This window comes from Elephas maximus, chromosome 7 (genome assembly GCF_024166365.1).
Source record: "Elephas maximus indicus isolate mEleMax1 chromosome 7, mEleMax1 primary haplotype, whole genome shotgun sequence".
NCBI classification, from domain to species: domain Eukaryota; kingdom Metazoa; phylum Chordata; class Mammalia; order Proboscidea; family Elephantidae; genus Elephas; species Elephas maximus.
In genome coordinates this window covers 42,556,360-43,709,792 of record NC_064825.1, presented here as the reverse complement: position 1 = coordinate 43,709,792, position 1,153,433 = coordinate 42,556,360, and the positions used below count along the sequence as shown (strand labels likewise).

Sequence of the window (1,153,433 nt, the reverse complement as noted above, 5' to 3'; positions counted from 1 at the left end):
ACTGCCTGGTCCTGCGACAGCCCCACAAAACTGCTATGCTTGAGCCAATCATTGCAGCCATTGTGTCAATCCATCTCATCGAGGGTCTTCCTCTTTTTGCTGACGCACTACTTTACCAAGCATGATGTCCTTCTCTTGGGACTGATGCCTCCTGAGAATGTGTCCAAAGTACGAGAGACAAAGTCTCACCATTCTTGCTTCTAAGAATTCTGGCTGTACTTCCAAGACAGATTTGTTCGTCCATGGTATATTCAATATACTTCTCCAACACCATATTTCAAAGGTGTCAATTCTTTTTCGGTCTTCCTTATTCATTGTCCAGCTTTTGCATGCATGTGAGGTGACTGAAAATACCATGGCTTGGGTCAGGCGCACCTTAGTCTTCAAGGAGCCATCTTTAATTTTAACACTTTAAAAAGGTCTTCTGCAGGTTTCTGAATGCAATGCGTCTTTTGATTTCTTGACTGCTGTTTCCATGGGTGTTGATTGTGTATACAAATAAAATGAAATCTCTGACAACTTCAATCTTTTCTCCGTTCATCATGATGTTGCTTATTGGTCCAGTTGTGAGGAATTTTGTTTTCTTTATGTTGAGGTGTAATCCATACCGAAGGCTGTAGTCTTTGATCTTCATCAGTAAGTGCTTCAAGTCCTCTTCACTTTCAGCAAGCAAGGTTGTGTCATCTGCATAACGCAGGTTGTTAAGGAGTCTTCCTCCGACCCTGATGGCTCCATTCTTCTTCATATAGTCCAGCTTCTAGGATTATCTACTCAGCATACAGACTGAATACAAATGGTGAAAGGATACAACCCTGATGCACACCTTTCCTGACTTTAAACAATACAGTATCTCCTTGTCTGTTCAAATGACTGCCTCTTGATCTATGTACAGGTTTCTTAAGAGCACAATTAAGTGTTCTGGAATCCCATTCTTCACAATGTTATCCATAATTTGTTATGATCCACGCAGTCCAATGCCTTTGCATAGTCAATAAAACACAGGTAAACATCTTTCTGGTATTCTCTGCTTTTAGTCAGGATCCATCTGACATCAGCAATGATAACCCTGGTTCCACATCCTCTTCTGAATCTGGCTTGAATTTCCGGCAGTTCCCTGTCAATGTACTGCTGCAGCCACTTTTGAATGATCTTGAGCAAAATATTACTTGCATGTGATATTAAATGATATTGTTTGATAATTTCTGCATTCTGTTGGATCACCTTTCTTTGGAATGGGCATAAATATGGATCTCTTCCAGTTGGTTGGCCAGGTAGCTGTCTTCCAAATGTCTTAGCACAGACAAGTGAATATTTCCAGTGCAGCATCCATTTGTTGCAACATCTCAATTGGTATTCTGTCAATTCCTGGAGTCTTGTTTTTCGCCAGTGCCTTCAGTGCAACTTGGGTCTCCCTTGGTACCATTGGTTCCTGATCATATGCTACCTCCTGAAATGGCTGAACATCAACCAATTCTTTTTGGTATATGACTCTGTGTATTCCTTCCATCTTCTTTTGATGCTTCGTGCATCAAAATATTTTTCCCACAGAATCCTTCAATATTGCAATTCAAAGCTTGAATTTTCTCTTCAGTTCTTTCAGCTTGAGAAATGTTGAGTGTGTTCTTCCTTTTGGTTTTCTAACTTTAGGTTTTTGCACACGTCATTGTAACACTTTACTTTGTCTTCTCCAGTCACCCTTCGAAATCATCTGTTCAGTTCTTTTACTTCATGGTTTCATCCTTTCGCTTTAGCTACTTGATGTTCAAGAGCAAGCTTCAGAGTCTCTTCTCACATTCATTTTGGTGTTTTCTTTCTTTCCTGTCTTTTTTTTGTGTGTGTGGCTGCAAAGGAGTTTACTAGGGAGACTTACATACAAGGCAGTCCTGGGTAGCCACAGGACCAAAGCAGATCTCTGTGCCCCGCAGTAGGAAGACAGAGGTTTTTACAGTGGAGGTGGACAATAGTGGCTACATGCCAGGGACTTATGTGAGAGTCACTCAGCAACTGATAGTGAACTAGCAGACCACATGAGGGCGCTCACGTTTGGCTTTGCAAAATCTGTTTCTCCTTCAGTCTAGGTTGGCTCTTACAATCTGGCATGCTCCCCCCTCTTGTGCTGTAGTACAAGAGACCCATTCCCTCCCTGCTGGGAACAGATACAGAAGTGGGGTTGGCCAGTTGCATATGGTGTCTGTATATGTCCAAGAGACAAAGTTACTGTGTGCTCAGAATGGGGGGAAGGCTTCTCTGACAAGGAGAAGGCAGTGGGAGAAAGTGACCCAATTCCCAGCCTTCTTATCAGAAAATGCTCTGGGTACAAGGCCCTAACTTAGGCAGCCTGGATGGGAGGTTTAGAGGTAGACCATTCCCCCAGCAGATGCACAGTGACCCCACGTGACAGAGCAGAACTGCCCCATAGGGTTTTCTAGACTGTAATCTTTACAGGAGCAGATGGCCAGGTCTCTCTCCTGTAGAATTGCTAGTGGTTTCAAACTCCCAGCCTCTCGGTTAACAGTTGGTTCCAATTTCTCCATATACATACCAACACTTGTTTTTTTTTTTTTGGACAACATCCACCTTAGTGGAAGTGGTATCTCATTGTGGTTTCGAGCTGTATTTCCTTAATGACGAAGGACCTTGAGCATCTTTTCAGATGCTTACTGCTCATTTGTATATCTCCTTTAGAGTAACACCTATTCAAGTCCTTGGCCCATTTTTTAATTGTTTTTTTTTTTTGTCTTTTTGTTGTTGAGTTGTATGAATCCTTTATTCTGGACATTAAACCCTTATCAGATATATGGTTCCTAAATATTTTCTCCCATTCTGTAGGGTGGCTCTTCACTTTCTTAGTAAAGTCCTTTGATACACAGAAGTTTATAATTTTGATGAAGCCCAATTTATCTGCTTTGTCTTTTGTTGCTTGTGCTTTTGGTGTCATATCTAAGGATCCATTGTCAAAAACAAGATCTTGAAACTTTATCCCTATGTTTTCTTCTAAGAGTTACATGATTTTAGTTCTTATATTTAGCTCATTGATCCATTTTTAGTTAATTTCCACAAATTGTGTAAGCGTGTATTACTTTGACTCAAAAAACTTGATTAAGTTTTAAAATAAATAATATACACCTAAATTGTATTGACTCGATAGCAATGGGTTTTTTCAAAAATTGTATTTATAGCATAATTAGAACTATAAAAAACATACACAGGAAAAAAGTTAAAATTTTTTTTTTTATTATGCTTTAAGTGAAAGTTTACAAATCAAGTCTCTCATACAAAAATTTATATTCACCTTGCTTTATATACTCCTAATTGCTCTTCCTCTAATGAGACAGGCCGCTCCTTCCCTCCACTCTCTTTTCATGTCCATTCTGCCAGTTTCTAACCCCCTCTGCCCTCTCAGCTCCCCTCCAGATAGGAGATGCCAACATAGTCTCAACTGCCTACTTGATCCAAGAAGCTCATTCTTCACCAGCATCTTTTTCTATCCCATCGTCCAATCCCTGTCTCAAGAGTTGGCTTTGTGAATGGTTCCTGTCCTGGGCTAACAGAAGGTCTGGGGATCATGACCACTGGGGTCCTTCTAGTCTCAGTCAGACCATTAAGTCTGGTCTTTTTACGACAATTTGGGGTCTACAGTCCACTGCTCTCCTGCTCCCTCAAGGGTTCTCTGTTCCTGTCAGGGCAGTCATTGGTTGTAGCTGGGGACCATCTAGTTCTTCTGGTCTCAGGCTGATGTAGTTTCTGGTTTGTGTGGCCCTTTCTGTCTCTTGGGCTTGTAATTACCTTGAGTCCTTGGTGGTCTTCATTCTCCTTTGGTCCAGGTGGGTTGAGACCAATTGATGCATCTTAGATGGCCGCTTGTTAGCATTTAAGACCCCAGATGCTGCTCTCCAAAGTGGGATGCAGAATGTTTCCTTAATTGATTTTATTATGTCAACTGACTTAGATGTCCCCTGAAACCATGGTCCCCAAACCCCCACTCCTACTATGCTAGCCTTCGAAGCATTCAGTTTATTCAGGAAATTTCTTTGCTTTTGGTTTAGTCCAGTTGTGCTGACCTTGCCTATACTGTGTTGTCTTTCCCTTCACCTAAAAGTAGTTCTTATCTACTATTAGTGAATACCCTTCTTCCTCCTTCCCTCCCTCCCCTCTCTCATAACCATCAAAGAATGTTTTCTTCTCTGTTTAAACTATTCCTTGAGTTTTAATCATAGTGGTCTTATACAATATTTGTCCTTTTGTGACTGACTAATTTCAGTCAGCATGAAAAAGATAACAGTTTTGGGGATAAGACTACAGGCACTTTTTTCCCTCTTGAATTTCTCTTCAAGTTTTAAATGTTAGATTTCTTAGGGTTAGGACCTACACCTTCTTTTCACTTCATTATTTCTTCCCCAATGGTCTTTCTAGTCTCATGTTTACAATGAGGCAGGTATAGCAGTATTTTCCAAAGTATAGTCCACGGTTCACCTAGGACAGAATGCCTGAAATATTAAAATACAGATTCCTTGCCCTTAAACTCCAGATGTTTGTTTTTTTGTAGTATCTCACTTTCTTCAAAAGACAGTTTAGAAGTACAGTGTTAGATCACCTTCTGTAATGAAATGAGGTATCCCAATTTAACAAGAATAATACCTTTAGGAATGTAAATGAATATACTTTGATTTTCAGTAATCACTAGTCCTTACTTGTCCACTGACTCTCATATCAATAATCAGCCATAGCACGCTCATATCATCAGGTTTGTTTCAGTAAAGATGTTTCTCTTCTCTTCTGCCTTTGTCAATCATAGTCTAAGTCTTAAAACCACAGCCATCATGCACATTCAGGGTTGCCTCAAGTTTTAATATTTGGATAAATTCTCTCCTTCCCAGGTAGTGGCTCCACAGCCAGGACAGTACCTCCAGCCTGAGGGACCTTCCCTTATGTCCCACAACTGGTGTGGGCGGCAGCCACTCGGAGGCATAGCTCTACTGGAGCAGGGGTAGGAGGCAAGACCCCCCCCAATGGAGGAGGGGAGAGGAGGAAGGGGACATGGATGAACACTCAAGCCGCACTGGCACCATCCGCCGTGCTGGGCTTCGCATGGTTACTTAGGTGGCTGTGGCGATGGTGCTGCCTTCGCCTTGAAGCCTGGCCACACCAGGCCAGAGCTTGCCTTATACTCTTTCTTGTCTTTTTAATGACCTCTTGCTTTCTTCATGTATGATGCCCTGGGTATCATTCCACAACTCGTCTGGTCTTTAGTTATTAGTGTTCAATGGGTCCAATCTATTCTTAAGATGGTCTCTAAATTCAGGTGGGAAATGCTCAAGGTCATACTTTGGCTCTCCTTGTTATAATTTTCTTCAGTTTCAACTTGAACTTGCGTATAAGCAATTAATGCTCTGTTCCAAAGTTGGCCCCAGGCCTTGTTCTGACTGATAATATCGAGCTTTTCCATTGCCTCTTTCCACAGATGTAGTCAATTTGATTCCTGTGTATTCCAACTGACGAGGTCCACATGTATAGTCGCCATTTATGTTGTTGAAAAAAGGTATTTGCGATGAAGAGGTCGTTGGTCTTGCAAAATTCTATCATGAGATTTCCGGCATTGTTTCTATCACCAACGCTGTATTTTTCAGCTACCAATCCTTCTTGTTTCCAACTTTTGTATTCCAATCACCAGTAATTATCAATGCATCTTGATTGCATATTTGATCAATTTTAGACTGCAGAAGTTGGTAAAATCTTCAATTTCTTCATCTTTGGCCTTAGTGGTTGGTGTGTAATTTTGAGTAACTGTATTAACTGGTCTTCCTTGTAGGCGTATGGATATTGTCCTATCACTGACAGCACTGTACTACTTCAGGATAGATCTTGAAATGTGCTTTTTGACAATGAACGTGACAGCATTCCTGTTTGTCATTCCCGGTGTCATGGACTGAATTATGTCCCCCCCAAAATGTGTGCTATCAATTTGGCTGGGCCATGACTCCCAGTACTGTGTGATTTTCCTATATGTTGTAAATCCTGCCTCAGTGGTGTTAATGAGGGAGGACGGTAGGCAGTTGTGTGAGTCAGGGCTGACTCTACAAGACTGGATTGTGTCTTGAGGCAATCCCTTGAGATATAAAAGAAAGAAGCAAGCAGAGAGACAGAAGGACCTCATACCACCAAGAAAGCACTGGCAGGAGCAAAGCTCATCCTTTGGACCCTGGGGCCCTGTGTAGAAAAGCTCCTGGACTAGAGGGAGATTGATTAGAAGGCTGAAAGAGAGAGATAGCCTTGCCCTGGAGCTGACATCCTGAATTTGCACTTTTAGCCTACCTTACTGTGAAAAAATAAATTTCTTTTTGTTAAAGCCATCCACTTGTGGTATTTGTTATAGCAGCACTAGATAACTAAGACACCCAGTATTGTAGACCATATGATTGTCAAATTTAAAATGACCAGTACCAGTCCATTTTGGCTAACAGCCAGGATATCGATGTTTATGCATTCCTTTTCATTTTTGATAATTTCCAATATTTCTAGATTCATACTTCGTACATTCAGCGTTGAGATTAATGGATGTTTGCAGCTGTTTCTTCTCCTTCTGAGTCCTGCCACATAAGCAAATGAAGGTCTCGAAAGCTTGACTCCATCCCTGTCATTAAGGTCAACTCCATTTTGAGGAGGCAGCTCTTCCTCAGTCGCCTTTTGAGTGCCTTCCAACCCGAGGGACTCATCTTCGGCACTATATCAGACAACGTTCTGCTGCTATTCATAAGGTTTTCACTGGCTAATTTTTTTCAGAAGACCACTAGGGTCCTTCTTCCTAGTCTCTTAATCTGGAAGCTCAGCTGGAGTCTGTCCGCCATGGGTGGCCCTGCTGGTATTTGAATACCGGTGACATAGCTTCCAGCATCACAGCAACACGTGAGCCCCCACAGTACGACTAACAGACGCGTGGGTGACAGATGCAATAGACGTAAATAACTCGAAGAGTAGAGATGATAGTACAATGTAGCAAAATAATTGGTAAATGATGAGTTTTAGGTATTTATATCCTTTGTTTTCAATATTAACTTAAGTTTATAGTTTTTTTTATCAAGATAGAATTCACACACCATAAAATTCAACATTTAAAAATATACAGCTCCGTTTTATTAGTATACTTAGAGTCGTGCAACCATCATATTATCTAATTCCAGGGCATTTTCATCACTTCAAAAAGAAATCCCATACCCATTAGCAAGGAGCCCTGGCGACTCAATGGTTAAGTGCTTGGCTGCTAACCGGAAGGTCAGGGGTTCGAATTCACCAGCTGCTCTGTGGGAGAAAGATGTGGCAGCCTGCTCCCCTAAAGATTTAGAGCCTAGGAAACGCTATGGGGCAATTCTACTCTGTCCTATGGGGTCACTGAGTCGGAATTGACCCAATGGGCATACAACAACAACCCGTTAGCGGTCATTTTACATTATCTCTCCACTATACCCTGGCAACCATGTATCTATGTCTTTGCCAGTTCTGAACATTTCATATAAATGGAATCATATGACATGTGGCTTTCTGTGTGCGGCTTCTTTTACTTAGCCTAATGGTTTCAAGGTTCATCCATGTTGTAGCATATATCAGAACTTCTTTATTCCTTTATGTGTCTGAGTAATATTCTTTTATGGATATATCACATTTTGCTTATTCATTCATCAGATGATGGACATGTGGGTTTCTTCCATTTTTCAGCTATTATGAATAATGCTACAGTGAACATTCATGTACAAGTTTTTACGTGAGCCTGTATTTTCAATTTCTTGGGAATATACTTAGGAGTGGAACTGCTGGGTCATATGGTAACTTAATGTTCAACTTTTTAAGGAAGTTCCAAATGATTTTACACCGTTTTACAGTCCTACTAGCAATGTATCAATCAAGAAAACAAAAATCCTCACAACTGGACCAATGAGCAACATAATGATAAATGGAGAAAAGATTGAGGTTGTCAAGGATTTCATTTTACTTGGATCTACAATCAACAGCCATGGAAGCAGCAGTCAAGAAATCAAAAGACGCATTGCATTGGGTAAATCTGCTGCAAAGGACCTCTGTAACGTGTTGAAGAGCAAAGGTGTCACCTTGAAGACTAAGGTGTGCCTGACCCAACCCATGGTATTTTCAATTGCATCGTATGCATGTGAAAGCCGGACAATGAATAAAGAAGACCGAAGAATTGACGCCTTTGAATTGTGGTGTTGCCGAAGAATATCGAATATACCACGGACAGCCAAAAGAATGAACATCTCTGTTTTAGAAGAAGTACAGCCAGAATGCTCCTTAGAGGCAAGGATGGCGAGACTGCGTCTTACATACTTTGGACATGTTGTCAGGAGGGATCAGTCCCTGGAGAAGGACATCATGTTTGGCAGAGTACAGGGTCAGCGGAAAAGAGAAAGACCCTCAAGGAGGTGGATTGACAGAGTGGCTGCAACGATGAGCTCAAGCATAACAACGATTGTAAGGATGGCGCAGGACTAGGCAGTGTTTCGTTCTGTTGTGCACAGGGTCGCTGAGTCGGAACCGACTCGATGGCACCTAACGACAATAACCACCAGCAACGTAAGAGGGTTCCGATTTCTCCACATCCTTGTCAACACTTATTTTCCTTTTTGTTTTTTTAGCATTATAATTTCAATAGTGTTGATTTTAAACAAGCTCTAAAATTTCTGACAAAATAACAATCGACTGGTATGAGCCAGATCTAACACACCACTGCATACCTCCCACCAAAGAAAATCTCGCCATCCTTTTTTGTAGTCAGTTCCACTTCTTTTTGCTGACAAAAGCAGTGCTCAACAGAGTTGAATTTCCTTCTTCTTGTACCCTGCCTATAGAAAACTAAACCAAGAGGTCTTTGGTTTCTTTCTCTTTTTGAATTAATAAGACTTTACAGTTGGAGAATCACCAGGTTTTCAGCTCCCACCAAGCATTCTGAGAACAGGGTGTTTCCCTCTGACAATTGTGTTGAGAAATAAAAACAAAAATCAAAATGTATCTTCCTGACACCCAGATGTATCTTCTGGATGAGCTCTCAAGCAGTTCCTTCAACAGGGCAAACAGCTGTGGTCTGTTTCAACATAATTTGATGTAATCAGGGTTAATTTTGATGATGCAGTTAACTCTGAAGACTGTTTTTTAACTGGATTACTGTTGGGTCAACAATCATGTGGCATTACATTTAGTGGCTGAAACAAAAGCCAGAATTAAAACAGCTTCTCCCCCTACCCCCACCCCAAATGAAAGCTCCACAGGGATTAGAAGTTATGCCACATGTTTTACACAATTAACTAAAAAAGGAAAGTAGCTGCAGTCAAATTACGTGCAATCATCTCCAAGGTCCAGAGTGTTGACTAAGAAAATAGCTGGAATTTTTGTTGTTGTTGTTGTTTTCTTTTTCTACAGTAGTTAAAAACATGTTGGCAGCAATCATTATAATTTAATATTTTCATAACATTCTAGGAAAAAGCCCCAAGATTTCCCCTTGAAATCTGCCTGAACCACACAAATGATGATGATTTTAGCAGTCCACAGTTCCCCTCTATTTTCCATGCATGTTTTAAAAATGATTATTTTAAGTGAGCACTAAACTCAGGGCGTGGCATGCTAGGGCTGAATGATTGTGGTACACAAAACCCTAAACACATTTGGAATTGTTTCTAAAGAGCAAGATCTATCTTTGAAAGATTTGGCTATCATTGTTCATGGCCAGTACAATAGCAGGGCCTGGGCAGCTTTAGGAACACACCTTCAGACTTTTCCATCTTAAAATTTTGGCTAGCCTGAATACAGCAAAGGCTCACGACAAAGGTAATTTTATACCGTTCTGGAAAGCAGAAATCGTCAGAAATAGATGGCTTGTGAAGCTGCCAAATATGTTGGTTCTTCAAAACCTCTATAATACAATTTTGTAGTTCCAAAAAAGGTCTGATGTATCCAATCTGCTCTGTAAACAAACCTCCCTTCATTTGCTGTTTTTGGTAATTGGGGTATGAAGAAACTTGAAAAGCAAAGAAGCCATTTACCTTCCTATTGCATCTTACTTTATCAGGAAGTCCCCCACTAATTTCCTGATTAACATATATTCTGGGATTATATGTGGGTGTGACTGAGAAATGAGATTAAAAATAAAAAACAGCAATGAGAGAATTTCTTCCGTAAGTCTGACAGTGTCTTAGGCTCTTTTAGTTGCAAAAGCATATACAACCATTTCAAACTCTCTTAAGTCAAATAGGGAATATATTTGTTAAGAAAGTGAGGAATAGGTCATAGAACCCGAGGAAAAATTGAATAATATGGCCTCTGGAAGGGTAGCAACTAGGCAGCCAGTTTGTACGTGTGTCTATGTCTTTCAGGCCATATCGTTTTTCATCTCTGGAACATTTTAGTTTCATTTCTTTCTCTCTGCAGACTACTTTATCTCTTGAAGTACATGGCTGCCCTACTACTCCTGGTTCAAGCAACCAGTTCAGACTCTGTTAATCCTAATTTCCTAAGAGAAAATAAGACCTGTCCAGTTTGGGTCATGTGTCTACTCCTAGTCCACTCAGCCAGGGAAGCTCAGATTTTTAATATGACCCACTGGCTGGAGTGGGGATGAGGGAATTCTAACGAGGGATGCCACCTCAAATGGTACTTAGTAGAGACATGAAAGCCAATTTTGTTCCTTTCAGGTCATACCCGGTATCTATCATTTGCAACTCTGAAAACACTTAGAAAAGCATATGTTTCTATTCAAATACATTTCTATTAAAATACATGTTGTTTAGTAATGGTTATTTATGTACTTGTCATTCAGTTCTCAGTAAGGATTTTCTGAGTACCTACTACCTTGCATTCAGCATAAAGATACCAAGATGAATAAGACTAGGGTCTTAAGAAGGTCAAGGTTTTTCTGGGGAGGAGAGATGGGTGGGCAGACACCTACAAGAGTATGTGAACAATGTTTTACTAGAGGTATGTTCAAAGGATTGTGGGAGCACAGGGAAATTATCAACTGTCTGTCTGGGGCAGGGGACTGAAACCATAAGGGCTTAGGTTTTACTTGTCTTTGGGTGTCCCATAGAATAAGTGGAGCCCTGGTGGTACACTAGTTAAGCATTCGGCTGCTATCAAAAAGGTCGGCAGTTCAAATCTACCAGCTGCTCCTTGGAGACCCTATGGGGCAGTTCTACCCTGTCCTGTGGGATCACGATGAGTTGGAATTGACTCCAGGGCAATGGGTCTGGTTTTTGGTTTCTCTTGGTGGTGCAGTGTTTAAAGCGGCTTGGCTGCTAACCGAAAGGTTGGCGGTTCAAACCTAAGAGCCGCTCAGTGGACAAAAGATGTGGCAGTCTGCTCCCATAAGGATCACAGCCTTGGAAACCCAATGGGGCAGTTCACTCTTGTCCCACAGGGTCACTATGAGTTGAAACTGACTGGATGGCAATGGGTTTAGGGATCAATTAACATTTGTTGTTGAATTAAATGATCCTAAGCTAGAAACGCTGGTGTTATAGTGGTTAAGAGCTACGGCTGCTAACCAAAAGGTCAGCAGTTCAAATCCACCAGGCGCTCCTTAGAAACTGGATGGGGTAGTTCTACTCTGTCCTATAGGGTCACTATGAGTCGGGATCAATTCAACGGCAATGGATTTGGTTTTTTGTTTTGTCTTAAGCAGTAGCTACTTCAATTTGGAGGCAAAAATCTTGCCACTAACTGAAAATTTGAGCAGCTCCAACTAAGATCATTTAGGACTTGCTTTTGAATTTCTTCTGTTAATTGAATACATTCATTCAAGAAATACTTAGTGAGCAGTGTATGCAAGGTATATGGCTAGATGCTGGGGATACAATGAGGAAAAATACAGACATGTACTTGAGAAGAAGTCTATTAAGGCACTGTCTTCCAGAAACAATGCTGAAAGATCACACCCTAGAAACTCACTGTGAGTTAGTAACAGAGATCATTAAGACAGATTACTAGCTGTGCTTGCATAATTACTTTTGATTCCTGACGTCTTGTCCTATGTTCAAGGAATTGTTCTAGGTTTGGATTTACACTGGAAGGACAAGTTAACACATTTACGAAATATTTCAGACACATCGAGGGAAAGGGCAGTTTTAGAATTATTTTTTAAGGGATATTTTCCTTTTGTGTGATGGATATACTTCCTTTTTTTTTTTTTGGATACCTCAGTGATACCTAATTCATTCAACAGTTACTTAATGAGTGCTCACCACATGCCAGATACTCTTCTCCAACCAAGGCACTGTAGATACAAAGGTACATGTGCCCTCATCTCTCCTCTGCTCTCAGGGAGCTCATGTTTTTGCAGAGAAGACAAATGATGGCATAAGATGACCAGTATTTGTATGAGGTGTTGAAAGAAGGGAGTCTGAAAGATATCGTCCAGCCCTTAGTTTCCTGAGGTTCAAGTAATATGAACATTAACAGTTGAAAATGTAGAAATTCTAGCTGCATTTTGGAGTGTCACCACTCTTGAAATAAAGCTCATAGCCTCAGATAGCACAGTTAGAGCTGTTAATATTATGTTTCTGGGTGACTAAGAGGCGACAGGTGTGTAGCCAGAGAAAGTCGCCCAAGCCCATTCACAGGCATGCAGAGACAAGCAGTGCTGAGTCAGGGTGCAGGGTACACCCCAACCTGATGGGCAGGACAGGAATCCCAGCTGGGAACCTTTTAAAATTTCTGTTGAGGGCTGCTAACCCACCGGGAAAAAAATCAATGAAAAGTTATAGTTAAACATAAAGATACAAAGCTTTCCACAGGTTTATTTTATTTATTTAAGCCTATTCCAAGCTTTTTGAGAAACAATACACCTGGATGTTGATGTGTTACTAGGCAGAGCAGGGGTAAGGATGGAAGAGAAACATACACAGAGAGAAAAAACAGGACAGGATGGCGAAGAGAAAGACAGTGAGGAGAAAGGTTGGTAGATTCTATGCTGCATGAGTCCAGAGTAATACCACGCTGCAGGCCAGTTTTCCCATCCTTGATATACAGGCATAAAAAACAGCTAAAGAGTGCAGACGGATCATTCAAAATACAGTATCTTCTTCATTGAGAAGGACAGTTGTATTATATTACTTACCTTTTACTGTAAAAAATATTAAAACTGCACTGAAGGTTCTTCACAGTACGGAATTCGATTGCTTACATCAGAATCACTACGGGCAATGGTTTTAAAAATGTAAAGTGTGGGCTGCTCCATCCCAGACCTCCTGAGTCAGACTTTCTGGGGTGGGACCAGGATAATCTGAATTTTTAATAAGTTCCCCAGGTGACCCTTATACACAATAAACTTTGACAAAGACTGTACACAACAGAAGTCCTTAAGACCAGAGAACATGTCCTATTTATCTCTGTATTCACGTAGTCTAGCACCCAACCTGGCACAGTAAGTGCTCACTGAAAGTCTACTGAACTGAACTGAACAAACTTGAGAGATTTTTAAAGAAAATTTCACTCAATTCCACTGCCCTGAATCAGCTGACTTTACTTTTTTCTAGTCCATGTACAATAGCTTTTACACTGTGGTAATTCAAAATGTATAATTTAAAATTCTGTTTAAAACTTTTCAACACATTGCCTCTTTTAATTTTTAATGGCTATAAAATATTTCATCCAAACATACAATAAATATCTTAGTTCATAGTTTTTTTTTTTAAAGTCTTGAAAAGGTTTCATTTGGGGTACCTTACATTTGTGCATGCTTTTCGGTTTATGAAAGCTTTCATACAATCTTTATTCTCATGACACCCTGTAAGAGAAGCACTGTCCTCATTTTGAAGATAGTTATAAAGACTTAGAGATTAAATAAGTTGTTCATAGTTCCATAGCTAGTGAGCAGAATGTCAGAGTTAAACCAGGGTCCTCTCCGTCTATGTCTAATACCTCTTTCAAAACATGAAATATCCAGCATATTTTCTGGCAGAAATCTAACCCAATGGTTCCCTGATGCAAAAACCTATAATGCAGAATGTGAGAGATGGAAATTATATTTAAAGAGATTATGGGCTGGCCATATCCTATCTGTACAGAAATCAGTTCCTCCCTTTTGATATACTGCAAAGGAAATGTATACATACATGTACACACACCCTGAGTGAAAGAATTTACTGTTCTTCAACAACAACACCTCATGCTCTCTGTATATGATCCAAGCTCATTTCTGCAATCCCCAGATGAGAGGGGTTGGGATTGTCCCTGAACATTCTGAAACTGTAATTAAGATTCTTCAGCAGTATTATGTATACAGGAAGAGGAACAACTACTACAAGCTGCAAGGCAGATAGGAAGGAGGCACTGGAGACTTCAAAGCCGTTCTAATATCAAGACTGATATCACATACTTGGGTAGCTGCTGAGTGAACAGTGGAGGGAAGCATTCTATTCCACCAATACAGAGGCCCATTTTAAGGAGGCTCTGCCTGTCAGTCTCTTCTGCCTGAAGAATAACCTAGCAGGGTACAGCACTTCAGGGGAAGGACAGATTGCCCAACTGGAGGAGAAGGCTGGGGAGAAGAAAAAGTTTCTAATTTATGACATTTGCATTGCATAGAGAGGCAGGTTTTGGCTTCTATGGGGCAGAACTTTCTAACAATGAGAGCTCTCCAGAGATGGGAAAGTTATCTCTTAAGGTAGTAAGTTCTGATTCACTGAAGGGATAGACGGGAAAATACTAGGAATTGGGGAAAATACAGAGGGAGTAGTTTATGCATCAAAAGGAGCCCTGGTAGTGCAATGGTTAAGCACTTGGCTGCTAACCAAAAGGTCAGTGGTTTGAACCCACCCGTCACTCTGCATGGGTAGGTAGGGGAGGCCTGGTAATCTATTCCTGTAAGAATTACAGTTTAGGAAACCCTATGGGGCAGCTCTACTCTGTCCCACTGGGTCGCTGAGAGTCAGAATCGACTTGGTGGCACACAACAACATCGACGACAAGTTTATGCATCACGGATGGAGAAAGGGTATGATCTCTAAGAGATGTTCCAAACTTAGGATCCTAGGAAAACGCCAGTCCAGCAATTCTTGTTGAGCCAGTGTACAGAGAAGGTCATGAGTTAAAGAGTCATAGCCAGAAATAGCCTAGGTTCTGCAAAACACAGCTCTTGCTGTGTACATGTATACTTGTAGCATGAAAAAGCCTTTGTTAGGTGGGCCTACCAAGTTTCTATTCTCACAGTATCATCATGAAATATCAAAGGTCCATCACTTTGGGGAGAATATTCACAACTCTCATAAAAGTTCTTTCATTTACTTCTCTATGTATATTCTAGGATGACCCTAAGAGGAAGATGGGGCAAATGTGAGTACAGTCATTAAAAAACTGAGGTTAAAAAATTGAGGCACAGTGAGCTTAAATACATTGCTGGATCTATACCAGTTACAACAGCTGCTGTTGAATGGATTGCAGCTCATGGTGACCCCATCTGGGCAGAGTAGAGCTGCACTCTGTAGGGTTTTTGTTGGGTCCCAAACAAAACAAAACCCGCTGCCGTCAAGTTGATTCTAACTCATAGTGATCCTATAGGACAGATTAGAGCTGCCCCATAGGGATTCCAATGAGTGGCTGGTGGATTCGAACTGCCAACTTTTTGGTTAGTAGCCTGAGCTCTTAACAACCGCACCACCAGGGCTCCTTGTTGGGTCCAGGGCCCTCATGTTCCTGTTTCGCTTTTCTACAATGTATTTGAGCTCAATCATCACCTTCCTTCACATCCTTAAGTCTCTTCTCCCTGTACAGACAAAGGAAGTCAGAAGCCAAAATATTTGTTTTGCAATATGCCCAGTAAACTCTGGGGCTCAAGATGCAAGATTTTAGGTTACTAGAAGGTTTTGATGCACTTTCAGATTCTTTGGAGGTTAAAGGCAATGAACTTTATTTATTTGAATTTTCCCTCAATATTAGGAATTCCTCATAACAAATAAATTAATCATCCATCAAACCAAATGAATTTGAGGAATAGTAAGATACAAAGGAACTAAGTTTACAATATATGGTCTTGTTGAGCTAAGTAAATAAGATACATGAAAATACTTTGTAAACTGTAAAGCAATCCCAAAGGGTAGTCGCATGCTTACTAACAATCATGATCAGTAAAGGCGCAGCAGAAAGTTACTGAAGATTCACGGGCTAGGCCAATTTAATGACCAGTTGCCTGAACGACAGTTTATGAACTACCTAAACTCCTGGCTTCTCTACAAGGTTCCCCCAGAAGCTACCCACACAATGTGCTAATAATGCCTGTAAAATCAGTGCACACCAAACTCTGCACAAGGGCTAACTGGTGGTTTAGCTGAACAGAGTGGCATTCTAGGGCTCTTGGCAATGGTAGAATGCCAAAGTTTATGGATAGATGTTGACCATTACCTAATAATGGAAGTCCTATGGAATCCTTTCAGGGCAAGTGATTAAGGTTACTTTCTGCTTCTTTAAAATCTTTAATTTGGAATATAAACTAGGAAGAAATTACACCCTGTTTTATTTTTATCATATATACTTTAGATTGCAGACTGAATACAAATATTGATCAGAAGCCAAAAAGTCCCACACATTTCTTATCAATTCAATCCAGGCCAATCTGTCTTTCAACTGTGCGTTTTTATGTTCTTGCCTCACTACTTACTAAAATAAATATATGAATAAATAGCAATCCAATCCAAGTAAGCATCTTTCATCTATAATTATCTGAAGCAAGAGATTTAAAGATGGCTAGAGTTAATCCATCTCACCAATTGCCATTTCAATGCCTGTTCAGTCTTGCTTGAATGTCTAGATTCAATTTATAGAGACTATGAATGCATAGCATTATAGAGGGAGGCTTCTGGCAGATCCTGCCTGAGAGGGACAAAAGGTCAAGCTGTTCCTTAGCTGCTCTGTGACAGTTAAAGAGTCTCTGGGTTGGGTCACAGGGTGGGGGAGTAATGTCTAGATCTGGAATGGATCACTCACACAATTAAGTTCTTGTCAGACCAAAAAATATGACAGCGCAACTTCCCCAGGCAAGAGGACAGCCAGATGCAAAGTAACTATTTTTCTTCACCTATTTCAAAATTTGAAATGAGAAAGCAGATTAATGATGGAAAAAGCATCTACATTTTAGAATATGCTCTTATTTGGGTGGTTGAGGTTACTACTTTGGGGTGATGTTTGGAAATTTTGGGAAAATAGAATGTGATTTTTCTCTCACTAAAAACTGGTTACTCCAGGAAAAAATTAACCCACCTTCAAATTACCTTTTAACTCACAAATTGAGCCCTATAAGAATGTTATTATGGCATAAACTGTTCTTGATTGTTAAACCCATGCTTTCATTTATTCTACATAGACATCTTTAAAATGCCATTTGTATGTAGAATCTAGATATTCAAATAGAAGCTGACAAATGGACATTTCAAGTTTTTTCCTGTTGATGCTGCCTGCAAGCAAGAGCTTTGTTTTGGCATTGTTAGCATCTTTGTCTGACATCAGTATTTATTTTTGTTCAATTAGTGGTAAAATAGAACTTCTAAGCCAAAGATGGAAATCATTAGGCTTGCTATAAGCAGCAAGTATTTGGTTCAATAAGATACTACAGTACGTTCAGTTGTGAAGGAACAAATAAGTAGGAAGTTCTGGAAATACACTGTCGACGACACTATCAAAAAACAAGGAGCAATATACTTTTGACTCCTTGATGAGGACCTTCCCCGATTGCACATACACCCACCTTGAACACTTAAGTCCGTTATTCAACTTTCAGCGATTTGATTTCCATATACATTTTCAGAGACCTAGTTTGTACTAAAACAGGGAACTCAGTGTGGCATAAAGGTCAAACTCTAAATAAATTGTTCTTAGTGACTATGTCCAGCACAGGTTCACACAAGATTAACAGCTAGACGGATTCTTGGAGCTTATCTATTTGAAAATGATGGTTCTGCAGATGAAATAACTGGAAGCCACAAAGGTTATCTGGCTTGCTAATGATCCACAGCTAATTAATGGCAGTGCCGGGAACAGAACTTGGGGTGTCTCTTAATTTAGCAGTCTTCCCATTTATTTTTGATGCCATGCCATCATGTTAACATTATAATTCTATCTGGTTCCTGAAAAATTACTTAGAGGCATGATTCCCAGTAGCCTTGGAAACTATACTGCTTCCAGGCTTGGAGTTTGCAAATGTTTGTGATCCTTGCCCTACAAAATTAATATGATATTAATTAAGACTTGAATGCCAAAGCAATATTGGCTGATGCTGCAAGTATTTTTAAATGGTTTCTGCATTTTTATCTTCCATGTCTAAGGTTAAATAAATATCACTTTTTCAGAAGTGCCTCCTGTAGTAAGCTTATGTACACCTGCCCTGTTCTTTATATAATAGCATGTGCCATAATTTGAAATAATAAACATTTGTTTACTTAATTTATTGTACATGTTCTCCACTAGATTGTAAATTCCATGAAGGTTGGAGTCATTTTTATCTTGTTCACTACTGTTTATCTAGCACCTACCACAATTCTTGGCATATAGAAACTCAAATAATATTTGTTGAATAAACAAATGAATTTCTCTAACTCACTGAGGCAAGCCTTATGGAAACCCCAGTCATTCCTTTTATCCTGTCCTGAACTTGGTATCTAACTAATCACAAGGGACTAAAGTTCCAGGGAAGGGGACCTGAGCTGAGATTTTTTTTAGCTTAGCAAGAGCTACCAATTAGACTCAGAAATGGAATGAGCTATTTTGCAGAATGCCAAGCTCCTTGTCAAGAAGAGGATGGAAAACCAAGCATCCAAGTACATAGGACCTCTCCCCATTAGGTAGAAGGTTGACTTTGACAACTTCAGAGGTGTCTTCCAACTCTGACATTCTGCAGTTCTTTTCTTTTCAGATGTTTGATTTTTCCATTAGGTTAAAATAAAGTGTACGTACACATTCATTAGGAATAACCTAACAAAAGTCATCTAACGAGCCTTAGGAATTTGATTATTTGGGGATGCATGCCCTTTTACAAATATTTGATACATACAAATTCTACTGAGTATACAATTTGTTATAGATCCACATACGTGTAACTCAGGGAAGACTAAAAGTAAAGTTTAAAAAAGCCTGTGTTGTATTTCATAGTTTTAAACAGATACAGAAATACACATCCATTTACCCTGTTGTATAATCACATCAACTCCGTGGGGAAAATGATACTTGAGTTCACACAGTTAAGTTAGTGTCTAAAATCATACATGTAAGTGCCACAATTGTCAGGTCTTAAGTTCTTCACACTCTAATATATCACACTACTTTTGACTCTAGAATAACCCATGTACTACAGAAAAAAAAAACCAAACCCACTGCTGTCGAGTTAATTCTGACTCATAGCGACCCTATAGGACACAGTAGGACTGCCCCATAGGATTTCCAAGGAGCGGCTGATGGATTCGAACTGCTGACCTTTTGGTTAGCAGTTGAACTCTTAACTACTGCACCACCATATTTTCATAGGACCTGGACATCCTCATCTTGGATGGAAAATATCTTTCTTTCAGTTTCATTGGGAAAGGACTAAAGAGAATGAAAAATATAACTGCTGCTTTTTTTCCCCAGAATATTAAAAATCATTTTAATGACTATTAGAGAAGTTATAACATCTAATATGAACTAAACTATAACAAAACAGTGATTAAAAAGTTTAAACAATTAATGCAACATCTCATTACCCATTAAAACCCACTGCCATCGAGTCAATTCTGACACACAATCACCCTATGAGACAGAACAGAACTGCTGTATTGGGTTTCCAAGGAGCGCCTGATAGATTCCAACTGTTGACCTTTTGCTTAGCAGCTGATCTCTTTTTTTTTTATTGTGCTTTAAGTGAAAGTTTACAAATCAAGTCAGTCTTTCATACAAAAACTTAACATACACCTTGCTATGTACTCCTAGCTGCTCTCCCCCTAATGAGACGGCATACTCCTCTCCACCGTGTTCTGTGTCCATTCAACCAGCTCCTGTCCCCCTCTGCCTTCTCATTTCATCTCCAGACAGGAGCTGCCCACATACTCTCATGTGTCTACTTGATCCAAGCAGCTCACTCCTCACCAGTATCACTTTCTGTCTTATAAAACAAAACCAAACCCGTTGCTGTCGAGTCGATTACCACTCATAGCGACCCTATATAGTCCAGTCCAATCCCTGTCTGAAGAGTTGGCTTCAGGAATGGTTCCAGTCTTGGGCTAACAAAAGGTCTGGGGACCATGACCTCTGGCGTCCCTCTAGTCTCATTCAGACCATTAAGTCCGGTCTTTTTATGAGAATTTGAGGTCTGCATCCCACTGTTCTCCTGCTACATTAGGGATTCTGTTATGTTCCCTGTCAGGGCAGTCATTGGTTGTAGCCAGGCGGCATCTAGTTCCTCTGGTCTCAGGCTGATGTAGTCTCCGGTTTATGTGGCCCTTTCTGTCTCTTGGGCTCATGTTTACCTTCTGTCTTTGGTGTTCTTCATTCTCCTTTGCTCCAGGTGGGCTGAGACCAATTGATGCATCTTAGATGGCCACTTGCTAGCGTTCAAGACCCCAGACACCTCTCACCAAAGTGGAATGCAGAATGTTTTAATACATTTTGTTATGCCAATTGACTTAGATGACCCCCGAAACCATGGTCCCCAGACCTGCTACTCTGGCCTTCAAAGCTTTTGGTTGTATTCAGGAAACTTCTTTGATTTTGGTTTAGTCCAGTTGCACTGACTCTCCCTGTGTTATGTGTTGCCCTTCCCTTCACCTAAAAAAATTTTTTTGTCTACTATGTAGTAAGTAAATATCCCTCTCTCTCCCTCCCCACCCTTGTAACCATCAAAGAATATTTTCATCTGTGTTTAAACTTAAAAAACAAAAAACGAAAAAATTTGTGTTTAAATTTTTGAAATCCTGGTGGCGTAGTAGTTAAGTGCTACAGCTGCTAACCAAGAGGTGGGCTGTTCAAATCCGCCAGGTGCTCCTTAGAAACTCTATGGGGCAGTTCTACTCTGTCTTATGGGGTCACTATGAGTCAGAATCGACTTAATCGCTGTGGGTTTTTTTTTTGGTTTTGGTTTAAACTTTATCTAGATTTCTTGTAATAGTGGTCTCACAATATTTGTCCTTTTGCAACTGACAATTTCACTCAGCATAATGCCCTCCAGATTCCTCCATGTTATGAAATGTTTTAGAGATTCATGATTGTTCTTAATTGTTGTGTAGTATTCCATTGTGTGAATGTATCATAATTTATCCATTGATGGGCACCTTGGTTGCTTCCATCTTATTATTGTAAACAGTGGTGCAATGAACATCGGTGTACATATATCTGTTCGTGTGAAGGCTCTTATTTCCTTAGGGTATATTCTAAGGACTGGAATTGCTGGGTCGTATGGTAGTTCTATTTCTAGCTTTTTAAGGAAGTGCCAAATTGATTTCCAAAGTGGCTATACCATTTTACATTCCCACCAGCAGTGTACCAGTGTTAAACTATTTCTTGAGTTCTCATAATAGTGGTCTCATACAACATTTGTCCTTTTGCAACTAATTTTACTCAGCATAACGCCTCCGGATTCCTCCATGTTATGTTTCATGGATTCATCGTTGTTCTTAATCATTGTGTAGTATTTCATTATGTGAATATACCATAATTTATTTATCCATTCATCTGTCGATGGGCACCTTGGTTGCTTCCATCTTTTTGCTATTGTAAACAGTGCTGTAATGAACACGGGTGTGCATATATCTGTTTGTGTGAAGGCTCTTATTTCTCTAGCATACATTCTGAGGAGTATGATGGTTCTATTTCTAAGCAGCTGACCTCTTAACCACTGTGCCACCAGGGCTCCAAAACATCTCATTAGTTTTTACAGTTAAAGAACCAGACCAAAAATGAAACCCACTTCCGTCAAGTAGATTCTGATTCATGGTGATCCCAAGTGTGCCAGAGTAGAACTGCTCCATAGGGTTTTCTTGGCTATAATCTTTACAGAAGCAGATTGCCAGGGCTTTTTTTTTTCTGTGGCACCGCTTTGTACTGCCAACCTTTAGGCTAAGTAGTTGAGTGCAAATTGTTTGTGCCACCTAGGGATCCTAATTAAAGATCCAACCCACACCCCCTGCCGTCGAGTTGGTTCCTACTCATGGTGACTCAACAGGACAGAATAGAACTGCCCCGTAGGTTTCCAAAGCTGTAAATCTTTACAGAAGCAGACTGCTCATCTTTCTCCTGCTGAGTGGCTGGTAGGTTCAAACCACCGACCTTTCAGTTAGCTATCAGGCGCTTAACCACTGTGCCACCAGGAATCCTTAATCAAAGACCAAAAGTTGTTAAATCATCATGATAAATGGAGAAAATAGTGAAGTTGTCAAGGATTTCATTTTACTTGGATCTGCAATCAACGCTCATGGAAGCAGCAGTCAGGAAATCAAACAATGTATTGCTTTGGGCAAATGTGCTGCAAAAGATCTCTTTAAAGTGTTAAGAAGTAAAGATGTCACTTTGAGGACTTAGATGTGCCTGACTTAAGCCATGGTGTTTTCAGATGCCTTTAATATATGTGAAAGCTGGATGATGAATAAGGAAGACTGAAGAAGACTTGATGCCTTTGAATTATGGTGCTGGCAAAGAATATTAAATATACCATGAACTGCCAGAAGAACAAATTGTCTTGGAAGAAGTATAGCCAGAATGGTCCTTAGAAGCGAGGATGGAGACACTTTGTCTCATGTATTTTGGACATGTTATCAGGAGGGTACAGTCTCTGGAGAAGGGCATCATGCTTGGTAAAGCAGAGGGTCAGGGAAAAGAGAAGAAGACCCTCAGTGAGAAACTGACACAGTGGCTGCAATGATGGGCTCAACCACAGCAACGATTGTGAGGATGGGGCAAGATCAGGCAGTATTTTGCTCTGTTGTACAAAGGGTCAGTATGAGTCGGAACTGACTCGATGGTACTTAAAGACAGTCGTTAAATATGATTTTTTCATGTAGTTTGAAGAAAGATTTCAATTCACGTAGCAATTTCATTATGCCAATTAATACTATTTGGATGAGACCTGAAGAAGGACTATTTTCTTCTGTAATGTTTAGTAAAACACTCAGAATAAGATGGGAATTAGTCACAAGTTAAACAGCAAGGGAGAAAAGATCCAACATTTTATTTTTAGCTACTAGTTGTTTATCAAAGGTTACACGAGGCCAGTGATCTAATGAGTAAAGACAAAGTAAAATACACAATCTCATCCTGTCTTAGAGTCTGAAGGGGCCTTCGAGACTATCTAGTTCAATTTCTTCATTTCTTCTTAATTGAGGTAATAGATTTGAGGTTCTACTTGCTTTGGGTACCTCTTCTTGGGGGAGTTCATCTTTCCATGAAGTGCCCTAACTTTCTAAGAAAATCACGATCATTTCTATTTTTCATATGCTATACTTCATAGCAAAACAATTACACATTGAAAATGTCTGCATTTCTAAAATCCAAACATGCAATGCCCTGCATGCATATTCATGTGCAGTGTCTCTGCTACAGGGTGATTGTCCTTAACGGAACATCCAGCTATAAAAGACACGAATGAGTAAACCTTGGAAAAGGGATAACATCTTTGATATTGTCAACTCCCAAGATGCACTGCAGGTAGCGTTCAAATCCCATTCCAAAACCTCCATGTGGCACGGATCCAAATCGACGAAGGTCCAGATACCTGTTTTTTTTTTTTGGAAAAAAACCAGATAATCATCACCTATAAATGCTGTATGAGATCATTTGTTATGATTAGAACTTTGTTTCAAAAATATTTAGTAATCATTTGTTATTGTCCACATCATTGTGGTAGACCAGTTTTTTCCCTCCACAGACAGAACAAGAAAACAGAGAAGTTAAAGTGATCTATCCAACGTTACCCAGACAAACAGCTGCGGGTCCTGCCATGCAGTCGTGTGCTGCCATCACTTGGTTCTTTTTTTTCTTTTTCTTTTTAAGTATATGTATTTATGTACAGAAAACCTGCCTCAGGAAGGTTACAGAAAACTTCGCAATAAACCAAAACCAAACCCAGTGCCGTCAAGTTGATTCTGACTCATAGCGACCCTATAGGACAGAGTAGAACTGCCCCATAGAGTTTCCAAGGAGCGCCTGGCGGATTCGAACTGCTGACCCTTTGGTTAGCAGCCGTAGCACTTAACAACTATGCCACCAGGGTTTCCAACTCTGTGACAGATTCCTTTAATAGTTTTCCTGCAAATGTGTTTCTTTTCCATTTCTTGGTATGGTAATGATAGTTTTTTTTTTTAACCCAAAACTACATTGTTCAACACATAAAGCAGAATTAAGAGTTTTGCCTGATACACTACCAAAAAAAAAAAAAAAAGGAAAAATTCCTTTAGATGAGAGTGTCAGCTATACTATGGGCAGGTACTGTGTCTCAATCTTGTATCTCCAGCTTGCTATATAGCTGTTGCTCAATACGTGAAGACTTATTGTTCGAAGGTCCAGAGAAAAAAAACAAAACAAAACAAACACAACTCTTGAGTGCTACAGTGAGGAGAAACTTTCAGTTCTCTGCTTCAGGCCTACTGGAAGGTCTTCAGGGTCTTTTCTCTGGAAGGTTAGAAGCCTCTACCGTCCTTCCATGCACATTCATATTCCCAGGTGGGCTATAGGGCCCACTGAGTACGTGTGTATAAACCTAAGTGGATGGCCTGACCACTAGCCTGCACCGCTGATCTACAGGTCTGCGGAACACTGATTCGTACTGAGCACTACTTGTTCTATCACATCTGAGCTAGATGATTTCCATTTGCGTTAACTCTTGAATATGTTTCCTTCACTTGCATTAACTGATGAAATGAGGATATGATGTCCCCCGACATCTGGTGAGAAACACATTATCCCCCATTATACAGATGATGAAACCAGTCTCAAAGAGGTTAAGTAACTTTCAACTTAAGATTGCATGATTAGAAAATGGTAAAGGCATGATTCAAACTCACCAATGCAACAGCCTGGGATAAAGTTATTTTAGGAAGGGAAGAGCAGGAGAAGGCTCTATAAATATTTTTATTATGTCATTTATGGGAGAATTCTTGAGTTATAGAGTATTGGTTAAAATAAGCTTATGGATTCTTGAAGAATTTGTAAAACCAGCTCCAGAATGAGACTTAAGTGCCAAAGCTGGCAATCATTTGACTCCTCAAGCATAAAGACTACTGTTATGGATTGAATTTCATCCCCCAATATGTGTCAACTTGGCTAGGCCAAGATTCTCAGTATTATGTAATTATCTTCCATTGTGTGATCTGATATAATTATCCTACGCGTTGTAAATCCTAACCTCTAAGATGTTAACAAGGCAGAATTAGAGGTAGTTATGTTAATGGGGCAGGATACAATCTACAGGATTAGGCTGTGCCTTGAGTCAATCTCTTTTGACATATAAAAGAGGTTAAATAAGCGAGCAGAGATCAGGGTTTAACTCCTACCACCAAGGAAGAGCCAGAAATGGACTGAGTCCTTTGGACTCAGGGTTTCTGTGCTGAGAAACTCCTAGACCTAGGGGAAAATTGACGACAAGGACCTTCCTCCAGACCTGACAGAGACAGAAAGCCTTCCTCTGGAGCTAGTGCCCTTAATTTGGACTTCTAGCCTCTTGACTGTGAGAGAATAAACTTGTTTGTTAAAGCCATCCACTTGCGGTATTTCTGTTATAGCAGCACTAGATAACCAAGACAAGTGCCTATCACCTATTTCTCCGCTAGCAATAATAACGGTTATATTTATTGGTATTTTAGGGAGTTAAGATTAAGTACTTATCCTTCTAAAATAAAAAATGAATTGCAACCCGTGGGTTGCAAGCAGGTGAAAGATCAATATGACAGGGATATCTAGTATAAAACCACAAGTTAGTAAGAACTGTAAAGAATAATGGGAGGAACACAGTCTTGAGTAACTGCAATGTTTGGTAGTTGAATTAACCTTAAATTTAGAAAGCATGGGGACAGGGTATATTTTGATGTAGTGACAAAATGAGACGAAGGACACACCAAACCACCTGGCACAAACATCCGCAGGACCTGAGCTGGCTGCTGACTCTGCAGCAGTAACTTCATATGGTTGTAAACTTCTCATACATCTTTGTTAAAAAGCATTGTCAGCAATGTCTACAGACTCAGTTCAGCAGAGGGGTTCAGCTTGTAGCTAGTTCTTCTTGCCTTTACTTCAATAGATGGAAAAAACCCACTTTTAAGAAAAACATTTTCTAATGAATATGTATTTGGTGTGGTTCTTAATAAATTGACTCTAGGGTGGCCAGATGATAGAAGAAATTCTATGAAATTTGTGGAACTAGATACAGGCTTTATTTGCATGTGGCATGTAGAAACCAGAAGTAAATTCTTAGACACCTGGGATGGCTACCCACAGAACAGTGGAACACTAGCAAAGATCACAGACTTGAAGCTTTCTAAGGTTCCTTCTATCTTTAAAATACTATGATTACCATATAAAAGAAAGCAAATCCAAATAAATATATTTGGAAACCTGAAGAGTTCCAAAACTTTAGTCGGCGAAAGAATACTTTTGAAATGATTTAATACAGGCTAGGAAAAAAAAAAAAAAGCTTAACCAATAATTAAAATTTGTATTTAGCTCTTTATTAGCTAGTTTTTACATATTGTGAATATTATCTCATGGACAAAAACTGAGGTGAAGTACATAAGCTCAATCAGGCTTATCTATCTAGTAACAAGACTCAGAACAAAGTAAGTAAAGAAAAAATGAAATTACCATTTATTGTGTTTCTATTTCATGTAGATATTTAACCTACATCATTTCCCTTCATCCTCAAAACAGCCCTGTGAATTAGCTATTATTATTCTATTTTATAGCCAAGAAAACTAAGACTCAAAGAGATTATCCTGCCCAAGGTTTTTACTGGTAAAGACTGGCATTCAAAGGTCATTACTTGAACTCAACTTTAACTCTTTTGCAACTGTGAAATCTAGCTCTTTCATTACCAAAAGGCAAGAATGTAATGCTCCTTCCTCCTCCTGCAAACAGAAAAAGAACTAACAATATTGTTGATATTGTTACATTAAGATCCTGAAGGAGTGCTATTACAGAAACATAAATAAATACTTTGAATATACTGAAACATACTTGAGGAAATCTGCAGGAAGAAAGGCAGAACAACTTTGGTTAAGTGAACATATGAATGCAGAAGGGTGATCTTCCATGAGGCAGCTCAGATTTCTATACTTGATGAAGATCTTAGGGATCACTTGGCCTTAGCCCTTGATTTCACACATAGAGAAATTGAAGCATAATGGTTAACAATAAAGATTTTCAATTCAGACAGACCTGGGATCAAGAACAACCTCCATACTAACTGTCAATCTTGCTTAAGTTAGGTAACATCTCTAGGCTTTAGGCCTAGAGTGAAAATAAAACAGGGATAACATCAGTACCTAACTCACAGGGTGTTGTATTGATTACATGAGATACATAAAACATAGTTATGTGGCATATAGAAAAAAATTTTTTTTTCTTTTTTTTAATAACAAGTAGTAAATAAATGGCAATCATTAATTGGAGTGGTTAAAATCTAAATACAGAAAAAACTATTCTATTTATCACTCAGATCAGCAGCTAGAAAAAGAATCATTAGGGGCTACATTCTTACCATTGGTAGGCTTCTGTCAGTCCTAATCTGCAAACAGAAAATAAAAAAAATCAGGGAATGGCAATAAGATAAATACAAAAACCCACTGCCATCCAGTAGATTCCATCTCGCATTGACCCTGTAGGTCAAAGGAGAACTGCCCCATATGGTTTCCAAAGAGTGGCTGGTGGATTCGAACTGCTGACTATTTGGTTGGCAGCCGAGCTCTTAACTATTGTGCCACCAGGGCTCCTTGAAGGAGGTAACTCAAACGGCCTACTGCCCTTGAATTGACTCTGATTCATAGTGACTAAAAAGGACAGAGTAGAACTGCCCCTTAGGGTTTTCCAAGGCTGTAAATCTTTTTTTTTTTTGTAAATAATTTTTATTGTGCTTTAAGTGAAAGTTTACAAATCAAGTCAGTCTCTCACACAAAAACCCATATACACCTTGCTACGCACTCCCAATTACTCTCCCCCTAATGAGACAGCCCGCGCTCTCTCTCCACGCTCTCTTTTCGCGTCTATTTCGCCAGCTTCTAACCCCCTCCACCCTCTCATTTCTCCTCCAGGCAGGAGATGCCAACACAGTCTCAAGCATCCATCAGATCCAAGAAGCTCAGTCCTCACCAGCATCCCTCTCCAACCCATTGTCCAGTCCAATCCATGCCTGAAGAGTTGGCCTCGGGAATGGTTCCTGTCCTGGGCCAACAGAAGGTCTGGGAAAATTAAGTCTGGTATTATCAGAATCTGGGATCTGCATGCTCTCCTGCTCCCTCAGGAGTTCTCTGTTGTGTTCCCTGTCAGGGCAGTCATCGGTTGTAGCCATGCACCATCTAGTTCTTCTGGTCTCAGGATGATGTAGTCTCTGGTTCATGCGGCCCTTTCTGTCTCTTGGGCTCGTAATCGCCTTGTGTCCTTGGTGTTCTTCATTCTCCTTTGATTCAGGTGGGTTGAGACTAATTGATGCATCTTAGCTGGCTGCGTGCTAGCGTTTAAGACCCCAGACGCCACTCTCCAAAGTGGGATGCAGAATGTTTTCTTAATAGATTTTATTATGCCAATTGACTTAGATGTCCCCTGAAACCATGGTCTCCAGACCCCTGGCCCTGCTACGCTGGCCTTTGAAGCATTCAGTTTAGTCAGGAAACTTCTTTGCTTTTGGTTTAGTCCAGTTGTGCTGACCTCTCCTGTATTGTGTGCTGTCTTTCCCTTCACCTAAAGTAGTTCTTATCTACTATCTAATTAGTGAGTGCCCCTCCTGCCCTCCCTCCCTCCCCCGCTCACAACCACAAAAGAATGTTTTCTGCTCAGTTTAAACTATTTCTCAAGTTCTTATAATAGTGGTCTTATACAATATTTGCCCTTTTGCAACTGACTCATTTCACTCAGCATAATGCCTTCCAGGTTTCTCCACATTATGAAATGTTTCACAGACTCCTCACTGTTCTTTATCGATGCGTAGAATTCCATTGTGTGAATATACCATAATTTATTTATCCATTCATCCGTTGATGGGCACCCTTGGTTGCTTCTATCTTTTTGCTATTGTAAACAGTGCTGCCATAAACACGGGTGTGCATAGATCTGTTCGTGTAAAGGCTCTTATTTCTCTAGGATATATTCCAAGGAGTGGGACTGCTGGATCGTATGGTAGTTCTATTTGTAGCTTTTTAAGGGAGCACCAAATCGAATTCCAAAGTGGTTGTACCATTTTACATTCCCACCAGCAGTGTATAAGTGTTCCAATCTCTCCACAGCCTCTCCAACATTTATTATTTTGTGTTTTTTTGGATTAATGCCAACCTTGTTGGAGTGAGATGAAATCTCATTGTAGTTTTGATCTGCATTTCTCTAATGGCTAATGATTGTGAACATTTCCTCATTTATCTGTTAGCTACCTGAATGTCTTCTTTAGTGAAGTGTCTATTCATATCTTTTGTCCATTTTTTAATTGGGTTATTTGTCTTTTTGCAGTATCATGTAGATTTTAGAGATCAGGTGCTGATCAGAAACGTCATAGCTAAAAACTTTTTCCCAGTCTATAGGCAGTCTTTTTACTCTTTTGGTGAAGTCTTTGGATGAGCATAGGTGTTTGATTTTTAGGAGCTCCCAGTTATCTAGTTTTTCTTCTGCATTCTTTATAATGTTTTGTATAGTGTTTACGCCATGTATTAGGGCCCCAACGTTGTCCCTATTTTTTCTTGAATGATCTTTTTCATTTTAGATTTTATATTTAGGTCTTTGATCCATTTTGAGTTAGTTTTTGTGCATGGCATGAAGTATGGGTCTTGTTTCACTTTTTTGCAGATGGATATTCAGTTATGCCAGCACCATTTGTTAAAAAGACTGTCTTTTCCCTATTTAACTGTTTTGGGGCCTTTGTCAAATATCAACTGCTCATATGTGGATGGATTTATGTCTGGATTCTCAATTCAGTTCCATTGGTCCATGTATCTGCTGTTGTACCAGTACCAGGCTGTTTTAACTACCGTGGCGGTATAATAGCTTCTCAAATCAGGTAAAGTAAGGCCTCCCACTTTGTTCTTCTTTTTCAGTAATGCCTTACTTATCTGGGGCCTCTTTCCCTTCCATATGAAATTGGTGATTTGTTTCTCCATCTCATTAAAGAATGCTCTTGGGATTTGGATCAGAATTGCATTAAATGTACAAATCGCTTTTGGTAGAATAGACATTTTTATAATGTTCAGTCTTCCTATCCACGAGCACGGTATGTTCTTCCACTTATGTAAGTCTCTTTTGGTTTCTTGTAGAAGTGTCCTGTAGTTTTCTTTGTATAAGTCTTTTACATCTCTGGCAAGATTTATTCCCAAGTATTTTATCTTCTTGTGGGCTACTGTAAATGGCATTGATTTGGTGATTTCCTCTTCGATGTTCTCTTTGTTGGTGTAGAGGAATCCAACTGATTTTTGTATGTTTATCTTGTATCCCAGTACTCTGCTGAACTCTTCTATTAGTTTCAGTAGTTTTCTTGAGGATTCCTTAGGGTTTTCTGCGTATAAGATCATGTCACCTGCAAATAGAGATATTTTTACTTCTTCCTTGCCAATCTGGATGCCCTTTATTTCTTTATCTAGCCTAACTGCTGTGGCTAGGACTTCCAGCACAATGTTGAATAAGTGCAGTGATAAAGGGCATCCTTGTCTGGTTCCTGATCTCAATGGGAATGTTTTCAGGCTCTCTCCATTTAGGGTGATGCTGGCTGTTGACTTTGTATAAATGGTCTTTATTATGGTGAGAAATTTTCCTTCTATTCCTATTTTGCTGAGAGTTTTTATCATGAAGGGGCATTGAACTTTGTCAAATGCCTTTTCTGCATCAATTGATAAAATCATGTGATTCTTGTCTTTTATTTATGTGGTGGATTAATTGTTTTTCTAATGTTGAACCATCCCTGCATACCTGGTATGAATCCCACTTGGTCATGATGAATTATTTTTTTGATATATTGTTGAATTCTATTGGCTAGAATTTGTTGAGGATTTTTGGATCTACGTTCACGAGGGATATATAAGTCTATAATTTTCTTTTCTTGTGGTGTCTTTACCTGGTTTTGGTATCAGGGATATGGTGGCTTCATAGAATGAGTTTGGTAGTATTCCGTCCTTTCCTATGCTCTGAAATACCTTTAGTAGTAGTGGTGTTAACTCTTCTCTGAAAGTTTGGTAGAACTCTGCAGTGAAGCTGTTTGGACCAGGGCTTTTTTTTGTCTGGAGTTTTTTGATTACCATTTCAATCTCTTCTCTTGTTATGGGTCTATTTAATTGTTCTACCTCCGTTTGTGTTAGTTTAGGTAGGTAGTGTGTTTCTAGGAATTCATCCATTTCTTCCAGGTTTTCAAATTTGTTTGAGTATAGTTTTTCATAGTACTCTGATACGATTCTTTTAATTTCAGTTGGGTCTGTTGTAGTATTGCCCATCTCATTTCTTATTTGGGTTATTTGCTTCTTCTCCTGTTTTTCTTTTGTCAGTTTGGCCAGTGGTTTATCAATCTTGTTGATTTTTTTAAAAAACCAGCTTTTGGTCTTGTTAATTCTTTCAATTGTTTTTCTGTTTTCTATTTCATTTAGTTCAGCTCTAATTTTTATTATTTGTTTTCTTCTGGAGCCTGTGGGTTTCTTTTGTTGCTCTATTTGTTCAAGTTGTAGGGATAATTCTTTGATTTTGGCCCTTTCTTCTTTTTGGATGTGTGCATTTATTGATATAAATTGGCCTCTAAGCACTGCTTTTGCTGTGTCCCAAAGGTTCTGATAGGTAGTGTTTTCATTCTCATTGGATTCTCTGAATTTCTTTATTCCATCCTTAATGTCTTCTATAATCCAGTCTTTTTTGAGCAGGGTATGGTTCAGTTTCCAAGTGTTTTATTTCTCTTCCCTGCTTTTCCTGTTATTGATTTCCACTTTTATGGCCTTATGGACAGAGAAGATGTTTTGTAGTATTTCAATGTTTTGGATTCTGCTAAGGCTTGGTTTATGAGCTAATACGTGGTCTATTCTAGAGAATGTTCCATGACCAGTAGAAAAGAATAAAGTATACTTGGTTGCTGTTGGGTAGCGTGTTCTGTATATGTCTACGAGGTCAAGTTGGTTGATCCAAGGCTGTAAATCTTTACAGAAGCAGACTGTCACATCTTTCCCCTGTGGAACAGCTGATGCATTTGAACCATTGACCTTTCAGTTAGCAGCTGAGCACTTAACCACTGTGCCACCTGGGCTCCTTCAAGATAAATATACTATCAAACATTTATTCTGGGTTGCGTGCGAAGAGCTCTTTATAAAGAAGTATACAACATAACCTGTGCCCTCAAGTAACAGGCAATATAGTTGATGAGCTGAAACTTTATTATATGGTAAATCAGTCAATAATCCAAGGTATTATCAAATAAGTGATATAGACAATATATGCTATAGAGAGAAAATATGGGCCAGAGACCAAAGGAAAGAGTTCATCTGAGATGAGCTTAGTGCTCTGTGACTATTATTAATAATAACAAATGTGCTATTATTACTATTTAAGGTTGTTGGGAGATAAGAGAACAAGAATACAACTTTCACTTCACAACATTAAAATAATAATACAGATTCTGCGGCTGCCTTCACAATATGATTGCAAATTGGTTCTTGTCTAATTTCAGAAACCGTAATAAAGTTTTAAGCTCTTGCTATTAATTAAAACTAATTTCAGCCATTTTATTATAAAAGAATTTGGGATCACTGTATATATGAAGTGATCAGAACTCGGAAAAATTCAAATATACAAAAATACAGACAAAAGTAACAGAGGTCAAACACAGATTCCTCAAACACAGAAACATATGTATCCATTTATTAGGAGAGATAAATTTGGCTAGTATCAGATACTAGGTAAACATTTAATATGTGATGAGGAAAGGTTTCCTGAAGGAAGGAAGGAAGCAAGCAAAGAAAACAAATCAATTAATCTTTCAACAGATGAGGTACTGTGCCACGTGTCCTTTTTAAAACACTCAGAGAATTCTCAGATTCTTTCTACCTAAAGAGTCTGACCTTCGCTTCAATTCCACAATTTTCCGAGGATTTTTTAACACTATGGAAACCCTGGTGGCGTAGTGGTTAAGAGCTACGGCTGCTAACCAAAAGTTCAGCAGTTCAAATCCACCAGGTGCTCCTTGGAAACTGTATGGGGTGGTCCTACTCTGTCCCATAGGGCCACTATGAGTCAGAATCGACTTGATGGCAATGAGTTTGGTTTGGCTTGTTTTTTTTTAACACTATGGTAGGAATAAGGAGTGAGTAGTGTAACTGGATCCTAACCAGTAGAGCAATTTAAATGATTGAGATTACAAAATCAAGTTACCCAATTTGTAGGTTGGGATCTTGGAAAAGCATCAACTATTTAAGTACTTCTCCACTAGGAAAAGGAGGCCATACACATGGCTAACTTAACAGGATATGTTCAAACTATCATAGCTTTTCCAGGTTTCTATGAAACCCAGTATTATCTGGAGAGAAGTATTAAGCCTACAGACATGAGAAAGTCTTTTTTTTTTTTTTTTTTTGAAGTCTGGCACAGCACAAGTGAATATCATGGAAAACAGAGGTTTACAAGCTTGGTTAGTTTAGGAAGTCATTGTGGTTTGTTGGCCGACTGTGCAGATACAGGAGTGGTAGTTCAATTAGAAACATGATTCCCTACATCCCATCTCCAAAACATTTTCTATGTGTTTATGGATTTATTTCCCAGGTCACGAACAGTGAGTTGAAATAAAGTTACTCAAATAGCTATATCAAGACCCTTAGGTAGTAGAGAACTTGAAGAAAGGAAACCTGTTTATTCTAAATGTTAACTGAGATTTTTTTTTACTAGCTTTCTTTCCCATCTTTACCCTCTCCCTGGTTCAGAGTCTGTCTTTCTTTTTGTCCCTGTAGAAGACTGCCAATCATAATTTGAGAGTAAATTAAAAAAGAGCACAGAGAAGACAAAAATAAGGGACTAGGTATAAAGGGAAATCCCCTTTCTCCTTCTATTATTAATTTTTTTTTTTAGAAAGCAACTGTCCATAGGGAGAAATATGTGCAAATTTTCTTGAGCAAATATTTTTGTAGCCTTGTTTCCTTTAACAGTTCCAGTCTTTGAGAAGGGAAACTTAGAGAAGTTAAGTAATAACTTGCTCAGGGTCACAAAGAATCTGAGCTTCAAGTCTGTCAGGTTCCAAAGCCCATGAGCTTTTTTTCTCTGTTGCTTTGCCATGACTACCGTTGAGTGTGTCATCCCTAATTTCTAAATAGTATTTTTTTTTTTTTTTTTTTAGGTCTGACCAATACCTAGCCAGTTGCTGCTCTAAGAAATGGTACCGTTCCTCTCTGAGGCTTCCTCCAAAGAGCTCCCCAACTCCTGGGACCAGGAGATCAACAGCAGCAACCTAAAAAGGAAAAGAAAGCCACAAACAATGTTACATTTTCAGTGTGATTCTAACAATAGCTTCTCGAGCAAGTGGAACTTTTAACATTTTGACAAATATTTAACTGGTTACCAGAATCTTGTTTACTTAATGTGTTCTTGCTGTTCAATACCAAATGTTTAACATTATCTTCAGCATAAATTTTTTTTTGTTTTTTTAATTAAAGGTGGACAATTTCCTCTCCCCTCTTGTACCATTTCTATGGTCTACATAACAAAAATGTGTCCTCTTCAAAAAACTGATATAAATACTAATTATAAAAATACACGAAGTACTAAACATTGCGAAATTTAAAAAAATCACCCATCACCACGCAAAAGCAATTACATTCTGGCATACTTCCTTTTTTATATGGTAGACATGAAGTAACATATAAAATTTACCATTCTAATTGTCCTACCTAGTCTTATCCAATAAATACTTTTCCTCTGTCAGTAATATCACTTCACACCCTTAAATGTTTTAATGGTTGCACAGTTAATTGTTGAGAAGTATCATAGTTTATTTTGTTGCTCTCTTTTTGTTGAACATTTAGGTGTATGTGCATTTCTGTTTTAGCTCTTACAAACAATGTGGTAACGACGATGTTGGAATACAGGTTTTTCTTTAATTTGCAGTATTTTGTTAGGACATGTAAAATATGCTCTGATTATTAATCAAAAAAGTAGAAATTAAAACAAGATATCATCTTGGAGTTATCAAGACTGCAAAGATAAGAAGACAACATAAACAATACAGATAAGAGAATGGAAAAACCAATACTCTCATACACCTGATACAACCTTCTGGTCAACAACTTTGTAAGAGATAATCAAAAGCCTTACAAACGCAATATGCTTTTACTCAGCAATACCAATTCTAGGAACTAGTCCTAACAAAATAATCATAGATGCAAAAAAAGATTAACACACAGGATCCTTATTACAGCATAATTTATAATAAATAAATTAAGAGTACCCCAATAGGAGACTAATTTTAGACACGGATAGAAAAAAGACTGACATATACATAATGAAATGTTAACTGTGTTGCCACTATGAATTGGTGTACGTTTTGCTGTGTATATTCTCAAAAACAACAAACTAAATTAAAAAAAATTGCTTTCTTCCTCTTACTTGTATTTTCTTATTTTCTACAAAAAAGATGTATTATACTTTTGTCACAGGAAAACAAAAAACCTTCAATAGGGGAAAACACTAGCTTGATATTTTAATTCGAATTTCTTCAATTACTAACCAAAACCAAGTCCACTGCTGTTGAGTTGATTCTAACCCATAGTGACCCTATAGGACAGAGCAGAACTGCCTCACAGCGATTCCAAGGCTGTAATCTTCACGGAAGCAGACTGCCACATCTTTCTCTCACAGAGCAGCTGGTGGGTTCAAACTGCCAGCCTTTCAGCTAGCAGCTGAGTGTTTAACCCTTGTGCCACCAGCGCTGCTTCTTCAACTACTGTTAATACTTAATTTTTAAAAAATGTTTATTTTTGAATGCTTCAAAGGTCAGCGGAGCAAGGGCGGGGGTTTGGGGAACATGGTTTCAGGGGACTTCTAAGTCAATTGGCAAAATAATTCTATTATGAAAACATTCTGCATCCCACTTTGAAATGTGGCGTCTGGGGTCTTAAATGCTAACAAGCGGCCATCTAAGATGCATCAATTGGTCTCAACCCACCTGGATCAAAGGAGAATGAAGAACACCAAGGTCACACGATAACTACAAGCCCAGGAGACAGAAAGGGCCACATGAACCAGAGACTTACATCATCCTGAGACCAGAAGAACTAGATGGTGCCCGGCCACAACCGATGACTGCCCTGATAGGGAGCACAACAGAGAACCCCTGAGGGAGCAGGAGAACAGGGGGATGCAGACCCCAAATTCTCATAAAAAGACCAGATTTTATGGTCTCACTGAGACTAGAAGAATCCCGGTGGTCATGGTCCCCAAACCTTCTGTTGGCCCAGGATAGGAACCACTCCCAAAGACAACTCATCAGACATGGAAGGGACTGGACAGTGGGTAGGAGAGAGATGCTGATGAAGAGTGAGCTATTTGTATCAGGTGGACACTTGAGACTGTGTTGGCATCTCCTGTCTGGAGGGGGGACGGGAGGGTAGAGAGGGTTGGAAGCTGGCAAAATTGTCACGAAAGGAGAGACTGGAAGGGCTGACTCATTAGGGGGAGAGCAAGTGGGAGTATGGAGTAAGGTGTATATAAACTTATATGTGACAGACTGACTTGATTTGTAAACATTCACTTGAAGCTCAATAAAAATTAAAAAAAAAATGTTTATTTGCTATCCGTATTACTTTCTGACTTAGTAGTTCCTTTTTGGGGGCAGGTGGATTTTTTTAAGCCCAAATTTGAAGGTGTAAAACCAAAGACAGATTTAATGCAACAAATGTAAAACGAAGAATGCACAAAATGCATTTTAATCTTTAAATAGGTCATATTATATTATCAACTCTTATCTTAAACTTTATCTCACTTTACTACTAAGCCTTTCTTCCTAGTTTTGATTTCATGACTTTTGACTGCAATATGGTTTACAAATAATTGTGATTAATAGAACATATAATAATGAGAGAATGTGCTCCAAATGTTGTATACTGTAATTAAAGAGTTAACATTAGGTAAAATTCTTACCAAACCAACATCTGTTGCTGTCAAGTTGATTCTGACTCATAGAGACCCTATAGGATAGGGTAGAACTGCCCCCATAGGGTTTCCAATGAGTGGCTGGTAGATTTGAACTGCCGACCTTCTGGTTAGCAGCCTAACTTCTTAACCACCGTGCCACCAAAACCAAACAAACAAAAAGCAAAAAACTAAACTCGTTGCCTTGGAGTCAATTCCGACTTATAGCAACCCTATAGGACAGAGTAGAACTGCCCCACAGGGTTTCCAAGGAGCACCTGGTAGATTCTTACTGCCAACCTTTTGGTTAGCAACCATAGCTCTTAACCACTACGCCACCGGTTTCCAAAATTCTTATCGCTAGGCTGAATTACAGCACGGGAGAACAGAAATTCACTAATGGTTTGTACTTTTACTAAATCTCGTGCCACTCAAAAAGCTGGTAAGGAGAAAGTATACAGACAGGTGTTTGTCATGCTAACACTGCTTGATGACCACATCTTAGGCAGTAATTCTTCTATGAACTTGAGGGGCCTACAATGAACAAACAGGTATTTTAGAATGTAGATTTGGTGACTCAGACGATAGTAGGTAATGAAAACGAAACCAATCACTTTGGACAGGTAGGCAAGAAAGCCTTACTAATGTGATGATGAAATTCTCGTGAACTATTTACAATTAATAGAGTTGGACTCTACCAGGACCCTGTGGTTACCACTTCTATTCTCAAAGAAAGGAGAAGGTTCAAAGGTAGTTTTTATGGTCACAGAAGGATTGGCATCTTCATTTTCCAGTATCTTGCTTTTAGACATGGCTAAAATATGCCAGGAATTAAGAGACACACAGTAGAAAAACTTTTCCTTGCCTTCAATCTAGAGTTTTTAATTTAAAAGAATTATTAAAAAAAAAATTTTTTTTTTTTATATGCAGTCAGGGTTGGAACAGACTAGTCAACCAAGTGGCTCACTGGTCCTTGCTTGAAAATATTTAATGACAGGCAACTACTACCCCATCCTTGTTCAGCTCTATTAGGAAGGGATGAAAAAAACCAAAACCAAACCTAGTGCCGTTGAGTCGATTCCGACTCACAGTGACCCTATAGGACAGAGTAGAACTGCCCCGTAGAGTTTCCAAGGAGCGCCTGGCGGATTTGAACTGCTGACCCTTGGGTTAGCAGCTGTAGCACCTAACCACTACGTCACTAGGGTCTCCTATTAGGAAGGGATAGATATATCCAAAACCTGTCATTTATAGGATTTTGACGCAGGGGCCATTCCATGTACCAATGCTGGGCAGTAACTGCTTCTGATACTGCAAGTACAGTCATCCATTGCTTAACGTCCGTGAAATAGGGCTTTATGGGATTTGGAGTTCTGCTAACACCATATTATAGTATAAACAGGGAATCCCCGGTTACTCGCCCAGCACCGCCTACTGTTCCTTCAGTCTGAGAAGCAGAAGCAGCCTGGGGGCTGGCAGTCTGCACGGAAGTGGGATCGGGACTTTGCACATGTCCAGGCATAGGTGGCATGGAGAGGTAGCCATGGGGACCAGGAGAGGTGCAGTGTGCACATACTAAGAACACAGCTGGTGGTGGCGGTCCTGGCTGCTGCAACCCAGCCACTTCTACCCATGCTCTAAACAGGAGTGGAAGAGCCGTGACAGCGCCCTGCATGCCAGGAGAGACCTGCTGCAGGGCTGTTGGGCTGATAAATGAAGCCAGGAGGAGGCGGCACTGGAGGGACCGGGATATGCCCTGGAGCCCCGCTGCTCCTTCACTCTGGGGGTTTGGGGTCTTTAAAACCATTGGGGGTAAACAGTAAACAAAAGGACAGCTGATCCCCTTTGGGGAAAAAAAAATTTAAACCTATGGGAACGTGGACATATATGTGTCAGAGTGCCTGAACAGACATGCTCACATGACTGTCCATGCAAAGCTTACAAGCCAAGGCTAAAAATGACCATTGCTCAAAAAGATGGCGGAGAATCAGCTCTCATGGAAAAATAGGAATTAGGTGGTCCAGATCACACTGGTGGCCAGTGATGAGGGAATGAGGCAGCCTTTCGGTGAGTTGTTCTGCTTTCTCTGTGTTGTTCATAAGCATCAAATAACAGATTTCTTTCTTGCTTGGTCTTGTTCCTAGTACAACTAAAACAAACAAACAAAAAGCCCTTTTGGATTTTAGCACTTTTTGTAGGTCTAAATTATATTAATTTTGGGCCTGAGTTTTTCCATTGCTATTTTTAGAAGAATATAAAATGCTCATACTTATCTTTGATTACACATCTGCCATGTTAAAAAAAAATATTTGAGCTCACTGGAGAATTCAGACTCTTCTGTCTGGTTTTTGTTCAACTTGATTATCTGCAACTGCACAGTAACAGTTGTGGAATTGGAAGCTTCTGAACCTTTTGAGCCACCTTCTCTTGCAAAATCTCATGTCATGGTACAATAAAAAAACAAACAAACAAACAAAACCCACTGCTTGTCCTCTGGATTTTCCAAAGCTGCCCTCCCAATGACTAGAGTACCTAACTGGTTATACCCACCTATTTTGCATTGGCCATTATAAAATTAAGGTGACAGCTTAGTCAGAATAGGCTATGTCATGCTGTAGTTACAAACAGCTCCAGATACTGGCCTCCACCCACTAGATACCAGTTGTACTCCACCAGCTTTGACAACCAAAAATGCTTCCTGACACTGCTATATGTCCCTGAGAGGTGGAGGGGAGGACCACCCCTGGTTAAGAACCACTCCTTTACAACAATGAATTTGCTCTTTTTTTTTTTTTTCCACTTATGGTACATGTCCATTGTGGCCTGAAGCTGGTTGAACAGCCTCTTCCTCTTTGTTGGTCCCGCAGCAGGTGAAAAAAAAAAACAGCACAGAAACCTATGTGCTAGAAGCATTTGTCCAGAAGTAATGTATATACATATGTCACTTCTGCTCACAATTCATTGGCCAATACAAGTCACATGACTAAGCACATGTCAACGGGGTAAAGAAGTATAATACTTCACTAGGGAGGAACAACAACTATTTGTGTACAATACTTTACTAAGGTGCTTTTTACCCATCTACTTGGAATCTTACACTCTCCCAACCAATTACTCACTGTTAATTTGAATTAAGCACAGCATAAAAAACAAAAAATCAAACCCACTGCCCTCAAGTTGATTCCAACTTACAGTGACCCTATACAGAGAACTGCCCCATAGAGATAGCAGCTTCCTATTTTCTTCCTCTATACTCTGAGAGAGGAACTTATTAGGAAAGAACTGATCAAAACAGTCTATTTTATTTGAATTAAAATTTTTACAAGATACCTGGATAAAGTCCCACATCACTATCTTTACTTTGTACTAATTTTGTGATATTGAGAAGGAAGATAAACATCATCTATGTCCTCTCTTGGTCTAGATGGTCTGAAAATTCACATTCTCAGGTAGCTGAATTTCCTGTATGTTTTCTTGGCATAGATAGTAAAGTTGCTTCCCCTCTTAACAGATCTGTACCTTTTGATTAAGGTGTTTCTTTACAATACCTCATCAATGTTCCATGACCAAAGGATACTATTTCTTTTTCAGCAAGGACAGATCTGCCTTCTCTGTGAAGAAATGACACAAAGGCTTCGCTTGATTCTCTTCCTCCATATAACATTCTTCTCTTCTCCTCCTTTACTTTAGGTTTAGATTTCCTTCAACCACATCAGATTCTCATACTTCCTGCTTTTCTTTTCTAATTATACCCTGCAATCTACCTACAAATTCTGCAAATATACTATACTCGTACCAGTTGCCGCTGAGGCGAGTCCAACTCATAGAGACTCTACAGAACAGAGTATAACAGTCCCTAAGGGTTTCCAAGGCTGTGATCTTTACAGAAGCAGACTGCCACATCTTTCTCCCACGGAGCAGCTGGTGAGTTTGAACTGCTGACCTTTTGGTTAGCAGCCGAGCAATTAACCACTGCACCACCAGGGATCCTTGCAAATATATCATAATATAGCAAAGTATTTCCCAACGATAAAGACGCTTACATTTAGTATACCAGAGCTGCATTTTCTTCTGGCATGATATAAAAAATACTGTACTCCCTAAAGATAACCAGGACAGTCTCCTCGATTTTCACACCTTTTAGACTTACAGGGTCGCTATGAGTCGGAATCTATTCGTCGGCAACGGGTTTGGTTTTTTTTTGTTGTTGCTGTTAGGGTTGGGATTTCAGGTTGGATTCTTCTACCTTGTGTCTCCCCCTTGGTAACTACTGAGGCTAGTTACTATAGAAACTGCCTGTCTGTCAGGCTGTAGTGAAGATAAAGGGCACATACAGATACAATGCAAACCATGACACAAGTGTCAAAAGAGAAGTATGTACAAATTTATAAAACGTGAAGGAAATCACATTAACTTCTTCCCTTGGAGAAGTAATGAGAAAAACTTGGTTGAGTTGTGTGTTTGCCAAATGACTGGTGGGGTGGTTTTAATGCAAACAGGCTGGAAAGAAGCAAGTTGCCTAGAATAGTAGCTGGTGATTATAATTTGTCTTTATGGGTCAGGCATGGTTTCTGGGAAGTGCACCTGGCTTCAAGAGTAGAGCAGGCAGGAGGGATTAATCCTAATTAGGGAAAGTGGGGAAGTTCATGGATAAATACTGTATAGTAGTAGAGTAGACTTCATAAATAACCATATAGCATGATAGAAAGTATTAAGAGCCACCAGAAAAATGCAGATAAAGTACCATGAATAATCATGCAAACCACTGTAACTATCAAAAATACAGATATTGATCGATCACTAATGGCCCTTCTGGCCAATTCCAGTGTGCTTGGAGAGTCAGAAAGCCACGTGCAAAGGTAACCTAAAACTGGGCTACTGTTATCACTCATTTTCTGCTCTCTCAACTCTTGCATGCCAGGTTCTTCAAACAGCTGGACTCTTTAGGGCATGTCTTAAGCCAGTCGGAGCCTATGATCTTTGCTCCTGGGGGATGAAGCTGCAAGCTTTTGAATTCCCCTTTAGGAAAAAGAAATCTCCATATCTTTTAATGCGATGACCCAATGCATACTTATTTACTCCTGCTTATAATTTTTATCTATAATTCTTTTCGAGCAACACAGATGACAGGTAACAATACAGGAACCCCAAAGTTATTCAACGTTCTTAAAATATTAGTCTTTTTCTTGGAACTTCATTAAATCACTGTAAAAAATCACCCATGAACTTGAAATTTTAAAAGTCCTTCTGAATGGACAATAGTCTGTACTTCACGGAAAAAGACAGGGTTCAAAGAAAAAGGGATGTATAAACAGCATATCTGTAGGCTGGTGGTTACTGGGAGTAATGATCTAGATAGTGAACAGAAACTAGCGGTATGTCTATTATTAGGGAATTCACCTGATGCATAGTGAAATGTCCTCTTAATGCAAAGCTAACCAAACTTGATCACTTTTGTTACTAAAAATCTCTATTGTATTTCTATGTATCTTTGGGCGACTTGAGGTAAAAAGACTTTAGTCCGGCTGTTTTTTCACTCTCTTACACAGACAACAATGAAGGCTAAAAAGAATTTTGCCACACTCTTCGCTAACTTCCCTATCTTTATAAACAAAATCTACTCCACTTTCGGCACATCTTGTAGACCCAGAAAGCTTCCTGGCACATCTTCCTCCTCTGTGTATGAAATCTGCTAAAGTCACACAGCTGCAGTGTCATGCTGTCTAGAAATAGTTTGTGTTGGTATTCAAGCTGAACAAACCCTTGTCTCTATTTATGACACTCCCTTCTGGCTCCTACTCTTTGATTACAATCAATGCGCTTAAAATAAAACTGAAACTTTGAATTAAAAAAACAAATAGGTTACATAGGAACAAGACCTTAAATACATAACCTTTTCTATGCTAACTTCAAAGACAGGGAAAAAAGTTTAATGTCCCTTACCCTGCTACCTCTCTTTCTACTTATTTCAGTATTTTGAAATATTGATGAAAAACACAAATTGAACGCCTCCTTATTCACTTTCTCACAGGCTGCTACCAACAACCGAGCAGTATTATACGCTGTTGCTAAAAGAAAAAGAATGTTCCACAAACCATAGGAAACATGTTTGTGGTTTCAGGTTCTTTGAGCTTTCTCTCTAACTGCTGATACAGATAGTATTTTACCCCTGAAAACAACTAAGGCACAGCAGGGAAACAGAGCCTTCCAGAAGTGACAGCGAGAAGACCCGGATGGGCTGGCTGCCATGTAGCAATGGCTGAAGATGGACTTGGGCTGACAATCTGGTTTTACTACTTTTACTGCCTGAAAAAGGAAAAAGTTTTACCTTTTGAAAAGATTTTCATGGCTTCAAAGGAATGGAATCCTTACCCTACCCAAGCATATGTTCCCTTTCCCCTCAGGGCCAAAAGAGATGTGCTACATTTCTGACTTCATTAGTGTTGTGTGAGTTGATTCTGACTCATAGGGACCCTATAGGACAGAGCAGAACTGCCCCATAAGGTTTCTAAGGAGCAGCGAGTGGATCTGAAGTATGGACCTTTTGGTTAGTAGCTGTAGCTTTCCACCACTGTGCCCCCAAGGCTTGCTTTCTTCCCCAGGGAGCTCAAAACTCCGAGTGAGCCAGAACAAAACATCAGTTGGGGGCTATGCAAAGGTTCACATATGAGTACCTTGGCTTGAGAGAAAAAAACATTTCTATGAACAGCACTACTCTTCTTATAATTAGTTTGGCATCTGGGAATCATCTTGGACTCCTATGTCTTCCTTATCTTCTCTATCCAGTTTATACACAGACCCCTAATTATTCTTTGGGAATATTTCTCAGTTTTATCATTCTATTTTCTTAGTCGAAGATCTCATCTCCCCATTTCCAGATTATATGTAAGAGTCCTAGCCTGCTTGTTCTAATTCCCTCCTTCCCCAATCTATCCCTGCATGCCACTTGTCAGGTTAATCTTTTTTTTAATCTTGTCATCATCTTAAAAAAAAAAAAAATGAACGCATTGCTACTACTTACTGGATCAAGGCCAAGCTACCTGTAGCGTTCTAAGCTTGCCATAATTCGTTTCCGTCTTGCTGCCTATCTTTATCTCCCAATAACTCCCTATTCTCTTTCCCTAATACTTACAGTGTTTTAATTTTCAGAGCAATTTCATAAACATTAGTTCATCTGATCACCAGAAAAAATGTGATGTATACAAGGATAAGATCCCCTTCTACAGTAAACTTTTATTGAAGTATAACATATATACAAAAAATACACCAATAACTGTATAGTTCTATATTCATGAAGTGAACACACCCACGAATCACCACCCAGGCCAAGAAATGGAACTACAGCCACACCCAAAAAGTCCTCCTCATAGCCTCCCCCTGTTATTATCACCAAACCTCTTTCTTGACCTGTATCACCATAGGATAGTTCTGTCTGTTTTTGAACTTTCTATAAATAGTATCATAGTTTTTTTTTGTATGTTTGACTTATTTCATTCAACACATTTGTGAGATTCAGTAAGAGGATACATATAGCAATAGTTTATTCTCATTGTGATATGTTATTGTTAGTTGCCCTTCAGTTGATTCCAACTCATGGTGACCTCATGCGTACAGTATCCCGTTATATGAATATGCCACAATTTAGTTATTTATTCTACTATTGGATGTTTGATTTTTTTTTCTCCAATTTTGGGCTATTACATATGTGTTGCTATGTCTAATTTTGTACATGTCTTTTGGTGCACATATGTATAAATTCAGCTTGGAGAAAAATTGCTGGGCCACAGAAAAAGTGTCTAATACCTTTAGTAGACACTGCTTATCAGTTTCTAAAGTAATTTTATCAATTCACAATCCCACCAGCAGTGTATGAGAGTTCCATTTCCTATATCCTCCCCAACAACTGCAATCATAGGCTTTTTTTTTTTTAATTTTTTACTGTGCTTTAAGTGAAAGTTTACAAATCAAGTCAGTCTCTCATACAAAAATTTATATACACCTTGCTATATATTCTTAGTTGCTTTCCCTCTAATGAGACAGCACGCTCCTTCCCTACACTCTATTTTCATGTCCATTTGGCCAGTTTCTGCCCGACTCTGCCCTCTCATCTCCCCTCCAGACAGGAGTTGCCCATATAGTCTCACGTGTCTACTTGATCCGAGAAGCTCACTCTTCACCAGTATCATTTTCTATCCCATAACAACAACAACAACAAAAAAACCCAGTGCCGTCAAGTCGATTCCGACTCATAGCGACCCTATAGGACGGAGTAGAACTGCCCCATAGAGCTTCCATGGAGCGCCTGGTGGATTCGAACTGCTGACTCTTTGGTTAGCAGCCATCGCACTTAACCACTACACCACCAGAGTTTCCTTCGATCCCATAGTCAAGTCCAATTCCTGTCTGAAGAGTCGGCTTTGGGAATGGTTCCTGTCTTGAGCTAACAGAAGGCCTGGGGACCATGACCTCCAGGGTCCTTCTAGTCTCAGTCAGACCATTAAGTCTGGTCTTCTTACAAGAATTTGAGGTCTGCATCCCACTGCTCTCCTGCACCCTCAGGGGTTCTCTGTTGTATTCCCTGTCAGGGGAGTCATCGGTTGTAGCCAGGCACTACCTAGTTCTTCTGGTCTCAGGCTGACGTAGTCTCTGGTTTATGTGGCCCTTATTGTTTCTTGGGCTTGTAATTATCTTGTGTCCTTGGTATTCTTCATTCTCCTTTGATCCAGGTGGGTTGAGACCCACTGATGCATTTTAGATGGCCGCCTGCTAGCGTTTAAGACCCCAGGCGCCACTCTCCAAAGTGGGATGCAGAGTGTTTTCTTAATAGATTTTATTATGCCAATTGACTTAGATGTCCTCTGAAACCATGGTCCCCAAACCTCTGCCCCTACTACGCTGGCCTTCGAAGCATTCAGTTTATTCAGGAAACTTCTCTGCTTTTGGTTTAGTCCAGGTGTGCTGACATCTCCTGTATTGTGTGTTGTCTTTCCCGTCACCTAAAATAGTTCTTATCTACTATCTAATTAGTAAAAACCCCCTCCCTCTCTCCCCACGCTTGTAACCATCAAAGAATATTTTCTTCTCTGTTTCAACTATTTTTCGAGTTCTTAAAATAGTGGTCTCATACAATATTTGTCCTTTTGCAACTGACTAATTTCACTCAGCATAATGCCTTCCAGGTTCCTCCGTGTTATGAAATGTTTCACGGATTCATCACTGTCCTTTATCGATGTGTAGTATTCCATTGTGTGAATATACCATAATTTATTTATCCATTCATTCATTGATGGGCACCTTGGTTGCTTCCATCTTTTTGCTATTGTAAACAGTGCTACAATGAACACGGGTGCGCATATATCTGTTTCAATCACAGGCTTTTTTACTTTAGCCATTCTAGTTGGTATGTAGTGGTATATTTCTGATGTTTTAATTTGCATTTCCCTGTCAACAAATGAAATTGAGTATCATCCCTTGAGAATGCTGAGGCCAAGAAAGGTTAACTGGTGGATACAGGACCAAAACCCATGTCTTCTGGCTACAAGACCACTGCTTTTTCTGCCACCTCATACGAACCCTATATTCGAGAAAGCTCAGGGCTCTGGCAAAGCCCCCAAACATGTCCTATCCCTATCTCCACATCTTAGCGCCGTCACTTAGGAGCTGTGTGACCTTGCACAAGTGACTAAACTGCTGTGCTGAGATTCAACAGCCTCATCTGTAAAAAAGGGAGAAAGTACTTATCGGCACATGGACTGTACTCAATAAAAGTTATTTTCTTCTTTTGAACTCTTACAACAATTATGTTTGTCACATAATAGATGCTCAATACTAGGTGCTGTTGAATTGGAATCTCAGAAATTTAATCTACTTTTTTAATCCTTTCTTCCATTTTCTTCTCCCCACCACTGTAAGCACATTTCCCCTGTTAATCCTGCTAAGTTAGTTGTTTATTAAGTTAAGTAAAATGATAGAAATAATTTCTCAATTTCCTGAATTTCGTTTCTTTACTACTCTTCAGAATATTGCAACTTCCTTAAGCCTGTTATTCTGCCAGAAGATTTAGGGTGTATGTAAACTCCTTTTAACTCAATTTCTTTAATTAAATAAACTTTAAATTCCATTTATAGAGGCCCATGAGCTGTCCTCTTCAAATGATCGAAAATGCTTGGTAACTGACAAGTTATTCTTATATATTCAAATGTTATGGATTGAATTGTGTCCCCCAAAAATATGTGCTGAAAAGTCTAACTTCTGTAGCTATAATCCCATTGGGGAATGGGTTATCTTTGTTATGTTGGAGAGACCGTAGTAGTGTAGGGCATGTTTTAAGTTAATCTCGCTCTTTTTTTTTTTTTTATTGTACGTTAGATGAAAGTTTATAGAACTAGCTTCTCATTAAACAGGTAGCACAGATATTGTTTTATGACACTGGTTAACAACCCCACGACATGTCAACACTCTCCCTTCTTGACCTTGGGTTCCCTATTACCAGCTTTCCTGTTCTCGCCTGCCTTCTAGTCCTTGCCCCGGGCTGGTATGCCCCTTTAGTCTTGTTTTGTTTTATGGACTTGTCTAATCTTTGGCTGAAGGGGAACCTCAGGAGTGATTTCATTACTGAGCTAAAAGGGTGTCTGGGGACCATACTTTTGGGGTTTCTCCAGTTTCTGTCAGGCCAGTAAGTCTGGTCTTTTTTTCGTGAGTTAGAATTTTGTTCTACATTTTTCTCCAGCTCTGTCCAGGACCCTCTATTGTGATCCCTAGTCAATCTCTTTTTGAGATATAAAATAGATTAAGAAAGCAAGCCAGAGAAGCAGAGATGGGGGAAGAGAAATGCCAAGCCACATGAAGATCGCCCAGGAGCAGAAGCTCAAAAGAGACAAGAACCTTCCCCAAGATCCGACAGAGAGAAAGCCTTCCCCCCAGAGCCAGGACCCTCGATTTGGACTTCCAGCCTCCTAAATGTGAGAAAATAAATTTGTTTGTTAAAGCCACCCATTTGTGGTATTTCTGTTACAGCAGCACTAGATAACTAAGGCATCAAATGGACAAAAACTTAGACTACATGAAATCAGAGGCCATCTAGTCCAATTCCCTACCTTACAGAGGGAGAAATTGAGGCTCAGAGATTGGAGAGACTTGTTTAAGGTCATACAGCTAACTAGTAAGAGAGTTGGATTTCAAACCCAGAACTACTAACTTTTAATCCTGTGTATTTTTCATGAGACCATGGTGAATATACCTTAATTCTGGGGGGGCTGGGAGAGTAAAGAAAGGATGAAACAAACGCTAAGGGGGAAATATTCTAACTGAAAATATATCATTTAATTATTTATCTCTAGTCAAAAGTTACAAGAGTAGCTTGAACATATTCCCACACTTTTGACTCCCTAGAGAAGGCACATGTAAAATCCAACTGTCTTGATTTTTCACATTGTATTGCACTCATTGCAGAAATTCCTGAAACTCTACCACAACCTGTTATTACAGCCTTATCAAAAGAAATGCAGAGTTAGTTACCTAGGCCAAAGCCTGTTCACTCACCACGGAAAAAAAATAAATTTGGGGTAGTAGCAGGCACTTTATACAAGTGAGTTGAAAAATATCATAAAATTCAAGAAATCTAGATTGCTAATGAACCAATGTTATAATCCACGGCTAATGTAGATAGTTTAAGTAAATTATATCTGAATACTTTAGCTCTGAGAAGCTATAAGCTGTAATACTACATAAATTATAGAAGAATACAAGAATCCCATTATAATGCCTTCAGGGTTCAAGCTGTGAAACCACATTACCAGATAGACTGTGTCATAACTGAAATCTTCTGGGTACTTCTAAAAGTAATAATATTCACAAACAAGTGAAGTCTACAATAGAACTGCATGTCGTAATATGACAACACATAAAAAAGTATTCTAACATTATTGTGCTTTATCAAAACAAAGATTTTATCAAAATTTAGACAGAGAAGAGATAGGACTTCACACTTATTGATTATCTAATACCTCAAACATTGTGCTATGCACTTTTCATATGTTACCTAATTTAATTCTTACAACTCCGGAAAACATTATCATCTCACTTTTACAGATCAGGAATTAAGGCTCAAACAGATCAGGTGGCTCATCTAAGATCACATAATTTATAAGGCACAGAGCTGGGGACTTCAACCCAAGAGTATCTGATGCTAAAGCCACTAGGCTTTCCTTTATGCCATGTTGCCATCACTCACAAAATTTAGATACTCTTTAGTCTCCCAGTAATTTCCTTAGCAAATCAAGTCAGTCACTCACTACTTCTCCACTCTGTGTCTAAAACTGTGTTGGGTTCAAGTGATTTATCCACCCATCCAATCACCTATTCATCTACCAAACGGATATTAGATGCCTGCTATATTCCAGGTATTATGCTAGGCATTAGGGATGCACTGATGAGGGAAAAAGACATAGGTCCTCTGGTAGAGGAAAGAGTCATTAACAGTCACACAAATAAATGTAAAATTATAACTGTGTTAGGTGTTACGATGGATTCAAAGTAGTTCTGGGTCTGAAACCCCTCGTGGTACTATTATAGTGTCTAAGAGAGGTCTCTGACTTAGTCTGGAGGGTCAAGGAAGATTTCTCTGAGGAAATGATTGAGCAGAGATCTGAAGAACAGGTAAAATTATTCAGGAAAGTATGTGCAAAGATTCTGTGGTGGCAGGAAGCGCTGCATGTTCGAAGATCTGGAGGAAGGGTGGTATGGATGTAGCATCTAAAGCAAAATGGAACACCACAGTAGATCAGACTATGGGGCAGGAGCAGCCAGATCACGCTGGGCCTTGTAGGCCACAAGAAGGGTTTTGGCCTAAGAGCAATGGGAGGCCACTGAATAATTTTAAGAAGGGAGATAACATTGATCAGATTTACATTTTCTAAAAACTCAAGCTGAAGTGGGAAGAACTAGCTGGGGGCAGGAAAGAATGGGTATAGGAAGACCAGTTAGGAGGCTAGTGAAACAGTCCAGGCAAGAGATGATGGTAGCTTAGTCTAAAATGGTGAAAGTGGAAAAGAAGTGGATGAATTTGAGAGATACATAGGAGCGGAAAACTGACCGAACTTAGAAGCAGCTTGAACATAGAAAGTGAGAGAGAGGAAGATTTCAAAGACGACTCAGATATCTGGTTTGTACAATTAGATGAACGGAGAATACTGAAAGAGGATCGGTTTGGTCAGGGAAGAGGAGGAGAGATGAAATCACGGGTTCAGTTTGGGACATGTTGAGTTTGAGAAGTCTTTGGGGTGGGCAGTAAAATATGTGAGTTCAGAGTTTGGAGAAGTCTGGATTAGAGATATAAATGTCAGAGTTGTTTGAGAATAAATAGTAAGCTGTGGGTTCAGATGTAATCACCTGGAAAGAGAAAACAGGGCCTGTGGCTGAGCCTGGAGGAATTCCAACAGCTAATGAATCGGTAGAAGAGAATGAACCTGTGCAGGAGACTGAGAAAGAAGAATCATTGAGAGAGAAGAAAATCTCGGAGGATGTGATGTCACAGGAGACAAGGGAGGAGAGAGCTTCAAAAATAAGAAAGTCATTAATGGTACTGAATATTGCTGAGAGGTCAAATACAATAAAGAAGTCAAATATAAAAAGTTTGTTGGCTTTAATAATAGGAAGATCACTGTTGACCCTAGCAAGAGCTGCTTTAGTGGTAGGATGGAGTGGAAGCCATATTAGAGGGAATGAGGAATGCATGGTAGGTGCTATCTCTGGTGGTTATAAAAACCTCAATAACCACCCTGAAAATGCTGAGAGTTTTGTTTGTGGAAGCAAAACATATACACAGAGACTTTAAAAAAAAAAAAAAAAGACAATTCTAGAAACTTTTACTAATTCTTTAAATGCTATAGAAATTCTGAAAGGCTCAAAATGTCTGGGTAACCCAAGAAAGTGTTTAGAGAGAAGGAAAGCCTTAAGCAGAGCTTTTAAAGAAGTGCAAAATTGAGTGACTGAAAAGTGCTCAGTCTAGGTGAATTAAGTGAGAAGAATACATGGTGTGTGTGTAGGGGTAGAGGAGGACTGGAGGTGGGATGGAGTTGAGTGTTAAATATTCTGAGAGATATGGACACAATCCTATGTTTTGTGAGTGATGTATGTTCAACGGTGAATTATTCTGGGTTAGATAATCTACGCCCTTGTCACTCCTCCTTTTGCTGCCATCCTGTGGGTCAATTCATTTTTCATTATCATTTACACCAGAGGGATGAGAGGGAAAAGGGAAAATAACCATAAGTCAATTATGTTGCTCATCGGTTTTAGATACTGCAATGTGAAAGGTGGGGTGAGTAAAATCAATTGTTACAAACTAATTTTATATTATTTGTGATTTTGAGGCAGTTTGATAGAGTGGAATAGAACAAAGACTTCAGAGCCATAGGGAATCAGGTTTGAACACTGACTCTCACCACCTATGTAGCCTTGGAAAATGCAATCAATCTCTTTGTACATCAGCGTTCTTTTGTTTGTTTGGTTTTGTTTTTTCATCTCTAAAATGGGAGAAAACAAGTTTCTTGGCAAGGTTGTTTTGGAATTTAGAGATGAGATGGTAGTGCCTGACACATAACGATGAGTGTTTGGCTGCTAACTAAAGCATTGGCGGTTCGAACCCACCAGCTGCTCTGTGGTAGAAAGACGTGGTAGTCTGTTTCCGTAAACACTACAGCCTTGGAAACCATATGGGGCAGTTCTACTACGTCCTATAGGGTCAATAGGGGTTGGAATTGGCTTGACAGAACACAACAACAATATTGTTTTAGTAACGCTATAAGATAAAATGGGAAATATATTCTGTAGGGTAATGTTATTCGGCTATATGCATCCCCTCCTAATGGGGATGAATTCAGGATGGACTCGGGCTAAGGTACAAGGCTGGAAGTGGTGTGACTAGCTGGCGGCCAAGGCTGAGGAATGCCTTAGCAACAAGAAAAACATCTGCGCATGGACGTGAAGCCTTGGGGCACACTGACTGCCCAAAGACGTAAGAGAAAAACCATGAACCTTGGTCCCAGCTGGAATAGTATATAAGCTTGTGTCCCCTGCTAGTTGGTTGTGGAGCGCTAAAATGGTCCAGCCGCCACCCTAGGCCACGGTCCCATAAGTAAGCTTCCCAATAAACCATATGGTCCTGATTGCTGGTGCCAGTGTCCTTCTTCGGTCTCTTGGTGATGCGGCCGACCTTCGGTCCAGGTGCCGCTGGGCTGTTACACAACAATTGGTGAGCCAGCCAGGAGACCGCGGAAACCTCCATGAGTGCCAGACATACGGCAGGGAGAGGGACCTTGATGGGAGGAATCCCGAGATGGGCCCTTTCCTCCATGTTGGGAGGGGGTCAGATGGCCCCCATCCGCCCTGTGAGACGGGGGTCGCAGCTATCTTGGGTAGTTAGAGCCCATCATGTGATACAGGGATGCCCTGACAATGCCTAAGGGCAATGAAGATATGCTCTGTCAGCTGGAAGCCCCAAAGCAAAAGCAGAATTGCTATGCTACGGAAGCTACTGTGGGGCGGCTCCTACTGGCAGCATTGAGAAGGGTGGCTGATGAGGAACTAGCCGGTATGGCCCCAATTAGGCAGCTGGAAGCAGAGGTGCAACTGGAGAAGGAGTTGCATGCAGCACATTCCTCCTCCACTGAAACATTAGTGTCCCATTTGTGGGAACAAGAGTTCTCTGTAGGGAAAATCCTAGGTTGGCCAGCGAACTCCATGTGGGGAGGTTTGGCCCATATGCTTTTCTGTGGGGGAAATCCCAGGTTGGCCAGCAAAGCCTGGCTAGCTCAGTGGGTAGAGCATGGGACTGGAGATAGCTGGAGGGGATAAACAGGTCTCTAGCAATGAGAACATCCCATAATACCCAGTACAAAGCAAGAGTTAAAACAGCAAAAAAAAAAAAAGAGTAAAAAGCCCTTCGAGATAGCTTGTGTTGAGCGACCTTGAAGAGACCTCAGAGGCCCTCTCCAGAATTCTCTGATAGTTGCCCCTGCCAACTGCAGCTGCGAATAGTAAGGGGAAAACTAAAACTGGGGGGGGGGGGGTGTCTCCAGGTTACCAGGCAACTGGGCTGGACCCAGGCCTGCACTTAGTATGGGGGTGGCGTGGCTCCACAAATGAGTGAGGACTCTGCCAACTTTTCCCAGATCTTCTTTCAGAAATACTTAAGACTAAAGATTAAGCCCAGGTCCTTTTGTCACTGGCGGGGAGCAAAGGCCTTATGTTACAATTGAAGTTCAATGAGGTAAACTTTTGGGTCTGAGGTCACTATTGTTGAGATACTTGCCCCAGCCTGACTATGGTTAAGTCCCTTGAGTACTGTACAAATCCTTATTGTATGTACTGATGATGCTGATCTATTAACGCACACCTTTGTGGACTTCTGCCTCCAGACCCTGATGGGAATTGCTATAGTTTGGGCCACTTTCAGAGGGGCACATATGATGTGGACTATAGCTAATAGCCTGGTCATTCAATCTACCCACTGAAAACCCTTGGACTGACATATAAAGAAAGCCCCTATGGAGATGAGACATCTGGACAAACGAGAGAAAAAAAAAAAAAAGCAAAATCAGTTCTGCTCCTGATAAGCTTTTTCAGTTGTGTGGATAGTCATCAGAAAAGCCCCTATGCTGAGAATGGAAAACAACCAATGAGCAGACAGGTCTTACCAGCTGACTGCAGAGGCTGAAGCACTGTCTGCTCCAGAGCAAAGACGTGCAACTGACCATCTCCTGCATTTATGAGAACATGGTCCATGCAGATTCACATACCATCCTAGACTGGGCCTACACACATGGACTGCCACTGTCATCAGAAAATGCCAGACAGCACAGGAAAGCTGACCTGCCTACAAGACCATGGCCAAGGGTAAAACCTGTGCAGACACAGGTTCCCAAGCCAACAGGCCACGGTGTTCTCGGCAGGTAAATCATATTGGGGCCTTTTATCCTATACAGAGGCTTCCATTGGATCTTGAATGTACTCTTCACATTCTTTATCACTTCGAGCCACAGGGGCAACTGTTCACTTCAATGGATAGGTTTAAATGGCTGAAGGGAGGGGACAGGACAACTCCAGCCTGGACCATGCATCTCAGGCAAGCGGTATGGGGTCTCAACGCAGCAGTTCCCTGCAAGGACATTTCTTATTTGTGCCTTATGTTTGATCAAACTGTCTATTCTATAAAATGTGTTTCTTTGGTATACAATTGTTCCTGACAAAAAATCTGGGTTCCACAAAGGCACTGACCAGAGAGGATGTGAGGAGACCAAGGCTGCAGCTCCTGGAGCCGAGGGGTGGGAGCCTCCCTCGCCCTTCAGCTAGGGGCGGGAAGCCCTTCACCAGGTGACAGGGGACCGGAAGCCACACAGTGCAATGAGCACACACTGGAGCTCCACTAACAACACGTTTTGGCTTTGATGGACACTGGAGCAGAAAGCACTCCTATTTACAATAACCTGAAGAGGTTTAAAGGGCCACTAACAGCTACTGACGGATATAGGGGCAGGGCCATCAGGGTGTGTCAAATCAAACTAGTGCTGCAGATTGGAAGGCTATCCTTGAAGGCCTACTAGGTATACAAAGCCCCATACCTACACCTGAATAGATTCTGAGCACAGATGTCGGGGCTAGAGCTGCACACCTCAGGGGGTGAGTTCCACCTGTGAGTGACAACAGTAAAAACTGTAGTATGAGGTAATGCTAAATGGTCCCTTCTGCGGTTGCAGCACAGGTCATGGCCCTTAAGCAGTACCGCCTCAGTACTGTGGGCACCAAGAACTCACTGAGACCATGCCCGAGCTGCACCGAGTGAGGATTCTGAGACCAGTCAAGAGCCCCTTCAAAGGTCCTGTCTGGCCAGTGCGCAAGTTGGACGGCTCCTGGAGAATGATGGTAGACTATCGGGAATTGAATAAGGTGACTTCCCCTCTGTTTGCCACTGTGCCCAACATCACACAGATGATGGGACAAATAGGGGAGGCACTGGGCACTTAACACTTTTTGCTCGACTTGACTAATGCTTTCTTTAGCATCCCTCTACACCCAGGCAGCCAGGACTAATTTGCCTTCAGTTGGGAGGCGAAAGAGTGGACTTTCACCGTGCTCCCACGAGGGTACCTGCACAGCCCCACCATATGCCAAGGCATGGCTGCCGCTGATCTCAAGCAGTGGACTCCCCCTGCTGAGATGGCCGTATATTGCTGATGTCATGCTGACCTCTGATTCGTTTGCTTCTTTGCAGACTGCAGCTAGTGAGGTAGTCACGTACCTCTAGTTGTGGGGATGGGCAGTGAATGAGGGAAAAACACAAGGGCCTGGTTCGTCAGACAAGTACTTGGGTGTTATCTGATCGGGTAAGATGTGAGTGATGCCTGAAGCAGTGATGGATAAGGTCCAAGCCTACCCCGGCCCAAAATCTGTAAAGCAAATACAGACTTTAGGAGTGTTAATGCAGGGTCAGCTGTGCAAACTGGAGATGGCCTGTTATTCCAAGGGGTGTGAGTGGGGCCTGTGGCAATGGCAAAGCAACAAGTGAGTGCCACTGGGATTTTGGTCCCAGTTGTGGTGAGAGGCATGTTGGAGAAACAGTCATGCACAGTGTATAATGCCCTACTGCAAGTGGAAGCAAGTCCTTCTAAAGAGCCAAGGGTCAAGTTCCCCTTTGCTGGGCACATCGGAACAGGACTAATACCTCTCACCCCCTCAGGGATAGGTTGGACCCCCAACAACAGTGTGCTAGAACCCTGCTAGTTGTTGCCGATAGTTGGTTAGGGAAGCAAAGGCAAAGCCTATGGGCAGGGGCATACCTGTTGCCCAAGGGGTGGCTTTGCACATGTGGCTCGCTTGGGTGGCCATACTTGCCCTATGACTAGGTGGGACACTGCACCTGGGGGTCCGCTTATATTTACACCTCCTTCCCCAGTGTTCCCAGCAATTGCCAAACTGTAACAGCCCAGCACAGATACCAGCACACATCATGGTGGTTTTACCCCTTGGCCCTGTTCTTGCCCCAGGCAACCACTACAGATGTAGAGTGGCAGGCAGATGCCCTAGCCAGACACACCACAGCTGCACTTAATGACACCAGGTGGGCTATTACCCTTCCGAATAGGAAGACTCAACAAATACAGAAGATTGTCCTTCAGAATAGGATGGCCCTTGACCTTCTGACTTCTGCCCAGGGTGGCACCTGTGCCATGGTAAAAACTGAATGTTGCATATATATCTCTGGTGCCTCTAAAAATGTGTCTTCGGCTTTGCAGGACTTGCAGCAACACATCACTGCTAATGAACATGGTGACACTGACCCCGTCTCCAGGCAGCTGCAATCCCTCCTGTCTGCCTGGCAGACAAGCTTCTGGGTGACATTAGAACTTCTATTGCTATATCTTTTCCTGTGTTGTGGGTTATACTGTGTATGTGGTCTACTTTTGCAATGTTCCTCTGCATACCAAGTTCGAGGGCTATCGTGGAAGAGCAGGTGGTAAGACTGTAAGAATATTAGACGGGTATGCAGTGGTGGAGCGTAGGGTAATGCTATTCAGTTATATGGATCCCCTCCTAATGGAGTCAGTTTTGCTCTTCCCCAAAGCATGCTGGGAATGAATTCAGGATGGACTCAGGCTAAGGTACAAGGCCAGGCGTGGCATGACTGGGCCGGCGGCCAAGGCAGAGGAATGCCTTAGCAACAAGAAAAACATCTGGGTCTGGACATGAAGTCCCTGGGAATGCTGACTGCCCAAGGATATGGGAGAAAAATCGTGAGCCTTGGTCCCAGCTGGAACGGTATATAAGCTTGTGTCACCTGCTAGGTGGTTGTGGAGCACTAAACTGGTCCAGCCACCGCCCAGGGCCATGGTCGCAAAAGTAAGCTTCTCAAAAAACTGTATATCATGATCACTGGTTCCAGACACTCTCTTCGGTCTCTTAGAGATGCTGCCGACCTTGAGTCCAGGTGCTGCTGGGTTGTTACACAACATATTCAAATAGATAAATTTGTATACCTAAGATGAGGCATTTTATTTACTGGTGGGCCCCGACCTACATTTTTCCACTGGAATTTATCTACAGAAAGTTTAGTTTTTGGAAATTTTTTGAGATGAACATAATGTATTTGTCTCATAGACTTTTACAATTCATAATATTAAATATACAAATCTTCAATAAGTACTTTAAAAAGTCAAATATATTCTTACTTTATATTATGGCTGATTTTAGAAAGGAGAGAGGAATAGACAAAATAAGAGAAAAAAGGGGGAAAGTGAACCAGAAGAATTAAAAGAGGTAACTAAAGTTAAGCGTAAAAAAAGACAGAGGACAAGGAAAACGACAGCGAAGAGAGCAGAGAGCCAGACAGACACAACAGGCAGAGAGAGAAGAGACAGTCAGATGACAGCTCTGAAAGGGTGGGTGAATCTGCTTAGACCTCCTCTATCCCTTCATACTGCCCCCCACCCCATCTTTACTCGACAGCCCAAACCAAAAGCACTCTAAGTCTCCTGCTTTGCCAAGTTGGCTCTTCCATTGCCTTATCATGCCATGACTTTCATCTCTTACCCAATATGCTTTCTCTACCTGTAGTCTCCTAACCAGTGCTTAACTTGACAGTAGACTTGGCATTGCTATTTCAGTGCTCTAAGCCACTTCCTCTCAAACATTTTAAAAGATAAACAACTACATCTGCACCTGCTGAACTGAGAAGGAGAAGGACACCTTGTGATAGAAACGAAGAAGCATGTTTATAGAACATTGGGATCTTCTCTGGGAATGGTTTTTAAAAGGAGTAAGTGAGAAACTTGATCATTTTAAGAGATAAAAAGAGGGATGGTTATACTTTAAGAAAATATGCCAAAGGCTAAATGAAATTTAATCAAGGGAAAAACCCAGACACTGAGATGAAAGTTCTCTAATGCCACTCTATTCAGTGTCTTTTCTTACTGTGTGCTGAGGGCCGTCTTCATTATCCCTCATGTAGAAAGGCTTGAGCACTAATGGATAATTAATGACAAAGACCGGTATGTTGCCACAGTGCTTCACCAAGTACTTTTCATGTTCAGTGTGTAGATCAGTGCCCCACTGTAATGAGAGAAAAGAAATTACCAAAGGAGAAGACAGAGCTGAAATATACAATAAAGCACCTGAAATAACCCGCATCTGTTCCAAGGGCTTCCTCTCCCTGAGGTTCAATGATGTGTGCAGCTGTCTGCCGAGGTTACACAGCTGACTAAACTCAGGACAGATATGTGTTAACAAGAACATCCGAGGGCCTGGAAAGATAAAAGCTGAAACCAGTAGATAAACACTATGCTTTCTGTCCCCATCTCGGGGAGCAGCATTTAGCAGATGAATAGCATCTGCAGAAAAACAAAGTCCTTTCCACAGTGCACAGAAAGTGGCTTCAGAATCACAGTTTTTATTAATATTGCCTAGAGCTTCTTCCACAGTTATTGTTCCTAAGACTCCGGAAATTAAATGATGGAAGATAATATTCCTAATATGGAGCCTATCTTTGGATAGATGGCTTCTCTTGAAAATTTTTTTAATAAAAGAGACCAATTCATTACATGCTCTTGGGTGAATATTTAATAACACTGTTCATCTTTATTTGACAAATAGTTACACCAAGATTAATTGATTACAAATATAACAAGCACAGGATGCTACTAGAACTTATAAGAGGACCTGAGTCTTAACTGGGGGTGGGGCTGGTATAAGAAATAGTTTGAAGATGAAGCTGCTACACTCAATATTATTCCTATTACTACCACTTGTCTGGCGATATCTTAATTATAGCAAAAAAGAATTCAAATAGGAATCAGGAGATTTGGGGTCTGGTTCTGCCTCTAACATTGTGTACATGCCCACTGATGTCATGTGGCCTCTGTGGACCTATATCCTCGCCAATAACATAAAGTAGTTTATTTTATTTTTCTTATGGACAATTTTTTTTAAATTGTACTTTAGATGAAGATTTATAGAATAAACTAGCGTCTCATTTAAAAGTACACATATTGTTCTATGACATTGGTTAACAACCCCATGACATGTCAACACCCTCCCTTCTCGACCTTGGGTTCCCTACTGCCAGCTTTCCTGTCCCCTTCTGCCTTCTAGTCCTTGCTGCTGGGCTGGTGTGCCTCTTTAGTCTTGTTTTGTTTTATGGGCCAGTCTAATCTTTGGATGAAGGGTGAACCTCCGGAGTGACTTTCATTACTGAGCTAAAAGCGTGTCTGGGGGCCATACTCTCGGGGTTTCTCCAGTCTCTGTCATACCAGTAAGTTTTTTCTTTTTTCGTGAATTAGAATTTTGTTCCACATTTTTCTCGAGCTCTGTCTGGGATTCTATTGTGATCCCTGTCAGAGCAGTCAGTGGTGCTGGGCACCATTTAGTTGTGTTGGACTCAGTCTGATGGAGGCCGTGGTAGTTGTGGTCCATTAGTCCTTTGAACTAATCTGTCCCTTATGTCTTTAGTTTTCTTCATTCTCCCTTGCTTCTGACAGGGTGAGACCAGTGGAGTATCTTAGGTGGCTGCTCACAGGCTTTTAAGACCCCAGATGCTGCTCACCAAAGCAGGATGTAGAACATTTTCTTTATAAACTATGTTATGCCAATTGACCTAGGTGTTCCCCAAAACATTGGTCCCCACAGACCTCATCCCAGTAATTTGGTCCCTCAGGGAGTTTGGATATGTCTCCATTACCTTGTAAACGAGTTCTTTAAAAAAAAAAAAAAAAAATCAGTGTTTTCTAAAGTGGCTCACAAATTAAAAGGCTCTATTTTTTTTTATGAAGTTCAGATGAAAATGAAACCTGTTTAATATACCTCTTAAATTACTTGACCGTAATCTCTTTTTTTCTGTCATTTTTTTTTTTTAATATCACTTAGAACATACATTGGGAAACACTAAACTAGTTGATTTCTAGACTAATAATATTATGATTACCATTCTTTCTGAAGATTTTCATTTTACTAAAGTTGTCAAACTTTTTTCGCAACACTTTATAATTACTGCTATTACAAATGACACATTTTTAAAATTATGCTTTATATTTATTTTTCATTCTAAATCTTTCACCAAGAGAGCAAACATCAAACAAAGCTCATCTACAGATGAACAAATACTACACATTGATAAAAACAGAAATATGGTTACTTTGAAATGATAAGGACAAGAGGGAAACATATTTTCATTTACATAAAAAAATACCCACCTCTGGGGTGAAGGTGAAGTTCTGGGATGCCTGCTTTAAGATTTCCACAGCTTCAGTATAAGACATGCTGGAGGAAGACAGGGTAAAAGCAAGGAAAGGTCAATACATTTGTGGCTGTTTTTTTTAACTAGTGCATCTTAAAACTAGAAAAGGCCTATTCCAATACAGTCTTCAAGGTCATAAATGAGTACTGAGTAATCAAGAATTAAGGCTGATCTAACCCCCTGGAAGTCTGATCTGTGTGAAGAGAAGCAGTCATTCAATATATAGATATCTAGTAGAGTTTTATAGGCAAAAGCAACAGCAAGTACAAAGGCCTGAGGTAAGGAACAGCTGGACTTGCTCAATGTGGCTGCAGCACATTGGCAAAGGGGAAAAAGGTCATGAAATTAGATAGAAAAGGTTGTCAGAGGCCAGATAACATGGAGTCTTTCAGGTAACGGTAAGGGCTTTGGAATATATTTTAGGCGTTATAAGGACGTCTAGGAAAAATACCACTGATTCTCTTAGTAAGAAACCCTCATGCCTAAAACAAGCCAAACCAAGGATTTAACTGTCTGAATAGGTAATATATCTGCACAGATTTTAAAAAAAAAAAAAAAATCAAGCTGTATAAAAGAGTATTCTCCCTTCCATCCCTGTCACTTAGCCACTCAGTTCCTCTCCTCACAATCACTTTTATTAGTTGCTTGTATATCCTTCCACATGATTTAATGTATCTATGAGTTGGAACTAACTTGACAGCAATGGGTTTTCGTATGAGCAAATACTAATGCATAATTTTCCATTTTTTGCAGATGGCAGCCATACCACACATATGTAGATATTCTTCTGCCTCTTTATCTCTTCAACAACGTATCTTGCAGATTTTCCCATATCAGTATATAAAGAGCTGCAGTATTTTTTTTTTATTAACTTTTATTGAGCTTCAAGTGAACGTTTACAAATCAAGTCAGTCTGTCACATATAAGTTTATATACATCTTACTCCTTACTCCCACTTGCTCTCCCCCTAATGAGTCAGCCCTTCCAGCCTCTCCTTTCATGAAAACTTTGGCAGCCTCCAACTCTCTCTATCCTCCCATCCCCCCTCCAGACAGGAGATGCCAACACAGTCTCAAGTGTCCACCTGATATTATTAGCTCACTCTTCATCAGCATCTCTCTCCCACCCACTGTCAGTCCCTTTCATGTCTGATGAATTGTCTTCGGGGATGGTTCCCGTCCTGTGCCAACAGAAGGTTTGGGGACCATGACCACCCGGATTCCTCTAGTCACATCCAGACCATTAAGTATGGTCTTTTTATGAGAATTTGGGGTCTGCATCCCACTTATCTCCTGCTCCCTCAGGGGTTCTCTATTGTGCTCCCTGTCAGGGCAGTCATCGATTGTGGCCGGGCACCATCTAGTTCTTCTGGTCTCAGGATAATGTAGGTCTCTGGTTCATGTGGCCCTCTCTGTCTCTTGGGCTCTTAGTTGTCGTGTGACCTTGGTGTTCTTCATTCTCCTTTGCTCCAGGTGGGTTGAGACCGGTTGATGCATCTTAGATGGCCGCTTGTGAGCTTTTAAGACCCCAGACGCCACATTTCAAAGTGGGATGCAGAATGTTTTCATAATAGAAATATTTTGCCAATTGACTTAGAAGTCCCCTGAAACCATGGTTCCCAGACCCCCGCCCTTGCTCCGCTGACCTGTGAAGTATTCAGTTTATCCCGGAAGCTTCTTTGCTTTTGGTCCAGTCCAGTCCAGTTGAGCTGGCCTTCCATGTATTGAATGTTGTCCTTCCTTTCACCTAAAGCAGTTCTTTTCAGCTAATTAATCAGTAAAAAAAACCCTCTCCCTCTCTCCCTCCCTGCCCCCCTCGTAACCACAAAAGTATGTGTTCTTCTCAGTTTATACCATTTCTCAAGATCTTATAATTGTGGTCTTATACAATATTTGTCCTTTTGCCTCTGACTGATTTCGCTCAGCATAATGCCTTCCAGGTTCCTCCATGTTATGAAATGTTTGACAGATTCATCACTGTTCTTTATCGATGCGTAGTATTCCATTGTGTGAATATACCACAATTTATTTACCCATTCATCCATAGATGGACACCTTGGTTGCTTCCAGCTTTTTGCTATTGTAAACAGAGCTGCAATAAACATGGGTGTGCATATATCTGTTTGTGTGAAGGCTCTTGTTTCTCTAGGGTATATTCCGAGGAGTGGGATTTCTGGGTTGTATGGTAGTTCTATTTCTAACTGTTTAAGATAACGCCAGATAGATTTCCAAAGTGGTTGGACCATTTTACATTCCCACCAGCAGTGTATAAGAGTTCCAATCTCTCCGCAGCCTCTCCAACATTTATTATTTTGTGTTTTTTGAATTAATGCCAGCCTTGTTGGAGTGAGATGGAATCTTATCGTAGTTTTAATCTGCATTTCTCTAACGGCTAATGATCGAGAGCATTTTCTCATGTATCTGTTCGCTGCCTGAATATCTTCTTTAGTGAAGTGCGTGTTCATATCCTTTGCCCACTTCTTGATTGGGTTGTTTGTCTTTTTGTGGTTGAGTTTTGACAGAATCATGTAGATTTTAGAGATCAGGCGCTGGTCGGAGATGTCATAGCTGAAAATTCTTTCCCAGTCTGTAGGTGGTCTTTTTACTCTTTTGGTGAAGTCTTTAGATGAGCACAGGTGTTTGATTTTTAGGAGCTCCCAGTTATTGGGTTTCTCTTTGTCATTTTTGGTAATGTTTTGTACTCCGTTTAGTATTTTTTAAACTATTACATAACATTCAGTTTTGTAGGTGTATCTTGCAGAGTTTAACCAGTCTTCTAGTGATGGATATTTTGTTTCCAATCTTTTGCTATTACAAATCATAACTATGCATACCTAATTTATGCTATTACAAGAAATTCTTATTTGCACATGGAAATAGCAGAACCACTGGATCAAAGGGAATATACATTTATGTTTTTTAAAATAATTTTTATTGTGCTTTAAGTGAAAGTTTACAAATCAAGTCAGTCTCTCACACAAAACCCATATACGCCTTGCTACACACTCCCAATTACTCTCCCCCTAACGAGACAGCCCGCTCTCTCCCTCCACTCTCTCTTTTCGTGTCCATTTTGCCAGCTTCTAAGCCCCTCCACCCTCTCATCTCCCCTCCAGGCAGGAGATGACAACATAGTCTCAAGCGTCCATCAGATCCAAGAAGCTCACTCCTCACCAGCATCCCTCTCCAACCCATTGTCCAGTCCAATCCATGTCTGAAGAGTTGGTTTCGGGAATGGTTCCTGTCCTGGGCCAACAGAAGGTCTGGGGGCCATGACCACTGGGGTCCTTCTAGTCTCAGTCAGACCATTAAGTTTGGTCTTATGAGAATTTGGGGTCTGCATCCCACTGCTCTCCTGCTCCCTCAGGGGTTCTCTGTTGTGTTCCCTGTCAGGGCAGTCATCGGTTGTAGCCGGGCACCATCTAGTTCTTTTGGTCTCAGGATGATGTAGTCTCCAGTTCATGTGGCCCTTTCTGTCTCTTGGGCTCGTAATCACCTTGTGTCCTTGGTGTTCTTCATTCTCCTTTGATCCACGTGAGTTGAGACCAACTGATGCATTTTAGATGGCTGCTTGCTAGCGTTTAAGACCCCAGATGCCACTCTTAAAAGTGCGATACAAAATGTTTTCTTAATAGATTTTATTATGCCAATTGACTTAGATGTCACCTGAAACCATGGTCCCCAGACCCCTGGCCCTGCTACGCTGGCCTTCGAAGCATTCAGTTTATTCAGGAAACTTCTTTGCTTTTGGTTTAGTCCAGTTGTGCTGACCTTGCCTGTATTGTGTGCTGTCTTTCCCTTCACCTAAAGTAGTTCCTGCCTACTATCTAATTAGTGAATGCCCCTCTCCCACCCTCCCTCCCTCCCAAAATATTTGTCCTTTTGCAACTGACTCATTTCACTCAGCGTAATGCGTTCCAGGTTCCTCCATGTTATGAAATTTTTCATAGATTCCTCACTTCTTTATCGATGCGTAGTATTCCATTGTGTGAATATACCATAATTTATTTATCCATTCATCCGCTGATGGGCACCTTGGTTGCTTCTATCTTTGTGCTATTGTAATCAGTGCTGCCATGAACATGGGTGTGCATAGATATGTTCGTGTAAAGGCTCTTATTTCTCTAGGATATATTCCAAGGATTGCTGGATCATATGATAGTTCTATTTCTAGCTTCTTAAGGACACGCCAAATCGATTTCCAAAGTGGTTGTACCATTTGACATTCCCATCAGCGGTGTATAAGTGTTCCAATCTCTCCACAGCCTCTCCAACATTTATAATTTTGTGTTTTTTGTATTAATGCCAGCCTTGTTGGAGTGAGATGAAATCTCATTGTAGTTTTGATTTGCATTTCTCTAATGGCTAATGATCGTGAACATTTCCTTACGTGTGTTAGCTACCTGAATGTCTTCTTCAGTGAAGTGCTTATTCGTATCTTTTGCCCATTTTTTAATGGTGTTATTTGTCTTTTTGTAGTTGAGTTTTTGCAGTATCATGCAGATTTTAGAGATCAGGCACTGATCAGAAATGTTCACAGCTAAAAACTTTTTCCCAGTCTGTAGGTTGTCTTTTTACTCTTTTGGTGAAGTCTTTGGATGAGCATAGGTGTTTGATTTTTAGGAGCTCCCAGTTATCTAGTTTTTCTCCTGCATTCTTAATTATGTTTTGTATACTGTTTATGCCATGTATTAGGGCCCCTAACCTTGTCCCTATTTTTTCTTCCATGATTTTTATCGTTTTAGATTTCATATTTAGGTCTTTGATCCATTTTGAACTTGTTTTTGTGCATGGAGTGAGGTATGGGTCTTGTTTCATTTTTTTGCAGATGGATATTCAGTTATGCCAGCACCATTTGTTAAAAAGACTATCTTTTCCCCATTTAACTATTTTGGGGCCTCTGTCAAATATCAACTGCTCATATGTGGATGGATTTATGTCTGGATTCTCAATTCAGTTCCACTGGTCCATGTATCTGTTGTTGTACCAGTACCAGGCTGTTTTGACTACCGTGGCAGTATAATAGCTTCTCAAATCAGGTAAAGCAAGGCCTCCCACTTTGTTCTTCTTTTTCAGTAATGCCTTATTTATCCGGGGCCTCTTTCCCTTTCATATGAAATTGGTCATTTGTTTCTCCATCTCATTAAAGAATGTCCTTGGGATTTGGATCGGAATTGCGTTAAATGTATAGATTGCTTTTGGTAGAATAGACATTTTTATAATGTTCAGTCTTCCTATCCACGAGCAAGGTATGTTCTTCCACTTATGTAAGTCTCTTTTGGTTTCTTGTAGAAGTGTACTGTAGTTTTCTTTGTATAAGTCTTTTACATCTTTGGTAAGATATATTCCTAAGTATTTTATCTTCTTGTGGGCTACTGTAAATGGCATTGATTTGGTGATTTCCTCTTCAATGTTCTTTTTGTTGGTGTAGAGGAATCCAACTGATTTTTGTATGTTTATCTTGTATGCCGATACTCTGCTGAACTCTTCTATTAGTTTCAGTAGTTTTCTTGAGGATTCCTTAGGGTTTTCTGCGTATAAGATCGTGTCATCTGCAAATAGAGATATTTTTACTTCTTCCTTGCCAATCTGGATGCCCTTTATTTCTTTATCTAGCCTAACTGCTCTAGCTAGGACCTCCAACACAATGCTGAATAAGAGCAGTGATAAAGGGCATCCTTGTCTGATCTCAATGGGAATGCTTTCAGGCTCTCTCCATTTAGGGTGATGTTGGCTGTTGGCTTTGTATAAATACCCCTTATTATGTTGAGGAGTTTTCCTTCTATTCCTACTTTGCTGAGAGTTTTTTATCATGAATGGTGTTGAACTTTGTCAAATGCCTTTTCTGCATCAATTGATAAAATCATGTGATTCTTGTCTTCTGTTTTATTTATGTGGTGGATTACATTAATTGTTTTTCTAATGTTGAACCATCCCTGCATACCTGGTATGAATCCCACTCGGTCACGGTGAATTATTTTTTTGATATGTTTTTGAATTCTACTGGCTAGAATTTTGTTGGGGATTTTTGGATCTACGTTCATGAGGGATATATAAGTCTATAATTTTCTTTTCTTGTGGTGTCTTTACCTGGTTTTGGTATCAGGGATATGGTGGCTTCATAGAATGAGTTTGGCAGTATTCCGTCCTTTTCTATGCTCTGAAATACCTTTAGTAGTAGTGGTGTTAACTCTTCTCTGGAAGTTTGATAGAACTCTGCACTGAAGCTGTCTGGACCAGGGATTTTTTTTGTTGGGAGTTTTTAAATTACCTTTTCAATCTCTTCTTTTGTTATGGGTCTATTTAGTTGTTCTACCTCTGTTTGTGTTAGTTTAGGAAGGTAGTGTGTTTCTAGGAATTCATCCATTTCTTCCAGGTTTTCAAATTTGTTTGGGTATAGTTTTTCATAGTAATCTGATATGATTCTTTTAATTTCCGTTGGGTCTGTTGTAATATCGCCCATCTCATTTCTGATTTGGGTTATTTCCTTTCTCTCCCGTTTTTCTTTTGTCAGTTTGGCCAGTGGTTTATCAATCTTGTTGATTTTTTCAAATAACCAGCTTTTGGTCTTGTTAATTCTTTCAATTGTTTTTCTGTTTTCTATTTCATTTAGTTCAGCTCTAATTTTTATTATTTGTTTTCTTCTGGTGCCTGTGGGTTTCTTTTGTTGCTCTCTTTCTATTTGTTCAAGTTGTAGGGATAATTCTTTGATTTTGGCCCTTTCTTCTTTTTGGATGTGTACATTTATTGATATAAATTGGCCTCTAAGCACTGCTTTTGCTGTGTCCCAAAGGTTCTGATAGGTAGTGTTTTCATTCTCATTGGACTCTCTGAATTTCTTTATTCCATCCTTAATGACTTCTATAATCCAGTCTTTTTTTGAGCAGGGTACGGTTCAGTTTCCAAGTGTTTGACTTCTTTTCCCTGCTTTTCCTGTTACTGAGTTCCACTTTTACGGCCTTACAGTCACAGAAGATCCTTTGCAATATTTCAATGTTTCGGAGTCTGCTAAGGCTTGCTTTATGACCTAGTATGTGGTCTATTCTAAACAATGTTCCATGTGCACTAGAAAAGAAAGAAGTTGCGTGGAGTGTTCTGTATATGTCTACAAGGTCAAGTTGGTTGATTGTGGCATTTAGATCTTCTGTGTCTTTATTGAGCTTCTTTCTGGATGTCCTGTCCTTCACCGAAAGTGGTATGTTGAAGTCTCCTACTATTATTGTGGAGCTGTCTATCTCACTTTTCAACGTTGATAGAGTTTATGTATCTTGCAGCGCTGTCATTGGGTGCATACTTATTTAATATGGTTATATCTTCTTGGTGTATTATCCCTTTAATCATTACATAGTGTCCTTCCTTATCCTTTTTGATGGATTTAACTTTAAAGTCTATTTTGTCAGAAATTAATATTGCCACTCCTGCTCTTTTTGATTGTTGTTTGCTTGATATATATATTTTTTCCATCCTTTGAGTTTTAGTTTGTTTGTCTCTTTAAAGTCTAAGGTGTGTCTCTTGTAGGCAGCATATAGACAGGTCTTGTTTTTCAATCCATTCTGCCACTCTCTGTCTCTTTATTGGTGCATTTAGTCCATTGACATTCAGGGTAATTAAGGATAGGTATGAATTTAGTGCTATCATTTTGATGTCTATTTTTGTGTGTTGCTGGCAGTTTCTTTTTCCCACTTAATTTTATGTGCTGAGTAGATTTTCTTTATATATTGTCCTTTCCTCATATTTGTTGTTGTTGATTTTGTTTCTGCTAAGTCTGTATTTTTCCCTTGTATTTTATTTTTATGAGTAGGATAGTTTGTCTCCTTTGTGGTTACCTTATTATTTACCCCTATTTTTCTAAATTTATAACTAACTTTTATTTCTTTGTATCGCCGTATCTTCCTCTCCATATAGAAGATGTATGATTACATTTCTTAGTCCCTCTTTATTATTTTAATGTTGTCTTCTTTTATACAATAACATTGCTGTTACCCTGTTTTGAGCTTTTTTTTTTTTTTAATAATCTTGTTTTGTTTTTTTTTTTATTTCCCCGTCTGGGTGGACTTTTGGATGCTCTGCCCAGTGTTCTAGTCTTGGGTTGATACCCAATATTATTGATTTTCTAACCAAAGAACTCCCTTTAGTATTTCTCGTAGTTTTGGTTTGGTTTTTACAAATTCCCTCAACTTGTGTTTATCTGGAAATGTCTTAATTTCACCTTCAAATTTAAGACACAGTTTTGCTGGATATATGATTCTTGGCAGGCAATTTTTTTCCTTCAATTTTTTAAATATGTCATCCCATTGGCTTCTTGCCTACATGGTTTCTGCCCAGTAGTCTGAGCTTATTCTTATTGGCTCTCCTTTGTAGGTGGCTTTTCGTTTATCCCTTGCTGCTCTTATAATTCTCTCTTTATGTTTGGTTTTGGGAAGTTTGATTATAATATGTCTTGGTGACTTTCTTTTCAGATCTACCTTATGTGGAGTTCGATGAGCATCTTGGATAGATATCTTTCACAACATCAGGGAGGTTTTCTGCCAACAAATCTTCAACTATTCTCTCTGTATTTTCTGTTATCCCTCCCTGTTCTGGTACTCCAATCACTCGTAGGTTATTTCTCTTGATAGAGTCCCACATGATTCTTAAGGTTTCTTCATTTTTTAAAAATCTTTTATCTGATTTTTCTTCAAATATATTAGTGCCAAGTGATTTATCTTTGAGTTCAAAAATTCTAGCTTCTACTTGCTCAATTCTGCTCCTCTGACTTTGTATTGAGTTGTCTAATTCTGTAATTTTATTATTAATCTCCTGAATTTCTGACTGCTGTCTGTGTATGGATTTTTCCAGCTTATTAAACTTTTCATTATGTTCCTGAATAATCTTTCCAATTTCTTTAATTGCTTTATCTGTGTGTTCCTTGGCTTGTTCTGTGTATCGCCTCATTTCCTTCCTGATGTCTTGAAGGGTTCTGTACATTAAACTTTTGTATTCTGCATCTAGTAATTCCAGGAATGCACTTTCATCTAGAAGATCCCTGGATTCTTTGTTTTGAGAGCCTGTTGAGGTGATCATGGTCTGTTTCTTTATGTGACTTGATATTGACTGTTGTCTCCAAGCCATCTGTAAGTTATTGTATTAGTTTATGCTTGCTTACTGTGTAGTAGCTGCTTGCTTTGTTTTGTTTTGTCATACCCCTATGGGTTGCTTGAGTGAGCTAGCTTGGTTATTTTCACCTTTGGAGCTCTGATGTCCTGTCCCCAGCTGGCCAGAGCTGTTATATCAGTCTAGAATATCAGTATATCAGTCTAGGAGTCCATTCAGTTTTCCTGTATGAATTCAGCTCAGGTTTCCAGGTAGATGATCATCAAGCATGTGGTACAGGCTCTGACCTACAGTCTTAGACGAGCAGAGGTGATTGGATTATATACCGGTATCTGATTAAAGCAGGGGGTCACGCTCTGAACAAGGCAGGGGACTAAGAACTGACCCATGAGTGTCTCTGAGGAAAATGCATCCCTGTTCCCTAGAGCGTGCTGGTGGGTGGGTTCTGCAGACGCACCACGGACACCCAAAACTTTTGGTTTTAAGGACTGGGAGGTACCAGTTATCTTTGGACCTGTCGCGGGTGGCTGGGTGACCTGAGTGGAGCTACCAGTCCTTAGGTCCCTGATGTGGGTAGGTGAGGGCCTTGTTTAATAGGCAAAGCAATGTCAAACGTCAAACACCCACCTCTCCACCGCACAGCTGAAATGGTTGGAGTTTGCCAACAAGGGCCTAGTCTCCCCAAATAGGCCCACACAGGTCCATGCAGAAGGGAAAGGTGCTCAAGGTCCATGGATGGTTTATGCATGGACAGGAGTCACTTCTGTCCTGAGCTCCTCTGGTTAGTAAGGAGCTAGGAAATTATCTTTTCCCCCTAATTGCTAATTTTCTCCTTCCCCAAGGCCAGAAGGATGGCTCTAGGAGCTCAGCAGGACCTATCTCAGGCCCAGGGATTCAGCCACTTAAGCCGGCTTGGGGTGGGGTGGCACGGTAAAATATATGCAAGTACTTAGCTTTTGACAAGAGCGCCGTTCTCCTTAGGTTCTGGAGATGTGAGTAGGCTGTGTGGCTGGCTGGCTCTCCCTGAGGAAACTGCAGCTGAGCGCTAGTACCAGCTACCGCTCTGGGAATGGTGCCTGAGGACTCCCTGCGATTCAGGTCTGGTAACTTCTCTCCACTTCTGAATGGTCTCTTCCTCCCCCTGCCCCTCAGTTCATTGTCTAAGCTTGCCTTTGATGCTCAGGGCTCCCAGCTTGTCACAAATATACTCGTTTCACTTGTTTTTTGTTGTCTTTGTTGTAAAGAGGCCTTGCGGAAGCATCTGTCTATTCCGCCATCTTGGCTTCCCATTTGTGTAGATTTTGAAATTGCCCCCATTATAGAGGTATACCAATTTATGCCTACTACCACTAGTCTGTCAGTTTGCGTACTGTGGGGACTGGCACCTTGCTGTGATGCTGGAAGCTATGCCATTGGTATTTCAAACATCAGCAAGGTCACCTATAGTGGAAAGGTTTCAGCTCAGCTTCTAGACTTAGACAGACTAGGAAGAAGGATCTGGTGATCTACTTCTAAAAAAAAAAAAAATTGCCTGCTGAAAACCTTATGAATAGCAGAACATTGTCTGATGTAGCCAGAAGATGAAACCCTCAGGTTGGAAGGCACTCAAATATGACTGGGCAAGAGCTGCCCCCGCAAAGTAGAGTTGACCTTAATGACGCGGATGGAATTAAGCTTTCGGGACCTTCATTTGCTGATGTCGCATAACTAAAAATGAGACGGAACGGTTGAAACCATTCATTGATAATCAGAACGTGGAACGTAAGTATGAATCTAGGAAAATCAGAAGTCATCAAAAATGAAATGAATGCATAAAAGATCGATATCCTAGGCATTAGTGAGCTGAAATGGACTGGTATTGGCCATTCTGAATCCGACAATCATATGGTCTACTATGCTGGGAATGAAAAATTGAAGAGGAAGAGAGTCACATTCCTTGTCAAAAAGAACATTTCAAGATCTATCCTGAAGCAAACATTGTCAGTGGCAGGATAATATTCATACGCCTATAAGGAAGAGCAGTTAATATGACTATCACATGAGAGCGCCTGACAAAATTTTGCAAGACCGATGACTTATTCATTGCAAATACCTTTGTCAACAATGCAAAGGGAGGCTATACATGTGGACCTCGCTGGATGAAATATAAAGGAATCAAATTGACTATATCTGCGAAAAGAGACGATGGAGAAGTTCAATATCACCAGTAAGAACAAGGCCAGGAGCTAACTGAGGAACATACCATCAATTACTCATATGCAAGTTCAAGTTGAGGCTGAAAAAAATTAAAACAAGTCCCCAAGAGCCAAAGTACAACCCTACCTGAATTTAGAGACTATCTCAAGAATAGATTTTACAGAGTGCACAGTAATGACAGTCCACCAAAAAACCCACTGCCGTCGAGTCGACTCTGACTCATAGCGACCCGACCAGAAGAACTGTGGAATGACATCAAGGACATCATACATGAAGAAAGCAAAAGGTCATTAAAAAGACAGGAATGAAGGAAAAGACCAAAATGGATGTCTGAAGAGACTGTGAAACTTGCTCTTGAACGTAGAGTAGCTAACGTGAATGGAAGAAACAATCACAAAAAAAGACCCTAACAGAAGACTTCAAAGGGCAGCTCGAGACGACAAAGTATTACAGTGAAATGTGCAAAGACCTGGAGTTAGGAAACCAAAAGGGAAGAATATGCTCAGCATCTCTCAAGCTGAAAGAACTGAAGAAAAAATCCAAGCCTTGAGTTGAGATACTGGAGGATTCTATGGGCAAAATACTGACCAACGGAGAAAGCATCAAAAGAATACGGAAGGAATATACAGAGTCACTGTATCAATAATAATTGGTCAATGTTCAACCATTTCAGGAAGTAGCATATGATCAAGAACCGATGATCAAAGAAGTTCAAGCTGCACTGAGGGCACTGACGAAAACCAAGGTTCCAGGAATTGACAGAATACCAATTGTGATGTTTCAACAAATGGATGCAATGCTGGAAGAGCTCACTCAACTATGTCAAGAAATTTGGAAGACAGCTACTTGGCCAACCAATTAGAAGAGATCCATCCATGTGCCCACTCCAAAGAAAATGCAGAAATTATTGAACAATAATATTAACATCACACACAAGTAAAATTTTGCGAAGATAATTCAAAGGTGGTTGTGGCAGTACATTGACAGGTAACTGCCAGAAACTCAAGCCGATTCAGTACGTGGAATGAGGGAATCATTGCTGATGTCCGATGGATGTTGGCTGAAAGCAGAAAATACCAGAAAGACGTTTACCTATGTTTCATTGACTATGCAAAAGCATCCAACTGTGTGGATCATAACAAACTATGGATAACATTGTGAAGCATGGGAATTCCAGAACCCTGAATTGTGTTCATGCGGATCCAGTACATAGTTCAAGAGGCAGTCCTTCGAACAGAACAAGGGGATACTAAGTGGTTTAAAATCAGAAAAGGTGTGTGTCAGGGTTGTATCCTTTCACCATACTTATTTAACCTGTATGCTGAGCAACTCATCTGATAAGCTGGACTATATGAAGAACAATGTGTCATCACAATTGGAGGAAGACTCATTAATAACCTGCCATACAGAGATGACATAACCTTGCTTTCAGAAACCAAAGAGGACTTGAAACACCTCCAGATGAAGATCAAAGACTACAGCCTTCAGTATGGATTATGCCTCAAAATAAAGACAACAAAAATCCTCACAACTGGACCAATAAGCAATATCACGCTGAACAGGGAAAAGGTTGAAGTTGTCAGGGATTTCATTTTACTTGGATCCACAATCAATGCCCATGGAAGCAGCAGTCAAGAAATCAAACGATATATTGTACTGGACAAAACTGCTACAAAAAAAAAAAAAGATCGCTTTAAAGTGTTTGAAAGCAAAGATGTCACTCTGAGGACTAAGGTGCATCTGACTCAAATCATGGTATTTTCAATCGCCTCATACGCATGCGAAAGCTGGACAATGAATAAGGAAGACTGAAGAATTGATGCCTTTGAATTACGGCACAGGCGAAGAATATTGAATATACCATGGACTGCTAGAAGACTGAACAAATCTGTCTTGGAAGAAATATAGCCAGAATTCTCCTTAGAAGCAAGGATGGCAAGACTTCATCTTATGTACTTTGGACATGTTATCAGGAGGGACCCTACCGTGGAGAAGGATATTTGCTTTGTAGAGTATAGCGTCAGCAGAAGAGAGGGAAACTCTCAATAAGATGGATTGACACAGTGGCTGCAACAATGGGCTCAAATACAGCAACAATTGTAAAGATGGCGCAAAACCAGGCAGTGTTTAGTTTTGTTGTACATAGGGTTGCTATGAGTTGGAACTGACTTGACGGCACCCAACAGCAGCAGTACACGAAAGTGGCAGTTTCCTTTTTAACAGCATTTTAAATGATAAAAAGAATCTACAAACTTTCTGAAGGACCTTAAGCTAAAAAAATAACTTACACAGCACATTCTCTGAAGCAAAAATGACGTTCATACCTACAGTAACTAATCTGTAAGAATTGTGTCTTATATTACAAAGTCCCCAAAGCTACGTTTTGAGTAATAGTTTTTTTTTCCCCCCTAAGGTGAAAACTCTACTCAAATTAAAATCTATCATTAAATAAATCATAAATAATTTATAAGGTAATAGTGGTGGTGGTAGTGGTGATGTTGGTAGTAATAGTAATAATGTAAAAATTAGCATTTTATAGAAGGAAAACTGAAGCTTAGAGAGGATAACTTACTGAAGATCACTCATGTAAGTAGTAAACCCTGATCTGCTGACTCCAGAGTCTAAGCTTTTAACTGCCAAGAATGATACCTAAACCATCTAGAGTTTCGTATGTTCAATCACAACAAAAGATAATGGCATCTGGTTCTCCCTCAGACTCTACTACTTACTAGCTACGGAATCACTTCACCTCAGTGAATGCATCTTATCAATGTTTGTTACGTACTATACTAACATATAAAAATTAAATATTTGTACTTGTAAAATAAGGAGATTGGACTTTATTATGTAAAGTTCTTTTCTGCTTAGATATTCTATTGTTCCATTCTACAAATTACTTGATATGATCTATCCATTACACTTAGAAATATAAGAGCAGCTAAAATGCATTTTATACCATTGGTATGTTACTGTTTCACTACTAAGGAAAAATGGCTTTCGTTACTAAATATCTCGTTATTCTAGGTCTTCTGTCCCACTTCCCTCTCTACTCCCTCCTTGCCCCTCCCACAGCTCTTAATTTGGGGCAGAACTTTCAAGTTAAAATTATAATTCTGACACTAGGTATCTTAATGACCTTTCGACAACTCTCTCTACTAATTTTTCTTCATATATATATAGAGAATAATGTCTGTTCTCCTTCCCAGAAACTGCTTCCAAAGTGCTTTGAGGAAAGGAGGAAAAGACTTATTGTGATACACAGTCAGCGCCCAGGTTATGGACAAGAGCTGTTCCTAAGTCTGTCTTTAAGTCAAATTTGTGGATAAGTCAGAACAGGTCCATAGCGACACTTAGTCACATGTTTGTCTTAGTATGCAGTATAAATTTTATCTTTCTATACATACGAAACACGTAAGAAACACTTCCAAATTATGCAAAGGTTTCATGAGCGTCACAAAGTAATGAGTGCATTCATTACTATGAACAATTGTATTCAACTCAAATTTTTAAGATAATAAATGTTATGGTACTCCATTCATAAATACTAAGTCAGGTGTTCGTAACTTGGGGGCTGGCCTTACAGGTAATTCCCCAGCTTACAATGGGGTTCCATTCCAACAACCACATCATAAGTCGGTTCTGACGTTAAATTGGATACCTCATTTTTTTTTTTCAGCTGCCTTTTATTATCAGTATCTTTATAAATCTGATCTTTATTTGTTTTTGGGAGTTGGCATGAGAATGATAATGTCAGCAAATTACATGCTGCAACATTGTATGTAGTGCATATTAGTAATGATAAGATCCATCAAAAAAAGGAAAAAAAAAAAAAAAGGATGGTCCGAAGTGCGGTTTGTAGTTACTTGAATATGCCCTAACTAAGCCGGGACTACCTGTAGCATGGCAGCATCAAACTGCCTTCATGTATCAGATTTCTCATTGTTGAATGAAGAAAACTGATTATTCTGAAGCTACTGGAGTAAAACTGCTAAGCTAAAGAGGTCATTATTAACATTCTTTGTCTCAAAATCACACAGAAAGATAAATGAAGAGCAAATGAAGAAGGTAACTACTCTGTATTTTCAAAACCATAATACTGTAAAGGAAATGTAAAATAACTGAATTCTGTATCTGAATGAGAAAAGCTAAATTACTGCACAAGTCCTTTAAATATATTTTCTTACCAAATTATACTAAGGACTCAAAAATAGACTGAAATCCATTTTTTTAAAAGATTAAAAGTCATATGGTGACTATATATGGATTAAATAATTAATAGTGGAGTCTACATAAAGAACAACAGTTTGTTTTGTTATCTACTCCTGTTTTTCCTTTTTATTTTTTATTGCTTAGTGGTATACTTTTTTTTTTTTTTTTTTTACTGCACCTTAGATGAAGGTTTACAGAACTAGCTTCTCATTAAACAATTAGTACACGTATTGTTTGGGACACTGGTTACCATCCCCGCGATATGTCAACCGTCTCCCCTTCTCGACCTTGGGTTCCCTATTACCAGCTTTCCCATTCCCTCCTGCCTTCTAGTCCTTGCCCCTGGGCTGGTGTGCCCCTTTAGTCTAGTTTTATGAGTCTGTCTAATCTTTGGATGAAGGGTGAACCTCAGGAATGACTTCATTACTGGGTTAAAGGGGGGTTTCTTCAGTCTCTGACAGACCGGTAATTCTGTTTTTTTTTTTTTCTCTTTTGTGAGTTGTTCTACATTTTTCTCCAGCTCTGTCTGGGACCCTCTATTGTGATCCCTGTCAGGGCAGTCAGTGGTGGTAGCCAGGCACCATCTAGTTGTGCTGGACTGTTCGATGGAGGCTGTGGTACTTGTGGACCACTAGTCCTTTGGACTAATCTTTCCCACGTGTCTCTGGTTTTCTTCATTCTCCCTTGCTCCCAAAGGAGTGAGACCAGTGGAGTATCTTAGATGGCTGCTCATAAGCTTTTAAGACCCCATATGGTACTCACCAAAGCAGAATGTAGAACCGTTCTCTATAAACTATATTACAACAATGGAGCTAGATGTTCTCTGAGACCCTGGTCCCCACAGCCCTCGGCCCAGTAATTCAGTCCCTCAGGGAATTTGGAAATGTCTATGGAACTTCCATGACCTTACCTTGGACAAGTTACACTGGCTTCCCCAGTATTGTGTACTGTCTTACCCTTTACCAAAGTTAGCACTTATCTATTGTCTATTTAGTGTCTTTCCATCCCCATCCCTCCCTACCCTCGTAATTATCAAAGACTGTTTGTGTGTAAACCTTTTCATGAGTTTTTATAGTAGAGGTCTCATACGGTATTTGTCCTTTTGTGATTGACTTATTTCACTCAGCATAATGCCCTCCAGATTCACCCATGTTGTGAGATGCTTCACAGATTCATCACTGTTCTTTATCATTGTGTAGTACTCCATTTGGGTTTTAAGTACTCCATTGTGTGTATGTACCAGTTTGTTTATCCATTCATCTGTTGATGGGCATCTAGGTATCGCACTGTAGTTTTGATTTGCATTTCTCTAATGGCTAGTGATCGAGAACATTTCCTCATGTGTCTGCTAGCTGCCTGAATATCTCTGGTGGAGTGTCTGCTCATATCCTTTGCCCATTTTTTAACTGGATTGTCTTTTTGTAGTAGAGGTGTTCGGTTTTCCTGTAGATTTTAGAGATTAGACCTTTGTTGGATTTGTCATAGACAAAATTTTTTCCCAGTCTGAGGTTCTCTTTTTCCTCTTTTGATGAGCATAAGAGTTTAATTTTTAGAAGATTCCAATTATCTACTTCATCCTCTGGAGTTTGTGTGCTGTTAGTTATGGTTTGTGTCCTGTTAATGCCGTTTACTGGGGGCCTCTAGCATTGATCCTATTTTTCTGTTCTATGTTCTTTATGGTTTTAGGTTTTATATTTAGGTCTTTGATCCATTTTGAATCAGTTTTTTTGTATGGTGTGAGGTATGGGTCTTGTTTCATTTTTTTGCAGATGATCATCCAATTTTGCAAGCACCATTTGTTAAGAAGACTATCTTTTCCCCATTTGATGGACTTCGGGCCCTTGTCAAAGATCAGGTGACTGGAGGTGGATGGATTTACACATCTGGGTTCTCAATTCTGTTCCACTGGTCAATGTATTTGGCATTGCATCACTACCAGGCTGTTTTGACTACAGTAGCTGTATAGTAGGTTCTGAGGTCAGGTAGTGTGAATCCTCCTACTTTATTCTTCTCCTTCAATAGTGCTTTACTTATCTGGGGCCTCTTCCCTTCCCATATAAAGTTAATGATTAGTTTTTCCATTTCTTTGATGAATGCTGTTGGTATTTGGATTGGGATTGCATTGTATTTATAGATTGCTATGTGTAAAATTGGAAACCCCGGTTGCATAGTGATTAGGAGCCTGGCTGCTAACCATAAGGTTGGCAGCTTAAATCCAGCAGGCGCTCCTTGGAAAACCTATGGGGCAGTTCTACTCTGTCCTATAGGCTCACTTTGAGTCGGAATCGACTCGACTGCAATTGGTGTTTTTTTTTTTTTTTTGGTATACGTAAAATTGACATTTTCACAATGTTGAGTCTGCCTATCCATGAGCATGGTATGTTTTTCCATTTACGTATATTTCTTTTGGTTTCTTGCAGTAGTGTTTTGTAGTTCTCTTTGTATAGGTCTTTTACAACCCTGGTTAGATTTATTCATAAGTATTTTATTTTTTTAGGGGCTATTATAAATGGTGTTGTTTTCCTGATTTCCTTTTCATCGTTCTCTTTATTAGTGCGTAGGAATCCAACTGATTTTTGTATGTTTATCTTGTACACTGCCACTGTGCTGAATCTTTCCATTAGGTCTAGTAGTTTTCTTGTGGAGTCTTTTGGGTTTTCTATGTATAGTACCATATCACCTGCAAATACAGTTTTACTTCTTCATTATCAATTTAGATGCCCTTTCTTTTTCTTGCCTTACTGCTAATAGGTAGGATTTCCAGCACAATGTTAAATAGGAGTGGCGATAATGAGCACCTTGTCTTGTTCCTGTTCTCAACGGGAATGTTTTCAGCCTCTCTCTGTTAGGATTGATGTTGGCTGTTGGTTTTGTATACATGTCCTTTATTATGTTGAGGAATTTCCCTGAGTTTTTATCAGGAATGGGTATTGGACTTTGTCAAATGCCTTTTCTGTGTCTATTGAGAGTTCATGTGACTCTTTTCTTTCCTTTTATTTATGCGGTAGATTAAACTGATTGATTTTCTAATGTTGAACCATCCTTGCATACCTGGTATGAATTCCACTTGGTCACGGTGTATTATTTTTTTTGATATGATGCTGAATTCTACTGGCTAGAATTTTGTTGAGAATTTCTGTATCTATATTCATGGGAGATACTGGTCTGCATTTTTTTTTTTTTTTTTTTGTGGTGTCTTTGCCCAGTTTTAGTAGCAGGGTTATGCTGGCTTCACAGAATGAATTGGAATTATTCCTTCCTTTTCTGTGATCTGAAACAGTTTATGTAGTACTACTATAAGTTCTTCTCTGACTGTTTGGTAGAATTCTCCAGTGAAGCCATCTGGGCCAGGGCTTTTTTTTTTTAGAATCACCTTTTCAATATCTTCTCTTGTTATGGGTCTGTTCAGATTTTCAACATCAGTTTGTGTTAGTTTTGGTAGGTAGTGTGTTTCTAGAAATTTGTCCATTTCCTCTAGGTTTTCAAATTTGTTGGAGTATAGTTTTTCAGAGTACTCTGCTATGATCCGTTTTATTTCAGTTGAGTCTGTTGTAATGCCCCCCATTTCATTTCTTATTAGGGTTATCTGTGTCCTCTCCTGTTTTTCTTTTGTCAATTTGGCCAGTGGTTTTTTCCATTTTGTAGATCCTTTCAAAGAACAAATTTTTTGTTTTGTTGATTCTATTGTTTTTCTATTCTCTGTTTCCTTTATTTCTCCTCTGATCTTTATTATTTCTTTTTTTTCTGGTGGCTATGGGCTTCTTTTGCTGTTCTCCATTTGTTCGAGTTATGTAGCTAATGTTTTGATTTTGTCCGTTTTTTCTTTTTTGATGTGTGCATCTATTGCTATAAATTGACCTCGGAGCACTGCTTTTGCTGTGTTCCAAAGGTTTTGGTATGATGTGTTTTCATTCTTGTTTGATTCTGGGAATTTTTTTATTCCACCTTTGATTTCTTCTATTACCCAGTGGTTTTTAAGCAGGGTGTTATTCAGTTTCCATGCATTTGATTTTTTTTCCTTGGTCTCCTTGGTTGTTAACTTCTACTTTGATGGGGTTGTGATCAGAGAAGATACTTTGTATTATCTCAATGTTTTGGATTTTGTTGAGGGTTGCTCTGCGGCCTAAGATGTGGTCTATCCTGGAGAACGTTCCATGCGTGTTAGAAAAGAATATGTACCTTGCAGCTGTTGGGTGGAGTGTTCTATATGTCTATGAGGTCAAGTTGGATGATCGTGGCCTTTAGATCTTCTGTATCTTTGTTGCGTTTCTTTCTAGATGTTTTGTCCTTTACTGGGAGTGGTGTGTTGAAGTCTCCTACTATTATGTGGAACTGTCAATTTCTCTTTTCAGTGCTGTTAAGAGTTTGTTTCATGTATTTTGGAGCCCTGTCATTGGGTGCGTAATATTTATTATGGTTATGTCTTCATGATGGATTGTCCCTTTAATCGTTATATAATGTCCTTCTTTGTCTTTCATGGGGGATTTTGTTTTAAATTCTATTTTATCTGAGATTAGTATTGCCACTCCTGTTCATTTCTGGTAGCTGTTTGATATATATTTTTTCTATCCTTTGATTTTTAATAAATTTATGACTTCGTCTCTAAGGTGCGTCTCTTGTAGACAGCATATTGATGGATCCTGTTTTTTTATCCATTCTGTCACTCTCTGTCTCTTTATAGGTGTGTTTAGGCCATTTACGTTCAGTGTAATTATTGATAGATGTGAGTGTACTGCTGTCATTTTGTAGTGCTTTTTTTGTGGTGCTGACAGTTTCTTTGTTCCTCTTACTCTCGTGTGCTGAATTTCTTTTGTCTGGATTTTTTTTTTCATTTCTTTTGTTTTTGCAGATGTTGTATTTACTGAGACTATGTTTTTCTTCTTAATTTTGATGAGCAGGTTTGTTAACTTTCTTTGTGGTTACCTTGAAATTTACCCTTATCTTCCTAAATTTGAACCAGTCTTTTATTATTTGACTTCCTCTCCATTTGAAAGTTCTATACCTATACCATTTATTCCCCTTTTTATTGTTCTGACATTGTTGCCATTTACAGATTAACCTCTTAGGTTCCATGTTGTAAATCTTTTAGTTTTGATTAATCCTTGAGAGTTCATTACCTAGGTTGGTGTCTGGCTGATGTGGTCTTGCATCCTAGATTCAGGCTGTTGCCTGATGTTGTTTGTTCTCTAACCAAAGGACTCCCTTCAATAATTCTTGTAAGTTTGGTTTTTATATATTCCCTTAATTTTGTTTATCTGGAAATGTCCTAATTTCACTACCATATTTGAGTGAGAGTTTTGCCCAATATATTATTCTTGGTTGGCAATTTTTCTTTCAAGGTTTTATACATGCATCCCATTGCCTTCTTGCCTGCATGGTTTCTGCTGAGTAATCAGAGCTTAGTCTTACTGTTTCCCCTCTGTATGTGACTTTCATTTTTCTCGAGTTGTTCTCAGGATTCTTTCTTTGTCTTTGGTTTTGCTGAGTGTGATTATGGTATGTCTTGGTGATACTCTTTTGGGGTCTATCCTATATGCGGTTCAGAGAGCTTCCTGGATGGTCAACTTTTCATGTTTCATGATATTAGGGAAGTTTTCTGTCAGCAAATTTTCCATGATTCTGTGTTTTCTGTTTTCCCCCATTCTGGAACTCCAATCACTTGTAAATTTTTGCTTTTGATTGTATCCCACATCATTCTCAGGGTTTCTTCATTCTTTCCTCTGATTTTTTCCTCAAACATAGTGGTAGCCAAGTATTTGTCTTCAGTTTCGCTGATCCTGTCTTCTGTTGTTTCAAACCTGCTCCTCAAACCTTCTATGACACTGTCCATTTCTGAAATCTTGCTGTTTATCTTTTGGATTTCGATTTGCCGTTTTTATATGATTTCTAGTTGTGAACTTATTTTGACATTTTGTTCCTGTATTATTTTCCTGAATTCTTCCATCATTTTGTCTGTCTTTTCCATGATTCGTCTGTCTTTTTGAGGATTTTTTTTTTTTTTCAATTTTTCTCTCATCTTTGTTTGCTTTTCCCTTCAACTGTTGGACAGCTCTGAATATTAGAAATTCGAATTCCCTATCAGGTAGTTCCAGCACCTTTTCTTCTACTGCAAGTTCATCTGATGCTTTATTCTGGTCGCCTACTGGAACCATCCTGTCCTGTTTTCTTATGTTTTGATATTGTCTGCTATCTTCAGGACATTCAGTAGTTATTTTCTTAGTTTATTGATTGTAGATTTGTCTCATCCTGATTTTTTGTTTTATTTGGTTATTTATGAGTAGGCGGGCTAGGTGTTCTTTGCTGTTTGGTCGTCTGTGGGCACATTTCTCACCACCTTGTCCAATGGACAGGGTCAGTCACTCAGCAATGGTTCAGCAGGGCAGGTCCAGTGAAAGGGGAGAGGCTGGGTCGCTTATGGAATGTACTGGGGCTGACAGGGCAGGGTGAGGGGCACTGCAGGGCAGGTTCCGGTAGACCGTGCCTGAGCTACTTTGGGTGTGATGCTCAGCACATGATGCACCTAGGCTGAGGGGGAGGGGCTGTGATGTGCTAAGTTAAGTGGGTGTGGGAAAGAAGAGAAAAAAACAGGAGTCAAAAAAGATGTGCTGAGGGGGCTGTCATTTGAGTAGCACAGACCAAGGGAAGCTGTGTGTTGGTGGCTTTTGAGTTGGGCGGTAAAGTACAGCCTGTCAAGAAGGGACAGATATGGCACATGCAGCTAGGTGGGCGGGAGAAGGGAAAGGAAGGAAGGGAGAGAGAGATAAGAAACTAGATTAAGAAAAAGGGGAAAGGCACACGGGGCTACGTGGTTGGGAGAAAGGAATGGATGGAATGTAGAGTGAGACAAGAAACAGAGAAAAAAGAAAAAAAAATGATGGCAAGTGGTTGGAAGGAAGGTACAGAGAGAGAAGACCAAGAAAAAAAGGAAGTAAAAAAATGCCCCAAGGAAGCCCACCAGAAGCAGGTAACCAGCCAGGAAGCACTGCATAGCTCGTCCAGAAGTGGAGATGGCACACGGTGCCAGGTGTTCAGGAGAACAGTAAGGATGGAGGGTAGAGACTGACAAGAAACTGGGAAAAAAGAAGACAAAAATGCCCCAAGGGAGCCCACCGGAAGTGGATCCCCAGCCAAGTGGCACGGCACGGCCCATCAAGAAGAAGCAGAGATGGCACATGGCCCCAGGTGTTCAGGAGAAGGGTAAAAAGGAAGGTAGAGAGAGACAAGAAACCAAGAAAAGAAGAGAGAAAGGAAAAAAAAAAAAAGTCCCAAGGGAGCCCACTGGTGTGGTGGTACACACTGGGGAAGTATTTCTCCAGCTATATGGCACTGCACAGCCCATCTAGAGTAGCAGAGATGGCACACAGTGCCAGGTGTTCAGGAGAAAAGAAGGGAAAGATGGTAGAGAGAGATGAGAAATTGAGAAAAGAAAAGGAAAAAAAAATAATAATCCCCAAGGGCACCCACTGGCTTAGTGGTGTGGACCAGGGAAGTAGCTCCCAAGCTGAGCAGAGATGGTGCACGGTGCCAGGTATTCAGGAGACAGGAAAAGGAGGAAAGTAGAGAGAGACCAGAAACTGAGAAACAATGAAAAACCAAAAGGAAAAAAGAACAAGAAAAAAAATAATGTCCTCAGGTATCCCACCAGCGTGGTGGTGTGGACCAGGGAAGTGGTTCCCCAGCTGAATGGTGCTTTGCAGCCTGTCAAGGAGTGGAGATGGCACACAGAGCCAGGTGTTCAAGGGAAAGGAAGGGAAGGAGGTGAGAGAGAAGAAACCAAAAGAACCCGAAAAAAGCAACGACGCCAACAAAAAATGGCACTGAAGGAGCTGGCCAGCTGTTTTGGGTGGGGTGAATCCAAGCAACGAGGAGATGGCACCTCCCTGGTTGGGCAGCCACAGGAAGCCACGGAGGTCGAGAAGGGCAAAGAAGAGTGGGGGGTGGGAAAGCCTGTGTTGCTGGTTACAGAGTGTTGTCGTCTGCTGGGAGCTCCTTAACGCTGTCTTCCCATACTGCCTGTCTGCCGTTCTCTGTGGCTGAGGAATCCAGGACGGTGAATCCATGCTGCGTTAGCTGACAGGTGACCTCCACTCCATAGCCCTGTTTACTCTGTTCTCTTGTCAGTTTCTTATTCCATTCAGTGTTTGGTTGAGTTCATTTTCTTTTCATTTGATGCTTAGGCTTCCAAGGATTGACGTTTGTCTCTGTTTTTGCTGTGGAAGGATGGTGTGGTGCTTCTGTCTATAGTGCCACGTTGGCTCTGCCCTCTTATTTTTTATTTTTACTTTTCTTTTTTTAGAAATCAAGGGCAGATTCATTCATATAGTCAGGAATTTCAAAATCTTAATGATTGCAAAGAAGGGGAAAGGTAACGACCAAGTGATAGACAGGGGCACCACACTATTTCTCAACTTGTTACCTCTCAAGGGATTAATTTAATAATCATCGTCACCACGCCACCACCATCCCACTATTCTTTTAGTGGCTACTCTTAAATTTTAACACGCATATGCAACTTAACAATTCTAAAGTTAATCAGTATCTCTATCATCCTTCCAAACGACGTGAAGACTAAAACACTTTAACTTGCCTCTCTGGTTTTACATGCTACTGCTGCCAGTGTTTTAGTTCTAAGCTGACCGTTATTTTCTTTAAACAACTTGAAGATATTATTTTATCATTCTATTGTCACTACTGTTATCTGAACTTCTTGAGGGTATAATCATGCTGTTTGTTTGGTGTGTCTGCTGTTCACTTATGATAGGTTGCTTCCCTATGTGTTTCAAAGTTGAGAACATGAGAATATCAACAGCAGAGTTTATTTTTGGGAATACTGTGACACCTGGGTTGAAGTTGTAAAGTTCAAGATTGATTTTATATTTGCTTCTATTGCTATCCCTGGCTTATCACCAACCCAAAGTAACTTTTTATTTAAATTTCTTGCCTTGAAGATTTCTAGACCAGAGAGGAAATATAAATTCATTTAAGGCCAGGGAGTGGCTGCAAATTCTCAGTGGAGGCTATTTTTTTTTTTTTTTTCTCTATATCCAAAGCCCAGGCTAAAAAAGATAAACTTCTTTGTAAACTCCCTATTCTGGTTAGCAGAATTTTCTGATTGTTTGCTTTCTAGTTGACCTTTTTATTAAAGATATAGTCCTTGGCGAGTTCTGGCTATGTATATGTGTGTATTTCAGGGGATATTTTGATTCTAATTCATCAAGCTTAGGTCTCGTCTCATGTCCTCTCATGGCTTCTAGTGGCTGTTAAAATCTCTGCTTTCAAAGACTAGCAAACTTCCCTCTATCTCCCCTTCCCACCATTTTAAACATCTCTAGCATCACGTAATTTATGCTTATCCCTCTGGCATCCAGTTCCCTCTTTGTTTCTGTCTCCTGGAATTTCCCTTACTTTCTGGCGAACTCAAAAATTCATTTATCGAATGAAATAAGTCAATCACAAAAGCACAAATATTTTATGTTCTCACTAATACAAAATACCTAGAATAGGCAAATGTACAGAGATCAAAGTTGAATAACAGTGGTTACCAGGAGCAGGAGAGAGGTAGAAAGAATGAATAATTGTTTAGGAAGCACTGAGTTTCTATTTATGGTGATGGAAAACTTGGCAACAGGTATTTGTGATGGATGCGCAACATGATAGATATAATTGGTCTCACTGAATTGCACATGTGAAAAATGTTGAATTGGCAAATGTGTTATCTAGATTTTTACAATTAAAAAACAATGCATTTAAAAGGATTTGAAAATATTTTAACGATCATTTTTAGGTGTTTTATAGAAGGAGGGTTTTCAAATTATCTTGTCTGACTTATTACCTGAAATAGTATTGTCATATGATACTTTCAACAATGTAAGATAGACAAGGTATTATATCACCTTATAGATGAGGAAACTGAAGTTCAGAAAGGTTAAAGATTTACTATTAATCAAGTTCACGGTTGTAGTTACTTATTCATGTAAACACGTTAACTGTTAATCTTTTTTTCCTAGAATTTAAATTCTGTAAAAGAACCAATTCATGTCTATTTTCACTACTGAATCCTCAAAAATTAGCACAGTGCCTAACTCACAGTAGGCTGTCGATAAATAATTGTTGAAAAAAATAAATGAATGGGTGATAAGCGGTGGAGCCAGGATTAGAATCCAGGTCCTCTGAATCAGAGTCCACTACATTCAGTGCCACTTAGCTTTTAAAGAACACCTTCACCTCCACAGTCACTCAAAAGGAGCCAGTGTCATTCGTTCATTCACTCACTCGCTCAATAAAAATTTACTGAGTCACTGTTACAGACACTGTGCTAAGCACAACAGGTATAATAGTAAGCAAAATAAACACAGGCCCTGACCTCCTGGAGGTGATAAACAAATACCCTACATATAAACTTGTGCTATGTGAAACAGATGATGACAGCAGTGACTGACATGGCGCAGCCCATGAGGTCATTTCCCAATCTCCTTATTTTCAGACAACTTCAAGGCACAACAGTTAAGTGATACTTAAGAGTCATAAGGATAGTGGGTCCCTGGGTAGTGGAAACTGTTAATGCACTTGGTTGCTAACTAAAAGGTTGGCAATTTGAGTCTACCCGGAGATGTCTTGGAAGAAAGGCCTGGTGACCTACTTCTGAAAAATTAGTCATTGAAAACCTTATGGAGCATAGTTCTACTCTGACAAACACAGGGTTGCCATGAGTCCGACTGACTTGACAGCAACTGGTTTAAGGACAGTGGAGGAGCTACAACTACTACCATTAATTCCAGTGCCCTTTTAGACAATGAAGTAAATTTGGGTTTAAATATCTGTTACATCTTTTACTCAATTAATTTCTTTGAGCCTCAGATTCTTCAGCTATAGAATGTGGAATGGGGATAGTAACACTCCCAGAGTTGATGTGAACTACTTATGTATGGAAAGTTTATCACTGTCTGGCACATAGTACATATTCAATAAATGGTAAACACTATTTTCCCCATCTGGGATCTTATTCATTAGATAGGAGTAATTGTGATCTTCTCCCTGGTTTTTCTATCACCAGCACAGATTCCTTGGAATGCCCAAGTTACTTCTTTCCTCATCTACTTAATTATTACTTTTATAGATATGAACACACCCAGAACTTTTCTCTAAACTCCACACCTGTATATTCAAATGCTTATCCAACATCTATAACCGGATGTCGAAAAAGCGCTCAGGAGTTCACGGGCGGTGCAAACGGTTAAGTGCTCAATTACTAGCCAAAAGGTTGGCGGCTCAAACCTACCCAGAGGTGCCTCCGAAGATAGGCCTGGCAATCTGTTTCTGAAAGGTCACAGCCTTGAAAACCCCACGGCGCAGTTCTACTCTGTACACATGGGGTTGCCATGGGTCGGCAACTAACAACAATAACAAAAAGCATCACAATCTCAACATGTTTAAGCTTTTGATCCTCCTACCTCCAACAACAAAACCAAACAAGAAAAACCCTGCTACTCGTATATCTTTCTCAATCTCAGGTAATGGCAACTTCATTTTTCCAATTGTATGTATAAGACAAAAGCCTTGAAGTTACTCTCAATTACTTTCTTTCTCATCCTCAGCAAATCCTGTTTGCTGTATCTTTAAAATACATCCAAAACAGGACGATTTCTATCAACCTCCATGGCCACCATCCTGGTTCAGATCACCACTAACTCTAACCTAGACCACTGTAATGGTCTCCTAATTGGTTTGCTGCTCCCACTCTTATCCTGCTACAACCTATTCTCTACAAGGAGCGGAGCGATGCTGCTAAACTGAAGTCGGATCATGTTATCTCTCTGTTGAGACCCTTCAGTGGCTTCCCTACCTCAGTATCCAAGTAAAAACCCAAACTCGGCACAGTAATCTATAAGGCCACACATGATCTGCCTCTCTCCTTTCTTTGTCTCCTTCCCTTATTGACTCTTCACTATTACTTGAGCACTCCAGGCAAGCTCCAACCTCAAGGTCTTTGTACTTGCTATTCCCTCTGCCTGGAATATTCTTCTCCCACACATTCATATAGCTGGTTCTCTCACTTTTTTTTTTAAGATCTTTACTTAAAAATTACCTCAGTGAGATCTTCCCTGGCTACACTGTCTAAAATTTCTACCTCTTAACCCTTTCAGTATTTCCCTTCTCTGGGTTTTTTTTTTTTTTTATCCTTAATACTTATCATTCTCAAAGACTACTATATATTTTACTTATTTATTTTATTTCTTGCCTATTATTTCCCCTAGAATGTAAACTTGATGAAGGCAGGGAATTTTAAATGCTTTGTCACTACTCAAAGACAGTTTTTAGATTCCAGAACAATGCTTAGCACATAGGAGGTGTTCAATAAACATTTTTTAAGTGAAAGAAAAACCCTCAAAAGCCTCCGTTTGTACTTCTTTACCCTTAGAGATCATGGGGCCCTTGACTATCTCCTCCTTTTCTAACCCCATGCCTGTTGCTTTACTACTCATTTAAACTCAATGACTCAGCACTTTTTAACATGTAGCCTCTCTCAGATTCCTAAAATTTTCAGCCCAGTCAAGACTAACAAATTTTCCTTATGCCCCTTCTCAAACACAGCGTGAACTATTTAATCTTCTAAGAATATAAGCTTCCTAATCCTCAAGAGAGCAACCAAAGCAAGATATCAACTTATGATCAGGGACATCTTTTTATTCTTCTGAATATCAAACTTACTTCTGGTACATACTATACGTACTTAGTTTTATTTAAATTGTTTCTACTGTACACAAAGAGGTTATTTATTGTTCTTTTTCCATATCAAAGTGTTTGTTTTATAATAAACTGTGAAAAGAAACAACCTATCTGATTAATATAGTTAGTGGAATAAACAACCAGTCCATTATCAAGTACTAACTGAATTGGATTATCCCCAAACCAAAACCCACTGCCATGGAGTAGATTTCAGCTCACAGCAACCTACAGGGCAGAGTAGAACTGTGCTATAGAGTTTGAGCCTACTGAACTTCTGGTTGGCAGCCAACCGCTTCAACCACTACACCACCAGGGCTCCTTGAATAGGATTATAGTGGAAACAAAACAATAGTGTATGTGTTATACTTAAAACACAGATCTCTAGATTAAAAAAAGTGATTAAAAAACCTGTTCAGGATATATTACCGATTTTAGCAAGAGAAGATAAAGAAGACTGAAAGAGAGAGGAAGTGAGGGGCAGACATTACGTGCATATTTTAAAAGTTTGTTCTTTAATCAAGTCAAATTTTCATTACTAAAATTAGTTTGAACTGTGGTTATACAGATTATAATTACTGTGTTCATTTGTCTTGCTTTGATTTATTTATTCATAAAACATTACATTATCAATTATGAACCAGATATGAGCTATAAAAATAATTAAAAACATGGATCTTACTTCATGACTAAGAAGATAAATAAACAAAAAATTACAATACAGTGTGTAATAAATACAATGATAAAGTTTAAATAAAGAGAAACGATACTTACATTAAAAAGTTGTTTTTCATCATATGTTCTAATCTATCCTTGGTGAGAAAAGAGGAAAAAGAAAATGTATTCAATGTAATTATATTCATTACATATAATTAACCTATTCAAAGAACAGAAGAATTCTGCTTTATCCATAAAACTATTTACCTTTTGGCCAGGAGCTATGAATTTGTGACAGAGTTCAACATCTTCAGGACAATTTGAGAGAACCATCATTACGGTAGTCTTGAAGAGCCCCTCCATAACCTACAGAGAAATGACAGAATTGTCCAACAACTAAGCAGTTTTATACGAAAAATCTGTTCCGAGCTCTGTAAGGGCTGCCTTCCATCTTTCTTAAAAAAAAAAAACAAAAACGGTTGCCATCAAGTCGATTCTGACTCATAGTAACTATAGGACAGAGCAGAGTTGCCCCATAGAGTTTCCAAGGAGCGCCTAGGGGACTTGACCTGCCGGCCTTTTGTTTAGCAGCCGTAGCACCTAACTACTACGCCACCAAGGTTTCCTCCATCTTTCTAGCAACTACAAATTCATTAGGCCTCTGAATCCCTGAATGTACGAAAGCAAGTAAGTTCAGTTTTCCAGATTTATTAGAAGAGGCATCTCAACTTTTGAGATGAGGGGGAAAAAAAAAGAAAGAAAAATGTTTAAATCTTACATGAACAATTTCAATACGGGTATTTAAGTGGGATGTCAAATGAACAGTTAAGACAGACTGGTACCTCTCTAAATTCAATTATCCTCACCTGTAGAGTCAGGATAATAATAGTACCCAGCTTACAGGACTGTTGTGAGGATTAAATGAGATACTTCATGTATAAGTCTTAGCTTAGTACCTGGTTCAGAGAAGCACACGACAGACATTAGTTGTTGTGAAGGGTAAGAGAACTTTGAGAAGTGGTTCAGTTAAATGAAATTAAAAAATGTAGAAAGCAAGTAGGCTTTGAATAAAGTTTCTCTTTTTTGATAAACTTTATAATTATACAAGCAGTGCACTATATCTAGATATAAATATATACATTTTTGCCTTGCTTTAGCAAAAAGTAAAAACAACACAAATAAGTATAGAACACAAGTAAGTATATAAGAATTCAGGGATGTCCATGGCAGCATCAAGGGAAAAACCTCCTCTTAGAAGAAAAAAGTAACCGAGAGAGAAAACATTGTCTTTTTAAACGGAACTAGAATTTCTAGTTTGAAATCAGTGAGATCATATAAACCAAAACCAAACCACTCACTGCTGCCGAGTCAATTCTGACTCATAGTGACCCTATAGGACAGAATAGAACTGCCCCATAGGTTTTCCATGGCTGTTAATCTTTATGGGAGACTGTTACATCTTTCTCCCCGAGTGGCTGGTAGGTTCAAACTGTCGACCTCTAGGTTAGCAGCCGAGTGTTTCACCATGGAGGCACCAGGGCTTCTGAGATCACATAAAGCCCTTCAAGAGCCATACTCAAAAAAGATACATACATGTATAAAGTATAGGCTGCCTCAAAGGCAGGGATCTTCTTTTTCTTTGTTGACCTTGGTGGCACAGTGGCCAAGAGCTACAGCTGCTAACCAAAAGGTTGGCAGTTCAAACCAACCATCCGCTCCCTGGAAACCCTATGAATTCTACTCTGTCCTATAGGGTCGCTATGAGTTGGAATCGACACCATGGCAACAGGTGTGGTTTTTAGTTTTGGTATCACTGGTACATCATCTTATCAAGGCTGGAAACACAGTAGGGTCGTAACTGTCTGCTAAAGTAATTGAATATGATTAGATAAAGGACAATCCTTAAGTAAAAAGTGAAAACCGGATACATTTTATAATGGTTCAATTTTCATTAGTGACATTTATTTCAGACGTTTTACAATGCTCTACTGCATTCCTAGTTTGTTCTCTTAATCTTCCACTGCAATTTTCTATTTAACCAACATGTATATCTATACGGTGACAAAAAATTGGCAAGCCTGTGGGGTAGCTACAGCACTGACAGTGTAAAATAGTAATGACAACTAATTTGGGGGAAGGAAAAACAAGCTGGAATCAAAAGACTTGACAACAGTAAGCATAAAACAGAAGGGAGTAAACAGAATTAAGGCAGAAATGTCCAAGCTGGTATTCTAAGGAGGGGAGAGATGTTTTAATTTAGACTTCATTTAAGCAATGATGTTAAAAATGTAAACCATTAAAGTAACAGAAACATAATGTATCAATTCCAAACCAGTGGAGAAAGAGAAAGAAAACCACTTGAATTTAAGGAGTAACTTGATGACAAGGGAAGAGCGAAAAGGAGGCTAAAGTTGCTTTTCTTTGAGGCTTTATCACCTTCGTTTACAGTGAGATAAAGAAAGCACTAAGCAACTGAATGATTTATGAAGGGTCATATCCCTCAATCATTAAATAAAACTGAGGCAAATGGGAGGAGAAACCAGCAGAGAGTGTGCCTTCACTACTGAGGGACACAATACGCCCATGCATAAGATGAAGACTTTGACCACTGGGGCCGTTAAATCGGTGTCTTTCATGGGTAGTAAATTTCCATTTGAAGCAGAAAATCCTTGGCTTCTCTAACCTTGATATTCAGATTATGATCTGTAAACATATTTGAAGAAAACAGAAACATAACTGAAGGATTAACTTATCTTTCAGATGTTTTAATAGCACTAAAACAGTACTACTTTTTTTTTTTCCTTTTTTATTGTGCTTTAGGTGAAAGTTTATAGCTCAAGTTCGTTCTCAGGAGAAAATTTACACACATACTGTTTTGTGACATTAGCTGCGATCCCCACAATGTGATGGCACACTCCCCCTTCCCACCCCGATTCCCTGTGTCCATCCGACCACCTTCCTGTCCCTTCCTGCCTTCTCATCCTGCTTTTGGACAGGAGCTGCCCATTTGGTCTCATGTATCTGGCTGCACTAAGAAGCACGTTCCTCATGTGCATTATTTTTTTTTTGTTTTATACTCCTGTCTAATCTTTATCTGAAGAGTGGACTTCAGGAATGGTTTCAGTGCTGGGTTAACAGTGCATCGGGGGCCATAGCTTCGGGGGTTCCTCCAGCCTCTGCCAGACCATTAAGTCGGGTCTTTTTACAGGAATTTGAGCTCTGTTCTACGTTTTTCACCTGCTCTGTTCAGGACTCTCTGTTGTGTTCCCTGTCCAGGCAGTCACTAATGGTAGCCAGTTCTTCTGGCCTCAGGCTGGTAGAGTCTCTGGTTCATGTGGTCCTTTAGTTCTTTGGTTTAATATTTTCCTTGTGCCTTTGGTTTCTTCATTTTCCTTTGCTCCAAGAGGGGTGAGACCAATTGATGTATTGATGGCTGCTTGCAAGCTTTTAAGATCCCAGATTTAAAAGAGTAATACTTAACTGCTTAGAACTGACAAGGGGAAAAAATCCTTTGTTACAATAGTCAAGAGACCACTGTGCATCATCATAATAATTTCCATACAATGTAATTATGAAAGTCAAAACATGAAGAGAAACAGGAGGTTACTTTTTTTTGGGAGGGGTTGCACACCTGCTCTTCTGTCTTTAGGAAAAAAGTTTATATTCTAATTAATTAAATCATTCAATAGTGTATGCCTTGAGTACCACTCAATGAAATTCTAAAATAACTCAAATAGCAAATCCCTTGACAAAAAAAAAAAATTTTTTTTTTTTGACAAAACGTGAATATTCTTGTTTATCTCATTATGTTCCTATTTATTATTAGCTTCATGAAGGTCAGCATCAGGATTCTTATTTGCCATTCAAATCCTTTAACATGAGAGAAAACTGCTCAGGTCAGGTGACTACTTAAAATTCTGCTGGACAAGAATTACCTGGAGTTAGAAGAGTACTTGGAAGGAAATATCACAACAACAATTTGGATCAGTTAAGTATTCTTCATTAGTATTTAGTTTTATTGCCTAACAAATATCAATAAAACATAATTCAGCACTATAAACAGCAGTGAAATAACCAACTCTGGGGCTCCTAATAACATACTGATTGTGTTAGCTTACCACCAAAACCCCAAAAACCCCAGTGCTGTGGAGTCGATTCAAAGTTTAACAACAGTAATAAAATTACATAAAATCTGTTTGAGATTTCTATACCAGAAAGTCTGAGATGTTGGGTCACAAAATTAGTCAGAAACTTTCTGGTTTAACTATATAATGGATTGTCTAAGCTGGGACACTTTTAAGAGTAAAAACAGAAAATAGTTAATAATTAAGCCTTTTTTTTAAGTTTTTCTATCTGGCCAAGATAGAGCAAGTGATTACAATCTCTCTTTTCAACTAATCACAACTGAAATATCTGGACAGAATACAAAACTACCCACCTAAGGATTATGAAAAGTACACAATAGCAGGAAGACTGTGGACTGAGCAAAACTTGAATAATGACCTCTAATGGGTAATAAGATAGTGAGTCTACTCTATTTTATGGTATTTGTGTTTTAAGTGGAGTTGGGTTCTTTACTGGGTGAATAGAAGTAGAAAGAAATAAAACATAAAATAAATAAAATAGAATGAAGACAGAACTGATGAAAATTGTTAAACATCCTGTAATTTCAAATTCAGACTAAGGTATTAATCAAAATGGTATTGGATAGAGAGTTCATAATAACATATTTTTACTGAAACCCGTTGCCATCGAGTCGGTTCCAACTCACAGTGACCCTACAGCACAAAGCAGAACTGCCCCATAGGGTTTCCAAGGCTATAGTCTTTACAGACTCAGACTGCCATATCTTTCCCCCTCTGAGCAGCCAATGGGTTTAAACAGCTGACCTTTTGGTTAGTAGCTGAGCGCTTTAACTACTGTGCCACCAAGGCTCCTAATTATTATTTAATGAGTACTTATTAAGCATCCTGGACTATACTAAGTTCTTTATGTATATTACCTACCTAATCCTCTCAACTATTCTATGAAGTAGGAATTATTATTCTGTTATTCTACAGATGAGGAAACTGAGCATCAGAGAAATCAAGTCCCTTGTCTACAATTACATAGCACGTGACAGGCTAAGATTCAAATCTAGACCTAACCACTCTAGACCTTATGTGCTTTTTCTAGATTATGGCCACAGCCTCCCCTCCAAATCGTTCTTCATATTGCTGGAAAATATAACTCTGACCACGACTTTTCCAAACTCTTTCTCCTTTACGTTTTGGATAAGGTTCAGACTCCTTAGCGTGGCATTCAAATACAAGGTTCTTCATGACCTGGCTTCGTATTTCCACATTCTTTTTGCCTGTGCTTTAAAACTGAGCTCTGACAAGTGCTTTCTAATACAGATTGAAGATGTTTTATTTATTTGCCTAGCAAATAACAAGAATACAAAGAGCTGCTATTTACTGAGCCTGCCATGTGCCATATCCCATACTAGGTGTATTCTATTATACATATTATTTCATTTACTCATCACAATAACCCACCCATTGCTGTCGAGTTGATTCCAACTCATAGCAACCCTATAGGACAGAGTAGAACTGCCCCATAGAGTTTCTAAGGAGCACCTGGTGGATTTGAACTGCCAACCTTTTGGTCAGCAGCCATAGCACTTAACCACTATGCCACCAGGGTTTCCACCTTATAGAATAGGTACTGTTATTCTCAGTTTATACTTGAGGGGCTAAAGATCATGAAGGTCAGGTAACTTCAGAGCAAACCTGATGGCACAGCTGATATAAGATCTTAAATCTGTCTGACTTTCGTACTTTAAATTACTATGCTAAAGGTACAGTAAATGTTTATTAAGTCATTCTTCATCTTCGTTCATTCTGTGAGTACCTATAACACACAGGTGTCTGAAGTAGAATGTATATAGAAGCATTTTAATGTCATAGATGCCCAGTATTTAAAACTATTTTAAAACTTGAGTACCTACCTGCATGAGATCTTTAAGGCTCTCAACAAAAGAAATTTCTGCTTCTACCATATAAAACTCTGCCAGGTGTCTCCGGCTCTGTGAATTCTCAGCTCGGAACGTTGGACCAAAGGTAAACACTTGAGTAAAAGCTCTGCAATTCAAGATTAAGAGCATAAAAATAGTATTCACATGATCAGTTTTAAGTATTTAAAATATTTAGTGAGCTCTAGAGGGGGAAAAAAAGGTTTTGTGGCCCTGTCTTGTCTACAAAGCCACATATATAGTTGCTATATTTCTCTAATAGGTGATAATAATAGTTTCATTGAAAATGTTACATTTATAGAAACCATTTTATCCTGAAGGAATCTGCAAATGCTTTACAAACCCTATGGCTTACTAAATATAGAGAAATAACCACTTCTGTGTGCATTCCCCTGCAGTTGCCTTAAACTGCAAGCAACTGTATTACACAGCAATCAAGAACCAAGTGAAGGAAAAATACCATTGCTCAAGAAACTGACAAAGAATCTGGATGGTTAACAGCTAAAATGGGAATTTCATTGTGGATAAGGTGTGCTAATTTATTTTCTGAATACTTGAAAAAAGAAAAGATAATCAGATGCGTATGACGATTCACCTTGTTCAAAGCCTACCCAATTCCTTCAAGACCACCCAAGTGTTTCAATCAAGGTGAATGACCCCTGAAATTTGTTCAGGAAGGAGGGGGGTAAGGGTGTGTTTTCAGGAACTGTCCACTTTATTCCCTGGTTTTCAAAAAGGACTATAATTTAACCATCTAAATGGGAATAAAAATCTTATTTTTAAAGCAGAGCAAAAAACCCATTGCCGTCGGGTCGATTCTGACTCAGACAGACCCCATAGGACAGAGGAGAACTGCCCCATAGGGTTTCCAAGGAGCTCCTGGTGGATTCGAACTGCTGACCTTTTGGTTAGCAGCCGTAGCTCTGAACCACTACACACCACACCAAGGTTTCCTTAAAGCAGCAGAGAAGTAGATGTTATATCTTTAATCTTTGACACTTCTAGTCTCCCTTATATTGAAACAGGGTAGCAACTGAGATTAGATAAAGCATATATGTCATATATGGGTATTTCTTGAGAATGTCTAATCCCTAAATTTTTTTTTAACCATTTTTTTTTTACTGTGCTTTAGATAAAGGTTTACAGAACAAATTAGTTTCTCATTAAACAATTAATGCATGTATTATTTTGTGACATTGGTTTCCAACCTCACGACCTGTCAACACTCTCCCCTTCTCAACCTTGGGTTTGCTATTTCTATTCTTCCAGCTTTTTTGTCCCTCCTTCCTTCTCGTCCTTGCCCCTGGGCTGGTGTACCCATTTAGTCTCCTATAAGTTATTTGTTTTATGGGCCTGTCTGTTCAATCTTTGGCTGAATGGTAAGCCTCAGTAGTGACCTCAGTACTGAGTTAAAAGGGTGTCTGGGGGCCATACTCTCAGGGTTTCCCCAGTTTCTGTCAGACCAGTAAGTCTGGTCTTTCTTTGTGAGCCAGAATTTTGTTCTCTATTTTTCTCCAGCTATGTCTGTCTGATCACCGAATTTTAAGGCTTTGCCAGAACAAAACAAAAGGCTTGGGGCTCCTTGGCTATGATCCTGAGTACTTTTCATTAGTCTGTCATCAGCCAAATAACATAAGGGTCAGAAAATGCAGTTTAGAAAATAGGCCAATTTTTGTATACAAATGCTACTCATTTTGTTTGGCCTTTTTTTTTTTTAAATACAGATATTCTGGGAAATTAAATAGTTAAATAATTATAGCGGAAACCAAGAGTTTCATTTTTTCTTTTAAAAGGCTGTCTTAGTTATCCAGTGCTGCTACAATGGAAATATCACAAGTGGGTGGTTTTAACAAACAGAAGTTTATTCTCTCACAATCTAATAGACTAGAAGCCCGAATTCAAGAGGGTTCTGGAGGAAGGTCCTTGTCATCAATCTTCCCCTGGTCTAGGAGCTTCTCAGAACAGGGACCCCAGGTCCAAAGGACACACTCTGCTCCTGGTTCTGCTTTCTGCTCCTAGCTCTGCATTCTTGGTGGCAGAAGGTCCCCCGTCTGTCTGCTTGATTCTCTCTTTTACAAAAGAGATTGATTCAAGCAAAATACAACCTAACCATGTAGATTGAATCCTGACTCAATAATGTAACTGCCTCTATCCTGCTCATTAACATCATAGAGGTAGGATTTACAACACATAGGAAAATCACATCAGATGACAAAATGATGGAAAATCACACAGTACTGGGAGTCATGGCCTACCCAAGGTGATACACATTTTTTTGAGTACGCAATTCAAACCATAACAAAGGCTATTTCAATTACGACTTAGTTGGTTAGAAGCTTAGAAATTTATGTTTTGGTTCTACAGCCACCTTTCTGAGACCATAGTCAGTTAACCTCTGAGAACCTTAGTTTTCAATAGACAAATAAACGGTAAGAACTTAAAAATGCTACTTTGGTTACTTGTCTCTCGAGATTCAGATCCAGACTTGTCTCCTAGAATGCTCCTGAAAAGGGTAAATCTACCTTGTACAAAATTGCTTCACTCCTCACAACAAAAGCAAAATGAACCATCTGCTTTTCCTTTTATGTTTCCCCCCACTCAGTTAATAACCTCACCATTCATCTAGTCACCCAAGACAGCATTTCCTTCCCCTTGACCCCACACATCATACTGATCACAAAATCCTGTTGTTTACACCTTGGAAAACTCTTAACTATCTAGCATCTCATCTTTATTTCCATTGCTACTGTCTTAGTGCAAATATTTGTCTCTGACTTGGAAAACTACAACAGCTGTTAAACTAGTGCCTGCTACCTGGTTTTTTCTCCCTCTGGCCCCAAACTACTGTGAATTTTCAAACTCAGATCTGATTATGTCAGTCCTAATTTAAAATTCATCAGTGATTCCCCACTGCCCAAAGGAAAAAAAATTCAAACTCCTAAACTGGTGACCTTCCCTGACATGGCCTTTTCACCAGCCACACTGAACGCAGTCTCCTTCTATAAAATGCCTCTGCACACCTCTAGGTCTTTGCATAGGCCGTTCCCTATTCTGGAATGTCCATTGCCTGCTTCTCTCTCCAAATGGCATTCTTACTCATTCTTTAAGTCGTGGTTCAAATGCCACTTTCTCTTTGGAACCTTAACCACACACTCCCAAATTTATTGTCTGTATACTACTGTAACACTCTGTTTATATATTTGTTATATAGCATACATCACTTTGAAATGTAATTATGTATTTTTTAGGTTTTTTCTCTAAATTTTATTTATTTTGTTGTTGATGAGAATATATACAGCAAAACATACACTAATTCAACAGTTTCTACATGCACAATTTAGTGACATTGTTTATATTTTTTGAGTTGTGCAACCATTCTCACCCTCCTTTTCTGAGTTGTTCCTCCCTCATTAACATAAACTTACTGCCCCCTAAAGTTCTTTTCTAATCTTTCAAGTTGCTATTGTCAGTTTGATCCCATACAGATAGTTCTTAAAAGAGGATAATGCTCAAGGCAGACCTTTGTCACTAGTTAAGCTAAACTACTGTTCGGTTTTAAGATGACTTCAGGGGATATTTTTGGTTTAGGGTTTAAAGATTATCTTGGGGCAATAGTTTCAGGGGTTCATCCACCCTCATGGCTCCAGAAAGTCTAGAGTCTGTGAGAATTTGAAATTCTGCTCTGCATTTTTCCCCTTTTGATCATGATTCTTCTATGGAATCTTTGATCAAAATGTTCAGTAATGGTAGCTGGGCACCATCCAGTTCTTCTGATCTCATGGCAAAGGAGAAAATTAGCCACACATTCCATATCCTCCTCCTGTTTCTGAGTCTCCTTCTTCTGTTGTTCCAGGTGAATAGATACCATTGTTGTGCCTTGGATGGCCCCTTGCAAGCTTTTAAGACCCCAGGCACTATGCAATGAAGTATGAGGTAGAAAAGAAGCACTAAACACGTTATTAGGCCAGTTAACTGGGATGTACCGTGAAATCATGACCCTAAACCTCCAAACCAAGGAACAAAATCCCATGAGGTATTTGGTCGTACATAAGCAGCTTCAGCAGCTACTCTTTTTTGTTGTTGTTGTTCTGTAGGTTCATCCACCTGAATATATCTATCATACAATTTTTACCAATTCAACTTTTTACAGGTGTACAACTTACTGAGAGCAATTATAGTAATTGGCTGTGCAACCTTATCCTTAATGTGATTTTTCCATCACTGCGTAATTATGTATTTAAGCATCTTTCTCCCTCCGTAAACTAAGAAATTTTCCAGGGCAAGCATCATGTTTTATTCATGTTTGCACCTCCAGTGCCGAAGATAAAACAAGTTCTCGTGTTGAATCAATGAGTGCTAATGATGATGATGGGCTTCCTCAGTTGAAAGCTAGAAAACGTACAACATCTGTACAAACAGTGACGTTACAAATAAAATATAGAAAAATTCTCAGATGCATTTTACTGAGGCTATTACAGTACGTAACATGGGTTAGACAATCCAGGTCTGCCCCAAATAATGAATTAAAAAATGACAAAGCCCCATTTCCAACCTGTAACTACGCAGTCTCTAGGCGGGCTGGCAATAAATATATCTAAAAAAATGACAATTCTGTCTGTTATTGCATCACAAGAAATTGGATATACAGATGTTCTCTAGCAATGAAGTGTATTTTAACATGATCCCCAACTAAATTATGAATTTTTCCTAGTGAGAAACACAAACTATGTGGCACAGCTGAAATTTACTTTAGGACTCTTCCAAGAAATTGGCAGTCATCCTTCAGGGAAGCTTAACTGAAGTATGAGGAAGGCTGCTGAGATTGTTGTTTGAAAGAGACATGTTATTTGTATTCAGGTACCAGGTATGGAGAAAACAAGTTCTAAAAAGAACTTCAAGTCACAAGGGCATCTGCTTCTCACATAGGCAATTCTGTGTAGGGTACTCCAAGATAAGTAGCAATAGGAATTTTTTACTTAACAATGGTTAATGACTTCTCCCAGCAATGCAGGACAAACTCTCTACTATAAAATGTAGAAAAGGACCAGAAATTTGATTTTAGTTATATTTAACGATCAGGTTCTGACTGAAACACCCAAGAGTTAAGTACAGGTAAAACCAAAAAACCAAACCCACTGCCGTCGAGTCAATTCCGACTCTTAGCGACCCTATAGGACAGAGTAGAACTGCTTTGTAGAGCTTCCAAGGAGCACCTAGTGGATTCAAACTGCTGACCTTTTGGTTAGTAGCCACAGCATTTAACTGCTATGCCAGCAGGGTTTCCTAAGTGCAGTATTTGACTTTTGTCAGAACCAACTTACGAGGGAGTCCTCAGAACCCTGTCATAAACTGGGGACTACCTACTTTTTGTTTTTTCTTTTTAATTTTCATTATTATTGCCTTTTATTAGTATCTTTATAAATTCAATCTTTTTTGTCTTTAGGGGTTGGAAACATTACATATTAACATTTGCGAGTGAACATCTGAGAATGATAACATCAGTAAGTTATACATTGCAACACTGTATGTAGTACATAGGACTAGTATGTAGTACTAACGGTAAGATGTACCAACAAACAAACGAAAAGACAGATGGTCTTAAGTGCAGTTTGTAGTAACTTGAGTATGTTGTAAGTCGGGAGCTACTTGTATTTTTCTAACAGGGTAAGAACTGATAGCCATGGGGCTTCCTCTAAATTAACAGAATTGATAAAATGAGCTGGAAGGTATGTCGGAAACTTGCCTAAATCAGCTTCCAGTCTTTTAGAAATAAATGACTAAATCGTTCAATAATGAACATCCTATGCCTACTTCCGGTTTCCTATTATAAATGTAGTGGTGGTAGTAGTAGTAGTAGTAGCAGTGGTAGTAGTAGTAGTAGTAGCAACGGTAGTAGTAGTAGTAGTAGCTGTGGTAGTAGTAGTAGTAGCAGTGGTAGTAGTAGTAGTAGCAGTGGTAGTAGTAGTAGTAGCAGTAGTAGTAGTAGTAGCAGCAGCAGCAGCAGTGGTTAGTGACAATGGCTACCATTAGTGAGTACTCTTTGTGGGCCAGGCTTTAAATGTAAGACTATTACAGTTAATCCTTGTAACAGCTCAATAAGTACTATTATCTCTATTTTCTAGACTAAGAAACTGAAGTTCAGCACTTTCCGAAAGTCACATACTTAGTAAATGGTGAAGGTCAGATTCAAACCAAGATCTGACTCTAAAGCTCACAGTCTTAACCATGATATTAACAAAAATGATACTTATAACATTTACAAAACCCAGAAAATTAGGAGGAAAAAAATTACATAATTCCCCTTGTCAAAGGTAACTAACTGTACCCATTGAGTAGATTCCAACTCATAGTGACCCTATGGGACACAGCAGAACTGCTCCATATGGTTTCCAAGGAGCATGTGGTAGATTCGAACTGCCAGCCTTTTGGTTAGCGTTTGTAGCACTTAACCACTAAGCCACCAGGGTTTCCAGGGTAGATATTTTGGTATATTTCTGTCCTTTATGAATACTTTGTTTTATGTGTTAAAATCATAGTCCTCTAGGATATGTTACTTTCATGAAAACAGTAACAATAAATTCTCATCAATATTTTGTAGCCTTGTAACAAGTCATTTGGTCTCTGTGATCTTCACATTTTTAATAAAATGGCATGGTGGTGGCAAGCAGTGATTTAGTGTTGATCTCTAGTAACTTTAGCAATATTTTTAAGTTCTTAGGTCCATGTACAATGTCTCCTATTTTAACTTAAGCTAACTTTTTTTTTTTTGTCTTTCATAGACATGAAGACCATTTGCAGCAAGGCTTAGACCAACCAACCCTTAAAATAAGATCTGAGAACAAGGCCATTTCTAAAATAAGATACAAAGCCAGGTGAAAGGCCAGTACTTCTGAGAAGTACTGGCAGAAAAAGAAAATACTCAGCACTAAAAAACATTCTCATGCCAAATTATAGGGAGAGGAAAGCTATATAAGGAAAGTCCATGTGTTTGGAGTTGATGTTTAAGATAACAAAAGTACATCAAATACACCTCTATCAAGATAGCTACAAAAACGGCTTTTTAGAAAATAAAAAGTAAAATTACAAAAAAAAAAAAAAAATGTTCTTAGGAAGGTCACATTCTCCCTTGCAGAGTTTCATGAAGTCCGTAGTTGACAAATCAATTACTATAAAGTGGTCACTGATTGCTTGGCCATTAATTCCCTGGCTCTGAAAGGTAAGGTCAAACCTTCATATTTTGAAAGAATAGAGGAATTACTTGTTCTTTGATAGAGGAAGAACTTATCATTCAGCTTAAGATTGATCCACAGCGTTTTCTAAATCCCCTCCCTGCTCAATGTCTGTACCACTCCTCTATTTACCGGTTTAGTAAAAGTTCACTGAAATGAAGTGAACTCACAGGTAGTCTTAAGCTGGCTTTTAAAATGGTCTTTACCAAATGGTTTTCCCATCATCCAGAAAATAACTTATTTTACTACTGCTTTGTGTCCATTGGACCCCTGGTGGTGCAGTGGATAAGCATTTGACTGGTTACTAACTAAAAGGTCAGCAGTTTGAATCTGCTACCTGGAAACCCTATGGGGCAGTTCTATTCTGTCCTATAAGATTGCTGTGAGTCAGAATCCATACGATGGAAAAGGGTTTTTTTTTTTTTGTGTGTGTGTGTGTGTCCATTGGATTATTGAGATTGTGACCTATTTGTCATTCATTATTTTTCTATGCCTAGCAGAGTGGAAGAAACCCTGGTGGTGTAGTGGTAAAGAGCTACGGCTGCTAACCAAAAGGTCAGCAGTCCAAATCCACTAGGTGCTCCTTGGAAACCCTATGGGGCAGTTGCTATGAGTTAAGAATTGACTCGATGGCAATGGGGTTTTTGATTAGCAGAGTGGAAGAGGCTCTGGTGGTGCATTGGTTGAGTGCTTGGCTGCTAACCAAAAGGCTGGAGGTTCAAACCCACCCAGCTGCTCAGTGGGAGAACGAACTAACAATCTGTTCCTGTGAAGATTACAGCCTAGAAAACTCAATGGAGCAGTTTTACTCTGTCACATGGGATGCCTATGAGGTGAAACCGATGGCACCCAACAACAACAGCAGAGTGGATTCCTGGCACCTCCTTAGAGCATCTCTCTATCCCTCTCTTGCAATATACTTGGCAGAAGTGTACCAATGGCGATATATAGCCCTGACCATTTCAACAATTTGTCAAGATGCCTTAAGGAGGTTACACTCTAAAATCTAAAAATTCTTCTTCACTACTATTGCCAAACATTTCTGCAAAATTAATACTTTCAACATATCCTTTATGTTTGATTTGGACCTGTATTTGAGGTCCAAGCTTCTGAATTTGCTCCAGCTCCTATTATACATGTTCTGTTTTTCCCATAGCCACTGATCTGCCATGGTAGGCCAGCCTCTTTGCCCATCTTTCCCTCTCTCTTATCTGGTGCTGCTTTACTGAGCTAGTGCACTACTACTTTTGGCTTGCAGGCATAGCTCCCTTCTTGTGATAAAATGGCCCTCCTTCTAAAAGGCACTGATGCACACCATGTTTCCAGTTTTTGTTAACTTTCCATTATATGCATGTAACTCTGAGCATCAGGCTTTTCCAGGCTCTTAAGTCACTTCTGGGCAAACTATGAGCCATCTTATTCATTATCTAAACATAAGGATAAGCCAACCATTCTCCAGTGATCCTGGCTCCCTGGAAAGGAACATTCAAAGCAGATACACGATGAAATGGCCAGTGCCTATACCTTTGGAATTGGCTTTATTTATAAATACATCTTTAAGTGCCGCAAAAAAGCTGCGTATAAATAATAAACAAACAAACAATAATCTCAATAATGTGGTCTGACCTATATAAAAGGTAGAGAGACTCCATTGAACCATTTAGGCAGTTATCTTTATATCCAAGTCATACTCTATGCTTAACAGCTCTACATTAAATACCAATATTATCAGATCAAACACGAATTCTGGCTAAGAGAGGCAAGCAAGAACATTTTTGAGATAATTCTTTGTGCAGTAGTCCCCATGGTGTTGCATGGCTAAAGTTCAAATTTTGTCACTGAACCTCATACCATACTGTCCTAAAGTAGAACCAGTTACCCAGCTGAAGAAATTAAGTAAAAGTCACTAAATGATATTCCAGAAATAAAAACTAGGTCTTTACCGCAGGATCTCTAGCATAATTCACGTTACATCTGCCTCTTTATCGAGAAATACGGTTCGCTTGAGTCTTGTGTAGTCTCCAAATTGTAAAGATTTATGTGACACATGTCTGTTTATCTGTTTCTTGCACTTGTTGCAAGCGGCAAAACACCACTTGTGTATTTTCAGTGTAGGGTATATCATGGAAGATAAAGTGAGGTTGACGTCAGCAGAAATAAAAATAATGTGAATAGCAAGCAATATACATGACTCAGTTATTTGCTGCTAGTGAGAGAAAAGCAAAAACCATGGCTGAGTTTATTAATTTCTAAATTTCTCCTGGCAAAAATGAAGCTTCCTTTTATTTTGTACAGAACAAAGCAAATCTACTTCATGCATTCTTTTTTTACAATGTGTCTCCTGGAGCTTATGTGGCATTTCTATTAGGTAATCCGCCAGGCGCTCCTTGGAAACTCTATGGTGCAGTTCTACTCTGTCGCTATGAGTCGGAATCAAATCGATGGCACTGGGTTTAGTCCCCTAAAAACCAAAAAAAACCAAACCCAGTGCCGTTGAGTCGATTCTGACTCATAGCGACCATACAGGACAGAGAAGTGCCCACAGAGTTTCCAAGGAGCGCGCCTGGTGGATTTGAACTGCCGACCCTTTGGTTAGCAACCATAGCACTTAACCACTATGCCACCAGGGTCCCCTAAAAACAACAAATAAAATAGTGGTGAAGGCAGACATTTTATTTGTTTCTATTCATCACCTTTAGGGTGATCACATGTCTGGTTTGACCAGGCCAGCCCTGGTTTATACCCATCATCTTAGAATAACTGCTATTATCGCTCCCTTTCACTCTCTAAATTAGCCTGTTTTTAGACACCCTAGCTGTACCCCATATTGCACTAAGTGGGTGAAAGGTGGGTTTTGGGGAAGTAAAATACACAGAAGCGTTTCAGTGGTTTCCAGAATTCACGCACATAATTCATAAGAGAATTTCTTTTTAATTTTAATTTTTTAAAAGACACTAAACGAGACCTCTGAATTCATGCAACGAGAAATTCACACCTGCCACATGAGAACATAAAATGAAATTTCATTTTCATATAAGAATACTTTAAAACATCTATTTGGAATACCCCCTCAAAAAAAAAAAAAAAAAGAAAAGAAAAGAAAAGCCAAGCCCACTGCTGTCAAGTCGATTCCTACTCATAGTGACTTTATAGAATAGATTATTCTGAGTTTGTTGATGCATTTCCTCACAGACATTTTTTTTTTAAACTGATTTTCTTTTTCCAGCTGAACAGATTGATGAAGTTAAACTGAAAGCACAGAAGTAATTCAAGCCCACAGATTGTATCAGCCAAGAAGAAACACACGCAGCAGCTTAGGGCTTAGCTATCTGTCAGTGCCTTACAATCGTACTTATCTACTGTGAAGTCATATAGATTTATTTCATCACTCAACAAATATTTATTAGGCAACTAATCACTGTGTAAAATACAGAAGTAAATGAGGAATTTTCTTTTAACAGACAGGTAGGAGAGATCATATGCCTAAATGTACAAATTAAGATTATAAAATTCCTAGACCCAAACATGAAAGAAAAATCTTTGTGATTTTTTAGATAGGATACAGAAAGCATGAACCACATAAGAAAAAATTGATAAATATATACCAACAAAATAAAAAAAAAAAAAGCTTTTGGTCTTCAAAAGACATTGTTAAAAAATGGAAAGGAAAGGTAGACTGGGAGAAAGTATTCACAATATACATATCTGACAAAGCGTTTGTATTCATACAGAGAGATATATGAAACATACAGAGAACTATTACAACTCAGTAATAATAAGGCAAACAGCCTAATAAAAATAGGCAAAAAAACTGAAATGAAGGTCATTCAAGAAGATATATAAATGGCCAAAAAGCACCTAAGGAAAAATGTTCAACAGTATTAGTCATTACAGAAATATAAAGTAAAACCATAATGAGATACGACAAACCCACCAGAACGGCTGATACCGACACCACCAATTTTTGGCAAATATGTGAGCAACTGGAACTCTCCTCTACTGATGGTGGGCAAGTAAAATACTTCAGAAAACTGTTAGGAATTTTCTTATGAAGTTAAGCAAAGCATGTATTTACCGTAAACCCAGCATTTCCTGAGTGCTCGCCCAAGCGAAATGAAAACCTATGTCCACGTAAAAACCTGTGCCTGAATTTTCATAGCAGCTTCATTCATACCAGCCTCAAACTGGAAACAACCCAAATGTCTATCAACAAATGAATTAACAAACTTGTGGTATATCCATGCAACTGAATGATATTTAGCAATAAAAAATAAATATTTGGAATAGAATAGATTATTCCAAGTTTGTTAACGGATTTTTTGATGGATTTTTTTTTCTTTTTTTAATTTAACTGATTTGCAGAAATGGATGAATCTCAAAAGCATTATGCTGAGTGAAAGAAGCCAGATAGAAAAGAGTACATAATATATGACTCCATTTGTATGAAATTCTAGAAAAGAAAAATCTAATCTAGGATGATGGAAAGCAGATCAACTGTTGCTTAGGGCTAGGGGCAGGGGAGACAGACTGACTGCAAAAGGGAACAAGGGGACATTTTTGGGTGATCGAAACATTCTATATGTTGATTATGGTGGTGGTTACAAAAGTTTATGAAGTTGTCAAAACTTATTTAACTGTGAACTTAAAATAGATGCATTCTTTTTAAAAGATGCATTTTTATTGAACGTAAACTGTATCAATGAAGCTGATGAAAAAACAACAATCACAACAATAAAAAGAACTTATTCATACGCTATTCATACACCGGTTTACCCTGCTACTTATTTATGTTATAATCTTGCCCCAACTAGGTTACAAAAGGTGAAGTTTTAGGCTCCAGGGACCCCAGAAGTAGTAGCACAGGAATGATTCACTTCAAGGAATACAGAACACAGTGACATCTCACTGTCAACATTAATTGGTCACATTTTATGCCCTAATCTGCTCTCATTTCATCATTTGTTTCTGACTTGGTCCTCACACTCTGAGAGTTATCTGATATCTGTGTCCTAATCCCGTCCTTCATTCCAGGCTCTGGTTTAGTTTAGCCTTCTGACCTGTCTGTCTTTTGAGTCCTGAATCTTGGCAGACTCGCTATTTGTCCCAATCCTCTGCTTTGTGTGAACTCTATTGCTGTTACTGTTGTAAAACTATTTGATGACTGGCTGTCAGCTACTCTTCCTGGTCACACAACCTTGGCTGCTCTTTTTGCTAGTCCATTGAAATCACCCAAGGTTCTCGGGGTCCCAGCTGTCATCACCATCAGTATAGCACCTACCATTTCAGTACCTACAATGTGACAAACGCTGGGCTTCACATGGCATCTAATTCTCACAACAGCTCTGCAAGGTGGCCATTACAATTTACTTTTATAGATTAGGAAGTAGAGGTCCAAACATTAAAGTTATAGAACTACTACGGAAAGGAGCCAGAATTCCAATTTAAGTCTCCCTGACTGCATTTACTTCAATTAACAGGACCATTCACATAGACAAATGCAGTGCTTTTTGGCTGGGACAACATTATCTCAGTAACTGCTTTCCTCTGTTTAACAGCACTTAACCCTCTATATGCCCATCAACAAGGTTGTCCCTTATTTTTAACATGTGGTGTTCACTACAATTACAAACTATTTGGGTAATCACTAAAATTTCTGTGAATAAATGAGCAACCACAGTTCTTTTTAAGCAGAAAAAAGCACGTTAAAAAAAAAAAAAAAATCCTCTCCAGCTCCAACCTGACCTAAATTCTACAAACATGCAACAGACATAGATCTTTTTCCTTGTCCTAAAAAAGTAATTAAAGCCACCTGAGCAAAACAGAATTTGGATAAGACTATACAGGAACTGAAAGAAGTAACAACATTGGTGTTGCCTTTTATAGCTTCAATTCCTGCCCATACTGGCCTAACTACTGAGAATCAACTTGATGTCTCACTACAGTAACTGGTATTTGCTTTTAGAATGCAGCGGGCACTGCACTCCATGCACATAGAGTTCTGTTTGTATCATTACAAAAAAGACCGACCAAAAATTTTTTTTTAACTCACACTAAACTTACTTATTTCAAAGGCATTCAACCTTCAGATACTTTTTTCTGCTTACCCAGACCTCAGTGAGCAAGATAACAGAAGAGTGGGGGCTACTGTCCCATGAACTTGAAGTGGATAAAAGGCAGGTTAGTACGGTAATCTCCAGTACAAAGGAATTTACTGCCAGAAATGGGTAACAAACCCAGTGTTCAGACTTCCAAGTGTGGTATGCAGATACTGCTGAGTTAACACGTTAGACAGAGATACTAAGTCACTGTGCAAAATAACGCGTGACCTAACTAGCAGTTAAAGAAAATTAACACCATTCAACTTAGAAAAATGAAGTTAAGATGGTGAATTAGCCAAAAATGCCAAACCTATTGTTTTGACTCACAGGGACCCTGTAAGACAGAATAGAACTGCCTCATACAGTTTCTGAGGAGCAGCTGGTAGATTCGAACTGCCAACCTTTCGGTTAGCATCCTGAATTAAGTACAGTCTCACTGCTTTCTGAGACTGCCTTAAAATAGTAATCAAAAAATTAAAAGGAAGAAACAGGAAGGGGCCTTCTGCAGATAAGAGATCATAACAAATTTCTAGAGGACAGAAAGCAGATGATTCTGTGATGAGCAATGTGGCAAGGCAAGGATGCAATTATCTGATTCATATGGAGCACGTACGCGACAGCAGAAGGGAGGTGATCTGCATATAGAATCTTGGTGAGACTGGGGTGGGACAAATGGGGATTCATAGAGAGTTTGCATACAGAACTGTCAACCTCCCACCCCACGCTCCCACCAGAACGGCTGGAAGCTAGCTGTTCCCACCTACCAGGGAAGAGAGGGTCTTTCTCTAAGGCAATAGTTCACAGCATCAGTATCCAACACTGGAGGACTAGTTAAGACACAGATTGCTGGGCTCCACCCTCAGTGTTTCTGAATCAATAGGCCTGGGTAAGGCCTGAGAACTGCATTTCTAACAACTTCCCAGGAGATAGTGAAGCTGTTGGTCCAAAAACCAAACTTTGAAAACAGCTTCTCTAAAGAAACAAAATTGTTGCAAGAAGAGCAACTAGTATGAATGTTTTAGCTGCAAAATAAGGGCCTCAGCATTCCACATTATAGCACTGGGTGATATAAATAGGATAAAAACACACAAGTGGCCAGACTAACCATTCAACCTAAAGAGCCAAATCTTGTCAGTTGTCAAGTCTAGTCCATATAACCAGAGCTCCTAAGAGGTCGTTCTAATGTTTCATTATTAAAAAATGAACAAATAAGCAAGGGATACCAGACGTTTGAGGAATGCTAAAAACATAGAAGATACAAACCAGGATAAATCAATTAAAAAACAAAACAAAATGAGTCTCCAGAAGTAACAATAAAAATTCAGGAGATAATTTTAAAAAAGAGCCAACTGATGGACCAATCAACCTCTGGGATTTTCAGAGAAATCTGAGAGCATATGACATCTAAAAAATGATAAAATAGGACAGGAAACTATGGTAAAAGAACATAAGACGATAGGAGCCTGTAGAAAAAAAAAATAAAAGATTTCCCAAGTAAAAACGCAACGGAAGGACTAGTGTAGAAACTCTAGAAAGTCTTCAAAAATGCTGAACAAAAACAAAAAAGATGGAAAGTATGAGTGTAAGTTAAAAGGCAGACTTAATACAGAAGTTCAATATTCAGAATTTCTGGAAGAAGAGAACAGAGAAAAGAAAGGGGTGGAACATACTAAGAAATAATAGAAAACAAGTTCTCTAGAGATACAAAGAACCTTTCCTATCAAGAGTTCATTCTGTGCTAAGCAAGATTTAGAAAAAGACCCATACTTAGAAATATCAGTGTGATATTAAAAAAAATAATAATAAAAAGAATGCCCTAAAAGCATCTATTGAAAGAACACAAACAGGACAACTGCAGAGAAATGAGAATCACATGGCACAAGACCTTTTTAAGCAAAATTGCAAACTAGAAGATAATGGAACAATGCCTTTAAAGTTAGGATAGGAAAAATTCTGCATCCCTATTAACCAAGTATAAGACTAAACAAGGACATTTTCCAATATGCAAAGACTCAGAAAATTTACCTTCTATAATCGTTAAAGAAACACTGGCGCCGCAGTGGTTAAGAGCTACAGCTACTTGTGAAGAAGTCGGCAGTTTGAATCTACCAGATGTTCCCTGGAAATTCTATGGGGCTGCTCTACTCTGTCCTTCCTATAGGGTCACTATGATTCAGAAGTGACTCGATGGCAACAGGTGTCTTTTATAATCATTAAGGTTGTGTGCCAACTTGGCTGGGCTGTGATTCTCCGTGGTTTGGCAGTTATGAAGTAGTTTGCCAGTCGTATAATGATGCGATCACTTCTATCATGAGATGAGATGTAATGCGATTACCTCCGTGATGGGATCAGCTGTGAATAATCAATTGCTGAAAGGGAGTCTCCTTGAGGGTGTGGCCTGCATCTAATATAGACGGACTTTTTGGCAAGGCTTGAGGGCTTTTGCTCACTCTGGATTCTGCAGCTGGTTCCTGTTCATCTGACCTCCAGTTCTTGGGACCTGAGCTAGCAGCTTACCTGCCGTCTGATCTTCCCTGATGATGTTGGGATTCATTCGTTTTTGCAGCCTGTGAGCTAGAGCCCTGCTGTCTGACCTGCCGATTTTGGGTTCACCAGGCCTGTGGCCACATCAATCAGGAGAAAACTACAACCTGACCCATGGGCTTGGGATATTCCAGCCTCTACAATCATGTGGGCCATTTCCTTGATATAAATCTCATTCTCTCTATATATTTATACGCTTTACTGGCTTTGTTCCTCTAGAGAACTCAGCCTAAGACACCTTCCATATGCCCCTTTTTAGGACACACTTCAGCAAAACAAGTGAGTATATTAAAGAAGTGGGGGATATGGCAATCTGGAAAAGTGTGGGAAAAATGACTAAGTCCCAGGATGTCAGATATGCAGCAGGCTTAGAGGGCAATCATTCAAGAGGCAGCTAACAACAACTACACAGTTTGTATATCAAAGCATTAGCAAAATGAGGGAGGAAATCTCATAAAGAAGGGAGCCACAGAAGGGGAGCCCCAAAATCTACATATAAAATTCAATACTGGTCCTTGATTGAACCCTGAACTGTGAAAGCAAGAGAAAGACTCCAGGAAGCTGTTGGGAGACATTCCACCATAGGTCTCTTTGTGCTCTTCTACATCTTACTAGACTTGCCAAGAATGCAAGGCCCTTGACTGCTCTTTTAACCAAGGCATTTCTCAAGGTTCTTTATTCAGCTGGTAACCTTGAAAAACGAGGTAATAACTACCATCACCTCTACCCCAAAAGCGCAAGCTTGCCTACTGCTTGCTAAAAGCGATGTATTCCTCAACCTCAGTATTCCTCAGCTGTGTAGTCATACTGCATAATCTCCATGGGACTTGGGGACAAGGGAAACCAATACAAACATGTTGATGCTCATGTTACTTGATGTGCCATGAGTAATAAAGGCCTTTATCACTGATCTGGGAGTCCAGTGTCTTCTTTCAGCATCCATAAAATGGTGGCAACCTAACCTGTTAGCTTGCAAGTATAGTAAAATCTCAGACCCCTCCCAGTTCTTGACAGAAGCTGGATGGAAAACAACTGTAGGCTAAAAGAACTAAGTAGTGATTTCAGCCACTGCCCAGTGCAGAAGACTCCAAAGTCTTTTGGAGTTTAAGTCCAGCCACATTAACTGCCTACTAGAACAAAAACCTGCACACACTAGTGAAGATAAAAATATATGGCATCTCTAGATTATATCATTCACAATACCAGTATATAATAAAACCATACTAAACATGAGAAGAAAAAATCTGATTCATAGTCAAGAGAAAAAGAAGTCAATAGAAACAAACTCCAAGATGATTCAGATACTAGAATTAGTAGATAAGGACCACAGTCAGCTGCTATAAATATGTTCAAGGACTTACAGGAAAATATGGTCATAATGAATGCACAGATGGGAAATATGAGTAGATAAAAAGAAACTGCTAGAAAATCTAAAAATGAAACTATAATATAAAATATATAAAACAAAAAATTCACTGAATTTAAGATTGGAGATGACAGAAGAAAAGATCACTGAATTTGAATATAGATCATCAGAAATTATCCAATGTGAAGAACTCGGGGAAAAAATATTAAAAATTATGAAAATCTCAGTGAACTGTAGGACATCATCAAGCAGCCTAATATATGTGTAACTGTAGTCCTAGTAGGAATTAGACACAGAATGAGGGGAGTATATATATGTGTGCTCTGAAGAAATAACAACCAAAAATTTCCCAAATTTGGTGAAGAACAAACTTACAGATGCAAGAAGCTGGTGGCATCACTAGGGGGATACACGAGGTGTGGACCGGCCCTGGATGATAATGTCAGAGGGGGTGACACCGAAATGACTGCCTGGAAAATTTTTTGCAGTGTTTCTGCAGAAATTTATTATTTTTTTATAAAAATATCCCTGTGGTTAGTTATAACAACAAAAACATTTTTTGTAAGCCCAGCTTACATGTATCAATGTACCTACAAGGCTAAAACTCTATTTTTTGAACCTTCCAATGTGCTCCGGTCAGAGCTGTCATTATTACTCAATTACAATGACACTTCAAATCACATGGCTTCATCTATACATGCTATAAGCATGTGCTGTTTTTTTTTTTTGTTGCTGCTGGTGTTTTTACAGCTGCTGATTTTGTCAAATTTTCTGGTGTTTTAGCTACAATATTCTGATAATTAGTATTTGTGAACCTATACAAATAACTTTTTTGAGAATGAAGCAGTAATTAAAGGAAAAGAAGGAGTGACATACCGGGATTACAATTTATGAGTAACAGTACAAAAAACATTACTAAGAATTCTGTATGGCTTGGTACAGGAGGAGGTCCATGGGGGCGGGGGGCGGGTGTGTGACACCACTGAGTTACTGTACTGGGTAACACCAATCCTAGTCACACCACTGCAAAAAGCTCAGTAAACTCCAGGAAGGATAATTACGAAGAAAAACCACACCTAGTCAAACTGCTGAAAACCAAAGTTCACGAGACCATCTGGAAAGCAGCTAGACATAGTACATACAGACAAATAACGATACGAAGATAGTTCACTTCTCATCAAAAACAATGTAGGGGTGACATCACAGAATACGGTAGAGTAAGGAGCTCCCAAATTCTTTCATAAAAACATCCAAAAAACTAAACAAAATGAACGAAAAAAACTGGCAAAAAACAGTTAGAATCAACATTTTTGGTACTCTAGAAACTAAATGAAAAGCTTGCAGCAACCCACGGAGCGCTTACTCAAGGAAAATGATTGAAGTTTGGTAGTTTCTCTAAATGTTAAACATATTTACCGTATGACTCAGCAATTCCACTCCTAGGTCTATACCCAAGAGAACTGAAAACATGTTCACAGAACAACTTGTACATAAATGCTCGTAGCAGCCTAATTTATAACAGCCAAAAAGTAGAAATGACCCAGGTGTTCATCAACTAACGAATGGATAAACAAAATATGATATATCCAAACAACAGAATATTTGACCATAAAAGAGAATGAAGCACTGATAGATGCTACAATATGGATAAATCTTGAAAACATCATGCTAAGTTAAAGAAGCTAGACACAAAAAGCCAAATACTGCATAATTCCATTCACATAAAATGTCCACAATTGACAAGTCCATAGAGACAGAAAGTAAGTAGATTAGCGATTGTCAAGGGCTTGAGGGCGTGAGGAATGGGGAGTAACTGCTAATGGGTATAGAGTTTCTTTTTAGAGTGATGAAGATGTTTTAAAATTAGATAGTGGTGATGGTTGCACAACTTTGTGAATATATTAAAAACTAATGAATTATACATTTTTAAAGAGTGAATTATATGGTATGTGAATTATATCTCAGTAAAGTTGTTATTTAAAAATCATTTACTTATCTGCACATAAGGCCCTCATAAAAACTCATCAAATAGGTTTCAACAACTATCAAATCATGTCTCCCCTTTGTCTTCCTTATGCTAAACATTATCTAGTGTCTTTAACCATTTCTTATAGGAAATGACATACAGATCCCTTATTATCCTGGCTGTTCCTATGAGTAGACAGGATATAAAGTCACAAGTTTTTCATGTGAAGTCTTATAAAACATTCCAAGTATTCTGAAGCCGACAAAGGAACAGGATAAGAAGTTCGATTGTCTTCTAGCTTTTGATGATTTGGGTAAATATAATTAATTCAAGGATAATGTAATAAATATGACATAAAAGCACCAAAAGACATTCTAAAACCAAGTACAGATAACACATACAGGGGCTAACTAAAAGATTACACATCATAAAATACTGTATAATAATAGGGAGAAAAAATGTTGTAATAACGACTTCTGTTGCTTCAAGAATAGAAAGCAACAGAATCTAAATGAAATATAACAACCAGTAGACATTAAATTTCCATCTTGGTCTTTTCTTTCTTTCCCATCTTTTCAATAACCTCTTGCTTTCTTCATGTATGATGTCCTTGATGTCATTCCACAACTTGTCTGGTCTTTGGTCACTAGTGTTCAATGTGTCAAATCTACTCTTCAGATGGTCTCTAAATTGAGGTGGGATGTACTCAAGGTCATATTTTGGCTCTCGTGGACTTGCTCTGATTTTCTTCAGTTTCAGCTTGAACCTGCATATAAGCAATTGATGGTCTGTTCCACAGTTGGCCCCTGGCCTTGTTCTGACTGATGATATAGAACTTTTCCACCATCTCTTTCCACAGATGTAGTCAATTTGATTTCTGTGTGTTCGATCTGGTGAGGTCCACGTATATAGTTGCCATTTATGTTGGTGAAAGAAGGTATTTGCAATGAAGAAGTCGCTGGTGTCGTCAAATTCTATCATTCGATCTCCGGCATTGTTTCTATCACCAAGGCCATATTTTCCAACTACTGATCCTTCTTCTTTGTTTCCAACTTTCGCATTCCAATTACCAGTAATTATCAATGCATCTTGATTGCACGTTTGATCAATTTCAGACTGCAGCAGCTGATAAAAATCTTCTATTTCTTCACCTCTGGCCCTAGTGGTTGGTGTGTAAATCTGAATAATAGTTGTATTAACTGGTCTTCCTTGTAGGCATATGGATATTATCCTATCACCGACAGAACTGTACTTCAGGATAGATATTGAAACGTTCTTTTTGACGATGAATGCAACACCATTCCTCTTCAAGCTGGCATTCCCAGCATAGTAGACTATATGATTGTCCAATTCAAAATGGCCAATACCAGCCCATTTCAGCTCACTAATGCCTAGGATATCGATGTTTATGCATTCCATTTCATTCTTGATGATTTCCAATTTTCCTAGATTCATACTTCATACATTCCACGTTCCGATTATCAATGGATGCTTGCAGCTGTTTCTTCTCATTTTGAGTCGTGCCACATCAGCGAATGAAGGTCCCGAAAGGTCTACTTCATCCACATCGTTAAGGTCGAATCTACTTTGAGGAGGCAGCTCTTCCTCAGTCATCTTTTGAGCAGCTAAAGCAAAACGAAGAATTGATGAAGTAAAAGAACTGAACAGAAGATTTCAAAGGGCATATAGAGAAGGCAAAGTAAAGTATTATAACGACACATGCAAAGAGCTGGAGATGGAAAACCAAAAGGGAAGAACACGCTCAGCGTTTCTCAGGCTGAAAGAACTGAAGAAAAAATTCAAGCCTCAAGTTGCAATAGTGAAGGATTCTATGGGGAAAATATTAGACGACGCAGGAAGCATCAAAAGAAGATGGAAGGAATACACACAGTCATTATACCAAAAAGAATTAGTCGATGTTCAACCATTTCAGGAGGTAGCATATGATCAGGAACCGATGGTACTGAAGGAAGAAGTCCAAGCTGCTCTGAAGGCACTGGCGAAAAACAAGGCTCCAGGAATCGATGGAATATCAATTGAGATGTTTCAACAAACAGATGCAGCATTGGAGGTGCTCACTCATCTATGCCAAGAAATATGAAAGACTGCCTCCTGGCCAAATGACTGGAAGAGATCCATATTTATGCCTACTCCCAAGAAAGGTCATCCAACAGAATGTGGAAATTATAGAATAATATCATTAACATCACACTCAAGCAAAATTTTGCTGAAGATCATTCAAAAACGGCTGCAGCAGTATATTGACAGAGAACTGCCAGAATTTCAGGCCAGTTTCAGAAGAGGACATGGAACCAGGGATATCATTGCTGATGTCAGATGGATCCTGGATGAAAGCAGAGAATACCTTAAGGATGTTTACCTGTGTTTTACTGACTATGCAAAGGCATTCGACTGTGTGGAACATAATAAATTATGGATAACATTGCGAAACATGGGAATTCCAGAACACTTCATTGTGCTCATGAGGAACCCTTACATAGATCAAGAGGCAGTTGTTCACATAGAACAAGGGGATACTGAGTGGTTTAAAGTCAGGAAAGGTGTGTGCCAGGGTTGTATTCTTTGATCATACCTATTCAATCTGTATGCTGAGCAAATAATCCGAGAAGCTGGACTATATGAAGAAGAACGGGGCATCAGGATTGGAGGACGACTCATTAACAACCTGTGTGATGCAGATGACACAACATTCCTTGCGGAAAGTGAAGAGGACTTGAAGTACTTACTAATGAAGATCAAAGACCACAGCCTTCAGTATGGACTGCACCTCAACATAAAGAAAACAAAAATCCTCACAACTGGACCAATGAGCAATATCATGATAAATGGAGAAAAGATTGAAGTTGTCAAGTGTTTTATTTTACTTGGATCCACAATCAACAGCCATGGAATCAGCAGTCAAGTAATCAAAAGACGCATTGCATCGGGTAAATCTGCTGCAAAGGACCTCTTTAAAGTGTTGAAAAGCAAAGACGTCACCTTGAAGACTAAGGTGCGCCTGACCCAAGACATGGTATTTTCAATGGCATCATATGCATGTGAAAGGTGGACAATGAATAAGGAAGACCGAAGAAGAATTGATGCCTTTGAATTGTGGTGTTGGCGAAGAATATTGAATATACCATGGACTGCCAAAAGAACGAACAAATCTGTCCTAGGAGAAGTACAACCAGAAAGCTCCTTAGAGACAAGGGTGGCGAGACTGTGTCTTACATACGTTGGACATGTTGTCAGGAGGGATCAGTCCCTGGAGAAGGACATCATGCTTGGCAGAGTACAGGGTCAGTGGAAAAGAGGAAGACCCTCAATGAGGTGGACTGACACAGTGGCTGCAACAACGAGCTTAAGCGTAACAATAATTTTAAGGATGGCTCAGGACCAGGCAATGTTTCGTTCTGTTGTGTATAGGGTCACTATGAGTCGGAACCTACTCGACGGCATGTAACAACGACAACAACGGACATTAAATATAAACGACATTTTAAAATGCACTCTTGATGTAATCATTCTACTGATAAGGCTACCTCTAAGTTCAAATCAACCTACACAAGGTAAAATTCCCCTGCCATATGTTCTTCTTGCCTATAGGACAATCTTTCTTATTAATAGCCACCACACTTGTAATTCTTTAATGCCTATCTTGCTCATTAGAATATATACTGGGTCATGGAAGTTGCGATTATATCTGTCTTGTTCATCTCTGTATCCCAGCATTTACCTAGTGCTTGGCACATGGCTGGATCTCAATAAATGTTGAATTGAACTAAGATTGATTTTTTGAGACCTGGATCAGGCAGTGTGTAGTAATAGGTACTAAGAAGACAAAGAGAAACAAGGTATATATCCTGGTTTGGGTTACAGTGTAGGGGGAAGATAAATATAGAAACATGCAATTTCAATATTTTTTGATAAACAGAATTGATAGAAACCCTTTTCCAATACATACTTAAGTCTTTATTTTATGTAAAGTAACACGACGTCACAAAATCAAATAAGACATGGTTCCTAAATGAAGAAGTTCGGAGTCTAAGTCACATAAATATAAATCAATGATTCCAGTGTTACTACATAGGTAAGTACAAACGGTTACATTTAAACAAGAAAGGTGTGTGGGGCGAGTTGTTTTCTGGGGGAGATAATTTTTAAGCTAAGTTTACATTGATGGGCAGGGGTCAGCTGTAAGTCTAAAATCAAGGTGTCAGCAGGGCCATGCTCCCTCTAAAAGCTCTAAGGAAGAATCCTTCCTTGTCTCTCTTCCTAGCTTCTGGCGGATCCTGGCAATACTTGGCGTTCCTTGGCTTGTAGTTGCATCACTCCAATCTCTGCCTCTGTCTTCACGTGGTCTTCTTCCCTCTGTGAGTCTCCTCCTACATCTCTGTATCCAAACCCCCATCTCCTTTCTGTTATAAAGACAACAGTCACTGGATTTCACCCTAATTCAGTATGACCTCATCTTGATTTAATTTCCAAAGACTCTATTTCCAAATAAGTTCACTTTCACAGCTACTGTGGTTTAGGACTTGAATTGTTTTGGGGAAACAATTCAACCTACTACAGAATTCTTTGAAAAAGCAGAGGAATTTCTTCCTTTTTTTCAAGTAGAATAAAACTCATCTAGTTCTTTCAAAAATCTAAAATACATGTGTGATTTTAATAATCTTATTTCTCCTGTCGGAGCCCTGGTAGCGCAGTGGTTAAGAGCTCAGCTGCTAACCAAAAGGTTGGCAGTTCAAATCCACCAGCTGCTCCTTGTAAACCCTACAAGGCAGCTCTGCTCTGTCCTATAGGGTTGCTGTGACAGAGAATCGACTGAACGGCAATGGGTTTGTTTTTTTGGTTTATTTTTCCTGTACTTTGAAACGTTGTGCTGTTTCATCACCCTAGGAATTATTTTATCGTTACTCATCAATTATTCCTAATTATGTTTAAAAAGACTAAAGTACTAAGAAAATAGAAGAATGGTGGATGCATAAAAGGAAGATGCAATAGTGAGATAAATCATCACCATTGTACCATCTTCCAGTTTTCTTATCATGGCACAAAAGTGTCACATTTCAAGAAGATATAAAAGAAGCCTGCAGACACCATCTTTGTAGTCTTTTTTGTAGTTTTCACAGAACACAATTGAGAATTCAGAATCTTTTCTTTTTTGCTCATAATGACAAAGAGAAAAGTGAGAGTGAAAAGTGAAAGTTTCATAATTATTAGACAAATCAGAAAATGAATGTGAAGAGACAGCAACAGTCTAGTCTCTAATGATGATGGCGAAGTTAGCTGTATAAACAGAATCTTAGGCACTAATCCTTCAGATTATGGTATCCTAGACAGATTTTATCAAACTTAAGAACTGATAGGTGAATAATATATATATATTTTAAGGAGAAAAAGTAGATCCCTAGGTGGCACAGTTTGCTCTCAACTACTAACCTAAAGGTTGGTGGTTCGAACTCACCCAGTTGTACCATGGAAGAAAGGCCTGGCAGTCTGCTTCTATTAAGATTACAGCAAAGAAAACCCTGTGGAGTAGTTCTACTCTGTAACACATGAGGTTGCCAGGAGTCATAATCAACTCAATGGTAACATGTTAGGGACAAAGAAAACATGGTATTTCCACCCAATTTATCATTTCACAGAAAAGACTTCATCATGCAATATTTTTTAACAATAACTTGGACCATCTCATTTTGCTAAAAGATATGTGACGATATCCTTTCATTGTTTATGTTGTTTGTACACGAATTTACTTGATGTGGTTAGTAAGCTGACAGTGTGGAGGTAAGTTAGTAGACAAAGGCATCTGCTGTAGAAATAAAAAAATTCATTGGATTGATCTTTCTAACTGGTGTTTATGAATCTAAAAATAAAAATGTTCTATAATTATGGAGCAAAAAAGATGGACACCTTCTCTTCAATAAAATTATGAGCCATCAGTTTCCAGAAGTATTGCTTTTTGATGGTGTGTCTGAAGAGCCAGAAGTCATAATCAGCTAGAGTCTAATAAAGGTGTATTTGAAATGTGAAATCCACATTTACACGATAGGTGCGTTCCAGGTTCATACATGACAGGCGCTGAGCAGTTAGCTGCACGGAAAGGAAATGCCCATTTGGGGTACTTTCACAACCAGGAAAACTGAGAATAAAAATTTGGGCTTGCTAACACCATTAAGAAAATGAAAAGAGAGCCCACAAAATGGGAAGAAATATTTGCAAATCACATGATAAGGGTCTTGTATCCAGAATATATAATGAACTCTTACAATTCAATAATAAAAAGACAATAACCATTTTTTTTTAATGAGACAAGGATTTAAATACAGATTTCCTTCCCCAAAGAAGATAAACAAATGGCCAACAGGCACAAGAAAAAATGCTCAACATCATTAGTCATTCAAAAAAAACAAAAACCCAGTGCTGTGGAGTAGATTCTGACTCATAGCGACCCTACAGGACAGAATAGAACTGTCCCATATAGTTTCGAAGGAGCGCCTGGCGAATTCAAACTGCTGACCATTAGCCATTAGGGAAATGCAAATCAAAACTATAATGAGACACCACCTTACACCTGGAAGAATGGCTACAATAAAGGAGATAGACAAAACAAATGTTGATAGAATGTGGAGAAATTGGAACCCTCATACATTGTTGGTGGAACTCGCCAGCACCCACAGTCTTCCTGGAATGCTTGCCGGTCCTGGTCATGAGGGCTGCAACTGTGGTCTGCAGTTTGGGCAACTGGCTTAAGGTGTGCAGGATGTTGTGGGGTGTCACGGCACGGCCCCAGAACAGCTAACCCGAGGCCTGTAGCTCATCTCCTTTAGTTCAGTAGCAGGCCTCTTCCAAGCATAACTCCGTCTTACGCCAGGGTTTAACGACCTGCTTCAGTGTGGCAAGGCGGTAGACTCTGCTTTTTAACTCTGTTTTTGCGTAAGGCCAATTTTCACATAACAACCTGATCTTTGGACCCTTACCATGCCAATAAGTGAGGAGCGGGTATAATGGAATATTATTCAGTTATATGAAATAATGAAGTATAGGTACATGCTGCAACATGGATGAGCCTTGAAAACGTTGTATTATGTGAAAGAAACCAATCACAAAATACATTGTATGATTTCATTTATACAAAATATACAGAATAGGCAAATCCATAGAAACAGAAAGTAGACTGATTAGTGCATATCTAGGACTAGAGCTAGGGATGAGAATGGGGAGTAACTGCTAATGGGACAAGGTTTTTGTTGGGATGATAAAAACAACCTAAAATTAGATTATGGTGATGTTTGAACAACTATGTAAATAATCTAAAAACTATTCTACACTACACTTTAAAAAGGCAAATTTTTGTGGTATGTAAATTATATCTCAATAAAGATGTTTAAAAATGTTTGAGTTTGTCATGTTTAAATTCTTATTAAAATGTCTAATAAAATTATTTTTCAGTGCAGGCATAATTCGTTTTATACCTTCTCAGATTTTATTTTTTACATATTGAAGGTTTGTGGTGACCCTGTGTTGAGCAAGTCTGTCGCTGCCATTTTCCCAACAGCATGTGCTCATTTCGTGTCTCTGTGTCACATTTTGGTAATTCATGCAGTATTTCAAAATTTTCATTATTATTATCTCTGTTAACGGTGATCTGTGATCAGTGATCTTTAATGTTACTATTGTAATTGGGGGCACCACAAGCTGCAACATGTAAGACAGTGAACTTAGTTGATAAATGTTGTGTGTGTTCTGACTGCAACAACAGGTTGTTTCCCCACCTCTCACCCTATCCTTGGGTCTCCCTATTCCCTGAGACACAACAATATTGAAATCAGGCCAATTAATAGCCCTACAATGGCCTGTACAAGTGTTCAACTGAAAGGAAGAGTAGCAGGCTTCCCACTTTAAATCAAAAGCTAGACATGATTAAGCAAAACGCTGAGACAGGCCGAAGCTAGGCCTCTTGTGCCAGTTATCCAAGTTATGAATGTAAAGGAAAAATTCTTGAAGGAAATTAGAAGTGCTATTCCAATGAATACATGAATGATAAGAAAATGAAAAAGCCTTATTGCTGATATGGAGGAAGTTTTAGTGGTCTGGATAGAAGATCAAACCAGTCACAACATTTCCTTAAGCCAAAGCCTAATCCAGGGCAAGGCCCTAATTCTCTTCAATGCTATGAAGGCTGAGAGAGGTGGGGAAGTTGCAGAAGGAAAGTTTGAAGCTAGAAGAGGTTGGTTCATGAGGTTTAAGGAAAGAAACCATCTCCATAATATGAAAGTGCAAGGTGAAGCACCAAGTGCTGATGCAGAAGCCGTGCAAGTTATCCAGAAGATCTAGCTAAGATAACCGATGAAGGGGCTACAGTAAACAACAGATCTTCAGTGCAGACGAAACAGCCTTATATTGGAAGAAGATGCCATTTAGGACTTTCACAGCTAGAGAGAAGTCAACGAATGCTTGGCTTCAAACCTGCAAAGAACAGGCTGACTCTCTTGTTAGGGGCTAAGGCAGCTGGTGATTTTAAATTGAATCCAATGCTCATTTACCATTTGGAAAATCCTAGGGCCCTTAAGCTTTATGCTAAATCTCCCTGCCTGTACTCTATAAATGAATGTAACAACAAAGCCTGGATGAAAGCACATCTGTTTACAACATGCCGTACTGAATATTTTAGGCCCACTGTTGGGAACTACTGCTCAGAAAAAAAGATTTCTCTCAGGATATTACTGATCATTGACAGTGCACCTGGTCACCCATGAGCACTGATGGAGATGTACAAGGAGATTAATGTTGTTTTCATGCCTGCTAACACAATACCCATTCTGTAGCCCATGGATCAAGGAGTAATTTCAAATTGAAGTCTTATTATTCAAGAAATACATTTTGTAAGGCTATAGCTGCCATAGATAGTCATTCCTCTGATGGGCTGGGGCAAGGTAAATTGAAAACATTCTGGAAAGGATTCACCACTCTAGATGCCATTAAAAACATTCATGGGAAGAGGTCAAAATATCAACATTAACAGGCTTTTGGAAGAAGTTGATTCCAACCCTCATGGATGACTTTGAGGGATTCAAGACTTTAGCGGAGAGAGTGACTGCTGATGTGGTGGAAATGATGAGAACTAGAATTAGAACTGGACCCTGAAGATGTGACCGAACTGCTGCAATCTCATGATAAAACTTGAACAGATGAGGAGTTGCTTCTTATAAGTTAGCGAAGAAAGTGGTTTCTTGAGATGGAATCTACTCCTGCTGAAGGTGCTGTGAACATTGTTAAAATGACAACAAAGGATTTAGAATATTACATAAACTTAGTTACTAAAGCAGCAGCAGGGCTTGAGGGGATTGATCCCAATCTTAAAAGAAGTTCTACAGTGGGTAAAATGCTATCAAACAGCATTACATGCTACACAGAAATCTTTCATGAAAGGAAGAGTCAAGCGATGAGGCAAACTTCACTGTCGTCTTATTTTAAGAAATTACCACAGCCACCTTAACCTTCAACAACCACCACCCTGATGAGTCAGCAGCCATCAACACTGAGGCAAGACCCTTCACCAGCAGAAAGATTACGACTTGCTGAAGGTTCAGATGATGGTTAGCATTTTTTAGCAATGAAGTATTTCTTAATTAAGTTACGTACATTTTTTTTAGACATAATGCTATTGCACACTTAACAGGCTACAGTATAAACATAACTTTTGTACTCACTGGTTTTGGGAAAACCAAAAAAGTTGTGTGCCGTGCTTTATTGCATTATTCACTTTACTGTGGTGGTCTGGAACCGAACCCGAATATCTCCAAGGTACACCTGTATCCCTTTATTCTTACATCTATAAATCATTCCTAAGATGACTTGAAAATATTTATTTAAAAAAAGGTCCATTGGGCCCAGATGGTAAATGGTGATGATTACTGTATCTTTCTTGATATACTGGGGGTTAACCAATCTTCTTGAATGAACATTCAGATTATTAGTAATTTTTCACTATTATAAAGGTGCTTTCAGCTTTTTTTTTCCTGAAGGGTGAAGAAGCCACTTTTACTTTATTTTGCTCTGTAGTATAAGATGGTATGCAGCTTACCTACTCCCATTTATAATCTACTTTGATAACATTTCTATGGTTTAAATGTCAATATTATCAGTTTTTAAAGGTCTTATTTAAAAAAACAAAACCAAAATGTCCTCATGACCCACAGCACTGGAGGTCCAGCCCCCCTGGAGAGGAGAGGAGGGGGGTCATGCTGGGGGGGGTCCCCACCTGCTATGGGGTGTCCTCATATGCTATGAGGGTCCCTGTGTGCTGTGGGGGTTCCACAGGTGCTGTGGAGAGTCCCGTGTGCTGTGGGATCCCTGTGTGCTATGAGGGTCCCTGTGTGCTGTGGGAATCACTGAAACATTTTTGTTTACACATCTTTCAGAGTTGTTAGATCATTTCCTTAGGAAAAATTCCTAGAAATGAAATTCTGGGTAAAAAGGTATTGCTCTGGAAAGGCCATACCAATTTATATCTCCAACAGCAACATTCAAGAGGAAAGCATCAGTTCTAACTAGGAATATGCTGGACTTCATATCTTTGTACCAAAATTCACAGTAAGGAAAAGCCTCTGTAACGGAATGCCGAAAGGAAACACTAATAATCAAACTCTTTCAAATATACTAGAGTGAGTCTTCCTCCAATTCTGGCTTTAGCTGACAAGAAATGAGAAACTTTTATTACATGATATTTCTTAATTGCAGGTTTGCAAATTAGAGCATTTCTAATTCTCTCAGAATTAACTTCTCATTTATAAATTATATTTATAGGCAGAAGGAAATAAAAAATTAAAAGCATATTTATAGTTCTATACACAAAGAGGGCTTAGAAACAATGATGTCCCAGTATCAACCAGCACATCCAATGGCCAGATCTTGGATTCTAAAAATCATTTTCCAATAAAACAAATCAGAGATCCTTGAAGAAATGACTTATTCTAGAGCTAGGGTAAGCCTGGAGTATCTTGTAGTTCCAGAAAGTAAGGACATACTCAAAACACAAAAGGATGGGGGCAATATCAAAGGGACACAGGAGCCAAACGGAAAGAGTTCCCAACAGTTAAAACTGGAACAGTTTGAGCAATAAAATAACACAATATTGAATTATAACCCAAAGTATAAAATAAATATGCATGAATCCATTCTGATATAAATAAATGAATGAATAAAATGGGAAAAGAAACAACAAATCTTCCATACAGAAGAATTCTCAATACTCCCATTCCAGGAATGGTGCTTATTCCACTTTCAACCATGCAACCCCCTCCTGCCCCTGGTAAGGGTGAGCTAAATTTTGTCACTCAATTTCAAAGAACAGAATAGGGAAATGGAAAAACTGTTAACTTTTTAGTGGAGAAATCTGGCAAACTTCCTTAGTTAACCAAATGATGGTTAATATCACCATATGGATATCACATGTCCCCTGATAAGATATGATGAGAAGTGCACCTCACCTCTGTGGTATTCTTTCCAAAAACCTGTATAACCAAGTCTAATCATGAGAAAAACATCAGACAAACCCAGACTGGGGTACATTCTATTGTGGACCTAACCAGTACTCCTCGAAACTATCGAGGTCATGAAAAAATAAGGAAGGACTGTGTTATGGATTGAATTGAGCCCCCCAAAATGTGTGTCAACTTGGCTAGGCCATGATTCCCAGTACTGTGTGATTGTCTACCATTTTGTCATCTGATGTGTTTTTCCTATGTTATAAATCCTACCTCTATGATGCTACTGAGGCAGGATTAGAGTCAGTTATATTAATGAAGCAGGACTCAATGTACAAGATTGGGTTGTGTCTTAAGTCAATCTCTTTTGGGATATAAAAGAGATAAGAGAGCAGAGAGACATGGGGACCTCATACCACCAAGAAAGTAGAGCCACAAGGACATGTCCTTTGGACCCCGAGTCCCTGCGCTGAGAAACTCCCAGGCCAGGGGAAGACTGATGACAGGGACCCTTCCCCTAGAGCCAACAGAGAAAAAAAGCCTTCCCTTGGAGCTGGCAACCAGATTTCAGACTTCTTGTCTCCTAGACAGTGAGAAAATAAACTTCTGTTTGTTAAAGCCACCCACTTGTGGTGTTTCTGTTACGGCAGCACTAGATAACCAAGACAGACTAAGAAACTCCCACAGACTAGTGTAGATTGAGGGAACATGACAGCTAAACCTAAAGTGGTATCCTGAATTAGATCCTGGAACAAAAAGAAGACATTAATAGAAAATTTGGTGAAATCCAAATAAAGCTGGGAATTTAGTTAATAGCAATGTGTGCTAACATCAGGTCCTTAGTTTTGACAAATTTGGCATGGTAATATCAGAAGTTAATTATGGAGGAAACTGAGTGAGGAACTCTTTGTACTACATTTGCCACTTTTCTATAAAACTCAAAATTATTCCAAAATAGTTTATTAAAAAAAATTTTTTTTTAACTTTAAAAGGGAGCCATAAGCCTACTTAACCAACGTAGATATCATTTTGGAAAATGTTATGCTTCTAAATTTAACTACCGTTTTCTCCATTTTATAAGTCTGCTAAATAAAATTGAAGAAAAAACAAAGCTGAGGGTAATAGGACCAACAATATTTTATTGGAGATCAGATCACGCATTAATCTGAAACATGATGTACTGTATATTAATAATCCTAGAACTAGCTATTAAACTAGCTATTAAACTAGCAACACTGACATTATTAGAAACACATTAAAAATCATAAAACCTAGTATTCTGCCAATTTAATATTCTGTCAAGTTTCATTGTACACTATGTTCTGTGGTTCACTGACTTTACTGAGAAGGAGGGAACATATTTAATTCACTAGTGGTATTGTAACTGGGAAGCAAAGAGTATTTGCTTCTTCCCACAAATATCAAATGTCTGGTAAATTTATACCTTTCCTATATCATGACACTTTATAGATAAACTAAATGAACACTGAAAGGCTGTTAAGAAAGGTTATCCAACACTTGGAAATAAGGCCAAAAGGTGGATAACAAGTCCTTTCAATGTCATATGGGGATACAGACTCACTCAAAGATTATTTAATTACTTAAGGGAATGTAGTTTGCTCCACTATTTACTTCTGAATTAAACATCCCAGACTAAGTGCAGTTACATATAACTTTGTAGATTTTTGTCCAGTAGAGGTGAAAATAATTTCTGTCTGGTAGAAGAGGTAACCCTAAAAATTAGAGTTTATTGGTCTACAGGACTTTAACCAGGTTGTAACTAACCTAAACAATCTTATTCTAAAATTCCTTTATTAAATTGCCTGTGAATGCAGACATCCTCAGATGTCCTTTGAACTAGTATTACTATTTTACTTGTTCCCTAAGTAATTAGTGAATTGAAAAAACTTTGACATTTGTTCATTTGAGATGTTGTGTTTTATAATGGCTATTATGATGACAGTTTCTCTGAATAGTATTCTGGTAGAACTGCCACTTATTTCATGACTAGAATAATCAAATAACATTTTTCTGTCTCAAAGATAAACCAGAAAAGAATTTAAGTATATGTTATATTCGAGACCATCTTTATACCACCATCGACATTCCAATCTGCCAACAAAGTATGTATAAAAATAAATATGCAAATTATTCTATTTCCTCTGAATTTTCCTATCTGCATCTTTTAAAAACAATGGGAAACACACAAAGATTCCTTTCTTTTACTCCAGCCATTTCCTTAAGAGATTTTTAAAATCCCTAGCCCCTTTATAAGAAAGGAAACCCTGGTGGTGTAGTGGTTAAGTGCTACGGCTGCTAACCAAAAGGTTGGTAGTTCAAATCCACCAGGCGCGCCTTGGAAACTCTATGGGGCAGTTCTACTCTGTCCTATAGAGGCGCTATCAGTTGGAATTGACTCGATGGCAACGGGATAGGTTTGGTTTGGTTTTATATGAGAAAACAAAGAGAGAGAAAATAAACTCAGTACTTCAGTCAGCACTGAATTATTCACAAAGTTACAGAACGTTAGGTTCAGACAGAACCTTAAGATCTGTTCAATCTGCTGTTTTAAAGGAACAGAAAGTTGGGCCCAAAGGAGTACAGTGACTTGCCAGAGGTCTGGCGCTAACCAAAATGTTGGTTGTTTGAACCCACCAGTCCCTCAGTGGGGAGAAAAATGTGGCAGTCTGCTTCCACAAGGATTTACGGCCTTGGAAACACTATGGGGCAGTTCTACTCTGTCCTATAGGGTCACTATGAATCAGAACTGACTTGACAGAAACGGGTTTGGGTGTTGTGTGTGTGTGTGTGAAAGTTAGTATGTTCTGACTTCTAAGACTTTCGAATTTGTCACAATGTCATGACAGCTCTACGGGTTAATTATATTTTTTATTAATCTAATTGAAAAAAAATTCTTCCATCTGTTCCAGGTAACTCCCTCGCTCCCCCCCCCTTTTTTTTTTTAATGAAATGGCCTAATACCTGGTTCAGGTGTGAACTGCCTTTACTTTCATAAACATGATTAATTATGCTTAAATTTTAATTATGTGCTTGAGATTTAGGACCTAAACATAGTAAAAAGAAAAATATTGTCTTTTCAGTGCTACGTTTTTTTACTAAAAATAAAAGTCTAGACTAATGTGATTTTGTAGTAATAAACTTGGATATTTTCAAATTGTTGATCTAAATGTACTTTTGGATTCAAATGGAATAACCACAAAGACAAACACTAATTTTTAGGTTTCAAGCATTGGAAAGGAAAGCTCTATTTCACTCTCACGGAAACCAAAATCAATAGTCCATGAAAACAAAAGAGAAAAGAAAATTCCGTACCCTGACATCACTTCTAGATGAAGTTGTCCTGAGACAGTCAAGAAAGCAGGAACATTGAAGAAATTCTCCTCAGATACCTTCATTTTGCTTGAAGGCTGTAAATAAAGAACACAAGACATAAAAAGCTATTTACATGTTTGGTTTGCTGTTCACATTCACATACTTGCCACCACTAAAAATCATAATGCAATTAAACCTATGTGAAGACAGGTCATTCTCATCAAAATAAAGGTACTTCTCAGTCCACAGTTAAAAGAGAAAATGCCTGCTTGGAAAGTGCTAAAATCAAGAAGACCCTTCATGCCCCTCTCCAATAAATAACTCCTCTTTTCTCCCCAAAGGTAACCATTACCCAGACTATTAAAATTTTATATTTTCTGTTTCTCAACTTCACATAAATGTAATCATGTTATATATTCTTTCATATCTGACTTATTTCACTCAAAATTATTGTGAGACTTATCCACATTGTTGTGTGCTGTGGTTCATTCATTTGTATTGTTGTAGGGTAAGTATTCTATTGCATGATTTTATTGCAATGTAGCTACTCTGCTGTTGATAGATGTTTGGGTTGTTTCCAGCTTGATACAAATATGGCTAATGCTGCTATCTATATCCTGGCCGATGTCTACTGGTATACATTTGTATACAGTAGAATTGCTGAGTCATAAAGTATGCATATTTTTGACATTAGTAGATGACTCCAAACTTGTTTTCCAAAGCAGTTGTACCAATGTCCATTGTCACCCACAGTGTATCAGATTTCACACTGTATGACACCAAAATAGTGATTCGCAAAGTGTGGTTCTGGTTGCCTGTCAGGAGGTTCATGAGGTCAAAACTATTTTTATAATCATACTAACAAGTTTTTTTTTCTTTTCTACTGTGCTGACACTTGTACTGATGGTACAACAGGAATAGTGGGTGTTATGGATTGAACTATGTCCCCCCAAAATATGTGTTGTAAATCCTAACACTTGTACCTGTGGTTATAACCCTGCTTGGGAATGGGTTTTCTTTGTTATGATAACGAGGCAGTATTAGTGTAGGGTGTGTTTTAAATTAATCTCTTTTGAGATACAGGCAGTCTCCTGAGTTACGAACATCTAATTTACATACAACCCACAGTTAGGAACGAATCCCTGTAAAGCTTATTACATTAAAATGTTGAAGTACATACAATAGCTTATAATAACAGATAATACTTTATTATTATTATGTTAAAGATGTTTTAGTGTATCTGGAATTGTTTCTTTAATTTTTTTAAGCATATAAAGTACACTATATACTGCATACTAAGACAAACATTTTACTAACTGACATTAGATACAAACCATACCTAACTGTTCCAACTTATGGAAAAATTGATTTAAAGACAAACTTAGGAACAGAACTTGTTTGTCATCTGGGGACTGCCTGTATAAAAGAACACATTAAGCAATCAGCAAACAAGCTGAGATGAGGCAAGATAGAGGCCACACACATGAAGTTCACCGAGGAGCAAGGAACAGAAGCTGAAGAGACAAAGACCCTCCCCCAGAGCCAACAGGAGAGAAAGTCTTCCCCTAGAGCCAGTGGGCTCAATTCAGACTTCTGGCCTCCTAAATTGTGAGAAAATAAATTCTGTTTGTGAAAGCCATCCACTTGTGTTATTTCTGTTAGAACAGCACTAAGACAGTGGGTAAAGTTGCTGATCCCCCAGTACAAATCAAGTACAAATAACATGACTACTAGTACAGTGGCACCAAACAGTACAAGTAGTCATTGTATTCTTCACTACCCTGCATTCACAGTGAAAAAAAAAAAAGGCCAATTTTACGTAAGAATGTCTTTGATGTAGCAGTTTCCATTACTAGTTTTATTATATCTCGTCCCTTAGAACGAATCTCTTTACCATTTGGTGTGATGGAACAAGAAGTACACATAAAGCACTTGTGCTGCATCGTGATGTATGATGGCTGTCTTGAACAAAAGCACCTGTGAGACTGCAAAGGGATGTGAACAAGTTGCTTTATTTCACTGGACATCAATTTTACTTGAAAGAATGACTGACAACTCGACTATGGTTATTCAGTCATGTATATATTTGGCAGACATTTTCTCAAAAGTGAATGAAATAAGCACACCACAGTGAAGAAAACAACCGATAACATTTCTTACCAATGAGAAAACTTGAGCTTTCAAGTAAAAATTGGAATTTTAGAAAACCTGAGCTTGAGATCCTCCCAATATCTAAGACAGGAACTGATATCACTGAATGTGATTTTTTGATATTGTATATGGAAATGTGTGGACATTTGAAAAATCTGTAAAATTCAGAAAATCACTATTCTTCAAATAACAAATGCATGATACTACAAAATTATGATGGGTAAAAGATCCATCAAAGTGTAAGCTAGCCCAATGGATTTCAATGTAAAAGAGTATGAAAGGATGAGAATATATTTGCTATACTAACTCAGAAGAGCATTTCATGTATGAGGAACAGCCAGTAGAGAAATCAGTAGGTTATGATAAGATTCCCTATTCCATATTGCAAATAATCTTTAAGAAAATACCATTTGTTGAGTTTGGTGTAGTATCAAAGAAGAATAAACCAAACCAAACCCACTGCTGTCGAGTCGATTCTGACTCACAGCGACCCTACAGGACAGAGTAGAACTGCCCCATGGAGTTTCCAAGGAGCGACTGGCAGATTTGAACTGCTGACCTCTTGGGTAGCATCCGTAGCACTTAACCGCTACGCCACCAGGGTTTCCTCAAAAAATAGCCACAATAATCTAAAAAGGTTATCAGAAAACTCCCCTTTCCAACTACATATCTATATAAGGCTAGATTTTATTTATATGTTGTTATTGTTGTCGTTAGGTGCCATGGAGTTGGTTCCAACGCACAGCGATGCTATGCACAACAGAACAAAACACTGCCCATTCCTGCGCCATGCTCACAACCGCTGTTATGCTTCAGCTCATTGTTGCAACCACTGTGACAATCCATCTTGTCGAGGGTCTTCCTTTTTTCCGCTGACCCTGTACTTTACAAAGCATGATGTCTTTCTCCAGGGACTGATCCCTCCTGACAACATGTCCAAAGTACGTCAGATGCTGTCTCCCCATCCTTGCTGCTAAGGAACATTCTGGTTGTATTTCTTCCAAAACAGGTTTGTTCGTTCTTTTGGCAATCCATGGTATATTCAATATTCTTCACCAACACCACTACTCGAAGGCGTCAATTCTTCTTCGGTCTTCTTTATTCACTGTCCAGCTCTCACACGCATATGAAGTGACTGAAAATATGGCTTGGGTCAGGCGCGCCTTAGTCTTTTAGGTGACATCTTTGCTTTTCAACATTTTAAAGAGGTCCTTTGCAGCAGATTTGCCCGTTACAATTTGTCTTTTGATTTCTTGACTGCTGCTTCCATGAGTGTTGATTGTGGGTCCAATTGTGAGAATTTCTGTTTTCTTTATGCTGAGGTGTAATCCATATTGAAGGCTGTGGTCTTTGATTTTCTTCAGTAAGTGCTTCAAGTCCTCTTCGTTTTCAGCAAGCAAAGTTGTGTCATCTGCATAACACAGGTTGTTGATGAGTCTTCCTCCAATCCTGATGCCCCATTTTTCTTCATATAGTCCAGCTTCTCGGATTATTTGCTCAGTATACAAACTGAATACGTATGTGAACGAATACAGTGACACACACCTTTCCCGACTTCAAACCATACAGTATCCCCTTGTTCTATTTGAACAACTGCCTCTTGATCTATGTAAAGGTTCCTTATGAGCACAATTTAGTGTTCTGGAATTCCCATTCTTTGCAATGTTATCCATAATTTATTATGTTCCACACAGTCAAATGTCTTTGCATAGCCAATAAAACACAGGTAAACATCCTTCTGGTATTCTCTGCTTTCAGCCATGATCCATCTGACATCAGCATTGATATCCCTAGTTCTACACCCTCTTCTGAATCCAGCCTGAATTTCTGGCAGTTCCCTGTCGATATACTGCTGCAGCCGCTTTTGAATGATCCTCAGCAAAATTTTGCTTTCGAACGATATTGTTCGTTAATTTCCTCATTCGGCTGAATCACCGTTCTTGGGAATAGGCATATATATGGATCTCGTCCAGTTGGTTGCAACTTGAGGCTTAAATTTTTTCTTTCAGTTTTTTCAGCTTGAGAAATGCTGAGAGTGTTCTTTCCTTTTGTTTTTCTATCTTCAGGTCCTTTGCACATGTCATTGTAATATTCTGTCTTCTCAAGCTGCCCTTTGAAATCTTCTGTTCAGTTCTTTTACTTCATCATTTCTTCCTTTTGCTTTAGCTGCTCAACGTTCAAGTACAAGTTTCAGAGTCTCTTCTGGCTTCCATTTTGGTCTTTTCTTTCTTTCCTGTCTTTTTAATGACCTTTTGCTTTCTTCATGTATGATGTCCTTAACGTCATTCCACAATTCGTCTGGTCTTCAGTTGTTAGTGTTCAATGTGTCAAATCTGTTCTTGACATGGTCTCTAAATTCAGGTGGGATATACTCAAGGTCGTACTTTGGCTCTCGTGGACTTGTTCTAATTTTCTTCAGTTTCAACTTGAACTTGCATATGAGCCATTGATGGTCTGTTCCACAGTTGCCCCCTGGCCTTGTTCTGACTGATGATATCGAGCGTTTCCATCGTGTTTTTCAACAGATGTAGTCGATTTGATTCCTGTGTATTACATCTGGCAAGGTCCATGTGCATAGTTGTTGTTTATGTTGGTAAAAAACGTATTTGAAATGAAGTCGTTGGTCTTGCAAAATTCTATCACATGATCTCTGGCATCGTTTCTATCACCAAGGTCACATTTTCCAACTTACCGATCCTTCTTTGTTTCCATCTTTCGCATTCCAATCACCTGTAATTATCAATGCATACTGATTGCATGTTTGATCTATTTCAGACTGCAGAAGCTGGTAAAAACTTCAGTTTCTTCATCTTTGGTCTTAGTGGTTGGTGCGTAAATTTGAGTAGTAGTTGTATTAAATGGTCTTCCTTGTAGGCATATGGATATTATCCTATCCCTGACAGCACTGTACTTTTGGATAGATCTTGAAATGTTCTTTTTGACAACAAATGCAAAGCCATTCCTCTTCAAGTTATCATTTCCAGCACAGCAGACCACATGATTGTCCGATTCAAAATGGCCAATACACACTTGAGACTATGTCGGCATCTCCTGCCTGGAGGGGAGATGAGAGGGTACAGGGGGTTAGAAGCTGGTGAAATGGACGCAAAATGAGAGAGTGGAGGGAGGGAGCAGACTGTCTCATTATGGGGAGAGCACTTGGGAGTTATGTAGCAAGATGTATATAAGCTTTTGTGTGAGAGGCTGACTTGATTTGTAAACTTTCACTTAAAGCACAATAAAAATTAACAAAACAAAACAAAAACAAAATGGTCAATACCAGTTCATCTCACTAATGCCTAGGATACTGATGTTTATGTGTTCCATTTCATTTTGACGATTTCCAATTTTCCCAGATTCATACTTCGTACATTACAGGTTTGATTATTAATGGGCGTTTGCAGCTGTTTCTTCTCATTTTGAGTCATGCCACATCAGCAAATAAAGGTCCTCAAAGCTTGACTCTATCCATGCCATTAAGGTCAACTCTACTTTGAGGAAGCAGCTCCTCCCCAGTCGTCTTTTCAGTGCCTTCCAATCTGGAGGGGCGCATCTTCCAGGACTATATCAGACAATGTTCCGCTGCTATTCGTAAGGTTTTCACTGGCTAATTCTTTTCAGAAGTAGACTGCCGGGCCCTTCTTCCTAGTCCGTCTTAGTCTGGAAGCTCAGCCGAAACCTGTCCACCATGGACGACCCTGCTGAATACCGGTGGCGTAGCTTCCAGCATCACAGCAACATGCAAGCCCCCACAGTATGACAAACTGAAAGACATGTGGAGGTTTCTTCACAAACTTCATCCAAAACAATGCACTGCAACAGGCTGAACGCAGTCACAAATAAAAAATCCAAAATCCAATCAGATACTAACGATATGCAAATGTATAAAATATTTGCAGGTTTTATACAGTAATTTGTTTTAGAAATTATAATTATTTTTCATGAAAATATTTTATGTTAACATGTAATAAGTTTATTATAGTTATTTATAACTAAAGTAATAAACAGAACTGCATACAAAAACAATCTGTCTTCCTCAACTGGGAGCAAAGTGAGTTCCTTAACACAATCAAGACTTAAAACAAAGTCTTAATAAATAGAAGATATCAAAGCAGAAGAAATTATAGGCAGAAGTCTCACAGTACCTAGTCTTGTCAGCCTCCAATCAAATGTCACGCCTCTTGCCAGAATAATCATTATAAAACTGCATTTTTGATTACTCTGAAAACTGTAAAAAAAGAAAAAAAAAAAAGTTTGATGGTTCCCCAGAGCCTCTCTTGCCATGGCATATGAGGAACTGCATCTTCTGGGTTTGTCTTTCTAAATCCTCCTCTCACTAATCCACACTTACATTCTGCACTCTAGACGTGTTTAACTGCAAAATGCTCTAATTGACCTCTGGGTCTCTGTACACAGTACGTTGCTCCCTCATCCCAGAACTCCTCTATCCTATTCACATGGCTAACTCCTACTTGCCCTTCAGGGTTCAGTTCAAAAATTGTGTATCCATGAAGCCTTCCTTACTAACAGCCACTACCTCCACGCCGGCTCCATGCGTAAGCTAGAAAAGATGACCCTTCCATGTACTTCCGTAACAATCTATAAATAGATACCTCATTCATTCATTCAGATGAAGCCAAGGCCTGCGTCTAAATCACCCCAGTGTATTTGTTTTTTTAATCCAACCTCGAACTGAAGCTGAGGTCTGCACCTCAATCACCGCAGTGTATTTGTTTCCTATTTAACCTCCCCCGTGCCCCTTGTTTAACCATTTTGTTAGCTTGTGTTTCAGAAAAATACCAGGTGTTTCAAAATGCCAAGAACCACCCTGAACCAGAACTGGCTGTGGGCCATGCGCAGTCTGGACATGTGATGTATGACCATTGTGCCCACACTCTCTCCACCCCCAATTACCTATGAATGAGATTTTCCAGAAAATTGATGAATACATATAACTTCCTAGATTAGAATCCCAATAAAGGCTGTAGCCTAGCCCCTGTTCGAAGAGTCAGAGCAGGGCAAGTTCCCTGGCTCTTTGCACTGCTGCTCTGCAATAAAGTACTTTCTCTTCCCTCAAAACTCAATGTGTCTTGTCTCGTGCCTTCACAGCGCGCCAGGCAGGGATACACTTGGTCCAACAACACAGATGCGGTGCTACAGCATGGAGACAGAGCAATGAGTAGACAGACAATGTGAGCTCTCAGAGGACTCATATTCAAAAAACAAAGGAAAAAAACAACAACAACATGTAAACTAACAATACACAAAAACCAGAAGATAAGCTAGATAACAGGATCTTCTAAATCACTCATGCTCATCAAGAGACTTCACCAAAAGAGTAAAAAGAGAACTTACAGACTGGAGAAAAATTTTTCATTATGACAAATCCGACAAAGGTCTATAATCTCTAAAACCTACAGGAAAATCTGACACCTCTGCAACAAAAAGACAATCCAATTAAAAAATGGGCAAAGGATACGAATAGACACTTCACCAAAGAGGACATTCAAGTGGCTAACAGATATATGAGGAAATGCTCAAGATCACTAGCCATTAAAAAAAAAACAACCCAGTGCCATTGAGTCAGTTCCGACTCATAGTGACCCTATAGGACAGAGTAAAACTGCCCCATAGAGTTTCTGAGAAGCACCTGGCAGATTCGAACTGCCAACCCTTTGGTTAGCAGCCATAGCACTTAACCACTACGCCACCAGGGTCTCCCCCAAAAAAAATATGGAACGCTTTATGAGTTTGTGTGTCATCCTTGCTCAGGGGCCACGCTAATCTTCTCTGTATCATTCCAATTTTAGTATATGTGCTGCCGAAGCGAGCACTGCTGCCGAAGCAAGCCATTAGAGAAATGCAAATCAAAACCACCATGTGATACCATTTCACCCTGACATTATAGGCACGAATCAAAAAAGAGAAAATAACAAATGCTGGAGAGGCTGTGGGGAGATCAGAATTCTTGTGCACTGCTGGTGGGGATGCAAAATGGTACAACAATTTTGGAAAATAATATGGTACTTCCTCAAAAAGCTAGAAATAGAACTATCATATGATCCAGCAATCCCACTCCTAGGACTATATCCTAGAGAAGTAAGAGCTATCACACAAATAGACACATGAACATCCATGTTCACTGCTGCATTGTTCACAATAGCAAAAAAATGGTAACAACCCAGATGCCCATTAACAAAAGAATGGAAAAACGAACTATGGTACATACACACAATGGAATACTATGCAATGATAAAGAACAATGAGGAATCTGTGAAGCATCTCACAACATGGATGAATCTGGAAGGCATATACTGAGTGAAATAAGTCAGTCACAAAAGGAGAATATTGTATGAGACCACTACTATGAAAACACTTATACACAAAAAGAAACAATCTGAGGCGGGGCCTAGATGGCAGAATAGCCAGATACTTCCAGCGATCCCTCTTACAACAAAGGCCCAACAACCCAAATGAAATGATTATATTTATGACAAGCTGGAAGCCCTGAACATCAAAGGTAAAGTTAGAAAATGGACTGATCAGCAGCGGAAGGGAGAGACGATTCAGAAGCAGAGAGGAGTTACCGGACCTGATCGGTGCGATCCCTTAGGCACCATTCCCAAGAGCGGCTGCAATGGGCTGGTTGTAGCATTTGGCCGTAGTTTCCTCAGGGAGAAAGAGACAGCCGCACAGCCTACTCACACCTCTGGAGCCAGGGAAGAACGGCACACTCAACAAAAGCTAAGTACTTGTATATATATTTTACTGTGCACCCCACCCCCAAGCCAGCTTCAGTGGCTGTTGATCTCCCTGGGCCTGAGATAGGCCCTGGTGAGTGCCCTGAGTCATTCTGCTGGCCATGGAGAAGGAATAAATCCACAATTGGAGGCAAAGATAATTTGCCAGCTCCACCAACCCAGGGAGCTCAGGACAGAAGCGGCTCCTGTCCAGGGATAAGAGGTCTGTGGACTTTGAATACCTTTCCCCCCCTGCATGGACCTGTGTGAGCCTATTTCAGGAAAGTAGGCCCTTGTTGGCGGATTGCAACTGTTTCAGCTGTGTGGTGGAGAGGTGGTGTGTTTCATGTTTGACACCGCTTTGCCGATTAAACAGGGTCCTCACCTACCCACAGCAGGGGCTTAAGGACTGGTGGCTCTGCTCAGGTTATCCAGCCACCCGCGACAAGGGTCCAAGGATAACTGGTACCCCCCAGCTCCTTACAACCAAAAGCACTGAGTGTGGATGGTCCCTCTACAGAACCCACCCACCTGTACACTCTGGGGAACAGGGATGCACTTTCCTCACAGACACTTGAGGGATAGCTGTCAGCCCCTTGCCTTGTCCAGTGCGTTAGCCCCCGCTGCAACCAGCTACCAGTACCTACAGCAATCACCCCTACCGCTCTAAGACTGTAGGACAGAGCCTATACCACACACTTCACAATCAGCTACCTGGACACCTGAGCTGAATCCATACAAGAAAAGTGAATGGACTCATAGGCTGATACACCTGATAACAGCTCTAGCTATCTGGTGACAGGACGTTAGAGCTTCAAAGGCGAAAATAACCGAGCTAGCTCACTCGAGCAACCCATTTGGGCATATCAAAACAAAAGAAATCAAGAAGCTAGGAGACAGTAAGCAAACATCAAATAAACTAATAACTTATAGATGGCTCGGAGAGAAGAGTCAATATCAAATCACATAAAGAAGCAGACCATGATCGCTTCAACAAGCTCTTAAAACAAAGAATCAAGGGATCTTCTGGATGAAGGTTCCTTCCTGGAATTACCGGATGCAGAATACAAAAGATTAATATACAGAAATCTTCAAGACATCAGGAATGAGATTAAGAAGGGGATCAGCCAATATGCAGAACAAGGCAAGGAACACACAGATAAAGCAGTTGAAGAAATTAAAAAGGTTATTCGAGAACATGATGAAAAATTTAATAAGCTGCAAGAATCCACAGTGAGACAGCAATCAGAAGTTCAAAAGATTAACAACAAAATTACAGAATTAGACAACTCATTAGAGTCAGAAGAGTAGAACTGAGCAAGTGGAAGGCAGAATTTGTGAGACTGAAGATAAAGCACTTGGCATCAGTATATTTGAAGAAAAATCAGATGAAAGAATTAAAAAAAATGAAGAAACCTTAAGAATCATCTGGGACTCTATCAAAAGAAATAACCTACGAGTGATTGGAGTACCAGAACAGGAAGTACAACAGAAAATACAGAGAGAATTGCTGAAGATTTCTTGGCAGAAAACTTCCCTGAAATTGCGAAAGATGAGAAGCTATCTATCCAAGGTGCTCATCGAACTCCACATAAGGTGGATCTTAAAAGAAAGTCACCAAGACATAGTATAATTAAATATGCCAAAACCAAAGATAAAGAGAGAATTTTAAGAGGAGCTAGGGATAAACAAAAAGTCACCTACAAAGGAGGGTCAATAAGAATAAGCTCGGACTACTCGCTAGAAACCATTCAGGCAAGAAGGCAATGGGATGACTTACGTAAAGCACCGAAGGAAAAAAATTGCCAGCCAAGAATCATTTATGCAGCAAAACTGTCTCTCAAGTATGAAGGTGAAATTAGGACATTTCCAGATAAACAGAAGTTTAGGGAATTCGTAAATACCAAACCAAAATTACAAGAAATACTAAATGGAGTTCTTTGGTTAGAAAATTAATAATATCAGGTATCAACCCAAGACTAGAACACTGGACAGAGCAATCAGATGTCAATCCAGATAGGGAAATCACAAAAATAAATGAAGATAAAAAAACGCTCAAAACAGGGAAACAGTGATGTCATTATGTAAAAGAAGACAACATTAAAACAATGAAGAGGAACTAAGAAATGTAGTCACAGATCTTTCATATGGACAGGAAAACAAGGTGATATGAACAAATAAAAGTTAGGTTTAAGCTTAGAAAAATAGTGGTAAATACTACAGTAACCACAAAGGAGACTAACAAGCCTATTCATCAAAATAAAATACAAGAAAAAAATGGAGACTCAAACAAAATCAACAACCACGAATTAAAGGAAAAGACATATAAACTATTCAGTGCAAAAAATTAAGTGGGAAGAGGAAACTGCCAACAACACACACAAAAAAAACATCAAAATGACAGCACTAAACTCATAAAAAAAAAAAAACTCATACCTATCCATAATTACATTGAATGTAAATGGACTAACCGCACCAATAAAGAGACAGAGAGTGGCAGAATGGATAAAAAAACACGATCCATCTATATGCTGCCTACAAGAGACACACCTTAGACTTAGAGACACAAACAAACTAAAACTCAAAAGATAGAAAAAAAATATACCAAGCAAACAACAATCAAAAAAGAGCAGGAGTGGCAACATTAATTTTTGACAAAAAAGCCTTTAAAGTTAAATCCACCACAAAGGATAAAGAAGGACACTATATTTATGATTAAAGGGACAATATACCTGGAGGATATAACCATATTAATTATTTATGTACCCAGTGACTGGGCTGCAAAACCTGAAACAAATTCCAATAGCATTGAAAAGTGAGATAGACAGGTCCACAATTATAGCAGGAGACTTCAGCATACCACTTTCGGTGAAGGACAGGGCATCCAGAAAGAAGCCCCATAAAGACATGGAAGATCTAAATGCCGCAATTAACCAAATTGACCTCACAGATATATACAGAACACTCCACACAACAACAACCAAGTATACTTTCTTTTCCAATGCACAGGGAACATTCTCTAGAATAGACCACATATTAGGTCATAAAGCAAGGCTTAGCAGAATCTAAAACACTGAAATATTACAAAGCATCTTCTCTGACCATAAGACCATTAAAGCAGAAATCAATAACAGATAAAGCAGGGAAAAGAAATCAAATACTCTGGAAACTGAACAATACTCTGCTCAAAAAAGACTGGGTTATAGAAGATGTCACAGATAGAATAAAGAAATTCATAGAATCCAATGAGAATGAAAACACTTCCTATAAGAACCTTTGGGACACAGCAAAAGCAGTGCTTAGAGGCCAATTTATATCAATAAATGTACACATCCAAAAAGAAGAAAGGGCCAAAATCAAAGAATTATCCCTACAACTTGAACAATAGAAAGAGAGCAACAAAAGAAACCCACAGGCACCAGAAGAAAGCAAATAATAATAATCAGAGCACAATTAAATGAAACAGAAAACAGAAAAACAATTGAGAGAGTTAAAAAGACCAAAAGCTGGTTCTTTAAAAAAATTAACAAAATTGATAAACCACTGGCCAAATTGACAAAAGAAAAACAGCAGAGGAAGCAAATAACCCGAATAAGAAATGAGATGGGTGATATTACAAGAGGCCCAATTGAAATTAAAAGAATCATATTGGATTACTACAAAAAACCATACTCTAACAAATTTGAAAACCTAGAAGGAATGGATGAATTCCTACAAACACACTACCTACCTAAACTAACACAAACAGAGGTAGAACAACTAAATAGACCCGTAACAAAAGAAGACTGAAAAGGTAATCAAAAATCTCCCAACAAAAAAACCCCTGGCCCAGACGGTTTTACTGCAGAGTTCTACCAAACACTGAGAGAAGAGTTAACACCGCTACTACTAAAGGTATTTCAGAGCATAGAAAAGGACAGAATACTCCCAAACTCATTCTATGAAGCCAGCATATCCCTGATACCAAAACCAGGTAAAGACACCACAAAGAAAGAAAATTACAGATCTATACCCCTCATGAACTTAGATGCGAAAATCCTTAATGAAATTCTAGCCACTAGAATTCAACAATGTATCAAAAAAATAATTCACCATGACCAAGTGGGATTCATATCAGGTATGCAGGGATGGTTCAGCATTAGAAAAACAATTAATGTAATCCATCGTATAAATAAAACAAAAGACAAGAACCACAGGATCTTATCAACTGATGCAAGAAAGGTGTTTGACAAAGTTCAACACCCATTCATGATAAAAAACTCTCAGCTAAGTAGGAATAGAAGAAAAACTCCTGAACATAATAAAGGGCATTTATACAAAGCCAATAGCCAACATCATCCTAAATAGAGAGTCTGAAAGGATTCCCCTTGAAATTGGGAACCAGACAAAGATTCCCTTCATCACCACTCTCATTCAACAATGTGCTGGAGGTCATAGCAAGAGCAATTAGAGTAGATAAAGAAATAAACGGCATCCAGATTGGCAAGGAAGAAGGAAAAGTATCTCTATTTGCAGGTGACATGATCTTATACACAGAAAGCACTAAGGAATCCTCAAGAAAACTACTGAAACTAAAAGAAGAGTTCAGCAGAGTATCAGAATACAAGATAAACTTACAAATATCAGTCGGATTCCTCTACACAAAAAAAAAGAACATCGAAGAAGAAATCGCCAAAGCAACACCATTTACAGTTGCCCTCAAGAAGATAAAATACTTAGGAATAAATCTTACCAGAGACGTAAAAGACTTATACAAAGAAAACTACAAAACACTTCTGCAAGAAACCAAAAGAGACCTCCATGAAAAAACTAAACCCACTGCTGTCCAGTCGATTCCGACTCAAAAGAGACCTATGTAAGTGGAAAAACATACATTGCTCATGGATAGGAAGACTTAACATTATAAAAATATCTATTCTACCAAAACTGCATTTAATCCAATTCCGATCCAAGTTCCAACGACATTATTTAATGAGATGGAGAAACAAATCACCAACTTTATATGGAAGGGAAAGAGATCCCTGGATAAGTAAAGCATTATTGAAAAAGAAGAACAAAGTGGCAGGCCTCACTCTACCTGATTTTAGAACCTATTACACTTCCACAGTAGTCAAAACAGCCTGGTACTGGTCCAACAACAGATACACAAACCAATGGAACAGAATTGAGAATCCAGATAAATCCATCCACATATGAGCAGCTGATATTTGACAAAGGTCCAAAGTCAGTTAAATGGGGAAAAGACAGTCTTTTTAACAAATGAGACTGGCATAATGGGATATCCATCTACAAAAAAATGAAACAAGACCCATACCTCACACCATGCACAAAAACTTACTCAAAATGGATCAAAGACCTAAATATAAAACCTAAAATGGTACTAATTACTAACAATGCAGAAGAGAAACTAGATAACTGGGAGCTCCTAAAAATCAAACACCTATGCTCCTCCAAAGACTTCACCAAAAGAGTAAAAAGACTACCTACAGACCGGGAAAATGTTTTTAGCTATGACATTTCCGATTAGCGTCTCAGCTCTAAAGTCTACACGATACCGCAAATAGTCAACTACAAAAAGACAACCCAATTTAAAAAGGGGCAAAGGATACATATAACACGCACTTCACTAAAGAAGACATTCAGGTGGCTAAAAGATACATGAGGAAATGCTCATGATCATTAGCCATTAGAGAAATGCAAATCAAAACTACAATGAGATTCCATCTCACTCCAATAAGGCTGGCATTAATCCAAAAAACACAAAATAATAAATGTTGGAGAGGTTGTAGAGAGATTGGAACACTTCTACACTGCTGGTGGGGATGTAAAACGGTACAGCCGCTTTGGAAATCAATTTGGCACTTCCTTAAAAAACCAGAAATAGAATTACCATACGATCCAGCAATCCCACTGGTTGGAATGTATCCTAGAGAATTAAGAGCCTTTACACGAACAGATTTATGCACACCCTTGTTTATGGCAGCACTGTTTACAACAGCAAAAAGATGGAAGCAGACAAGGTGCCCATCAACAGATGAATGGACAAATAAATTATGGTATATTCACACAATGGAATACCACACATCAATAAAGAACAATGATGAATCCGTGAAACATTTCATAACATGGAGGAATCTGGAAGGTATTATGCTGAGTGAAACTAGGACAAATATTGTATGAGACCACTATTATAAGAGCTAGAGAAATAGTTTAATCAGAGAAGAATATATTGTTTCGTGGTTATGAGAGGGGGCTGGGAGGGAGGGAGAGGGGTATTCGCTAATTAGATAGTAGGCAAGAATTATGTGAAGGGAAAGACAACACACAATACAGGAGAGGTCAGCAGAGCCTAACTAAACCAAAAGCAAAGAAGTTTCCTGAATAAACCGAATGCTTCGAAGGCCAGCGCAACAGGGTGGTGGTTTGGGGACAATGGTTTTAGGTGACATCTAAGTCAATTGTTATAATAAAATCTATTAAGAAAACTCTGCATCCCACTTTGGAAAGTGGTAATTGGGTTTTAAACACTAGCAAAAGCGGCCATCTAAAATGCATCAATTGGTCTCAACCCACCTGAAGCAATGGAGAATGAAGAATACCAAAGACACAAGGTAATTATGAGCCCAAGAGACAGAAAGGGCCACATAAACCAGAGACTACATCAACCTGAGACTAGAAGAGCTAGATGGTGCCTGGCTAAAACCAATGACGGACCTGACAGGGAACAACAGAGAACCCCTGAGGGAGCAGGAGAGCAGTGGGATGCAGACACCAAATTCTTGTAAAAAGACCAGACTTAATGGCCTGACTGAGACTAGAAGGACCCTGGAGGTCATGGTCCGCAGACCTTCTTTTAGCCCAAGCCAGGAACCATTCCCAACGCCAACTCTTCCAACAGGGACTGGACTGGACTACGGGTTAGAGAATGATACTGGTGAGGAGTGGGCTTCTTGGATCAAGTAGACACATGGGACTATGTGGGCATCTCCTGTCTGGAGGGGAGATGGGAGGGCGAAGTGGGTCAGAAGCTGGCCGAATGGACACGAAAAGACTGAGTGCAGGCAATGAGTGTGGTGTCTCATTAGGGGGAATGCAACTAGGAGTATACAGCAAGGTGTACATAAATTTTTGTATTAGAGACTGACTTGATTTGTAAACTTTCACTTAAAGCACAACGGAAATTAAAGAAGAAAAAAGAAACAGTCTTCGACGTTTACATGGGAGGGGAGGGATGAAAAGAAAAAACACTAAATACACAATAGAGAAACAGTAAATTTGGTGAAGGATAAGAGAGTACTCAAAACTGGGGAAGCCAGCACAACTTGACGAAGGCAAGGCTCTGGAAGCTCTACAGACATATCCAAACTCCCTGTGGGACCAAATTACTGGGCTGAGGGCTGTGGGAACCATGGTCTTGGGGGATATGCTCAACTGGCATAACATAGTTTGTAAAGAAAATGTTCTACATTCTACTTTGGTGAGTAGCGTCTGGGTCTCAAAAGCCTGTGAGTGGCCGTCTAAGATACTCCACTGGTCTCACTCCATAGGGACCAAGGGAGAATGAAGTAAACCAAATACAAAAGGGAAAGAGTAGTCTAAAGGACTAAGGGACCACAAGTACCACAGCTTCCAGCAGACTGAGTCTAGCACAACTAGATGGTGCCTGGCTATCACCACTGGCTGCTCCGACAGGGATCAGAACAGAGGGTCCTGGATAGAGCTGGAGAAAAAGGTAGAGTACAATTTTAACTTACACACACACACAAAACCAACTTACTAGTCTAACAGAGACTAGAGAAACCCTGAGAGTATGGCCTCCAGATACAGTTATAGCTCAGTAATGAAGTCACTCCTGAGGTCACTAATCTTCAGGCAAAGATTAGACAGGCCCATAAATCAAAATGAGACTAAATGAACATATCAGCCCAGAGGCAAGGATGAGAAGGCAGGAGCAGACAGGAAAGCTGGTAATGGGGAACCCAAGGTTGAGAAGGGGAGAGTGTTGACATGTTGTGGGGGTGGCAATCAATGTCACGAAACAATGTATTAATTGTGTAATGGAAACTAATTTGCTCTGTAAGCCTTCAACGTACAATAAAAAAAAAGCAAAAATAAAACTTTGGGAGTCATAGGTATGCAGATGGTCCATACAGCCTAGGAATATGGTAAGATTTTCTAGGGAGAGATTATAGATTAGTGCTTCTCACTGGTGATGATAATGTTTCCTAAAAATATTTTGGAAACGTGTGGGGGCATTTAGTGGATAGGAGTTAAGGATGCCCCCGCATAACTAAGATGTTTCCTGCAATCTCCCAACTTTCTAATGTTCTTCTAGACATTCATGTTGTAAGTGATCAATGTATACTTACCAACCGAACAATGCATATCTGAGCTGCTTGGTGAACACAGTCATCACTTTTATCTGTTTTATATATTGGGTCTCGGCATAAGACATCTTATGAAAAAGACAACCCAGCACAAACATTTGAAGGTCAATATGTGGACAGAAGGATCCTCCCATTCTAATAGTCAATGATTCAACTAAACTTTATCTGGTCATACAGTTTACTAGTGCAACACAATTTAGCCCAGTCTTTCTCTATGGTGTACAACAGTAAAATTTTTGCTACGTTATTCTGCCCCGGAAGACAGATAGTAACAGAGCCAGGAAACAGGCCAAAAACTACCAAAAATTAAAAAAAAAAAAAAATGTATCCCAGTGAGTTTCATATCATAGGGGTCTAAAATCTTCCCTGTTTCTTTGAGGATTTCTAAGAAAATATTAAACAAGTATTTTGAATTGCCCTCCAGTTATCTGTTCTCACAGCAGAAAAAATATATCTAAATATTTTCACGGTCTCTAGGGAATGAAATAGAAAAACTCACACAAGTCTGACTCTCTCCACGTAAAACATGTAGCAAGGAGAGGGTAAGGAGGAGTAACTGAATACTGCAAAGGTATATAATCAACAATGGAAAATTTCTTTGACCTCCAAAGAGAGAATAAACAGTAACCTCCATAACTACACAAACACCCACATCCTATTTTATCTCCTTTTACTGTTTTTCCACCTTCCCCTTTCTTACCCCACCAATTTTTTCCCTGTTCTTTTTACTCAGAACCCCAGATAGAAAAAAAAAAAAATGAGAAAAGAATGCATAAAGATGAAGCATACCAGAAACCTGAAAAAGGTCTAAAGTGAAAATACTATGCCATTGGCAAATAATGTTGCCAATCAAAGGGAGAAGCACATGTGTACCATCCACTCTTTCTACCAGACCCAGAAGCTCCACCAATTATCTGAATCTTTAGAAAGCAGAAACAGAGGAGGATATGGAAGTGAAAGGCAAAATCCTAGATCTGGGTCTGACGAAAAATCAGAAATTCATAGATGATCGAGGCATAGACTCTTCTCTCTAATCAGTCTCAAACTCCCTGCCAAGTTTTGAGTTTGAAGTACAAGTGTCAATCACACCCTCCCTGAAATGTTGTCATCGAGAGCATTCCCTGCCTCTGTTTGGAACTTCAGACCATCTAGGCTTTCCACAGATCCCTGTATTACTCTGAGCAGTATACAGTCTTAGCAGCTGCAAAGTTTAGGCCACTTGTGTATTAATGCATTTTTCATACCCGAACATACCAGAGAGTCCCTTCTGACTTTTCCCCTATTGCCTCCAAAAAGGGAAGAGTTATAGACAATTATTCCTTTGGGGACCATGGAGAATTAAGGAAAATCTTAATTTAAAGTGAAATGAAGCTAGAGGATAACCTTAAAAAGGGTGTAGTCTATTAAATACTTCCTAGAAGGAATCCAGGGATTTAAACCTTTCCAGATATTAATGAATTTTCGAATGGAATTTAATCCAAAACCACCTGAAGTTTCCATTTTTTTAAATGTAATGATAGTTTACATCTTAATTCACACAGAGCATATGTCCTGCAGTTTTGAGGACTTTTTGGAAAAGAATACTGTGACACAAAATGCAACTTGGACAAGGAATGAAAACTGCTTTATATACTACACACTGAACATCCAGACCTGGGAAGTGCCAGGCTCTGACACTCCACATTTCTGTCTTTGATCTGACTCTCCCAAGTATCCTCTATGTACTGGCAAATTTCCCTAGAATTCCTGGTAAGCTTCAAAATAAACCACTGTTGGCCCCAGTATCTCTAAAAAAAATAAAAAATAATATGCCATTGCAGTTCACCACAATCTGCAATTTCCTTTAAAGATCATGAAGGAATGGGAGAGTATTTACAATCTGTAAACTCCACATGACCAGTGAATATCCTGTTTTCCTTCTTTTCCCCACTTATGGCTTATAGAGAGGTTATGCCTTTTGTGGTACAGATAGTGAAGAATCAAACAGCCTCTGAGAGAGATGAGACATTAGTACAACTCCCCTTTTATAAAAGAAGACCCTAAAGTTTATGGTAAGTCTAATGTCACCCACTACTAATTTTTGACAAGATTAATAGCAGAATCCAGGTTTCTCAGCTTCTCGTGCATCCACCTTTCTAACACACCAGCTGCCCCCCTATTTTCTGTACAGTAGAAATGAAGCTGAGGTCCCTGGGTGGCACAAATGGTTAAATGCTTGATCACCAGCGCAACAAGTGGGGTTCAAACCCACCCAGGGGCACCTCCGAAGACAAGCCTGATGATATGCTTCCAAGGTCACAACTTTGAAAATCCTATGCAGCAGTTCTACTCTGTACACACGGTGTCACCATGAGTCAGAATCAATTCGATGGCAACTTACCACCACAATAGAAATGAAGCTACAGGATTCAAACTGTTAAAAAAAAAAAAAAAAAGAATGTGTATTCGTGTCTCCCAAGTATGGAATTATGATGATACAAAACAAAACATAGTAACTGAATCTGTCATATCGTTCTCAGAGATTTGTGGTTTGGTAGTTTTATGTTCTCTGTCAAGCTGTGTCTCAAATGGGGCTGTTATAATTACTATGTGAATTCCCCCTGGTTTGCCATTAGACTGTGTCTCATACACACAAACCAAAGCCAAGGGAAATACAAAGCTCAATAAACTGCATGTTACTTTGCTGGTTATGTTTGTTTCAATACTGTCCTGTTATTAATAAGCCACACATGAAGTCTTCCACTGATCTAGTACTTTTCAGTAAGTCCACTTGCTGTTTCCATATTTTCCAGTAGGCTGCAAATGTGTGTGTATTTTGTTGTATACCAGACTTGTAGTATAAAAATAATCTTTCTTAAAATAAGGGTCCATTTATATTCCAAAACACCCACTATCTAGAACACCCACCCACTCTCAGCCCTGAGAAAGGTTTCATTTCAGTAACTATTTGATCAGCAGGAAAGGAAGTTGTTAGCTCAGACTGTTTGTAAACAGTCTGCTTTCCTGCTGAGTAGTCTGAGGAAGAGAGAAAGGACAATTACTAAGAAAAGGGTCCAGAAGTCTCCAAGATCAGAGGGTGAGGCTAGGGCAAAATAAAAAGTGAATAAACAGCATCGGCTTGTTGTGTTTGTTCAGGAGGGAAACAGGGCGCAAATCACCAAAAGCCAACTTTGTTGCCTCATGGGGATCGAGAAAATATAGCAAATGTTTTCTTCATCATAATTAAAAAAAACCACAAAACATTAATTTTGGCTCATTAGTTGTCAGACTGTGGCTATAAAGATGGATACAGTGTGGCCCCAGCCCACTAATTATTCTCTCATCCCATTTTCCAGTCCCTTCCTTAAGAATGGAAATCTCTCCAAAGTCCCTGAACCACTTGGACATATCAACAACATGAACATTTTCTCGCACCCACTGAGAAAAAGAAAAAAGTGAGAATTCTGGGGGTAGGAGGAGGAGGTGCGTGGGGAATACTCAAAAAGTAAAGGCAAGTTTGGAATATTGCTTATCAGAAGAATTCCCCGTTTACCATTTCTAATCATGAAGCTTTGGTTCCAAACATTTTCTTCATCTTTAAGGCCTGAAGTAACTCTTTTTTCATTCCCTCCTTTCTCTTTCTGCCACCACTGCCAAGATCTGATGCACATCCAGATTTCACGCCCATGGCCTCCTACCTCCTGTCCTCTCCGCTCTCTCCCTCTTCCGACCCATTCTTCTTGCTGCTTTCGTTAAGTCTTCCCCATGCTTAAAAATCCTCACTAGTTCTTCAATGTGTCCCTCTACTCTGCCCTCATCTACCATAACTTTCCAGCTTCTTTCCCATTACCTCCAAAACAGAAAAATATATTAATGAAACTTTTCAAACCCAAATGACCTTATTTCTCCGAATTGGTCTTAGTTTCACCCAGAGTGTTTGCTTGTTTTCTTAACCCCTGGAAAGCACCTGATCCTGTCCCCTGAAAAATAATGGTCTACCAATCATTTACCACTTAATCATATCCTGCTTTATAATATTGCTTTGTATACGCCCATCTCCTCAACTAGAATAAAAGCTCCTTCACGGTAGGGACCACTTTATAGTTCTCTTGTCACCCCAAAGGACTTGGCTATCACTGAAAACAGTAACCACAAAACCAGTTTCAGCTGAGTCAATCCGGACTCATGGAGACCCCATGTGTGCTCAGAGTAGAACTGCACTCCATAGGGTTTTCCATGGCTGTGAACAGCAGGTCTTTCTTCTAAGGTGCCTCGGGATGGACTTAAACTGCCAACTTTTCTGTTAGTAGCCCAGCACTTATTATTTGTACCACCCAGGGACTCCACAGTAGGTACTCGATAAATACTTATTAAACGCAAAAGCACCAAACATACTAAACACTTCTTATCAAATTTCCTTCTATGAAAACTAAACTCTAACTAGTCCCTTATCTCTCATAACCCCTCCCAATATAAAAACTTAATCCAACCAGTAATTACAAGTATTTTCTTACAGTTGCAGTGTGGGAGAAAGCAAGTTACTGATACTTGGAACAGAAGGGCTTGGTTGTCCTTTACCTCTGGCTGTGGTGCTTAAGGATAGGGCATTATAAGGCACATTGTTACAAACTTCACCATTTGGATGCTATTCAAAAATGAGTCATATCATTTTTTAGGATCAAGGTATTTCATGAAGTCAATGATGCCACGGAATGCTTCCTTCAAGGATGGCAGCCAAAACATAAACGTTCAGTTTCCAACAAAAGCTCATTCCCCCAAAACAATTAAATAGCATTAGCCCCAAAGAGTATAAGCTCAAAAGGCTTTACAAGCCTTTCCAGTGTTTATGAAGTGGGTATTTTCTTTTGTATTTATGACTACTTCACTGAATTCTAATGTTCAGAGTAGCAATACAAAAGTTCATGTTAAAAAAAAAAGGGGGGGGAACAACCACTTTCTACTTTAATTAGCAATGGAAACAATCATTTGTAGAAAAAAAGAATTCTCTCCATATTAAAAGTTCAAAGGTCTCTGGCAGAGCTAAACTAGCCAACATAACTACTTCGGAGAAAATACAGGTGAGGAGTGCAGAGGGTAAAAACAAAAGAATGTGCCCTGGTACCAGCATGCATAAACTACATACTTTCTAGATATATCAGAATCCAACCACATTTTAGGATATACCACCGTCTGTCCATTAGACTCGTAACTGGTTTCCCTTCTGTACTTCTCCACCCACCATCAGCACTTATCCATATAGCAGTCAGTATGATCTCATTAGAATATGAGTAATTTATGTCACTCCTTAATTTTTTTTTTTTTTTGCTTAGAGCTCAAAGTCTTCCCAACTCACTCAGAATAAAAGTAAATTTCTTACAACGGTCACAAAGCCCTATATTTGAGGTTTCTACTGGGGATGTTTTTGGCTGTCAAAACGATTGGAGAGAACTACTGAAATTTAGTGGCTAGTGACACAGTAGTTAAGAGCTTGGCTGCTAACCAAAAGGTCGGCAGTTTGAATCCACCAGCTGCTCCTTGGAAACTCTGTGGGGTAGTTCTACTCTGTCTTATAGGGTCGCTATGAGTCGGAATCGACTCAATACAACGACTTTTGGTTACCCGAGTTTCAAATGTCCCATGGTAATGAATTATGTGAATTTTATTCCTTCAATATACTCCGATTTTCTAGAATGCAACCTCCATGTAAATCAAGAGAGAGCTGTACTTTGTTTTGTGTAGAACTTTATCAAGAGTTCTTTACTATTTCACAAAATTCAATCACCAATACAGGCAAAGTTCAAGGTATGAGAATCACCAATATAGCATACCGGTATATAAGCTGTAATTTATAGCTCTCAAAGTCAGTGACTCTATATAAGGCTATCTACATTTTTCTAGACTAGTCATACCACAGCATTTACATAATGAAATGTACTTTATATTATTTGCTTTTTACTTCTTCTTTATACAAAAGGGAGGCTGTTGTGTTACGTTTTTTTAATTTAATGTATAAAAAGCTTATATCATCTATATTTCATTTGGGCAGGGTAAAGGGGTTATTACAATAGATTTGTTATTAAAAAAAAGGAATGCTGTACCTCATAAAAGTAAACATCACCACCCCACATGATATGAATCTACTCTTAATCTGTCTGACTTCAACTCCCACTTTTCTCCTTATTCACTCTACTCCAGCCACACTGGCCTTTGTACTTGCTGTTCTTCTGACAGAATGCTCTTCCCCCAGGTACTAGCATGAATCGCTCCCTCACATCTACCATGTTTTTGTTCAAATATCTTCTCAGTGAGGCTTTCCTTGACTACCCAATTTAAAATTGAAACTCCTCCCTCCAATGCTCCCTAATCTCTTTTCTTGCTTTATTTTTTCCACAGTGCTAATCACCATCTGTTCTGATTATCTATTGCTGAGTAATAAAGCCACTGATCCATTAAAACTTATTGGCTTAAAAAAAAATCTATTGTTATCTTTCCACAAGTCTGTGGGTTGCCTGGGTTCAGCTGGTTGGTTCTTTCTTGGGGGCTCTCTTATGGTTATTGTCGAGTGGCTACCTGGGCTGGAGTCATCTGAAAGTTCAACCGAGCTAGACATCTAAGACAACTTCTTCAGCCACACATCTGGTGCTTTCAGGGAGATGCCTCAGACAACTGAGGGATAGTCGGACATCTCAGTCTTATCACACAGCCTTCCCACATGATTATTTGGGCTACCTCACAGCATGGTGATCTTATGGTAATTAGACTTCTTACACAAATGCTGGCTTCCCCTAGAGCTCACATTCCAAAAGACCAAGGCAGAATCTGGGAGGTTACCATTTCTAGCCAGGGAAGCTTCACTTCTATCATGTTTCAGTTCCACTGGCTATACAGTGTGAGCCCAAATTAAGGGTGAGAAAGGACAAGAGAAGGGCATGAATACTGAGAGGTATAGTATACTGGGGAGCTATCTTTAGAGACACATACCATAATATTTAACAGTTTATATATTTTAATTTATTTTTTATTTATTGTGTCTCCCCTTTCATAAGGGTTCACATTCCACAAAGAAAAGCACTTCTGTCTTCTTTGTCTACCGCTGTATCTCCAGCACGTTATGCACTGGATTAATATCAATGGGATAAAAGAGCTAATTATTACATTAAAAAAATCCAAACCAAACCCACTGTTGTCGAGTTGATTCCAACTCATAGCGACCCTATAGGATAGAGTAGAACTGCCCCAAGGGTTCCCAAGGCTGTAAATCTTTACAGAAGCAGGCTGCCACATCTTTCTTCTACAGAGCGGTGGACTGACAGATTCAAACCACCAATCTTCAGGTTAACAGCTGAGTGCTTTAACCACTGCACCACCAGGGCTTCTAATTAATGCATTAGGCAAGTGCATATGCATCAACAAATTCACTCTATCTGCTTGCTTCTCACCAAACTCTTACCCAAACTGCTACAAATTCAACTTTCTGGAAAACAACCTGTGATAAATCTGGGTTATTTTGGAAGCAGAGTAAAACATTGGGGACAAAAATCAAAGAGGGTCCCATGTTCCTTACTTTCCCTGTGAAAATCCCTGACCACTCTAGCACTTAGTTTTTCCTTTTCCTCCAATCCAGTTGCTATTGACTTGACTCCAACTCATGGCGACCCCCTGTGTTTCAGAGTAGAACTACGCTCCATAGAGTTTTCATTGCCTGTGATCTTTTGGAAGTAGGTCACCAGGCCTTTCTTCTGAGGTGTCTCTGGGTAGATTCGAACAGCTAGCCTTACAGCTAGTAACAGAGACCTTAACCGTTTGTGCTACTTAGGGGCTCCTAGAAAACTCTCCTAGAGCATTTATAAAAAGTAAACCACAATTTGACATTTAATAATTCTGTATAAATAATGTGTATAATTACTCTTATACAAGGTAAAACCCAATTAAATATTTAATGATTCTGTCTTCATGTGTTAGTTTTATCTTCTGAAATAGACTACATTAAAATTAAGAACTTTGATCATCAAAGATAATCTTGAGAGAAAAGGCAAGGAGACATACACTGGGACATGTGTGACCATGTACTCAACAAAGGATTACCATCTGAAATATAAAAACAGACTGACAGGAAAAGACAGCTCAGTAGAAAACATTATGGAAGAGGAAATGAGCAGTTAATAAACACAAGATTCTCAATTTCACCAATGATCAGAGAAAAAGAAATTAAAGCCACATTGAGATCTCATTTTATATCCATGAGATTGGCAAAATTAAGAGACTGTGACAAGGATGTGGAACAGCATACCCTGCTGGTGGGAGTTAAAATTCATTCTTCCCTTCCTGTAAAATTTTGGTTTTATCTAGTATGGGGCAGTACTACTCTGTCCTATGGGGTTGCCATGAGTTGAAATCGACTCCATGGCACGTAACAACAAGTTGAAGTTATAAGCATGCCCTTCCACTACTCTGTATACACCCTTGAAGGCTTCCTGGAATCACCTGGAGAGCCTCATAAACTACTAATGCCTGAGTCCCACCCCCAGAGATTCCCACTTAATTAGAACACAGTATCGATGAGGGTAAAAAAGTTCATCACGGAAGAACACATAATACGATTCCATTTGTTTAAGTTAAAAAACACGCAAAATTGAACAATATTTTGCCTAGGGGTACATCTACATGATAAAACTATTGTTAAAAATAACACAGGAATAATAAACACAAAATTCAGGGTAGTGGACGATATTTTGCCTACGGGTACATTCATGTGATAAAGCTATTTTTAAAAACAACACAGGAATAATGAATACAAAATTCAGGGTGGTGGGAGAAGGGAGATGGAATGGAGAAAGCACGGAGTCGGGGATCAAAGGTACTAACACTGTTCTATTTAGTTTAGTAGTGGGTACAGGGTTGACCCTTATACCATCTACACAGGTTATTTCATTTAATGTCTATTCAATATTTAATAAAAATAAATTAATTATATAGCTTAATTTATTAAATATAAATAAGTTATTTATGCAAAAAAGATCAGTACTGCATGGTGCTTGCTAATAACAGGTTATCAGTAAATGTCTCCCGGGAATACAAATGGTTGTCTAGGAAAGAATGGCCAACGAGAAATGGAAAGGATGCTTGACTTTAGTGTGTTGCTCATTCTTGATAGCTGTCTGGTAACCTAATAAAAAGAGTATTCTTTAACTTCAGAACATTAGTCAAAATTTTGGCATCCTTTCTCAAAAGTCAAATTCGAGAGCCAGTGCGGTGTGTGCAAATAATATCTACTTTACAGTCAAACCGTCCTTGTTTAAAATCTAGCTCTGCCTCTTACTCTGTGGCTTTTGATAAGTTTTTCTGTCTCAGCCTATTTTCCTTATCTAAAAATTATAACAATTCATTCAACAAATATTTCTGGAGCACCTACCATGTGCCGGGGAATGTGCCAGGTACTGTACAACAATGTACAAGTGAGATGTGGTTTTTGCCTTCCTAAAGGCAACCTAGCTCCTACTTCAAAAGTTCCTGAAAGGAACTTGATATAATGCCAAAAATATACTTGACATTTTTTGCCTTTCTTTTTCTCCTTGAATTTCTTAAAGCTAATAAGATGAATTAGTCCTTTTAATAAACCCTGTCTAGTGGTCTAACATGATGAAAAACACCAGTGAAATAACATGTACAAGAGTAAAACCCAAAACCCAAACCAAACCCACTGTAGTCGAGTCGATTCTGACTCATAGCAACCCTATATGGGACAGAGTAGAACTGCTCCATAGAGTTTCCAAGGAGCACCTGGTAGATTTGAACTGCTGACATTCTGATGAGCAGCCATAGCTCTTAACCACTATACCACCAGAGTTTCCAAACAAAAGTAACGTACTATTCAAATACAGTAAAACCTGCGAAAGCCAGAACCTGTGTAAGGTAGAAACAGGTCAGAGAAGGAAAATTTAAAAACTTTCCACTAACAGAGACTGATACAAAAGTGGTAAGCCTGCACCCTATCAAAGGCAGAAAACTTGTGAGACCTGGAAAAACAAGGCAGTCCTGTCCAGTTCGGGTACTCACAGGTTGCACTGCAGTAGCTGACTTAACATACTATTCAAATGGTAGATATTGTTATCAGTCTGATCCTGTCATCAGGCTGGTGATTCAAACCCACCCAGAGGCACCCTGGAAGACAGGCCTGGCCATCTGCTTTCGAAACGTCACAGCCTTGAAAACCCTAAGGAGCAGTTCTACTCTGCACAAATGGGGTCGCCTTGAGTTGGAATTGACTCAATGTCAACCAACAACAATAACATCATCAAGTTAAACAGTGGCATTTGAATCACATTAAAACTATTTTAAAATTATGAACAAAAGGATAATTGGATTCAAATTTTACAGGTTTTTTTATATTCTTAATGATTTGACTTAAAATGTACCCTTGTAACATCTGCAATTTGCTTTTAATATAGCTAGCTTTCAAATTCACATTATTTTGATGGCATTTATTATGGCAGAATTTTGTTTTTCCCGTTTGGAAATATCTTGTAAATTCATTTTGCTGAAACGAAAAACAGAAATAACTTTGAAAGTCAAATAGCACTAGCATAGTACTTTTCACCAGAAGAGAGGCTTAACAAATATTTATAGGATGAAAAAAACGGTGCAATTTTAAGTCCAGCTGTGTGGTTGATGGAATTAGTAGATCATTTTAAGAATGAACTCCACTTGTTGGATACCACAGGATGGTAGAAATAGTTCGGTCTTCTGAATGGAAGGTGGAAGCTGGCTGTATTAGCTCACAGTCTGAGGGAGTTTTTTTTTTTTTACACCATGGTGTTAATTCCCAAGGTCCTCACATCACAGTGGAAGCCAACAAGAACATAAAGATGGGTGGGAACACAAAAGTCTCTGGTCAGTTCTCTTTTCAGTGCTCTTCAAAACAAATTTGCTTTTCTTAATATGGTAAGGCATTTTCTTTTTTTCTCTTCTTTCATTGTTTTTTTTTAATCGAAAAGATAATAAACCAAATTAAAGTTGGCAAAAATCGTCGAGTTTGATGACACACTTAGACAGCTGCTTCATAAGAAATAGCACACTCACATATTGCTGGTAGAAATATAAACTGGTACAACCTCTACAGAGAGCAATTTATCAATCAAAACATAAAATACACAGTCCTATCACTATATTCACGCATGTACAAAGCTACTAGTATACAATATTCAATGCAACATTGTTTGCAAAAGAATTTTTCAAAAATTTATTGTAAAAGAATAGATACAATCTAAATGTTTCTCAGTAAAAGGCTAGCTTAAATAATTAAAATACATCCATCCATACACTGACCAGCATACATTTTAAAAAGAACAAGGCAGATTATTGAAGGGAGCTACTGATAAGTAAAAAAAGCAGGTGCAGAACATTGAGAATAATGGACTAGTACTTGTATAATAAATACATGCAAAGATATGTATAGCCTCGTATAAACATGGGCTACCTCGAGAAGAATACATCAAATTACATCGTGTTTGAAATTTTTGTTACATCAAAGGTTTGAAATTTTTATTGTAATTCTAAAAATAGTTTATCTTAATAAAAAAAAAAAAACCTGGTTATATAACCTTTTAATATCTACACTGAAAGACCAGATGTATATTTATAAAGAAACTGGACAAATAAGGGCAACAATAATGTTACTTGGATAAAACATTTTGAAAAACCAAAGACAGTATACTTTGATATAGTCTGAAATTTTCCTAAGGCAACTATTTTCCTAGTATTTAATTTTAGATGTAGAGATACGCTCAAAAATTCCCTGGAATTTTTGGAGTTAGGAGAAGGTCCAGGGGGCCAAAGAATATTTCCTCAGCTGTTGGTTTTTAAACCAGGACTCTAGACAGTCACTACGTCCTTGTTGCCTTGTCCTTTAAAAAATTTCACATCCTTCTGCATACTCCTTTCCCGTTCACATTATTTATGCCAAATTTAGCCTGTTATCTCAAACCTCACCTAATCTAAGAGGTACCGAATTGAACTGCTAGCTCTGCACTTTCCCTGGAGATAGTCTGCATTTAGTTACAAGATTAATCCTCCTGGAGCGTGATTTGTTATTTTCTGCTCAAAAGCCTTTGATAAGTCTTCACTGCCCGTAGGAAGAATTCCAAACCCTTTAGCTTGGCACTCAAAGACATTCCAATCTTATTTCCTTTCAATCTTTATTTCCGAATACCTTCTTGAACCTCAGTGTTTTGACTCCAAACCCAGTGTTCTTTTCTAGCCAAACTCGACAAAAGCCAGCTTGCTCCATCCAGTGTAAAGACCACATGCTTTGGAGACAAATTTCCAATGCTAGTTCCAGTATTTACTAGCTGCAGGGTATTCAGAGGATCAGAGAAAATGTATGTAAAGAACATGGTACATGACACATAAACTATAGGGACTCTATTATGGGTGTCCAAAGAATTTTTCATCTGTACTGCTCTTTTGAAAATTAATCAGTTAATTTTATTCATTTTATTTCTACCTATTTATGTCTGATAGACATAATTAGTCTATCAATACTTGAGGCAAGGGACTACCTAATAGTTATTTTCCCTGCCAATGCCCCGTAAGAGGCCTTGTACACTCATTTTCTCCCCTTTGTAAACAAAGCACTAAAGTTAGAATTAATTAAACAAATATAAATATTTTCCAAGTACGGTACACTGAAAATAAAGTGATGGCAAATGTTATCCTCATCCTCATGGACCTTACAGGTGTGGAGAAGATTGATATAAGACCAAAAAGACTCTTAAATGGAAGTGGGATGACACAGTAAAGTGTTAAAAGAAAATAAACTATCAATCAAGAACTCTGTATTTGGCAAAACAAACTATACTTCCAAAATGAAGCAGAAATTACGATTTTCCTAGATTAAAAAAAAACTGCTATAAGGAGTCCTTCAGGCAAAAAAATGAAAGGACACTGGACAGCAACCCAAAGCCATAAGAAGAAATAAAAAACGTTGGTAAAGATAACTCCACTAAAACCACTGCCGTCGAGTCCATTTCGACTCATAGCGACCCTATAGGACAGAGCAGAACTGCCCCACAGAGTTTCCAAGGAGCGCCTGGCGGATTCGAACTGCCGACCTTTTGGTTAGCAGCCGTAGCACCTAACCACTACACCACTGGGGTTTCCAAAGATAACTACATACGCAAATATAAAAGCCAGTATTATTGTATTTTTGGTCTGTAACTACTCCTTCTTTCCTGTATGATTTAAAAAATAAATGCATAAAATAATAATTATAAATCTGTGTTAACGGGAACACAACATAGAAAGATGTAATTTGTGACAGTAACAACATAAAGAACAGTTTCTTCAACAAATGGTGTTGGGACAACTGGATATACACATGTCAAAGAATAAAGGTGGACCTTTATTTCAAACCACATACAAAAATTAACTGAAAATCAACTTAGACTATTTTCTTAAAAGAAAACATGGCACTTGATTTGGCAATCATTTCCAAAACATGACACCAAAACCACGAACAACTGAAAAAAACAGATATTAGGAACTTCATTAAAATTAAATATATTTTTGCATCAAATGACACTATCATAAAAGTGAAGACTACCCTCGGAATGAGGGAAAATATTTGCAAATATTTTCTGATAAAGGCCTAATATCCAGAATATAAACAACTCCTAAAACTCAATAACAAAAACAGAAACAACCCAATTAAAAAAAATAAGCAACAAATTTGAGTAGACATTTCTCCAAAGAAAACATACTAATGGCATCTGAAAAGATGTTCAAAATCATTAGTCATTAAGGAAATGCAAATCAAAACCACAATGAGATACCACTTTACACTCACTAGGATGGCTATAATCAAAACAGAACATGTGTTAGCAAGGATGTGGAGAAATTGTAACCTTTGTACACTGCAGGTGGGAATATAAATTGGCACAGCAACTGTGGAAAACAGTTTGATGATTCTTCAGTAAGTTAAACACAAATAATCCTAACAATTGTAGCTGTTGAGCTGACTCCAACTAATAGTGATGCTATCTGTGTCAAGAGTAGAACTGTGCTCCACAGGGCTTTCAATGGCTGATTTTTTGGAAGTAGATGGCTTGGCCTTTTTTCCCAGGTGACTGTGGGTGGACTCGAGTGTCCAACCTTTTGGTTAGCAGCCATGTGCACTAACCATTTGCACCATCCAAGGACTCCAAAATAACCATATGACCCAGCAATTCCACTGCTAGGTATGTACTTGATAGAACTGAAAACAGGCATTTAAACAAAAATTTGTACATGAATGTTTATAGCAGCATTATTCACAACAGCCAAAAGGCAGAAACAACCCAAACACCCATGAATGGATAAATGGATAAACAAAGTATGGTACACCTTCTCCTTATCTATCAACATCGTTAGGTTCCAAAGACTAGGTTGTTATGCAAAATTGGTGCTACCTGAAAATGGAGGATGACTACTACATCATTACATAACTGCCAAACTACTGAGAATCATGGCCCAGCCAAGCTGACACATATCCTTAGCTATCAAGGCCAGTGTTACTCTTGCCTCACACCTCAGCCATCATTACTGCCAGACGAATGTCATTAATGCAAAAAATAGATAGTAGATTTTTTTACTATTGCTATAAATGCAAGATGTCAGATAATGAGATAGTTGATAAATGAGAAGGTGTATAGCTATACAATGGAATATTATTCAGCTATACGAAGGAATGTGGCTTTTTTTTTTATAGGAAGGAATGTGGTACTGATACATGCTATAGCGTGGATGAACATGAAAACATTATGCTAAATGAAAGAGCCAGCCATACAAGGTCACATATTTCATGATTCCATTTACACGACATATCCAGAACGGGCAAATCCATAAACAGAAAAACCAGTATAGTGGTTGCCAGGAGCAGGATGGACGGGGGGATGAGGAGTGACTATTTAATGAATATGGCGTTTCCATTTGAGGGAATGAAAAAGTTCTGGACTAGATAGTGGTGATGATTGCACATAGCGACCCTGTGTACAACAGAACGAAACACTGCCCAGTCCTGCGCCATCCTCACAATTGTTGTTATGCTTGAGCCCACTGCTGCAGCCACTGTGATAATCCGTCTCATTGAGGGTCTTCCTCTTTTTCACTGACTCTCTACTTTACCAAGCGTGACGACCTTATCCAGGGACTGGTCCCTCATAATATGTACTTAGCGCACTGAACCGTATATTTTAAAACGGCAAATGTTATGTAACGTATATCTTACCACAATAAAGAAAAAAATTGGAATAGACATTTCTCCAAAGAAGATACACAGCCAAAAAGTACATGAAAAGATAATCAACATAATTAGTCATTAGTGAAATTCAAATCAAAAGCACAAAGAGTTAACTAATTTACACCTGCTTGGGTGGCTATAATAAAAAAGAAGGGCAAAATGAGTATTGATAAGGATATGGAGAAACTGAAATGGTCACACATTGTGTGTGGGGCGGTACAACACTTAAGTGTGCAGCTGCTAACCAAAAGCTTGGTAGTTAGAACCTGCCCAAATGCTTTGTGGGAGAAAGATGTGGCAATCTGCTCTCGTAAAGGTTGTTGTTGATAGGTGCCATCTAGTCACTTCCGACTCATAGCAACCCTATGTAGAACAGAACAAAACAATACCTGCTCCTGCGCCATCCTCACAATTATTGTTATGCTCGAGTCCATCACTGAAGCCACTGTGTCAATCCATCCCCTTGAGGACCTTCCTCTTCTGCTGATCTTGTACTTTACCAAGCATGGTGCCCTTCTCCAGGAATTGGCCCCTCCTGATAACATGTCCAAAGTACGTGAGATGAAGTCTCGCCATCCTTGCTTCTAGGGAGCTTTCGGGCTGTATTTCTTCCAAGATAGATTTGTTCGTTCATCCAGCAGTCCATGGTATATTCAGTATTCTTCGCCAACACCATAATTCAAAGGCATCAATTCTTCTTCTGTCTTCCTTATTCATTGTCCAGATTTCCCATGCATATGGGGTGACTGAAAACAGCACAGCTTGGGTCAAATGTACCTTAGTCCTCAAAGTGACATTTTTACTTTTTAACACTTTAAAGAGGTCTTTTGCAGCAGATCTGCCCAGTGCAAAATGTCATCTGATTTGTTGACAGCTGCTTCCATGGGTGTGATGGTTATGATTGTGTGCCAACTTGGCTGGGCCATGATTCTCAGTGTTTTGGCAGCTGTATGATGTTGTGATCACTTCACTCTTGAGATCTGATATGTGATCAACTCTATGTTGGGGTCTGCTGTGTCTATCAGTTGAAACGGAGTTTCCTTGGGCGTGTGATCTGTATCCAATATAAGTGAACACTCTGGCAAGGCTTGGGGCTTTTTGCTCATGCTGGATCCTGCAGCTAGCTCCTAATTGTCTGACCTCCAGTCCTTGGGACTTAAGCTAGCAGCTTACCTTTGGTCTTGCCTGGTGATCTTGGGATTCATCAATCTTTGCAGCAGCCTGTGAGCAAAAGCCCTGCTCTCTGCCCTGCTGATCTTGGGTTCACCAGGCCCTGCAGCTATGTCAATCACGAGAAGTCTCTATTCTGACCCACAGACTTGGGACATTCCAGCCTCTAAAACCACATGAGCCATTTCCTTGATATAAATCTCTCTATGTATATTAACAAAAAAAAAAAAAATTTTTTTTCTTTTTTTATGTATATATATATATTTGTGTATATTTGATATATATTTTATATTTTTATGTATATTTTCTAGTTTTGTTTCTCTAGAAACCCAGCCTAAGACATTTGGTACCAAGAGTGGTTCTAGGGAAACAAAATTGTAAGGATGAGTTTTCTAAATTGGTTCTCAAGTCTGGTTAGTCTCAAAGATGTTGAAGACTCTGCTTCCAGTAATAAAGAGGGTAGGGTATGGCTAATCCACGGCATGCAGTGGCAATTCAAATATGCAAAATATCACCAACAACAGATCAGGTATTGGTTAAAGGTGAGGCTTTAGGTGACTGCATGTGTGATACCTTTCTACAATTTTGTGAGAATGAGAATAGGAAGCTGGTTGATCATACCTTTGCTAGACAAACTGGTGAAAGAAAGAAATGCACTCAGAGCTTCAGAGTCAAAGCTCAAGTGTCACATAAACAACCTCAACGTTTCCACTTGTGCTCTGAAGAAAGAAAGCCTTATTTCTTGTAGTAACAGAGCTGATATCGCAGAAAACCAAACCTAGAGTCTTACTGTAAGAGTGGCTGAATTACAATCCCAACTCAACTGCCAACCTTCAGAAATGTCTTAAGTTAAAAGTGATTGGGAAGAAATGGGATTCTGAAATTTGGAATAGGGACATATAGACATATATATGGAGACACTGAGCCCCTAAATTCCGTTGAATCATTCCTGCCAACAGAACCAGCCCTGTCACTCCCATCAGAAGAGATTACTCCGTGTTTGTCTCCTAAAGGACCCTGCCCAGTAAAACTATTAGCCCCTCCACTAATGAGATTAGCCCAGCTGCCTCTAAAGAGCCCTTGTCTGAGTCATTGCCTGGGGCACTGCCTGAGGCAGACTGCTTTGTAAGACAATGCTGAATGTTCTTGAATCACTTCCCCACTACCGATTTTAGTTTCTAGACCCATAATTAGACTTAAGTCCCAGCAAGCCCCAAAAAGTGAGGTACCAAGTGTGGCCCAGGAGGAGTTACACTACACTCCAAAAGAACTCCCTGAATTTTCTTATACATACAAACAGAAACCTGGGGAATATGTGTGGGAATGGCTATTAAGGGTGTAGGATAATGGTGCAAGGAACATGAAGATGGATCAATGAGTCTTTGATATAGGTCCACTAAGCTCAGATTCTTCATTGAGTGTTTCAGCTTGAGAAGTCAGGAAAGGATCTTACAGTTTATTTGGTTGGATTGATGAAGCATGGATTACACGGTGGCCTATGCTACATCAAGTTGAAGTACCAGACCTGCCTTGGTATACTACAGAAAAAGGTAACTAAATGCTTGGGGAAACTGACATGCTAGAGTGGATTTATCAGGTGAGGTGCACAGATCCACACATCCAGAGGGCACACTTTTTACCACAACGGTGAGAGATAAATTTGTGAAGGGAGCCCCAGCATCCTTGAAGGCTGCTGTGATTGCTATTTTATGTAAATCAGATTTGACAGTGGGAACTCCCCTAACTGAATTCAGACACCTAACTACAATAGGGCTGATTGGACTTCGTGGTAGTAGGGGCCAAGTGGCTGGATCAGTTGACAAAGACAGGGTGGGCGTGGTTACAGTAATGGATTCCAGAGTCAAAGCAGTAATCAGAATAGTCTGACTCATATGGAATTATGGTGTTGGCTACTTAGTTATGGTGTCCCTAGGAGTGAAACAGAATAGGAAATCTACTACATATTTACTTGATCTGTATAAGTGGATGAATTCTAAGTCAGGTGAACAGCAGTCTAACTTGAATCACCAGAATAGAGGGTCACGGTCCCTCAATCAATCGTCAGACTGGAGCAAGTTTAAAGACCGACAACCCCTTGAATGAAGGGGAGTCTGGGTTCCCTTGAGGAAGAACTCTAATACACTGCCAGAAATTCACACTGTTAATCTCTATTCTAGCCTTCCCCAAAGGGATCTACAGCCTTGCATGAAAGTGACTATTCACTGGAAAAAAAGGAAATAATCAGACTTTTTGGGGATTACTGGATACTGGCTCTGAACTGACCCTAATTCCAGGAGACTCAAAATGTTGCTGCGACTCACAAGTCAAAGTAGAGACATATTGAAGTCAGGTTATTAACAGAGTCTTGGATCATGTACCTCTCACAGTAGGTCCAATGGGTCCCCGAACCCATCCTTCAGTGATTTCTCCAGTTCCAGAATGCATAATTGGAATAGATACACTCAACAACTGGCAGAACCCCCACACTGGACCCCTGACAAATGGAGTTAGGGCGATTTTGGTAGGAAAAGCCAAGTGGAAGCCATTAGAACTGTCCGTACCTAGGAAAACTGTAAACCAAAAGCACTACTGCATTCCTGGAGGGATTGCAGAGATTACTGCCACCATCAAGGACTTGAAGGAAGCAGTGGTGGTAATTTCCACCACATCCCCAGTCAACGCGACTATTGGGCCTGTGCAAAAAACAGATGGATCTTGGAGAATGACAGTGGATTATCAAAAACTTAACCAGGTGGTGAGTCCAATGGCAGCTGCTGTTCCAGATGTAGTTTCATCACTTGAGAAAATTAATACATCTTCTGGTACCTAGTACACAGCTCTTGATTTGGCTAATGCTTTTTTCTCCATACTTGTTTTAAGGGACCATCAGAAGCAGTCTGCCTTTATTGGCAAGGCTGGCAATACACCTTCAGTTGCCTACCTCAGAGCTACATCAACTCTCCAGCCCTATGTCATAATTTAAGCTGCGGGGACATCGATCACTGTCATGGATTGAATTGTGACCCCCCAAAAATATGTGTATCGGTTTGGCTAGGCCATGATTCCCAGTATTGTGTGATTATCCACCATTTTATCATCTGATGTGGTTTTCGTATGTAGAAATCCCACCTCTATGATGTTAATGAGGTAGGATAGGTGGCAGTTATGTTAATGAGGCAGGAACAATTGGATTGTGTCATGAGCCAATCTCTCTTGAGATATAAAAGAGAGAAGAGAGCAGAGAGACAGGGGGACCTCATACCACCAAGAATGCAGTGCCGGGAGCAGAGCACATCCTTTGGACCTGGGGTTCGTATGCGGAGAAGCTCTTAGTCCAGGGGAAGACTGATGACAAGGACCTTCCTCCAGAGCTGACAAAGAGCCTTTCCCTGGAGCTGACACCCTGAATTTGGAAATCTAGCTTACTAGACTGTGAGAAAATAAACTTCTGTTTGCTAAAGCCATCCAAATGTGATATTTCTTTTACAGCAGCACTAGATGACTAAGACTATCACCTTTCCCTTCCACAAGACGTCACACTGGTCCATTACATTGATGACATTATGCTGTTTGGACCTAGTAATGAAGAAGTGTCAATGACTCCGGACTTAGTAAAACATCTGTGTGCTAGAGCGTGAGAAATTAATCCCACAAAAATTCAGGCACCTTCCACCTTGGTGAAATTTCTAGGGGTCCAGTGCTGGGGGGCATGTCGAAACATTCCTTCTAAAGTGAAGGATAAGTTATTGCATCTGGCTCCTCCCACAACTAAAAGGGAGGCACAATGCCTAGTGGGCCTCTCTAGGTTTTAGAGGGAGCATATTCCTCATCTGGGTGTGCCTACTTCTCAAGTGACTTGAAAAGCTACTAGTTTCGAGTGGGGCCCAGAATAAAGGAAGGCTCTGCAACAGGTTCAAGCTGCTGTGCAAGGTGCTCTACCACTTGGGTCATATGATCCAGCTGATCCAACGGTGCTTCAAGTGTAAGTGGCAGAGAGAGATGCTGTTTGGAGATGTTGGCAGGCCCCTATTGGTGAATCACAAAGCAGAACCTTAGAATTTTGGAGCAAAGCCCTGCCATTCCCTGCAGACAACTACTCTCCTTTTGAGAAGGAGCTTTCGGCTTGTTACTGGGCCATAGTAGAGACTGAACACTTAACCATGGGACACCAAGTCACCATGTGGCCTGCGCTGCCCATCATGAATTGGGTGTTATCTGACCCACAGAGTCATAAAGTTGGACATGCACAGCAGCACTCCATCATTAAATGGAAGTGGTATATATATGAGATCAGGGCGAGCAGGACCTGAAGGCACAAGTTCGTTCCATGAGGAAGTCGCCCAAATGCCCATAGTCTCTGCTCCTGTCACATTACCTTCCATCTCCCAGTCCGCACCTATGGCCTCATGGGAGTTCCTTAAGATCAGATGACTGAAGAAGAGAAAACTCGTGCCTGGTTTACAGATGGTTGTGTGCAATATGCAGGCACAACTCTGAAGTAGAAAGCAACAGCAGTACAGCCCGTTTCTGGAACCTCCCTGAATGACAGGGGTGAAGGGAAATCCTTCCAACGGGTAGACCTCTGAGCAGTGCACCTGGTTGTTCACTTTGCTTGGAAGGAGAAATAGCCAGATGTGTGATTGTACACTGATTCATGGGCAGTGCCAACAGGTTTAGCTGGATGATCAGGGACTTGAAAGGAATATGATTGGAAAATTGGAGACAGGGATTTATGGGGAAGGGGTGCGTGGACTGAGCTCTCTGAATGGGCCAAAGAAGTGAAGATATTTGTGTCTCACGTGTATGATCACCAAAGGGTAACCTCAGCAGGGGAGCATTTTAACAATCAAGTGGATAGGATGACTCGTTCTGTGGAAACCACTCATCCTCTTTCCCCAGGTACTCCCATCATTGTTCAATGGGCTCATGAACAAAGTGGCCATGGTGGCAAGGATGGAGGTTATGCATGGGGCCAGCAACATGGACTTCCACTCACCAAGGCAGACATGGTGACTGCCATTGCTGAGTGCTCAATCTGCCAGCAGCAGAAACCAACGCTGATTCCCTGATGTGGAAGCATTCCTCGAGGTGATCAGCCACCAAACTGGTGACAAGTTTATTACATTGGATCACTTCCATCATAGAAATGGCAGCATTTTGTTCTTAGTGGAACAGACATTTTCTCTAGATATGGATCTGCTTTCCCTGCACACAATACTTCTGCCAAAACTAACATCTGCAGACTTACAGAATGCCTCGTCCACTATCGTGGTATCCCACACAGCACTGCCTCAGATCAAGGGACTCACTTCACAGAAAATGAAGTGTGGCAGTGGGTCCATGCTCATGGAATTCACTGGTCCATGTTCCCTATCATCCTGAAGTAGCTGGCTTGATAGAACAATGGAATGGCCTCCTAAAGACAAAATTATAGTGCCAGCTAGGTGGCAATACCTTGCAAAGTTGGGGCTATGTTCTCCAAGAGGCTGTATATGCTCTAAATCAGCATCCAGTATATGGTGCTGTTTCTCCCACAGCCAGGGTTCGTGGGTCCAGGAATCAAGGGGTAGAAATGGGAGTGGTGCCACTCATTATTACCCCTACTGACGCACTCACAAGATTTTTGCTTCCTGTTCCCGTGACCTTATGCTCTGCAGGTCTAAGGTCTTAGTTCCAAAGGCAGGAATGATCTCACCTGAAGACACATCACTAGTTCCACTGAACTGGACGCTAAGAATGCCTCCTTATGCCTCTGGATGCACAGACAAAGAAGGGAGTGATTGGTCCTGATTACCAAGAAGAAATGGGACTGATATTTCATAATGGAGGTAAAGAAGAGTATGCCTGGAATGCAAGAGATCCCTTAGGGCATCCCTAGTACTACGATGCCCTGTGATTAAAGTCAATGGAAAACTACAGCAACCAATTCCTACATGACTACTAATGGCCCAGGCCCTTCAGGAATGAAGGTTTGACCAGCCTGAGGCACTTGCTGAGGGCAAAGGGAATATGGAATGGCTGGTGGAAGAAGGGAGTTCTAAATACCAGTTGCAGAAATGAGGACTGTAATTCTGCTTTATATGTGTGCATCAAATACTTTTGTTTTCTTCATTTCATAACATGGAGGAATCCGGAAGGCATTATACTGAAATTAACCAGCTGCAGAAGGACAAATATTGTATAAGACCACTATTAGAAGAACTTGAGAAATAGTTTAAACAGAAAAGAAAATATTCCCTCACGGTTACGAGAGGGCAGAGGGAGGGAGGGTGAGAGAAGGGTATTCATTAATTAGATAGTAGATAAGAACTACTTTAGGTGAAGGGAAAGACAATGCACAGTACAGGAGAGGTCAGCACAACTGGACTAAACCAAAAGCAGAGAAGTTTCCTGAATAAACTGAATTCTTCGAAGGCCAGTGTAGCAGGGGCGGGAGTTTGGGGACTACGGTTTCAGGGGACATCTAAGTCAATTGGTATAATAAAATCTATTAAGAATACATTCTGCATCCCACTTTGGAGAGTGGCATCTGGGGTCTTAAACACTAGCAAGCAGCCATCTAAGATGCATCAGTTGGTCTCAACCCACCTGGAACAAAGGAATGAAGAACACCAAGGATACAAGGTAATTATGAGCCCAACAGTCAGAAAGGGCCACATAAACCAGAGACTACAACAGCCTGAGACTAGAGGGACCCCAGTGGTCATGCCCCCCAGACCTTCTGTTGACCCAGGACAGGATCCATCCCTAAAGGTATTGGACAGGCGGGACTGGACTGCACAACGGGATGGAGAGGGATGCTGGTGAGGAGTGAGCTTCTTGGATCAGGTGGACACTTGAGACTATGTTGGCATTTCCTGTCTGGAGGGGAGATGAGAGGGTAGAGGGGGTTAGAAGCTGGCGGAATGGACACGAAGAGAGAGAGTGGAGGGAGGGAGCGGGCTGTCTCATTAGACGGAAAGCAATTGGGAGTATGTAGCAAAGTGTATATAAGTTTTTGTATGAGAGACTGACTTGGTTTGTAAACTTTCACTTAAAGCACAATAAAAATTTAAAAAATATTTTTTGTTTTCTTCATTTATAAAATATAAGATGTAAGCAGGGCTAATGCATTTTCGGTTGTATGTGTGTTCTTTTTATCATGTTAGGTGCAAGTATGACTTTATAATTGTCTTTAGTCAGAGATTATGTATGGTTTAAGGATATGCATACAGATGCCAAGTTGACAAGGGGTGGAGTGACATGATTAAGATTGTGTGTCAATTGGCTGGGCCATGGATCTCAGTGTTTCGGCAGTCATATAATGTTGTGAGTACTTCCCTGTTGAGATTTAATATGTGATCACCCCCATCATGGGATCTGCTGTGAGTAGCTAATCAGTTCAAAGGGAGTTTCCTTGGGCTTGTGGTCTGTATTGAATATAAGTGGACATTCTGGCAAGGCTTGGGGGCTTTTTGCTTGTGCTAGATCCTGCAACTGGCTCTTGTTCATCTGACCTCCAGTTCTTGGGACTTGAGCTAGCAGCTTAACTTCAATATTGCCTGCTGATCGATCTTTGAAGCCTGTGAGCAAGAGCCCTGCTCTCTGACCTGCTGATCTTGGGTTCACCAGGCCCTGAGGTTATGTGAATAAGGAGTCTCTATCCTGACCCACGGACTTGGGACACTGCAGCCTCTACAACTGAGTAAGCCCTTTCCTTGATATAAATCTCTCTCTCTCTCTCTTTCTATGGAAACCCTGGTAGTATAGTGGTTAGGAGCTACAGCTGCTAACCAAAAGATTGGTGGTTCGAATCCACCAGATGGTCCTTGGAAACTCTATGGGGCAGTTCTACTCTGTCCTTATAGGGTCACTATGAGTCAGAATTGACTCAATGGCAATGGATTTGGTTTTGGTTTTGGTTTCTCTATATACATCTATATGCTTTACTGGTTTTGCTTCATTAGAGAACCCAGCCTGAGACAGTGAGTGTTGATTGTGGATCCAAGTAAAATGAAATCCTTGACAATATCAATGTTTTCTCCATCATCATGATGTTGCTCACTGGTCCAGTTGTGAGGATTTTTGTTTTATGTTCAGGTGTAATCCATATGGAAGGCTGTAGACTCTGATCTTCATTAGTAAGTGCTTCAAGTCCTCTTCACTTTCTGCAAGCAAGGCTGTATCATCTGCATATTGCAGATTGCTACAGACTTCCTCCAATCTTTATGCCCTGTTCTTCTTCTTATAGTCCAGCTTCTTGGATTATCTGCTCAGCATACAGATTGAATAGGTATGGTAATGATACAACCCTGAAGCATACCTTTCCTGATTTTAAACTACACAGCATCCCCTTATTCTGTTTGAATGACTGCCTCTTGGTCTACGTACAGGTTCCACATGAGCACAATAAAATGTTCTGGAATTCCCATTCTTTGTAACGTTATCCATAATTTGTTACGATCCACCCAGTTCAAAGCTGTTGTGTAGTCACTAAAACACAAGTAAACATCTTTTGAGTATTCTCTGCTTTCAGCCAAGATCCGTGTGGCATCAGCAATGATATCCCTCATTCCATGTCCTCTTCTGAATCTGGCTTGAATTTTTGGCAGTCCCCTGTCTATGTACTGCTGCAGTCGTTTTTGGAGTATCTTCTGCAAAATTTTACTTGTGTGTAATGTTAATGATATTGTTTGATAATTTCTACATTCTGTTGGATCACCTTTCTTTGAAATGGGCACAAATACAGATCTCTTTCAGTCAGTTGGTCAGGTAACTGTCTTCCAGATTTCTTGGCATAGACAAGTGAGTGCTTCCAGCATTGGTTCTGCTTGTTGAAACACATCAACTGGTATTCCATCGATTCCTGGAGATGTTTTCGCTAATGCCTTCAGTGTAGTTTGGACTTCTTCCTTCAAAACCATCGGTTCTTGATCATATGCTACCTCCTGAAACGGCTGAATGTTGACCAGTTCTTTTTGGTACAGTGACTCTGTGTATTCTTTCCATCTTGTTTTGATGTCTCCTGCATTGTTCAATTTTTGCCCATAGAATTCCTCAATATTGCAACTCAAGGCTTGAGGTTTTTTTCTTCAATTCTTTCAGCTTGAGAGATATCGAGTGTGTTCTTCTCTTTTGGTTTTCTAACTCCAGGTCTTTGCATATTTCATTATACCTTACTCTGACTTCTCAAGCTATCCTTTGAAATCTTCTATTCAGCTCTTTTACTTCATCATTTCTTCCATTCACTTTATCTACTTTATGTTCAAGAGCAAGTTTCTGAGTCTCTTCTGACATCCATTTCGGTCTTTTCTTTCCTTCCCGTCTTTTTAATGACCTACTGCTTTTTTCATGTATGATGTCCTTGATGTCATCCCACAGCTCATCTGGTCTTCAGTCACTAGTGTTCAAAGCATCAAATCTGTTCCTGAGATGGTCTCTAAGCTGAGGTAGGATATACACAAAGTTGAACTTTAGCTCCTGTGGATTTTTAAAAAAAATTTTCAGCTTCAACTGGAACTTACTTATGAGTATTTCATGGTCTGTTCTGCAGTTGGCCCCTGGCCTCGTTCTGACTGATAATATTGAGCTTCTCCATAGTCTCCTTCCATGGATGTAACTGATTTGATTCCTGTGTATTCCACCTGGCAAGGCCCATGAGTATAGTCACCATTTACGTTGTTCAAAAAAGTATTTCCAATTAATAGGTTGTTTGTCTCGCAAAATTCTATCATTCAATTTCCACTGTCATTTCTATCATCAAGGCCATATTTTCCAATTACCAATCCTTTGTTTCCAACGTTTGCATTCCAATCACCAGCAATTATCAATGCGTCTTGATTGCATGTTTGATCAATTTCAGACTGCAGAAGCTGCTAAAAATCTTTAATTTCCTTCATCTTTGGCATTAGTGGTTGGTGCAAAAATTTGAATAACAGTCGTATTAACTGATCTTCCTTGTAGGCGTATGCATATTAGCCTATCACTCACAGCGTTGTACTTCAGGGTAGATCTTGAAATGTCCTTTTTGACAACGAAGGTGATATCATTTGTCTTCAATCTGTCACTACCTGCATAGTGGATTACATGGTTGTCCAATTCAGAATGGCCAGTGCAGTTCATTTCCACTAACTAATGCCTTTTTTTTTTTTTTTTTTAATGCCTAGGATATTGATCTTTATGTGTTCCAATTTTCCTAGATTAATACTTTGTACATTTCATGCTCTGATGATTAATGGATGTCTGCAGCTGTTTCTTCTCATTTAGAGTCATGCCACATCAACAAATGAATGTCCTGAAAGCTTGACTCCATCCATGTGATTAAGGTCAACTCTACTTTGAAGAGGCAACTCTTCCCCAGTCGTACTTTGAGTGCCTTCCAACCTGTGGGGCTCATTTTCGGGCAGTATACCAGACAACATTCAGCTGGTACTCATAAGGTTTTCATTGGTCAATTTTTTTAGAAGTAGATTGCAAGGTCCTTCCCAGCCTGTCTTAGTCTGGAAGCTCTGCTGAAGCCTGTTCACCATGGGTGACGCTGCTGGTACTTGAAATACTGGTGGCATAGCTTCCCGTATCACAGCAACATGCAGCCACCACAGTATGACAAACTGACAGACATACTGATCTAATTTTCCTCTAGACTCCATATCTAACCTATAATCAGTAACGCTAAAACCTCAAATGTACACATAAAGCAGTTTCACCTTATTTTCCATCAACTTTTTAAAAAATTAATTAAAAATTTTTTGTTATAAAAAACATAAAACACATTTGCCAATTCAACATTTTTCACATGTACAATTTAGTTACACCAGTTACACCAACCATATTGTACATACAACCCTCACCAATGCCCACTGCTGAATTTCCCATTATCATAAACAGAAATACAATGCTTCCTAAACCATGATTTCTTCTTTCCCCCTCCCTCCCATGCCTGATAACCACTAATAAACTTCTTTGCTAAAGCTCTAATTTCTTTTATCTACCAAGAGTCAACCCAGTTGCTCTAGAATCTTAAGGACCAAACGTAATTTTGGGAATTCTGCTAGGGCCTTAAGACAGAAAGGAAAAATGTACAAACTAAGAATACCGTAGGGTGAGTAACAACAAAAGTGAATGAAAAGCATGTTCCTTCCTTTATCTGTCCGTGCCAACACACCAGCTTTACAGGTCAGATTACATCTTTATATCAACTACATCCTTATATCCCTCATATCATTTAGCACAGCATCTTGAACACAGATGGTGCCAAATGTCTGCTAAATAAGAAATGAATGCCTTGAATGTAGCTTCCTACATGTGTATTCAGAAGTCCCCAAAACTGAACAAATTATAAAAGCGGAGCTGGGGAAAAGGAAAACTAAAATGATAGGGCATGCATTCACTTCTCAAAAGTGTTAGTTTAGAAGTACATCTTCAAACTACGCTTTTCAAGGTGGCCGCTCCGCTGCCCTCAAAGCTAACTGTGTACTAGGCATCTTTACCTTTAAATACTTACTGATACTTCATTGCTGTCAGAGTAAAAAGGAGACTGTTAAGAAAAGCAAGAATTTAAATATGAAAGGCCACATTCTCCTAAAAGTAGGGTGCCAAGTTTCAAACTCCACAGGCAGCAAGGAGGAAATTAACACATTTGAATCCTGGAAACACAGAGGTGTGTGAGGTGGGAATAAGCAGGAAAAAGCACTGCTTTTAGCGGATAGGAGTTGCAGAGACAGAAAACCAGTCTTCGTAGCTGGAACTTCTGAAAGCAACAGAGACAGTGAGTCGTAGCACAAAAAGCCAGATTGTTGAAACCTGATCTAGACCCTGTCTGCAGAAGCCCAGGATCAATGAATTTAAGAGCATCTCTGTCTGGGACTCCAAATAAACAAGTCTAATTCCACTGTATAAAAATTCTCTCCCTCATCCTGAAATATTGTAAACACAGAGAACGTCTTATTTGTTTGGCTTCGGAAATTCATTTTTCCTCTTCCTATTTATTCATATTTAACTTGCCTTGTGTTTGCTTAGAGGCCAAAATATACATATTGTAATTACCCAGACCAGCTTATAGGATATCCCTGGTAGCAAAGCAGTTAATTCCAAATTATTATTTGGGGGACTGTTTAGTTTGCTATGTATTACTTGTTTAATTTTGAGTCCCTTTAATAATTCCCTTTTTATTTGTAAAAACTCCTCTAAATCACGTGTTTCTTCCTTGTCATTTAGTTTTTAATATTCAATGGTTTAGGTTAAGGGATTATGAAATGTCTTTAAGGTGGGTAATTCTTTTTTACTTTGATATTCAGAAAAACATTAATCGTTACCCATGGGGCATACGGTATCCCAATCACTACTTATGCCTCTGGAGTAGTCTGGGAAGGAGGTAGCCTGATTTTAAGGTGCTTAGCCTCAACACGGGGGCCTTCTGAAATGCGTGAAACTCAAGAACCCTGAATTGGAGCCTCATTTTTGTGTAGATTGAGCATGGTCTTAGACAATGCCTCCTGGATACGTGAATTTTCCAAACTTCTGACAGGTTTCCCTTTATTTCTAAGAGATAAGCCTCCTCACTATGTTTCCCAATTACTCTGCTCTCATGAAAATGTTCTTATAACAAGAATAAACTATTCCATCTTCATTCAGTCATAGAGGGCCATCTTCTCCTTGATGTCACTTGTTGTTTCCAGGTGTTACCGGCTGCCTGCTTTTCTAGCTTCTGAACAGTAAATGCTGCTTTTGAAATAAGGAATAACGCACTGCAGTGGTACTTTTCAAGAAATTGGAACTCCCATAAGTCATTCTTACCAATTGGAACTCCCATAAGTCATTCTTACCTCCCATTTAATCTTAGGGCCTATCAATACTTCTATGTGTAGCAAGTTTACTGCACCGCTGTGAGCAGTTCTGCAGTGTTCCAGGGCAGCTGTTTCTGCTTCTTAGCTGTTAGTACTGCTTTTGTTATAATGAAGAATACAATAATAGTGGTAATTTCCCTGAGATTCAAATTTCGTTAGTTTTATGTATCTGGCCTTTAAGTACTGCTTTTGCAGTAATGAAGAATGCATTGTAGTGGTAATTTTCCTGAGATAAAAAAAAATCCCTCGGCTTTATTTATTTGTGGTATAAGTACCTCTTTTGCAGCAAGGAAAAATGCATTGTACCTCTTTTAAAAACTTTCATAAAAAATAATAAAATGGCTAAGAAAAATAAGACAAGAATAAAATGTATGTGCAGTCATTGCCAGGTGCCTTCATGTTTTACAAATTTCCAAGAAATAAAATTTTAAAAAGAAAAAAAAAAAAGATCCTATCATTGACTCACATTGCCAGGATTTACTATGTCCAGGGTCCACTGGGATATATATATATGATCCCAGATAATGGGTATCAAAATCTCTAATAACAAAAATTCTGAACTGATCCTTTAATCAGCATGACTCCCATTAGTGAAAACGCATAGTATAAATAACAAATTCAAAGGAGAAAATAACTCGGTCTTGAAAGGGTTAAGGTTTAATGAGAAAATAAACACCTACAGGAGAATGTTTTCTGGAATTTATACATTGTTATTTTATCATTTGCTGCCTTCTTTGAGCTAATATATAGAGACCCTAACATTCCCACTTTCAAAGAGCAACAACCTTCTGCTTTTTGCAGAAGGTTAATTATCATCAAGATTTGTTCAAGTCATATCTGAAGAAAGATAGCATTTAATTATTATTTTGAATAATGACATTAACATATGAGGAAAATTTCTCCCAGTGAATACCTTGTTCAATAAAATAAAGAGCAAACATCATTATCATGAGTCAGAAAGTTCTGAGCAAGAGAAAGCAGTTATATTTAGGTCTTGTCATTTGATGGCATCAATCAAATATATAAACAAGAACCTTGATTACTTAGGAATAAAGAAATAAATAAATTAATTAAATATAAAAAGCACCACTCATCAACATACATTCATCTCTGACCATTATTATACCATTGGCCAGTGATTTTAAACAGGTTGTCAAACTGGTAAATGAAAGGCTTTCAATTGCCTACAAGTAAGAAAAACTGGTAACTGTTAAAATTATCTGCAATAACGGTAGGCTGACAATGCCTGGCACACGCTAGGAGCTCAAAAATTTGATTGCAGAACAAAGAATTAAACTAAAAGACTTCATGAGTTTTATAGAACATACATTTCCTATGAGTCCTTTTAATAATTCCCTTCTTATTCGTAAAAACTCCTTTAAATCACGTGTTCCTTCCTTGCCATTTAGTTTTTAATATTCAATGGTTTAGGTTAAGGGATTAGGAAATGTCTTTAAGGTGGGTAATTCTTTTTACTTCAATATTCAGAAGAACATTAATTGTTACCCATGAGGCATACGGTATCCCAATCACTACTTATGCCTCTGGAGTTTTTTGGGAAGGAGGCAGCCTGATTTTAAGGTGCTTAGCCTCAACATGGCTAAAAAGACTTTGAAAAAGAAAACAATTTTCACATACATACTTTTCTATTTTTGTTTATCTTTAAAAATATAACTTATATCTAAAAATATTAACTAGCAGTTGAATTTACACAAAAGATATATTATGATCTTTATTAATCTCTTCAAATTTCTCTAGTTCACCAATTCACAGTGACATGATAAGAAAAGCAAATGCAGTACTCAGTTAACAATCTGCTCCTTTTGGTCACAGTTTAAGTAATACAGAACAGTCTGGATTTTCTATATATGGTTTGGATACGTTATCAAAAGGACCAGCCCCTGGAGAAGGACATCATGCTTGGTAAAGTAGAGATTCAGCAAAAAAGAGGAAGACCTTCAACGGGATGGACTGACACAGTGGCTGCAGCAATGGGCTCAAACACAGCAACAATTGTGAGGATGGAGCAGGACTGGGCGGTGTTTTGTTCTGTGGTACTTGGGGTCACTATGAGTCGGAACTGACTCGACGGTACCCAACAACAACAAGGATTACTAATAACAAAATTTCTGGTGCTGGTCATGGTCTTCTGTCCTTATTACTCTTTATTAAACTTAAAGTAAATCCTCATATGGAAAAAAAAATCAAACAGGAACACGTCCCCCAAGATGGGAACCCACAACTTACTTCAACTTGAAAAAGTTCTCCAGCCCCCTCACAGTCATTGGATGTTATTATTGGGGTATGAATATGCACAAAGCCATTGTCCTAGAAAGAAAAAGAGAAATTATCCTTTTCAGTATATTTGCATAAGAAACAATTCCAAGAACATAAACCTTATCTGATTATACTAATAAAATGGCACTAAGAGAATGTCATATCAAACCTTTCAGCAACCCTCAAAATATAAGACTACTGAAAGATCAGCTGAATGTTTACTGTGCACATCAGCACGCAGAATTTTAAATCAAGAAGAGGCTTAGACATTAACTATTCCAGCCTCCTCATTTCAAAAATAAGGAAATAGAGGTTCAGAGAGATTTAGTGACTTGCCAGAAGTCACACAGATAGTCAGTGGCAGAGCCAGGACCGGAACCTAGGTCTTCAGGCTCTCTCTCTGGTACTATTTTCTCTTGCCAGTTTTCTAATATAGTGGTGGTGATTAAATAATAATAATAAAAAAGACACACACACACAGATGTGGTTCTTGGTCCTTAACTACAGCAGCAAGATGTGTACTCTGACACACACACCCACACTCACACTCTTAAGGTGCAGAGTCTAATGCAAAATGATGCTGCCCACATTGCTAAGGGAATACAAAGTGATCAGTATAAAGTTCTGTTATTTTGGGATGAGACCCTCAACTGCAATGAACCACCAAAAAGGAAAAAAAAAAAAAAAGGTTAACAAGTAGAGACTGAAGAAATAGTGAAAAAGGCAGAAATAATCTGTGGGAAGCCTCTGTCATTAAACTGATGGCACAGTACACTGCATGTAGCCTTCCGCCTCTGTCATTATACTGATGGCACAGTACACTGCATGCAGCCTTCTGCCTCTGTCATTAAACTGATGGCACAGTACACTGCATGTAGTCTTCCTTTGCCTGAAGAAAGACTGTGAGCAGCAAATCCATTACTGAGGTGCCCACAGCAGCCCTTCCGCTCACAAGTCTGATACTATTTCCATTAGTGAACCACAAAAGGCTGTTGCTGGTAGGATTGAAATAACCCAGCAACTTCCAAGGTTATGCTTCTTTCATTTTGACTATGGATGTAGGCAAAAAGTTACAGGGTGTTGCAGGGTGAAGGTGAGGGTAGATAAAAGTGAATTTATACTGCAAAGGCTGAATAGCAGGTGCTGTGGAGTCAATTCCAACTGTAATGCAAAACTTTGGCCTTGAAATCAATAAATTCTCACATACACACCATCTCTGCCAAGTTCTGCCTGTCATTGGTGGAAAGTAAAATGTCCTTGGGCATTACCAGGGGCCTCCCAAATTTGTCCCGCCCTTCCAAAAAAAGGTTGAATTCAAGTATTCTGGCTATAGCACAAAGTATCCAGTCAACAGTGGGCCTTATAAGAAAAAGAAAAAAAAAAAAACTGTTGCCGTCGAGTCGATCCCGACTCATAGCAACCCTATAGGACAGAGTTGAACTGCCCTGATAGAGTCTCCAAGGAGCGCCTGGTGGATTCGAACTGCCGACCTTTTGGTTAGCAGCCATAGCACTTAACCACTACGCCACCAGGGTTTCCAACAATATAGACTGATTAAATATTCAAGATATAAATTAAGAGTCTCAGAAAGTATTCACATACGTACTTTATCTGAGAGTAACCGTGCCTAGAGGTGCTGTACAGAGTACATTATGGGAACCAATGAAATATAATCAATAACATTACTGCATAAAATTTTTATCTCCTAGGAGCCAAGAATTATGGACATGAATCATTTATTCCACATGAAATGTAGGCAACTATGAGCATGAGTGCAGTAAACAAAGAAAGGAAGTGAAAAATCCAAAGGAAATGAGGGTGGGGAGGGGGAGGTGAAGAGGGAGGAGAAAACTGAACAGCTAAATATAATTGCCAAAGTGAAAACTGGTCAAATCCCATAACAAACAGCACTGTAAACCTTATGAAAATAACTGTATGGTATATTGGGAAAAAAATCACACAAGTAGTAGAATTATTTTTAATAGTCAACTAATGCTAAACCTTTCAAAAGGAGTCACCAACCTTTTAAGCTTAAATGCTGCTAGCAGGGCTTATCAAAGTCCATAACATTACCAAAAGGTACAAAAGAGAGATTACAAAGGTTACAAAGGAAGAATAATAAAGCAGTGAGAATGAAGTTCAAAAAAGAGAAGTGAGTAGAGTGGTACAAAGATAAAAAGGCAAGTAAACAGCAGGGAGTGGTGGAGTACCCTCAGCGGCTGCCTCAGATAGGTTACCAGGGTCAGGTACTTAAACCATCCCACAGAAAAGGGGTTCCTAATTAGAGCTAAGAAGGCCAAAACAAAACCATTGCTATGGAATTGATTCTGACTCATAGCTATCCTTTAGGACAGAACAGAACTGCCCCATTGGGTTTCCAAGGAGCAGCTGGTGGATTTGAACTGTTGATCTTCTGGTTAGCAGCCTAAAGCTTAACCACTGCGCCACCAGGTCCCCAAGAAGGTCAAAACCAACCCAAACCCACTGCCATCGTGTCGATACCAACTCATAGCAACCCTATAGGACAGAGTAGAACTGCCCTGTAGGGTTTCCAAGGAGCACCTGGCAGATTCGAACTGCTCACCTCTTGGTTAGCAGCCATAGTACTTAACCACTACACCACCAGGGTTTCCAAGAAAGCCAAAGAGGGGGCTAAACATAAAAATAAACACTTTCATCCAATTTTTCAGATTCCACTCACCACCTCTAAATATGTAAATATTTTGATATACATACTAGAACAAGATATTTTATAAGGCTTCTGAGTATCCAAAAGTTACAAAATTCATGTACAACAGTCCCCCTTACCCATAGGGAATATGTTCCAAGATCCCCCGTGGATGCCTGAAACCGCGGATGGTACCAAGCCCTATATATACTATGTTTTGTCCTCTACATACATATCTACGATAAAGTATAATTTATAAATTAGGCACAGTAAGACATTAACGACAATAACTAATAAAATAGAACAATTGTAACAACCTACTGCAATAAAAGTCATGTGAATGATGGAGTGGGATGGTGTGAGATTCATCATTTAACATTTTCGAACCGCAGTTGACCGCGGTAACCGAAACCGCAGAAAGCCAAGCTATGGTTAAGGAGGGACTATGTTCCGGGGGCCCATACGTATCACTCAGAGGAAGTTCACTGACAGTATATTTTTCTTTCACACACAACCCAAATAAGTATCATCATTTGAGAGAAGCAACAACAACGAAGCACGAGAAACATTAGCCACAGGCATGCCACTGATAACAAGAAGTGACACCAAGAGAAGACAAAACAGATGCATGAAAAACATTTACGGGACCTCAAAGGCACAGCAGTCCGGGGACATTCAACACAGGGGCAAAGAATATTCCACACCATGATAGGCTCTGATGGCACTGCCTTGCAGAAGAGGACAACCCCTGATACAGCGGAGCCTCAAGTCACCAATACATGGCAGACGCTCTTCTACTGGCTCGATTTAGGAACACAAGGAAGTATGTAATACATTTTAGGAATACTTCAACTGAAATTTAAATAAAATTACTGCCTAAAGAAATCCTCAGTTATCTGAGAAACTCGCTCTTCTAAGAGACTCATTCCTTAAGAATTCTACATAGCCAAGTTTTATTTAGTACATAGCAAATGGGACAATTTTATAAGCAACCTAGCTGTACAGAAAATGTTCCTGGTACTCAAACCAAAAAATAACTTTAGATCCATAAAGTGTCCTAACTAAAACGTATAGTTCAAATTTCTATTTTCCCCTACACTTCCATATTTTTATTGATGGATTTGGAATGTATGAAAATTTTGCATCTAAGATCCTCATATCTTTTTGTGAACCTAAAGAAACAAATCAGAAGAAAAGAGTCCGAATGCTTTTGTTATGGTTGGGTGCCGTGGAGTCTATTCCAACTCCTAAAAGCCCATGTGACAGAGAAGAGCTGCCCTATAGGGTTTTCTTGGCTTTATGGCTGCAGGTTGCAAGGCCTTCCTCCCACGGAGCCACGGGGTGGGTTTGAATCACCGACCTTTCGGTTAGCAGCCGGGCGCTTAAATGTTGTGCCGAAAGGGCTCCTTACCAAATCCTAGGTAATGGGTAATTATTATTTAATACGTCCTATGATAATTTTTTTTTTATGATAATACTCCAGTGACTTCTTTAAACAATTTAATCCCGAATGTCACATAAAGGGTGCGCAACATCATAGAATAAGGTACTAGGATTCTATTTTTAGGGTTATACAATTAAAAAGTGTATTCATAGCACTTGAAAAATGCCTACCTTTATAACTACCCTATCACCAACAATCCTAAAATTCAAGATGTTTGCAATCACTTAAAATGTTTAATTTTTTAATTATACTTATTCTTTATGACCAGGTTTTTTTTTTTTTTTTTTTGGTTTGTTCTCTCTCTTTAATTGTTTCCATATTTGTAAAAGCTTCAAGTAATAAATGTATAACGAAGCCAAAGTTTACTTTCAAGGGATTGCCAATGCCACCACCTAGTGGCCAAAAATCTGTAAAACTGTTTCTGAATTACAGCAGGCCCACTTTATCAGCTGTTGAAGCCATTTGAGAGGTAAAATTATTTTTAGATCTGAACAAATTCTGTTTGTGTGGTTTAAGCACTGCTGCAAAGCCATGTGGAAGTTGCATTAAGAAAGTTTGAGAGCATATATAAGTGGATCCTTTCAAACTATAATGGAATGACATTGTGTAATGTGATTTGTACTCCCTTTATTTATTGAAAAGTATATTCCTTAAAGTCATGATGTTCTTTAGCTGTTCCACCAAAAATTAACTCTGAAAGAGCTTTTCAAAGAGCGAGAACTTTCTGTGGTGAGCTACAGCAGGGCTGAAGCTGAATTTGGATACAGTCCCAGGGAAGGGCATACTGTTATAGGCTCTGCAAACTGACTGCATCTGGAGAAGTGGACAGAAAATGTTATGAAAACTACACGGAATAATTTTGAACTTTTTCAGCTGGGTCACTCCTTGCCTTTCAGGCCCTCCCATCCATTGGGGGTAGAGTCCTTTCACCTCAGCAACTTATCAACCACATTCTACTGTGGCTTTCCCAGGTGGAAGGAAATAGCTGAAGAGCTAATAGAACAAAATGCCTTTAGTCACTAAACCCCGGTGGCATGGCGGTTAAGAGCTACTGCTTCTAACCGAAAGTTAGGCAGTTCGAATCTACCTTAGAAACCCTATGTGGCAGCTCTACTCTGTCCTATAGGGTCGCTGAGTCGGAATCAACTCCACGGCAGTGGGTTTATTTGTTTTTAATATATATAAAATGGAGTCTCTAGTTGGTGCAAATGGTTAACACAATCAGCTGTTAACTGAAAGGTTGGAGGTTCAGGTCCACCCAGAGGCCCCTCTGAAGAAAACCTGGCGATCTACTTCCAAAAAATCAGCCACTGAAAATGCTATGGCGTACAGTTGTATTTTGAAACACATGGGGTCTCCATGAATTGGAATTGACTTGACAGCAACTTTATATACGCATATACACACTATACATATCTATCTATATATATGCCTATGACCGAGATGGAGAAACAGGGACCAGATTTACCTTCTTGCCTGAAACTAAAAAACCAAGCAAACTACATGAAACAATGGTTTTCAAGACACTGGATATCAAGCAACAAAAGACAGTGTTCCGTAAGAAATGGGAAACAAATATGGCGAGCCTTACAAGCAGCCCAGCTTATTACTTTGAGGATTTTCAGGCCACAGTTCAGGGAGGGAGATTAAGGTGTAGCCCAGAGGATTCCCTAAATTGAGGAGACAGATCTGAGAATCTGGGGAGACCAAAGTAGGTAGAGTTCACAGGACAGAGTCAGAGCAGAGAAAGCTTCACGAAAAGAGAACTCTGGAGATGTACACAGGATCACCCAGGAGTATTCGGGAGAGAGCGGATCGGTGCATAAGTGTGAAGAAACTATCCAAGGCTGGGGAAAGAATCATCCAAAAAGACAGGAAACAGTGCCTGTGCGTATACATGACCTGAAACAGTACCTGTTCCCACCAGCTGGACTGAAAAACTTATAATTGACCAGGCACTAGAGTACTCAGGAACGCCTTGTACCAGCTGTCATTGTTAAGTGCTGTCTAGCCGGTTCTGACTCGTAGCGACCCTATGTACAACAAAACGAAATACTGCCCAGTCCTACACCATCCTCAAAATCTTTGTTATGCTTGAGACCATTATTGTAGCCAGTGTGTCAACTGATCTCGTTGAGGGCATTCTTCTTTTTCCCTGACTCTCCAACTCTACAAGGCATGATGCCCTCTAGGAACAGGTTCCTCCTGATAACATGTCCAAAGTATGTGAGATGAAGTCTTGCCATCCTTGCTTCTAAGGAGCATTTTGGCTGTATTTCTTCCTAGACAGATTTGTTTGTTCTTTTGGCCATGGTATATTCAATATTTTTCACCAACACCATAATCCAAAGGCATAAATTCTTCTTCAGTCTTTGTTATTTACTATCCAGGTTTTACGTGCACATGAGGTGATTAAAAACACCATGGCTTGGGTCAGGCCCACCTTAGTCCTTAAAGTGACATCTTTGCTTTTTAACACTTTAAAGAGATTTTCTTTTTTTGCAGCAGATTTGCCCAATGCAAAGTGTTGTTTGACTTCTTGACTGCTGTTTCCATGGACACTGACTGTAGATTCAAGTAAAATGAAATCTTTCACAACTTCACTATTTTCCCCATTTGTCATGATGTTGCTTATTGGTCCACTTGTGAGGATTTCTATTTTCTTTATGTTGAAGTGTAATCCATACTGAAGGGTGTAGACTTTGATCTTCGTCAGTAAGTGCTTCAAGTTCTCTTCACTTTCGACAAGCAAGGTTGAGTCAGCAGCATAGTGCAGGTTGTTAATGAGTCTTCCTCCAGTTCTAATACTACATTCTTCTTCCTACAGTCCAGCTTCTCAGATTATTTGCTCAGCATATAGACTGCGTACGTAGGGTGAAAGGATACGACCCTGACGCATGCCCTTCCTGACTTTAAACAATGCAGTATCCTCTTGTTCCGTTTGAAAGACTGCCTCTTGGTCTATGTATCGGTTCCACATGAGCACAATTAAGTGTTTTTGAATTCCCATACTTCACAATGTATTCTGTAATTTATGATCCACACAGTCGAATGCCTTTGCATAGTCAATAAAACACAGGTAAACATCTTTCAGGTATTCTTTGCTTTCAGCCAAGATGTATCTGGCATCAGCAATGCTATTCCTCGTTCCATGTCCTCTTCTGAATCTGGCCTGAGTGTCTGGCAGTTCCCTGTTGATATACTGCTGCAGCCACTTTTGAATGATCTTCAGCAAAATTTTACTTGCATGTGACAATGATATTGTTTGATAATTTCCGCATTCTGTTGGATCTCCTTTCTTTGGAATGGGTACAAACATAGATCTCTTCCAGTCTTCCAAATTTCTTGGCATAGGTGAGTGAGCACCTCCGGCGCTGCGTCCTTTTGTTGAAACATCTCAGTTGGTATTCTGTCAATTCCTGGAGCCTTGTTTTTCCATCAGTGCCTTCAGTGGAGCTTGGGCTTCTTCATTTGGTACCACTGGTTCTTGAGAATATTTTACCTCCTGAAATGGCTGGATAGCGACCAATTCTTTTTGGTACAGTGACTCTGTATTTGTTCCATTTTCTTTTGATGCTTCCTGAGTTTAATATTTCCCTGTAGAATCCTTCAGTGTTGCAACTCAAAGCTTGAATTTTTTTCTTCAGTTCTTTCAGCTTGAGGAATGCCAAGCATGTTCTTCCTTTTTGGTTTTTCTAACTCCAGGTCTTTGTACATTCTATCATAATACTTTGTCTTCTCAAGCTGACTTTGAAATCTTCTGTTCGGCTCTTTTACTTCACCATTTCTTCCTTTCACTTTAGCTACTCTATATTCAAGAGTAACTTTCAGACTCTCTTCTGCAATCTCTTCAGATTCTCTTCCATTTTGTTTTTTTCTTTCCTTCCTGTCTAATGACCTCTTGCTTTCTTCATGTATGATGTCCTTGCACAACTCAGCTGGTCTTCAATCATTAGTGTTCAATGCATCAAATCTATTCTTGAAATGGTCTCTAAATTTCAGTGGGATATATTCAGGTGGGAAACCCTGGTGGCATAGTGGTTAAGTGCTACGGCTGCTAACCAAGGGGTCGGCAGTTTGAATCCACCAGGTGCTCCTTGGAAACTCTATGGGGCAATTCTACTCTGTCCTACTGGGTCGCTATGAGTTGGAATCGACTCGACGGCACCGGGTTTGGTTTTTTGGTTTATATTCAGGTGAGTACTTTGGCTCTTGTGAACCTGTTCTAATTTTCTTCAACTTGAACTTGCATATGAGCAATTGATGGTCTGTTCTACAGTCAGCCCCTGGTCTTGTTCCGACTGATGATATTGAACTTTCTGATCATCTCTTTCCACAGATACAGTCAATTTGATTCCTGTGTATTCCATCTGGCAGGGTCCATATGTATAGTCACCGCTCATATTGTTGAAAAAAAGAATTTGCAATGAAGAAGTTGTTGGTCTTGCAAAATTCTATCATTCAATCTCCAAGGCCATATTTTTCAATTACCAATCCTTCTTTGTTTCCAACTTTCCCATTCCAAATAACCCACCCACTGTCACCAACAATTATCAATGCACCTTGATTGTGTGTTTGATCAGTTTCAGACTGTAGAAGTTGGTAAAAATCTTCAATTTCCTCATCTTTAGCATTAGTGGTTGGTGTGTCAATTTGAATAACAGTCGTTTAACTGGCCTTCCTTGTACGTGTACGGATAGTATCCTATCACTGACAGTGTTGTACTTCAGGATATATCTTGAAACTTTCTTTTTGACGATGAATGCAATGCCATTCCTTTTCAATTTGTCACTCCCGGCATAGTAGACCATATAATTGTCCAATCTGACAATTATCAGTTCACTAATGTCTTGGATATCAATGTTTTGTGTTTGACAAACTGACAGATGTGTGGTTATTCTGTCAATTCCTGAAGCTTTGTTTTTGTCTCAGTAGTAAGGAATAATTGATCCTAGGCTGAGCACTGCTCTGGACCTGCTTCACAAATCATAAAAACAAAACTCAAAAGTACCCAGTAGTTTTTACATGACTTAACTGCATACCAGAACAAAGCATACTAAGATTTATTGGATTAAAAAAATATGCAGCATCCAACAAGGTAAAAAATCACAATGTCTATTATCTAATCAAAGATTAGTAGGTATACAAAGCAGGAGGAGGAAAACATAACCCATAATGAGGAGACAATTCAAATCAACCAAAACTGACACAGAATTGACCCAGATATTAGAATTAGCAGAAAAGAACATAAAAACAACTATTAAAAGCAGTTATAAAAGCTGTAAATAATTTCAATTAAAAGTTATTAAAACTGTATTCTATAAATTCACAAGTTAAGCAGAGACATGGACGATAGAAAAAAGAACAAATGAAATTTCTAGATATGAAATCTACAATATAAGACGAAAAATACACTGGATGGTATTAACAGAGTAAACACTGCAGAAGAAATATCAGTAAGACTGAAGACATAAGAAGAGAAACTATCGAAAATGAAACAAAGAAAAGAAAATCAGTGAGCTATGTGATATCATAAGGTGAACAGATACATGGGTAACTGGAGTCCCCAAAAGAGGGGGAACAGAAAAAAATATTTGAAGAAATAATGGCTGAATAACCTGACGAAATCTATAAACTCATAAAAAAAAAAATAGATTCTAGAAATTCAATGAACCCCAAACCCAAGAAACATAAAACTGGGCCAAGGCACATTATAACCGAATTGCTCAAAATTAGTGATAAAGAGAAAATCTTAAAATCAGCCATAGAAAAAAGATTGTATGTAGAGAGGAACAAAGATAAGGATGACATCAGATTTTTCACTGGAACAATGGAAAAGAGAGATCATGAAGTAACTTTAAACTGCTAAAAGAAAAAACTCATCCACCTAGAATTCTATACTCAGGAAAAAATATCTTTCAAAAACAATGGTGAAATAAAAACATTTTCAGATATACAAAAGCTGAAAGTGCATTACTAGCAGAACCGTATTATAAGAAATATTAAGGTAAGTCATTCAGGCAGAAGGAAAATGATATCAGATGGAAACCAGGATATACACAAAGGAATTCGGTGACCCAGACATGGTAACTACTTAAATCTCTTTAAAAGATATTAACTGTTTTAACAAAAATAGTAACAACAAAATGTGGAATTTATAATATATGTAAAGGTACATTATACATGAGGTGGTAAAATATCAACTGACATTAAATATGTATACTATAAACCTTGAGGCAATCACTAAAAAAAAAAAGTTATAGTTAATAAGCAAACAATGGAAACAGCAAGAAATCAGGAAAAATACTCAAACAATCCAAACGGAGGCAGAAAAAAAGGAAAAGGAAGCAAAGAACGGATAGGACAATTAGAAACCAACAGCAAGACAATAGATTCAAACATGCTATATCAACAATTACGTTAAATATAAATGATTTAAACATCCCAATTAAAAGGCAGATTTTCAGATTAGATAAAAACTCAAAACCCAACTTTATGCTGCCAACAAGAAATTTATGTTAAATACAAACATACAAACAAGTTAAAAATAAAAGGATGCTCTATCTGCAAAAAAATGAAAAAGAACCCATACCTCACACCATACCCAAAAACTAATTCAAAATGGATCAAAGACCTAAATATAAAACCCAAAACAATAAAGATCATAGAAGGAAAAATAGTATCAACGCTAGAGGCCCTAATAAACGGTATTAACAGGATACAAACCATAACTAGTAACACACAAACTCTGGAAGATAAGCTAGATAACTGGGATTTTCTAAAAATTAAACACTTATGCTCATCAAAAGATATCACCGAAAGGGTAAAAGAGAACCTACAGACTGGGAAAAAATTTATCGCTATGACAAAACCGACAAAGGTCTAATTTCTAAAATCTACAGGAAAACCCAACACCTCCACAACAAAAAGACAAATAATCTAGTCAAAAAGTGGGCAAAGGAAGAGACACTTCACCAAAGATACTCAAGCAGCTAACAGACACATGAGGAAATGTTTGTGATCACTAGTGATTAGAGAAATACAAATCAAAACCACAATGAGATACCATCTCACCCCGGCATTACTGGCACGAATCAAAAAAATGGAAAATAACAACTGTTGGAGAGGATGTGGGGAGATTAGAACTATTGAGCACTGCTGGTGGAAATGCAAAATGGTACAACCACTTTGGAAAACAATACGGCACTTCTTTAAAAAGTTAGAAATAGAAATACCATATGATCCAGCAATTCTACTCCTAGGAATACATCCTAGAGAAACAAGAGCTGTCGACATGAATAGATATATGCACACCCATGTACACTGCAGCATTATTCACAACAGCAAACAGATGGAACCAACCTAGATGCCCATCAACAAAAGAATGAATAAACAAACTATGGTACATACATACAATGGAATACCAGGCAACGATAAAGGACAATGATGAATTTGCAAAGCATCTCACAACGTGGCTAAATCTGGAGGGCATTATGCTGAGTGAAATAAGTCAATCACAAAAGGACAAATATTGTATGAGATCACTACTATAAAAATCCAAGAAAGATTTACACACAAAAAGAAACAATCTTTGATGATTATGAGGGAGGCAAGGGGTAGGGAGGGAAAAGCACTGAATAGACAATAGGTGAGTGGTAACTTTGGTGAAGGGTAAGACTGTACACAATACTGGGGAAGCCAGCATAACTGACAAAGGCAAAGTCATGGAAGCTCCACAGACACATCCAAACTCCCTGAGGGAACAAATTACTGGGCTGAGGGCTGTGGGAGCCCTAGTCTCAGGCAACATCGAGCTCTATTGGCGTAACAGTTTATAAAGAAAATGTTCTACATTCTACTTTGGTGAGCAGTGTCTGGGGTTTTAAAAGCTTGTGAAGCCATCTAAGATACTCCACTGGTCTCACCCCATCTGGAGCAAGGGAGAATGAAGAAAACCAGAGTCACAAGGGAAAGATTAGTCCAAAGGACTAATGGACCACAACTATCACTGCCTCCACCAGACTGAGTCCAGCACAACTAGATGGTGCCCGGCTACCACCACTGACTGCTCTGAAAGGGATCACAATAGAGGGTCCTGGACAAAGCTGGAGAAAAATGTGGAACAAAATTCTAACTCAAAAAACAAACAAACAAAAAAGACCAGATCTACTGGTCTGAGAGAGACTGGAGAAACCCCGAGAGTATGGCCCTCGGGCACCCTCTTAGCTCAGTAATGAAGTCACTCCTGAGGTTCACCCTTCATTCAAAGATTAGACAGGTCCATAAAACAAAAGGAGACTAAATAGGCACACCAGCCCAGGGGCAAGGACAAGAAGGCAGGATGGGACAGGAAAGCTGGTAAGGGGGAACTTAAGGTTGAAAAGTGCTGAGATGTCATGGGGCTGGCAACCAATGTCACAAAACAGTATGTGTATTGTTTAATGAGATGCTAGTTTGTTCTGTAAACCTTCATCTAAAGTACAATGGAAGAAAAAAAGTAAAAGGATGGAAAAAGATATACTATGCTAACACTAATCAAAAGGAAGCTGTGGAGGTTCTAATAATATCAAAGAGTTCAAAGTAATGAATATTAACAGAGATAAACAAGGTCATTTCATAATGATAAAGGGGTCAATTAATCAAGAGGAATAACAATCGTAAATATTTATGCTCTAATAACCGTGCTTAAAATTACATGAAGCATTTCACATGGAAGGGAAAGAGGCCTCGGATAAATACGGCATTACCGAAAAAGAAGAACAAAGTAGGAGGCCTTACTTTACCTGATTTTAGAACCTATTATGCCGCCACAGTAGTCAAAACAGCCTGGTACTGGTACAACAACAGATACATGGACTAATGGAACAGAATTGAGAACCCAGACATAAATCCAAACACATATAAGCAGCTGATATTCGACAAAGGCCCCAAAACAGTTAACTGGGGAAAAGACAATCTTTCTAACAAATGGTGCTGGCATAACTGGATATCCACCTGCAAAAAAATGAAACAAGACCCATACCTCACTCCATGTACAAAATCTAACTCAAAATGGATCAAAGACCTAAATATAAAATCTAAAACGATAAAGATCATGGAAGAAAAAATAGGGACAACATTAGGAGCCCTAATACATGGCCTAAACAGTACAGAAAACATTCTAAAGAATGTAGAAGAAAAACTAGATAACTGGGAGCTCCTAAAAATCAACACTTATGCTCATCCAAAGACTTCACCAAAAGAGTAAAAAGATTACCTACAGGTTGGGAAAAAGTTTTTAGCTATGACATTTCTGATCAGCGCCTGCTCTCTAAAATCTACATAATACTGCAAAATCTCAACTGCAAAAAGACAAATAACCCAATTAAAAAATGGGCAAAAAATCTGAATAAACACTTCACTAAAGAAGACATTCAGGTAGCTAACAGATACATGAGGAAATGTTCACGATCATTAGCCATTAGAGAAATGCAGATCAAAACTACAATGAGATTTCATCTCACTCCAACAAGGCTGACATTAATCCAAAAACACAAAATAATAAATGTTGGAGAGGCTGTGGAGAGACTGGAACACTTCTACACTGCTGGTGGGAATGTAAAATGGTACAACCACTTTGGAAATCAATTTGGCACTTTCTTAAAAAGCTAGAAATAGAACTACCATACGATCCAGCAATCCCACTCCTTGGAATATATCCTAGAGAAATAAGAGCCTTTTACACGAACAGATCTATGCACACCCATGTTTATGGCAGCACTATTTACAATAGCAAAAAGATGGAAGCAACCAAGGTGCCCACCAATGGATGAATGGATAAATAAATTATGGTATATCCACACAATGGAATACTATGCATCAATGAAGAACAGTGAGGAATCTGTGAAAAATTTCATAACATGGAGGAACCTGGAAGGCATTATGCTGAGTGAAATTAGTCAGAGGCAAAAGGACAAATATTGTATACGACCACTATTATAAGAACTTGAGAAATAGTTTAAACTGAGAAAAAAACATTCTTTTGTGGTTATGAGAGGTGGGAGGGAGGGAGGGTGGGAGAGGGGTATTCACTAATTAGATAGTAGATAAGAACTACTTCAGGTGAAGGGAAAGACAGCACACAGTACAGGGGAAGTCAGCACAATTGGACTAAATCAAAAGCAAAGAAGTTTCCTGAATAAACTGAATACTTTGAAGGCCAGCGTAGCAGGGGCAGGGGTACTGGGGACCATGGTTTCAGGGGACATCTAAGTCAATTGGCATAATAAAATCTATTAAGAAAACATTTTGTATCGCACTTTTAAGAGTGGCATCTGAGGTCTTAAATGCTAGCAAGCAGCCATCTAAAATGCATCAGTTGGTCTCAACTCACGTGGATCAAAGGAGAATGAAGAACACCAAGGACACAAGGTGATTACGAGCCCAAGAGACAGAAAGGGCCACATGAACCGGAGACTACATCATCCTGAGACCAAAAGAACTAGATGGTGCCCGGCTACAACCGATGACTGCCCTGACAGGGAACACAACAGAGAACCCCTGAGGGAGCAGGAAAGCAGTGGGATGCAGACCCCAAATTCTCATAAGACCAAACTTAATGGTCTGACTGAGACTAGAAGGACCCCAGTGGTCATGGCCCCCAGACCTTCTGTTGGCCCAGGACAGGAACCATTCCCGAAGCCAACTCTTCAGACATGGACTGGACTGGATAATAGGTTGGAGACGAATGCTGGTGAGGAGTGAGCTTCTTGGATCAGGTGGACACTTGAGACTATATTGGCATCTCCTGCCTGGAGGGGAGATGACAGGGTGGAGGGAGTTAGAAGCTGGTGAAAAGGACACGGAAGAGAGAGTGGAGGGAGAAAGCAGGCTGTCTCATTAGGGGGAAAGTAATTGGGAGTGTGTAGCAAGGTGTATATGGGTTTTTGTGTGAGAGACTGACTTGATTGGTAAACTTTCACTTAAAGCAAAATAAAAATTATAAAAAAAAAATTATATGAAGCATAAACTAAAGAACTAAAGGGAGAAAAAGACAAATCTATAATTATAGTTGGAGATTTCAATACTCCTCTCAGTAACTGATAGAACAAGCAGGCAGAAATGACTTAGTAGACTTGAATAACACTATTAACTAACCTAACATTACTGACATTTATGGAATACTTCATCCAGCAACAGAGTACTCATTCTTCTTAACTGCACACAGAACATTTACCAGTGTAGACCATATTCTGGGCCATAAAATAAGCCTGAAATTTAAAAGGTTTCAAATCATATAGAGTAGCCTTTCTAAGCACAATAGAATTACATGACAAATCAATAACAGAAACATTTCTGGAAAAATCTCAAATATTTGGAAACTAAATTATCTCCTCTAAATAACTCATAGAATAAAAAAAAGGAAGTTAGAAAGTATTTTGAACTGCAGGAAAAGCACAGCATAACATATTAGAATTGGTGGGATGCTGCTAAAGCAGTACGTAGGGGTAAATTTACCACACTAAATGTCTGCTATAAGGAAAGATCCCAAATCAATGACCTGTTTCCACCTGAAGAAAGAAGAAAAAGATTGACAAATTAAACCAAAGTAAGCAGAAGAAAGGAAATGATAAAGATTGAAGTGAAAACCAGTGAGTTAGAAAACAGAAAAACAAAGAGAAGAATCAAGGAAACCAAAAGCTGATTCTTGAAAAAGACTGATCAAATCGATAAACCCTAGCCAGACTGGTCAAGGAAACGAGAGGGCCCAACTTACCGATAACAGGAATGAGAGAGGTGACATTACTACAGACCTACAGATATTAAACGGATAATAAGGTGATATGAACAACTTCATGGCAACACATTCAACAATGTGGATGAAATGTATCAATTCTCAGAAAGACACAGACTACCAATGTTCTTCAATCAAGAAGAAATAGATATCCTATATAGTAGTATATCTACTCAAAAACTTAAAGTTGTAGTTAAAAGTTTCCCACAATAAAAGAGAAACAAACCAACAAAAAAAGCCTCTGCACATCAATGGGACTTCATTAGTGAGTTCTACAGCACATTTAAGATATAATTCCAATTCTACAGAAATACATCAGAAAACAGAGAGGAATGGAATCCTCAGTTTGCTGAATGAGCCACGACTATTCTGATACCAATACCAGACAAAGACATTAAAAGAAAATAAAACCAAAGAACAATTCCTCATGAACATCCATGTAAAAATTCTAAGCAAAATTTTAGCAAATTAAAGTCAGCAACATGTTAAAAGGATTATATACCACAACCAGGTGTGGTTTATCCCAGGAATGCAGGGTTGCTTTACCATTCAAAAATCAATTAATGTAATCCACTACATAAAAACAAAACAAACCGTATGGTCATCTCAAAAGACGTAGAAAAAGCATTAGACAAAATCCAGTACCCACACTCAACAAACTAGGAATGGGAGGAAATGTCTCAACCAGAAAAAAGGCATCCTTGAAAAATCTATAGCTAACATCACAATTAATGATAAAAGACTGAATGTTTATTCCCTAAGATAAGGAATAAAACAGAGATATTTGTTCTCAACGCCTTCTATTCCACACTGTACTAGAGGTTTCAACCAGTGTAATCAGATGAAGGAAGGAAATAGTAAGCATCCACATTGGAAAGTAAGAAGTAGAACTGTCTTTACTCACAGTTGACATGATTATCTATGTAAACAATTTGATGAAATCTACAAAAAAAGCTACTAGAACTAATAAGTGAGTTTAGCAAGGGTACAGGATACAAAATCTATATACAAATATCGATTATATTTCTATATACTAGCAAGAATAACTGGAAATTGAATTTTTCAAAACAGCAGTTACAACGGCATCCAAAAATATGAAATACTTAGGGATAAATCTGACAAAAGATGTGAAAGACTAAAAACTACAAAACTATTGCTGAAAGGCATTAAAGATGACCTAAATAAATGAAAAGATAAACCTTATTCATTGTTTGGAAGACTTATATTGTTAAGATATCAATCCTCCACAAAATCAGTCTACAGATTCAATACAATCACACTCAGAATCTCACAGGTGTCTTCACAGTAATTAACAAGTTGATTCTAAAATTCACATAAAAATGTAAGGAGCCTAAAATAGCTAAAACAACTCTGAAATGGAACAACAAAGTTGGAGGCTAACACTACCTGATTTCAAAAATTGTTATAAGGCTACAGTAATCAAAACAACATGTTATTGGTATAAAGATAGTGAAATTGATTGATGGAACAGGATTAGAGTCCAAAAATAAACCCAAACATATGGACAACTGATCTTTAACAAAGGTGTAAGGAGAGGCAATGCAGTGGAGAAAGGATGACCTCTTCAACAGATGGTCCTGGAACAAAAGCATATCCATATGCACAAAAAATGAACCTAAATCCATACCTCACACCATACACAAAAATTAATCACAAACTTAAGTGTAAAACTTAAAACTATAAAATGTCTAGAAGAAAACATGGGAGAAAATCTTTATGACCTTGGGCTAGGCAAATATTTCTTAGATATGACACCAACAGCACAATCCTTAGAAGGACAAATTGATCAACTGGGCTACAAAATTAAAATCTTCTGCTCTTCAAAAGACACTAATAACAGCATGAAAAGACAAGCTACATTCTAAGAGAAAATCTTAGCAAAGTGGATATCTGATAAAGGAATTTATCCAGAAAACAAATACAGAGAACTCTGAACAATAAGAAAACAAATCGGTCAATACAAATATGGGCAAAATATTTGAATATTTCACTGAAGAAAATATAGATGGCAAACAAGCACATGAAAAGATGTTCAACATTAGTCAATGACCAAAAAAAAAAAAAACCAAAACAAACCCCCACTGCCATCGAGTTGATTCCGACTCATAGCAGAACTATAGGACAGAGTGGAACAGCCCCAGAGAGTTTCCAAGAAGCGCCTGGTGGATCTGAACTGCCGACCTTTTGGTTTGCAGCTGTGGCACTTAACCACTATGCCACCAAGGTTTCCTTATTAGTCAATTAAAAAAAAAAAAAATTTTTTTTAAGGAAAATGCAAATTAAGTCCACAGTGCTATACCACTATATACTATTTAGATTGGCTAAAATTAAAAAGACACTATCAAGTGTTAATAAGGATGTGGAAAAACTGGAACTCTCCTATACATCTGGCAGGAATGGAAAACCATTTTAGAAAACACAGTTTAGAAGTTTCTTAAAAAGTTAACCATATCTATCCATTCCACTTCTGGGTATTTACCCAAGAGAAAAGGAAATATATCTGCACAAAAACCTGTACATAAAGGTACATAGCTGTTTTGTTTGCAACAGCCAAAAAACTGGAAGCAACCCAAATGTCCACCAAGAGGTATATATATAAACAAACTGTGGTATATCCATACAATGGATTATTATTCAGCAATTAAAAACAAAGTATTGATACAAATATCAACATGGATGAATCTCAAAATATTTATGTAGAGCAAAAGTAGCCAGATTAAAAAAAGATTACATATTATGTGATTCTATTTATATAAAACACTAGAAAATGCAAACTTGCAAACTAATTTATAGTAAAAAAAAAAAAAAAATTTATAGTAAAAGGAAGCAAATAAGCGGTTGCTTGGGGATTGAGAGGGACAAGGAGGAGCAGGAGGGGTTCCAAAGGGCCATAGGGAAACTTCTAGGGTGATGGGTATGACCATTATCTTGACTGTGGTAAAGGCTTCACAGATACATACGTACATCAAAACATACCAAATCATACATTTTAAATATGTACAGTTTATTTTATGCCATTTATTCCTCAAAAAAGGTATTAAACTACACACACACACACACACACACACACACACACACAGTATGCACATAAACACACACACAGGCGTACCTGTGACAGCTGATTCAGTAACACACTAGTAAAGGGTGCTTGGAATAGTCAATGAATGCAACTCTCAGGATACTACTCCAGTGTTACAATTATTCAAAGAGAGAACACCTAGAAGCAAAGCACCTTACCTTAAAGAAAGAGTGAATGGCAGCCGTGGCTTCACTGCGAACCCTCAATATAGAACCCAGAACATTAGTCCTACACCTAAGGTGAGGATACCGTCTCAAATATTCCAGAGGATGCCTCTCTTTATATTTAATAGGGAAAGTCTGCCAATGAATGGGGAAAAAAAAAAAATTAGAAAGTAAAAATGATACTGTTTTATAAAATCCATTTCCAGGGCATTTCTTAAATAGTAGAGCTTTGGAACAAAACTAAGATGCTTTTCTTCGTTATTTTTCAGTATAACTCATTATACTCCCATATTAATTCCAAAAGGTAAGTAGAATGGTGGGGTAGAGTCAGAGACACCTGGGTTTGAATTCTGCCCAAATGTCTTGAAAATCCATAAGCACTCATGATCGACTGGCATATTTATCAACACATTAATGGTGCCTAAGAACACGGGAGAGGGTGAGCAGCTTTCTTTCAACTGGCCGAATAGTGCAGACATACAAAATATTTTAAGGACATTATGGCTCTACTTACAAAACCAAGAGCACAGAAGCATATTTTCAGATAAAAAACAAGTTCCAGTACAAAAGATAACAGAGAAGCTAAGTTAAAGAACTACATTGGTAGCCTGTTTATTTTAATATTATCCCTTTTAGGCTTTGTGCACATACTAATTTACATGTCATATAGAAACGAGCACCATACTTTATTAATGTGACCACATTAATAAAAATCTGGGGACTGCTAGGAGTTCAGAATTCTCTAATATCTGAATACTTTAAAATGGCACTGAACTGAAGGGGAAAGGATGGTGAAGCCATCAACACTACCACAAGGCAAGGGAGAACAAGTAAGAACTGTGAAATACGTGGCAAGTTTTTAAAAGTTAATAATCACAGATTCTCTGTTAAACAATAATAAAAAATGGTTATCTTCGCCATTTCTCTCTGAATTCTATATAATTTTCAGTCTATTTTTTCAGAAATCTTAGGACTTGATTCTTGATTTTACACGTCAATTCAAAATTAAGTCTAAACAACCTCTATAAAAGTGTCAGAAAGCATACCTTAACATCACAATTTCCAACTACTTCAATTTTTTCTGCCTTCAGTTCCATGTTTTGTCCTTTGGATGGACTTTTTACCAGCTGCCCCTGAACTTCCACAGAACTCCCAAAAGCCAGTTCTCTGAAGTAACAACAACAAAAAAGAAGATAAACAAAATATCACCTGTAACCCTCATTGTAATACAAACCTTGCTATTAAAGTATTTAATGATATAAGTTTTTATGCTTAACTGGCTTAGGCTTCATATCTATGGATGTTCTATTGAATATCGAAATTATAAAAATGAACTCCACAAGTTTTAAATTGGGAACAGAGAAACATGTAAGTAACTGGAATTAGGAGGTTATACAATTATCCTTGTCAAAATTTAGTTGGCCAAAAAAGAAAAGAAAAAATGGAGAAAGCATGTAAAAACTGATGAAATCAGAGGAAAGTCTGTAGTTTAGTTATAGTACTGTACTAGTGCCAATTTCCTGGTTTTGATTAGGTACTGTGGTTATGTAAAATGTTTTCCCTGGGGAAAGCTTGGATGTGAGAATTCTCTGTACCCTTTTTTGTAGCTTACTAGTATTTCAAAACAAAAAGGTTTTAACAAAAAGTTAGTTGGCTCAGCCAATCACCACAACACAGTTCACAAAGACAATGTTCTACATCCCAGTTTGTTGAGTAGTGTCTGGGTTAAGTCTTAAAAGCTTGTGAGCGGCCCATCTAAGATACAACTATTGGTCTGTACTTGTCTGGCGCAAAAGAGAAAGAAGGAAACCAAAGACTCAAGAAACTAATTGCCCATAGGAACCACAGCCTCACTGATCCTGAGACCAGAAGAACTAAATGGTGCCTGGCTACGACTACTAACCATTCTGACCAGGGACGCGATAGATGGTCCTGGGTAGAATGGGAGAAAAACGTAGAACAAAATTCAAATTTCAAAAAAAGGACAGACTTATTGGACCAATACAGGCTAGAGGAACCTCTGAGACTATCGCCCTTTATACCCGGAACTGAAACCACTCCTGGAGGTCACTTTTTAGCCTAAGGATAGACTGACTTATAAAATAAACAATACCACCTGTGAGCACTGTGCTCCTTTTAATAATCATCCGTATGAGACCAAACGGTCAACATTTACTCTAAAGCAAAGATGAGACGGTAAAGTGGGGCATGGAAGCTAGATTAACGGAAACGGAACAACCAGAATGGAAATGAGAATACTGACACATTGTGATAAATGTAACTAACGTCACTGAACAACATGTATAGAAATTGTTAAATAGGAACCTAATTTGCTGTGTAAGCTTTCACCAAAAACAATTAAAAAAAAAAAAAAAGCTAATTGGCCGATTGTTCGAGCACATGTAGAACTGTTTTCTGGTTAATTAATCTAGGTTTTAGTCCAAGTTCATCCAAAAATTACCTATATGACAACTAAGAAAAGCCATCTAACCTAATTTGTTTTAAGAAGTCATCTATTAAGAAGGTTGGATTAAATGATCATAAAATCCTTTGTAACTCTTATACTTTATAATCATAATAATAACTGTGATGATAAATGCCTTCTTGAAGAAGGTGTAGTATATTTTAAAGTAAATTTGTCAGGAGATTCCTCACCCAGTGTTCTTTGCTTGCTACATTTAATATATGCTACTTCCCTTTAAATTTACTGTTACATAACACATAAATAAGATTGTCCATTACTGCATCATGGGAGAAGAAAACCTGGTACACTTTCACCCATTGCAGAAGGGTATTTTTAAATGCTCTGACTTTAAATGCAAGCTACCTGGGGCTCCTGAGAATACTTCAAAGTGACAGACTCCTCCAGAGGATCCAAAGTTTAAGTGCCATTAGACACATTTGTACAACTGCTATGTTGTTCAAACGCCACGGACGGAGGAAACAAACAGCAATTGCAGATATAAGCCTCAAACCCAACGCTGCAAGGGCAGACAATCCACAGCAGGCACCGACTTGTGATTTAACTTCTTATAACTTAAGCAACTCTACGCAGGGCGCGCCAAGGTGGGCCCAGAGGGATTTATTCACTCAGTGATGGCTGGCTATTCTCCAAAACCACACCTATGAGGCCATCTAATTAAATAAAGAAATGAAAGACTCACTGCCATAAAATGGTCATCGAGGCTGATATTCAGCAGGCGAGGGAAAGAAATTTTCTAGTTAAGCGCTCAAGCAAATGAACATTCACACCATACATACATAGTTTTACTACGCTTCTCAATAACACAAGATAATTTCAATTCTTCTGGTATCTTTCAGAGCTTTAATGTTATCACTGCAATCTTTAATTATACCAAAAATGCAAGGAGGCACCAATCACGAGAAAATTCTGATTCAGTGAATGCTGGATGATAGCAAACTTGCTGAACGTGCTTTTAAATTTTACACAATGAATGACATTTCCGAGTAGTAAAACAGGGTCTCTCTCAGTTGAAATCAACTCAAGGGCGACGGGTTTGGTTTGTTTTTGGTTTATGATCCAACGTAACAGAACAACATTGAAATAAAATGTAACCGACTTTACCTTGATTTGTATTAGAGTTGGACATTTTCTGTTCATGTTATTTTAAAATCAAAGGCCATAAGCCAGAAACAAAAAATCAATCAGGAACACTTTCATAAAAGAAGAACATCATCTTATTGAAAGCTGTCCTCCACTCTCTCACGAGACAGGATCACATCTGTGATTCTACAGATGGCCTGGACCAGGCTGAAAATTCCTGCCTGGACTAAACTCGCGGCTGGCCAACTACGGGAGACAAGCAAGCTGGAGCTTATTTAGCATTAAGACGGTTCCTAGCAACTGGATACATTTTTTCACTGAACAAATTAACAAATGCCTTGGAACGATAATCTCTGATTCTATTCTAACACCTTCTATCAGGCTTCTAAACAGAAAGCTATGAACAGAAGAGACTTGCAAAATAGGTCAAAACATGTCTTAAAGATAGAATCACGTTTGTAGAATTTCTTGTCCCAGTTTTGTTTCTCTAACGATTATAAACTACTCAGTGCTGACAAAGGCCCACTAAGATGAATATTTATACCCTACTGCTAGGGATGAACAGCCTTTATATTTGTCGCTTTAAGGCAAGAGCTTTTAAAATGTTCTGATCCAGTAATGCCATGTCTAAAAATCTATAATAAATAATCAGACATAAGCACATAGATTTATGTGCAAAAATGTTATACTAGTGACATTATATAGAAAAAATTAAAAACTTCAATGTACAACAATAAAGGCAATTATTAAATTCATTTCAATTCATCTATATTATAGAATAGTATAAAACCATTAAAAATGTTATGGAAGAATTTTTGACATGAAAAAATGTTCATGATAAATGTTAAGTGTAAAAAGAGGACACAAAGCTATACACGTATTACAAGCCACATTATGTAGTAAAATATATACATCCATGGAAATAAGAATAGAGGGGATTACAGCAAAATGTTAAAGACTTTCTCTTCATTATGAAAGATGAATGACTGGTAAAACTCCACTGCATTCCACGTTTTAACAATGAGCATGTGTTAATCTTATAATCAACAAACTATAAACACTGAAAAATGGTTACTACTACAACAGAATAATTTTTTGTTGTTCTGCCTAGCTGACCAAATACCTGAGACCCAGGAACCTATTTAATACACGGAGAACAGGAACCCCAGTGGTGCTTGAAATAACAAAGCACACTTATCCCAACAAATTAGAATAACGTTCTGTTCTTCAGTACTCATGCTCTAACCTAAAGATGGTGTTAGTTTTAAAACTTGGTAAAAAAGACCATAAAAGTTTCTTCCATTTATGCAACAAATAATTGGTCACTTTCTCAGCACAGTGCTAGAGGACAGGAGTACAAAAATGAATGAGGCACTATATCCCTGACCTCAAGGAACTAAAGAGTCTGGCAGGATAAGTCAAGGAGAAATACAATCGCTTACAATTCAGTGAGATACGTTCTATGACAGATAGGCACAGGCAGCTACGGGAGCACGGTGGAGGGGCATGGGGTACAGTCAAGGGATGGGAACATCAAATGATGCCTACCTAAACTGGAACTTAGAAAGATAAGTGAAAAAGGAGAGGCTATATGAGGCACAGGCAGCAATGTATACAAGAGCTAGAAGACAAGAAAGAACCGAACAGGTTGGGGAACTGCAAGTAGTTAAGAAGGACTGAAGCAAAGCATAGGTGGGGAATACAGACATATGATGATGATAAGAGGAGGAAAGGTCTGAGCTTGAAGGATCTTGATGCGAAGAATTTGGACTTGATCCTCAAAGATATGCAAAGTAGATTTGTTTAGAAAGGTAACTCAGGTGATGATGTGAAGCCTGGATTAGGGAAGTGGGGAGCAGAGATAGAAAAAAAAAAAACCCAGAGGATTCTTTTTATTAAACTCACCTACTGTCAAAGCTTGGATCTGCAACAACCTGAAGGCTTTCCAAAGATGATCCATCATTTACATGCAGGAACAAGACTTCTTTCTGGGACCGGACTGAACGAATCCATCCCTAAGGAGAAATATTTCTAAATGTGGGCTTAAACACATATTTGTACATTTTCATTACACATACAGAGGACTCAATGAAAGAAGAAAAAAAGTACTTACAATCCGGACTCAACAAATCAACTCCTTTTAGTTCACCACATGCACATATAATTTTATACGGTTCTTATCACAGAGATAGACCACGGCATTTCACCTTATTTATTGTTTTATTTGTACAGCTTATCATTTTGAATGGATGCCTAACACTTTATCGAGTTCATGAGCCTAATTCACATAAACAATCCTCCCAATATTGGCTATTTCAGGTATTTCCTCCCACTGCCCCTGTATTATGAATGTTGCTGTTATTAGGTGCCATCGAGTTGGTTCTGACTTGTAGTGACCCTATGTACAATGGAACAAAACACTGCCCCGTCCTGTGCCATCCTCACAATCGTTGCTATGTTTAAGCCCATTGTTACAATCACTGTGTCAATTCATCTCACTGAGGGTCTTCCTCTTTTTTGCTGACCCTCTACTTTACCAAGCATGATGTCATTCTCCAGAGGTTGGTCCCTCCTGACAACATGTCCAAAGTACGTAAGACGAAGTTTTGCCATCCTCGCTTCTAAGGAGCATTCTAAGGAGCAAATCAAGACAGATTTGCTCATTCTTCTGGCAGTCCGTGGTATATTCAATATTCTTTGCTAACACCATAATTCAAATACATCGGTTCTTCTTTGGTCTCCCTTATTCACTGTCCAGTTTTACTGAAAATACCACGGCTTGGGTCAGGCACATCTTAGTCCTCAAAGTGACATCTTTGCTTTTTAACTTTGAACAGGTTTTTTTTTTTTTTTTCTTTGCAGCAGATTTGCCCAATGCAGTACATTGTTTGATTTCTTAACTGCTGTTTCCATGGGCATTGATTGTGGATCCAAGTGAAACGAAATCCTTGACAACTTCAATATTTTCTCTCTTTATCATGATGTTGCTTATCGGTCCAAATAAAAACAGCATAGCAGAGGCATCATCTGACCTCCTCTAACTTCACAGGGAGGAAGGAGGACCAAGATCAATATTCCAAGGGTGATTCCTATGAGGTGGAGGTCAGACATGCCTCTTCTATCTGCCATCTTTATCAGTTCTGACACCAATTATCCCTCCCATAGCACTCTGTACTTCTCTGCAGGGTTTGATAATTCATTGCAATGGCCACACAGAGCTCACAGACAATATCCATGATTATGGAGTTTATTAGAGAAGTAATAGGATACAATTCAGGTTCAGGAACACTCAAGACACAGTTCTTCCATCAGGACAGCCTCTTCCCAGCCATGCCACAGGCATACATCTCTCTGGCCCCTCAGCTTCTGCCCTGGTCAGGCAAGTGTTACAAAGCTGTTTTAGCTCTGCCAATAAGTGCCCAGAGGCACTCCACTTGGCCAGTAAACCTTGGCCCAAAGGCACACAGCTTTCTCACTCCATGGGCCAGGAAGCCCACTGCACTGTCTCCTGACAGTTTCTCCTGCTGCTGTTTCTCTGCCACTGTTTCCTACTGTCTTCAGTGTTACAGCTCTCTCTCAGTCTCAGTTTCCTGGTTCTAGGAGCTTCTCTGTGCAGAGATTCCAGGTCCAAAAGATATGTTCTACTCTTGGCCCTTCTTCCTTGGTGGTGGTAAGATCCTCTCTTTCTCACCTCTGGAATGGTTTATTTCAAGCCCAGTGGGATGACAAACCCGACCAATCCCCTTGGTCGGCCACAATTACCCTATTTGTACAGTTCCACCCAATCACTTGGGTGGCAGTTACAAGACCATGGAGAGAAAAGCCACTCAAAAGTGATCCATCATACTGCAGGTCCAGCTTTGAGGATTTTTGTTTTCTTTATGCTGAGGTGCAATCCATTAAGGTTTTGATCTTCATCAATAAGTGCTTAAAATCCTCTTTGCTTTCCAAAAGCAAGGTTGTGTCATCTGCATATTACCCATTGTAAATGAGTCTTCCTCTAATCCCGATACCCTATTCTTCATACTGCCCAGCTTCTTGGATTATTTGTTCAGCATACAGATTGAGTAAGTATGGTGAAAGAATACAACCCTGACACACACCTTTCCTGATTTTGAATCACACAGTATCCCCTTGTTCTGTTCGAACAACTGCCTCTTGGTCTACGTATAGGTTTTACATGAGCACAATTAAGTGTTCTGGAGTTTCCAGTTTCAACTCATAACATTCTTTGCAATGTTATCCATAATTTGTTATGATTCACAGAATTCAATGCCTTTGCATAGTCAATAAAACACAGGTAAACGTCTTTCTGGTATTCTCTGCTTTCAGCCAGGATCCATCTGACATCATCAGCAATGATATCCCTTGTCCCATGTCTTCTTCTGAATCCAGCTTGAATTTCTGGCAGTTCCTTACTGATGTACTGCTACAACTGTTTTTGAATTATCTTCAGCAAAAGTTTACTTAGCATGTGATATTGATATTGTTCGATAATTTTGCATTATGAATAACAGGGCACATATCTTGGTGCCTGTAACTTCCTCCTTTTATATCGAATTTCCCGAAAGAGATTATGTATAGACTAGAAACATCCTTATGGATTTTTTTTCCTTTTACAAAGTACCACACAGATGAGCTCTCAAAACACTTCTCATTATGAACACATATTAATTAATAAACTTTCAAGACACTGAATTTAAATGACAGGTACGTGATGAGTACAAGTGAGATGTCTTCAAGGAAACCAGTAACACTAAAAACAGCTCTCTCAGATCATACCCAACTTAACTAGCAAGGAGTTAAGAATGTTCTTCTAGTAGACACTGAACTATCGTGAAGAGTCCCATAAGTATAAAGTAAATGAGTAGGGACAAGCATTTACCATTAACCGTGCTAGATAAAAGAAACAAGATGATACTACCTCGAAAAACTATTGACTCTTACTTTGTGTCCTCACAATACCCTATAGACACTTACATTAAAACTTCTCTGTCATTTATGTAAGGAGCCCTGGTGGCGCAGTAGTCAAAACACTTGGCTGCTAACCAAAAGGTCAGTGGTTTGAACCCACCAGCTGCTCCACGGGAGAAAGATGTGGCAGTCTGATTCCTTAAATATTTACACCCTTGGGAACCCTATGGGGGCATTTCTACTGTCCCACGGGGGTTGCTATGAGCAGGAATCAACTTACCAGCAATGACTTTGGCTTTTGCTATACCATTTATTTGCATGCCATAATGCTTTAATGGAAGGAACTATGTTTTTGCTGCTTTGAAGGGTATTGCCAGCCACACTGTAGATAATCCATAAATGTTTTTCAATGAAAGAATACCTTTCATTGAACATCTACTGTGTACCAAGCATTCTACTACCTTCTTCACACACTATCTCATTTCCTCCATGTATCAACCTATGGATTAGTAATAGTCCCATCTTACAAATGAGGAAACTGGGGCTCAGAGAAGTTAAATAACTAGTTGAATGTCACAGTTAGTAAAGTGAAGAGCCTGAATTTGAACCCAAGTCTATTTGACTAGAAAGCCCTTGTTCTCTGCCTATGACTTCACTGAATAAACTGTAATTGTCTCTGCCCCATGTGCGAAAGCCCTTCGTGATTTGGAGCAAGACCATCTTTCCAGTTTCTTCTTGTTGTGCTTCCCTAAAGGTACCTGCTTTTTGGTCATGCTCAATCAGATGCAATTTCCAAATCACCTCTCCTTTACTTTTTACTTGTTAGTAAAAGTTAACATTTATTGAGGACTTTTTATGTGCTTCTATTCTAAGCAAGGAGCTCTGGTGATGCAGTGGTTAAGCGCTCGGCTGCTAACTGAAACGGATGGTGGTTTGAACTCAGCTACTTCACAGGAGAAAGAGGTGCGAATCTGCTTCTGTAAAGATTTACAGCCTTGGAAACCCTATGGGGTGGGGCAGTTTTGTCACTGAGTCAGAATTTGACTTGACCGCAATGGGGTGGGTTCTGTTCTAAGCTTTTTACAGATATCATGCTACTTAACTCTCACAAGAACCTAATGAGGTGGATACTATCATCCTAGAGATGAAGAAACATATTTAAAGAAGTTAGGATAACTGCTCTCAATAGTCAAGGTCACACAGTTACCAAGCAGTTCTGGGATTCAAATACAGTTCTTCCTTCAAAGTCCATGCTTTCATCAAGCTTTTCCAGAATGCTATTTCTACCCCATCACCAGTTTCTCTGCCTGGGGAATAAATCCTCAGGGCTCAGTTGAAATGTCACCTCGTGTAACACATCTTTCCTGACCACCTCACTCAGTAAGGGACTTCTTTCTGTTTTCCCATTGGTCTTTATTTATAACACTAATACCTATCACATTGCTATAATTATCTGTCTTAACCACTACACCAGAGTTTTCCAACATAAATATTACGTGAGCCACGTATGTAATTTAAAATTTTTTAGTAGCTACATTAATAAGAAACAGGTAAAATTAATTTTAATATTTTCATTCACCCATAATCTAAAATGTTATCGACATGTAATCAAAATAAAAATATAGTTTACATTCTCTTCTGTTTTTGAAATTGGTGTGTATTTCACACAGCACATCTGAATTCGGACTAGCCACATTTCAAGTGCTCAGAGCCACAGTGGCTAGTGGCTACCTTACTGGACCACACAGCACTAACGCGAAAGCCTCTAACCTAGGTAGTAGCTTCTGTTCTTTTCATCTTCTCTTGACTAGCACACAGAAGGTCCCGTTAATGTCTGCGCAATTAATAGATTTATACAAGGAAAGGGTTTGATTTGAATCATGGAAAGAATAGGAAATGTAAAGAAAGTGGATCAGCCATACCGCTAAGAAGCAAGGATCTCTGAGGACAACGGAACTGGATCGGTACCAGAACTTCAGCAACCTAATGAGAAATAAACCACCTTCCTTGCCCCTTTAAGGGGGGGGAGGGAGTTTTGCGGAGCTGTTACAAGTGTTAGTAGCAAGATAAATAATAAAACCAAAACCAAACCCATTGAGGTCGAGTGGATTTCCACTCAACTAACATTTACTGACTGTGGGCCAGGTTCTGTTCTAAACGCCTTATACCTATTATCTCATGTAATCTTCAGGACCCTATGAGGTGAGAATTATTATCTTCATTTTCGTAGGTGGAAACTGAGACTTAGAGCACATAAGCGACATTCCTGTAGCAAACTACAAAGTGGCAGAGGAGTTTTAAACCTAGGCAACTTGACTCCAGAGCTCGTTCAAACTGCTACAGTCCACTCTTTCTCCTAATTTATTAAACTCGTATTACATACAAAGCCCCATCTTAGGCACTGGGGTGGCTAAAAGATGAAGGCACTATTTAGTTCAACAAATATGTACTGTCAGCCGTATGTGAATACCAAGACATGGTTCCTGCTTTCAAGGAGCTTGCTCAAGTCTACGCATTTTGTAACTGAGGAAATTCACTACAAGGGATAAAGATCGAAGGGGCCTGTTTGTTTATATTTTTCTGTGTGATTAACCAGCTTACAAGTAGTGCCCTGGTATTATGAAAAGCAAGCTCCAGAACTTTGTCATGTAAAATAGTTTTCTGAAAACTACCCAGGAAAAGAAAAAAGGGAGAACGCAAGCGCTGCCTAACTTTTCCCCGTTGGTCGTATTGACTGATCCGACAGTGCAAAGCAAACCTAGACGTGTGTGCGCCAAATAAATCACCAAAAACAAAAACCACTCCCTTTCCCATACACCAACCTGGACCTTAACGCGCTCCCCACTCGTGTTCTGAGCTCGGAGAGCGTCCCGCACTCTCAGTTTGGCTGGAGGTTTGTGTTTCGGGCAGGGAGCGGAAGAACAGGAGCGCAGGGCTCGGAGCAGGCACCGGGCCCCGAACATAGTGCGGCTGCCCTCGTTCTTCCGCGGGACCACCCTTGGTGCCAGCCGGTTCAGACCCTGTCTGCGGGGGCCCCTACCTTCTCCTACTCTCTGGGCTGTTCCCCTCTTCCGGGCCGCAGCCCTGCCCTGAGGCGCTTCAGGGGCTCCAGCCCTGCCCCTACAAAACCCCTCCTAATCTTCTCGCTCCCCGATAGGGCGGAACAGAAACGGCAGAACCAGCAATCCCAAAGGCCAAGGGGAGCCACGGGGAACCTCGGCCCCGCGCTATTTCTAAACCTGCGCCCTAATCCGCACTTCCACGGGCCCTACGTCATCACGCCAACGCCGCCTATGTCATCACGCTACGAGGGGGTTAAGAGGGAGCATGCGTACTTGTGACACAGGTCTAAAGAGGAGGCGGGCCAGAGGCAGGGTGAGGGAGGCGGGGCGGAGGGAGGGGGCGGGACCAGAATCTGAGGAGGGAGGGACTAAGGCACGTGGTGGAGGGGTTGGGTTCTCAGAGTTTTCATTTCTTAGAGGTTCCCAGATGATGCTGAGGAAAACTTTAAGAGGCAAGGAGTGACTGATGCAGAAGGAGCGTGTGCAACGTGAGACTCATTTGTTGAGAGGATTAATTTGAGGTTATCAACCATCCTTGAGTTCTGAACACAGAGAAATACAAGACACAGCCCCTGCTCAAGACACAGTTGTGGGATATCTGGCTTCTAAAACAGACCATTGCACAAAAGGGTAATTAGCTTCGTGATGGAGCCTAAGGTTGGGAATGCCAGAGGTGGCTTCCTGGAGAAGGTAGGTCTCTGATAGGTAAGTAAGAGTAACCGAAGAGATACTGAGTGTGGGATTCAGACACAGCATGACGGTGTGAAGGCGTTGGGAGAGAGACACGGGCCTGCAGGAAAGGTAGAAGTGAGAGGGTTAGTGTTACTTAAAGTTGGCACTTATAATGCCCATTTTGCAGATAAGGAAACTTAGAGAGTTTACATGACTTGCTCAAGGATACATATACTAAAAGTGTGAGATCTGAACCCAGAAAGCCTGGCTCTCTGTGCTAAACCATTATGTTATACAGTGTCTCAAGGTAGAAAATGAAATCACGGTCCCTTCCGTCAAGTAGCCCATGGTCTAGAGATGGAGACTGTAAAGAAAACAGATCATTGCAATATATTCCAGTAAGTGTAACCAAGTGGAGTGGTAGTCTAGAGAAGGAGATAATTAGGCTTGGTTTTTGAGGAGGGTCAAATTTTGCCAGGTAGAGATGTAAGAAAAAGTATTTCCTGTAAGAAGATGGAAGCCACATATGGCAAAGGGCCCAGGGAGATTGTAAACTGTTCTCAAGACAGACAGGCAAATATCTCTCATGATATTTTTGGACACTTTGAGAAACCTTGAAAAGGAAAAATTCAATCCAAATCCATTGAAAATTATTTATCTATGGGCCTTCAAGAAAAAAATGCCTTTAGTGTTTTGATTACAAAATCTGGGGAACAAGACAATCGGGGGTACAGACAATGACCTGTATTCCAATGTAAAGTTCCAGACGGCACAAACAGCTAACGTGCTTGACTGCTAACCAAAACGTTATAGATTTGAGCCCATCCAGAGGCACCTCAGAAAAAAGGCCTGGTGATCTATTTCGGAATATCAGCCATTGAAAACTATGGAACACAGATCTACTCTGACACACATGGGGTCACCATGAATCGGAATCAACTCCATGACAACTGGTAACCCTTACCAAGACTTTAAAAGTAGTGAAGAGTCAGCTCAGTTCTTACCCAGGCCTTTTTTTTTTTTTTTGTCTTGCCTTTTCTTTCTGCACCCACACGCTGCTCCTGGGTGTATATCTAAAGAAATGGAGCCTAAGTCTCAGAGAGCAAGGATCCTGGCTTTCTTTACCCTCTTATTCCATCACTTATTTAAGCCAAAAGGTTAATTCTTTTCTAAGAAGACCACTGCCCAGGAGTGGTGAAACTGAAAATTAGCTATGGTTAATTCAAAACACATATTGAAAAGTTGACCTTAGCATTCATGTTTCTGGTGCAAAGTTCAAATCACCCCCTGTATCTTAAGCTATAGCATATCATATCATCTTCTTGTTTATTTTTGTTTTCAATTTTGGATTGACACTTCCCCTTTTAGATTCATCACCTTCTAGACAGTAGCCAGAGTGATCTTTCTAAACTGAATATATTACCATGTTGGTAATAATGGTAACTAGTGTTATAGCATGCTTACCCTGTGCCAAGCACTCTTCCCATATTAACTGTCTTAATCCTCACAATAACCCTTTGATGGATGGTTAGTATCATCAACACTGGTTTGCAAAGAAGGAACTGAACCTCAGGGAGATTTCCTAGCTTGTACCAAGTTACACTGGCAGTCTGGCTCTAAAATACATGCTCTTACCCACTAAGTTACTTGAGTGCTCCCACCCCCACACTCCATATCATTAGAAGAACTTGCCTTCTTTAGTTAACATGCCTACAAGGCTCTTTTTGATCTATGGAATTTCCTGAAGTGCCTACAGTGAGAAACGAAAGTGAAATGTCCTCATTGTTACCTTTTGATACTGCAGGTCTACTCCTCATTGTTACCTTTTGATACTGCAGGTCTACGCAGTGAACTCCGTAGCATTACCCATCACTTTGGAGAAGGTGTTAATCAGGCTCTGCATGCCAGGTTTCAGCTTAATTTGCAAAGCTACGGGGCTTCTAAAGGCGCACGTTACACTGATACCCCATGCTATCCTGGAGCTCAATACCATGTTTGGGTTTTCATTGTGCTTGAATAACCTGTGGCACTACTCCTAAAATGGTAAACTCTCAAAACTTGATTTCAATCAAGGTGAAGACCCCAGAGTGTAGAAGAATATAGGACTCAATGCAGAAATTACAGAAAATTAGGTGTAGGGAAGGATGGATGAATATTGTAAAGGATCTTGGGTTTCTCTGAAGGAGCTAACAATGGTGAATACAATTTAACTTTAAAAATTGATAAGGCACATGCACAAAGCAGAAAAAGAAATCACAAGTGTAGTTTGATTTATCACAAGCATCTGATTTAGATGCCCTTTTCCTATGATCCCATGATATCCCTTATATACTTCTGTGAGAACATTTATTGTAATCGTCAGTCTACTTGTCTTACTCCTGCTCCAGTCTGTGACCTCCTTGAGAGTGGGAGACTGAGTCTTATTCTGCTTTGTTTTTCTATAACTTAGCACAGGGCCTGTTGTTAGGTGCTGTGGAGTCAATTTCAACTCATTGCAACCTCATGTGACGGAGTAGAACTGCCCTATAGAGTTTCCTAGGCTGTAATCTTTACGGGGGAAGATCATCAGGTTTCTCCTGAAGAAGTGCTGGGTGGGCTTGAACCACCAACCTTTCAGTTAGCAGCCAAGCTAGTAGGAGATAAAGAGGTGGTGCTCCTCTGTTCTTTCAGGTGACACTGGACTTCTGGTATAGCACTTATCATACTGTTTTTTTTTTATGTCACCATAAATGCTATCTTTTGGAAAACATTTTCTAAATACCTTTTACAGATTAACAAAACAGATATTTGTTTATTAACTTGTCTGTAGCAACCTTACTAAACTCACTTATTCTATTATTTGATTATTATTTTTGCTTCTGTATGCACACAATCAAATGGTTCACAAAGAATGGCAGTTTTATTTCTTCTTTTCCAATCCTTACACACTTTTTTTTTTTTTAAACTTTTTTAAGTCACTGGCTAAGACATTCAGTACGAAGTTAAATAAACCCACTGCCCTATAGGACAGAGTAGAACTGCATCACACCGTTTCCTATGTAAATCTTTATGGAAGCAGGCTGCCACATCTTTCTCCCGAGGAGCAGCTGGTGGGTTTAAACCGTTGACCTTTTGGTTAATCACAGTTCAGTTTAACCACTGAGCCTCCAGGGCTCTTCCAAGGCTGAATAGCAGTGATGATAATAGGCACCCTCTCTATCCTGATGTTAAAGGGAAAGTTTCAGCATTTCACTTTTAGCAGTGACACTTGAAACAGATCATTTTAACACCACCCCCTCCTCTACATGACGACATTATTTTTAGTAATATTCACGAAATGAAACAATTAATAACAATGGCCAGAAAATAAATGTAGAAGTAAGTACTTTCTTTTACTACATTTTATATATATGTAAATAAAATTGGGCCAGGAAAAAAATAATAAAAATAAGATAGGGAAATTAAATTTTATGATACAGAAATGAGAAAAAGTAATGGATTAATACTTTCTGATTACATTAATTTTTTTTTAAAGGAGAAAGAACTTATACCTGCATAATGGTCTGTTATAGTAACAAATAATATTACAATTCCGTTTTTGAGCATTAACTTCTACAGATTTGTCAAAGCCTTTGTCAAAACCAGTCTTCATATATTCATGTTAATAGAAAATATAATCAGTTATGTTAATCAGTCTTCATAGTTGAAGAACACTTTTAGTTAATTTAAATTTTAAAAAGGTTCATATTATGTATATATATCACATTATATATACAAATAGTTAGGAAAAGTCTTAATCATAAGAGTGAGGTTGGCAGAGATTCATAAAATTTCCACGTCACGATAAATTCTAGAAATTGCAAGTGTCCATATCTTTATTTCTTTGGGATCAATTCTAGTGACTTTTAAAGGTCTCTGTGGTTGAAAAGGAAACCCTGGTGGTATAGTGGTTAAGTGCTGCAGCTGCTAACCAAGAGGTTGACAGTTCAAATCTGCCCGGAGCTCCTTAGAAACTATGGGGCAGTTCTACTCTGTCCCATAGGGTCGCTATGAGTCAGAATTGACTTGGCAGCAGTGGATTTGGTTTTTTTGGTTTGGCGGTTGAAAATTTTTCTGTAAAATACCTTCACCAGAAAATTCATCGTTAATTCCTATCATATTTGGTAAAAAAAAAAGAAAGAAAAGAAAAAAACTTCCAAAGTTTTAATATTTTTGCAAAATAATTTTTCAGAGAAAGTGACTGAGTGATAGAAAACCTTGACATTATTTGATCCTTTGCTTTAGAAATAGTATACAATTCTTAGAGAAAATGATTTCTTCTGGTAATGTAAGGCCAGCATCTTTTGTCATTTCTCCTGTCAGTCTTCCTTAAAAATGGACTTTTTTTTTTTGTTGTTCTATTTAAATGTTTATTTTCTTACATTTTTTGGTTGCATGGTTAGTGGCTTTCTCCACACTGTGTGCTGATCTCCAAGAAACAATTTTAAATCTTGAAATTTCACTGTACGTTATTCAAGGTTGATTCGGGCTGTTTGAAAATATTTTTATGTATGATTAACTTCATCTAAAATGTCACACCAGAAAACAAGATAACCCGGAAAAGAAAAATCACTTATAGCTACAGCAAAGTGTGAGCTGATCCTCTGCTATCCATGTTTTCTTTTGTATTGCACAGTACTTCGGAGGCTGAGATTAGCTTTTCAGAGTTGTCTTCACACGCACACGGCTTCATAACGAGCACTCCATCTTGTCTGGCAAACTCTTTTTTACTATTATGCTTACATTTTACAGCATTTTCCATTGATGAGGAAAAGTGGAGATTTTTTCCCCAAAGTTTCAAAAAGTGTTACACATGAAGAAATGCTTCCAAAATAGTAAGTTCCACAAATGTTCTGATTTTTTTTAACTGTTAGACAGTAAAATTAATTAACAGTAAAATTAAAGTCAAATATTCATCCTATTTATTTTAATGAGGGGTAAAAACCAAAAAAACCAAACCCAGTGCCATCAAGTTGATTTCCGACTCACAGCAACCTTATAGGACAGAGTAGAACTGCCCCATAGAGTTTCTAAGGAGCACCTGGCAGATTTGAACCTTTGGTTAGCAGCCACAGCACTTAACCACTATGCCACCAGGGTTTCCTGATGAAGGGTACTACTATACAATTGTATCTGGATTACTTCTGTGAAATGGCGATAATAATTGCTGCACTTATAACCCACTGTGTTGAGTCAATTCTGAATTCTAGCAACCCTATAAGACAGAGTGCAACTGCCCCCATAAGGAGTGGCTGGTGGATTCCAATGGCCAACCTGTTGGTTAGCAGCCATAGCTTGCCCTAGATCTTAGCCACTGTACCACCAGGGATTCAATTGCCACACAGGGCTGTCAAAATGGCAAAGGAGATAATATATCAGGCATTTAAAAAACTATGATTGTTTTTAGTAATAATAGCAAGCATTTATATTGCATTTACTCTGTGCCACATACTGTTCTGAGTGCTTCACATGTATTAACTCATTTCATCCTTACCATAGCCCTACGTGTAGGGTACTTTTATCCTCCCCATTTTATAGACAAGACAGCTGAGAGACAAAACAGTTTAAGTAGCTTGCCCAAGACTGAGTAGCCGATAAATAGCAACGCCAAAATTTCAACCCAGTAGTCTGGCTTCAGACCCTGTTGTCTTAACCACTATGTGAATGCCACCAGGACAGAGATCTTTGTTGTTTTGTTCCCTCAGGATTCTAAATGCCTCAAGTAGTGTTGGCAAATTTTATGAAAGTATCTTCTATTAAAATAAATAAAATATGAATATTTGACTTTAACTTATCTGTTCTAACAAAAAATGTTTGCTCTTTTCCTATAAAGTAGTGTTGCTATTCATCATTATAAATCTGCAGGTGAGCTATTTAAATTTCTTGAGTGGTCATCAAACATTCCTGCCACCTAGTGGTGGCATCTATAAATTGTAAGGAACGCTGTGTTACAAGAGGTGAATGATCCCCTTTGAGAGCTGAAGCTGCACAAGACGACTCAGGTGATGGCCAGTGAGCAGCAGGCACCTGTTGTAAAAAATAAACAAAGTACTATGAGCTGCTTCTGACATTACTGAGAGAAGGCATGATGGAGATTTGGTGTAGAGAATTTATAAACCTTCTCTTCATAGAAATTCAGTTTAAAATTGGTTTCTCCTCTGTAGGAAACCAGCAGATCCTGGAAGGACTGCTTATAATGTGCTCCTCCCATCTGTAGTGTAAAAAGAAAAGAGAATTGCAATATGTGAACTTTCATCCCACCCAGAAGCTGGAGGCTGTCAGCCTTATATTCTGAACCTGAGAACAGCCTTGATTCCCGCATGGGAGCACTTTATTTATTTATTTATTGAAAACTTAGGGAAAGGAGACTTTCTAATGACATTCAAGGATTTAAAAAAAATTTTTTTTTTTTTCCTGGACAGCATTCTATGGAAGAGCCAATGCTCTGGAAAATAGTATATTTTTAACCTCATATTGACGTGGACCAAAGAGCTACAGATGTTGGTCACTAATGAATACAGCCTATGAAGAAATCAGACATATAGTGCCAACCAGAGTCTTGGCCTATACTCACTCTCTTCCCCTTCTCTGGAAAGTTGCTGTTGACTTTTATTAGTAAATGAATTCATACAGAGGAAGTGGAATGGTTCATAATAACAATGATGATACCTGTCTTGGTTATCTAGTGCTGTCATAACAGAAATACCACAAGTGGGTGGCTTTAACAAAGAGAAATTTACAAGTCCAAATTCAGGGTGTCAGCCCCAGGGAATGGCTTTCCCTCTCTGTCAGCTCTGGAGGAAGATCCTTGTCCTCAATCTTCCCCTGGTCTAGGGGCTTCTCAGGCGCAGGCACCCTGTGGCCAAAGGACGTGCTCTGTTCCTGGCGCTGCTTTCTTGGTGGTATGAGGTCCCCAACTCTGCTTGCTTCCCTTTCCTTTTATCTCTTGAGAGACAAAAGGTGGTGCAGGCCACACCCCAGGGTAACCCTCTTTATACTGGATCAGGGAGGTGACCTGAGTAAGGGTGGTGTTAAAATCCCACCCTAATTCTTTTAACATAAAATTACAGTCACAAAATGGAGGACACACCTAGTTGACACATATTTTTGGGGGGACACAATTCAATCCATGACAATACCCATAATTACTATACTCTGTGCTAAGGGCTTTAGGTGTATTATCTCATTTAGTCCTCTGAACAAGGAGCCGTGGTGGCACAATGGTTAAGTACTTGGCTGCTAACTGAAAGATTGGTGGTGGTTTGAACCCACCCAGCAGCTCTGTGAAAGAAAGACCTGGTGATCTGCTCCCATAAAAATTATAGCCTAAAAAAACCCCTATGGGGCAGTTCTACTCTGTCACATGGGGTCATGATGAGTTGAAATTGACTCAACGGCACCCAACAACAGCAACAATGCTCTCAACAACTCTATTCATCCACTTATTTTAAAAATATTATATGCCAGGTATTCTTCTAGTTGCTGGGCATACAGCAGTGAAAAAAACTGACTCCCCCCCCCTAAAATGGGAAAAACCCCACCCTCATGGAACATGCTTTTAGTAGAAAAAGCCAGAAATAAGTAATTATAAATAAGCAAATTATGTTGTATGTTAGATTGTGTTCAGTGCTATAAAGAAGAATTAAAGCAGGAAAAAGGGGACTGGGAGTGTTGGGGAGAATTACAATTTAAAATAGGGTGATTAAGGAAGATCTTGCTGTAATGTGTGAAGGAAAGAAGTAAGCAATAAGGATATTAGAAGGAAGAGGGTTCAAAGCTAAGGGAAAATTATGTACAAAGGCCCTGATCAAGAAGCATGCCTGGTGGGTTCAAAGAAGAAGAAAGAGCCCAGAGACGGAAGTGGACTGGGCAGGGAGAGTGGAAGGAGATCAGGGCAGAGAGAGGAACGGGAACCAGATCACCTGTTGTTGTTGTTGTTGTTAGATGCCGTTGAATTGATCCCAGCTCATAGTGACCCTATGTACGATAGACCGAAACACTGCGCGGTTCTGCACCATCCTCACAGTCCTTGCCGTTTAGTTCATCGTTGCAGCCATTGTGTCAGTCTATCTCGCTGAGGGTCTTCCTCTTTTTTGCTGACCTTCCACTCTACCAAGGATGATCTCCTTCTCCAGGGACTGGTTCCTCCTGATAACATGTCCAAATTATGTGAGACTAAGTCTCACCATCCTTGCTTCCGATGACTATTCTGACTGTACTTCTTCCAAGACAGATTTGTTCCTTCTGGCGGTCTGTGGTATATTCAATATTCTTCACCAACACTGTAATTCAAAGGCATAAATTCTTCTTCCATCTTCTTTATTCATTGTGAAGCTTTCCCATGCATATGAGGCAACTGAAAATACCATGGCTTGAGTCAGGCAAACCTTAGTCGTTAAAGTGACAACTTTGCTTTTTAACACTTTAAAGAGATCTTCTGTAGCAGATTTACGCAAAGCAATGCATCATTTGATTTCTTGACTGCTGCTTCCATGGGCATTGATTTTGTGGATCCAAGTAAAGTGAAATCCTTGACAACTAAATATTTTCTCCATTTATCGTGATATTGCTTACTGGTCCGGTTGTGAGGATTTTTGTTTTCTTTATGTTGAGGTGTAATCCATACTGAAGGCTGTGGTCTTTGATCCTTATCAATAAGTGCTTCAAGTCTTCTTCGCTTTCAGCAAGCAAGGTTGTCTCATCTGCGTATCTCAGGTTGTTAAAAAGTCTTACTCCAATCCGACGCCTGTTCTTCATATAGTCCAGCTTCTGAGGTTATTTGTTCAGCTTCCGAGGTTATTTGTTCAGCATAGAGATTGAATAAATATGGTGAATGGATACATCCCTGACGCACACTGTTCCACACTTTAGACCAAGCGCATTCTCACCTTGTTCTGTCTGAACGACTGCCTGTTGGTCTAAGTACAGGTTCCTCGTGAGCACAATGACGTGTTCTGGAATTCCCATTCTTACTGATGTTATCCATAATTTGTTATAATCCACACAGTTGAATGCCTTTGTACAGTCAGTAAAACACAGGTAAACATCTTTCTGGTATTCTGTGCTTTCAGCCAGGATCCATCTGACATCAGCAGTGATGTCCCTTATTCCATGTCCTCTTCTGAATCTGGCTTGAATTTCTGGCACTTGCCTGTTGATGTACTGCTGCAACTATTTTTGAATGATCTTCAGCAAAATTTTACTGTGTGTGTGATATTAATGATATTGTTTTTTAATTTCTACATTTGGGTGGATCACCTTTCTTTGGAGTGGGTACAAATATAGATCTCTTCCAGTTAGTTGGCAGGTAGCTGTCTTCCAAATTTCTTGGCACAGATGAATGAGCACTTCCAGCACTGCATCTGTTTATTGAAACATCTCAATTGGTATTCTGTCAATTCCTGGAGCCATGTTTTTCACCAGTGCCTTCAGTACAGGTTGGACTTCTTCCTTCAGTACTGTCAGTTCTTGATCGTATGCTACCTCTTGAAATGGTTGAACATCAACCAATTCTTTTTGGTACAGTGACTGTATATATTCCTTCCATGTTCTTTTGATGCTTCCTGCATAGTTTAATGTTTTGCCAATAGAATCCTTCAGTATTGCAACTCAAGGCTTGAATTTTTAATTCAGTTCTTTCAACTTGAGAAATGCTGAGCGTGTTCTTACATTTTGGTTTTCTATTTTTTATCTCCAGGTCATTGCACATTTCATTGTAATACTTTATTTTCTCGAGCTGCCCTTTGAAATCTTCTGTTCAGCTATTTTACTGCATCATTTGTTCTTTTTGCTTTAGCTACTCGAGGTTCAAGGGCAAGTTTCAGAGACTCTTCTGACATCTGTTTCGGTCTTTTCTTTATTTCCTGTCTTGTTAATAACCTCTTGCTTTCTTCATGTATGATTTCCTTCATGTCATTCCACAGCTCATCTGGTCTTCAGTGTTCAGTATTCAATACATCAAATCTACTTTTGAGATAGTCTCTAAGTTCAGGTGGGATATACTCAAGGTCATACTTTGGCTCTCGTGGACTTGTTCTAATTTACTTCAACTTGAACTTGCATATGAGCATTTGATGGTCTGTTCCACAGTCGGCCCCTGGCCTTATCCTGACTGATGATTTTGAGCTTTTCCATCGTCTCTTTCCACAGATATAGTCAATTTGGTTCCTGTATATTCCATCTGAGAAGGTCCATGTGTATAGTTGCCATTTATGTTGTTGAAAAAAGGTATTTGCAATGAAGAAGTCGTTGGTCTTGCAAAATTCTATCATGCAATCTCTGGCATTGTTTCTATCACCAAGGCCATTTTTCCAATCACCAATCCTTCTTTCTTTCCAACTTTTGAATTCCAACCACCAGTAATTATCAATGCATCTTGATAGTATGTTTGATCAATTTTAGACTGCAGAAGTCGGTAAAAGTCTTCAATTTCTTCATCTTTGGCCTTAGTGGTTGGTGTGTACTTTGAATAATAGAGTAACTGGTCTTCCTTCTAGGTGTATGGTTATTATCCTATCACCGACAGCGTTGTACTTCAGAAAAGCTTTTGAAATGTTTTTGACGATGACCCTGATGCCATTCCTCTTCAATTTGTCATTCCCCAAATAGTAAACCGTGTGAATGTCTAATTCAAAATGGCCAATACCACCAATCCATTTCAGCTCACTAATGCCTAAGATATCAATGTGTAAGCATTCCATTTCATTTTTGACGACTTGGAATTTTCCAAGATTCATACTTCGTACATTCCATGTTGCAATTATTAACGGATATTTGCAGCCTTTTCTTCTCATTTTGAGTTGTGCCACATCAGCAAATGAAGGTCTTGAAAACTTGACTCCATCCACATCATTAAGGTTGACTCTACTTTGAAGAGGCAGCTCTTCCCCTGTCGTATTTTGGGTGCCTTCCAACCTGAGCGGCTCATCTTCCGGCACTAGATCAGATAATGTGTCCACTGCTATTCATAGGTTTTCACTGGCCAATTTTTTTTTCAGAAGTAGACTGCCAGGTCCTGGTTCCTAGTTTGTCTTAGCCTGGAAGCTCAGATGAAACCTGTCCACCAAGAGTGACCCTGCTGATATTTGAAATATGGGTGGCAGACTATTTTCATAGCAACACTTAAGCTACCACAGTACAACAGACTGACAGACGCTGGCAAATCATGTAGGGACTCGGAAATCATGGGGAGGGCTTTGGATAGGTTTTTGTGTGCCTATCTTGTCTTAGGTAATATATATGCATTAATAAAAATCTTTTGAACACTTATCATGTGCTGGGCCAGTCCCTGTTTTGAGGTATGCAATAGTGAACCCTTTGGAAACTTCTGCCACATCCTACCTCCAACCTTTACCTTGGTTCAGTGAACAGGTCTCTCACTTCTGGGATTGTGAGTCATGTGCAAAGATGAAAAGAAGGATGAAAGTCATTTTTTCCGGTGGTGTACTCTGATAGTTGAATAGTCTCTGTCTTCATTCCTGTCCAGTTGCTGAGCCTGGAGCCCAGCCTTCCTGCTGATTTTATGATTTTTCTCATAATCCACTCTTTTTTTCTTTGTAAATTATTTCAAATAATTTATTTCAAATAGAGTAACATGAACAGTTCAAAGAACTCCCACATTATTTACTCAGATTCATGAATTGTTAATATTTTGCCATATTGTCTCTCTTTATCTCTATAGGAGAGTTGGAGACATCATGCTCATTTACCCCGAAATCCTACATGTATATTTCCCAAGAGCAAGGACATTCTCGTATATAACTACAATACAATGAATTTAAGATTAAGCACTATTATTTTATAATATACAATAAAATTTTCAAATTTCACTAATTGTCATAATAATGCTGTTTATAGCGATTTCCCCCTCTGATCCAGGATCTAATCTCAGATTACATTTGCATTTAGTTGTCATGTCTTCTTTTTCTTAATTTTGCCACAGTTTGTCTCTGTTGCTTATAACCAAAGAATGTTATTGATATAGTAAGTGATCTCATTTAACCCTAATCAACTCTTTGAGGTGAGTATTAAAATCCCGGTTTTATAAATCAGGATTCAGAGGCTCAGAGAAGTTTAGAAACTTGCCTATGATGATACAGTCAATACTACAGCCAGGATTTCAATCCAAGTTTTTTTATCTCCAAACCACAAAAAACAACCAAAAAAAACTATTGCGGTCAAGTCAATTCTGACTCATACTGACCCTATAAGACAGAGTAGAACTGCCTCATGGGGCATTCTGGCATTCCTTTTTCCAAGACAGATTTGTTCCATGGTATATTCAGTATTCTTTGCCAACACCGTAACTCAAAAGCATCAATTTTTCTTCAGTCTTCTTTACTCATTGTCCAGCTTTTGCATGCATACGAGGCAATTGAAAATACCATGGCTTGGGTCAGGCACACCTTAGTCCTTAAAGTGACATCTTTGTTTTTTAACACTTTAAAGAGGTCTTTCAGAGCACATTTGCCCGATGCATTGTGTTGTTTGATTTCTTGACTGCTGCTTCCATGGGTGTTGCTTATGGATCTAAGTAAAATGAAATCCTTGACAACTTCAATATTTTCTCACTTTATCATGATGTTGCTAATTTGTCCAGTTGTAAGGATTTTGGTTTTCTTTGTGTTGAGGTATAATCCATACTGAAGGCTGTAGTCTTTGATCTTCATCAGTAAGTGCTTCAAGTCCTCTTCACTTTCAGCAAGCAAGGTTGTGTCATCTGCATATTGCAGGTTGTTAAGTAGTCTTACTCCAATTCTGATGCTCTGTTCTTCATATAGTCCAGCTTCTCGGATTATTTGCCCTGCATACAGACTGAATAAATACGGTGAAAGGATACAACCCTGACACACACCTTTCTTGACTTTAAACCACGCAGTATCTGCTTGTTCTGTTTGAACGACTGCATCTTGGTCTATGTATAGGTTCCTCATGAGCACAATTAAGTGTTCTGGAATTCCCGTTCTTCCCAATGTTATCCGTATATTGTTATAATCCACACAAATACCTTTGCATAGTCAATAAAATGCAGGTAAACATCTTTCTGGTATTCTGTGCTTTCAGCCAGGATCCATATGACATCAGCAATGATGTCCCTTGTTCCATCTCCTCTTCTGAATCTGGCTTGAATTTCTAACAGTTTCCTGTCGATGTACCGCTACAACTGCTTTTGAATGATCTTCAGCAAAATTTTACTTGTGTGTGATATTAATGATATTCAATAATTTCCACATTTGGTTGGATTACCTTTCTTTGGAATAGGCATAAATATGGATTTCTTCCAGTCAGTTGGCTGAGTAGCTGTCTTCCAAATTTCTTGTCATAGACGAGTGAGTACTTCGAGCACTGCATCTGTTTGTTGAAACGTCTCAATTGGTGTTCCATCAATTCCTGAAGCCTTGTTTTTCATCAATGCCTTGAGTGCAGCTTGGACTTCTTCCTTCAGTACCATCGGTTATTGATCATATGCTACCTCCTGAAATGGTTGAACATCAGCCAATTCTTTTTGGTATAATGACTCTGTGTATTCCTTCCATCTTCTTTTGATGCTTCCTGAGTTGTTTAATATTTTACCCATGGAATCTTTCAGTATTGCACCTTGAGGCTTGAATTTTTTCTTCAGTTCTTTCAGCTTGAGAAATGCCAAGCGTGTTCTTCCCTTTTGGTTTTCTAACTCTAGGCCTTTGCGCATGTCATTATAATACTTTGCCTTCTCCAGCCACCCTTTGAAATCTTCCGTTCAGCTCTTTTAATTCATCATTCCTTCTGTTCCCTTTAGCTAGTTGACATTCAAGAGCAAGTTTCAGAGTCTTTTCTGACATCCATTTTGGTCTTTCTTCCTTTCCTGCCTTTTAATGACCACTTGGTTTTTTCATGTATGATATCCTTGATGTCATTCCACAACTCGTCTGGTCTTCAGTCATTAGTGTTCAATGCATCAAATCTTTTCTTGAGATAGTCTCTAAATTCAGGTGGGATTTACTCAAGGTCGCATTTTGGCTCTTGTAGACTTGTGGGGGATAGTTAGAATAGATAGCAGTAAATTCAAATCACAGAAGTATTTAAAAGGTGTAGATGGAACATAGTCAATGAACTTATTTTAAGTATGATAAGAAATATGGTCAGGGCTTCAACAGCAATGGAAGAAAATAAAATCTGTTTTCTTCCTTGATGCCAACTGGGTATAGAGATTGTCTGTCTACTGCCCAAGGCATAATTAGTATCAACGCCGACCAGCTAATATCAAACATATGTTCAGGAAGTTCCACGTTTAGTTGGCTAACCTTGTTAACTTTGACATCTGCGAATGCAACGTCACCTCTTGAATGTTAGGGACTCAACTAGTGCTTACATCATTTCCAGTTCTTAGCTGGGCATTTTGATTAATGTTGACATTACCCAGTTCTGACATTTAGCTGTAACATATTGCAAAGATCCTAATCTGTAAACTTGCTTAAAATCTGCTCTGTTTAGTTTGATAGTTTTAAAAATATTGACATTATAAAAAGAGTTCTGAAGGTAAAAGGGCCTGATCCCTTCAAGAAATCTAGAGCCCTTTCCCTTCCCTTTTGGTAAGAAGTCAAATGAAAAGTAAGCATCAGGTGGGAGGAAAACCAGAGCTGCCAAATCGGAGCAAACAGCATCTCCCATTTTGTGGCTTCAGTTCAGAACCTGGTGACAAAGAGAAAATATGCTAAGTCAGAAGCTCGGATGGCATCCAGGGAGCTGAGGCTTGAAACAATTAAGAGTAGTCATAGACTGACAGGAAAGTGTTAGCAAATCACTGAACCCGCTGGCTCAGTCAGGCAGCTGAGATCTGCTGGGGGCCACCAGGGGGACCTGCTTGGCAGCCTGTGAAGGAGACAAAGAGCTGGATAAGCATTTACTTACGCTATCTGTTATTGATAAGAGTATTTAACTTGTTTTTAGTAGATTGGTTTTCTTTTAGCTGTCATGTTAAGTTGTTCATAAGTAATTTGCCTTGCAATAGTAGATGCTCAAGTAATATTGAATTGGATTAAGCTGAGAGTGGATGATAAGGCCATTCTACACAGAAAGATTACGTTATCTTAAAAACAGGAGTGCTAGCGGCTTATAGAATGTATTCTCACTCAGCCTAAGTTATTCTAAACAGGGGCACAGGTGATCTGCCACCAGCAACCTGAAGCTCCAGGATAGTGGTTATTGACTGTTTTAATCAATGTTTACCGAACAACTTGTTATGGACTAGACCTTGTGTCAAGTACCAGGGATAAAAGTGAATAAGATATCTTTGTCTCTACCTTCAATAGGGTTTCACCCAGAAGCCAACATCTTAGTTAATGGGAAAACACTAGATGAATTCCTACTGAAGTCAGGAAAAAGAAAAAAAAAAAAAAAAAGGTGCCCCCTCTCTCCACTGGAAACCGTGGTGGCGTAGTGGTTAAGAGCTACAGCTGCTAACTAAAAGGTCAGCAGTTCAAATCCACCAGGTGCTTCTTGGAAACCTTTTGAGGCAGTTTTACTCTGTCCTATAGGGTAGCCATGAGTTGGAATTGACTCAATGGCAACGAGTTTGGTTTATGTGCTCTGTCCACTAACATTACATGTAGATAATAGCCAATACAATTAGAAGAGAAGAAAGCAATTAAAGGCGTAAGAACTAGAAAGGTAGCAGTAAAACTGTTTTTAATGGCAGATGATATGGATATATATCTGGAAAACCCAAAAGAATCAATGGAAAAATTACTCAGAGAATTTAGTAAAGTAGGATATAAAATTAATATAGTGAAATCAATATTCATATATCCAAAAAAATAACCAACTAGAAGATAAAAATGGAACACAGGACCCCCATCCAAATAGCAATAAAATAAAATATTTAGGCATAAACTTAGCGAGAAATAGCAATGCCTATGTGAGGAAATCAGAGGCTCGCTATGAGTCAGAATCAACTCGACGGCACTGGGTTTGGTTTGGTTTGGTTTTATGTGAGGAAAGGAAACCCTGGTATTATAGTGGTTAAGTGCTACAGCTGCTGACCAAAAGGTTGGCAGTTTGAATCCACCAGGTGGCCCTTGGAAACTCTATGGGGCAGTCCTACTCTGTCCTACGGGTCACTATGAGTAGAAATCTACTCTACAGCAATGGGTTTTGGTGGATGTGAGGAAAACTCCGAAATATTCCTGGAAAGATACAAAAGTAAATTTGAACAAATAAAAAGACATGCCATGTTTTTGGACAGGAAAATGCAACATCATAAAGACCTCAAAATACCATTTGGGTATTTTGGAATGAGACAAGTTGATTATAAATTTCATATGAGAGAATAAAGAAATAACCAAAACCAAACCAAACCCAGTGCCATCAAGTTGATTCCAACTCATAGCCACCCTATAGGACAGAGTAGAACTGCCCCATAGAGTTTCCAAGGAGTGCCTGGCGGATTCGAACTGCTGACCCTTTGGTTAGCAGCTGTAGCACTTAACGTCTACGCCACCAGAGTTTCCAAACAAATAAGCATCCAGAAAAAAACTGAAAAGGAAGAGCAACATGGAAGCATTAACCCTGTCATATACTAAAGCATTTTATAAATGTAATCAAAATAGTGTGGTATTGGTGCATGATCATACAGTATAATGGAATAGAAAAAGAAATCTCAAAACAGACACCACTACATATGGAAATTTAACATACAGTATTGGGGGGGAAGTGAACTTTTCAATAAATGGTTTTGGCATAACTAGATATTCATATTTAAAAAGATACAATTTGATCTGTCCCTCACCTTGTACCTGGATTAATTCCAAATAATTCAGAGATCTAAAATTAAAAAAAATAAAACCATGGAAGTACTAGTAGAATTTCTTAGTAGCCTGGGTGGAGAAAAACTTTCCTGACTATGACTCTAGACTCTAGAAGTAATGAAAGAAAATAATTGATTACTTCGTATATTAATTTTTTTGCGAGGCAAAATTCATTGTAAGCCAAGTGAAAAGACAAATGAAAACTAGGAAAATATTTGCTACTCAAATCACGAAGGCCTAAACATCTTAAAAATTGAGAGAAAAAAAGACCGATATTTCTTTAGTAAAATGGGCAAAAGATAGCTGCAAGTATTTCACAGAAACAGAAATAACAAAAGGCTTTTACACATGTGAAAAGATGCTCTACCGGAGTCATAATAACATACAAATTTAACTACATTGATTTATCAATTTCACGCATCAGATTGTCAGACATCCAAATTTTTGACAACATATTCTGTTGGGAAGGCTATGAGGGAAACAGGCACTCTGGCACCCTTACACATTTCTGGCAGAAATGCAAACAATACCACAACTTTGGAAGAGAATTTGGCAATATATTAGCAAAATTACGTATTCATTTACCTTTTGACTTAGCAATCCCACTTCTAGGAATATGATTCTAAAGGTCAATAAAAATAAAACATGACCTATGCACAACATTTTTTTTTTTATGCACAACATTGTGGTTAATTGGTAATAACAATTGATTGGAGAAAGCCCAAGCGTCCATCGACAGAGGCCTCACTGAATAAATGATGGTGTATTTACATAATAAAGTCCTGTGAAGCTCTGGTGGTGCAGTGGTTAAGGCAATCCACTGTTAACCCGAAAGGTTGGTGGCTCAAAACCACCAGTGGCTTCCTGGGAGAAAGATGTGACACTGTGCTGCCATAGATATTTACAGCTTTGAAAACCCTATGGGGTCAGTATGAGTCACAATCAACTCAACAGCAGTAGGTTTTTTTTTTTTTTTTTTGGTGTGAAGCTCTAAAAATGGATGAAAAGATCACTATATTCTGATATAAAGCAATTTCCAGTATATATTGTTCAGTGAAAAAAAAAATCAAGGCTCTAGTGTATTACTTTCACTAAAAAAAAAAAAAAAGTGACTATAATAATAAAAGAAAAGAAAAGATAAACAAAATCTAAAAAATTGTGACCTGTAAGTAGATGGAAAGAACAGGATGGAGAAGACATAAGTAAGATTTCTGTAAATCTCAGTTGTTACATAGTCTTGACTTTGGAACCTTGTAAATGTTTTACATAGTTAAAAAAAAAAAAAGAGTTAAATGAAAGAATAATATCAGTTCTTAAAAAATAAAAAATAAATTGAAACAAATGAACCTAGCTATACCATGCAAAAGCTGGGCAGTGAATAATGAAGACCATAGAAGACTTGATGCCTTTGAGTTATGGCGTTGATGAAGAATGTTGAATATACCATGGATTGCCAAAAGAATGAACAAATCTGTCTTGGAAGAAGTACGGCCAGAATGTTTCTTAGAAGCAAGAATGGCGAGACTTCATCTCACATACCTTGGACATGTTAACAGGAGGGACCAGTCCCTGGAGAAGGACATCATGCTTGGTAAAGTGGAGGGTCAGCGAAAAAGAGGAAGATACTCAACAAGATGGATGGATACAGTGGCTGCAACAATGGGCTCAAGCGTAACAACGATTGTGAAGATGGCCCAGGAGTGGGCAGTGTTTCGTTTTGTTGTACATAGTGTCACTATGAGTTGGAACTGAATCAATGGCACCTAACAACAACAGCATACCAAGATGGTGGCATAACTACACTGAGAAAAAAATGTCTTCAAGTGATGTAATACACTAAAAGAAATTTTAAACTATATTTAGTGGTCTTATTGAACGTAAGCTCTTGTATTTCTAAGGTAAATTCCCTAGGGATGGGCACACACAAATCAATGGTGTTTCTATACACTATCAATGTACAATCTGAAAAGGAAATTAAGAAACAATTACATTTCCAATAGCATCAAAAAGAATAAAATACCTAGGAATAAATTTAACCAAGGAGGTGAAAGACTTGTACGCTGAAAACTATAAAACATTGCTGAAAGAAATTAAGGAAGACCTAAACAAATGGAAAGACATCTGTGGTCATGGATTGGAAGACTTAATATTGTTAAGATCTTAATACTACCCAAAGTGATCTACAATTTTAATGCAATCCGTATCAAAATTCCAACAACCTTCTTTGCAGAAATAGAAAAGCCAATTCTTAAATTTGTATGTCATTGCAAGGGGCGCTAAGTAGCCACAGTAATTTGAAAAAGAACAAAGGGGGAGGACTCACACTTCCCAGTTTAAAAATGTGTTACAAAGCTACAGTAATCAAAACAGTGGGGTACTGTATAAAAATAGATATATAGAGCAATGGAATAGAATCAAGAGTCCAGAAATAAATCCATACAGCTATGGCCAATTGATTCTTGACAAGGTTCTCTAGTCCATTCAATGAGGAAAGATAATCTCTTTAACAAATGGTGCATGGACAACTAGATCTCCACATGCAAAAGAAAGAAGCTAGACCCATACCTCACACAGTATGCAAATATTAACTCAAAACTGATCAAGGACCTAAATGTGAGAAGTAAAACCATAAAACTTTTGGAAGAGGTAGTGCTTCTGGATCTAGTTTCGACAGTGGATTCTTAGATGTTGTTGTTGTTAGGTGTCCTTGAGTTGGTTCCGACTCATAGTGACCCTAGGTACAACAGAACAAAATACTGCCTGGTCCTGTACTATCCTTACAACTGTTGCTATGTTTGAGCTCATTGTTACAGCCACTGCATCAATCCATGTCCTTGAGGGTCTTCCTCTTTTTCGCTGACCCTCCACTCTACCAGGCATGATGTCCTTCTCCAGGGATTGATCCCTCCTGAAAACCCTTCCACAGTACCTGAGACAAGTCTTACCATCTTTGCTTCTAAGGAGCACTCTGGCTGTATTTCTTCCAAGAAAGATTTATTCCTTCTCTTGGCAGTCCATGGTATATTCAGTATTCTTTGCCAACACCATAATTCAGAGGTGTCAATATCTTCTGTCTTCCTTATTCATTGTCCAGCTTTTACATGCATATAAGGCAATTGAAAATACCATGGCTTGGGTCTGTTGCACCTTAGTCCTTAAAGTGACATCTTTGCTTCTTAACACTTTAAAGGGTAGATTTAACGCTTTACAGAGTAGGTTTGCCCAATGCTATACATCATTTGATTTCTTGACTGCTGCTTCCAAGGGCGTTGATTGTGTATTCAAGTAAAATGAAACCCTTGACAACTTCAGTTTTTTCTCCATTTATCATGATGTTGTTTATTGGTCAAGTTATGAGGACTTTGTTTTCTTTATGTTGAGGTATAATCCATATGGAATGCTGTAGTCTTTGATCTCCATCAGTAAGTGCTTCAAGTCCTCATCACTTTCAGCAAGCAAGGTTGTGTCATTTGCATAACGCAGGTTGTTAATAAGTCTTCCTCTAATCCTGATGCCTCTTTCTTCTTCATATAGTCCAGCTTCTCAGATTATTTGCTCAGTATCCAGATTGAATAAGTATAGTGAAAGGATACAACCCTGACTCACACATTTCCTGACTTTAAACCACTTATAACTCCTTGTTCAGGTCTAACAATTGCCTCTTGGTCTATGAACAGATTCCTCATGAGCACAATTAAGTGTTCTGGAATTCCCATTCTTTGCAATGTTATCCATAATTTGTTATGATCCACACAGTTGAATGCCTGTGCATAGTCAGTAAAACACAGGTAAACGAACATCTTTCTTGCATTCTCTGGTTTCAGCCAAGATCCATCTGACATCAGCAACGATGTCTTCCACGTCTTCTTCTGAATTGGGCATGAATTTTTGGCAGTTCCCTGTTGATGTACTGCTGCAATCGCTTTTGAGTGATCTTCAGCAAAATTTTACTTGTTTGTGATAGTAATGATATTGTTCCCTAATTTCTGCATTCTGTTAGATCAGCTTTCTTTGGAATGGGGACAAATATGGCTCTCTTCCGGTCGGTTGGCCAGGTAGCTTTCTTCCATATTTGACACCAAAAACGTGAACAATAAAGTCAAAAATAGATAAATTGGACTTTATCAAAATGAAAAACTTTTGCATACCAAAGGACTTTATCAACAAAGTGAAGAGATAACCTACAGATTAGAAGAAAATTTCTGGAATAAAGGTTTAATATCCATATTATATAAAGAACTCCTAGAACTTAGCAACAAAAAGACAGCTCAACTAAAAAATGGGCAAGAGAGTTGAATAGACAGTTCACCAGAGAAAATATACGAATGGACAGCAAGCACATGAAGAATGCTCAATGTCTCTAGTCATTAGAGAAATGCAAATCAAAATCACAATGAGATACCATTTCACACCTGCTAGGATGGCTATGATCCAAAAAAAAAAAAACAACAACAAGGGTTGGGGAGAAATTAGAACCCTCATTCATTGCTACTGGAATTGTAAAATGATACAGCTGCTGTGGAAAACAGTTTGGTGGTCCCTCAAAAAGTTAAAAATAGAATTACCATATGATCTATCAATCACTTTTAGGTATATGCACAAAAGTATTGAAAACAGGAATGCAAACAGATACTTGCACACAAAGGTTCATTGCAGCATGTTCACAGTAGCCAAAAGGTGAAATCAACTTAAATGTCCATCAACGAATGAAAAAGCAAAATGTGGTAAATGCATACAATGGAATATTACTCATCCATAAAGAAAAACAGGGTCCTGATAAATGCTACAACGTGACTGAACCTTGAAAACATTGTGCTAAGTGAAATAAGTCATTCACAAAAGGACAAATATTTTAAGATCCCAGTTATATGAAATACCTAGAATTTGGCAAATGTATAAATCCAAGTTTATTAGTGGTTACCAGGGGTGGAGGGAAGGGGAAAGGGAGAGCCATTGCTTAGGGGGCACAGGGTTTCGGTTAAGGGCAATGGAAAATTTTGGAAACAGATAATGGTGATGGTCACACGACATGATGAATGCAGTTAATGTCACCAAACGTTGAAATGGCAAATGTTTATTACATATGTTTTCACACCCCCCCAAAAAAATCTCAATAAAATTTCAACACAGAAAAAACATAAAATGTGTTCACCCTTACTTTTGGAGTAGTTTTATAATAGCTGCATTGAAGTCTTTGTCAGATAATTTCAACCTCTGTGTCTTCTCAGCATTGGCTAAGTTAAGATTTTCCTGGTTCTTCCTATACTAATTGTCAGTTGTATCCTAGATATTTTGAATATTATGAAACTCTGTATCTCATTTAAATCCTATGGAGAATTTTTGTTTCTTTTGAAAAAGCAAGCAATCGATCTGGCTGGGCTCAGGCCATAAGTTCTGACCAGCCTTCTGTGGATTGTGGTTTCAATGCGTGTTAATATTTAAAGACTTTGCCAGGCTATTTGGATCTGTCCTGCATGTGTACCACCCAATGGGATCTACGTCATGGTCTATTTCTTGCTTCGGTTCTCAAAGCCTATGGCACACTGCTTAGGGTCAGAACTATGAATGCACAGCTCAGGAGGGAGTCCAGGAGCTCACAGACAACATTATGGGCTCACTCTCCTAAGCTTCTCCCTCCCCATGGTCTTCCTGGTACTTTGTTTCCCTGAGGTGCCTTTGTTTGGTTTTCCAGACAGAAAGCGGGGGCTTTGTTTACTCCACTCTGTCATGCCCTTTGTGCATCTGCATCTGCCTTTGGGGCCAGTGGTGGGAAGAAGAGAGAGGAAAAACATACAGGGGTATTCGCCCATCTTCTTGAGACCAGCACTCCTCCCATTAGATAGGGAGGTTCCCCTCCTGCAGAGCTTTAGGTCTGTGGGCCTCCGCTGCCAGTGCCGCCACCCTCAGGAGATGCCTTTCCCATATCCCATACCCTAAGCCTGAACTACAGTAGAGGGGTTCTGCTGGAGCTAAGTCTGTGTTGATGCCTGCTTTTGGGTCTCTGGCTGCCTTGAGGCCAGGCTGAGGGATTCTAGTTGCTCTTGTTGTTAGTTGCCATTGAGTTAGGGGGAAAAAGGTAGACTTACTGTCAATTCCGTGGCACTCCAAATTCTGGTCTTCTTCCCCAGTCTGGCGGCTACTATTTGTTTTTCAGAGTCCTCATGTAGCATTCTGCCCAGGTCTTACAGCTGTTTGCAGTAGGAGAGACACGCTAGACTATTCTTACTCCGTCTTAGCTGGAACTAACCCATTAAACCCACTGCCATCAAGTCGATTCCAACTCATAGTGAACCTAAAGGACAGTGTAGAACTGCCCCATAGGGTTTCTAAGACTGTAATCTTTACGGAAGCAGACTGCCACATCTTTGTCACTCGAAGTTGCTGGTGGGTTCAAACTGCTGACATTTTGGTTAGCAGCCAAGTGCTTAACCAGTGTGCCACCAGGGCTCCTTTACTTGGAACTAGAACCTGTAAGTTCTTTAGAGGAGAGTTCCAGTTAATAAATGTAGAAGAAATGATAGACTTAGAAATTCATCATTTTTGCATTGCTTTAACATCACCAAATCTTAACATCACTGAAAGTAGGATAACCAGACATGTGTCTCCTGATAATACGAAAGTACATATGAATTAGTCTTGCTTAAAACCAGGGCTTCAAACCTGTCAGTCTGGTTTGAATCCCTGCTGAGAATTTGCATTTCCACTCAGATATACTGAATCATAATCTACAGTTTAACAAGACCCCCAGGTGATTCTTATGTATAACTTCCTGGGAGCTTGTTAGAAATGCAAGTTCTCAGCAGGGAACTTGTTAGATAGTTCAAAGCCCTGCTTAAAACAATTGAACCTGAATTTAATCAAGCCTTTAGAGCTAGCTACCTGCCAGTTAATAGGAGTTATGGAGGCCTCAGAATAAATTAAATGATACTCTGAAGGACCGTTAACCAGTTAACCAGGGCAGTTCTGCTCTGTCCAATAGGGTCGCTGTGAGTCGGGATCAACTTGCAGGCAACAACTTGAAGGACCATTAGCCAAATCCAGATGGTGGGACACTCTGTTGTACAAATGACCCGGTTTCTCCAACAAATAAATGGAATTAAAAAGAATGGGAAACAATTACAGGATAAAAGAAACTTGAGAAACATAAAAAAGGGGGGTAACCAATAGTAGTCATGGGATTCGTGAGAGGATTCAATGAGATAAGGAATGTTGAGTGCTTAGCTCAGTGCCTGGCAAATGGCAAAAGAAAGCTATTACTACTGCTTGTCACCTCTCAGTCTCAGTCTCTTCTTCATTTGTAAAACACAGGAGATGACAGCATCCTTCTCAGGCTGCTTAAAGATCAAAGGATTCAGCTACCTTAGGCTCCTTCCTGTCTCTATGCACCTTGGGCAGGAAGGCTGGACCTTGGCGATATCTGGTGCAGTGTGCAAAATTGGCCAGTAGATGGCAGCTCAGGCCAGTCTATTTGGAGCACTGGCCCACTGGGCGTGCTAGTCCTGCTTTTGCTATAAGCAGCAGGGCCCTGCCTGACCACCCCTTAGCCAGTGTTCCTCTTTTCTTCTCAGGTTTAAGGCATAAAACTGAAGGGAGAGAGTCGCTGGAGCTTTTTAGATATAATTAGGGTTCTAGTTACTATTTGCTGAGGATTCATCATTGACTGGGCAGGAAGGTATTCCTCCGTCCTAGTTAGAAGACCAGGAATGGGAGGACTGCCTGGCACTAGCTGTGCCTGGACTTTGCTTCTCACCCCAGAGTCCTGGTGCCTCCTGCCCCCTTCTCATTCACGTGAGTGCAGGGTCAGCCTGGTACAGCTTCTCTTCCCCACCATCCTGGGGGGTGATTTACGCCTATATACAAACCCACACCTGGTGTAAGATGCCCTTCAGGAAAAGTTGGTTGAATGAGTAACTAAGTAAATGCATTATGGATATCCAATGACATACTCGTCTTCCTCAGCAGACTGGGGACTCCAGGACAGGGTCTGTGCATTTTCTTTGTGTCTATCAGCCTAGGAGGTAGCCTAATGCGGTCACTGGAACTGAGTTGCTTAGGTTCAAATCTCAGTTCCTCCACTTACTAGCTGCATGTTCTTGGACATGTGCCTCAGTTTCTCCACCTGAAAATTGGGCATAATAATAGTGTCTCTCTTATTGTACTGTGGTGAGAACTAAATGAGCAAACTCATCTAAAATGCTTAGAAAAGTACCTGACACATAGTAGGCACCCGGGACATGTTTGTTAACTGCTGTCTGAACTTTATCATGCTCTAAGAATGCATCTTATAAAAGTGCGTTCACAGAAGATAAGGGCCTCGTGTTGGAGACCTGGTGGTGCAGTGGTTAAAAGCTCGGGTGCTAACCAAAACTTAGGCAGTTTGAATCTGCCAGCTGCTCCTTGGAAACTGTATGGGGCAGTTTTACTCTCTCCTATAGGGTTGCTATGAGTCGGAATCAACTCGATGGCAACAGGTTTTTTTTTTTTTTTTTTTTTTTTTAGTGTTGTCTGTCTTTCAGGAAACAGCAGCTGTTCTCCTCCTCCTCCTCCTCCTCCTTCTGATTGTTATTGCTGTTATCATTATTGATTGTTTGAAGATGCCTGTGTCACTCCACCTCTTCCTCTCACAGATCTTTGTCACTTTTATGGACTTCCATGCCTACCCTTGAGTGGAGATTTCCTGGCCTGGTGTGAGATCTCAGGCTGGTCTTACCTACATGGAAGTGTAAGAGTGTTCTCTCCTACAGCACCTCCTCCCCTATGGGTTCCAGAACCCACCCTCTGCCTCAGGGCCTTGAGAATGTACTAGAATGCTGAAAGTTTGTCCACACTGGGAAAGCAGTGAGACTCGCTACTTAACTGTGGGGCCCAATGAAAAACGAGAGTGCAGGACCTCTTACTCAAAAATTACTAAGAATTTCAAGACTGTGTCAGCAGAGCTCAGGGCCCTTCTGAGCGTGGGGCCCTACGAGACTGCAGGGGTTGCCGGCCCATGAAGCCCAGCCTAAGTGTGCACCCTGAGCAAAGCCTCAGTGGACCATCTGTTGAACAATCATCAGGTTACCTGCTGGCTGTTCTCATCACACTTTTCAGTGTGTGAAGCCCTTCACATGGGAAATTCCTTTGCTCTCCAGCTTTAAGACAGAGAGATAGACTCGAATTTGGAGTTAGGTAGATCTACATTTACATTCCGATTCTATCACTGAATAGCACAAATCATAAACATCTTCAGGTTTCATATGTCTCATTTGCAAAATAAGAGGTGATAACACTGACCATAGAGATTGGTGTAGGCTCAAATGGGATTTCGTGTAGAAAGCACTGGGTCTGGAGCCTGGGCGTGAGACTTCGTGCTGAACTCTCCCCTTGAGCCACATTACTTGTCCGCAGAAGCATCTGATCAGGAGTGAGCAGGGGTAGACCTTGGGCCTAATGATTGAGCAGTGGGCGGTGCTCAGTACTCAATAAGGAGAGTCAGCAGGTGCTGAGTCACCAGTGAGCTCCTGCTCAATGCTCTGTGGTCTTTGGCAGCATCAACCTAGTCAGACATGGAGGGAGAGAACTAGGGAAACCCTGGAGAAGCTTATTTCACAGAATCACCATGGGAGAGATTTGTCATTCATTCAACAAATGAATGTTTCTGAATGCTTACTGTGCCAGGTGCGAGGTGCCAGGAATACAGCAGTCCTGCCCTCCTTTGCTCAATTCATAAGATTAATGTGTTTTGTTCTCTTGGGGGCATCCCTAGCTAGCCAGTGGTCAATCAGCTTTACTAGATACCAGCTTATTGTTGTTGGGTGTCACTGAGTCTATTCCACCTCATAGTGGCCCCATGTGACAGAGTAGTGCTGCCCTATGGGTTTTTTTTTTTTTTTTTTTTTAGCTGTAATCTTTACAGAAGCAGATCACCAGGTCTTTCTCCGTGGGAGCCACTTGATGGGTTCAAACCACCAACCTTTCAGTTAGCAGCCAAACAGTTAACTGTTTGCACCACCAGGGCTCCTAAGATGCCTGCTAAAAAAAAAAAAAAAGATGCCTGCTAGGAGGCAGGAAATGAGAGCACAGTGGATGCTGTCAGCTCACTGATCCCTCGACTCCCTTTACTGTGTTTGCACACACCATAGCCTTGTGTGTTCATCCTCAACAGCAGCACCAGTGACTCTTGGTAGGCAGGCCGTCCTCAGGCTGCCGGATCGCTTTGCCTGAGCACACAGAGAGCCAGAGTGCCTGGGAAATGACGTCTTCAGGGCAGCCCTTAGCCAATGACTGACAGGTGTGGAGGTGTAAATATTTCAGCTCTGTCCTGGGGGGACAACTCTCAGGTGTGACTTAGATTGTTTCCATAACTCCCCTGCAGGACTCAGTCAGAGGTCTTCTCCTGAGACTTTGCTTGATCTCACACCTCTTTTTTTTTCCGTTGTCTTCAGTACTCGAGGGCACTGGGTTTGGTTTGGTTTTGGTTTCCTCATTTGTCTACTTTTTTTTCCTAGAACCACTTCCGTACAAATTGTTTTCAGACAAATCCTTGTCTTAGGGTCTATGGGGAACCTCCCCCCCGGCCACCCCCCACCAGAAGACAGAAAGAGGAGAAAAAAGGAGGTAGCAATTGTTCCTAGGCTCCATGTTGCTACAAACACTGATGTGCTGTGTCAGAGGTAAGTCATTATGAATAATAATTAAAGCACTAACTTTGCAAATTAATTACTTTTGTTATAAATTAGAGTGCATTCAAAGGTATCCCTCTAACGCTGTCACTTTCCCTCACTTGCATTCTGGTATGTTTTATGAGTGAAATAGAAAGAGGAAGCATTCCTGATTGCTGGGATGTGTATACAACCTACACCTGTATTATACCAACTCTAGGTACACGCATGGGAGTAGGTCCAGCATGTAAACATCACCCATTGTGTGTTTTGCTATGTGAAGAAAGTTGAGACATGCTGGATCAGAGCTTTGGGAAATTTAGGCTTCATACCTTTTTGGACTAGGTTCACAGTAGTAGGTCTTAGGGCTTAGAGGGGCCCTGGGTCCATGTGAACAGTATACCTTCCTCCCATCAGGAATGTCTGCCCCTCTCATCTAACCCTTTCTCATCAAGCCTACCTCTTCCAGGAAATTTTCTCAGGTTTCACCCTCCCACCACCCCCTGCCTACTCTGGGCTCTCCTTCCTTGGCTCTAGGGAAAATGTTTTGTTTGTTTGAACACCTTCTCAGCACTTGGGTCACAGTCCTCCTCCCACCTCCACATACACCCTCCACGCCCCCCTTTCATCCCCATAGCGGGAGCCTCTGAGTTTCTAGCCCAAATCACAGGCTGATCGGGGATCAGGCAAGGACCATATTAGGCGCCTTAGCCACAGCAGGAGGTGGCAGCTGGGGCTGGTCCTCTGTGGGCAGTGGGTGATTTTAAGTCCTCCAGAGCTTGATTCCTTGCATAATCAAACAAATGCCAATAAAATGTGGACACCAGGGCATCTGCCCATCGCACCTGCCATGTCTGAAGCCTTGACTTGCTTGCCCTTCTGGCCCTTCTGTGTGGACCCAGACTCCTTCTCTTAGAGTCTGGACCTGACTGTTGAACATTGATGGGGTTCTGGTCCAATGGCCCTGACACCCAGAGCCCCTACACCATGGTTTTACACCCTATACACTGTAGTGTCTGGAGTCCTGGCTGCCTTGCCCTGCTTCTGCTTTAAAACTGGCAACTCTGCATCTTCTAGATTGTACTAGAGCTTATGGTACCTCTTGACTGCAGAGACGGGCCTTTGGCCAGCTCTTCCTGCAAAGGCCTACAGGTGTGCAAGTCTGTGGGTACCTCGGGGGCCTGGCGCGTGTTCCCATGCAGCTGTCAGGAGTAGTGTATGTGGGGATAAGAAAGGAGGGGAGTGGCAGAGGAGGGCCAGATATACCTGCTCTACTGGCTGGAAACAGTAAGTTTGGTATGACCAAGGGCACCTCAAATGCTGTGCTAAGTTTATTCTGTACACAGCGTAAAGGATAGTGTAGTGTTGTTGCCGTTAGTTGCCACTGGGTCGATTGCAACTCATGGAGACCCCACTTGTGCAGAGTAGAGCTGCTTTGTAGTTTTCAAGGCTGAGACTTTTTGGAAGCAGATCTCCAGGCCTATCTTCTGAGACACCTCTGGGCGGGTTCAAACAGCCAACCTTTCATAGGATAGTGGAGTGGTCCTAAGTGTGATGAGGCACCAGCATCACCAGGGAGCTGTTCACCTGACTCATAGCAACCCTCTAGGTCAGAGCAGAACTGCCCCATAGGGTTTCCAAGGAGCAGCTGGTGGATTCAAACTGTTGATCTTTTGGTTAGCAGGCAATCTCTTAACCACTGTTGTCACCAGAGCTCCAGGGAACTGTTAGAAACATAAATATTGGGACCCCAATCAAACGCACTGACTCAGAAACTCTGGGGGGTGGGAACCAGCAATCTGTGTTTTAATAAGCCTTCTGGGTGATTGTGATACATGCCAAAGTTTGAGAACCACTGGTATAGTGGGAAGAGTATAAAACTTTGGCAGGAAGGCAGAGTGGGAGGCATGAGGAGGAAAATTTGCAGTGGATAAAGGTCTGTTGTGTTCTGAGCCATGTGCTGTATTACATATCCTCTCATTTAGGAGGATCTAAGCAATAACCTTTTTTTTAAGCAATAACCAGGAGAGGTATATATCATTATACCCTCATTATACATGGAAGACTTGAGGTTTACAAGGGTTAAATGACTCCCCTAAGATCACATAGTAAGTGTTAGAGCCAAGCTCTGCACCTAATTTGGCCTGACTTCAAAAGTGGGTTTTTTCTACCACTGCAGGTGCTTCTTGGGCACCACAGAAGCTGATGGCATGGACAGCAGTGCTCAAACAGCCTGGGGTTGCCTGTGCTCAAGGAAGGGGCCTGAAGCTTGAAGCTCCTTTCCTGAGGGCCTGGTGGTGGGCTGGCTGATGGCATGGACAGCAGTGCTCAAACAGCCTGGGGTTGCCTGTGCTCAAGGAAGGGGCCTGAAGCTTAAAGCTCCTTTCCTGAGGGCCTGGTGGTGGGCTGGTCCTGAGGCCAGTGGGAGTGAGAAGAGGCCTTCTGCTCTTTTTTCTGTCCTCAAAGGATAGTTATTCACATTTTCATAGGTTTTCCATTCACACCAGAGTGCTGGGTTTAGCAAATGTACTTCTTTAAGCGACCAGCAATCATCCCTGACTCAGAGCTGAAAGGCTAAATGTGAGGTTAAGTGTGAAAAGCAAGGGGAAAAATTACATGTATGCTGTGATTACAACTACCTTAGGTTAAGAAAAAAAATACATTAAGAACACACAGAGGGGGGAAAAGCTCAATGCTAAATGGTTGTGTTGCGGTGGTAGTACTATTTATGATTTTCTTTCCTTTTTTCTAAGTGTTGTTAGGTGGTTATACTTCTTGGTATGATGAATATGCATTTATTTCCAAAGCCGCAACCAGTTGTGGTCCACGTGGAACGTAGTGGACACTGGACAACTCGGGTGCCTAGTGGTGGAGCAGAGACTCTCTCTTCAGGGCAGTGCCCAGCCCTTCTGCCCCCTGCAGTCTGTCTCTGAGGTTGGTGAGCATGGCAGTGGGAGGCGGCCTGGGCCAGGGATGCAGCAATAGCTGGTATCTGAGGTGCCAAGACCTTCACCTCATTCAGTTGTGAGGTTAAGCCCCAGGGTCTTCATGGCCCTCTGAAAATCCCTCTCCACCTCAGCTGTGACTTGTAGGGTTTAAGAGGGACTTTGACACCAGGACTCAAGTCTTCTTCCAGGTTACCCTGAAAACAGACAGCATCAAGACGTGCAAACTCCAAGGACTAGCTCCCATGTGGGATAAGCAAGAGAAAGCCACTCAGCTTACTTTGCAAACAAAGGCCACCACGCACCTTTAAACACAAAATATTCTTTTATTTGTCAACGAAGGCTACACAGGATCACTTCTGGTTTTGTTTTTATGCTTTTTGTCTTTTTTCTAGAAGGTATCTACATCTGCATTTATTTACAGCCTTGTTGGTATTTACACAGTCAAGAATACAGTGTTAGAAACACAAAGTGTTGAGAAAAAAACTTCTCAAAATTAGTTCCAGACTTCAGGAAAACTATTTCCACATGGTAAGGCCAGAGTCTCCAGTGTTGGTCGTCCAGAGGCAGCTTGGTACAGAGTCCTTTTGCCAAAGCTGCGGGTTCGCAAGTCCTCAAGAATAATAGGCAGATTTAGAAAAGTGGGATTCTGGTGTTTGGTGAATCCAGGGCTGCCGGGCACCATCAGAGACCTGTGACTCAGCTTCTGCCAGGAGAGCTGAGCCTGCTGAGGACTAGTTTTCCCTTGGCAGTTTGCCCTCAGAATAAATCACATTTTCTCAGGGACCAGGAGGTCACCTAGTATTATGCCTTTGGCATTCCAGAGGGGGTAAGGAACACGACATCGGCCCTTCCCCAGGCCTCTCCCCACTCTGATCTTCCACATTGATAATGAAACCTAAGAGCTCACCACTGCCTGGGGCAGTCAAGTAAACAAGGCTGGTTTTTGAGAATGTAAAGGTTGGAGAAGAGAAAGTTTCTCTTGATCACCTGAGCAATGAGTCTTTAAAATGGGTTTGCTGTTTTCTGGAAGGTTAAATGAAAGGGCCTTGAACTACAAAGTTCTCTTTTGAAATCCCCTCCCCTCCAATAAAATATGGACAAGTATATAAACCTAGCTGGGAACTATAAGACTTAAATGGAAGGCTTTCAGTCCTAACGAGGACAGCAAGGAAAAGGAGACTGGGTACTTTCTGGAATCCTTCTGGCAGGCGAGTCCCGAATGCAGGACCAGAAACCACCTCTTGGGATTAGTGGCTGCTGTGAGGGATGGAAAGTAGACGTGACTGTGAGCACAGGGTGATCAAACACGCAAATCCCCAGACCCTGCTGAGGCCTGGCAAGCTCAGTCCTCCTGGGTGCAAGGCTCAGTATCACTGCCCTCACCATGCTGTCACCCCAGCTACAATGCTGCGGACTGTAAGATCATATTCTAAGATTTCACATTAAAAGTCCTGTCTTCGCATCATGGAAATCCCTGCCATCGATAAAGGTGACACTTCAAAGTCACAACCAAAAACCTTTATTCTTTTTTTAAAACTATTCTGATTCCTTGTTATGTGTCTTTAAAAAATACTGCCCAGTTTTACTCACCTCCCTTGCCTCACAGTTACCTTCTGCTCCCAGCCCCACCGTGCCCTGATTATTTAAAAGCACCCCTGCTGGCCATTCTCAACTGCTAGTCAGCTTCTTAGGGATTGTTTCAAGTCCTCCATCCCTAAGTGGGGTAGTGGTTAAGCACTAACCAAAAGGTCAGCAGTTCAAATCCACCAGGCACTCCTTAGAAACCCTGTGGGGCAGCTCTACTCTGTCCTATAGGGTCACTATGAGTCGGAATCCACTACTCTGTCCTATAGCTCTACTCTGTCCTATAGGGTCGCTATGAGTCGGAATCCACTTGATGATAACGGGCATTCCTAAGTAGAAATCAGGCACTGGTCTGGCTTTTGGGTTCTCAGCCAACAATTCTGAGACACAAATTGACAGGGCTGACAATTGTTACACTTCCTCCCTCCAATGGTGTGTTTCTGGAGTATGGATAAAAAAACAAATTTGGGGAATTGCTCATGTCCTAAAAGTGATAGCAGAGCGGCTGAGGATGAGGGGCTGATTGGCAGTTGTGGAGGGTAGGGGAGAAGGCAGGAACCATTCTAATACCACCTTCTTCTAGTACCAGAAGCCAGCATTCTGTAGTACCTCATGAACTTGGGCCAGTGAGGGAGTGCTGGTAGCTCCAATGCAGGGACAGATTTTGGGTGGTTAGTGCCAAAGGGGCAGGTGCCATCAAGAATGAGCTTTGATGCCTGGAGGCTACTAAATAGGCACAGGGAACTCTGCTCATGCCTCTAGACTTACCCTTGCTGCGGGGTTGAGGCTGCAGTCTCATCAGGAGGACAGACTGAGAAGGGAGATACTGAGTGACCAGCCAGCCTGAGTGGAAATCAAAAGATCCAAGGCCAGAGCATGATCCCCAATAGTAACAACACCAGCGTGAATCAGAGGTGCATAATGCTGCCCATTCTATACCCCACAGCCTTTCTCTACCGCCAAATTTCAGGGATGCTTTAACTTCTTTCCCCAGAAGCTCGACCTCCTTTGTGGTATGCAGCGCAGGAAAAGGAAGACCATTCATTTAAAGAAAAGGAACGCCCAATACTTCTCTGTGTTTTTGATCCTTAAAAGTCCACACTATTACTCTGGATGGGGGAAGGAGATGGAGGAGGGACGCGGCACAGGAAAGTATAGGGACGGTTCCCTTGGCCCTCATGCCATCTCTGACTTCTGACCTTCAAGTCGACGTCCCAGCAAGTCTTGACTGATGTCCTGCAGCCAGGTGGAACTGATCAACCAGGGCAATGGGCAGCAGAGCTCTGCACAGAGCCCCTGATGTCAAGAGTACCTATAGAGAGGCATAAGTCTCTTCTGGATTAAAAAAAAAAAAAAATTAATGTCCTTCAGGCCCAACTTTTCCCTATCCTATCCAAGAATGATGTGCCAGATGGTGGCCCCCCTCACGAGCTCGTGTGGTGCATGGTAGGCCCAAAGAGCTTGGTATCGACTCCGTAGAGCTCTGGGTCTGGAGGCAGAGGGCAATCAGTGAACAGGCCAAGGCACACTATTGCTGCAGAGTGGCTTTTTTGGAAACAGGAAGAGCATTTAGCAAAACACATCCTCTAATCCCAAGGAGATGATATTATGCGAAACCTCCTCTCCGCGAGAAGCTTTGGACGCCTCTCTTTGCCAGGCAGAACCTAGACTACACATTGTTCTGATTCTCATGCAGTAAGAGACCTTCTTGGTTTCATTAACTTGTGTAATATTCTGAAGACTCTGTGAGTAAGGCTATAAAGGTGCCATGAGCTTATCAGTCCAACAAGGTTTCCATGGGGAAAAGCTCAGACTCAGAATTCATTTTCCACACTTAATGTAAATGTAACCCATAAAAGTCCCATTTTCTAAGAAGCCCAGCTCAAAAGGAAGCATTTGGCTTCCCCTCCTGTCTCCCAGAGCCTCCTGCGAGTGATAATGACAATGATAATTAGGCAGATGAACCAGGAATGGAATCCTTGAGCAAGGAGCTCCTAGCTCGTGCTCCTACTCTCCCCTCTCCTCGGTGCTTCCCTTTGCCTGTTGGCTGCTGTCTCTCCCTTGGTGTGCCTTCCAGATGTGGGCTGTGCCCACTCCTGAGAGTGCTCAAGTCTCTTCCTGATAACCTCAGGCATGGGTCTTCACAGGAACAACTCTAGCTTGGCAGCCCGGGTCCATGGGCACCAGCCTTAGGAACTGCCACTCACCTTGGTGGGACCGTGCGATACTGATAGGCCGCCCCAAATTAGCTCTTTCCTCCTTTCTCCTTATCTTGCTTTAAAACCCTGGTTGGGCTTCTCTAGAGAGGAAGCTGTTTTAGAAGAATTTCACAGAAAGAGTTTCCTGAAAGCTTATCCTGCTGCATCCCAGCCCTGCAATTAGTCCGTGTGGGGGAGGCAGAAGAGAATTCAGGAGCTGGTCAGAATGATGCTTGGCTCATGCTTTTCTCTTTTTGGTTGCCTTTTTGTTAAGCATCTTTCCAGAATTAAAGACCACCAAGCACCTCTCTCCACACTTCTACTTCTCAGTGGTGGCAGCTGAGCAGTGGAGGGAAGATACCCAAGGTCATGAGGAGAAGCTTCACCTAGGAAGGTAGGCTGGTACCCTTGCCACCATTGCCACCCCTTGGCTGTGGGTGGCCTTTCCTTCCCTGGACGTGGTGCCCACATTGAGGGCCTGCTGTGCAGTGCTGGTTTTCACATCTGACTTTGGGAGATAGGAGAAGATGAGTGAGGAACATCATGGGAAGGGTCAACAGACATCCTGGGTGCCTTTGCCTCCTGGGGAGAAGGGGGCTCTTAGCACCAGGATGTTTTGTCACCAGACTGGGGGAAAGGACCCGGGAGACACTGTCTCCATCCCAGCATGGGGGTGACACTGACAACTACATGGGATTTGCAAAAAGGATAGGGGGTTTTATTTAGCATCAAAATATAAAGCTGGGACAGGAGTTTGAGGCAGCCTGAAAAAGGTGCTGAATAACATCATGAAATTCCCCAGAGCAAGACGGAGCCATCTGTGGTTCTCTGGAGGCACAGAACACAATGAATAAAAAGCCACAACTCGTCTGTGGGCGTCTAGCCAAGGAGCATCAAATCCTACAGACCGTCCTCCCAGCCCCCTCGGAAGGGGTTTTGTACTGGCCTGTTACTCTCTGCACCCATCACTCCTGCCCATCCCCCACTGAAGAAGAAAGGGTTGCACATGAGACAAGTTAGCACAGACACTTGTGTCTCACATCACACGGAGTACCTAGGGACAGACAATGACACATTCCAGGAGATGTGTCTCAGAGAGGAGAAACGTATCCCAAACAACAAGGAAAATCCTCAAGGTAAAAGGGAACAAAAGACAATAAAGTTTTCATTGTGATCACACCACAGGAAAAAAATACCTTCTGTTCTTTGCAAAAAATGTGTGAAGGCCAAATTTGTGTTTTTCTTTTCTTAAAAAAAAAGGATGTTGCATGAGTTACAATGCAACCAGTATCTTTTTTGTTTGTTTTCTGCACTTGTTAAAAAAAGGATTTTTTTTTTTAAGTACAACACAGTCAGGTATGCCGCCACGAAAGTGTAGCTGTCTTTGGCAAGAAGTCCAGGCCTCGGCCCTCTCTGTCACCTCCGGCCCATCTCACTCTGTCTCATGAAATGGATGTTGTTGGCGCTGTCTGACAGCTCTGGGTACTGCTCGACAGAGATCACGAAGAAGCCATCATAGCCTTGCACCCGCCCTGTGTTCAGCACCTGCTGTTTCTCCCCCTCTGTCCAGGCTCGCAGGCCCTCTTCTCCTTCCTGCAGTCTCTGCTGTTCTCGTGCCCAAGCCTGGTGCACGGCTCTCTGCCGGGCCAGTTCCAGCACCCGTGCCTTCTCCTCATCCAATGTCGTCCCGTAGCGGGTGTTCAAGCACAGTGCCCCATACTGGAGCTGGATGTCTGTGTAGCGTCTAGTCCTGCCATTGAGCACCGTGTTAATCTGGGACACGGTGACATTGACCCCATTCTCCAGGGTTCGCCGCCCGCCGCTGAGGCCCAGTATCGCCAGGTCCCCTTCTGAAGGCCCCGGTTTCACGAAGTAGTGGGTGTCCACCCCGTCAATAGTGAAGTGCAGGTTCTCTAGGTAATGGGCATTGTTCAAGATGGCAGCAACCCTCCGCCCATCCTCGTTGGCCACACTGATGATGTCTGTGGTCACTCGGCCATCCTTCAAGGCAAACTTGACCCCCTTGCCAAAGACTGAGCCACTGGATGCAAACTTCTTTGTTGTCTCTGGGGCCTGCTGGCAGCTGGTGATAGTGGAACCATAGAGCTGATCAAAGCGTTCTAGGGTGACAAAGGCCTTGAGCTGCTTCTGCACTTCACACTGTACCCCCAGGATAGACTGATGGGGGGAGGAGAGCGAGAGAGAAAGTAAGACAAACAAAAATCAAGAGTCTGGAAAATAAGTTTAAATAACTAAACGAAATCGACATTTATTAACCTGTAGCATCTAGCTCTACTGCTGACCATCAGAACATACAGCCATCCTTCCTATATCCATTTACCCACCCTCTATTCAGAAACTGTTCAAGGAGCGCCTTCTCTGTGCCAGGGTCTGTTCTGAGCACTGGAAATACAAAAATGAATCAGACATTGTTCCTGACCTTGAGGAACTCAGTCTAGCGGGGGAAAGTCAGATATGACAAGAATTACACCAAATGTGATAACTGGTGGTCTAAGAAAAAAAAAAATCCATAGCTAACATTTGTTGATCTTTGAGCTAAACCATTAACATTCATTATTTTCTTTGCTCTTCACAGTTACCTTTATATAGTTGGTACTGTGATTATTCTAATTTTACATCTAAGGAAACTAAGGCGCATAGAGGCTATACCTGCCCACGGTCAAATAGCTACTAAGTATTCAAGTCAACATTCGAACGCAGGTCTGTCTGACCCAGAGGGTCGGCTTCAAGGGCTGCTGGAGCAGAGAGGCGCAAACGAGGTTCAGAAGACTCTCAGCCTGACGGTGGAGCAAAGAGATGGAGACAGTGGGGTTCAGGGACAGGCTCATGCTAGAGCTGGGACTTGGAGGATAAGGGGGTGATATTAGATGGAGGAATGGCAAGAAAGGCATTTTTGGCAAAAAGGCACAGTAAGATGAAAAGCAATGACTTACATAAAGCCCTCACGCCCTGCTTTACTGCTCTCCATTGTGTTTATAAGTGATTCTCAAGGAGGGTCTCTGCCCCCACAGTGCTCCCTTGAGACTACTCAGGCATCCTTGCCCTTGTTTGCTCTAGGGGACAAATTGGACCCTACCAGCTTGGAGTACCATCTGCATGTCTCTCCTGATTGGGGAGCTTGGGGAAGCCATGTTCAGGAAGGCTCCAGGGCCTTACCAGCAACTCAGAGAAATGGCTTTAGAAACAGGCCCATCAGCTTCTCACTGAAATTAAGTCCTCTTTATAATTAATAGAACCCTGTCTGTGAACAATTATTTCCTAGAGTTTTGTGAAAGCTGGAGTGCTCAACAACAAAGATCTCCGATGCTTGCCAAGGGCAGAAATCAATAATTCATTGACAGGCAAGGCTGGCAGACAGGCAGTCAGAGGCTGGGTGGGGCTCTATGGCGTGGAGAAGGGAACCTGGGAACCTGGTGGGGAGGAAGAACAAAGCCTGCTGGAATTGGCCCTGGGGACGGCAAATGCTGTGGGCAGCTGGGGCAGAGCCTGGGGGGATAGTGGGAATTGAAGTGGCAGAGGGGGAGGGCTAGGGCAGCAGAGAGCGGCAGGAAGAGGCTGCGGTTTGCAGCCAGACAGACTTAGGTTCGCATCGTCTTCTGTCACTTTGTAGCCAAGTGACCTTGACCAAGGTCTCTGAGCCCTGGTCTCATCTGTAAAATGGGAAAAATACCTTTCACAGGAGTACTTATTTACTTCTTCCAACTGTTTATTTGTTTAACAAAAGTTTTCTGTGCACCTACTGTGTGCTAGGCTATATTGTGAGCACAAAATAAATACCCAGCACTTGCCCAGTTGGAGCTCATAGTCTAGTGGAGATACAGGAAAGGAAGCAGGAATTAAATTCTAGGGTGATACATGCTCTGCAGGAAGAAAATATAGGGTGCCAGCAGAGCACAGAGGTGCAGAGCCATATCTGTCAGAGTCCAGGGGAAGGAGTGAGCTAAGCTGGGTCTAAAGGAATCAGGGTGATTAGAGGACTAAGTAAGAAATAGGCACGGGAAATTCCCAGAGCACCAGCAATATGCCCCATCCCAATCCCAACAACCCTGCTTTTCTCCTTGGTATGTTGTCCCCCTGGCCTGGGATCTCGTCGAGGGCCTTGCCTCTGCCTGATTCACTCCTGCATTTACTGGGTGCAGTACAGGGCCTGGTACAGAGCTGGGCCTGATACAGAATTCATGAGTGCACGAGGGAATAAATGGACAAGTGAATATATGAAGTGATCAGATGGCTTAAGACTGTTTTTAAGGACCTCTCCAGCTATTCGGTTCTATGAGTCTTTCGAATCAGCCCATAAAAGGAATAGAAAAGAAAGTAATGTTTATTGAGCTCCTACATTGTGCCAGACACCATATGGACTCAGCAAGATGATATCGAACAGAAAGATCAGGGTTTGAATTTCAGCTCTACCCCTTCTTTGCTGTGTGGCATTGGGGCATCCTCAGGACTTAAATCTATAAAATGAGACCAACAATACCATGGGCTATTTGTGAGGTAACTTCTGTGAGATACCTCATGCAAGGCCAAGTACACTGAAGGTGCTCAGAAAATGTCACATTGTATTTAGAACACACTTTCTTACTTTGGACTTTTGTTCTGGGTGATGACAAAGGCTCATTATTTTTGTGGAACTCCAAACCCAGTGTAACATACAGAAATCTTTAATGTAGCTTGTGGGGGTTTGCGTGCTGTTCACAGCTGGGTCCCCAGTGGCTTGTACACTGGTAGGGTTACTAAGCATTTGTTGAGAGTTCTCTGGCCCAAACTTTCCTGAAAAGTGGGTGGGACCCACTCCTGGAATGTCTGAACGGACTGAGGGGGCAGCCAAGTGTGGGAATTACCTTGCTATTGTCCCACTCCTGAGTTTTCATCTGTGTGTGCATGAGCTCGTAGGATGGTTCCATGGCATCCATGTCTGGCTTAGGGTAGCCAGGGATGACATTGTGGAGCTGAAATCCAAAGGTGAGCAGCCAGCTGTTGACATCTGGGCAGGAGAGAAGCAGAAATATCCCCATGGGGTAAGTGGACCTCAGATGTAACTGATCCCAATAAAGCAGCCTAGAGTTAAGCTGCAGGTAGGGGTGAGAACATGGGGCACTGTTACTGGCAGTATCAACTGGTACAACCACTTGTAAAACTGTCTGGTGATTTATTAAAGCTGAACATACTCCTGGGACCCCTGTGATCCTCCTTCTAGAAAAATGAAGTTTAAGTAGAGCCTGAGTTTCCAGACTTGCCTTTCTATTGTCACTCTCCCTTGGACCTCCAGCTTCATACCCAGGGGCAGCTGTGGATGGATGAAGATTTCCCCACCAAACCCAACAACAACAGGAAACACTTGCAGAGAGAAAGAACAGGCAGACCCAAGGGAAAAGTTTCAATGACTGACTTTCAAAGAAAATATTCATTTAAGAAACAAAACTCCCTCCCCCCGCCCCCAGAATCTGGAGACCCCAGGACTAAAGTGTCACTGGGCATAGAGATGGCCTGAACCTGAGGTCAAAGATTTTTCCCCTGCTCTTGCCTTTTATTTACTTCGACAGTTCAAGCAAGACACATAACCTCTCTGTGCCTTCATTTTCCAGTCTGCATATTGGCTGTGAGGAGCTAGCCCCATAGGCATGGGATTTATTGATTTTGTAACATCTTTTTTGGGATGGGGATTAATAATTCTTACAAAATATTAGGTATAAGAATAGGTAGGATTTTGCCATTTGAAGGAGCAGCATTTGGCTCACTGAAGAATGGAATCAGGAAGCCAAGACACAAGGTGAAGAATGGTTGAGGCTGTGCCACCGGTTACCTGGCCAACTATTGCTGAGTGCCTTTTACATCCCAGTGCTATATCAGCTTGGGAAGTAAAAACTGACTGACACACAGATCCGCACCCTGAATACTCAAGACCCTGAAGGGGTGACAGGGGCATGAATAATTCTGATCCAAGAAAGAAGCTCAGAGGAGGGTGAAGTCTTTCAGTTGGAAAGGCTGAGGAGTCTTGATGAAGATTAACTGCCACCACCACCACCCCCCACTGAGCTCATCCTAGTAATGGAAGCAACCTCTGGGGTCAACAGCTGTGTCCCCCCTCTCCACTGTATCCCATGTTGGCCTCACATTCAAGAACCTCGTGTTTGCATTCTAGTCTTTGTTTTGTTTTTGGGATGTCCCAGGGCCTCTCTCCTGGGTATGAAACCTAGAGGCCCTGGTGTAGAGTGGTGGTAGAAAGTGAAGCTTGGAAACCCAGGTTTACATCTGGCTTCAGCCATACTAGGTGAGATCATATAAGGGGAAGAACAAGGCAGCTGAGGAAAGAAAACGAGGTCCAAGTTCTGGCTCCCCAACTTAGTAACTGTGTGAACTTGGACCATTTACTTAACCTCTCTGACGACAGACATGTCTATTTTACCACATCATGGAGAACACTAATAGTAGCTCTATAATTTACTGGATGCTTATAGTACAGCAGGAACTGTTCTAAGTCTGTTACATAAAGTATTGGATTTAACGTATTTTAAAATGTCTAGCTCAGTTCTTGGCTCACAGAAGGTCTTCTATATTTCCCCCAACCCATGTCCCTGGACCTCCCTTTTCTCAATTGTAACATGAGGGGCTTGGACCAGCTTTTCTTCAGTCTCTTTCCTCAGTGAATTTCTAAGACTATCTGAGTCTCTGAATCTTCGCAGGTGGTTCTTTGGGAAATTGAAACAGAACTCACTGCCATGGAGTCGATTTCGATTCATAGCGACCCTGTAGGAACAGAACTGCCCATAGTGTTTCCAAGGCTCTGATCTTTATGGAAGCTGACTGCCACACTTTCTCCTGCGGAGAGACTGGTGGGTTTGAACTACCAACCTTTTGGTTAGCAGCTAAGTGCTTAATCACCAGGGCTCCTAAATGAAAATAACAGAGAAAAGAAAAAAAACCTACAAAGCATTTTTGCCTGAGGTTGAGAACTTGCATCTGAATTTGTAGTTGCAAAGGAAAGCTTCCATCAGCAACACTGAGAATTCTCAGGAAATTATGGGGCTGAAAAGAGGGCTGGGCCTTAATTACAAGCGATAGAAGGTAGGAAACTTTCCTATTATGCCTTTAGGAAAAATGCTGAAAATCTATTATTCATTAGTTTTCTATGCTGCTTTTCTGAAGAGTTTGGAAATTTTCCTTTTTATGGCATCCAAAAAACAAAACCAAACTAGTAGTCACCGAATTAATTCTGACTCATGGTGACACCACGTGTGTCAGGGTAGAACTGTGCTCCACAGGGTTTTCATGGCTGTGACATTTTGGAACCAGATTGCTGGGCCTTTCTTCTAAGAAGCCTCTGGGTGGGTTTGAAGTGCCAACCTTTCGGTTAGTACCCAAGTGCTTAACTGTTCGTGTCATCCAGGGATCCCTCTTATGACATCAGAGGTAGATGTTTCCCTCAAATTAAAACAAAACAAAACATAACTCCTCTTTAGCTATTCATCCCAGACCTCAGTGTTGCTGCCTGGAACAGTGATGAAACTCAACCAATAATAATCCCTTTCACGTGTGCACAGCTTTGTACTTTACAAAGTGTATTCAAATTCAAGAGTGAGGATTTTGGAGTCAGACAGAACAGGGTTCTAGTCCCAGCCCTGAAACTTCCTAGCGGGCAAGTTACTTTACCTTTCTAAACCCCTTTCCTCCTCTTTAAGTGGAGTCAGTAATTCTCATATCAAGGGCTTCAAGTGAAGATTAAGTGGAATAATGAACCTGATTTATCTGTAGTGGGTGCTTTTTGGTTGGCTTCCCAGCATCCCACTCTCCCTTCCCTTTCTTCCTATTTGGGGTGTACATGTGGTTTTCAGGAAGCTGACTTCCCCCTTGGGGTTTAGAAATGGATCATGTGACCTAAGTGAAGCCAATCAGAGCATTCTGTCTCCCCAGCCACAGTGATTAGTAGTGCAGGAGTTGTTGCGTGACTTAAGCCTACCAACTGGAGTATACCTCAGGAACGTGGATAGAAATCTTGGGGAAAAAAAAGGGATATGTATTTTTGGTTGTTGTTGCTGGCTGTGAATAAGGATGCATGTAGCCCAGGTGGAAGCTAAAAGGTAAGACTTAGTGAGATTCAGTAGTATTTTGGCTTCTAATTACTACAGAGATACTAATCTTTTACAACCTGCTCAAAAGTTGACTGTTTATATGAAATCTCCTGCACACCAAGGTTTTTCAGACTGTAGGATTTGACCCGATATCTGATAAAATCAATTCTGGGGGTTGTAACCAGGATTTTTATTGAAATGGAATAGATTAGACTAGATTAGAGAATATAAGAGTTTATTATACTTAAGTACTATTTTGAAAAACTTTCAGTGTTTTACTGCAATATAAAATTATTGTCTTATGATAGGCTGTAACCAAAGAAATTAAAACACTGTCTTGCACCATGAGCTCTGTGAAAGTGGCCACTCTGCCCAACCCAGCTCCAGATCCTTAGCACAGAGTGGGTATCAGCGATATTTGCCAGATTTAACTGAGTTGGAAAATAGAAACAAAACAGAAAATGTCATATACCCCTTTCAATGGTTGCTTTGCTAACAACTGGATTTGGAGACTAGTATGAGTATAGTAAAAAGTGTTCTGGAGTCAGAGAGCCTTGGGTTAGAGTCCCAGCTCCATGGACTAAAACTGTGAAACTCTAGGAAAATTATCATTCAGAGCCTCAATTTTGTCATCTGTAGAATGGGGATGATGACAGTAACCTCACAGGGTTTTGATGAGAAGCTTAAAGGAGATCATATCTGCCAAGTGCCTAGCACATTGCCAGAACAGAGTAGTTCTGAGCAGAGGATGTTAGTGCCATTCTGGAAGGATGCCATATGTACATGGTGGTATACAGAGGAAATGGTGGGAAGGAGTACTCATTTCTTTGGCAAGCTGTAACAACTTTTTTTTTGGTAGAAAAGTACATTTTGATAGAAAAGTACATTTTCCACTGCACTTTTTTTTTTTTCCCCAGCTACAGTAGCCTGCCAAGACATCTCACAGGAAACTCAATGGAGGGTAGGGAGAGGGTGTGATTAATCCAGACAGATGTAATGGAAATGTCATCTCTATCCGTCAAGTTTCTTTGGAGCTAGCAGCCAAGTTGAGCATGGTGAATGCTGTGAAGGACTGCTGGGATATTCATGTTTATCAATAGGCCCTAAGTATGTTTTTATCACACCTGCCCACCACCTTGTTCTCCCTTCTGCTGCACTCTTGGGACTCCAGCTCTCAACAAGCCTGTCTGGAATTCTTCCCTGAAAGAAGAATCCTCCTATGGCTGGTCAGCAGCAACAGGGTCCAACCGGTGCCATCAAGTTTGGGGGCTGAGAAGCCATGTCCCTAAGGGGCACTCATGTGAGTTACCCTCTCAACGCTTTTATACGTACTGTCCCCTCTCCCTGGAATGCCTTCCTCCACATTATCTTGTGAACACCCACTCATAAGCCTGCCTCACTTGTCAGCTGCTCTGTGAAGCCTTCCCAGAAATCTCTGGGTAGAGCCAGTAGTTCCTCCTCTGTGTGTCGATGGCCATTTGTGCTAACCGCCATCACGGTCTACATCACACTGAACAGTGTCTGTCTCTCCTCTTACATTGTGAATCCTTGGAGGGCGGGGGTCATCTTTCTATTCTCATTGCCTAAAACAGTGCTTAGCACAGAGGAGACACTTGTTGAATGAATGAATAAAACTGCCATAAAAGAGGGCCAAGAAGATTGTGTCACAAGACAAAAGAGGTGGAGACTCCAGGTTTGAAAGCTGGGATACGTCCAATTATTGTCCATCACGAACTCTCATATATAAAAAGTGCTGGCTTATCCAGATCTGAATCCTTAGGGCCGCTGTGACTCTTGAGGTCTTATGGCTAACTTGGGTGTGGCTGCTGGCTGAAAGGACTGTGGTTGTCAGGGACATCTCTGGGCTGTGTGACCCATGGGGGACTTTATACCCAAGTTGGTTTCACAGCGTAAGAGCGAAAAGCCCACTTTTTAAGTCAGAGAGTAAAGGGAACCAACATGAGCCAGGCATTGTTCTAGGCACATTGTAAAATTTATCTCATTTCACCTTTGTAAGCACCCTTCAAGGTAGGTATTTTTATGTTTGTTCTATGTATTCTTTGTTCCTTTTCCTGCCCTCTTTGGATTAATTTTTTTTAGTATACTAGTTTATCTCTACTAGGCTAATTGGAGCCCTGGTGGCTGTGTGGTTAAGAACTCAGGTACTAACCAAAAGGTCAGCAGTTCAGATTCACCAGCCTCTCCTTGGAAACCCTATGGGGCAGTTTTTTTTTTAGTGGCTCTATGAGTTGGAATCGACTTGACAGCGATGAGTTTTATTGGCTAATTAGCTATACCCATTTTATTTTTTAAAGTGGTTGCTCTAGGTTTACCATATGCGTATGTAATTCACCAATTTAGTCAAAGTAGGCCTAACTCCCATTTACAGATTAGGAAACTGGAATTCAAGGCAGTTAATGACTTATAACATCTCATAGCTTAGAAGTTTTGCCCAGTTCGTCTGTCTCCAAAGCCTGTGGATTTTCCATTATATCATCTCAGATCAGAGAACTGATATATATATTTTTAGTTATACTTATCCCAACTCATCAGGGACTCATTGCCAGCCTGATCTCTGGCTCAGAAATTCCCAAAGTGTATTCCAGTGAATGTATCCAGTGAGATATTAGGGTTTCATGGTTTAAAAAAAAAAAAAAAAGGAGGGGGGAAGTTTATGGTAAAAAAAAACTGAGAAATATTCGGTAAATACATTAAACAGCTCTCTTCACTATGGGACCTTTTATAGGAGCCTTTTATAAGTTAAAATGTATTGTGAAAATTTAAGAATGGTGCTTGCCTTGTCAAATTTATTTGATGCCAGAACTTACTTTTCTACAGAACTTCTCTGATTTAGTGCTTCTTCAGATATACTTTGGAAAATGCTGCTCGAAAAGAAAGTCAGGTGTTTCCCATTACCCCATATCAGCTTTCTAAAGGAAGACTAAGTCTTTTCAGATGACCAGAGAAATCTAGTGGGCCCTGCCCTCTAACTGGACCCTGATACTCACCTGTCATGAAGCACTTGATGTCCTGGGAGTTGCTGATGGGGTTGTTGTTTTTAAACATATAGAGATTAAAAGGCATAATGTTGCTGCTACTAAGTTGCTTCCATAACTCGTGGTCTGGGCTGGTCCAGCGTCCAGCCAGCACATCATAGTCCCGTCGGCCCATGTGGACAAGCTTGGTGAGTGGATCATAGAGGCCACCATGGTAGCCGATGATTATCTGGAAGTTGGGGTTGGTATCCATGTAGATCTCCCCATAGGCTGTATACAGGATCTGCTTGATCATCAAACCTGTTCCGCTAAAGATAGCAAGGGGGGTCCCAACGTTGTCACAGGCTATGTAAAACTCATCACCGCTGCTCAGCTCCATGGCAAAGAGGTGTCCTTGCAGGTCATAGTAGAGGGATGTGATCTCAGAGCTAGAGTGGTTGTAGAGGTGAGTGACCTTGGTGGGGTTGGTTAGATCTGCATAGAAGAACTGCAGATGGTGGCTGTGGCTGCTCTTGCTGGACACTCGCCGCCCTAGGCCATCATAGCGGTACCTGACACTCCAGCCACCAGCCCGGTTGTAGGCCTTGATGAGCAGGCCAGCTGAGTTATACTCAAAGACATCACCACCCCGCTGCCTCAGGAAGCCATCCTCGTCCACCTTGTATTGCACATCACCCAGCCTAGTGATGCGGTCACGGAGGTCATACCGTAGTGGGGTGAGCCGTGCACTGTTTCCAGGGCTCAGTAAATGTAGGTTCCCATTGAGGTCGTAGCTGTAGCGCCACAGTGGCTTGTCATTGATGGAGACCGTCTGCAACTGGCCATCAGCATCGTACTCATAGGAGTAGCGGGTAGTGTTGGCATAGGGTCCCACCTTCAGTTCCTTCTTCACTACTCGCCCCATGTTGTCATACTGGACAGTCATCCAGTACATAAGCGAGCGGAAAATCTCATATTGCACTTCTTTCATCCGGCCATAGGCATCAAAGTGCTTGGTGTGGGTCATGACTGCTGTGGTAATGATCTGGTTAATGTCATAGTAGATAACACCAAACTTCCCAAACTGCTCTGTCTTGCCTGACACATCATCATAGCGATAGAGATCAATGGGCAGCGGGGTCTCATTGATCACGGCCTGCATGCTGGTCACCCGGAAACTGTTGTCGTAGTTGTAGTCAAAACGAGCATTGACCATGCCTTCCTCCGTGAATCGAAAGATCTGCCGGTCGATCAGGGGCCCAATTTGACGGTAGCGGATGGTGCAGGTGAAGCCCTCGTTCTGTAGGTTGATGGTTTTCAGCATGCCTGCTGTCTCATCATAGGTGAAGCTTACCTTGGTGGTATCATACAGCATCTCGGCCAGCTTTGACAGCTTGCCATACTTGTATATCACCCTGCGCCCAGTGCCCAAGTAGAAGGTGTGGAGAAGGTGCCCGTCCTCAGTGAAGTCCTGGATGACTGAGGCATTGCCTTCAGGGGGTTGGTAGATGTGTCTGTAGTAGCCCACTGAACGAATGGTCTCTAACGTCTGCCGGGCTACATTTGGCATCGTCACAGAAGAGAGACGATCGTTCTTGTCAAACTCAAAGATGTACTGCCTCTGACTGTGGAGAAGCAGCACCATGGACTGGAGGGGAAGGAAAATAAAGAGATCAGGAGAGGTGCAAGGAGAAAGGCTAGGTCTGTGAACCTAAGACTTAAAGGAAAGGAATGAAAGTCCAAGGAAGCTGGTACTTCTCCCAAGTTATACCCAAATCAGAGCTTTCCAACCAGTGTGGCACACAGGATACTATAAATAGGGGATGGATGTGCTAAGATGAGGCCTTCTCTGAGCTCTTAGCCTTGGCAGGGCCTGGGGTCCCAGAGCACTCATGCCATTTGTTTTCTATGGTGAGCATCCTTGCTGGTCTACCGCATTCTGTGGTATGAAGACGATCATTTTTGCATGTGATACTGTGTGAGGAAGGTTGGGAAGTGCTGGTCTGAAGTATTTGAGGCACTTTCCCTACTGGTTTCCTTGCTCCCAACGCCTTCTCAAATCAATCTTTCTGCTGAAGCAAGAAGGGTTTTCCTAAAATAAAAGTCTGACAATGCCTATTGCCTACTAAACAACTTCTGTTGACTGTCTATGGCCTCCAGGATAAAGACCATCTCTGAGAACGGCCTTTAAGGGTTTGCACGATTGTTTATGTAGTAACAGGTCATACACCTACCCTGGGGTGGGGCAGGCTGTGACGGTAATGGAAAAACCTGGATTGTACAACTGATTCATTGTATGGCCTTAGGAAAGTTCTTTCCCTCTCTGGGTTTGGTTTTCTTCTTAGCACTACTAGAGAACATTAGTCTCAGAGTTGCTCATCCAGCATAAGGTTGGGGAGACTGACCACAGAGAAAGCAGAATCTGGACCCTGGACAGGGGACCAAGAGCCCTGGACAGGGCGCCAGGAGCAGGAAACAAAGCAGGGAGCAGATACCAGAAGTGAGGCATGAGATATGGACTCTGCCTCACACAAAATGCAACAGAGCTACCGTCTTCTCTGATTTGGGTCCAGCTTTTGATTTCAGATCCTTTCTGTGTCCTAGTTCCTGGGATAAAATGAATCCTGACCTGAAGCAAAAGGCATTTATTAAGGCCCCACTCCTCTCAACCCAACACTCAAAGCTCATGATTAAGCACCTTCTGCCTTAGTACTAATACTTAGGCTTCTGTCTTGTTCTCTGTGACTGGATCTCACCATGTGCCTAGACTTGGGAGCAGTCTCCTGCCCTGGGTCCTGAGTCTTGCTCTGTGAGTCCAGTTAGTGCTTGGGCGTGGTACCAACCCCAGTCTATCAGGTGGTATTTTTACATTCTTCTGCTTCAGGACCCCCATCCACCACTGTATCACCATGATCCATTCAGATATCCCTTGAGGCCCCCTGACTGTCTAAGACAGTTTTTTCTGAACATAGGTTAGGACCGTCACATTGAGGTCGGCAGGCTGGGCCTGGCCATAGATTGAACCACAATGACTGGCCTTCTACGTGGTGCAGCCAGTGATAGAGGAAGACAGACACCTGCCTTTTCTAAGTATGTATAGCTCCATGTCTTCCCGTCAGCAAAGATCCTGGATGTGATGCGACCTGCCTGGTCGTATTCCATTCTCTCAGACATGATACCCCTCTGGATGCCAGCAATGTGGCCCCCCGGGGAGTATGTCACGTTGACGCCGTTCAGCCTGCTGCTGGGTGACCAGAGGCTGGGCCGCCCCGCCTGGTCGTACAGGATCCGTAGAGTGAACTTGCGGTGGTCATCGTAGATCTTCTCTGTGCGTGTCACACGGTCAAAATCCAGAGACAAGAGGTTTCGGTTGTGAACCTGGGGAAGGGGTAGGAAGAAAAGAGAAAATTAATCTGCACATTGAGAACTTTGGTCTCATGGCCACTCTGGCTCTCAACTATACTGAGATGCTCCTGGTTAGAGGAGGCAGCACAGGTCCTGGTTCTGTCACTTGTCAGCTCCATGAAGTTTCCTCATCTGTAAAGTGGGAATAATAATGCCAACTGTGTAGGCCTGTTGTGAAGATAAAGACAATGCAGGTGCTGAGGAAATAGTTGCTGTTAAAGAAGATGATCCACATCACTTTCTAATGTGGACATATGAACAAAGGCGGGTCTTTTTTGGATCCCTCCTAAAAAGAGGGAGGCTAAGAAAATAAATACCTGACCCCGCCTATTATGTGCCAGCAACTGTGCTAGTATTTAACATATAATATCTCATCTAGGCCTGAGGAAACCAAGGCTTGGGAGGTGAAAGGCCTAGCCCCAGATCCTGTGGCTGGTGAGTGATGAGTCTAGATTTGACTCTTACCACTGCAGTGTGCCAACAAATGCTCAGTGGTCCTCTGAGTGGGCCCTACCCTTCTCAGGGCTCTTCCCATCCCATCTACCTGGGGTCTCTCCTGCCCTTCCCTAACACAGTTAGGGCTTCTTGTTCACCTCAGTCAGGCCAAAAGCATATTCTGAGCCCCTTGTAGTGGAGGCCCTGGGGGATTGTTGTTCGAGTGTGTGGCAGCTTCTGGCTGAGGGCTGACTGAGGACACAGCCCCCGCTTTGGGATATTTTGCTCCCGTCTCTAGGATCAGGAGCCCCTTGTATGATCTCCACCCAGTCTGCTAGGTCAACACACAATTCAATTTTCTTTCACAGTCAGAAATACAGGACTCTGATAGGGATAGCAATAAGTCAGGGTTTTTCATATTTTAATAAAGAAAAATACTCCTGGGGTCTGTTTCTATATTTAGACCTACCTCTTAGGTATTGGCTGCCTCTGAAACCCTGCCAGGTAGTCTGAAGCTAAAATGATGGTTCCCTCTCATTGGTTCTTGGTCTTATGGGGCATTTGGGCACATTTTCTTTCCTTCTATTAGTCACTGGTTAACTTTGACTAGTAGCAAGGAAGACTCAGAGGAAAGCAGGTAATTTAGATCCCATGGTGCAAAACTCCACATGTGAACTGAGGTAATGAAAGGCCCCTTTGGAGCTTTATATGGTTAAAAAAAAAGAAAGAAAGAAAGAAAGAAAAAAGGGGGGTCCAGCACTAGAAATTAAGGCTAGGATTCTAGCCTCCACTTTGTGATCAACTTTCTGTGTGATCTTGGGCAAGTCCCTTGCCTTCTCTGAGTCTCGATTCTTCCTCTGTAAAACTACAGGGTGGTTGTTGTGAGGCTTGAAGAAACGTGTAAATTAGCTAGTAGACTGCTGGGCGTATAGAAGGTACTGAATAAATGGCTGCAATGATTTCCATTAAGCGACAGCAAATAATCATGGACCATCCTCCGTGGATGTACAGACGTGTGTTTCCCCCTTCTCCCCATATAAATTATAAAGCCCTGAAGATAAGGGTTTATAATGATGATGCCGAGATGACTTTAGCTGTGAATGGCCTGGTTATAATAAGGCTGCCTTCTCTGGGGTAATCAAACACAACTGCAAAAGCAAAACCAGCGTGGCAGACAATTCCCATGAAAAATAGAGGCGTTGGAGGCTGAAGCTGTGCTTTCCGCAGAGGAGGCAAAGGAAGATACAGGGGCTGCGCTGCCAGTGATGACGGGGACCTATTCAAAGAATCTTTTTGTAAGGTTCCCTTAGGGCCCCCCAGGGTGGTGACACCCAGCCAGCAGCCCCTCACACCCCCAGAGGACCCCTAGTGAAGGGGAGCTATACCTCTGTGGCAAAAATTAATAAAATTGAATTAAGCAGCTCACAGGGGAATCGCCTAATGCTTCCTGAGCTCGGCAGTGGTGGCAATGAGATTATTTTACATTTTTCTTTATTAAAAAATGAGCTCCATTATGGGGAGGCACACCCAGCCAACATTCTAATTCCACATGCTGCCACTGTGGGTGGCCATTTATTTCGGGAGGATGCGGAGATATGGCCACCCGACTGGAGCACCATTAATCTGTGGCTGGGAGAGGGACCAATTAAAGCTTGGGAAACTTTTAGTCCAGTTTGCACAGCAGAGAGGAAATCCTAATAGTACTAATCGCCACAGTTTATTGAACACCTGGCGTCTGTCAGCACCGAGTTAGGTGCTTTGAATATATTATCTTGTTACTGCAAAAGAAGCTGAGGCTCAGAGAAGTTCAGTTGCTCAAGGGTGCACACGCCCAGGCAGGAATCAAACCCAGGGACAACTTTCCATTTAGTACTGGGAAGAGGTGGTAGAGGCCGAAGATGTGCACGAAGGGAAGAATTCAAACAGGGAACTAGTGGGAGGCTGTTACTATGCCAGATAATTGTTAGGGTTCTTGGTTGAATTCTACTGAAGGAACCAGGAAAGTCTGGTTTTCTGGATTCTGTTGTGGGCACTGAGCTAAGAGACAGAGTACCTATTTTCTAATCTTTACCACCATCTTGCTGTGGGAAAAATCACTCGCCCTCGCTGGATCTTGGTCACCTCATGTATAAAACAGGGGTTTCGATGAACTTTCTTTGCTGAAAGGCAGGGACCCAAAAGAGTCTCAGATATGTTGCTATGCTGATGCTTCTGTGGTTTTTAGAACGTTGGGAACATTTGGCTCAGTTTTGTGGCTCACTTCAGCTTAGCACATATCCCCTGAGCCCCTGTTGCCTGCACGGTGCTGTGCTGGAAGCCAGGGCTAGTTCATTAGTGTTCACTTTCCCTATCACTTTCCTTTCTGAAGCTGGAGGGAAAATGAGTAGTCAGGCCCTGGGGCAGAGGCCACCCTCTACAGAAACAAGGGAAGTGAGGCAGACAAAGGGCTGATTTGGGGGATTTACGTATTGAAAAGCACTCTGAAATGCCAGGCTGCAGATGCCAAACCACTGACAGTGACAGCTATGGTGGTGGTAGTTCTACTCGTTTTGGAAGAATAACTATGTCTGAACAGAGTGGAAAATGTGGGTTAGGTTCCAAACAGTTCAAGTGAAATCTGGCACATGTAACAATAGTAATAACAATAATAATAATAGCAACAACAAGAACAGCTATTATTGACCACTTATTATGTGCCAGACTCTGAATGAGGCGCTTTATATATTATTTCTAATCCTTGTAGCACTGTGAAACTATTTTTATTTTCCCCATTTATGGAAAATGAAACGGAGGCTCTAAGAGATTACTGACTTGCCCAAGTTCACTGAGGAATGACACACAGCTGGAACTCCAGCTCAGCCCTAACAGCAAGGCCAGTGATCTTTCCAGAAGTAAAAACTGAAAAGATTGACAAGAGACTCTTACTACATGTGGTTCCTTGATTCATTTTCTCCCTTTTACAGATGAGGAACCTAAGGTCCCAGGAAAAGTTTTCTCCCTCAGATCAGTCCGGGGGAGTTTCAAGAACAGAACCTAGTTCTCCAGCCTTCCTCCTTCTTTCTTTTCCCACAAGATCCAGAGGCTGAGACCTGCTTGGTAAGGCCTTGCTCACCCTCAGCCGGCGCCCGAAGACGGTGACCTGGCCGCGAGCCTGCTCCTTGCGCTGCCTCCACTCTACCAGGTTGAGTCCGTTGTCAATGGGCAGCGTGACGTTCCTCTTGCCCACGGTGGGGTTGACGGTGCCGGCCAGCAGGTGGGGCTCTGTCTGTAGTGCCACCTCCATGCCATTGGCCAGCAGCAGCCGCAGGGAGCCGTCCGCCCCGATGTAGTAGCTGTTCCGGACTTGGTCTGAGGGAGAAGAGATGGACAAACTCTGCTCAAAAGGAGTGAGGGATGGAGGGAGATACGTGCTTTTGTTTCCTTCTGACTATGGGAATAATGTATAATCATTAAAAAAAAGTAGGAAAATATATGGAGGAGAAAAGACCACCCAATTATCCCAAAACCCAAAGAAAATTGTTGCTAATATTTTGGTGTATTCCCATATTTTATGATATTCCCTAAAACATTTATAAATAGTTAAAAATAGTTGCTTACAGAGCTTTTCACTGATCATTATACCATCACTAAATATTTTTTCACAAATATTCTTCTTAGTGGCTACATAGTATTCCATTGTTTGGTAATACTATAATTTATTTAAACAACAGTCAAAATAGAAATTCAGGGTGTTTTCACTTTTTCATAATTATAACACTGCAAATAAATATATTTTAAACCTTATGCCAAGTGAAAGAACCTAGACGGAAAAAGCCACATATCGTATGGCTGCATTTATACGAAATATCCAGAATAAGCAAATCTAGAGACAGAAAGTAGATTAGTCAGGGCAGGGGCTGGGGGTGGGGAGTGACCGCTAATGAGTACGTGGTTTTTGGGTGATGAAAACGTTCTGGAATTCGACAGTGGTGATGATTGCCCAACCTTGTAAATACACTAAAAATCACTAGAATTGTACATTTTAAAATGACAGATTTTATGGCATATGAATTATATCTCAACTGAAATATATTTATATATTTTGTGTAAATCAATACCTTCATTTTGGAATATTTCATCAAAATGGACTGTTAAAAATATAATTACTAGAGCAAAGGGTTGAACATTTTAAGGCCCTTGATATAGACTAGGGTAATAATGTTCTTTACAAAAGGTGAAAAATAACTCTAATATCTAAATTACTGACGAAATACTTTATATATGTGTGTGTACATATAAAATTTAATTGTATATATAATTTAATTATAAATTATTCAATAACATATATTTCATATTTAATATATATTTAATAATATATATTTAATGTATGTTTAAAATGACCCCTGGTGGTACACTGGTTAAGTGCTTGACTGCTAACCAAAAGGTCAGCGGTTTGAACCCACTCAGCCGCTCCACAGGAGAAAAGACCTGGTGAAGTGATAGGTTCTTGAAAAATTACAGCCTTGGAAACCCTCTGGGGCAGTTCTACTCTGTTATATGGCGTCGCTATGAGTCAGAATCGACTCAGTGGCACACAACAATATATATTTAATAAATCATTGTCATATATATACATGTATATGTGCACAGGTGCGTGTGTGTAATACATGACAATGATTTAAAAATAAATCTGATTTTGAAACGTTAAATTGATTAAAACATTCTAATTTGGATCTTTAGCTAAAAGAAACTTCCGGAGGAAAAAAGTAACTGTAAAATGTGTATTTAGCTTTTTCTAAAAATGGAACTATCTCTGAGTTTGCCTTGGAGCTTCCTGCCTGTTGCCTTTCCTCAGCTGTTTGTCTGCACTGCCTCTCTCTTCAGTAAATACTAGCCCAAGTCCTTCCTTCAAGGCTCTGCTCAAATGTCACCTCTTCCCAGAAGCTTCTCCTGTTCCTCTGGTCAGAATGAATGCTTCCCACTCTATATACCCACCAGCCTCTATATGTGTCTCATCAGTAGCCTTGCATTTGAGGGGTGTAGAGTTCACCACTCATATTTAATGAATTCTCAGATATCTTATTGCTTATTGTGAGCAGCACTATCCCCTCAGAGATTAAGAGCATGGACTTTGTAGTCAGGCTGTCTGGGTTCAAGTTCCAACTCTGCCACTGTCTTGCTGTAAGCCTTTGGGAAAGTTACTTAACCTCTCATGCCTTGGTTTCTTCATCTGTAAATTGGGGATAATAAATGTGTCCTTGTCTCATAAGGACGCCATGAGGATTAAGTGAGATGATAAATACGAAGAGGCGAGAACACTGCCTGGCACACAATAAATGTTATGTGAAAGGTAGCTATTACTAGTTTTATGTGCCTAGCACTTTACTATGCTAGCCACTGTCATGTATATCTCTTGTTTCTCCCTTCTATCTCCACCACTCCCACTTTACAAACTTGTTATAGTGAACTTTTCTAGCGTTGATCATGGCCCTTCAATAGTTCTTCATTGCCTTTAGATTAGCAGTTAAAAGAGTGAGCTCTAGAGCCTCTTTGTGTCGAAATACCCAGCTAGGTATGAGACTTTGGGCAAACTACTTAACCCCCCTGAGCCTCATTATTCTCATTTGGGAAATGGACATATTAATAACCCTACTTCATAGGGGGGTTGTGAGTATTAAATAAGACTATGATTATAAAAGGGAGTCCCTGGGTGGTGCAGACGGTTAAGTGCTCAATTACTAGCTGGAAAGTTGATGGTTTGAACCTACCCAGAGGTGCCCTGGAAGAGCTGGTGATCTTCCGAAAGATCACAGCCTTGAAAACCCTAGGGAGTAGTTCTACTCTGCACACATGGGGTCGCCACGAGTTAGAATCGACTTGACAGAAACTAACAACCAAAACCAAACCAAACCCAGTGCCGTCGAGTCGATTCCGACTCATAGTGACCCTGTAGGACAGAGTAGAACTTCCCCATAGCGTTTCCAAGGAGTGCCTGGCGGATTCAAACTGCTCACCCTTTGGTTAGCAGCTGTAGCACGTAACCACTACACCACCAAGGTTTCCAAATATATATATACATATATATATATATTACTTAATAAGTACTCCAAAACGCTAGCTGTCACTATTGTCATTAGGTTATGTATGTGCTCAGTAAACATTTGCTGGATTGAACTAAATGTGTTCCAGGCTATGTCAAGCAATAATGATGCATTTTTTGTATTGCATCTTCACTGTTAGAAGGCATCAAATCTACCCTTCTCTTGCACTCCCTCTTCCCTCCCTCTTTCTCCCTTTCTTTCTCACAAATACACAATTGTAAAATCTGCCTCAAACTTGCTATGCATTATTCACTGACAATCTGTATTTCACTTCCTTTGAACAGTGAAAAAGCCTGTGTCAATTTATCTTTTAAAGCTGCTCCTTGCTGAATCCACATATGTCCATTAATGGTGACTTTGGCAGGAACAGCATCTGTAGAGGCCCATCTCAGATGATCCCCATTTAATCTGGGCTGTGACTTCTCAAGGCTGCCGCTCATTAGTAGCTACTTCTTATTTCTTCCGTAGCTCACACATAAGATGAAAACTAAAGAGCTTTTCACAAAGACTCTACTGAGGTGGCTGTGAAACTGAGCACTGAGCCTGGTTTTGCAAGAAGGAAGAGGAGGTTGGCAAGTGTACCAAAGAGGAGAAACAGGTACCATGTTTTCTAGATTCCAAGTTGTACTTCTTCATTGCACATTTTAACATTTCTGAGATTGGAATTCGTCTTACAATCTTCGCATATGCTTAGAGCAGTGTGTCTTGTTTTTTCCCCACGTGAGAAGCTGCTATTCAATTGGTGAAAACGAAGGAAATGTAGCACTTTTGAATTAAAAAAAAAAGTTGACATAAGAAAGCTTGCATCAACCTTTGAACAAAATACTCAAAGCCAGCTTAACAGTATGGAGTGGATGGATGAGACGGTTCTTAACCACAGAGAAGAAATTAGGCCTGAAGGACAAGTGGCCCGAGTTGTCAGAGACCCTGCTGTCCTTGGTCAGGCAGAATCCTGGCTGGCTCTGAATTGGCACCATCTCTTGGCAATAACCCACTGAAGCATAAATACCTGGGGTGTGTCCCTACTCACTGCTAAAGGCACTTGGTAGGGAAGGAATTCCAGGGCTACCTTTCTCTTTCTTTGACTGAGAACCAGTATTGTTCTGGGAATTGTTGTTTTTTTTTTTTTTAAAAAAGACATAGGACTACATTTGGAAATAAAAATGGTTGTAAAAATATATAAACATTTATTTTCTTATGGTTAATCAAGCTGCCTGTTAATTCATTACTTAATCCAACAAGTACTTACAGAGTACTTACCAGCACATGCTAGTCTCTTTACATACACTGCCTGAAGACATCATCTGAGCAATCCCATGAAGCAGGTATTATAATAATTCACCCCCAGTTCCCAGACTGAAAAACTGAGGCTCAGGAAAGAAGAGTGACTGCACTCACTTCACAGTGGTAGGAACTGGCACAGTGGGCAGGGGTCCAGGTCTGTCTACCCAGAGCCCACGCGCTCTGCACTGCTCCACACCATTCAACATGGTTTCAACATACTTTCTTTTTCCAGAGGAGAAAACCAAGGGCCAGAGCAGGCAGACAACTTGCCCCAAGTCACATGGTGACGTGGTGACCAAATCAGGACTAGAATGTGGGCTTTCTGACTCCCTCCCAGTCTAAAGCTCTTTTTACTATTTTCTGTCAAAGCTGTTGGGAATACAAAGAGCCCTCCAGAGGGCTGGAAAAAATCAGGCAAGGCTTTCCGAAGTGAAAGCTTCTTTTCCTTGTGCTTACTAAGGCCAACAAAGCTACATGTCCCACCCTGGGTCACCACACCCCATGAAAACAACTGAGGCAGAAGATTCATAGCAACATTTCATTGTTGTGATTTACCCAATCAACACACACTGAGAAGAAGGGTCTCTTTTCTATGGAATCCTAGCAGAGGCACAAACTGTTCTCACCTGAGCTACAGGAAGGACTTCTTCACACCAAAATCCCTTTCATAATTAGGTATAATTATTCTTGTCCTTTGTCCACACCTGCACCAGTAGGAGCCTAAGTCTTTAATCTGAGAGCCATTAGAATGGTAGGATAGCAAGGCCACCTGGATGAGGAGCTAATGAATTCTCCACTCTTTATTCTGATGATAATGGATTGGGACAATGGATATTACTCAGAAGCTTCCGGGAGAGAATTTACAGGACTGAGGCTGGTGTGTGCTTTGCAAATTAGGAGGAAATACAGAGAGAAACCAGCTGTAACACTTTCCTGTTCCTAGATGCCCCAGAAGCACCTGTTTCTTGTGGCTTTTTCCTCCAGGGGTCTCCCCACCCCTCTGCCTCAAAGTCCCCAGGCCCCCAGCTGGCTTACCTTGCAACAGTGTATAGAAGGCACCTGAGGCAGATAAGTTGGTGGTTATGGTGACATCATCCTTGTTGGAGGTCTCTACCTGGACATGCACTGAGCTGTCTGTATCGCTTCGGAAACTGCTGACCTGGCCAGTGGGGAAGGTCACATTTGTCAGGCGGCCAAAGCTGTCATACCTGAAAACCAAGGAGTGGCACTGAGTAACAGAAATAAAATGATGCCCTAGTTGGAACCTGGCACATTCTTCCTAAAGCTCTAGTTTTGCATGTTGTTTCTCTTCCCGGTTGGATACATTTCCATGTTTCATATATCTCCTGCATGGGGCTTGGCACATAGTTTTTGGAATACAATACCATCTGCTGATTTACCTCTCCGAGTCTTCCTTTCCTAATCCATAAAATGGAGATAGTAACCTCTGCCCTACCTACTTTCCAGGGTTTCTGTGAGGAACACATGAATGTGCCCCTGAGCTACAAAATATCCACTCACAAAGGGATGAGATGATGGCCATGATGAGACTGTTGACCCAGAATCTCAGAGCTGGGGGACTCCCCAGAGGTGATCTGGTCCAACTTGATGTCTGAATATCCTCTGTAAAACCCTCAAGAAATGGTTATCCAGGGCTTTTCTGAACTGCACTAGAAATGGAGAAACCATTACCCAGGAGCTTCCTGGGCTGCTGCAAATCATGGGGAAAGGGGATCAGAATCCAAACCAGGACTCTCCTGCCCCATAAGCAGGTTAGTCAGATGGGTTCTTGCAACCTCTTCCCACCCAGCACTAAGTAGCTATGTGTCTGCGCCTCTCAGAACCTATGGCTTTGGCCTGATGTGGTCTGTCTGAAGCATCATAATTGAACCTTAATTCTCTTCCTCATTCACCTGATAGTAATAAAAGAAATACCCACCAATATTGAGCACCTACTATGTACCATGCATGGTTCCAGTTGCTTTTCATTCATTCTCTCGTTTAATCCTCACAGCTAGTCTAAATGGTATGTATTGTCTCCATTTCACCTAAGAGGGGATTGAGGCTCAGAAAAGTGAAGTCACCTGCTCCAGGTCACGCAGCTAACAAGTGGGGTAGAGTCAAAACTCAGCTCTGCCTATTTCTTTCTTTTCTTTTTTTTTTTTTTTAATAATTTTTATTGAGCTTTAAGTGAACGTTTACAAATCAAGTCAGTCTGTCACATATAAGCTTATATACACCTTACTCCATACTCCCACTTACTCTCCCCCTAATGAGTCAGCCCTTCCAGTCTCTCCTTTTGTGACAATTTTGCCAGTTTCTAACCCTCTCTACCCTCCTATCTCCCCTCCAGACAGGAGTTGCCAACACAGTCTCAAGTGTCCACCTGATACAAGTAGCTCACTCTTCATCAGCATCTCTCTCCAACCCATTGTCCAGTCCCTTCCATGTCTGATGAGTTGTCGTCGGGAATGGTTCCTGTCCTGGGCCAACAGAAGGTTTGGGGACCATGACCGCCGGGATTCTTCTAATCTCAGTCAGACCATTAAGTCTGGTCTTTTTATGAGAATTTCAGGTCTGCATCCCACTGCTCTCCTGCACCCTCAGGGGTTCTCTGTTGTACTCCCTGTTAGGGCAGTCATCGGTTGTGGCCGGGCACCATCTAGTTCTTCTGGTCTCAGGATGATGTAAGTCTCTAGTTCATGTGGCCCTTTCTGTCTCTTGGGCTCAAAATTATCTTGTGACCTTCGTATTCTTCATTCTTCTTTGATCCACGTGGGTTGAGACCAATTGATGCATCTTAGGTGGCCACTTGTTAGCATTTAAGGCCCCAGATGCCACACTTCAAAGTGGAATGCAGAATGTTTTCTTAATAGAATTTATTTTGCCAGTTGACTTAGATGTCCCCTGAAGCCAAGTCCCCAAACCCCCGCCCTTGCTCCGCTGACCTTCAAAGCATTCAGTTTATCCCATAAACTTCTTTGCTTTTGGTCCAGTCCAGTTGAGCTGACCTTCCGTGTATTGAGTATTGTCCTTCCCTTCACTTAAAGTAGTTCTCATCTACTAACTAATCAGTAAATAACCCTCTCCCACCCTCCCTCCCTCCCTCCCCCCCTCGTAACCACAAAAGTATGTGTTCTCAATTTATACTATTTCTCAACATCTTATAATAGTATAGTAGTGGTCTTATACAATATTTGTCCTTTTGCCTCTGACTAATTTCGCTCAGCATAATGCCTTCCAGGTTCCTCCATGTTATGAAATGTTTCACAGATTTGTCACTCTTCTTTATCGATGCATAGTATTCCATTGTGTGAATATACCACAATTTATTTAACCATTCATCCGTTGATGGACACCTTGGTTGCTTCCAGCTTTTTGCTATTGTAAACGGAGCTGCAAACATGGGTGTGCATGTATCTGTTCGTGTGAAGGCTCTTATTTCTCTAGGGTATATTCCGAGGAGTGGGATTTCTGGGTTGTATGGTAGTTCTATTTCTAACTTTTTAAGAAAACGCCAGATAGATTTCCAAAGTGGTTGTACCATTTTACATTCCCACCAGCAGTGTATAAGAGTTCCAATCTCTCCACAGCCTCTCCAACATTTATTATTTTGTGTTTTTTGGATTAATGCCAGCCTTGTTGGAGTGAGATGGAATCTCATCGTAGTTTTAATTTGCATTTCTCTAATAAAAAAAAAAAAAAATTTTTGCTCTGCCTATTTCTAAACCACCACCTGCATCTCTGTCTTCTACAAACATTTCTGCACTGGCCATTTGCAAGTATCCACTGCATTTTTTTTTTTTTTTTACTGCATACCTGTTCTTCCCTGCTGCAGATGTGGCTGGAAGATGGCAGGGAGTGGGCTATTAACATTTTAATTATTTTTAATTAGGGACAACTGAAGTGTAAAACGGCAGGTCTAAACAGCCTTTTTGCATTTGTGTGTGAATGGGGGAAAAAACTCCTCATTCACATGTCAATATTTCTGATTTTTGCTTATGCTCAAAGTTGAAGCATGGGTTCAGCCGTGTATGTTTCCTCCCATGTACTTTGGTCTCCCTACTGGACTCTTTTTACTGCTTTTACGGGGTGAAGCTAGCCCCTGGGTCCCTGAGGGTTTTCACAATGGTGAAATGAAAGGTCAGGTAGTTCAGCTCCATCCTAGCTCTTCCTGTGATTGCTTCAGCTGGGACCTGCAGCTATCGTGCTTTCAGGTGAGACTAGGTAGGTGAGACTAGGTAGGCCTTCACTGAGCAATCTTCTAACATCAGACTGGGTGCTGTCACAGACACTGCTGTTTGCCAACTCTGTACCTGTGCCTGGTACTGATCACCGTGGCACTCTTTATACTGATTGGTAACAGTTCTCAGTGAAGCCTGACACAGAAGAGGTATTGGTAAAGGTCTTTTGAATGCATCACCCCAGGCCTTGGCCCAAGAATAGTTCTGGAGAAAGAGCCAAGGGATTTGGGGAAACCTGACTCTTTCTATTGCTGAGGCTGGAGGAAGGGGAACGGGAGCCCTTTCCAGAATGGCAAGACAATGCGGTGGTTTCTATCACATGGCCTCAGACCCCGGGCTTGGGGGCAGGGCTTTGGGGCTGTTATTAGTTCTTTGAACCTCTCATAGGCTCTTAAGGGACTTTAGAAACCTATTTTCTGTCATAATTCCTTATTTTTCTCCTTTAGTACCGAGTCAGGTTCTTCTAGGAAAAAGTCTGGTGGCCTAGGGAAGGTGGTGGGTGAGGGATCAGACTTGGCCTGGAGGGTCAAGGGGGCAGCATTGGCCATTGCAGCTGGGTGAGGGAGTAATTCTGAGATTTCTCCCAGGAAAGAGGGGTGAGTCTTGTGATAAAGATCTGGGACACTTGTCCCAGGGCATCTCACCTCTGAGACTCTCAGAGTTCTGCTCCCTTCAATCCTAAAAGAGGCTGGCATTCTTTTTAACCCTTTATGGCTGCTAGGAATTTGCCAGGAAAGAAATTCATTAAAATGTTTACAGTGCTTCTCTCTCTAGGAGGTAGAATTGCAGGTGATTTGAACTGCTTATTTATATATATTTTATAGTTTCAGGATTTTTTATAGTTAAAATGGATTATTTTCATAATCAGAAAAATGCTGTGACAACCTAAGTAATGTCATGTACAGGGAACTCATGAATATGGCCACCTTAGGGGAAGCTGTTGTTGTTAGGTGCCATTGAATCAGTTCCAACCCATAGTGACTCTGTGTACAACAGAAGGAAACATTGCCTGGTCCTGCACCATCCTCACAATCATTGCTATACTTGAGCCCATTGTTGCAGCCACTGTGTCAATTCATCTTGTTGAGGGTCTTCCTCTTTTTTGGCCAACCCTGTACTTTACCAAGCGTGATGTCCTTCTCCAAGAACTGGTTCCTCCTGATAACATGTCCAAAGTACGTGAGATGAAGTGTCACCATCCTCACTTCTAACGACTATTCTGGCTGTACTTTTTCCAAGATGGATTTGTTCGTTTTTCTGGCAGCCCATGGTATATTCAATATTCTTCACTAACACCATAATTAAAATGCAGCAATTCTTCTTTGGTCTTCCTTATTCATTGTCCAACTTTCACATGCATATGAAGTAAGTGAAAATACCATGGCTTGGGTCAGGCGCAACTTAGTCCTCAAAGTGACAGACATCTTTGCTTTTTAACACTTTAAAGAGGTCTTTTGCAGTAGATTTGCCCGATGCAATATGTCACTTGATTTCTTGACTGCTGTTTCCATGGGTGTTGATTGTGGATCCAAGCAAAATGAAATCCTTGATAACTTCAGTCTTTGCTCTGTTTATGATGATGGTCCAGGTATGATGGTCTAGGTGTGAGGATTTTTGTGTTCTTTATGTTGAGGTGTAATCCATAGTGAAGATTGTAGTCTTTAATCTTCATCAGTAAGTACTTCAAGTCCTCCTCATTTTCAGCAAGCAAAGTTGGGGCACCTGCATATTGCAGGTTGTTAATGAGTCTCCCTCCAATCTTGATGTGGCATTCTTCTTCATATAGTCCAGCTTCTTGGATTATTTGTTCAACATACAGATTGAATTAAGTATAGTGAAAGGATACAACCTGAATGCACATTTTTCTTGATTTTAAACAATGCAGTTGCGGGTATAAGGCCATTTAAATTACTGGCATTTATAGGAGAGACTCACTGTGAGGACAAGCTAGCGATAGCAATTTCCAGGCCTTTTCAGTATAATATGACTAGGGTATCCTGAATTTACAAGCCAAGAATCAAGACCCCAGAAACTGGTTGTACCTTGGCCACCTTAGCTGTATCTGTGGCTCATGATCACTCTTCGTACTGTAAGATCCTAAGTCATCTTTTGAATGAACAGGATGATCCGTTTCTGTCCAGCAGTTTCCTATGATGAGTACACTGTTCTAGTCTGGTTCACTTAACACCTGTTATCCACGTACATATTTTTTGTTAATGAGACTATTCTCAGACTATCTAATTTCCCAACCTATTCAAATAAAAAAGATTTTATATTATCATGCAAGACACTTAAAAAGTTTTGGAGTCTTTCTGATAAGAATTGGTAGAGGGATTATTAATTAGGGGTCAGATGTCACTTCAGTACTACTCCTAGCAAGGCCTTGCTCAAATGCCACCTTATAGAGCCCTCCTTGTTCTCTCTGGCCCTTCCTCTCCCAGTGATACTCTCTGCACAGCTGTAGCACACAGTGTCTCCCCTTTCATTGTAATAGCTGATGTATAGGTTGCCTCCGTCTTTAGAGTGTGAGCTGTTGGGTGTCAGGGATAGGTCTTCGGAGCCTGATAGCCAGACTCTGAATCTGGATTCACACCACCTGGATCCTACCACCTGCCAGCGACGTGACCCGAAAGACTAGCGCTCAGTCCATCTCTGCTTCCCCAGCACTGGGACTGGCATAGACACTGGCAGGAAATGCCGGCTGAACAAATAAATGAATGAATGCATGATTGGATGTCCAAGGCCTCTTTCCTGCTCTGTAGAAGAGACCATGATCCAGGACTTGACAAAAGGTTGTCACAGAGTAGTTATGTGATAAACATCTGCCAAACACACAAAACAGAAACAACTGCTTCCACTAGATGATACTTTAGCAATCTCCATAGGCATCTCCCCAGAGTTTTAGTCTCCTCGACAGAAAGGCTTTGTATAAATGCAGACAATTGTAATTATTATTGAAGGTAGCCTGTAATACATGATTAAAGTGAGCCTGGAGAAGATACAATGAAAAGGCTCTGTGCCTTCAAGATCTGGTTTTGATTTTATAAGAGACAGCCCCAAAACAGTAATTTCCACTCCTCACATTTTCCATTAGAAGGACTGCATGTCTTAATTAAATGAACATCAAATAGAACAGTCAATTTATAAAAATTTCTTGTCTCCAATTTATTCACCCAGTGCCTTCCAGAGCTTGAGAAATGCCACTGGATCTGTCTGTTGCCTGATCAATACCTGTGATTATCCCATTAGAAACCCGGCTGCCTCTGACTTTGCATGGGGAGAACCGGAGCTGCCCATCCATTGGATCTTGAATACCTTTGCCCTGCGGGACCCTCTGCAGAACCCGCTCTCCTCCTGCTACAGAAGTGCCGAGAGAAAGGAGGTTGACACTGCCACCACAAGGTGTGGACCAGGGGAGTGAGTTCTACACACTGTCTGGACTACAACTGGTTGCCTCAAATCCTCGCTCCATTATTGGGTGACTTCTGGACAATGGTTTAATTATATCTGTCATGGTTTTACTTAACCAGAGGTACCTATGAAGTACTGGCAATATTCTTTCTTTCTAACGGAGAGGAACGGAACGAACATGTTCATGTGGGGAGGTTTTTGGAGCCAAACAGTCCAGTCTTTGAATCCAGGCTCGACCACTTGCCAGCAGTGCGACCCCAGAGGATGGACACTCAGTTGTCTTCCTCTAACTACTTTTGCATCAAGCTCCCACCATAAATAACTTTATTTCGGGCAGATTATAATCTCTGTAAGTCTCTGATTTCCCCTCTACAAAATGAGGACAATAATACCTTTTTCATAGAGACATTGTGAAGATCAAATGAGGTAGGTAACATATTTAAAATGAAATCCAAACTTCTTCACTAGGTCCTACAAGGCCCCGTGAGACTACCCTCACTAGAATGTCACCTTCCTGAGGGCAGGGACTTTGTTTTGGTCACTGCTATATCCCCAGAACTTAGAAGAGTGCTTGGCATATAGCAACCAGTTGCTGTGAGAAGGTACTCAATACATTTACTGAATGAATAAGCAAAACAATAAACAGATATCAGATATTGTTGTTTTATCAAGAACTGGCCTGAGAGTAAGAACTGCACACCTTTACCTCCCCACCCATATGAGGAAGGGGAAGTTCACTGGCATCCACAGAGTACCTTTTAGATAACAAGCACCATGCTCCTAACCACTCTTTTGATGTAGGTGTTATCATTATCATTTTACAAATAGTGAAGCTGAGGCTCAGAAAGGATAATAATTTGCCTAAGATCACACAGCTAATAGAGGAATATAGATTCAAAGCCATGTTTGTCTGACCTTAAAGTCTGTGTTCTTCCATTAAGCTTCCCGTAAAAATGGGGCTGTTTCAAATCAAAATCTTTGAATTCATCACTGTGTTAAAGACAAGCTTGGGCTTGGGAATCTCAAGTGGGTTAAGCCAACTGACAGTTTTCTCTTCAAGATGTTTTGCTTTACTATCACTGCAATCGACTTTGCAGCAATGCCAAGCCCCCATTTGAGGAGTGTGACAGAGATGGCCAGATGATTGGCTTTTCATTATTTCCTTCCACTGACTTTTCTCCGCTCCATTTTCCAAAGCATCACTGGAGCACGGTGAAAGAAAACACATAAAAGATTTATATGGTTGCTGTGAACTTGGCTCTCAAAAGAGGCCCACTAAAGGGTATCTTCACACACACTACAAGGCTTCCTTCTTCACACTCAACACTTCATCTCAAGCCACTTACTATGCATAGTTGGTGAGAAAAATGCCACATTGCCTCTCTGATACTAAAATTTTGCTGATCATGAGTTTTTGGGAGGAAAATAAAAGATTTCATTTTTATGATATTCATCTATGATTCTCTCAAGCAACACCATTATCAACAAGAGGAATTCTGTATCATTTTTGAACAATTAGAATTCACAGTCCAGAGATATCCATAGTCCCTTGGCCTCAGGTGACTGTTATAGATGGCAGCATTACATCATTAGCTACTCCAAAACTGTATCAGAGCATGCACTTCTTGGATTCAGCAAGAAAAACTTGTACTTGCTGCTCATTTTCTATAGAATTAAGAATCAACAATAGATTGTAGTTTTGGGATTTCCAAGATATGGTCTGGCTTATCTATCACTGATTTTATACTTGAGGTAGTGTATCTGGTAGAAAGTGCTTAGGATTCAGGTAGATTTGGAGACTGAATCCTGGCTCTGTCACTTGTATGTACAATGTCACAGAGCCAGTAAGTGGTTATTCTCTTTCCCCCTTAGATTCATTCTCTGCCCTTCTCTGTGCCAGTAGAGGCTAACCCGCACAGATTGCATCACTGGGGCACCCTGGCTGGCTGGCTGGCTCTGGTTGGGTTCATCCAATGGTAGGCATTGGCAAGAAATGGGAGAGCAGGAGTTTTTTTTCTTTCTCTCTTTCCTTGACATATCTCTGATAGTGGCTCCATCTATCCATGACTACAGCTTCTAGCAGGTGGCTCTTCCTTCATAGTTACAGCTCCCATTGGGCTTCAGTAACAATATCCCCCCACCTTGCCCTTCAGCTGAGGGGCAGTAATGGCCATTCACTGTTATTAATTCCTGGGGCCTCACCATACTTTCTTGGTTTCCTTATCCTCGCCCATATTTATATAATGTCTCATCATTTGAAGATGTCTTCCCTGGGTACAGAATTTGGGGATGATATATATATATATATATTTTTTTTTTTCTTTGCCCCTTAAAGATGCTACCCCACTGTGTTCTATCTTGCATGATTTCTGATGAGAAGTCTGATGTAATTCATATCTTTGTTCTTATGTATGCTGTGCCCCCCCTTTTTTTCTGGCTGCTTTCAAGATTTTCTCTTTGTATTTTATATTCAGGAGTTTGAATATGATATACCTAGACATGTATATGGAGCCCTGGTGGTACAGTGGTTAAGAGCTATGATGAGCTACAGCTGCTAACCAAAAGGTCAACAGTTCTAATCCACCAACTGCTCCTTGGCCTATGAGGCAGTTCTACTCTGCCCTGTGGGGTCACTATGAGTTGTAATCGACTTGATGGCAGTGGGTCTTAGACATGTATATATGTAGGTATTTGTGTATATATACGTGTATTTATTCTGATTATTGTTTTGAGTTTTTTGGATCTGTGGTTTGGTTTATGTCATTAATTTTGGATAAGTTCTGGCTATTATTTCCTCAAATATTTCTTTTGCCCTCTTCTCTCTCTCTTCTCCTGGAAATCCAATTACATATGTATTAAATCATTTGATCTTGTCCCACAGTTCTTGGGTGCTCTGGTCTGTAATTTTTTTCTTTGTGTTTCACCTTGTCTAATTTCTATTGATCTGTCTTCTCTCCTCAGCTGTGTTAAGTCTACTCAGAGGCCTGTCCAAGGAATTCTTCACCTCTGTAACTATATTTTTCATTTCAAGCATTTCCACAATTCTTTTTTTATAACTTCTATCTCTCTGTTGAAATTACCCATCTGATCTTGCATGCTGTCCACCTTTTCCATTACAGCCTTTAACATAATTATAGTTATTTAAAATAATTCCCTGACAGATAGTTTCAACATCTGTGTCATACCTGAGTGTGGTTCTGATGATTGCTCTGTCTTTTGGGAATGTGTTGTTTTATTCTTGCCTTCTTCAATTCCTTGTCCATTTGAAAATGGGGTATCTTGTGTAGCACAGTTGAGACTAGGCAACATGTTTTATGTTTGGAAATGGGCATGATTTCCTTTTGCTAGGAGTTTAGTGAAGGGGGTTGAGTTAATTTAGTTAGGATTTGAGGTTTATTGTTGCTATGGTTACTCAGTGCATGACAGACTTTTAATTTTTCTAGTAATATCTTGTGTTTAGGGTGGGAACCGGTTTGCCAGAAGGTTTTTTTTTTTTCTCTCAATGTCTACTCCAACCTCAGCTTTAGGTTTTACCTTTGTGTTCTGCCTCAGAGAGGGTCTCTCTTCATGTTCTTGTCCCTCTCTTATCCCTCTCGCAGTAATATTCTACTAATTTCTTGTCGCTGTTAGTTTTTTAGCTGGCAGAGGGGGGCTGGTGGAAGTGTTCTTTATGGCCTTTATTAAGCCCCAGTTTTAGGTAGGCATGTGTCCCCAGGTCTCAGAGGTGTGGCCTCCACAGTGCTCCTGCCCCGTCTTAGGTTGTAGTTCTGGGGCCATTACATATTCCTGCTCCTCTCCTAGCAGTAGCTTTTTCTAGGGGGTGAGGGAAGGTTAGTTCCCTTTTCTCAATTGCAGTGGGTTTTCACCAGTGCCTAAATCAGGTTGTGTTTGTTCACCAGTGCCTAAATTTGATGGTGCTTATTGCCCATCTCTCTACAGATTAAGGCTTTTGTTCCATATGGGAGATTAGGTGAGAAGGACCTAATACAGCAAGCAGATTTTTGTGTCCCTCTCTCAGGGGCTGCTGAATCTTTCCCCCAGGTCTATCACAAGGGACACTTTCTTAAATCTTTCTCTGCTCTTTTCTGTGAGTTTCTGGTGGAGTTTGTGGAGAAAAACCCTGAAGAGGATGTGGACTCCTTCAATTTCTGTAGCCTCCAGTGGCTTCACATTCTCTTGTCAGTATACCAGGCTCCACCAATTTACCAACCATCTTAGCTGAACTCTTCTTAATAGTGTCTGGTTGCACCTACCCCAGGTAAACTAGTACTCTCATCTCAGGAGTTGAAGAAAACGCATGAATTTGCAATTTGTATGACTTATGTTCATTTTAAGGTTGGCAGTGATGCTCTTTCCAGCTCCTAGATTCTCTCCCCTCTCCCCCAGCAAAAACTGAAAGCCGTGTCTCTTCATTTGAACCTTTTGAGTTGAATTCTGTTTTCTGCTGGGATGCTGACTGATATTGTTAGAGCTGGGATTCGAATCTAGCATTCTTCCCACTGCATCATATTTTTTCTTTTCTTCTTTATCTCCTCTCCATCCTAAATTTACATTTCATTCATAAATTATTTATGAGTACCAACTATGTGGCAGAGAAAAATTAGTTAGGGCCTATAGGGGGCACAGTTAGTAGAAGCGTAACTATGACAGGGCTGTCACAGGGCACTCGGAGAGGCCAGAGCCACTTCCTCCTATGAAACTCCAGGGAAGCTTGTTGTTCATGCCCAGCCAGCATACCAGTTTTAGAACCTGCCTCATGCTCATATCAGGTCATTTTCTTAGTTACCAAATTCCATCTGCCCAGGACCCCAAATCTGAAATGAATAATGCCATACATTGCAGCTGATGACTGCGTTACAAACTGCTTAACTGCTTTGAGGTTTTCTACCAGCAGAGCTACAGGCTAAGGGAAGGAAAGTATCTTGATTCTCTAGGAATTGTGAACTCTTTGTCAAGTTGCTCTGAAGTATATGATGTTTATGTCAGATGTATTATATAATCTGTTGAGAGGATCAATAAAGCCAACTTAAAACTTGTTTCAGTAATAGTTCATGTCACAAGCATGTGCTGTTTTTTTTTTTTTTTTTTTTAATCTTAGAGCAATTACAGTGGGATCCACTGTCTCATAGAGATAAAGGTAGAAAACTCACTAGAACAATGGTGCACTGGCAAAATCTGTTCAAATCAGGGCCGGATTAAGGCATGTGAGGGTACGTAAACACTGATAATCTCTGGGATCCTTCTCTGTTTACTCATGCATTCAAACAGGATATGTGAGTTATACATATACACACATGTATATATACACACATACGTATATATGTGTATATACGTATGTGTATATATATGTATATACACATACATACACACCCATACACATATATTCAAAAGGTCGGCAGTTTGAATCCACCAGGCACTCCTTGGAAACTCTATGGGGCAGCTCTATAGGGTCGCTAGGAGTTGGGATCAACTCTATGGCAATGGGTTTTTGGTGTATATATATATACGGAAACCCTGGTGGTGTAGTGGTTAAGTGCTACGGCTGCTAACCAAAAGGCTGGCAGTTCAAATCCACCAGGCCCTCCTCAGAAACCCTATGGGGTAGTTCTATTCTGTTCTAAAGGGTTGCTATGTGTCAGAATCGACTCGACAGCAACAGGTTTTATACACACACACACATATATTGCTGACCCTCCTGGCTGGAGTTGTTGGATCTGCAGATGTGGATGTGCAGGATGGTTTTTTTCAAAATAGATGATAGGGCTCTTACCATTAATACAATCCATCCTTGCTCGGTAACCGCTCATGTTGGCATGAGTTAGACTTGATAGCCCAGCCCTACCTCTTGTGTATTAGAAAGAAATAGTATACTCCCAAGAGACTTGCCAAGATAAGGAGTTTGAATTCCTCAGGAGGGGACCGTAGGAGACAGATGTCAATGAAGGTGCTGAAGTGGTAGGAGCCTCATAGCTTAAACAACCTTGCATATGTATGCCCTTGTGATCCTGCCTGAACTTTATGTCCAGCCAGCACAGTCTCACACACTAGAGCTGGTATCAGTTGCATTTAGTTCCCTTCCACCAAGGCTCTCACTTTTCCTTGTGTCCTATCTGATTGGCATCTATGGGTCTTTGCTTTAGACAACTAGTGGCCCGTTTTGTTGATGCCCTAAGTACATGATTACCTTGCTTATTGAGTAATCCATCCCTGGTTCAAATTCTTGCTAGGAACCAAGCAAGATGATAAGAACACCACATCCTTACTTCTAGGGAGCTTCATAGTTTGCAAAGCATTTTTACTTTCAGCAACTTTTTTTTTTTTAATTCTCATAATAGCCCCGAAAAGGGTATGGTAGGGATTATATCTGTCTGGCTGAGTCTTGGGTCTGGAAGCCAGCCAGCCTGCCTCTGAGTCACATGGATAACATCCAGTGAAAATCAGCATCTGGCATCTTTTCTTTGTTCATAGTCTGAACTAAACTATTCTGCTTTGGCCCACTCTGCCTGCTGTTTTCCAGCCCGTTCTGAATATTCTCAGGAGCCTGACCCCTTTCCTAGTTAATGCCCTGATACCTCAGACTTAAGGCTTGATTCTGCTCTTCTGGTCTTGACCTACCTCAGTTACAACTTCTGTCTGCCGCTTTGATTACCTTACCTGCAGCTGTTCCAGGGTAACACGATCATGCCCAATCAACGTTTCTGCAGTTACTGCTACTGCTACTACTATCGCTTGTGAACAACAGCAGCTCTTATTTGACTACTTATGGTGACTCAGACATGGAACTTTTCATATTTTATCTAATTTTTGAACCTCAGAATATCCCTATGAAATAAATACTACTTTAATCCCTATTATACAACACAATCCTATATTATACAGAAGAACCTGAGTGAACCCAGTCAATGCAGTTGGAAGAACCAGGGTTTTGCCGAGACTTTTCATTTCAGCAAGTTCCCAGGAAGTTATATATAAGAATCGCCTGGGGATCTTCTTAAACTGCAGATTCTGATTCAGTATATCTAGGGTGGAAATGCAAACATGGACTTGAATTCTGGCTCTGCTATGTATTTACCCTATAATCTTAGGCTAGTTACCTCATCTCTTTGTGCCTCAGTTTCTTCATCTGTAAAAAATGTGGATGCTAAATTCCTACTGACTGAGGTTGCTTTGAAGATTTAATGGCAAAGAGCCTGGAACACAGTAGGATCTCAAAAAAAAGTGAGTTTCTTTTTTTATTTGAAGGTTTTTACCTTCTACTTCTGGTCTGCATCAGTGAGGACCAACACTCCTTTTCCTGGTTACTGCTGTTAAGTTGCTAGTCTGAAATTCCAAAAGGTATTTTATAAGAAGTTGTACTAACTTTTCCTTCTTAATAAAACATCAACTTACGGCTGCATATTTCATCAAGGGGAGCGCAGAAGAGGGAATGGGGTCCTTTCTGGTAGAGGTGTAGGAAGCAGTTTTAGATTTCAGGGCTGGTTGAGAGTAACAGTTGCAGTGATGTGTAAGCACTCAGTTTGGGGTCTAAGGGAGTGACCTTGGGAACTAATTGAGCACACGGAAATGCTCTGACAAAGAAACCCCTGTATTGGCTAAATAATGTATAAGAGATTTCCATCAGGCAACCTGGAAAATTGAATTATTTAGTGTATTTCCATTTCGATGAGTTAATCAAGATAATTGCTGCTTTCCTGAATCTTTGTCTTTTCTTTGTAATTAACAAGGCCCTTGTTTGGAGAAAGAAATTTAGCCAGTGGACTTTGTACAAATTGCTGTGACATTTTTTTTGACAAATTATATTAAAAAATCTATTGCAGATCCTTTTCCTTTGGATTCTAGGACTATGAGAAACTGGTGCTTGATGAAGCTTGAGAAGAATTTATGGTTCAAGGATTCAGGTTCATTCGGGATTAAAAAACTCAGCAGGGGTGACAGCAGGGAGCAGCAGAGAGAGCCATGAACTGTGACACTGACAGACTTGGGTTGCAAGTGCAATCCCTGTTCTGCCACGTTCTCACTATATAACAACAGGCAAATGAACTCTCTGAGCCTCAGTTTCTATCTCTGTAAAATGGATAATATTGCCTATCTTCCACAGCTGTAAAAAAAAAAAAAAAAAGTAGTGAGGATTAAATGCAGTAATGCCTGCAGGGTACCTTGGCCACTTCCTAGCCCTTACTGAGCTGCTGATACTCAGCAAGGTTAGCTCCTTCCCCATCTTCCACATATTTATCTAATGGTCACATATCCAGCAATCTCAGCTCTCTGGCCCATGGCCAAGACCTCAAAAAGAAGCTTTAAAAAAATCTAAGTGGGAAAAAGGAGATGTTACAAAGCTTACTCATTAAAATCTCTCATAGAGGAATATCTCAGAATCTATTTTATATTTATTTTAAATTAAATATATAATATATAATAATTTATATATATACACCGATATGTATATGCATAAATTACTATATATCCAACATATGAGTGTATATAGATAGATATATACACCTATATGTATATGCATAAATTATTATATATTTAACATATAATATATAATTAAAAAAAAAAAAAACAACCCAGTGCTGTCGAGTAGGTTTAGAATTACATATATTTAAAAATTTGGCCAGGATTGTAATAAACTGGACTTCCGCTTTCCTGGCCACACCATTTAAGAAGCCCTACACTGGATAAACAGGCAAGTGAACTACTCAAGGTGGGCACTAGGACAGAAACAAATAGTGACACTACAGCATGACACTTAGAGAACTGCAGCAAAGCTAAACCAATTAGATACAGGAACTAATGAAAGGGGTTTAGAATCACCTTGGGCAGGGGTGAAGGGCTCTGTACCCTCATTTCCTACTTTCTGGATGCTATCTTCATATTTATTACTGCATAATAGGTAACTGTTCATGACCTTGACTCATAAAAAGAAAAGTTATAGTATGTCTTTTGCATGTGTTTGAGAAGAGAGGCATATAATACATGTCATAAGAAGTTCCATCCAAAATGGTAAAAATGAAAACTTTTTTTTTTTTTTTTAATCTGAAGAAATGAACTTTATTTTGTGGAAAATTCATTCACATGGAACTGTTCCTTCTTTCATTGCTATAGTCTGGACAATGCTTTTATCTCCCTGTGGTATGCTGGGCAAGTATCCATGGTTCCCATTTTACAGATGGAGACACTGAGACCTGCAGAGTCCCTGGTAGAGCAAAGATTCAAGCCCAACTCCTCTGACTGCAAAGCGCAGGCCTTCCCCATTACACCATACTCCCTCCTAGGAAAAATCATCTGGAATATGAACTTGTGGAACACATTATAAATAATGCTTCTCATCTCAAATCCTGAATTAAAATGAAATATACCCTACGATTAACATTCCATCAATTCCTGAAATGCATTTAATGAAACAAAATCACCAAATGGCCTTGACTTGATACTTACTCATAAAATGTCGTCCATCCATTTTCATTGCTTTTGGTTGCCAGAAGGCCAGAGTTGCCATGGTATGTCATCATTGCCAGCTCATGTCCTTGTGTGGTCACACTCTTGAGTGCACTGTTGGTACCCATGGTCACCCAGTATACCTGACCATCTGGGACCACCAGCCAGAGGGGCATCCCGGTAGAGTCTCTGCGGATGTTGACCATGTTGCCATTGTTGTCTGTGATGAGTGTGACATCACCATCCCCAGTGTAGGTGAAGTTGTACAGGTAATCTCCTGTGGGCAGGCTCTGGGTGTACAGATGCTTGCCACTGGTGTCGAACAAGTAGAGCTCCTGGTCGACTGGTGAGGACAGCTCATACATATTCTGGGTGTTGAGGAAAGGCTTGTTCTTCCTGATAAACCGAATGCGGATATTCCCAAGGTCAGCCACATAAAGCTCCCCGTCAGCACACACAGCCAAGGAAGATGGGGTGTTCAGCTTTGCATCCTTGGCATAACCATCATCTCCAGAGAAACAATCACAGTTGGCGTCGTTTTTACAGTCGCAGCCACTGGGGGCCCCAGCAACTAGTGAGATCTCTCCACTAGTGGTGACTTGTCTGATGCGGTTGATCTTTTTCTCATCAGTCTCAGCAATATACAGGACTCCGTTGTGTGAAACAGCCAAGGCAGTGGCAGACTCCAGGGTTGCGTGTATGGCCACCTTGCTCAGCAGGAAGTGGTCAATGCCGGGGACCTGGCAGTGCATGGGCCTCCCGGCAACAATGCGCACCTGGTGATTTTCAGAGATTTGCAGGACCACATTGTTGTCGAGGACATAAAGAGAGTTGTCCATCGGGTTGATGGCTAAGTCTGTGGGCCACTCCAAGCGAACCTGACAATGGAGACACCAACACTCAAATGACTGGCAAGATGACCATCATACATCATCCCATACCCCAGTGTAGCCCATAACAGTGTCCAAAGTGTCTTCACATACAGTCTTCCTTGATCCTCACAGCAGCCTATCATCAACAATGGAAGATGAGCTCCCTGATCAGAGTGAAACCAGGCAATAGCTACCACTGAGACATTTTTTGGTCTCATTAGACTGAGAAAACATGAAGAAGAGGATAATAACAATAAGAAAAATAGAAGGGAAGAGGATAGACTTTGGAGTCAGATAGGCTGGGTTCAAATCCTAGCTCCACCAACTATGGCTTACTTTGTGTCCCCAGGAAGTCTAGTCACACTGAGAAGTGAGGAAGAAACTTGTGCTTATGTTGACAGGTGCGGCCTCTGACTTATTTGTTTACCCCATCCCTAAAGACTCATCACCTTAGGAATCCTCAGTCCCCTGCAAGCTCCTGACATTCTGTCAAATTTGGGCCTTACTTAAGCAAAAGAATTCCTTAGATAAGAAATTTCCTCTTCTAGGAATTTACTGTTGTACACCACTGACTGCAAGGGTGTTTATGAGCCATGTTTAATAATGGTGAAAACTAGAACTTACTCAAGTGCCCAATGACACAGAATTGGCTAAATAAATTATAGTACTTTTAGTTCACCTACAGGTTAGAATATTGTGTACAGCCATTAAAAGTGGTGTGATAGATAGATATTTAATGACACGGGAAAATGTATGCTATGAATTAAATGAAAAGAGCAGGTTATAGAACCGGAAGCACAGTGTGATCCCAATTGGGGAAAAACACAATTAAGTTAGATTATGGTTGGAGAGATTAGAAAGCTTGTGAGATATACACCAAAGGGTAAACGATACTGGGATTAAAGGATATTCTGATTTTCTTGGTGATTTCTCAATTTTTAACATTTTTTGTAATGGACATGTGATACTTTTCTAATGTAAAATATCTATACATAGGATGTGGCTACCTCCACCTGCCCCTTTAGCTCAGGGCCATTCTCAGGATGGAGCAGGCCCATTTCTATTTCTTCAGAGCACGGTCCAGCCTCCTAAAGCCTCTGGCTCCCTTGCTCCCAGCTCGGGGTCTGTCTGTCTCACAGAACAGGGGGCCTGCAGGCACTCCAGAGCCACAGGCCAGGGCTGCTGCCTTTCACACTTCCCAGAGCTCTCAGGAGCACAGCATCACAGCTGCCTTCGGCTGCATCAAGAACACAGTTTACGCTAAAGTGACAGGGGAATTTTCAATTTCCTAAAACCCATTTCTTGTCAACACTGGCTGCTAAATATTTTATGCCCTCTGGTCCTGTGGCACCTTAGGGACCTGATTGCCAGAGACCTTTCTGCCTGTCATGATGATGAAAAGAGGGCTCCCATTTGGAGGCTGGGGAGGAAGCGAGTGGAAGGAGAAGGGGAGAGGAGAGGGAGGGAAGAAGAAATGAACAGCAAGTGATTCCCTACTCTCCCTCTCTCCCTTGATGCCCACATGCACAAAGGTTCCCTGAGAAAGAAGCACTGCTTTCGCAGTCAGCCTGACCAGGCCTGAAGTCCTTGCTCTGTCACAGCTGCCTGCGTGATGCTCCTGAACCAGACCAATTACTAAAGCTCTCTGACTTCACCTACCTATCCGTGATGATTATGCTCAGGATTAATTACCTCTCTACCAAAATGGGGTAGGGACTAGATTTTATCATCGCTCCATCTCCCGCTTCTATGGTCCTACTGTGGAAAGGCTCCCCCGCTCCCCTGTCCTCCCAGAGCATTCGTGCCTTTATTAAAGCACTTGGAGCTGACTGTCTTGTTGCAGAGTTTTTCCATTTTCAGAAATGGATTGGCTGATGACTGAAGAACTGAATGGCTGGTGAGTCACATAGGGAGAGTGAGGAATGTGGGGTCAGGACACCTCACTTCCTAGCCCAGTTAAACAACTACTAGATGTGAGATCTTAACTCAGATTACTTATGCACTTTGAACTTCTTTCCCAATATGAAAAAGGGTGTAATAAATATTACGTAGGATAGTTATGAGGCTCAAATGAAACAATGTATGAGGAAGCCCCTCCCAGAGGACCTAATCCATGTTCCCTGGTTCTCTCTTTTGCATTCTTGCCTCTGGGCTATATTCATGCAAAGGGTCTTCTCTTATCTCTCTGGCTTCTCTCTCCTGCTCCATAAACCAAAACCAGTTGCCACTAAGTCATTCCAACTCATGGTGACCGCATCATGTGTGTCAGGATTTTCAATGGCTGATTTTTTGGAAGTAGATCGCCAAGGCTTTCTTCCAAGATATCTCTGGGTAGGCTCGAACCTCCAACCTTTCATTTCGCAGTGAGCGCTTTAACCATTTGCACTACCCAGGGACTTCTTCTGCTCCATGTGGGGCAGTAAAGCAGCTAGGGATTTGTAACAGAGGAAGCTCTGAGAACCAAAGCCAGTGTTCCCTGCCCATATGTGCATGTAAAAATTAGGTCCGTGTTGGAGAGTTTGGTACAAAGAATTCCATGCTTAGATTCAGACCCGGGTAGTGAAGTCCAGGTACATAGGGACTTCAGTCCAGATTTCTGAATCTAAGTGCCCCCCCCCGCCCCACCCCACCCAAGTATGCCAGTTGTCTCCCAAGCCTTTGATCTGACTGCTTGGCAGTACCTCTATCTGAAGTTAAACAATTTTTCCATGTGTGGATTGAAAATTTTCTGCACCCTGTGCTGGCTGGTGGAGGGCCCATTTTGAAAATTGCAAATACTTGTATGCACATCCTCAGGCTGTGGCAGCCTCCTGCCGGGTAACTCAAGCTTGCTTACAGACTGGAGAAGGAAGCTGCGAGCCAGCGTGAGGAAGCCTGCCAAACTGGAAAGACAAGTGGCAGAGAACAGATTCCATTCTGGAGCATAACAATCACATTAGTTGGCTCAGAGGGAAACTGTAAGAACATCCAACAAGGATGTGACATGGATGCTGGCACTGCCCGCAGCAGCCATGAGGTCCTGGGAAAGGGGCTCAGTGATACATATCAAGAACAGGGATGGGCGTGACCAGTGAGGCCTCCCAGCCTCTGCTGCCCACTGAACACCAGGGAGCAGGTGCCACTGTCAGCGGAAAACGGCCTGTCAGTGCAGGCTCCCTCAGAAATGGAGGGGCTGAAAAAGCTAAGTGTGGCTGGAACTGAAAGCCATTTGCAGTTTGGTGTAATTCAAGCCTCCTATTCCCCTGGTTTTGCTAATGTTGGCAAGATAGGTGTTAACGGAATCAATGCAGATCGGACCCTGCCAAAGCAAAAGAGGACACATCCCTTGCCAAGTCATTGCAGGATATACAAAGGGCAATCTGAACAGCCAGCCATTCATGTCTCTCCCAGTGGCCACCAGTTACAAGTCCAAACTCTTTGGCCTGGTATAGCAAGGTCCGCACTGAGTGGCCCCAAACCATGCTTCCAGCTTCAGCTGCCACCACTTTCGTCCAGGAACCCCAAGCCCCAGCACTAAATTTCCAATGTTTCTTGAACATACCAGACCCATTAACATCTTCGTGTCTTTTCACACACTGTTTTGTGTGAATGTTTCCTTCCTTGCCACCCAAAAAATTCCTATTCAAGTTTCAAAACCTGGCACAAATGACACTTCCTTTGTAAAAGTGGGCACTAGAACTTCTGTTTCTTCTCACCTTCTAAGTGCTAAGCAGCGCTGGGAACCTTACATGCGTTACATCATGTATTCTTAAAGCAATCCCACCAGGTTGATAGGAATGGTTTTTATTTTATAGATATGCAAAATGAGACTCAGAGAATTTTAGAAACTTGTCCAAAGCTACTCAGCTAGTGAGAGCCAAAGTTAGGATTTAATCAGTCAACCCATCAATCAACCATGTTGGTTGTGCTCCTACTGTGTACCAGGCACCATGGTTACAGTAGAGGGAAAGATTGACAGAATTCCTGCCCTCTTGTATTTACAGTCTAGAAAGAGAGCAGACAATGTACAAGTACTTATAAGTGTTACAAAAGAGGGCATTTGGGTGGCGTTAGACTTAAATTCACACTGTTTAAAGCTTTTTCCATTCTGTTTGCTGCCTTTGAGGCTTCCCTGGGCAAATTTCTTCATCGCTTCCCCAAGACTTCACTACATACACACCTCCCTCTGCCTTCCTCTGTCACAGCACTTGTTACCCTTGATGGGGAACTCCTGAAGCACAGAGACTGTGTCTTATTCATCTTTGTACCTTGGTGTCCATGACAAGGCCTGTTCAGTGTATAAATGAATAAGCAGTGCAGAATTGAGGGCCCTTGTAGGTGAAGCCTTTTCCTTACCTGAGAAATATCCATGACAGAGTCACAGCTGAGGGGCCGGGCTGATGTGAGATCGTTGGACCCTAGCAGGGTGGAGATGATCCCATTCTGATCAATGCGTCTGATCATGGTGCCATCCACAAAGTAAATCAGCCCAAACTTGTCCACCGTAATGCCTTGGGGAGGAGAAGCCAAACAAGTGAATTCTGCATCAGAGATGATCACAATCCCCGTGGTCATGGAGTCTTCTGAGTTGATAAAGCACCTCCCCTCTGTGATTTAGTTAGACCCTCACTATGGCCTTGTGGGGTCAGTAGGACTGCGCTGGTTACATTCCTTCCCCTTTTAAAGACGAGGCTTTGAGTGACTAGTTCAAAGCAGGGGTTAGAACCCAGGTTTTCCAATTCTCCAGGGCATTAGGTCCTTCCATCTTGCTCTCTCCTCTGGAGATTTTTAACCGTCACCCAGCGGTTCACTAAAACTGGATTCATAACGTCTGGCAGTGGTTAAGAAGAACCTTTTTCAACACCAACACCGTGAATTATTTAAATTAACCTACTTCTGAAGCCTTGTAATTACAATAATCAGGTTCCCTTTTTGGTAACAAGTTTACTTTTCTTCCAAGATAACTGGCCTTCATATTTTTCTATTCTTACTATTTTAGTTTTATTGGTCATTACAGAAGCAGAGAGCCTAAAAAGAGTGTGATGAATTTGCGTAGAGAATATTGGTTAATGTTTTAAAAGGTCCATTAAAGAGGGGAGTCAAAATTATCAACATCATCTTCCCCACCTTGTAGAGTGTCCCAAACCATTGACTTTCCCCCCACTAGCTTGTGTGACCTGGGGCAAGTCACTGAGCATCTCTGCGCTTGTTTTCTCAGTTGTCAAATGAAGGGATTGCTCTAAACCTGTATTTTTCACCTTCGATGTGCATGAGAATCACCTGGTGAGCTTGCTAAAACATACCCCCCCAGATAGCTACTTCAGAATATCTCAAGTGGAGCCTGAGTATCTGTCTGTATTTCTGACAAGCACCTCAGGTGATAATGGCACACACCCGAGTGTGAGAGCCGCTCTACTAAACCAGTACATCTTAATGAGTTGTCCGTATCAGGATCACCCGAAGAGTATATTCTAAATATACCTGCTTGGCCTTACTCCTGAAAATACTACTTCAGGGAGTGTTTTTAGAAACACTCATGGGTGGCATTGCTTTCCACCCTGGATCAGAATCACAAGAGTTAGACACACACCCACCAAACTGAACTGCTCAGGGGTGCTGGGGCTGAGAGACAGATGAGAGAGTAGTGCTCCTGAAAAGTGCACTGTGCGAGTACCATGTGGAGCGCCCCAGGGAATGACAGCAGCCTGAGAGGTTCACCGTGAAATGAAGAGGCTCTGGGCAGTTCTGTTCAGTCTTCTAAGGAAGAGGGGATCAGAAAAGGCTTTACAGAGTGAAGACTCCTGAAATGAATTATAAAGTTTTCCAGTTGTATCACCTTGGGCAAGTGACTTCACTTTTCAGTCTGTTTACTCATCAATAGGGATAATAATATCTGATTTGGAATAGTTAGCCTTCAGCAATTACTAATGATTATTATGAGAAAGTGATTGGCACTTTGTGGGTTTCAAGACCCTTACTCCTGGGCCTACGTGTCTCTGACTGGCCAGCAGGTGCCTTAAGATACCCAAGGGCCTCTGAGTGACAGAGCCCACTACAGCAGCAGTTCCTTTTGCCCGTCTCCTTAGGCTGTCCAATACTGGAGAGCGATTTCAAATAGTCTGGGGAAACCTTTCTTCTGTCCCAGCCTAGAATGTAAATTAATTACATTTTCTAAGTACCAAGACAGGAATGTTCTTGTCTGCCTAGCGATGCTGTCTTCCTCTTCCATCTGCTAGGACTGATGAGTGCTCTGTGAACAACTGGGTTTCTTGTTTACAAAGTTGGCTGCACAGACTAATAGAAGTGATCTGTCCCCTGATTAATTACTTCATTTTCCCCCTTTTGTTGTGCTAAATAGATGGACATCTTTTCTCCTCCCTGCTGCAAAGTGTCTGCATGTCGTGGCACCCTTGTCACTTTTATCTGGGTTAATTATAGGCTTTTGGGCAGTTTCACTGCTACAACATCTGTGTGTGTGAGTGTGTGTGTGTGTGTGAGTGAGAGAGAGAGAGAGAAGTGGAAGAGAGGGGAGGGAGAGGGAAAGGCAGTAGGAGGGAGGGAGGGATGGATGGAAAGAGAACAGAGAACACATGTGTGTAGAACAACTGAGAAAGGCCTAGAGGAAGAAAAACTTTTAATCATAAGAGAGTAAATGTTGCACCTAAAAGAAGCCTTGGGAATCATCTAGCCCAACCCACTCATTTACCAGTGAGGAAACTGAGGTCCAGAGAAGAAGGTCCTAGAGCCAGTGGGTGGCAGAGCAAAACCATAATGCAGGGTCCCGAATTACGAATGTCCTTTTCACTCCAGGCTACTCTCTCGGTAATAGGAAATCGTAATTAGGAGGGAGAATAACCATGTATATCCTAATATCTACCCCACAGAATTACTACCTGACCATTCTAGGTGAGTGGTAGAGAATTTACTATACTATAATAGTATGAATCACCACTTATGGGATGATTTCCATGTGCCTAGTACTACATTCATGTTAACATTTAATCTGTACTACAACTATGCAGTATGTTCTTATTTCATAGGTGAGGAAAATGAGGCTCAGGGAGGTTAAGCCACTTGCCCAAAGTCACACAGTTATTAGGTGGCAAAGCCTGAATTTGAATACCGGACTCTCTACTTTCACTAGAGTCTACTGCTTTGACTTGAAACTAGGCCTTGAAATCTGGCACATTTAATAATACAATCACATATTATATTTCTGTACGATATCATATGAAATGCATTCATTTTGACCCTTACAACAATCCCTGGAAGTACCCGCATTTTATCAACGAGGGCTCTGAGGCTTAAGTGGGTCCAATTTCAGGGCTAGCATGTTGCAGTCCAGATTTCCCACCCCATCCAAGAATCTGCCCAACTATTTCCTCAAGGGGCCACCCAGTGTCCTCTGCCTTTTAAGCACAAATTCTGCCTGCCAGGTTTAGCTGGATGTCTGATCTTTTCTGTGTCGTTAGAACCTGTAACACAGAAAGTGCTCCACTGATGGATGCTGGGGGTTAATGACGGCGCCTCCCTGGTAAAGCCTTACAGGGTCTGCTCAGCCACAAGAGGTCATTCTTGTCTCCGAACTCCTGTGTATAGTTCCTTCTCCTTGCATCTCAGGGAGCACTTCTCCCTCTCACCTATATCACAGTGAGTCATGTTCATGTCTTATTTATTTAGCTACAATGAACTTATCTGTGGCAACCCCAGTGCTCTGCGTGCTCAGTAAATACTTGCTGAATAAAATGAACAAAAAACTGTGATTGTGGGTATGAGGAGCTCCAGCTTTTTGAAGGACTCAAGATTGAAACTTAGTTAATACATCCTATAGCATATGAACATGTGCCAGGATGATACGTTACAATGCTTTATCTAACAATGATATGAGAGATAATGTAAATGTACAGCAGTAGGGGACTGATGAATAAATCATGGGACATCCATTTGATGGAATATTATATAGACAATAAAAATGAGTACATAGAAGACTAATGACATGAAGAAATGTTTATGATACATTGCTTAGAAATAAAAGCAGGTTACTAAAATTATTTAATGTGATTTCACTTTTTAGGGGGAGTGGTGGACATCATACACACATGAACACTTAGAAAAAAGACTAAGAAGAAAGGCAAGAAACGTTAATGGGATATTTCTGGTAGGGTGGAAGTATGAAAATTTTAACTTTGCTTTGTGTATTTTTGATATTTTCCAGTTTTTTTTTTTTTTACAACGATGAATGTTTATTTCTTTTGGAAGTGGAAGACATCCCAATAAATGTTACTGATAGTGTTCAAAAAGCAAAGCTTTACCCCTGGGGTTGGTCAATGTAGCTTCCGTGGCCTTCCCACCATCCCCGCAGCGAGTGTCATCAAAGGGGAGGCACTGGTCACCTGTCCCTGCGACCACCTCAGAGTTCTTAACAAGGTCCTTCACCACCACAGTGGACTTGATTTTGAAAACTCGCCGGCTGTTGGTGTCTGAAAGGAAGACGGCCCCACTCATAGGGTCTGTGGTCAGGTAGTATTTATGTGCTGGACTGTGACTGGAAAACAAAGACATGGCCATTTGGTGAGTACTTTCTTTCTTCCTAACAGGTAGCTAGAGATGGTACAACTCTGAGGTACGATAGGTACAACCTGAATCCCTGGTCCTTTAGAATCCAAGCAAAAAGTTCTGTGGGATGATATCTCTATTTGGGGTGATAATGCCCCAATTTTTCTGACCACAGTGGTTTCCTAACCCTCCTTCCACCAACTACTACTGTGACAACGTCTTGCCTGTGACTGAGATGCTCTTCACAGCACTAGGCCCACGTCAGATGCTCAATATGTTTTCTTAAAAAGATTATCAGTGAGAGTTACCTGTAAATTTAAGCCAGAAACATGAAGGGGTTTGACTTAAAGCAAACAAATAAATAAAACAACACCACCAACAAAAATCTTCGAGTTCAAAACACAAACCGTTCTCCACACAGGGTTTTTACAGCACAAACCCAATCCCATCTTGGGACTGATGAGGCCCCGGCTGGATCTTTGTCAGTGTCAACACCGTCTCCTGTTGATACTCATGTTATATTTATCAGGAGCCTAGAAGTCTCCCTCCAGCAGTCAGATATAAACGAATTGCAGGATTAGTTTGTAATTTGCAGCAACACTCAAGAAAAAATAAAACAGAGCAGCGGTGGTGTTTATGATGACTCTGTTTCTGGAAAACAGCCATCAAGACCAGGTTATGTTAACGTAAGAAACAGAAGTTAGATGGTGACTGTACAGAGGCTTTAAGGAGCCAAGGTACCATCTCTAGTCACAGGGTAGAGAAAATGCATAGGTGTTGGGATCAGATGTGTCTGGGTTCCAAGTACAGCTCTGTCACTTCCTGGTTGTGAAAGCTGGATGAATCAGGTCCTTCCAAGCCTATGGGAAGTTTTCTGACTCAAAGGGATCTCTCTTAGTTTGGGCTGCATGGCCTGGTGTTGCCCACTTTCACTGGACAGTGGGCACAAACAGTGCTCGAGGATTCAAGGGCCAGACTAAGCAGTGCTTACAGCACCAGCAAAGCAGAGGCATCCATATCCCTCTAAAATGCGAGTGAGAGAATTAAAGAAGTCTAGAAAGAAGCTATTTTACATTTTATCAGGCATGTAATTTTTGAGTCCTTTTGAAAAACAAAATTTTATTTCACAGATGTTCTTGGGGACTGGCTGCTTCTAACAGGGCCAGGCCTCCTGATCCAAGGCTTGCCTTCCTTTATTTTCTCTCCCTGACTTCAACACCATAAGTATGTCCAACTATCCAACTGACCTTCCTCTCTAGCCCTAATACTACTGTACCATCACCTACTGCTGAAATGCTCTACTGCAGCCTGGGTCTTCTCCAGAGCCTTCTTCCTGATTTAGTCCAAACACCAACATGGCATTTCTATGCTTTCCTTTCCAGGACTCTCCATTTCTTACAGAATAAGCTCAGCCTCCCCAGCCTAGCAGCATACAAGGTCCCTCATGCTCTAGTGCTGCTCTTTGTTCTCAGCCCCTTCCTAGTGTTTCCTCCAAGATGCCCTATGCTGTGGCACAGCTGAACAACTTGTCCCTCAAACACACCTGCATGCCTCTGGGTACACGCTGTTTCTGCTTTGTGGCATGTCCTGCCCACTACCGTTTTTCAGCCTAATGAATTTCTACTTCAAGTCTCAGCTGTAATGGTACCTTTTCTGGCAAACCCTCTCTGACTTTTCCTGTGTTCTGAGAGCAGCCTGTTCATATCTGGATTATAAGATGCTTAAACAGTGCTGTGGCTATTTATTTCTCTGTCTCCAAGCCAGACTGCCAATACTTGGGGAAGAGACTGGATTCTATTCATCTCTGTATTACCAATGTTTAGCTTCATGCCTTCTAGCCCATAGTAAAAACGAAAACTAACCCAGGTACCATCGAGTCAATTCCACTCATGCCAACCCCACATGTTTCAGAGTAGACTTGCATCCCATATGGTTTTCATGACTGTGACCTTTCAGAAGCAGATCATCTGACTTTTCTTCTGAGGTGCCTCTGGGTAGGTTCAAACTGCGAGCATTTTGGTTAGTAGGTGAGCACCTAACCATTTGTGCCGCCCAGGGACTCTTAACCCGTAGTAGGCACTTGCTTTAAATAGATGGTATCTCCATTCAAAAAGTTTTAAATAGGACTTTCATTTATATTACTCAGCTTTTCTTTTATTTCTCTTTTGGGGGTGGTAAAGGGCGAGATGCTCTGTTTATCTTCAAATGTCCCCTGAGACTTACCCTATAAGGCAGCAGAGATTTAATCTTCACAGAGGATTCTGATTCTGGTGAAATAAAAGATTCTGCTCTCCAATGCTGGGGCAGCCTTGATCTTTCTGCTTTCCTGATGACAACTATGAGGCAGGGGTGATTATTCCATTTCTCTGCCCATCACTCATGATTAACCGGCGCTACCCACATTGGTGAAAAATGGGTCCCTGAGGGAGCGTGGTGGAGGCCCTGTCTGCTTTAATTTGCCCCGTGCTTCCAGCTCATGTCTTTCCGCACTGCCCTAGAGAAGTGTCACTCCCACGGAGCTTCTCAGAAGAGGGTGGCATTGCCAAGATTGTCCCAGAGTGTCTACAAGAGTCGTGGCTACATCTTTTGTGCCCAAAGGCAACTGTAAGGTCTGACAGTCAATTATCTAACTGTAGGAGAAAGAGCTATTTAGCTTTGAACTTAGAAGGTGTGGGTTCCAATTTTGGGCAAGTTATCCAAACCTTTCAAGTCTTCGGTTCCTCATCTGTCAAATGATTAATTCCTGGCTCTACTTTACTTCACAGGTTTGCCATGAGGATCAAGTGAAATTAAAGTGTACATCTGAACAGCCCTCTTCCGTTTGCTGAGCTCTTGCCTATTCTTCGACTCATTGCTTCCTCATGCCAGCCGATATTGGGAGCAGCACCTGCATCAGTGTTGCCCACCTGGATCTCCACAGGCTGCAGCACCACCAGTCCTCAGAACAGAGCTGCAGAGATGACCACCACTAATACGAATGATCCACTACCACTTACAGATGCCTATTCTGCCCCAGATACTGTGTTTGCACTTTACACGCATGACTTCATTTTCCTCAGAGCTACCATATAAGGTGAGTACTTTAAAAATGTATTTTAGAAAACGGAGACTGAGAAAGGTGAACTGACTTGACCAAGGCCACAGACCACAAAGTACAGGGTGGAATTCTAACCCAGATCTGCATGACACTAAAGTCTGTGCTCCTTCTACTTCCCCACACTGCTTCTCAGAGGCCTAGAATGCCCTACCGCCTTTATTTACCTGGGAGCACCTGCTTACCTCTTGAGACTCTGCTTGTGTATCCCCTTATCTATAATACCATTCCTGGCTCCCCCTAGTTGGTAGAATTGGCTACTCCTTCTTTGTAACCCACTGGACCCTCAGCAGATTATACTTTTCATACCCATAACACCATATGACACTTTTCTGTTTAGCTGTCCGTCCCCTCAATGAAATCCTGAACTCTTCAAGGGCAGGGTCTGACTTCGAGTCCCTAGTGCCTATCACTGGCCTGGTGTAGAAAGGTTTGCTGCATTTTGGAGAGCACATAAGAAACTTAGAGTGATGGTTCTCAAACATGGCTACACATCAGAATCACCTGGAAAACCTTTTTTTTTTTTTTTAAAACAAAACAAAAACAAACCCACTCATGATAATTGACGGGCCTGGGCACCTGTACTTTTAAGATCTGTCCAGGTGACTCTGTAGCACAGCCAGATTTAGGAAAGATGGCCTTAGAACAGTGCTTTTCAAACTTTAATGTGCATATGGTTCAAATGGAGAGTTTGTTAGTTATGGGGTGCAGCCTGAGATTCTGCATTTCTAACAAGTTCTTGGAGGATGCCAATGCTGCTTGTCTGTACTTGAGTAGTAAGGCCTTAGAATACTCTGCAAGCCTTAAAAGCCTTCAGGGCATGAGATGGAAGATGGCTTCCAGGTAGGACCCAAGGACTGGCTCTGTGGACAAGGTGCGTTTCCAGGACAGCGACCATGTCTGATCCAGTTCTCTGTCTCCAGTGCTCTGAGCAGAGGTGAGCACAGAGCAGGGCTGCAACTTTGTTTCCAGAAACTTCTTCAGAGCTCCTAAGGACTCGATTTTGATCTAATTCCTCAAATATAACCTTAGTACTACTGGAAGCCACATGAAATCTTAGAGGCCATAATTCGAGAAGTTAAGGAGCTGAAGTAGCGCCTCTCTACCATCTTTCTGGATGGAGTAGAGAATTTGTTAGTAGGAGATGGGAGCTGAGGAATCTCAAGGGACCAAAGGCAATCTATTCCCTACTTCTTAGTGAGAATTCTCCCTTCATCCCAGAGTAAGGTCTGCCTTGGGCAAAGGAGTATCCTTTGATCACATCAGAAGGCATCTGTAGCAGAACGTGATTCACTGGTTCTCAGGACCAGTAGGAAGAGTTGAGCTTTGGAGTCACACAGACAGGGGGTCAAATACCAGTCCTAACACCCACTAGATAGGTGGCCTCGGGCAAATCACTTCATTACTCTGAGCCTCAGTTTTCTCATTTGAGAATCAGGGATAATCACGCCTACTTCAAAGGGCCGTTTTGAGGACAAAATATAACTGTAAAGCTCTGAGCATACTGCCTGTCCCATTAAAAAAAAAAAAAAAAACGCTCAATAAATGTCATCTTTTAAGCAAAGCTGGTCACCTTGAGAAACTCCTGGAATATTCATGCTTAATGTAAAGCCAGTGTTGTCAGAGTTAATGTTGTCCTGTCCAACCTACTTCCTGGGGGCAGTTTAGAACTCTGTTAGAGCTAACATAATATGTTTTGCTTGGTTTGATAGGAGACTTGAGTTTAAATGAGTTTCTGAACAACAGGTTTCAAAATTCCTCCCTAAGGAAGAGATGATGATGCTTGTTCCATGAAGGGGTCCACAAAGGAAGATGCCCAAAGGATTATGGGTCCCTGGACTGAGCATGCTCAGCACGGTACATAGCCATTGAGGTTGAAAAGGCCAAACTAGCCTGCCTGGGGGAAACAAATACACAAACGAGGGCCACCAGTGATGGAGGTGAATGCTATTACTGGGAGCAGCAGAGATAGTAAATGCTAAGGAATGAAAAAGACAAAGTCTTTAGAATTTATTTAATCCACCTTCAACATTACTAATGGGGACACTGAGGCCCAGGGACAGGAAGGAATTTACCAAATATCCTGGTGCAAGTTAAAATCAGAAATGGTATTTGAACCCAGGTCTTTTGACTCCTGATTGTTCTTGGGGAAACTGGAAGGCACGAAGAGACTCCTTTTTGCTCTCTTCTACTTTGGTTCACTTTAGAATTAGTTTTTAGCACCTGGTAAAACAATAATGACTTGAAAGGGGGCAGACAATTGGTTTTGAAATTATACTATAGATATATCAAAAGATCACTGAACATCAGAATCAAAAGGTACCAAAACCTCTCTGAATTTACAGGTGATGAAATTGAAAGCCAGAAAAGCTAGGTGACCGGCCCAAGGCCATACAATGGGTTCCCAGCACCCCGGCCTCCAATACAGCTAGTCCTTCTCTATTGTAGTTACGCCCCAGGCAGAATCACCACCACTGATTCAAGGCTTTAGTGTTAAATGCTGAATTTTAATCCAAGATCTTGACATAAAATGTCCTTCTGTGTTTTCTAAAAAACTGAACTTGAGGGCTCATATCATTGTATAATTCAGTATGCTTCAAATGAAGCTTACTGAAAAATCTCTTGTAGATATCAGTGCAGGAAAAAATATTTTTCTCCTGGAACTGGACATATTTTCCAATTTCTGATAACATGAACCATGAAAATACAGTCATACATCACTTAATGTCCATGATACAGTCTGTGAAATTGGACGTTACAGGATTTGGATGTTGTGTGAACACCGTATTATATCCAGGCAGTCCCCAGGTTTCATGCCCGGCCCTACTTACTGTTCTGTCTGCCTGAGGAGCACGAGCAGCCCAGGCCAGCAGGCCTCGCTGCCTACCTGCCGGACAAAGCTCGCTGGATGTATTCACTGGCTACGGGAGGCCGGCCTAACGGGGTGCAGCTGTGGGATGGGTGGGGTTTGCACTGGCAGTCAGATTGGGACTTTGGGCACGTCTTGGCATGGAGGGGGGTTGGTGCACAGAGGTGGAGAGAGGTGGCCACTGGGACCAGATGGGGAGTAGGTTTGTCAGTGCCAGGAGCCCCACTGCTCATTCACTCTGGGAGTTTAGGGTCTTTAAAACCATTAGGGGGAAATAATAAAAAGAGACCGGCTTCCCCTTAAAAAAAAAAAAAAAACCCAAACCTTATGAGACTAAGGATGTATACATGGTGGGATGTTGCCCGATCGGACACTATGTGGCACATGACAATAATTACGTTTTCCTGTTTGCCATGGTCACTTGGAAGCTCAGAGCTAACTTGATGAACAATCACTTACATGTGTTTTCTTCTTTTATTCCCGATTTCAATTTATTTACCTTAATACACGTGTTTTTGGTTGTAAGAGGGCTGAATTTCTTTTAGGAAAAGATAGAGGTATAATAATGTTATTATATTTATAACATTATTATTATAGGTACCGTTTCTTGGACTCCTCTCTGTGCCTGGCACAATTCTAGACACTTTACGAACATCCTCTGTAATCCTACAGAAAAGATTAGAGAGGTGAAGTAATGTTTTCGTGCTTACACAACTGGGAAGCCTCAGTTTTCCCACCTGTATATTGGATGCGGTGATGGGTACCTACATCACAGGGTGGTTTTGGGGATGAAATAATTCATAGAAATTGGTTAACCCCCTTTCTGCTACATGGAAAATGCTCTATATATGTTAATTAGTATTAACTTAAAATAATATAGATGACTATTATATTAATTATAGCCCTGATGGTGCAGTAGTTAAGAGCTACAGTTGCTAATCAAAAGGTCAGCGGTTGGAATCCACCAGCTGCTCCTTAGAAACCCTATGGGGCAGTTCTACTCTGTCCTGCAGGGTTGCTATGAGTTGGAATTGACTCGATGGCAATGTTTTTTTTTTTTTTTTGGTTTAATATAAGAGCACCGGTGGTGCAGTGGTTAAGCGTTCAGCTGCTAACCAAAGAGTCAGCAATTCGAATCCACCAGCTGCTCTTTGGAAATGCTATGGGGCAGTTCTATTCTGTCCTATAGGTCACTTGAGTCAGAATCTACTCAATGGCAATGGGTTTGGTTTGGTTTTTTGGGTATATAAAATCATTATTGGATTTAGGGTTTGACTTTTTCCACCATCACAAGGCTTTCTTTTATCCCAAATTAGCATGTGCCCCATATGCCACTTTGATCTGAGCCACACACAGATAGCTGAGAGCCGCCTCTGTGGTGGCTACTGTTCAAATCACCCAAATGTGCGAGGCTGGGGGACTCTGAGGTGATTCTTACACAGGAGTCAGATGACAGGTGATGCTCACAGGCTGACATTTCCCTCGGTGTGTCTGGTTAGGCCCACTTCCTGCTGCAGTGTCACTGTGAGCCTACATGACAGATCTACTCTGTGACAAAGCGCCTGTTGAGGGATTGCTCTCTTCATGTGGTTCCTGTGGTGGTGGGAACATCCTCTCCCACTTGGTCCTTGTTGCAAAACCTTCTGGAGAGGTCATCTGACATCCAGCCACCAAAGCTGAGGCACCTGAATGCCCACAGAAGTGCAGATCTGAAGCCTGTCTTCTACATTCTTAGTCTCAGCGGGATGTTCTCAGGGCTTCCCATCATGAGCATCAAAGTGACTCCACACAGTTAGGATGATGCCCTCATTCATTCTGAGGACAAGGAGACTATAGTGTTCAATTACTATGCTAAGGCTTACAGTTCAAAAAAAAAATTTTTTTCTGGCTCATTATTTTAGTCTGTCATGCCTGCAAACTATCACAGTAACTGTCTCACTTTGTTACATATTAAATGGCGTTCAAGCTCTTGCCACCCACCTTCACCATTATTAATGAATGACTTCCCTTCCTTGCAACTGATTACCCCAAATCAGTTCCCATTACACAGGATCCATTTTCCATTGACCCATCTGAAATTGACACGTACAGCTTACCATACAACATGCAACAAGGCAGGGAGAGACAGGAAATTCTCCACTGGTTGGCTTACCTATGTCTGAAATCTTTATTTCTGACAGAAGACAGGAGAGCAGGAACAGAAGAAAGAATGAGGTGTTAGCAGCGGGGTTAGAAGCATTATTAGCAGCCTGAAAACTTGACAGCAATGGTACTGTACAATACTATAATAAATAAAGACTTAGCAGCTCTGACACTGATATATTTTATATTGGATATTCCTTGTCAGTGAGCTCTCTTACAAGCGGCTACATATCACAGAAGAAGCATGGTTTCACCTGCGCCACTACTGCTGACTTCGGGGAAGAGGACTAGGTTGACACGTTCTGCTGCTTTAACAAGGGCTAAGACAGTGATTCGAACAGTCAGTTCTCTTCACTGTACAGAAGCAGTTACCTAGAGATATACATGCTTAATACTGTCTGTGTCTGTCTGCATACACACTGCCCTACAAAGAGTTGCTAAAACTTGGGTAGCCCACCAAGAGCCATTCACAATAGGATATAGACTTAGAGATACACTATAATTAGAAGAGAGTCAGTGACACAGAGAAACAGGACTAGGGAAAAAAGACTGTAAGGAAATATATCAAAGGGCTCATATATCAATATATTTATTTATCTTTCAAAATTTCATTCAGTCCTCCCTTCCCTACTCACTGTCTCACATGCTCTCCCCAATAGGCAGAGAAAATGGGATCTCTTATTTGAAAGATGTGAAAATGGAGGCCCAGAGAGGTTAAGTGACTTGTCCAAAGTTGCCCACCTTCTCTGACAAGGTAAACTGACCTCCTAGCCCATGCATAGGACATCATATTATAAGAGATGGAAAGATAATATGAGCAGCTGACTGAAACAAGTACACTCAAGGATTCCTTCCACCTCGACAGATGTCTATATCAGTCAAACTTAGAGAGAAGAAAGGTAAAGACTATGCCATTGGTGGCCCAGGTCTCATTGAACCTGATAGCTGATATCCTATGGGCCCGCCACAACATGTGAGCTTCGGATTCTTCTCATGGCCAAAGACCTTGCCCTCATTTGTCCCTGTGCACGTGGGTGAATACTAACACTCTTCTTTTTAGAGCCATGATGGCTGTTGGTCATCCAGGAAGACTTAACCTCCATTCACATGTGCACAACAGGGTGAGATTCCTTCCGGAGGCACCTACCTCCAGGGAATAACTTTTAAGCCATTAAGTAAGAGTAGCTCTCATAGGAACAGGTGACAACTCTTTGGCAAGACAGAGTTGTGAATTTGGTATTTGGATTTGGGTCTGCCACCCTGGGAGCTGATTCTTGGGCAGATTCTTTAAATTCCCTGGGTCTCCTTTTTCTCATTTATCAAAGGGGATAATAATAAATAGGGCTTTGAACTGGTCAATTTTGGTTCAAACCCCTGCTGAGAATTTGAATTTCCACCCCAGATATACTGAATCAGAATCTACAGCTTAACAAGATCCCTAGGTGATTCTTATATATAATAAATTTTGAGAATTACAGCTCTACAGTTCTCAGAATTGGTTCCTAACCAGCAGCATTAGCATCACCTGGGAACTTGTTAGAAATGTAAACTCTCAGCAGGGGTTCAAAACCCTGATAATAAATACCTCACAGAACTGTTATACTTGGCAAATAGTAGGAGCCCAACAAAAGTGAGTCTCCTTTTCCCCTGTTCACTTTGGAGGAAGGCTTCCCAGCTCAAAGGCCTGTTCTGCTCACATGGACTTCCACTGAGGAGACTTCTGATCCCAGCCGCTAAAATAGTTATGAGGAACTTTATGCAATTTCTCCTGAAAGGAAGAAAAGAGTTCCCTATCTCCAAAACACAGTTTCTCCATAACCCCAGCCCCATGACAGTGCTCTGGTTCTAATCAGAAGTGGCTTAGGGACAAAGAAAATTCAACACGTCAGGCCCTTCCCTGAGCTGTAGGCGTTACTGTGCCCCAATCACTTATGGTCAGGATGGGGAAAGAAAGAAAGAAAGGGCTGAGGCAGCTGCTCTGTAGCATCTCAGGATCAGAGAGGCATGGCCTGGTTTTAGCCCATGGGCCTTATCTCAGTAGGGCTTACCACAGTTAACAAATGTTAAGTAATAGGGCCCAATATGATAACACTGCTATAGGGTCTTGTCCATTATGCTATCCTCTTGTCCTTCTAAAAAGACTCACATGACTCATTCTAATCAGTTTAGTGCTAGAAAATAAAAAGATTCAGTGGCTTCGACGGAGTCTAATTCCTGGCTGCTACCAGCCTGCCACATCATCTAAATGCCAAGGACATCTCCATGCCTCTAGAGTAGCTTTGTTTTCACTGCAGTATTCTGTGGGAAGAAGTACCTGCTTTTGGTTAAGTCTCTGAACTGAGAAGTGACAAGTCCCAGAGTCTGGCAGGTGAGGCTCTGTCCTGCCCCGCTTCCCTGGGCCCAAGGAGTAATGCCAGTTAGGTCCAAAGAATGGCAAAGGGACAGTATTAGGAACTGTGAGGAAGGCAGTGCCTTACATACCTCAGCTCCAGGATGTTAGTGACGTTCCCAGAGGGGAAGATCCTTCGAATGTAGTTGAAATCACCGACATAGAGGCTCCCATCAGAGCCACATGTGAGGGCCACAGGGGCCAGGAGTTTGTTGCCATCAGCAAGGCCATTGCAGCTGGGACAGGAGATGCTTCTCCGGCGTCCATTGCCCATGATGCTCCCAATGACAGGGGGCTGCTGGGACACAAACTGGTTCTCTCCATTCCCTTTGTGCAGGATGCCTGGGAGAAAGAAGAACAGATTCATCTATGGAGCAGGAAACGGGTCTTATCTCCTGTAGTTGACCACAGAGTCACCTTGATTTTGCAAGGCATATGAGATCTCTGCCTACCATTTCCAGACTCATCTCTCAAGGCTGTGCCCACCGTCATATGAACCCCAGAGTGTCCTGAATAGGTCATGCTGTTTTACTGATTAAATTATCACAACAACTCTGTAAGAGAGGTACTATTATGATGCCTATTTTAATAGATGGGGGAACAAATTAGGTCACACAGTGCAGAGTGGGAAAGCTTCAGAGTCTAGGCCCTTAATCATTAAACTACACTGCTCCTCAAATGGAAATCCTGGTGGCGTAGTGGTTAAATGCTAGGGCTGCTAACCAAAAGGACAGCAGTTTGAATCTGCCAGGTGCTCCTTGGAAACTCTATGGGGCAGTTCTACTCTGTCCTATAGGGTCGCTATGAGTTGGAATCTACTTGACGGCGGCAGGTTTGGTTTTGTTTTTTTGGCTCCTTAAACAGGTTGTACATATCATGTACCTAGTCCACGATTCTATTAGAGCATGAATTCTTTATTGTTTTCCTCTTTAGACTGACATCACTTCAAGTGTGGAGACCATGCCTTTTCCTTTTCTGTATCCTCAGTGCCCAGCACAGAACCTGACTGACACAGAGTAGATACCAATACATAGTTATCAAAGTAAATAAATGAAATTCAGTCTCTTCTCATGCAGGGACAGTAAAGAGATCTGTTTTTTTGTCTTCTTACCTGGTTTTGCTAAAACGGACTTGTCCTGGATCTTGCCTGGGTCTCTTCAACTGCTTTAACTGCCCTTGGGCCTCCACCAACAAAATGAAGGGACTGACCTCAACGGTTTGTGAGCTTCGTCCCATACCTGTATGTCTCCTTTCAGGCCCTGATTCTCTTTTCTCTCCTGAATTATCACAACCTCCTAATTGGACTCCCTGCCTCCCACCTTACCCCTTCCAGTCCCTTCTCCATACTGAAGCCTGAACGAGCTTTCGGTTTTTGTATGCTAAAAGACTCTTCTCCCAGGCTGTCAGTTTAGCTTTGTAGAAGCTGTCCACTTTTGAACAGATATCTTTTATTTTTATGTTGTCTAATCAATCGTTTTTTCCCCTTTAGTGTTATCTTTCACTTTATTTAGATCTTTAATCGTACTTTGGAAACCCTGGTGGCATAGTGATTAAGTGCTATGGCTGCTAAACAAAGGGTTGGCAGTTCAAATCCGCCAGGCGCTCCTTGGAAACTCTATATGGCAGTTCTACTCTGTTCTATAGGGTCGCTATGAGTTGGGCTTGACTCAGTGGCATTGGGTTTGGTTTGGTTTTGGTTAATCATACTTTATTTTGCATACAATGTGAGGTGGGGACTTAATTTTTTTTCTCCACACACTGAGCCAATTTTCCCAATACCAATTTCTAAAAAACCTATCCATTCTCTATCATATACCAAGGTTCTATATACACATGGTACGTAGACAGCAGAAATGTGTAGTTATCCACTGATATCCATTCTATCCATCATTTCCTTCTTCTGTAGTTACAGAACCCCTGATGTTTAGCTGGGCACTTGACTACCTGGAATGGACTACATTCCCCAGCTACACATGGGGATGTGATTAAGTTCTGGCCAATGACACGTAAGTGGAAGCGGTTTGGGCAACTGCTGGGAGGTGTCTTTATGAAAGGGGCTTGCATTTCTTTCTTTTCCTCTTTCTTGCTGGCTGGAAAGAGCATGGGAAGGCTGGAACTGAAGCAGTCACTTGACTGTGAACTTGGGGTTGGAGGCCTCCAAGTGGAGCAATGGGGAGGAGCCTGGGTCTCTGACCCTGTGGAATGCTAAATCGGCCCTGCATTATCTACCTTCAGACTTTCAGGTGAGTGAGAAACAAATTTATTTTATGACTCTGTTATTTTGGCTTTTCTGACACTCATGGCCAAACCTAGTCCTGATTAATATTCAGAACTCCGTTTCTGAACTCCTCATATTGTCCCATGTCTATCTGTTCCTGTGCCAGCACCATAAGTGGTAGATATTATGGTTTTTCTGAGATATCGTAGTATCTGATGAGTCCCTCTTCTTTGCTCTTATTTTCAAGACTGTCTTAGCCATTTACAAATCTTTATTCTATCATAAATTTTAGAATTATTTTGTTAATTTCTCCCAAACATGCTGCTGCTTTGATAGGAATTTCATTGCACTTATAGATTAAGTGGGCAATATTTGACATTGTTACCATGTTTAGCTGTCCCATCCTGGGACATGGTCAGAGGGAGCCATCTAAAATGAAAATCTGATGTGTCACTTGCATGTTTTAAACCTTTCAAGGACCAATGTTTGCCTCTAGATGAAGTTGAAAGTCTTAACCCTCTTACCCTGAGTGCCAGCTGCCCAAGCCCCTGGCTTCAGATTTGCTGCCCCCTTCATTTCACCCTTTGGTCAAGCCACAATAAACTCTCTCCAATTACTCTTCTCTTTTGGGCTTTAGCACTTTGGCACATGCTTTAATCTTGGCCTAGAATGCTCTTCCTACTTGATACACTGGGATAATCCTCTGGACTCTTGGAGACTCAGTTCGGGAGCTCTCTCCAAAAACTGCCTTGTCTGAGCCAACATGCTGAGTGACGTGCTCCTCTTCTATGCTCCACAGCATCCCATGCTTCCTTCTGCGAATGCACTGTCCGTGTCATGGCACTGAAATTGCCTAGTATGCTTGTCTCTGTTCACAGTGTGACCTCTGGAGGCCTTTCATTTCTGCATCTCTGGTGCCTATCACAGTGACAGGCATAGAACAGGCACCCAAGAATGTTTGTTGACTGACCCTTCTGACTGACTGACTGATCACATACGGGCCTATGCAATTTGAAGTATGTATTTTTGTTTGGCCGTACAAAGGTCACACCCCCAGACTGCTCAAGGAATTCTATTAACCACTCACCACTTTGGATGTTGAGGGCATGATGTTTGTCCAGGCTCCATCCTCCAAGCTTGGAAGCATCGATTTCATAGCCCTGCAGCACTGCAGTTCTTTTTTCCCACAGGATCAGATCTGGGCAGGATTCATACTCATAACCCACAGAAACTGTAGGTAACAAAAGCAGCAGAGTGCACAGGTGAGCAGAGTCTCCTCTTTGGCCTTTAGTCTTGCTAGCAAGACCCCCCTGCATGTCTTTTATGGCAGAGGAAAAGGGGGACTGTCTTTCTAAGTGGGAAACAGACCTGTGTGAAATACTAACACACAAGAGGCCAAGCCTTAATATCCTTTTTTTTAGACTGTATGTTATTAAAAATGTTAAAATAATGTACTAAATACTTACAAGGGGCCCAGGTGAATTTATTCTAGGGAAATAACCTTTAGTATGTAAAATATTTGATGAACAAAGTATTTACTGCAGCATTATTTATAATAGTGGAAACTTGGAAGTAATCTAAAAGGTTCAAAAGAGGTGAGAAGTTAAGCAAACCAAAGTGTACCCATTCCAAGAATGGCCATTACGGTTATGAAGACCTTATGGTGACATGCAAAATGTGTACGAAATAATGCTATGTTGAAAAGGCTGGTTATATATAATATCTGTGTTTAAAAAAAAACTATGTATAAAAATAGAAAATAACTTTAAATGTTAACAGGTGGTTATATTTGATCTAGGCACATACATTACTTTTTTGCATTTTTCAAATTTTTATTATTTAATATTTAAATATTTTATAAAGAAAAAACTCTGAAATAATTTATAATGAATATATAGAATAGGAGCTCAGTTTGGGGGTACTTTTAAAGCTGGAAGTTACTTTGAAGTCTCAAGGTTTAAAAATCTCCTGGCTTCATTTTGTTTCATAAATCAAGGCCTCCTTAAGAAGCTAAACATGGCAGCGGCCTGAGACTGGGATTTATAGAGACCTGTAACTGACCTATAGAAAGAACCAGCAGAGACAGGAATGCTATCCCTTCAAAGCATCTTTCTGTGCAGGCACTATGTTCCAGTGAGCAATATCCTACCACATGCTCAAGACAAGCATTAACAACTGGGCAGCCTTATAAAAATTTCTTTTAAGTGCCATAAAAGATTGTTGACCATCTATGGAAGTAAGGGAATGTGGCTGGAAGATGTCTTTGTAACCATAAGACCCATGATCTGCTACCATGTCTCCCTGGTTATCTGTGATCTTGGGAAAGTGAGCCTCAGCCCTTGAAGTCTCACTGTGGAGACATTTCCCTCTTTAACTCAATAGTGGACATCAATGTGGTCATTTCATCTGAGGAGGTTATAAGGCTTCTTCTTTTTTTGAGAGGGGATGCACTGGTTTGATCTACAGAAGGGATCAGGGACAGTAAGGAGATGGCATCTTTGCTCCCAAAGTGCCCTCGCTGGGTAGAGTGGGGATGCAAACCCATAGGGGAGATCTGGCATAAATCCAGCTCTGCTCCTTCCTAGCTGGGTATCCATGGGAAGTCACCTCACCTCTCTGGGCCTCAGCTTCCTTATACAGAGTGTGGGGAAACAACTCCCAACTCTCAGAGTAGTTGTGAGGATTAACTGAGATAAAGTACTGGGGAGCAAGTCGCTAGAGCACCTGCTCAGTGGACATTCTTTTCTTTGTCACAAAATATCACACACACACCCCCCCCACCCCCATTTCCTCAGTCTGCCTTTTGCTGAATCTAGAAAGGGAGTGAAATTGTAGTATGGTTCCAGATGGGAAGGATTTTATGACATGTTACTCTTAACTCGTCTGTCAGTTTGTTGTACTGTGGTAGCTTGCATGTTGCTGTAAGGATGGAAGCTATGCCACTGAGTGGCCCATGGTGGACAAGTTTCAGCAGAGCTTCCAGACTAGGAAGAAGGATCTAGCAATTTACTTCTAAAAAAAATTGGCCAGTGAAAACCTTATGAATAGCAGCAGAACACTGTCTGATAAAGTGTGGGAAGATAAACCCCTCAGGTTGGAAGGTACCCAAAATACGAGTAGGGAAAAGCTGCCTCTTCAAAGTACAGTCAACCTTAATGATGTGGATGGAGTAAAGCTTTCAGGACCTTCATTTGCTGACGTGGTATGACTCAAAACGAGAAGAAATAGCTGCAAATATCCATTAGTAATTGGAACATGGAATATATGAAGTATGAATCTAGAAAAATTGGAAGCCATCAAAAACACAATGGGACACATAAAAATCAATATCCTAGGCATTAGTGAGCTGAAATGGACTGGTATTGGCCATTCTGAATCGGACAAGCATATGGTCCACTATACAGGGAATTGACAAATTGAAGGCAAATGGCGTCGCATTTGTTGTCAAAAAGGACATTTCAAGATCTACCCTGAAGTACAGTGATGTCAGTGATAGGATAATATCTACACACCTACAAGTAAGACCAGTTAATATGACTATTATTCAAATTTATGCACCAAACACTATACCAAAGATGAAAAAAATTGAAGATTTTTACCAGCCTATGCAGTCTGAAACCGATCAAACGTGCAAACAAGGTGTACTGATAATTACTGCTGATTGTATGACGCCAGAGATGCTATGATACAATTTTGCAAGATCAATAACTTATTCATTTCAAATACCTTTTTTGAACAACATAAACCATGACCAAACACATGGACCCTCCTGGATGGCATATACAGGAATCAAATTGACTACATCTGTGGAAAAAGATGATGGAGAAGCTCAGTATCATCAGTTTAGACAAGGCCAGGGGCCGACTGTGGAACAGACCATCAATTGCTCATATGTAAGTTCAACTTGAACTTGAAGAAAATTAAAACAAGTCCCCCTCCAAGGGCCAAAGTACGATCTTAAGTATATCTCACCTGAATCTAGGGACCATCTCAAGAATAGATTTGATGCATTGCATAGTAACGACTGAAGAACAGATGAGTTGTGGAATGACATCAAGGACATCAAATATAAAGAAAGCAAAAAGTCATTAAAAAGACAGGAAAAAAATAAAAGACCAAAATGGATATCAGAAGAGACTCTGAAACTTGCTCTTGAACGTAGAGTAGCTAACGCAAATGGAAGAGATCATATAAATAGCTGAACAGGAGATTTCAAAGGGCTGCTCGAGAAGACAAAGTATAGTATTATAATGAAATGTGCAAAGACCCGGAGTTAGAAAACCAAAAGGGAAGAACACACTTGGCATTTCCTAAACTGAAAGAACTGAAGAAAAAATTCAAGCCTTGAGTTGCAATATTGAAGGATTCTATGGGCAAAATATTAAGTGACTCAGGAAACATCAAAAAAAGTACACAGTCACTGTACCAAAAATAGTTGGTCAATGTTCAACCATTTCAGGAGGTAGCATACGACAGAACCAACAGTATCGAAGGAAGAAACCCAAGCTGTACTGAAGGCATTAGTGAAAAACAAGGCTCCAGGAATTGATGGAATACCAACTGAGATGTTTCAACAAACAGCTGCAACATTTGAAGCGGTGACTCATCTATGCCAAGAAATTTGGAAGATAGCTACCTGGACAACCCACTGGAAGAGATCCATATTTTTGCCCATTCCAAAGAAAGGTGATCAAGCAGAATGTAGAAATTATCGAATAATATTAATAATATCACAACAAATAAAATTTTGCTGAAGATAATTCAAAAACAGTTGCAGCAGTACATCAACAGAGAATTGCCAGAAATTCAAGCCAGGTTTAGAAGAAGATGTGGAATGAGGGCTATCATCGCTGATGTCAGATGGATTTTGGTTGAAAGCAGAGAATACCAGAAAGATGTTTACCTGTGTTTTATTGACTATGCAAAGGCATTCGCCTGTGTGCATCATAAAAAAGTATCCGTAACATTGCAAAGAATGGGAATTCTAGAACACTTAATTGTACTCATCCAGAACCTGTACATAGACAAACAGGCAGCCATTCGAACAGAACAGGGGATAGTGCATGGTTTAAAATCAGGAAAGGTGTGCATCAGGGCTGTTTCCTTTTACCATGCTTATTCAATCTGTATGCTGAGCAAATTATCCAAGAAGCTGAACTATATGAAGAAGAATGTGGCATCAGGATTGGAGGAAGACTCCTTAACAACTTTCGTTATGCAGATAACACAAGCTTACTTACAGAAAATGAAGAGGACTTGGAAATCAAAGACATCAGTATAGATTACATACACCTCAACATAGAGAAAACAAAAATCCTCACAACTGGGCCAATAAGCAAAAACGTGATAAATGGAGTAAAGATTGAAGTTGTCAAAGATTTCATTTTACTTGGATCCACAAACAACAGCCATGGAAGCAACAGTCAAGAATCAAACAATGTATTGCATTGGGCAAATCTGCTGCAAAAGACCTCTTTCAAGTGTTAAAAAGCAATGATATCACTTTGAGGACTAAGGTAGGCCTGACCCAAGCCATGGTATTTTCAATTGCTTCATATGTATGTGAAAGCTGGACAATGAATAAAGAAGACCAGAGAGAATTGATGCCTTTGAATTATGGTGTTGGCAAAGAATATTGAATATACTATGGACTGCCAGAAGATCAAACAGATCTGTCTTGGAAGAAGTACAGCCAGAATGCTCCTTAGAAGTGAGGATGGTGAGACTTAGTCTCATGTACTTTGGACATGTCATTAGGAGGGACCAGTCTCTGGAGAAGGACATCATGCCTGGTAAAGTAGAGGGTCAACGAAAAAGGAAGACTCTCAATGACATGGATTGACATGGTGACTGCAACAATGGGTTCAGACATAGCAACCATTGTGAGGATGGCACAGGACTAGGCAGTGTTTCGTTCTGTGGTACACAGGGTTGCTATAAATTGGAACTGACTTGACAGCACCTAACAAGAAGAAAAACACAACTTCTCTGGTTTGAAATGCCAAAAAGCATTGTTAATGGAAGGAAGAATTTTAATTCTTGCACCTCAATAAAAATGAAGAACCCCAGGAACTCTAGCAGTTCCAGGTCCCCATATTTTAATGGGTAAGTTCAGACACAATGTCTATGGGGAGCACAGGGTAATGTTGTTATGGTTCTACCTGTGGTATCTGGTCTTTTCTAATCTATCATGCTTTACAGGAACCATTTGTGTTTTTACATTTTTTTTTAACTGAGGTTGAATTCACGTAACATAAAATTCATCATATTAACCATTTTAAACTGTACAACGCACTGCCATTTAGTACATTCACAGTGTTGTACAACTATCATCTCTAGCTAGGTCAACAATATTTTCATCACCCCAAAACGAAACTCCATACCCATTAAGCAATCACTCCTCACTCCCACTCTCTATCCTCAGTTCCTGGCAAACACTAATCTGCTTTCTCTATCTCTGTGGATTTGTCTGTTCTGGATTTTTCACATAAGTGGAATCATACAATATTTGACTTTTTGTGTCTGGCTTCTTTCACTTAGCATGTTTTCAGTTTCATCCACGTTGTAGCATGGATAAATGCTTCATTTCTTTTTGTGGCCAGGAAAGATCCCATTGTGTGGATATGCCACATTTTGTTTATCTGTTCATCAGTTGAGGTGCCCTGGTGGAGCAGTGGTTGAGTGTTCATCTGCTAACCAACCAAAAGGTCAGCAGTTCGAATCCACCAGCTATCCCTTGGAAACCCTATGGGGCAGTTCTACTCTGTTCTGTAGGTTCGCCATGAACTGGAATTGACTCATTGGAGTTGTTTCCACCTTTTGGCTGTTTTGAGTAGTGTTGCTATGGAGATTCATATGTAAATTTTGTTTGAAAACCTATTCTTTGGTAATCTTTTTTAATGGCCATTATTCTACATTCAGCTCTTTGAATTAATTTTTTTTAGGTAAACGAGTGGTCACTGAGAGGTCCTAAAGCCCATCTAAGCTTTAGTTATTTTTGGTCTGAGAAGACGAAGGGAAGAGGGGGACACCAGTGCTGTTCTCTGGGAGTGGCACTGAGTCCTGAGGCTGGGCCACTTACCGAAGGCTTCTGAGAGCCCAAACACCTTCTGGTTGTAGACATCTGTCTTGTCCCAGATGAAATAATAGGACAGGTCTGGAGCAGCAGCAAACCACTTCCTGAAGAGGCGACCCTCAACCGCCACCATCAGGTGGACCTTCATGAGGTTGAAGGGGATGGTAGGGTGGGTGAGGCTGATCCTCAGGACAGATTTGTAGCCCGGGGTACGGCTGCTCAGGTAGCTCAGCCTCATCTTGCAACCAGAGATAGTGATCTCCTCCTGCAAAGCCTAGAGAGCACAGATAGATCAACAGCAAATGAGTCATTAGATCACCAAGGGCCACAACTCGAGGGTCTGTGGATGTTCAAGAAGCAAAAGGAGGAAGCAGAGGGAGGTGAAGAACTGAGAAAGGAACAATTCTTCTTGCTTAAGCAGATGTGCATGTCAGTCTCAGGAAAAAAGTCTTTCTTCATAGCACGCAATACTTCCAGTACCACCCCCACCAACAGCACCTATTATATTTGAAGCCTTGGTTTAGCGGTCAGCTGCTAAATGAAAAGTTGGAGCTTTGAACCCAACCAGCTGCTATGAGGGAGAAAGACCTGGCTATCTGCTTCCCTAAAGATTACAGCCAAGAAAATCCTATGAGGCAGTTTTATGCTGTCTAATGAGGTTTTTTTTTTTATGGGGTTAGACATTTTTTTAAAATTGTGCTTTGGGTGAAAGTTTACAGAGCAAATTAGTTTCTCATTCAACAAGTCATACGCAAATTCTTTTGTGACATTGGTTGTAATCCCTGTGATGTGTCAAGACTCTCCCCTTCCCCACCCCAGGTTCCCTGTGTCCATCATCCATTTTTCCTGTCCCTTCCTGTCTTCTCGTCTTTGCTTTTGGGCAGGTGTTGCCCATTTGGTCTCATATACTTGACTGGGCTTAGAAGCATTTTCCCCATGTGTGTTATTTATTTTATAAGCCTGTCTAAACTTTGGCTAAAAGGTGGACTTCGGGAGTGGCTTCAGTTCCGAGTTAGCAGGGTGTCTGGAGCCAGAGTCTTGGGGGTTCCTCCAGTCTCTATCTGACCAGTAAGTCTGTTTTTGTGAATTTGAATTTTGTTCTACATTTTTCTCTCGCTCTGTCTAGGACCCTTTCTTGTGATCCCTGTCAGAGTGGCCAGTGACAGTAGCTGGGTACCATCTAGTTCTTCTGGGCTCAGGCTGGTGGAGGCTCTGGTTCATGTGGTCCATTAGTCCTTTGGACTAATATTTTTCTTATGTCTTTGATTTTCTTCATTCTCCTTTGCTCTGGATGGGATGGGACCAATAGATGTATCTTAGATGGATCCTCGCAAGCTTTTAAGATCTCAGACGCTACTCATCAAAGTAGGATGTAGAACATTTTCTTTATGAACTATGTTATGCCAATTGACCTAGATGTCCCCTGAGACCATGGTCCTCAGGCCCCAGCCCCAGTAACTCATCCCTCAAAATGTCTGGATGTGTCTAGGGAGCTTCTGTGACTTTGCCTTGGTCAAGTTGTGCTGATTTCCCCTATGTTGTATACTGTCTTTCCCTTCACCAAAGTTAACATTTCTGTAATATCTAGTTAGTGATTTCCCCAACCCTCCCCTCTCTTCTAACCATCAAAGATTATTTCTTTCTGGTTGTAAATTTTTTTTATTGAGTTTTTATAACAGTGGCTTCATATAGTGTTTGTCCTTTTGTGATTGACTTATTTCACTTAGCATAATGCCCTCCAGATTCATCCATGTTGTGAGATATTTCACAGATTCATCGTTTTTTATTGTTGCATAGTATTCCATTGTGTGTATGTACCATAATTTGTTTATCCATTCATGTGTTGATGGGCACTTAGGCTGTTTCCATCATTTTGGCACTGTCAATAATGCCACAGTGAATACGGGTGTGCATATATCTCTTCGTGTGATGGGTCTTATTTCTCTAAGATATACTCCTTGGAGTGGGATTACTGGATCATACGGTATTTCAATTTCTAGCTTTTTAAGGGAGTGCCATATTGTTTTCCATCATGGTTGTGCCATTTTGTGTTTCCACCAGCAGTGCATAAGGGTTTATATATATGACCTTACTGAACTCTCACAGGAGGAAAATGAGGAGAAAGAATAGGGGGAAGCAGAGCATGAAGAGGAGGAGAAGGAGAAAGGAAAAAAAAAAGGAAGTGGGGAGGAGGAAGACCTGGCTTCCAGGGCCAACTCCTATGTGGTATAACCCTGGGTGAGTCACTTCGCCTTGCTGAGTCTGCCTCGGTTTCCTCCTCTATACAATAGGGATGATAATACTTGTCCGGTTACATTCTTGAGAACAGTGTATAAGAAAATACATGTAAATGATTTGGCAAAACGTAGCCTCTCATTTACTAACTGTGTCATCCTAGAAACCTCACGTAATTTCTGAGTCTCAGTTTCCTCACTGGATTACTGTGAGGACTGGATGTCGTCTGTTGTTAGGTGCTGTCAGCGACTGCATGTGCCTGAATAGAACTGCCTCCTAGATTTTCCTAGGCTGTAATCTTTACAGGAGCAGATCCCCAGGACTTTCTCCCCTCCAGCCACTGGGTAGGTTTGAACCACCAATCTTTCAGTTAGCAGCCGAGTGCTTAACTTTTGCGCCACGGGGCTCTTTCTGAGGAGTGAATAAGGTCATATATATAAAGTATCTAGCACATAAAAGATACTAAAAAATGTCCCTGGGTGGTGGTGATGGTGCTGATGGTGGGGTGGTGCTGAAAGTACTGGGTGCTATGAAGAAAGACCTTTTTATGAGACTAATGTGGACATCTGTGTAAGCAAGAATTGTTCCTCTCTCAAAACCTTCCTAGAGATCTGTTTCAAATGGATTTCCTTTCCAGGAAAGTAAACAAAGCTTATGAGATGTTGACAAAACAAATAATTATGCAGGGTTGAGAGCATAGCCTGCCAATGACCTGGAGCTAAAGCCCCCAGCTCATCCATAAAACGATGTTGAATTGACTGTGTGGCATTCCCATGCACACTGGGTCTCCAGCTCCAGTACCATGTGAGATAAACGTAAAGGTGGGAAAGGCAGCACTTTATCTACTGGGTGCAATTGGCTCATTTCCAAGATGGAAATTTTAAATTAACGCCAGGATACTCAGGCGTGTGGTAAAAGCTGAGAACTTTTATCAACTTGATGCTTCGGGCTCTGTTTCAAGAAAGAAATGTTAAGTGAATCGGAGGCAAACATATCCATTAAAAGGGCAATGATTAATCTACCCCATGTTCACAGTTTTTTTTTTTTTTTATGTTCACAGAGGAACTAGGTAGGCCTGAATAAAGAAAGCCTTTTTCATTCTGTCCATTTCACAGATGGGTATGAACCCCACTCCCACCTCTGTCTTACTCTCCTGAATAAAGGACATTTTAGGGATTGGATTTAAATCAAAGCAATCTTTCTAAGTTACAGTTTACAGGTTCCAGGCAAAGCAGGGCTCTGTGCCCTGGTGAACTACAGGCAGGGTTGAAGTGCCATCCTGATGCACTCATGAATATTTACCTTTTTAACGTACCCTTTTAAATTTACATCTCCCAGCACTTGCAAAGGCTGAGCAATGCAAGGACTGGGAAAACTCAAGAGTTTGTTTTTATGTAATTTGTGAATCTGGTAATAAGCAAGCCTTGTGACCCAACTGGACTTGTAGCCACTCAGCCTGGGGAGTACTGTAAAGAGGGTGGGACCTTTATCCTCATTTGTTATGATGTCCCTTCTCCTGGGAAAACTGTCTAGCTGGAGCTGAGTAACAAATTGCTTCTCTCCAACAAGCTGTGTCTCCACTGACAAGCATTTCATAAGAAAGGTCAGCCTGGTAGCTGAGACAGGAGACAAGTGCTGAATCTCAGAAAATGAGTGAGGTTTCAACCTATGGGTGCAATGAGAATTTCAAAATGGTTGTATTTCCTTCTCGTGGGATGTCGTCTGAAGCAACTCAACAGGGAACACACGAGAAATGTGTTTGCTTAGCCAGGCATGAAATACACACACATAAACGTACAAACTCCCCGTTCCACCAACTCTGGCAATCTATTAACATGTACATCACCAGACTTCTCATTAGGCAGGGAGATGACTGGGCTTCTCCTTGGGTTTCTGTGCTGACATCTCTCCTCTCCCCCAGGCCTTCCTATTTGCCATTACAAATAGGGCGGGGAATGGAGGAGGAAATTCACCTTGGCCAAGAATCTATCTTGATTTCCATCAGATTAAAATGCATCTTTTCCAATTACTTCCCTTTAATGATAATTACGTAAAGCACTGTGAATATAGATTTGAGCCAAAGCAATCCTTGATTGGTAGGAAGGCAGCATGTGTAAAATAATCTTACTAATAATAGCTAAAATTTATTGAGCACTTACTATGTGCCAGACATTGTACTAAGCACCTCATGTATATTTTCTCACTTAATCTTTATTATAATGCTCACTATTTGGGAGCCTCTGGGCTTATTCCTCTTGGTAGAACCTATCATAATGTCTTAATTTGTTTTAAGTATATGTCGTTGTTAGTTAGTGGAACACTGGTGGCGCAGTGGTTAAGAGCTACGGCTGCTAACCAAAAGACTGGCAGTTCAAATCCACCAGCTGCTCCTCAGAAACCCTATGGGGCAGTTCTACCCTGTCTTACGGGGTCACCATGAGTCAGACCCCATTGTTGTTGTTGTTAGTTGCCACTGAGTGGACTCTGGCTCATGGCAACCTCACGTGTGCAGACTAGAACTGCTCCATAGGGTTTTGAAGGCTGTGACTTTTCTGAAGCAGATTGCCAGGCCTGTCTTCCAAGGAGCCTTGGCCGGGTTTGGACTGCCGATCTTTCATCTAGCAGTCACATGCTTAAATGTTTGCGCCACCCAGGGACTCCTGGAACTGATCATAATAAATATTTTTAACAGAAGTAATAAGAGAGAGCAGTAGTTGGGGAAAGGAAAGTGGAGGTAAATTGGTGGCAGAGTGGAAAGGGAAGGAATTGATTATATGCCTGTGTGTGCCAGGCAGTTTACTGGTGCTCCTGTGACTTAAGTGTGTGGGAGGGGTTGACCTCATGTCCTAATACCAAGCTGGTAGCTAGACTCTGCGTGGTGGAGTTATGGGGTCTGACCCAAGCCCCAAAGAAGTGCTTTTTCTTCTTCACCCATCTCTGAGATCAATCTCCAACCCCAAATGAAACAAAAAACATGGAGAAATACGATGAAAAGACCCAAGTACCTGAATTTCTGGAACGATGGGGCCTTTCTCTGCACAGGAACTGGCAAAGGACGTCAGTGGGGATGGAGACACAACAGGGTTGGGGCGGGCGAAGTTGCTCAGGTCACAGCTGGGAATCTCATTCTCCTCGTGTCGCATGATGATGGTTTCCATGACAAAGAAGCGATCCCAGGGCAGCCACAGGGTATGCTCCTGTGTGATGAAAGGTGCCCGCTCGAACCGCAGGATGATGGAGATGCCGCCATTTGTGACCAAGTCAAAGCTGTTTGGGAGGGAAGGGTTGGGGAGGAGTGGAAAAGGGGGAGCAGAAAATGCAGGAAACAAAGGAGGAGGAGGAGGAGAAAGGGAAACAGAGAAAGAGAAAATTAAACCAAAGGGTCTGAGGACTTGTTGAAGGAGACTCTAAAACCTAAAAACTTGACTGCAGCTGCAAACAGAGACAGAGATTCAAGAAAGCATTTATTGTAAAATGATTCCCCTTAGAGAATTTGCTGATGCAAAATTAATAAACACTGCTACGGAGAGCCATTTGTCAGGACACAGGTCAGCAGAGAAATCCTCTGCTATGGTGCTTCTAGTACATATGGCATCTTAAATTTGTTAGAGCTGAAGCCCAGTGAAAAGTCAGCTAAATCAAGTAGAAGGAGCCCTGGTCTGGGTAAAGACGCTTAAGCCTAGTTCTGGCTTTGCCTTCAACTACTGCATGATCTTGGGTAAGTCACTAAAACTCTATTACCCTCAATTTTTTCATCTCTAAAATGCAAAGGTTCAACTGAATTTCTTCTTAAGTCACCAAGATTCTATGACTTCAAAGCAATTTTAACTTTGATTATGATTACTCAACAAAGGCCTTTGGGATTATACAATAGCTAAGCTGTTTAGAGACGGGCACTATTAGAATCATAGTCTCTTAGAAGGGAAAGGGGAACCAGAAGACTCTGGATCCCACCCCTGAACTGAGAGGAGATCACTGTTGACAGCATCAGAGAGAGCTGGTCATCCAGCCTTTGCTCTCTTGCCTCTGAGGATGGTAGGAAGGTCCTCTGAGCAGTAACCTGCCTTGCTAGTCCTACTTCTGTCTATGGAACCACACCAAATTGGTCTGCTCTGTGATGGGGTCTTGGGGTCCCATCCCATCCTAGATGACACATTATCAGGCCTCTCTTGTAAAGTGTGAATTTCAGGCTTGCAGGGACTGTATAGACAGGGTCTTCCTTACCTTACCCTAAAACATCTTGTGCCCAAATAGGGCCTGGCCAGTAACTTGAGGACAGCTCTGTTTTTGGTTCTGATAGCCTAATTTCCATCACCTGCAGACAAACCTAGTAAGGCACTTGCCCATCCAAGCCTTGGAAATTCTGAGGAATTTGTTTGTACACCCCAATATTCTGACACTGCCCAGCCCCACAGAGAGCCTAATCTGTGTGTTCCACAGTCACATACTCAGAGGCCAGATGAGCTCAAATTACAGACAACAATAAAGGATGCCCAGGTGTAAACCAAGGTATGTAACTAATCCTGCAGGCCAGGTTGTCTAGAGTGCTTGGCTGCTATTTGAGATCTTATGTTCAGTGTGGAACAAGACCTCAGACCAGAATTTTGTGTCCTCCTTCTCCTCCCCACCAAGAAAACCCCAAACAAACCAGAAAGTTTAAAATTAAGTAACAGTTGAGCTGTCGGAAGGAAATTTAGCAGTCATCTGATTAAATCCCCTCCCCCAATTTGATGCCTTAGTCCCTTCTACAGAATCACCATCAATAGCCATTTAGTTCCTGCTTGCTGTACAGAGGACTGTCTCATCTTTGGCTAGCTCTGAAGGTTAGACAGCTTATTTTTGGACTTGAGCCTGGGTCCCTCGTCTTATATTTCCTTATTCCTAGGACCTGATTCTACCCACTGGGCTTACTTCAAACTAGTCTGTTTCCTGTGCCCTTTGACAGACCTTCAGGTCTTGGAAACAGTGATTCTGTCCACATGTCACTCCCTGGCTGAGGCATCTCTTTGGCAAGAATCCTTTTAGCTATTACTTTTAGGGTACATTTTTAAGACCTGTCCTCATCTTGCTTTTCTGGATGGAAATCTCCTCCTAACTATCAAACTTGACAACTCAAACTTCACCTTCTTATCACAACTTTACCCAGTCAGAATTGTAGCTCTTTCCCCTGGGTTCCCATCACACCACGTACACTCCCTCTTACAGCCCACATCACATTGCACCATAATGGCTCATTTAGCTCTCTGGCACACAGATATTGTCTGTTTCCTCTCATCCTTCCCAGAACCTAGCCGAGTGTTTGAGGATTAAAAGTTTAGAGAATGAACACAGGAGGGAGACACTGTTAATGTCTTCTGACTGCCCACTAATCCCTCTAAGTTCCTCCTTACTTTGGCTGTTACTGCAAATCAACCCAACTTTCACCTGTGCAGTTGGTTTCGAAGATCCTGATGCAGGCCCTCACCTTTATCCCTGATAAACCCACGTTACGGGAGAAGGCCTATTGCTCCAGCTTGCTCTTCCCACCTCTAGAAAAACTGCAAGGATTTTGCAATGAACTTCCCTGTCCTGGTGCCAAATCTTGCTCCTACAACACGGCATCCCCAGCTTCGGGTTCCTAAGCTCCAAAGCCTGACTCTTTCCTCCTGTCCTTTGTAGGAACTCCTCACTTGTTTTGTCTGCTCCTCATTCAGCCCCTTCAGGACCTGTGCTTTGGGCCTCACCATTCTTTACTAAGTAATAACTGAGAAACACCAGGGAAGCTGTGCATTTTGAACCAAGATTTCAGGTTTTGGCTTTCCAGGAGAATATCCATGGTTTTGGGGAAATACCCAGAGAACAACTTTTCTGTCACAGAGCTGAACAGCATCTGTGCTTTGATTTTTTTTTGTGTGTGTGTGTGTGTGACAGATCATTTGATAGAACCGTCAAACAGAATTTTGGTCTGCTTTATGGGTTCCCTTCATGAGAGGCTGAGTGTGGGGAGAGAGGGACACAAACATGAAGACATTCTCAAGGCTGTGAGCAAGCTGAGGTCAGCTGGCCTTGCCAAGAGCTGGGGTTTAATGGGTTGGGGCCAGTCCTGCTCATCTGGAGGGGAAAACCCTGCTGTGGATTTGAATGTCACTCCAACCCCCCAGGCGAAGCCTGGTTCTCAGATGAAGCCCAAAAAGCTTAGGACCAGTCTGAGCACTGCCACATATTGCAGAGGTGAGCTACTTCACCTCTCTGAGCTTCCATTTCCTTATCTGTAAAATGAAGTTGGTGACTCTAATCACTTGGCAGGGTTATTAATTAGGTAGGTGGGATAATGAATGGGAAAAGCACAGTGCCCCCCACATTCCCTAGGCAGCATGCTCTGTATAATCCCATTTTTTAATTCAGTGAGCCTGAACTGCTTCTCTTGTCTGCTATTCTTTTAATTTTTCTTCATGACTTCTATTTTCTATCTTTTTAGCTACCCCTTCACATATATAACAAACAGGGATCTTCGGACACTAAGAGAACAAGTATTGCCTTTCTTATACATTAAGCTATATCTAGTTGAGAAGAAAATTTAAGCCTCGTAATGCATTGGTATGAATTGTTCTGAAACTCAAGTTCCAACTTGTAGCAATTGTGGCAACTATGACATTATTTAGGAAGCTGATGTAGGAAACATGGCTGATATGTACCTCCAAGGATTTCCCATGCTCTTAAGGAGGAACAGAAATTGAAGGGGTAGCACAAACAGAAGAAATCAATGCCTGGATGTTTTAGACAGTGAACTTTTCTCAAGGGACATACAAGACTCTGGTGTGTTTTATGGATTCAACCTAACCAAGCTGAGCAGGGTGTGAGGACTAATGGTTTGCTATCTCACATGGGTGAGTGATAAGTTTCACGGCAAAAAAAAGGCCGGGAGGGGGTATGGTGACTTTTTTTGATGATTGTTTTGCAGCAGGAAATAATGTAGTCAGAATACCTGTTGCCTGTGATGCTCATACCTGCCATTTCCATAAAGCAGGCAGCCCAGAACTTGCAGGTAGAAAAGACAGAACATAATGAGGGAGATTCCCTCATGGTGTAGTGGAAGTCTGCACTGAGGTGCTCCCTGGGAAGGAGTGTGTGCAGGGTAGGTAGCAGTGGACTGGCCAGGCGAGATTACCCCAAGGGCTGGCCACCAACCTCTTCTGGCTGGCTCCTTCCCCATTCACATGGTGTGAGAGGAGGGGAAAGGATGGCACTCCCCAGGCAAAACTTGCCAATTCTGTCTAAGAGGCACACATGTCTACAAACAGATGAGCCCCTACTTCATTATCACCTCGGCCGGGCCATGTTCACATCTGATATTGGATTAAAGAGGTGCTAAAATCAATCAGCCTGGAGCATAATTTCCAATACGGAGTGAAAATCAACCTTATGGGCCCACACTTAGCCAGATGGACCGTCACCACCTGATTTTATTAAAAATAGAGGACTTGTCACCACTGACAGCCTAAATATTCCACTTTCCTCTTCCCCCTTTCTCCAAAATGTTCTCATTGCCTGTTCTAACCATCACCTTCTTATCATTGAATAATTTGTAACTTTAATAAACAGCTAATGTTTATTGTATACTTACAATGTGCCAGACACTAGAAATAATCAGAGTGGGACAGGGAACTGAGTTATACTATGCAAAGGTGCAGAAACCCTGGTGGCATAGTAGTTAAGAGCTATGGCTGCTAACCAAAAGCTTGGCAGTTCAAATCCACCAGGCACTCCTTGGAAACCCTATGGGGCAGTTCTACTCTGTTCTCTAGGGTCACTATGAGTTGGAATTGACTCGACAGCAATGGCTTTGGTTTTTTTTTTTTTTTGGTACGAGAAGGTGCATCCCCATCCATCATATCATCTAGTTCTGACAACCAATTGCAAGGGAGAGAATATTAGGACAACTCAATAGATGAATAAATTGAGGCTTAAAGAGGTAAGGAGATTTGCTTAAGGACACATAGCTAGCAAATAGACAAGCTGGGGCTATGAAGGAAGCTGTTCGTCATTTTACTGATATTTCTCCGATGAATTTAAACATCAGAATTCTGTCATCACCCAATAGCAGGCTGATAGTCACTTTCATAGACCTAGGTGGCAGAATGTAAACCATACAACAGGAATGGCTAAGACATCTGGAGCAGTCTGGTCTGTAGAAAGTGGTCCAAGTGACTGTATTTTACAACATAAGCCATGGAGCAGGATAATATGTACAAGGTACCCTATGCTTACCCTGAGAACCAGATGAGAAAAAACAGCTTACTCTATAGTCAAAGGGATTTAGGCCAGAGTCAGATAAAACATCATACAGCTAGTGAGTTGTAGAGATGAACATTTGAATTCAGGTCCTCTGAATCCAAGACCCATGCTTTTTCCATGTTGTTACTCCAGCAGCAAGGCCATGAGAGCAGGGAGGTCAGAAGGGCAGAACCTTCACTCTCTCAGGTCCACAAAAGGTCTCCTACCTGCCATCTTGCCTGCTGATTGTGTACCCAAAGAGAGGATTATTGACGAAACTGATGTTCACACCAACCAGTGGGGTCCCATCTGATGTCATCACTTGACCACGGATGACACATGCGTGCCTGTGGGAAAAGAAGAGAGAATAAAGTGATTGACCTTTCATGCACAGATCCTGGCTGGCAGGAAACCCCTGGATATCAGAAGACAGAAGGCAGGTCATGCGGACACATCTGGCATCCAGGGGCTCATGATATTCACTCAAGATAAAGGATAATCTTTTTTATATATTGCCTCAAATTAAGGCACGGATGTTCCCCTGAGAGAACTACTCTTAGGAGTAGTTAAAGACAAAGGGATAAAACTGATCCCAAAGGGTAGTACAGTGTGGTTATATGTGTAGATTTTGTAGTAGGGTGACCTGAGTTCAAATCCCAGCTCTGCCACTTCCTAGCTCTCTAAACTTACTCTTTGAGCATCTCTTTTTTCATCCTGGTACAGAGTAAGCTCCATAAATGCCAGTGATTATTACTGTCACTAATAGTTTCATTAGAAGTGAATATACAAGAAAGTGAACAAAGTAGAGGGTACTTCCTCTCACCTGGCATTAGAGACAGGAGAAGGGCAGAAGAGTAGGTTCTGGAACCTGTCACCTCTCCCAGCATCCCCAACTCTATATCCTCCCTTTTCCTTTCCCTCTAATTCTAGGCAACAAGCCATCTGTTTTCCCCAAACTTGCCAGGCTAATGTAGTTTAAAATCTCTTTACCTGTGCAATGTTCTTCCATCTGCCTAGAATGACATTCTTGTACCCTTCTCCAAACATTCTCATCCTGTAAAACCCAGATGCAAAAGATGCCTCTTCCCTAAAGCTTTTCTTGATGCCCGTAATCAGAATTAATCACTCTGTCCCCCAAACCTAATATCAACACCACGACACCTTAACATACCATACATGTTTTTCTTTTCCACTAGATTGTGAGCTCTTTGAGATTAGGGCCAAGGTTCTTTCTTCTCTCCACAGTACATAGACTATGCCTAACGAGTACTAGCTCATTGTTAAAAAATGGTGGACTGAGCAAATAAGGACAATTAAAGATCATCTACAATGACATTTTTCAAATATTTCATAAACATAACCTTTTAGAGGATGACATTTTATAAAGACTCTAAGACGGAAAACAAATAAAAACAAAATCTGTTCTAGATGAAGTAGAGGTGGGGGACCCTTTTTCCCCTTGGGGTGATTCTGAAGACAACTCTGTAGAATCTTAGTCTCTGGAGAAGTCAGATGGAAACTCACTAAGTGGAACGCTGTCATTTTCTGAAGAGGAAATGGGGTTCAGAGAGTTGTCCAAAGTCACACACAGAGGTAGTGGTAGAACCAGGTCTTGAATTGGGAACTCACAACTCTGGGTCCAGTGCTCTAGATGAGTCTGTTTACCACTGGCAATGGGTTAACGTGAAGGAGCTCATAGGTGTCAAAGTCCTAAGGGATTAGGGTACTAGGTAGAAAGTTCTCACTGACAGGACAAATCTGAAATGAGAACGTAGGCTCTGCTAGTCGAACAACTGTCTCCGTTCACCTTGGTTCAGAAAGCTTTTTTCTTTCTGGCTCAGAGAAGAGCTACCAATGAACCCATGGGCTTTCATAAAAAAGATCTCTAACTCAGCCTCTGCTTTATTAGGTATCCACATCTCTACTTTCCTAGAGTGATAAACTTTTCCCCGTTTGACGAGAAAAGCAATTAACACCAGGCTTGTAGGCAGCTGGTCTCACCAGTGTCAGCTTGTCCTTTCGGAAGGCAAGAACAACTACCCACAATGCACCAAGCTCCTCACCCCCACCCCACCCCACCTCACCTCACTACACACAATCTGGTTAATGCTAATTCAGTCAGTGGTTTCCTTCCGAGGCCCTCGGTCTAAATGCAATTACAGGGCAAACAAGTTAAGCGGGAGAGGCTCAGCCAAGACTCTCAGTCCTGCTCTGAAGGTCTCTCGATATATTTATGTGAAATTATCTCTCTGCTAATGGGAAAGATTTATTCCAGCAATTGTATTCAGATGGTACTGAGAGATGCTTTCTTTAATGGAGGAAAATTGAATTTCTTATTGCTGGAACTTTGTCCTTCTAGAGAATTACTAACAGATCTCATCTCCTGGTGCTGGCTACTCTCCAGCCTTCTCCTGACATATGTGCCTTCGGATTCTGCCTGGACAATAACCAGCCCTCTGGGGATGGTTTCCTTTTTGGGGCTGCCCTGGCTGCTGCCCTTCACACACATGTGGGGCAGCCTCCTCTGATTTATCTGTCTTTGGGGATTTCCTGGTAATTGGGAAACACTAAATCAGCGCTGCTTGGCTATCATGTAGCCTCCACTTCGGCAAGCCAGAGCAGATGTAATTTTAGCCCAGGCTCCTGTGGATTGCTCTGGATTCTGGAGAAGATTAAGTTGACTCCCAGTGCCTCTGCAGGCCATAGAGGTCTCTTGCCAAAACAGGCATTTGGCTCAGGAATCAACTCCTGGAGAAAAACACTTCCATTTTCCTTCTGTCTGACTGTGATTTTCAGTTTCAAGAAAGCCCAGTTTAACACACATGCAGGCTTCCCTGGGACAAAGGAGAGGGGGAAGTTTTCCCGGTGGAGGCCTCTGAAATGTGTCTCCTGCCATGTGCTTTTGTCCAGAGAGGTTTGAAAAGATGTGAGTGCTGGGCTACCCGATGCTTGCTTTTTTCATCTGTTGATTTAATGGATACTACTTTTTTATCAGTGGTGTGCTGGTAAATGTTTAACGACCAGCTTAAAAAAAGAGAAAAGATAAACAGCCTTAATTTGTAGTGTTTTCCTATTTCTGTGGTATAAATCCTTCCACCATAGCCAATTTCAAGCTACTAATGTGATGTGTTCCATTATACAGTATTCCCACCATCAAACCAAACCGGTCGCTGTTGAGTTGATTCCGACTCATAGTGAAGCTACAGGACAGAGGAGAACTGCCCCATAGGGTTTCCAAGGAGTGGATGGTGGATTGGAACTGCCAGTCTTTTGGTCAGCAGCCATAGATCTTAACCACTGTGCCACCAGGGCTCCAATTCCCACCACAGAGATACAATAAACCCCAAACCCACTGCTCTAGAGTTGAATTATGACTCATAGCAACCCTATCCCTACTGCTGTTCCAACTTACAGAGACCCTATAGAACAGAGTAAAACTACCCCATAGGGTTTCCAAGGCTGTAAACTTTTATGGGAGCAGATTGCTGCAGTCCTAAATAATCTCAAGAGCAAAGGTAATAGTAACTATAGTAAAATAGCAAGGATGTGATGAGTTTTGAGTATTTGCTACCTTTGTTTTTAAGCTACGGCTGCTAACCAAAAGGTCAGCAGTTTGAATCCACCAGGTGCTCCTTGAAAACTCTGTGGGGCAGATCTACTTTGTCCTATAGGGTCACTATGAGTCGGAATTGACTCGATGGCAATGGTTTTTTTTGTTTGTTTATAAAATTTTTAATTTTACAGAATTTGATTTTTAATACCGACCATGTTTAACAACTAGCTTGCAAGATTCTTAAACATTTAATAGTCAGCTCTTGTGAGCTCTTCTGCACATCGCTGGACCAATGACCCAACACTAAGGGTCCGTCAACTTGCTCAGTGCAGGGGATGTGGTAAAGAAATGGTTGCTACTTTGTGAAGTTCCATAATGGAAGACTACTTTGGTGAGAACCCATTAAAATGGAGGAACAGATCACTGTCACCAACTTGGCTTTCCAGCTGGCTCGTATGATCCTCTTATCACCAGTCCTATATTTGGTGTGTTTTTGTTTCTCTTGGTCACTGTCCTAGCATAATAGAGTGTTGGGGGTGTTGTTTTCTACTCATCTGCAGAGTCCCATCTAAGCTGTCATCACCTCAGTGAGGCTGTCACCAATTCTTCCTGTCACAATTAATCACCCCCTCCTCTGGGATTCTCCACACCTTATGAGCATGTCCACTACTGAAGCTGTCACATAATTATATCATTCACATTCCCATAGCTACCTTACAGGCTTACACATGAGCCAGAGGAGGGCTGGGACCACATTTCAGGGTGACTAGGGTAAGCGTCACTCATAGTGACTCGAAATTGACTTGATGGCAATGGGTAGGGTAAGCATGAAAGGAGCCCTGGTGGTGCAATAGTTAAGCACTTGGCTGCTAACCGAAAGGTTAGCGGGAGGAATCTACCAGCAGCTCCTTGGACGAAAAGACCTGGTGATCTATTCCCATAAAGATTACAGACTTGGAAACTCTATGGGGCAATTATACTTTGTCCTATAAGATCACTATAAGTCGGAATCGACTCAATGGCATACAACAACAGCAACAGGGTAAGGATGGGCTTGTTCCCTGAGTGTTTGTTGAGGGAAATACGATCAAGTAACTGAAGCTCAGAGAGAGATTTGCTCAAGGCCACATGGCGAGGAACTCTGTTGGTGGAGCTGACACTCAAACCTAGGTCTTCTTAATTCCAAGTCTTTATTCTTTCTACTGTGTTATGTACCTGCAGTCGCAAAATTCATTTTCCTTTAATTCAACAAACTGGGCACCTACTGTGAGGCAGGCACTGTGTGTATGTTGGAGTTACAGAAATGTGTCAGTTATAGTCCCTAGGTTGCTCACAAATGCCAATGAGAAATGCCTTGCTGTAGTTTTCTCTGACACCAGTGAGTCAACACATGGGTTTGGCATATGTCAGGCAGCTGGGATACAAAATAAGCAATTAGTCTGAGTGCACTCTGCCAGGAAGGAGCACTTGTGCCAGGCCAAGGGGGGGCATCAAACATGACCTTAGACCAACTATATACTCAAGGTCTGACTGAGGTGCCCCTGCTGATGCCAGCCAGGGGAGGATCTGTCTGACCGCTTCCTGAGGACCGTGGCCAGGCTTGGGATCAAGAGAAGAATCCGTTGGAGAGACACACCACTTAAAACAGAATGAAATAAATAAAAAACTAACCTCAAGCGTCACTCAGAGATAAGTAGTAGGGGTGTGGTGGGAAGAGCCCTGGTCAGGGAGCCAGAGTCCTAGTTCTGACCCTGCTACCAACTAACTGTATGACCTTGGATAGTCACCATACCTCTCTGGACTTCCATTCTCTCATTAGTGAATTGTAGCCTAATGCTTTCCCAACCTGATATAAAATGGAACCCAATACAAGCTGAAGAATTTATAATTGTTTTCATCTGGTGCTACCCATGCCAGCCCAAGTAACTACTATACGCAGCTTTGGAAACTTAATGGAGCGCATACAAAGTTTATACTTATCTCTGAATTGTCCCCTCTGTCTGGAAATTTCCACCTATCCTGTCCACCTAAAAACGACCTGCTCATCCTGCAGGGTCCAGCTGGAGCTCTCAGCAAAAGTACCTACCAATCTCATCCCTCTAGGTTGCCTCTGTATATACTGAGTGCTGTCACATTATTGGGACAATATTTTTCCTCCAGCAGACCATAAGCTCCTTGAAGACAGGGACCTCATCTCCCTTATTGCTGCATTCCTTACATTGAGCATAGCTGATATACTCATTGACACATTTCTGCATGGGCAACAGAAAGTCTCCTCCAAACCAAATGTTTGCTCTGGAATTTGCATGTACCACACAGAGTAAGCTCCTGACAAATTATTTACTGACTGAATAAAGAACTGATGTACATGTGTAACTTAAATTGGGAGGTGATGTCCGAGAACTTTGAGCTAGCTGATCTTGACAGGGATATGGTTAGAGAACCTGGGGTTGGAAAGGTGGGCTACATCCCAAGGCTTGGGTCCCTTTGGTAGCCTTCCTTGGGAGGACTCCCTTGGCCTCAGCTTGCAGCCCTACTGCCTTGATACTACATCCTTCTCATCTGTACTACCTTTGTTTTGGAAACTAAAAAAATCACGCCAGATATTTTAGATTTGTTATGCAGTGAATGTTATACAAGCAGATAAAGGAAGGTGAAGGAAGAAAAGCTGCAGCTTTTAACTTTTTTGTTATTAAATGCAAATAGCTAATTAAGGTGGCATTTAGGGGACTGGAACAATCATTTTGGGATCTAAGTGGCAAATAGTAACTCTAACCTTTTGGTCCTTTAAAGTATTTGCTACTCTGTGCTACTATTGGTTACGTAATTCACTCCTTTGCAGTACGTACTTTAATAAGATTTATATGCCACACTTGAACAAACCCTTAAACCATTTTCTGGTAACTCATGCTGACTGAATGTTGATCTTTCTAGCATCTATTACAGTTTATCCATAGTCTTATAAAATCCTTACCTGGGCCCAAATGAGAAGACCCATTCCCAGCCTGTCAAATTACCACTGGGCGGGGGGCGGGTGGTGGTGGGGGTTCCACAGTCAAATCCTAACACTGTCAACTATATTGTTTCCAAGACTATCAAAGGCTGATCCGTAGCTCTCTCTTGCTAGCTTTCCATATATCTGCCTTGGTTTCCTTAACCAGCTTCTCTGACGTGAAATCTTCCACCCATGTACATATTCTTGGGAACTTGCTAATCTTGAAATGTTAGAATCAGAAGAAACTTCCAGATCATCTCTTCCAAAGCCCTCATTGTATAGGTGGGGAATAGTCTAGGCAGGGGAATGGACTTGCCCATTCTCAAACAGAGCTGCTGGGAGACAGGATTCAAATCCAGGCCTTGCCACTTATGATCTATGAGATCTTGGGAAAGTCACTTTGCCTGTCAAGTTACTTACTGTCTGACACAGATATGTACCTAACAAATTGAGAATCAATTTATTCTGCTTGCCTCAAAAATCAGAGGTAATATCATTACAGCAAGGCTCTTGAAATTTTTTTTGGTTGTACACCCTTTCTGGAAACATTTTAATTGCAGTGAAATATATATAACATTTGCCATTTCAACCATTTGCACATGGATGATTCAGTGACACTATTTATGTTCCCCATGTTGTACAACCATCACCGCTGTTTCCAAGTTTTTTCATTGCCCTTAAAAGAAACTCAGTGTTCCTTAAGCAATAATTCTCCATTTCTCCTTCCCACATGCCCTTAGTAACCACTAATAAACTCTGGTCTCTGTGTCTTTGCCTATTCTGGATATTTCGTAAAAATGGGATCATACAATATTTATCCTTCTGTGTCTGACTTATTTTACTCAGTACAATGTTTTCAAGGTTCGTTCATGTCGCAGCATGTATCAGAACTTCATTTCTCTTTACGGCTGAATAATATTCTATTGTATGTGTACAAACATTTTTGAATATGTTCCTTTGATATACATGTTTATTTATACATCTTATGCACCTGCCTACCATCACTAGCTAATACTTGAAGGTGTAATACACATTTGGTGCAAGGTTTAATGGGTTCAGGTTTGTATTTCAAATAGTCTTCTGGATAATTTTGAAATATTTGGTTACCTTTGCTAGATTCTTCATAATGTTAACTCTCTTGGCTAACTTTTTGTTAGATTCTCGATAATAATAATTTTTTTAGTTAACATTTTTTTAGATCTGAGGAGAGAGATCCTGATTGTTTTTAACCACACAGTATGGTTGAGAAGACTGTCCGAGGAGTGTAAGAAGTAAGCGTCTGCTGGGCCATTCTCTTGTTTTCTTGTTCTTGCGCTGTTAGGATCATCTTAAACCTGCAGTTCCTGTACAGGAATCTTTTCAAGTCACTTGACCATTTCATGAGCAACTTTGGTTAAAACTAGATTTTAGTTATTGGAGTATGACACAAAAACATCTCCACAGTTAGAACAAAGCACTAAACTCAGTACAAGTGTCCAACTCCTATTTTTCCGTTTGGAATTGGCCTCAGTTTAGACTCACCAAAGGCTTCCAGATCACTTGCTGGGAAGATGGAATAGGCATCAGGGGAAGTGCTCCAATTCATTACAGAAAAAAGCTTTCCTTCTCAGACTATTTTGTGTATGTTTGGGCAGAGGGAAACACAGAGACTCCTTCAGAGAAGTTTAAATTTTAAGATGGAAGGGACTTCAGGGTGACTGAGTCCAAGCCCCTCATTTTACAGGTGAGGTAGTTGATCTTTAGAGATGGGGTGGCACTTCTCTGCCAACACCTGGTAGTACCTGGGGTACCATCAGGTCTGCTACGATGCTCTGAACACCACATGGAGCCATCCAACAACAAGAAGGCCTGGCAACAACCAGTGTCTCCAGACTCCTGCAGAGCCCAATCACCAGAAGCCACCATTCTGTGACCTCCTATCTTTTTGTAGTTGTTGAGTTCCTTCAGACTTTAATCTCAGACTTCAGATTGAAGTATCAGGTCCCAGGCTGCAGCTCCAATCGCCTAAACCTGTGGGCAACCCTGGTCGCTTAATGCGGCATGCTTAGGCCTGAGTCCTTCACTAAGGAATTCTTTGGGATATTTTTTGCTGACTGACAAAGGTACACACAAGAACAGAGCCCTTGGCTATTCTCAAAACTACGTTTCCAGGGAGGTGAGCCCATTGGTTGCAGCAAGGGAGAAGTAGTACTGAGAGAGGCTGGTCAGCAGAGATCATTTTGGAGGAGCAAAGCTCCTGTTCTCTGGAGAGTTGGGTTGGCCATGTCTGAGGGATATGCTACTTGGTTCAGAAACACTGTCCATGTGGAGGCCCGGGACGTGTGCTGCATGTTTAGCTAGGATGTCCTCTATGTTGTGTAGTGAGAAACATGCTTCTATGAAGACCTCTCAGGAAGTGATTATCGGGTTAGAAAAATATGAAGCATCTCTGCTAAAACTTGACTCCAGATAAGCATCTCGTGGACAAGATTTTTCCACAACTATGTGTCCTGTCTTCTTGTGAGAACACAGAACAGGCCCTACTTCACCTGATTAAAAAAAAAAAAAAACTTCACCTGATAGGAAAGAGAAAAGTAGGATGGATTATAATTAGACTCATTTCCTGGGATAGGAGTTGATGCTGGGCAGACATGCAGCTATGGGGCCCTGGAGAGAATCTAGCTCAGCAGGCTGGATCTGACCATGTATGACAATACACAGGTGGCAGTTAAGGGAAGCAGTCACTCAAGGGACAAGGAGGAGGATCTGACAGGAGGAAAGACATGGCGATGGATGTGAACATCCAGTGTGTCACCAGGAAAAATGCCCGGTCCATAGACAGAGTGCAGCTAGAGCTCCAGACCCAAATGTGGCAAGGGTGGGAATCATACCAAGAGAAGGCAAGGCTTGAGTCCTTGTGTGGCTGGGGTGCCAGGTTGCTGAGATTAGGAACACACGCAGAGATGAAAGCCCAGGATTCAGGGACAAGGTGGAAACCCATTTGGCAGAGCTGGCAAGTAATGACTCAGACAGACAAAAATAGTAGGAAGGACTTGAAGCTGAGCAGCTGGGGTTGTTCTAAATCCTCCTCCTAGACAGGGATTGGTCCTAGAGGCCCACAAGGCTAAACCCATGGTGGAGTCACATGACCCTGGCTGTGATGGAAGGAAGAGGCAGAGGCAGAGGTAGAGGCAGGTGAGGTAGGCAGGGCCAGATCTCTCTCCTCTGCCAAAATACTGCCTAGAGGTAGCATCTCTCCACATCACAGCCACTAACTGTGGAATTCATTTAGAGATGCCTCTGGGATCTGACTGGAGGGCCAGTTAGACTCACTGCAGATGTTTGATAAATTCTGATCCTATATTCTCCATTGAGGACAATATTAATAATGTGAAGCGTGGCTCTTCAATATTTTAACTTCTTATTGCTTGAAATTTATCAGAGTTGGATGGAAATACAGAAAGTCTCTGACTTATAAGCACCAGAATTATTGCTTGAGAGAGCTCTGACTTGGAACTCTAGGTTCTCCAGGACTCAGGTTCTGCTATTAACTTGCTGAACCAATGGCTCTCTCCGGCCTGGAAGTTTCCTCTTGCATTACAAAGAGTTGATGATCTCAAGGCCCATTTGCCTCTGCCATGCTTTGATACTCTGACTTTTGCATTAATTATATAACTACACTGATGCTTCTCATTCCTCTCCCAGTTCTCATGGTAATAGTACAAGATACACAAATACTAATTCTATTGCTAATACTAACACAAACACTGTTATATAGTAATAATGGCTGCTAACACTTACTGAACAAATCTGTCTTGGAAGAAGTACAACCAGAATGCTCCATAGAAGGAAGGATGGTGAGACTGCGTCTTACATACTCTGGACATGTTATCAGGAGGGATCAGTTCTGGAGAAGGACATCATGCTTGGTAGAGTACATGGTCAGCAAAAGAGAGGACAACCCTCAAGGAGATGGACTGACACAGTGGCTGCAACAACGTGCTTAAACTAACAACGACTGTGAACATGGCAAAGGACCGGTAGTACAGAGTCGCTGTGAGTCGAAACCGACTTGACGGCACCTAACAAAAGCAAACACTTATGGAATGTTTACTGCTCTGACACCTAAGTGTATTACATTTCATTTAATTTTCACAACATCCCCATGAGGTATGTATTATTATCCTCATATGACAGATGGGGAAAGCAAGGCTCAGATATTAAGAGACTTGTCCAATATCACAGCAGCAAAAGCTGGGGTGGGAATTCAAACCTGGGCTGCCTGACTCTGAAGGCAGTGCTCTTGTGCACTCAGCTGTACTGCACATTAATTTCTTATTATGCTGTACAGTATTAGAGGGACAGTCAGGGCCACTGGAGTTATAGCAGCACCATGCTGTACAGATTGCCAAACTAAAGATTCTGAGAAAGTACATTAAGGACCTAGCAGGAAAGACGAGGGGGCAGTGGTAGTTCGGTGGTAGAATCTTCACCTTCCATGAGGGAGACCCCCTGCCCAAAACAAAACAAAAAACCCGTTGCTGTGGAGTCGATTCCAACTCATAGCAAACCTATAGGACAGAGTAGAACTGCCCCATAGGGTTTCCAAAGAGCACCTGGTGGATTTGAACTGCTGACCTTTTGGTTAGCAGCTCTAGCTCTTAGCCACTGTGCCACCGGGGTTTTGGCTTCAATTCCCTGCCCATATATCTCATGCTCAGCCACCACTCATCTGTCAGTGGAGGCTTGTGCATTGCTATGATGCTGATCGGGTTTCAGCAGAGCTTCCTAAGATGGAACAGGAAGAGAGGTCTGGCGATCACTTCCGAAAATCAGCCAACCAAAACCCTATGGATCACAACGTTTCCATCCATAACCGATCACGGGGATAGTGGTGCAGAACCGGGAAGCATTTCATTCCATTGTGTATGGGGTCACGATGAGTCAGGGGCCAACTCATAACTAATAACAAGGGAAGACAGAGACTCAGCACATGGGCTATAGGGCCTTTGGGCCAGCTGCAAATTCTGGCTCTGCCACTTATAAATCCTATGACCTTGGCCAGGTTACTTAACTTCTCTGTATCAGATTTCATATCTGTAGTACAAAGATGATAAAGTCCCTATGTCAGATGGTCTGGGAGAGATTCAATGTGTTAATGCTTATAAAACATTTAAAATAATGCCTTATGTGTAGAACACGTTAGGCATTGTTATGGATTGAATTATGTCCCTGCCCCCCCGCCCCTCCCCACCCCCCCCCCCACCAAAATACGTCTTGTAAATCCTAATCCCTGTATCTGTGGTTATAATCCCATTTGGGAATGGGTTTTCTTCGTTACGTTAATGAGGGAGTATTAGAGTCGGGTGTGTCTTAAATCAATCTTTTTTGAGATATAAAAGAAGCAGATTGAGAAACAACCAAGCAAGCAGAGATAAGGGAAGACAAACACCATGCCACAAGATCAACAAGGAGCCAAAGGATAGAAGCTGAAAAGAGACAAGGACCTTCCCTCAGAGTGGACAGACAGAGAGATCCTTCCCCTAGAGCCAATGCCCTCAATTTGGACTTCTAGCCTCCTCACCTGTGAGAAAAGAAATTTCATTAAAGCCACTTACTTGTGGTATTTCTGCTATAGCAGCACTAGATAACTAAGACCTGCATTATTATGTGCCAGCCATTGGGCTTCTGGGTATTTTATCTCATTTAATCCTCCAAACTACTTGGCAGGGTGAGAATTAGTAATGCCAAGTACTGCCACAGTACAGATGAAGAAATCGAGGCTCACCTGCCCAAGGTCACTGAGCTACTGGGACTTGAATCCAGGCCCCCTCACTGTAAACCCCGAGTTCTTTTCTGCTTCCCCACAGCACGCTCTCTGCTAACGTTTCCTGTGATGGACAACTAGAAACATGCTTAAGCTACAAAGCAAACAGAGATCGTAATTTGTTTCTGAAATCAATAAAGGGATGATCAAGTGACAGAGGAGGAGTTGTTAGCTGCTCATCAGGATGATGTGAGAAGTCGCTCTCTGCATCCTGAATTGAATTCACCTAGTTGCTTTATCATCATAAACATTCATTTCTATGTGGGGAGGGATTAAAAAAAAAAACATGAATAATATATAATGGTTGATGTTTTTGGAGGAAGCAGGATATTTACCTTCTTCCATCTTCCATCAGGGTAATTTATCATTGTCACTCTTACTCTTTCTTTTTTTTTTTAAACTGATGCGGTAGCCTGTCAGTTCAGCTTGTTCTTAAAACACAAGAGTATAATTCAATAATAAATCCACTCAGAGGCCAGCTGTCAGGAAGCTGGTGTTTATTTGAACTCCATTAGATGATCTCTAGTGCTCAGCGGCTCTGAGGGCTATCTGAGGCTGTCTAAGGACCGCGGGCGGAGGGGTGCTCTGAGGGCTATCTGAGGCTGTCTAAGGATGGAGCGGGTAACTGGGGGTGCAGTGAGCAAATGTTCTTCCCCAATTGCTCTGCCACCGAGCCTTATACATGGCTTTAGCTCTGTGGTGGGCGGATAGAAAATTATGTTATATACATGATTTTTTCTCCTTGCTCTCTGCTTTGTTTCCTCTTGCAAACTCTTGCCTCCAAAATTACTGGAAACTTTGTGCCTTTATAAATGATATGAAAGAAATCCTGAAGAGTTTCGTGACACTAAGGTTATTTTACTGTTTACGGCCAATTTGAAGTCCTGACTGAGATGAAATGCACTAACCTGGCTTGTGACCAGGTGAGGGTCAGATCTTTCTCAGCTTCTGTCTCTAGGCCACCTTTCTGGCCTCACAGTCTCCTTTGTTCTTTCTTCTCTCACATGCCGCTTATGCTTGCCATGATCATACGCTCCAGATATTCTAAGACCATCTTGATTTCAAATGTTAGAGCATGCTTCCTGACCTCTGATTTATAAAATAATATCACCATAATTACACTCCAGTCATATTAAAATTCTCTCTAATCTCTGATTATCTGGAAAGTCATGCTGTTGGTCATTCTGACTCCTTAGTCTAGAATGCCTTTTTAAAACCCTGTTCGACTGAAACCCACAGTAATAATTCAGCTTATTCAGTAGCACACACGTGCATGTACAAAAACACACAATTGAATCATGTTTTATGAAATAAACACATACCCTTTTTATAATGTTGCACTGATATTTTGCATTCCATTCCACTTGAATCTACTTCTTAAAAAAAAAAAAGAGTTATGATCCACTAAATTGATTTCATGGCACGTTAATGTGTTGTGACCTGCAAGTTTATCATCATCCATTCATTCATTTTCAGGCAAACATTTACTATTGCCTATAGGGTTGCTATGAGTTGGAATTGACTCGACAGCAGTGGGTTTGGTTTCCTTTTTTTGGTTTCACCTGGATCCAAAAGAGCCCTGGTAGTGCAGTTGTTAAGCGCTTGGCTGCTAACTGAAAAGGTGGTGGTTTGAACCTACCAGCTGCTCTGCAGGAGAAAGATGTGGCAATCTGTTTCCACAAAGATTTAGAGCCTTGGAAACCTGATGGGGCAATTCTACTCTGTCCTACAGGGCTGCTATGAACTGGAATCGACTTGATGGCAGTGGGTTTAGTTTTTGACCGTGATCCAGGCCCTAAGTGGGTGCTGGGGAATCAGGGATGCATGGGATACAGTTCTTGTTGCATGGTGCTCAGGAGACAGACTTGTAGGGAGTGATGGTCCTTGCTCTGAAGTCTCAGAGCACTTTGTCTATACTTCTCCTTCAGGTACTCAGATGAAGGTCAGCAGTGACGAAGTGAATGACTCATTTATTCACTCTGTCATTCATTGTGTTTACTTTCTGCCAACCCCTCTACTAGGTACTAGGGGTTTGATGACAAATAAAACATGAGGCCCTCAAAGAGACTCCACAGTAATGGGGTACAGATGCATATTTTCTTCCCCTGTGCCTGGTGCAAACTAGGTGCTGGGTCAACATCTATCAAATTAAGTTTGTCTTTTGGGGACAGCACTGTTCCTCTCTGACCCTTCCCACTCTGTCTCCTCCACAGGATCTCTTTCTAGATCTGACCTCTGCACCCGTCTTTACTTTTTCTAAAGTCCCCCTTCCTCTACCAGTTTTTCTCTTTGGGCTTAATGTCTCCTGTCAACTGACACTCCCTCTCCATACCCACCCACTTTCTTGAGTGAGCTGATAACATACTAGGCTTAGAGACGCCCAGAAGATGTGGCAATGTCATATTATTTCTCTGACCAATACAGTGTCCTCAAACATATGCTGAACTGATATTCAAATAGCTTGGGGGTAGTGCTTTGTCAGAATCTCTTCCTATAATGTGCTAACCTGTCTAATGTTGGCAACCCACAACAACTCACTGAGGTAATGTATGCCTCACCCCTCTGGCCCTTTAAACCCGATTAGTTCTTCCCAAGAGAACAGATACAACCAACAGTGGGAAACAGCTTCAGCTCTACCTTAAGTATTCTTCCAGGAGATGCCTTCATGTTGCCCTCCCTTTCCCTGCTGTCTGACCCCAAGCTCTGCAGTCTGGGTCCTCATATCTGTTCTTGCTGTATGAACCCCAGTGGCTTCCCCCTTTCCCATTCAAGTCTCAAGAGCAGGCATCCTTAATTGTATTCTACTCAAGACTCTAGCTGAGGGACAGGTGTTCCACTAGGCAGATAAGGGTCCAGGCCTCCAGATGGGAAAGAAAGATGGTCTTTAAGCCACCTAATCTGGTGATGGTGGTTCCCATGTCTGCTACAGTCATCCTACCTTAGATCAGCTGAAGTCACCCACACCTCTATCGCTTTATGTAGAGCTGAGGACAATAATGGCAGAATGTCAGATAGAGCTACTATACTCATTAAGCCTGCATTAAACACATGCTCCAGGCCAAGCATTGTGCTGGACCCGGTAGACCAGACAGGGTCGCTGTCGGAGGCCTTCCTCACTCTAAGTCCACCTGGCAATACTTCTGCCTCAAGCTCTGTGGTTTCCTCCATGGAGCCCAGCCCAGCCCCATTCTGCTTGGCTGAGGCCCTCACACGCTGGGGAAGTCATCCTTCTCTCTGGGCTGCCCCTGCTCTGGCACCTCTGACATGAGCTAGGATGGACATGAGTGCAAAAGGTACCACCCATATAACTCCTGGTGTCATCTGTTGCTCTGGGGAACCCCCTACTTCCTCATCCCAGGCATGGGGTTGGGATTCTGAGAAAATGAATTCTTGGGGAAGCCCTGAGCATTGAAGACTGGCTTGCTTGCTTCCCTCACTGGTGGTCCACTTAGCTCCACCTCCTGGCTTTGAATTCCTCTCCCTCCCATGGGCCCAGGAAGTTGAGGTTCTAGCATGCCTCATGCTAAAGCCTCCCTGAGTCTGATACACAGCTAGGAATCTGCAGAGTGAAGGAGCTACATCTCTGGGGCCTGCCTTTCCTTACTGGCCTCAGAAATGCCGTGAGTCTCTGGGTGACAGCCTGCTTCTTGGAGGCTGTTAAATGAAATCACAGACAGACTGTACAAGCTGTGGTGCAGCATATGGGGTGCAGAAGGGCATGGGGCTTTGTTTGCCAGATACAGGCCTTGTTCTTGTTATACACAGGCATCAAGTCAGGTCTGCCTGCCCATCAGAAATTCCACACTCTGGAGAAGTGCCACTGGATTTCTGTCTAACGAGGATCCCCAGTGAAAGCTGGCTGGCAAAAATGCTGCTTTTTTCTTTCCTGAAATAATGATTAGACAATGTAAACCTGGCTCCTCCCTGGGTGGTTGGTGGACTTCCCTACAGGCAGGTTACCCTCAAGTTTTAATTTCAGTAAGGCAGTGGAACTGGAAACCGTTTCTAATGTTATCACCACCATCACCACTACCACCATCACAACCATCATGCAATTAGCTTTTCTTTTTTTTTTTTTAGTGGTGGGTACTGTGTTGAGCTTTATGTAGATTTTTTAAATGTAATTCTGATGACTGTCCTACAAAGTAGACAGTATTATCCTAACCTTACAGATTGGAGTTCAGATACAGCTAGAACAGGGATGCGACAAAATTTAAATCTAGGTCTATCAGATTCCAAGTCTTGTGCTGTTTTCAGTACACCATGCCACCATTCTATAATAACTACCATTACCTGTCACGTTCCAAACGTTGAGAGTCCCTGGGTACACAAATGGTTAAGGGATGGACTAAACCCACCCAGAGACACCTCAGAAGTAAAGCCTGGCAATCTGCTTCTGAAAGATCACAGCCTTGACAAGCTTATGGAGTTCTACTTTGCACACATGGGGTTGCCATGAGTTGGAATCATCTTGACCGCAACTAACAACAACAACCCAGCACTGGGCTAAGTTCTTTCAATAACTTTCCTGAAATAGTTACTATTATTGCCCATGTATAATTGGCAGCACATGCACAAAGGTTAAACCATTTTCTTGAGGTCATACACAGCTGGTAGGAGGTAAAGCCAGGGTTCAAACTCTGGGCGCTTTCTGTTATACTGTGCTCCCTCAAATGAGAAGAAGGGAGACAACTCAAACTTGGTGACTGATTCCACTTTACCCAAAGGTGCAAACAAGCACTGTACTTCCGGCCCAGATCAAGATGATCGAATACCAAGTAGGAAGTCTAGTGAAAAAGGCATCTGGTGCCTCTGGTTTCTGTTTCCACTCACTTGTGCTTGTTTTTCATAGGAATCTGTGTGGAGATACTCGGCAGTGATAGCTGATTCTTCTGAATCTAGATCAGTGAGGAGCAGGAATATAACGACTCAGGCAAATGTCAGGAAAAAGGAAGCTTTCCAGTAATATTTTGGAAAATACCATTACCCACTCATTTGTGGAGAAAATACCATATTCTAGGTTCTTCCCTAAGTACTGTGGATGTGGAGAGATGAATGACATCTTCTATCAAAGTGTATGTAATTTAACTGAAGATGACAGACATATAAATAATGATCTGGGAGCTGACTTCTACTACTAATCTGTATATGATTTTTAGCAGGTGATTTAACTTCTCTGAACTGTGAATCCTCAGTATAAAATTAGGTAAAATAGTCACCTTCACCTTAGACTCCTGTCTCCAGTATCCCTCAGACACAAGCTTTGCTGATTTTTCTCTTTAAATAAACTTGAAGATATCCCTCACCCTCTCACCTCTCTTCACTACTTCCACGGTTCCCTTAGGGCAGGGACCAAGACTTGATCATCTTTGTTCCCTCATAGTCTCTGGCACAGAAGTTATGTACATGGAAGGTACACAATCTGTAACTGCTGAACTGAACTGTGTTGAAATTTAGAGAAAGCTCTGCATAGATAAGGCATCACTACATTGGAAGACATTCAAAATAAGTTATTATAAATTCTTCCTTCTTGGATATTTCTTTCTACTTCACAGCTCCAGATTTGGGGACCAGAGAATAGACAGCTAGTCTTCTCTGGCTCTGTACACTTTTGTTCCTCTGGGTCTTTGTGTAAGCTATTCCTTCTATCTGGAGCATTCTTTTCCTTTCATTGCTGAGGTAACTATTTCTTGTCTTTAAGACTCAACTCATAAACCACCCCGGCCTTCCTCCTACCAGGAGCACCTCCTCTGTGTTCCCAGAATACCCTGGGGATATATTTCTGGCAGTGGACTGAGAGTGACCAACGGGCAGGGACTGTGTTCTACTCCTTTCTGTGACTCTAGCACAGGGCCTGGTATACAGTAGATATCAGTAAAAAATAGTCCAATGGATGGCGCACCTGAAAAAGGAAACAGTGTGTGGGCATATGACCTGGGACACCAGCAGGCACACCCCACCCCCAGCCTAGCAAAATCTTCTGGACATCAGCTCTGGGAGTGAGCAGTGTCAAAGCCTTCCAGCTCATCTGGAGACCGCAGGATCAGTAAGAGCTGACTGCAAAGTGGGTATTGATCCAAGATTCCCATTGGACCTTTGATTTCTCACTCTCTCCATTTATCACCCAGTGGGAACAGCAAAAATTGGCTCATAAAAATTCCAAATGCCTTGGATAGCAGTTTTCTAAATGCGGGTGCCTCAGGCTGCTTTTCTGCCTACCCTGACACGCCATCAAGAACCTCTGATTCTGTCCTCCTGGCCTTCTCCCACCCTCAACCACCCAAACCTGGCCCTCCAGGTGACTCTGTTCTCCTTCAGAGAGCCAAGGTTGGTGGAGCCAGAGCCTGAATAGACTCACCCTCCATCAAAGGGGTTCTCTCCAGGGATGACGTGTGTGCTGTCCCTGCCCACAAGGAACTTGATGCGGTCGTAGAAGGAGTGTAGGTTCTGCTGGGACACCGGGGCCTGTGTCTCCTGGATGATGTCCAGAGGGTCGGGGGAGCCCAGGCACAGCGGGTTGACATGGCAGAGGGGCTGGAGGCAGCAGTCTGGGTCCATGCAGTCCACCAAGCCATCTGTAGGAGTGATAGAGCATTTGTTTATATTGCTACGTTCAGTCAGTCATGTTTGTTTGGGATTCCTCAACTCATTTCTTCTCTATTTTTCCAGTCATCGAAAAAACTTTATTAAGTGCCTAATACAAGCCAGGGCCTTTGCTGGGCATTGAGGACTCGAGGTGATTCAGAGCCGTTCCCAGCCAGCAGTCTTAATAGGAGAGATGGACAAGTAAGTACATATGTACGTACGTACGTATGTAGGTGTCTATCTATCTATCTATACACACTCCAAAGAGATAGTATATGTGAAGACCCCGAGGTGAGAGAACAGGATCATTTGAGTCACTAAGTTCAATGCTGGCACTTGGAAGGTGAGGAAAATAGCACAAATGAGGCTGCCCAGGTTGGCAAGAGCAGAACATGCTGGGCCTTGTAGGCCAGGTTAGAGTCTGTATTTTACCCTTGGGACAAGGGGAAGCCACTGAAAGGTTTTAAGCAGTGACATCTGATTTGCATTGTGGAAAGGACACTGCCTGCAACACAGAGAACGGACTGAAAGGGGCCCAAGTGGAAGTGAGGGACGCACAGGGAGTATCTGAGGCTGCACAGGTGAAAAATAATGGCTGCTTAAGACAGGAGCAGTAACCAAGGAGGTCGAGAGTAGTAGGTGGTTTGGGGATACATTTGAGAGGTAAAAACTGTAAGACCTGGTGAGTGGCTTTAAGGTTGAGGAAGAGGTGTGGTGAAAGCCCTGTAATCCTCGGCATCTCTCCCAGCTATAATACAATTGTGTGGCCTGAGGCACAGTCCTCGGCCCTTTAGAGACCTGGCTCTGCCTTCTGTGAGAGGGGGCTTTAGGGATATTAGTGCTTCCTGAGTTTGCTGAATGGTTTCAGATCTCTGACCGAGTTACCATTAGCAGGGAATTGTCTTTACCACATGGATGGATTTCTTCAGGATGGAAAATTATATTAAAGTACAAAGAAAGAAATTCATCAGACCACAGATTCTTGGTATCATTATCCCAAAGTGCGCTCACAGGCACCCAGTGGAATAGCTTAAAATGGATAACAAACCCAGAGATCAGAGGACACTGCTTGAGGGGAGGTGGCTGGGGAGAATGTGAAAGGACAGGAAAAGCCCAAGGTTACAGTCTGTGAGCTCTGTAGGCAGAAAACAGTCTAACAATGTGTATTCCCACCTGGGTTCAAATTCTGGCTTTACTGCTTATTAGCTGTGACTTTGGGCAAACCTCCCATCACCCTTGGGGCACAGACCCTGTTCTCATTATCTCCGTTGTGTCCCTAGCACTTAGAATAGAGCCTGGCGTGTATCAAGTGTGGAAACATGCTTGTTAAACAAATAAATGAATGGAAATTGAATAACTCAATTACCAAATGAAGGAGGGTATGACACTGCCAGTCATAACAGCCAGGAAACTACATCATCATTCAATTCAATTAAACAGTGTGGCATGGTGGGAGGATCATGAGGCTCAGAGACTGAAGTTCAAGTCCCAGTACTTCTACTACAATGACACTGGACAATTTCCTGTACTTGGTATCCCTGACACCCCATTTCTTCACCAATAATGTGGGGTTAACTCTGATATACTCACCTCACTTCTGTCCCCATGGAGCCTGTGACACAGATGGCACCCATCAGTGTACTGCATATGCATTCACTAGACTCGGAGCCCCATCGTCAGAAGCATCACGGGTTACTGGCTCTGACTTCAGGCCAACCTGAGGCTGAGCCCTGCATCCTCTTTACTAGCAATGTGACCTCAGCCAAGCTACTTAACCTCTCCGAAACCCAGTTCCCCCCCACCCCCTTAATAAACCAGAGACGAAAATTGTGGGTGCTGCACAGTGCCCAAGGGCTTGTAGCCTTCTTTAAGGCAGCATAATTCTAAAGAGTATGAGCTCCAGAGCTAGACTGTCTTGGGTCAAATCCTGACTCTGAGACTCATTACTGGGTGACCTTGGGCAAGTTAATTAAACTCTCTGGCCTCAGTTTCCCATATCTCTAAAAAGGGGAGAATAAGAGTGAACAGCATGTAAGTATTTTTCAAAGCAGTAAAAAGTACAGTACATTGTCCTCAAATCTCACATAGCACCAGCACATAGTAAGTGCTTAATAAAGTGGTAGTTCCCCTTCCCCACTCTGAATCTAGAACACAGCTCACCAAAATGAAGGGTCGTTTTTCCTTTGTCTGCTCACCTGCCAATTCATCCAGAGCTGTGGGGGAAAGGCATCCCCTCATCCCAGCACTGTCCTGAGCCCTAACTTGTGGCTCCTGTCCCAGCTCTCCTAGATTCACCAAATGCCTAGCAAAGCACCTGTCTTCACCTGTGGCCGGCGGGCTCCATCACACACTCTCGGGCTGCCCCTGTCAGGCATTGCTTAGACACATAATTACAGCCCTAGCTGAGGGTTATTTGCATTCTGCTATTGATGTTAGCATGACAGATTCAACTGCCCCATCCATAACTCTGCAGAAATGCTCCATTATTCAATCCCAGCGAGCAGGGACGCTGACCATTAAATCAGCTAGCACAATTGAAGGGCCGTGAAAAGTCATGGCTAATTTGAAATTTTATTAGCTCTTGCCTGCTCTTGTTTACCACCGAAGCAGTCTCTGGAAACCAGTTTTTTCCCTCTTTATAAACACTTGGCTCTGTGGCACCTGGGAAGAACTGCTTCCTGTTGAGGAGAAATGTCTGCTCTCTAGTCCTGGGGGAAGGTGAGCCAGGAATGACTGCTATCATTATTATTTATATTAAATTGATGATGATAATAAATCACAGCTACTATTCATTAAGTGCCAGGCATTGTGCTAAGAGCTTTACAAGGAATGTCTCATTTCATCCCCCCAACGCTATTAAGTAGCAACTGTCATTACCCTGATTTTAGAGAGAAGGAACCAAAGGCTCAAAGTAGTGAAGTAACTTGGTCAAGGTCACATGGTCACTCAGAGGAGTCAGGGTTGCAACTCAGTTCTTTCTGAGTTATGAAAAGTTCTCTGAGCTCTGGAGAGTTCTTTTAGGAACTGTTTTAAATGGAGAACACGAACTTACAAGACTTGCTGAAATTCTACTTTTTTGTGCTCTTCCAGCATCCTGAGCAATCTCCATCACAGCACTTAATTCCTCATATTATAACTGTGGATTTTCCCTCTGTGTCCTTCCCAGGCAATGAGCTCCTGAGGATCAGGGACTATCTGATTCCTTTCAGTATCCCAGGGCTCAGGACCGGACTGGAACAGAGGCTGGATTAATTACTTTTGGGGCTGGCCTTTCTAGCCATGGTCTTATAACTACTACCCAGGTGATTGTGTGAGAGGGTAACTGTGGCCTACCAAGGGGATTGGTCAGTTTTGCCTTAAAAGAGAGACAATTCCAGAACAGAGGGGGAGGGGCCCGCCACAAAGGAAGGAGAGACGAGCAGCAGGAGATGGCTGGTGGGCTTAGCACCCACGGAGAGAGGAAGCTGAGTGCCTTTGGGCAAAGACTGAAGGCCAGGGAGGGGCATGCTTATGAGCACAGCTGGGGAGAGGCTATCCTGAAGGAAGTACTGTTTCCTGATTGTTCTTGAGCCTGAATTGTAACTGTTACTTCCCTAATAAACCCATAATTGTCAGTATGGTCTGTGAGTTCTGTGTGTCCATTGTAATAATTATTGAACCCAGTAGAGAGTGCTATGGGAAGGATGGTTGGTGTCAGAATTAGTAAAGATGGCAGAAGAGGCTTGTCTGGCCTCCATCTCACGGGGGTCACCCTTACGCTGTTGACCTTGGTTCTCCTTCCCCCTTGTGGGGTTGGAGGAGGTCAGACACTGCCCCCACACCATTTTTACAACTCCACAGAGTTTGAAGAATGAATAAATGTCTGATCCATGCCAGAGCTGTTCCACTGATCCAGGATCAGAATCATAGGACAGCAGAGCTTGAAGCAGCCTTTCTTTAACCATTAGATCAAGCAGCAGTACGCACAGTGTTTAAGACAGCAGTCTCCTGAGGCAAACTGCTTAGATTTGGATCCCAGTTTCCACGGGAGCTGTGTGAGCTGCTACAAGTTTTTTAACTTCTCTAAACAATTTCTTCATACGCAGATTAGGGGAAGAAAAGAAAGATGGTTCATTCCTCAGACTCACCAAACTGCTTCAACAGCCAGATGTGAAATGTAAAGCTTTCTCTTGGGTGTCTTGTGATAATGACACAATGATTTTTCAGAGAAGAACTCTCAAATGAGAATTTTTCTCCAACCATAGAACACTACACAGTAAGCAATATGCCACAACATGGACCCTTAAATTAGGATTCATGTCTTTCATTATTTCTAGAAAACCCTATTATGACTGTGAATATTCCTCTCTCCCTCGTTCTCTAGTCTTTTCTTTGGGAATACTATGTAATGCATGAAGGACCTTCTCCTTCAAGTCTCTCAACCTCTTAATCTCTATTCTTGATCCATTCTGATTTATTTCCTCAGATCTATATTCTACTTCACTTATTTTTCCTTCATCTGTGTCTGGACTGCTGTTTAACCTGTCCCTTAGGTCACTAATTTAAATTACCATACTTAAAAGTTTGTAGATAGTCTATTTGGAACTTTTCAAAATATGCCTATTTTTTTCTTGATAGTATCTTGTTCTTTATCATGGTTTCTACACCTTATTTTAGAAACCCAGGTGGCATAGTGGTTAAGAGCTACAGCTGCTAGCGAAAAGGTAAGCCGTTCAAATCCATCAGATGCTCTTTGGAAACTCTATGGGGCAGTACTACTCTGTCCTATAGAGTGGCTATGAGTTGGAATTGACTCGATTGCAATGGTAGAATACCTTATTTTATCTCTTCAATCATTTTAAAACTTACTTATAGTCTCAGATTATGAAACTGTTGGGAGTGGTAATCTTCCTGTGTGCTGACTTCAATTTATGACTGCTCATTTCCCGTATGTTCTATAATTCTGATTGTTAGCTCTAGGGACTAACCAGCCTGAAAGCTACCTCCTGGCCTTTGTATGCCACAGGCCCATCTCCCATGGTGGCTGGCCCTCTGTGACTTTTCACAGAAACTGCCTCCCTTTCAGGCATGATCTCTTTGGCCATCATGAAAGGGTAGCCCCTTTTCCATGGATGTTACTCATCACAACAAAAAACATTTCCCACCAGGCTCTAACTATTCTCACAGGTGAAAAGAGCAAGTTCAAAATTATGAATCGGAAATACAGTCTCCTAACCAGGATTTCTTGATAGGCTTCAAGACCATGACGTCCCTCACAATTTGAGACAGCTCAGGGCACAACCCATTATTGTGAAGGGCCCTTCCACACAGAGTCACTTTAGGTCCCAGGCAGAGGGTACTCTCCTCTGAGGTTCCCCAGGCCCTCTTGCTGACCTCTGTCTCAGCGATATCACGTTGTCCTGTCAATGACTGCTTACCTGTCTATCTCCCCAGTAGACTGTCCCCTTGAGTGGCAGGGAGCTTACTACTTCTCTAAGTGACCCTTTACATCTTGAATGGCTCTGCCAGAAAATTATTTCTTCTACAAGCCAAAATCTGTACCCTTCAACCCATCTCCCATCCAAATAACCCAGACGGACTCCCAAATAGTCTCCATGTCTCCAGGCTTGCTCCTTCCAATTCAGTCTCCAAACTGAAGCCATAGTGATCTGCAAAAAAATCTCAATTGTATCAGGTTACTGTCCTGCTTAAACCCTGCAATTACTCCCATTACTCATTAATGTGGCTTACAAAGTCCTGCATAATTTGACCCCTGACCACCTCTCCATCCTATTTCTCATTGTTCTGTTCTCCCATCTGTACTTCCTTCTCTAATTGCCCCCTCAACCACTCCCACTGTTACCTGCATTGCTAATATGTACACTGTGTTAAGCGCTTATACCTTCATAATATCCTCCAATTCACTACATTATCATCTGAGGGAGGTAATAATTGTCATACCTGATACAAAGCTGAGGCAACTGACCCTGAGAGAGGTTAAGTAGCTTACCCAAGATCCCACAAAGAGTAAGTAGCAAAGCTGGAATATGCAACCAGGTCTGATTCCAGAGCACCTGAGCTCTCTCCTGCCGTTCTGTATTACCTTCCAAGGTGAATTTCTCGCAGTTCCTTAAATGCTCTGTGCTTTCTCCTGCCTCAGGGGCCTTCATACATCCTACAATCAGCTTTCGCCTTTCTTGGTCTGGCTAATTCTATTCATCCTCAGGTCTCTGCTTAGGTATGGTATTCCACCCTCATGCTCCCATCACTCTTTGTACTTTCATCCACCACACAGTATGGCAATTAGTCGCTTATTTTCTGTCTTCTCCATCCAGTATGAGTCTCTTGAGGGTAAAGATCATGTCTGGTGTATTCACCATTATATCTCCACTGCACAATGCCTGGGCCAGGATATAAAAAACCAAAAAACCAAACCCAGTGCTGTCGAGTCGATTCTGACTCATAGCAACCCTATAGGACAGAGTAGAACTGCCCCATAGAGTTCCCAAAGAGTGCCAGGCAGATTCAAACTGCTGACCCTTTGGTTAGTGGCCGTAGCACTTAACTGCTACACCATGGCCCGGGATATAGATTTTTAAAATTCCATGAATGGTTCCAACTCCCATCTGTGGAAGCACATAGGAAAAAGGCTTATCTGTTCAGATATTTGAAGACAGAGACCGTGCCTCTCAGAGTCTCTGAGGCCCTCCACTCATCTTTGTCTCACCCAGACCAATGTTCTAAGGGCACCTAAGTGGGGCAGAGGTTTCCGAGGAAGCCCTCCTTCCCTCTGTTGCAGCCATCCTGGCCTGCCTTCTCTACCTGGGACACAAAGCTCATTGCTATCTTAGGGCCTCTGCATTAGCTGTTTCCTTGCCTTGGAATTCTCTTCTTTCCCTGGCCTTTCTAGGCAGCTCTTTCAACATTTAGTCTCAGCTCAAAAGTCATCTCCTCAGACAGGCCTATCTTGATCACCTGGTTCAAAGAAGTCACAGTCACTATCTAATCTGTATGTACAGCATCTGCAATTATTTGACATTTTCTGATTTTATGGCACTAGAATGGAAGCTCTATTAAAGTAGGGCTCTTGTCTGTCATCTTCACTGTTACATCACAAGCCTCGGTGCCTGGCACACAGTGAGGGCTCAGAAATGCATTAATGCGTTAAAGCAGGAACACATGTGTTGGGAGCGCCCATTCTCCTTCCATCCTCCAGTAATGGCCTTTGACCCATTTGTAAAATGGAGGTGGTCTGATCAATCTCATGCATTTACATTAAACAGTTGAACCTGTGTGAGATGGAACTCAATGGAATTGTCTTATTTTTCAGGGTCTCAGGCAAGTTTTCTGCCTTTGACAGGGTGCAGTCTTAACCATTTTTCTATCACTCTGTTAGTGGAAAATATTTGAGTTTTCCTTCTCGGACAGGTTTCTGCCTTACCCAGGTTCCAGCTCTCACAGGTTTTACTGCAGACAAATTTTTATGCCTATAAGCCTATTAAAGGTGGCATAGATGAAAACACCTCTTTACCATAACCTTATGTTTACTAAGTTTCTGAGTAATGGAACAAGGGAAAGGCAGACAATGAGTATTTCACTGTCTTCTAATAATGCCACCTCACACACACATGTCCCTGACAGTTTACAAAACACTTCCCCACAGTCCTGCAAGGGTAAGTATATACTATTCCATGTCAGAGCTGAAGGAACTGAGGCTCAAAGTGAGTAAGAGACTGATTCAAGTCCTCATGGTTGGAAAGTGGAACAGTTGAAAGCCCATGTCACTTCCATAGTAAGCAGTATCCCAGCTGCCTCCTTATGAAAGAACCACCTCTGAAGCCATCTTGCCAAAAACACTGAACCTGAACCTGATCAAGTCGCTAAATCCAACACCAATTTAAGGAAACACAGAAGGCAGAAGAACATGGTAAGCAACACCATGGACATGTACTCAGCGAGATCCAGACTGTGGGAAATTCAACTTTCCTGTTTGTTCAGTAGATAAATTGCAAAGGGAGAAAAGATATAGAAGGGAAATATAGTGTTAAAAGACATATTGACCAAATACAATACGACTTTGGATCCTAACTCAAACAAACAAAAACCTAAAATAAGTTAATGCCATTTGTAAAACAATTGGAAATTTAAACACTGACTAGATTATTGATGGTATTAAGAAATTACTGTTACATTTTTTTAGGTTTGATAACAGTATCATTAGGTTAAAACAGAATTCTTGTTTTTTTCAAGCCACATGCTAAAATACAGAAAAAATGATATGCCTGTGACTGGCTTCAAAATAATCAAGAAGGCATAAATGGGCGGGGAGGGCGTAGATTGATGGTTGTTACTGTTGGGTGATAGATATGTATGGGTTTATTTTACTATTCAATTAGCTTGTGTGTATGTTAAAAAATGTCCATTAGAAAAAACAAGAGTAAAGCACAAAAGATGTCGACCAGAGTTCTACTAAAGGTGGCTGGTCAGTTACCTTTTTCATCTTTACAGAAGAGAAAATTTGGTCTCAGGTTAAGTGATTTACCCAAGGTCACACTGCTAGTGAGGTGGCAGAGTTGGGAGTTTGATCCCTTATCTTTTTCCAAATTCAGCTGTTAGGCACTATGCCACAGTCTACATCTCTTCATATATCAATGTTCTTGGTATTGTGGCTCCTCCAGCTCCATCCTCTCTCCACAAAAGGCAGAAACTGACTTGTTTATTTCTGTATACAATATGCACAGCACAGTGCCTGGAACACAGTAAGCATATCTGCTGAACAAATGAAAAAATGAATGAATGACTTTATGAGTATCCCAATCCACACAGCTCAATCAGTTTGGCAGGGTCCATTGAGGGCCCTGAGGGTGTGATGGAGCCATTCCCTGCAGGAAGATCTCATTCCTCTCCTTACAAAGAAGGCACAGGCAGCAAAGACTGTTATGTTCATTCAGCACTCAATACGTGACTGGCAGGCCCTATGTTAGGCTCTGGACATACAGGGATAAAAGAGTTACTACCTGCAAAGAATTCAGTGTAGTGGCCAGAGAGAGACAACAGACCACTGGGGAAGAAGCAAGCAGAGGGAGGCTATGGAATCCCAAAGGTGGGAACCCAACTCAGGCTGGGAGCTGCAGTATTTCTTGAAGGACAGATTGCTTAAACTGTACAAGGACGGACAAAAATAAGCCAAAGGAGAATAGGGATATGGGATGGGGACAGGTTAGGGAAATTTGTAGACTGGAAAACTTTTTGTATTGTAGTCGTTTGCAAGGTTATCTAAATTGATGGTTCCATGGACAGTGTATAACAAGCCCATCATTCTCTGCGGGCTACACTCTTCCTCTGGCTCAACAGCCCGCCAGCCAGCCTCATCTCACTTCTGTCTGCAGTCTGGTCACAGAACTGTTTTACCACATGTTGTGTGCAGTATCTGGGGAGGCCCAGGGTATGGGGGGTGGAATGCACACATCTGGGAGAAGTTTTTGTCATTTGCTATAATACATTCTGTGCCTTCTTTCAAAAGGCTTATAAAATCTTTATCTACCCCTTAGAATACAAGGTTTTTAAAGGTCAATTTCTCTTGTTTCTTATCACATGAAACTTGGTTTAGAAAGAGTCTGAAGGGTGACCAAATTCTGTGGCTTTATGTGAACTTTCCATTTCAGCATTGGGAGAAGGGGAGAAGGGAGGACAGACAGCTTTGTTCTCATTTTCCTGAAATTTCTTCTTCCAGGTTATAACCATCAATCATCTGTACTGCAACCCATGATAAAGAGATTATCACACCTTGAAGCTGCTTAAAGCTCCTTCCTCAAAAGGAGACAGTTGTTCAAATTCTAGTGGACTTTTTATTCTGGCTTCTTTTCAAACTCTGGTTTCATTCTAACCCAAGCTCTCTCACTAATCCACTGTGTGACTTTGGGTGAATCACTTCAGATCACTCAGCCTCAGTTTCCCTGCATTCAAATGTTTGCCTTACTAGGATGCTGTGAGGGTTGGAGATCATGTCCACAAAGTGCCTAGCACAGTGCCTGGCACGTAGGAATGCTATAAAAGATGGCTCTTTTCCTTTATGTGCATTTAGATCTTTTCTCTTTCCCTATCTAACAATGAGCAGGTAACAATTTGGAATATAAGTTTTCATTAAAAAACTAAAAAGGTCAAAATACATTACTATTTGGAGAAATACATTATAACCTTAAGTGCAAAAAATTTGAATATAAAACTATATAACTATATAAAAAAAAGAGAGCATAAATTCTAATTTAAAAATATTTATCTATGCATACATGTATTTTATGACAAGCATCATGCCTCTGTGACTACAGGTGGAAAGGAGTGGGAGAAAGGACAGTGGACATTTGCAGGTGATGAATTAAGGCTTAGAGAGGTTGAGGAGCTCACTCAGGGCTACACCGACAGCAGATGGGGCAGTCAGCACTGTGAACCTGGGCACAGGATATTTTCATCACTGTCCTAAGTTGCCCCTCAGGCACCTTGAATACAAGATCTGTACTCCCCACAGCAAGCCTGCAAGGCAGGCATTATCCTCATTTTACAGTCACTTAGTATGTTTGGGCCACAGTTTTGTCATCTTTGAAATGGGGATGAAATGAACATTGCCATCAGAGGTCAGTGTACCTCAAATGAGAAGATGCCTGTGATAGCACCTCATAAAGGGCTCACTATGAATAGGAAACACAGAGGGATCTCACAGTGAATGAGTAAGGGCCTCTGTGCCTGTGACTCTGGCCCTTCTCACCAACCAGTGCCCTGGTGACACCTGAAGGCATGCTGGATTGGACAGGTGGTCCTGACAGTGGCCTCAGGAGCCTGGGAGGCACTGAGTCATATTCAGAATCTGTTTTTTGTCTTTAAATCTAGACAACAACCATAAATGAAAACAAGAACAAACCAATAAAGGTACTCCCAACTCAGCCATATTATGCAACTGTGTTTTTTTATCTCACAGTTTTAAAAAATACTGCAACAATATTCTTAATGAAGCTTGAAATTCAAGTTTAATTTGAAAAGGATTGCTCTAAGCGTAGCAAATTGGGGAAGAAGAGAAAGTGGAAGTTCTCAGATTACCTGGAGGGCCACAGTTCTTTACAGTGGAGCCATGCTTCCAAGGCCTGGGTACAGTGAAAAGCTCTAATACACACTAAGGCATTTTCTGCCACCTACAGCTGAGTGACCTGGGTGAAACACTTCAGCTCTCTAAGCCTCAGTTTCCTCGTGGTAAGGAAACAACAAGGGGATAATAATACCACAAGGAGCTCTGGTGGTGAGAATGGGTAAGAGCTCGACTGTTAACCGAAAGGTTGGCAGTTTGAGCCTACGCAGCTGCTCTGCAGGAGAAAGACCTGGTGATCAGTTCCCATGAAGGTTACAGCCTAGAAAACCCTATGGGGCAGTTCTACTCTGTCACATGGGGTTGCTATAAGTAGAAACTGACTTAATGGTACCTAACAATTTGTTTGTTTTTAACAATAATACCAAATGCCTCAGTGTTGCTGGGTGCATACACAATGGCTTTGAAAACTATTAATTGATGTAAACGTTATAATCATCCTTTGGCAGGCTTTGTGGTACTGCAGCACCCTATTTAAGTCTAAGTACTCATACTGTATTTCTAGAAGAATAAATCACTAGAAGAAGGTGAAGTGCTCTAGGCTCACAAGGGCATGTGGGATGGGTTGAGAGTCTTGGGCCCTTGATTAGTCTTTGTTTGTTAATGACTTTGGATATGAGTTTGGGTGCATCACCTTGCCTCTCTGGGCTTCAGTTTGCCTGCCTGTAACATGCAAGGGATTCGGAGGGAGGTGAAATCAATGCTCTCTGATGTCCCTTCCAGTGCTGTTACTTAACATTAAACTCTGTTAATTCCTCCTCCAAGCCCTTGAGTCATATCAGCCAAGAACAATCACTCAGTGCTAAATTATTTGCCTGGGATTATGCTGCATCCCCCCATCATGGCTGAAATATAGGTACTTATTTCATTCTTCCTCCATTAGATTTAGTTGTTTGGATGACAGTTGCTTCGGAATGACTGTGAGCTTCCTGAGGGAAAAAGCCTGGGCCATGTTCCTTGGTCTTTACAACCCCTCAGAAGGTAGCATGGTTGCTTTGGACACCGCAGAAGCCCAACAAATGTACTCTTGACTGAACTGAGAAGGCCTCAGTGCTGACTGTGGCTCACTCTTGTGCCACCTTTCACATGCTACCCTGCTTCTCCCTCCCCTCAAGCTGCCCTCCTTTGGCCAAGGCCCAGAGTGTTAAGGAGGCCAATGAGGATAAGCACTGACTCTTTGACACTTGGGGAAAATCAATTCCCTGTGGCTGTTTCATCTGTGCCACCCTGCAGAGTAGGGATGTTCTGCATTTCCCCCTGGCATCCCCAATGGGTGGAGAGTCCATTGAACTGAGAGGGTCCTCATTTCACAGATCAGAATTCAAGGCCAAGGACCCTCAACAACCTGGCCTCCCCAGCTAGTTGTCTTCCTTACATGCTGACACATGGAAAATCTTCCTGACTAGACTGAAAGCCCCACAAGGACAAGGACCATAATACGGTTCCCAGTAGGGTGTCTAGGCATTTGATAATACCAGTTGAATGAGTGGTTAATCATTTGCCACAGCAATTATCCCACTGCATTGCAATTAGCGGTTATTTATTTCTCTGGACTGTGAACTTCACAATGGCGGGGACTGTATCTTATTCGTCTCGGAAGACCCCATATCCAGGATAGGGCCCAATGCAGAGCAGACATTCAGTTAATATCTGTTGACTGAGTGAATAAACTCATATTACAGGGCTATTGTGAAGCTTTGCTAAAAAGGTATGTAAAGTTCCCTTCAAGTCATAACATTCCATAATGTTATGGAATTTCACATTCCATAAATGTGAGAGGAATCATCTACAAAATTGGAGATTTTCTGATTGTTCTTTTCCATTTCCTTCCAGTTCATCTCTTAGAACAGCTGGAGAAGACTCCATTCCCCTGGGGTCTGTATCAACACGGTTTCTTATAAGAAGCTCTCACTCCCACCAGAGCTATGGGCCTCCATGTGCCCATGCTCCCTGTACATACCCGTGAATGGAGTTCTAGGGTTGTGAGGGCTGTCTTTGACGTATGGTTAGCAGAGGTCGCACTGGCATTACATTTTATGCGAGGGAATAAATGAACCTTGTTTTATTACCTGATCTTGTATATATGTTGGGCCTGGAGGTGGGGAGGTGTGCCCTTTCACCACTTTTCTCAAGGACATTCAGTTCTTTTGCTGTCAAAATGCTCAACAGCTATTTGAAGTCCTTGGCCAGGACATGACTCTTGAGAAGGAATGACTTCATGGTGTGGTTTCTCTCCCCTTCTCGTCTATTCCATGAGTATTATTGTTAGTCACTGGGATTCTGCCTACACAGGTAAAGGGGCATGCTGAGGAAACTGTGCAGATAATTCAGGCTGACATCTATTTCCTATGAAGAGCAAATATGATTGCACTTTATCTTGCCTAAAGACAGGGATATTTGATGCTCTTCCCTGCTCTGGGTTGCCTTTGTCCATGATGATCTCTCTGAATGGAAATCCAATCCCTTTCCAGGAAACTCCTACCTACTCAAGTGTCACCTTCTTGATGAATGTTTTCCTACTCCCACAACAGCTAAAAAATAACTCTATAATGGCACTGATCACAGTATATTATCACTTAACTTTGTGTCTTTCTCCCTCATTGAAGTTCCTGGAGGGCAGGGGCAGGACTTATTCATCTCTGTGTCCAGCAGAGGGCCTGGTCACATAGTAGGTACTCTGGATATTTATGGAGTGACACAAAAATTAACGAACACCACAAGTTTCAGATTGATTAAGGGACAATTTCAACCTTCTCAGATCTAAGGAAGAAAATAGACCTGCTGTCTACTGAGGCCCAACCCCACATGCTCCTTGTTGACAACTACCCACTGGGCTCAGGCCTGGCCCATCAGGGGCAGAAAGACTGAAAGCTGGCTCAGAGGAGGACCAGTAGTCTGAGACAGCCTCTTCTCCTTCTAGACTGCTGAATACAGCTCAAGGCAAATGAACCAGGGTAACCACAATATCACACAGTTGGCCTTTTAATCCTTATGGTACTTTGATATTTTTAAATTGTTCTAAAGAAAAAATTCCTAAAGGTTGGGATGCTGATTTTCTGTCCTGGTGATTCCCTACTCTGTCCACTATACCAGAACGTCCTTTGGTATAAATATGAGCGAGCTGTATAACACATTTGGACTATGCCAACGGTAAGGTCACCATTAGAGAAAGAGGGTTAACTCTTTTTTGATTTTTTATCCCCATATCTCTTTTTATTCTCCTAATAACACCCGAGATTGGTAGAACCAGGCACAATCAACCAGTCTTCCAGGTGGGAAAGTAGAGCACATTATGGTTATTTATCCAAGTTTACACAAAAGAAAAAATGAAGCCTAGAATATAAGGATTGGAATGGTCCTCATGGTCCATGCTCCTCATTTTATAAATAGAGAGGGTGATGCCTGGAGCTGTCAAGCAGCTTGCATGAATCCCATGAACTGGGATTAGAACATGGATTTCTTCACCCTCAGCTAACAAATGTTCCACAAAACTAGGCCCCCCCCCGCCCCCACCTTGGAGCTTTGTTTGCTCAGCACTTGAGAAAAGCCAATGGTGAAGACGACTTCTATCACAAACCCACAGGGACAGAGCTTGTGGGGGCAAAGTTATCCCTCAGTGTAGTTGGTTAGGGTTATCACCAGAATCAGAGAAGAGACCTTAACCAACGGTCATCTAACCTCCCTCCCGGGGAGAGACCTCCCTTCTGTAGCATCTGTGATATAGAATTGGACAGCCACTTCCAGCAAGGGAGAACTTATAACGTTGCTAGGCAACTCATTCTACTGTTGAATTGTTAGAAAACTCTTTTTCTTCCATATGTCTTCTCCTCTGCATTTGGGGATGGACAGCGATTAATTTCATTTACATTAGTTAATTTTAATTAATTCAAATGGGACAACTGGTGATATGTACTCATTCCTCAGACCGCATGTGCAGCTTTCTGCCTGGCCTGCAGGTCTTCCTGACTGGACAGATGGTGTTGGTGGCCTATTAACTCAGCAATGCCCATCCTCCACCCTGTGCCTCCCATTCCCACTGCTTCGCAGAGCCCATGGGAGCCAGAGCCCTACCTCCATCATTGTCTTTGCTGTCACCACAGGCAGTTTCCATGGATGTGTCACAGCCAGCTCCTCTCCAGCCCAGCTGACAGACGCAGTGCCACCCATTCAGGTCCAACGTACATCTGCCATTACCATTGCACAACCCAGGGCAACCCTCTGCAAGGCAAAGCACAGAGTCAGTGTCTGATTGTCCACAGCCAACTGCAGTCACACACATTCACACTCTACCTGACAACTTACAAACATATTCACATCCACCAGCAGCTCATAGCAGCCCAGGGGACAGGTATCACTAGACAGATTCCAATTTTACAGAGAAGGCAACTGAGACTCAGAGAGGAAAAATGACTTGCTATGGGAAACTACCAGAGGGCTGGCCATCTGACTGACAGGGCTGTGCACGATTTAATCCAGAAGGGCCAGGCAATAGACTCTTGGCTTTGGTTCTGCTTTGACCATATTACAAGGTTTTTACTCTTGTTTAAATAGATTTAAAGGTTTTTGATGACCACCTATTCAAGCCCCAATGAGTTTGTGGCTGAGAATCTGTATGTCCAAGAATCTGTAAAGGACATGATTCACTTCAGCTTCTATTTTGCCACTTGGTTTTCACTCAAGTCCTCATTTTAACAAACCTGCCAACTCTTTTTCTCAGAGGGGCTATCAAAAAACAACTTTTGTAGCGTGCCTTCCATCTCTTCTCTCTGCTCTTGCTCAGTCTCAGAGTAAGGTATGGATGTGAAAGCACTCTGTCATCATAAGTTTCATTTGTATGACTATTAAGAGCAATGAACTGCTATAAATACAACTACAAATGGAGTTTTCTGCCATGAAATAACTGAAAATGGACAAATTATTCTTAAATGAGATAACAGATGGGAAAGTGGCTGTCCAGTACAAGACCTGGCTCAAGGTAAGTAGGCACTCACTAAAGAGTCGATGAATTAGAATAAAACTTTAGTCTTTCAAGAACTTTTGATAGTTGACTGCTATTGCAAAGTGAAAGAGAAGAACACGTTCATTTCCACTTGAGACAGCACAGCAACCAATCAATCATTCTGGCCACTGTGTTTTCCATTCTAAGGAAGAAACATTTATTGATTGTGTACTCTAAGCGGAGGAGGGAGTCTTCCAAAAAGTTTAGAAGCAAATGCAGACTATGTGGTCTTGGTACAGTAGATGCATGTTGGGGAAGATGAGAACCCACTAGCATGGCTACCCACAGAAGTGAATGAGGGAGCAGTTGTAAAAGCAGGCTGCAGGGACGGTGCTGTGATGTGCAGGTGACAACCAGGCATTCTGACTTGGTAGCCAACATGAGCCATTCCTAGTGATCTAAGCAATTACAGAGACCCCTTTCCCCAACTAGCCCCAATTAAAATTTTTGTCCATATGGCTGGGATTTCCTTTCAATTAAGCCTCATTTGTATTTGGAATTAGTCTTGAAGGAGATAGGGTGCAATCTTTAAGAATGGCAGCAGATTGCTTTCTTTTGCTTCAAGATACAGCCTCTTGTAAGATGCTGAGAACATCTCTTGTGTAAGAGCACAAGCTTGGAAGCATTATGAGGCTTGGCTCTGTGATCCAGGCAAGTTACTTAATGTCTTTGAGGACTAAATAATGTATGCATGATACACAAAGCCTGGCATGCAGCTGGGATATAATATCTATATAATATCTACATCTTCTACTCACCTTTACCTTCTCCCTATTTTGGACAGAGGCCATATTAATTTCATTAAATTCTACCCATAATCTCGGGTAGAGCCCATAGAAAGGCAGAGTAGAAAACTCAAGTATTTCTCTAGATCAGGTGTCAGCATGCTTTTTTTTTTTTTCTGTAAAGGTCCAGTTTTAAGTATTTTAGGCTTGTGCACCATATGGCCTCTGTTGCAATTACTCCACTCTGCCATTGTGGTGTGAAAGCAGGCATAGGCAATTAGCACATTTGAGTGTGGCTGTGTTCCAATAAAACTATTTACATAAACAGGTAGCAGGCCAGATTTGGTTCATGGCAGTAGTTTGCCAATCTCTGGTCTAGATGCTTTGAAAACAGTGATGACAATGACAACTGGCATACACTGAGGGTCCACTATGGCTTGCCACTGTGGTAGGCACTTTACATATATTATTTCTAAATTAAGTAACTTTAAAAACAAATTCAGATCCCAATTTCCTAGGGCAGTTCTAATTTCAATCCATTTAATTATTTTTAATAAAATCCATATGTTGTAGCAGAGTGTGGATTTTGGAGCAGGACAGTCCTCACTTTAAATCCTAGCACCATCATTTACTTACTCGCCATCCGATGACTGCAAATTACTTAACTCTTTAAGCTCTTCAGTTTTTCTCATTTGTAAAATGGATATAATACCTAATTCAAAGAGATGTTGAGAGGATTAAATGAGATAATGTCTGTTAATTATTTAGCACAGTGTGGAGCCCTGGTGGCGCAGTGGTTAATTGCTCAGCTGCTAACCAAAAGGTAGGCAGTTTGAATCTACCAGCTGCTCCTTGAAAACCCTATGGGGAAGCTCTACTCTGTCCGATAGGGTCGCTATGAGATGGAATTGAACTTGATGGGAATGGGTTTGGTTTTTGTTTTTTGGCAGCATAAACAGGCATTCAGTAAATGGCAGCTGCTATTATTATTAGTGGATTTGTTTTAAATTCGTCTAACTTCACTAAGAAATCCACAAGTCAGAAAATAATCCTTGGGATGAGATGATCTGTTAGGTCCTTCTAGCACAACTAACCAAGTAGAGAAGGTCAAAACAACTTCAAATTAGATAATTTTGCTCTTAATTTCAACGAATTTAAGTTAGCACCACTGTATTCCAGGCCTTGTGCTAATTCTGGGGTATGTAGAGATGAGATATATCCTCTGCCTTCAAGAATTTAAAATTCTATTTATTAATACCCTACCTTGTTCCAGGAAGGATTTAAGATGGGTCTTATTATCTCAAGTAATACTTCTCAAAGTAAACTCCATGAAATACTTGTTCTATACGCTCCTCAAAAGCAAGCTTCTGAGGTCAAATAAGTTTGGAAAACATTGTACCCTATGATCTTATGCTAGAAAGTCACAATGGATGTTAATATATTAAAGGCCCTGAGAAGTCCTGAAACAAAGAAATGTGGTTATTTAAGTACCTGAGCATTTTACAAATTGACCTCAGAACTCTTGTCTTCCCCATCACCCTTATATTATTTCATTCCACAAACCCATTGTGGAATCCCTCGATCCAGTAAGCTCTCCTAAGCACCCAGTGCACACAGTCTGCTGCTCTCAAACTGCCTGAAGGAGCAGGTGTTCTCAGGGTAGGGGAGCTCTAGATGTGAAATCACAGGAATACTTTATCCACAGTCAATTTCTTTAAATGGACTGAGTTATACCTGGAGGATCTGCACTGTCCTGTCGGTTTCAGAGGGACTCTGAATACAGGAGGTTTACTCTCATCCAGCAATTTGCTTCCGGGATAATCACACCCCCTTTAGACAGCAAGAGGAAGCCTCCTCCAGAGTGACTTGCTGACTTTCTTAAAGCAATATGCCCATCCTTACCCACCACTGAAGCTTATTAATTCTGGAAACCCTGAAACTCGTCAATAATTCAGAGGGCTCAATTGCCATTAACAATCCCCTCTGGAAGGACTCACACCAGGCATTTGCTAGAGCCAAAATAATGTGATTTTAAGGTTTAGAGAAGGACTAAGCTTTTCAAAAGAAACGATGGCCTTTAAATGACAAGGGACTGCTTTATTTTCAACCTTCTGCTTAAGCCTATGAAGAAGTACCCCTTGAGCTAGCATCCGATGTGACTAGAAGATTTTCAGAATCCTAGAGAGTATTTATTTTTTAGTTAAGTGGCAAGGGGCTACACAATACAAAATACTGTTTGTTTCTCTTTCTGGTCCCTACAGTCACTTCCCTAGATAAGGCCACCACCATCTTGTACTGGGATGACAGTAATGGCCTCCTAACTGCCCTCCTTGCCTCCAAATGTTACTCTCCTCAATCCTTCCTCCATAAAGCACTCAAACTGATCCTTCCAAATTACAAAGGTACTCATTACCTTGCCTTAAAAAACCTTCAGTGGTTTTTTAATAAACCAACCAAAACCAAACCTGTTATCGTCTAGTTGGATCTGACTCATAGTGACCCTACGGACAGAGAAGAACTGCCCCATATGGTTTCTGATGAGTGCCTGGTGGATTCGAACTGCCAACCTTTTGGTTAGTAGCCATAGCTCTTAACCGCTACAAAAAGTCCAAAATCCTGGTGTATAAGGCCCCTGCCTAAATTGGGTGAGTCTCCTTGCTAAGCAGTCCCTGGACTTCCACTATCATTAACTCTCACCACATTTTGTTGAATTATTTGTTCTACTGTCTTCTGTGCTACACGGCAGGCACCCTAAGGGCAGGGGCCATTTCTGTTGTACAGTATCCATATTTCCCAGCACTTGGGCAGAGTTCAACATATTTGTTTAGTGAATAAATGTTGTTTATTTAGTCTCTGCCAATGCAGATGGTCAGCAAAAGAGAGGAATACCGTCAACGAGATGAAATGACACATAGCTGTAACAATGGGCTCAAGCAAGACAACAATTGTGAGGATGGTACAGGACCAGGCAGTGTTTCATTCTGTTGTACACAGGGTCACTATGAGTCAGAGATGAATCAAAAGCACTTAACAACAACAACCAATGCAACTGGAAAGCGAAGAAAGGAAGCTGGCTTGTCTTTGAACTGCAAAACACTCTACTATGACAAGTCCTATGCTTGCATGGTACAGGTCTTTGAATTTCTTTTAGACTTAGTGCCAGAAAGGCAGCCAGATGGAGCTTGGTTCAGACCTAGATTTTCCCAAGAAACATTTGACTTTTAAAGCAAGTTATGATTCACTGGCCTAATCCAATTAAAGGTCTGGTGCAAAAAATTTTCTTTTTTTTTTTGATGCTATTTTCTGAACTAAAGATCAGAACTGGTGGTTTAAAAGAGAATATGGGCCACTTCCTGGTGAAAGTGCCAGTTGGGAAGCAGTGGTTTGGAGAAAAGAAATGATGGGACATTATTGGTGACTTATGGTATAGAAGGTAGAATGTTTCAAACATGAATTAGACTAGGAAATCCAAAATCCTGACTCTGCCATTTAGCAGAAGATGAGTCATTCAACTTCCTCAGTTTCAGTTGCTTTTTCAATAAAAACATAATTATATTTGCTCCCTTAAAAAAATTTCACAGGACTCACTTAAGATGTGAAAAGCTTCACACAGTAGGAAAATACTCCATTAAGCAGAAGGTAACATTATTATATTTAGTCCATCCTGAAGATTCCTCTAATAATGATTATGAATGAAATGCTTGTTTTAAAGAGGCTCAGAGGTACTACTTTTTCTTGCTGGGATGATTTTATTCTCAGTTTAGGGGCAGCATGTGGAATGTGAGGAACCTTGCTTCTCAAAACCAGGCACCATCTGACGGCCCCTAGCAACACCTTTGCTGTAGCTGGCAAGAAGGCCCCAGATGAAAAGCATTTAGTCATTTGGATGTTTCCTCCAAATCCTTTCCATGACCTTTTTAAAAATACATATTTTACTGAATTTTTGGTGAAAGTAAACACATCCATAAATTTTTTAACAAGAGCAGTTTCTCTCTCTTGTTAAAAGCCAATTTAGCATTTTACTGCATAATTTCGTAAGTTCATCTGGCTAATGAAGTCTTTCTCCAATACAGGGATGAGAAGAATAATAACGATAATAAGGTGATGATGATGATGACAGAAGAGCATAGCTGACATCTGGGCGTCATTCCTGCCAAAGTGCTAAGTACTTTGCATTCATGATTTCTCTTAATTCTCACACAGCCCTATGAGGTAAGTCCTTTTATCACCCACATTTTATAAAGATTCTGAAGTAAAAAGAAGTAAAGTAACTTGCCCAAGGTCACCCAGGTCATTAAGTGTTGGAATTGAACTTAAACTCGTACAGTCTGGTTTGTGTCAAAGAGCACGTTCCCTAACCATTTTGAATGTACTTTTTTTTTTTTTGCCAGGCACTGTGTTAGCATCTGGAGACAAAAAGATCAATACAACATGTATTTCCCCGTGGGAAGCTTAGAGTCTTTCAGAAAAACATATATCTGATCATTCTGAGAATTATTCTTAGAGCAATGATGTCTATTTTGAAAACTAGGCACCACCTAGTTAATGTAAATGTTTAAAATGGAAGGAATTACTTTAGGGAACATTCTTCAAAGAAAAAACTTACCAAAACCAGGTCTTCTCTGAAAACGGAAAATAAAAGCAGACCATACACTCTTTGAGGTCAGGGTCTGATTTTCTCCCCATGTCTCCAGAATCTGGCACAATAGCTAGTACACGGTAGGTGTTCACATAGTTGTCCAATTAGCGAACACACACCAGTACGAGAATGTAGTTATTAATATTTCTTAGTTTGCTCTGGGGTTTCTTCCCTCTTTCAGGCCACCCACCCTGGCTCCCGGCACTTTAATTCTGATGGATCAGGGGCCATAAGGGTTGGGCAAGGTGACATAAGGTACGGTGGGAAGGGTGAGGGGTGTATGTGTGTGAGGGGAAGGGAAGGACAATGGCACAATGGTAATGTCACAAGCAGATCTGAGCACCTTAGGGGGAGAATGACACTCTAGGTATATCAACCACCTTGTGACCAAAAACCCACCTTCTTTGGGCAGTGAATGCTGTGACAAAGCTAGGGGTGTGGTAGAGTTTAGACACCATGCTTATGGGGTGTATATACATTTTTATATACACATTTCTTCTTTTGTGCTCACACACAAACACATACACAAAGACAACAGGAAAATAGAGGAAGGAAGACCATACCTTTAACTACCCTATCCAGATAGTGAGCTTGGGAGATAAAAGACAGGACATGTAAGGTAGGATCGATTAAGTGCAATGCTGCCTGCCACATAACCATGCCAGGTGCTAAGGACACAAAGGAGGATGTACCCCATGCTTGGGGTAGACCTCTGCCAGAGTGGGGCAGAAAAAACCAGAGACAGGACAACACGAGAGAGGAGGGAGAGCAAGCACATTCTCCCTGAAGGGCCAAGGGGAACTTCAAATCATTCAGTGGCCAAGGGGTTTGGAAACGCGACCATATAAACAAAAGGACATATGAATAGGAAAACAGGAGAAAAGGAGATGGGAAGCTGCAAAGGTGGCCACACTCCTGCTCCATCAGGTTTGGTTCAGCTTTACGGAAAATCAGAACTTGGCCCTTTGTCTGCTCAGGGCAGCATCTGCCCTCCCTTTAGAGGAAGCAGCTGGACCAAGAACAAGTGCACCCTGCCTGGGCAGAGATGTTCCTGAGAAGTTGGAATATAGAAATGTGAAAAACGTGAATCATCTCTGGTAGGCATTGGTCAAGTTCTCCTGAGATGAGTCTTCGGTCAAATATACTGCTAGATTATCTGCTGGCTATTCTTGAGTTTTCTACGTACAGGTGTGCCCACATATACTTGAAAGCAGAATGCTTGGTGCTCTAAGTAAGATGCATTCTTCCTTTGTGCATCTTATGCAGAATGGGAGGTGCAGGTCAATGGATGTCACTGTGAAAACCAAAAAACACAAAAAGAAAACCTGACCACCTCCCCATGCTCATTAATGTAAAAGACAGAACGATGTATGTGTTGTTTTCCAGTGGAGGGGCTTTTGTCCAAGTATCAAATTATTCGTCAGTCTAAGGTTTTGCTTATTTGTGAGGGTGTAAAAAAAAAAAAATTTTTTTTATGTCAACTGTTGTTCTGACATAAGCCTCCCTGTGCATATATGTGGGTACCTGGCTGTGTGTTTAAAGCAGGGCAGACCTGTTTGTCAATCTCAGCATCAATAAGCAGTACCTTTCACCTTCCCCACCTAGGCTGCAGACATAGCTATTTGAGAAGCTTCCTTCCTTTTCACCCCCTCCCTACAGCTTGCCCATGTGTGTATTCCCATCAAGGCTAGATAGACTGCAATCTCCTGAAGCGCCTGATGCCTTCTGGCCAGGCTGGACCCCATTCTCAGCTTGATTTCACACATGAATCAGAAGTCCATAAAATAAGACTGGGCTGCAATGGTGTGGCCTTATACAGAAGCCCTGGGGTTCTATAACCCGTAAGAACATTCTTACTCTCCTCAGGAAAAAAAAAAAAAAAATTTTAAGTTTTGTCTTTTCAGTCCCTGAAGAGGACAGACTCTGTTGTTGTTCATCAATATCTATTTGCCTCAAAAGACTGGTGGATGAGAGGCCATATTCTTAGTTTGGCTATCCATGTGGTCGCTGTTTCAAGATGAAATACGCTCCTGGAAGCTGCACAGCCAAGTGGATAATTGGGAAGAGGAGATTTTGACTGTGCCTGTATGCTTCCCTTCATTTTTATACAGTGCAGAGTCCTTCAGATAGCAGGAAATAAGAAGGGAAAATCAGGAATGAATAAAGTTGTGGAATGTCAAACAAGCAAAAATAGGAGCAGCCCACAAGAAAAACAGCCTAGGGAACATCTCTGGCTAAGGGACAGGCTTTCTTGATTCTTGGTTCATCTGTGATTTTAGTCTTAGTCAAGCTTATTTATTTCATTTCACAAAGTGGTCTGAAATTTCTTAGACATCATCTCCTCGGTTATGTCATCTATTACAGTAGCTTAGTTGGACTGAATGGTGGTTTTAGCTTTCAGATCCGCAGAGTTTTTTGGAGAGGCATAATCATAAGTTCTTGCAGTAACTCTGAACTCAGCTTCAGAAGAGGTGGTGTCAGCCTAGATTTCTATCACAGGATTGGCAAGGATGAGTAGGCTGGAGGAGACACTGTCATTGGGATCCAAATGGTCACACCACCAAGCAACATACACGTTGAGAGAGTTCTCTGGCAAGAAAAACTTTGTCTTCAAACTTAATAGCGGTCTCACAGCTCTGGTGATAAGTAAGGATTACATCCACTCTATTGGATGAGCTCTCCAAGCCCTGGGGCTGAGTTTAGAGAGCTCTCTCTTTTCTAATACCATTTCACTTTCCAGAACTACATAGCAGCAAAAATCTGTTAAATGAAAATATAATTTCAATACTTTTTAAAAATACAAAAAACAAACAACAACCCAAACTCGTAGCCATTGAGTCGACTCCGATTTATAGCAACTCTTTTGTACAGAGTAGAACTGCCCCACGAGGTTTCCAAGGCTGGAAATCTTTATGGAAGCAGGCTGTCACATCTTTCTCCCATGGAGCGACTGGTGAGTTTGAACTGTTGACGTTTTGGTTAGCATCCAAGTGCTTTTTTCAGACCACAAGGAGGAATGGTTGGTAGCCAATGGAAAAGCTTGAGGCATGCTCAGATTGCAATCAACATGCTGGGTTTTCAGGAGACAAGAGTAGACATTTAAAACTTCAAATCTTGATTCCACAAATCAAAAGGGATTCCTTTCCTACACAACCACCTCAAGCCACACTGTGAACCCAAAGGCCGATAACAGCCAGTCAATATCAAGTCCAAGAGTGTTCTCAGAATGGAACAGAGCTTCCTTGTTTCTGGCTATTGAAAATGGAATTGACAACTGGGTCTTTGAGATCCAATGTAATTTATTTATGTAAGTCATATGCAGAAATCCATACCGTTGTTGCTTTAATTGTTTGAAAGTTTTGGCACATACGCTCTTGAGTATGGTCACTTTAAAATTCATCATGGCTTCCTAGTACCAACTTTAGAAAAGAAAATGCCAAGTCCATAAGTTTGCATTATGGAAGTTGTGTTCAGGAGTTCATAAAAATCCCTGCATCTTTCTCCTCAGGATTTTGCAATGAAGATGATGGCAGTGAAGTAATTTTTACTCTTGGCAATGCTTATCCTTTCAGCTTTGCGTAAATATTTCTTATGCTACTATATTCTTGTCACTATGTGAGAAGCTGGGGATAATGGTGGCACAAAGATTTTTATACACAGACTCTAAGCCTTTGGTATAAGGTTGATCTTGAAGTCTCAGGTTTCTTTGGCATTTCTATGCCCTCTGTCATGTAAACTTCTTTCCCTGACTTGCCTGTACCAACAGAAGTTTCCAAAAGTTTCTCTTAGGATAATCCCAAGAAGCTTCAGAGGGCTCCTATCAGAAGTTGAGCAGAACACGGTAAGTGGCTTTTCACTCTTATTCTCCAGGAGCCTCAGGTCAACTCTAATAGTTGTGTCACTGGTACATGTTAGGCCATATTAAACAGGGATCATTGTAGCAGGTGATGTTGTGGTAGTTATAATCACCTGAACGTCTTTCAAATGGATGCTACACCACCGGAGAGGTGTTCCTGTTTAGACCTTGTATACATTACTGCTTTTGTCTCTTTGGAAGGTGTAGAAAGGACTGGTGAAGGGAATTCACAAAGCCCAATAAATTTCCTTCGGCTTTTCCCATCCCTGCCATGTATGGGCTGAAATCTGCCAGAACCATCAGCAAGCCAAACTCTGTTGCTCAGATAACTTGGTTAGATCCCTGTAAATTTTTTCTCTCCTTGTCAGCATCTGTCCTGTCAGTTCACAGGTCCTGTTATAGGAGAATGCTTTTGAGGAGGGATAGTATAGGGTTATCACAAAGGCTCTGATATCTCATGTGAGCTCTCAGTTAAGAATTGTCTAATTACAAAAAGGAAACCTGAGTGTTACCATTCAAAAGTAGACAAAACACTCCAGAAGATTTTGTGGCCTTTCTTTATAATTTCTCTTTGTCATGAAGTCTAGTTTTGCTCACTCAAGTAACTGCATCATCAGAGTATTATTTTGATTTTTATTCCAAGAGGATGCTTTTGTTTAAGAATTGGGATTTATATGATTGAACAGCTCTCCTAAATTCTGGTATATAATGCTGTATATCTGCAACTTTGAACAATCACAGCTTTGGGGTCAAGGTTGGAATTCTACAAATGTAATCAGAAGCTGGCATTTCCCACACATGTTTTGAGACTTTATAGAAAGGGCACTGGCGTGAACAAAATGTTAGTGGTGTTTTCAGAGAAGTAGGAAAGAATTAGACACCTTCTTAAATGTAACTATGATTTTTAGCTTTAGCTAAAGAAATCTGAGGTCAAGTCCCTGACTTCAGGGACCCATAAAATACCTGGAAAAGGCATCCAAAAGTATGCTCCTGGATGACTCTGTGTTGTTAGAAACTGATACGAATCGATCTGTCTTACCTTAACTTCTGGACTAGAAAAACTGGGTTCTGTACATGCAAGTGTATTAGTGTTAAGTGAGAACAAAAATGAAGAACTCCGTTTCCCCCCCCCCCGCCCCCAGAATACTTTTTAGGAGTAGGTGTGTAGGTCTGTGGACAGTGGAGGAAAGGACCAGCATTCTGTCACCCCTGGGGGACTCCTCTGGACACCCCATTCTGTGATTCACAGTGGGAGAAACTGAAGCCCCAAGTGGCCACATGGTTTACCCAAGGTGCTTTCACCAAAGTTCTTTCTTGGAGATACAAAAAGATAGGTAAATTCTAACTTAAGGAATTAAGATTCAACACGAAATGTTCTTGCTGTTTAGCAAAAATATTGTCATTAAAGAGGATCCCACTGTCAAAGTCCCTTAGATTTTTATTCTGAAAACAAACCTCTTCTGAGAAAAATCAAATTTTTTCCATAAAAGAAAGGGTGGACTGAAGCCTTCAAAAGAGGACCTTTAATTCCTATTATAATAATCTGCTCTGGGGAATGTCATTGGGGGTAAAAAAGACTTTTTCACTGGGGATTTGGCCACAAGGAGCCCAGATTTGTCTTATTCTTTAGTTCTTTATACAAGCAATAAGGCAATCATGTCATTCTTTCCTGTTTACGGAGGACTGCAGTGTGTAAATAAACAGGACCTCCTCTCTAATGCTTCCACCGTATGGAGGTCTCTGCATCAGTGTCACAAATACCAGCTCTTTCTCTGATAAGGGAAATAACTCTATCACAGCATATGAACTATCTGAACTATAATGACCTATTGTATAATAAAATCTGATAACAAGAGAAAATTTAACACTGAATTTCTAACTTTTCACATCGGCAATTTTTTTCTTTTCTTAAATGACCCTCAGAGGGAGTGCAGTTCCCCTGAAACATAAGAAAGTGCTTCTTATTACCATCAAGGATTAAAACAGGCTTTCTCCTTCTCATTTCTATTCCAGCAAGAAAGGGAAGGCACCCACCATTGTTTCCCTAATTTTCATTTGACAAAGTTATTAAAGTGTTCTTTCAGCAATAGGGTGTTGGGTTTCCCAGTGGAGATGCAGCTGGCCACAGACAGAGACCCACAAAGAGCAAGTTGCCATGCAGGGAAATTAGACAAGGACAAAGAAAATGCTCACCACACAATAAGAGGTAATAGAAATCTGAGCCAAGTCCTTTCATCTGAGCTACTATGACTAGTTCATTGCTTCTCCAACGTCCTATGACATTTTTCCTGGTGTTTATGACTGTCAACCTTGATCTTGAATCATGCACATTCACCTTGACGTATTTCTTCTCTGGGGGAAAAAGCATCTGCAATTCCAAGGAGGAATTTGCTCTGAAAGAGTGATTACAGGGTGTGCAGCGGAGGTAGAAGAAGGAAGGCTTGACTTCTTTGCATCAAAATAAGAGGGATATTCCTAAAGCCAGGCTGGTGAACATCTACAAAACACTAGAGGCAACATAGCCTGCCCACAAACCATGTCATGAGTCATGTGTGACTTGACTTAGGGAGAATTCCCTAAATCCCTGCTCATTTGACTCATATGAGATGTTTTTATCCTACAAAAGTCTGATAGTTGTGAATTTTTTGGAACTTGGTAAGGTGAGCTGAGGACTCTGTAATCAGGTGACAGAAAACAGAATTCACTCTCTCTGGGCTTTGCTAAGGGGCAGAGCTGTATGTGTGTGTGTGTGTGTGTGTGTTTCATAGGAATGGGCCCCTTTGGGGCTGGAATGACTACAAAAGGTCAGTCAGTCCTCAGTTATGTAGGTCAGTCAGTCCTCAGAAAAGTGAAGATGAGGGAAAAAGCAGAGTTTAAGTAAAAGGACCCCTCAGATAAATAGGTTCATTTCTCATTAAGCAGTTTCTAGAACAATCATAAGGTAGGATGACACCTACATAAAGAAACCATCAATTGTGCACAGTAAGGCAACGTGGGACATCCTGCTGTGGAGGAGCAGGGAGGACAGCAATTGGCAGTGGAGTGGCTTAAGAGGGTGATCTGAGGCGAACAAGGTAAGGGACTCCAAGTGCAGTCATGATAACAAGACATGGCCTCTAAGAAGCATATTAACCAAATGCCTCATAGAAAAGCTGAACTTTGTGGAGCAAGGAGCCGATGGGGAGCTTTCCTGTACCAAGGCTCAGAAAATCCAGGTTCAAATTCCTGTTCTACCACTTATAGGTTATGTGACCATAAGCCTCAGGTCCCTAAGAAAGAAGAAATATGATGTACTTCTTCACAAGGTGGTTGCTAGGAGTTTGAAGTAATGTAGTCAAAGTCCTTAGCACAGTGCTTGGCACACTGTAAATACTCAAAAAAAGAAAAAATGGTAGCCATTATTATTAGTAGTATCAGTAATAAATATAAGGTACTCCACAACCATTTATCAACCCTGTGATGGAGCACGGCCAGGGACTGAAGGTATAATTTAATATCAGGCTGCAAAACAAAGGGGATGAAGTCGAAAAAAATGCAAGAGATAAGAGGCAGCTGAGTGTGCTCAAAATTTCTTTGCTACTAAAAAGCTTTGGGGCTTCTCTTCTATTCTCTATAAGACCCAGGAGGTCCCTTTCAGGATGGGAGAGACACCCAGAATTCTGCTTTCTAAAACCATTTGCTACCATCTGATCACAGACCATGGCATTAAAAAAAAAAAAAAAAGGAAGGGGAAAAAGTTACACACACACACACACACAAACCAGTTGATTCAATGAAGAGCTTTTGGTGAGTGTTCACTCCAAGACAATAAACCAAGCAAAACGTCTGGCTGTGCTTAAAATCAACAAAACCAGCAGGAAAGACAGAAAGAAGGGAATGGAGTGATCAGCTTGTTTTTAAAGCTGCCAGCAGTGCTGCTTCAGCAGGAGCCAGTGATGAGGAGCTCCCAAGACTGGAAAGGAGACAAATGCAGACAGGGCTGAAGCTAAGGGTTGAGAGAGGGGAGTCCAGGCCTAATGGGACGCAGATGTGGCCTCTAGGCTTGTGGGAAGCTTTCCTCAGGATTCCAGGCTTCCTTGGGAGCTCTGGTTTAAGAGTACAGTGGGAGTGGAGAGCTCAGAGCTCAGCCTGAGCCAGCCCACCCATATAATGATAATGTAATACTAATACTAATGGCTATGTTTATTGAGCACTCTACTCTGTGCTAAGTTCTTCATATGCATTTTATCTCCAGCTTACAGGTGAAGAAACTGAGGCTTAGAGACCTGATGGGACTTGCTCACAACTTATAAGTGGTAGCATCATCTGCCTTATTCCTGAACTCCAGCACCTTAACACAAAGCTGTATTTGGGCTCTTTTCCAGGAAGGGCTAAAAAGCAAGGCATGCTTACCAGGTACCTGGGATCTGAGAAATGCAAACTGGGAAGGAAAAGGTTAAAAATACACAATTGTGGGTTTAAACCCAATTGACATCTAGGAAAAACCAGTCACAACATCGCCAGATGAAAGGACTTTTTGCCCTGTTTCTGCATGCAACAGGGGCCCAGGCTTGGCCCTGAAGTCCCTGACAGACAGAGGTGCCATGCAGGCCAGAGAAGGTGCGTGGGCCTCTGCGCCCCCTACCGATGGTGCAGTGCTCGCCGTTCCAGCCGGGGCTGCACTCGCACTTGCCATCGCGGCAGGTCCCATGCTCAGCACAGCGCGGGTGGCAGGCCCTCTGGTCGCAGGCTGCACCCATCCAGCCGTCCTCACAGCGGCAGGTGCCCCCCACGCAGACACCGTGGCCACCACAGTCAGCAGCGCAGATCTCTGTGGGGAGAGGAGAAGGAGAAGGAGAAGGGAGGAAACCAGGGAAGGGAGGGAAGAGGCCAGAGGGGCAGGAGAGGGATAAGGGAGACAAAAAACATATTGAGAAAGTTGTTATTTGGAACAAGGGTCAAACTTGGCTACCTACCTAGGCTTCTATGAGCAACCGGGATTCCAGAGGCTTGGGAGACTCATCTCTGTGGACAGTGACCCTCAGACAAGAGCGATTCTCTGGGCAGCACCTGCTCTGAGCCCATTTCCCCATAAAACAGGATGGATTGAAGGGCTCTGCTCTATTTGCTTTTCCCTTTTGACAGCCTGTCCCTGCTTTTGTACTTGCCACTTCCAAAGGGGATCGGCCTTCTGAATACATGTGAGGAAAAGTCAGATTTAATTAAAAACCAGTTATGTGAGAAAACAAAATGAGGATGAGTCCCTGAATGCCAAGTCAAGTGCTGTGAGTCTTGGGGCGCCTGGAGAGGTCCGGAGCCCGTGTTTCATTACAGCCTTGACTCTAATTGAGGCAAGAGTGAAAGGGAGGCCCGTCCCCTGCCCATGGATATACTCTGGGTTGTTCTCCAAAATGTGCAGTTTGTTCTGTGCTTCTGCTGGGTTTATTCTCTGTCCTCTTGCTCACTCCTCCCTCAGCCCAACTCCAAGCATTATCTAAATGGGCTTTCAGGTCCAAAGCAAACAGCTGGGGCAGGGCAGGGGGCAGAGGCACTTCATAGCCAGAGTGGAGTTGCCCAGCCCTTCACAAAGAACTGTCTGTGAGACCACGCAAAACACACAGAGGACTTGATTCACAAGCCTGTTGGGCTAAGGGCCAGCAACAGCTTCATGGTTACTGCTGGCAGAGGTTGTGAACACTTCCAAAATGCAACTGCTGTTTAGGAAACAGGTTGAGCAAACTTGTCCACTGATGTTCTCTGCCAGGGCTGTGATGGAGACCCTGACTTATTTCTTATACCTCACGGCCCAACGTTCTTCAAACTCAAGTGAAAATTCCAAAACCTTTAATTTCTTTCAAAGCACATTTCTTTCACCTTCTTTAGTGAAACTGGCACCTGTGCTAAGAGTATTTGCCCATCACTCCCCACCAGGCTGCACTCCCGGTTTAGAAGGCAGTACTATTTTTTTTTTTTTTTTACTACGCCAGGTACTTTTGAAATGAAAAGAAAACAACATTAGATCTCAGAGCCTCAAACCTTCGTGCCAACCTAGAAATGGCTAAAATGTTTGCGAACTTTAAAGAAAAAAAAAAAGAGTTAATATTTATGGTGTGTTTCTATGCTAGCAACCTGCCAAGCACAGTATCTCCAGAAGGAAGGTACTGCCTGTGGTAACACATGAGATTTCTCGGCTGCCCAAAGGATGAAGGCTGCTGTAAAATGGGTGGAAAAAACCTGGGTGTGGTCCCAGGCTCAGCAACTTCTGAGCTGTGTGACCCTTGGCAGGCCCCTTGACTTCCTGACCTGGAAAGTGTGGGCAATAATGAGGCAGCCCTTGGTTGGCCTAACCGGGGTGTAGTAAGCCCTCAGTGAAGTGGGGGATAGAAAAGGGCATGGCAAACATCACTAACTCAAGAAAGGTTTCTTGAAATTGAGGTCAGGATAATGAGTTTCATACTGGAATCTAAGGACCAGGTTTGTGAGTTCCATGTCTGCTCAGTCTTTAATTGCTGTGTGAGCTTAGTAAAGTCACTTCCTCTCTCTGGGTATCAGTTTCCTCATCTATTGCAGGGGGAACCTGATGGTGTCTAAGACTCCTTCCAGCTCTGAGACTACAGGATTCTTTGATAAACATCCGCCATGTTACACAGCATAATCTACTCCATAATCTACTTGAATGCCCCTCCTCCTCTGAGAAGTCTCCTGTGATTCACCCTGTGGTAATTCTCTTACTCCTTTCCTTCCCATATTACACACTAGAGTGGTTTTCTGTTTCTGTGTTGGTTTCACCATCATTCTAGGCACAACCTGAGGATATGGGCTGGGTCTAATTCCTCTCATCTCCACCATCTCTGGTATCCAGTGCAAGCCTTGGCACAGAATAAATCCTCAATTAGGTTTGCTGGGTGATGAATAAATCTGTGACTGTCCGGGGCTACAGATACCTGAAAATTTAAAACGATTCATGTAAATCCTGCTTAGCCTAGCTGAAAGTCAATCTGTTCCTATTTGTCTATTTATCTCTCGAGAATTGCCTTTATGAAAACCTGCCAAGTGAGGGTGGGGCTGTGAGCAAGGTGGTACTGTATCTAGCAGTCCTCCAGGTATGATGCTTTCTTAAGATTTTTGAGTTTCCTTCCCTTCTCGCTCACACAAAAAACATCTTGGGCTTTCCTCAAGACAAAGAAATAACAATCTCCAGGCCCCAGGCCTCCCTAAACCCTGCCTCTGAAATTCCCATCTCTTCTGCACAATACTACAAGGGCAATGACCCCCTGGTCACAATGGAGGCTGGGCCTGGGGCCAGAGCTGGAACTTTCCCCCAAGAGCCTCAGGAGAGAAGGTTAACTTATTATTTATTTGGGTTTACTCAGCACTTTTTCCGGGTGGCAGTTTCTGGTGTGAGAGCAAACAGCATTTCTATTCACTGAGGTGTAAGCCAGGAGAGAGAGGGGCTGCTGGGGCCAAAGCCTGGGTGTTTGCAGGCAGTGGGGCACGTGGGGTTCATAAGGGATGAGAGCAGAAGAGGCAGACTTTTTCTCTCATTTGACTGTCTGACTTTGGGACTTCACTAATAGGTAGTTCATTCATTTATTAATTAATTGGGAGGCTATATAGATGAAGGGGCTTAAGGCCTGAAATCAATCCTGATTCCAAATCCCAGCTGTGCCAGCTATGTGGCCTTAGGTAGCCTACTCAATTGTTCTGAGCTTCACCTTCCTCCTCTGTAAAATGGGGATGGTGACAGCACCCAATTCAGAGGGTACTTAGTACCTAATATACAGTAGGTATCAATACTTTCCAACTGAGTCATTTTTTTATTCCAATACATATTCCACATGTGCCTACTATATGTCAGAGACTGTGCCTGGTACTTGAAATACAGAGGTTGATAAAATGCAATCTCTGCCCTCCAGGAGATCACAGTTTAGATGAAGATAACATTTACATTCCAAAGATTTTCCAAATAATCCACAGCTGTTACTTCTGCACCTTTTTGCTTATGTGCAATGAATAAAAGAAAAAACAAGCAAAAAACACATGAATCTTAGAGTCAGATCTGGGATTAAACACTGGCTTTGACGCTTACTGGTTTGCTAATCTGCAAATTGCAAGATATGCAATTCACTGAGCCTCACTTTCCCTTTCTGTAAAATGAGAATAATAATTTTCATTTCACTAATCTCACAGTGTTGATGTGTTAGGCTGAATTCTCCAGAGAAGCAAAACAAGTGAAATATATATATATATAAAATTATAAAACAAACAAAGACAAAAAAACCAGCCCACTGCCATAGGGTCAATTCCAACTCGTAGTGATCCCATAGGGTTTCCAAGGCTGTAAATCTCTACGGAAGCACACTGCCATATATTTCTCTTACAGAGCTGCTGGTAGTTTTGAACCACCGACCTTTCAGTTAGCAGTCAACTGCTTTAACCACTGCACCACCAGGGCTCCTTATGTATATAGAAATTTAATTCAAGGAAATGGTTCATGCAGTTATGGAGGCTGGCAAGTCCCCAAATCTGTGAGTCAGGCATCAGGCTGGAGGCTTCTCCTGACTCCTGTGGTTGCAGCAGCTGATGAATCTAAAATTGGTAGCTCAGACAGCAGGCTGCTGGTTCACAGGGCTGCAGGAGTTGGTAAATCCCAGAACCTGCAGGTCAGTCAGCATGTTATCTTTCATCCCAAGAACCGGAGGTCAGATGATGATGAGTCAGATGCAGGATTCAGAGCGAGAGCCAGCCTTGCTGGAACATCCATTGATATACTGGAGGCAGGCCACACCCCCAAGGAAACCCCCTTTTCAACTGACTGGCTGCTTATAGCAGATCTCACAATGGAAGTGATTATATTACATTATGGAAGAGCAATCAGTCCAACTTCTGGCAAACCACTGAGAATCGAGCCTAAACAAACTGCCATATAACATTAACCATCACAGTTGGTGTTGGATCAAATGAGCCAATGTGCAGGAAAGCCTTTTTTGGCTTAACTAACAGGTGTTACAGTTTATAAAGCACACTTCACACACACTTCCTCATTTAACTATCACAAAATGTGAGACCACTTGGCTGTAATCCTTCTTTTAGGTAAGGATACCATGAGCCAGATAGTACGAGAATATTGCACCAGGTCATGTGGCCGTCTAGTGTTTTACCTTATTTTGACAATCCTCAGATCAATATTGCAAGACAGGAATTTTATAGAAGCAAACGGAGCCTCAAAACAGGTAAGGAACAATCATATACCACAAGCAGTCTCCTATTTGAGGGAATAGCAGATCCCCTCCATTTCTGTTCATCCAAACATCCATTTCCTTGTCAGTTTACACTTGATAGGATCTCTTGGAAGGAAACTAAAATTTCCCAGAGGCTGGGTACCCTTCCACCAGTCCTTTAGAACCTGGGTCATGAGCTCTTAAACATTTAATGGAAGGAGCCTGAATGAGAGTGACCTTGATGTTTATGGGGTGCTAAAAAACTAGAAAAAAAACTGAAGGTAACAAAACTTGTGAGCACTCAGGTTCTCCTCTGCAGATGGGCCTCTGTGACAGAGGAAGAGCAGAAACTTGAGATGCTACTTTATCATTTGGCCTCAATTTAGAGGCCTTATTATTATTATTTTTTTATATACCTTTTTTTTTTCCCTTAAAATAAAAGCAATTGCTTTATTTTTCCTTCTTCAATTCTACTTTGACATTGTTATCGTTGTTAGGTTCCGTTATTTCCAACACATAGCAACCCTACGTACAACAGAAAGAAACACTGCCTGGTCCGGCACCATCCTCAGAGTTGTTGCTATGTTTGAGCCCATTGTTGTGGCCATTGTATAAATCCAACACACTGAGGGTCTTCCTCTTTTGTGCTGACCCTCTACTTTACCAAGCATGATGTCCTTCTCCAGGGACTGGTCCCTCCTGATAACATGGCCAAAGTGTGTGATAGGAAGTCTTGCCATCCAATTTGTTCCTTCTTTCGGCAGTCCATGGTATATTCAATACTCTTTGCCAACACCATAATTCAAATGCACCAGTTCTTCTTCAGTCTTCCTTGCTCATTGTCCAGCTTTCACATGCTTATGAGGCAACTGAAAATACCATGGCTTAGGTCAGGCACACCTTCGTCTTCGATGTGACATCTTCACTTTTTAACACTTTAAAGAGGTCTTTTGCAGCAGATTTGCCCAATGCAACGCATCTTTTGATTTCTTGACTGCTGCTTCCATGGGCATCAATTGTGGATCCAAGTAAAATGAAATCCTTGACAACTTCAATCTTTTCTCTGTTTATCATGATGTTGCTTATTGGCCCAGTCATGAGAATTTTTGTTTTCTCTTTGTCAGAGGTGTAATCCAACTGAAGGCTGTGGTCTTTGATCTTCATCAGTAAGTGCTTCAAGTCCTCTTCACTTTCAGCAAGCAAGGTTCTGTCATCTGCATATCACAGGTGTTAATGAGTCCTCCTCCAATCCTAATGACACGTTCTTCTTCATATAGTCCGGCTTTCAAATTACTTGCTTTGACATTAAAGCAGTGATATAACTTCCCAGAGTGGTTTGTGAAAACCATATAGGATAATCTTCAAGAATATGCTTTGACAACATATACATCTTTTACCTTCTATTAACTGGCCCTTTGTGAAATTTGGGTCACAGCACCTAAGTCTCAAGCTTCCTCATTTTGTGAACTTGGGATGAAACCCAACTACTGTTAAGGATTGGTGTAGGAATTACACTCATTGGTTTAATTTCTTGAGTGCTCACTATATGCTCATCCTATAGGGGCACTGGGCATCCAATGCTGATTTTGACAGACATGGTTCTTTCCTGACCTCAGTACGGCAGACAGACATAAACCTAAATTAATAAAATTAAATGAGTTACGGTGAATGAAAGTATTGTTTCCAGCTGAGTGCTGGGCACATAATCAGGATTTAATAAATCACACACACACACACATTTTTATAAGAAGGGAAATGTGATGTAGTAGCAAGACTAGACTGATTTCAGAAGACCAAAAAAAAAAAAAAAAAAAAAACCCACTGCTGTCGAGTGGATTCCAACTCATAGCGACCTTATAGGACACAGTAGAACTGCCCCACAGAGTTTCCAAGGAACACCTGGTGGATTTGAACTGCCAACCTTTTGGTTAGCAGCCGCAGCACTTAACCACTATGCTACCAGGGTTTCCAAGATTAGACACAAATTCTGGCTTATGCAACATACCCAACGCAAGCAAGCATTTGATGAGAGTCGACTTTCGTGTAATCGAAATCAGAGCTTTCTGAGTGAATGCTGGAGGGCTGTGGTCTGTAGGAATCTTTTTTAAATAATTTTTTTGTAGGTGAAAGTTCACATAGCAAATTAGGTTCCCATTTAACAATTTTTATATAAATTGTTCCATGACATTGGTTAAAATTTTTACAACATGTAGCAGTCTCATTATTTCCATTTTGTTTGTTGTTTCCTTTGATCTAGCTTCCCTTCCCCTCCTTGTCTTCTCATCTTTGCTTTTGGGTAAATGTTGACCTTTTGGTCTCATACAGTTGATTGTTTAAAGGAGCACATTACTCTTGGGTGATACTGTTTATTTCATAAGCTAATCTATTATTTGGCTGAAAGGTGACTTCCAGGAATAGCTTCAGTTTCAAGTTTCACTATTAAGGCAGTAGTTTCAGGGGCTCCTCTAGTCTCTATTGGTCCAGTAGGTCTGGCCTTTTTCAGGAATTTTAATTTTGTTCTACATTTTTCTCCCATTCTATCCAGGACCTTCTACTGTGTCTCTGGTCAGAATGGTTGGCAGTGGTACCCAGGCACCATTTTGTTCTTTTGGTCTCAGGTTAGAAGAGGCTGTGGTTCACGGGGGCTATTAGTCCTGTGGACTATTTCTTCTTTGAGTCTTTGATTTCCTTCATTCTCTTTTGCTCCTTATGAGTAGAGACCAACAGTTGTATCTTAGATTGCCACTTGCAAGTTTTTCACACCACAGATGTTATTCACCAAATGAGGATGCAGAACATTATCTTTATGAACTGTTATGCTAATTGGCTAAGTTGTCTCCCAACTATGGTCCTAAGCCTTTTAACAGTAAACCAATCCTGCGAGTTGTTTGGTTATGTCTAGGAAGACTGAGAGAAACCTTTTGAAGTACATATCAAGGACCTACGTTGACTTGGTTCAGATTCTGACTCCCTGATTTCCTAGCTATGGGTCCTTGGAAGAAATACTTAATCTCTCTGAGCCATAATTCTTCACCCAAAAATGGAGGAAGGGAGATGGCGATGACTGAAGGAAACGATGTATGTGAAAAGCTCTATGTAAACTATGTTGATTTATGAGGACCTTAGGGAGCCCTGGTGGCACAGTGGTTAAGTGTTTGGCTGCTAACCAAAAGGTCAGCAGTTTGAATCCACCAGCCGCTCCAAGGGAGAAAGATGTAGCAGTTTGCTTCCATAAGGATTTACAGCCTTGGAAACCCTATGGGGCAGTTCTACTCTGTCCTATAGGGTCACTATGAGTTGGAATTGACGGTACAGCTCTAAGTCACCCAGCAGAGGTGCATCTTACTGAAAAGCAAAATATTTACTTTTCCATTGTGGTTATATTCCGTTGAGTTGATTCTGACTCATACTGACCCTATAGGACAGAGTAGAACTGCCACATAAGGTTTCCCATGCTGTAATCTTTACAGGAGCAGATCGGCAGGTCTTTAATCCTGAGGCACTGCTGGTGGGTTTTAACTGCTGACCTTTCAGTTAGCAGCCAACTGCTTAACTATTGCACCACTAGGGCTCTTTGCTTTTCCAGTGGCGCCTTAAAACTTGGGTATGAAGCACTTCTTCTGGTCACCTTGCCTGGCACCATCAAATAAGGCTGTATCAAAATCTTGTTAGAAGTCTCTTGAACTCAGGTAAAACCTCCAACTGTCCTAAAATTCTTATTCTAAGCTTGTAAAGTTCTTGACTGAACTATATAGGACCTTGGAGATGAACCAGGTCAGACCCAAGTACACATTAGCTCTTCTGCTATGGAAAGCCAATCCCACAGCACTTTTCTCTCCCCATACCACTCCTTCTCTCGCTTCATCTGTGCACACATTTATCTTCTCTCTAGACTGGAAGCTCACTGGATGGCAGGGCCTATGCTTATTCATTTTGGTTCCCATGGCAACTAGCACCAGGCATGGCCACGTAAGAGCTTTTGACAAATATCTGGTGAAAAAACAAATGAATAGAGGAAAACTTCATGGAAGCGGTGTTATGTCAGTTGGCTCAACTCTATCTCAGTGCCACATTGTACAAAATTTTATTTTGTTAACTACATACACATAAAAGCTCAGCCTCCTTTGTGACTAAGCTCCTAAGAACTCATCTTCTCCAATCACTTACTGTGAACTCTGTAATTTTAAAGTGTCTTAATCCTTACACTCTCAGATGCATCTTCCTTCATGCTAGTACCTAAGCCATGTGGAAGGAGATGAACATGTGAGGAAGGGCTGAAAAGAACAGGGGGAAGATAAAAAGTTTGTCTATTGGTTAATTGTGCCTGAAAATGTATATATAAGGAAAAAAAAAAAACAAAAACTGCCCCAGGCTCCTCATTAAATGTTAATCCCCATACAAGCCCAGATGAAGTCTGGTACCTATCACAACTGCATTTTAGTTTGTCTGGACTTATTTTACAATCCTGTTCATTAAAAATAGCTGGAAGGGAAAGCTGTGCCTTTCCCCATAAAGGGGGAGAGACTTATGCATAATTTTCCCATAAAATTTCTTCTACCTGGAAAGATGCTCAAAATTGACATGAGTAGGGGGTAGAGTATACCCCACCCAAGGATTCTGCATGCTTCATGCTGAGCAAGGAACAAACTTGGGTGAAGCTGTTTTAAAATTCCAGTGATGTGGAAATATAGCTTTGGCCCCATTTGACTTCCTGGGAAGTCTTTATTAATAAGTCCTGTATTTAGTACTAAACACGGGTAACAGGTAAAATAGTTCTATTTTGCTTAGAACCTGAGGTTCTTAGATGACCTTAAGAAATTTTAATAGAGAATTAAGTAATTTAAAATGATTCCTGCTAGTATTTTCCGTTTCATCATTAGCTCATCTGAGTTATTGCACAGCTTGGGACATTTCTCTGAACCCCTGGAGCAGTTAAAAGTCCAAGTCACACTATTCATCATTTGAGTGAAGATAAGGAGAAAATGGAGTGCCTAAAATGTTCCAGAACCTCTCATAGTGGCACACAAATATTACTTCATTAAAGCCTCACGACAGCCCTGCAATGACATTATCACTCCCATATTGTAGTTAAGGAACGAGCTTGGAGAGATTTAGTGACTTGCTCAAATGCACCTAGCTAGAATGAAAGGTGACTATGATTAACACAGCTTTAGGTCTGTGAATTATAGGACCAGGTTCAGGCAAAACCTCAGATGTAATCTGACAGCGCTCTCTGATTTTTAATTACATACTAGATCATCCCCACAATTAGACAATCAAACAAAAAAACCCAAACCCATTGCTGTTAAGTCGATTCAACTCATAGTAACCCTACAGGACAGAATAGGACTGCCCCATAGGTTTCCAAGGAGTAGCTGGTAGATCTGAACTGCCGACCTTTTGGTTAACAGCCAAGCTCTTAACCACTGTACCACCAGGGCTCAGAAAACAGGGTACAGACACCAACATCTTAGATTTATGTGTGGTTAAATGAATGCTATGTAATGTGCCTCTTATCATGCACATTTCTTACAGAGTAAAAAAAAAAAAAATAGTGCTATCAGTAGACACCCCCTATATGGCAATTGTATCATGTTTATGTGCTGGAAAGAGCCAGTGAAATGAAGGATTTAAGATACTAGAAAGAGGAAGGGGATGATGGTTCAACTGAGGTGCCTTTCAACAGGAGAGGACTGGATCTGGAGCATAATGGAAGGGACAGGCTTAGTGGGAACCTTATGCTTTGGGGAGAGCATGCAGAGAGAGACACGTATGCAGAACAGGCTATGTGGGGTATAGGCTTGGATAATGGAAAAGTGCTTATCCAATGGTCTCAGTATTCTCTGTGAAGTAGGAGACAGAGATCTCTGCTGAGAGTGATGGGGTGGGAGGAGGGGAAGAGCTGGTGCATAGATGTGAGCATTTGAAAGAGCCACAGTGAGAAAAGAAATCAAGAACTCACAAAGTACAAATAGAAAAACTGCAGCTGGGAAGGCCCAGGAGAAGCTAAAGACTACAAGTCTGTGGCGGCCCAATCCACATGGTGACTTTGGGCAAGTCACCCAAGCTCTCTGACCCTGATGTCTTAATTTGGTTTAGGGGTACTCAGAAGCCCACTGTAAGATCAAAGATGGTGAATGGTTGGAATGATCCTGGATTTTTCAAGGTTAGTGGCATTGAAGGAAGGCATGGAGACAAGGAAGCTGTGAGTGACGAAGAAAGATAGCTAGAGGTGAAAGGCCATGGGAACAGGAGATAATGAAGAAGGCAGGCAAGTCAGGAGAGAGCTGAGGTTAAGAAAGAAGTGGCCTAGATTTAGGGGGATGCAGGGGAAAGGTAGAAAAAGTGGAGGAAAATCTAAAGTATCAGTTTTTGTGGTTAGAGCATGAGAAGACACCTCAGAGATTCTATAGAAGGAGAGACAGCTCAGAGAGAGGACATGCTTTGTCCTATGCCACACCAAGACATACATGTCAGCACTTGAGCCAGAACTTGACAGCTGCTTTTAAAAAACAGTTAAGTAATGGGACGGTTAGACACGTGGCTAAAAGAGGGACCTCATCCCACTCTTTGGTCCCTCTCTGTGCTTCTGCACATGATGTTTCTATGTTTTGGCTATCCTTCTCCCTGATCTTTACATGTTCAAATCTAGACATGCTGTAAGTTCTGGCTCCAATGCCACCTCCTCTTTGAAGCCCCCTCCAAGTGCCCCAGCTGGAAGGAATTTCACCTTCCTCTGCCTTCTCAAAGTGCTTTACGTGTATCTTTCTTTACCTGGGTTGTTAGTCTGCCTGTGTTGCCTCCAGAACCCTGCCACAACCAGATCAATATCTGCATTCCCTAGTGTGTCTCATACAGGAAACATATCATCTGACTGCATCCATGTATTGTCATATTCCAGTGGTATGAAGCAGAGTGCTGTGTGTGACTATTCAAGGTTTTATGGTTTTGCACAGTGCAAAGACTTGGAATCAGGTAAGCTGGGGCCAAAAGCCTGTTCTGCCATTTCCTAGACGTGTGAAGCAAATTGTTACACATCTTTGAGCCTTGCCTTTGTTATTTATAGAATAGTAACGATACCTAAGACAGGAGAAAAAGACCTAAATGGATGTCAGAAGAGACTCTGAAACTTGAACTTGAGTGTCGAGTAGCTAAAGCAAAAGGAAAAAATGATGCAGTAAAAGAGCTGAACAGAAGACTTCAAAGGGTGCCTCGAGAAGACAAAGTTTCACGATGGCATGTGCAAGGACCTGAAGATAGAAAACCAAAGTGAAGCACATGCTCAGCATTTCTCAAGCTGAAAGAACTAAAGAAAAAACTCAAGCCTCGAGTTAAAATAGTGAAGGATTCTATGGGGAAAATACTAAACAACACAGGATGCATCAAAAGAAGATGGAAGGAAGCTTAATAAAAATTAATTTAAAAAAAAAAAAAAAGAAGATGGAAGGAATACACAGAGTCTCTATACCAAAAAGAATCGGTCGACATTCAACCATTTCAGGAGGTAACATATGATCAGGAACCGATGACACTGAAGGAAGAAGTCCAAGCTGCACTGAAGGCACTGGGGAAAAACAAGGCTCCAGGAATTGATGGAATACCAATTGAGATGTTTCAACAAATGAATGCATCGCTGGAAGGGCTCACTCAGCTATGCCAAGAAATTGGAAGACAGCTACCTGGCCAATCGACTGGAAGAATGGTGATCCAGAGGAATGTGGAAGTTATTGAACAATATCATTAATATCACATGCAAGCAAAATTTTGTTGAAGTTCATTCAAAAGCAGCTGCAGCATCAACAGGGAAATTTAAGCTGGATTTAGAAGAGGATGTGGAGCCAGGGATATCATTGCTGATAGATGGATCCTGGCTGCAAGCAGAGAATACTAGAAAGATGTTTATCTGTGTTTTATTGACTATGCTAAGGCATTTGACTCTGTGGATCATAACAAATTATGGATAACATTGTGGAGAATGGGAATTCTGGAACACTTAATTGTGCTCATGAGGAAATCTGTACATGGATCGAGGGGCAATCATTCGAACAGAACAAGCAAATACTGCATGGTTTAAAGTCAGGAAAGGTGTGCATCAGGGTTGTCTCCTTTCACCATACCTATTCCATCTGTATGCTGAGCAAAAAATCAGAGAAGCTGGACTATATGAAGAAGAATAGGGCATCAGGATAGGAGGAAGACTCATTAACAACTCGCATTATACAGAAGACACAGCCTTCCTTGCTGAAAGTGAAGAGGACTTGAAGCACTTACTGGTGAAGATCAAAGACCACAGCCTGCAGTATGGATTACACCTGAACATAAAGAAAAAAATCCTCACCACAGGACCAATAAGCAAGATCATGATAAATGGAGAAAAGATTGAAGTTGCCAAGGATTTCATTTTACTTGGATCCACAATCAACACCCATGGAAATAGCAGTTAAGGAATCAAAAGACACATTGCATTGGGCAAATCTGCTGCAAAAGATGTTAAAGTGTGGAAAAGCAAAGATGTCACACTGAGAACAAAGGCGCCTGACCCAAGCCATGGTGTTTTCAATTGCCTCATATGCATGTAAAAGCTGGACAATGAATAAGAAAGACTAAAGAAGAATTGATGCCTTTGAATTGTGGTGTTGGCAAAGAAATTTGAATATACCATGAACTGCCAAAAGAATGAACGAATCTTCTAAGGAGCCCCAATGCTCCTTAGAAGCAAGGATGGCGAGACTACGTCCCACTTACTTTGGACATGCTATCAGGAGGGATCAGTCCCTGGAGAAGGACATCATGCTTGGTAAACTAGAGGGTCAGCAAAAAAGAGGAAGACCCTCAACGAGAGATGGACTGATTGACACAGTAGCTGTAACAATGGGCTCAAGCATAGCAACAATTGTGAGGATGGTGCAGGACCGGGGAGTGCTTTGTTCTGTTGTGCATAGGGTCACTATGACTCAGAACCAACTCAACGGCACCTAACAACAAAACAACAATGATAGCTATCTACCAGAATTTTAAAATTGATTTAAAATTGTACTGAGCACAGACCACGTGTGTGCTGGATACACCTAGAGGCTGGGGATACAGGTATTAAGATAAAATTATTTGTTGTAACCAGGCCCTGTGTCAACCATCCAGCCATGTCCCTGACCTCACTCCAGCTTCAGTGCTCCACCTGAAGGTTCCATCCAGCGCAGTCAACTGGTGAGTGTGTTCCTGTGTGGAAAGACCGGGGGTGCCCTGCAGGTTCTGGCCTCAGGATTGTTGAACCATCTTCTCAGGATGAAGCTCTGTAAGATGGAGGATTGTGCTGAATGCTGAAGCATCTTGCTCAACCCTTTCAGCCTGCTCCCCTCCTTTTCCAGAAGACCAGCTAGTATGAGAAGAGGTCACGCTGGAGCCCAGGGCAAAGGAAGCTGATACCAGGGATATAGACAGGCCACATGGATGGGTAATTCAAGTATTCATCTGCATCTCTGTGAATCATGTTTAGGACATACAAGGGTAATCAAGGGGGAAATCCTTTTTGGAAAAGCACCTTGATACTCATTTACTATTGCTATGATTGAACTGTGTCCCCTCAAAATGGGTGTCAAGTTGGCTAGTCCATGATTTCCCGTATTGTGTGACTGTCCACCAATTTGTCATCTGATGTGATTTTCAGATGTGTTGTAAATTCTACCTCTATGATGTTAATGAGGTGGGATTAGCAGTAGTTATGTTACTGAGGCAGGGCTCAATACAAGATTAGGTTGTATCTTAAACCAACCTCTTTAGAGTTACAAAAGAGAGAAGTGAGCAGAGAGACAGGGGGACCTCATACCACCAAAAAAGGAGCACTGGGAGCAGAACACATCCCTTGGACCAGGGGTTCCTGCTTGGAAAAACTCCTGGTCCTGGGGAATATTGTTGACAAGGACCTTCCTCCAGAGCCAACAGACAGAAAAAGGCTTCCCCTGGAGGTGACGCCCTGAATTTGGACTTCTAGCCTCCTAAACTGTGACAAAATAAATTTCTCTTTGTTAAAACCATCCACTTGTGGTATTTCTGTTGTACCAGCACTAGATAACTGAGACAACTATAAAAAGGTTAATATGAGGTATTTCATTTTGTTATATCTTAAGAGAGACCACACAAATTATATATTTAGCAAAAATTTTTACAGCAATTTTAGTTAAATGCTTGGCCAGTGTTATTCAGCCATTTCATGGCTATGAATTTTCATAACTTTTGATATCAACATATGATGGTTCTTTTGGTCATTGTTTTGCTTCATTATCCTTGGTTAATAAGAATCTAATAATTTGAAAAGTCATAAAATAAATCAACATTTTACTTAAAAAAAAAAAAAATTCCTGTCATGGAGGAACCTGAGTGTATCCATGTGTATAGATGAGCACAGAGCCAGTCATCATGCCTGGCACAGTGTAGGCTGATTACATGTTAACTTTCTTTCCCCCTTCCCACAGGCCACATCTCTCTATATTTTGAATAAATTGGTGTTCCCCAAATATGGCACCCACTCTCCCTCCCTCAGTAAACTGGGCATGATAGAGATTTTTTGTCTCAGTGCAGGAGACTCAAGAAGAAGCTAGAAGGGGGAGAAGGTATAGGAAAGGAGCCTTCAACCTCCTTACAGTAATTAGTCTCCTTTAGACATTAAGGCCAAACCCAAGCTACTCTCCTGCATTTTTCAACTTCTATCACTATCACCCGAGGGTCAGAGCTGTTTCAAGCTATGGTTTTACTCCACAGATTTCGATGGCAGAAAGCTAATGAGCCTTGGAAACCACATGGCCTTTCACCTCACTCAAGGAGCTTGGAAAGCTTTCGCATCAAGCAGAAAAGTGGATTCCAGTATGTTGGTGCAGAACAGGTCTTCTCATCTATTCCCTCAGGACTAAAATTTCAAGACTTTACGATGCAACTACCACAGAAAGTAGTAAGCCACTGCTGTTCATCTTAATTAGAGGGTATCTGGCTTCTTGATTAGAGGAACCCAAACCTAGCTTGCAGGGGGCCTCCAAACAAGGTCTGATTTTGTGGAAGGATAAAAACCTAGGACAAAAAGCTGGTGAGCAAAGAAGCCAAAGAAGAACATGACTGGGTTGTATATTTTTGGCCAGGGCTGAAACACATCAGAAACCCCACTAAAAGAGCCCAGTTAGGTGAACTGAAGGGACTACTGCTGTTAAATTCTCTCCTCAAAGACCTCCAACCTTGATATCCTTTAATAAAAGGTCTATCTGTCCACCCAGTTATGTGCTGATCTATCTAACTCTCGGATATCTCCACCTGGATATTTCCCAGGCACTTCGAATCGTATGATACTAGAGTAAGTTCTCTAAAACCAAACCAGACTGGGTTATACTTCTGCTTAAAACTTTCAGTTGCTTTTACTGACAGATAAAACTGAAACTCTTTCATGACTGACCTCTGCTCACTTCCCTCACTTCTTCTCCCTTTCACTACTGCTGTAAGTACCCTAAGCTAAGCCACTCCAAAGTGCTTGTCTTTCCTAGAAAGTACTATGATCTGTCACATCTTTGTACATGTTGCCATTCTTTCACTTCCACAATGGGTTGCCACATGGTGCTCTCCTCTGCCTTCTATCTCTGCCTACTCAAATCCAACCTTCATCACCCACTTAAATCCCACTTCCTCCAAGATGCCACAGCAACTGAAAGTGATTCTTTTCCTTGAACCGTTACAGGTTTGCCAGATACACCATTACCATGACTCAGTTTTCATGGTTCCTGGCAGTGTTACCAAGTGAAGTAGTACCTACAAACCTGATAACTGATGCATCAGCTGTTGCTGGAGCATAAAGCTTGGTAATGGTCCATGGCAGAGTGAGCAGGGATAAACTTGGGCTTTGAAGCCAGAGAAACCTGGATTTGAATCCTTGTTTCCCCAGAGTTACTCTGGGCAAGTCACCCAAACTCTCCAAACTCTGGTTTCCTGGGAATATTACCATCTGCAATGTCAGAGCCTTATGTATTTGTTGTCTGAATAAACCATGAAGCACATATATGAAGGAGGTCTATAAGATGCAAAATTTTCATGCAAAGAATAGTTATTTCTTTTAAATCACAAGTTACTATTCCAGCAGTTTGGGTCAAGGAGACAACTGGAGATTTTGTACACGATATCAGCTTGGGCATCCAAATAGAAATCTGATTCTGAAGCCCAATTTCAGCAGGGCTTATATTTGCATACTGAAGAGCTCCAATTCTGATAGAAAATGTTCCGGGGCTGTCAGGGGAAATTCTACTAAATTACATAGCTGCCAGCTCCTGGTTTATCAACTTTTAATTCTAGAGTAGTTAGCAGCATGTCTGTCTGAGCCCAATATCCCAGACTTTGACTAAATGTTAGGAACTGACCATGGCCTTGTCTCTAAACCCCCACACCACTTCCCAGGTGACCGGTGGGCTTCTCCCTGCCTCGCTCCAACACCTCCTCTTTTTTCGCTGCAGCAGCGTCAATCTGCCTGAGATTTCTTATTCTGAACTTTGATTTTAGGCTGTCACTTGCTGTCGGGAAGGGGGTACAGGAAATGTCAAGTCTCAATGGGTATTATTCCTCCGGTGAAATTCTAACCTTGAGTCTCCCCGCCCATAACATACCTATACAGAAATAGTCCAGCCTGATCATTTCTTTTTGATGTTTAATTGGATGTCGGTGCTGTGCTTTCTGGGCTAAGAAGCTAACGCTTCTCAGAGAGGGAACAATTCCGGCTACACAAATGAGACTTGTAACGGGAGAATGCTCAACGCCGAATCTAATTTTCTCTCCCATCCATGAACATAAGACAATTTCCCTGGCATTAAGGCATCTCACTCAGTCTTTCTGTCATTAATAAGAATTAAATTCTGTTCCCGCAAATTTAAATGTAATTATATTTTGCCTCGTAAATAAAACTGAATTACCATTTTCAGAATTTTGCACTAATGCAACTGCTATGTTTAGAGCTTTTTCTTTTTTTAACCCTGTTGCTACTTTGTTTTTTTTAAGTGCTGGGTGTCATTTTGCTATCAGTTGTGACTTAATTTGACAAAAGAGCTTTACAGTTCCCTACCCATTCAGTCACTACTGTCATTACTTATGGTTTGTGATTTTGTTTTTTTCTGGGGGGCGGAGGGTAAAAGATAAGAAATTGTAAGCTCAAAGCATTTGAGTTCTAATTCTGGGAAAAAAAAAAAAAAAAAGGTCCCCTTAAATTAAGATGGAACCTAGGTCAGGATGAGCTAAAATAGCTAAAGGAAAAGCCCTGATGTGGGGTCTGAAATGAAATCTTCAGCGTGTAGTAAAGGTTTTTGTCTTTTTTTTAATGCAAGGATTTCACCAAGGCATTCAGTGGACTCAGTGACTTGGACCCTGCCTACCTTTATGGCCTCACTTCCTGCCACTCACCCCCATGGCTCCTAGTCTCCAGGCAGCCTGAAGTACGCCTTTGCAAAGAAACAATGCTCTTTCATATCTTTGTACTTCTGAGAGGCTCAGGAAGTACAAGGAAATTACGCCTCTGAGAGCTAAACCAAATCACTCGAGGCATATAAACTCAAATCCAGGTCTTCTGGCTACAAACCTTCATTACATAAACTGCCCACAAACTTAAATGTGCTATAGTCTAAAGGCTATTTGGCTAATTTAGATCTAATCATGGATTCTGAAGATATATACTAATACTTTACTTACTGAGCCTTACCAAATGCCAGATACTATGCTAGACATCGTATATATTATATTTATAAATATATCAATATATATTTAAGCTATTTTGAAAAACAACCCTGCAAGGTAAGTATCATTAGCCACACTTTATGGATAAGCTGAGTCTTAAAAATCTAGCTTGGTTCTACTCCAAATCCATGCAATTCTTAAAGACTGCATATACTACCACCAAACCCATGCCACTGAATCTCTAAAACATCTCCACCTGTTATTCCGTGAAACTCAATTGCAGTGAAATGATAAGAATCATAAACCACCAGCACGAGCATTTTACAGGCAGAATCTCTGCCACGTACTGCTTCTGTGAGCCAGCAACCCAAAGGAATAAAATGTAGTGAGAGAGCCCTCTCAAATAAAAGTTATTTACGGGAGACAAGATTGGAGAGAACTCAAAGAGCAGTGGAAATGAGGAACGAATTTATGGGGCCAGAGGACAGAAGGCTGCAGAGGTGGGGAGTGGGGAGGAAGGAAGACCCAAGGGAGAGCCAGACATGGGACGAAGGATGAGGTGAAAGGATCACATTTGAAATGGTGCCCTGGAAAATGCCACAGAGCCTGAAATCTTCTTTAGAAGTCATTAGGCTCTGAAAGAAAGGTAGACTATTTCAGTTCTAAAGGCCATCTCAAAGAGTTCCAATTCCTTCCTTTTTCCTAAGGTAACTCTGAGCCAAGAGGATGAAAAGCCAAATAAAGCACTCGGGGGGATGAAGGGAGAGTCACTCTGCTTAGCAGTGCTGGTGAGCATACCCACTTTATGCAAAAGCTGATGAGGCATCCAGCCCAGCAGGGGCTGCTTCCTGGGAATGATGGCTTGGAGGAGGTGAAATGATGCCAGCCCTTGTCCAGGAGGAGTTCTGGCTGGCTGGCACTGCACATGATACTAACATGAGCTAGGTCTGGAAAGGGACAGAGAAGGAGCCCAGGGAGTTCGATTTTAGCCCTGTAGAGCATGTGCATATGTGTGTGTGTCGGGTGGGGTGGGGGTGGGCGTCCTGAGACTATCTCACAATGTGCTAAGGTCTTCCTGAGCAAAGTCTTCAGCTGTAGTCACTTCTCCCTTTGACTTTCTTTTTATCACTTTGACCATCCACATGTTAAGTTATTCATTCAACAATCACTGAGGACCTAATGTATGTTTGACTCTATGCTAAGGATATAAAGATAGACCCTGACCTCATGGGATTCATAGCTTGGCTAGAGAGAAACACACTTAGAATACATTGCACAGTATGCCATAGTGCTTAAGAGCAACCTTGGGCCAGATCTGGTTTGAATCTGGGCTCCAGCACTATTAACGGGAGATGCTGGCAAGTTATTTAACCTTTCTAAGCTTTAGCTTCCTCATCTAGAAAATGGAACTAGTCATACCTCCTTCATGGGGTTGTTATGAGCATTAACTAAGATAGTAGTTGTAAAGCACTTAGTTCAGTGCCTGGTACATAGTAAGCATAAAGAAATGGGTATCTTTTAAGTTAATGTTTCATCCTATGGTTGTCAAGACGTAAGGGCCTGGATTTAATTCAGTTTTGGCCACTGATTAGTTCATTTACTTTGGCCAAGTCATTTCCCCTCTCCAACTCTTTTCCGTCTGTAAAACAGCAGTAATCACCACCACCACCACCATCATCATCCCAAATGGGTCAGGTAGTCAAGTCTTCTGTCTGGAGGCAGGGGCAGGGGGAGTGTATAACCTTGGGTCTTTTGAGCCATGGGAATCTGTTCAAACAGTTCTCTTGTACGATTTGTCAGGAAGGAAGATCACATGGATTTAAGGAGGAGATTCTGAGAAGAGACTGGAAGTCAAGTTGCTGGGAACCCAGGAACCTAAGTAAACACTTATATAAAATCTGACTTCACTGTTTCCACAAAACTAACCAAAGTGCTAGGGAACTTCTCAGCTCACATTTTATTACAGGGCTGGTTGCTGAGTACAGGGCATGTTGATTAAAGCTGCTTTCATTAAATCCTATTCTCAGTCCCAAACAGCAAGACACTCATCTCAGTGAAGAGACAGACCTACCTCCCAGGAGGAGGTGGATGGCGGCGGCACATCTCTGCCAACCCAACAAACCAGACTCAATGCTGATGGTGCAAGGATCACTTAGGCTGTGTCTGCTGGCCCGCAGTGCCCGATGGTAAGGCTCTGAGCAGAGTTTGTGCCAGCTCTGCTGTGCCAGGCAGCAAATAACAAAAAAATGATAACAGAGCTACCACTTGTTGAGTGTCTGAGTGTGCCGGATACTGTGTTACCACTTTACCTGGATTTTCTCATTTAACCCTCACGACAATCCCGTAAAGCAATTTTACCCAAGACAAAAATGAGGTTTAGAGAGGTTAAGCAAATTGTTGAAGCCATTCAACTGGCCGGGGCAGGTATTCCTAAATAAAATCCACTGCCTGTTCTACTATCCTGTAGCTAACTTCCCAAACATCAAGACAGTCTCTCAGCTATAGTGACATTCAGTCAACAAGGCATCTCTTGTTAGCTTCACCACAAAAACTCAATAGGTCTAAACCAACTTTCATTCAGAAGAAGTGCCCTTGGAAGGGAGGTGGGAGAAATACATAAAGTGCTTACTCTATGACAGGCACTGTTCTAAGTATGTACATAAATCATATAATCTAATGATCACATAGTCCTTAGAGGTACATATTATTCTTATCTCCAATTCTCACATAAAGAAACTGAAGTTAAGAAAAGGTAAGCACTTTGCCAAGGTCTCACAGCACGTGGTGGAACCAGGATTGAACCCAGGCATGTACTGCCTATATAGTAGGGGATGTGGAGAGAGAGCACCTGAGCTGCTTTCGTTATCCTTAAAAATGGCTTCCAGAGGGGATGTGACAGCTGGGGGAGAAACAGTGGACTCTGGGAAGGAAACACAGAATGATGGGAAGCAGGTTAGACCTGGAGTCCTAGGCTGGGGTTTGACTTCCAGCTTCATCACTTACTGTTGTGCCTTAGGCAAGTCACTGCAACTCCCTGAGCCTCATGGTGAGCTATCATATGATACTATCATCCCTGTCATCCTTCCCTGACATGGCTGATGTTGTGGTGTCTGTCTCTCTGTGTGTGTCTGTGTAAAATATCTTTGTATGCTATGAGGCACTTGATAAATACAAATTATCATTACCACTGCAAGGAGAGACAATAAAGTCTTTGTTAATATCAGAGGCTCTCACCAATGGGTGTTTTAATCATAATCATAACAACAGTTAACATTTACTGAGCCTTCGTCATAAGCCAAGTAGCATGTTAAGTGCTCTTCTGCATTATCTTAAATTGTTGTTGTTGGGTGCTGTCAAGTTGATTTCAACTCACAGCGACCCCATGTGGCAGAGCGGAACTGTCTCATGGGATTTTCTTGGCTATAATCTTTACAAAAGCAGATCAGCAGGTCTTTCTCCCATGGAGCTGCTGGGTTGGTTTGAACCATCAACCTTTCAGTTGGCAGCTAAGCACTTAACTGTTGTGCCACCACAGCTCCTTACTAATACAAAAACCCTATAAGGTAAGTGCTATTATTAGCCCCAGTTTTATAGCTGAAGGAACTTTGCAGGGCAAAGATTTGAACCCAGGTCTATCTGACTCAGGAGCTCATTTCAGTACATGGTGCTAACTTGCATTCACACATTAGGCCATGATCTTCTGATACTAGTTATGAGGAGTGGTGTACACAGAATTGAGAAGGGCTAGATCTCACAATTCTATCCAAAGTCCTTTCCAATGGGTCTACTGTCTCCTTTTACAGGTCAACTAAAGAATACTTAATAATCTCTCTCAAAGTTATACCTGCCTTCCTTAGATGCTGTAGAGTTTCATCAGGGATTAACAATGCAAGGAACAGTTATATACCTATCCTAAATTAGCTTTGTGGCCATATAATGAACAATACAAGACAGCACAGCTTTAAGAGGGCCATTTATTATATTGCCATAAACAGAGCTATATAAAAAGAATTATTTCTGAGACCCTGTACATCTGTGCTTGCAGTCATGTCTTTACATGAGCTTTGCAAACAAGGATAAAAGTCCATTTGAGGCTGTGCATTGAACATCAATTCTCCATTCAATGGGGGAAAGGTAATTCAAAGTATTTGAAAGGCACAAATGCTACATGGACCTCACTTTTGCTAAAGGACTCAACCATCTTTCCTGACTACAATCAGAACTGTTAATACGCAACACAATGAACTAACGTGAGCTTCACTTTTTCAAACAGTATGGAATCGTTAGGAAAGAGATTTGAAGTAAAAAATGTAGTTGGAGATGCCATCACTTTTTAGCTGTGTGTCCTTGGGCAACAGTACTTAAACGTCTTCTGAATCTGAGTTTCTTTACTGGTTTATCGTCATTTGTTTGTTGTCTTCTCTTCCCCTTTACTTCCCAAGAGTGGAAGCTCTATGAAGGTATGGACTTTCTTGTTTCTCTCTTTATCCTCTATGATTAGAAGAGCGCCCAGTATACTGTAGGTGCTGAATAAGTATTAATTGATTAAAATATTAAATAAACTGGTAAAACAGGGATGATATCTTTGTGAGTATGACCTACCATATGTCAATACTGTGCTAGGTGCTTCACATATGTTCTTATGCAATCCTCACCTTGTTGTCGGTAGGTGTCATTGAGTCAGTTCCGATTCATAGCAACCCTATGCACAACAGAAAGACACACTGCCCAGTTCTGCGCCATCCTCACAATTGCTGCTGTGTTTGACCCCATTATTGGAGCCACTATGTTAATCATCTCATTGAAGGTCTTCCTCTTTTCCATTGATCCTCTACAAAGCATGATGTCCTTCTCCAGGGACTGGTCCCTCCTGATAACATGTCCAAAGTATGTGAGATGAAGTCTTGCCATCCTCAGTTCTAAGGAACTTTCTGGCTGTACTTCTTCCAAGACATATCTGTTCGTTCTTCTGGCAGTTCATGGTACAGTTGATATTCTTCACTAATACAATAATTCAAAGGCATCGATTCTTCTTTGGTCTTCTTTATTCATTGTACAGCTTTCACGTGCATATGAGGTGATTGAAAATACCATGGCTAGGGTCAGGAGCACCTTTGTCCTCAAAGTGACATCTTTGCTTTTTAACACTTTAAAGAAGTCTTTTTAAAGCAGATTTGGCCAGTGCAATACATTATTTGATTTCCTGATTGCTGCTTTCATGGGTATTGACTGTGGATCCATGTAAAATGAAATCCTTGACAACTTCAATATTTTCTCTGTTTATCATGATGTTAGGAGTCCTAGTGGTGCAGTGGTTAAGAGCTCAGCTACTAACCAAAAGGTAAGCAGTTCAAATCCACCAGCTACTCCTTGGAAACCCTATGGGGCAGTTTTACTCTGTCCTATATAGGGTGGCTATGAGTCAGAACTGACTCAATGGCAACAGGTTTGGTTTGTTTTAATCATGATGTTGCTTACTGGTCCAGTTGTGAGGATTTTTGTTTTGTTTATGCTGAGGCATAATCCATACTGAAGGCTGTAGTCTTTGGTCTTCATCAGTGCGTGCTTCAAGTCCTCTTTACTTTCAGCAAGCAAGGTCATATCGTCTGCATATCACAGGTTGTTAATGAGTCTTCTTCCAATCCTGATGCTGTGCTCTTCTTCATATAGTCCAGCTTCTCGGATTATTTGCTCAGCATACAGATTGAATAAGCATGGTGAAAGGATATAACCCTGATGCACACATTTCCTGATTGTAAATCACGCAGTATCCCCTTCTTCTGCTCAAACAACTGCCTCTTGGTCTATGCACAGGTTTCACAAGAGTACAACTAAGTGTTCTGGAATTCCCATTCTTTGCAATGTTATCCATAATTTGTTATGATCCACACAGTCGAATGCCTTTGCACAGTCAATATAACATAGGTAAATATCTTTCTGGTACTCTCTATTTCAGCCAAGATCCATCTGACATCAGCAATGACGTCCCTTGTTCCATGTCCTCTTCTGAATTTGTTATATTTCTGGGAGTTCCCTGTTGATGTACTGCTGCAACCATTTTTGAATTATCTTTAGCAATCCTTACCTTGCGAGGGTCTATAAACCAGAAAGTGCTTATAAACAGAAGAGTGCCAACATAATTGTCCTTTGAACTTTAGATGTTTCAATCCCATGGTGAATGAAATACAATACTCAAGAACACACTGAATCATGTATCCGTTAATTCATTCATCAGAGGTCAGGCCTATGCTGTGTCCTGAGGATGCAGAGATGAATAAGATGTATTTGCTACCCTCATGGAGCTTACAGTCTAATAGAGGATCTGGCCAAAGAGGCAGGTGAGGGCCAGATCACCGAGAACTCTAAATGCTACACTAAGTTTAGACTTCATTCTGAGGAGATGGGTGAAATCAAAGGGTTAGATGGCTGGGGCATGCAGCCTTTACAGCCCCATCCCCTGCAGACCTCACCTAGGAACACTGTTGCTAGGACCTTGCTTCTAGGGATCATCATCTTAGTGTGAAAGAAGAGTTCTGGGTGAACATACCTATAATTACAATTAGCACTGTTAAGCAGCAATGTCTCCAGGTCACCACTATGAAAGGGATGATTTGAGGATGTAATTTTTGAATCCTCTGCCCACGTAAGAGCAGAGGTGCTGAAGGCTAAGTGTTTCAAGAAAGAAGAAATGCATTCAGAGACATGGGTAACCCAGTCCTACAACTGAGAACAGGGTCACATCACTGATCAGGGATGAATGGTTAACACATTACAAATGAAAACCTCCCCCCTTCATCCATGCTGTACTATTCTTCTTCCCACATTTACCGATAGAGCAATCGTGTCCAGTCCAGCTTGGGTCACAGCTGCAAAGCCCCGTGTCTGGGAGAAAGGTTCCGTGGCCCGAGCACTGGTCCAAGCAGGTGGCCCTGGGTGTCTCACAGTTGGTGCCTCCCCATCCGACGGAGCAATGGCACTCGCCTCTCACGCAGACACCCCGGCCTGAGCATGTGGGGTCCATGCAGTCCACTGGGCATTGGAGAGAAGAAAAGAGAGGTCAGCATTGGAACAGCAAGGGTCACCCTTCTTTAGGCAGACTATCCAACTTTTAGTGAAGAGACTTCCAACATTTTAGTAGAAGGACACAGGTTTCCTGGAGAGGCCGCATGGTACAATGAAGAGCAATAACTTTGATAAATGATAGACCTGGCTTCCCAGCTCTACCCAGTGACTGACTGTTGGGTTTTGATCAAGTCATTTTAATCCCTGAGTCTCTGTAAAAGGTGGGTAAAAATTTGTATTTTATAGGGTTGTGGGGTAGACAAAGTAAGAGATGTATATGTACATTACCACAGCGCTTAGTGCCTTCTATGCCTGCAATACTTGCAATAATAGAAGAGTTTTTTGCTGTTGTTCACTTGTTTCTCTATCTCCTGGAACTATACCTGGCATATAGAAGGTGCTCAATAAGTATTTGTAGAGCAAACCATTATTGTTTGCCACTTCCTAATACAATTTTATTTTTGTGAGCATGGGAATAAATATAAAGAGATTCCTTAAATGAGAATTTATTTTATTTTGTCATCTTCCTAAAATTCTTGTGATTGATACAAACTTTCAAACCTCACTTTCCAGAGGGCAAACATTTTGATGACTATATTCAAATTATATGTGCCGACTTTGCACAGGTTCTCCTTACATGGTAAGTGAACTATGTATGAGGCTGTGGCTCACAGCCAAGCAGTCTCTGCAGGGCTCCTAGGGCCCAAGGTCAAAGTAGGGTCAAGAGACCAACACAGGAAGAGGGAAGGGAGAATAATGAAACATTTGTGGGGCACCTTCTCTGCTTGCACTATATTAGGTGCTTTGTGTATGTTATCAGATTCAGTTGTCTAACCCAGTGAGGGACAGATGAGGAAACTGAGGCTCAGAGAGGTAAATAATTTATCCCAGATGACATAGCTAATCCCTGTCAGAGAGAGATTTGAAAATAGGTCCGTCTGATTCTAAAGCTGATTCTTTTTTTTTTCTGTAACTGGGGCTAATTCTCCCAAATAAAAACTTTAGTTATGGACTATACAAAATTAACCACTAATTATCCACAATGCACCAGAAAAGTAGAAGAAACTTATAGAGGGTTAACTCATCATATGGCTCCTGTTCACATGGAAAGTGCAAAAGGCACCTAAGAGAAGACAGTTGGCAGAGGTTCTTTACTCTGCCAAAAGGTTGTTAAGGTCTGTCTTTTATTTTAGGGAGGCAGAAGATTCTATTAATTTTGTAAGAGGACTGTGGTGTCTGAGTGGAAGACCCAACAGTATTAACGGAGCTGCAATGAATGTAGCCAGATTCCTCCTTACAGGGGTCATAAGGAAGTTTTCATACTACGGATGAAAGAGCTTAGCATTTGGCCTCTGAGGACCTAGGTTCAAGGGTCAAGGGACAAAACTTCATGGTTGTATGACCACGGTCAAGTCATGTAACTATTGTGAGCTTCCTATCTATAGATCAGGTATTGCAAAAATACCTACCTCTTAGGTTGCTATGAGGATCAAATGACATTGAGAACTTGAGAGGAGTGTAGAAGCTGAAAACTGTTGCAAATAACGTGGTTTCTTATTCTATCAGGACATTCAGTAGCATGACTTAGACAAACTGTGGTCAGACCTCATTTGTCAGTCAGACATTCTTTTATTTTATTTATCAGTTACCCTTCATAACCCAGTATATTTGACTTTTGCATTTACAAAAGGCTGGGACACCCTGCCTGAGTATGTTAAAAATCACAGGCACAAAAGGGTAGAGACTTTACAAATGGCGATATTCTGAAAACATTTATTTTGAGGGCCAGTTTATAAAAGAAAGTTTTTTTTTTTTTACTGTTTCGGTTTTTAAAGGGATTCAACTTAATGACATAAATGATAAATCAGAAGATCAGGGGTCAGGAGTAGCCATTTGCTAAAAACATAGTAACGATAAAAACAAAACAATTCGCATTAACTTAGCACCTCCTCTGTGCCAGTTACTTGTCTATTATGCATTTTATATACATTATCTCATTTAATCTTTACAACTACACTATGAGGTGGATACCATACTTATCCTCATTTTACAGACAAGGAAACTGAAGCTCAGAGAGACTGAATAACTTGCCTAGAATCACATAGCTGGAGTGGAGGAATTTAAAGCCAAATCACTCTTTCCCAGTGCAGACCTCTTGCTATTTCCTTTACAATCTTACTGGTTGAAAAATACATGCATACATATTTACTACATATATACATAAAGACATAAAGTAAGTGGTTAAAAATAGAAATAAAAACAAAGAAATAGGGCCAAGTGGAGAATTAACAAAGTCAAACATAGGCCAAGAATCTCTTCTGCTGCAGCCGCTGGACACCATTTAATAACGACTGAAGTATTATGACCTGTTGGATTTCCTGGTAATTAAAAATAACAAAAATAATAACAGTAATAAATTTTCATGACCTGCCTCAGATCTCAGAACCTCAGAAGGATTATTCTGGCACATTAGGCTACAACAATAATTTCCTAGATCCAGAAAGCTTTCTAATTTGACAGGAAACAACCTGCAATTCCTATCCCAGGGCCTATAAGGTATTTCCCATTCTGTAAGTTCCTGTCCCCCCAGCTTTGGGCTGAAATTGTCTCTGCAAACCCCAGGGCGCCCTGGTAGCTGAGCCTATAAATCTCCATTTTTAGCCAGCAGGCCGAGAGGGTGCCAATTTCACCAAGAGGCCCTTGGCGTCAGACTCCTGTTCTTCCTCAGACATGTAAGTCTAATAGGGACCCAGAAACCAACAAAGTGAACCTCGTGCTCTCAGCAGATGGTCCAGGCAGAGAAAAGGATCAGAAAAGAACTGACGAGAGGCCAGCTCTAGGCAATTAATGATCGCTTCTGAGGGCCAGCTTGGTAAAGGGAGCGTGGGGCTAGAGAACCGGGAGTTTTAAAGAGGACTGCATCTGGGAGGGAAGGCAGTGTGCGGAAGCCTAGGAGGGACTAGCTGAGGTTCCTGTGGGGAGAATGCTGTCTTGCACTCTACTGATTCTAAACCTAGGGCCATTTTCTATGCTCCAGTGAAGCTCTGCCTGCCAAAGAGGTCATATGTACACTCTGAATATGCCCTCCCTCTCTGGGGCCTCCGGGTGACAGGAACCCTAAGATGGGATTCAAGTTGTCTTCTTACCATCACACTAGGGTAGTTTCATGAACAATATTTATTTCCCAGGGAGTTTTCCATAACATGGGAAAACCCAGCTTGTCTGGCATAGTGGAGTGCTGTGATCAAGGGACAGGGGAGAAGTTGCTGGGGAGGTGGGCTGAATTTTGTTTAGAAGACAGTCTAACATAGTTTCTTCTTAAAAGAGGTGCCAAACAGTTACATGTTTTTCCTCTGCAGAGCTCGCCATGCAAGCCAACATTTCTAGCAGAAGCTTAGCCCATTAATACAGTGAGGAGGTCTATGTGGCTATGCTGCAAACACAACCCTTTCCCCAAAATGTTTGACATGTCAGTGACCACACAAGTTATTAAGACATTCTCTGGGACCAAAAATTATGTCTCACATTTCACTGCAAAAGGCCTAAGTTTGTTCTCTTCTGCCCCTCCCCCAAGTCCCTCCAAACGTCCTGCTGGCTCAGTTCAAGCTTTAAAAAATATGGGGCAATAAACTTCAGAAGAAGGAAGAGAGAGAGAGAAAAAAGTAAGCTTGTTAGCTGATGTTTTATAAACACAGTGAAACCCGTCTGAGCAGAGCTCAGGGAAGGGGGGCGGAGAGGAGGAGGAGGACAAAGGCCCCAAGTAAACCCCATTATAAACACAAGGAATATGCACTGATGCTTCCCCAAAGAAACAGAAATAATAAAAGGAATCAATACCAGATGGCCCTTCTCAGAAAAGAAAGCAGGAGTAAAAACATTTCTTTTCAAATAGATAACATAAATCAAAGATCTAAACAACTTCTTTTCTGTCTTTGTAAATAACCCTGCAGCTCTGCGGCCCTGTCCAGTGCTGGGTTATCTGGGGAAGGACAACTCCCTGCTTCCCAGCCCACACAACACTGGTGGGGTTGGGGGTGGAAGAGCCCCACAGTTTCAAGTAGAATCTCTCTTTTGTTTTTCTTTCCTTCTCAGGGCCTTCGCCTCGAGCGACTAAAATAAAAACAAAAGCAGATGAAGGTCACCATTGTCAAGATTAGAAAACAGAAAGTCCCTTTTTTGGAGGGGCTTACAGGCCTCCTCTTTCAGACAGCCCAAAGTAATCCCCATCAAAGTTAATAGGTCTGAATCAGGAGCTTCCAGTCACACTTGGGGTTTGTATGGCCTGTCTTGGAGAGGCAACGCTTCTCAGACATTAATCCCTTCCTGTTCCCCACTCTTGGAAAATAGGTCTGTTACATTCGTTCTGTCTCTCTCTCTCCCTTTTTAAGACAAAATGATGTCTTAAGAGGGGGTTTTCTGTTAAATACCAAATGAGGTTAGAAGGCTAGCTCTCTGTAGACGCCTGTTTCACCCACGAGGGAAGATGCCAGGGCCCCAGACTTTGGAGAATGGGAGCTAACAACCCGTGCACAAACTTATCCGTCAATTTCAAAAGCTGAAGTCCATCCATTTCAAAAGACTTGATAAAGTGAGTGGGGTGAAACAGGAAATGTACTTCAATGGTCCCCAGAAAACGACAACTACCGCCACCTAGTAATAATAATAGTAGCTAAGGTTTATAGAGCATTTACTATGAGGCAGATACTGATCTATGTGCTTTAAACCCATTGCTGTCAATACCGACTCATAACGACCCTACAGGACAGAGAAGAACTGCCCCAGGGGGTTTCCCAGAAGCAGACTGTCACATCTTTCTCCCATGGAGCAGCTGGTGGGTTCAAATCACTGACTTTTCGGTTGGCAGCTGGGTGCTTAACCACTGTGCCACGAGGCCGCCTTTATTATGTGCTTTACATAGTCATTTAATTTAATCTTCACAATAGCCCTTTGAGGGAGATAGTTCTATTTTACAGATAAAGGAACTGAGGTCAGAGTCAGGACTCAAACCTACATTGGATTTCAGAATGTGTACTCTTAAATGCTACTGCGTATTGTTTACGAATAAGGCTCCTCCTTTCGTCTGGAATTCCATGCAGTCAAGAAGAAACAGTACTAGATTTGAAGTAAAAAGACCTGGGTTGAATCCCTACCCTGCTACTAGTTAGCTCTATGACCATGGGCATGTCACTGCCCTTCCCTGGGCCACAGTTTTGTCATTTGTGAAACAGGAGTAGTTACTTACCTCACCTGGTTATATTTTCCAACAGGTAAACTAACATCAAGTGTCACTGTTAAATTGGCAGCTTCAGTCTACCCAGGCATATATTTATTTCATGAAGGAAGGAGACAGGCTTATGGGCACCTAAGAGCCATACACATGAACACGCATACAGGAGTGTCAAAAACGAAGGCAGAATTTGGAGGTCTATAATAAAATCAGACTTCAGAAATGGAGGAAGGAAGAGAGCAGATGAGCTGACAGGGGGTTGGAAAAAAACTAGAGTTATGAAGCTAGGAAGACTGGATTTAGACCAAGCTCTGCCATCTACTGGTCATGTGACCCTGAGCAAGTCACTTGACTCTCTGGGTCTCACTTTCCTCAACTGTAAAATCGAGATGATTACCTTTCTCTAATAGAGTTAAGCTGTGCAAAGGCATTCGTCTGTGTGGATCATAACAAATTATGGATAACATTGTGAAGAATGGGAATTCTCGAACACTTAATTGTGCTCATGAGGAACCTGTACATAGATCAAGAGCAGTTGTTCAGTCACAACAAGGGGGTGCTGCATGGTTTAAAATCAGGGAAGGTGTATGTCAGGATTCAATCTGTACGCTGAGCAAATAATCCGAGAAGCTGGACTATATGAAGAAGAATGGGGCATCAGGATTGGAAGAAGACTCATTAACAACCTGTGTTAAGCAGATGACACAACCTTGCTTGCTGAAAGTGAACAGGGCTTGGAGCACTTACTGATGAAGATCAAAGACCACAGCCTTCAGTATGGATTACACCTCAACATAAAGAAAACAAAAATTCTCGCAACTGGACCAATAAGCAACATCATGATAAACAGAGAAAAGATTGAAGTTGTCAAGGATTTCATTTTACTTGGATCCACAATCAACAGCCATGGAAGCAGCAGTCAAGAAATCAAAAGATGCACTGCATGGGGCAAATCTGCTGTAAAAGACCTCTTTAAAAGTGCTGAAAAGCAAAGATGTCACCTTGAAGACTAAGGTGCGCCTGACCCAAGCCATGGTATTTTCAATCGCATCACATGCATGGGAAAGCTGGACGATGAATAAGGAAGACAGAAGAAGAAATAATGCCTTTGAATTGTGGTGTTGGCAAGGAATATTGAATACACTGTGGACTGCCAGAAGAATGAACAAACCTGTCTTGGAAAAAGTACAACCAGAATGCTCCTTAGAAGCAAGGATGGGGAGACTACATGTTACATATTTTGGACATGAGATCAGTCCCTGGAGAAGGACATCATGCTTGGTAAAGTATAGGGTCAATGAAAAAGAGGAAGATCTCAAAGAGATGGACACAGTGGCTGCAACACAGGCTCAAGCATAACGATTGTGGGCCTGGCGCAAGACCGGACAGTGTTTCGTTCTGTTGTACATAGGGTTGCTATGAGTCGGACCTGACTCGATGGCACCTAACAACAACAACAACAAATAGGGTTAAAATGAGATAAATGGTATGAGGCTTCACAGAGCCTTGTATGTGGTAAGGGCTCAATAAATGAGAGTTCTCTTTTCTTTTTCTGACCAGAACCCTGATTTATCTGTCTTCTTCCTGTGGATTGGTGTTGCTGGCTGAGTTCCTGGCTTGGGGATGGGGGCTCACAGGGCAGCTCAGGATGTTTCCTCTGCTCTTGGCACTGTGTACAGTCTTCTACCTCAGAGGAAGGTGCTGGAGCTGCCTGTTCACAAGTCTTACCTTCCTCACAGCTCTCGCCTTTGTAGCCCGGGTTGCAGATGCAGGTGCCCATGATGCAGGTGCCATGGTTGCTGCAGGCCACGTCGATACACTGGTTGGTGGGCACATCACACTCAGCACCCTTCCAGCCGCTGTGGCACAGGCACCTGCCCTTCATGTATTGGCCATTCCCGCTACAGAGCACAGGGCAGGAGGCTTGGGGGAGACAGGACAGGAAACCTGGCATGAATCAAAGCCTTTGTTCCATTCTCTCCTCCCTGGCTTGACCAATAGCCTCAATTGCTTTGCATTTCATTCCAGTTTAAACACGTCTGGGATTGTCCGTGAAAGTGCCCAACAGAGTTCGTGTTCCCTGAATGTCGCTTTCCCCACCCTTCATGTTGCTGATGTAGTATAGTGGTTGCTAGAAGCCTTAGATAGGAAGCTTCAATCTATTCCTTGTTCTCAATGGAAGAGACAGTGGCTGGGCCTCCTACCTGTCTCAAATTCCTTCTCCACCCTTCCTGAGAACAGCACTCCACTTCCCTATACCTCATCCGCAGCACCACTTACTGTTGTTTTTACCCAGCAAATTTCAGCTTTCTTGTCTTCCAGGCCTCTACTCAAGCCCCATACATCACTGCCCCCATACAAGAATTAAACAACAACAACAACAACAAAAAAAACCGCTGCCATCGAGTTGATTCTGACTCATAGTGGCTCTATAGGACCAAGGAGGACTGCTCCATAGAGTTTCCAAGGAGTGGATGGTGGAATTGAACTGCCAACCTTTTGGTTAGCAGTTGAGCTCTCAACCACTACGCCACAAGGGCTCCATCATACTGAGTCTCACTTGGCTCTTTAAAGTATTATCTTTCCATTCTGCCTCTTAGTGTAAAGGGTTTTATGATCATCTGTACGAGGGACACTATATAGAAATAAATTATACTGTATTGTGCTATAAGTACCTACCAATCCTACTGGGATACAATAAGGCTGTTTTATACATGACTCTTCAAGTGCATATGGGATGAGACAGTAATTCTTGTTACAAGGGATGACTCATCTCTTCTCTCTGCAGCACCATCTCCTGACCCCCACCTGGCTTCTTTCCTTTTTAAAGCACTCAGCAGGTAATCACTGTGCTTCCTCAGGGTGCTAGCTCTTACTGCCTCAAACTGAGTCTATTTTACATTATGAAGAATACGCAGAACCCCCAAGGCAGTATCCCAGTACGGTATCTGCAGGGCACTGCTCCCTCCACTCGGAACCCCCATCTCTGCCTTCTACTGATGAACTACTACAAAAAAAAAAAAAAAAAAGCATCAGGGCTTGGTTCAAATGTCACATTGTCTAGGAAGCCTTTTATAATCTTCATCCCTTTCCAAACTGAGACAGCCTCCCCTCTTCTATGCTGAGAGAATCTCCCTGTACTTAGCCTTGTTACGGTATATTTCACATACTGCTTTGTAAGAGTCTATTTACTTGTCTGTCTCTCAGACCAGGCTGCAGGCTCCCGGGATCGTGTCTTGTTCATTGTAACCCCAGTGCCTGGCACAGGACCCACTAGGCCTGAATGGGCATGAATCAAATGTCTGCTGAGTGAGTGAAAAGGAGAAAAACTGAAAGAAGGAGCCATTTTAGCTCTGCATGGGGAGTGCCTAGTTCTCAGAATCTCCTTTGGCATGTTCCTTGTTAATTCTTCAGGGCAAAAATGAAAGCCAAAGCACACGGTGGATCCTGGGCAGCCTTCTAAACTATCTCAGTAGTGGTTATCATTAGCACTATATGTGCCCAAATATCAGGCAAAATTGGAATTCTGTGTGGAGAAGCGTTCCAAGTCTCTCCTTGGTGGTCTTAGCCAAGATTTTGGTCTGCACTATTAGAAGGGAGTAAAGGAACAGCCCCTCGGATCCCTCTGGACAAGGCAAGACAGAAATCACACTGTGTAAAGGTAAGTGCTGAGTACTTCAAGACCCCACTGCCACCCTCAGAATGGATACTAAATTACAGGGGCTACCCCCGTAAACACTCTCCCTTCCTGGTCTCCCTAATCATCCACATGTTGATAAGAATGGCTGACAGATCCACAAATCTGCCCGAAGACCACCCTGGAAGAGCTTCTGATGAAGGCCCTTGGGATCCTTCTCTGCAAGTCAGAAGGTGGCCTGGGGTTCTGTACTTGCCCTGAGGAGTGGAACCTGAGACTGCTGTAGGGGCTCTGGGAGTGGCAATCACAAGACCACATACAGTGTTCTCACCTCTGCCACAGTCAGGGCCCAGGAAACCCAGGAAGCAGTGGCAGGTCCCAGAGATGCAGTCTCCATTGCCATAGCAGTTGCTGGGACAGTTATCCACGGATTCTGGGGAAAGAAATGAGAAGGACGTTGAAAACAGAAACTACTTTACCCAAACAGAAGGCCCATGAGTGGAACCTCAGGTTAACCAAGGCTCACACATTTGAGCTATTCTGACCTGGTCACTGAAAGAAACCAATAGAATAAATAATTAGGTTACTATTTTTACGCTTACTGAGGTACATCTCAATTGACATTAAAAGATGTGCTCTGGAAAACATCTGTGTGAACCACATTTTTTACGTCAAATTTGTATCTACGAACGCATTAGAAATCCTTCAGCTAAAAAAACACTGGGCAAAAATTGTTTTACCTGTTAACAGTGGTTAACTTTGGGTGGCAGGTTACCGGGTGAGTCTCATGGTCTTTATATTTTTCTGTGTTTTTCATTTTTCTCACAATGGGCTGATATTATTTCCATTAATTTTTTCTTTCATAAAGCTACTGGGCATTAGCAAATGTGTCTTTGTCCATCTCTGATTTTTCAAATATCAATCCAGGTCCCTACCATCTCTCACTGGGACCACTACAACAGCCTGGTGGCTGGTCTCCTAGCTTCCTTTCTTGCTTGCCACCCTAATTCATTCACCACCCAGCAGGCTGAGTAATCTCTCTGAAACAAATCTGATCCTGTCACTCCCCTGCTTAAAACGCTTTGATGGCTCCCCATTTTCCCCAGTGAGAAAAATCCAAGCTTTTTCAAAGAGCAGGGCAATCTTCTGTCACATTCCCTTGTCCTAGTTGCATCCATCTGGTATCATGCCCACCTTTTACAGGGAGGCTACCTTCTCTAACTCTTCCTAATATCTTTGGTATACAATGTGTGACATGCCAAGTAAATATAAGACCCACGTCAGGAAGATTTTCATCAAAAATTAGTCAATGTTTTACAGCTCAAGTTAGTAAACCTGTTATCTGGAAAAGGTGTTTCTTTGGAACAGCTCATTTCTCAGAAATGCTAGATGTGGAACAAAGAAGAAATTATACATGGAATGCCTTTTTGTGCCACACATTTCCATAAAATTTGTCTCATTTCATTTTCAGAACAAATCTGACAAGCATGTACTGCTATTGCTATTTTACCAAAAAGGGATGGGGCGGGGGGAGGGGATGAGGCTGAGAGGAATGAAGTGACTTTTGTATAATAAGTCATGGGGCCAGGATTTGAACCCAAGTCTTTAGACGCCAATATTTTTCTGTGATATCACGCTATCTGAGCCTTGAAGGAGCTCATTGCATATCATAGCAGGAGCTAGGAAATGAATGGAGCTTATCTGTGGGACAGTGAGGCTCATCTTACAGGCAGCAAAGAATCCAGTTGGAATGTAGAGAATCCTAGAACTTTCAGAGCTTGCTGGGATCCAAGAGACCATCTAGTCCAGTGCTCTAATTTAACAGAGAAGGAAACTGAGACCCAGAGGAAGGCTAGTGACTTGTCCAGGTCACACAGCAAGTCAGCAGAAGAGTTGAAAGCAGAGGAAAACATTAGGTGGAGCAAAATTAAAGACTCACCTGTTGTCTTAATTCACAACTATAAGTCATAAAGCCAAGATTAAGGCCTCCATTAAGTGCGATATTACCATATAAGACACAAGCCTTGCCTAAAAGAAAGTTGCAGTCTAAAAGGGAGACTGAGACAATAAACTTGTCACTGGCACCATCATGGGGCATGAAAGTAGGTCTGCCTGGAGGGAATGAAACCTGGATCTGGGGTCCATTCTTCCAAGTACCACACTCTTAACACTACACTTGGTAACCTAAAGCAACTCACTTCCCCTCTGTAGGCCTCATCTTCCTTATATGTGAAACAAAGGTGATGGCACAGATAATTTCTAGGACAGATTTCCTGTTCTAAAATTCAATGACTCTATAATGAGATCAACTGGAGGAAAAGACATCTGGAGGCAAGGGGAATAAGCCTTACATGCAGCAAAGCACTTATGGCCAATGCAATAGCCACTTGAATGGGGCAAAATCAGCAGAGGGAAGGCTTCTCACAAGAGGTGGGCTTGAAGAATGGATAGGTAGGGAGGAAGTGGATGGCATTCATAGCATGGCGTACTTTCAGGAAAGGTCTTTTCCTGATGTCTGCCAATATTAACTTGGAAACAACTTAAGAAGTTTGGAAAAAGGGCCCAAATGTGTAGTTCATTTACTGAATGGGAAATTGCACTGATTCAATGTTGGAATGTAAAAAAGCAAGCAGTATTTTACATTAACACAGAGTTAAGAACAACACGTGGCCTCATTTCTGGACATGAGCAGAGCCAAGGCTCATAAGCCAGGGCCCCAAGCATCTCTGCTCTCCATTGGTTTTGCCCAACAGAACCCATGTTCCTAATTCTTTAAACCGGCAGTGACTTCCTGAACACTTAAAACAAAACAAAACAAAAATATATGCATATATATAGAGAGAGACAGAGACAGACAGAGAGAAGATCTTTTAAAACATAAGAATTTCATTTTGAATACCTTTTAAAACAAGAATTTTGAGTGAAGCTTAAGGCAAGATTATTTTCACTTAAAGCTACTGGTTAATTTGACAATCGAAAGGTTGGCTTCACCCGCAGTGTTGCAGGAGTACAGGACAGACAGGCAGGAGACCTAGGTTCTCAGTCTTGTTCTGCTACTAAATGGCTGTGGGACCTTGACCATATCACTTGACCTTTCTGTACCTGTTTCGTCATCCTTGCACTTGCTCCTCCCAGACTTCCCTGCTTGTCAACTCCTATTCCTTCTTTCAAATCCAGTTCCAATGTCACCTCCCGTGAGAAACCTTCCTGATTTCTTAAAACAGGCTAAGCCACTCACAGGACTCTTTTTCCTTCACCCCCTATTAAAGCACCATGTAGTCTACTTCCTCGACTGTGAACTCCCTGGAGGCAGAAACTGAGTTTATTCATGTATGTATTTGCCTTGGTATCCAGTCCACAGAAGAGTCTTAATAAATCTTTATTGCTCTCACTGAAAGAATTAAACTAGATGATCTCAGAGATCCCATCCAGATCTAAAATTCTATAATTTAGGCCTTCCGAAACTCAACGGTATAAAAAAAATGTCTCCTAAAAAGATCACTATAATTATCAGTTACATTTTTAACAGGATCAACTGCAGATAATGTTTCACACTTTCTAGATTCTGATTTACGAAGTCTGCAGGATACAAACCTGTTTATCATCTGTCAAAGTCTTCACAGTGAAAAAGTGAGGAAAATGTATTTTCTGTGACTGGGTATAGTGTTGGTTGCTAAATCCGACAGAATAGAAGCCTGTTTGCGACAAAACTTGCCCCAGGCTGTTGGTGTTGGCGAAGGCAGAAGTTTTCGGAGACAGGGAATAATTTTAAGGTGGCAATAAGGAAGTAGAAGGGCGTCATTTGGAGAATATTTTCTTTTGATGAAATGTTTATGTATGTCGTTTTTCTTCCACTTGGAAATATTTTAGCAACCTGGGGTCCACTTGGGATCCCACGAATTATGAGTCTCCATCGACCATATATCTTTATGCTAAACTCTAGTGCAGAAGTGACACTCATTGGGAGAAGTGTGAACTTCATTGCATAAATACATTGTATGCTCCCTGTTAGTGTTTGGTGAATTTCTTCTCCCTACAGTCTCTCCCGCTTTGCTCGTGTTCAATCTGCAGCTGCCATCTTTCAGCAGAAAGTGGGCCTTCAGATCTGTGCAGGTCTAAATTAAAAATTCAGCTGTCTATGGCTAACTGATTTTCATAATTGGGTGTATGTTGGAAAACTGGGGCCTTTTTTCCAGATTTTTTTTTTTCTATCATACCAGTGGACGCTGGTAGGAAATCTGATGTTCAGAAACTTGTTTTTCCTTTCATAAATATCAGAATGTAGAATTTAAATGTTTCCTTAGCTCATTCCTGGACATGTGTTGAAATGGGCATGTTCTCTCGATGTTGAACAAGATATTGCTTGAGATACAAAAGTGCATCTGCAGAAGGAAGAAAAGACAACAGTATTCCTTCCCAGAGGAGATAAGGGAAACAGGAAACCACAGAGGACTCGGGGAATCCCACCTCAATGCCCCATTTAGTCTGCTTACAACTCTTTCCCAGAAACAAATCATTAAGATCCCATGTCAAGGTGAAAAATGGTTATAGTTGATAATTATGTCCTCCTGAGTGTAGGGTTGCTGCCTGAGAAAGCCTACCTTTGTTTGCCACCTTCTGCTTTTGTCTTTTGCAATCCTGAAGCCTCATGTTGTAGGAAACAGGGAGAGACCACCGAGAAAAGAAAAACCTGCCTGGAGGAAGACTACCAGGGCAACCCACCTGCCTACTGGGTTCATGTTTCACAGGAGAAATTAACTGGAAGGGGAGAGGTGGCTTTTCTCCTCAGTCAGCTTACCATGATATGAGTACGCCTGTCTCTGGCCCTGGTCTGAGCAGGCAAACCTCTGTAGTCATGGAAACTTGATGTTGGATCTCAGCACGAAAGACAGAAGGAACCAGCTGTGTGGATGAGGTCAGAGCCCTCCTCAGTCTCTCCTTTCTGCTTACTTATCCCCTGCCCCCGCCCAGGACCTCCTCTATGTCTCGTTGCCCTGTGATATGTCCCAGCTAAATAGGATCCTGTGTTTCCACCCTACAGTTCCTTCCTCTGTTCTGTTGTCTCTGCTTCAGGTGTAAAACAGAAATGCTAGAAACTCTTTGGGAGTATCCAGTTGAAGAACCAAGGTCCACTTATTTCCCACTAGAGATCCACTCTCTGATGCCGCCTCTTGGCTGCTTTGTAACAGAAAGGATGCTAATGTGATGAGCAAGAAGGAAGGAACATGGACACCAGGACAGCCATTAGCCAGTTGTATGACTGGATACATCACCTTGACTGCAGCTAGTGTAATTTATACTTCAGGCTACATCCATTCCATCCCTTTGTTCCTGAGATAGGATTAGATTTATTTTGGCAACCAAAAGAAAAGAGGGAAACAAATAGATAACAGAGCTAGGATTTAATTCTACAGTAACTAAAGGTTGAAGGAAAGGTCTGAGAGAGAGATCCTCTCATTCCCTCAGATGGAACTATAAAAGTTACATTATTCTAATTTAATCCTTACAATAATCAGGAACAATAGGTACCTTTGCCACCATTTGATAGTCTCACATGGAGTCTGAGAGCTGAATTAAGCAACTTTCTCAAGGTCACAGAGCGGATAAGGGCGAATCTGGTAAGTGCACCAAGTTCTACATGAACCCAAGGCTTGTGGTAGGGTGGCTGGTTGAAAGGGTAGGCTCTGGAGCCAGGCTGCCTCTGACTAGCTATGTGGACAAGTCATCTCTAAACAGCAGTTTCCTCATCTCTGAGGTGGAGTTAATAATAGCACTCACCTCAAAGGGTGTTCTGAAGAGCAAATAGGGTAATGCTGTGCATGTGAAGAGGTTTGCCCGGGACCTGGCAGAGTTTATAGTTTGGTTTTAAGGAAGGGTCAGTGACCCTGGGCCACACATGCCTTCCATTGATGAACTAAAACAACTTGGTCTAATAAATCCAAACAAGGAAATGTGGGTTATTGGAGGTAAACACACATCCATACAAAATACATAGAAACTTTCCACAGTAAAAACGAGAAAGCAAACAAGCGATGTTCCTGCATGTGAAGAAGACAAGGTGTTTTGGTAAATTTTCTCCTGGGGGAAAGCGCTGTCAAAGCAAATTAAAACCGTTGTTTCCCAGAAGCCCAAACACAGGCAGACTCATGCCAACATCTGAGAGAACTTTTCCCCCTGTGCACTTTAGATTGGCACTGGGCAGGTGCCAGGTGCTAGAAAGCTGTTCCATGGCCTGTGAGGTGTCAGTCCGTGTAGGCGCCCAGCTTTCTTTGCAGATGATGGAATTCAAAGGTCTTCAGTCTGCGACAGTCTAGGTCAACGCAATGACAAAAATTTGACAAAGCCACTGACAGCCTGGGCTTGAAGCCAGTTCTGCACTGGCATTTTGAACTGGGAGATCTGTTTTCAATCATACCCAGAAGTCTCAACTACTATTAAGAACAGCTCAAAGAAAGGGTCTAGGAACAACGTTGTCTCCATTATATTCAGTCTTGGATCTCTGTTAATTGTTCTTTGGGGGGCAAAGCAAATTTCTTCAATAATACTGTGAGCTCCTTGAAGACAGGCACCAAATCTGGTTCTCCAAAAAGTCCGGCAAGTGCTAAACACGAAGGAAGTACTCAATAATGTTTGTTTTACTGAGAAACTGAGCAGGATTATAAGGGAGAAATGGAGGAAGAAAGTCAAGAATTAGGTAAGGCAGAACAATTGGACTCAAGAGAACACTCCTGGTAGACAACAAAGCTATTGTTTTCCTGTCCTTTATTTTTAGATGTACAATGCCTAGAATGGAGTGATAGGAAGCTCAACTTTGCATAACACTCTCAGACCAAATTTGGAGTTCAGCAGCTCACATCTGGGAGCCACATTTAAGAGACTAAGATAAACTGCAGCATGTTCACTGAAGAGCAACCAAACATAAGAAAGAACTTGAAACCACATTTCAAATAAAAAAATGCTTGAAAGGATTTGGAATTTAGCTTACTATGATCTCTGCTTTAGAATATCAGAAGACCTATTACATGGAGTAAGGATTAGACTGTTTTGTGGCCTTAATAGGTTGACCTAGGTCCAATGAGTAAGAACTAGAGTCCTTGGGAAATAAACTTGGTTCAAAAAGAACTTTCCAAGACTCAGAGCAGAATACCACTTACTATACTGGGTTAAAAAAATGGATGTCTGAAACTTGCTCTTGAATGCTGAGTAGCTAAAGCAAAAGGAAAAAAAATGATGATGTAAAAGAGCTGAACAAATGAGAAGACAAAGTGTTATGATGACATGTGCAAAGTCCTGGAGATAGAAAACCAAAAGGGAAGAACATGTTCAGCATTTCTCAAGCTGAAAGAACTGAAGAAAAATGTCAAGCCTCGAGTTGCAATACTGAAGGATTCTACAGAGAAAACACTAAATGATGCAGGAAGCATCCAGAGAAGATGGAACGAATATAGAGAGTCACTATACCAAAAAGAATTGGTTGATGTTCAACCATTTCAAGAGGTAGCACGTGATCAGGAACTGATGGTACTGAAGGAAGAAGTCCAAGCTGCACCAAGGCACTGGCAAAAACAAGGTTCCAGGAATTGACAGAATACCAATTGAGATGTTTCAACAAATGGATGCAGTGCTGGAAGTGTTCACTTGTCCATGGAAAACAATTACCTGGCCAACTGGCTGGAACAGATACATATTTATGCCTAGTCCCAAGAAATGTGATCCAACTGAATGTGGAAATTATTGAACAATATCATTATTATCATGTGCAAGCAAAATTTAGCTGAAGATCACTCAAAAGCAGCTGCAGCAGTATATCAACAGGGAACTGCCAGAAATTCAGGCCACATTTACAAGAGGATGTGGAACCGGGGATATCATCGCTGATGTCAGATGGATCCTGGCTGAAAGCAGAGAACACCAAAAAGATGTTTGTTGTTGTTGTTGTTAGGTGCTGTCGAGTCGGTTCTGACTCATAGCGACCCTGTGCACAACAGAACGAAACACTGCCCAGTCCTGTGCCATCCTTACAATCCTTGTTATGCTTCAGCCCACTGTTGCAGCCACTGTGTCAATCCACCTCATTGAGGGTCTTCCTCTTTTCCGCTGACCCTGTACTTTGCCAAGCATTATGTCCTTTTCCAGATGTTTACCTGTGTTTTATTGACTATGCAAAGGCATTTGACTGTATGCATCATAACGAATTATGGATAACACTGTGGAGAATGGCATTCTGGAACACTTAATTATGCTCATGAGGAATCTGTACATGGATCAAGAGGCAGCTGTTTGAACAGAACAAGGGGATACTGCAAAGTTTAAAGTCAGGAGAGGTGTGTGTCAGGGTTGTATCCTTTCACCATACCTATTCAATCTGTATGCTGAACAAATAATTCGAGAAGCTGGACTTTAAGAAGAAGAATGGGGCATCAGGATTGGAGGAAGACTCACTAACAATCTGCATTATGCAGATGACACAACCTTGCTTGCTGAAAGTGAAGAGGACTTGAAGCACTTACTGATGAAGATCAAAGAGCATGGCCTTCAGTACGGATTATACCTCAACCTAAAGAAAACAAAAATTCTCACAACTGGACCAATAAGCAACATCATGATAAAGGGAGAAAAGATTGAGGTTGTCAAGGATTTCGTTTTACTTGGATCCACGATCAACAGCCATGGAAGCAGCAGTCAAGAAATCAAAAGACATTGCATTGGGCAAATTGGTTGCAAAAGACCTCTTAAAAGTGTTGAAAAGCAAAGATGTCAACTTGAGGACTAAGGTGCGCCTGACCCAAGCCATGATGTTTTCAATTGCCTCATATGCATGTGAAAGCTGGACAATAAATAAGGAAGACCAGAGAAGAACTGACATCTTTGAATTATGGTGTTGGCAAAGAATATTGAATATACCATGGACTGCCAGAAGAACCAACAATTCTGCCTTGGAAGAAGTGCAGCCAGAATGCTCCTTAGAAACAAGGATGGCAAGACTACATCTCACATACTTTGGACATGTTATCAGGAGGGATCATGGAGAAGGGCATCATGCTTGGTAAAATAGAGGGTCAGCAAAAAAGAGGAAGACCCTCAACAAGACGGACTGACACAGTGGCTGCAACAATAGGCTCAAGCATAGCAACAATTGTGTAGACGGTACAGGACCGGGCAGTGTTTCAGTCTGTTGTGCATGGGGTTGCTATGAGTCATAACCAACATATTGGGTTAAATTCTACTGATGTGTGTGTAGCCTCCAAAATATGGTAAATTTCTTGAGGGCAGGAAATGTGTTATTCATCTCTGTATCTCCCATAAATAGTATCATTCCTGACTCCAAACAGGTGTTTGATAAATGTTTGTTAGTTGGATGACTAAATGAATGCATTATCTAACCTTAACAGTGGTTAAGAGCTTGGGGGCTAACCAAAAAGTTGGCAGTTTGACTCCACTAGCCTTTCCTTGGAAACCCTATGGGGCAGTTCACTATGAGTCTGAATTGACTTGATGGCAAACGTAATGATTTTTTGGTTTGATGAGGTTATGTATTTCTAGTCACTGGATATATTCAAGGAGAGGGAAAATTAATAACAGGGATATTATAAGGGGATTAATGATAAGCTTTAAGGAAGTTTCCAAGCCTGAAATCCCATGACTATGTATCGGGGTGTAAGGGAACATGCCTGGACTATGTCAAGAAACTTGGGTTCTAGTTCCACTCCTGTTACCAACTTGTTAGATAACCTTGACCAAGTCCCTTCCTCTCTCTGGACCTTTCTTTTCATCTACAAAATCCAGTAAATTTATTCAGCAAATATTTACTGAGCATCTACTCTGGGCCAGAAATTATTCTAGTGAAGTGGATGGTTTGGGTGCTCTATCAGGTCTAACATCCTGTGATCCAATGAATGAAACCAAATTTTAAGTACAACAGATGAAAAAGCTTAGTAAATAATTATCATGTTTACGGTCTGAGGAGGGGAAAGAAGTTTGCTTAGTTGAGGGCTTACCCTAACTTTTCAAACCTCTCTGCTGCATCCTCAGAAAACTAGCACCACATTATCCTCTCACCTGTGAAAGGAGCCTCAAGCCAGTCACAGAGGCAGACCACACAGGGACAGAACTACAGAGCAGAAGGACTCCGGGGCTGCCTCTGCCTAACAGTTCTAGCCTCTTTTCTTGGGCTCTTGGCAGCAATGTTCACAGATGTCAGAGTCCCCATTGTTGGCTCTGGTTCTGCTGCCTTTCCCAGAGTACACGGCTCATGCATAGTCTCCTGCCACGCCCGGTGAGCATCTTCCAGAGAGGCCGCTGAGGCACACACACACAAAGCGGTGATGAGACTGACAAGTGCTGTGTTGTTCACAAGCAGAAGGACCTTCAAAGGAAAGGTGAGTGTTCACATGTTTGAGGAGCAATGCTTTGTCCATAGCTCCCGCCTAAGCAGCAGAAACGGATGGACCAGGGGGCTCCACCTTCTCACTGGCAACAGGTGATTGGACTAGAACAAGCTCCTGACCCAAGGAGAGTAAATTCATAGGCTGACCAGTGCCCTATGACATGGCCTGATGCACAATCAGGATCTGGGAGAATCAGTATTCCACTCTCTAGTATTTGAACTAAAAAATACCCAGCGAATTTGGTAGTTAGTCATGGGAATGGAAATCAAAAGATATGATGGAAAGAGAAGGGCTAGTAAGGTCATTATAGCCATGTGGGAGCCCAAGTGAAGATAAGAGGAAGCAGTCTGGAGTGAGGAAGCTGTTCTGTCAGTGGAGAGACTGAATGGAGCTGAAGCTCAAAGAGAAGCAGAAACACCATGAGCAAGAGGCCACTCAGCCCATGAGAGCAAGAGAGTGAATGAAGTCCCTGGGGGTGCCTGGATTTCCAGAGACTTTTTCAGTGTCTATTTTAACTCCAAATCATGTGAATCTTTTCTGAAACTACTCCACTGCCACACCTGCCATGCCTTGAGATTGCCTGAATGCATTCTTGCTCCTTGAAACTGAAAGAATCCTTGGCACAGTTCTACCTGATCATTTGCAGGCTTTTGATGATAACTGATAAGTACAGACAGAACTCAATGTTCTGGAATGCATTTCTACATTAAGTTTTATTTGATCCTCATGGTATCTCTGCATGTAGGAAGAGAAGGTGTTATTCTACTACTTTGTAGATGGCAAAACTAAGACGATAAGAACTTGCCCCAAGTTCACGCAGCTAATTAAGTGACAGAGCTAGTGTTAAAACTAGATTTCTACTCCTACCTAATCTAGGGAATCTTCTACTTTAGCCACAGCTGCCAAAACAATAATAAAAAAAAAAGCTCATTTCACTCCTTTTGTCTCCAGTTACTAGTCAGTTATAGAATCAGAACTACACAGAGGATGCTGCCAGGGGCAGTAAATTCCAACTAGTACCTATTTTGTTTTTTAGTGAAATTCTGGTTTTACAACATGCCTACGAGCATTCAACAATCAAAATGCAGTTCTAGCCACTCAGAATTGTATCATATTTAGAAAATAAAATTGATTTATGTACTCATTGATCATTCATTCTCAGTTGACTCTTTTTTCAGTCTCCATTAACTCCATTGTTAGATGCCATTAGGAAGACCCAAAGTGTGGTCCTTATTCTCAAGGAGCGGTAGAAAGGCTCTGGACTTCGGGCTTGAGAGTCAAGTAGACTGGGTCTGAATTCCAACTCTGTTACTTCTAAGGCTCATTATATCAGAGTCTCAGTTTACCTATCGTGAATTGTTGTGGAGATGAAATAAAACCACAATATATAAAGCTCCTGACACATAGAAAGTGCTCAGGAAGTGTAATTTTACTCCCTTTCCCATGATTTTTGTTAGTTGTTAGTTTTTGTTGAGTCAATTTCGACTCATGATGATCCCATGCATACTGTGACCTTTTGGAAGCAGATCGCCAGGTCTGTCTTCTGAGGCATCTCTGGGTGGGTTTGGACTACCAACCTTTTGGCTAGTAGTCAAGTGTTTAACTGCTCACACCACCCAGGGACTCCTTTCCCACTACAGGCTCAGTGATTTTCACATTTTAGCCTGTGTGAGAGTCACCTCCAGGGTACATTTAAAACACAAATTTCTGGTTTCTGCCCCCAGAGTTTCTGATTTAGGTCTGGCTTAGGGTACAGGTGATGCTGTTGGTATGGGTGCCATTTGAGAACCACTGGTCTCAAAGAGGAAACCTGGTGGTGTAACGGTTAAGAGATACAACTGCTAACCTAAAAGGTCGGCAGTTCAAATCTACCAGGTGCTCCTTGGGAACTGTATGGGGCAGTTCTACTCTGTTCTGTAGGGTCGCTATGAGTAGGAATCGACTTGATGGGAAAGGGTTTGGTTTTTGAAGTTTTGGTCTTGAAGAAAGGCTGAGATTTTACATGCAGGTATATAAAAAATAAATCAGAGAGGGCTGAAAGATTCAACTAGGCAAGAATGCAAAAGAACTTGTGGGCCACTTTCAAAGAGGAGGGCTTGGTCCTCAAGGAGGTAGTATTTGAATAGCTCTTAAAAAAAAAATTTTTTTTTTTTAAAGAACAGGCAGTCTTTTGAAATGCAAAGCAGTTCTGGGCAAAATGGGGGTCGAATTAAGAGCTAGATCCAGAAAAATCATCTTTGCTCCTCCCACGCAGTGACCTGCTGATCATCATGCCAGCTTCATGTCAAGTCTGTCTTTGGAACAAATTATTTAAGAAATCAGTTTTTTAAAAGCTCAACTCAGCTGCTGGCTAGAGAGTTCCGTCTAACGAGCAACACTTTGTGCTGAATTATTCTGTGATGACAGACAAAGCAGAACAGAAACAGGCTCGAAGGAGGTGGGGCGGGAGTGGAGGGGGCTGCTAATTATTCGCCATCATTTATCTAGGCTTGTTACCAATCTCTCTACTGTTATACAAACCACATAGAAAACAAAGCCCCCCTCCACCCTTTTTAAGTCAGCATAGTTAGGTCTGAAAATGCACAGAACTTTGTGACGATGACCTAGATACCTGCAGGTTAAACACCCCATGTTGGCTTGGACTTCACTGGGAAAACAGAAATTTCCAGGGCCATATTACTTCTGGTCTGGATCATTGAATCAGTTTTTGTTTTGTTTTGTTTTAAATGTTAAAGCTTTTATTTAACCCATTAATGAGAGAACTGGTAAGGTATAACCCAGAAAAAACCAAACCCAGTGCTGCCGAGTCAATTCTGACTCATAGCAAACCTATAGGACAGAGTAGAACTGCCCATTAGAGTTTCCAAGGAGCGCCTGGTGGATTTGAACTGCCAACCTTTTGGTTAGCAGTCGTAGCACTTAACTACTACACCACTAGGGTTTCCTGGTAATGTCCAACAATTCAAAAGAGAATGCAAAGGAAGACATGTTTACAGATCAAGAATATTAAAATGAACGCTGAAATGCAGGCAAAACTGGTTTTCTTCACATCAGCAGTGGGTTTTCCCTCTGCTGGACATAATTCATTTGCATGTATACAAACAAGAATTATTTTTCATTGCTATCAGTTACCTACAGTTATTTATAGCAGAGGTATGAAAATAGTTCCCATAGAAGTCAGGATTAGATAACCTGGAAGGATGTATAGAGACCAGGGGTTGGCAAACTATGGCCTGGGAGCCAAATCTGGCCCTAAGTCTGATTTGGCAAATAAAGCTTTATTGGAACATAGGCATGCCCATTCATTTACATTTGGGTGTGGCTGCTTTTGTGCTACAGCAGCAGAGTTCAGGGCTTGGGTTGTGTCTCTGAGGCCACAGAGACCACATGGCCTGCAAAGCCTGAAATACTTACTAAATAGTCCTTTGCAGAAAAGATTTTCAATCCATTGCTATTGTCTGGATGCAAGCTCTTGATCAGATATACGATTTGCAAACACTGCATCAGCTTTTTAACTTGATTCCATCCTCCAACCTTGCCCCATTCAGTCTGTCCTATACCTACAGGCCAGAGCCCTGCTGGTGCAGTGGTTAAGAGCTATGGTTGCTAACCAAAAGGCTGGCGGTTCAAATCCACCAGCTGCTCCCCAGGAGCCCTATGGGGCAGTTCTGCTCTGTCCTACAGGGTCCCCGTGAGTCGGAATCGACTTGACAACAATGGGTTTGGCATACCTGCAGGCCAGAGTTATCATCATAAAATTGAGTCTCTTCAGACCACAGAGTGCCTTATTCCTTATCACCTAGAGTAGATGTCACAAACTGTACACACTTTTGTTTTAAAATGTTTGAATTAGTTGCCAGTATTTTTTAAAAAGAAGATTTCAAAGAAAAATGTTAATGTTGATTTTCCTTAAAATCATACCCTATTTCCTTTCCTCACACCCTATTCAGCCTAGAATAATTGGAAGATATAGCACAGCAACAACCTCGTTCCATTAGAGGAGCCCCACACTGCTGGTCTACCACAGACTCGACTCTTCATATACTGCTATCTCGTGTCTGTTTGAGGCATCTGAATATATGATGCTGGGTCTAGAACGCTGTTTCCCAAATGCCATTTACTTGGATACTCCTTTTATGTTGTTGCTATAGCCACATATCGTTCGTTCTATTACTTACTTAGTATTTTTTTTATTAAACAAATTTATTTAAAACAGAAATTCCATGAAATCATGGTTTGATATACCTAATTATATTTTTTCCAGTTTAGTAAAATAAATAATTTTTTTGTGATAAAATTAGTCAAAAATAATCTTCAAAACTATAATTAGGAAACATTGGAGAGGAGAAAGCCCACATTTCTGAGTCAGGTGCTAAAGGCTCCAATCTCCCTTTCCAAATGAACTTATTTGCCACAATGGCCACAAGGGCTCTCCTCAAGTCCCGTTTCTGCTGCCAAATTGCTTCCCACCCTCATGTGAACCCTCACACCCTATTCAGCCTCCCTGACCAGGCCAATGCCAAGGAAAGTCCTTTTTTCCCTTACCCGCTTGTCCAAGACCCACCCCTCCATCAGGTCCCATTTAAATATTATATCTTTCATGAAGTCTCCCCAGATTCCTCCTAGCAAGATGAGCTCACTCCTTTTCTGTCAATACTCATGGCAATTTACCTCTAACTTTCGCTATTGCTAAAGTTATTTATGGATATGGCCTTTCCCTCCAGCAGTCTGGAAACTCCCAAGAGTTAAGTGTTCCGTTTCTAATCACCCCCTTATCTGTGCCGCCCCAGTGGCTGGCACAGTGCTTTGCCTAGAGTAGTTGCTCAGTCAACACTTGTTAAATGTCAAACGACAATGGGCAATTCAACGGCACTGGGTTTGGTTTTTGGTTTGGTTTGGCGTGTTCAGCCTCAGATCCTAAGGCTGGGCTACATCTGTGTGGCTGCTTACTTCCTTGCAGATTTCTTATTTTTTTCATAGTTTAGATTTCATTTTTATAATATTTCCCCAGATATGTGGCTTTACTGTCATGTCTCTGCCTCTAGGCCTGTTACATTCAGCTAGATGCTGTACTGGGCTCTCTCCTCCCCATGCAGCACTAACCACACGTTTGGGGAGCACGCAGTAATAAAGTTTTACAGGGCCCCAGCTCTTTTCTTTGGCAAGGGCTATCGAGATGACTTCTGTGAATTATGTACTTGAATTACTTCTATCAGGATGTAACACAATAAATTGATTAGAAAGATGGATAAACTCTTGGACTCCGGTAGATTTTTCTTTACAATAATTATAATGCGCGTTGTTCAGTGACACAATGATTTGAGCAGTATTTCTTCCTTATTTATTTACTTGGTAACACTGAACATAATAATTTTGGTCTGTATCTTTGGGCCAGAGGCCAAGTTTGACTTCTGCTTGATACCAAATCCTATCAGATATCATGGTAATGTAATTATATGTTCAAGTTAAATATGTTATAGTTGCTCTAGTCACCCGGACAGATCGCCCCCTTGGCCTCTAGGCAGAAACCACCCAGTGCAAAAAGATAGGGCTACATATCTTGCAAGGAACTGAGAAATTGCTGCAGTTGTGAAGTTTATGGAACCTTCTGGCCACTTCTGATTCCCCGGCATCAGCAGGACTTTAAGCCTCCTTTGTTCTCCGTTATAGTACAAATGTTAGTCCCTGCCTGTGCCTGACCTGAAGTAGAAGTCTCTCCAGTTCCCTGGCCAGTGAAAGGCTGGCCTGTCCACGTTCCAGAGCCATTTCCTCTCTACCCTTTGAGAGGTTTGGAAGTACTGTGTAGCTCCTACTCTCAACTCTCTACATGCTTGGAATGAAGAGAGCCAGACAGATCTCTGGATCCTCTGTGGCTGACCAGCCCTCCCCCTAATCCCTGGTTCCTGTCTACTTGTCTACTGGGCTGGAATGTGACTAACGACCCAGGCTTGGTCAGCTGGGGCCTTGCCTCCTCTTGCTTAGTTTCTGACCTCTCAGTTCCTCAGGGCTGATTCCCGCCTCTGGTATGATATGACTTCACTTGGCTGGAACTTCGCGAACCATAATGGAGTATAATTATAGAATCTGACAGACTTACATTTGATTTCCAGCTGTAACTCTCACTGACTGTGCAAACTTGGGCAAATCATTTAGTGTTTCTGAACCCTGGTTTCCTTACTCATCTACAGCATAGAGGGGCTGCAGGGTTAAATGAGACAGGGCATGTAAAGCATTTAATGAGGCTCGCAGTAAGTGTCCCACATCAGTGGTAGGTAAAATAAAACCAAGTCAAACACAAACCAAACACAGCAAAACCATTCTGGACAAACCAAGTGAGAGGCTGTGTGGTATAAAACAGAAAGAGCACAGGCTTTAGAGTGAGACCCTAGGAGTTCTAATCCTGCTCTACCACCTCCTGTGTGACCTTGAGTAAGTTACTTCATCTCTCCATACCTCAATTTCCTTGTTTGTAAAATAGGAATGATTATACCTACCTTGGAGTATTGTGGTGAGATTTAAACAAGACAGCCTACATAAGGCACCTGACACATGGTGGTGTTATTAGAGAAATGAATGACTGTGGGCATGGGGTGGTGGACGCTTCTATGTAAGTTAGTTTTCCCTGGCTATTCCCAGGCTGACCTCAGATCACTCCTTCTCCTTCATCAGGAGCTCCCAGCATGCTGTGCATTAAGGTATGTGCCCTTTATGACAACAGGACAAGAGGGAGTCCTGCTCCCGCCTGGGAAAGAGGCAATTAATGCTCCAACACAGTCTCTCCGTATTACTGGCTTATACTATCAACACATGATGAATCCATTTCAGATAATGTTTCTTTCATCCGCATGACACACTAAAACACATTGGAATGTAGCCACATGGAGGTAGTGGTGCCACTGAATTCTTGCTTCCTTTCAGCTCACATCTGCATGGCATGGCCAAGTATTTCCCAAATATTATGCCCCGTTTCAGTGGAGGATGAGTTTTAAGGGTCTAGTCCACTCCTAGAACCCCCTGAGGACATTTCTCATGAACACTCTTTATACTGGCCAACCCCTGCCTTCTTTCCCTCTGTTGCTGCTCCCCTGAACCCCTTGGGAAGCTTGTTCTGATGAAAAGGCCTTGTCAATAACAACAGCCAGGGTGTGGGCTCCAACAGCCAAAGGCAGAGCATGAACATGGAAAGCCAGCGCTACGGCCTGCTCACTGTAAAACTCAAGGACACTGGGGGGTGGCAGTGGCTAATGTCGGGCTTGCTGGGTCTGAAGGATGTAAAATAAGGCAGGAAAAACAGATTAGCACCCTACCAGGGAGCAGGCTCTTCCCTGCTGAGCCATCTGCCTCCTCCAGGGGCCTAGGTAAAAGGCATCTTGATCCTGAGCTCTGCTCTTCTGGAGACAGCATCTCTGTCCCAGTCAGTGGCTGCACAGCTTTTCTGTCACCTCTGCTTCCATTCCTGGCAGAAGGCCACTGCTCCAGAGGCTGCAAGTGCTGATCTTTTCCAGAAGGGTTGGGTGTGAGGTGGCTGGGACTCTGGCTATCTGACAGTTTGCCATGCTCTGGTTTTTGGGAGGTTGGGGAGGGCATCTTCAATTAATGTTGGTTGAGTATAACCCCTCTTCCCTCTCAGACCCTGGGGAAATCCCAACCTTCACACTCAGCCACCAGGTTAGTACATTAAAAGAAAGATACTGGGCAGAGAGTACTTCTGAGAATACCCTCTGAAAGTCAAAGGAGTGCTAGAATCTTTGGCCTCTCTTTCAACCTACTATGGCTTGAATGGTATCTCCCAAAAAGATACTTTGCACCTGTGAATGTGCTCTTGTTTGGAAATAGGGTCTTAGAAGATGTAATCAGTTAACATGAGGTTATAGGGGAGTAGGGTGGGTCCTTATCCTATCTAAGTAGCAACCTAATGAAAGAGGAGAAGAGCCGCAGATATATACATGAGAAGACAGCCAAGTGAAGATGCATCTACAAGCCAATAAATACCTGGGGCTACCAGAAATGGGGAGACAAGAAAGTGTCTGCCCCTAGAGTGTTTGGAAAGAAAATAGCCCTATCAACATCCTGAATTAAGACTACTAGCCTCCAAACCTGTGAGACAATAAAGTCTTGTTCTTTAAAACCATCCATGTTGTGGTACTGTGTTACATCATTCGTATGAAATTTATATGCTATCTAAGTTTCTTTTTCATAGTTTCTTGTGCAGATCCAAGTTTTTTAACAATGAAGTAATGAATTCAGACATCCAATAAGATAATACTAATAATAGCCATCACCACCACCATAATCATCACCATTTAAACTAGGTATCATTATCCCCATTTTTCAGAGGGGAAAACTGAGGCCTAGGGAAGCAAAATACTTTGTCCTAGATTACAGAAACCAAATCTGTAAGGCCTCCCAAACAACTAGTTACCAAAAACCAAATACAGGGATTAACAGAGTGAATTGCTCCCTTCTCTAGCTCCTCCAGCACTCCGCCAAGCTGTCGTGGCAGCTCATAACTATGAACTGTACTGCAGTTATTTATCTCCATGTCTGCCTCTTCCTCTGCAATAAGAGCCTGGAGCACCATGGTGGGTCTACATCCCTCTGGAGCCCCAGCTCCTAGTTTATGGCCAAGGGACAGCAAGTGGTCAGTTGAACTGAGCAATAACTGAAGGCACAGCCTCTGCCCTCTCAGGAACTTCACAGTCTGATAGGGTGACAAAAAGCTGGGTCACAATGCAATGTTGTTACTGTTGAGTCAATTGTAACTCATAGTGACCCTATAGAAAACAGACTAGAATCCCATAGGGTTTCCCAGACTGTAATCTTTACAGGATCAGATAGACAGGTCTTTTATCCTGCCGAACTGCTGGTAGGCTCGAACCACTGACTTTTCGATTAGCAGCTGAGCGTGTACCCATTATGCCACCAGGACTCCTTCACAATGCAGTAAGTGCCTGCAATGAATAATCATAGAAAGCACAGAAGAGGAAGTAACATCTCAGGGAAGTCTAGGAAGGCTTACTGAAAAGGAGACCGTGTCGCTCAGCCTTGGGGCTGGACAGGTATTCTCCGAGCAGAGAAGGGCACATGGGAGTATTCAGAAAGAAAGAGTAACACGTTCAAAAGCAGAGGTTCTCAGATTGCAGGCAGTGCAGCAGGGCTGGAACATAGAACATGGGGAGGAACAGCGGGATCGAGGATGGGAAGGGCAGTCAGCTGAGGAATGCCAGTTGCTAAGGGCAAAAGACACTTCCCACAGTCTGAGATGGAGGCCTGAAGGAGCTTTATTTTAGGCAAATCTAAGCACTCACTGTTGTAAATCTCTCTCCTCTCTGAACAGTCTTTGAGAAAAACAACCAGTCTGGCTAGAACCACAGGTCTGGAACTTGGGGCTCGAACACCCCGCAGAGAATTTCTTCATTCAGACCCTTAATCCGTCCATATACCTTCTGCTCTGAGATTCAGATTACGAACACAAATTAAAGCACAAGATATGAGAGCCTACTGTGTGTCAGGCAGAGTGCTGGGTGCGTTTCATTACCTCATTTCACCCTTCTGAGGTTCAGGGAGGATAATGAACATTCTCAAGGCCTCACAGCTGGGAGGCTGCAGAGCTGGGACGGGAACCCAGCTCCTATGCTCAACCAGCTCTGTTGCCCCTACACTGCAAGCACCTCCTCATCCCTGGGTTTTTGTCCTGTAGCTCCTCAGCTCCTTCCTTCTTATCTAAATTCTCCTTATGCCTTCTTGGTCCACCCTGGCCTATAGTGACCCTCATGGTTGGGCCTCTCAAAAGTCCCTTGACAATTCGTCTTGCGCTACACAGTATCCCCCACTGTTGGTCTGAATGCTATCAGTGTAAATACATCGTCTTGGGCTGTGAGAATCTTGGAGGGGCAAGGGGCCCAGACTTGCCCTGCCCAGGGGAGCAGAACGAAGTTTTGCTTAAAAAAAAAAAAAGTACGACCACTACATACATTTTTAAATTGATTTGCTTCTTATCAGAATTAGTAGACTCAGGAACAAAAGGCAAAATCGAAATTTGGGTGATCTGATGACTTCTGTGAAAACACCATAAATATGACAGAGAAATTTGGAATAACGATAATGGTAACATCTATTACACACTTAGCAGTCGCTGGGCGGTGCAAACGGTTAGTGTGTTTGGCCGCTAACTGAAAGACTGGAGGATCCTGTCCACTCAGAGGTACCTCAGAAGAAAGGCCTAGGGATCTACTTCTGAAAGATCGGCCACTGAAAACCCTACGCAGCACAGCTGTACTCTGACACACATGGGGTCCGCATGAATCAGAGTCTACTTGTCGTGGATTGAATTGCGTCCGCCCAAAATATGTCAATTTAGCTGGGCCGTGAGTCCCAGTATTGTGTGATTGTCTACCGCTTTATGTGATTTCCCTGTGTGCTGTAAATCCCGTCACTCTGATGTAATGAGGTGGATTAGTGGCAGTGATATTGATGAGACATACAAGATTAGATAGTGCCTTAAGCCAATCTCTTTGAGATATAAAAGACAGAAGCCTAACAGAGAGACGGGGGGCCTTATACCACCATGAAAGCAGTGCCAGGAGCAGAGCACATCCTTTGGACCTGAGGCTCCTGCGCTGAGATGCTCCCAGACCAAGGAAAGACTGATGACAAGGATCTTCCTCCAGAGCCAATACAGAAAGCCTTCCCCTGGAGCCGGTGCCCTGAATTCAGACTTCTAGCCTACTGGACTGTGAGAGACTAAATTTCTCTTTGTTAAAGCCATCCACTTGTGGTGTTTCTGTTAAGGCAGCACTAGATGACTAAAACAGATACTCAATGGCCATTATTATTACAGATTAACATGCATTAATTTATTTAACCCTTATAATAGTCTCACCTATTATTATTCCCATTTCCAAGTTTGTCCTCCTTGATACATTTGTCTAAGGCTATATAGCTAATAAGTGGTGGTGCAGGAATTTGAACAAACAAAAACCAAACCTGTTGCCATCAAGTCAATTCCAACTCGTAACAACCCTGTAAGACAGGGTAGAACTGCCCCACAGGGTTTCCAAGGAGGAGCGGGTGGATTCAAACTGCTGACCTTTTGGTTAGCAGCTGAGCTCTTAACCACTACGCCACCAGGGCTTTGGATAGCCATAGGGATCTCTCTTAAAGCCTCTTCCCTTCCCAACTCCTGCCAGAGTCACCCAGTTCTATACTATTTGGTTCTGAGGTCTCAGCTTGCATGTCATGTGTCACAATAAGCCTTACCTGATGTCCAGATGTCCTCTACAATTAGGTTAGCGCCCTTTGTTAAATGCCCCCCTAGACCCCACATTTCTCCCTTAGAATTCTTCTTAGTTACAGTTACAGGATGCATGGCATGTAGAAGGTACGGAAGAAATATATATTGAATGAATGCATGCTTCTAAGAATAAATGAACTAATTAATCCATCAAACAAGCTAAAGAATTGGATTTAAACCTAGGCGTGCCCATATACTTGCTGTGTGATTGTGGGCTAGTATATAAAAGAGCCTTAAATTTTCTGACCCTCAGCTGCTGCTTCTACAAAATAGGGACAACAATCCTAGTATCATCCTACCTCGCTGGGTTGAGTGCATCAAAATAAAAATGAAAAAAACTGTATTTCATTGTGCTCAGTAAACTAAAAGTTCTATACAACATAAGGGATTATTACTGTCATGGCACTAATCCTTCTCTTCTGCATAGAAAATTCTAAGCTCTTCTATACAGAAAATTCTTGTCCGTTTTGGGCGTGAGAGGCACAGGAAACAGAACAGCAGGCTCAGGTTTTCACATCCTGGTATTCTTTTACAAATGCTTTCTTTCTTAAAGTGAATCCCCACTAAGCCATCTCTGGTATCCTCTAACGCTAGGCATTCAGGATCAAGAGACCACTTGGGGTCAGTTCTTTTCTTTTACCTCAAGCAAAGCAGGTGTAGAAAGTATATATGCCTTCATGGTTAATGGTTTTAACTTAATGCAATTCTTCCTTAAAAAGAAAAAAAAAAAATGAAAACATTTAAAACATTTATATACAGACAGGTGTATACCAGTGAGCTGAAGAAACACATATGTGTCCATATCACGTGTGTCCATAAGAAAGCACACTGGCAGGAAGAATTTTATCCAACTTATGTCTTTTTCTCGTTCTCTAAATTTGTCCGTTTTATCACTTGTGCCAAATGGGGAAGGAGGAAACTTTTTATAAAATCCCCGCTCTAACAAGCCTGATAGAAGTCTCTGCTTTCACACCCTCCATCACTTAAGACTCTTTGCACCATCGTATTCATTAGGCTCAGTTTGGAATGGCACCACGCTCCCACTGGTCAACCCTTACAAACTGGCTCCTGACCAACACCCTGTAAAAGATGCTTCAGTTTCTACAGCAGGAAGGAAGTGGGCAGGTGGAAAAAGTAGTCATCTCAGGGTTGAAAGGTTTAAAATCAAGTTCAAACTCTGCATCTAAACTAGGTGAATGAGGAAAACTACATTAATAGATGTGTTGTAAACATAACTTTTGTATCTTACTTCTAGGACTGAACATTGTATTATAAGCGTTTTCCCATGGTTCAATTTCTCCCTAGACATTTTTAATGGCTGCATAATATTCATTACGTAGCTATTGCATAACTGGCTTATTTGATTTATTATCAGACATTCGGATTATTTCCAGATTTTCACAGTTGTAAACAATGCTGTGATAAGCATGCAACTTCTTCTAGGTATTGGTTATTTCTTTTTTAAAAATAGTTGATTGTGTTTTAGGTGAAGGTTTACACAGCAAATTAGGTTCCCATTTAACAATTTTTAAACAAATTTTCCACAACATTGGTTACATTTTTCACAATGTGTCAGCATTCTCATTATTTTCGTTCTGTTTGTTCTGTTTCCATTAATCTAGCTTCCTTGCCTCTCTCTACCGTCTCACCTTTTAGGGTAAATGTTGACTGTTTGATATTGGTTTGTTTCTTTAGGAAAGACTCTTAGGAGTTAAGAATTGAACATTTTTATGGCTTAATACAAACTGTCAAATTGCTTTCCCAAAGGACTGTACTGATTTATGATGCAACAAGTAATGCATGTTGGTACAGTTAACACATTGGGATTATGTATTAATTTTGGGGAGTTCTAACTTACTAGGTAAAAAAAATAATACACCCTTACTTTATTTTGCATTTCTTTCATTACTAGTGGGGTTAAACATATTTCATGTATGTTTACAGCATACTATATACTTTTGGAAGCTTTTCTACATGTGATCTTTAACAATTTATCTATCAGTCTTTGTGATTTTTTTCCACAGCATATGAGCTTGGTTATAATATAGACATTAACCGTTGGTCTCCCATATTTACTACAAGTATTTCCTTTTTATTTTGATAAGTTTTAAAAGGCACATGGAAATATTGTATTTTTATATAAACATGTTTTGGTCTTCTCCTTTATGATTTCTCCTATGATTTTTAAGACTAAAAGTCCTTCTCCCAGCCCAAGAGTTGCAAATGTTGGGTTTTATCCCCGTTTAGTTTGACTTCTTAATCCACTTGGAATTTATTTTGACGTATGGTGTGTGGTGAGATATGAATCAGGGTTGAAAGCTCAAATTCCTATAGGGGCCAGACAGGTAAGCTACAGGGACGAAGCAGGACCAGGGTAAGAGAAAGGGACATGGTGGGGACTGTGGCAAATTACAGAGTATGGGTTCCACTTAAGGGGGCAGGAGCTTGTTCGTGCAGGAATTTTGGTCTTCTAATTGTTTAAAGGAAGTCATAAATCTAAATAGTTTTATGGGAAATCATCCAACTTAAAAATGCTGAGCCAATTCTGCAGGCCAAATACCTCGTCCGTATTAATCAGCCACATCCACTCCTCTCCATGCCCCTATGCAGCCTCTAGTTTAAGCAGAGTCTTTTCCAAGTTTCCCCAAAATCTTACTGGCAAATCCTTCTCTTCTCCACAAATTTTCGATTCCTTCTTTATCCAACTTCAAAATTTTACAAATAACTGGTAACATTTCTAGGCAATTTTATTTCATTAATCTGGCTGACTTCTATTTCTTTTAATTATTACAGATTTATGATACGTTAATATGTTTAAAGAGGAATACCCTTTCATTAGTCTTCTTTTTGAAACTTCATCCATATTTTCATCTGTTTATTATTCCAGATGAAATCTTAAACCATTCAATCTAATCCCCTCCATTCCCTGTAGGATTCTATTTGGCATTCCATTAAGCCCATAAACTGACATATTTTAGAGCGTTTCACCTCCCCAACTAGGAACATGTTATATTTCCTAATTATTCATGTCCTGTTTTACGGCTCTCAATAAAATTTCACAGTTTTTGTCACACGGGTCACATATACTTCTCATTAAGATAATATTTTAATTTTAATTTTTTATTTTTTGACTGGGCCATTTTCCATTATATTTCCTAACTGCTTAATACAGATATATGGGAAATCTATTGACTTTTGCAAAGCTATCTTGCACTCCAGTTAGAAGTTCTAAATTCTTATTAAGTAAAACAGTTTTTCAATTAATATTTTTGTGTTCTCTAGGAATACAAACACATCCTTCACAAATGATGATAATTTTGTCTCAGCCTCTTGTTTCTGTTTTATGCCTTATATTGGCCAAAGCTTCTAAAACAATGTTAACTAATAGATATACCCTTATTTTATCAGTTATTTTAAAGGGAATTCTTCTAATATTCGACCAAGAAGCATTGTACTGGCTTTTGACTAGAAATCAATATTCTTTATTACGCTAAGTATCTTTTTCATCTTTGGTTTTCCATATTGTTACAACTTAGTATTGTCATCAAAGGTATTTTCTTCATTCATTGGAAAAAAAGAAGACAGATCTCAGCACAATGCACAGTGTACTCAAAAAGTACTGGAGGCTTGCAAAAATAAGTACGGAATCAGCTATGCCTGGATTTGAATCCTAGCTCTATGTAACCTTGGGCACAACTCCCTGAGTCCTGGTTCACCTTATCTGGAAAATGGAGGTAATAATTCTGACTGCATAAGTTAGTACTGAAAAGGAAAATGAGTTAATGTAAATAAATGTTGCTTAGTGTAGTATTTGGCATCTAGAAGAAGCTCACCAGATTTCACCTTCTTCCTCTACCATTTAGAGGGATAATAGCGGTGCAAATAATTTCCCAAACCCAAGCTTTCCAAGGAACAGCTTGCATTTACAGAGAAAGCTCAAACTCTGTGAAAAATACCACACTAGTCCTCTTCCTTTTGTGCATAGGACTTTTTCTCACTTTCCAAAATATACAGACCATCTCTTGCACCCTTGCATGGACCCTTTTGGCCTATGACACAAGTGAAAATAAAAACTCAGGTTGACATGTAATATGAACCAGGAATGAAACAAACTGAGCTTCTATCAGCCCAGAACATGAGCACTGCTCAGACAGAGGCATGAACAAGCAGCTACTCAAACTAAAACCAGATGTTCAGAGGTTTCTGGCTTACAATTTTTTATAGCCCTTCATGTAACACTCAGAGTCCTGCCGTTTCAACAGAAGGTCCTCTGCTCTGTTTAAGCAGCAAGAAACCAGCCTAAACCCCTCTTAAATTATCAATCACCAAATCTGTGCTTGATGGTAAAAATAAAAGAGGCTTCTCCCCCAGCAGAAATCCTTTGGTATAAACGCTTCGACACAGAAAGGCCAGGGACTGACAAGAAGCAGCATCCTCAGGGCAGATCCTGAAACGTTTTCCCACTGTGGTGGTAAAGGGGTACTGAGTCAGGAGGGGCTGACGGATGGAAGCCAGTACAGAAAGAACAAGGATCCTAGAACTGGACTGACCTGGATTCAAATTCTAGCTCTGCCCTTATTCATCACGTGACTATATACAAGTCTGTTAATTTCTCTGAACCATGTTTCTTCATCTATAAAAAGGAAATTGTAGTTATTCCTGCTTCCCTGGGACTGTTACAAAATTTAAGTTAGATAATGCATGTATAACACTTAACACGTTCCTGAAGCGCCGTAGCGCTCAAAAAGGTTAGGAATTATTACTACTCATAACATCAGCAAACACTCACAGAGCACCTATATTATGTGTCAGGCACTGCTCTGTGTATTTTGCAAATATTAATTCATTTTAGCTCCATAATCACCCTATGAAGTGGGTACTGTTGTTATTATTGCTGTTTTTCAGTTAAGGAAACTGAGGCACTGATCAGTTATCTATCTTGCCCAAGGTTACAGTGCTAAGTGGTAGAGACTAGATTCAAATCATGCAGTGTGACTTTAGATCCACACTCTTTAGCCACTAAGTTACATCCCCTGCCTCTATTTCTATACTACACAATTGTGTGATTCAGTGCTGCCGCAAGGCTGCCTTTAGATAGAAAGGAAGACATACAATTCAGCCCATAAAGGGTTAACTCAGCAAGGCAATCCATTTCTAGAAAACACTACTGACCCTTAGTTCAGCAGGAATCCTACCCTGTATTCCACCTTCCTCCACTTTCAAACTCACCTTTATGTTTTCTCATCTTCATGACCCTCTCTCTGTCTTACTGGAAGAGGTGTGTCTCCTTATTTCCTAGGTCTAGTCTGTCTGCCTCTGCTCTCCATCCCCTTGTCTCTCACCTCCTTCCATCAATCATCTCCCTTCCCTCTTGGCCCTCCAATCTTCTCTCCTGGCTCCTTTTCCACAACTGACAACACATCCAAGGCTCCCCTACCTTATATAAACCTTTCCCTGAACCTGCCTCCTCCTCAGGTTACTCCCATCTGTCTCCCTCCCTTCTCAGTCTAGAAGGAATTGTTTCTACTCTACACCTCTCATTCATTCCTGAACTTGTGCTGACCTTGCTTCCACCTGCATCTCTGTAGAAAATGTTCCCACTGAGACTGTCAACGAACGCCCACGACCATTTCCAGCAGCTTCTTTCTAATCATTTCCCTCACTCTTCTCTAAGGTTAATCTCTATGTTCTCTTGCTCTGTCTACCCTCTGAATATTAGAATCCCATCTTCCCTCCCACACCCAGGCTGATACAGCTCATTGGGATTGTGTCTCCAGTTCAGAGCTGTCCCTCTGAGTCTAGATCTATTTATTTAACTGCTGACTGGCAACTGCCAACAACTAGTATCCACTTGGAAATTCTATCAGAAGCTCAAATTTCATATGAACCAGGGCTCCAAACCAGTTCATTCCGGTTCAAACCCCTGCTGACAATTTGCATTTGCATCCCAGATATACTGAATCAGAATCTACAGTCTAACAATATCCCCAGGTGATTCTTATGTATGATAAATTTTGAGAACCACTGCTGAACTAGTGGTTCTCAGAATGGTCCCTAACCAGCAGCATTAGTATCATCTCGGAACTTGTTAGAAATGCAAATTCTCAGCAAGAGTTCAACCCAGAACAAACCTGTTTAAAGCCCTGAAATGACCTTATCTTACTACTTCCTTCCCCCAAGATACCCATTTCCTTATTTCCTAACTTAATTAATGATATCATCCATTTAATCTCCAAGATGAAAACTTCCCGCTTCTTCCTTACAGGAAAATGCAAGTGGTCAAGAAAACCTGCCTACAATATCTGTGATGGTTAAGGTTGTGTGTCAATTTGGCTGGGCCATGATTCCCAGTGGATTGGCAGTTATGTAATGATGTAGTTTAGCAGTTATATAACGATGTAGTTATCCTCCATTTTGTGATATAATGTAATCACCTCCACGATGGGATCAGCCAATCAGTTGTAGGGAGTTTCCTCAGGGCTGTGGCCTACACCCAATACATATGGACGTTCTGGCAAAACTTGCTGGCTTTTGCTTACTTTGGATCCTGCATCTGGCTCGTCATCATCTGATCTCCAATTCTTGAGACTTGAGTCAGTGGCCTGTCCTACTGCATGCCAGTCTTGGGATTTGTCAACCTCCACAGCCCCCTGAGCCAGCAGCCTGCCATCTGACCAGCCAGTCTTAGGTTTGTCAGCCCCTGCAGCTATGCAAGTCAGTAGAAGACTCCAGCCTGATATCTGACCCATGGGCTTGGGACCTGCCAGCCTCTACAGCTGCTTGAGCTGTTTCCTTGAGGTAATTTCTTTCTCTCTCTCGCTACACACAGACATATATATATATAAAACAAAACCCATTGCTGTTGAGTGGATTCCAACTGATAGTAACCCTACAGGACAAAGTAGGACTGCCTCATAGGTTTCCAAGGAGCAGCTGGTGAATTCAAGCTGATGACCTTTTGGTTAACAGCTGAGCTCTTAATTCACTGTGCCACCAGGGCTCCAGCTCCACATACATATATGTATGTATGTGTGTGTGTGTGTGTGTGTGTGTGTATGTGTATGCACATATACATGCTTCGCTGATTTTGCTTCTCTAGAGAATGCAGCCTAAGAAAATCTCCTGGAACATATCCCCTCCTTCATATAAAAGCAGTGGCCTGTGTCCCAATTCAAGCCCTCCTCTCTCATCTAATTCTCCTAGCTACTAAAACAGTCTTCTAATTGGTCTCCTTATTTCAGTCTGAGAAATCAACACATTTTATACACCACTTCCTAAGACATCTATCCAAAGTTCAACTCATTGGTACATTTTTATTTAAAAACAATCACATGCTCCCCCTTGCCTTCAAAACCAACCCACACTTCCAAGCTGGCCTGCAAGGCCCTTCCCAGGCTGGTCCTAACCTCATTTTCCAGGCTTTTCTCTGGTGGTAGCTCCATGTGTTCTAGACTCTCCAGTCCCAAGACACACCAGGCATTCTCACACAAAGACATAAGTGTGAAAGAACACAGGGAGAAAAGTGTTGGTGTTTGAGCCAGACAGACTTGGGTTCAAATTCAAGCTCCCACTGATTGGGTATTTAGCTTCTACCTAGTCATTTAAATACTCTGAGCTTCACTTTCCTTTGGGAAAAGTAACACCTACTTTATATACCTATTGTAAGAATTTTAAAGAGTTTATATAAAACATCTAATACTTGTATATGGTGGTGGCGGTGGTAGCTACCATCAAGTCAGCTGCTGACTCATGGCGACCCCAAGCATGATGGAATGAAATGCTGTCTGGTCTTGTGCCATCCTCATGATCCATTGGAGATTGGACAAAGGGTTTAAATTGGCTGATTTTTGGACGCAGATAGCCAGGCCTTTCTTTCCAGTCCATCTTAGTCTGGTCTGAATGCTTCACTGAAACTCGTTTAGCATCACAGCCACCACTGACAGATGGGTGAAATGGGGTCATTTACAGGCATTTTCTTGTGGGGCAATGAAAACGTTTTAGAACCAGACAGAGGTGGTGGCTGTGCAACACTGTGAAAGTCCTAAATGCCCCTGAATTGTTACCTGTAAAAATGGTTAGTTTATTTTATGTGAAGGAAAAAAAAAAAAAAAAAAAAACACCAAACCTGCTGCCGTTGAGTCAATTCTGACTCAAAGCTACCCTATCGGAGAGTAGAACCGCCCCATAGGGTTTCCGAGGAGTGTCTGGTGGATTCAAACTGCCGAGCTTTTGCTTAACAGTCATAGCTCTTAACTGCCACACCACTAGGGTTTCCATTTTATGTGAATTTCACCTCAATTACAAAAAAAAAAAAAAACAACAATGCTGAGTACCTATCATGAATCATACACTTTCATATAATTGGTAAACCATCTAAAAAGTTTTATCCTTAGTTTACATGTGAGTTAGGTAAGGCTCAGACTTATCCAGAGCCCCAGGGCTCATAAACAGTACAGCCAGAATTCAAACCCAGGTATGTTTGACTCCAAAGCCTCTGCCCTTTCTTCACACCTCACTGCCTTTCTGACCCCGCTCAGCCCCCTGACTATATTTCTGCCTTGGAAAACCTCAACTATCTACTGCCAGTTATCTACTACTAGCAGAAACTCACACATTAACTGCGACTGGGTTATTCCTGAGAGGGTGTTATAGAGTAGGAGGCTGTACATTTAATCATGTCCGACTATCAGTGGTACTATAAAGGGAAGGAAAGAAGATCTCACAATGCGAGAGTCTTTCAAAGCTACTGTACACTGGCAAAGCCAGCTGGCAAGATGGAGATGGACAGTTGCCTTCATCAACTGATAGAGGAATGGGTTACCAGAAAATAAAAATTTAATCAACAGTTATAAAAATTAAATCATCACTAATAATATACCCTCTGTTGGAAATTCCAACTTGAATGGTGGTTAGGAGTGGGGGTTCCTTCTGCAGGTAGGGGTTCCTTCTGAATGACAGCTCAGAGTGTTCTTTAAACAAGGTGGACAAGGCTTATGTAGCCGCTGACGATAGGCACATTCCTGCACATTGTTGTTGCTGGGTACCGTAGATTTCAACTCATACAGACCCCATGTGACAGAGCAGAACTGCCCCATAGGGTTTTCTAGGCTATAATCTTTATGGGAGCAGATCACCAGGTCTTCCTCTCATGGAGTCACGGGGTGGGTTTAAACCACCAACCTTTTGGTTAGCAGGTGAGCTCTTAACTGTTGCACAACCAGGGCTGCTCCTGCACATTGGGGGCCTCAATTAGTATTTCATGAATGTTGCGAGAGGAGGTGTGGAGGCCATAATCTCTAAGACCCCTCCTAACTCTATGATTCGAGAGTGTCTATGGACACACATGAACATCCCCACGCTAGAAACTTTGATTTAGACCTGGTCACTAGGATGTAAGAGAAAGGGCATGAGCTCTTTATTTTAATTAATAATATTTCTATATTAAGAAATTTTAAATCCTTTAATGGTATTATGCCAAAAAAACAGACTATTGCTGCTGTATTGGTTTGCTGATCAGAGTTTTGCTCATCAGAGACCTGAATCTTCTCTTGGATCACCCTTTCTGAGGAGCATGAGCTTTGAGTTGTTAACCTGCCTCTGCTATTTCCTAGTTATGAGATCATGCTAGATCTCTGAGCCTCAATTTCTTCATCTATATTGTGGAAATAAGCAATAATCTAACACCTAGGGTGTTTGAGAACTAAGTGATAATTCACTTAGCACAGTACCTGGCAGAGAATTAGTGCTCAACCAATGAATTGTTATAAATAGGATCCTGGTTCTGCCACTTAGTGGCTGTGTAACCCCTGAGCAATTCATGTGACTTCTCAAAGTCTTGATTTTCTCATCTTTAAAAAGTGTGATAAATAAGTAAATAAAAACATGGAGAAGGCTCCTGGTATTACATATCCCAAGATGGCAAACACATAAACCAAATGTGAAATGGAGGCTCTGGCCATGGGCGGAGGAAGATGGCTGGAAGGCCGAAACGGAGGGCTCCTAAACTGTCTGGCCTTTTTCTAGTGAACTTCCCACCAGCACATTCTTCCAGTCACACCCTCCTACATCTCTGGCCTTTACAGTCTCCTTTGCCAGCTGTAGGTCTTCACCCACCCCTTAGATGGACCATTCCTCATTTTCTCTTCCTGCTTTAGTGTCTTTCCTTGGGCTTGCTTATCACTTCTACATCAATTATCTTCAAGTGCCAGTATACAGCTCAAATCTGTCATTTATATCCATTTCCAATGCCTCTCTCCTAGTCCAGCCCAGCATCAGCTCCTGCCTAGACTGCAGCAGGATCCTCCAAACTGATCTCCCAGCTTATATAGCTGGAATGAACTTTTAAATATATAAATCGGATTAACTCACTCTCTAGTCCTGCACAGTCTAGCTCCTGGCTACCTCTGCAGCCTTGCCTGATACTGCCCTTTGATCCCGCACTCCATAATGTGACCATCTTGAACGTTTCAAGCTCCTGCCTATCTCAGGACCTTTGAATATGTTCTTCCCTCTGCTTGGTGCATCCTACGTCCAAATTGTTATCTAAACTCTTATTCATATCCTTTGGGAGCCCTGGTGGCTCAGTGGTTAAGGGGCTGGACTGCTAACTGAAAGGTCAGTGGTTCCAGGCCACCAGTCGCTCCATGGGAGAAACTCAGACCTGGAGATCTGCTCCTGTAAAGATTATAGCCTAGGAAACCCTATGGGACAGTTCTACCTGTAATATAGGGTCGCTGTGAGTCTGAGTTGGCTCGGCACACAATAACAACATTCATATCCTTGCCACCAGCCGTCTGAATTAGGCCTCATGTTTGTTTCTCTAGAGCACCATCTTCTTTTCTTTTCTAATCTTTATCACAATGTATATTTACATATGCATTTGTTGATGGTATTTAAACTTGACAATCTGTTTCAAAATATCTCAAATATGTCTAAAAATTCCATGAGGGCAGGTAGCATAGCAATTTTCTATACCACTGAATACTGAATGTCTGCTCAGGATATGGTTTATAAAAGGTAATTAGTAAATACTTGTTGAATGAATGAAGAACAAAAGGACAGATGTAGTGTCTGGGTCTGTCTCCAACCTGGTATCTACCCCTTTAGACTGACTCCTTCAAGTGGCATGCAGCAGGCTTTGAGGGTTCATAAAATAACTCCTTGGTTCCTGGGGTACTGTATGGGAGTAGACCAAACCATTCTAACCTACTTATTTACATGGACTGCGTCTCCTTTTTCTGTGCTTAACTTACCCTAACTCATTAGCCCAGGAGATCCTTAAGGGCAAACACCACGTCAGCCTAGATGCCTAGTCCAGGGTCTGGCACATAGTGAAGGGATTCTCAGTGGGTATTTGTTGAGCCAAACAGACTCAACAAAGCCTGTGGCAGACACTGCTGGTTGCTGCCCCTACAATTATTTCCCCTCTTTTTGAGAACACCCTAATTTTGTTTAGAGTATCAACCTGGCAAGCTAAAAATATTTGCTTCCTCAGGCTTCTTTACAGCTCTGAGTGTCCAAGTGACACGGCTCTAGTCAATGTTTTAGGAAAAATCTCGCTTTCCTCTTTTCTTTTTCCTGCCTGATATGCAGACGTGGGTGCTGGAGGTGCAGCAGCCATTTGACGGCTGGGAGGCGGTGAGGATGAGAACACAGCCCCAACCCAAAGACAGCAGAGCAGAAATGGAGAAAGAGCCTGGCCCCTGACTCAGGTCCTGAACTGCTGGACCAGCCCTGCACAGGCATGTCCTCGACTGAGCACCCACGAGAAAATCAAAACCCGACTCAGATTCTACTCCAGTAACAATTTTGGTTATCTGCACACTAAACACATTTCTAACCCCGACAGAGAGACTAGCTTTTACTACTTGGCCCCTACGGTGTCTTCGAGCTATCTTTTCTGTCCTTGAAGTTGTAGGTAGAAAAGTGAGAAGGTTCAGCAGTAAAGGATAGATCCCAGGAGCAGCAGAGTGGATAGGAGCGTTGGTGAGAACCCTGCTCTAACGTCTTCAGTGACCAGCGGCAGCAGCTGGCAGGCCTAGTCTCCAAGTCTACAGATACAGCAGTCTGATGTTCCTACCTCTCCCCCACTGAACAGATTTTTGGCCATGATCTGTCTCCAGCATGCTGACCTGAGCTCTCCCTTAGCCTACAGTTTCACTCTACTTATACCAGATTGCTCTGAATAAATCACCGCTATTTAGCAGGGAGGGCTGAATTCACAGGGTGCTCTTCCATTAGAAATTTCACGAAGTGCTGCCAATGTCATTTACTAGAAGGTTAATTTATTACTGAGAGACCCTCATTGCTGTATTATATCTTATAGTAGAATTCAGAGAAAGCGGGTGTGGGAAGCAGTGGTGGGGGGGCTTATTAAAAACAGAATCCAAAAAACCCCAGTGCCGTCGAGTCGATTCCAACTCTCACAGAACATCACCCCACAATTACTTCTCTTAATTTCTTCTTTGAGGTAGTGCAGGTTTTTATACAAATTACGGGCTATAACATCAGGATCTTCCTCTCCAGATCCTTGCAAATGACTGGGAAGCTAATGAACAGTAGTCTTGCCCAATCAATGCAAGGCAAATACAGAAACAACACTGTCTAGTGGTCTTTGAAAAATCATGAAGGAACCAGTTTTGATGACCCTTGGAAGACAGAAACTTATGTGACAGTCCAAAAATCAAACCCGATGCCGTTGAGTCGATTCCAACTCATGCTGACCCTATAGGAGAGAGCAGAATTGCCCTACAGGGTTTCTAAGCAGAGGCTGGTAGATTCAAACTGCCAACCTTTTGGTTAGCAGCCAAGCTCTTAACCACTGCACCACCAGGGCCCCTATGTGATAGTAACTAGGCATATCTAGGAAAGAAGAGAAATGGATCACAGCAGAAGCAAATAAAAACCACCACCAGTCCTTCTGCCCTTCCTATCTCCCTCTTTTCCTCTTTCCTTAATTTTTCTCATGAAATCACAAAGTTCAATCCTAGTAGCCTCCTCTGATTATATAAATGAATGGGCTCTTATTCTGTGCCTAATAATATAAATCCACAAGCTTTCATTATATTATTCCCTTGCTCAAACGCCTACAGCAAAACCATGCCAAACCCGTTGCTGTTGAGTCGATTCCAACTCACAACCACTCGTATATGACAGAGTAGAACTGCCCCATAGGGTTTCCAAGGAGCACCTGGTGGATTTGAACCGCTGACCTTTTGGTTAACAGCTATAGCTCTTAACCACTACGCCACTAGGGCTTCCCAAAAGCCCGCAGTAGTACCTGATACCCACAGAATAAACCTTTTCCTTAAGGTGGCATTCAAGGTTCTCCATGACAACTCACTTTTCCCTTTCAGGGCATCCTGTGTCAAACAGAACTGCTGGATCTTCATAGCTAGCTCTTACTTTTCTGCCTATGTACCTCTTGCTTATGCTGTTCCCACTACCTGGAATGATTTCCTTAACACTCCCCTCCTATTTTCCTTCTTTAAATGTAAAAATTCTATGCATCGTACCGTCCTGACCCAATCAACTGGACATGCCCTCTCCTTCCTCCAACCCTATGGCACTTTGACCCTCCAGGGGTGACCTTTCTTGCACTTTTCCTTGGATTAGAAGCACTTACTATATAAATGTTTCATCTTCCTTAATCTGGACCATAAGCTACTTTTGCCATAAGCCATATCATGCCTTCTCTGTATTCCCAGTTTGGAAAAGGGTGGAGATGCAATATTTGTTGGATAAAGGAAAAAAGGAAGGAAAGAAGAAGGAAGGGAGCGGGGAAGGGAGGGAGGAAAGGAGGAGGAAGGAATTAAATCTGCCCCTAACCCTTTGACATACAGCAGTCTGTTTACAGAGGCTGTATGGACATGAATGAAATGACTCTTCTCTTCAGAACACGAAGACCGGGGCCATGTTTCTCATAAAAAAAAATTCCAGTCTCTATGTTTTCTAACAACAATTCTCATTTCTTTTCTCTGGGTTTCTAGATCCACTGTGAGACACCTCTTGTTATTTCCGACTTGGCTCACATTGCCACAATGTCAAGCCGATCTGTTCTCTTATGCTTTAGCGTCAACCAAAATGAAAGATAAGATGGTATCTGGAGACCCAAACACTCCAACACTGACTTGTCAGGTCTTGGGTTGTAAACAGTGCACACTGAGGTATTTTAACTTTTAAAGTTTTATGCTATGAGATTTTATGTTCTTTTTAATGATTTCTCAAGAAAACTTCCTGGGTTGATGTGAGATGGTTACTTCTAATTGGAGAAGAGTTAAAGGGGCAGCAGAGGTGTGTGTGTGTGGGGTGGGGGGGTAGTTTATTCCATAGAATACAGATGGAAATAAAATATTTAGAAGTAACCATGACAAATAGCGAGACACCTTGGTATAGTGGAACATGGGCTTTGGAGACCAAGTTTCTATCCTTGCTCTCCCTTTCTAACTGTATGACCTTGGACAAGTCATTCAAAATCTTTGTCCAAGGTTTTTGTAAGCGTTAAACAACATAGATAAAAGAGCTTAGTATGGTTCCCCAACACAACAGGTATTCTCTAAATATTTGCTGAATGAATGAATCAGTGGAAAACAGAAGTTAGTGTAGTACCAAAAAAGGGGGGTTTATCCTGCGAAGGAGGCAGATTGCTAGAGAATAAAGAGGCACCATCTTTGGAGTCAGACAGATGCAAATTCAAACCCAAGCTCTTCTCTTAGCATCTCTGCAATTTCCTCTCTGTAGTGGAGAAGGGGTGATAATAAAAGTAACAATAGGCAACTCATGGAGTTACTGCAGGCTTAATGAACATATGTCCAAGTCCTTCCTAAATCACAATAGGTTGACTGCATTTTACCTATTGGTGTACATCCTCCTACTTCATTTCAACACCTGAGGTCAGTAAATTCTAGGCCCCTACCGTGCAAATTCTAGATCTCCACATATAAAGGAAAGACTGTTCTTTCTGAAGATAGCTCCAATGTTTTATTTTAAAACTTTCCTGGTTTCAGTGTGTGTGTGTGTGTGTGTGTAAATGCATCTTCTTCAGAGGGAGTTCTGTCAACATCAGGTTTTTGTGTGTACATATTTGTGTATACAGTTTGTGAAGTGCTTTAACCTTTTTTTTTCAAGGCAAAAGATAAACTCATTTAATTTAAAATCATCAGCTGGATTGCATTAAATGGAGGGAAAAGCAAAAAGGTACACAGTATAGCCATTTGTTAAATTAAACACAATTATTTCTCCTGTTACTTAATTACAAACAGACATAAATACTCTGGATTCTGACATCTAGGATCTGTTAAAATTATAGATCTGGATTTCAACATGGGACGAAGGGAGGGTCATATTCCAATTTGTGTGTTAAGCAAACCCGAGAGTTACAATTGTATATTGGGACCATAATGACTTCACTAAAACAAGACCTAAACTTTTAATTAACCTGCCAAGACAAATTACAACTCAGAGCTCACAGGTAACGATCACAGACAGCTGAGACTCAGTGCCAGGGACTCTTGGGGAGAGGCGGATTAATAGCAGCGTCAGAATTGTTCTGATGTTTTTTTGTTAAAGGAAAAAAAGAAAAAGATTCACTAAACAATCACTGTAGCTTGAAGGGAGACAGGCAGGTCAGAGAGGAAGCAAGAGAAGGGTGGAAGAAGGAGGAGGATGGGAGAGAATATTAACAGCTTCTGCTTATTGAGTGCTAATAATGTTGGCACAGTGGTTAAGCATTCAGCTGCTAACCAAAAGGTGGGCAGTTTGATTCATCAGGTGCTCCTTGGAAGCCCTGTGGGGCAGTTCTACTCTGTGCTATAGGGTCGCTGTGAGTCAGAATCGATTTGACAGCAACAGTTTGGTGTTTTTTTTTTTTTTTTTTTTTAATTGTGGTTATGGTGTTCCAGTGGAAAACCTGGTGGCATAGTGGTTGAGAGCTACAGCTACTAACCAAAAGCTCAGCAGTTTGAATCCACCAGGTGTTCCTTGGAAACCCTATGGGGCAGTTCTACTCTGTCCTATGCAGTCACTATGAGTCGGAATCGACTTGATGGCAACGGGTTTTTTTTTTTTTTGTGTGGTTTTTGCAGTGTTGCAAAACCTGTGCCAGGCACTTCATATTTGTGAAGTACTATTATTATTCCATTTTCAGACAAGAAAAGTGAAGCTCAGAGAGGTGACATGACTGTTCTTGGCTACCGAGCTAACAGGAGGCAGTAAGGGCAGGAAGGAATACAAAGCAGTGCAGGGGTGGATTACCCAATAAGCAAGGTAAGCACGGCCTTACTTGTGTATACTTGCTAGTCTGTGTCAACAATTTCCCATTTTTTGATCTCATCAAAGATTCTGCCCCTAGATATGCCTGACATCTGTCTCTCTCCCAACCTCACAGCACCTTCCTACGGACTCAAAGCCTCTTTTCAAATTTACAATCCCTGACAGAGACGGATTACCCCGTAAGCAAGGTAATGTGGTGAAAACCATGTGAAATTGTTCACTACAGATCAGTAAGTCCTCACAGGGAAGGCCGTGCTTACCTTGTTTACTGGGTAACCCACTCCTGGAAAAGAGTCTTGGAATCCATAGGAAGGCACTGTGGGGTTGGGAGAGAGACAGATACCAGACACCAGCCATACCTAGAAGCAGAATCTTTGATGAGGTGAAACACCGTATGGCCTGTTTGTTCTAAAAGACATTATAGGATTAAGAGGGGGTAAAGACAGGTTTCATCATTTAGGTGAGAGTAGAAGACCCAGAGGGAGAAGCAAGACTGGCTCCTCAGTTCTGACAAAACAGGTCAGCAAGCTCTGACAAGCCTAAAGCTGGCACAAGTGCCTAACTACTCACATTTTATTTCTCCAAGATTCATTTCCTAATTAAAAGTAGCTTTCTTTGGGAGTTGTACTAATATCTTTTCATATTTATTCTCCGTTATTAAAAATAAAGAACTCTTGACTTTTAAAATCTTAGTAATGTTAACCGTGACACTCTATGCTTCTTTGTGATCCACGCCTGGGAGAAATCAGGCCATGAGGCCATGATGCTGCAAAGCAGGCACCACTAATGACTTGATAATCAAGTCTCTACATTGAAGCCACCATGCCCAGAAAAAGAAAGGGAACAGGGTCTGGAGCCCGGGAAACCCCACAAAATGACAGCCTAATTGATGGTGAGGACCAGAACTGGGCTCTCAGTGACAGGGAACGGGCTGCCCTGTTGGCCTCTATGTCACCCATAACCACCGAGCGGCAGCTTCAAATTCCAGAATCTTGAGAAACAAAGAGCTGGAAAACTTCAGAGATTTGTATAAGATCAAAACACAAGTGGCAGAGATTCAGAACTGAGCATACTTTCCATTACACCTCAAAAGGCAGCCTTCAGGGTGGAAACCGGGACCAGGGTACTGGCAAGATTGTGGCTGCTGAGTCCTGGCAATGCGACCTGAGCAGAGAAAGGGCCACACTCACACTTGTTCCCTTAGTAACTGAGGGACTTGTGTGCCGGGTACCGGGCTGGTGTTGGGGAGGCAGAGAGGAATTTACCAAAGTCCTTGCGCTCTAGACAACAACAGCCTGGTGGTCAGGACAGACATTTCCAAAACAAGGAAAGCACAGAGTGGCAATACCTATTTCACAGATAGTTACCTAGTGGCCTAAACCTTTTTTATTTTATCAATTGGGTACTATATTGCAGCAGAAGCTTACCTCTCATCCCCTGCCTATAACTGGAAGGTACTCTCTGCCTAAACACTAAGGGCAAAGTTACCAGTAAGAAGAAAACAGCCTGATATTGACTGCTGCTGTTTAAAAGGAAGAACCAAACCAAGGACCAGTTCGAGGGATTTTCATTAAACTCCATTTTCCATGTTAGAGAGACTACCAGCCAAGAATTAAGACAAAAAGTTTTCAGGTGAGCTCTGGTAACTCTTCATTATTAGAAATGCTTTTCTAAGTTCTGCTTCATGGAGTTTTGTTTTTCTGTGGGTTTCAAGCATATAGAGGAAGATGGGGTCCTCAGACCACTGTGTCACAGTACTTCCAATATAAACGCAGAGAAAATGTTTTCTGACCTAAACTGCTAAGACCACCATGTCCTATAGCGCACTGGTGACTGAAGGAGGAGACAGATTCTATGGAATGCATTGGTAAAGGACAGCAATTCTTTCCAACAGGGTGTCAGGCGACCCAGTGACTCACAGACTTCTGAGGTGGCCAGTAGGCTCAACCTGAACGAATAGTGAGGTTCTCTTCCACCACACGGGACAGTCAAGTGGGTAAGCGCTCATTTAAAACAAATGTGTCTGAGATTAAAAAATCAGTGCCTGTTGAGTCAGTTCCAACTCATGGCAACCTCATGTGTGTCAGAGTAGAACTGTGCTCTATAGGATTTTTAATGGCTGAATAAGTAGATGACCAGGCCTTTCTTCCCAGGTGCCTCTGAGTGGACTCAAACCTCTAACCTTTTGGTTGGCAGCCGAGCACATTAATTGCTTATATAAGCCAGGGACTCCTGTCAGAGATTGTTGTTGTTGTTAGTTGCCATCAAGTCGATTCTGACTCATAGTGGCCCCATGTGCTGCAAAGTAGAACTGTACTCATAGGGTTTTCAAGGTTGTGACTTTTTAGAAGCAGATGGCCAGGACTATCTTCCAAGGCACCTCTGAGTGACTGTGAACCACCAATCTTTTGGCCAATAGTCCAGTGCTTAACCATTTGCACCATCCAGGGATCCTTGTCAGAGATTAGGACATTTCTATCCTTAAGAAAACCCTAATCTGACTGATTACATTGTTCATCCAGTCCTTTGCACTGCTATTCTCACTATCTCTCTAAGCCTTTATCTTCTTTTCTCATCTTCCAGGGGTTGTTGGCTCCAAAAGGCAAAAAACAAACAACAAATCAGTGAGCTGAACCAAGTTAGACTTATAAAGACAAATAAGTGTTGTAAAGAAGTGCCAAGAAGAGAGATACTGCCTACATGAGGCTGGTCATGTAGGATTCCTGTCTCATGTTATCAGTTCCACCCCCTTGGTCTTTAAATGCAGCTGCTGGTCCACAAGTCATGCCACAAATAACACAAGAAAGGCAGTGGGCAACAGCCCTGGGCTCAGGTGACAGCCCAGAATGGTCTTCCAGGCCCTCCTGTCAGCCCCTACCTTCATTTTCTTGCATCTTACATCTGTTCTTTGTCCAGCAAGCCTAGTCAGGATGCCCGCATGCCAGAGGCATCCACAGCTCTCGGCAAGAAACATCTGGTTGTCAGCTTCAACTCCCAGAATCTCCATCTCCAAGAGTCCTCCCACCCAAAAGAGACATCATCCCACAAACCATAGAGTGGTGGAGCTTCCTTACCAATGGCAGTGGTGAGAAAGGAAACCACTTCAGACTCCTTTCCATCATTGTAAAAAGCCAGGTGCCAGATTCCTGAATCCAAATACTGGATGAAGCCGGTCTCGTGGCTAGTGGGGGGAACAACTCCCCGAGACTGGCGCGGGGGTCCTTCCAGGCTCCGTGCTTCCTGGGTCAGGAGCCTCCTTCCATCCAGCAGCTCCACAAAGTCAAACTGAAGTACAAAGAGAGCAAAATGAGCAGTGGATCTGCTTTACCATAACACCAGGCTCTTTCCTCAGACTTCTCATGGAAAAGCATGAGAGAGAGAGAGAGAAAGTACATGGAGGCTGATGACTCAATTCAAACTCCTTCCAAGGTCCCATTTTGTCCACAGAAATCTTCTCCTGACTTTCTTGTGGGTGCAGCATCATTAGTGGATTATTCTTTAGTCTCAGTCTGTTTTAATTTTGTTGTATGTGTGGTGAGTCTTCACTTGGCTGAGTTTGTACCAGGACAACCATGTTTTTTAAGTGATAGGCACATGCTTAGAAACCCAGCCACTTAATGACTGTGTGAACTCCATGCAAATCATGATGGAAATGCTGAGGGTCTAGGATGGGGACTGGAGCACTGAACCTGCTTTAAATATCAGTCATGTGGAAATGAAAATTTGATTTATATTCATCTTCCTTTTGTCAATGAGCCTTTCCAAATGCTCCAGTTTCAGGGGGTACTTCTAGGGGAACTAAATGGCAGTGGGTTAAACTGGATTAGCTCAAAAGAATACACACGCTGTGTCAAATACAACTGCCAACTGATCTGAGACGCCCGCATGAGACTCAAGAGAAGTCAGTCACGAAGTTTTAACAACAGGTAGTAGTTACGTCCTACGGGTCTAGTAGCAAGCCAATTGAGTAAATTTTTTCCTCCCTTCTTTCTCTCTCTATCTTAGAAAAATATATAGATATTTATTCTCTCTCTCATATAAAAAGTCTAAAGGTAAGAAGTCCAGGACCAGCATGGTAGTTCTGTGAAGTCCTCAGGGACCCAGAATCCCTCTATTTTTTCTGGGATTTCATCCTTTCCAAGTGTATCCATCCGGCTTTTAACTAAACATCTTAACTAGCCGTTGGCCTCAGAAGGCTGCATTTCGCCTGGGAACGCCTGGCAGATGCTGGTTTATGTGACTCCATCTCCAGGGCTGGGAGGAACCTGCACAGATCTCTGTCTTCACCAGTCAGGACTGGTCATGTGTCAATCATCCCAAGTTTTCGAGTGTTTCCGGTGTGCGTGTGTATGTGCCTGTGTCTGAGTAAATGTGTAGCCCTGCAAGAGAGAAGGAACACAACAGACTGGGGAAGTGACATTCATCGTTAGGGACTCCCCATTCTGCTATGAGTCGGAATCAACTCGACGGAGGTGGGCTTGATTTTGGTTTGGCCCATTCTGAGCCAGGTCTTGCACTTACTGCTTAACACGTTATTCTTTATTCTTCACAATAGCCCGGCAAAGTGGGTGCTGTTATCATCATTTTATAGACAGGAAACTTGCTCTGAGAGGATTAGGAATAGACCCAAGGTTACATAGCTGATAACAACAGGATTCAAACTCAGGTCTGTCCGATTTCAAAACGCATGCTTTTGCTTTTTTGTCCCCTCGCCCCCTTTCCCCAGACCACATTTTGTGGATAAATATTTTAAATGAGGAGACTGGGAGATAGGATGAAGGCTACTGAAAGATTTCCTAGATTTTTCTCTTCTTAACCGCTCCCCCCACCCCTGCCAGGAATATAACCCTACTCATCTGAAATACAAAACCTGGGAGGGGGCAAATGGATGGATGGGCTGTGAAACCAAAACAGCAACCTCGTTGCCATCGAGTTGATTCTGACTCATAGTGACCCTATAGGACAAGTAGAACTGCCCCATAGGGTTTCCAAGGATCTGCTGGTGGATTCAAGCTGCCAACCTTTTGATTAGCAGCTGAATCCTTAACCCCTGCACCACCAGGGCTCCAGGATGGGTTATGAAATATGTGAAATTCTCTTCAGTCTCAAAGACCCAGATTTAAGGAGGGAAGAGCTTCCTGACTTTGGGCTAAGATCTGAGTCCCCTGGAGATCAGCAGGATATGCGGGGCTCTGGTTACCTGTGTATGTGAAGGAGGGAGGCCTTTTCTGCCATAAATGCCAACCAGTGCTGCCTTTCCCAGAGACACATTGAATTTCAGATGCACAGGATGGTCTATGAACACCTGAGATCTCCAGAAAGTGCCAGGAGGAATCTTCTGGGAAGCCCGTCTTCCCACGTCGATTTCTCCGGAGTCTATAAAACTGTCCTCTGGAAAGAAACTACTGGGCTTTCCTACCAAGACACAGGGAAGGGAAGACAAAAACATCGCAGTTAGCCACAGATGAAACAAGAAATCAGGGCATCTGCACAACCAAGACTCTCGTCAGCCATGCCCTCCTCTCTATAACATTCTGCTGCCAGCTTCCTCTCCCCAGTTGAGGAATAAGAACGTCCAGAACATTTTTTTTCCCCAGCGATGCTCAAATTGTTCTGCTAAAAATATGCATTCTTCCAAAGCAGTATGGGTCCTCCCCAAGGGCCATCTGTTTACTGCATAACTCCACAGCTTGTTAAGACATATTTTGATTCTAAAAAATAATCATTTGTGGTCACATGAGAATAACTCCGTGATCGTGTCTGTATGTGTGTGCGTATGAACAAAGGAGTGCATCCTAAAGCAGAAAAGAGAGAGAGAACGAGGTGTTGTTATTAGGTTTGCAACTCAGAATGATTCCCTCAGCAGTGGGAAGTGTGACTTGAGTGAAATAGGGTATTTTAAAAGCTTGTTAGCTTACATATAAATGAGAGGTCAAATTCTGAGGCTAGGATATATGGATGGGGGTTTGATTTGGGGTCAGGTGTAGAGATTGAGGCAGAGGAGGAAAAGGAGGAAGAAGTCATTTCTGAAAGGAGGAAACATTTCTGAAAAATGCTTCTTTGTATTTGGATGAGAGGTGAATATAATTTGGGGGCTAAAGTGTGTAAAACCCATAAAGTTGAGAGAATTTCTCAAGTTTAAGCAAAACATCTATGACACATGTGGGAATGCAACCTTGTGCCCAGCATCCATGCAGGGAGGTCAGGAGTAAGGATTTTTGTCCATTTTTGTCACTATTGAGGAACCTGACAGCTTTTTGGGGACAGTTCCAGTGCAGGGAAGGAAGGCTACTTATCAAGCTTCCTTTGTTTAGTTAATTCAGTACATTCATATATGAAAAAATATATACCCTAACTTCCTGCCAGACATCAGCCTTCTCAGGAACTGGGAGGGAGAGGGAGGCAGGAGACTATCAGAATGCAAGAAAGACCACCCTTAAAAAAAAAAAAAAAAAAAATTTTTTTTTTTTTTTTTTTAACCCTTAGGACATGGAAAAACCCAAAACCAGTCAACACACTACATCTTGTAAGTCATTAGAAAGGTATCCCCTGGATATCCTGGTTCCAAGGTTTCCTGTGTTGTTAAAGATGTTCAAAGAGACACTCTAGAGAGCCAGGATTCATTTGTAAAGAAAACACGTTTGTGGGAACTTATTATAAAAAGCATTTGGGGAATAAGAAATTAAAATGTCTTTTTTCCTAGCTCTGTAAGACTCCTTACAAAGCACATTTGATGCTGAAATGGAGCTTGGCAGGGCAGTATTGTACTCATAAAACATTTTACTGTTTTAACTAATAAAACTCAATTTAAATGCTAAACTTCTTCATATGTTATCATTCCCCTGTAAACGACAGGCAGAAACATCAGGTTTTTAGCTTCCAACCATTAAATGTTATTTTAATTAAAAATATGTCAACAAAAAAAGTTAAAATGCATGCTAACAATAAAAGTACCTCTGGTGTTCTGTCATTAGCATGGGAAAGTGTTTGCATTTAATTCCTTTTTGGAAGGAATGTGTCCCCAGACTTTTAAAATATAGACACACACACACACCCCTCCACCGTGTGGCTCAGAAAGTTCAAAGATAAAAGCCAAATTCACAAAGCACTAATACGGGAGAGAATGACTTTCATATTCCTCTTCATCTGATTTTCAGGTTTTCAATACCACAATCCTTTTGTATTCCAGGTAGAAAATAGTATATCCTTCAGCTTTTAATTCGGCTAAAGAGGCAGAACTACAAGGGAGTATAAAACAAAAAAGGATGAGCTCTCTTTTTACTCCTAGGAATCACACAGAAATAGGCCCAAGGCTGCTAATTTCAAGAACTCATTTCCTTTGTGAGTAGGTGGGAGACAGAGCTGATGGGATTTCAGGATCCCGTGCATTCAAATAACTCCTATGTCTGAGAATAAATAATGGAAAACTTCTCCCACATTGCAGCATGGTGCTGGAGAGCCTCACACAGTTCATTTTCCCCTCCGATGAACATATTTTTAGCAGACAGCTTACTACTGTATCAGCCAAGTTCTGTAGCCATATAGGTCAGAGGTCAAGCCCGGAGACCTCTCCCAGAGGCCCGTAGGACTCAGAAGCATAAATAAATTGGCTTCTCCCCCAGAGGATGTACGAAAGGAGAATTTTCTTTACCAGAGGTTAAGAGCTCGGCTGCTAACCAAAAGGTTGGCAGTTCAAATCTACCAGCTGCTCCTTGGAAACCCTATGGGGCAGTTCTACTCTGTCCTCTAGGGTCGCTATGAGTCGGAATCAACTTGATGGCAACGGGTTTGGTTGGTTTTTTAGTATTTCACCTAGACAGACCAAAATAGGAGGAAAACATGTCATTGGTGTGTATACAACAATGAAATAAACATAATAAATTCTGGTCTGGGGCACACTACTCACCAAGACCCTGACTTTCTACTGCTGCGTCTGTGAGGGTCACTCTGGAGCTTTGGTTCAAAAGTGACCTTTGTACTAGAAGTCATTCTGTCCAGGTCCTTAGGGAAGGGACCAAGGCCTGTCCTAAAGGCGATGTCTTAGAGGGGTAAGAAAATCTCGATCTGGAGATTTAAGCTTTTATTATTCCTCCTCTCCCTCCCACAGGAGGAGCCTCGTTGTCACAATGGTTAGGCACTCAGCTGCTAACCAAAAGGTTGGTAGTTCAAACCCACTCTGCAGCTTTGTGGGAGAAAGACCTGGCTATCCGCTCCCATCAAGATTGTAGTCGAGAAAACACTATGGAGCAGATCTACTCTGCCACATGGGGTCACTATGAGTCAGATCAACTCAATGGCACCTAACAACTCCCCTCCCACACTGGACCAACCCTAGGAATGGGATGTGGGCTGTTGAGGGGAAAGAGTCCACAGCCTGCTGATTACTTTACCTGACGGAAACAGGCATCAGATTGGCTGGGCTGAGGATCTGGTCAGAGTAAACCTACCTCTTTTCCTGCCTTTAAAAAACTAACTTCCTCTTCCCAGATCCTATAACCTGAGAGTTTTAGTCCTTAATTCTCAGCACCAAGCTGTGAGCGCTAGAATATAGAATAGCCTATCACATAGCAAAACCCACCAATGGTGGAGCCATGGGGGAGGGCAGAGGCAGTTGGAGGAGGAAAGTCCTGTATATAAAATTCTAATTCCTACCTTTTTTCTAGAAAATAGTAATAATAATACTAGTAGCCGTAATAGTAGTAAAGTAGAGGCAGTAGTATTAGTAGTAGTATTAACTACCATTTATTGAGCTCCAGCTATATGCCAGGCAGTTCAGTTAATTCTCACAATATTAAAATATGTATACGGAGGCTCAGAATGCTTAAGACACCATTTAGAGACGAAGCCATTTGGAGTCCGTCTTTATTTGTTAGAATATGGCCCAGAGGATTAAATTGATGAATAATTAATTTAAATTCTACAAAGACATTCCTGATGGTGGTAGGGTGCACTGACCCTCTTAAAGAGCAAGAATCCAATTTAATTCACAGCTCCAGCAGGCTAAATATCAAGGTTAGATCAGGTAGATCCAAGACCCATTTAAGAACTTCCTGGCATGTATAAGGAACCTGCAAACAGGCCTCAAAATTAAAGGGCAGCAGTCAGGGTCTCAAAACATTCACAGAATGACACTAAACAATCACTGGGTGCCCCACTGGTTTAACTTTTCACAGCTTAACTCGGGACTAGGGTGCCCCAACTGCATGATAAGTTTTCACAAGGCAGATTCTGCTATCACGGTCCTTTTCTTTATAAAGATATATAGATTCATGCCTCCTATAGCAATGCTGTGCAAATATGCATTCATGTCTATAAAAGAAATTTCTGAACGAAGCGCTGAAATGATCGGATAGCTCAGTCAAATAAGGGAGAATTGGAAGACCTGAACTTCCATGCACTTCCCAGTCACAGCCTTCACTTTCTTGAACTGAGAGCTATCTATATCGGATCCAAATTCCTAATCAACTAACACTCTCCCCTCCCTCCCCACCTTTTTGGTTTTTTTCAGTGCGATAACTTGCACAAAGAATCCTTTAGTTTCCTTAGCAACTGTTTGAAATTTATTTGATTATCAAAATGAGCTGTTCCATTTTGGGGAGCCCAGCTGAGCCTGCATGCAGCAATTTGCATGGTTCAAACTGACGGGCAATTTTGATTTCACTGCAGAAAGAAAATGCTATCCCTAGCCCACCAATTCAATCATCAGAAATGCTTGTTTATTCAGTGCTTTTTCCCCCTTCCCTTTAATGCATAACACAAGTTCTTGTGGCTTTACTTTGAAAAGCTGCTGTATTTGGTTTCCAGCCCATGACAACCCCAAAATGGTTTTAGCCACTTTGAAAATATAGTATGAATTGCACTTTGATGTTATCCTCAGAGATATAATGAACATTTAAAATACTGGATTTATCATGTATTTCATTCGTATAATTAAAAAAATATATATATCCTTTAAAAATATTAAGAAATACCCCAAACCTTTGGAGGCTATGTTAGCATAAAAAGTTAATTAGTCTGGATTTCTGGAATTTTAATAACTGATACAGAAGTGGTTTGAGATTTGAAGAAAACTAACATTTGTTGAGTGCCTCCTCACCATAAGTCTTTAAAAAGAAAGATGTTGTCATCCTTGCTCTACAGAGGAAAAATCTAAGGCCAAAGAAGATGGAATAACTGGCGTGTGTTAACACAGCCAATAAAGGGCAAGGCCAGGATTCGTACCCTGGACTGTCAGGCTCCAAGCCTATTTATTCTCTTTCTATCATACCATACTGCTTCCTCCATAACTGTGGCAACAAGAACTTTAATCTTAATTCTGGAATCAGCTCTCCTCTGATACTCTTGGAAGAGACAGGAAATATGCTCTTATACCAGGGTTATGTCTAAGGAACTAGATTTTTAACATCACAATTAAAAACATAAATTCCGTAGACACTGGTCTGACCAGGGTAAAAGAAATTAAGAACCATGTGGTCTCACATTAACTGTAGGAAGCTTTGTCCTCTGTTTTTCCAGACTGATGTAATTGTTTTTGATGCTGACCACTTTCCAGCACTGCACTGCATTTAAGGAATTTGTAAACAGGATTTCCATTTGCATTAGTAATGACAGATAATCCCTTTAAGCAAAAATACTCCAATTAAGGTAAACCAATAATCTGGTGCAATTTTATTTTGCCTCTTATCTGTACCTCCTGCTCCTTGGGAAAAACAAAACAAAACCTAAACAACCCACAAACTCTAATTTCATTAGCGTGGGGGATGTCCGATAGATCCAACTCCTGTTTAAAGAATGTTTGGTAGAGATCATGGAAGGGAGAAAATACATTTTGCTAAATAAGATCTTTTACCAATTCCTTGAAGGTTCAAAAAATCTTAAGTCTACTTTTGTGGATGCTGATCTAAAGACAATCTCTACCTACACTATCTGATACTATAAACTAACATGGGCATCACAAGCCAACAGGCAGGACCATGGACAAGGCCAACTTGAAAAAAATTCTGAAGAGCCATCTAGTTAGTCATATCATGATTACATTACTAATCACATATGTAGAATTTGTGAATTAGAATGTATCTTAGAGAATATCTAGCTCAACCTCCTTTTAAAAAGGAGGAAAATAAAGCCAGAAGGTCTGTTTAAGAGATTTGCTGAAGGTTATACCATGGGTCAGTGGCAGCAGCTAGACTTGAACTAGGGCTTTCTGACTCTTATTCCATAGCTCTTTTCACAGCCCCATGCATGATATATCCCTCTATATCCTACTAATGGGCAAAGAAAGTATAAACTATTCAATATTTTAAGCCTTAAAATTTTTTTAAAGGTGAGGACTGGCTTTGCCCCTCAAAACTGTAGGCAGAGATTCTGATTTGGGTCTGTGAAAACGCCCCAGTCCTCACTTCCCTTAAAAATGACCATAGGTCAAAAGTTGACTTTGGCCTTGAGGGCCATCATTTCAGAGGTAGTGAATAGATACTCTGACCGAGCACACGTCACCCTGTTAACCAATCTGACACTTGGAAGGCAAATCCTTGAGAGGACAGGGAGGCTCAGAAGCCATGACCCCAGAGTTAATTGGGATGAGAGGAAAGAAGATGTAAGCATCGAAGGCTGGAGGCAGCAATAGCCACACTGCTGACTGAGGTGACACCAGAAAGATAAAGCAGGTCATAGCAGTTTGTAGGAGAAGAGAGGACCACATTGCCCAAAATGATGACCAGACTTCTCTGTTAGCTCAGACATTTTTGCTGATACCCATTTTTGTGAGTCTTTGCCACTCTTGGCTGGTAGTGAAAGAATTTTTGACTACAGCATGTTGTAAAGACTCCTAAGAAATTCAGGACATAGGTCTATGGATGTCCCATTTAAGAACGTCAAAGTTCAAATGCCACTACCAACATCATTGATAGAGAAACATCTCTGTCTCATTGTACAATGGAATTTCACATCCACATCTTCTTCAGGGTCTTCTAACCATGGGGTGAGGCAGGTAGGCTGGCTTATGGAGAAGACAAGAGTCCCTGGTGTCACAGAGACCTGGATTTTACCCCATTTCTATCATTTCCTGGCTGTATGACTGCGGCCAAGTCACTTAATTAATGTAACTCTTAGTATTTGCATCTAAAATAGGGAGAAAGAATTATACTTACCTCACAGGACCTCTGTGAGGATTAAATATGAAATGCTTTTAACAAAAAGTTTTAAAACAAACACACTGTACAAATACTAAAGATTACTGCTATTCTTACAAATGAGAAAACCAGGGCTCAGAAAAATTAAGTGATTTGCTTGAGGTCATGTGGTTGGTAAATGCCAGAACACTTGAACTGGTGTTTCCATTAAACCATAAGGTTCCAAGGATCTTTCAGTTATAACACACCATCTACCCACCTCACCACACCCGACTCCCGGAGATGCCCGTTTATCCCGTAAGGTTTCCCCAACAGGGCTTGCCTGTTCCCTCACAATCAAAGATGGCCACCCCAGCAGTGTGAAAGCCCAAAATGCTTCCCTTGAGGCATGAGATGGGATGCCGCTGAGCACCATGAGTCTGCCCAAGCTGCTCTATGAGCTCACAGTGACAAGAAATTGCAGTGAAGACATAGGTGGACTGGCAGCCGGCATGGAGTGGAGAGGGATGGAGGAAGGGCCAGAGCATGGAGCTGTGAGTCAGGCATATGACACGCATAATGGAGGTCTCCTCAGTTCAAAGGCAGACACAGAAGACTCACAACACGGACAACACAGCAACCCTACCTTCTGTGGCTCCTTTGCCTTTCCTGTCTGGGATCTCTAACCCAGTGCCCCCTGAGGGATACAGGGAGACGTCCGTTGGCACAGGCCAACTGCTGGCTGTGTCCTCCGTGATCTCATACATCTGCCCCTCCATCGGCTGCAGGTGCCAGTTTAGGCCAAACAGGTGCATGGCTGTGGTGAGCAATGAAAAAAGTCATCTTTTTCTGCTGGAGGTGGAAATGGAACTCCCAAGCCATAAGGGGAGAGCAAGTGGGGTGGGAAATACAGGAATTCAATTCAGTTCAGTTCAGTTCAATAACTATCCACTGGGGGCCCAGAGATGATCAAGGCATGGACCTTGGCCTCAAGGGGCCCACAGCCTGGTGGAGCTGGGAGGGAGTGGGGTAGTGGAGCTTCAGAAGGTCTTGGCCTTTTGCTTCAAAAGACAAGTAACAATCCAGGGAGAAAAACTGCAATTTGTATCACAAACGGTTAATTTCCTTACTATAAAAATACCTTCTACAAATAATAAGCAAGGTCCAACCAACAACACAGTAGAAAAACAGGTATAGGAAATGAATGATCTACAGAATAAGAAATACAAATGGCTCCTATTCATATGAGGAAACTCTGGACATCACTCATAATAAGAGACATGTAAGTTAAAACTCTGAAATACCATTTTTCACATATGGTTTGACAAAGATTAAAAAGGTTGAAAATGTCCTGTACTGGCAGGGAGTGGAAAACAAGCACTCTCAGACATTGCTGGTATGGGCTGGAACTCCTATAAGCCCTGTGGAGGGCAATTTGACAAAAGCTATCACATTTATAACGCACACACTCTTTACCATGGGACTTAGAGATTCTATTTCAAGAAGTTTCTTATCCAGATATACTCACACATGTACTAAATGAGTTACATACTATGTTATTCATGGCAGCATTGTTTTTAATAGCAAAATACTGGGAACTAGTCTATCAATAAGGGGCTAAATAAGTTATATCCACACAATAAAACAGTATGCAACCATAAAAAAAAAAGTGAGGCAGCTCTTTATCTACTTTTCTGGAAGGAAAACTGTAAAGTGCACAACAGTGTATTTGATATACTACTTTTAGGTTAAAAAATGCCTATATATGTATAGAGTATTTCTGGAAGGGAAGGAAAGACACTGGTAACAGTGGGTGTGTCCTATGAAGGAAGATATGCTAAGGATCAGGGATAGGAGGGAGACTTACTTTTGATTTTGTACCAGTGCGTATATTTGTTTTAGAAATATTTTTTCCAAGATAAACAAACAAACAAACAAAAAATTCCATTATCCTCGTGTTGATTCTGATTCATAGTGACCTTATACTCTAATACAACAATCTAGAAGAGACCATTAGACACCAAAAAATAGATATAACCTCTTGGAATACCCAAGGCTTGAGAAGGTTAGGTAGTCTGTTCCCATAGAAGCTTGTGATCAAGTACAAAATGTCTGCTTAAATCCCATGTTAGGATTCAAGACTTAGGCCTTGTCAATGGTCCAGGCCCACCTTTTCTCTGATGCCTACCCTGATTCCTCACATACAGAGTTAAACAGTCAAGCCCCTGAGCTCCTACAATCTCCTGTGTATAGCATTCACTTCTTTGCCCAACTAGTGAATATTTTCTGAAAGTCCACTGTATGCCAGAACCTATGGCAGACTCTGGAGAATCAGAAATGAATCAGACAGTTCCTGCTGTGATGAGCTTACAGTCAGGTGGGAGAGACAAACAAGTAATAAAGTCTATTCAGAAGGACTAGAAGGGCCAGAGGAGGGTATGACTAACCAGCTAGAAGGACCAGAGAAACACAGGATCTATAGAGAACTGAAGAGCCATAGTAATTATACTTACTGAGGACCTTCTGTGTGCCAGGCAGTGTGCTGGGTAATTTGTATACATTATGTCTAATCATAACGAAGCTGTCAAGGATTTCATTTTACTTGGGTCCACAACTAAGGCCTATGGAAATAGAGGTCGAGAAATCAAAGGACATATTGCATTGGGGAGATCTGCTGCAAAAGACCTCTTTAAAGTATTCAAAAGCAAAGATGTCACTTTAAGGACTAAGGTGTGCCTGACACAAGCCATGGTATTTTCAATTGCCTCATACGCATGTGAAAGCCAGACAATGAATAAGGAAGACTGAAGAAGAACTGATGCCTTTGAATCATGGTGTTGGCGTAGAACAAAACAAATCTGTCTTGGAAGAAGTAAGCCAGAATGCTCCTTAGACCAGAGAGGATGGTGAGACTTCGGCTTATGTACTTTGAGCTGGTTATTGGGAGGGACCAGCCCTTGGAGAGGGACATCGTTTTTGGTAAAGTGGAGGGTTAGCAAAAAAGAGGAAGACCCTCAAAGAGATGTACTGACACAGCAGCTCCAACAATGGGCTCAAGCATAACAACAATTGTGAGGATGGCATAGGACTAGGCAGTATTTTGTTCTGTTGAACATATGGTCACTATGAGTCAGAACCGACTCGGTGGCACCTAACAACAATGTTGTTTAACATGTCTAATCCTCATGGCAACCCTACCAGACCCAATTTACAGATGTGCACATTAAGGCTCCAAAGGTTAATTAAAATTATAAAACTATCAGTTACCAAATGCTTACCATGTGCCAGACGCTGTGCTAAGAGTATTAAATGCAGTATTTCATTTAACTCTCACAGCAATTCCAAAAGGTAGACATTAATTTTACAGATGGAGAAACTGAGACACAATGAGATTAATTTGTGCAAAGTTAAATGACTAACAAATGGCAGAGTCTAGGCTTGAATCCAAGACTATCCAAGTCCTGAAATCACACGCCATTAGCTTTTCTGGCTTTAAGGCCCAGGCTTCATCCACTCTTATACACAATCTAGAAGAGACCATGCTGCCTCTCACTAGCTTTATCTAGCATGCTGGGCATTATAAATACATTCCCTTTTACACATCAAACAGTCTCCAGGGCTTTTAAATCTCTTTTTAGGCAACAATATATGATCCTGTGAGGCAGACAGGAAGCCATTTTAACTGGCCTCAGTCCACAGAATGGGAGTTTTTGAAGGTGGTTTTGAGGGGCTGTGCTATTACCTTCAAGACAGAAAAACCAGGATAGAGGAGCCTGGAGCACAGCACGTCTTTCTGACTTCTAGCACAAACAGAATCCACCGAGGGAAATAAACAAGTTTGATTTAACCAGGACAGCATATTCTGGGAACAGAAATGAAATCTGAGCCTTTGGTTCCTCTTTGGTTACTATGGTACAGGGGAAAGAGTGCTGGACCAGAGATAAGAAAACTGCTTTTAAATCCTAACTCTGCCACTTACTAGCTGTGAAGCCATAGGCAAGTTAGGTAACCTCTCTGAACTCCAGCATCCTCATCTGAGAAATGGGGATAGAAATATTTCAAAGGATTGTTGTATCAAATGAGATAATACATGGCAAAGTGCTTTGTAAATTATACATATGTGTGATTGCTATCATTTTATAACTGTTATTTTTGTACCATTGATAACGATGATACTGGGTTATTGTTGTTCCCATCTATTCAGCCTCTGACTCATGGAGACCCTGTGCACAATGGAACGAAACGCTGCCCAATCCTGTGCCATCCCCCATGATCAGTTGTGAATTGGACCTTTGTGATCCATAGGGTTTTCACTGGCTGATTTTCAGAAGTAGATCAGCAGGCCTTTCTTCCCAGACCAACTTAGTCTGGAAGTTCCACTGTAACCTGTTCAGCATCCTAACACGCAAGCTTCCATGGACAGATGGGTGACGGCTGCACATAAAGTGCACTGGCCAGGAATTGAACTCATGTTTCCCACATGGAGGTAAAAACTGTAATCATGACCGACCGATGATAATGAGTAGCTGAGATTTACTGAGCAGCTTTTTAAGTACAGGGTACATGTACATAAGGTGTTTTATGCTGCTCTCGACTGTCTCTGTGTAGTTGACAATGATAATAAAACAGTTAACTTGCCTGGAAAGAGTGAATCCTCTGCTATTTCCATGGCTGAATTAGCTCACATTTCTGCTTACCTTCTTACTGTTTTAATCTACATATTGGCAACTCCAATGGTAATGAAGAAATTGTTTAAACTACGGACACCTCAGATACACGCAGTTAAACGAGTAGTGCTTCTTTCCCCTTTAGAATCAATTATCTCATCTAAGTGTGCAAATGTGCTGTCTTGTTAAAAGGTCATGAGAATTAACTAATCTCAGAATGAAGAGAACTCTCACAGCTTTGTGAAGAGAAACAGTTTCATTGTCAAAGCTTTCTCTTATTTTTAACAAGATGCAAATACAAGTTATTGCTTAAAAAAATGCGCTGAGGCAAAAAAAAAAAAAAAAGCAAGAGAAAGAAGTGCTAAGGGTGAACAGTCAGCAGATCTGATGTTTCAGGGGAAGTTAATTAGGGCAGGAGAGTCCATAGCTGGTGGTGAGGGAAGGATGTCTTTGACCAAAAGCTTAGAGGTCGATGTTGGCACCCCTTCCTCTCTGCTTTGCTCCCTCCTCCTGCCCTGTCCCAAAAAGAGACCCACAACTGCAAGGTTGGCCCATCATCTCTGGTGTCCTACGGAAGATGCATTCCTGCAAACTAACTAGGAAAGCAAGGTCTTATATCCAACTTGAACTTCGACTGACTCTTCTAGGAGGCTCGTTTACCCAGAAATAACTTTGGAGGTGGGTGGGTAGGGAAGTGAGCACAGGGTCACCAAGGCTGGACTGAGAAATGGCTAGCTGGAAGGTAAAATTGAAGAGACAGGAGTGAGGATGGGGCAGAGATCCCGAGGTGTGAAGTTTGACCAGTAACGCCGTCTTAACACCAAAATAAAAGGCACTTTTGATCTGTGATCCAGGCTCTAACTATAAGTCAATTCTTTTACTGTATTGTTTGGATGCTGGTTAATTTTACCGTTCTGGGCTAGGGGAAGGGGAAGAGAGAAGGGAGAGACATAGTCTGCTCTGCTCTTCTCTTTCCAAAGGACACAACACATGCTCAGCCAGCGACTGTCCATGGACCATGTAAATTCAAGCAACCATTCTTCCTTACCTTTCGTAATTAATATAACAGAAACACCAGCAACAGAAAAGCTGGTATCATCTGAGTGCATACTGCATGCCAAGTGCTTTATATAGATTATCCAGTTTAATTCTCACAGAAAGGTTGCTTGAAAAAACATTATTGGGGAATGTATGCAATGGAGTTGGAATATAAACTGAGCTAAAAAAAAAATTTTTTTTTATAGTGATATAGCTCTAACTGTAAGTTTTTTTACAGTTGGAGAAACTGAGACACAGAGAGGTAAAGTCAATTACCCAAAACCACAGAGCTATTGTAAGTTTGAGGCAAGTTTCAAACACAGGAGCCTGTGTTCAAACCAAACTTCCTTTTACAAATTTTACTTTAAAGTTAAAATATGGACAACATAAAGACACCAGCAAAAAAGACTGAAATAAACGTTTAGGGGGTCCTGAAAGTGATAACAAACATTCCCTGGCCCATAAACACATGTTATCCAAATGACTTGAAAACATGAGCCATTCTTAAAAGAGGTGCCCCATAGATTCATAAAAGGCTAAGAAACAAACATACACTGTCCTTTCCAGTCTGCTCAAAGGATGGACTACACCACTGAAACAACAGAAATTATAACCATGATATTGCCCATTTCCTGAGGAATTAATGGTAGCCACCCATCACCAAAAAACCAAAGTATATCACAGGATCATCTCAATTACACCCTGTGGTGTGTATTTATAACTATTTGTGTAAAACCTTCCCAAACACACTTGAGTGACCTAGAGAGACAACTTCATACTGGTTTTCCCCTTAGAATAGTTTGTAATTCAATCAAAAGGTAAAAAGATGCTAAAGAGTTCAGAAAAAGGCTGTGGAAAGGTAGAGGGATCACAGGATCAGCCACATTGAAATGTTAATGATTTCTAAAAGCCAGCAGCAAGGGTGGGGGAGTTCTGACTCCCCGGCTCTGGTCAATCAGATCCCAGGGCTGACATTTTCCTGTCGCCTTTTCCTGCCCAGCAAGATAGGAGAGATGGCTCAGAAAGTGCAAGCTCCATCTTGACATTTTTAAGAAAAATGCTCAATAGATGTTCAGACATTGAAGGCTTCCCCCAAAACTGGCCAGCAGGAGACAATTAGCAAAGTCCTTTTGCCAGAGTCTCCAATGTAAGTAGAGGAGAGTCTCCAGCGTAAGTAGGGGAGAGTTTCCGCTGTCACAATGCATGCTTCCCTTCCAAAAACTGAAAGCAGGAACCCACTGCATCTGTAAATTAGCAGCTCTAGGTAGTGGCCAGAGGAGGTTATTAGCACAAGGAACTGTTGATTCAAGTGGTATTTTTGGTTTCAAAAGACAATGGAAGCCAACCCAGCCACAGGCTATCCACTTTTCTGTTTTATATTAGTGTTCAGTTTTCGGTGTTTTTTGGGTTGGGTTTTTTTTTTTTTTTTTTCCTTTTAAAAAAATACAGTAGTATTGTTTCTATAAAATCTAAGTCACTGAAGTTCTTTGACTTATGGTCCTTTAGTGGGGAAAACGGAAAACAAAAACCAAAACACAACTGTTTCATTCCTGGCGGTTTACTCCTAGCTTTGCTACAAATCCGCAACATTCACAAGTTACAAACCATGAAGCTGTATGTACACAAACATGTACACTGCAGTGTAATAACAAAAAATTAGAAGCAACCCAGATCCTAGATGTCGAAAAACAGGAGAAGACTTAGCTAAATTATGATACAGGTACCAAATGGAATACCAGTTAATCATTATAAAAAATAACTATGGCTGATGAAGAGTGAGCTACTTGTATCAGGTGGACACTTGAGACTGTGTTGGCATCTCCTGTCTGGAGGGGAGATGGGAGGATAGAGAGGGTTAGAAACTGGCAAAATTGTCACGAAAGGAGAGACTGGAAGGGCTGACTCATTAGGGGGAGAGTTTTTTTTTTAAGTGGGAGTATGGAGTAAGGTGTATATAAGCTTGTATGTGACAGACTGACTTGATTTGTAAACGTTCACTTAAAGCTCAATAAAAATTATTAAAAAAAAATAACTATGGCAATCAGCTATGAGGGAAAATGTTTAATAATGTTAAAAGGAAAAAAAAAAAAAAAACAAAAAACGGGGCATGAAGTCCCATGTTTTTCCTGACTGTACTGCTGTAAAACCAGGTATAAAAAAATCTGGAAAGGACTATATACAAATGACAGCAGGCTTTGAATTATAGTGGCAGAATTAAGGGCATATTTTTTTCTCTAGTTTCCAAGCTTACTTAAATTATATCTTACATTAAAAAGGAATTCTTACGACTTAATCTCAGGAGCAATAGGTGGGGGAGAAGGGTGATAACAGCAGAGGAGGGAAATCCAAACCTTGAGCCTAGGACATGTGTCAGATACCAGGCAAGGGAAATTATAAACATTATTGCATTCAATCCTTACATCCACCCTGAGAAAAGTATTATTCCTTTTTATGGATGAAGAAACAGGCTAAGAGAGGCTTCATGACTGGCCCGAGACACACAAATAGGAAGTGATAAAGTCAAATTTGAACCCAGATCTGACTGGTTCCAAAGTCCGGAACCTGTTCCTTGTATTTTACACTGCTGAATTACAATGCCTGAAAATAAGTTAAACAAATTGAAAGTAAAGCCTCTGCTGATAGCGTAGCCAGGTTTGTACTTTTGAGGCAGTGTGTTAAAGGGCCTGTTCTCAGGGACAAAGCCTGGGGCCCCCCTCCTTCCACGTCCTGACTGCCCTCCACCCCCACAATCAAAACCACGTAGATGCAAGTCAAGTGGGAGACCTGGCCCACGGCAGCGTCTGTCTATCCGAGACACTCACAGCTCAGCCATTTGTTAGTCCATGACTCTGGGCAAACTATGTAGCCTCTCTGAGCCTCAGTTTCCTCATCTGTAAAATACAGGTAATCTTACCTATCTCAAAGGATTGAAGAGAGAAGGCATGTGATATGCTTAGAACTGTGTGTGGCACATAATAAGACCTCAATAAATGGCAGTTGTCATTGTCACTGTCACTTTGTTAAGCTGATTTTTCCTAATTCCGGCACCCACTGAAAGATTTGTTTGAGGCAGCTCTGCCATATCACCCTCTTCTCCTTTTATATACCCCTCACGATGCTCCCTCCACACCAACTGTAAATTTCTTTATGCCGAGGGCCCTCTCCTGCTCCCATCAGCTGACAGACTTTGGGCACAGGAACTAGAGATATCTGCCCAATAGATAAAGCGGCATTTAAAAACGGAATCACTATAAAGCAGCTTGACAGGATTCCACTGGTGAATACGTGGGGCTAATTTTAAACCAAGTAAATATATTACCTTTCCTCCTGTCTCTGGATAAACTTGACGGCAACAATCAGGGTTACTGTCTCTCACTCCCAAATTAGGTGTTTTCTGGAGAATGGACTCTGGCATGCTTCATCATTTTTATGCAACATGCAATGTTGTGAAGAAGGGAGGCTTTCACCAAGGATTCACCGGCAGCCGCTCAATATTTTTGTAAATCAAGGTGGAGTCCGGCACGAAACAGAGGACTGAGCAGGCAGCCATGCATACTGGAAACAGGTATGACCACGGTCAATATGGTGGAGAAATATTAACTCAACTGGAGGGCACCAAAAACTGGTGACAAGGTAAGTTGTAAGGAACCAGGCCAGAGTCTAATTTGTACCGGCTAAACTGCTATCATTGCACCAACAGAATAAGAAAGCTGTTTTTTCTGGACACTTTTCACCTCGCAGGCTCTACAAAGACGTCTTCTATATTGAATTCATTTAGGGTTTGGCCACCTCCACCAACCCCTGGACTGACCTCAGCCCAGTTATCTAAAGTCTCCCTGCCCTACTCCCAATTTTGTGCTAGTCAACAAAATGGGAGACAGTGAAGTGTGGTGGTTACAAGACAGCCTTTGCAGCCAGGTAGACCTGAATTCCTCCCCTGGTTCTGATATTTACAGTTATGCTACTCTGTTCACATAATTTAACTTTATTGAGCCTCCATGTCCTCGTCTATAAAATGGCGACAATAATACCTAGCCCCAAATGTTGCTGTGAAGAGTAAAGGAAAAATGTATTTTAAGAGTTTAGTATGGGGCTTGGTATTTACCCAGTACACAAACAGATGGTAGCCCTCGTAGTCAGTGTTCTTGTTGTCGTTGCCATCACCATCATCAGCTGTATTGTGTATCACTGTTTTCACTGAGAAAGAGTGTTGTAAGGGGACTTCAGGAATTGGGAGAGTTGAGAAACCTGAGTTTTTGCTCTGGTTTGGTGGGGGGGATGTTGCTGTTACTGAACTTACAGGTCACGGGGTCTGCCAGCCCACTCACTGCACAGATAAGGATGCTGGTTAATGCATTTGTGGCAGAGCCAGGGCCTGAGCCCCAGTCTTCAGACTCCTACTTCAGAGCTCTTTCCACTAAATGACCTGGTTATTAAGTCACAGCAGGAAAACCTGTCAGAGCAGGAAAGGCATCCTCATAGCTTGCTCCTCCTCAGGCACTGCACTCACAGACTAAGGCATTCTCTCCTTGGGACTAAAGTAAGGGATATGAACCCATGCAACAGGCTGTATTAGGCCATCATGGGACTCTCCCTGTAGGCCCCCATTCCCTTCATTTCTATCCCCCAGCACCTAGCCCAGAGGAGTAAAGAAATGGAGAAAAAGAAGGAGACAGATGTAATGAGAATTATTATTAAAACACTAACAGCTCCCACTTATTAAAATTTTACCCTGTGCATGACGTGGAAGATTCACCTGCACTTTGTCATTTAAACTCATGATTTTTTAAGGTATATACTATTAATACTATTAGCAACCCCGTTTTATAGCTTAGTCACCATATTATTAATAATCTAATTTTGTATCTCTAGAAAACTAAGGCTCCAAAGTTGCCTATAATTGAACCATTCATCATGGCAGGACCAAGATCCCAAACTAGGTCTGCGTGACTCCAAATCTCAACCTCTTCTTACACTGTTGTCAAGGAAGCACAGACTTTCATTTAGTGCTGATCAGAATAAAAGTGCAGTTTCTGATCAAACCACTGCCAACAGATGAAACATCCAAGGAGTGACTCCCATATAAAAAAAAAAAAAGTGGATAAACCTAATAAAAGCGCACCCCTCCCCTTCATATTCAAGACCTCACTAATGATCCAGGGATCAAAGACACTCAGGGGATCACCAGCTATTCAAACTGTGCTGCCAGAGTGAGCTGAACAACACCCAACAGGGTGCTGTCATTTCCCCAGAGGAGCAGAAACGTTGGCGTAAAGCTCTGCATAGGCTCCTTTCTTTGGGGCACTTGTTTCCAAGTGTCAACCCTATTCACGAGGCTCGCAAAAGCATTTCTAGCTAAAGATGTTCTGCCTTACCAAAGGACCAGCCTCTCCTGGATAAGGCATCATCCCTCCTTCACCTGTACCAACAACCCGACAGTGCGGAAGGACAAGATGGGCTTAATTAGTGCTTAAAGCTAGAGAGAAGACGCCTGTTGCTGTGTTCCATTTCCACAGCTACTAGAAGGCGTACAAGGCTCTATAGAGCAACCCTTCTGTTTCCTGATTTCTTTTGGCACACCAACCATGTGACTGATTTTTTTCCATGATCAAAGCCAATTAGGAGGTGGTCCCCACTGTACATCTAAATGGAGTTTTAATGTGTGTATACATTATTAGGATAGGCCCTTTCCCTCTGGAACGTTCATTTCAGTGAGAGGAATGAGGGCAGACAGCTTAACGTGGAGCCTGCCACCCAGATTTGTAACTTGGGATAATATTTCTTTATAATGAGAAGCAGTTTGAAAGAGCACTTTAAAAGCTCACAGAACAGAGTGTTTGATGTCCCTCCTTTACTCCTTACAGCTTCCTAGGCTCTCACCTCATGGGCCTTTCCCAGCTCTTTGGAATCACACCGGGTTTTCTTGCCTCCCTGCCCTTGTCTGTGCACAGAGCGGGCACTCAAGTGTTTCCTTTTTTTCCTTCTTTTACATAAAAAAAAATTTTTTTTTTTTTATATACACTGTGGGCCCTGGTGGCACAGTGGTTAAGCACTCGGCTGCTAACCAGAAAGTCAGCAGTTAGAGCCTACCAGCTGCTCTGTGGGAGAGAGATGTGGCAGTCTGCTTCCATAAAGATTTATAGCCTTGGAAACTTCATGGGGCAGCTCTACCCTGTCCTATGTGGTCACTGTAAGTTGGAATTGACTCTATGACACAGTATGCTTGGTTTTTGGTTTTGGTTTTATGTACACTGACCTCTGGTTTGGTTTAGCCTTTCAATTAATAGGTTTATGGCAGGCAGAGTTCCAAGCACCGTGATGATCATCGTGATAATGAAAATGATGATGACAACAATAGCCATTGTTATTAACTGAATATTGTGCCAAGCACCGTGCTAAGTGCTTTATAAACATAGTATCATTTAATCCCTACAAAGCCCCAAGAGGTAGGTAGTATTATTCTCCTATGCAAGGTGAAAAAAAATGAGGCTCAAAGATGTTCAACAACTTGCTCAAGATTACACATTTACTAAGAGGTAGAGTCTAAATTCAGACCTGAGTCAAATCCAAGACTGACATGAAGCTGTCCATAACCACTACTACACTGCCTTCCTGATTAGGTGTAAAACTGTGAAAATGACAATAATGGGGGAAAAAGTGTCAGTCTCGCTGTTATAGGGACCTGCTTTACTACTCAGATTTTCTTGGCAATATTTCCCTGAGAATAGAAACTTGAGCCGGTGTCTCCTCACAACAGAAAAGATTTTAAAAGAGCACCTTAAATGCTTGTTGAATCCAGTATTTTGAATTCTGCATTACTTCTTCCTGCTCAGGAGTCTCAGACTGTGATTTCTACTGTCCCTTGAATAGACCTGCCCATCCAGCCTCCAGATTTTTGCTAATGCAATGCCCTCTGCCTAGAATAGCCACCATTTTGCCTACTTTTTGAAAAATTTCACCCATCCTACAAGGCCTATTTCAAACGTCATCTCTCTTGTGAGTATTTCAACCATCACCCCCAGTCAAAAATGACCTCTGCCACCCTTGCCCTTGGGTCCTTACAATTATTTCTGTACCACTCCCATGTACACGACCCTGATGGTATATACACATGTGCTCCTTGCCCCTAGTTCATTCTATTTTCCACCTTTGTTTCTCCAGCCAACTTAGTAGTCAGGGGAGGTAACCTGTAGAAAGACAGCCAGGCTCCCAGCTCTCGCCCTTACAAACTGCATCATCAGATAAGTCATAAAACCACCCAGTTTTTTTCATCCACAGAAATAGACATATAAGATCAACTCCCAGGTTCTTGTAAGGATTAAATTTAATAAACGTTCTCTGTAAATTACAAAGTGTACTAAAAAATAAGGCATTATTATATTGCTTAATAGTTAGTGAATGAATAAACATCCAAAGTTTAATATGCAGACTGATGCAAAGATTTATATGTCACACTGCCAACCCAGCCTTAGAACTATACAATTAGGATTATGTACAGTACTATATAATAGACTTAATTCACTATAGAATAGTTAGGAGACAGACAAGTTTCAAAAGACGCGTTCTCAGTTTTCAGGTAAAGAAAAATGTTACTTATCCCCAAAATTTTCATCTGAAGCTTTGCTTCCCACCCCCCACCCCCACCCCCATCTCTTCTCCAATACCCTTTGGCACGAATGGTTGGGTAGAATCATGGACATGCTCACACACAGAAGCCCAAGGACTATGTCTTGCTACAGAATTCTACAGATGGTCTGAGTGGTAAAATTTGGGACAATGAGGTGAAATGGAGGACACAGTACAATTAATGATACTGGCTGGAGGCCGTGAACAAAACCTACCTCTAGGCTCAAGGACATTAAATCTAGCTGCCTGGCATACATTAGCAGAAAGGGCTTTCTCCAAAATGACATGTTACACAGGTGACAATCTACTCATGCTGGATGAAGCCTGCAGTCTGGAGAACGGCAGAATTAGATAACATGAGGTGCTGGTGCCCAATAATCGATATGTCTCAAGGTGTACCAACATCACCTGGGTCTCCTTTCCTCTTCAGTCCTGAAGCACTTTGAGTCTGGTGGAAACCACAGCCCTGTTCAATGTTGTAGGTACAATGCAATCCTGGTGCAGTGCATGGCACAGGGAAGGTGGACATTAATTTTTCTTCCTTAAGGAAGTGTGTTAGTTTTGTTCTTTAGCAAGGAGCTCTGAGAATCCTCTTGGTGGTTCAGATTGGGGGAGAACCACTCCAGCTGCATTCCAGCTATGAAAGGAGTAGAGCACAGTGAGTGAGAAGGGGGCAGACTCTGGGCCAGGATAGCTGGGAACCACTCCTGTCCTGGCTCTCTCACTCACTAGTGGTGGGGCCTTGAACAAATTACTTAACCTCTTTGAGCCTAAGTTTTTCATCTATAAAATGGAAATAAAAACAGAGTGATGTCTAGCACATGGTTAAAACCAGCTGCCATTGAGTAGATTCTGACTCATGGAGGCTTCACATGTGTCAGAATAGAACTGTGCTCCAGAGGGTTTTCAATGAATGATTTTTCAGAAACAGATAGCCAGGCCTTTCTCCTGAGGTGCCTCTGGGTGGACTCAAACTGCCAATCTTTTGTATAGCAGCTGAGCACATTAACTACTTGCACCACCCAGGTACTCCAGCACATGATTGGTACTCAACAAATATTTACTGGATGAGAAATATTGTTGAGAAGACTACATGAGAAGATACGGACAACACTCAGAGCAATGCCTGCCTGGCACGCTGTAAGCCCTTGGCACATGTGAGGTGCCATCTGTTACATGAGGTTAAGCCTTGGAGAGCTGGGAGCAGGGGCAGAGAAAGGCTCCAAACACGGTAACAAAACCCCTCTTGCTTGCTCTGAGCCTCAGGTATGGGCGCAGTAGTAACGGAAGGCATTGGAAGAGCTCTTAGAGGCAGCATGGTTTATACAAAGAACATAGGATCTGGAGTCAGAAAACCTGGTTTCTAGGCCCAACACTACTACTTAACAGGGATTCCAGCCTCAGTTATTTAATGGCAGTGGGCCTCAGTTTCCACATCTAGGCCTTGCAGGATGAGGAAATGCAGTTAATAATTGTACGTAGTATACAGCCTGCTGGAGAGGATCAAGTGAGACAATGGACTCGAAGGGCCTCCACAAAGGCAAGGTATTTATTATGCATTTGCCTAATGGAGTCTCTCTTCTAAGGGGAAAGGCGGCCAGTGTCCTCTTGTAGCCAAGGCAGAAGTTTGTAGTCATTGTGGTTTCTGCAATTCTACATTCAAGAGTCTTCAGCCAATAATCGATGACTGCCCTGACAGGCAACACAACAGAGAACCCTGAGGGAGCAGGAGAGCAGTGGGATGCAGACCCTGAATTCTCGTGAAAAAACCAGACTTAATGGTCTGACTGAGACTGGAAGGACCCTGGTGGTCATGGGCCCCAGACCTTCTGTTAGCCCAAGATAGGAACCATTCCCAAAGCCAACTCTTCAGACAGGGATTGGACTGGACAATGGGATAGAAAAAGATGCTGGTGAAGAATGAGCTTCTTGGATCAAGTAGACACTTGAGACTATGTTGGCATCTCCTACGTGGAGGGGAGATGAGAGGGTAGAGGGGGTTAGAAGCTGGCGGAATGGACACGAAAAGAGAGAGTGGAGGGAAAGAGTGTGTTGTCTCATTAGTGGGACAGCAATTAGGAGTATATACCAAACCAAACCAAACCCAGTGCCGCGGAGTCAATTCCGACTCATAGCGACCCTACAGGACAGAGTAGAACTGCCCCATAGAGTTTCCAAGGAGTGCCTGGAGGATTCGAACTGCTGGCCCTTTGGTTAGCAGCCGTAGCACTTAACCACTACACCACCAGGGTTTCCTAGGAGTATATAGCAAGGCATATATAAATTTTTGTATGAGAGGCTGACTTGATTTGTAAACTTTCACTTAAAGCACAATAAAATAAAAAATAATAATGTTTAAAAAAAAAGACTCTTCAGCAAAATAGAGACAGAGGCACACAGACAGGTAAAATGCAAAAATGGGTATTTTAATGCACATTCTTTAGATACAGGTGCCAACAACAGTCAACATTTCTATCTACCATCCCATGACTTTGTTTAGGCTGTTCATCTTCTAGAAAGCCATTCCTATCTTCTCTTTCAATACCTTACTTGACTTACAAGGCTCAATGCCTTGGAGAAATTTTATCTAATCTTCCTGGTTAGAATGAATTACTCTTTCCTTAGGGTTCCCATAGAGATCAGGTTCAAACTCCAGTAACATACTTTAATCATGTGTCTAGTACTGCCATCAACTCCTGACGCATCTGGCTTTCCACAAGACTACAGATGTCGCACACGTAGTGATGTTAGCTTATTTGGCTTTGTCTGTTCCCACCACCTGGGACACAATCCACAATCCAACAGACATGCTCAGTAAATGCTCCCCACTCTTTTAAACCTGAGTTTGGGGAAGCTCCTTCTACTTAATCTCAGATCACCTGAAATCCCTGTATCTGGGATGGCCCTGGCTGCTGAATCAGGGAGGGTTTAACATAAAAGTGAGTTTGTACTCTCTAGGTGGTCCAGCAGTGCACCTACCCAGCACCCACTGTGGGCCAGCCCCGGGACTGCACTCTCTGCAAATATTCTCTCACTTAACGCCCAAAACACCACTTAACAGATTAATTGATGTTTTACCAACTAGGAAACCAAGATTCAGAGAGATGAAAAGGCTTGTCAGAGTCAGGGCTGGAATCCAGGTCTTATTGTGCACAAAGCCTGGGCTTTTGTTACTAGACTGTAAGGATAAATCTGTTTAGCTGTTGTGGTTTTTGCTGTTTTACTGATAGGACGAAGCATCTTCCATCTTTCTCTCACACCTCTCATCTCCCCTTCCCCCTCCCTCTCTTCTCCCTGTAGTAAAAAGCAGGAGGCAGCTGAACTCTCCTCTTTCCGCCTCTGTCTCAGGCCTGGCAGTCCCAGCCACAGCCTGACTGTACCAGTACAAGGTATTTATAACAGTGAAAGAAAGGCCATTAGGGAGGCTGTTCGCTCTTTCTCTCTGCACCTAAGCACAATTAAATTATGCTATTTCACAGTAATTAGTCTGAAATAAAAACAAGGACTTGGGGAGAAATCTTTTCAAAGTATGTTAAAATCTGTAAAATCGATCCCTTTTCCAAGCTGTGGAATGAGCACCCCAGAGTCACAGTTGGGGCTACTTCCTGACAAACCATGACATGTGCTGTCTCTCAGAGCTGTGAAACCACCTACAGGGAAAGGGCCTCAAAGCCCTGGGACTGCGTGTTTTCTCTGCAGCTGCTGCTGTTATAAAAAAAAATGAATATATTAATAAATGCAGGTCCATTCTTTTTCTAGGCAACATTTCCAAGCTCAGGAACTGCTTGGCCCTCAAATTCAACACACATGGTTTGCCAGGGATAAGGGGAAGACAAATTCACTTACTAGTGCCTTTTACTGTGAACTAGATACCTAAGAATAATTTCATCCCCACAATAGCCTACTGTCTACATCTCTAGGTGAGGAAACTGAAGTACAGAGACAGTAAACTTCTGGTTTAAAGTCACACAGTATGAAGGAACACATGAAGGTCCAAAGCCAGGTGTGTATCCCATGCTGACTATTTCAGCAACCACCTCTCTATTTTCTCTTTTCTGCTTTTCCCTCCCCTTAGGTTCCAACGGCCATTTTTCACTCTCACATTACCTCATTACCTCTAGACTTTCAATCTTTGTTCTCCATAAGAGCCTGGAGCCTCTACTCTTTTTATTTCCCTCCACGCCATGGCCTTGCAGCATTTATTAGGTTTTAGCCCTGACACCCTCCCCACCTTCTCTCCTTAATTGTTTAATTGAATACATGCTACCACATGCCAGAGTCTGGTGTAAGAAACTGTGGCTATGGCACTGAGCAAGAAAGAATTGCTTCTGCCCCCATGGAGCTTATAATCTAATGGCAGATACAGATATCAAACAGTCGATTACACAATTATTCAGTTTCAATTGTGGCAACAACAGCAGAGGAGCTATAAAATGATATAACTGGGATCTTGGCATTGAAAGAGGGTAAGAGGCACTTCCCTGAAGAGACATTTGAGCTAAGCTCTTGAAAAGGAATTGACTAAATGAATGGGAGTGGGGTGTAGCAGATGGTTCTCACCAGGAATGAAGACCTTTTAGCCTCTCTGGGTCTCAGGGTTGCTTGTGATCTCACCCTCACTCCCACTCACCAATTAAACTGGCAGACCCAAGATGAAACACAAAGCCCCAAGTGGGCAGGACTAGGGGGAAACTGGATACCTGGCTGGTGGCCTTAGAATTCAGTACTATCCTTCTGAGGAGCCTAGCATGAGCAAAAAGAGCTTTAAACTGTTTACATCTTGTGATGTAGGAATTCTGCTCTGGGGAATACACCCTCCCCAAAATAATTCAAAAGAAGATGACGGAGCAGAAAACACAAAGATGTTCAGGGTAGTGCTATTTATAATAGCAAATAATTGGAAACAACAGAAATACAAAGATAAAACAATGGAAAAAAAATTACAGCTACTAAACTTGACAAGAATGACAACTGAGTCAATATTTGAAAATGTTTACATAAAAAAAATGGTGCATGGCAAATCAAAACTACAATGAGATTCCATCTCACTCCAACAAGGCTGGCATTAATCAAAAAAACACAAAATAATACATATTGGAGAGGTTGTGGAGAGACTGGAACACTTATACACTGCTGATGGGAATGTAAAATGGCACAATCACTTTGGCAATCGATTTGGCACTTCCTTAAAAAGCTAGAAATAGAACTACCATACGATCCAGCAATCTCACTCCTTGGGATATATCCTAGAGAAATAAGAGCCTTTACATGAACAGACATACGCACACCCATGTTCACTGCAGCACTGTTTACAATAGCAAAAAGCAACCAAGGTGCCCATCAACAGATAAATGGATAAATAAATTAAGGAATATTCACACGATGGAATACTACCTATAGATAAAGAACAGTGATGAATCCGTGAAACATTTCATAACATGGAGGAATCTGGAAGGCATTATACTGAATGAAATTAGTCAGCTGCAAAAGGGCAAATACTGTATGAGACCACTATTATAAAAACTCAAGAAATAGTTTAAACAGAGAAGAAAATATTCTTTGACGGTTACGAGATGGGGGAAAGAGGGAGGGAGAGGGGTATTATTCACTAATTAGATAGTAGACAAGAACTAATGTAGGTGAAGGGAATGACAACACACAATACAGGAGAGGTCAGCAGAACTGGACTAAACCAAAAGTAAAGAAGTTTCCTGAATAAACCGAACACTTAGAAGGCCAGGATAACAGGGGCGGGGGTTTAGGGACCATGGTTTCAGGGGACATCTAGGTCAATTGGCATAATAAAATCTATTAAGAAAACATTCTGCATCCCACTTTGGAGAGTGGCCTCTGGGGTCTTAAACACTAGCAAGCAGCCATCTAAGATGCATCAGTTGGTCTCAACCCACCTGGAGCAAAGGAGAATGAAGAACACCAAGGACACAAGGTAATTATGAGCCCAAGAGACAAAAAGGGCCACATAAATCAGAGACTACATCAGCCTGAGACCAGAAGAACTAGATGGTGCCCAGCTACAACCGATGACTGCCCTGACAGGGAACACAACAGAGAATCCCTGAGGGATCAGGAGAGCAGTGGGATGCAGACCTCAAATTCTCACAAAAAGACCAGACTTAATGGTCTGACTGAGACTAGAAGGACCCCGGAGGGCATGGTTCCCAGACCTTCTGTTAGCCCAAGACAGGAACCATTCCCAAAGCCAATTTTTCAGACAGGGATTGGACTAGACTATAGGATAGAAAATGATACTGGTGAGGAGTGAGGTTCTTGGATCAAAGAGACACATGAGGCTATGTGGGCAGCTCCTGTCTGGAGGGGAGATGAGAAGGCAGAGGGGGACAGAAGCTGGTTGAGTGGCCAAGGAAATATAAGTTGGAGAGAAGGAATGTGCTGCCTCATTGGGGGAGAGCAACTAGGAGTATATAGCAAGGTATATATGAATTTTTATATGAGAGACCGACTTGATTTGTAAACTTTCACTTAAAGCACAATGAAAAAAAAAAAAGACAAAAAAACTTGCATGAAAAGAATATGAACCAATGCATTCATGTTGCAGCTTTCAGCTGCTGTCCTTCAAGGAGGTCGGGTATAACACACCCCACCCCACCCTACTCCACCCCACCCCACCCCACCCCACCCCAACCCCACACCAGACCACACCAGACCAGACCAGACCAAACTAAACCAAACGCACTGCCGTCGAGTCAATTCTGAATCATAGTAACCCCAGATGACAAAGTAGAACTGCCTCATAGGATTTCCAAGGTTGTAAATCTTTACAGAAGCAAACTGCCACTTCTTTCTCCTGAAGAACAGCTGGTGGGTTTGAACCGCCGACCTTTTGGTTAGCAGCCAATTGCTTTAACCACTGCACCACCAGGGCTGCTGGTATAACACACGGATAACCCTAAAATGTTTCATTTTCTTGCTCTAATATCTTGACTTCTGTATTATACCTTAAAAAATATTTCATTACCACTTTAATTCCTTAGAAAATTGAATGTTATCTTAAGGTAACACCTGATTTTGAATCCAGTAAAATAAATCACTTCTGTACTACACTTCTGAAAAGCAATACCTGAAACTATAGGGACAAAGGACAGATGAGTGGTTGACAAAGGCTGGGAATGATGGGAGGGGACTGACTACAAAGGGGCCTAAGGGAACTTTTTGGAGTGGTGGAAATAGTCTGTGTCTTTATTGCGGTGGTGGTTACATGACTATGCATTTGTCAGAATTCATAGAATGGTACACCTAAAACACAATTTCATGTACATAAATTATACCTCAATAAATCTTATTTAAGAAAAGAAAAAGTGGTCAGGGCCTGGCTGGTGAGGGAAATATGACTGACTGAGATGTAGTTTGGGTCTCAATCCTAGGAGCACTGTGTGAGCCCTGAACCTTGCTAGGGAAAGGAATTATGAACAGTGGGGACGCTGATATCATCCATTTGCTCCTCCAGATCCACTCCCTATCCTTCTCCACGCTGTTGTGTGCCCTGGGAGGCTGATGCATATGGCCTGGATCAATGGGTTTCCTTGGGCTCTGGCTTCCGGTTGGGTTCCACCACCAATGGGAGGAGATGGGAGGGTGGCAAGACAGTGAAGTTGAGGTATTTGTTCCCTGGCTCCCTCACTACCGTTGCTTTGCCAAAGACCACAGCTCCTGTCAAGCAGCCTTCTCTATGGCAACTTTCTCCAGGTTCCGCTAGCCACCCTTTCCCCTTGCCCTGTCATGCTTACGGATGGTTATCAGTACCCTGGTTTTCTTAGACAGTATTACTATTCCTTAATACCCTGCCCTCACTGTTATTAGTCCTTTTATTACATTCTCCTCAAATTAAAATAACAAAAACAAAAAACCATTGCCTGAATACTTCCAGGAACATCACTACCAAATTGTTCTACCATGGGGAAGCTCTACAAGCTGGAAAACTTCCTTTCATACTGAGCTGAAACATGTTGAGTGACTTTTAATACTTTTGGCTAGTCTTTTGTTTGTTTCCTTTTATTCCTATTTTACAGATGAGGCAATTGCAGCTTAAGGAGTTTTAGTCCTCTCCCGGGTGGCACAGCTACTAAGCGCAGACTGATGATACAAACAAGATCCATTGGTCTCCTCTCCTTCCAGACACAGGCTTCCCCCGAGACAGCTCACTCCATACAGGACAGCTTTCTTGTTAGAAAAGCCCTCTCCCACAGAGCCCAAATTAGCCTTCCCATTATTTCACCCCTCGGGCCTGCTTCTGTCCTGGCAGCCCCACAGAGCAAGTCTGGTCCTCCTCCCCACAACTGCAGAGAGCCATGCTACTCTCTAGAAGCTTCCTTTTTTGGGGGCTGGAACATATTTGTCTGGAGTCTGTTATGAAGAGAACAATCTATATATATCTTGCTATTAGCAATCCCCACAGAGCAGCATGAAGGAAGCAATCGTAGAGAGAAAAGCTTTAATACAGGATCCTGTATCTTTACCATTTTTTCCTTTTCCTAAAAGATTGAGTTCAATCATCTCCATTTCCCATTCTTTGGGCTATAAAGCTTCTAAATCTATGGCTTGTGTCCAAAAGGCCTGATGTGAAGTCAAAGGGAAAGGAGAGGAAATGAATCTTACTGCTCACTAATAACAGCCAGGCCCCAAGTGCAACAGGCTTGTGCTTACGAAGCAGACGGCATCTGAGATCCCGGTGGTGCAGGAGCTGAACCAGACGGGGTATCGAGGGGAAGGAGGGTACAGTCACCCTGGCCTCTGTTCCTAACCCTTTTCCTGCTCAGAGTTCATTTCACTTTGTACCTGAATCTTAGGACATAAAATGCACATTTCTGCCACTTTGCTTTTGCCCGTACGGTAATTGTTCTGCCTAGAATATTCTTGGCAGAGTTAATCATCTTGAAAGGTCTATGATTCAGCCAAATGTAAGTGAGCACAGCTACCTTGTGCCAGGCTTTGGGCTAGAGATTGAGTATGCAGCAGAGAATAAGACATTAGGAGATTAGCTGGGGAGGAAGGCTTAAGCAATAGCGCCCCTAAAGGGACTAAAACCTGTTGCCGTTGAGTCGATTCTGACTCATAGCGACCCTATAGGACAGAGTAGAACTGCCTCATATGGTTTCCATGGAGTGCTTGGTGGATTTGAACCGCCCACCTTTTGGTTAGCAGCGGTAGCTCTTAACCACTATGCCACCAGGGTTTTGGAAGGAGAGTTTAATACCTCTTCTAACTGGATTGCTACGATTCTGAGGTCAAGTTTGGGTGGTGGGGTGAAATGTCAGACATCTTGAGAGAGCCAGCACAATTCTATGCAAGTCACACTACTGAGTCCACCTCCCATCAACGCTGTCCAGATAACCTCAGGAACCGGATGACCCTAGCCCTTCTAGACCAAGGACTGTAATAATATTTCAACAAGCAAAGCTCTCTAATAGTTGCCTTTTGATGAACTGCAATTAAGCTTAGAAACATTCTCACTTGTAAATTAAACTACCACTTCAAGCAAGGGTACTGATGGTGGGTGTTTTTTTTTTTTTTGCAATTCATAATCAGCTTCAGACGGAGGTGAAAAAGTGGCCTAATTAAAAAAAAAAAAAAAATCCTTCATTGCTAGTAGAATATGTTGGAATGTTTCTGCTCTAGTTCCCCAGAGGCTGCTGCAGCACACATTTGTGACTCCACTCCTTGTGTCCTGGTACAATTTTCTACAGGCAGTGGACTATAGACAGGGAAGGACCTTACAGGATCATCAGGGTTGAGATAACAAAGGTCCAGGGTCACCAGTAAAGGACTCCTTTTATCATCCAACTAAAATCCGCTGCCAAGGAGTCGATTCAGACTCATAGCGACCCTATAGGTGAGAATTGCCCCATAGGGTTTCTAAAGAGCAGCTGGTAGATTCAAACTGCCGACCTTTTGGTCTTAAACCACTGTCCCCCTTTATCACAATCTGTTTTTTCAACATCATCTGTGCTTTTTCAACATCATTTTATTTAATCCTGATAACTTCATAAAGGAAGTACTGTTATTCTTCCTACTTTGCAGGTGAGGAAACCAAGAATCACAGTTTACACAGCTGGAGAGTGACAGAGCCTAGATTTCTACCAAGTGGACCAGACCCTGAATCCTGTCTTTTTTTCCAATCAAAACACCATGGTGCCTTACAGAAGTCACTGTGAATGACACTCCTGCCCTGCGGGGTAGACCTGGAACTGATGATGGAAAAAATACCATCTTATCCTGGTCTCTGTTTAAAGATAAAACCAATCCTGGTTTTTGTATTATTAACAAGCCTTTTTCATCTCCTATTCCAAAGACCTCACCGGCAAGACAGGTGCTTGAAGAATCCTCAAGATACGAATCCATAGCTCTTTTGTGGCACAGTGTCTGCTTTTTACGTAGAGATTCAGGACATGAGGGAGGCTGTCAGTTTTATCTGAGCGGAGGAGACTGTCAGCAAAGCAAAAATTGACTTTTGTCCTAGTTAAAGAAATGATGTGAGGTACTTTTCTGGTGCTGATTCTTCTTGCGGCTGCTTCCATGGAAGAGGAAGACATCCCTAACAAATGTTTTCTGACAGATCCCCCTTGGCTGTCCTGTCAGCTGCCCTTGTGACTAACACAGCTGGGGAAGCCCGTAGGTGCTGCTGTGAGACAGGCCTAGTTCTTCTTGAAAGCTACTAATACTTCCTTTTATGTGATGCTAATACCATGTTTTTTATGCAAATAATACACGTTTTCTATGTTTGTTTGCCAGCTGTGCCCTCCCCCCATGAAGTATTTTCATAAGTACACTACACTAAGTTTTTTTTTTCCACAAAAAAAATGTGAAAAAAGATTGGCATAGTGGCACTTATAAAAATACATCACGGGGAGAGGGTGCAGCTGGCAAACAAGCATAGGAGGCATGCGTTATTTGTGTAAACATATAGTCATACTAATAATACTATTAATAGTAACAGTATCTCACTTTGAGTGCTTAGCCTGTGCCAGACTGTGAGTTAGGTGTTTTATGCAAATTATCTTTTCTTTGAACCTCACAACAACCCTGCGATGTAGCCATTATTATTATCCTTATTTTCCAGATGGGGAAACTGAGGCTCCAAGAGGTTGAGTAACCTTGCCTAAGGTCACAAAGATTGAAGGCAATAAGACTGAGATTTCAAAGCAGGCAGCGTAATTTCAGAACCCATTTTTTCAATCATGACGTTATTCTTAGTTTCCTATTCTGTAAAATGGGGCTAATCATTCCAACCATGTCCATTATAAGCACTGTAGGGAAAGTGAGAACTGAGACTCAGAGAAGTTAAGCCACTTGCCCAAGTTCACACAGTCAGCAAGGGGTCTGCTGCCTGAATTGGGGTCTTCTGATTCTACTTCCTCTGTTCAAGCTCAGGACCTACAGCATAGTGGCCTTTGGGATCTCAAGTCTTAGTGTAAATCTCAGCTACATAATAATTTACAGGCTGTGTGACTCTGGCAAGTTGCTTAGCTTATCTGAGCTTTAGTTTCCTCATCTGAAAAATACAGAAAGTGATACCCCACAGAACTGTCATGAGGGTTCAGAGAGATGATGCACACAATGGGCTTGGCCCAAAGTTGGGCACGTGGCAAAAAATCAAAAGTCCAGATACTTAAATGAGGGGCTTATAGTGAAAGGGTTAAGACTGTGAGCCCAAGAGGAAAAAAAAAAAAGCATAGGCTCAAGAGCTAGAGGGCCTGCGGTGGGGTGAACCACATTTCTGCCATTTAAGATGAAACAGCGGGGTAAGTTCTGTTCAATGGATCTCAGTATCTGCATCTGTAAACTGGTGACAATAACTCACAGGGACATTAGGGGGATTCAATGAGAAAGTGCTCAGAACAGAGAGGGGCACGTGGATGTACACAATCAAAGCTAAACCGTCATTATTAATGATAAACAGTGGCCCCTGTTATTTCTATTACTCTATATGCGACACTGCCTTTTTTTTTTTTTTTTGGTGAAAATGTCTTAAAAACAATGAAATGCTATAAAATATTGTTGCCATGGCTGTACAGTCTTCATGGTTTGAACTGTAACTAGCCTTCCCCTCATATCATTCTCTCTTCATCTTGTTCGGTGGATCTTTCTTTCCTACAGAAAAGTCAAGATATTCAAATGGAGACTAATAAGGACCCTCAAATTTTCTTAATAAGGAGAAGAGGTAAATAGAGCAATGCGAACTCATCCTCAATGGCTGCCTGTCTGAGCAGGTATCCTTTGGAGATAAAAAACATGTTTTTGCCTCTGAAGAGATCCTACAGCCTGCGTGACTGTCCTCCCTAGGATTCTCATCCAGGCCAGAAGAGCCAAGTAACCCTGCCAGGGGAGGAGGAGATGGCCTGGAGGCAAGGCCCAAGGACCTGCAGCCTTTGTGGGTGGCAACCATTGACTCCAATTTCTCTATCTTCCTATGAAAGAAGCTGCACATGTCTCTGCAAATGAGAGGTCACTGGCTGCTCATTTCTCAAGAAACGTTCCAACTAAGAAACTTAACTTCAAATAGATCTGTCACGGTTACCATTCAGACATGGCAGCCCTGAGCAGATACTGGCAAAAAGAAAAATTCTTTTCAGCCCTCTGTTTTTGCCTCCCCCTCTGCTTATGAGGCGATACAATTCTTATCAGGAACTTGATAGGATGTAGAAAATAATTACAAATGAAAAGGTTATTCATAATTTTTAAATGAGTTAATTAGTAAACCCAGTCAGACTCACTCATTACAGTAATTAATAATTGATTATACTTGAAATTAAACACAATTTTTCACCAAAAATCTAATTAAATATCTGTGCTTTTTGCCTGTTGATTACATCAGTTGGTCTGCTGGAAAAACAGTCTTTGTTAAGGATATTTGTGCTTGGCTGAGATGATTAATTTGATTTTTAATAATTGATAGCTCCTGTACAAGTTAGTCATCACAGCCTATAATTAGGGCCATACAATAAGATGAGCATCCTTTGCCCCCAGCAGCTGGGGAAGACCAAGCAACAAGGATGCCACTCATTCCAGCTGCAATAGCTTACTCTGACCTCACAAACATCCTTCCCAGGTAATGGGCTGTACCTGTTTCTAGGTGAGGAAATTGGAAGTCCAGAGAGTGACTGCTCAAAGGCTTACATCTGCTACCTGGCAGAGCTGGGAATGGAATCCAGTTCTGTTAGATGTTGGGTCTAACCACTTCCCCAACACCTTGCTGAATCTCCAGGTAATAAAGAAAACACATCAGGCTTGCCAATTTGACCCAATCCTTGAATATGAAATCTAGATTCAAGTCTTAATGTTTTTACCCAGACAGAATTTTATCAGAAGGGTGTATTCTTGCCAAAGACATGTTATCAATGAACTGACCACTCCTAATTAGAGACACAAATTTTCCTAAACTGACCTCCAATCCACCTCTTCCCCTTCCTACATCGTCACCATCTTAGTTCAGGCCTTCAGCTTTTCCTGATTAGCTTATTGCAATACTTTCCTAACAGGTCTGCCTTCTAGTCCTTCCTCTCCCCTGATCTTTCTAAAATGAAAATCTGATTATGTCCTCCCACTGCCTAAAACCCTTCAATGGCTTCCCAATACCCATCCAATAAGGTTCATCCAATAAGGTTCTTAACTTGGCCTCTAATTGACCTTCATAATCTGAGCATTATTAGCTACACTATTAGCTGTATTAGCTCCAATTGTGGCCCCTCCCCCACATCCCACAAATACTCCATCTGAAGGAAATGTCTTTGCTACCACACTATCCTCTTTCAAGTCTTTGAAAATTCCCTCAGCTTAGAATACCCTTCCTTCATGTCTGCTCCAGCTAACTTCTACTTCATGATTCAGCTAAAATACCACCTTTCCTAGGAAGTCTTCCCCAGTCCTTCTGGGAGGAGCTGGGTATTCTCACAGCCCCTGAGCTGCCTCAATTACTGTCTGATACCTGCCTGCTTACATAGCTGTATCTTCTTCTAAGCTATGAATGCCTCAAGGGGTAGGGCCGTATTTTCATTCTTTAATCCTAGCAGTTAGCATAGTGTCTGGATCAAAGCAAATACTCCATATGGTTTATTGAGTGAAAAATAAAATTTACAGAATCATAGATTCAAAGACTATCAATGTTGGAAGAAAGACTGAAAGTCGTCCAGTCAGTGCTTGAGTCTTATTCCTGCGAAGTGGTCATCATGGCTCTCTCTGCACCTATCCTATGACGGGCGCCTCGTTATCTCCGACAACAGCCTCTGTCTGTAGACAGTTGAAGACTGATCATGTATTCTTATTAGATAGGGGAGAAAGAAGCTCATGGGATGGTAAGCAGGAGAGGACTTTGTAAGTCATGTAAGGGTTTATTCTTTCTTCCTGAACTAGGCTACACAGTATAAAACTTACAACTTTAATGCAAAACAAGTTGATGTCTATGCATAGCAAGCTACTTGACTCTTGACAAAGATACTTTCTCAAAGTATCTTAACAGAGACACTACCTGTCCAAAAGTCTACTTACTTAGGAAATACAATAATGTCAAAAGACCTGTGCCAATGGTTGGTGGGAGCACAGTATTGTTGGTGCCAGAAAGAAACTTTCACGCCAGGTGGTGGTGCTTGAAACCTCACGACCCTCACCTGTATCCCAATTCAATGATACTTCTTTCACAGAGCCTGGGTGGACCTTGACCTTGCTCAGTGTGGGATGTCCTTTACCCAATGACCCATAGCAGGAATGGCAAATACCTGGCATGGCATCAATATTCTCCACTCTTGTGACCACTAAAGATATCACTAATCAATCACAGAGGCTCTTTTCCATGAAGTCTGAATACAGCTTCAGGATCCTGCTCAGCACAGCATTCTAGGCAGCTAGCACTAATCAAATAGGAGAAAAGATGAAACACGTATGCCATCCCGGCCTTAGAGCCATGAAATCCTCTAATCTGCGTGACGGGAAGAGAGACCGAACATATCAGAGGAGGTTTATTATAGTTCGAAATATTGAGAACTCCCTATTTACAGCATTGTCATCTTTCTGATTACTTGTTTTCATGAAATTCAGGAATCTTGAGAGAAAAGTGACCTTACAGTTACATCACCCACACTCACCCTTGCTCAAATTCCTTCTCCACATTTTATTAATCATGTGCAGTAATTGAGCACTTACTACCTGTCAAGACAGCTCTTTTCTTCCACAATAACTTTGATTGCTACAAAGTTCTCTTGGGAGGTACTGTTTCCTCTTAAGACCCTCTACCAGTTAGTCCTATTTCTATTTATTGAGCTTATACTGAAGGAAAAAAAGAAAAAAAAACCTTCGCTTATAGAATTATCTCAGAATTCCTTAGCATGGGTTCAAGGCCTTCTCAAGCTGGCCCTGACCTACCTTAAATCTGAGAATCCCACACAGAATCTGAATGGTGGAAATGACACTGAGGGCTAAGCCAACCTCTCTTTGAATGCCTTTACCAACAGGCTGTTTTACATAAAGGCAGCAGACCTACACAATGCACACAGATTGCTTCAGATTAATATCTTCCCTGAGAGAAGACCAAAAAGAGGTCAGAAGTAACCAGACTGTGTTACAAAATACATTAAAAGAATATGTGGTGGGAGCCAACCTGTGTTTTAGCAAGGCAGTGGATCAGGCGGAGTTTCTCATCCACGTAAAGTGCTGAGGTCAGGTAAGAAGCGCCTAGTCAGTGCTTCTTGGTATCTCTGTGCTTCCCTCAGCCCAGCTCTGATTGCTCACTGGGACCCCCTGGCTCCTCAGCAGGGATTTTCCCTGGTTTTTTTTTCCTGACCATAGGTTAACTCTGGATCTTGGTTCCCACAACACCCTCACCTGACAGACTCTCACCTCCAGACACGTTTTCCGGGTTTGAGGTCAGCACAATCCCATTTTTGACAGTTTCCCTCAAATTCTAGGGCATCCCGTCTCCTTCCTCTTCTCATTGCAGCTACATGGCACCAGTGGGAGAGGCCTGCCTGCTGGCCAGCCTCTCCAACTCGTCATTTCATTTGTAGTGATACCAATCTATGACACTCATGTCACACATCTCCACCTCAAAGCCCAGTCCTAGTGAGTGCTTCTGCTTCAGTGCTAGGTGTCCAACAATCCAACACACAGAAGAACAGATGCCAAGGTTCCTTTCTGGTTATAAGAACATCTCCGTTAACATGCAGAGGCGAGGAAAGGAGGGACCCGAAAGGCTGACCCTTGACGGGTTTGGGGGTGAAGGCCAGTCCAGCATTCCAGGGCTATTTGGCTCACCCTATGTGCTTTGTCTGCCATGCTGGCAAGGTGCCTTCGGTGCTCACAGGTAGCTTGGTCACTGCCCTCTGGGGCAAGGGAAAGCCAAAGGAAGCTGGGGTGAGGGAGGTGCTTACCCACAAAGTAAGCCAGTAGGATGACCAGTGTGGCTGAGATGACGATGGCGCTCAGGGCTGCACACTTCCAGTTACAGTACTTGGAGGGCTTCTTGAGGTTAAAGGCTGGGCGGGCAAAGGTGCTGCGGGGCAGTGGTCGGGGTGGAGGGGAGTACACTGTGCTGGATGTCAGTGGGTACCCTGGTGATGTGGTGCAGAAGAGTGGAGAGGTGCCCCCTGGCTTGAAGAGGAAGTGCCTGTGGGTGGAGAGAAGGAAGAGAGCGTCAGGGTCTGCTTATCACCAGGAACACCAGATAAACCTGGAGGACAGAGGCAGCAGCAGTAGAAGCATGCAGAGGAGCCTGGAGAGAAAGTATTACCATAGAAAAGACAAGAGGGGATGGAGAAAAGGAGAGCCAAGTACCAGACCACAAAAACAGAGCACATGAAGACATGTTATCACGGAACACAAATGGGGCAGCCCTACCAGTGGGGAAAACCACCCAAGCCGACGCAGAAGGTGTTACCAACTCTACAGGAGACTGGGCATTGAGATCCCTTTCCCTGGGAGGGGTTGGGGCTGGGATGCTGATTCTTGGGGAATGAGCTACCTGTTCTCTAAGACTATTGCAGTCACTTGGAAAGTATCTCAAATTCTGTTCTGCCCCCTGGAGACAAGAGAACCTAAAATTTCCTTCTCCCGCCAATATCTGCTTTGCCAGTGTACTTTGACTGAGGAATAGAATACCCTCCTTTTTAAAGGGGGTATTGTGGGAGTTGGAGTCAAGACGCTACCATGAAGCTCTGCCATGGCCAAGAGTCCCCCGGTAGCTGCTACAGAGCCCGTGGCAGCAAAAGCCTTCAAAGCACTGTGCTCAGAAGCCAGGCTGCTGCCTTTGAGCCCCCGATGAAAGTTGCTTGGGATGGCAGATTAGCATTGCGTCCTACAGCCTAGCTGGTTTTGAGGGCAGTGTGGCACAGTCAGTGCACATGGTTGTGGCCAAATTGTCAGAGAATCCTCCACAGCTTGGCTTTAACCATGGCTATGGAAGGATTCACTATGAGTCGGAATCGACTCGACGGCACTGGGTAGTGGGTTATGGAAGGATTTGCACACACAGCCTGGGAAGTCTCACCACCCAGTTTCAGGGTAATCCTCCCCCTACTGGGATACAAGAAGCCTCAGGCCTCAGAATGCATACTTAGATGGCCTGTGATACATAAAAACTGCTACATGAGATGGTTTTCAGAATGGCAAAGGCAGCCAATGTGATGCCAGGAGCTGCATATTAACAAGACTGCTGTTAATATGCCGGGGGACAGAGTATTCCAAGGATAAACTCTTGCAAGGTGAACATGGACTTGGGGATGGGTGTGGAATATGGCATCATCTCCCCCAGGAGATCCCAGGGAAAGGTCTCAGGGTTTGCATGCAAGTGCAGGAGTTGAGGGGAGAGTACACACAGAGAGGAGGAGCATGGGCATGTCACCTACCCGTCACTGTAAGCACCATCATGGCGGGAGGCGCTGAGAATGTCCATTTCAATGAGGTTGTCCTGCAATGTCCCTAGGAATGGCTGCTTGCCTAGGTTTCTACACACACATGGAGACATGAATGAAGCAATGAGTCATGCATCGATGAAGGGGGGCAGTAGAGAAACACAAAAAGTGACCGTTTGGTGCAGCTGTGTGTGAGACCAGCGGGACACAGTTTCCAGGCGATGGGTCTGTGTGCAAGCCACATGTGCAAGGGGTACACCTGGCACAGAGCATTGGTGGGAGCATTCTCTGTAGAAACCTGAATGTCCGACAGTTGTGTGCATCAAATCACAGCTATCACTGATGAGGACTGATTATGTATCAGGCACTGAGCTAGGCATGTTATATCCATTATCTCAAATCTTCAAAATAGGTTAGGTGAGGAAGGCAGTGTGATCCCCATTTTACAGATGAGGAAGCTGAGATGTGGAGAGGTAACAGGACTTGTCCAAAGTCACCAGCTAGCAAGGTTCAAAGCAGGAGTTTGAGTTTTATCTGTTTCCAAAGTCTGTGATTTCCCTCCTACTTGATGCTGCCTACATTTGCTGAAACAGTAAATAGGGATGCTCATTTTATAACCACCTCCCCCCTGCCCCCCCCCCCAAAAAATCAAGCGTTGTTCTCTAAAGCAATGACATCAGAGTCATCTGGAGAACTGTGAATTGCTAGGCCACCCCCACAGATTCTGAGTCAGTAGGTTGGGATGCAGCCTGAGAGTACGCATTTCTCTCAAGTTCCCAGGTTGATGCTGATGGTGCTGGCTCATGGACCGTATTTTGAGTACTGTGGTCCTTTAGCAGCGCAGGTGCCTGGGTGATAGATGATTAGCAAAGATGGTGCCCCGCAGAAGTCAGAGGAGAGGGCTCTTCTCTTCCCCAAGTGCACTGAGGGCAGTGCAGCACTTTGTGAATTCTCCTATTTCTAACCCAGAGTGAAGATAGACACACTTGTCTTTTTGGGTCTCAACCATGCCTGCTAAGTGACATCATTCATGCATGCGCACACTGGATCCTGTTTTCTGATACTTTCAAGACTGATGCCAATTCACTTTAAAATCCTGCAGTGAATGATTTCTAACAAACCAGTGGTGGCTTCAGTCTGCTGTAAGCACCTGAGGGAAGGGCTGACTGCAGAAAGCCAACAACTGGGCCCCTCCCTGCCTGGAACCTTCCTTCTGGCTGGCCAGGTTTTGAGAATCAGAATACTTGAATTCTAGTTCCCTTTATGCCACTTTGTTGCTGTGTGACTTTGAGTAAAAACCTTAACCTCTCTGAATCTCGATCTGTAAAAATGGGAATAACAATACTAGCCTCACAAGGTTTCTACATGGGTCTTCAAAATAGGCTATGTGAGGAAGGCAGTGTTATCCCCATTTTACAGATAAGGAAGCTGAGATGTAAAAATGATGTTAGAAGAACTTTTAAGAGCTACTCAAATATTATAGAAGTGCTAATGCAAAATATAATAGCTGCTCTCTATGGAGAACCTACTAGATATTATTCACTGTTTTAGGAGCTTTGTGGAAACCGTGGTGGCTTAGTGGTTAAGTGCTATGGCTGCTAACCAAAAGGTCAGCAGTTCGGATCCACCAGGCACTCCTTGGAAACACTGTGGGGCAGATCTACTGTGTCCTATGGGGTCACTATGAGTCGAAAACGACTCAACGGGCAATGGGTTTGGTTTTGGTTTGGTTAGGAGCTTTGCAACTATTATATAATTTACATTTTATTCCTCACAACAACCCTACGAAGTCAGTACTATCATCTCCATTTTGTAGGCTGGCAAAGCAAGGGTCATAGAAGTGAAGTGAATTTTCTAAGGTCATACAGTAAGCAAGCGACACTGCTAGAACTGGGACCTGGGGCTCAGACCCTCTTTACTTGAAAACCTTTTCTCACTCCACTGTTGCCCCCAGCCAGCCTCACAGACCAAAATGAGGAGGACTTGTAAGTACTATCTTCAAGCACCATTTTGTTAACATCTTGAGGGACAGTGAGAGCACAAGGCAACACTGTTTTGTAGCCAAGGCCACTGACCAGTGCACTGTTGGTGAGAGCCTCCCCTTAGGGTGAGTGCTGAAGAGCCTTCTGGGCGCTGTAACCTGGAGAGTAAGCTGTTCCAGTGGTGTTCATGCCCCACAGGTTTCCTACAGTGTTTGGGAGGAACTGCAGGTGTATGGAAGTTTCTGCCTCCGGGCAGGTGGCCCTGGTGATCAGGAGTCTTGTGGCAGAGTAGGAGACACACAGTTACTGGGACCAGACAGACCTGAGTTCAAGCCCAGCTCCACCATTCACTGGCTCTTAGATAGATGAGTTCATCTCTCTGAGCATCCGTAAACGGTGATAACCACTCGCCTTTTAGATCCTGAAGTGCAATCTCGATCATGTCACTTCTTGTTCTCAACCCTGCAAGGGCTTTCCAAACCTTTTAGAATAAAGCTATAGCCCTTACCAGATCCTACAAGACCTGGCCCTTGGTTCCTCTCCAGCCTCATTTTCTGTGCTCCAGATATACCGGCCTCTTGCTGTTTTTTTTTTTTTTTTGCTGTTTCTTAAACAGGCCAAGCCTTTGTTTTCATTTGCCTGAATCAATCAACCTCTCTCCCTTCTCAAGTATTACTTTCTTGCTCTAACCATAATAGCTCCCAACCTACCTCCCAGTCACTTTCTGGCCCCTTGCTCTACTTTATTTTTCCTCACAGGACTTGACACTATATATGTGTGTGTGTGTATATATATATATATATATATATACACACACACATATATATACACACACACACACACACGTGCATGTATATTTATTTGTTGGTTTACTTATATATTGTATTTCTTCCTAGCTCAAGTTCCATGAAGGTAGGCATCCTGTCTTGTTCGCTATTGCTGTGCCCTGAGCCTAGAAGAACGCTTTGTCCATAGTAGAAGGCACTCAGTGAACATGTACTGAATTCTGCTGAATGAAAGGGTATGTAAAGGAAGTATGCTTGGCATATAGCAGGTGTGCAGTTGGTGCATAATCCAGGGTAGAAGCGGGTGCTGTTTTAGGATTACTTCTTCCATACCTTGCATTTCAGGAGGGCCTGCACGGCCTGGCCTGAGCAGCCCCTGCGCAGAGGGCTAGGGAAGGGCGTATGCCTCTTTCCTGGAGGGCTAAAGGGTGGGTATAAGGCCCACTTCTCTAGAACACCTTGAACTTTGACCTGTGTCACCAAGCTACAATTGTGTCCTTAATGATTAAGACCCATCAGAAACAAATAAATACATGTATTCATAGAAAAAAAAAGACAAAGAATAAAGAACAAAATGGTAACAGTTGGAATCTCCTAGTGCCTGGATAAAGAACGAGTTTTACTTTTATAATTTAAAAAGAAAAAGTTATTTAAAGAGAGGGAGAGAAAAAGAGAGAGAGCAAGCAGACTATTGTCTCCTACAAGTACAGATCTTTTAGGACGAGGTAAGAACAATGCAGCTGAATAAAGGATTTGTGGAGTTATGGGGTGCCAGGTTACCTGTAAGAGCTTCTGCTCTCATGCTAACTCAGATATTAATCACTTAGCCCACCAAGGAACTTTGGGGGACAAGAATACTTTCTGAAAATGTTTGCTATTCACAATGCTACTACTACCTTGAAATAGCCTTATTCTACAATTTCAGAACTTAGTTCTGGGTCAAATAATTTGGCCTATTCGATAGCTGAGGAAACTGATGCCCAGAGTCGCCTGCATCCTGCCCTAATACAGACGGCAAGTCTCAGGTGGAGCTTAAACCAAAACCTAGGTGTTTTGACTCTCAGTTCAAGGCTCCTCACGAAGCTTCCGGCCCACCCTCCCCTAACACTCTGGGACTCCTGTTCTACTGAGAAACAGAAGTTATAAGGATTTCCAGATGGGGGCCCTAAAATACTGAGCCCACCTTGGGGTCATGGCCCTGCATGCTCTCCTGCTCACTGCTGCAGGGACCTAAGGCACAGGTAAAAATGGATATTATTGTGTCATTTGATAGATATAGACACTGAGACTCAGATAGGTTAAATCACTGTCCGCAGTCATACAGCAAGGAAAAGGCAGGGATGGGACTCAAATCCAGCATCACTCTAGCTTCACAGCCCCAAGCTGCCTCTCCAGGAGGTTACTGAGTACCTGGAGAAGGAGCCAGAGCCAAACCCTGCTGTTCTTCAAGGGTGGGAAAGGAATGGCTTCTCCTTAGACCTAGGGAGGCCCTGGGCTAGTCTCTAAGCTGCCTGAAGCAAAAGCTTCCATGTCCATCTCCCTGATCCTAGTACCTAACATGTAGCTTGGTCCAGGGCAGGCTAAGATCACCTCACAAGGGCAGAACAAATGGTATTTGGGAAGAAATGGCCAGGAAGCTGCAGAGGCCTGTAGTTCTTTGGGATGGCCCTGTTCAACAGCCCATCTTCTGGTTCTATCTATACCATGTTTCCACCCACAAAGCCCTGGCGCAGCCATTGTTGTATGTGATTCTCACAACAGCCCAGTGAGGCAGGACAGTCAGGAATCACACTCCACATTCTGATGCTGAGACCACAAGGTATGCAGAGGATCAGTGACTTGGCCAAGACCACACAAAGGGCTATGGAGCTGGAATTTCAACAAATGAGTGAACAAAGAAACAAATGAACCAGATCACAGTGATTCTTTTAAAAGGCCAATTCCATCATGTTATTGTCCTACTTGAAAAGATATTGACGGCCAACCATCTCCACTTCTACCACTCCGGGACCCTATGCCTACCAGAAAAAGGTGTAAGCTCCTTTTCATGTCGCTCAAGGCCCCTCACAGATGATCCCCATTTACTCTCATCCCCCTGAGGGCCCTATGCTCCGACTTCACCCAACTATTTGCCATCTCTTCAAAATGCCAAACTCTCCTGGCTCTGTGCCTTTATACAACTCTCTGCTTAGGATTCTTTTTCTCCGAGCAAAACTCCAACTAAAGCATGTTCTCTGAAGCTATCTTTAACTATTAGGAAGGCAGCATCAGATAGTGGTTAGGTGCATGGGCTCTGAAGCTAGCTGGTCTCAGTATGGATCCTGGCCCTGCCACTTATTGGCTGTGAGACTTTAGGCGAGTCACTTAACTTTTTTGTGCTTTAGATTTTTTTACCTCTAAAATGGGAATGATAATAAGACTAACCTATTTGTGCAGAAGAGTTAACATAGCTGACTTGACTGCTATTCTCTGAAAGGAACGGTTACAAGGTTGACCACTGGCTGGTGTCTGGGAACTTAGATTTCGGGAGACTTCCCACCATTACCTGATAAAACTGGTTCATTGTACCTAAACTATCTGTAAAAACAATATGGTTTACGCTGAACACCTGCTTTCCTTCTGGGAGTCTGGAATTAGGGTATGTGCCAAGTAGGGGGTAGTCTATGGGATCCCCCTCCAGTAAAAACCCTGGGCACTGAGTCTCTATTGAGCTCCTCTGGTTGGCAACAATTCACATGTGTTGTCACAACTGGTTGCTAGAGGAATTAAGCACATCCTGTGTGACTCCACTGGGAGAGGACTCTGGAAGCTTATGGACTTTGCCCCATGCACCTTATCTGTTTGGTGATTTTGCTTTGTATCCTTTCGATATAATAAGTATGAGCATATGCTGAGTCTTGTGAGTCCTTCTAGTGAATTATCAAACTTGGGTGTAGTCTTGGGGACCTCTAACACAGTACCTTATGAGATAACTATGAGGATGAGAGAGTTACTACATGTGAAGTGCTTAGAACAGTACCTGGCACGCAGTAAGGGCAATATGAGTATTTGTTATGATTGCAACTTGATGTTCCCAAGCACAGGGAGCCATTCCCTCCTCTCAGCTTGGAGTGTCCCCTCTATCAGAGAGCATGATTCATGCTGCCCTATCTTCCATTCATTTACTGGTCTGTCTCCCTCACTAGACCAAGAGCTTCTCATATGGTCGTGGCTGTGTCTTATTCATATCCGTGACTGAATCACTGAATGACATGGAAGACTATTCATCCAACCTCCTCCAATTATCAGGGGTTGGCCTGGACAACCAGAAGGCAACATGTGTCATTCTGGGCACCACACCAGGCCTGGGCTAGTAAACACCAGGATGGTCCCCCATCCCTGAGGGTAGGTGAGCTTCTCTCCAAAATGACTGTAACCACAAAATGGGCCACAGGCTCCCAAACCAGGCCTAAGATCAGAGGAGCTAGGGCCAAGACCTGGCAGCCTCCGCTCTGGCTTTGCCTTTATCCAACAGGAGCCTGACGGGTTATTAATCAGATAGTCCCTGTGAAATCAATTAAGATTCTGATGCTGCAGAGTACAAAAGAACAGGGCAAGGGTTTAGAGGATCCTGAACACTTGGCTCTTTCCAGAATGGGCCTCAGATGTACCTGAGGGACATAGCAACATCCTGCCCCAGCTCTAGGGAGCACAGGTGGGCCCAGCCACCTTCCTGAGGACTCAGTTAACCTGGGGGAGTGCTAGAGGTATGGCAGGTACAGAGAAAGGAGTGGATTTACTCCCAGAGCCCTTTCTTTACTTTCCCCTTCCACTAGTATTTCTTTCCCCGCCAGCAAAATCTAAATCCCTCTTGGTCATTCTACCAGCTGTTATAGTATTTGCTCAGCTATTTATTTTAGACTCTCGACATAGGCTCAGTTTGACAACGAGGGAAGGGACTTGCGACTGTTTCTCTGGCATCAGGAGGCTCCCCATTCTGGTGGGGTTTGCAAAGCCGTTTATAACGACTACCTCGAATAGGCCCTGCTCTCTTGGGTCTCTAGGCCTTTGCTCAGGCTGTGCCTCTGCCAGGCCCTCCCTTTCCCTCCTCCTCTGCCTGAGGGCTCCTGCTTTCCCTTTGATTCTCAGTCCACACAGCACCAGGTCCACCGGGAAGCCTTTTCTTTTCCCTAAGCAAGCTTCCAGTTAAGTGTATGTATTGATTCATTTGTTTTGTCATTCATTCATTTTCCCTGTGTGTTAATATTTATTAAGCTCCATGTGGCAGTTCTTGCACTGAGAACCGGGCATCCAGAGACAATTGAAACACAGCACATTCTCTGTGCTTACCTCTATCATAGCACTTACCCTACTGCAACGTAAAAGCAGTTTTCCTAAATGTCTTAACTGCTAAGCATATAGTAGGCATTCAACAAATATTTATTGAATAACAAGTACTACATGATAAGTAATTTATTGAATAACAAGTACTTACTGTGTGCTAAGACATTTTCAAATATTATCTTCTGAAAATGTTGTTACAACAGTCTTATGAGGCAGTGTGGTGGATTAAAGAGGGCTGCAAATTCTTTGACACTGCTCCCAGTGAGATGTGGGGCCTATATCCCTTCCTCTTAAACCTGGCTGGTCTACTACTACTTTGATTAATAGAATATGATGAAAGCGACACTATGCCAGTTCTAGGGCAAATCTTAGGAAGATCAACAGCTTCTGACTAGTGTCTTAGAACCCTGAGCCCCCAAGTATAAAGTACAACTACCCTGCTGGGGGAGCCCTGGTGGCACTATGGTCAGGTGTTTGGCTGCTGACCAAAAGGTCAGCATTCAAATCCACCAGCAGCTCCTTAGAAACCCTATGGGGCAGTTCTACTCTGTCTTATAGGGTCACTATGAGTCGGAATCGACAGCAATGGGTTTTTTTTTTTTTTTTGAGGAGGGGGAGGTACCCTGCTGGGAAGACCATGTGGCAAGACCCTGATATTACAGCAAGCTTCCCAGCTATTCCTACCAAGATATCTGGCATAAGTGAAGCCATCTTGGCTAGCCTTCCCGCCAGCAAAATATTGCCAGCTGACCCCAGTGGACACCACCTGGAGCAGAAGAACAGCCCAGCTGAGCCTCTCCTGAATCCTAACTAATAAAATTGTGAATTATAATCAAATGGCTATTTTTTATTAAGCCACTAAGCTTTGAAGTAGTTTTTTTATATGACAATAGATAGTCAGAACAGAAAGGTACTGTTGTTTTCTCCGTTTTAGAGATGAAGAAATTTAAGGTCTCGGTCCAGAACTAGTGTGAATACTGGGCTGAAGGTTTGAGCATAGTGTGTGTCTTACCCTAAAATCTGTGCTCTGAATAACTTGCTACAGTGAATAAACCATCACTTCTGCCCACAGAACATCAGAGCCAAACTTACAACTTCCCCAAAGAAGAGAAGAGGTAGAACCTACTATTTTTTCCCTCAGCTCCTCTGGTCAGAAATGATTCAATAGATAATTTTTGAATGACTTTTGTCTTCAAAGGGCTGATATGAGAAACAGATGTACATGCAGGTATAGGGAATAACCTTTTTTAGCACGTATTCTAAGAGCCAGGAACTGTGCTGTGTGCTCATCCCATGGTATCTCATTTACTTTCTCTGAACCTCGTTGAGAGATATGAAATCTTATCCCAAATTGTGGATGGGGAAACCAAGGCTTAGAGATGTTAAGTAACTTGACTAACTAGTAAGTGTTCAAGCCAAGGTAGAGATCTAGATCCATCTGACTCTAAAGCCCATACTCTTTCTACCTTGTCAAGCTGGTCGAAATCACTTATGATTCTACCTGCCAGATGTGTCACTGATCACTGTTAAACTGTACCTTGTCGGTTTTTTGCTATCAACCAGTTAAGGTCAGTATTAAGATCCAGAATTCTACTTGTGTTATCCATGTATTAGGTGCCATTCCAAGTTTTAAGCCATCTTTAGTTGCACAGGACTCTGGGGTCATAGAGGAAGACTTTCTCAAACACTTTAGCTGGGTCTCCAAGAAAAAGTGGCCCTTTACTAGGCCAGGAAGTGAGCAGGAGGGCAACTCCAGCAGAAAACTGTGCAAGAGTATGCACAGAGGCACAAATGGGCTTGGGATTTGAGGGACTGCTGATAAAAACACATACATACACTCACATACACATACTGAATTTATATATTATATATATAATTTACATATAACTGTTATATAAGTATACAACAGTATACATGTAATAAAAATTAGCATAGCATGCTTATGAAAATACCTTGCTGTGGGAGGGCAAGGTTGACAAACAGAGAAGGTGAACATTATTTGTGTAAAAATATGGTGTATATGGGGCAGTTCTATATATATATATATATATATATATATATATATATATATATATAAAATGGTGTGACTATACACCAACATGTTAACAATGATTACCCTTTGGTGGTGGGTATGTGATTTTCTTCCTGCTTATTTCAATTTTTTAACTGTTCTACAATGAACATTTATTACTTGAGTAATAAACTACAAGGAAGAAAAAACAGATGTTCCATGTGGTTTGATCAATGGATGTAGGAGGACAGAGGGTGGGGAAGACAGGTGAGCACTGGGCAATGGGTAGGGGAGGTGAGCTGGGGCCACCTTTGCACCTTGAACTAACTGTTAGGAAAAAATCCCTGCTCTACCTTCCTTTACCCTTAAAAAAACTTGGGGACTCAAAGTAAGAAGTTCTCCTATGTCCCTGCCCACGGGTGGCCCTAAGTGAAAAAAATTAACACCCGAGCAGAGGGAATAGGTACTATGCTCTATGCAAAAATCAGAACAATTCATTATTTGCTGGTTTCTTTCAGCCATGTGCAGTCATTCAATACATACAGTGAAAATAATGGAGATCTGATTAAGCTACCCTGGGTGGGGGTGACTCTGTTACTGATGGGTGCAAAGGAGGCATGCAGAGAAAAATCACACATAACTTTAAAGGATGTTAATAGAAACAATATTAATTATGAGGTCAAGAGTGGGGTAGGCTGCATTTCTGAGAGGCTTGCTTTTGGAAAAACTATTCTACAGGAATGAAAGGGGGCAAAAAGATTTTATTCTGCTCTCATTGGACCCCACAAACTCAATGTGGGACTATCATAGTTATGCTGCAGGCAAAGGTGATGGACACACTCTCCATGTATAGATTAATTTCGCTTCCTTACATGTGGCATGACTTTTGTCTCCTTCACAGGTAAAGGACAGGAGTTTGAGAAAACAAAACCAGCGTTTCACACTATTTTAATAAATAAGGTAGACGATTGTTGCTGTTGTTAGGTGCCGTCAAGTTGGTTCCGACTCATAGCAACCCTATGCACAACAGAACAAAACACTGCCTGGTCCTGCACCATCCTTACAATCGTTATGCTTGAGCTCATTGTTGCAGCCACCGTGTCAATCCACCTCATTGAGGGTCTTCCTCTTTTCTGCTGACCCTGTACTCTGCCAAGCATGGTGTCCTTCTCCAGGGACTGATCCCTCCTGACAACATGTCCAAAGTATGTAAGACGCAGTCTCACCATCCTTTCCTTTAAGGAGCATTCTGGCCGCACTTCTTCTAAGACAGATTAGTTTCGTTCTTTTGGCAGTCCATGGTATATTCAATATTCTTTGCCAACACCACAATTCAAAGGTGTCAGCTCTTCTTCGGTCTTCCTTATTCATTGTCCGGCTTTCACATGCATATGATGTGATTGAAAATACCATGGCTTGGGTCAGGCACACCTTAGTCTTCAGAGTGACATCTTTGCTCTTCATCACTCTGAAGAGGTCCTTTGCAGCAGATTTGCCCAGTGCAATGTGTCTTTTGATTTCTTGACTGCTGCTTCCTTGGCTGTTGATGATCCATGGTTGTGGATCCAAGTAAAATGAAGTCCTTGACAACTTCAATCTTTTCTCCGTTTATCATGATGTTGCTCATTGCTCCAGTTGTGAGAATTTTTGTTTTCTTTATGTTGAGGTGTAATCCATACTGAAGGCTGTGGTCTTTGATCTTCATTAGTAAGTGCTTCAAGTCCTCTTCACTTTCAGCAAGCAAGGTTGTGTCGTCTGCATAACACAGGCTGTTAATGAGTCTTCTTCCAATCCTGATGCCCCGTTCTTCTTCATATAGTCCAGCTTCTCGTATCATTTGTTCAGCATACAGATTTAATAGGTATGGTGAAAGAATACAACCCTGATGCACACCTTTCCTGCCTTTAAACCAATCAGTATCCCGTTGTTCTGTCTGAACAACTGCCTCTTGATCTACGTAAAGGTTCCAGAACACTTAATTGTGCTCATGAGGAACCTTTACATAGGTAGATGATTAAGAGGTTCTAATTGTGCAACCTGGGACATTTCATCTGCAGTTTAGAGAAAACAGAGAAAGGCTATGGTCCCAAAAGTCAACAGCACTCACCTCAGCGTAGCAGGATTATGGATAACTTTAATTTTCATCTTTATACCTTTGTGCATTTTCTCCAGTAAGCCTGTACGGTTTTTATAAGAAGAAAAAAATCATATCTCTTTTGGAAAAATGGTGGTTAAGCAGAGATAGGAAGGATTCTACAGAACTCAGACTGACTGAAGTCCCTGACAGAATGAAGCTGCAAGAAGGGAGAGGGTGGAAGGACCAGGCCAGGAGAGATCTGGAGAAGGTGGCTGTAGTGTGAAAGAGTCAACACTGGATGTGAGCCAGGCAATCTGCATCCAAATCTTAACTACGCATCAGCTACCTGAGTGAGCTAGTGATCGACCTCGCTGCTTCTTAGCTCCCAAAACTCCCAAATGGGGGTCATGGCACACATATGAAAGCCCTTGCAAACCAAAAGGCTGATAGACAAATGTTAAGTGTTATTAGGGCTTTGGGTATAAAAGGGATTGGACGAAAGAAGAGGAGGGAGAGGAGACTCACAATTACTGAGCACCAACCCCAGGCCAGGCCAGGCTGCACAGGGTAGCAAAATCGTCACAGGACCCGGAAAGGCAGAGGTGAGCCCAAGAATCAAACACTGATCTCTGCCACATATCTGTGCCAGGCATATTCACATACAGCTGCTCTCAGGTACTTTTACAACAGTCCTCTCCAGCATCATCCCCATTTTGTTGGGGAGGAAAGTGAGGCTGGGATGGGTATAGCAACTCCTCCAACTTTATACCTTTAGTAAGTGGCAGGCTGCGACTGGACCTCAGGTCTGTTTGATTCCAAAGTCCATGCTCTTTCTCCCTTTCATCCCTCCTTCATCCCACCTTTTTCTCTGGCAATCAGAGCACCACTTCCTTAAGCAGTAGAGCTGATCCCTCCTTCTCTGGCCAGGGTAGGTTGTGGGAACACCAAACTTCCCCACCAAAGATCTCGGGTCTCAGACCCACCCAGCCGCCACCTTTCCCCGCGCAGCTCCACCCTATACTGCGCCGCCCGTACCTGGTCTCCAGAGGGATGTTACTGTTGAGTAGCCAGTTGTCCTGGGCGTGGGCCGGCTCCTGGGCGCCGCCTGCTGGAGGCTCTCCGGAGAGCGAGTGGTCCGTAGGCGCCGGGCTGGGGTTGCTCCTCGGAGTGAAGTTGCCCCGGTTCAGGGAGTTAATGGAGGCCGCGTGGTGCTGGTTCGGGGTGTGGGCGTGCGAGAGCGGCGGCGGTGGCGTCCGGAGCCGCGAGTGGTTCTGCAGGCCACCCGGGTGATCTAGGGCACAAACACGCGTGGTCAGGGTGGGCGGCAAGCTCGGGCACCGCCCCTCTGCTTAGAAAAGCTGCCCGGAGAGGTTTGAACCAGGACCTCAGGGAAAGGAATTCCATGTTTATCAGGTGCTGATAAATTATACATATTCATTCATTCTGTAAATATTTATTTAACTGATTTATTGAGCACCTACTTATTCTAAGTGCTGAGGATACATCAATGAACAAAATGTACAAAAATTCCTGTCCTCATTGAGCTTCTATTTTAGTAGGAGAGAGACAACATATCAGATTAAAAAACAAACAACGAAGCCAGCTGTGGATACCGCCAACTTCACACTGTTTCTTTCATACGTTTAGGGTGGTGACTTTCAAAGTGTAGTCCCAGAACATCACCTGGGAATTTCTTGGAAATTAAACCCCCTGGGCCCCTGCCCCAGACTTCCTGAATCATGAAGCCTGGGATTGGGCTCAGCAACCTGTTTCCAGAAGCCCTCCAGGTGATTCTGATCCAGGCTAAAATTTGAGAACTACTCATTATAGAGTGGGTATGAATCCGGGAGGACTGCACAGCAATGGGGTTGGGTTATACATAACAGCATTAGTATATGAAACCAGAAAAATAAGTACAATATATAGTTTACTGAGATGGTGATAAATCTGAGGAGAGAGCATAAAGCCAGGAAGGAGTCTAAGGCCCACGTATGTGGAAGTTTAGACAGAGTAGCCAGTGATGGGCCTCAGGGAGATGGCTCTTGAGCAAAGGGAGTGAGCCACGCTGGTGTCTGGGAGAATTAGAAGCCACTGCTCACATTCACAGAGCACTAACTAGGTGCCAGGCACTGTTCTGAGCCCTCTACATGTATTAATTCAGCTAATCCTCACAACCCCCTACAAAGCAGGTACTGTTTTGGTCCCCATTTTACAGATGAAGAAACAGATATAGGCTTTATTCCTTTCAACCTCTTGCACAGTGGTTAAGAGTTTGGCTGAGAACAAAAAGGTCTGTAGTTCGAATCCACCATCCACTCCTTGGAAACCCTATAGGACAGTTCTACTCTGTCCTATAGGGTCAGCTATGAGTCAGAATTGACTTATCAGCGATGGTTTTTTTTTTTAATAACTTTTATTGTACATTAAGTGAAAGGTTACAAATCAAGTCAGTCTCTTATATATAAACCTATATACACCTTACTACATACTCCCAATTACTCTCCCCCTAATGAGACAGCCCACTCCCTCCTTCCACTCTCCCTGTTTTCATGGCCATTTTGTCAGCTTCTAACCCCCCTACCCTCCCATCTCCCCTCCAGACAGTAGATGCCAACATAGTGTCAAGTGTCCACCTGATGCAAGTAGCTCACTCCTCATCAGCATCCCTCTCCAACCCCAACCCATTGTCCAGTCTGATCCATGTCTGAAGAGTTGGCTTTGGGAATGGTTCCTGTCCTGGGGCAATAGAAGGTTTGGGGGCCATGACCACTGGGGTCCTTCTAGTCTCAGTCAGACCATTAAGTCTGGTCTTTTTATGAGAATTTGGGGTCTACATCCCACTGCTTTCCTGCTCCCTCAGGGGTTCTCTGTTGTGTTCCCTGTCAGGGCAGTCATTGGTTGTGGCCAGGCACCATCTACTTCTTCTGGTCTCAGGATAATGGAGTCTCTAATTCATGTAGCCTTTTCTGTCTCTTGGGCTCGTAATTACCTTGTGTCCTTGGTGTTCTTCATTCTCCTTTGATCCAAGTGGGTTTAGACTCACTGATGCGTCTTAGATGGCTGCCTGCTAGCATTTAAGACCCCAGACGCCACACTTCAAAGTGGGATGCAGAATGTTTTCTTAATAGATTTTATTATGCCAATTGACTTAGATGTCCCCTGAAACCATGGTCCTCAATCCCCTGCCCCTGCTTCCCTGACCTTCGAAGCATTCATTTTATTCAGGAAACTTCTTTGCTTTTGGTTTAGTCCAGTTATGCTGACCTCCCCTGTATGGTTTTTTTTTTTTTTTTTGGACAATGCATGAATCACTCAACCTCTTTGAGCTGCAGTTTTGTCACCTATAAAAATGGGGCAAATAGTTTACAAAGGGCATCAGAGAGCTATAGTGAAATACCGTGAAAGGAGGCAATCACTGTGAAAGAAGTATTTCTGAAGTTCACAGTTTATAAAGTATTTCATTTGTTCCTCATGAGAATCCTGTGAAGTAGAGACCTGTATTTTATAGAAAGACAGATACTCAGAGAGAACCAGGATTCAAACTCAGGCAGATGAAATTCAAAGGCTGTGCTCGTCCTTGAATTAGAAGACAGCATTCTGGAAACCATCAAATATAGACAACCGTGAAGCGCCATCAGAGCTATGGCTATTTTTAGTGGCAGATGAATCACATTCTGCTTTTCAGGTAACCCAATCTTTCATGGCAAAGGGTTATAAGGCACATCTGATGGGGGGAGGGGATCACTTCCTTATTACAAACTGTTGCCTTCGGGATAAAGCCCACTCAGGGCCTACAATGTCCTTCAGGTTTTGGTCCACACCTGTCTCTCCAGGCCTCCTCTCTCATCCCCTCCAGCCACACCCTCCCCCAGAGGCAACTCAATGGTCTGAGACCTCAACGAACGTGAAAGGTACCCGCTGAGGATGTGCAATGCTGTGGTCCTGAACCAGAAAGGAGCTAGCACAGATGCCACTTAATGGGAGAGGACAGAACCTAGAAGCCAATATGACCCATCCAGGCAGGGACTCCCATTTAGGGACTTCTGCTCCTTGCAGGAGAGAAGACAGCCTTGGACCAGTAGAAGGTGAGAATGTGCAGGGTCAACTGTTTTGTCCAACTGACCTCAGACAGCACTTTAATGGAGACAGAGCCTGGGACAGGAGCCAGCAGCAGAAGCAGCCTTCTGGGCTGAGGGAATGCTGCTGCCCACCTGTCCCTGCCTTTCAGGCTGCTTGCTGGCTGCAGTCCAGGGTACTAGAGCAGTGAGAGGAAGTGACTGAACCACCGCTGCCCAATGGCTGTCAGGAGGCCAGCAGAGAAGCGTAACCTGGTGCTTGCCCTGCCCCCATGCTAGGAGCTAGTCTTCTCATGACATTTTAATTAATTGATATCAATAGCTGCTGCCATGTATTTGAGCACCTACTATGTACACTTTCAGTCTTAACTTTTCTAAAGCTCACAATAACCCCTAAAGGACCATCCTATCACCCCATTTTACAGATGAGGCAACTGAGGTTTACAAAACCAGTAAGTGCTCCTTATAAATCCAAAGACTAAATTCTGTCAACGAAACCATGGTGCCTTTGCACAAAACACAGGAGCCTACTTATTCAGCTGTGTCAGTCCAGGGCCAAAGGTAAAAACAGGACAGGGCACTTACTCCCTTAGTGAAGAGAGTGGGCATCTGAGGTCCTGGACAGAACTGGCTGGTCTGCAAGCCTATAGGCATCTACTTTATGACTAAATGGAAACGCCAGGCTCTGGCTTGATTAACTGTTTAGAAGCTGCCAAGTCCTCAAACAACAAGATTTTAAGTATTAAGGCCACTGGTCACAGATCAAAAAACTCTAAAAGGAAATTATTCTGTGAGGACAAGGAATGTCCAGGTCCCAAAAAGGAATGTCCAGGTGTCAAAAAACCTTCTGTTTTTTGAAGCTGGCTCAGTTGCTACCCCTTCCAGAAAGCTTTTCATGATCTACCCTCCCCAAAGTTCTCTTTTCCTCCATTGATTGCTGAAAGCAGGTAACCTGGACCTCTCACCTTTCTCTCTCGCCTAGAGAATGCATACTTATGTCTCCATATTGCCTCCTCTAACCTGCTGCCATCCAGTCGATTCCGACTCATAGAGACCCTAGAGGACAAAGTAGAACTGTCCTGCAGAGTTTCCAAGGCTGAAATCTTTACAGAAGTAGACTGCCACATCTTTCTCCTGTGGGCAGCTGGTGGGTTCAAATCACTGACCTTTTGGTTAGCAGCCAGGTGCTTAACCTGTACCACCAGGGCTCCTTTTGCCTCCTCTAATGGGTGTGAAGGAGCCCTGGCGGTGCAGCTGTTAAGTGTTTGGCTGCTAACCAAAAGACATGCAGTTCGAATCCACCAGCCACTCCTTGCAAACCCTATGGGGCACAGGAACCTGAACCCTACAGAACTCTGTCCTATAGGGTCACTATGAGTCGGAATTGACTTGATGGCAACCAGTACTAGGTGTGAAAATCCCTACTCCCCTCAGTGCTGAGTGATCATAGGATCTAGAACTGAGCAGATGTTTAATCCAGATTTATTGAGTGAATGGCTAAGGGTCACTTGTTAGTGGCCTGGACAGTCTGTCTGGGCGGATAAAGCTAGTGTGGAGGAGCTTGTTTGCACAAAATGATAGCAGGCCACCCTGGGCTCTCCAGACCATGGGCTTATGTGGGCCTTTACTTACCTGCCTGGAGACAGAGTTCCAGATGCTTCAGCTGGGTCCTCTGTTTCCCTCCCCTGACCATTCTGAGACCACTAGGACAGGGGACATGGTGTTTCCCAGGTTCCCAAGAGAAAGGCTCTGTATTTTGAAGATTAACAATGGAAGACTCACAACCCCTAAAGAGGAAGCATGACCTTTCTAAGGGTCTGACTGGATTCTCCTTTCTGCTCCTTGTACCAAACTGGACCTTTGCTTATGGCCAGAGGGGAATATAGAGGTGAGAGGCTCTAGAGGGGCCTTTTTTTCTCCTATAACCCCTTCTAATATACCAACTCACTCATTCTGTACCAAGTCCTGTAAACAAGGTGCTGGGAACACAACAGTGAACAAGGTAGATATGGCCTAGGACAGGAACTCTCTTCCAGTGTCCACTTACTGGCTGGGCAGCCTCCAACAACTCACTTCACCTGCCTGGTCCTTGGTCTGTGCATCTGTGGAAATGGACACACATTCCTACCTCAACAATGTCTGCAGGATAAAAAGCCATGACTTCTTCTTAAATGCCAAGTACACAGTGGGCTACTGCTATATCCTGAGGGGAAGGGCCCATGTATCATTCGTCTCCATATCCCCAGGGACAGGATAGAGCCAGGCTTGGCACATAGTAAAAACACACACACACACAAGTCAATTCAATTCCAATTCGTGGCAACCCCATGTGTGTGTCAGAGTAGAACTGTACTCCATAGGGTTTTCAATAGTTGTGACCTTTTGGAAGTAGATCGCCAAAGCTTTACTCCAAGGCACCTCTGGATGGACCTGAACCATCAACCTGTCAATTAATAGACAAGTGCTTAACTGTTTGTGCCACTCAGGGTCTTTGGTGCATAGCAGACCCTCAGTGAATGTGGTGGCGAGAACAGGAAATCAGGTAGTCAGGACTTCTTGTCTGTACAAGCAGTTGCTTCTCTGCTGCTACCTGGGAGTAAGCACTGGCATACATTTGCAAAGTTGTGTTGTAAATTCCAATTTACACCCTCTTCTCGCAGATACAGCTACCAAGTGTACCTCTGAATCAAGCCCAAGTGTGAGTCATTTTTACTGTTATTTGTGCATACTTCTGTCAGTAAAGGCCACTTGCTTATCTGAGTTTTGCAAGCCTGGTTTTCCAGGAAGAAATTTTGCAACCTGTAAGCTCTTGGATGTATTTCCAGCTGCTGGTTTCCTACCACAGCTCAGACATTTTTTATTTTATGTGCACAATAATCCTGAGCACCGAAGCCTCCTGGCTGCATCTCTGTGAATCACGATCAGAGCAAGAAATGGGGACTAGAAAGAGACTGGGCTCTGGTGTCTGGCAGCCCTTGGTTCAAGTGTTAGCTCTGCAACGTACTAGCTTTGTGATCAAGTCACATAACTTCTTTGAGCTTCAGTTTTCTTATCACTAAATGGAGATAATGTCCACCTGTTAAAGGATTGTGATGAGAATTAAATGAGATAACGTATACAAGGTGCTTATCTCACTGCTAGAACACAGTGATGCTCGAAAAAAATAGCAGCTATTAATTTTTACAATGACAATATAAAATTCATGCATGTTGAATGAATAAATTATAAAGCACTACGTAGTCACCATGGTGATCACTCTGCAGCATTTACGACAGGGGTTCAAAAGCAAAAAACCTTGAGAGAAAAAGCAGGAAAATGTCTGTCTAACAGGAATGTGATACTCTTTGATTATAGCTGAATCCTACTCTGGACAGCTGCTGGCTGCCAGGACTCCTGGACTCAGAAGGGTGCCTGAAGCTCAATACAGATTAGAAGATAGTGAGGATGGCCGCAGCCCTGAAACTCAGAACAGAACTGGAGACATGGGGGCTCCGTGGGCTCAAATGTGATGCCCTTGCCTGCATTAGATCAGCATCTCACACCAAAGGAGACCTCTCTGACCTGGGTTCCAGGTACAACGTAAGGTGATGCCCCCTGGTGTTGTTCAATCACTAATGTTTAACTGCAGGGACTTGATGAATTATAAGTTGAGGAAGAGCCCCTTCCTTGATAAATAGCCAGTGTTTGGGGGAACAGATGGTAAAGAAAGGCACAGGGCAGAGCTTGGGAGTCTCACAGACCTGGGTTTAACCTTGGCTCTGCCTCTTACAAGCTACATGATTTTGAGCAAGTCATTTAATCTCTCTGAGTCCCTAATTTCTCATCTATAAAATGAGTATATAACAGTAATGGAAATAAAAGGAAGAGGAGGAAGAAGATGAAATATACAAAGATACAGAGATGAAACAAATGAAGTCCTTGACTTTGAGATGCTCACAGTCTGGGGGAAGATAATAGACATCAGTCAGAGAGAACGCAAACTGGTAACTATGATGAAATTATAATAAACCTAGAAACCCAGTGCTGTCGAGTTGACTCTGACTCATAGTGACCCTACAGGACAGAGCAGAATTGCCCCACAGGGTTTCCAAGGCTGTAATCTTTACTGAAGCAGACTGCCATGTTTCTCCCATGGAGCAGCTGGTGGGCTCAAACTGCTGACCTTCTGGTTCGCAGCTGAGTGCTTAACTGCTGCACCACCAGGTCTCCTTTGAGATGATAATAGTTAACATTTATTGAGTGCCTACTACGTGCTGGGCACTTTCTGAGTGATTTATTTATTTTTATCATACCCCTATAAAGTAAGGTGCTTAGTACAGTCCCTGGAACATATCTTTTGTAGATTACAAAACGGAGGCACAGAAAAGGTAAGTAATTTGCCCCAGATTATAAAACCGTCAGTGGTGGAGCCAGAATATGAACTCAGGAAGAGCCCATACTCTTAACCGCTAGCTTTACGTATGTTAATATCACATATATTAAGTGAGTTGATATAGGCAAAGTGCTGTTCATATATGCAAAGGATGGCTGTAGCCTGACACTCAGAACAAAACTGGACACATGGGGCCTCCATGGGCTCAAATATGAGGCCCCTTCCTGCATTAGATCAGCATCTCACATCAAGGGAGACCTCTCTGACCTGGGTTTCAGATGCAGCATAAAGTGCCACCCCCTGGTGTTGTTCAATCAGTAATATTTAACGGGCTTTTGTTGTATGCAGAGACCCGATGAATTATAAGTTGAGGATGAGCCCCATCCGTGATAAATAGCCGGTGTTTGAAGGGACAAATGGTAAAGAAAATTGTAAGTGCAGAGCTTGTGAGTCACATAGTGAGCACTTCACAAGGGTCGCTATTGTAATTCTTGCTCATATTACACTACAGCCTGGCTGGAGCCCCAGGGAGCACACAGTGGGCAGCCTGCTGGACTCTGGCTGTGGCAGTCAGGGAAGGTTTCACAAGAAGGGACATGTGGCCTGTGTTTAAAGGAATTCTACACAGAGTAAAGTATATGTGCAAGGGTTTAGAAGCCTGAGAAACCAAGGCCTGCTGGGGGGATGTTTCATAAGTAGCGTGGAATCGTTGCGAGGGAGCAGTGGCAGGAGGCAAGGGGGAGACACTGGTGGCAGAGGCCAGGTGGTGACAGCCTTAGGTGCCAAGCTAAAGAACTTGGAATTATCCTGAGAATTACAAGCAGTACCTGAAGGGCTCTGAGCAAGGGAGTCCCATGATCACTTTACTGTCTGAGAAAGATTCCTGGTGGCCATGTGGAGAATGAACCTGGTGGGTGCAGGCTACAAGGATGCCCCCAGGCTGACTGCAGGATGCCTGACTGTTAGAAAGATTCCAGTGGAGTACGTCATTATTCTTTTATAAGTGCACATTCATGAGAAAAAGGCATAAACTTTCAGAGCTTTTGGCTCAGGCAAAGAACTAGAATGTGTCAACAGCCCTGCAATCTAAGGCCAGCACAGGCTCCAAAGACGGGTGCCAGGCCAGGTACCCACATCCAACCCTGCAAAATGGCAGACAGGCGCCGGAAGGTCTCCTTGCTACGGAGTTAACGACGACCCCGGTGTGCTCTGCAGTCATTAATCGGGCCCTAAAGATTTTTTTTTTTAAAGATTGTCAGATATGAAAGATGATGGTATTTAATTACCATAAAACACAAAAGCTCCAGCTGCCTGAGAATGCCAAGAGAAAGAGTTATTTGGCTTCCATTAAAATGCCATCGACTACCACTGACTCAGGATGGTGATGTAGCAGTGCTGAGAGCTTAGCTAATGAACCTTGGCCTACACAACCAATTTAGGGAGGCCAGGAAGCTCTTTGTCACCACTGTTGGCAGCTGGAATCTGATGACCTGACTTCCAGTCTCAGCTCTGCCTCTTTCAAGCTGTACAACCTTGGACAATTTATTTAACCTCGCTGAGTTTTAGTTTCTTCACCTGTCAAATGTATTTGAAAGCACTCTGCAAAGTCCTGTTCAAAAGTTAAAGATAACTATCACTATTATTATTGTTGCCTTGATCTAGAATGAATAAAAACAGTAAAGTCCACCAGACCGGACTAAGCATGAGATTAAGGGTTGAATTTTTTGTGGTGTTTTTTTCTGCCCATTCATTCTTTTCAAGAGCAAAACGTTTTCTTCTTTTTGTCACTGACTTGTCATTCATCTTATGCCCAGCTTCTCCACACAACTCATCTGCCAGAAAATTAAACTTCATTTATATGGTGTACTAGACAGCTCTAGATTGAAGAACTGTTCCTACTTTTGCCATTAACTCAGTCTGTGACTTGGGGAAAGTCCCTTCACCTCTCTAGGCCTCAGTTTCTCTATCTGAAAAATGAGTTTCCTTCATTCCTGAGGTTCCTTGTAGCCTTTGACAGTCTGATTCCTTGTGGTTTCCCTTGTTCCTCTCAGGGAATTTCCTGGAAAGAAGGTGATCGGGAAAACCCTACTGCTGCCTCCAAACAGCTTAAGGGTGGAAGAAGGTGCAAATCTCCAAGGATTTTTAGGGAGAAGATTCAAGACTAAGGGCAGGAAGTTACTTGTAGCCAACAGAAGTTCAATTTAAGGAAACCCTTTCTTCCCACCAAGTTCTACAATGGCAAATGGGCTGCCTCTCAAGCTGGTGAGCTCCCTGTCAATGGAGCAGAGGCTTAAATAACCAGCATCAGCTTCTTCCCTGAGTTTAAAACACCTACCACTCTGAATATGTACAGACAGAGCTGAACTTAGTGTCCCCCTGCAAATCCTTTCCCTATCCCCCGCCTTCATATCGTTCCCTCTATTTTGCTCCTTCCTGATCTCAACACCACCAGTGGCTGGCTGAACCACCCACCCAGTCAACCAAACCAGACCTTTGAGAATCACCATTGCATTTTCTCTCTTTTTAAGGCTCAACAATTTAACAGTGATTACCGAGTCATCTAGACTTCATCTTCCAAATATCCTTCAGGTCCTTACCATCCCCACTGTCACAATCTTAGCTTAGGCCCTCATCAGTGGATACCGAGGCCAAGGGCCATAGCCAACATGGGCTTCTCAGCCCACAGGTTCACACCACTCCAATTCATTTACATCCATCAGCTGGAGTGATCCCCCTAAAAGAAAACTGGATCATGTCACTCCCCTACTATAAAGTTTCCCAGTGGTTCCCCACCACCCACAAGACAAATGTTAAAGTGTGTCCAGAAGTCCGACTGAAACGTAGTAAATGCCTTATGATTAGCTCACCAAGTCTTGTCATTTACCATCTGGTCCCAGCCCAACACTCCAGGGCAGCACCCACAGCTCTCCGTCTCCCTCTTAAAAAAGGTGCTAGGGCTAACAGGCTAGGTATAAGCCACTTGTAAAAATGCTCACTGCTTGTCCCACACCCCTGGCTTTGCATATGCTGTTTTTCTTCTGCATGGAAGGCTTTCTTCACTCCTTTACTTGGTTAACTCAGATTGGAAGTTACTCTCCCTCCAGGAAGTCTTCTCTGACCATCCCCTCCCCGCCAGTTCGGGTTAGAGGACCCTCCTCTGGGCTTTCCTAGCCCCCATGCTTCACTCTGAGTTATCACCATGTGTTTACTGGTCAATCTCTTCCACCAGATGGTATGCTTCAAGGGCAGAGTCTTAATACTGTGAGGCTAGAAGTAGATGACATCTCTCTCTGGTGTACACTGCAGGCTCCCATCTGTGGGCTCTTTCACCGAGGTGCAGGCACTGAGCCTCAAGGGGCCTGGGATCATTTGGGTACTCCAGGCATCCTGATCTTTCTCTTTAAACTTGACCTGGAATTCTCCAAACTGAACAGGGAAGATAACTGAGATGGGCACAAAACTCTGTATTTTAACAACTGTTGAAGATGCCATGAAAAAGAAATCAAGACAATGAATCTCAAGGCTCCCGAAGGGGGTAGCCTACTTCGTTGAAACAGACGCCAGGACTGAAGGTCAGGGCAGTTTATTAGGTCATTTTTCTAACACTACTCCCACTCCCACACCCACTGCATGCCCTACAGGAGGCTAACTACCAGCACACAGAGGGATGAATTCTCATCCGTCATGTTCATGTCTCTCCCTCCTTTTTAGATCTATCAGTAATTGAGAAGAATCTCTTTCTCTTGGAAGAGACACTGATATCCCTAGATGAAAGTGACAGGTTGGCTGAAAGGCTGCTAGAACCCACATAGCAGTAGAGCATGGTGGTTAAGTACCACAGCTCAGAGGCACGCTGAGGGTTCACATTATTGTTGTTGTTGTTATTAGACGCCGTCAAGTCTGTTCCGACTCATAGCAACCCTATACACAACAGAACAAAACACTGCTCGGTCTTGTGCCATCCTCATAATCGTTATGCTTGAGCCCATTGTTGCAGCCACTGTGTCAATCCATCTCGATAAGGGTCTTCCTCTTTTTCAGTGACCCTCTACTTTACCAAGCATGATGTCCTTCTCCATGGACTGATCATCTCTCCTGATAACATATCCAAAGTATGTGAGATAAAGTCTCACCATACTTGCTTCTAAGGAGCATTCTGGTTGTACTTCTTCCAAGACAGATTTGTTTGTTCTTTTGGACAGTCCACAGTATAGTCAATATTCTTGACCAACACCACAACTCAAAGGCGTCAATTCTTCTTTGGTTTTCCTTATTCATGGTCCAGCTTTTGCATGCATATGAGGTGACTGAAAACAACACGGCTTGGGTCAAGCACATCTTAGTCTTCAAGGTGACATCTTTTCTTCTCAACACTTTAAAGAGGTCTTTTGCAGCAGATTTGCCCAAAGCAATAAATCTTTTGATTTCTTGGCTGCTGCTTCCATGGGTGTTGATTGTGGATCCAAGTAAAATGAAATCCTTGATAACTTCAATTTTTTCTCTGTTTATCATGATGTTGCTTATGGGTCCAGTTGTGAGGATTTTCGTTTTCTTTCCATTGAGGTGTAATTCATACTAAAGGCTGCGGTCTTTGATCTTCATCAGTAAGTGCTTCAAGTCCTCTTTACTTTCAGCAAGCAAGGTTGTGTCATGTGTATAACACAGGTTGTTAATGAGTGTTCTTCCAATCCCGATGCCCCGTTCTTCTTCATATAGTCCAGTTTCTCAGATTATTTGCTGAGCGTACAGACTGAATAGGTATGGTAAAAGGATACAACCTTGATGTACACCTTTGTTGACTTTAAACCACGCACTATCCCCTTGTTCTTTCAAACAACTACCTCTTGATCTATGTACAGGTTCCTCATGAGCACAATTAAGTGTTCTGATATTCCCAGTGTTCGAAATGTTATCCGTAATTTGTTATGATCCACACTGTTGAACGCCTTTACATAGTGGGATTCAAATCCTACATTCCCTACTAACACATTGGCCAAGTTACAAACCCTTTCTGGGCTCCAGTTTCATTCCATGAACATCATTCAAATAACACAGTAGTCTGGAGAGTGACTGCTGAGTCAGATAGAACTGAGTTTGAAACTGGCTCTGTGGCTTTGGGTGAGTTTTTTTTTTACCTCTGAGAGCTTTGAGTTCCTTATCCATAAAATGGGGATAATAGCACTATTTACTTCTTAGTGTTGTTGTAATAGGGACTTAGTGAAACAGTGAATGTAGTGTGACTGGCAAATAGGAAGAACTCATTAGAGGTTTACTATTAATTCACTCTCATAACTTCTTGGAATTATATCTAATTACTTTCTGCTCAGGTGGTAAAAGTCTCCAAGGGCAGGGATTATAATATCTGCCTTTTTCATATACTGCCTGGTCTTTCCTGTACCTTCAGCCATCTTCCCTATACTTAGATTAAGATCTCCATAAATGGTGGTTGAATGAAACAGAATTAAGCCCTTGTCCATGCAGGATGTTTATATCGGGGCACCTGGAGATTGTCAGGGGAAAGAAAATCAATATTTATTGATACGTGGCTATAAGCAGGTGCCTTAAGAAGGTTTCCTCATTTTATCTTCAGAGCAACACTCGAAGGTAGGTCTTAATTCCCTCATTTTGCAGATAAGGAAACTGAGCCTCAGAAACCTGCTCTTAGTTTATAAAAATTTTCCATCTCTTTCAACAACAGACATCTCAGGCCTAGCATTTGGGGAAATTTTATTAAATGTGACATCTTGATTTAAAAATAAAACAAACAAAGTTAGAAACCTGCTCACGGTCACACGGCTAGAAAATAGCAGGGCCAAGATTCCAACAGAGGTCTCTGATTGCTCTTTCTACTCTTGATAACTCTTAGAGGCAGAAAAAGCAGAAAAAACTCTGAAGTACTTAAGGTGTATGCAGAGTGACTTATAAACGTAAAAAACCTCTCGTGTCTTTTTGTTATGACTGAACAACTATCATACAGTTATATGGATGAGGTGTTGGGGAGAATCACAAAAAGTTTTAATGTTTGATAATATGCCATAACAACAACCCCAAGCGGTACAACCCCAAGTGGTAGGTGCTATTATCCTCCTTTTACAAATGAGGAAACAGACTCTGCAAGGCTAAGTGGCTTGTTTGGGGGGCAGCAGACCCCATAAACGGAGACTCCAAGCCCAGTGCCCTTCTCAGCCTCTGTAGAAGCTGCATGCAAACTCCTCTACTTTGCGCTAGGAGCATCCATCCAACCCTAGCAAATCACAAGGCAGCATGGCAGCCCCTGCTCAAGTATCTTTATCTTCTTCCTCAGGCCCTAAAACACCCCACTTGGGGAAAAGGCAGAAACTCCACCTAATCATACAGAACAGAGAGATGCTCGTCATCATTTATGACATGACCACATATGGGTTTTCTTTCTGATACAAGCTCAGGAGATCTTGGGCAGGTATTCCATTCATCAATGTCCGTAAACCAAGTCATACTAGAAACAGACAAAAAAAATCATCCCTCTGTAAAATGCCCGTCTTGATCTCCAGGCCACAGAAGTATAATAAGAGGACAAAGAATGGCCTCAAAATATTGAAGGCTTACAGGGCTGCTAGGTGCTCTGTAAGCATCTTAAATACATGTTTTCAATTTCATTCTCCCAAGAGTCCTTTGAGGTGAGCGTAAAAGGAACACAATGCAGTGTTAACAGTGTGGGCTCTAGAGGGACTGGGTTTAAATCTCGACTTACCATGTCCTAGCTGTGTGACCCTGCACAAGTTACTTATGTCTCCTTATGCCCCCAATTTCCTGACTTGAAAGAGGGAAATAATTCTTACAGGGTGGTTGGGGGGATTCAATCAGTTAATTCATGCAAGAAGAGGCTCAATACATACTAAATGCTAAGTGTTAGTTATTAGTTCCTCTGTTTTACAGAATAGGCAACTGAGGCTCAGAGAGAGAGTTCACTCATGCTCCATAGCTACTAAATGCAAAGATTAGAATCCAAGTCTGTCCAGCTTCAACTCCATGTTCTTAATGGTTATGACACACATTCCACACTTCACCTACTGTTCACTTCCCTTGGCATACAGTAGGTGCTCCATACGTGGCATTATTGTTCATATTTGAGAATGCCTTTTAAAGTGCTACACTCCTGGCCAATGCCTCCCCCTGCCCCTCAGATTGCTGACTCCCTGTCCTTGCACACTCTCTTGACACTGCAGCCTATACTGCTTACAGAGCAAGCCCCACAGCAAGGGCACAGACGATACTAACTTTATTTCAATGCAGAAAGTGTACGTTCTGTGGGTGCCACCTGGGCTCGTTTCCCAAGTTGATTCTTTTCTTTCAGCTGTGGAATATTTTATTTTTCTAATTTCAAAATCTACTTATGTCAAAAAGAGAGAGAGAAATCCAATCAGCACAGCTCAGGTCTGTGAAACGAATAACGCAGCTGGTGTAGAAACTTAATCAAACAGTTATATTCATAACCACAGCGATCACCGCTCTGCCTAACTGATACAGCCCAGGGCCTCCTAAAGAAAATGTGTCTTGACAATACAGGGTGCAATGCAGAGGTGCACTGATGCTGCGAAGGGGTGTCGATCTCCAGGCCTGGCACCTTGATGAATCTGAGGCAAATCTGGATTGGAAACACGTCCCCTACAAATCCCACCCAAGCCCAAATGTCATACTATGTTTTTCTTTTCTTTTTTAAATAAGAAAATGGACCAAGTCAACATTTACCTGGATGGTTCCTCAGTTTTCTGGAGAAACAAGGCAGAAAGGCCAAGTTGCCTTAGAGTCTTGGAAAGGATGAAAGCTTTGGAGTCTGGGTGACATGTGCCTTGGTCATCTAGTGCTGCTATAACAGAAATACCACAAGTGGATGGCTTTAACAAAGAAATGTTTATGCTCTCACAGTCCAGTGGACTAGAAGTCTGATTTCAGGGCGCCGGCTCCAAGGAAAGCCTCTCTCTCTCTCTCTCGGCTCTGGGGGAAGGTCCTTGTGATGCATCAGTCTTTCCTTGGTCTAGGAGCATCTCATCACAGGAATCTCATGTCCAAAGGATGCACTTTGCTCCTGGCGCTGCTTTCTTGGCAGTATGAGGTCCCCCCTCTCTGCTCGCTATCCTTTTCTTTTTATCTCTTGAGAGACAAAGTTGGTGCAGGCCACACACCAGGGAAACTCCTTTTACACTGGATCAGGGATGTGACCTGGGTAAAGGTGTTACAATCCCACCCTAATCCTCTTTAACATAAAATTACAATCACAAAATGGAGGACAACCATACCATACTGGGAATCATGGCCTAACCAAGTTGACACATATTTTGGGGGGACACAATTCATTCCATGAGAACGTGGGTTTGAATCCTGTCTCTGCCACTCACTAGCTGTGTGACTAGACAAGTTACTTAACCTCTTTGAGTGTCATCTATAAAATGGAGATAATTATACCTACTTACAGCTTGAAGATTAAATGAGTGAAGCTTTGTATCCCCAGTGTCTAGCGCAGGAGCTGCTTTAGAGTAAGTCCAATATAAGTGTCTACTGACAGTGCCTATAGGCCTAATGTCTATCGCTTACTGAGTGATTAGTATGTGCCAGGGACATTTACATGCACGATATTATTTTATCCTAAAATATGATGCTATGAAGCATGTATTTTTATTCCTTTTCCAGTTTTGAGATAACTGAGGCTCTGAGAAATTAAGAGACTTGTCCAAAATAACACAGCTGGTAAGGAGGGGAGCCATTTGGGGTCCCAAGATCACAGAGGCAGAGCCTACCACTCCACTCCTCTGTCTTGTCTCCTACTTCTTTAGCACCAATCTAATTGCATGAACAGATTCTCAAAGAATGTTACTGCCCTTTTCTTTCTCCCCTTGGCCTCTCATGTTCTGGGATTCCTTGGGGTAACTCGGAAATCAGGGTAATATTTCAGGATATTTAGAAGGGCTTAATTATCTAAAGGGAAACCCTGGTGGCATAGTAGTTAAGTGCTACGGCTGTTAACCAAAAGGTTAGCAGTTTGAGTATACCAGGTGCTCCTTGGAAACTCTGTGGGGGCAGTTCTACTTTGTCCTATAGGGTCGCTATGAGTTGGAATTGACTTGACAGCAATGGTTTTGGGCTTTCATTACCTAAGGAGCCCTGGTGGTGCAGTAGTTAAGTGCTCAGCTGCTAACCAGAGGGTTGGTGGTTTGAACCCACTAGCCGCTCCAAGGGAGAAAGACGTGGCAGACTGCTTATATAAAGATTATAGCCTTGGAAACCCTATGGGGCAGTTCTACTGTGTCCTGTAGGGTTGCTTTGAGTCAGAATCAACTCAAAGGCAATGGATTTTTTAAAAATTTGTTTTAATTATCATTTCTAACTAACATCAGAATAGACTCGATGGCACTGGGTGTTTGGGTTAACCAACATTGGTAGAACATTTGCAATGGTTCTGCTTTATGGATTCCCAGATTTCTGGACTATCTAGATGAAATCACAGTGGGAAATCTAACTCCTCTGAATGACTAGGGAGCACAGGTGAGTCTGATGAGTGCATTCAGCCTACCTGTGCCCTGCCCACTTGTCTAGGGTTACAGGAAAAGGAGCCTGAGGTGGCAGGGTAGTAGGCCTGAGTTCTAGTCGCAGCCCTTCCATGATCTTGCTGCCGGGTACCCCTCCTCTCTGGACCTCATTCCCTCCAGAGTAAATGGAGAGTGTTAGACCTGATTCATTTGCTCAGCAAATATTTTTTCAGCTGTTTCCAAACTCTTCACTCCTAAGGATCCTATTAATAATTCCCCCAATGTTTTAAAAAATATTGTCCCTCACACAAGGTACACTTGTGAACTAATTATTAATTGTCTTCCCAATTTTTAATCAAACACATGTAAAGCTGATGATCAGAGTTTCTGATAGGTCCAAGAGAACTCAGTGAATTGATCCCTAATGCCTGACCCATTGCTAACATAAGGTAGGTCCTCAATGTGTCTACCAAATGAATGAGTGAATGAATAAATGAATGGATGAGTGCTTGATCCTAAGCAGAAGAACACTAAATGGTGGGAAAATATGGAGTCAGGAAGACCTGGGTCTAACTTCCAGCTCTACTATTTACTAGCTGTGTGACCTTGGATAGGTCGCTTAAACTCTCTGAGGTTCAATCTCCTCATCTACAAAATGAAGTTAATTAGACCTATTTTGCAGGACAGTTATAAAGTTGAATAATAAAAACAGCAATAATGATTATAAAAATAACAGTAGCAAACACATGCCTAGTGCATACAGTATGCCAAGCACTATTCTAAATGCTTTACACATACTAACTCAGTCTACATAATAACCCTGTAAAGCCTATTGTTGTCGAGTAGATTGTAACTCATTGTGACCCTGTAGGACAGAGTAGAATTGCCCCATAGGATTTTCAAAGCTGTAATCTTTACAGAAGCAGCCTTCCACATCTTTATTCTATGGAGTGGCTAGTGGGTTCAAACCACCAACCTTTTGGTTAGCAGCTGAGCGCTTAACTACTGCGCCACTAGGGCTCTTAAAAAGAAAAACTCAGTGCCGTCAGTACTATTATTATGGCCGTTACACAGATGGGGAAATTCAGGTACAAAAAGGTTATGTAATTTTCCCAAGGACACACTTGCATGATGGAGACAGAATCACAGTAGGCAGTCTGACTCCAGCGTCTGTGCTCTTAATCCATGCAGTCATCTGCCTGGGCATATTATGCAAAGTGCCCAGGCTTACTAAGCAGAAGTCCTAAAGGTGGTTAGTACAGCCTTACTGCAGGATGATGGGCACACTTCTTACCTGGAGTTTTCGCAATAATGGCAATTGCTTCCAATGTGCCTATATTTACCTGGACTGTAATGGCTCAGGAACCCCACTCTGGGGTTGAGTGGGCTATGTATGAGGTAAGTGCTGTCAGCAAGCAGCTCTGCTTGTGACTGTGCCACAAAGACCTTAGCTGATTGGAGGAAAAATGAGGCAAGTGCCTTCCATTTACCTTCCCATCTCTAGAAGACATGCAAGATTCATCCTGCTCAAGGATGTTTCCACCCACCACGTCTCTGCCCCTCTAGAGTGCCTCTGTGGCTTTTGCTTAGCTGGCATTTCTTCTTCTGGTAATAGAAATTATCTTGTAATTTTGGGGAGCCCTACTCTGTATGAATTTGGATACAAATGGTTCAGGGTGACCAATGAGAGTATCCTCATTCCTCTGGCCGAAGAGTCTTTAGACAGGGATACTCGACCCTGACCAGGCCAATCAGAGTCAACTGTAGGATTTTGCTGGAGCTATGGGAAAAGAGGTATTCTAGTTTCCTGGGATTACAAAGCTGGTAGTATATAAATGACCACATGGTGAATGCCTGCTTCAGAATGAGGCCAAAATAAAGGGAAACAGAGTCAAGAGACATAGAAAGATTCATGAAGACATCATTGAACACCTGGATCTAACTGCCTTGAAGGGACAGTGACCCCTAGACTTTTCAGTTACATCAGCTACTGTACTTCCTTTTCTTAAAAAAAAAAAAATCTGTTGGAGTTGGGCTTTCATTCCTTATAGCTAGGGTCCCTAACCCACTCCCTCCGCTCTCTCAGCCTAGAGCGCCTTTCCTAGCCTCCCCCTCTCCAATTCACTAGATTGAAACAACTCAGAGGCTGAAACACCACATCTTCCACAAAGCCCTTCCACACTCTTCAAATAAACCCATCATTCCCTTATTTGTGCAGCCATGAACCTGAAACCACAAGGCATTGCGGCACCTGCACTCCAAGTACACTAATTTGTATACATTCTTATGTCCCTCCCTGCTTGGCAGTCCCTTGCGGGAACCCTTACTCATCTCCATGTCACTTGCACCCAGCACAAGGCTTGCACAGAGTGGGTGCAAATGCTGGGTGATTAAATCAACATGAATCACTTTCTCAAATAGCACCAACAATTAAGTAAATGATCACAAACATCCTCTCTAGGTTTAAGAAAAAAAAAAAAAAAGGCTCAAGCATGACCATTTGATCTTCTACCTCATAAGAAAATGTCCTTAATGATCTGTGGATATTAAATAACGAGAGAGGATGTCCATTTCCAGGTGGACAGACGCTGTCCCATGCCACAATACAAGCAGCTGCATTCCTGAGCCTAGAGGCAGGGAAGGGCCGCTTACTGGCTGCAGTAATGCAGCTGGTGGCCCTGCTCAAGTTCTCTTTCTCCCCCCACCATTACTGATGGACACTGTTACTAATCACACTTACTCACATTGATTTTTTTCTCCCTGAGGACGAACTACCTCATCCCTCCCTAATCTAATGACTGAAATTAGGTGAAAGCAGCCATCTGATGCATGTTAGACATCACCCCAGAAAGGAAGACATTAAAAAAGGGATTAAAAAAAAAAAAAAGAAAAATTTTAACGTCTCCATCCTCTTACCTACCTATGCAAATCAGGCAGAAAGATTTCAAATGGCGAAAAGCATGTTTGAGGCTGTGACTGTTATTCACGGCCCCTCCTTGGGCTGAGTCACCATGGAGTGCACCTTTCTGCTGGCCAGTCTTTCCTCATTAACGTGTGCTGAACCTCCTGTGTGCCAGGCATTGCGCTGTTGCTGTTAGCTGTTACCTGGTGGGCCCCCAACTCATGGCAACTCCACGCGTAATGGAGTGAAATGCTGTCTGGTCCTGCACCAACCCCATGATCAGTTGTGAATCAGACCACTGTGATCCACAGGGTTTCCACTGGCTGATTTTTAGAAGTAGATGGCCAGACCTCTCTTCCTAGTCTGTCTTAGTGTCGAAGATTCGCGGGAACCTGTTCGGCACCATAGAAACACGCAAGCCTCCGCTAACAGATGAGTTGTGGCTGCACATGAGCAGCACAGACTGGGAGTTGAACCTGAGTCTCCTGTAGGAAAGGTAAGAATTCTACCACTGAACCACCAAATGCTTCACAGGCAGTGTGCTAGACACTTCTAATGTTATTTTCCTGGATCTGTGTTACAGAACTGTGAAGTTTTAACACTATCATCCTCATTTCACAAATGAGGAAACAGGCTTAGAAAGGTGAAGGGCCTAGCCTGAGGTTCCCTAGTAAATGGTGGATTCAAACTCAGGAGGAGCTTGACTCTACTGCCTGGACTCTTTCTACCTCTCCTCATTGCCTCCGCTGTGACATTATATGTTAAAGGGATTCAGCAAATCTGGGAACGGTTGGTCTTGTGAACACTGGCATTTATACAGTTTTTTTTTTTTTTTGGTCCCACTTTTGTCCTGGCTTTACTTGGGCCAAGAGAGAAATGCGGGAGATGCCCAGGTCTGTTGTGTATCTGGATATCCCCAGAGCTGACATCTGGGCAGGCACTGCCATGTCGCAGTGGCCATGTCCAATGACAAGTAGACTGTGCCCAAAGGAACTTCAGAAACACATCTCTTTCTCCCTCTTTAGAACTCAAATGTGGCATTTAGGAATATTTCTAAATGTCAAAAGCCTCCATGAAGACAGGTCCTTGCTGCCCTCTTCACACACACTTGAGGTCTGAGCTATTATTACAGTGATTGTCTCTCTGACCCTCCCCTTTTGCCTTGTCTGAGCCCATCTGTGCAGCACAGTCAGGCATGGCAGGAAGGCCTCCTGGCGAACCCCGTTCTCTCAGTGCACTAATGAGAAGGTCTGGAGATGGAAGACATAGGGCCAAGGCAAGGAGGGAGGCATCAATCCTGGGGAGCCTGGTGTGGGGTTGACAGCTCAAGGCAATTCTTTTCCTGGGCCCATCACTAGACTCAGGTCACATGCTTCCGGTTTCACTCGTGATTTCAGAATTGTCTGAGGATCACGAGAACTCCCTGGGGGGCCTCAAGGCCACAGACCTTTTCCCTTCTCTGAGCTCAGAAAACAGAATCAAGTTAAGCAACTTTCACTGGGCACCTACTGAGTACAAGGCCGTATGATAGCCATGGGGTGAGGGAGGGAGAAGAGTGAAATATCATCCCTGTTGCAGGGCACTGAGTCTCCTGAAGGAGACAGGCTTAGAAACAACAAACCCAACCTGAGACAGAATGGACACTGCTGGTATGCACAGTGTATTCAAAGCACAGCGGGGCTGGAAAAGACTGATATTCTCTCGTAAAGTTAGGAGAGAGAGCCCAGGGGAAGACAACACATGTCTACCAGACGCCAACACACAGCAGACACTCTGCAGAGCATTTTTATGCCTGGCCTCAGAGGCAATCTCTGGAGGCCTTGAAGGATGGGTAGAATTAAATGATAGGGAAAATGTATAAAATACACAAGGACAGCATGAGCAAAGGCAGACAGAAAAAAAGGGTGTGTAGGCTGTGCCATTCAAAAGGCATTTAATAAAGTCCTGCCCTCAGGATGTCTTTATGATGACAGTTCTTGCTACTTAACTTGTCCTATGTTTTTGCCCAGTGTTTCCAACTAGACCAAGGTGTTGATATGTCTGTAAATCTGTTTCTTCCCCAGAATCCACACAATGCTTTGCTTACAACAAAGGCTGACTCAACTGTGAAAGACAAGATGGGGCTATGTTCCTGTATGATAAAGGCACACAGACTGGATGGTCACAAGAGCAAAAGCCATTCCCGAATATCCTATCCAAAGGTAGGTTTTAACATCAAAAAGAAAATCTTTTGCATGGTGGCACAAAGTCCAAAATGGAACAAACACAACTGTGTGGAAATCCTGGTCAAATGTGTGATTATCTTAGCCCCAAAGGCCTAGGTCCTGTGAGATACCAGGAAGCAAGTTAAATAAAAACGTAACTCAAGTACAAAATACACACAGTAGCACTTGGGAGGTCCAGAGGGAAGGCAGAAAACATGTGGACTCTCAGAGTTGATGTCAGGATCAGGCAAGGAGGCGGTACGTGGCGTGCAAGCATGGCTCAAGACACCATCAACATCACCACCATCCTTATCACTATTTCCTGAGAGCATAAGTATCAACTCAGCTAAATACTCCATTTTTTTTTTCCCCCTTGAGGCCATATTATATGCCAGACCCTGACTAAAGTATAGAGGACAGAGTGACAATTAAGAATGGTTGGTCCATGCCCGCATATTGAAGACAGATAAGCAAACAACTGAAAACAATGTACATAAAGCAGCATAATACGTTCAAGGCTGCTTCGTGAGTGTGTAACCTGTGCAGTCACGCAGGGCCTCCTGCTCAGACAGCCCAGCACTTGGTTTGATAGGCTGTTGAAGTTTCCTAAAGATGGCACCAGTTGTGTTGGAAGGATGGCAGGAATACAGATGCTTTCACACACCCTTGAAATTCTTAAAAGTTTTTTTAACAAGGGACCCTGTATTTTCATTTTGCACTGACCCCACACATGATGTAGGTGGTCCTGGGAATGGTAGAAAGAACTTTGCCATTGAACATCTGTTCTACCATTTCCCCACTTAGGTGGCCACAATACGGTTTCAGGAACTGACCTTCACTAAAGGTGGCTGAGTGATGGAAGGGTGATCCCATCACTTGGGCCAACGAATGGTTCAGCAATGAGCATCATGCAACCCGATTTAGACCAGAGAAATTCAAGGGAGAGTTTGCTAGAGGTTTCTGGGGAAATTGTTCTTTGCTGTTAATACACAGCAATGGGAAGCCAGTCTCTCTTGCCCATCAAATGAGAAAGAAAAAGCATGTAGTCCCCATTGCTACTAGTAGCCATCCTACAACTCTAAGGGGGAACCAGCAAGGATGGTAGAGCAGAAACATGGACAGAACCAGGGTCCTTGATGGTACTGTTGGTCACTGGAACGGGCAACTCTGAGGCCCACCCTACCTCTAGGCTTCCTTTTATGTGACATAGATATGTCCTAATACTTGGTATTAAGTTTTCTTTTAATTACTGCCAATAGCATATTAACTGACAAAGACTGATTTTGTTTTAAATCCTAATTCTGCCATTTGCCAACAGCATGCCTTTGGGCAAGTCCATCTTCTCTCCTCCACTGGAAAATGAGGGTTAGTAATGACATTTTATAAGACCGTAGTGAAGATCACAGGCAATGCTAGTGAAGACGCTCGGACAGTGCCCAGCACACAGCAGGGGCTCAATCAATGACAGGTATTATGATGATGATAATGTTTGGCCCTAAAAGATAGCTGTCTACCACTGCATTTCCTGATGATGATGCGGTTATGAGCTGAACTTCCCAGCTGAAAGAAAAAACAGCAAAAATCTTTAAAAACATCAAAAACCTACCCTTAAAAAAATATTTTATTACTAATCAAAGGTAAAGAATTTGACAGGCAAATTACAGAGGTAGTTGCTGAGTTGTCCTTTCAGAAATCTCCAGATTTCTGATCACCCATCATAGCAGGGCTTTCTTCTTCATGCATGCTAATCACGTTTGCTGAGATGGCAAAGCTGTGATTTTCCAAAGTTAGAAATGATTTTTATACTCATTGCCATTGATACAAACCCTTATTTCTATTCTTATTTGAGTAACCTTCCAAATATTTATTCTTATTCTGTATTCTAACTTCCACGTCTTAAAAATTTCCAGCCTTTCCCCTTCCTCCCCAACAAATCTAAACAAAGCAAAAAGCCCGAAATGGGATGTGTGTGATTTCAGCTTAAGAAGCGTGTTTTGGGTGTTGAATAAATTCTTATTCATTAGTGATGTGTGATGCACAAATTCTATCTGTCAGCACTTTAGCTATTTTACTTTAAAACAAAAAGAAAAAGGTTGTGTGTCAGTGGGACGGGAGAAAGAGTTTTCCTATTGCTCACAAACTGGACCATTTTGTAACTGACTAACTCCAAATGAATCTTTGGAAATTCCAACTGGGTGGGCCCAGAGAGATGGTTTCTATCTTCCTTACAACATATGGATATTGGTAGGGAAAGGAAATGCATAAGAACAGGAGGCTGGTAGTAACTTGAATGACACGTGCCTGAAGTTTTGGAGTTTCCTGAAGATGGCACCAGTTGTGTTGGAAAGGTGGTGGGAATGCAGATGCTTTTATACACATTTCTATATCAGTTTGAAAACTGTTCCTATATGGTCCACACAGTCATCAAACAAATGTTCCAGAAGGTCACTTCCCTACTTAAAAGTTTTTCCGTGGCTTCTCATTACCCTTAAGATAGAGCCCCAGTTCCTTAGCCTGGTATTCAAGGCTCTTTAAGTTCTGGTCCCTTTTACAGCCTCATCTGTCACCACATCCTGTACAGGCATACTTTGTCTTACTGCATTTCATTTTATTGCACTTTGCAGATTTTGTGTTTTTTTTTTTTTTTTTTTTTTACAAATTAAAGGTTTGTGGCAACCCTGTGTTGAGCAAGACTATTGGCCCCATTTTTCCAACAGCATGTGCTTACTTCATGTCTCTGTCTCATATTTTGGTAATTTTTGCAATATTTCAAACTTTTTCATTATTATTATATCTGTTATGGTGGTCTGTGATCTTTGATGTTACTATTGCAGTTGTTTTGGGGGTGCCATGAACTGTGCCCATATAAGACAGTGAACTTAATCGATAAATGTTGTGTGTGTTTTGACTGTGCCTCTGATGAGCCGTTTCCCTGTCTCTCTCCCTCTCCTCGGGCCTCCCTATCCCCTGAAATGAGACAATGTTGAAATTAGGCCAATTAATAACCCTACAATGGCCTCTCAGTGCTCAGGTGAAATGAAGAGTCGCACATCTCTCACTTTATATCAAAGCTAGAAATGATTAAGCTTAGTGAGGAAGGCATGTGGAAAGCCGCGGTAGACGAAACCTAGGCCTCTTGTGCCAGTTAGCCAAGTTGTGAATGCAAAGGAAGTTCTTGAAGGAAATTAAAAGTGCTACTCCAGTGAACACATGAATGATAAGGAAGCAAAACAGCCTTACTATTGACATGGAGAAAATTTTAGTGGTCTGGATAGAAGATCAAACCAACCACAACGTTCCCTTAAGCCAAAGTCTAATCCAGAGCAAGGCCCTAACTCTTTAATTCGATAAAGGCTGAGAGAGGTGAGGAAGCTGCAGAAGTTTGGAGCTAGCAGAGGTTGGTTCATGAGGTTTAAGAAAGGAAGCCGCCTCCATAATATAAAAGTGCAAGGTGAAGCTGCAAGTGCTGAGGTAGAAGTTGCAGCAAGTTATCCAGAAAATCTAGCTAAGATAATTGATGATGGTGGCTACACCAAGCAACAGATTTTCAATGTAGACAAAACAGTCTTATATTGGAAGAAGATGCCACGTAGGACTTTCATAGCTAGAGAGAAGTCAATGCCTAGCTTCAAAGGACAGGCTGACTCTTGCTAGGGGCTAATGCAGCTGGTGACTTTAAGTTGAAGCCAATGCTCATTCACCATTCTGAAAATTCTAGAGCCCTTAAAAATTATCCTAAATCTACTCTGCCTGTGCTCTATAAATGGAACAATAAAGCCTAGATGACAGCACATTCGTTTACAAAATGGTTTACTGAATATTTTAAGCCCACTGTTGAAACCTGTTGTTACTGTTGTTAGGTACCATTGAGTTGGTTCAGACTCATAGCAACCCCATGTACAACAGAATGATACATTCCCGGTCCTTTGCCATCCTCATAATCATTGCTATGTTTGAGCGCATTGTTGCAGCTACTGTGTCAATCCCTCTCATCAAGGGCCTTCCTATTTTTCACTGACCCTCTATCTTACCAAGCATGATGTCCTTCTCCAGGGACTGGTCCCTCCTGATAACATGTCCTAAGTATGTGGGACAAAGTCTTGCCATCCCCTGTTCAGACCTACTGCTCAGCAAAAGATTCTTTTAAAAATACTGCTGCTTATTGACAACATACCTGGTCACCCAAGAGCTCTAATGGAAATGTACAAGGAGATTAATGTTGTCTTCATACTTGCTAACATAACATCCATCCTGCAGCCCATGGATCAAAAACTAATCTCGACTTTCAAGTCTTATTATTTAAGAAATACATTTTGTAAGGCTATAGCTGCCATAGATAGTGATTCCTGTGATAGATCTGGGCAAAGTAAATCGAAAACCTTCTGGAAAGGATTTACCATTCTAGATGTCATTAAGAACATTTGTGATTCGTGGCAGGAGGTCAAAATAGCAACATTAACAGGAGTTTAGAAGTTGATTCCAACCCTCATGGATGACTTTAAGGGGTTCAAGACCTTAGCGGAGGAAGTTACTGCAGATGTGGTGGTAATAGCAAGAGAACTAGAATTAGAAGTGGAGCCTGAAGATGTGACTGAATTGCTGCAAACTCCTGATAAAGCTTGAATGAATGAGGATTTGCTTCTTACAGATGAGCAAAGAAAGTGGTGTCTTGAGGTGGAATCTATTCCTGGTGAAGACGCTGTGAACATTGTTGAAATGATAACAAAGGATTTAGAATACTACATAAACTTAGCTGGCAAAGCAACAGCAGGTTTTGAGAGAACCGACTCTAGTTTTGAAAGAAGTTCTACTGTGGGTAAAACGCTATCAAACAGCATGGATGCTACAGAGAAATCTTTCATCAAAGAAACAGTCAATTGATGTGGCAGACTTCACTGTTGTCTTATTATAAGAAATTGCCACAGCCACTCTAATCTTCAGCAACCACCACCCTGATCAGTCAGCAGCCATCAACACGGAGGCAAGACTGTCAACCAACCAAAAGGTTACAACTCGCTGAAAGCTCAGATGATGGTTAGCAATGTTTTAGCAAGTACATTGTTTTTAGACATAATGCTATTGCACACTTCATAGACTACACTGTAGTGTAAACATAACTTTTATATGCACTGGGAAACCAAAAAATTCATATGACTTGCTTTACTGCAATATTTACTTTATTGCAGTGGTCTGGAACTGAACCCACAATGACTGTGAGGTATGCCTGTATAGTAAGGATCCTGTTCTAGCCACACAGAACCATTTGCAATTACTCAAACAATGGGGGAAAATGCAATTATGAATTTAAGAAAAATTAAGGCACGAACAAGACAAGAGGGACGTCATAGTGTAATACCTGGCTCAGGAGCAAAATAAAACCAAATGAAAACCACCCCTCAAACATTGCATAAGCATAATTACATAACAAATAACTGATTTAACCAGAAATGATTATAGCAATTAGGGTTGTGGGGGTGAGGGGATGTTAAGAGAAGGGATAGCGTGGGAGTCCTCTTTGTTGCAGGAAGCCAACAGATAATACCCAAAATTGGGAAATGAAGAAATAGCAGTACGCACAGGTTACTTAGCAGAATGCAGGTAAATGGCAGGGGAAACAGCTAGAAAAGATCAGAGCTGTTGTGCTCTGGGAAGTAGGATAAGGGATCGAGAAGAACTGGGGCAAAGGACTATTTTTTTATTACAAACCTTTTATTAATTTAACTTCTAAAAGTTTGTGCACGTCTTACACTCATTTAAAAATAATTATAAATTAATTAATTTTTTTTACCAGAGTCATAGCTTTTTTTTTTTTTTTAGAGTCATAGCTTTAACATTAGGTTAGATGTTAATGTTACAGACACTTTAAGAAAGGACACAGTAAACAGAGCTGCAGGGTGGTATTTTGAAGATCAAGATAACTTGCTTCCTAATGTCCTGAATGCTAGTGGCTAGGAGAATCATCTGGATTCCATCAGTGACATGGACTCTTGAAGACTTTGGGAATACTGATTTACCTCACTTTGTAAATGATGATTTTCTAAGGTTTGGGGGACAAAGATTAAAATGTTTATGATAACTCTACGTTTTTGTTGCTTGTCATAAGCACTGATATTCACTAAAATAAATTTTTCCTATAAACCAAAATTTTCTTCTTTGCTTTTTGTGCGCAAATATTCACTGAAGTATTTGCTTTTAGTCCATGTATGAGGATGATGTTGGAATTCTTTTGCTTGGATTAGTTCATTACATACTTGGAGCTTGTTTCTGATGAATAATTTGTTTGCATGCACTGTGGCTGCTAGTATGGGAACTGATTTAATGTTAAGATAGTTTGCTAGCTGCTTTATGCCATTTTTTTTTTTTTAAATTGATATACTTGCTTTGAGAACGCTGTGTAGGGATTTATTCCAATTTATGTTCAAAGAAAAGGACCAATGACATATTACCTTTATATGGAAACAAGACAAAATTTGTTAAGATAGCAGTGGGTGCTATACCACCCTGTCTCCTCCTCCTAAAGAGAATTAAACAGGTACAACATTAGAACAATGTAAAAGTGTTGTGGATTTAGCTGCGTCCCCCCAAAATGTGTGTCAACTTGGCTAGGCCATGATTCCCAGTATTGTGTAACTGTCCACCATTGTGTCATCTGATTTTCCTGTGTGTCATAAATCCTGCCTCTATTATGTTAAAGAGGTGGGATTAATGGCAGTTACATTAATGAGACAGGACTCAATCTAGAAGATTAGGTAGTGTCTTAAGGCAATCTCTTTTGAGACATAAAAGAGAGAAGCCAGCACAGAGACATGGGGACCTCATACCACCAAGAGAACAGTGCCAGGAGCATAGTGCATCCTTTTGACCCAGCGTCCTTGCACTGAGAAGCTCCTAGACCAGGAAAGATTGATGACAAGGACCTTCCCCCAGGGCCGACAGAGAAAGTAGGCCTTCCCCTGGAGCTGGCGCCCTGAATTCGGACTTCTAGCCTTCTAGACAGTGAAAGAATAAATATCTCTTTGTTAAAGGCATCCACTTGTGGTATTTCTGTTATAGCAGTACTAGATAACTAAGACATAAGGTAACGATAACTTTTGGTTAATAGCTATAACTCTTAACCACTGTGCCTCCAAGAATCCAATGTAAATAGGGGTGGGGGAGTTATTCAGATAAAAAATGATAAAGAGATATCTTGGGGAAGGAATGGGAGTTGAAGAGTGGCTAATATGGCCCACAAGAAGTTTTTCTTATAGAAGACTTAACCCAAAATACAGGAGGCATCAGTGTTTCATTTTGTTCAAAATCGAGGTGGGTCTATCCCCAAGCACTCCCTAGATTCAGCCACACATGACTAACACTCACACACCCCTGTGTTCATGCAAAGAGATCTTCATTTTTAAGGCTTAGAAGATGTGTTTACAGTTTTCTGCCAACTTCTGCTAACAATGTCCTTCAAATCAGGAACCATGCCAAGGGGCAGAACCTGTCAGAGAGTTGGCCCTCAGCTGGGCTCAGCTTTCTTCCTTCCATCCAAAAGGAAGAAAAATGCCCTGTTCCGTCTCTTTTTAATCACACCCAATTCAAAGTAATCCTCAGTGATAGCCAGGGCTTTCATTTCCGACTTTCTGACACTCAAACGGGTGTGCTGTACCCCTCTAAGCCTGTCTTGCTGAAGCCTTTCCCAAAGAGAGTATCAAACCCATATTTTCCTGGCCACTGGTACCCTCCATTTGAAAACACAGAACCCTGTGGTGGGGCAGCTGCCTTCTCTGAAGGCATTACCACCACCACTCCCACCCCATGCTGCCCCAGGAGGCATAGTGCAGGGGCCCCGGGACTCTCCCCCGTCTACCTATTCTGCAGCCCTCCAAACAGAGCAGTCCCTGGGTCTTTGTTTAGAGCCAGCCATCCCTTCCGCAGAAGTTGTGTGCCCTGCAGCAATTTCCTGGACTGACTGAGATTGGGAGGTCCTGGAAGAAGTAAGGTCAGCTACAGAGGCTGTTCCACCCACCTGGCTGGAAGATGGTAACATTATACTTGAAGAAGCAAAAAGGATTTCTTTTTTTCATATGCTTAAACTAAAGGTTAAACAAAAGCCTGGAAGAAAAATACCAGCTCTGCCACTAATCCCTAATGCGACCTTGACATTTCCCTTCTCTGGCCTTCAGTTTCTCCATCTATAAAATGGGGAGATTGGACCAGTTCTGGCCCCTTATAACCCCTCCTGGCTATAAAAAGTCGATTACTTGTTTATCCCAGAAACACAAAAATGGTTTAGATGACAGGAAATCTATCCAAATATAAATATTAAAATGTACCCCCCAATAAATGCATATGTTTAATAACACAGCAATAAAAATTCCAGGGAGACACACACAAATGTGTGTGTTCGTCTGTATGTATGTACGTATGTATGTCTTTATCTACATCTATATCTACGAACTTGACAGAGCAATTCCGGTTGCTGTGGAATGGATTCTGACTCATAGCAACCCTATAGGACATAGCAGAACTGCCCCAGAGGGTTTCCAAGGAATAGCTGGTGGGTTTGAACTGCCGACCTTTGGTTAGCAATTGAGCTCTTTAACCACTATGCAACCAGGGCTATACATGGAAAAATTACAGCTGAGAGTTGTTAATAAATTTTTGAAAAAGGAGAATGAGATGAGAACTTATCCTACTAGAATATTTAAATGTATGATAAAGCTACAACAATTAAAATGGCATGGTGATAGTTAAAAAAATCTGCAAAAGGCTTGACAGAATAGATTTAGTGGTCTTGAAACATCTCTCAGGATATATGCGAACTCAACATTTACTAAAGAAAGGAGTAATGTCTGGGGAATTATAAGTGTTGGCTATGGAAGCTAATCCACAGCTCCCCCACCTGCTGTGGCTTGACTTTGTACATGTTGCATGACTTTGAGTCCTATTTTCCTCACAATTAATGAAAATAATGATAACATTTTATATTTGGGTAATAATTGTTGTACGGATTACATAATAAAAGAGAAGTACTTGGTGCTGATTGAGCTGAGTGGGCTTTGGAGTGAGATAGATCTGAATTTGAACCCAGTTTCTACCACTAGTTGGAAGGTCTTCATTTCTTCATCTGCAAAATGGAGATAATGGCTACCTTTAGAGATGTGAAAACCCCAGTGTCATGGATAGAATTATGTCCCCCCAAAAATGTGTGTATCAATTTGGCTGGGCCATGATTCCCAGGATTGTGTGGCTGTCCTCCATTTTGTGATTGTAATTTTATGTTAAAGAAGATTAGGATGGGATGTAACACCCTTGCTCAGGTCACATCCCTGAATCAATGTAAAGGGAGTTTCCCTGGGGTATGGCCTGTCACCTTTTATCTCTCAGGAGATAAAAAGGAAAGGGAAGCAAGTAGAGAGGGGGACCTCATACCACCAAGAAAGCAGTGCTGAGAGTAGAGTGAGTCCTTTGGACCCAGGCTCCGTGGGCGGAGAAGTTCCTAGTTCGCGGGGGGCGGGAGGGGGTGGGGAAGAGACTGACGAGAAGGCCCAGAGAGAGAGAAAGCCTCCCCTGGAGCCGACACCCTGAATTTGGACTTTTAGCCTACTTTACTGTGAAGAAATAAATTTCTCTTTGTTAAAGCCACCCACTTGTGGTATTCATGTTATTCATGTTATAGCAGCACCAGATGACTAAGACATCCAAGAAGGTGGTATTACTCACTTTCGGCATTTTTGTGTCTGAATTCACTTGGCAGAATGAGTGAGAGCAGAGGGAACTCTGACCCTGATGGCAGGGGACTGGGGCGCCTGAAGAACAAGGCCATCCAGGCACCTGCAGGTGCTGACCAGCACCAGCCACCTGGTGGGTCATTCTGCAGAGAAGGGAAGCCCACCTCACCCTTAGAATGCTCATTAACCACACCTTTGGCCCCATTTGCCCATAAATCTGGAACCCTCAAGGGTCGTCTGTAAATTCACACCACCCAGCCCCCTGCTGGAATATTCCAGACAGTCATGGAGGGTGAACTCAGCCGTCAGTTTAGGTTGAAATAGGCAGGACAAAGAAACAGCAATCAAACTGCTTCCGTGTGCGGCAGGTAATTATGGAATCTGCTAAATTACAGTGATTAGGCATTGCCAAGGAGAAGTCAAAAGAAGTCTCTAGCAACTTTGTAGGTGGGAGGGAGAAAGTTTAATTAAACAGCTTCTTACAACTGATTTAATCTCTTCCTTGGAAAAAATAGCAGGCTCAGAAGAGACAAGAGGGAGAGAGGGACAGGGAAGGGGATCCAGGGAAATCCCTCTACAATGAGTCTGCCTAGGTCTTTAAATGGTTCTTACGGAGTAAGTGATGAAATGGGAGATGGTGACCTTTATTATGGAAATGTAAGGCTTAAGCTAAGGATCTGGGCCTCTGGGGTAGAGAAAAAAAAGAGGACCCTGCTAAAATAGTTCACAATATCCTGCTGGGGCCAGAGCCTATTTGCATAAGTGCAGCCCAGCCAAGCTTCAGGTGGTTGTAGGTTTTCTCTAGAAGGAATTATTCTCCCTGTGTCAAAAGTTCACCACCCCCAGACTCTATCATTTTGGTGTGAAATGTGCCTTTTTTAGCCACCAAACATTGAAAACAAAGGCTTCTCTGCCAGGAGCTTATTTTACCAGCAAAGGGTTCTTTGAAGACTAATTAAATTTAGATTCCGGAAAGAAGAGTACCCTTTGCAATCACCAGGTGGGGGTGGGCTGGGGGACAAAAGACTGAGTTTAGACAGGGGCAGCTCTGCACCCCTGCACAGGACTAATTTCAATCTTACAAGAAGAGCTTTACATAGAGGGATGGGCTTCTGAGGACAAGATGGGGAGAAGTGTCTGCTGAGCCGTGTTCTCTGCGGAAAAGAGTTCTGGAAGAACTATCAGTGAATGCTTGATGCACTGTTTAAGTGCTCAGCTTGTGTCCTTGGACAGCTTATAAAACTTCTCTAGGCCTCATCTTCCGTATCAGTGCAATATGCACACTTGCTCTGGGTAATTTACATGGATATAATGTGGTGGTTATTTTAATGTGGTGGAATAATATTGAGGTTATTAAACATGAATGAGTTAGAAAGGAAGCTAAAGGTCAGCTCTCCCAGAATCCTTATTATGCCACTGCACTACTCAGACACCTTCTACGGCTCCCTATTGCCCACCGAATACAGTCAAATTCCCCCAGAATTAGAGAATTAGCTTAGCGTTGTAGGAAGAGCAATGGACTTGGAGTTAGTCTTTACACATGCAGGTCTCTCTGCCTGAACACCTTTTAGCCCTTCTCCACAGGGCTAAGTGTTACTCATTCATTAGATGTGTGACCTTGACAATAACTTAACCTCTCTGAGTCTTGGTTTGTTCATCTAACAAAAAAAAAGAAGGAAAGAAAAAATGCAATGCCTCAGTGCCAGGATCTTAGAAGATTAAATTCACCCATTACACAAAGTGGTGGAGGCCACAGGAGGTTCTCAGTGGATGCTGGTGCAACGCGACAAAGGCCATACTCTAAAGAGGACCAGGAAAAAGACAGGGAAACTTAACCGAAAAAATCTGCACTGCAAACTGTGAGAACATCTCAGATATTTTAAAAAGTGAACAGTGTGGATAAGAGCCTTTTCTTCTGACTGAGGCAATGATTAAAACCAGGCCTTTAGCAAAGAAAAATTCGACACACTCTAACCCTTGAGAGGCAGGAAGCTATCGTTAAAAGGTCATCTTTTCGGCCCAGACTTCATATGGTCCAGGGGAAGGGTTCCAAATGGTTATGCTTTCATTTTGCAGTGTTGCCAAGAGGATTTGAGAATCCACAGGGCCTCATCTGTTGTTCCTTAGGCAAACATCTAATGTAATTTGAAATTTCACTTCATCATTTTGATGGCCGCCAGCAACTCTTCCCCAGCCTGTTAACCCTCCCTTTTAGGGAGGTCAGGGTACTTTTTGAACAGCCAAAAAGGTGCCAACTCTGCATGGATTCTCTCTGCCCACCAGTCATGAGGAAAAATACAAAACAGGTTGTAGGGAAGTACCCTGCCCACAATTTCTTGATATAGTTTGCAGGTTTTTTTTTTTCCCCCTTTTTCTTTCTTCTTCTCTCTCTCTGAGTCCTAAAAGTAGGCCCAATATATACTAAAAAGGATATTCTCAACCCTGAAAGGAGACATGAAAGAAGGGAGTCAGTTGGGGTCAAGGAGTTATCTGACTCTAAAGCCACAGACTAAAGCACTGGCTTTATCCACTGTTAAAAAAAAAGATGTGAGTGGAAAACAGGTAGTGGGAATGACATTTAAATCAAAGCATCTAAAAAATAAATCAGTAAATATTTACTGGCCGGTAATCCTGCAAGAAAAGGAAGGAAAAAGGCATTTACTAGCACTCATCAGCTTTTGGCAAACTGTCATCTTATTTAACCCTGACAAACATCCAGTAAAATAGGGGTTATTGTTCCCATTATAGAAGCAAACAAACTCATTGCCATCAAGTTGATTCCAACTCCTAGCGACCCTATAGGACAGAGTACAACTGCCCGGTAGAGTTTCCAAAGAGGGCCTGGTGGATTCGGACTGCCAACCTTTTGGTTAGCAGCCGGAGCACTTAACCACAACACCACTAGGGTTTCCTTCCATTACAGAGTATCTGGTTAAGTGATTGGTCTAGGGTCACTGTGTTGCTAAGGGGTAAAGCCACAGAGTGGAATGGTAAAGGGCATGGGCTACATAATCAGACAGATCAGAGATCCAACCTAGGCTCCACTCCTTACTGGCAGTATGGCCTTTGGCTAGTTAACGGAACTTTTGTGCTTTAGTTTCTTCATTTAAAAATGGCAAAGATAATAATACCTATCTCATAGGGTTATAAGAGTATTTAATAGACTAATTCTTATAAAAGCCCTTAGAAGATGACTTGGCACATAGTAAGAATTCAATAAATGTAAGTCACCGCTGTCATTACTGCAATGTACAGACCAGTTCATTCCAAATACAAATTCTCGGCAAGGGTTGAACCTGACTGAACCGCTTCAAAGCCCCAGTACAGACTAACTAGGTGGCTTTGCTGGAAGAAGCTCTCACTGTAGGCCTCAGCTCAACTTTCTGCACCTGTCAAAGTCCCAGAACTTTGCAAAATGAAATAAACAAGCCAGAAATAAAAAACAAAAACCCAAGGTTGTAAGGGGCCCTTAGTCCTGTGAGATGATGGGCCAATTCATCATGACAGGAGTTCAGTCACATTGGTCCAGGTGCAGTTTTTTCCAGCAGATACAGGTCACTTAGTTTAATGATGCTGTGCCTTGGACTTGCCCTCTTGGGGGGAGAATGGCTCCGTGGGGTGGGGTGGTGGGTAGCAGGGGTCTGGAAGTATTCTGAGAAGACTTCAGGACACCCTCTGAACTGACCTAGCTGGGTGGCTGCCTGGTGTTGACAATCGGGCCAAGCTGACTTCAAATTCTCTGCCTCTCAGTTTTCTCATCTGTAAAGATGGGGATGGTAAGATTTAATTCACAGAATTGTTGGGCTGGGATTTAATACCTTTGCCGCTGAGCTATTCTAAAAGAGAGAGAATGATATGTCCTGGAATGTCAGGAGCAGGGAAAAACTCAGCACCAAACTCTGTAGGCCTCCTGCTGCCTGGCCTCCCAATTGTGTCTGAGGTAAAAGATTGCCTGGTACATCTCCTCTGGACAAATGAAGAAGACTCAGTCTCTTCATTTGTATGAAGGGGATAATGCTTCCCTTAAAGGGTTGAGGGGAGAAATAAGAGTGCGTATACAAAGACCTTCATGCCATACCTAGTGCTCATCCGAGGCTCAGTAAATGCCAGCAGTTATTATTATAATACACATGAAGGAGTCTGGGAAATTAAAAGGCTGCATAAATGCAACATATTATTAGTCTTACTCTATCTACTGCATAGGTCCTCAATTAAGGCATAATTAAAAATTAGCTAAGGTTACAAGGTTGGCTGCCCACATTTTCTTTCTTGGTTTGGTCTTCAATGCTGCTTGTTTAACTTTTATTCAGGCCCTGGGCAAGATATAAAAATACACTCAAACACCCAACCACATTAAATGCCAAAGAGATTTTGTAACACCTAACCTAGAGAACACTGCTGCTGATTTTTTAAGTTAAAATCTCGGAAACATTAAGGAGGCAAAGGAAGTTCACTCGGGGACGCAGTGCAAGGTAGCGCAGAGGGCAGACAGACCAAACTGGAACCCGAGGACACTATGTATAAGCTGAGGGTCTCACCTGGCCCATCTGGGCTCGTTTCTGCAAGCTGAAGAGAAGAGCACATGCCTCTGGTGAAGAGATAACATATGTGGCTCCCGGCAGGTTCTCAATAAACGTGAACTCCCCTCTCCCTTTTGTGGCTTTACATTTAGCTACTTCCATCAACCTAAATTTTAACATAGGGAAAATTTAAAATACATACTTGGGGAAAGGGATAGGGAATATGCTTACTAGGCTCCCAGGGCAAAAATGCTCTGGGGATTAGACCTGGCTTGTCTGTGTAAGCTACTTTTAGGAATAAAAACAAAACCTCAGCACTTAAGACAGAGTGGTATTTTTACAGGGTAAAAACAGTGGCACCTCAGAAAAAGGCCCGACCAAAAAAAAACCAAACCCGTTGCCATAGAGTCGATTCTGACCCATAGCGAGACCCAGCTGGGGCAAATACAGGCCAAGAAAGCAGGCTGAGGAGAACCTGCAAAGGCAGAGTCTACAGAAGGACCATTTGGGGTGCAGAGAGGACATATGAACTTTGACCCTGGCTCTCCTCATTTACACGGTCATTTATTCATCTCTCACAAACCTACAGAATCTAAGAGGCAATTGAGTTCTACGTGCTCATTTTAAAAATGGGAAACCAAGCCCTAAGACAAAATCCATAAGCAGAACTCAAATTAACTGCCCCTCATTGTTCTGCCATGCAATGAGGGGGGAGTCTCAGGAAAACAAGAGTTACCTGCAATCTGCCCCCAGTCTGTGTGTTTTGGGAAAAATCTCAGACCTTCTCCTCGTCTCAGTTTCCTTATCTTTTAGAAAAAGGAATAGAATACATGACCTTGGAGGTACCTTCCTAGAGTTCTTACTCTCTGAAGTCTATGAAATCCATGCTGTTGCGCTATTAAGAGTCCTTATGCATATCACAGAGAGGTTTCTCTCTTCTCAAATTTAAAACAATTGTTTGACATAAGGTCAAATTTCACATACTTTGGGAATTCAGCCACTACCTAAAGCGAAGCTCACCTGATCGGCTTTTATACGAGTTCATAAAGTAGGCGGTGGGAGATGTGTTAATAGTTTTCATGAGGTGCTATGGCCCAAGATCTGGAGATGATATAAATTATGCTCTGTGTTAAAGCCTTCTTTATCCTCCTGGGAGCAAGAAACTAGACAGACTATATGTGTTTTTTCGGAGTAGAGGAACTTTTGATTTACTACACAGGAGGGGGTGGGTTTCATGGCCGGCATTTATTTTGGTTCTGTTTCATTATTTCTGTGCACTTTGTGAGCAAGGAAGTGTGTGACTTTTAAGAGTTTTTTTGAACACTTGGAAAAAAAGGAAGGGGAAGAAGGGAGCTGAGCACCTATGAAGTTCCAGGTACCTTTTGCTCCTTGCACAATAATCCCATTAGGCAGGCTGTAGTACTCTGCCCATTTTACAGGTAAGGAAACAGGCTTAGAGAAATAAAGTAATTGGATCAAAGCCAGTCAGCCAAAGAGAAGTCTGTTTAACTATAGAGCTCGATGGTTTGTTCAGTTTTATGTGTGTAAAAAGAAAACCGGAAAAATGATTGTAAGAGTTGGAAATGATCTTAATTACGCCTGGGGCCACAGTGTGAGAAACAAACTATCCTATACATACTTCTGAAGGTTCAAAGGAATTGGTGTACTACTAGCACAGTGTGATAAAAGTTGATGATGATGACCCCAAGACACGCAGAAAAATTTAAAATGGGAGCCATCCATTTGACACGAATCCCAGAGAAATGTGTGCTCTATCTTAAGAAAGTGGTTAACATTTTTTCAGTCCTAGCCTGGAAGTCCAAAGAGCTGGGTTTTAGTCTTGGTTCTACAATAATTCAACAGAGTCAGCTCAGGCAAGTTACCCAGTGTCCTTTAGCAAGCAGCCTTCCTCCCCCAAAATGATGGGGTTGTACAATGATATCTCTAAGGCCCCTTTGAATTAAAGTTCTGTGGTTCCATCTGTAAAATTCACTCACTGTAACAGCTTATTCCCCAGCGAGGGATAAATGAGGTGTTACAGGGCTGCCTTGTAAGTTTCATGCACACATTTCATCTCTTTCAACTAGAAGGTGATTTCTTGGGGGGCTGGAATGTGTCTTATGTCTGGCACCCAGCACATGTCAATAATGGTTGAGTTGAGTGTAAGAATGAAAGAAGGTATGGATCTTATCATTCCTGGTGCAATATTATAGGATATGGACTTAGGAATCAGAAAGTTGAGTTTTAATATGGCTTCACTCTGAGCTTTATCTTCCTTGTTTATTAAATGGGAGCAATAGCACCTACCTTACAGGATTGTAAGCTTATTATTGCCCAGTTAAGTGTTTTTACTGAAAGGAATACAAAAGAGAGAGACTATATAAAGATCTTAAAGGGCACAATTAGCTCCTTGATTAATATCTTTTCAGTCTAATGGCAATGTGTGCATGTACCTGTTTGTTCAACAAGCATCTTTTAAGAACTGATAAGTGCAGAGCACATGCTAATCACTGGAAAGAGACCATCAGAAAGAATATTTACTAAGTACATAAGTACACTATGTGCCTAGAAGGTTTCTGCAATAACATGGGAGACAGGAACTGTTCTTTCCATGGTGAAGATAAGAAAAGCAATGCTTGGAGAGGTTAAATAACTTGTTAAAGATTAAACAACTGGCATAGAGGCCAATAGATACGACAAAATCAGAGGGTTTTACAAACTAAAGTGAAAATGCTAAATAACTTGAACATTTCAATGATCACTCTGTGCTACCGCCAACCACAAGGCCATGTGTTAGAGACAGAAGGTGGGTGGGGAAGGAGGAGAAACCACCCTAACTAGCAGCACAGGTCAGAATCAAGGTAGGGTTCATTTATAGGGGGGAGTGGGATTAGAAACTACCATATATTCTCATTCTAATGCAAAAAATATGCTAATTAAGGAACTTACTTAACTGGAAAATGACACTTAAAGTATCCTTTAAAATGCTTCCCTTCTTAGGAAAACATCTATTTCTCATTATTGCAATTTTTAAAAATTGGGTTGGAAGATGTGTCTCCGGCATCTGTGATGTTATTATTCTCCTGCTGTTAATGAGCCCAAGGAGGAGCCTCCCAGTGATAGACAATGACTGCAGGCCGGTCTGAACCTTCTCAGCTGCTAGAGAAGGAAGGGCTGTCTGGTGGGTACCCTCTCGCTCAGTGTAAAGGGATCCAAGCATGTCAAGTTTAGGCCATGGCTTCCACTTTGGGGAATATGCAGGTAAGGAAGGACTGTGCTAAACCAACTGTTCCTCTCTATTTTCAATGCCAGTCAGTGTTCCCTGAAGTGTGTTTTCCTGAATACAAATCTTGTGAGAAGCTCCTAACAGGGTTCCATGGTCAAAGGTTGGGGAAACACTGCGCATCATCTCCTCCCCTTAGAGAATCACAGTGCACGTTACCAAATTAATGCCTCTGAGAACTCCTGCAGCAAGGAGTTCTTTAACCTTAAGGTTCCCAGATTTATTCATTTGTGGAACACCCTTTTTAAGTAGCACCTATTAACATCCTACAGAGCTAATTCTCTCTGACACTTCTAAAGATCATCCTTTCTTTCCCACCTGGGTTATTTCAACCACCCCCATGCTCACTTCTCTGCAATTAGTCATCACTCTGATTACCAGGGTGATCTTTCTAAAGGAAATCTGACCAAGTTTTACCCTTAATCAAAAACCTTGCATGGCTCAATACTATCTACCAAATAAAGTGTGAACTCTTTAGCATGGCATTCAAGATTCTCCCTAATCTAGCTTGAAATGACATTCCCAGCCTACTGCTTTCCATCACCTACTTTCTGGCTGCCTAATCATTCACTCTAGATGCCAGCTTTTTTTTTTTTTTTAAATAATTTTAGACTCACATACCAAAATACAAAACTGATTGCTGTCGAGTAGATTCCGACTCATAGTGACCCTAAACTCACATAGAAGTTGCACAAAGAGTTCCTGTGTACTTTTTACCCAGCTTCTCCCAATGATCCAGCCTTTTCTCAACGTTACTCATCATTTCCAACCTTGGATGACCACTCATGATCATCTGTCTTTAACAGCCATGTCCATGTCTGATTCATCTTTGCCTCTCTCTCAGAACCTGGTACTCTCTATAGGTTCCATAAGGCACAGACTCACTGGTTCCCAGGTTTTTGCATCTCATAGTAAAGATCAGTGGTTGCCAAGGCTTCAGGAGAAGGAGAGGACAGATGAATAGGTAAAGCATGGGACATTTTAAGGGCAGTAAAACTATTTTGCATGATACTATAATGGCGGATACACAACATTAATGCGTTTGTCAAAATGCACAGAACTGTACAATACAAAGAGTGAACCCTAATGTAAGCTATGGACCTTAGTTAAGCAAGGGAAGTTACCCTAGCTTTCCAGCATTTTGTCAGTTCTGTGGTCTGGGGACTCCTGTAATAAATGCAGCTCCAGCCAAGCTCAGAATGTAAGTACTTAAAGTATTGCCACACAAGGCTTTCCCTTGTTCTTATGGCAGAAACAGAAGTGTTTGGGGCTAATTAAGCACAGAAATTGCATTAAAAACCAAAAGTCCGTTTGGAATTCCCAAGTCTCTCTTCCGGTGGTAACACCTTCTCATAGTTTGGGTGATAAACACATTTCTGTGCACATACATTTCTCCTCCTGGGGCTGGATTCCACATGGCTGCCATGACTTTCTATAAGCAGATGAGGCTAAAGAAAATCACACATTTCCGTGGCCTCCCATTGTTTCATTTCTCCTTCTCTGCTACTTCAGCTGGAACGGAGGTGAATTTTCCTGCAACACTCAGTCTCCAGGGAACACTTCTCTCTCCACATACAGCTGAGCTTTTCACAGGCTTTAAGATGCCAGAGTGACCTTTCTCCAATGCCGATCTGACCATGTCAGAGCTCCTTGATGGCTCACTGCTGCCTAATACAATCACACTCAAACTTTCCATCATGATCTTCTCTGCCCTTCGCAAACTGGCCCCAAAGGTCTTTCTAGTATCTCACTGGGGAGGAAGAAGTGTGGTATTAGCCATTTCATAATGATGTCTTGCCCTACCACCCCTTGGTATATTTGTTCATAGTGTTCCCTGTACCTGAAAAACTCTGGTTTGCTTTGTTCTGTTGGGGAATTCTCACTCATCTTGCAAGAATCAGCATAAGCGCCAATTCTTGAATGCAGCCTTGTGACCCCCACAGGTAGAATTAATCTCTCTCTTCCCTACATTCCCACAGCAACCTGGACAAATTATTAGTAAAATGGGTTAATAACTACCTACCTCAACGAGATGTAAGGTTTAAATGTAAATACACAGGAAGCATTTAGAACACTGCATAGTGTTTAACAAGCAAATGTCAGCATCACTACTGTTGTTAAAATAACATGTTTTTGTTATCTGCCTGTATATTTTTATGCCCTTCTAGGCTATGAGCTCACAGAGTAGGGAGTATGTTCTTACAGGTCTCTTATCTCTAGCACAATGTCAGGCATATACAAGGAGTGAGATAAATTATTAAGACATTAATTTTCTTTTCATTCTTCTAAAGGAACATGTGTTTAATAAAAATGTATAAAGGAGAAAGGTACAAAGAGAAAAAACAAAAATCTACCGTAAGCTCACCACTCACCACCCAGTAAGAACCACTGTTGAAACTCCCTGGTATACTTCCTTCTAATCTTATACATATGTACCATATGCTTAACAAATTAGGTTCATATTGTATATACCATTTTCTATCCAACTTTTCCAGCTTAACATTATACTATCTATTTTCTCATATCTTTGAATATTATTTGAAAACCTGATTTTAATGGCTATCTAAAACTGCATCATATGGACAGAAGATAGTTATTTTACCAACTTCCTTTACCGGACATTCAAGTTGCTTACAATCTTTCTGCTTTTGAAACTCTGCCAAGGGGTAGACTAAATCCCAGATTAAACACAGGGCCTCCCCTCCTCCCTTTAGGAATGGTGATATGGTCTAGGAGAAGCAGAGGATGAACCCTCTCTCCTGGAGATGGTTTAAGTGTCTCCTGGAAGGACTAGCAGATATGCACGGGTGAGCTCACTCAAGAGGCTCTTTTCCCTCCCATCCCCCCTGCATTCTCTGTCCCATTAACATTCCTCCTGGGAGATGGCAGTTCCAAAGGACAAGCAGGCATTGTTGGGACTCAAGGGCCCTGAGAATGGTCCCTGTAACCTGAGCCCCACCAGCTTGGATAGGCTTGGGCAGGTCACCCTGGGGACGCCCTGGTGACAGATGAAAGTGCATCTCAGAGCCCAGGATTGTGTTTCCAGTGCACAGGTGTGGGGGGATTATCTTTCTGACAAGCCAAGCACTTACCCCAATCTCTACAGCTGCTTTCTCTTTTCTCCCTGGTCCAAGGCCTACCAGAAATAGCACCCTCCAGCCATTCTGTTAAAGCCAAGAGCTGTCTTTACCTCAGCCTCTTTGCCTAAAACAGTTACCAAAAGAAAGCTACAAATTGCCTCACTTTGTCAAGTGAGTGAACAAACATTCTGCACTTTGAGTGCCTGGGTAGGCAACATGTTCCCCTCAAGACAGTGGAGCCAGGGAGCTCTTCTTGGGAGCCCACAATGTGGTGGGTGCAGAGACTGTGAGCTCTGGTCTCACACAGATTTGGGCTTGCCACTTGCTAGCTATGTGACCTTAGTCAAGTTGTTTGATCTCTCTGGTCCTCAGTTGGCTTGCCCGTGAAAAGAGAATAATGCTGGTGTCCTGGAATTGCTATGATGGTTAAATGAGACAAGAAACGCAAAAGCACTTAGCACCATACTGTCTAGCAAAGGTGCTCCTGTAGCAAGGTGCAGAGCTGTGAAAGGGGCCAGGTATGTCCGAGACACAGAGAAAAGAATCACAGAGGGGACCGGCAGGTGAGCCTACATGAGAAGGCCTAGGGATTTGCATAAAATACTTGGCCAGGCTGCCAGTGGAGAGTGGGGGAGTGTCCCAACAGGGCAAGGCTGATCTGTTCAGGTCTTGGCTATACCCCATTCAGAGGTGACTTAGAAGTAGCCTATCTTTAGGGCTGGGAAGCAGGAACCAAGCCCTCACAGGGTGTCAGTTGGGAACTCACTAGAAGCAGGTGCTGGGGCATGGCAGACACAGGAGCATGGAACTCTTGGCTCTCAAACCCACCCCGATGTGTTGAACAACCCAGAGCAGGCTCTCCCTGCAGCCTGGGGCTGTTCTGACTCACTCTCACCTCACAAAGCTGTCCCTGAAACGAGCAGGGAGCTGATGCTAACATAACACAGACCGCATTTTTGGCCTGTCTTTAACCGGATTTCTTTTTAAGAGTCAATGTTTTCTGAGCACCTACTATGTGCTCAGAAAACATGCTTGCTACTTTGTATACATGGTCTCATTGGATCCTCCTGACAAGCCTGTGAAGTGCTTGTTATCATCCCTGAGCACCAGGTATTTCTGAAGTGATGAAGTCTTTTAAACCTGGAGAACTGTGGTATCAGCCACCTTGAGGACAGCCCTGGAATGCAATTGTGGTGAACCAGGGTTAACAGGCCAGCACCCTTCTTGTGCAAAGGCTGATCCACCTCCCTCCCATCTCTTGGATCCCTTATTCATTTGTGAGTGTAAGCACTGTAGGCAATACAAGGGAATGTTGCCCTTAAAGATCAATGGGCCAAAGCACTGGCTTGTTCTTGGGCCTACTATGTGCCAGGCTCGCAGCTAATCTCTTCACAAACACTACCTAATTCAGTCTTGCTCATTGCCCTCCCCCCACTCCTTCTTTTAAGTAAGAATTATTATCCCTATTTTGCAAAAGACAAAAATAAGGCTCAGAGAGGGAGGTCAATTGTCCAAGGCTATATGGCTACAAACCGGAGAAGCACGGATGTGAAGTCAGCTCTGGCTGACTCCAAAGCCTGTGCTTTTCACCAGACCCTTTGTCTTCCCAAGAGAACCTCTGTAAGGCTGGAAGTGCTCTGAGCCTTCGAAGGGCAGAGGAAGTTATGACCAGACTTTCGAATACGATGAAACTCTCCCTTCAAGAGTAGGCACAAGGTCCTTTGAGGGAGTTTTGGGTCAGGCTCTTTCTTCTCAGCCCAGAAATCTCCTGCATCTGCTGCTTGCCCCAGAGAAGGCAACCTTAGCTAAAGGTCCTTAATGAGTGTGCACCCTCCAGGCAACAAACGCTCAGTTGTTCCTAGTCTGCAGATGGTCACCTCCACGCTGAGCCAGGGGGCCCCAAAGGAAGGGGGCCATTTCACACCCCAATTTACAGGCAATTTTTCTGTCCTAGAAAAAGCTATTTTGAAGCCTCAAATCCAAGAAGGATTTTGACTCTTGAAAGAAGTGAGACAGAAAAGGAAAGGATATCCTGGTGTGAGGGTGAGGGACTGGGAGTGGGTATAGGCCACTGACTCTTAGGGAATACAGGGATTGGAAATGTGTCCTTCAACCTGCAAATGAGCAGGAAACAAGTCCAGCCCCTTCCTACCCTCATCTCCCCTCTTTACTATTATGTCCTCTGCTTCAACAGAAGAAATACACATTCAGCAAACATATATCCTTTAATTAAAAAAAAAACTTACCTGTCATAAATTCTCACCTGTCCAAAGATGGATATTTCAAGGCATATTTGAAAACAATATTTTTTTTTCTGGTAGGAAAACATAACTAGATCTTGAGTGATATTATAGATGACTTGTGCCAGGTATGCTACTTTAATGTGCAAAAATACACAGTCAAAAGTCCACACGTCCAAACCAGAATAAATTAAGGGTGCCATTGTTGTTAGGCACCATTCCTGTGTACAACAGAACAGAATACTACCCACTCCTGTGCCATCCTCACAATCATTGCTATGCTTCAGCCACTGTGTCAATCCATCTCATTGAGGGTCTTCTTCTTTTTCACTGATCCTTTATTTTATCAAGCATGATGTCCTTCTCCAGGGACTGGTTCCTCCTGATAACATGTCCGAAGTATATGAGACAAAGTCTCACCATCCATGCTTCTAAGGAGCATTCTGGCTGTACTTCTACCAAGACAGATTTGTTCGTTCTTCTGGCAGTCCATGGTTTATTCAATATTCTACGCTGACACCACAATTCAAATGCATCAGTTCTTCTTTGGTTTTCCTTATTCATTGTCCAGCTTTCCCAGGCATATGATGTGATTGAAAACACCATGGCTTGGGTCAGGAGCACCTTAGTCCCCAAAGTGACATCTCTGCTTTTTAACACTTTATTTAAAGAGTTCTTTTGCTGCAGAATTGCCTAATGCAATACATTGTTTGGTTTATTGACTGCCGCTTCCATGGGCGTTGATTGTAGATCCAAGTAGAATGACATCCTTGACAACTTCAATCTTTTCTCTGTTTATCATGATGTTCCTTATTGGTACAATTGTGAGAATTTTTGTTTTCTTTACATTAAAGTGTAATTAATGGTAAATAAAAAAAAAAATCAAACCCATTGCTGTTGAGCTGATTCCAACTCATAGCAACCCCGTAGAACTTCCCCATAGTGCTTCCGAGGAGTGGCTGGTGGACTCAAGCTGCCAACCTTTTGATTAGCAGCTGACCTCATAGCCATTGTGCTACCAGGGCTCTTAATTAAGGGTAACAGATGGTAAATATTAATTTTCTGTCTCCTATCCTGTACTTAAAATACTTGTATTTACAAACTATTCTATTTACCAGTTATTTTAGTAACAACATATTTTATTTATATACAGCGTTTTCAGAAAATGCCTGTTGGACAAAAGTATGATTGTACATAATATGCCTGTCTTCCTGGAGAGCACGCTATTGGGGGTGGCCTGTCTTACACCTCCCTGGGTGCAACACTCATCCTTTTACCTGCCTTATCTCACAGAAGCCACGTGACAAGCTACAAAGGCCAGCAAAACAGACGGTCTTATTCTTCCTTTAGAGATAAGGAAAGTGAGGGCCAAGGAGGTAGAGTGACTTTCCAGTGTCACACAGCTAGTGAGGGGCAGAGCCAGGACTGGAAGTGAAAAGCTGCCCAGAATGAACTGGCTGACACTGTTGTGCTTCAAATTAATGTGCTGAGCCTGAGCTGAAGCAATGTGGGGTTCTTAATCCTGACTCAGGCAGAAAAAAAAAAGAAAGAACCTATTCTGGCCTGAACTTTCCCACCCACCCAACCATGTTAGCCAATGGAAACCGGCTAATAAAGGTTGTCTCCCTCGCCTGCCACATGTTAGGACACCTGGACTCTGAAGAGACCGGCTTGCCCTATCTGAAGGAGCCCCCTTGCTTTGAAATAACAAATTGAAGTTTCCTCTCATCCTCAATGTCCTCTGAGCCCATCAAACCCCTAGCCTGAAGGACTAGGCTAAGGGGCAGCTTCAAAAGGGTAGAAGTCACAGTACATTTTCATCATCCATTTGAAGGTCTTTAAGACAGGACTTTTGATGTTGGCTGGCTGCCCTTGGTCTGTCATTCCTGGTGCCCAAGAACAACACTTGAGAGACAAGTCTGGATATCAAGAGCTTTCCTACTTTTCACAGATGCAGTATTAATTGAACCTCTGCTCATTAAATGCCTACTGTGTGCTAGGTGGAGTCCCTGGGTGGCTAAATGGTTAATGTGCTCAGCTGCTAACCGAAAGGTTTGAAGTTCAAGTCCACCCAGAGGCACCTCGGAAGAAAGGCCTGGGAATCTACTTCTGAAAAAACCAGGCACTGAAAACCTTATGGAGCACTAGTTCTACTCTGACACACATGGGGTTGCCACGAGTTGGAATCAACGCCATGGCAACTGTGGGATATGTGCTAGGTACAAGGCTAATAGCTTTTCATAAAATGTGTCAATTCCCTACTTCAACCCTCGTAGGTTGGTATTATTATCATAGTTTATTATAATGACAAAGCAGCCAATGCTCAGAATGGATTACTAACATGCCTGGGTCACTCTGCCAGTTAAGTGGTAGACTTGGGATTTGAACCTAGGTTTATCTGACTTCAGCCTATCACCCCTTCAATTAGAGGGTAAAATCAAATCCTTTTCCTGTGATTTCCATGTGATTTCTCTCCCAGTATGAACTATACTTTGGCTACCTTTCAGATAAACACAAAAGTAATTCAGATAAGCTTTTTTCATGATAAAAAAAAAAAAAAAACTACATCTATTCTCCGTTGATCTCTGTATTCAATAAACTCTGATGTAACCAGACATTATTTACTGAGCTCCCAACTCTATATACAGGCTCCATGCCCTTAACGATCATACACCTATATAGTCTGGGCAATTGTGTAATAAATACTTTCTATAAATAACCGAGGCCAAAGCTCAGAGATGGGAACCAACTTGCCCAAGGCTACACAGCTTTAATGCTCAGTCTCAGAAAGCAGGATTCCCCGGCCACAATAGAATCCACTCAACCACAGAATGTTTACCAGCTTCTGTGTCTGATTGGATTGTGGTCTGTGCTCAAGGGGAGGGCTTGTTTGGGGACCTGGCCAAGGGCTGGGGAGGCAAAAGAAGACAAAAGGAATTTTATTCCCAAACTCTGCCTCCCTAGAAAACTTTAAAAAGAAAAGTTTGCATTTACAATTTGGAGGAGTTTTTCATGTTTCAGCTCATGCCAAATTGTTTTATGCTGCAGCTATAAACCTCTGACTGAGAGGGTACGGGGGCAAGGCTGGCCCAACTTTAACTATGACTGTGTCTCTGTAAAGCTCGGGTTACGAAGATCACTTCTGGTGCCAAGGCAGTTTAACAAGTATGAATGCACGTAATTCGTTCCAGTTGTCCTGCCTTAGCTCAGACAGGCCATTTCTGGGGTGGGGCTCCATACACTCCCGCCAATGTGGTTCTCATTACTGGCTCCAGTGCCTTGTTGAAGACCCCTCCATGCCCAGGAAGGGCCTGTTTTATCACAACTGCCCAACTCTCAATTCTCCGTAAAGGTTTACCCGGTTCCCATATTGAGAGTTCCCAAAAGCTACAATGCGGGTGCTTGTAAGGGTGAATCTCCCTACAAACAAAATCTACATCTCGCCATTGTCCAATCTCTCTCCAGCCCAAGTACAATCTCCTTCAAACTTACAGGAAAGTTAAAAGATTAGTACCACAAACACCCATACACTCTTCATCTGAATCTGGATTGTTAATATATTGCCACATCGTTTTATCTCTCTCTTTCTACGTACGCTTTTTTTTTCCCCTTAATCATTTGAAAGAAAGTTGCAGACATCAGGACACTTTGCATCAGTAGGCACAGTGACTCTAGCTGCCTACTTTGTTTTTCCAGGTCTCGCAAGTTTTCTGCCTTTGACAGGGTGCAGTCTTGCCACTTTCCTATGGCTTGTTTCAGTGGAAAATATTTGAGTTTTCCTACTCTGGCAGGTTTCTGCCTTACACACTTTCCGGCTTTCACAGGTTTTACTGTATCTTCTAAGAATAAGGACATTTTCCTATATAATCACAGTACCATCATCACAACTAAGAAAAAAAAAAACCCAATTATTCCATAATATTGTCTAACAGATACACTATATTAAAAAATTTCCCAATTCTTCCCAAAGAGTTTTTATAGCCTTAAAAAATTTTAGGGTCCAATCAAGATTCAAGTATTGCATTTGGCAGTTATATTCTTTTAATCTAGAGGTGCCTCTCACCTAAGCAAACATCCCCTTGCCCTCTTTTTTTCATGACAGTGACCCTTTTAAAAAGTCCAGGCCAGTTGTCTGGTACAATGTCCCTACATTCTAGGTATATTGATTGCTTTCTCATGATCGGATTCAGGTAAACATTTTGGGGGGAGGTATACCTTGTGTGCAATGAAATGTACTTCTTATTGCATCATATTAGCAGGAACATCATGTCAGGATGGCTCACTGACAGAGCGCTAAGTTTGGCCACTTGGTTAAGGTGCTGATTCCTCATCTCCCCACTGTAAAGGAACCCTTTCCCCCTTGTAAGCAATCTAGGGCACAAAGTCCAATCTCTTCGAATCAGTTATTTAAACTCTCTTCTCCCTTTCTCCTCCCACCCATCCTCCTCTGGTTTTAGCCTTCACATACTGAAACTGCCCTTAGTGAGATCATCAATGGCCAGCTTGATACCAAGATCAGGGGGCACTTTTCATGCTTGTTTTCTTGATCTTTCAGCAGCACTGTATGTGGATGCTCAGGCACTGCTTCGAGGGCAGGATCTTTTTGCTATTTATGTCAGTACTTCAAGGCCTAGCTCAGTGTTGGGTATACAGTAGGTGTTCAGGAAATCTTTGTAGAATGAACAAACGAAAACCTAAAGTCAGGATTGGAAAATCAGAAGGCCTGGCTTCAAATTTCTGCTCTGTCACTCTTCATACAATGAAAGAGTTGATTTAAATCAGTGGTTTCTATACTTTTTTAAAACAACTAATATTAGAAGCATTCTTTAAATAAGATTTATTCAGAAGGTAGATATAGAAAACTGATAAAAGGAGAGCTGCTTTGGTTGAGGCAGGTAATAAGGGATAAATGATGTACTTTGCTAGAGTACAGGCTTGGGGAAAGATCAGAAAGACTCAAAAAAGAGGTAAGGGGGAAATTTTAGGGTGGAAGAGTGAGTCCAAGGCAGCAATTAACCAAACATAGCATGAGGCCTTGGAAACAGAGCCTCGAATGGTGCCCACGCTGGAAGCTCCCCCCATTTCTTTATTCTTCATCGTTCAAGGGACTGGGCTGAAGTTCTAGTGGGCCACAACTGCCAGATTAAGAAGTTTGAACTTTAGTTTGTCGCATTAGATTTCAGCAGTGAAAGGTGCGCTTGGGAAAATGAGTCTGGTCACTGTGTGCCTGATGTATTTGAGGAGAAAAAAGCAAAGCTACGAAGGCACAATGCAGAATAGGGTGTAGGCCCTAGCCAGGACATCAGGAAAGAGGGCTTTTGATGACAGGGGCTACACTGGGCTTATCACTTGTCCTCTCTCAGTTCGGTTTCCTCTTCTGAAGTCCTTTGTGATTCTAACGCTCTTTGATTCTTTCTCTCCATTATTCTAAGTGTTCCTCCTGGGTGGGAGGGGAGCCTACCACTCCATGAGCAGGTTTAGCAGGGAGTGGAGAGGGCAGAGGCCTCCTATGCTCTGAGGGTTCTGGGCCATTCTGCTGAGTGATTCAGTGACCTGAGAAGCCTGCCCATTGTCTGGGCCTTAAAGGGCCACTGCCTCTTGCCATTAACCCACCTCAGGACAAAGGCCATCACCAGCTCAGACAAATAAGCTGCTTAGCCAGACCTCATGCATCATCTTGTCACCCACACAGGGGCCTAACAGGGGTATCTTAAAAGAACTGAGAGCCCGAGTGCAACTCAGCAGTTTTCTTTCAGGAGGACTCCAACCAGGGGTCAGAGACTGCTGGCAATACGCATGCAGCTGTATCCTGAATGCAGGGGGGTGGGGTGGAAATAAGTCTCTGATCTGTCCTGGAGATTCCCCTAGACCTTATGGCTCCCTGAGAATATGGCTGTCCAGAAAGAGGGACGATGGCTGTTACATGAGGGAAGGCAGCCAGGTGGAGTAAGAATATGTTGTACATCTGAGATGCAAAATGCCACTTACTATCTATGAGACCAGGCCAAGTTATTGCACCTTTCTGAGGCTCAATTCAGTAAAACAATAACAAGTGATAATAATAATAGCCCTTAACTCTTAAGACTTTCCAATAACCAGGTACTTTACATTTCACACAGAATTCTAACAACAACCTTATGTGGTAGGTACTATAATTATTCCCATTTTACATATGAGGAAAACATTGAAGATTGCAACTAATAAATGGTGGAGCCATAGACACAAAAATTCTCAACAAAATTTTAGCCAACAGAATACAACAGCATAACAAAAAAAATAATGCATTACTATCAGGTGGGATTCATACCACGGATGCAAGTGTGGTTCAACATTAGAAAATCAATAAGTGTAATTCACCACATAAATAAAACAAAGGAAAAGAATCATCTCGATCGGTGCAGAAAAGGCGTTTGATAAAATCTGGCACACTTTCCTGATAAAAACGCTCAGCAAAATTGAAATAGAAGGGAAATTTTCTCAACATAATTTAGGGCAAATATGCAACAACAACAGCCAACATTATTTTCAGCGGAGCGAGATTCAAAGAATGCCCCTTGAGAACAGGAACAAGACAAGGATCTCCATTATCACGACTCTTATTTAATACTGTACTGGAAGTCCTCGACAGAGCAATAAGACAAGAAAGGTAAATAAAGGGAATCCACATTGGTAAGGAAGAAGTAAAACAGTTCCTATTTGCAGATGACACTGTCCTACACATAGAAAATCCCAGCGATTCCACAATAAAGTCACTGAAACTAACAGAAGTGTTCAGCAAAGTGGCAGGGTACAAGATCAACACACAAAAATCAGTTGGAGCCCTCTACACTAAAAAGGAGAACTCTGAAAGGGAAATCAAGAAAATAATGCCATTTACAATAGCCCCCCAAAGGATAAAATACCTAGGAATAAATCTAACCAGCGACATAAAAGACTTACATAAGGGAAACTACAAAACACTACTGCATGAAATCAAAAGAAACTACATAAATGGAAAAATATACCAGGCTCATGGACTGGAAGACTTAACATTGTGAAAATGTCAATACTCTCCAAAGCGATCTATAGATATAATATAATCCTGATCTAAATCCCAACATTCTTCAACAAAACAGGAAAAGCTAATCTCCAAATTTATATGGAAAGGAAGGAGGCCCTGAAAAGCTAAAGCATTACTGACGTAGAAGAACTAAGTAGGAGGCCTCACACTTCCCAATCTCAGAATTTACTATACAGCCTGGCAGTCCAAATAGCCTGGTACTGGTACAATGACAGACACACAGACCAATGGAACAGAATTGAGAACCCAGAAGCAAATCCATCCAGCTATGGACAGCTGATCTTTGACAAAGGGTCAAAGTCTATTCAATCGGAAACAGTCTCTTTAACAAATGGTGCTGGCAAAACTGGATATCCATTTGCAGAAAAATGAAATAGAATCTGCATCTCAGACTATACACAAAAACTAACTCAAAATGGATCAAAGGCCTAAATGTTAAGCCTAAAACTAAAAAGTTACTGGAAGATAACATAAGGACAAGGCTAGGAGTTCTAATTTATGGTACAAACACACTACTGAACAACTGAAAATACAAACAACATAAGGTAATGTAAATAATCGGAACCTTCTAAAAATTAAATACTTAGGCTCATCAAAAGACTTTACCAAAAGAGTAAAAGGAGAACCTACAGACTGGGAAAAAATCATTGGCAATGTCATATCTGACAAGGGTCTAATCTTTAAAATATATAGAAAACTTCAACACCTCAACAATGAAAGACAATCTAACCAAAAAGTAGGCAAAAGACATGAACAGACACCTCACCAAAGAAGACATTCAGGTGGCTAATAAACACATGAAGAGATACTCGCAATCAGTAGTCATTAAACGAAAACCAAACTCACTGCCAACAAGTCAATTCCAACTCACAGTGACCCTACAGAACAGAGTAGAACTGCCCATAAGGTGTCCAAGGAGCGGCTGGGGATTCAAACTGCCAACCTTTCCTTTATCAGCCATAGCTCTTAGCCACTGTACAACCAGGGCTCCCATTAGCCATTAGAGATGCAGATCAAAACTAGGATGAGATACCATCTCACCCCTGCAAAAATGGCACTGATCAAAAAAAAAAAACAGAAAACAAATGCTGGTGAGGTTGTGAGTCAATTGGAACTTCTATACACCACTGGTGGGATTGTAAAATGGTACAACTACTATGGAAAATGGTGTAACACTTCCTCAAAAAGCTACAAATACAAATACCACATGATCTAGCAATCCCACTCCTACGTATATATTCTAGAGAATAAGAGCAGTGACGTGAATATACATATGCACACTCATGTTCATTGCAGCACTATTCACGATAGTAAAAAGATGAAAACAACTTAAGTGTCCATCAATGGATGAATGGATAAAGAAAATGGGTACATATGTACCATGGAATACTATGAAGCTGTAAAGGATAATCATGAGTCTGTGAAATATAACATGGATGAATCTGGAGGATATTATGCTGAGTTAAATAAAACAAAAAACAAAGTACTAATATTGTATACAACTTTTTATAAAAAGAACAGGTTTACACACAAAAAGCAACATCCTTTGATGGTTATCAGGAATGGGAGGGGTGAGGAGGAACAATCATTACTGGATAGTACTGTACCATACCTGTTGCCGTCAAGTTGATTCCAACTCATAGCAACACTATAGGACAGAGTAGAACTGCCACATAGGGTTTCCAAGGAGTGGGTGGTGGATTCAAACTGCTGACCTTTTGGTTAGCAGCCAAGCTCTTTAACCACTGTGCCACTAGGCTAGTAGACACATGTTAATTCCGGTGAAGGGAAAGGCAACACATAAAATAGGGGAAGTTAGCACAATGCGACCAAGGTAAATGAAGACAGGTACACAAAAATAAAAGACAACTACAGTAAATGCTATAACATATACAATTCTGCAACAAGAGTAATAACCGCCCAAAATTTGTGACAGATTTTGTGGTTAGACAGATAAATATGTATGGTACACAGATGTGGGAGGGTACATGGGAGTACATGTGCATACATATATAAGAATAGCTGTGGGCATTTATATATGTGTATTTGTATGTGCTGCACATATTCATATATATAATAGGGCATATAAGGGGCACAGTTATGAAAATTCTTAGACATATCCAAACACCTCATGGGACTGAGTTACTGGGCTTGAAAGCTAAGGACCATAGTCTCAGCGGACATCTAGGTCAATTGGGATAACACGGTTTATGATGTTCTGCATCCTAGTTTGGTGAGTATTGTCTGGAGTGTTAAAAGCTTGCAAGCAGCCATCTAAGATACTTTTGGTCTCTTCCCATCTGGAGCAAAGGAGAGTGAAGGCAAGCAATAGTCCGCAAAACTATCGACCCACACAAACCGCAGCCTCCTCTAGCCTGGACCAGAAAAACTATATGGTGCCCGGCTACCACTAACAACTGCTCTGACCAGGGACACAACAGAAGGTTCCAGTTAGAATGGGGGAAAAAATGTAGAATACTCAAATTCATAAAAAAGACCAGACTTACTACACTGATAGAGATTGGAGTAGCCCTCAAAACTATCGCCCTAAGACCCCCTTTTAACCTGAGAAACTAAAGCCACTCCCGGAGGTCACCTGTCAGCCAAATAATAGATTGGCCTATAAAATAAATAACAACACCCATGAGGAATGTGCTTCTTAGAAGAATCAACTATACCAGACCAAACAGGCAACATTTGCCCAAAAGCAAAAATGAGAAGGAAAGGAGGGGTAGGGAAACTGGAGGGACAGAAATGGAGAAGGCAGGATGGAAATGGGGAGAGTGCTGAAACATTGGGGTACAGCAATGAATGTCACGGAAGAATTTGTGTATGAATTGTTAAAGGGGAAACTAATTTGTTGTGTAAACTTTCACCTACAACAACAAATTACTTAAAAGAAAATGGTGGCGTCAAAATTCAAACCCACACTCTTACCTCTTCTGCTGCAGAGCTTACCAGCTGCACAGAGTCAATGAGGTGAGAAAGGTAAAGCACCTGGCACGGTACCTGCCACCCTGCGCTCCTGTTACCAGTCCAGTGGGGTGATCAGGCCCTTCCTTGCCCCCGAGGCTATTCCTGCTGCCCTGGCCTCCTCTCACAGAGCTCTAAGCAGAGTACAGAGTAATATGCCTGCTCTCAGTCCACACTGTTCATGCCATCTGGGGACTAAATCCCAGGAAAACTGAGTATGCTAAAGAGGTGCTCCCTGAGAGTGAAAAGGGGGGTAGGGTGGAGGGTGGGCTGCCAAGCTGGGCTCATGCAAAGCTAGCTCTTTCTTCATGGAGAGGAAGAGAGCCTTGCCTTACACCCTTGCCCCCCTGCGGCTGACCTCAGTGTTCCCCACACACACTACTGCCCATGGAAGGGAAAGATCAGGTCTAGTCACAGCTCTCTCCAGCACAGAACCCCACATGGAGCACATGCCAGGAAAAGTCTACTAAATGAAGGCAGGAATGAATGAATGAGTAAATATTTGAGGAAAGAAATTCTTCAAGACCCCACAATCAAGCTGGGAGCATTTGGTTGCACACAAATAACTGATCTGCTGAGGATGAACATCTAGGCTTATTCTTACACCACAGCCCCACGGTTCGTAAAACTAAAGCTCGCTTCTGGCCAAAGCCTGGATGTATAAACTTGCAGGTCTGCTTCAGGATTACCCTCTTTCTCCAGTACGGTATTCTGAACTTTCCAGTTTGCATTAACCCCTGTGGCACTCATAAACACTGGCATACTCCCCTACACCTTGTTCCCCTTATTGATGCCTACTGCAGGTGTGTGTCTGTCTCCCCAACAGCCAGGGGTGAGCCAACTGCTTTCTATTCTCCATAGGCCTGGCACACAGTAGGCACTTAATAATACCAGCCGAATCAAATTGATTCTCAAGGATAACTAAGCTTCTTTCTCCTCATATCACTCCAAATCAGAAAGGCTTTCTCCTGTTCTCAGCCTAAATTAATGAGGTTTTGCTGTTCAGAAGCTCTTGCTCCCAACATTGCCCGACATTCACCAGTTCCTGCACTGGGCCCGGGACATGCTTCTCTGTCTCCTTAAGAACTGTGCTAGTCTGCTGTGGCCTCAGCATTGGGGCCTCAGCAAGAGGGAGTGAACGCAGGGCCTCGGGTGTCATGCTGAGAAGTTAGGACCTGACTCTGTTAGCAAACCAAACCCAAACTGGCTGCCGTTGAGTTGATCCCAACTCATGGCGACCCTATAGGACAGAGTAGAACTGCCCCACAGTGTCTCGAAGGAGTGGCTGGTCATTTCGAATTGTCAACCTTTTGGTTAGCAGCTGAGCTCTTAAGCACTGCACCACCGGGGCTTCCCCTGTCAGCAGTGGGAAGTAGAGGGTCACTAACAGGTACTCTATGATTGGGATCTGGCTTTGGAAAGATCACTCTGACCATGTGAAGGATGAATTAAAAGGAGAGAAGGGAGTCAGGAGGCCAGTTAGTATGCTACTGTTGTGGTCCAAGGAAAAAAAAGCACAGGAAATGTTTTGTTAAAACAGTAGCATTTTGTTAAACTAGCAAATACGTAGATATCATCTCCAATTGTTTTTGCTCCTTCACAGACTGACAGCAAGTGGGTCATCCCTATTTTACTTTTGATCAGATAACCTCTTCCTCAACTACAAATGGTCTCAATTCATTGTCAAAGCATAAGAGGCGAGGCTGAGGAGGGCTGATGGGAGACCAGTGAGCACTGAGCACTTGCTGTGATCTCGGTGCCTTACCTTATTCCATTTCATCTTCAAAAAACCCCTCAAGATTGCTACTCTCGCCCCCATTTTATAGATGGATAACTGGGTGAAAGGTGAGCGTGGAGGTCACGAAGTTAGTAGGGAAGGGAACTTGGTTTACATCAGGTGTATTACCCCAGAGCTTCCACTACAAAGAGAAGGTTCTGGAAGCACTAGCATATGTATTGTGAGCTGGTGCAGCAGCCGCCCAGCGTTATTTATAGAAATATGATCCGTTCAGGGGAGAGGGAGTGGAGGGTAAATGAATTACCAGTCATTTTCCTCTCCTTTCAACTCCGGGGGGAAGGCGGGCTGACCAGAAGGGAAAGGCATCAGTGTTTATCTGGTACCAAACGTCAACACTCATTCGTGGAACGAAGGGGAATGGAAGCAATAGGGGGAGCTCCAGCAAGGGCCAGGCTGAGGCTCTTTTTCCAAGACCCCATGCTGCGTTTGTTTAGCTGCTGCCTTGGGCTCACCTTCTACCCCAAATCTCTAGAAATCACCCAGAAGGAGGGAGGGGATTAAGGCTCAGGACTTCCAGAGCCAGAATAGTTAATTGCTATAGCTCCTTGGAAACCCTGGTGGCGTGGTGGTTAAGTGCTACAGCTGCTAACCAAGGGGTGAGCAGTTCGAATCCACCAGGTGCTCCTTGGAAACTCTATGGGGCAATTCTACTCTGCCCTATAGTGTCGCTATGAGTCGGAATCGACTTGATGGCAACGGGTTTTTTTTATAGCTTCTTGAAGCCTGGAGGGCTGGGAGTGTGGGAATCTGCCTTCCTTACAGGGGTATCCTTTCAGGGGAAGAAGGAAACTAACATTTATTGAGCAACTATTTGGAAACCCTGAGGGCACAGTGGTTAATTGCTACGGCTGCTAACCAAAAAGTTGGCAGTTTGAATCCACCAGACATTCCTTGAAAACTCTATGGGGCAGTTCTACTCTGTTCTATAGGGTCACTATGAGTTGGAATTAACTCAACAGCAGCGGGTGGGTTTTGTTAGGTGGCAGTCACTGTGCTAGAAGCCTTGCCCATATCATCTCATTTAAACAATTTTGTGAAGTTGGATTAACTCAACAGCAGCGGGTGGGTTTTGTTAGGTGGCAGTCACTGTGCTAGAAGCCTTGCCCATATCATCTCATTTAAACAATTTTGTGAAGTAAGTACTATTAAAACCAGTTTACAGAGGAGGCTGTTGAGGTCCAGAGAAGTTAAGCAATTTGCCCGTGGCTGCAAAGCACAGTGATAATCTGTGGGCCTCCACAGGTTATCTTTCTCTACCACAGCTCCACATTGTGCTGTTTCTGTTTTTCTTCTGGCCTTGGTCCTTTGGTCCTTTTAGGCCTTGTAAAAGAGAGGGAATTTTTTTTTTAGTTGTTTAATCTCAAACACCTATATAAATAACGGCAGTTCAGAGGGAGAGGGAGGAGGGAGGTAGGAGGGTAGTGGGAGGGAGAAGAGGAAGCTGCATGTTCCCTGATTCTAACTGGGAGCCATTAACCAGTAATGGGGGATCCAGCTGAGCTCAAAGCACCCAGCTCAGAACTGTTGACAGGGGCAGAGGACAGAATGCTATGAGGGGGAGGGTGGGAACAGATCACTCAGAAAAGGCCATGCTTAGGAAAGGGAGGAAGGGTAGGTTCTGGGAGCAGTGAGATATTTGTTCTCAAAGTGAGCAGCCTACAGGGTTTCATCTTAAAAGCCAACAGAGCACTCAAAAAAGCCATAGAACTGGGCATCCTGGACATGATTTTAAGTGGTATACGGTGGTGAACAAACATTAAATACCACTGAATCACGTGCAGGTGAGCTTCTGTTCTCTTCCAACTCTTGATATGGAGGCAGAAGTCTTTGTTTGGTACTACTGTGTTTTTAACACCTAACACTTGCCAATGCCCCTAATTAACAAAGAGAAGCAAACCTCTGCCCAGTGCCCTTAAGCAGGCATTACCTGGCCAGAATGTGATGACCTGCTTTCATTGTATGTTTTTACAGTCACTTTCTTTTTTATGGCAAGTGATACAATGGCCATACGACCAGCAACTTCCTTTTAAAATAAATTAATGCACTTAACCCTTTCATGACCCAATTATTTTCTCCTTTGAAAATAACTGTTTTCATTTAATGGAGGGCATGCTGATTAAGGAACCAATTCAGAATTTTTGTTGAGTTATGGATTTTGATACCCATTATCTGGGATCCCATGGGTTCCAGTGGCCCCTGGATGATGTAAATCCTGCTGATATAAGTCAATGATAAAATTGGTTTAAAAATTTTTTTCAATTTTATTTCTTGAAAATTTGCGAACATGAAGATACCTGGCAATGACTGCACACACATTTTATTCTAGTCTTGTTCTTTTTAGCCTTTTTATTTTTTTCATGCAATTTTTCAAAACATGGTACAATACATTCTTCCATACTGCAAAAGTACTTACAGCCCAAATAAATAAATAAAGCCAAAGAATTTTTTATCTCAGGAAAATTACCACTACAATGTATTCATTACTGCAATAGCAGTAATTACAGGCCAAATAAATAAAACTAAAGGAATATGAATCTCAGGAAAATTACCACTAGTATGTATTCCTCACAACTAACAGCTAAGAAACAGAAAGAACTGCCCTGGAATACTGCAGAACTGCTCACGGCGGTACAGTCCACCAGCTACACATGGAAGTAATGACTGGGCCTTAAGACTGCACGGTAAGAATAACTTATGGGAATTTCAGTCACTTGAAAAGTACCACTGCAATGCATTATTCTTCATTGCAAAGACATTATTTACTGTTCAGAAGCTAGAAAAGCAGGGAGCCAATAACACCTGGAAACAATGAATGGCATCAAGGAGAAAATGGCCACTATGAACGAAGACTAAGAATAGCTTATTCTTGTGGTAAGTACAGTCTCATGAGAACACAGTAAATGAGAAACATAGTGAGACTTATCTCACAGAAATAAATGCAAATCTGTCAAACGTTTAGAAAATTTCCACATCTAGAAGGCATCACGTAAGACAATACTCAATCTACACAGAAGTGAGGTTCCAACTCAGGGTTCTTGAGTTTTGTGCATTTCAAAAGGCTCACACCTTGAGGCTAAACATGTTAAAATTGGGCTATCCCTTTTCCAAAGAACTCCAGAGGCATAAAAACTGGGTGGGATACTGTATATACCATGGGTCTTGAAAAGGTATTAAAAAGTTATAAAAAGAAGGCAGTTTAAAGAAAAGTAAACAATGGTGTAGGTAGGCACACTGCTATGGTATTAACTGTGAGTGTGGCACACATCATGAATAAGGTTTGGGAAATGTTGATCTAATCCAGTCCTCAGTGCTGATACCTGAAGCTGAGGAACCAAAAAGGGAGGCTCTTACAAGGTCACCTAGCAAATCAGACCAGAGCTGAAGCCAGACACCAGGTCTCTTACTCCCAGGCAGGTACCACCTCACAAGCAGGTTTCAAATATAACTCAGGTAGGATTGAGGGTTATACAGGGGAAGAACTGAAAAACTGAGTTTACACTGATGGCAATGGGCCTAGCAGGTTGTATTGACCAAACTCCGTGCAATTCAAAAACGACTTCAAAGTTGTGCAGCCAAAGGGGTGGTTCTATGCTAAGTTGCTTCATTTTCTCAGCATCAGTTTTTTCAAGTGTGCAACAGAGCTCACAATACCCCATTATTCAACCTCCCAGGTCTGTGCTGTGGATCAAATGGGATGATGGATGTGAACGAGTTTTGAGAATGGGAGGGCTACAAAAATGTTAGTTATACTAATCTCCCAAACTCTCCTTGGCCTCCTTCCAGGTGCCTCTTCAACAGTCTGGGCTCCAGGAGTGTCAGGAGATGTTTTAAGATGTGGTCTGGTGTCATGACAGGCCCCATGGAACAGACCACTAGCATTTAAATGGGGACGCAAGCCAGGCTTAGTTTCCAGATGTTAAAAGCAAGGATACTTGGCCAACGTGCCTTCCTTGGGGGGGTGCTCTAGGAATTCCTAGACCCAATCAAGCCATACACCAAAAATGTTATTTTTGTACCTTTTAATACAATGGTATTTGGGAAAATTAGTAGAAAAAGAGCTGCAAAGAGTCTACAATTGTGTCATGTGAGTAACTAACTAGAGGTCCCTGGTTCTCCCAGAATGTTCAGTTACTTTAATTCAAAGTGTGACCTGTTTATTTTGCAAGGTCAGGAAGAAGCCTTACCTCCTAGAAAGCCAATGTGGCAATTAAATTAGAGTCACCAGCTTTTGCCTGAGGTAACGTAAGAAAATGGGCTTTGTAAACTGTACAAAAACAGAAGTGATCCCTGGGTGGCTGTCCCCACTGCCCCCAATTAGGGGGCATAATTGGCTGCCCCTGGTGGGAGGCTGTGGGTGAGGGCTTGTCTAGGTGTTGGAGGTACCCTGGTAAAGTGGAAAGGGTACTGGAGCCTGGGGCCATGCTTTTAATATTGGCTTTGCCACTCACCACAATGTGTACTTGGGCAAATTGCTTCATCTGAGTTTCCACAGTTACAGCATGTATGAGGTTGTATTCCTAGCGTGGTTGGGCGGGGGGGGGGGGGGGGGTGGTGTGGAAAGGAGGAAGAGAGAAATATTTTTTCAATTTTCATGTTAGCATCCACAGGTGCCAGGTACTGTACTGTGCTCAGTATTGAGGATATAGCAGTGGACAAGGCTTACCTCAAGGTGCTTACAGCTGAATGAAGAAACCAGTCCTGTGAATAACCAGGCCCCCACCTGACTGTTAGGAAGGATTCGGTAGAGAAGGCAAGGAGGATATAAAGAGGGTCTGTATATCTGAGGGGCTGTCAGGAAGGGCTCCTTAAGAACCCAGAGTCGACTTTGGAAAATTGATTCAGGGCTTTGAACTGGTTATTTTTGGTTTGACCCCCCTGCTGAGAATTTGCATTTCCACCCCAGATTTACTGAATCAGAATCTACCATTTTAACAAGATCCCCAGGTGATTCTTATGTACTTTGTTAAAATGTAGATTGACTCAGTAAATCCGGGGTGGAAATGGAAGTTTTCAGCAGAGGGTCAAATTGAAAATAACTGGTTCCAAGTCCTGGAATTGAGCACTCATCCTCTTTCTTCCTGAACCCTTAGTCCTGTGACCAGCAGATCAAGGGGCTGCTTACTCTGGCTACCTGAGCTCTCACTTCTGAAGCAGAGGGGCTTGGCCTTTCCAGGCAGTAATCATAGACAACAAGCATTTCTATACAGCTTCCTAGTCAATGATTTGCATGTGAACCATGCCTTCCAGTTATCAAGGAACTTCCTCTCTGTAACCACAGGCAAGTTACTAAATCTACCTGAGCCTTGGTTTCCTCCGTTTAAAAAAAAGGGACATGAATCAGGATCACCATCCCTTAGCCACAATTCCAAAGCCCCCAAAACTCTAAGATCTAAAGTTTGATCAAAACTTGTGTCTGCTTCCTACTGTGGAGGGGAAGTTTCCAGTAAGATTTTTATCTCCTTTCACTATTTTTTTTTTTTTTTTCACTATGGATTCCCTTAAGCTAAAGCCAAACCCGTTGCCATCGAGTTGATTCCGACTCATAGCGACCCTTTAGGTCAGAGTAGAACTGTCCCATAGAGTTTCCAAGGATGGACTCCCTTAGAGGGCAGTGAATTTGTTACTGAGGGAGGAACAATCCAGAAAAACAGGGTGAGAATGATTGTACAACTCACTGTAATCAATGTCACTGAATTGTACATGTAGAAATTGTTAGATTGGCATGTTTTGCTGTATTTTCAACAACAAACTCATTTGGTGGCAAAATCCAACCTGAACTGATGTGAGGCTCAGAGTCATTTTTATTCCACTTAGTGTCAGTATGTATATGTTTCATTGCAGAATGAAATTTCCATATTTGACGATGGTATGCTATCCGAGGAGCCCTGGTGGTGCAGTGGTTAAGAGCTATGGCTGCTAACCGAAAGGTCTGCAGTTCTAATCCACCAGCCACTCCCTGGAACCCCTAGGGGGCAGTTCTAATCTGTCCTATAGGGTCCCTATGAGTCAGAATCAACTCAGCAGCCATGGGTATGGGTGCCATCCTACCACACTCTGAAGAGTGTTAGGAAGAATTAGAGTATATATACTCTAATTTCTTTCTTAAACCTGAAAAATGCTGAATTCTGACCAACACATTGAATTCCAAGGGTTTCATTAAGAGAGTTGTGACCCCGTAAATTAAATACCTGTCTTATGGGGTCTCTTAGGAGCCCTGGTGGTGCAGTGGTTAAAAGTGCTTGGCTGCTAACCGAAAGGTCGGTGCTTTGAAACCACCAGCCGCTCCATGGGAGAATGATGTGGCAGCCTGCTTCTGCAAAAAGTTACAGCCTTGGAAACCCTATGGGTTTGCTATGAGTTGGAATCAACTTGATGGCAGCAGGTTTGTTTTTGGGTAATAAGGTCTTAGATATACCCTTTACTTCTCAGCATCTGAAAAACACTCACAAACATTTCCAATGTCATCATGAATGAGTGAATAAAGGAATAAATCAATTTGTATTACTACCAAGAGTTGGGACTTAACTGGTCTACATAGCTGGTATAAGAAGAATTTATTTACCACAGAGGGTCTTTTGACTCAAGAGAGTTGAGAAGAGCGGTGAACAAAATTGTCTGAAAACTTCAGACAACCCAAAGTCCTTTATTCTCGGAACCTGGGAAATGCATAGTCAAGTACCTGCAGCTTGGAACAATGAAAACGGGTTCATGGGTATTCATAGTGAAAGGAGACAAAAATCTCACTGGAAGCATCTGCTCCACAGTAGGAAGGAGACACAATTTTGCCTTCTGCTTTCACAAGCTGACTTAAAAGGGCCCCAGCAGACTCCCCCATGGAATATGCGTAGGTTCTAAATGAAGTTGGATTTTTTTGTTTTGTTTTGTTTTAAGAAAACATTTTTGGAAGGGGCTTACATGCATAGCAGTGTTTCCCATTTAGAAAGAAAAATAAACACTCCTCCACTGGAGTGGAAGTCTAAACAAGATAATCCAAGCTGCTTAAGACCTGGGAAAGTCAATGAAACTGCCAGGCAACAGTGATGTTGACCAGCATGCATCCACCAGCCAGCCTGAGAAACTTGTAGAGTCAGGTAGGAAGGTGCCAGCGCTAAAAACAAAAAATAGCTGTTGGTCAGCCCAGCATCCAGGGCTTGGCTCTCTGGAAGCAGCATCAAAATTTAGTGTGCAAATCATCTGGTGTGATTCACCTTTAAACTCCCACAGTCCTCACAAACCTGGGGTACTGGCCCCTTCACTTAGATGCTGTGTGATTTAGGGGAAGTTATTTAACCTCTCTGGGCCTCCAACTGCCTCAATGTAACTAATAATGGCTACATCACAGGGTAGATACGAAGATTTGGTGAGGCTATGGATATAAAATGCTTCTCATATAATAGGTACTTCATAAAGGTTTGTGAGATGAGTAGCAGGCATCCAATAGCTTGGAATTCTTTTTCTTGGGCCATTTCAGCATTTTTTACATGTACTATTCAGAGACATTTATCTCATTCGTTTTGTTGTCTAGTTATCACCACTATCCATTTCCAAATAGAATTCTTTCTTTTGGTGGCATTCCTCTGAACTTCTCCAGCCTCCTACTAAGGAGGACCACTCTGGTGTCAGAAACAAAACAAAATGAAATAAAAAAGAAGAAAACAGGGGCTTTGGAGTCAGGTAGGCTTGAGTTTGAATCCTTGGCATGCTGCTTATGAATGGTGAAAGTCCCCGACCATCGCTGGACCTCGGCTTCACCAACAGCGAAACGGAGATAAAATGAAGCTCATATAAGACAACGCATATAAGGAGAGGACTTACACACAGAAGGTACTCATTAGATGTAAAATCCTCTCACCCATTCCCTACCCCACCTAACCAAACCAAAAGCCCATTGACATCAAGTCGATTCTGACCCATAGCAACCCTACAGAACAGAGTAGAACTGTCCCACAGGGTTTCTGCGGAGCAGCTGGTAGAGTCCGCCTGTTGACCTTTATGGTTGGCAGCCGAGCTCTTAACCACTGTGCAACCAGGGCTCCTAGGCTTTTAAAAACTGACAACCTTCTCTGGGCTATTTATTCACTCTCTCAAATACTAAGCCAACTTTTAAAAGGCCCTTTAGTGTAGAATTTTGATTCAAACAACTCGCAAAACATTTTATCTGAAAAGTTTCTATGGGGTAGGGACAAATACCTCCTTAATCCTAGCTACTTATCTTTTCAACTGTGACTAGTTGATATTTTACTGAAATCTTTCTTTATATATATCAGTGATTTCTAGATGATTATCCTTGGGGAAAGATTAGAATTCTGATAACAGAAACAGCTACTTCTCTTGTTTTCTTTTCCACAGGGACAACGGAGCATCTCTTTGCACTTTACATGGGGATTTTAGCAGGGCAGCTCTGAGGCATTGCAGACCTGGGATCACAGCCACAGGCTGAAGTTGACACAGCTGTAGGCAGGGGGCCTCTAGGGGAGCGGCTGGAGAGCGCAGCTCAAGCTGCTGGGAACGCTAGTTCTGAAAGGTTCACCCTCATGTGCAGAACGTCAGAGTCAGCTCTCACCACAGGAAACGGCATCATTTTCACCCTGTAGGAGCCAAAGAAGGAGCCCTGATAGAGCCGTGGTTAAGTGCTTGGCTGCTAACTGGAGGTCAGCGGTTTGAACTCACCACCAGTGCCTTTGCAGAAGAAAGCTATGGCAATCTGCTTCCATAAAGATTTACACCCTTGGGAACCCTACGGGGCAGTTCTAATCAGTCCTACAGGGTCGCATTGAGTTGGAATCTACTAGAAGGCAACCAGTTTTTTTTTTTTTAGAAGCTGGAGGGGTGGCTTTTGTCATTTAAAGATTTGAATTGAGTCTCTAAGGAAGCAGGTCTTTCAAAGAACTAAAGCAATTAATCCATTTAGGGTGGTCTCTCAAGTCTTAAACTGGTGAAAGGGGATAGAGGTGGGTAGATAGGGAAGGGGGAAGAGAAAAACTTATCAACTTTGTCATTTTTAAATTCCATAACAATCTTAGAAGGTTCTCCCCATTTCACAGATGGAGTAACTGATGATGGGTGAGCTAGGTAATCTGCTCAGGGTCATACATCTGGTATCTAATTTCAGAAGGTTTGACTCTATAGCTCATCTTCTGTCTGTTACCCTGTGGTCCTTAAGTAGTGTGTGCGGCTTGCTCATTAATTCATTTGCTCACTCATTAAATTTACTACATAAATGATCTCTAAGGTCACACCCCAAACTGTTAACAGTGGTTATCTCCACGAAGAAGGATTACAACGGAACTTCATTTTCAACCTTTCTGTAGCTGCCACTCCAGGTCTGTGATGCCTCCAAACTGTCCTGTTAAAATCCCTGTGTGAAGTACAAAGAGAACTCATGGGGGGTTTGGATGGTAACGAGCATTTATTACTTTTATAATTGGCAAAAACAATAAAGATAATCCTGTTAAAAAATAACTTCATACTCCTTTAATGAAATAAACACCAAACAAAACCCTACAAACACTTATCAGGCTGACAATGTGGCAGAGCCCATTCATTTTTTCTTCACTTGCTGGTGCTGGGTCCCTTAGGTTTGGGATTTCAGGGGACAGAAAGGCAGGGTCTAGGTGGGGGATGAGACACACTGGGCTCTATCATGACCCACCAGCCCCAGAGTAGGAGACCAGTAGGAACCCAAACTCTCTCTTCAGGGATGGGACACATTTATTCACAACTTTTAGAGTGACAGGCTCAGAGCAAGGCCCCAGGGAAGAAACGTGATGTATCTCCAGGTCCCCTGGGGATAAGAAGCACAGAGAAGCATAACTGGGCAGACAGCTGTAGGACAAAGTACCCCCATCTTCCTTGCACATTGATAATGCAATAATACCATCAATTTGCTGCAGAACTCAAAGAAAAAAAAAAAAAGGGAGTGGTTAATTAGCACAGGGAGAGATTAAGGACTTTAATCTCCTGCCTCTTCATTTACCTGCAAGGCTTATTTATTCAGAAATGAACAAAGATCATCATCATATATTTATGTATATATGTGTATTGTGTATATATATATATATACACAATACACATTTTTTCCCCTAATAAAGCTTAAGCCTTCTAACATCAGGGGACACTTCTGTCAGCACCACATAAACTCACAAAATCACACTACCTTAAAGCTTGCTCTGTCATCGGCACGATGGGGAAATTGAGGCCTGGAGCGGGATAGTAGTTTGCCAAGGTCAAAGAGCAAGTGCTGACAGAGCTGGGCCTGGAGCCCAGGTCTCTCCCTCCCAGTCCAAGATTTCTGTTTCTGTATTGGCACAGGAGAGCTGAAATGTATAGGGCAACAGCAGCAGTTAACCACCAAAAAGAGGATGCCCTCCTCGGGGTATATAGAGGGAAGAGGCACTGGAGGACGGCTTAGTTTTTGGTCAGAGAGCGCAGGCCCTAAGACCTTTTCAGAAGAGAACGCCATCAAGGCCAAAGATCTCTTCTGATTTTTAGAAAGAGAACAGTCCTGAAATAAGCACAGCAGCAGGAAGCGACTATTCTCTGCCATCTCTGGGTACGAGGGCAAAGGGCAATGCTTCCAGGGCCTTGACTTGTACCTTGAAGAACCCAGGTGGCTTTACCACATGGTCTTCCTTCCATAGGTGTTCCAAGGTTAGTGCCTAGTTATGACCCAGGTTCCTAAGTTTCAAAGAGCTGGGGCAGGCTCATCTTCCCACTTCCCACTGTCCATGTTTTCCCTCCACCCACAATGCCCTTGGTTCTATCTCTCCTTGGAAAACCCTACTTATTCTATCAGATCCAGTGAGCACCTCCTCCAGGAGGCATTTCCTGAGTCCCTCAGGCAGAAAAGAGGCTCCCTCCTTGGTCACCCACACTTAGTTCCTGCCTGCCTTATCCCTTTGGGCTGTAATGATCCTCAAGAGAAAAGGGAAGAGTCTGACATTCTTTGAACATTACTAAGTGTGAGGCAGTGTCGTGGGAGCTTTCACATACAGCAAACCAAAAACCAACCCCATTGCCATCAAGTCGAATCCAACTTATAGGACAGAGTAGAACTGGTCCATAGGATTTCCAAAGAGTGGCTGGTAGATTTGAACTGCCAACCTTTTGGTTAGCAGTATGCTTTTAACCACTGTGCCACCAAGGCTCTGTCACATACAGGGTCTCCATAAATCCTCTGGAGGGAGGTGGGTTATAACCGGGGTCATGACTAACATTTACTAAGCTGCGTTGCAGGCACTGTGATGAGCATTCATCCTGAGGTGGGTATTGTATTACTCACTCTAAACTTGAGGAAATAGGTTTGGAGAGGCAATGTGACTTGCCCAAAGTCCCGCAGCATCAAGAATTATATATTTGAATCCAAAGCTGCCTGACTCCAGAGCCCACCGATCCTGTTTTATACCTCTTTGAGTATCTCCTTCTCCAGAATCTGGTCTGAAATTTAGTACCACATACACACTGAACAAATGTTTGCCAAATCCATACACCAGTGTTATATGTGGGAAAACAGCATCGTTTCCTCTCCTCTTCTAGAACCAGGAAATCTTGGGACCATGAGGGAGATCCCGGCTTACCTCATTCTCCTTCTTAGAGATTTGAATCCCCTCCAGGACATCCCTGCAGAGAGGCAGGCTGGCCTCTCACGGTCACAGACGCAAGCACCTTGCCACAGGTCACACAGTACCGATCGGGGCAGAAACCTGGGTCTGCTGGCTCCTGGTCAGTGTGGAGCTCTTCTATCATACTCCCCACCCCTCCTTTCCTTAAGAGAGCCAGGCTAGAGCTTAGACGCAGCATGGGAAGATTCATGCTTAAACCAGGGCATCCAACTGGTTATTCTCCCTGCCCCCCTTTCAGCCCCTGGCTGAGAATTTGCATTTCCACCCCAAATGTACTGAGTCAGAATCTACATCTTAATAAGATCCCCCAGGTGATTCTTACATATACATAAGAATCACCTAGTGGATCTTGTTAAAATTTAACAATATCTTGTTAGATTCAGCCACCTAGCTGCCTGGGACTTTTGGGCAGTCGCTGTCTCTGGACAATGTGAAACTCCTGAACTTCCAAAGCTGGCACTAGGATTCAGGCAGTATCCCTTCTTCCAGTTTTCTCATTGTTAATGGGGACACTGTAATACCTGTCTTGCAGGCAGGTTTGTTAAGATCCAAATGAAGCAACAAGTGAAAATGCCTGGCACACCCCCTGGCACACAGTAGGTAGTCAATCGGTGCTATTTATTTAACTTTTCAATTTTTTTTCTGTTGATATTTGTCTGTGTATCTTTGTCTTCCTCACTACCTGTTTCTGTCTTTGTGTCTGCCTTTGTATCGCTGTCCGTGCAGCTCTGTCTGCCCAAAGTCTGTCATGGGGGTGGGGGGCTCGCTGTCCGAGGCAGCACCCCCAGCCCCGCACACCGCAGTGGTGCAGCCAAGCAGGAGCCAGGCTGTCCGGGCCCGCAGAGCTGCTCCAGCCCCCCAACAACTGCATGAGCCCTCCATGCACCAGACCCCTCCGCCCCCTGCAAGCGGCCCAAGCAGGCATATTAATCAGTATTGTCAACGAAAGGGAAAACCAAACCCCACAAAAGTTAGGAAGAGATAAGGACTTACCGTTCGCCGCGACCCCCAGGCTGGCGGAGCCACTTTTAACTAAGAATGAATTAGGGACAAACTCTTCCTCAGAGTCTGAGTCCAGGGTTGGCTGGGCCACACCGTTGCCTAGCAACCGCCTCTGGCTCTCATTGGCCGGAGGGGAGGGGGGCGGGGAGGGGGACTGCTCAATAGGGGTTGATGAAGCGGATGAACAATGCAAGGGAGCACCTGCGAACCACAAAGACAAACACAGACAGAAAAAAAAATAATGAAAATTGATTTCGAGGCACACGGGGAGGAGGGAGGAGCAAAATAAAACACTCATCTACGGGGGGAGGGGGGCTCCCAACACTGGTTGATTTACTGCACACGTGGGCCGAAGGCGGGTCTGATGCCTCCGCAAAGAAACTTCCATCCAACTCCTTCTGCCGAGCTGAGGCTTCGGGCTGGAGTCTGCGGGGCTTACAGCGCGCCTCAGAAACACAGGGCAAGGCTTCCTCACTTTGCCTATTCTCTGGGAGACGCCTGAAAACCTGGGGTCCAGTCCTGACTGAAGGATCCCTAGTGGCGCAATGGTTAAGCACTGAGCTGCTAACTGAAAGGTCAGGCGTTCTAATCCACCAGCAGCTCTGAGGGAGAAACGTCCTGGCAATCTGCTCCTGTATACAGCCTAGGAAACCCAATGGGGCAGTTCTACTCTGTCACGTCGGGTGGATGAGTGTCGGAGCCTGCCCAAGGCACACAACAATAGTCCTGACTGGGCCATGTTATCTAGAAAACGGATGCCCCTTTCTGAGCCACAGTGGACTCAGTGGTAAAAAGAGCAGCCGGCACTGCGTGATTGCTGAGCCCCTGTAAGCAGGCTATGCTGTGATGTCACCGAACTGAAATAATGTTCTTATTAGTGCGATTTTAATCCAACATGCCTGGAACAGGCTCTGGGCCTCATAAAAGGCAGAGAGCTGGAGTAATAACCCACAGACCCCCTCCACCTCTAACATTATAGGATCCCAACACACTAATGTTCTACTTTTCTAAGAACCTAATATTTTAAAAGATTCTTAAGTTCTGGCATTCTCTGCGAACTCCTTGAAAGCAAGAACTGTATCAGTCTTGTTCACTTCTCTATCTCAAGAACCTAGCCTAGTGCCTGGCACACAGTAGGCACTAAATAAATATTTGCTGAGTTAATGACTTCCAGGGATCTAACATACTGGGATCCTTAAGTTCTAATAGTCTGAGATGAAAACATCCTATACTTCTAGGACACTAACATTCTGTAAGTTTTAGGATGTAGTAAATCTGATACCCAGTTTCTAACTGTCATAGTTCTAAGTTCTGAGTGTTCTGTAATTCTAAAATCTCAGCCAACTACAGTTCTAGAAGCAAATTCCTGACTCTTCAGAAGGAGAAAGTGCTGGCCTGGGACAAAAGCTTTGAGCCCAGAGAATTTGCAGTCTTATCTGGGGCTGCCCTTTCAACATGTGCAGTACATCGTCCACCAGCGAGGCAACATAAGCACAGACATATAAAAGTTTACAGTACAAGACAATGCGTCCACTCAACAGCAAGGGCTGCTTATTTTCTTCAGGCCTGACTGATAGAGGGTTTATAACATAATCAGATCCATCCAGCTTTTCAAAGAGACTGAAACTTAGGAAACATAATGCAGCCCAGACATGCCATCATAAGATTTGGCAGAGCTCTAGGAAGGAGGTGGCACAGAGAGCTGCTGATTGTTTAAAGAAAACAACAACAACAACAACAAAGCTTTTTGTGGTCTGTCCACTGAGTTCACAGTCACCAAATCCTGCAGGGTTTTGCAGGGCCCATGACTCTTATACTCCCCCCAAACCTAAACACGTGTAACAACGTTTTTTAGAGGTGCGATATAGGCCATTTGGCTGGTTCATGTTAGAAATTCAGTAAGAGCAACGGAGGCACCAGGGAACAAGAACCAAGGTACGATCTCTGGGAGCTTTCTCTCCTGTTGTTTTGGTGTTGTTTCCAAAAACTTCTGGCCCTAATTCACCTCAAAATCATGCAGACCAGGGTTCCCAACTGACCCTGGGAGCCTTCTCTGACGCCAACTTACCACCCAGTGTTACAGGGTTGATCATTCCTTTCTCTAGCCTTCTCTTTAGTTCTGATGTCGTGTTTACCCTGCTATATTTGCAGTTAGCTGTTTGTGCCTCTCTTCCGTGTAAACCATACAGTACATTCTTAGGGTACAGTGCATTCTTAGGGTGGGCTTTGGAGTTCCAGGACCTGGGATTTGAATCACCCACCTAGCCTCAATTAGCAGTATGACCCTGGGAAAATTACTTAAACCCTCTAAGCTTCAAGTTCCTTATCTGCCCCCCTTTATACAGTTGTGAGGATTAAAGATACTATATGTGAGCACACGGTATGCATAAGCAAATAGAGAGCCCACGATCAGTGCTCAGCAAATGTTTTTTAAATTGAATGAAACCACCACACCAAGCACCCCATTCATGTCTGCTTTCCCCTGGGGTCTCAGTTTTGGAAAGATTTTGTCTTCCAGGCTGCATTTATTAAGCGAATATACATCCCTTTCCTCATCTTTTATTAACCAAAGACATCTTATGATCTCTAATCGGAGCTGTTGATGAGCTTGAGATAACCAGTACCATACCATGCTGCATTGTGAGAATTTCAGATAAAAGTGAAGAAACACGATATTTTGTTTGAGGGTACTTGTTAAAGCCTCTTTCTGGGTAAATCTGTCAGGGTTTGTAAAATAAATAGTTCCAGAGCTTATAAATAGTTCTACCACAAACTGCAGGGACCCCAGGTTGAGAATAGCACCACATTTTCCCAGGCCCCATGGCTACCTGGTCTTCTTCCCATGCAATCTCCAGGCCTCTCTTCAGGCCTTGAAGTTGGCTCTGACTATTCATCAGTTAGCCTGGGAAGCCACTAACAAGGTGCCTGGCTCTTAGTAGGTGCACAATAACCCATGATGTTTCTGTGAAGTATAGCTACTGTTACAAACGTGTTAATTTCTTTTTGTGTATTAAACAAAATAAAACAGCAAACCATTGCCTTTGAGTAGATTCTGACTCCCGTGACCCCACGTGTGTCAGAGTAGAACTATGCTCCCTTGGGTTGGTTTTTTCCTGAAGCAGATCCCCAGACCTTTCTCCCATGGCACCTCTGGGCGGACTTTAACTGCCAATTTCTCAGTTAGCAGCGAGTACCTCAACCATTTGCACCACCCAGAGACTCCATTTCTTTACTGTTGTTGTTAGGTGCTATCAAGTTGATTTCCACTCATAGCGACCCCATATGACAGAATAGAACTGCCCCATAGGCTTTCCTAGGCTCTAATCTTTACAGGAGCAGATCACCACTCTTTCTCCCATGGAGAAGCTAGGTGGGTTTGAACACTAACCTTTTGGTTGGAGCCAAGTGCTTTAATTATTTGCACCACACAGGGACTCCATTTGTTCATTAAACCCGTTGCTGTCAAGTTGATTCTGATCATAGCGACCCTATAGGACAGAGAAGAACTGCCCCATCGGGTTTCCAAGGAGCAGGTGATGGATTTGAACTGCCGATCTTTTGGTTAGCAGCCATAACTCTTAACCACTGTTTCACCAGGGCTCCATTTGTTCATTCCAAAAAAGACCCAAAGCTGTTGCAGTCAAGTTGATTCCGACTCATAGCGACCCTACAGGACAGAGTAGAACTGCCCCATAGGGTTTCCAAAGAGCACCTGGTGGATTCCAACTGCTCTTAACTAGAGCTTTTAACCACTACACCACCAGGGTTTCCGTTTGTTCATTTGCAGCTTTTAATTTAAGCAGTCTCCAGGATAGGGTATACAGAACAATCCCCTGGGGTCTAAGGACATACTAGAAAATATTTACTTTTTATCATATCTTTTCAAATTCCTATTTTATATATGTTTTTTTGATGTATACAACATATCAGGGCTTGAAATACATGTAATAAGATGCACTGCTGTACCAATTCAGCATCTGCAGAAGCTGTATGGGGTCATATAAAGAGTATGGGCCCTGGAGACAGACAGCCTGAGTCTGAATCCCGGTTTCACTACTTGCTAGTGTAGTGACCTTGGGCGAGTTACTCCACTCCTTGTGTCTCAATTTCCTCATCCATATAATGAAGACTTTAAAAAAGTGCCTACTTCACGGGGTTGCTGTGAGGATTTAAGAAGTTAAAACATGTAAAGTGTTGAGGATAGTGTGTGGCAGCCATAAACACCTAATAAACATTAGATGTCACTATACATAAATATGGAAACCTGGTGGCACTGTGGTTAAGAGCTACGGCTGCTAACCCAAAGGTGGGCAGTTTGAACCCACCCAGCGCTCCTTGAAAACCCTATGGGACAGTTCTACTCTGTCCTATATCTTATAGGGTTGCTATGAGTCAGAATCGATTCGATGGGAACAGGTTTTGGGTTTTATACATAAACATATGTGTATATATGTGTGTGCATGTGCATATGAAAAATAAATATAAGTGAGAGGAGACTTTTTTTTTTGAGTAGTGCATGATTGCAAATAGGTGGCAAACACTGTTTCATTCCACAAACATTTCCTAAACACTTATTAGTTGTTCCCTGCTGAGAATTGGCATTTCTGACGAGTTCCCTGCTGAGTAGTTGCATTTTCACCCCAGATATACTGAATCAAAATCTACATTTTAATAAGTTCCCCAGGTGATTCTTATGTATAACTTCCTGGGAACTTGTTAGAAATGCCAGTTCTCAGCAGGGATTCGAACTGGAGTAAACCTGTTTGAAGCCCTGGATACAAACGTTGAGAGACAGCCTCCAAGGAGCTGGTGGGAGGGAAGGGAAAGCAAGCTGTATATGCTTAACTTGAAGCACGGCAAATGGCAGAACTTGTCAGAACAAAAGAACAGCCCAGTGCAAGTGGAGGATGGATGGAGAGGGGAGAACCCATTGCTGTCGAATGGATTCTGACTCATAGCGACCCTATAGTCCAGAGTAGAACTGCCCCATAGGGTTTCCAAAGAGTGGCTGGTGGATTTGAACTGCCGACCTTCTGGTTAGAAGCTGGGCTCGTAACCACTGTGCCACCAGAGGGGAGGGAAGAGTTCAATTCAACTGAAGAAACAGAGAAAGTCTCCAAGGGGTTATGGAGGATTTCAACAGGAAGAGATGGGGCATAAGCATCCATGGCAGAGGGGAGAATGCTCCGATGTACAGCTCCCAATCTTTCACCTGGTTTCTACCAGCCTGTCTGCTCCTCCCCCTACCACTTACCTCTCAAGTCTCATTTTTCACCACTAGTTTTTTACCAACTCCACCACACTCCAGCTATGCTAGCCTGCTTTCATGTCTATGAACTCCCCACTCTTTTGTCCAAGTTTGCACAACTCCAGGGCACCATTTGCGTCAAAGCTAAGTAAATGGCACCTTCTGGAGCATAGCCACAAAAGGTCTGCCTCTGAGCTTTTGCACATGCTGTTCCTCCCCATGGAACATTTCCTTTCCTCTTTCCTTTTCCTCATCACCACCACCTTGCAGACCTCACTAACTCCCACTCATACATAGGGCTTAACCTCATGGTCGCCTCCCCCAGAAAGGCTTCCCTGGTGCCCCAAGCCTGGGTTTCGCACCCCTTCTAGGTGCTCTCCCAGCTGTCTGTACTTTCCCTGTTGCAATACTTCTCACACTGCAGTGTTTATTGTCTGTGCCTGCCCATTGGCCATTACCTTATTCCCGGGTGCTTAACATAGTATCTGGTACACAGAAAGCAGTAGCAAATATTTGTTAAGTGAAGACATGTTAGAAGGAAAGTAGGAAGGAAGGAGAGACTACCACGATTATGACACAAAAGGCCAATGCAGAGGGGTGAGTGAGGAACCTTTGAACAGTAGTTTTAGGCCTTGAATACTAGGAAAGGAAACCAGACTTTAACCGGGGAGTACAGAAGATTATTTTAAGCGGGAAGGTGACAAGACCAGGGCTGTGCTTTAAAAGAATCTGCTCTTTAAAATTAAGGCATCTGCCCGATCACCCAAATCTCCTTTCCAAATGGCTCAGCTCAGCCAGGTGCTTGACAGCCCAAACGATCTGGGCTTGACTTTTGGGTGGGGCCCAGATGCACAGTCACATGGCAGATAAGGACACCTAGTGCCAAGGAACTTGGGTTAAAGTTTGCCTTTCCATGTGTCCTGATTATCAGCTGAAGGGAGCCTGGTATTAAAGAACCTTCCATTGTATCCAGGGTAAAATGAGATGGGATGGTTGGACTGTACCTTTCCACGTTCCACCTCATCAACCAATGAGGGGGCAGCAAAGTGTGGAGGAGAACCGTCCATTATTTCTTGTGAGGGTACCTCTGTGAGCCTAGCTCTGGCTTATAGTACATTAGAGGAAGAAGGAATCAAAGTGAGAGAGTGCAGACAACCCATAAGACTGGGGTAGGGGTGGGGAGCAAGCATCTGAAGAGCCTCTCCTAGAGGCCAGGAACTGAGCCAAATGCTTTAAGAGATCTTTTCCTCATAATAGCCCTATGTGTAGGCAAATTTATACCCATTTTCAAGGTCAAGGAATGGAGGCTTAGAGAGCTGAAATAATTTGTGGTCACAAGGCTTGGATGAGAACCCACAGTTACAATGCTGTTTTCACTAAGTGGTGAGAATTAAATTTATCAGGCCTGGGTTTGGCTTTTCCACTAGAGGCAGGGAAAGGAAGAGGCCTGTCCATCAGCGGAAACACATCTAAAGTGAAAAAAACATAAGCTCCCTATTGGGGAAACCAGGGATCTAAGTCCACCTTCACCACTGACTATGTAACCTTGAGTAAATCACAGTCCTTCTCTTAGTCTAAGTTTTCTCCTTTGTAAAATGGTGTGGCAACACCCACTGCAAAGTGTTAGTGGGGGATTGATAATATTATGTTTGCAAGGGGCCCAGCTGTCTGCTTGCTCATGGTAAGTGCTCAACCAATATTCATTCCTTGCCCCATCTCTCTAGGGGTAGGTCTTTCACAGGGAGAACACAGTGGTCTTTGGGAAAAAAACATGACAGGTCTGCAAGCCTACCAGTGATACCTTTGTCAATATGCATTACTTGATGATGTCAAAAAAGGAGGGAAAGTATAAGGCAGTCGTGATATGTGAAAAGAACACAGGACAAGGGGTTCTGCAGAAAGAACAATTTCAGTTACCCACACCTTTGTGTGGACTGATGGCAGCGTTCCCAGGGGGCCTTGCATTTGAAATCTGACCTATAACCAGGGCAAGCTAGTTCTCAAGGATGAGCCTTCTGGCTTTCTGGATTCTGAATGTGTCTTTGGAATATGCTGTGAGACTAAAGTGAAGGGTTAGTTGATGGACAAGTTTATTACTCTGTCAAAGAAAGAACCATCAACAAAATGCACTTTTTCTTTTTTTTAAACTTTGCTCAGCAGTCTTGAGAAATCCATCTAAATGCCCAAACAGAAGCTTATTGATCTATATTAAAACCCCATCAAGCCTATGCAGGGAAACTCACGGCCTGCTTACGCAATGAGAAAGTCTGAGTTCCCGTCTGTAAAACAAGAGCACTACCTGTGTGCTGCAGGAAGGGCACTTTTTCCCGGGCAATTCCCGGGTTAGTCAGAGTGCCTCCTAACTGGCAGTCCTGCATTTTAGAAGCCTGAATGTAAATACTTAGCATACTGGTCAATCCACAGTAGATACTTAATAAATGACACCTGAAAACAAAAAAAAAACTCCTTAGACCCACATGGGTACCTCATTTCAACAGAAAACTAAGCTGACTAATTCATCCTTTCTATGAACGTTTGCTATGTTCCATCTCCTCAGTCTCCTTTCTAGAAACACTCCAGTCCCTCACTTAATATCAGATGCATTCCTTTTGTTCTCATGAGCCCACCTCATATCTATTTTCTCTTAATAGGGCAATCACAGTTGCTTCATTGAATAAGTAGAGTCTTATTCAGTTCTGATGGGGGCATTGAAGAAAGCTGGGTTCTCCTTTTGATATAAAGGTTTGGAGCACCTGGGAAGCCAGGCACTTGAATACAGTGGTATTTTGAATGAATACACGTGCTATTTTTCACTCCAGGAGGTAGGGTCCTGTCAACTGCCCGAAGAGATTATCCTGCAGAACAGGGACCATGCATTGTTCATTTCAGTGGCCTGGTCTGGCTCAGAGTCTCAGTTCAGTAAAGGTTTGTAGAACTGGTTCCCATATAATATGAAATGAATTAAAATCCACTTCTGGAAAGCATTTTACAGAGCTGGAAGTCTGAAGCTAGAGAAAGACAGTTGCTGTTCATTCTGGCCTGTCAGCAACAGCCCAAATTACACCTGTTATCCTGCATTAATTAATAATAGTGCCCCTTTTACTCTAACAATGCCTGGATTTGGACTGTTAATTATATGGCTGCCTAGTTTTAGAGCCATTAAGTATAAATTCAGTTCCACATCGGAGGATGCAGTCTGCTGCAATGGCCTAGGGGCCAAGAAATCTGGGTGCAGTCAATAACACACAGTGTGATTGTGGGCAAGGCATCTTACCTCTCTGGCCCTTGCTTCCCAATTGGACTAATACTCTCTAAGGTTCTTCTGGGATCTGCTATTCAAGATAGGAGTAACGGTCATCTATACCTTAAGGGGTTGTGATGAGGATTAAAAGGAGATCATGAAAGAATGCAGGATAAAATTTATTTACATAACAATGGAAAATCAGGTTCCTCCAACATAACAGATTCTCATAAAATGTTTATAGCATGAATGGATTTCTATAAATATGTAGGAAAAAAGATTGGCTGAAAATTAAATAAATTTTAACAATAGTTATCGCTGTTATAAGAAATTTTTAATTTTTAAATATGTTTTATGTTTTCTAAATTTCCTACAATGAGCACATATAGTGATTTATGTATTTTTAAAAGTTCTTTTTAAAACTGGGGGTGGAAATGAAATAATAGATGTGGCGATATCTGGCATCCAGTAGGGGATAAAATGCAATGTTGGTTTTAAATAAAAACAAGATTTGGTCTAAACTGATTCTACAATTTGAAAACCTTTTAAATGAGCACTTCTATCTCTAGGAATTTACCCCATATTCATGACTTTTCAAAAAATTTACTTTTAAGTATATTCATCAGAATATTATTTATAATAGTAAAAATTTTTAAAAAATCAAGAAGAAAAAAATCTCTAATGTTAAAAAATAATTTACTAATTACGTAAGTTAAGGCACATCAGTACAATGCCAATATCATACATCCATTATGTGGCGTGTTTGTAAAGAATGTTTAGTGACACGGGAAATAGGATATATAGAAAAAGGATGATGCAAAACTGTATAAAAAGTAATTCTGAGTTTTGTTTAAATACGTGTATGTGCATGTAATCTGCACAGAAATGTTAATAGCAGTAGAATTAGGATGAATTAAGGCAGTAGAATCATGGATGAATTTTGCTTTTTCCTCTATATTTTTCTGTTTTCTATGTTTTTCAAGAAACAAATGTGACAATGAAAAAAAGTTCTTTAAAGAGAAGAAAACACACGCATAGAAAGGCAGCAAAGACAACAGTTTCTGCCTCACTTCCTAAAGGGATGAGGTCGGGTCCAAACTTGGTATTTCCACCCTATTAAATCTTGTAGGTCTTACTCCCCCAGCCGGGCAGCTCCCACTAAGTCAACTCTCCTTGACAGCGGTTATTTTCAGGAGCCGGTCCTGGGCCATCTGTCTCTGTGACTTATGTTGGGAAAATGGTCTCTGGAAAAGATGACACAGTAAATTTCTCAGGCTCAGCTCATTTGACCCCCAGCTCTCCTCCTCACAGGTTCTTGGGGCCTTTTCTTTAATTTGATTTTTTTTTAAAAAAACATTTACTGAGAAAGGACCTCCGCTGTCACCTGCCTGCCTGGGGAAGCACGGTTCCTGGTGCACCTCCCATCATAACAGAGAAGCGAACCCCTTAGATCCTTCTAGTCTTCACATGGGGATGGCCTCCCAGCTAGTCATCTTGTTTGACACAGGTAAATTACGTGAGAACGTTCATTGGTTTTTATTCTTATAACAGCTTTATTGAGATAAAACTCACATACCGTACAATCCACCAATTTAAACTAGGCAATTCAGTGGTTTTTAGCATATTCATGAAGCTGCGCAACCATCACCACAATCAGTTTTAGAACATATTCATCACCCCCAAAAGAAACCCTACACACATCCTCAATGCTTCCCACCCCCAGCCTCAGGCAACTGCTAATCTGCTTTGTCTCTATGAATTTGCCTAATTCCAGACATTTCAAAAATGGAATCATACAATATGTGGGTCCTTTGTGACTGGCTTCTTTCACTTAGCATAACGTTTTCAAGGATCATACATGTTGTATCTGTTACCAAACCCATTGCCAGTGAGTTGATTTTGACTCACAGTGACCCTACAGGGCAATGTAGAACTGCCCCACAGGGTTTCCAAGGTTGTAATGTTTACAGAAGCACCCTGCCACATCTTTCTCCCCAGAGTGGCTGGTGGGTTCAAAACACCTACCTTTCGAATAGCAGTTGAGTGCTTAAGCACTACACCACCAGGGCTCCTTTTTATCCATGTATAGCATATATCAATGCTTCATTCCTTTATATTGCCAAACATTTCTACTGTATGGATATACTACATTTTGTTCATCCCTTCATCCATTGATGGACATTTGGATTGTTCCTACTTTTTGGCTATTGTGAATAATGCAGCTATGAACATTTGTGTAAAGCTTTTGTGTAGATGTATGTTTTCATTTCTACAAACCCGAGAGTGGAGTATCTGAGCTGTATGGTAATTATGAGTTCCTTGGCGTTTTTTTGGCGTAAATGGTTAAGTGCTTGGCCAACCAAAAGGTTGGCAGTTGGAACTCACATAGGGGCACTTAGGAAGACAAGACTGGAGATCTGCTTCTGAAAGGTAACAGCCTTGAAAATCATATGGTGCAGTTCTACTCAGCACACATGGAGTCACCAAGAGTCCGAATCAACTTGATGGTAACTAACAACAACATGATAACTCTAAGTTTAGCCTTCTGAGGAACTTTTATATTGTTTTCCAAAGAGGCTACATCATTTTACATTCTCCCCAGCAATTTATGAGGATTCTAATTTCTCTACTGTATGCTGAGCAAATAATCCAAGAAGCTGTAGTATATGAAGAAGAATGGGGCATCAGGATTGGAGGAAGACTCATTAGCAACCTGCGTTATGCACAACCTTGTTTGCTGAAAGTGAAGAGGACTTGAAGCACTTACTGATGAAGATCAAAGACCACAGCCTTCAGTGTGGATGATATCTCAACATAAAGAAAACAAAAATCCTTACAACCAGACCAATAAGCAACATCATGATAAATGGAGAAAAGATTGAGGTTGTCATGGATTTCATTTCACCTGGATCTACAATCAACACTCTAGGATGGAGCAGTCAAGAAATCAAAGACACATCATGTTGGGCAAATCGGCTGCAAGAGATCTCTTTAAAGTGTTAAAACGCAAAGATGTCACCTTCAGAACTAAGGTGCACCTGACTCAAGTCATGGTGTTTTCAATCGTCTCATAAGCATCTGAAAGCTGGAAAATGAATAAGGAAGACAGAAGAAGAATTGATGCCTCTGAATTGTGGTGCTGGTGAAGAATACTGAATATACCACGGACTGCCAAAAGAACAAACAAATCTGTCTCGGAAGAAGTACAACCAGAATGCTCCTTGGAAGCAAGAATGGCGAGACTATATCTCACATACTTTGGACATGTTGTCAGGAGGGATCAGTCCCTGGAGAAGGACCCCATGCTTGGTAAAGTACAAAACCAAAAAACCCACTGTGGTAGAGTTGATTCTGATTCATAGCAACCCTATAGGACAGAGGAGAACTGCACCATAGAGTTCCCAAGAAGCTCCTGGAGGATTTGAACTGCCGATCTCTTGGTTAGCAGCCATAGCACTTAACAACTACACCACCAGGGTTTCCTGGTAAAGTAGAGGATAAGCCTCAATGAAATGGCTTGACACAGTGGCTGCGACAATGGGCTCAAGCATAGCAACAACTATGAGGATGGCACAGGACCAAGCAGTGTTTCATTCTGTTGTGCATAGGGTAGCTATGAGTCAGAACTGACTCGGTGACACCTAACAACAACAATTTCTGTACATCTTGGCCAACATTTGTTATTATCTGTCTTTTTGACCTTAGCTGTCCTAATTGGTTTGAAGGAGTCCTGGTGGTGCACTGGTTAAAGTGTTTGGCTGCTAACCAAAAGGTTGGTGGTTTGAACGCACCAACCACTCTGTGGGAGAAAGATGTGGCAGTCTGCTTCCATATGGATTTATAACCTTGGAAATCCTATGGGGCAATTCTACTCTGTCCTATAGGGTTGTTAAAAGTTGGAATCAACTCAACAGCAGTGGGTTTTTTTGGTAGTGGGTTTGAAGCAGTATCTCATAGTCATTTGATTTGCATTTCTTTGATGGCTAATGATGTTGAATATCTTTTTCATGTGCTTATTGGCCATTTGTATATCTTCTTCAGAGAAATGTCTATTTAGATCCTTTGACCATTTTAAAATTTGGGTTATTTTCTTTTCATTATTGAGTTGTAGGCATTAAATATTTCATCAAATATTTATTTTATGTCTACTCTATGCCACGCACTGTTCTAAGTATCACTGATAGGCAAGGAAGACAAAGTCCTTGTCCTCAAGCAGTTTACATTCTAGTGCAGGAGGAAGCCAACTAACAAGCAAGCAAATATGGTACAAGATCAAGTGGTGACAAATTCTATGAATTAGAGTCAAGTGTGATAGGATGGGTGTGCTATTCAAATAGGGTGCTCAGGGGAGGCCTCTCTGAGATGGTGACATTTAAGCAGAGATCTGAAGTAAGTAAAGGAGTTTGCAAACATCTGCGGGACCAGCTTTCCAGGCCGAGGGCCTAGCAATTGCAAAGTCCCTGCAGCAGGAGCAAGTTCATTTGAAGGACAGCAAGGAAGCATCTAGGGCTGGAGGGGTGTAAGCAGGAGGAGAGCGCCAGGAGGAAATGAGCTCCAGGTTACAGATGCGTAAACACTGCAAACCAAGAGCCACTCTGCAGATGTGTTTTTATTGGTGAGTTCCCTGAGGGCAGGGGCTGGTCCTTTTCATGTCCAAAGCCCATACAGTGATTTCAAATGTAGTGGGTACTCATTACATATTAGAATGTGTTTTAACTTATTGAGCTGATGATCCAAACAACATCTCCATGTGAACAGCACTTGCTCTATAGTTGACCCAGCATTTTCACATCCATGATCTCTTTCGATCCTCACTTCATCTGAGTGAGGTAATAACCTCCCATTTTACAGATAGAGAAATTGAGGCTAGGAGAGGTGAGGTGACTTGTGTAGAGACATACAGGAGGTAAGGGGCTAAATGGGGCTTCTAAGGAAGGGACAGCAAGTAAGATCTGAATTTAAAATTGGTTGTTGTGATTTTAAGCAGGTTGCTTTCTCTTTTAGAGCACAGGCATCCTAAAGATCTGGGTCTGATTTACAGGGGTTCTGTGAAGGGTAAATAAATGAGATTATGCATACATGGTACCTAGCATGGGCCTGGCATACAGCAGGCAAGTGACAGTGTTAGCTCTCCCCCACCTCCCTTTTATTACCAACCCCACAGTACATGGAGGCAGTCTCTTCTCTGTGTGAGGCCCTGACTGAGCACTGCAGACAGAGAGCTAAGAGCAGCCCTTCCCCTGGAGGGAACCCAGCGTTATGGCTGAAGGAGGCAAAAATGTACCACTTTAATGCAAGAGAGCCAGGGATGACAAGAAAGGGAAAAGACTGGTGAGGGAGGTGCTGGTAGGGGAGGCAAATGGGATACCTGCCAAGCTCCAAGTGTCAGCTGCACCCCCAGGTTTCTCACAAATTCATTTAACCTCCTTTCCCAGGGGGTGCCTTCAAAGGGGTTTAAGATGGTCCATCCAGGCCTCTGGGCTAGACAGACAGAGAGCCCACTTTCCATGGGATGTGGGAGAGAGGGAAGGCCCAAGAAGCTGGATTATCTCCTCTGTCAAAATTTGCTGGCAAACGTGACCAAGGAGCCACAGAAATTTACGGCAGGCCTTGAACAATCTTCAGTCACAGAATGTTCTGTTCAACAAAAAGGCTCGGGTTTTGCACTTCTGCACTGAAATTTGATTAAGAAAGCTCTTCAAAACAGCTGTTTTCAAAGTCATTTATTACTTTCTGGGGCTATACATGTATGTGTGTGTGTGTGTGTATATATGTATATATATATATATATATATATATATATATATATATATATATATATATATATATATATATATTTCCCTCCCTACCCCATACCCACTCAATTTACACAGCTGCAAAATTCCAGGCCCTAAGACAAAGGAAGAGTATAACTGGACTGTCAAGCACCACTTTTGCTGGAGCAATGATGGAGGTATTAGGCACAAGGAAAGAGACGAGAGATGGGGGACCTATGAAGGGAAAAGAGCCAAGTTGCTGAAGGAAGTGGGGGAGGCACTGATATTAATTGTGCACCTACTATATGTTTTTAGTTATATGTCCAGCACTGTGGGAGGCCTTTTATACAAATCATTTCAATCAATCCTCATACCCCCTGAAAAGGTGCTAGGGTCTCCCCAGCTAACAGATGCAGAATTTGAGGCTCAAAGATTTTATCACTTGCTCATGGGCACACAGCTGGTAGGTGCAAGGCTGGGCTCTGTGCCCCGCCCTGTCAGATCCTAAGCCCACACTCTTTCTACTAAAATGATATGAATGGATAAGAGTAATAAACGTAGGAATTTACATTTGTAAATTCATGGCTTTACTTCCATGATCTCCATCTGCCATGGAGGAGTGCAATAACATTCAAAGAAGTTAAGCAAATTGTTCAAAGCCACAGAGCTAGCAAGGGGTGGAAGGAGCCCTGGTTGCACAATGGTTAAGCGCTCGGCTGCTAACCAAAATGTTGGCGGTTTGAATCCATCCAGTGGCTCCGTGGGAGAGAGACCTGGTGATCTGCTTCCATTAAGATTACAGCCAAGAAAACCCTACAGAGCCAAGAAAACCCAATGGGGCAGTTCTACTCTGTCACATGGGGTCACTATGAGTTTGGAGTAGACTCAACAGCAAACAACAAATGAGGTGTGGAGCTGGGATTCAAACCCAGGCCACCCAGGCCCACAGCTGCAGTTCTTTCCAGGGATTCATTTTGTCTTTCACAGATTTTTTGAGGAGGAGCCAAGGATTAGTGTAACCAAGGAGCTGGACAAAAAAAATCCCCAACTGGGGGTGGGGGTGGGGATACAAAATAAAGCCAGAGATCCATACTTATCATTTGTGTTCCTTTTTAAAACATCAGTCGTATTTCAATAAAAAGTTTAGTTTAAAAAAACAACAGGGAGTTATGGCTGAAGGGGCACCGATTGTCTTTAAGGGGGATGAAAATACTTGGAAATGGATAGTGGTGATAGTTGTACAACATGGTGAATGGCATTAATGTCACTGAATTTTATACGTAGAAAAGGTTGAAATGGCATTTTTTTTTTTAACATAGGCCGCAATAAAAATTACTCTAAATAATAACAGAAAGCTGGGTGGTATGAATGTAAGCACATAATAAGCGGCATTTTCCTGAAATAGTTTTCCGAGGTAAATGCCCTGATGCTAAGCAGCTTTCCCTGAGCTCGCCTACTGTGCCAATGTCTCCGGCTTCCGGTAGATTTCTACAAAGCTTTTTGAAACTTTTTTGGAAAAGCATAAACTTAATTGCTAAAATTTCTAGAAATTCCTCTACTCTCATTCCAGGGAGTCCTGAAAACTCAAGGAAAGCAGTCCGGAGAAGAGTGGACAGATGGAGAAATGGCTGCTGAATCTGTCCTGAGTGACTGAGTCTGGCCCAAGCTGTGAACCTCCCCAACGAGCAGTTTTTAAAGCCGGGGGCCCTTTAGGTGGTTTTAGGCAAAAATTAGAAGAAAAACAGACTTGCTTTTTTACCCTAATTACAGTCTGTACAGAAAGGAGCCTTTAAGATGACAGAAGGAAAAGGAATAAATAGTTACCAAATACCTTCTGTGTGTCAGGCATGGTGCAGAGTACTTTGCATATGCTTTCCAACAGAACCTTCACACCATACATCATTCATTTGTTCATGCAACAAATTCTGAGGGGCCACCATGTGTCAGGCTCTCTGCTAGGTGCAGGGACATAACAGGCAGCAGAATCATGTAAAGTCCTTGCCTTTGTAGAGTTTACAGTACAGTGGGTAATGACACGCTTATTTTATAGACCAATTAGCTGAGGCCCAGAGAGGCCCAGTGACTTACTCAAGATCTACAGGTAGCAAATGGCAAATCCAGCTCTGATTCCACAGCCCATATCCCGTCCACCATATACCCTGTCCTGCCAGCATAGAATTTGCTCAGCTGGTGGTCATTTATGTAAAATGAGTTTTTGCTTACATCCTCACATTAGTCTTTGCAACACCTCTATGAGGTAGATATGATTGTTCCCATTTCACTGCTAAGAGAAATGAGACCCAGAGAGACTGACGTCACTCAGTTTGTAAGAGGAGCAAAATTAAACCCGAGAAGGTAGACTCTCTACTCATGGCTTTTTGCAGCCATACCAAGGAGATCAGTGGCACTGAGGTAGGGGATTGAATACCAGAAATGGAGTCAGAAATCAATAATACAGCTAATGAAAAGGTCTAATCCCCAAGAAATCTCCTGATTCGTTTCTCGGAGGCCTGACCACCCAGACTGAGAGCATTGGATTGGAAAAGAAGTAAAGGTGCAGATTGTTGTTTTTTTCTCTGAACCAAAAGGGCTCATTAAGAGAGGGAAGAGCTTGTATTTTGGAGGCTAAAGCCATTCAAGATCCCAAGCCCAGGAGTTTAGAACCAGCCCTGCTCCTTGAATAGCAGAGTCTGATCCCTGCCGACAAAACAAGACTTCTTGATTTCTGGAGGGGAGGACCCTGGGCAAAGCTTGAATATAAATTAAGCTTCTCAAGCATTTCTTGAGAAAAGCTTGAGAAACAGCATACCCGTGACTTCAGTGCTGGGCACACATGGACTGCATTTGCCTCGGATTTCACGTGAGAATGAAGGAAGAGAGAGAAGCCTGGGGGTGGAGGGGTGGAGGGGTGGAGGAAATGCATTTGGAATCTTCCTGCATGCCAAGTCCCGGGAACCCAGTGGTCTGTGAGGCTGGTTTTGTGTGATTTGTCACAGGTCTCTGGGCTCGTCAGGGGAGAGGAGTGCCAGCCACTGCAGGAGGGGAAGAAGGCCAAGTATCCTTCTAGAATGCCCTGAGGCCTAGGTGCTGCCCACTCAGTTCTCAGTGACCCCATGGGGGACTCCAACCAGCCCCACAATGGGGCTGTGGGTGGTTGGGGGATCATACTAGGTCCCTGCTTGCCTTTGAGAAGCTCCCAGTTTAGAGGCTAAGTAAACCCAGAGTGGGGAATTACCCCACAGTGGCATCAGAATGGGAAGCACAAAGAGCAGGCCCTTCATTAATGGAGACTTCGGGCTCAGTAGCACCTTTCTGGAATAAGGGATGTTTACACAGAACTCTAAAGGCTAACTAAGAGTTGGCCAGACAAAGGAGGCACTGCAGGTGTGTGCAAGTGTGGTGTGTGTGCACGTGTGTGTACAGGGGTAGGCTGGTTAGAGTTTCCCAGGAAGAGAGAATAACATGGGCAGAGGCCAAAAGGTAGGAGAGCTCAGGATATTGCTAGGGAACTGCAAACATAACCGTTGAGTATGTCTGGAGAAGAGGGAGGGAAAGCGGTAAAGAGATGAGTGGGGAGAGAGGAAGGGTTCAGATCCTATAAAGGCCTCTAGAAGAATCTGGACCAAGCATGAATTACTACCTAGGCTCCACCACTTGGTTAAGTAACTGAACTTCTCTGGGTCTCTTCAGCTGAAAATTACCATGGTTACACCAGTTGCCTTCTAAGCCCTTTTAGAGCTCTAATAATAGAAACTAGCAAGCCTGATTTATGTTATTTCACTCAATCCTCATATCAACTCTCTTGGTTACTCTTTATTACCCCCATTTAGCAGATGAGAGGAGAGAAGTTCAAAGAAGGTTAAGTGACTATGTTCTGAGTCTATGATTTTCTGAAAGAAACTATCCTCAGGCTTTCTGCTTGGATGACTGGATCTTTTGCTCTCTGAGGAATTTTATGCAGGAGGGAGAAAGATGACATGTTAATAACAACAATTATAATAATAGCTACCATTGATTGGACACTTTGTCTTTGCCAGACGTTGTGCCAAGTTGTGTATAGACATGAATCCATTTTTCATCCTCACCACAATCTTATAAGGTACAGACTTTTACTATTCTCATTTTAGAGACAAGGAAACTTGAGCTTACAGTTGTCAGTCCTCTTGTCCAAGGTCACACAACTGCGATGGGGAGAGCCAGGAGTTGGCCCCAGGTTGGTTTGACTCCACTCACATCCTGAGTGCCTAATCACTTCTCTGTAAAGCTCAAAAGGAACTAAGCTTTTCTAGTTTAACCTGTGGGTTTGTACATGGGAAAACTGAGGCATGGAGAGGTGACAGAATGAGCTTAAGGTTATACAATAAGGCAGTAACAGAGTTGATTTTGTGCCACTAATATCAACAATAGTAGCAGTATTCGGGGGGCGCCCTAGCATAGAGGTAGGAACATAGACTCTGAAGCCAGACTGCCTGAGTTCAAATCCTAGTTCAGCTAGGTACTAGCTGTGCAACTCTGGATAAGTTTTTAAAACTTTCTGTGCCTCAGTTTCCTTATCTGTTGAATACTTGTTACTGTTGGGTCGATTCTGATTTATAGTGACCCTCTAAGAGAGTAGAACTGCCCCATAGGGTTTCCAAGGAGCAGCTGGTGGATCTGAACTGCCAACCTTCTGGCTAGCAGCCATAGCTTTTAACCATTGTACCACCAGGGCTCCATGTGGGGATAATAAAAGTACCTACCTCACAGAGCTGTGTGGGAATTAAAGAGTTCAGGCGTGAAAGTGCCTGACACACCTAAGTGCTGTGTCTCTGTCAGGATTTGCTGTTATTTATAATAGCTGTCACTGATTCACTACCTGCTCTGTGCCAGGCACTGTGTTTGACGTACTTTATCCCAAATTCTCACAGCAACCTGTGGAGAAGCATTTTTATCCTTATTTTACACATGGGGAAGCAAAATTTGAGATATTAAATAACACATCTGAAGCTACACAGCATGGTTGCTGTAGAAGCTGGATTGGAACCCGCGTCTGACTGATTCCCAAGTCCATGCTATTTCCCACAATAACCCAGCACGTAGGCATATTGTTTTGCTGAGTGCCCTGACATTCATTGCCTCATTGCTACGAAGTGTCTGGCCCATTTTTAAATGCTGATATTCTTATATCTTCATGACAGTTGTGCGTGTGTGTGAAGGTTTGATGAGCAAGAAAGCATGGCCTTAAGCAGGATAGATGACTGTATTTGAGTGTCATCTATTATTCTATAACAGAATAATAGTTATTCTATGATAATAATAACCATCCCATGTGCACAGCCCTCATGGTTCAAAAAGCCCTCTCACACTCATTATCTCATTGTGTCTCCATAATAGCCCTGGAGGTGGCAGGGGGGTAGAGTTAATTATATTATTTTCCATTTGTAGCAGCCATTGCCTACTAACATCCATGGCCCTGGCTAACAGAATCCTGACTTTGCTCAGGTAGCCATGCTTCCATTATGTTTCCCAGCTGACAGGTCCTGACTGGTAAATCACAATGGCCCCATGCCCCTGTGAGAATGTGAGTCACTGGTCAACCAGGCATGACGTAAGGTCTTGGGGATTGGGCTCCTGTGAAGACACTGGGAGACATGGTCCCCTTTCTTTCCCTGGACAATGAACCATTTGAACACAATGCCTAAAACTCCTGTAGTCAAAGCTGAGAAGCTGAATCTGAGCTCTGAGGAAAACTGACATGCCTGGAGTCGCTCTACCTCTGAATTTCTTATTAAATGAGACAATAGATGTTGAAGTTAATAATAATTACTGCAGTCAATTTGCATTGGGGTTTTCTACAAGGCATCCTAAGACATCCTCCCTCACTGTAGATAAGCATTTTCATAAAAATTCACTCCTACTACTATTACCTTTCACCTCTATTTTTGAGCCAGGTACTGTATTAGGTACTTTCTGAGTCTCTTATCATCTTTACAATAATCCTGAGTGGCGTTATCATTTCCACTTTACAGATGGATCAGGCTCACGGGGCTAGCGTGGAGTCAAGTTTGAACACAGGTATCTCAAATGTGAGAGCCTATGCTCTTTCCAGGACGCTGCTCTGTCACTCTTGTTCAGTTGCCAGCAAAAAAAGCAGCTCATTTCACTGGGTTTCCTCTCTACCAACTGGAGCATCTCCTGTGTTCCCAGTGTCTGTCTCTGGGACAGAATTTACTGAAGGGAAAGCAAGAAGGAAGCCAACCCCAAGAGGCCTGGATAGGGAACACAGTGACTCTCAGGCTGTTTCCTCAACTGTTAAATGGGATAATAAGACCTACCTTGCTGACTGGCTGTGGGTGCAGGGAAGAATAAGGAACGCATTTAGTCTTCCTCTCAGGAAATGCTAACCCCTGGATCTTCTGGTTGTCAGCAACTACCATATGCCAGCCACTAAGAACCCGTGGTGAACAAACAGACTCCCCCTCCCCCTGCTCTAATGGCACCTCATATCTAACAAGACAGATATGCTCAAAGGCCTTGTCCCAAGTTAGCCCCAGGCCCACTAAGGGTCATGGCCTTTTCTGAAAACCAGTGGCTGGGAGTTACTCCCTTCTTCCGGAACTATGCCAGGGTCTGAGGTCCTGCCTCCTGGGCTTCTATTTTCTATCAGTTTCTGTGACTGACAAGTGGATGTTGTCCCCAGCTATAAGCTCCAGCTTCACCTCAGGGGGCCCTTGGAGCCAGCCTGTGTACCACTGTGCCTCAAGTGGGCAAGCTGGCCCTACCCCTCCAGGCCTCACACTCCCATGGGGCCTGCAGCCTTGGTACGCTTTCACGCTTACTGGGGACTCTTCTTCTTCTTGCTGCCAGTTTTCCACCCAGCTTCAACATCCAACAGTCTAGCCAGGCCTGGACTTATGTGCGTTCCTTGGATGGGCTTATCCATGGCTCTCCATGTCAGAAATTATTTCCTGATGCCCAGTTAAGACATCCTAGGACCTGTGGTGTGCACTGGTGTTAAATCTCTGCTTCTCCTGTTCTTCTCTGAGATGCTCCAGCAAAATCCTTGAACTCGTCCCATTTTAAAAACAGCTCTGTGGATTGTCCTTCTTAGAGTCTTCACAGCTGCTCTCCCAGCTTCTGTCTGTATGCTGATCTGGGTCTGAGGAACTAGCTCCCTGGGACCTTTCCTGAGGCTCTTGGCACTTTGCCCGCCCCTGGCCTTCCTTGGGCTGGTTCTCTTACCTGCAATACACTTTCCTCTATCTGTTCCTGAAACGCCAGTTCAAATGCTGCATCCTCAGGAGGAGGGAACAGAATTCACATTTTTTGAGCACTTACTATATGCTAAAAAAAATCATACCAAACCTATTGCTGTTGAGTCACTTCCGACTTATAAGGACCCTACAGGACAGAGTAGAACTGCCCTACAGGGATTCCAAGGAGTGGCTGGTGAATTAGAACTGCCGACCTTTTGGTTAGCAGCCGAACTCTTAACCACTGCACCACCAGGGCTCCTACTATATGCTAGGTTCTCAAAATCTCACAGCCTATTCTTCCTATAAGGAGTCCTGGTGATACAGTGGTTAAGGGCTCAGCTGCTAACCAAAAGGTTGGTGGTTCAAACCCACCAGCTGCTCCACGGGAGAAATATGTGGCCCTGTGTCAAGCACTGGGGAGAGATCAGTGAACAAAGTAGGCCTGGACGCTGCCCTCCACTAAACTAACTTATAGTTTAGTGGAGCACCTACTGTAAGTAAAGTACTTTAAAAGCATTATTTCACAAAAAAACCTACTGGATGTTCTCATACCTGTTTTACAGGTGAGGATAGCCTCTGCGGATGCCTCAGGTTAGCTAGCTGTGCCCTCCTCTGTGCTTTCACTTTATTACACACACCATCTGCCTGACAACATGTGACTGGTGTCTATTATGTGTCAGGCCCTGTCCTGGGCACTGGGATGAGTCATGACTCTGTCTTCAGACTTCACAGTCTAATTAAGGATTCTGATGAGGAAACAACTGAATTTAGCCCACTGTGGTACATATCAGGATGAGGGGCTTCCTGAAGGCAGGGAGAGACCTAGCTTGTGCCTAGCCTGGCAGAAGGGGAGGAGCTCCACTCAGGGAGTGTTTTATTGAGCCAAGAAATGAATCAGAATAAATGCCACCTCTGTTCAGCTTTGGGAATCAGCCCTCTGCACTAGAGACCTGAGTGGCCAGGTCACTCTCCTGGGTGATTTCCTATTCATGTATGGTGATGGTGAGGATGTGGAGAAATTGGAAAACTTGTCCACTGCCAGTGGAAATGTAAGATGCACCCGCTGCGGAAAACGTTTTGGTGGTTCTTCAAAAAGTTAAACATAGAGTTACCATAAGACTCAGCAATTCCATTCCTGTGTATATACCCAAAAAAACTGAAAGGAGGGACTCACACAGTTACGTGTACACCAGTGTTCACTGCAGCATTATTTATAATAGCCAAAAGGTGGAAATAACCCAAGTGTCCATCAATAGATAAATGGATAAACAAAACGTGATGTATCCATACAATGAAATATTTTTCAGCCATAAAGAGAAATGAAGTTCTGATACCTGCTTCAATATGGATGCACCTTGAAAACACTACGGTGAGTGTAATAAGTCAGACACACTCAAGTCAAGTATTGTATGATTCCACTTTTATAGAATATCTGGAATAGGCAAATGCAAAGACAAAGATTTATTAGTGCTTGCCAAGGGCTGGGGGAAGGATGAGTTATTGTTTAAAGCGTACAGAGTTTCGGTATGGAGTGATCAAAAAGTAAAGTTTTGGAAGCAAATAGTGATGGTGGTTGTACAACATGGCGAGTGTAATTAACTGTATGCTTAAAAGCTGTTAAAATGGCACATTTTATATTGTGTATATTTTACCACAATTAAAAAAAAAAATCCAGTTCCTCAGTCACACTAGCCACATTTCAAGTGTTCAACAGCTCCATGTGGGTGGTGGCTACCATATTGGACAGCACAGGTTATACAGAACATTTCCATCATAGCAGAAAGTTCCATTGTATATAGCACTGCTCTAGGGCCAGATTGTCAGGGATGGGATCCTGGCTCTGCCACTTAATAGCTGTGTGATTTTACTCAAGCTTCTCTGTCTCTGTGCCTATTTGTAAGATACAAAAAGTACCTGCCTCACAGGGCTTTTCGAGAGAATTAAATACATTAATACATGTAAAGTGCTTAGAACCATGCTGGCTCTATAAGTGTTTCCTTATTAATAAAAAATCTATAAGTGTTTCCTTATTAATAAAAAATGGTTTGGTACCTACTGTTTGTCAAGCCCTATATACATTTGATGTGCACATGATATACGCACATTTTCTTCACACTTGAATGAGTATTTCTGTATCCTAAATAAATTGCTAAGTAAAAGAACATGAATATTTAGCATTTTAAAAAGATAATATCTAAATATCTTCCAAAAGAGAATGTACAGGTTTTATATTCTTACCAATGATGTGTGAGATTATCTGTTTCCCCAGAATTCAAGCAACACACAATAGCCTTAACTTTTTAATCCATGCTTATCTGATAGAGATAAAATATCTTACAATCGTTTTAATATTCATTTCTTTAAATATTTGTGAGTTTGAGCATTTTCCCTATGCTTATTGGATATTTTTATTTACACATCTGTGAACTGCCTATACAAGCCCTTTGCAAATATATGTATTTTTCTTATTGGGCTATTTTTCGAATGTATTGCTTTGTACCCCCACGTGTCTGTCAGTTTGTTGTACTGTAGGGGCTTGCATGTTGCTATGATGCTGGAAGCTATGCCACTGGTATTCAGATACCAGCAGGGTCATCCATTTATTGCACCTCAACATAAACAAACCAAAACCAAACTCAGTGCCATCCAGTTGATTCTGACTCACAGTGACCCTATAGGACGGAGTAGAACTGCCCCATAGAGTTCCCAAGGAGCGCCTAGTAGATTCAAACTGCTGACCCTTTGGTCCGCAGCTGTAGCACTTAACAACTATGGCACCAGGGTTTCCCCTCAACATAAAGAAAACAAAAATCCTCGCAACTGGACCAATGAGCAACATCATGATAAATGCAGAAAAGATTGAAGTTGTCAAGGATTTCATTCTACTTGCATTCACAATCAACAGCCATGAAAGCCGCAGTCTAGAAATCAAAAGATGCATTGCACTGGGTAAATCTGCTGCAAAGGACCTCTTTAAAGTGTTGAAGAGCAAAGACGTCACCTTGAAGACTAAGGTGTGCCTGACCCAACCCATGGTATTTTCAATTGCATCATATGCAGGTGAAAGCTCGACAATGAATAAGGAAGATCGAAGAAGAATTGATGCCTTTGAATTGTGGTGTTGGCAAAGAATATTGAATATACCATGGACTGCCAGAAGAATGAATAAATCTGTCTTGGAAGAAGTACAACCAGAATGTTCCTTAGAAGCAAGGATGGTGAGACTGTGTCTTACATACTTTGGACATGTTGTCAGGAGGGATCAGTCTCTGGAGAAGGACATCATGCTTGGCAGAGTACAGGGTCAGCAGAAAAGAGGAAGACCCTCGATGAGGTGGATTGACACAGTGGCTGCAACAATGAGCTCATGCATGACAACGATTGTAAGGATGGCACAGGAGTGGGCAGTGACTCGTTCTGTTGTGCACAGGGTTACTATGAGTTGGAGCCAACTCCAAGGCACCTAACAACAACAACATTGCTTTGTAGGGCTTCCTGTGTGTTCAGGAATTTACCATATTTTATATAATGTAAATATTTTTTCCAGTGTCCTTTGGCACTACTTATTTTTTTTTTTTTTGTCATGCAGAGATACTTAACTTATATTTTTCAGTTTTCTTTTTTTTTTTTAATTAACTTCTGGGTTCAGTGAAGGTTAGCCAGCTTCCTGAATTGCTTTCCTGTCATCAGGTCTCCCCAGGCTCCCTCTGGGTTTGAAGGCCAGTGAAGAAGCACTTGTAGACAAAGTAAGGGCACCACCCCTGTTCCACTCCCCAGATACACCCAGGAAACTCTCTGCATTTGATAGAACTTTTTCTTTCAAGTCCCTGGTCTCCCTCTAGGGTATGTCAGGTTAAGGAAATTGATTTTCATTTTGGAAACACTGGGAGCAATTTCTTCTCTTCTGCTGGGCTCTTCTTCCTTCTGGAATGAAGAAGTAGGGATGTTCGGGCAGAGTAGGGGAACAGAAAGAAGAAAACTTGTTTTTCCCCCCATTTTACTCTGGACCCTAATGGCAGCCTCAGCCAACAGCATCCTTTCCCCTCAACATTGACTACACCCTGTTCTAAGATAGTATGTCGGAACACCATCTTCTCCTGCCCAAAGATTGGGAAAAAAAATGGGGGTACCTTGATTACATGCAGGCACTGCTAAAACTGCAGGAGTATCAGCAGATCTAGGGCAGGGCCCAGCCTCTCTTAGGAGGAGAGGTTTAAAAATTCCCAATGGAGCTCCTGCATCATGGACACTTGGTCCCACTGCTTTCAACTGTACAGATTGTGTGCTCTGGTCTTGGATGTTTTTCTTCCCTTCTTCCTTCCTCCCCTTTTTCCACAAACATTTACTAATGTCCTGCTACATGTCAGGCTCTGGGCCAGAAATGGGAACACAGACCAAGATGATGAAGATCAGGTCCCTGACTTTTAGGAGCTTACGGACTTGTGTGTGATGATAGAACAGAGGGTGGGTGTGGGTAGGCGCAGACGCCCAACAGTACAATCCTGTGAAACAAGTACAATAATAGGATAACACAAACTGGTAACACTAAAGAGGAAAGCCAATCTAGCCTGGGTAGATCAGACAAGGTTTCTGGGAGGAGGTGATGTTTGCTGGATCTTGGAAGATGAGAACAAGTTGAGATGGGGTGGTAAAACCAGGTTGCCAATATTTTTCAAACTTTTTTTGACTGCAACCCACAATAAGAAATACATTTTACATCTAAACACAGAAAACATATCTTAGTTTCATCATCTCTAAAGTGAGACTAACAGCACAGGTAGTAGCTTTACATGTATTTATAAGGACTAGTCATTTTACAAATGAAAAGCAGCTAGATTTCTGAAGCCATTGAGGCTGGATGAATCCCTAAAACTGTTGCCCTGAAATAAACTTTAAACTTTAATCCTTAAAACAAAAATATACCCTAAAGTCTTCAACACCCTTGGAAGCAGCAGTCAAGAAATCAAAAGACGCATTGCATTGAACAAATCTGCTGCAAAGGACCTCTTTAAAGTGTTGAAAAGCAAAGATGACACCTTGAAGACTAAGGTGCACCTGACCTAATCCATGGTATTTTCAGTCGCGTCATATGCATATGAAAGCTGGACAATGAATAAGGAAGACTGAAGAAGAATTGATGTCTTTGAATTGTGGTGTTGGGGAAGAATATTGAATATACCATGGACTGCCAAAAGAATGAACAAAGCTATCTTAGAGGAAGTACAACCAGAATGCTCCTTGGACGCAAGGATGGCGAGACTGCGTCTTATATACTTTGGACATGTTATCAGGAGGGATCAGTCCCTGGGGAAGGACATCATGCTCAGTAAAGTACAGGGTCAGTGGAAAAGAGGAAGACCCTCAATGAGATAGATTGACACATTGGCTGCAATAATGGGCTCAAACATAACAACAATTGTAAGGATGGCACAGGACTGGGCAGTGTTTCGTTCCGTGGTACACAGGGTCTCTATGAGTCGGAACCAACTTGACAGAACCTAACAACAACAAAGTCTTCTTTAAACCAAACAATAGTTTATTTAGCTTAATCAGCAGAGCATGTCTGCCTTGAGCTTTGTGTTCTTTTAAAGAACTTTCTGTATGGCATCGAATCTGTGGTGTCACTAGGGGAGTGTGGACAGTACAGGGTGACACTGTCAGATGGTGTCTTAGTCATCTAGTGCTGCTATAACAGAAATACCACAAGCAGATGTCTTCAACAAACAGTTTATTCTATCACTGTCTAGTAGTTTACAAGTCCAAATTCAAGGCACCAGCTCCAAGGAAGGCTTTCTCTGTCGGCTCTAGAGGAAGGTCCTTGTCATTAATCTTCCCCTGGTGGAGGAGCTTCTCAACACAGGGATCCCTGGTCCAGAGAATGTGCTATTCTCCTGGCTCTTGTGTTCTGGTGCTGTGAGGTCCCCATCTCTCTGCTTGCTTCCCTTTCCTTTTATCTCTTGTAAGATAAAAGGTGATGTAGGCCACACCCCAGGAAAATTCCCTTTACATTGGATCAGGGATGTGACCTGAGTAAGGATGTTACATTCCACCCTAATCCTCTTTAACATAATCTAATCTTGCCTCATTAACCACAGGCAAAGATTAGGATTTACAACACATAGGAAAATTATATCAATCACAAAATGGAGGACAACCACACAATACTAGGAATCATGGCCTAACCAAGTTAACACGTATTTTGGGGGGGCACAATTCAATCCATGCCAGAGGGGGGTGACACTAAATTGACTGTCTGTAGGGTCACTATGAGTCAGAATCAACTCGATGGCACAAAACAACAACATAAAATTTTTGTACAGTGTTTCAACAGAAATTTATTATTTTTTATAAAAATAGCCCTGAAAATCGTAATTCCCGTATATCACTCCTTTCCCTTTAATTACTACTTTATTCTTAAGAAAAGTTATTGATATAGGTTCACAAATACTAATTGCCAAATGCTATAGCTAAAACACCAGAAGCCTTGACAAAAGCAACGACTATAATAACACTGGCAGCAATGAAAGCAACAGCTCCTGCTTGTACACACGCAGACAAGACCACTGATTCCAAGCGTCATTGCAAATGGGTGATAATGACAGCTCTGACTAGGAGGCATTAAAAGGTCCTAAAAGTAAATTAGCACAGAGTTTTAGCCTTGGAGGTGTATTGATACATGTAAACTGGGCTTACGAAAAATGCTTTTGTTGTTACAACTAATGACAGGGATATTTTTATAAAAAATAATAAATTTCTGTTGAAACACTGCCCCAAAATTTTATAGACAGTCATTTTGGTGTCACCCCTTCGGACAGTATCACCTGGTGTGGTCCGCATCTCTCTAGTGACAATACTGGCTAAGTATAATGAAATAAACCTTAGCTTTACCACATGTAATGCACTGTGATGTTTCTAATTCTGTTGTATTCTATTTATTAAAAAATAATTACTAGTTATGACTTACTAAATGGATTCTATAACCCACTGGGTGCTTGGAGAAAGAATTGTATAATACAGACTGAGTAATTAATTAAATAATGACTTTATTAATTAACTTGATTGATTCATTCATTCAACAACTATTTCTAGAATACTCCATGTACCCACTCTGAACTGGACCTGCTTTGTGGTTCAGGACATGAGGTGGTCATTCAGAGGCAGTCAGTAGGACAATGCCCAAACTTTATGCCAATATCCACCCACCCAAATACATTTGCATTCCTATCGTCACTGCCTCATCTGATCAAAGCCCAATTTCTTACATCAGTGGAAATACTGAGTGGGGAAGGGGAGGTGGGGACAATGGGCTAGGTATTTTTCCATTTATTAAGAAGAGTAGAATGGCATTTCAACTCCCTCCCCCCCGCCCCTGCCACATGGAATCAACCAACCAACCAATTTAAAAAAAAAAAAAAAAAAACCATGCTCTGCAAAATGAGTTGACTCAAAGTTACATCAAGGTTGGTACTCAGCCATATATACTAAAAAAACACCCCCAAAACAAAGTTGAATCATAATGTATGCCAAAAATGTGATGAAAATGTGGAGTTATCCAGGAAATTCTAATCTGGATTTTTCTTGAAGGAATGAATTGATATTTTTGAAAGTTCTTCAAAACTGAAAAATAAACAAAAACCTAGAACAGTATATATTTTTAATTTTTGAGAAGGAAGAAAAATGATATTTATCAAACATCTACTCTATTCCAGACACTGTGCTAAGTGGTTTTAATTCTTATTCCAATAAAAGTTTCACCCCTTCCTTGGTTACAAGTAGAATTATCCCAATTTTCAGACGAGAGGTCTGTGGGCTTAGGGATGTTACATGGGAACTTGTTACACTGTAAGTGGACAAGGAGACTTGAACCCAGCCTTGGCTCTTTGGACTATTGGCGATTTGACTTTAGGCAAAGCACTTAACCTCTCTGAGCTTAACTTCTTCAATGGTCTAATGAAGATACTATGTTCCCTCATAGGTTCTGGAGATACATAGCCCAGAGTCTGAACCACAGAAGAGATTCAGCAAATTTTAAGAATAACAACAATGATAACAACACAACTATTATCTTACTGTTTTCTTCTCATATTATTTATCTATCAATCAGATAATCTTTCAGCTGGGTACTTCGCAATGCTTAGTCTACTTTACTGCGGTGAAATCTTAACTGTGATGTTCACAGCAGCTGTATTTATAATAGTCTCAAGCTGGAAACAATCCAAATGGAATGGATAAAGGTATCTTATGGGTTTATTGAAAATCTTTCATATTTTGATCTTGATTGTGACTACAGGGATGGACACATACATAAAATATCATCAAACTGTACACCTAAATGTGCTTTACACACTTTAGTGTATGTATTACATTCCTCCAAAGGAAAAAAAAAAATTCTCAAGGGTGCAAATATAAACACACATTCAAAAAAAAGATAAATGTGAAAGTACTATATTTAAATAATTTAAAAATAGTAGTTAGAAAGGCTGCTTTCTATACTGTACCTGTTGCTATCAAGTTTGATTCTGACTCATTGTGACCCTACAGGACAGAGCAGAACTACCCCACAGGCTTTCCAAGGCTGTAAATCTTTACAGAAGCAGGCTACCATATCTTTTTCCTGCTGAGCGGCTGGTGGGTTTGAACTGCCAATCTTTCTGTTAATAGCCAAGCACTTAACTGCTGTGCCACCAGGGCTCCTTCCTCTATACTGTAGGCACTGTGTAAAGCACTTCATATACTCTAGCTGACTTATAAAACCAACAAGATATTATAGAAATATAGACTGTGACTTTTAAGGATAGGTCAAAAAAGACATTGTGGCTTTTTCCTTGTGTTTGCTTAGCTTACTTTCTTGGAGGAAGCCAGCTGCCATGTTGTGAGGACACTCAAGCAGCCCTATAGAGAGGTCCATGTGATGAACTAAGGCCTCCTGCCAATAGCCAGCATCAATTTTCCAATTGTACGGGTGAGCGATCTTTGAAGCAGATAATCTAATCGAGTTTCAGTAACTTGAGAATATCAACCCAGGCTACCCTGCTAAGCCATACCCAATTTTCTGACCCATAAAAACTGTGTGAAATAATGTTTTAAGCTACTAAATTTTGGGGTGATTTGTTATATGACAATAACTAATACATAAGGAAAGGACCATTTCAGATTAAATTGGAAGCAGCACCTCACTGATGAGTTTAAGTTTTAAATCATAAAGTCAATAATCTCAGCCCTGCCTGATAGCCAAGATTCAGGCAGTTTGTTTCTATACCTATAGCCTGGTTCTCTTATCTTCATGATTTCCTTTTAGGTTTTTACTTTTCTGCTATATTCACACAGCTAAGGCCCATATACTATAGCTGTGTATTCTTAGCCTAATCCTACAGGTCTGAATAATATCAAATCTGGGAAAGAAGAAATAAAAATTTGTAACTTGTTTATTGATAAATTAGCACTAGTGGAGACCCAGAGCACATCAATAGCTCAGCTGTGTTTGATATCAACTCTCTTCATTAGAATGTTGATCTTTCATGTCAAGATTTGCCTGATTCTGTTAACATTAACAAGAGGTTGAATTTTGGCCAGAACTGAGCATTTAAAGACTGGAAGTATCACAGGACTTGGGAAAGCACCTTGAAATATTTCTGGCCTCGTCCTTCTGCCTCTAGGCAGATGTTGTAGCCATGTCCATATATATCCAGACTTAGAGACTGACACAATATCCTTTGGTTGCAATTTCTGCTTTCTAACTTCTTTTAAAATCATAATGATCAAATAAGTCTCTTTCCATCCTGTACAAATTTCTAATGTTTTCATTTAAGCTTCCTTGCTTTTGCTTCATTCCCTGAGAACATGAAGAACAAGTGTTAAAAACTCTCCTCAGAAAAACCCATCATATAGTCACAGAGAATAATTAAATCACAGTTCAGTCTTCTCTTCAGGGTAAACAGCCCAGTCCCTCTGCACTAGCCTCGTAGGTATCTTTCCACTCCTTTTCCCCAAGTAGGGCCCTCCCTGAATGCTCCTTCTCTTCTAAGCTGTGGTGCTTAATGAACACAGCAGAGGCCTCGTGTGGAGGACAGAAATGATGGTTTGCCCTTGCACCTCCTTTACTGGAGTACAATATCATTTTAGAACTTATTTTCACAGGTTTAGACTCACAGACATAAAATTACAAGAGTAATTTTGTCTCATCCCTTAATTTTATAGTTCAGGAAACTATGGCCCAAAAAGGACTTGCTCAACGTCACCCAGAGACAAAGTGACTGAGCTGAGACCCAGGTATTCTGATGTCCTGTCACTTGCCTTTCCAGTCTCTCATGCTCATTTTCAGGTCACTTGGGTGTGTCCTCCCACCTGTGCTAAATCTCTATCCTCTTATTTCCACCAACAACAATAGGACCTTGCAGCTGGTATGGGCAACAATTTCCACTGCAGCACTGTTTCTAATAGTGAAGAAATGGAACCTATCTTCCAGGGAATATTCCAAAATCGTTAAAAAGAATGACGAAGCTCTAAATGTGCTGTTAGGGAGTGACCTACAAGATACATGGTTAAGTGGAAAAAGGGGAAAAACAAAAACAAAAACAAGTTGTACAACAGTAAGTGCAGTGTGTGATTCTACTTGTATTTGAAGACAGTATTTTTTTTTTATACACATACTCATATGATTCTGTACAGAAACTTATAGAAAGATGCATACAAAACTGTTAATGACAAGACCGGGAATATGGTGAAGAGTTTTACTTTTCATTTTATACCCTGTAGCGATGTTTGAATTTTTAACCATGTAACTTTTATTACTTTTATAATTAAAAAAATAGCATAAATGTTTAAAATGTTAATGCTGGGAACTTCCATTTTTTTACTTGTTACTCTTCTATATTGTTTGATTTTTTCAACTAGCATGTATTACTTGTGTTATTAGAAAAAAAAAGATTTTAAAAGCAAACAATACAAAAACAATGCCCTCATTTGCATACAGGTTTTGTATCTTTAGGATACAGGACACAGAGATGATAAACTCACACGGGTGGTATCAGACCATCGCATTATGGCGGTTTCTCAGATGGAGCTGTGTGCGTGTGTGTTGGGTGTGGTTGGAGTGGTGTGGAGGTGGTTTTTAGTTGTCAGGTTGACTACAGAGGCTACTATTGGTATTTAGTGCCTCAGAGCCTGGGATGCTAAATGCTCTGCCCCAAATGTCAGTGGTGCCCTAAGAACCCCACACATTTAAATGTGTTGTTGGTAGGTGCCATTGAGTCGATTCTAATTCATAGCAACTCCATGTGACAGGATAGAACTACCCCATAAGGCTTTATTGTCTGTAATCTTTATAGAAGCAAATTGCCAGGTCCTTCTCCCACAGAGTCACTGGTTGGGTTTGAACTGTCAACTTTTCAGTTAGCAGGCAAGTGCTTAACTGTGCCACCAGAGTTCCTTACATTTAAATGTAGAGTATTTAAATGTCTCTATCTATTCTTTCATTTGAACTTCACATCTCCTTTCAGATTAAAAAAAAAAAATTCATTAGTATTTCCCCTTGACAGAGAGAGGAAATATCTGGGAGGTAGGTAACCCAAAAGTCTCAGAGAGGGAGAAGTCTCCAAGAAAGAAAGAGGCAGAGGGTGATAAGATTGTACCAAGCAACGGGGTTCAATGCTTGTTCATGTATACTCTGTGCCGAGCCCGTTACCACATTTAATGGGGTGGTGTTATCCCTATTTTATAGATGAGTAAACTGAAGCCTTGCCGATTAGACCACCAGCCCCAGGTCACCTGGCCAGTAAGCTGCGTAGCTCAAACCCTGGTCTGTACGATTCTCAGCCTCTGCTCCTTGCACTACCCCATGTGGCCTCCTTCATAGCCATGTGGCAGATCAGGTGGCACCTGGAAACAATTTCTCCTCTGGTTTTCCCCCAGGACCCATGCTACTTTGGTAGGGAATTCACGGTGGGAAATTAACCTCTGTCTGCAATGGCCAATTATACAGCCTAGAATAAAAAAGAGCAATGTAGGCCTGGACCCAGGCAAAACATTGGCTCCTTCTCCCTCTGCCACTGCCTCTGGAGGCAGCTGGGAAGGGGAAGAGAAGGGTAGGGGAAATCCTGCCTTATTTTGAGAACATAGTTGTGTTTAATTATCCAATAATACCAAGCTATAGAGCTGGGACGACTATGGATTTTCCCTAAATTTGAAAAATTTTGAGTTATTAACTTCTCACTCTTACGGTAGACCTATTCAAAAGGAGTTTAATTCCCTGTGCAATGTGGTGAGCAGGAGTCAGTTACCGCAAACTTCTTTTTAGGAAAAGAACAGAAATTCAGACCCGAAAAGCCTTCTGGAGAGAGAGGCAGGAGAGAGCGAAGAGCTTCTAAAAGGATTTCTTCCCCCTGGCTCTGGCTTCTCCGAGCTTGAAGCTCCTGGGAGCCTGGTAGGTATCATTCTGCCTCTCTGGAAAGTGTAGCAATAGAGTACTCTACTCATGATGCTTATGAAGAGCTTGGGTTCACACCTGGGTCCCCGGTACCATGCCCGAATGGCTGTGTAACCCTGGGCAATTCATGTTTCTCCCCCAAGGCCCAGTTTCCTCATTTGTAAAATGGAGATACAAATATCTACTTCACAAGACTGTAAGTTATGATTAAATGAGGCAAAGTTTCAGGGAGGTGATATATTGGTAAAGTGGCACATAGAAAGCTCTGTAAGTGTCTGTCAAATAAATAATTTATGAAGAAACATCTAGCCCTTAGAAACTGACTGTTAGCTTTTCCTCCTCCTCCATTTCCTTATCTATTAAATGGATATAACCATTTTATCAGTAAAATAAGACATTTGAATGTTACAAAGCCTACCTGTACTATACCCATTGCTGTTGAGTCGATTTTGACTCATAGTGGCCCTCCAGTACAGAGTAGAGCTACCCCATAGAGTTTCCAAGGAGTGGCTGGTGGAGTCGAACTGCCAACCTTTTGGCTAGTAGCCAAGCTCTTAACCACTGCACCACCAGGACTCTGTTACAAAGCCTAGCATTCAGTAAGTAGTCAATAAGAATTTTACCTACTCACCTATCTATAAAATAGGGATAATAAAGGTCTACCTCATGGAGTCAGGGCCAGTTCTACGGGTGTGAGACCTGTGTAGGCACACAAGGCCCTGTGCTTAGAATGGCACCATGCAAGGTTTAATAATTTGCCATTACTTTCTTGAACTTATTAATAATTAAAAAAAAATTATCTTAGTTATCTTGTGCTGCTATAACAGAAATAAACCAGAAATAAACAGAAATTTAATTTCTTATAGCAGAAGAGCCCTGGTGGTACAGTGGTTAAGTGATACGGCTGCTAACCAAAAGGTTGGGAGTTCGAATCTACCGGCCACTTCTTGGAAGCCCTATGGGGCAGTTCTACTTATAGGGTCTCTATGGGTTGGAACTGACTCGACAGCAAGGGTAGGAGGCTAGAAGTCAGAATTCAGGCGCCAACGCTAGGCGAAGGCTCTCTGTCTACACTGAGGGGAACTGATTGTCTCTTTCAGCTTTTTTTCTTTGGTTCCTTGGTGGTGTCCACATGGCATCCATTTTTCTCCATTTGTGTTTGCTTCTCTGTGCCTAATCTGCTCTTTTTATATCTCAAAGGTGATTGGCTTAAAACACACCCTCTACTATATGACCTCATTAACATAACAAGGAAACCCCTGTTCCCAAATGGGCTTACAGCCACAGGCATAGGGGTTAGGGTTTTGGGGGGCACAATTCAATCCATAACAACAATGGACCCTGCATTTTCATTTTGCATCGGGCCCTGCAAGTTATGTAGCTAGTTGTATATGGTCGCTATGTGTTGGCACTGGGTTTTTTAGTTGTATATAGGTTTGTTATGAGGTCAGAGTGAGGTACTCCATGTCTTGGTGGCATGGCTAATACCACAGGCACCCATGTCAGTTCTCAGCCTTATCCCCTCTTGCTTGCACCTTCCTCCCTTGCACATCCAGCTGCTGCCAGGTCTGTTGACCCTACCTTCAAAATGTCCTCATGCCTGGTCCTTCCTCTCCATCACCCCATCTTCCCTACCTGATGCTGGTGAAACAGGAAAGGGTGCAGCTATCTGGACAATCAAGAGGTATCAAGAACTACCTTAATGTGCATATCCTTTTATCAGATAGTCTTATCATGGTGATTCCTTTTTTAATGACAGGATTCAAAAGAAGAAAATGAATCGTGTGCAGAAGGAAGATTTCCAGTGTTATTTATAACTGTAAACAACCAGAAACAATATAAATGCCCAATGCCATGCCAATGGTATATGTCCATTATAGGGCATCAATTGGAGTGACAATCATGTAGCTATTTCAAAATAATTATGAAGATAAGACATTACTTGGGATATAATATTAAATAAAAAAATTAGAAGACAAGATTGTATTCAGTTAATGGTTAGTACTATGTAAAAATATATCTGCATATGAACATGGACAGAAAGGAAAAACTGAAACAGTTGGAAGATAGGGGCTCCAGGGGTGGTTGTGCTTTTAAAACTTTAATATTTTTCTGATTACATACACACACACATATATATATATTTTAGCTTAAGAGTATACACTTTGGAGTAAAACTGATGTGGGTTCAAATCCTGCACTGCCATTTAAGAGATCAATGAGCCTCAGCTTCCTTACCTGAAGAAGGAGATAATTCTACCTACCTTATCACTTTACCTAGTGTTGTCATAAGGATTAAACGAGATAATGTGTTTAAACTGCTTAGTACAATACCTGGTGCCTAATGAATATTAGGTATTATTATCTTAATTGGAAACCCTGGTGGTGTGGTGGTTCAGTGCCGTGGCTGCTAACCAAAGGGTCGGCAGTTCAAACCCACCAGGCACTCCTTGGAAACTCTATAGAGCAGTTCTACTCTGTCCTATAGGGTCACTATGAGTCTGCCTCTACTCGATGGCAATGGGTTTAGTTTTAGTTTATTATCTTAATTATTTAGAGGGCAATGGTGGTTCAATAGTTGAATTCTCGCCTACCATGCAGGAGACCCAGGTTCAATTCCCAGCCAATACACCTCATGAGCAGCCACCACCCAGTAGAGGCTTATGTGTTGCTATGATGCTGTAACAGGCTTCAGTGGAGCTTTCAGACTAAGATGGACTAGGAAGAAAGGCCTGGTGATCTACTTTGGAAAATCAGTCAGTGAAAACCATATGGATCACAGCAGTATGATCCCGTTGTGCATGGCATCACTGGGAATTGGGGGTAATATTGACGGCAGCTAATAACAACAATAATCTTAATTATTTAGTATTTAACTCACAAGAACTCCCTAAGTAGTTTAAAAAAGATGAAAGTGGCCCCCAATGAGTCATTTCCTTATTTCAAGTAATGTGATCTTGAGAAACATGACAACTGCCACATGTGATAAGTTAATTCATTAGGGATGTGCCACATTCAGTGCTACTCAGCTAACACTTGACAGGAACTCCATAGAAGTACTATGTTGGTGTTGAAGATAAAGACTGGTCTCTTAACTGCTGAAATCCTGGCTCCCTACTGCTAAAACCTCCCAAGTTCCTTTATAAAACCTTCATTGAGCTGCTCACTCTGAGCAGCAGCAGAGATGAGTATAAGAAAAAACAGCTGGACCAGTAAAAACCTGTTACCACCAAGCTGGCTCCAGCTTATGGAGACCCCATGTGTGTCAGAATAGAAGTATGCTCCACAGGGTTTTCAACTGCTGGTTTTTTGAAAATAGATTGTCAGGCCTTATAAGGCACTTCTGGGTGGACTTGAACCTCCAATGTTTTGATTAGCAGCCAACAGCATTAACAGTTTGCTCCACCCAGAGACGTCTAAAGAGTTGGCATACAAGCGAAAAAGGGCTTCTCTACAGAGGGATAGGCTTCATGGTCTTTGACCACAGAGAAGGAAGTGAAGCTTCAAAGAGGAAATGACATTTGATCTGGACCTTGACTCAAGTACTGGACTTCACGAGGAGGACAAGAGAGAAAAGGCATTACAGGCAGAAAAAATAACACGAACAAAAGCATGGAGGTGAAAACACATGATTAAGAAATACATTGTGAGGTGGAGCCAAGATGGTGGAATAGACAGACTTTTCCTGAGAGCCCTCTTTACAACAAAGAACTGAAAAAACAAGTGAAACGAGTATATTTGTGACAACCTGGGAGCCCTGAGCATCAAAGGCAAGCTTAGACAACGAACTGAGGGGCAGGGGAAGGAAGATCGTTCAGAAGTGGAGAGGAGTTACCGGACCTGAATCATGCGGAGCCCTCAGGCACCATTCCTGGAGCGGCGGTGGCAGTGGGCTGGTACTAGTGTTCAGCAGCAGTTTCCTCGGGGAAAAGCAACCAGCCACACCTCTGGAACCTGAGGAGAACGGCGCTCTCGGCAAAAGCTAAGTACTTGCATATATTTTACCGTGCCTACCCCACCCCCAAGCCAGCTTCAGCGGCTGAATCCCTGGGCCTGAGATAGGCCCCGTTGAGCACATAGAGCCATCCTCGCGGCCTTGGGGAAGGAAAAAATTTGCAACTAGGGGGAAAAGATAATTTGCTAACTCCATTAACCGGGTCAGCTCAGAACACAAGCGGCTCCTGTCCAGGCATAAACCATCCATGGACCTTGAGCACCTTTCCCTTCTGCATGGACCTGTGTGGGCCTATTTCAGGAGAATAGGCCCATGTTGGCAGACTCTAACCATTTCAGCTGTGCGGTGGAGAGGTGGGTGTTTGATATTTGACATTCCTTTGCCTATTAAACAAGGTCCTCACCTACCCACATCAGGGACCGAAGGACTGGAAGCTCCATTCAGGTCACCGAGCCACCGGCGACAGGGGTCCAAAGATAACTGGTACCTCCTAGTCCTTACAACCAAAAACTGTGGGTGCCCATGGTCTGTCTGCAGAATCCACCCACCAGCATGCTCTAGGGAACAGAGATGCGTTTTCCTCAGGGACACTTGAGGGTCAGTTCTCAGCCCCCTGCCTTGTTCAGAGCGTGACCGCCTGCTGCAATCAGATACGAGTATATACGCCAGTCACCCCTGCCCCTCTAAGAATGTAGGACAGAGCCGGTAACACACACTTGATATCAGCTACCTGGAAACCTGAGCTCAATTCATACAAGAAAACTGAATGGACTCCTAGACTGATATGCCTGATGACAGGTCTAGCCAGCTGGGAACAGGACACCAGAGCTCCAAAGGTGAAAATAATCAAGCTAGTTCACTCAAGCAACCCATAGGGGTATACCAAAACAAAACAAAGCAAGCAGCTATGACACAGTAAGCAAGCATAAACTAATACAATAACTTATAGATGGCTCGGAGACAACAGTCAATATGAAGTCACATAAAGAAACAGACCATGATCACCTCAACAGGCTCTCAAAACAAAGAACCCTGGGATCTTCTAGATGAAGCTGCATTCCTGGAATTACCAGATGCAGAATACAAAGGTTTAATATACAGAACCCTTCAAGAGATCAGGAAGGAAATGAGGCAATATGCAGAACAAGTCAAGGAACACACAGATAAAGCAACTGAAGAAGTCAGAAAGATTATTCAGGAACATAATGAAAAGTTTAATAAGTTAGAAAAATCCATAGACAGACAGCAATCAGAAATGCAGAAGATTAACAATAAAATTACAGAATTAGACAACTCAATAGAAAGTCAGAGGAGCAGAACTGAGCAAGCAGAATTTCTGAACTTGAAGATAAATCACTTGGCACTAATATATTTGAAGAAAAATCCGATAAAAGAATTTTAAAAAATGAAGAAACCTTAAGAATCTTGTGGGACTCTATCAAGAGAAATAACCTATGAGTGACTGGAGTACCAGAACAGGGAGGGATAACAGGAAATACAGAGAAAATCATTGAAGATTTATGGGCAGAAAACTTCCCTGATATTATGAAAGATGAGAAGATATCTATCCAAGATGCTCATTGAACTGAACATAAGGTAGATCTTAAAAGAAAGTCACCAAGACATATTATAATCAAGACTGCCAAACCAAAGATAAAGACACAATTATAAGAGCAGCTAGGGATAAGCAAAAAGTCACCTACAAAGGAGAGCCAAAAAGAATAAGCTCGGACTGTTCAGCAGAAACCATGCAGGCAAGAAGGCAATGGGACAGCATATTTAAAAAATTGAAGGAAAAAAATTGCCTGCCAAGAATCGTATATCCAGGGGGCGGAGCCAAGATGGCGGACTAGGCAGACGCTACCTCGGATCCCTCTTACAACAAAGACACGGAAAAACAAGTGAATCGATCACATACATAACAATCTACGAACCCTGAACAACAAACACAGATTTAGAGACGGAGAACGAACTAATATGGGGAAGCAGCAATTGTTTCCAGAGCCTGGAGCCAGTGTACCAGTCAGGTACGGCACAAGCACAGAGAGCGGCTCCACCCCCCTGAACTAACCCCGGGAGGGGGACCAGCCGGTTCCACGGGCGGCGTGGGACGCAGCTGGTAGGAGAAGTCCCCGGGAGGCAGTGACTCTTCTTACAGCAGAAAGAGCAGCGTTCGAGCCGGGGAACCGTCCCGCAGGGATTTGGACTGGACGTAGCGGATTTTCTGGAAAAACTAGTTTCCCAGTGATGGCTTGGAGACAACAATCCATATCAAACCACTTAAAGAAGCAGACCATGACAGCTTCTCCAACCCCCCAAACAAAAGAATCAAAATCTTTCCCAAATGGAGATACAATCTTGGAATTATCAGATACAGAATATAAAAAACTAATTTACAGAATGCTTAATGATATCACAAATGAAATTAGGATAACTGCAGAAAAAGCCAAGGAACACACTGATAAAACTGTTGAAGAACTCAAAAAGATTATTCAAGAACATACTGGAAAAATTAATAAGTTGCAAGAATCCATAGAGAGACAACATGTAGAAATCCAAAAGATTAACAATAAAATAACAGAATTAGACAACGCACTAGGAAGTCAGAGGAGCAGACTCGAGCAATTAGAATGCAGACTGGGACATCTGGAGGACCAGGGAATCAACACCAACATAGCTGAAAAAAAATCAGGTAAAAGAATTAAAAAAAATGAAGAAACCCTAAGAATTATGTGGGACTCTATCAAGAAGGATAACCTGTGGGTGATTGGAGTCCCAGAACAGGGAGGGGGGACAGAAAACACAGAGAAAATAGTTGAAGAACTCCTGACAGAAAACTTCCCTGACATCATGAAAGATGAAAGGATATCTATCCAAGAGGCTCATCGAACCCCATTTAAGATTGATACAAAAAGAAAAACACCAAGACATATTATCATCAAACTCACCAAAACCAAAGATAAACAGAAAATTTTAAAAGCAGCCAGGGAGAAAAGAAAGGTTTCCTTCAAGGGAGAATCAGTAAGAATATGTTCTGACTACTCAGCAGAAACCATGCAGGCAAGAAGGGAATGGGACGACATATACAGAACACTGAAGGAGAAAGACTGCCAGCCAAGGATCATATATCCAGCAAAACTCTCTCTGAAATATGAAGGCGAAATTAAGATATTTACAGACAAACACAAGTTTAGAGAATTTGCAAAAACCAAAACAAAGCTACAAGAAATACTACAGGATATTGTTTGGTCAGAGAACCAATAATATCAGATATCAGCACAACACAAGGTCACAAAACAGAACGTCCTGATATCAACTCAAATAGGGAAATCACAAAAACAAATTAAGATTAATTAAAAAAAAAATACACATAACAGGGAATCATGGAAGTCAATAGGTAAAAGATCACAATAATCAAAAAGAGGGACTAAATACAGGAGGCATTGAACTGCCATATGGAGAGTGATACAAGGCGATATAGAACAATACAAGTTAGGTTTTTACTTAGAAAAATAGGGGTAAATAATAAGGTAACCACAAAAAGGTATAACAACTCTATAACTCAAGATAAAAACCAAGAAAAACGTAACGACTCAACTAACATAAAGTCAAGCACTATGAAAATGAGGATCTCACAATTTACTAAGAAAAACGCCCCAGCACAAAAAAGTATGTGGAAAAATGAAATTGTCAACAACACACATAAAAAGGCATCAAAATGACAGCACTAAAAACTTATTTATCTATAATTACCCTGAATGTAAATGGACTAAATGCACCAATAAAGAGACAGAGAGTCACAGACTGGATAAAGAAACACGATCCATCTATATGCTGCCTACAAGAGACACACCTTAGACTTAGAGACACAAACAAACTAAAACTCAAAGGATGGAAAAAAGTATATCAAGCAAACAATAAGCAAAAAAGAAGAGGAGTAGCAATATTAATTTCCGACAAAATAGACTTTAGACTTAAATCCACCACAAAGGATAAAGAAGGACACTATATAATGATAAAAGGGACAATTGATCAGGAAGACATAGCCATATTAAATATTTATGCACCCAATGACAGGGCTGCAAGATACATAAATCAAATTTTAACAGAATTGAAAAGCGAGATAGATACCTCCACAATTATAGTAGGAGACTTCAACACACCACTTTCGGAGAAGGACAGGACATCCAGTAAGAAGCTCAACAGAGACACGGAAGATCTAATTACAACAATCAACCAACTTGACCTCATTGACTTATACAGAACTCTCCACCCAACTGCTGCAAAGTATACTTTTTTTTCTAGCGCACATGGAACATTCTCTAGAATAGACCACATATTAGGTCATAAAACAAACCTTTGCAGAGTCCAAAACATCGAAATATTACAAAGCATCTTCTCAGACCACAAGGCAATAGAACTAGAGATCAATAACAGAAAAACTAGGGAAAAGAAATCAAATACTTGGAAAATGAACAACACCCTTCTGAAAAAAGACTGGGTTATAGAAGACATTAAGGAGGGAATAAGGAAATTCATAGAAAGCAACGAGAATGAAAATACTTCCTATCAAAACCTCTGGGACACAGCAAAAGCAGTGCTCAGAGGCCAATTTATATCAATAAATGCACACATACAAAAAGAAGAAAGAGCCAAAAGCAGAGAACTGACCCTACAACTTGAACAAATAGAAAGTGAGCAACAAAAGAATCCATCAGGCACCAGAAGAAAACAAATAATAAAAATTAGAGCTGAACTAAATGAATTAGAGAACAGAAAAACAATTGAAAGAATTAACAAAGCCAAAAGCTGGTTCTTTGAAAAAATTAACAAAATTGATAAACCATTGGCTAGACTGACTAAAGAAATACAGGAAAGGAAACAAATAACCTGAATAAGAAATGAGAAGGACCACATCACAACAGAACCAAATGAAATTAAAAGAATCATTTCAGATTATTATGAAAAATTGTACTCTAACAAATTTGAAAACCTAGAAGAAATGGATGAATTCCTGGAAAAACACTACCTACCTAAACTAACACATCCAGAAGTGGAACAACTAAATAGACCCATAACAAAAAAAGAGATTGAAACGGTAATCAAAAAACTCCCAACAAAAAAAAGCCCTGGCCTGAATGGCTTCACTGCAGAGTTCTACAAAACTTTCAGAGAAGAGTTAACACCACTACTACTAAAGGTATTCCAAAGCATAGAAAATGACGGAATACTACCCAATTCATTCTATGAAGCCACCATCTCCCTGATACCAAAACCAGGTAAAGACATTACAAAAAAAGAAAATTATAGACCTATATCCCTCATGAACACTGATGCAAAAATCCTCAACAAAATTCTAGCCAATAGACTCCAACAACACATCAAAAAAATAATTCACCCTGATCAAGTGGGATTTATACCAGGTATGCAAGGCTGGTTTAATATCAGAAAAACCATTAATGTAATCCATCACATAAATAAAACAAAAGACAAAAACCACATGATCTTATCAATTGATGCAGAAAAGGCATTTGACAAAGTCCAACACCCATTTATGATAAAAACTCTTACCAAAATAGGAATTGAAGGAAAATTCCTCAACATAATAAAGGGCATCTATGCAAAGCCAACAGCCAATATCACTCTAAATGGAGAGAACCTGAAAGCATTTCCCTTGAGAACAGGAACCAGACAAGGATGCCCTTTATCACCGCTCTTATTCAACACCGTGTTGGAAGTCTTAGCCAGGGCAATTAGGCTAGACAAAGAAATAAAAGGTATCCGGATTGGCAAGGAAGAAGTAAAGTTATCACTATTTGCAGATGACATGATTATATACACAGAAAACCCTAAGGAATCCTCCAGAAAACTACTGAAACTAATAGAAGAGTTTGGCAGAGTCTCAGGTTATAAAATAAACATACAAAAATCACTTGGATTCCTCTACATCAACAAAAAGAACACCGAAGAGGAAATAACCAAATCAATACCATTCACAGTAGCCCCCAAGAAGATAAGATACTTAGGAATAAATCTTACCAAGGATGTAAAAGACCTATACAAAGAAAACTACAAAGCTCTACTACAAGAAATTCAAAAGGACATACTTAAGTGGAAAAACATACCTTGCTCATGGATAGGAAGACTTAACATAGTAAAAATGTCTATTCTACCAAAAGCCATCTATACATTTAACGCACTTCCGATCCAAATTCCAATGTCATATCTTAAGGGGATAGAGAAACAAATCACCAATTTCATATGGAAGGGAAAGAAGCCCCGGATAAGCAAAGCACTACTGAAAAAGAAGAAGAAAGTGGGAGGCCTCACCTTACCTGACTTCAGAACCTATTATACAGCCACAGTAGTCAAAACAGCCTGGTATCGGTACAACAACAGACACATAGACCAATGGAACAGAATTGAGAACCCAGACATAGATCCATCCACGTATGAGCAGCTGATATTTGACAAAGGACCAGTGTCAATTAACTGGGGACAAGATAGTCTTCTTAACAAATGGTGCTGGCATAACTGGATATCCAGTTGCAAAAAAATGAAACAGGACCCATACCTCACACCATGCACAAAAACTAACTCCAAGTGGATCAAAGACCTAAACATAAAGACTAAAACGATAAAGATCATGGAAGAAAAAATTGGGACAACCCTAGGAGCCCTAATACAAGGTATAAACAGAATACAAAACATTACCAAAAATGATGAAGAGAAACCCGATAACTGGGAGCTCCTAAAAATCAAACACCTATGCTCATCTAAAGACTTCTCCAAAAGAGTAAAAAGAGCACCTACAGACTGGGAAAGAATTTTCAGCTACGACATCTCCGACCAGCTCCTGATCTCTAAAATCTACATGATTCTGTCAAAACTCAACCACAAAAAGACAAACAATCCAATCAAGAAGTGGGCAAAGGATATGAACACACATTTCACTAAAGAAGATTCAGGCAGCCAACAGATACATGAGAAAATGCTCTCGATCATTAGCCATTAGAGAAATGCAAATTAAAACTATGATGAGATTCCATCTCACACCAGCAAGGCTGGCATTAATCCAAAAAACACAAAATAATAAATGTTGGAGAGGCTGCGGAGAGATTGGAACTCTCATACACTGCTGGTGGGAATGTAAAATGGTACAACCACTTTGGAAATCTATCTGGCGTTATCTTAAACAGTTAGAAATAGAACTACCATACAACCCAGAAATCCCACTCCTAGGAATATACCCTAGAGATACAAGAGCCTTCATACAAACAGATACATGCACACCCATGTTTATTGCAGCTCTGTTTACAATAGCAAAAAGTTGGAAGCAACCAAGGTGTCCATCAACGGATGAATGGGTAAATAAATTGTGGTATATTCACACAATGGAATACTACACATCGATAAAGAACAGTGATGAATCTCTGAAACATTTCATAACATGGAGGAACCTGGAAGGCATTATGCTGAGCGAAATTAGTCAGAGGCAAAAGGACAAATATTGTATAAGACCACTATTATAAGATCTTGAGAAATAGTAAACCTGAGAAGAACACATACTTTTGTGGTTACGAGGGGGGGAGAGAGAGAGGGTGGGAGAGGGTTTTTTATTGATTAATCAGTAGATAAGAACTGCTTTAGGTGAAGGGAAAGACAACACTCAGTACATGGAAGGTCAGCTCAATTGGACTGGACCAAAAGCAAAGAAGTTTCCGGGATAAAATGAATGCTTCAAAGGTCAGCGGAGCAAGTGCGGGGGTCTGGGGAACATGGTTTGAGGGGACTTCTAAGTGAATTGGCAAAGTAATTCTATTATGAAATCATTCTGCATCCCACTTTGAAATGTGGCGTCTGGGGTCTTAAATGCTAACAAGCGGCCATCTAAGATGCAGCAATTGGTCTCAACCCACCTGGAGCAAAGGAAAATGAAGAACACCAAGGCCACACGACAACTAAGAGCCCAAGAGACAGAAAGGGCCACATGAACCAGAGACCTACATCATCCTGAGACCAGAAGAACTAGTTGGTGCCCGGCCACAATCGATGACTGCCCTGACAGGGAGCACAGCAGAGGACCCCTGAGGGAGCAGGAGATCAGTGAGATACAGACCCCAAATTCTCATAAAAAGACCAAACTTAATGGTCTGACTGAGACTGGAGGAATCCCGGCGGCCATGCTCCCCAGACCTTCAGTTGACACAGGACAGGAACCATCCCCGAAGACAACTCATCAGAAATGAAAGGGACTGGTCAGCGGGTGGGAGAGAGACGCTGATGAAGAGTGAGCTAATTATATCAGGTGGACACTTGAGATTGTGTTGGCAACTCTTGTCTGGAGGGGGGATGGGAGGATAGAGAGAGAGGGAAGCCGGCAAAATTGTCAAGAGAGGAGAGACTGAAACGGCTGACTCAAGAGGGGGAGAGCAAGTGGGAGTAGGGAGTGAGATGTATGTAAACTTATATGTGACAGACTGATTGGATTTGTAAACGTTCACTTGAAGCTTAATAAAAGTTATTAAAAAAAAAAAAAAAAGAATCGTATATCCAGCAAAACTGTCTCTTAAATGTGAAGGTGAAATTAAGACATTTCCAGATAAACACAAGTTGAGGGAATTCGTAAAAACCAAACCAAAACTACAAGAAATACTAAAGGGAGTTCTTTGGTTAGAAAATCAATAATATCAGGTATCGACCCAAGACTAGAACAGTGGGCAGAGCAACCAGAAGTCAACTCAGACAGGGAAATCCAAAAAAAAAAAAAAAAAAAGGCAAGATTAAGGGAAAAAAAAAACCCAACACAGGGTAATGGCGATGTTATTGTATAAAAGAAGACAACATTAAAATAATAAAGAGGGACTAAGAAATGTAATCATACACCTTCCATATGGAGAGGAAGATATGGTGATACAAAGAAATAAAAGTTAGTTATAAACTGAGGTAAATAATAAGGTAACCACAAAGGAGACAAACTATCCTACTCATCAAAATAAAATACACGGGAAAAATACAGGCTCAGCAGAAACAAAATCAACAGCAACAAATATGAGGAAAGGACAACATATAAAGAAAATCTACTCAGCACATAAAATCAAGTGGGAAAAAGAAGCTGTCAACACACACACAAAAGACATCAAAATGACAGCACTAAATTCATACCTATCCATAATTTCCCTGAATGTCAATGGACTAAATGCACCAATAAAGAGACAGAGAGTGGCAGAATGGATTAAAAAACAAGATCCATCTATATGCTGCCTACAAGAGACACACCTTAGACTTAGAAACACAAACTAAAACTCAAAGGATGGAAAAAAATATATCAAGCGAACAACAATCAAAAAAGAGCAGGAGTGGCAATATTAATTTCTGCCAAAATAGACTTTAAAGTTAAATCCATCAAAAAGGATAAGGAAGGACACTATATAATGATTAAAGGGACAATACACCAAGAAGATATAACCATATTAAATATTTCTGTACCCAGTGACAGGGCTGCAAGATACATAAAACTCTATCAGCATTGAAAAGTGAGATAGACAGCTCCACAGTAATAGTAGGAGGCTTCAACACACCACATTCGGTGAAGGACAGGACATCCAGAAAGAAGCTCAATAAAGACATGGAAGATCTAAATGCCACAATCAACCAACTTGACCTCGTAGACATATACAGAACACCCCACCTAACAGCAACCAACTATACTTTCTTTTCTAGTGCACATGGAACATTCTCTAGAATAGACCACATATTAGGTCATACAGCAAGCCTTAGCAGAATCCGAAACATTGAAATATTCCAAAGCATCTTTTCTGACCATAAGGCCATAAAGGTGGAAATCAATAACAGGAAAAGCAGGGAAAAGAAATCAAACACTTGGAAACTGAAAAATACCCTGCTCAAAAAAGACTGGATTAGAGAAGACATTAAGGATGGAATAAAGAAATTCATAGAATCCAATGAGAATGAAAACACTTCCTATCAGAACCTTTGGGACACAGCGAAAGCGGTGCTCAATGGTCAATTTATATCAATAGATGCACACATCCAAAAAGAAGAAAGGGCCAAAATCAAAGAATTATCCCTACATCTTGAACAAATAGAAAGAGAGCAACAAAAGAGACCCACAGGCACTGGAAGAAAACAAGTAATAAAAATTAGAGCTGAACTAAATGAAATAGAAAACAGAAAAACAATTGAAAGAATTAACAAGACCAAAAGCTGGTTTTTTGAAAAACTCAACAAAATTGATAAGCCACTGGCCAAACTGACAAAAGAAAAACAGGAGAGGAAGCAAATAACCCAAATAAGAAATGAGATGGGCAATATTACAACAGACCCAACTGAAATTAAAAGAATCATATCAGATTACTATGAAAAAATATACTCAAATAAATTTGAAAACCTAGAAGAAATAGATGAATTCCTAGAAACACACTACCTACCTAAACTAACACAAACAGAGGTAGAACAACTAAATAGACCCATAACAAAAGAAGAGATTGAAAAGGTAATCAGAAAACTCCCAACAAAAAAAAGCCCTGGTCCGGACGGCTTCACTGCAGAGTTCTACCAAACTTTCAGAGAAGAGTTAACACCACTACTACTAAAGGTATTTCAGAGCACAGAAAAGGACGGAATACTACCAAACTCATTCTATGAAGCCACCATATCCCTGATACCAAAACCAGGTAAAGACACCACAAGAAAAGAAAATTATAGACCTATATCCCTCATGAATATAGATGCAAAAATCCTCAACAAAATTCTAGCCAATAGAATTCAACAACACATCAAAAAAATAATTCACCATGACCAAGTGGGATTCATACCAGGTATGCAGGGATGGTTCAACATTAGAAAAACAATTAATGTAATCTACCACATAAATAAAACAAAAGACGAGAATCACATGATTTTATCAATTGATGCAGAAAAGGCATTTGACAAAGTTCAACACTCATTCATGATAAAAACTCTCAGCAAAATAGGAATAGAAGGAAAATTCTTCAACATAATAAAGGGCATTTGTATAAAGCCAACAGCCAACATCACCCTAAATGGAGAGAGCCTGAAAACATTCCCACTGAGATCGGGAACGAGACAAGGATGCCCTTCATCACCACTCTTATTCAACATTGTGCTGGAAGTCCTATCCACAACACTTAGGCTAGATAAAGAAATAAAGGGCATCCAGATTGGCAAGGAAGAAGTATCATTATTTGCAGATGACATGATCTTATACACAAAAAACGCTAAGCTAAGAAATCCTCCAGAAAACTACTGAAACTAATAGAAGAGTTCAGCACGGTATCAGGATACAAGATAAACATAAAAAAATCAGTTGGATTCCTCTACACCAACAAAAAGAACATCGAAGAGGACATCACCAAATCAATGCCATTTACAGTAGCCCCCAAGAAGATGAAATACTTATGAACAAATCTTACCAGAGATGTAAAAGAGTTATACAAAGAAAACTTCAAAGCACTTCTGCAAGAAACCAAAAGAGACTTATATAAGTGGAAGAACATACCTTGCTCATGGATAGGAAGATTTAACATTATAAAAATATCTATTCTACGAAAAGCAATCTATACATTTAATGCAATTCCGATCCAAATCCCAAGGACATTCTTTAATGAGATGGAGAAACAAATCACGAATTTCATACGGAAGGTAAAGAGGCCCCAGACAAATAAGGCATTATTGAAAAAGAAGGACAAAGTGGGAGGCTTTACTTTACCTGATTTTAGAACCTATTATACTGCCACAGTAGCCCAAAGAGCCTGATACTGGTACAACAACAGATACACGGACCAATGGAACAAAATTGACAATCCAGACATAAACCATCTACATATGAGCAGTTGATATTTGACAAAGGCCCCAAAACAGTTAACTGGGGAAAAGACAGTCTTTTTAAAAAATGGTGCTGGCATAACTGGATATCCATCTGCAAAAAAATGAAACAAGACCCATACCTCACTTCATGCACAAAAACTAACTCAAAATGGATCAAAGACCTAAATATAAAATCTAAAACGATGAAGATCATGGAAGAAAAAATAGGGACAACGTTAGGAGCCCTAATACATGGCATAAACAGTATAGAAAACATTATAAAGAACGTAGAAGAAAAACTAGATAACTGGGAGCTCCTAAAAATGAAACACTTATGCTCATCCAAAGACTTCACCGAAAGGGTAAAAAGACTACCTACAGACTAGGAAAAAGTTTTTAGCTATGACATTTCTGATCAGCACCCGATCTCTAAAATCTACATGATACTGCAAAAACTCAACTGCAAAAAGACAAATAACCCAATTAAAAAATGGGCAAAAGATACAAATAGACACTTCACTAAAGAAGACATTCAAGTAGCTAACAGATACATGAGGAAATGTTCATGATCATTAGCGATTAGAGAAATGCAGATCTAAACTACAATGAGATTTCATCTTACTCCAACAAGGCTGGCACTAATCCAAAAAACACAAAATAATAAATGTTGGAGAGGCTGTGGAGAGATTGAAACACTTCTACACTGCTGGTGGGAATGTCAAATGGTACAACCACTTTGGAAATCGATTTGGCACTTCCTCAAAAAGCTAGAAATAGAACTACCACACAGGACCCAGCAATCCCACTCCTTGGAATATATCCTAGAGAAATAAGAGCCTTTACACGAACAGATATATGCACACCCATGTTTATTGCAGCACTGTTTACAATAGCAAAAAGATGGAAGCAACCAAGGTGCCCATCAACGGATGAATGGGTAAATAAATTATGGTATATTCACACAATGTAATAATACGCATCGATAAAGAACAGTGAGGAATCTCTGAAACATTTCATTACGTGGAGGAACCTGGAAGGCATTATGTTGAGTGAAATTAGTTGCAAAAGGCCAAATATTGTATAAGACCACTATTATAAGAACTTGAGAAACAGTTTAAACTGAGAAGAAAACATCTTTTGTGGTTACGTGAGGGGGTGGGTGGGAGGGGGCTTTCACTAATTAGATAGTAGATAAGAACTACTTTAGGTGAAGGGAAAGTGCACACAATACAGGGGAGGTCAGCACAATTGGACTAAACCAAAAGCAAAGAAGTTTCCTGAATAAACTGAATGCTTCGAAGGCCAGCGTAGCAGGGCCAGGGGTCTGGGGACCATGGTTTCAGGTGACATCTAAGTCAATTGGCATAATAAAATCTATTAAGAAAACATTTTGTATCGCACTTTTAAGAGTGGCATCTGGGGTCTTAAACGCTAGCAAGCAGCCATCTAAAATGCATCAGTTGGTCTCAACTCACGTGGATCAAAGGAGAATGAAGAACACCAAGGACACAAGGTGATTACGAGCCTAAGAGACAGAAAGGGCCACATGAACCAGAGACTACATCATCCTGAGACCAGAAGAACTAGAAGGTGCCTGGCTACAACCGATGACTGCCCTGGCAGGGAACACAACAGAGAACCCCTGAGGGAGCAGGAGAGCAGTGGGATGCAGACCCCAAATTCTCATGCGACCAGGCTTAATGGTCTGACTGAGATTAGAAGGACCCCAGCGCTCATGGCCCCCAGACCTTCTATTGGCCCAGGACAGGAACCATTCCCGAAGCCAACTCTTCAGACATGGATTGGACTGGGCAGTGGGTTGGAGAGGGATGCTGGTGAGGAGTGAGCTTCTTGAATCAGGTGGAAACTTGAGACTGTGTTGGTATCTCCTTCCTGGAGGGGAGATGAGAGGGTAGAGTGGGTTAGAAGCTGGTGAAAAGGACACGAAAAGAGAGAGTGGAGGGAGAGAGTGGGATGTCTTATTAGGGGGAGAGTAATTGGGAGCGTGTAGCAAGGTGTATATGGGTTTTTGTGTGAGAGACCGACTTGATTTGTAAACTTTCACTTAAAGTACAATAAAAATTGTATATATAAAAAGAAAGAACTACATTGTGAGTGGGCAGTGAGCAAAGTAGTCAAAAACACTGGTTTTGAAGTCTGTCTTGAGAGGAAATCCAGGCACATCATTTACTACCTGTGTGACAAGAGGCAAGTTACATAACTGTTTGCCCCCTTGGTTTCCTCATTGTAATATATTAATTAATATATTAATTAGGTGTGTATATAAATGGATTACCACAGTGCTAGGCACTAAGTAAGCACTCAATCAATCAGTTATATTTTTAAAGATTATTTTGGTGAAAAAGGAGGTGTAATTTCTTTGTGGGATGTTCTGGGCACTACTGCATCATAAAAAAAAATAGCCATTGTCTATCTGGATGTCTAATATTTGATAACCAACTTGTGTTCTTATTTTTATTCATTCATTTCCTCCCTCCTTTTCTCCCTCCCTTCTACAAATATTGACAGTGGGTAACTATTATTGGCAAGATTTTGCAATGTGCTATGATAGCCTCAAAAATAAAGCAAGATGGATTCCCAGCCATTAAAAAAAAAAAAGCTGAATATTTACTAGTGGAGATGAGGCATAGATACAGAGCTATAATCAAGATAGAGCTAAGGAGAGCTGACATAAGGTGCTAAGGAAGTCTAAGAAGAGGGGGCATTAAAGATGACAAAATCAGTTCATGAAAAATGTGTGACTTGTGTTGTTCTCTAGTTGCTTTTAAGAGTTTCTCTCTTCATATATGTGTATATTTATAATTTTATATATTTTGTTAAGAAATATACAGCAAAACATACACCAACTCAACAGTTTCTTTGTGTACCTTTTAGTGACATTGATTATATTCTTTGAGTTGTATAACCATTCTCACATTCTTTTTCTGAGTTGTTTCTCCCTCATTAACATAAATTCACAGCCCCCTAAGTTTCCTATCTAATCTTTAGAGTTGCTGTTGTCAATGTGATCCCATATAGATAGTTCTTAAAAGAACGTAACGCTCAAAGCAGACATTTTAAGAAGACCTCAGAGGATATTTTGGTTTAAGGTTTGAAGATAATCTCAGGACCATAGTTTCAGGGATTCATTCAGCCTTCATGGCTCTAGAAGTCTGAAGTCCATAAAGCATTTGAAATTCTGTTCTACATTTTCCCCCTTTTGATCAGGATTCTTCTATGGAATGTTTGGTCAAAATGTTCAGTAATGGTAGCAGGGCACCATGCAGTTCTTCTGGACTTATGGCAAAGTAGGCAGTTGTTCATGGAGACAATTCCACATTTTCCATATCCTCCTCCTATTCCTGACTCTCCTCGTCCTCTGTTGTCCCAGGTGAACAGAGATCAGTTGTTGTGTCTTGGATGTAAGCTTTTAAGACCTCAAGCACTATGCATCAAGCTAGGAGGTAGAACAGAGGCAGTAAATACGTTACTAGGCCAATTAACTAGGATGTCCTATGAAACAATGACCCTAAACCTACAAACCAAGAAATCAAATTCTTTGAGGTTTTGGATTGTACATAAACAGCCTCAGTAGCTACTCTTTTTTATTTTTAGTTTTTATAAAAGTATACCTATCACACACCTTTTGCCAGTTCAAATTTTTACAGGTGTACAACTTACTGCCAGCAATTATAATAATCAGCTGTGCAACCCTACCCTTAATCAATGCAATATTTCCATCACCATTAACTCCCCTTTTCCCCTTCCCTTCTGCCCCTGGTAACCACTAACAAATTTTGTTCTCTATACATTTACCTTTTCTTGTCTTTTTTATGTAAGTCAGGTCATATAATATTTGTCCTTTTGTGATTGCCTTATTTCACTCCGCATAATGTCTTCTAGCTCCATTCATATTGTAGCATATATCAAGACTTCATTTCTCCTACTGGCTTGAGTGGCATCCCACTGTATGTATGTATCCCATTTTGTTTATCCATTCATCTGCTGCTGGGCATTTAGGTTGCTTCCACCTTTTGGCTATTGTGAATTGTGCTGCAATGAACACTGGTGTACAAAGCCTCTTTTTGAGCCTCTGCTTTCAAGTTTTTTGAGTACACATCTAGGAGTAGAATTGCTAAGTCATATGGTAGTTCTATTTTTAGTTTTTGGAGGAACCACCACACTGTTTTCCATAACGACTCTGTACCATTGTGCATTCCCACCAGTAACGGATAAAACCAAAAAACCTAACCCAGTGCCATTGAGTTAATTCCGACTCATAGCGACCCTATAGGACAGAGTAGAACTGCTCCATAGTTTCCAAGGAGCACCTGGCGGATTTGAACCGCTGACCCTTTGGTTAGCAGCCATAGCACTTAACCACTATACCACCAGGGTTTCCAGTAATGGATAAGGGTTCCAATTTCCCCCAGATCCTTGCCAAATTTGTTATTTATTATTATTTTTTTTAATCTTAATCATCCTAGATTTGCATGTCTCTGATGGCTAATGACGTTGAGCATCTTTTCATGTGTTTGGTGGCCATTTGAGTGTCCTCTCTGGTGACATGTTAAGAGTTTCTTTATAATTGATTTGGAGCAATTTTGTTATGATTTTCCTTGAGTTTATTCTTCTTTGGGTTTATTGAGCTTCTTGAATCTGTGGGTATAGTTTTCACCATACTTGGAAAAATTTCAGCCATTATTTCATCAGATATTGTTACTGCCCTTATCTCGCTCACCTCCCCTTCCAGGGCTCTAATAACAAGTATATTAGACCACTTGCATTGTCCCATATATCACTGAGGTTCTGTTCATTTTTTTCAGCCTCTTTTCTCTCTGCTTCAGTTTAGTTTTTATTGCCTTGTATTCAATTTCATGGATCTTTTCTTCTGTAGTCTCTACTTTGCTGTACCCTCCCATACCCCCAGTAAATTCTTCATTTCAGGTATTATATTTTTCAATTCAAGAATTTCCATTTGGTTTCATTTCTCTACTGAGATTCTCTGTTTGCTTGCTTATTATGTTCATATTTTCCTTTAAATTCCTGCACATATTATAGTAGCTGTTTTAAAATTCTCAATCTACTAATTCCATCATTTGTCATTTTTTTAGTCCATTTCTAATAACTAATTTTTTCCATTATTTATGGGACCCATATTCTCCCTGTCTGCATGCATGATAATTTTTTATTGTGTAATGTATATTATCGAATATTATTGTCTTCCTTAAAAAAAAGCGTTGAGTTTTTGTTTGGGTAGACAGTTACGTTACTTGTAGATTATCTTGACCCTTTCAAGACTTACCTTTAAACTTTGTTAGAACACACAAATAGGGCTAGATTAACCTATTCCTAAAGCAAATCTTCCTGGGGTCTCTACTGAAAACCTGGGGTGTTCAACAATGTTTCTTCACCCTGGATGGTTGGAACACACAGGCATCTCTCAGCCTGTGTGAACCTTAGCATGCAGCAGTTGTTTTATTCCCTGTAGTTCTTTGTCCAGTGAGCCCTGGTGGTGCAAACAGTTAAGGGCTTAGCTGTAAATTGAAAGGTTGGCAGTTCGAACCCACTCAGCAGCTCCATGGTTCAAAGTCATAGCAAAAGACCTGAGAGACATGCTTCCATAAAAATTAGAACCAAGAAAACTCTACGGGGCGGTTCCACTCTGTCACATAAGGTTGCTATGAGTTGGAATTGACTAGACAGCCCCTCACAACAACAGCGGTGGTTCTTTGTCCAGCTTCATGGAATTTCATCTTACACGTATGCAGCTTAGTATTTGGCCAGATACTCAAGAAGCCCTACATGTAGATTTCTGAAGCCCCTTCTTTCTAGTACCCTGTCCCATAAATTCCAAATGCCACAGTGGCTCTACACTCAGTAAGACTGCTGTGCTCTATTTGGTCTCTCCTTCCCAGAAGTTCCATAAAATCACCCCTGTGCTGAAATATGGGATGACCATGGGGGTCATCTTGTTTGTTTCCATTCTCTTGGGAACCATAGTCTTATGTTATCTTTTGTCTATTAGCTAAAAATAGTAAATTCATACATTTTGCCCAGTTTTCCAATTGTTTATAGTGAGATGGCTAATCCAGTTCTAGTTACTCCATCGTGACAGGAGTGGCAATGTAGAAAATGGAGAATGAGAACAGTTTCTTAAAGAACAGTAGGATTTAGACATAAGATAATGAATGAGGAGGCTCATTTCAGGCAAAGAAAACAGCATGAGTAGCAAATATTTATTGAGCTCCTGCTGTGCGCTATACAGTGCTATACAGTGGTGAATAAGACAAATGGAGATCTGCCCTAATGGAGTTTACAGCTTATTCTGATCTGTGTTAAGTTCAACAATCCTCTGGATATCTACTCTGTGCAAGGCACTGTGCAGAGACAGGAAGTTGGTGTTACAGAGAAGAATAAAACACAATTGCTGTCTTTAGGGAATTCACAGTATTTTGGAGAAGACATATAAATAAATAGCTATTTTCAACATAAAGTACCAAGTGAGATGACATAGGTACGTCTAGGAGGCTATGGGAGCAAAGCGGTAGAATTTTAGGTCTAGCTTCCTCTGTGATATCTGCAGTGTGTCTTAAAGAATGGCTAAGAGTTTACCAGGTGTAGAAGAGGTGGAGGGATGCCTTCCAGATAGCGACAACGAGATAAGCAAAGGCACAGAGACATACGGTGTCCACAGAAACTGCAAATATCTCGATGTCGCAGTATGAGATGAGACTGGAGAGGCAGATCAGATCTGGAGGGTCCTTGTGTTCTATGTTAAGAGTTTAGATTTTATCCTGAGGTCAACAGGGGAGCCACGGAAAGCTTTGAAGCAAAGGTGTAACACCCTGAAAGCCCTATCCTTGACATCTCCCAGCTGGCAGGTAAAATGAATACTCAAAGGGAATTTGTAGAACTAGGGAGGGTTCCTAGAAGTTAATTCTCTTTCACCAGGAAATTGAAGGACCTTTTTATAAACGCCATTTGGATTTTTAGAAAAATACTACCAGACATTTACAAACAAATTCTATTGGGTCTAAATCTTGCCCATAGAGATAGAGAAAAGCAGCAAAATGCAGCAGGTTGAGATGTGTTTTGGGGAGGTGGTGGGTGGGAAAGAATCATAAAATTTTAGAGCTAGAATGGCCCTTGAAAATCATTTCATCCTTTACCTAATTTTATATATTACTTTGTAGGCAAGTGAGTCCCAGAGAGATAAGAGGCAGAGTGGGGGTGGAAAAAAGAGCTTCTAGGCTTTGGAGTTAGGCATACTTGATTTTCAATCCTGGCTTGGTCACTTAATAGCCATGACCTTGGACAAATCACTTAAGCTCTCTGAGTTTCAATTTCTTCATCTACAAATTAGGGGATAGCAAAATCTACCTTGCTAGATTGAAATAAGACATATGAGATCAGCAGAGTGGTTCCCACAGAGCCTACACTGGCCTTGCTTATGTAGGGTCATCAACTCTTTAAGTAAGTGTCCATCTCTGGAGACTTGGGAAAATCCTATCAGGTTCCAAAGTTTGCGTATGTAAGTCCTTTCTTTGGCACAGAAGATAATACTCTGATTTGGTGGGAGTAGGGGGGTTAATGAATCCCTGGATCTTAAAGCAAAGGTTACTATTCTCTGTTGGACAGTTTAACAGAGGAAGCTGGAAAAAGAAAATGACTGTTCCAAATTTAAGAGTGATCAAAATACCTGCCGTAGCTATAACCCTGGGGCTACCCATAGACAAGGCACAGCGCCCTTCAGTAGGGCGGCTGTAAGGAGAAAGGAAGCCCCACTATCAGGTCCTGTCTTAATGCTGAGACGAGGAAAGGCCCTGAGCGTCAACATCCACAGCTGAAGTTTACCTTTTTTTTTTTTTTGTACTCCTGAAGTTTGGCTTTTGATGAATGTGAGGACCCAGTGAAACTCTAGAGGCTTCAAGTTGGCAAGAGAAAGGTAAACTCTGTGCTGTGTCACCCCTGTGCAGGCTCCATGGTATAAGAGAACGGTCACAAAAACACAGAAAACCAAACTGGAATTCTGGCTTAGCCTTTTTGAAGCTGGATAACACTCGGCAAGTCACTTGCCCTCTTTCAGCTTCATTTTCTTTATTTTTTAAATATGACTAACACTTGCTCTGCCTACCTCACTTAAAACAGTTGTTAAAATCAAATGAGGTCATGGATATCAAAGGACTTTAGAAATTATAGGGGGAATTTTTGGTTATGGTGGAGTGAGGAGGTTGGCGAATCCTCTTCCAAAAGAGGTAACTACAGAAGCAACTACAATTTTGGAAAAAGCTGATAGAAACAGCCATTTCGGCACTCTGGAAAATGACCAATGGCATACAACAATCTCAGAAATGTTTACACTTGAAAAACGGTTGAACTTCAGGTAAGAACAGTGGGACACAGTGGTGCTAATGCCTTGGGGTTTTCCTATCCCCCACAGCTTGGTTGGCACAGAGGTTCTAATAAGGTGATGTCACCATGGGGATCAGCAGCTGCTGTGGTCAAAGGCGCTCACTCAATTCGAAGCGGTGGGTGATGCTCATAGCCAGTGACATTGTCCATGGAAGTGATGATCTTGGCAGCAGGCACATGGGGAGGGCCAATGGCTCTCTAAGCACGAGGTCACAAGTGGGGAAGCATACTATTGGCCATTTATGCATGAATAGTGACCAGAGAGCGTCCAGGCTATCCACACACTCCTGGTCAATCCTGAGGGTGTGTGCATGCATGAAGGAGCTGCAAAATGACTCAGTGAAAAGCAAAAGCCAGAGCAGAATTTAAAATGACTTTGAATGTGCACCTCTCCCCACATACAGATTTATAGGCAGAACACCTGGCTTGAGGTTGATCCCTAAGCTATACAGACAGAAAATTAAAAGCAAGAATAAAAAATAACTGAGCAGAGATACTAGCAGCCACGAATGCGAGATAATGATTTCACAGATCTAGCCCAGGCATGTTCTAAACAAACAAAAAGAAAATAAGAAACAAAGAGTAGTAACAATAATATTCATGGGGCGCGGGGTAGGAGTTGTGGAATCAGAATCCAGAGTTGCTGCAATTATTAACTAAAATGGGCAGTACTTAACAGCAACAACAATAAAAATTTATGAGACTTGCAAAGAAATAGGAAAGTGTGACACATACTCAGGAAAAAAAGCAGTTAAGAAAAACTGACTGAGAGTTTCCCTAGATGTTGGATTTAGTAGACAAATGTTTCAAAGCAGCTATTGTAAATATGTTCCAATGATCCAATCAAAAGGCAGATATTGTCAGACTGGATAAGAAAGCAAGATCCAATTATATACTGCTAAAAGAAACAAGGATATATTAAGACTTGAAGAACACTAAAAACCTACTAACCCTAACAGGTATCTACAGAACACACTACCCAAGGACTGTAGAACACATACTTTTTTCAACCAAACACAGAACATTCCCCAGGATGGGTGGTATACCCAGGCCAAAAAACAAATCTCAATAAATTTAAAAGGACTGGTATCACAGAAAGCCTGTTCCTTGACCACAACAGAATTATATTAAAAATCATCAACAAAAAGAAATATGGGAATCATCATATATTGTGGGTCTTCATCCCTCTTCAGGTTCAGCAAAGTATGACTTACAGTAACTTGAGAAGGGAGTACTTTTTGAGGCAGTCAGAATGCTGTCCTCGCCGCTTCTCTTTTGTCATCTCTAATCAGACCTCTCTACATTCAGTTAGAAATTGCAACCCCAAGAAAATGGTGGGCACCATACCTATTGGAGGAATTCCTGGGTGATGCAATGGTTAACACACTTGGCTGTTAACTGAAAGATTGGTGCTTTGAGTTCACCAAGAGGTGCCTTAGACAAAAGGCCTGGGTGATCTACTTCCAAAAAATCATCCATTGAAGATCCTATGGAGTACAGTACTACTCTGATACACGCGGGGTCACCATGAGTTAGAACCAACTCCACGGCAACTGGTTTTACACCTATTGGGAGACCTTTAATTTGGCTGACAGTCACTGGCAGAAACCATAAAAAGGGAGTATTCACTTACCCCTTAAACGTGTATGGGACAGCTACAATATACACACACCCAAATGTGGCGCTCTGGGCAATACTCAGAGTTTAACTTATACTCAGGGAAGTGTAGAACAGGGTAGGGTGATTTACTGATTTCCTAATCTGGGTCAGGTATGATACAAGGCATTTTAATATACTATCCCACTGAATCTTTACCCAGACTCTATGAGGTAGGCATGATTCTCTCATGCCTAGCTTATCAAAGATCAAAGAACAGAGGCTCAGGAAGGTTAAGTTGGTCATCCAAGGCCACATAAGATGTGTCAGGCCTGGGATATGAATCTACCAAATTTAGATATATAGCACGGGCCTTGAGGCCTACATTAGAAACATTGCTATCCTTTGTTACAGAGAATAGAGTTGCAAAGAACTCTGAATACAAAGAAGCACAAGGAACACTAATTTTTTAAACAGCATATAAAGATGAGCTCTTAAATGATATTTGAATGATTTTATTTGATTGAAGCATCAGAACTCTAAAATATTTTAATACCACAGATGGAAAGGTTGTATGCATGGGGGTAACCCTTTGCCATTGCTGTCAAGTTGATTCTGACTCATAATGACCCTATAGGATACAGAAGAACTGCCCCACAGGATTTCCAAGGCTGAAATCTTTAAGGGAGCAGTCTGCCACATCTTTTTCCTATAGAGCAGCTGGTAGGTTCCAGTCACAGGCCTTTTGGTTAGCAGCCGAGTGAGCCACATGGGGTTAGGGGGAAAGGTGGGAGTTTATTATCCTCATTGTACAGCCAAGAAAACCAGAGCTGAGAGATAGACTATGTAAATGGCTTGCTCAGTGTGAGAAAGCCATTGGGGGCAGAGTAGGGTTTAGAACCAGGCCTTTTGAAGACAGTGTGGAAAAATCCACAGTAGCTATGCTGGGCACCAGGACCCAATACCTGAGGAACTGCAAGCTGTGTGCAGGCAATGGGCTCCTGGCTCAAACTGCTGCAAGGGCTGGCTGAAACTTCCTGAGGAGGCGGGGAGTACGGGAGGCTCCTCCCAGAGGGCAGAAGGGAACGGAGTAGCCTGTGCTTGCCCCACTGCACCCTGTAGGCAGATAGGAACAGAGCATCCCTGTCCCAAATGAGCCAAAGTGTGTATGGGGATGAGATGCCCCCATAGGTTACTTCTCCTCCAACACTCCTTACAACCCCTACCCCTTCTTAAAGGACAGCCATCTTCCCTAACTCTTCTTTCTTACTTGGCCAAATACACTTGCCCTGCCTGGAAGAGAAGAGAGGTGGTGGCTTCTTAAGGTGACTGCATACTGTATACTCTACATGGGCCTGTTTTTTCCTGTTTTTCACTAGTTCCGCCCCAGATCCCTGTCCTGACTTGCTGTGTGGAGTTCCACCAGGCATCACTTAGCAATGCACCCCACCACTGGGTTTAAAACAGCAGGGGGCCCAAGAGTCTTAGACCTGCAGCTCTTGTTCAGTGAATGGGGTTTTTATGAGGCCGCTGCAATCAGTCTTGCATATAGGGTGCTAAAATTTTTTATGGCTGGCTGGGATTCGTTGGAAGCGCCACGCTGGAACTTGATGGAGTTCCCCATTAGAGAATGTCCCCAGGAAAGCGGGCTTGCATGGTTCCCTGGTATTCGGAGGTGTCAGAGAGCTGGTTTTATGGAAAGCAATTTCCTCTGTAAAGAAAAAATATGCTCCAGAGACAGAGCGATTTCAGCACAGGGGCTCTGCCACCCCGGGTTTAACGGGCTTCCTTAGCAGGCGGTCCCTGGCGATTGCGAAGACAAATGGGTCCTACTCATTCTGGTTCCCAGCAAACTTTTCTTCCTTCCCTTTCTATAAAAACATGTATTTTTAACATAAAATAATGGAAAGTTTGAAAAAAAGAAAATGAAGTGTAATGACATCACCCATACAATACTATTGTCAACGTTTTGTTGCATAAGCACATATGTTTTTGACATAGTTTGGTTAACACAACACAGCTTTATAACTTTTTGGTTAACATTTTATAATAAGCATTTTCAAGTCATGAAAATCTCTTTGTAGACATCATTTTAAGTAACTTTCTAATATCCCATTAGGTGGGTATATCATAAAGTGGGGGTATCACTTTAGCATTGGATATGGAGGTGGCTTCTTTGTTGTGTGTGATTGTAAATAATGACATCATGAACATCTGGGAACATAAAGCTTTGCTTATATTTCCAAAATGAGTTCCTTGGAATAGATTTTTAGAAGTAGAATTGCTGATAAAAGGATGTATGCATTTTAAAGTGTCATACTGCCAACTTGCTTTCCATAAAGGTTTTTTATCAGTTTATGACTCCATCAGCCTTATATGAGAACATCAGTATGACCATGCCCCTGCTAACACTGAGATCTTTAGCTTTTAACTTACTACTAATTTGTCAAGGACAAAATGCCTCTCATGTTTTAATTTGTATTTTGGGGTTAATGTCAAGGTTGAACATTCCGTCAATTTGAGGATCACCTGTTTGCATTTCTTCTGCTTACTGGAATCTTGATGTTTTCTCATTTACCTATAAAAAGGATTGTCTGCTATATTTCTCACAAAAATATTTTTACCAATTATTTTTTTCTGGCAAACTTTCCAAGCAAAGCCCAAGCTGGACACACATGGGTTTCTAGTTACTCATATGCACGTGTGCAATGGTCACCTCAAGGATGCCCCAGGTTCCAGTTTCTGGTGGTGAGGTTTTAGTGTTTTAACTTTGGTGGGTAGGTAGGGTGCCCAGGCTGGGCCCATATGCAACTCTGTAGGCCCCCAATCACGTATGTGGCTCTTCCTGCGGGCATGACCCTACGTGACCAGATGCTGGGGATATGGAGACAAGTAAGATGTGGATCCGTAATGAGCTTGCAGCCTACTTAGAAATAAAACCAATGTACTCATGACTAGGGTACAAGGTAGGGGGAAATAAATGTCATTGGTAGGGGCATTGCCCCAACACCTGAAATTAGGGTTCTTAAGTTCTATAGGGAATTAGAGTCCTTGAACCCAGGACTCTTGACTTTTTGGGCCATAGAGTCACACAGTGTTGTTGAATGGACCTTAGCAATCACTTAGTTGAACCTCCTTATTTTACAGATGTAGAAACTTAGGCCCAAAGAGAGCAATGACTTGACTAGGATCTCAGGGCAAGTTAGCGGCAGGTCTGGTCCAGAATTCTAGTCTCCTTCTTCCCAGTGCAGACTTTATCTTGAGCACATCAACTTCATTATATCTCATTCTTTTCTGCTTTCCTCTTTACCCATCTGGCTACCTTTGCAGAATACCTTTTATGTACCATGCACTAAAATACAGGGTTGAAAATGATATCGTTCCTGCACCAAAAGAACATACAGCCAGTGAGAAGAGGGAGGGAAGTATAAATAATCAGAGGAACAGAAAGGAAGAACTTTGGGCCACTGGGGCTCAGAGGAGGGTTGGGGGAGGTCAGGGTAGAAGCTTTTATTTGGCTTACACTAAACCCTGGTGGTGTAGTGGTTAAGAGCCATGGCTGCTAACCAAAAGGTCAGCAGTTTGAATCCACCAGGTGCTCCTTGGAAACTCTATGGAGAAGTTCTATTCTGTCGCTGTGAGTTAGAATTGACTCATAGCAATGGGTTTATTGGGTTTGGTCCTGGGGGAGTTTCCCCTCAGGGTGCCAGTGATGGCAAAACAAGGGAATTACAGAGCTAAGGTCCCAGCAGAAGGCTGTACTCCAGCATGTTGCCTACCATGGTTTGGGAGAAAGAGTGCAGTGCAGGTTTTAGAGTCAGACTCTGCCCGTTACTAGCTCTGGGGATTTGAGTAACTTATGTCACCTCTCTGGGCCTTAGTTCTCTGATCTCTAGAATGGGCCACACAGTTGTCTGTGCAGAATAAATAAAGCACACAATTGAACACACAGTACATGTGCTCCCTCCTCTACCCTACCCCCTGTTAAGCTCAATTAGAATATTCTCTTATTAAAAAATTCCCTGAATCTAGAACTGATACCAGCTAATACCTCCTTTTTTGCCCCTGCCTGGGAGAGCTCACCACAGATGGGCCCACCTACGCTCTGACCTACCCTGTTCCTCAGAGGGTGCTCCTTCTGCTCTTGCCTGTCCCCTTCTAGATGGATACCATCTGATTCCAGCTCTCTGTTATGTTGTCCCCTAGCCCCTGGCTTATTCCTTCAATCAGAATCACTGCACAGAGGTACCTTCCTTCTGCTAGTAATGCTCTTACACGGGAGTTTTGGAGTCCCAGTTCCCAAATCTATTGGCCTTGATCTTGTTTTTAGGTGCCTATTCTGGTCACCTGCCTGGTTCCCAAGACCCTCCCAGCCCAGTCCTGTCTTGCTTCTGAGTCCCTTTTCCAAGGCTGACCTCCTGAGGTCCTTGGCTTGTGTGTCTAGACTTCCAGGGGAGGAACTGGGCACCGCATTCTCTGCCCTGTAACCCTCCCTCTTTCTCAGGGCCCAGCTGCTGGTCAGAACCCAGATTAGGCTCTAGACCCCGCTCTGTTTGGCAGTCCCAGTCCAGCCTCAGGAGGTGGGCCTGGTGTCCAGTGCCAACCCTTCCCCACTGCCCTGACTACTGGGAAAAATTTATCGCCAGATATGAATACAATTTAGAAGAAAATTACAAAGAAATCCCAGTAGCACAGCGGCTAAGCATGAAGTAGTATAGGCAATTTCCTCATAAAGGGTACCCTGCCCATCTTTTTTTTTTTTTTTTTATTCCATTTTCAAAAATCCAGTATGTCCGACCGTCACTTGATTCAGGAGATCAAACTCTGTTCAGAGATCCTCCTTTGGATTCTCTCCTTTAGATGAAACCCATTTCTCTTTGAGAGGGGGCCCCCAGCCCATCTCCTACCTGCATGTGACTTTACATAAAATTTGGCAGACAACAGCCAAATGGCCTGCTGGAGTCCTCCCAACAAATAACAATCCAAGCCGCCAGCGATCCGAGGAGTGTGAAGCAGCAAAGGCCCACAACATGTAAAACATGAAAGGAGACTGGCTCCTCAGTCCCAGGAAACACAAACCAAGTTCTATCAGCACCATTTCCAGGCCTTTGACTCAGAAAGACCAGAGAAGTCATCACGCCAGTCACCTTTGTCTTCAGCCCCTGCCCACTCAACTTTCCCCTGATGGCCCTGTCTCTCCAGGTAGACTCACGTCCCTGTTGTGAGACAAGATCCCCCAGGTCATGATCCCAAGGGAGAGAGATGACTGCTGGGTCATTCCATCTACCCTCAGACGCCTTGAGCTCCTGGAAAAGCTCAAGAGAAGAGAGGATGGATGTTGATGCTTACTGAGACTGCCTATGTGCCAGGCAATGCCCTGTTTAATCCTTGTAATAACTCCTAGCAGAGTATTTATCATTATTTCCAGAGGAGGAAAATGAAGCAGAGTTTTCCCAGTAGGGAAAAATACAAACTAGGTGCTTAATAAATGCTTATCAACCTGAATTTATTTCCAACCCCTTGAGAAATGATAAAGTTCTTTTTTGAATATGTGAAGAACTGTAACTCTTATTATCAATTTAGTTTATTGTGCTGAACTGAGAAGTAGGAGACACAGAACAATGCTTACTGGGTTTATGGCAAATCCAGAGAGCAGAGATGGCAAATGCCCGTCAAGATGTATGCTCTCCCATCCAGAGTACAGGATTGCAGCTGACAGTTTTAGAGTTGTTTCCTCTGCCAGGGACTACATTTCCCAGCTCCTCTGCACTTATAGGACCATGGGACTAGATCTCACTTATGGAATTCAGCCAAAGGAAGTATGATTCTTCCAGCCCAGAGGGTTAAGACACAGGTATGCCTTCTTCATCCCTTTTTCCTCTTTTGTAGATGACTGTACCCTAGGGGATGGCAAAGCCCTAAGATAGAAGGAGTCTGTGTCTCTGAATCACCTGCAGCATCGAGAATTGTTGCCACCATTTCGGAACACTGTATTGGGACTGACACACAAACTATCTTTATGGAAGCAGTTCACCAGACCTTTCTTCTACAGAGCTGTTAGATAGGTTCGAACCACCAACCTTTATGTTAGCAACTGACAGCAAATGGTTTACACCACCCAGGGACCTTAAGAAATATTTATTCAAGCCGCTGAAATGTTGGGGCTTATTTCTTACTGTAACTGGCATTATCCTAACTGACACACATGATGTGGTTTATCTTCTTGTGGCTCCTTCAAAGTGGAGTAGAGCAAACATTCTTGGGATACGAAGTAAGGGATACAAAAGCTCTGATTAAATGCCCCCCCCCCCCCCGTATTTATTCCCTTATATCCATTACCAGACTATCCGCCACCTCTTTCAGGGCTCTTTACATTCCTCATGATGTGTCCTCACTCTACTATGCTCTTTTCACACTGATAATATCGTACTGATTTTGAGATACCCTTAAATGTCACCCCCTCTCAGAAGCTTTCCGTGACCACTCCAGGCAGAATTAATCACCCCATTCCTGTACGCCATTTATCAGGCTCGTGCCTTTGTTAATTTTTTTGATGTCTCCTTCCTATCAGCCCTCCTTTGCTGGGCTCTGTGGGCCAGGCCCTAAGCATGATGCCCTTGTGTATACACACCCTGTGGGTGCAGGCCTGGCACAGAGGAGCTGCTCAGCCACGGTGCAGCAAAGTGATTGGAATCTAGTGCAGACACAGCAAGCATGCTTCATTTGGAGTGCCAGCTCGGAGGGATTGGTGGGGCTTCTGGAAGGCTGGATGAATGAGACTCCAGGCCAAATCACACTCACTGGGAAAGAGGGCTGTGATCAATTATATTTATCTGCCAAGGGTTCAGCAGGAGGCAGTCACTAGATGCATGTCATGTGTCTGCCACTGCAGATTAAATAGGCCCTGGTCAATTACAGATGAGGAAATACCTAAGGTCACAGAGCTGTCTGTGGAAGGCCTTCCAAAGGCCTTACCTCAATCCCAGTCAAAGCCCAAGCCCTGACAGTAGTCTGAAAGGCCCTATAAAACTAGCAAGCAGCTCTGTGGCTGTTGCCCCTCTGGCCTCCTCTCCTCCTACTCTCCCCCTGGCTCACTCAGCTCCAGCTACACTGGCCTCCTTGCTCTTCTTCAAATTCACTAGGCACTCTCCTGTCTCAGGGCCTCTGTATCAGCTGTGTCCTCTACTGGGAAAATTCTCCCCAATGGCTCACATTCTCATGGTGCTTGATTAACTTTGCTCAAATGTCACCTCTTCAGTGAGACTATTCCAACCACTCTAAAATTGTAACCTCCCTCCCTGCTGACGTCCTGACCCTATTGTCCCCATCTCCCCCTTTCTACTTTAGTTTTCTCTATAGTCTTTTTTTCTTTTTTAAGGAGTACTGGCAGTACAGTGGTTAAGTGCTTGGCTGCTAACTGAATGGTCAGTGATTTGAATCCACCCAGTGACTCCGTGGGAGAAAGTGGTGATCTGCTTCTGCAGAGACTACAGCCTAGGAAACCCTATGGGGGAGTTCTACTTTGTCATGGGATACAAGAGCTCTGATTGAGTGCTTCCCCATATTTATTCCCTTATATCCGTCACCAGACTGTCCGCCACCCCTTTCAGGCCATGAGTTGGAACTGACTTGACAGCACACAGCAACAACAATATAGCCTTCTTTTACCATCTAGCATATTCTTTGCCATTCTTATTTATTTTGTCATTTATCTGTCTAGAGGGCAGGGGCTTTTCCTGTTTGTACCCCTAGTACCTAGCACAGTCTCTGGCACACAGTAGACCGTCCACAGATACTTGTCGGAAGAATTGACAGCAAGGAAGCAAGTGCATCTAGGACGCATGCTCTGTGCTAGTTTCACTAGAATGAAAAGCTGTCCTTTGCCCCGGCATCTAACTTCCGTCTTATCTACAGGATGCCCAAGCCAAGGACCCTGAGGAGCTCTCCCCCGTGACCCCAGGCCTTCTTCCCCAGAGCTCACTAGCAGTTCAAGAGGAAACCTCTATTTCTGCGCTGGTGAGGGGTGGGGAAGGCCACAGGAACTTTGAAATCCATTTATCTATTAATTTATTATCTAATTAAGGCCCACAATGACAGTACTATTTGTTCCAAAATGCCCTCCAACTAAACCAATACAGTGTATGTGCATTCTAATCAATTAAATCGAGTCTCTTTAATGTCTGCCTTCAGCAGCTATTAACTGTTGCACTCCTGGGCCCAGAGCAGGGAAACACCTTTTCATTTCATTAGGACCCAGATGGTCTGATTGTTGCACAGTGGCCACCAGGGTTCCTAAGCTTAGAGTGAGAGGCAGCCATCCAGGGTCCTGGCTGACGAGTGGGCAAGACTCTTTGCTGAGAGAACTGCCTTTTGCTTGTCATTTGCAAATCGTGGTATAACCAGGGAGGATGTGGGCTTTGGGAAGCAAGAGGATGAGAAAACATGGCCAAGAAAGCTTTAATCCATTAGCAGGCAGCCTTGGCCAAGTGCTGCAACTTTTATAACCAGGAAGGCTAAGGTCAGTGAATTTGCAGATAGCCTCGGTGGGGTTAACAGCTCCTTTTCTGGGCTCCTTACTGTATTCGGGGACATGCCTCTAACACCACACTTCTTTCACTGTCTCTCTATATATACAATAGTTGTATGGTGTTCCCAAGAGGTTGCAAGCCCCATTAGGACTGATTCGTTCCTGTATCTCCAGGGCATAACTCAGGCCCTGGAAGATGGACACAGGAAATAGTTGTTGAAATAAACTGAGATTAAAAACTGCCTCACTAGGCTGTTGCTATGGATGTATATATACATATGTATGTGTGTGTGTTTGTGTATATATATACATGTGTGTTTGTGTGTATATATACACAAACACACACACACGCACACCCCGACAAATATATATAAAGCAAACTCATTGCAGTCAAGTTGATTCCAACTCATAGAGGTCCTACAGGACAGAACAGAACTGCTCCATAGGGTTTCCAAGGCTGTAATCTTTATGGAGGCAGACTGTCACATCTTTTTCCCCGGGAGTGGCTGGTGGGTTCAAACCATTGATCTTTTGGTTGGCAGCCAAGTGCTTAACCACTGCACTGCCAGGGCTCCTATATATGCACTGTATGTATTTATAAAGTGTTCAACACACAGTAATGACGCTAATGATCTCTAACACTTACTTTGTGTTCATTGCTCACCAGGCACTAACTGTCTTTTACATATTAGCTCATACAATCTTCACAGCCATCCTAGGAGGTAGGTACTATTTTTATCACCATTATGGAAATGAGAAATTGAGGCAAAGAGCTGGATTTGAACCCACAGGTAGTCTGGCTCCAGAGTCTGTGGCCGAAGCCCCTATAATTGCAAACAATTCTGTTACACTCAGTGGTGCCAGGAGCCATTCTAATCAAATAATGCTCTACGTCTCCCCGGGCATGAGAGGAACACTAGTGGCCACCTCTTTCCATTCCATACTGTGGATAATCAATCTATGGGGAAAAGCCACACGGCTGATTCCATAAGTAAAAAGCCGTTTAATGCGTGTGTGTATTTTAGGAGACATCTTTATTGTACAACTTGTCCACAGAGCAAAAATGTACTCAGTTAAAACAACTGGTAATAAAAAATTATTCTGCAGCTTTCTAGTAAGGTCAATTATGTGAAAGAGCCAAGGAAAAGGGGGAAAAAGCAAGGGAAAGAAAACAACATGCTCATTCATTTATTCAGTCCACAATATTTGGGAGTCTGACTAGGTGTCCTGCACTGTGCTTAGTGCTGGAGATACCATGGTGCAAAAGAAATGTGATTCCTGTGCACATGAAACTTATCAAGGAGATGGCCAATCAGCTTAAACAAAAAAACCAAAAAGGAATTGTTGTAAGTGCTATGATTAAAAAAACAACAACAACAAAAAAACTGGTATCGAGTCAATTCTGACTCATAGCAACGCCATAGTTTAAGTCAGAATTGACTAGATGGCAATGATTACCGTTTTTTAAATCTCTATCAAAGTATGAATCTAGGAAAATTGGAAATCGTCAAAAGTGAAATGAAATGTATAAACATGGATATTCTAGGCATTGGTGAGCTGAAATGAACTGGTATTGGCCATTTTGAATTGGACAATCATATGGTCTACTGAGCCAGGAGTGGCAATTTAAAGAGGAATGGCATTGCATTCATCATCAAAAAGAACATTTCGAGATCTATGCTGAAGTACAATGCTGTCAGTGATAGGATAACATCCATATGCCTACAAGGAAGACCAGTTAATATGACTATTATTCAAAATTTATACACCAACCACTAAGGCCAAAGATGAAGAAACTGAAGATTTTTACCAACTTCTGCAGTCTGAAATTGATCGAACATGCAATCAGGACACATTGATAATTACTGGTGATTGGAATGTGAAAGTTGGAAGCAAAGGGGGACTGGTAGTTGGAAAGTATGGCCTTGGTGATAGAAATGATGCCAGAGATTGCATGATAGAATTTTGCAAGACCAACCACTTCTTCATTGTAAATACCTTTTTTCACCAACGTAAACAGCGACGTACACATGGACCTCACCAGATAAAATACATGGGAATCAAATTGACTACAACTGTGGAGAGAATGATGGAAAAGCTCAATATCATCAGTCAGGACAAGGCCAGGGGCCGACTGTGGAACAGACCATCAATTGCTCATATGCAAGTTCAAGTCGAAACTGAAAAAAATTAGAACAAGTCCACGAGAGCCAAAGTATGACCTTGAGCGTATACCATCCGAATTTAGAGACCATCTCAAGAATAGATTTGACGCGTTGAACACTAATGACTGAAGACCAGACGAGTTGTGTGATGACACCAAGGACATCATACATAAAGAAAGCAAGAGGTCAGTGAAAAGACAGGAAAGAAAGAAAAGACCGAAATGGATGTCAGAAGAGATGCTGAAACGTGCTCTTGAATGTCAAATAGCTAAAGCAAAAGGAAGAAATGATGAAGTAAAAGAAGTAAACAGAAGATTTCAAAGGGTGGCTCAAGAAGACACAGATTAAAATGAAATGTGCAAAGATCTGGAGTTAGAAAACCAAGAGGGAAAAACATATTCGGCATTTGTCAAGCTGAAAGAACTGAAGGAAAAATTTAAGCCTCAAGTTGCAATAGTAAAGGATTCTATGGGGAAAATATTAAACGGCTCAGGAAGCATCATAAGATGGAAGGAATACAGAGTCATTATACCAAAAGGAATTGGCCGACACCCAACCATTTCAAGAGTTAGCATATGATCAGGAACCGATGGTACTGAAGGAAGAAGTCCAAGCTGCACTGAAGGTACTGGCAGAAAAACAAGTCTCCAGGAATTGATGGAATATCAATTGAGATATTTCAACAAACAGATGCAGTGCTGGAAGTGCTCACTCATCTATGCCAAGAAATTTGAAAGACAGCTACCTGGCCAACTGACTGGAAGAGATCCATATTCATGCTTATTCCCAAGAAAGGTGATCCAACTGAATTCAGAAATTATCAAACACTACATGCAAGTAAAATTTTGCTGAAGATCATTCAAAAATGGCTGCAGCAGTATATCAACAGGGAACTGCCAGAAATTCAGCCCAGATTCAGAAGAGGATGTGGAACCAACGATATCATTGCTGATGTCAGATGGATCCTGGGTGAAAGCAGAGAATACCAGAAAGATGTTTACCTATGTTTTATTGAGTATGCAAAAGCATTCAGCTGTGTGGATCATAACAAATTATGGATAACATCGCAAAGAACGGGAATTTCGGAACACTTAATTGTGCTCATGAGGAACCTGTACATAGATCAAGAGGCAGTTGTTTGGACAGAACAAGGGAATACTGCTTGGTTTAAAGTCAGGTAAGGTGTGCATCAGGGTTATATCCTTTCACTATACCTATTCAATCTGTATGCTGAGCAAATAGTCTGAGAAGCTGGACTATATGAAGAAGGATGGGGCATCAGGATTAGTGGAAGACTCATTAACAACTTGAGATATGCAGATGACATGGTGTTTGCTGAAAGTGAAGAGGAAGTACTTACTGATGAAGATCAAAGACCACAGCCTTCAGTATGGTTTGCACCTCAACATAAAGAAAACAAAAATTCAGCTGGACCAATAAGCATCATCGTGATAAATGGAGAAGGCTGAAATTGTCTAGGATTTCATTTTACTTGGATCCACAATCAACAGCCATGGAAGCAGAAGTCAAGAAATCAAAAGAGACATTGCATTGGGCAAATCTGCTGCAAAAGCCTTCTTTAAAGTGTTGAAAAGACGTCACCTTGAAGACTAAGGTATGCCTGACCCAAGCCATGGTATTTTCAATCGCATCATATGCATGTGAAAGCTGGACAATGAATAGGGAAGACTGACGAAGAGATGACGCCTTTGAATTATAGTGTTGGTGAAGAATATTGAATATACCATGGACTGCCATAAGAATGAACAAATCTGTCTTGGAAGAAGTAAAACCAGAATGCTCCTTAGAAGCAAGGATGGCGAGACTGTGTCTTACATACTTTGGACATATTGTCAGGAGGGATCAGTCCCTGGAGAAGGACATCACGCTTGGTAAAGCAGACGGTCAACGAGAAAAAGGAAGACCCTCAATGAGATGGACTGACACAGTGGCTGTAACAATGGGCTCAAGCAAAACAAGGATCGTGGGCATGGTGCAGGACCTGGCAGTATTTCGTTCTGTTGTACATAGGGTCACTGTGAGTCGGAACTGACTCACTCAAAGGCACTTAACAACAAACAACATGGAATTAGACTGCCACATCTTTCTCCAGTGGGGCTGCTTGTGGTTTTGAACAGCCGACCTTTCAGTTAGCAGTTGATTGCTTTAACCATTGTGCCACCAGGGTTTCTTATGACAGATATAACAGATATAAATAAACAGGAGAGCTGGAGAGAAAATACTCCCTCCCCGCCAAAAAAAGAAAAACCAAACCTGTTGCCATTGAGTTAATTCAGATAAGGTTGTCAGAAAAGGTCTCCCTGCAAAGGTGACAAGTTAAATTGAAGCCTGAATGATGAGGGGGACAAGGAATGCCAAAAGCAGATGGAAGAGTATTACCAGAAGGGGAACAGCATATGCAAAGCCCAAAGGCAAAGACAAGCTTGATGTGTGGAAGGAATGGGAAGTGTGGCTGGCGGGGGGTTAAGTAGAATGGTGGGAAATGAGCCAGATGAGATCACAGATCATGGGGTTTGGCAGAGTACAGTCAATGTTATGGATTTTATTTTAAGAATAAAGGGAAGTCACAGAAGGGTTTTAAGCAGGGACATAATGATGCTTCATTTTACATTTTTTAACCATCTGCTATATAGGAGCCAAGAGTGAAAACAGGGAAAAGAGTAAAGAGGCTATCCCAGTAGTTCAGATGAGACAGTATGAAAAGTTGAATTAAGGTTATAAGTAGAAATAGAAAGATGGATTCAGAATACATTTCTGGAGTTGGGACCAACTGAACTTGCTCGTGATTTGAACATGGAAGCTGAAGGAAAGGTAGGAATCAAAGATGAGCAGGTTTCTAACTTGGACAAGTCAGTAGCCAGTGGTCATGATCACATACTGTGTTTTAGTTAAGTCTGAGAGGCCTACTACACATCTAAGTAGAGACGTTCACAGTCAGAGATACAAGTTTGGTGTCTGGGGAGAGATCTGGGCTAAAGATATAATTTAGTTGGTATTTAATGCATGGAAATGGATGAGATCACTTTTGAGAGTTAGAGTTGTTGTTTTCAGGTGCCATGGAGTTGGCCTCAACTCATGGCAATCCCATGCACAACAGAATGAAATGCTGCCTGGTCCTGGGCCATCCTCTATTGGTTGTGGAACAGGCTGTTACGATCCATGGGTAGGGACCATCAAGTAATAGGCAGATAGTAAAAGAGATGGTATTCACCATGCCCAGGGAAAACTAACTGAATGTAATTTCATAATGAATATCATGTATGTGAAGAAGGGGAAAGAAGCATTCAGCTGTCAGCCCCACACTGTGGCCACCAAAAGACCACAAAGTGACTGGAAGGGGAGGTGGACAGCATGGTTTAGTGTTGGACGTACCTGAGTTTGAATCCTTGCCCCAACATTTATTTGCTGTGCTACTTTTGGTATGCTACTTTACCTCTCTAAGCCTCAGATGCCTCATCTATAAGGTAGTGATAATAAGATTTACCTCATAGAATCATTGTGAAGATAAATGTGATGTTTGTAGCTACTTACCATACTTTCTGGCATAAATTACCATGGGAGCTACTATTATCATTAAGTTGGATCCACTGAGGTCCAGTGACTTGAATGATGGAGGAGATCAATTTATTTCTATTCCGAGCATGGCAGACCACCCCTGTTGGATCAGTTGGCCAACTCTGGGCCCCACATACTCAGAAAGTCACAGATAAACAAGAGCTTTCCAGGCACCATACCCTGTGAACAAGAGCTGAAGGAATAAAAAAAAAAAAAGTCTGGATAAAAGAATTTGAGGCTGGAGGATGTGGAATGGGTAGGGAGTTGATCTCTCTGTTTTCATGTCTCTGAAAGGCTTTGCCAGGGAAGAAGAACTGGCCTCGTTTTGTGTAGTCCCAAAGTGGGAAGTAGTAGAGACAGCTACAGTGAGACAAACCACTACTGGATACCAGGAAGAACATTCTAATAGAAGGCATGGAAGACCTATTTAATACGCAAATTTTGAATAAAAAAGATAAAATATATATTTATGTTGGCTTTTGTTTGCATAAAGAGCCCCTGAAAAGATACACAAGAAACTCTAAAGTGGTTACCTACTGAGAGGGAATACAGGATATTAGGAAGTGGGTGGTAGGAGGAGACAGGAGTGGGAGTAATGTTTTTCACCATACACCACTTGATGTCTGAGTTTTGAACAATGTCAATATGCTACATACTAAAAAAATTTTTTAAAAATATAGTTTTTTAAATTATATTAAGCAAGCAAGCAAGGAAGCAAGAAGGCAGGCAAGGGGCAGACAGGAAGGAAAGGATATCCTGAGTCAGAGCTCTTTAAACATGGTACGGGCTGCCTGGGAAGCATGATTGGCTTCATGGGTGTGGGGCCTGTATAGTCCAGGGCTCAGAAAGTCTCTGCTTGGTTTAATGCTCTGCTGTCACTGTCCTGAAATTCTTAATAATCTTTGAACATGGAGCCCTGCATTTTTTAACAATAATTTTTATTGTGCTTTAAGTGAAAGTTTACAAATCAAGTCAGTCTCTCACACAAAAACCCATATACACCTTGCTACACATTCCCAATTACTCTCCCCCTAATGAGACAGCCCGCTATCTCCCTCCACTCTCTTTTTTTTGTGTCCTTTTCGCCAGCTTCTAACCCCCTCCACCCTCTCATCTCCCCTCCAGGCAGGAAATGCCAACATAGTCTCAAGTGTCCACCTGATCCAAGAAGCTCACTCCTCACCAGCATCCCCCCCCAACCTATTGCCCAGTCCAATCCATGTCTGAAGAGTTGGCTTCGGGAATGGTTCCTGTCCTGGGCCAACAGAAGGTCTGGGGGCCGTGACCACCGGGTCCTTCCAGTCTCAGTCAGACCATTAAGTCTGGTCTTTTTATGAGAATTTGGGGTCTGCATCCCACTGATCTCCTGCTCCCTCAGGGTTTCTCTGTTGTGTTCCCTGTCAGGGCAGTCATCGGTTGTAGCCGGGCACCATCTAGTTCTTCTGGTCTCAGGATGATGTAGTCACTGGTTCATGTGGCCCCTTCTGTCTCTTGGGCTCCTAATCACCTTGTGTCCTTGGTGTTCTTCATTCTCCTTTGATCCAGGTGGGTCGAGACCAATTGATGCATCTTAGATGGCTGCTTGCTAGTGTTTAAGACCCCAGACGCCCTCTTCAAAGTGGGATGCAGAATGTTTTCTTAATAAATTTTATTATGCCAATTGACTTAGCTGTCCCCTGAAACCATGGTCCCCCAACCCCTGCCCCTGCTACGCTGGCCTTTGAAGCATTCAGTTTATTCAGGAAACTTCTTTGCTTTTGGTTTAGTCCAATTGTGCTGACCTCCCCTGCATTGTGTGCTGTCTTTCCCTTCACCTAAAGAAGCTCTTATCTATTATCTAATTAGTGAATGTTCCTCTCCCACCCTCCCTCCCTCCTCCCCCTTCCCTCCCTCCTGTCTCTCATAACCACAAAAGAATGTTTTCTTCTCAGTTTAAACTATTTCTCAAGTTCTTATAGTAGTGATCTTGTACGATATTTGTCCTTTTGCAACTGACTAATTTCACTCAGCATAATGCCTTCCAGGTTCCTCCAAGTTATGAAATGTTTCAGAGATTCCTCACTGTTCTTTATCGATGCGTAGTATTCCATTGTGTGAATATGCCATACTTTATTTATCCACATTCATCCATTGATGGGCACCTTGGTTGCGTCCATCTTTTTGCTATTGTAAACAGTGCTGCAATAAACATGGGTGTGCATATATCTGTTCGTGTAAAGGCTCTTATTTCTCTAGGATATATTCCAAGGAGTGGGATTGCTGGGTCGTGGGTGGTAGTTCTATTCCTAGCTTTTTGAGGAAGTGCCAAATCGATTTCCAAAGTGGTTGTACCATTTGACATTCCCACCAGCAGTGTAGAAGTGTTTCAATCTCTCCATAGCCTCTCCAACATTTATTATTTTGTGTTTTTTGGATTAGTGCCAGCCTTGTTGGAGTGAGATGAAATCTCATTGTAGTTTAGATCTGCATTTCTCTAATGGCTAATGATTGTGAACATTTCCTCCTGTGTCTTAGCTGCCTGAATGTCTTCTTTAGCGAAGCGTCTATTCATATCTTTTGCCCATTTTTTAATTGGGTTATTTGTCTTTTTGCAGTTGAGTTTTTGCAGTATCATGTAGATTTTAGAGATCAGGCGCTGATCAGAAATGTCATAGCTAAAAACTTTTTCCTAGTCTGTAGGTAGTCTTTTTACCCTTTCGGTGAAGTCTTTGGATGAGCATAAGTGTTTCATTTTTAGGAGCTCCCAGTTATCTAGTTTTTCTTCTACGTTCTTTATAATGTTTTCTATACTGTTTATGCCATGTATTAGGGCTCCTAACGTTGTCCCTATTTTTTCTTCCATGATCTTCATCGTTTTAGATTTTATATTTAGGTCTTTGATCCATTTTGAGTTAGTTTTTGTGCATGGAGTGAGGTATGGGTCTTGTTTCATTTTTTTGCAGATGGATATCCAGTTATGCCAGCACCATTTGTTAAAAAGACTGTCTTTTCCCCAGTTAACTGTTTTGGGGCCTTTGTCAAATACCAACTGCTCATATGTGGATGGATTTATGTCTGTATTCTCACTTCTGTTCCTTTGGTCCATGTATCTGTTGTTGTACCAGTACCAGGCTGTTTGGACTACTGTGGCAGTATAATAGGTTCTAAAATCAGGGAAAGTAAGGCCCCCCACTTTGTTCTTTTTCAGTAATGCCTTATTTATCCGGGGGCTCTTTCCCATCCATATGAAATTGGTGATTTGTTTCTGTATCTCATTAAAGAATGTCCTTGGGATTTGGATCGGAATTGCATTAAATGTACAGATCGCTTTTGGTAGAATAGACATTTTCACAATGTTAAGTCTTCCTATCCATGAGCAAGGTATGTTCTTCCACTTATGTAAGTTTTGCAGAAGTGTGCTGTAGTTTTCTTTGTATAAGTCTTTTACGTCTCTGGTAAGATTTATTCCTAAGTATTTTATCTTCTTGGGGGCTACTGTAAATGGCATTGATTTGGTGATTTCCTCCTCGATGTTCTTTTTGTTGGTGTAGAGGAATCCAACTGATTTTTTTATGTTTATCTTGTATCCTGATACCATGCTGAACTCTTCTATTAGTTTCAGTAGTTTTCTGGAGGATTTCTTAGCTTAGCGTTTTTTGTGTATAAGATCATGTCATCTGCAAATAATGATACTTCTTCCTTGCCAATCTGGATGCCCTTTATTTCTTTATCTAGCCTAAGTGTTGTGGATAGGACTTCCAGCACAATGTTGAATAAGAGTGGTGATGAAGGGCATCCTTGTCTCGTTCCCGATCTCAGTGGGAATGTTTTCAGGCTCTCTCCATTTAGGGTGATGTTGGCTGTTGGCTTTATACAAATGCCCTTTATTATGTTGAAGAATTTTCCTTCTATTCCTATTTTGCTGAGAGTTTTTATCATGAATGAGTGTTGAACTTTGTCAAATGCCTTTTCTGCATCAATTGATAAAATCATGTGATTCTCGTCTTTTGTTTTATTTATGTGGTAGATTACATTAATTGTTTTTCTAATGTTGAACCATCCCTGCATACCTGGTATGAATCCCACTTGGTCATGGTGAATTATTTTTTTGATGTGTTGTTGAATTCTATTGGCTAGAATTTTGTTGAGGATTTTTGCATCTATATTCATGAGGGATATCGGTCTATAATTTTCTTTTCTTGTGGTGTCTTTACCTGGTTTTGGTATCAGGGATATGGTGGCTTCATAGAATGAGTTTGGTAGTATTCCGTCCTTTTCTATGCTCTGAAATACCTTTAGTAGTAGTGGTGTTAACTCTTCTCTGAAAGTTTGGTAGAACTCTGCAGTGAAGCCGTCCGGACCAGGGCTTTTTTTTGTTGGGAGTTTTCTGATTACCTTTTCAATCTCTTCTTTTGTTATGGGTCTATTTAGTTGTTCTACCTCTGTTTGTGTTAGTTTAGGTAGGTAGTGTGTTTCTAGGAATTCATCTATTTCTTCTAGGTTTTCAAATTTGTTTGAGTATATTTTTTCATAGTAATCTGATAAGATTCTTTTAATTTCAGTTGGGTCTGTTGTAATATTGCCCATCTCATTTCTTATTTGGGTTATTTGCTTCCTCTCCTGTTTTTCTTTTGTCAGTTTGGCCAGTGGTTTATCAGTTTTGTTGAGTTTTTCAAAAAACCAGCTTTTGGTCTTGTTAATTCTTTCAATTGTTTTTCTGTTTTCTATTTCATTTAGTTCAGCTCTAATTTTTATTACTTGTTTTCTTCCAGTGCCTGTGGGTCTCTTTTGTTGCTCTCTTTCTATTTGTTCAAGATGTAGGGATAATTCTTTGATTTTGGCCCTTTCTTCTTTTTGGATGTGTGCATCTATTGATATAAATTGACCATTGAGCACCGCTTTCGCTGTGTCCCAAAGGTTCTGATAGGAAGTGTTTTCATTCTCATTGGATTCTATGAATTTCTTTATTCCATCCTTAATGTCTTCTCTAATCCAGTCTTTTTTGAGCAGGGTATTTTTCAGTTTCCAAGTGTTTGATTTCTTTTCCCTGCTTTTCCTGTTATTGATTTCCACCTTTATGGCCTTATGGTCAGAAAAGATGCTTTGGAATATTTCAATGTTTTGGATTCTGCTAAGGCTTGCTTTATGACCTAATATGTGGTCTATTCTAGAGAATGTTCCATGTGTGCTAGAAAAGAAAGTATAGTTGGTTGCTGTTGGATGGAGTGTTCTGTATATGTCTACAAGGTCAAGTTGGTTGATTTTGGCATTTAGATCTTCCATGTCTTTATTGAGCTTCTTTCTGGATGTCCTGTCCTTCACCAAAAGTGGTGTGTTCAAGTCTCCTACTATTACTGTGGAGCTGTCTATCTCACTTTTCAATGCTGATAGAGTTTGTTTTATGTATCTTGCAGCCCTGTCACTGGGTGCAGAAATATTTAATATGGTTATATCTTCTTGGTGTATTGCCCCTTTAATCATTATATAGTGTCCTTCCTTATCCTTTTTGATGGATTTAACTTTAAAGTCTATTTTGGCAGAAATTAATATTGCCACTCCTGTTCTTTTTTCATTGTTGTTTGCTTGATATATTTTTTTTCCATCCCTTGAGTTTTAGTTTGTGTTTCTAAGTCTAAGGTGTGTCTCTTGTAGGCAGCATATAGATGGATCTTGTTTTTTAATCCATTCTGCCACTCTCTGTCTCTTTATTGGTGCATTTAGTCCATTGACATTCAGGGAAATTATGGGTAGGTATGAATTTAGTGCTGTCATTTTGATGTCTTTTTTGTGTGTGTTGACAGCTTCTTTTTCCCACTTGATTTTATGTGCTGAGTAGATTTTCTTTATATATTGTCCTTTCCTCATATTTGCTGTTGTTGATTTTGTTTCTGCTGAGCCTATATTTTTCCCATGTATTTTATTTTGATGAGTAGGATAGTTTGTCTCCTTTGTGGTTACCTTATTATTTATCCCTATTTTTCTAAATTTATAACTAAGTTTTATTTCTTTGTATCGCCGTATCTTCCTCTCCATATGGAAGGTGTATGATTACATTTCTTAGTCCCTCTTTATTATTTTAATGCTGTCTCCTTTTATATAATAACATCACTGTTACCCTGTGTTGGGCTTTTTTTTTTGTTTTTAATCCAGCTTTTTTTTTTTTTTTTTGGATTTCCCTGTCTGAGTTGACTTCTGGTTCTCTGCCCACCCACTGTTCTAGTCTTGGGTCGATACCTGATATTATTGATTTTCTAACCAAAGAACTCCCTTTAGTATTTCTTGTAGTTTTGGTTTGGTTTTTACGAGTTCCCTCAACTTGTGTTTATCTGGAAATGTCTTAATCTCACCTTCATATTTAAGAGACAGTTTTGCTGGATATACGATTCTTGGCAGGCAATTTTTTTCCTTCAATTTTTTAAACATGTCATCCCATTGCCTTCTTGCCTGAATGGTTTTTGCTGAGTAGTCCGAGCTTATTCTTATTGGCTCTCCCTTGTAGGTGACTTTTCTTTTAGTCCTCGCTGCTCTCATACTTGTCTCTTTATCTTTGGTTTTGGCAATCTTGATTATAATATGTCTTGGTGACTTTTTTTTAAGATCTACCTTATGTGGAGTTCGATGAGCATCTTGGATAGATATCTTCTTATCTTTCATGGTATCAGGGAAGTTTTCTGCCTACAAATCCTCAGCAATTTTCTCTGTATTTTCTGTTATCCCTCCCTGTTCTGGTACTCCAATCAATCGTAGGTTATTACTCTTGATAGAGTCCACATGATTCTTAAGGTTTCTTCATTTTTTTTAAATTCTTTTGTCTGATTTTTCTTCAAATATACTAGTGCCAAGTGATTTATCTTCAAGTTTAGAAATTCTAGCTTCTACTTGTTCAATTCTGCTCCTCTGACTTTCTATTGAGCTATCTAATTCTGTAATTTTATTGTTAATCTTCTGCATTTCTGATTGCTGTCTGTCTATGGATTTTTCTAGCTTATTAAACTTTTCATTTTGTTCCTGAATAATCTTTCTGACTTCTTCATTTGCTTTATCTGTGTGTTCCTTGGCTTGTTCTGCATATTTCCTCATTTCCTTCCTGATCTCTTGAAGGGTTCTGTATATTAAACTTTTGTATTCTGCACCTGTAATTCCAGGAATGCAGCTTCATCTAGAAGATCCCTGGGTTCTTTGTTGTGAGAGCCTGTTGAGGTGATCATGGCCTGTTTCCTTATGTGACTTGATATTGACTGTTGTCTCCGAGCCATCTATAAGTTGTTCTATTGGTTTATGCTTGCTTACTGTGTCGTAGCTGCTTGCTTTGTTTTGTTTTGGTATACCCCTATGGGTTGCTTGAGTGAGCTAGCTTGATTATTTTCACCTTTGGAACTCTGGTGTCCTGTTCCCAGCAGGCTAGAGCTGTTATGAGGTATATCAGTCTAAGAGTCCATTCAGTTTTCTTGTATGAATTGAGCTCAGGTTTCCAGGTAGCTGATATCAAGTGTGTGGTACCAGCTCTGTCCTACATTCTTAGAGGGGCAGGGGTGATTGGCATATATACCCGTATCTGATTGCAGCAGGGGGTCACGCTCTGAACAAGGCAGGCGGCTGAGAACCGACCCCCAAGTGTCTCTGAGGAAAACGAGTCTCTGTTCCCTAGAGCATGCTGGTGGGGGGGCTCTGCAGAGGGACCATGGGCACCCAAAGTTTTTGTTGTAAGGACTGGGAGGCACCAGTTATCCCTGGACCCCTGTGGTGGGTGGCTGGGTGATCCAAGTGGAGCCACCAGTCCTTAGGTCCCTGTTGTGGGTAGGTGAGGACCTTGTTTAACAGGCAAAGCAATGTCAAACATCACACACCAACCTCTCCACCGCACAGCTGAAATGGTTGGAGTTTGCCAACAAGGCCTATTCTCCTGAAATAGGCCCACACAGGTCCATGCAGAAGGGAAAGGTGCTCAAGGTCCACAGATGGTTTATGCCTGGACAGGAGCTGCTTGTGTCCTGAGCTCCCCCAGTTAATGGAGCTAGCAAATTATCTTTTCCCCGCAGTTGGAAATTTTTTCCTTCCCCATGGCCGGGAGGACAGCTCCAGGTGCTCACCAGGGTCTATCTCAGTCCTAGGGATTCAACCGCTTAAGCTGGCTTGGGGGTGGGGGGGTGGTGCAGTAAAATATACGCCAAGTACTTAGCTTTTGCCGAGAGCGCCCTTCTCCTCAGGTTCCAGAGGTGTGAGTGGGCTGTGTGGCTGGCCTCTTCTCCGTGAGGAAACTGCGGCCGAACGCTAGGACCAGCCTGTTGCCGCTGCTGCCACCGCCGCTCTGGGAATGGTGCCTGAGGGCTCCCCGTGATTCAGGTCCGAGAACTCCTCTCCATTTCTGAACGGTCTCTTCCTTCCCTTGCCCCTCAGTTCATTGTCTAAGCTTGCCTTTGATGCTCAGGGCTCCCAGCTTGTCACAAATATACTCGTTTCACTTGTTTTTTTGGGTCTTTGTTGTAAAGAGGGCTCGATGGAAGGATGTGTCTCTTCTGCCATCTTGGCTCCACCCCCCCCCCCCGCATTTTCATATTTCACCAGGTCCCACAAATTATATAGCGGATCCTGCTGCAGAGGAAATGTGGTTCTCATCCTTGGGGAAATGTGAGCTGATGCTGGAAAACCACTTGGCTGAATGCCATGGAACAGCATCAAAAATGGGAGGGAGAGGCTGTATGAACCTGAAATAAAATCTTGTTGCCTGATCGAATGCTGGAACCTTCTAACACCCGGTGTTTCTTACACAGAGCCCTATGGTTAGGACGACCACACATCCCAGTTTTCCTGAGATGACTCTGGTTTATGCCTATTGTCCAATGTAATTATCAACAGTGATCCCTTTCACTCTAAAAAGTATTCCAGTTTGGACAACAAATGATATGGCCACCCTACCTAAGGCTTTCCTGCCAAAGTCAGTTCCTTGGTCTAATGCCTAGGGGACATCTCATTTACTTGGGTTACCTGAGGATGAAGGCTGCTGCCTGGCCCCTGTCCACCATCTCCAGATGTGCATGGGTGCGCACACACGCACACACACACACACACATAAACATGCCTGGCCTAGCTCACCAGTAAGCTGATTATTTATGATGTGGCAGAAGATACTTTTAAGATAAGGAAATGGAACTCGGGCCAGATTGAAACAATGTGCTTATCTCTGCCTTGGGAGGAAAGAGTAGCCAGAGAGAGATTACTTGGAAATATGTTGACTTGCTTCCTGGAGACGTTCGTTCCCCCTCCCCTTCTTTCTAGAATAGGTTTAATACGTGAAATGTGATTTATGCAGGGTAGCGGGTGAAAATGGAGGTGAAGCCCTCTAACCAAACTGATCTGCTTATTATTCTCTGACATTTTTCAGTCCAACTTTCAAATCAGAAGACTTAGAATGGCAGGGCTGGGAGGATTTTCGAGGTTAGCTAGTGCAACCTCCTCATTTCACAGAGGGGAAAGCTGAGCCTCAGAGAAGGAAAGCTTGCCCAAGGTCTCACGGCCTGGAATCCAGGTCCCTGAGGAGCCTCCCACTCCTCCTGGATTTCTTCTGGGGGACTCCCGATCCAGAGGTAGTAGTTTGGAGACTGAGCCAAGTAAAGACTACAAGAAATATATAGAAGCATTTTCTGGACAACTTACTTTCCCTGTACAGTTCCATGCCCCTGTGAACACCACTGCCATCACCTGAAAAGCCACTGCCTGAGAGTCCCTGGATGGTACAAACAGTTAAGACACTTAGCTGCTAACCCAAAGGTTGGCTGCCTTCTCAGAGGCACCTCAGAAGAAAGGCCTAGAGATGTACTTCCGAAACATCAGCCACTGAAGACCCTATGAATCACAGTTCTACTCTGACGCACATGAGGTCACCACGAGTCAGAGTCAACTTGATGGCAACTGGTGGTAGTGGTGGTGGCTTGTACTGAAGACGGCAAACTTCTCCAAGGGCTAGCCGTATTGTTATGCCTCAGGGCCCAGAACAGAGCCTGGTGGAGAGAGGTAGCCAGGCAAAACGCAAGGATGGAAGTTAGTGAGTTCAGGAATTGGCCACACTTAATCTAAGCATCATATCAAACCTTCATTCTCTCAATTCTTTGGGATGGGGGTTGGGGGAGGAAAAAAAGGATATCAGTGGAGGCCACAGAGTAGAAGAGCTGCCCCTTCCAAAGGCCAACTGTTGTATCTGTGAAACCACCCAGGATACCATTTCCCCTTAGTTAGACATAATATCTGACTCTATTGAAAAAAAAAAGAAGAATCACCTCTGGCTTTCAAGTTCCTGTTTAAATGCATCTCATCCAGAAAGCCCTCTGGAAGTTCTCCCTTTACTTTGTTCTCAAAGCCCTTTTTTCTCCCATTCTCATTTCTTCATTATTTTGATAACTATTTATTGATGACCTACTATGTTCTGTGTTCTGTACTATGTATAAGTTCTGTGCTGGAGCCGAGAACATAAAGATAAATAAGATACAGTCACTGTCTTCAGGTTTGAAGTCGTGTGAGAGGAAACGGAAGGAGTGGAGACAGACGGCACACCATCATACCGTGGGCTTAGAAGGAAGCACTGGGAGCTGAGGGAATCCAGGAGGGGACCTCCAAAACTGGCCTCAAGGTTCAGAAAAGATTCCTAGAAGTGAAACTTGAGCAGCATCTTGAAAGGTGAGCCTGAAGTAGCCAGAGGAGTCAAGGTGCAAAGGCTGGAGGCATGTGAGTGCCTGGTATTGTATTGCCATTATTTATCTCACTATCCTATCACCCCAAGGAGCCCTGGTAGTGCAGTGGTTAAAGCACTCAGCTGCTAACCATAAGGTCAGCAGTTCAAAAACACCGGCCGCTCTGTGGGAGAAAGATGTGGCAGTCTGCTTCCATAAAGCCTTGGAAACACTATGGGGCAGTTCTACTCTGTCCTATAGGGTCACTGTAAATCAGAATCAACTTGATGGCAGTGGGTTTGGTTTGTGTTTTTATCCTAACGCCCTGCCAGCCTTTCAGCTTTGTGGGGAAGTGCTGATAGTCATTCATCTTTTTACACTCCATATCCTCTATCCCCTTCCCAGAACTCATCACTTCTTTGTTAAACGGAATAAACAAAGGCCCTCACTTAGGGGAAAAGGAGGCTTCTGATCTGCCTGGCACAGACAACAACAGGTTATATTACTGACCCAGAAGATTCAAAGAGAAGCCTCTTTCTACAGAAGAAGGCAGCTGGGACTGGTCTCTTGTAGAGCCTCAGCCATCAATTAACACTATAGTACATTGACACTGAACACTAATCTTGCAGGCATAAAAGCACTATTAGAAATTTCTTTCCAAATGCTGAGCTCATGTTGCTAATTCTGTTTTAATATTAACTATCGCATTTGGTAATTATATTTCAATAATGAAAAGGTTATCTCTACTGTAAGATAAATAATGGGGAAGACTTGCTGGCTTCGACTTGATCATTTGAATTTATGTGTCATGAAGCTGTATTCTCAATTACAACTCAACAAACTGATTAAATATCAGCCAAGCATGAACAATAAGCTTGCAGCTCTGATTCTTCCTCCCTACCCCACCTCTCAGATGCTTTTAAACCTTGGGATATAAATGTGAACTTTTCCTAGCATAATGAAGACAAAAAACTTGTATTTTTGGCCCTGTTGTCTACTGTTACTTACAATGCTCAAACCACTTAAAGCCTTATTTCTCCTCCAAGATCAATATTCTAAGGGGAAAGGTATTTCTCAGTTTAGCAAAGAAATCATGGGGTCAGAGGCCTGGTCCCTCTTCCTCCCCCACTGGATTGTTCAGTCCAATTCAACCAACATCACCTGAGCACCTTCTCTCTGTCAAGCTCTGAGCTAGACCTAGGGCCATAAAAATGATTCCACAGGAGAAGAAAAACAACTCCCAGTATTATTGAGCACCTGCCTTGCTCCTCTGAGTTCCCATGATACCCTCTGTAGCTGTCCACCCCACAAATGCACAGATTACACACTGTTGAAATGACTTTTCCTGTACTTTTCCTTCCAATACTGGGCAAATGCCTCAAGGCTAGAACATGTGCCATATTCATCTTTGCATCCCTGCTGGGGCAGTCCAGAGCCTAGTTCACAACAGACACTTAAGAAATGTTTGTTGCAATTCAATGAATTGCCTGAAATTTTACATGTATATTATTTCATTGAATCCTCACAGCAACACAGGTTACCCTTCTTCCACACAATCCTTATCACCTTGAATTTCAGTGTTTCCAACTTGTTTTCTACCCAAGAATGCAAGTATCTTGAAGGCAAAGCCCATTTATGATTCATAGTGGATCTGTAGGAAACTTGTTGAGGAATGACCATCCCTCCTCCAGTGGTTCCCCTTACAGCTAGGACTAGTGTTCTATGGTCTGGGTTCCCCCAGGATCAAACCCTGTGTGAAGCACCCAGATGCAAGAGGTATTCAGATGTGGTATCTGAGAATAAAAGAAACAACAGGGAGGAAGTGGGGACATGAGGCAAGGCAGGGAAGACAGCTGGAAAAGGATGGTGTTCTCAGAATTACCCCTCCTAGGTGTTTTTTTTTTTTTTTTTTTTTTAGGTGTAGTGAGTTGGAGGGAGTTCAGGAGATCCAGGAAAAAAATATGTGAGATTAGCACTGTTGCTGACAAGCTGTTTATTGGGGCTGACATGTTGACAGCTCACATGCAGAGGGAAATCTCCCACAGCAGGAAGCCCTTCAGAGGCAAAGTAGTACAAAGAGCCACCAGAAGGGGAAGAGAACAAGGCACCCTCCAGGGGAGAGGAGAGAAAAAGGGTCGGGGTGGGAGGGCTTGCTTGTACCTAGACATGTCCCTCTGCAGCAAGGTGGGGAGACTCTGGGTCTGAGAGCTCCAAAGCACAGCAGAGGCTTGGAGTCTTTGTAACTACAGGGTTTTGCTCTTATCTGGGGCCAGCAAATGCTGAGGCAGTTTTGCAGGGCATGTAAAGCAGGCAGTATCTAAGTGATTAAAAATCTGCTTATATGGGCTATTTTTAAAACTATTCGATGCATAAAAAATTGAGTTTGGTGCTGGTAGGCTTTTTGGGCTAGTGGGCCCAGCTTGTTATAAAGAAATAAACAACCTGGAGCCAATACACAGAGGCCATATTTGGCTTATTTATAACACTGAGGCTCTCAGCTACAACCTAAAGGTTGGCAGTTCAAACCCACCCAGAAGCTTCGTGGAAAAAAGGCCTGGTGATCTGCTTCTGTAAAGATTACAGCCAAAAAAAAAAAAACCCTATGGAGCAGTTCTGCTCTGTAACAAATAGGGTTGCCATGAGTCGGAATAGACTCAACAGCAACAGGTTTGGATTTTTGGTTTCCAGGAGTGAGGGAGCTGGGGTATTTATATACCAATGTCTATCAATCACTGGTTGAGGGCTGCTCCCAAGGGCACTTCAGATATGCCCCACGTATGGACAAAGCTAGCTTCAGAGGCCATAGAAAACCTCAGGGCACACACACAAAAAAAAGTACAATTGTAAGTTTAGCTGGCTGTACTGAAATGGGGAGAAGATATGAATGGAGCACCAACCATAGTAGCTGCAGATGAGGAATTATGATTTCCCCCAGAGCATCCAAAGGGGAAGTGTGGAATTTGGACACTCACCATATATCTGGAGGTCAGGACCAGAGGATATCTGAGGCTCCTTATAGTATTAACATTCTAGAATGCCAGGACTCCATTTGCCATTTTGGTTATTAAAGCACAAACCATCTTCAGAAGAAAATTATTTTTACATTGGTTTAAGCAAGTAAAAGATCCAGTGAGAGGTATGTGTGTGAGAGGAGGGTGGTAGAGGAGAGCCAGGTGGTTGACTCAATCATTCTTATATGAACGGGGATCTATAGAGAAATTGAGGGAACACTGATGACAAGTTAATTCTTTGACAGTGATGGAAAGGTGGATAGGTTAGAGTCCTAACATAAAATTTTGGGGAGGTCCAATCACTTGCTGATCTCCACCAAATCATTTGACATTTTATCAGACGCTGTATTTTGTGTCAGGCACTGTGCTGCACTCTTTACATACATTTTTGTTGTTACTTGCTGTCAAGTTAGCTCCGACTCATGGCAACTTTACGTACAAAAGGAAGAAATGTTGCTCTGTCTTGCTCCATCTTCACGATTGTTGTTACATTTGAGTCCCTTGTGGTGGCTATTACACAGTGCCTTCCAATCTGGAGGACTCACCTTCCGTTACTATATTGAACAATATTCTGCTGTCATCCATAAAATTTTCATTAATTAATTTTTTGAAGTAGACCACCAGGCCTTCCTAGTCTGACTTAGTCTGGAAGCTCTGCTGAAATGTGCTTACCGTGAGTGACCTTGTTGGTATTTGAAATACTGGTGGCATAGCTTTCAGCATCATAGCAATATGTAAGTCACCACAGTATGGCAAACTGGCAGATGGGTGGTGGTTACATACGTTAATCTTCACAGCAACCCTGAAAAAGGCTATAAAAATATCATTTTGCAGATGAAGAAATTGAGGCTCAGAGAGGCCAAATAGTAAATGTAAAGCCAAGGCTGGAACGTGAGTCTGCCCCTCATTCCATGACTCCATGGTGCCCTTCTCTACTGCTGATCATCCAAAGACCTTCAAAGCCTGTGCCACTGGGCTCAGCTATGCCGCAAATAGCCAGCCCCAGCAAAGGATCTTTCCGCTGATTTGTGATTAAAGGCAAAGAAGATAATCAGTCCCAGGACAAAGGGGGATCAGTCTTCATTCTTACACATTCCTCCATTCACGTGGCCCTGGAAACCTTTCAGTGTGGCAGTGGCTGCAGCAATTACTCTGCAGACTGCAGAATAAAGGGTTCTGTCTAGAAATGCAATGATTTCAAAACAGAAAGCTTTTTAAAAGGCACACAAAGAAAACAGCATTTTATTTCTCTGAAACTGATACTCTCAATCAGGACAAAGATTAGCCTCAATCAAAGTCTACAAACCTTTGTGAAAAATGATGAAGATGTTCAACACCATGAAGATAATGATGATGATGAAGAATGATGATGGCGATGATATGACGATAGAGATGATGATGACGAAGATAACGGTGATGCTGACGATGCTACTGCTGACTACCATTTCCGGGCCAGTGACAGTGTTGGGGACTTTATATACCTTATCTCTGATTATCACACTGCTCTGCAGGGTAGGGAGCGGCATCTGCATTTAATCCATGAGAAACTGAAGCTCAGACAAGTAACCTGCTTGGGGTCACAACCCTACACACGGAAAGGAATTGATAGATATCATTGCTTGAATTTTACTCCTCATCCTGAGCCCTTAGCCACCAACCTCGCTGCTTCATTTGATCATTTATTTTTTCATTCATTCATCTATTCAATAAATATTTACTTAGTCCCAGGTGTACCGAAACAGCTGCTAGGCCCTTCCCTTATGTCAAGAAAATGCTTCCATCATACATTAGGGATAAATGAAAATGAGGGTGAATTACATTCAAATCAAGATTTAGCGCAACGAATGCTCCTAGAACCTGTGCGAAAAGAACTATTAATGATTTTTCAGCTCCTATAAGCTAATGTCAATTATTTGCTTCACTGTTAATTAATGTGGCAATAAAACGCACCCCATTAATAGGCCGATAAGGGGAAGGGTTGTCTTGGTTTTCACTGAAGCCTGTGCTGTAGGCAGGGGGCTCAGTGAACCAGGAGAAGTTATTAGGAAGGGCCCTTGAAGGCTGCTAAGTGCTGGGCAGACATTTGGGGGACTGATATGGCTGAGCCCTGAGCAATACTTACTGCATCGCTCTTCTGTGAAGCAGCAACCAAACCTAGGACACCAAAATGTACAGGACGGGTACATATGGGTGGGTCTAGGGGTTGAGAGGATCTGAAATTTACTGAGTGTCACTGCCAGATACCTCATCTGCACAATGGCGGTCTGAAAGAAGCATTAAGCCATTTGTATAACAATTTTACAATTCTGAGAGGCTAAATGACTTGTCTAAGGCCATTCAGTTAGTGAGTCGGGGAATTAAGATTTGATAGAATCTGTCTGTGAGGTCTGTAAGTTACCCAAGACTTGCCATAAATAGAGGCATCTCCCCTACACCCTAAAGTGGGAAGAACAAAAACAACACAGGACTTGGAGAAGATCCAGAACAGGTCTGGCAACTGGTGCGTCTGAGTTCTAGGCCCAGGCCTATCACTGACTTAGACCGTGAACCTGCCTGCAACACTTCTGTTCTCTTGCCTTAGGATCTTCACCTATAAAGCAAAGTGGGCTGCCTGTAGGGTTTCTTGGGTCCCTTTTACCCTCCCCAGATTTCTAAGACTCTAGCTTAGAGATTGCTTACCTATTCTTTAACTCATCTCTGATCACAAGAACCCCCCAAAAAGAGGCAGGGTGGGTGTTCTATGCAGTTTAAATGGAAAGACTTAAGAAACTATAAAGCTGTTCAAATCCAAGAAAACACACCTCTGGGATAAGTATGTAGCTTAATGGAAAAATCAGATTCAACATAGAGAAAATTGTTGTATATCCTAAAATCAGATACATTTCCTTGTATCCTCTAATTCCCTGCCTAGGTCATCTGTGTAAATTTTTCTCCCCAATAAGAGGGTAAGCAGCCTGAGGACAGGAATTGTGTCTCCTATTTATTTTGTAACCCCCATAGAATCTAGCACAACCCTAGGCAAGGAAACAGATTAGTTTAAAATATTGTTGCTTGAATTATTACAAAAACAATGTTTCTTCACAATTGTATGGCACCTTTATGTATTATCACAAAGGTCACCTTGAGCAATACTAAGAATACTCTCCCCATTTTCTACAGATGGAACTGAGGGCTCAGAGAAGCCAGGGGTCACACAACCAAGAAGCAGTGGAGCTGGGACTGTCATCAGGTCTTCTGATTTCAAGGCCAGGGCTCTTGTCATTTGTCCTTGACAGAAAGACCAATTCATCCCTAAAAAGAGGCATGAGGGTGTGAAAAACTGCCTATCCAGAAGACAGTAGCACTCCCTGGAAGAACCTGCCTAACTCAGTGTTTAGAGAATTGCCCTACACCCCCTGGGAGCCCCAGGATACCAGGGTAAGGAAAAGAGAGGGGGCAGGCTCCTTGCACTCCCTCCAGTTTAAGGAACTTTCATCTCTTGCTCCAGGGCTTGATGACTGAAACGCCTCTCTGTCTGACACCAGCCTGAGGGCTCCCTGGGCCAGGGTCTGGGTCACAGCAATTTATATTTTCCCCACCACCAACACCCAGGAAGATGTGGCAGAACAATGAATGAATGAATGAATGATTCAGTCAATCAATGGGAAACATCTAGATGGCTTCTGCAGCTTTCAAATAGCAGGTGTGGTCTTACAGACCCTAAAAACACTGTTTCTTGCTTTTTGAAGGTTAATAATAACAATTAACATTTCCCTAGCTCTATGAAGTTTTGTAAATAAACCTGCAGGACTAAAGTTATAATCTCAATTTGGGAGATCTGCTCAAGGTCCCAGAGGCAATATAAGTAACTATCACTTATTGAGCTGTACCAAGTCCTTTGTTGGTATTATCTCATTCAATCCTTGACAACAACCCTCTGTTATGGGTAATGTTATTATCCTTATTCTTCAGATGAGGTAACTGAGGCCCCAGCAGGTAACCTGCCTAAGGTCACAGGAGTAGTAACTTTATTTAAAGCCAAGCTGATCTGGCTCCCAAGCCTGTGCATATTCTGTGCAGTCCAAAGTTGCCTCGATCAACATTCCGGAAGCTTGGAGTTGGATGCCCTAATGAGGCACTGTCAGGCTGACAACCCTCTCAGCTGAATGGAGACTTACTGGGGATTTTACAGGAACAGCAGAAACAAACCTGATCTCTCAATCACTCAGGACATGATTCTACATGTGTGCTTCATGGCTGGTTCTGGGTCACATGAACGCTGCTTATAAGTGTGTGTGTGTGTGTGTGTGTGTGTGTGTCTACTTGTCTTTCCAGAGGTCAAAATCCAATGGACCCATTCAGGCCTCTTCTCTCAAATATTGCTAGATGCTGCAAGTCTTCAATTCCCTATGATCTGACGCAGGGTAATGGTGTTAGTGATCACAGTACGTATGAGCAGGATTCAGTGCAGTTCCTGGCTGGGTGTGACCTGGGAGGGCTTGTGTCCTGGCACTGAGAGACATCCAGGTAGCTATTTGATTCTCACTTTGTTTAGTTTTGTCATTAAAGTTATTCTATCAGTCCTGCAGGACCTGGGTCTAAGGCCAGAAATAGTTAAAACATAATAGTGATTGCTGTAAAACTAAATTAAAGAGACTTCCCAACTAGGCACTGTTATCTTAGGGAGGAACAGGAGCAAATGTTTACAGATAGAATTCAAGGCCAAGGCCTTTCTGACAGTAATCAGGTGATAGGGAACTAGGGATCATCAGTCAAGAAAGCTAATGGAAGGAAGGCTTATAAAAGGGCACCAAGGATATAGCGTATAGGACTGTTTCCTACCATAGGAATCCGGTAGAAAAAGGAATTGAGGAGTTAGGTCATTTCCCAACACTCCAAGACTGAACATCCATCAGCCCTTCCAGAACCTCACCAGTGGTAATGCAAGTAGAACTTTTAGTTCTTTTAAAAATGCCTACTTTCGACACAGGGAATCTGGGGGTGTAAAGGGAAAGGGGAGAGTGCTGGCACATTGTGAGGATTGTAACCAATGTTACAAAACAATTTATGTATAAATTTTTGAATGAGAAACTAATTTGTGCTGTAAACTTTCACATAAAACACTCTCAAAAAATGTTACTTGGGGTCAGGCACTATTGGGTACTGTTATAGATTGAATTGTGCCCCCCCAAAATGTGCGTCAACTTGGCTAGTCCATGATTCCCAGTATTGTGTAATTGTCCATTGTTTTGTCACCTGATGTGATTTTTCTATGTGTTGTAAATCCTACCTCTATGATGTTAATGAGATGGGATTAGTGGCAGTTATGTTAATGAGGCAGGACTCAATCTAAAAGATTAGACTGTGTTTTAAGTCAATCCCTTTTGAGATATAAAAGAGAGAAGGGAGCAGAGACATGGGGATCTCATACCACCAAGAAACAAGAGCCAGGAGAATAGCGTGTCCTTTGGACCCAGGGTCGCTGTGCTGAGAAGCTCCTCGACCAGTGGAAGATTGATGACAAGGACCTTCCCCTAGAGCCAACAAAAGAAAGTCTTTCCCTTGAGGTGGCACCCTGAATTCGGACTTCCAGCTTCTTAGACTGTGAGAGAATAAATTTCTCTTTGTTAAAGCCATCCACTTGTGGTATTTCTGTTATAGCATCACTAGATAACTACGACAGGTACTTTCTACAAATTATCTCATCGAAACCTCACAAAAATCAAGAGAAATGAGGATTATTATTCCAGCTTTACAGAAAAGGGACTTCAATGACTCCTTGTTAGGTTGAATAAAAAGTTGAGCCAGTCTGATGTCAAAACCCTACAGAGTGGCTAAGAACTTCCTTGAAAAAATGGGTCAATCAACACAATTGTGCAGGTAGAAAGACAGAGCTTCTTGGACTTGGATAAAAGAGCAATGCAAATGGAATTTTTTGGGAGCCTTCCATCAAAATAACCAGCATATTTTAGCCTTGAGAAGAGCTGGTCATTCTGAATATATTCTGATACCTTTCTAGGCAGGACAGTGTGAGTATGACGAGGTTTGTGTGTATATGTGTGTGTGGCGTGTGTGTGTGTGTGTGTAGGAGGGAGGGAAGGAGATGGCGAGAGATGGATGATGGCTGGGTATGGGCAGTGAGATCTGTAAATCTCAAAGATCTATAAACCAATATTCTGAGTATTCTGATATGTCAATCTGAGGCTTCCTCCATAATGTTACCCTAATGTTTTTTTTTTTTTGATGCAGAAATAGGAAGAGAAATTAAAGCAAGGAATTAAGCCATCGTCCTCAAAGGTGCTCAAAGACAAACTCTCCCACGTGCAATACAAGGGTGTAAGTGGTAAATAAAGAGCCAGAGAAAGGGTGAGTGTGGGATAAATAAGAGATTTGAACTTGGAATTATCCAGACATAAAAGTCTAAAAGAGAACCTTAGGGTAATTTGGAGGAAGAGGTTAGGGCAGAAAATGCTTCTAACAGTAGGTTTGTGGTTTCCTTCTGCAAACCACAGAGAGGTAAGCAATTCTCCCCAAACTAAGGTAAGCCCCAGAGATATATGCAGCCGCCAAGTTTCTGAGCTAGAAGGGTCTTGGAGATCATGAGTCCTGCTTCCCGCCTCCTTTTACAAATGAGGAAAATAAGGTCAAGATCAGACACATCGACTTTTCCAGGATCACATAGGATAAGGCACTCTTCAAGTTAAAGTCTAGTAGTTTTGGTTCAGGATTATATGGGTTACATGGCCAAATCTCACCAGGCCACCTTGAATTTTCTATGTCACTGTTCCTATGAAGACCCAGAAAACTGGGATTCTCAACCTTATCTTCACTCTTTTCTTCCTTTCCTTAGTCTTGCTCTATATACATACCCATGTCCTCTTAAACCCATGCCTCCCATTTCCTCCGTCATTTCTCTATCTGACCTTTGAACCTCTGTTAGGTCAGGGCTTCCTGCAGGACAACCTACTTTCTTCATGCATTCGCTGAAAAGTGCTTACTGTGTCCCCGTCATGGCCACACGTCACTGAGTCTACTGTTCACCTGGTGTCTGCTGGACCCCAGGCACATGCTAGATACTTTATATAGACCGATCCTCAGTTCAGCCTCACAATAGTCCTATAAGGTAGGTACTATTAACCCCGTTTTATAGACTAGGAAACCGAGGCTCACTTTCATGAAGATCATATAGCTAGCATATTGAAGAGGCTAGATTTGACTGTGAAAAGTGGTAGTGTATAGTGGTTAAAAGTCTGTTAGAGCCAGGCTGTATGGATTTGAATCCCACTTTTTTCTGCCACTTAGTGATCCTGAGCACACTGCTTAACTCTTCTGTGCCTCAGTTTCCTCATTTGTGAAATGGGGATAATAATAGCATTGTTGTAAAGACTTAAGAAGCCCTGGTGGCAAAGAAGTTAAGTGCTCAGCCACTAACCAAAAGGTCAGTGGTTTGAACCCACCAGCTACTCTGTGGGAGAAAGATGTGGCAGTCTGCTTCTGTAAAGATTACAGCCTTGGAAACCCTATGAGGTATTTCTACTCTGTCTTATAGGGTTGCTATGAGTCAGAATCAATTCCACAGCAATGGGTTTGATTTTCTTGGTTTTGTAAAGACTTAGGGAGAAATAAAATAAAGCACTTAGAAGATAGTAATATCTCAGTAAATATTTGTTGTTGCTGGTTATATCCCAGGTTATATAATTCTCAAGTCTAGGTGCTTTCCAATATCTAACGTTTCTCAAAGTAACTGTCTGAAATACGCCTGCCTTAGGTCAGGTTTCCTGAGAAACGGACTCTGAGATGGAGATTTGCTGCCAGGTTTATTGGAGGTACTCTCAAAAGGCTGAGGGAAGTGGGATTGGGCAGAGAGAGTATCTGAACTTCGATACAGTTGTAACACAGACCTCAGCCAATCTCATTAAGAGCTCTGGATCTGAGCTGGCCCTTCAGGGCTGTCTCAAATTGGGGCAAGAAGGCTGGGCCTTCCTATAGTCCTCAGTCCCCTTCCTCCATTGAAGAGTCATTGGATACAGACTGCCTCCAGGGAGGAGTCTTAACCCTGGACTAGGCAAGGCATCTCCCTTCAGCAGAAGACAATGCCCAGGAAAAGATGTAGCTGTGAGCCATGAGTAGCCATCAGTCCCAGGTTCCTGGGCAATGAGTGCCTCAGTGCTGGGGAGTATCTGGGTCATGCAGCACAATATCCACTATCAGGACCCCCGAAAGCAGAAGAGGAAGCATCCCCCCTCCTCGCCACAGGATCTTCAATATCGCCTGGGGCACTAGTTAACATGCAACTTCCTGAATTCCACCTTAGAACTATTATCAATCATAATCGCTGGGTATGGGACCCAGGATTTTACAGTTTTAACAAGTATCCTGGCAATATGTATGCACCCTAAATTTTGAGAACAATACCCTAAAAAGCCTTGAGAAATTGGTCTGAAGTGGTCAGCTCCAGGTTTGATATAGCGTTAAAGTCTCACATTTCACCTTAAGAATTCACCCCAATTTTGTATCTTCTTTGATAATATATTCCTGTTTGTTTTAATACAAAAATGTTTTTTCCTTCATATCTTCAGAAATACGGGCCATCATTATCTTCCTTGACAACCTCCAAACAAGCCTAAGGACACCCGTATCCCAATTTGAGAAGCCTAGCTGCCCCTCTCGTATCTTCAGTAACTGCCGGGGATTCGCCCTCACCGAGCGCTCAAAGTCTAGCAGAGAACTAATACACAAGGTATTTTCCAGAACCGCAATCTTTCCCTGGGCCTCCCCGGCCTGCTGGATTCAACTGCTTTCTAATTTGTTTTCTGGGAGCCTGATAACAGAGGCTCTTACGGAGTTAGCAAACTTATTTTGCCTGAGACTGCCACCTCCCCCGACCCTCAATCAATTTCTTTCTGTCTGAGGGCAGTGTATGGCTGGTTTAGTTTCTCCTCTGTCCATGTTCTCTGCTTTCTGGATCATTAAATTGTTCTCGTCCAAATACAGCAATCTATTTCCTCTTAGATGTTTGGCTGTCTTGAAACCCAAGAGGCCCTGGGGTAGTGGAAGGCCCAAGAGAACTGAGTGATTTAGAACTTTTCAAAACCAGACCTAAACATTTCTCAGTTGCATTCCCACAGGGGCCTTTGCAGTTGGAATCTTAGCTCAGAAAGTACTTCCAAAGTTGGAGAGAAAAGGAAAAAGGGAGAGGGTGTAAAATGGGACAAAAGTGATTTGGTATTTGTGATGAGTAGCTTTCTCTATTCAGGTGGGCTCTTTTCCAGGAAGCCCTATTAATAACACTATTAACTTTGGTAACAGCTTTCATTTTGAGAAATCCCCAAGTCCTTTAAGGGGAGAAATCATAACACCCAACACTGAACTTGATCTCTTGAACAGAATACGTTAACAGCTGTTAAGCAGCTGCATTACTCTAGCTGAGGGAAAGGGAGGTTTAGAGCCTCGGAAGACTTTAGAGAAAGGTAATAGGCACAGCCCCACCTTCTATAATGGGAAGCAGTCAGAATCTATTCAGGGTTAAAACATGAGTCATGCTTACGCTGGTTCAGCAATGAGGCATCTGATCAGAGGAAGAAACTGAGCAGCTTCGAGAGAGACATGAGGGCCAGAGCTGGCATTTACTCAACACTTTAGAGACCAGGTACTGTGCTAAGGAAGTCTTTTACATGTATATTTAATTTACTCCTCACACCTGTCTCATGATATAGGTTCTAATACCATCTTCATTTTACATAAGGGGAAAAGGAGTCTCAAAGAAGTTAAGGGACTTGATCAAGTTTATCCGGTGAGTAGGGGACCCCAGACTGGGTTCCCAAGTCCTTACTCTAAGTCAGAAAGTCTCAGAATCCTCTCTTAGCACATTGGCTGAGATGCTAGGTCCAGGGCCACCTTGGCCTGGTTCTACAGGAAGGTTGTACTTCTTTCAAAAATCTAAAGTGGTGTCCCAGCCAGACATGCCACCAAACAAAACTCAGCAGCTGTTTTCCTTTTGGTAAGAAGGGGAAAGGATCCCATACTGGGTATCCGGCAGCCTGTCCTTCTTGGGCTGTTGGCCCTCAATTCCTCTCCATTCCTAGGAATTTCCTCCAGCAGCACACTGAGTAATGGGGCCATGTGCTGCTTGGACTGGGATCTCAGTGGATGATTTATGGGTCTCATAGCCTTGTACCATCCCCAGGAAGGAGCGATCCTTCTTATTTATATGTTGGCCCGGCTGACTCCTGTCAAACAGCTTCAGCAGACCCCTTAAATGACAGTACTTCTCTGACTGGGAGAAGTTGAGTGGCAGGTATTGGAACAAGATCCAGCACCCCAGAGAACACTGCTCAGTATGGGTTGGGTGAAGGATGGCAAGAGAGCCAGGGACACACAGGATATAGATGAGAGTGGCAGAGAGGAAGTAAGAAAAAGATAAAGACAAAGAAAGGCAGCATGGTGGTAGGTAAGGGAACATGTACGTGGGTATTTATATTTGGAAGAAAGGCCTAGTGATCTACTTCTGAAAAATCAGCCATCGAAAACCCTGTGGAGTCTACTCTGACACATATAGGGTCACCATGAGTTGGAGTCAGCTCCACAGAGCTGGTTTTCTGGACCATTAATAAAGACATATTGAGTACCAACATGCAAAGGAGACCTGGTGGTGCAACAGTTAAGTGCTCGGCTGCTAACTGAAAGGTTGGCAGTTTGAACCTACCCAGTGACTCTGTGGGAGAAAGACCTGGTGATATGCTTTCATATAAGATTATAGCCAAGAAAACCCTATGGGGGCAGTTCTTTTCTGTCACAGGGGGTCACTATGAGTCAGAATCAACTCAATGGAACCCAACAACAACATGCAAAGATAGATACCCACCATCTTATACTGGTTCCTTAAAACTGACAACAGTGGTCTGGGACTCAGAGAAGGCCGATGTGAATGCAACCCGTCGTATAGACCAGCTACAGACCTGAGGATCACACCAGCCAATACCACAATCACACCCACAGAGAAGCTCTATGCCAGTGACTTCCTTTTATTCTTTCGGAATTGACAGACTTGGTCCTTAGAACTGGAAGGAACCATAGGAACATCTGGCTCCACTGTCTCCTTTTATAATTGAAGAAGCTGAAGCCCAAGAGAGAAATGACTTGTCCAGGGTCACACAGCCAATTAGTGGCAGACCAAGCCTAGAAGCCACCAAATTACAAGCCTAGTGCTCTTTCTATGAGAAAGAGCCTCTGGGACTTAAGTTTCCAAAAAGGCCTCCTGCAATGAGAAGTGTGTGATATATGTAAGGACATTTTGAAAGCCTTTCAAACATCTAGGTAATCAGCTGCAGCTCACCCTAGGCTGACTGCTGCTCAGGGAGCAAGAGCCCCAGAGAAGATTTTGGTGGGAGCCTGTGGCTTTGATGAGTAATTTATCTTAGGCAGAAGGGTAATTGATTGAAGATGTCCTTAAGCATTCATGGGATTCTCAAAGAGCAACATGACTTTATAATAATTAGGATATTTATCCCCCATTACCCCAAGGAAAGGAGGCACTAGGAAGTGAAAAGATTAGCACTAAAAACAGACATTGATAATTCTTTCCCACTCCCCAGCCCCCTGAAACTTATTTTGATGATAAAAAGCTGTTATTCACTTGCCTAGGGATACCATACCAGTGACTAGCTCACTTGGAGTAAAAATTAAAGAACAGGGCTCAGCCAGAGAGGTGGGGTCATTTAACAAGTCACAGAGCAGTAAAATTCCTTCTGCCCACCAGCCTCCATCTACCTGCTCAGCTCTGAAGACTCTGTTCCTGCATCACCTACCCTCTAAAGCCTTTCTTGACCCTATCTTTAAGGAAGAACTAAATTTATACCACTTGAATACCCTATCCTCCTTACATACATCTACCCCAGCACCTCAATATGTTAATGAGCTTATTTGTTTCATTGTCTCTCTCACCCACCAGACTGTAAGCTCTGTCCCTAGTGCCCGGCACAGGGTAGGATACAGTAGATGCTCAATAGATATTCGTTGATTCATCAAAGCCAGGTTCCTAGAAGTGAAGTAGGGAGAAGTGCTACCCAAGGGGAGAAGATACATAGCAGGGGAGGAATGGGGTGTTTGTGTCTATGTGTACGTTTTCGGGATGGTGGACTAAGTACTGTTTTGATGTTTTGATAGCACCAAAGAAGTAAAGATGCTAATATTTCCTGATCCTTTGCTACTTGAAAGGTATTTTACAGTGACGTTGTTGCCATGGTGTGCCATCAAGTTGATTCTGACTCAGATCGACCCTGTATAACAAAGTAGAACTGCCCCGTAGGGTTTCCTTGGTTGTAATCCTAATGAGAGCAGATTGCCAGGTCTTTTCTCCTGCAGAACTGCTGGTGGGCTTCAACCGCCAACCTTTCGGTTTGCAGCCGAGCACTTAACCACTGCGCCATCTGGGCTCCTTATTTATGGTTGTAGGTTTAGGTATTTACGGTCTTAGGTTTAGCCCTCTTAATAAGACTGGAAGCAAAGTATTATTTCACTGATAAGGAAATGGTTACTTAGAAAGACCTCACCGCTATCAAGTGGCAGAGCCAGGATTATATGGCACCAAAGCATAAGCTTTCCTGGTCCACCGAGCTGTCTCTTGCTACATAAATAATACATTTCCGATGTTCAGATAAAACACTGATGGTGCCTACTTGGTAGGCAGGGATTTGTCCCATCATACCTTCAGCCCCTCATGGTTTCATATCGAACATAGACAATGAATAAAAGTAGCTGTTCTTGCTCTCAGAGGCTTGAAGCCTATTTCTTAAGCCAATCCATCAATCAACCAACCTGACTTGATTTGTGGATTTAAGATTAATGAAGTCGTTTGTTTAAAAAGTCTTAAAAAGATACAAATAAACCTACATTCTGTTAAGCACTTAATGAATTGACTCTATTTTTTAAATTATGTGAAATCAGGTCTTTCTCAGGAAATCTGGGGGTTATAATAATTGGTAATCATAGGAGGGCAACTTAGTGTAACAGAAACCATACAGGATGGTAAATGAAAAGAGCAGAGTAGGGCCACAGAGCTGCCACTCACTAGCTGATTTTCAGTGTTGTTATCTGTAAAATGGGAATAGCACGCAGCCTATTTTGAGGCTCACACAAGGACATGAACTTCGAAGGATTTTTGTAAACTGTGAAGCGACACAGAGGCTCTCATTATTAACGTTGTTGTAGAAATGTTGGCATTTTATGCCCACTTGTGAGCACTTGATTTCAAAGAAGCTTTAATTACATACACCAAAAATGTTAAAAATAAAAACTACCACCTTGAATAGTGTACAGTGGTAGAACTACAAATGTCAGTACTTACAAAGTACTTATAAACGTCATTTTTTGAGTTCCACGTCTTTCCTTCCTTTCCCACTGCACATCAGGGCTGAGAGGACCTTGTAATTTGTAGAGTAGTTAGTGTAACCACAGATGCTATTCTTGTGCCTCATGAAGGCATAATCCTTGTTAACCTCCAGCCCTGAGAGACACACACACTGGAGATGCTGCTCTGCTTGTGGGTATAATTAGAGAAATTTTTAGCTCTCTAGAAATTTCTCCAAGAAAAAATGTGTTCTCAAGAAATCCTAAACCACCATGTAGAAAATATTGTGGAAGTTTATTTTTATTTACTTTAATTTTTTAAAAGAATGTTAGTTCTCTATGGGGCCCTGATGGCGTGGTGGTTAAGAACTCGGCTGCTAACCAAAAGGTTGGCCGTTTGAATCTACCAGCCACTCCTTGGAAACCCTGCAGGGCAGTTCTACCATGTCTGATAGGAACTGATACAGCGGCAATGGGTTTAGTTTGGGTTTGGCTTATGGGGCCTAAAAAAAAAAAAAAAGCATCTCAAAAATGCCTTTTTGGAACAGTATTTCTGTGAGATGTTAATAGACATTTCATAAAAACCTCTTCTGTGGTCAAACAGGCCTGAAAAAGCCTGATGACAAAGCAAACACATGACCGAGGGGCTTGCCAGGGCATGTAATGTGCTATGCACAGCACACCTCTAAGGCAAGCGTGCATGGGTTCCCAAAGTTGCCTGGGGACCTCTATTCCTCAGGGCATCTTGTAGGACTAGTTTCATCCAACAAACTTTCAGAACCTCTGCTCTAAAACAATGGCTTAGCAGAATCCCAAAGGATCTCAAAAGAGGTCTCAGGAGCTATGGTGGGCTGGGGCTAAAGCCTCCCTATTCTATTCCCTATAGAACGGCTCCCCTAAAACTTGGAAAATCACTGCTTTAGAACAGATAAGGACATGGTCCTTTCTGTTGGCTTAAGCCTCATATAAGGATCACTTGCAGCACAATGGTTAAGCACTCAACTACCAGTCAAAGGGTTGGTGGTTCAAACCACCCCGAGGCACCTCGGAAGACAGGTCTGGAGATCGGCTTCTGAAAGGTCACAGCCATGAAAATGCTATGAAGCAGTTCTGCCCTACACACATGGGGTCACCATGAATTGACTCGACGGCAACTAACAACAACAAACCTTACGTGTTCATCTCCAGACTGTGAAAATTATCTTAACTGTTCTGAGCCAAGGGGTCCAGAGTTCAGGGCTGAGAGTCAAAAGATGAAGTCTGGACACCAGTGCACATCTTTCTGACTTTAGACAAGTTACTTGAACTTTCCCAGACTCTGTTCCCTTGGCTGTATAATGGTAATCATATCCACCTTACAGATTTTACGCTGACATGTGGTTGGCACACAGCAGAGGCTCAAGAAATGATACCCATGACATTTAAAACATTCTTTTGCTCTACCTACCTACCTTTCTGTCTATGTTGTTGTTATGTTCTTAGATGCCATTGAGTCAGTTTTGACTCATAGTGTCCCCAGTGTACAACAGAACGAAATGCGGCCCGTCCCTGTGTCATTGCTATGTTTGAGCCCAATGTTGTAGCCATTGTGTCAATCCATTTCATTGAGGGTCTTTCACTGACCCTCTACTTTACCAAGCACGATGTCCTTCTCCAGGGACTGGTCCCTCCTGATCACATGTTCAATATAAGTAAGACGAAGTCTCGCCAAACATTTCTAAGGAGCATTCTGGCTGTACTTCTTCCAAGATAGATTTGTTCGTTTCTATCTATAGATTTAGATATATGTGGGTGTGGTTGGAATTGGCTCGACGGCAACAGGCCTGGTTTGGTGTCTGTGTGTGTGTATATATATATATATATATATATATATATAAACCAAACCCAGTGCCATCGAGTCGATTCTGACTCATGGCGACCCTACAGAACAGAGTAGAACTGCCCCATAGAGTTTCCAAGGAGCACCTAGTGGATTCGAACTGCTGACCCTTTGGTTAGCAGCCGCAGCACTTAACCACCATGCCACCAGGGTTTCCATATATACATATATACATATATACATATACGTACACACACACACACACACACACACATAAAGGAACCCTGGTGGTGCAATGGTTAGACAAGCACTCTGATGCTAACCAGAATGTCAGTGGTTTGAACTCACCAGCCGCCCTGTGGGAGAAAAGACCTGTCAATCTGTTCCTATAAAGATTGCAGCCTAGGAAACCCTACGGAGCAGTTCTACTCTGTGCTATAGGGTTGCTATGAGTCAAAATCAACTAGATGGCATACATAACAACAGCAGCAACATCTATGTGTATGTGTGAGTATGTATTTTTCACCTTACCATTAGTTATAACCACTTGGATACCATAGCTCTGTGTCATTCTATCGTATTCATGTTTATTTTATATCTTTTCTTCCTTCTATGGTAATTCTTTCCTTAAAATTTTTTGTTGATTATTTCTTATTACATAAGTGATACACATTCATTGTAAAAGATTAAAAAAATCCAGACAAGAAAAAATAAAGAAAAACAAAAACATAAAAACTGCCCATAATTCCACCACTTGGAATTAATACAGAAATATGTTGCTTTGCAACTTAAGCTCATCTGAGAAATGCTCTCGTGGCTTCCTGGGGTTATTCTTTGCTTTGGTATCAAACTTACATTTACCTAAACTCTCTCTCTCTCTTTTGTATTAGTAATTTTGCATACTTTTTTATCTCAAAAATAATACTAACATGTATTCAAACATTAGAATTCAAGCAACACAGACGCAAGCTGAATACAAAATGCAAGCCTGCCTTCACTCCTTCCCACATCGTCCCACTCATCATCTGAGGAAACCATTGTTAAGTGTTGCATTTACAAACATTTTCCTATTTTTTCCCCATGATATTAGTTGTTGATGTTCAAAAACATAAAAGATGGTTGTATACCTACTGTTTTATTTCTCATCTCTCTTGAATCATCTTTTCAATGTGTCTAGCCTTAAAACTAAACCTAGTATCTTCTCTGAAGTTTCTGAAAACAATTTTCTTAAAAGTCTAGGGCAGTGCTTCGCAAATTCAGTGTGTATGAACCACCCAGGGATCTCGTTAAAAAGCAAATTCTTATTCAGTAGGTCTGGAGTGGGGCTGAGAGTCTGCATTTCTAACAGTTCATGCTGTAGGTCCATCATAGTACTCTGAGTAGCAAAGCTCTGGGACACATATCTACCCAGGCTGGGCATTCTCTGCAAACCAGGTGCCATAGAGTCGATTCTGACTCATGGTGACCTAGTGTGTATCAGAGTATAACTGTGCTCCAGTGGGTTTTCAAAGGCTGAGTTTTTGGAAGTAGATTGCCATTCCTTTCTTCTGAGGTACCTCTAGGTAGACTCAAAGCTCCAACCTTTGGGTTAGCAGCCCAGAGCATTAACTGTATGTACTGCCCCGGGACTCCTAAACTTCAAGACAAACACTTTTTTCCCTGTATCCCACACCCTTGCTTCATCAGCTTTTCTTGACTACCAGAATGAAGCCCAATGAACAAGTCTCCCTCAAGACTTGGGGTAACTGGTGGTATGGCATTCCCTGGAGCTCTGGGTTCCAAAATAAAAGGAAACTCAGTGTTTAAGCCTTTTCTGCAGAGGAGAAATGTCCAGAAGAACAGAACATAGAGTAACTTCCAAAAGGCCTGGGATAGACACTTGGCCACAGGACATCCAAGGGAAGCAGAAGTGAGGCAGTTTTAATCCCAATAGGGGAGAGAAGCAAAAAGAGTCACAGCAAAATTTAGATACCCAAATGTAGCTGAAGTGGTCAAGTACTTTCCTGCAACTAAGTTGAGGTGGTGGATGGAGCCTGAGGGGCAGGGATGGGAGAGTTAGTGGAAGAATATTCACTCAAGATTCATTCAGATAAGGGAGGCTGGAGGTAGGGATGGGGTGCAGGTAGGAAATGGGTGACCATGTCTACATACATTATCAAGAGCGCAGAGACAACATGGGATGGGGCTGCCTGCACAGGCCAGGAGATATTCCTGGAGGGAGGAGTCAGTGTTCAGTACTCTAACTTCTGCAGTAGCCCCTTTAGGAGGCTCTCTTTCCATCAGCTGCTGCACTTACAAGGGGGCTCACAATGATACAGACAATTCCACCCAGTATGGTTCTTAATTGACAGCCCCTTGGTACTTCATAGTGACCCAGCACTGAGTTGGGGTGCTGGAGCAGTGCCTTAAGAGTTAATCAGATGGGCAGACCTCCCATCAATCTGGGAGGTCAATTGAGAATTTCCCCCTAGCCACTATTAGAATCAAAGAGCTGAAATTTCTGCTTGGTTGGTGATTATAACAAGATCCTAGAAAACACATTCCTTACAGTTTCTACAGTTGAGCAGACCATATTTCATTTGTAAGCTGTTGGCTACTAGAGAATAGCTCAAGTCCAGACCCTTTTGGGAAAACTCTTCTTCCTAATAGACCATCACGTCTCAAATTTTCTTTGCTGATGTGTGAGAGACTTTTCTCCATGATTTGTATATAAATAATATTCCTTCCAAATAACTGAAACCTGTCCAAAAAACCCAGTTGGCAATTAGTTGCAGTTTTCATTCGAATATATCAGGATAGCCAAAGCAGAGAATGCACGGGACAAGGGGAACAAAATACATATTTCTAATAAACCTTCAATGAGTGTGACCTGTGTGAGAATCATTACAAAGATCCAGTTCTTTCCTAATCAAATCAGAATAACAGCACTAGAAAATGATTCCTATGATGGGACACAGCAGAAGGACTTGAACTTGAGAACCAATGTTTGACAATCAGCCTCAACTCTCAGATGGCTTGCTTTTATGAGGCATCTCTTAGGAAAACATAACATGGATATATGGCCAGACTGTTTCAATTAGAGGCCCTGCAAAGCCTAAAGCTGGGTAAAGGAAGTCAGGGACCACCACCACGGGAACAACGATTTTGTTCATCACTGTATTCCCAGCATTTAGCATCAGACCTGCCTAGGAGAGGTATTACATACATTTCCTTTGAAGGAGTGAATCAATGAATGAATATGTGGATGAGAGAGTGAATGATCACTTCTAAATTGATATCTCCAGGGCCTCTTCATTCGGCTCCAGGTGTCTAGTAATTATCTCTATTAACATGCTTCCCAAGTGCTTCAAACTCATCATATCTAAAACTTCAACTCTGCAAGTACCACCCCCTGTCCCTGCAAACCGCTCCTTTGGGGCTCTGGAATTTAAACACCTCTCTAACTACTCTTAACTTCTTCATGTACAAAACTTCCTGTGTAAACGTTATCTCCTCTCTGATGCCTTCTCTGGACACTCCCCACCTGCCCTTCCTCACTGGCCTTCTTTCTTATTTAAACATTGATTAGGGTCTAAGTTGACCACTGTGCAAACTTTGTAAACTGGGAAGGGGAGGCTGAGCCAAACATGCAGGCATCTGAGATCTCCCTGAAGGGCAGAAACGTTCCACCTCATCCCTCTGCCAGTTTTCCAGCTGCAATAAACAGAACCCTGTTTGGGGAAAGCAGGGAAGGCAAAGAGTTCTGGCTACTGGCTACATGAGTTCAAATCCTGGCTTAGGAAAAGGCCATCCTATACTTGCTTGTGCAGGCTTTTAACTTAGCAGTTAGGTTGCAAGCCGTCTAGTCTCACATGAAGACAAAGAGCCAGGGAAGAGGAGAAGTTTTTTTTTTTTTTTTTGTGACTGCTCCACTTTGAGTTATCGCCATGGAAAACAAAGGTTTGAAACTTCTGATGAAGTCCAGTGACTGCTCAGAGAACACTAGGATCACATCTGTAGTCCTAAAAATATTAGGTATATTTAGCTTGCTGAAGCAAGGGAGAATAAACCCTAGGGGGACCTCAGGAGTGGGGAGGGACTTCTTTAGGGCTTGTGTTTGTGTTGAATGATTCTAAAAGGAAGCAGGGGATAGTTCAGGATTGGAAGCTGTCAAGAACGGGGAGCAACTTAATGAATGGAGCATCCTCCTTTTTACTTAGAGATGGGGGAATAAAAGGTAGGGCTAGAGTTGGCATAGGTAAAGAAGCAGCATTCACTCAGAGGAGGGCAATGGTAGCCAGAAGAGGTGGCTGGTCACTTTTGTGGTCATGTAGTGGCCATGTATATGCCTTGCACTGAACATGGTCATGGATAGGTCTTGTCTATGTCTCATTCAGAGCATTGTTTCTGCTGAGAATACTACACACTGGTAGTCAGTGGGACTGTTTTTCACTTCCTCATTCTTTTCCATGAAGTTATTACTTATCCAGAGGCTTATTATATGCTAGGCACTGCACTAAGCACTCTGTATATGTCAACTCATTTATTCTTCATAATAATTCTATGAAAGGAGGCATTGTAATCATTTCACAGATGAGAAAGGCTTAGAGATGCTAGTAACATTCCCAGAGTCAAACAGATAAGTAAATGTCAGAGCCAGAATTTGAATTCAGGTCTGATCAATTCTAAATGCTGTGCTCTTACCTTCTATGTTATATTGTTTCCATTTCATTACTACCAGTGTTTATTCCATTCGCTCATTTGAACATTATTGGGTCCATGGTAGCCACTGTGGAGCCCTGGTGTGGTAACAAGCTTGGCTGCTAACCAAAAGGCTGGCAGTTCAATTCCACTAGCTTCTCCTTGGAAATCCTGTGGGTCAGTTCTACTCTATCCTATAGGGTCACTATGAGTTGGAATCCATTCGACGGCAATGGGTTTGGTTTTTGGTTGGTAGTCACCATGCTAGGCATTGGGGATATGTTTCTTGCCCTTAAAGAGCTGAAAAAAGACTCGATATAGAGTACGATATAGTAGCCACTAGCCACATATGATTAATTTAAATTTAAAATAATGAAAATTAGATAAAATTAAAACCTAAATTTCCTCAGTTGCACTGGCTATATTTCAAGTGTTTAATAATCACATGAGTTAATAGCTACCATACAGGACAAAGCAGACGTAGAACATGTCCATCATTGTAGAAAGTTCTACTGAACAGTGCCGTTCTAGAGAGAATGGTACTCTATCTTTCCTTGCATCTAGCTAAAATAGTTGTGCCTGCTTTTTATATCCTCTCCCTCTTTGCCCTATTTTCTAGTCAGGCAAAGAAATGAACCTCAAACTCTATCAAGAGCCAAAGTGTTTTTCTGATTCCCAGTGTCTGATCTTGGAGCTCTGCTGATTCATGCCACCAGGGCTGTGACGGCAGAGCATATGTCACAGAACGGAGGACAAATCCCAGCCCTACATTTCTCATGTACCACCAGAGCTGTCAGCCTGGCTCAGATGTCAGAATCTTTATTGCTCAGGAAGCTATGAGAAGCAGAAAGAACCCAGCTTGATTTTTAAGCTGTGGAGTCAAGAAGAGAAAACAGCTTTTGACTTGTAAACTGAACAAAATGCGGATGTGGCTGTCACATGGAGTGAACACATCAGGATCTGCCCACGGTTCCTGGCACAGTTCCTCCCCAGAAAAGAACCCTAGCTACTAGCCAGATGTGCAGGACTCCCTCAAAGGGAGATGCAGGCATCTCTGCTTTCAGTTAAGCCATTTTTGTGGAAAGTCCATAGCTGGCAAGAGCAAATCGGACCTCTGTGTGTCGTTTTTGCCTTTCTCCTTCCTAACCTCCATAAGCCTTTCTTGAGGACTGCATGCAGGTGAGAGGGAACACAAAGATAGACAAGACAAAAAGCTTCCTTCTTGATTGAGCAAAATATCTAGTCTGGATCAACTGAGGCAGAGATATCATCTTGTTCTTTGCTACCCATTACCCCTTCTGAAGGAACTAGACTTCTGCTAAGGGGGTCAGCCTTGGCAGCCATGTTGTACATCACATAGCTCTGCTGTACCCAAATTTGCCCACAGCTGATGAGACTAGGGCCCATTACCTGACCCCACAGTAGTGCCTTATCTCTGACCCATCGTTTAACACATAAAGATGGGCTTAGATTCCCTCCTTAGAAATTGAAACCGAAAGCAGAAAAGGACCAACCAAGAGGCAGGAAGCAGCCAACATATTCCCGGTGTCCCTTGGTCACTTTGGGGGCAGAACTGTCATGTAAAGACCTACTACCTCCAGCCTCAAATCCAGGGATTCCAGCTCGCTCCAAGAAGACCAGGCTGATTCGGCACCTCTTCTTGGTTTCCACATGAGTCACTTTACATTCCACGTGTAACCCTTATGTATGCCTTTTTCCATGCGCTACTTTAAGTGCATGCCTGTGCCTTGTGTAACCCAGTAGTGTTTCACCTTCGAAAGAAGTATCACTCATTCAGTGACAGGAAATAGTGTAGGTGAGCAATGTGAAGGTAAGAGGAGAATAATGTTCCAGGACCTACTATAAGCCAGACAGTATATGAAGCACTCTCGCATCAGATCTCAGATTCAATACTCACAATAGCCCTGCTACCTAGGTATAGTCATCAGCCCATTTCACAGATGAGCAACTGGGTTCCCCAAATCAGCTCTCATTGCCCCGCAACTATCCTTAAGTAACCCGCTTGTAGGAAGCTCTCCCCATTGTAGATGCTCAGGGAAAGAAAAGATTACAGTAGGCGGGGAGGTAGTGAAGGCTTTGTGGAGAAGCTAGAAGTTGGGAAGCAGCTTCACCTCTCTGAGCCTCAATGTCTTTTTTTGTAAAACGGGAACAAAAATATTGACCTAAAAGAGCTGTAGGAGTCCTGGTGGCACAATGGTTAAGAGCTCGGCTGCTAACTGAAAGGTCAGTGCTCTGAACCCACCAGGCGCTCCACAAGAGAAAAGAGCTGGTGATCTGTTCCCGTAAAGAATTCAGCCTAGAAAACACTACGGGGCAGTTCTACTCTGTCCCACAGGGTCACTGTGAATCAGAATCGACTCAACAGCACACAACAACAACAACGCCAACAAAATGGCCTTGAAGAACTGATGAAAAACGCTGAGCATGGTGCTGAACACACACAAATCTCAAACAGTCCCCTCTGCTTCTTCATCTGTTGCCTTTGTCCGGCTTCCGGTAGCTGCCAGCCTCCTGCCTCCTTCCCTCTCCAGCCCAGCAATCTTAGTCACACCCTGGATCCAGTCTCAGTCTATTGGTTGAGCCCTGGTGTTCACTGCACTTATTATTCCAGGTACCCTGTGATTTACTTTTCTAGTGAGTTAGTTGCAAAATCCACACAGAATGGAGAGAAAACATCAACCCAAATCTGCCAGGAAAAGCAGGGCTACAGAGGTTGCTTTCTATCTCGGCCACTGCAGCCTGCGGTGGCAGGGAGAAAGAAAGATGCTGCCGCACTTAAGTCTACAGAAGACCAAGCCTCCAATCTCAAAGCCAGGCATGCGGTGCTCGGGGCCTAGTTATTCCCCCTGTTTTTTCTCTCATCCCTTTAGGCAAAAATATCTCCCAGTAGAATCACCTGGGTTTTTTTTTTTTTAAAAAGCAGATTCCCAAGCTTTCCTCTCCAGAGTTATATTCGGTTAAGTATGGGGTGGGGCCCCAGCATCTACACTTGCCTGTGCCTAATGCAGGTAACCTGCAGGCCAAACGCTTCAGAGAAACGATGTCACAAAGGAGGGATCAGAGGTTCTTAATTTAGAAGAACTTGAGTTTGGGTCTTGGATCTCAACTTTACCAGCTGTGTGTCCTTTAGCAAATCACTTTATCTCTCTGAGTCTCAGTTTCCTTATCTGTAAAGCAGGAGTAATACAGTGGAAGCTGTGAAAGCAGGAACCTGTGTAAGGCAGAAATGTGTCAGAGAAGGAAAACTCAAATATTTGCTACTAATAGAGAGAAAAAAGTGGCAAGGCCGTGCCCTGTAAAAGGCAGAAAACTTGCGAGACCTGGAAAAACAAGGCAGTCCCATCGAGTTTCATCTCTCAAACATTTCACCGTAATACTTGCCGTCCAGTACCACTGGGAAGATAAGGTAGCGGATACTGAAAGCCTCTAACACAACTCTTGGCACATTTAAAGCACTCAAAAAATCAAAGAAACAATTTGTTTTTCTTTCTGGGAGAAGGTTCTCTTTAAAACTGGCTTAAGGCATCTTTGCCCCTGAAAGTTAATATATTTCTGTATCTGTTTATAATCTACAACATCTAAAGAGAGGCCTTTGGGGGAAGCCAGCTTTTGTTTTGAAAGCATTTTGGAGATGAAAAGGTGTCAAGTCCTCCAGAGACTTAGTTGGTGGAAGTTAAAACAAATATTTATTTTAATTTGGTGAGTTATAATTTATTAAAGGCTTTTGGAAAATGGAAGTACTACTTATGTTCTCACAAGAGACCCATCAGTTTTGAATAGTTTGTAGTTAATTCATTCATTTGTTCAAGAAATATTTACTGAGCACCTGGGTGCCAGGCCAGATGAACAGCACCAGTTCTCCAGGGACTGCAGGTCTGAACAATTATGGCAACTTGGCAAGAGCCCCAAGGGAGGCTTCAGAAGCTTAGAGAGTGGCAACTTCTTCAGCCCAAGGGACTGGGTCTTGGGAAGCTGATCGAGGAAATGACTCCATTTTGAAAGCATCTGTATTTTAAACACAATTTAAAAAGCAATTCTGGTACCAAAAGATATGTAATTTGAGATCCCTGGAGGAAAGATTTATTCTCTCTAGAGATTACGCCCACATCTTTTAATTTCTTAGACATTCAGGAGGGGCAGGCAGACGCTCTCCTAAGCCTCAGGCTGAAATATCCAAGGGCTTCATGGACATCTTGATGTTCCACAGGCACTTCCCATGCCACAATGTCTAATACTCAGCTTATTATCTTTCTTCACAAACCGCTGCAAGATTTCCTAGCTCTGTCCACAAAGTTGCCTCAGTCAGAAAGCTAGGACACGAACCTGTGTCCATTTTCTTTCCCACTGCCTACATAGTTTTAATCATGAAATTTGATAAATTCTTCCACTGAAATTCCTTGCAAATCTGTCCCTATGGCCACTACTCTGATTCAGGGAGCCACCTCTAACTCTCCCCTTTCACGAGGAAGCCAGAGCAATCTCCACGACATCCATGTGGATCATGTCTCCTCCTAGTTAAGACCCTTCAATGACTTTCCCTCCCCTACAGAATAAAGTTCAAACATTCAAATGTGGTGCCCAAGGCCCTACTTTTCCAGACTTACCTCCTGCCACACAGCCACCCTGTTAAGCTCCAAGAGTCACACAGTATAAAACACATTTTTACAAGTAACATGTGCGTTATATGGTTTCTGTCAATCAGGTAGCCCCTCCTCCCTCCTGTCTTAGTTTTGTAATCATGCTATGCAGCAAGTTATGTGTGTGGGCACATTATTTACATGGGTGCAGTATTTACGAAAAAAATACAGTATGCATATGAGCAGCCATGGCATTTCTTGGCTAGAATGCCATCACCCTACCTCCACCCTGAAAGACTCTAGTGAGTGGCCCCTTTCCTCAGATCTCACATCACAACTCCTTTTCCCTATCTCCAATTCATTTTTTTTTTTACTTGAAATTTTATGGACCACTTAATGACACTGATTTTATCCTTTGAGTTGTGTAACCATTTGCACCCTCCTTTTCTAATGTAAACTCACTGCCCCCCAAAGTTCCTATCTAATCTTTTGAGTTGCTGTTGTCAATTTGATCCCACATAGATAATTCTTAAAAGAGCATAATGCTCAGGGCAGGCCTTTTTTTTTTTTTTTTTTAAGAGTTAAGCTAAATTATGTTTCAGTTTTAAGATGACTTCAGGGGATATATTTGGTCTAAGGTTTAAAGATTATCTCAGAACAATAGTTTCATGGGTTCATATACCCTCCATAGCTCCAGAAAGTCTAGAGTCCATGGGAATTTAAAATTCTGTTCTACACATTCCCCCTTTTGATCCATTCTTCTATGAAATCTTTGATCAAAATGTTCAGTAATACTCCATCTGGAGCAAGGGAGAATGAAGAAAACCAAAGACATAAGGGAAAGATTAGCCCAAAGGACTAACAGATCACAACTACCATAGTCTCCACCAGACTGAGTTCAGCACAACTAGATGGTGCCTAGCTACCACCACCAACTGCTCTGACAGGGATCACAATAGAGGGTCCCAAACAGAGCTGAAGAAAATGTAGAACAAAATTCAAACTTACACACACATACAAAAGACCAGACTTACTGGTCTCACAGAGACTGGAGAAACCCTGAGTGTATGGTTCCAGGACACCCTTTTAGCTCAGTACTGAAGTTACTCTTGAGGTTCACCCTTCAGCCAAAGATTAGACAGGCCTATAAAAAAACAATAACACACGTAGTTTAACTGTGTATATGAGACTAAATGGGCACATCAGCATGGGGGCAATGATGAGAAGGAAGGAGGGGACAGGAAAGCTGGACAAATGGAAATGGACAACCCAAGGTAGAGAAGGGGAGAGTGTTGACATGTCATGGGGTTGGCAACCAATGTCACAGAACAATACTTGTATAGAGAAACTAATTTGCTCTGTAAACTTTCACCTAAAGCACAATAAAAAAAGAAAAGAAAAGAAAAAAATATTTAGTAATGGTAGCTGGGCACCATCCAGCTCTTCTGGTCTTATGGCAAAGGAAGCAGTTGTTCATGGAGGTAATTAGCCACACACTCCATATCCTCCTCCTGTTCCTGGCTCTCCTTCCTCTGTTGCTCCAGGTAAATACAGACCAATTGTTAAGCCTTGGACAGCCCCTTGCAAGTTTTTAAGACTCCACACACTATGCAATGAACTAGGAGGTAGAATAGAAACACTAAACACTTTATTAGGCCAATTAACTGGGATGTACCATGAAACCATGACTGTAAACCTCCAAACCAAGGAACCAAATCTCATGAGGTTTTTGGCTGTATATAAGTAGCCTCAGCAGCTACTCTTTTTTTTTTTTTTTCTTTTTTTGTCATTGTTGTAAATACATCTATCACAAAACTTTTCACCGGTTCAACTTTTCACAGTTGTACAACTTACTGACAGCAATTATAATAATCGGCTGTGTAACCCTACCCTTAAGTAATGTGATTTTTTTGTCACCTTTAATCTCCCATTTCCTCATCCCTGGTAACCACTAAAAAACTTTGTTTTCTATACATTTGCCTTTTCTTGTCTTTTTATATCAGTGAGGTCATAGAATATTTGTCTTTTGTGATTGGCTTTTTTACTCAGCATAATGTCTTCAAGCTCCATCCATACTGTAGCATGTATCAACTCCTGTTGGCTGAGTAGTATTCATTCTATGTATGTACCACATTCTATTTATCCATTCATCTGTTGATGGGCATTTAGGTTGTTTCTACCTTCTGGCCACTGTGAATAGTGCTGCAAGGAACACTGGTATACAAGCCTCTGGTTGAGTCTCTGCTTTCAAGCCTTTTGGATATACAGCTAGGAGTGTAAGTGCTCAGTCATATGGTAGTTCTGGAAACCCTGGTGGTGTAGTGGTTAAGAGCTACAGCTGCTAATCAAAAGGTCAGCAGTTCAAATCCACCAGGTGCTCCTTGGAACCCTATAGAGCAGTTCTATTCTGGCGTATAGAGTCGCTATGAGTCGGAATCCACTCGACGGCAATGAGTTTTTTCTTTTTTGTATGGTAGTTCTATTTTTAGTTTTTTGAGGAACCACCACATTGTTTTCCACACCAGCTGTACCATTTTGCATTCCCACCAGCAATGGATTAAAAAAAAAAAAAATTCATTGCTGTTGAGTGAATTCCAACTCATAGCGACCCTACAGGACAGAGTAGAACTACCTCACAGGGTTTCCAAGGAGTAGCTGGTGGATTCAAACTGCCCACCTTTTGGTTAGCAGCCAAACATCTAACCACAGGACCACCAGGATAAGCACCGGATAAGGGTTCTAATATCCACACATCCTCATCAACATTTGTTATTTTCTGGATTTTTTTTTTTTTTTTTTTGTAGCCATCCTAGTGGGAGCCAAGTGGTGTTTCATCATGGATTTGATTTGCATCTCTCTGATGGATAACGATACTGAGCATATTTTCACATGGTTGGTGGCTATTTGAATGTCCTGTTTGGTGAAATGTCTAGTCAAGTCCTTTGTCCATCTTATGATTGTGTTATTTGTCTTTTTGGTGTTAAGCTGTCAAAGTTTTACATGCATTTTGGTTATTAGATTCTTGCTGAATGTGTGGCTTCTGAAGATATCCTCCCAGTTGGTAGCTTGTCTAATACATTCTTGACTTCCCATAGCTGTAAGGTCTATTATCTCTTCTCGATGAAAATACATCAAAGGGCAGGTACTCAGTTGTATTCATACCTCAGCCCTTTTTACCCTAAGTTATGTACAGGTGTTCAGTGTTTACCCATATCTGGTTCTTTTCTATTTTGTGGCACATGGGAGGAACACACTTTTCCATTCTCTTCCAATTGTTAGTTGCCATGGAGTCAGCTCTGACTCACTGTGGCCTTACTTATAATAGAATGAAACCTTGCCCCGTCCTGTATCGCCTTCATGATTGCTGGTATGTCTGAGTCCATTGTTTTGGCTGTTGTCTCAATCCATTCCATTGACGGTTTCCCTCATTTTCACTGACTCTTTACCAAATATGTTGTCCTTTTCTAGTGATTGGTCTTTCCTGATAATGTGTCCAAATTAAGGGAGTTGAAGTTTCACCATCCTCGCTTCTAAGGAACTCTTGAAGTTAAAGCAGGGTTATATGATCAATTCAGGCCTAGGGCCTGTGAGAAGAAGCCAAAAAGACCATTTGCTTCAAATGGTTCGGCTACAAGATGGTGCAGCCTCTATCAGCCTGGGTCCTTGAGAGACTGTGTATAACAACAAAGCTCCACCTTCATCCCTCAACCCTCATCGAAGCATGCTGGGTATGTAACATGAGAAGTAAACTTTGTCAAGGCACTGAGATATTGGGGTTGTTTGTTACTGTAACATAAATTAACCTATGCTGACTAATGCAGAAATCTTACTTCTTTCTATAATCACTAAAACAGAGCCTAGAAATACCTTGTTCTCCACAGACATGTGATGAATGAATGAATGAATGAATGAATGACCAAATAAGCCTAGAAAAAAGAACTTGAGATTTGGTGTAAAAATGAACAGTCTACAATAATCAACCCCAGTATATCCCTTTCTCACACACCAATGGTATGCTATTCTTACCTCGATAAAGCTCCAGAGGCAGGATTTAATCTTTTGATTTCTTTCTCTGAAGTCTCTCTGTACTGATGCCAACCAAAACTAGGTGCAGATCCTGGCTGATGCCTCGATGTCTGAAGAAAGGGCACTGGTGACACATATTTGCCGGTTTTCCACAAATCTATAATCCCATGGTCTTTGAACCTCATGCATCCAGGGTTATATCTGGACTTGTTCCCAAAGATAGCAAGTTTGAGCTCCTTGAACTAGAGGCATCTCATTCTAACAGCCTGTACGCCTCCACAGGATTAAAGGATGGCCACATCAGACCATATATCTTTGTTACATCTGGGGAAAATATTCAGTAATTATCCTTAAATCTTTCAACACATTTTAGTTGAGCACAAAAACAGAGGCTGTGAGTTTTGGATTGATTCTCTATACTTTCAAAAATAAATGCAAACATAGAGTGTTATTCTAAAGTCACAGGTTACTGAAATTACTGCTTAAAAAGCAGTGCAGCGCACCATTAAAAATGTCTAGCAGGGAGACTAGGCTGGACAGTGAAGAGAAAGTAGGGCCCTCAGCCAAAGGATATGGAAAAATTGTTCTTGGGCAATGTCAGTTTTGCCATTGACACAGTTTCTTCAGTCTCTAGCTATGTTATTCATAAGTTAGCTCGTTAGTTCTGTGACGGACTGAAACTAGGAGAAAGAAAATGGTGCTAGAAACAGGATGGGCTTTGGAGCAGATAGACACAGGTCCACATCCCATTCTATCACTTTTGAGCCGTGTAACTTTAGGCAGGTCCCTTGTCTTTGCGATTCTTAGTTTTCTAATGCACAAAATAGGTGCAAATACAGTGACCTCCTAGTGTGTTGAGGAATACAGAGACTGCTTGTGTTAAAACAGGAAGCATGTAGCTGCATCATTTTATTCTGCATCCCATAACCTCTAATATTTTGTATCCCCAGGGCTGGATCCTACAATGCATTCATTAAATGTGTGTTGAAGGAATGGATGAATAAGGTGCTCTACAGTGTTTTTAGCTACTGTTGTTGTTACGTGCTATCTAGTTGATTCCAACTCTTAGCAACCCTATGTACAACAGAACGAAACACTGCCTGGTCCTGCGCATCCTGACAATCATTGTTATGCTTGAGCTCATTGTTGTAGCCACTGTGTCAATCCATCTCGTTGAGGGTCCTCTTCTTTTTCACTGACCGTCTACTTTACCAAGCATGATGTCCTTCTCCAGGGACTGGTCCCTCCCGTTAAGAAGTTTTAGAGTCTTTTCTGACATCCATTTGGTCTTTTCTTTCTTTCCTGTCTTTTAATGACCACTTGCGTTTTTCATGTATGATGTTCTTGATGTCATTCCATAATTCATCTGGTCGTTAGTGTTCAGTGTGTCAAATCTATTCTTGAGATGGCCTCTAAATTCAGGTGGGATATATTCAAGGTCATACTTTGGCTCTTGTGGGCTTGTTCTAATTTTCTTCAGCTTCAACTTGAACTTACAAATGAGGAATTGATGGTCTGTTCTGCAGTCGGCCCCTGGCCTTGTTCTGACTGATGGCACAGCTTTTACATTGTCTCGTCCACAGATGTAGTTGATTTGATTCCTGTATATTCCATTTGGCGAGGTCCATGTATATACTCACCATTTATGTTATTGAAAAAAGGTATTTCCGAAGAATAGGCTGTTGGCAAAATTTTATCATGCAATCTCTGACATCATTTCTATCACCGAGGCCATATTTTCCGACTACTGAGCCTTCCTCTTTGTTTCCAGCTTTCACATTCCAATCGCCAGTAACTGTCAATGCATCTTGACTGCATGTTTGATCAATTTCTGACTGTGGAAATCAGTAAAAATCTTCAATTTCATCTTAGTGGTTGGTACACAAATTTGAATAACTGGTTGTCCTTGTAGGAGTATGGATATTATCCTATCACTGATTGTACTTCAGGATAGATCTTGAAAAGTTTTTTTTTTTATGATGAAACAATGCCATTTCTCTTCAATCTGTCATTCCTGACATAGTAGGCCATGTGATTGTCCGGTTCAAAATGGCCAGTACCAGTCCTCAGCTCACTGATCCCTAGGATGGCACCCTAGTGGTGTAGTGGTTAAGAGCTCTGCTGCTAACCAAAAGGTCTGCAGTTCAGATCCATCAGTTGCTCCTTGGAAACCCTATGGAACTGTTCTACTCTGTCCTATAGGGTTGCTATGAGTCGGAACTGACTCGAAGGCACTTAACAACAACAATAATCCCTAGGATACTGACATTTATACATTAATGAGGCAGTGGGCGTGGTGACAATGTCTGTGAGTGTCTCCTCCCTTAAGGCGGCTCTTGGGGCCTTCAGAAAGCTGGGTGGCGCTACGCCACACCCTCTGCTCCCTCCTGCCAGAGGGTTAGCTGCTCTGTGTGGGGCCAGCCTCCTCTGTGGCCTCTAGGCAGATGCACAGGCAGCACCGAGCCAGCTGGCACCTGTTCTGGGTTCCCAGCTCATATGTGGCCTGAGGCCCTATAGCTCAAAACTGCTGTGGAGTGTGAAGGAAGGAAAGAGTCATGGAAAAGGGTGTTTGAAGAAATGTATGTGAGTTTAATGACATCCCCAAGCAAGCCAAACTGGGCCTGAAGCCTCCTCCTCAGTGAGGCTGAGTGCATAGCCAGGTTTCTGGTGCCATTGCAGGAAGCCCTGAGCCTTAGTGACTTGCTAGGCCCTGTGTCTTGGTGACTAGCCAGGACCAGAGGGGTGACAGCAGGGCTTGTAAGGGAGGGAGTGGGGCCCTGGAGGCTGCTCACAAAGGGAAGCTCTGACCCAGCACAGGAGGAAGGTGAAGTGGTTAATCCTTAGGCCCTTCAGTCACACAGCCTGGCTTTATCCAGCTTTGTCGTCTCCAACCCTCCTTCTCTGAAGAGGAATAATCCATAACTAGACTCATCACGGTGATGAGCACATCAGTAAATTTTAGCTGATATTATTTCTATGATTATATTTTCTAAATAAAACATTGGACAAATGGATGGTCTGAAAACAGAAAAAAAATCCTCCATTTTTGCCTCATGTCAATTTTCACATAATGACCTGGTCTTTGGAACGTAACCATGTCGATAAGTGAGGAGTGTGTATACAGTATATACACACAATGGAATATTACTCAGTAGTAAAAAGTAATATAGTACTGATACATACAACAATGTGGACGAACCTCAGAAACATTATGCTAAGTGAAAGAAGCAAGCCACAAAACATCACTTACTGTATGATTCCGTTTATGTGATATATTCAGAATAGGTAAGTCCATAGAAACAGAAAGCAGATTGGTGGTTGCCAGGTGGTTGCAGGGGAATTGGGGAGTGAGAGTGACTGCTTCACAGGTATGGGCTTTTCTTCTGGGGTGATGGAAATGTTTTGGAAATAGACGTGGTGGTTGCACAACCCTGCAAATGCACCAAATGCCACTGTGTGCTTTAAAATGGTTAATTTTATGTTACGTGAATTTTACTTCAATTAAAAAATACAAACACACACATACAAAACAAACAACAACCCATTGCTGGCGGGTATTACTTGGGTGATAAAGTTGGCAGGAGCTTGCCAAGCAGGAATTTTATTTCCTGGGTCCCCACTGCATGCTCACCTCTGTGCGAGACACAGGTAGACAGATGAGCAGTAACAGCTGTATGAGGCACCTGCAAAGCTGTGAAAGAGGTTGTGATCTGAGAGCTTTACGTGGAGTTGGAACCTGAACTGAGGCAGGTGGTGAAAGAGGAGGCTGGCCCAGGTCACAAGGGGTAGAGGCTGGGAGGGGCTTGATGCAAAGAAACTTGGACTAAAGTCTAAGAATCGATAGGGGCTCAGCCCTTTCTTCTCCTGTCTCCTGCAGACTGGTGATACTTTTAGGAGGAAGGGGACTTGGTGAGTCCCCCCCACCCCAATACTGACAGGTCTATAGTGGGAGGGCCCCTGGCCGAGAAGCCAATGAGGCTCCAGCTGCAGAGGAGCCTGACTGGGAGGCAGCCAGCCATGGACAGTTAATGAGTGATTTATTGGCACTGCAGCAGAAGCAGCTTCCCTGGGACCCATTCCTAATTAACAACCACTAACTGGATGATGCATTTTTTTTTCTTTCCATAAAGTAAGAAAAGGCCCCCAAAGCCTTTCTTCCCCATCTTGATGGGAGGAAAGATTTTACCTTTGCCTGCTGCCTGATTCTAAAATACAACAGGTATTTGGCGGAAATCCCTACCCGCCCCTTCACTCATGCACTGACACACACAAACATACCCTCAGGTATAGTCAAACCCATACATGCATGTTCACAGGCTCCCCATACACTGTCACACATTTATTCCTATACTTATGAATTGCACTAATATTGCCATACACTCATATTCATACACCGTCTAGTACAATTGTACTTCCCACTCACAATCACATGAACACATGCATGTCTAAGATCTGCTGCCTTGACCTAGCTCATTCAGCTGGGTGATGAGGGCCACAGAGAGTCCCTTAGTTATCTGGTGCAGCTATAACAGAAATTTATCCTCTCACAGTTTGGGAGGCTTGAAGTCCAAATTCAGGGTGCTAGCTCTAGGGAAGAAACCCAGGTGGCATAGTGATTAAGAGCTATGGCTGCTAACCAAAAGGTCAGCAGTTTGAATCCACCAGGCGCTCCTTGGAAACCCTATAGGGCAGTTCTACTCTGTCCTATAGGGTTGCCATGAGTTGGAATCGACTCGATGGCAGTAGGTTTTGTTTTGTTTTTAGCTCCAGGGAAAGGCTTTCTCTTTCTCTTGGCTCTGGGCAAAGGTCCTTGTCATCAATCTTCCCCTGGTCTAAGAGCTTCTCAGTGCAGGGGCCTTGGGTCCAAAAGACACACTCTGCTCCTGGCGCTTCTTTCTCCGTGGCACGAGGTCCCTCTTCTCTCTGTTCAATTCTCTCTTTTATATCTCAAAAAAGATTGACTTAAAATACATCTTAATCCTGTAGATTGAGTTCTGCCTCTAATCCTGCTGCATTAACATCATGGAGGTTAGGATTTACAACACATAGGATAATCACATCTGATCACAAAATGTTGGGTAACTACACAATACTGGGAATCATGGCCTAGACAAGTTGATATGAAATTTCTGGGGGACACAATCCAATCCGTAACAGGGGGGAAGTTAAAGCTGCAGCCCGGCATCTGTAGCCCAGCATGGTGAGTCCAGGGCTTTGAACCAGTTTGTTCCAGTTTGATCCTCTGCTGAGAATTTTAATTTTTACCCCATATATACTAAATCAGAATCAGAATTCTTATGTATACATCTACATTTCACATTGTTAAAATGTAGATTCTGATTCAGTATATCTGGGGGTGGAAACCGAAATTCTCAGCAGGGGATCAAACCAGCAACAAACCACACTGAAGCCCTAGGTGTGTCACAACTGCTGGATCATCCAGATGACCCACTTTCTTCTATTTCTAGTTCTTAAAAAAAAAAAAAATTTTTTTTTAGTTCTTAGGACACTGAAAAGCTGCAAACACACTTTGGAGCCAGGTTCCTGAGTGGTGGTGGGTTCAAGTGACTGGGACAGTGCCTGGCACCTAATACACTGAAAAACCAAACCCACTGCTGTTGAGTCATGGAGTAGAACTGCTCCATAGGGTTTTCTTGACTGTAATTCTTATGGAAGCAGATCGTTAGGCCTTTCTGCTGTGGCAGCACTAGTGGGTTTGAACTGTCAACCTGTACGTTAGTAGACAAGTACAAACTGTTTGCACAACCCAGGGACCTTCTGGCACCTAACAAAAAGTTACTCGAACAACAATCAATCTCCATGAAAGCAGCAGTCAAGAAGTCAAATGACTTATTGCACTGGGCAAATCTGCTACAAAAGACTTCTTTAAAGTTTTAAAAAGATAAGATGTCACTTTGGTGGCTAAGGTGTATCTAACTCAAGCCACGGTCTTTTTAATTGCCTCATATGTTTGTGAAAGTTGGATAATGAAAGGAGAAGATAGAAAAAAATCTGATTCATTTGAATTGTGAGGTTGGCTCAGGATATTGACTACATCATGGACTGCCAAAAGAACTAACAAATCAGTCTTAGAGGAAATACAACTAGAACATTCCTTTGAAGCACAGAAGCAAGAATGGCGAGACTTCAACTTGCTTACTCTGGACACTTCATCAGAAAAGACCGATTGCTAGAGAAGGCCATCATGTTTGGGAGAGGGCCAACAAAAATGAGGGAAACTCTAAATGGTGAGACTTCAACTCACTTGCTTTGGACATATCATCAGGAGAGACCAATCACTAGAAAAGGACATCATATTTGGTAAAGTGGAAGGCCAACAAAAATGAGGGAAGCTCTAAATGAGACGGACTGACACAATAGCCCCAAGGATAGGCTCAAACAAAGCAATGGTCATGAAGATGGTGCATGATCAGGCAACATTTCTTTCTGTTATACATAAAAGAAAAAAAAAATACATAGGTCACCACAAATCAGAGCTGATCTATGGCAACTAACAACCACAAATATTAGTTCCACTTTCCTGTTTTCTCTTTCTGGACTCAGTCCAGTATTCTGAAACATGGGCCTGAGCATTCAAAGGGATGCAGTGAGAATCCATTCTAATCTATATATATTTATCGAATCTTCTATTCCAAATACTGATTATACTGTGATAGCCAAATAAAACGTAGCGTTGCCTAGATCTACATAGACCTTTGAAAAGGCTTTTAGATAAATATGAAATGGACCACTGAAAGAAAAATAATGCCTCTGATCAAGGGGACAAATCTAAAAAGTTCTTTGAGTTTTTATCCCCAGCCCCAACCCAACAAACAATGATGAATGTCTGAAGGGGATGGCAAGGTAAACCACCACTCCTACTTAAAACGTTTCACCTAGCTTTTGACTATAGATATTGAGTTTCATTAAGACATCGTCATGGTGGAATACAAAGCTAATCAATAATGGGCAGCTCTTTTTCATATTAGTTAGCCAACTATACAGGAATCAAAACAGATCAACCCTTCCCCCCAACCCCCCAGAAATACTGGGATTGGTTCACTTTCCTAACAATATGACAACCGCTCCCAGGAGCTGCCACACTCTGCCAGGGCCTGGGCTTCTGTGGGGCGTAATATTTTTGTGGCCCTAGAAATTCCCTATGAACACAGTTCAGATTTATCTCAGAGCTGTCATGTTCCTTGGATTAATCCTAGTCTCAGTAAACAGCCTGGCAAACTGTCTCTCAGTGCACCTATGCACTTACTCACCAGAGAGGCCTGGGGCAGTGGAAATGCTCAGGCTTTGGAGTCAGGCAGATCTGTGTTTGAATTCAGCCTCTACCACCTCTTAGCTGGGAGGCCTTGATATAAGGTACTTAATCTGTTGAGCCTCCATTTCCTTATCTGCAAAAACAATAAAATTCCAACCTTGCAGAGTTATGAAGAGGATGAAATGAGATTATATATTTAAAAAGACTCATGGCACCTGGCCTATAGTAAGTATACAATAAGTAGTAATTTTTAGTATTATTGTCCCTGGACAGTGAGATTTATCACGGGTACATGTCAGCGAAGGCCCTTGAAGCAAGTTGTCATGCCTGGCATAATTGGTCTATTCCTTTGCCTTCTGGTTTGGGACAAGAGAAAAGCAGGCCCTTTAGCCAAGAGTTGGCCTGGCACAAGTTCACGGAATATCACCTTCAGACAAGGCCACTCGGTGACAGTGATGGATCAGAACAGAAACAAGATCACTCTGTAATCATGTCTAAACACAGACAAAAGTAAGAACATTGTCCAAACCATGGAAATAATCAAACATCCCCCTATCCTGCCCAATATGAGTGAGTACTTCACCCATTACAACTTTAGCCTCATTTCATTCTTCCTGCCTTCTAGGGTAAGATTTATTAAGACACCCAGTCACAACCATCCAGCCCCAGAACACTGCCTGGAACATACTGCTAAATGGATAAATGTAAGAAAACAGCACTAGTTCAGCCATTTAGCTTCACAGTTCTCCATTCCCCTCTCTCTACCCCTAATTTATCAATACCACTATAGAACAAGTAGTATTATCCTACTGCGAGATTCCTTTAAACCTTTCTTTCCCTAAGATCCATGATTTCCTTTTCTTTTTACTTTCTTTACCAACACTAGCAGTGAGCTTTCTTTAACGGGCAGTTTCTCACAGGTAAAGTTTTTAATCACTTTATAAGAGTTGCTGCCTGAAGGTCAATGAGTAGAGAAAGAACTGAGAAGTATATGCTGGGGTCTGCTAGGCTCATTCACTAGCTAAACAGGAGGGCAGTCCAAAGAGACTCTGTACAGAAGAGTTAACATAGCAGGCCCAAAACTTCTATCCTTAGAGAGGCCTGCTTGCAAGGATGGCCTTGGGCTGGCATCTGGGAACTTGGCTGGTAAACAGTTCCCTACACTGATATAAAACTTTCCCCAAATGATAAGCATGGCTTACTGTGCTGAAAGTGTTTGTAGAAACAATATGGTCTATGGTTACGCAGCTGCTTTCCTTTTGAAATTCTGGAATTTTGGTATGTGCTAGTCAAGGCTGCCTATGTGACCAGCCTTGGACACTGAATCTCTACTGAACTTTCCTGGTACACAACCCTTTGCATGTGTTGTCACAACTTGTTGTTGGAGGAATCAGCACATGGTCTGTAATTCCACTGGGAGAGGACTCTTGGAAGCTTGCTCTTGGTTTCCCCTGGACTACGTCCCATGCGCCTTTTCCCTTTGTGGATTTTTTTCTTTGTAGCCTTTTGCTGTAATAAATCTTAGTCACGAGTATGACTTTATGTTGAGTTCTGTGAGTCCTTCTAGTGATTAATTGAACCTTGGGGACCTCCAACACAGGCTCCAAGTCCCAAGGTACGTTGTTAGGGTTCAAAGTCAGGATATGGACTCAGATACGCTGGAACAGAGAAATGATGTGATAATTTATGAAATGTTAGGCATTAAAGGGTTTTGTGAGCCATTACCAAACCAAACCCACTGCCTTCGAGTCAATTCTGACTCATAGCAATTGTATAGGACAGGACAGAACTGTCCCACAGGGTTTCCAAGGCCATAAATCTTTAGGGAAACAGACTGCCATTGGTGGTTTTGAACCACCGACCTTTTGATTACCAGCTGAGTGCTTTAACTACTGCACCACCAGGGGTCCTTATGAGCTATTAAGTACTTCCTAAATGTGAGTCAGTGAAAACAAGGGAAACAGTCAATGAAATGGACTGACAGAATACCCTCAAAAGGGGGCTCAAGTATACCAAAGATCATGGAGATGGCAGAGGACCCGGCAACACTTCCTTCTGTTCTGTTATACATAAAATTGCCATGAGGTGGAGCTGACTTGACCGCTACTAACAGCAACAACAAATGTGAGTAACAATGGCCAGGCTGCCATAGCAGACTGTTGAAGTTTTTTAAATCCAGTTGGGGGGGGGAAAAAAAATGACAGAGTATTTTTTTTCCAAATAAAATCCACCTTTTAGCACTACTAAATTTGGTGTTGTGGCAATAAATTATTGACAGCTGTGAATGCAGTTAGAAAGAAGGGTAAATCCTTTGGGTTAAGTGGTTTCCCTCAGTCTATTATCAGGTGAGGCTCCAGGGCTGGAAAGATGCTTGGCGATGCCTCCCTTCTAATGTGCTAACTTCTGACTTAGCCCATTTGGTTCCTATTGAAGAGTCTTCCTTTGCATTTTCACAGCCCACTTTCAATCTTCACACCCGTGAGGACTCCTTCTCTCCCCTTTTCCATCCTTATAAGCAGCTGAAACGGCAAACAATTTTCCTTTGTTTGCAGCAGTCTTTGAACCTAGTTTCTTCCCCCACTTATTTCCTTCTTGAAGGAGCATTTCAGGAAAGCAATTTGTTTTGTAGTTAGAATACTACAAAGCTAACTACAGAAAACTCATTTAGGAGCCAGGCTGCTGAATGGTGACGGAAAGAAATTTCTTCTTCAGTGTTGGAAACATAAAGGCTTTGGCTGTTTATCTGAAGGGACGTTTCTTTCAGAACAGGTAACTCATGCTGAGTTCCTCCTCACAGAGCAGATGGGAGAAAGTGGCCCACGGAAAATCAGGCTTGCTGGAGCCTTTTCACACTGGTCCCTGAGGAATCATCTTTGGTGGAAAGAGTAGGCTGACCAGCCACCAGACATGGTTATGAACAGGAGTGTATGTGTGTAGAGTTGGATGGTCCTCCAGCACTTTCCAGCTGTGCAACATCAAAGTAGTTCCATGTGGTAATGACCCTAGTATCTACCCCAAAAGTTGTTGTAAATATTAAGCAAAGAGCGAAAACACTTTGTAAATCATGAAGTCCTTTGCAACTGATAATAATAGCAAATACTTATGTAGCACTTGCTACCTGCCAGACACTATTCTAAGCACATTAACCCTCTTAACTCATTTGATCCTTACAACCACTCTCTGAAGTAGATACTAGAATTATCCCCATCTTACAGGTGAGGAAGTTGAGTCATAGATTAAGAAATTTGCCCTATGTAACACTTTTTTTTAACACAAGGTAACAGCTAATAAGCAACAGAGCTGGAACTCAAACCCAGACAGTCTGGCTCAAGTTTGTGCTTATAAATGTGAGTTACTGTTGTTGTTTTTTGAGGAAAGATGATCAAGAATATTACTACCTTTTTAACCCACAAAAGTATTGGCAGTCATTTACTCAAATACTTTTCATTCCTGTCTCCATGAGGCAATATGGCCAAGGGTAAGAGCGTGGTTTCTGATTTAGATAGCCCTGAGTTAGGTATAGCTTCATGATTCCTGGATGAATTTCATCATCTATAAAATGGGGATAACAAACCCTTCCTAATAGGCTGATTATGAGAGTTGGATAAAACAATGCAGGCACACAACCTGGTTCATTATAAATGCATGATAAATAGCAAGCGTTATTTTTGTAATTAATGACAGGTAGAGTTCACAAGTAATAGGCTTCATGTGCAAACCCATATGAACTCCCCAGAAGGAAGAGAAAAAGGGAGGGGGTGGGGGAAAGGAAGGAGGAAGGGGGAGAGAAGCACTTATAGCAGTACTGACACCTGTATCATGAAATCTCTGTATGGAGGGGTCCTTGAAGAAAGAGAACTGCCAGGGAACATCTTTCAAACTTTCTTTTTACTACACTCCATAATAAGAAATACATTTTACAGGATACTGTAGTACATGTGCTGTGAGTAAATTGTAAATGAAACAAAAATTTCACAAAACAATACTTACTTTACTATATTCTACGCACTCTATTTTGCTCCTCTCTATTCTATCTACTACTATTATTTTAAATGACGGTGCTAATCCATGGAACTTATTTCATAGTCAGTTATGATCCACGGTTTGGGAAACACATGTCTTTCACACATATAATCAGTTTGCATTCTCGATGCAACCTTAAAAGGTAGGTATCTTTCATTCCCATTTTGCGGATGAAGAAACCGAAACTCAATGAGATTCAGTTATTTGCACAAAATCATCCAATTCCTAAGTGGCTGAGCTGGGATTCCAAGTGTGACTCCAGCTCATTTTCTGTCCATTATCTCGATACCTGAGATTCCAGTGACCCTATTTGGCTGGTGGGGAAACTAATGCCCAGAGAGGAGAAGTGACTTACCCAAGGTCACACTGAGATTGGTGACAGAGCCTAAAATTGAAACTAGATTCCTTCCAGAACTCCACACACCCTGGTACTGGGACTAGGTTCCTGTGGGCGGGAAGCTCTTTTCCCACCATTGCTTGCTGCCTTTCTTCCCTGAAGTCATTCTGAGTTAGATGAAGTTGAAACAGGCACAGGAACCCTGCTCCCTGGACAAAGCTGAGCTTACTGATGGGGAAAAAATGCCTCTCAGACATCTGTTGGTAAGAAGTATGCCATTCTGCACATTGTTGCTTCCACTGGAGTTGAAAGCCATGCTGGCTTAAATTAAAAGCAAAACTCTTGTTTGCTACACCTCTCTGCACACACAGCGGGTCTTAACCTAGTTTCCACAATGCACTCAATCTTAATTTAGCACAACTTTGAATCTTCCTCTCTCTTTTTTTTCCTTTCCCAGTTCAGAAGCAGGGTGCTGTCAATATCAGCATGTGCTGCCCACAGGGGAGAGCAACAGAGCTTGTCAGTGGGAACTGGATTTGGGGTACATTTAAATTGGGCCAGAAGTTCTTAAAGTCCTCTTATCAGGAACTTATAAGAACCACAATGTTTGCAGCTGTCAGATATTGGATCCCAGAACATAGGCAATTCCAGTAGAGGTGGTACTAAGGAGAGGGAGGTCCCAGGGCAGGTCAAACTGGAAGGCTACTTCGCCAAGGCAGCTTAGGGCAACCACACAGAAGAAGCCCTGATGGCACAATGGTTAAGTGCTCTGCTGCTAATCGAAAGGTTGGTGTTTTGAACCCATCCAGTGGCTTCGTGGCAGAAAAGACCTGACATTTGCTCCTGTAAAGGTTACAGCCTAGAAAACCCTACGGGGCAGTTCTATTCTGTCATATAGAGTTGCTATGAGTCAGAATTGACTCGACAGCACACAATAAACAGGAGGAAGGAATGGAATCAGGGCCAAAGGAAAGTCAAGATTATAACAAAAAAGACAGTGCCAAGAGTCTCATTTGGAGGTAAGGCAAGGATGGGAGTGGGGTCTGGAAGCAAGGTCAGAAACCAAGAAGGCCAGCAGTAGGATGGAGCATAGTATGAGGAAGGAACAAGGGATGTGGCTCATGAACTATGAGAGAGAGAACTTGAGCTTCCTTCTGATGTAGAGTCTGAGATGTGGTGCAGGACAAGGCCAGTGGCTAAAGGACCTGCAACTGGGCCAAAGTAGCTGTGAGGCCAGGAGGAGACTGGATGTGAGTCCCCTCCCCTTAGAGTACATGGGACTCTATTTTGGTAGCAGAACCTAAGAGTATTGAGGTCTTTCTCAATGCTAACAAGATCCTGTGGTGGAGACAGGAAGAGTCAGTTCTGTTCCCTTCACTGGGCATTGATATCACTCTTACCACTTCCACGGCTTCCCCGATCCAAGCCCCATCATCTCTCTCCTGCATTACTGCAGTAGCCTCTGACTTTGACCTTTGCTCTCTAGAGCCTAGTCTCAACACTGCTTCCTGGATGATTCCATTCAAGCATTAGCCGTGGCTCCCCATGCAATGGCCGACACATGCCCCTATCCATGTCACCTCTTTGCCCTCCTCCCCTACTCTAGCCAAATTGCCCACTCTGCTGCTTTTCAAACAAGCCAGGTATGCTTCTGCTTCAAGGCCTTTGCACCTGCTGTTCTCCCTTCCCCATGGCTCTTCTCCTAGATATCCTCATAACTTGTTCTCTTGCCTACTACAACGAGTCTTTGCTCAAATGTCATCTTCTCAGTGAAGCCTTTTCTGATCACCATACTTAAAGCTGCAACCCCCTACTGTCAGACTCCCTATCCCCCTTTCCATAGTACTTACCATTTTGAAACATTCATTGTCGATCACCAGTCTCCCTACTGGGATGTAATCTCCGTGGTAGCTGGCAGTTTTGTCTGTTTTAATCATTGCTGCAAGTGCAACCCCAATACCTAAAACAGTACCTAGCACATAGTAGGTACTCAACAAACAGTGGCTAAACAAGAAAATCCCCTAACTCTCCAACCTTAGCCCCTAGCATACACTGCCTCCCACACTCCTAGTTCTAGCCTCTCGGGACACGTCTATTCTTCCATTTCCATGAGTTTATTTACACACGATGCCCTTTCTTCTCTCTCTTTACCTATAAGCATCTTTTTTTTTTTTTTTTTTTTCTTTTAGTCCCTCGAAGCCCAGGGTACCAGCACTTCTTCCACGAAACCTTTTCAGCTACCCCCCGGTTGGAACTTTTCTCTTAAAACTCTATCATCTCTATTTTAAATGTCTTTTCTCTAGCATGTCACAATTTATTTTGAGAGTGATCTGGTATGATTTCTAGTCCTTATTAACTGTAACAGGCTATGGAGTCAGGTTCTTTGCTGGACACATCCAGCATTGACAAAGAAGGCTATATTTTGGATACAGCTAGAATCACCTCTCAGACCTCATATATTTCATGCATTGAGCAAACCAAAACACGTTTCTATAAAATAAGACAAACTGTAGAGTGCAGTAGTCGAGAGAGAGAATGGGCACTGGAGTGAGGCAGATCTGGATTCGAACCCTGGCTCTTCTACTTACTCGCTGTACAAAAAAAACAACACTGGGTAAATCGCCCAATGAACCTTGGAGCCCTAGTGGCACAGTGGTTAAGTGTTATGGCTGCTAACCAAAAGGTCAGCAATTCGAATCCACCAGGCACTCCTTGGAAAGCCTGTAGGGCAGTTCTGCTCTGTCCTATAGGGTCACTATAAGTCGGAACTGACTCAATAGGAATAGGTGTTTTTTTTTTTTTTTTTTTTTTCCTGAGAGCCTCAGTTTCCTTGGGTAGAAAATGAGGAAAGGTTAAGAATCAATCGTTTGTTGTCTTTAAGGTCCCACCTAGCTCACAGATCGTCAGATGTTCTGAATCCACCAGGCTGTTCCCAACCCTCTTTGGAACTCAGGGGCTTACAGCCCTCATTACATGGATAACTGTCCAGTACAAGACTCTTAACTCTCTGAAAACATCAAGCACCTCTGCATTCCAGGGAGGAAATGTGGGTTGGCTCCCAAAGCAGAAGACTAGTCAAATGTGGGATTCTATTTCTTGCCCAGCTTCCTGTCCTCTAGAAGATGGGAGTCTGTGCACAATGCAGCTGCAGTACTCTGACCACTTGGGGAATTAATGCTGGGTTTTCTTACAGATTTTCGAAACCACGTCTCACGGGTATGGGGTTGGGGAGGGCAGAGGATGAACTGAGTTAGACTGGTAATGAGCTCCCCTCTCGCAGTGCTTAGGAGATACTCACCTCATCTACTGACTCCGAATAAGCAATCTGACTGTCTAACTAGCTTAACCAATCATTTCCCTTTTGACACCTAGGCTGCTTGATAATTTTGGGGTAAATGTGATTCTGTTTCCACCTTTTTTTTTTTTTTTTTTCCCTAAGTGAATTTCCCAATTTGCCTCTGGGATTAAAGCACCGAGTAAATTCTCACTATTCCGCAGACCCACCAGGCCTCTTCATGCCTCCAAGCCTTGGCTCATGCAGTTCCCTCCGCTGGGAATGCCTCTCTCAGATCCCTTCTGCTCAGTGAAATCCTACTCCACCTTCAAGCCCAAGTGCATACTATGAGTGGAATGGAGGAACGAGCCTTTGTACCCTCAGGGCAAACCCAGTGACTGCTCTTTAAAACATTAATAATAATAGCTAGCATGAATTAAAAGCCAACACAGACCAGATGCTTCACAAATGCTACGGTAAAGGCTCGTAGCAACACTTCAAGGAAAGAAGATAGGATGCTGTTTTAAAAATGAGAAACTGTGGCTCAGGGATGTGAAGTGACTTGACCAGGGTCACACAGCTGGGACGGGGGGCAGCCAGGATTTGAGGCCAGGTCTCCTCATTGGATTCTGAATCCAATATCCTTTCTACTCAGCAATACTGCCTGCTATACCTCTATCATAGCACCGGGCCACCGAGTTGTTACATCTCTTCCTGCATTCTAGAATAATGCCTGGCATACTAAAGGAGCTCAGCACAGTCGTAGACTAGGCACAGATTGAACCTACAAAAGAGACAGTGTCAGCCTAACGTAGTAGTTGGGAATGGAGCTTAAATCACAACGCTTGCTTTCCCAAAAGCATGTATTGAATGCCGAGTGTGTACCTGGAACAATGCCAGCTCCTCACTGCCACAACCCAGCCTGCCAACCCCACTCAGCAGAAGGAGCCTGAGGGCTGGCTCTGCCTGACGGGTCCCAAAGAAGAAGATTTGTGTTTACATTACCCAGTCAATTCTGTGTTTATTTTGGATATTAAGCAGTGACATAAAAGCTGCTGACATTAACCTTCAGGGGCAGAAATTGTCTTTAATGGACCCCATAAAAGTTATTATTGATGGCAGCTGCATGAGTATCACTGTGACCTCAGCAAAAGTCTCCACCGCTATCAATACTGTTGACAATTACTATTGACTAATGCAAGGCCTGGCATGGAGGCCGAGTCAATGTTCCTGTGGTTGGAGGTTGCCGGGGGTTACGTTTTTCATTTCATGTTTATCTGGTAAGGGTCTCTGAGAGCTTCGCCACACATTTTTGGTGGCCTCAGTTGAAAACTCAATATACTTGCTGACTCAAATGGGTGGGGGCAGAGGGCTCAGACTGTAGGATCAGAGAGGCCCGAGTTCAAATCCAGGCTCTGCCGACTTAACTGCTAAAGAATCTCTGATGTATCAGTTGACCTTGCTGGCGCCTCATTTTTTTCCCATCTGGGAAATGGGAATGTCGTGGAGTTGTTATGAGGATTAAAGACATTCACATATGTAAAGAGGCTTGGCAGATAATAGGCCCTCAGTGTGGAGTTGCTTGCTTCCCTCCACACTGTGCTGTGCTGGCTAAATGGTCCAGTGGAATCCAGCCCTGTTCTAATGATGTGATCCATCACAAAAAGAGGAGGATAGATGGGCAAGAAGGAGAGGAGGGAAGGAGAGAATGATGGGAGAGTGGGAGGGGTAGAGAAGGAAAGCCAAGACTCTGTGATAGAGCCTGGCTCCAGCTAAGCTTGACACATGACCCTCTACATGACTCTTCACCTCTGTGCCTTGGTTTTCTCAGCCATAAAGTGAGGAGATAATGTGTGTGAACAAGAGTGCTTTAATCTAATCAGTGAAGAAAAGCGAGTCATTGCTATGAATGCTGTTGTTATTTAAAACTGAGTATAACAAAGCCTTTAATGTAACTTCCCAACTGGAAGCATATGGATATACACACAGCCACCCATGGGGTGTCTGGGTTTGGGAGGCCAAGCCAAGGAGGGATGTGGAGCCAAGGAGCTCTCTGTTAGATTCACCTGCTCACCATCTTTGCCTGCCCGCCTTCTCTGCGTACAAGCTTTAGAGTGTCATGGCTGGAGTGGACATGGATAACCTGGAGGAACACAGTGGCATGGCCAGGGGAAGCAGGTAGCCATTTCTTCATCCCCATTATCAAAGGCTGAAGCTCTTCATGCCCCTCTAATATGTCATTATCACCCAACAGAGGCTTAATTCAGCTGTAATTCAGCTCTCAGGGGATATACAATAATATGGGTGATGTGCGCCTCACTCAGTGATGACTTTACGCAAAAATGATCATTTGTTACCACGGCAAGAAGCCTTCAAAGGACAAACAATCCAGGTATTTTGTTGCAGAGAGAATTCACTATAATAACTAGGGCTGTGAGAGTAAAGATTTTAGAGTCACACAGGTCTGAGTTCAAATCTTGTCTCTACTATTTACAGCTGTGTGACCAAGGCAGGTTTTTTAACCTGTCTGTGCCCCAGATTCTTTATCTTGCCCACAATGTGGATAATAATACCACCTACCACAAAGGGGTAGTGAGTGAGGGAGTGATTGAGACCATATAATTAAAGTGCTTAGCACGGTGCCTGGGTTCTGATAATTAGCAACAGCTATTTGCTGTTGTTACTATTACTGTTGTTTTCCTCTTGTGTACTTTCATCCCTACAAAGATCCCACATCTTAGAATCCAGAATCTTAGACCTAGAAGGGTCTAGAGGTTATTCACCTCAGCTATTCCCTAAAAGTGTTTCCTAGAATACTAGTCACATCAGATGCTCTGAGAACAAAGAGATCTGTGGTCAAAAGACTTTGGGAAATGCTACGAATAACCCTCCTTGTTGATTAGTACATTAACATGCATGATAGCATATTAAAGCCTCAGAAATTCTGCAGTAAAGAATCCTGTTTAAATTTGTTTAACCCAGTGTAAACCTACATCATTTGACCACAGAGCATCCTCCAACCCCAAATCTAAGAATTTTTTCCCAATCACTATTCTCAGGATAGAGGAGTCCTGGTGGTACAGTGGCTAAGCACTCAGCTGCTAACTGAAAGATCGGTGATTCAAATCCACCAGTCACTCTGTGGGAGGAAGATGTGGCAGTCTGCTTCCGTAAAGATTACAGCCTTGGAAAACCTATGGGGCAGTTCTACTCTGTCCTATAGGGTTGCTATGAGTCAGAATCAACTTGATGGCAATGGGGTTTTACTCTCAGGATACAGCAAATGCTTATTTCATTAAAACTTTATATTTTACAGATGAGGAATCTGAGGTCCAGAGAAAGGATGTAGTCCATCCAATGCCACGCCACAGGTCAGTGATGGAACAGGGACCAGAACTTAGGCTTCCTGCATCCTAATCAGATGCTATTTGCAGTCCTCATCCTACAAATCATTGCTTCGGTTCAGTGGATGGTGAGGGGGCATGGAGAGGAGGGGCTGCTGGCTCAGCTTGGGCCTTGGTGGGAAGGTGGGTGAAGGAGTATGGATGGTTCCCCACTGCAGAGAGGGCAAACTTCTTTAGGTGCTGAGATCTTTTGCCCCCTCGCAGGGCTGGCTGGGGTCAGGAGATAGTGACACTCCCAAGCCAGCCTCCAGCACCTGCTGCTCCCCTACCCCTAGGCAAGGACACAGGCTGCCACGGGCTGCCTGGGAAAGTGTCCGACTCATCTGGGAAGCATGGTGGAATGGACATGTGGAACTCTGCTGCACCTGGCTCTTTAAGGGGAAGAAATTTCCCTCCTTACCCTGATCTTATCTGATCTCCCCCCTCCATCCCACATCTGGGGTTTGGTCTGTCATAATCTAGCTGGAGCCTCCTTTTCAGTAACTAACTCTCCACACTTTCATCTTTGACCTGGTCCCCTGCCTGGCCCTGAGGAAGGAGGAATTGCCAGGCATCTGCATTTGGAGCTGGAAACCAGAAGGGGGCACTGGTACCCGACTTAGCTCTTCCTCATCTATTCCAGACTGCCCTCTCTACATTGCCCTCAGGCCTCTTGAGTGGAAGTGCCAGCAGACCCCCCTCACTGGGCTTCCAGGAAACGAAGCTGTCCACCCCCAGACCCTCCCGCTGTAGGCAGCGGGGCTGTTTCTGGGCTCTGCCATTCTCCCTCAGTCTTCACTGCCAGACCCCAGCAGAAACCCTCTCAGGGCCAACCCAGGGTCAGCAAAAGTGCCCAGGGCTAGTCAGCCATAGAACACCACAGAGAGGAAGATTATTCCCCACAGCAGCTGCTGCAGGGCCATCCTAAAGCTGCAGAGCCCCTCAGAAATCTGCCAACAAGGTCCCGGGCAAGAAGGATAATTCTGAGCCAGGACTCCCTTTCCTCCACCATAAGGAGGATGCATGTGAACGCACTGTCACTTTCTCCTCCCACAGCATCTCTTGGGCCTCAGAAGAAGACGCTACAGGGATGGGAGTGGAATAAGGAGTCCAGAGGCAGCACTTTCAAAATCTGTGATGACATCACGGATAAGCTGGAGTGAAACCTCAAGTTTTAAGTTATTTCAACACAACAGAATTTTTGTTCAGAAGCCATCCTCTGATCAACACAGGAAACCGGGGTGGGATAGTGTCCAGGGCAACTTCCCAGAGCTGCCCAGCAACTGGAGGCTGCAGACTGAATAAGTAGGACTTGGGCAGGCTCCCGACAGGCTGTGAGGAGACAGTTATTTCTGCCCTGGTCCCCTCTCCTCCCCCTGACAAAGGCACCTCATAAGCCTTAACCCAGCACTTGGCTGTGTCTCTAATCTGAAGGAAGGAGCAGCGACCCAGTCTCTGGCAGGTCACTGATGGATAGGTATTTCACTTGGCTGTGCAAAAGGCTCTGACTTTGGACCACTAAGAACAAAACAATTTTTTCACCAAGTTCACCAGAGCCCCAAGCATGGAGCAGAAAATCAATATTGTAATTAAAACCCCAGCCCCACAACCTGGGTGCCTGGCGTAGGCCAAGCGGGCCACTCACCGGTCTCCGTGTTCTCGTGCTCTGTGTCGGTGAGCGTGAGGTTGGAGTTGGCCCGGCTGGACAGGCAGGAGCTGCGGCCTGACCGTGTGCTCCGGCCCCACAGCCGCACAGGGTGCTCAGGGGACAGGACGGTGTCAGCCTCTATGTCGGCATCAGAGCTGGCCCCCATAGAGTAGCCACAGTGGGGGAGGCCGATGTCGGTCCGGTACAGGGTCCCATGAGGGGGTGTCACCTCCCCCAGCCCCAGCTCATGCAGTGTGAAGTTGGTGCCTGGAAGGAAACATAGGTGAGTTTGGTTAGGCTGCTGAGACAGGGCTTCCCCCCAGAGGCCTGGGCCTACCAGGGTCCTCCCCCCAGGATTTACTGTTGTTCTTTGAACCCATGCCTTTGCTCAGGCTGCTCTGACTGTGGTGCTCATCCTGCCCCTCTCCACCAGCCCAAATCCTCCACATCTTTTAAAGCACGACTCAAACGGCAGCCCCTCTGTGAATTCTTCCCTAAGACATATTCCCAGTGCAGAACGAAGCCTTTCTTCCTCTGAGCTCCCTACCGGAGTTCTCGGGTCTGTCTCGCCTGCTGGAACACAGCCTCACCAAAGCCAGGGACCATGTTTTGCTCATCTTGAATCACCGTGCCTAGAACAAAATCCCATACTCAGCCGGGTCTCAATGTTTGTTAAATTAAATTGAGGGCTTCAGGTCTCCTCTTTCAATCCAGGGAGCACTTGCCAGAAAGGAGCACTCCCAAGCAGGGCAGCAAATAGCTCCTTGGAACCAGAAGTTCCTTCCTGGCCAGGTCAGAAAAGCCCAGAGAATGAAGTAAGGGAGATGATGACTGACAGAGAAAAGTTGGCCTTGCACACAGGAAACAGGCTATGCCTGCCACTTCCTCACAGTAGGTGGGGCTGTGATGGGGAATCAGGAATATCCCAGAGAAGCAAGCACACAGCCAAAGCTGGGCCGATGATGACTAAGTCTCTTGAGGGCCCTGGAAGGCTTGGAGATGGCCAAGATTGAAGCCTGGAGAAGACAACGGTGAGGCAAGTTCACCCAGGGATTAGTATTTAAGTGGCAGAGGGAATGTCAACTTTCACGGGAAAGCACAGCTTTGATGTTACTCCTGAACGTTCATGCATCATCTTTGTTCAGGGACTGCTTCTCCCATATTTCTTATATTCCTGAGTATTTTCGGGGAGGATGAGAAAGGGGGGGGAGCGGACTAAGGCACAGAGGGCTATATCCCAATTAAACCAATGATCTGGGAAATGGACTTATAGCCAGGTTGTTGTTATTGTGTGCCCAGTCAATTCCAACTCATAGCAACCCCATGTGACAGAGTAGAACTGTCCCATAGGCTTTTCTTGGCTATAATCTTTGCGGAAGCAGATTGCCAGGTCTTTCTCCTGCAGAGCTGCTGGGTGGGTTCGAATGTTAACCTTTCAGTTAGCAGCTGAGTGCCTAACCATTGCACCACCAGGGTTCCTTTATAGTTAGGTAGCACCTACATATAAACCAATTAAGGCTGGCCCTGGGCCTTTGCTGGGGATACAGCAGTGACTAGGGCATGGTGCTTATCTTTACAGAGCTCATAGTCAAGTAGGGGAGACACAACCAAACGCCCAATTGGAGGTTAAAATTGAAAGTGGGGAGATCCATGAACGTTGCTCTGGGAGGCAGAAGTTGCAATATCTGGGTGGGGAGCTCAGAGGACAGCTTTTTGGATGATATTGAATGTGGAGAACAGAGTAAGAAGACAGAAAAGGTGTATGCCTGCTGAACATTGAAGGAGTCTAGCAACCAAGGGGTGGAACTCAATAGGACCAGTCAGCAAAGGAAAGCAAGAAGGTGCTACCAGAGAGGTAGGAAGGAAGCAGTAGAGAAGGCATCCTGCTATAATTGTGTGTGTGTCCCTCTTACCAAATAAACCCTATGCTCTCTGAGTATCCTACTCATCTCTGTATCCAATTCCTACTACACCTGGTGCAGAGCAGGTGCTTAATAAACATTAGTTACATAAACAGACAAACATACACTGGCAGCACTTTGGAAAATGGATACAGGGAGAGGGAGGACAGGAAGGAAAGACCAATTAAGACACTGCTGAAATAAAAGCTGCTGAGGGCTGCAAGTGGCAGAGGTGTGGGAAGACATGTGTCTGAAGCCTGATACTCCAGTGGTTCATACTGGTATGGCCTCAATGAAATATTTCCATACTGGTGGATAAATAGGTGATGTCTGAGTGTCCTCACACTCAGTGCCCACCCCAGCCTATTCCAGCCCCTTCCCTGCAGCCCTTCCACCGTCATCTCCCCATGATCTAACTAAACAACAGGGGGCTATGGCCTCTGCTCTAAAGGCCAGGTAGACACTCAGATGGGCCAGGGCCTGGGCCAGACTTAATGCTAAATATTCTGAATGTCACTCCTTTGTGCCAAATTGTACTGCCCTATTTTGCTTTCCCTGTAAGAAAAATAGGAGCCTAAATTCCTCCATCTGCTTCCCCACCCTCTCTGCACACCACACTCGCTGGCTGCCACTCTGTTTGCCTCCCTGAGATCTCCACTCCCCACCCCTGTCCTGAGCACCTGCACTGTCTCCTCTCCCAGGCCACATATCAGGGCTCCGCTGGATGGGCTCTCTCAAGAGAGGCAGCTCACATGTTATGAAGAGTGACTGCTACATTAAGTGAAAAATCAAATTTATTTGCAATAAACAGCCTGGGCTGCATTGATTTCCACATGGCCTGCCCTGAATACTCTTTTAAGCAGCCAGACTCAGCGTCAACATGAGTGAGCAGAGACATCCTGAGGCTGGAGAAACGCAAGATGAAGGCTGATTCTGAAAGCTCATGATCCTGGCGAGCCAGCCTGGCCTTTGTGAGGTGGGAGTTTGGAAGATTTACTTATCAAATGTGAGAAGTCCTTGTGGTCTGTTTGCTTTGTGTCCTTTGGTATCTTTATTGATGAGCCCAGGACACAGATTGATGTCCGACCTCATTCTATATTAGCTGTGCAATCTTGAGCTGGGCACGTCACCTGATCCTCAGTGTTCTTATCTTTAAAATGGGGTGGTAATCTCTGATCTGCTCCCTCACAGGATTTTTGAGGATACAGTGAAGTAATGTGAGGGAGAAACCTGTTACCGTCGAGTCGATTCCGACTCATAGCGACCCTACAGGACAGAGTAGAACTGCCCCGTAGGGTTTCCAAGGAGCACCTGGTGGATTCCAACTGCTGACCTTTTGGTTAGCAGCCACAGCACTGAACCACTGAGCCATCAGGGAGAGCACTTTGTAAACTGCAACCTACGCGCCTTCCTAAAAGAAGAAAATGTGTACTGGGGTAGTATTCAGACCAGCCAGGCTAGTGGGGCTCACTGAGTTCTATGGAGTAGAGGGAGGGCAAAGCTAGAAGAAAGTTTTGAGACCATTGTGTCCCTTATCCTCATTCCTAATATAGAAAACTAAGACCTGGAAATGACAATTAACAGTAGGTAGCTTTACGGAAGTGGGTAGCGGTGGTTCAGTGGTAGCATTCTTGCCTCCCATATGGGCCTCCCAGGTTCGATTCCCGGTCAATGTGCCTCAAGTGCACCCACTACATGTCGGTCAATGGAGGCTTGTGTGTTTCTATGGTGCTAAACAGGTTTCAGTGGAGCTTCCAGACTAAGAGAGATTAGGAAGAGAGAGCTGATGAACTACTTCTGAAAAATTTAGGCAGTGAAAACCCTATGGATCACAATGGTCTGATCCTGTTGTGCATGGGTCACCATGAGTTGGGGGCCTACTCGAGGAGAGCTAACAAGAGGAACACTTATGAAACACCTACTCCATGCTAAGGGGTCCCTGGATGGTGCAAATGATTAAGTGCTTGGCTACTAACTGAAAGACTGGTGTGTTCAAACCCACCCAGAAGCACCTTGGAAGAAAGGCCTGGTGATCTGCTTTGGAAAGGTCACAGCCTTGAAAACCCTATGGAGCAGTTCTACTCTGCCACATAAGGTCGCTGTGATTCAGAATGGACTGAATGGCAACTGGTTTCTGTTTGTCTTGCTTACTCTATGCTAGGCATTGGGCCAAGTGCTTCATTTACAGCCCGCATTAATTCTCATGACAACCCTGCTACTAGGTAGGTATAACCATTATTCCAGGGTATAGGTAATGAGGCTGGTAAATGACCCAGAATTCAAATCCAGCTCTGTCTGATGCCAGAGCCTGAGCTCTCAACCACAAGTTGGATCAGAGCTGAAGGTCCCTCATTTTTGAACCTAAGAGGCAGCCTTGATGATGGGTCAGCTTTTATGGGGATCCAGGCCTCGGGAGAGAGTGAAAATGAGGTTGGCTGGGGAGAAGGTCACAGGTGAGTTGTCAGGTCATTGGGGTGGGGGTACGGCGATGATCAGCTCCTCTTGTGATCTTAGGCAAGTGATTGTCTCCCTGTGCTCCAGTTTACTCTTAGAAAATGGAGATCACAACTGTATCTATCTTGTGGGGCTGTTGTAAGGATTAAATAACAATGTCAAAGTGTACAGAAATTACACAGCACAGTGCCTGGCTAGCCCTGTTTGCAGGGGGTGGTGGGTGGAGAGCAGGGCAGGATCAGTGTGGGTTGCATGAGTCGTCAGGCACTGGTGGTGACCAACCAGGCATCAAAGAGGGCTTAGGGCTTGCCAGGCAGAAAAGCACAAATCATTAAAGCACCTGAGTGTGAAACACCTATCACACCAGGTGTGAAGAACAATGAGCCGTTCAGGGGGCTGGAGTATGCGGGGTGGGGTGTGGGGAGGCAGAGAATAAAACTGTCTGGGAAGGCAGGGAGGGACTTGGGGGAAACTCTTGTATGCCAGCTTAAATAGTTGAGAGTTCAGTTTAAGGGCACCAGACAGGCTGCAGTGCAGAGACTGGCCCACAGTGGGCAGCACTAGGTGAAGCAGGGGTTGTTGTGGGCAACCCTCCCAGAGAGATGACAGTGGACTGAACTGGGAGAAGAAGGGATGAATCTGAAAGATACTCAGGGTAGGATGACTGCATGTAGAAAGGGAGGCAGGTGCCCAAATAAGTTTTTAGATCTACTCATCTCGAGAGCTTCTTCCTTTCAAGATCAGCAAGTGCTTGAGACAAAGAAGGGACTCAAGATATGTTTGTTGAATGAATCAATCAATGAATAAATAACAAAAGTAATGTTTATTCAGTACTTATTTTGTGTCACCATCCTTACAGCTTAAACATGTCATCTCATTAAGTCCTCACAAGAACTTAATGCAGTAGGCACTATTCATGCCCATTTAACAGATGAGGAGGCTGAGGCTTAGAAGAGAGGGGGTGGTGGCTCTGAACTCAATCCCAGGCAGCTTGTAACCACATCCTTAAGACAAAGAGGGTGAAAGCGAAAATAAACGACCTGTGAATTAACAATGTTGTTGCTGGGTGCCATGGAGTTGATTCTCATTCATAGTGACCCCATGTGACAGAGCTATAATCTTCATTGCAGCAGACTGCGAGGTCTTTCTCCAGTAGAGCCACTGGGTGGGTTGGAACCATCAACCTTTAGGTCAGCAGCAGAGCACTTAATCATTGTGCCTCCTGGGCTCCTTACGAATTAACTACAGGGCAGGTTTTCTTTTTTTTTTTTTTCCCCCCCAGACACAGGCTGGAGGCAACAAGTAACAGAAACTCTTAGCGGATCCTGCACCCGGCTCGCTGACCTATGTCCACGCCTAGGCGCACACCTGCGCACACGCCTGCACCAAGCGCGCCCTCCTGGCCTGGCCCTCACCTGGCCGGCAGAACTCCTCTGCCTCCTGCGGCACCATGTCTTTGACGCGGCTGCCGTAGGCCAGGCGGGCATCCTGGTCGTAGGCCTTCAGGGTCTCGCTGGAGCTGTAGGACTTCTGCGGGGCTTTGCCCTCCTCGCTGTCCGCAGACGAGCTGGTGTAGCGGCGCTCGGCATCGCGGCGCCGGGTCAGCGAGCGGTACGGCTTCCTCTCCTTCACGTCCATGGCCTCCGGCCCGCGCTCCTCCACATCCACGAACAGGGTCCTCGCCGCACTCAGGGCCGAACGATCTGCAGCCGGGAAAACCAAAAAAAAAAAAAAAAAAGAAGAAGAAAAAAAGGGCATGAGCTCCAGCTCCGGGAGGCAAAGGCAATAAATACCCACATCCATCGGGGACTTCAGCTGGTTCTCTCAATGGTCGTGTGAGGTGGACGAACCTTAGGCTCGGTGAGGTGAGGGCCTTGCTCCACCGCCACGCAGCCGGAAGTAGCCGATGAAGACTACACACAGGGCCTCGACTATGAATCCCGCCTCTTTCTGCTGCTCGGCCTATCCACCACGAAGAGGTTTCATCCTCTCCCTGAGCAATCGGTATCAACGAAGCTGAGAGCAAAAGCTACGGAGCACTGCTATTTAGTAGTCCCCCTAAATAGGGGTCACATCTGTTTTGTTCCCCTCACATCCCCAGCTGGGATGAAACGAAGCCTGACACAGAACAGAGGCTCCATAAAGATCTGTGGAATGAATGACTACACTCTGGCACTGGGGCAAGAGCTTCGCCTATATTATGTCATTAAATGCTTACAACGGTTTGGAGATGTTATTACTGTCTCAAATCTTTTGCTGGAATGAGCCAAGGTATAAACAAGCAACACACACCTTTACCACCAGATATATTAAATTATTATTTGCTTATTGGCTGTCTCCTCCCACCAATACATAAGCTCCATGAGAGCGGGTGCCTTAACTGCCTTGCTCGCTCATGATCTATAGCACCTGGAGGGAGGCCTGGCACACAGTAACCAGCCAGTTGCCGTCAAGGTGATTCCAACTCATGGCAGCCCACGTGTGTCACAGTAGAACTGTACTCCATAGAGCTTTCAATGGCCAAGTTTTTGGAAGCAGATCACCAGGCCTTTCTTCTGCAGTACCTCTGGGTGGACTCAAACCTCCAACCTTTCAGTTAGCAGCTGAGCATGTTAACTGTTTGCACCACATAGAGACTCCTGGTGCACAATCAAACATGTTGCCATCCGGTCAATTTTGACTCATAACAACCCTATAGGACAGAGTAGAACTGCCCCACAGGGTTTCCAAGGCTGTAAATCTTCATGGAAGCAGGCGCCACCTCTTTCTCACGAGGAACGCATGGTGGGTTTGAACCACTGACCTTTTGGTTAGCAGCTGAGTGCTTAACTGCTGCACCACCAGGGCTCCTTTGGTGTACCATAGACACTGTATAACATTTGTTTAATTAACCAGCCAACCAGTCCACATCTGAGAGACAAGAACATGGCGTTTCAGAACCTCCTCAAGGTTGAGTGGTGCACAACAAAGCCAGGATCTGGGGGACCTGGTACAATTGAGCTCTAAAGCCTGAGATTTTCCTATTCTGTCCCCCTGAGGTCCCTCCCTCCCTCTCTTACTACACAGAAAGTGTTCCTGCAGCTAGGTTTGCCGTAGCACACTGGCCGTCACCTCCAACTTGTCCATCTCACCAGTGGCACCATCAGCACTCGGGAAAGCTGCAGTGTGCATCCACATGTGTCTGGGTATTGCCAGGATGCCCACTTGGTAGGAAACTCCTGATCTTCCTTTCATCTCTTTTCCCCATCTTGACCCTTTCTTTCACCCTAGACTGGAGCCCTGGAATTTTTAAACTGTGATAGCACACTCCTTCTCAAGCTGTTAGATGTCTTCCTTTAACTCTGTGTTAGCAAAGGCAGTCTCCTACAGGGGCCAGGAGATAAGTAAAGGAGGAAAGCAGGATATTCCCCACAAAGGTAGATGAGAGCTTTCATTTTTCTTGAAACATAACCTTCTCAGTTCTATCTTTCATTGTTTTGCTTTTGATAACAGCATTGTTGTTAGGTGCCATTGAGTCGATTTTAACTCATAGCGACTCCATGTGACAGAGCAGAACTGCCCCATAGGGTTTCCTAGGCTGTAATCTTTATGGGAGCAGATTGGGAGGTCTTTCTCCTGCAGAGCCACTGTGTGGGTTCCAACTGCCAACCTTTCGGTTAGTAGCCAAGCACTTAACTGTTGTGCCACCAGTACTCCCTCATAACAACATGGGCATACAAAATATTCCACACCTTAGTTGTCTTATCACAACAGAGCAAGAGCTGTGATAAACAGTGCTGGCACCAGGTTTCAGTGTCTGGGCAGCCGTAGGGAGTGGTGGGATCTCTGCCAGACCAGGGAGGGTACGCGGTAGCAAGAGGGCAGTGGGCCTCAGTGCCTGCCTACACTGTGATGTGGGAGTGTAGGAGTCTTGTGAATGTTAAAGACAAGCTGGAAGTTTATATGTGTGACCACTTGCACTTCCCTAGACATGAATTCGGTGGCTGTATGCCTTCGTACATGCTGTTCCATCACACTGCATACAGCTAATGAGATGGCCCATCATTTTCACATCTGCCTCTCCCCTTGACTATGGTTCCTTGAGGTCTGAGCTGAGTTTTCTTCTCTTGCCTCCCCAAAATGAGCCCAGGGCCTGGCATCTCTAGTGCTCATGAAATGCCTGCTGAATGAATGAATGAATTAAATTACTTGACGGTCACTTCATTCCTTCTGACCAATTTTAAGTAACATAAGATATAGCAGTTCAACTTAGGCAAATATGTACTGTTGTTGTTGTTAGGTGCCATCGAGTCGGTTCTGACTCATAGAGACCCTATGCACAACAGAACGAAACACTGCCTGGTCCTGCGCCATCCTTACAATTGTTGTTATGCTTGAGCTCATGTGTACTAGGTATAGCTAATATTGAGTAAAAGGCATTGCTTAAATATATTCTTTTTAAATATCAAAGGCAGCCTGAGTTAAAAGTATATGTCTACCACTCGCCAGCTGTGTGACCTCGGGTAAGTTATTTAACCTCTCTGTGTTTCAGTTTCCTCACCTATAGAGTAATACCAACCTCACAGAGTTGTTCTGAGAATTAAATGAGTTAAGATATAAAAATACGGTCCCTGGTACATAATGGATGCTCAGTATGTGTCCTTATCATCATCCAAAAAAAAATTTTTTTTACACGCCTAATTTAGAAGGGTCCAGCTAGGTATCAGCTATAACTGGAGAAGGAGCGTCTTTCCAGAAACACATGTCACTAAGACTGAGACACATTTTAGGCTGTTAAATCGGTGGATGGCTTTTACTTCTTCTAAGCATGTGCCTGTTGACCAAAGACACTGGCTTTAATGCAAAGGCGTAGTAACTACAAATTATTAAGAACATAGTTCCAAAACTCGTGGCTTTCCTTTCACAAAGCAGAGGCCAGTGAGAATATTAGGCCAGTGAGAATATTTGCTTTGCTCTTATTTCCTTTTGATTTTTTTTTAATATTCTGGTATAATGTAGTAATTCAGTAAATATTTATTTTTAACAGAAAGTTGGTCATGTTTCACACTCAAATTGGCATTTAATACAGAGAGAAAGAAAAGGTTGGGATGAAAAAAGAAGAGACAATGGAGAAAAGCTATCTTTGGAGCAAGAGTCTCCAGAATGATGATACTGAGACCCCTGGCAAGAGGATGGGTAGAATGCTGGGGAGGGGTACCTACTTCAGACCCTGTGAGCTCCCTACCCCCCACTCATGAGCAGGGAAGAGAAGCACCTGGCACATATCCATGCTTAAACACATTAGTTCACTCCTTTTGTGGACTGAATTGTGTCCCCCCAAAATGTGGGATGAATTCCTGGCCCTTGCACCTATGGAATGGAGCCCTGGTGGCATAGTGGTTAAGAGCTCAGGCTGCTAACCAAAAGGTTGGCAGTTCGGATCCACCAGTTGCTTCTTGGAAACCCTGTGGGGACAGTTCTACTCTGTTCTATAGGGTCACTATGAGTTGGAATTGACTCGATGGCAATGGGTTTGGTTTTTCTTGGGTACCAATGGATGTGATCCTGTTTGGTATGTTAATGAGGTCATACCAGTATAGGGTGAATCCTAAAGCTAATCAATTCTGAGTTATAAAAAGATCAGAATAGACACAGACACACACACAGGGGGAAGACAGACCCCATGTGAGAATCATCTACGAGCCAAGGAACACCCGGGGCTGCTGACAAGGAAAGAGCCGACATGGCCGAGACTCTGATTTGGACTTTTAGCCTCCAAAACTGTGAGTGAACTGGAAATTTCTATTCTTCAAAGTCAATCACTTGTGATATTTGTGTTATAACAGCACTGAGTAACTAAGACACTTCTTTCCCCTGACAACCTCCTTCCTTCCCCACTGCCCATTCAATCCATTAGTGTGACATTCAGCCTCTCATGACCTGACCCTGCCTAATTCTCCCTCTGCTTCCCCTCACTGCCCACAGAACCACCTGTCACCCTGCTTCGTGCCTGCCAGATACACATCCTCTGTTTCATTCTCATGAAGCTCTGCTTAGCTGCTAGACACCCTGTGCTCTTTGATATGGCTGAGCCTGTGCTACCTTATTCTCCTGCTTGCCTCCTAGGCTGGTTCGTTTCCATCTGCCTCCTCAGGCCACGCTCCACCCTGCTCTGCTCTGTGCCCAGGAGGCTGGGCCCTGTGGAATGTCCACCTGGCTTCCTTACCAGCAACCTCCCTGTTGGGTTCAGCCAAGGGAAGAACCAGAAGGAGATTGGGAGGCAGGAGGGTGATAGGCAAGAGGCTGGTGTTCTTTCTGGCTTTCTCTTTGCTCTGTATTCCTTCATCCACTACAGCACCCACCAGGTGGCCCCTGGTCCGTTCCTCCAGCTCTGCTAACATCATTCCCTCCCCTCTCCCTTCCAAACACAGGAGTGGTTAACAGTCTCCTGCTGTTGCTAGGCCCCGAGTGTTTCACTGTCTTGGTTCCCTTAACCTATCTATACTTCTGCCCCTGCAGTCTGTTCATTTGAACCTTCAGGGGTAAGTTCTGTTTCCTGTCAGGACCCTGGCTCTTTCAACTTCACCCCTTAATATCTTGCTGACCTCAGCAATCATCATTATCGTCATCATCAAAATAATAATGCCAACAGCTACCACTTTACTGAGGGTTTAGTGCAGGTCAGGCACTGGGTGAAGTGCTTTATTTAGACTGTCTCATTTAGTGCTCATCACATACTCATCATACCTACCTCTGTGTATCGGTCCCTTTTTACTGACTGAAGCTTAGAGCAATTAAATAACTGGCTTAAAATCACACAGCCAGGAAGTATATCAACAGCTGATCTGTCCAACTCCAAACCTTCTGTTGTTGGTTGAATTATGTCCCCAAAAAGATATGACCCCAGTACCTGTAAATATGACCTTATTTGGAAATAGGTTTTTGTAGTGGTGGTCAAGTTAAGGTGAAGTCTTACAGCTTCTTTAGGTAGGTTCTAAATCCAGTGACTGATGTTCTTATAAGAAGGAAAGATTTGGGGACACACAAACATAGGGAAGAAGGCCATGTGATGACCGAGACAGAGATTAGAGTAATGCGTCTCTGAGCCAGGGAACACCAAGGATTGTTGGCAACCACCAGAAGCTGGAGGAGGCAAGGAAGGATCCTTCCCCAGAGCCTTCAGAAGCATGGCCCTGGCAACACCTTGATTTTGAACTTCTAGCCTCCCAAACTGTGAAAGAATATATTTCCCTCGTTTTAAGGCACCCAGTTTGTGATACTTTTGTTAGGGAAGCCCTAGGAAATGAATACATCTTCCTTCCTTCATCACTTTACTATGCACAGTGGTAGAATGAGCTCCAAGTTTGGAGTCATTCCTGCTCTGGCTACTGCCTAACTCCTTACTCCAGGAGGCTGGGTTTGTTAGATGCTTTATAAATTGTAATGTAGTGTTACTATCATCATCATCACCATTGTCATCATTGCTTTGTCCTTATTTCTAACAAAGAGATTATGTAACTACTTTAAAAATAGATTAAGCAGTCAAATATGTTCTGGAAAGCTCAAGTAGCAAATAGACACCTAAAGGGCAGAAGCGACAGCTCAGTCACTGCAGGTCTTGGGCTAAATGTGGAGGCTCCGGCTGTGGCTCCAGCTGAAGTTTAAAATCAGCACAAAGAACTTCTGACCCCCATATGAGAGCCCTGACACCAACCACATATGTGAGCTGTGTACCATGCTGGCAAGGACCTGGCTCACCAGCCTTCTCCTGAGGCATGGCTTTCTGAAACTCTTCTCCAAGTAAAACCGTGTTGCTGTTGGGTGTGTAGAGTCAATTTCTGACTCATAGTGACCCCATGTGACAGAGTGGAACTGCCCCATAGGGTTTTCTAGGCTGTAAACTTTATGGGAGCAGATGGCTAGGTCTTTTCTTCTGCAGAGCTTCTGAGTTGTTTCTAACTGCCAACCTTTCCGTTAGCAGCTGAGTTGCTTAACTGTTGTGCCAGAAAAGTAACTGAGTTCATTTCCACAGCCTGTTACAGTTTGTGCTGGGCATTGGGGGCCCCAGAGATGAGCAGAACATGAGCCCTGCTGTGACAGCTATGTCTCTCCGGGTGTCAGCCACAGGGGCCATCAACAGTAAGTGCTTTGATAAACTATGAACTGTGCTTTTATACACTTCTCCTTATGCTGGTTTGGGTATCATTGGTGTGTCTATGGGAAAGGAGGGTGGGTGCTGGACAACAGGAGGGAAGAAACTCATATATATTGAGCACTGTGCTCGCTTCTTTTCACACAATCCCACAAGAACCCTCATTATTTCTTGTTTGAGAGACAAGGCTAAATGACCCAGGTGGTTAATCAAGTTCACAGAGCCACTAAGTGACAGCACTGGACCTGAACCCAGAATCCTCTGACTCTAAAATATTTTTATTTTTTTATTTACCTGGAGCTGGGCTTGGATGGATCTGGAAGGTATGAACCAGTGTGTGAATGCCAGGAGGCCTGGGAGACACATGGTGGTAATGGTGATCGGGGTATCATTTTGCATAAGAAAAGAGGCAATAACAATAACATTTCTACTGTTAATTGAATACCTCCTCATGTGCCCAGCACTTTGTGAATGTTTTTTTCTAATTCCCCAAAACAATTATGCATGTTAGATATTATTATTACTCTTATTTTACAAATGAGGTAACAAGGTCAGAGAGATTAAATGACTGGCTCTAGATTACATGGCTTTCAAGAGTCTGGGTTTGAATTTGAACCAGAAGAAAATGTGTAAACCTCAAGAAATATATGAAACACCTAGTACCATAGGTTCACTCATTTGATAAATAATTGCTAAGCACCTTTTCTGTCCTACGTGCTGCAGAAGAAGGCATAAAGGTATCACACAAAGTCCCTTTGTTCCCTCTTACCCTTCTCTCCCAACCTTGGGATCCTACCATGTGGCCAACCTTGTGTGAAGCATCAGAGGACAACACAAATGTGGCTGCTGCTCCTTGGAGCTTCTGTAGAGTGGGTGAGTCAGACAGGAAGACAGGCAGGGGCAGGGGAAGCACATCACAGGGGCCCCCAACCCAGACTGAGGTGGGCAAAAGGTGGAAGGATGATCAGGGGTCACTCCCCAGAAAATGTGACATCTAAATGAAGACCAAAGGATACGGAGTAACGTTAGCCAGGCTTTAAGGTGAGGAGGGAAAAGAGGTCTAGATGTCTTTAGTGACTTTCACATTTCTCTGACCTACAATAAGAAGACATTTCATATCAAAACTTGATACATGTATACATCTACACATTTCTAACCAAAACAAAAATTTCACAACACCACCCTTAACCTTAACTCAAGGGATCTGATATTTTTAATTTTATTCCATTCTACTTAAACAGGAGCCCTGGCAGCACAACAGTTAAGCGCTCAGCTGCTAACCAAAAGGTTGGTGGTTCATACCCACCCAGTGGGTCTGTGGTAGAAAGACCTGGTAATCTGCTCCTATAACGATTATAGCCTAGAAGACCCTACGGGGTAGTTCTACTCTGTCACATGGGGTCACTCTGAGTCTAAATCCACTCTGTGGCACCTAACAGTGACAACTACTTAATTAGACTGGAATTATTCATGGGTTGCAACCTACGATTTGGAAAAAAAAAAAAAGAGCACTGTTCTAGGTCGCAGCATGGACCACAGTCTGAGGCAAAACAGAATCCAGGAGCAGACAGGAGCCCAGATATTCCTGGAGTCCAGACTTCAGGGAGCAAAGAGGTTGAGAGAAAGCTTGCGAGGTGAGAAGTGTGCAGCCTGGCAGAAGAAATAAAGTCATTTCCATAAACGGTGATAATGTAAGTAGACAGTGAAATAAAAAATGCATGTGAAAGAGAGATCTTGGACAAGAGATGCCAGGAGGGACTGTGTCCTCCTGCTGGATTTCAGAGAAGACCCCATGCCCCAGGGGTCTGGAGCTGGCCTAGAAAAATGGTGAGGACAGGGAGAGAAGGGGAGATCAGGAAAACAAACCTTTTGGTGTTGGAGAAGAAACTCAAGAAACAAACTTGAACCCTTCAAGGGAACTCCAGCAATATTTATGAAGGGCAGACGGTGCAGTGCTGCCAAGAAACCTCTACCCCTGCCAAAACCCACAGGGAAATGGGGGCTGTTATCACCCCTGGTTACCTCGCAACCTCAGACACAGCCAGAAACAAACCAGGAAATTGACTGAATTCCTACTGGACTAAAGTTTTATAAGTTTTCCTTAATATAAACACAGGGTGATATTTTTAGTTCCCTGTGTGTCAAGAAGGCCCCATAAATATTTCAGAGCTGAAATGTGTTCCACAAAATGTAATTCCTAGGTATCTGTGTGTGTGTAAAATCATCATAAATTTTACTTTCTTAGTCCTCCGAAGTTTGGCCTCGCAAGTCCTTTGTTTTAAACTCCAGCATCATATGAAGTTGAGGCAGGATAGGGGCCTGAGTACCTATTTTCTGCCAGGTACTGTGCTGGGCTATGTGCAAACCAGAGAAGTAAGCATGATTATCCCATTTTCCAGATTTTGAAACTGAGGCTCAGAAAAACAAAGTGATACTCAAGGTCAGGCAATACTTCAGGACTGGCATGCAGGAGATCTGCCTTCCAAGTCTGTGTGCTTTGTTGCAGCACCCACAGCACATTGTTCTGTCCCTGTCCCTGGGGAGTCTTGCCTTTTAAAACAGTAATGACAATAATTTTAGCTAAGGGCAAGGCCTTCACATACGCTATCTTATTTAATCCTTATCACACTCCTAAACCATCCCCATCTTATATAAGGGAAACCAGGGATTAGAGAGGTTAAGCGTCTTGCTCAAAAGGCCATAGAAAGGAAATGGAAGAGCCAGGATTCAAACCTGGTTCTGCCCAACCCCAAAGATCAAGCTTTTAATTCCAATTTGTGTTGCTTCCCACATAAGTCATCCCATATTGTAATTTGCTTAAGTGTTCTATTTGTTCCCTCCCTTTGTTTATTTAACAGTATCAATACCTTTGATGGACTGAGTTAGCACCTGACCTGGGCTTCAGGTAGAAGTACTTTTACAACCCCTTCTCTACATATGCCTGGCACAGAAACACAGCACTGCTGGGCCAGGCGCAGGGCTTTCCTGGGAGCATAGTGGAGTGTGGCCATGTGCCCAGCCTGGCTGTGGGGACATCCCTAATCAGCAGGCTGGCAGGCAGGTGACAGATGGTACTGCTGCCTATAGAAGCCATCTTGCCCTTCTGTTGGAGGGCTTGTCAGAGGCCAGGTACCAAAGGGTAGATGGCCGCTGTATGAGAACTATGCCTCCAATCCTGAACTGGCAGAGCGTCCATCAGAGTTGCCCAGAGCCCTCAAAGGTCTGAGCACACACAGGACCCAGGGCACAATATTTCTTCAATCAACAGGAGGTTTTGTGATAATTTGTATTGTGATAATTGTGTTTTCCAGATTCCCCGATCCACATTCTTTCACACCAGGATGCACGGTATACTTCTGGGTAGGTTTACCCACATTCCGTAATCACCTGGGACTTCCACAGGAGGTGAACACTGTGAGGAATGAGAGGAGAGAGCCTGAGTGGAAAACTAGCACCACAGAAAGACAGGCACCACTTTAAGGGTCCCGGAAAGGGTGAGCCTCTTAGTTTTAACACTAAGTATTCCTCAGCCTGAAGAAAGTTCTTGGGTGAGCTCAACAGCTGCTGCAGGAATTGCCCCTCTTTTCCTCTCTCTTCAGTCATATTCTGGGCCTGAGCTCAGGGTAGCTTTGGGCCTGTGGGCACAGGAGGTATTTAGATACACCCTTTCTGCTCTTCTGATCCCAGACCAGGAGAAGAGCTCTACTGATCAGTGAAGGAGTGTCATGATGGCCCTCATGTCAGTAACAGTAGCACCTCACTTTGGACCCTGGATGCTGAGAAATTTCTAGAGAGGAAGCAGCTGAGACTCAGGAGGCTGTGACTTGCTGACACCATATGCCCAGCATCTTAGTTTCTTAGTGCTGCTATAACAGAAACATAAGTGGGTAGCGTTAAAGAATAGAAATTTATTTTTTCACAGTTCAGTAGGCTAGAAGTTTAAATTTAGGGCACTGTCTCTAGGGCAAGGCTTTCTCAGCCAGTTCTGAGAGAAGATCCTTGTCGCTTTCAGCTTCTATAGTCTCTCCATTCCTCGGTTGCTGGGCAATCTTCACATGGCATCTATCTTCCCCTGTTTGTGCTTATTTCCCTCTGTGTCTGTGTCTTATAGCTCAGAAGTGAATAGGGTTTAGGACACACCCTACACTGGTACGGACTCATTAACATAATAAAGAAAACCCTATTCCCAAATGGGATTACATCTATAGGCAGAGCGGTTAGGTTTGCAACACACATCTTTGGAGGGGGTATGATTCAATCCATAACACACAGGAAGTGAAGAGCCAGTGTCTGTCCACTGTCACTATCATCATGCTCCCTTTCATGGCCTTGGTTTTCTCTTCTACAAAGTGTGGGGGTGGGGGTGGGGTGTCCTGTCACTACTTAATTTATATCCCAGGATTGCTCTGATGTTCCAACACACGCACACAAAAAATGGAATTAAAAGTACTCTGTTAAGGGCCAGGAGTTCTGTAAGGTACAATGGTTGTAAACCTCCTTGGGGAAGTGCGAAAAGGGGGCCTTACACCAGACAAAGCTTGTTAGCTGAGTGCGTCCCAGAGAGGGATGTTGCAGTGAAAAGCAAGGGAGAGAGAAATGGCTTTGGCGGAATTTCACTTACTTCTCCATGCTCCCAAGCCTCAAGGAGGTGGAGAGAGAAGCCCACAAAGATGGGAAAACCCTAACTGCCTGAAGCAGCTTCCATTTTCAATAATTAAAGGCAGATTTAATAGATTTTAGGGCCCTCTTTCCAGCAGCTGGGTGGCCAGGCGATTTTTATTCTAATAATTAGCCGCTGTAAGTCACACAGAACTGGAGACAGATAAAGGCAGGGCCAGTCTCTCATGGAGCTAATTGTGCCGAGTTCTACACGCCTAATCAAGCCTTGCACTGCTCCCATTCCTTTCATCCAAGGCCTCAAAGGACTTCGCCATCAGTAATTAAGCCTCATAAGTGCCGTAAAGAAAGGGATTCTCTGTGGCATCCGAATGCAGAAGAGGCTGCTGGAATGGAGGTGGGGCGGGCAGCCAAACAGCTGGCCCCCAAGATGGAGCGAGGAACAGACCCCAGCACCTGGGACTGTGCCCTCTCAAGCCTTTGGCCTCTGCGCATTCTACCCCCAGTTGGGACAACTGCAGACCTGTGGCTTCAGCTCCTCTAGAGTCTGGCTCAACCATGCCACTTAAAGCCCTCTTCAGTTTCTCAAAATAGATGGCCTCTGGGAGACATATTTGTTGGAAACTCCAGTGGAGACAGGGATCATTCAGATACTACTCTCCCAGATTCTTCAAGTGAAAAGGAAATATAAGCAATATAGTTGCCCAACCCCCACTGGATGCTTGAATTCCTTCTATGAGTCCACACGGACACCAGCCAATCTTTGCTAGATCTCTGATGACAGGGAGCTTACCCCTAACACATTTCATCCTCCCAGCTTGGTCTTAGAAAGTTCATCCTGATAGTGAGCTGAAATTTACTTCCTTGAGCCTTCCTGCTGGTCCAAACTCTATGCCTTAGAATCTAACAAATAAATCTAATCCTTCCTCCCTAGAATACAACCTTTCTTCCCCAGGCTCTAGGGAAGCAGTGGAGCACAGCACTAAAAACGTAGGCTCTACATCGAAACCACAATCTAAAAAGGAAAAACTGATAAACTGGATTTCATCAAAATTCAAAATGTGTGCTCTGTGAAAGGCCCTGTGAAGAGGATAAAAAGATGAGCTACAGAATGGGAGAAAACATTTTTTAAACACATATCCAACAATGAACTAGTACCTAGAGTATGTAAAGAATTCCCAAAACTCAACAGTAAAAAACAAAACAAACAACACAATTAGAAAATGGGCAAAAGATATGAACAAACATTTCACTGAAGAGGATATACAGATGGCAAATAAGCACATGAAAAGATGTTCATCATTAGCCATCAGGGAAATGCAAATCAGAACCACAATGAGGTATCACCACACACCCGCTAGAATGGCTGTAATAAAATATATCAACAACATCAAATGCTGGCAAGGATGTTGCGCAACCGGATCACTCATTCATACTGGCAGAAATGTAAAATGGTACAGCCACTCTGGAAGACAGATTGGCAGTTTCTTACAAAACTAAACATGCATTTGTACTCTTGGGCATTTATTCCACAGAAATGAAAATTTAGGCTCACCCCAAACCTGTACATGATTGGTCATAGCAACTTTATTTACGATAGCCAAAAATCAGCTACTCAAATGGCCAGATGTCCTTTAATAACTCAACGGTTAAACAAATGGTGGTACATCTAAACCATGGAATACTAGTCAGTGATAAAAAGGAACAAACAATACATGCAATAACCTCCATGAATCTCCAGCAAATTATGCCGAATGAACAAAAGCCAATCCCAAAAGGTTACATACCATGCAATGGTACTTAATGGTATTTATATAACATTCTTGAAATGACAATCTTTTAGGAATGGAGAACAGATTAGTGGCTGCTAGGGGTTATGGATAAGGAGCCCTGGTGGTTCAGTGCTGAAGCACTCAGCTGCTAACTGAAAGGTCGGCAGTTCGAACCGACCAGCAGCTCAGTGGGAACAAGATGTGGCAGTCTGCTTCCGTAAAGATTACAGCCTTGGAAACTCTTTGGGACCATTCTACTCTGTCCTGTAGGGTTGCTATGAGTCAGAATTGACTCGACAACTCTGGGTTTTCATTTGGAGGGGTTATGGACAGGGGTAGGGGTGGGAGAGAGGTGGCTGTGATTATAAAAGGGCAACACGAGGGATCCTTGTGGGAATGGAAATGTTCACTATCTTGACGGGACACACTAACTTACACATTGGCATCATGTATTTACTACAAAATCCTCACAGAAACTCTGGAAATTAGGGATTGCAGTAGACTGCTGTATGAACTGCCCTCCGTGAATCACGCCTCCCTGTACCCACACCCCTGTGTAGGCCTTTCCCACACTGACTCTCACAGTGTGACTTGCATTGGCCAATGGGCCAAGGGGACATTAGCAAACACCTAGCAGAGGCATCCCTGGGTGGTGTAGACGTTAATGCGCTCAGATGCTAGCCCAAAAGGCTGGTGGTTCTAGTCTACCAAAAGGTGCCTCAGAAGAAAAGCCTGACTACTTCTGAATAATCGGCCACTGAAAACCCTATGGAGCACAGCTCTACTCTGTCACACACAGGGTCACCACGAGTCAGGATCAATGACAGCAACTGGTAGCAGAAACATGAGAAACTCTTGTGCATTTGGGCTTGTCCTCTCCTGCTGTTTTTGGAAAGCAGCCATCATATAAAGAGGCCTGGGCTGGGCTCCAGTTATTAGAGACAACAGTTGAGCGTACTATCCGCCAGTAGACTGCAGCCACATGAATGAGCCCAAAGATGACTAGCTGAACCACCTAGCTCTGCTCAGATTCAAATTTTGACACTCAGTAACTGGAACCCCTAAGTAGTCGCTTTAAGCCACTAAGTTTTCATGTGCTTTGTTACACAGCAAAGGCTAACGGGTACAAGCACTGTTAAAATTTCCATAATACAGATGAGGAAACTAAGGTTCAGATCATAAAAATACCTTCAATGTTATGATGGTAACAAGGATAATTCTTAATGTTCAAACATGCTTCAAATCTTGCAAATCTCCCACATTTTTTGTGGTTGGATCCACAACTCTGTACTTCTCTTTTGGAGAATGTGTCAAAATTATGTATTATGTTATATTTACATTCAAATAGTTGCTTAATTATATGTTCTAAGCTCTGTGGAAGTGGGAACCATGCCCATATTGTTCAGCATTGAATCCCAAGCTCCCAGTCCTGCAAATAGTAGGCACTTAATAACTACTAACTAATTAAATGGAATAAACAAACAAATGCCTGTGAGCGGCTATGTTATGATCCTCTTTGAAACAAAGAGCTGAAGTTCAGAGAGGTGAAGTGCCTCGTCCCAAAGTCACACCGCTGGCAAAAAGCCGAACCAGGCCTCAGATGCTGCCCAGCTCTCTGGACTCCAAGTGCACAGGTCTGCCCTGACATTCTCCACGCATCCCGAGGGAGAGAGAGACAAGGAAATGAACAACTGCCCCCTAGTTAGGAGGGAATGCTGCTGCATGAATTCCACATGTGTAAGGCATGCCAATCCCCGTGCTAAGAGGATTCTGATCAAACCAAGCTCCCAGCTGGAACACAACATGCTGCACTGTGAACCCCTGTGCTCGGGATCAGAGATGCCTGTTAGCACAAGTGCCACGTGAACTCGTACCACCAGGCTCCAAGTCCCTGTGGGGTGCCCAAATCAAACATGAAACCACCCAGCAAACACAGGAACACCGAAGAGCTCTGCCCTTGTTCCTGGGCCAGGCTGTGAGTTCCTCAGCGAGGGAGCAGCAGATGCTAGCTCTAAGCTCCCCATTCTCTGTGGGCCAGGTGCCCCTGTCCTTTCACCTGGTCCTTCACTCATTCCCTCCCCACTCCTCACCACACATAAGTGACATTCTCAGAAATGCCCTTCACTGCTCTGCCCTGGGCAACCCCTGACTCCAGGAGGCTGTTTACCTTCCTGGCAGCCACCTGGAACAGCAACCTGAGGCTGCCCAAGCACTCTGGTGGGCTCACATGAGCTGAGCACAGCCCCTTCCAGGAGGGCCCAGGCCTGTGCTCTTCCTGGGGAAGCTTTGGCCTTTGGCCCCTCTGCTGGCTAATGTTACACCTGGGTCATTGCAGTGTGGCTTCCGGGGCCAGACCCTCACTTCGTTCTCTTGATTATGGCCCTAAGCTTTTTTTCATTAAGAAACTCTGCCTGGACAAAGATTTTCTTTATCATCTCTCTGTAAAAATCACCCACCAAGGGAAGGATACCACACTCATAAGACTCTGTGGGAAGTATCAGCTGTGCACTAACCACTAAGAACCCCACTCATTTTTTTAGTCTAAGAATTACACAAAATCTTAATTTTAATCTAAATTTATTAAATAGATAAAATAACAACAACAAAAAAGTAACTGCCTGTTGCTCCAACAATTCTGCTTTTTTTTTTTTTGGGTCATTAATAGTAGCTGTTAATTGTACCAACTTTTGAGGCTACAGAGCAAAGACAGGAAGTGGGGAGGGGCTGTGTGCTCTCTCCAGGGCTGGGATCCAGAGAGGTTATGGCATGCAGTGTAAAGCCTGGCCTCCACTAGCCTGCAGCCGCCCCGCTCTGTCTAGTGCAGTGTTTCTAGTGTAAAGCCCCTTCATATCATATCTCCATGAGATACCACAGTGCTGTGAGATTGGCAGGGGGAAGATCATCACATTCCCACGGTACGGATGAGGACATCCCTGCTAGGGAGGAAGCCATGTATAGCTGCTAAAAGCATGGAGTCTGCAGCCAGACAGTTTGGGTCTAAAATCCAGCTCAATCACTCACCACCTTTGTACCATGAGTAAGTTATCTAACCTCTCCAGGCCTCAGTTTACTTATCTCTAAAGTGGGGATAATTACTATACCTACCTGCAAGGATTTCATTTTACTTGGATCCATAATCAACGCCCATGGAAGCAGCAGTCAAGAAATCAAATGACATACTGCATGAGGCAAATCTGCTGTAAAAGACCTCTATGAAGTGTTGAAAAGCACAGATGTTACTTTGAGGACTAAGGTGTGCCTGACCCAAGCCATGGTATTTTGAATCACCTCATATGCATGTGAAATCTGGACAATGAATAAGGAAGACTGAAGAATTGATGCCTTTGAATAATGGTGTTGGCACGAAATGTTAAATATACCATGTTGTGACAGAAAAAGAAACAAGTCTGTCCTGGAAGAAGCACAGCCAGAGTGCTCCTTGGAAGTGAGGATGGTGAGACTTCTGCTCACATACTTTGGACATGTTATCAGGATGGACCGGTCCCCTGGAGAAGGATATCATGCTTGGTAAGGTAGAGGGTTAACGAAAAAGAGGAAGACCCACAATGAGATGGATTGACACAGTGGCTGCAAAAATGGGCTCAAATGTAGCGACCATCATGAAGATGGCACAGGACTGGGCAGTGTTTCGTTCTGTTGTACATAGGGTCGCTATGAGTCGGAACTGACTAGACGGCACCTAATAACAACAACAAACCTGCAAAGCACTTAGAACAGGCTTAGCACTTGGTTGCTAGTGTTTCACTCTGGCCCAGATGCAGTTCTCAATATTCCCATGGCATTAAGACACTGGATGTCATTGTTTAGAATTATGCATTCATATAGTCACTGAACAAACATTTACTAAGAACCTACTCTGTGCCTGGTCTGTGCTGGGACATAAGGTCACGAAGGTTTAGTTCTTGTCCCAGGAAGACAGAAAGAGCACCACTTTGGAGCAGGGATGGTCCAATTTGAATCCCAGCCCAGCTACTTAGTAGCTGGAAGGCATGGTCAAGTCATGCGGGGCCTCACTTTCCTTATTTGTAAGATGGGGAGTTATTTACATCCTGGCCACTCTCTCTTCTGAGGATCTACACAGTCATCTGGGGGCCTGGGGAGGGCAGAGAGAGCTGGAGCCTTCCCAACAAGAGCCCCTGCCCTCCTCCAGCTCTGGCTGGCAGGAAGGAGAGGAGAGCAATCCCGGGAGCAATTACCTCGGGTCACTGTGCAGGCCTGTGCTCTCCAGGCTCTGAGAAACCTGAACCACCTTCAAAGAGATGGTTTTAATTGGCTTAGGCTCTGTGCCCACTCCAAGGGAGCATCACAAAATGGGGATTAGCCCCCAAGAGGGCCAGGCCCCACAGACAGGCCAGATGGCTGGAAACTGGCCCATTTTGCCTCAATCTTCCCAAGTGGTGCCCCTTTTAGCCTGATTGGGGAGGATGGAGCCTACTGGCTTTCCTTCTCCTCTCATCCCACAAGTGTAAAAGAGCGTTTAAGTCTGAGCCCCAAGCTAGGAAGGAAATGGGAAGGGCCTGGAGAATTCTCTTCAGCACAATCTAGAAAACTCCAGGCTAAAAATTCACGGTCTATGACAAACCATTAGATACACCTTACCAGAGGGAGAGGCCACAGGGTGTACTGAGAAAATATGAAATGCTGGGGCCTTACCTGGACCTGGCACTTTATAGTTTACACAGCACTGCCAACCAGGCTATGGCATCTAACTCTCTACTGCCTGGAGAAGTAGGTTTTATTATCCTCATTTCAACAGGGTGGCATGCATGACAGGTAGGCAGGAGTGTGGGATTCTTTCTCAGGGGAGCTCACTCTGAGATCTGGCTTTTGATCTTAGGCAAACGACTATAGTATACTAATAATGAATATAAATAATGGTTCTCATTTTCTGGATACCTGGCATGTGCTTGGTGATGGTTGCTTGCCAAATTATTACCATTTTATATAAACTGAACTCAGAGGGGGCAAGAATTTCCCCAAAGCCACACAGCTTTTTAAGGGAACTGGGAAGTAAAATTCAGGTCTGTGTGTTTTCAAAGCCCCACATAAAGAGTCTTACTTTTTTCATTGTGGTGATCAAGATTAGCTGTAATTATTTAAAAAACAAAACAAAACAAAACTACCTCTATGGGATCAAATTGACAACAGCAACTCAAAAGACTGGATAGGAAGCTTATGGGGAGGAACAATGCAGAAAAGGAGCGTAAGAATGGTTGCACAACCTGAAGAATGTAATCAATGTCACTGAATTGCACACGTAGAAATTGTTGAATTGGTGTGTGTTCTGCTGTGTGTTCAGCAAAGGAATAAATTATTTAAAAAAAAAGATCAGAGAGGTTGAAAGAGTTGTGCAGCAGGTAGATGTGGCTTTTAAACAGTGAAACACTATATGAATAAGCAATCAAATTAAAGCTCAAAGAGGTACAGCGACTTGGCCAAGGTCACCCAGATGGAAAGGAGCAGAGCTGAGACTTGATTCCAAAGTTCTGACGTTCGATACCCCTTCCATGAGGCCGCAGCTACCGTCTGGGACACTCGCCTGCAAGAGGATCTCATCTGCACAGGACAAGGGCTACAAATCTGGAGGGGCGATCAGGCTGATGATATTCAAATACTTGGCTATTTGAAAAGTATAACAACAAGAAGTTGAGAATAAATGCCAAGCCTCTAAACGGTTAGGAACACCACCTGGGGCACAGAGATTTGTCAGTATGACCGATGCTTCCTGCGTAAATGCAGTGTTCAGACACTCATGCAGAAGAAAGGCAGCCTGTGAGCTGGAAACGGCCGAATGTGAAGAGGGCTGCATAGTTTAGAAAGCGCTGCTTGCATCTGCTAACTTGTTCAGTCTGCATCCAACCCATGTCTCTGACAGGAGAACTTGTTATTCCCATTTTATGGATGAGATGCCAAGGCCCAGAGAAGTTCAATTGTACAGTCATTAAGTGCCTCAGCTGGGATTTGAACCCAGGACTGTTGTACTTAACATCTCTACTGCATTCCCTGTACACCTCTGCTGCCCACACTACCTTTCCTGTTTGGGAGGGACGGGGCAGTGTGTTTGGTGTTCTGAGAACTCAAACTGTTTCACCAGGACTTCTGGCTCAGTACTAGTCACTGGTCCCCCTCTCTGACTACCACCCTTTCGTGAGTGCTTGGTTGAATCAGATCCCTGTGCTAGGCATGAAGATCCCAAAATGGGTGTTTCATGATCCTGTTCTGAAGGACTTCATGGTCTAACAGGAGAAAGTGAGCAAGAAACAGATACCTAACAAACAAAAGAAGCCAAACCCACTGTGGATGAGTCATAGCAAACTTTAACTGTCCCATAGGGTTTCCAAGACTAAATCTTTACAGAAGCAGACTGGCCACATCTTTCTCCCACAGAGCGGTTGGTGGGTTCAAACTGTTGACCTTTTGGTTAGAAGCCAGTGCTTTACCAATGGGCCACTAGGGCTCCTCAGAAATAAGACACAGTAATCACAAATTCTAGATCCTAAAGGAGGGCTGCCTCAGCCAGCCTGGGGCCAGGGAGGAGTCAGAGCAGGCTTCTTGGGACAACTGATGCTTGAGAAGGTCTGTGGAATATAGTAGGAATCTGCTAGCTATTGGCAAAGAAAAGGGAAGGATTAGGGTGTCACATCCCAGGGGCCCCCTTTCCTGTTCTAACCAGGGTACTTAATTACTTCTATATGCTTTACAGTTTGGGCTTCTATTTAGGACTTCATTTACACAATCAGATCCTGGCTAAAACAAGTTAGAAAACCACCACCTTAAGGACAGATTCTCAATTTGGACTGGCCTGAATAATTGATTTATATAATATTGGCTTATCAGCCTGGGATAACTTGAGTCATCCACTCTTTCTGTTTTCTCATTTAAAAAAGTCTATCATAAATGGCTAATTTATTCTTTTACATATATCTATTGATTATCTGTTATGAGCCAGACATCGTCTTAGGTGCTGGGGAGATAGTAAAAAATAAATCTCTTACCCTGTCTGTATTCTTTTACACTGTTGAAACTTCTTCACAACTTTCAGGATGATTTTTCTAAAGAGCAAATCAGACTTTAATTATTGTCCCTGCTCAAAACATTTAGTGGCTTCCTATTGCCTACAGCCTTGCAATGCAAAGTGTGTTCTATAGACTAGTAGCATCAGCATCCCCTGGGAGCTTGTTGTTGTGGGGTGTCACTGAGTTGATTCCAACTTATAGCAACCCTCTGTGACAGAGTAGAACTGGCCCACAGGGTCTTCTTGGCTGTCATCTTTACGGAAGCAGATCATCAGGTCTTTCTCCCACAGAGCAGGTGGGGGTGGGTTCCAACTGCCAATCATTTGGTTAGCAGCTGAGAGCTTAACTGTTGCACCACCAGGGCTCCTGGAAGCTTGTTCGAAATGCAGAATCTCCAACTTCACATCAGAGGGATTTAATCAGAATCTGCAGTTGGATCCCCAGGTGATTCCTATGACATGCAGGTCTGAGAAGGCTTATTACCTATCCTGGCTCATCTTCACTCTCTTTTCTCAAACATATTATACTCAATAGCAACACCACCTGCCCATCTGTCCTCTTGTCTCCAAGCCCTTGCACTAGGGCTTGGAATTGGATATTTAGGCTGGAAACCCAGCAGAGAATTTGCACTTATAAAAAGTTCCCTGATGAGAATTTGCATTTCCATACCAGATAGACATTTTAACAAGATACTTAGGTGATTCTTACATATAACTTCCTGGGTTCGAAGCACTGCCTTGCACACAGGATGCCCTCTGCTTACCTAGAATGCCCTTCCCCCTGTGACTACCAGCTACAATTTCTTCCTTCCTTGGAAGTCTCACATCCTGCCAGGAGCTTCCTCAGAATCCTTCTCCCCTTGCTCTGCTCCCTCTGCCTGACTCCATTGCTCCAATGCCCCATCACTTCTCCAGCCCAGTGCTCCAGTCTCTGTTAGAGAGCTGGGGGCTCTGGCATTTGTGTCTGTCATCTATGTGGGTGTCTATGTCATTTGAAAGATGATGAGCCTTGAAGGCAAGGGATTGGGCTGGCTTTTACATCCTCAAATGCATCCTTCCCAACTCTACCCTTTGCTATGTGCTGGATGGCACACTGACTTTTAAAGTAACGAGTGCAAGTGTGGGCTCTTGACACAGGCTTGTGGCAATGAATGGGATGCTTACCAGGCTGAATCACTTTTGAGGCTGATGGAGGCAGGTAGCTTTGCTCTTTGGGCAAATGGTTACCATTTCCCACGTCTCATCTATCTTTGCCAACAGACCTTCTCACTGTCCCCCTGAGGGAGGGCTCCTGGCTTCAGGGCTGAGTTCTCAAGAGACTGAGTCATGTGCATGGACCCAGCTCAGCTCACCCCTTCCTAGCCACAGGGCCCCTCTCTACTTGGCTTCTCTCTTCTTACACAGCCATCAGGGTGAGCACAAGTGCTTCGAAATGAACTGTTCACAGGAAGGAATGATGCTTCCTTAATTTGAAGGGTGAATAAGCAATAAGCGGCCAACTCCAACCATTCCCATCCTGTGCTCCAGGCTCAGGTTAATAAATTAATAAAGTAATGCATTAATTAATATATCCATCAAACATTTACTAAACACTTTGTGTCAGGTTGCTGAGCTATGTATTTGGGACATTAAGATAAATGACTTCTGGTCATTGCCCTCAGCTGAGGTTATTCTCCCAGTTCACAAGAGGTGGCTTGAGAGTCCAGAGACCTGGGTCCTAGGCCTGGATCTACTGCTTACCGGCTAAGTAAGTAACTTATTCATTTTCCTCTTCTGTAATGTGAATACCATCCCTGAGCTGTCTCACAGACTTGAGAGACTCAAACAGGATCACAAATCAAAAGTACTTGGTGAACTGTAAAGTGCTATAGGGTCACTATGAGTCAGAATTGACTCAACGGCAATGGGTATACGTATGTGTTGGAGCTCTGGTGGCACAGCGATTAAGAGTTTGGCTGCTTACCAAAAGGTCAGCTGGTTGAATCCACCAGTTGCTTCTTGGAAACCCTATGGTGCAGTTCTACTCTGTCCTACAGGGTCATTATGAGTTGGAATCGACTCAGTGGCCACAGGTTTGGTTTGGTTTTTGGTTTATACCTATGTGTTAAGGAGCCCTGATGGTGCAGTGGCTAAAGTGATCAAATGCTAACCAAAAGGTTGGGGGTTTGAAACCACCAGTGGCTCTGCAGGAGAAAGACGTGGCAGTCTGCTTCTGTAAAGATTTATAGCCTTGGAAATCCTATGGGGTCACTATGAGTTGGAATTGACTCAACAGCCATGGGGGTATATCTATGTGTAAGGAGCCCTGGTGGCACAAAAGGTTAGGTAAATGCTGGGCTGCTAACTAAAAGACTGGTGTTTCCAAGCCACCCAGATGCTCCGCAGAAGAAAGACCTGGCGATCTTGCTTCCTTAAGGATTACAGCAAAGAAAACCCTACTGGACAATTCTGCTCTGTCACTTTTCACATGAGGTCACAATGAGTGGAAATCAACTCCAGGACACCTAACAACAACAGTAACAACATGCCAATATGTGGGATGGTTATCAAGGCAGACACTGTTAGTGGCCAACCCCAGAACCATCCTCTGCCCCCTTCCCCAGGCTAACATAAGCCCAGTTTTGTTTGGGAACTCAACATGCTCACCCCAGCCAATGAATCATGATTTGACTAAGACAATCAAGATAAGTTTGTTTTCCCTGTACCAGATACTCTACTTCCCAGCCTCCCTTGCTGCTAATCATAATTATGTGGCCCCCTTCTGAAGTCCATTGGTGGAGGGAGCTTTTGGGAGGGCTGTGGCTGATACCACTCATTTCCATCTTATTCTTGCTTTAAATATGGAGGTAATATGGAAGTAACGAGAGTTCTGGTGGCCATCTAGGGACGAGGAAGTGACAGACATGAGGACTGAAAGTCACCTTGTGCTATGGGTTGAATTGTGTCCCCTAAAAGATATGTTGAAATCCTAACTCCTGGTACCTGTGAACAGGACTGTGTTTAGAAATAGGGTCTCTGAAGATGTTCTCAGGTAAGTTAACTGGATGAGGGTGGACCCTAACCCAGTCTGAATGTCTTTATAAAAGAGGTGAAGAGACACAGAGAGTCAGGCAGAGGAAGAAAGAACATGTGAAGATGCATCTACAAGCCAAGGAATGCCTGCAGCTACAAGAAGCTGTGAGAGAAGGAAACGATCTTCCCCTAGAGACTTTAGAGAGAACATAGCCCTTCTGACACATTGATTTGGACATCTGGTCTCTGAAACAGTGAGACAATAAATTTCTGCTCTCATAAGCCACCGGTTTTGGCATTTTGTTATGGTGGCCCTAGGAGACTAATATACCTTGTAAGCTCAGGAATGTGATAAGATTTGCCTACGGCCTCACACATCAGAAATGGTGGTGTGGGATATGAACCCAGATCTCGTCTAAACTTAGATGCTCCATCCATTTACCATGTTTTTTTTCTCTTCCAGGATGACCGGTTTGGAGGCATCCCTCTGCCGCTTACAGCTTTTCTGAAAGGATTCTAAAGGGAAGAGATGGGTCCTTAGAACCTTTTCAGGGAGGAGGGCAAAATTCAAGCAGGGCAGGGGAGAGGGGTGTTGCCCACACAGGCCCAGAGGGAGGTAGCCCTCCCTTCAGGGTGGCTCCAACAGTCTCCCCAGGCTGGGCGGCCAGGTCATAGGGTGTACTTGTTCATTCCTGGGCCTCCCCTCCCAGGCTGGGCTGGAGCTATCAGAGGCCTCCGTAAATCAGGTCCCAGTCATCCCTGGAGACTTCAGACCAGCGGGGGAGGTGCTTCTGCTGCAAGAAGATCAGGCTGCTCAGGCTCTCCCAGGGAGTTTGCAGAAGCTTCAAAGGCCTGAGCCTGATTTATGAGGCTACCAGCGGCTCCAGGCTGTCCCAGATCATCAGCTGCACCAGTCCCAAGCTGTGTGTTAGTCCAGAGATGGGTCACAGGATCTGAGGCCAGACCCAGCATGGGGTCTGAGCTGTTCCTTCTCCCCTATGAGATAGCTGGTGGTGAAACATGTCTGGCAAGAGATGTGTCCATTACCAAGCTCTTGATCAGTCTTAGCATTTACCACCCTTCTGGATGGGCCATGGGGTGATGGGAAGTTGGGGAAAGGGAAAAGAGTAGGACCAGGCCACTCTTGGGAATGGGGTCCAGGTTGCATTTAGGGAGTTCTGCCCACAGAAGCAGCCCTACAGCCACTCTCCCACCATCATGGCAACCCTTCAAGGGAGGCAGGACTCTCCCTTTCCTACATGAGGAAACAGAAGCTTGGAGGGGTCAAGTAACTTGCCCAGGTAGTAAGCAACAGGGTAGGATTTGAATGTAGATTTGACACCAAAACTCCTGCCTTTTGCACTCTGCAAGAAAGTACCCCATAGTACTTGTGGTATCCCATACTCAGTAAGCCTTTCTTTTCTTTTTGTAAATTTTATTTTCCTGAGAAAGGTTGCAGCCTTTAATAAGACTATACATAAGGTTCGGGGATTACAGAAAGTAATTTCAACACAGTGCCCAGGTAGTTTTAGTGCAGCTATTAATGGATCCTCTGCTCTCTGAGCTCTTCAGACAACAGCCATCCTTATTGGGTGCTTTGGCCCAGCCTGCTTGACATAAGAGATTATCTTACCCTCCACCCAGAGTACCTTGAGCTTGTCGCCCAACAATACTACAGCAAAACTTTCCTTACCAACAAAGACAAAACTTACAAACAATCTCACTAATAGGAAGTATACATTCCTTTATACTCTTCCAAGCTCTTTCATAAGCTCAAATGAATGATGAGAGGAGACTGTATTATCCAGCCCTGGGAAGCTTTTAAAACCAGATGAATTCCATTGCCAGGGCTGACATCTGAGCCTATACCCTGCCAGGGGGGTGGTGGACTGGTGACCGCTTGAGTTCTCTTCCAGCTAGGGGTTCCAGCAGTGACTAGCTTAGTCTTCCAGCTGGAGGGAAGCAACCTCACCACTGCTCACTGGAGCCAGAACTTTCTCAGTTATAGCAATTGTAGTACTGTTGTTGCTAACTGCCATTGAGTCAGTTCTGACTCATAAAGACCCTATGTACAACAGAACAAAACACTGTCCAGTCCTGCACCATCCTCACAATCATTACTATGCTTAAGCCCATTATTGCAGCCACTGCGTCAATCCATCTCGTTGAGGGTCTTCCTCTTGTTCGCTGACCCTCTCTACTTTACCAAGCATGATGTCCTTCTCCAGGGACTGGTCCCTACTGATAACATGTCCAGAGTAAGTAAGATGAAGCCTAGCCATCCTCGCTTCTAAGGAGCATTCTGGCTGTGCTTCTTCCAAGACTAGCTATCAACTTAAAGGCACCCACCCAGGAAGTACCAAGGACTCAGTTACCTCTATTTCTGTACATGGGCAAAGTTAAGTATTTTTATCCAATTTGCTGAAGCTAATAGAAGTTAAGGCCACATAGCTACTAAGTAGAGCAGAGCAAGGGCTCAACCTGGCTGTATTTGATTCCATCCCCTACCTTCCTATTGTAGCACCTAGCCTCTAATGGTGGTGGGACAGCCTAGGTTAGCCTAATGAGGCGTATGATGTGCAATGTGGCCTGCTTTACACGATGATTGTTGCACTTTAGTTTCTCTCCCAGATGAACACAATAGAGGTTACTAGTATAGATTCTGGAGTAAGAGCCTGGGTTTGGATCCCAGTGCTGCTTCTTACCAGTTGTTATGGATTGAATTGTGTCCCCTCCCAAAAATGTGTTATAAAGCCTAACCCCTACACCTGTGGTTACAATCCCATTTGGGAATGGATTGTCTTTGTTATGTTAATGAGACAGGATTAGCGTATGGTGTATCTTGAGTCAATCTCTTTTGAGATTTTAAAGAGATTAAATGTATGTTCGAAGCAGAAATGCAGGAAGAGAGATGTCAAGCCACATGAAGATTGCCAGGAGCAGAAGCTCAAAGAGACAAGTACCTTCCCTCCAGAGTTGACAGAGAAAGCCTTCCCCTGGAGCTGACACCCTGAATTCAGACTTCTAGCCTTCTAAGCTATGAGAAAATAAATTTCTCTTTGTTAAAGCCATCTACTTGTTGTATTTCTGTTATAGCAGCACTAGACAACTGAGACAGAATTTGGTACCAAGAGGTGGATGCTGCTCTAACAGATACTTAAAATGTGGAAGTGGCTTTGCAATTGGGTAATGGGTAGAGGCTGGAAGAGTTTTAAGGTACCTATTTTTTTTTTTTTTAACACTAAAAGCCTAGATTGTCTTGAAGAGACTGTTCTTAGAATTATGGCTGTCAAAAACAATTATGGTGAGAGTTCAGAAGGAAGTGAGGAGAGCTATAGAGAAAGTCTCTAATGTCTTAGAAAATACATATGAATGTTGCTAGAAATGTGGATGTTAAATGCGCATTTGGTGAGGCTTTAAAAGAAAGTCATGAGCATGTGATTGACAATGGAGGAAGGGTGATGCTTTTCATGCAGTGGCAAAGAACTTATCTGAATTATGTTCAAATGTTTAGTAGAAGGTAGAACTTACAAGTGATGAACCTAGATAACCGGCTGATGAGATTTCTAAGCAAGATGGTGAAAGGGACCACGTGGTTTCTCCTTGCCACTTATAATAAAATGTGAGAGGAAAGAGATGGACTTAAAAATGAACTGTGCAAAATGGAACCAAACTTAAAGATTTGGAAAATTCTGTTGTACAAACTAAGGACATGTGTCTTAGGATGTTTACCAAGTATGTGGCTACACAAATTTTAAAGAGATTAAGCTTGTGACTGATGGATTTAACCAACTACCATAGCAGAAAACCCATCAGCTTAGATTGAAGGGGTAGCTCAAGCCCACTAAGAGATGTCTCAGAAGAAAGGTTTGGTTATCTACTTCCAAGAAATCAACGCTATGGGGCACAGTTCTACTCTGACACACGTGGGGTCACTGTGAGTTAGAATCCACTGGATAGCAACTGGCTCCTGGTTGGATCAATAAAGAGATTAATTGGAGTGATGTACCATACTTTTACACAAATAACGTACACTTTCAACATTTGTTTGCCAACCCTGCCTTTCCCCTGTGTGGTATTTCCCTAAATGTCACTATGCCAATTTTTTAAAAATGTTGCTGTAAAAAAAATTTAGCATAGTGCACTTAAGAAAATACCTCTGGGGGGAGGGTGCGACTGGAAAACAAACGTAGAAGGCCCAAGTTGTTTGTGCGTAAAAATACGGTATTGCCAGAACCAAACAACCAAACCCACTGCCGTTGAGTTGATTCTGACTCATAGCGACCATATAGGACAGAGTAGAGAGATTTACTGCCCCATAGGATTTCCAAAACTGTAATCATTATAGAAGCAGACTGCCACACCTTTCCCCTGCAGAGCAGCTGGTGGGTTTGAACGGCCAACCTTCTGGTTAGCAGCTAAGTGCTTTAACCACTGCGCCACCAGGGCTCCTGTATTGTCAAAGTGTTGGGTAAAACTGCTGTTGCCACTGTTTGGCGATAGGGGGTGGACTTCTAGATGGACCTCATCAACACAGTCATTCATTCTAATAAGCTCAGGCCACTGAGTGGGTGCCTCTCCACAATTTTGGTATCTCTTGTCCATGAGGCCCACCCAAACCAGGGAAATGTCAAATTTCCTCTTCCCTTCATGTTCCCCAGACCTCCCCTGTGGTCTGTTTCTTCAGGAGAGCAAAGCAGCTGTCTGGAAAGCACCCAGAGCAGCCAGTCCCTGGGACCGGTGCCCCTCCTCTCCTACCCCCAGGGCTGAGATGTCGGAAGGACAAAACTGGCCAAACATATGGACCTGCAGCCCAGTAAAGTCAACAGCTGGGCCATTGGCTGAGTTTTCCAGTTCCTTGGAATGTTCTGGCAATAGCAAGATATAGTCTCAGCAACTTACAGAAATTTTCCCAGGATATTCCAGTCTCTAAGGGAACTGTTTGCTTCTTTCTCACAAATTTAAACCCTTTTCTTGGAAAGCCAAATCAATTGCTGTCTCTGTCTCTCATACATACACAGTTTTAATATGATCATATGTTATGACTACATAAAACTTCAGTGACAAATGTAAAAGTAGCAATATCTAATATTTGCTTAAAACCAAAAAAACAGAACAAAACTAAACAAAAAACCATTGCCATCAAGTCGATTCCAGCTCATAGGGACCCTATAGGACAGAGTAGAATTGCCCCATAGGGTTTCCAAGGAGCCAAGGAGTGGCTGGTGGATTTAAACTGCCAACCTTTTGCTTAGCAGCCGAGATCTTAACCACTGTCCCAACAGGGCTCCTGACATTTGTTTAGTTCTTATATCCTAGGTACAGACTATCAGTTTGTCTTACTATCGAGCATGGTGGACAGGTTTCAGCAGAGCTTCCAGGCCTAGAAAGACTAAGAAAAAAGGCCTTGTGATCTATTTCCTAAAATTAGCCAATGAAAACCCTATGGATCGTACAAAATATCATCCAACATAGTGCTGGAAGATGAGCCCCCTAGGCTGGAAGGCACTCAACAATGGACTTAAACATACTAACGGTCATGATGATGGCACAGGGCTGGGCAATGTTTCGTTCTGTTGTACACAGGGTTGCCATGAGTTGGAGCCAACTTGATAGGAACTAAGAACAATAGCAATAGTCCCCACAACAATCCTTGAGACAAGGGCTCTATTATTCCTATTTTACAGATAAGAAAACAGAGGTGGCTGACTTGCTGGGGTCAGGCTGCTGGTTGGTGGCACAGCTGGCATTAGAGTGCAAATCTGAAGAGTCTTGCGGCCAAGAGGTCTACCCCTTTCCCCCTTTGCTGCCTCCTCCAACTATACGTAGAGAGTTATCCAGTTGGAGAGGTTTTCTTCCCTTGAGTATGTTTTTTCTTGGTATGTAAGGTTGACAAAAAGAGGTTCTTTTTCCCTACTGGAGTCTATGACCCTGGATGGAGGCTCAGGAAGGAGCCCAAAGTTGCTCCTGCACGTTCTAACATGAATCACCCATGGACTTTCCAAGGCAGCTCAGTCCCTGCCAGGCATCTCCTCTTCTGGGCTGAGAGCCTGGGAAACGAGCCTCAAAGTTCAGCTTGCTTCCTCTAGCACAGACATTTGGAAACTGAAATTTCCCACATTTTCACCACACAAAAGCCAGGTTGTATTTTTGTCCACTTCAAAATATGCCAAAGGAATTTTTTGCTTCCCCCCGAACTTCCTCTGAAAATAAATAGAAAAAGTGAACAACACTTTGCCCTGTAAGCTGAGAATAGAAAAATCAACACGCAGAGTGACATTTCCAGGACGATACAAAATAGTGAACACAAGAATCTGTCTCAATACCATTCGGCAACCTTGATGATATTCCTCACCCACAAATGACAAATTTAAAACTCCTCATTGGGGTTACATTCACTGCTTTTTTTTTTTTTTTTTTTTTCCTTTTTTTCTTTAAACCAGAATTTGAAACAGGTAAAAAGCTTTGATAAATTAATACCACCTGGCCTGGAATTCTGAGTTAACAGACCGACCACAAGCAGGTAAGACGTACAATTCTACAGATAATTCAGTGAAACACAAAAGACAGTGACCTGAGATAGAGCATAAAAGTTGAACCCAGTGGGAGGAAGGGGGAGTATTTATCCCATAACTGGCGAGGGCTGCAAAGAGCTAGGCATAATCAGAAACCCACATGGATTATTCTTAACTCACGGAATTGTCTGTCCCCAGGCTTGTCTGCCGTCCTGGTCTGGGCTTCCCAGATCCCCGTATCTGCTGTCTGCAAAAGCCTCCACGTGGGTCTCCTGTGTCTCCCCCGCCCCATCTCCGGCTCCACAACCACAGGAATCATCTTTCACAAACACTGTTTGATCACATCACTCCTTGCTCTGCTTATCTTTCCTGGCTTCCCTTTTCCTTGAAGCCAAACGCCTAGTTCTGCCCTCAGGACCCCTCTCCCAGGGACCCTGGCTCCTGACAGCTTCCTCCCCCATCCCCACTCATCACTCTCCAGGAATTTGCTTCCAGCAAGGCACCTGGCTGTGTATAGTCCTCCACTCAGCCACAAGTCAGAGAGCCTGCAGGTAGGGAGCAGGGGCCTTAGCTACCATCTACTCCCGACCATACATTCAGGGAGGACTCACCCCAAAGGTAACCTGGGGGAGAGGGCAGCCTCTGCTCCCACCTCTCCAGTAATAAGGAGCTCGCTCCCTCCCACAAAGAAGATAAGCTGAAGGAGGACTAGGCTTGCAGACTCAGCTGTGCAATGCTGGGCAAGTGCCCTCTCTGAGGCTCAGACTCTCCACCTGTAAAACAGGGCAAAGAAGTCCTACCCCACAGCTATTGACAACATCATGACCATCATCATTTGCGGACAACTGCCTTGTGAAAAGAACATGTTGTTGTAGCTAGAAAGATCTGGATTCTAATCCCAGCTCCCAAACTTGGGGAATTAGTGAACTTCTGTAAGCTTTATTTTCCCTATCTGTAAAATGGGAATAAAAAGTACCTCCCTCAGAATCCAAATGGTTCACTACAAAAAAAGTAGGCAGTATTGGAGGAAATAAGGGACAAAAAAGGTAGTATTTTGCAATAAAAAGAAATGAAGTTCTGACACATGCTATGACATGGATGAACCTTGAAGACATGCTAAGTGAAATGAGTCAGACACAAAGGGACAAATATTGAATGATCTCACTTATATGAAATATCTAGAAGAGGCAAATACATATAGATAAAAGTTTATTAATGATTACCAGGAGCTGGGTAGAGGGGGGAATGGGAAGTTACTGTTTAAGGGGTACTGAGTTTCTGTTTGGGGTGATGAAAAACTCTAGGAAATAGACAATGATGATGGCTAGATAACATGGTGAATGTAATTATTGTCACTGAACTGTACACTTAAAAATGGCCGAAATGGCAATTTTCAGTGAGATAAACTCTGGTTTTACTTATCTGAAGTTTTTTATACTCATTGTTAAATGATAGTTTCATAGTTGTAAATGCTCTTTGAAGATATCACTCCAGTTTATTCTCTTTTCCATTGCAGCTGTGTAGCTCTGGTGGCTACGTACCATATGTAGCTATACAGCTCCTGTTATCTCAAGTCATTTATTTCTTTGTGGGTAATCTGGATGGTTTCATGATCACTTTTATCTTTGAATTTTGTGGTTCTCCACTGACGTTTCTTGATATTAATTTATTTGTATTCATCCTGATCGGGATTTATTCGTTGTTGTTAGCTGTCTTCAAGTCAGCTGACTCGTGGTGACCCCACGCACAATGACACAAAATGCTGCCCAGTCCTGTGCCCTTCTGGCAATTTTTTTGTTACATGTATTTTACCACAATAAAATTATTAAAACAAAAAAAACACCTTTAAAAGGTGACTAGACTGAATGACACATGTAAACTTTATGAACAATTCGATTGGTACAGATATAAGCTTTTATCCTGCTGAATGTAAACCTGCCTCCTGGTAACTCAGCCTTTGGCCCCAGGTGCCTGAGTGGTCACACAGAGACACTCTTATCCTGCCAATGGTTCCTCTGAGCCTCCCCTCCTCCTCAGCAGCCGAGTCCCTTAGCCATTCCTGGGGGTCTCTGGTTTGCTCTGGCACCACCTGGGTACCCCTCCTCATAGGGGCTCCAGCTGAGAGAGGGCTGTGGGGATTTTCCTTAGTGGGGCATCTAACCCTTGTCCAGGTCTTTGCACCAGCCCTTCTCTCCTTTGCAAGATCCTTCCTGGATCATCCCATCCCACAGGTCATGTCCCTTTGCCCTGTCCCCTCCCCCTCCCCCCCCACCCGACCCACTGGTATCAGAGACCTGGTGTCCTTTTTGCCTCTGTGACCCTGAGCCAGTCATTTCCCCTTCCAAGGGCTCTTGCTCCTGCAGGAGTAAAACAAGAAAGATGGACAATATCATTATTCACACAGTCTGAGGGGAGAAGGTAGAGTGAGTTCTGGAGAAATCAAAGGCAAGCAGGCCTCTGTACAGCTGGGCTCCAGAGATCTTTAGAAATGCTAATGGTTTGTGAAACTCTAAAGGGGAGGAAATCTTTACATTCAGATTTTCTCCAAATGACTTTGACCTTGAATGCTCCCCCACTTTCCCCTTTAATTTTTCAGCAGAGCTTCTCAGGGATTATTGTTTTATGGAAGCACCTGGACTACAGCCCTTCAGCGCTGACACCTTATGCACCTACATGCTCTTTAAGGGATAAGCTGGGTCCCTGGACACCTGTTTGTAATACCCATGTCAAGCCCAAGGCGGTAGTAACCATTCTTTGCTGCTTCCAACATACCTGACGGAGAACATAGACAGCCCTGCTACCACCACTTGGCTCTTTCACCAACCTGCTCCCTTGTATCTGCCTAGTGAACACCTATACTACAACCCTTATGGGAATCCATGGGGGTTTCAATGATTCCACAGCTCCCTGGGTCTCGTGTATTTGTACAGCCATTTGCTGCCACAAATATGGGGAGAAGCTGTTCATAGCAGTTTAGCAGCAATAAAGGGCCATCTGGTTGAATACCTCCTCATACCAGCGCGGTTTTTAGCCTCTTTAGCAATCTTTGCCTGGTACTCTCAGATGGGGCAGGGGAGAAGTTTCTGCTATTTGTGTCCCTTCCCCCTCCCTGAGCACGTTTCCACATCTGTAAAATGGGGTGAGCATATGTAAATCGTAGGGTTTCTGTGAATGCCAAATGACATAACAAATAAAATACTCTTAGAACAGCCTCCAGCACACAGTAAGTTGTTATTTTGCAGTTTTTAGAACTTGGCCAAATAGCTCATCACCCTTGGCTCCCCACCCCCTCCTACACATCACTGACATCTAGTGGCACAGAGGGTAACTACAGTTGTGGGTACCCAAAACTCCAACTCTATTTTCCACCAACCTCATTTCAGGGACTATAACTGTCATAGAAACAATGGCATCCAGGAGCTTCCTCAGCTTTCAAAGCGCTTCCATATTTATCATCTAATTTCACACCCTACCATGCCCTTTAAAAGCAAGCAGAGTAGTAAAAATGACCACGGGAGGTTCAGAGCCAGTGGTGGAGTGGGGACAAGACCTGCCTGAGACAGTAAATTCCTCATGGTCAGGGAATTTGTCTTGGTTTCCACTATACACCCTGTACATATGATACTGCTTGGCACATAGCAAGTGCTTCAAAAATATCTGTAGAATAAATGACAATTTTAGGAAACCCCAGGGTATGTAAGGCCCTTATTAGTCTAGAAATCCAAATGGTGAAGGAAATTGTTCAAGGTGACACAGTCAGAGCACTGCTCCAAAAACAAATTTAGAAGGAAGATCCTTCTCATTTTCTACCAGTGTGTATGCAACTGGATAAAGAGCATTTACCGTTAGCATTCCTATCAGGAAAAGAGGGTTCTGCCTGGGTCCCCTCTCCTTTTCTAGGCCCTTTGCCACCCCTTAGAAAAGGTCCTACCAGAAAGGTGTAGGGCAAGGAGCAAGGACTGATGGACAAAAGCTGTGTGAGTTGGGGCTGGAGGTGGGTATTTTGTTGGGGTAGGGCTGAAAAGTGGTCCAGGACTAGGAAGGAAAGCAAGAGAACGATTCACACAAAAATCAGGAGAGGAATTACCTAGAATGAGGGGGTGGGATGGCAGGGACCCACAGGGCTTCAAAGGTAGTACAATGTTCTATTTCTTAAGTTAGCTGGTGGGGACATAACAGTTATCATCAGTCTTTAGACTGTACACATTTTTTATATATACTCTTTACTACGTATAAAAATTATAATAAAGATCTTAAAAGAGGCATAGGAGAAGTTAATGTCTGTAAATACAGTAGGGGGAATAAGGACAAAGTTTGAGAAGTTTTGCTGTTGATTTCATGCCCCTTGATAGCAGCTGAGAAATATTAAGCAGAAGCCTTGAGTTGTTCCAAAATTATTTCTGATCAATTGGACTGTGTCTTGGCCTGGGTGCATACATGGGGTCACGACCTAATAAGACCTACAGTGGTTTGACTTTGAAACTGACTGGTGAGGCCTTAGAGGCTCACCATCAACAGAAACAGAACTCAAGATGTGCCTCATTCCAGAGGGGCTGAGTAATCTGGGACAGGTGCCTTCACTTCAGTGGGCTCCTCGTGTTACCTGGGCTAAGCTCTGCTCTTCCTCTCACCTTCCTCTAAGGACTCGTGTGCTGATTACAAGAAAACATGCAAATGAAGGTACTTTGTCAACCAGAAAATATGGTGTAACTGGAAGATGGCTATTACCATAATTACTCCTGGCAGAAAAATACCATAAAAGTGGCATACAGTGTCCCTAAAATGTGAGGCATTTGTGCTATGCCTGAGCATAACGTTCAGCCAAGGTTTTCTGGAACAGAATCAAGTTCTCATGCCACTCCAGCCAAAACAGGTGGAAAGTACACTTAGCAGCTGTCTCCTAGTTCCAGAAGATTTATTATGAGAGGCTTTATAGTGCCATGGCTAAGAACTGGACTTTGGGGCCAGATGGAGAGTATTCAAATCCTAGTGCCACCACTTACTAGCTTGGGTAGAGTGTGACTTTAGGGAAGTTACTTAGCCTCACCATGCCTCAGTTTCCTTATGTGAAATGGGAGGAATAATAGTATTTAACCTATAGAGTTCTTGTGAAGATTAAATGAGTTATTATGTAAAATGCTTGGAAGACAGTGCCTGGTGCAGAGTAAGTGCTATATAAGCACAGCAGTTGTTAACATGTGTACAATATCATCTCCACTTTCTGAGGGGGAAATAAAGCCAGAAGAAATAGCCATCAATTGCAGTTGGAAAGCTAGGTTAGACACTTGGAAGAACTTCCCAGCAAGGTTGCATAGTGTTCGTCATGAAATGTGGGGATCTGGAGGAAGCTCCTTCTTGACCATCTACTGCCTGAGAAGGTGGCAACCTTTTCAGTGAAGCTGTGGCTCCAACATTCTGCAGTGTCCCCTCTAAAAATACAAGCAATATAGCCCTGGGTCCAGGAGAAGCCAGAAGCTGAGCTTGGAAAACGCTGAAAAGTGGCCCACAGTCAAGGCTCGGCTCCGAAAGCTCCTGAGACCCAATGGACCTGAACACACATCTGTGGGAAGTTGTGAGGGTTCAGTGAAACAACACGTGAAAAGCACTCAGAATGATGCCTGGTACGCAGTGAGCACCACTGTTGTTACCGTTTCTTTTGTCTGTCCATCCATTCATCCACCCATCCTCAAGTGATCGTTCAAAAGCAGCAACGTCCAACAGAAATTTCTGTCATTACATAAAGGTTCTGTTATCTGCACTGTTCATACATCCAACTAAGCTACAGTTGGCTGTCGAGTGCTTGAAACTTGACTGGTGTGACTGAAGAACTGAGTTTTTTAAATTTAGTTTAAGTTTCTTCTGATGTCCCCAGGGCTTTTTAAAAAGTTACTTAATTTTAGTGAATTTAAACGGCCACCTGTGGCTAGGTGCTACCATACTGGACAGCACAGTGTTTAAGACTAAATGTAGCCATGTCACTTACTGGCTTAAAATCTTTCAGTCTTCAGTTCCCTGGACATGCATTGTGATGGTTAATTTTACTGTCAACTTGGCTACGTCAGGATGTCCAGTTGTTTGGTCAAACACTAGTCTAGAAGGTATTTTGCAGATGTGAAGTAACATGGAAAATCAGTTGATTCTAAGTAAAAGAGATTGCCCTTGATAATGTGGGTGGGCCTCATCCAATCAGTTAAAGGCCTGAAGAGCAAAAAAGTGTTTCCATTTCTGCCTCAAGACCATAACGTAGGAATCCTGCCAAGTTTCCAGACTTCACTCTGCCCTATGAATTTTGGATTCAAGAGTGCTGGAGTTTCCAGCTTGCTGCCTGCTCTACGGATTTTGAACTTGCCAGCTTGCCAGCCCCCACAATCTCATGAGCCAATTCTTTAAAATAAGTCAACTTCTCTCTCTTGCTGTCTCTGTCTACGTTTGTGTTGTGTGTATATGTAGGTGTGTGTGCTGTTGTTGTTACGTGTCACTGAGTTGATCCCTACTCCCAGTGACTCTATATGACAGAACAGAACTGCCCCAATGTGCCTCCTAGGCTGTAATCCTTACGGGAGCAGATCATCAAGTCTTTTCTCCCTTGGAGCTGCTTGTGGATTTGAACTGCTGACCTTTTGGTTAGCAGCCGAGCACTTAACCTTTGCACCACCAGAGCTCCTATATATATATTTCCAAGGAGCACCTTGCAGACTTGAACTGCAGACCTTTGGGTTAGCAGCCGTAGTACCACTACGGTTAAGTCCTATGGCTGCTAACCAAAGGGTAGGCAGTTTGAATTCGCCAGGTGCTCCTTGGAAACCCTATGGGGCAGTTCTTCTCTGTCCTGTAGGGTCGCTATGAGTCGGAATCAACTCGATGGCACTGGGCTTGGTTTTTGGTTTTATGGATACACACACACACATATACATATCTATATAACAGGATTTTATACATATATATATAATATCCTGTTGGTTCTGTTTCTATACAGAACCCTAATAAATCCATCCAAGGCCCAGTACAATCTTTGATGAGAGGCACTCTCTGTACACAATCTGCTTCAGTCATGCAGAGCAGCTCGTGGGTCCCCAAATATACAACTGTATGCCTCTGACCTTCTGTCTCAAATGCCCTTTCTGCTTTGTCTGCCTGGTAAACTTTCATCTCTTGAGACTCAGCACAAGTGCCACCAGCTTCAGGGAACTTTCTCAGGCCATCCCCCTCTCATCCAAGCAGGATTAGGGGGCACCAACTCTGGCTCCCCCAGCCTTCAAGGCCTTTCTTCACCCTAGTACTTACCCAGCAGTATTATACTTGGCTGATTACCGGCCTGTTTGCTTTTGTAGTCATTCTGTGGGGGCTGGCCAGGGCCATGTCGTAAGCATTTCTATACCCCAGTGACCAAGCAAACAGCTTTGTCATGGTTGGTGCTCTGGGGTGGACGGAGTCCTGCAAGACAGTCCACTCTTGTGGCCACACAACGCTCCCCCTTTATGAGGACACACTGACTTCCACCAGCTCTGTTCTCTTCCGCTGGTCCTCTTGAGTACATTACTGTTATTTCATCAGTCCCAAGATGGCAGCAATTGTAAGATGCATCATTGGTTCAATAGTAGCCTTTTTGGGAAAACCAGACAAGGCACTACCTTAAATGTATACATTGATTGTAAGACACCCTCTGCTTTCAGAAATACTAAAATGTAAAGGGAAAATTGCTTAAAATCAAGAAAAATGAGGCAAACAATGAGTTGCCTTTTGGGAGGTGTCCACTTAGAGAAGCATTCAATGGTGGACATGAAGGGCAGCTCCCTCAGCTTCCCACCCTCTGTCTTTTGCCAACTTCCCTCTAATTGGGCCCAAGAAATAGGAGAATTCAAACTTGTCCTATGGTTGGGGGTTAAAATGGATATTTAATTTTTTTTCTGATTATAGGAATAATACATAGTTATTATACAAAATTATTTTGTATCTCAGGACCTTTGAATAGCTTCTTTCTAGAACACCCCTATATTTCATCTGGATACCTCTCTTATCGTTCATTTCTCAATCCAATATCACCTGTAGACAGTGGCCTTCTCTGGACATCCCAACTGAAGTTGTCTTGCCCAATTTTCAAAGTTTCTCTCAAATTAACTATCTTGTTATCATCCTAACACTTAACAACATTTGCAGTTAGTGGTGTATTTATTTGTTTTGTTTTTTTCTCTATCCCATCCCAATAAGATGGTGAGCTTTTCAAAAGCAAGGATTCTGTCTAGTAGTTACTTGTGGAATTTTCCAAGTAACTGAAAATACAGAAAAGCACAAAGAAAATAATAAAGACTCCCTGTGTCCCCACGCTTTGGGAGAGAATCACAATTTCTATTTTAACACACAACCATCCTTCAAGACTTTTTCTGTGTATACGCGTACTCACAGTCACTTCTGTTTTTTTTTTTTTTTTTTAAGGTTGCAACCTCTCCATTTACAGTTGACCCTCAGTATCCACAGGGGATTGGTTCCAGGACCCCTGCAGGTACCAAAACCCTCGGATGCTCAAAGTCCCTTATATGAAATAGTTAGTATGTGTATATAACCTACGTACTTCCTCCTGTACACTTTAAATCATCTCTAGATTACTTATAACATCTAATACAACGTAAATGCTGCGTAAATCTTTGTTATACTGCATTGTTTAGGGACTAATGACAAAGAAAAAAAAGTCTGCTTTTTTTTTTTTCTTCCCGAAATAGTTTCAATCTGTGGTTGGTTGGATGCACAGATGCAGAACTCACAGATATGGATGGCTGACTGTTTATTGCTTTATAATATTCTTCCCCTCCCCACTTATTGTATCAGGAATATCTTTCCACATCCACATGCATGGCTGGCCATCATTATTTATAAAGGGTATATAATATTTCTTTGTATGGAGTAGCCCTAATTGATTTAACTAGCTCCTGAAGGTGGACACTTAGCTGTTCCAGTCTCCATTATGACAAGCCGTTCTGCAAATGAGCACCTTTGTGCAAATACCTTTGTATAATTGTCTGCTTATTTCCATTACAGAGTTATTACTAGGTCAAAGGGTACACGCTTATTACTGGGCTTTGGATAAATAGTGAGAATGGGGCCACTTCTCAGGTAAGGAATCCTGCTGCGCACAAAGGACTTTGCAAAGTTCAGAGGGGGGGTGAGAAAGAGATAGAAGACAAAAAAAGCCCACCTCAATCCCTTGGATAACTACTACCTAAAAAAAAAAAAATTGCTGCTGAGTACATTCTGGCTCTTAGTGACCCTGTAGGACAGAGTCGAACTGCCTCACTGGGTTTCCAAGGCTGTAAATCTTTATGGCAGCAGACTGACACCATCTTTCTCCCATGGAGCTGCTGGTGGGTTCCAACCGCCGACCTTACGGTTAGCAGCCAAACCACTGCGACACCAGAGCTCCTAATTCCTGCCTAGCTGGACAGATTTATAAAATCCCCCAGCGGCTCAGCCTCAGGGCCTAAACCCCTGAGAAGGTTCTAAGCCCACCTGAATAGCTGCCTGGTACAAGTGGCTTAAGCATTAGAGGCTTAGTTCTAGAGATCCTATGGCAAACATTATTTTAAAAGTGAACTGTGTTTAAAGGCTTTACCAATGTATAGATTTGTGTATGCTAGTAAGGTGCACTTTATACTTAAATTCTGTAATTATACATGACTGAACCCACAACTTAATACAGCACAGGTGTGAGCTACCAACTAACTCCAATTTGAATTCAAAAGGGTAAAATCACTGTTTTCTCCCTCCCAACATATTTAATAGATGGTGTAAAACCAATGAATATAATCTGGCTTCATTTGGGACTCCCATTTCTGTCACTGCTTCCTTGCAATTCTGATGGAGTAGAAATTTTAAACAATGTCATGCCACCTGTGTCCCAAACAAATCCAATCTGACATTAGGTAAAAAAACCTTAAGTTTGGAAACCTGTGAAAAAAGAATGTATAGAAACACTGACTTTACCATCACCCAGGGTTCGTGCCAACAGAATCAGAATTCCTCTGCCCCTTCCAGCCCTGCCTTCAACTGCCTTAACAACAGTCAGGTTTGGGAGTAGTCACTGTGATGATGCTAGTGCTCGTCCTTCTGTAACCCCTGCGCTGCCAGGGCTCCTGAAAAGTAAAGGGCAGCAGTTTGCAAGAGTGAGGTCATCTTGTAGCTGGTTGGTTGAGAGAACCAGCGTAGGGCCAGAAGAACTCTCCTTACAGTTATGAATTAATAGTGCCATTGTTCTTAGGTGCCCCAGAGTTGGTTTCAACTCATAGCGACCCTGTGTACCATAGTATGAAACACTGCCTGGTCCTGTGCCATCCTCTTGATTGTTGCTATGCATGAACCCATTGTGTCAATCCATCTCATTGAGGTTCTTCTTCTTTTTCACTGACCCTCTATTTTACCGAGCATGATGTCCTTCTCCCTCACTGATAACATCTCCAAAGTATGTGAGAATGCTTCTAAGGAGCATTCTGGCTGTACTTCTTCCAAGATAGATTTGTTAATTCTTTTGGTAGTCCATGGTGTATTCAACATTCTTTACCAATACCATAACTCAAAGGCATCAATTCGTCTTTGGTCTTCCTTATTCATTGCCCAGTTTTCACACACATATGAGGCAATTGAAGACACCACGGCTTGGAACGGGGCACCTTAGTCCTCAAAGTGACATCTTTTCTTTTTAACACTTTAAAGAGGTCTTTTGCAACAGATTTGCCCAATGCAATACGTCATTTGATTTCTTGACTGCTGCATTCATGGGTGTTGATTGTGGATCCAAGTAAGATGAAATCCTCGACAAATTCAATCTTTACCCTGTTTATCGCAATGTTGCTCATTGGCCCAGTTGTGAGGATTTTTGTTTTCTTTATGTTGAGGTGTAATCCATACTGGAGGCCATAGTCTTTGATCTGTATCAATAAGCGCTTCAAGTCCTCCTCACTTCCTGCAAGTAAGGTTGTGTCACCTGCATATCGTAGGTTGTTAACGAGTCTTCCTTCAATCCTAATGCCCCATTCTTCATACAGACCAGCTTCTTGGTTTATTTGCTCAGCACACAGATTGAACAAGTATGGTGAAAGGATACAACCCTGACACCTTTCCTGACTTTAAAACACACACTACCCCTTGTTCTGTTCAAACTACTGCCTCTTGATTTATGTGCAGATTCCTAATGAGCACAATTAAATGTTCTGGAATTCCCACTCCTCTCAATGTTATCCATAATTTGTTATGATCCACACAGCCAAATGCCTTTGCATAGTCAATGAAACACAGGTAAGCTAGTAATTGAAAAATGAAAAATAACATATCTTCTTTCCTCAGATGCTCACAGGCCAGCAATGACACTGGCCACTGAAACTAGTAACCATAATACACCTGGAAGAGTGGCTTAATTTCCTCACTTTAAACCATGCAGTATCCCCTTGTTCTGTTTGAATGACTGTCTCTTGGTCTATGTACATGTTCCTCATGCGCACAATTAAGTGTTCTAGGGTTCCCATTCTTTGAAATATAATCCATAAATTGTTATGATCTACACAGTCAAATGACATTCCATAGTCAATGAAACACAGGTAAACATCTTCCTGGTTTTCTCTGCTTTCAGCCAGAATCCATCAGACATCAGCAATGATACCCCTTGTTCCATGTCCTCTTCTGACTTGAATTTCTAGCAGTTTCCTGTTGATGTACTTACTGCTGCAACTACTTTTGAAGTATCTTCAGTAAAATTTTACCCACATGTAATACTAATGATATTGTTAGATAATTTCTGCATTCTGTTGAATTACCTTTCTTTGGAATGGGCACAAAATGGATCTCCTCCAGTTGGTTGGCCAGGTAGCTGTCTTCCAATTTTCTTGGCATAGATGAGTGAGCACTTCCAGCATTGCAGCCATTTGTTGAAACATCTCAACTGGTACCCTGTCAGTCTCTGTAGCCTTGTTTTTTGCCAATGCCTTCAGTGCAGCTTGGGCTTCTTCCTTCAGTACCATTGGTTCCTGATCATATGCTACCTCTTGAAATGGTTGAATGTCTACCAATTCTTTTTGGTTTAGTGACTCTGTGTATTCCTTCCATCTTCTTTTGATGCTTCCTGCATCATTCAATATTTTGCCCATGGAAGCCTTCAAAATTGCAACTACAGGCTTGATTTTTTTCTTCAGTTCTTTCAGTTTCAGCAATGTTGAGTGTGTTCTTCCTTCTTGGTTTTCTAACTCCAGGACTTTGAACATTTCATTATAATACTTTATTTTGTCTTCTCCAGCTGCCCTTTGAAAAAGCTCTTCTACTTCATCATTTCTCCCATTCACTTTAGCTATTCTACATTTAAGAGTAAGTTTCAGAGTCTCTTCTGACATCCATTTTGGCCTTTTTTTTTTTTTTCTGTCTTTTTAATGACCTTTTGCTTTCTTCATATATGATGTTCTTGATGTCATCCCACAACTTTGGTCATTAGTGTTCAATGCATAAAATCTTTTTTTGAGATGGTCTCTAAATTGAGGTGGATATACTCAAGGTTGTACTTTGGCTCTGGTGGACTTGTTTTAATTTCCTTCAGCTTCACCTTGAACTTGCATATAAGCAGTTGATGGTCTGTTCCACAGTTGGCCCCTGGCCTTGTCTGATTGATGATATTGAGCTTCTACATTGTATCTTTCCGCAGATGCAGTTGATGTGATTCCTCTGTGCTCCATCTGGCAAGGTCCGTGGGTATACCAAAAACCAAAAAAATCAAACCCACCGCCATAGAGTTGATTCCGACTCATAGTGACCCTATAGGACAGAGTAGAACTGCCCCACAGAGTTTCCAAGGAGCACCTGGCGGATTTGAACTGCCGACCTCTTGGTTAGCAGCCATAGCACCTAACCACTACAACACCAAGGTTTCCGTCCATGTGTATAGTCACCATTTATGTTGTTGAAAAAAAGGTATTTCCAATGAACAAGTCATTGGTCTTGCAATCTCATTTCTATCATGTGTCTCTGATGTCATTTCTATCACCAAGGCGGTATTTTTCAAGTACTGATTCTTCTTTGTTTCCATCTGTCACATTCTAATCATCAGTGATTATCACTGCACCGAGATTGCATATTTGATCTATTTCAGACTGCAGAAGTTGGTAAAAAGCTTCAATTTCTTCATCTTTGGCATTAGTGGTTGGTGCACAAGTTTGAATAATAGTCATATTAACTAGCCTTCCTTGGAGTCGTTCAAACAGAACGAGGGGATACTGCATGATTTAAAATCAGGAAACGTGTGCATCAGGGTTGTATCCTTTTGCTATGTCTTAGTCATCTAGAGCTGCTATAACAGGAATACCACAAGTGGATGGCTTTAACAAAGAGAAATTTATTCTGTCACAGCCTAGGAGGCTGGAAGTCCGAATTCAGGGTGCCAGCTCCAGAGGAAGGTTTTCTTTCTCTGTTGGCTCTAGGGGAAGGTCCTTGTCATCAATCTTCCTTGGTCAAGGAGCTTCTTAGCCCAGGAACCCCGGGTCCAAAGGACACGCTATTCTCCTGGCTCTTGCTTCTCATTGGTATGAGGACCCCCTATCTCTCTGCTGGCTTCTCTCTTGTATATCTCAAAAGAGATTGACTTAAGACACAACCTAATCTTGTAGATTCAGTACTGCCTCATTAACAAAACTGCTGCTAATCCCACCCCATTAACATCAAAGAGGTAGGATTTATAACACATAGGAAAAACATGGCAGATCAAAATTGTGGACAATCACACAATGCTGGGAATCATGGCCTAACCAAGCCAACACACATTTTTGGGGGACACAATTCAATCCATAATGCCATACTTATTCAATTTGTATGCTGAACAAATAATTCGAAAAGCTGGACTATGTGAAGAAGAACAGTGCATCAGGATTGGAGGAAGACTCATTAACAACCTGGGTGATATGCAGATGACACAACCTTGCTTGCTGAAAGTGAAGAAGACTTGAAGCACTTACTGATGAAGATCAAAGACTACAGGCTTCAGTAGGGATTATACCTTGTGATGGTTAAGATTGTGTGTCAACTTGGGTGGGCCATAATTCTCAGTGTTTATATGTGATCACTCCCATGATTGAGTCTGCTGTGAGTAGCCAATCAGTTGAAGGGGTGTTACCTTGGGGGTGTGGCCTACATCCAAACATAAGCAGATGTTTTGGCTTCTTTGTTCACTCTGGATCCTCTGCTGCCTCCCGTTCATCTGATTTCCAACTCTTGGGACTTGAGCTATCAACTTATCTGCAGATCTTGGAATTCGTTGATCTTCACAGCCTGAGAGTGGGAGCCCCACTCTCTGACCTGCCAATCTTGGGTTTGCCAGCCCCTGCAGCTACGTGAATTGAGAGAAGCCTCTAACCTGATACATGAACTTGGGATGTTTCAGCCTCTACAACTGCATGAGCCATTTCCTTGATATAAATCTCTCTCTCTATATATGTATTTATACGCTTTACTGGTTTTGCTTCTCTAGAGAACCCAGCCTAAGACACACCTCAACATAAAGATAACAAAAATCCTCACAACTGAAGCAATAAGCAACATCATGATAAACGGAGAAAAGACTAAAGTTGTCAAGGATTTCATTTTACTTGGATCCACAATCAACACTCATGAAAGCAGCAGTCAAGAAATCAAATGATGTACTGCATTGGGCAAATCTGCTACAAAAGACCTCTTTAAAGTATTGAAAAGATGTCACTTTGAGGAGTAAGGTGCCCCGACCCAAGCCATGGTGTTTTCATTTGCCCCACATGCATGTGAAAGCTGGACAATGAACAAGGAAGATCGAAGAAGAATTGATGCCTTCAAATTATGTTGTTGGTGAAGGATATTGACTACACCTTGGGCTGTGAGAAGAACAAACAAATCTGTCTTGGAAGAAGTACAGCCAGAATGCTCCTTAGATGTGAGAATGGCAAGACCTCGTCACATGTAATTTGGACACGTTATCAGGAGGGACCAGTCCCAGGAGAAGGATGTCATGATTGGTAAAATAGAGAATCAGCAAAAAAGAGGAAGACCCTCAACAAGATCGGCTGACAAGGTGGCTGCAACAATAGGCTCAAACATAGCAACAATTGTGAGGATGGCGCAGTGTTTTGTTCTGTTGTACATGGGGTCACTATGAGTCGGAACTGACTCGACGGCACCTAACAACAATGGAATGGCTTCAGGTTTGGTGACTGTGTTTAGCTGAGGATCTTTTGGGCTTATGCTCTGTCCTTTTCTGTCCTCCCCCTCTCTTCCCTCCCTCCTCCACAAACTCATACATACAAACCCTCCTAATATGAAATTTTCTCTCTGCATCCAGCACAATCCCATCACCTCACTTTCACGATGCTGGTGCATGCAGTGAGTTACTGTGCACGCATCTGTGGGTTCCTATCAGAGCCGGTTATGTGTCTGAGGAGGAATGTTTTCATTTATGGCAGTGAGCAGGGATGTGTGACAGTTCAAGAAAGCAAGGTGCCAGCTACCTTTCTGAGTCACAGGTTCTTTTTATGCAAGCAGAATATTGCCACTTGTTATTTATTCTACCTTTTATTTTTAAAATGTGATTAATAGAGCTTGCCAATAAATTTGGCCAAGTACAAGTATTTATGAAGCACCTTTGGCAGACTTGGTGTGACAGGGCCTAATTGACATGAGGGGAGAGGTAGTCGTGTGAAGTGAGCTTCCCTCAGCCTGAAAATGAACCAGCAAGGTTTTATGGGCTTTTGAAGCAGTTGTTTTCATTGGGAGGTGCCCAGGGGCTGAGCCAAGGACACTCTCTAGCAAGCAAGGAGAGCAGAGGGAAGGGAGGCAGAGGTCTGCATGGAGTGCCTGACAGAATTTGAGAGGCTGGCTCTGCCATGGAGTGGAGAGAGCTTTGGGGCCAGGCAGGCTGAGGTTCAAATCCCAGCCCAGCCAAGTGAGCTGGGCAAGCTAAGCCTCATCTCCCCATATGTAAAATGGGAATGAAATGCCAGTTGCAAAGAGTTGCTGAGAGGGTTTAATGAGCGAATGTCTGGAAGGTGCTAATCCCAGTGCCTTCCAAATAACAGGAACTCTGACATCTTTACCAGTACCAGTTGCCGTTGAGTTGACTGACTCATGGCAAACCCATGTGTCAGAGTAGAACGGTGTTCCATAGGGTTCTAAGTAGCTGATTTTTTGGAAGTAAATTGCCAGCTATTTTTTTTGAGGTGCCTCTGGGTAGACTCGAACCTCTAACGTTTCAGTTAGCAACCAAGCATGTTGTTTGCATCACCCAGGGACTCACTGATATCTTTTAGCTTAGTGTTTATAACATAGTAGGCTGTGCAATAAGGCAGCTTGGTTTTGAATCCTGGCTCTGTCACTTACTAGCTAAATGACACTGGGCAATTACTGAACTTCGCTGTGCCTCAGTTTCCTCAGTTGTAAAATGGGGATATCCATAGGACTGTAGTAAGGATTAAATGACATAACCCGTACCTGGCACTCAGTTGGTATCTAATAAAGCTGCTATTCTTATTGTTGTTAATGTATTTATTTCTTCCCTTACTTTATATCCATCTCCTTCTATGGTCTGGTCCCAAAAGGCATTTTTTTCCTGGTGATTTCCTACTTGTTCATTGAGCAGATGGTTTCAACATCACCTCTTCTCTAAAGTCTTCCCTGATTACCTTTAGCAGAAAGAATGGCACCTGCCCCCTCTGCTCCCACATTGTACATATCCATCACCGCCACTCTCTCACAGCCTGACTGATGCCTACCCTGTTTTATAGGAGACCCTCTCTCCTGCATCACCTTCTGGGTGGAGACCAGGTTTTATCCATGGTTGCATCCCTGCTACAGAGCTGTCCAACACTTATCAACTAATAGAGGAAATGGAAGTATTGCTCTGGTACTACAGTACCACCTCCAATCACTCTGGAGTGGAGGAGACCAAGAGCTCTGCCCCCTTAACCCCCTCACAGCACCCTGGTGAGAAGCCTACCCTGGAATCTAGAATCCATGGCCTAGCACTCAGGAGGTGCTGAGAGAAGATGTGTGATGGAAGAAAGATTCTGGGGATTTTCTTAGCAGCTGCCGCCTCTCCCTATCAACAGCTTGACCTAGACCAGGTGACAGTGCTGGCCTAGGTCTCTCTCTCTGGGGCTTCAGGACCCAGCAATTGAAGCAGTGACCATAGACTCAGCATGTGCATTTCAGGTGAGTCCCAAAGCTCAGGGCAAAAAAGAGGTTGGCCTGCTCCATAGGCTGCCTCTCTGGGAGGATGGATGGGATGTGTTGTCTGCCTGGAAGGGGTGACTGTGGAATCTGGGACATGGCATCTGAGAGAGAGGCCTTTGTCAGTAAAGAACCTGACCCTGTTTTCCCAGTCTATTAAGCTGTATTCCTGGAACCTGTGCTGTGAAAGACCTCCTTTCCTCTTTCAGGGCTAATTCATTCACCTAATGGCTATCAACTCCATCCAATAACAATCATTTCTGGAGCCTCCTCAACGTACCAGAAGCTGTGCTGGGCACAGGAGACACAGAGATGGGTAAGGTCATGGGTCTGCCCTCAAGGAGCCTGTGCTCTAGTAGAGAACACTGATCTGGAAACCCAACTACAATATGGTGCCACATATACAACAGATGGCCTACGTGCAAGAAACACAGGTCATATAGAGAAAGGTGAGGGGTTAGGGTGGGTCAAAGAAGGCCTCAGAGAGGAGATTTTTGAAAGAATTTGTCAGTTGGAGAACAATGAGGGGAAAAGGTCGCAAGGCAGAGGGATAAGTATAAAGTCATGAAGTTATGAAAAAATATTGTGTGTGGGAAACTTTAAGTTCACTACAGGAGGGAAAGGTATAAGCAGAGAGTGTCAAGTGGGAGATGAGGCTACAGAATGTAAGCGGAACCTACCTCATCCTTTGTGTGGGGTGCAGAGGGGATGGCCTTTGCTGCCCAACTCTGAACACGCTCTGCTATCATCAGTACCATCTTTGAATATTTAAGGGCGTGTGCACGTGCCTGTGCACGCATACATATGAGTGTATACTTGTGTATGTTAATTTGTACAGTAAAACCTGTGAAAGTTGGAACCTGTCAGAAGGCAGAAACCTGTCAGAGAAGGAAAACTCAAATATTTTCCACTAAAACAAGTGATAGAAAAGCAGTGAGACTGCGCCCTGTCAAAGGCAATAAACTTGGGAGACTTGGAAAAACAAGGCAGTCCCGTCAAGTTCCAAGTCTCACAGGTTTCACTGTATGTGCTTGGGCATAAATCACATGAACGATCAAATTCTAGAACATGGGTGGTTATCTCTGAAATATAAGGAAATTCTTAGAAACTCAGAGCTCAGTATGGGAGGGTAATATAGTACAGTGAGGGCATGGGGAGAGCCATGAACTGAGAGGAAGTAACCTGGTTTCTGTTTCTGCTCTAAGGTCACAACATATGGTTGGGCAGATTGTTCAGTGCTTAAGGACATACAATGGAGGGGTGTGATTCAGGGCTGTATTCACCTGTGCTCACCTGGGGGGAGCCATTTTCTAATCCACACAAAAGGGGCTGGTCGGGCCAACCAGCTGTGGTGAAGTAGAGGTGCTTCTTTTAAATGGAAGCATTGGCCCAATGACTTCCCAAGTCCCTTCCAGCAATAGTATTACACACCTACACTCTAAGTAAGTTGACCTGGTTTCCTCACTTGTCAGCAGCATCATTCCTACCAACATCAAGGTTCAGTTTAGCCAGGCTGGGCTCCCGTCTTCTCTGCTTTCCCTCTCCAGGGATCCCACCAGGATCATCCCTTCCCTTCAAGGTAGAGCCCTGCCTCCTCCAGGAAGGCTTCTAGCCACCCCCTCTCTCTCCTTCTCACATGCTACTTCTTTAAATGTCCTTCAAGCATCAACCAGTCCATTCGTGATTCAGAGTAAGGTGAAGAGAAGATCAGACCTCACTTTCCTCAAGTACCAACTTGTCCTATGTGGAAGACAAACTGAAACGGGAATTCTTATACCCTCGCTGGTTTCAGCAATTTTCAGACCTCCATTCAAAGTGAAGGATCCTCTCAGATAGGAGCGTAGGCTGACTGTGATGGTAATGAAACACCCTTAACAGCTGTACAAAAGCAAAGATGAAAATCCATTCTTTGTTTTATTGTCTCTTCGAGTGAGAAAGCAGCCAGCCCTGGAGATCAGAGTCAGTTGGGGGTCATGGATATAGCTGGACTTCATTCAGGGTAGGGAGACGGGGGCGGGGAGTGGAGGGGGGGAGGATGAGAAAGGGAAGAAAGACAGAGAAGGGGAGGAGGGGTCTGTCATGGAGCAGATCCAAGGCCTAGAGAGGAAAGGCATGGAGAAGAAAATTCATACCTTTCATCTTGATTCTCTGAACTTATTCGTGGGATTCTGTCTGAGTTACTGCCCTGCCTATTGGACCGTTTTCTGTGTGTGTATGGGGGGGGGTGGGGTGGGGTGGGGGTGGGTAGTGGGGGTGCTTCAGATTTCATGGAATCCATTTTAATCACCCTCTGCAATCCACAACACTCTGGAATTACAAGGCTCTTATGCTCAAGTACAAAAAACTCACCGAGAAAGCAACATTAAGCTTACAAGCAGGAACATGAAAATTCATGAAATGCACAATTAAGGCTCCAATGACAATGGTAACTCCCCCGTTTGCCAGCCAGGCACTAGGGATTACCAACCAGCAAAACGGGCAAATCTAAGCCCTGAGGTATTTGCCACTGACTTGGGAGCCCTGACCCTGCCATGCCTCCTCTCCCCACGGATTCCCATTTTTTTTTTATTTAAATAATTTTTCTTGTGCTTTAAGTGAAAGTTTACAAATCAAGTCAGTCTCTCACATATAAATTTATATACACCTTATTTTTTACTACATACTCCCATTTACTCTCCCCCTAATGAGTCAGCCCGCTCCCTCCTTCCAGTCTCTCCTTTCATGACTGTTTTGCCAGTCTTTAATAACCCCCTCTAACCTCCCAACAGATTCCCATTTTTGACTACCAAAGGCCAGTCCCTGGGGGCCACCATTCCCTAGCTGAGTCCTATGGGAGGGGGGAGGCACAGGTCTAGCCTGAGCGGGGAGGACAGAAACAGCTGGGTTTGAGGAACGGCCCCTAATGCTTGCTTTTACATGAAGAATCCCCAAACGATGTGACCAGACCTTGAGGTTCTTTCCCACAAGTGAACGGAATTCAGTGGGGGTGGGGGTGGTGGTCCCTCTCCCATCAGAGTGCCTTTAGCTCCTAAAGCCACCCTCTACTCCCAACTCCAACCTCTTAGTCCAGGGTTTCCTGGGATCTCTGGGCCAGGACCCTTACTCTGCCTCCCCCTCAACCCCTTGCCAACAACCCGGCACCCTCAATTCACTCTCCACACTCACTTCCACGTCAACTTCCCTAAACATGCATTTAAAATGCCACTTCACCCCTACGCCCCCTCACCCCCCATGTCACTTGAATAAAGCAGGACACAAATCTGTAGCTGAAGTATGATCTTGATGAAGTTACATAGAAAAAAAAAATAATAAATGCAGAAAGATAGTAGGAAGTTAACCATAATGTTCACAGGTCACTTTTGGATTGGGTGTCTGCAGGGCGGGAAGTGGAAGAAGGGATTAGCAAGGCTTTGGACTCTTCTGTACTTGTGCAAATTTTCCACAAGGAGTATGACTTACAGTCAAGAAAAAATGGAATAAACTTTAAATGTTACCTCTGCTCAAAAGCCTTCTGTAGTTCCAAATTTTCTACATGAAAAAATATAAACCTGGAGCCTGGTATTTACAACCTTCTAAGATCTGGTCCTTGTCAGCAGGGTGGGATTCATGGGCGTAGGACCTGCGCAGTAGCATGGGCCCTGCACTCAGGGGTCAAGATATTAGCTTGACTTTTCCAGAAACTAAAATTTATCAGTGGTAAAAAAAAAAAAATTTTTTAATAGGATCTGAAGACACTTGGAAAGTTCATATGAGACTGAAGTACAAGGCAGAAACGTCGATATACTAACTGACATTGAGAAATGAAATTGTCCTTATTAGTCTGACCAAAGCTTTCTACATGGGAAGCCAGATCGACATCAGGAGTTTCTGGGCGGGCACGGTAAACTACAAATGACATTCCTCACTTATTCTGGGATACTCTGCAGCAAGGACTTAACATTCACTATGTATAAATTCCCAGTTATTACCCCCATTTCACAGGTGAAGGAACTGAGACTCAGAGAGGCCAAGTAGCTTGCTCAAACTCATACAGCTAGTACCAGAGACTGCTTGTTTAACCACTGAGAGATTCTGAATCCGTGGTGTTGCCATAGATTAAAAAGTGATAATCTCTAAGTCGAGTTGATGTTTAACAGAATACCTGTGACAGTGCTCTCAAATACAGATCCTTCCCGTACAGATGGTAAGGATTATTCTTGAAAATGCTCTCCCCTAAATGGATCTTTATAATCAGGGTTTTATTTTAAATGCATAAAATAGGTAAGAGTTCCTTTTTAAAGAACTCCTCCTGTAAAGCAAGTACAGAAGTTGGTTTCGTTTTGAAAATGAATAATCACCCCTGATTCACCTACTACATTGTCTACTGGAGTTGAAAGCACAGAGTCTGGGGTCAGGTTCCAATTCCAGCTCAATATCAGCCATGTTGTCTTGGGCACATGAGTCACTTGGCCTCTGTTTTTCTTATCTGTAAAACAGGCATAAGAATACCTGCCTCACAAGGTTTTTTAGAAGGAAATAGAGGAAATGTGTGTAAAGTGGTTAGCATAGATCCTGCATATTGCAAAATTTTTATTTTTTCATCTATCCAATTTACTATCCAATTTAGCTATTCAGGTTAGCTCTATCATCATCATCACCATTATAATTTTTATTCAGCTATCAAACTTTGCTATTTATATTGCTATGACAATGACGTTAATAATGCAGCTCTTCAATTTGCTGTTCAATTCAACTTCTTCCTTTGTAATCAAACTCTGGCCCTAATGCTGACTTTGGCAGTAGCCGCACCTAGGGTCCTGACCACACTGCAGCCCACAAGGCTTTATCCATCTCTTTACCTCAGAACCAGGCACATACTGGATGTGCTGTGAGGGGAATGAGCATTCCTTTGTACCTGAGAGCCATAAATCTTTCCTGCTTGGGCTAAGTAGGCAGGTAGCTATTTTCAAGGTTGATTTACAGCCTGTCTGATGTCCGGCAATCCCCATCTCTAGGAGAAACTGTCATTTCAGATGCTGTGAGCATGACTAGGTCTTGCCTAATAGTAGTTTGGATTGGAAGGGCGTTGGGGGACTTGGCTCTGAGGGCCACGTGGTATGTGGGCCAAACTCCGCGTTGGCTTAATCAGTGCTGTGCTTCCCCTGAGGATTCTGGGAAAGATGCGCAACAAAACTTTCTACTGCCTCAGATGATGTTAAAGTGAACCACATTCTCCTTGCACATTTTCCCCAGAGAGTGGCAGGCATTTCCCTCAGCCATCTGTAGGCCAAAATCAACTCGAAAGGGTGTGGGAGTCAGTGGGACTGGAAGCAAGCCTAGCTCAGCCTCATCTTAATTTTGTGATCTTACATAAGTCTTGTAACTTTTCTGGGCCTCAGTTTCTTCATCTGTAAAATGGGGAGGTCCTGCCTTCTAAGAGTGAGAGTGAGGGTTAAATGGGATAACTCATAACTAGTCATCAATAAATATTAGTCCCCATTCCCTTCCCTTCAGATATATCTTTGTATGGAACATAGATAAGAAGCCCCCAGGTAAGAAAATGATTTTGAAAGGACTTGGAAAATGATAAAGGAAAGAGAAAAAAAAAAACAACTTTTTTTTTTTTTTGGTGTATTAACTGTGTGCCAGGCCCTCTACAGACGCCCAGAATGACTCTGGAAGGAAGGTATTATCTACTATCCCTTTAAAAATGGTAAAACAGACTCGGAGGCTAAGTAACAGGCATGAGGCCACACAGCTTAGGAAGTGGCTGTCAGGGTATCAGTCCAGGTCCAAAGTGCCCCCATTCTACAGAGTAGCTGTTTCTAAAAGCCAGGGCTCAGTCTGGAACATCACAATCATCCAGGGCACTTATTAAACATACAGATTTCTGGGTCCCATCCCATGTCTAAATAAACAGAATCACTAGGGATGGTGCCCAGGAATCTGTATTTTCAAGAAAACAAAACAATAACAAAAAATCAACCAACCTCTGTGTGTTTCTAGTGGGCAGCCAGGTTTGATAACCCTGTTTATTATTGTGGTCATCATCATCATCATCCTTTTTGTCACCAAAATCGCTGTCATAGCATTCCATACCCATACCTACCTACTGGTTTATAAATATCTGGAAATGGGGAATGTAAGGGTTACCATGGAAATCTGAATTCACTGGGTTCGCGCTCCAGTAACTGCTGGCTTTCAAAGGGTGACACATTTCGTATTCTAATCAACAAGGCATCAGCCAGGCGCCTGCCCAGGCCTTTCTTAGGTTCCTGACTAACACTCATTAAGCAGCTCAAGCCAAAGTGTTCCCAAGTAAGTGTGTGTAGAGGCAGGCTGTTGGCATTTTAATCTCATTAGTGAATTGAAGCCCTAACAGGCAATAGCCACAGCAGCTCCCGTGCTCCTATGGGGTAAAATTCTTCACCCTGATACTGGTTGCCTGCCCCTCTGCCATTCCCCACACATCCTTCCCAGCTTTGCATCCTCTCCTAGGCTAGAAGCAAAAGACTCTGGGAAGCTAGAGATTGATGACTTCCAGGGTGGTGATTGCAGATGACTGGATAACAGGCTCAGGTAACAAGGCCGCCTACATTCTAGCAGACACTGAATTCTCTAGCCCAGCCTGACTTGCTGAGCTGGCACCAGGCCAGAGGCACTCCTCCTTGAATTCATTTGTTTGGGTCCCTCCCCCATCAATACCTTTGATAAAAGCCAGACGACACTTTGGGGCCTTGGGAAAGAAGCATCCCTAGGCAATCTTCCCAGCATAAAGCCCTCATTGTTGGAGGAGGAAGGCATGGGGGAGGGGCAGAGGGAGTGCTTATCTTTTGTCAACGCTAGACAGCTGAAAGGACTCCAGTGAAAAATGACCTTAGAAACTAACAGATGGGGGAATATGCAAAATATGTAACTATGACCATCTCCTTCCCTGGGACTGGAATAGCTGGGGCTTTCTCTGCAAATACTCATGGACACACACACATTAACAAACATGTACATCCATTATTCTGCTCAAACTAAATCAAGAGGCAAACAAAACAAACGTATCCATCCATCCATCCACCCATCCATCCATCCAACCATCTATTCATCCATCTAACCATTCATCCAGTGACTTGTTTATTCAAACATTAATTTAGTTCCTACTATGGTCCATGACGAGCCCTAGTGGCTTAGTGGTTAAGCACTCAGCTGCTAATCAAAAGGTCAGTGGTTCAAATCTACCAGCTGCTCCATGGGAGAAAGATATAGCAGACTGCTTCCATAAAGACTGACAGCCTTGGAAGCCCTATGGGGCAGCTCTGCTCTGTTCTATATGATCATTATGAGTCAGAATCAACTTGATGGCAGTGGATTTTTGGTAGCTGGTCTGTGAACTATGCTGGAGGAAACAGCAATAATCTAGAAGTTTCTAATATGGAACACAGCATCATTGGTAGGATCTAGGAACCCATATGTTGGCTCTCTAAGCATTGTCTATAATGGAATCAATGTCTTGCACGATATATGTAGGGGCTGTTAGGATTACTACACACTGAGTTAAAACATTACTGAATCCATAGTAGTGTTCTGTCATCATGTCTTTTCTTAACCAATGAAAACTACACGTACTAATACTAAGCACTGAGAGACTTTGAACACGTTGAGACAAGCAAAAAAAGTAGAATCAAAATGTATGGAATGAATGGAGACGATAACAGCAACGACAGCAACCATTACCACAATAACTAGTACTTACAGGACTTACTGTGTGTTAGGCATTATTCTAAGTGCTTTACTTGTTAGTCTCCATAGGTATTACTATTATTCACATTTTATGAATGATAAAACTGAGGCACAGAGAGCTTACGTAACTTGCCCAAGATCACGCAGCAGGAAGGGCAGAGATGGGATTCAAACTCTGGAAGGCAAGCTTTAGAGTCAGTGCTGTTAATCATCCTTGTAAGAGTGGACATGATCATCTTGTCCAAACACTCAGGGGAAGAGTGACACTTAGAGAGGTCATGTGACATGTCCAAGGCCACTTGATGAGTTATTGAGGGAGTGGGGGTAATAGCTCAGCCTACCTGTCTTCCAGTCTAGTTTCGTTGTTGTTAAAGTAAGCCAGATTTCACTGCAAAGTTAAAGTTAAAAATAACCCCGGCTCAGGGACAAAGAGAAGGCAAGAAAGAATATAAAACTCAATGCAAAACAAGCGCTGCCTTTTTGCACAATCTGCACAACAGCTTTCTTTTCCTGGGTAGTTACATGGTCTAGGATTTCCTTGGGAGAAATTTCTGAAACATAAGAAGGAAGACCCAGGTTGTGCTGATGGTATTGGAGACTCAGGGCCTCCAGGTGAAGTAGTTGAAAGTAGGAAGGACAATTCCATGGAGCAGCCCAGCTTTTACCTGGCCTACATGAACTCGTTTCTCTCTAATTAGCATCTTACAGCCAGAGCACACGAGTAATGAAGGCCCTGTCCTTCTGAGCAAGTGGTACCAATTAAACCCCAATGATCTGTCTCTGGCTACCGCTAGCCATGCCAGACTACGGAGTTGGCCCAGGAACCCACTGCTTGTTGGAGGACAGGCCTTTGGGAGGCAGCAGGTGGCAGCGGAAAGAGTTTGGAGTCTGACAATCCTGGAAAGGAATTCTGGATCCATTGGACACTGGCTTTGTGACCATGGACATGTTTCCTAACTACTCTAGGCGCAGTTTCCATATCTATAAAATGAGGATAATACCTTCCTTGCTCATGAGTGAACACATGCAAAGCCTTTGGCACATTTTTGCTCTGAAAAAACAGAATGTATCAGTTTTTTCAAACATTTAATTGTAGCAGAAACTATTTTTTTGTTCCAAAGAAAATTTAAAGTAAAACTTCATTGTTTTAAGAGAAATTAAAGGGTTGCTGCTGGGTTGATGAGGCCCTGCATATTTTTCTCTCTACATAATTTGGTCAGGTGATCTCTAGTTCCCTTTCAATAGTAAGAAATTAAAAAGCAAAAAAAAAGAAGGAAGTCAAGAAAAATAGAAAGAAGGATAAAAAGGAAAAAGGAAGGAAAGAAAGAGGAAGGGAAGGAAGGAAGGAAGAAATAAACAAAAGGAGGAATGGAGCAAGAAAAGCATATTCTTGTCTGTCAATAACTGGGAGATTTATTGAGTACCGTGACTGAGGTGAACACGGTCCCTATCCTCATGGGCTTATAGCCCAATAGAGAAGTCAGATCTTGGACAAGTCATTAAAAGTTTGAAGAGGGTTAAAAAAGTGGGGGGAGCAGCACAAATCAGGAATTCTGATTTTGTTTAGTGATCAGGGAAGTTGGGACTTGGGAGATGAGAGAAGATTGTCTCTTGGACTAGATTGGTGATGGCACTTCAAGAGAAGAGTTTAGGTCCATGAGATTCTGGAGGTATCATATCTAAGACTTGGTGACATTGGATACTAGGCATGACAGAGAGAGTGCTATCAAGGATGACGCCCAGGTTTCTGGCCTGTAAACTAGGTGTGAAGCTGAAAATGGGGGGTATAAAGAACAATACTCCACTAACTCCATTATCTGAATTACAGAGGATCCAACCTGCACCCCATGCCCACTGCTCGTACAACTGTCCATTCTTCCCCTGAGGGACATGAAGACAGGAGGAGCTGTGGCTGATTCCTACCATATCCCGTGAGAAACATTAAGGTCAGGAGAACTCTACAGGGCCTATAAAAACATCTGTAGGCAGAAGCGTTTCTGAAAAGTACAGAAACTGCTTGCAGTAAATTAATAATAGATGCGCTGGACTGTTCCTCCTTCAGGAATATTTACCCAGTCAGGATGTTTGAGCACTAATAACTAACAAGCCTTACCTCAAACAGCCCTATGGAAGAAATGTCATTCCCAATGTCAGCAGGGGAAAACAGACTTGCAGATCACCTTGCTCAGGAATACAAGACTCTTCAGTCTGCTGGGAAACACTGGGAAAGACAACTCAGACATAGGCCTTTGGAGGTACCCATCATAAGACGCCAGTAAACAATCGTTAACACTTATATAGCGCTTGTTATGTGCCAGGACCAATTCTGAGTACCCTACCTATATTAACACATTTAATCCTCACAACAACCTGTGACCTGAGCCCTTCGCACTTTTAGGCCCATTTTACAGTTGAAGGTATAGAAATGCAGAAAGAAACCAGCTAGTATATGATGGAGCTGTGAGTGAAACACAGGCAGTCTGGCTCCAGGGCATATGCCCTTAAACCATATTGCTTTTGCAGCTTCTTGTTGCCTTTTCCAAAACAGTAAAGAGAGGGGTCAAGTCAGAGCAAGGAGACCCTACATTAAATTGCCACAGGTTCACTCATACAGGACCAGCTATGTCTACCCCCTGTGCTTCCACTGTCTGCTGAAAACACTGGACTCTTCTCACCAGTATCCATTCCCTCATTTAATATTTACTTTTTAACACTCATTGGGTGCCAGGTCCTGTGCTAGGCTCACACTGAGCCCAATATAATGCCCAGTAAAATGTATCATCCTGGGAAGTTCTCCCTGGCCTTGGGCAGAGCCAGTCTCTCCCTTCTTCGTGCTCAAAGCAGCCCTCAAGCCGCTCTTTAGAATGGCATTTCCCCAAATAAGTTCTGAAGAACATAGGTTCTGTGGGATTTTAAGAGACGTGCAGAAAGGGGTTCTGGGGCAAATAAGTTTGGGAAACATTAGGTGAAGCAAAGGCAAACAGGCTTCTTCACTGCAGGACTTCTCAGAGCCTTTACTATGCTAATGGCACTGAGATGTACCAACAGGGACTCAGTATACAGTGTTTCTCCAACCACTCAACAAGGCACCACTCGTTTAAAAAAAATTTAAAAAGTTTGTAGGACTGATGCATCATAAAACACAGTCTGGGACATTTTGCCCTAGAGTAATAACTGCTATGTGAATTTAGCGTTGAGTTTTGACTAGTCAGTCGGCTGGTAGGACTATGAGGGTGAAAGCTCTGTCTTACTCATCTCTCTAGCTCTTGTCTTCATTCAGCCTAGAACAGAACACCCACCGCTGCCAAGTTGATTCATAACACCCCTACAGGACACAGTAGAACTGCCCATAGTGTTTCCAAGAAGCAGCTGGGGGGTTCGAACTGCCGGCCTTTTAGTTAACAGCCGAGCTCTTAACCACTGAGCTACTAGGCTCCAGAACAGCTCTTTGAAAATGTTCTTCAAAGATGGAGCGAGTGCCACATGACAAAATTCTGGGACTGCGCAGGTGCTCCCAGCTGCGTCTGCCTGCCTTTCTTATTCTATCTGCAAGTGCTACAAGCATTTCTTCCTTTTTCTGTTTTTTAAAGACAGTTTGAGCTTTATTGTGTCAACAGGGAGAGCCCCAGATTAATCTTTTTTTTTTTTTTTTTGAGGAGAGGGTCTTGTGTTATATATATTTCAAATTTTATTGTGGTAAAAATTTGTTTTTTAAACCATTTTTAAATGCATAACTCAGTGACATTAAATACATTCACAATGTTATGCGGCTATCATTACTACCTATTTCCAAATGTTTTTACTCACCCAAACAGAAACTCAGTGCCCCTTAAGCAGTAACTCTCCCCATCCTCCACCCCATCAGCCATTTGATAACCACTGACAATCTTATGTCTCTATGTATTTGCCTATTGTAGATATTTCATGTAAGTGGGATCATACAATATTTATCCTTTTGTGTCTGGCTTGTTTCACTAAGCATAATGTTTTCAAGGTCATTCATGTATCAGAACTCCATTTCTCTTTATGGCTGAATAATATTCCACTGCATGGATATATCACATTTTGTTTGTCCATTCATCTGTTGATGGACACTTGGGCTGTTTCCACTGTTTAGCTATTGTGAATAGCACTGCGATGAACACTGGCATCCACCTATCTGTTTGAGTCCCTGCTTTCAATTATTTTGGGTATAGACTTAGGAGTGGAATTACTGAGTCATACGGTAATTGTGTTCAGCTACAGACATTTCTTGCCTATACGAATTTCAGCTGATATTTTCCTCTTCACCCTGGACACTCCTTGTCAGGGTGCAGAGGTCCTTCACCACTTGGCCCCTGCCCACCTCTTCTGGCTCCTCTCCCGCATGCCTTTCTACCCTGGCTTTGTTCAGATGAGATTTCCACCTGTTGGCAAATCCTCAGCTCTCTTGCCTGAGTGGTTTCCCTTTCTTTAATCCTTAGCTCAAACCTCCTGGCTCAACGAAACCTGTTCTGAAGCCCTGTCTGGCTCCCCACCTCCAAGGCTGGGCTAGATACTTCTCCTATGGTGGCCTGGGCTGTTACGTTCTAAACTTCACTTGTTCACCTGTGTGGCTTGGGGTGTGTCCTGAGTTAAGATACCTTACGTAGCTTGTAGGGAGCCCTGGTGGCACAGTGATTAAGTGCTCGGCTGCTAACTGAAAGGTCTGTTGTTCGAACCTACCAGCTGCTCCATTGGAGAAAGATGTGTCAGTCTGCTTCTGTAAAGATTACAGCCTTGAAAACCCTATGGGGCAGTTCTATTCTGTCCTACATGGCTGCTATGAGTTGAAATGGACTCGATGGCAATGGGTTTGGTTTTGGGGTTTGGTATATAGTTTATACTTTTAGAATCTGTACTGTACCTTCTAACCTCCCTATTTAAGATGGCTCTGGGCCTGGTGCTGTGCCTTTAAAAATCAGCACATTTCCCTCCTCTGTGAAGCTCTGCCTGAGAGGGACAAAACTGCTTCTTGCTCATCTTGTATCCTCAGAGCCTGCTGCCCCCCCTGGCCCTCTGCAGGAGGAGGCATGCTAAATGGACTCACAATTTTCTAACAAAATACAAGCACAGAGACAGAACTGAAACATGCTTTGCAGAATCTTATTCTCTCAATGTATTTTCTTCACTGTTTTTCAACTTCTACAACCATAAAATAGCTTTGGCATGACAGTCGTCTTACACAAATGAAAACATGATTGAGTGAGATAGTGTTTCCGGAGCTCTGAGGGAAGCAGATTTAGACAGAGGAGGCAGGAAGGAGGAGGGAGGGAATTTGGGGAGCTGGAGCCAGGCCCCTGCAGAGGTGGCTGGGCCTCGGACTCCACCGTCTGTGGGTGGAAAAACAATCACTCCCCTTGGACTGAAAGTACAGGGCTGTCTACCAGACATGAAGGTACCAGACGGAGCCACTAATCCAAATGCGCCGCTCAGCCAGTGAGGGTGAAAACCACAGGAGGGCAGCTCCCATGCAACGGGAGAGACACAGAGTCAGCAAGAGCAGGAGGCCTAGAGTCTTCTTCCTAGCTGTTTTCTTCCTAGCTCTGCTCTTCATTCCACTCTTCGTTGAGTCTCAGATTCCTCATTAAAATGGAAGGATTAGATTAAAATCAGGGACTTTCACATTTTTGGACTGTGACTCACAGTGAGAAATATATTTGACAACTCAACTCAGTATATATAGACATTTAAAGAGACATGTAACTTAAGTCTCACTACCGGCTATATTTTTTATTCCATTATATTCATTTTATAAACTTCTAGTGAAGTGTAATAGGCATACAGAAGTGTATACAAATCATAAGTGCACAGCTTGATGAATTTTCACCAACTGAAAACACCCTTGCAACCAGCCCTCCAATCAAGAGACAGAACATGACCAGCACCTTGAAAGCTCCCTCACATTCCTCTCCATTCACAAACCCCTTGGTAACCACTATCATGAGTTCTAACAGCTTAATTTTGCCAGTTTTTATACTTCCTACAAATGCACTTGTAAAGTCTATTTGTGCCTGGCCTCCTTCTTTCAACATTATGTTTATAAGGATCATCAATATTGCTGTGTGCACTTGTAGATGATTTATTCTCATTTTTGTGTAACATTCCATTGTATGAATATCCTACAATTTACACGCCTTTAACTGCTGATGAACATGTTTTTTGGAGAACATCAGTGTGCATATCTCATGGGTATATGTCTAGAAGTGGAACTGCTAGCATGTATATGTTCAGCTTTTGTAGACACAGCCAAATAGTTTTCCAAAGTTATTACACCAAAGTACACTTCAACCAGCAATGCGTGAGAGTTTCAGTCGCTTTACATCTCTGCCAACACTTGGTATGGTTATCTTTTTCATTTTAGCCATTCCAGTGGGTACATAGTGATATGTTATTGCTGTTTTAATTTGCAATTCCCTGATGCCTAATAATGTTTTCATATGCTTATTGACTATTTGGATATCTTCTTTTGTGAAGAAGGAGTCTTTTGAGCATTTATCTATTAGGTCGTCTCTCCTTATTGATTTGTTGGAGTTTTTTTTTCCTTTCTTTTATATATATATATATATATATATATATATATATATATATGATTTGGAGCCTTGGTGGCATTGTGCTTAAGAGCCTGGCTGCTAACCAAAAGGTTAGCAGTTCAAATCTATCAGCTGCTCCTTGGAAACCCTATGGGGCAGTTCTACTTGGTCCTGTAAGGTTTCTATGAGTCAGAATCAATTTGACAACACTGGGTTTGTTTTTTTTTAGATATATCTATATGTATGTATATGAGTCTTATTTTGAGTATACACAATGCAAGTATCTTTTCCTGCTTTATGGGTTACTGGATTACTCTGTCTCATTTTAATAAATGATCTCAAGCCACCAAATGAATTTCATGACCCATTAATGGGTCACAACCTACAGTTTGAAAAACACTTCAATAAATGATTATCAGTCTTCCCCAGATCTGCATGCCCCCAAAAGGGGCACCTCTGGCCTGTGCTATCTACAACAGCATTAGCCTAGGGCAGAGCCCCTGTATCTGCTGTGAGGAGCTACCTGGAGAACAACAACAACAAAAAAAGGCACTGCTATTTATTACCTATCATTAACTCCCAAATCAAAAAACATCCTGTTCTATGCCTTAAATGACAATACACTCCCCATTTCTCCCGATTTTCAGATGTGCCAGCCCCACAGTTGAGACTGAGAGAGGGGACTCTAAAAGGATGGCCAAGGTGTAGGAACACCTCCAAAATTACCCTTCCAGCAAGGCGAGGAGGGTGTGTTTGCCCATGTGGGCTCTCCATCCACTCAGGCACCTGGGCCCTCAGGGAAACGGTCATGTAGAACCTAAGACACCTCAGGAGGTTCCTTTTATCCAGCAGGTTAAAAGGGCTTCCCATAAACTCTGGCGAAAGCCATTAACCGAGTGAGAAGAGAACTCACACATCCTAGGCATTTTCTCAGTGTGAAGGGCACATTCTATGCAGTATCTTTCCATCGTCTCAGAGTAGTCGTATTCACAGACTTTAAGCTCCATGAAGGCAGCAACTGTGTCACTCTTGTTAAATAACGTGACCAAGGTCACACAGCTAGTCAGTTAGAGAGTTGACTGACTGCATGGCCTGTGTTTTCATTCTTTTGTTATACTCCTCAGAGGCAGCCAATTCCTATGTAAAAAGTGATGACTATATCCAAAAGGCTCAAAGATTTACACACACACATGCATAGGTACACATAAAGACACACACGTGTGCATACACAAATGCTGTTTTACTCATAAATGCATGGACTGGGCTCTCCTGCTTCATTACACACTCAGCTTATCTGAGTTTTATCCTATCTCCTGATTCCAAAGTATCAAGATAGCCCATAACACACACAGAGCAAAAGCACAAATATGTGTAGGGCACTTCACAGTTTACATGCCCCTCTCACACTCATTCTTGTCTGAACCTTACAACCAGCCTTCTGAGTATATATATTTGATGATTCTTAAGGTCCCCTGGTCCATGAGTGTAAGGACCCTCATTCTAGGGCCACCAATCTTCACTATTCAGGACCAAGGCTGGGTGGCAGCTAGAGGTTGGCAGAATTTATACAACTCCTCAGGCTCACTATGAAAGTTTCCCTTTAAACTAACTATATATATATCCATAACAACCAATCCCTCCCTGTCTGCTTCTGAGAAATACAGTTTTAATCTCCTATAATTTCTGGGTTTGGGCTTTTGTTTATATGAAACCTTATGGGATGTGGACATGTCTTTTCCTAATGAGCATGTCCACATTTTCTCTCTTATTATTCACTTCTTATCTTCTCCTCTTTCTAAAGGCAAATAGCTGTATCACTACCTATAATAATACTGCCCGTACCCATTGCCGTTGAGTCCATTTTGAGTCATAGTGACCCTATAGCGCAGAGGAGAACTGCCCCATAGGGTTTCCAAGGAGCAGCTGGTAGATTCGAATTACTAACCTTTTGGTTAGCATCCGAGCTCTTTACCACTGTGCCACCGGGGCTCTATAATAATACCAGGGACTACCATTTATTGAACACTTCCTACCTACTGCCCCATAGGGTTTCCAAGGAGCAGCTGGTAGATTCGCATTACTAACCTTTTGGTTAGCACCCGAGCTCTTTACCACTGTGCCACCAGGGCTCTATAATAATATTAGGGACTACCATTTACTGAACACTTCCTACCTACCAGCTACTAAGAGCTTTATGTACATACCCTAGTACATCCTCCCACAAATCCTTTGTAACATATATGAATACCCTTATGTCATGCATGAGGAAAGAGATGCTCAGAGATGTGAAGTGACAGCCTATGGCCACACAGTTCGCAAGTGAGATGGCTGGGATTGGACCCAGTTCCAACTGATCTCCATGACATGGCTCACTCCAGTGCCTGAGACAGTGAGAAGAAAGTTCTTTACCTTGAGTCAGCAAAACCATCCACATAGAGGTTGGAGGCATCACTGTAACCATCTTGTCCTACCCTCCTTGTTTTCTCTGAGCTCAGAGAGATGAAGTGATTTTTCTGAGAGCACAGAAATAGCAGAAATGGAACTGGAACCTAGAGCTGCTCCCCAGGGCTTATTTTTCTCTAATTCTCTTGTATCTACTGAGACAAAGGACCCTGACTGTGCTGTGTTTCTGTTCCAGGCTGGTGCCTCTTTTTAAGACATTTACTGTATTGGAAAGAAGTTGATCAGGGCAAGAAATGCTCTTGAAACCAAATTCTGAGGACTCATTGGAGGAACAAAGAATAAGAAAAGGTCTCGAGAAGGGACATGATCTTTGCCTTCATTAATTTTAAGATCATCTAATAAAAAAAGAGGAGTCCCTGGGTGGTACAAATGGTTAAGCATTTGACTACTAGCTGAAAGGCTGGCACTTCAAACCCACCCAGAGGTGCCCTGAGGACAGGCCCGGAGATCTACTTCTGAAAGGTCACTGCCTTGAAAACCCTATGGAACACAATTCTACTCTGCACATAAGAAGTCGCCATGAGTTGGAACCGACTTGACAGCAACTAACAACAATGAAGAATGAGGTTTGGCAAGATATGAGGAGGAGTGGATTTCAAATCCAGATTAAGGAAAAACCCTCTAACAATCCAGAATTGAGGAGATAACAAAATTCTCCATCATTTTCTGGAGGTTTTCCAGCATAGACCAGGGATCTATAGAGAGCCTGCTGTGGGTCTCCAGCATCTAGGAGGGAATGGTCCATGCCTCTGAGACCCTTTCATCCTCTAAGATTTGACAAGGCCTTGAAATAGATGAAAATCTTACAGAGAAGGCAAGCAGTAATCCTGTGCTCTCTGCTCATTGTTCTTAGGGGAAAAAAAATTTATTATAAAATAAATGGAGATGAAGTCTACCTATTAACACATATTTAAGAGGCAGAGAAAAAGAAATAACCATAACATTAACTTAAATCATGAATACTCTCTGAAGTGTAAAAAAAAAAAAAAAAAATCAACTCACTTTTCTTTAAATCTTCTTAAAAGGGTCTAAGAATAGTCCTTCAAATAATCCTTGAAGTATGCAATTTTAATTTGGACACATGGTAATTTCAGTCTACCTGTTAAAAGAGACAAGAGAGAAATCAGACATTTTTGATGGGAATGCTGTTCTGACAAGCCTGGGAGTTGGAAGGAGAGTGGGGGAGGGCAGTAGCAGCAACAGCTTTGGCCCCACCAAATGCTGGTTTTTGAACACTCAGAAGAAAGGCAACTGATGTACGTAGTTATTAGCACAGTACCTGGCACACAGCGAATGCTCGGTAAATATTTGGTGAATGAATGAATGAAAGGATGGATGAATAAATGATTGCGATTTATCACAAACCTTTCATGCAAGAGGTTAACTACCCCATAGGCTCATCTCCTTGATTCTTACAGAAAAACTGGATTTCCAGGCACAGGGCATATTATGGGAAATAGCACAGAGAAAGGCACACAGCATAGTGGGTACAGAGAGGGCTTTGGAGTCAGCCATATCCATGTTCAAATCCTCACTCGTAATTGCAGGACTCTCAGCCCACTTATTTATTTATATCTACTGTTATTCTTAAATCAGATACTTAATTGATTAATTCACTAATTCTTACCCTTTCTTGTTTTCTAATATAAATACTTAAGGCCATAGATTTCCCTCTCAGTGCTGCACTGGCTACATTTTACAACTTTTGTTATTTAGGTATAATTCTTTTATAAGTATATTATTTCTATTATAATTTCTTCTTTGGTCCATGAATGAGTTAGAAGTGTTTTTGTAAATAGCTCTCAATATATGGGTACCTTTTTGTTTTTTTAACTCATCTCTTTTGTTTTTGATTTCTAACTTAACTGGTGGGAGAATGTGGTCTGTAGGATACTGATCCCCTGAAATTCGTTGAGATATATTTTTTAACCCAGCAGGCAGTCAGTTTTTATAAATGTTCCATGTGTGATTAGAAAGTGTGTTCTTCAGTTACTGGGTGCAATCCTAGACTAGTTTTTTTTTTTTTTTTAGCTATCGGGACCTCTGTTTGCTTATCTATAAAACATAATGTGAGGAATATACGTTAGTTCTTTGTAGCTATTTAGAATTATACTTAGGGATATAGAGGTAATGCAGGAAAAGAGAGAGAGAATGCTGTAGAAAGAGAACAAGATATGCTCTATCTTCCCTATGACAATATTAACAACAATGCCTTGTATTTATAAAGCACTTGAAAGTTCCCAAGCTGTCATTCGGGAACTCTCAATAAACCTGTGAGTTGTCATCCAGGCAGACGGAGGTGAGAACCCACCTAGTGAAGGGACATCACCATGATACTACTTGAAGTGGTCATTCACTCAGTGCTCCAAAGCGAGAATCCTGGGTCCTCCTTGACTCCTCCCTTTCCTTCATTCCCCACACCTGCTCAGTCCAGTCTTCTTACTGCCCTTCCAGTCCCTCCTAAATTCCTACAGTCATTTCTTACCTGTTTTATTCCAACAGCTTATTAAACTCCCACTGTTTTTAAAATACAGCTCCAGGAAGTAAATCCAGACAAAATCTTCTTGGCAAGAAAAAAGGGTTGGGGGTAGCTGTTGGATGGTGGTTTCCAGAATATTAGAATCTTAGAAGAGGGAGGGGAAGAAGCTCTGGTGGCACAATGGTTTATTACTTGGCTGCCAACCTAAAGGCTAGCAGTTCGAACCCACCAGCTGCTCCATGGGAAGAGGAATGGCAGTCTGCTTCCCTAAAGATTACAGCCTTGGAAACCCTATGGGGGGCAGTTCTACTCCATCCGACAGAGCTGCTTTAAGTCGGGATCGACTCAGTGGCAATGAGTTTAATGGGAGAGGGGGAGAGTGAAACATACTCTTATGTTTATCAAATGGGGGCATGGGTTTAGAAAGGCAGAGAAACACTGTGATAATGGAGCTCAAACATTCCTCATCTAATAAACATCACTTCCCATGACCTTGTCTCCCCACCTCACCCCAAGTTCTTTTTTCACCTTCTCAGAAAGATTTCCTGAGAGTCGTCTAGACCACCACCACTTCCCCTACTCCCACAGTCTCCACAAATCACTGCAGTCTGGCTTCCACCTCCAGAATGTTCTCCTTAAGATCATAATGATGTTGTCTCTACAAGTTCCAGAAGCTTCTCAATGCTCATTTGTGGTCTTTCTGGGTCACCTGCTAGCAATGACCACCCTCTCCTTTAGAACTCTCCTGCTTTAGCATCTGCAAGACCAATCTTTCCTGATTCTTATTTTTTTCCAAGGACTGTCTCTCTTTTGATGGTTCCGTTTACTTTGCCTCATCCTTAAATGTGGCAGAGTAAAGTGCCCTCTCCTCTCTCCCTCCTTGAATTCTGTGATTTGAACTGGCATTTTCATAATTTAATTAGAATTGTCAATAGTAGTCATGAGCTGCCGTTTATTAAGAGCACAATGCATGCAAATCACTGTGCTAAAAGTCTTATAGAATATGATTTTATTTCCCTTAATCTTCACAACAACCATATGAGGTAGGTATTGTTAATATTCGTACCTTAGGGATGAGAAAATGGAAGCTTAGGAAGTTAAAAAACTTGCTCATTCACTAAGCTACTATGTGGCAGAGTTTGGATTCAAACCACAATCTGTGTAATTTAAAACCTGTGTTCTCAGCCACTATAGTTGATCATGCTACCCTCCTAGACCCTGGCCTCTGTGGCTATTCTCCCACTGTGACATTCATTTCGTACTTCCATTTGCTTCCTCCTGGATATGGACAGAAGACCCTTATTTGCACTGTGTGCTAAGAAAATTCTACTCATTGTTCAAGGCCCAGCTCTAATGTCCCTCCTCCCATAAAGCTATCTGCAAGTCCAGCAAGTTTAATTGCTCCCATCTCCTTGCTGTGGGATTTCTACAATGATATCAAACTGTCCATTCATCCATCTGTCCATGCATCCATCTATCCATCAAAAAATTACACAAATACAGTAGAAGATTATTTATCTGGTTGTCTAAATACTAAAAACATTCAAGCAAAGAAATTGTTACAAAGGATTTTTTTTTTTTAATTGCGCACAGCAAATCAGTTTTCCACTCAATAGTTTGTACGTAAGGTGTTTCATGGCCTTGGCTTCATTCCCCATAGTGTGTCAGCACTCTCCCTATTTCCACCCTGGGTTCCCCGTTTCCTTTCATCCTGATTTTCTACTCCTTCCTGCCTTCTCATCTTTGCTTTTGGGCAGACAGTGCCCCTTGATCTTGAATAATTGTTTGTTCTAAGGAATATATTCCTCTTGGTTGTTATCGTTGATCTTATTGGGCTCGTCTACCGTTTGGCTAGGAGGCAGTCTCCGGGAATGGTTTCAGTTCCCGGTCAGAAGGGTGTCTGAGGGCCACAGTCTCGGGAATTTCCATGGGGTGTTTTTATGAAGAAAATCTGTTAGAGGTCATGGTGGGTAGTAAAGGGATGTGCTCTGCAGGCATTTGTGAAGACTGACTCATCAGAGACATCCATCTGTGGCATCTGGCTGGGGTGGTTTCTAAGGTTACCAGACTGAGTCTGTCTGATTTCCCACACCCAATCCCCATATTTCTAGAAAACCCTGGTGGTGTAGTGGTTAAGTGCTACGGCTGCTAACCAAAGTGTCAGCAGCTCGAATCTGCCAGGCACTCCTTGGAAACTCTATGGGGCAGTTCTACTCCGTCCTATAGGGTCGCTATGAGTCGGAATCAACTGAAGGGCACTGGGTTTTTTTTTTTCCTTTATAAATCAAGCCTGGCTTAAAAACCTCACCCTCCTTGAAGTCTTCCTTGATTCTCCTCCCCTAACAGGCACAAATGAACCTGAGCCCCACCACACTATATCTCTCTGATGGTGCTTGGGTCTTGGTATTTTTATTATCCATAGCCAATACTGTAATGGCATTTTGCAGTTTAAAAAGCACTTGAAAATATGAATTTAATGCCTTACCTCCCCTCCTGGGCTCCTTCAGGCTAGGAGTTGCATCTACTTTACTTTTGTGACGTTTTCAAAGAGCCAAGCCCAGAGCTAAGTAAGCTGTCAATGACTGATTGATCAAAAGTGAGTGCCATTGGCCTTGGATGGTGGAGGTCAACCAAAATCACTCAACAGCAATCACCTCGCATTATGCTGTGCAAATAAATAAAAAAACAAACAAAACAAGCCCACTGCCATCGAGTCGATTCTGACCAATGCAAATAGTAGGTGCTAAATAAATGTAAAACCATTCCATGCTACAAATCAGAAAGGAGGACAAGGTACCCACTGAGCCTGAGGTTTCTGAAGTCCTGTGTTCCTCGGTTCACAAACATTTTGGTGTGGTGGCTTTGGGCATTCGCCAGGATGAACTAGGCACTGAAAGACCATGTTGGGACACGTTCTAGTTTCTATACTCAGGAAATGAGAGTTAGAGCTTCCAAGATAGGTCTGTCAAGGTCAGCTACTACAACCACGTCCTTTTCCAGAGGAAAGTCAGAGAAGTTAAATAACTCCATACATGTCACAGGGCAAGAAGGATCGTGCAGATGCATTTTCTTATCCCCTCCTAAACTTGCCAAAGAAGCCTTGAGGAAACTGAGTGCTCTCTGATGGCTAAAAATAAATACCCAGAAGCCTCATCTAGATATTACCCAGCTGCAATTTACAGTGTCTAGAACTTCAGCATGGTATAATTAGCAAACAGATTACAATAATATATTTTTGGTTTAAAAGCTCAAATGAACACAATCTTCCAGTGGAATGCGAAAATAAAGGGCTGGGAGCCAGTCACATTCTTTGGCTTTTTCCAATGTCCCAATCTTATTGCTGGCTGTCATCCATCTACTGATGTCTGGTGGATGTCACGGAGAAGGGACTGCAACTCTGAATCCTGGGCTTCCTGAACTAAGGGAGGTATGACTTCTGGGTTATAGTACCTCCAAAAGGGTCCATGATCACTATGCCAGTGACCGGGAAGATGTCTAAAATCATCCTTCCAAAAAGTAGGAAAAATCCAAAGATATTCACCGTGGAAGAAAAGATAGTCACCAGTCTTAAACTGATGCAGAAAAACGGTGTAAGCTGAGCAAAGCATATCAAAGGCTAATTCTACACAAAGTTCTCTCCCCACAACTCTGGGCACACTTTCAGAGTGGATTTCCATCGCTTGCCTCAGTGAGGAAAAGGTTTGTTGTGATGTCTCTGATTGGCAATATCAAAGGATGGTCCCAAGAGTGATACTGCCACGCAGCTAAGGAAACCAGACTGGTGTCGAAGAGGCCCTTGTTCAGGTTTTCATTTGTTATATGTGTCATGAATAATAACCACTTCTTGGCCCTTTTATAAAATGTTAACAATAAGTAACTACCTCAAAGGATTGTTATGGACATTAAATGATAATAATTTATGAAAAAGCTTTTATAAATGAATGTTAGTGATTCTTCTTGAGTGAATAAAGTTCCCAATGGGCTCTTTCTGAGGAAGAATTTTTCTGACCAATGCACTACAGAATACAATGGTAGGGGACCAAAGGTAGAGCAGCAGAAACCTGGAAAGCTATCTTTGATTTCCTACCCGCTTCTCAAGTTTTCCTCTACATTGCCCGGGCAGAGGCAAGTCCATTCAGTTTTTTTTTTTTTAATTGTGCTTTAAGTGAAAGTTTACAAATCAAGTCAGTCTCCCATACAAAAATTTATATACACCTTGCTATATACTCCTAATCGCTCTCCCTCTAATGAGACAGCACACTCCTTCCCTCTACTCTCTCTTTTCATGTCCATTCCACCAGTTTCTGACCCCCTCTGTCCATTCATCTCCCCTCCAGACAGGAAATGCCAACATAGTCTCATGCATCTACTTGATCCAAGAAACTCATTCTTCACCAGTATCATTTACTATGCCATTGTCCAGTCCAATCCCTGTCTCGAGAGTTGGCTTTGGGAATGGTTCCTGTCTCGGGCTAATAGAAGGTCTGGGAACCATGACCACCAGGGTCCTTCTAGTCTCAGCCAGACCATTAAGTCTGGTCTTTTTATGAGAATTTAGGGTCTGCATCCCACTGTTCTCCTGCACCCTCAGGGGTTCTCTATTGTGTTCCCTGTCAGGGCAGTCATCAGTTGTAGCCAGGTACCATCTAGTTCTTCTGGTCTCAGGCTGATGTAATCTCTGGTTTATGTGGCCCCTTCTGTCTCTTGGGCTCATAGTTACCCTGTGTCTTTGGTGTTCTTCATTCTCCTTTGCTCCAGGTGGGTTGAGACTAATTGATGCTTCCTAGATGGCTGCTTGGTAGCGTTTAAGACCTCAGATGCCACTCTCCAAAGTGGGATGCAGAATGATTTCTTAATAGATTTTATTATGCCAATTGACTTAGATGTCCCCTGAAACCATGGTCCCCAAATCCCCGCCCCTGCTACTCTGGCCTTCGAAGCATTCAGTTTATTCAGGAAACTTCTTTCCTTTTGCTTTAGTCCAGTTGTGCTGACCTCTCCTGTATTGTGTGTTCTTTCCCTTCACCTAAAATAGTTTTTATCTACTATCTAATCAGTGAAAACCCCTCTCCCTCTCCCTTCTCATAACCATCAAAGAATATTTTCTTCTCTGTTTAAACTATTTCTCGAGTTCTTATAATAGTGATTTTATACAATATTTGTCCTTTTACAACTAATTTCACTCAGCATAATGCCTTCCAGATTCCTCCATGTTATGAAATGACTCACAGTTTCATCATTCTTCTTTATCAATGTGTAGTATTCTATTGTGTGAATATACTGTAATTTATTTATCTGTTCACCCATTGATGGGCACCTTGGTTGCTTCCATCTTTTTGCTATTGTAAACAGTGCTGCAGTGAACATGGGTGTGCATATATCTGTTCGTGTAAAGGCTCTTATTTCTCTAGGATTTATTCAAAGAAGTGGGATTGCTGGATCGTATGAGTTCTATTTCTAGTTTTTTAAGGAAGCTCCAAATCAATTTCCAAAGTGGTTGTACCATTTTTTATTCCCACCAGCAATGTATAAGTGTTCCAGACTCTCCACATCCTCTCCAACATTTATTAGTGCTTTTTGGATTAATGCCAGCCTTGTTGGAGTGAGATGGAATCTCATTGTAGTTTTGATTTGCATTTCTCTAACGGCTGTTGATCGTGAGCATATGCTCAGGTATCTCTTCACCACCTGAATGTCTTCTTTAGTGAAGTGCATGTTCATACTTTCTGCCTATTTTTTAATTGGGGTATTTGACTTTTTGCAGTTGAGTTTTTGCAGTATCATGTAGATTTTAGAGATCAGGCACTGATTGGAAATGTCATAGCTAAAAACTTTTTCCTGGTCTGTAGGTAATCTTTTTACTCTTTTGGTGAAGTCTTTGGATGGGCATAGGTGTTTGATTTTTAGGAGCTCCCCGTTATCTGGTTTCTCTTCGGCGTTGTTGGTAATGTTTTGTATACTGTTTATGCCATGTATTAGGGCTCCTAGCATTGTCCCTATTTTTTCTTCCATGATTTTTATCATTTTAGATTTTATATTTAGGCCTTTGATCCATTTTGAGTTGGTTTTTGTGCATGGTATGAGGTATGGGTCTTGTTTCATTTTTTGCAGATGGATATCCAGTTATGCCAGCACCATTTGTTAAAAAGACTGTCTTTTCCCCATGTAACTGACTTTGGGCCTTTGTCAAATATCAACTGCTCATATGTGGGTGGATTTATGTCTGAATTCTCAATTCTGTTCCATTGGTCCATGTATCTGTTGTTGTACCAGTACCAGGCTGTTCTGACTACTGTGGCGGTATAATAGGTTCTAAAATCAGGTAGAGGGAGGCCTCCCACCTTGTTCTTCTTTATCAGTAATGCTTTACTTATCCAGGGCCTCTTTCCCTTCCATATGAAGTTCGTTATTTGTTTCTCCATATCATTAAAAAATGTCGTTGGAATTTGGATCGGAATTGCATTGTATCCATAGATCACTTTTGGTAGAATAGACATTTTTACAATGTTAAGCCTTCCTATCCATGAGCAATGTATGTTTTTCCGCTTATGCAGGTCTTTTGGTTTCTTGTAGTAGCATCTTATAGTTTTCTTTATATAGGTCTTTTTCATCTCCAATAAGATTTATTCCTAAGTATTTTATTTTCCTGAGGACTACTGTAAATGGTATTGATTTCGTGATTTCCTCTTTGTTATTCTTTTTTCTTGGTGTAGAGGAATCCAACTGATTTTTGTATGTTTATCTTATATCCTGATAATCTGCCGATCTCTTCTATTAGTTTCAGTAGTTTCCTTGAGGATTCTTTAGGGTTTTCTGTGTATAAAATCATGTCATCTGCAAACGGAGATACTTTTACTTCTTCCTTGCCAATTTGGATGCCCTTTATTTCTTTATCTAGCCTAATTGCTTTGGCTAGGACTTCCAGCACAATGTTGAATCCCAGTGCCCAGCACCGGTGTGGGAACATATACAATGTTGAATAAGAGTGGTGATAAAGGGCATCCTTGTCTGGTTTCCCATCTCAAGGGCTTTCAGACTCTCTCCATTTAGGGTGATATTGGCTGTTGGGTTTGTATAAATGCCCTTCATTATGTTGAGGAATTTTCCTTCTATTCCTATTTTGCTGAGAGTTTTTATCATGAATGGGTGTTGGGCTCTTTCAAATGCCTTTTCTGCATCAATTGATAAAATCATGTGGTTCTTGTCTTTTGTTTTATTTGTATGATGGATTACATTAATTGTTTTTCTAATGTTGAACCATCCCTGCATACCGGTATGAATCCCACTTGGTCATGGTGAATTATTTTTTTGATATGTTGTTGAATTCTATTGGCTAGAATTTTGTTGAGGATTTTTGCATCTAAGTTCATGAGGGACATAGGTCTGTAATTTTCTTTTTTTGTGGTGTCTTTACCTGGGTTTGTTATCAGGGATATGCTGGCTTCATAGAATGAGTTTGGGAGTGTTCCATCCTTTTCTACGCTTTGAAATACCTTTAGTAGTAGTGGTGTTAACTTATCTCTGAAAGTTTGGTAGAACTCATCAGTGAAAACATCCAGGCCAGGGCTTTTTTTTCTTGGGAGTTTTTTGATTACCTTTTCAATCTCTTCTTTTGTTATGGGTCTATTTAGCGGTTCTACCTCTGTTTGTATTGATTTAGGTAGGCAGTATGTTTCTAGAAATTCATCCATTTCTTCTAGGTTTTTAAATTTGTTAGAGTACAATTTTTCATAATAATCTGATATGATTCTTTTAATTTCAGTTGGGTCCATTGTAATATCACCCGTCTCATTTCTTATTCATGTTGCTTCCTCTCCTGTTTTTCTTTCGTCAGTTTGGCCAATGGTGTATCAGTTTTATTAATTTTTTAAAAAACCAGCTTTTGGTCTTGTTAATTCTTTCAATTGTTTTTCTGTTTTCTATTTCATTTAATTCTGCTCTGATTTTTATTATTTGCTTTCTTCTCATGCCTGAGGGTTTCTTTTGTTGTGCTCTATTTGTTCAAGTTGTAGGGATAATTCTTTGATTTTGGCCCTTTCTTCTTTTTGGATGTGTACATTTATTGATATAAATTTACCATTGAGCACTGCTTTTACTGTGTCCCAAAGGTTCTGATAGGAAGTGTTTTCATTCGCATTGGATTCTATGAATTTCTTTATTCCATCTTTAATGTCTCCTAAAAAAAAAAATTTTTTTTTTTTTTTGTTTATAACCCAGTTGTTTTTGAGCAGGGTACTGTTCAGTTTCCGAGTGTTTGATTTCTTTTCCCTGCTTTTTCTGCTATTGATTTCTACTTTTACGGCCATATGGTCAGAGAAGATGCTTTGTAATATTTCAATGTTTTGGATTCTGCTAAGGCTTGCTTTATGATCTAATATGTGGTCCACTCTGGAGAATGTTCCATGTGCACCAGAAAAGAAAGTATACATTTCAGCTATTGGGTGGAGTGTTTTGTTTATGTCTATGAGGTCATGTTGGTTGACCATGGCATTTAGATCTTCCGTGTCTTTATTGAGCTTCTTTCTGGATGTCCTGTCCTTCAGCAAAAGTGGTGGGTTGAAGTCTCCTACTATAATTGTGGGGCTGTCTATCTCACTTTTCAATGCTGTTTGGTAGAGTTTGTTTTATGTATCTTGCAGCCCTGTCATTGGGTGCATAAATATTTAATATGGTTATATCCTCCTGGTATAAAAAAGAAAAATTTTTTTTTTTTCCTGGTATAGTGTCCCTTTAATCATTATATTGTGTCCTTCCTTATCCTTTGTGGTGGATTTAACTTTAAAGTCTATTTTGTCAGAAATTAATATTGTCACTCCTGTTCTTTTTTGATTGTTGTTTGCTTGATACATTTCTTCCATCATTTGAGTTTTAATTTTTTTGTGTCTCTAAGTCTAAGGTGTGTCTCTTGTAGGCAACATATAGATGGATCATGTTTTTTAATCCATTCTGCCACTCTCTTCCTCTTTATTGGTGCATTTAGTCCATTTACATTCAGCGTAATTATGGATAGGTATGAATTTAGTGCTGTCATGTTGATGTCTTTTTTTGTATGTCGTTGACAGTTTCTTTTTCCCACTTAATTTTTTGTGCTGAGTAGTTTATATAGTCTTTTCCTCTTATTCAGTGTTGTTGATTTTGTTTCTGCTGAGTCTCTATTTTCTTTCTTGTTTTTTTATTTTAATGTGTAGGATAGTCTCCTTCGTGGTTACCTTAATAATCACCCCTATTTTTCTAAGTTGAAAACTAACTTTTATTTCTTTATATCACCTTGTCTTTCTCAGCATACGAAAGATCTATGGCTACATTTCTTAGTCACTCTTTATTGTTTTAATGTTGTTTTCTTTTACATAATAACATTGCTGTTTCCCTGTTTTCAGTGTTTTTTTAGCTTGATTAATTTTTGTGATTTCCCTGTCTGGGTGGACATCTGATTGCTCTGTCCAGTGTCCTAGTCTTGGGTTGATGCCTGACATTATTGATTTTCTAACCAAAGACCTCCCTTTAGTATTCCTGTAGTTTTGGTTTGGTTTTTATGAATTCCCTAAACTTCTGTTTAGCTGGAAATGTCCTAATTTCACCTTCATATTTGAGAGACAGTTTTGCTGGATGTATGATTTTTGGCTGGCAATTTTTTTCCTTCAATGCTTTATATAAGTCATCCCATTGCCTTCTTGTCTGCATAGTTTCTGCGGAGTAGTCCAAGCTTATTCTTATTGACTCTCCTTTGTAGGCGACTTTTGTTTATCCCTAGCTGCTCTTAAAATTTTCTCTTTATCTTAGGTTTTGGCAAGTTTGATTATAATATGTCTTAGTGACCTTCTTTTAAAATCTACCTTATATGGAGTTCGATGAGCAGCTTGGATAGATGTCTTCTCATCTTTCACAATATCAGGGAAGTTTTCTGCCAACACATCTTCAAGAATTCTCTCTGTGTTTTCTATTATCCCTCCCTGTTCTGGTGCTCCAATCACTCGTAGGTTATTTCTCTTGATAAAGTCCCACATGATTCTTAAGGTTTCTTCATTTTTTTAAATTCTTGTATCTGATTTTTCTTCAAATATATTCATGCCAAATGCTTTACCTTCAAGCTCACCAATTTTGCCTTCCACTTTCTCAATTCTGTTCCTCTGACTTTCTATTCAGTTGTCTAACTCTGTAATTTTATTATTAATCTTCTGAGTTTCTGATTGATGTCTCTCTATGGATTCTTGCACCTTATTAAATTTTTCATTATGTTCTTGAAGAACCTTTTTAATTTCTTCACCTGCTTTGTCTGTGTGTTCCTTGGCTTGTTCTGTGTATTGCCTGATTTCCTTCCTGATGTCTTGAAGGGTTCTGTATATTAGTCTTTTGTATTCTGCATCTGGTAATTCCAGGAATGCACTTTCATCTAGAAGATCCCCTGATTCTTTGTTTTGAAAGCTTGTTGAAGCGATCATAGTCTGTCTCTTTATGTGATTTGATACTGACTGTTGTCTCTGAGCCATCTATAAGTTATTATATTAGTTTATTTTATGTTTGCTTACTGTATCTTAGCTTCTTGCTTTGTTTTGTTTTGATATGCCCAAATGGGTTGCTTGAGTGAGTTAGCTCGATTATTTTCACCTTTGAAGCTCTGATGTACTGTCACCAGATGGCTAGTGCTGTTTTCAGGTATATCAGTCTAGGAGTCTAGTCACTTTTCTTCTATGGATTCAGCTCAGGTGTCCAAGTAGCTGATCATCAAGTGTGTGGTACAGGCTCTGTCCTACAGTCTTAGAGGGGCAGGGGTGATTGGTGTAGGTACCAGTATCTAGTTGCAGCAGGGGGTCATGCTTTGAACCAGGCAGGGGGTTGAGAATCACCCCCCAAGTGTCTCTGAGGAAAGTGCGTTCCTCCTCCCTACAGTGTACAGGTGGGTGGGTTCTGCAGATGGACCATGGGCCCCCAAAGCTTTTGACTGTAAGGAGTGGGAGGTACCAGTTATCCTTGGACCCTTGTCGAGGGTGGCTGGGTAATCTGAGTGGAGTCACCAGTCCTTAGGCCCCTGATGTGGGTAGGTGAGGCCCCTGTTTAATAGGCAAAGTGGTGTCCAATATCAAACACCCACCTCTCCACCACACAGCTGAAATAGTTGCAGTCTTCCAACAAGGGCCTATTCTCCTGAAATAGGCCCACACAGGTCCATGCAGGGGGGAAAGGTATTCAATGTTCATGGACCATTGATACCTGGACAGGAGCTGCTTCTGTCTGGAGTTCCCCAGGTTAGCAGAGCTGGCAAATTATCTTTTCCCCTAATTGTGAATTTATTCCTTCTCCAAGGCCAGGAGAATGGCTCTCGGCACTCAACCAGGCCTATCTCATGCCCAGGGAAATCAACACCCTCTGAAGCTGGCTTAGGGGCAGTGGGCGTGGTAAAATAATACTTAGCTTTTGCCAAGAGTGCCATTATTCTCTGGTTCCAGAGGTGTGAGTGGGCTGTGCGGCTGGCTGCTTCTCCCTGAGGAAACTGCAGCCAAATACTACCACCAGCCCACCGCTGCCACTTCCAGGAATGGTGCCTGAGGGATCCTGGTGATTCAGGTCCAGCAACTCCTCTCTGCTTCTGAGCTGTCTCTCCCTTTTTGCCCCACAGTCTGTTTTCTAACTTTGCCTTTGATGGTCAGGGCTCCTAGGTTGTCATAAATATAATCATCTCACTTGCTTTTTCAGGTCTTCATTGTCAGAAGTGTCTGCCTATTCTGCCATCTTGGCCCTGCCTCCCATTCAGTTCTTAAAAATTCTCCTGGCAGAGCATTCTGGGGTTAGGAAACAGGGACCCTGACTTGGGTAAGGAACAAAACAACTTGCCTCTCCTCTCATGCATTGTAGCAAAACTAATCAATCAGCATCAAAATACCCACTGACATAGAAGGTGGAATGATGGGGGCCAGGCAGTGTGCAAAATAACCAAAGAAATGATTTCTCTAGTTGAAGGAAGGGAATAGGTTTTTACTGAGCATCCATCCACCATGTGCCACGCACAGTGCTGGGCCCTTAGCTCCTCTCTAAACCCTTTGAGGTTACCCCCATTATACTGTGACATTGCTCATACTGTGCACAGATCTGTGAAACCTCCTCCCTCCTCTCAGCCTCTCCAACTAGCCCCTGAGGAGGAAGACCCGGACCTCATCTTCACTCTTTGACTTCTTAAAGATATTATGTAAGCTGTTCATTTGGAGGGGGGCGGGGCGGAACTTCAGTGTTCCTGAGCATCCCTGGGCGGTGCAAATGGCTAAGCGCTTGTCTGCTAATCAAAATGCTGGTGGTTTAAGTCCACCTGGAGGTGTCTCGGAAGAAAAGCCTGGAGACCTACCTTCAAAAATAACAGCCATTGAAAACCCTATGGAGCACAGCTCTACTCTGACACACATGGGGTTACCATGCATCCAAATCAACTCAGTGCCACTGGCTTGGTTTTGACTTTCAGTGTTCCAATCTGTTTTTTAATCTGTTAAATTGGGATAAGAAACCCAGACTTGCCTGCCTCACCAGGCTGCTTCTAGGCCCAAAGAGGGTAGACATGAAAAGCTTTGAAAACTACCAAACTCTATAGGATTATGTCAGCCATGGTTCAAACTCCACAAGAGCTTCTTATTGCTCTTAGATAAACATTAAATTTCTACTTTTTCCCCTGTCCATGTTGCCAACTTGATCTTCCCTTCTGTACCCCTTGTTCCCTGAGTTCGATTCAAACCTGTTATCTTTCAGATCATCGTACTCAAAGAGCAAATGCTGTTCCTCTTCTGGGGAACCTCCTTCCTCTGTAGCTCTCAGCTTAAGACTTAGAGTTGCTTTCAGGGAAAGCTTCCTGGGCCCTCGGAACAGAGCAGCTTCCTCCTATATGCTCTCCTAGCTCCCTGTTCCCTGTCTTCAGAGCACATGTAATTACATACTTATTGAATGATATTTGATGAAAGTCTCCACCCCAGCTAGAATGTAAGTCCTCTAGGGATACGATCCACATTTGTCTTGATCACCAGGATGTCCTAGGAGGGCCAGACACAGTGAACACTCACTAAATCTCTGTGTGTTTTGTTCACTGATGTATCCGCAACATCTAGCACAGTGCACAGCACACAATAGGTACTTGGTAAGTATTTGTTAAATAAATACATGCGTAAATATTTGTTAGAGGGGTTGAATACAAAATAAGCAAATAAATAAATCCCTGTAGTCAAGTCTATTCTAACTCATAGCAATCCCATGTATTATAGAATAGAATGGCTCCATAAGGTTTTCTTTGTTTGTAGTCTTTACAGGGAAACCCTGGTGGCATAGTGGTTAAGCGCTATGGCTGCTAACCAAGAGGTTGGCAGTTAGAATCCACCAGGCACTCCTTGGAAACTCTATGGGGCAGCTCTACTCTGTCCTATAGGATCGCTATGAGTCGGAATCAGCTTGATGGCAGTGGGTTTGGTTTTTTTGGTTTGGTAATCTTTATGGATACAGATTGCCAGGCCTTTCTTCTGCAGTGCCACGCTGTGGGTTTGAACCATCAACACAGTAGCAGAGTGCAAACCAATGAATACAGTGTTAAATCAAGGACTCTGGAGCCAGAATGCCTAGTCTGAGCCTGGTTGTCCCACTCATAAGCTGTATTATCTAGGCAAATTACTTAACCTTTTTGTGACTCAATTTCCCCATTTATTAGGAAAGGGGATAATAACTTTACCTTACCTGCTACAGCTGTTGTGAAAATTAACTATCTTAATATAGTTAAAGTGCTTAGAACAGTTCCAGGCACATAGTGAGTACTATGTAAGTATAGCTATTCTTCCTTTTATTAAAATTATTTATTCCTCTGCCCCTGACCCATTTGAAATTCCTCCTCTTTTTCTAAAGCTGGTCCAGCATGGTCCTCCATCCCCTGATCTCCTGCAGCTCTCACTGCGTTTTACCTGCATTTGGGGCCCTTCAATGTATTACTTGCTATCGTGGCATAGCTGTTATCTAAGAATATAACCACCAGAGCCCAGAGGAAGACTTACAGAGGCAAACCAGGGAAAGAAAACCAGAAAAGCAAAAGAGCTGGAGTATCTGGGATAAATGGAGAGAGGACACAAGGTGGGGGCTTCTTTGTGGAGTCCACTTGAAGCCTACTTGACGCTTCTGCTTCTCAACCTTTTTCTAGGGACAAAGCTTCCAGTCTTGAGTTCCTGCTTCACGGGTCAAAAAAAGAAAAAGAAAAAAGGCCTTTTTTCTTTCTTTGGAATAAAATAAATGGTTAGCCATTAAGATGTAAAATGGAGCTGTCACAGTCCATAGAACAACAGACAGGTTAATACGGGTTCTTAAGAATGCTATTTCCTCATATTAACCCTAGAGCAACAGCAACCTATCGAAATAGACTCTAGAGTGTTCTGAAAACCTGCTGTTTTTCCCTTTAATAATATTTGATGTTTAAGTAATAGTTGATGATTTTTCCAAGTAGAGTTGGCTAGCCTGCCTTCCTCCTATCTCTTCTATCCTTCCTTCCCTCCTTCTTTCCCTCCCTCCTCATTCTCATTCCTTCTCTTAAGAATACCTTAGCCTTAGTTTTCTCCATGAACTCTGGGATATAAACACATCTGCATCTGGGCATACCTGGGTTTCTGACTTGCTTCCTGACTCTGAACTGGGTTTGCTGACTCTGATTTCTTCATGTCACCCACCATCTCCCCCAACCTCTCAGCCAACCAATCCTACCAACGTGTTCCCTACTATTGGACTAATGTAACTTCAGAAATGATTATTGTTGGTAGTAAGTGTCATCGAGTGGATTCTGACTTACAGCACCCTATGTGATCGAGTAGAGCTTCCCCATAGGGTATTCATGGCTATAATCTTTATGGAAACAGATCACCAGGTCTTTCTCCTGTAGAGCCTCTGGGAAGGTTCGAACCACCCATCTTTCAGTTAGCAGTCTAGCAATTAACCATTTGTACCACCAGGGCTCCTTCAAAAATGTTTGAATTTAAAACGGTATTTTAAGTTCATCTTGGCAAGAGATGAGTTTCCGGTACCTGTAAAGTGTCAATCGCTGTGACTAGCCTTGCCTTTGTCAGCAGAAGCAAGGGCTCCTTGTGTTCACCTGCCCAGAAGAAGGGCAGTGTGCAGGGGCTCGGGACGGACAAGGCTTGGATTGACCTATGGCTCCACCCCAACAGGCAGCTGAAGGCAGTGGCTTTCTGTCCAAGCCAGGTACCTCAGTTCCATTTACCGAGAAGTTCTGTGTGTGGAAAGGTCATTTGCCAGGTGCTTGTCAGCATCAAAAACTTGGCACTCGGGCTCCCTCTGACTACTGTTCATGTTGTGTATAATACCCGTCCTCATCACGGAATCCTGGAAATTACTGACAGATCCTCAATGGACAAAACGCTCTCCAGCCTCAAACACTTTGTACGTGCTGTTTCCTTTGCCTCTGCCACCTCATTATCCCCTGAGAAATTCCTTCTTGTCCTTGAAGACTCTGTACAAGGTTACCCCCTCCTGAAAGTCTTTCTCACCCCCTCTGACTAGGTCAAGGGCCCTTCCTCCGACCCTCCACCACCCTGTGCCTCCCCCTGCTGGTGCCATGCTCGCCCTTGGTCAAATCATCTGCTTATGTGACTGTCTCCATGGAACGTTTCCTCTGAATGTCCCAGTGCAAGGTGCTCTGGACACAAAGAAGAAAAATAATCAATACATTAATTAATCTATTCATTGACTCTCTGACTTGCTCCAGAAAGAATTTAAAGCAGTACGAAGATTAAAAGTGCCCCCAAGGAGCTTAGAGTCTGATGGAATGGCAGACGCATAAGCATTTTTAAAAAATATTCTATGATATTGTGATCTGGTTGAAGACCTGGAATGAGGGTGGGGGTTTTCTCTCTGGTCTCTCCCAGGACCTAGTATGATGTGTGGGGACACTCAGTGAGTATCTGTTGAATGAACATGACTGGCTGGCAGTGAGGACCTGAAGGGACCTTAAAAAAAAAAAAAAAATAGAGATCACTTATTTCAGTGAGAAAAACTGAAGTCAGAGAGAAGAGGCTGTGTAAAAACCCTCAAGTTAGTGGTAGAGCAAGAAACAAAACCCAAGACTCCATGACTTTAATTGGTAATTCTCAATCTTATTTAATTGAATATGTAGTAGAAGGACAAGCCACTTCCCCTCTCTGGTCCTCTGTTTCCTCACCTGTAAAAAAAAGATGATTAGAGTAGACTGTCATTGAGGGCTGTCCCACCTTCGAAATCCCATGAGACTGAGGTTACAACAAAGGGCCCATAAGTTACCAAATCACTGCTGATGTTACGTAGATGTAGCCTTGTCAGCCTTGTTCTGATATAAATTTAAGAAGCTACTAACAGATCGCAGCCCTTTATTAATATATTCAAAACACTGTCCTAAATATTAACACTGTGCCTGGTGTTGACCAGGGCATAACCATGGCACCCATAGACTCAACTCTTTTTCTCAAATACCTGCTCCCATTGTACAGGTTTCTAAAACCCTGGGGGTGCCCCCAACAATCTTCTCCACAACTTAGTATAAATCACTGACCTCTTTGTACTTTCCCTCTTCCTTCCTTCCATCCCCTCCCCTTACTTTTGCTCTATTGTTCTTTCATACCTTCATTTATCTATTCAAGCATTCAACAAATGCTTATTAAGAACCTAGTATGGGTTTAATATATACCAGGCACTGTGCACTAAGTGCTACAGCCACAGTGGTGAAGAAGACACAGGACTTGCCTTCTGGAACTCAATGGGACCCCCATGCTGGTACTCAGCCATGCAGTTTTTAAAGCTATGGGTTTTTTCCATGTGCATCATACTTCCAACCCTTCATGATTTGGTTCATGCTGTGTTTCTGCTTAGAACACCCTCTCGCCTGTCTCCAAACTTCTACCCCTCTCCCAAGGCCAAGCCCAGGCCACCTCACCTGTGAAACCTTCCCTGGCCTCCCATCTCTGGAGCCTTACAGCTTCCTGCTTTTGCCATACAGCGAAACATTTCAACGTATGATATTGTTGGGTTTTGTCTATTGGATCCTCAGCAGTGGGCGTCTAGCAACTGCTCGGGAAACCTTGGCTGAAATGGACCTTGATCGAAACCTCCTGACCATCATACTCCAATTAGTCCAGGCTTCAGGGAAAAGGCAGAATGGTACTCTTCCTACCACTTGTCCTACTAGCAAACTGAAGACTGTTCTCCTCTGTAGCTCCCTCTGTTCTCAGCAGTTGTTCCCAGCTCTCATGGGACCCAAGGACACTGCTCCTTGTACCCTGGGTTGTTTGCACCTCCATCTTTGGATACTCTGCCTATACCTTTTTCAGGATTTTCTGTGGAATTGCTGGGGAATGTGCAGAGTCCAGTGTAAGAAAATCTACTTTGGTAACATTTGCACAAATAAAAAATACATAGAGAACCTTACTTATTCATTCATTCATTTATTTACAATTATTGACTCACTCATTCACATTCATTTATTCCTTCAAAGTTTCACTCATTCATTTACTCAAAATCACATACTTATTCATTCATTCATTAATGTCTTTATTTCCTCACTCACTCATAATTCATTCATTCATTCATCTGTTTATTTACTCATTAATTGACTCCTTAACTCATTCATTTATTCATCCATATTTCATTAATTCATTCCTTCATTTACTCACTTATCCATTCACTCACTCATCTACTCCTTTATCCATGCACTCACTCACTCATTCCCTCACTCACCACCTATACTCATTCCTTGCTAGTCCATAGTGTGGCATCCTACCCAAGAAGCTGAGCCTTCATCACAGCTGAGTCCACTAGTCTTCACTCCCAGAACATTCTTTTCCATTTTAAAATCCAACTTACTGAACTGTGCAGGCATGTCTCCTGGTGTGCAGGGGATATGCTTTCCACTCAGGAACAGATGTTCTTATAATTACTGTTTTGACTTTCACCCTGTAATGCCAGAAAATTCTTTCCACAAACTCCTCCAGCATACAGGAAGGCAACCACTCAGCATGGGTAGGACGTGCAGTGCCTGGGGGTTCAGATTTCAGGAGATGGGATAATCCTGGCAGTCAGAGCTGCAGGGAAATTGGAAAGCCTCCCTATTTCAGAGCTTTGTAACTTGAGGTCTTGGGATGAGCTGGAGAGGTAGACAGGCCCAGAGAATGGCAGACTTTGTCAGTCAAGTTAAGAAGCGTGAAAAGGAGTGGCTCATCTCAGGATTATGGAGTCATGATCAGTTTGGACCTGGGTATGGTGATGAGAGAAGTGACAACATCAGGAGAAAATGTAAAGGCTTATGGTAGAGGTTTAGAGGCATGAGATAAGTGAGAAATTATTAGCAAAGTCATGGCAAAAGATCAAAATCATATTTAGTGACCACCTACCATAGACCAGCTACTCTTACTTTATACTAGTTGTCCCTCAATATTCAATCTCCGCATCTTCCCCTAATAAATAGAATGCCTCTGAGTTTTAAGTGGTCACAGGACTTCTCGTCCGCAGATGAGATTTCCTTGCAGTTGACTAAGTTGGGGCCAATGGGTGTGAGCAGAAGTGTTGTTGTGTGAAATTTTTTGATTGTGCCCTTAGAGAGAAGCTGCATGCCCTCCTCTTTCATCTTCCTGCTGGCTAAAGTGAAGCCCTCTTCAGTGAGCCATCTTTGTCTTTGGGGATGAGGGTACATCCTAGGGCACAGCAGAGAAACAAGATAGAAGCCTCCATTCCCTTATCTACATTATGAAGCAGAACTTCTTTATCCCCCAGCTGAGACTTTATGAGCAAGAGAAACAAGCTTCCATTATGCTCTTGCCACTGTTGTTTTGATCTTTTAAAACAGCCAAACCAGTGTCTACTAACACCAGGAGTCATGTTTCCTTGTGCAGTAAAGTAACTTCCTTTAGAGGAATGCTCTTGGCTTCTCTTGCTCCACTCCAAGAAGGGTGACAAGAATTGGACTGGCGGATTTGGAAGAAGGAATTGGATTTGCCTCTCCTCCACGAGGCCCTCCGACCAGCTTGCCAACAGAAAGCAAATCTCCTTTCTTCTTCTCATGCAGTAGTAGCCTTACAGGCAGGCCTCTGCAGGGAAGCCCAGTAGGGAACCAACAAGGTCTCAATGAAGCAAATAAATCCGTTTCATTCTAGGGTGAAGTCCATCTAATTCTGGATACATATCTACAGCCACATTGCCTGTTTTTCACTGCAATTGGTATGGTATAGTGGGTAAGACCAGCATTAAATCCTGGACTTCCATTCACTAGTTGTAAATTTTTAGTTGGAAACAAAGAAGAAGGATCAGTAGTTGGAAAACATAGCCTTTGGTGACAGAAATGACAATGGAGATCGCATGATAGAATTTTGCAAGACCAATGATCTATTCGTTGGAAATATCTTTTTTCAACAACTAAACAGTGACTGTCCCATAGGGTCACTATGAGTCAGAATTGACTCGACGGCACTGGTTTTAAACAGTGACTATACACACAGACCTCAACAGATGGAATACATAGGAATCAAACTGACTTCATCTGTGGAAACAGATGATGGAGAAGCTCAGTATCAGTCAGAACAAGGTCAGGCGCCAACTGTGGAACAGACCATCAAGTTGACGCTGAAGAAAATTAGAGCAAGTCCATGACAGCCTAAATACAACCTTGAGTATATATCTCGCCTGAATTTAGAGACCACCTCAAGAATAGGCTTGACACATGTGATGGTTAAGGTTGTGTGTCAACTTGGCTGAGCCATGACCTTCAGTGGTTTGGCAGTCTTATAATGTTGTGATTACTTCCATGATGAGATTTGATATAATGTTTGATCACCGCCAAGATGGGATCTTCTGTGAGTAGCCAATCAGTTAAAAGAGAGTTTCCTTGGGGATGTGGCCTGCATCGAATATAAGTGGACATTCTGGCAAGACTTGTGGGCTTTTGCTTGCTCTGGATCCTGCAGCTGGTTCCTATTCATCCGGTTCTTGGGGCTTGAGCTAGCAGCTTACCTGCAGTCTTGCCTGCTGATCGTGGGATTCATAGATTTATGCAGCCTGTAAACAAGAGCCCTGTTCTCCAACCTGCTGATCTTGGGTTCACCAGCCTCTGCAGAGAAGCCTCTATCCTGATCCATGAACTTGGGATGTTCCAGGCTCTAAGACGGCGTGAGCCATTTACTCAACATAAATTTCTTTCTCTATATATTTATGCGCTTTACTGGTTTTGCTTCTCTATACAGAACCCAGCCTAAGACAATGCATTAAACACGAATGACCAGAGACCACGTGAGCTGTGGGATGCCATCAAGAACATCATACACAAAGAAAGCAAAAGATATGAAAGAAAGAAAAGACCAAATGGATGTCAAAAGAAACTTTGAAACTTGCTCTTGAATACAGAGTAGCTAAAATGAACAGAAGAAATGATGAAGTAAAAGAGCAGAACAGAAGGTTTCTAGAAGACAAAGTAAAGTGTTATGAGATGTGCAAAGTCCTGGAGTTAGAAAACCAAAAGACAAGAAAACGTTTGGCATTTCTCAAGCTGACAGAACTGAAGAAAAAATTCAAACCTTGAGTTGCAATACTAAAGGGTTCTATAGGCAAAAGGAGCCCTGGTGGCACAGTGGTTAAGAGCTCAGCTGCTAACCAAAAGGTCAGCAGTTCAAATCCACCAGTCACTCCTTAGAAACTCTATGGGGCAGTTCTTCTCTGTCCTATAGGGTCATTATGAGTCACCATTGACTCGATGGCAATGGGTTTATGAGTTATGGGCAAAATAATGAATGATGCTGGAAGAATCAAAAGAAGATGGAAGGAACACAGAATCACTGTACCAAAAAGAATTGGTCAACGTTCAACCATTTCAGAAGGTAGCATATGATCAAGAACTGATGGTACTGAGGGAAGAAATCCAAGCTGCACTGAAGGCATTGGTGAAAAACAAGGCTCCAGGAATAGATGGAATACCAATTGAGATGTTTCAACAAAAGGATGCAGCACTGGAGGTGCTCAGTCGTTTATGCCAAGAAAATTGGGAGACAGCTAGCTACCTGGCCAACCAACTGGAAGAGATATCACACGCAAATAAAATTATGCTAAAGATAACTCAAAACAGTTGCAGCAGTGCATTGACAGGGAACTGCCAGAAATTCAAGTTGAATCCACAAGAGGATGTGGAATGGGGGCTATCATTGTTGATGTCAGATGGATCCTGGCTGAAAGTAGAGAATACCAGAAAGATGCTTACCTGTGTTTCATTGATTATACAAAGGCAATAGACTGTGTGGATCATAACAAATTATGGATAACATTTCAAAAATGGGAACTCCAGAACATTTAATTATGCTCATGCAGAACCTGTACATAGATGAAGAGGCAGTCATTTGAACAGAACAAGGGGGTACTACATGGTTTAAAATCAGAAAAGCTGTGTGCCAGGGTTGTAATCCTTTCACCATACTTATTCAATGTGTATGTTGAGCAAATAATTCGAGAAGCTGGGCTATATGAAGAAGAACAGGGCATCAGGATTGTAGGAAGGCTAATTAACAACCTGTGATAAGCAGATAACACAACCTTGCTTGCTAAAAGTGGAGAGGACTTGAAGCATGTACTGATGAAGATCAAAGACTACAGCCTTCAGTAGGGATAACACCTTAACATAAAGAAAACAAAAATCCTTACAACTGGACATCATGATAATGGAGAAAACACTGAACTTGTAAAGGATTTCATTTTACTTGCATCCACAATCATCGCGTATGCAAGCAGCTGTCAAGAAATCAAAAGATATATTGCACTGGGAAAATATGCTGCAAAGGGCTCTTTAAAGTATTAAAAAGCAAAGATGTCACTTTAAGGACTAAGGTGCACTGACCCAAGCCATGGTATTTTCAATTGTCTCATATGGATATGAAAGCTGGACAAAGAATAAGGAAGATCAAAGAAGAATTGATATCTTTGGATTGTGGTGTTGGTGAAGAATATTTAAGAGACTATGGACTGCCCGAAAAATGAACAAACCTCTATCGGAAGAAGTTTAGCCAGAATGCTTCCTAGAAGGGAGGCTAGAGAGGCTTCATCTCACATATTTTGGACATGTCATCAGGAGGGACCAGACCCTGGAGAGAAGGACAGCATGTTTGGTAGAGGGTCAGTGAAAAGAGACACAGTGGCTGTAACCATGGTCTCTAACACAGCAACAATTGTAAGGATGGTAAAGGACTGAGCAGTGTCTTCCGCTGTACGTAGGGTCACTATGAGTCAGAACCTACTTGAAGGCACCTAACAACCAACAACAACAAGAAAATTTTGTGCAAATTCATTAAATTTTTAGTGCCTCAGTTTCCTCATCTGTAAAATGGGGATAATATTCGTACCTACCTTATAGAATTGTTATGAAGATTAAGTTTTTTAATATTGTAAAGTGCTTAGAGCAGTGTTTCACAAGTGCTAAATAAGTCCAATTTACTAGCCGTGTTATGGATTAAATTTTATTCCCCCTAAAAATGTGTTGTAAATCCTAATCTTTATGCCTGTGGTTATAATCCCATTTTGGAATGGGTTATTCTTGTTATGTTAATGACAGGATTAGTGTGGTGTTTGTTTTAAGTGAATCTCTTTTGAGTTATAAAACAGATTAAACAAATAAGTGGAAGTAGTAGAGACAGGGAAAAGAGATCCCAAGTCACAGGAAGACTGCCCAGGAGCAGAAGCTCAAAAACACAAGGACCTTCCTCCAGAGCCACCAGAGAAAGAAAGCCTTCCCCTGGAGCTGGCGCCCTAAATTCAGACTAACCAACACCCTAAACTGTGTTAATATAAATGTCTGTTAAAGTCACTCATGGAGCCCTGGTGGCACAGTGGCTGAAGAACTTGGCTGCTAACCAGAAGGCTGGCAGTCTAAATCCACCAAGTGCTCCTTGGAAGCCCTGTGGGGCAGTTCTATTCTATCCTACAGAGTTGCATGAGTCAGAATCGACTCGACTGCAACAGGTTTTTTGTTGTTGTTGTTGTTGGGAAGCCACCCACTTGTGGTATTTCTGTTATAGCAGCACTAGATAACTAAGACAGTAGTGAAAATGTTATATAAGTATTTGCTATTATTATCTCTCTGACTCTTCTAACTCTCAGTTAAGTTCAAATTTAGCCCAGGGAGACAGGTATTATTTTCTGGGTCTCCTGGAACCCTAAAACTTATTTTGTCTAATCTTCATTAGCCTCATTTGCAGATGAGAAAACTAAGCCTCAAAGAGATGAGACAGTAAGCCCATGTTACTCTTCAATCAGTCCCCACCCCCTCCAGCCCTGGCTACTCAGTCACTTGTCTGGTCTGGTGGCTGGCCTTCCAACTCACCCCTCTTTGGCACCTGCTGGCAGGCCCTGGAAGGTCTCCCTATTGGCTCCAAGGCCGTGGGCTGGAGCCCAGCCGGAACTCCCTGCGCCAACAATTCCAGCCTGCAGCTCAGTGCGTTGAGCCATGCAGCCCACTCAAGCCGTCCTGGGCCCATGTCCGTGTTCACAAGGCTGGTTGGCTCTTCAGGTCTGATGGGGCTGTATCTGTAGGCCTGTGCTGTGCCTTAGGGGAAGAACCTGAATATGAATGCACACTTGTGGTCTCTCTGCCTGAATGACTCCTAGACCAGTCCCTGGGTGAAATCAGCATCTTTAATACAGAGAACTAGTCTGCTTAACACCTCCAGCCCAACAGCACAGATGGGCTGGCAGAGAAAAGTGGGGGTGGGGGGGAAGGGAAGAGAAGGGGAAAGAGACATTTGTCAAGCAGGCATAGTGCCAGGTGTGTCACATTTGCTGTTAAATTTAATTCTCACAATAATCCTACACTATAAACTCATTTTAACAGATGTGGAAACTGAGGCTCAAAGGGTTGAAACCACTCGTCCTGGACTTAAAACCAGGAAATGGCAGAGGCACCCAGGTTTGTCTAACTTTGTCTTTGACCTCACAGGAAAATCAGACTTACCTTCCTAGGTCTGAATAGGGAGGGTCATTAGAGTTTCTATGTAGGTCTGGTTTCTGCGAGTCAGAACCAATTCAAGAGGACCTAACAGCAACAGGTATTGCTAGAACGCAAAGTCTGCGGTGGGGGGGGGGGGGGCAGATATGAAAGAGTAATATGATTTCAGAAACAAGGCTGCAGAGGGAATAGGGACCAGCTCTTGGAAGCTCATGAATGGCAAGCATAGATGCTCAGACTTTTATCTCGTGGCCACTAGGTTCCCAATGAACCTCTGAGGCAGGACAGAGATAGTAATAATAATGGCTAATATTTACTGATCACTGTGTACCAGGTAATGTTCTAAGTAAAGTGAATATGAGTTTTGCACATATCACCTCAGTTAGTCTTCAAAGCAACCTGAAGATACAGGTACTATCATTATCTCCATTTACAAATGAGAAAAGTGAGAAGACACAGAGAGGTTAATTACCCAAGGCCACTTTTTTTTTTTTTTTACCCAGCCAGGAGTGGCAGAAACTGAGCAGTCTGGTTTCTAAGTGTTGCTCCTAATCACCACCTTCTGCATTTTGGAAAGCGCAATCTGAAGCTGCCAGGTGGTCTGTGTCAGTGTGGAGGCAGGGAGTCCAGTTGAAAGTCAGCTTAAACCCTCCAGGTGAAGGGGAGGGGGACCAAGCAAAGGTGATGGTTACAGGTAGAGAAGCAGGGGGCAGGAAAGGAGATGTGGTCAGGACACAGAGAGTCTTGGTGTGGGCTCAATGGTTCAGGGGGAGTGGAGGAGCACCCCAAGTCTGCCTGACTCTCCCTCTCCCTGAACCACACTCCCAATGTCCATGGGGCGTGCGAGACTAGGGCCAGGGCACCAAGGCTGGCCAAATGCAAGGATTCTGAACAAAGAGTCACACCAGCATGGCTGACAGAGCCTGACTTGGGTCTTACTTCCACACTGACACCCATGTCATTGGCATCATTCTATATGGACGCTCTTGCCCTAGACAGTGCCAAAGCCAAAAAAAGCATCAGCTAGTTTGCAGAGCTGGGGCCACGGTTAGATCATTGTCTTATGCCTGCAGATGGGAGCAGGGTGATGCTGACGTCTGCTGCTGACAGGTGCCTGAATCCAGGCTCTGGGCCTGAGTGGAAAAGACCAGAGACTTTGGACCTGGATTCCCATTCCAGCTAGACCTTTTGTTAGCTGTGACTTCAAGCCACTCCTCAGCAAACATATACTAAGTAATTACTATCTGCTTTTTTTTTTTTTTTACCCCTCTCTCTGTGGGGTGCTGGGATGCAAAGACAAATCTAGCCAACCCCTGACATCATGGGGCTCCCAGTCTAAGGGGAAGACTATGTCTATCACAAGTAATAAGTGCTGTGATACAGAGAACCACATAGGATTCTGGGAGCATAGGGTGGGGGTTCAATAAGCAGGGGAGGTGCTAAACCAGCCTGGGAGGTCAGCGTGAGCTTCCTGGAGGAAGTGACCTCCAAGCTGCATTCCAAAAGAGAAGGCAAAGAGGAGAGAAGGGTATCCCAGGTAACAGGAAACATCTGGGCTAAGGGTAGGGGAGAGAAAGCAAGGCACACAGAGGGTAGAACTTGGGAGGACCCCAGGTGGCTCAGTTTCACCATCCCACTTGTGGCTGCTGGTGTGCTATGTAAACTAGGAGGAAGGACATAGTCTCTGGCTGGTATAGAAAGTGAAGCTCTAACTGGTTATAGCAGATTGAATATAAAAATCGGTGCAATTCTGCCCCTCCCTGTATCCACACCCCTTTGCTATGTGACTTTTCACCTCCACCCATCAAGAGGGGGAGTCTGTTTTCCCTCCTGTCAAATCTGGGCTGAACTTTTGACTTGCTTTGACCAAGAGAATTAGGCAAAGTGATGATGTGTGAGTTATGATCTTAGGCCTAAGGGGCCTTGCCCTTGTCTGCTTGTTCTCTTGGTCATTTGCTCAGCCACAGGTAAACAAGCCCAGGCTAGTCTACTGGATGGCAAGAGACACACAGCCCAGTCAACCTTGCTTCCCCAACCTGCCCCAGATGACAATCAGCCCTCATCCAATCGACCAGCTGACCTAGGGTGACCAACTCATTTGTTTGCCTGGGACTTTCCCTTTTTAAAGCTGCAAGTCCCACATCCTTGGAATGTTTTCAGTTACAGGCCAACTGGGATGGGTGGTCACCCTGAGCTATGCTCAGAAGCATGATGAGCCCAAACAAGCCTTGTCCAGATCAGCAGAACGGCACCCAGCTGACCCAGAAACTAGTAGCGACAATAAATGGTTTTTGTTTTAAGACACCAAGTTTTGGGTAGTTTACTACTCAGCAATAGATAGTGAATATACTGGTACATATGGGAATTCACCCAAAGCTCTTAGCCTCAGTTGCAGTTGAGAACCGACTAGATTCCTTTCATCGAGCATGGCATTGAGTGGATCAGGAGAGGAAAGGCCCTGAAGCCCTGGAAGGTTGAGTAACCTGCCCTGGATCACAAAGCCAGTGTGTACCGGCAATGGAATGCAAACAAACTGAGGGCTCCCGATCCTTCCCCTCATTCCAAGCTGCCTCTTTAATCAGCACATTTGTGCTGTAGTAACTGAAGCTCCCGCGGAGGCTCCTAATTTAACAAATCTCTGGTCATGCTAGGGCTCTTGGAAATGGTCTTCTTTACCAGATCCAGTTTCAGACCATGTGATATGCCCTCTCCCCGCTAAGGAGGATGAGACCGATGCTTAACCACAAAAAAAAAACAAGCCACCACCAATTCCACCTTGGTCAGAGACCAGAGCAAACGCTTGTTAGTCAGCAAAAGACGTGTTTCAAACTTTCTGATAGGTTGAAAGCCAGGCAGACTTTGAGCACAAACAAGGAGCTAGCAGACATGGATCTTCGTTCCAATTCTAACATGAATCAGCTGTGTGACCTTGCGCAAGTCACTGCTCTTCTCCGGCAGATGGTCAATTTAAAACCTGGATCATAAGCTGTAAATTCTTTGAGGGCAGGGGCCGTGTGGCATCCAACTTTGTATCTAGTGCCCAATATAGTACAAACATACAGTGCAACATGGTTAATGATTACATTTACTGATTTACATTAGAGCAGGATGTCCCATAGAGAACTTGTGTTCTTTATCTGCTGGTAGAGCAAGAAGTCTCTGAAGCTATCTTGGGTAGGGCAGGAAACCATGGCAGATTAATTTAGCAGAAATGTAAGATTTTCCCATATCCCAAGGAAGAACAGGACAGAACTTTGTAGTTCTGGGGTCTGCACATCCTTACCCCCAAAGAGGGTTAGCTGACATCTAGCCCCACTGTGTTCCTATGAGCTGTTTCTGTTCCTACCATCTGTTCTGAACACCTTTGAGCTGCTGGAACAGTGGAGTTTTTGGAAGAAGAATGGTGCCAAGGGTGCCTGGTGGTCTCAGGAGTCTAGTGGAGAATATTAGGGGCAAAATTTAGCATGAAAAAGACCCCTCTCCATTCCAAGGGCCATGTAAGACTGGGTAGACAGCCAGGCAATTAAGACTGTGCTACATCTGTAGACCAGCACTGGACAGATTGCCAAGGACAAGGGGTTATCCCTGAGGAAAAATGGTGGTAAATGCAGTAGGGAATTGAAGAATAACAGGGTTTTTCTATACTTGGTTGGAGAAGTCTGACAGACCATTGTTTTGGGCTGTGCAGAGTTTCTTGGCTCTAGGATAGGTAAGTAGAGAGGAGATGGGGGGAACATCCTGGACATGCATTCTGGACATGCATCAATCTATGTGTGAAGGCTCAACTCAGTTTAAATTTGACTTGAGAAATATAGGACTGTGATATAACTCCCCCTGGCTTCACGAGTATGATTCATGAAGCGCTTTTCCCCATTATATAAGCAGAGAATTGGAAGCAAACACAAAGGTCAAAGACTTTCATTTCTTCCTCTGTCCCTATTTTACAGGTGAGGAAATGAAGGTCCACAGGGGGAAGTATTTTTGTCAGGGTTCCACAGTAGGAAAGAGGAAGAGCTCGGACTAGAACTCAGGAATCTACAAATGCCTTTCTCAAAATATCAACATGCCTCACCCAGAAAACACATAGAGCTGTGGCATTTGCTGTGAAATGCTAAAGCTTCTGTGGGCAAAACTATGTTTTAGAAAGTCACGGGAAAGGAAGGCTGGAAATTGGATATTTTCATTTTCACAAAATATTCTCAGAGCCAGTAAAAGTGAGAATTGCCTCCCAAGACTGCACCTTCCTGAGGCAAACTTGTGTGTGTTGGGTGCCATCGAGTCAATTCCGACTCATAGCGACTCTAAGTGACAGAGTAGAACCACTCCGCGGTGTTTTCTAGCTGTAATTTTTACGGATGCAGACTGCCAAGTCTTTCTCCTGTGGAGCTGCTGGGTGAGTTTGAACTACCAACCTTTTGGTTATCAACTGAGCACTTAACCGTTACACCACCTAGGCTCCTGAGGCAAACCTAACCAGGAAAAAAGCTGTAGCTTAGGGGTTGACTGTTTAGTACATAAGCAAACACTTCGATCTACAAAAAGATGAAATATTGGGCATCTTTATATGCGAAGTTCCCCAAAGCAATTAACTATACTGTTTTTAGAAGTCATTAACAGCTGGCAGGAGGATTAGACAGAGGAGAAGGACGGTATTGGATCCAGAGTCCAAGTTCCAGGGTTAGCGGTCACCTGGCCAAAACCAAACCCACTGCCATCGAGTCAATTCCAACACATAGTGACCCTATAGGACAGAGTAGAACTGCCCCATAGAGTTTCCAAAGAGCACCCGGAAACTCTATGGGACAGGTCTAATCAGGCAGCAGGGGAACCCACTGCCGTTGAGTCAATTTTGACTCATGGCAACCCTACATAGGACAGAGTAGAACTGTCCTATAGGGTTTCCAAGGCTGTAACCTTTATGGAAGCAGGCTGCCACATCTTTCTCCCACGGTGCTGCTGGCGGGCTTGAACAGCCCACCTTTTGGTTTGCAGCTGAGAGCTTGACCACTGCACTACAAGGGCTCCTTAAACAGACAGGGAACATAGCCTAAAATAATTGTGTAAGTTAATGAGCAAAGAAGATTCAGCTCTCGGTCAGATCTTCATCAGCACAGCTAATGCTGATGGATGCTTTGCATTTATATAGTGTTGTTCATATTTCAAAACACTTCTCCAACAATTCTCTAAAAGCTCAAAATTCTCTCTAAGCTAGGGTGACCACGTACTTTATCACCCAAAGCAGGTCGCCTTTAAGGGTGAAAAGAAGCATTCTTAATAATTATGCAGGGTCAGCAAGTATAAACCGGGACTATCCAGGCAAACAAACCTCTGAAAGAGATGGGTAACATGGGATACCATCATTCATTCATTTATGCATTTATTCCATCCCCAAAACCTGCCTTCGTCTTCCTTATCTCTATCCACTGAGTTGTTTAAATAAAAATACAAGTCACCCTCAATTCCTCTTTCCTTCACATACCGCCTCCTGCGCCTCCCTCAAATCCATCAGCAAATCCCGTCAACTCTATCTGCAAGCTGTATCCCCACTTGTCCACCAGTGCTCTTCGCCTCTGACTTTGCCCTAGTCTCAGCCGTCATCACTTCTCACCTGGACAGCATCAAGAGCCTTCCAATTCGAATGCCCACTTCCACACTTGTCCTTCTATAATCCGTTATTCAAAAAACAACCAGAGTCATTTTTCAGAAATGTAAATCAGATCAGAAACTTCCAGCAGCTCTCTACTGAACTTAGAATAAAAAGCTAAACTCTTGATCTTGGTCCCCTATCTTTGCTCAACAAATGTTTATTAAATAAATGAATATACAAATTCGACAAGGATTTACTGAGTATAGTTTATGTACAGGCTGCATGGAAGGAACCTAGTCCTAAAATCTTCTAGCATCTTTGTTATCCACGTCATTGTTGGGAAGAAAACATCTTCCAAAGTCCTGATAATTATTTCTACATGAAGGGAGCCCCACAAGTGTCCCTCCTAATCCTAGCCTCTCTTCTGCCCCTTTACTCAACTTTACGGAAGTGGAATGACTCCCCTTGGTGGTAAACTGGGAAAGATAATAAATCGGATATGCTGGGTTCAGCCTTGCCCTTCTTCCTCTTGGCATCTGGCTACATTTTTCACTCTTTCTCCAGGGCTGGCTCTTCCTCAGCCCCCACTCAGCACTGCCATGACCAGGTGGATCAGTCTGCCTGATTCTGGGTCCAATTATCAAATCTGTTTGGCTCTGAGACTAAGCCAAGTTATTCATTATCTGTAATAAACATGCTATCTTGGCTTCCAGCTGCCACCCTGTATTTATTTCTCAATTTGTTTAATACTCAGGTGGAAAGAGGGGTGCTATTTATTGGGCTCCCTCAAAGACTTCAAACTTCCCTGGAGAAATAGGAGAAACAAGTTGCATAAAACCTGGTACAGAGTAGCTGGCAACCCAAGGGTATAACAATCTGGGACTCGACAAATGAAAGCTGTAATAGTGCAGTTGCCGGCTGAGCAAGGATCATGTGGGACTCACAGTAAAAACTGAAGTACAAATTTAGCAGCAGCATTTAGCCCAGAAGAATGTCTTCAGGAATGAATCACGAAGGGAATATTGTCATATGTGCAAAGAGACAGAGGGTTATAAGGGAAAAGGTGGCTAGAGATTCTCGCTTATGTTTATGAAAACAGATGGCCTTTTAAAAAACAGAAAGGCAAAACAAAAGCATCGTTTATTCCAGGAGCTAAGGGATTTTTCTATTGACATCTCATCAAAAACCCATCTCTTATACTTTTTAACCCTCTGGAGAATTTATAACTAGCACTTCTTAAAATAAAAACAAAACTAGTTTTCATAAGGATATAAGTTATATAACACAGTCTTGGTTCCTCCCCTACTGCCAATTGCCCCTGGTCCCTTGGTTTGTTCTTTGCCCAGGTTCTGCAGAAAACCTTCCAAACTCACCTGGTGGTAGCTTTTAAGAGGTGGCAAACGTGAAACCTAGTTCATGATGCTCTTGGAGGAGAGATTCACTGACTCGTATTTCTCTATGTCTTGGATACCCCTATAGTAAAATAGGGAAAATTCCGTATTCACTATCTTCAATTTCTTTTTCTCCAATCCATCCTTCCCTCAGTTTTTAGACTTCTATTTGAAAAAATAAATCTACGTCTATCACTGGGCCTGTTGGATATCATCTGCTTGTCCTTTCAGATCCACTCCCTACCTTCTTCACCCTGCTGTGCCATGGTAGTCTGCTTTTTAATGACTCCCAGTTGTGCTCTGCCAATGGGAGGCCCTGGCAGGAGGTCTGAGGTTGGGAAGAGACTGAGGTCTGGGCATTTATTCTCCTGGCAAATTTCCTGCTGGGCTATGGGTTGGCTGTAGTTCTGTTCCTTTGTGGGAAGGTACAGCTCCTTCTGGGCAGCCTTCTCCTACAACTACAATACAGCTACAGCTCTCTCTGGGGTCCAATAACTGCTCCCTCCCATGATCCCATTGGGCCTAGGTGTGCTGATGGTGCCCAGCTATTGCTAGGCTCAGAATGCTTCAACAACCTTGGTGGTTGCCATTAATCCTGCCCAGACTTTATAAATGGTCCTGAGCTCTCCTCAGTTACCTCACATGAAAATGCCATTGCTTCTTGTCAGGACTATGATTATATTTCTATGTTGCTATGTCATTATCTATGTCTATTTTTATTTGACTTCACATAGAGTTCTATACCTTTCTTTTATTTCATCATGAAAATTCTTGAGCAAATACCCCAGAAGGTTTGAGTTGAGAAGAGCTTTCCGGACTATCCCACCTGGTGTTAACCTTTATTGTTTTTTTAGAGGTCAGTTTATCAAAATATAGCAAAAGTTGTACAAAAACATTCCAATCCTATAACCCAGAAATTCTAATCATTCCAAAAAAGTACCCCAAAGAATCCATGAATTTGTACAAAGATGTTTGTAGGGATGGTATTAAAAATAATGACCACAAGGCAAAGGGATCCACTAGTCAAAATGGTACAGCCTGTGTTACTTACGAGTACAAACTGGCTGAACATCAGTGCTGGATACTCATTATAATATTGAGTAAAAACCTGTTGCCGTGAAGTCAATTCTGACTCATAGTGACCCTATAGGACATAGTAGGAGTGACCCATAGGGCTTCCAAGGACTGGATGGTAGATTCGAACTGCCAGTCTTTGGTTATCGACCACAGCACTTAATCACTAAACCACCAGGGCTCCAGTATTGAGTAGACAAATGAAAAAAAAAATATATATATACACATACGGAACTACCTAAATGTCCAACTGCAGAAGAAATGTAAATAAATTCTGGCATCCATATGATGAAATACTATTCAGCCTTATAAAATGATTCTACAGATGAATATGTGATGACAAGAAAAAATATATATTGTATATCATTAAATGAAAAAGCAGATCACAAAATTCAATGTGGAGTGTGATCCCATTTTTAAAAATTAAAATAAAGAGTGTGTTAGTTATCTAGTGCTGCTACAACAGAAATACCACACATGGATGGTTTTAACAGAGAAATTTATTCTCTCATAGTCTAATAGGATAGAAGTCCAAATCAGAGCACCAGTTCCAAAGGATGACTTTTTCTCTCTGTTGGCTCTGGAGGAATGTCCTTGTCATCAATCTTCCCTGGTCAAGGAGCTTCTCAGATCAGGGAACCCGGGTCCAAAGGACATGCTCCCTTCCCGGTTCTTCATTCTTGGTGGCATGAGGTCGCCCTGTCTCTCTGCTCACTTCTCTCTTTTATATCTCAAAAGAGATTGACTCGAGATACAGCCTAATCTTGTATATTGAGTCCTGCCTCATTAAAATAATTGCCTCTAATTCTGCCTTATTAACATCATAGAGGTAGGATTTACAACACATAGGAAAATCATATCAGATGACAAAATGGTGGACAATCACATAATACTGGAAATCATGGCCTAGCCAAGTTGACACACATTTTGGGGGCACACAATTCAATCCATAACAGTAAAAGTGTGTGTGTGTATGTATGTGTATGTTTACAGACCAGAGATCTATAGTACTTATTTCAATGTGTTAGGGTAATAGATATTTTTTTTCTATTTACTTATCTGTAGTTTCTAATCTTTAAGAATCAATAAGTATAATTTTTGTAAAGAGAAACTATGACAATAAAATATATTTTTTAAAAAAGTCATTCAACCCAGTTTTAGAGACGAAGTATTCAGGAGCATTTCCTCAAATTTTGGTTAGGAGTCTCTGATTATAAACGTGCTTGCTGAATGCACTGCCCATAGTACCAATCATTTAAGTGAAGGTTTCTGGTCTTATTAGAGATAGTTGGCATTTCAAAACAGTGAAATGCAGACCCAACAGGGCCCAGAGGCCATTTCTCCGACACACCACCAACTCCGGAAACTCTGGTGGCGCAGTGGTTAAATGCTATGGTTGCTAACCAAGAGGTCAGCAGTTCAAATCCCCCAGACGCTCCTTGGAAACTCTATGGGGCAGTTCTACTCTGTCCTATAGGGTCGCTATGAGTCGGAATCAACGTGACGGCAGTGGGTTTGGTTTGGTTTTGGTTACCACAAATTCCAGTTCTGTGCAATGACACTGATTCCCCACTGAGAAGGAAAAGGTGTCCCAAACCAAAACTGTTGCCTGAATCTTTAGTAGTCATTTTTAGATGTTCTCCCTCCTGAACGTTTAATATATTCTTAGCAGATTGACTACACGTTATTAATAACTATATAAGCCGTCAATCAACACCATCTTCTCAGAGAAACTTTCAAAGTCAGTCATATTAAAAACCCAATTAAAAAACTATTTAAAAGGCATTCTTTCTCAACAGTACTTTTAATTATTTGACACCTAATTATTTACTCCTTCATTTTTACTCTGCCTCCTTCTACAAATGACTCAAGGAAGCTAACTAACCAACATGAAATTGCATGCATATTCATGTGTATGCGAAGACAGCTTTGACACATACGTGTTACTGTATGTATAGTATTTAGAGTACATGTAAATACAATCAAATTCATTTTATTCAAACAAGAAGGAGAGGCGTGGGCCGAAGTATGCTATTAGAACCAGTCTACCAGACTGGAGAGAAAAATCAGAATTTCCTGAGGTTCCTATGATATCTTTGATTGAGAGGATCATATTATCATCATCTCATACCTTGACCTTGCTACGACCTCCCAACTGGATTCTCTGCTCCTGTTCTTACCCTTTCTTCTCTAACCTCCACATCCCTGCCAGCGTCATCTTCATAATATGCAGCTATAATCATGTCACTTACCTGCTCAGAACCCTCAAATGGCTGCCCATGGCCATTTGGTTGTTTTTAATTAACTATTTAAATAAGTTTTTTTTAGAACTCAGACTTTTTTCTCCAAAAATGATTTTTATTGGCACCTAGTATATGAACAGATAAAAGAAGAGCTGCTCTAATTAAAGCAGGGGTAAGGGAATGAAGCCACCTCGGGATTCCACGTTTGTCAGACAACGTACCCACCTGTCCTACATGTAATTATTTTAAAACTGAGTAACTTCATCAGACCTTTTTCTCCCTTTTCCTCCCTCACTCTTCCCTTTAAAGGATTACTGAGCATCTATAGGTATTGTTCTAGGCTCAGGAGATCAAGCACTGAACAGACAAAGCCCCTGCTTCAGGGTAGTAGAGTCTAGAGTGGAAAACAGACACAGAACAAATATGGGGCATGTTAGACAATAACAAATGTTATGAAGGGAAATACAGTGGGATAAGAGAGAAAGAGTGTTATGATTGAATTGTGCCCCCCCCAAATATGTGTATAATCCTAACCCTGATACTCGTGGATATAATGTAATTAATATAATGACCTTATATCTAATGTAATGTAATGACCTTCCATAATCTAACCTGAAGTAATCACTTACCACAATGCAGTCTAATATGATGTTATCCATCAATCAGTTGAGATCATACCAGTGTAGGATGGATCCTAAATCTAATCACTTCTGAGTTATATAAAGAGAAGCATAGGCACGGACGCATGCGCGCGCCTCCGTGCGCATGCGCACACACACAGAGGAAGACAGATACCAAGTGAGGATCTATCTACAAGCAAAGGAACACCAAGGATCATTGGCACACACCAAAACTAGGAGAGAGGCTCATAGGAGGAATCAACACAGTCAAGGTTCTGATTTATACTTTCAGCTTCCAGAACCATGAAAAAATAAGTTTCTGTTTTTTTAATCCATCCACTTGTGGTATTTGTGTTACAGCCTCGGTAACTAAGACAGAGTGATGTGGGGAGTGGAGGAGAAGGGGTCTATTTCATACAGTTAGGTCAAGGAAGGCCTCTCTGATAAGGTGAAACTGGGCAGAGACCTGAAGGCAGTGAGGCCCCCCCCAAGCCCTGCAAGTATCTGAGACGAATCAAACTCCAGCAAATGCAAGGGTGCTGTGGCAGAAGAGTGTTCAGCATGTTCGAGGGGCGGCAGGCAGGCTGGTGTGACTGGAGTGGGGTGAGCTGGGGAGAAAAGGAGTAGATGAGACCAAAGAGTGTGTGTGTGTGTGTGTGTGTGTGTGTGTGTGTGGTGGGGGGGTATGCTTCTGTGACAAATGTGTAGAGCCTTGTGGGACATAATAGAGATTATGGCTTTTCCTCTGAGATGGGCAACCTTTGGAAGGTTTTGAGCATAGGTGTGACATGATTAGATTGTAGGGGATCAAAGAGGAAGCTGGAAGACAACTTAGGTGGCTATTGCAATAATCCAGGTGAGAAATGATCAGAGTGAGAGCAGTGAAGGTGACGGGAAGTGGTCTGATCCTTCATATACTTCTGAAGGGAGGACTGACAGTATTTGCTGATGGATTGGACATGGAATATGAGAGAAAGAGGGGAGACAAAGGCTCCAAGGTATTTAGTCTGAACAAAACAAGGAATGAAGCTGCCATTTATTCAGATGGGAAAGACCATAGAAAAAGCAGCTTCGTGAGAGGGAGGGAGAAAATCAGGGATTCAGTTCTGGGCATGTTAAGTTTGAAAAGAGCTATTGCCTCTTTAGTGGATATATGAATTTGAAGTTCAGGGGAGAGGTCTGGGCTGGAGATATAAATAATGCGAATCATCTCCATGTATATGATATTTAAACCATGAGACTGGATGAGATTTCCAATGAAGCGTAGAGGAGAAAGAGGAGAGGCCCAAGAACTAAGCCCTAGGGCACTGCAGCATTTAGAGGTTGGAAATGAGAAGAAATCAGCGAAAGTGACTAAAGAAATAGTGGGTGGTGGGATAAGGGAAAACCAGGAAACAGTGGAGTCCCTGAGCATAAGTGAAGGAAGACTTAGCGTAGCCATTATCCTACATGTAATAACCACATAAGAAACCATACAAAACACTGCAGATAGGTTGAGTTATATGATGACTAAGAAATGACCACTGGATTGAGCAATATGCAGGAGCATGGGGACCTTGATTCCAAAGGCTAAGGTCCAAGCCTGCGAATTACTGTGTAGATTCAAGGGTGCCATCATGTGTAAATAAGTTTAGCTACAGATTTATCATTAACCAAAGCAATATGGAGAGGGAAAACACTAATTTAACACTAATTTTGCTTTTCAGGTTTCATTACCATGGTTCTAAAAACACATTTCAGAAAAAAAATGTAATCACTGGGAGCCCCTCCCCGTACCTGTTTTCATATGTCAGCACCCTCTACTTGTGTATGTCTACATTGGGAGCTTCTGTAGTTACCATAATAGAAATGTGGTCATGAAGTAGACAATCAAAGCCTGGAATCTGACATAGGCTTCCTCACAGGAACCTCATGGCACATCCAAATTATTTACCCTAAGGACTGAAGAAGCACCTTGGTACAGTGTCTAGAACACTAGCCAAGGAACCAGGGAGAATCAGGTTTGCTCTGTTAGGAACTAGCAGTGTTGCCTTGCTCAGGTCACTCAATCTTTTTAAGCATCAGGTTTCTCATCTGTCAAGTGATAATGAGACCGCACACTTTCCATGTTTGCAGGCATGTGGGAGCACTGAATAAATTGTAGTTATGGCAATTAGTCATGGCTGTGCTTTTTTGCGCTTAGTTTTGTTTTGTTTGAAATAATTTGTATGTTTCTAATATTTTTGTAACAATGGAGTTCTCTAAAAAAGGCCCTCAACATTCTGTACTACTACAAATGACAGATATAGCTTACGTCTTATATTCTGACCAAAAACAACCTATATATTATTTGAAATAATAAAAAAAAATTAAATGCATGAAAAAATTATACAGTCCTTTACTTCTTAGCCCATGGCTCTGAAAAATAGCAGAATATAAGTTTACACTCTCATATATGAGGCAGCTCCCAGTAGGTTAATTGGGTCCAGTTAAAGGGTCAGCCAATTTTCATACTGTATCATCAATGAATGGCTTTGTGCCATTTGACTCTTGGCACTAGGAGATAATCAATACAAAATTTTCAATAGAAAGACTATTTACTGTAATGGCACACAACATTTGATTTTCACATGTTTGCACTATGTAAAATGAAAGGCTGATATAAAATTGTGCCCTTATTGGGTGGTGCAGTTAATGTACTCAGCTGTTAACCTAAAGGTTCGAGGTTCAAGTCCACCCAGAGGCACCTTGAAAGAAAGGCCTGGTGATCTACTTCCAAAAAAAAAAAAAAAAAAATCAGCCATTGAAAACTCTATGGAGCACAGTCCTACTCTGACACACACGGTGTCACATTAACTTGGAACCAACTCAATGACAACTGGTAACATAATGGTCCAAAGTTTGGTTTGCAACTGGCCATACCCATCCCCCCATTTTTTTTATTCTGATGGAATCAAAAATCTTAGCACTCCTTGGAGAAAGTGGATTGGCTTAGGAGAAAAGAAAACAAAACATTAACACAGCAGAGAATCTTTATCTTTCAAAATTCTTTCCGATATAGTTTCGCAAGATCATAATGATAACAATGGTAACAACGCAGTTATCAGGTTGATTGTTTTTTCTGTGCCAGAGACTGAATGTGGTTCTTGACATGTGAATAAGATTTAATTTCATTGTTCTAATAATCTTTCCAAATAAATATTTGAAATCTCCATTCTAAAGATGAAGGAACCAAGCCTCAGAAGCATGAGGTAATGCATCCAAGGCAAAGCAACAAAGCTAAGATTTGAATCCAGATCTCCTTACCTGCAAAACCTATGTGCTTTGCTTCATACTGCATGGCATATACAAATAGTCTCATTTCTTGAATGGGTAATGCCATTATGACTAGCCTCATAGTTATAGTTGGATAAACTAGTGATAGCCTGAGTTTCTAGGTGAGAATGATGTGGCTCAGAGTGGGGGTGTTAAGGGTAAAATAAGGGAGACAGGGGATATACGGTTCTGTTTCCCTCTGAGCATTCTTCCACTCCTCAAAGCCATCTACAGAGCCTAATAATAAAACAAGAAAGGAGCCCTGGTGGTGCAGTGGTTAACAGCTTGGCTGATAACCAAAAGGTTGGCAGTTCAAATCTACCAGCCACTCCTGGGAAACCCTACGGAGCAGTATTACTCTATCCTATAAGGTCACTATGCGTTGGAACCAACTCGATGGCAATGAGTTTGTTCATTTTTAATCAAGCAACTGTTATGCCAGCGCATACTTTACATGCCTTATTTTAAATCCTTATAGCCATTCCATAAAGGAGGTAGTCTATTATTCCGTCATGATAAACAGAGAAAAGATTGAAGCCGTGGAGGATTTCATTTTACTTGGATCCACAATCAACACCCATGGAAGCAGCAGTCAAGAAATCAAAAGACACATTGCATTGGGCAAATCTGCTGCAAAAGACCTCTTTAAAGTGTTAAAAAGCAAAGATTTCACCTTGAAGACTAAGGTGTGCCTGACCCAAGCCATGGTGTTTTCAATCGCCTCATGTGCATGCGAAAACTGGACAATGAATAAGGAAGACCGAAGAAGAATTGATGCCTTTGAATTGTGGTGCTGGTGAAGAATATTGAATATACCATGGACTGTCAAAAGAATGAACAAATTTGTCTTGGAAGAAGTATAACCAGAATGTTCCTTAGAAGCAAGGATGGCGAGACGATGTCTGACATACTTTGGACATCTCACATACTTGGGACATTATCAGGAGGGATCAGTTCCTGGAGACGGACATCATGCTTGGTAAAGTAGAGGATCAGCGAAAAAGAAGAAGACCCTCAAAGAGATGGACTGACACAGTGGCTGCAACAATGGGTTCAAGCATAACAACAATTGAGGATGGCACAAGACCAGGCAATGTTTTCTTTTGTCATACACAGGGTCGCTATGAATCAGAACCAACTCGACAGCACCTAACAACAACAACATATTAACCTCATTTTACAGATGAGGCTCAGAAAGGCAAATGACATGCCAAGGCAAAATAGCTAGTCAATGGCAAACTTTCCCCTTCATGTTGTAGTGCCTCGTGGTAGAAACTCAGAGCCAGATTACACAGCCAGAGAAAAGCAGAGAGCAGTGCAATTACCAAGTTCGGTTACTATCGATGAAGTAGTCAATCTGTAGAAATTAAATATGGGGGGGGGGGGTGAATGGTAGGGGTTGATAGACCATCACCATCTCAAATTTTCTCAAGAACTTGCCTAAGTTCACAGAACTACGCAAATAAATAGCATGGGTTATTGTTTCTGGAATAAACTACTTTGAATCTATACTTGAATGCATTGAGATTACTGATTCACCCACATCCAGCATATATTATTAAGCACATGACTCTAATTTATTGCATCTGAAATAGCCTCTTGGAGCCTGATTCTTCGGCTGTTGGCTTTGGTGAAAGGTTCTCGTCAGACCATGTTATTTACATTGTAGGTGATGCTAAAGGAAGATTTTGTTAACCAAATACTCACAGGAGAGTGGAGTATTTATACAAGATCTTTAAACATGTTTTTTAATCCCATCGCCCTCACCCTTCCCATTCTTCCCTCCCATTCCTTTTTTGGATGTTAAAATTTTACACACACGGCTGTAATGATCTGGTAATGTATTTGCATTAACATATCCTAGTTCTTGAACCCCAGGACAATTACCTGAACCCCATCTATTACTTTGAATACGACAGGGGTTCAAGACAGCATTGTTACAATAATTCCTTCTACTGCACATAAAGAGAAAAGTGCAAGACTAAGAATAGCTGCACATATAAATAAAACACAGCTTCTTCCTATCTGTCAGGAAGACGAGGCAACCACGTGCGTGGGCCTGCTACTCGCTATTGTGGTGTCCATGACTCCTGCCTGGCCCATGGATGGGTCCTTAATAATTAATCCTGGACATGCTCAGCCAGAAAGTCCTTCCTAAATAATCCTCTGTCCATAGTGGTTTGAATTAAGCCCAAGTTCTAAATGTAATAGTTTTCAATTGATTGATTTATGTAGTTACCCCTCCCCCTATTAGAAGCTGAGCAAGGCACTAGTGTGACTATGAGAAAATTTCTACCCAATTCTACTCTTCTGCAGAGAACAGTGTTTCAATATAGACTGGCAGGAGTGGAAACTAACCATTATTGCACTGCCTTCATGCCAAACATTCATCCATGAGATGTTATTTAATCCACACAACTGGTAGGGGCACTCATCCTTCCCTAGCAGAGAGTTCCCTCTATAAAGGGTAGGGGTGGTTTGCCCAGTAACCAAGGTAAACACGGGCTTACTTGTGCTTACTTACTAACCTGTGGTTACCAATTTTACATGTGTCACTACAGATTAGTAAGTAAGCACAACTAAGCCCGTGCTTACCTTGTTTACTGGGTAAGCAGACCCTGTCACGAGTGTAAATTTGAAAAGAAGCTTTGATTCTGTAGGAAGGAGCTGTGGAGTTAGGACAGAGACAGATACCAGTCATATCTAGAAGCAGAATCTTTGATGTGGTGAAAAAAATGTGAAATTGTTCAATACTGGTGATCTGGTAAGCAAGATAAGCACTGTGCTACCTTGTCTATTGGATAGTCCGCCCCTGACAAAGAGCAGAGGCCTAGCAAGGGTAACGAGTGCCCAGGGTCAATCTCTAAATTGCAGCCCCCCCATTTGAGCACCCACGGGCAATCTCTAAGTTGTGCTTCTCCCTCCACACCCCCCCCACATTTCAAGATGGATAGACAATGATAGCTGCAACGAGTCAGCAGAAACACCTCCCTCCCTCTTGTCCAGCTGCCTTAGTCACCTTTCATATTTGTGATGCCCAGTCACTCTGCTTTTCACCTCAGCTGGCACCCCTTTGGACTTACTCCTGGGAGGGGGGCAAGTGCCCCCTGTACCCTCCACACTAACAAAGGGTTTCTGTCAACTTGCTCTTAATACCTGCAAAGTTTTGAATCAATTACAGGTAATCTGTGAATCTCATTTGTGGAAAGTCAGGGATACAATGAATTGGAAACTGGGAATTGAAAAGAGAAGAGGGGTGAACACAAGTCCAGTAATTTGAGAATCTGATAAAAGCTAGGGAGTTTCTCCTCCAGAGAAACATTTACACCTACACATCTAGAATTCTGAATTCCATTTCAAGGGTTAGTAGATACTGAGACACTCACTCACAGACCATCTTGGGATTCATGGACCCCAGCTTATGAACCCCTAGAGTAGCAGATTTTCAGTTAAGTCCTAGTGAAGACAAACTGATGGAGGAGAGAAGAAAAATGAAGAGGAGGGGGAGAGGGAAGAGGGAGAACAGGAGGTTGAAGAGGGAGAAGGAGGGATGATGGAGAGAAGGTGGGAGAAGGGAAGAATGGGAGACAGGAGGACAGAGGCGAGGAGGGGTGAAAAGGGGAGGATGAAGAGAAAGGGAGGAAGAAGGATAAGAAGGGAGGAGAAGAGGATGAAGGACCTAGGATGGGAGGAAAGAGGGCAGGGGAGAGGAAGAGGGAGAAGGGAAGAAAAGGGGCTAGGGTCCATATATAATAGGCTGGGCCAGACAGAACTAAAGAGGGAGGATGGGAAGTGGCAGTTGGTAAATTCAAGTTCTAATCTCAGAATGGTACTCAATACTTGGAGGCCCAGACATGGGGAAGTTTAAGCATGGGCACTTTCTGCAAGCATTCAAAATAAATATATAAGCATCTCATTGAAATTGTGGAGGAGGATATCCTAAAGAGTTCCTAGTACTCATGGAAATTATTGGTATGACATCCACAGGCATTAAAAAAGATGTGACTGGCATAGTCCCTTTGGTAGGATTTCTTTCTTATTGAATTCCAGGGAATGCAAAAAAATATATAAGACCTTTTACATATTTCCTCCTGATCTTGTTCCCTTGAATCCTATTTGCTACCTTTCTCAAAATGAGCGCCTATAAAGGGAGACAGGAGTGAACAGTGGATACATGTAGTCAGTTCCAGTGGTACCTCAATTTTACTTATGAGAAAGTCATTTAAAACTTTGTTTTATATAAACCGATTATGGAATAGATTGCAAAATTTTATATATTCATGATTTGTGATCTTGGACAAGTTACTTTAATTCTGTTAGTCTCAATTCTCACATCTATAAAATAGCATCCATTTAGAGTGATGTAACATGAAATCCCTGGCATTTACTAGATGTTTTAACAAGTGTGAGGTCTCTTCCCTTCTTCCGCAGGCAGTTAGCTCTCATTTCTCTGTGCTCCGACAATATTCCCCTTCTCCACCATCACACAAATATTTTATCATAATTACATGTCTATTTCTCCAACCAGGGTGTGTCTTCCGAAGAGTAGGGATTGTGTCCTGTTATTTTCTGACTCCTAGGCCTTAGCACTGTGCTGGCACAGAGTGGCCTTCCCTCCCTATCTGTGATGGTTAAGGTTGTGTGCCAACTTGGCTGGGCCATGATTCTCAGTGGCTGGGCAGTTAAATAGTTTGGCAGTAGTATGATGTTGTGATCACTTTCATGATGAGACCTGATATAATGTGATCACCTCCATGACGGGACCTGCTGTAAGTAGCCAGTCAGTTGAAGGGGAGTTTCCTTGGACGTGTAGCCTGCATCAAATATAAGTGGACATTCTGGCAAGGCTTGTAGGCTTTTGCTTGCTCTGGATTCTGCAGCTGGCTCTTGTTCATCTGACCTTCAGTTCTTGGTACTTTAGCTAGCAGCTTACCTGTGGTCTGTCTGCTGATCCTGGGATTTGTCAATCATAGCCTGTGAGCAACGGCCCTGCTCTCTGACCCGCTGATCTTGGGTTTGCCAGTCCCTGAAGCTACATGAATCAGGAAAAGCATCCAACCTGATCCACTTGGAACATGCCAGCCTCTACAACAGCATGGGACACTTCCTTGATATAAATCTCTCTCTCTATATATTTCTGAAGCCCTGGTGGTGCAGTGGTTAAGAGCTTGGCTGCTTACCAAAAGATTGGCAGTTCAAATCCACCAGTCACTCCTTGGAAACTCTATGGGGGCAGTTCTGCTCTGTCCTCTAGGGTCACTATGAGTTGGAATCAACAACATGGCATGGGTTTGGTTTTTGTTTTCTATATATTTTTTTCTTCTTTATATATTTATACACTTTACTCCTTTTGCTTCTCTAGAGAACCCAGCCTAAGACATTATCCCAGTTGAAGCTCATCTTATCCAGCTTTGTAGCAAAGTTTCTCTCAAATTAACAATCATCTTGTTATCTTCCCAGCCCTTTCCAGCATTTGGAATTAATGGTGTATTTATTTGTTTTTTCCCTGCCTCTTTCCAATAAGACTGTGAGCTTCTCAAAACCAAGGATTCTGCCTAGTAATGACTTGTGAAATTTTTGTGAGTAGCTGAAAATACAGAAGAGCATAAAAAAATAACATCCCTACTTTTCAGAGAGGATTTCAATGTGCAGCCATGCTTCCAGACTTTTCCTGCATGTGTGTATGCTCACATAATAACTTTTGTTTTTTTAAGTATGCAGCCTCTCCATTTGTATTGCTTCATAACCTGTTTTTTGTTTTCCACTTACTGTATGAATATCTTTCCACATCCATACACATAGCTGGCCACTACTGTTTATGTTTTTACGTTGAATTGGCCCCTGACTCATGGTGACCCCATGCACAACAGAATGAAACACTGCCCTGTCCTACACCATCCCCATGATTGGTTGCTGATCAGGTCATTGTAATCCATAAAGTTTTCACTGGCTGATTTTCAGAAGTACATTGCTGGGCTTCTCTTCCTAGTCCATCTTAGTCTGAAACCCCCACTGAAGAACCTGTTCAGCATCACAGCAACAAGGAAGTTCCCCTGAAGAATGGGTAGTGGCTGCGCATGAGGTGCGCTGACTGGGAGTTGAACCCAGGTCTCCCGCATGAACGGTGAAAATTCTACCACTGAACCAACACTATCCCCTAGCACAGACTAGGTGCTTAGTAAACAGCAGTAAATGAATCAGTCAAACACTCCTTTTCAAACACTCCTGTGATGACCTGCTTCAGCTCTTGCAAAGTTACTTAGTTGTCTTCTCCCTCCCAGAATGAGAGATCCTGGAAGCCCAAAGTTAGGTCTTACCCAACTTTTTATACCCTGGGTAAGTAGTGCCTGTGTAAGAAGTTGTAGGACCTCAATAAATATTTGCAAAATGGATTTTTCTGTGATTTGAAATGGAACCAAAGTTAATATTGACTGGGCTCCACCGTTGGTATGAATAATAGAAGAGAGAGACCCAACAGCGTCACCCAGAAGTTGCTCAGTCCTACTGGTTTTGCCAACTCAGAGACCCGTCTTAGGCAGCCTCAGCTGATAGGCCTGTTGCTGGCATCAGGTCGCGGAGCACTGTGGGATCGTTAGGCCACTGATGGCCAGAAAAAATGCGTCAGAGGGGGAATCAGTCGATTACTGTACTAGAGGCTGGCTTCCCCACACCTAGCAGGATATGTAGAGAGATGATTTCCAGTGCATTGCAATGGTGCCTCCTCCGGGTAGGCTTCTAGATTTTTCTCTTTTCTCTCTCTTCTCTATGCTCCCACTACAGCTGGAGAGAAAAATCCTGTAGCTTTGTCTCCATTACAGGGTAGTTCATTATTTATTTCTTACTTGGAAAACACCATCATGGCATTTTAAAACAAGCTCATGTTTTCAGTTAGTTCTCAGTTCTGCTTCTTGCCAGCTACCAGTTAAATTGCCTAAGGCATTGACTTTACTTTCCTCCCATGTACAATGGGTATGAGAACACTTGTAACACAGTTGGCAGTTGGCATGAGGCTTAGATGAGATAAAGTACTTGAAGTGCTTAGCACAAGGCCTGACACATAGTAGGTACTCAATTAAACACAGCTCTCTTTCCTTTAACTTTCTTTGCCCTCTTTGGAAGGCAGGGCCCTGTCTTACTTTTCTTTGGACCCTCCAAGACTGACACAGAGCTTGGCAAAAGGTAGATGCTAAGGATTTATTTTTCGAATGAATAAATGAATGAGTGTCAGACTTCATCCAGCGCTAGCCCTCTCCCCACCTCCTGGCCAAGCATCCTGAAGGCCCTAATACAAACTGCCCCTCCAAACAGGAACAGAGTTGGTAGAATAAACATGGAAGAAATCACATAAAAATGTAAATAGTCAATATGAATAGGTGGTGCAATTCAAGGAGCTTTTTTTCATGTTGTAAAGCAGTTTTAATTATAATTACAGTTTTAAAAAAGATTTTTCAGTATAGAGTCTTCATCAGAGTGTCTCAGGCATAAAAGAGAAGTTTTCAAGGGAGACAGTTATTTTCCCTACAAGGAAAGAAAGGTGATGACCTTGTTCAGCCAATAACTCCAAGTCCTTCGAGGTGACTCTTTTCTCAGCAAGGCCAGGGGTAGGGAACTTTGCAGAAAGTACAGACAGCAGCCCAAAGCGCCACAAAACTCCTCTCAGTACTGATCCTTCTCACACCTCCCAGCTCCCAGGACCCTTGCTTGAAAGGTGAGAGGGTCAGGTGCTCATGCTCCGAACAACTAGACTTCCTACTCCCCTCACCCTGGTGACGTAGAGGTTAAGTGCTAAGGCTGCTAACCAAAAAAGGTCGGCAGTTTGAATGAGCCAGGTGCTCCTTGGAAGCCCTATGGGGCAGCTCTACTCTGTCCTATGGGGTCGCTACACGTTGGAATCAACTTGATGGCAATGGGGTTTTGCCCCCCACCACCTCAAATACCAAAGTCACCATTTCTTTTGGCTTTTGAGGACTGAAAAAAAAGCTGTTTCCTGAGAAGTGCCCCCTACCCTGGGTCCCCACCCTAGGATATTGCTCATCCTCTCCTTCATTTTATAGATTTGGAAGCTGGGCTCAGAGGGTTAATGACCTTCCTCAGGCCTCACAGCCAGGTGAATGGCAGGGCAGGATGGAACTCAGGTCTCTGATGTTCTTTCCATATGAAATTCTGCCTCTTGTCAGACAATTAAGATTTCAGGTATTTAAGGCAGTGGGCTCTTTTTTTTGGATTGAATCCCCAGCATCCCCTTTTCCCTGAAGTCCTAGGGCATTGTCTGGTGGTCTGTGCGTGGAGCACTGAACTGAGAATCAGGAGACAAGGGTTTGAGAACTTTATGACCCTTTTGCCTCAGTTTCTCTGTCTGTGAGATCTGGATCATAACTCCTGCCTCCCAGAGTTGCTGTGGGGAGCAAGGACACTGTTTGAGCTGGGGCTCAGTTAACAGAAGCCATCATTGTCATGAACAACACACTATAAAGGTCCGTGCACAAGTCAGGAATGTTCTTCATGGTCCCTGAGGGCTGTTTCCAGGGTGATGAGTTCTCTTACTAACAGGGCCTTGGTCACACCTGTTCTCAGCTTCTCTTGTCACACTGCTCACCCACCAAGAAGTTCTAGAAGCCAGGAAGCTCACTTTCTCTTTTCCTCAGGGCCTGGGGATTTGTCTCTTAGCAGTGACAGGCCTGGCCCACAGCCTACCCTATCTGCATTTCTCCAGCTTTCCAACCAGCTTCACAGAGCCTGTGGAAGCAGGAATGGACCCACTGCTTCGTCTGGGCCAGGCTCATGGCTGCATGGGGCATGTGCAACAAATACCATTTGGTCATGCCCGGGGCTGATGGGTTTTCAGTCACCATAAGCAGCAAGGATCTGAGTCCTCCGACCTCCATCCCAACTGCTCACGGGTGGATCACCCAGTAAGCAAGGTACACACAGGCTTACTTGTATTTACTCATCTATACTGAACAATTTCACATGGGTTTCACCACAGCCTTGATGTGGTGAAAACAGGTGAAATTGTTCACTACAGATTAGTAAATAAACACAAGTAAGCCTGTGCGTACCTTGCTTACTGGGTAATGTGGCCTTGCTGAACTTTAGGCCCTTTTCCCTGTGCCAACTAGAAAACAGGGCTGGTACCAGTTACTGCTCAGAGGCAAAGGTGTGACTGAAATGGACTGGGTCTATTTCCCCCCAACTCACTACAGCTTACTGAAAGCATATTTGTGTTACAATCTGGGGATTGTTTTCCTCGTGTAACATCAGGGGAGGAAACGGAGACTCTGAGAAGGGAAAGAGTGATAGAGGGAGGGGAAAGGAGGAGTTAAGCAGAGGTTCTCCAGCCTGGCACCTCTTTAGAATCGCCTGGGGAGGTTTAGAAACCACTCCTGCCTGGGCCCTACCTCAGGCCAATTAAGTCAGAATCGCTGAGGGTGGGGAGGCGGGCATCAGCATTTTTCCAAAAGCAGCGAAGGTGATTTTAACAAGTAGCTAGGATTGAGAACAGAGGAATTGATGTTACTGAGCACAGAACTCTCTGCCTAAGAGGTAATTTATTTACACTTCTCACAGCCATGGTGCCATGGAAGCGTTAGTCCCAGGCTGGGATTTGAACCAGGCCTGCCTGACTCCACTGTGCAACATGGCCTCCCGCAGGCCTATCCGGAAATCCAGGTTCAACACTCTCCCCACGCCTCAACAGAGAACTATTCCCGTGTAATCCTCCCCACTTCTAACAACCTCCTGTGATTTCATTTTCCCATTTGGCATTTTGTTTTGATGTTCAGGGCATAAAGGGCCAATAGCTTCCCCCAAGCTATTTCTCCTCTGAAGCAGTGAAATAGCTTAGCAATTTTGGAGCCATTTAAAATGCATTGTTTTGCTGGGGGACCCGGTGGGAGGAAACCCGCCTTTTTTTCCTCCTAAATCCTCACACAAAATGTAGCAGGTTTCAAATCAGAATTTTTTTTTTTTTTTCAGTCTTGTTAGTCATCAAGGCAGAAACCTTTCCACTTGCTTTGTGCTCAGCGCCGTAAGGAAAGAAGACCTACACGCCATAGGCTGTGCAGGTCACGGAACCGCTTGGCTCGGATTGGCCTGCGTTCAAATTTGAGCCCCAGCACTTACATACAGTGTACCGTGGCTAGTCACTTAACCTCATGCTATAAAATGGCATCACCACCACCTAGCTTACGGGCATTCTAGGGAATTAGATACAAGGATGAATGCAAAAGGCCCTGCACATAGTGTATTCAACAAATGCTGAATAATAATAAAAAAAAAATAGCAGCCATTAAACGCTGCCGTTAGTAAATGGAGCCCTGGCGGCACAACGGTTTAGAATTTGGCTACTAATCAAACGGCTGGCAGTTCGAATCCACCAGCCACTCCTTGGAAACTCTCCAGGACAGTTCTACTCCGCCCTATAGGGTCGCTATGAGTCGACAGCAACAGTTTTTTAAAATTATTATTATTAAATGGTTATGACGATAATTAATGATTATTTGATCACTGCCCTAATTTTTGGCTTCTGAAAGGTCAGTTTTCTAGATTAGGTCTGTGATGTGTGAAGAACCATTGAGCAATGAGGACTGGACTGAGGTTCCTAAGCAAGGCTGTTTCTTTGCTCTGGATGGCTTGACCTCCAAAACACAATCGATGAGGGCCAGGCTAAAGAAATTGAAAATGTAAAAAATGCTGATGCCCAGGCTGAGGCCTGGGCTGTTCCGATTTAACTGGCCTGGGGGTGGGGGCCAGGCAGGAGTGTTTACAAACCTCTCCAGGTGATTCTAATGAGCAGCCAGCGGCCTCTGCTTAGTTCCTTCCCTGCTTCACTCTTTCCCTTCTCAGGGTCTTGGTTTCCTCCCCTCAAACGGGCATGACGTTACACGAGTAAACAATCCCCAGGCTGTTGGAGCTGCTCAAGGTGACACCACTGTGCCTTCTGTAGCTGTGGTGAGTGGGCGGAATTGGACTCAGCCCATTTTTATCATGCTTTTGCCTCTGAGAGGTAAGCGGTGCCAGCCCAGTTTCTAGGCTTGCTTCCAAGCCTTCTGAGCACACTACTTGTCAGGTGCTAAGCATGATGCTGGGGGAGTCCTGGGGCAGAAAAGGTACTGTCTGCCCCCAGGGAGCCTCCATTCTGAGTGGAGGGGTGAGAGAAGGGTACTGGAGGAAAGATCACAGGGACTGTGAGAAGAGATAAACAGGGGCTGACCTGGTCTGGGGAAATCAAAGCAGCCCTTTTGAGGAATGACATCTAAATGGAAACCTGAAGGATGATGACTAGGAGGTACCAGGAGAAGAGGGACTCGAGTCGGTTCCAGGCAGCATGTTTGGAGGGATCCCTGACGTTAAATGGAGCTTGGCAAGTTAGAAGAGCTCAAAGTCAAGTGTATGTGCAGCAACGAGAGAAGGGGGAGGAAAGGGTCCAGATGGGACTAGAGAGGCAGGCAGGGGTCAGATATTCATTATGTAAATACTCTTCAAGAGGCAGAAAAATGTGGCATGGCAGTGAGAGGCAAGGCCATTGGAGCCAGAAGGTCTGGGTTCAAATCCTGCCTCTGCCATTTGCAAGCTCTGTGACCTTGAGCTTCTGATTTAATCTCTCCATGCCTCAGTGTCCCCATCTCTAAGATGAAGATAATAACACTACCCATCTCAAAAGGTTTTTGTGAAGACTAAATTAATGTAGAGCACTTAGAAGAGTGCCTGGAACACAGTAAGCACTACAGAAAATTTGCTATCATCATCATCATTATTATAGCTATCATAATTTTATTATAATTTTAATTTATTAAACTCATATATTTATATATTTTATATAGATATTAAAATATACTATAATTTAATATATTACTATTATTACTACGTGTTAGGCATTGTTTCAGTTTCCTAATCTGCAATGGGAATAATAACGCACCTAACTCAGAATGTTATCATGAAGATTAAATGAGAAAATAGAGGTGAAACCTTTGTAACACTACCTGGTACGTGGTAAGCAGGTAATGAAAGTTCACCACTGTCATTATTTCTCTTGAATCATTATGCATGCTGGTCAGGGGATTTGGTACTGTTGGGAGCAAACTTGTAACCAACCAAGTATCTAGAAATGGACGGGGCTCCTTCAGGTGGATGCACCCTTTCACTGGGGGCGTGTAAGCAAAGGGCTGAACAGTGCACTTAAGCAGGCGGTTGGATGAGGCACCCTTGCAGTCTAAGAATCTATGATTCTACTGATCTCTAAGATTTCTGCCCATCTCTAAGCATTTTCACAAACGTGTCCTGGTGGCTTTGCCCCTGGACAGGAATCCTCTCCTAACCTGTTTTCCTGCTGTGGCAAAGGGACGTCAAATCCAGACATCTCCTCCTCCCCAGGAGCTGACAACTCCTGTAATGAGCATATCGTGCAAGGGCTTAAAGTGGTCCTCTGGGGTAGTGTCCCAGCCTCTCTGCTCTCACAGCACAGGGGACACCAGCAGCCTGACTACAGCATCCAAGGGCACAGGGCGGCTGATGAGCAAGTTCCCAGGAAGGCAACTTTGAAGGAAAAGACTGAGCTCTCAAGCTCAGGGCCCACAGGGTCTCCAGAAGCATCCAGTCGCTGCTCTCTCCCTCTTCCCTTGGCTGCAGTTCATTGGAGCCCTCTAAAAATAGCAGTGGTTATTCAGGGAAATAGTGCTCCATCTCTGGGGATGCCAGCGCAGGTCTCTTTCAAAAATAGAGCCACAATCAGGTGTGCTTCCTAAGTCCTTGTCTCTCCCCACCCATCCCAGAATCCTTCAGAAGACCCAGAGACTGGGCAGCAGCTCCAGCAGCTGGAGCATCACGTAGCTGGGGAGAACTAGAGCCTGGATTCTTATAGGTGTTTGTCAGGTTCAAAATCCCTTGCTCTGTCTTTCTCTATTTGATAAAACCCATTTTCCTTTAATTTGAAAGGTAATTATATATTTATTCTAGGGATTATGGAAAATATCACCAACTAGAAATAACCACTGATTTTAGTTGGTTCTTCTCTCTCTATATATAAAACACACACACACACGTGCATGTTTAATTATAGATTGGGGTAAACAGCATATTTTATATTTTGCTTTTTTCACTGAACATCACGTTAAAGGCATTATCCCCCATCATTACTATTCTTCTACAACACAGTTTTTAATGTGAGTGTAGTACTGAGGTTAAGCATAGAAGCCTTGTTTCAGAAAGATCTGGGTTCAAGTCGTGGCTCTGTCACTTACTAGTTTTGTGCCATGGCTTAAACCTCAGTTTCTACAATTATGAAATGGGATCAATAATAATACCCATCTTCAGGTTGTTATGAAGATAAAGTGCAGTTCTTTCCTAACAGCTGCTCAGTAAATGCAAATGATAATAATAACAAAACCTCTATTGAACTATAATTGAGCTAATGATTGTTCTAGTGGTAGATATTTATCTTGTTCCTAAAGCCCATGTTTTCCCACCACATACTCCTCTCCTTTCTGGGAAGTTCTAGAATTCACAGAGAGGGCTATGATGGCAGCTCCATGGTTGGAGACCTTACAGATTAGTAGTTGGTGAAGAGGTGGGGGTACAGGCTGGCAAGGCCTCACACATGGGATCTCCTGAGGAGACCTGCCTCACCTGTCTTCCAAAGCCTCACAAAGCTCTGTACCCATGAAATACTGTGTAGCTCCCTCTATAAAATCCTGTCTCTGCTGTGAGTCTGGGCCCATTACCTCCAGCGAAAAGGGATGCTTGGACAGTGAGCCGCCTCTGATTCTCAGCCAGATTCCATCCTAATCAAATTTTCTCTCCAAATCCAACTTCCTAGGAAGTTGAAATGTCTTTTCCCTCACTCAGATCCTTTCACTGTGCTTGGAAATATTTCCAAACCCAAACCAAACCCACTGCCATCACACTGATTCCAACTCATAGAGACCCTACAGGACAGAGTAGAACTGCCCCATAGTGTTTCCAAGGAGTGGCTGGTGACTTTGAACTGCCGACCTTTTGGTTAGCAGCTTGAGCTCTTCATCACTGTGCCACCAGGGCTCCCAATTACCAGCTCGGCCTTAATGAAGAAACTAAGGCTAAGAAAGGTTAGGTGACTTCTCCATGGTCAGCAGCTAGTCATTATTGGGCTCCAGTTAGAAGCTTAAAAACAAGATATTAAATATAAACTGCTTAGCTGAGTGTCAAGAAAATGTAATTGTTGTTATTCTCGCCTTCAAGTATGTGTACCTGCCATGATTTCCAACGGGAGGATGAATGGTGGCAGCCACAATGGCGATAGGTTTTCAAACTCCATCTAAGGAAGAGCTTCCCAAGGGTGGAAGGGGCCACCTCAGGAGAGAGTGAGCTGCCATTATAGGACATAGGAAAGCAGAGATGGGGTGGCCATTGGGTAGGATGCTGTAGATCAGTGTTTCTCGATGTGATCTTAAGACCACCAGCTTCAGCATTGCCTGAGAACTTGTTAGGAATGCTTTACCACAGACTTACTAGATCAGAAACTTCAGGGATGAGGCTCAGCAATCTGTGCTTACATAAGTCCTCCAGGTGATTCTGGTGCACAGTGAAGTCTGGGAACCACTGGGCTAGGGGATACTTAAGAACTGTACAGGTAGAACAGAAAGAACTAGGTGACTTTAACGGCCCTTTAAAGCCAGAGACACTGAAATTCAGGAGAAAGGTTACAAGATTTGCTCAGGTCTCTTCTGACATTGACCCTCCCATCTCTCTCTCTGTTCTTCAGAGGTCACACATGTACATTTATCAGCTGAAACTGCTGAGGTTGGTTAGGTACCATAGAGTTGGTTTCGACTCATAGTGGCCCTATGTATAACAGAACGAAACACTACCCAGTTCTGTGCCATCCTCACAATCATTGTCATGCTTAAGCCCATTGTTCACAGCCACTGTGTCAATCCATCTCATTGAGGGTATTCCTCTTTTTTGGTGACCCTCTACCAAGCATGATGTCCTGTGGTAACAGCTAACTTCCCATCCATTAAGTTGGAAGAAAGCCAGTTGCGGGTGCTTCAGGATTCCATTGTAGCTAGTGTCCCCCCAGAACATGCCATAGGATCCCACATCTGGGCTGGGAGGGGCCTTGGAGAATTACCACTAGAGCAAATCTGGCGCGGGGAAGGCAAGGGGCATCTAAGGTCCCACATCACACTGATGCAGGCCAGGCACATCACAATGAGGCCATGTTTGGTGCCCTTGAGGAATGTGGGCATCTGGCAAAACCACTGGGGGCAACTTCTATTTGCATTGCACTTCTCTTTGGCTCAGCTGGCACATGGATGTCTTTCTATTCCAGGCTGATCATTCTTGACAGAATGTTTCAAAGTCAAGTTGGGGGGCAGGAAAGGACAAAGCTGTTGCTCCAGGCGTAAGCACAGCCTCTGAACTTTCTGCCTGTCCATTATAGTTTCTGTCCACACTGGGGGATTGTTTTGTCTTAGAAATACTTCCACCTGGGGCATTCCATGTGACTCATGCTCTGGTTCCCTTGGCACCCAGACTCATGCAGAAGAGACACTTGTCAGACCTGGTTTAATCAGTTCTGTCAGGGAGGATTCTCGAAGGACAGGCACTGTTATGCTCCACACAGCTTTCTGATCTTATCGGAAAAGACCATGTTGAAGAGAGTCAGCAGAGGAAGGAGGTTTTGTTCCAATTGGTGCAGCAGAGCTCATCACTGGAACTCAAGGTCATGAGTAACTCCAGAAGGACATTGTATAGCACAGAGAATGTGATCTCAGCCAGAAAACACCAGCTAGGAAGTTTGGGTTTGGCCACTTGTTATTCTATTATCTTGGGTGTGGGTCCTAAGAATTTGCATTTCTAATAATAATATTGATACTGATGGTCCAGGGACCACACTTTGAGAACCACAGAAAATATTACACCTGCCTTGCCTTTTCCATGGAATTCTAGTGATGACCTCTTGAAAGACTTATCTGCCATTTTCCTGCTATGTAGGAGGCCTTAGACAATCACTTATCATCTCTGAATCCCTAGTTTCCTATCTGTAAATGGAAATAACAATTCCTACTCTTTGTACCTCAGCGTGGTAAGGGTCAAAAGAGAAAATTAATGCAAAAGAGTTCTGAAAATTGTAAAGGCTATTCAAATGTGAAAGAAGCAAACATTTATTGGGCACCTTCCATGAGCCAGGAGCTCTGTTAGATACTCAGGGATACCAACATGGATAATGCCCTAAGAAAGCCTACAGGTGAATGAGAAAGACATATAAAAGAACCACTGATACAGTAAGTACAGTAACTCAGTAGGCTGTGGGAGCATGGAGAAGGGGTAGGGCAAGTGGCTAGAAGGTATTTGGACTTTATCCTAAAGGTAATGGGAAGCCGTCGTAAGGTGTTAAGGTGGAAAGTGATCTGATCTAATTTGTTTCATGGGAAGATCACAATGGGGTGGAGAATGTATCAAGAGGGGTAAGGCTATGGGTACAGGCAGAGGTGAGAAGGCTACTGCCTGCAGTGATCCCAGAATGACATGATGGAGAGAAGTAGGTGCATTTGAGAGATTTCTAAGAATTCGCAGGGCTTGGTGATAGATGGAAACCCTGGTGGCATAGTGGGTAAGAGCTACAGCTGCTAACCAAAAGGCCGGCAGTTTGAATCCACCAGCTGCTCCTTGGAAACTCTATAGGGCAGCTCTACTCTGTCCTATAGGGTCACTATGAGTTGGAATTGACTTGACGGCAACGGGTTTGGTTTGGTTTTTTGGTGGTTGATTAGATGTGTGGGATAAAGAAGGCAGATTCAAGATGGCACCAGGTTTTTGGATCATTGACTAGATGGAGAAGACTGGGGAAGTGGGCTGGGGGTGGAGGGGACAAGCCTGGTTTGGGTCATGATGAGCTTGAGGTGTCCATAAAGTACATGCCTTAGATGCTTCTATATGCACTGGCCATGGCACTGCCATGAAAAAACACCTTATCCCCCAAGCCACTGCCACTCTAACCTGCCAGGTCTCCCAACGCTGTGGAAACACCTGAGGGACTTTGCCCCTGCCCTTCCCCACCATGTCCTGGCATTACTGGGCTCTGTAGTTCTTGGCTTCTCCGACCTGCAGCTGTGCCCTTCCCATATGTGGAGTCATCCCCAAAATAAACAGTAGCAATCAGCAAGCAATCATCTTTTTTTCCCTCTATACAACGCCTGGGTGTGCAGATAATATTTGAGATTGTTGCAAAAAAGATGGCATGAAAAATGATTCTCCTGCCAAAGAAAAAGGGAGGGAAAAGCCCATTTGAATACACTCGAGGGGATCAGACCCAATTTGAAGCTTCCTAAACTAGGGCTTGCTAAGGTTCTCTGCCCCTCTGCCTTTAGCGGAGTAGGATTCACCTTGAAAGAACCTTCCAGGGCAGGACGACACACAGCAGTGACCCCTGGAGACTTGGAGAATAGTGGTGGTGGAAGAACTGTTCTGGTACCCATTGTGATTGTTGGACATTGACTGGCAAATCTCCAGGCTTTTCCCTCGCAGCTCAGCTCCCAAACAACTGAGAGGAGGTGCTCGTGGAGGTTCTAGGTAACTTTAAGAGCATTTCCAGGCAAAAAGGGTGTGCACTAATTATAAACCATCACTATTACGCCTGTTCCAAGGAGAGCTGACTGTGACCCACACTGTGCTGAGAAGGTTTCATTTTTTTGTTTTTACCTTTGCAATTTATTTTATAATTTAAGACTATAGATCAGTGTCTTTTTATTGCTGTAAAAATATGACACAATATTTGCTAATTTGACACTTTTCACATGTACAATTTAGTGACAAGCCTACTGTTTTATTTAATCCTCACAACTGTCCTGTAAAGAGCATATTATGAATCCCATTTTATAGAGGAAGAAAATGGAGGGAGGCTCAGAGAAGTTCATTATGATCTCACTGCTAATAAACAGCAAAACTGGGATTCTCACCCACGTTGGTTGATTCAAAGGCCCATGATTGAGCTATAATAAAAAAAAGATAGGTAACAACAAATGTTCACAAGAATGCAGAGAAACTGGAACACTCATACATTGCTGGTGGGAATGTACAATGGCATAGTCACTGTGGAAAACAGTCTGCCAGTTCTTCAAATGGTTAAACATAGAGTTATCATAACAACCAAAAACCAGACACATTGTGTTGAGTTGATTCTGACTCAATGTTACAGGGTAGAGACATTCCACAGGATTTTCTCAGCTGTCGTCTTTACGGGTTTTTGGTTGTTATGATAACTCTATGTTCTGTTCCAACCACCTGCCTTTAGGGTAATTATTGTTGTTCTTATGTGCTGTCAAATCAGTTCCGACTCATAGCGACCATACGTACAGTAGAACGAAACACTGCCCAGTCCTGTGCCATCTTCACAACTGTTATGCTTGAGTCCATTGTCAATAGTCAAGTGCAAACTGAGGGGCCTGAGAGTAACCACACAACTCAACAATTCCACTCCTAGGTATATACGCAAGAGAAATAAAAACATATGCCCACACAAAAACTTGCGCGTGAATGTTCATAGCAGCATTACTCATAATAGCCAAAAAGTGGAAACAACACAAACATCCATCAACTGATAAATGGATAAACAAAATCTTGTATATCCATACTTTATATCCATACTTTATATTACTCAGCAATAAAAAGAAGTACCGACACATATTGCAACACTGACGAACCTTGAAAACATTATGCTAAATGAAAGAAGCAATCACAATATAACACATATGAGTCCGTTTATATGAAATTTCCAAAATAGGCAACCCATTGAGACAGAAGTAGATTAGTGGTTGCCTAGGGCTATGAGGGCTGGGAGAAAATATGGAGTGACTGTTATTAAGTATGAGGTTTCTTCTTAGGGTGATGAAAATATTCTAAAGTTGATTGTGGTCATGGTGGCACAACTCTGAATACACTAAAAACCATTCAATTGTATACTTTACATGGGTGAATTGTATGGTATGAGAATTATGTCTCAATAAAGCTCTTATTAACAAAAATCCCACGATTGAATATCAAAAACAAAAAGGAAGGATGGAGGGGAAAAAACAAAACACAAACAACCATGATACTCCCAAGTGAAATTATTCAATATTTTTTTAAAATACATTCAGCGAATCTCGAGCTCGTATATAAGGGAGCCCCAATCTTATTCAGATTTCCCTGGTTTTACTCGTGCTTGTTCATGTGATGGGTATGTGGATCTTCACTGTTACTATTTATTCTACCTTTTGATAGAAAAAAATATTTCATAACTGAAAAGAAGAAAATATCACTAATACTGGTCCACCCTAGTGCAACCAGAGAGGTGCTGAAGAGAAGACATGGTTCCCCCAGGGGAGCCCAGAGAAGAAGGCGTGATTCCCCCAGGGAAGCCAGAGTGCAGGGCTCAGGGTGACAACTGAGGCCAAGGCTCTGGGTAACTGGCAGGCCTACAAGTAGGGCCCAGGTACTCACTTCCACCGAGGTCCTTGGCCTCAGATGGGACCAAAGAAGGCTGCCCTAGTCCTTCAGCCTCTGGGGCAAGTGTTTAGGGGAAATCCACACTTAGGTTGTAGGGCCGTCTCCCCTGCCTGGACATGTGGGTGGGCTGCCCTGAAATGGGAAAGCCATAAATAAGGCGGAAGAAAAGGGGGTAGTGCTCAAGGCTGACAGAATGAATCTAGCATCTCCTAAAGGCCCTTGAGATTCAGAATTAACAGCAAAGTGGCTGCCTGAACAATGCTGGAATAGAGAATGTCAGTTGAAAGGAAACAGAAAGGACTGGAAACTTCCTTCTAACTTGAGATTAAAACTGGGGGTTTTGTTTCCAGTGGTAGATGCAGAGGCCTTGATGTTATCTGTTACTGCCAGATACAGCGAGGCAGGGATAGACCTGGCTTCCTGTGCACCTCATACACCCTTACCCATGTACCTTTCACCTTTCTCTGCCTAAATCCCTGCAAATGCCAATTATGAATTTTTTAGTCCTGGGGCCCTGATGGCACAGTGGTTGAGAGCTACAGCATGCTATGGCTATTAACCAAAAGGTCAGCAGTTCGAATCCACCAGCCACTCCTTGGAAATCCTATAGAACAGTTCTATTCCGTCCTATAGGGTCGCCATCAGTTGGAATCAACTTGATGGCGGTAGGTTTTATGGGTTGGACAGAACATGGGATAGTGACAGATTCATGCTACAAACATCCACTGGGGACCGACCTTGTGCTCAGACGCCCCTGCCCTCAAGAGCTCCCAGTTGGGACCTGCAGAAGTGTCCCCATGTGGCCAGAACACTGCAACAAGTGCTAAGGCGTCCACTGTGCACTGTGACCGCCCATTGGGAGACAGACTCAGGAGCAAGGCAATCAGCCTGAAGGGCAGGGGCAGGCTTCCCACCAAGCTCACCTTCCAGGTGGGCTTGAAAGGATGAGGAGGATTTTGATGGTTCAAAGTATCCAAAACGCTTCCCACTCTAAGGAAAGAGCATTTGTAAAGTCTCAGAGACCAGGAAGTACTGCTACTACAGCTACCACTGCTGCTGCTGATAATAAGAATAATATCACAGCTAACAGAGATTGTTAACTATGGGCCAGGCACTGTGCCAAGAAATTTAAGCATCTTCTGTCATTTGAGCCTAACAACAGCAACAACTAATTATTATCTGGTCAATTTTAAACACAAATACATCAAGGCATAGGGTAGTTAAGTAACTTTCTCCAAGTCACACAGCTAGGAAGTAGTAGAGCCAGGATTCGAATCTTAGCTCTTTGCCATTTACAATAAACTCTTCTGGGAAAAGGGATCGCCCATGGCCTATACAATACAATGGGAAGTTCAGCCTCCCTCTGAAGGACAATGGGAAGCCACTGAAAATCACCACGGCCACCAAGCAGACCTGTTTTAGGAAGGCTGCCCTGGAGGCTGGCCCAAGCTCTGTCCTCGACATCTCTGAAGGCCCAACACCCTGGTTTTATTGCTTCCTCCTGGGCCTCCTCCTTATTTTACATGTAAACGTATCGGCAGACTAATATTCAGCTTGCTTTGGAGAATTAGGCGACACCCCTTTCCATAACTGGAGGTACCTGCTGATGTTGCTAAACCATCACAGGAAGTACCCTTTCTCCAGAGTGTTCCAGACCCACTAAACTCCATGTGCCATCCTCCACTTTCTGTTCCGTCTCCCCACTCTGACCCTCACTCGGCATGGCTGGATCAGAACTGTCCTTTTGCCTCCAGGACAAGGCAAAGTGCAATGGAGCCTAATGGCAAGTATTTCTCCAAACCTGGATGCTGTGTTTTAAGCTCCCAAGAGCCTACCCACTTCTTTAGGCCCGGGTGGCTGTCCAGGTTACACCTTGCCACAGTCCCTCTCCCATCTCTGAGATGTCACAGCACAATGAAGGGGAAGAATGTGGCCTTTAGAGTCAACGGGTTCCTGGGTTCAAGCGGCAGCTCTGCCACTTTCCACCTGTGTGAGCTGCAGAAAGCTCCCTCCCTCCTTGGGCCTACAGGTGTCTTCTTGTAGAAAAGAAGGAGGTTCGATGAGAAGATATCAAAGGTCCTCTAGCTCTGTGACTTTTCCTGGAGAATCTGCGGTGCCCAGGACCAAGAAAAACTCTCACCTCCCTGCCTGGAACGGCAACAACACATCTCCCGCCCCACCCTCATAATGGACTGTTGCGAAGATCAACAGAGAACATTCTGGAAAATACGGGTCACCCTCATGCAAGATTCTTTAAAAAGCTAGGGGGTTACTTTATTACCTAGCTTGCCTATAGTGCCTCTTGGCTCCCTTTCTTGCGTGTTGTGTGTATTTTTCCATTTGCTGGTGGGGAGAAGAGTGAGAAGGTGGGAGGCTGAGGCTGAGAGGAGGGTGAGGTAGCATTTCTCCAAACTGCGTTCAGATTTGCTCGGCCTATACCCTGACATGTTCTGAGCAGAGATAATGAACCTGTTCAGACACTGTACATTGCTGCAGAAGACAAGCCTTGTGGGGAAACAGCGCTGGTGTCAGAAAGCCGGGCCCCTCGCTCGCTCCCTGGTTTGCAGGCTTGGGTACTATCTTCTGTGTGTCAGGGATATGGAGGGGGATACCTGCCAGTCGCGCCTGAGTTGGGCAGGTCCAGGCAGAGTCAGGAGTGACAGCCTCTCTGTGAGGACTGCTCCTGCTCTGACAGGGTTGGGATGAGGGGAACAGCCAGGCTTTCTTCTCTCTGCCTCACTCCCTCCTTCCCTCCCTGCCTTGTGCTGGGCACCGAGATTCAGAATTGAATCAGCCTGGCCCTCAGAAAGATCCAGCAAAGTCAATGAATATGAGTGCAGGGTTCGAAGTCAAGCAGCTGCTGTTCACCCTGGCTCTGCAATTTAGTCATTGGGAGCAATAGTCTCACTTCTCTCAGGCTCAATTTCCTCATCCATAAAATGCAAATGGTGGTGATGATGATGAAGATGATAGTCGAGTTGGTATGAGGGTTAAGAGAGAGAATACAGTAAAATACCTAACACTTTATTTAACAGTAATGTTAGTTACAATTCCAATTGGTCATTAATTCAACAAATATTTAATGAGGACCTACTACATGCCAGGCATTATTCAGGTAATTCTAAACTATGTAGGCTCTCACTGGGAAGTGCTAGTGAGGATCTTGACAGAGGGAAGCACAGATGATTAGTGGTAACAGAGAAAGGCGATTCAACCTTCCTTCACAATCCATCTTAGCATTGGTCCCTCCTTCTGAAAGCCTCTCCTGACTCCCCCTGCTATCCTCTACCCCCTCCTTCCACAGGTTGCTCTCTCCTGTGATCATACCAAGCCTGCCTGGTCCTAGGTCAACAGTTTCTTCCTAAAATGGTGTAACAGAGGCTTTAGAAGTCAAGTGCTAAAGTTGAAGCCCTCAAATTATCTTGCAACCCACGTTGGCGAGAAAACCCCAACTCTCCTTAAAAGATAGTCACTATCAAACTTCAAGTCTACCTAGATTTCTCAGCTTTCCTGACACTAATTACCCCAAACAGGTTGAATATTAATTGTCTCTCAAGGAAGAATCAGAAAATGCTGTCTTTGGTGATTCAAATGGATCACCTGAGCCCTCTCAGATAATCCCAAGAGCTCCTGGGACATTGTACATTTATGTGGTTCCAGAGAGGGGAATTCTCCCAAGGATGTTACTCCCAGCCTATAGCATAAATCATCTACAATGCTCCCAACCTCAACAAATCTCATTGGCCCTGGGACCTCTCCTGAATAGGTATGTGTTGGGCTGGATGGGGATAGGGAACTAACACATAATAACATTTATTGATCACCTATGGAGTGCCAGGAACTTCATATATATTATTCATTTATTCCTCAGAACAACCTTGTGAGGTGTGGTATTAGTATTCCATCTTACAGATGAGAAAACTGAGGCACACAGAGATTGATTTGTCCAAGGTTACAACTGGTGGCTAAGTGAAGGATGCAGCATTTGAACCTAGGTGGATCTGGCTCCAGTGCTACTGTTCATTCAGCTATACCAGTGGTTCTCAACCTTTTTTCCAATATTGACCCTCACTCCCATATCTGGCCAAGGAGCCTTTATAGACTTTTTTTTTCCTAATCTTCTGCTTCCTACAGTTTTAATACCACATATATACTGTATGGAGCCCTAGTGGCACAGGGGTTAAGAGCTCGACTGCTAACCAAAAGGTCAGCAGTTCGAAACCACCAGCTGCTCCTTGGAAACCCTATGGGACAGTTCTACTTGGTCCTAAAGGGTCTTTATGAGTCACAGTCAACCCAATGGCAATGGGTTTGGTTATATAGTTTTTTTTTTTTTTTTTTAATGTACTGTGGCCTTCCAAAGGGACACAAACCATAATAATAGCTAAAATTTTCATTCCCCCCAAACAAGAACCAATTTCACCCCTCTCCCTGGGGACATTATTGCCCCTCTTATTGCATACATTGCACCAGTGGCTTTCAAAGTGTGATCCTGGGAGGGGAAGAGGGTGATGCTTATTCATGGACCAATTCCAGGGCAGGAAAATCAGCTGGAAAATTTCTTCTCAAGTAGGGCATTCATATTTTCTTTTGAGGGCCTGAGTGATCTGTGGTCCTTCTGTTTCAGGAATTGCTGTCTATTCCTCATGCTTTATATTCACATGCCACTTCCTTGGGACGTCTCCCTGGATACCCCCCACCCTAGGTTGAGTTAGTTCTTCGCTGCTCCAGCTTCCTTCTGCCAGAGCAATGATCATTCTCTGTAGTCGCTTTCCATGTAAATGTCATTGTCCATGACAGGAAGAACTATGGCTTACTCATCTCTGCATCCCAGAACCTAACACAGTGCCTGGCATATAATAAAAAATTAAAAAAAACCCAAAAACCTATTGTCGTCGAGTCTCTTCTGACTCATAGTGGCCCTATAGTCAGAGCAGAACTGCCCCGTAAGGTTTCCAGGGAGTGCCTGGTAGATTCAAACTGCTGACCTTTGGGTTAACAGGTATAGCTTGGTGCTCAACAAATGCTTGTGGTACGAATAAACAGATGGGCAACTGAACTTAAGATGGCTCATGCTGCCTCTGCTTCACTGGCTTCATGCTTTAGCCGGGACCAAGTGCCTGGGTCACTGGATCACAGCAATAGCATACAGGTATGCCTTTAGGACATTGTTCCTTCTAGGCACGTTCTTTCAAAACAAAAGGTTTTCTGTTTGGTTTTTGCAACAGCTAGAGGTACTATCGACTCGACTCTACGGCAACGGGTTTTTAGAGGTGCTATGCTTAGTCAAGACCCCTGTTGTGCTGAGAGAAGCATAGGCTAAGAGGTTAGAAGAATGATGGAGATGTCACTGAAAGACAGAGACTTGGGTCTGCTGCGTGCAATCTTCCCCTCTGCTCTCAGCATACAGATGGACCTTGGAATAAAAATACAGTAAATTGCCAGCCAGTAATAACCCGGAAAGCTCTAACTAATAAAGTCCTACTTTCATACCAGTGGCCATCTACTCGCCCTAAAGAATTTCCCTAATGCAGAACATGGAAAAATACCAGATTAAAAAACAAACAAACAAATCTGATTTATTTTTAAATACATGGATGAACTGACAAGAAAAAGAAGAAAATCCTCGGAGGCCAAAGTAATGACAAAATAACATGAATCCACACAGGTTACCAAGTACAGAAGCTGATGGCTCTCCTGGGATATCTGCCAGTATTTGGTGTGCTGGGCTTCTGATTTTAAAGGCTCAACAAAGAAAACAAAACCAGGGTTCCTCAAAAAAGGGAAGTCAAATTGACACCCCCACTGAAGGCTGGGACTCCCAGAGGCTATATTTACAACCTCAGTAAAAAGGTAATTTAGAAAAATAAAAAAAAACAAAATTTCACGCTGACTCCCCCCCACCCCACCCACCCCAGAAGGAGACAGTAAGGAAACAGCCCTGGCACTTGAAAGAGGATAGGGAAAAATAACAGTCTCCCTGGAGAGTTCCCAATTCCAAAATGTCCCTCATATGGGTCTGGGGCTTAAGTATGTATTACCTGTGGCCAAGAAAAAAAAAACACATTCAAAACTGAGAATTAATACGAAAAGCAGGGCTTCGAATTGGTTTTCCCGGTTCAGTCATGGCCAAGGAAGTGACACCAAAACAGACCTGGTTTTTTAAAATTTGGGTGAACCAGAACCATAATTAGAATGGGAAAAATTATGGGTCAAAGCACTGCTAGAAATTTAATCTCCCTCTTAGAAAACAAGAGCAGGGAACATATGACATAGCAGCCAAATCTCTCACCCATAGGATTTTGCACAGAGTTGCAAACTGCAGTGCCCCTCTCAAAGACGGTGGCGAACTGCACGGTTTTGAATGTGTGCTGCTCTCCACAATCCTGGCAATAATCCAATCTCACACACCAGGCTCCTGAAAGCAGGGCTTCGAACTGGATCATTCCATTTTAAACCCCTGCTGAGAATTTGCATTTCCACCCCAGATAAACTGAATCAGAATCTCCATTTTAACAAGATTCCCAGGTGGTTCAAAGCCCTGCCTGAAAGGGCTCACTATGCCTCTTCCGAGTCTCCCATCCCAGGGCTTTGACCCATAATTTCTCCTATTTCGGTTATGGTTCCAGATCACCCACATTTTAAAAATTCGGGTCTATTCTGGTTTTGCCTGGTTGGCCACGACTGAACTGATTTCAACCAGTTCGAAGCTCTGATATAAAGTGATGCCAAGTTGGTGGTTCCTCCAGGTGCCTGGCAGAAACAAATGTAAATCCTCTCTGGAGCAATAAGATCTGAACTCAGACCTGAAAGAAGTCTCATAAGGTTTAACAATCATGAGCCCACAATTTAAAAAAAAATGCAGAACACACGAGGAAACAAGTCACCATGAGCAAGAGACACCAGAAACAATGAACAAAAGAATCAGACCCATGAAGACTACAGATACTGAAATTATAAGAGTCAAAATAAAATACATGTTTACTCAACGGCACTGGGTCTGGGTCCTTTTTTACTATTTTTAAAGAAATATGTAAGGGTATTGAAAGTATAAATAAAGAACAACAGACTCAAAAAGATCAAGCAGATTGAAAGATTACCAGTTAAAACTGCCAGAAATGGGCTGCTACATGGGCTTCTCAAAACTGCTGTCCTAGATACGGTCTCTAGAATCAGAATGCGCTTTGGTATTGGAATCAGAAAACTAAAATGCGACTTGGGCAAATAACTGCCTGTCTCTGGGCCTCAGTTGCTTCACCTGTAAATGAAAGGGTAGAACAAGATCATCGCCTAAGTCTAATTCCATAAACTCATATCCTATAATACAACAGATAACATCTATTGAGCACCTGTTTTTTGTGCCACTCATGATTATAAGCATTTTATATGATTTTTAATCCTCATAATAGCCCACTGACACATGGGCTCTTCTGTCCCCATTTTACATATTAGGAAACTGAAGCACAGAGAGATGAAGTAACTTGCCCAGAGCTAGTCAGCCAGGATCAGGTCCCAGTGGTCCGAATTCAGATCCTGTTTTCTAACACTACACTATATGACCTTCTAGCATGCTAGAGTCTTATATTCCAGGATTATTTGACCTACCAGAAGTCTCCCATAGCATGGGGCAGCTGAATGACTAGCACAGGCTCTTAATAGCAGCCAAAATACCCATTCTAGTGGGGTGGAAATAATACCATGAATTATCAACTGCCAAATATTTAATAAGCATAGCCTATGAAGAAGGCCTGTGCTTACTTTACACAATAGCTATTCATGATGGAGCAGCAAACAGTGACAGATTACTGTGGGCTTACCTTCTGATGTATCTAAAAACATTATCCATTTTTGGAAAATTATTCATTCTGAAAGTAATTCTCTATGCCTTGTTTTCCTCATGTGTAAAAGGAGGATAATAACAGTACCTGATATCACATGGCTTTTGTAAGGATTAAATGAGCTAATATAAGCAATGCACTTAGAACCATTATATATGTCAAGCATACAGTAAGTACTCCAAAAATGGTAGCTCTTGGTGGTGGTGTTACCGCTATTATTTTCAATCCAGTGGAATGAAGTTGAGCTTTGAAGTAGGTGACCTTGATTCAATTCCAGGCTCCCCTACTTCCCAGCTGTGTGACTTAAAGGCACTGGCCCTCTCTGAGGCTTCACTGGCCCATCTGTGAATCAGAAACAACAACGCTTACCTCACTGGGTAGTTGTGGGAGTTAAATGGACTGTGAAATGTCTAGTGCAGTGGCTGACACATAATAGGTACTCAACAAATGTCTGTTCTCTCTTCTGGAAGGTTTTCTGCACACTTGACTTTTCCACCGTGATTAGAATCCAAAGAGTCAAAAGATTCTGGGCTTACAGATATTGACTCATTGTTCTTTTCCACCAGGGAGAACTTTCACAAAAGGGGTGGTGGGTGGAAGATGTGTAAATACATCCATTTCATAGCAGGTAGATCAAGGCAGTACAGTCATAAAGGTTCACATTCTTGGAACAGGCCTCCAGACCACTCTCTCGGTTGCTTTGGCTAAACTGGCCACCCCGGGTGAGGGTGTGCAGCTGAAAACGCAATTAACAATAGGAAGCAAGCCCTATGATTTTGCAGGATTTGGTAATTGAATCCACCAAGGATATGACACTGACCTTCCCATTTGGAAATAAACAGACATTTGGCTTGTAAATGCACACCCAGGACTGCTCAGCAGCATCTTTCAGACGACGGGGGGATAGGTAAATGAGGATCATGTAAAAGAGATTTCAGGAGGATGGCAACACTCACAGCAGTGGCAGTGCTCACTCTGCCAACCCCAACTCCAGCAAACCCTGTGGAAGGGCAGAATTCCATACTTGCCTTCTAGGGCTACCTGGATATCGCTTCCTAAAAAATAAATAAGAGGCTGGGACCAGAAGTGGTTTTACTCACAGGGGTTCTTTCTTTGAGGAGACAAGGAACTCTTGGGTTTTAAGCACAATTGGTGGCACCTTTTGGAATTCATCTTGACCCCAGGTTACCTGTTCCTTCCTCCTCTCTAGGACCATCTATCAGTTTACTAGGTCAAGGAACACTGATTAATACTGGGTACCGAAAGGATGATGACATGGTAGGGTGGTAGGCATTCCAGGTGCCCTGAGTCCAGATCCAAGATTAAAGGTGCAAACCTGGGGAGGTGAAGGAAACCAGGAGGATGGACAAATGGTCTTGAAGATCCTGCAGGAAGCTTGAGTGACATAATTGGCACCTTCTATGACAATTTTTTTTTTATGACAATACATTCTTAGCCTCATAAGCCTTCTTTGCCTTACTCAATATTTATACACGAACTAGGGTGTTTCACCTAGAAATATTTCTCCACCTATTCCTGAGAAAAATTATAATCTGTCCCAAGTCCTTTGACCTCCCTGGTTTCTATCATCAACTAGGATGGAAAGTTCTAGTAAATCCTGACCACTTAATAGTAATTGGGATTAACATCTCAATCTGGTAATGTCTTCTGCGAAAAATAAGAAATACAGAAATGAAGAGTCATTGAGGACTCATGGTAGCCTCCTAAAGGGTGGAACCAAGGAGCATAATTGGTGTTCATGTTCAACCTTCAAAGAGCTAAAATGTATATTTGGAAAGATAGGATAGAAAGACATTTTTAAAACAGCAGTATGTCACAGTAAACACTCTAAGCCAAACAAATGGCACCAAGCCCTTAGAATAGTGGAAAAAATAATCATGGGCATTAGAGGCTGACTGACCTGGGTTTGAATCTCAGCTCTGCCATTATTCCCAACGTAGCCTTTGAAGGGAGAAAGTTTTTTTTGAAGGGAGAAAGCCTTGGTTATTCAGTTATAAAATGGAGAAAACACACATTACTATTATGATAATGGAGCCTTGGTGGTACAATGGTTAAGAGTTCAGGCTGCTAACCAAAAGGTCAGCAGTTCAAATCCACCAACTGCTCCTTGGAAACCCTATGGGGTGGTTCTAGTCTGTCCTATAGGGTCACTATGAGTTAGAATTCACTCAACAACAATGGGTTTGGTTTTTGGTTTTGATTGTGATAACTGGATAATATGACAAATGTCTGGTACACAGAGGGTGCTCAACTATTTCCTTCCTCCTTCTTTCCCACACTTCTTCTTTTCTAGATAACTGACATTACTTCATTTACTAATGAATTAGAATTAGTAGTGGATGACCTTTATCTGCCCCTTGATGACTGTCCTCTGCATGTATAAAATTGTATACCATTAAGTAGAGTGGGCACAAACTTTCAATGACTTCTCACTTCTTAAGCAACAATAACAAAAAATTCCCAACTTCTTTGCCTGGCAACCTAAGCTTTCCACCAATATGCCTCAACCTTCTTTTGGAATCCTCCAACCATTCTTTTACCAAAATACTCACCCTAGCAGCACATACCAGGGTGCGGTGTGGAGAATAGCTTAATTCAGCCTCCAGAATGTTAACGACGATAAGGAAAGCTTTCCAAAGACAATTACACCTAAGCTTAACTTTAAAGAACAAGATTTTGCCAAGTAGACCAAGATGGGAGAAAGCATTCTGGGCCAAGAGAGTATGCGCAAAGGCCTGGAGCCTTCTCAAGGCAGCCAGGCTTCATTCCTGGAAAATTCCTGTTCCCTGTCCATTAAAAGTAGCCCTGGTGGCACAGTGGTTAAAAACCTGGCTGCTAACCAAAAGGTCATCAGTTTGAGCCGACCAGCTACTCCTCGGAAACCCTATGGGGCAGTTCTACTTTGTCCTACAGGATTGTTATGAGTTGGAATCGACTCAATGGCAGTGGGTTAAACATTAAAATGGTTCTTACTTCCCTTATGACACTCCCCTTCCTCTCTTTATTAGGTTTGCAGTTGACTTCTTCCCCACAATCTTCTGAACTGTGTAGCAAAGATCTTTCGCTTCCTGCACCCACTGTTCTCAGAGTGTGGTCTAGGAAGCTCTGGGCATCCCCAAGACCCTTTCAGAGGGTCTTTGAAGTCCAAACTATTTATAAGAATGCTATGACATTATTTGCCCTTTTCATTCTCACTCTCCTGTGAGTATATATAGTAGAGTTTTCCAGATCAAATGCACAGCAGAATGTCTATTAATAGATTTATGAACTGTAAAACAATACCACTCTTCTCCATGAGTTTTTGTTTGTATGGGAAAAGCTATTTTTCACAAGCATGCGTTATTTATGTTAAGGCAAGGGTTTATTATTGTTCTTTAAAATAAATGAATGAATCAAAAAAATTAACATTTTTTCAGTGCTAATAATTACTAGTATGCCAAATTTCAATAGCTATAACCCACATAAACAGACATTTTTGGGGACCTTCAATAATTTTGAAGAGTAAAAGGGGATCCTAAAACCAAAAAGTTTGAGAACCACTGCCTGTCATCCTTGTGCAAACTGCTCAGGTGGCAATTTCGGTCCAATACTGGGAGAAGAGCTCACAGGTAGCCTACTGCTTAGCTGTACCTTCTGGTCTTGCCCTGTCCCTCCCTGGTCCTCCCTCTTCTTTCCTCTTCATATGAAAACCTTTGACACCAGGCCCTGTCCTCTTTCTCTCTTAGCTCTAACCTTTACCCCAGGATCAGAGAGGTGTGTTGTCAGGAGGCTTTGGTTTCAGAGAGGCAGGGCCCAAACAAGTGAGCTAATGCCCCTCATTCACATTTCACTGATGGCAAATGATGCTGAGCATTTTTCATGTGCTTATTAGCCATTTGTCTATCTTCTTTGAAGAAAAGCCTGTTCAAATCCATTGCCCATTTTTTAATTAGGCTGTTCATCTTTTTATTGCTGAGCTGTAATTGTTCTTCACATAATCTGGATAACAGTCCCTTATAGGGGTTGTCTTTTCACTTTCTTAATGGTATTCTTTGAAACACAAGCATTTATAATTTTGACAAAGCTCAATTTGTCTGTTTTTTTTTTTTTTTTTTTCATTTTGTTTGTACCAAACCATTGCCTAATCCAAGGTCATGAAGATTTATGGCTATGTTTTCTTCAAAGGATTTTATAGTTTCAGCACTTACATTAAGGTTGATGGTCCATTTTGAGTTGATATTTGTGTGTGGTGTGAGGAAGGGGTCCAATTTCATGCTTTTGCATGTAGATATCCAGTTACCCCCGCACCATTTACTGAAAAGATAATTCATGGTCTCTGAGCCTCAGTAGCCTCATCTCTAAAATGAACTTGAAAAGACAACCTTGCAAGGTATAGTGAGCATTCAGTAAGATAAGGGACAGAAAAGTACCCCATGGGATCCCTGGCACATAGCAGATAGTTGATGGCTATAACTGAAAGAATGGATAATGGATTTGAAAGTGGTCTGAAACACTGGTCATTACTGATAATGTCTGACCAGAGCTTTGTGATCCTTAAAGGTCCTTAGCCTCCATGGTCCCTTCTGCCTGTCACAAGAGCCCTACACCGTCCTTAGGGCAGTGGTTTCGAGTCTCTTTCCTAGGAATCCCTTTTCTGAGTGGCCCTGACCATCTCCTTCTTCTTCCTCCCTTTTTTGTTCTCACTTTCTACCTTGAGTTTTGCATTAAATGTTTTTAGTCTTATTTCATTTATTTAGTCAGTTTTAGTTGTTAACTCACTCAAATCCTTTTTGGCAAGGGGGTGGAAAGTCATGAGTGAATAAGTGTGTCAGTCAGTAAAAAAGCTCCCAACTTAAAGACAGAAAAGTGAAGTCCCTAGAATTAAAGTGATTTGCAAAGGTCACCCGATATGTAAGTGTTAGAGGATGTTTGTGTGACACTAACTTTGGCGCCCTTTATATTCATCGTGCTCCCCACACACTGGAGAGATCCCTTTAAATCTTGTCTCCCTCCTCCATGGTGTTTGCAACACCTCCCAATTTAGTTTTCTCTCTGAATTTCATTAGTGTCCCATTTACCTCGTCTTCCTGATCTCTGAGGCAGGTGTTAAGCAGGAGGAGGCTGAGTTGGCAACAAGGACTCCTGCCTCCTGACTGTGGGTGAGGGGGACACACAGAGGGGGAAGAAAAGGGCCCCCAGGCTGCAATTCCAGATGGTTTTCTGGTCCACTTAGGGCTCAGGTCAACAAACATTAGTTATTAGAGGCTCAAAGATAAGGAGTGATTCTTGCCTTCGAACATGAATTATTGGGGGACACTATTCAGTCCAGTACAAATCTCCTTAGAGAAATATTTGTCTTCATGCAGTGCATGTACCTCATTCTGGAGCTAAACATGTTTCAGGGTAAAAGTGGGAGCTACCTTTGTTTTTGTTTTTCATTGTATCCCTAGAGCTGTAGCATGTTGCTGGGCCTATGCTAAGTATTCAATATGTCTTTGTATCATAATTAAATAAGTGATTAAATCAGAGATTATGCAAGGTTCAGGCTCTAGTACTTTTTAGTTGGGAGACCTTGGATGAGATAGCTAATTTCCCTGAGCCTCAGTTTCCTTATCTGTGAAATGGAAGTAATAATATCTACTGTGGCAGAGGCAGTTGCTGTTCAACAAATGTCTGTATCTTCCCCACATTTCCCAGCACCCAAGAAATCAGGCAGGATCATGTGATTATTTCTGGCCAATAAGCTGTGTGTCACTTCTGGGCTGATGCATTTAAGAGCCAGTGATCGACCTCCCAGCTATCTCTTTCCCTACTGTAGAGACCAAGGAGGCCATATGGGGCAAGTAGAACACCTAAAATATGGCAGAGCTTTCATCGGCCTGGTCCCTGAGTCACTAGAGAGAGCAGAGCACCTCAACTACCTGGGATAGACATATAGCATGAACAAGAAATAAATCTTTGCTGTGTTAAGCCACTGAAATTCTGGAGTTAATTTATTACTGCAGGATAACTGAGCCTGACAAGACTTACATTTCAGCCTTGGAAGATTGTCCAAAGATTAGAAAAAGTGCTTGGTATTCAGTAGATTCAAGTTGCTGTTGTTGTTAGGTGCCATGGAGTCAGTTCCCACTCATAGCAACTCTATGTACAACAGGAATGAAACACTGGCTGGTCCTGTGCCATCCTCACAATCATTGTTATACTTGAGCCCATTGTTGCAGGCATTGTGTCAATCCAATCAGGTTCATAGCAGGTTGTTATCAATAAAGGGCTTACTACCTCTGCTCCTGGCTCCTTGCTCTGCTTCTTCAGCCTTCATTGATGACCCAGCCTCCATTTATGATTCCACTTCCTCTGTGCTATGTTACTCCTCTAAGCTGGAAACATCTCTACACTTTTCCCAAACAACCCACTCCCTACTGCTTTTTGTACAGCTTACATCATTGCCTTCTGCACAGCAATATGAAGAATAGCTTCTAGGGTCATCTGGAAGCTGATGTAGCCTCCAGGCCACCTGCTAGGCTGGAAACATCTCTCCACTTTTCCCAAACAACCCACTTCCTACTTCTTTTTGTACGGCTTACATCATTGCCTTCTGCACAGCAATATGAAGAATAGCTTCTAGGGTCATCTGGAAGCTGGACGTAGCCTCCAGGCCACCTACCCTATGGACAACCTCCCACCCAGCTGCCCCCAACTTCATTCTCAACTATGTCTCTGGTTTCACTCCAGCTCAGCTTGAGGTATAACCACCAAACTCTAGGCCCTGTAAGATGGTCTACTGGACCCTAGAAAGACCCTAATCTCCACTGCTACCTCTGTGGTCCTGAACCTGCATGATACTAAGACCCTCAACTTAATCCCCGCTAGATGTCTGACCCTTGCCTGCTAAGACCTCCTACCATCCAGGCTGCCACTCATCTTCCCCCCTACTGCATCTGTTCCCGGAGAAGACCACCTTCACTCTGGCCTGACATCCTCTCCTTCCCATGATGCTTTTCAAAAAAAAGCCTTGAACCAGAAATATATATGCTTTCAGCTTTCAAGATGGAATTGCTAATCAATAACGCAGATTTGCAGTTGATGACACAGAAAATCAGAGCAGACAAAGGGACTGACCTGGCTCCATGTCAGCACGTTCTAAAGAGTCAGCAGTGTCTGTGGTCCTTGCAGCCTCTCTCCTGGGCCATGGGATCCTGGAGGGTGGTGGGTGGGACGAGACCCTTTCTGTTGAAGAAGAGAATATGTACCCAAGTGAGCAAGGTGGCAGGGTAACCTCAAACCTTTTTTCACAGGTCTCTCCCTAACAGTCATCACAAACTCATGCCAATGGAAAAAGGGGATTTGTCCCTGGTCCTATAGTGATGAAGAGATGCAAGTGGGGTCATAAACATCCTACAAATCCACACAAGCATAATGCCTTCATGTAGCCTTCCCAGGAGATTCGGGTACACCTTCTTCTGTTCTCCCATCTCATCTTGTGCTGTGGGAGTAATGCTCTTGGCTTACAGTCATTGTTTACATGCCTGTTTCCTCTAATGGTTCAAAGCACTCAAGGGCAGGGATAAAATGTCAGTCTTCTTTATAACCCAGGTACCCAGTACGGGGCTTGGCACAAAGCAGAAACTGAGTATTTTTTGAATGAAGGATTAACTGTGCGCTGTGATTGGCAGGGTGGAGATGAAGCATGTGGCTGAGGCTGCAGCAGTTCTATCTTTGATTCTCCAGGCAAATAAATCACTTAACTCTCCTTTAAACTTACCAAAAAAAAAAAAAAAAAAAAAACCATTGCCATTGGGTTGAGTCAACTCATAGTGACCCTATAGGATAGAGTAGAACTGTCCCATAGGGTTTCCAAGGAGCAGCTGGTGGATTTGAACTGCGAACCTTTTGGTTAGCAGACAAGCACTTAACCACTGTACCACCAGGGCTCCTTTTGAAACTTGGTAAGCTCTGTAAAATGGGCCAATCGTCCCTGTAACACACTGCATGGCTGTGTTAGGCTGGGAATACACCTGGGTAGAGTTCATTACACAAAAGAGTTGTGGTTCTGGCCCTATTGCTGATCTCACTGCAGCCTCTGGCAAGTCGTCCACCCTCTCTGAGCCTTACTTTCCTCATTTGGAAGAGGAAAACTCTGAACCAGGGTGCTTTCTGTCCCTAGAATTATATGACTGAATTTGATTCATCTTGGCATCTCCAGCGCTTAAGGAGATATCTGTACACAGAAAAGGTTTGTTAAATGAATAAAAGAAATCCTATCCCATTCAAAAGAAGAGTGAGAGAGACTCAAAGATTTTAAGTCATTTGCCTTAGATCATCGCAAGAGGAAGAACTGGGATTTGAAAACAAGTCCTCCAGGACTTGGGGTCTGTATATTTCCACTTCACCATACTGCCACACTCACTCCAGTCACTACAAAATGCCTTTTCAAGTAAAAGACACATGGGGCTAAATAACAAGGCATGAAGGATATATTTAGCCATCTGATGTAAACAGTCATTATTTGAGAAGTTTCCCAAATACATATTTGCCAAATACACCTAGGAATCTAGCTAAGAAAGCCATTATTGCCTATCACAAGGTGAAGAATTACTGGTAATTCCCATTAAAAACAAAATTCTCCTGCATGTGAAATCTAGCTAGCTTCATCTACATTATATGTATTCAGTATGAATTTCCTTTATTTTAAACAGAGTGAGTCTATTAGGGAGAAACGTTCACCAAGATCTTCCCAAGGACAAAATGTCCCTTCCTTGGGGGCTGGATTCTTGAACACTCCAGTGTAGAAGACCTGAGGGGATGATATAAAATTAACGAAACAAAATTTGGAGGTAAACATAAAAAAATTCTTACAAATACTGTTATAGTCACTAAAAAAAAAAAAAAAAGTGGCGCAAATGGTTAAGTGCTGTGCTACTAACGGAAAGGCTGGTGGTTCGAACACATCCAGAGGTGCCTCGGAAGAAAGGCCCAATCATCTGTTTCCACAAGGTCACAGCCATGAAGACCCCATGGAGAAGTTCTACTTTGAAACCATGGGGTTACCTTGAGTCAGAATCAACTCCATGGCAACTGGTATGCTGAACGGAATACAATTTTCATTTTGTATATCTCAAATTAGTAATAATGGGCATTGTGCCTTTAATTTCTATTTAGCATGACTTGCTCTTGGATGCTTACCCCACAAAGTTTCAAAGAGGAGAAGAAACTTGTTTTGCTTTGCTGTAACAGTGGGCATAGTAAGAGGCACTTTCTCTGGGTGTCTAGACCTCAACCCAGGTGCCCAGTGCCTTGTGTATTTTAGGATTCAGAGTTGTTGATTTTGTCCCTGAGTGTCCCACTGGGGTGACAGTCATATCCAGTGACTTGGATGTTTGATGTGGCAGAGATTTGGGGTCTTTCCCAAATTTCTTTCCATTGTCCAGGTAGTGAAACTTCCATCTGTCTAGGATAACTTCAAGGAGCCCTTGCAGCACAATGATTAAGTGCTCGGCTGCTACCCAAAAAGTCAGTGCTTTGAACCCACCAGTGACTTCATGGGAGAAAAGACATGGCAGTCTGCTCTTGTAAAGATTGCAGCCTGGGAAACCCTATGGGGCAGTCCCACTCTGTCATATAGGTCACTGCGAGTCAGAATCGCCTCAGTGGCACACAACGACGATAACTTCGCTCCTTCTGTGCCTTAACCTTCCTGCCTTGTTGAAGAAGCCAAGTCACGTCACTACAGTTCTTACTCCTGGCTGTTTCTTCCTTCTTCTACCTTCATTTTTGCCAAGGCTGGAGGGAAAACCTCAGCCACATTTCTTCTGTTTATTCCCTTTTCTATTCCCATTCTTGAATCCTCTCTTTTTCAAAGAACCTCCAATAAGTGTCACAATTACTTTTAATGAAACTAAAATACCTATGAATTTCCAAAAGGGTTTTAGGGGTATTTATATACTAGCACTTCGTTGTGGGGGAATCCAGTTAGAAAGGTATACATTCATTCATTTATTCACTGACACATTCATTCATATACTCACTCTTGGATAGCCATACAAGATATACTCAGGAACTAAAAGCAAATTTTGCCCTCAGAAGCTCATGGGCTGGCTAGGAAAATAAGACTTGAGGACAAGTAACAATAATGCTTGGCAGTTTTGTAAGAGAAAGACAGATAAAGCCTAGTGAGAGGACAGGGATGGAGACATCACCTTGGCTGACAGATCAGGGAGGACTTAGTGGACGACATATCATTTAAGCTCAGCCTCGCACCAGAGCCAGTGGCTGGGGCAGAAGGATGGGGAGGAGGGGAAAGGGGAAGGTACTTCAGTATCAGGAGTAAAGACATGAAAGGAGAAAGCATGAAAAGAATGAGTGTGCACACAGCTCAGCTTTCCAGAGCGTGGGCTGTGTAGTAGTAGGAAGGAGAGGAAATCACGTTGGATAGGTGTCATAGATTGAATTATGTTCCCCCCAAAATGTGTGTAACAATTTGGCTGGGCCATGATTTCCAGTATTGTGTGGTCACCCTCCATTTTGTGACTGTAATTTTATGTTAAAGAGGATTAGGATGGGATTTTAACGCCCTGACTAAGGTCACATCCCTGATCCAGTGTAAAGGGAGTTTCCCTGGGACGTGGCCTGCACCACCTTGTATCTTACAAGAGATAAAAGGGAAAGGAAACAAGCAGATAGCTGGGGACCTCATACTACCAGGACAGCAGTGCCGGGAGCAGAGCATGCACTTTGGACCTGAGGTTCCTGTGCTGAGATGCTCCCAGACCAAGGGAAGACTGATGACAAGGACCCTCCTCCAGAGCTGACAGCAAGAGAAAGCCTTCTCCTGGAGCCAGCACCCTGAATTCAGACTTCTAGCCTACTACTGGACTGTGAGAGAATAAACTTCTCTTTGATAAAGCCATCCACTTGTGGCATTTCTGTTATAGCAGCACTAGATGACTAAGACAATAGGTGGTGTGAGTATATCAGGCAAGACCCCTGAATGCCAGGCTAAAGGATGTGGCTTTTATTCAGTGAGTGAGAGGGAGCCACTGAAGCCTTTTGAGCAGAGATGTGACCTAACTGGAGGTTTGCTTTAGGAAGATAAAAATGGCAAGATTTGCACACTCTGTCATATAGGTCACTATGAGTCAGAATCGACTCAATGGCACACAACAACGATAACATCAGGTCAAACCTGAATTGGAAAGGCAGATGGCTGGAGCAAGCACCAAAAAGAAAAACAAACAAACAAACTCACGACCATTGAGTCGATTTCAACTCATAGCAACCCTACTGGACAGAGCAGAACTGCCCCATAAGGTTTCCAAGCAATGCCAGGTGAATTCGAGCTGTTGACCTTTTGGTTAGCAGCCGAACTCTTAACCATTATGCCACCAGAGTTTCCAATCACGTGCCACACATAAGGTGGGGTGTTAGGTGCTTAGACATATTCAATCTCATTTAACCTTCAAAACAACTTCAGGAGACAAGCATTACCAACATGTTGCCATCTAGTCAATTTCAACTCATGGTGACCCTACCTGTGTCAGAGCAGAACTGTGCTCCATAGGGTTTTCAGTGTCTGATTTTTTGGAAATAGATTGCCAGGCCTTTCTTCCAAAGCACCCCTGAGTGGACTTGAACCACCAAAGTTTCAGTTAGTAGCTGAGCGCTTAGCTGTTTGCACCACCCAGGTACTTCAGGCAAGCATTACCTGAATCTAGAAAGATTTGCAGATGAGGAAAGGGGGCTTTGGGAAATTTGGGAAATTTCAGCTCTTTTCCACTAATCTCCCAAAGAGAAAGCAGCAGAGACAAAGTGTGCACCCTGTTCTTTCTCTTTCCAGGTGAGTCATAAAGTGTTCTGTGACATGGCACATGAATGACATCTGTATGCCTGATACTTGTCCTTCTGCTCCCAACACACACTCTTCGTATAATCTATGGTGTATGAAACATGATCATTTCTTCAGCTGCCTCTCAGCAGAGCCCAGGTGGAAGGAAGTGCAGAGTTCCTATATCCACTCGAGTCCCCTTATTTTTGTTAACTTCCCCACCAAAAAAAAAAAAAAAACCAGTGCCATCGAGTCGATTCTGACTCATAGCAATCCCATAGGACAGAGTTGAACTGCTCCATAGAGTTTCCAAGGAGCGTCTGGCGGATTCGAACTGCCAACCCTTTGGTTAGCAGCCATGCCACTTTACCACTATGCCACCAGGGTTTCCACTTCCCCCACAGCTACCAGTAATCAGAAAGATAAGAGGTCATATTGAATTAGGTTCCACAAACACCGACAGCAGTCTCTGGCAGAAAATTTCAAAGGTGGCAGGAAAGTTCTCTTCTCCCTTCCAGGGATTACTTGTTTTTGTCTTTTCTTTCTCAGCTAAGCTGCAGTAAAAGGAGTAGTGGACCCAGAAATCCAGCAGAACACCTTCTGGATATATAGGAGTCTACTCAGGTCACATAGACTGTCAGTGAGAAACCCAGTGTTCCTATGCTGTGGGCTGTCTCGCGCCTCTGACTTCATTCTGTAGGGAAGACTGCCCAGAGGACTGTTAATACACTCAGGAGCTGGATAATTACACCTGCAGCCTGCGGCTGATGGTCACGAATCACTTCAACCTTTTAAGGGAACAAAAAAGGGTTTCCTCATTCTAAACACGGGACATGATGACAGCTGAGCTATACACCTGACAATCAAGGGTATAGGTTCTCTGGGAGGAAGCCCAGTGCAGGGGCAAGAACAGGGGTGTTGGAAGCAAATGGAGTAGGTCTGAACTGTAGCTCACCCAGTAAGGCTGTGCACCCTGGAGCAAAACACTAAGACTCTCTAAATTTCCTTATCTAATAAATGGGAATGATAATAATGGATCAGAGATAAAAGTGTTGTTGTTTGGTGCTGTCCAATCAGCTCAGACTCATAGCAACCCTATGTAAAACAGAACGAAACACTGGTGTCCTACACCATCCTCACAATGGTTACTATGTCTAAGCCCATCATTGCAGCCACTGTGTCAATCAATCTCACTTAAGGTCTTCTTTTTCGCTGATCCTCTACTTTACCAAGCATGATGTCTTTCTCCAGGGACTGGTCCCTCCTGACAACATGTCCAAAGTACGTGAGATGAAGTCTCGTTGTCTTTGCCTCTAAGGAGCATTCTGGCTGTACCTCCTCAAGACAGACCTGTCCATTGCTCTGGCAGTCCATGGCATATTCAACATTCTTCGCCAACGCCGTAACTCAAATGTGTCAATTCTTCTTCAGTCTTCTCCTCTATTCACTGTCCAGCTTTTGCACGCATATAAGGCAACTGAAAATACCATGGCTTGGGTCAGGTGCACCTTAGTCCTCAAAGTGACATCCTTGCTCTTCAACACTTCAAAATGATCTTCTGCAGCAGACCTGCTCAAGGCAACACGTCGTCTGACCTCTTGGCTGCTGCTTCCTTGAGCATCCAAGTAAAATGAAATACCTGACAACTTCAATATCCTTTCCAGTCATCATGATGTTGCCCATTAGTCTAGTTTTGAGAATTTTTGTTTTCTTTATGTTGAGGTGTAGTTCATACCGAAGGCTGTAGTCCCTGACCCTCATCAGTACCTCAAGTCCTCCTCACTTTCAGCAAGTAAGGTTGTGTCCTCTGCATATCGCAGGCTGCCAATGAGTCCTCCTTCAATCCTGATGCCATGCTCCTCTTCATATAGTCCCTCTCCATGGTCTCCTCCAAATCCAGCCTGAACCTCTGGCAGCCCCACATCAATGCACTGCTGCAACTGCCCTTGAATGATCTTCAGCAAAATTTTACTTCCATGTGTTTTCAATGACACTGTTCAATGACTACCTCATTTTGTTGGATCACCCCTCCCCAGAATGGACACAAACATGGATCTCCTCCAGTCAGCTGGCCAGCAGGCTGTCCTCCAAATTTCCTGACATAGATGAGTGAGCACCTCCAGTGCTGTATCAGTCTGTTGAAACATCTCAATTGGTACTCCATCAGCTCCTGGAGCCTTGTCTTCACCATTCCCTTTAGCACGGTTTGTACTTCCTCCTTCAGTACCATAGGTTCTGAAATGGCTGACCCTTAATACATACATTATTATTTCTTCTAGTCTTTTTATGTTCAACATTCTGGGCATTGCTTTCTCTCTTCTTCCCCTCGCAAATTTTTAATTGAAGAAATGGGCTCTGGGAGGAAAAAAATGCCCAAACAACAGCAAGTTGGTCACACTCTTGACCTACCACTATTGCCAGTGTCTTATAATTATTTGTTTGCATGTCCTTCTCTTCCACCAGACTGGGGGCTCCTTGAAGACAGTGACTGCTGGATCTTCAATCCCCAGAACAGGGCCTCGCACATAGTGGCTTTTATGTTCCGCCTTAGCTACCTTATTTGGAGATCCAGAGCCTGCAGTTCTCCTGGGATTTTCTTTTCCCAGCCTGGTTTGGCGAATGACTTTAACCAACACCTTCAAGAACACACCCAGTCCTCTGAAAATCATTTCAAAACAGTATCATGTAAATCATTAAAAAAAAAAAAATTTAAATCATTAGCACAGAATATTTCACCTTGTTACATTGCTAAGAGCTTTGGTTTCTAATCCAAGCCAATTATACGTGCCGACAGCTTCATAACATCTTAATAATGCCAAACCTCCCAGGTCCCTGGACAGAATCAGACCAGGTTGAGAGATTTGGGGCCTGATGTGATGCTGGAAATGGGCATTGCAGAGGCGAAAGAAATGAAGCATCAAAACTAGATTCAAATCCTGCAGTTGGAACAACTGAGGCCAGTGCATAAGGTTAGGATAAATGTCCAGTAAAGGTTAACTTGCTTGCCTTCTCCTGACCCCAGAGGAAGCCAAAACCATAAAACCTGTTGCAAATAAACAGGGAGAGAAGAGAGATTCATCACATTCCCGAGTCTATTTAGAATATAAGTTTTTTTTTATTTTATTTTTTTAAAGCTTTTCTCCCTAAGGACTGAAGGAAGCAGGTTATTTCATTTTAATTATGGCAGCTGCAGCTGCTGCTTGTGGACTCAAAGACCAATTTTCAGATTAAAAAGAAAAAAAAAACCACACATACACACACTCACCGTGAGACTTGACTATGTACACAGAGCGGTACTTCCTCCAGAGAACACATCAACAGGGGTGGAAAAAAACTGGAATGTCCTGCCCCTAAGACTCAGGTCCAGGTGGAAGTCCCTGGGTATGCTCACCCCCACTTCGCCTCCCACCTTACCTCCTCTCTGCCCTTAATGTCAAGACCAACTCATGAACCACCCAGTGTAATGGAATGCTTCATGTAGAGCAGCTGTGCATTTTTAATGCACACAGGGGGAAATAAAGGCAGCAGATGGTTTTATGTAATTTTCCTGTGAATTTTTTACTGGGCGTCTTCATTCATGAAGGCCCGAAAGAGCTTTTTTAGAGGGCCTCCGTGGGTTGGGCCAGCCAGCTCCGGACGTGTTGTGGTAGAGTGTCTCTGGGTGTGGGAAGCTGGGCAGAGCTCGTTTGACATTTTCAGGCCTACAGGCTGTGTCTAAGGAGCCCTGGTGGCACAATGGTTAAGTGCTCAGCTGCTAACCAAAAGGTTGGTGGTTCAAACCCACCGGCTGCTCTGTGGGAGAGAAGATCTGAAGAATGGCTCCCATAAAGATTACAGTCCAGGAAACCCTGTGGAACAGTTCTACTCTGTCCTATAAGGCAGCTGTGAGTCGGAATCAACTTGACGGCACACAACAACAACAGGCTGTGTCTAGGTTTCCACTTGATATTCTCTCATGTGATTCTTCCTCTGTGCAGCCATCAGTAGTGGCTAATGTCATGCCATGGCAAAACTATGGTTCACGAATCCTCACAGGTGTGTTGCCCACATCTGACCCATGTATAGATTTACCTTTGAAATGCCTGAGGCTCTATGCTGTTGCAGGAGCGTCAGTCAGAAGGAATGTTGAGTGGAATACATGGAGCACATCAACGTACAACTCACTGGGGGTAAGAGGAAAGATACTCCATGTTCACCAGAGAAAGATCACACATTTCCTGGGACATGCAAGAACCCTGCCTAAAAGCCATGACAGATAAGGAAGCATAAGCAGAGAAGTAAACAGTTTTTCTCAAAAAGCCACAAGTGCTACAATATGGATGAACCCTCAAAATATTACGCTGAATGAAATAAGTCAGTCACAAAAGGACAAATATTATAGATCCCATGTATATGAAATACATGCTGTTGTTAGGTGCCGTCCAGTTGGTTCCAACTCATAGGGACCCTATGTACCACAGAGTGAAACACTGCCCAGTCCCGCGCCATCCTCACGACCATTGCTGTGTTTCAGCCCATTGTTACAGCCGCTCTGTCAATCTATCTCGTTGAGGACGTTCCACTTTTTCGTTTACCAAGGATGATGCCCTTCTTTGGGAGCTGGTCCCCTCCTGATAACATGTCCAAAGTAGGTGAGACATCCTTGCTTCTAAGGAGCATGCTGGCTGTACTACTTCCAAGACAGATTTGTTAGTTTTTCTGGCAGTCCGTGGTATATTTAATATTCTTCACCAACAGCACAGTCCAAAGGCATCAGTTCTTCTTCAGTCTTCCTTATTCATTGTCCAGCTTTTGCATGCAATGAGGTGATTGAACATACCATGGCTTGGGGCAGGCACACCTTAGTCCTCATAGTGACATCTTTGCTTTTTAACACTTGAAAGAGGTCTCTTGTGGCAGATTTGCCCAATGCAATAGGTCGTTTGATTTCTTGACTGTTCCTTCCATGGATGGTGATAATGATTTAAGTAAAAGGAAATCCTTGACAACTTCGGTCCTTTCTCCATTTATCCTGATGTCACTTATTGGTCCAGACATGACGATTTTTGTTTTCTTTATGTTAAGATGTAATCCACGCCGAAGGCTGGGGTCTTTGATCTTCATCTGTCAGTGCTTCAAGTCCTCTTCACTTTCAGCAAGCAAGTTTGTGTCACCTGCATATTGCAAGTTGTTAATGAGTCTTCCTCCAATCCTGATGCTGAGGCCATGTTCTTCTTCATACAGTCCAGATGATATATAGAGAATAGGCAATGTTTGGAGACCAAAATCTATTAGTAGCTATGAGGGGTGAGAGGGAGGGGAAAAGAGGGAGTCATTACTTGGGAGGTACTTAGCTTTTCGGAAACAAATAATTTTGATGGCTGTATAGCATGATGAAAGTAATTAATATCACTGAATTGTACATGTAAAAAAGTTGAAATGGCAATTTTTTTCCTATATGTATACTTACCACAATAAAAATAAATACATACATATATTTTAAAACCAACCTAATGAAGTTTGTGATATCTGTGGTGAATTTTATCAATTTTCTAAAACTTAATCTTATTTAATCCACCTTTTAAGCCTTTCAAGAACACTGTCAAAAATTCTGGGATTTGAAAGTGCAGGAGAGACACAAGCTCTAATTCTCAGGACCTCGGGTCTGCTATATTCTCAGCCCACAAGGCCCTTCCCTCCTCCTGCGTCCACTAAGCCATCTTTTTTCTTTAGGAGTCAGTGCAGATGCCAACATTTCTGTGAAGCCATCTCTGCTGTCTGCTGTTGCGATCAAAGTGACTGTGTTCCTACACCAAACAATCATCATATTCAGTGGATTCAACTACAAAATCCTTGTGGGTCACCTAGCCCTGCCCTGGCCTAGTGTACTTCGATTCCCTCCTCCACATTTCACCTGCCAGTACTACTACTAAAATGCAATCTGTCCCTGCTGTTGTTCAGCTTGAAACCCTTATTAACCCTCTATTGTCTTTAGGGTGAAACCCAAACTCCTCCCTAGTGCAAGCAGTTCTCTTCAATGTCCAGTCTAGTACCTCTCCAGCCTTACGGCCAGCCACTCTCCCTTTGTATCCTCTAACTCCACTCAAACCAAATTGTTTTTAACACCTCCCTGCATTCCCCGCTGCCCTTGCCTTGGCCTGGGATACCTCTGTAATGCTTATCCACTCATTTTTCTGGGCAGCACCCTTCTTGCTCTGAGCAAAGCATCCCCCTTCTCCTGGAAACCACTTTTCAACTGCTACCATCATGTGGGCTATGGGAGTCATCAGTTGCTGTTTGCCAAATATTTGTGGATCTCTACCTTCCAAGCACATGGTGGGATTCTACCCTGTGATAGGGCCATGTGACTAATTCGGGCCAATGAGTTGGGAGCAGAATTGTATCACTTGTAGCTGGAAGATTTAATTGCCAATGCGAGACCCTCCAGGGCTCTCTTACATTCTGCCATGATGATCAATACAATTGAGATGGTTTGTAAGCCTGGGCCCCTAAGGGACTATAATGAGTAGAAACACTCCCTTTATTCCTCCACCCCTAATGACTACAATGGACAAGGAGTTTGAGAAAGAACAAAATTTTTGCTGTTATAAGTCACAATGATTTAAGTTGTCATTAGTCAATCAGACAGATACTTGAGTCCACTGAGAACTGCCACTTTCTTAGAGGATTCTGACTCCTTGTGGCCACTATTGATTGGTTCAGGGATGCACCTTAATAAAGCTGGGTCAACTGTGGTTCTGGGCCCCTTTGCTCCAGATGACTGGTTTATATAGACCAGAACCTAACTGAAGATTAGAATCCTTTCCTGAAAGTTTTTGAAGCAGGAAGTGGAAAAGAATGTAGTCTCTTTGTAGTAGTGGAAATGGAAAAAATGTAAAAACTTGAGAACTCTTGGCAGCCACTGGGGAAAGCTGGTCTGCAATAACAGGGAATGAAGCTCACAAGTATAAGAAAATAATATCAACACAAAGTGACAAAAAAAAAAAATTCCTAACAATTAAAACCCTGATCCCACTTTTACTGCATCTCTGCCTTTTCTCTGGTTGGAGGGTTCAACTGCTTCTTGAACTCTGTGAGGCCTAAGTCCCTCTGTTTTGGGTCAGTTTCTGTTACTTGCAACCAACAGTCCTAATTAACACAGCTGTTTATTCACTATTGTCATTTATGTTAATAGAAGAAAGCAACGTGAGTGGCTCCAAGTGATGCTGAATTTACCAAAGTAGTGGCTGACGAACAAGTAAGCCCACTGCTTCAAAATGCTGTCCAAACTTGTATTAGAAAAAGACCAGGTCCCCTCCTGTGTGGGTGTAACAGTCTTCATACATTCACAAGGTTTAATCCTCTTTGTGTTTTCTTTAATCCAATAACAGCCAGAATAAAATCTGAAAAGGATTTTCTTCTGCATAGTTATGCCTTTCTTCTTGTTCCAAACACAACTGCATGCCTGGCTCCTTGAAATGCTCCAAAACAAAACAAAAAAGCCCAGCCCAAATCCCTCATCTTGTTTTATGTTTTTTTCTTGGCTGCACAAACTTAGGGGCCTTTGTTTCTCTGTTCTGCCCTTGAACCCTTCCTCTGCATTCCCCTCTGTCCAGAGCTCCCACGCCAGCAGCAAGGGCTCCCAGCTAGAAGAGGGGGAGAAAGGCAGTCTGAGAGAAGGCAGACTGGAAATGACTAACCAACTTAGAGAGAGAGCTGAGGGTCCCCCAAAGCAACTTAATAGCCCTCCGGAATAACCACTGAACGCAGGCCCTCACGGGCAGAATGTGGCTGGACGTGGGGTACGGGTTATGTCTCATATAGCAGAAGATAATTGTTCAAGATACAGCTGGGCCTCTGGGGCTGCCACTGCTATAAGAATGAGAAGAACCATTATGCTTTGAAGATTCTACAAAGAAAGACTGCTCTTCTCCAAAGAACTGGTGAAAGTAATTATACAAATGAACAGGGTTTGATGACTACAGGATGTTAAAGAGTCACCAGCCCCTCCCCAAAGCAAATGAGGATCCTGACTTCCCCTCATTTATTCTATCCAGGAAATCATACAAGAATATGATGCTTACATCAAGCTACCGACTATCTTGATCAGAGAAATTAGAAAAGAAAAGGGGTTTTCTGGAATGGATGGGGGCCAGCTTGGCTTTGAACAAAGAAGGATGGGTGAGATGAGAGGACAAAATGGATGCTGTGCCAGTCACTTTTGCTTACTTGCTCAGGTCCACTCCCCACAGTTCCCTGCTCTTTGGTTTTTCAGGGAATAACACTTCGCAGGCTGCCTTTATTGTCTTCTGGGTAGGTTCGGCTACAGAAGACTGGAGGTGAAAAGAAGAGATAAGTCAGAGTATATCTTCTATTCTTGCTTTGTTTTAGACAGTATCCCTGGAAATGGCTACATAACCTCTGCGGCTTCAGCTCCTGCCAGCAGCCTTTACTCCTACTAGATGTTCTCATCTTCAGGGCTCTGGAAATATTACCCTCTCTCATGGTCCCTCCAGCCTAATCTCTGGGCTGCCTCAACATCTACTATTTAGCCTCTTAGCTATTCCTCCAGCCTAGGAGTAATAGCGGTTGTTGCTAATTTCTGGGCTGTCTCAACTTCTGCTATTTAGCTCTATCATCAATTGTATGGCCAATTCCCTATATCAAATTCTCTCATTGAAAGATCTAGAGTGGTTTCTGTTTTCCTGGATGGACTCTGGCTGATAGAGATTCTGAGAAAGAATCTTCAGGAGGAAAAAGACGCTTTGCAATGAATACACAAAGACTGTCAGTGCTTGGGCTGAGATCTGGGGTATATTACAGAACTACCACTGCATTCAAGTCCAAGAGGGAATAAGTTTCAAGTGGGGGCACCTGTGAGGGTTAGGGAAGAAGGCCTGGAAAGCGGGACACCTAGATTTTTTTTTTTAAGTCTGCTTTGCTTCCCACCCGCCCCCCCCCCCCGAGCCTAGTTAGGTTGAACGTTACTTTCTTGCTATCAGCTGGTAAACTAATGTGGGAAAAGCAATAATTAATGCAGTGAAAGCCAGGGAACTCAGCTGTGAAACTTCAGAATCATTTGGCAGTTTAGGGTGTTCTGTGTCACTACAGGAGCCCTGGTAGCACAGTGGTTAAGAGCTTGACTGCTAACCAAAAGGTCAGCAGTTCAAATCCACCAGCTGCTTCTTGGAAACCCTATGGGGCAGTTCTTCTCTGTCCTATAAGGTTGCTATGAGTTGGAATCTACTGGATGGCAACAGGTTTGGTTGGTATTTGGTGTCACTGCAAGAAGACTTTGTGGTATGGTGGTTAAGCACTCAGCTGTTAACCAAAAGGTTGGTGGTTCTAATCCACCAGCTGCTCCACCAGGGAAAGATGTAGCAGTCTGCTTCTATAAAGACTAAAACCCAGTAAACCCTATGGGGCAGTTCTACTCTGTCCCATAGGGTCACTATGAGCCAGAATCAACTGAACGGCAATGGTTTTTTGGTGTCACTGCAAGGAAGCCAGAAGTTTAACAGAACAGAAATAGACCAAAAAAGACACCTCTCAACAGATTTGGCGAAACATTTAAGTTTAATATGATGTGGCTTGTTTGAGTCTTGTCTGTGTGGACACCTACAACTGCAGATGGTTCACATTGGCCCTTCCAAACTCGGACGTGTTGGAAAAAGCTACCTTTTTTATTGAGAGAGGATAGTCTCTTCTTTGGAGCCTTCTTTGACTCACCTCTCTAATAGTAATAACACGGGAGAAGATATTAGTGACTGCTGAGAGACAGAGCTCCTTAGTTCGGTTCAGTTATGGAAGAATTTGGATGTGAAAAAAAAAAGTGTCTATACACAGACATAGCTGGGAAAGAAAAGGAGACGAAGGAGGGGAAAAAAAAAAAAAAACAGAAAATGAGGGACAATGTCTTACAAGCTTTTCATGTGAGCAAGCCACTTGTGTGGTGGGCGGATTTCAGAGCAGAGGTCAGTTTCCCACAGTCAGAGCAGAGGACTCTGCGGGATCCATGACACATTCTCTGCTTCTGCTCAGGCACTTATCACAGGTGGCCTTTTATGGAGTGACCCAAGCGTTCCAGACCAATGTCCCCCACAGGAACTGAAAGGACCACCAGGTGGGGGAACAACAGGGTTGCTAATGAACTGCCACATGTCTCACCTCACTGGAAGCCTCTATTGGTCCCAGAGAGGAAACCGATGTTGAGACTTAAGCTTGGTCTCAACCTCTTCATCCCCACCCACGTCCTCAGAGCTCATGTGCCCACCCACCTAAATGCACGTGCTCATTTCTACCTTGCTGAAGCTGAAAACATTTGTCGGGTAGTAACCAAGCTGGAAAAGAAAAGGTTCTTTTTATAGATGGGAAAAAAAAAAAAAAAAAATTGGAGGGTTACAAGTTTTCCCACTTGAAGTAATTTCTTTTTCTACAATTTTTGTTATAACGTATCCCTTACGTTCCTTTTTTTTTTTTTTAAGTTAGGTTTCATTTTTTTTAATGTAAGTATGAATTTAATTTTTTTAATTGTACTAAAAATATACCTAACAAAACATTTGCCAATTCAACAATGTTTACGCATATAATACAATGACACTGATGACATTTTTCATGTTTCGGAACCATTACCTATCCTTTTCCAAATGATGCCACCACTCTTGACAGAAACTCAATGCTCCCTAAGCAACAACTCCTTTTCCCCCCTCTCTTCTACCCTTGGTCACTGCTAATAAGCTTTAGTTTCTATATATTTGCCTATTTCATATAAGTGAGATAATATAACATTAGACTTCATTTTTTAAAAACAGTTTTATATTTAAAGAAAAATTGAGAAGGTAGTGCAGAGAATTCCCACATACCCATACCCACTTTCCACTGTTATTAACATCTTACCTTAGTATGGGACATTTGTTATAATTAATCAACCAATATTGATACATCATTATTAACTAGGAGCCTTGGTAGTTCAGTGGTTAAGAGCTCAGTTGCTAACCAAATGGATGGCAGTTCGAATCTACCAGCCTTCCTTGGAAACCCTATGGGGCAGTTCTGCTCAGTTCTATGGGGTTACTAATAGTCAAAATCAACTCAACCGCAGCAGGGTTTTGTGGTTTTTTTTTTGGTTTTATTATTAACTAAAAAAAAAGAAAACCCTTTTTTTTTTTTTTTTTTTTTAGTTAACTAAAGTTCATGTTTATTCAGATTTCCTTAGTTTTTTACCTAATGTCTTTTTCTGTTTCAGGATCCCATCCAGATCCCACATTACATTTAGTTGTTATGTCTCCTTAGGCTCCTCTTGGCTATGACAGTTTGTCAGGTTTCTCTTGTTTTTGATAACCTTGACAGTTTTGAGGACTGGTCAGGTATTTTGTAGGATGCCCCTCTATTTGAAGGTGTCTAATATTTTTGTAATGATAACAATGGGATTAGGGGCTATTGGGAGGAAAAGCCCCTTATGTTTTTAACCCCTTCTCAGTTATAAAATCCACACGCATAGCCTGGCTGGGGAACCCCCGCCATAGCTCAGGAAGGCAGCCCTGGTTGATGCATTTCGCTGTCACGGCTATGTCCACGCAGTCACTGGTATCCTCAGACTTCCTCAGAAGACCACAAAGACCTCCCATTCCAGCCACAACCAACCTCTCCAGCATCAAGTCATGAAGTGTCCCTCCATATTCTCTTGGCACACCAGATTTGCTTACAATTTTCCCAAACATACCCATACCCTTTCATGCCTATACAGTTATTGTTTGTTCTACCAGTAGTGCCCTTCCTCCCTTGACTACTAAAAAACTCCTACATAGATTATCAGGGCCTAGGGCAAAATAGGCTCTTCTTCGGAGCCTTCTCTGATCCACCATTCCAACAGAATTAGTCGCCCTCTTCTCTGTGCCACTTCAGTACCTCATACATTCCTGATCACCCTACTTAAAGTTGTGACACCTCCCTCCAATACTCCCTAACCCCCTACCTGAATTTTCTCCACAGTACTCTTCAGCATCTGACATGCTTTATATCTATTAACTTGTTTACTGTCTGCATCCTCCTGATAGAATATAAGCTTTATGGTTTGGGTCTGTTCTGTTTACTGTTATATTAGAACAGTGGATGGCACAGAGTAGGTGCTCAGTTAAAATGTGCTGGATGAATGAACAACTGCTAGGCCATTTTACACTGACCCATTGCTGTTGAGCTGATTCCAACTCATGGCAACCCTATAGGATAGAGTAGAACTGCCCCATAGGGTTTTCAAGGCTGTAATTTTTACGGGAGCAGACTGCTACATCTTTCTCCTGTGGAGGGGGTGGTGGGTTCTTACCACCAATCTTTTGGTTAGAAGCCAAGTGCTTAACCACTGCACCACCAAGATTCCTTAGCATTTTAAATACTCTTTTTATATAGTTGGAAACCCTGGTGGGGTAGTGGTTAAGTGCTATGGCTGCTAACCAAAGGGTCAGCAGTTCAAATCCTCCAGGTGCTCCTTGGAAACTCTAGGGGGCAGTTCTACTCTGTCCTATAGGGTCGCTATAAGTTGGAATCGACTCGATGGCACTGGGTTTGGTTTGGTTTTTTTTTATATAGTTGTTTGGGTATGTCTCTGTGGACATCCAGGGGAGGAACCAGACCCCATTTAACAAGGGAAAGCTTTACAGAGAAGCTGGCATTTAAGCCATGCCTAGAAGAACAGAAACCATTTCAGGACATGCTGATCATCATTAGTCATTGTTCCTTCCTTCAGGATATCATTCCTCACTTGCTGGAGTACATTTTTGTGTGGCTGTAAGGGATATACAGTAGATTATCAAGATCTTCTCCAAAAGCTTAGAACCTAAGAGCTTCTAAGCCGGGTTGAGGTCTTCACTTCCTGTGGCTGGATTTATGATCCCAAGCACAGCCTCTGCTCTAGTCAATGGTAAGGACTATGTCTAGGTGCTCACCTGGCAAGATAGAAACAATAGCACTTCTGACCACCAAAGAGATGGGTTCTAACCAGTGACCAGTTTAGGGGCCATGAACAATCTCTCCAAGCCTTAGTTTCCTCACCAGACAAATGGACACAATATTACAGTAAAACCTGTGAAAGTTGGAACCTGTGTAAGGCAGACACCTGTCAGAAAAAAAACTCAAATATTTTCTACTAAAATGAGAAATAGACAAGTGGTAAGACTGCACCTTGTCAAAGGCAGAAAACTTGTGAGACCTGGAAAAATTAGGCAGTTTGGTCAAGCTCTGGCTCTCAGAGGTTTCACTGTATTACCTATAATACTTATCCTAGAGGGTTGTGGTGAGGACATTGAAAAAATGGATGCGAAAGTACATTATAAATTGTAAAGCCCTGTCTAAAGCATTTTTGTTGTCATCACCAGCAACTAACCCAGGCCTTGTGTGTTCTTAGCTCTGTGACCCTCTAGGAGCCATCTCACTGACAATGACTCAGGCTTAGGTGGGGAGATGGGTGCTACCAAGTAGAACTTTAAAAACAAGTTGCTGAGCCTTTCAACTAAGATCAAAATCAAATATGCAGAGTAAAACACACATGTAAGCCAATGATATGTTTACAGTACAAAGATTTGTCCTCAGGTTACCTAGGAAGGGCCCCTGGATTGACGGCTGCACTTTGCAACTACTTTTACCTTCGAATCTACCTCTGATGCTTGTTTCAACCTACCCAACTTGCCGGGGTGGGGAAGAGGTATGTGTTGCCTGGGGAAACCCACTTCTAAAACTTTGCTGGGGTTTTAGCATGTTGATTATGCAATTTAACATGAATGAAAATACATTTTACTTTACAATTCTATACCACAAAAAGGAAAGAAAATGAAGTAAAAAAAAAAAAAGAAAATCGAGCTGGAAAAATATTTGTAGCATGGATGTTAGAAGAGGGCTAATACCCATTCAGTAAAGAGCTGTTGCAAATTGATAATAGGAAAATTTAGGATGGCAATAAATAAATTAAGACCAGATATGTAGCATCTTAAAAGCTAGCAAGTGGCCATCTAAGATGCATCAATTTGTCCCAACCCACCTGGAGCAAAGGAGAATGAAGAACACTAAAGACACAAGAAAAACCCAGGGTGGAGAGGAGGAATGTGCTGCCCCATTACAGAGACAGCAACTAGGGTTACGTAACCACGTGTGTATAAGTTTTTGTATGAGAAACTGACATGAACTATCAACTTTCACTTAAAGCACACACACACACACAAAGGATCAGACAGATAAACTATACAAGAGGTATATCAAGTAAATAAACATGGGAAAAAAATGTTCAACTTCTCTAGTCATCAAAGAAATACAAATTAGAACAAAAAAAGAAACACCATTATATTTAACTTCATTGATGTTGTTAGGTGCCATTGAGTAGATTTCAACTCATAGTGATCCCCTGTGACAGAGCAGAACTGACCCATAGGGTTTTCTTTGTCGTACTCTTTATGGGAGGAGATTACCTCACTGAACAGGTTCAAACCACCAACCTTTCAGTTACTGGCCAAATGTTTAACATTTGTGTCACCAGGGCTTCTTATACCTAACTTAGCAACCTTAAAAAAAAAAAATAGTAATAATTTAAAGGGATGGAGATGCAGGGGGAAAGGTCAAAATGCTTTAGAACCATCATTTAAGAGTATTGAGCATCTACTATATGCTAGCCACGATGTCAGGTATACTGGGTAAACCAAGCAGACATGGTTCCTATTCACAGAGGGCTTCCATCCAGGATTTCATTCCTGCTCAGCCACTTTCTAGCTGTGTGACCTTTGCACAAGTTATCTAACATCTCTGAGCTTCCTATTTCCTTATCTATAAAATAGGAATACTGATATGTTTGATTCACTCAGCTCTGCGACATAATCAAGGCAAGAAGTATTAGCCCCAAATTTCCTACGTGGAAACTAAAACCCAGAGAGGTGACGTTACTTACCCAAGGGCATACAGCTAAGGGCTCCAACCTAATTAATTCTTCAGGGTCTGCAGAGGCAGGAATGCTTAAGGGGCCTTAAAGACGGGCTGGTGAGGAGACTATTTTAGGTGGCAGAGAGGCTGGTGGGAAGTAAGGGGAGAGGGCCAGGTGGGGCCAAGACCACAAGCTGGGGCCGACTCTTCAGGCTCAGAGCCCAGTTTGTGGTGGTCCACACCCTCAACCCATCATCCCCTTTCCTGCTCCTGAACCCAAGATGTGCTGGCCCTATCTGTAGTTGGCATTGACAGCCATTGGGCTTTCTATTTCTCTCATGGATGATTAGAGAACCAGGAGGTGGCAGCAGGCCTGTCTATAACCTGCTCCTACCAGGCGATGCAGAATGATGTAGAGATGTAGTGAGGCAGGAGTTGTCCAGTACATACATCCCAAACAACCCCACACACTCAGGAGCCACGGCCCAGGGAATTGCACTAACATTCAAGACCCATTGTGTTGGGAACAGGGAGAGAATGAAAAGGAATTTCTCTGAGTGTGATTTGGAACTCACGGGTGAGCAGTGTCTGGGAAAATGAAATTGGTGCTCAGGTGGAACCCCAATCAGCCAGGGAAGAGGTGTAATCAGCAATCTGGTTTGTCTTAGTTCCTTAGTGCTACTGTTACAGAAATGCTACAAGTGGCTGGCTTTAAAGAACAGAAAAATATTTTCTCACAGTTCAGGAAGCTAGAAGTTTGAATTCAGGGTACCTGCTCTAGGAGAAAACTCTCTGTTGGCTCTGGGGGAAGGTTCTTGTCTCTGTCAGCTTTGGTAGCCCCAGGTTTCCTCAGTTCCTTGGTGGTCCTCAGGTGGCATCTATGTGCTCCCCCTCGCTGTTTGTGCTTCCTGGTCTCCATGTCTGTGCTGCTCCTTATAACTCAGAAGTGATTAGGTTTAGGACACACCCTACACTGATATGGCCTCACTAACATCACAAAGAAAACCCTATTTCCAAACAGGATTATATCCACAGCTAGAGGGGTTAGGATTCTAACATGTATTTTAAGGGGTCACAATTCAATCCATAACATGGTTAGAGGTCAAACCTGGATAACAACTCACCAGGAAGCCCCAGAAAGGACAGGAAAGCAGAGTGGTTAAGGGCTCTCTGGTCATGTCACTCCCTTGCTTCACCAGAGGGAGCATGCAGTTACTGCTGCAATGGGACAGATCCCAAGAGAGGCTGCTCAATGTAGTAGAAAGAGCACAAACTTTGGAGTCAGGCTGACCCTAGTTCAAATCCTAGGACTGCTATTTATTAGCCAAGCAGCCTCTTTACTTCTCTGAGCCTGTATTTCCTCATCTTGTAAAACTAAGGCAAGAATACCTGCCTTTGCTTTTAAATGTTCATTCAAATAAGCTTGAACCTTCCTGGCACTTCCTTCCCTTTGATCTTCTTTCTTTCTGAACACCCCATTCATCATTTTGAGCAATAGGGAGAAAACTGCTCTGAAGAAGCTGTCAAGTACTTTGTGCAGAGCACTGTGAAAGTGAGAAGAAAATCAGAGAGAGGATTTTGGCCCTCTGCTTACCAACTGCTATAGACAAACCCTGGTGGTGTAGTGGTTAAAAGCTATGGCTGCTAACCAAAAGGTTGGCAGTTCGAATCCACCAGGCACTCCTTGGGAACTCTAGGGGGCAGTTCTACTCTGTCCTACAGGATCACTATGAGTGGGAATTGACTTGATGGCAGTGGGTTTGGTTTTGGTTATAGACGTGCCATGCCAGTAGTAGGCATGTTCCAGTTCTTCCATCGTCCTTCCTTCCTGGCTGATGACCTCGGGCCATTCACTACAGATATCTAAGCTCAGTTTCTTCATTGGTTCAAACAGGACCCGTTAATCCCTGCACCTAGGGCTGTCTGTCCTCAGGGTGGGATACGATGACATATGAGAAAGCATGTGGGGCGTGGCAAATACTCAGGACATGTCCACATGTCCACTTTCTCTACCTCTGCAGGGGGCGGCTGCCCCCATGTATTCTCAGAGGCTCTGTTCTACTTTCTCATTTGAATGCGTAATGGGTTTCACCCTCTTAAGTGACACCTACTGGAAATGTAACTGTGCACATAATTGCTATATGAGACTGGAGGCAGGTTTACTTCCCAGTGCTTGTGCTTCCCTTAGGAAAAGATACAGTGCATCCATGAAGTCTTTTCCTGCATCCTTGCCATTGAAGCACTGTGGTGTGCTTTATCCTTGGATGGTGGGCACCTGCCCCAGGAGGACTGGAAAGGAAATACCTAGTGAAGCATTAAGATTCCAGAACCAAATATCTGGAGTTGGGCTCCATGAAGCCACAGGGCCTTGTCATAATTCTTAGAGGAGAAGACTAAAAACTCCTTCAGAAGCCCCCCTGACAAGCATCCTAACTAAATTCCGAAAGGGAGGATGGCTCCAGCTATAAAGTCCAAAGTGAGGGATTTGGGGTTGGAGACCTGGGAGGGAGTTCCTGCTAATTGCCTCCTTAGATATATCGCCCGACACATGCTAAGTACTCAACCTACGGAAGCTGGGGCCTGAACGATAACAGTGACGGCAATATTGAGCATTACTGGTAATAATCTTTTTAATGGTTGACCAAATGGGACTCAAGACAGGTAAGTTTGGGAAGACAGAGAAAAGGGAATAGAAACTTAGAGCAGGGAACAGGAAAATAGACTTTAGTGCCAGCCTCTATGTCCCCGTTGCCAATGAGTCAGTTCCGACTCATAGCAACACTATAGTACAGAGTAGAACTGCCCCATACGGTTTCCAAAGCTGTAATCTTTACAGAAGCAGATTGCCACACCTGCCTCTGGCTGGTGGGTTTGAACTGCCGACGTTGCATTTAGCAGCTGAGTGTTTTAACCACTGAGCCACCAGTACTCCTTCACATACATATACATGCATATATATAAATATACACACAAAATATATAAATGTACAAATATATATCAGGTTTGTCATGTTCCAAACTGGTAACTGGCTTTGTGGCACTGTGAAAACTTTTTTTTTTTTCTCTTTCTAATCCTCCCCAACCCTGGCCCCCAATCCCCTTCTTTCTTTTAGTTTTCAGTGATTTATCTGTAATCTCTGGATAATAATGAGGACATACACCTTTTTGTTTTTTCCTTAGCTGAACTTTCTTGCCTTCGTTGTCAATTCCTTTGACCACTCATGCCTGGGGTTTGAACTTCCCTCTCTGCATTCATTCAATATGAAGGAGGACACGCTGCTCCCCACCTCCCCATCCTGGTCTTCCAAGTGTCTACAATTCTGCTTCAGGGTATCCTGTCTTCTGTAAGAAGGACACTTGGGATTCCTGAGAGTATGAGTCAGAGCTCTGATGTTAACACACTACCATTGTGACCTGATGTCGTTATGGGACAAAAGCTATGCAATAAACAATAACACATAGCACCTCGAGTCCACGGATTTCTCAATCTCAGTCCTGTAGCACAAACAAACCAAAACCAAATGAAAGCAGTTGCCACTGAGTCGATTCTGAATCAGACAACCCCATGTGTGTCAGAGTAGAACAGTGCTCCAAGAGTTTTCAATGGCTGATTTTTTGGAAGTGGATTGCCAGGCCTTTCATCCAAGGTGACACAGGGTGGACTCAAACCTCCAACCTTATAGTTAGCCCCTAAGCATGTTAACTGTTTGCACCACCCAAGGACTCCTCGTAGCACAAACAGTAAGGGGAAAATGCACATGTGGGAATCTTTCAGAAACTTTTTAGAGATACCCTTGCCCTCTAATTAAAGTCTTCTGAATACAATCTAAATGTTCCTTGATGACTAAGACTGATGCGCAGCTATTCTGACAACTAGGCTCTATTGCTCTGATGCACTTCATGACTACTACTGTCTATAGGGTTATTTGCTCCTAAATTCAATGGCCCAGAGTTTTGTGCCTTTGACATTTTTATGTTTACCTTTTCTTGTGCTGCAGTTTCCTACGTGACTGTCAGCACTCAGGTGTCGTTTTGTGTTCACCTTGACATGTTCACGTCTGACATTGAGGCAGCCCTGGGTACACAACTCTGCAACAGCACCTGTCTCACTGGACTCCAATTATCTGGCAACATCTGTGGCAGACACCACAGACTGGCTCTCTCAGTGCCCACTTCAATTCCCCTCCAGCATGTCTTTGTGTTCCACAGAGGCTAGACAGCTGGAAACAACCCTTCTGACTCCCTTGTAGCTAGGCTTCAGAGTGACCTGGGCTCCCCAGAGCAGATACACTCACAGGACTGTAGAGGGTGGACGTTCCAACAGGTGGCGGTGGCCATGTTCAGGTGAGTCCTATTTTCCCATAAGCATGCTAGTGGAGGTGCTGATTTCTCTGGACAGCTGTGGTGTAGGTTCTACTCTCTAACTCCTAGAGTTTTGGGTGCTGAGTGGTGGTGACAGAGGGGTTCCATTAATTGTCCTGTGCTGTGTTTGGGCACTTCTCTGGGTCTGTGGTATCCAAGCTTGGACCTCTGGCAATTTTGCAAGCCAACTAATATCTTGTAATAAATCCATTTCTGTTTAAACTAGCTAGAGAAGATTCTGTTGTCTGAAACTAAGAATCTTGACTGAGACCACATCTGTCTACCCCAAAACCATAATCTCCTTAAGAGTGGAGATTCCCATGCGCCTTGAGATCCCCTGTGCCCAGAACATACTCTTTGCCTTGAAGACCTCTGCTGACTGGATAACTGAATTTACATCAGGATGGAGACATATATCTCTGGTGGCTGGTCCACTGCAATAATGCACTGCTGCTATTCTGCTCCTGCATAGCAAATCAGACCACCTGGCTTATTAACATTTTGTATAAAGTAGGAATAAGCAAATAAGTTGTGAGTGTAGGTTAAGAGGATTTCTTACGAGAAAAGTGAAAAGACTGTGGGGCATGGTCAAATTGATTTGTGTTTTGTTGGCTCGGAGGCATTTTTTTTTTTTTAGTTTCCTGCTTGGATGGCTGTCTGCCATGTTCCAAATAGCTGAGGGACTTCCAGATAATCAAAGTTCTCTAACCATACATACTGCTGGCAATTCCTCTCAGACTCCTTCCCGTCCAGATGTACAAAGAGAATGGCAAAGGGAAATAAATCCAACACCTCCTCGCTAAAACCCACTAAGCCGCTAAATCTCAGCAGTCCTGAATCATCAAACCTTGCATTTCTCATTAACTGCCCCTCATATGCAGCATTTTCAATTAAGCTGGAAGCACTGCTATACTAATTATGTTATGATATTAGTCCCTGCAGATTAATATGCAGCTAACAGTTCAGGAGTGCTGTCTGGACTGTATTCCTCTATCTACTGAAAATGAACATTTCCTTGAAAGCTGTCATTGCTTTGGTGACTCAGGGGGATGGGACCCCAAGAATTAGGTACTCTCAGGCAAGCTCTCTCTACAGAGACAACTCTGTTGGCACCAGAGCCCAGTCTCATGGAGCCACAGGTGAGCAAAATGTCACACGACCTTCTGGGCAGGGGCACATTTTGTTTCTTCCCTATCCCCACATAGCCCTGTGCTCATAGTAGGCACTCAGTTTACACTTTCTCTTCACAGCAGCCTTAGAATGTTCTGCTCACAAACATAACCAAAACCCTGACGTGTGCCTGCTCTTTGTAGAAAATATGGCTCCGTTCCACGCAAAATGCAACCAACGAAGCAAAAGGAAGTCATATTTTTTGCTGCCTACTTTTTTCTTACTCTGAGTCAGACACTTTGAAATACATTGGCTCGTCTAATCCTCCCAAGAGCCGTATGAAGCAGATGTTACCATTCTCCTTGTGCAGATGAGAACACTGAGATTCAGGGAGGTTGATCAAAGAGTGTAGGACCAAGTTTGGAGGTGGCAGAGACCTGGATGCACTGAATTGAGGGCCCGTGCTCTGTCCAGGACACTCCGGCATTCATTAACTTTGATATGATGGTTCATTAGTAAGGACTGTGCATCCGAAGCAATATAAGACATGTGCACCTGTGCTCAAGAAGGGCAAAGGGAGACCAATGGTCCTTTAAAAACAACAACAACAATAAAACTAATCATTGACATTTGATCGGCACTACGTGTGGGGCAATATGCTAAGTGTATTCACCCTTAGCCAAACCCTGTGGGCTAGACATAATTATCCCCTAATGACACAATGATTAACCACTTGGCTGCTAACCTAAAGTTTGGCGGGTCGAACCCACCCAGAGGCCCCACAGGAGAAAGACCCATAAAGATTAAAAAAAAAAAAAAAAACAAGTCAAACCTGTCAGGTTGATTCCAACTCATAGCGACCCTATAGGACACAGTAGAACTATCCCTTGGGTTTCCAAGGATTGAACTGCTGACATTTTAGTTAGCACCCAGGCTCTTAACCACTGCACCATCAGGGCTCCCCAGTAAAGATTACAGCCTAGAAAGCCCTATGGGGTAGTTCTCCTCTATCACATAGAATTGTTATGAGTTGAAAACCAACTCGACAGCACCCAACAGAAACAACAACAGGAATGAGGAAACCGAGGCTCAGGTTGCACAGGTGCTCAAGTATACAGATAGGAAGGGCCAAGTCCAGAGCTAAGGTGCTGTCTTGGTCATCTAGTGCTGCTGTAACAGAAATACCACAAGTGGATGACTTTAACAAAGAGAAATTTATTCTTTCACAGTCTAGCAGGCTACAAGTCCAAATTCAGGGCGCCAGCTCCAGAGGAAGGCTTTCTCTATTGGCTCTGGAGGAAGGTCCTTGTTTTCACTCTTTCCTTGGTCTGGTAGCATCTCAGAGCAGGAACCTCAGGTCCAAATGACACACTCTGCTCCCAAAACTGCTTTTTTGGTGGTATGAGGTACCCCGTCTCTCTGCTTGCTTCTCTCTTTTATATCTCAAAAGAGATTGGTTTAAGACACTATCTAATTTTGTAGATCTCATCAATACAATTGCTGCTAATCCATCTTATTACGTCATAGTGATAGGATTTACAACACATACGGAAATCACATAAAATGGTGAACAATCACACAATACTGGAACTCATGGCCCAGCTAAGTTGACAGATATTTTGGGGGGACACAATTCAATCCATGACAGGTGCCGTTCCACCTATTTAGGCACCACAACAACTTTTTAAGGAAGGTGCTGTTACCCCCATTTCACAGATGACACTTGGTTCCATCACCGTAAGTGGCAAATGGAGACTCCCAACCAGGACCTGAGTAAATCCAAGGAAGGCTAAGACACGAGCATATGAAATGCTCACAGCAATTCCACAGGGATGCTAAGAAGCATCAGGTCCACAGGACATCAGAGAAGAGAGAAGTTCCACGGCATTGCATGGTCAGACAGGCTTCTGGGTTGTGGATCTGATGGGTGCAGAGGGGAGTCATGGAGAGTCTTTGTGGGGAAATAATGGTGGGATCACTGCCATGTTAGCTATGCTCACAGGTTGTGCTCCATAAGTACGTTGTGAGCTATGTAGGGACAGAGAGAGATGTCTTACTAGCATTTGTATCCCCTGTAATGATGGAGAACCCAAAGACCATAGGGAAGCCTTAGATTTAGACCCTGGATTTATTACTTTTTAGCAGAATGACTTTGGTTAAGTCACTTCAGAACGCTCCAGGCCCATTTCCCCCTTTGTAAAGGTAAGGACACCTGACTGTTGCAGTGATCAAATAAAAATGAGCAGAGATGTGTGACATCATGCCATCAACTGTAAAAGGCTCTATAGGGCACTGGAAGAAACATAAAACTATGATGGTTAAGTGCTCCTGAGCCAGATTGCTTGAGTTCCAATTCTGGGTCTGTCACTTAATAGCTGTGTGACCTCTCTGTACCTTAGTTTCCTCATTTTTAAAATAGGGGCAATAATAGCACTGAGTTCATGGGGCTGTTTTAGGGATTAAATGGATTATAACATGCAGCGCACTTTGCATTCTGCCTGGTCCACAGGAAGTTCTTAATCTTAGTTATCATTAGTGGCATTAGCAGTGCTGGAAATACGCTGTAGAGAGCCAAGAAGTAATAACAGGACTTGCAAATCCTCAACATTTCTGTGACATGGACTCCACATTAACTTTGGCCAGGCAACCTACACATCCATTCCTTATCTATAAGGGGTCTAGGCAAGAATGTGAATGGCTGCTGGCAACCGCTGTTGGTAAATCAAATCCATCACAGGCCAGCTTCTTCAGAAAACTTGTACCATTGACTTACTGTGACCACTTTCTTTGCTAAATCTCTGTGAAAACTGAAATTCAGAGAGGTTTAAGTAATTCATTCCAAAATACAGGTAGTAAGTGGTAGAACTAGGATTTTCGAACTTAGAATATATGACCCCAAATCATGTCTACTATGTCAGCATGGGATTTTTGTGCCTTGATACTTGAAATATTTCAGTATTAATCATCTTAACCTGGGGGCTTCTTAAAATAATTCCATTAAAACTTCACATAAAGATGTCTCTCTTTTTTTAGTTTTTCTACTTTTTTGGAGTTAGTTTGAGTAATTCACATTTTCCTAGAATATCGCCCATCTTAGTAAGATTTTCAAATTTGTTAGCTGACAAGTGTGTATTTTATCGTTATCATTTTAAATATCTTTAACATCAGTTGCTTTATTTCCTTTCTCATTTTATGTGTCTTCATTTTAAAATTAGATGCTTTCTAAGGCTATACGTATTTCTCAGCATACAGTACAATAAGAGACACATGCAGAGAAAGTTATTTTAGAATGGTGGCCACAATGGAAGCTGACTGGTTTGAAAAAAAGTCAGAATGTATCTTTGAAAAAGGGTCTTGGCAAGGGAAAATGCCATAATGGGCCTGTTTGGAAACGAAGCGGGAGGCTTCCTGGGTTTAGACAAATATTCTCTTATCTAAGAAAACAATGAATGAAGCTGGCAGTAGTCTGTTAGAAGAGAGATTTTGGGGGGACCCAAAGGGAAGAAGACAGAGAGACAAGGCTAGGCACTAAGGTGGCAAGCAGTGAAAAGCTGCCTAAAAAGAAAAAAAACATGGGGAGATTAGGGAGGGCCCTGGGATTCCTGCTGACTGTGGGTTGGGGCTGACACTGCTTACTTTTAACATAGGGAGAAATGATCACTCCCAAGTTGGAGAAGACCCCAGTGACAAAACTAGAGTCATATCCAAAATAATGCAAAGTACACAAGCAAGCAGAAGTAAGAGTGTTTAACTGGGTTTCTTACACCATAAAGTGAGGCTCGGTAAGACTTATTTCACAAGGTAATTGTAGGAATTAAACAAGGTGATGAGTGTTGGAGGCCGAGCATGATGTCAGCTCTCTGCCTTGTTAGCTCCCATCAGGTCAGCCCCCGACTCATGGGGACCCATGCACAATGGAACTAAATGCTGCCCATGATTGGTTGAGGACTGGATCTTTGCAACACGCAAACCTCCACGGAAGGACAGTGGTGTCTGCGTGTGAGGTGCACTAGCCAGGAATTGAACCCAGGTCTTCTGTCTGGAAGGTGAGAACTCTATCACTGAACTACCACTGCCCTCCTACTCTCTGTAGACCATCCATCACTAAATGCCATATGTATTTATGTAGAGGGATATAAGCACCAGATGATTGACGTGTGTGTCTGTGTGTTTGAATGTGTGTGTCTCTGTGTGTACGCATTTGTGTGTCTATGTGCCTGTGTGTGTGTGTCTGTCAGTGTATGCGTTTGTGTGTAGGGGGCTGTTGGTAGGGTTGAGGAGGGAATGGTCAACCACATGCGTTCTAAGAATCATTGCAGGCCCAGAGATTCTAAAATCCATGCTCACTCAGCCCTGACGTAGTAAAAAACAGCCAATGGGTGGCAGGATGCTGAAGCCATTCCTGAAAGGCAGAGTTGGAACCAGGAACCCTGAGGTGACACCCAGGGGACTTCAGGGGCCCCTGCCAGCTGCTCTGCAACCTGGGATTGTGCAGGGCCCTATCGACAGCCCGGTCCAAGGAGCTGACATCCCGAATCTCATTTCTGATCCTTGCATCCAGGCCCCATCTCAATTACGATCAGTTAGAAGTCAATTTCACAAGTGGTTGGTTTTTTAAGATCCCCAGAAAACAATAAGCTGGAAAGAGGCACTCGCTCATTTTGGGAGCACAGGCCTTCCTCAACAGGGGCTCAGATGCTTTATTTCTTTATTTGGATTTGATTTTCATTTGGTAAATAATGTTTATTTAATTTTTTCTCTGATTTCAAAAGCCATTTATGTTCAGGAGGGAAAAACAGCTGTCATATCCCTCACCAGACATCAGACTCATGGTGATTTTCCTTTTCTTTGGCTGTGAAGCTTAAACGAATACATTTTCCAATGCTGATGAGCAACAGTTTCTAAATGCAGGGGGAAAAAAAAAGTGGAAAGAAAAGGGGAACAATTCTCCACAGTCCCACTACTCAGGGGCGACCACTGTTAACCTTTTTGTGCGTCTTTCCTTCCTGTAATTTTTCTATAATTGGTCTACATGGCTGAGATCATACTGTGTGTGCAATTTTATATCCTGCCTTTTGCACTTAACGGTACACCAAAAGTATTTCCCCCATGTCATTAAAAGCTCTGTAAACATCATTTTTAACGGCTACAAAATATTCCTTTCTATGAACAAGTCATAATTTACCTAACCAATTCCCTAAAGTGCAGCATTTAGTGGTTTTCAATTTTTCACTCTTATAAATAAAGCTGCAAATGAACACTCATGTGTATAAATTTTCGTCTGCATTTCAGCATATTTTCTTAGGACAGGTTCCCAGAAGTAGAATTACTGGGTCAAAGGGTGAAGACTTTTTGAGGCTCTTAAATCTTGTTACCAAGATGTGTTTCTGACAAGCAGTTCCAATATCCACCCCTTAGCAGTGCGTAAGGGGCCCCGCGGTGCACCTAAGCCAGTGTAGCTTTTTAAACTCTACACCGTAGGAAAGGAAATCACCACTTGTCTAGGGCCTGGGGCCTGGCATGGGTTTTGATCCCTCCATCTTCCTCTTGCAGTCCTGTTTGTGCCAACAGTTAAGGGGCTCCACTGCTAACCTAAAGGTTGGAGGTTCAAGCCTATGCAGAGGTGCCTTGGAAGAAAGGCCTGGCAATCTACTTCCAAAAAATCAGCCATTGAAAACCCTGTGGAGCACAGTTCTACTCTGACACACACTGGGTTTCCATGAGTCAGAGTCGACTCAACGGCAACTGGGTTTTTATCTTTCCTTTGGTAGCTGCAGGGCAGGTCAGTGAATTTCAACCCCCTTTTCCCCTCCCCCCATTGTCTGGAACTCCCCTTGTTTCTCATTTCGTCACCTTTCAGGTGGGTCACTGAGGAAGCTCTGTGAGCTCCTTGCTCCCATCAGAAACCCGTGACCCACTTAGGGGCCAGGGAATGGGTGAGGAGATATTAGCACTTTTCAGCAACTTGTTAGACCCAAGGTATCTTATTTTCTCCTTTTTCAGAAATTTTTTTTAAAGGACCTCTATGAGCGTGGGCCACCACCTGCCAGTTTGTCATACTGTAGTAGCTTGTGTGTTGCTGTGATGCTGGAAGCTATCTCAAAGAACAGCAGGGTTACCCATGATGGACAGGTTTCAGCAGAGCTTCCAGACTAAGGCAGACTAGGAAGAAGGACCTGGTGATTTACTTCAGGGGGAAAAAAAAAATTAGCCAGTGAAAACCTATGGATAGCAGTGGAACGTTGTCTGAAATGGTGCTGGAAGGAGAGTCCCTCAACAATGGGCTCGAACACAGCAACAATTGTGAGGCTGGGGCAAGGCCCGGTCGCTATGAGTCAACTCAATGACACCTAACAACAGCAACATGTGCACGGGAGGGCTTGGGTGCAAATGTCTAATTGCTGCCTCAAATGCATGCCCACACAGCGGTTTGTGGGGCCTGTTTTAGACGACACTGGAGAAACCCTCTTCCCGATTTGTGAGTATAGGTCACTGGACATGCCCTGGTCAGAGGGCAATGCTGGACTTAAAGAAAACAATGAAGCACTTCAAAGGGGAAACCATCTGAGCCTTCCCACAAGCAGAATCCAAGAACTACAACAAAATGTTGTGGCGGAGAGGGGGTGGTGGTGCTGTATTTAATCATGAGACAAAACAGAAAGACAAGAGGAGGGGGCATTGCAAGGAGAACAGAACCACTGTCTTCCAGGGAGGGCGGGTATCAGAGGGGCCAGGAGGTCACACGCTCACCAGCCAAGCTGGGGTGGTGGGAGGCACTCTCATAAACGCCTGGACAAGCAAGAGAGCAAAGACAGCATGTTTACAGATCAGGACACTGAGGCTTAGAGAAGTCACATGCCCAGCCAAGGTTACACAGCTCGTGAGAGACAGAGTGAGAACTCAACTCAGGACCAGCTGGGGCCGATGTCTGGTGGCGTCCTGCAAACGTGTTTCTCAAACTTTAACGGGGGTGAGATTCAACTGGGGATCTTGTTAAAAAAAAAAAAAAAAAAACAGATTCTGAATCAGTAGGCTTGGGGAAGGGCCTGGGAGTCTGCATTTCTAACAAGCTCCCGGGTGATATTGATACTTCTTGGTCCAGGGACCCCACTTTGAGTAGCAAGGCCTTATGCTGGTGGTTCTCAAACTTTAGCAAGCACCAGAATCACCTGCTGTGCACCTTAGTACAAGAATTGCTGAGCCTCACCCCCAGAGTTTGTGAATCAGTAGGTCTAGGGTGGGGCCGGAGAGTTTGCATTTTACCAAAGTCTCCGATGATGCCAATGCTGCTGTTCCAGGGACCACAATCAGAAAATCACTGTCCTACATTGCAGTTCCACTGGGCATGGGAGCGTTCTCAGCCTGCTCACATGCTGCTGGATGGAGGCGTTCTCTGCTCTGGAGAACATACAAAGCCCTGGGTCTTGGGAGAGTCTGGAGGTGGGACTACAGAGAGGCACTGTTCTTGTCCTGAGACCCTCATTTAGCTGTGCATTCAGAGGGGCAGAGCCTCCTCCTGTGTGGTGTGTGTGTTGGGGGTGGTGTGATGATTCTCCAAAGCCGTTTTAATCTCCCTCCAGGACGAGGCAGAATGATAGGATAGACCAGAGAGTCTCTGGAGCAGCTTGAGGACTCACCCATAAAAAGGCCCGTCTCGCAGTACATCAGTTATATTATGTTGTTGAACAGAGCTTCCTGCTTGTTGGGTCTTGGAGTTTAATAAAAAAATATGTTATGACTCAGTCCAAACTTTACAAAAGTCTTTGGGGAATCTGAAATGAATCATGTTAAGTTCCTGTTATAAAACAAACAGTCATCTCTTTCATAAGCCTGTATTCGCAGCAGACCAGCGGTAGAAGTGGGGGGAGGTGGGGGAGACAGGGAAGTAGGCACAGAGCAAGGGGTGAAATCTTTGTCCAGGGCCTTTCTTAAACAACTAGAGACCCCTAGGCTGAAAGAAGGAGATCCCAGAGAGGCTGTCTAGAGAAATGGGTTCTTTACCAGTGGGCAAAGAGCCTTGGTGGCACAATGGTTAAGTGCTCAGCTGCTAACTGAAAGGTCGGTGGTTCAAACCTATCAGCCTCTCCACAGAAGAAAAGGCCTGGTGATCTGTTCCTGTAAAGATTACAGCCTAGGAAACCGTATGGGGCAATTCTGCTCTGTCATACAGGGCCCCTGTGGGTTGGGCCAATCCTCTAATAGCAGAAGGTTACTCAAGGAAGTAAGACCTTGAAGGTCACCTTGATCTCTCCAAGCAGTAGTGCTCTCAACTCCCATGGCCCTTTATCGTTGCCTTTGAGCAGCACAGAAAACCATCTCTTTATATGCCTGCTGTTTATTGCCATTACTTCTCTCCTAGTAGACTGAATGCTCCTGACTGGCAGAACACAGGCCTGCCTCAAATCTGGAGCCTGCAACCTGTGTGTTGCTTCCCCACTGCGTGCTTGACTGACTGACTGACTTTATGAGGAGTCTTAGTCTCCATGTCTATTGTCGCACAGTGAAGGACAGAACCCCATGCCTTGTAAGCACCAAATTGCAGTAACAAAGCCCAAAGTAGGAGGCAGGCCAGTGGTCAAGTGTCAGCTGGGCATTAAGTGGCACCAAACTAAACTCCTTTGTGCAGTGTCCCGGCTGGGTGCCCTCCCTGGAATCAGAAGGCAGTGTATGAGCCCTGGCTCCATCACTGAGTAAGTGAGGAGCCTTAGGCAAGTTACTTCACTTCTCTGTGCCTCAGGGTACTCATCTGAAAATCATGGATAATAATAGTGCCAACATCATGGCATTGTTGTGAAGGTTAAATCACAGGACACATGAAAAGCACAGAGCAAACGGCCCTTAAAAAAAAAAAAGGAAAGAAAAAGATCAACTTAGTAGAATAAAAAAAACCCATGGTCGTTGAGTCGGTTCCGACTCATAGCAACCCTACGGGACACAGTAAAACTGCCCCATAGGGTTTCCAAGGAGTGGCTGGTGGATTTGAACTGCTAACCTTTTGGTTAGCAGCCATACGTCGCCACAGCTCTTAACGACTATGCCAATAAAAAAATGCCAATAAAAAAAAAAATAGGAGACCCTAAATCTGAGAGAGAGAGAGTGAGAGACAGAAACGCAAGAGGTTATGTTCTTAAATTATTTCAGGCCAGAATCCACAGATACGTGCCTGTGTGGAAAGTGTAATTAAGGAGACCAGATAAAAGGGCTACATTTACTGAGTGCTCAGCAAATGCTAGCTATGATTAAGACCCTAATCTGGCGGCGCAAACAGTTAAGTGATTGACTACTAGCCAAAAGGTTAGCAGTTCAAACTCACCCAGTGGTGCCTCAGAAGACAGGCCTGGTAATCTGCTTCTAAAAGGTCACAGCCTTGACAACCTGTGGAGCAGCTCTACTCCGCACACATGGGGTCGCCATGAGTCAGGATCTACTCGACTTCAACTAACAACAAGAGCAACTCTGTGATAGACACTGCTAAGCACATCAATGTTATTTCACTCCATCTTTATAACAATCTTGTGAAATAAATGTTTCTCAATTTTATTGATTAGGAAACTGGGGCCTTTCTAGACTGGGCTGGCAGAGCTGACTCCCCTACAACATAGTCAAGGAAAAGATAAGTCAGCAAACTTTGGAAAAGAGTTTGACCTTATCCAGTGAAGATGCAGTTCTACTCTGTCCTATAGGGTCGCAATGAGTTGGAATCGACTCGATGGCACTGGCTTGGGTGAGTGAAGATGACAACACTAGGTTCATATATGATCCAGCAATTCCGCTCCTAGGGATATACTCAACAGAGAGGCATCCCCAAAATACCTGTACATGTACACGGCAGCACTGTTTGTAACAGCCAAACACTGAAATAATCCAAATGCCCCTCGACAGTAGAACAGACAATTTGTGGATGTTCACACAATGGATCTCACACAGCAACAAAAGTGAACAAACATGAGCTATACACAATTTGAATTAATCTTAAAAACATGGATGAACAAGCAGATCCAGACACAAAAGAACACTTATTGCATGATTCTATTTATATGAAGTACAAAAATAGGCAGAACTAAATTATATCATTTGGGTACACATAGTTAGATGTCAAAACAATAAGGAAAAGGAAAGACGACGTCTCACCAGTCAAGGTAGAGGTTACTTCCAGGGCCGGAGCAGCGGGGGGTGAGAATTCTTGGGACCTGGAAGAGGCACGTGGAGGCATTGGGAATATTATCAGGTACGCTATTTTTGCTCTGGGTGGTATTGACATGGGTGTTCATTTCGTGATTATTGGTTGGATGGTACATACGTATGTGGTGCTCTTTGCTGTATCAACACTATAAACCCCCCCAAAACCAAACCTATTGGCATTGAGTCGATTCCAACTTACAGCGATTATATAGGACAGAGTAGAACCGCCCATAGAGTTTCCAGTGAGAACCTGGTGGATTTCAACAGCTGACCTTTTGGTTAGCAGCCATAGCACTTAACTGCTACACCACCAACGTTTCCATGAATACTACAGCACACAATAAAATATTCAAAACTCCCAAAACAAAACAAGAAGACAGGTATATCTTCTGGTGGGACCCTAGAACATTATACTCAAAATCAAAAGCTGTGACATCCAAGGACAGAACAGGATGGAATTCAGCATAAGAGAACATGCTGATCCCAAGGCTTGAACACTGACCTGGAGGCTTGGTCTTCCTTTTTTGACAGCAGAAAGTATGGTCACCAGAGCTCCCGCTTACTGAGGACTGCTGGGTCTAGATCCCAGGCCAAATGTTTATGTTCATGATCGCTAATGCTTAGAACAGCACTCGATGCAGCCATTAGTACTATATTCTACAATTACCAGGCAGGAAATAGTAGAACCAGGATTTAACCCAAGTCCGTCCCAGGCCAATGCCTCTGGTGCCGTATCCATTGTACTACATGGCCTCCTTCTATCCCAGATTCGCAGCTTTCAGGAACACTTTTTTAAAACCAAAAGACTGAACTATCTTTGGGACCTGTCTTAGTCATCTAGTGCTGCTATAACAGAAATACCACAAGTGGATGACTTTAATAAAGAGAAATTCATTTTCTCACTGTAATTAATAGGCTAGAAGTCTAAATTCAGGATGTCAGCTCCAGGGGAAGGCTTTCCCTCTCTGTTGGCTCTGGGGGAATGCCCTTGTCATCAATCTTCCCCTAGACTAGGAGCTTCTCGGCGCAGGAAGCCCGGGTCCAAAGGATGTGTTCTGCTCCTGGTACTGCTTTCTTGGTAGTATGAGGTCCCCCCTCCCTCTGCTCACTTCCCTTTCCTTTTATCTCTTGTAAGATAATAGGTGGTGCAGACTACACCCCAGGGAAACTCCCTTTACATTGGATCAGGGATATGATCCGAGCAAGGGTGTCCAACCCTAATCCTCTTTAACCTCAGGCAGAGATTATGATTTATAACACACAGGAAAATCACAAAATGGAGGATAATCACACAATACTGGGAATCATGGCCTAACCAAGCTGACACATATTTTTGGGGAACACAGTCCAATCCATGATGGGACAAAAGATGAGGGAATTTTCTGGACTCACAGAGCATCTGGAAAAGAAAGGGCCTTATGGTTATGTGTTCTTTCCTCCCCATTTTACCGGTTACAAAACCAAGGTAAAGGGCAATGACCCACAGGGTGGCCCATGCCTTTGACTGGGTATTTACAGCATGGCACGGATGCTCTGCTCACTGTGTGGCTCACATACCGGTGGCCCCTTCAAAGGCAGAGGGCTGAAACTTCTATCTCGTTGAAAATAGAGGAGCTTGAGATAGCATGGCTCTGAATGGAGGTTTTTTTTTTTTTTACCCTAAAGTGTTGAGAGTCCCCTGCAGGGCTATGCGGAATTTCAGTTAGCTTCTTCTGGATGCAAAAAAACCAAACCTGTTGCTGTCGAGTCGATTCCAACTCACAGCGACCCTATAGGACAGAGGAGAACTGCCCCATATGGTTTCCAAGGAGCACCTGGTAGATTCAAACTGCCAACTTTTTGGTTAGCAGCCATAGTTCTTAATCACTATGCCACCAGGGCTTCCTCTCTTAGGTGCAGGCCCCTCTAAAATGGAGATACAATCAGTCACCTTCAGAATTAAGTAAGGTACATGTGCTAAACTTCTAACAAATTTCCTGGCACACAGTAAACCAGAAAATACCAAACCTGTTGCCATCAAGTCAATTCCAACTCATGGCGACCCCATGTGTTACAGAGCAGAACTGCTCCATAGGATTTTTTTGGCTGTAATCTTTACAAAAGCAGGTTGCCAGGCCTTTCTTCTGCAGCACTGCCAGGTGAGTTCAAACTGCCAGTCTTTAGGCTAGGGGCTGATCGCAAACCACTTGAGCCACCCAGGAACCTTTTGGAACATAGCAGGTATTTGATAAATACTTGTTGACTAGGTCTTTACTGAATGCCCTAGATGATACAGAGAGTTAACACAAGGATTCTGCAAACCTCTCCTTCCTGAGGGTTCATATTATTCAGGGCATTAAGACGCTTCCTTGCATGGGCAAAGACCACCAAAAACCTAAACCAAACCTATAGTTGTCGGGTCAATTCCAACTCACAGCAACCCTATAGGACAGGGTAAAACTGCCCCATAGGGCTTTTAAGGAGTGGCTGGTGGATTTGAACTGCCGACCTTTTGGTTAGCAGCTGATCTCTTAACCATTGCACCACCAGGGTTCCCAGGGACCACAGTCTCAGAGAATTGCCACCAGGACCAGAGAATGGCAGTTTGCTGGCCCAATGGAGCAAGTGTATGGAGATTCTTTCCAAAGTGTCCTCCATGCCTTGGGGAGAGCCTATTTTGGGCACCCCAACTGTATCTGTAATTCTATCCCCAAAGTCATTTTGCAAATCTTTCCAAGGATTCAAAAATAAAACTCGTGCCTGATAGAGGCAGTAAAAGGATTTTCAGGAAAAAAAGAAATCTTCAAGTACTATTTTTAAAAAACCACACACTCCTTTCTCCCTTCTCCTTCGCCATCTTCATTGGAGACCTCTGAGTTATGAAGTGCACTTAACACCATTAATTGCCATGGAAACTACAGCATCTTCCGCTGAATACGGTCAACTTTTCTGCAGAGAAAATTTTTTTCCCTTTTCAGCAGAGACTTTGAATAATGGGCTGCTTTCGTGTGGTTTGTTCCTTGAGTAGAAAGACAAGATTCCCTTCCCCCACCCTATTACTTTTGATATGTCATCTCCCCTGGCCACGTCTCTGTGATAGCAAAAGCTGGGTACCAGGTTTCAGAAAGCCAGGAAAGAGGAAAAAGAACGTACTCCAAATTCAAACTTTCTGATGATGCTACCTGTTCAATCTAGGTATTCTCACCTGTTCTTCAGCAATGAATTGGTCTTCACCAATTCGCATTCAACATCATTAACATGAATTAACAACATTGAAGCCATTCATAACATTATTAATGACAACTTCCATTTGTTTTGAGTGCTTACAACAATAACAATAGCTTTTATCTAGTGCTAACTTATCTGCCAGGGACTATTCTATGTGTATTAACTTATTTAATCCTCACAGAAACCTGATGAGATAGGTATTAAGATGGTCCCCATTTTACAGATGAGGAAACTGAGGACAAAGCAATTAGTTCTCTTGATCATAGACACAGAGCCCGTATGCATGATAGCCAATATTTGACCATAAACTTAAAAAAAAAAAAAAAATTGTCATCAAGTTGCTTTTGACTCATAACGACCCTATAGGACAGAGTAGAACTGCCCCATAGAGTTTCCAAGGAGCACCTGGTGGATTCGAACTGCCAACCATTTGGTTAGCAGCTGTAGCACTTACCCGCTACACCACCAGCATTTCCATATTTGACCGTAATCCGCCCTAACTACAAACCTAGCTTATGCATGCTCTACCATGCTTCTACTCTACCTTTTTCAAAAAAGAAGTGACAGTATAACCCCTCAGCCAGTAACTGAATCATTAACGAATTGATCACAATCATTAAATATTTATTAAGCCCCTAATACATGCCTGGCACAGTGCTGAGTACTATTTCAAATTCACACACCCAGGAAACTCAGCCTTCTGAAATTCTCCTGAGAAGCAAGAATGGTATAAAAAAAGCCCTGAGCCACCAAAACATGTCACTGTGTTCATATACTTTATTTGAAAAATATTCTGTCTACACACAACATTAATAAGCTGGTCATTTAAAGTCAGAAATCTGGATTTGCATTCCAGGTCTGTCATTCCCTAGTTATGTGCCCTGGGGTGACTGGCCTAACTTTTCCAAGCTGGCTTCTCTGTATTTTAAGTAGGAGTAATCTCAGGATGTAGTTGTGAAGGTTAACTCAGAAAATGTCTGAAGGTGCCCATTCCAGGAACTGACACCTGAACAACCAATTATTATTAACAGTAGTTGTGGCATTATTCATTCAGTACATAACTGTGTACTGTGTATCGATGATTCCCAGTGCTCTGCTCCTGTTTTGCCCTAATTTTTTATCTAAGAAAATACCTAGGAAAGTAACTTGCAGTGAGGACTAAAGGAGACAATTCACGTCAAGGGTTAAGCAGATGCCAGGCACAGGACAGGCAAATGAACTGTGTTGGGTCTGCCTGTTGAAGAAGACTCTTTCTTCTCTATACCTCCATCATTTTTCTTTGCACTGAGGTAACTTGCCAAGGATACAAGCTAGAAGTGGCAAATCTAGAATTTGAATACACATCTGCTAACTTCCAATCCTGCAGTGGGAGTAATCAGAATGGAGATATTTGTCCCAAGTGGGGGAACAGAGCTTGTCTTAGTCATCTAATGCTGCCATAACAGAAATACCACAAGTGGATGGTTTTAACAAAGAGAAATTCATTTTCTCTGAGTCTAGTAGGTTACAAGTCCAAATTCAGGGCGTCAGCTCCAGGGGAAGGCTTTCTCTCTGTGTTGGCTCTGGAGGAAGGTCCTTGTCCTCAATATTTCCCTGGTCAAGGGGCTTCTCAGGTGTGGGGACCCCATGTCCAAAGGATGTTCTCTGCTCCTGGTGCTGCTTTCTTGGTGGTATGAGGTCCCCAACTCTCTGCTTGCTTCCCTTTCATCTCTTGTAAGATGAAAGGTGGTATGGGCCATACCCCAGGGAAACTCCCTTTACATTGGATCAGGGAGGTGACCTGAGCAAGGGTGGTATTTCAGTCCCACCCTAATCCTTTTTAATATAAAATTACAATCACCAAATGGAGGGGAACCAACAATACTGGGAATCATGGCCTAACCAAGTTGACTCATATTTTTGGGGGGACAGAATTCAATCCATGACAGCCACACAGTTTCAAGACACTGAAGCTGACCCCACTGTCCTGCCCTCCGTTTTGCATCTTTCGGAAGTTCTACCATCACTTTTCCTCTTCCATTTGAGGATGTTTGGTTTCCAGGCATTAAAGAGAGGAATAGTTCTAGGAAGTACTGCCCTCTATCAATCCAACATTAGGCACAATTCAGTTGGTTAAGAACAGTTGTGATCACTATGCCATGCTTCTAATTGAAAATGAATAATTGAAATTCTAATTATTAGAGGAGTCAATAGAGTCAACTCTAGGCAGCAACTTGCTAGGCAAAAGCTTAAATTCTCAATTGCTTTTTAAATCCAATAGGTGCCAGCTATTCAATTACTTAAGAAACAAGCATTTCTTCAGGCTACATCCTGCAAAGAAGTTTAAAATATAAGGGTCGAGCAGTGGTTTTTTGAGAGGTTGTAAGAGTTGGACTTCTGGGTCTGGCAATATGGCAGATGGCATTTACAGGATCTCCCTTCCTGCTAAAATCACATGGAAATGCTAGACAAAATAAAATGATGAGGGAAAGATCAAATATGTCGTTGAGTAAAAAAAAAAAGGTAAATACCAGGGGCCAGCTTTGAAGAGAGGACATTTAACAAGAGCATTAAGTGAAAGAACCGAAGCTGTAGTGGCCCAGAAGTATATGGGATGCAGCCATAGACTTTAGAAGCTAGTGGCTGGGGTTTTAATATTGATGGAGGAAAAAGAAGACATGGACCCGGTCCATATAAGGCAGGAAGTCTAAGAACTGAGACCCTCAAAGTCTTGCATAAGATCAGGACTTTGGAACACCCACCTCACTCATGCATGGGTTCTTTGCCCATTGACCTACAGGAGGTCAAGAAGCTTGCTTCTGCTCAGGGCTCTGTATCGGGAAAAAGTATCCCATGATACAGAAAAACTCAAGCCTATGCCATATACATATGAAGTTCAAATTTATACTGACTATGGGTTTCTGGAATCCTAAATCAAGAAATTAATGTAAAAACTGGTCATGGACCAGTGAAATTCCTGTGGTGCTTGGTTGAATCAAGCACAAAATAGCTCTATAGGGATACTGTCATAACACTGAATGCAGGGAAATCCTACTGGAAAAATAAAAGAAAACAATAAAAACTTCATCATCTGAAGATGAGCTCACAAAAAATTACAAATCACCCAAGAAAACACTTCACCAGCAGGTACGATACTAATAAAATCTGATGAAGGTTATATGTGCATTTAAATGACTGAAAAGGTAAAGGAAGGAATAAAAATCATAACAAAATAAACATAAAATAATATGAAAAAATAAAAGGAACATTTAGAAAAGAACCAAACAGGACTTGAAATATGAAAAGTACAGACATTAAAATTAAAATTGCTTAACTAAACATCATTAAGCACAGCTGAAGAACGATTTAGTGAACAAAAGACAGTTGGAGAAAATTTCCCTTAATGCAGCATAGGAAGGTTAAAGGTATGACAGACCAGTTCAAAAAAGAGGAGGACAGAACTAGAAGATACAACATGCATCTAACGGAAGTTTCAGAAGGAGAGAAGGAGACCAGTAACCACTTGCCATTGCAATGATTCTGACTCATGGTGACCCCATGTGTATCAGAATAGAACTGTGTTCCACAGGGTTTTCAATGGCTGATTTTTTTTTTTCAGAAGTAGATTGCCAGACCTTTCTTCTGATAAGAGAGAGAGAAAATATTTGAAGAGATAATAGCTGAGAATGTTCCAGAAGTGATGAATGACATGAAATTATGAGATAGCAAAGGCCAAGAAAAAAATTGGAAAGCCTTTACATATTGGTTTCCTTTAGTTTTCTCAATGGGCTCAATCTTTGGGAAGATAAAGAATTAAGAAATTAGGAATAATCCATGGGCTAAAAGAAGCACATGTTTTAGCAGTCATCCTTGGGGAGATGCTCCGTTAAGCATCTGCTCTCCAGCGTGCCATCCTAAAACCAGGGCAACTAGTATGTACCATGAACTATGCATCTCATGAAAGACTGCAATATTGTTCCCTAATTCTTCACTATCTCTGTATTCATACCCTTTGTTCTGAACTTTACAGTTCCTCCCACTAGGTGTGGAGTGTATTTCCCAACCCAACTGGCTTAGTCATGTGACTTGCTTTGGCCAATGGGATATTTACAGATGTGAAAGGCTTGAAATACGCTTCTGTGATACAGCTTGGCTTCTGTCTCTCTCCCATTGTCATGAGAAGAATATGCTCCAGCCAAGTCAATGGGCCAAGGAAGATGAAAGCCTCATGAAGAAGACTGGAATCAACCCACAGATGGTACTAAAGCCAGCTGAACCCAAATTAGATTCCTGAGCCCAGCTGACTCCCAAACATGAGTGGGAATAAATTGTTTTAAGCCACTGATTTTTTTTTTGAGTGGATTTTTAATGCAGCATTGTTGTGGCAACAGTTGCCTAAATCAATACCAAAGCAAACCCATTGCCATCAAGTCAATTCTAACTCATAGCAATCCTACAGGACAGAGTAGAACTGCCCTGTAGGGTTTCCAAGGCTGTAATCCTTACAGAAGCAGTCTGGCACATCTTTCTGAGCTGGTGTATTTGAACCAGACCTTTTCGGTTAGCGGCTGAGCACTTAACCACTGTGGCCACCAGGGTTCCAACAGTTGCCTAGTACATATATTATCTCAATAGAATTCACAACTCTGAAGTAGGCATGATTGCCCCCATTTTACAGTTCAGGAAACTCAAAGGCTCAAAGTAAGGCAACTTGCCCAGTGTCACACAAGAGCAGGCTCAAGAACAGAGGCTTATTTTGTCTGTAAGGCCCACACTTTTAACTTCCATACTGCTTCTCAGTGAATATTTGGTGAATGAATGAACAGATGAATCACAACCCATTTGCTGGGTCCAAAAACTGTACTCACTCAACCTCACACTCAGGAATTGACCACCTCAGGGCCAGGACAAGCACATAAATGTACCTAAAGAGGCTCATTTTCCTTTATGAGGTATCTGCTGCACAAAAAGCTTGCCCAGAAAGTGAATCCCCTTCAAGCCAGGAAAAAACTGCACTAGAGTGGAAAATAATCCCAGCCTGTCACACTCCCAGGCATGCTGATGATCTTCATGGTCCAGCAGATGGTGTCAAGGAGGTGGCCTCGGGAGGTTCACAATTCACAATCCACAAAGCCTCATCTAAATGGATGATATGGAGTCCCACAGCTGATGAGTGTCTTAGTGCATGCTACTTAGCAGCTGCCAGAGAACGGTTTGATCGGTATAGCTCCCCCTCTGAACAACTGGGTTCCTAAATAATTAATTGCCTGTTCTACCTGGAGCAGGAGTGGGCAGACCATTCCCAGAGGCTGCAGAGGGTTCCCTGTTCAAGCAGCAGAGGATAAAGCTGTTTCAAACCTCATTTCTTCCTTCGATTTGGCATCTCCAAACAGACTAAAATAAAATCTATGATAAAATTGAAATACTTGAAATTTGAATCCTGCTTTTTATTTCACAAAATACTTTGACTTTTATTTCCAATCTAGTAGAAAAAAATAGACAAAGGGTATGACAGTCTATTCAGAGAAGAACAAATACAAACAACTAATACACATATGAAAAAATGGTTGCTCTGATAATTAAAGAAATGCAAATCAAATCAACAATGAACTTTTTCTTTTCTTATCAGGCTGGCAAAAAAGGAAAAGCTTGATAATTGCCAACGTTTTCCTGTAAGAGGCACTCACTCTCATACCCTGTTGATGGGAGCACACACTGGTGCAGATTTTTGCAGGACAATCTGGCAATACCCAACAAAATTTAAACTATGAATATTTTTCAGCTCATGTCTTAGCCTGGGTTCTCTAGAGGAACAAAACCATATACATATACTATATAGAGTGATTTTTTTCTCAAGGAAATGGCTCACGCAGTTGTGGGGGCTGGCAAGTCCCAAATCTGTACGTCAGGTGTCAGGCTGGAGGCTTCTCCTGACTCAAGTGGTTGCAAGAGCTGGCAAATTCCAAGATCTGCAGGTCAGGTGGCACACCGCTGGCTCATGTCCCAAGAGCCAGAGGTCGGAGGATGACGAGTCAGATGCAGGATCCAGAGTGAACTTTGCCAGAACATCCGTATATATTGGATGCAGGCCAAATCCCCCAAGGAAACTGATTGGCTTTCAACTGACTGGCTGCTCACATCAAATCACAAAATGGAAGATAATTACATAGTATCTGCCAAACCACTGAGAATCATGGCCAAGCCAAGTTGACACACAATCTTAACTAACACAGCCCATCAGTTCTGTTATTGGAAATTTACTCTCCAGTTATGCCCACCCCTCAAAATATAAAGCATATATGAAATTCACTAAAAAGGAGCCCTGGTGGCACTATGGTTAAGAACTCGGCTGCTAACCATGAGGTTCGTGGTTAAAACCCACCTGACAGCTCCACAGGAGAAAGATCTAGCAATCTGCTTCTGTAAAGAATACAGCTAAGAAAACTCTAGGGGGCAGTTCTACTCTGTGACATGGGGTCACTATGAGTCACAAGTGGACTTTACAGCACCCAACAACAACAACATGGAGTTGACTAAAGCCTTACCTATAATAGCAAAAAACTGGAAAAACCTAATGTCTATGAACAGAGGACAAGGTTAACAATCTCTAGTCCATTCGAACAATGGAAGCGGTTAATGATATGCAGTGGTTAGCAAGAATAAGTGAGCTCTGTAGGGATGGATACTGAAACATCTCCTAGGTATGTTGTCAAATGAACAACACAAGGTACAGGACAATGGATAAAATGACCCCTTTGGTGTAAATAAAACACGGGGCTCTCAACTTGTTTTCTTCTGGATGAATAGCAAGAAACCCTTATGGGCGGCCACTTTTAGAGACGAGAGGACTAGGGCCCTAAGATGGAACATGGGATGAGGAATGAGTTAAGCGTTTTATTTTATCTTTCTGTACTCTTTGAATTTTCTGAACATGCATATCTATTTTTATTTCTTTATTTTTATGTTAACAGGAGTTATCTGGGCAATGGGATTAAAGGCAAGTTTTATTTTCCTTAACCTTTTCCCGTATTAAAAATCTAATAAATGTTATGACATTAAAATCTCAAGTGTGAGTTTCTAATGTATTCCAGTGCCATGTAAGTGAGACGATGGTGAAGCAGTGAGCCTGGGAGAGTGAGGGGAGTCACAGTATACAAGGTGGAAGCAGCCCTGTGCACGGGAAGGACCCAGCAGGAGAAGATTGTTTGAATCATCTGAGTGGGCTTCTTTGGCAAGCTGGAGTTCTTCTCTCCTGGGAATTATTAGAAAAAAAGAAAAAACTGGGGCTTGGGAAGGTAGCATGGAGACAGTGAATACCAGAGTATAAGAGGTGCTTTTTTACATGAAGCCTCAAAAGTCATGAGGGGGACAGAGGTGGAGCACTCCCAGCACTGGAAGGACAGGGGACAGAGTACAACGGGGACCCTGGTGACACATCTCCTGTCCTTGAGGGATTCTTTGGACCAAAAATGAGCAGATCTGGATTCAATCCCTAACTCTATGGCCCTGAATAAATCATATGCCATTTTTTAGCCAGTGAGTGAGTTCTGTTTGGTTTGAGAAGCACGGGCAGCAGCTACCATGGATGACGGAAAAGCTCTGGAAGGCAGGACACTGTGGGGGAGGGGGTGTGTATGTGTGGGGTGGAGGGGGGAGGAAACAGTTGCCATTGAGTTGATTCCGACCAATAGCAACCCCACGTGTGTCAGAGAACTGTGCTCTGTGTGGTTTTCAGTGGCTGATTTTTAGAAATAAATCACTGGGCCTTTTTTCTGAGGTACCTGTGGATGGACTTGAACCTCCAACCTTTCGGTTAGCAACTATTTGCGCCACCAAGGAACTCTGTGGCACCTCTGACTCCTTTGCCTCTCAGCCCCCTAGCACAGTGCCCAGTGCACAGTAGACCCTGTTTGTGGAACAAATGGGACGCTGACACCATCCAGAGAAGCTATTGAGCTGCTGGTCTGTCTGGCCTCTCATTTCCCTGAACCATATTTGCATCTCACACAGATCCATGCAAGATCACAGCCAGGTATCCTTCAGAGCCCAGAGTCTGATGGGAGAAGTTACTTATACATGAAAAGAAGTTCAAACAACTCCTTCTGGAAAGGCTGACCTATTTCACCAGTTTGGCAATATCTGAGCAATAAAGATTTCATTTGACTCTAAGTATTAGATCACATGTAAAAATAAAATTAAAATTAATTAAAAACTACGGTGTACAGCTCCCCACAAAAACACCTTTGATGTACATTCAGCACACTGAACAGCCACTGTTAGAGAAAGCAATGAAGTTTCAATTATCCCAGCTACTGGCGGAAAGAGATAATGTGGATAAAAGAAATCCACAGATAATCAAAATTAAAAATCCTTTATTCTTTCTCTCCATTTTAACTTCGTCCCTAACATATCCTTGTGAGAACCTATAAGGAATGTTCATGTTTGTTTAATCTTCTCTTCTGTCCCTTTTCCTACAGAGATGGAGGTGTTAGTAAGATAATAGAAAGATAAGGAAAACACTGGCCTGTACCGCGTGTCGGTGTATGTCAGGACAGGGCCGGCTGGGACTTCTCTGTTTGGCCCCAGGAGACTGATGTTTTGGGGTGGTATCAATGGTATCCCTGACCCTCTGACTTCTGGTCAGCTTAAGCCAATGAGAGGCACTAAAAGGGCCCTGGGTGGCACAAATGGGTATGCTTACTATTGAAACGTTGGTGATTCAAATCCACCCTGCAGCACCACAGAAGAAAACCCGGTGGTCTATTTGTTTACAGCCATTGATACCCTACGGAGCACAGTTCTACTCTGAAACACCTGGGGTTGCCATGAGTCAAAATCAACTGGACAGCAATGGGTTTTTTTTTTTTTTTTTTTTAAACAAGTGATCAGAAGGCAGAAAAAGGGAAAGAGGTGGGGTATTTATGTCCTCCCCCAACTCCTCTCCACTAGACTATGGGTTGGCAGTGGCTTCTCTCCTCTACGAAAAGCCACAGCTCCTGTTCAGCACCCTCTCCTGTACCTTCAGCTTTCTCAGTAACTACTTCCCCGCTTTCTTCTTTAGGCTTAGGGGTAGTAATGGCTCCCTGCTGTTACTAATCCCAGGGTGCTGTACTGTCATCCCTATGAGTTTCCCTAAAACCTGCCCTTCATTGAGCTCTCCTCAATTACCCATTTGAACGTGCCTTCAGTTTCCTGCACATACCATTTACCGTCTCATTTAATGTCCTCATTTCCAGAGGAGTAGAGACCCTCAGAGAAGGGAACTGATTTGTCTAAGGTCACACCACTAGGAATTGGCCAAAATCAGAATTTCGAGCCAAGACTGTGCAACTTGAAAGTATAGAGATCTGACCACTTGATTACACTGCTGAGAAACCAAAAGGTAAATCTTCAACCGAGAAATGAGCTATCAGTGAAGACTTTGCAAAATAATGCCAACTGCAAAAGAACATTTGAAAGTTTCATCTCAGTGTTAAAACGATTCAGAAGTCAGGGCCATTAGGATTGTCTGTGCCACGTTTGTCTGAAACTGATAGGAGTCTTTTATCAATTTCTTTATCTCATGGATTCCAGCTCCTAAAGGTCTTGCCTCAGTTCATTCTGGCCACCATCAAACTCCATTGGGTTACAGGGATTTCTGAGGATGGTGCTTGGGAGTGAGGTAGAAGCTCAGGTAGGAACTAATCAATCCTCTATATACTCATTCATTCATTCCTCTGGTCACTCCATAATTACTAAGGGCCTACTTTGTTCCAGGCCCTGTGGGGTTGCCAAGATGAGCAAGACATGGCAGGAAATGCAAATACACAAGCAGGCGACTGCCATATAAGATCTGTGCAAGGTGCAGTGTGAACACAGCAGAGGGTGTCTCACCAAAGCTTCTTGGAGAACGCAACTGCTGAGGTGCAATTTAAAGGATGAGTAAGAGTTAAACCCAATGGGAGCATGGGAGAGTGGTAAGGGAGGGCAGAGGAGCCCAGGCAGAGGAAAAGATCTGAGCAAAGGCACAGTGATGTGCAGAAAACACTGGCAGTTCGGCATTTCTACTCAGGAGTGTGTCCAGGTGGTAGGTAGTTAATGTGGCTGGAGAGGCACACAAGGACAATCATGGTGGACCTTGTCCAGCATACCAAGGAACGAAGTTTTGGTTCTAAGACTGGGGCCAAGGTTCGGGCCAGCTTAGCAGCCTCAAGAACTGGATGATATATCCCAAAGAACTTTTGTGCCACTTTCTAAAGAACTCATTTAAAAAAATTTCAAACCTATTCGGAAGTAAACAGAATAGTTCAATGAACCCCTATGAGTCACTACTCGGGACACTGTACCTTATTCTCCTCCTGCTTTAGGTCAGGATTGGTCCTAAGACCTGGAGCTCACTACGTCTGTAGGTGGAAGTATCATCAGCTAGAGGGAACGGGTAGCGGAAGGGGGCCCGCAGGCCTAGACACCAGCCAGAGGCTCTCCCTGAAGTCTGATAGAAATAATGGCCCCACGATTTCCCAAAGGCAAATAGCCCTGGAAGCCAAGAAGCCAGCAATGATTCCTTGCTTCTCTTCACTTGAATCTGGAAAGACTGGAGGGTGAGGGGCACACAGCTTAAGCAATAAAAGTAATAAATTAGAAAGAGTCAACAGATGTCTCTCGTACATGGTCTACCAAACCATCTGCCAGGTAGGCTCAGCCTCCTCCAGCAGAGGAGTAAGAGAAGATGTAGACCACAGGAGCAGGTCACACATAATCTCCACCTGACCCAGGACTGAGACTGCTGCGTGTGCTGTTTAGAAGAGAAAATTTCAGAAAGAACTTGAGACCCCAGAGTCTGCTGACTCCACAAACACCATCATTAAGGATCAACACAGATAATGTAGTTTTAATTACAAGGGTTGAGATGGTGCCAAACGTTCAAAAGGCTGGTCACCTGAGAACCCGCCGGCATCATGGGTGCAAATGACCTGCATAATGTGAGCCTGTTCAGGTGGAAAAGGAGTTCAGGCCTTCTTCCTGCAAACGTCTAGGAGGTGACAGACAGATAACCACCGGATCTGTGGCAAAGACGGCATGGATGGAAAATTTGTTCTTACCTACTTTCATTAATGAGGAGAGAGGTTTGGTGACTTGTCATGTGCTGAAATGGGAAGGGTTTTGGAGTTAGACAAACAGGCATATATATCAGGTACTGATGGTGAGACCTTGGACAAGACACATAACTCTTCTGAGTCTTGGTTTCCTCTCAGGGCTATTGGAAAGATCAGTTAATCCAAGTGATGCATTTAGCTGAGGTCCTGGTAAGTTCTGGATGCTCAACAAATATTTGCCTCCTTCCCTTTCCCTGCCTCCCCAGGCCAGTAGTTAGTGGGGACTACATTCCAACCCGAGTCTTTGGGCTCCAAAGACTAACCCTTTTTCACAACTCTATACACCCTTATGCTTCGCCTGCCAAGTACCCGGATGGGGCTTCTTTTCACCAGGGTCAGGTCTGTAGCAAGCAAAAGTGGCCTTGACTTGAAAAATACAGGTTTCCAAGTGTGCGAAGTCTCCTGCCTGCATCTCTAAATCCTATCAGCGTGCTGTACCAGGGAATCTTTACTGGCAGTGAATCCATTAAATACCAGTAGATGGCCAGGCTTCTGAGCACAGCACATAATCCGTGTCTGCTAATGGAGCCAGGGGCTCAGGCAGATGTGGTTCTTCCGACCAGGGAAACCCAGAGAAAGCTGCTTGTCACTTTCTATGCGAGCAGTCCCCTCCTGGCTCCTAGCTCCCCAGAATCACATGTCTGCCATTTTTTTCATACAAGCTACCAACTTCTCTGTACAGGCAAATCATCTCCATGCTCGTCTGAAGTGAGCTGAGTCCAGGATGAGCAGTCTAAAGCATGGTTTCCATCCTGGCTCCACCACACAATAGCCTGGTGACCAGAGCCGGTTTCTTTACTTCTCTGGTCCATTCCAAAATGGCGATAATTAAATTTATTTAGTTCACAAATACAGACCATCCACACTGTGCTAGGCCATGTGCTTAGTGCTGGGGATATGAAGATGAGTAAGATTTATTCCTGGGCTTTGATGAGCTTATAGTTCTGAAAGGGGCTGGGGCTGTGTCAGGACACAATTAGGTATGCAGTACTGAGGCTATTGCTTGGCCCAAAGAGAGTTTGTTTGGTTATGTACCTGACACCAAACTACTTTGCATGGCTGGGCTGAGGATCAAATAAAGATTATAAACTAGAAAGTGCTGTTCAAAAGTAAACTGCTATTTGTTCATCTAGCACCCATCTACTCATTCATATACCCTTTCATCTATCTACTTACCCACTTTGAAAAATATTTAGTGAGTGTCTACTACGTACTAAGCATTAGGCACTGGACATATATCAGGGAACATAATAGATGAAAATCCCTGCTTTCCAAGAACTTACATTCTAATGAAATCCACCTACCCACCTAACCATCCACCTAGCAGTCTACCTGTCCATCCATTCGCCTGTCCAAGCATCTATGCCTATACCCAGAAGTCCATCACCAGGTATTCATCAAATACCTACTATGCACTCACTGCTGCACTTGGCACTAGGAAGGAATTTAAAAAGAAAACAAGAACTGCCCCTGTTGGCCAAGTACTGTGGTTGCCAAGATGAGTCGATGCCACATTGCCTGCAGCCATGATTCCTGGGCTCTGTGTCACCCCTTTACGGCTGCTTCTTAGACCCACAAATTAAACAACTCTGTGATAAAGGAGACAGTTAAGAGTCAAATTAGTGATGCAGGCTGGTCACTACCAATCAGAGGGCTGTGGGTGCCTCGAGGGCAGTAGTTTTATTGAGGAGGCTGCTCATTTTCTGTAGACTGAACAACTCTTGTGCCTGACACAGAACCGGTTAACTGTTTCTCAAGCGAGGTTTGGTATTGTTGTGACAAATATTATAATTTCGTTTAAGGGCATCACTAAACTGGTAGTAACTTTCGATCATTACATAAACATTACATAAACATCAGAATGAGGACTAGGTGAGGTGACCAAGGGTGAAGCACTTTGAGGCACTTCCTCTCTAGCACCAATGTTGTGCTTGTACAACCCTGATAGCAAGTGGCTCCTTAAATTTTATTCCCTAGGCACCTCACTTGTCTCACCCTAGTCCTGTACATCTCAACAACATCATCAGTGATAAAAAAGCAGCCCTTTAATGAACATATTCTCTGTGCCTGCAATGTACTTTACATGCTTTGTATACATCATCCTATTTTGTTCTCGCAATCACCCTACAAAGCACATAATATTAGCCCCGTTGTACAGGAGAGTACACTGAAGCTAAAGAAGGTATATGATTTATTCAAGAATTAGGGATTGGAATCCAGATCTGCCTGTTTTCTGACCAGAAAACCATTCAAAGACAGGAGACTTGTCTTATTCTTCCCTGTGGTCCAAAGTGCAGCTTAGAGCCTCGTGTACAGACACAAGGTTGTGGAATCAGTGACTCACTATTTGTTTTAATTCAGCTCCCTTCCTCCCCAGACAGCACACCTCCTGCTGCTGGCTCAAGGCTCTCCAAGGCAGTCCCCCATTGTCACCAGGGTCCCTCACTCCCTCCTCGCACCCCCCTGCTCCTGAGATAGAATGGCCTGAGGCTCTTCTCTGACTCAAACACAGATAATGTCCAGGACTCCTCTGGGCCGTTGCATCCCTCTCTCCTGACAGCTCCTTGGTCAAAGGGACAATTGGGCCATGAAAATGATGTTTTCATAACCAGGGGCCAGTGTTCCTGTTTGCCCCTTACCTGACAGGCGTGGACATGGAGGCGACTAGTGGGTGATTTCTTACATAAGCCCAGCAGACTGGACCCTGCGTACCAGAAGCTCCCAGGGCAATACCTCCCCACTGATGAACTCCCCTCACTGACCTGTGCCCCAAGTCTGAGCATAATGCAATACCTGGTGATGGGGCTCTGCATGGGAGCTGGGTTTCTTTGGGTTTCTGCAGAATCACCTAGCAGCTGCCTTCATGTTTCTTGGATAGGGGAAGATGGCAGAATTCGACCCCATGAACCTGCACTGGGCCCAGTGCCAGGGGCTGTAGAACAGACATCAATTAGGCAACAGCTTTGTTCCTGGCCCTGTGCTAGGCCTGCCTGACCTGTTCTTTCCTTTAAAGCCAGTCTAACAAAAAACAAACCCATTGCCATCAAGTTGATTCCGACTCATAGTAACCCTGTAGGACAGAGTAGAACTGCCCCATAGTGCTTCCAAGGCTGTAAATCTTTAAAGAAGCAGACTGCCACATCTTTCTCCCATGGAGCAGCTGGTGGGTTCGAACCATTGACATTTTGGTTAGCAGCTGAGCTCTTGAACCACTGTACCACTGGGACTCCTTTAAAGCCACTGAGATCCCACAAAGTGGCATGTTATTTCCCCCTTTTACACAAGAAAAAGATGCATCTTGAGAGTGGTTGCGTAGGGCTGCGGGGATGAGTACAGGGTTTCTTTCTGGGGTGATGAAAATGTTCTAAAATGGATTGTGATGATGGATGTACAACTCTGTAAATCTACTAAAAGCCATTGAATTATATGTTTTAAATGGGTGAATTGTATGCTTTGTCAATTATATTTCAATAAAGCAGTTACAAAAAAAAAGATGTATCACTAAGAGGGAATTATTTGAATCCATATTTTCTCACTCATAGTCTGCTTCTCTCTGTGTTACTAAATAAGACCCAGTTCTGATCTCAGAAGCTTATTTTCCAATAGGGAAGATAAGCCAAATACTCAATTTTTTCAAAATATAACATGAAACAGGGCAAATTCTTTAGCCTGGGAGATTTAAGCAGGAACATACGAGTTTATCAGAACTAGATCACATTGATCATGGATTCCTAATTTTCTAAGTTTTCTTTGAAATGCAAAACTTCTCCTTCACTGTGCCCTAGTACACATGCCAGATCACAAGAATGGCTATGCGACAGGGGTCAAATCTGCTTAGACAGAAAATCCAGACTTTATAATAATAAAGCCCTTCCATGGATATAAACCCACTGCTGTGGAGTCAATTCCAACTCATAGTGACCCTACAAGGACAGCGTAGAACTGCCCCATAGGGTTCCCAAGGCTTTAATCTTTACGGAAGCAGACTGCGACATCTTTCTCCTATGGAGCGGCTGGTGGATTTGAACCACCAACCTTTTGGTTAGCAGCCAAGCACTTACCCACTGCACCACCAGGGCTCCTCTGATAAGGATATAGCACTTACTATATGCCAGATAGTCTGCTAAAGACTACAGATATGACTTATTTAATCCTTACCACATTCCTATGAGGTAGGTACTATTATTATTCTATTTAGACATGAAGGTTGGCCCAGGTCCTCCCACTCAATCTGCCATCTCAGGTCTTCGCTCTGGCCTCGTCTCTTGGATATACAATGTCCCTACCCTGTGACCTCAGCACCAAAGGAGATCCCTGACCACAACAGAGTTGGGGATATGCTCCCCAGAATGTCGCCCATGTCTGACTCCATCTCCACCCCTGCCCTTCCCATCCAGAAAATGGCCACTCCTTTATATCATTAGTTTTGTTTCCACAGTTCCTGGCACATGGTAGGTGCTCAATTAATGTTCATAAATAAACACCTATAATAAACCCTTATCACAGGTTGTCATGACTATTTACTTGTCTGTCTTCTTTACAGGGCTGTGATTTCACCAACATCTAGGGTCTCTGTGGTAGGCCTTGTCCTGGATATATTTCAGAATAAAATAATTGGCATTAAATGTTCTAAAGGGTACAGTGGGAAAGAATATACGACTTCAGGGCTGGCTCAGGAAATCTGGGATTCCCGTCAGCGGGAGGTGGAGTATACCACACAGCTGATATCGACAACCCTGGCCAAGAGAGACTGAAAGCATTGCACATGACAATGGTCACAGGAGTTTGTGCTCCACGGTGACCAGTCACACTTAGAGGAGAGGCCAGGATTACTCCCGCCTCTTCTGGGACAGGCTCTGCCTGGGGCTTCAGACACAGGGGTGATTCAAACCCTTCAGGTTTGTGTCTGGCTGGTTCTGAAACTCTCTAGACCAGCACTGTCCAATAGAGCTTTCTCCAGTGATGGAATGTTCAATAAACTTGTGCTGTCCAATGTGGGAGCCACTAGCATATATGGAATTAAGCACCTGAAATGTGGCTTGTGCAACCAGGGAACTTGATTTTTTTTTTTATTTATTTAATTTTAAATTTAAATAGCCATATGTGGCTAATGGCTCCTATATTGGATGGCACAGGTCTAGACCTAGAGCACATTCATCATGTCTATATTACCCAGTGTCTTCAAGAACACACACCTCTGACCCACACCATCTGCCAGGCTGGGTATACAAGGACTGCTGGCTGCTATATTAGCAAGTCTGCTTCCTTCTCAATCCTGTCTCCAGCTTGGGCATCAGAAACCTGGGCTCAGGTGTCAGCTCTACCCTAGAGAAGCAATGGACCTGGAACAAGTGGCTGAGATTCTCTGGGCCTCACCATCCTCAACTTGTAACTTTACAAGGTTTGTAAAAATAAAGAAGAAAATATATGTAAACATCCTGGCACATAACAGGCATGCAACAAGCTTTGGTGTCCTGGTATGTTCCCTTTTGCCCCTCAGCTCCCTGTACCCTGCCTTTTACTCTGATAGGTCCAATTAGCTCTACCTCAACTCTCCGGTGGTTTTCCAGACTGTGATTTGCCTTTCCCCTCTTGGTTTGACTTGGGTTCTGAGCACCCACCCTATCCTCAGGTCTGCTTGGAGCCCCATACCAGTGACCCCTGGGATCAGCTCTTGAACCCTCCATTGGGCTTAAGGGTTGGGCTGGGAATACACAGAGAGAGACCTATGGATGTTGCAGGACATGGTATTTAAAAAACAAAACAAAAAAAACTTCTATTGTTTTTCTTTAGGAGGAGGGGTACTCTGGGTTTGCAGATGAAAATATTTAAAAAGCACAAATCTTGACAAAACAAAGGCAGCGCCTTCTTCCTCCACAGCCTCTCTAATTTCTTCCCAGACCCCAGAGACAAATACTAGGGCAGGTCTCTGAGTTCCTCCAAAGAAAGACGTTATGCTGCCAACAATTGGTTTCTTATAACCTCTGGATAGATGAAAACGAGTAATGTGCGTGGTCCTTGGGGACTCCAAAGGGGCCTGTGGAGGAACATGAGATCACAGCCTAGCAAGGATTTCCTTACATTTCAAGAAAAATAGCCTTCAGGATAAATTACTTTTTCTCTAGGCAGAGATGGTGTGATGGAAGGAAAAAGCTCCAGAGCTTAGAACCTGAGTTCATGAGTGCTGATTATGTGCCAGGCATCAGGCGTGCAGCCTCCTAGATACCATGGGTCTCAGCTCTGCACTTGAGCCGGGAAAGTCTTGGAGGTTCAGTTTTCTCATCTATAAAATGGGGCCAATGATGCTGCCTGTCTCACTGGGCTGCTGTGAGAGCATGAGAAGGCTGTGGAGTTGTCAAGTGCTGTGCAGCACAGACCTTATTAGTGGTTTCCCTGTATTATTCCACAGTCTCCATCACAGTGACCAGCAGTTCACTCATACTCCAATCTGGATCTTTCTTTGAAAATTACCAGATTCAACAACAAAAAACATCTGGCTTGGGGCAGGGAGTCCCCAGGGAAGAGGAACGCCAGCTCTGTTAAATTACTACTACCCCTGGCTAGAACTGGAAACAAATTTTGTACGTGTAAACTGTTCATTCCATCCATTTCCCCCAACGCTTTGAAGACGGGTCTCTTTCCCACCCGCATTTCCTCGCTACAGCAAGAAGAGATGCTTCGGAAATGAGACCTCAAGACATAACTCTGTAAACAATTTACAGAGGAATGTGTGACACAGGGAGTGGTAGAACCGCTTGGAGAAGCAGCTCAGTATATCAGGTTTAAAGAGAGACTTAGATTCAAATGCCAGCTCAGTCCTAGGCTGGCTGCGTGATATTACACGAGTTACTTAACATCTCTGAGTCTTTTAATTATCTCAGCTTTAAAATGGGCTGATAATACCTACCAAAAACCAAAAAACTAAACCCACTGTTGTCGAGTTGATTTCGACTCATAGTGCCCTGTGGGACAGAGTAGAATTGCCCCATAGGGTTTCCAAGGTTGCAAATCTTTATGGAAGCAGACTGCCACATCCTTCTCCCCTGGAGCAGCTGGTGGGTTTGAATTGCCAACCTTCTGGTTAGCTGCCAAGCGCTTTAACTACTGAGCCATCAGGGCTCCTGATGATACCTACATAGGTAGGTATTTCTGAGGAACAAACGAGAGATACATACAGGTGATTAATACAGATAGATTACAGATAGATAGATAGATGCCATCAAGTCGACTCTGACTCATGGTGACTATCTTAGTTATCAAGTGCTGCTATAAGAGAAATACCACAGGTGGATGGCTTTAACAAAGAAAATTTCATTTACTCACAGTCTAGTAAGCTAGAAGTCCAAGTTCCGGGCTTCAGCTTCAGGGGAAGGCTTTCTCTGTTTGCCATCTCTGGACAAAGGTCCCTGACATCAATCTTGCCCTGGACTAGGAGCTTCTCAGTGCAGGAACCTCGGGTCCAAAGGACCAGCTCTGCTCCTTGTGCTGCTTTCTTGGTGGTATGAAGTCTCCATGTCTCTCTCCTCATTTCTCTCTTTTATATCTCAAAACAGATTGGCTTAAGACACTACCTAATCTTGTAGATCTCATCAGTATAACTGCTGCTAATCCATCTCATTAACATCACAGTGATAGGATTTATAACACACAGGGAAATTACATCAGGTGACAAAATGGTGGACAATCATACAATACTGGGAATCATGACCTAGCCAACTTGACAGATATTTTAGGGGGACGTAATTCAAACCATGACAGTGACCTTACGTAAAACAGAACCAACTGTTGCCCAGTTCTGCATCATCTTCGCAATCACGGGCATGTTTGACCCCATCGTTGTACGTCCTGTGCCAATCCATTGTACTGCAGCTCCTCCTCACGCTTGCTAGCCTTCTCCTTCACCAAACATGAGGTCTTCCTCCAGCAACTGATCCCTGGTGGCACAGTGGTTAAGAGCTATGGCTGCTAACCAAAAGGCCGGCAGTTTGAATCCACGAGGTGCTCCTTGGAAGCTCTATGGGGCAGTTCTGCTCTATCTTATAGGGTCGCCATCGGTCAGAATCAACTCGACTGCAACAGGTTTGTTTGGCTTCTTTTTGATGACATGTCCAAAGCAAGAGAGTCAGACAATGTTCTGTTGTGATCCATAAGGTTTTTATTGGCTAATTTTTGGAAGTACGTCACCAGACCTTTCTTCGTAGTGTGTCCTAATCTGGACGTTCTGCTGAGACCTGTCCGCCATGAGTGACGCTGCTGGTATTTGAAATACTGGTGGCATAGCTTAGAAGGTGCTTAATAAATATTCACTGAATTGAGGTGAATTCAATCAGTGTGTGTTAGTGTCTACCCCCTCCCATCCCGCCTCAAAGACCTTTGGTGAAAGCTCAGCTTTTACAGCTCTTCCTGACCCGCCTATTCAGCAAAACATTCCTTTCCAGTGGGCTCAGTGGCTAGGGGAAGATGGAAAGCATTTGGCCAGAACACAGACCTCATTAACTCCCATGTCTCTCCATCTGCTATCTATCAGGAACCCACTGCAAGGAGGCAGGTGACCAATAAAAGCCCTCCCATTTCCCTTTGTCTCTGGGCCAGCGTGTGACAGTGCAAAGCTGTCCACAACTCTAGGCTCCTGACATGGCTCCACTCTGGTCTTGTGATTCCTACAAGAGCAGGCCCTTTGCCGGGCTCAGGAAAAGGAAGCTGAGTTCACAGCCAACTCAGAGGCAGCCGGGCCCAGCTGGCCTCCTCTGTGGGTCAGGAGAAAGTCTGAAAACCCGCAAATGACACTGCAAACACGTGGAGTTAGGAGGTCATTATTCACAGGACAGGAATCTCTGACGTAAATGATTTTCCTTATTCCCCACAGGCATTTAAAACATTGCTCCATTTACAAAAGTGAGAGCTGCGCTCTAGTTTTTCAGGAACATGCCGCTTGCAGAAAGTAAGATAGAAAGAGTCCATGTAAATGGTAAAATGCTCAAACGGGAGCTGTTGATGTTATGGAGTCCCTGGGTGGAACCGCTGGTTAACACACTCAGCTGCTAAATGAAAGGTTGGTGATTCAAGTCTCCCCAGGGGAGCCTTGGAACAAAGGCCTGGCGATCTCTCCCAAAAAATCAGTCACTGAAAATCCTATGGAGCATAGTTTTCTACTCTGACACACATGGCGTTGCCATGAGTCAGAGTGGACTCAATGGCAGCTGGTCTTTTTTTAAACTCGTGATTACACGAAACGTATGCTGACAACTCCTTTATACTTATTGCCAATGGAACGAAGATTTAGCTCTGAGTTTCCAAGCAGCCAACAGGAAGGGGCAAACGTAATCAAGTTAGATCAGTTTCACAATTCCCAGTGTCCGAAAGTGTACACACGCTAGTAACTCAGGATGAGTACAACCGTTGCTGGTACTGAAACTAGAAATATCTCCCATAGGTCGTCATAAAACAGACAGTGCCGATTGTGAAGAAAAAGGTGCTCAACAGTATCCCAACAGAAGATGCAGGGACCAGTTTCCTAAAGTTGGCAGTAACCCTTCCTGATCAGTATCTGATTGTGGAGAAACCAGACCGTCCTGCTCACTGAGATACCAGAAAACCAAACCATTCTGACTCATAGCTACCATATGGGACAGAGTAGAACTGCCCCATAGAGTTTCCAAGGAGTGGCTGGTGGATTCAAACTGCCAACCTTTTAGTTAGCAGCTAAGCTCATTAACCACTGCGTCACTAGGGTCCTGAGATACCTAGGAAGCAACAAATAAATGGCTGCTTTATATCTCAAGCCACTGGAGCCCCACATCTATCTTTTGGCCTTCGTGTTTCGTCAGTGAAGGAATTAGAGTGTTATTAATCAACCAATCAGTCAAATAAGGCTCATTACCATTAAAGAAGAGAAAGTAAGCTTTATTTATGCAATTATAAGCCATTTAAAAAACAAAGGGGTTATTATTAATACTTGAGGCTGGCAATCTTCCCAGAGTGGTAAACCGACAAGGGCTTTGTTCCTGAAGAGGCAACACAGTGGTTACAGATTCCTGTCCTCTGCTCCAAGCTCCTGATGGCTGCAATGCCTCCTGAATATTCCGTAAAGGTTCTGACGACACCCGCTGCTCTGAGTGAGGTTTGGTGAGACTAGTAGTGGTCGGTAGTTCGGTGGCTGGTATCTGTGTGACCCTGGCCAAAACATATCGTCTCTCTGAGCTGTGGTTTCTCAGCAGTAAAATGTTAGAAATTCAATAGAATCTCCTGGACAGCTTTTAAAAAACACCTGGTCCCAGCCCTGGACCAGACAAATCAGGAGCTCTAGAATGGAGACCAATAAGTGGAATGTTTAAAAAGTGCTCTAAACTGGTTGCTATGGAGTTATCTTCAACTCATGATGACCCCATGTATATCAGAGTAGAACCACATCACTGAGTTTTCAGTGGCTGATTTTTTGGAAGTAGATGGCCAGGTCTTTTTTCCAAGGTACCTCTCTATGGACTTGAATCTCTAACCTTTCACTTTAACAGCCAAACCTGTTAATAGTTGGCATTACCCAGGGACTCTAAAAGTGTTTTGAGTGATTCTATTATGCAGCTGTGTTGCAAATCGCTGACCAGGGTGCTCTTCAGGCTCATTCCAAGTTTGGCCTTATCAACAACAGGGATTTCTCAGGGCTTTCTGATCCAGGGTTCTTGAACTCAAATGTCTGCAGAGGGCCCAGCCTAGAGATAACTTAATGAAGGGGGCCAAGTATGATGCAAAACATGCTAAACTGCTTGTCTTGAGGCTAAGCAAAACACCTGCCTGGTTACATTGCTTTTTAAGACATGTTGTTGCTGTTAGCTGCCATTGAGTCGATTCCAACTCATGGGAATTCAATGTGTGTTAGAGTAGAACTATGCTCCATAGGATTTTCAAGGCCATGACCTTTTGGAAGCAGATCACCAGGCCTGTTTTCTGAGGCGCCTCTGGAGGGGTTCTCCTACTTTTTCTGCTAGTAGTCAAGCATCTGTTTGCGCCACCCAAGAATTCCTTTTTTAAGACACGGTACAGGAAAAATCAAATGGATAAATGTGTCTGCCAGCCACATACAGTCTACAGGCCCCAATTTGAGACCCCTGATAAACTGACAGATTCCAATTCCCTTTAAATGGCTAGATCACTGCCTGTCATGCGTGAAACTTCTTGCTTCCTGATGGCATATACAATTCCTTCTTTGATTCCAGGACAGAAGCCCCAGGCACGTGGTGGAGATGAAATAAACGCTGAATAGATGAATGGATGGATGAGTGTACAGATCCTTGACATCTCTTGATTCTTCAATTTAAGCAATTAACCTTGATTTTTCAGTTTAACATTGTAGGTGAAAGCCCTGCACTATCCTTTATAGTAGCCACTGGCCACACATGGCTCTTGAGCCCAGAAATATGGCTGGTCTGAACTGGGATGTGCTTTACGTGTAAAATTCACACTGGATTTTAAAGACTGAGCATGAAAACACAATTTTAAGTTTTCATTAATACATTTTTATGTTGATTACCTTGATATTTGAATACATTATGTTAAACAAAATGCATTTATTAAGATTAATTTCACCTCTTTTTACTTTTTTAATGTGACTACTAAAAAATTTTAAATATTCTATTTCTATTGAAGAGCACAGCTCTGAGACATTTTGTTTTGTTTCGTTTTCAACACGTTTCCAGATGTTCCTTGAATGTGATTTTTTTTCCAACAGTTTCCCCACCAGCAGACTCCACTTTCTTCTCCTCTCCTCCTCATTTTACAGTAGGATGTTAAAACTGTGAGAGATGGGCAGGGAGTGAGTTGGGATTCAGATAAAAAGCTAGTTTTTCTCTAGTGCTGGCAGGATGCACTGTTTATCCTCATCTGCCCAGGGTGTGTGTGTTTGTAAAAGACGGTGACAACTATCTTAGATCCTTCCCCCAAACCCTCATATCTTCATTTATAGAATAACCAGAGTAGATGAGGTGACTTGGGAAGTCCTTTGAGATAGTGAAGTTTGAATATATAGAGAAAATCCCATATGGATGGTTTGGGAGTTGAAGCCTAGATTTATAGCAGAGAGGGCAGAAAATGGTCTAGAAACGGGGCATGTAGAGAGGGCAGAAAATGGTCTAGAAACGGGGCAGGCTGAGGCCCACACTAGCTGCTCAGCCTACACTTTCTACCATGCCCTAGGAGGATCTGTCCCGGGCACATCAGTTAGGCACTCCTCCAAAATATACCGGCCTTCTCACCTCCAGGCTTGTCCACAAGCTGTTTCTTCTGCCTAGATGCCTTTCTCTACATTTCTTACTCGGAGAACTCTAATTCATCCTTCAAAACCCGGGTCAAATGCTACCTCCTCTGTGAAGCCCTTCCTGAGTTCCCAAGTGGAGTCGGTAGCACCCCTGTTGCCTCTCGCAGCACTCGGTTTATATCACTAATGTGGTCCTTCTTCTAGCGATGCTTCTGATCTGTTGACCCAGTAGGTCTCCTTCATAAGGCTGCTCAAGTGCAGGGCTGGTTTCCTCTGTGTTTCTGAGGCCTGGCCCATGATCTGACACGTGCTCAGGAAATTTTGGGTCTTCCTCACCAAAGAAAAAGTGCCTAAATTCATTCCTTCATTCCCTCTACAAATATTTACAGAGCACCCACTATGTATCAAACATACCAAGCCCAGTCTGGGGACAAAGGAGAGAACAGTGAACAAAACACAAAAACTGCTAATCTCCTGGAGCTTACATACTAGAGAGAAAAGTACATTGCATCATTCTGACGCCTAGATATTTAATGAGTATTCACAAATGCTGCTGCTGCTGAAGACAAATGATGGCAGAGGAAAAGGGGAAAAATGAGTTCTTTTGCCCCAAAGCCCATCCTTTGGAAAGGCACAGGCTGTTATATTTGCTACTGGTCTCACTAAAGAGACTGCCTTAACAGAGTCTTTACAAACCCTCACACTGTGTACTGAACAGTTTAGGAGGCACAATAACAGTGTGACAGCAGGTATTTATTGGTTCCAATGGAGACGAAGGAGGCCCTCAACTGACCAAAACACAGCTTTCCTTCTCTCACAGGCACAGCAGGAGTGACCAAGGAGACTGGTAAGACTTTCAGAATCATCTAGAAAGAGCAACCATAAAAAAAAATTTAAGACACTGTATCCCTTCAACAAAGTGGGAGAAACATAAGGATCTCTGCCTTTCCTTACTAGAGTTTTGCAGGAGAGACAGGTACTTAACTAATTCTTAGATTCAAACCAGGTTGGGTAAAGGCTCCCATCACTCCCAAATGGGCATTCTTCCTTGGGTTCCTAATACATAAAACAAGAAGAGGCAGAGCTCTTCTGGTTGGGAGGAGGGGAGCTGTTCCCCTTCCTGACCTGCTGCTTCTGGGGGCCCAGCTCTCTGCTGGGCACTGAGTCCAGCCTGCTTGATGCCTGGCCAGAGCTGTCTAGTACGGAAGCCAAAAAAAAAAAAAAACCTGTTGCCATCGAGTTGATTCTGACTCACAGTGATCCTACAGTACAGAGTAGAACTGCCCCACAAGGTTTCCAAAGAGCAGCTGATAGATTCGTACCGCTGACTTTTTGGTTAGCTGCAGCAGCTCTTAACCACTGCACCACCAAGGCTCCAGTGGGGAAACACAGCCCCACATATTATACATGGAGAGCACAGACAAGCATGGTGGCTGGGAGGGGTCATGGTGAACTTCCTGGAGGAGGTGATTCCTAGACTGAGCTTTGAGTGATGAGTAGGCATTTGTCAGGGAAGGAGGTGAGATGGAAGGTACCCTAGACAGAGAAAATACAAACAGCAGGAAGAGCTGGAATCTAAGAGAAGAGTGTGTTTGGGTAAAGTGTAGGAGCTGTGGTCAGTGGGAAGCAGTGTTAAAAAAACAAACAAACCCATTGCTGTCAAGTCGATTCCAACTCATAGCGACCCTATAGGACAGAGTAGAAACTGCTCCATAGGGTTTCCGAGGTGTATTCAAACTGCTGACCTTCTGGTTAGTAGATGTAGCTCTGAACCACTGTGCCATCAGGGCTCTGGGTGGCAGTGAGAGGAGATAAATTGGGGATATGGACGGGCCTAGAATGTGATGAAATTGCAAGGAGTTTGAACTTGATCCGGTGTGGATGATGCCAAGTCATTTAAGAGTTTTGAGTAGGGAAATACGGTCATTAGATTTTTTGAATATATATAACAGATTTATTGAGATATAATTCGCATACAATTTGGTAATTAAAATGTTAGGACTAGAAACTAAGTCACTTTGGCTACAAAATAGAAAAGGGAATCAACTCATTTGGGGCCATGGGCATTCTGGACAGCACATTTATTCCTTGTTGCTCATACTGCGGATGCTAAATGCCAGTTATGCTTGCTCACTCATTGTTAACAACACGAACTTGACCTACATACTTCCAAAAGTCTCCTGGGGAGAGTTGGGAACCACTGAGGAAAGCAAGTGTTAGAGGCTTTTGCAGGCAACCAAGCAAGAGTTGATTCTGGCCTGAAGGCAGGTGGTTCTAGGGAGGTGGGGTCGTGGGGACAAACCAGGAGGCACTGAGGAGTCACTGCCTGGCTGGGCCTCTGTTCAGGCCTGTTGGGCCTCACTTGAGAAAGGCCCTGTCTTTTGCTTCCCTGGGAGGCAAATGAAGGTATGGAAAGGAATCTGCTGCAGGAGAGGGAGGAAGGAAAGTCAGAGAGAGCAGAATACCCATGAGCCACCAGGAAAAGAGAAAGCCCAGAAGCAGTTAATCCTACTGGTTGAATTGTTTTTATAAACGACACTCTAAAATCAAATAGATGCAATAAAAACACAGTGGCTTTTCATTAAACATGCCACAGAGGCCCCTTGTTCAGCAGCCGTTGTCAATCAGATCTGGGCCATTGTCTCCTTCCCCAACCCCCCATAATTGGCATCTGTCTGCGAGGAAACAAATAAATACCAGGCTGGCATTTTAACTAGGGCAGCAAAGAGCTGGGTGCTCTCCTTTCCTGAGGCTGCTTGGCCATCAGGGCAAGGGAAGGCCCTGAGGAGCCTGCGCTTTCCCAGGTGGGGCCCAGACTCAAGGCCCCACCATGCTCCCTGCTTTGGTCCTAGAAGTGCTGCTCAGAACTTCACTCAAAATTGCTGCTCCAGAGAGTGCTTTATATCTCCTTTCTGTCTGCAGAAACCCCTGGGAGATGGTCAGTAGGAAGACTTCATTGTCGTTTTTGTTTTTCCCTTCGGGAAATAGCAGGAAAAAGAAGACATGAATACATTCTTTGGCTGAGTTTGGACAGAATCATTTAATAAAAGTAATACAGCTCTCTTGTTAAGTGATACAAATATAATTAAACTAACACGGTTAATTTTTTCGTTGTTGTTTAACATGGTTAATTAGTAATAGCATTATTGCAGCATTAGTACTCACTATAAGCCAGTAACTCCCATATTTTGCTACAAGAAACTAAGGATCAGAGAGAAAAAGTGACTTATCCAAAGTCAGACATCTGGAATGTAGTGCGCTGTATTACAGCAGGTGTCAGCAAACTACGGCACATAGGCTGGTGGCCTAGTTTTGTAAATAAAGTTTTATTGAAACACAACCATACTCATCCATTTACATATGGTTGCTTTTGGGTTGAGTAGTTGCAACAGAGACCATAAGCCCCACAAAGCCTAATACATTGATGGTCTGGATCTTTAAGAAAAAGTTTGCTGATCCCTGTATTACCCCAAATTCTCTCTTAAAGTTCAGAGGGCAGAAAGTTGTCCCTGGTTCCAACACCAGAGCTGTCTGTGCATCTACTCAACAATCTGTTTTTCTCTCTTCAAGATTATGTTTTATAATTGATTACACCTTCTTTTTTACATTGATGCTAAAAAGCTCAAAGCCTTAAAAAGCTAGCAATTCCTGGTACTCACATAATAGGAGCAGAAAGGACCTTCTATCTTGGTTAGACAGGAGGGGGTTAGCTCAGCACAAAGACATGATCAATTTATAGAAAGTTATGTAGGCACCTGGGAATTTTCCATCAATAAAGTGTTGTTACCTCTGGGGTGAGATCTGGGTTCTGCAGGAATCATGGTTTTCCCCAAGGAGATAAAGACTTTCCGCAAATAATGTGTTTAGCTAACTACCATTCATTGAGACTGTATTACATGCCACATACTGTGCTCAGGGCTAAACATACTTTATATCATTTATTTTCTATGGAATACAGTATATATATAGGTCAAGAGAATCTATACTATAGGGCTAGGTACCATTATTCCCTTTTACAGATGAGGACATCAAGGATCAAAGATGTTAAGTAACTTGTCCTAGGTCACAAAGCAAAGAAATGAAAGATTTGAGATTTGAACCCAGATGTGCCTGATTCTAGAACCTAATCCCTACCTTACACCACATCATTCCGAACAACTTACCAGCATCGGCCTGCATCCTCACAACTCTCAGAATCAGAACTCTGGGCTGAGCAGCGAGATGTTTCTGACCTTCTCACGTTAGGACTCTCTGCTTTGGATTTGAACAGGGTAGGTGGCCTCTGCAGAACACTGCACTGGGGTGGGGGTTAGGTTCAAGGTCAGCAAGAAGGCTTTGCAATGGCCCAAGTGTGAGACAATGGTGGACGGGACTCTGAGGCTGGCATTGTGGGTGGAGAGACATGCATAGGTTTTGGAGATATTTGGAAGTAGAACTGACAAGACGCAATGATGGATTAAATGTGGATGGTGGAAAGGGGAGATAAGGGTGATAAAGATGACGCCCAGTTTCTGGCTGGGGTGCCTGAAAGATGGTGGAGTCATTCACTGAGATTGGAAACAAAGCAGGTGTGGAAAGAAAACGAGGAGCTTGGTTCTAGAAGGGCTGAGTATGGGACTCCTGGGATTTCATGAGAGCTGTTGTTTGAAGAAAATTTCTACTGTCACAAAAATGCTGCTGTAGGTCATTGGGTTTGTCTCGTGGGGAAACTGAGGCCGAGGCTCCTGATGACTTCTGAAGGCTAAGGATGGAGTTAGTGGGACGCCAGCAGGGAATCGTGCACTTCTCTGTCCAAAGAAGACCTCATGATCTGAGTGAAAGCTGGAAGGGGGATTCTCAAACTGAACTAAACAGCCAGCTATCCTGATCCATCTGAAAAAGCTTCTAAGAGGGGTCACACCTTTGAAGAGGCCACAACATGTTAAATGGGATACTGGTTTATGTTTACAAAGCCAGTTCTCTAGTCTTTTTAAATGATGACCGAAATGGTAAAGCCACTTGCTCCTTTGGGTTCCTGTGTGTGTACATTGGCACTTGTCATACCATCATGGAATGTTCCTTTTACAGATCTGTTATCTCTTAGGGACTATGGCTCCTTCAAGGCAGGGCCTGAATCTTGTTCACATTTATACCCCCCAGAGGCAGCCTATGTTTGCCGAGCACACTTCCTCAGATTCTGAAGTGGAAATGCAGGTCCAGCAAGGCTGAGGGCCCTGGCCATGTCACACACCTGTTAGAGGTGGGTAGAGCCCGAGCCTGGGAGCCCGAGTGTCCAGCCTTCCACTACTCCAACCGTAAGCACTAAGCACGCACAGAGCAGGAACACTGGCCCCTCATCATGCGTGTTCACTGTGCTCCTTCCCACTGCGTCCTGGGTGGGCAGTAATGTGTGACCTGGAATTGATTGCCTTATGGGGCAGACCACCTTATAGTGAGGTCTTTTTGTTCTTTAAGTTATTAAATTCTCCAGCTCCAGGAAAAACGAGAACGGGAAACAAACACATATTTAGTGTATACTGAGCACCAACTGTGCACTAGGGGTTTTGCCAGGCACATTCAAAGAGCTCGTCCAAAAAGAAAAAAAAAAAAAAACCCAAACCCCTTGCTGTCGAGTGGACTCCAACTCACAGTAACCCTATAGGACAGAGTAGAACTGCCCCATAGGGTTTCCGAGGCTGTAATCTTTACAGAAGCAGGCTGACACATCTTTCTCCCGTGGAATGGCCGATGGGTTCCAACCACCAACGTTTTGGTGGGTTCGAACCACCAACCTTTTTGTTAGCAGCCAAGCTTTTAACCACTGCACCACCAAGGCTCCTTACAACAACCTTAAAAAAAAAAAAAAAAAGTTGCCATCGAGTCCATTCCGACTAATAGCGACCCTATAGGACAGAGTAGAACCGCCTTGTACAGTTTCCAAGGAGCACTTGATAGATTCAGACTGCTGACCTTTTGGTTAGCAGCCATAGTACTTAATCATTACGCCACCAGGTTTCCATAACATCCTTAAAAAAACCAAACCAAACCCGCTGCCGTAGAGTCAATAGCAATTTCTGTCCTCATTTTTGAGGTGACAAAACCAAGGCTAAGAGTAAATGCCAAAATAAGGGTTCAAACTCAGGTCTACATGACTCCAAAGTCTCAGCATTTTTTCCACCATCTATATCCTCCTAGGAGCCCTGGTGGTGCAGCGGTTAAGAGCTCCACTGCTAACCAAAAGGTCAGCAGTTCAAACCCACCATCCACTCTTTGGAAACCATATGGGGCAGTTCTACTCTGTCTTAGAGTGTTGCTATGGGTCAGAATTGACTCGACAGCTATGGGTTTGGTATATCCTTCTGGCTCCCAGACTGCCTTGCCTCATCCTATATTACACTTCACAGTCTTATAGCAAGGATCCAGCCAATGTAAATTCAATACTGTTCAAGAGTCATTTCTGAGAGCCAACTGTATGTGTCAGGCCTCATGGGGGGACACTGGTGACAGAGACAAAATACAGCATAGTCCTGCTCTCCAGAAGGTCACAAGCTAACGCAGGAAATAGATGTGAAAGCCTTAATTTCAATATTAAGCGTTACATGTTAAGGCGGAAGCAAGGCAAATATTTTGAAAAAGAAACTAGTAGTTATTTTGAGTGCTTATGGTAGGCTAGGCACTTTCGGAATGCTTCATATTTAATACTCACAACAACATGGGCAAATTTTATTACTATTATTCCCCATTTTACGGATGGAGAAATTGGAGACTCAAAGCGATTTGGCCATTTGACCACAATCTCACTGCTAGGAGGGCAAAGCTGTGATCAGGTCTGCCTGAAAGCAAAGCCCTTGCTAGACTTCACCATTACAGATACCACAGGTTCAGAAAGGCTTCACAGGAGCAGATGGCTTCCTGGCCCCAAATAGTACCCCAGTTTCTTTCTCCCTGGTGGTGCAGTGGTTAAGAGTTCCACTGCTAACCAAAAGTTTGGTAGCTCAAATTCACCAAGCACTCCTTGGAAACCCGATGAGACAGTTCTACTCTGTCCCATAGGGTCCCTATGAGTTGAAATCAACTCAACAGCAACGGGTTTAGTTTTTTTTCTCTCTTTTTTCTGGTTTCCTGTCTCCCAGAACCCCATACAAAAACAGAAGGCACTTAACTGGAGATTTTTTAAAGCTCTAACCCGATCCCAGGCCCATGAAAAGCAATTTCTCCTCAGCGTGCCATAGGCATTCTCACCCCACGTTTGTGCCCAGCCCCTTCCCTTCCCCTGGAATTCTTCCCTTTGCTTTCCTACCTTGCAAGGTCCAGCTCAGTCATGCCTCCTCCCTGCAGTCTTTTCTGACCCTCTCCCACACTGAACAAGCGACCCCTCCTGCCTCTAAATTCCTCCAGCATATCTCAGGCCTGGGGGTTGGGGAAAAAAAGGGGGACTTAACTGATGGAGTCCCTGGGTGGTGCAAACAGTTAATGTGCTTGGTGGCTAACTGGAAGGTTACAGGTTCGAGTCCATCCAGAGGTGCCTTGGAAGAAAAGCCTGGCAATCCATTCCAAAAAATCAGCCATTGAAAATTCTACGGAGGATAACGATCTGATTCACAACAGATCATGCAATCATGGAGATGGCGCAGGACCAGGCAGCATTTTGTTCCACTATGCATGAGGTTGCCATGAGTCAGGGGGCCAAGTCATCAGCAGGTCAGCAGATACAATAAGGAATTGCAAGTACAAGGTGAGGGAGGTGGGTGTCAGGGAGCTCAGCTTTTGCTTAACCCACCAGGAAGTTTACAGATATCATCTAAGGGTCCCTATGAGTCAGAATCAACTCAACGGCAATTGGTTTTTTTTTTTTTTAATTTAAGTTGATACATCACTTTGGAGCAGTTTAAGTATATACAATGAAACTTGCGAGAGCCAGAATTCCAAGGGACTGCACTGTTTTTCCGGGTCTCGAAAATTTTCTGCTTGTGACAGGGCACAGTCTTCACCACTTTTCTATTACTCTCTATTAGTAGAAAATGTTTGAGTTTTTCTTCTCTAACAGGTTTCTGCCTTACACAGGCTCTGGCTTTTGCAGGTTTTACTATACTATTTAGTGCCCTAGCCAAGTCCCTTCACATCTCTGATCTTCAGTTTCCCCATCTATAAAATGGGGTTATCAATCTCTAAATTGCATTCTTGTAAACACCAATCTAAAGTGGCCTAGAATAGTACCCGGCCCATAATAAATGCTTAATACCCAATTCCATCAAATCTAAGATGCTGTCAATCACTACTACATCAATTATAAACACATTATTATTTTATGTGCCACTGAAAAAAGAATAAAACAACAACAGCAATTCCAGTTAAATTATTACTTGCCTTCAAATGTAAGATGAGTTCCAATTTCAGAGCCGGTAAAATATCAAATTATCTGTGTCTTATAATTGATGACATACGGTAAGTGGTCCCCTTCCTTCCCCTTGTAGAGTCATTGGCCAGAACTCTTAGATAAAGGATGCTGAGCTCTGATCTGTGTCAAATTACATAGTCATGAGACGTGGGCTTCACTACATGCTCTGGAAGCCAGAAGGGAAGGAAGAATATTTAACTTACTAAGTCCCCCACTATGTGCCACCCACGGTCTTTACATTATTATAATTACTCCTCAGCACACTCTTCTTTGATATAGACATCATTTTTAAGATGAAGGAATGGCAGCTCAGAGAGGCTGAGTTGCCCAACTAGCATGTGGCAGAGCCAGGACTAGAACCTAGGCCTGTGTAATGCCAAGCCCTGGCCGCCTCCATGAAGCCACATAGATTCTTAGGCCTCTGCTCCTGGGGCTGGCTGAAGCTCCGAGAGCTTGTCAGCAGCCTTCTGTTAATGCACATAAAGGCCCTAAACTCTTCAAACAAGCTTGAGATCAAACTGTCAGATATGAGCTTATTAGATTTAATGCCAGGAACAAAACTTTGAAAACAACAGGTTAAGGAGACCCCTGCAAAGATCCGATGGAAGAGAGGAGCCTGGCTCCCCAAGGGCAGCAGGCTGGCAGAGCGAGGGATTTGCACAGCTCTGCTCACTCCAAAATCCAGTTGAAGAGAAGCTTCAATATTCCTCAAGAGCACACAGCTGTGGAAGGTGGCAGTGTGGAAGGGTCTGTGAAGCTGAAACGGCCAGGGGCAGTATTAGGGGGGTGGTCCTAGTGTGAGGGAAGCCAGCTTAGGTGATAAGTGCCTGAAACAAGACAAATATAAACACCTAGCTGGGTAGCCCTAGTAGCCGTGGTTGAGGACAAAAGGCAGAAGGTCCCTGCTTAGTCATGAGGGACCAGGTTTGCTCACAAGGGACCCGATTTCCTTATTTGAAATAAAGTTTGTACCTACTGGGAGTCTCTGAAGCTTTTTTGTTTATTTAAAGCACTTTTTTACCCTCCATCCTCTTTATATTTTTCCACATGAAATCTTTGTAAAACAGACAAGATAGGAACTAGTCTGGTGAAGCAGAGGGTAGGACTCATCAGGCCTCCCCATCTCTCAATGAAACCCAGCAGTGGTCGGAAAAGAGATTAAAAACCATTGGGCTGGTGCTTCTAGCTGTGGCTTTCTATGATTCTGCTATAAATTTACAAAGAAGAAGGAGGAGGAAGAGAAGAAGCCCAAACATCTAACAGTGGCAGCCTCTTGTAGTAGAAAGATGGCTGGTTTTGGATCACTGAGAAAAGCAGTATTTTCACCTTAGCTCAGCTATGAAATCCCCACATGTCTATCAGTTTGTCATACTGTGGGGCCTTGTGTGTTGCTGTGATGCTGGAAGCTATGCCACCAGTATTCAGATACCAGCAGGGTCACCCATGGAGGACAGGTTTCAGCTGAGCTTCCAGACTAAGACAGACTAGGAAGAAGGACCCAGCAGTCTATTTCTGAAAAGCATTAGCCAGTGACAGCCTTATGAATAGCAGTGGAACACTGTCTGATATAGTGCTGGAAGATGAGCCCTCCAAGTTGGAAGGTACTCAAAAGATGACTGCGGAAGAGCTGCCTCCTCAAAGTAGAGTCGACCTTAATGACGTGGATGGAATAAAGCTTTCGGGACCTTCATCTGCTGATGTGGCATGACTTAAAATGAGAAGAAACAGCTGCAAACATCCATTAATAATTGGAACCTGGAATGTACAAAGTATGAATCTAGGAAAATTGGAAATCATCAAAAATGAAATGGAACGCATAAACATCGATATCTAGGCATTAGTGAGCTGAAATGGACTGGTATTGGCCATTTTGAATCGGACAATCATACAGTCTACTATGCTGGGAATGACAACTCAAAGAGGAACGGTGTTGCATTCATCGTCAAAAAGAAGGCTTCAAGATCTATCCTGAAGTACAACGCTGTCAATGATAGGATAATATCCATACGCCTACAAGGAAGACCAGTTAATACAACTATTATTCAGATTTATGCACCAACCAGTAGGGCCAAAGATGAAGAAATAGAAGATTTTTATCAGCTGCTACAGTCTGAAATTGATCGAACATACAATCAAGATGCATTGATAATTACTGGCGATTGGAACACGAAAGTTGGAAACAAAGAAGAAGGATCAGTAGTTGGAAAATATGGCCTTGGTGATAGAAACAATGCCAGAAATCAAATGATAGAATTTTGCAAGACCAATGACTTCTTCATTGCAGATACCTTCTTTCACCAACATAAACAGTGACTATACACATGGACCTCACCAGATGGAACACACAGAAATCAAATTGACTACATCTGTGGAAAGACACGATGGAGCTCAATATCATCAGTCAGAACAAGGTCAGGGGCCGACTGTGGAACAGACCATCAATTGGTCTGCAAGTTCAAGCTGAAACTGAAGAAAATCAGAGCAAGTCCACGAGAGCCAAAATATGACCTTGTGTATATCCCACCTGAATTTAGAGACCATCTCAAGAATAGATTTGACGCATTGAACATTAGTGACCGAAGACCAAACGAGTTGTGGAATGACATCAAGGACATCATCCATGAAGAAAGCAAGAGGTCATTGAAAAGACAGGAAAGAAAGAAAAGGCCAAGATGGATGCCAGAGGAGACTCTGAAACTTGCTCTTGAGCATTGAGCAGCTAAAGCAAAAGGAAGAATTGATGAAGGAAAAGAACTGAACAGAAGATTTCAAAGGGACTCTTGAGAAGGCAAAGTAAAGTATTATAATGACATGTGCAAAGAGCTGGAGATGGAAAACCTAAAGGGAAGAACACGCTCGGCGTGTGTTGTGGTATTGGCGAAGAATATTGAATATACCATGGACTGCAAAAGAACGAACAAATCTGTCTTGAAAGAAGCGTGGCCAGAATGTTCCTTAGAGGCAAGGATGGCGAGACTGCTTCTTACATACTTTGGACATGTCAGGAGGGATCAGTCCCTGGAGAAGGACATGCTTGGCAGAGTACAGGGTCAGCAGAAGAGAGGAAGACCCTCAACAAGGTGGATTGACACAGTGGCTGCAACAATGAGCTCAAGTATAACAATGATTGTAAGGATGGCGCAGGACCGGGCAGTGTTTTGTTCTGTTGTGCATAGGGTCACTATGAGTCGGAACTGACTCGACGGCACCTAACAACAACAACCACAACCAGCTATGAAATGACTTTTGCCATTGCTGTGGCTTTGGGTTCCAGACCAGGCCTCACCACTCACTTGCTATGTGACCTTGCTCAGGAAACTTCCCCTCTCTGGATCTTGGTTTCCTTGAGGGCTTGGAATAGCTCTGTGCCTCTTACGTTTCGTTCAGGGGAATCTTAGGGCCTTCCTTTCCCTTGACCCCACTTTATCCAGAAGAGTGCTGCTTTTCTCAGTTTTATACATTGTGGGTCCCTATAAAATTTCCTTTGAAGACTGGCTTTTGTGTCCCAAAAAAGCTTGAAATCCACCAGACTGAATAATCTCGTACATCCCTTCCTGTGTTGACATTCTCTGATTCCAAAAATCGCCAAGTTATAAGCTATTCACAGGAACAAACAATACCCAAAAAACACCTCAAGGTGCTGGGTATGTGTGAGTCATAATGTTTGTAAGTTTTTTTTTTTTTTTAAATCCTTCCACTTTTTTTTTTTTTGATGCCCGTGCTTCTTAGATACAAACCACATGCACACATTTCACCTGAAAAGTTTGGCTGTTCTCAAGTTATTTATGTGCAAAAAGTACCTGCAGGCAAAGTGGGGAAAGCATGCTTCTGTGGCTGGCGCTAGCACTGAGCCTGCACTCTGCAGGTGGGAAAGACACTGCCACCCTGCAGCTTGCAAACAAGCAAACTGATTGAGAGAAGCACAGCTCCTTCAGGCAGAGACTCATTTCCTTGGTCCCTCCAGTTCTCCCGCCGCTTTTCACCTCCCTCCCACAAATCTTCCTTGATTCTTGCCCATCTCTCCAAAACGGAGAAAGGAAGGCAGAAAATGCAGTGCAATAATCATTTCAAGAAGGAGCCCTGGTGGTGCAGTGGTTAAGTGCTTAGTGGATAACTAGAAGGTTGGTGGTTCAAACCCACCAGTCACCCTGTGGAAGAACGATGTGGCCGTCTGTTTCCATAAAGTCTTGGAAACCCTGTGGGGCACTTCTACTCTGTACTGTAGGGTTGCTATAAGATGGAATTGACTCAAGGGCAGAGGGTTTGGCTTTTGGTTTTAACCATTTTAAGATAGTGATGAGCTGCTAGAAAATCTGTAGCAATGGTGATTCGGTAGCAGAGTTTTTTCTATATGGGAGACCTGGGTTCAATCCCTGGCCAGTGCACGTCATGTGCAGCCTCCACTTGTCTGTCAGTGGAGGCTTGTGTCTCGCTATGATGGTGAACAGGTTTCGGTGGAGCTTCCAGTCCAAGATGGACTAGGAAGAAAGGCCTGGCTATCTACTTCTGAAAATCAGCCAGTGGAAACGATGTGGATCACAACAGTTCGATCCCCAGCCCATCATGGGGATGGTGCATGGTACAGGACCAGGCAACGTTTCGTTCTGTTATGCACGGGCTCACCATGAGCTAGGGTTTGATTCGAAGTCAGCTAAAAACAACAACAACACTTGTTAAAAGTCTCAGTGGGTAAAACCTCCAAATCTAGGCCCCTCCTAATGCCAAAGCTTCAGACCCAGCCTGAGAGCAAATGAGATTTGAGGCTGGTTCTCCTTGAGCAACCAGTAATCCTTAGCCTCCTACACAGGCAGGCCTTCGGGTCCAGCCTAAGACTCAATTAGAGGGGAGCAAATGAAAGACAGACCATGAATAAATCAAAAGTAATTTCTATTTCTCTTTGGTGGCTTAGTAGTGTACACATGCTTTTCTGATTTTATCTTTATTATGCCACCTAAACATGAGCAGGTAAACAGACTTTAATGCTGAACTAGGTCTTGAAGATCATCTCCCTGATTGTAAGGATGGGAAAACTAAGACCCAGTGTGGGAAATGTCCTTGCTGGGATTCACCAGCTAAAGGAACTGGAACTCAGGCTGCTGGTCATTTCATCCAGCCCCCAGGCTCAGGTCTCATGCTGTGCCCTTCACTCAGTCACAGTTCACTGTGGTATGAGGACAGGAGGGCTGTGGAGCATATGTGGGGACACGGTACTGTGTGCAGGACGAGTATCAAGGTCTCCATGTGGGGTTGTTCAGGTTGGGCACCGCATAGAAGGGCTCACTTAGGGACTAAGTAGGCCCAAGTCCAGCTCACTCTCTGCTCCCCCAGTCTCATGCCCTGGTACAGGGCTGAGTTTGCTTGGAGGACCAGTAAACCGGTTACTGTTGAGCCTATTCTACTCATGCCAACCCCGTACGCGTCAGAGGAGAACGGAGCTCCACAGAGTTTTCAATGGCTGAGTTTTTAGAAATAGATCAGCAGGCCTCTCTTTCAAGGTACCTCTGGGTAGACTTGAACCTTCCAACCTTTTGGTCAGCAGAAGAGCACATGAACTCTTTGCACTACCCAGGGTCTCCCATCTTTTTCTAATTTGCACAGAGGTGCTTCAAGTGCTAGCAGGGGCTCTGAGACCAGGAAGAGTTGACAGGGAACATTAAAGCAAGGCCCCAAAATGAGTTTATCAGGCAGACAAGGGGAAGGCAGATAAGCCGCAAGAGAGGAATTAGGGTAAAGAGCCACTGGTTAGGACGCAGTGTCTGCCTCTCTCCCCTGGCCTAGGGCAAGTGTCCCTGACACTGGGGTCTCTGAGGCATCACTAGGAGGACAATGCCAGGAAAATCCCTCTCTTGACCCCACATGTGTGATACCATCTTAGAGGTATAAGTTACAGATCCCACCCCTCTGGGAGGCCCCTCTGCTCTGTTCTAGGCACTAGTGTCCTGACTTAAGTCCTTGGAGGCCTCTGTCACTGTCACAGTCCTAGCTGCTCTTGGGCACCCGCTGCACGCAGCCTCTCTCCCTCCCTGCGAGCCTTCCTTCCCTCCTTCCCCACTTCCTAAGGAGACAGGTAACCAGTGGTGAGGAAGGGAGAGCCAGCCCAGGCTCTGGCTGCCCCTCAGAGTCAGGCTGCAGTCACCCTCCATTCCCCCAACTTCTGCAGCTTCAGGAAAGGGCTGAAGACACAGATTCTAAATATAGGTGCACCCCCTCTCCTCCAGCCAGGCTAATATTAGCCGTTTTGTGGAATCCACTGACAGCATTAGTCCCTTTTTTTGGCTGTGCTGGTGGGAATTCTTCTGCTTACAGTAAGACAGGCTGAGCCAGCAAAAGACGGGGGAACACACTGAGCCAGATACGGGGAAAACTCCACTAACGGGGCTGGGCCGGATGATTTATGGAGCTCCTTTTCAGACACAAGATTGATGATTCTGTGGATGGGGAGGCTTGGGAAATGGGGGAGGGGGCGTGGTTCTGGCTAATTGGATTTGTCAGCTTCCAGATGGAGGCGGCGCTAACACTTGTTGATCGTTTCCTGTGAGCCAGGGACTGTGCTAAGAATTTTAAATACACAATTTCACTGAATCTCTACAACAGCTCTATAAAAATAGGGAAGCTTGTTATCCCTATTTTACAAATGAGGGCACTGAGGCACAGAGAAGAGAAAGCACTTGCCCTCAGACAAATGGCTTGTTAGTAGTGCAAAGATGGAGTTTGAACCTGGGTCTTTGTGGCCCCAAAGACTTGCGATTCTATTTGCTTCAACATCAGCAGAAAATCTTATGTTTATGGACATATTTAGGTATAGCAATCATCACACCACTATTTCCAAAACTTTTCCATCACCCCTAATAGAAACTCTGTACCCATTAATCACTAACTCCCCACTCCCCACTGGTAGCCACTTGTCTATTTTTAGTCTCTACGCATTGGGAAGAAAATCTTTTGAAAATGCTGTGGGTGTGCTGGAAACCCTGGTGGCATAGTGGTTAAGTGCTATAGCTGCTAACCAAAGGGTCGGCAGTTTGAATCCACCAGGCGCTCCTTGGAAACTCTATGGGGCAGTTCTACTCTGTCCTATAGGGTCGCTATGAGTCAGAATCGACTCGACGGCACTGGGTCTGGGTGGGTGTGCTACTCTGGTATGATCCGTAGTTAGGGAATCGAAGCACTGACTCTGGAGTCCAGGGACTTGAGTTCAGGCCATCTTGGAGTAAACTAATAAGCCTCTCAGCCTTGGTTTCCCAGTTAGATAATGTGAGTGCAGGGAAAGGCACTCTCCAGGTGCCTCCAGCCCTGACTCCAGAGTCTGCCTTGTGTTCCGTGTCTTCTTTATTTTGATGACCAGTTTTCACCACCCAGCCCAGAAACGCAGCCTGAAAGGAGCCTAGGGACATGAGGTGTGAGCAGAGAACAAACTCAAAGTGCTACTAACCAGGAGGCCCACGAAAGCTGCCTTCCTGCCTTAATTTCATCTCATGGTCTTAAAACTTGTCTTTACAAAGTAAAAGAGAACAAGTAAAGCTAATTCTGCCTGAGGCAGTGAAGCACAAATGAAATCCTCCTGGTTTCTCAAATTCACTCGGAGAGAGAGAAGGAGAAAGCAGATTCGAGAGAGAGAATGGACATCTAGCTGAAAGAGTGACTGGTATTACAGGAATGGAACAGGGGATAGTGCATTTGATTGTTTTTTTTCCTACCTTGTTCCAAAGCGGATGTAAGGAGGAGAATTTAGGAGCTAGTGATGATGACCAAGAGGATGGCAACCTCACTCACGGAGACAGAGAACAGAGCCAATGAAGGTGGCAGGTTGAGTCTAGGAACACAAGGTTATACGTGCTGTTTTCACCCGGGAAAATGAGGCTAGCTGGGCAAATTGACTGATTGCAGTCCCACTGGATGATTCTCTCATCCCTGCAGAAATGCACCCTTCAGGGCAGGCAGCCTCGCTGTCAGAATGTTTCGATTAAAAGCTCAGGACCAAAAACCAGGGCCTGCTTAAAATGGGGAAGCCTGCGTGCATTTCCCAGAAGGAGCCTCTTCTCAGATTCTAGACATTGGAAGAGCTTTCCCACCCAAGCAGGGCCACAGGAAACACCCAAATTCTTACCACTTCATCTTTGTTGTACTTTATTGACGTTAAACTGATGTGGAAATTTCATTTCCAGAAATGTTTCCTGGACTGTTTCTCAGAGGAAGGAAGCAGGCCCATTAGTGAGCCACTCAAGTGGCCCATGGCAGTCTCTCGGGGATTCTCAGCGCTAGCAGATCCCGGGTGGTACTGGGTATATGTGCACATGTGCACGAGTGACAGGCAAGTGTGGTGACACTGTCACCATCAGGAAATCACAAACAGCAGGATTGTTTTCAAGGCGAGACAGGGGTCCCCATCTGCACAGAAACAAGCAGAGCCTGAAAGGAAATCTCACAAGCAAGCCAACACCTGCAGACACAGACCAGCATGCACACAGGCCAGGGACATGTACGTTCCCACACACATGCGCAAGACTGGACACACATGCCCATAGAGCAGACACACCCACAGGTGTCCACACCCACAGATACTTGCACAGCCACTAAGTCCACAGACACAGTGACATAAAACTATTGCTCAGTCCTTTAAAGGTCCTTGTTGTTAGTTGGGAAACCCTGGTGCCACAGCGGTTAAGAACTATGGCAGCTAACCAAGAGGTTGGCAGTTCGAATCCACCAGGCGCTCCTTGGAAACTCTATGGGGCAGTTCTACTCTGTCCTATAGGGTTGCTATGAGTTGGAATCGACTCGATGGCAACGGGTTTGGTGATTTTTTTTTTTTTTTTTTTGCCGTTAGCTGCTATTGAGTCAGCTCTGACTCACAGTGACTTCACATATAACAGAAAGAAACTTTGCACAGTCTTGCGCCATCTTCACAGTCATTGGTATGCTTAAGTCCATTGTTGAGGCCACTGTATATTTTGAGTGCCTTCCAATCTAGGGGGCTCATCTTCCAGCACAACATCAGACAATAATTTTGCAATCCATAGAGTTTTCATTGGCTAATTTTTGGATGTATATCTCCAGGCATTTCTTCCTGGTCTTAGTCTGGAGGCACTACTGAAACCTGTCTACCACAGGTGACGCTACTGGTATCTGAAATACTAGAAGCATAGACTCCAGCATCACAGCAACATGTGAGCAACCACAGTAGGACAAGCTGACAGATGGCTGGTGATAAATGTCCTTAGGTTTGGTATTAGGGCCAGGGAGGGTGGTCCCACCAAGCTGAAAGTCCAAAACTTTGGGGACTCAGCTCTGGAGAGTTTCCAATCTGATGGTCTCAGAGTACTCCCCCAAATGTCACTGGGTTCCTTTGAACAGCATTTCTTAATCATGTTCTGCACAAAAGGCTATGGACTGCATGCTCTAGGCAGAAGATAAGTAACACAGCTCTTGGGGAGCTTAACATCTGATGAGAGGGGCAGCAGTAAGGCAAGAAAGGCAGGCAGGCAGGGTGATGAAGTATATAAGCTTCTTGAGTTGAGTCAAGACTACGTCTTTCTTACTGTTGGATCCACGGAGCCCAGCAAGGTGCCAGCACTTAGTAGTGTTTCATAAAGATCGTTCAGTGAAGGAATTAAGGACTATTTTAGGCACAGTTTACCCTGACTCTCTATTTTGTCTCCCCACCACCCAGAGTAGCAAGTCCAAACTCTTTATAGGCTGACCCACAAGGGCCTTCCTAACCAGGCCAGGACCTGTCTTCCCACCTCACATCCCACCCACCTGCCCCATGCCTCCCCCTCACTCATTGCTCCTCTTACATTGAACTTCTCTCCATTTCCCCAGGACTCTAGAGCCTCCCAGGTCTCAGAGCCTTTGTGCAAACTTTACTTCTGCCAGGAATACCTTGCTTCCTCCTCCTACTAAACTCCTTCTCATCCTTCAATATGCGCGTCAAATATCCCTTCCTCTTCTGTGGCTTTCTCAGCTCTTCCTCCTCCCTTTATTCTGAGGCCCAGGCAGAGCTCATAGCAGCCTCCAAAGGGCTCCGCAAGACCTTCCTTCATCCTTGTGTGGCTGTCGCCCCACTAAACCTTGAATAGCTCCAGGGCGGAGCTGTGTCTCGCTCATCCCAGAGCCAGTAAGTGATACTGGTGGGAGACTAAACAATGCTGATACCATTGCTCCAGAAGCTGCTTTGGGCTTTGGAAACTCCTTAGCTCGTCCCCCCTCCCATTTGGGTAAGAACAACAGAAGCAGCGGACGCCAAGTGCAGGAACCAGACTGGTGAAGGAAGCCGGCCTCGGTCACAGACTGTACTAAACCCGCGTCTAGGGCGGCAGCAATCACCAGGGCCCTCCTCCAGGACATGTCTGGGGTATAATTCCCTGTCTCTCCACATTCTTGCCCCTTGGCATGTGCCCCCTGCAGCCTCCTGTCCCACTTAACCTTCCCGGAGCTCTCTTCTCAGGAGGCCCCTGGGTATAAAACATCATTAAGAATGCATCTCTCCCAGGTTAAACTTCCTAACTCCCTGACGCACAAGAGACATTGCTCTGAGTCTGGGCTGGAGAAACTGGGGCAGCCATGCTGGGTTAGTGGAAGCAAGAACTGGTCAGCCTTGCACGCTCCCTGAGGGAACCCCCACATTGACTAATATCTGCTTGACCCACTCAGCAAAATAAACATATAAAATTAGGTGATTTATTATTTTTTTCTTTATTGATTTATTTATATTTTCTAAAAAAAATTTTTTTTCCGAAAAGGTCACAGTCAATTCTTTTTCGGTTGGACAGAAACCTGGAATGAGTAAAGGGTTGAGACCTGGAAAGAAAATGCAACTGAGAAAACATTTGAGTGTCCTCTGTGTTTCAGGCAGGGCGTTAGGCTCTGTGCATAGAGAAGTGAGGGAGACAGATGCCCAGCCTACCAGGAGCGCCCATGTTAGTGGAAAAACAGCTTCCTTCTTCACTTTCAGATTCAAAAGGTAATTCTTAGGCACCTTCGGTATATCTGAAGATGTCACAGGTATCATCACACTCAGTTCACAACTCTGAAAGGGAGGTATTTTGATTATGTCTGTTTTACAGATGAGAAAACTGAAGCACAGAGAATTAAATAATTTGTTCAGGATCCAACAGCTGAAATTTGAACCTAGGTCTCAGTGGCTCCCAATATCAATGGTCTTTCTTTCATAACAGACTGGCGCATCTTTAGTCCCGCTTGCAGTGGAGATTTTTGGAGATCTCTTATCTCATTTAAGCTCATGTAGTCCTCATAGCAACCCTAGGAAATAAGCGTCAATGTCCCTCTTTTACCAATGGGAAAAGTGAGATTCAGAGTTAACCGGCCCCAAGAGTCCTCAGTTGGGAAATAAGAGTCAGTAACTGAATTCAGTACTAAGTCTGGCCTCTTAATGGGTGGGAGTGGCCCTTCTAGGGCCATGGAAGAGAAGACATGGACCAGGCCTGCATTCTACCTAAGTAGGCCACTGACTCCCAAGGACAACTCTCCCATCTTATCTCAGTGCTACATCTCTGGTACCCTTGGACTCCTGTTTGGAAAAAGGTCCCGAGTCATTAAAATCTTTAATGTCCTAGGATAAAGATCAGACTGTTTCACAGAGCATGCAAGGACTTTATGATCTGGCTCCTGGTGTCTCTCGACATCATCTTTAAGTCCTCTTCCTTTGAGCCATTGTGAATGCCTCTTGATGTGCAAATAGATGGTGCTCTCCCTCACCTCCTAGTTCTACTTGGATCTGGATGGCCCAGTCCCACAGGTTCTCCAGGGAAATCCCTACACATCCTTCAAATTCAGTTTGGACTACATCCTCTGAAACCACCTGTCCCTGACTTCTGCTTCCTCTGTAAATCTGTCACCCCCCACCCCTTGCTGCCCATGCTACGGCCATGATCACACTTGGTTGTAACTATTTAGTTAGAGTCCAACATCCTCCACCACACTGGGTGCTCTTCTAGGGAAGTGACCCAGACAGATTTCTGTCTGTGTCCTGACCCTCCTGCTTGGGGCCTGGCACAAGGGAGAAGCTTAGTACACAATTGCTGAATGAATGAATGAAGTCACTGAATGAATGAGTGACCACAATTCCAAGCCTCTCTCCTTTAGAAATGCGCGGGAATTGAAGATTATCATTGTTTGCCCTGTAATGTAGCGAAATTCCTGCATTTCACGGTGTCATCTTAGACTCTCATTTCCTTGTTCTAAGCAATTTCGACGAGGAATGTTCTTTCCTCATTTTTAAATGCAAAAAAGCAACAACAAACATTCAACTCTTTTGTTAACCTGGATGCCAAGCTATTAATACTTGTGGGTATTTTTATTTTCTTCGAGGACAAGGATGGATTCCAGGGGAGCAGGTGGTGTAAGCATTGGTTTTTTTCAGCATGTTATCTGTTGTGGAGGAGAAAGTGTTGCTGCAATGGAGTATCCACCCAGGTGTTGTGCTAAATAAAGTGCTGAAAGCTGTAAAAAGGCAGGAACCACGTCTATTCTTTCTACTTTGCGCCCCCAGTTGATCAAGCACCTTGCCTGGTATAATGGCAGGAGACTCACTGCCCTGTCTATAGGGAAATTTTCAGACTTCAACTCACTGTCAAGTTGCTGGTGTTCATAGAGTCTTCTGACGCAAGCACTCTGTTACCCTGGGGCTCCTGTTTAGAAAAAGGTGATAAGCACAACTGTGCGCTGTCATCAGCTTTGTGTTCATTGTGATGTTTTATACATCTCAAAAACAAAGACAAGAATTAATACCAACTCTTCACAAATTCTTGCAAAAAAAAAAAGAAGAAAATGCTCTGCAACTCATTCTATGAGTCCAGTATTACCCTGACACCAAAACCAGACAAAAACATCACAAGAAAAGACAGACCAACATCCTCTATGAACAAAAACATAAAAAATCCTGAATAAAACTCTTATCAGATCAAATCTACCAATATATCAAAAGGATTATACAGCATGATCAAGTGGGATTTATCCCAGGAATGCAAGCTTGATTTAACATACTAGAATAAAGGGAAAAAACTACATGATCATCTCAACAGACACAGAAAAACTATTTGACAAAATCCAAAACCCTTTCGTGATAAAAATCACTCAACAAACTGGGAATAGAAGGAATCCTCAACCTGATAAAGAGACCATCTATGAAAAACCCACAGCCCAAACCATACTTAGTGGTAAAAGACTAAAAACCTTTTCCTCTAGTATTAAGAACAAGACAAAGATGTCATCTTCACCCCCTGTATTCTCCATAGTAGTGGGGGTTCTAGCTAGGGTAATTAGACAAGAAAAAGAAATAAAAGATGTTCAGATTGGAATAGAAGAAGTAAACTATCTCTAATCATAGATGACAAGATATAAAAAAAATATAGAAAATCCTAAGGAATCCACAAAAGAGTATTAGAACTAACAAAAAAGTTCAGCAAGGTTGCAGGAAAAAGATCAATATTCAAAACTCAATTTTGTCTGTATAAACTTGCTATAAACAATATAATATAAACAATACAAAAATGAAATTAAGAAAACAATTCCATTTACAATAGCATCAAAAAGAATAAAATACTGACAGATGGGTGGCGGCTGCACATCAGGCGCTTTAGCTGGGAATCAAACCTGGGCTTCCAGCATGGCAGGGAAGAATTCTACCACTGAACCGCCAATGTCTCACTTCATAAAAAGATAATAAAAAGTGTTGGCAAGGATGTGTACACCAATACTCGTTTAAGCATTACTCACAATAGCCAAAAGGTGAACACAATCCAAAGTCTGGTAGTTCCTCAAACAGTTAAACATACAGTCACCATATGACCGAGCAATTCCACTCCTAGAGAATTGGAAACATACATCCGCACAAAAACTTGTACATGAATGTTCATAGCAGAATTATTCCTAATAGCCAAACAGTAAAAACAATGCACATATCCATCAACTGAGGAATGGATAAACAAAATGGGGTATACCCATAGAATAGAATATTATTGTGTCATAAAAAGGAATGAAGTACTAATACATGCCACAACACGAATGAACCTTGAAAACATTACGGTAAGTGAAAGAAGCCAAACACATATTTATGACTCTATTTATATAAAATGTCTGGAGTAGGCAATTTCATAGGGACAGAAAATAAATTAGTGGTTGCCAGAGACTAGGGGGAATGCAGAATGACTGCTAATGGATACAGGGCTGCTTTCAGGGGTGATGAAATATTCTAAAATTAGATAGGGGTAGTGGTTGCATGATTCTGCAAATATACTAAGAACCACTGAATTTTATACATTAAAAAGGTGAATTTCATGGTATATGAATTATATCTCAATAATGCTGTCATAAAAAAATATGCAAGAAAGACTGTGGGGAACGTGGGAAAATGGAAACAGCTGACTTGCTAGAAGTGGTGGGATGCAAGGTGGTATTATTTCTTTTTCCTATTGTTTTCATGTTGTTTGTACAATAAAAATGTGAAGAGAGAGAGTGTGTGAGAGAGAGCACATGAGAAAGTGTAAGCAAGCTCAGTCTAGAAGATGAGCACTGGCTTCAGAGCCCAGGGGTCCGAGGCTGTCATCCTTCACTCTGTTAGTTACATACTGTGTGTTCTTGGGTAGATGGCTTCACCTCTCTTGGCCTCTTTCCTTTTCTCAGAAGTGAGAATATACCTACTTCACAGGACTGCGGTGATGATTACATGAACCATTACATACCCAGAGCAAGATATGAAGTAAGTACTCATAGTGCCCATTTTCTTTCATATTCATTTATTTATTGAAACAATTACTGAGCCATGTGTTGCATTCTGGGAATACTGGATGAATTAAGAATGGATGTCGTTATTAAATACCCTAGAGTTTTGTGAGGAAGAAAACACAAAAAGAACTAAAATAAGTTTGTTGGGAAGGGTCATAATGAGATATCCACAAATAGCTTGTTGGACAAGCTGTCTGCATAAACCAAATATATTTGGGAACTTGGTTTGGGAGCTTTGGTGAAGCAGCCAGACCAAGAAATGAAAACTGACAGAAGAAAGAAGAATCAATAACCATAAATCCTTGTATTGGCACAGTTTCTTTCTGTAGCATACTCTTACGTATGTTAACATGCGATATTCAGAGAATGGCAGCAAGGGAAGTATTATTATCCAGTTTTACAAATGAAAAGACTAAGTCTTGGAGAGATCAAGAAAGTATTCTGTCTTCATAAAGCCAGTACATGGGGACCCCTTCCACTTCACCATAGCCACCTCTTCTTCTAAGGAACCTTGGCTAAATTCACCGGGAAGGAAGATGGTGGGGGGAGGTGCAAAGCAGCAGAAAATGAACAGAATTCAGGAGTTTTCTCCAAGTCATTGCTGCTAAGAGAAACTGAGGCTATACCCTGTACCCCTTGGTGTCCAGTGAGAAACCATGCCCATTGGAGATCCCAGAACCCATCCAGCCCTGGATCATCCAACAAAGATTTGAGCTCCTTGAGGAAACAGTCATGTTCTGTAGGTCATCAAATGTCTTAATAAATTCTTCACCAATAATCTCACCAAGTAATGCATGAGGTGAAGATGGGGAAGAAAAATATAGTATTATACACAGAGTACCCACTGTGTACACGGCATCATATAAAGGCACTTCCGCAACTGTACAGCCACTTGAGACATTATTATAACAGCCAATGTATACACTGACATTGAGTTAACACTGAGGGCTAGAGAGGTCAAGTGATTAAAGTCACACAGAATATCTGTAGCAGAGACAGGAATGAAAACCCAAATCAGGCCTCTCTTTCTACTCACCGAGAGGATTCTTAATTCCTCCCTGTCCAAAGAAGTCATGATCTCGAGGGCAGAAGGTAGAATCAACAAGCTGACCGGAAAAGCTCAGAAATCTCACACCATCAGGAGTCCGCTATTTAAACAAAACTAAAACACAAGCCCAAATCTAAACTGAGGGAGTGGATACTGGTGTCCCCAAGGGCCTATCCCTATATCTAGTACCGAGTAGGGGCTGCATACATCCTTGCAAGCAACAGCCTCACCACTGATCCTTTGTTTTTATGAATCCGGCCCTCGGCTAAAAGCAAAGGACCTCTGTTTACCAAATTCATCTTCCTTGAAGGAAGAGGATGACAGATGAGAGTGAAGACCTTCAGCACAGAGACCCAGGCGGGTCCCCCCAGTGATGCTGCCAGGCTTCCGGCAGCTAGTCAGCTGGACTGACCACAGTCTCATTTATCAAGAGCCATAACAAGTCCATTATTTGGCTTTAGTGTCAGGCTCATCCCATAAGCTCTGACAGCAAGTTTGTGATCCCAAATGCTCCTTTGCATTGACGCATCCCTGGAATTAAATGAAACAGATAGCTGGAAGGCCCAATGGATGGGCTGTGCCCAGCAATCTACAAGTACCCTGTTCAGAGAAGCAGAAAGCTCTCCAACCTACCCATTGGGTGGGGGTGACTTCCAGCACTTCTTTGCAGTGATTTTCAATGACCTGTGGGAATAACAACTGAAGTTTGTAGGATTTTCAGCTAGGCAACACTTAATAAGAAGAACCTGGAGTCATCAGGAATCACCTTAATATCTAAAAGGTATAAAAGAAAAAACATAGTCTTTTGGGTTCAACAGAGCTAAGATAAATGCTTGGCCCTGCCTCTGGCAAGATAACTCATCTTCAGAAAGCATCTTCACTTCTCTAAGCTATAGTTTCTCCATTAGTTAAACAAGAATGTAATTTATTGGTTCACCAAAGAGGCCAATCAGATAACAGATTCTGCAGGTGATTACTAATTTGAAACAGGGGTGAAGGAGAGCTGTCTCAGGTGGGCTGATGGTTAAAATGGTAGGGATGGATGAGATGACCAGAAACAGTGTGTGGCGAAAAAGAAAAAGAAGGGAAAGAAATGAACCATGGGGAAAACTGCATTTAGTAGAGTAAAAGGATTCAGAGCTCAAATAGAATATGGTCAGAGGGGATAGCAGGAAAAGTATAAGAAAGTCACATTTTCCGGTAGACACGTCAGGGAAATTATCTAAGGTTTGCCAACTGCTCAATCTTAAAAGAGCAATCATAACACTGGAGACTTATTATTACACCATCAATAAATGTCTCCTACAGATGTAAAGGCCAAAGGAAGCAAATGGGTTCCTTCTCACGAGCCAGTTCCAAATGATTGATAATGTTTATCTAGGGCAGTGCATTTGAAAAATTCTGAGACCTCATCTGAACACAGGGATGAAGAGAGTTGTTTCAAATACTGATGTCTGCAGTGGGATGGCTTAGCCTGGAAGCTCAGCTGAAACCTGTCCATCACGGGTGACCCTGCTGGTATTTCGAATACCAGTGGCATAGCTTCCAGCATCACACCAGCGCGCAAGCCCCGAAAGTATAGCAAACTGACAGACATGTGGGGCTAAGACAGACTAGGAGGAAGGACCTGGCAGTCTACTTCTGAAAGGAATTAGCTAGTGAAAATCTTATGAATAACAGCAGAACACTGTCTGATATAGTACTGGAAGATGAGCCCCTCAGGTTGGAAAGCACTAAAAATATGAGTGGGGAAGAGCTGCCTCCTCAAAGTAGAGCCTACCTTAATGTTGTGGATAGAGTCCAGCTTTGGGACATTCATGTGCTAATGTGGCAAGACTCCAAATGAGAAGAAACAGCTGCAAACATCCATTAATAATCAGAATATGGAATGTACAAAGTATGAAAAAGAAAAAAGAATTTTTTTTTTTTTGTTGAATCTAGGAAAATTGGAAATCATCAAAAATGAAATGGAACACATAAATATTGATATCCTAGTGTTAATGAGCTGAAATGGACTGGTATTGGCCATTTTGAATTAGGCAATCATATGGTCTACTATGCCAGGAATGACAAACTGAAGAGGAATGGCATTGCATTCATCATCAAAAAAGAACATTTCGCGATCCATCCTGAAATACAATTCTGTCAGTGATAGGATAATATCCACATGCCTACAAGGAAAACCAGTTAATACAACTATTATTCAAATTTATGCACCAACCACTAAGGCCAAAGACGAAAAACTGAAGATTTTTACTAACTTCTTCAGTCTGAAATTGATCAAACATGCACTCAGAATGCATTGATAATTACTGGTGATCGGAATGCGAAAGCTGGAGACAAAGAAGAAGATTGGTAGTTGGAAAATATGGCCATGGTGATAGAAACTACACTGGCGATCTCATGAGAGAATTTTGCAAGACCAACAATTTCTTCATTGTAAATACCTTTTTTCACCAACATAAATGGAAACTATACAATGGACCTTCCCAGGTAGAATACACAGGAATCAAATTGACTACATCTAATTTTTTTTTTTTTTTTTTTTATGGAAAGAGAACATGGAACAGTTCAATATTATCAGTCAGAACAAGGCCAGGGGCTAACTGTGGAACAGACCATCAATTGCTCATATGCAAATTCAAGACGAAACTGAAAAATATTAGAGTAAGTCTATGAGAGCCAAAGTACAACGTTGAGCATATCCCGCCTGAATTTAGAGACCATCTCAAGAACAGATTTGATGCAGTGAGCACTAATGACTGATGATCAGACGAGTTGTGGAATGATATCAAGGACATCATACACGAAGAAAGCAAGAGGTCATTAAAAAGACAGGAAAGAGAAAAGATGAAAATGGATGTCCAAAGAGACTCTGAAACTTGCTCTTGAACATCAAGTAGCTAAAATGAAAGGAAGAAATGAAGTAAAAGCTGAACAGAAGATTTCAAAGGGCAGCTCAAGAAGACAAAGTAAAGTATTAGAATGACACATGCAAAGACTTGGAGGTAGAAAACCAAACAGGAAGAACACACTTGGCATTTCTCAAGCTCTAAGAACTGAAGAAAAATTCAAGCCTCAAGTTGCAATACTGAAGAATTCTATGGGGAAAATACTAAATGATGCAGAAAGCATCAAAAGAAAATGGAAGGAATACATAGTCATTATACCAAAAAGAATTGGCCCATATTCAATCATTTCACAAGGTAGCATATGATCAGGAAATAATGGTACTGAAGAAATAAGTCCAAGTTGCACTGAAGGCTCCAAGAATTGACGTAATACCAATTGAGATGTTTCAAGAAACGGCTGCAGCATTGCAAATGCTCACTCATCTATGCCAAGAAATTTGGAAGAGAGCCACCTGGTCAACCAACTGGAAGAAATCCATATTTATGCCTATTCCCAAGAAAGGTGATCTAATTGAATGCAGAAATTATTGAACAATATTGTTAACATTAGATGCAAGTAAAATTTTGTTGAAGATCATTTAAAAGTGGCTGCAGCTGTATATTGACAGCAAACTGCCAGAAATTCAGGCCGGTTTCAGAAGAGGAAGTGGAACCAGGGATATCATTGCTCATGTCAGATGGATCCTGGCTGAAAGCAGAGAAAACCAGAAAGATGTTTACCTGTGTTTTATTGACTATGCAAAGGCATTCAACTGTGTGGATCACAATAAATTATGGATAACACTACAGAGAATGGGAATTCCAGAACAATTAATTGTGTTCATGAGGAACATGTACATAGATCAAGAGGCAGTCATTCGAACAGAACAAGGGGAGACTTCGTGGTTTAATGTCAGGAAAGGTGTGCGTCAGGGTTGTATCCTTTCACCATACCTATTCAATCCGTATGCTGAGCACATAATCTGAGGAGCTGGACTATATGAAGAACAGGGCATCAGGACTGGAAGAAGACTCATTAACCACCCGTGTTATGCAGATGACACAACCTTGTTTGCTGAAAGTGAAGAGGACTTGAAGCACTTCCTGATGAAGATCAAAGACTACAGTCTTCCGTATGGATTACAATTCAACATAAAGAAAACAAAAATTCTCACAACTGGACCAATAAGCAACATCATGGCAAAGGGAGAAAAGACTGAAGTTGTCAAGGATTTCATTTTACTTGGATCCACCATCAACTCCCATGGAAGCAGCTATCAAGAAAGCAAAAGATGCATCGCACTGGGCAAACCCACTGCAAGAGACCTCTTTAAAGTATTCAAAAGCAAAAATGTCACTTTGAAGACTAAGGTGTGCCTGACCCAAGCCATGGTGTTTTCAATTGCTTCTTATTCATGTGAAAGCTGGACAATGAATAAGGGACACCGAAGACAAATTGATGCCTTTAAATTGTGGTGTTGGTGAAGAATATTAAATATGCTATGGACTGCCAAAAGAGTGAATAAATCTTTCTTGGAAGAAGTACAACTAGAAGCAAGCATGGTGAGACTCTGTCTGACATACTTTGGACATGTTATCAGGAGGAATCAGTCCCTGGAGAAGAACATCATGTTTGGTAAAGTAGAGGGGCAGCGAAAAAAAGGAAGACCCTCAACAAGATGGATTGACACAGTGGCCGCAACAATGGGCTTGGGCATAACAACGATTGTGAGGATGGCACAGGACTGGACAGTGTTTCATTCCATTGTATATAAGGTCGCTATGAGCTGGAGCCGACTTGATAGCACCTAACGACAACAATAAGCAGTAGGATGAAGGAGGCCTGGCAGTGTAACAGTTAAACGCTCAGCTACTAACCAGAAGGTTTGTGGTTCAAACTCACAGCAGCTATGCAGGAGAAAGACCTGGCAATCTGCTCCCATAAAGATCACAGCCTGGAAAACCCTATGGGCAGTTCTACTCTGTCAAATGGGGTCGCTATGAGTCAAAATCAACTTAACAGCATGTAACAACAACAGTGGGATGTAATGAAAAAAATGGCAACCTGCATGCCATGTGTGCCACCCAGATACCCTCTTTGTGACCCGGGCACTCATTTCTCCAGCTGCTGGGACTGTTGTTGGCTACTGACAGCTCTCAGTTGAATCCTTCTCCAAGAATGTCCCTCAGCTGAAGAAAAGCTGCCTCACGTGGCGGCAGGCCAGTAAGTCCCTCTCCAAAGCTTCCCCTAGGATCAGCTGATGCCTTTGTTGTGACTACCTCGCAGTTCAACTCCTCCCTCCCTGATCCAATCCTGTTTCCCTTACTCCCCTACACTTGTTGATCCTGTAGGCAAGCCCCAATAAACTTTTTGCATGCAAATCCTTATCCTAGAGACTGATCCTTGGGAACCCAGCCTAATACAACATGTATTTGTCATTCCTGCACAAGCTATACCGCTCTAAGTCTAGAAATAACTTGCAATCTTTTATTTACACCTCAACAAAGACTCAGCTTTAGCAAATAGGATCAACATGCAAACCAACAGCTTTCTCTTTTTCCCTTGCTTGCAAGGAAACTCCAAGTTCTCCATTCTTTGCCTATCGTTGTTAGTTGCTGTCCAGTTAATTCCTACTCATAGGGACCCCATGTGTACAGAGTAGAACTGTGCTCCATACGGTTTTCAAGGCTGTGACCTTTCAGACGCAGATCACCAAGCCTGTCTTCAGAGGCACCTCTGGGTGGGTTTGAATGGCGAACCTTTTGGCTAGTACTCAAAACTTAACCATCTGCACCACCGAGGGCCTCCTCCTTTGCCTATATTAGGGGTATGTTTTTGCTTTAGGCTTGGAGGCTCTCTAGTCTAAGATGGTGCAGTGACTCTCTTTCTCTCACTCTCGGTCATTCTTCCAGCCAGGCTCTAACCCTAAAAGATACAACGTTTGTCCCTGACTCACTTTTTAGAATCGTTATAGGTCAAAGGTGTTCCCTGGAGGAGGTCCAATATATGCTAACAACTCTCACTGGCATGATGCTTTCAGTATATGTATTTCATAGACACAGGAACCCTTTAAGATTACTATTATTTCTTTTGAACAAAAGATACAAGAGACGTTAAATGACTTCCTAAATCTCATAGCAGGTTCATTGCAGAGCCTGGACTAGAATCTGGGTTTCTCGACTTTCAGACATATTATTCCAGCCATAGGCAGAAACAGCTTAGCTGGTATCTGCTGTCTTCTCAGGGGTCAGTGTATAATTTATAGAGAACACTGAGTCTATCCCATGCCTTTCTACTAATCCCAAGACTTCCAGGACCCTGGTGCCTTGGTACTGATCAGACCCACTGTCTGGACCAGGCATTGAAGAGCATCATGGAATCTAGGCAATGACTTAAGAAGCTGGCATCAGTATCCCTGCTACAACCCTCACAAACGGCCACCTTGTTCCTGTTTGGACCATTCCACTGACAAGGTGCTCACTACTTCACAAGGCTGCTCATCCTGTTGTCCCTTCATTTGTACAATGGGAATTATAACAAAAAGGGAAAGCTGTGACACTTAAATGAAATAATGAACACAAAGCACATAGTGTAGTACCCAGCATATAGTATGTTCTCAGAGAACAAAAGGTTTTTCTCTTACTGTGACAGAGAACAAGAAGAGAAGGGACTTAAGTGGTAGGGGGAGCGCCCTCAGCTCAGACACTGAACCAGAACCACTAATCCCCATTCAGGGATTAGTCAATCCTTACACAGCCCTGAGACAGGATCGAGGTAAGACAGAGGTTTGGTGTGTGGGCTCTGTAGCCAGATCACCTGGATTGGAGCTCTGCCATTTAGCTGTGTGGCTTTGGAAAAGCCACTCAATGGCTCTGTGCCTCAATTTCCTCATCTGTAAGGTGAGAAGAATAATGCTACTTACCTCATGGGATTGTCATATATAAAAACCCATTGCCATGGAGTTGATTCCAACTCATAGTGACCGCAAAGGACAGAGAAAAACTGCCCCACAGGGTTTTCAAGGAGCAGCTGGTGGATTTAAACTGATGACCTTTTGGTTAGCAACCGAACACTTAACCACAGCACCATCAGGGCTCCTTGTCATATATAGTGCTTAGAAATCTGCCAGGGACATGGTATATGTTGTTATTTTTATCATCATTCCCATTTTACAGACAAGGAAACTGAAGCCAAGAGATTAAGCCATTTCCCCAGGTTAAACAGCTAATGCAGAATACAACTTGGATTTAATTTGCTGAGTCCGAAGTACATGATCTTTCCTTTACATAACATTGCTTCTGCCTTTTGGCTTTTTTTTTTAAAGAAAAGGGGGAAGGAAAGAACAAATACTCGTAAAGAATTTCTGCCAGAAAAACTGGCAAGTCCTACTCAAGTGAGAGAGTTGTTTGTTCATAAAGGTATGGCTACCTGGATCTGGGAGTCATGTCCATGGGCAGGCAATAAAGCTTACTATGTGCCTCCTAAGGATACATGCCAATGGCTGGGACAGAAAAGGCAAATTCCTGTCCTTAGTTCTGCTACCTCAACAAGGTTGAGGCTTTTGCCTTTGGAAGTGAAGACAGCAGACAAATTGCCAACACCCATTGGGCTATGTGGGTTAGTGATATTCAGGTGACTCTACAGCCCTTGGAGGGATGGAGACACATGGCAAGCAGTTCCCAAAGACAAAAGAACTGCTCTATGTGGTTCAGAGCCTGGTCTGCTGCTGGTGCGGTATGCATACAATTAAAATGTAGGGGGCAGGGCCTTCTGGCTCTGCACAAAGGAAGGGATGAATGCAAGCTGGAGTGAAATTCAATATATTTACCAACTGATATGCACAGACAGTGACCAATCAGAACAGACATGCTGGCCAATGAGAATGGATGTCAGCTATAAATAAACAGCACGGCCATGATGGTATGTCCCAGCCAAAGTCTGTCTTGGCAACAAGGAAGACCACTGTGTAAACAGGGAGATGAAGAACAGCAGGGTAGGGGCCCAGGAGCCAATAGAGAATTGTCCACCTATTCTCAAGGGAAGTGCAAGTGTTATGGATTAAATTGTGTCCCCCTAAAATGTGTGTCAATCTGGCTAGGCCATGATTCCCAGTATTGTGTGATTATCCACCATTTTGTTATTTGAGATACAAATGAGAGAAGCAAGCAGAGAGACAGAAAGGCCTCAAGAAACAATAGCCTGTCACCTCACTACATTCTCTGAACTCCAAACAGAGCCTGGGCTCATGCAAAGGGAGTCCTAGCACTGTCACGAGTCAGCAGCCTGGCTCCTAGTCCTGCCCAGCCAGCCCCCAGAGTTAGTACAAGCCTCTGTCTTTTCAAGTTCAAATCTGCTTCCCTGTTGCTTAACTTTTCCTAAAAGTGTATGCTCTTGCTACCCTTTGGACAAAGTCACAAGGCGTCAAGTATCTTCTGGCTATGAAGTTGAGTACCGTTTCACTGGCTTGCATAAGATGAAGTTCCACATGACGAGTCATTGATCTGCAAGGTCTTGCAAGAAGGTACCAGAAGGGAGGACAGCAATGCACCAAGACTTTACCCCCGGGTCTGGCCTCATCCACGAATTTGTCCTCTGTAGTGTACTTGCCAAGCCCAAGAAAATGCCACTGAAACACTTCATCACTGTTCTCTGCAAAACTCCAAAGATCATGTCTCTTGATGTTTTATTACTTTGCTCCCACTGTTTCCTACAAATGGGGTCTACTCTCCAGGAAGGACACCCTTTTCTTGTTAATTTTATTACTAGCTGTTCATACTGTTTTTCATACATGACTATGGCTTCCCAGCCTTCAACAGCTTTGTTCTTTCTGGATGGAAACCTCACACAGCCCTGGATTAGCAGGCATTGGGTTTAAGTGACAACTTCTTAGGAATTAATGGAAGGAGCCACAGGCATCAGGTGTGGCTGTGAAGTACACTGGAACATCTGAGGGAGGCTGGTACCTCTGGACAAAGGAGGTGAATATAGTCAAGCATCAAGCTCTCGGGTCAGTCAGCCTGGGCCCAATTCTCAGTTCTGCTATGTACCAGCTGTATAATCCTAAGAACGTTACTCAAAACTCTTTAAGCTTCTGTTTTCTTAGTGTGAAGTGGGTGAAATAATAGTATCTATCTCATACTTTTTTTTTTTTTTTATCTCATAAGGTTGTATTAAGGATTAAGGAAAACAATATATATAAAACACTTAGCCCTTTGCCTAATACATAGTCAAAGATCAGTAGATTAAGCCTGTTATTCATTTAAACATTTATTAGTTAGTTGCTCTAAACCCTGTACCCTGCTAAAGACTGGAGATTCTAGTTTCTGCCTTCAAGAAACTTACAGTCCAGTGGGCAAAGGCCACAGGAGAACCAACAACTAGGATGCAACGTGGTGAGCGCTTTATTGATGATTACTTTTAAAAGAACTATCGCTAATAGGTGACAACAATTTTTTGGTAGTTATTGTGTGTTACAGGCTTTATCTAAGTGTCCAAAACACCTGGGTTCAAATCCCAGCATTATCACTGGGTAATTACATCATCTTGGGCATGTTAATTAACTTCTTTAAAACTTAGCAACTCATCTGGAAAGTAGATATGAACATTAGGAAAAAAAGTATACATAAGATATTACTACCATGCCTTGCACATAGTAGGTGCTTAATAAATGTCTATTGGCTAGAGGGCTTGAGTAAGCATTTAAAGCTGTGTAGATGGCTATCATTCCCTACCCCTGGAGGGTGAGTCTGGGTAAGTCTCAAGTGCAAGGCAACAATTCCATCCTCTTATGTGGCAGGATTGGGACGCTTGGTGGCTTATCTACTTTGGAGCCAGATCTGAGCCAGTGACTGGAGCCACAGGGATCAGAGGCTGGCTACTCCAATGGAGCTGCTGGCAAGAACCAGGCAGAATGTTCTAAATAGGAGGCAGGTCCTCCGGGACCGTGGTGGATGATGCTGAAGGGGGGTAGACAGAAGAAGGGTCATGCTCCAAGAGCTGTTGGGTGATATGTGCTTTCCCAGGTGGCCACAATGTTGCATCACCATCCCCTGGCCCCACCTTGCAGCCAGGATGACTTATACTGGCTCCAGGTCAGGCAAGGCCTTCAGGAGGCCGACAGTAGGCAAGTCACATCATCTTTCTCTGTGTCCCATTTTCCTTATCTGTCTAATCAGGGGAATAATCCTAGCCCTGCCTTTAAAGCAGGGTTTCTGAGAGCATGAAATATGAAAGAGCCTTGAGAAATATAAAGTACTACAAAAATCAGGCATTATTATTACTAACATCATTACTACTACTATTACAACTCCTGACAACTGTTACTTACCAATCTCTCACTATAAGTCAGGTACAGTTTGAGAATTATCACTAATCCTCCCTATAACTTACTACCTAAAAGATGAAGAAATTGAAGCTGAAAGAGACAGGGTACTGCTAGCCCCCTTACTGACTTAGTGTGAATTTGATAAAGGCACCCCTTTCTCTGGGCAGATGCAGGACCCTGGGGCGCGTGGCTTGGTATGTGGAATTTGGGCTGGTTTTTAGCTCCCATTTGCCCTTTGACCAGGCAGCCTTACTCAGGACCCTTCCTCAACAACAGCTTGCAACAACCTTCCCAGAGAAGGTGAGTAGGTTGGTGCAGTAAGAGGTGAAGCCAGGACTCAATGCAGGCCTGTTATATTATACAAGGTATGAGTGCCCCACCAGAGCAATCCTCTCCCTGGAGCCAGTGGCTTCAATTGGACCACAAATGTTGGCTGGCCCCCTCCTGCACATGCAGCCTCTTGCAGGGTACCGTGAGGGTGAACACAGATGATGCAGGCAGAACTCCAAACCTCGGGGGTGCACTGCCCCTGAGAAGGAGCGGTGCAAATCAGAACACACGAGCCCCAGAACAGAGCCTGTGCACAGAGAACAAAATTGTAGAAACCCAGACCTGTTTACAGGAATGAGCACTCTTGTAGCACTGCCTGATAAGTCTGTTGCTAAGCCTGCCTGGCTTCCCATCACAGAGCACCTCGCTTTTGCCTCAGGAAAGATAATCACTCTGGGAACGGGCTCTCCTTAGGAGACCTGGCAGAATGCTTTCCATCTAGAGTGAAACCTACCTTTCAACAGAGCCTCACCTCCTCCCATGTCAAACAAGGGGAAACCCAATCCATAAAGGAAAGGGTTTGCACACACACTGTCCTGCTGGGTGTCTGTGGCTGTAACTGGCCCCCGGGAAAAGGAAGGTCTCTCAGCTCAGAGTCCCTCCTAAACAAAGACCCTAAAGTTTCCTGCTGGGACAACACAGGACACAGGATGCTCAGATTCCAGGTGTACTCGAAGCTATGGTCTGTCAGTCCTGACACCAGCCCTGTCTGTGTCCAGATCCAAGTGGGGAGATCAGACAAGCACTGGGGTGGGGGTGGAAGTGGGGCTGGGGAGGGAAGAAGGGGGAGAAAGGGCTTTGGTGAGATCAATACAAATAGCTGGGGTTTTTATCTGACCCCAAAGAAGAGGGCAAGGGAGCGCTTTGTGATCCAAACCAGGATGAAAGGATGGCTGGCCTTCTCTTTTAATCAAAGAGTTTAATGACGCTTATTAAAAGCCCATTTCTGGGTCCTGTTGAAAAATTACACCCTTAAGTGTTTTTTTTTTTTTTTTAATGAGAATTGCCTCCTAAGTATTTAACACACACATACATGCACTCTCTATAAACCCCGTACCTCACATGTGCATATACACAGTTCCCACAAACCTCGCACCTCACATATGTACTCACACACTTCCCACAAACCCCACACCTCACACATGCATGCTTACACTTCTCACAAACCCCACACCCCACAAATGCACAAGACACTCCCCACAAACCCCGCACCCCACACATGTACTCATACACTTCCCACAAACCCAGCACCTCACACATGCACACTCACACTTCCCACAAACCCCACACCCCACAAATGCACACAGACACTCCCCACAAACCCCACACCCCACATATGCACACTCACACTTCCCACAAACCCTGCACTTCACACATGCACACACACTTCCCACAAATCCTGTACCCCACACATGCACAAAGATACCCACAAACCCCACACACTACACATGCACACTCACACTCCCCACAAACCCTGCACCTCACACATGCACACACACACTTCCCACAAACTCCACACCCACACATGCACACACTCCCTACAAACCCTGCACCTCACACATGCACACAGACACCCCGCACAAACCCCACACTCCTCACATGCACATAGATACTCCCCACAAACCCTATACTCCACACATGCACACAGACACCCCCCATAAACCTCGTGCCCCACACACGCACATACACGCTCCCAACAAACCCCACAGGCCATGCATGCACACAAACGCTCCCCACAAATCCTGTACGCCCCATACGTCATACACACATAGGTACATCTACGTCAAGGGTGCCACCATTCAAAACACACACACACGCCGTGGAATTAAAAATCCAGGTTCAGTCCTGATATTATTGATGCACCCTTTGAAACTGCAGAATTTGAACGAGCCCAAGAGTTTCATCCTCAAGGAGTTTTCATCCAGACCAAACAAACAGCACAACCCCTAATCCGTAGCAGGCTCCACGTCTTGCCTAAGGCAAGGCAACTTGTAAAAGCAGAAGCTACCATGCTTGTCTTTAGAGTCCAGGTGCACTAGTTTAACGGAAAGCAGCAGTCCTTAGCACAGTCACCAAAGACAAAGGGAGCTGTGTCCCCTGGCCCGTGGTGGAGCCTCTCTGATAGGCTAAATCTCAGCTACATGGAGAGGCCAGCCTGGGCCAGGGATGTATTTCTCTATGCTTATCTGCTTACTCTGAGCCCAAGGCTGCCTTCACTCACAGCAGAGATGGTTTTGCTTTCTGAACAATCAGGGAGACCTGAGGAAAGAATCCCTTGCTAAAAGTATCCCTCCACCAGCTATCCTTGTGCTGGATCCTTCCATGACACTCGCTGCTAAGGGGTAGGGTACAAAAATACTAGTTCAATGCCAAAACCAATGGGTAGAGAAGTCTGCTATTATTAGATATAAAGGTGTTAGAGTCAGTAAATCTTGGTCCCAAGGCCAGCTCTGACCCTTACTCAGTGTATGGTCTTGGTCACTTCTCTGAGCCACAGTTTTCTCCTCTGCAAAATGGCAATAAAAACTTTTTTCATCTTACAGAGTTTGAGGGAGATCAAAAATACTCTTCAAACGCTAAACTCAAAGAAGTTGCTAGAAATTCTCATGAGGAAACAGAGTTCAGAAATTGGGGTGTGAGCTCCTCAAGGGCAACTCTATGTTGTATTTATCTTTTCCTTCCCAATGCCTGGAACAGAGGCAGGCACCAAGTATTCTGGGGAAAAACAGTTTGAAGGATGAATGAAAAATAAGCAAATCTATGAGTTAAGGTCATGGATGTCCAAGGTCACCAAGCAGGTCAGTGTGGGACTTAAACCCAGATCCTTTTGCTCCCTTGTCCAGGGCTCTCTTCTAAATGCACCAAACAGTGGGTCTTTTGAAGGGTCAGTGAGTCTCCAACAGCCACAGGGTGGGCCAGGTTTTACTGTTCCCAGGGAAGACTCAACAAGGGCCAGGTAGAGCCGAAGAGGCGTTTACAAACTCACCTGTTAAACATCCCAACTCGACACTGGGAACAAACATCAACGACAAGTACAAATAATACCAAACATCTCAAACCAACGTATCTTATTTCCTGCCTTGAACTGCACAAATTAGAAAAGTCATAAGACTGGGACAACGGGCCCAGAGAGATTTGGCCACGGAAAGCGGAAGCATATCTCTTTTCAGGTCCACTTTTAACACATCACTTACCTACCAACAGAGTGTCCGAGAGATCACTAGCCCTCTCTGATTCTCTGTTTCTCCATCTGTAAAACAAGAACATAAGCACAATCAATTCCCTGAGATCTCTGGACTAAAACAAATCATAGGTGTTATACCTAATCCAGGTGCCAACACTGTGAGCCCACCCAACTGGGGAAAATGGCCAATGGATGGAAGGGAATTATTTCAAAGATTAAGAATGATAACCAAAAAGTAAGTGTGATAATCTAAAGTTATGTGTCAAGCACATAACTCTGATGGTGCCCAACTCTTGGTACAGAAATTCATCCTTGTAACTATTCGGGCACTTATCTTTTTCACTGATGTCAAAAAGAAAAAAAAAATCACTAAGAATATCAGGAGAAATACAACAAAGAAAAGTGCCCTTACTTCAACACATTTGCTTCTAGCATTTTGGGGTATGTGGCTCAATGGTTAAGAGCTCTGCTGCTAACCACAAGGTTAGCAGTTCAAATCCACCAGCTGCTCCTTGGAAACCCCATGAGGCAGTTCTACTCTGTACTATAGGTCTCAATGAGTCAGAGTCGACTTGATGGCAATGGGTTTGGTTTTTTGGTTTTATACACAGACTTTAGGTTTTTTAGGGCAGGGGTTATAAATATGTACTGTATTGAAAGTACCATATAGAGCATAGTTAAACCCAGTGCTACACCATGACCCTGGCCCTTGTTATTAACTTGTTTTCATTCTTATCCCTTTTGTGAGCTCCACCAAGCATCTTTGAGGCCTCTGGTCAGGTCTTTGGCAAGGGCAGCCCAGTGGAGTGAGGAAGACAGGGCTTCAGGAGCCCTTGGGCTGGTATTTCTCTGTTCAAAGAGTTCATTTGCCCCATCTAGAAAATGAGGAAATTAGACTGGCTGATCTCAGAGACTCTTTTAGCTTGAAAAGGCTAGGCTAAGGAAAAGGGAAGGAAACTCATATATTTGAGTCCCTACTATGTGACAGCTTTTGAGCCAATAATATTATCTCATGATCCTTATAACTACCCTGGGAGACTATACGTGAGAAAACCACAATGCAGCGAGACTCAGCAATTCATCCAAGGCACACTGCAGTAATTTTGGTCCCGCCACAGCCATGTCTCACCTCAGCTATCATTTGATAGTTTTTCCAACTCTACTCACATTTTTTTTACATATATTTATCTTTAAAGGAATGTTTTCATTGCTACCTTCCTCTGCAAAAATATCTATGAAGTCATAGGTTTGAGGTGCGATCTGTATTCATTAAAAAAAAAAAAAATTGAAATTTGGAAACCCTGGTGGCGTAGTGGTTAAGTGCTACCACTGCTAACCAAAGGGTCGGCAGTTCGAATCCGCCAGGTGCTCCTTGGAAACTCTATGGGGCAGTTCTACTCTGTCCTATAGGGTCGCTATGAGTCAGAATTGACTCAATGGCACTGGGTTTGGTTTTTGAAATTTAAAATGCTCATCCATGTGCTACCTAAAATTGTCTCGTGTTTTCAGCCATTCCTGTACCAGACTCTGGGAAGGGTGGTTTTGGCCCCCTCACTGCGCCACAGTCAGACTGAGTTGGTTACCGCACCTAAGTTTGTGAGAGTTCAAAGTTGAAACAGAAAAACACCTAACACTTAGTGTAAGTCAAGAAAGTTGCCCAAGGTCACACAGCTAGGAACTGAAGAAACCAGAATCAGGAAACCCTGGTGGTGTAGTGGTTAAGAGTTACGGCTGCTAACCAAAAGGTCAGCAGTCGGAATCCACCAGGTGCTCTTTGGAAACCCTACAGGTCAGTTCTACTCTGTCCTATACAGTCACCATGAGTTGGAGCCTACTCGATGCCAACGGGTTTGGTTTTTTGGTTTTGCCCCTCCTCAAGCTCTGGTGGTACAGTGGTTAAGCACTTGGCTGCTAACCCAAAGGTTGGTGGTTCAAACCTACCAGCCGCTCTGAGGGAGAAAGACGTGGCTGTCTGCTTCTGTAAATATTACAACCTTGGAAACCCTATAGGGGCAGTTCTACTCTGCACATGGGGACACCATGAGTATGAATTGACTAAAGAGCAGCAACTAATAACAACAATGTTTGAGTCCACTGTTGTGGTTATTATTTACTGTCTTTCAACCCAAGGGGCTCATCGTTTAACACTATATCAGACGACAGTCTGTTGTGATCCATAAGATTTTCATCGGCTAATATTCAGAAGTCCTGTAGGGTCACTATGAGTTGGAATGGACTCAACAGCAACACATATGGCCTCTCCTCAGGTACCAAATCTCCAATCCCTGGCATCTGGCTGGCAGTGATATTCCGTTTCCAAATCAAGGGTCACCCTCTCTGTTACCATGCCAGCTTTTCCGTAAAATAGCTAGATCATATCGATGCATATTTGAGTTCCCAAAAGAAGCTGCATAATTTCTAAAACCAAGTTTAGTAAATGAGAACTGAAAGTAATTCTTAATTCAAAGATCCAAGAGAGTAGACAAGGAAATAGGAAGGGCTGATAACATAATTCCCAGGAACGCTACTGCCACAGCAAAAAAGGATAAAATCCCAACCAAGTTGGGGAAGTGGGAGAAAGTGGCAGAGTGACTGTATTGTTCCTTGATTGAAGCTGTTGTAGAGTGTCTTTCTAGGTGTTCTAAGCTTTCATGTCCTGTCATCTGGTCTAAAATTAATTAGCATGAATTTTTGTATGACCAGAGAGCAAGCAGGCTTTGGCTTCAAGCTTTCTTTCTGTAAATTTTCTCATTTCTGCACTGAATATGAGATTTGAAGCCGTGCAGAAACAAGAAAAACACACTGAGCCCTGATTATTCATTTCTGGTCCAATGACACTTCTTCCATGATGCCTTCCCCAATCAACCCATGTCAGATTAGACGCTGTCTCCTGGGCTCCCTTACTGTAACACTTATCACAGTAGCTATTATGTTGTAGTTATTGTTTCCCCTTCTTTGAAAGTATCATCTTTTTTCTGACTACATACCCATATATATAAAATACAATAAGGAGCAAGTATGCACTGCTAACATTGTAGATATATTTTCTTCTAAACCTTTCTGTACAAATACCCACACACAGAGACATTGATATACACATACATTCTGATATTTTACCGAATAGCATCATACTATGCACAAACTGATTTTAATCTAAAGGTTGCCCAGTCCAGTACCACCTATATGACTGTTGGTATGTTCAAGTCCCTGGGTGGCACAAATGAATGAGCACTTGACTAATAGCTGAAAGGTTGGATGGTTCGAACCCATCCAGGGACACCTCTACAGACAGGCCTGATGATCTGCTTCTGAAAGGTCACAGCCTTGAAAACCCTATGAAGCCGCTCTACTCTGCACATGGGGACACCATGAGTAGGACCTGACTCAACAGCAACTAATAACAACAAGGTGTGAGTCCACTGTTGTGGCTTTTATGTAGTGCCTTTCAACCCAAGGGGCTCATCTTTTAACACTATATCAGACAACAGTCTGTTGTGATCCATAAGGTTTTCATTGGCTAATTTTTTAAAGTAGATTGCCAGTCCTTTCTTCCTAGTCTGCCTTAGTCTGGATGTGCCACTGAAACCTATTCAACATGGGTGACCCTGCTGGTATTTGAAATACTGGTGGTGTAGCAGTATCATAGCAACATACAAAGCACCACAGTAGGACAGACAGATGTTAAATGGTTATATAGATAAGTAATTAATCCTCTACTGATAGATATACAGGCTGTTTCCAATTTTTTACTACTGTAAGTACTCTACCCATTGCCATCAAGTCAATTTCAACTCATAGCCACCCTACAGGACAGAATAGAACTGCCCCATAGGGTTTTCCAGGAGCAGCTAGTGGATTCAAACCGCCAGGCTTTTGGCTAGCAGCCTGAGCTCTTAACTGCTCTACCACCAGGGCTCCTAGGAAACTCTATGGGGCAATTCCACTCTGTCCTATACTGTCACTATGAGTCGTAATCAAATCGACGACAATGGGTTTGGTTTCTGGGTTTGGTAAGTACTCTAATACTTTTATATATATTTCTTTGTGTGGTTGTTTGATTATGTACTTACACTATTGCTTAATTTGTTTTTAATTTGTATTTCCCCCTACAAAAGGCTGTATCACTTTTCATTTCCACCAGCAGTACATGAGCATGCCAACTCCTCCTACTCTCATCAATATTAGGCATTAGCACGCTTTTTAAATCTTTGCTAATATGATAGGTACATGCTGCCTCGTTATTTTAATCTACATCTTTTAGAATCAATTCAACATCTTTTTTTATGCTTCTTGCCATTCATACTTCTTCTTTGGGGAACTGCATATTCACTGTTCTTTACTCATTTCTCTGTAGGGTGCTAGTCTCTTTCTTGTTTGGTACATGAGAGTTTGCCATTTCTCTGTTACCTCCATTATCTTTTTAGCTGTCTCCCAACATTGCTCAATCACAGTAAATGTCACCACCATCTACGAGTTGCTCTTACCAGAAACCTGGAGGCCTCCCTTACACCTCCCTACACATCACTAACCGCAGTCAATCACCAGACTCTTGGTCCTACCTCCTAAAAAAAAAACAAAAACCTCCTAAGCATATCTTAAATTGGTTCATTGTTTTTTTTCCCCTCTCCAGTGTCACAGCCCTTGTTCAAGCCACCATCACCTCTCACCTGACTTTTGCAGTAGCCTACCAACTGGTCTTCACATATCCTCTAATCCAATTCTCTCGCCACACAGAACTCAGGGGGACTTCTTTTTTTAATGCAAATCACATCACTTAACTCCCCTGCCTAAAACCCTTTGACAACTTCCTAGTCCATTGAAGATAAGACCCAGGTCGTTAATGTGTCCTTGTGCCCTACAAGGCTGCTTCTAGGACCTGGTTTCTGTACTGCTTGGCTATTACAAAATATCCATCTCCCCTTCAGTCCTTACACTTGAGCCACAGTGGTTTTCTTTTGGGTCCTCAAATATGGCATACTTCTTCCCTACTTAGGGTTCTGAACATGCTGTTTTCTCCCCTCTTTGCCTGGCTAACCCAGACTCATCTTTCAGGCTTCTCAGAGACGCCCTCCCTGAAGCCCTAGACTAAGTTAGCTCCTCTGGCTCTTTATTGGGATTCTCTCTTGTGGTACATCTCACAACTGTGATTCAGTACTGTCTGGCATAGTTTGTTTAATGAATACTAGACTGAAAGCTGCATGAGGGCAGGGGCCAAGTCTATCTAACCAGGACTACCTATTCAGAACTCAGCATGGTTCCTAGCACATCACTAGGCACTCAGCAAATACATATTACATTCATTTCTTTCTAAATTTTTTAAAAAATTTTATTGTGCTTTAAGTGAAAGTTTACAAATCAAGTCAGTCTCTCATACAAAAATTGACATACACCTTGCTATATACTCCTAGCTGCTCTTCCCCCAATGAGATAGCACACTCTCTCTCTCCATCCTGTATTCCCGTATCCATTCAGCCAGCTTCTGTCCCCCTCTGCCTTCTCATTTCCCCTCCAGACAGGAGCTGCCCACATAGTCTCATGTGTCTACTTGAGCCAAGAAGCTCACTCCTCACCAGTATTGTTTTCTACCTTATAGTCCAGTCCAATCCGCCTGAAGAGTTGGCTTTGGGAATGGTTCTTGTCTTGGGCTAACAGAAGGTCTGGGGACCATGACCTCCAGGGTCCTTCTAGTCTCGGTCAGACCATTAAGTCTGGTCTTTTTATGGGAATTTGAGGTCTGCATCCCACTGCTCCCTCAGGGGTCCTCTGTTGTATTCCCTGTCCGAGTGGCCATCAGTTGTAGCTGGGCACCATCTAGTTCTTCTGATCTCAGGCTGAGGTAGTCTCTGATTTATGTGGCCCTTTCTGTCTCTTGGGCTCATAATTACCTTGTGTCTTTGGTGTTCTTCATTCTCCTTTGCTCCAGGTGGGTTGAGACCAATTGATGCATCTTGCTAGCATTTAAGACCCCTGATGTTACTCACCAAAGTGGGATGCAGAATGTTTTCTTAATAGATTTTATTATGCCAATTGACTTAGATGTCTCCTGAAACCATGGTCCCCAAACTCCCACCCCTGCCACGCTGGCCTTCGAAGTATTCCGTTTATTCAGGAAACTTTTTGCTTTTGGTTTAGTCCAGTTGTGCTGACCTCTCCTGTATTGTGTGTTGTCCTTCCCATCACCTAAATTAGTTCTTGTCTACTACCTAAATAGTGAATCCCCCCTCCTTTCCTCCCTCCCTCCCCCTTCTTGTAATCATCAAAGAATATTTTCTTTTCTGTTTAAACTATTTCTTGAGTTCTTATAATAGCAGTCTCATACAATATTTGTCCTTTTGCAATTGACTAGTTTCACTCAGCATAATGCCTTCCAGATTCCTCCATGTTATGAAATGTTTCACAGATTCATCACTGTTCTTTATCGATGCATAGTATTCCATTGTGTGAATATACCATACTTTATTTATCCATTCGTCTGTTGACGGGCACCTTGGTTGTTTCTACCTTTTTCCTATTGTAAACAGTTCTGCAGTGAACATGGGTGGGCATATATCTGTTCATGTGATGGCTCTTACTTCTCTAGGATATATTCCAAGGAGTGGGCTTGCTGGATCATGTGGTAATTCTATTTCTAGTGTTTTAAAAAGGAAGCGCCAAATCGATTTCTAAAGTGGTGTACCATTTTACATTCCCACCAGCAGTGTATAAGTGTTCCAGTCTCTCCACAGTCTCACCAACACTTATTATTTTGTGTTCTTTGGATTAATGCCAGCCTTGTTGGAGTGAGATGGAATCTCATTGTAGTTTTGATTTGCATTTCTCCAGTGGCTAATGATCGTGAGCATTTCCTCATATATCTGTTAGCTATGTGAATGCCTTCTTTAGTGAAGTGCCTGTTCATATCCTTTGCCCAAATTTTAATTGGGTTATTTGTCTTTTTGTTGTTGGGTTTTTGCAGTAACATGTAGATTTTAGAGATCAGCCGCTGATCAGAAATGTCATAGCTAAAAACTTTTCCCAACCTCTAGGTAATCTTTTACTCTTTTGGTGAAGTCTTTGGGTGAGCATAGGTGTTTGATTTTTAGGAGTTCCCAGTTATCTAGTTTCTTTTCTGGTGTTTGTGCTTTGTTAGCAATGTTCTTCATACTGTTTATGCCATGTATTAGGGCTCCCAGCAGTGTCCCTATTCCTTCTTCCATAATCTTTCTTCATTTTAGATTTTATATTTAGGTCTTCGATCCATTTTGAGTTATTTTTTGTGCACTGTGTGAGGTATGGGTCTTATTTCTTTTTTTTGCAGATGGATATCCAGTTATCCCAGCACCTTTTGTTAAAGAGGCTCTCTTTTCCCCATGTAACTGACTTTGGCCTTTATCAAATATCAGCTGCTCATATGTGGATGGACTTATGTCTGGGTTCTCAATTCTGTTCCATTGGCCTACGTATCTGTTGCTGTACCAGTACCAGGCTGTTTTGACTACTGTGGTGGCATAATAGGTTCTAAAATCAGGTAGTGTGAGGCCTCCCATTTGTTCTTCTTTTTCCGTAATGCTTTACTTATCCAGGGCCTCTTTCCCTTCCATAGGAAGTTGGTGATTTGTTTCTCCATCTTATTAAAAAATGTCGTTGGAATTTGGATCGGAATTGCATGGTATCTATAGAGCACTTTTGGTAGAATAGACATTTTCACAATGGTGAGTCTTCCTATCAACGAGCAAGGTATGTTTTTCCACTTATGTAGGTCTCTTCTGGTTGCTTTCAGTAATGTCTTGTAGTTTTCTTTGTATAGGTTCTTTTACGTCTCTGGTTAGATTTATTCCTATGTATTTTATCTTCTTGAGGGCTACTGTAAATGGTATTGATTGATTTCCTCTTCAATGTTCTTTTTGTTGGTGTAGAGGAATCCAACTGATTTTTGTATGTTTATCTTGTATTCTGATAAATTCATTCCTTTCTTAATTTTTTAAAACAATTTAGAAAACCTATCTGTGGAATAGAATATTATTCAACAATAAAAAGAAATGAGCTATCAAGCCACAACAAGACATAGAGGAATCTTAAATACTTTATTACTAAATGAAAAAAGCCAGTCTGGAAAAGCTACATTCTGTATGATACATTGTGACATTCTAGAAAAAGCAAACTAGGGAGACAGTAAGATGATCAATGGTTGCCCGAGATCCAGGGGAGCTACAGAAAACAGGTGGTACACATGGGCATTTCTCAGGCAATGAAACCATTCTGTTGATACTGTGATGGTGGACACATGGCACTATGCCTTTGTCAAAACTCATAGGTCTGTACAACACAAAGAGTGAACCCTAATAATAATAATATATCAACAATGCTTCATCTATTGTAACAAATGTATCACATGAACGTAAGATGTTAATAACAAAGGAAACTGGGGCAGGGAGTATATTGCAACTGTACTTTCTGTACAGTTTTTTAGTAAACATAAAACTGTTCTAGAAAATAAAATTTATTAAAAAACGAAACAAACAAGCAACAACAAAAACTATGCATTCCAAGGACCAAGCAATCACTTCTAGGTTTTATTGATGGATTAATTATGGGTCCCCTGTGCCTTCTGTCTTAATATTTTAAAATAAATTTGCATTATATAGCTTTACTGACTTGATGGTTTTCTTTCTATAGATCAATACCTACATTTATGAATATTTCCTCTTAGGTTATTTTCCTGAATAAAGGAAAAAAAAAAAAGTGAACGGTAGGTCAGAAAGGCTCAGATCTCCTATAGCTACATCTCTGTCCTGCTCTCTAAGTCTAGCTTGTCTTCAAAACTCAGCATTCAGCACACTGAATTTAGTGAAATTGTTTACTCCTGCCCCTGTCCTCTAGGGCCATGGGATAGAAGTTGGAGATCAGGCTGGGGTGTGCAGCCACTACCTCCTTGGTTTAATTTGGATTCTTCTCAAGCTAATCATGGAGGGCTACTTTGGGCATAATGGTCAGTTGCACTGAGGGTGTCAATGGACTCACTTTGGTCAACTCTAGCCACTCTGAAGTACTTGGACATAAAGTGGAAGATGAATAGAGGATCAGAGATTTTTTAAGCACTGGTGGCACAGTGGTTAAGAGCTCAGTTGCTAACTAAAAGGTAGGGAGTTCAAACCCACCAGCCCCTCCTGGGAAACCCTACTGGGCAGTTCTACTCTATCCTATTGGGTTGCTATGAGTCAGAATCAACTCAGTGACAATGGGTTTGGTTTGATTTTGGAATTATAGAGGGAAAAGAGGCTTGATGGTGCAAGGGTTAAGTGCTTGGCTGCTAACCAAAAGGTTGGTAGTTTGAATCCACCAGCTGCTCCGCAGGAAAAAGATGTGGCAGTCTGCTTCCATAAAGAGTACAGGCTTGGAAACCCTATGGGGCAGTTCTACTCTGTCCTGCGGTGTCACTAGGAGTTGGAATCAACTTGACAGCAACTAGTTTTTTTTTTTTTTTTTTTTTTTGATGGAGGGCTCAGGCTCTGGCCCATGCTAAGGGAGGCACAGGAGAAGAATAAGAGCTTGTTTCCAACTCTGTAGAAGATTGGGTTTCAGTTGGGAAGACAAGATCATGATGGTCTAAATAGTCTGGGTCCTGTCTTTGTCTTCAGCCTCATCCCTGGCTACTCCTCTGAGTTGCCGCTTCAAGATTCTTTTTGTTTGAACATGCCACACCTTCTACCTGGAGTGTCCTTTCCCATCTAAAGAATCAAGGAGAGTGGTTAGGATACCTAGTGGGACTCAACAAGTCTTTGTTTAATGTTGTTAGAAAGCAAGGGCTCTGGAATCAAAGCCCTGTGGTTTTATCTGAAATGTGGGGTTAGTAAAAACCCCCATTCCTCGGATTGCTGCAATGCTTTTGTGCCTATCACCTTGCGAATGATCAGTAAATGTCAGTGAGTGTGGTGGTTGTTGTTATTATTATTTTAGTTAACAATGTCCTAAATGCTTTACCAATTTTAATTCATTTAATCCTCATAAACAATTCTGTGAGGTAGGTACTACTGTTTTCCTCATTTTGTAGATGGAAATTGAGGCCCTGAGAGGGTAATACGATTGTCCAAGGTCATACAATAAATAGTGGAGCCAGGATTTTGAACTCAGGCAGTCTGGCTCAGGAGGTCATGCTCTAAGCCCCTCTATTATTAATCATAATTATTATTATTTAATGAATTACCATAATTTTTAGTTAATAATTACTATTCATTATTATTAATGATGGGTGGGTGACCCACTCAGATAGGACTCTAAGAGCTGGGGTGGTTGGGATGGGGTATGGGATGGCAGGGAGCCAACCAAACTCACTGAGGTTCAAGACAGCCTTCCAGTTCCCGATGAGAACCAAGAAACTGAACAGGAAACTAAGGCAGAAGTCTAATTCTGTATGCTGGGCCAATACGGTGGGGGTGGGAATGGACAATGGGATGTCCATAGTCAGTCTTAGAAACTCTGTGGGCTGGAAAAAAGGCACCAGAATTTACAGGTCCCATCTACTAGGAGTGCTGAGGCCTCCATTGGGTGTCCCACTGTATCAGGATGGGCTCTAGGCCTGTGTGAGTCAGGGCCTGTGAGGTAAGGGCCCCAGTGACTCAACAAAGCAAGTCTGGAGAAGGCATAGGCTACTGCCTTCTTTATGGAAGTTCCAACAGCCCCTGCTCACAAGGTCCCAGGGACCCTGGGGCTCAGAGCTGCTTCTTGAGCTCTAAGAATCTCCTCTTCAGATGTGGAAGCTGATTTCAGGAAATTCTGTTGATCCAAGCTAAGCCGATCATATTGCTGCCAGATGTCTGAGTAACGAAGCATTTCCCCCAGAGGACCACGGTCTATAGTTTCCAGCTTCATCATTATTGGTGCTTGCATTTTTTTTTTCCCTTGGACTTCTGCTACAGATTAGGTCCCCCAAACATGTTCACTTTTGCTTTCTTCTGGGTATTTCAAAGATTTTGTCCCTTCTCACTCCCTCTTGGTTTGATTTCATTTTTTTTGTGTGTGCTAGGGATGGTCTGACACAATTTAGGATGTGAAAATTGTACTCTAACCACAGGGCCTCAGTGCTAACAACCCAATAACCAACTATGGCTGGGCAGAGTCAGGAGTGAGATTCTGATGAATTACCTGGCCTTCCAAGGACCAGCCTGGCCTCCTCTGGGTGCTCTTGAGCGAGCTGCCTTATCTGCAGTTGCTCCCTAGGGGAGGTGTCCTACATCAAGTTGCTGTCAGAATAAGATAGTTTTCTGTGTCGTCTGGCCGAGACAATGATGGTTTCATTATTTACCTAAAAACATGAAGACACTCAACAATAATCTAAAATGTTGCATGATATTCTTACTTCTTTTCCACCAGGCCCACGGACACCATGTGAGACAGTTTTTTTTTTTTAATCTTTAAAAACCAAGCAAGTCGGTTCTTCTCAAAAGATCAACTTTCCCCATGTAGTGGCTTCATGTACTCATCCCTTTACTCAGCAAGCATTTACTGGCTGCTTACTCTGAATCAGATCTAGACTGAAAGAAGTGGCTGAGAAAAGTGGAAAGAGCATGGGCTTGACCCATGGTCACATCCCAGCCCTGATTCTTATGAGCTATGTGACACTGAGAACGTTATTCAACCTCTCTGAGCCTCAGCTTCCTCATCTGCAAAATGGAGATTTGTATCACAACCTTCCAGGGCTGTTGTAAGAATTATATGGGGTAATATTTCTCAGGCACCTAACCCAAGGTCTGTAAGTCAGTCCTTCATAGTGGTCACTGCTTTTATTACCTCTGTTACTGATAGCTGTCAATAAGATACGTTCCTTGCACTACCAGGGTATGAAACGTTACAGGTAGGATGAGTCTGTGCTCTACAGTGGGATCCAATGAGTTAGGGGTCAATTCTACCAGGATGGGAATAAGGAAGACAAGGTTCAGGCAAGACTCAGAAGCACAGTTTTAGCAAAAGGAAAGGTCCAAGTAGGAATGAAACGCAAGCCATTCTGAGAAGTGTAAACAACAGAAGGTTAGGTGGAACAGCGTCCACACAGGACGGCAAGGCTGGAGCATGGAAGCCCTCATGGACCAGCTTCTAGAAGTGGGATCATTCATTTAAGGGTTTTAAGCAGGGCAATAACAGAGCCACAGGTCCTAGAGATCAATCTCTGGCCACAGTGAAGATGGACTGGAAGGGTGAGGCTGGAGGTAGGGAGAGCCATGGAGCTGAGGCTGATCCTGGCCAGGGGGAAGGGCCCCTAAATTTGTTCATGAGGCTTCTAGTCGCCCTTGCCCAGTTCCTTCCAGCAGCCTGACTACAGCAGACCTGTCACTAGAGGCTGAGAGTCTGGCTACATCCAAGCTGCCCTGAAGAAGCTCCTTGCAGGAGTCAACGACAAAGCCATCCACCATCCAGGCTCTTTATGACTTGGCTGGTGCAGGGCATCCTTCCTTTGCTGCAGGCCTGTCCATACCCATGCTATCTCACGGCCCTTGCCTGGAATCAGAAACGGTGACTGAGGCTGCTGCCCCAACCTTCACTGGCCACATTAATTCAATTCCACTCCTTTAAACAATATGTTTGTGTGTGTGGACCCTGTGTTCAGTTTTGAGAGTGGTGCAAGATTGTAACGGAAAAGGTCGTGGGCCCAATAGGCTGGCAGTCAGCTTGCAGTCAAGGAGACACAGCTGTGTTTTAAGGCAAAGCTGAACACAGGGATGTGTTCAAGAGAGGGCCAAGAGACAGTGTTGTGGGGCAAAAGAGACGGAGCTGTGAATTCTCTCTGGCAGCAGCAGAAAAGCTTCACAGAAGAGGTGGCACTTGTCTGGGCCTTGGAGACTAAGAAGGCATTTGATAGACAGAGGGTGAGGGGAAGGGTATTCCAGGCTGAGGGAAAGATGTGTGAAAAAGGGTATTCCAGGCTGGGGAAAAGGTGTGTGGAAAAACTGGTGTTGTTTGCTGTAGCTGGACGGCAGGAAATTAAGAGGAGGTGACAAGAGGCAAAGGCAGGAGCCCTGGGCTGAGGTCATACTGGGAGGTGCCTGGTGCCATTTTCTAATTCCTTTCCCAATGCACAGGAGCAAGCTCACGTAAGGAAGAGCAAAGAAGTAACTTTTATTAAGTACCCACTGTGCACCTGGTAGAACTCTGACGGTGAAGTGGTTAAGAACTTGGCTGCTAACTGAAAGGTCAGCAGTTTGAATCCCCTAGCTGCTCCTCAGAAACCCTACTCTGTACTATAGCATCTCCGTGAGTTGGAATCAACTCAACAGCAACGAGTTTGGTTTTTTGGATGTACCTGCTAGAGCCCTGGTAGTACAGTGGTTAAGCACTTGGCTGTTAACCAAAAGGTTGGTTGTTTGAACCCACCAGCTGCTCAGCAGGAGAAAGATGTGGCAGTCTGCTTCTCTAAACAGATTACAGCCTTGGAAACCCTATGTGGGCAGTTCTACTATGAGCCGGAATTGACTCAACGGGCAACAGGTATGCACCTGGCAAGGGGCATTACGTTAACTCTACATTAACTCATTTAGTTTAACTATAATAGCCACCCTGGGAGGTAAATATTATCACCATCCCCATTTTACAACGGAAGAAACTAAGGCTCTGCATGACCTGCCAAGGCCACAGAGGCAGAGACCAAACCCAAATTTCTGAACCTGCGTCTAGTCAGGGGTGAAGCAAGGGTAACAAGTGCCCAGAGGCACCCCACCCACCCCGGCCAATTTCAAGACAAATAGGTGTTCCTAGCTGCAACACTTCAGTGGAAAAGCCCCCCTGCCCCTTGTCTGGCTGCCTCAGTCAGGCACCTTTCATATTTGTGGTGCCTCAGACTGTCATTCCGTGCCTCGTATGGTGCCTCCTTGGACTTGTACCAGGGGCAAGTACTCCCCTCTGTCCCCCTCCCCGTGCCTATGAGCCCAGTGACCCTCCTTCTATATAATACCATCTCCCGAAATAATGAGGCAGATGCTTAATATGTTTCAAATAGCTGAGATAACGTATAGAATCATCATCCCCGCCATTCTTCTTCATCATCATCATCACCACTACCATCATCATGAATCCAAATTTTATTTCCTAAGGGAGAAAATGAACCACGTGTGCCTCTTTATGACAGGATCTTATAAGACTTCTGAGGGTATATATTGTATTAAAATTAATTGCTACCATTGACTCCCCCGAAGGTCATTCACTGACTGCTTACTATGTGCTTGGTGGTTCCAGTTCACGTTTGTAACAACCTCCACAACAACTCCATGAAGTAGGTTTGACTCCCCCATTTTATAGTTGAGGACACTGAGGCTCAGAGAGGCAAAGTCATTTGCCTTAATTATTCAGAACGGTAGAGATGGACCTAGAAGCATGTGTCCTGATGCTGGAGCCCATATATCAAACTCAATGCACTGGGTATGCAATTCTTAAGATCTCTTTCCGAAAGGTCTTCTTCTACCAGTCCTTGTCTCCTTGACATCCCTCAGCCCTTCACTTGGCCCATATCTAACTCATCATCAAGTCCTGCTGGTTCTAACTCCTCAGTTTCTCCCAGTCCTGCCCACTTCTCACAAACCCTGACTCCACTGTCCTAGTCCAAGCCTCAATCATCTTTCACTTGAGCTTCTGTGAGGACCTCCCCACAGGTCCCTCTGCATCTCTTCTTATCCCTGCTTCGGCCAGCTTAAACTTGTGAAAATGCACTGCTGATGTTCCAGGGCTCCCTGTTGCTCTTCAAAAAGATGTGGCCCCAACCGTGACTACAGTATGGCCTGACTCCTGCTGGAAGCTCTGCTTTCTCTTTCCACATCCCTCCTCACTCTTGGAGCTCTGGCCACTCAGCCATTCTGTTGCTTCCTCCAACACCCCATTCTCCCTTCTGTTTCAGAACCTGTACACCCACAGTTTCCCAGCCCGGAACCCTTCTGAAGTCACTGTCTTCACATCTCAGCTCAAATGTCACTTCTTCAGGGCAGATTTCCCAGGCTGACAGGCTAGATCAGTGGGGGCACACCAAGATGGTTGTGCCTGTGTTTAAAATATGGAAACATTTCCATACTACTTGTTAAATAGCCACTGTCCCCAGTCTATGGATAGCTCCCATCCACCTCAGCTCCTCCCCTAGACTCTCTAGACTTCCCTACAATCACAATCCAAGGGTTAACAGGCTCCTATACCAGTTGTTCTGGCAGAGGTCATTCGACGGGCCAGTGAGCACATAGTAGGGTATTCAGTTTTTTTTAATGTCACCCCTGCTCCTGGCTCTTTACTTATCACAGCTTATGGTTACATATTTATTTCGATGGCTATTTGATTCATGAATTCCAAGAGAGTAGAGAGGACAAAATTTTGGCTTACCAAGATGAATCTCAATAAATATGACCTAAGTGAATTAATAAATTGATTCCTGTGGTGGGGAAAATCTGCTTCCTCTATTTTTTTGGCTGTATCTGCTCAACTTTTCCAGCCAATGAAGAAAAGCACCAAGGAGAAGAAGGCAGATGAGAAGGGGCTGCCAGTTCTTCCAAGGTGAGGTCATGGGCTCCATAACCTACAGACACCCAGAGATGGTAGGAGGGCTTTCTGGTCTTGTCTTTTTCCTGCTCTCAGGACATTTTATCTACCTCATTAAGAGCCCTTAACCCATTCTAAGGTCTTCACCCCTCAAGTAACCCCTTAATCCAAAAGACAACCTCTTATGGTTGCCATTCTTGCAATCTCTTAATAGGTATCTCTGCTTCACCACTCTGATGCACTTTCTTGTAACAAGCATGGTCTTAAAAGAAGCATCTGAACATGTCTTTCTTCTGTTAAAAGCTCTTCTGTGGCTTTCCACTGTCCTCAAGGTACAGTCAAAACCCTCACCATGTTTATAAGGCCCTTCATTCCTGGCCCCTGCACAATGTGCATCTTCTGTCCTGTGTGCTCTTTCCTCCTTCCTCTCTTCTATTTCCTCCATCAACACATGTCTCTCTGCCTCAGAGCCCTTGCATGTGCTGTCCTGCTTTCTGGAACAGTTTTTCCTAGCTCTTTTCCCATTACTTTCTGAGTTTTATCTTAAAAGGCATATACTTTGAGAGGGGTTCCTTGACTAGCCCCAGGAGGTCAGCTCTTACCACCCACTGCTTTTCTTTTACACACAGCAGGCCTGAATTCATCGTTCAATGTCTGTCTTGAAGAGAAGTCCCATGTGGGCAGGGATGGTGTCATCTTGTACATTGCTCTATCTTTCCTGCTGCTCAGCCCTATACCTGGCACAGAGTAAGAGATCAAACAATATTTGTTGAAAGAATAATATGAGGAGGCTGTAATCTTGGACCTTTTCCTCTGTCTCCACGGTCAAAGCTGAAATGTAAATTCCAATGAGTTACTATGGAGATTTCAGAAATCAACCAATTAATTTACCTCCCTTCTTCTGATATGTGGACAGGGTCTAAAAACCCCAGTAGTACAGCTCCCTAAAGGACTAGATGGAGCTCTTAGGAGACAACTTGAAAAAAAAAAAAAAAGAATAGAAAGGAAAAATTTGGGAAGGAGAATAGGAGATAAGCTCTCAAAAGAAAAACCCTAAATGGGAGTGTGTAGAAGATTAATCAAAGATCCACCTTTAAAAGAAAAGGCAGCATCCTGGTACATCAAGGACTGGGTCACACTGTTCCAAGAAACGAGCACTAGGCTGGCCGGTTCTGGTCCCTCTTGTGACCCTGACAAGCTCTGTGACCCTACAGGGATGTGCCCTCTCTGCGCAAGCAGCAAGAAAACACCCAGGCCCTCCAGATCTGCGGTTCCCCCACAAGGATCTACAGGGAAGAACCAACCAGGGTGAGGAAAAGTGGAAAACTTGAGGCTATGAAACCTAAAAGATCCCAGCACCACAGCATTTTCCATACAGGAAGCCTCAAGATGGAGCCAAGACTTGTGGGAAGGGCAGGAGCTGCCATCTTCTCTCCACCCTCCCACTCTAGGCTTCTCTGACATCTTCAGCCACCAGCAAACTAGTAGATGTTGGTCTGATGTAACTGAATGTCAACCAGGCAAAACAGGGCCCAGGGAATTGCCTCTGAAGCTGCTACAAGGGTGGATGCCCAGGGCTGGGTGAACAGGCAGGGGCTAGTGATTTCAGGACTGATACTCAGGGCACCTGGAGTCCCAGGTGTCCATGCTAGCCTAGAGATCGTCTGGGGCAAGGGTCTTAGCTTTTTTTGTGCCCTGCACTCCTCTGGGGAAACCCTGGTGGCATAGTGGTTAAGTGCTACAGATGCTAACCAAAAGGTCGGCAGTTCAAATCCACCAGGTGCTCTTTGGAAACTCTATGGGGCAGTTCTACCCTGTCCTATAGAGTCGCTATGAGTCAGAATTGACTCGATGGCAGTGGGTTTTTTGGGCACTCCTTTGGCAGCTCCTGAAACATACAGATCTTCTCTCAGAATAATGTTTCTAAATGCATAAAAATATATAGGATTACAAAAGGAAATGGATTATATTGAAATAGTTATCAAAATGTTGAAATAAAAATCTGTAATATAGGAATACTTAAATTTCTTTTTTAAGTCATAACAAGATGTAGTGGCAGGTCTATTAACTATGTATTGCAACCTTGAAGTAGTGATGGGTGTAAATGATGTTTCAAGGTATCTCCAACAATTATAATGGTATAAAATATCTGTGATTCCTTTGGTGAGTGGCATCTGGGGTCTTCAAAGCTAGCAAGTGGCTATTTACAATGCATCAATTGATCCCAACCCATGGAGTAAAGGAGAATGAAGAACACCAAAGACACAAGGAAAATATTAGCCCAAGAGACAAAAGGGACCACATAAACCAGAGTTTCTATCAGCCTGAAACCAGAACAACTAGATGGTGCCCGGCTACCACCAATGACTGCCCCAACAGGGAACAAAACAGAGAGCCCCTGACAGAACAGGATAAAAGTGGGGTGCAGAACTCAAATTATAGTAAAAAAGATCAGACATAATGGTCTGACTGAGACTGGAGGAACCCCAGAAGACATGACTCCTGGACTCTCTGTTAACCCAGAACTGAAACCATTTCCGAAGCTAAGTCTTCAGACAAAGAATAGACTGGATTATAGGATATAAAATGATACTCATGAAGAGGGTGCTTCATAATTCCAGTGGATACACGAGACTAAATGGGCAGCTCCTGTCCAGGGGCAAGATGAGAAGGCAGAAAGAGATAGGTGCTGGCTGAGCGGACATGGGAAATCCAAGGTGGAAAGGAGGAATGTGCAGTCACGTTATAGGGATAGTAACTACGGTCACATAACAAATTGCGTATAAATTTTTGTATGAGAAATTAACCTGAGCTGTAAAATTTCACCTAAAGCATAAAAAAAAAAAAAAAATCCATGATTCCTCCTGGTGACAAAGTCCCAGGCATTGTTCATGCTGTTATAATTTATTGTCTATATTCACAACGGAAGAAAATGCTAACTTTTGGTTATTATTTCTCATACACATGCTCACATTAAGAACCTCTGATCTAGGACAATAATTGTATTTATAGAGGAGGAAACTAGAACCCAAAAAGGAGAAGGTATTTGCACAGGGCTGCCCAGCAAGTTAAGAGTTAAAACCTGGCTAAGATACAGGCCACCTGCTGCTTCCCAGGCCATGCTTTGCCCACTGTGCAGAGCTACCTCCCAAGTGCAAGACCCTCAAATCCCATTTGACACAAGACAAATCACTTCACTCCCCTAAGCCTTGGCTTCCTCATCTATAAAATGGGAACAGCTGCACCACTTCTGCAGGTTGCTGTGTGGATAGGATGAGAAAATGAATATAGAAGGCCTTACTACCTAGATAACCCATTGCCATCAAGTTGATTCGGTCTCATAGTGAACCTATAGTGAAGAACTGCCCCATAGGCTGGTGGATCTGAACTGCCGACCTTTTGGTTAGCAGCTGAACAGTGCTAACATTACAGTGGTTAGCAGCTGAACATTACAGCGCTCTGCACATATATATATCAGTAACATATGAGTAATTATTATATACTAGCTCATGGGACAATGAATATGAACTTTGGGTTCCAGCCAGGGGGTAGACCCAGGGTGGCAAACCCAAATTTCTATGGGGAGTAAGAATAAGGTGGGTGGGGGGAGGCTGGGGACTGTGGTGAATTGAAGAACACATATCCTTCTAAAACAGGCAGCCCCCACTCCTGTGGAGGATGCCACCCAGGAAGGTGGACTGACTGTTGCTGAATCTGACTTTCCAAGAGATGATGGAAATCTATATTTTTGGCAAAATGTCCTGGTTTTTAGATTAAATTTCTTGATATTTAAAACAGTGTGTGGGACCAAAAACGTGTCTGCAAGCTGCCAGTTTGCAGCCTTTGGGGCTACACACAGGGGAGTTCCATGGTTTTGGAAAGAAGATTAAACAGGTCAGCGTTCCCCATGGTGGCAAAGAGGGTTCTCACCAGAGTTCAGATGATGCTCATGCAGGGTGGGCATTCTCAGTAAGCAACCAAAGCCCCTTGAACAGAGACAGCTGGTTCTAAAGTCGTACTCCGAGCCCTATGTTGCTGGAAGGCTGTCTTGTTTTATTAATAACCCTGGATCGTGCTTACAGCACATCAAGGTAAACAGAGACATTTCCAGGGCATGTAATACAGGCAATTCTAACAGATGAAGAAACAGGCTTCCAAATATAAATAGGAAGATAAGATAAATAGAGACTAAGCCTGCTTCACACAATTTGCAGCCTGTGAGACACAGACTTGGAGAATCATGGGTCATTTGGACTGGAAGGGATCCTCATTTGGAGGAAAGAGAAACATGTCCAAGGAAGGGAATAGACTTGCCCAGGGTCACAAGGGAATAGACTTGCCCAGGGTCACATCCATCATTTGAATACTTCTGATTTACGCTAGTATCAGTGTCTTCTTCTGAAAACTCTAATAGGGCCACTCTAGGGAAAACCGGTTGCTGCCAAGTGGGTTCTGACTCATGGTCACCCCATGTGTGTCAGAGTAGAATTGTGCTCTATAGGGTTTTCAAGGGCTGATTTTTTTGGAAGTAAGTCACTAGGCCTTTCTCCTGAGGTGTCTGTGGGTGGACTCAAATCTCCAACCCTTCAGTTATCACTGAGTGTGCCAACCATTTGTCCCACTCAAGGACTCTAATAGAGTCACTCACAGCTCCCCGAATGTGTCATCACCTCTAGCCCAAGGCAGCTGCCTATGCTGTTCCCTCCTTTATCCAGCCATTTCTGACTTGACCTTCATGATTCATATCAAGTCTACCTTGGGGAAGCTTCTCTGACTCCTTCAGGCAGAAGGAGATGTGATCCTGCTCAGGACCATACCCCATTGTACCTCTATCAACTACAATACTTGCCATACAGGACTGTTACTGTTGTCTCCCCTCCAACCAGGCTGGGAGTTCCTGGAGGGCAGGTCCCTGCCTTACCCATATCTGTTTACTCAGAGCCCAGCACAGGGCCTGGCACATCGCAGGTGCTCAACAAACTTAGGTTGATTGAAACAATGTACAAGCATAGTATAAATTCCCTTTGGCAGTGGCATAAGGAGGTTGCAAATAAAGACTATTACAAGAGAGCTCACCCACACCCACACCAACTCCATTTCAAGAAACATGCCAAATGGTCCCAAGTCCAAGATAAAGTAATTTGAGGATTTGGTCAATAACATCAAGACTAGCCAACACTGAGGTAAGGAAGTACACTTTTTTGATAATCTCCTCTTATAAACGAGAGGGAGTAGCTATTGACACTCTTTTGATAATCTCCTCTTACGAACGAGAGGGAGTAGCTATTGAGGGTCCAGCATGTGCCAGGCACCACACTAGCTACTTTCACACACTGCCTCATTTCATTCCCACCACAAGCTTTTGAAGTAGGCAAGATATACATATTTTACAGGTATGGAATGAGAAAAGTGAGCTTCAAAGGCTATGAGCCACAGACTTGGAGAATTGTCAATCATTTTGGCTAGAAGGGACCCTCGTTTTGAGGATGGAGAGGCAGGAAGGAAAAAAAGCACGAGAATGCAATCCATACAACTCCAGGGTTCTTCCCAGTTTATCAAATTCATCACAATGGATTTTAATTACCAGTGGACTTTCTTTCCCCTGCCCATCCTAGACCACTGCTTACACAGGCATGAAAAAGGCAGTGGGGAGTGGGCATGAGGGTGGGGGTGGAGGAGCTTTGGCTTTGGTTAAATGATCTCTAACACCCCCAACCCCTGCCCCGATATTCCAGACCTGCCATGGCAACAGGTCTGGGGGATGGGGAGCAGGGGGCCATCGTGGGGTTTCTCTGGTGCTGTCTATGCAAAAGAATAAAATATGGAGCTCAGAAGAGAAGCCCAAAGTCCTCCCATCCCCCCACCTCACTACAAGAATGGAAGGGGAAGCAAAAAGAAGGTCTTCTTTAGCTTTTTTTACATTTTATTTTTGAAATATTATTTATATTTAATGTGCTACCCAAAAAACAAGCAAAAAAAAAAAAAAAGCTTTGGTTTAAGAGGGAACTTGAGAGAGAACTTGCTTGCAGGCATATGTCCTTAGGTTAATATACTCCTTCACCAGCCTGATAGTAATAACTCAAGCAGCAGAAAGACAAGGCATGAAAGGGGGTTGAGGATGCTATGGCTAAAACAATGGAAATCCAGCTTCTAACAGGACAAAATCCTGTATCTGACAATGAGGGTCATAAACCTGTGAGGCAGAGGCTTGAAGTGAGAAAGGTTGAACCCCCCTAACCTCTCTCATTCTCAGTTTCCATGCCTATACCTCACAGGGCTTTTGCAATGGTGACTGGGTGAAGTGATGCAGTTCAAGTGTCCAGCACAGTGTTCGGTGCATTAAATGCTGGTTCTCCCCATTCCCTACCACTCTCATCTCAGAGATATCAGGGCTGGAGTGTAGGAGGGAGCTGAGGCCGAAGGGGAACAAGTACAATGGATGTGCTATTATTTTCTTGGACTTTACCTCCATCATATCTTGTTAATCGTACTTTGCAGATTGGGCCAATATTTTATACCCAATTATAAGTCCACAACATATAGCTTTTTACTAGTCCGTAAAAATCTTCAGAGTAAAATCAAATTTACCTGCTACTCACTGGCTTGAGGACTGAAGACTGGCACCTGAGCTTTCCCTCAGGGTTCTCCCACATCAAACCAGTCAACCTTCTTGCCCAACATGCACTCTGTAGCCTCCATGATAGTCTATTCGCCCTTCTCTCAACGTGTGCTGCCCATTTCTGCCTCTACGTCTTTGCTTATGCTGTTCCTTTTCAAGGAAATCTCCTCACAATCCAAAGTCTTCCACTTCCAGCCCCCCACCCACCTGTGAGAAGCTTTTCCTTGTAACTTAAGCCCCGGCTGCCTCTCCCTCCTTTGAATCCCATGGTGCTCAGAGAAATAGCCATTGTCTCTTCTTCCCTGGATCTGGTTTATCAGTGGCAGGGCCCTGAGGGAATGAACCTTTCAAGGTCTCCCCATACTCTCCCATGAAGAAGGCCTCCTCCAAGCCACAGGCATGCAGACTCTTATCCCGCTATCATCACCTGAGACAATTCTTGCCCATCTTTCAAAGCCCACAATATGTGTTCCTTCCTCCAGGAAGCTTCCCTTGATCCATCAAGCTAGTCATGATCTCTCCCATATACCCCTCTCTATAGTAGTCCGCCAGAACCTTTCTCAGAGGACACATCCCTTCTTACCATGCAGAGTATGACATTTATGTGGTGCATCCTTAACACTGTGAGCCTATGAGGGCAGAGGATACAGCCTCTTCATTGCCATTTCCCCAGAACCTAGCACAGGGCTTACCATAGAGTAGAATTTCAGTAAATATCTATATAATATAGATAGATTGACAGAAAGATAGATACATATATATAAAAAATATATATATACACAAAATATAGTATAGTATATTGTTGTTGTTGTGTTCAGTTGAAACAATTCCAACTTCTAGCAACCCTATAGAACAGAATAGAACTGCCCCATAGGGTTTCCTAGGCTGTAATCTTTACAGGAGTAGATCACCAGGTCTTTTATCCCTGGGTGGGTTCGAACCACTGACCTTTTGGTTAGCACTCAAGCGCTTAACCATTGCACCACCAGGGTGCCTTACATATGGTATATTATATAGCAAATATCTATATAAGAAGAAGGAAAAGGAGGAGGACCAGGAGGAGAAGAAGCAACAATAGACACATATATTTAGCACTTACCATGCGCCAAGCATTACTGTAAATGTTCTACACATACTGGCTTATTTAAGCTTCACAGCCTCCCTATGAGGTACATCCTAGAGGCACTCCCATTTTTCAGATGAACAAACTGTCACAGACCCTTCAAAATATGCCTAACATCACAAACAAAGCAAGGGGCAGAGCTTCTGCTTAAACCCTGAAAATGTGGCTCCAGCAACCATGTTTTTAACTACTGTGAACACAACATCTGAATCCATTCAGCTTTGTATTCCCAGTGTCTAGTCAAGAATTGGAAACCGTGGTGGCGTAGTGGCTAAGTGCTACAGCTGCTAACCAAAGCATTGGCAGTTCAAATCTGCCAGGTGCTCCTTGGAAACTCTGTGGGGCAGTTCTACTCTGTCCCATAGGGTCGCTATGAGTCGGAACTGACTCGACAGCACTGGGTTTGGTTTTTTTGGTAGTCAAGAACGAGGGAGTCTGCAAGGGCTCAGTTCACATGGGTTCCCAACACCCCTTTTCTGGACAACTGCCACCAGGCTGGTGAAACAGAAGATGGGATGAGCACCTGGCAGAGTGGATGCAACCCCTGCCAAGCCTAACACAAGCACATTTTGAAATGGGCTGTTTCCCTTCTCTTAATGAGATGCACCAACCCCCACCCCACAGAGCCTCCTCTGCCTGGGCAAGCAAATGCCTCCTTAGTAGTGAGCCCAGGCTTATGGACTGTGTACATTCTTACCATCCAGACTGGCTGCTCACCCGTTTCTGTATTCATTAAGGTTTCCATATACTCAATTTATCTTCAGGAAGACCTCATTGTTAGCCACTGTCAGAAATAATCAGTTTATATGGCTGGCGATGCTCCTTGACCCAAAACTGGAAGGGACAGAAGTAGATACTACATCATACTTTTCTGACTTCAGTTGTTTTTATAGCCCTAAGCCCCACATTCATAAATGCAACACTACCTTTTCCTCAGATTACAAAATGGGGGGGGCAGTTCGAGTACTTTAGAATGTGCCTCCAAAGCCAAGTGAAATGAATTCTTTGACTTATTCACTCCCAGACCTTGTGCAAAGGCACCACAGCTCCAGGCAGACAAAGAAAACCCTGGCTGATGGTTCTGGAGATGCTGATCCTGGTGGTCCCACCCCAGTTTTTCACTACAAAGCACAGTAAATTACATGCACCAGGCACCCACCACCAAAATATATCCCACCTAATGCTTTCCAAAAGGATAATCCTTTGCTAAATCCTACACAATCGTTTCCAATGTTTGCTGGTAATGGACACCAGGAAGCTGGCGAACTTGTTTCGGCTCTAAATACGTTTGCTAATAACTCTTTCACAGAAAGAGCTTCATTCCTGCTGATTTCAAGGCTTTGGAAATCAGACTCCTAACAAATTTCCTTTGACTTTGTTTCACATAATCCCGCTTCTGTCTGCTTCATGCTCTTCTCCAAATGTGTTGGGTCCCAGTGGGCCATTGTCCTCCTTGAATGATGGCTTCAGGCTCGACAAATGGCCCCCCATCTATCATCGTGCTGCTCCAGAAGCAACAACAGAAGCTCTTCTGTTCCCCTCCTTAAGCAGGAGGAGTGGTGGCCCTACCGTGGACGTGCCCCCCTCCCCCGCCCTGTCCTGGGAGGCATACCAAGAACGCTGGGAGTTCTGGGGAGGCAGTAAAGACTCAGCCACTTCCACTTTCAACATGAAGTCCTTCTGGTGTGGGAGACCCCATTTATGTCCTTTTCTCCCAGGTGACTAATCCCTGCTGCAATCTGCCCTCCACTCTGCAGCCTGAGCCTTCCAATCATGTCATCCATCTCACTGTTGGGCTCTGAAAATCTAATGAGATAATTATGCCATGAGGCTTTTGCAAATGCAGAGCAGGCAGAGTGGTTAGGAAAACAGGCTTTGGAGTAAAAAAGACCTGGGTTCAAATCTGACTCAAGCACTTTAAGATGGTGTGGTCTCAAGTAGTTTCCAGCTTTCAGACTGTGTGACCTTACAAAAGCCACTTAGCAAAGGGCTCAATTTTCTCATCTGCAAAGTCGGAATAATAATCCCTGCTTCAGAGTGTTACCATTAAGTTCACGTGGATAGTGAAGGTAACAGATATGAATTACTATGCACAGTACCCGGCAAACAGAAGACAATAATGGGTACAACCATTAAAAAAAAATTAACAGTGCAACAGTATTAATAGGAATACTATGTTTTCCATAATTTGATGGTAAAAAAAAAAAAATGTAGAGAGAAATAAATCAAATTTACCTATGGCTTTGGGTATCCCCTGACAAAAGGTGCTTGAGTTTGAGAAGGCTAGTGGTACCCAAGGGCCATACCAGGCCAGGCCCTGTGCTAGATGCTAGATATCCCTGTCTTCAGGCCTCAAATGATGGATGCATCTGAGAAGATTTTCTAGAAGAGCTAACACTTGAGCTGGATTAATGAAGAGTTCTATGGCAGTCAACATTACACAGTCAATAGAGAAGAATGGCAACTGCTTCTTCCACCCCAAAGAAAAGAAAATTTGATAGTTAAGATCATCCTGCTGAGGCCACAATAGCAAGATTGACCTTTGGTATTTCTAGTCCTCAAATTTTCTAAGATGAATTTTACTTATAAGAAGAGCTGGAAGCCACTTGATTTTCTTCTCTTCCAGTGAAAGCAGTGTTAAACCTGGTCTACCCAAGGACAGGGAGTAAGAACAGACAGAAGCCATGTCCAGGTCCCTTTCCTGCCAAAAGGAGGGAGGGCAGCTGACCTTTAGGCCCAACAAGACTCAGGCAGGGAGTGAGCCCAGCTCTGAAGGCCAGGAGACAGAAACTGGCAATCGCTGACTAAATGGTAATGACCAGCAGCTTTAATCTGTTCTAAATGAGAGCCTGTGAGTACCTCCAAGGCAACTCACCTGGATTCAATGACACAAGAACACACAAGGGTGTATGTGCTCAGTAAGGTCCCTGCCACCCAGTCTGTCCCCATTCTAGTCGCCATGCTAGTTTAATGAAAAGGAAACTTAAACTGGGCTTGAAAATTCCAACAAGGCCGTGTGTGTGTGTGTGCGCGCGTGCGTGCGTGCGTGCGTGCCTGTGTGTGTGTGTGTGTGTGTGTGTGTGGTGTACACACATTACATGCTGGAGGTAGCAAGACCTTGGCCTGGGAAGCAGGCAGAACAAATTCCAACCCTGTTCCATGTGACTCTGGGTTAGTATAACTCCTTTAACCCCAGCCCAGCCTGCTTTCCCATTTGTAAAATGAAGAAAGTCACATCAAATTGACTATATTTTTGTGAGGATTAAATAAAGTTACAGAAGTTGAGTTCCTAGGCCACAACGCCTGGCACACAATAGGTATTCAATAAATTGTGGTTGAATCTGAAAGTGTTCAATTCTGTAGCTACACGGTTTTTAGGAAACAAAGGGAGTGGGATCCATATGGGAAAGAGGGTTTGCTAAAATTAGAAGACTCAGCTGGGAAAGCTCTGCCAAGTTTGGAAAGGAGATAAGTCTTTGCGCACTGTGGCTATAAACCCCATCACTTTTTCACTTTAACAAAACTTGTCAGTAACGAGCAAATGCTGTGCATCCTGGGACTAAGGACATGGCTTTTCCTGGTTGGATTTTGAGTGATCAGCCTTCTGTCCATTCTGGGTTGAGCCAGAGGATTTTCCTGTTTACCCTTAAGCTGCCTTCCCTCAACAATCTCAGGAAGATCTTAACCTTGTTGAAATGTGCAAGGCTGCAAGATTTGCCTGGTCCGGCTGTAGGAAGCACCCCAGTTCCCAGCAAAGCCACTCAGGTGTTTCCAGTCCTTCATGGAAAAGCTTCAACATATGAAAGGGGGTCTTGAGTCAGACAGATCTGGGTGGAAAAAAAAAATCCTGATTTTCAGCATTTTCTGATTTTCGTGGTATAAATACTTCCACCACAACCAATTTCAAGCTATCAACCTGATGTCTTTGGACACAGAGGAGTTGGAAGATACGGGTACAATCAGTTGTCTGAGTCAGTATCAACTGGCTACCGTACCCCACTGGCTCTACCTCAGATCCTGGTTCTGCCATGTGCTGTGTTACCTTGGCTAAGGGATTTAACTTTGCTAAGCCTCAGTTTCTTCCTTTGCAAACCGAGATAAATAATAATAATAATATATATTTTTTACCTCATTGGGCTGTTGGGAGTACTGAATGAGATAAAGATAAATGTTAGCCTTTAGCTGCCAGCATATAGCAGGTGCTAAAAAAAATTGACACAATAGCTGCAACAATGGGCTCCAGCATATCCATAATTATGAGGATGGTGCTGGACTGGGCAGTGTTTCATTCTGACATACATGGGGGTTCCCACAAATTGGAGCTGACTCCAAAACAACTAACAACAACAACAAAGACATTTCAGCTAATGTTTACATTAGTTGTTCATTCATCAGATACTTAATGGGAGTCTCAGACATTGTGCTAGGTGTTGGAAAAATTACCAAAAAAAAAAAAAAAAGAAGTGAATAACGGATGATTCTGTCCTTATGGAGCTCATAGTCTAATACAGTGATTCTCAGCCCTGGCAGCACTTTAGAGATTAAAAAAAATACTGATGCCCAGAGCCCACACCGAGAGATTCAGATTTCATCGGTCTGGGGTGAGGCTTAAGCCTCAGTATTTTGCTGAACCTCCCCAGGCGATTCTAACGAGGTCAGGGCTGAGAACAACTGGCCTATGTGGGGGAAGACATGAACACGTAGACGTTTTTCATAAAACATGCTTAGGGCTCCAATATGAGACATTGGTGACTTAGAAGTAGAATTCTCCCCTTCCGTGTGGGAGACCTGGATGCAGCGCTCAATCAATTCACCCTTCTGTCAGTGGTGGCTTGTGTGTTGCTATGATGCTAAACAGGTTTCAGTGGAGCCAAACTGAGATGAACTAGGAAGAAGGGCCTGCAATCCACTTCCAAAAATCCTATAGATCACGTTGGTCTGATCCATAACCAGTCATAGAGATGGTACAAAACTAGACACCATTTCATTCCTGTGTGCATGGGGCCGCCATGACTTGACAGCAGCTAACAGCAAAGGTCTAATAGGAATGCAAAGGCGAAGATAATGCCTTGTCACTGGGTGGTACAAATGGTTAACATGCTTGGCTGCTAACTGAAAGGTTGGAGGTTCTAGTCCACCAAGAGGTGCCTTGGAAGAAAGGCCCAGTGATGTACTTCTGAAAAATCAGCCATTGAAAACCCTATGGAGCACAGTTCTACTCTGACACACATGGGGTCACCATGAGCTGGAGTCAACTTGATGGCAACTGGTTTTTGTTAATAGCATGGGAATAGGAATTCACCAGAAAGAGAACCTGAGAGAAGGGCATTCTGAGCCTTTTCTGCAAGATTCCAAACAAAGACTAAGCCACATTGAGTCAACAGGCAGAACCTGGAGCAAACCAGGGAAATCAGGATGGAAGCAAAAAGAGCTGAGCTGGTGCCCATGAGCAGAACCTCTTGAAGACACCAGGATTATACTCTGTGTCCAGTCCTTGGTCAGAACCTTGCTACAAGTGCTTCACTACTGGGAACCAGGAAACCTCCTCTAGTGGAAAAGAAAGAACTCCAAAGAGGTAACCACTGGGAAGTTCCTCAGGTGCTGCATGCATTACAGGTGGCAAAGGTCATCGGGTGGGGGGTCAAGCAGGCCTTTACCTGTTCATGGTGCTTAACAGTCCCAGTGATGGAGAACGGAAAAACCAAAAATCCATTGCTGTCAAGTCAATTTGGACTCATAGCGACCCTATAGGACAGAGTAGAACTGCCCCAGTGGGCTTCTAAGGAGCACCTGGTGGATTCGAACTGCTGACCTTTTGGTTAGCAGCCTTAGCTCTTAACCACTATGCACCAGGGTGGAGAACAAGGCCGCTCTAAGAGTGGTCCATAGATAAGCAGTATCAGTACCAAGTACCACCTGGGAGCTTGTGAAAAAGGCAGAATTGTGGACTCCAGCCAAGAATCAGAAACTGTAGTTTAACAATGTCCCCAGGTGATATGTATACACAGTAAAGTCTGAGACACGTGGCTCTAGGCCAGTGCTTTCAAACTGTAGGTTGCATTCATTCATGAGTCATGGAACTAATTTAATGCATCATAAACAGCATTATTTTTAAAAGAAAAGAATAACATGGAATGGAACGGAAGAGAATAAAAAATACCAGAGTGTATCATTCTGTAAGAGCAAGTACTGTTATATACATATATGGGTGTTCCGGGTAGGATCTAAAAACTATTTATTACAATGAATTGCATTTTTAAAAAAATGTCTGAAAGCCACTGCTTATTTTTCCTAATTTGGGGACACTGGTGATTCTTATCCAATATTTCCCAGGATTACAAGCCAGGTGAGGAAAGTGGCAGTGGGAACAAAGAGGGAGCTAGCTAGATAGAGAAAATAAAAGAGTAAGACTGAGCCTGTTTGAGAGGCATATGCTGAGAGAATACTGGAGAGAGAAAAAGCAAGGCTGGTTTTGGTATCATTTACAAATCACCAGAAAAGAAACAACAACCAACCATGGCTGAAGTGTCAAACGACTGAAGGACTAAGTCGTGAAGCTGGGCAAGTGTCTGTGCAAACAGATCAAGCAGAACCTAGTAGAGCACAGGTGGCCGGATGTTAGTGTTATCATCGGTAGAGTTAACTTTAAAGTATTCTTGGTTTTCCTTTTTATTTCAACAAAGTTTTGTAAATTTTTACACCAGCCTTAGAACAAATATTGTAGCAATTTTATGTTTCTCAACGTGTGCAGCTGATTTTATTTACTTGAGAATTCCCTCTCATTTCTGACGGCTTGCTGTCACCAGCACCAGGGAAGTTGGTAGTGGGAAAAGGATGGGGAGTGCCTAAGCCTGTGTCATGGATTGAATTGTGTCCCCCAAAACATGTGTCAGCTTGGCTAGGCCATGATTCTCAGTGGTTTGACAGTTATGTAATGATGTAGTTTGGCAGTTAGGTATCAATATAATTTGGCAGTTACATAGCGATGGAGTCATCCTCCATTTTTGTGATCTGATGTAATTATCCTCCATTTATGTGTTGTTAATCCTAAAACCTCTGTAAGGCAGCACTAGAGTAGGGTGTCACTGCCGTACTCAAGTCACACCCTTGCATAAGGCACACCTTTTATTTTAGAAAAGATAAAAGGAGAAGTGAGCAGAAAAAGAGAGACCTCTCTATCACCAAGAAAGAAGAGCTGAGAGTGGAGCACATCCTTTCGACCCAGGAACCCCCTAAACCCGGGGGAAGACTGATGCCAAGACACATGGAGATCTCCAAGGAACACCAGGCCCACAGATGTTGAAAGAAAACAAGGACCTTCCCCCAGAGCCAAAAGAGAGAGAAAATCTTCTCCTAGAGCCAGCGTGCTGAACTCGGACTTTCAGCCTCCTAAACTGTGAGAAAATAAATTTCTGTTTCTTAAAGCCATCCACTTGTGATATTTCTGTTATAGGCAACTAAGAACCTGGTAGTCAATGGCCATGGAATTTTGCTCCCCACCAAAGCTAGGCTTCCTGTTCCCACTGCTCAGCATCAACTAAAAACTTTAGAGGTACAATGCTCAAGAACTCTGGAAAGAAAGAAATGAGGCCTCTTTAAAATGCACAAAGACGCTTTGTTTGCTTCAAGGGGTGACACAGCACAAAATGTCAAGAGTGCAAGTGACACCATGATTTTTCTTCCTTTCAGAACTGGGCAATGGGAGTTATTAACCTCTTGCCACACGTCTGTTACTTCATTTATACAACAGTGTCCTACATTCTATTTTGCCTAGGAAATTGCTGTCTAATGGAAGATGACAAAAATGGCTTTTAATATAATTTTCTCCTAGGCTGGTGAAGTTTATAAAATATTGAGCTTAATATTCCCATTTGGGGTACTGTGCCTAGAGGGAGCAGTATGGGACAAAATGACTTATTTCAGCTATTTCAGTTTCAAGGACACAACCCCATGTACACAAACTTGTGCTTGTCCTATAAAACAGTGGAACAAAACCATTCTCTCCTTCGTAATGAGCATAGTAAAGTGAGCATGGGCAGTTTTACTCTCTTTTTTTTAAGTAAGGAAATGACAAAATAATATATACATGTGACCTATAAAAGTTGTGTTTGATACAGACAGGATACCTAACTTTTTTGGAGTATTTTCAAATCAAAATCTTAAGTTAGTTGGTATAACTTTTGATATAAGTGAAGTAGCTAATACTTACTGGTACCTACTATATTCCTGGGCTTTCATTTAGTCCATTTGTCAATGAAATGAGAACTATGATTCCCATTTTCACAGAGGGTAAAAGGAAAGCTCAGGAAGGTTAAGCGACCTGCCTGAGGTCACACAGCTCAGGAATGTGATAATACCAGAATTTGATCTCTAGCATTTCTGATCTCAAATCTCCAACCGGGTGATCAGGAGTCAACTGGTTTGGCTGCCTATCTGCCTTAGTCTCAAAAGCTCCAATGACTCACAGTATTTTTTTTTTCATATACTTCTAGTTATTTTCCCCACTTGCCAATGTCATCTCTCTGCATCTTACATGTGAGCAGGCTGACTTTTCTCCCTGGTTTTGTCTGACACTGAAGGAACAACTTTTGTGGGCAGTCGTCACTCACTGAAAAGTATCTTCTAAAAGGGGACAGATTTTTCCACAAACAAGATCTGTTTCACCCTCTTTTCAGTTATCAATTTAAGAAAAGAGTCAAGCAGCATATGTTCAAAGTGATAAAATTTAAGAAAAACTCAACTTTGAGGCTAGATTTCCTCTATATCACAGTTCAAGTGTTTTTGAAACTGGCTAATGCTTAAGAGGGCAAATGTCCCATCTGAGAAATGACATTTTAAGAACCCTGATGTGAATATGAAGAGAATCAATTTAACACAACAGTAAGTTTTCAAGAGTTCATCATGCTCCATGCACTATGCTGGAATAGGTACCAAGACATCATCTAAGACCAGGGTATTTATAAACCAATTAAAAAACAAACAAACAAAAAGCTGAAAGTTTCAACAGGCAGAAGCTACAAGGAGATACATTTCAGATCTACATACCAAACAAAAAAAGAAAAACCAAATCTGTTGTTATCGAGTCAATTCCAACTCATAGTGATCCTCTAGGACAGAGTAGAACTGCCCCATAGAGTTTCCAAGTAGCACCTGGTAGATTCGAACTGCTGACCTTTCGGTTAGCAGCCATAGCATTTAACCACTAAGCCAGGGCTCCAGAGCTACACAGAGTGCTAAGGAATTTTCTGGCATCAGCATTTGTCTAACGCTGAAACACTGATCTTCTTCCTTAGTGAGCTTTACCCAAAGGCGTGCTGGTAAGTATGTAACAACAAGCTTCTCCGGAGAAAAAAAGTCCTGATACCTAGCGTTCGCTGATTTCCATGGTGTAAATTCTCCTATCATGGCCAATTTCAAGCTATCAAAATGAAGCCACTGAAAGTAGAGTTGGGAAGAGATGTGCAGTAGCAGCCAGCAGATAGCATTTCCACCACACGGATAAAACAGATGCTAAGTAACCTGAAGAACAGAGTAAAATGGGGTAAAATAATCAGGAAGTACTCAGTTTTGAGTATTTATTCCCTTTGTTTTTAACATAATTTAAGTGTAAGTTTATATAATTTAATTTTTAATAACGCCCGTGTTTAACAACCAGCTCACAAAATCCTGAAAATTTAAAAATCTGTGGTCATGACTCGGTACAAGATGGCTCTAGAACTCGACCAGGACTTCACCGTGTTAGTGGGCGAGGTGGGCAACTAGAGGACATTGGATGGCCTTTGTCACAGTTTGTTGTTGTTAGTGGCTATTGAGACAGCCCATGATTCAAAACACTACCAGGCCTTTCTTCCTAGTCTGTCATAGTCTTAATTCAACATCACAGCAGCACATAAGCCGCCACTAACAGACAGGTGGCGGTTACGCCTTGGGTGCACTGGCTGGGAATAGTACTTGAGACTCCTGTATGGAAGGCAACAGTTCTGCCACTGAGCCACCAATGTCATGCATAAGATTACCCAAGTCTATAAACCAAAAAACCAAACCCACTGCTATCCAGTAGACTCCAAATCATAGCAAGCCTAAGGACAGAGTAGAACCGCCCCATAAGGTTTCCAAGGCTGTAATTTTACGGAAACAGACAGCCACATCTTTCACCTGTGGAGTAGCTGGTGGGTTTGAACTGCCGACCTTGAGGTTAGCAGCCAAGCGATTAACCACTGCGCCACCAGCGCCCCTTACCTAAGTCTTTAAGCCCATCCTACTCAAGCAGCAGCAACTTTGCTGTTGGTATTTCAGTACCTACCGTGTGCCAATAACATTGCTAGGAGGTGTCTATGTGCTGGGTCATTTATCTTCAATAAAATGAGTGGTAATAACATCATCCCCTTTTACAGATGAGAAAACTGAGGCTTCGAAAGATTAAGCAACTTGCCTAGAGTCACAGAATAGTAAGTAGCAGTGATAAAACATTGGACTTCAAATTCCTTTTCCTTAAACCAGGACATTGCACTGATATCGTAAGAAATGCACAATGCCTACGTGTTCATTATCCCTCATTATGGTTCAGGGAAAAATTATTTGTAAAGTATGAGAAAAAGGAGAGATGGCTGTTTCCAGTTCCACATTTCAGAAGGGTTGTTTCACCCTTCTGAATCCAAAACCCTAATCTAAACACGGAGCACATAAAGATAGTGCATAAATGAATGGCACATTCATTTCTTTCATTTAGCAATAAACAAACAACTAAGGAGTGGTTTGGAAACCCTGGTGGCGTAGTGCTTAATAGTTCTTCTGCTAACCAAAAGGTCGGCAGTTCCAATCCACCAGGCGCTTCTTGGAAACCCTGTGGAAGCAGTTCTACTCAGTCCTATAGGGTCGCTATGACTCAACAGCAAACAGTTTTGTTTTTTTTTTTTCTTTTTTTAAGGACAGGTTCGAACCTACCCAGCAGCCCCACAGGAGGAAGACTTTGGTCATCTGCTCCTGTAAAGATTACACACTAGGAAACTCTATGTGGCAGTTCTATTCTGTCACATAAAGGTCACCCAAATTAAGTAGATTCATATAAAGTCACTGCCTTTGTAAGTAATAAAACATCAAATATCTACCCAACAGGCAACTCTGGACATGCCACAGGGAATGCCAGCAACATGCAGCCTGATCTGAAGCCTTGGGTATCTATGCTAACGGATAACAAACTCTTTTTCTTTTATCTGAGGGCTAGCGAAGGAGCAAACAATGTGATCAAACTGGATACCTAATCTGGGCAGGACAACATATCTCTGTATCACAGTGGTGCCAACCACCATATTCTCTACTGTGCAGTAAAACAGTGAACAACTCCGTGTGAAACCAGCCAGCCTTCCCACCTGAAAGCACCACCTCTAGTCCCCTAGCCCACATTAGGTGACTGCCCCGACTGGGCTTGCAGTTGGCTGATAAGATGCTCTTACTGGGTAGAGGCCCCTGTAGTGATAAATAGGCTTGCAGGTGAGCTCACTCCCTCTCTTGTTGCCCACCTACCTTCTATTGTGATTGGGGGGGGTGGTCCTGGCAGAGTGGGAAGAGTGCAGCTCTTCGTGGGGCAGACACGGCCCAGAGCCCACTGGGAGAAGATACAGCCTGCTGGTTCTCCTTCCTCCCCTGTTCTGCAGTCTCCTACCCTTGATAAGGTCCACAGGACTGCAACTGAATGCAAGAGTTGGCACTCAGTGTTTACCTACAGAGGTTCTGGTCACCCATTTAGCCACGATCCCTGGGCTATGTGTGTTAATCGCCTTTTCATCATGCCTCTATAGCATGGAATTGCCGAGGTACAGCTGCAGGATGCAAACTCTCTAAATCATGGGCAATGACTCTGCCAGCAACAAACACAGGCTGTGGGGAGGGCAGCCTGACTCCTGGCTTAGAGGAATTCTACTTTGAAATTAATCAAAATTGCAGCTGAGAAAGAAAAATAATAATTGCTATAATTTTTTGAGCGTAAGCAATGTGGCAGGCGAGTGATTTTCAGTTCTTACTAGGAGCTCTTCAAGGTAGGTATTGCTATCCCACTTCTCGGATGAGGAAACTAAGGCTCAGACAAGTTGAGAAGCTTGTTCGGCATCACACAGCCAGTAAATGACTGAACCAGGCTTGAAACTCATGTTTGTTTATATCCAGTGCCCTTGTTGTAGCCACTCTGCAACTCTGCCCACGTAAAAGGGAAAAGAATAACTACTTAGGGCTTACTCTGTGCCGATGATGATGAGGAGGATAGTAACAATAACGCAAGTAATTAATACTTATATAGTCCTTACAATGCTCCAGACACTGTTTAAATTCAGGTCCTTTGCTCCTCCCAATAGCTTTCGTTTTAAACATGAGGAAATGGTGGCTCAGGGCAGATATACAACCTATCGGAGGTCATATGGCCAAGGATGGTGTTAGATGTCTATGCAGAAATGCTTCTTCTAGCTCCCTCTATCAATCTTGAGAAAAAGGTAGTATCCCCATTTTACAGATGACTTTTGGAGAAGGTAAGAGACTTGCTCAGAGCACACAGCTAAAAAGTCTGAAGAATTTATCCTAGCCATTATTACATTTCAAGAGTGGACCTGGGTTTAGCTTGGCCACTTACAAGCTGTACAGTCTTAGACAAGACTCTTGGCCTCGCTGGGCCTATTTACTCATGAATAAAGTGAGAGCTTTCACCCAGAGGCTCTCTACACTATGGTCCCTTCCAGCTTGGATGCACCAGGACCTCTCAGGTGCCAGTACGAACCTATGTGAGATGTTTTCCTCTCGGCAGAGAGGAGAGCGGCAATGTGCTACTTTCAGACTCACCACAAGCATACCCACCCTCTCTCCCCCCGCCTCAGCTTTTCCATTTTCAGGCAAATAAACAGCCTCAAACGCTTCCTGAATCGCTGCTTAATGCTTCTGCTCAGAGCGTGATCTCGTTTATGGAGCCGCAGAAAGGGTTTATGGAAACGCTGTTGATAGCGTGGCGTCCCAAATGATTTATCAGAGAAGGTGATGTAAAACAGCAGCAAGAAAACACACGGGGAGGAAGGGGACTAACTTCCCAGGTCTTGCTGGAAGGAGAGATGCAGATACAACCGGGAGGAAGCAAGCAATCCGCCTGCGCTCAAACTACTTATCACAGGGCCGGCCACTTTCGATGACTTTCTGTTCAAGCAGGTAGTGATGAAAAATGGACAATTTAGGACATGCTGAGGGGACTGACAGAAATTCACCGGGTCTGTTGATGTTTCAAAATTACACACAGATCATACGTGTCTCAGAGCCTCCCCCATCTTCGTAGCTTGTCTGGGGCAGCTGGGAGCTGGAGGCATTAAGGGGCCTGTGTACAGATTTCACAACAGCAATGGCTATTTGATGTGTCCTGGTGCATCATGGGAGTATTAGGAAGAGCAAAGGGCAGATGCAACAGGACAGATGAGGATGTATTGGCTTATGGCTAAAATGTGTCTCCATGGGGACTGGAATTCAACGTGAGACTAGTTTCATGCAGGCCCTCTGGGATTGGGGTTCGCGTAAGTTACAAGGAAACAGGCAAGGCTCGTGGTGACTCATAGAGCCCTGCTGACCTCACCTGTTCTTGCCTTCCCAGCATCACCTCCTGCACAACCCCTCTCACGACTTAACTCCCACTTCTCCGTCTCTTAGCACCAGCTGTTCCCTCTGTCCAGATGGCCCACCTTCCTGTGCCCTGCTGGCAAAGTGCCACCCTCCTCTCAGGAGCTGTTTCAAATGTCACGTGGCCTGGGACACCTCCTTGCCCTAACCAGGGCTGGATTCATGGGTGGGCAACCTGTGCAGGTGCACAGGACTCCATGCTTAAAAGGGCTCTACCTTGGCTTAATGTTCTGCTGCTGCTGTCTTTAAATTATTTATAATTTTTGAACAGGGGGCCTCACATTTTTATTTTGCGAAGGATCCAACACATTGTGTGGCTGGTCCTGCCCCTACCCCTTGCGGCTGAGTCAGCTGCCTTCTCTCTGTGATCTCAGAGCACCTTGTGCATTCCTCTACTGCAGGACCCATCATAGCTCTTGTTTATTGCTATCTTTCCATTCTGCCTTTTTGCCTCCTAAAAAGTATTTAAACATTAAAAGGTATTATGGATTGAATTGTGTCCCCCTAAAATATGTGTTGGGATCCTAACACCTATACCATTGGATATAATTCTGTCTGGAAATAAAGTTTCCTTTGTTTTGCCAATGAGGCTACACCAGTGTAGGGTGTGTCCTAAAGCTAATCCTGCTGCCTTACAAAAAGAGCAGATTAGATATAGGAGTGAGAAGTAAGCACAAACAGGGGATGGAGGCTGGGGAGAACAGATAGAAGCCATGTGAGGACTGCCAAGGAACTGAGGAACGCTGAGGGGACACATGCTTAAAGAGACTAGGATCTTCCTGCAGAGTCAACGGAGAGAGAGCCTTCCCCTAGAGCCGGGATCCTTAACTTGGACTTTCAGCTACCTGAACTATGAGAGGAAACCCTGATGGCATAGTGGTTAAGAGTTATGACTCCTAACCAAAAGGTTGGCAGTTCAAATCTACCAGGCACTCCTTGCAAACTCAATGTGGAAGTTCTACTCTGTCCTATGGGCTGGCTATGAGTCAGAATTGACTTGACAGCAGTAGGTTTGGTTTTTGGTTTTTGGAACGCGAGAAGATAAAGTTCTGTTCTTTAAAGCCACCCACTCGTGGTATTTTTGTTACATAGCACTAGCAAGCTAAGACAAAGGGATGTAAACATTAAATTTTTTTTAAAAAGCCCATTGTCCTCTAGTCAAGTCTGACTCACAGTGACCTACAGGACAGTGCAGAACTGCCCCTTAGGGTTTCCAAGGAGCGGCTGGTGGATTGCAACTGCTGATCTTTTAGTTAGCAAGCATAGCTCTTAACTACTGTGCCACCAAGGCTCATGCAAACAACAATAAGAACCAACAACCTGGAGTAAACTGATAAACTGGTAACAGATGAGAAAGAAAAAAGAAAAAGAAAGGTAGGAAACCAAAGTTGAGCCAGGAATGAGTCTAATGAAAAAATGTCTATCATAGAATTTTCTTAACAAGCAGGCCTCAGATTTGACCCTATACTCCCTAGCAGTCTATAGGGAAAACAAGACGTCATTAGTCCCACAGTTCATGTTTGCAAGATAAAAACAAACCAACTTTGCTGGAGAAGCACGTTTATTATTAACATTGAGAAGAGATGAAATTTCTCCTAAAAATCTTCATAAAGGGAGCCTTGTAAACCAGAGGGGTTTTGACCTGGCGTCTACTCCTCCTTGAACAGTCTACAACATTCAATGTGTCTTGGGATGAGCACTGTTTTGGGGGAGGCGCCATGGCACGCGTGAGATTCTCACAAAGGATGAAAATTCTCCGGGCTGTAAAGACCAGTATCTTCATAATAGATGCGTTCTCATCACGACCCTCTATCCCGGCTAATGGTGCCACCACGAAGCACAGTTCTGCACAAGCCTCATCAATCTGGTACTGAGAACTTACTATAATGGAATTATCTGTGCATGGGCTTATCTCCTTAAGGTAGCAGGCTTTTCCTTCTCATCTCTGGTCCCAGGGGGCCTAACTCAGGGTTCTGCATATAATTGTTGTTGTGTGCTGACTCAATTCTGACTCATAGCAACTCTACAGAACAGAGTAAAACCGCCCCATAGGGTTTCCTAGCCTTTAATCTTTATGGGAGCAGATCATCTGGTCTTTTCTGCAGTGGAGCCACTAAACCGAAAGACCAAACCTATTGCCATCGAGTCAATCCCGACCCATAACGACCCTAGAGGACAGAGTAGAACTGCTCCATAGGGTTTTGAAGGAGCGGCTGGTGGATTAAAATTGCCGATCTTTTGGTTAGCAGCAGTATCACTTAACTACTCTACCACCAGGGCCCCAGGGGAGCCACTGGGTGGGTTCAAACTGCTGACCTTTCTGTTTAGCAGCTGAGTGCTTAACTAGTATGTCACCAGGACTCCTTAAACATGTAATTAAAAAAACAAATCAAACCCATTGCCGTAGAGTTAATTCTGACGCATAGTGACCCTACAGCATATAATTAGTGTACAGCTACAAGTGGCCGACCACTGGATGGACAGCGGAATGGATAGATGAATGAATAAAAGAATAAGTGAAACAAACTTCAAAGATTCCATCCAGTGCTTTTTCCGTTAGAGGACGGAACTCTTGGTCAGAAGCATAGGCCCACTCTCTGGCCACATAACCTGGTGGGCATTACCTGGGCCTGGGCATTCTGTAGCGAAGGCCCGTGGGCTTCCTAAGGAAGCTCCCTTGTCCTCTGAAGCAGGCTTCCCAGGGACTAAGGACTCTGGATTATTCTGAACAGGGGACATTACTGCTCTCCTCCAGGGACAATCTCCATCAGGGATTCCTGAAGGGGACACGAAGAGTGTGAGGAAAAGAGTTTCCAGAACCAAAATGAGTGTGATGAACTAGCTGCCCTGCTTTAGGGGTCAGGTGAAACGGACATCAGAGGGACCGCTCCCAGGAAGCAGATCTAACAGGTCTGTGCCTTCATCCCCTTAGAGGGATGGGCCTGGCAAATGCAAACTGCCATATGGCCAGTGATGGGCTTTTCAGAGGAGGTGGATGCTTACTACATGCTCTGGTGTCCCGCCTCTACCTGCCAGTGTCTAGATTCTCCAAGGTTAGCAGGTGAGGGAGGGAGAGAGGAAGGATGTTACTGGAGAAAGTTGGCCACAACGGCTTTCAGCTAGGTCTGTTCAGCTCCTGAAAAGTGAGTGCTACCCTATGCTGAGGGGCGGGGTGTCCCCTAGTCCCCAAACCTTTAATGACTCTCCATGAGCAATCAACTCTCCATGTGGCCCATTGGGATGCCTGACACAGGCCACATGTAGGCTACTTTAATCTTCTCAAGGGTACTAAGAAGGAGGAATGTTCATGACCATTTTAGAGATGAAAAACTCAGAGAACTGAAATGAACAAGACAGAAATGGAACTCAGAGCTGTTCCCAGACCACACAATTCTCCTTCTGCTTTGTCCTCTGCTTGCCCATGTTGTGCTCTGAAAATAATGTCCTATTGCAAAAGCTAAGAAGTTTTCCGAATATAACCAAATACTTCGAGGGGCAGAGTAGCAGGTGTGGGGGTCTGGGAACCATGGTTTCAGGGGACATCTAGGGCAACTGGCATAACAGTGCATTAAGAAAATGTGCTGCATCCCACTTTGGTGAGTGGTTTCTGGGGTCTTAAAAGCTACCAAACAGCCATCTAAGATATATCAATTGGTCTCAACCCATCTAGAGCAAAGGAGAATGAAGAACACCAAAGACACAAGGAAAATATTAGCTCAAGAGAGACGAAGGGCCACATCAGCCAGAGACTACATCAGCCTGAGACCGGAAGAACTAGGTGGTACCCAGCTGCCACCAATGACTGCCCTGACAGGGAACACTATGGAGAGTCCTTGATGGAGCAGGAGAAAAGTGGGATAGAGACCTCAAATTCTAGTAAAAAGACCAGACTTAATGGTCTGACTGAGACTGGAGGGACTCCAGAGATCATGGTCCCCAGACACCCTGTTAGCCCAAAACTAAAACCATTCCCAAAGCAAACTCTTCAGATCAAGATTAGACTGGACTATAAGACATAAAATGATACTACTGAGGAGTGTGCTTCTTAGCTCAAGTAGACACATGAGACTCTGTGGACAGTTTCTGACCGGAGGCGAGATGAGAAGGCAGAGAGGGACAGGAGCTGGTTGAATGGACACGGGAAATACAGGGTGGAGAGAAGGAGTGTGTTGTCACATTTTAGGGAGAGCAACTAGGATCACATAACAATGTGTTTATAAGATTTTGCATGAGAATCTGCCTTGAATTGTAAACTTTCACTTAAAACACAACAAAAAGAATGTCTTGTTGGTGTAATCTTGGCCCTACCAGTTACCACCTGGGTGCGCATGCACAAGTAACACAGCCCCTGTGAGCAACAGCACCCTCCTCCATCAAAGACATACCTTTAAAGACTGTTTGAATTTAAGATCGTGATGCCCAGCAGGCACTCAGTGACTAGAGGTTATTGAGACTATTTTACAATTCACCAGGTCAAGGCTACGGATGACTCACTGAATCCCCGTCACGTCTCTATGATAACACACCCAATGTCTCCATCACGCCTGGTACTAGGAGTCACGCCATCACGCCCTGCAGCTCCTGCCATCCTCAAGGGAGCGTGAGACACCAGCTCCATGAGGGAATTTGTGCACCAGGGTGGGAGGGGTGGGGTGAGGGGGATGATGTGAAAATTAACACATGAAATCACATAGTGAGCTCATTAAACTCGTGCCTGCTCGCATCTCTGCGTGCCTCTCCGTGTGCCTCTCCTTTCCCACTTTGGGTCATGTGCCTATTATTAACCACCATTTTTGGAGAGGAAACGTGAGCTTTATCCCAGGAACATGTTACGGAGGAAGAGACTTCCTAATATAGTGCAATCAACAAGTTTTTTTTTTTTTTTCTTTGTAGTAGAACCTTGTTAAAAAACCATCTTTGGCTCCCCAGGGCCTGCAGAATGAAGTGGAAGATGGATTCAGAAGGCCTTTATCACTAAGGCCCTGAATCTCCTTTCTAGCCTGTCTTCTACTTCTCCTGTTACATATAACCCAGCCCAACCGGACCATCAGAAGTGACACCCACAATCAAAATTTCCCACATCCGTGCCTTTGTCTACAGCCACCAATGCCTTCTTTTTCCATATCTTTGCCCATTAAGTTTCTATCCAGTCCTCGAGGCCCACCTCAAGGGCCTCCTTCTCCTCTAAGCCAGTCTGGAGTCCTCAGACCAAAGTAACGTCTCCTTTCCTTAAGTGCTATAGCTCTTGGCACATTTGTCTTTCTCAGCGCTTATTGTACAATACAGAGTCCTTGGGTGGTATCAACAGTTAATAACGGTTGGTTGCTAACCAAAAGGTTGGTGGTTTGAGTCCATCTAGAGGAAGGAGACTCGGAAGAAAGATCTGGCAACCTACTTTCAAAAAATCAGCCATTGGAAATTCTATGAAGCACAGTTTTTCTCTGACATACATGGGGTTGCCATCAGTCGGAGTTGACTTGAAGACAACTCGTTTATTGTATGATACAACAAACTGTCAGTTTCTTATATATTTCTCACCCCTTATTTCTGTCTTGTGTACTACTAGATTCAGGTAGGATTCTCCAATGGCAGCCATACACCAGAGGTGGTCTTTATAGGCAAGCCCTCTCCCAACAGAACAGTAACCTTCCAACTTGGAGCCGTGATGCTTGCCATTCTATACTCTGTTCCCATTCAACTGCGTTTCTTTCCCCCATTCCCTGGTGCTTTTTAATGCTCATGGCTGATTCCTTAGCCAGGCAGAAACCCCCGTTGGGGGAGGGGACCAAGTTTTATTTCCCTGTGTCCCCCCTACCCCTGTACCAGGTATATAGTAGACCTATCAAGTATTAAATAAATTAGGAAACAAATAAATTAGTAACACAGAAAAAAAAAAAAAAACAACTAGATCATAAGTTCCTTAAGTGCAGGGGCCTCATATTACTTCTTTTTCTCACCCCCTCTAATGTCCTGGCTGCAACAGATATGTAATTAAACATTTGGGTTGACCTGAACTGAATCATACACAGGTCTTGATATTTAAAACATACCGTTAATCTTTGCAAACACTCAGACATATTTTCCCAGCCTTAGCCAAGTGAGGTTATATAAGTCAGCCAGAAGGTGAAGCAAAAAGACTATGTTGACAATTTTAAGTGCCACAGAAATAGATAATTTTAATGGATACAATATTTCTACAGAAATAAAATACTTGAATTGAGTTAGAGGCCAAGAATTTCACCACTAGATGATAGTGAAGTTTAATATGAATCAATGAGGAAGGTCTACAAGTCAATTACTTTTGATTTCATTCTTTCACAACAAATGAAAGTTTAGGGCCAATAGCAAAAATGCATTGGAAAGGGCTGTTTTACAATGTATCAATTGATACCTCACCACCTTCAGCAAACATTCTGTATAAAACACTTTCATATTTATCAGCTCATTTAAGTCAGTCTCAATTTAAAGTTCACCAACAACCCAATGTGTTAAGGTTCATTATCATTCCCATTTTACAGCTGAGAAAACCGAGGCTCAGCAAATTTGTTCATCTTGCCCCACGTCACTCATACATCCAGAAGGGGCAGGGACAGAGTTTGAAATGAGATTTTTTGACCCCCAAGTCCTGCAACCTTTGCACGAAACCAGACCGACTTAAGGAGTAGAAGGGATAGTGGCAAAAGACAGTGTGAGGAAAGGAATCTAAGCCCAGTGATCTGAATTCAAGTACCTCAGAGGCTTCTGTGTGTTTCCATCTCCAAATAAGCAATTCCACCTCTGTCTTTTAAACACCACTAAAATAGGAACGTGTCCGGGAGCTAAAGGTTTTCAGGCCCTGCCCATGAACTGTGAAGGCAAATGCTACCAGGGCACAATTCCGGGAGTGAATGCTTCAGTGCGCTTAATGACAGCCGGAGGACCTGACCAAGCCCCCTGTGCCAGTGCCAAAGAGCTCACGGGGATATAAGCATGGGGAGGTTATTTTAAAAGGTTGCTTAGCAAAATATCTCTTTCGCTTGTTATCTGAAAACTAAAACATTTGTCTTTGAGACCCATTCCAACATACAAACAGAACTTCCATTTCAATCAGGAATACCAAGAAGGAAGAGAATGGACACTTATGCTAAGCATTTTAAATATGTAATCTCCTTCTCTTTTCACAAGGAGACTTGGTGGCGCAACAGTTAAGCACTCAGCTGCTAACTGAAAAGTTGGTGGTTCGAACCTGCTCGGTGGCTCCAAGTCAATCTGCTCCCGTAAAGATTACAGCCTAGAAAACCCAATAGGGCAATTCTGCTCTGTCACATGGGGTCTCTATGAGTCGAAAATTGAAAATCAAGTGGATGGCACCTAATACCACCACCACCACAAGGTGGATATGATCACACCCATCTAACCTGTGAGGAAATGAAGGCTCAGAAAGGTCAAGTGACTTACCTAGCAACCAAGTAGAAAGTAGCAGGTCCAGAATTTCAGCCTTTTGGTCTCTAAAACTCTTGCTCTTCCTTCCCCAGGCTGGGGAGAAAGTGCTTTGTCTTTGTAACCCGCACAGAGGTCACAGAAACTCACAACAGAGGTATAGACAGAGTTTGTCTTCCAAGTACCACAGATTACCCAGCTGACTCCAGGAAAGCCCCTCTATCATGGTGCCAAGTGGCTTCTTATTCCTGGGGCAGTAAACCCTCCAGGACCCAACTCTGTCCCTATGGCAACTACAGGACCCAGTTCAGAATGCCTGCCCAGAGGTAAGGGGCAGAGAGAGAGTGAGGGAAAGAGCCCATTCAAGTAACAATGAAATAAAGAGGATCATCTTCTAGAGGGTATACATATGAGTGTGCTCATTCTTATGCTGGTCTACAACTAGAGAATCCAGTAAGAGAGAAAAATAACTTTTACTTAGCACCTAAGGAGCCCTGGTGATGCAGTGGTTAAAGTGCTTGGCTGCTAACTGAATGGTCAGTGGTTCTAACTCACCGGTGGCTCTGTGGGATAAAGATGTGGCAGTCTACTTTCGCAAAGATTAAAAGCCTTGGAAACCCTATGGGGCAGTCCTACTTTGTCCTATAGGGTCAAATCAACTCAATGGCAATGGATTTTACTGAGTACCTACTATGTGATAGGCCCTATTTTAAGCACATCTAAATGTTATTGTGGAGCCCTGGTGGTGCAGTGGTTAAGAGCTTGGCTGTTAAACAAAAGGTCAGCAGTTTGAATCCACTAGCTTCTCCTTGGAAACCCTATTGGTCAATTCTACTCTGTCCTATAGGGTCACTATGAGTCGGAATGGACTTGGAGGCAACTGGTCTGGTTTTCTTTTTCTTTTTTTTTTTTAATGTTATTAGACTGAGAGGTAGGCAATATGAGCCCCATTTCACAGAAAAAGAAACTGAGGTTCCTACGGGCTCAAGGGTGTGCCTCGTATTCCAGAAACATAAAGCCCAAGGCTGGCCTGACTCCAGAGACTCTTTCTGAAACAACAGAAAAGTTTCCTATGGGAAAAGCCATTGTCCCTACAAAATTGCCCTTCCAGCCATGGCAGGGAATCATCCCAACACCTGGCCCAACCAAAACCTGACCAGGCGCTGGCCTTTTGGACACCATTTAGAAGCAGCTGAGCATTTTTATTTTTTTCCTCAACCGATCTCTCCTTTTCCCTCTCAGCATGCAGATTTCTTTTCCGTCTTCTCCAGATCTGGTACCCTCATCACAGTTAGCACAAAGGTAGAAATAGGAGAATTTTTTCACACACAGCTGGGTACCTGAAGGGTTCGAAGACACTGAGGCAGTGATAGTACAGACCTTATCAGGGATCACCTTCTCATGGAAAAGTGAAACTTTTCTTTATCGAACAAATGTTTGGGAAGCACATCTGGTGGCCTAGTTTCAGTCACAAATAATGTAGAGTTTTTGTTTCTGTGAAGGAGATGGCCAATTAACTAGTAAGCAAAAAACCTGGGGAACTGTGATAGAAAGTGACTTTAGGAGGGACAGGGTGGGGCAGGGGGTGGTCAAAGAGGTCTTCCCAGAGGAGGTGGCACTTGAGCAAAGACCTGAATGACTAGAAGAATTCCACCATACAAAGACCTGGGGGTGGAGCACTTCCAGTAGAAGCAAGAGTATGAAGCTTTGAGGCAGGAAGTGGTTGGCTTTTTCCAGTAACAGTAAGAAGGCCAGGCTATTAGGGAAGAGGGTGGGATGAGATCAGAAGTTGGCAGGGTAGGTAGAGGATGGCTGTGTAGACCTCAGTGAGGAGTTTGGTTTTTATTCTGAGTGTTTCGGGAAGCCACGAGAAGGCTTTAAACAAGGGAGTAACGGGAGCTGATTTACATTGCATAAAGATCTCTCCAGCTGCATTGTAAGGACTGGAGAGTAGAGAGGCAAGCAGGGAGGCTGGGCAGGACCTGCTGAGTGGGAGATGAAAGTGGCTTGGACTAAACTGTTAGAAATGGAAATAAAGGGAAGTAGAGAGACTGGGGCAACAATGTGCTGGTAAATGTTTAATGACTGGCTCGCTGGGGAAAAATGCCCTGGCTGCCGAATTTGGTGGTGTGAGTACTCCCACCATGACAGGTTCCAGCAATCAGCTTGGCATCGCTGAAGGCAGACGTGGGAAAAGCTGACACAATGGGCTCTCCTGAGTCAATGCAGTTTGGCTCTAGTACACCACTGGACTCAGGGGTAGACTCGACAGAACTTACTGGTAACTTGGCTGGCCGTGGGGTGAGAAAAATGCAAAAATCAAGAGTGACTTCTATAAGCAAATATATAGAGATCAGAGTTACCAGGGATGGGAGGAAGGGGGAATGGGGAATGATTATTGTTTAGGAAGCATTTAGTTTATGTTATGAGGATGGAAAATTCAGCAAGGATACTGGTGATCGTTGCACAACACAACTGATGGTAGCTGATCTCATTGCATTGCATATGTGAAAAACGTTGAATTGGTAAAAAAAAAAAAAAAAAAAAAAGATTGACTTCCAGGATTTGGGCTTGAGTGGCAGGGAGAATGACAGGCCACTTCCTGAATTGCTGGCCTCCCTGAAGTTCCTGAAAGACAGGGGGCTATGGGGAAAGAACACTCCACCAGGCTGTAGGCTCCCCGAGAGCTGACCCCAGGCTTTAGTGCTCCTTATTTCCTCTGCACTCAGCACACAGCGTGGTGCACAGAAGGAACATAATAAAGGCGAACACAAGAACAAACAACTAAACTTAATTCCTTCTTACACAAAGTAGAATGGTAATATTAACACCCTCCAAGGGTAACTGTGAGAATCAAATGGAAACTAATATAACAGCTACTAGTGTCAAGTGCCAAGGGTCCAACGGGCATTACATCATGGTCCTCAACATCAGCCCTGTGCGGTTTTACTACCCCATTTGACAGATGCGGAAATGAAGCTCAGAGTGATTAAGTGACATGTCCAAACTGATTCAGCTAATGCGTGGTAGAGCCTGTGGCTGATTCCAACAGCCCCAGGCAGTCAGACTGACATTCTCAGCTGTTGGGGCTGCCCCAGCCAAGGGCTGGTCAGTTCCCACTTTCTCACGGGAGCAACAGATGCCACACGGGGTCGCAAGGACATGTCAGCAGTCCTGCCTTGCCAAGCTCTGCAGGCAAAACAACATGAATAAAATGAGACTTAGGCAAGAGTTGGGAAGCAGATCTTTCTCAATTCTGGACAGGAAGGAGGGAGAACAAGGCGGGCCAGGAGCAGAAGAGGATTTACTTGTGCTGTTTAGGAGAAATGATTTCGCGTTAAAGAAAGTTTAGAGGTTAAGGCTTGGCTGCCCTGTTGGAAAAAGCCCTAACTGTACTCACCACAAAGGCCGGTGTGTCCCCTTGGTGGAGAAGGCTGACCTGTGCCTGGCTGATAAGCAGATGTTTTTCTAATTCCTTTGCACGGCCAACATCTTTCCCACCTCACGCTTACAGAGATTTACAAGCCCAGGTCTTGGAGCCAGAAAGTCCTGAGTACGGGCCCTGCTCTTACTGCTTATGAGCTGTGTGATCTTCAGCAAGGGGCTGACACAAGTTCCCCTGCACCTCCACTTTCTCATCTGTAAAGTGGAGGCAAAACTGCCTACTGACGCAGAGGGCTGTGGTGACGGCCAAGGGGCGCTGGGAGAGTGGATTCCAAGGAGAGCTGGGATGTAAACCCAGGTCTGCCTACCACACTGGCTGTGCCTTTTCACTCTACCGAGAGACATTCTCTTGCTCCCAAATGTCTACTGCACATGGTAGACTGAGCAGGAAAAAAAAAAAAACAGAAGAAAAAAAAAAGAATGGAGGAAAAAAATCGCATCAACTCACTTCTAAGTGTTATACAAATGTGACACATTAGTTGCCTCTTACCCTGGGAAGGCTATAAATTGTTGGATGCAGAATGGAGCCTAATGGCCCTGGTAAATCACAGCACTTCCTGCAACCACCAGGCTGGCAAGTCTCCTGGGGGCTGAGGAACTCAGTCTGCCCACCCTCCACACGTCCACATGGGGAGGGCCCAGCCAGCCCACCCCTGTCCAGCCCACCGTTGGTGGGGGCTCCAGACACATAATGGGTCCAGTCCCAGCAACCTCTGCTACTCATATGGAAAGGACGCTTGCTCTGAAATCATGGTTGTCGAAGTCTGTCAGGATTTAGTGTTCAGGTGCACCACAGCAAGAATCAAACCAGCCTGGCGGATGGTGATTCGTATTACAAGAGGATGCTTTATAATTGCTGTTGTTGGTTGCCATCGAGTCGGCCCTCGACTCATGATGGCCCTATGCACAATGGAACAAAGTGTCGCCCAGCCCTACATCATCCCCATGCTCAGTGCAGATCAGACCATTGTGATCCACAGGGTTTTCATTGGCTGATTTTTGGAAGTAGATCATCAGGCCTTTCTCCCTAGTCCACCTGAGTCTGGAAGCTCTACTGAAACCTGCCCAGCATCATAGCAAAATGCAAGGCTCCATTTACTACGTGCTTACTGTCGGGCACTAATTTGATCCTCACACAACCCTGGAAATAGGTTTGAATATTATCTCCATCTTATAGCTGAGGAAACTGAGTCCAGAGAGGTTAAGTAACTCACTAGGATCAACACAGCGTAGGAAGCAGAGCTGGGACATGACCCAAGGTAGCCCAACACGAGAAGCCCGTGCTCTCAACCAGCATACCAGGCTGTCTTCCAAGCTCCTTTGGTGCATGTGCTTATTATTCACAGATTGAAGGTGAGAATGCAATGCTAGATTCTCAGATTTTAACACAGAGGATGAAGATCACATATCAAACGGCTTTAGAAACCAGAAAGCAGGCCTGGCCTCAGTTTCAAGGAGGCAAGAGGAAGTGGTACAGAGTACAGCTCCATGTTGCAAGGTGAAATTGAGGGCACAGGTACCATACCTTCCATCCTTTTTTCAAAATAAGTTCAACAACCTGAACTTTCATATGAGATCTCCATTTTTAAATGCTGCCAACTAATTAAAAATAATAATAAAGGCCAACATTATGCTGGCCAACCAAACTCCACTGGGGAACCAACTGTGGCCATAGGATAGCAGTCTGCAACCTCTCTTATTGTTGCTTTACAGTTCACAAGCACTCTTCATATCCTCTACCTCATTTTACTTTTATCTCCAACATTGCTATTCCCCCACTTCGCTGATGGGTAAATTGAGACTAAGAGCTTAAGTCGGTAGCGTAACTTTCCATGAGTAATCATTAGAAATTGTTGAATATTAGGGACCTTGAAGATATGGTCTGCCCCTCTATGTTGCCCCTTCTAAGCATTCTACAACCTCTACTAGCACCCCTCCAGGACCGGAGAACTCGCTCCTACGGCAGCAGCCTGAATCATTTTTAAACAGCCCTAGTCTTGAGAAAATCCCATTAACTTCTACCTGTCCGTTCCTCTAGAGCTCTAGAAAAAAGTCATGCCCAATTCCTTTTCCACACGACAGACTTTGCTAACTACCAACAGAGAGTGTGGCAGAGGAAGGAGACAGAACTTTCACCGAATAGCTCCAGAGCAGTAAGCTCGGTATTCAGCGATTGACATGCATGTTTTCACTGAATGTTTAGAACTGCACAGCATAAGAAGCTTCTCTTTGTCCATTTGCAACAGAAGGGCAGACAGGCTGAGTACCATCCCCAAGGTCAGAAGTTAGTATATGATTGGGAAAGGATTCAAAACAAGGTCTGCCCGATTCCATGGCCAGCTCTCCTATCCATTCATCCGTCCATCCGTCCATCTGTCCATCCATCCACCCACCCATCCATCCATGTAACAAATATTTACTGAAGACCTACTATATGTCAGGCACTGTTCTGGACATCGTTCCCTTCTACCACACCACTTCCCATCATCTTTTTTTTCAGGCTAAAATACCTGGGCTCCATCATCATATATTTATGTGGTCAGTTTCCAGACTTTTCTCCTTTCCTGACTTGTTGGTATGAACATGTGTCAACATTCCTATTGCAGTTATTGTCCAGAATGGAAGGAGATCTTTGAACAGAGACTGGATAGCATGTGTCTAAGAGTGCCCCTCCCTGATGTGGGGCTCTCTGCTTTTATGAATGGAGCCTATGCTCAGATCAGCTTTTCTGGCAGCCTTCCCACAAGCAACTTTTCAACCAAAACTGTGATCATTGTTTTTGCAGCTGCTGCTACTAAACCATGTCTGGTATTGGTATACTGGGTTTGGAGACCCAAGAAAAATGGAATTACACCTAACATCTATTGAGCAGATTCTACGGGTTAAGGATTTTATATACACATTTTAAAATTTGTATTATCATTTCCATTTTCCAGCAAGAAAAATGAAGCTCAGAGAGGTTAAATGACTTGTGTACAATCATATAGCCATAAGGCATAGAGATGGGATGTGAGCTCATGGCTGACTCCAGAGTTTATATTTTTCTACTGACAATGGGTTTCACTCTCATACCTGTTAAATTTCCTCTCCTTCGAATAGGACAGTTGCTTTGGATTATTGTCTTTGATCCATATCCTGGCAACTCTTTCCACCTTTCTTAGCACAAAGAATGATCCGTCTAAGTCATATGAACCTCCTCAAGCACATCAACACTAAGCACGGCAAAAACCATTGACTACCTAAGTGGGCTTGTGACCGAAAATAAACAGAATGACAGTTCTAATAACAACAAGCACCAAAACCAAAGAGCAGGTCCCAGCCTCCTTCTAAGTAAGAAGCTGCTGCTGAGCAGGGAGATACCTTACAGAGTCACAGACTGTCCAGCAGGACTTAGCTAAACCCCAAGGTGGGCTCCTGTGAAGGTCCTCAACAATGTCTTTGATCATGATTATCCTGGGTTGGGGCTGCACCCCCTGACCTATCCCAGGTGCCAGATGATGCCTACACATTCACAGCAAGGGACACCAAAGAATAACTATCACAATGGCCTCCAACCTAGAATCCCAGCCTCCAGTGTCAACTCCCTGGCACACCTTCCTTCCGTGTTTTCTGATACAGAGGCCTTGCTTAAATTCCTTCCATGGCTACCCATCAACTTCAGGATAAAATCCAGCCTCACTCCATGCTATCAGAGGCTCCTCAGGAACTGGCCCTTGCTTACATCTCCATTCTCATCTCTGACCATATCCAATAACCAACCCAACCTTGTAGCTTAGTGTTTCCCAAAGTAGCTTCTAAGGAACCTTACTCTTAAAAGATTGTATAAGAAAATAGCATCCTGAGAAGTCAGTTAAATCTAGGAAATACTGCAATCCATTTTATGATATTGAAGAATCACAATGAACATCAGCCATGTTTCATATTGTATACGGCTGAGAAGTCTTGTCATAAAGAGATGTTTAACTTTAACCTTGAATTTCTTATTTGGTGACAGAATAATACCCACTAACATTGCAAGAGATAGATTCTGGGATTAGTTGCTGATGTCACCAACTGCCTACCTTTGTATCTACTCCTTTAGAGTAATGCACCATGCTGTACTCTCCAACAAAAGCTTTATTTGTCTTTCTCTACCTGCAAAAACTCTTAAGTATAACTCAGAGTCTGGTTCAACTCAGAACTCCTCTGAAAAATATTCCTGTCCAGGACTGGTTTTGTTCTTGCCTTAATGATAGCACTTATCATAGGACTTGTTATAAGCCTGGTTCCTGCTAGAATATGAGCTCCCTGAGGCATCAGCCTGCTTCTTCTGTAGAAACCACCAATGTCTGATAGTCCCTGGAACAGTGGTCCACAGACATTGTTTGATGGGATATATGAGTACATGAGTGAATGACAGAGTGAACAAACCCATATTCATAATGGGGATGTGGTTCAGCCTGGCCCAATGCAGAAACCTGCCAGGCATCCTGCTGTTGTGACTGGGGAAAACCCTCTTCCCATGGGAAGGAAACGTGATCAAAAGGCAATAGCTTTCACACTCAAAGAGAGTCAATGGGTCACTTCTGGAAGATTCAAAATAGATGCCATCCTGCTACATCACTGGTGTTGCTAGGAAACAGCTAGTTTGTGACAAGGCAGTTTATTAGCATCTCGGAGAAGACACAAACCAAGAAAGGGCTGCATCTTCTCTCCTGCCCAAAGCAGCCATCAGAACACTTGCATCGATTTCTTATTCAGTTTAGGTCGAAAGGCAAACTTTGAAGTCAGGATTGATGACCTGCTGATGCTTCTCAGAAGACGCCAGAGTACTTCTGAAGCGTGGAGTGGCTCTGTAAGTACTGAGGCCACAAAGGGACGTACGTACTTAGTCTGTGAGATGCGTTCCACCCCAACCTTTCACTTAGGGTCTTTGTATATCTTGGCCTAGAAGGAGTCTGGAGGAGGCACAGTCCATGAATGACTTCTGTCCAAAGAGAAGGAGGGAGCTCTAGGTGTTTGCTGCCCCTTTGCCTATCTCTGAGCTATAGAAACTCAGGGGTTGGAGTGACTCAATCTGCCTGGAAGAGTTGGAGAGGCTTCCTAGGAGTTTTGAGAAGTAAGTAGGAATTGCTAGGCTAGTACAGGAGAAAGTCTTTCAGGTGAGCCATCTTGGGAATCATTTCCTCCAAGATACATTCTTTGCTGATTCCCTGTCTAAATTCCCAGAGTGCTTTCATCAGGGTTATTACCAATTTACAGAAAAGGAACCTGAGGCTTAGAGAGACCATACTGTGAGTAATTGCTAGGACAGGATTTGAACCCAAATCTGACTAACTCTAACATATCAGCTATGATGTCAGCTAAACCTGAACTAAATAGGAAAACAAACACAATTTTTTTTATCTTTGGTTTTTTCCCCTTCTATATGGAAGACAGGAACCCTGGTGGCACAACAGTTAAGTGTTCTGCTGCTACTCAAAAGGTTGGTGGTTCAAACCCACCCAGTGGTCCCACGGGAGAAAAGACCTACTGATCTGCCCCAGTAAAGATTACAGACTAGAAAATCCTATAGGGAAGTTCTACTTTGTCGCATTGAGTTGCTGAGTACAAATTAACTCAATGGCACCTAATAACATATGGAAGAATGTCCTAAGGGGTGGGAGAGAAGCATGGTTTGATCCACAGAACCCAATATTTATCATCAGGGGATCTGGTTCCAGACCCTGCTGTGCCACTAACTCTAACTAGCTGTGTTGCCTTGAGTAAATCCCTATCTTCCTCTAGGATGTAGCTTCTACTGTGTTAAATGGGAATAGCAAGAGCCACTTAACATACCTACTTCCTTGGAATTTGATGATGAGTAGGAAACAGAGCTTTAAAAAACACAACACACTATGCAATGCTTGGCACACAGTATGTGCTCAGAAAGAATTGACTAGTCTAGTGCTTGTAAGCTATTACTGCAAGACACTGAGGAACTCAGCGAGCCAGGATTGGGTTCCCATTTGATTTTTACCACCTTGGGAAAAGTACTTAATTTTTCTAAGCCTTCCATCTGTAAAATGGGGATTATAATGCCCCCTTGATAATATGTAAAGATCCAGGCCCAATAGGGTTACAACATATTTGAGTTTCTCTCCATCCTTCTGTCCTCTATCTAGAACCCCTAGAAGGTAGAGGCAGCCTGTTAGCTGCCTGTCACTCCTGCTGGCCAGCTGCCCAGGAGGCCCCAAGTTGCTGGAATTGGTCAGTGCGCACGGCAGCACTTACTGAATCGTGCCCAGCAGGATGAGACAAACTGTAATTTCCAAGGCTGAGCCCTCACCCCACTCAGGGGCACAGCATGGAGCCACTTTGAGAAATCCACATTCAAGGCACAGTCTTCCCAGGCCCCAGGGAAACGCAATAGCTGAAAGAATAAGAAGGTTACCAAGCTAATCATTCCCTGATTAAAGCAACTGGCCTAAAGCCAGCCAAGCCAGTCTTTGCAAAGTTTAAGTTTTGTCAGTACTCTCCAGTCATTCTCACACCTCACATCTGTACAGCACTTTACAATTTGCCAAGGCTTTCTGCAAACAGCATTCATTCAATAAATCCTTGCAGAGTACAGGGAATCATCTTGCTAGCTACTTTTTTTTTAACCTCATTTAATTGGTCAGGGCAGCCTAGGAGGAACGGGTGTGTGCCAGATGTTTTATGGTGACTGCACCTTACCACCACCGCCACTTTCTAAGAAAAATTACCTCATGCACAGCTCAGCCATGTTTTGTACCATGTGACCTGCAGCAGCCATGTTTTGTGTCATGTGACCATGCTAACTATGATCACAGCTGATTGCACTGGGGTGGGTGGGCATCTGTCCCCTGGGGGCAGAGGGTTGTTGAAACATTAGCTGGCCAGTAACCTGTCCTTTGTCTCAATTAGGTTCCTCTCTTGGGGATTTGGAGTTGGGCAACAGATGCTGGGGCAGTTAACAGAGGGAGAGAAGACAAAAGCAGGTACTAAGAGTTCGCCAGGTTATTAACAAGGCCAAGGTAGCCATGAGGCACCCTATGCAAATCAAATCTTTGTGGTAATATAACCTATGAAAAACAAAGGAAGTGGGTGAACAGAGAGGAAAGCAAAGTAGAAACGCATAGAGAAATAAGCCACTAAGAGATCACACAGATGTCTTAGCTCCTGCCAGATTCTCACTTTTGGCTTCTATGAGGTCCTACTGCCTTGAGGTTATCTTTGGATTCCCTGCCACCTTTCCCTGAGTTAGCTTGAGTGACTCTCTGTTCCTTGTAATCCATAACCCTGACCAGGAGAGTAGAAAAAAGGTGCTGCTATCCTCATTTTGTAGACTGTATGGATTGAATAATGTCCCCTAAAAAGATATGTTGAAGTCCTAAATCTTATACTAGTGAATGTGACCTTGGTTGGAAATAGGGTTTTTCTTTTGTTATCAAGTAAGTTAATGAAGTCATACTAGAGTAGGGTGGGTCATAATCCCTTCTGAGTTGTATCTTACAAGAAGGCAGAGTAGACATGGACACAAAGGGTGCCATGTGAGGATACATCTACAAGCCAAGAAACACCTGGGGCTACCAGTAGTTGACAGAGAGGAGGAAGGATCTTCCCCTGCCCTGAATTTGGACTTCTAGCCTCCGATACTGTGGAACAAAAAATGTCTGTTCTTTAAAGCCACTCCTTTGTGTTATTTTGTTATGGCAGCACTACGAAACTAAGATACAAAGAACCTGAGATACAGGCAGGTATGGAGACCTGCTAGGTCAGGGCCTGTCTGGGCCCAAGTCTAGGTCTTGGGAACACAAGCTTTGTTTTCTCTCCACTGTATCTCGCTCCTTTTCAGGCTGCAAGAAATTGTGTAACTATCCAGTAAGTCTCATACAAAGGGAGAAACAGTACTAGACAGGTAGATATTCATGATTATCTGTTTAGCATCTGTCTCTTCCACTAGAATATGAGTGTTGCAAGGGAAAGAACAGTATTATCCTGTTTACTGCTGTACCCCTGGAGGCTAGAAGAAGGTTTGCTGCAGAGTAGATGCTTAAAAATATTTGTTAAATGAATCAGTCAGCCCAGGACTTTCCACCCACGATAAGACTTGTAGGCAGATTTGCAGAACCTCACACACAGAGAGCAATAAATGTTGCTTCATACGGGATTCCAGATTCTTCTGGGGCAAACTTCCACTTCCTTCTCCCTTGGGAATTTTTTGGGAAGAGCAGCTGCAGTCGGCTCTGGTTCAGCTTCTGGTGAGCACCGGGAAATACAAAGCAGCAAAAAACCATCTAATCCTTGGAACGGAATGGTCTTTAACTACCTCCCAGACAGCAGATTCAGGGATTCCCTCCACAGCATCTCCAAGAAGTGACTTCTCTCCTCCACCCAAATGGCCAGCGTCAAGAAAAAAAAATGCCTTCAGAGGCTGTCACTTCCAGGGCAACCCTAAAGGTAGGAAGTCTACTTCAACTATAACTTCTTCTCCTTGACCTTGGTTCTCGGCCTCAGAGCCCCACAGAAGCAGCTTAAACTATCTTAAGTAGAGTCTGGATTAAAAAAACTGAAATGGAGCCTAGGGATACACGTATTACAGTTGTACTGTGGCCACAAATCTGCTAGGTGACCTTGAGCCAGTTGCTGACATTCCTTAGACCAAAAGGCCTAAACTCCTTGGTCAGACCTGGGCTTGAGTCCCAGCTGAACCCTGGGCAAGCAACTTCAGCTGAGCCCAGTTACCTCGTCTTCAGGAGGAGAATAACACTATCCAGCTGAGAATAACATCTGCATGCACAGATTGTTCAAATGGGCTGCCTGCTTCAAGGCGGTGTGGAAGTCAGGTTAACATTTAGTAAGTCAGTTGGTACATTTAGTACACATTGAGGTCTGTCTCAGCCTCAAGTCAGGGAGATGATGGGGCCCAGCTTGCAGCCCCTTTTCAAATCTCCACACAATACAGAAATAGAGCTGGGGCTCCCAAAGTTGGGAAGATCCAGGATCACCTGTGTTTCCCCCAGACATCTCCAGCCAGGAGAGGGGCAGGACGCCAAGTATGGACAGAGTTGGATAGGACTGTGCATTGACATCCAACTCTATGACCCAGAGGAGAAAAGAATCCTGGACTCAGTGGGCACAGACACCAGTGCCTGCATACCAGTTGGGTAACATTGAACAAATCACTCAAGTTCTCCAGTCCGGAGGATACCTGCTCTATCTCCATCAAAGCATTGTCACAACCTCAAACATAACAGGTCAGAAAAGCCTTGGTAAGTTGACAAGTGCTATGCCTTTGAAAAGAGCCCTGGTGGCATAGTGATTCAGAGCTCAGCTGCTAACCAAAAGGTTGGCAGTGCAAATCTACCACCTGCTGCTTGGAAACCCTATGGGGCAGTTCCACTCTGTTCTATAGAGTCACTATGAGTCAGAACTGACTCGACAGCATCTAACAACAGCAAAAGCAACATGCCCTTGGAAAGTATCATTATACTGCACAGTTTGGAAGCAGAACTGCCACCTCCTCCCCTAAGTGAGCCTGGCCACATTTAGGGGCTCCTGGGCAGAGCTATGGGCCTAGCACACAGCTCACTTCCCCTCTGCGTGGCCTTCTCTCTCTGGGATCTACTGAACACCTAACTGTAGAATCCATCTCATGACCATGTGAGACCCATATTATCTCCATTTTACAGATGAGGAAGCTGAGATCCAGAGAGATATTGAGTAGCCTGCTGGTCATGTGGTTAAATGACAGCTATAACCCTGGGGGAAGAGTTATGGGCAAGAAGGAAGAGAAGTGAAAGAACAAGAGGGGCAAAAAATGAGAGGAAGCCAATATCAAATGAAAGGTAAAGACAGAGGACAAAATGAAGAAGGGGGAGAGGGATGGAGAATGAGAATAAATCCCGCGGTGTTGGGGGTGCAGTGCAGACAGCCACAGGGAAGCCAACAAACTGCTCCCCATGGTTGGGCGTGGGATGTGGGGTGGGGGCTCCCCGGGCATGAGGAGGGGCAGTTGGCAGCAGCATGAGGAAGTGACAGGTCAGCAGAGCCATTCGGCTGAGCTACAAAAGCCTTCTGCCAGGGTGGCAAAAAAAAAAAAAAAAATTAAACGAGACTTCCTCGGGCTTTAGAAATGCTGAAATATAGAGGCCGCAATGGAAGATAAAGTGTCCTACAAAGGGAGCTCCGAATGGAATCAATTTCCCTGGGCTGACTTTTATGTCCTATTATAAGAAATTGAAAAATTATTTCTGTGGGAATGTCATTTTGCCGGTCCACCTCTCCCGAAGACACTGAGGAGCAAAATGGCTTCCAAAAAAGGAGCAACGGGTCTTACTCTCCATCATGGGAGTTGATCTTCTGCTCTGTGGCTTGGAAGGAGGGGGGTCAGGGAGAGTTTGGGGGCTCTTCTGTTAGGGCCTAAGCTGGAAGGGCAGGCAATAAAATGGAGACAAATGTGACATTCCCAGAGACCACCAGCTTCTGATGGCCAGACACACATACCACCCAGCTGGAATATGATATCCTTGAGGCTGGCTAGACTGGCCCACAGTGGAATGTCAAGATTCCCTAGATGGGACGTCACAGTGCAGTCAGCAGCTGCTGCTATACTACACGTTTGCTTCTGAGGTCACAGCAGAAAAGGCCTTCCTGCCTGTGGATCTGTGCCTTGCACCCACACTCTTGTCGCCATGAGCTTCTCACCTCTGCACTAACATCACAAGCTTTCCTTTCCTGACTCGGGGCCCTTTCTGGAGCACCTTCCTCTCTTTGGATTTCCCTTTCCTACATGTCAGTCTGGCAAAGTCCTACTCATTCTCAAGAACTAGCTGGAATGAGCCTCTTTAAGATGTCATCCTGACCTCATTCCCCTGGGCTGGCTTCCTTCTCCTTCCCGTGGTATGGCAGACTAAATAATGACCACCCCCCACCTCATAGATACACATGTCCTGATACCTGGAACCTATGAATGTATTACCTTACATAGAAAAAGGGATTCTGCAGGTGTGATTAAGTTAAGGATTTTGAGATGGGGGCAGGGGAGGGTGGTGGTTAGCCTGGACTCTCCAGGTGGGTCTAATGAAATCACAAGGGTCCTCATTAAGAGGGAGCCAAGAGGATCAGAGTTAGTAATATGAGATGTGAAGCAAGAGGTTGGAGTAATGTGAGGGAGGGGTTACCAGCCAAGGAATGCAGGTGGCCTCTTTGGTTTTCTAGAAGCTGAAAAAGGGAAGGAAACAAATTCTCTCCTCAGCTCCCCAGAAGGGATCAGTCCTGCTGTCACCTTGACTTCAGCCCAGTGAGGCTAGTTTTGAACTCTTGACTCCCAGAACTGTCAGATAGCTGATGTGTGTTATTTTAAGCCACTCAGTTTGTTGTCATTTATCACAGCAGCAACAGGAAACTAATACTCCTGGTCAAAGTTTGTCTTTCCTCTCTGGGCTCCCACAGAACTCTCTCTTCACAATGCAGCTCCTCAGAGCTAACGTTTGGTGAGTGCTTCCCATGTGCCAGGCCCATTCTGACTGCCATACATACCTCTCATTTAATCTTATAACAATGCTGCCAGGCAGCTACTATTATCATTCCCATTTACGTACGAAAAGGAAAGTTAAAGCATAAAGAGATTAAGCGACTTGCTGGAAGAAAGTTGCACAGCTAGTACATGACTGGAACTTGAACCTAGGACACACTGTTTGGTAATCATAGGTTTCAGTTTGGTCTCTTCCATCAGAAAGTGGGATCACAGGGTAGATGTTAAACTCTCTGGGTCCCCAGTACCTGGTCCAGACTTGGTTTAACTGAGCTTCCAACAATTGCAGAATGAGTAAATATCTGAATTGGGACCTTCCTGATCCTACCCAAGGAGTTATTTTTGTTCAGTGAATCCTGTTTTGTGAAGGATGTAGAAAGCAGAGTGTCTGCCCCTGAGGAACCTAAAACTTCTAACCAAATTAGATTATTTGTAGCAGTAGTCACTGCTAGCCTGTGTAAAGCCCTTCACCGTATAGTCTTCAAGGAGCTTTCCCTTTGGGTAGTGGTGTAGAGCAAAAGGAGTACAGGATTTAGAGACAAGAAACTTGTGGGTGAGTTCCTAGATATGACTCCCCTAAGCCTCTATTTTTTCATCTGCAAAATGGATGCAATAGTACCACTACAAGAAGAGCCATTGGTAAGGATAAATGAGAATGTGCAGACAAGAGCACTGGGTGCAGGTGAGTTGCTACCCTTGTCCCCCACCTCTGAGCATTGCAACAAATCTGCACAGCACACTGGGAAGGTGGTTTCACTCCCATCTCAGATGCCACAACTGAGACTCCACAGGCTGATATCAACCCCCTATTGTAAACTGCTGTCTAAGTACTCCGGGAGTTGTCCAAGCTGGTGCCACCAGAATGCAGAGGTGACAGAGGTCACTCTTAGACTGGGATGGAGGGAGGGCTTCTCAGAGAAATCAGCCTCTGTCAAAGATGGGTGTGATTTTGATAGGCTTTGGTGACAGGAGGGCACTGAGGCAGTGCACATGGGCTAAGCCAAGGCAGAAGAGAGAAAGCCCGATATGGCCAGGCAGGCTCTGAGATGCAGGGGCTTGTGGCCAAAGCCACAGGCACTCAAGGCCTGGGAGCTGGAGGGCAGGAGAAGGTGGACAGTGAGGGTATCTGGGTGTGTGCTTGAATGAACAATGGGGCCCCATGGAAGTAGGGAGCTTCGTGGGCCTCTATCAGCCTCTTGTATGACTAGGAGTTGAAAGCCCAAGGGGTTCCCAGCCATCCTCTAGCACAGTGGTTTTCAACCCTGGCTTCAGAGTAGAATCACCTAAAAACACGTAGGGCGTTTTAAAAATCCTGCAATCCAGCCCAATTAAATTAAAGCCTCCAGGGGTGAAATCCACGCAATAGTTGTTACCAGAGCTCCCCAGGTGATTTTAATGTGAAGGACCACAGCTCTCAGCCTCAATACAGGGCCAGGATGCCAGCTTTAAGTCCCCTGGATTCCAATTTGGTTAATTACCTTAAGCCATTCCCAATGTGTTTCAATACCTCCCCCACTTCCCACCCCCCCCCCCACCCCCCGCCCCACGTCCCTCAAGCCTAGCAGCTTTTGCCTGAACATGATACCTCACTTCCTGTCCTGGGCCTGAACTGGGCCTTTGGGGGTATTTGTACAGTTGTTTGAGGATAGGATTCCAACCACCTCATTTCCCTATGCCGGCCAGACTGAGTCTCAACAGTTTGGTAGCTCTGCCCTCAGGCGCCTGGAACTTGATGGAGGCTAGGGAGGGATGAGCTCCTGAGGCCTCTCACCCCAAGCATCACTGAGGCTTCCTTGTGGACTACCGTACCATGAATGGCTTACCATGAATGGCTTGGGTCAAGGAGATAGAACGGGGAAACATCTTCCTACTTGCCCCAGAGAAACAGGAAGGAAATAGCATTTACCTAGCACTTGCTGTGCCCAGCATTGGACTAAATGCTTTATACACATGCTATTTAATTTAACCTTTATACCTTATGAAGGAGCCCTGGTGGTACAGTGGTGAAAGCACTGAGCTGCTAACCGGAAGGTTGGTGATTTGAACCAGGGCTTCGAATCGATTCAAACCAGTTCAGTCATGATTGATGAAAAGAAACCAGAACAGATGCGAGTTTTTTAAATCGGGGTGATTCAGAAACATAACTGGAATGGGAAAAATTACGAGTGGAGCCCTGGAATGGGAGACTCAGAAAAGGCATAGGGAGCCCTTTCAGGAGCCTTATGCATGAGATTGATTATTGCCAAGACTGAGGAGAGCCACACACATTCAAAGTGGTGCGGTAGGCTGCCATCCTTGAGCAAGGCATCGCTGTTGCAGACCCTTAGCAAAATCCTACGGGCAAGAAATTTGGTTGCTATGCAACACGCACTCCGCCCTTGTTTTCTAAGAAGGAAATTATATTTCTAGCAGGGCTTTCATCTGTAATTTTTCCCATTCTGGTTATGGTTCTGGTTATGGTTCTGGTTCACCCGAAATTTAAAAATTTGGGTCTGTTTCGGTGTGGCTTCTTTCACTATGATTGAACCGGGAAGAACCAATTGGAAGCCCTGGTTTGAACCCACGAGTCACTTTGCAGGAGAAAGATGTGGGACTCTGCTTCCGTAAAGATACACAGCCTTGGAAACCGCATGGGGCAGTTCTACTCTGTCCTATGTTTCATTTTCTAAGATAAACAAACAGCCCAAGGCAGGGAGTAGCCAGGCAACCCTCCCAAGTCTATCTAAATTACCAATATAAATATTTCAGCAAAATGAACTTGGTTGGAAAGGTTGAGGTTATGGATTGAATTGTGTCCCCTCAAAATATGTATTGTAATTCCTAACCTCTATAGGGTCGCTGGAAACCCTGGTGGCCTAGTGGTTAAGTGATACAACTGTTAACCAAAAGTCTGGCCGTTTGAATCCACCCAGGCATTCCTTGGAAACCCTATGGGGCAGTTTTACTCAGTCCTTTAGGGTTGCTATGACTCAGAATTGACTGGACGGCAACGGTTTTTTTGTTTTTGTTTTTTGGTATGCCTGTGGTTATAATCCCATTTCGGAATGGTTTGTCTTTGTTATGCTAATAAGGCAGGATTACTACAGGGTGTGTTTTGAGTCAATCTCTTCTGCAGATGTAAGAGATTAGACAAACAAGCAGAGGAGCAGAGATGGGGGAAGAGAGATAGGAAGCCATATGAAGATCACCCAGGAGCAGAAGCTCAAAAGAGACAAGGACCTTCTTCCATAGCCTACAGAGAAAGAAAGCGTTCCCCTAGAACCAGCAGCCTGAATTTGGACATCTAGCCTTCTGAACTGTGAGAAAATAAATTGCATATTGTTGGTGGGGGGGGAACCCCACTGTCATCGATTCTAACTCACAGTGATCCTACAGGACAGAGCAGAGCTGCCCCAAAGGGTTTCCAAGGCTGTAAATCTTTACAGAAGCAGACTGCCACATCTTTTTCCCGCGAAGTGGCTGGTGGGTTTGAACCGCCGACCTTTTGGTTAGCAGCTCAGCGCTTAACCAACTGCACCACCAGGGTTCTTTCTGTTTGTTAAAGTCACCCATCTGTGGTATTTCTGTTATAGCAGCACTAGATGACTAAGAGAGTTGGTAACTCATTTTATTCACCTTCTAAACACATTTGAGAGCTGCGATAGATTCATTCAAGTTGCCGTTTCTTAGTCGGATGCAATTCACAGTGGAAATTGCTGTTAACCGAGGCTTCTGTAACTTCCAAAGGGTATTGGATTTTTTTCAGGCCGTCTTTCTTCTCTGCTCATAGTTGCTGGAGGATTCCAAATGGATTCTATTTACTGTAATTACTGTTCTAACTGCAGCTCACTTGCAACGCATCAGGTTAATGTTAACAAGATACCCAGCTGATGTTGGTAATGTGTATCTATTGTTCAAACCCTTTACCCACCCGCTTTGGTGTTGTCTCAATTCTATTTTCTGAACCCAAAGGGGAGGATGCAAAGCCAAGCAGCACGGGCGTTTTTCTCTGTTTCATTCTTCTGAAGTGCCATGGGCTTTTTTCTCAATGGATATTCATTGTTCTTGGGTTTTCCTACTGCTGAATTTACATGGCATTATTACAGTGTTATGCTTTGCTTAAATACTGATTTATGTGCTTACCTTCTCTTAGGTTTTTTCATGTTATTAGTGTCATTAAATCTCATTATTGTTATCTGAGTATTAATAAGAAAAATTAGCATCAACAAAGTACAGACATTTTGCAAGGCACATTTCTCTTACATTATCTCTATCGTAAGAAATATTAATGGCCCAGTGTATCAAGTGGTTTTTGTCTCTCAATCATCAGGTATTTTTATATTCATAATCCTAATCTATGGAAAAACCACATACATCAGAGTAGGGAAGTCTAGAGTTTAAATTCTAGTTTCACCACTTATTAGTTATATGAGTTTTGGGGTATTTATCTCTCTGAACTTCAGTTTTCTCATCTGTAAAAGGACAAAACTAATACCCTAGTTCGCATCTTGTTGGGAAGTTCCTTACAAACATTAGGTGCTTAATAAATTATTCGTTATTATCAATAGTTCCAATCATGCAGCCAGGTCTTAGACCATAGCACAGGTAAGACTGTATTTTAATGGGGACCATCTAGGTCTTCCAAATGGACTTACTGAGCTGGAATAGAGCTTAGATATGAGACCCTTACTACTCAAAGCGTGGCCCACAGACCAGCAGTATCAGAATCTTCTGGAAGCTTCTGGAAATGCAGATTCTCAGGCTTACCAAATGAGACCTACCCCAGACCTACCTAATAAGAGTCTGCATTATAACAATATCCCCAGGTGATACGTGTGGACTTTCAGGTCTGAGAAGAACACCCTGTTCCCCCCTCCCATTTGGTAGACAAAAGCTGAAGTGACTTGACCACAGCGCACGGTTACTAAGTCACCTGGGAGGGATGGGGAGTCCCTTTTCTGGAAATGCTATCTGGGGCACCTTCCACCATAGCAAGATTTAGGTGGAGTCTTATTTCAACAAAGTTTAATTATAACATAACTCCATGGAATTGATAGTAACAGATTGTCCCTTCAAAGTATCCCCATTACCTGATTTGAAGGACAAAAGAGAAGCAAGAAGACACATTCACAAATAAAATCCCGAAGTTCATTTTGGCTTTTCCATTACGCAAGCAACTGTAATTCTCAAGTGAACACTTTGCCCTACTCCTAATAGCGATAATTATTAAGCATGATGAAAACAACTGGCATTTGTTGATTCAGGTGGATAAAGATCTGAGACAGGTTTGCCGTAAGTTAGGCAGTGGCGTCAAACTCTGGGTAAGTCTTTTTCTTTCTGCCTCATGAGAATAACAATACCTACCTTTAGGGTTGTTTGATAAGTAAAGCATGCCAAGTGCTTAGCATGGTGCCTGGCACACTGCAGGCACTCAACTGTAGCTGTAGCAGCAAGAGCCATAGTGGGAACAGTGTGTTTGGGGCAAGGCAGAGGGGGAGCATGCGGAGCTGCTGCAGCTATTACTTGCTCCACAAAAGGAGCTACCATGTCCTAGTTCCCAAAGCCACACCCTTGGAGGCAGCCACACCCTTGAAGGCGGCCATCTCCTGTCATTAGGGCAAGGAGAAAGACAACTGGGGCTCAAATCAAAAGATTCGGCTTTTCTTCTTGTCTCCTGCTAACTCTCACGGGGAAAACCACCTAACCACTGACAATAGCACTTTTCTCATCAGTAAAATGGGCTTATTACCATTTCCTCTGACCGCCCCAGGTCTGCAGTAAAGATCTTATAAGCATCTGAAAGTCATTTCCAAACCACATACCTCTTACATTTGTTGGAACAAATGTAAAAGATTCCTGTGATCCCTACTCCCTCCTAGGCCCCAAACCCTAATCTGATGGGCATTCTCTTCCATTGTCTCTCAAATTCTATTCTTTCTCTCCCTTTTCCACCAAGCCACATGCCTTCAAAAATGCCTCCATTACAGCTCCTGTTTCCTGCAAGCTCCATCTTGGCTTCACTCTCTCCTCCTTCAGTCCAATATGGTCCTCGCTAGGGATGAATCTTACTTCAAAACTGCCCTTTCTCCTTCAAAATCAGTGGTAGCATTATCAAGTGATGAAGAGGGTGTTTCAGTTTCCACATAAACCCCACTGTTCCATCCTCCCCCCTAAACCTCTCGGCCACCTCTGATTAAACATGAAATCTAAATCAAACGTGTGCCTGTAATGCATACGAAGCTTCTAGGCAGGTCCTGGAGCCTGCTTAGCCTACCTCACACGCCATCAGAATGATATCCTACATAGTCTAGAACCACTCCGTACCAAACCCTCATGGCTTTCTATTCATTTTCTGAACAACCATTTAAGGAACCCGTTATATTCTCAGGTCTGATGACAAGAACAAAAACTAGCTTTGACTCATCTCTTCCTCGTGATGAACTCAAAGATAATGAAGTAGACCAACTTGACTGACTGGCTTTAGGGCCAGGGTTCTTGTCCTCATTAAAGGGAGTGTGAAGGTGACTGGCCTCAGTGCCTACTCAAAAGAGAACAGCTCTCTACAGCACTTCAGTATCATGCTGCTTGCAGCAAAGCTGGGAGACAGCCATACTTCCCAGATATTTGTGGGACTCTGGCAAGCACTTCTAGTCCTGAGCTCCTGGGACCCTATGCTCTGTCAGCTTTCATCTCCCTGTCTGTAAAAAAAAAAAAAAAAAAAATCACTGAAGTGTCATGGTTGTTGCAAACTTTAAATGAGATAATATAGGCAAAAAACAGCTGGCAGAATGTGCCATATAACAAAAAACCAAACTCACTGCTGTCTAGTTCACTTTGACACATAGTAACCCTATAGAAAGGAAAACTGCCCCCACAGGGTTTCCAAGGCTGTAAATCTTTATGGAAGCAGACTGCCACATCTTTCTCCTGTGCAGCACCTGGTGAGTTCAAACCACCAACCTTTCATTTAGCAGCTGAGTGCTTAACCACTGTACCACCAAGTCTTCGTATGTGGCACATAAACCAAAAACCCATTGCTGTCAAGTCAATTTCAACTCATAGCAGCCCTATAGGATGGAGTAGAACTGCCCCATAGGGTTTCCAAGGAGCGCCTGGTGGATTCGAACTGCCAATCTTTTGGCTAGCAGCTGTAGCTCTTAACCACTACACCACCAGGGTTTCATGTAGCATATATTAGGTGTTAATTACTGTTTAATATTTTTTAATATTGAAAATATTAAACTACACAGGAAGCATGAAAAGAAGATGGAAGGAATACATAGTCACTGTACCAAAAATAATTGGTCAACGTTCAAGCATCTCAGGAGGCAGCATATGATCAAGAACTGACGGTACTGAAGGAATAAGTCCAAACTGAACTGAAGGCCCTGGTGAAAAACAAGGCTCCAGGAATTGACGGAATACCAACTGAGATGTTTCAACAAATGGATACTGTGCTAGAAGTGCTCACTCGTCTATGCCAAGAAATTTAGAAGACGGCCACCTGATCAACTGACAGAAAAAGATCCATATTTATGCCCATTCCAAAGACAGGTGATCCAACAGAATGTAGAAATTATCAAACAATATCATGAATATCACACACAAGTAAAATTTTGCTGAAGATCATACAAAAGCAGTTGCAGCAGTACATCAAAAGAGAAGTGCCAGAAATTCAAGCCAGATTCAGAAAAGGGCATGGAACAAGGGATATCATTGCTTATGGAAGATGGATCCTGACTGAAATTATGGATAACATTATGAAGAATGGGAATTCCAGAACACTTACTTGTGCTCATGAGAAACCTGAACATAGACCAAGAGGCAGTCGTTTGAACAGAACAAGGGGACACTGCATGGTTTAAAGTCAGGAATGTGTGCATCAGGGTTGTATCTTTTCACCATACATATTCAATGTGTATGATAAGCAAATAATCCAACAAGTCAGATTATATGAAGAAGAATGGGGCATCAGGATTGGAAGTAGACTCATTAACAACGTGTGACATGCAGATGACACAACCTTGCTTGCTGAAAGTGAAGAGGACTTGAAGCACTTACTAATGAAGATCAAAGACCACATCCGTCAGTATGGATTACATCTCAACGTAAAGAAAACAAAAATCCTCACAACTGGACCAATAAGCAACATTATGATAAATGGACAAAAGACTGAAGTTGTCAAGGATTTCATTTTACTTGGAGCCACAATCAATGCCCATTGAAGCAGCAGTCAAGAAATCAAAAGACACACTGCACTGGGCAAATCTGCAGCAAAAGACTTCTTCAAAGTATTAAAAGCAAAGATGTCTCTTTAAGGACTCACGTGTGTCTGACTCAAGCCATGGTGTTTTCAAGTGCCTCACATGCATGCAAAAGCTGGACAATGAATATGGAAGAACTGATGCTTTAAATTATGGTGTTGGCAAAGAATACTGAATATGCTATGGACTGCCAGAAGAATGAACAAATCTGTCTTGGAAGAAGTACAGCCAGAATGCTCCATAGAAGTGAGAATGGTAAGATTTGTCTCACATACTTTAGACATGTTATCACGAGGATCCAGTCCCTGGAGAAGGATATCATGCCTGGTAAAGTAGAGGGTCAGTGAAAAAGAGGAAGACCGTCAACGAGATAGACTGACACAGTGGCTGCAACAATGGGCTCAAACATAGCAACGATTGTGAGGATGGTGCTGGACTGGGCAGTGTTTCGTTCTGTTGTTCATAGGCTTGGAACCGACTCAATGTCACCCAACAACAATAACAACGATTATTGCTATTTCCTTCACTTCCCTAAAGGAGACCATGAAGGGCCCCCTCTTCCCATGGCACCTGGATAAAGCCATTCTATGAGCTTCTATGATCAACCATTGTCACCATCACTAGCCTTTAACAGAGTCCAGTCATTCATTCATTTATACAGTCAATATTTGTTAGATATTGACCATGTACCAGTATCAGGCTACATGCTAAGGACAGAGTGATGAGCAACGTTGTAGTCAATCTCATAGAAGCTCTAATCTAACAGCCAACACTATTTGTCTCCAGGAGTGCCCTCCCAACTCAGGCAGGATCTCTTTAACTGGTATCTGGTATCCAAGCAGAGGGACCATGCAAGATATCTTAGAGTTGGAATAGGGGGCAGCTTATGCAGTGGGATTTGATAGCAAGTCAACCAGATATTGAATTATGGTTCCATCACTTGCTAGTTATGTGACCTTAGTAACTTATCTTCTATAGGCTTCAGTTTCCTCACCTGCAAAATGGGGATAATTATCATCCCAACTTCACAGAGTTGAAGTGAGGACTAGATAAAATCATTCATGCAAAATATTTAGCACAGGGCCTTACATATAATAACTGCTTGATATATGGTGCTCATTGTCTTCAAATGCCCAATGTAAATTGTAGGATAGAGCTGGAAGGAATCTTGTCAACACCTCTTGTGATAGGCTGAGTAAAGGCCTCCAAAGACGTCCATGCCATAATCCCCAGAACCTGTGAATATATTAAGTGGTAAAAGGACTTTGCAGATGGGATTAAGTACCTTGAGATGAGCATAGTCAGGGGTATCCAGGTGGGTCCAATATAATCACAAGAGTCCTTGTAAGAGGGAGGCAGGAAGATAAGTGAGGAAAAGGAGACATGACAACAGAAGCAGAGGTTGAAGTGATAGCTTTGAAGATGAGGTAAGGGGTCCTGAGCCAAGAAATGCAGGTGGCCTCTAGAAGCTGAGAAACATAATATAAAGGATCCTTTCCTGGAGCTGAGAAACATAGCTCTGTCAACACAATGATTTCAGCTCAGTAAATCCCATCTCAAACTTCTGGCTTCCAACCCAAAACCACCAGAACTATAAAAAACTTGTTTTGTTTAAAGCCACTTAGTTTCTGGTAATTTGTTACAGCAGCCATAGGAAACTAATACCCTCCTCACTGTATAGATGAAATGAAACTCGAAGAGGAGTGGCTTGGCCAGGATCATGCACTGAGTGAAAATCTGAACGAGGGTCTCCTGACTTCTGCTCCAGGTCTACTCCCACTCCACCACCTGGGGGGAAATCATATCCTCCCTCCTTCCACCTGTTTCAGTTTTGCACTCTTCCCTGACACTTAGTACACCCACTTAAAATTGTCACCTCTCTCATGGTGAGTGTGGCTCCTGTGTGAAGTTGCTAGGAGACGAGGATCCACCACTGAATTCTGCACTAGAAATTTTCTTAAAGTAGGTCGTCTGAATTCTCTTTGAAGAAAATCCATACAGGAAAGATAAAAAAAATTCTTACCCACATCTGCCTTGGAAAATGCTGTGGGAGGAGTCTGAGCTGTGTAATAGTGTAAAGCAGAATTATAATAACAGCCAAACACTTTTCATTTGCATTGCCTTTATGGCCCAGTGCATGTTCACAGAGATTGTTAAGTTCCCCAATCTTTCGTCCATTCATAAAGGAGTACATAGTTAGCACCTTTAATGGACCAGGCACAATTCTAGATTCCAGGGATTTAGCAATGAGTAACATAGACCAAAGAATGTCAAGGATTTCATTTTAACTTGTGAACCACAATCAATGCCTATGGAAGCAGCAGTCAAGAAATCAAATGACATATTGCATTGGGCAAATCTGCTGCAAAAGACCTCTTTAAAGTATTAAAAAGCAAAGATGTCACTTTGAGGACTAAGGTACACCAGACCCAAGCCATAGTATCTTCAGTCACCTCATACATTCGTGAAAGCTGGACAATGAATAAGGAAGACCTAAGAGCTGATCCCTTTGAGTTTTGGTGTTGGCAAAGAATATTGAATATACCATGGACTGCCAGAAGAACGAACAAATGCTCTTTAGAAGTGAAGGCGGTGAGACTTCATCTCACATACTTTGGACATGTTATCAGGAGGAACCAGCCCCTAGAGAAGGACATTGTGGTTAGTAAAGCAGAGGGTCAGCAAAAAAGAGGAAAACCCTCAGCGAGATAGACTGACACAGTGGCTGCAACAATGAGCTTAAACATACCAGTGACTGTGAGGATGGCCCAGGTCTGGGCAGCATTTCGTTCTGTTGTACACAGGTTCACTATGAGTCGGAACCAATGTGACAGCACCTAACAACAACAAAAGCATAGACCAAAACCTCTGCCTCTATGGAGTTTATACTGTACCAGGGGAGACCCACAATACATAGCTAACTAAATAAATGTTTTCAGAAAGAGGTGGCAACTAAGCAGAGGAAGGGGAGAGAGAGTTAGGGGAATTGTTTCGAGTGGTCAGGAAAGCTTTCTCTGAGATGCAGCCAGGGCAGGGATTATTGCTATTTCTGAAGGAATGACTGAACCCTCATTTTACAGATCTGGAAATAAGGCCCAGGATCACATGGCAGGTAAATGGTGGGCCCAGTAGAACTCGTATTTCCTCCCTGCCGGCCTGTCATGATATCAATCTCATGTCTGGATCCAGAAAGCCAGACCCAGGGACAAGGCAAATTGGTTCCTCTATCACTCACTCTGTGCTGGGCCCTGGACTGGGCACAGGGACCAAAGAGATGAAGTAGATGTGGCCTCTGTCCTCAGGGAGCTTCCAGTCTAGTGAGGAATATAAGTTTCCATACAACTTTATGCACATCTACCCCATACCCTTTAGAATGGGGCTGCCTTTCTAGTACACCCTAAGAAAAAGCTCCTCCACTTGTATTCTCCTTTCTTTAACCAACAGACATGAATTAGATTCCGACTCCTGGCTAATCATTGCTAGGGATCACCTCTGCATGTCTTGCCCACCCAGGCATCTCAAGCCCAATTTCTAGCCACCTCTTCTGTTAACACTCTAGTCTATGCCACCAACACCTCTTGCCTAGGAAACTGCAATAGCCTCCTAACTTACTTTTGCCCTTGCCTACCCACACCACACCCCTTCAGTATGTTCTCAATCCAGCTGTAAGAGTGATCCTATTAAAACATTTATCAATCACGTCACTCCTCTGCTCAGAACCCCCCAACAGCCCACACACTAATTCAGAGTATAAGCTAAATCCTTACATTGGTCTACAAGACCCTACGTGATTTGTCATTCCCCTGCCCCCTCCATCCTTAGTTCTTGCATCTTATTTTTTTCCTGCTAGTTCGTTCAACCAAACTCACCTCCTTGCTCATCTTGCCACACAGCAGGTATGCTCCTACCTCAGGGCCTTTGCACTTACTACTCATGCTGCCTATAGGGCTCTTCCTGCAAGTATTTATAAGGCTTGTTCTCTTACCTCCTCCAAGTCTGTGTTCAATTATCACCCTAGTTTAATTCAAAGCCTCTACCTCATCCCCATCTCAACATTCCTTATTCTCTGCCTTTTCTCCATATCACTTATCACCTTCCAATATACAGTATGATTTTTGTACTTTTGTTTTTTACTGTCTGTCATGCCGCACTAGAATACAAGCTCCGTGAGAGAGATTTTTCTCTGATTTGATTAGTATGCATACAGAGGGCTTCGGACAGTGCCAGGCATATAGAAGGTGCTCAATAAATATTTGTTGAATAAATAAACACCCAGACAAATCATCTTCCCCACCCAAAGCCTGTTTCTCCCCTGACCTGGCTTTTTTTTTTTAAGTGAAATTTTGTTTTTAATTGTACTTTTGATGAAGGTTTACAGAACTAGCTTCTCATTAAAGTTAGTACACATATTGTTTTATGACACTGGTTAACAACCCCACGACAAGTCAACACTCTCTGTTCTCGACCTTGGGTTCCCTATTACCAGCTTTCCTGTCCCCTCCTGCCTTCTAGTCCTTGTGCCTGGGCTGGTGTGGCCCTTTAGTCTCATTTTGTTTTACGGGCCTGTCTAATCTTTGGCTGAAGGGTGAACCTCAGACGTGACTTAATTACTGAACTAAAAGGGTGTCTGGGGGCCATACTCTTGGAGTTTCTCCAGTCTCTGTCAGGCCACTTTTTTTGTGAGTTAGTATTTTGTTCTATATTTTTCTCCAGCTGTGTCTGAGAACCCTCTATTGTGATCCCTGTCAGAGTAGTCAGTGGTGGTAGCTGGGAACTATCTAGTTGTACTAGACTCAGTCTGGTGGAGGCCGTGGTAGATGTGGTCCATTAGTCCTCTGGACTAATCTTTACCTTGTGTCTTTACTTTTCTTCACTCTTCCTTGCTCCCGAAGGGGTGAGACCAGTGGTGTATCTTTGATGGCCGCTCTCAGGCTTTTAAGACCCCAGACACTACTCACCCAAGTAGAATGTGGAACATTTTCTTTATAAACTATGTTATGCCAATTGAGCTAGATGTTCCCCGAGACCATGGTCCTTTTGGATGTGTCCATGGCCTTGCCCTGTATAAGTTGTGCTGGCTTCCCCAGTATTGTGTACTGTCTTACCCTTCACCAAGGTCCCTGACATCACTTTTGTTAATGTTAATGGTATTAACCAGTTGTAGCCAAGTAAACTCTAAATCATGGTGACTTCATGTGTGCTCCATAGGTTTTTTGGAAGTAAATTGCCAGGCCTTTCTTCCAAAACTCCTCTGGGCAGACTTGAACCATTAATGGCATTAGTCTCTACCTAATCACCCCATTGCTCAGTGCGATAGTTCAACAAGCCTTGATTGGAGCTGAAGCGGTGCCAAGCCCTGTGCTGGGTGCCATGGGAACAAAATGAAACCTCGAAATCACTTTTAGTTCTTCTTCTTCCCTACCCGTCAAATCTAAAAACTAAACCTTAATTTTGTACTAATTCATAAAATGAAGATAATCATACCTATTTCATAGGATAACATGTATAAAGGATCCAGGAAAAGTATATGCTACACACTAGATGTCTGGTAAATAATTTAGCTGGTACTGAATTCTGGAGAGCCTTGCTCCTAAATTTCTCCAAAATATGCCAATTTCTTACCTTCTTTCCCATTCCTGGATGAATTCCGATACTATGGGGGCAGTGCTTTGAGGAGCAGAGAGCATTAAAGGATAGGAGGAGAGGCAAACAGCCAGCCTTCCTGGGCAGGGGTGACCCTGACTAGTAGGTAGCAGATGCTTGGTTTTAACTAAATGCTCTGACCCACATAAATCACGAAATCAAATGCACAAAAGGTCAGACCACAGCTCTCTAGGACCACAGTGTCCTCAGGCTCCTACAGAATTGAGGGATAAGACCTCCTCCCTTCTGTCTCCTCTGCTCCAATCATGCCCAGCCCCCACCCAAAAGGGCTCCTCTCTCCAAACGGGCTCCTCAAACTACTGCCCAAGTGACATCTGTGGGAACAGAGAGAGCCACCAAGCGTGACTGCCTGCATCTAATTGATTTGTGGAAATTGCTGACAGAGGATGTGTACGGTGCCCACGGAAGATTAGGAGTGGGGCTTTCCGGGTAGAGAGGGCCAGTGAGTCAGACAGGGCTGGGGAAGATCTGCCCCCTGCTGTCTTTGCTATCCCAGCAGGGGAATCCCACTGCAGCCTCCCAGGCTGGTGTCTTCGAGTTTATTCCAATGGGAAGAAAAGGAGAGGTAGAAGAATGAAGGAGGGAGGAATAAAGAGGAAGGGGGCAAGAGAGAAACAGAGAGAGACAACAAATTAAATTTCATTGAGCAATTACTATACACCACACCCAAGTTCTCTTTAAAGAAACAGAAAAGAAAAAGTCAGTGTTAGGGAAAAAGAATGAGGACAGAAAATGGACAGAAGAACCCAGGCAGATGGGTTCCTCCTCCAGCCAGGCTGGCAATTCATGTACAAAGTTGGCTCCTCAACACTGGAACAAGCCTATTTCTAAGTTAGAGGGCCAGTGAAGGAGAAAAGACGTGGAGGTCTTTGGGCACTGAAAACTTTTTATCTTATGGGAGAGGAAAACAAGGTTTACTAAACACCGACTATGTCAGGGCCTGTGTTGGGTTCTGCAATAGAGATGGAGCACAGTGCATAGCTCCACAAAGCTCACAGCTGCTGGGGGTATAATAGATACTATAGGATGTGAGGAGTGCTAGGGAGATGAGAAGGCAGAGAGAAAGGGGTGACGGGAAAGCTGAGCCATGTCACTGCGATCATATCAGAGATGACTCTCAAGGTAAAATGACATATTGTACACTCCTTCCTCAGGATCCCTGGGTGGTGCAAATGTTTAAGTGCTCAACTACCAGCTGAGATGTTGGCAGTTCAAACCCACCCAGAGGTGCCTCGGAAGACAACCCTGGCAATCTGCTTCTGAAAGGTCACAGCCTTGAAAGCCTTACGAGGCAGTTCTGCTCTGCACACATGGGGTCGCTGTGAGTCGGAATCGACTCAGTGGCAACTAACAATACACCCTTTCCTCACCCGCCTCCACCTGTAAGTACCTGAGCTGGCCCTGTGTGACCATGACCTTGTCCTTTCCTCTGCAAGTTTTATACTGTGTACTCCTGTGAGCTGAGTACCTCACCTCCCGTGATTTTTAAGCATTGTAAGGCTGGAAGGAGTGGCACAAAGGTGCTCAATGGGCCCCTGAGCAGCTGCTGGAATGGCAAGGTGTAAGCACTGGGCTGGGAAACAGGACATCTGGAGCTGGGCCTGCGCTTAGCCCTGTCTCCGCTTCGTGACCTTGGGCAAGCCACCTGTCCTCTTTGGACCTCAGTTTCCCCATCTTTAAATAAGGGCATGGCAAATGGTTTTTGTTGAGCAAGTAACACCTGTTATCACCTTCAGGGGAGAAGTCCCAGCACATAGTAGATAATAACCCACTCCATGGTTTGCAGGTGTCGGAGTTGCCAACAAAAGCATGACTCATACAAAGGAACTGGATGGAACAACACTTTTCTCACACAGAGAAGAGACAGAACAAAGTCAGCCTCAATAGTGGGCGTCAGTTCCCCATGGCCAGCAGATCACTCCTTACAGCTCTGATGCAGGGAGGCAGGCCATTCTCTCACCACGAATTCTTCCTTTTCTAAGTAAAACATTCCCAGCATCACCTCTTATGCTGCAGGAGAAGGACCTTCTGGCCATGGGAGTCTGATGCCCACTATTGAGTCTGACCTTGCTCTCTCCATTTGAGAAAAGCATTGTTCCAGCCAGTGCCTGCATGTAAGTTGGGTTTTTGTCGGCAACTCTGACACCTGCAGATCTTGGAGTGAGGTACTATTCTTCATGTGATGGCACTTCTTCCCTGGAGGTAGGAACAGGTATCGCTTGCTTGACAATTTTCAACACATGTGCCAACTCTAACAGCTCAATAGTGCTGCCTTGAGTTCCGGGTTAAGAAGGACTCTAAAGTCCTATATGGTTAAGCAGGAAGGTGTGGAGGAGTAGTGCCAACTGAGAGCAGGGAGGAAGAAATCCCTGGACCAGAAAATCTCTGACATTCCATGAACTGATGGTTCAGGTTGGTTTTGTTCAAATTTGTTTTCTTTGGGGATTTCCTCTTCCCTTCAAATCTATCTGATAAAGCAGATCTCACAAGGGAGGCCCCGTTTTGGGTTGATGATTTGTAGAGAGGGAGAGTCTTTATTCTGATGGTCAAGTCTGGGAAGGTTTTCTGACCTAAGAAATCTCATTTCTGGACTGACTTTAAATATGGTTATCAGGGAAAAAAAAATAGCCTTTGCCTTGAACCTGACAAACCAGACTCGGTGAATTGCTTAGACTTCCTGAGCCTCATATGTCTCTCCATGAATGTGCCATCCTGGAGCTGTGATGATCTCTAATGCATCAGGGTTCATAAATGAGTCTGACGTGCCGCCTGGTACAGGAAAAATACAATCAATCAGGTAGGTCAGAACAGCTGTAAAAATAGCTTATAGCTTGGGTACCTAGTGCCAAAAAAGCTACAAAGAAAATATTCACAATCAACTGGCCAGAGATGCACAATTAAAAGAACAAGAGAAAAGGGGAGAGGATGGTGTTGTGCAGTGGTTACAGCAGAGGTTGGCAAACTCTGGCCCATGGGCCAAATCCAGCTAGCCTATTTTTATGAATAAAGTTTTATTGGTACACAGCCATGTCCATTTGTTGACGGCTGCTTTATGCTACAAGGCAGAACTGAGTAGCAGTGACAGAAATCCTGTGATCTTCAAAGCCTAAAATATTTACTATCTGGCGCTTTATAGAAGATGGTCATGGATCTCCGGAACACTGCTTTCTGGAACATAGCTTTTTGTCTGCAGAGGTTGAGTCCAGGGCCTTTGTAAGTGGTTTTCCACTTACAAAATGGGCTTATAATAACTATCTCCCAGGCTGCTGTGAGAGTTAAGTAAAAAAATGAAAGTGGTATAGAAGCCCTTTACACCCTGCCTGGCACATAGTAAGCACACACTGAATGGTGTCTTTGTGTTAGCAACAGTATTTTAGTAGATGCTATTTCCAGGAGGCGGGGAAGCTCAAGGAAGACAGAGCTGGTTGAAGGACTGTAACTAGTATCCTGATAAATGAATTCCAGGGCATCGCAAAGGAAGGTGAGGGAAATGAACATTTAGGAAGAGGTGCTCTTTGGCAAATTCACATTATCTCACCCTTTGGATTCTCACGTGAACTTGATGCCACTGAACAGTGGGGGATGCTGAAGCTCAGAGAGACCACACAAAACTATCCAAGGCCAAAGAATGTGAGCTCAGGTCTGTCTGCTTCAAAGCTTAGGTCCATATATATTTTTTCTACCTTAAAATAAATAAAGTGGCTGAAGAAGCTAGTGATACTTCACTTAGAAAAAGAAGAATTAGTGGTGACAGAGTAGCCTTCCCCCAAATACTTAAGTGTTTCCATGTACAAGAGGGATCTGATTTACAGTAGCTTCAGAGAACAAAACCAAGACCATCCATCCTCCCCTTTTCTGATTATATGCCACTGAAAAACTACACAAAATTTCAAGGATATACGATAAATCTTCATGTGAAATACACACACACAACTATTTAGAAAACAATAAAGAATGAGAAGTCAATACTAACCACTTCATTAGAAGTCTGAAACTTCTAACTCTGTCCTCAAAATAAACAGGCATGAAGAAAATAATCTATACATGCAGAGTCTTGGCAGGTTATGGGAGAATTTCCACATGTAGCATTTCACGTGATCTTCACAAAAGCCACATGAGGAAGGCAAGACACGTGTCAAAGCCTCCTATTATACAGCAAAAAACAAAAACAGAAAACAAACCCTGAGACCTAGAGAAGTAAGTGGGCTTAGCCAAAGACAGAGAGCTAAATGGCTATAACTAGAGCTGCAAGTCAAAGTTGAGTCAACTGGGAGAAGGGTGACAATCACAGTGTCTTGGCGGAACAAATTTATACAAGTGAGTATTTGTCAAAGTAAGAAACAAAAATTACTCCGGTCCTTTTTAGTAGCCAAAAAAAAAAACATGCAAGGCAAAAAAAAAGGCAGCAGCATTTCTTATCCCAGAGGGCCAAGGAGTCTAAAGCAGACCTCTCTCATAGTCCTTGGACCTACATCTTTGGAAGTGTGATGATAGCACTCCCAGGCAGAAGTGCTGGGAACCATCTGGGTGTTGAGTCTCATCAGGGGTCAGGTCCATCTGGATGAGGCCAGTTCAAGGTGTTGGGTGCCTGTCAGCAGGTCACTGCCTTGCATCTGGACATGGGTTCAATAAGAAGAAAGAACATTTCTCTTCTGTATTTAACCCTCTTCTTCAAGAGTGTGGGGTAGTGGTTCAAAGGGGGCTTTGGAGTTCTGGATTTAAGTCCTGGTTCCTCTAACTAGCCTGGGTAAACTTCAGCAAGTGACCTTTTCCATCCTCCAGCTCCCTCATCTATTCAAGAGGGGTAATAATTGTACATCACTCATTGGGTTGCTTTAAGGATCAAACAAGAGAATGTATGTGAAATATTTGTCCCACTGACTGGTACAAAGTATAATAGTTACCACCATCACCACTACTACAATAATGGGCTAGATTATAGTGCAGTATAAGAGAAAGACTACTTTCTGGATTGCTCAGGCTCCTAATCTGACCTTAGTCACTATTTGACCCTATGCAACCCATGTAAACCCTCTGGGCTTTAGTCTTCTCCCCTGTCAAACCAGAATAATAAGCCCTGTATTATGAGGCCCAAGTAAGATAATAGATATGCAAGGGCTTTGTAAACAGTAAAGTGGTGTTCATAAATGAGTCAAGGTCATTATCATCATCACTATTGTTAGTCCTGAATGATGGAAGTGTTACTGTATTGGGTAAGGAAATAACCTGTGGAACCATTCCTATTCATTTTTTTATCTAATAGAATAATGTCTCCCCCCTACCCTCCTTCTGTTTCATGATCTGGTACTTGCTCTCACCAACCACTTTCATACTATAAATCCATGTAATGGATATGATAATATGAGAGCTATCTTTTTTGATGCCTACACTGTTCCAAGAAGTAACTCTCCTTCTATTGAGACAGAACCCCCACAGTGCTATATTCTTTACCTGGCTTCCTCCCCTACAGTGCTGTATTGCAAAAGCCTTTCCTTTGCTAGGCTCCCCCCACTCACGCTTTGCATCTAAATCCTGCTTTTGCTTGGAGGTTATATGTAAACCCCATTGTGCCTGGTTAGTATGATTAAGAATGTTGCTGACGTAACTTGTATGGACTCCCTACTTGTAAAGGCTTTAAAAAAAACCCTGCTTGCTCACCCTTGGCAACCAGCCTTGGCAGCAGTAAGCACCGAAATGACTCCATTTCCTTGTACAATGAAATAAAGGTGCCTTTTTTGTTCTCCCACCTCGGTCTCTTGTTTATCGGCCAATACAAGTCTTGTCAAGTAAGAACCTGGGGTTTCCACCTGGTAGCACTGTGGTATTAACATGCTGCTGGGGGGTAGGTGATAGCCCCATTTTTAAAACCGAAAAACAGGTACTCTTGAGTGATTCTGACTCGTGACAGCTCCATAGGTTACACAGTAGAACTGGCTCCATAGGGTTTTCTTGGCTGTCATCTTTATGGAAGCAGGTTGCCAAGCCTTTCTTCTGCAATGCTGTAGAGTGGGTTTGAACCTCCAACCTTTAGATGTGTAGTTGAGGGCAAACATTTCACGCCACCCAGGGATCTGTATGAAAGTGAAGTGTTAACCAACCAAGTCACTGTTGGTACAGCACAGTCCCAAAGTGCTGTCCATGATATACAACGGGACTCAATCATTCCTTGCACCAAGTTCTCCCATCCTTCCAAAAGAAAGAGGAGGGAAATGAGTGTAACTGATGACAATTTGGGGGGTGTCAAATTTATGCCTTGGGTTGATAACCCCTAAACTGTCTTACCCACTTGTACCAACAACTGCCAGAGCTAATGTGTTGTGTGGCATGTGTTTAGAAGTAAATAAGCACTGGAAGACAGACCACAAAAACACTCAATTCCTGGAACATCAGAATAGCTCAAGTGTATCACTATGCATCAGGTTAACTGAAAGATGGAAATAGACTAAATGGAATGGAAATGTTTCCACTTTGAAATGTTAACACAGTAATTACCATGCTGAGAGCCTTATTTACCATGATCTGGGGCTACCCCCAGAAATATTGCTCCTTTGCAGGACTTCCATCTAAATGCTTCTAGGCTGTAGTCTCGACAGCCCTGCTATATGAAGAATCCCCCAAAGTGCCTTGGAATTATTAGCTCTTCATCCACTTAGCAAATTCATACCCCTCCCTGCCATGTGGGTTTGACAATTTCAGAAAATTAAATGATAAATATTTTTTAAATGACCTTTAGCACAGTGCCAGCCGTGTAAATGCCAGTATTACATCCAGTTGCTCAGAGGCCTGGAAAGTCAGGATTATCAGGCAGTCTGGGATGTGAAGGTCCCTCCCCCTACCCCCACCCTAGTGCTGGGCCTGATGGGAAAGACACTGTGATCAGGGCTAGGGACTCTCAGGACCAAAAGCAGAGGCAGGCTCTATGCCTATCATCCAGGGACCTGATGATGAAAAATCCTTACATCACCATGTGGGGAAAGCGGGGTATATTACTGTACATATGGTGTGATCACAAAAGCATGAAATTAGCATCGGTAAAAAGCTGCACTCAAAAAAATTAATGTGGGTGATGCTAAGAGTGCTCTTCTCTCCTTCCTTCCTTCCTTCTGTTCATCTTTTCTTCCTTCCTTTCTAACTTCCTTTCTCCCCGCTTTCATTCAATAAACACTGACTGAACATCAACTAGGGCCAGGTACTGTGCTCAGTACTGAGAATGCTGTAGTAAAAAAGACAAAACCTTTATTTTTCATTGGACTTTTGTGTATTTTTGAAAGCTTTTCTTTTTCCTTTAATAAAAGTCCTATTTTCCTTCATGGCATAAAAAATACACATATTATTAAAAAATAACTGGTTGTAAAACTCTATGAGACAATCAGGGAAATATGAATACTGACTGGACAGCTAATGCCATTAAAAGGGTTTATTTCTACTTAGTTACATGTGATCAAAATTTTGTATCTGGAGTTTTTTTAGGTGGGGAATCCTTAATCTCTTAGACATATAAGCTGATGTCTGGGGTTTGATTCAAAGTAATACAATGACCCTGTGCTGATAATTGTTGAAGTTGGGGGATAAGTACATGGAGGGTGGGGTTATCTTAGTCTTTTTTTTTTTTTTGGTATATGTTTGACATTTTCCATAATAAAAGCAAAAATAAAAACATCATCAAATTCTCTTCAAACTCAAAGAACATCTCTCCTCCATCCAAGTTCTTCATTATACAGCCACAGCCTCTTCCTTGGTGGGTCCCCACAGTAGTCTGTACAGTTTGATAATAGTACTCATTCTATTATACAGCTCAGGTATGCATCTGACCAGGGCCAGATTAAGGCATGAGAAGGCCCTAAACACTTAATCTGTGGTGCTCCTTCTTCTGCTTACTCATGCATTCAGATGGGATATGCGAGTTATATATACATCTGTGTGTGTGTGTGTGTGTGTGTGTGTGTGTGTCCTAGCTATCCATGATATAATTTCTTTTTAAATGCAACTATAATATTAGCAATTGAATGCAAAAGTGGCATATGCCATTTCAGCAGAATGAGATAAACTGGATTATAAAATTTTTAGTGGATTAGGGGTACTAAGATTTTTACTATATACTACATATTCTATGAAAAGAATATTCCACCTATGACATAAATCTGTATGTAAATACTGTACAGTTAAAAAGATACTAGGTTGAATTCATTGCAATGTTCGACTTAAGTTCCCTCACTTTTGTGTGTCACTGGGACTGGAGTTCCCATTGGTTGTTTACCAGGACGTGTGCAAGAGCATACCCTTGTGTTTGTATCATGGCAAGGAGCATTGCTGGCCCTTATGGCTGGAGTTGCTGGATCAGCAGATTGTACAAGATGGTTTCTCTCAAAATGGATCAGAGACCTATTACCTATGAATGTAATCCGTCCTTGCCCAGTAACCACTCATGTTGAATCCAGTTTCAATAATGGGCAAATGTAGCAAGAGTCAGACTTGACAACCCACCCTACTTCTTGTTTATTAGAAAGAAATAGTATATTCCCAAGACCCGCCAAGATAAGGAGTTTCAATTATGTGGGAGGGGGCTGTAGGAAGCAGATGTTAATGAAGGCATTGAAGTGGTAGGGGCCTTATAGCTTTAACAACCTTGTGTGTGGGCACCCTCATGACCCTGCGTGAACTTTATTTCCTGCTGGCACATTCTCACGCACTGGTGAAAAAAAAAAAAATTTTTTTTTTTTTTTTGCACTGGGGCTAGTATCCATTTAATTTAGTGTCCTGCCAGTTTCCTTCTGCTGTGGTGCTCGCTTTTCCTTGTGTTCTATCTGCTTGGCATCTATGGGTCTTTGCTTTGGACAACTAGTGCCCCTGTTTTGTTGATGTCCTAAGCACATGCTTACCTTGCTTATTGGGTAATCTGTCCCTGCATTTGACTTCTCTGTTAACTCCATGATGTCAGAGCTTCATCTTCCCATTTCTGAATTCTATTTCGTGACACTAGGCTGGGCATACAGTGAATGCTTTGTGGAACTGATTTTTAAAAAATCTTTGTGTGGTTTATGGAGTCCCTGGGTGGTGCAAATAGTTAAGTACTCTGCTACTAACCAAAAGTTTCAAATTCACCCAGAGGTGCCTAGAAAGAAAGGCCTAACAATTTACTTCCAAAAGATCACAGCTATTGAAAATCCTATGGGGCACACAGTTCTCTGACACACATGGAGTCACCATGAGTTGGAATCAACTTGATGGCAACTGGTTTTTTGTGCAGTGTGTAAGTTTTAAAATATTTTCCTGAAAATCCTAATAATTAACGTCATAGATCCAAAAGAAAGACTATGGAAATGAAGTTGAAGGCAGATTGGCCTGCACACACCGAAAACCTCTGCCTTCTTCGCTGGAGGAGGGATTTGTCTTTGGCCAAGTTTGTAGTCAATGACACTACCAAGGAACATCCGAGAGGGTGGCACAACAGCCACATACCTTCCTCGAAATCAAGGAGATAAAATAAGGCTGAATAGTTAACATTTGTGTCAGGAGAAACCATCTAAGTTATAGAAACAAATAACAATTACAACAGCCAAGCTGAATGCCTCTGTTTGGAAACTGAGTGACTAGATGGACTGTCAGATTTAGGCCCAATTCTCTGGAGATTTTATTTGAGGTTAACTTTTATGAATAAGCAGGCTATAAATGAGACCTTTTTTTTACAACATACTGAGATATTATCTTAACTTGAGAGGGAAAATAATTTAACCGTCTAGGTCCTCCATGTAGAATGTTACAGGGATCTGAAATTCAGTGTGTCTCAAAGTTGTTTCCAAATTCTCTCTTCTTCTTGCAAGCCCTACCTTGATGAAGAGTGGCAACCACCACATTGGTGGTGTGCCCTTGCCAAACCTGCCCTGCTCAGTATCCCTGAGGTCTATGATATAGCAGACCAAACTACTGTGCATACCACAGCTTGGTCACATTACAGGGACTCTGGGTATATGATGCCTGGCAATTATCATGCAAATTGGGAAAATGCAGCAAGGTGATGCTGATGGCATTGATTCCAGAACCCAGATAGCAGATCCAGATGATGTTTAAGACAATTATGCTGGACTTTCATAGTGATATGGGTAGGGTATAAGATTTAATGTGCGTAATATCAGTGTACCACTGTGAGGAAATTGGGGAAGCCTGAGATGCTGAACTTAATGCACGTCCCTCAGCCTCTTGTGTTTTAACTAAAAAGGGATCCTTTATGTTTACAGCAGTAAAATGTAACATATCAGATTTATGAGTTTAGAATGTTCATTTTCATTAAGTCTCAAACCCATCGCTCTTCTGGACTAATTCACATCTCCGTCACTAATGTCAGAGTGGTAATTTCCTAAGTATGAACCAAACCACGCCATCAACAGCTTCAAATCCTCCTATAGATCTTCATCCATTAAGCTACTTTCGGGTTATAGTCCTTGTGTTCTCCATTCATCCTTTAGGCCGAGGTGGTAGCAGCTCCCCAATGTTGCTAATTCCTGGGTGTGTGACCATCGTATATCAGTTCCCCTGTCCTTGCTCACACCTCTGTGAATAGTCTGTTCATTAAATTTCCTTCCTTTACTCCTTTGAAGTGTGCCATCTGAGACCCTGGCTGACACAAATAGACAATTTTGAAAAATAATAAAGGGGCAGTTGTTCTTTCAGGAGCCCTGGCAGTGCAAAGGTTAAGCATTCAGCTACTAACTGAAAGGTTGGTGGTTAGAACCCACCCAGTAGGTCCACGGGAGAAAAGCCTGGTGATTGCCCCCGTAAAGATTATAGCCTATAAAGCCCTAGAGGGCAGGTCTACTCTGTCACATTTCCTCACAGTGGGGGGCACTGATATTATTATGCATGTTAGATCTTATGTCATAATGGGGTCGCTGTGAGTCAACATCAACTCGATGGCACTCAACAACTGTTTCTCTTCCAGATATCAAGCGATATTACATAAACACTGTGCTACACATGGGGAGAGAACCAAATATATCAACAGAAGAAGATACAGAGAGCTTGCATACATGGGGTGTGATATATGCTGGGCGGCATAGGGAGATGGGGTCCCTCCCTGGGTAGCACAAATGGTTAAGTGCTGGGCTACTAACCAAAAGGGTGGCAGTTCAAATCCACCAAGAGGCACCTCAGAAGTAAGTCCTGGTTATCTGATTCCAAAAGGTCACAGCTTTGAAAACCCTATGAAGTGCAGATCTAGTCTGCACACATGGGGTCACCACGAATGGAAACTGACTGAACATCAATTAACAACAACATAGATGGGGGATAAATATATCAACAGAAGAGGATACAGAGACCTTGCACATATGGAATTTGATATATGCTGGAAGTGGTAGTAGAAATCAATGGGGGGAAAGAAGGAGAACTGACCAACCCTATAGAAAAATACAGCCTTTTACCATACATACTGGACATATGCATACTTACAAGGCAAACTTAAAAATTAGGCCCTGGATCCTTCCACATTTACCATATATTCAGAGACTCAAAGAATCACAGCCATTGGAGCAAAAACACATGTACCTCAAGAGATCTTCTGGACCTGATTTCTGAATTCTGTTAGGGAAGAGGATCATTCCCATTTAACAGATGAAGGAACTGAGGTCCAGACTGATTAAATGGCTTGTCCAAGGTTACCTAATAAGTACTAAAGAAGGCATAATCGGAAGAACCTGGTCCTACATCTTTGCGCTTGAGAAGCATGACATGTAACTGCTGAGTTTTGCACGTTTCCCCTGGCATCCCAGTTCCAGGTGCATAGGCTTGAACACAGACAGCTGCTGTATGTCAGCAGAGTATCCCAGTTCCAGGTGCATAGGCTTGAGTGCAGACAGCTGCTGTATGTCAGCAGAGGGGGAAATAATACCTGTACATCGGGGAGCTAATTCTGCAAAGTACACCATCTAATAGGTATTGTACACACGTAAATAGCATGCTGTAATCAGTGAGAAGGCATGAACTACAATCTATCCCTCATGGACCCAAAATATAATGGAGCTAAATTTAGGGTTTTATGACACACAAAGCACTTTACTTGGAAGACGGATGCTTTTCCAGGCAAGGTGTTCATTTCCAGAACAAGTTCCCATGCTCTCTGATATCCAAACCTGGGGAACAATGGGCACCAAATAAAGAAATGCCCAGGGTGGGTCTTGAATATTTATAGTCTGTGGAAGACAGTACAGTGCAGAAGAGCACAGATTTAGAAACTGGGCAGACGTTGGTTCAGGTCCTGCTCTGCTATTGCCTTACTCTATGACCCTGGGTAAGTCTCTTTACTTCTCTGAACTTGTTTTCTCACCAGTAAGAGAAGAATTATAGTATCTCAAGGAATACTGGAGGATTAAATGAAATAATGTAGGTAAAGTCCCTACGCATACTTATCAGTCAACAAGTTTTAACCATCTTTATCAGACTGATTTCCCAGTGTGGCCCATCAGCTTGTTCCAAAGAACACTCCCAAGGGAGAGCTCCAAAAATGTTAGCAATGGTGACACTGCTGGAATAAGTGCACTGCCTCTTTAGTGATGACTCTGATGAGAATGATGAGCAGAACATCTGAGGTTGGACACTGGCTGCACACAGGAAAAAAGCAGTGCCCAACATCTTTAGTTGGTTTGCACAGTTTTTATTTTCCTTTAATCAAATTGAATGACAATAATTAAAACCATAAAATTTTACATAAAATCTGGATTTCCAGACTCTCTAGGAATGATAAAGGGTGTAGTGACAAAGGACCTGCATTCCCTTTCGGCGACAGTGAGCTGAAGTTAAGCAGTAGCTGTCCCCTTTCAAGGAACCACCATTGATCTCCACTGTCACAGTCCCCACCCAGTCCACTCTTCTACCTGCCTGATCTCTATAAAAAAAAAAAAAAAAAAAAGTCTCTATAGACATTTGAATTTGGTACTCATTCCAGTGTGAGGCTTTCTTTTCCCAATCTGTAGGTAGAAAAACATGTGTTTAGGAAACAATACTTTATCAGAAGACAACTTGTGATGTAACAAGTATGGGTTTGAAATTTGATGAACCTGAGTTTGACACGTGGCTCTGCCACACACCAGTTGTGTGGCCTCGGAACAATTTGTCTCTGAAACTCAGTTTTCTCTGAAATTCACCTTTCTTCATCTACGAAATGAAAATGAAACACTTATCCTTCAGTATTAATACAAGCTTAAATGAAACAATGAGTATAAAGTGTCTAGCATAATGTCTGGCAAATAGAGTTTCAGTAACATAATTATTATAAAAAATATTTTAGAAAAAAATAGAGCTGGGGGACCAATAAAATTATGAAATCCCTCATGTTATGTCACTGACCTAAACTAAAAAGGATAGATTCCACACACTTATTAAAAAAAGGCTATTTTATATATCTTATAAACTGGACCAGTAAACAACATCATGGTAAAAAAAAGAAGATATTGAAGTTGTCAAGAGTTTCATTTTACTTAGATCCACAATCAATGCTCATGGAAACAGCAGTCAAGAAATCAAACAAAGTATTGCACTCAGCAAATCTGCTACAAAAGTCCTCTTTAAAATGTTACAAAGCAAAAATGTCTCTTTGAGGACTAAGGTACAACAGACCCAAGCCATAGTGTTTTCAGTCACCTCATACGCATGCAAAAGCTGGACAATGACGACCAAAGAAGAATTGATGCCTCTGAATCATGGTGTTGCCAAAGAATATTAAATATACCACGGACTGCCATAAAAACGAACAAATCCGTCTTGGAAGAAGTAGAGCTAGAATGTTCTTTAGAGGCAAAGACAGTGAGATTCCATCTCATGTACTTTGCACATATTATCAGGAGGGACCCATCCCTGGAGAGGGACATCATGCTTGGTAGAAGGTTATCAAAAAAGAGGAAGACTCCCAATGAGATGGATTGACACAGTGGCTGGAACAATGGGTTCAAACATAACAACTATTGTGAGGGTGGCACAGGACCAGGCAATGTTTCTTTCTGTTGTGCATAGGATCATTATGAGTCAGAACCAACTTGACACCTAACAACAAAGAATTGTTATAAAATGTGTCCTATACATTTCATTTTTGTCTTTATGTCAATCTTTGCTAACTAGAAAACTTCAGGGTCTCTTTCCTTCATTGTCACAATGTGATATTTTTGACCTTTGTTTAGTTTCGGGTAACACCTAAGTCAAAAGGAATTTTTTTCTGGGTCTGGTCTTTCATTCTAATATTCAATGTCTTTTTGGTGTTTTTCACTGGATTTTTAGTTCTCACCTTTCAATTTCCATTGTGTTCCCAAAGACGAAAGGTTGCTTTGCTGATTGAAATGGAAAATGCTTTGGGTGACCCTTATTTTACCTAAGTGACATAGCTGGGGAGCTATTTTTCAAACCCCACCCATGAAACGGAAGGGTGTGTAATCTTAGCTCTTGCTATGGAAACTCTTACTTGTTAAACAAGCGTATGTTCTGTACCTATATTTGCCATGTCCTGCACTTGCTGGGGATAGAGCAGTGAATGGGACAGATGTGGTCCTTGTGCCCACAAATTCCCACAAAACAAGTAATGACATATGGTTGCCCAAGCACATCAAAACTCCATCATCCTCCCTTATATCTTTGCACCCTCTATCTGCCCAACGTGGCCTTCCACAGATGAAAAGGCCTAGGGTTAAGAGTGGGGAGTTCCCTCTCCACCTCTCTCCTTTTATGTCTTCATCAACATTATCACTTTTTTTCCCTGACCAGGTTCTGATTATCTTTTTCTAGTTATCTCCATCATTAGTGACTTCAACAGCCATAATACCGAACTAAAATTCTCACAGGTGTGGAAAAGCTATGCAAAAATCCGAATGAGGCAAATTTACTGGTACACGATGAACGACTATATGGTAATAACAATAACACCAAAAATAATTGTTAACTTATTGTTAACTTACTGAATATTTGATACCTGGCAGGCATTGGTCTTCTCACTTAATCCAGCAACTCCTTGAGGCAAGTATTATTATCCTAATTTTACAGATGTGAAAATGGAGCCTCAAATTACACTGACATCCAAATCACACAGCTGTAAATTTTAGGATGAGGGTTGAATCCCAGTTCAATCTGATGCCCATGTCAGTGGTCCCAAGATACTAGTTTTCCTGTATTTGCTTTAAAATTCATTTTCTGTAATCTACACTTTGAATATCTCTTTCCTCAAGTGGATTTAAGAGAAATACTCAAAATTATTCAGCTAGAGACATTTATAATACAGTGGATACTGTTTTTTCTTTAAAATTCAGTTGTTTTTAAGAGGAAAATGAGAACCATTGGGAGACATGTTTCAAAATCTTCCTAATGAGATATTTACCTGATAATCCACGATGGCTTTGATTGCAGGATAAATATGGGACTGCCATTCAGACTTTCAGGAAAATATATGTAATTGCAAGGATTTATCAAAGTATTAATAGCAAAATTGTTGTTCAACTCCTGGCACTGAAAACTGCAGCCTCAAGAGACTTTGGGCTGGGAAAACAAGCACAATATCTGCCCAAAATACCCATCAGATGTTAGGTCCATGCCTCTCTGTTGTGATGGCTTCCTTCCCAAAGAGTTAGGATAATGTGCTTGTGTGGTCTTCGATGTTGTAAAAACCCAACCCACTGGTCCTTCCTCCTTCTTCAGAGTGTTGGTGAGGCCCATCACAACCCCTAACTAATTAGCAGCCTCAGTGTTCCCAGAAGCAATTATATTATGAGTGGTTCACAGGTTCTTTTTATTGGGAAGATGTTTAAATCATGAAACCCTGAGGGTTTAAATCCCTCCAGAGAAAGAAGTCAAATGTTCCTGCGAGGCTGACTATGCTGCCTTCTACCAGGCCTCTCTAAATTCCATCAACCATTCTGGAAACATTTTGCCACTCTCTGTGCCGGGGGCTGGGAACACAATGATGAGCATGACAGCCACGGCTGCAGCCCTTTAGAGCTTACACTCCAGTGAGGAGACAACCAATTACTGGTTTAGGGATTCACCACAGCAGTGACAAATATGGAGAGAAGGAGGAGGTGCTAAGAGAGCGTAAGCCCGAGAGCAGCCCAGCCAGATCTCAGGTTGTCTGGGAAGGTCTACAGAGGAAGGGATGTGGAAGAAGCACGGTGTGTCTGAGGAGCGTAAGGGTGGCCAGTGTGAGTGGAGGCAGGAGTGGAGGGGAAGCCTGTGGTGGGGATGAGGTTGGTGAGGCAGCAGAGGCCAGATCACACAAGGTTTGAAAATGTGTTAAGTTCTCAGAAATTTATTTTGAGATCACTGGGAAGTCACTGATGAGCTCCAAGCAGGGAGAGTCCCATTGTGAAAGGTTACCCTAACGGTGGGGTGGACAGGGAGTTGGAGCAGTGGTGTGCTGGAGCTGGCTTGCACAGATTGACAGAGCCAATTGTGCCTGTCTCTTCCCAAATCTGCATTCAATAGTGGCATGTTGGTAACCTGAAGTCAGCCATGGTAGGAAGTATTTACACCAGGGAAATTGGCAAACACTACAAATCATAGCTTTTTTCTTTCCTCAGAGAACTAGTTGTTAAACATTTACCAGTAAGTCACTGGTTTGAGGGTACAAGGATGGTGGTGGAAGGCCAGTTAAAAACAGAAATTCAGGCTGGAGAGGATGAAGGCTGAGACTAGGGTGGAGGTAGTGGGGCTGAAGAAAAGGGGGCCAATATCTGTTTGTAAATGATGAAAGAGACTGAATCACATGTTTCACAAATAATTCCTAAGCCCCTCTTGGGTCCAGGCTGAGGATTCAGAAGGGAGAAGATATTCTGCATACCCTCAAAGAGAAAAAAACCCATGGTAAAATTATTCTAGTTCATGGTAAGATACACGAAGTTTCAGGATGTGCTAAAATCTGTAAGATATATACACCCATTGCTGTCGAGTCGATTCTGACTCATAGCGACCCTACAGGACAGAGTAGAACTTCCCCATAGAGTTTCCAAGGAACTGCTGGTGGATTCAAACTGCTGACATTTTGGTTAGCAGCCGAGCTCTTAAGTATTGCGCCACCAGGGCGCTAAGTTACATATATAAAAAAAAATATATATATAGGCAATAATAATAACAATGTTGTTGTTAGGTGCCATTGAGTCAATTTTCGACTCATAGGGACCCCATGTGACAGAGTAGAACTGCCCCATAGGGTTTTCTAGGCTGGAGCCTTTATGGGAGCAAATCACCAGGTCTTTCTCCTATAGAGCCAATGGGTGAGTTCAAACCACCAACCTTTCTGTCAGCAGCTGAGTACTTAACTTCTTAGCCACCAGGGGTCCTTAATAATAGCAATAACAGCAGCAATAACACCTCTTGAATGCTTACTCTGTGATAGACACTATACATTACTTAATCATTATTATGCAGTGGTGTAGATATTTTCATTCCTGTTTTACAGATGAAAAAATCGAGGCTTAAAAGGTTGCAGAACTTGGTCTTAGCACCTATTGATGTTGACAGGACAATGGAGGAAGATACTATTTCCTGAGGAAGGTGACATTGAACTCAGCCTTGAAGGATGGGGAGAACTGGGACATGGGGAGATGGGAGCCGGAAGGGAAGGCACTGCAGGCAGAGGGAACAGCGTGAGTAATGGTAAGGAGGACTCCCAAGGAGCAAGAGTGGGTTCTCTGTAGCTGAACATACAGTCTCTGTCACAACTACTCAAGTCTATCACTGTAGCCCAGAAATAGTCACAGACAATATATAAACAAATAAGCATGGCTGTGTTCCAATGGAACTTTATTTATGGACACTAAAATTTGAATTTCATATAATTTTCATATGTCACAGAGTATCATTCTTCTTTTGATATTTTTCCATTTAAAATGTAAAAATCATTCTTAGCACACTGGCCATATAAAATCAGGTAGCAGGCTGAATTTGGCCCTTGGGCTCTGATTTATCACAATCCCTGGTTTAGCCTGGCACTTTCCAATAAAAACATAATGAGAGCTACGTATGTAATTTTAATTGTTTTAGTATCCACATTTTAAAAAGTAAAAAGAAAAAGGTAAAATTAATTTTAGTAATAGATTTTATTTAACCCAGTTTTTTTATCCAAAATACTATTTAAATATGTAACCAATATAACGTTTTTTTTAATGAGAAATATTACTTTTTTTTTTTAATTGATACTAAGTCTTTGAAATCCGTTGGGTATTTTATGCTTACAGAACATATTAATTCAAACTGGCCACATTTCAAGTGTTCAGTATTGGACTAGTGGCTACCATATTGGACAGCACAGATCTGAAAAAAGAAAACCAAACCCATTGCTGTTGAGTCGATTCCGACTCATGAAACCAAACCAAACCCAACTCATTGCCGTCAAGTCAATTCTGACTCATAGCAACCCTATAGGATGGAGTAGGACTGCCCCATAGCTTTTCCAAGGAGCACTTGGTGGATTCAAACTGCCAGCCTTTTGGTTAGCAGACGTATCTCATAACCACTACGCCACCAGGGCTTCCGTTTAATAATTAAACACGTTAGTAATTTAGAGGCAACTCTAAATTACTAACTTGTTTAATTCTTAAAACAATCTGCACAACAGGCACCTGTGTGCCCATTTTACAGACCACTCTTTCCACCACGCCACCTCACAACTGCTATAATCCCAGCTCCCACACTGTGAAAGTCTCCACAGCTGATTCAGGGTCCCATTAGTAGAAGCACAGAGCTTTCCAGTCATTCTTCAAGACTCTCCAGGACACCTTTCTGATGAAGGCTGAGTGTGGCTGGAACTCTAAAAGTCCCTTTGACAAAACTGTACCATGACATTTGCTCCACCCAATGGGGGAGATGCATCACAGGTAGTGCTTTTTACGCAAATTCAACTGTTGTGCTTGTAGGGATGGACAGAGAGGTTCAAATAGTGTAAGGAACTCACCAGACCCTGAAGCCAGTGCACCTGCCCCAGACTGAGGTGATGCCTTAGAGTGGTATTATGGGAAAGGTAAACCCACTATTCTCCTGTCCACCTCAGTTTTACAAGCCTCTCATGGTGTGATGTTTCTCAGCTCTCAAGGACAATTTAAGGGGCCAATGTTACCGAGACTCAATTGTCACCTGTGGTTGTGACAACAGATTTTAATCCCTCCTCTGCTCCTGCTACTCGTACTACGGCGTGTTGTGTCTGAAGATCAACTTCTCTGTCTTCTTCACGTTCACTGTAAGCTCCTTGAGGGCAGGGTGGTATTCTCCACCACCACCACCCCCCCATCTCCCTAGGCCCAGCACCTGAAATATATCTAAACATGGGAGAAATTACATCACGTAAATGGTTGATGAATGGCTGAACGACATTAAGTCACTGCAGAAAATCCCGTATCATTTCACAGCCCTGCCAGAAGGCACAGGGCCATATAAACAATCAACGCCTAGTCTCTCCTACTCACAGCTCTCATTAAGACTCATCAATATTTTCTTCCTCCTTAAATCACAAAATAATAATATGATAGGTGTCACTGACATAGCTTGGACAAAGAAAGTGATATAAAAGGTAGAACCTAGACTTTGAAATTACTGAAACCTGAATTGAAATGATAATTCTGCTAAAAATTGGCTGGATCGTCTTCAACGAACCTTTCCTGGGCCTCTATTTCCTTATCGTAAGATGGGAGAATTAAGAACTAACTCATATGCCAGAATCCTGAAGGTTAAATGAGCAAATCTATATGTGAACACCTGCAAAGGGATCCCTGCTCAATAAATGTTGGTTTCTATTTCTTTTCTTCTATCCTTAATATATGCATGTCCAAGAGGAGCCCTGATACTCTCATGGAGGGTTCCTTTACAAAGAAAGACTTCCCATGAGTCAGCCTGAAAGAGGTCATTTGAACAGTGTGGTAAAAAATTATTTTTGTTCTCTCTCTCTCAACATGAGGCAAGTCTAAGAAAATGGTTTCTTTAAATACCTATTCCTCTTGCCAAGAGTTAATATATATCACACCTTCCCTGATGCACACCTGTTATTGATTAGGTACAACAGAAGAATTGCCATCATTTTTGTCAATAGCTACTTATGAAATATATATATATGTAATTATTTGCTCATAATTTTCTTGGCTATATGAATTGGGGTTTTGGAAATAACTTACTTATGCTAATCCAATGTGTCAACGGTCTGCTGAAATCACCTAAAAATGAAGCAATTTTATCATCATTTGGATCCAAATTATTGGGAGAAAAGAAAAAAGAGAGAGACAGAACAAATGTGACAATTTAAATGGTCTGCTATGACCAAAAAAAAAAAGCTTCTTCCTTGAAGCCTTCAAAAACCAACAGTTTAGATGGTTACTGATCTTTCTTTTTGAGGGGGCTTTATTTCTCATGATCAAGAGTTTCAAAACTCCCTTGTGTCAGATTAATAGCAATAATAATAGAGAGTCCCTTGCTGTAACTAGATCTGACTAAGGCAGGTGGAGACTGCTGTTTCTTTAGTCAAAAGCGAGCCAGCAAAGGCAAAACCTGCTGTTTCTAGCTTGCTGTAGCCCATGTGGGAGGCTGGGAGAAAGGCAGCAAGGCAAGTGCCCCACCCAAGACTAGGTGCTCCTTCAGAGTCTCGTCGCTGGTCCCCCAGCACCGGGCCTCACACAGAGCAGCTAAGTGCAGCCACTCACTGTTTGTTGAACCACTGTTCACTGGACAGGTCAAGGCTCCAGGGATGACTGCATAACCTTAATGAAATGAGCAGGTAAGTGAAACCATCTAGCTTAGGAAGTGACCCAGAGCCACCATTAGCAGTGTGATCTTGGGCAAATCACTTGACCTCTCTGAGCTTCAGTTTCCACCTACCTTGATGGGCAACAGTGGGAATTAAACGTACAATGGAGTGAAGCAACACATACAGTGCCAGGCTCATGGCCAACATTCCTGGCCTGTAAGATTCTTCATAACAGTAATATCCTTATCAAGGCGCAGGGCAGCAGAGTGTGATTGAAAGGGAGTGTGACAGACCTATTTTCAAATCTCCATCTCAGTGGTTAAGTGTGGATCTTGGAGCCAGTCTGCTTGCATTTGAATCCCAGTTCTGCCATTTAATAGCTATGGCTAATAACAGCACCTATCCTACAGGTTTATTGTGAGGATTAAATAAAAAATGTAAAGAGCTTAGAATAACGCCTGCCACATAAATATCAACTACAATCATCATGATCATCGTTGCAGTCACTGTTGCATTGGGCAAGTAACTTTAAATATCACCAGCAAGTAATCTTATTTCCCCTGATGGGAAGAACATCTATCTCATAGAGTTATGAGTCGATAAAGTCATGAATAACAAGTACCTGGTACATCCGTAAAACAAACCAAACCCATTGCCAAGAAGTTGATTCTGACTCATAGCGACCCTATAGGACAGAGTAGAACTGCCTCATAGAGTTTCCAAGGAGCACCTGGTAGATTCAGACTGCTGACCTTTTGGTTAACAGCCGTAGCTCTTAACCACTACGCCACCAGGGTTTCCACCTGGTATACAGTAAGTGCCAAATGAATTAGTTTTCTCCCTCCTCCCCTTTCCGAAAATTCTAGTAACAAGCAAGCTTTGTCAGCAGGGCTACAGCATTTCTAACGCACACCAGGCCATTTTTGCCTGCTTGTATTTCACTGCAGAACCTTTTCCTCACCCTCTTCTCTCTTAACAATCTCAGGTCCCGAGACAATAAAAGAACAGGCCACATCCTGGCTGGGAATGGAATCTTTTTTTGACTGGGAACTGTCCCCGAAGCTGGCAGGGCCAGAAAGTCACTCGAAAGGACACCACCAAATTACCAACAGGTCTCAGAGGTTTCCAAGAGAGGCTTAAGAACCTGGGCAAGGGTTTGCAGCACTTAACCCCCCGAAGCCTCTTCAATTGCAGCCAGTCACTCCCTGAGTTAAGTAGTGGATGAAACCAGCATGTATAATTTCTCATCTTCCGAGGTTCAGAGAGGAGCATTACATTTCAGCAGGATTAACACTGCTTTCAGTCTCTCTTTTTTTTTTTTTTTTGTTCTTTTGCATTTTCCCTTCCTGAGGACCAGGGACAGGGTTCAAAGAAGTGGAGAGGGAGCGAGGTGAGCACTTCAATGGAAAAAGCACTCGGCTTTAAGTGAAACACTCAAAGGATTGATACCCAGGGAAAAAGAGCTTTCTTTCCTCACACCCTGCCAGATTTAGCAACTTACCAGCAGGCTGAGGAAAGAAAGAACAGGGTGGTGGAAAGAGCCAACCTCTTAGACTCAAGCTTGCAATCATTCACTCATCTGTTCATCCATACATCCATTCAACAAGCTCTCCCCTTTCTACCAGATTAACTTGGACTAAGCCCATTTTCTTCCAGAACCTTCTCTGATTTGCAACTGGGTCAAATTTCCCCAGTATCTCACAGCTCTCAATATATCTCCTCTTAAACACTGACCAGAGTCTCTGGGTGGTACAAATGGCTAACCCATTTGGTTGCTAACTGAATGGTTGGAGGTTCAAGTCTACCCAGAGGTGCCTTGGAAGAAAGGCCTGGTGATCCAGTGCTGACAAAGTCAGCTATTGAAAACACTATGGAGTACAATTCTACTCTGACATACATGGTTTGTCATGAGTTAGAGTCAACTCAATGGCAAATGGTTTGGTTTTTCATTTGAAAACACTGTCTAAAGTGGTAGATTTTATACTTATCTGTGTAATTGCTTAGTTAACAACTGTTAGAGCTAGAGTCCAATCCAGGGCTGTCTGCAAAGCCCAGGCTCTTTCCAGGTGATACAAGCAGAGCTCTTGTCTGCAGTCAGGAGGCCAGGATTCTAGTCCCGGGTCTCCAGCTCACTTCCTCACTTTTGGCCTGTTTCCCCATCAGTAAGGAGGGAGACCAGGGTGGGTGACATTCAGAATTCCCATGTTCTGCTTTCATTTTCTAGGATTTGTCATCATGTAAAACTGATGTGAGGAATGGTCCCTAGGAGCAAAGGCCAGTGGCCCCTCAATTTCCTGAGTCAGGCTCCTGCTCACATCCCATCCAGAGATCAGCTCACTGAGATGGAGGCTTGAGCCCACCAGGAGGTTACAAAGACAGCACAGGCCTGTTTCCTACCTCTTTTCCACAGACTTGGAATTTCACAGGCACCTCTGTGCCTGACACCACAGGATATCAGACTAGAGTGGAGATGGGGGGGCCATAGGCCTCCTCAACTCAAGATCTTTCAGCAGCAGAGCTCCTGGGGCACATCTCTACTTATTAGCTATCGCCTCCATGATTTGAGGCTTGAGCACCCCTGAAGTTCAGAAAAATTAAAAAATGGAAAATTTAATTAAAGCCCTCTCTGCCTAATTGCCTTCCTGTTGGCTTATGGGATGTTCTGAAGGGAAGAAAAACAAAACTCTTTATCCTCTGTGTCAGCCCGGGACCCATAAAGCTTGGGCCTTCTGCTAAGAAGAACATGAGCCTAACGTTCCCTCTGCCTCAGCGAGTTATTAGAAGGAAATATAGAAGAATATCATTATCACCTGAAGGCAGGGGAGTACTTCACGAAGCTAGATGCACAAACATAAGGCAAAAAGTGACAAATTTGATTACCCCAGATTTAAAGATTTTTGCTTAGCAAAATTAATAGATACAGAGTGGGAGAGGATACTTAAAGTGACAAAGGATTGATATCTAGAATATACTAGGAACTCCTTCCAGGGAACAAGAAAATGTCTAGCACTCTGACAAATGGACAAAGGATATGGAGAAATAATTCAATGAAGAGAAACCCAAAAGGCCAACACGTTTATGTAGAGAGATGCTCAAGCTTATTCATAGTCAAAGAAATACAGAAATGCCAATAAGATACCCCTGCGGCCATCAAGTGTCAGAGGTTATGAAGAGATATAAGACAGAAGCTTCATACCAGTGTAAGTACAGATTAGGCCATTGAGGAGAACAATCTGCCACTCATTGGTCAAAATAAGTGCACACGTGCTCTCCACCGAAGCACCGTCATTCTGGGTATACAGTCTATTAGGACATGTAGGAGGATGTCTGCTGCAGCATTGTTTATAATGGCAGAGAGTTAGAAAACATCCCAGTGTCCTCTCTGGGGAAATGCATATATCAAATGCAGTCAATGCACACAGGGACTATTTTGCAGCAGCGAGAAACAATGGGCTAAGCAGTATACATAGCATTACAAATGAATCTGAACCACAAAGAGCTAAAAGGAAAAAGCAGGAAACAGAATGGGGTCTACAACACAGTATCAACAAAGCAAATTAAGAATATTTGAGAAAAACAATTGAAAGAGTTAACAAGGCCAAAAGCTGGTTCTTTGAAAAAATTAACAAAATTGATAAACCACTGGCCAGAATGACTAAAGAAATACAGGAAAGGAAACAAATAACCCAAATAAGAAATGAGATGGGCCATATCACAACAGACCCAACTGAAATTAAAAGAATAATATCAGATAACAATGAAAAATTGTACACTAACAAATATGAAAAAATAGAAGAAATTGATGAATTCTTAGAAAAACACTGCCTACCTAAACTAACACAAATAGAAGTAGAACAACCAAATAGACTCATAACAGAAAAAGAGATTGCAAAGGTAATCAGAACCCCCCCCCCCAAAAAAAAAGCCCTGGCCCTGATGGCTTTACTGCAGAGTTCTACCAAACATTCTGAGAAGAGTTAACACCACTACTACTAAAGGTATTTCAAAACATAGAAAAGGATAGAATACTCCCAAACTCATTCTATGAAGCCAGCATATCTCTGATACCAAAACCAGCTAAAGACAGCACAAAAAAGGAAAGTTACAGACCTATATCCCTCATGAACATAGACGCAAAAATCCTTACAAAATTCTAGCCAAAAGAATTCAAAAACATATTAAAAAAATAATCGACCTTGACCAAGTGGGATTTATACCAGGTATGCAAGGATTTTTTTTTTTTTTATGCAAGGATGGGTCAATATTAGGAAAACAATTAAAGTAATCCACCGTATAAATAAAAGACAAGAACCATTTGATTTTATCAATTGATGCAGAAAAGGCATTTGACAAAGCCCAACACCCATTCATGATAAAAACTCTCAGCAAAATAGGAATAGAAGGAAAATTCCTCAACATGATAAACGGCATTTATACAAAGCCAACAGTTAACATCACCCTAAACAGAGAGATTCTGAGAGCATTCCCCTTGAGAGCGGGAACCAGACAAGGATGCCCCTTATCACTACTCTTATTCAACATTGTGCTGGAAATCCTAGCCAGAGCAATTAAGCTACATAAAGAAATAAAGGGCATCCAGATTGGTAAGGAAGAAGAAAAAGTATCTCTGTTTGCAGATGACATGATCTTATACACAGAAAACCCTAAAGAATCCTAAAAAAAACTACTGAAACTAACAGAAGAGCTCAGCAGAGTATCAGGTTACAAGACAAACGTACAAAAATCAGTTAGATTCCTCTATATCAACAAAAAGAACATCGAAGAGGAAATCACCAAATCAATACCATTCACAGTAACTCCCAAGAAGATAAAGTACTTAGGAATAAATCTAACCAGAGACATAAAAGACCTATACAAAGAAAACTACAAGGTATTACTGCAAGAAACCAAAAGAGACGTACATAAGTGGAAAAACATACCTTGCTCATGGACAGGAAGACTTAACATAGTAAAAATGACTATTCTACCAAAAGCCATCTATATAGACAATGCAATTCCTATTCAAATTCCAATGACATTTTTTAATGAGATGGAGAAAAAATCACCAACTTCATATGGAAGGGAAAGAAGCCCTGGATAAGTAAAGCATTACTGAAAAAGAAGAACAAAGTGGGAGGCCTCACTCTACCTGATTTTAGAACCTATTATACTGCCACAGTAGTCAAAACAGCCTGGTACTGGTACAACAACAGACACATAGACCAATGGAACAGAATTGAGAATCCAGATATAAATCCATCCACATATGAGCAGCTGATATTTGACAAAGACCCAGTGTCAGTTAATTGGGGAGAAGATAAGTCCTTTTAACAAATGGTGCTGGCATAACTGGATATCCATCTGCAAAAAAAATGAAACAAGACCCATACCTCACACCATGAACAAAAACCAACTCAAAATGGATCAAAGACCTAAAGTCTAAAATGATAAAGATCATGGAAGAAAAAATAGGGACAAGGTTAGGAGCCCTAATACGTGGCATAAACAGTATACAAAACATTACCAACAATGCCGAAGAGAAACTAGATAACTGGGAGCTCCTAAAAATGAAACACCTATGCTCATCCAAAGACTTCACCAAAAGAGTAAAAAGACCACCTACAGACTGGGAAAAAATTTTCAGCTACGACATCTCCAACCAGCACCTGATCTCTAAAATCTACATGACTTTGCTAAAACTAAACCACAGAAAGACACACAACCCAATTAAAAAATGGGCAAAGGATATGAACAGGCACTTCACTAAAGAAGACATTCAGGTAGCTTAACAGATACATGAGGAAATGCTCTCAATCATTAGCCACTAGAGAAATGCAAATCAAAACTACAATGAGATTCCATCTCACTCCAGCAAGGCTGGCATTAATCCAAAAAACACAAAATAATAAATGTTGGAGAGGCTGTGGAGAGATTGGGACATTTATACACTGCTGGTGGGAATGTCAAATGGTACAACCACTTTGGAAATCGATTTGGCGCTTCCTTAAAAAGCTAGATCTGGCAATCCCACTCCTTGGAATATATCCTAGAGAAATAAGAGCCTTTACACAAACAGATATATGCACATCCATGTTTACTGCAGCACTGTTTACAATAGCAAAAAGATGGAACCAACCAAGGTGCCCATCAATGGATGAATGGATAATTATGGTATATTCACACAATGGAATACTACGCACTGATAAAGAACAGTGATGAATCTGTGAAACATTTCATAACATGGAGAATCCTGGAAGGCATTATGCTGAGTGAAATTAGTCAGTTGCAAAAGGACAAATATTGTGTAAGACCACTATTATAAGATCTTGAGAAATAGTTTAAACTGAGAAGAACACACTCTTTTGTGTTTATGAGAAGGGGGAGGGAGGGAGGGAGGGAGGGTTGGAAAGGAGTATTTACTAAATAGATCAAAAAACTACTTTAGGTAAAGGGAAAAACACTCAATACAGGGGAAGTCAGCACAACTGGACTAAACCAAAAGCAAAGAAGTTTCCTGAATAAACTGAATGCTTCAAAGACCAGCGTAGCAGGGGCACAGCTTTGGGGACCATGGTTTCAGGGGACATCTAAGTCAATTGGCATAATAAAAAATATTAAGAAAACATTCTGCATCCCACTTCAAAGCATGGCGTCTGGGGTCTTAAACACTAGCAAGTGGCCATCTAAGATGTATCAATGAGTCTCAACCCACCTGGATCAAAGGAGAATGAAGAATACCAAGGACACAAGGCAGTTACGAGCACAAGAGACAGTAAGGGCCACATGAACCAGAGACTACATCATCCTGAGACCAGAAGAACTAGATGGTGCCCGGCCACAACCGATGACTGCCCTGACAAGGAACACAACAGAGAACCCCTGAGAGAGGAAGAGAACGGTGGGATGCAGATCTCAAATTCTCATAAAAAGACCAGACTTAATGGTCTGACTGAGACTGGAAGGACCCCAGTGGTCATGGCCCCCAGACCTTCTGTTGGCCCAGGACAGGAACCATTCCCTAAGCCAACTCTTCAGACATGGATTGGACTGGACAATGGGTTGGAAAGGGATGCTGGTGAGGAGTGAGCTACTTGGATCAGGTGGACACTTGAGACTATGTTGGCATTTCCTGCCTGGAGGGGATATGAGGAGGTAGAAGGGGTTGAAGCTGGCAAAACATGCATGAAAAGAGAGAGTGGAGGGAGAGAGCGGGCTGTCTCATAAGGGGGAGAGTAATTGGGAGTATGTAAAAAAAAAAAAAAAAAAAAATTTTTTTTTTTTTTAGCAACGTGTATATAAGGTTTTATGTGACAGACTGACTTGATTTATACTTTCACTTAAAGCACAATAAGAAAAAAAATATTTGAACTTGAAACGATGCCTGTTTTAATTCACAAGAATGCACACGAGGAAGAGGCTTCACTTTGACTGTAGCAGGATAGTCACAGGGATGGGAGTGGGCAATGGGGATAAAAGACAAGCAATAGCTAATCCAAAGCTAGGCTTTGCAAGGCTCAATGACGATATTCTGTAATATGAGAAGTATGATTAACTCAACCTTTAGCACCTGAAGTCTAAACACAGCAACAGCAATGACATGCCTCATTGATGGTGGCTGTGACTTTGTTCTTTTCAATCACCAGAGCACACACTTACACTAAGACAGCAGCATGGCCTGGATCCCGGAAGCCAGCATCCCCAAAGGGATGTTCCAAGGAAGTTTCTGGGACCCAGGGAAATGTGACAAGCTTGGAAGTCAAACTGACCTGGTGTCAAATCCCCCTTCTGTCATATGGCAGCTGTGTGACTTGGCCAAGGTACTGAACTTCTCTAAGCCTCAGCTTCCTCCTTGGGAGACGGGAGTACTGATCCCTCCATGAAGTAACTGTCATATTTTAATTGGAATACAAACAAAGCACCTGACACAGAGCCTGGTACATAGTAGTTTCTCTTTTATCTAAAAGAAGCTCTAAGCTGACCACTGTCCTCAGGACCTCCATCCCTTCCCCCATCCCTAACAAACTCTCCTTTCCAGAAAGATCTAGAACCCACAGTAACCACCATTATTACCACTCTCTTTTTAGGCCAGTCATTGGACTAAGTGGTAGAAAGGCATCTTAAAGTAGGTAGTCTCATCTCTACTCTCTAGATGAGGAAATGGGGACTTGGAGTGGTGAAGGAACTCACAGATTTATACAGACTTTAGAATCAATGGATCATTTTAGTCAAATGCACCCAGTAATAAGGCTGCTTTCCCAGGACCACATGCTCCAGCCACCTTCACACATGTCTACAGCTCATGAAGTCAGGAAATTCTCCAGAGTGAGCGCCTCTAAACCAAGAAGCTGACCTTTTGGTTAGGAGCTAAGCTCTTAACCACTGTGCCACCCACATTCCCAGCCACCCGTAATTCTGAAGAAAAGATACTTCCTTTTACCTCCTGAGATCATAGCTACACGTCTGTCCTGATGACTGGGGCAAACAGTCCCCAGACAGCATTTAGAAAGTGTACAGGGATGAAAGGTGGGCTGTGAATGGCAGCTGCTGTTAACTGAGGAAAATCCTCAAGATGTCAGGGCTAGAATTTGGATTAGGAAATGGCAATGAGTCCTTTGACAGCCCGATGAACAGCAGTTATGCTCTGCTTCAACCCCCTTCATGAAAAGATGGACTTTGTGGACACTCACAAGGGTCACACAATGTTTGGCGAGTCAAGATGGGCTTTTGTTTCATTACTCAGCTCGTGAGATATGTTTAGAGTTGTGATTTTATTTTTCTTTTTTTCCAATCTCAGTCTCAAAAGGTCAATCCAATACTTACTAGACTGACATCCAGGGTTTGTAATACATCCAGGACCCACACGATGGGATTGAGATGGAAGGATCATTTTCTTTTACAGTAAAATATAAAAGAGAATCTGTAAGAAGGGGAGGTTAAAACTCCATGCTGGGGATAGTGATGGCTTTGCTATGTCTCAGCCGCATTGTCCTGCTCCTTTGGTAGAACCAGGGCTCTTTCTCTCCAGGGTCTCTGTGGTAGATGGGCACAAGTGGGGAGAAGGGGGAATAGGGCCTATCCCTCAGCTGCTAGTCACTGATGCATGAAACTAGAAATCAGTCCTTTAATCAGAGCCAATAAGGCAAGCAAAGGGGAGTGTAACAGAATCAGGAGGGCCTGGATATGAGTTCTGGTCTACAACCACCAGCTCTAAGTAACAGAGGAGAGTTGATTAAATGCATAGGTCAGGAAGATGTTTGCCTATTTTGTTCTTTAGGGGAGAATTTTTTTTTTTTTAATTACGAACAATATAGATATATCAAAAAAGACAAATATATATATATACACACACACATATATGAATGATGGGGTTTTTGTCTGTTTTATTCACTGCTGTATCCACAGTGCTTAGAACAGTGCCTGATGCCTAGCAGATGCTCAATGAACATCTGTAGGATGGATGGATGAATGGACCGATGGACAGATGGGCAGCTGGATGGGTGGGAGGGTGGGCGGACAGATGGTCAGGGAGTGTTCTAGGGAAGAGGTGAAGAGGAAATCAGCAGGTGGACACAGTGAAGAAAAGAAGGAGATAAAGAGAGTATTAGATTCCTGTACCCCTTCTAGCAATAACAATTCTGTTTTTGAAAACTACAATCTTTTTTTTTTTTTAATCTAATAGATAAAAAATGGTGAGGTGGCTGATTCCTAAAATAATTGTTTTATATAAAGGCCTGACTCACTAGGAAGTTAAAAGTAATCTCCAAGAAACCATTAAGTTAAAACACTGATATTTATTTCAAAGCTCAAGGGCCTGATTACTAGTGATTACTTTCCATTCCATGCATTCCCAAGCAGAGGAAAACAAAGGTTCAAGGACAGGCAGGGTAAAAGTTTACCTAAGGCTGGAGCAAGGTGCAAGTGGGAGAGAGGGGAAACACAGGCAAGCCAGGAAAGGTAGACCAGGAACACCCACTGCCTGTCCACCAAATGTAATAGATGAGAGATTGCAATTTTCATGAATGCAAGCCAGAGCCAAGGGTCATCTGACGATTTACCAAGGTGAAACACAGGGAAATGATGGGCATCCTTGAGGACTGAAATCTTCAGGAATCTTTCTACTCTGTGACCACACTGACCCCATTCCAAATCACCTCCAACACACATGATTATTAATACATAATTAATAGTGATACCAGCAGAAAGGCCCCCTCTGGGCACTTCTGCAGGGATTAGAATGGGTGTGGAGCAGGCATCTGTGTCCTTATGCAGCAAAGTCATTTGCCACATATATCTTTATAAATAAATCTAAACACAGCACACTGCCACACACTAATATACAACCTGAACCTAAGGCAAACATTTTACATGTTGCCTCCTTTTTTTTTTTACATAATCATTTCAAATGGTTGTATTATAGCCCATTGAATGAACACAATTACTGAGAAACCTCTTCCCTTAGTGTCAGATATTTATTTTACCTTGTTTCCAACTTTACTGTGGCTCACAGTGTAATATTTACCTTTAGGTATAATTTTTTTTTTTTCCCTTATTTCGGATCATATCCTTAAGAGTTCAAAAATGGCATCACTGAGTCAAGTGTATAAGATTTGTCAAAAAGTATTCCAAAAGGGTTGGGATCACTTATTATACAGGGCAATGTGCATTTCAATACACCCTCACTAATATAAAGTATAATTAAAATTGTCTTTTGGAAGTTTCACAATAAAAATGATGATGGGTTAGTTTCTAAAATATCTGTAGTACATAGACAGGCTTACCACTACAATAAAGTTTTAACAAATTCCAAGAATGCATTACAATGAAGGCATATGCAGTTGAAAGCCTGGGATAATTAGTAAACACACGCACACTTCATGGGAATCCTGCTCTTGCCACCACAATGGGCACATCTTGAACTCATTCTCCTTTCAAAGGCTCTAAGGCCACTTTGCCCTTTTTCTGGGCATTAGTCCCTGTGGGAATTCCATGAGAAAGGCTGGAAAGAAATGAGAGAGGGATTTCAAATATTTCCTTTGTCCAGCCCATAATAAGGATTATTCTAAATCTTTTGTCCAGCACATCTAAGATACCATGGCAGTTAATGAATAAGTTAATTGGTTAAATCATTCTCGTGGGGGCCTCCAATTCATTCCCAGTGAGCCCATAATGGGTATGTGAAAGATTAGGAGTGCATACGAGAAAGGACCAAGATACCAGATGGCTCAAAGGAACTCTACTGATATTTTAGTTTTTATTATTATTATTAAAAGTGATACGTTCTCATTAAAAAAAAGGACAATAAAAAAAATTAAAGTAAAATGAAAATGATTACCCTACAGTTTCACAACTCATAGCCAATATTTTGATAGATTTTCCAAGCAAATACACAAAAGGGTTTGATAAAATTTAGATGAGACCACAGATTTTTATGCTGTTTTTTCCATTCAACATTTTCCAATAAAAAAATTCTTCCACTCAACATTGTAAAAATGTCTGTTCTGCCCCAAATGATCTACAGATACAATGCAATCCTGATCCAAATACCACTGACATTTTTTAATGGGATGGAGAAACAAATCACCAGCTTCATATGGAAGGGAAAGAGGCCCCCGATAAGTAAACCAAAAAACCAAAAACCAAACCCATTGCCATAGAGTTGATTCTGACTCATAGTGACCCTATGAGACAGAGTAGAACTGCCCCATAGAGTTTCCAAGGAATACCTGGTAGATTCAAACTGCCAGCGTTTTGGTTAGCAGCCATAGCGCTTAACCACTACACCACCAGGGTTTCTGGATAAGTAAAGCATTACTGAAAAAGAAGAACAAAGTGGAAGGCCTCACACTACCTGATTTTAGAACCTATTATACCACCACAGTAGTCAAAACAGCCTGGTACTGGTACAACAACAGATACATAGACCAATGGAACAGAATCCAGATGTAAATCCATGTACATATGAGCAGCTGATATTTGACAAAGGCCCAAAGTCCATTAAATAGGGAAAAGACAGCCTCTTTAACAAATGGTGCTGGCATAACTGGATATCCATCTGCAAAAAAATGAAACAAGACCCATACCTCCCTCCATGCAGAAAAACTAATTCAAAATGGATCAAAGACCTATATAAAATCTAAAATGATAAAGATCATGGAAGAAAAAATAGGGACAATGTTAGGAGCCCTAATACATGGCATAAACAGTATACAAAACATTACCAGAAATGTACAAACACCAGAAGAGAAATTAGATAACTGGGAGCTCCTAAAAGTCAAACACCTATGCTCATCCAAAGATTTCACCAAAAGAGTAAAAAGATTACCTACAGATTGGGAAAAAGCTTTTAGCTATGACATTTCTGATCAGCGCCTGATCTCTAAAGTCTACACGTTACTGCAAAAACTAAACTACAAAAAGACAAATAACCCAATTAAAAAATGCACAAAGGATATGAACAGACACTTTACTAAAGAAGACATTCAGGTAGCTAAGAGATACATGAGGAAATGCTCACAATCATTAGCCATTAGAGAAATGCAAATCGAAATTACAATGAGATTTCATCTAACTCCAACAAGGCTGGCGTTAATCCAAAAAACACAAAATAATAAATGTAGGAGAGGTTGTGGAGAGACTGGAACACTTATACACTGCTGGTGAGAATGTAAAACGGTATAACCACTTTGGAATCCATTTGGTGCTTCCTTAAAAAGCTAGAAATAGAACTACCAAATGATCCAGCAATCCCACTCTTTGGAATACATCCTAGAGAAATAAGAGCCTTTACACAAACAGATACATGCACACCCATGTTCCCTGCAGCACTGTTTACAATAGCAAAAAGGTAGAAGCAACCAAGGTGCCCATCGATGGATGAATGGATAAATAAATTATGGTATATTCACACAATGGAATACTACGCATCAATAAAGAACAACGATGAATCTGTGAAATGTTTCATAACAGGGAGGAATCTGGAAGGCATTATGCTGAGTGAAATTAGTTAGTTGTAAAAGGTCAAATGTTGTATGAGACCATTATTATAAGAACTGAAGAAATAGTTTAAACAGAGAAGAAAATATTCTTTGATGATTACGAAAGGGGGGAGAGAAGGGAGGTGGGAGAAAGGGATTCACTAATTAGATAGTAGACAAGAACTAATATAGGTGAAGGGAAAGACAACACACAGTACAGGAGAGGTCAGCACAACTGTACTAAACCAAAAGCAAAGAAGTTTCCTGAATAAACCGAATGCTTCGAAGGCCAGAGTAGCACAGGCAGGGGTTTGGGGACTGTGGTTTCAGGGGACGTCTACTACAATTGGCATAATAAAATCTATTAAGAAAACATTCTGCATCCCATTTTGGAGAGTGGTGTCTGAGGTCTTAAACGCTAGCAAGCGCCCATCTAAGATGCATCAGTTGGTCTCGGCCCTCCTGGAGCAAAGGAAAATGAAAAACAACAAAGACACAAGGTAATTACGAGCCCAAGAGACAGAAAGGGCCACATAAATCAGAGACTACATCAACCTAAGTCCAGAAGAACTAGATGGTACCTGTCTACAACCGATGATTGCCATGACAGGGAACACAACAGAGAATCCCTGAAGGAGCAGGAGAACAGTGGGATGCAGACTTCAAATTCTCGTAAAAAGACCAGACTTAATGGTTTGAGACTAGAAGGACCCTGGTGGTCATAGCCCCCAGACCTTCTGTTGGCACAGGACAGGAACCATTCTCAAAACCAACTCTTCAGAAAGGGATTGGACTGGACTATGAGACAGAAAATGATACTGGTGAGGAGTAAGCCTCTTAGATCAAGTAGACACATGAGATTATGTGGGCAACTCCTGTCTGGAGAGGAGATGTAAAGGCTGAGTTGGACACAAGCTGGCTGCATGGACACGGAAATACAGGGCGGAGAGAAGTGTGCTGTCTCATTAGGGGGAGAGCAACTAGGAGTATGTAGCAAGATGTATATGTCTTTGTATGAGTGGCTGACTTGATTTGTAAACTTTTACTTAAAGCACAGAAAAAAAAAATTCCAAAACTCGTTTAACAGCTAAAGACTATAACCTAAGCATGGATGTACCACAATTGTTAAATCATTCTCCTCCTGTTAAAGATTTCTGAAATTTTCTTTCTTAAAGAAAATTTTTGTTACTATTCTTTCATTCACTCAACATGTATTTATTGTGTGCCTGCTACGTGGTATGGACTGGGTAAAAAAAACAGTCTTGGTCACCTGCCCTCAGGAAGAAAAATATTGAACAATTAGCACAGGCACATATAATTGAAGTTATGGAGTCCTAGTGGCACAGAGTTACAGCTGCTGTTCAAAAGGTTGGCAGTTTGAATCCACCAGCCACTCCTTGGAAACCCTGTGGGGCAGTTCTACCCTGTCCTATAAGGTCGCTATGAGTTGGAATCAACTCAACAGCAACGGGTTTGGTGTTTTGGGTGTACAGGCAATAAGTGGAGTGATATTTAAGCTGAGACATGAAGGAGTTGAAGGGGTCAGAATGGAGGTTAAGTGTATCCCAGCAGAGGAAACTCCACATGCAAAGACTCAGAGAAGAATAACCTGGGGCAGTTGACGGATGAACCAGAAGGACACTGAGTATCTTGGGAAGGAAGCCACACCACAGGTCACTCACACTAAGTGCACTGAAAAGCCATTCACGCCGGAACAAACACAGGATGTACTTTTAAATTTGAAAGGAAAAGGTGTATTAACACTGACAACACCAAGAGGCTGCATTTCTTAGGCCTGACAACCCTCTAATTAGCAGCCAATTTTCGTTCAGACTTCATGGCTTGCCAGTCTGGCCATCCGCATACTCTAGCCACATGTACACAACAGCAGGGCATGCATTCAACAGGAGACCGTCAGCCCTGCCGCTCTGCAAAGACTTGTAGAACCTGTCCTTTCTCCTCTGGTGGGTTTCACCTATAAGAAGGGATATGGGGGGGGGGAGGGGTACCATATGCACTTAAAACAACAAGATCACACATCTGGCTCTAGGTGTCCTCATCCAAGATTTGCTCAGCCCCATGATGACCACTGGGCAACCTCTGCAGGGAACAGGCAGGTCTTAATCACCATAGCTTTGTAAATGCTGTTCTGCTCAAATGTGTTTTCACTGCCTTGGGTCTACCTGGCTAACTCCTACTTATCCAGTAGCCTCAGTTCAAGCATCACCTCCTCCTGGAAGCCTTCCCAAGCAGGGTTGAAAATCCCCTTGTGGGTGGCACATCTCTCTCTACCCCAGCACTTGCTAAGGTGCATACAGTCATCTCTTTACTTCTCTTGCCTGGAGTGCGAGCTCCAGAGGGATGGATGTAGAATATCTGCACAAAAACTTTTTTTTTTTAATTTTAGTAATATATTTTATTCAGCCCAATATACCTGAAATACTAACATTTCAATATGTGACCAATATAAAAAGTTATTAATGAGATATTTTATATTTTTATTCATATTAAGTTTTTGTAATATTATGTGTATATATATTTTTAATCTTATTTGTTTTGTTCTTTTTGGGAATATACACAGCAAAATACACACCAATTCAACAGTTTCTACATGTACAATGAATGAACTATGGTCCCAACATCTCAGGTTTAAGATGCAGACCCAAGTGTACCTCCCACCACAAGGACGACAATGACACCCCCCCCCAACTCCTTCTCCTGCCTTTTCTAGGGTGGGTAGGTCCCCTCTGGGTCCCGCACATCCAGCCCTGCCTCCTGCCCATGAATTTCTGCTCTTAGAACAGGATCTATGCTTATCCTCTGTGCAGCCCCTAGTGTTGGTGTAGTAGACTGAATGCTGGTCCCCAAGCATTTCAAGTCTTAATCCCAAGAACATGCAAATATTACCTTATTTGGAAAAAAGGTCTTTGCAGAAGTGATTAAGTTAAGGATCTTGAGATGGGGCAATTATCTTGAATTATTCCCGTGGGCCTTATATGCCATCACGAGTTTCCTTTTAAGAGGGACAGGGAGATTTGATACACACAAATGAAGGCAATGTGACCATGGAGACCGAGATTGGAGTAATGCAGCCACAAGCCAAAGAATGCTGGCAGGAGAGGAAGCAAGGAGTGGATTCTCTCTGATAGACTCTCCAAAGGGAGCATCAAAAAAACCCCAAAACCAAACCTGTTGCCATCGAGTCAATTCTGACTTATAGTGACCCTAAAGGACAGAGTAGAACTGTCCCCTAGAGTTTCCAAGGAACACTTGGTGGCTTCAAACTGCCGACCTTTTGGTTAGCAGCCGTAGCTCTTAGCCACTAGACCACCAGGGTTTCCAAAGGGAGCACAACCCTGCCAACACTTTGATGTCAGACTTCTGGCCTCCAGAACTGTGAGAGAAGAAATTTCTGTTGTTTTTAGCCATCAGATGTGTGGTATTTTGTTACAGCAGTACAGAAAACTAATACAGCAGGGAAGTGGGTGATTTTGGGTATCAGGACACCTGCGGTATCATCCCAGGTCTGAAATTCACTCAGCAACTCTCTTTTGGAGCTGGGGTGCTCATCCTGGCTTCACCTTTATTCTCAGCTAACACTGGGCAAGTCTCCCTCACTGCCATTCAGTTTCCTAGTCAGTAAAATGGAGCAGAGTCCCAGTCACCTGCCTGGCAGAGTTGCTGGGAGGATTACATTGGCCAAGTCCACACAAGCCCTATCACAATGCCAGGCAGTCATTCCATGTGAGATATTTTTCTCCCTTATTACTATGAAAATATTAGTCAGCACTGACTGGGTACTTACTGTACAGCAGGTACCAGGCTAAGCCCCCTCTTTTAAAGGGGATGCTGGCTAGCATTTTCAAAAGGGGAGTCAGAAGGATTAAATATGCCCCTTAAAAGGAGGGTGTTTTGAGATCCCTAGAAACTGGGGTGACCAAATGTGACTTACTGAAAAGCTACCAAACAAAAGAAAACCAAACCCACTGCTGTCGAGTTGATTCTGACTCATAGCGACCCTATAGGACAGAGTAGAACTGCCCCATAGACTTTCCAAGGAGCGCCTGGTGGATTCAAACTGCCAACCTTTTGGTTAACAGCTGCAGCTCTTAACCACTACACCACCAGGGTTTCCCTGAAAAGCTACAATGTTTCTGGGACATTGCAGTGTGTGAAAAGCTACAATGTCCCAGAAACAAACACAAGGCAAAAAATACAGCACATTACAAAATGGAGAAATCTCTACTCTGCCAGGGGTACCTTTCCCCATCTTTTTGTAACCTGCCCAGGATACTTTCCACTGCCTGTGTATTTTCTAGAACACAGAGGTCAGATTCAAATACTAAACACAGCTGCACATCATTTTGTCATCTCTAGCTCCATGCCTTTCTTACTGACTTTTCTAGACCCACCAGTCTACAAAAAGAAAAGAAAAAAGTAAACAAAAATAGAAAGCTCCTGGTATCTCCTGAAAATGTGGGGGTTAAAAGGATGATGTTTCTCTAGCAAGCAGCCATCTAAGATGCATCAATTGGTCTCAACCCACATGGAGTAAAGGAGAATGAAAAACACCAAAGTCACGAGGTAAATATGAGCCCAAGAGACAGAAAGGGCCACATAAACCAGAGACTTCATCAGCCTGAGACTGGAAGAACTAGACGGTGTTCAGCTACCACTGATGACTGCCCTGACAGGGAACACAACAGGGAATCCCTGATGGAGCAGAACAGTGGGATGCAGACCTCAAATCCTAATAAAAGACCAGACTTAAGGGTCTGACTGAGATTGGAGGGACCCCGGAGGTCATGGCCCCTGAACTCTCTGTTAGCTCAAGGCTGGAACCATTCCCGAAGCCAACTCTTCAGACAGGGATTGGACTGGACTATAAGACAGAAAATGCTACTGGTAAGGAATGAGCTGCTTGGCTCAAGTAGACACATGAGACTATGTGGGCAGCTCCTGTCTGGAGGCGAGATGAGAAGGCAGAGGGGAACAGGAGAAGTTGAATGGACATGGGAAATACAGGGTGGAAAGGAGGAGTGTGCTGTCACATTAGGGAGGAGCAGCTAGGGGTACATAGCACAATGAGTAAGTTGTTGTATGAGATACTGACTTGATTTGTAAACTTTCACTTAAAGCACAATAAAAAACATGTGATTGTCAGAAAAAAAAAAAAAAAAAGATGACGTTTCTCCCTACCAAGTACTGATGCTTCACTCTCTGTGGTCCCTACAGCCATGGAGAAAATCTGCAAAGCCCCAAATTGATCCTGGGCCTCTGGGGCCAGCTGTAGGCTGGAGACAGAGGACAGCCAGGAGACCCCCCTACCTGGTTCCTGTGCTGAGGCCTTGTAGTATAGATGTAGGGGTCAAGCTCCTGCACAGGGCAACTGGAAAAGAACAGGGGACAAATAGATGATTAAGAATGAGTAAAACTGACAGAGAAGGGATATTCCACAACTTCCCAACCAAGTGAGTAGTATAGAAGAAAAAGAATAGTCTAGAGTCTCTCATTGGGGCATGCCTTACTCTTAACCACATATCACTAACCTCACCTTTTGTTCAGATTCCACTTCTACTAACAAAGGAGGCAGAAGAGCTTGGTGGTTTAAAGGGTAGATGCAGGGCTGGGCTTGAATTCAAGTCCCACCACTTACTGACTGGATGACCTTGGGAAAGTATCTTAACCTATTCCTGCCTCAGCACTTTCATCTATAAAACTGGAGTAGTAAAAGGAAGATGAAGGAAGTATAGCTCAGTGAGGCTATAACTTATTTCTTCTTGATTCCTCTTGCTTCATTCACTCTAGGAACATAGTGGTAAACCAATGTCCCTGCCCTCATGGAGGTTCGGTTGTTCGTAGAGGTACCAGGCATTAAGGGAAAAAATAAATAAGATAATTCCAGCTGTGAGAAAATACACACTTTGATGAGAAAGGGAAATCAGTGGGGATGGCCTTTATAAGAGAAGGTGTTGAACAGGTGGTATTAGATAAGAAACAGCCAGCCATTCTAGAAGGAAAAGGCAGCAAATGCAAAGACCACCATGTGGGAAAGGGCTGGGCAGCTTCAAGGAGCAGAGGCCGGATTGCCAGGAGCAGCACAGTGAGGATGAGGATGGCACAAGGGAAGGTCAAAGAGCTACCAACCAGTCAGGTTACGCTGTGAGTTGTTTAAGTTTCATTTTAATAGTGATGATAAACATACTTTTCAAGGTTTTTACACAAGGGAGTGGGGTTATCATATCTGTGCTGTCAAAAGGTCAGTCTGATTGCTATGTGGTGACCATATTAGAAAACAGTGAAAATGAGGGACCTCATTTGGACACTGTCCTAGTTATCTAGTGCTGCTATAACAGAAATACCACAAGGGGATGGCTTTAACAAAGAGAAATATATTCTCTCACAGTCTAGGAGGCTAGAAGTTCGAATTCAGGGCACCAGCTCCAGGGGAAGGCTTTCTCTCTCAGTCAGCTCTGGAGGAAGGTCCTTGCCATTAATCTTCCCTTGGTCTAGGGGCTTCTCAGTGCAGGGACCCTGGGTCCAAAGGACATACTCTGCTCCTGGCATTACTTTCTTCATGGTATGAGGTCCCTATGTCTCTCTGCTGGCTTCTCTCTTTTATATCTCAAAAAGATATCTTGTAGTTTGAGTCCTGCCTCATTAACATAACTGCTGCTAATCCCACCTCATTAACATCATAGGGGTAGGATTTACAACAAGTAGGAAAATCACATCAGAAAACAAAATGGTGGACAATCACACAATACTGGAATCATGAACTAGCCAAGTTGTCACACATTTTGGGAGGACCATTCAATCCATAACAGACACTGATGCAGTGGTTCAGGGAAAAGATGACAGTGGATTAGACTAAGGTGGCACCAGTCTAGATGGAAAGAAATGTACAGAACCAAGAGGAGCAATAATATCTGATGTTTATTTGAGCTCTGTCCGGCACTGTACAAAGCACTGAACGTATACTCTCTCTTATAATCCTAACAAGCTGATGAGACCAGTACAGTACACTTATTTCCAGATAAGAAAACTAAGGATCAGAGAGGTTAGATGACTTCTCCAAGACCACAGTTAGTTAAGTGGTAGAGGCAGGATTTGAACTGAAGTCATCTGGTTCTAGAGCCCACACACCAAAGCCCTTTTCTGTGCTGCCTCCAACGGGTCTCCACTGTAGATGGTCTCCAGGTGGTGGTGGTGAGCCAAAGGAAAATTAAGGTGGTTTCAATTGTTTAGGTTTGAGTAACCTGGCCAATGGTAGTGCTGCTTACAGATGGGGATGAGTCCAGGGAGAGACTTGCTTCCCTTCTCAGGTGGTGGGATCAGGAGCTCTATTTGGACACGTTGAGATTCAGCTGCCTTCATCTGCTCTTTGCCTCTTTTCTTGCTCCTACAAAGCATTTAGTGGTGGGGGCAGTGAGGGGGCACAGCTGGTGGGGAAGGAGGAACCGGGACATTCATTCCCTGTCTTTGCCAACCTCTCTCCCCCAACATATGCAGGTGTGAGCCTCCCCACGTTCTTTTGTAAAAGGAGGTGGGATGGCAGACATGTGGAGAAATGCAGCGAACACTTAATGAGAAAAGCAAAGCAGGATTATCCAATCTTTTGTTTTTCCTTCTGTTCTCTCGTAAACTGCCAGCAGTTCAGTAGCTCTTGGGAGTGGCATCCAGGGGCATTCTCCACATCAAAGCAGCGTGAAAACAAAATGAGAATGAGTGACAACATAGGGTTTTTGAATCTTTGGAGGCAGGGATTCTTTCTGAATCTGGCAGTAGGAGCCCAAAGCTGTTTCAGGGACCAAGGCAGCATTATGGGACGGGGAGGGGGGGTCCCCACTCTCTGAGGCCCACTCGCTGAGTCATGTCCTGGGAACAAGGCTGACTCACCTGTTTGATTGTTTACTGAAGAGGCACTTGGCCCTGCAGGATGTTAATAAGTGTGAACAAAACAAAGGTTCTTGGTCAATAGGCTTAGGAAAAGCTGACTCAATAAGGCTTCTTTACAGCAGGACTTTCCAGACTCTTGAATGTGGGGATGTGCACTGTGACACTCCAAGAAGAAGTAACACCTCCCAAACATATTTGATTACAGAACACTTTTGTGACCAAGTATCTCAGAAAGCAAATGTTCCAGGGAACAAATTTTGATTCTTAAGTTTAAGGGAAAGGCAATAGACCCATTGCTCAGAATTGAATGTTGATGGTTCCTGATTGTGCAGGCTAGGAAGTCAAGCCAGAAGCCTTGCAAAACCAAAAAACCAAATCCGTTGCCACCTAGTTGATTCTGACTCAGTCTTGCAGAGAGGGCCAAATATTAGAGGCTATTCAGTAAAGGCTTTGTTGTCCAACACAAACTGTGTGACCATGAGTGGGATAGTGAACCACCCTGAATCCTCTGTTGAGGATAAGAGAAACAACAGGGGAAAAATAAGGACTAGCAGAGATCTTAAGCCAAGGCCTAACTGCAGGAGGCCAGCACACAGTAGGTCTCCACAGATGCTCTGAGGCCTCTGACAGGCTCCTTGCAGCCCTGACCGTTTGGTACATAACCTGCGTGTGCTGGATAGCCCTCCTGACTTCCCGACTATACCAGCTCCACCTTTTCTTGGCAACAGCCCTCTCCAGGTGGCCCAATTCCCCGCCATTATCAGGCTTCTCAAGTCCTCAGTTACAGGGCAACCCAGTCCAACCTAGAACTTCAAAATAAGCCCCCCCTTTTTTTTTTGGGCACATAGTCATTGTAGCCAACAATGCAATCATGCCCCATAGCTTAAATGGTCTTTAGAAAAAAAAAAAAAAAAGTACTCCAGGAGGAAAAAGCCAGTGTGCACAGTTTTCCAAACGCATTAGGTTTCTGGAATGCTCCAGGGCTCCCTGTCTACTGTAGCATCTGCAGTGACTCAAATATGTGAGACCTGGATCTATTTTTTAAGAGTCCCCAACACTTATTCATGCTTTGATCATTAATTCAACACTTTACCAAACCCCTTCTCTGGGCTGACTGTGGAGCCAGGCACACAAAGGAGCTACCAGTCTAGTGGCAGAGGGAGACAAGTGAGACAGTAAGCATTGTTATCCAGCTACAAACAAAGTTCTATGAGAACAGGAAGGACAGAGCTTTAGTTCATCCCAACCAGTGGCTTCAAATTCAACTCACATTTATAGAGCATTTGCTATGTGCCAGATACTTTGGTAGAAGATTCTTGCATAAATTATCTCAATATGCAGGCACTATTATGATGCCATTTTACAAAGGAGAAAATAGGGAATCAGAGAGGTAAAGGGAGTTGCCCAAGGCCATACAGCTCATTAGGGGAGAGCTGAGATTCTAATCTAAGTCCTCTGCCTTGGTGCATGTCTTAGTTATCAAGTGCTGCTATAACAGAAATAACACACGTAGGTGGCTTTAACAAACTGAAATTTATTTTCTCATGCTTTAGGAGGCTAGAAGCCCGAATTCAGGGTCCAGACTCTACGAAAGGCTTTCTCTCTCCCTTGGCTTTGGGAGACGGTCCTTGGCTCTTCTTAGCTTCTGTTTCTCAGTTCCTTGGTGATCCCCATGTGGTATGGCATCTACCTTCCCCCACCTCTGCTTGCTTCCCTGGCTGCTTGCTCAGTCTGCTCTTTTTAGATCTCAAAAGAGATTGGCTTAAACATAAAAAACATACCCTACACTAATACAGCCTCATTAACATAACAAAGAAACCCATTCCTAAATGGGATTATAACTACAGGTATACTCACCACCACCAGCTGCCATCAGTGGATTCCAATTTATAGTGACCCTATAGGACAGAGCAGAAACCCTGGTGGCTTAGTGGCTGAGTGCTACGGCTGCTAACCAAAAGATGGGCAGTTTGAATCCACCAGGTGCTCCTTGGAAACCCTATGGGGCAGTTCTACTCTGTCCTATAGGGTTGCTATGAGTCTGAATAGACTCGATGGCAATGGGTTTTGGTTTTTTGGTTTATAAGACAGAACAGAACTGCCCCATAGGGTTTCCAAGGCTGTGATCTTTAAGGAAGCAGACTACCACATCTTTCTCCTGAGGAGCGGCTGGTGGGCTCGAACCTCTGACCTTTTGGTTAGCAGCTGAGCGCTTAACCATTGCACCACCAGGGCTCCTTCAACCACAGGTATCAGGGTTAGATTTGCAACACATATTTTGGGGGAACACAGCTCAGCAGGCAATGTGCATGCTGGGGGTTCTCTGAGAATTAGAGATGGTCTATGAACATGCTTCCTTAACCTGAGGGCTTCAAATATATGCTCTTTTGATTCTCCTGCCTTATATTTCTTTCCTCTGCCTTGCGTAGGCTTTACGGTTAGACAAAAGTCTCCTGTTTATGCACATGCCACTCTCTGCCCAGAATTCAGTCAAAATGAGCAAATCAAGTTCCCAAAAAAGCTTTAGCAGCACCCACATTTCCCCACGCCCTGCGGAGATCAGCCTCAGTATCTCCCAGTTCCCTCAGAAGACTTCCTTCAGAAACTTCTGACAAGGCAGAATCCCAGGGATTAGGAGGTCCAGGGCCCAGATCATAGTGTAGAGATGGAGCCCAAGGGCCTGAGCTCTCAGGAGAGCAAGGACAGGGGTGTATGAGGGGTGCTACCACAAGATTTTCTCCTCCAGTCCTCTGGGACTCTGGGAGCCTCTTCTCCAAAGACTCAGGCTGGTTCCAGGCCTAAGAAACAAAACAACCCCTCGCTTGTGGGGAGAGTCCTTGGAGAAATATTTATGAGATATTAAAACCACTGCTATCACCCTTTAAAAAATTCCTGTACCCGTAATTATAGGTCCAGAGATGAGATTCCTGGATATGGTATTAATTACTTCCCTGAAGCTCACATTCCTCAGGGACTGAGAGCAGGAACGTGCCTTCAGTAGAGCCTGCAGATACGTTTCCTCATCTCCTTGGTCTCCCCCTACCCCCTACAGATGCTTCCTTTCACAGGTGTCTTGCTTATTCTCCAACTGCTAGCCCTCTACCCCTCCTATCCACTCTCCCCTTTTTTCTTTCCTGCTCTGTGCCAAGGAGGCAGACCTTGTGGATGTACCACCTGGTGTCCTTGGTGGACAGTTTCTAGTTGGGTATGGCCAATAAAAGACATCAGAAGGAGAAAGGAGGGCAGGAAGAGAAGGGGACAAGGTATTCCCTCACCACTACTTCCCTGGTCTGGTGCAACACCCTCTACTCTGCCCACAGCCTCTTTGACTGGTTCCAGGTCTCCTCCGTCTCCAAAATTACCACTTCCTCTCCTTTACCTTTCAGACCTAGGGGTGGTTTTGGCTCCAGTTCCCAAACCCAAAAAACAAACCCAATGTCATGGAGTCAGACCCATATTGACCTTTTAGGACACAGCAGAACTGCCCCACAGGGTTTCCAAGGAGCTGCTGGTGGTTTCGAACCGCCAACATTGTGATTAGTGCCACCAGGGCTCCAGGTGACCTCAATATGTCCTTTGTCCCATTAAATCCGCTCCCAATTCTGCTAAATAGTTCCTTCATTAAAGTCTCTTTATTTGAACCATCTGGGATGATTCTATTTTCTAACGGAAATCTGACAAGCAGGCCAGGAAGTGAATTACAGTATTTTGAGGCCCATGGTAACAGATTTGGTAAGGAATGAACTCCATCAGTCACCACGTCAACTGGGGTATCCTGGCATCCTGTGCCATGTGCAGGCACTGGAGATGCAGGGATACTGGGCAAGGGCAGATGTCCCACAGCAAGTGACAAGCACCTGCTTCTGTCTGTCTCTCTCTTTCTAACTCTATCTCTTTTATCCTACTCTAAAACAAAACACCACACCACTCGCACTCTCGATCAACAAAATTTTAGAAAGAATAATAGAGGTTTTTCAGTCCTTCATTCACCAAACCTGCCCTGAGAACCTTCTGAGTGTCAAATTGTATGAGAAACCATGGTACAGAAATGAATGGCTACGTAAAGCACGGTCCCTACCCTTGAGCACTGCTAGAATACCGAGTTTCATAATTCTATTGAGCCACCAAGAAAAATTCCTGCACTAGAATAAAGATAAGCAGTCCCTTGTCCTTCTCTCTCCATTGGTTCAACTAGTAGGAGAAAGACAGACTCATGCACACTTCAGTCTGATGAGCAGGAATTCTCACCTAATGCCAACAGAAATAGTAATCTGAAATATTCTAGACTCAGGCTGCAGGGTGACAAATAGAATCTGCACAAAGCAGAGGACCCAAGTCACACAATTCCTTCTCTTTCCTTAGTAGGACATGACTGATGTTTCTCTTGTAAAATGAATAATGACATAATAATAATAATCACATAGTGCTTTGCAGGCACATTTCCTGCATTCATTCGACGACAGTCTTGGAACACCTGGCCTTGTACTTGGTCCCTGGGCTGCAGGGCTTCCCCATTCAGTACCCTTCCCTCCTAATAGGGGCATCCACTGCCCTGCCCTGCTCTTCATCCTCACTGCCCTGCTGGCCCTGCCAAATCCTGTGCCAGAAGCTTGAGCTCCTGGTCTATGACTCAAGGGGCCTAGATTGTCACCACTCTTTATGATCCTTGGATTTCCCAACTGCACAATGGAGAATTTGAATGGCCGGTGAGGAAGGACCCCTTAGTGAAAAGTCACTGTACAAATCCAAAGTCTATTGTTACTGAGTGATAAGGGATAGTAACTGAAAGCTGCATAAAGACCCAGGAGCGGTTGCAGCCCAAAGTGGTACTGGAGTGAATGGAAGGCTAGCCCCATGAGAGTGAATTAACTCTACCCACTTCCACTGCATGCTGTAACCACCTGGAAGCTTTTAGAAATCTTGACACCCAGACTCCTTCTACGACCAATCAAATCAAAATCTCTGGGCTTGGGATCTAGGCATCAGTCGTTTTTCTTCAAGCTCTTTTCATGATTTTAATGTGCGGCCAAGATTAGAACCCCTGAACTAGGTTCTCTGTCCACATTTTGGGTAGCCTCCACCAGATAGTCCATAATGCCCATTTAGAACACTTATGTAAAAGTTTTTCAATCACAGGTAAAGAAAAGAAGCTGGGTTATTAAACACTATTCACTTGTGCCTCATCTATAAAAATATAATTTCCTATTAAGAAGAGAGTATATATGGATTAACTTCTATAATCAAAAATGTAATTAATAACCCAGTTAGAACAAGAATTTGAAGAGCTAATAATCCCTAAGTACAAATTATGTACTCTCATTAAAATCTGTTAAAACTCCACTTCTTCAACAAATAACCCTTGTCTAACCATTAGCTTTACTTTATAGCTATAGAAAGACATATTGCTCCCCTGGCCTTTGGGATTACCCCCCTAGTTCCTGAGTTTCAGCCTGTTGGTGGCATTTTTCCTAATACCTCCCTCTTAGCCTATGAACACAGGCGCTTCCTGTCCCTCTTACCTCCAGGTTAACCTCCTCTCCCACCACCCCACTCAGGGGTGGGAATAACCTCACTCAGAAGATAACATATTATGTCCTTTCATCCTTAGTTTGTTCCCAAATGGATCAAATTCTTTCCACTATAAGGTAATGAAAAGAAGATACACTTTGGAATCAGAAGAAAAAAAATGGAAAACTAAACTGGCTGCCGTTGAGTTGATTGCGACTCATAGCCACCCTATAAGACAGAGTAGAACTGCCCCATAGAGTTTCCAAGGAGCACCTGGTGGATTCGAACTGCCGACCTTTTGGTTAGCCGCCGTAGCACTTAACCACTACGCCACCAGGGTTTTGACTGGCCTAAACACTTGACTGGAGGAGTCCAGAAGCAGACCCACAAATGTGCGATCACCTGACATATGACAAAGATGACACTGCAGTGCAGTGCAGAAATGGTGGTCTTTTCAACAGATGCTGCTAGGTCAAGACATCCATTAGAAAAACACTGAACCTTGACCCCTATTGCACACTACATACAAGAATCAATTTCAGATGGACTGTAGATGTAAATGTAAAAGGTAAAACAATAAATCTCTTACAAGAACCACAGAACATCTTCATGACCTTGGCATAGGCAAAGTTTTCTTAAACAGAAAACAAAATGTGCTAAACATAAAGAAAAAAATATGATAAGCCAAACTATACTACAATTTAAAACTTGTATACATCAAAAGATACTATTAAGAGAGTGAAAATATAAGGCAAAGAATGGAAGATATTGACAATACATACAACTGACAAAAAAGAACTTGTGGCAGAATATACAAAGAATTCCTATAAATAAGAAAAACGCAGACAATCTGATTAAAAAAAAAGAAGACTTGAATAACCATTTCACAAAAGGCCGGCATTCGAATCCGCCAGGTGCTTCTTGGAAACTCTATGGGGCAGTTCTAGTCTGTCCTATAGGGTCGCTACGAGTCGGAATCGACTCGACGGCACAGGGAGCAGGGGAGAGGATATTCAAAGAACCAAAAAAAAAAAAAACACTTGAAAAAGTGCTTTACTTCATTAGACAGTAGATAAATGCAATTTAAACCACCATGAGATAGCATACACCCACCAACGCCCCCAACCAAAAAAAAAAAAAAAAAAACTTATTGCTGTCGAGTTGATTCTGACTCATAGTGACCCCACAGGACAGAGTAGAACTGCCCCACAGGGTTTCCGAGGAGTGGCTGGTGAATTTGAACAACCAACATTTTGGTTAGCAGCCAAGCTCTTAACCATTGTGCTACACCACCAGAATGGCTAAAATGAAAAAGACAATAGCAGTTGTTACAGACTGTGTAGAACAATCCCACTGCTGGTGGAAATATAAATTGGAACAATCACTTTGGAAAACTAACAGTATCTACTGAATCAGAACATACGTATAGTCTATGACCCAGAAACTCCAATCCTGGGACCGAGTTAGTACCAAAAGACATGCTTAAGAATATTCACTGAAGCACCATTTGCAATCATCCCCAGATGGAAAGTAACCAAACAGCCACCAATGGGGTGGTTGAATGTAAAAATTATGGAATGCTACATAGTAATGAAAATTGATAAATTATAACCACATGGAACAATGTGGATAAATTCCACATACATAATGCTGAAAAAAAAAAAAAACAGATGCAAGAGTATACGTTCTATGAGTCCACTTATATTAAATAATAAAACAAGCAAACCTAATCGTTGCAATTATCCTTGCAGGAAGTAGAGGGGAGGAGAAAGACTGGGAGAGGCCCAAGGGTATTTCTGGGGAGGTAGTAATATTTTGTTTAATGATCAAAGTTCTCGTCACATGAGTATGTTCACTTTATGAAAAATTTACTGGACTTTATACATTTATGAGTTGTATACTTTTTTATATACACTGTATGTTGATAAAAAGTTTACATGCACACAAAATTGGCTGTTCCATCTTTTAACTGTGTATGACCTTGGGCAAAGTGGTTATATCAAGTTTCCTCTTATATAAAAATTGGAATTATAATGCCACCTACCTTGCAGGGTTGTAAGGATAAAACAACAAACACACACACATATACACAGCACCTGGCACACATAACATGCTCTCCATAAATGATAGCTTTCCCTCCCTTCCTTCTATCGAAACTGTAATATCCTCTTACAACCTGGGTACTTTAAGGGACCAGTCACTTTCCCTTTTGTACATTTAAAAATAAACCTTGAAATGTGGCGTCTGGGGTCTTAAATGCTAACAAGCGGCCATCTAAGATGCATCAATTGGTCTCAACCCACCTGGATCAAAGGAGAATGAAGAACACCAAGGTCACACGATAACTATGAGCCCAAGAGACAGAAAGGGCCACATGAACCAGAGACTTACATCACCCTGAGACCAGAAGAACTAGTTGGTGCCCGGCCACAACCAATGACTGCCCTGACAGGGAGCACAACAGAGAACCCCTGAGGGAGCAGGAGATCAGTGGGATGCAGACCCCAAATTCTCACAAAAAGACCATACTTAATGGTCTGACTGAGACTAGAGGAATCCTGGCGGTCATGGTCCCCAAACCTTCTGATGGCACAGGACAGGAACCATCCCCGAAGACAACTCATCAGACATGGAAGGGACTGGACAGTGGGTGGGAGAGAGATGCTGATGAAGAATAAGCTATTTGTATCAGGTGGACACTTGAGACTGTGTTGGCATCTCCTGTCTGGAGGGGGGATGGGAGGATAGAGAAAGTTGGAAGCTGGCAAAATTGTCACAAAAGGAGAGACTGGAAGGGCTGAATCATTAGCGGGAGAGCAAGTGGGAGTATGGAGTAAGGTGTATATAAACTTATATGTGACAGACTGACTTGATTTGTAAACGTTCACTTGAAGCTCAATAAAAGTTAAAATAAATAAATAAATAAACCAAAACAAACAAAACTAAACTGAAACAGAATATGTTTGAGTATAAAAGCAGGGCCTTTCACAGATGATTTTGAAATGCTTCAAGAGTCCGTATGTGGAAGAAGGCAATCCCTACCTCTGCCAAGGCGAGAACAGGCAAGGGCCACAGCAACAAGGATGTGTGTTAAACCTAAGGAAGGGCCCAGGATCAAGGCTAACCTAGTGACAATGAGGACTGCACTACAGAAAGAATGCACCAGGTCACTCCATGTCAATACGGTAGCCGCACTTTCTTTTCTTTCAACCGCACATGGCTGGAGTTTTCCACCAGCAAAATTCTTACAGACCAAAAAACCAAGGAAAAACCACTGTTTTCTTAAAACAAGAGCCAAGTCACAATGTGAGAAAGTGCAAGTTACAGAAAACATGAGTTTCCCAGAAAATAAACTTGAGATTACCAGGAATTGGAAGCCAACCTCTGCTGCACCCTCATCCCCACCCTCACTTAGACCCTGCTCCTTTGGGGGAGGGGTTTCTGGCATGCACATGGGCCCCTCCCCAGGCAGCTTAAGTTGTTCATTCATTCATTCATTCATTCTTCCAGCAACATTTACTGAGCTTCTTGCACTGCCTGGACACAGGGCATCCAGAGAAGGAGACGTGGAACCTGCTGTCACGGAGTTTACAGTCTGTGGAGGATACCCAGAAGTTCATGAGCGATTACAATGCAGGGTGTGGCATGCTAAACTACAGCGAAATACAAAGCGATTGGGTGCAGAGAGGAGAGGGCACCTTCCTAGACAAAGGGACACCTAAGCTAAAGCTTAGAGGATGAAGAGTCAGAGGTGGGCATTCCCAAACAGAGGAGACAGTATGAGCAAATCCCAGAAGTAAGAAAGAGTCTTCGTGTCACTGGGGGAAAAAAAAAATAGAGACAAGGAGGCCAGAGGTGTTGGCAGCACCAGATTAAGCAGACTCTGTCCTGTAGGCCAGGGGTTCGGGGTCCTAGCCGCACATCAGAAGCACTGACTCTGTCCTGTAGGCCAGGGGTTCAGGGTCCTAGCCGCACATCAGAAGCACTGAGCAACTTTCAAACCATATTGACATCAAAGCCTCAGCCCAGAGAGGCTTATTTAAGGTCTAGGCTTGGGCCCCAACATCAGCGTTTCTGAGAAGCGCCATGTGACTTTAACATGCAGCCAGTGTTTAGAATCACTGCTATAGGCTAGGGGTCTGCAAACTATGACTCATGGGGCCAAGTCTCTTTTTGGACAGCTGTGAGACAAGAATGGTTTCTACAGATAAAAACTTACAATTGATTTAATTATAAAAAAAAAAAAGTTTTTTTTTTATAGGGAATATTAATGTTGAATTCCAATTAAGCAAAACGGTAACCCCCTCCAAAAAGAATTCTATTCTTCTCATTAGTAGACCTGCATTGCAAAAAAGTAATTATTATATTTTGAATTTCATCAATAAAAATTTTGTTTTCTCTCTTTGTATATACCAAAAACCCAAACCCACTATCTTCTAGTCAATTATGACTCATAGCCATCCCATAGGGTGTCCAAGGCTGTACATCTCTACATCTCTACTCATAGCCATCCCATAGGGTGTCCAAGGCTGTACATCTCTGCATCTCTACTCATAGCCATCCCATAGGGTGTCCAAGGCTGTACATCTCTGCGGGAGAAGACTGCTACATCTTTCTCCTGCAGAGCCACTGGTGGTTTCAAACTGCCAAACTTTTCGTTAACAGTCGATGGCTTTAACGACTGTGCCACCAGGGCTCCTTCTTTTTATATAAGTACCCTTGTAATAGCCTCGATTTTGCTTCTTGGCCTGCAAAGCCTAAAATATTTATTATCTGGCTTTTTACAGAAAAAAGTTTGCTAATCCCTGCGAAAGCTGATGGGAAACCATAGAATGGTTTTGAGCAGGAGGATAGCATAAGGTGTTCGCAGCTGTATGGGGACAGATTTGAAGAGATACTGGAGGGAGGGAGGCCGGGGAAGTGGCAATTGTTTAATCTCAGCCAAGGAAAATGGGTCATAACCTAGGAAACAGGGATGGAGATGGGGTGGGCAAACACAGATCTCAGAGGTATAGAGCAGGAGCTAATATATGCAGGGTTTGTCCTCTTTGGTGGACATGCAAGGCGAGGACAAGAAGGGGTCAGGGAGACCTCCTTGGCACCACCAAAACCATAGAGCTCTAGCACCAACACTTCCCCATTTGGGGAAGGAATGAATGTCCAGAGGCCTGTCTCAGCACATTTAATGGGAGACAGAGTCCCTCTCCCCTTCCATCTTTCTTCCAAAAAATCTCATTTGCTCTTTATAACCCTTAAAGATAGTTCTCTTTCTGGTAGTTCTCTGCATAGAAACAAATGTACAAAGAACCAAATGTGCTTTCGTATCTTTGGCTTCCTGAATCCCAAATACCACCCAGTATAACAGGCAGGCAGGTATTACTGTCGCCATCTTACAGACACGATGCTGGGGCCCAAAGAGGAGCTGCACCATGACCAAGGACATAAGGTAGGAAAAAGGAAAGGCTGACTAGGAGTCTTTCCACTCCCCCAAAACACACTGCCACGTAACCAAGACCACACAGCTGGCCTCTAACTGTTCTCAAAATATTCTCTTTGTCTCTGTGTTCCATGGTCCCTGACAAAGGAGGGCAGCAGTCCTGGATTTGAATCCTGGCCCTGCCATGTCCTTCACCTCTCTGGACCCCAGTTCCTTCACTTGGGAAATTGGGGTTGAAACTCTACCTTATAGAGTTATTGAGAGCCTTAAATAATACAGGCACTGGTACGCAGTAAGTGTTCAATAATAGACTTTATTTTATCAGAGTGGTTCCCTTGTGGCAGTCTTAACTCCTATTTGTTTAAGCCTAGCTTGAGAGGACATACATACAGAGAGGCAGTATAGTTAAAAGGGTGAACTCAGGAGCCAAAATGCTGGGACCCCAAGCCTGGCTGTGCCACTTACTAGCTTTGTAGCCTTGGATGAGTAGTCTAACATATAAAAATAGTTGCTACCTGGACACCCTTTTATCTCAGTACTGAAGTCACTCCTGAACTTTACCCTTCAGCCAAAGATTAGACGGGCCCATAAAACAAAATGAGACTAAAGGGGCACACCAACTCAGGGGCAAGGATGAAAAAGCAGGAGGGGACAGGAAAGCTGGTAATGGGGAACCCAAGGTGGAGAACGGGAGAGTGTTGACACATCATGGGGTTGGCAACCAATGTTACAAAACAATATGTGTATTAAGTGTTTAATGAGAAACTAATTTGCTCTGTACGCCTTTATCTAAAGCACAATTAAAAAAAAATTGCTACTTGACAGCATAGTCACAAGAATTGAGTTAAAATATGTAGAGCATTCATAACACTGCCTGGAAATAGTAAGTGCTTTTTTTTTTTTTTATGTACATAAGTGGAGCCCTGGTGGCATAGTGGTTAAGAGCTTAGCTGCTAACCAAAAGGTCAGCAGTTCAAATCCACCAGTCACTCCTTGGAAACTCTATGGGGCAGTTCTACTCTGTCCTATAGGGTCACTATGAGTCATAATCAATGCAACAGCGACAGGTTTGGTTTTTTCGGATGTACAGCTAAGTGGGTGGGCTCAAACATACTAACAATCATGAAGATGGCACAGGACTGGGCAACGTTTTGTTCTGATATACAAAAGGTCGCCATGAGTTGGAGCCAACCTGATGGGCAACTAACAACAACAATGTAAGTGTGAGCTAGTGTTATTTTATAGTTATTATTATTTTCCATGGCAATTTCAATACTGGGGCAGTTACTCAATCCCAAAGACCCTACACCAACAGTGGGTCTGCTGCTGCATTTATTCACCGACAATTTCCAGGCTCTTACTCAGTGCTTGAACCCTGGTGGTGTAGTGGTTAAGAGCTACAGCTGCTAACCAAAAGGGTGGCAGTTTGAATCCACAAGGCGCTCCTTGGAAAACCTATATGGCAGTTCTACTGTGTCCTATAGGGTCGCTGTGAGTCAGAATCGATGGCAACGGGTTTGGTTTCTGGATATGGTACTTGGTACCTGGCCTGTACTAGGTCTTCAGAATGGCAAGGCGAATGAGGCTCCCCCAGTGTACTTCACATCTTTGTAAATCACTGAAAATTGACTCATACAGCCTCACACAGGCAACTGTCATCTCTGGATGGGTTTATATAGTGAAGTAGAAAATATTTATCATGTACAGCCACGGGTCCTTATCAATTCTGACATTCAAAAACTTCTAAACCAAAGGTTTGGGTTTTTTTTTTTTTTTAATAACTCGTTTGGTGGCAAATCCTGACCTGAAGTGATGAGAAGCTCTTTATTGTCTTTATTTTTCTCACTTAGCATGAACAGTGATACATTTCACTGCAGAAAAAGGAATGGGTTTGATTATGGAGTACTGCCCCAGACTCCACCGGGGGTATTATATAACATTCAATACATATACCCTATTTCCTTTCTAAAGTCTAAAAACACACCAAATTCTAAAACACATCTGACCCCAAGGGCTTTGGATGACAGGCTGTGCACAGACATTTATCATTCCCATGGGACAGCTATAATCACTCCTATCATTCCCTTCAACCAGAAGACACAGAAAATTGGTGTTTGCGCATAACCAGATGACTTTTTATTTCTCTTTGAAAACAAACAAACAAGAAAACCAATATATTACTGGGGGTGTTTTCAAGAGAGATCCAGGCAATAAAATTGGCTTTCTTCTTGTTATGCAGTTGATATTTCAGAAAACATTTACCTTATAACCAGCACACACTCCATCAGACTGCTCTCAGACATAAAAATTCAGCTCTGGGGTCAAGCACTACAAATGTCTCCAGCGGCTTAGCCTGGGAAGCCTGCAGGATGGGTATGGGATGGAGGCAGGGTCCCCTGCCTCACAACCCAAGAGAACAATTGCCTTGTGATGTTTGCTTCCTGGGAAATTCAGGGTGGCCAAGGAAGGCATGTGCTGAAGCTGGGCAGGAGAGAGGCATATTGTGAACTTGGCCGCAGAAGGGGCAAGCTAAATGGAACAACTACTTCATAGGCTAATTAGGAGATACCCACTTTGTAAATTGATTATAGCCTGGGGGCATTGACATGATGGGCTAAATTAGCAGTGGGAATGGCTGGGTTGCTTGCTTGTGAATACCCCCTTGGTGAAGGCAAGTCTCAGGGAGGAAAGGCACCAATGTGATGTTTCTGTAAGTGTTCCAGGATCACACAGGTTGGGAGTAAGAAAACAGGGAAGCAGGAAATCATCCATGAGTCTCTGTTTCTCAAAGCAGTCTGTCTGGGCATCATGCCTCCCTTCCCCCTTCCCTGTGGCATTGCAAAGGTAAAAACAAAAAACAAACCTACTCCAACTCACAATGACCCAATGTGTGTCAGAGTAGAACTGTGCTCCTTCCGGTTCTCAAAGGCTGGTTTTGCGGAAGTAGATCACCACACCTTTCTTCTGAGGTGCCTCTGGGTGAACTAGAATCTTTCAGTTACCAGTCAAGCACTTAACCATTTGTACCACCCAGGAATTTTATGCCAAGGATAAAGGGCACTAAGCCAGCAACTGGAAAACATGGGTCCTGATCTCTGCTAACTACTTGTGTGCAACTTGGGGCAAGCCACAGAATCCCTTGCATGTCACCTTCCAGACTCAAAGTATGAGGCAGAGCAGCAGAGCTTTTAGCTTTTCCAAATCAAACACGTATTGATTCTTGGGCTGCTTGAATCTCCTATCTTGCCCTCTCTTTTTCACTTTTCTCTCCCCTTACCCAAAATAAAATATGAACTGTCCAGGTTTTAATATTGAGAAGCAGCAGAGTAATACTTATTAGGTTAGAGAGTGAAGAGAAAACTAAGAATTCAATGAGAAATCCATTTGGTTCTGTCATTCCCTACCTTGGACACCAAATGCCATGCAGAGTCAGACCCTAGCTTCATTCCCTGACAGTGTCTTTCCTTCCTCTTCCAGTCCTTTCAGTACCTCTTTTCTTCAGGGCCATTTTTTTCCTCACGGTTCTCCGCCTCCTTCCACTCTGAAATCCAGCTATGACCAATTGAGTGCCTACTGTGTGCCAGGTAAGTACACTGACAGAGATGATTGTGTGTGGTCCTGAAAACAGCCTTGTGGAATTGAGAGGTCAACCCTTTTTAGATAAGAGGAGATTGAGGCTCAGAGATTAATACATGGATGAAAACAGAAAGAAAGGCAGCGTGAAGAAATTGGGACTTGGGGAGAGCTTGTCCAAACAAGTGGAAGTGGGAACTAAAAGATGCATTTTGAATGAGAGAAGAGCTGCGGGACAGAAGGTGTAAAGGAAGTGTTCCAGAAGGTGGTTGGAGCCAGAGGATGGAGACACGATGGCCAGTAGGAAGAGTCTGGACTTTGCCCTGGAGTATCAGAGAGCCATGTGTGGGTTGGGGCCAGCTGGGGAGTGAAGAACAGATGTCCCACTCAGCAGCTACAGTGGCCCGAAGCGGGTGGTGAGACTGAGGGAGGAAGCCCAGGTAAGAGGGGAAGAAGCTTCTGAGCCTGAACTTTGTCAGAAGAAAATAAGAATGGCAACTCCAACGCTACCCCCTCACTCTGGAATGAGGTAGAGTCAATCGAGCACCTCACCTAGGAAATGCCCCAGACTCACCGAGCCCTCATTCCCCTAAAATTTGGGTTACACTTTCCTACATGTTCAGTAACAGTCAAGATTTCTTACCCTTGAGGGTTCTCTCCTAGCAATAACGAGCTCCTGATGCAATTCCAGCCAACATGCACTTACAGAGGACCTGGATTTCATTGCGTGTCTCACGAGCCTCCTGGGAGCGCAAGGAGGGATGGCAGACTGGCTCCTGCATGCTAGGAGCTCCTAAAGGCCAGATGTGCAATGGGAAAGAGGCAAGTTTGAGTCAGAAGTCCCAGCCTCAGGTCCCCCTCCTCAGTCACTTCCTACATGTATGTTTTGATCAAATGAATTTTTGAACCTATTTTAGCATCTGTCGGACTATGCCACCAACCCTTAGGATTATTGTGAGAATTCAATGTGATAATCATCATTTCATGATCTATAAAATATCATATAAATGCATTATTCCATTTATCAACCATGCCACCATGTAGAATGTGCTCTAACAGAAAAACAAAACACCACAGCATAAAGTAGGTGATTAATTCTTCCCTATTTTTTTTATATGCTTGCATCTGTTGCCATCTCTTTCACACCAGCCTTTTGTCTTCCAATCCCATGCTCAATCAATTTTGACTTGTCAGCAAGATATCTCTGGAAATACACCTAATTAGTACCGACCATCATTTGCTAAAATTGATACATCAAATAATAGCTAAGCACCTACTATATTCCAGGGCCAGACACTGAAGATACAGTGGAGAACCACAGAGATGCCTTTCCTGGCTACACAGAGTTTACCGTCTGCGGGAACCATGTTACTGAAGGGGAAATGGCATGCACAGTGCTCTGAGGATACAGAGCAAGAGGATAAACCATGGCCCACTAAATGTGTTAGGAGCTCCATGTTGACAAACTCACACGAGTTATAAAAGGCCAGTTATGAGATCACCCCTCAGCTCAGGAAATTTCTAAGACTCCCAGTGGCTATAGTTTCAAGTCTCAACCTCTTAGTTTTTTGTTTGTTTTTCAGAATTCTCTCCTTTCCCTCTCTAAACATTTATCACCTATTCCTTTTTTCACAAACATATTACACCCACCCTAACAAGCACACAGGCAACACGAACTATGGGAAACTTGGGTTAGAATCTCAGCTCTGCTGTATGTCCCTGAGTAAACTGCGTGCCCTTCGATATCATTACATGAATATTCATCAGAAGCCTGTCCTGGGTATACGAACACGATTAAGACATGTTTCTCCCTGCTCTCAAGGGATTAAAGGCTTTTAGCTAAAGCTTTTTGAGCCTCAGTTTGCCCATTTGTAAAATGGAAGCAATAATATAAATCCTGCCTAGACTTAGTGAGAATTACATGAGTAACAAGTGTCTAGCACTTAACAGGTAATGATGCATAAACATCAGATCATGCACGGATTTTCCTGATTCTATATATTTGCTCAGATCTCTTCCCTCCACCTGCTATGTCCTTCCCTTTCATCTTTACTTTTCCATGGCCAACCCATTTTGAAGACCCAGACAAAATCCTGGTCCTCTAGAAGCTTTTCCTGACCAGCCTTAGCACTCCTTAGAATTCTGACCTCTCTAATTATATGAGTCTCAAAACTTTCCCTAATTATATGGTCCAATTAGACATCTATTCCAGTGTTTGTTCCTTAATCTCGAACAAGCTCCTTGGCTCTCACAGCTCTTTGTAGCATGCTTTATGTTTAGTTTGTGTTTAAGGAGTATTTGTAGATTAGATTGCTGATTGCTTGATTAATTGCAAGTCCCAGGAGAAGGGAAACGTTAAAAAAAAAAAAAGTCATACAAAACTCCCCAATATTGGACCACTCAAGCTGGCCCTCCCTACAAGTTCTGAGAAAAGAGAGCAGTCCTCAAAAGAAGCCCTGGCATCCCTAGACCTGAATGGCCTCGTCACTTCTGCCTTCCTGGATCCCAAAGCAGCCCAGCTGTTCACACTTCTTGCAGGGGCCCCTTCCACCCCTGGGCGAGGAAATGGCTGCCAAATTGCAGCCCTAATTGGAAGGCAGACAAGAGAATGGCTGGGGACACAAAAGTCTATTGGTAGCCAGGCTGAAGCGTCTGCCTCCCTTCCTTTTGTCTGCTTCCCAGCCCATTACACATGCACAGTTCCCTCCATCTGACCTTCAGGCATGGCGGCTGCAAGTTTCACAAACCCTCTCTCCTCTCTGGTTCATACCACACCAGGCTACTTAATCTCTCATGAGCAAAGAAGGGACAGTGGCTTAAAATAACCATGAGTCTCCAAAGCCAAGAAAGACAAACTCGAAGGAAAACTGTTCTTTGGGTCTGCCAGGGCAATGGTTGAGGGAGCCTGGGTCATTGTCTTTGATAAATGCGACTCTTGGCCCCTCATGCCTTCTGTGAATGAGCTCTCCTGAGTACTACTATGTGTACCAGGCTTTGGGGAGAATGAGGTACTGTTGCCAAGGGGCTTCAGAGCCTAGTTAGCAACACAGAAACTTCAGCAAGGACTTTGTATTTCAGGTGGCAGGAGCTCTGGGGCACAGAGGAGGAAGTCACTGACTTTGGCTTGAGGTGTTCAGGGAAGTATTCTCAATGAGCTGAGATTCAAGAAAGAATCAGGAGCTAGGAAGTGGAAGCCCATTCTGGGTAGTAACGGCTGGGGACTTAAAGTTCACGGTAGCCTACCATGTACCAGGCAGTGTGCTCACTGATCTGTATACTTGATTTTATTTAATTTTCAAAATAACCCTATGATATAGGTATTATTATTATTAATATTTCCATTTTGGAAATGAAGAAACCAAAGCCCAGGGCAGCTGAGTAACCTAAACAAGGTTTAAAAAAAAAAAAACCCAGTTAGTGGTAGAAGCAGGATTCTAAGCCAGGTCTGAGGGATCCCAAAGCATGTTCTCTCAACCATGTTCTACATGGCTACAGGGTAAAAGCATAGATATTCCCATCTTGCTTCTTCTCTAGATACTGTACCTGATGCCAACCACTATTTTCAAGTTTTATGCATCTGGGTAATTCCTTTGCAGGCCAGAAGTAGCCTGCCTCTCATGGTCAACAAGGATGAACATCCTGGAAATTAGATTTGATAGGCAGCCCCTCCCAGTCAAAGGGATGTGCTCACGGTGGAGAGTTAGAAGGAATGTAGTCTAGCATCTTAAAATGCCAGCTCTCTACCACAAGGCAAGGTCCATTCACATGAGTTTTTCATTAAATCCACCGTGTCAGTCTTGCACAGAAAATACTATATTATCATTTCCGCTGAACAGAAACTAGGGCTCAGAAAGGTTATTTTTTAAATTGAGTTAAAATGTTGTCAGTGTATGCTCTCAAGTGAATTCTGCCTCACAGTGACCCCATATGACAGAGGAGAACTGCCCTGTAGGGTTTCCTACGCTGTAATCTTTACAGAAACAGATCAGCAGGTCCTTTCTCCCACGGAGCCACTGGTGGGTTTAAACTGCCGACCTTCCCATTAGTACCTGGACGTTTAACCATTGTGTCACCAGGGCTCCTTAATAAATTTACATTTGTCTGTTTATTTCCAATTACCCCAACCTGTACAAGAAAAATTATAAGAAGTCCAGTGTAAACAGAAAGTAGAAAAGCTGGAATGTGGCCTGAGGTAGCTCCAAGTTCTGTTCTTTACTCTTTCTCATGCAGCAACCCCTATATGCTCTTTAACCTAGGTAATCCTCCTCCCTCTTGGGTTGAAAATAGGACCCAATGAGCAATGTTTGATTTCCAGGTGAATTTTCAGGAGTAGCAGAGAAGGGGAGGAGCAGGGTCTCACCTGGGTTCAGAGTTAGGTCAGGGGCTTTTGTAAGTCAGCAGTTTTCATCCAGCCCAACCTCTTGGAGCCTCCGAAGTGATCTGGACTTGAGGCTGCGCTGCTGCTCACGAAGTGCACGACTTGAGCAAATCATTTAACCTCCTGTGCTTCTGTTTTTCCATCTGTATCGTGGGAATATTAACAGTACTTGCTCCTCCTCACTGACAGGATTAAGAGGAGTGAATGGGGAGAGGACAGAAGTGCACTCTGTAAACCGTAAACTCCTATACAAGCCCAAACCCACTGCCATCGAGCCCATTCCAACTCATAGCGACCTTATAGGACAGCATAGAACTGCCCCCATACAGTTTCCAAGGCTCTAAATCTTTACAGAAGCAACTGCCACAGCTTCCTCGTGTGGAGCGAAGTAGCTAGTGGGTTCGAACCGCCGACCTTTCGGTTAGCAGGTGAGTGCTTAATTAATGTGCCACCAGGGTTCCTTATACAAACATAAGGGCTTATTTTCATTTCTACCTAGGTTTTGGTACTCATTAAATATGGACCCAATACAACCCAACCTTAAGTAGAACATGCTCAGGGCTGAATTAATCCAACTGTATTCAGTGATGGCACAGTGGTTAAGAGCTACATCTGCTAACCAAAAGCCTGGTAGTTCGAATCCATCAGGTGCTCCTTGGAAACTCTACGGCGCGTTCTGCTCTGTCCTATAGGGTCACTATGAGTCAGAATTGACTCGACAGCAATGGGTTTGGTTTTTTTTGGTTTGGTATTCAATAAAGATATTTTGAGTACCTGGCTCTGTGATGGAAGACAGGAAGACAGACACTGAAAACAACATGGGCCACACACAGTGTGTTAGGTTCTAGGATTGAGAAGAAAGGTAAGTAAAGACACGCTGACTGCCCACAGTAGGAGCTGGTAAAGTCGACCTAGAATAAATAGAAAACGGCCGATAAGGGGCCACTGGAATTAAGTCTTGAAGAATAAGTAGGATTTGGCCCAGAGGACAGGGACAGAAGGCATTGCAAGCTGAGGGAAAAGCATGGCAAAAGCACACAGGTCTGAGCAGGATGGTGCATACAGGGAAGTGTGGTTGTTCGGTAAGGAGGAGCGAGCCACACCAGCAAGCCTGGCTGCCTTCATTCATCAGGAAGGAACAGGATTTATTCATCAGTGGACTTGACTGTAACTGCCCTGCATGACTCTTCACAGTCAGATGCAAATCTCACCAACCTAAACAGTTTCCAGCATTCCTTTTGCCATTTCTCACTCTGATTTGCTAGCAATTTCCTGAAGTCAAACCAATCCACCAGGCACACAATATGAGTTCCAACTGTTTTAGTGAGCAGAAACCTATTCCATCTATAATCTCCTCTGGGGAGGAAGACTAGGCGGAAATGAATAGTTGTTTCCCGTATTTACGTGGTTACTTTCTTCTCACTCAAAATGACTTACGGACAAGAATTACGAAGGCAGAGAAAAACTGTGATCCCTGCCACCATAACCAAGGAAGAAGGACCTGGGGAGGGGACCTATAGGGACCAGTGGGGACAAGCAATATTTTCTGCTTTGTCAGAACATTTAAAGACTTTGATCCTTTGAAATGAGAAAGAAAAACCTAAAGCTAGAAGGGACCATGGATGTCGTCTGGTCCAACACTCTACCCAAGGCAAGACTCCTTTATAAAACAACCTGGTCAACCAGCAGGCATCAAGTCTTTGCTCAAATAACTTTTGTTTATCAATTTGATAATTTGATGGGTCTTACATCTGGTGGAAACACACACACTGCACACATATGCTGAGATCAAGAATGAAAGGGAAACATAAGGAAAAATTGTAAATTTTTAGAAACAAACTTAGAGTCAAATTTGGCTTTTTTTTTTTTACTTACATAGATTGAGCTATTATGGCCTTGGGCAAGACATTCAAACCCTGAGTTTCCTCCTCTGTAAATACTGGCTTATAAAACCTTCCTTGTTGAGGTTGTTGTGAGGATTAAGCAGAATAGTGTATATAAAGTGCCCAGCAGAGCTGCCTGGCACATAGCCGGCATTCAATAAAGGGTAATTATTATTATCTCATTAGCCCAAACTCCCACTCAAGGCAGAAATCCTTTTTTAAACAACCCCGACTAAAGTTATCAGGTCTCTGCTTGAATAAATATTTGTACATTGATTTGGTAATGAGTGAATTCTCAATACCCAGGAAACACACACAGCTCCTCTAGGATGATTTCTCCAAGTCCTCACTATGAAAAAGCTACATCTCTCTCCACTGGATAACCCTTGAAGGTCAAATGCTTCCAAGTGTTGGGTCTGATTCTGGTCTCTACAACTCTTCTCCATTTCATGGTCTGCTCTGCTTTCTCAGCTTTTTTTTTTTTTTTCTAACCACACAGACTCCTTTGAAGAATTTGCCAGAAAACTGCACGTACATGGAACCAATTGCCTACAACTTCAGGACTGTCATGGACTTTTTGAAGGGCTTTGTACATGCCAGGTTAAGCGCTGCTCTCATGAAACAAGGCTTTGAAGGTGCAGACTCTGCCCCTCTCCTTCGTCAAACCTCCCTCTCACCCTGTCCTTCCGGTTTTCCTCCTATAACCTCAGAAGAGGAAAGCAGTGCTGAAATCAAGCTCTGCAATCAGCAGGCCACGGTTCAAATTCTAGCTTCCCCATGTAGTACATTTTTAAGCTTCAGTTTCCTCATCTGCAAAATGGGATAATAATTTGTGAAGGTTGAAAGAGATAATGCATAGAGAGACTCCGCACAGTGCCTAGCACAGAGTAAACACACAATAGAAGTTTGCTATTACTAAGTTTTCCTTTTTTTTTTTTTTCCATCTGTTCTTTTGCCCTCCTCCTCCTACGGACGCTAGTTTGCCAATATTCCCCTTAAAGGGATGCTCCAGAATGAACTCTTAGCTCCAGACAAGGCTCAAGAGAACAGTCCTGAGTATCATGCCCTGGGTGACGGGCAGGGGGTGCTCTGTTTGGGCAGTTAGTAGCTAACAGGCGCCAGACTCCTGCCCTAGAGGAGCTCTGATTGACATTTATACAGGTCTTTGATTACTAAAAAATGAGAAAGATCTGAATCACTAATTTTAAAATGCATTGATTTGGTAGATTAAAAATAAAAAAATCTTAATAAACAAATGGTCTTAGGAAAAGGGAATAATAAAAGGCATCCATGGAGGTAAACAATTTGAGGACCCTGATGTCCTTCGCCATTTTGAGTTTTCCTTCCTCCATCCCTTCCTCTCTTCCTTTCTTGTAAAGAACAAACATGTATTGAGTGGTTACTTGCATCAGGTGTGTGCTAGGCACTGGGAATACAAGATGATGAAGCCATAGTTTCTGCCCTCAAGGAGCTCACAGTCTAGTCGGGAGCAGGCTTATAAAAGGAACACAGTGTGATATGTCCTTGAACAGGGCTAAATACAGGGGCTGAGGATGTCTATGCAATTGCCTCAGGCTGTGTGGGACACAAAAGAATAAGGGGTATTTCTCAGAGAAGGTGGCACTCAAATCGAGTTCTTTTCTTTCAACCATTTTTATCAGATATTTTTGCTGGTTACAAGAGTAATACGTATTTACTGAAAGAGTTTTGGAAAGCATTAAAGGTGTTACCAAAAACCAAACCCAGTGCCGTCGAGTCGATTTTGACTCATAGTGACCCTGTAGGACAGAGTAGAACTGCCCCATAGAGTTTCCAAGGAGCGCCTGGTGGATTCGAACTGCTGACCTTCTGGTTAGCAGCCATAGCACCTATCCACTACACCACCAGGGTTTCCACGAAAGATGTTAGGGGAAAAAAAATCATCATCTCATCAGTAGAAGCAACCACTGAAACATTCTGGAGCATTTCTCAAACTATCTTTCAATCTATGCATTTAATATAAATGAATTCATTACGTCTATACAATTTGTCTGTACATTATGTCTCCCCTTCAGATGTAACACTGGAACATAAGCATTTTTCCATCAAGCTCAGTTCACCAAGATGATGCTCAGATCTTTGATTTGGGGAACCGAGACCAGAAACCTAGGAGTCAGTGAAGGCCTAGAGGAAAGGTGGCGAGCTGGGCTTCGGTGAGCAGGTTGAGTTAGCAGTGCCTGAGAGCATCCCCCTCAGGGAGCAGTCCTGGAGATGGCTGGAGAGCTGGCGTAGCACTCAGGAGACAGACAGCTCAGGCCTAGAGGGTCCTCAGCACACAGGTGGTGGTTGACGCCATGGGAATGGATGAGATCCCTCAGGGAGGGTGTGCAGGGTGAGAAGAGAGATGACTAGGGTAAGGTCCCTGCCCTCTAGAAGCTCACAGTCTAGTTGCGTTTATGTGCAAGTCTTTTACCCCCAGCTAGATTGTAAGCTCCTTGAGGGCAGTCACCATTTCACACACAGCAGTCCCTCGCCAACCATGGGGGTTAGGTTTCTGAAAAGTCTGGGGTAGGAGAAGTCAGGCTTGAGGAACTTATGACCTTATAGGGGAAAAAAACAGGGTTAGGGGAACGAAATTACCACTGAACTTACGATATCATCATATTTTCACATTGATGTAATGAAAGATAACATAACAGTATATTTAAAAAAATTGAATATTAATGACACTGAACACAAATTAATAACATACACTTTAGAATTTTTCATTTACCATTCATTCCTTTGGTATAGCTCTCCCCTTCACAGTTTTAAGGACATGCTTGTAAATTCATTTTTGCCTTGCTGAAAAAAATACACTAGGTAAGAGTCATTTTCTTCTGTGTCTGTTTCCGCATCCAAATGTTCAAGGCCTTTCGGTTTTTATGACTGATCTACTGACTCCCGTTTCTTGGTCCCACCTGCAGCACACACCCTCTGTTCCTCCCTCCTAACAGGCAGGAGTGTGTTCTGAGTTCTGACTAACCCTCTCCCACTCTCTTCTGACCCCGGCTTCATTGCAAAACTTCTCCTTTGTTCTCCTCCGCTTCTTCTGCTTTCCTCTTCTCAATATCTGGGCAGATCGTTCAATAATTATCCCCCACAGGAATGAGCTAAGAATCCTGATCTCAGTTTCCCTGTGGCTGCTGAAAGAGTGTGCCAACTGTGAAGCTGTATTAGAATTTGGTGTCTTTCTTTGGTAGACCCTAACACATCATTTACCAACTAACTCATAGTAGGTACTAAAAGAATTCTTGCTGAACTAACTGCGCTATTTCCTAGCTCAAAGTAAAGGAGGTGGATTTTTCTGTCTCTCTGCTCACTGCTCCAGATGAATACGAAACCTTGCACACAGCATAAATATTGAAATATTTGTAGGCACATTTAATTTTCCCTTCTGACAGGTCATGATGACAAGAAGGAACTAATAGATGCAATTTATCTGTATTCACAAAGGCAGTTTTGAGTTCCACATGACATGCTGTCAATAGACTCAAAAGATATGGCCCTTTAGTGAAGGAATTCTCCATCTTTTCCAGTTCATAGACCACTCAGATAAAGAAAGAGACCTACTAACCAACAACTCCTCCCATGCATGTCTATGACACAAAAGGTTTACACCCTAAATAAACTGGAAGATTAGTACTGCCCTTGATGAGATACCAACAAAACAATAACTTTGAAATTAAATAATAATCAGTTACATTTACATATCACTTTACAGTTTACAAAATGCTTTCACATACAGTTTTATCTCATTTGTTCTTCACAGCAATGCTGTGAGGTGGTCAGAAGAGGCACTGGTACCTCCATTTTACAGATGAAGAAACTGAGGCTTACCCTAAAGAAGGGGTCAAACAGGTGACACTCCCTAGTTAAACTTGCCCCCACCCCCCAAATGTTCTGTTTCCTGCTGGGTCACAAAAAACAAAACTGAATTGCAATGCTGTTCCATTGGCCACGTAAACTGCCAGGGCCCAAGAGGCAGCTCTCCTTTCCCTCATCCCCACTGTCTTTCCCTATCCACTAACCATTCCACAAGTTAGGTTACCATCCTGGCCAGTATGAAGACATTTGAGTCCATCCATGACTTACGTGGAAAGGTAATTAACACATGTTCAGTATCACATGTACCAGAAATGGCATTCAGTACTTCATATCCACAATCTAATTGCACCCTCACAATAACTCTATAAAGTAGGCACTGCTATTCCCATATTGCAGATGAGGAAGCTATGAGATGTGAGAGGTTAAGTAACTTGCCCAGCTCACATGGCTCTAAGTGGAAGAACCTGTCTGAAGTAAGGTCTGCCCAGCTCCGATGTTCTTTTTAGTTGTTTCCCGTAGACCCACCATTGGTAAGTAGCATGACTAAAATTTAAACCTGGATCGTCTAATTCTAGATTCTCGAGTGTTCTCTTTAATATACTCCTTTGCCTCCAAGGAAGCAAAGCAAAAGTATAAATTTAATCAATCCCTGGGGCCTCCCACAGCACTTATCTAATTCTCTACATAAAACTCACAAGGATCACCCTTTCAGAAAGGCAGAAACTGAGGCTGAGGGTGTGCATTAGCTTGACCAAAGCCACATACCTATGAGTGAAAGAGCCGGATTACAGACCAAGCTCAGTTCCTGGACATTACAGCAGTCCTCAAGGAAACGTCTCACACCACAGAGAACTAGATGTGCCCAGGGCTTCCATCCAGTTCAACCCGCTGATGAGAATTTCCCACTCCAGATATCCTGTTAAAATGTAGATTCTGATCCAGTATATCTGGGATTGAAAGGCAAATCCTGGAAGCCCTGACATCTCATTTAATGCTCACAGCAAGCCATGACAAAGGAACTCGCTTCATTTTTCAAGGGAGGAAACTGTGGATCAAAAGCTTAAGTGATATGTCCAAGGTCACATATCAGTAATGACAGAGCCAGGGTTTAAATCAGATCCATCTGCTTGATGCCTGTGATTTTTAAAAGCGGGAGGGGAGCATATTCAATGTTTTGAATTGTGGGAAGGGTCTTAAAACATAGAAAACCATTTTTAAAAGCCAAGTAATCAGAAATAACCACCATTAATACTTTAATATATTCACTTCTAATTGTTTCTAAGTCCTTTTACCCAGTCAAAATGAAGCTATATATGCATATTGTCTCTGGCCTTACATTGTACTAAAAACACTTTCCCATATCTTTACAATTCTCCATATACAGTTATGGGATGCCACTGGACCTTATGTTGTCCACATGGGCAAGAGCATCATCTATGGCTATTTCTAAAAATATACAAACCTGGCCCCACCCCAGAGCTAGAGACACCAAGATCTCCAGGTTGGGCAGGGTGGTGGTGGGGCTCACTTGGTTCCCTGATTTTAACCACTCACTAAGACTGGCACCCCATTCCAGTGCTGGGCAAAGAGAAGTCTTAGCCAAAAAGGTTACCCTCATCACTACACTAACTCCTGGTGGGTAGAGCCTGAAGGCCTGCTGTCCATCATCTAGCTTCTGTTCTTCCTGCTCCGTCTCCATGATTTCTGCCACGTCCACAGGGTACCTGCACTATGATTAACTTAGTTTTTTTTTTCTTTAAATCAACTTACTTTTTGCTTTTTGAATCAACATATTCAAAAAGGAAAATGTATCTTGTTGTGGTAAACTAAAAAACACCATCTCTTTTTATGGATAGAAGGAAAAGGTTAAAAAAAAATGGATACAATGAAAACAAAACAAGGTCAATACCATTGCCTCCTCATCTAAACTTCCAGATTCAGGCTCTGGGCAGCTCTTCCTTTGTTAAAAAGCGAGATTAGCAAGTGTCACTGAGGTTTTAAATATCTACTAGTGCCAAAGTCAGACTCTCTCCTGAATTAAATCACCAAGAGTGAAAAGAACTGAAACAGGACTTTCTCACCATGTGAGTCAATGTTATTTAACAACCTGCTTAGATTAACACACCCAGGGGGAAAACACTGACCTCCTCCAGGTTCTCCATTTACACATAAATAAAAGAGGCCCAAGTTAAATGGCAGGCCTTTCTCACACCTAAACCTGGCCACAAGACAGACCTAAGAATCCAAGTCTCCCAGCTTCCATTACTTATTTGATCCCCCTTTGAAGACATCATTTATAAAAAATATTGGGGAACAGAATATATAGAGTGAAAATATACTTTTACTTTGAGCTTTGTTTTTAAGATCTCAAGCATGTTATGAGAGAATGCTACAATATCCACAGTTAGAAAAACAGATTCCTCAAAGAAACACACATTTCTTTCAAAAACCAAAACCCAAAATATTCAATCAGCAATTAAGTATAACTTCTGTGCCAGATCCTATGTTGGGCATGTAATGGAGAACGACGAGAGAGAGAGAAAGAGAGAGAGAGAGAGAGTCTCCCCACCCCCACCAGCCAGACACCAGGAATACCTATTCAGCACCTACTATGCAACAGGCACTGAGGCCTGCACTGGGTGTAAATGGAGTGTTATCTGTCATTTTCCTCCGGAGACTCAGGGTTTCCATAAATACTTCTTTATGGGTGCTTTAATGATCTCTTCTAGACAGTTACTCTGATAACTATACCTACTGCTAAGATTCAAATATAAGAATGGCATGGCTTAAAAGTATTTCTCAGATCAGTTACAGGAAATTTTTATAAAACTGACACTGAAATTCTGAAGGATTCAACTTAAAAAATTTAGACACTGCTAGTAAGAATGGCCAGCATTTATAAGCAAACCAATCACATAACTATCGATAATGAGCTAATATTTATTGGATGCTTATGATATGCTTGGCACTATGCGAAGCACTTTTATAGACACTGACTTATTTAATCCTCACAAAAGTCCTATAAAGTACTTATTATTATCTGCAATATGTAGGCATGGAAATGGAGGCTTCTAGAGGTTAAGTAACTTTCCCAAGATGATGCAGTAAAATCTAGATACAAATCCAGAACAGCTGACGGGAATTTAAACCTTTCAAAATTTTATCCCAAAGGCACACTGACTGGAAGAAAAAAAGTGTTTAATTTTTTCCCTGGAATTATACTCACAAAGAAAAGGGGACATTTTATAACTCCTCTAAAGTGTGTTGTTGTTAAAAAAAAAAAAAAAATTTTTTTTTTTTTTGTTGTTCGACGTCATCAAATCAACCTTGGCTCATGGCGACCCCATGCACAACGGAATGAAACACTGTTGGGTCCTGCACCATCCCCATGCTCAGTTGGGGATCAGACTTTTGTGATCCACAGGGTTTTCATTGGCTGGTTTTCAGAAATAGATTGCCAGGCCTTTCTTCCCTGTCCACCTTTCTCTGGAAGCTCTGCCGAAACTTGTTTAGCATCATAGCAAAACACAAGCTAGAAGTGACAGCCTGGTGGGCCTGTGCACGGGGTTCATTGGTCAGGAATAGAAACTGAGTCTCCCTCATAGAAAGCAAGAATTCTACCAGTGAACCTCACGGTAGGAAAACATTTCCTTAAAAGTCCAAAAAACAGAACAAAACTTAAGTAAGCAATTTATGAATTAGATCACAAGAAAAAAAGACCTGTTACATGACAAAGAACACATAAACAAAACTATAAGTGAAAGACATTTACTGCATATATAGCTCATAAACAATTGTTATGCCAGAAGAAAAAGGAATTTATAGAAATCAATAACAAAAAAAGAAAACACAGTCAACATGTGGACAAAAATATGAACAATCTGTAGAAGAAATCTGAACATCTATCTACTAGGTCAGGAGGATATAGCCAATAAATCGCACCCATCACACTGAAAAGTAAATTAAAATACTGGTAATTCCAAGTGAAAAAAAAAAAAATTCTACCACTGACCCACCACCACCCCCGTAGCCACTTATTAAAACTAAACAAACCTCTTGCCATCAAGTTGATTCCGGCTCACAGTGACCCGACAGGACAGGACAGGGTAGAACTTTCCCATGGGGTTTCCAAGGAGCAGCTGGTGGATTCAAACTGCTGGTTTTTTGGTTAGCAGCCAAGCTCTTAACCACTGCACCACCAGGGTTCCTGTTTATCAGTAGTTACCAAATGGGTGATGGCTGTGCTTCCCAAACTTTGGAGGGCATCAGAATCACCTGGAGGGCTTGTGAAACACTGCAAAGCCCCATCCTCAGAGTTTTCGCTTCAGTAGATCCAGGGCGGGGCTTGAGGATTTGCATTTCTAAAAGCCCCAAGTGATGCTGATGCTGCTGGTCTGGGGGCCACACTTTCAACAGCCACTGGGTTACAGGATCACGGGGCTTTGGAATTAGGCCGACTTAGGCTGGAGTCTTAATTTTGTCACTTGCTTTATGTGTGACCACGGACATATCACAGAGGCCAAGTTCTTCATCTCTAAAGGAGGACTATATCACTATTGGACGGGGTTGTTGTGAGGATTACGTTAGATTATGGCACAGTGGTTAAGTATTGGGCTGCTAGCAAACAAAAGCTTGGCAGTTCTAACACACCCAGCTGCTCTCCAGGAGAAAAAACCTGGCGATCTGCTCCCATAAAGATTACATCCTAGGAAACCCTATGGGCAGTTCTATTCTGTCCTATAGGGTAGTGAGTTGGAATCAACTGGAGGGCACTTAACAACAACAACAACATAATCTGCCAAATACCTAGTACTTTTTCACTAAATCCCCTGTTGGAAATAGAAAAGGAATGAAACTGCGCTTTGGGGGATAATGGTATTTCATCCCAAAGAATCTTGTTTGTCTCTTCTATGCATGAAGATATTAGAAAACAGTGGCCACTAAAAAAGGAAGCTGTGCACCAGGTGGGAAACCTATCAAAGCGGAATGCCCGCTGCTCTTCCCCAGCACCGTGTGTAGGTAGTGGTGGCATCACCGAGACGAGCTCTGGGACAGCTTGCAGGCAAAGGCAGGAGCGCTTGTTAGAATCTGGGCTTGCTTGGAACTCACTGCAGAATTAATAATTATAACAGTATAAGTGCATGGGCTTTGTAAGCACTTCATTGTTGAATGGAATAAACTGGAGGTCTCAAGTAATCCTTTTTATCTTCCTCTGCCTGATTTATAAAATGTTGTCTGTGGGGAACTTTTTTTTTTTTAGGTTGTTGTTGATTTTAAAATGAACTGCAGAGGAAATCTTGTTGTGAGCTTCTCTTCCAGAAAAAGCAAAATATAGTAAGGGCTGGAAATTGGCATTGGTACAGCTGTGTGGTAGAGTGGTGGGAGTACCTGGGCACATTTCAGAGCTGTTCGAGAGTATCTGAAGCATTAGAGGTGGATCCTGGTGCTACTGAGCAGAACTTTAATCATCTGATGAGGGGCGTATTTCGAGGGCAATTTTAAGTTCTTTGGCCAAAGAAGTGAGGCATATTGTGTGACCCAGAGAAGAGGGACCAAGGAGAAATGAAGGATGGCAGAGATCCAGCTTGGCTAGTGAAGTGTGTATGCTTCCTGGGTCTTGGCTGATGAGCTTTCTCTCTCAGAGCCTCAGTTTCCCACAAAGGAGAGTAAAAGAATTGCTCTACAGGAACTGTTCTGGTTTTAATGGTCCCTGACTCCTCCTTAGCCTCCGCCTCCTCATTCACATCTCAGTTCAAATGCTGCCTCCCTGGCCACTCCAGCTGTAGCAGACATGGATTCCATCTACCCACCGGTACCTTCCATATTGGGCACTTCCCACACCATAAAGGCTTCTGACCTCAAGTCAAGCACTTGGATTTCTCTGCCTGGGGACTCTCTGAGGCAGGGTGGAAGGGGCTGGGAGCTAATACACTCCGGAACAATCCACAACCAAGCAACCAAAACCAATCCTATTGCCGTTGAGTCAATTCCAACTCATAGTGACTCTACAGGGTAAACAGAACTGCCTCATAGAGTTTCCAAGGCTATAATCTTTATAGAAGCTGACTGCCACATCTTTCTCATGCAGAAAGGCCTGTGAGTTCCAACGGCTGATCTTTTAAGTTAGTAGCCAAGTGCTTAAGCACCATCTCCTTCTACAACCAACCAGAAGCATAAACTGGTGGATAAATACCTCCAGCTTTGAAGCTATGATATGTCAGAGTCTCAGAGGATCCCAACAGGATTGAGCCCCAGTTGTCCATGGCAGTGACCAATCATTAATTCACCATCTACTAGCTTTCCTCCCTTCTCAGGGCTCCCTTCCCAATTCCCTTATCAGGCTTCCTGAATAACCTTACAAATACAGTGCTTAAACTCAAATCCTTTTCTGGGGTCTGCATTTTTTTTTTTTATTTTAATAAACTTTTTATTGAAGTATAACACATGCAGGACGGTGCACAGATTATAGGTGTACAGCTCTATGACTTAGTATGAAGTGACTGCATCTAGATAGCCACCACTCAAATCAAGATACAGAACATAACCAGCACTCTAGGTGGGGGTCTACTTCTAGGGGAACCCAAACTATCTCAGCCCCCCACCACCCCTCCTGTCCCCTTCTATCATATCATCTTGTTTTATTTCCTTTCTGATCACTCTGTAAATTTGTTTATTCTCCTTCCTTCTCCACCAGGGCAGATCTGGGTCTGCTCCATTCCCACCACCTAGAGGACAGTGCCCGGTGGGTGCTCGACAAAAATTTATTGACTAAATAAAAAATGTTTATCTCTTGGAAATGGTTTCCTCCCAGAACTGTTTATATAAACAGGGATTATTCTCACCTCCTGTTATTAACTCCTTCTCTTTCCCAGAATATAGAATAAGGAAAAAAAAAAAAAAACTGTTGCTATGAACTGCCCCATAGAGTTTCCAAGGCATAGCGGGTGGATTCAAACTGCCAACCTTTTGGTTAGCAGCCTAGCTCTGCTATGCCACAGGGGCTCCAAACTGAAAATAAAAGGTTTTAATTCTCCCTCTTGAAAATAAGGGAGGAGGCTCCCCTCCTCCCCAGCTGTTTCAGAATCCCCTTTAGATAACAAAAAAACCCAAAGCAGTTGCCATGGCAGTAGAGTGGATTCCAACTCACAGAACCCTATAGATAACTGAAAATTCTTTCTTCCTCTCTTTGAAAGCATGTAAATGAAGGATGTTTCCTGGAGTGCTTGGGAACCAGGAAGATCACCCCTACCTCTCAGTTCCCTGTAAGAAGTTTAGCATAACTTTAGATATCCTGCCATAATGGTATTAGGAAATTAGCAAAATTACCTTGAAAACAAGTAATGGGTTGTATCCATTTAGCTGTATAAAGGATAAGATTTCTTTCTGTCTTTCCGATCTCTTTAGCAGATTGCCTGTGATACATCACAAACCCAAAAGAAAAGAAAACCAAATCCATTGCCATCCAGTGGATTCCGACTCAGAGACTCTGTTGGACATAGGGTTTCCAAGGCTGTAAATCTTTAGGGAAGCAGACTGCCACATCTTTTTCCCAAAGAGCAGATTGATGAGTTCAAACTGCCAATGACCTTCTAGTTAGCAGCTGAGATTTTTAACCACTGTGCCACCAAGGCTCCTTTGATGCCTTGCATTCTGGTTTCTATAGTAAAACTCTTCTTTCTCTTCTATTTTTCTGGAAGGGTTTTCAGGGTTGGGAGTAGATTTTGTTTTTAGTAACTTTTCCCCAACAATAGACCTAACACTTCCTGTCAACAGGCACAGAGGTTTAATGGAAAGGGTTTTGAAATTCAGAGAGCTGTGTGACTTTAGGCAAATTATTTGACATCTCTGAATCTCCTTCAGGCAAATTCAAAGGTAGGAACAGTACTGTCTGCCTAAGGGGGTTACAGGGAAGGCTATGAGCTTAGAGATGTAAAGTAGCTGGTACACGGTAAACCAAAAAAAAAAAAAAAAAACCCATTGCCCAGCTGAGTTGATTCCAACACATAGCAACCCTATAGGATAGAGTAGAACTGCCCCACAGTTTCCAAGGAGCACCTGGTAGATTTGAACTGCCAAGCTTTTGGTTAGCAGCTATAGCTCTTAACCACTATGCCACTAGGGTTTCCTGGTACATAGTAGACATTTCTGAAATGTGAATTCCTTTCATTTCCTTTTTCTTTCTTTTACCTTCCCTCTCAAACTCTTCATATTGAAAAGTTTACACTCCATGGAGAGATGGGACTATTTAAGCACCTGTCCCATCCTGAGCCTGCCTTTGTCCCCTACCCCTTTGCTAATCACTCCCATCCTCCTACACACATGCATACACACACACACGCGCGCACACACACAGACTGGAGGCTTGGCTGCTAATGTGACTGGTCAAAACCCAGCACATTGTCTGGGGAAGCAGTAAATAGTAGATGGGGTCACTGATACGAGACTGGCATCATATTCTGTACTTCTACTTCCTGCTTCCTGCCTCCCTATAGGAGGCACTTCTAAGGCAGGTCCTGACCTTTCTACACAGGCCATTTGGCCATTTCACAGGTACCTAAACTGAGGCTCAGAGAGGGTAGGTGACTTCACAAAGTCTCACAGTTAGTAGGGCACTGAGAGTGCCTGACTCCTGAGTCCTCAGTCTTCCCCAGGTCACACTATTTCATTAGGCTCCTAGTGAAAACCAGAGGCTGTAGTAGCTGGGATAGAGCAACGCTACACGCCTGCAGCAATATATACCCCTGTGAGAAACGGGTTCGCCTGCTTTTGTTTAATTCATTAATGCAACGCCCAGGCACTGTCCTAGACAAACCCTTGAAGGTAGGTATTATTAGTCCATTTTAGTTGAGGAAACTAAGACTGAGAGATGTTAAGCAATTTGCTCTTGATCACAGAGAGAATAAGTAGTGGAACCAAGAATCAAATCTAGGTTTGTCTGACTCCAGAGATCAAACTGTCCTTGGACAACACTGTCCTTCCTGGGCCTGCTTCTTACAGCTATCTTCTCTCTTCTCCCTTGTTAATTCTTGCTGTTTTTCCCGCATTTCCCTGTAACAACCCCCTCTCCCTCCTCATTTTTATTTTCACCAAAATCTGAATATAAAAGCATCTACTAGAGTGCAAGCACCCTGAGGTTTTTCTTCTTTCTTTTCATCTTTCTCCCTCCCTTAAAAAAAAAAAAAAACCCAATACTAAATCAGGCACAGAGTTACAGGCTCAGAAAAGAATTGTTCAATTGAAACGAACAAAGCCTCACACCAGAGCTGATTAGAGGATGTTTAAGCTCCCTTCCCCCTCTGAAGGCTACTCCTCTGGTGGTCTGATTTCAGTTCAGCTCTGTCAACTTGTGAAGACAAGCATTGGGCAGCAATTCAAATGGCTGAACATTACTAAGCAGTAGCAAATGTTCACCTTTAAGACAGACTTCCATGTCAGTTACAGCCTATGTCTCCGACTTTGCTCCCAAGGAGCCTAACAGGGTGCTCATGCTTGGCTCAGTCATGACCCAAAAGACCTCCACTGGCTCAGCCTTCCTGCTAGGGAATAAGAACCTTGTGACCAGACCGGATTATGAGGAGTGCAGCCGCCGTGACAGCATAAAAGCCCTTCTGAACATTTCCAGAGGACACAGTTTTCCCAGCTCTAACTGCAATGTGGCTGGTTGGTGAAGTTCAAGAAGCATCCATACTCACTGAAATCCTGCTACGTGGGGTAACCAATAGGACCAGAGGTGTCACGAGAGGATAGCAAAGATATCTGGCTCCCACTACATGGCCAGGATGAGTGACAGGCCCTCTGCTATCTGTTCATTCACCCATGACAGCCTTTGTCTGATGGCCCAGGCAAGGAGCTATGGGTTCCGCTGGTACCAGAGTGATTTCCCTGATGCTGGAACACCCAACCCTCACTCAACACATGGTGAGGTGGCTGAGAGTGGACTCTGGAGCCAGATTATCTGATAACAACTCCTGACTCTACTAGTTCCTACCTATGTAGCCTTGGACAAGTCACCTAACCTTTCTGTGCCTTTGTTTCCTCAAGTGTAAGGTAGGAATAACAGTAGCCCTTAGCTCCTACAGTTGTAAATGAGTTGATATTTATGAAGTGCTTAAAATAGTGCTACTGCATAATAAGCACCTTTTAAGTATTAATCAAATAAATAAATACATATCACATCTCCCAATGACTTCCTAGTACTACCTCCTGGAAAACAAACCTATTTATTATGTTTTCATGCATCCACCCATTCATCCTTCTCTTATATACACTCATAGTGTGTGGCCCTCACAGCATTTATAACATTGGATTATTGTGGTCTATTCCATGAACATTTTTCTCTATACTACTGCCAGGTACTGTATCGGCATGAAGGACACAACTCTAAACAACAACCCGGTCCAGAAGAGCAAGTAGGCACAGGTGAGGGCCACTACTTAAAAAAGGCAAGGGCAGAGAGCTAGAGGCACCAGTGGTGAGTACTTCAGTGACGTGTTAAACTGTGTCATAATAATTAAGAGTCATCTATCTAATCAGTCTACAGCAAAAATATATATATATGTTCACAGGGATATGTTCCTCTCAAAGGGATTAACTGAAAAATGGAAATGAGAAGCAGAAAAAGAAGTTAGCATGAAAGCACACATTCCCTGTCCCTTGTGTTACAAATATGCTCCTTTTTCACACAGGGTTCCAAAACCCCCTGGCAATTGTCCCCTGTTCCCAAAGCTGCTACAGGCTCACTCCCCAGGCTGCTCACGGCTCCTCAGGCAACCCCACAGCTTCCAGAGTAACTGGCCATGGGCTTTGGGGCACTCTGGTTTCAGCTGCCCTGGAAACCATAGCCTTTCAGGCAGGAAACTACCTCTCCTTTGACTTTTCCCACCTCCCTGAGGCCCTCCCTTCCTGACCCAGTGATTTCAGCTCTCTCTACTGATTGGTCAGCAACATCAGAAGGAAGGCACAACACAGTCTGTAAGACCTTTGTGGGCAGCCCCTAACAGCTCCCTTAGCAGGAGAGGGCTTTTCACTCTAATTTGGTGGTAACTCATGAAGACTGCTTATTAAGAATGTTGGCTCAACATATCAACCAAACACTGTACAATTTCTGCCTGGATACTAGTTTGAGGGGAGTGGGAAGTCATGAAGACATTTTTTGGACAATTAGACCAATCTGAATAAAAAAAAAAAAAAAAAATCTGAATAGGGACTAGAAATTAGATATTAGTGAATTAGTATGACTTTTATTAAGTATAACGAAACCCTTGTGGTGTGGTGGTTAAGAGCTACGGCTGCTAACCAGAAGGTTGGCAGTTTGAATCCACCAGGTGCTACCTGGAAACCCTATGGGGTGGTTCCACTCTGTCCTATAGGGTCACTATGAATCAGAATCAACTTGATGGCAATGGGTTTTATTAAGTATAAACACCATATTATGGTCATTTAGAAGAATGCCCTTGTTTTTAAGACGAGATATGATAAAATATGAATGAAAAAACAATCATGATATCTGCAAAAAATAGGAGAAAAAAATATATACATATATGCACACACAGATAAAGCATATATGGTAAATATTTTAAGGAAAAGAATGATCAATTCCTTGTGGCTCTGCACAGAGCTTATTCATATATCCTATAAGTTAAAAAAGAGAGAAACACAAAGTACATATAATTTATCTCCATAGTTAAAAATCCAACATGACTTTGTCCTCAAACGGAAAAATTCCCTTGGCCTTGCCCCACATCCTACCCTCCCTCCTCCCCCCCCACTCCCCCAGAAGGCACATCTTTCAAACTCAAAGCCCTAAGAAAAAAAAAATAGCTGGCCTACAACAGTAAAAAGGGTTTGGGATTCAGCCTTGGAGGCCTCAGGTTCAACCTCTGCTGCCCAGTAGCTAGTGCCCTTGAGAAGTCACTGAACTAATCTGAACCTCACTATTCTCACCATCCCTTGGGAGTATGATCATCTCTGTCTCCCAATCCCACGGGGTTAGCCCAAGGACCACGAGAAAGAATGGTTGTAAAGGTGCCATCTGAATGTTGGTTCTTACTACCTATGGTAACAAGTGAGAGATGCCACGGATCGAATGCATGGAGGGTATCCTCCCAGTCAGTCTTCTGGAATTGGGCCTCCAAGAATTTAGTGTTTGGAGTTGCTCACTACTGGGAACAGATGTAACTTTTAGCCCTACCTGTTGTGGCCAAAGCAATAAAAGCACAACTTACTTTTCAATTTTTTTTTTTTTTTAAAAAACAGGCATTCCCAATGCTATCTTACATAAATGGACTAAAGTACATGTCAGAGGCACTGATTACAAAGATGGAACCCAACCAAGCAGCCCTAGGTCATGAGCAAAAAATGCTAAAACCTTGGCCTGCTGCCGCTTGAGCTCCCTGAATCTAAAACTTGTGCAGAAAACCTCATTCCTTCAGAATCCATTAATTTTGATAATTTGGACACGGCCTCAGCTGAGGCCACTGCTCTATCTGCGAAAAGCAGTCTGGCTTCGAGAGAGAGGAAACGCAGTGCGTGGGCAAGCCTGCTAGCTGGGTGGTCAGGAGGCTTGGGCTTACCCTGACCCCTGCCACTTTGTAACCTTGGACAAGGCTCTATTCATTCACCTCCGTAAAATGACAGTGTTGGATTAGAGGCTACCCCTGCCTCATCCAATTCTAGAATTCTGTGATTGGTCGCTCTTTGGGGAAGTCCTCCAAACGCTCAAAGAATGTTTGTTGAACTGAACTGGGCATATTAACCTGAAGTGAGGTTTGGAGTGGGTCTGACCAGTGACTTGACTCCTGGATTCAGTAAGACCAGCTCATCTCCAGCCTCAGCAGAGGAAACAAAAGCTAACATCCAGAGAGAAGGCCAAGGACACGAAGAGAAGACCGCAGAGCAGTCCCCAGGTCGTCAGCTTTACATGTCTTTTGCCAATTCTCTTTTGTTCTTTCTTTAAACTAACACCCTCCCTGCCAGAGGAATGGCTGTGGATTGGCACAGCAGAGATGTGGAGATGTCACTACTCCTAGCTAAGTTGCACGTTTCACCTCCATGTAGAGCTCAGCTTATACTATCAGGTTATACTGCTGTGAATAAAGGGAGCAGCTGGAGTTACCCCACCAGCTTGTAAACAAATTCCAATTTACGAGTTTGATATTTGTCTTTCCTTGTAGGACACATTAACATTTTTTAAAAAATGAATTGAAATATATGTACAATAAACTCTACATGTTTGAATTGTTCAACCTGATGAGTTTTAATATATGTACGCAACCATGACACTATCACTAAAATCAAGACAGTCAACATATTCATCACCCTAAAGTTTCCTTGTGCCCCTTTGTAATCCCTCCTTCTCCCTTCCCTAGGAAACCACTGGTCTGTGCTCTGCCATGATAAATTAATTTGCATTTTGCAGAATTTTATATCAGTGGAATCATATAGTATACACTCTCCTTTTATCTGGCTTATTTCACTCAGTGTAATTATCTTGAGATTCAACCATGTTGTCCTATTTATCAATAATTCACTCCTTTTTATGGCTCAGTAATATTCCATTGTATGAATATACCATAATTTGTGTATCCATTCACCTGGTGATGGGCATTTAGGTTGCTTGTAACTTTGGGTTATTACAAACAAAGCTGCTATGAATATTTGTGTACAAGTCTTTGTATGTAAATATGCTTTCATTTCTCTTGGGTAAGTATCTAGGAGCGGATTGGCGGGGTCTTACGGTAGGTGTATATTTAACTTTTTGAGAAGCCGTCAAACTTATTTCCAATGTTGTGCAACAATATCCTTGCTGCTCTGCATCCTTGCCAACACTTGGTATGATCATGATCAGTCTTTAATTTTAGACATTCTAGTGGGATTAAAGTGATATCTCATTGTGACCTTATTCTGCATTTCCCTAATGACTAATAATATTAAGCATCCTTTTATGTGTTTGTTTTTACAAAAATCTTTAGCTATAACTTGAAAATTTGACAAAAATAACATTATTAAGAAGTTAACATTTATTGAACTGTTACCCTACTATGTGCCAGATACCATGCTAAGAGTCTTACATATATTACATCATTTCATTCTCATAACAACCTAAAGAAGATGGAGTCAGGATCCAGTTTTACAGATGGGGAAACTGAGGCTCAGAGAGGTTAAGTAATTTGCGCAAAGTCACACAGTAAGTGGCAGAGCCAAAGTTCCATTTCAGGACTCGACTCTAAGCCCTGGAGGGCCATGCCGTCTGTTACTAATACTGCTCCTGTGTAAGATGTGCATTTTCTATCTCAGGCACAGTCAAGATTTTGGAATGTAAGTGGACGGCAGCAAAAGACACAGACACTGCAGACAAATGTAACATTTATGCTTTCTTATCACTTTTTTTTTTTTATCACTTACAACATCATTCCCTATTTGCTGTGAACATAAGATGGTTTAGCCAAGATACACTGTGGCTGAGGCCTGATCAATATATCAATACTGTATAATATTAAAGGCAAAACAGGTATCTTGAAAGTAGTTAACTGAGATCCTCAAATCCAAGGACTAGAATAAGAACATCAATGTGTCCACATTCATGTGGTGCTCAAGAAATCACTTAAAAGAATTTTATTTTTTGCTCTTTAAAAGGCAGGTGCATTTCAAGCAGTTGACTCTTACATAAATGCTAGAAATGTGTCTAGATTTTTCTTCAGCCCAGAGACTAAGTTCTAGCCCTAAAAGCAAGGGGAAGCTGAGCAGCTCTGAGCAGGCCAGCCAGCCTCCCTGGACTTCAGTTTCTTTTTCTGGGCTATCAGAGGTTCATTTAGGAGTTCTGCCCGTTACCCCTTCTATTCCTGAGATGCTGCTTCTTGCACTTAAAGATTTGCAGGAAACACCAAATACAAGTGTGGTAGCAAATACGACAATATAACAAGGAGAGCTGTACCTAAGTAGAAGACAGTTCTAGTTTGCATTCTGACTTTAAAGCCTTGGCTTTGAATGGTAAAGTTTACGCTCATGTCCAAAAACCTACACAGCCCTTTCAAGAATTGTATTCATGTCTCCTGCAATCCTTGATGTTCCTGACTTTCCTGATGATGTTACGATGTGACACCATCTATAGTTTTCTTCCACCATCAGAATAAAGTTCAAGATCCTTACTGGCCTTCCTTTTTTTGAGGTCACCTCACCCATCACCACTTAACCTGTGGATATACTTTTCCAGAACCTCCACATTTTCTCCCATGCTCTCTCCTCTGTTGAGAGTCCTTCCACATCTCCCCCACCTGGAGATCTCCTAAACTCCCAGAGCATGGAAAGAAGGTCCCTCTCCTTTCTAAAATCTTCCCTGCCGGCCTCCAGGCAGATCTTGTCATACCTTAACTGCACTGTCATGGACTGGAGTCCCCATGTCCAGAGAGGTCCTTTTCCCCATCGCATATTTCACAGTGTTTGCAAAAAGTCAGAATGTGAAGCTGTCTGTCTCCTCCCACTAGGCCAGAATTGTCTAATAGAAATGCAATACAAATTAATTATGTATAATAAACACTATAAATATAACAAAATGAAGTATAAAATTTAAAATTCTGTTCTGTCACATTGAAAGAGCTCAATAGCTACATGGATTCTCCATACTGAAAAGCACAGGTACAGGGCATTTCCATCGCTGCAGATACTTCTTCTGAAAAGCACTGGTCTAGATTACCTCTTTAAGGATGTCTCCTCAATGGTAGTGAGTTAGTTTCTTTCGAATACAACTGATTTCCCCAAGCAGTTAAGACACACTGGGACTGCAGTATGGAGAATATCAGAACATCAGGAATACTGATACTATTGTAAGGTGCAACTTCCATTTATAAGCTGGCTCTAAAGGCCAATTCTGCCCCTTATGAACTTTTCCAATCTATTCTCTCACAGTCTCCTTAGCACCGCTCCACCACCCAACAAAAGCATCCTCTGAGTTTAACTGAAGTAACTTCATTTCCCATTTTTTATGTATTTATATATGCTGTTCCCTTTGCTTGGAATGTCCTCTCCTATTACATTGGCCAACTGATCACCCTTCAACACCCAGCTTAAGTTTCACCTCCTTCATGCCTCTGTCTTGATGCAGAGATGGCTGACCCTCTTGTATGTTCCCCTGTACATTTTTGACCCTCTCCAATTGCTTCTGCACGTGCCTGTCTCTTCCAACAGATTGTGATTTCCTTGAAGGCAGGGGTTATCTTTTCCCTGACTTGACTTACTACAAAAAAAAAAAAAAAATCAAACCCATTGCTGTGGATTCCAACTCACACCTACTACAGTGCCTGGAAAATTGGACACCCTTGACAAATCTAAGTCGAAAGACTGAATAAATAAATGAATGACTGAACTCCAAATTTCTCAGAGAGGAGTCTAATCTTGTACTCAACAAATGCAGCATTGCTTGAATAAATGAATGGCATATCCAGGTACCAACTCTGAGGAAGTTAAACTCATTGGATTGGTTACGTTCCAGGCCGTATTTATAATAGGCTTAGCTTATAAATGTTTGAAGCATAAGATGGAAAGAAGCCTAGAATGGTAGGTGAGCCATTCTCTTGTCTCCAGGACAAACTCACATATAAAGCAGTAAAGGAGATAAAAACCTACCTGAGTTTTTAAAAGCACGTAGCAAAGATTCCACCCCCAGCAAGCCATGGCAACGTTGAATAAGAACTGAGGGTACCTCCCTCTATCTGCTGAGTCAGTGGCCTTTGTCTGCTCTATGACCCACTCCACTGCTTATAAACCACCTGAGCTGTTGGGAACAGGAAGTTGAGCTGCCTATGGCCCACAGGTATCCCTTCCTCTATTATCTGAACAACTCCCACGCAGCAACAACAATGCAGGGATAGATGTGATCCCTCCCAACTCACCAGAAGGAAACCAGGTTAATCCCTAGCTCTTTCCTTTAAGTCAGGGTAGGTAGTGGATGAGACGGTGGTAATAGGTTGGCAGTCAAGAAACTTGCATTCCTGAATTGACACCAGTTGGTATGGACTTTACAGGGGGTTCAAATCCCTCTGTATGGCCTGTTAACAGCCGAAGGTGAAGTTGTTTCACGTTTCCCAGCCTCATTTCCTCAGCTTTAAATAAAGATAATAACACCCACCTTCCTGATTGTTTGTGAGGAGGTAGAGGGTCTTAGGAGTGCCTGGTGGTGCAGAGGATTAAAGCTCCCCACTACTAGCCCAGAGGCTGGAAGTTACACTCCACCCAGAGGCGTCTTGAAAGAAAGGCCTAGCGATCTGCTTCCAAAAACTTAGCCACTGAAAACCCCGGGGAGCATAGTTCTACCCCGGCACACGTGGGGCTGCCATGAGTTGGGACAGGTTCCACAGAGAGTGGTTTAAAGGGCTCTACAAGGACAGGGTCTGCCACACAGTATGGGTTCAAAACATTTTAGACACCATCCCTCTCTCCATCACTTTTACTGATGTCCCATGAACTAGCTTTGTGGGTTAAGTTCTTTCCTTCTCTGGGCCTCAGTTTTCCCAACTGCATATAGCAAGGTGAGCCAAATTACCCCTCAGGTCCCTTCCAGATCCAAGGTGTGGAGGATGGGAGTGTGAGACTTCCTGTTTGATGCTGGTGGGGTGTGTGTGTGTGTGTGTGTGTGTGTGTGTGTGTGTGTTGGTGGGGTGTGTGTGTGTGTGTCAGAGAGAGAGAGGAATAAGAAAGAATCCATTTCTCCAGAATTCTCTGAATGGAAGAAGGCAGACTTAAATATTTTGATTCCATATAGATTTTAAAAGCTCATCTTTGTCTTTCAGCTCTTTCAACAATGCAAATTCCTCCCACAATATACAGTAAAGGTTTTCTCTCTCCTGATGACTTAACATACAGAAAAAAAAAAAAATTTATATCTTATTCTTTGTATTTAAATTCTTTGATGTTTCTGATAAAACAGGTTGGAAAGGGTTGGAACAGAAAACAGACTCCATTTATCTGAGTGACTAACATGGCAGCCACACCAGAAGGAGGGCCGACAGAGTCCCGGCAGGACAGCTTTGTGCTCTGACCATGTCTCTTAAGGTAGGAACAGTAATAACAACCTTGACATTCATTAATCCATCAAAGGCAGCATTTCCCGAAGAGTTCTTGAAGGAATCCTACTCTTGGGAAATGTTCTGCAAACATTTTTTTAAACTCTCAAACGGAAAGTTTAGGTGCTATTTACCTCTTACGTGCTATTTACCTTTCTTGGAGAGTCATATCGGCATGGTAAGGGCTCTGCAAATTCTTGCAGTAAAATAACATGCTTAACCTGTCTAATTTGGCATTTATCAGACTCATTTTGGACACGAATCAGTTTTTTGTGGGGTTCTCCTCCTCCTTGAAATAAAAGCTATTACCTCCCCAGCCACCCACCCACCCACACATACACACGCAATATGGGAAAAACGCTGGAAACTTATTAGTCCCAGGTGCCAGTACGGGGCAGAAGTAAGAGCATACACTCCAGAGTCCCACAAACCCAGGTTCAAGCCCAATTCCACCTGCAAGGTTGTTATTCAGCCTTCTAGAGCCTTAGCTTTGTCTTAAGTAAAAAAGGGATGGTAATGCCTACTTCTTCAAGGTTTGCTGTGTTTTAGACGAGACAGAGTCCCTGGGTGGTGCAAAAGGTTAAGTACTCGACTACTAGCCAAAGAATTGGTGGTTTGAACTCACCCAGAAGCACCTCGGAAGACAGGCCTGGCAACCTCCTTCTGAAAGTTCACAGCCTATGAAGCGCAGTTCTACTCTGCACATGTGGGGTCACCATGGGGTCATCGGCTCCACAGCAACAACAACAACAACAGACAACATGAAGCACTTGGGAGTATCTGGCACACGGTATGTTATTTTTTAAATGTGACTATCCCTCCTCTCTACCCTTTGTAAAATCACCAGCGAAGGCATCTGGAAACACACCGGTCAACTTTTTTAAATGCTCATAAAACTTTAAATCAAATTATTTCACATAAGATGCCATCTTGGAATGCCATTCCATTTCCTAGTCTGCCAGTGTTCAGAAATAAAGTCATCCAGGGGGGAAAAATGGCTGAGCTGCTTTAACACATATTATGTGAAGGAGAACCTGCTATTTCACACAGCTACCTGAAATTTAATATCAAGGAATTTGCCCCTGTCAAATATTACTTTATTTAAAGGAATGTGATATCACTTGATACAGTCATAAAGTACATTCCTATCAAAATACAGCTGTTATTAACATTACTAACAACTGCTTTATTCCAGTGAATTTTATTGAAACTGTAATGATGGGCACTTTTGAAATAAGTGTCCCTGGCTAATTTTCAGAAGCCTATCTTCCACAGAGAGCTCATAGAGTAAGTCTACTGGGGTTTTCACACAAGGTAGAATGAGGAGCTTACAATGCTTGAAAGACAGTCATCTCGAGGTCACCAATAATTAAACAGGAGCTAAAGGAACAGAATAAGGAAAATGTGTAATCTTCCCTGGCTCTGAAATTGAAAAAAAAAACAGATATCAGTGAGACAGCGCCTCTGTGGGGAGACTTCATCTCAATCTACATAGGATTCCTTCCAAGTCTGGATGTCTATTTCAAAACACCCATTAAAAGTCTATGATGGACTTTAATTATGAGAGGCGAGAGATAAGAGCCCAGTTCATTCCCTCCCGTCGTTCTGGGCGGTTTGGAGTTGCCAGTCAGCCTCCTTCAAAGAGACTCAAGGTACAGTCACCACTTTAAAGATGGCTGGGTCATGAGGGAGGGGCTCTGATCCCACACATGGTGTAGGCAGATGTGGTGTTAAAATACCCCAGGGGAGTCAGCACACTACTCTGAAAGGACCTCTTGCTAAAAAAGTGGCAATTTTCCTGTTACTCTGATGTGCAGTGGCTGGACCAAGAGATTCCCTCACCCGTGCTTCTCATTCCTCAGTCTACTGAGGTCCTTTTTCCACTTCCACTCACCTGCACGCTGTTTGGGGGTGATTTGGTATGGTGCCCAGTAAGCTAACAGGCAAAGAGCCCTGGTGGCGCAGTGGTTAGGTGTTCGGCTGAACTAAATGGTCAGCAGTTCGAACCCACCAGCTGCTCCATGATTATGGCACTCTGCTTCCATAAAGATTACAGCTTGGAAACCCTATAGGGCAATTCTGCTCTGTCCCATAGGGTCGCCATGAGTCAGAATCAACTCAACGGCAACAGGTAAGCTAGCAGGTGGTGCTAGCCTACACACACACATACTCACACAAGATAAGGGACAATACGAGAGGCAGCACGCTCAAAAGAAACAGTACCAGCTCTGGAGCCAGCAAGATCTGAGTTTGAAATGAACCCTGGCTCCATCACTTCTTGCTGTGTGGTCTTTGGCAAGTCACTTGACCTCTCTGAGCCTTCACTTTCTGTCTGTAAAATGGAGACAATGATACCTGTGGTTCATGATAGGACACTCAATATTGTCATTTCCCCAACTGGAAAGCGGAAGCCCTGCAGTCAAAGTTTGTCTGCCTCCATTGTTTCCTATATAATAACTCTCTCGCCCCAAGAGAGAAACTCGCTGGAGGGGCCAGCTGAGAAAGAAAAATGTTAAATAATTCAGAAGCACTAACATCAAGTCTGATGTAAGTATAAAAATAGTTACAAAACACCACACTCCTCTGTGTTCATTACAGGAAACTTGGCTCCCTAGCAGGAATGGATGGAGCAGGGGTCTGGCCTGAGGCTGGGTGGGGTTGGGCTTGTGAACCTTACCAGATTTCTATTTTGGCTCTTCTAATTACACAATCATCTTTGTACAAAGGCAAGGCAGCTGTTTGCTTGTCAACTTTATATTGTAAGGAGCCCTGGTGGCACAGTGGTTAAGAGCTCTGCTATTAACTAAGAAGTTGGCAGTTCAAATCCATCAGTCACTCCTTGGAAATGCTATGGGGCAGATGTCCTCTGTCCTATAGGGTCGCTATGAGTTGGAATCAACTCGATGGCATCAGCTTTTTTTTTGGGGGGGGGTGGTAATTACATATTCATCTTTGTAAAAAGTAAGGCAGGCATTTGCTCACCACCTCTATTTTTTAAAGGAGCCTTCTGATTTTTAAATTGACAGTATGTTCAGGTGGGCCGTGGGGACAGAGAGAGGGCATCTTCTACATCCTGCCTTCTCCAGGGAGCCAACAGTGAGTGCTTCATGGATAATGGACCCAACCTCAAAGCTTAGGTTCAAAGGAGAAGGCTCTTTGGCTGCCCTACATCCAACCCCTCAAGAAATCTCATGCTGCTAGCCTGTGTCGCCTAGAAGGGCTACGCTGTCCCACAAATTCAGAGATGAAAACAGGAAGAAACCAACTGGAGAGCTAATACTACGCAACTACTATATGCCAGACACCCTGCCAGGTACTTTACCTACATGACCTCCTGGAGCCCTCGTGACAAGCCCCAAATTAGTTGCAAGCCTCCGCGTTTTATAGATGAGGAAACTGAAGCTCAGGGAAGTTAGCAGGCATCCCCTAAGTTCCACCAATCAGAGGCAAGGTTCAGATTACCATGGCCTGACTCCCAAGCTTGTGCTTTCCACACCCCTACCCCATACCCTCCATAAGAGCAGAGCACCTGGTTTGAAAAGGTTCTCATGAATTATTCAGCCACATTTGTAGCTCCTGTCTCTTCCAAGCCACATCTGAATGCTTACTCAGTGCATTTTTTTCTTGCAAGGGAGCTGCATGAACACAAATTTCCAATTCATACTTAACAAGACCAGGAAGAAGGCCTGCTCTCAGCCTGCTCCAGGTATGAGTGCAAACCGAGGCATGTACCCAGAGCACTAGGCCCTGGGAGGGTTAAATGTACTGGCCAGAACCAAATTAACTGCTTCTAGGAGCTGAGGGTCTCAGAAGAGCCTCTTGGGCAGACTTGATAGGAAAGAAGAGGGAGCGGGTCAGCAAGAGAGAGGATGCATGAAAGGGTAGTGGAAAGAGGAGTAATAGTGATTATAGAACTGTTGTCCTTTTGGAAAACATGTTCTCATTCTTCCAGTCTGACCTCCAACCCTTCTTTCTTTTTGAAGCTGTTCTGCCTCATTCAGTCAGCGGGTAAGAGAGTTCTTTTTCACACGTGTGCTAGGCTACGTGCTAGAAAGCTTGATTAATGTCTCATTTCATCCTCAAAGTAGATGGAGTCATTCCCATATTAAAGAAGAAGGAACTAAGATCAAGAGGGTTAAGTAACCTGCCAAAGGACACATAAGTTAAAGCAATGGTTCTCACCTGGGATGATTTTGCCCCACCCCCCTTCCCACCCAGGGACATCTGGCAATGTCTGGAGATATATTTGGTTGTCATGCCTAGGGAAGGAGGCCACTGGCATCTAGTCGGGGGAGGCCAGGGATGTGGCTGAGCATACTACATTGCATAAGACAGACCCCCACAACAAAGACTTATCTAGTCCAAATGTCAATGGTGCCATTGCTGAGAAGCCCTGAGCTACAGGTAGCCCAGTCAGGATTTAAACCAAGGTCAGTCTGACATGGAAACGCATGATTTTTGTCTAATATTTTTAACTGTATAAGTAAAGGTCTGAGGGGTCTCTTCTGCTCTTCTGCCATGAACGGCAACTAGTCTGGGGCGCAGCTCACTTAGTAAGTTCTTGCTGACTGAGTGATGAATCAGTGCACTTAATAATGGTGCTGAGGATAGAGATGAGGGGCCCACCAAAGACAGCCAGCCATTCTGTTTAAGTGAACATTTCAAAAGGACACTGAGTCCAATCTTCCACCCAGTACAGGAAGCTTCTTGCACCTAACGGCCCCTGCTTGCACACCTCACATGATGGAGAACTCGTTCCCTCCACAAGCAGTCTAACGCTTGGTGGGATGTTCTCCCTGATGCTGAACTGAAATCAGCTTCCTTAGGACTCTCCACCCAGCCCCAGCCCACGTCAACCTATGGAGTCCTTGGGAAAAGACCACTGGTCAGCATCTGAAAGGCCAGCCTTAAGGTCTTGGTCCTGTTCTCCCACGAAAGAACACAGGCTTGGAGCCAGACTGATCTGTATTCAAATCCTGCCTCACTGCTTATATAGTTGGTGATGGAGCATAACAAGTCCTGCCTTGCAGAGTGGCTGTGCTCAGCACAGAGTAGGGGCCTCGAACACAGTAGGGACTCAAATAACTATCCTTGCCTGCAGGCTTAGGAACCTGGCTCTCGCCTCACTGGCGGCAGCTCTGTGACATCTGCTGGCCTTCCCCTCATCACACTCCTCTCTCTGGCCTCTGCCTGCCTGTCTCTGGGGACTACTTCTGAACAAGAGAATTTAATTCCATGATTATTAAGAGGATGGGAATATGAGTTGGTGACAACAACAAATCAAGAAATGATAACCATGAGAGTTACCATGGCAACATTTTAACTTGAAAAGTTCCAAGGCTGTGCTGTGTATTACGTGTGCACACATGCCTGAAAGCAGGCCTTAGATAGCAGCTTTGATGCCCTGAGACCATTACCCAAACTGTGGTCTATAGGGCATTTCCCACACTCTTCCCCATCTTCAAGAATAGGTTATGAAGGAACTTCTCCTTCTAGAAACCCAAATTCTTGATAAAGGGCTTAATTCATCAGTGCAGGCAGCTGTCAAGAGAGGCTAAACATCTCGTATTAAGTTTTGGCTGAAAATCCACAGACATCTGAAGATGGTGCATACCTTGGTGCTCTCACAAAGTCAGCTGGGCAAGTTCCTCACCCCTTCCACTTCCGGTGAACTAGCCATAAAAATCTCTTAGGGAGGAACACGAGGCAGACTGGTTTAGGAACCCTGGCGCCCCAAGGACTCACTGGCCCAGTGACATGGGGCAAGATGTCTAACCTCTCTGAGCCCCCTTTCTTCCTCTGTAAAATGAGAATAACAACACCTAACTGCACTCAGCTTGTTGTATGCACTTAATGAGATAACGTATGCTGAATGCCTCACACAATTCACAATTCAGCAAAGATTTATTGAGAGCCTTCTATTGCCAGGCACTGTTCTAGGCACTTGAGTTACCTCAGTAAACAAGAGACAAAGACCCCTACCCTTTTGGATATTATCAATAGTCAATAAGCATAATAAATAAGTCAATTATGTAGCATGTTCTGCCGTTGACCTGCCACCAACACTTCAATTCATTCTTAATATAGTAGCTGGAGTGATCTTATTAAAATAATAAAACAGTACTTAACACGGTGGAAAGAAAATGTGCTGCAGGGTAAAGGAGGTCAGAAACTTGGAAAGGGAAGCAGGGAGGCACTATGATTGCAATAGGATTATCAGGGTACGCCTTGCTGAGAAAGTGACATTGGGGCAAAGACATGGAGGTGGGCATCAGTCAAGTGGATGTCCAGGGAAAGAGCATCCCAGGCAGAGGGAACAGCCCCTGAGGCAGAAGAGTGCCTGACATGTTCTGACGAAGCACAGGGCACAGAAGCCAGCACAGCAGCAGCAAAGGACCACGGGAATGATGGGCAGGAAGTGAGGTCAGAGATGTAACAGGACAACCAGGTGATGAGAGCCTTATAGGTATACCAGGACGTCGGTCTCTACTCTGAGGCAAATTGGGTGCCATTACAGAGTGCTGAGCAGAAGAGTGATATGATCTGATTTATGTCTGTCTGAACAAGAACACCCTGGCAGCTGTGTTGAGAATAAACAGAAAAGGGGTCAGGGCAGAAGCAGGGAGCCCAGTTAGGAGGCTGCTGCAATCATTCCAGTGAGAGAGGATAGGGGCTTATATGAGGTGGTAGCAGTGGAGATGGTTGACAGTGGTCAGTTCCTGGATATAATTTGAGGGCAGAGCCAAAAAGATTTCCTATTGGCTCAGCTAGAAGGTATGAGAACAAAAGGAGGAGTCAAAGATGGCTCCCAGGTCTGGTGGCCTATCAACTGGAAGAATGTAATTACTGTTAGCTGAGATGGAGAGGACTGCAGGCAGATAAGTTTTGTGAGGAAGGTCACTTTTGGACATGTTAAATCGAGATGCTCACTAGACTATTCAAATAGAAATCTCAAGTAGGCAGCTGGATGGATGCACGAGTCCATAGTCTGGGAGACACTGTGATAAATACCTTTCCTCCCTCTTTTCCTCCTTCCCTTAAAAGTACAGATACTTCCACATATCCAGGAAGCAAAATGTGGTCTAGTTCCATCCTAGTGATCTATTGACCATCTCGCCCAGTGTGATGCAGTTCAATACCTCTTGGCCAAGAGTGAGGGGTGGAGGGAACAGGGGTCTGCTCTGGACTTCTCCAGTGTTATCCTTGGTATTCCTAGTGGGTGATAGTCTCTTCAAGTCCCCACATACAACGGGAATGATGATAACATCCCTCATCAAACTCTTGTCATATTGGAGGGAACATAAAATTGAATTGATTCAATCCTTCCAGAAGGCTATTTAGCAACACATATGAAAAGCCCTAAAAAGCTGCATAATCTTTGACCTAGCAATTTTAAGTAAAGAAATTGGACTGAAGGAAATAAACAGACAAGCGCGTGAAAATGTTGATCTCAGCGTTATTTACAGTGGTGAAAAATTGGAAACAACAATAGAGAATTGGTTAAATAAATAATGGTATATCTTTATGATGGAATACTACAAAGCTATTAAAGCCATGTTTGAGAGAAAGCTTAGTGGCATGGGGAAGTCATCGTGATATATTAAGTTACAAAACAATGGATATAATCTGCTTCAAATTGCATGTGTCTGTTGGGGGAAAAGACGGGATACAGGGCGGTATGTAGAAACAACACCGGTGAGAAAACTAAAATGGTAGGAGGGCCTATCTCTGAATGGCAGAATTATGGGTTATTTTCATTTGTTCTCTGGGTTATCATGTCTTTCCTATTGTTTACATGCATTATTGTTGTAACAACAACAACAACAAAAAACGTTAAATAAGAACATGATAGGTGTTATAAAATTTTCAAAATAATACTTACCCTATTAATAAAAATCACTACCTATTCCACAATGTGCCATGAGGCTTAATAAGTTTGAGGAAATGATGCCTGGAGAGTACAATGTAATACCCAGAACTGGAGTCTTTCTATGGCCTTACAATACGATCACCACTGACTACGCCTATCACCACTACCACTGCCACCAAAGAGGCCACAACAATACTGACAGACAGACACATAGAATCCACAGACTCCATTCACCGCATGACATCTGGTACCATATGTCATCTGCATGGCATTTGGTACCCCTGAACTTTGAGATAAGGAGGAGAAAGCTGAAGCAGAAAGGAGGATCACAGTTTTAAAACCTTACTAAGCAAAGCGTAGAGTCCTGGGTGGTGCAAACAGTTAATGCATTGGGCCACTAACTGAAAAGTTGTAAGTTCTAATCCACCCAGAGGCACCTAGGAAGAAACACCTGGTGATCTACTTCTGAAAAAACCAGCCATTGAATATCCTATGGTGCAAAGTTCTACTCTGACACACGTGGGGTCACCATGAGTCTAAGTCAACTCGATGGCAAATGGCTAAGCAAAGGGTGGCCCTCAGGACTGCACGGGCATCTCCTGGGAGCTTGTCAGAAATGTAGAACCTCAGGCCCACCCCTCCCACCATCTGAATCAGAACCTGCGTTTCAGCAAGTCCTCTGGAGGTGCCTATGCATATTAAGTTTGGGTAGCTCTGCTCCAGAATACGTCCCCACATTTTAGGGTAGGTCTGAGGTGATCTCAGGAAAAAAAGACAACTGAATAGTACTTCTTAACTAAATATTAATTATCTAATCATAAAAAATCACTCAAAGCAAAGCATCCAGAGGTGCAGAGCCTTTGGGCCGTTGGGCAATGTTGTCTCTGGTACCAAAAAAACCCAAACCCACTGCCATAGAGTCGATGCCGATTCATAGCGACACTATAGGACAGAGGAGAACTGCCCCATACGGTTTCCAAGGAGCGCCTGGTAGATTTGAACTGCCAACCTTTTGGTTAGCAGGCGTAGCTCTTCACTATGTCACCAGGGTTTCCACAGGCCCTGGAAAAGGACTACCTTCTGCTGAGCATTTTCCAGGATGCTGATGAAGTGCATTCTCTCTTCCACCTGGGGAATCCTGAGGCCTTGCTGGGTGGGTGGGAGGGTTTTGCATGAATGGTTAATGGTGCTCAGCCTAAGAAGTGTACATAAAAGGAGCAAAACTAGGTCAAAGAAATATCACTACATCTCCAGGCAAGGGCTAGGCCTCTTCCAGCACTCAGAATGCAGCTGTGTTGGGATGGCGAGAGGTCAGGATGAACGAGGCGGCCATTTTTCTGACTGAGATGTTGAGAAAGAAACCTTGATTATCATAACCATAGCCATATGGTCCAAATAAATTGGGTCACTCACCTCATAAATTACTCAAAATGGGATCCCTCATGCTTCTTCGAAGAAGGGAGGGAACTAATATTCAATGAGGCTTTATTCTATGTGCCATTTCTCAACGCTGGCTGCACCTTAGAATCACTTGGGGAGTTTTACAAAGCTCAGATGCCTAGTTCCCACCCCTGAGCAGTGTAGCACACTCTGGGCTGGGGCCAGGGCCCTGGTCTTTGGTAAAAGCTCCCCACCATGGTTTCAATTCATAATTAGGGTTCAGATCCAGTACATTAGGCACTGTGCTGGAGCTTTAAATCTAGTACCAAACAGGAGCTCAGAGAGGCACGTCATGGTGGTGGTTGTTGGTTGCCATCGAGTTGATTCTGATTCACGGCAACCCCATATGTGCAGGGTAGAACTGCCTCACAGGGTTTCCAAGGCCTTTCAGAAAGCAGATCACCAAGCCCATCTCCCAAGGTGCCTCTGGGTGGGTTTGAACCATTAACTTTTCAGCTAGTGGTCAAGCACTTAACCATTTGTGCCACTCAGGGCATTAGTACCCTGGTTTTTAGCAGGGCAAACTGGTGCAGGGAAGTAAAGAGACAGAGCTGGAATGGGAACCAGCTAGTCTACATCTACAGCCCTTTGGGTTTTTTCCGTTTCAATAAGCACCTCCATTTTCAGAAGACACAGATGCCAGGAGTCATCTCACAGTCTGACTACGAAAACCTGGAATGGACCCTTTTCACACTCCCATCCTCCCCTCCACTCCCACCTCCACAGTTGAACTGCATAGAAAGTGTAGCCAAGGCTATGGAAGCAAAAATCAGAGGACCAGGAGCTCAGTGGGTGGAGTGATAACAGGAAAAGTGGCAATGCCAAGAGCTACCATTTACATACAGACACTGTATTAGATAGTATACCAGTTACCTCGTGAATACCACAGCAACCCTTTGAGGTAATACTTCTATTTTCCATTTTATAAATGAGAAAATCATGGAGGCTCAGAGAATCTAAGTAACTTGCTTGAAGTTATACAACTACCAAGTGGCAAAGCAGAAAATTCAACCCAAAATCCATTGGCCTTTTCCCACTCCCTTTACATGGCCTTAGAAAGCACTTAACTAAAGTGTATGGGAGAACCATAAGCTGAAGAGCAAAAGGAACCCATCTGGACCTCAGTCAATTATTTTTCAGGCTCTGGAAATGATGCTGATTCAATAATGACAAGGACTCACAAAACTGTCACAAATATTCATTCATGATAATCTTACCAACAACCCAGCCAAATACTCATTATTATCCCCACTGTACGGAAAAGGAAAACTGAGTCTTAGAGACATTAAGTAATTTCACCAAGGCATCACAGATAGAAAGTGTTAGAACTATGAGTTCTGGCAAATTCCAAACTCAGTGTCTCTTTCAAACTGCCAAGAGGTGAAGGTCTGGAGGTGGCCTTTTCAAGGTGGCAAAAAGTGATCTGGTCCACAAGATCCTGGATACTTCCAGAACGTGGCTCTGGGCCGAAGCTTGCTGCTGCTACCACTTAGCAGCTGAGGGCTGCTTTGTAGTTATGTGGTTGTTTTGTTTGTTTGTTTGTTTTAATTATATCAACCTGCAAAGATGGAAAGCCTGCTTTTTGTTATTTTTCAGAAGTGACAAGTGGCAAGGCTAGAAACGCTGAGGGGGTTTACACAGCATTACAACGAAGTGCATCCCAGGGAAATCAATAAACAAAACAAAACAAAATGGCCCAGGTGATTACAGAGCACGTAACCTGCACCAGAGAAAAGTTAAGACTTGGAATCAGGCAGGCATCAGTTTCGGTCCTAGTTCCACCATTTCCAAGTCTTGCAGCAGGGGTCACATCACTTAACCACATGAAGCCTCCCCTCCACTCCTTCATCTGGAAAGTGGAGATCCCTCCAATCTCAAGAGAATGTCACAGGGATTAAACGGGTGTATGTGGCACTGCACACCAGACACTAAAGTCATTTGCATGTTTATTTACTTGTATGTGCCAGATGGCCTACCAAAGTGAACACTTAATCCTCACACCCATGTGATATGAGATAGGTTCTATTGTTTTCCCTGTTTGGTAGAGGCACAGAAGAGTTGCCCAAGGACATACAGCAAGGCGGTCACAGGTCAGAGTTTGAACCCAGTTCTTTCTAGCTGACGTTCTTCCCAATACCCCATACTGCTCAATCTAAATCACCTCAGAGTACAAGGAGAAAATGCAGTTGACTGGCCAAAAAGGATATTAGGTTCAACATGTGCAAGTACTTCCTGGACTTGAAAGCTGATAAGCACTAGAATGGATAAGCCCAAAGTTCCAAAATCACCACAAAAGACAGATTAGGGGTACCTGTGATTCTCTGGGAAACCCTGGTGGCGTAGTGGTTAAGTGCTATGGCCAAGAGATCAGCAGTTCAAATCCCCCGGGCGCTCCTTGGAAACTCTATGGGGCAGTTCCACTCTGTCCTATAGGGTTGCTATGAGTCGGAATCGACTCAATGGCAGTGGGTTTGGTTTTTTTGGTTTCGTGATTCTTTGACCACACAGTGTAGTAAAGAGGGCACAGGGCCCTGTGGGGCATGCAGATGCCAATCTTTTTCAGTTAATTCAGTTTAAAAAACAAAAATATAAAACTTAAAGCAAAAACCTGTTGCCATCAAGATGATTCCCACTCATTGCTACCCTATAGTACAGAGTAGAACTGCTCCATAGGGTTTCCAAGGCTGTAATCTTTTCTCTAATCTTACAAATCTGTCTTGGAAGACGTACAGCCAGCGCGCTCCTTAGAAGCAAGGACAGTGAGACCTCATCTCACATACTTTGGACATGTTATCAGGAGGGATCAATCGCTAGAGAAGGACATCATACTTGTTAAAGTAGAGGGTCAGAGAAAAACAGAAAGACCCTCAATGAAATGGACTGACACAGTGGCTGCAACAATGGGCTCAAACATGGCAACTGCTGCGAGGATGGCACAGGATTGGCAACATTTCCTTCTATTGTACACAGGGTCACTATGAGTCAGAACCAACTCCATGGCACGTAACAACAATAACCTTTATGAAAGCAGACTGCCACATCTTTTTTCCGAAGAGCAGCTGATGGGTTCGAACCACTGACCTTTCATTTAGTAATTGAACGCTTAAGCATTGCAACATCAGGGCTCCTTAACAAAGCAAAAAGCCAAAATGATTCTCCTAAAACCATCAAAAACTCCACTAATTCACTACTCTTAATGCTTTGTTTATTTCTTTTTAGTCCTACTTCAACTAAAGTCCAATTTTTAAAAAACACATTTTGGCTTTAATAGTAAAGCATTTTAGAACACTTTCAAAAAAAGTTTGAAAAAAAGGGAATAATTATGCCACATAATTTTTATTGTGGCATTTTCCCATGTCACAAAGGCACATTTTCAAAACCAATTATTTAATTTTTATATAAAATTCCACTGTTTGGCTATGCCGTGCTTATCCAAACCGTTTACCATTTTTTCACTATTATAAACAACACTGCAATGAGCATTTTTGTTCTTAAGTCTTTTCTGCCCATCTCTGATAATTTTCATTGGCTAGATTCCTAGAATCAGAATACTGGACTAAAGAGAGTAAGTGTTTCTAGGATGACTGACAGTTACTGCCAAATTGCTTTTCTAAAAGGGTATATTAATCTGTATTTTCACTAGCAGTAAGGGAGAGTACCTGTTTCCCAACACCCTCTCCAGGGTCCAATATTGTCTTAAAAATAACCTTGGCTAATAAGAGAAGTGAAAAACAGTAGCATGAATCTGCAAAGAGGCACAGAGTATTTAAACAACCTATCAGAAGTCATATAAGAGTTGGGTACCACCCACCACCCATACTTCACCAGAGCTTAGGTTATGTAGTGGTGGCCTTGTGCCAGCCATTGTTTTAGGAGCTTTTACAATGGAACTTCATGGGGGCAGGGATCTTTGTATTCTTCTCTGAGTATCCTAAGCTTCTGGACTAACACTGTCCAACAGAACTTTCTGTAATTATGGAAATATTCTATATCTGTACTGTCCAATATGGTAGCCACTATCCACATCTGGTTACTGAGCACTTGAAATCTGGTAAGTATGGCTGAGGAATTGAATTATTAATTTTAATTCATTTTAATTACATTAAATTTAAATTGTGTCAGTGGTTACTGTATTGCACAGCCCTAGAATATCTACCACATTCCCCAATAAATATTTATTGAATGATGAACTCATGTAATCTCCTAATTCTACTTACCTCTACCATACTTCCTAGAAGGAAGAGTTTGTCTCCTCCTCCCTCAACTCCGTGTGTCCATTTGTTCTTTCAAAGGCAGAGTTAATGCTATTTATCTGCCATGTGGGGGTGATGTGAGGATCAGCTAATTAATGTTTGCAAACAGCTGCATTGCTAACTGGTTCTCAGAATAACTGCACATTAATAAAATGTTACAACTACCAATTCTCATCCAGAGGCCAAAGCAGGACTGGGTTTACTTAGTACAAAGCTGGTTTCTCTGACTCACCCTGAACTGGATCCTGTCATTGTTGACCTCATAAACACAAACCCCTTTCATTTGAAAGGTCCCCCAATCAGACACTGAAATTTACCCTCGCAATGGTTTTGATGTCACAGTTTGATGAGTAAATTAATAACACAAATAAAACTGGGCAGGGTGGATATTTAACCAACTTGAACAAATTGCTTTTAAAGCTCTTAAGCGCTTTAATTGCTTGCCTGATAATGATGCAAATTTTTGAATGTCTTGATCCACTCTCAAAGTAGGCCCAGTAAAAGGACCTCTAAAGGGAAACACTTTAGTAAGCGCTCAATTTTAATGACATGGCATTCTCAAAAGTTACAAAATGGCTTTGCCTTACTGAGCCCCAGTTTCCTCATCTACAGCATGGGGATACTAATAGCTACCTTGTAGAACTGCTGTGAGGAGTGAACAAAGGTGGAGCCTGGCACATGGAAAGCACTCAGTATGTGTTTGTGATGCCCTCACCCATTCTTCACCTTTCTCGCAGCTGCAGGAGGTGAGAGGTCTATTTGCAGGCATAAAGGTAACGATTTTCAAAATCCAAAGGAAAAGAACGGACACATCCCTTTGACGTCCTGCTGTTCACAGTGCCAGTCTACAAATACAAGACAGCTAGCTCCCAGAGCTACTATCCCACAAAACACTGCTATTACTTTCTGAAAGAATCTTGAGCAGGAGGTAGCTTGAAACCTTGCGATTCCAAGTGTGGATGAGGACTAGCCACATGGCATCACCTGGGAGCAGGTTAGAAATTCAGAACCAAGAGCCCCACCCCAAACCTACTTCCTCAGAACCCACTTTATCAAGATTCCCAGGTGATTTGTGCATGTTGAAGTCTGAGAAGTGCTAGTTTACAAAACATCTAATCCACTTTCCTCTCCCAATCCTGTTTTATAAGTGGGAAATTAATTTCAGGAATGAGCAAATATGTCACCCAAAATCATTAATACAGTGAAATCTGTAAGAGCCAGAACTGGACAGGACTGCCTTGTTTTTCCAGGTCTCACAAGTTTTCTGCCTCTGACAGGGTACAGTCTTACCACTTTTCTACTTCTCGTTTTAGTGGAAAATAATTTAATTGTCCTTTTCTGACAGGATTCCACCTTACCCAGCTTCTGGCTTTCACAGGTTTTACTGTATTTTAGCTGTAACCCATTTTTTTCACTTCCAAGGGGCTCAAGACCAGACCTACAGCAAGAAAAGTGACTTTTTAAGAGAAAAACCTGCTTAAAACCTTTAAGAGGAAAATCTTCTTAAAACCTAAAAAAAATTGCAAAAATTGTTCTCCAGGGCTTGAATGGTTAATCAATTTCATCTAACATCCTTTGCCATTGTAGGCTGAGGCTACAGAGCTACTACCCCCAAAGGAAAAGCAGGAACCAAAGGGAAAGGGAGTCCGGGGCACTGAATAACTGCTTTTCAGATCCTGCTTCATTTATGTCCTGTTTCCTTTTTGTTTTCCAAATGAAAAGACAAGCCCTGATTTGATGTTCAGAACATGACAAAGGAAAGCAACATTCTCTCTCACCTTCCAAAGTGAAACTGGAGTGGCCTAAGAATCAAAGGCAGCATCCAACACTATCTGAATTCAGAGTCTGTGACCAACAGAGCTGGTGTTCTCTACGGCGACCGCACAGCTGAACAAGTCTGGGGTGACCTCTCCACCCGATCTAAAGGAAATTCCGATGTCTCCTGCTGTGCCCAGGAACACCTTAGAAACAGGAGGGCTAGGTTTCTCTCACTGGCTCCAGGGAAATTGTCATGCCATCGAACCAAAGGGAACAAATCTCTTCTGGGTCACAGAAATCTGACACGTGGAGGCGTGAAACTGACAAATACACTCTCTGATTACACTGGATCACAAAAGGATGGGATGAGATGCTGAAATACTTCCACTTTCAAAACAGCCAGTAGGCATGTTGATGTATTTATTCATTGTGCCAAGGGACCATGAAGAGAGACTCAGTAAGGTTGGTTTTGCCAGTAAAATGCCATGCAACAGGGGATAAGCTTGGTGCAGCAGGGTAGAGTGTCAACTGTTTCCTTTGTAAGATCTCCTGGGCCAGTTTAAGACCTCTGAATTAAAGGAAGGAGGAAAAAAAGGGAGAGAGGGGAAGTCCACCGCCCCAGCAAAGCACTGAAGACACAGACACTTCTCTCAGGAACTGTTTGTCATTCACCATGGAGCCAGCCCCACCCACAATGCCGAGGAACACATTTACATATTTCAGCTCCATAGCTGGCTGAAGCTCTACAGAAAGTCATGATTCCAAGACAGCTAGGGAAGAAAAATGTTCTTGGAAAAAGGATTTGCCCATCAGTCTGGCAGAACAGCTTAAAGTTATGCAAATCCTAGACTTGAAGTTTGATTGTCACCCCCTTTACCTCCCCCTACCACCTCAGCTCCCCAGCCTATAAGGAACTGCAAAACAAACATTCATATTCTGGTTTAAAAGATAAAGTAGACTTCACAGCTTAACGTATTGCTTTTAAGGTGTGACAGAAGCCTTAATAGGGTACATTCCTTTGACCCGGCAATCGTACTTTCTAGGCATGTATCTTAAACACTAAACAGTCTGTTCAAGGATGGTGACTGCAGCTTTGTTATAATAATAACCAGAAATAAAAAGTTAAAAAAAATTGGGGACTGGTGAAACAATGTATGCCACATAAAAACACTAGTGGTCTATATTGCCATTTAAAATGTTGCCATGGAGGGGGGAGTTATAACATGGGAATACTTATATGCTTTATCATGAAATAAAAATAAGAGTTCAGAATATAACTGTATGATCTCATTTTTCCATATTCCTAAAGAAAACATCACCAGGTACAACTGAAAATGTGGTGAATCTCATTTTTCTTTTGCTTTTTTCTACATTGTCTTAATTTATTACAGTGAACATGTGTTACTTCAGCAGTTAGGATAAAAATTCCAAAAATACTCTGGCAAAGTAATAAATATATAACCCACAGAGCACATAGATGCATAAGCACATATATTTAAATGATTTTATTAGAAGCTTTTCTTACGGAAAACTGTGAGTTCAGGGATTCGTGTTTGCTTGGTTCCCTGGGGATGGGGTATGTGCTCCTTTCAAAGTTGCCCCTACAATAATCTGCCAGCAGAAAGCAAAGATGGAGTGATTCAGCTTTCAGTTACAATGAGCCAGGCTGATAGAGCACGGGAGGAGGCAGGTAAGAGAAGGCCCCTCAGAACTAAAATTGAGGTTGATTTACCCTGCCAGGCTTTTGGAATCAAATCCAAAAGGAGCTGATTTAAATCTCATTGTTCTATTGTTTCACTTTTTAGATTTATGGATGCGGGAGAATGTACTGGGACAGAACAGAAGGTTTAGGGCAGGGGCAGAGGAACTGCTGAATAGGACAGGAGGCTGAATACCCAGGTACGAATTTGCACTGCTGTGTGCTTACGAAATCTCATTTTCCTGCAACCCGTCTCCGCTAAAGCATGTGAGTTGGCATCTTAAATTGAAGTCCTTGCTTCCATTGCCCAACAATCTTTACCTTAAATCCCTCATCACCTTCCTTGCCACATCTGTAACTTTTCATCTGGAAACACCAGGTTATGTAACATACGAAAGCCGCACGAGGACAGAATTCTGTCAGAAAAGGGGCCCAACGAAGCAGAAATTCTAACAAAACTGGAAATGGCTTTTCTAAGAAAAGAGAAGATATTTTTGTTTCAAGCCTTTAAGCTGGTTTTAAATAGACTTGGGATGTGATGCTGCTGGTTCTTTTCAGGCTTTTGCTTTCCCTGCCCAACCCCCACCCTACAAAGGCACAATGTGGAAAGGGAGAAGGAGGTGGACGACGGGAATCATCATCCGAAGTGCCCACAATGTGCCAAAGGTTTTATAAACATTGATCCTTATAGTGTTGTAAACTGGAAACCCTAGGGGCATAGTGGTTAGGAATTATGGCTGCTAAGCGAAAGGTCGGCAGTTCGAATCCATCAGGCGTTCCTTGGAAACTCTGTGGGGCACTTCTACTGTCCTTTAAGGTCACTATAAGTCAGAATCGTCTGAAGTGCCCATAATGTGCCAGAGGTTTTATGAACATTAATCTTTACAGTGGTGTAAACCAGTTAATCCTTACAGTGTTGTGAACTAGGCAATGTTGTTGTTGTCAGTAGCCTTCTAGTCAATTTCAACTCATAGTGACCCCAAATGACAGAGTAGAACTGCCCCATAGGGTTTTCTAGGCTGAAATCTTTACAGGAGCAGACTGCCAGGTCTTCCTCCCATAGAGCAGCTGGCTGGATAGGTTGGAACCACCAGCCTTTCACTTAAGCTGAGCGCTTAACTGTTGGGCCACCAGGGCACCTTAACTAGGCAATACCCTCCTCCTTTTTTTTTTTTTTTTTCAACAGGTGAGGAAATGAAGCTCCAAAGGTAACTTGCCTAAGGTCACACAGCCATGATTCCTACCCCATCAATTTACTTCCACAAAACCCACAAAAGGTGAGACTATACAACCTAGACTCAGATTCAACTGGAGGAAGAGTCCCTGGAAACCCAAACCACTCGCTACCAGGATACCCAGTCTTCTGCAAGAGTATTGGCTCCAGTGCATTCCCTGACATGCCAGACCTTTCCATTCACTGTGTAACTGTCCTCTGGTGGTTCGTCTTTAGACCGCGCACTGTTTTTGCCCTCTGGGGCTGCTCTCAGCAAGGCTGACCCTTCTTCCCCCACAGTCCATCACACAGTGGTTTCATTGCCTTACTGCCCCATTCTATCCCCACTCTCAAAATGACGCTTGATGAGAATATGATGCCGGCAGAGAACAAATGGGAGAAAATCAAACGTCTCCATCCCTGCCACCTTCCCCATCTCAGAAGATGGAGATTTCATACCCCACCCACCCCACCCCCTCAGCTCACTTGAAGACACGTGCTGGAGAGAAAACCATCCCTGGATTAACCCTCCAAAACATGCAAACACTATGTCCTATGCCCCGCTTACTGCAGAGAAGGCTCCACTAAGAGGTCCCACCCCTGTGCCACCAGAAAATCAGCTCCAACAGGTCCAAACCACTAGTGCGGAAGGGCTTCCTGTCTTCATCCTCACTAGAGAAAACGGATTCTTTCTCAGCCTTCCCTTACAACGCCTAGGAAGAGAGAAATCCCGTTTTGTTTTGTTTTTCACTGAGTCTGGCCTCCCTGCAAACCTCCCCTCGCCAGCACACACGCAGAAAACTTGCTCCCGCAGCTACCACCTGTGAAAACACCCCTCCCAACTTTGGTGAAGACGGCTCCCGGGGCCAAACCCATCGGCAGGGCGTCCGGAGCGCCCCCGGGAGCCGGAGGATGGCTACACCGGGACCGGCGGCGGCGGGCGAGGGGCGGGAAGGCGCGCACGACCCCGCGCCAAGCCGCACTGGCGGCTGGATCGTGGCCATCTCAGCCCCGGTTTCCCGCCCGAGGCCCCGCCTACCCGCCGGACCCTCTCCGCTCGGAAGGCGTCTGAGGCCCGAGGAGGAGCCCAAAGCTGACGGCGCCCCGCAGGCGCCGAGAGAGAGAGCGCGCGCGAGGGGGCCGCGGCCCGCGCGGAGCTTGGTGGGACCCCGAGGGACTGCCTATGGCCGACAGGGAGCAGGGCGGCGCCGGCCAGCGCAGGGAAGCTGGGATGCGCGCCCCCGCCACGCCGGGAAACAGGTTGCAGCCGATCCCCATCGCCTCCCCGGACCGCCCCGCAGGACTCCCTTCCCGCCCTGCTGGGGTGGCGAACCCTCCCGCTCGGGGCGCCCGCCTCTTCCCTGGACCCTGCGGCCAAGCCCGAGCCCCTCACGGCAGCTGGGCTTAAAGGCGCCTTCAGCAAGGTCAAGGCGCGGCCGGCCGGCACCTGGGGATTTTTCCCAGCTGAGCCCTGGCTTTGCAATCGCATTGTTAAGGATCTTGGCAGCGGCAGGAAATCCGAACGGCCCCACAGGTCTGAGCGAGGGAGGATTTATTTTACAGCGCGGAACACACTCAGACGGACCCGGGATTTCAGGGGGAGGACATGCGGGGTTTCAGGACGCTGGAATGTGGCAAAAACCAAACACTCCCCACCCCCGCCCACTAACAACCAGTGACTGGGGTGGGGTGGGGTGGGATGGGGGTGGGATTCAGGGCCACTGTGCCCCAGTCTTCGGCTTTCCGCCAGGCACTGTCACGTATGGGCTGGTTTATCCCTCTACAGGCGAAAAACAAGATTTAAAACATTCTACTACCGCGGTTTCTCTATCAAAGCCCATCAACGTGCTACAGGCTGCGGCGGCGAAGGGAGGCAGCCAGAAGAGAATAAACGCAAGAGAAGCAAACTGCGGGGAGAAGCTAGGAAATGGAAGCCATGCCGGGCACTCAGCCCCATTGCATCCCTTTAACCCTGGGCTAGCCCAGGAAACCAGACTAGGTAAATAACCGCGGCCGCCCCAGGCAGAGGCCAGCACTCTCCCGCTTACCAGGGTGGGTTTCCATGGTTGGGGTGCCTGAGCATCTCTGAGGGGGGCCAGGCATCGCGGGCAGGTTTCTAAACACACGAAGGGCACTGTGTGTGCAAGACGGGGATGGGGCGCCTGGAGAGGCAGAGAACAGGGGTTTGGGGACGCCCTAGGACACAAAGTCAGTTTCCTCAAACAGCATTCCCTGGAAGGACTTTCAACCCTCCCCTCCCCACCCCCTGGGAAGGCTCGAGTCTCTGAGGACTAAATGAACCCTGAGTTCCAACCGGTTCCTCCTCTCCAGTCAATCCTGAATCCCCCACCCAGTTCGGAGGGTGACATTCTTTGGGGACAGCAGCATTAGCACTCAACGCCCATCGCAGTAACGACCATCGTAATGCGAGAAGTCTCGCTGCTCTCTGGCCTTGGAATGGGAGCACCCTGGTACTTACATCCCCCAAGCAGGCAAACTTTCAGGCTTGTCTTCGCGAACGGAGTGCTCGCATCACGTTCTGGGTAATCACCGAGGCAGCTTACATAACTGCCCGCGATACTGTTCGCAGTTCTCCCTCGGTGCGCGGCCGCACAGTTCAGCAGCACATAGACACCCTCTTGCCCCGGCGCTCGGTATCCCGAAGGTGCCCCACCGCCGCCTTCTACGTACCAGCACGACGTTCTCGTGGGCTAGTCAAACACAAGTGTGCGCGCAGGATCCGGCAAAAACCCCGATTGCCTCTCTGTGCTCCTTTCGCTGCGCTAGTAGCTCACGGGTAACTGCATTTCTACAGACCTTCTTGCCAGGGATGGGAGTGGGGGGTTAGGGACGGGGTGGGGGATTGGCGCAGATCTGAAGAGGGCTCCGCACCCGACTGAGCAATAATAATACTCTGGCCCACATGGGCCGGGGTGCACAAATCGTCTTAACGTCTCGCCCTGAAAGGGGAGCGAATTTCCAAAGTTAGAGACCACGCAGTTGAATTTCCAGTACTTTCCAACCTCGCCAAGGCGAGGGCAGGGCAGAGGAGGGGCAGGCAGAGGCCAGCAAAGACCACCAGCCCTACCCGTAAAGGAGGACTCACTAGTTGAGTCCCGCCCCCCCCCCAGTACCCCCTCACTCAGTAGTTGGCGGTGTACTCTCCGGTTACATGTACATACACATACACATAGTCTCCGCGCCACCACCTTCCCGTCTGCTCCTCCAATGTAAAGACTGCATTTTTAATCGTGAGGAACATGACTAAGGAGCTCGGTGATCACATTTCAACCCAGAGCACATTTCCCCAGTCTGGGGGTGCGAGTAGTCACACTCACACAGACCCCGGAGCCCACCGCGCGTCCATTCGGCGGCCGCAGCCTTAACTCTTTCGGAGGCGAACATCAAACTGCGGCCAGGTGGCCGGTGAGGAGAGGCGAGCGCCGCGCCGCGCCTGCTGCAGAGGGCGCGGGGCTGGGGTCGCGTTCTCGGCTTCAGCCCCGGAGCGCGCGGGTCTGCTGCAGCCGGCGCTGGCTTCGGCAGGAGAGGCTGCAGCCGCCGGACCCCGGCGCCGCCTTGCGGGTTCCTCCAGCGCCCGCCGGGGCCCTGGGGGGTGAGAGTCTGCAGAGGGTCTGCGGGGGCCGGAGCCGGTGCAGGGAAGGGGAGCTGGGCGAGGCAGATAAACCCGGGGCGCGCCGCCTTCCTCCCACCCCCCGTCCGGAGTTCTGGGCCCGGTGCCCACCTCTCTGCCCTCCCCCGGCCCTCGGACTCCAGTCTGCGGAGGCTCCAGGGGCTGCGGCGGCGGAGGATCGGGGCTTCTGGCTGGCTCGCCTCGCCGGCAACCCCTGCCCCAGCGTCCCCGGGTGTGGGCCAGGGAGGCAGGCAGGCAAGCGTCTTCCAGAGCCCTCGGCAACTAGCGCAAGCTGCCCCGACCCTGCCCAGGCCAACGAGTGCAGAGGGTCTGGGGAGCCAGTAAAGCGCCGCCACTGTCCCCAAGGCGCTTTTCTGTAGAGCCGATCACGCCGCCTTACCGTGGCTGCAGGCTGCCACCGCGGGGAAAGCGCGGAGGAGGGAGGCAGGGAGGCAAGGCGCCGCGCCAGTGCTTCCTCTTGCTCTCGGCGCCGTGGCTTCCCGGTCTGCGAGCCCGAGCGGGGCGCCCAGGAAGGAGCAGGTCCCGGCTCTCCACTCAGTTCCAGTGAGACCAACAATAGCTCCCACTGGGAGCGCAGCCCCAGCGAGCCTCCAACCGCGCGCGCACGCCGGGCTCCAGCTCCCGGCCGCTCCCGGCCGGCGTCCCTGCCAGCAATGCTGCCCCACATGAAACAGCTGCAATCCCGAGGCTTCTGGGGGGTTGGGGCGGGTGTGAGTGTGTGTGTATGTGTGTGTTTAATAGCTTCCCTCCTCTTCTTCCCCTCCCCGCCTTCGCCTCAGTCCCCCACCCTCGCTGTCTTACACACAGACAGAGAGGGCGAGCGAGAGAGACACACACATACACACTCACACGCACACGCAGGTTACATGAATGGGACGCGGGAGCCAATCCTACTAGGCTGGGCGAGCGGCGGCGCACAGGCGCTTGAAGCAGGGCTGCACCACGGCGCGGGGGGGCGCCACGCAGGTGATGCGCGTCCCTCCCGCGGCCACCACGTCGGCCTCTCCGCTCACCCCAGTCTCTCTGCTCTCACCAGTCTCTTCTCTCTCCTTCCCTTCTTTCTCTCTGCTCTTTTCTCCATCTTCTTTCATCTTTCTCTCTTTCGAGTTGGTCTGCTCTTTTATTTAGCCTCCTCGCTTTCTCTCTCGCCCTCTTAAACTTCTTTCTTGTCCCCAACTTTTCTCTACTTCCTGGCCTCTTGCCTTTTGTTGTCTCTCCTCCCCTTTGGACTTTCTCCCCGGTCTCTCTGCAGTGTCATCTGGTCCCCTCCCTCCCCCTTCTCCTCTCCCTGGACTCTCTGGGGCCGGTTGGCCTCCTCCCAGCCTGCCCCCTGGATGTTACTCCACACTTCACTTTGCAGCCATGGTCTTTCTCTCCTTGCTGCTGCAGCACAGCCAGAGGTAATTAAGAACTGAGAACTTGAGTTTCTTCCTCAGACGCCTAGAACCTCAAAGAAAGCCACTCCTTAACAAAAAAACAAACCAGACCCATTGCTGAGGAGTCGATTCCTACTCATTGTGACCCTATAGGGCAGAGTAGAACTGCCCCATAGGGTTTACGAGACCTTAATCTTTACACATGCAGGCGGACACATCTTTCAACCACAGAGTAGCTGGTTCGAACTACCACCTTTCTGTTAGTAGCTGAGCACTTTAACCACTGTGCCACCAGGTCTCCTTCCTCAAACAACCTTCCCAAAACCATGGTAACAGCTACTGAGTCGTGATAAACATCATTCAAAAAAAATAACAGCAGTGAATGTGGTCCAAGAGATTTCTGTCCTTGGCATGTCTGGATCGTGATCGCCGGCACATTACCAAGTAAAGGCCATTTTTATGTGATGGGAGAGACAACTCCAAGGAGTGGCAACTTGCAGTGGCTTTGGAGAATCCCATCCCAGCCCTGCTGCATGCTAGTTGTAGGATTTAGTGCAAGCCGGTGGGCCCCCCCACCACCCAGTCTCAGTTCCCTCAAGCACAAAACCAAAAAAAAGAAGAAGAAGAAAAAAAAAAAAACCCCACTGCCGTCCAGTCGATTCCAACTCATAGTGACTCTATAGGACAGAGTAGAACTGCACCGTAGATTTTCCAAGGAGCACTTGGTGGATTCAAACTACTGACCTCTTGGTTAGCAGCCATAGCACTTAACCACTGCGCCACCAGGGTTTCCCCTCAAGTACAAAACGGGATAGTTATACAACTTCACTAGTTATGGTGAGGATTAAAAGAAAGCATTATGGAAAGTGTAGATGCTCAATTAATGTTAGTTTCTTCCCCTCCAACTCCTTGAAAAAACTCACTTCCTGAGATATTCTGCTACATTATATCTAAATGACACAAAGTACTTAAGGATGGTATAAAGGTGACCATGCTAGTTTCATAAAGATGTGAATTGCATGGGATACTTTGAAAATTCTGGTTTATGGTTAGGAAGCTGCCTAGCCAGTTGCCATGTGCTGATTATAGAGGCATCACAGAGATTATAATCTTAGGGTGCTGGAATGCCCCTCGGCAACTCCCAGTAAGGCTGGGATGGGATATGTGTGTGTGCGTGTGTGTGAGAGAGATTTCCATACATGTTTTCTAATCAGTTTTTAAAATCTTCAAGATAACTGAACACTACTGACCAGTGACAAAGTCACTGAGGCTAACTAAAATGTCAAGTCTCTGCCTTTGGATGGCTTTTACCAACTTTGTGTCATCACTGCAAAGATCAAATGCTGGGCATAAGCTGTGATTGGCAGTCAGATTCAGTGCTTCTACAAATATTTGTTGACCACCTCCTCTGGGTGGGTGTTATGATGGGTTCTGGGCATTCATGGTGAAGTGGCTTACGGTACAGTAAACATGTTTGATGAATGTATAATGGGAAAATGAGTCACATGTACCTTTAGAAATGCCATTTGTTTTGCCGAAAAAATCTTTCAAAACTTGAGGTCCATAGCGGCTGGGGGGAGGGGGCGGATGATAAAGGGAAAGTTGAGAGAGAAAGAGAACTTTTTGGAAACCGCTGTTCTGTCTATGAATCTCATTTGGCAGATGAGAAATCTGGACCCAGTTGCTAAAAGTAGTGAGTAAAAGTACTGTAAGAACCAAGACATTTTACATAGTCTCAAAGTATCTCCCACGAGGTACTTATTCATTTCAAAGGAGAGAATAGTGACTTTACATTGGAAAAACCTGCCAAACTTCATCTCAAGTGATTAAAGTTAACATCATGAGAATATGTGTACTGACGTGAGGCACCGAGGACATAATATCACTTCTATAGTAATCCTTCGGGAGACCTTGGGTGGGGCAAACTTTTTACATGCTTGGCTGCTAACTGAAAGGATAGAGGTTCAAGTCCACCCAGAGTCTCCTTGGAAGAAAGGCCTGGTGATCTACTGTATTTTTTTTTTTTGCAAATAATGCGCCTAAGTTAATAACACACCCACACGTTTAACACACACACCACGCCTAGGAAAATAATGCATGAGGAGGTTACGCAGTTGGCAAAAGATGTATAACGTGTTCTTTGTGTAAAAATATGGTACTTAGGAAAAATCAGCCATTGAAAACCTTACAGAATACAGTTCCACTCTGACACACATGGGGTCCCCATGAGTAAGTATTCCTGTCAAAAATAAATAACCCGCATCTAATCATGAGGAAATATCAGACGAACTCAAATTGAGGGTCATTCTACAAAATAACTGTCACGTGTGTACTCTTCAAAAATATCAAAGTCATGAAATACAAAGACTCTGGAACAGTTCCAGATTAAAAGAACTGTTTAGTTGTCATGACAATAAATGCAACATGGGATCCTGGATTAGGACATTAGTGGGACAACTGGCAAAATTTAAATAAGATCGCTAGATTAGATAATAGTACTTATCGATGTTAATTTTCTGATTGTGAAAATGACTGTGGTTACCTAAAAGAATATCCTTGTTTTTAGGAAATACATTACTAAAATATTTAGAGAGATACAGTGTAGTAAATATTCTACTCAGGGATAGGCTGCGTGTGAGCGCACTGTGCTCAGTCAAATCCCCTAGGGGTAAAGGAGGGGGCACTCAAGCTGGAAGGCAAGGAAGTTAGCTAGACCATGAAAGGAGAGGAGATGCTTTTTAAATAGAAATAGGTGGTACAGATGGTTAACATGCTTGGCTGCTAACTGAAAGACTTGAGGTTCAAGTCCACCCAGAAGTGCCATGGAAGAAAAGTCTGGTGACCTACTTCTGGAAGGTCACAGTCATTGAAAACGCTTGGAGCACAGTTCTACTCTAACAACCGTAGGATCACCATTAGTTGGAATGAACTTGACAGCAACTGGCTTTGGTAACAGTGTAAAGACATGGACAAAAGCATGAGGTCCTCTTCATGGCAGCAGAGTTGGGCATGTATGGGGAGGGCGACTGGGGTGGAGTCTAGAGTATTAGGTAGGGTTGGATCTTGAACAGGCTTGAAGGAACCTAAGGATCTCAAACATCCTGAAAGCTTGGGTTGGGAGGTAGGGTGTTATAGATTGAGCTATGTACCCCCCAAATACATGTTGTCAATCCTAACCATTATGCCTGTGGTTATAGTCCCATTTGGGAATGGGCTGTCTTTGTTGTTACAGAAGCAGGATTAGTGTAGGGCGTATCTGGATTCAGTCTGCTTCGAGATATAAAAGCAGAGATATACAAGCAGAGGAGACTGGGGGTAATATAAATGCTGACACATGGAGATCTCCAAGGAACCAGGAAGCAGAAGCTAGAAGAGACAAGGACTTTTCTCCAGAGCCCACAGAGGGAAAAAGACTTCCCTTAGAGCCGGCATCCTACTTGTAGTATTTCTGTTATAGCAGCAGTAGATAACTAAGACAGAGGGTAGAGTTATTGAAAGCTTTTAAGTTGAGAAAGATGTGTTCTGGAGGGTATTTTAAAAAGACCATCTGGTAGCAGTGTAGATAAATGCATTAGAGGAGGTCGTTTGGGAGAAACCAGAGACAGGAACAGGTAAGTCATTCAGTAAACGAAGGCAGTTGCAGGAGCCCTGGTGGCCCAATGGTTAGGAGCTCGGCTGCTATCCAAAAGGTCAGCAGTTTGAATCCACAAGGTGGTTCTACTCTGTCCTGTAGGGTTGCTATGAGTCAGAATCGACTAGATGGCCACAGGTTTTGGGTTTTGGAAGGCAGTTGCAGTGAGGATGGAGAAAGGAGGAGAGATACGAGAGAGACTCAGAACATAAAGTGCACAGACTTTGGTGACTGCTTGGAGTGGGCAAGACGTTCAAAGTGACTCCCTGTTTTCAAGCTTGGGTATCTGGGTAGCCCCAAAAACCAAACCCTTTGCAGTCGAGTTGATTCCGACTCATAGCAACCCTATAGGACAGAGTAGAATTGTCCCATAGAGTTTCCAAGAAGCGTCTGGTGGATTCAAACTGCTGTCCTTTTGACTAGCAGCCGTAGCACTTAACCAGTACGCTGCCAGAGTTTCCATGTGGGTAGAGGGTGGTGCTCTTCAAAGTAATGCCAGGAGAATTCAGGAGGAAGTACAGGCGTCAGAGGGAAAAATAACAACTATTGCCGTGTTGTTGTCTAACTCTATAGCTATTTTGAGATTCTGCTGTATGGCTGCTCTGTGCCACAGGAAACACTAGCTGTAAAATTCAGCCTAAGACCCTCCAAATGGCTAGCTCCATGTATTACCCAGAAAAACAATAGATTGGATGTGGTAGCTTTACAGTGTTTGAAATAACGGGGACAAATCAAAACAGTCTAAGTTGTCAAGTAGGGTAAGTAAGTTGAGGGACAGTCTTTCCTGGCATGTTACGCAGGCACTTAAAAGTATGTTTATACATAGTTTTTCATGCCATGGAAAGATGCCAATGTTACCACGCAAAATTAAAAAGCACAATTCAAATTATTAAGTGCGTAAAAATCCTCAAAGAAAAAAAGCTAAAGAAATATGCCAAATAATAACAATGGTTGCTTCTGGATGATGGAATTATGAATAATATGTATTTTCTTCCTTGAGCTTTTTCAGTTATTTTTTTAACTTCCCTACAAAGGACATTCATTACTTCTATAACAACAACAACAAAGCCGTCATTAAAAAAGACAGGGCTGTGACCTCCTCTTCCACTTTATCCCTTTTCAATCCACCCTTCCCACTCCCCTGAATAGTAACTACCTTTTGAGTTCTATCTTTGAGAGTGAGATACAAGAGGAACATTTATCGAATCAAGAGAAATGATCAGCTGGGTTGGAGAGGGAGAGAGGGCGTTCTTATGCAGGCAGATATGTTATTAGAGCTGTGGGAACTGTACATATTAAAGATGTTTGCACTGCCCTTATTGATTCTGTAATGTGTTACGAGGAAAAGAAAGCCTGTAGTAGGGCCGAGAAAATGTGAGTCTTTAAAGGGCAAGTTTTAATTAGGAAATGTACTTATTTGCAAAAAACTTCTCTTTAGAGTTCAGCAGTTACTGTGAAATTGTTTCAGGAAGCAGGTATTTCAGGCAAGGAGATGCAGAGGGGCAAGGGGCAATGCTTCATACCTGTTGTCTGCTACTACATCAAATATGCAAGCTGTTTACATAGAGTTTAGACACCTACTGATAAGCGCCTTCAAACTTTCACAATTAGAAAGTGAGAAAAGTGCCCGCCAGAGGATATTCTTACTCTTTAGAAAGGTTGCTGTAAATAGCTCTCCTGTAAGGTTCCCTCTGCATCTGGGAGTTTTCCTCTCGCAGAAGTGTTTACCATCTGGATGGCTTCCCAAACCTAACAATAATAACACCTTACAAAAGCATAGCCCTTTCACCTTTTCAGAGAGCTACCTGATTCACTCAGTCCTTACATCAGCTGTTTCACTCAGTCCTTACATTTACCCCTTACACCCGCCCTGACTGGGATCCTGTCACTTCCAGTTGGCAGGGGAGGAACTGGGACCCAGAGAGGATAAAACGATGAAAAGGCGGGGGGTGGGGGGGGTGGGGAGGGGCAGCTAGAACTAAAGAAGGGGCAAAAGCCATTCCTAGAGAGCCTTCTACATGGCCCTGGAGCTTCCACTGTGTGTCGCCTCAGCTAATCCTCATGATAACTAAGGGGTGGGGATGATGTGAGTGCCATTTCTGTGAGCAGCCTGAGGCTTGTGTGGTTCTGGTTCAGAAGATTCAGAATGGGAACCCAGGTCTCCAGAATTCCCAGGCCAGTGCCGTTCCCACACAACCCCATTTTGAAGGGCCAAGTGGTGATGCTGGTGATTATTCTCTGGCAGGCTGACTCAGTTTAATCTTTGAGTTGTCTTTCTGTCAGGTTTGTCTAACCTGTAAGTTGCCTTTTCTACCTTGTGGAAATGATATGGGAATCAACCCGATAGCAACTGGCACTGGTATTTATGGGGTAAGCCATGACTTTTAAGGAGTCCCTGGTGGTATAAATGGTTAATGCCCTCTGCTGCTGACAGAAAGGTTGGAAGTTCGAGTCCACCGAGAGCTGCCTCTGAAGAAAGGACTGGAGATCTACTTCTGAAAAGTTAGGCATTAAAAACCCTGTGGAGCACAGTTCTACTCTGACACACTGTATGGCAACTGGGTTTATTGTTTTTAATGATTTTTGAATTAGTCTGCTAGAAAATAAGGGGAAAGCCTCTGCTTGGGTTCACCATAAATTTATTCTTTTTGGGATGTGGTTGGATCTTTTTTTTCCTCACCCAGACCAGTGTTCAGCAGAGCATCTGGCACATAGAGGCACTTAGTAATGTTTATTGAGTGAGGGAATGAATGCTAATGACAACAATGGCTAGTATTTATTGTGCATTGTACCTGGGTTTGAGCCAAGGGCATTATCTCATTTAAATTTTAGAGCAACAGCATGTGGTAGGTATGATTATTCTCTTATAGAAAACTGAAACTTCGAAAAGCTCAGCAATTTGTCCAAGGTCACGCAATGAATAAATGGCAAAACCAGATTCCAATTTGGGTTGTTATGACTTCAGAGTCCAGAATCTTAGCCACTATACTCTCTTGAGTATAGATGGTTGGATGGATGGATGGATGGATGGACGGACGGACGGACGGATGGACGGATAGATGGATGGAATTGATTATACTAGCAGTAAAGTGAACTTCTCATGAACTGCAGCACATTTTATCGAAGGGTTAATCCTGTCTAGAGCAGGCAATCCCATTACTGTCCATGACTGTATCCTGTTTATTTCCTCCATCACGTTTCATAAGCTTCAATTATTTATTGATGAATTTGCTTTACTATTTTTTTTTTTTTTAACATCTCCCCAGCTGCAATACAGAGCCCTGATGGTGCAGTGGTTAAGAGCTGGGCTGCTAACCAAAAGGTCAGCAGTTTGAATCTACCAGCTGCTCCTTGGAAACCCTATGGGACAGTTCTACTCTATCCTATAGGGTCACTACAAGTTGGAGTTGACTTAATGGCAATGGGTTTGGGTTAACTGCAATATAAGACATAAATTCCATGGGCAGAGAGACCAGGTGTGCTTTGTTCACTGTTGTGATCCCCAGCACCTAGCACAGTGCCTGGTACCAAGTAGGTGACGAATAAATATTTGTGAAATGAATGAATGAATGAATCTTGGCCCCCATCCCTCTCGAGCAGTGGAGTATATACTCACACTTGTGAAAAGTGGGTATTTATACTAATTTACTCCATTTTCATGGCAACGCTATCCTTTCTGCCTTTGAGGGCACATTGTTCAGGCAGTGGGACTGAGACTCAGACGAGCACGTAAAGGCTCTGATGTCAGACTATGTTCCTCCACTGACATTTGCTCTCAGATAGCAGGGAAAACACTGATTAGAAAATAGCAGCATCTGTTGTGGTCAAAGGTGACGAGCTGGCAAAATTCCTCTGCAGAAACATCCCCTCCGATTAGGTAAGCCCCCACTTTCACAACACAGAGGTGCTGTGTCAGCTGACATTGTTTGCATAATGTTTTCTTTCTGAGGGCTGGTCACAATGGTATGCTCAAAAGAAGTTCTCCTAAAGCTCTTCTCCTGCACATTTTATGCCATGTGATGCTCACAGAAATGATGTCTCTCAGCTAAGGACTCCTTTCCTGCCAATTTTTGTCCTATCACTTTTCTCATCATTTCCTAACAGACTTCTCTGCCACTTGCATGGATTTACCTTTTTCATGCAGGGTAGATCAGGTGGTGAGTACTGGTCTTCTGCAAAGCTAAATCAGATCCATTTCCTAGTCTTGGCAGTCTGCAGCCTTCATTAGAACTATACATTGGTCTAGAGGGCCATGGCTGAGGTAATTAAGGATGAAACAGAGATGGCAGGATATGGTAGCTTAGTCAGACACACCGTGTCATCCCTTTACAGCAAAGACCCAAGAAACCAAGTGAAACAGATGACAATCCTGGAACCCTGACCATCAAATGCAAAGATAAAGAATTAGATCGAACACAGATGGGAGGAAGAAACTGAATGAAACAATGAATGAGGAGAGGTATGGAGTGGAGTTGCCCTGCCAGTGGACTCGGCACAGCGTGGCCATCTTAAGACAAAGCCAGCAGCAATCCCAGGTGAGGAGTACTGGAAGGCAACTTCACAGAATCCCCAATAAAAGACAGAGAAACTGTGAAGACATACCTGGAGTGATGCAAGGTGAGCAGGACATGAACTGAATCTAAGGAGGGAACATATAGAAAGGAGGGTGAAAGTTGTAGGGATCCTGATGTCTAAAGAGCAGAGAGGGAGCCTGGATCCAGAGCTAGGACTACTGACCAGCAATGGTCCCTGACCATTAGGTTGGGTGGTGCACACAGAATAATAGATCCATAGAGTATCAGCAGAAGGCCCCCACCCAACTCCTTGTACTTGGTCAGGGCCAAGGCCCAGTTGCTGGCTACAGGCAAATGGAAGTGCCCAGGTACACATGCTTAGTGACCAGAGGAGCACGCTCCCCCCTCCCTGTCTTCCTGGTGATTAGTGGCAAGAACCCCTCATCCCTGCCACTCTGCCTACCTGGGGAGTGCAGTATGAGCTCCCACCTTTCCCCCCTACCCAGCCCTATCCACCATCCCCCACCACCCCGCCCACCCAGTGAGCAGCACTAAGTGCTCCCACACTGCTGGACACCCACCATATCCCCTACCCACTGCCTGCCTACCTGGCAAGCAGCAGAGAGTGCCCCAAATCCCCAGTTGCCTCCTGACCCCCTCCCCCCATCCAGGAAGCAGCAGAGAGCATTCCCGTGCCCCTGGTTGCCAGCCACATCCCACCCACTACCTGCCCACTCAGCGAGCTGCAGTGAACAGACCCGCACCAATGGTCACCCACCACACCCACCGTGCTCATTGCTCCACCTACTCAGCAAGGGTCGTTGCGCACTCCCACGCTGCTGGACCAATGACAATTGGCAGCCCAATTCACCCAGCCTGCCCTCAGCCACGCCACAGTCCCGGTGAACAGTGACATACACTTGCCCTACCCACTGCTGCTCTGCCCACCCAGGGGCAGGTGGTGAGCACTCCTGTGCCACCAGACAAGTGATCAGCAAAGCACACCCACCCCAGCTGCACTGATAAAACAAAAAAGCAGGACAAAACAAACAACAATCAATAAATACATAAGTAAGTAAAATAACACTTTAATGCCTAGAAGACAGCAGACAAAAACAAATCACAAGGAAAAAAAAACAGGATGAGATAGCTCAAACAAGTAATGAAAATACAGGGAAAGAAAACTTTCCATAGAAAGAAGCAATAATAGAATTACCTGGGAAGAAATTCAAAAGCTTTATATTTAGGATTCTCAAAAAGATCAAGAAAGTCACAGGGGAAAAAAAAAAACAAAAAACTAGAAGAATCCAGAAAAACAATACATGAACAAAATTACAGAATCAATAGACAATTAGAAACCAAAGACAACAACTAGAAATTCAGAAGATAACAATAAAATATCAGAAATAGATAAGTTAATGGAAGGACACAGAAGTAGAACTGAATCAACAGAAGAAATAAATAGTGAAATAGAGGACAAATCCCTTGATATTTATCTGAGAAACAATCAGAAGAAAGAATCAAGAAAAATGAAAAAAGCATAAGAGTTATGTGGGACACCATCAAGAGGGATAATTTACATGTAATAGGAATTCCAGAAGAGGAAGAAAAAAGAAAATACAGAGAGAATTTTTGAAGATATATTGGCTGAAAACATCCCAAATATCATGAAAGTTGAGAATGTTACCATCCAAGAAGATCAATGAACCCCATACAGGATAGATCCCTCCCCTACCCCCCAAAAATCACCAAGACTTAAAAAAAAAGACATAGCATATTCAAATTATCCAAAACCAAAGACAAAGAATTCTGAAAGCAGCCCATGAAAAATGAAATATCACTTACAAAGGGGGCACCAATAAGATTAAGTGCTGATTTCCATCAGAAACTATGCAGGCAAGAAGGCTATTGAATGACATATATAAAATACTAAAGGAAAAGAATTGCTAACCAAGAAACATATATCCAGCAAAATTGTCTTTTCGAAAACTAAGGATCAATAAAACTGACAAACCAATGACCAAATTGACACAGGAAAAAAATGAGAAGATGCAAATAATCAAAATAAGAAATGAAATAGGTGATACTACAACAGAACCAACCAAGATACAGAGGATTATTAAAGAACACTATGAAAATTGTACTTTAACAAATTTGAAAACCTAGAAGAAATAGATAAAGTTCTGGAAACACACTGTCTTAGTCATCTAGTGCTGCTATAACAGAAATGCCACAAGTGGATGGCTTTAACAAAAAGAAATTTATTCTCCTACAGTCTAGGAGGTTAGAAGTCCGAACTCAGGGTGCCAGCTCCAGGGGAAGACTTTCTTTCTCTGTTGGCTCTGGGGAAGGTCCTTGTCATCAATCTTCCCAGGTTAAGGAGCTTCTTAGTGCAGGGACCCTAGGTCCAAAGGACATATTATTCTCCTGGCTATTGTTTCCTGGTGGTATGAGATCCCTCCATGTTCCTCTGCTTTCTTCTCTCTTTTATATCTCAAAAGAGATTGATTTAAGATACAACCTAATGTTGTAGATTGAGTCCTGCCTCATTAACATAACTGCTGTTAATCCTGCCTCATTAACACCATAGAAGTAGGATTTACAACACAGGAAAATCACATCAGATCACAAAATGGTGGACAACTACACAATACTGGGAATCAGAGCCTAATCAATTTGACAGATATTTTGGGGGGACACAGTTCAATCTATGACGCACACTATCTACCTAAACTGACACAGAATTCAAAAACCTAAATAGACCCATAACAAAAGAAGAAATTGAAGATATCAATTTAAAAAATTTTTCCAGCAGAAAAAAAAAAAAAGCCCTGGCTCAGATGGTTTCACTACAGAGTTCTACCAAAGATTCAGAGAAGTTGACACCAATTCTACTCAAGCTATTCCAGAACGTAGAAAAGGAAGAAATACTCCCTAATTCATTCTATGAAGCCAGCATTACCCTAATACCAAAGCCAGGCAAAGATACCACGAAAAGAAAATTATGGACCAATATCCCTCATAAATATAGACACAAAAATTCTTAATAAAATTCTAACGAACAGAACACAGCTGCATATCAAAAAAATAATATACCACAATCAGGTAGGTTTCATACTAGGGACACAAGGGTGGTTCAGCATTAGAAAATCAATCAATGTAATTCACCACATAAATAAAACAAAGGAAAAGAATCACATAATCATCTCAATTGATGCAGGAGAGCATTTGATAAAACCCAACACCCTTCCCTGATAAAAACTCTCAGAAATAGGAGTAGAAGGGAAATTCCGCAACATAATTAAGGGCATATATACAAAATCAACTGCCAGCATTAGTCTCAATGGAGAGGGATTGAAAGCATTCCCTTTAAGAATGGAAATGAGACAAGGATGCCCATTATTACCACTCTTATTCAATATTGTACGGTAAGTCCTAGCCGGAGCCTTAAGGCAAGAAAGGGAAATACAGGGCATCAAAATTGGTAAGGAAGAAGTAAAACTCTCCGTATTCACAGATGACATGATTCTATACATAGAAAATCCCAGAGATTCTACAAGAAAGTTGTTGGAACTAATAGAAGGTTCAGCAAAGTGGTAGGGTACAAGAGATATTGAGGTAGGGACTGAGATACTGGGCTTGAAGGCTAAGGACTGTAGTCTTGGTGGACATCTAGGTCAATTGGCATAACATAATGTTCTATATCCTAGTTTGGTGAGTAGTGTTTGGCGCCTTAAAAGTTGTAAGTGGCCATCGAAGATACAACTATTGGTCTCTTTCCATGTGGAGCAAAGAAGAGTAAAGCAAACCAAAGACTCAAGAAAGCAATTAGTCTCCAGGACTAATAGCCCACATGAACTGAGCCTCCTCTAGCCTAAAAATAGAAGAGCTAGATGGTGCCTGGCTACCACTTATGATCAGTCTGACCAGGGACATAATAGAAGGTCCCAGTTAGAATGGGAGAAAAATGTAGAACGAAACTCAAATTCATAAAAAAGACTAGACTTACTGGACTGATAAACACTGGAGGAACCCCTGAGACTATCCCCCTAAGACACTCTTTTATCCTGGAACTGAAGCCACTCCCAAAAGTCACCTTTCAGCCAAATAATAGGTTGGCCTATAAAATAAACAATAATATCTGTGTGGAATGTGTTCCTTAGAACAATCAACTATAAGAGACCAAATGGGCAATATTTGTCTAAAAGCAAGGACAAGAAGGCAAGGAGAGGCAGGGAAACCAGAGGGATGGAAATGGGGAAGGCAGGGTGGAAATGGGGAGAATGCTGACACTGCAGGATAGCAACCAATGTCATGGAACAATGTGTGTTTGAATTGTTGAATGGGAAACTGATTTGCCATACAAACTGTCACCTAAAACAAAATGAAATGTCCCCCCGCCCCACAAAATGAAATAAATGAAAAACAATAACACGTCCACTATATTACCAAAGCCACTATGTGGAGATTCTAATGACAGTGATGTAAATTATGTGCCAGGCACTGACCTGTTGCCTTATACATATCCATACATTTAATCCTTATAATAGCCCTATAAGATTCATTTTATTACTATTCTTATTTTACAAATTAAAAATAAAATAAAATAAAACAGAGGCACGAAGAGGCTAAATATCTTGTCTGAGGTCACCCAGCTAATAGATGGTAGGAGCAGGATTCAAACCTAGATATTCTAGCCCATCTTTCTTACATGGACTCCCCACAGATGGCAGAGGTTAAGTCTTTGACTGAGCTTTTCTTGCAAATATGTTCCAGTGTTTCTCTGGTGGTCAACAAGTTAAGGTTTTCAATTGAACAGTCAAAACATGAGTCATCAGAATTGGGGGTGTTTTCCCAATGATGACACACCTAACAGGTCTTCTTGGCAGGCCATATTTATCCCCCACTGACCATTAACGTGTCCAATCTCGATTATTTATGATCAAAAGTTAAATGGGACAGTTAGGTCTTCAAAATGTTTTCTCCCACTGCCTCTCTAGACAGTTTTCCTGGAGAAAGACAGAACGTTTCCATCTCATTGAGTTGGTGGCAACCTGAGTACAGGACTGGTAAGGAAGACAGGTATGGACATTAGAAATATCTGGAAACTTTGTTTCAGGTAACATCTTGTCCTTGTAGTCCTCCCACATGCTTTCCTTATGGTGTGTCTTTTGAGAATTCAGAAACGCCCTGCATCCCAGGAAAAATGCGTGATTGTGTCTGTAAGCATCACTGCCATCTGGCTTGTGGTCCTTCTCCAAAGCAAGGGAGAAAAAAGGATGGACCAAAAAAAAAAATTTTTTTTTCAATAGCTATTCCCAAGTAAGTCTGTTCCAGTCCCAGAATAGTCAGAGCTTGGCACAAACTAGAAACCAGACTTGTTCCTGAAATTGTCCCTGATTTCTCTGGAAGTTCCAGCTAGCCTGAAGCCAAAGATGGAACTTGAATCAAGCAGGACGATTAGTATCTACATACATTGACTTGACAGTCTCTCCCTGCTCACTTTTCTTGTCCCAACCTGACCTGAGAAATATTGTGGCCCCCCTGTACAATCATCTCTTAGCTGTGAGTCAATTAAAAGTTGCAAAATTATCTTTCTAAAACACAAGGATTTCCAGGCCTCATCAGCGTGTAGAACAAAGGAAGTAATATAAATTCCCAAATATATACAAACCGTTCTGTTCTGTCTATTACTTTTTCATTTGACTCTACGGCTTAGGAATTGTTATATCTCAATACAGAAAGTGCTTCCTCATTATTTTTTTATGATTACATTCTATTTCATTGTATGGATGTACTATGATGAATTTAATCATAGGGAGTATGATATATTCATTTAAATAAATCTCAAACAACTAGTATAGGGTCAGGCTTATAGTAGATACTCCAAAATTTTGATTGAGTCAAATTATATTATCTCTATCAAGTCTGTCGACTCTTAAAAAAAAAAAAAAAAGCAACTCAGAGGAGGCTGAAGTTTCAAATCAGTTGAGAAAGATGGACATTTCAATTAACTGTGCTAAACTTACGGATAAAACCTTTTTTCGGGGGTGGGGAAGAAGGTAGTGTTTAGATCTCTGCCCCTCATAGCATCTCTTTAAAGATTTTTACACTGAATGTAAAAAAAAAATGAAAATATAAAAGTTCTAGAGAAAACATAGGTGATAATTTACATGATTTTAGAGGTGAAGAAAGAAGTCCCTTTTAAGTATAACATGATGAGGAAGAAATCATGAAGAAAAGTGTCAATGCATTTGATTACATAAAAAATTGAAAATGTCTGTATTTTTAATAAAAGACAAAATCAAGAGAACAGCAAAATGTTGGGGAAGTACTTGGGGGAAATACATGACAAAGCGTTATTATCCTTAATATATAATGAGGTTTTACAAATGTATAAGAGAAAGACATCTCAGTGGAAAAGTAGGCAAAGGACTATTTACCAAAAAAGTACAAAGTACAAAGCTAAGCCTGTGATATATATTTAACTCAGTAGTAATTCCAAGAAATGCAAGATACAATAGTATTGAGACTGTTTTGCCTATCAAGTGAGACAACTATGAGAAAAAGTGAACACACCCATAAAATAGTTACTCGCCCTGTGCTGCCTATTCGCGTATATTGGCACAGACTTTCTGAAAGTGAATTTAGTAATATTTACCACAAGCTTCTTGTGCAGAGCTTTCAACCCAGGAATCCATGTCCGGGTATTTAATTAAAATAAAATAATCATGAATGAATCCAAATAACGATATAAAGGATTTTGATCACAGTGATAGTAATAATAGAGGCAAATTGAAAACAACCTGTTGACCCATTAGTAAGTCATCAGATTTATTATGGTACACCATAGCATGACAGACCATAACACGGCCATTAGAAATCATGGTTTAGAAGAAAACTTTATGAATTGGGAAATGATTCACAATAAATATTTTTGTGACCTGTCTTTAACTTACTATGAAAAATTCTCAACAAATATAAAATTCGGTGAATAGTGTATACTTACCACCTAACTTCACTAACAAAGTCATGGCCGATCTGGTTTTATTTATACCCCGCCTACTTACCCCTCCCCTGTTTTTTTTTTTTGTTATTCTAAAGGAAATGTCAGGCATCATTTCACTTTATCTGGTCACTCTGCACTGGAATCGCCTCAACGACAACGGGTTTGGTTTGTTTTATGCATCCTTTAGTCAATACTTCTAAAAGATACGGACTATTCTTAAAAATAAATAAATAAATAACCACAACATGTTGTTATACTTTAAAATAACAATAATTTCTTAATGTCATAAGCTGTCCAGTTACTGTTCAAATGTCCATGATTATTTCATAAACTTTTTATTTTTCAGTTTGTTTGTATCAGGATCCAAATAATGTCCGTATGTTGCAATTGGTTGATATATCTCTTAAGTCTTTTCTGATCTATTGTTTTCCCTCTGTCTTTTCTTTTTTGACTTGTATATATCACTTGTTAAGGAAACCAGGTTAGAGATGATATTGTGTCCTGCCACCTGTCTTTGTGATGTTATCAGCCTCTGATGCTCATTGACCAGATTCACTGTTTCATTAAAAAAAAAAATAGGGGCTGAAAACTGGTGATATTCTAATTGTATCATTCCTTCTTCATTTTTAACCAGAATACTTATGTAAAGAGAAACTTTCTTTCTAATTATGTGGTTACCTGAGAAGGTAAAATAAATGTTTGATTCTTTATTTTACCAAGTGTCTAAAGAAATGAGCTGGTTCTCTAACATCTTCCCAAGGTGAACAATAAGCTTTTTTTTTTTTTTTCCTTTTTGAGAATCATTTTGAGCTGATGTATTTAAATACATTTTATGTATTTTCATTTGTTTCAGTTATTATTCACACTGATGTTCAAATTCCCAGTCTTTGACCAGTGGAAGCATCTTTGTATTCACTCCCAAGTCTTTGACAGACTTCCAGCTTTCTGGAATAACAATATGTTCCAGGTTCATCTTGTGCTTATCCTAAGCCAGGCCCGAAATCATGCATTTCTCAGAGAACCTGTGATTCCTTTTAGTGGGAAATGCTATTTAGAGACCGCAGTCTGGTTACTAACAGTTGACCATTGCTACTGGGTTGGTTTTGTTTCTAGCCTTTTGCCATGGTCAGGGCTAGGAAAATTGTAATTTTTTAAAAAAGAAAATTCAATATGAATTTATTTCAATTTTACTTAACTTCATCAGCCTTCCTTCTATATCTCCTTTTGTGATGGTTAGTGTTATGTGTCAGCTTGGCTAGGCTATGATTTTCAGTGATTTGGCAGACACTTTTTTTTTTTTTTATGTTATCACCTTTGACTTTGAGATCTGAGGTGAGTAGCCAATCAGTTGAAAGGGGAGTTTCCTTGGGGATGTGGCCTGCCTCCAGTGTATAAATGGATGTTCTGGCAAAGCTGGCTCTCTTTCTCCACCTTGCACTCTTCTCATCACTTGACGTCTGGTTCTTGGGATGTAAGGCTGCAGAAGTTTCTAGCTGCCACCTGACCTTCAGGTTTTGGATATACCAACCCCTGCAATCTTGTGAGCCAGCAGAGGCCTCCAGCCTGCCACCTGACCTGCAGATTTTGGGTTCCTCAGTCTCTGCAACCATGTGAGCCAGTAGAGGTCTTCAGCCCGTTGCCTGACTCATGGATTTGGGACTTGCCAGCCCCCTCAATTGTGTGAACCATTTCCTCAAATCGCGTGAGCCATTTCTTTAAAATAAATTTCTCTCTATACCTATCTATCTATACTTCACTGGTTTCGTGCCTCTAGAGAACCCAGAGTAAGACACCCTTCTTCCATTACAAATAATAAATGATACTATAGAAAAAATGTTCAATGATTTGAGAAAGTATAGATAATATTTATTTTAGTGGGAAAATAATCATGTGTGTATATATATGTATATATATATAAGATATGCAAAGTTATTCCTTGATGATGAGATTAAAGGTAATTTTTAATTTCTTTTTTTGCTTTTAAGTATTTATAAAATTTCCATAATTAATCCATTTTAATTTTTTGCTATAAGAAAAATTTTGCTAAAAAACAAAAATAAACCAGATGGCATAAAATATGATGTAGTAAACTGTCTGCTCTCTGCCAATTTTATGTGTGGGTAGAATAATGATAATCTATTAAATCTATGGAGTACTTTACAATTTACAAAGCATTTTACATCCATCATCTTTCATGATCATCACAAAAGCAATGTGAGGTGGACAGGATAGAAATATTGTTTTATAGATAGGAAAACTGAGGCTTAAAACAATCACATCTGTGGAATCAAGGCTAGAACTCTGGGCACCTGATTTCTTGGTTAATATTCTCTCTCCCCTGCATAATATCTATCCCTAGATGATTGCTACTATGCTATCATTTCCCAGGAAGATGAGAAGGGCTTACCGTGCAAAAACATATCCTACCTGCTGCTTAGATGCTATTCCTGAGAATTCTTTTTATTTAGAATGAGATTTGGAGGCAGATGAAAATGCCGATACTTCAATTTAACTTATATTTTTATTAAAGTGATCCTTCAGCATAACTTAAAAAGTCAGATATTCTACATGAATTGTAATGGAAAACAGCAGTCCCCTGCCCAGCCACTCAGCCCACCTAATATCCTCTCTGCCCAGAGGCAAGCACTTTCAACTATTTGAGTTATTTCTTTGGATTTTTATTTTGATATTTTAAAATAACCAGCTTCTGCAATATCTTGACTTTTTTTTTTAATTTTATTTTGCTTTAAGTGAAAGTTTACAGGACAAATTAGCTTTTCTTTCAAAAATTTATACACTAATTGTTTTGTGACATTGGTTGCAATCCCAGCAATGTGTCAGCATTCACCCCCCTTTCCACCCTGGTTCCCCATGTCCATTCATCCAGTTTTCCTGTCCCTTCCTGCCTTCTTGTCTTTGCTTTTGGGCAAGTGTAGCCCATTTGGTCTCATATACTTGAATGACCTAAGAAGGATGTTCCTCATGTGTGTTATTGTTTGCTTTATGTTGTTATTTTTGATGCCATTGAGTCAGTTCCAACTCTTAGCAACTCTACCTACAACAGAACGAAACACTGCCCAGTCCTACGCCATCCTCATGATCCTTGTTATGCTTGAGCCCGTTGTTTGTTTTATAGGTCTGTCTAATCTTTGGTTTGCTTACAGAGGCTGATGAACCCAAAAGGTCAGCAGTTTAAATCCACCAGTGGCTCCTTGGAAACCCTATGGGGCAGTTCTACTCTGTGCTTTAGGGTTGCTATGAACTGGAATCGACTTGATGGCAACAGATTTGGATTTTTGGTTTTGGAATCTTTGGCTGGGGCCCTGGTGGCACAGTGGTTAAAAGTTTGGCTGCAAATCAATGGTCGGCAGTTCAAATTCATCAGCTGTCCCATAGACACCCTGCGGGGCAGTACTACTCTGTCCTATAGGGTTGCTTTGAGTTGGAATTGACTCTATGGCAATGGGTTTGGTTTTTTTCTTTGAATCTTTGGCTAAAAGGTGGACTTTGGGAGTGGCTTCAGTTCCGAGTTACCAGGGTGTCCAAGGTTCCTCCAGTCTTTGTCAGACTAGTAAATCTGGTCTTTTTTTGTGGATTTGAATTTTATTGTACATTTTTCTCCCACTCCCTTTAGGACTCACTATTGTGATTGCTGTCAGAGAGGTCAGTAATGGTAACCGGGCACCGTCTGGTTCTTCTGGGCTCAGGCTGGTGGAGGCTGTGGTTCGTGTGGTCCATTAGTCCTTTAGACTAATATTTTCCTTGTGCCTTTGGTTTTCTTCATTCTCCTTTGCTCCTGATGGGATGGGACCAATGGATTTATCTTAGATGGCCACTCACAAGCTCATAAGACCCCAGACACTACTCACCAAAGTAGGATGTAGAACATTTTCTTTATGAACTATGTTATGCCAATTGACCTAGATGTCTCCCAAGACCACGGACTCCAACTCTCAACTCCTGTAGCTTGGTTCTGCAGGGTATTTGAATGTGTCTAGGTAGCATCTATGACTTTTTGCCTTGGTCAAGGTGTGCTGACTTCCCCTGTATTGTATGTTGTCTTTCCCTTCACCAAAGTTAAAAACTGTTTGCTATCTAGTTAGTGATTTCCCCTTCCCACCCCTCCCTTGTAACTATCAAAGATTGTTTTTTCTGTGTGTAAACCTTTTCTTGGGTTTTTATAATAGTGGTCTCATACAATATTTGTCCTTTTGTGATTGACTTATTTCGGTCAGTATAATGCCCTCTGGATTCATCCATGTGAAATGTTTTGAGGATTCATCATTGTTGTGTAATATTCCATTATGTATATGTACCATAATTTGTTTATCCATTCATCTGTTGATGGGCACTGAGGTTGTTTTCATCTTTTTTATAATGTGAACAATGCTTCAATGAACATAGGTATGCATATGTCTATTGGTGTGATGGCTCTTATTTTTCTAGGATGTATTCCTAGGAGTGGGATTGCTGGATCATTTGGTATTTCTATGTCTCATTTGTTAAGGAGGTGCCATATCATTTTCCATAGTAAAACAACTATTTTACATTCCCACCAGCAATACATAAGAGTTGCAGTGTCTCCACAGCCTCTCCAATATTTGTTATTTTCTGTTTTTTGTTTGTTTGTTTTTATTAGTGCCAGTAATGTCAGGGTGAGATGGTATCTCATCGTAGTTTTGATTTGCATTTCTCTAATGGCTAGTGATCATGAGCATTTACTCATGTGTCTATTAGCTGCCTGAATGTCTTCTTTGGTAAAGTGTCTGTTCATATCTTTGTCCATTTTTTAATTGGATTATTTATCATTTTGTTGTTTAGGTGTTGAAGTATTTTATAGATTTTTAGAGATTAGACTCTTGTCAGATATGTCATAGTCAGTTTTTTTTTTCCCCAGTCTGTAGGTTCTCTTTTTATTCTTGATGAAGTCTTTTGCTGAGCATAAGTGTTTAATTTTTAGGAGCTCTTGGTTGTCTAGCTTATCTTCTCCTGTTTGTGCATTGGTAGTTATAGTTTGTATTATATTTATGCCATGTATTAGGGCCCCTAGCATTGTTCCTATTTTTTATTCTATGATCTTTATCATTTTAGGTTTAATTTCTTGACTCTTAATTGTTAGATATTATCAATAGATTTTCTATTATTGAAGATGACAATTTCACTTTTTTTTCCCTTTTAATACACATACTTCCTCTCTCGCCATCCTCTTAATATACTTATATCGTGCTTTTTGGTTAAATTAGTAGCATTTATATTCTTATGATTGTGTAAAAATTATTTTCAGATGAATCATGTTGTATACTATGATTTGTACTTTTGCAGTAATTTTGTTTTCCCTTGAGCTAATGATTTTTTCCACATATTTGTTTAGTGTTTTAAGTACTTATCACTATTTCATCCTCAAATTCTACCAAATTATACATCTTCTTTCAATACACTAAAGTCCATCAAGTAGCCTGTAAATTTCTTTCATTTCTTCACCTTCCTTTCCTTTCTCATTGAAAAGTCATTTCCCTTTATCTAAACTGCTCCAATACGGATGGACTGGTTGCTTTCTAGTTTTGCTGCATACCTGTTTTTCTAGAATGTCTCTCCATCATATTCCTGGGAACTTTATTGAATCTCACACCTATATTTGTATCTTTTGTTTCCATGATTGCATGTCTTCCTTTTATTTGCTTTATTCTCATACTGAGAATGGGTGTGTGGGAAGTAAGTTTTTAAGAACTGATTTGGCTGGATATAGGATTCCAGATTGGAAATCAAAACACTGATTGTTCCATTGCCCATTTGGTTCCAGTGTTGCTGTTGAGAAGTCTGATGTCATTTTGACTTTTTTTCCTGTTTATTATCACATGGTATTTTTCCCCCTTCCTGAGAATTTTTAGTATCTTCTCCTTTTCCCTTGTGTTCAGAAATTATATCATGATGTATCATGGTGTGGGCCTTCTTTCATCCAATACACTGAGCTATTGCTGCATCCTTTAAGCTGGAAACTGATAGTTTTCTTTGAATATTTTCATTGATGATTTCCTTGTTCTCCATTTCCAAAACTCCTCTTATTCAGATATTGGACCTCTTAGACTGAGTTTCTAATTTCTTAATCTTCTCTTTCCTATTTTCCATATTTTTGTCTTTTTGTTCTACATTCTTGGAGATTTTCTTAGCTTTGTCTACCAATCCATCTGTTGACATTTTATATCTGCTGTCTTATTTTTAATTTTCAGGAGTCTGTTTTAGTTGTTTGTGTGTCCCTTTAAACAGTCTCTTGTTCTTGTTTCATGTATGCAATATCTGTACCTCTCTAAGGATATCAATGATATGTTTTAGAAAATTTCTCCATTGTATCTATGTCCTTTGTTTTTTTTTCCCAATTATTATTTTATTTTTGTGTTTAGCTTTCTCAAACTAAATCACCTGGAGATCTTGTTACAAGATATACTGTGGTCTGGGGAAAGGTACCCTGGTGGCACAACAGTTAACTGCTCGGCTTCTAAGAAAGGTTGGCGGTTCAAACCCACCCAATGGCTCCAAGGGAAAAAGACCTGGTGATCTGCTTCTATAAAGATTATAGCCTAGATATCCCTATAGGGCTGTTCTGCTCTATTACATGGGGATGCTATAACTTGAAAATTGACTCAACAGCATCCCACAACAGCAGGCCTGTGGAGGGGCCAAGAGTCTGCATTTCTAACAAGCTCCCAAGTGATGCCCCTGCTGCTGGTCCAGGGATTGCATTTTGAGTAGCAAAGCCCCAGCCTGGGTGCCCTCTTTATGGCAGTCATATCATATGGAACCTAACTTCCCCAGGGTACAAATTAGATGATATGAACTGTAATGGTACAAATCGTGCTATCCTTCTCTCCCATGTGCATGATCAGGACCACCAGATACTTACTTCTCCCATGCAGGAGTCCTAAAAGGATCCCTGGTGGTGCAGTTGTTAAAGCACTTGGCTGCTAACTAAAAGGGTGGCAGTTTGAACCCACCAGCTGCTTTGCAGGAGAAAGATGTGGTAGTCTGCTTCTGTAAATATTTGGAGCCTTGGAAACCCTATGGGGCAGTTCGACTCTCCGGGGTCACTTTGAGTCAGAATCAACTCGATGGCAGTGGATTTTTCGGTTTGGAGTCCTGAAGTGCTCATATGTGCTCACAAACAATCCTCTGTAGTGCTTGGGTCCAAGATGCTCAATATTTTCTGCCACTTTTGAAATTAGTGTAGCCCCTTACTGTTACCACCACTTCTAAGATTTCTCTGAATTGCACTTATTCTAACTGTACGTGCTCTGAAACACACAAAACCCTCAAAATGTAGAAAGGCACTGAGTTCCTTCCCACTAGTCCTCAACAGAGTTCTGTAGCATTCCTTGCAGAAATGGGAAAAAGTCCTTCTCCCATTCAGGGTCACCTGGATTCCAGATCAGAGCCATTTGTGCCCTTGTGAAAACAGCTCTGTAGCCTTACTAAATTGAGAAAATATAATTTCTGTCATACTGTATTCCTTTCTCCTTCATTAGCCTCTGCTCCAAGCTGTCCTAGAATTCACCACCCTGAAAGCAAGTCAACTCAGGCCAACTTCCAACTTGGGTAACATGGGTAATGGTTTATTAACTCACCAGACATACTCAGCTGTGCGTGAATCTTGGCTTAAGTTCCACTAGAACCATGCTCTGTGTACAAAGCAAGGCATAGTAAAGGAGATTTTGGAGTGTACCTCAAAGATTCAGAGTGCAGCATGGGCAAGGGAAAACACTGGAGGAAGTCTGGAGTCTGAGGTTGGAGTCCCACCTCTGCCCCTCCTTAGCCTTATGACCTTGGGCATTTCAGCAACTCTCTCGAATTATTTCCAAAACTATTAAGGTATACGTTCCAATTCTGTCTGACCTTCTTTCACCTACTTATAGCACTTTGTGTTCCAGATAAGTCTGTAAGAAATTAATCCTACTTATCAAACATCCATTCTAAAGTAGTACTCAGTAGAAAGAGCTCAAATGTGAGCTCAGATGACTTGGATTTTCCCGTTATTAGCTTTGTGATCTTAGTCAAGTTAGCTTCTCTCTATTCTCAGTTTTCTCACAGTAGAATAGAGTTGGACTAAATAAACTTGTAATGATATAATGCAGAGGTTTCAAACTGTAGACTTGGGCTGAATTCACCGCACAAGCATGTTTTGCTTGATCCAGAGAGCATTTCAAAAACTTTGGATTAGTTGTCAACACTTGAAAATCAGAATATTTTACATAAAAGTCTTGTTTGTTAGCTTTTCTTGAAAGATCAGAGGATCTGGCAAAATGGGTCACCCATCCCTGCAGAGCCACCATTAGCCTGAACTGCCCTGAGGATTCCTTTTAAAGTGACATATGCCCTCTGCCTTGTCATAGTCCCTGCTAGGTCCACAGTACTACTCATAATAATTACCAAGATCTTGTAAGTATTTGAATTTGTGATTCCTGGGTAGTATTCACACTGATTAGTTTTGTGATCTCAGGTAAGTGCTTATCCTTTTTGATACTCAGTGTCCAAACTATAGAATGGGGATAATAAATTCTCACCTTATTACATTGGCTGTGCAAATGAGATAGAGCAGAGATCAGTGGAATTTTTTTGTAAAGGACCAGAGAATAAAAACTTCAGGCTCTGCAGGCCACATAAAATCTCTGTTGAATTCTTCTTATATTTATTGTTCTTTATCCTTTTTTTTTTAAGTCTTTTAAAAATCTGAA

General features: G+C 42.5%; 2 protein-coding genes and 1 non-coding gene across 8 annotated transcripts; all 3 read right to left on the bottom strand.

The window, feature by feature from the left end:
- Window positions 1–15,986: 15,986 nt before the first annotated feature.
- NARS2 (asparaginyl-tRNA synthetase 2, mitochondrial) lies at window positions 15,987–209,181 on the bottom strand. Of its 5 annotated transcripts, none has more exons than XM_049889691.1 (14): window positions 208,948–209,181; window positions 202,899–203,008; window positions 198,475–198,595; window positions 197,423–197,563; window positions 178,250–178,330; window positions 129,478–129,572; window positions 95,420–95,552; window positions 89,698–89,796; window positions 89,548–89,585; window positions 60,510–60,576; window positions 58,237–58,374; window positions 34,494–34,591; window positions 27,692–27,718; window positions 15,998–23,716 (listed from the first exon to the last, which is right to left on the bottom strand). In XM_049889691.1, exons 3-14 carry the CDS (start codon window positions 198,523–198,525, stop codon window positions 23,572–23,574), a joined length of 1,113 nt encoding a protein of 370 aa, XP_049745648.1. In that variant the 5' UTR covers window positions 198,526–198,595; window positions 202,899–203,008; window positions 208,948–209,181; the 3' UTR covers window positions 15,998–23,571. The 5 variants fall into 5 exon arrangements, with proteins under 5 accessions (XP_049745650.1, XP_049745649.1, XP_049745648.1 ...); XM_049889689.1 differs by having other exon boundaries at window positions 16,003–23,716; window positions 208,730–209,181; XM_049889690.1 differs by lacking the exon at window positions 15,998–23,716 and adding an exon at window positions 23,726–27,302 and having other exon boundaries at window positions 208,730–209,181.
- LOC126081304 (U6 spliceosomal RNA) lies at window positions 137,356–137,462 on the bottom strand. Its single transcript, XR_007518351.1, has one exon. It is a non-coding gene; the product is annotated as a U6 spliceosomal RNA (small nuclear RNA).
- Window positions 209,182–240,380: 31,199 nt separating the features above from the next.
- On the bottom strand, window positions 240,381–1,128,208 carry TENM4 (teneurin transmembrane protein 4). 2 transcript variants are annotated; one of them, XM_049889686.1, is made up of 36 exons: window positions 1,127,008–1,128,208; window positions 1,126,577–1,126,690; window positions 1,061,044–1,061,104; window positions 948,906–948,961; window positions 849,196–849,303; window positions 742,490–742,552; window positions 710,528–710,815; window positions 704,755–705,024; window positions 568,721–568,930; window positions 499,418–499,673; window positions 487,199–487,297; window positions 485,726–485,961; window positions 456,647–456,817; window positions 449,091–449,305; window positions 446,965–447,175; window positions 406,272–406,373; window positions 404,032–404,226; window positions 396,843–397,043; window positions 371,753–371,938; window positions 363,836–363,862; window positions 356,981–357,127; window positions 341,570–341,786; window positions 323,085–323,204; window positions 317,610–317,871; window positions 312,376–312,643; window positions 306,382–306,525; window positions 303,169–303,418; window positions 292,339–292,571; window positions 288,383–288,537; window positions 283,176–284,053; window positions 267,118–267,290; window positions 261,831–262,066; window positions 257,960–258,256; window positions 254,912–256,526; window positions 248,676–248,818; window positions 240,381–245,991 (listed from the first exon to the last, which is right to left on the bottom strand). In XM_049889686.1, the coding sequence occupies exons 2-36, from the start codon at window positions 1,126,629–1,126,631 to the stop codon at window positions 245,230–245,232; spliced, it is 8,910 nt and encodes a 2,969-aa protein (XP_049745643.1). In that variant the 5' UTR covers window positions 1,126,632–1,126,690; window positions 1,127,008–1,128,208; the 3' UTR covers window positions 240,381–245,229. The 2 variants fall into 2 exon arrangements, with proteins under 2 accessions (XP_049745643.1, XP_049745645.1); XM_049889688.1 differs by lacking the exon at window positions 363,836–363,862.
- Between the last annotated feature and the right edge of the window lie 25,225 nt (window positions 1,128,209–1,153,433).

Bases quoted from the DNA above. Each gene is read 5' to 3' on its own strand.
- TENM4 (XM_049889686.1), bottom strand. From the start codon at position 1,126,631: ATGCCTGGCCCCCCTCAGAGATGCTCAGGCACCCCAACCATGGAAACC. The intron at 323,205-341,569 runs GTGAGTCTATTC...CTTTTCCCACAG, and splicing joins GAGAACCCCTTTGATGGAGG to GCACGCATGTGTCATCCGTG. The intron at 256,527-257,959 runs GCAGGTGTCTGT...CTTCCCCTCCAG, and splicing joins GCTATACATACTTAGAAAAG to TCCATGGTGCTGCTTCTCCA.
- NARS2 (XM_049889689.1), bottom strand. From the start codon at position 208,870: ATGTTCGGGGCCCGGTGCCTGCTCCGAGCCCTGCGCTCCTGTTCTTCC. The intron at 129,573-178,249 runs GTAAGTTGTGGG...CTTTATTTACAG, and splicing joins GAGAACTTTTTCAAGTTGAA to CCTTCAAGCAAAATGAAGGT. The intron at 34,592-58,236 runs GTAAGAAAAGAC...TTTCCTTTTTAG, and splicing joins AAGACGGCCCTCAGCACACA to GTTGCTGCTGTTGATCTCCT.